General features: G+C 38.3%; 62 protein-coding genes, 5 long non-coding RNA genes, 1 pseudogene and 1 gene segment (V, D, J or C); 34 read left to right on the forward strand and 35 right to left on the reverse strand.

Annotated features, from left to right (window-relative positions):
* Positions 1 to 29,073: 29,073 nt before the first annotated feature.
* Positions 29,074 to 47,182, reverse strand: LOC141364245 (uncharacterized). Of its 3 annotated transcripts, none has more exons than XR_012369922.1 (5): positions 46,728 to 47,182; positions 44,459 to 44,572; positions 36,611 to 36,661; positions 36,087 to 36,137; positions 29,074 to 29,113 (listed from the first exon to the last, which is right to left on the reverse strand). It is a non-coding gene; the product is annotated as an uncharacterized lncRNA (long non-coding RNA). The 3 variants fall into 3 exon arrangements; XR_012369920.1 differs by having other exon boundaries at positions 29,077 to 29,113; positions 45,740 to 47,182; XR_012369921.1 differs by lacking the exon at positions 29,074 to 29,113 and having other exon boundaries at positions 36,085 to 36,137; positions 45,740 to 47,182.
* Positions 47,183 to 56,596: 9,414 nt separating this feature from the next.
* On the reverse strand, positions 56,597 to 62,270 carry LOC129424547 (uncharacterized). Its single transcript, XM_073869085.1, has 10 exons — positions 61,707 to 62,270; positions 61,451 to 61,584; positions 59,507 to 59,747; positions 58,847 to 58,931; positions 58,295 to 58,429; positions 58,039 to 58,196; positions 57,841 to 57,949; positions 57,412 to 57,655; positions 57,103 to 57,259; positions 56,597 to 57,023 (listed from the first exon to the last, which is right to left on the reverse strand). The coding sequence occupies exons 1-10, from the start codon at positions 62,268 to 62,270 to the stop codon at positions 56,748 to 56,750; spliced, it is 2,103 nt and encodes a 700-aa protein (XP_073725186.1). The 3' UTR covers positions 56,597 to 56,747.
* Positions 62,271 to 75,523: 13,253 nt separating this feature from the next.
* On the forward strand, positions 75,524 to 79,014 carry LOC129433387 (uncharacterized). Its single transcript, XR_008640382.2, has 3 exons — positions 75,524 to 76,085; positions 76,204 to 76,297; positions 77,621 to 79,014. It is a non-coding gene; the product is annotated as an uncharacterized lncRNA (long non-coding RNA).
* Positions 79,015 to 83,939: 4,925 nt separating this feature from the next.
* LOC141364398 (Ig kappa-b4 chain C region-like) lies at positions 83,940 to 85,928 on the reverse strand. The segment is given in 3 exon segments: positions 83,940 to 84,262; positions 85,489 to 85,540; positions 85,887 to 85,928. Coding segments are annotated over 3 exon segments (417 nt in total).
* Positions 85,929 to 104,741: 18,813 nt separating this feature from the next.
* On the forward strand, positions 104,742 to 105,305 carry LOC141364246 (histone H1-like). Its single transcript, XM_073868402.1, has one exon. It carries the CDS (start codon positions 104,742 to 104,744, stop codon positions 105,303 to 105,305), a length of 564 nt encoding a protein of 187 aa, XP_073724503.1.
* A 672-nt stretch (positions 105,306 to 105,977) lies between these two features.
* On the forward strand, positions 105,978 to 106,554 carry LOC129433310 (histone H2A-like). The gene has a single exon (XM_055191908.2). The coding sequence runs from the start codon at positions 105,978 to 105,980 to the stop codon at positions 106,362 to 106,364; it is 387 nt and encodes a 128-aa protein (XP_055047883.1). The 3' UTR covers positions 106,365 to 106,554.
* A 511-nt stretch (positions 106,555 to 107,065) lies between these two features.
* Positions 107,066 to 108,333, forward strand: LOC129433305 (histone H3). Its single transcript, XM_055191902.2, has one exon. The coding sequence runs from the start codon at positions 107,103 to 107,105 to the stop codon at positions 107,511 to 107,513; it is 411 nt and encodes a 136-aa protein (XP_055047877.1). The 5' UTR covers positions 107,066 to 107,102; the 3' UTR covers positions 107,514 to 108,333.
* A 181-nt stretch (positions 108,334 to 108,514) lies between these two features.
* On the forward strand, positions 108,515 to 109,048 carry LOC129433355 (histone H4). The gene has a single exon (XM_055191950.2). The coding sequence runs from the start codon at positions 108,517 to 108,519 to the stop codon at positions 108,826 to 108,828; it is 312 nt and encodes a 103-aa protein (XP_055047925.1). The 5' UTR covers positions 108,515 to 108,516; the 3' UTR covers positions 108,829 to 109,048.
* A 449-nt stretch (positions 109,049 to 109,497) lies between these two features.
* On the forward strand, positions 109,498 to 110,056 carry LOC129433331 (histone H2B). The gene has a single exon (XM_055191931.2). It carries the CDS (start codon positions 109,572 to 109,574, stop codon positions 109,944 to 109,946), a length of 375 nt encoding a protein of 124 aa, XP_055047906.2. The 5' UTR covers positions 109,498 to 109,571; the 3' UTR covers positions 109,947 to 110,056.
* A 3,420-nt stretch (positions 110,057 to 113,476) lies between these two features.
* LOC129433279 (C-type mannose receptor 2-like) lies at positions 113,477 to 115,583 on the reverse strand. Its single transcript, XM_073869086.1, has 4 exons — positions 115,547 to 115,583; positions 115,097 to 115,478; positions 114,483 to 114,814; positions 113,477 to 114,369 (listed from the first exon to the last, which is right to left on the reverse strand). Exons 1-4 carry the CDS (start codon positions 115,581 to 115,583, stop codon positions 114,005 to 114,007), a joined length of 1,116 nt encoding a protein of 371 aa, XP_073725187.1. The 3' UTR covers positions 113,477 to 114,004.
* Positions 115,584 to 120,490: 4,907 nt separating this feature from the next.
* On the forward strand, positions 120,491 to 120,943 carry LOC129433354 (histone H4). Its single transcript, XM_055191949.2, has one exon. It carries the CDS (start codon positions 120,498 to 120,500, stop codon positions 120,807 to 120,809), a length of 312 nt encoding a protein of 103 aa, XP_055047924.1. The 5' UTR covers positions 120,491 to 120,497; the 3' UTR covers positions 120,810 to 120,943.
* Positions 120,944 to 121,564: 621 nt separating this feature from the next.
* Positions 121,565 to 122,009, forward strand: LOC129433334 (histone H2B). The gene has a single exon (XM_055191935.2). The coding sequence runs from the start codon at positions 121,578 to 121,580 to the stop codon at positions 121,950 to 121,952; it is 375 nt and encodes a 124-aa protein (XP_055047910.2). The 5' UTR covers positions 121,565 to 121,577; the 3' UTR covers positions 121,953 to 122,009.
* A 5,394-nt stretch (positions 122,010 to 127,403) lies between these two features.
* LOC129433330 (histone H2B-like) lies at positions 127,404 to 128,140 on the reverse strand. Its single transcript, XM_055191930.2, has one exon. The coding sequence runs from the start codon at positions 127,877 to 127,879 to the stop codon at positions 127,505 to 127,507; it is 375 nt and encodes a 124-aa protein (XP_055047905.1). The 5' UTR covers positions 127,880 to 128,140; the 3' UTR covers positions 127,404 to 127,504.
* Positions 128,141 to 128,694: 554 nt separating this feature from the next.
* Positions 128,695 to 129,061, reverse strand: LOC129433697 (histone H4). Its single transcript, XM_055192356.2, has one exon. The coding sequence runs from the start codon at positions 129,050 to 129,052 to the stop codon at positions 128,741 to 128,743; it is 312 nt and encodes a 103-aa protein (XP_055048331.2). The 5' UTR covers positions 129,053 to 129,061; the 3' UTR covers positions 128,695 to 128,740.
* A 724-nt stretch (positions 129,062 to 129,785) lies between these two features.
* On the reverse strand, positions 129,786 to 130,270 carry LOC141364137 (histone H3-like). The gene has a single exon (XM_073868234.1). The coding sequence runs from the start codon at positions 130,239 to 130,241 to the stop codon at positions 129,831 to 129,833; it is 411 nt and encodes a 136-aa protein (XP_073724335.1). The 5' UTR covers positions 130,242 to 130,270; the 3' UTR covers positions 129,786 to 129,830.
* An 819-nt stretch (positions 130,271 to 131,089) lies between these two features.
* LOC129433313 (histone H2A-like) lies at positions 131,090 to 131,546 on the reverse strand. Its single transcript, XM_055191912.2, has one exon. The coding sequence runs from the start codon at positions 131,520 to 131,522 to the stop codon at positions 131,136 to 131,138; it is 387 nt and encodes a 128-aa protein (XP_055047887.2). The 5' UTR covers positions 131,523 to 131,546; the 3' UTR covers positions 131,090 to 131,135.
* A 304-nt stretch (positions 131,547 to 131,850) lies between these two features.
* On the reverse strand, positions 131,851 to 132,885 carry LOC129433286 (histone H1-like). Its single transcript, XM_055191880.2, has one exon. It carries the CDS (start codon positions 132,862 to 132,864, stop codon positions 132,247 to 132,249), a length of 618 nt encoding a protein of 205 aa, XP_055047855.2. The 5' UTR covers positions 132,865 to 132,885; the 3' UTR covers positions 131,851 to 132,246.
* A 4,845-nt stretch (positions 132,886 to 137,730) lies between these two features.
* On the forward strand, positions 137,731 to 138,081 carry LOC141364138 (histone H4). The gene has a single exon (XM_073868235.1). It carries the CDS (start codon positions 137,731 to 137,733, stop codon positions 138,040 to 138,042), a length of 312 nt encoding a protein of 103 aa, XP_073724336.1. The 3' UTR covers positions 138,043 to 138,081.
* A 495-nt stretch (positions 138,082 to 138,576) lies between these two features.
* Positions 138,577 to 139,454, forward strand: LOC129433327 (histone H2B). The gene has a single exon (XM_055191927.2). It carries the CDS (start codon positions 139,035 to 139,037, stop codon positions 139,407 to 139,409), a length of 375 nt encoding a protein of 124 aa, XP_055047902.1. The 5' UTR covers positions 138,577 to 139,034; the 3' UTR covers positions 139,410 to 139,454.
* An 8,590-nt stretch (positions 139,455 to 148,044) lies between these two features.
* LOC129433329 (histone H2B-like) lies at positions 148,045 to 148,459 on the reverse strand. Its single transcript, XM_055191929.2, has one exon. The coding sequence runs from the start codon at positions 148,449 to 148,451 to the stop codon at positions 148,077 to 148,079; it is 375 nt and encodes a 124-aa protein (XP_055047904.1). The 5' UTR covers positions 148,452 to 148,459; the 3' UTR covers positions 148,045 to 148,076.
* A 687-nt stretch (positions 148,460 to 149,146) lies between these two features.
* On the reverse strand, positions 149,147 to 149,666 carry LOC129433350 (histone H4). Its single transcript, XM_073868236.1, has one exon. The coding sequence runs from the start codon at positions 149,664 to 149,666 to the stop codon at positions 149,355 to 149,357; it is 312 nt and encodes a 103-aa protein (XP_073724337.1). The 3' UTR covers positions 149,147 to 149,354.
* A 726-nt stretch (positions 149,667 to 150,392) lies between these two features.
* On the reverse strand, positions 150,393 to 150,871 carry LOC129433522 (histone H3-like). Its single transcript, XM_055192165.2, has one exon. It carries the CDS (start codon positions 150,851 to 150,853, stop codon positions 150,443 to 150,445), a length of 411 nt encoding a protein of 136 aa, XP_055048140.2. The 5' UTR covers positions 150,854 to 150,871; the 3' UTR covers positions 150,393 to 150,442.
* Positions 150,872 to 151,452: 581 nt separating this feature from the next.
* Positions 151,453 to 170,689, reverse strand: LOC129433309 (uncharacterized; annotated as a pseudogene).
* LOC129433661 (histone H1-like) lies at positions 152,578 to 153,525 on the reverse strand. Its single transcript, XM_055192328.2, has one exon. It carries the CDS (start codon positions 153,498 to 153,500, stop codon positions 152,880 to 152,882), a length of 621 nt encoding a protein of 206 aa, XP_055048303.2. The 5' UTR covers positions 153,501 to 153,525; the 3' UTR covers positions 152,578 to 152,879.
* LOC129433307 (histone H2A-like) lies at positions 159,406 to 160,131 on the forward strand. The gene has a single exon (XM_073868403.1). It carries the CDS (start codon positions 159,428 to 159,430, stop codon positions 159,812 to 159,814), a length of 387 nt encoding a protein of 128 aa, XP_073724504.1. The 5' UTR covers positions 159,406 to 159,427; the 3' UTR covers positions 159,815 to 160,131.
* LOC141364139 (histone H3-like) lies at positions 160,626 to 161,107 on the forward strand. Its single transcript, XM_073868238.1, has one exon. The coding sequence runs from the start codon at positions 160,649 to 160,651 to the stop codon at positions 161,057 to 161,059; it is 411 nt and encodes a 136-aa protein (XP_073724339.1). The 5' UTR covers positions 160,626 to 160,648; the 3' UTR covers positions 161,060 to 161,107.
* LOC141364141 (histone H4) lies at positions 161,837 to 162,233 on the forward strand. The gene has a single exon (XM_073868240.1). The coding sequence runs from the start codon at positions 161,843 to 161,845 to the stop codon at positions 162,152 to 162,154; it is 312 nt and encodes a 103-aa protein (XP_073724341.1). The 5' UTR covers positions 161,837 to 161,842; the 3' UTR covers positions 162,155 to 162,233.
* Positions 163,039 to 163,480, forward strand: LOC141364140 (histone H2B-like). The gene has a single exon (XM_073868239.1). The coding sequence runs from the start codon at positions 163,060 to 163,062 to the stop codon at positions 163,432 to 163,434; it is 375 nt and encodes a 124-aa protein (XP_073724340.1). The 5' UTR covers positions 163,039 to 163,059; the 3' UTR covers positions 163,435 to 163,480.
* Positions 166,675 to 167,184, reverse strand: LOC129433328 (histone H2B). Its single transcript, XM_055191928.2, has one exon. The coding sequence runs from the start codon at positions 167,170 to 167,172 to the stop codon at positions 166,798 to 166,800; it is 375 nt and encodes a 124-aa protein (XP_055047903.2). The 5' UTR covers positions 167,173 to 167,184; the 3' UTR covers positions 166,675 to 166,797.
* Positions 170,690 to 171,138: 449 nt separating the features above from the next.
* On the reverse strand, positions 171,139 to 171,881 carry LOC129433285 (histone H1-like). Its single transcript, XM_055191878.2, has one exon. It carries the CDS (start codon positions 171,810 to 171,812, stop codon positions 171,189 to 171,191), a length of 624 nt encoding a protein of 207 aa, XP_055047853.2. The 5' UTR covers positions 171,813 to 171,881; the 3' UTR covers positions 171,139 to 171,188.
* A 4,392-nt stretch (positions 171,882 to 176,273) lies between these two features.
* ankrd27 (ankyrin repeat domain 27 (VPS9 domain)) lies at positions 176,274 to 210,123 on the forward strand. The gene is made up of 29 exons (XM_055191852.2): positions 176,274 to 176,432; positions 185,847 to 185,969; positions 186,400 to 186,510; positions 186,599 to 186,755; positions 188,150 to 188,304; positions 188,618 to 188,677; positions 188,757 to 188,810; positions 188,898 to 188,963; positions 189,096 to 189,172; positions 189,686 to 189,813; positions 193,867 to 193,948; positions 194,089 to 194,221; positions 194,782 to 194,862; positions 197,573 to 197,697; positions 198,140 to 198,222; positions 198,300 to 198,415; positions 200,233 to 200,325; positions 200,409 to 200,606; positions 201,025 to 201,084; positions 201,163 to 201,282; positions 201,415 to 201,459; positions 201,540 to 201,659; positions 203,318 to 203,515; positions 204,233 to 204,352; positions 206,227 to 206,400; positions 206,504 to 206,600; positions 206,917 to 206,995; positions 207,122 to 207,173; positions 208,724 to 210,123. Exons 2-29 carry the CDS (start codon positions 185,868 to 185,870, stop codon positions 209,126 to 209,128), a joined length of 3,291 nt encoding a protein of 1,096 aa, XP_055047827.2. The 5' UTR covers positions 176,274 to 176,432; positions 185,847 to 185,867; the 3' UTR covers positions 209,129 to 210,123.
* Positions 210,124 to 383,128: 173,005 nt separating this feature from the next.
* mafb (MAF bZIP transcription factor b) lies at positions 383,129 to 479,959 on the forward strand. 2 transcript variants are annotated; one of them, XM_055191873.2, is made up of 3 exons: positions 383,129 to 384,500; positions 393,131 to 393,198; positions 446,736 to 446,817. In XM_055191873.2, the coding sequence occupies exons 1-2, from the start codon at positions 383,536 to 383,538 to the stop codon at positions 393,156 to 393,158; spliced, it is 993 nt and encodes a 330-aa protein (XP_055047848.1). In that variant the 5' UTR covers positions 383,129 to 383,535; the 3' UTR covers positions 393,159 to 393,198; positions 446,736 to 446,817. The 2 variants fall into 2 exon arrangements, with proteins under 2 accessions (XP_055047848.1, XP_073724509.1); XM_073868408.1 differs by lacking the exon at positions 446,736 to 446,817 and adding an exon at positions 472,066 to 479,959 and having other exon boundaries at positions 383,130 to 384,500.
* On the reverse strand, positions 472,033 to 775,755 carry wwox (WW domain containing oxidoreductase). The gene is made up of 9 exons (XM_073868407.1): positions 775,516 to 775,755; positions 775,164 to 775,228; positions 774,764 to 774,821; positions 771,794 to 771,963; positions 752,282 to 752,388; positions 684,383 to 684,471; positions 657,284 to 657,469; positions 649,888 to 650,152; positions 472,033 to 473,312 (listed from the first exon to the last, which is right to left on the reverse strand). Exons 1-9 carry the CDS (start codon positions 775,620 to 775,622, stop codon positions 473,121 to 473,123), a joined length of 1,239 nt encoding a protein of 412 aa, XP_073724508.1. The 5' UTR covers positions 775,623 to 775,755; the 3' UTR covers positions 472,033 to 473,120.
* LOC141364247 (uncharacterized) lies at positions 690,395 to 692,598 on the reverse strand. Its single transcript, XR_012369923.1, has 2 exons — positions 691,574 to 692,598; positions 690,395 to 691,114 (listed from the first exon to the last, which is right to left on the reverse strand). It is a non-coding gene; the product is annotated as an uncharacterized lncRNA (long non-coding RNA).
* A 711-nt stretch (positions 775,756 to 776,466) lies between the features above and the next one.
* hprt1l (hypoxanthine phosphoribosyltransferase 1, like) lies at positions 776,467 to 788,520 on the reverse strand. Of its 2 annotated transcripts, none has more exons than XM_055191874.2 (9): positions 788,088 to 788,520; positions 787,627 to 787,733; positions 787,045 to 787,228; positions 782,521 to 782,586; positions 782,399 to 782,416; positions 780,501 to 780,583; positions 780,209 to 780,255; positions 778,000 to 778,076; positions 776,467 to 777,021 (listed from the first exon to the last, which is right to left on the reverse strand). In XM_055191874.2, exons 1-9 carry the CDS (start codon positions 788,214 to 788,216, stop codon positions 776,974 to 776,976), a joined length of 759 nt encoding a protein of 252 aa, XP_055047849.1. In that variant the 5' UTR covers positions 788,217 to 788,520; the 3' UTR covers positions 776,467 to 776,973. The 2 variants fall into 2 exon arrangements, with proteins under 2 accessions (XP_055047849.1, XP_055047850.1); XM_055191875.2 differs by having other exon boundaries at positions 788,178 to 788,506.
* Positions 788,521 to 791,123: 2,603 nt separating this feature from the next.
* Positions 791,124 to 821,882, reverse strand: nfat5a (nuclear factor of activated T cells 5a). 3 transcript variants are annotated; one of them, XM_073868404.1, is made up of 14 exons: positions 821,823 to 821,882; positions 821,539 to 821,669; positions 804,728 to 804,848; positions 800,078 to 800,653; positions 799,394 to 799,577; positions 799,120 to 799,310; positions 798,866 to 799,038; positions 798,637 to 798,771; positions 798,294 to 798,346; positions 798,067 to 798,199; positions 797,824 to 797,898; positions 797,630 to 797,739; positions 795,244 to 797,512; positions 791,124 to 794,934 (listed from the first exon to the last, which is right to left on the reverse strand). In XM_073868404.1, the coding sequence occupies exons 2-14, from the start codon at positions 821,609 to 821,611 to the stop codon at positions 794,714 to 794,716; spliced, it is 4,314 nt and encodes a 1,437-aa protein (XP_073724505.1). In that variant the 5' UTR covers positions 821,612 to 821,669; positions 821,823 to 821,882; the 3' UTR covers positions 791,124 to 794,713. The 3 variants fall into 3 exon arrangements, with proteins under 3 accessions (XP_073724505.1, XP_073724506.1, XP_073724507.1); XM_073868405.1 differs by having other exon boundaries at positions 821,828 to 821,870; XM_073868406.1 differs by lacking the exons at positions 804,728 to 804,848; positions 821,539 to 821,669; positions 821,823 to 821,882 and adding exons at positions 801,214 to 801,276; positions 801,537 to 803,298 and having other exon boundaries at positions 800,078 to 800,648.
* On the forward strand, positions 806,777 to 808,298 carry LOC141364248 (uncharacterized). The gene is made up of 2 exons (XR_012369924.1): positions 806,777 to 807,550; positions 808,004 to 808,298. It is a non-coding gene; the product is annotated as an uncharacterized lncRNA (long non-coding RNA).
* A 3,088-nt stretch (positions 821,883 to 824,970) lies between the features above and the next one.
* dbndd1 (dysbindin domain containing 1) lies at positions 824,971 to 831,961 on the forward strand. Of its 2 annotated transcripts, none has more exons than XM_055191892.2 (4): positions 824,971 to 825,157; positions 828,618 to 828,761; positions 830,492 to 830,629; positions 830,875 to 831,961. In XM_055191892.2, the coding sequence occupies exons 1-4, from the start codon at positions 825,127 to 825,129 to the stop codon at positions 831,045 to 831,047; spliced, it is 486 nt and encodes a 161-aa protein (XP_055047867.1). In that variant the 5' UTR covers positions 824,971 to 825,126; the 3' UTR covers positions 831,048 to 831,961. The 2 variants fall into 2 exon arrangements, with proteins under 2 accessions (XP_055047867.1, XP_055047866.1); XM_055191891.2 differs by having other exon boundaries at positions 824,981 to 825,157; positions 830,863 to 831,946.
* Positions 831,962 to 837,354: 5,393 nt separating this feature from the next.
* On the reverse strand, positions 837,355 to 855,178 carry afg3l1 (AFG3-like AAA ATPase 1). The gene is made up of 16 exons (XM_055191854.2): positions 854,947 to 855,178; positions 854,600 to 854,690; positions 854,426 to 854,508; positions 853,005 to 853,154; positions 850,026 to 850,097; positions 849,705 to 849,829; positions 846,214 to 846,484; positions 845,987 to 846,124; positions 845,752 to 845,905; positions 844,029 to 844,136; positions 843,794 to 843,919; positions 843,579 to 843,689; positions 842,268 to 842,383; positions 839,120 to 839,320; positions 838,599 to 838,793; positions 837,355 to 838,143 (listed from the first exon to the last, which is right to left on the reverse strand). Exons 1-16 carry the CDS (start codon positions 855,046 to 855,048, stop codon positions 837,919 to 837,921), a joined length of 2,268 nt encoding a protein of 755 aa, XP_055047829.2. The 5' UTR covers positions 855,049 to 855,178; the 3' UTR covers positions 837,355 to 837,918.
* A 2,701-nt stretch (positions 855,179 to 857,879) lies between these two features.
* Positions 857,880 to 904,845, reverse strand: tdrd12 (tudor domain containing 12). The gene is made up of 35 exons (XM_055191847.2): positions 904,445 to 904,845; positions 903,571 to 903,617; positions 903,310 to 903,474; positions 900,252 to 900,388; positions 898,889 to 899,008; positions 896,018 to 896,073; positions 894,745 to 894,830; positions 894,295 to 894,514; positions 892,219 to 892,382; positions 892,062 to 892,132; positions 891,282 to 891,330; positions 889,971 to 890,047; positions 887,327 to 887,407; positions 879,568 to 879,628; positions 879,344 to 879,451; positions 879,041 to 879,226; positions 876,140 to 876,293; positions 875,860 to 875,987; positions 875,594 to 875,785; positions 875,353 to 875,481; positions 875,057 to 875,174; positions 873,553 to 873,692; positions 873,257 to 873,474; positions 871,590 to 871,671; positions 870,548 to 870,729; positions 870,221 to 870,428; positions 870,037 to 870,129; positions 869,431 to 869,603; positions 869,113 to 869,259; positions 864,991 to 865,052; positions 864,798 to 864,903; positions 863,321 to 863,434; positions 862,428 to 862,581; positions 859,012 to 859,072; positions 857,880 to 858,342 (listed from the first exon to the last, which is right to left on the reverse strand). Exons 2-35 carry the CDS (start codon positions 903,592 to 903,594, stop codon positions 858,269 to 858,271), a joined length of 4,140 nt encoding a protein of 1,379 aa, XP_055047822.2. The 5' UTR covers positions 903,595 to 903,617; positions 904,445 to 904,845; the 3' UTR covers positions 857,880 to 858,268.
* Positions 880,733 to 883,802, reverse strand: LOC141364249 (uncharacterized). The gene is made up of 2 exons (XM_073868409.1): positions 883,617 to 883,802; positions 880,733 to 883,520 (listed from the first exon to the last, which is right to left on the reverse strand). The coding sequence occupies exons 1-2, from the start codon at positions 883,800 to 883,802 to the stop codon at positions 880,947 to 880,949; spliced, it is 2,760 nt and encodes a 919-aa protein (XP_073724510.1). The 3' UTR covers positions 880,733 to 880,946.
* A 118-nt stretch (positions 904,846 to 904,963) lies between the features above and the next one.
* On the reverse strand, positions 904,964 to 907,747 carry urahb (urate (5-hydroxyiso-) hydrolase b). The gene is made up of 5 exons (XM_055191941.2): positions 907,678 to 907,747; positions 907,476 to 907,534; positions 906,499 to 906,648; positions 905,881 to 906,016; positions 904,964 to 905,770 (listed from the first exon to the last, which is right to left on the reverse strand). The coding sequence occupies exons 3-5, from the start codon at positions 906,633 to 906,635 to the stop codon at positions 905,681 to 905,683; spliced, it is 363 nt and encodes a 120-aa protein (XP_055047916.1). The 5' UTR covers positions 906,636 to 906,648; positions 907,476 to 907,534; positions 907,678 to 907,747; the 3' UTR covers positions 904,964 to 905,680.
* An 84-nt stretch (positions 907,748 to 907,831) lies between these two features.
* Positions 907,832 to 934,700, reverse strand: LOC129433295 (uncharacterized). Its single transcript, XM_055191889.2, has 7 exons — positions 934,587 to 934,700; positions 932,754 to 932,829; positions 914,933 to 915,087; positions 913,901 to 914,014; positions 910,071 to 910,195; positions 908,734 to 908,783; positions 907,832 to 908,630 (listed from the first exon to the last, which is right to left on the reverse strand). The coding sequence occupies exons 1-6, from the start codon at positions 934,621 to 934,623 to the stop codon at positions 908,748 to 908,750; spliced, it is 543 nt and encodes a 180-aa protein (XP_055047864.2). The 5' UTR covers positions 934,624 to 934,700; the 3' UTR covers positions 907,832 to 908,630; positions 908,734 to 908,747.
* Positions 934,701 to 942,806: 8,106 nt separating this feature from the next.
* On the forward strand, positions 942,807 to 949,329 carry LOC129433278 (fibulin-7). Its single transcript, XM_055191868.2, has 7 exons — positions 942,807 to 943,063; positions 945,366 to 945,522; positions 945,594 to 945,761; positions 945,886 to 946,053; positions 947,585 to 947,722; positions 947,850 to 947,985; positions 948,301 to 949,329. Exons 1-7 carry the CDS (start codon positions 943,001 to 943,003, stop codon positions 948,659 to 948,661), a joined length of 1,191 nt encoding a protein of 396 aa, XP_055047843.1. The 5' UTR covers positions 942,807 to 943,000; the 3' UTR covers positions 948,662 to 949,329.
* A 3,540-nt stretch (positions 949,330 to 952,869) lies between these two features.
* Positions 952,870 to 998,101, reverse strand: glg1a (golgi glycoprotein 1a). Of its 3 annotated transcripts, none has more exons than XM_055191850.2 (28): positions 997,745 to 998,101; positions 985,597 to 985,626; positions 981,301 to 981,387; positions 980,916 to 981,131; positions 978,838 to 979,041; positions 978,682 to 978,753; positions 976,965 to 977,151; positions 976,663 to 976,874; positions 976,023 to 976,144; positions 973,016 to 973,117; positions 972,742 to 972,895; positions 972,515 to 972,547; positions 968,561 to 968,698; positions 968,366 to 968,452; positions 967,916 to 967,978; positions 965,907 to 966,020; positions 965,725 to 965,813; positions 965,327 to 965,444; positions 964,702 to 964,794; positions 963,177 to 963,314; positions 962,961 to 963,084; positions 959,801 to 959,943; positions 959,078 to 959,179; positions 958,814 to 958,921; positions 957,484 to 957,604; positions 957,300 to 957,406; positions 955,265 to 955,428; positions 952,870 to 953,777 (listed from the first exon to the last, which is right to left on the reverse strand). In XM_055191850.2, the coding sequence occupies exons 1-28, from the start codon at positions 998,048 to 998,050 to the stop codon at positions 953,711 to 953,713; spliced, it is 3,501 nt and encodes a 1,166-aa protein (XP_055047825.2). In that variant the 5' UTR covers positions 998,051 to 998,101; the 3' UTR covers positions 952,870 to 953,710. The 3 variants fall into 3 exon arrangements, with proteins under 3 accessions (XP_055047825.2, XP_055047824.2, XP_055047826.2); XM_055191849.2 differs by having other exon boundaries at positions 972,503 to 972,547; XM_055191851.2 differs by lacking the exon at positions 972,515 to 972,547 and having other exon boundaries at positions 997,745 to 998,100.
* Positions 998,102 to 999,625: 1,524 nt separating this feature from the next.
* rfwd3 (ring finger and WD repeat domain 3) lies at positions 999,626 to 1,013,523 on the reverse strand. Of its 4 annotated transcripts, none has more exons than XM_055191857.2 (13): positions 1,013,419 to 1,013,523; positions 1,012,652 to 1,012,849; positions 1,012,448 to 1,012,566; positions 1,011,508 to 1,011,665; positions 1,010,473 to 1,010,682; positions 1,010,261 to 1,010,352; positions 1,010,060 to 1,010,174; positions 1,005,215 to 1,005,431; positions 1,004,986 to 1,005,136; positions 1,004,723 to 1,004,899; positions 1,004,382 to 1,004,596; positions 1,002,663 to 1,002,880; positions 999,626 to 999,906 (listed from the first exon to the last, which is right to left on the reverse strand). In XM_055191857.2, exons 2-13 carry the CDS (start codon positions 1,012,834 to 1,012,836, stop codon positions 999,763 to 999,765), a joined length of 2,001 nt encoding a protein of 666 aa, XP_055047832.2. In that variant the 5' UTR covers positions 1,012,837 to 1,012,849; positions 1,013,419 to 1,013,523; the 3' UTR covers positions 999,626 to 999,762. The 4 variants fall into 4 exon arrangements, with proteins under 4 accessions (XP_055047832.2, XP_055047833.2, XP_055047831.2 ...); XM_055191858.2 differs by having other exon boundaries at positions 1,013,436 to 1,013,519; XM_055191856.2 differs by having other exon boundaries at positions 1,013,332 to 1,013,514.
* An 8,163-nt stretch (positions 1,013,524 to 1,021,686) lies between these two features.
* LOC129433276 (uncharacterized) lies at positions 1,021,687 to 1,031,031 on the forward strand. The gene is made up of 5 exons (XM_073868410.1): positions 1,021,687 to 1,022,415; positions 1,023,193 to 1,023,369; positions 1,028,571 to 1,028,792; positions 1,029,086 to 1,029,299; positions 1,029,634 to 1,031,031. The coding sequence occupies exons 1-5, from the start codon at positions 1,021,933 to 1,021,935 to the stop codon at positions 1,029,810 to 1,029,812; spliced, it is 1,275 nt and encodes a 424-aa protein (XP_073724511.1). The 5' UTR covers positions 1,021,687 to 1,021,932; the 3' UTR covers positions 1,029,813 to 1,031,031.
* A 1,842-nt stretch (positions 1,031,032 to 1,032,873) lies between these two features.
* On the forward strand, positions 1,032,874 to 1,033,849 carry LOC129433284 (histone H1.4-like). Its single transcript, XM_055191877.2, has one exon. It carries the CDS (start codon positions 1,032,936 to 1,032,938, stop codon positions 1,033,623 to 1,033,625), a length of 690 nt encoding a protein of 229 aa, XP_055047852.2. The 5' UTR covers positions 1,032,874 to 1,032,935; the 3' UTR covers positions 1,033,626 to 1,033,849.
* A 424-nt stretch (positions 1,033,850 to 1,034,273) lies between these two features.
* LOC129433312 (histone H2A-like) lies at positions 1,034,274 to 1,034,989 on the forward strand. Its single transcript, XM_055191910.2, has one exon. The coding sequence runs from the start codon at positions 1,034,322 to 1,034,324 to the stop codon at positions 1,034,706 to 1,034,708; it is 387 nt and encodes a 128-aa protein (XP_055047885.1). The 5' UTR covers positions 1,034,274 to 1,034,321; the 3' UTR covers positions 1,034,709 to 1,034,989.
* A 361-nt stretch (positions 1,034,990 to 1,035,350) lies between these two features.
* On the forward strand, positions 1,035,351 to 1,035,853 carry LOC129433298 (histone H3). The gene has a single exon (XM_055191894.2). The coding sequence runs from the start codon at positions 1,035,398 to 1,035,400 to the stop codon at positions 1,035,806 to 1,035,808; it is 411 nt and encodes a 136-aa protein (XP_055047869.1). The 5' UTR covers positions 1,035,351 to 1,035,397; the 3' UTR covers positions 1,035,809 to 1,035,853.
* A 527-nt stretch (positions 1,035,854 to 1,036,380) lies between these two features.
* Positions 1,036,381 to 1,037,146, forward strand: LOC129433348 (histone H4). Its single transcript, XM_055191944.2, has one exon. The coding sequence runs from the start codon at positions 1,036,496 to 1,036,498 to the stop codon at positions 1,036,805 to 1,036,807; it is 312 nt and encodes a 103-aa protein (XP_055047919.1). The 5' UTR covers positions 1,036,381 to 1,036,495; the 3' UTR covers positions 1,036,808 to 1,037,146.
* A 323-nt stretch (positions 1,037,147 to 1,037,469) lies between these two features.
* LOC129433322 (histone H2B-like) lies at positions 1,037,470 to 1,038,251 on the forward strand. Its single transcript, XM_055191921.2, has one exon. It carries the CDS (start codon positions 1,037,831 to 1,037,833, stop codon positions 1,038,203 to 1,038,205), a length of 375 nt encoding a protein of 124 aa, XP_055047896.1. The 5' UTR covers positions 1,037,470 to 1,037,830; the 3' UTR covers positions 1,038,206 to 1,038,251.
* A 3,399-nt stretch (positions 1,038,252 to 1,041,650) lies between these two features.
* LOC129433325 (histone H2B-like) lies at positions 1,041,651 to 1,042,671 on the reverse strand. The gene has a single exon (XM_055191924.2). It carries the CDS (start codon positions 1,042,414 to 1,042,416, stop codon positions 1,042,042 to 1,042,044), a length of 375 nt encoding a protein of 124 aa, XP_055047899.1. The 5' UTR covers positions 1,042,417 to 1,042,671; the 3' UTR covers positions 1,041,651 to 1,042,041.
* Positions 1,042,672 to 1,042,769: 98 nt separating this feature from the next.
* LOC141364252 (histone H4) lies at positions 1,042,770 to 1,043,638 on the reverse strand. Its single transcript, XM_073868415.1, has one exon. The coding sequence runs from the start codon at positions 1,043,615 to 1,043,617 to the stop codon at positions 1,043,306 to 1,043,308; it is 312 nt and encodes a 103-aa protein (XP_073724516.1). The 5' UTR covers positions 1,043,618 to 1,043,638; the 3' UTR covers positions 1,042,770 to 1,043,305.
* A 475-nt stretch (positions 1,043,639 to 1,044,113) lies between these two features.
* LOC141364250 (histone H3-like) lies at positions 1,044,114 to 1,044,897 on the reverse strand. Its single transcript, XM_073868411.1, has one exon. The coding sequence runs from the start codon at positions 1,044,841 to 1,044,843 to the stop codon at positions 1,044,433 to 1,044,435; it is 411 nt and encodes a 136-aa protein (XP_073724512.1). The 5' UTR covers positions 1,044,844 to 1,044,897; the 3' UTR covers positions 1,044,114 to 1,044,432.
* Positions 1,044,898 to 1,045,188: 291 nt separating this feature from the next.
* LOC129433332 (histone H2A) lies at positions 1,045,189 to 1,074,374 on the reverse strand. 2 transcript variants are annotated; one of them, XM_073868416.1, is made up of 2 exons: positions 1,073,982 to 1,074,374; positions 1,045,189 to 1,046,063 (listed from the first exon to the last, which is right to left on the reverse strand). In XM_073868416.1, exons 1-2 carry the CDS (start codon positions 1,074,362 to 1,074,364, stop codon positions 1,045,652 to 1,045,654), a joined length of 795 nt encoding a protein of 264 aa, XP_073724517.1. In that variant the 5' UTR covers positions 1,074,365 to 1,074,374; the 3' UTR covers positions 1,045,189 to 1,045,651. The 2 variants fall into 2 exon arrangements, with proteins under 2 accessions (XP_073724517.1, XP_073724518.1); XM_073868417.1 differs by lacking the exon at positions 1,045,189 to 1,046,063 and adding an exon at positions 1,069,339 to 1,069,819 and having other exon boundaries at positions 1,073,993 to 1,074,374.
* On the forward strand, positions 1,056,506 to 1,057,126 carry LOC141364142 (histone H1-like). Its single transcript, XM_073868241.1, has one exon. The coding sequence runs from the start codon at positions 1,056,506 to 1,056,508 to the stop codon at positions 1,057,124 to 1,057,126; it is 621 nt and encodes a 206-aa protein (XP_073724342.1).
* LOC141364251 (histone H2A) lies at positions 1,057,854 to 1,058,401 on the forward strand. Its single transcript, XM_073868412.1, has one exon. The coding sequence runs from the start codon at positions 1,057,854 to 1,057,856 to the stop codon at positions 1,058,238 to 1,058,240; it is 387 nt and encodes a 128-aa protein (XP_073724513.1). The 3' UTR covers positions 1,058,241 to 1,058,401.
* On the forward strand, positions 1,059,086 to 1,059,565 carry LOC129433297 (histone H3-like). The gene has a single exon (XM_073868242.1). The coding sequence runs from the start codon at positions 1,059,105 to 1,059,107 to the stop codon at positions 1,059,513 to 1,059,515; it is 411 nt and encodes a 136-aa protein (XP_073724343.1). The 5' UTR covers positions 1,059,086 to 1,059,104; the 3' UTR covers positions 1,059,516 to 1,059,565.
* LOC129433352 (histone H4) lies at positions 1,060,249 to 1,060,627 on the forward strand. The gene has a single exon (XM_055191948.2). The coding sequence runs from the start codon at positions 1,060,269 to 1,060,271 to the stop codon at positions 1,060,578 to 1,060,580; it is 312 nt and encodes a 103-aa protein (XP_055047923.1). The 5' UTR covers positions 1,060,249 to 1,060,268; the 3' UTR covers positions 1,060,581 to 1,060,627.
* LOC129433333 (histone H2B-like) lies at positions 1,061,488 to 1,061,863 on the forward strand. Its single transcript, XM_073868413.1, has one exon. It carries the CDS (start codon positions 1,061,489 to 1,061,491, stop codon positions 1,061,861 to 1,061,863), a length of 375 nt encoding a protein of 124 aa, XP_073724514.1. The 5' UTR covers position 1,061,488.
* LOC141364143 (histone H4) lies at positions 1,071,323 to 1,071,805 on the reverse strand. Its single transcript, XM_073868243.1, has one exon. It carries the CDS (start codon positions 1,071,677 to 1,071,679, stop codon positions 1,071,368 to 1,071,370), a length of 312 nt encoding a protein of 103 aa, XP_073724344.1. The 5' UTR covers positions 1,071,680 to 1,071,805; the 3' UTR covers positions 1,071,323 to 1,071,367.
* Positions 1,072,317 to 1,072,841, reverse strand: LOC141364144 (histone H3-like). The gene has a single exon (XM_073868244.1). It carries the CDS (start codon positions 1,072,821 to 1,072,823, stop codon positions 1,072,413 to 1,072,415), a length of 411 nt encoding a protein of 136 aa, XP_073724345.1. The 5' UTR covers positions 1,072,824 to 1,072,841; the 3' UTR covers positions 1,072,317 to 1,072,412.
* Positions 1,074,375 to 1,075,038: 664 nt separating the features above from the next.
* LOC129433662 (histone H1.4-like) lies at positions 1,075,039 to 1,075,681 on the reverse strand. The gene has a single exon (XM_055192329.2). It carries the CDS (start codon positions 1,075,657 to 1,075,659, stop codon positions 1,075,039 to 1,075,041), a length of 621 nt encoding a protein of 206 aa, XP_055048304.2. The 5' UTR covers positions 1,075,660 to 1,075,681.
* A 3,025-nt stretch (positions 1,075,682 to 1,078,706) lies between these two features.
* On the forward strand, positions 1,078,707 to 1,079,077 carry LOC141364145 (histone H4). The gene has a single exon (XM_073868245.1). The coding sequence runs from the start codon at positions 1,078,713 to 1,078,715 to the stop codon at positions 1,079,022 to 1,079,024; it is 312 nt and encodes a 103-aa protein (XP_073724346.1). The 5' UTR covers positions 1,078,707 to 1,078,712; the 3' UTR covers positions 1,079,025 to 1,079,077.
* Positions 1,079,078 to 1,079,705: 628 nt separating this feature from the next.
* LOC141364146 (histone H2B-like) lies at positions 1,079,706 to 1,080,790 on the forward strand. The gene is made up of 2 exons (XM_073868246.1): positions 1,079,706 to 1,079,849; positions 1,080,554 to 1,080,790. The coding sequence occupies exons 1-2, from the start codon at positions 1,079,712 to 1,079,714 to the stop codon at positions 1,080,788 to 1,080,790; spliced, it is 375 nt and encodes a 124-aa protein (XP_073724347.1). The 5' UTR covers positions 1,079,706 to 1,079,711.
* Positions 1,080,791 to 1,085,282: 4,492 nt separating this feature from the next.
* LOC129433516 (macrophage mannose receptor 1-like) lies at positions 1,085,283 to 1,097,621 on the reverse strand. Its single transcript, XM_073868247.1, has 5 exons — positions 1,097,578 to 1,097,621; positions 1,087,279 to 1,087,314; positions 1,086,836 to 1,087,189; positions 1,085,956 to 1,086,291; positions 1,085,283 to 1,085,824 (listed from the first exon to the last, which is right to left on the reverse strand). Exons 2-5 carry the CDS (start codon positions 1,087,310 to 1,087,312, stop codon positions 1,085,469 to 1,085,471), a joined length of 1,080 nt encoding a protein of 359 aa, XP_073724348.1. The 5' UTR covers positions 1,087,313 to 1,087,314; positions 1,097,578 to 1,097,621; the 3' UTR covers positions 1,085,283 to 1,085,468.
* A 4,409-nt stretch (positions 1,097,622 to 1,102,030) lies between these two features.
* Positions 1,102,031 to 1,103,607, forward strand: LOC129437683 (uncharacterized). The gene is made up of 5 exons (XR_012369809.1): positions 1,102,031 to 1,102,217; positions 1,102,798 to 1,102,857; positions 1,102,958 to 1,103,048; positions 1,103,147 to 1,103,226; positions 1,103,417 to 1,103,607. It is a non-coding gene; the product is annotated as an uncharacterized lncRNA (long non-coding RNA).
* Positions 1,103,608 to 1,128,163: 24,556 nt separating this feature from the next.
* Positions 1,128,164 to 1,132,065, forward strand: LOC141364147 (uncharacterized). Its single transcript, XM_073868248.1, has 3 exons — positions 1,128,164 to 1,128,351; positions 1,130,338 to 1,130,434; positions 1,130,527 to 1,132,065. Exons 1-3 carry the CDS (start codon positions 1,128,190 to 1,128,192, stop codon positions 1,130,919 to 1,130,921), a joined length of 654 nt encoding a protein of 217 aa, XP_073724349.1. The 5' UTR covers positions 1,128,164 to 1,128,189; the 3' UTR covers positions 1,130,922 to 1,132,065.
* The last annotated feature ends 21,368 nt before the right edge of the window (positions 1,132,066 to 1,153,433 follow it).

Below are 1,153,433 nucleotides of genomic sequence, written 5' to 3' on the forward strand. Positions count from 1 at the left end.
TCAAACGATACCAAACGATTTTCGGTCGGCCATTTTGGGTGTCGGCCATTTTGAATTTTCTCATTAAGTTCAGTATTTCACAAACAGAATGGCGTATCGCTACGAAATTTGGCATGGTTCATCAGTGACATGTTCTGAGCGCACCTATAAATCTTTAGGACAGCGCCACCTAGTGGTCAGGATATGTAAATAAATTGTTTAAAATCTTTATATCATTTGATTAAATTGCCACTATGACATAATACTTCACTCTATTGATTCCTTGGCTCATGCTGAGTCTGACTGTACCAAATATGTCTGAGGCAAACCTACTTCCTGTCGGCCATTTTGAATTATATTGAACACCTACTTTTTCGAACTCCTCCTAGATCGCTCATGTGATTGGCTTGATTTTTGTTATGCATCATCTAGAGACACTCTAGACAAAAAGTTATCAAAAGCTTTTCGGTAGACCTATCCGTTGTCGTATAACGCATCAAAGAATGCGAGGGCAAGCACGCCAAAATGTGTTTGAGCCTGTATCTTCGCAAAACCTTTGCGTATTAATATGAGACTTGGTATATGTCATAACAGTGATGACCTGAGGGTGCATGCACCGTTTCGGCACACTGCCCCCTACTGGTCACGAGATATAAAATATGTCTATTTTTGCTTATAACTACTGCAAACTTGAATGTAAAATAATGAGACTGGTCTTGTTAGATTTCGTGAGGCATGCCGAGTCAAATGATACCAAATGGTTTTTGGTCGGCCATTTTGTGTGTCGGCCATTTTGAATTTTTTCTTTAAGTTCATGTATTTCAGAAATGCAATTGCGTGTTGTTATGAAACTTGGTATGGTTCATCAGCAACATGTTCTGAGAGGGCTTGTAAACTTTTTGGCGCCCCCAAGTGGTCAAGAGATTTGAAGCTATATCTCTGCATCTCTTTATCGTATTTACACCAAATTTGGTCATCACAATCATGACCTAAGTCAGCATCTATTGTTTTGGTCAGTGCCCCCTAGTGGTCAAGTAATTTAATGCTATATCTCCGTATTGCTTTATCGTATTTACACTAAATTTGGTATGTGTCATCACAGTCATGACCTGAGGCACCATCTATTGTTTCGGCACAGCGCCACCTAGTGGTCTCAAGATACAAAAAAATTGATTTTTTTTTCTAAAACTAAAAAACTAATGCAAACTTTGATCTTAAATCATGACAGTAATCGCGTATGAATAATTTTTTGCCATGTTTGGCTTGACCCCGGTATCGCTGCTTGCAGCTATATTTACATTTGGAAGTGTTTAGATTAATGAGTTTAATTGTTTTTATGAATAATAATGTGTTGAAGGGGAAATAATTGTGTTTATGCCTTTATACTTATCACTAGAATAAAAGTGTGTTTAACAACAAGATATGACCAAATAAGAATAGAGTGTGCCAGAGCACCAGATGTTCTGCATATGTGTGTGTGTGTGGTATGCAACCCCCACAGGCTACAGCGGTATGTGGTGATGGAGTCAGATAAGGAGGCCAGCCTGTTCAGGGGGAGGAGGAATCTGAAGAGAGAACGACGATATATACACATATTATTTCTTAAGCTGGCCGTTCGTTGCTGCCTGCTGTTAGGCCTTGAGACGACCCAGCATGCTGTAAACTTTTTCATATCTGATCAATAAATATTCAATTTAGATATTTGTGTCTTTCTCAAATTATGAACATGCTTTGGACGCCTTAAAGTCCAACATTTTGCACATATAATAAATAGCAAGGGATTATTCATGCACACAACCAAAGAAAATGCTGTGAATGGACTCATTTTTTAGAGTAGGACCTAAGATAAAAGATGGTGTAGCGCATTTGTGGCTATCTGTACTATCTGAGGCAGTTCACACTCAAGTTTCCCATATGTTTACAAAAGACGATTTTTTTACCTCTTTATTCATTCAACGATTGTTGGATATGTGATGAAAATAGAACGAAAATATGTAGCATTATTCCTGAGAGTGAGAGCTTTCATTTGATATAAGACTTGCCCATGTTTGTCATACTTGAAAAATATGAAATACGTGAATATTAAATCATATAAAAATTGTGGGGGGGGTGATAGTGTAAATTAAGTGTAAATAACTTTCTTACAGTAAAACATATCTCAAAGTGATGCATATCTGCAGAAAGTAGAGACTCTAAGCTTTCAAACAGTATCTCATATGTGGTACTGGGTCCATGACAGATCATTACAAATTACAGGAATATTTTATATTAAGTCAAAATAGGATAATTCTGGACCCGGTACAGGGTCCCAGAGTTAAAGAAGGTAGTGTACTTATTAGTGATACTTTTCTGCATGATTTGTCTGTTGGCAACATAAACCGTTAATAATAATAATAATAATATGTAAAATAATAACACAGTATGGTCTGTACTGCTCACGATATCACTATGCACGCGCACATGATGTTAGTAGTGGGGCGTGATCAAAGGAGCTGCAGCTCATAAATATGTAATGACTAGCTCAAAATGGCACAATCTGAAATGCCCAGAAACAGAGGCTACTAGAGATGGGTAACAATATTTTCCTACAAGCTATTTCGAGCAAACAACTTTTGAAACATGCTTTATGGAACTCGTACACCTATTTAACTTGTGGAAAAGCAGTCATATAAGATGGGCACTTTAAAGTCGAATTCAGTTTGTGCATGATTACATGATATAACTTTTTTTTAATACTGTATCCTAAATTATGGATAATTAATACATTAATAAGATAATACATTTCTGGAGTGTTAAAAATTAAAAGAAAAAAAAAAACATCAAGAACCGTACTGAACCAAGAACCATGACCATAGAACCGTGATACGAACCGAGGGTTTTGTGAACCGTGCCACCCCTAATATGTAATAATGCATTTGCCCTTTATTAATCAAGTAGTTTTAAAGAAAAGAAAAAACGTTACCTCAATGTAACAGCAAGCCTCTGCTTGGGTTCAATGGACATGCGGTAGGTTGTTGTTTGTCTCCTGAGATCGGCTCCCACCAGAGATAGAATGTTATCCATTTGAACAGCACTCATTTGAAAATACTTCAAATGCCGGTCACTGTCAAGACGCAGCTCTGAGACCAGATAGTAATATGATCCATATTGTCTTCTGCCCTCGTTCAAAGAGTGGACCCAAATTCTGCACCTTGTTCTTTTCCGTAACCGTCTTAGCAACAGATACAACGCAATAGCCTTTCTTTTGTCAACCACTCGCACTAAACATAATAAAGAGAATAACAATAACGAAAACAGCTTGTCATATAACACTCTAATAACTTACATTTTGATTTATCATCAAAATATTGATAAATTACTTACCCATTTTTAAATGAATCACACAGAAGACGCGGATCGCTAACGCACTGCAGACGTAGTATGTGTGAAAGCACAATGGCGCCTGACAGATACGTAGCGGATACGCAACGCTCTACGCACCGCAAACGCACTGCATACGGAGTATGTGTGAAACAGGTGTTACACGTGTAATGAGCAAACAGAATGTTGATGGAATAGAACTGTCTGATTCTAAGGATTATTCAACATCTAAAAGAATGGTGCCTGGTCTTCTTGCTTTACCTTCAGTTTCCCAGCAGTTTTGGGTGTCCACTCAAAAGGAGGACCCATCGCTCAGGTCTTTGTTTGATGCAGTGTTGTCTTCAGAGGAAGCAGAAAGTTCCACAAATGGATATTTTATTGAGAATGATGTACTATTGCAGAAGTGGACCTCCAGTGGTGAGCAAGGTCTGGGTGAACGTCTCGGTTACGTATGTAACCCTCGTTCCCTGAAGGAAGGAAACGGAGACGTCACGTCGTGCCCGACGAATTGGGAACCGCTTCGCGGGTGACCTATCTATCTGACAAATCACAGCCTGAGACAAAAAGTGAGCATGCTTGCAAGCAAACTAGCGGTAAATGTAGAGGACAGGGTTGTAAGGCCCGCCCACAGAACAGCCAAACCAATCAGAGGCCAGTAACAATTGACCAATGAACAGCTTCTAGTTCTGTAAAACAAACAAAAAACATAGAAACAACCAGGATCTTTAACAAACGACATATCTGATAATGTTTCAATCATTTCTGGTTCTGAATTCATCTTGTAGTTTTTAATGTCTTTTGCAGATCCTAGGGAATAAACAACAAGCTTAAATCTCTAAAATCTGAAGTTGTGATTTAATGTTTTTAATATCCATGTGTTTGTTAAAGCTGTAGTCTACGATGTTGAAAATTGGTCGAGAAAGCCTGAGACGGTTGAGAAGTTTTAAAAAAACTCATCCCGCCCCTCCACACACACACACACACACACACCTCCCTCTGTGTTACCTGATCCCTCCCACTGGGAAACGACATGAACAACGTCACTCAGTCAAGCTGTGATCACCGGTAGTAAACATCGGAACAGAGATTTACCGAGATTTAGCTGAAAGCAGTGAACACATAAAGCCTTGAAGGAATGAACACTTACAATTATGACTAATTGGCGTCATTTACTTTCACAACAACTTTTGGCATACGTTTCCCCTCCTGAGCCTCGTTTACCCTGGTCAAAAGTGAAACCTAGCGCACATTAATTGCACAATAATTATTAGTTAGCATTGCTAAGGTTTTGAGTAATTGTTATAGCAAAACACAGCGCATCTTGTTCAAATTCCTGTTAGGATTCTGCCAGAATCTTGTTTGGTAATTAATATCTAGTTCATTATGGCAGGATTCTGACAGTACTATGTTTTGTGTGGGAAAGCGTGGTCTTGATATTGTTATATTAGACCACGTTTTTCCCGTGTCTTGTGACTTTTTCCCTGCTCCCTTGTATTCTCTTGTCTTTGCAAAGTACAATGTAACGCGTTACTGTAATTCCACTACTTCTAGCAGTAACGAGCATGTAACGAAGTATTTTTTTAAATCAAGTAACGCAATTACAATTACTGAAATTTAAATGAGTTCGTTACTCGCGTTACTCTATTTTGTAAAAATAGACAAGACATATCTGACGTTGCAGGACCGTGGTTGGCGGCGCAATGAATCATTACACTTCATCATAGCTGTGCATATAGAATGAACATGAAAAATCTAAACGGGACAACATACCTTTGTTTAATCCATCCCTTCTCATGTTTGTAAATTATCTTCGTCAAGCAATCCCAGTATGACATCAACTTGCACTTGTAGTCCACAAAATTAATAAATCTGAGAAATTCATATATTAGATGTTTACATCGGCTTCATGGAAGAGAACGATCCGCGACTGTTGTTTCCACTAAAATATTCACACTGCGCTGTACACCCGTGTTAAAACTCCATAGTATGTGTGAGCTCGCTTTTAGTTTTAGTTTCAGTCTCTCCGTATCCGAAAAAGCAATCCACTCGCTCTGTGTCCGTCTGACAAAACAATCCACATAGCCTACTCTGTTTTCTGATTAAATTTCTTCCTTTAATCTTGTTTATCATTTTAATCAAACATAAAAAATATAGAAACAATATACGACCAAAGAGCGCAGTCCTTGCCGCAAGCTTCATATGCTGTGTTCCAGTTCAAGGGCTGTGCCCTACTAAGCATGCGATAAAAGGTGAGCACTCTGTCTTTCAAGGCGCTCAGAAGTTCGCGAAGAGAACTGAAATGAGACGGTCTAACCTTCGGAGGACCCATAATTTGCGTCACCTGCTGCACGTGCACCGCGCCTGTCAACAGGACACAGCGGAGATGTTTCTAACTTATTAACTCATTCCCCGCCATTGACGAGTTATCTCGTCATTTATGAGTTCACATTTATCTAATAAATATGCCTTTTTGGACGAATTTCAAAGTGAAAGTGTAATACCGCTTTTATCCACCAGATGGCGCCAAATCGAATTTATCAAAAACGGAAGTTAAAAAGAGTTTATGTTTTATTTTAACTGCCTTTATGTTTGATAGTCATTCTGAGTCTGATCTCTAACATAAATTCCTTTACAAAAACGCATTTTTTAAGCTTTTTGCTCAAAATGTTGTATTTTTGAAGAGAAATATCCATATTTCAGTGGTTAAATTAAGTAGAAAAAGTACATTTACAATGAAAGGTTTTTTCCCCATTTTGTTTGTTTGTTGTTTGTTTATTGTTTGTTTGAAAGCAGAGGGTGTGTTCTTTAATTTGATATAATTTGTATGTTTATATATTTATAGAAAATGATTTTTCCTGCAAGGAATTTTGTGAAAATTTTGTTAAAATATGCAAAAATGCAGTTGGGCAACTTTTCTCAAAAAGGCTGGCGGTGAATGAGTTAAAATAAATATGGAATCAGAAAAATGATAATTTCTTTTAGAAAATATGACATGTTGACTCAATTGTCTCCAAATTTTTAAAGAGACACTACACAATTTTAACACATTATATATTTTTGTAAACACACAGAATATTTGTCTAAATGGTCTAAATTATATACATAAATAAACTAAGCTTACACATTAAGATAATTTCTAACAAAAATATTCAGAGGTTGAATCTAAAGCAAAATAGGCTCCTACAGTATGTGATATATTAGAGTCTTATGTGTAAAATAACCCATCCATATCATTTTACTGTTTGACTGTTCAGTACTGTTCATATTTACATTTAAAAATCAGACATAAAAGTAACTTAAGTTACTTTTCTTAGTAACTAATTACTTTTGATATACAGTAACTGGTAGAGTAATTCAGTTACTTTTAAAAGAAGTGTTAACTGTAACTAATTACTAATTTTCAGTAACTTGCCCAACACTGGTCGTCATTTTCCCCCGCTCCCTTGTTTCCTCTTGTCTTTGTTTTAGTGTTAGGCTGAATCCCAAACTGCTACTTCCATACTATATAGTATGTAAAAAGCGCTACTTTGCTTACTATATAGTATGGAAGTAGGCGGTTTGGGATTCAGCCATAGTGTCTATTGTGATCTTGTTTCTGTTGTTGTACACGTATATATAAATATATATAATATATATAACGGTTAGTTCCAATCCTTGATTCTGATTGGTCAATAGGTGTGCTTTATTCACAATAAAACACTGCTATGACCGCTTCACCCAACAGTTCTATTTAATATCACTGCGCCCTTAGCAACACCCTTAGCAACACATAAACATATAATGAGACAAAGTTTGAGAACAGTTTGTTGTTTTTATTTGAGCTTTCATGTTATTGTTCGCAGTCAGGGACTATTTTTTCTAGCAGAAGGAATGCTTTTATTGATTTAACTTCATGAAAGTTGCAGTAATATTTTTTTTACTTTAATATTGTGTAGTAACCGTTTTATAAAAGCAATAAGGTACCTAACCCTTCAGCCGTTACTTATTCACGATACAGCACAGCCTCTCGTACCTTGCTTACATATATATATATATACACACACACACACACACACACACACACACACACACACACACACACACACATACAGGCATATGTGGTTTACGAGGTCAATGTGACTTTTTGGTGGTTTACGGGGACACACCTTTCCCAACATCCAATCGACATGAGAGTTATGTCAAAAAATTTAATTTGATCTACAAAAGACAAAACATGCTTCAAAATAGCAAATTCATTTTTACAACACACAAATAATAATTATGTGACATTTTACAGGCTTATGGGGTCCGAGCCAAATTGTGGTTTATGAGGACAATGTGACTTTTTAGTGGTTTACAGGGACACACCTTTCCCAACATCCAATCGACATGAGAGTTATGTAAAAATGTTTCATTTGATCTACAAAAGACAAACCATGCTTCAAAATAGCAATTTCACTTTTACAACACACAAATAATAAGTATGTGATATTTCACAGGCTTATGGGGTCCGAGCCAAATGGTGGTTTATGAGGACACTCACAGTTTATGAGGTCTCTCTACACACAAACCTAGCCCAGTGGCCGTTCTAGACAAATTTCACTATGGGGGCCAAGGAGGGGCACATTAAAAAAAAGGGCAACAAATGATATTTGAAGATTATGGGGTGGTTACAGGGATTAGTTTAAGCCAGGACTACGCCTTTATTTAGTTATATTTAGGAAATATAACTAGTTTTAACAAACATGCCTTACTAAAAACATTACTTGTGTGCATTTTAAAGCAAAACAAAGAGCATTGATGTATTTTAAGATTTGTCAGTGCAAGTTGTTTTAAGTTTGTACAGCTCTTACATTTATTTTAGTCTAGGACCAGTCTAATCCCTGTCTTGGGAACCGCCCCTTAAACTTTATTAGGGCCCGAGCACCGAGGAGGTGCAAAGCCCTATTGTTTTTGCTCAGTTTCTTCTTTTTTTTCTCCGAAATGAATCGCATTTTTGGAGGTTTAAACATGCTCAAAAACTCATGAAACTTTGCACACAAGTCAGAAGTGACGACAATTTACATGTGGTATAGGCATCAGAAGTTGCCGTGTAGAAATGACTCTATAGCTAACCTGCAAAATTTCATGAGAACAGCCCTCCCGCTATAAAAAACAGGGGTGGCCAGAGACATATCTACACAGGCATGGGCCACCCTTGGCCTCTGCGTAGAACCGCCACTGACCTAGCCTCATCCTGGTTTAAGGGGACTGACAAACACAGCTCAATTTCACAAGTGGTCAAAGGTTTTCATTGCTTTTAAAATAAGTCTCTTACACTCACCAAGGCTGCAATAAGTATTATTATTAAAATAGTTTTTATGTAAATATTTTGTAAAATCGAATTTATTTTGATTGAAGCTGAATTTTCTTGAACAAAAATATATATATATATATATATATATATATATATATATATATATTTTTTTTTTTTTTTTTTTTTTGAATGGTAATATATTATGGTTTCCACAAAAATATGACTGTGAGCAATGATGCTGAAAATTGGACTTTCGATCATAGAAACAAATTTTAACTTAATATATATTCACATAAAAAACAGTTATTATTAATTGAAAATCTTTCACAAATTAGTTTTTATTGTATTTTTGACAATTAATTCATTTTGACAATAATGTAATGATGATAATCTTGGATAATTAACTCTTTCCCCGCCATTGACGAGATAACTCGTCAATTAAGAGAAAACGCTTCCCTGCAAATGACGGGAATTTCCAACTTTCCGCAATGCCTCACATGAAAGAACTCTGTGTATGTTTTAAAGATCGCTCTGCATCTGATCTCTATAAAAAGGCCTTCACAAAAATGGAATTATCTCAGCTTTTTGCTCAAGATTGGGTGTTTTTGAAGAACCCTTCCCATATTTGAGAGGTGATAAAAAGAGAACTAATGAAGGTATGATGAAACAGGGTTTTTTTTGTTTGAAAGCAGAGGGTCTGTTCTTTCATTTGATATATTGTTTGTTTTTATATTTATAGAAGAACATTTTCTGGAGGGCATTAAACTTTTGTCAAAATCATGAAAAATGCTGGCGCTGGCTGGCAACTTTTTTTAAACGCTGGCAGGGAAAGAGTTAATAGAGTAAAAACGTTTAATAAAAAAAAACATTTTTTTAATTTTAAAACTGTCATAGCATTACAATCTAGTGCTGCCAAATGATTAATCACGATTAATCATTTGACAGCACTATTACATTCAGAACATATTTACTTTGTGACGGGAATTTAAAAAACATTACTTTCAACAGCAATAACATTACAATCAGGAAATTTTTACTTAAAGGAACACGCCCACATTTTAGCTTATTCACAGTATCCCCCAGAGCCAAATAAGTCCACACATATTATTCTTATCTCTGTGCGTGCTGTAACTCTGTCTGACGCAGTCCCCGCTAGCCCAGCCAAGCACAACGACCGGAATGGCTCCAGCCAGCACACTGCTCCAAACAAGCGACAAAACAACGCGAACACTCTCCCACCCATGTGTTGTGATCTGCACAGTCACACCATCCACAAATATCAAGGTCACATGAGACAGCCATCTTCCAACAGTATACAGAGCTCAAAATTAACTTTTTTATTTGGTAGCACTGATGCTCCCAACCTTAAAGAGTTAGGAGCACCAAATTTTGAAGCACCACAACTACAATGTATAAGTTAAAAGATTTATTTTATTAAAAAATAAACACCACAACTGGACTTTACACATCCTATGGCCAGGATTTGAAATTTGGTCTTTTTTGCTGCAAACAGCAAAACAAATCTGTAGAAATTACAATGTTATATACGGTAATTTACCGTAGATTTAAATTTGTTATTTACTGGCAAGAGTTTGTTCAGAGTTGAATACATTTTAAATATTGACAGGTGTTTGTCTTTACAGAATAAAACTATACAATAACAGCCTCATGCAAAGCATTCTGGGAACCAGAAGTCATCATCAACCTTTTTCTGTTTTTTGCTTCAGATTTTGTTTCCCAGAATGTTTTGCTTGATGCTGTTTTTTAGTTTTGCTCTGTAAAGACGAAGGCTTGTAAATGTTTGATGTTCATTTGGCTTTGAACGGAATGTTGCCAGTGAGTAACATAAATTTGAATCTACGGTAAATTACCGGAAACCCAGCTGCAATTTCTACAGAATTTTTTTACAGTGTAGATTGCTAAAATTATACCCAAATGCTGTTTAAATAATATAGCAGCAATAATAATTTAACAATTACAGGTAACATAATTATGATTACAATAAAAAATCTAGCAAACACGTAAAACACTGATTAATTGTGACATTACAAAAGGATGTTTGTCGGATATCCCTCAAGCAGTATGCGCTCATACATCATCAAACACTATTTGATAGACAGGTCAGTGTCTCCATCAATAATGAACACATTTGTCACGCACTTTTTGTGTTTTTGGCACTTTCGCCATGTTTAAGCAAGGTCTCGCGCTTAAAACATGTGTATTCTGCAACCAACGCCGTTTTACCTGCAACCTCCATTAATACAGTAGTAACATTGGCTGTAGTCATCTCGTTCTCTTCATTCTCGCGGTTTGTTTTTTCACATTTTCGCGCTTTGCGTACCAACGTAGCACGGCAACAAGGAATGATTGACATTCATATTAACCAATCTGTGTTCTTCATTAAATGCAAGAACTTAATGGTGAAATTTGATTGGTTATGTAATGTTGGAGAAAACCCTGAACCTGGAACAGCACACAGCATACACTATCTAAATCAAGTCACACCACAACAAAATAGGCAGTCGCAAAAATGCTCCCAAATATTTTTTTAAAGGGGACATAATATGAAAATCTAACTTTTTCCATATTTAACTGCTATAATTGTGTCCCCAGTGCTTCTATCAACCTAGAAAATGTGAAAAAGATCAACCCAGTAACTTAGTTTTGGTAAACCATTCTCTGCAAGCATGTGAAAAAATAGGTAATTGTAATTTGGCTCCACAGCACAACCATTTAGTACAGAGAGAAAGAGAGAGAAAAAATTATTGACAGCACAATTGAGTTTCAATTACATCAAACCACCATCATTGTGATCAGTGTTTGCATTTCATCCGCTCATTTGCATTTTAAATGACACACCCAAAATGGCACACTTTTGCTCAGACCTAGATTAAGACTTGGTTTACATCTTTAAAAAAAAACTCATAATACAGGGCTCAAATTGCGACCATTTTGGTCGCATATGCGACCGAAATTTAATCTGTGCGACCTTAAAATATATTTGGGAGCATTTGTGCGACTGCCCATTTTGTTGTGACGCGAGTTGATTGTGATCCTGCGTGCTGGCGCTGTCCCAGGTTCAGTTTTCTCTCCAAAGATACATAACCAATCAAATTTCACCATTAAGTTCTTGCGTTTAATGAAGACCGCAGATTGGCTAATATGAGCGTCAGTCATTCCTTGTTGCCGTGAAGCGCGGAAATGTGAAAAGACGAACGCGTCGCGAGCATGACGAGAGCGAGCCGATTACAGCCAATGTTATTACTGTATTTTTTGACGACGATCCGAATTTAAATGTAACTCCACCTCCGGAAAATACTAGTTGACGTTAAACCTTTCAGAGAGAGTGGCTTAAAGATTTCGAGTGTCTCCGCTATGAAATTGTAACTTACTGTGTTTACTGTAAATCCTGTAAAACGGCGTTAATGGCGGAATCAAAACATTTTAAGCGCCAGACGTACCTTGCTTAAACATGGCGAAAGTGCCAAAAACACAAGACGTGTCATGACAAATGTGTTTATCATTGATGGAGACACCGACCTGTCTGTCAAAGTGTGTTTGATGGTGTATGTGCGCATGCGCTGGTGAATGGACATTCGACAAACATCCTTGTGGTCCATGTTGCTGTGGAATACAACAATGCTGATGGTATGTTTTTGTTGTATTTTTTAAAACATTGCCTATTTAGTAGTAAAAGCATCCTGGTAAAGCAGTTATCAATACCAATATATATTAGCCTTCTATATTAGGGTCACTTTTGTAATGTCACAATTAATCAGTGTTTTACGTGTTTGCTAGATTTTCTATGTAATCTTAATCATGTTACCTGTAATTGTTAAATTATTATTGCTGCTATACTATTTCAACAGCATTTGGGTATTAATTTAGGAATTTATGCAGCAAAAAATAAAATAAAATAAAATAGAAGACCAACTTTTAAATACTGGCCATAGGATGTGTAAAGCCCGGTGGTGGTGTTTTATTTTTAATACAATAAATCTATTAACGTTTACATTGTAGTTGTGGTGCTTTTTAATTTTTGGATGGAGGCGCCTAAATTTTTGCTGGTGCTCCTAACTCTTTAAAGTTGGTAGCACCACTGCTACCAAATAAAAAAGTTAATTTTGAGCCCTGTAATATGTCCCCTTTAAGGTTGCACAGATTAAATTTCGGTCCCATATGCGACCAAAACAGTCGCAATTTCGAGCCCTGGTATACATACTGGGAACTATATTCTCAAAAGGCGAAGCACTGCTACATGGGCGGAGTGATTTGCACAACTCTGACCGAACTCTCTGCTCCTCACCAGGGGGCTTCTCGGGGGCTGCGAGCAAATCACTCCACCGCCCAAGTAGCAGTGCTTCGCCTTCTGAGAATATAGTTCCCTGTATGTATTCGGTTAAAAGATAGCTGTGTCTCATATGACCTTGTTGTTTGTGCATGGTGTGACTGTACAAATCACAACACATAAATGGGAAAATGTCTGTGCCACTTTGTCACTTATTGGGAGCAGTATGCTAGCTAGAGCCATTCACTTCCAGTCTTTGTGCTAAGCTAAGCTAGCGGGGGCTGCGTCAATTACAGCAGGCACAGAAAAATATGTATGGACTTATTTAACTCTGGGGAATACGGTGAATAAGCTAAATTTCCAAAAATGTTGGCGTGTTCCTTCAATGACGGCAATTACAAAACGTTACTTTAAAATCAACAGCATTACATTCTGAACATTGTGACTCACTTTTCCATGCGCTTAAAGGTTTCAAACAAAGTCTCTGAGATTTTGCTCTGTCCTATTTTGTAGCACTGGATGCTCACATCTTTTACAGACCTCACATTCTCTCACTGACGCCAAGTGACCTTTGCTGATGTGAGATCTGAAGTGTCACATTACAGCGTTCACTGGGGCGGCAGTGGCTCAGTGGTTCATGTAGGTTGTCTACAAACCGGAAGATTGGTGGTTTAATCCCCAACTCCACCTGACCAGGTGTCAAGGTGTCTTTGAGCAAGACATCTAACCCCAGCTGCTCCCGATGAGCTGGCAAGGCTGACACCGCCGTCGGTGTATGAATGAGTCAGTGAATGGGTGAATTTGAGCCAAAACTTGTAAAGCGCTTTGGACGGCCATAGGTCTGTTAAAAGCGCTACATAAAATGCAGTCCATTTACCACTCACTTCAGCTTTTGTCCAGGGTTTTTTGAGCGTACGCTTTCCTCTGCCAGAGACTGAAAACAAACAAGATGATAAATTGTTAACATAACTGACTACCATTTTTTAACCTTTTAACCAGAACTGGTTCCCTGCCTGAACTAATATAAAGATTTAAGTAATGTTTACTCAAATTAAGCATGACAGTGTTCAAATTTAAGAACAGGTAAGCCAACTCATTAAATGAATGAAATTAAAACCCAAATTTACCACACCATTGTTTTGAGAGACATTTATGACAAGTGTTTGGTCCTTCAGATGGGTACTTCAGGCATGGTTTCCTCCTTTTCAAAGGCTCTATGGAAATGGATAGGCAAATCATTGTTTTACAATGCTTTGTCTACATATAGAAATATTATTATTATATAATTTAAGTTCTCTGAAAAAGAGAATATAAAACTCGAGTGTCTGTAGACCTTTCACGACAGCTAATTATTTCCATCCGGGACGAAACAAATGATTGGCTTGCGCGACTATCACTCTCTCTCGCGACCATGGCACCACCCCTGTTGCTACGGGATCTGCCCACACATACGCAAACCCGATTGATTATCCAGTGCACGGGGCACGAAATCTATTAAGAGCAAAAGTACAGCAGAGAAAGAGCATTCAGAACTCACAGTACCTGCATATCCAGTCAACAAAGGCAAACGAGGCAAAAAAAGGAATAAACGAAGAAATCAAACGAGAGTAAATATCGCGTGGCTTTTCCTCAAGTCGACGATGCGGTAGTGGTATTGTCTCCGGAGTGTAGTCCTCATCAGAGTCAACAATGCTTTCATCACGGAAACTCTTACATGCAAAACATTGTTTATGTTATGAATCTTCCACAAAATTCACCTTTATTACAGTGTAACTGATGGTAATGAAAAAACTTGTATCAATGCAACCTATTTTTAGATGTCTTATAGGCTAAATATAACTAGCTTGTTCGTTACCAAATCAAAAAAAAAATATTTTAAACTTTTCCAGTATCGATATGCTAGCTTAATAGTGAGTACTAAAAGCCATCCTATTTGTTTATATTCATATTGATAAAGTTAGGTGTATTATTACATGTGATTCTGACATGATGTTACTACATGCACCGCGCTCCTTCCTCTCCACTCGTCTCAGGTAAATGATGGTTCTCCCAGAAAAGCAGTCGTGCGTTCATGTGTTTTGGGGGCGTGGCTTTAGAAGAAACCCAGAAGGGAGGGGGTGGAGTGAATGGAAAAATGAGCTGTCGTGAGAGGTCTACAGACACTCGACTTTTATACTCTCCTTTTCTGGATACTTGCATTTTACTTATGTATTGAAATATAAAGACAGTTCAAACTAATTTGGACTTTTTTAGACTTAAACCTGCCTACTCTGCCTTTAAGTGAAGAGGAAAGTATTCTTTGTTAAGGTTATTTATTGAACATTTTGACTTCAACTGAAATCAAAGCACACATTGCTTGGAATGAAAACAGTCACATTTTAGTTTACTGTATACTGCAAGGTTTCCTAAAAAAAGTAGAATGAAAAACTTTTTTTAAGTCTAGTAATTCAGGGCTCCAGACTAACTTTTTTGTTATTAGGAGTACTTAAAAGGAGTATTAAAAAATTTAAATGCCTAGAAGGGGAAAAAGTCTTCTTTATGCGTGTTGCAGAAAATGACAGAGGCACGAACGTTTGCTGACTAGTGTTGCCAGATCTTACAGCAAAAAAGAAAAACAGCGAACAAGAAAAATCCAATAATAAACCCAAATAAATCCAAATGCTTTATTTCAAAAATCAAAATATTCGTACAGGCATGTTCACACTTTAATAACACCAAAATCTTGATCGGTTCATGTGCCAAAAGCCATAAACGGTTAAGCACCAAAATGGTATATAAGTACAAAAAAGACGAGGACCTTGCAAACTCCCAAGATAGCGCGCTGTGGACACAAATGCATGCAGTACACAACACCAAGACGGAGTTATTGCAAAACATAACATTAATTAAATTATTTTTGTCAAAGCTGTGAGTGTTAAGCACGCGAGGCGGCAGAACGTGGCTATTGTTATCTCTTTGTCAATCATCACATTTTCATGAGTTTGCAGTGTTTTCGAGGCCTATGAAAGTCTGACAATGTTCTGCTCTGTATGTTCTGCTCTTATATTTCACATATAAAGAAATTCAACCAATGGTGAGGCTTAACGACAAAGGGTGAGGTGGGAGCCAGGAAGTATAACGCTATCTAAAATATTGCCAAAGACGGCGTTACAGGGACGCAGGAAGTATGACAAGGGAGACGCAGCGTCTCGTTCCCTTCTCAGGTGACAACAGTTACATACGTAACCCAACACGTTTTCATGTGTCAAACACAAATAAGCAAAAAAGCATTTTAGAATGAATCAACAGCTTACCATCTACTTGCCAAATTGCCGATGTTGCACGCCCTCTGTGAAGCCTAATGTGCAAACAGTACTGTTGTTTAAGACGCAGTTTCTGTTTTACATCGCCTAATGCAATTTTGAGTTTGGGAACTTATAGCATAGCACTGTTGACAACATGTTTGCTTGAGACAGCGCAAGCTAGCAGAGGTAAAGCTAAGCTACATTATAGCAATGACGCTGTAGTGAATATTCTCTCAGACCAATCAGTGATCTACTGTGTTTTCGCGTCATGTTTGGTATCAGCTCGGGTCGCTTGGTACCCAAACTGGGGTGGTACGAAAAAAAGTATCGGGTACTATGTACTGCACCCAGTGGAAAAGCTCCCAAAAGTAAGCTGACCCGACCCAAACTAAACCAAACCGTGGAGTACTATGCAATGGAAAAGCGCCATAAGTATATCTTCTGTAAGTCACACTTTCGTAAGGTTGGTCTGGACCATTCGTAAGCTCTCTCTTAGCGTTGTTTGAGCGCAAAACGCTATCGCCGCCACTGTGCAGCAGTCTTTAGAAATCAGTGCAGCGCAGCACAAGTCAAACTATGGTATGTTGACAATGATTTTATGTTATGGACATTTTAGGACTTATAATATATGTTTGCATTAGATACAGGACTTTTTATGCAGTTGACTTTATTTGGTATCAGAACTAATGAATCGAAGACGGCGCTGGTGTTGTGTCGAAGGTTGTTCCCCATTGAAGTCTGTTCCCTCTATGTTTATAGCGTTTTCATAACGTTACTGTCAGGGTGTGGTGGTGGATAGAACCCAAGCGCAGACAGCTCATAACTAAAAGACGTTTTATTAAAACATAAATACCCTCGAGGGGGCAAACAATGACAAAACTAGAAAATAATCATGACTTGGACAAACAAGGCACACGCAACAGTATCTTACGATACACAATGAACCGGCACAGGACAGCAAACACAAGGGCTTTAAATAGGGAAAACTAAACTAGGGAACAATGACAAATAGGTGAAGGGAATTAACTAATCAAGACTTAACAAGGAAACAGGAGGGTAAGGTTAAGACTAAAGACAGGAGAGCATGCGGTATACAAAACATAAACACAGACCACATGACTCTCCACACAAAACAAGACAACAGTGGGCTGCCATGATCCAGTCACATGAAACACATAAAATACATACAGGGTTGACAGGACCATGACAGTACTCCCCTCTTAACGGACGCCTCCCAGGCGTCTCCAAGCAATCTCTTAACATAACATACATGACAAAACAAAGACAAAGTCCAGAATGACCGACAGTACATGGCATTAAACAATGAACAAAGTCCAACGGCCAGAAGGCCGACAGTGCCCAATGTCCGGACCCCCGAAAACAAGGCGGCGGGACAGACGGTCTCCGCCCAGGAAGTGGGCCCGGAACCCAGCACCGCTCGGCCCGCCGACCCCGAACAGGACACGCCGTACAGGAACGCTCGCGGGGCTCACTGACCAGTGAGAATCTCGGAGCTTGCTGGCCGATCCTCTGTCGCGGGGCTCGCTGAACAGAGCTCCATCGCGGCGACACTCTGACGAACAAACACTCCCACGGGATCCGCCGACCAGGAACTTCCCGCGGACCACGCCATCCTGGTACTTCTCCGCGGGGCTCACCGACCAGCCCACTCCCGTGGGGCTTGTCGATCTGGATCCGTCCCGCGGAGCTCCCCGAACAGGAACACTCCCGCGAAGCTCGTCGACCAGTAGCCCTACCGAGGACGCCACCGATCAGGAACACACCTGTGGGGCTCACTGCACGGCCACAGGAACACAACACCACAGACAACGGCAGGACTGGGCAGGACTAGACAGACATCAGGACAAAGCAGGACTGGACGGACAACAGCAGACTCGACGACATCAGGTAAAAAACAAAACAAAAGAGCTGTCTGCTGGGTTCCAGAATGGCCGGTTCATTCTGTCAGGGTGTGGTGGTGGATAGAACCCAAGCGCAGACAGCTCATAACTAAAAGACGTTTTATTAAAACATAAATACCCTCGAGGGGGCAAACAATGACAAAACTAGAAAATAATCATGACTTGGACAAACAAGGCACACGCAACAGTATCTTACGATACACAATGAACCGGCACAGGACAGCAAACACAAGGGCTTTAAATAGGGAAAACTAAACTAGGGAACAATGACAAATAGGTGAAGGGAATTAACTAATCAAGACTTAACAAGGAAACAGGAGGGTAAGGTTAAGACTAAAGACAGGAGAGCATGCGGTATACAAAACATAAACACAGACCACATGACTCTCCACACAAAACAAGACAACAGTGGGCTGCCATGATCCAGTCACATGAAACACATAAAATACATACAGGGTTGACAGGACCATGACAGTTACATTTATAATTTATTTAGAAAGATTAAAGATTTTAATTGGTTATACTAAAAAGCAATAATATCATGTATTCTATTATACAATTTATTAAATATTTCATACATTTCACAGTTTTATATTATGGTATGTCTTTATTACATTATACTGTTTGTTTTAATACATGCATACATAATACATTTATATATTATACATATAATATGATCCATACTATAAAAATAACTGACTTACCATTAAGAACAATAAATATAGAAATGCACACATACATCTCAGTAGCCATTAAAGCCATTTCTTGTTGTAAAGTACCTATTAGTATTAAAATGTATTACATAATTTTTTTAAAGTCATTAAAGTCATTAAACCCATGTCAAGAAGTGGCACAAGTGACAAGTGGTTTGTCTACCCGTATTACTGATCATTTAATTAATAGTCTATATTTTACAGATAACTTAAACTAAGTTAAAATATATGTAACTTGAATAATTTGAGTAATGTTCCATTTGTATAGAACGTGTTGTCTTTCATAGCGCCGTAATGCACCTTCGCATAAAGTGGAAAATCAATCCCTGAGTGATCAATTGCAAATAATTCAGCACCTTCACTTAGAACAGTGCCATTGTTACGTCGAACTTAGAGGCAGCGTGTTAAGAAGCTTCCTAAGAGACACTTCGGGGAACACACTTAAGAACATAAACAACTTTGGTAAGATATATCTTTTTGAGTCTTCTTAACGCGTGAGCGTTATTGGGGAACCGCACCCTGAAATCTGAAAATATTTCACTTTTTTTATATGGTTAATGAACTTAAACTGAAGCAACACTGAACTGAATTAAAGGGTCATGAAACCCCAGACTACTTTGCACATCATAGAAGACAATGTTAGCATCTGAAAGCTGGTTAATTTTTTCATCTTCTGGGTTTAAAATCTACATTGTGTTGACATCACATGTGGCAAAGAACTAGTACATTGATAACGATTCAGTGTCTATTAAATTATTCATGAGACTGCGTGTTCTTATCCTGTGAGAAGGCCCTTAGTTTAAAGGGGCGGTGAATTTGTCGATTTTATTGTTTTATACTGTTGTCTGATGTCTACTTATGATGTTCGCGTGGTTTTTACATTTAAAAACATCAAAAGCAATAAGTAATAGGCTATTTTGTAACATGGATTAGTGGCTGTCTGGAGAAATAGTTTGTTTGAAGGGGCAGGCCGCACTGAAGACCTGGACGTAATGCCCACTGCTATGATTGGACAGCTTCATTCCCCGTCATTACATGTGGGGAAATGTTTTAAAAACGTTAATGTGTAAAAATAGCAGCCGACCACAAATATGTTTGAGCCACAAAAGATTCTGGGTGCTAAAGATGATACACATAAATGACAATACGTATAGTAAAGTATACTCGACAAAACTCGACGTGACTAAATTACCGTATACAACACAGTAAGCGCGCATCAGAATGTGAACCGTGCCTGGTAAGTCCTTATCAATAACTTTGTATATTTCTATTGTGCTTGTAAGGTTGCTCTTACATACATGTAACGTTACATACCACAGTTATATGATAAAAAAGCTTTGTTGAGTGTTTGACCTTTCAAACGCAACTCGCCTAAATTACCGTATACAACACAGTAAACGGGCATCAGAATCTAAACTGCAGCTGATAAATCCTTCTTTTTTTTCACTAACTTTGTATATTTCTACCGTTAAATTACAGTCGTGTTGTTAAGTGTTGTACCTTTATTAATCGATTAATGTTTTTAGTAAATTAAAACAAACGTGTTTAGACAAGGATGTTACAACAGACATATCAAGCAATCTCTTCTAACAAAGCAATAGTGAAACACAGTAACTTAAATAAACTTAATGTGTATACTGCTGTGTCATTTTTGTCAGATCCAATATTAGTGGTGTTTTTAATCACAGTCTCTCTGCAAATCCAGCATCGACTTCTTTACAAATGAATCCGTGTACACAACAAACACTCCCCAAGCGAGCTGGAACTTCTTCAAAAACAAACTTTATCCACGCATTCCTAATGTTGAGCCTCTGTTATCCAGCGTCTGTGTTCTTCCCATAGACGGTTCTTCCACAACCGAAAATACGTTTCCATTGTTACTTCAGATCACCGCGTCAAAATAAAAGTCTCTCAGAAAAAATGTTTTTAAAAGTCATTTTGGTTACATTTGGCAATCTTTAAAGACATGTTTACTTATTGTTGAGACACACGTGTCACGCGAAGCTGTGGGAGGGGCTACAAAAGTGGTCGTTGTATTTGGCTATGGGGAGGTGCTTCAATTCTACTTTTTATGTCATATTTTTTCAAATTCCACACTCGCTTGTAATACTGGCTTGGTGCAAAAAACTGTTATATTTCAGTAGCACGGACGTTTTCAGTTCTGAAACTTGCAGAATGTTCATTTAAGTATGATGAGCTCTTATATATAATATAATATATATAACAAATCTTATATATAACAAATTATCAAGTTAAAATTAAGTATTTAATTCACCGCTCCTTAAATTATTCACAAGAGCATGTTATGACAGACGCTTTAGACTGTGAGATCACATACATTAACTGAGAGAAACGTTCATGAATCGAAACAGAATGTTTGTTTTTGCTTTGTAATAAGAGTTCAGCACAAATGTTATTCATTCATTTTAGTGAGTGATTTTTACAACTCCTTAACACAAACCGTCAAAAGGCTTATATAAATGCCACAAAATAAGCCTTAGGTTATCAAACTGCAACAGTGGTTTTATCTATACGTTTTCAATGCAGAGTGCCAATGGCTGTGAATTTATTGTGTTTTTAACTCAATGGAAGCGAATTGAAACTGTCTGAATCCTAAGTTGTCTGTCTGTCTCCCCTCTTCCCCATCCTTTCTGCATGGCACCACATCCAGTTTTTAGTTTTTTTTAGCATTGCTTAGCGTAATCCATTGAATCTGAACAGACCATTTAGCATTGTGCTAAAAATAACCAAAGAGTTTCAATATTCAATATTTTTCCTTAAAAATTAACTAAGTATTTTAATTTAGACTTCGTGGACTCTGTGTTATTTTTTTAAAGGAATTTTCTTACCATCATTGCCACTGCCTGGCCTTCTAGCTTCCTGCTGGGATCTAACCATTATTACCTTGAGGGGAAAAAACAAGTTCATGAAAGACATAGAGGATAAAGATATAAGTGATGAGCTAATTTTCAAAACCAGTATTGAAGTCGCTTTTGAATGAGCTGGGAAACTGATTGAGATAAACCAGAATTCTATTTTTTGACAAAAATCATTTACACAAATTCAGGCACTGGTAATGGCAGTAAAGGACCCTGGCTCAATACACATTCAGAAACTGATGACACACCATCCTCATTGTACAACATTGACTACTGGTATATATGAACAACAGAAGAACTAATATCTGACATTAATGTTGTTTAAAGTACAGTACAATCTGAAAAATACTTTGGGTAACATATACATGAAATGCAAGTAAAAATTATGCGTATTTGGCATGCTGTCCAGGGGGAGGTAGAAGTGAGGAGATGGGGTGGAGGATGGATGCTGATAAACCCGCCTAAGCTGGGAAACCCTACCGCCATAACTAGGTAGTCCAAAAAATAAAAAAAAAATAAAAAAATTGCTGCACAAAAGCCTGTCAAGTGCATCTCAGGGAATAGCGCAGACATGCTTCACATCGTGAGCAGGCACGCGTGCCACACGGCTGAAGTGAGTGAAAGACGTGGTTCTTACAAATGTAATGCAAGTTAGCTGGTGCAGGGCTTGACATTAACTTTTTGAGGAACTTGTTCTTCGGAGTAAATTTATGTTTCACTTGTCCATGCACAAAAGTCACTTGTCTGGGTAAAGATTTATAATATAATGTATTTTTTGTGTTTTGCTAATCAGTGGCGGAGCAAGGGATTTTTCATAGAGGTGGCCAGGCAGGGGCCAGCAGTTACTCTGGGGTGGCACATAAAATCTCTATCATGCAACCTTAAAATACTATTAAGTATTATAAGTGCAATAATCACAATGATGTATAACATACAATTTCTACAATACTTTAATTTTAATTAAAATGAATTGAGATTAACATACAATTTATAGTAATAATTCAACCTCATTTTTTTTACTATTTAATCAAATAAAACTTTTGAAATTTACTTTGAAACCAGAATTGATATCTCCAATTGCTGAAAAAACAATATAGACCAGAAAATCATGTGAATTTTGTAGGCCACTAAAATGTATTTTACTAAGATTCATTTGGCTGCTTCTTGCTACTCTTTCTGAAGAAGGATGCTATATCTGCTGCCTTTCTCTTCATTTTTTCCCACATTTAAATGATTGTCTGACATTAAAACACTAAAGCAAAACATTAAAACATTACCATGTTTTAAAAAACTTATTAGGGTAAATGTATCTAGATTATCTGTTATATATAAAATCAATCTTAAACCTAGCATTTACACTGTAATGTTTGTGTGGGATTTTTAATGTTCAGTGACGAACTCTGTCAAATTCAAATCAGCTGTCGTGCAGCACACACACATAGGCGCACTGAAAGAGAGATTCTCACTATAAAACAGATTCTTAAACAAGATTTTAAGCCCATTATGTGTTTTTACTAGGGTGACCAGACGTCCCATTTTTCCCAGGACAGTCCCGTATTTCAACTCTAATTTTAGTGTCCCGACTTATCATGAAAAAATCATATTTTGTCCCGTATTTCATTAATAATAATTTTTTTTTTTTTTTTTGCTGAGTAATAGCGTGAGTACTTGAAGTCTCCTCTCATATGAAAATAGCCCAATAAAAATAAAAAGTAAAACCAAATCGTATTATAGTATATTTAAAGTACCATCCAATCACAATTCCCTAAATCAACTTGATGTTGGTGAGCGGAATCCAACGTCACCTGCAGTTAAGTGTAGTAGAGAGCACGGAGGAGCTTGACTCGGGTGCAAAGATGTCAAAGAAGCATGCGTGTACATTTAATGAGGATCTTCAAAAATAGTTTAAATTTCTCAAAAGAGAGTCACTATCAGATGCAAGCAAATTAAGATGCAACATTTGCGGGGCTCGCTTTTCCATTGCTCACGGAGGCCGCGCCGACATTACGCAGCAAATGCACACAAAAAAACACATGGACGCTGCTAAAAGTAAGTGTGCTACTCCAAATGTCAGTGAATTTTTGCATATCATTCTGTTATTCATGGGCACAGTTTTCGGTCAGCTGACTGCACTGCAAAATTAATTAAGAAATTCTATGATCCAAAATTTTCTTCTGCTCGCACTAAATCTGCAATTTTATGTAAGTCTACATATTTTTTTACATAGTTAATAATATTATCAAGTGTAAACTACTTGTATGTGTTCATTGGGAGTTGTGGGTCTGTGGGTCCTTTGTCTGTCCCGTATTCCACTCTGAAAAATCTGGTCACCCTAGTTTTTACCGAACTTTAGAAGAGAAAAATACGGACTTAAGTCGGCTTTTTGACACACAGTGATGAAAACGCGGTTGAAGTGCCTATCATTTATATTCACACCGGAGCCTGAAGAAACATCACTCTCCACTCCATGCCGTCTTGCTCCTCTGTGTACTTTGATTACCACGTCCATGGAATTCTACACCTCTGCTAATTTGGCTGGTAACACTTTATTTCGATAGTCCACTTTAGACATTTTACTAATTATAAGTAACTTTGCAACTACTTATCAACTACCAATCTTTAGAGAATTAGTAGACTGTCTGCTTAATATCTACTAACACTTTATTGTGATTATATCTCACACCTATATATGTGACACACCTCATTCAGTTACCTTACACACCCAGTTCAGGCCTTACAGTCTCTACTAATGAGCTGAAGATTTAAACCAGGTGTGTCTAATGACAGAGACATGCAAATTGTGCAGTACTAGTGGTCCTCCAGGACAGGTTTGAAACCCTAACCCTTAAGGGGATCGCACACCGGCCGCGCAGCTCAGCGCCGCGCAGTTCTAAAAAAAATGTAACACATTGTTTTCTATGAGTGTACGCACACCGGCGCCGCCAGATGGCGCCTGTCCGCGCCGCCCAGCTGTGACTCAGGAAGTTGTTCTAATCCCTGTCGCACCACAGAGCGCCACTCACATAGTTTAACATTAAATAACATCATATTTTCCCACATCATTAATGATTAACATTGGCTGCTAACGTATATTTTACATTTAGAATTAGACGCTATCTGACGAAGCTTGCGCTATTTAAAGTACACTTCCGGTTTACAATACCTCCGAGTTCTCCTAGGCGCGACGCGGCACGACGCGGCGCGGCGCTGAGCTGCGCGGCCGGTGTGCGATCCCCTTTACAGTCTACTAATACTTTAATGACAGTAAGTTGATGTATAGTTGCAAATTAATGAAAGTTAGTTGACATGAAGTTGCAAAGTTATTTATACAGTTGAAAGAAAAAGTATGTGAACCCTTTGGGCTTACTTGGATTTCTTCATAAATTGGTCATATAATGTGTTCTGATCTTCATCTAAGTCACAACAATAGAGAAAAATAGTCTGCTTAAACGAATACCGCACAAACATTATACGTTTAATGTTTTTAATGAACACAACATGTAAACATTCATAGTGCAGGGTGGAAAAAGTATGTGAAACCCTAGGCTAATGACTTCTCCAAGAGCTAATTGGAGCCAGGAGTCAGACAACCTGTGGTCCAATCAATGTGATGAGATTGGATGTGTTGATTAAAGCTGCCCTGTCCAATAAAAAACACACACCAGTTTTGAGATTGCTGTTCTGAAGAAGCATTGTCTCTCAGAAGAGCTATGATCAAGAATTGTTGACTTACATAAAGCTGGAAAGGGCTACAAAAGTATATCTAAAAGCCTTGATGTCCATGTGTCCACGTTAAGACAGATTGCCTACAAATGGAGAAAGTTCAGCACGGTTGCTACACTCCCTAGGCGTGGTCGTCCTGTAAAGATGACTGCAAGAGCACAGCACAGAATGCTCAATGAGGTGAAGAAGAATCCTAGAGTGTCAGCTAAAGACTTACAGAAATCTCTGGCACATGCTAACATTTTTGTTGACAAATCTACAATAAGGAAAACATTAAACAAGAATGGACTTCATGGGAGGACACCACGGAGGAAGCCACTGCTGTCCAAAAAACATTGCAGCACGTTTGAAGTTTGCAAAAGAGCACCTGGATGTTCCACAGCACTACTGGCAAAACATTCTGTGGACAGATGAAACCAAAATTGAGTTGTTTGGAAAGAACACACAACGCTATGTGTGGAGAACAAAAGGCACAGCACAACAACATCAAAACCTCATCCCAACTATGAAATATGGTGGAGGGGCCATCATGGTTTGGGGCTGCTTTGCTGCCTCAGGCCCTGGACGGAGTACCGTCATCAATGGAAAAATGAATTCCAAAGTTTATCAAGACATTTTGCAGAAAAACTTAAGACCATCTGTCCGCCAACTGAAGCTTAACAGAGGATGGACGATGCAACAGGACAACGACCCAAAGCATGGAAGTAAATCAACAACAGAATGGCTTCAACAGAAGAAAATACGCCTTCTGGAGTGGCCCAGTCAGAGTCCTGACCTCAACCCGATTGAGATGCTGTGGCATGACCTCAAGAGAGCGATTCACACCAGACATCCCAAGAATATTGCTGAACTGAAACACTTTTGTAAAGAGGAATGGTCCAAAACTTCTCCTGACCGTTGTGCAGGTCTGATCTGCAACTATAGGAAATGTTTGGTTGAGGTTATTGCTGCCAAAGGAGGGTCAACCAGTTATTAAACCCAAAGGTTCACATACTTTTTCCACCCTGCACTATGAATGTTTACATGTTGTGTTCAATCAAACATGAAAACGTATAATTTTTGTGCGGTATAAGTTTAAGCAGACTGTGTTTCTCTATTGTTGTGACTTAGATGAAGATCAGAACACATTTTATGACCAATTTATGAAGAAATCCAAGTAAGCTCAAAGGGTTCACATACTTTCTCTTTCAACTGTACTTAGTAAAATAAAGTGTAACCATTTGGTTAATTATCTGAACCTGCTAACTTTGTTAATAAAACATCATAAAGTAATTCCTCAAATAAAGACCGGTATTCAAATAAACGCCGGGCCTCTGATAGTGGCCAAGGGCGTGGACATCATGGACAAATAAATCCCGATCTCAAATCAATGCCGGGGACAAATTAGTGTGAATACCTGCAATCTCCTAAATGCATTCAAGTTCATCATAATGCACAGCTGCTAATAGATGGCAGTAGCTAAATTGGATGGGTTTTATTTAATGCTAGTGAAGGAGTTTTTAAAGGACAAGTTCGGTATTTTACACTAAAAGCCCTGTTTTCAGATTGTTTATGATGAAATAGAACGGTTTTGACTGAAATTTGGACATATGATGCTGGGCCGAGAATTTGGGGTGTTTTTTGTATCATGATCCCCACCTCTACAATGGCTGCATAGATGCACTGGAACAATCCTTCCTTAAATGCATTAAATGAAAGTAAACGAAAGTTTAATGCATTTTAGGAAGGATTGTTCCTGTGCACCTATACACCCATTGTAGAGGTGGGGGTGATACAACAAACACCCGAAAATTCTCGGCCCAGCATCATATGTCCAAATTTCAGTCAAGACCGTTCTATTTCATCATAAACAATCTGAAAACAGGGCTTTAAGTGTAAAATACCGAAATTGTGGAGCATGGCACCCAGAAGAAAATTTGTTTTAAAATTTAAACAAACTTGTGTGTGTTTACAAGTGTTTTAAAGGACAAGTTCAGTATTTTACACTTAAAGCCCTGTTTTCAGATTTTTGTGTGAACATACCAGTGAACACCCCTGACCACTCGGTGAGTTTCACATCTTTGTAAACGAAAGTTTAATGCATTTTAGGAAGGATGGTTCCAGTTAGTGATGCAACAATACACTTAGTTCATGGTTCAATACATATTTCGGTTCTTGTTCACGGTTTACGGTTCGGTTTCGGTTCTGATGCCATGGCCTATTAAACTGTTTTTAATTATTCTATGCTTAGGTAACAGGAACATTGAGATGTTAAGAAGCAAAAATACTGGTTTTAATTGCAGTTCTCTTTATTTTATGTAAATGCAAAAATCATCTTACATATTTCTAGTGTACTGATACAACAATATAAGATATAATTAAATAAAGACATATAAAAATCATATCCTATTAAAACTGGGGAACATGTGAATTCATTACATTACATAAATTGGCCATTTTATATACCTGTACTTAGTAAATTAAACTTTACATTGTAAATGAAGGCTATACCTTACTGCACTACTGTTAAGTCCAACATCATGCTGTCTGTGTAGAAACCAAAAATGCGTTCCTCAAACAACATTACTGGTGGGATTTATTTTAGCATCATGCGCATTCTCTTCTTGAGTTAAACTTTTTCAACTTGCGCAGAAGATGTGTTTGAGGCAAATAACGCGCGTTTGCATCAATAACAAGCCCAATCTGCGTCATTCGCATTGCCGCACGCGAATTTGCATCTTTACATTGATGTTGTATGTAATCTACACGCACAAATAATTAATCCACACCTCAGATTTAAAAGACAGTCGTGCTGCTGCTTTTTGTTGTCGTACTTCTGTTGGGTGTGTGTGCACGCGAATGAAATCTGACACCAGCATTGCAAGCAGAGTTCAAGCAGAGTTTAACGCAGCTAGCGCACAGTGACTGGATATCAACTCGCTGTGGCGTTTATAAGCGTGCAGATCACGCGCATGCGCACATTAACAAAAGTGCAGGGAATATAAAACTGACAGATTTTGATGGATAAACCGAAAAACCGCAATTCACCTGCGCGTATTGGACCGTGGGGGTCGAACCGAACGGTTCAATAATGTATTGAGAATTGTGGCATCCCTAGTTCCAGTGCACCATTAAACCCATTGTAGAGGTGGGAGGTGAAACACAAACACCCAAAAATTCTCGGGGCAGCCGCATATGTCCAAATTTCAGTCAAAACCGTTCTATTTCATCATAAACAATCTGAAAACAGGGCTTTAAGTGTAAAATACCGAACTTGTCCTTTAACAAGTAAACTGCTGAATCACATTTAGTAGGAATAAGAAAATTTCACTTCAGATCAAATTATAACACGTGTGACACAAATTTGACAAAATTATTAACAAACCTCTTTAGGAGATGTGACTTCACTTTCTGAAACGACAAGCTCATGGACGAGCTGGAAGACAGAAAAAAAAGAGCTATAATGTGACTCAGGGGTAGACTATAACTTTACAACACTTGTGTGTGTTTACTCGTGGTTTATGAGGACACAAGCCTTTCCGTATACTGTTAACACACAGGTGTTTTAACATGTTAACTGCGGAATCACATTTAGTAGGAATTAGAAAATTTCACTTCAGATCAAATTATAACAAGTGTGACACAAAATTATTAACAAACCTCTTTAGGAGATGTGACTTCACTTTCTGAAGCGACAGGCTCATGGACGAGCTGGAAGACAGAAAAAAAGAGAAATGAGCTATAATGTGACTTAGCGGTAGACTATAAGTTTACAACATTTGTGTGTGTTTACTCATGGTTTATGAGGACACATGTGACTATTGTACCAACACTTGTGTGTGATTACTCATGGTTTATGAGGACACATGTGACTATTGTACGTGACTCAGCAGTTGACTTTAACTTTACAACACTTGTGTTCGTTTACTCATGGTTTATGAGGACACATGTGACTATTGTACGTGACTCAGCAGTTGACTTTAACTTTACAACACTTTTTACTCATGGTTTATGAGGACACATGTGACTATTGTACGTGACTCAGCAGTTGACTTTAACTTTACAACACTTGTGTGTGTTTACTCATGGTTTATGAGGACACATGTGACTATTGTACGTGACTCAGCAAGTAGACTATAACTTTACAAGACTTGTGTGTGTTTACTCATGGTTTATGAGGACATGTGTGACTATTGTACGTGACTCAGCAGTAGACTTTAACTTTACAACACTTGTGTGTGTTTACTCATGGTTTATGAGGACATGTGTGACTATTGTACGTGACTCAGCAGTAGACTTTAACTTTACAACACTTGTGTGTGTTTTCTCATGGTTTATAAGAACACATGTGACTATTGTACGTGACTCAGCAGTAGAGTTTAACTTTACAACACTTGTGTGTGTTTACTCATGGTTTATGAGGACATGTGTGACTATTGTACGTGACTCAGCAGTAGACTTTAACTTTACAACACTTGTGTGTGTTTACTCATGGTTTATGAGGACACATGTGACTATTGTACGTGACTCAGCAGTTGACTTTAACTTTACAACACTTGTGTGTGTTTACTCATGGTTTATGAGAACACATGTGACTATTGTACGTGACTCAGCAGTAGACTTTAACTTTACAACACTTGTGTGTGTTTACTCATGGTTTATGAGGACACATGTGACTATTGTACGTGACTCAGCAGTAGACTTTAACTTTACAACACTTGTGTGTGTTTACTCATGGTTTATGAGGACACATGTGACTATTGTACGTGACTCAGCAGTAGACTTTAACTTTACAACACTTGTGTGTGTTTACTCATGGTTTATGAGGACACATGTGACTATTGTACGTGTGTGTTTACTCATGGTTTATGAGGACACATGTGACTATTGTACGTGACTCAGCAGTAGACTTTAACTTTACAACACTTGTGTGTGTTTACTCATGGTTTATGAGGACATGTGTGACTATTGTACGTGACTCAGCAGTAGACTTTAACTTTACAACACTTGTGTGTGTTTACTCATGGTTTATAAGGACACATGTGTGACTATTGTACGTGACTCAGCAGTAGACTTTAACTTTACAACACTTGTGTGTGTTTTCTCATGGTTTATAAGAACACATGTGACTATTGTACGTGACTCAGCAGTAGACTTTAACTTTACAACACTTGTGTGTGTTTACTCATGGTTTATGAGGACATGTGTGACTATTGTACGTGACTCAGCAGTAGACTTTAACTTTACAACACTTGTGTGTGTTTACTCATGGTTTATAAGAACACATGTGACTATTGTACGTGACTCAGCAGTAGACTTTAACTTTACAAGACTTGTGTGTGTTTACTCATGGTTTATGAGGACACACGTGACTATTGTAAGTGACTCAGTAGTAGACTATAACTTTACAACACTTGTGTGTGTTTACTCATGGTTTATGAGGACACATATGACTATTGTACGTGACTCAGCAGTAGACTTTAACTTTACAAGACTTGTGTGTGTTTACTCATGGTTTATGAGGACACATGTGACTATTGTAAGTGACTCAGTAGTAGACTATAACTTTACAACACTTGTGTGTGATTACTCATGGTTTATGAGGACACATATGACTATTGAACGTGACACAGCAGTAGACTAACTTTACAACACTTGTGTGTGTTTACTCATGGTTTATGAGGACACATGTGACTATTGTACGTGACTCAGTGGTAGACTTTACCTTTACAACACTTGTGTGTGTTTACTCATGGTTTATGAGGACACATGTGACTATTGTACGTGACTCAGCAGTAGACTAACTTTACAACACTTGTGTGTGTTTACTCATGGTTTATGAGGACACATGTGACTATTGTACGTGACTCAGCAGTAGACTTTACCTTTACAACACTTGTGCGTGTTTACTCATGGTTTATGAGGACACATATGACTATTGAACGTGACACAGCAGGAGACTAACTTTACAACACTTGTGTGTGTTTACTCATGGTTTATGAGGACACAAGCCTTTCCGTATACTGTTAACACACAGGTGTTTTAATATGTTAACTGCGGAATCACATTTAGTAGGAATTTGAAAATTTCACTTCAGATCAAATTATAACACGTGTGACACAAATTTGACAAAATTATTAACAAACCTCTTTAGGAGATGTGACTTCACTTCCTGAAACGACAGGCTCATGGACGAGCTGGAAGACAGAAAAAGAAGAGAAATGAGCTATAATGTGACTCAGCGGAAGACTTTAACTTTACAACACTTGTGTGTGATTACTCATGGTTTATGAGGACACATGTGACTATTGTACGTGACTCAGCAGTTGACTTTAACTTTACAACACTTGTGTTCGTTTACTCATGGTTTATGAGGACACATGTGACTATTGTACGTGACTCAGCAGTTGACTTTAACTTTACAACACTTTTTACTCATGGTTTATGAGGACACATGTGACTATTGTACGTGACTCAGCAGTTGACTTTAACTTTACAACACTTGTGTGTGTTTACTCATGGTTTATGAGGACACATGTGACTATTGTACGTGACTCAGCAAGTAGACTATAACTTTACAAGACTTGTGTGTGTTTACTCATGGTTTATGAGGACATGTGTGACTATTGTACGTGACTCAGCAGTAGACTTTAACTTTACAACACTTGTGTGTGTTTACTCATGGTTTATGAGGACATGTGTGACTATTGTACGTGACTCAGCAGTAGACTTTAACTTTACAACACTTGTGTGTGTTTTCTCATGGTTTATAAGGACACATGTGACTATTGTACGTGACTCAGCAGTAGACTTTAACTTTACAACACTTGTGTGTGTTTACTCATGGTTTATGAGGACATGTGTGACTATTGTACGTGACTCAGCAGTAGACTTTAACTTTACAACACTTGTGTGTGTTTACTCATGGTTTATAAGGACACATGTGACTATTGTACGTGACTCAGCAGTAGACTTTAACTTTACAACACTTGTGTGTGTTTTCTCATGGTTTATAAGAACACATGTGACTATTGTACGTGACTCAGCAGTAGACTTTAACTTTACAACACTTGTGTGTGTTTACTCATGGTTTATGAGGACATGTGTGACTATTGTACGTGACTCAGCAGTAGACTTTAACTTTACAACACTTGTGTGTGTTTACTCATGGTTTATGAGGACATGTGTGACTATTGTACGTGTGTGTTTACTCATGGTTTATGAGGACACATGTGACTATTGTACGTGTGTGTTTACTCATGGTTTATGAAGACACATGACTATTGTACGTGACTCAGCAGTAGACTTTACCTTTACAACACTTGTGCGTGTTTACTCATGGTTTATGAGGACACATATGACTATTGAACGTGACACAGCAGGAGACTAACTTTACAACACTTGTGTGTGTTTACTCATGGTTTATGAGGACACAAGCCTTTCCGTATACTGTTAACACACAGGTGTTTTAATATGTTAACTGCGGAATCACATTTAGTAGGAATTTGAAAATTTCACTTCAGATCAAATTATAACACGTGTGACACAAATTTGACAAAATTATTAACAAACCTCTTTAGGAGATGTGACTTCACTTCCTGAAACGACAGGCTCATGGACGAGCTGGAAGACAGAAAAAGAAGAGAAATGAGCTATAATGTGACTCAGCGGAAGACTTTAACTTTACAACACTTGTGTGTGATTACTCATGGTTTATGAGGACACATGTGACTATTGTACGTGACTCAGCAGTTGACTTTAACTTTACAACACTTGTGTTTGTTTACTCATGGTTTATGAGGACACATGTGACTATTGTACGTGACTCAGCAGTTGACTTTAACTTTACAACACTTTTTACTCATGGTTTATGAGGACACATGTGACTATTGTACGTGACTCAGCAGTTGACTTTAACTTTACAACACTTGTGTGTGTTTACTCATGGTTTATGAGGACACATGTGACTATTGTACGTGACTCAGCAAGTAGACTATAACTTTACAAGACTTGTGTGTGTTTACTCATGGTTTATGAGGACATGTGTGACTATTGTACGTGACTCAGCAGTAGACTTTAACTTTACAACACTTGTGTGTGTTTACTCATGGTTTATGAGGACATGTGTGACTATTGTACGTGACTCAGCAGTAGACTTTAACTTTACAACACTTGTGTGTGTTTTCTCATGGTTTATAAGAACACATGTGACTATTGTACGTGACTCAGCAGTAGACTTTAACTTTACAACACTTGTGTGTGTTTACTCATGGTTTATGAGGACATGTGTGACTATTGTACGTGACTCAGCAGTAGACTTTAACTTTACAACACTTGTGTGTGTTCACTCATGGTTTATAAGGACACATGTGACTATTGTACGTGACTCAGCAGTAGACTTTAACTTTACAACACTTGTGTGTGTTTTCTCATGGTTTATAAGAACACATGTGACTATTGTACGTGACTCAGCAGTAGACTTTAACTTTACAACACTTGTGTGTGTTTACTCATGGTTTATGAGGACATGTGTGACTATTGTACGTGACTCAGCAGTAGACTTTAACTTTACAACACTTGTGTGTGTTTACTCATGGTTTATGAGGACATGTGTGACTATTGTACGTGACTCAGCAGTAGACTTTAACTTTACAACACTTGTGTGTGTTTACTCATGGTTTATGAGGACACAAGCCTTTCCGTATACTGTTAACACACAGGTGTTTTAACATGTTAACTGCGGAATCACATTTAGTAGGAATTAGAAAATTTCACTTCAGATCAAATTATAACACGTGTGTCACAAATTTGACAAAATTATTAACAAACCTCTTTAGGAGATGTGACTTCACTTCCTGAAACGACAGGCTCATGGACGAGCTGGAAGACAGAAAAAAAGAGAAATGAGCTATAATGTGACTTAGCGGTAGACTATAAGTTTACAACATTTGTGTGTGTTTACTCATGGTTTATGAGGACACATGTGGCTATTGAACGTGACACAGCAGTAGACTAACTTTACAACACTTGTGTGTGTTTACTCATGTTTTATGAGGACACATGTGACTATTGTACGTGACTCAACAGTAGACTTTAACTTTACAACACTTGTGTTCGTTTACTCATGGTTTATGAGGACACATGTGACTATTGTACGTGACTCAGCAGTTGACTTTAACTTTACAACACTTGTGTGTGTTTACTCATGGTTTATGAGGACACATGTGGCTATTGAACGTGACTCAGCAGTAGACTAACTTTACAACACTTGTGTGTGTTTACTCATGGTTTATGAGGACACATGTGACTATTGTACGTGACTCAGCAGTAGACTTTAACTTTACAACACTTGTGTGTGTTTACTCATGGTTTATGAGGACACATGTGACTATTGTATGCGACTCAGCGGTAGACTTTAACTTTACAACACTTGTGTGTGTTTACTCATGGTTTATGAGGACACATGTGACTATTGTATGCGACTCAGCAGTAGACTTTACCTTTACAACACTTGTGTGTGTTCACTCATGTGACTATTGTACGTGTGTGTTAAGTCATGGTTTAGGAGGACACATGTGACTATTGTATGTGACTCAGCAGTTGACTTTAACTTTACAACACTTGTGTGTGTTTACTCATGGTTTATGAGGACATGTGTGACTATTGTACGTGACTCAGTAGTAGACTTTAACTTTACAACACTTGTGTGTGACTGAGGACATGTGACTATTGTACGTGACTCAGCAGTTGACTTTAACTTTACAACACTTGTGTGTGTTTACTCATGGTTTATGAGGACATGTGTGACTATTGTACGTGACTCAGCAGTAGACTTTAACTTTACAACACTTGTGTGTGTTTACTCATGGTTTATGAGGACATGACTATTGTACGTGACTCAGCAGTAGACTTTACCTTTACAACACTTGTGTGTGTTTACTCATGGTTTATAAGGACATGTGTGACTATTGTACGTGACTCAGCAGTAGACTTTAACTTTACAACACTTGTGTGTGTTTTCTCATGGTTTATAAGGACACATGTGACTATTGTACGTGACTCAGCAGTAGACTTTACCTTTACAACACTTGTGTGTGTTTACTCATGGTTTATAAGGACATGTGTGACTATTGTACGTGACTCAGCAGTAGACTTTACCTTTACAACACTTGTGTGTGTTTACTCATGGTTTATGAGGACACATGTGACTATTGTACGTGTGTGTTTACTCATGGTTTATGAGGACACATGTGACTATTGTACGTGTGTGTTTACTCATGGTTTATGAAGACACATGACTATTGTACGTGTGTGTTTACTCATGGTTTATGAAGACACATGTGACTATTGTACATGTGTGTTTACTCATGGTTTATGAGGACACATGTGACTATTGTACTTGACTAAGCAGTAGACTTTAACTTTACAACACTTGTGTGTGTTTACTCATGGTTTATGAGGACACATGTGACTATTGTACGTGACTCAACAGTAGACTATAACTTTACAAGACTTCTGTGTGTTTACTCATGGTTTATGAGGACACAAGCCTTTCCATATACTGTTAACACACAGGTGTTTTAACATGTTAACTGTGGAATCACATTTAGTAGGAATTAGAAAATTTCACTTCAGATCAAATTATAACACGTGTGTCACAAATTTGACAAAATTATTAACAAACCTCTTTAGGAGATGTGACTTCACTTCCTGAAACGACAGGCTCATGGACGAGCTGGAAGACAGAAAAAAAAGAGAAATGAGCTATAATGTGACTTAGCGGTAGACTATAAGTTTACAACATTTGTGTGTGTTTACTCATGGTTTATGAGGACACATGTGGCTATTGAACGTGACACAGCAGTAGACTAACTTTACAACACTTGTGTGTGTTTACTCATGGTTTATGAGGACACATGTGACTATTGAACGTGACTCAGCAGTAGACTTTAACTTTACAACACTTGTGTTCGTTTACTCATGGTTTATGAGGACACATGTGACTGTTGTACGTGACTCAGCAGTTGACTTTAACTTTACAACACTTGTGTGTGTTTACTCATGGTTTATGAGGACACAAGCCTTTCCATATACTGTTAACACACAGGTGTTTTAACATGTTAACTGCGGAATCACATTTAGTAGGAATTAGAAAATTTCACTTCAGATCAAATTATAACACGTGTGTCACAAAAATTATTAACAAACCTCTTTAGGAGATGTGACTTCACTTCCTGAAACGACAGGCTCATGGACGAGCTGGAAGACAGAAAAAAAAGAGAAATGAGCTATAATGTGACTTAGCAGTAGACTATAAGTTTACAACATTTGTGTGTGTTTACTCATGGTTTATGAGGACACATGTGGCTATTGAACGTGACACAGCAGTAGACTAACTTTACAACACTTGTGTGTGTTTGCTCATGGTTTATAAGGACACATGTGACTATTGTACGTGACTCAGCAGTAGACTTTAACTTTACAACACTTGTGTGTGTTTACTCATGGTTTATGAGGACACATGTGGCTATTGAACGTGACTCAGCAGTAGACTAACTTTACAACACTTGTGTGTGTTGACTCATGGTTTATGAGGACACATGTGACAATTGTATGCGACTCAGCGGTAGACTTTAACTTTACAACACTTGTGTGTGTTTACTCATGGTTTATGAGGACACATGTGACTATTGAACGTGACACAGCAGTAGACTAACTTTACAACACTTGTGTGTGTTGACTCATGGTTTATGAGGACACATGTGACTATTGTATGCGACTCAGCAGTAGACTTTACCTTTACAACACTTGTGTGTGTTCACTCATGTGACTATTGTACGTGTGTGTTAAGTCATGGTTTAGGAGGACACATGTGACTATTGTATGTGACTCAGCGGTAGACTATAACTTTACAACCAGGGAACTACACTGCGACCGTTTTGGTCGCATATGCGACCTCTTGAAATGCCATTGCAAGTTGCAACCCTAATTTTTAATGGGGGCAAATGTATCACTGATTATTTTTGTACCTACGTCATGTTTTAGGCAATATGCTACAATTTACTATGAGCATTTATTTAAACAGAAATGTTTATTTTAAGAATACGTTTTATAACGTCCCCTGAGCCTTCAACAAATCAAGTTGGCTTCATTTTGCGTGCGAGCACATCGTGTCTCTCCCGGTGAGCGTTCGCGTGCTTTCTGTTTCTCAATGAATTGGGTCGGTGCGACGGGAAGCAAGTGTCACATTGTATCCTTTCATGTGTCTGAACTTGAGCAGAGTTTTACCATTAGGAGGTCTTCGCGGAATACCCGAGACCCGTGCAGTTCCGGGTTATATTTAAATAGTCAGTCGCGTCGGGGTCGGTCCTATTACTTTGGGTCCCAAGTCTGATTAATATTTTGTGTAAAACCCGAGTCAATCGGAGAGCGGCCGCGAGCACTACCGCGCTAAAGCTCGAGTGCAGTTTCGGCGTGCCTCCCGGTTTCTATGGCGATAACAACTTGCTCTTGTTACGACCACGCACTGAATTTTCTTCTTCCCATTTTTTATAATCTTATTATTAATAAACCATATCTTTTCTAAAAAGTTTGCACAAATATGGTGGCAAAAAAGCAATGCCAATGTCAAGCATTACGAGCAAAGCTCAAGCTGACTCAAGATATTAAAAACGCAAAGCTGTAACTGTAAAGTCACCTGTCACCGGGACCGCAAGTAGACTTTTACATCTGAAATAATGAGTGGATTAAGCTTTTTTAATCTGCAAGAGAGAAATAGAAAGAGCAGAAGCAGTAAAAGTGCCTATCAAATAAAAATTATAACCATCATAACATCAGTCACATTTATAATCTATATCTGCACTGTCTATTAATATAATATACATAGTATTGTATATATTGAGTTTGAATATAAAGGGGTCTAATTGCTTCATATATAGGTGCAAAACAGTATGTGTTTTTTGGTGATTTGACAAACAGTCAGCTTTGTTAAAAAATTAATTAAGATTAATGACCTATAATGTGAAATTAATATTAATGTTGAATAAATCAAAGTATTCTTTGTGACATGTATTCTGCCCTACAAAGCGAAAGCGCAGTAACTACGCATTTGGTCAAAATTGAGTTAAGGGTTAAAATGGGCTTTGTGAGATCTGTTGTGTCTTGTGACAAAGTCTCCTGGTTAAATTTTGTCCCATTTCAGAGAAATGTGTGTGCCAAAATTGCAGTAACATGTTTGACTGGCTGGTGTAAAAAACTTTAAAGCCATTTTTCTCAGTTTCAGTGTTTGCGTAGATACTGCACTTAGCCTTTGGAGGGCAGTATAGTAGACCATATTTTGTCGGTGGATAATGATTGCCCTTTTCACAGGCTACCACCACAAGTAAATTTCACATCCGTGGGAAACACTGCAACACAAGGCAGCATGTGGTTTAAAAAATGGCAAGTAAAATTAAAAGCACATCTGTATGCAATACAGTTTCATTATTATCCATAATATAACTAATTTGTCCGACCAAATAATGTTTTGCGCCAGTAACTGAAAAAGTTAGAAGCGCAAGTGCCACCAGTGGAAAAGGTTAGTGTAGTTCCCTGACAACACTTGTGTGTAGGGGTGTCACGATTCTCCAAATCCTCGATTCGATTACATTTTCGATTCTAAGGTCACGATTCGATCCGATTCTCGATTTTTACATTTTTTTTAAGACAAAAATGATATGCCATTATTTATTATTATTATTATTATTATAGTTTAACATTAACATGCACATTGCACAACTCGCATGGGGGTTTGTGGGCTTCACTTAACGCGAGAGCTTGTGGAGAGAGGATTCCTTCATGCACGCACATGGACTTAATGCACATGGACTTAATGCGTGTGTCTTTGACTTAATGCGCGTGTCTTGGACTCATAGCATCTGAAATAAATCCAGCATCATAAGCAGCTGACCCAAGTGAGCAGTAGCATTTAAAATTACATAATAACGAAGATGCAATAATAATTGGTTCAAATAGAGTATTAAAACCAAGTTACATTAAACAACATTTTGTAGCCTATAAATAAAAAGCATTATGTATGTATTATAACAAATGTCTGCAGGGGGCGATAGAGGACTCGTCTCGCGGACGCTATCTTCACTTTCACTTTCACTTTAGACGGAGAGAAACTTATTTTTAGTCAAACAATGTTTAAATCCATATTAATATTTAATGTCCATTTCTTTAAACTAGAAATTATACAGTCAGTCATTTTTTGAGCAAGAACATGCAGACATTAAATCATGTAAACTCTGTGTGAGGGTTTAATCAGCTGAGACTTCACATCTGACACTGATCGACAGACAAACACAACATATTATTGCTGCCCTGATGGTCTGGTAAAATAACCATTTGTATGAGTCTCAGACTTCACACGAGCTCCCAAACGAACATTATTGGAAACCCAAACAAAAAAGCAAACGCAGTAAAAGACAAATATAATGCATGCACTGTAAAAGGGTCAAACAGAAAGCTGCATCCTCCGGAGGTCGCATATGCAGGCTGCATACGTCATCAAGGTTTATTTCAGATCATTAACTGAGCATTAGATTCGCAAGTCGTGAGCATATTACAACAATTTGCGATTAACTAAATAATTAGTACACTTTATAAATGTTAATAGTCTCTAATAAGACAGTGATGAAGTAAATACATTTTAAAAATGCGACCTCCGAAGGATGCAGTCTTTTACTTAAAAAAACGGCCAGCACCTCCACAAGAAATCTCGCGAGAAACATGTAATCTCGCGAAACACATTTAATCTCGCGAGATCTCGTCACACAAGATCTCGTCACACCCCTATTAAGTAAATGTAATTAGTTACTGTACTTAATTATTTTTTGGGCTACTTTGTATGGCTGTCAACGAACATTCTAAATTCGAATATATATTCTAATAGTTAAAAAAAAGAATTTCGAATATGAAAATTAAGATTCAAATAATTTTTTTTTATAAAGCCCGCGGTAGTAGAGTCGTGGCTGTCTGCTATGTTGGGCTTTGTGAGTGGGCGCACTAGTGCGCCTGGTTCAGGGACAGGTCACAGTAGTCACACTGTCTGTCACTGTTAAAAGTTGACGCGTCTTGCATGGAAAATGGCAGAAAGTCGACCGCAGCAGAGAAAGCGATTTTAACCCCCAAAAATCTAAAAAGCTATGTCTGGAAGTACTTTGGATTTTGGTCGGTAGGAGGTAAAATTGTTGAGCCGCGAGATAAAGTTGTTAGCATACCATTCAACCACTAGCAACATGATGTCACATCTCGAAAATGTGCACCCAAATGATGAGCGTGGCATCCTGTACATATTAATTAGTTTGTCACTTCAACTTTTAATGCTTAATCCTGTTCTGTACACACAAACTTCAGTAATTTACGGGACTAACAATCGCATTCTACAACCGCATTAACTCCCGCAAACTGCAGTGACAACCGCGTTTACAAAAACTTTGCATAGTGTGTAGCCTACATAACCGAACTGAACAACTAGTAGTTAATAAAGTGTTTAAACGTGCATCATGGACATGACAGGTCTCCCTTCTGAAGAAATAAATTATTACAAGGGGGAAAAGACTTCTGTATGCGCGGTACAGAGAATGACAGAGGCACAAGCGTTTGCTGCTCAGTGTTGCCAGATCTTGCACTAAAAAAACAGCGAACAAGAAAAATCCAATAATAAACCAAAATAAATCCAATCGCTTTACCTCAAAGATCAAAATATTGGGACTGGCACCTTCACATTTTAACAACACCAAAAACTTGATCGCTTCATGAGCCAAAAGCCATTAACGGTTAAGCGCTAAAATGGTATGTGAGTACAAAAAAGACGAGGACATGGCAACACTGCAAGAGCGCGCGCAGCCTCACAAATGCGTACGATACACAACGACACGACGGAGGTTTATTGCAAAACATAATGCTGTTAAATTATTTTCATCAATGCTGTGAGTGATAAGCACGTGAGACGGCAGACCGTTGATATGGTTATCTCCGTGTCAATCATCACATTTTCACATTTAAATGCGGTTGTCACTCCTGAAAGTTTGCAGTGTGTACAAGACCACAATGTGTGGAACTCCAGCTAAACAGTCACGTCTTAACACTTACTTTGCATAGCCCGCCACAAGCTCTTTGTCTGCAACACGACAAGAGGTCATAACGGAGAAATTAATTTCGTTCATTTGTAAGGACATGAGACCGATCAGTGTCGTGGATGGAGCAGCCTTTCACTTTGATGTCTCTTGATTTACTTGTTTTGTGTATGTAATATACTTGTCAAATATGTTTAAACTTAAATAGACTACCTATAGAAGTAATTATGTCTCTTTATATTAATTTGTCCTGTTATTGACGTAATGCGTCGTTAAACGTCGTTAACGTCGTTGAAAAAATGGGCAACCAGATATTCGAATAGTTCGAATATTTGTGGGTTTTTTAGGGAGAATATTCGAACGTCATTTTTGAGCAATTTTGACAGCCCTACTACTTTGTACTTGTACTGAGTATCAAAAATATAAGCAACTTTTACTCTCTACTCAATTACATATTTGAATGGGTATTTGTACTCTTAACTCCACTACATTTGAAATAACACTTACCATTACTCGCTACATTGTTTATTCGTCAATGAATAAAAGCGAGACGAAAGTGTCAGAGGTTGATGATGGATAGAATCTGTGGTCGCGAGGTTAGACGCACACACATAACTGAGGGACTTCATGTGGCGCTACGCAGGGCAATCGTATGAAATCAAAATACTGCGAGAGCGAATCAAATGCATATGGAGAAGTCTGGTCTCGCGGTATTTTGATGTCAAATGCTGAATGGCTTGCGTTGAGCCACCGTAGCAGGACATCTGCGTGCTGCGTATGTCATAAACTGTAGAGAAAAGTTTGCGTCAGGTCTGAGAGAAGAGATAAAGAGCAAACATATGGATGCATATCACATTTGCTTCTGTCAAGGAGGGACCCTTTGTTAAACTTGTGATGCTACGATCAAAACAAACGTGAAGCGCGATTGCAGGAGGGTCAACCCGCAACTCAAAGGCAAGCACAAATGTTTTATAAACTGATGCTACTTTATCAGCTAACCTAAGCTGGTACATAACTTGATATAACTTACTATATAAGCCTAAATAAACCAGCGTTGTCCTGTACTCATTGTGTTTGTAACTTAAGTAATAAGATTGATAATAAGTGTACAATTTCACTGTCCTCACATTTAATCAAGTATGCTGTAATGTATTTACTGTAAAAAGGGATGCATGACTGAAGAAATGTAGTGCACTTAATGCAAGATAGTGGTGTAACATCTACTACATGTGTTTTCAATTAATCTTTCAAATGAACAACTTCACATTTTTAATATGCATCATCAAATTTCTGTTACTGTTTATTAACTGTAACAACCTCCTGGACTCTAATACTGGAATTTCTGAAATATGAAGATTATAACTTTTTTAGGATATGCCTATATAAGAATATTTGGTAACACTTTACAATAAGGTTCATTAGTTAACATTAGTTAATGTATGAACTAACTTGAACAAACCATGAGCAATACATTTGTTACAGTATTTATTCATCCTTTGTTAATGTTAGTTAATAAAAATTTAAGCTTTAATTGTTTGTTCTTGTTAGTTTAGAGTGCATTAACTAATGTTAACAAGATTTTAATAAAGTATTAGTAATTGTTGAAATTAACATTAACAAAGATTAATAAATGCTGTATAAGTGCAGTTCATTATAAGTTCATGTTAACTAATGTAGCTAACTAATGTTAACTAATGAACCTTATTGTAAAGTGTTACCATATATTTATATCACAAAGTTAGGCTATATATTTGTCAGCATGACACATTCAAGTACACAATGACACTAGACTAAAATTAAATGGGTTTAAATTCAATTTAATGTAGATTTCTAGACTAAAATCTCATGGCATTTAGTTAAATAAAATTAGACTAAAACTAAATCAATTCAGATGACAAAAATATGACTAAAACTTAATTAAATTTTGGTCAAAAGACTATGACAATGTTTAATCTGTGTTTGTTCTGCCAGGTCAAAATTTTGAGGTGTTTGATTTCTTTTCTATATTAGGAAGTAAAACCTCATAAATAAACTATCTTGGTTTTCACTGACCTACAATCTCTCTTTGTGTTGAGGACTAGTGCATCTTTGAGCCAACATTCAGTACGAGTAAAAATACTTAATACTTTTCGCCGCGCTCTCTGTTCAATATTCCGCTCTGTGTTTCCCTGCTCTGTCGTTAACGGCACATAACGTTAAGTAACATTGTTTGAAATTTAACTTGTCCAGTCGGACAACTAATTTTCTCTTACACTTGTCCTACAAAAAATCCACTTGGCCCGGACAAGCCTTAATGTCGAGCCCTGTATGCGACTCAGCGGTAGACTTTAACTTTACAACACTTTTTACTCATGGTTTATGAGGACAAATGCGACTATTGTATGCGACTCAGCAGTAGACTATAACTTTACACGACTTGTGTGTGTTTACTCATAGTTTATGAGGACACATGTGACTATTGTACGTGACTCAGCAGTACTCAACGAAGTAAGAGAGATTTATGGGTAGGGCTGGGTATTGGCAAGGGCCTCCTGATACAATACGTATCATGATACATGGGTCATGATACGATACGTATCACGATACAATACAATAGGTTGCATGTTGCGATACATTGCAATACTTTTTCAAGCTGAACAGCTCTTTGAAAGCTGCAGGTATTTTTACATTTTGTGCCATATTCTCACTCCCTCTAACTTCTGAGACATTGGCTGAATGGCCGTATATGGCAGACACCTGGACAGTGAAAACTACAGCAGCGGAAGAGAAGGTCGTTTGACGCACACAGAGGAATCTGATGGGTTTTTAAAATATCGATAGTAGAGTTCGAAATATCGATACACTATTGATACAGCTAACTATCACGATAGTTAGCTGTGTCAATATTTTTGCACAGCCCTATTTATGGGCAACACACACACAAAGAAAAACTTACCTTTGATGGGATTAATGTATTTTCTGGTTATGTTGTCTTTGTCCTTGCCCTTTTGTTCATGGATTTCTGCATCTTTCAGAGGATTTGGTCCTCTTCTCCGATGACTCCGAATCACTACAAAATATCATGTCAAGTAAATCTTTACAGGTAAACAGTATAATATTAATAAAGTGCTTAAGTTGAGAGAATTTGTTAATGCTTTGTTTCAAAATGGCTGCTTTTTCATATTCATGGTTACTAATATAAAAGATTTTATCATTAGCTATATGTAATTCTAACTGAAATTGACACTGCATATATTTATTTAGTTGAATCAGTGTTTGTGAATTCACAATAGCATTATACTTTATTATAATTTTTAATTATGGCTGGAATAAACTATTATTTTGATAATCGAATAATCTATCGATTATTAGACCATCACCTGATCATCGATTATTTTGATGACTAATCAGTGCGTGTTGAACTATTATTCAGCTTTTTTAATCAGTTAATACATTATGTTTTACATATTCTTACTAATAATAAATGAAAAAGAAAATCACTTCAGCATATGAAATAGTTGTTTTAATGAATTTTGGGCAGGTCGTTCTCTTAAGTTTTCAGATTTCTGTCTAGATCAAATTATACACAAATGTTTTCTAAGCATTGTTTAAATATATTAAAAAATTTAAATAAACAAAAACTAAGCAGCATTACAGACAAAATATTTTTTAACCCAAACATCTCTTGTCCGCAGTATTAAGAACTTATTTTCTAAAACAGACCATAGTATCTAAAAGAGTTACTATAATAACACTATTTATTATCACTATCCAAATTCCTAGGCTCGATAAAGGCTTTAATCTTTGAAAAATAAATCATCACATTACTGTAATTATATTGGTAACATTTTATAATAAGGGTCCATGAATCATGAACTGATGTAAATGAATTCTTACTGAAATATGAAGTAATGCTGAGCATGTACTAGTTATAAACTAATAATGAGTCATCATTAACTATTACATGACTCAACACATAAATTCATTGTTTATTTATTCATTAACTAACAACTAAAAAACATGTTATGTTGTACTTAATGATGAATCCTTATTAATTTATAATTAGTACATGCATTACTCAGCATTAGTTCAGGCTGAAGTAAAAATAAGTTCATTATGATTCATGGACCCTTATTATAAAGTGTAACCATTATATTATTAATGTTATTATTATTATTATTATTATAGGTAGTACTGCATTCTCGTTTATCTAATAAAGAGATTTAGGGCTAGTTACCTCCCACCTAAGTGCTCCAACATGCACCATGTGCTCCCGTGAAAGGCAATATCTGTCTTTTATGTATTACACACGACAGCATTCTTGGTTTTAAGTGTTGTAAAACTTTCATTTGCACTTCGCCATAATCTGCGCTGTGTTTTTTCATCCATCTTCTTCTATCGCAGATTTGTTAGGGCTGCATTACACTCTAGCGCTACAGCGTCGTAGCGGTCAAATCACGATATTACATGCATTTATATTAGTTTAAGTCTAATGAGAATGATGAAAACGACCACTCGACAACAAAGATATGTGTCGACAATTTTATTTATTGTCGGCTTTGTAGACTAATCGTTTCATGGTTTTAACATATAATGCAGCCTTGGAAGTCTCATAATGGTTAATGTTTTCTCATCCTTGAAATTCGCCATATTCGCCCTGTTTTATGGTTACTGCCACGGGCAAAATCATGTAATCAATGTTTTTTTAATCGAGGTCTCAAATCAAATAAGTTACAGAAATCGTGACATGGTGAGAAAATCGCACGCTCCATGGCCAGGGGAGCGAGAGACAATTGCCCCGTGTTAGAGTTCACCTCAGCCAGCTCCACTCAAACCGCGTGAACTGCGACATTAGAGAAAATTGTGCTTACTCAGATGTCAAACTACTGTATTATTTGAAGTTTGTTAAGTGATCAAATGAAAAAATATATCGCAGCATTGTTTTTTTTAGGCGCCGTTACATATTAGCAGTCTGCTCTGCCAAAGGCCACTTTATTTTACAACGATATACTATTTCATTCAAATTGTATTTCTTAATGATTAATTTACCACATTAGTTGAGATCTACATCATCTTTGCGTCTCAGAGCTGATTATACATTAACGTTACAGTGCTACACGCCATTACTAGAGTTTTAAGTTATTAAATAACATCAAATGAACATTTGACAATTGAAACTAACTACGAGTTTCAACTATTTGTAAAAAATAAAAGATATTACTTACTTTTTTCCCCACAGATCCAGCTGCTGCGTTTGTTCTGCTGCAAATCTTCTTGACTGTTCCGTCAATGGCACTTGGCGCGAATATGTGTGTAATTTGGCGCGAATATGTGTGTAATATGGCGCCAATGTGTATACCACGCAATACCAATTCCCACCTACAGGGGCACTGTTCCGAGTTCACACATACACATCATGGTTTAAGAGGACCATGTTTATAAACGTCATAAAAAAGGTAGGCAGTGTCATAACAGTAAAATAGCGACAATACTTAATAAAAGTATTAATATAGTAAACATACAAGCATTAATAGTTTTTAGAATTATTATTAGTCATTAATTATAACAATTCAAATTTCCAGAATTACGAGACCACACAAAATGGTCTCATAAACCGAATGGTCTTGTAATGCTGGTATGTAAACCTGAAAATTGGTCTCATAAACCACATATGCCTACACACACACACATATATGAATATGTGTATGTGTTTATATTTATATATATATATTTATGGATTTATCTTGTCTTGTCACTGCTCTGTTTTTCCTTGTTGTTTTGTGTTTAGTTCACAGATTCACATGCTCGCCTCTCACAGATGTTCCTGTTCTGTGTGATTCCCTCTCTGCGTCATCCTCACCTGTAGCTTGTTATTCCCCAATCGGCAATAGTAAAAAGTCTCTCTCTTCCCTTCAGTGTTTGCGAGTCCGTCACTTTATGCACTTGATGTCATTAAATGTACTTGATGTGCTTTTTATGTATGTCGCTGTATCTTGTCTTGTCTAGTCAAGTTATCTTTAATATATTAGTCTGTGTTATCTGCTGTTTGCTATTTCAGAGATACAGCTGCTGTTTGATCTCCTGTGGATGTTTATTTCTCCGCTGTGGATGTTTATTTCTCTGCTGTGGATTTACTACCTGCTATTGGATTTATAAAGACTATATTCCCTCAGAGACTTTTGCCATCTGACTTTGGTTCTTCACAGCGAGCAGCGGAGTTTTGTGCCCTGTGGATTATGATTTATAAATCTAAACTTAAGACATTCTTCTTTAACAAAACATTCACATAAAATGTCCAGTAAATGTACTTTTCCCGCAGTAGTTAGTTTGTCTAGAACAAAGCACTCACATACCTCATATGGGTAATATACTATTACCGCAATAGTTAGCCTGTCTGGAACCGAGCTGAATTAAACCACTATAATGTATGACACTTGCATTACATGCGAACGGCCCCTACGCTAATAGAATTCTGTTTTTGTCTCCCTGTCTCGTCCTCGACCCTGAGGACAATGAGACAAACAGACCCAGTTCCTGTTGCTGTGAAGGTCATCGCACCACTGATCCACTGGCTGTCCTTCAACGTGATGACCAGCCGATGCCCGACCAACGACCACCGGCTAAACCAGTTTAATACGCTTACCCGCCTCCTATCCCTACAGTATCTATATAAATATATATTAATTCCTCCCAAGGGTTTTTGTCCTTCTAGGAGTTTTTCCCATTGGGGTTTTTCCTAGAGGGTTTTTTCGTCCCAGGGAGAGTCAGCCAATTTTGGCTTAACTTAGCACTTTACTGTATACGTTACATTATTACTATGCTCGCTTGTATGGTTTAACCTTAGCCGCTATCTCTACTTCTTATTTTAACTATTGATTTTCTGTGTTCTCCTCTACATCTTCTCATGTAAAGCTGCTTTGCAACAATTAACACTTGTGAAAAGCGCTATATAAATAAAATTGAATTGAATTAAATTGAATTTAATTTATGTATATCATTTAGACCATTTAGACAAATATTCTGCATGTTTACAAAAATATATAATCTGTTAAAATTGTGTAATGTCTCTTTAAACATTTTGAGACAATTGTTTCAACATGTCATATTTTCTAAAATAAATTATAATTTTTCTGATTTCATATTTATTTTAATAAGTTAGAAACGTCTCCGCTGTGTCCTGATGACAGGGGCGATACGCGTGCAGCAGGTGAGGCAAATTATGGGTCCTCCGAAGGTTAGACCGTCTCATTTCAGTTCTCTTCGCGAACTTCTGAGCACCTTGAAAGGATGAGTGCTCACCTTTTATCGCATGCTTAGTAGGGTGCAGCCCTTGAATTGGAACACAGCTTGTGAAGCTTGCGGCAGGGACTTTGGTCATATATTGTTTGTTTTCTGTTGGACTTAAATGATACACAGGATTGAAGGAAGATATTTCATCAGAAAACGAAGTAGGCTACGTGGATTGTTTTGTCGGACGGACACAGAGCGAGTGGATTGTTTTGTCAGACAGACACAGAGCGAGTGGATTGTTTTTTTGGATACGGAGAAACTGAAACTAAAACTAAAAGCGAGCTCACACATACTATGGAGTTTTAACACGGGCGTACAGCGCAGTGTGAATATTTTAGTGGAAACAACAATCGCGGATCGTTCTCTTCCATGAAGCCGATGTAAACATCTAAGAATATATGAACATTTCTCACATTTATTACCTTTGTGGACTACAAATGGAAGTTGATGTCATACTGCGATTGCTTGGTGAAGATAATTTACAAACATGAGACCGGATGGATTATGACTTGCGCACAATTTTTAAACAAAGGTATGTTGTCCCGTTTAGATTTTTCATGTTCATTCTAAATGCACTGTCAGCTATGATGAAGTGTAATGATTAATTGCGCCGCCAACTACGGTCCTGCGACGTCAGATATGTCTTGTCTATTTTTTACAAAATAGAGTAACGCGAGTAAAGAACTCATTTAAATTTCAGTAATTGTAATTGCGTTACTTGATTTAAAAAAATACTTCGTTATATGCTCGTTGCTGCTATAAGTAGTGGAGTTACAGTAACGCGTTACTTTGTAACCGGGGCGTAGGCAGAAATTGTATTTTGGGTGGGCGGGGGCAAAAGTGGGTGGGCCTATAGTTTAACTTAGGATAAAATGACTTAAATAATAATTAAACCTTTTAGTAGAAAAAAAGAACAGACAAATTGCAAAAATAGTAACACCTTTACTTTTCAGCAAAGGCAATAATAAAACAATGTCTACATGTTCAACCAACAGAGCTCAATAAAGGCTGGACAAACCAGGCCAGCATAGACGAAGGCAATAACAAAACAATGTCTAAACATCATGTTCAACCAAAAGAGCTCAATAAAGGCTGGACAAACCAGGCCAGCATAGACAATAACCTGTCTTATTCAGGTTAGTCAGCAGTGCAAAAACAGTTCACCTGAAAATAAATTAGGTTAAAAGTAAAAGAAACTTCAATTATAATAATGAAAACTCTCCGCAGAGCACAGTTTGAAATAAATAACAACACACTGCCTAATTTATGTTAAATCAACCATGTACAGTGCAATCAGCCTGGTGGAAATTAACCCTTTAGGCGCCAGAGGTTTTTTCCTAAAACATTTAATTTTGACATGTTACTTTCAAAAGGCTATATCTTAAACGTGATAAGAGATAGAGACTTTCTGTAAATTAGAGAAATATTAAGGATGAAACACTTTATGGAGGGAAATAAAATAAAATTAAATTTAATCATTAAATTTGCATATTATGACGTCATATGTGGCAGCCATCTTGAATTTTCATGAAAAGTCACATGTTTGAATAATAAAATGCAGCACTTCTTTCCCCCCGAAATGTCCCTCGCCTTCTGTATGTTATATTGCACAATACTGAATGCTCAGGTAAATAGTAGGTAGTAAACAAACTGATCTGCGCGCCGATAACGTTATGCATAATGGCTCCTCTGCCCCGTGTAATGTAACTCCGCCTCTGCTCCTGCTACGAGCAGCATGGCCAGATCTGCCTCGCATGCGCCCCGAGTGGAGAGAATTTGCACAGCTGGGACTATTGCCTTTACTGTCGCCATGATTGTGTGCATGGGACGGAGCACTGGAAGTCATCCGCTCGCCCGACAGACTCCCAGGGCCCGCTCGGGAAGACGCAGCTCGCTCTACATTGCTTGCACGGTAAAAAGACTGGACGCGCATATTACCTCCAGCCTCATTCCCCACACCTGTAACACGCCCGCTAACCCGATGAATTCTCCGACCCCGTGTAACATTCCCACCACTGACATTGGGCAAAGGATTCATCATGTGCTTGGTGTATAACTTAGCTACACTTTCACTTTGTCCAGCCGCACGATTGCAAAGCAGGGGCGCGTCTGAATCGTGGTCACTAAATGAATCACCAGCATCATCTGAAGGCAGATATTCCACTTCATAATCATTGTCAGCGAATATAAGACCCAATACTTCATTGCAGGTAAGCTTTTTTGATGCCATTATATGATCATGTATTGAAAAAACTCGCTGAGGTTATCGCTGTGATAAAATGACTCACTTGCACACTAGCTTTGCTGTTGCGCACTTCAATGCGCTCTTGCTCTAAGAGTTTGAATAGAAGCATTATATTTTTCTGAGTCGGGTATAAAGTATGACATGTCTGCCATCTAGTGGAGGGGGGGGATGAACGAAATTTGACACCCTATGTGACAAAATCGGCAGTTACATTCAGTGACGCATCTTGTCGACAAAAGTCGACCGTGGCGCCTAGAGGGTTAAGCTTTTGTGCACAAAATATAGAAAAATAACTCATTTAAATTAAACAATGTAGCCTATAAGGCATACAGCTATACACAACGCACACAAAATTTAGCAAAAAATTAAGGAAATTAGTTAAACAACAGGCCTACCTTTGTTTTCATTCTACAGAACAAGACGCAATCGCCTGGGTTTAGTGTTGAAAATAGAAATGATCTCATCATTGTCCAAAGAGTCACAGAGTTCTTTTTCAAAGGACAAAAGGCACAGGTTCTTGAGGCGGGTAGTACTCATGGATGCTCTGAGGCCTGTTTTTATCCTACCTGCAGTGGAGAACAGTCTCTCAACACTACAAGATGTCATGGGAAGGGTGATGATGACTTGAAGTAGTTTGATGAGGTTTGGAAATATGTCAGGAGCACAAATGTCCAATACTTCCATGAGGGATGGAAATGCCAGGCCATTGGCTACTTTCCGACGCAGTTGCTCAATGAATACTGTTAGTTCAGCATCCTCAACCAATATATGAAAGTGATCACACGGGGCCCACAGAGAATCCTTCTCTGCAAAAGTCTTCGACTGTGGGAGAAAAGCTGCTGCTGCCCTCATTATTCCGTACTGATCCTCTTGGAAACGAATGTCCAGCTCTGTCAGCTGTCTGTCAAGGATGTCGTTCCATATGTGTCTTAGGTCATCATCATTTCTTACACTTGTTGCTTTCCCCAAACTAGTTGTGACCACTGATCCTGCGAGCCTTGCCGGGAGCTTTCTCACTCTGGTCCCAGCTGTGATGTCCCAGCTTGTGATTTCATTTTTCTGCATCAACTCTTCTGTTAACTTCATTACTTGCTCAAAATCACACCCTGAATTGTCTCTAAACCGAGCAAAGCTCTCTTTTAGTCCCTCAATAAGGTCAATGCACTCAGAGACTGACAATGTTGGGCTTTGTAACCCCCGTGTGGCAAAATCGCTCGTCTGAAATAATTTCCCAAATGTGACGAGTAAAAATAAGAACTTTTTTGTTTGTATTTGTTGCAGAAGGGACTGCGCCTCAACCTTCGATTGACCGCTGCTTTCAGCATACTCAGCAAGCACTTCTAATATTACGTTGAGTAACGTCAGTACTTTACTCACTGCCCCGGATTTCGAACTCCAGCGCGTGTCTGTGGATCGCTTGAGTTCCAAGCACGGTCGTCCTGGATGAAGCTCCCTTTGCGCTGCCACAAATTTTGCATGTCTGCTGCTGCCTGTCATGAAACTGTGAATATTGTTCAGTATATCAAAAAATGTGTTGATGTGCCCCGACACCTTTGATGCTGCACAGAGTACCAGATTCAGTCGGTGAGAATTGCAGTGGACATACAATCCTGTAGGAAAGGTTCGTTTTAAAATCACATGCACACCTCCCTTGTTTCCTGACATAACAGAGGCTCCATCGAAACTGAAGCCAACGCACAGAGATGGGTCAAGTTGCAGTGGTTCAATCACCTGTAGTATCTTTTCTGAAATACCACTAGCCCTCTTGTCACTTCTCCATGAACCCGATTGCACGTTCTTTTATTTTCCCTCCGTGAATGTATATCACACAAACAGCAACCAGTTCACGCTTTGACTCATCCTTATATTCATCTGCCATAAGAGCATAATAGGTTCCCGGTGTTTCACACACTTCTGCTTTAATTTTACGCAACAGCAAGGAGGCTGCGGACTCCAGCAGCTCATTTTGTATATCTGGGCTCATTAAAGTTCCGTTTCTGGGCAGCTGCTCTAGACGATTTCGGATCTGTGGATCATATTCGCACATGAACTTGAACAGTTCTATAAAATTTCCTTTATTGAGAGCCTCTTCGCTTTCCCTGTGTCCACGTAGGGGGATGTCCTGCTTGGCACAAAACAGCACAATGTCTAAAACGACTTTTAGATGGTCCCGATTCCTTTCAATAAATGAAAAGTCCATAGCATCACGGTTCATTTGATTTAACACATTTTCCCGGCCTGCAGTTTGGTTGGCCCTGTAGCCTTGAAACTTATCCAGTGAAACGGAGTGGGGCTTGCTCGTCTGGTGTTTTTCACATGCCTGTCTTATGTGCTTCCAGTCCACAAACCCCTCTCTCGCAAATGGGCTGTGAGCACCGCTGGGAAAATGTCTGCACATTTTACAGAAAATCGCGTCCTTAATTACACTGTACTCCAACCAAGAAAATTGTCCATACCACTTTGATGAGAAGCTTCTTGATTTTCCATTCTTGACAGTGCGGGGGGATACCTTCAAATTGGGTTGTGAAGGTGATTCGTCGATTGCAGTTAGATCGGCGGGTAAACCTGCGTCAGGCTGACCGGACACTGCCACCAGAGAGCAAGCGGCAACCGGCGCCACCAGCGCCTGACATGCCTTCTTGTGGGTTAACGAGTCAGAAGAATTGGCCTGGATGGACTCGTTAGATGGAGGCAGTGGGGTATTTTCTTCCTCAACTCTTGCTTTTTTAAAATAGCACATTAAAGAAACTTGTTTAGCCATTATTGTGGCAATTTTATCGGATAAAAAGCAGTTAACAAAGTTAGCTGGCTAAAAGCTGCCGGAGCCCGCCTACCCCCACAGAGTCTACCTATCGGAACCACCATAGCAACCAAGCAACCAATTACGTTCCGGAGTCTTCAACCATTCCATTTTATTCAGAAAGCAAATTAAACACACATGCTAGTCGACAATAAATCAGGTTTATTAATATATTTTCTTAAATACATTTGAATAATAAAAATAAACTAAAAATGTATTTTGATCAAACGTGCCTGGGCGGGCCAGGGAGTAATGTGGGCGGGCCAGTGCCGCCCTGGCCCATTACTGGCTACGCCCCTGTTTGTAATGCGTTACTCCCATCACTGCTAATAACTATTTCTCTGTTTTCATAGACTGCCCATGCACCAGTTGAAAGCCTGTTGGGGTTCAGTTTCCTGAGTAATTCCCCAAGTCAAGAAGGGTCGAAGAGGGCCGAGGCATCTTCATATTCTCTCTGTTCTTCACTGGCAGTCTACCCTATTGTTTATTGTCAAATAAAAATTACGTTTTGCATTGGGATCCTGACTCTGTCGTTCCTTACAATTCCGATCGGCTCGAATAGAAACCCGCTAGGCCTTTTGAAATATATTCAAGCACTTCAAGAAATATAATTACTTTGACTCGTGATAGCCATGCTAAATGGCTAACATTCCAATGCCTAGCTGGCAGCATGAGCATGTTGTCAGACTGATAAAAAGATATTTATGTAACACCTCACACCATAAAAGTATAAATAAATGCCTACTGCTTAACAAAAAGTCAGCCGTGTCAGCCTCGGTTTTTAGTCCCAAATGTCCCTGAAGCTTCCTCCAACGGTCAGTGGCGGACCCTATATTAATTAGATTAATTCGCCCGGGGTTCTTCAAATTTTTTTTTATCTCTGCTCTTTCCTCTACAGACTTTATATTTCTTCCAGCCTTGAATGTAGAGGCCGTTTGGTGCTGTCGGTTTGTTTTTTCTTCATTTGTGAGCTGTTGCTACTTTGCTAGCTACCATACACTGTCAGAAATTTCATGTAGCAGGAGGGGGGCGGGGTGGGTTGTGATGGGGTGAAGATGCGAGCGCATGGTAAAGTTTCAAGTGGAGCAGGGATTGGATGAGAGCAGTTGACCAATGTAAGCTGTCCGGCCGGACAGCTTACATTGGTCAACTTCTCTGCAGCTGTACACCCAATAGAGTGAATGGATTTTTTTCATTCTTTTTTCTCTTGATATTGTTAGGATTTTACTGTAGAACCATAACCAGTATCTAAACGAGGTTATTAATAATGGACAATCTTTAAAATCGTAGACCATAGCTTTAATACATTTAACCGACCAGTCCAACATGAAATACACTAATAAAAAGATTAATTCAATTTAAGTGGTTGCAATCAATTTATTTAAGCTACATTTAAACAAAAAACAAAAAAACAAAAAAACTTTTGTTTAAATGTGGCTTAAATAAATTGATTGCAACCAGTCTCAAACCAAACTTTTAATTGAAAACAATTAATTTCTCTCGTTATATTGTAGTCCAACATATTATTTTCTTAGCAATAATATCATAGTAATATAATTGTAAGAGAAAATAAATATCCAGTAGTGAAAAACTTTCTTGAAATAATGTAGGTTTCACACAAGTAATGACACTGTGATTTGCTGTAATATAAGATGGGTAACAGCGCCACCTACAACATCTATGTATGTACTGGCTCGGAAGCGAATTGCCTCTTAATTTACTAGATAACTAGTCAGTGGCAGGTGAATCATTTCTGTTGTCAAGGTCACCCTGGCAGACGTTTTGATATTGTGACATCATAAAGCCCACGCTGAAGTCATCGCGTGTGGAACAGCATGAGTCGTTCATGCTGGATTTCTCCTACAAAAGGTATTTGTCTTTCATTTAAGATTTATGATGTTTGCCTATAGCAGTCATTTTAATGCAGTGTTGCTTAAAGAAGTAACGAAATCGGGTAAAGTAATCATATTTAAATCAAGTTTTTAATTGCACTGTATCTCCAACAAAAGAAGAAATTAAGTGATTTTAACTGCAGTCCGTGACTTTCCCCAACAACCCTGTAGTGAATTATTTTAATTCTTCTATTTATGTAAAATTATGGACAATTTCATAGTAAATTCGTTTTTCGCTAAGTAATTACAGCAAAATCAATGATAAACAATTTCGGTGAGTCACTAGATGGCAGCACAGACACAATAAAACGAACATAATTGACTTATTACAGTTTTTCTCAATTGCTAAAACACTAAAACCCATTGGCTGAACAAAGTTCTCAGTTGCCTGAACTCATTTATCTAATTGTGCAGTCTGTTGTCAATACCTTAAACCATTTCACATCATAAAACACAATTTGCAGATCTCACTTAGACTATTTAGCAAAACTACAAACACATACTCATTCTCAAAACACAATCTGCACTTAAATGCACATGTCATGCATATTGCTAAACACAAGCAGCAACAATCAAATACAAATGTCATCACACATGTCATTGATTAAACACAACCACTCAAAATGGATTTAACCTGTTTCAAATGATGTGACACAACCCAGGGCTCTCAAGTTTTATCAAAAGTTTGGAGTGAGATTTCATCTGTTAGGGGAGGAGCCACTTAAATATTTGCAGCAGCGACCCCTCGGCCCCAACCAATTCTCTCAGGTTTTTGGTAGCAGTTAAATTTAATATATTGTTTATAATTGATTAGCACAAATAGAAATTATAACAGTTGGGAAATCTAATTAAAGACAAAGTCATAGAAATTAAATACATTGTTTTATTTCAAAAATACAAATATATAAAAAATTGCCCCAAATGAGCCAACTGAACAGCAACATTGCAGAACTTGCCCTGAGCATACTTACAATACAAGGTGTGTTTGTGTGAGCATGTGTGAGAGAGTACATTTGGTTTATGAATGTTTTATATTGTAAGTGTTTGTTGCATGTTTTGAGGCCTTGATTACAGAGGTAGGCGGCTCCCACTTAAAGCACTGTGGTTCAATGCTTGCCATTTTCACCATCATGATGGAAGAGAGTGTTCCATCCAGAGCCAAACTATTCCTAGTTTTGGTTTTGTTCAAACCAACCATGGAAAACACTCTCTCTGCATCTGCATTTGAGTGGGGAAGAACTAAAACCAGTTTGGCAATCTTGGACAGCCTTCCAAATCTGCTTAATCCAGTCACCTTTAAAAAAGTAATCAAAGAGGCCTAATTACTAATATGTTGATTAAGTAAATGTCAAAGGGTGTAGAATATCTCTTACCCTGTTCTTTACTGATGTCATATTTCCCCAAAAACCCTCAATGTCAAAAGTGGATGGGTCTTGGGGCATAGTGATGTCCATCAATTGATATTCGAGGAACTCCTCACTAAGTTGATCATGCTCTTGGGGTCCCTGGTATGGAAGCAATTCAGCAAACCTAAAACAACAATATGCACTGAACTGTTTAAGATATAGTGGGAGAAACAACAGGGTTTGTTTAGTGACCATCAAAACTTATCAATCCATTCAAAATGTTTAAAAAAGGAATACAGGAAATAAAAAAAGAAAAATAAATAAGGAAACCCTTACCTGTCAACAAAGTATAAGGCATCTTCAATGCCACACTCTGTCCTCTGCTGGACATCCACAAATCTGGCATGCTTGAGTAGTGCCTCTCTCAGGGGTAGTTTTTCTAGTGCATATTCCACCGCCCTCACTAGAAACGCCAGTGCTGCCTTTTGGAACCTCTGCACATGTTGAGGTGTTACATCTCCTGTATCAAGGAGCCGGTTGAGCGTAGCCCTAGTTGTAAATCCAACATTCAGCTTTTCTCCTACCCGTGATAAAGCAGTAGGAAGTATGAACAAGTAAATTATTAAGAATTAAGAAGAAAAACAATTGCTAACTTGAATAGCTCTCTTTAGGTATATCCCATCACAATGATAAAATAAACTCTCTCTTTGTGGTCAGTAAGTGGAAGGAGTGTATGTATCTGCTTGTGAAACTTGGGATCATTACCTGGCAGTTGGTTTGCTGGGTCCTTGTAGTGGATGTCATGCAAATCTCGACACTGTAGTGCTACTGGCTTTAGAAACCTTGAGCACAACTTGCGAACAAATTTTGTCATCTACAAAGTTGTATTTCAGAAAAGATTTTTTAAATACCATGCTGCTACTAAAAAAATGGCAGAAGCATATGCCAACCCTCCCATTTTACCTCTTCATGGAGAAGAAAGATGGATGACCTCTCTCTCTGGAGGAGGAGGTTCAAGGTGGAGAAGGCTGGCAATGTAGCCTGATAAAAGAGGAGGTACACTTCCGTTAGTGGGTTGGAAAATGCATCCATCAGCCTTCGGAACCTTGGTTGTTTCTCATCTTTGAATAACGAAGTACAGGTTATGCATACTACATATCTTTACATTTCATTCTATTGTTATAATCTTGTATTAGTGTCAGTGAAGTATGCAGCCTACTTAAAGACTTGAAGTAGCTGATGAGTGGCTCATACTGCCGCAGAATTCGAGTCACACAGCTCTCCAGGCTCAACCATCGAATGGAAACATGTTGTAACATTTCCATATATTCATTCCCATGGAAGTCACAAAATTCTGAGGTGAAAATATAGAATCCTAAATATGAATTCAATGAAAATATTATGCATTTACTTTGTACTACACTTTTGCTGGTTAAAGGAGCATTTCACCCATGGACAAATTAATCTTTATTAAAAGTGGATCATATTTGTAGTTGAAATGTAACATAAATTTCGAATTTGGTGCCTATTTGACCAAGAAAAGGAGTGTTTGTAGTCTCGCCCCCTCTACAAAGATATAGGACTTCCTTCTTTCAATGATGCAAAATGACAATTTTTACATCATTGAAAGGAAGTGCAACACTGAAATCCATATTTCTCCTGTCTCAAGGGAAACAGAGGGAATGATGCATGACCATTCAAAAACATGACTGGGTTTCTAACTATACAAAGCTTAATGCAAATGGGTGAAGTGTCCCTTTAAATCACAAACCTGATAGGTATCCTTTACGGTTGGTACTTCCCCTAAACCAGTATCCAACATCCACACACAGATCCTCTGGATCAAATCCAGATACCTGCATGAAACATGATCATTTATTCACGTTCCATTTTGCTTACAGATACTTTCAATATAGCACATAAACTATTTTACATGGCATTAAAGGGATAGTTCACTTTAAAATGAAAATTCTGTCATCATTTACTCATCCTCATATTGTTCAAACCTGTATGAATTTATTATTTCTGATGAACACAAAAGAACATTTTTTTGAGAAATTATGGTAAACACACAGCAGATATTCCATATTCCATTGACTTCCATAGTAGGAATAAAAAAATATGATGGAATGTAATGGGTACCATCAACTTTGTGCTTAACATCATTTATCAAAAGATTTTCTTCATCATTTATCACAATACTTACCAAATACAAAAATATTTTTTCACTACTATGGAAGTCAATGGTCACTATCTGCTGTGTGTTTACCATCATTTCTCACAATATCTTCTTTTGTGTTCATCAGAAAAAAAGAAATTCATACACTTTTGAACAACATGAGGATGAGTGAATGATGACAGAATTTTAATTTTAAAGTGATCTATCTGTTTAAACGGATATGTCAGGAAAAGCATATATGATCACACTTACTTCCAAAAACCTCTGCCCAGCATGTTTGGCCGTGTTGTGAATTATGTGGCAGGGGCACCCATGGATGTAAATGTTTCCATTTTCATTCAAAATTCTTGATGCAATAGAATTTTTTGCTCCTGTATTCACTGGTGCATTATCAATAGACAGACTTACACAGTTTCCCCATGGTATGACATTTTTCTGCAAGGCCTCATTTATCTTTTGATAAATCACTTCAGCTGTGCCACAATTACGGCCACTGGTGGTGCACATATCCAAAAACCTAGGGACAACTTTGCTAGTGTCCCTATCATATATCCGCACAGTGAGTGGGTTCATCTTCTCTTGTCCTGCAATGATAATGTGCATGTTTTACATAATTAAAACTACACATCAGGCTGAAGTTGAGTGTGTATTCTGTAAAGAAATGGATGCCGGAAAATGCAGGAGGTGTACAAACATACTGTATCAAATGTCAAAGTAATACCTGTATCATTTGACCCATCTGTGATCAATGTAAAAGGATTTTCCCTCATCTTTGTCACCAACTCATTTCTAAAATGCGGTACCACCAGGGCCGCCTTAACCTAATGTGAGGCCCTGGGGCTGAGAGGTTTTGTAGGCCCCCCATACCCTCGATTTATAGTTTTTTTAAGTGTAATATCTAGGTAATCTACATTACAAAATGCATTAGTTTCTTTCGAGACATATAACAGTGAGTTTTCCCTCGTTGACCCAGAAAACACCATAATATCATTATTAACATATCACTGAGCCTACTTGAGCATAAACACAAGACACTTTATTTAACAACCATACACAGCAACTTGTGGTGATAATAAAACCAAAATGTGTGAACGTATATATGTTTATAAGCTTTATGTTTATATAGTTTTTGGAATATACAAATTTGCAGAAAATTCATTGTCACTCACTAACCAAATGCTCAGCACAGTTTTAAGCATATAATAAGTTAAAGTTAGTTTTAAAGTGAAAATGCATTAATGATAACAAAAGATAAGTCTTTATAGACAAAATCTTATTTTTTAATCAGTTATTTATTTTGTAGGCTATTGAAGATATAGTATGCATTGTATTTAGTATTTATGCATACATAAGCATAACAAGCATGAATATGCACAAAACATACCTGTATAAGATCTTTAGATAGATTATAAATATGAATGGTGCTATTTGGGGATGATCATTTGAGATGGTCTTGTCCCTCTTTACTTTCTAGACTTGCACCTTTACCGTTGCATCTCTGTCGTTTTTCTAATCTAAACCAACAGATGTGTGTACTGTGAGCTAACGTCGCGTCACACTGCATCGCTCCAGCTGCGCACACGTCACTGATATAAACGCGAGTAAACTATAACAACTAACAGCATTATGTGTGGGAACTCTTTTCTTTATTTAGCGACAACGTTTCTTGCGCACGCTTGGAGAAACTTCTGCATGCCAGAGACTCAGCTGCACGTCACGAGCACAGAGAGAGCGAGCACGTGCGCGAAAGAGAGAGAGAGCGAGCACGCGCGCGAAAGAGAGAGAGACCTGCACCATGGTGCTTATTATGAAATTTCAGAAATGACTCTTTCATTTGTTGGTGGATTATTTCCCGTTTCTCTGTCACACTCAGTCTAACATGCAGGAAGGTCAAGTTGACAACGCACACTTAATTACATTACGCGGAATAGAAAAATCTGTTACGTCTGATATTTTATTTTACGGTAAGTTACAACGGACCAATCAGCAGACATGTAACGTGCAATTAGAGTGACTGACAGAAAACCTGACAAGTTACAAAACAAAATGACATTTTCAGCTCATCATGAACGCGAACATGGGAGGCCCTTGAACTTCGGAGGCCCCTGGGCTTCAGCCCAGGTAAGCCCGTGCATTAAGGCGGCCTTGGGTACCACTGCTTCATTGATAATGCATGTTGCTTTGGTGCTCGCACACTTGACATTCTGTGCAGTGGTGGAATCTTTAAAGCACTCCTTCAACAGCGGGCTGAAATGATCTGCTACTGCAAATGGCACATTATGTTGGACCATTGCAACAGCCACCTTTACCTCATCTCTCGTTGTCTTCAACTGAAAGGGTTAATTAATGCACTAAATCAAGCATTCTGTGCAACATTTGTTTTATATGTTTAAAATAACTTACAATGTTAACAAAAATCAGCTAACACCACCTGTTTTTTTTTCATATGTACCTTGGCCTCTTGTGCTGTCATACCACCAACAGAAGCTGGAGCATAAAACTGTGCAATGCCACTTGTTGACTGAAGTGCCTGTTCTTTGGCCTTATGGCCTTTACTTTTAATGTGCCTGTTTACATCTGTCACACCTTGATGGGCACATGAGCTCTCCTGTCTGCAAACAGAGCACCAGTAGTAGGAGCTGGTGGTGCCTAGGGTAATGAATGGCCATTTGGCTGACCACTCACTTTTAAAAGTACACCTATAGGTGGCTGCTCCACTTAATGCTTTCTTCTTTCCTGTGTTGTCCACAGACTCATCCACTGTCTCATCTATGATATCTTCGATTGTGTTCTCTCTTGTCTCTTCTACATTCTTCCCTACTGTTTCCCTTGCAGTCTCTGCCACCACCTCTTCAGCTATATTCTCTCTGTTCTCTTCTGATTTCTTCCCTACTGTTTTTCTTGTAGTCTCTGCCACCACATCTTCCACTGTCTCCTCTGATCTGGCAACCTTTATAGGGGGCTGACCCTTTGGTGCCCAGAATGAAAAAATACTTCTTTGCTTTTTCCCTGACATCTTTTAAACAGATAAATGCAATGATTAATGTATACATTGGCAGGATATAAACATTACTAAAATAAAAGCCAGAGTATAGCTGAATAGCTAAAAAGAGTATGAATAAAGTATAATTTGAAAATAATGAAATAAATGAAAATGAAATATCTTGTCCTTTCCATTCCCAGGTGAAAAAAATACTATAGTAATTTATAGTAAATACTATAGTGTTCCCGACCCATACTATAGTAATGTACTTGAATTAATTTGTTGTGGTAATTCTATAGTTGCTGTGATAACATAACAACTATAGTAATATAAACGTATTACTTTATCCAATACTGTACTACATTGTCTACCACTATAGGGTATAATATACTAGAATATACACTACAGATTACTGTAGTATAAACTAAAGAATACTAACGTTAGAGTATTTATTACAGTTTATCAGTTCACTACTATAGTTAATACAGAGTATGCTGTAGCAATCATTAAAGGTAGGGTAACAGATTTGATCCTGAAACATTTTTTGTTATGCTGGTTAAAAGTCTCCTTACATCCTGATAGCAATCACTGTGTTAAGTTGTTTAAATGTATTTGTAAAAATTTATGTCATCTGTGAAAGGCGTAGGACCAAAAAATTTGCAACAAATCATAGATTTCGGTCCGAACGGACGTTTCCATTTTTGTCCCTCATACGTAAGCATAATTTGAATGCCCACTGCGCAGCGAGGCCACGCAGACACCATACGTCATCGGCGCGTTCACGTGCGCTCACCTCCTGCCTGTAAACAGTGAGAACAGCAAACTTTTCTGCTAAATTGACAACCTACACAGGAGGCACAAAACTAAAGGCATCTTTTATAACAACAACAGCAAAAACTGCCTGGATCAGCAAGAGCAAAAACCCAAATGAACATCGGTAAATTTACTGCTTTACCACGAGATGCAAACAGCTGCAGGACGCAAAGGGTCTGAAAGAGTCGTTGCACTGTTTATTTTGGTAAGGTAGGTACGCGATATGTTTGTATTGAGATGGATTCAGATATTCTACTTTGATGAAACATTGTGTTGCTTATGAAATTTGTGTTCGTTTACGGATTAGCGTAGTTACTACGTCTACACAACCGAACGTGTGCTTAAACTAATTCTGATGTAAACCAGTAGTTTATGTTGGTTATTTTGGAAGTGTTATTCGACTTTGTACTGCAAAGTTGTCCCACTGCTGAATGAGACATGAGATGTGACCGTCTGATCTGTGCGTGTTCATGTGTTTTGGAAGAGGCGTGACTTTTGATGGCGGTTTGACTTGAGGGTGGGATCGGGATTTCATTGCTAGGCGGCTACCGTCAGCATTTTTCAAAATGTGTTACCCTACCTTTAACAAAGTGTTGTAAATACTATAATATACTAAAATTTACTATACTATTAGTATGGTTCAAAAACACTATAGTATTTCCTATAATATTTTTCACCTGGGATTTTTTCAGGTAGCCTCTAGTGTTTAGTACTTTCCTAAAGTTAAAGCTAATTCTGATTGCAAAGCAGTTCGATTTTTTTAATCAATAATAATTTACCTCGGCTATATTTCCCAACAACAGTTTTTATTATCTTTGATCACATTTTTGTGATGTCATCCAAGAATCGTAAAATCAAATTGCTATAAAAAAGAATGCGTTACCTACCGCTTTCATCGGATTCTTCTCTTCCAACTGCCACTTCGTCTGTGTGACGTGAGAATCTATGTTGCCTAGTAACGAATGTGCTTGCAGCAGGATCACGAAATTTACCCAGAAACAACAAATTCTGATTTCTGATTGGCTGGTAGGTGACAATTATATCAGGATGTCTAGTGTGACCGTGTCCGCGGCTCGACAGATATGAACTCGGCAGAGAACTTCTCTCCTGTGCCTCGTTCATTAATTGTATAGAGTGGGAAAAGTTTTCTTATTTTTTCAGTGTGAGAAATACAAGGTGTGGCGTGTGAGCGTGTGAACTGACTGAAATGCGTGAGTCTCACGGTGAATGCGTGAGACTTGAGAGCCCTGCAACCAATATAAGACAGTTCACTGTTGTATACAGAAGTACAGTTCATTTTAGGCTGTATACTGTACAATGAACAAATTGTATGGCCCTGAACATTGTGCTTTCCTTTTGTTAACAGTACTGACTGCACTGTTTTACAGTATCACAGAAACAAAGGACAAGTTTGTGAAATGCAGGGTACAGTACTATAAAACTAGGGGTGAATATGTCTTTTATGTGTCTGTATTTTTTATGTAAACTGTGGATGAATTTACATGTTCGCCTTGTTTCTGTAAACAAATAACACAAATTGTGATTTTGAAAAAAAATTACAGTAAAAATAAAAAATTTCAAAAAATGACTCAAAATTTCAAGATTCACTTGACAGGAATTTATCGATTCAGTTCACATTTACAAAAAAACCCCATAGAAAACATGCTTCATGCTTACAGTAACAGATTATGACACATATGGTCAACAATGTCATGCTATGCACGATGAACTACAGTAATTCCTAAATGTTTTGAGGTGTAAGACTATTCAACAGAAACCAGAATAATGTATTTTCATGAAAATTAAATTGAAAATGCAAACAGCAGGCATTTGTACATAATCATCTGCTTGATTGTATCAAATTTGTCCAAAACAATGCGAGTTACACTGTAAAAATGTAAAAATTGACTCCCTGAGAACTATATGTTTTGAACAATGTGTTTTCTATTTTTTTGTGTAGTGTTTACTCACTGTTTGATAGTGTATATCATTTTGATCACTTAGTTTATGAATTGAGAGCAGTGTTTGATTTTGAACACAGGTAAAACTGTTTTGAGAGCAGTGTTTGATTTTACACACATGTAAAACTGTTTTGAGAACAGTGTTTAATTTTGCACACAGGTAAAACTGTTTTGGGGCGAAAGTTTCATTTTGCAAGAGAAATCAGAGGTTTTGCAAATAGTGAAATAGTTTTCAGAAAAAGGAGCAAGGTTTCAGAAATTGTGTTTTAGCAATTGAGAAAAACTGTAATAAACAACATCCATTATAAAAGCTCAGAAGCTAGCTTTAATTAATAAAACATTGAAAAATACACTAATGGTTAGGGTTTATTGTTTATTGTTTGTATTGTACCATCCCTCCCTACTGAAAAAAACTCCTAAAACCAGCATAAGCAGGTGGGCTGGTTTTAGCTGGTTTTGCTGGTGTAGCAATTCTGTGTTTTGGTCACTTTTTAAGTTGGTCTAGCTGGACATAACTGGTCAGGCTGGAAGACCAGCTAAAAACCAGCTATTGCCACCTTAAACACCAGCTGAAACCAGGTTAGATAAAAAAACAGCTAAGGTAGATACAAATGAATTACAGTTTTTCTCAGTGTTTTTTGAGCATTTCTCAGAACAGAAATACATTTTTCAAAACACTTTGTTCAACCTTCACATCATCAAGTCAGCTGTGCACAACATACAAGCAAATTCTCATTGTTTTGGACAAATTGTAAATGCTTTGGTACAACGATGCACTTGATCATGTGAACTTCTGCTGTTTGCTACATTTTTAAATGCTTATGCAATTTTTCTGTCAAAATACATTATACTGGTTTCTGTTGAATACTTTTACATCTTTAAACATTTAGACATTAGCTCATGATACAAGGCATGTCATGCAGAATGGTTGACCTTTTTGTGATAATCTGTTACTGTAAGCATGTTTTGCATATTTTTTTTTAAGTCTTTTGTAAACTGAATTGATAAATTGCTGTCAAGTGAATATTAAAATTTTGATTTACAGAAAATTTCATGGTACTCGGTAATTCGGTAAGTGGAGGTCATGATGTTAGTAGTAATTATAAAGGTCTTTATCATAATTACTGAATTAGTTATGATCTGGTACAGTGTGCTGAAGTGAAACTCATGGACATTTATTTTGTTAGCAATTATATTTCAAATGCTGCTGATCCCTGTGCACACCCGCCATTAAATGATGCTGCATTGCTTCAATTCATGGTTAAAATGAACATGAACAAAAAGCTAGCATTTTCCCATAAATTCATATAATTAATAATACAGTAATTGATAAGGGGTGTATTTTTCTAAGTTTATTTCTGCTTAATAGGCACAACAGATTTGTAAAATTATGAATCTTAAGTATAGAAAACATAGAGGTGTGGTTTACCAGAAAGAGATTAGCTTAAGTCAGGACTAGGCCTTATTGGATAATCAAAATATTGTCAGTGTATTAAAACTTTCAAGAAAATTGTTTAAAAACATTTAAAAATAAAAACTTCATCCTATTGATAATGAAACCAGTGCTATAGTGAATTATGTTGTATTTTTATATTGTATATTTATGTTGAGTGTTTCTGCATTAAGTTCTAGATGAGAGTTGAGTTGCCGTGGCAACCATGACGCATCATCAGTCAACAAAGAGCAGCACCAAACTCTCAACTCTCTCAACTCTTCTCTTTTATTGTAAAAGGTTAGTAAAAATGATTACATTTCTAGGAAAAAACATTGTAATTCATACGCTTTAATGTCAAAGTAAAGTTTTTATCGAATATTTGGTCAAACTGTAACATTAACATTAGTAAATACATTAACTAACATGAACAAACAATCAACTATATAGTTTTTCAGCATGTATTAATTCTTATTAATGTTACTTAATATCAATACAGTAATTAATGTTAGTTCATGTTGCATTAATTACAGTTTTTCTCAGTTGCTTTGAACCTTAAAGTCAAAACAATCTGTATAAACATTATGGATGTCCTGCAAAAGCCTGTTACTTGTTCAAAATCCTTAGTTCATCTCTCAAAAGTAAATTTTTACATCAGTGAACATGTCAGTGCCATCAAAATAGCAAATCCGTGTGTCATTGTTCATGAACAAGACAGTCAAAATGTTAAGTCAAATGTTGTCAATATACCAAGTGTACCTACACAATTATAAGTGTCAGTATTTTCTGATGTAAACTGTGATGAATTCACCTTTTTACCATTTTTAATGCTAAATTGTATATTGGACAATTGTATAATAATCTGCATGATTGTATTAAAGCATTTGCAATTTGTCCAAAACAATGAGAATTTGCTTTAATGTTGTCACAACTGACTTGATGATGTCGAGATTGAACAAAATGTTTATAAAAAATTAATTTCTAATCTGAGAAATACTCCAAAGAGACTGAGAAAAACAGTAATAAGTAAAAAAAATATTATATACAGTCATGTGATAGAGACAAATGCAATTTGGCATCTCCAATTCATCTAACCTGCATGTTTTTATCTCTAGGAGGAGACGGGAATACCCGGAGTAAACCCACGCTGACACCGGGAGAACATGCAAACTCCACACAGAAAGGCCACCTGACCTAGCCGGGGGTCGAACCGGTGACCTTTTTGCTGTCCTGTTTGACTCTCATTATAAAGGTAAGTGTGCAGTTTTATAGTCTTATCAGTATTTTATAAATGCTAAAATATCACATCACTGCAAACACACAAAGACGACTTAGTAAGACTGAAAAATCCATTAATAGTTCAAGTTTACTGGTTAGTTAAGTGGTCACATTTGACAGTTTAGGCTAAAAAAAAGTCCAATGAACACCCAGCTGTTAAAGGAGCATTTCACCCGTAGAAACATTAAGCTTTATTGAAAGTGCGTCATATTTGTAGTCGAAATGTAACATACATTTCGAATTTGGTGCCTATTTGACAGAGAAAAGGGGTGTTTGTAGTCTCACCCCCTCAACAAAAATATTAGACTTCCTGCTTTCAATGATGCAAAATGATGATTTTTACATCATTGAAAGAAGGAAGTGCAACACTGAAATCTGTATTTCTCCTGTCTCAGCGGCAACTGAGAAAATAATGCACCACCATTCAAAAACATGACTGGGGTTCTAACTTTACAAAGCTTAATGCAAATGGGTGAAGTGTCCCTTTAAAGGAGAGAGTTACGACAGCAGGAGTTCAAAATGCTTGAAGGCCACGTGATTCATGTTGACTTCAGATACTTCCAGAAAGTTGATAGCAGGCCATTCAAAAACACTGAATTAGAGGCAACAAGCTTTAATTTTTGGATAAAAAAATGCATCAATGTACATTATTTATATAACACCCCAATATGTGTATGTACACAGCAAAACAATTTAAAAATGGTTAAATTAACACTCTTCAGAAAAGGGTTAGCTAAAACCAGGACTAGGCCTCAGTTAAATTAAGTTGTTAAAACATCTTTTATGAACATGTCTTAGAAAAAGATGCTACTGGTGTGGGAAACAAATCAATGACACTGGCATATTTTAAGATCTGTTATTTTCACTTGAGACAACTCAAACAAATCTTACTCTAGGACTATCCTTAAAAGGTACCCCGACTATGAAGACTTGTATGCTTTAATACTTTATATTTGCCTTCAACTACTAAAATTCATTGATAGAAACACATTAAATATATAAATTACTTCATAAAACTCCGACATGTTATACTCATTTTAACCTATTTGAACTAATTTTAAATGTCCATCAGGCTGGTTTTGTTTTGTGGATCTGGCAACCCTGTTTATAATCACATAATTTTTTAATCTACTGATTGAAGACTTGTTTATCATGTTTAGGGATCGTTCCGATGTTGTTGTATGTGTCTTCTGTCTGTCCGTCTGTCTGTCCTTCCGTCTATCTATCTATCTGCCTGCCTGTCTGTTTGTCCGTCAGTCCATCTGTGTTTCTGTTTTTCCGTCTGTCTTTTTGTCTTGTCTGTCTTTCTGTCTGTCCATCTGTCTTTCTGTCCATCAATATTTCTGTCTATCCGTCTGTCTGTCTGTATTTTTGTCTGTCCTTCTGTCTGTCTTTCTGTCCATCTGTCTGTTTGTCTGTCAGTCTTTCTGTCCATCAATCTTTCTGTCTGTCCGCCTGTCTGTCTGTCCATCTGTCTTTCTGTCTGTCTGTCCATCCGTCCGTCTGTCTTTCTGTCAGTCTTTCTGTCTGTCAATATTATGTCTCTCCGTCTGTCTGTCTTTCTGTCTGTCCATATGTCTGTCTTTCTGTCCGTCTGTCGGTCTGTCTGTCTGTCTGTCTGTCTGTCCGTCTTTCTGTCTGTCCATCTTTCTGTCTGCCTTTCTGTCCGTCAATCTTTATGTCTGTCTGTCTGTCTGTTTGTCTTTATGTCTGTCAATATTATGTCTATCCGTCTGTCTGTCCATCTGTCTGTCTTTCTGTCTGTCCGTCTTTCTGTCCATCTTTCTGTCTGCCTTTCTGTCCATCAATCTTTCTGTATGTCTGTCTGTCCATATGTCCGTCTGTCTGTCGGTCTGTCTGTCTTTCTGTCCGTCTGTCGGTCTGTCTGTCTGTCTGTCCGTCTGTCTGTCTGTCTGTCTGTCTGTCCATCTTTCTGTCTGCCTTTCTGTCCGTCAATCTTTCTGTCTGTTTGTCTTTATGTCTGTCAATATTATGTCTGTCCGTCCATCTGTCTGTCTGTCTGTCCGTCTTTCTGTCTGTCTGTCCATCTTTCTGTCTGCCTTTCTGTCCATCAATCTTTCTGTATGTCTGTCTGTCCATATGTCCGTCTGTCTGTCCATCTGTCTGTTTGTCTTTCTGTCTGTCAATATTATGTATGTCCATCTGTCCGTCTTTCTGTCCGTCTGTCTGTCTGTCTTTCTGTCTGTCCATCTTTCTGTCTGCCTTTCTGTCCGTCAATCTTTCTGTCTGTCTGTCTTTCTGTCTGTCCATCCGTCTGTCTGTCTTTCCGTCTGTTTCTCTTTCTGTCTGTCCATCTTTCTGTCTGCCTTTCTGTCCATCAATCTTTCTGTCTGTCTGTTTGTCCATCTGTCCATCTGTCTTTTTGTCTTTCTGTCTGTCAATATTATGTATGTCCGTCTGTCTGTCTGTCTGTCGGTCTGTCTGTCGGTCTGTCTGTCTTTCTGTCCGTCTGTCTATCTGTCTGTCTGTCTTTCTGTCTGTCCATCTTTCTGTCTGTCTTTCTGTCCGTCAATCTTTTTGTCTGGTCTATCTATCTATCTATCTATCTATCTGCCTGCCTGTCTGTTTGTCCGTCAGTCCATCTGTGTTTCTGTTTTTCCGTCTGTCTTTTTGTCTTGTCTGTCTTTCTGTCTGTCCATCTGTCTTTCTGTCCATCAATATTTCTGTCTATCCGTCTGTCTGTCTGTATTTTTGTCTGTCCTTCTGTCTGTCTTTCTGTCCATCTGTCTGTTTGTCTGTCAGTCTTTCTGTCCATCAATCTTTCTGTCTGTCCGCCTGTCTGTCTGTCCATCTGTCTTTCTGTCTGTCTGTCCATCCGTCCGTCTGTCTTTCTGTCAGTCTTTCTGTCTGTCAATATTATGTCTCTCCGTCTGTCTGTCTTTCTGTCTGTCCATATGTCTGTCTTTCTGTCCGTCTGTCGGTCTGTCTGTCTGTCTGTCTGTCTGTCCGTCTTTCTGTCTGTCCATCTTTCTGTCTGCCTTTCTGTCCGTCAATCTTTATGTCTGTCTGTCTGTCTGTTTGTCTTTATGTCTGTCAATATTATGTCTATCCGTCTGTCTGTCCATCTGTCTGTCTTTCTGTCTGTCCGTCTTTCTGTCCATCTTTCTGTCTGCCTTTCTGTCCATCAATCTTTCTGTATGTCTGTCTGTCCATATGTCCGTCTGTCTGTCGGTCTGTCTGTCTTTCTGTCCGTCTGTCGGTCTGTCTGTCTGTCTGTCCGTCTGTCTGTCTGTCTGTCTGTCTGTCCATCTTTCTGTCTGCCTTTCTGTCCGTCAATCTTTCTGTCTGTTTGTCTTTATGTCTGTCAATATTATGTCTGTCCGTCCATCTGTCTGTCTGTCTGTCCGTCTTTCTGTCTGTCTGTCCATCTTTCTGTCTGCCTTTCTGTCCATCAATCTTTCTGTATGTCTGTCTGTCCATATGTCCGTCTGTCTGTCCATCTGTCTGTTTGTCTTTCTGTCTGTCAATATTATGTATGTCCATCTGTCCGTCTTTCTGTCCGTCTGTCTGTCTGTCTTTCTGTCTGTCCATCTTTCTGTCTGCCTTTCTGTCCGTCAATCTTTCTGTCTGTCTGTCTTTCTGTCTGTCCATCCGTCTGTCTGTCTTTCCGTCTGTTTCTCTTTCTGTCTGTCCATCTTTCTGTCTGCCTTTCTGTCCATCAATCTTTCTGTCTGTCTGTTTGTCCATCTGTCCATCTGTCTTTTTGTCTTTCTGTCTGTCAATATTATGTATGTCCGTCTGTCTGTCTGTCTGTCGGTCTGTCTGTCGGTCTGTCTGTCTTTCTGTCCGTCTGTCTATCTGTCTGTCTGTCTTTCTGTCTGTCCATCTTTCTGTCTGTCTTTCTGTCCGTCAATCTTTTTGTCTGTCTTTCTGTCTGTCGATCTGTCTGTTTGTCTGTCAGTCTTTCTGTTTGTCTGTTTGTCTTTCTGTCCTTCAATCTTTCTGTCTGTTTGTCTGCCAGTCTTTCTGTCTGTCTGTCCATCTTTCTGTCTGTTTTCTGTCCGTCAATCTTTCTGTCTGTCTTTCCATCTGTACTTGTTTCTGTCTGTCTGTCTTTCAATCTTTCTGTCTGTCCGTCTGTCTGTCTGTCTGTCTGTCCATCTGTCTGTTTGTCTGTCAGTCTTTCTTTCTGTCTGTCTTTCTGTCCATCAATCGTTCTGTCTTTTTGTCTGTCTGTCTCTCTGTCTGTCTTTCTGTCCATCAATCGTTCTGTCTTTCTGTCCGTCTGTCTGTCTTTCTGTCTGTCCGTCAATCTTTTTGTCCGTCTGTCTGTATGTCTGTCTTTCTGTCTGTCCATCTGTCCGTCAATCTTTCTGTCCGTCTGTCTGTCTTTCTGTCTGTCCATCTGTCTGTCTGTCGGTATGTCTGTCTTTCTGTCCGTCTGCCTGTCGATCTGTCTGTTTGTCTGCCAGTCTTTCTGTCTGTCTGTCTGTCTGTCCGTGTTTCTGTTTGTCTGTCTTTTAATCTTTCTGTCTGTCCGTCTATCTTTCTGTCTGTCCGTCTTTCTGTCTGTCTGTCTTTCTGTCTGTCTGTCTGTCCATCTGTCTGTTTGTCTGTCAGTCTTTCTTTCTGTCTGTCTTTCTGTCTGTCCGTCTTTCTGTCTGTCTGTCCATCTTTCTGTCTGCCTTTCTGTCCATCAATCTTTCTGTATGTCTGTCTGTCCATATGTCCGTCTGTCTGTCCATCTGTCTGTTTGTCTTTCTGTCTGTCAATATTATGTAAATCCATCTGTCCGTCTGTCTGTCTTTCTGTCTGTCCATCTTTCTGTCTGCCTTTCTGTCCGTCAATCTTTCTGTCTGTCTGTCTTTCTGTCTGTCCATCCGTCTGTCTGTCTTTCTGTCTGTCTGTCTTTCCGTCTGTTTCTCTTTCTGTCTGTCCATCTTTCTGTCTGCCTTTCTGTCATCAATCTTTCTGTCTGTCTGTTTGTCCATCTGTCTTTTTGTCTTTCTGTCTGTCAATATTATGTATGTCCGTCTTTCTGTCCGTCTGTCTGTCGGTCTGTCTGTCTTTCTGTCCATCTGTCTATCCATCTGTCTGTCTTTCTGTCTGTCCATCTTTCTGTCTGTCTTTCTGTCCGTCTGTCTATCCGTCTGTCTGTCTTTCTGTCTTTCCATCTTTCTGTCTGTCTTTCTGTCCGTCAATCTTTTTGTCTGTCTTTCTGTCTGTCGATATGTCTGTTTGTCTGTCAGTCTTTCTGTCTGTCTTTTTGTCTTTCTGTCCTTCAATCTTTCTGTCTGTCTGTCTTTCTGTCCGTCTGTCTGTCTATCTTTCTGTCTGTTTTCTGTCCGTCAATCTTTCTGTCTGTCTTTCCATCTGTCCGCCTTTCTGTCTATCTGTCTTTCAGTCTTTCTGTCTGTCCGTCTGTTTGTCTGCCAGTCTTTCTGTCTGTCCATCTGTCTGTTTGTCTGTCAGTCTTTCTTTCTGTCTGTCTGTCTTTCTGTCCATCAATCGTTCTGTCTTTTTGTCTGTCTGTCTCTCTGTCTGTCAGTCTGTCTTTCTGTCCATCAATCGTTCTGTCTTTCTGTCCATCTGTCTGTTTGTCTGTCTGTCTTTCTGTCTGTCCGTCAATCTTTCTGTCCGTCTGTCTGTATGTCTGTCTTTCTGTCTGTCCATCTGTCCGTCAATCTTTCTGTCCGTCTGTCTGTCTGTATGTCTGTCTTTCTGTCTGTCCATCTGTTTGTCTGTCTTTCTGTCCATCTGTCTGTCTTTCTGTCCGTCTGCCTGTCGATCTGTCTGTTTGTCTGCCAGTCTTTCTGTCTGTCCATGTTTCTGTCTGTCCATCTATCTTTCTGTCTGTCCGTCTGTCTTTCTGTCTGTCCGTCTTTCTGTCTGTCTGTCTGTCTGTCTGTCTGTCTGTCTGTCTGTCTTTCTGTCTGTCCGTCAGTCTTTCTGTCTGTACGTCTGTCTGTCTGTATGTCTGTCTTTCTTTCTGTCTGTCCATCTGTCTTGTCTGTCTTTCTGTCTGTCCATCTGTCTGTCTTTCTGTCTGTCAATATTATGTCTGTCCATCTGTCTGTCTTTCTGTCTGTCCGACTGTCTGTCTTTCTGTCCGTCAATCTTTCTGTCTGTACGTCTTTCTGTGTGTCCATCTGTTTGTCTGTCTGTCTGTCTGTCTGTCTGTCAATCTTTCTGTCTGTATGTCTGTCTGTCTTTTTGTCTGTCCGTGTGTTTGTCTGTCTTTCTGTCTGTCTGTCTGTCAGCCTTTCTGTCCGTTAATCTTTCTGTATGTCCGTCTTTCTTTCTGTCCGTTTGTCTGTCTGTCAATCTTTCTGTCTCTCCGTCTTTCTGTCTGTCCGTTTGTTTGTCTGTCTTTCCATCTGTCTGCCTTTCTGTCTGTCTGTCTTTCAATCAATCTTTCTGTCTGTCCATCTATCTATCTTTCTGTCTGTCCGTCTGTCTGTCTGTCTGTCTGTCTATCTTTCTGTCTGTCCGTCTGTCTTTCTGTCTTTCCATCTGTCTGTCTGTCTGTCTTTCAGTCTTTCTGTCTGTCTGTCCGTCTGTCTGTCTGTCTGTCGATCTGTCTGTTTGTATGCCAGTCTTTCTGTCTGTCTGTCTGTCCGTGTTTCTGTCTGTCTGTCTGTCTTTCAATCTTTCTGTCTGTCCTTCTATCTTTCTGTCTGTCCATGTTTCTGTCTGTCCGTCTATCTTTCTGTCTGTCTGTCTTTCTGTCTGTGTTTCCATCTGTCCGTCAATCTTTCTGTCTGTACGTCTGTCTGTCTGTATGTCTGTCTTTCTGTCTGTCCATCTGTCTTTCTGTCTGTCCATCTGTCTGTCTTTCTGTCTGTCAATATTATGTCTGTCCATCTGTCTGTCTTTCTGTCTGTCCATCTGTCTTTCTGTCCGTCAAACTTTCTGTCTGTACGTCTGTCTGTCTTTCTGTCTGTCCATCTGTTTGTCTGTCTTTCTGTCTGTCTGTCAATCTTGCTGTCTGTATGTCTGTCTGTCTGTCCGTTTGTTTGTCTGTCTGTCTGTCAGCCTTTCTGTCCGTCAATCATTCTGTATGTCCATCTGTCTGTCTTTCTGTCCGTCTGTCAATCTTTCTGTCTTTCCGTCTTTATGTCTGTCCGTCTGTCTGTCTGTCTGTCTTTCTGTCTGTCCATCTTTCTGTCCGTCAATCGTTCTGTCTCTGTCTTTTTCTCTGTCTGTCTTTCTGTCTGTCCATCTGTCTGTCAATCTTTCTGTCTGTCTGTATGTATGTCCGTCTTTCTGTCTGTCCATCTGTCCATCTGTCTGTCTTTTTGTCTGTCAATCTTTCTGTCTGTCCGTCTTTCTGTCTGTCTTTCCATCTGTCTGCCTTTCTGTCCGTCAATCATTCTGTATGTCCATCTGTCTGTCTTTCTGTCCGTCTGTCTGTCTGTCAATATTTCTGTCTTTCCGTCTTTATGTCTGTCTTCCTGTCTGTACGTCTGTCTGTCTTTTTGTCTGTCCATCTGTCTGTCTTTTTGTCTGTCCGTTTGTCTGTATGTCTATCTGTCTTTCTGTCTGTCCATCTGTCTGTCTGTATGTCTTTCTGTCTGTCCATCTGTTTGTCTGTCTTTTTGTCTGTCCGTTTGTCTGTCTGTCTGTCCATCTGTCTGTTTGTCTGTCAGTCTTTCTGTTTGTCTTTCTGTCCGTCAATCTTTCTGTCTGTCTGTTTTCTGTCCGTCTGTCTGTCTCTCTGTCCATCTTTCTGTCTGTTTTCTGTCCGTCAATCTTTCTGTCTGTCCATTTGCCAGTCTTTCTGTCTGTCTGTCTTTCTGTCTGTCTGTCTCTCCATCAATCTTTCTGTCTGTACGTCTGTCTGTCCATCTGTCTGTATTTCTGTCTGTCAATATTATGTCTGTCTTTCTGTCCGTCTGTCTGTCCATCTGTCTGTCCGTCAATCGTTCTGTCTGTCTATCTGTTTGTCTGTCCGTTTGTCTGTCAATCTTTCTGTCCGTCTGTCTGTCTCTCTGTCTGTCCATCTTTCTGTCTGTTTTTCTGTCCATCAATCTTTCTGTCTGTCTGTCCATCTGTCCGTCTTTCTGTCTATCTGTCTGTCTGTCCATCTGTCTTTCTATCCATCAATCTTTTTGTCTGTATGTATGTCCGTCTTTCTGTCTGTCCATCTGTCCATCTGTCTGTCTTTTTGTCTGTCAATCTTTCTGTCTGTCCGTCAGTCTTTCTTTCTGTCCGTCTGTCTGTCCTTCTGTCTGTCTGTCTTTCTGTATGTTCGTCTGTCTGTCTTTCTGTCCGTCTGTCCGTCTTTCTGTCTGTTTGTCTTTCTGTCTGTCTGTCTGTCTGTCCGTCTTTCTGTCTGTCTGTCTATTCCAGTATCCAAACCAGTCAGAGACAGCGATGTTGAGGACATCAAGAGGAAATAAAGTAAGATTAATAATATTATGTTTATTATTAATCTTTGTGCAATTTGATTTAAATTACATTATTGAATGTATCTATTTTGGTAAGTCTTGTTAATTGTGTAATTTTTTTGTTGTTGAAGAAAACAAGAAGTAAAGCGCTCTCAATGTGAATCAAACAACTGCTCGACTGAGGAGATGAAAAGAAAAGGGAAGCTGCACAATCCTAAAATTGTGGTAAGCTCAAATTAATGAAATCACCCATGCTTTAATTTACAGTTTTTCTCAGTCGCTTTGTTACATTTCTCGAATCATACTCACAATTTGCAAAAAAGTAAGTGCATTTCTCACAACAATTTGTACAAATAGCAAAACATCATGGATAACCTGCAAAAGCCACTCTTTTACTCAAAATACTTAGTTCATCTCTCAAAATTAAATATCTGTGTCAATGAACATGTCAGTGCCATCAGAATAACAAGTCATTGTGTCATTGTGTACGGATAAGACAGTCAAATTGTTTAGTCATGTTGTCAATATAACAGTTTACTCTGAAGTGATGTTCTGATGTGAACTATGGCTAAAGTTTTGACGACAAGTATTGTAAATTGTAAGTTACACTTACTGTATAAGTTATGTGTGAGTTTGATTGCAAGAGACTTGACAAAATTTACATTTACGCTTTTACTGTTTGTACTGTAATTCGTTGAAAGACCATGTCATTGCCATAAAGAAAGATAAAGACAGCGCTGCAAGCACTGCATAACATAAAAAGGGAAAAAAAAACAAAAGTAGAAATGTTAACATGATAGATGTCTAAAAGATGTCTAACCATAGCCCAAGAATAGATGATGCATATACTTTTGGAACATGTAAAAGAAATGAAAGCAAACACCTTGAACACACTTTGCTTACATGTTGGAATATCATACATCTTCAAGTTATTTTGGCAAAAATGGCATGTAACCAAATTCAAGGTTATTTAGGGTAGAAGTGGGTTACTCATTGCCAGACTATATTGGGTCAATAGTTAGCAGTCATTTCAACGTCTCGGTTTTTGCTTGCTGGGGACGTTTCTGTCTGTTAGAGAAAGTCAAGATTCACCTGGGAGCAATTTACCATTTCAGGACAGATTTATAAAAAATGTCTAATGGAAATGTATAGAAATATGTTTGACCATATCCTGTATTTTGACAACATGTTCAACCATTTTGCATGGAAAGACTTATACTATGAACTAATGCCTAAATATTGTGGGGGGTGAGACTATTCAACAGAGACCCATTATACATTTTGATCAACATGACATAAACAACTGATAATGTAGGGAAAAGCAGAGAATTGTACATAATCATTTGCATGGATGTACCAAAGCATTTGCAACTTGTTCAAAGAAATGAGAAACTGCTTTTTTGATGTGCACAAGTGACACAATGATGTGAGAATTGAACAAGTAGTTTTGAGAATTTCAATTCTGATCTGAGAATTGTACTAAAGCGACTGAGAAAAACTGTAACAGAATCTGTTTTATAACAAAGTATTTTTACTTGTGTTTTGTAGAAGGCAGTCTGTCTGCTACACAACTCGGATGCAAATTGTAGGCACTATCACCAGGAGCAGATGTATGGATGAAAGAAAAAGCCTAAAGTGCATTATGTTGTTTACGAAGCAAATAAATAAATTTGTTTTACAGTTTTTCTCAATTGTTTTGGCTCATTTCTTGAAACAGAAATTACATTTACAAAACAACATGGACAAACCTCCTAACCACTTGGCAATTGTTTACAACAGAATTTAATTTCTCATTAATTTCATCAAATTGCAAATGTCTAAGTACATGTCTCAATATCTCAGTACATCTTTGCAAATGATTAAGACAAGGTAGCGTACATTTAGAACAACTTCCAAGTGAATAGATCTTGTTGATCTAAACTTAGTGGTTGATTCTCAGTCTAATGGTTGTTCGCTCCAAAACGTGTCAGCGTCATTTCATTGTTTAAGTCATCACATGCACAATAGTCTGTTAAATTGTCAATATTAGTCAAGAACATAATACCATGAATACTATATATGAATCCTTTGAACATTTGAAAAACTTATTACAGCAATTGACAGTAATGTGAAACTAGAACTTGACTAATGAAGGAGAAGTTTACGCTTTTTTAGAGAATAATGGCATTGGAAGGAAACGAGACCCTTCATATCCTCATGTTTGTGGATGAAGCTGGTTTCAACTTGGCCAAGGGCAGAAAACGTGGCCGTAATATTATTGGCCACCGGGCCACGGTGGATGTCCCAGGCCAGTGAAGGGGCAATATAACTATGTGTGCTGCCATACATGGCCACTCACATCCCCAGTCTTGGCCCATACTATACACAGAAGCTCCTCATCTTCTAGGACCGCCTTCATTTTGATTTGATCCCTAAAAATGAGAGAGGTCTCTTAGGGCCCCACCTACCACAATATGTCATTGTATAGGACAATGTGATTTTCCACCGTTGCCCGCTCATCAGGGCCTGGTTAACTCAAAACAAGGTGCGTCAGCATTTAGTTATTATGCCACCTCTAGCTGGAATCAGCTTCCAGAAGAGATCAGATGTGCTTCAACAGTAAACACTTTTAAATCTAGATTAAAAACACATCTGTTTAACTCTGCATTTAGTGAATAAGCACTGTGCTGCTTCACACTGACTGCACTTTTAACTCAAGTCACTTTTACTTCTGTTTTATTCTTTTTACCTTTTTAAAGTGTTTTTATTAAAATCACATTTATTTTCTTTAATTGTTATTATGTATCTTTGTTTTTATTGTGATTTTATTGTGTATCTATTATTTTTACATTTTCTTTTTTCTCTTTTATATATTGTTTTCTCATTTCTATGTAAAGCACTTTGAATGACCTCTGTGTATGAAATGTGCTATACAAATAAACTTGCCTTGCCTTGCCTTGCCTTGCCTTGCCTTGGTTCACTAGTACTCATCCAATGATGGTCATGGTGTTCCTGCCACCTTACACTCAATGCTATTGAGGAGTTATTCTCTGCTTGGAGGTGGAGATGTATGAGCATGGGGCTCAAGATCAGAGGTCCCTGCTCCATGCAATGAACGCTGTGTGTGAGGATATAACAGGAGATCAGTGTAGGGAATGGTTGCGACATGCATGCTGTTTCTTCCTTCAATGCATCTCAAGGGGAAATAAAAGCTGTGATGTGAACGAGAATTTCTTATTGATTTGAGCTAATTGCAAATGCTTTGGCACATGTGTGCAAACAATAAGTACAATCGTCTCCAGTTTGCCCAACAACTAATTGCATATGGCTTGTTGATCAAAACTGATGAGTCAATTCTCACTTAAACTGTCAAACTCTTCATAACTTCTCAATCGTTTGTCATTGTGTACGCCATCACATTCAAAACGATCCATTCACTTATCAAAAACTACTAAACATGCATGTACATTCCATAAATATCTGACATTGATATTGTTTGTAATGTCTGCTACATTGGTTGATTGGTTGATTCAAATTGTATTGGAATTAGAGGTAATTTGCCAATCAACCATTTAACCATTTAACCAATGAAGTTTGGGAACACACACACATCATATATATATATATATATATATATATATATATATATATATATATATATATATATATATATATATATATATATATATATATATATAATATATATATATATATATATATATATAGATTGCCCACAGCACAATCAATATAATTTTTTGAGCATGGAGGACTTCCAGAACCCTGAACTGCAGCAACAGGCTCGTGGTAGACCAATTGGAAGACGTGTAAGGATACGTGGTGGTGGTGTTAGAGGAAGACATAACAGAGGAAGAGGTGGAAATAGAAGAGTCAGAGTCTCAGATGAAATCAGAGCCACACTTGTGGATCATGTCATAAATCGTGGTTTTACAATGGAAGAGGCTGGTAAAAGAGTGCAGCATAATGTAACAGGTCCACAGTGTCATCAATGGTGCAAACCTTTCGTAGAGAAAACAGGTAAATATTTATTTTTTTGTTTGTTTTACAGTATATGAAGCATTTTTATACACAACAATATTGTAAAGGTAAATGCAACTCTATTTGTACATTCTATAGAACTGCACAACAACCTCATGCTGGTGGCAGAGCAGCAGTATTTAACCACCAGCAAGAACAAGAAATTTGCAACATGGTCATAGCCAACAATTCCATCAGGCTAAGAGAGATCCAAAGTGCAATAATAAATGACAATAATGTCTTCGCAAATATAGATTCTGTCAGCATTTCTACCATAGACGGAGTTTTGAAAAGACATCAAATCTCTATGAAACAACTCTACAAGGTGCCATTTGAGAGGAATAGTGAAAGAGTAAAGGAACTACGGTACCAGTATGTCCAGGTAAACTATTGGTGTGCACTTAGTGAGTTTTACTGTACTTCTAAGATGCCTGTAATAACGTTTTAGAAACCCATAAGAAGAGAAAACATTTACTGAACTCTAGAATAAAAATTAACTTTATTTTGCTTCTGTGTTTCTTCGTAGAGAATCATGGAGTTAGAAGGACATGAAACACTCCATATTCTTGTTTTTATGGACGAGGCCGGGTTCAATCTGTCCAAAGGCCGGAGACGTGGTCGCAATCTCATTGGACACCGAGCCACAACTGACATACCAGGCCAGCGTGGGGCCAATATTACAATGTGTGCTGCCATTTCAGAGAATGGTGTGAGCACACATATTCCACACATTGGGCCCTATAATACCCAACTGCTCCTGGCCTTCCTAGACACACTTTACAGAGACCTGATTCCAGAACAAGAAAGGGGTTTAGTTTGACCACATTGGCCTAATTATGTTGTTGTCTGGGATAATGTCAGCTTTCACCGAACCAACATTGTTAGGGAGTGGTTTGCTGCACATGAAAGGATAACAGTGGAGTTCCTCCCACCATACTCTCCATTCCTAAACCCAATAGAAGAGTTTTTTTCTGCTTGGAGGTGGAAAGTATATGATCACAGACCACACGATCAGTTGTCTCTGTTGGATGCCATGAATGCTGCATGTGAGGACATCACAGCTGATCATTGCAGAGGATGGGTGCGGCATTCAAGGAGATTTTTTCCCCGGTGCATGGCAATGGAAAACATAAGATGTGATGTGGATGAAAATCTTTGGCCTGACCAACAAGAGCGACAGGATGTCCAACAAGAATAATTTTTTTTTCATTGAGGTTATTTTAGTTATTTTCTATTGTATTTTTGTTGTAACATAAGAAATATGAAATGTACAGCAATTGGACAAGCAAGATTTCAGTTTAAATGTAATACACATACAAAAATAAATGAAGTGAATAAATAGAAAAGGTCATTTACTTTTTTTCTATGTACTGTTGACTCTTCTCAATTATTATGATTTTTTAATGAAACCTTATTTTCTATGGTGGACTTTCATGGTGAAAAAACAACTAAACATTTTGACCAGTGTTGCTCACACATTGACAAAAATACTTTATATTTTGGTGCCCTTGGCCAAATTACTGACAAGATAACTAGGTTTTGAAGCATGAATAAAATGTTTTGGATGTGTAACTTCATTTTGCAGACATGCAATTAAGTTCTGAAGTTCCAGCAAACCGTTCAGACATTTGCACTCACATAGAGAATAATAAGACTGTTGCGAAAAATGTGCCAAAGCAATTGAGAAAAACTGTAATAGCGGAAGGTAATCAATATGATATGGAAGAGGTTGATTTTGCAAGCGTGATGCTTTAATCCGCTGTTCATTGCACCTTTATGATCCACAATACAGCAAAGAGCTGAGGCAGATGGAGGAACAGAAGCCTGAGGAGTAGGCCGGAGCATGGGCTTCGGCTGAGTAGTGGAGCCCGGGGAAGACACCGCAACCCTCGACATCTGCTGCGTAGAGAAGCTTGGACAGACTACTGCCTGTTCTCTCGCTGTGTGCTTTCTTTATAACATTTCTGCATCCGATAAGGATATGGACGTTTGTTTGGTGAATGTTTCCAGGAAAGAGATCAACTTTGCGTGTGTTTGGACATGTTTATTTCAAAGACGTGTTTCGGCTTACGAGCACAAGCTCCAAGAGCTGAGGCAGCATGTCTGTGGAGATATTGTGCAGGGGACGCGTTTGTGTGCAGGATGCAGGGATAAACGGATGTCTGACTATAAAGTGAGTGTTTCTATTTTCTTTGTTATACTAAGGTGACATTTATGTAGACAAAAGCATATCTGAGCGGTGTTTTATACGTCTATAATGTGAAAGCAATGAGGCTGATATTACACAGATGTAATTACAGTAAGCAAGAGACAAAAGAAAACTAAATAAACATTTAATATGCATACCCCTTTATAAGTACTTGAAAAGACATTTGTACTGCGGATCTGACAGCTCACGTTACTGTTTGAATAAGACTTTGCTACACATCAGGCCAGAGTGTTATTGTGTGTAACACAACGTAACATCACGTTTAAAAGTAAGTCATGATTGGTGTCTGTCAGACACAGTGGTGGTGGCTATTTTCTTTGTTTTACTAACGTGGCATTTATGTACACAATATCATATCTGAGCCGTGTTTCGATTAATGGGAGTGGCTTGCAGAGCTGTGCATTGTGGTGCATTGTGGGAGTTGTAGTTTTTCATAATGTGCTCTAAAGTCACGTTCTGTCTTTTCTCGGTCAAATAGGCACAAAATTCTAAATGTATGTTACATTTCGACTACAAATATGACCCACTTTCAATAAAGATTAATGTTCCTATCGATGAAATGGCCCTTTAACAATCAAACAGTGACACTGGGAGTGTGAAGTGAAAATCACATTTACATTGTCAAGCAAAAATCCACCGCAACTTTCCGCTCAGATTTATAAAAACGGTCTTTGACATGGAAAAGTACTTAGCGCCACGTCAGGATCCAAGCAGATATACGCACTTTTGCTTATCCATGTGCTGCAGATTTTTGGAAATTAAAGTTTGTCTTGCTGCTTGAATGTAAACATTGACAGGTGCTCTTTTATACGTCAATTACATTAATTTTTCATTGTAGGTGGAGATTTGAAACTGCACATTTGTGATTGATGGGAGGTGAGGACAAACACAAACACAGTACAGGTGAGGGAGTGAAGAGTATGATGGGAAATGAAGTCCAAATAGATAATGAACGAGGAAACAGACAGACAGACAGACTGGGATTGTAACACTTATATTCTTTCTTTTTGGCTCATTCAATTTTGAACATGTCAAATTAAAAATAAACAAAATAAATCATATAATTATTTTATTGTTTGTCAATTAATTTCTGCTGTGTAAAAAACAGCTACAACGTGGTTGATTTATATTATTATTGTACAGTTTAATTCAAAATATTTTAAAAATTGATGATACTCACACATATAGAGAAACATCAGTCAGTATCATTCAGTCATATGCTGAATCACAGATACTGAAGGAGTCACATAAGAATAACTATCAAACTAAACACACTGACATATCAATCAAACCCTGTCACACATGTTTATATTTCAATATCTCTTTATAATCATTGATCAAGATCACTGCATGTCTGAGGTTCTTCATTTGACTGACAGTTATTACTTCATCTGCAGGTGTTTTCATGCGTCATTGAGTCAGGTTTATTTATAAAATGTGAGCTTTCATATTCAAAACAGACAAAATGAGTCAAAGACATAAAGATACAATCTGATTTTATTTGATGAATTCTCACACAATCATGAGTGAATGAATAAAGCAGACATAGACTTGTGTTGTTTGTGAAAAGAGATGTGAGATGAGAGAGAGAAACACAGTTAGTCTGTTAGTCTTGATGTGAGACAGAGGAGAGAGTGAGTGGATCTACTGTGAACACTGATCTCTCCTCAATTCTCCAGTGACTTTATCACGCTGGTCTTTCTGTGTGAGCTCACAGCTGACTGAGATCACTGAGCTCCACTCCTGCTCAGAGAGAGTCAGACTGCTGCTCCAGCTGTACAGACCGTCCTTCTCCAGGAGAGCAACACTGCTGTACTGAGACCTGCTGCTGATCCCGTCCACCTTCCAGTTCAGACTCCAGTCTGAGGGGAAGCCCTTATTGGCCACACACATCAGTGTTGCTGTTTGCTTTGTGGAAATCTCTTCACTGGACGGCGGCAGGACGCTCACTTTAGGGGAACTGTTGCCTGACAATCACATCAATAGTCAATAATTCACACAATAAAAATAAATTCACTTTTCTGTGTTAAACATTAAAGATCATAATAATAAATACAGAAAGTGTAGGTCTCCTGAAGATTTTTTTTAATCATATAGCTGCATTAAATGGCTAATATCACTTTTGTCATGTTCATCTGAAGGCTTTGATTCACTGAAATACATTTTGTTACTTCAATGAAAATATAAATGAAAAAATATAGAGGCGGTTTCCTGGACAGGGTTTATATAAATAAAGGATTAGGGCTTAATAAACACACTTTAGTTTTAAACATTACTGTTGTGCACATTGAGACAAAACAATGGCACTGATATGTTCAGTTTAGACAGCTCAAACATATATTTTAGCGCAGGACAAAACTTAAACTCTGTCTGAAACTGACAAATATTCATCATTGTAAAAGAAAATATTAAGAAATTTGAAATATTGTAAAGGACAGTCAGTCAAACTCTTCACAGTTTTTGTGTAATACTGTATATAAATGTATATCATTCATAAATAATATTAATAAATAATATATTTTTTACAGAATACAAGTTTAGCATATAAAAAATAATTTGTCACATTAAGTCTTGCACCTGATAACGCTTTAAATTGAATTTTAGTTAAACCTAAATTAAATTCCAGTTAATAACCCAGTTAGTTGTAACTACACACCAAATTATAAAACTGAGCTGCACTTTGTTAACAACTAAAAAGGGAGACGCGCACATCCAAACACTAGCAGGTGCCGGAATCCAAAAATCCAACTTAACAAGACAAAAAAATAATCCGCACACTGAACTCACAAAAAAAAATTTAATCACCGAAGTAACGTTTCGGCTTCCGCCCTTCTTCAGAAGTCTTTTTTGGTGAATTCAGTGTGCAGATTCTTTTTTTGCACTTTGTTAACAAACCATAGTGTGAGCCTAAACAAAATAAGATTTAATGTTGAGTTCATATAAATGTAAAAATTGGAAATCATTTTGAGTTTGAGAAAATCCACAACCCTTTTTAAGTATCTATATGTACAAATAATTAAACACAAACAAATATTAGTAAAAATTTCTGGGTGCTCTTTCTTGTATACACAATATCATTCAAATACAAATAAATATGATATAAAGTACCTCCCATCTTGTGTTTCATATCTGATGTGTATATTTAGAAACATTTATTAATTGTATTAAATGTATTATTGTATTATTTACTTACTGCCAACATCCAGTCTGGTGCCGCTGCCGAAAGTCCACCACAGTGATACAAACTAATAGAGCGACTGTACAAAAACCTGAACACAAACTACAGCAGAATATACAACACTAACAGCACACAACACAAACAACTATTGAAGATCTTTGAATGATTTATGTCTGAATAATAAACAGAAAACTATTACAATCTTTTAGTTTTCATTTATTTGTTTGTGTTGTGTGGACACTGTGTAGATATTTCCCCTGCATACACAAACCTAAATATTTAGACACATTTATTTTGCACATTAATGTTTTACCTTTATTCAAAACTTTATTATTTCTTTAAAATTTTAGTTTTTCTTCAGAATATTTCTTGCATGAAAGTCCATTAAATAATGATAGTGTATTAGTCTGTACGAGCAGAAGTTTCCTGTCGTCTTCTTTGCATTGTGTTGTCATGCTTCAGTGATGTGTGAGTGTTTATAGTGCTGTGAGTTTAACACTTCATGACTGAGATCAGAACAGAACAGAATCTTCATCATCACACAAACCAAAAGAACAACAATGACTTTCATCATCATCTTCATCTGGACACTCACAGTCTTTACTCAAGGTTTGTGTTGTAACATTTTTATCATCATCATTAATTCATTGAAGAGTGAAATATTGATTTGTTTCCGTGTTGTCTTATATTTCATTCTTGTTGTTTCTTTCAGTGTGTAGAGGACAGTACACTGTTACTCAGAGTCCATCAATAACAGTTCAACCAGGACAACAAGTTCAAATAAACTGTAAAGTCAGCAGTGCAGTGTATCGTGGTAAATGGTTAGCCTGGTACTTACAGAAACCTGAAGAAACTCCTAAACTACTCATAAATGCTGCAACAAGCCTCTACACAGGAACTCCATCAAGATTCAGTGGCAGCGGATCAAACACAGATTTCACTTTGACCATCAGTGGAGTTCAGACTGAAGATTCAGGAGATTATTACTGTCAAAGTTATCACAGTGATGGTGTGTTGACACAGTGATAAAGAGTGATACAAAAACCTCTTTCAGTCAGACTCACAGGGTGCGTTCACACGACAAAATTTTGGGAGTGACAACCGTATTTACTTACAGGTGTGAGTCTGGAAATGTCGTGTTCACACAGCAAATTAAAGACACAAATAGAACACTGCCTGTATGAACAAGCAACCGACCTCAAACCCGTATGCTAGTTACACGCGGCGCCTGTAACCATAGTGACAGACGTAAATATTAAAAAAATATTATTTATGCAATGAGAAAAACTTTATTTATGTAATTAATAAAAACAGCTGGCTGGTGTAACGCTTACCATTGTGCAGAGAAAAATAAACAAGGGTGGTTCCTTATTAAAGTTTTAATTTCCAAAATGAATGAACATAAAATCAGTGTCAGCAACTGCACGTTTTACCAAAGCAGATATATCCAATACAAAAGTAATCATAATGACTTGTGAAGCAAATCGATCCGTTTTTGCAAGAAATTGAACTTTATTTAAAGCATTAACGCAGCCAAATAGGAAGTGTGCTTACGCTCCCGCTCTGTAGGTGGCGCATGGAGTATGGTTTACCAACCGCAGGCAAAACCAGCCTCTTAGCGCCACCTATAGAGCGGGAGTGTAAAAAGTGCACTTTATATGTTTCCACAGTTCTGTATGGACGCTAATAATGTTGTAAATAACGTTCAATATCCTGCAAAAACCGACCGATTTGCTTCACAAGCAGCAAAAAATGTCACCAGGAGTCATGGAGATTACTTTTGTATTGGATATATCTGCTTTTTGACACCTCAAAGTGACGCATCTTTTGCCTTGCATTATATATCACAGATGTTTTTTTTTTGCAAAATATCTTCTTTATTGCTTCACTGAAGATAAAAGGTGAGTAAATAAACAGCAAATTTTTATATCCCTTTTATTATACACTTAACATTATATTAATCGTCCACTTTTAAAGTTTAAACTTTATATATCTCACTTACTGGGCTGCACGCAATTTTATGCGTAATCTAATATGTTCTGTGGCATCTATGAAGGTAATATAATATCACATTAACCTTATGGAGCAATTCTGCTGCGTAGTTTGCAGTCATTTTCATGCACTGTAACGTTATCTTCACAAAAAGAGCATCGAATGACGTGACAGACAACTGGTTGTCCAGTGCGATTCCGTTCACACGGCACAGTTTCTCTGTAAATACGGTTGTGAAACCCGAAAAGTTACGGGTGTGAAGTCGGTTATAGAATGCGGTTGTCAAACCTGTAAATAACCGAACTGCGTGTGAACGGAACCGTCTTAAGGACTCAAATACGGGTTTGACAACCGTATTATGGTACCGTGTGAACGCAGCCACAGTGACTGCACTCATACACCTGACAGATACTGAAGATGATGATGCTGATAGTTTATTTCACTTACAGATCATTTATTTTGTACTATAGTTTATTTAAATTACAACTTTATTTTATTTTTATTTTTTTTTGATTGTTGTAAATCGTATTATTAATTTATTGTCTGTCTATTCATTTCTACTGTGTTAAAACAGCTTCAACATGGATGATTTATATTATTATTGTACTACAGTTTAATTCACAATATAAAAAACTGATAATAATCACTCATATAGAGAAACATCAGTCAGTATCATTCAGTCAACAACTGTACACAGATACTGAAGGAGTCACATGAGAATAACTATCAAACTAAACACATCAATCACTTCATGTTCAAGGTTCTTCATTTCATTTGACTGACAGTTATGTAAAATTACTTCATCTGCAGGTGTTTTCATGCTTCATTGAGTCAGGTTTATTTATAAAATGTGAGCTTTCATATTCAAAACAGGCAAAAAATGAGTCAAAGACATAAAGATAGAATCTGATTTTATTTGATAATTTGTCACACAATCATGAGTGAATGAATAAAGCAGACATAGACTTGTATTGTTTTTGAAAAGAGATGTGAGATGAGAGAGAGAAACACAGTTAGTCTGTTAGTCTTGATGTGAGACAGAGGAGAGAGTGAGTAGATCTACTGTGAACACTGATCTCTCCTCAATTCTCCAGTGACTTTATCACGCTGGTCTTTCTGTGTGAGCTCACAGCTGACTGAGATCACTGAGCTCCACTCCTGCTCAGAGAGAGTCAGACTGCTGCTCCAGCTGTACAGACCGTCCTTCTCCAAGAGAGCAACACTGCTGTACTGAGACCTGCTGCTGATCCCGTCCACCTTCCAGTTCAGACTCCAGTCTGAGGGGAAGCCCTTGTTGGCCACACACATCAGTGTTGCTGCTTGCTTTGTGGAAATCTCTTCACTGGACGGCGGCAGGATGCTCACTTTAGGGGGACTGTTGGCTGACAATAACATCAATAATCAATAACTCACACAAAAAAGAAAATAACTTTATTCATGTTAAAAATGAAAAATCATAATAAAAAAACGAAGAAAGTTTAGGTCTCCTGAATATTTTTTCGTTTTTTTAATCATATAGCTGCATTAAATGGCTAATTTCACTTTTGTCATGGTTATCTGAAGACTTTAAATCACCGAAATACTATTTGTTACTTAAATGAAAACTATCAATGAAAAAATATATAAAGGCTGTTTCCTAGATAGGGTTTATAAAGGAGTAGGGCTTAATTGTATTAGGTTATTATACTTTCAACAAACATATCTTACAATAAACATTACTGTTGTGCACTGGTTGAGACAAAACAATGGCACTGATATGTTAAGATATTTCAGTAAAAAACAGCTCAAACATACATTTTAGCGTGGGACAAAACTTAAGCTCTGTTTGGGAAACTGACCCATATTCATGATTATGAAAGAAAATATTTAAAAAATTTGAAAGATTGTATAGGACAGACAGTTGAAGTCTTCGTAGTTGCGTAAAACTGTATTGAAATGTATAACATTTATAAATAATATTAATAAATAATATTCAATTTTTTACATAATACAAGTTTTGCATACACTTAAAATCATTTGTGACATTAAGTTGTGCTTCTTATAACACTTTCTAACTTGAATTTAACACATTACAAACAAACAGCTCAATAAAAATCTGTTTTAAACAATAAATTATTTTAAGCAACTGCAGTTTGAAAAGTGTAGCTTACTGTTTACCAAATGCTGTAACACAATAGCTTTGTAATGTGTAGTTTTAACTACACATTAAATAATGCAGCTTAACTTTGTTAACAAATAATAAATTGAGCCTAAACAAAATATGACTAAATGTTGAGTTCAAATAAATGTAAAAAAAAAAAAATTGTAAATTTAATCATTTTGAGTTTAAGAAATTGAAAATCTTTTTGAGTTTAAGAAAAACTACAAACGTTGTCAACTATCTATATGTACAAATTATTAAACACAAACAAATATTAATCACAATATACACCAAAAATCTTGAGTTAAAATTTCAGGGTGCTCTGCTGTACACAATATCTTTCTAATACAAATAAATATGGTAAAACATGCATCACTTCTTGTGTTTAATACCTGGTGTATATATTTATAAACAGTTATTTATTGTATTAAAATTATTATTGGATTATTTACTTACTGCCAACATCCAGTCTGGTGCCGCTGCCAAAAGTCCACCACAGTGATATAAACTAATAGAGCGACTGTACAAAAACCTCTACACACTTGACTGAACACAAACTACAGCAGAATATACTGCCGTCCGAAGCGAAAGCGCAGTAACTACACGCTTGGTCAAAATGGAGTTAAGGCTTGAAACGAGCTTTATGACATCTGTTCTGTCTTATGACAAAGTCTCTTAGTTAAATTTTGTCCCGTTTCAGAGAAATGAGGGTGTCAAAATTGCAGTAACTACAAAATCCATGCTAATACCAAGGCAAACCGCAGTAAGTGACGTTACTGCGTTCTGGCTTTGTTTCCCCGGCTTTGACACAGCAGATACTGCGGTTTTCCCCGATCGTAACACACAACAACAAACCAACCATGGCACAATGCCACGTCCAAATGATGGTTGAACTCGCGCTAAAACGCAAATAAACAAATACGGGTAAGGAAGATAGCAAGATAATAACTCATACATAGGCAAATTACAGCTTTATAAGTAGTTAACTAGCCAGCTGCTAGCAAGTTTTGACCTACCTGTGCTCGTCCATTGAAGGCAATATCCTCCGACAATAATGATATAATCCGATTCAGTCGCATTGGTGTTTGTTGATTCGAACATCTCTCCACTTTTTAGGCAGCTAATCCAATTGTATTGACAGGGGTTACTCCTTTGTTTGATAAGAGTCTGGTAAAGTTATATTGTTAGGCAAAGTTAACGGCGCCCAGTCAACCTGACGAGCGCAGCCGGGGCCGGCAGAAAGCACGCTAGGTGAAAAAGTACACTTCCATAATAAGTGCTCTTTTTCCACGAACTAATTTTGTAGGCTACTTAATATTAAAACATTTTGTTTAGTACTTCTTAAGCTATAATCTTAAGAATATCTAAGTTTACATAACTGTGCTACTTTGAGACAACATGAAAATTAACTAAAATGGGCATAATGTCTTTGGGACAAACATGTTTTTCTATTTTTAACTTGTGTTAATTTTTAACTACTGTTTTTAAAGCAAACCTCGTATAATGTAAATTAATAAATAAAAATTAATAAAATGAGTAAAATACTCTTTGTGGTAAAAGGAGCATTTTTAGCATTCACAACATGCAAACATCAATAAAACTATTACAGTTATTAAAAACAATCAAAATGTATTAAGAAGCATGAGAAAAAGTTGAGTGAACACATTTAGTTCATAGATACTGCACTCTGCTATTGCAATAGTGCTTTAGTTGTTAAAGGTGTCACGACACGGAAGGAGAGACAGGACGCAAACGCAAAGTTCAAAAATAAATAACATTTAATAATAAAACACGAGGGATAAGATGGTGAACACAGGAACATCCAAGACAGGGAACAGACGGGGTAGCAATGACAATGATCCAGCAGTGAGCAAACAGAAGACAGAGGTATATATCCACACAGACTAAATAACAAACAGGTGTCATGAGGCAGGTAATTAATCAATGAATGTCCAGGTGATAACAATCGGAACAGAGACAAGACATGACACGGATTAACCGTGACATTACCCTCCCCTCTACGAGTGGCTAGCAGACACTCACATAAAACACAACAAAAACAAAGTCTGGTAGCGAGAGTCCAAGGGAGGGGTGGAGGGCTTGGGGACCCTGGCGAAGCCGGCAGTCGGCGGGATGAGACCAACAGGACGGTTGGCCGGACTGCGCCAGGAGAACCGGAGCGATCGCTCCGAGAACCGAGGCAGACGAATTACCCCCCTCCTGGGAATCGTCGACGATCAGATGCCCCCGGAAATCATCTCCCATCCCCTCGCGGAAACGGAGACCCTCGGTAGCCACCCCAGGGAAATGATCGGGCGTGGTCCGTTCCGGATCCCCCTGCAAGCAGGATGGTGGTCCTCCGAGGGACCGTCGACGACGACTCAACCGTTGGGGGACCGCCTGGGCCGATCCTCCTCCCGCAGGAGCGAGCGATCGCTCACGGTGGTCCCCAAGAGACATCGGGGCTGATGGGGAATGAACCCCGATGTCACTACTCCCCCTCGACGAAACTCCTGGGGGAGCCGCCCTCCGTGAACCTGCTGCGTCCAGTTTGGCTGGATCATTCTGTCACGACACGGAAGGAGAGACAGGACGCAAACGCAAAGTTAAAAAATAAATAACATTTAATAATAAAACACGAGGGATAAGATGGTGAACACAGGAACATCCAAGACAGGGAACAGACGGGGTAGCAATGACAATGATCCAGCAGTGAGCAAACAGAAGACAGAGGTATATATACACACAGACTAAATAACAATCAGGTGTCATGAGGCAGGTAATTAATCAATGAATGTCCAGGTGATAACAATCGGAACAGAGACAAGACATGACACGGATTAACCGTGACAAAAGGTCATCCAAAGGCAGAGTGCAGTATCTGCATTTTGAGAGTCAAGGGTCACATCGGTGGTCATGTTTTTTTTTCTATAAAAATTTCTTCCTAACAAGGCATTACATGAATGCATTACCACTAATCTACCCACAACATGTTTGGCTGGCTAGTGTAAAAACTTTAAAGCCATTTTTCTCAGTTTCAATGTTTGCGTCGATACTGCACTCTGCCTTTGGAGGGCAGTATACAACACTAACATCATACAACAGAAACAAATATTGTGAAAATCGCTGAATGATTTAATGTTAAGAATGCTAAGCACAAAACTATTATAAAATCTTTTTATGTTTTTTATCAATGTATTTTCTCCAGTTTCTCCAGTGTCATTTAGTTTTCATTTATTTACTTGTGTTGTATGAACACTGCATACACAGCTTTAGACAGATAAATGTTGAATATTTTGGACATTTGTTTTTACTTTTATTCAAAACGTATTTATTTATTTTATATTTATATATTTATATTAGATTTTATTATTAATAATATTTTCAGCATGCAAGTCCACGTTGAATAATGATAGTGTAGTAGTCTGTATGAGCAGAAGTTTCCTGTCATCTTCTTTGCATTGTGTTGTCATGCTTCAGTGATGTGTGAGTGTTTATAGTGCTGTTAGTTTAACACTTCATGACTGAGATCAGAACAGAATCTTCATTATCACACAAACCAAAAGAACAACAATGACTTTCATCATCATCTTCATCTGGACACTCACAGTCTTTACTCAAGGTTTGTGTTGTAACATTTTTATCATGATCATTAATTCAATGAAGAGTGAAATATTGATTTGTTTCAGTGTTGTCTTATAATTCATTCTTGTTGTTTCTTTCAGTGTGTAGAGGACAGTATACTCTTACTCAGAGTCCATCAATAACAGTTCAACCAGGACAACAAGTTCAAATAAACTGTAAAGTCAGCAGTGCAGTGCATGCTGGTATTTGTTTAGCCTGGTACTTACAGAAACCTGGAGAAGCTCCTAAACTCCTCATATATACTGCAACAACCCTTCAGTCAGGAACTCCATCAAGATTCAGTGGCAGCGGATCAAACACAGATTTCACTTTGACCATCAGTGGAGTTCAGACTGAAGATTCAGGAGATTATTACTGTCAAAGTTATCACAGTGGTGGTGTGTTGACACAGTGATAAAGAGTGATACAAAAACCTCTTTCAGTCAGACTCACAGTGACTGCACTTATACACCTGACAGATACTGCAGATGATGATGCTGTTTATTTCACTTACAGATCATTTATTTTGTACTATAGTTTATTTAAATTACAACTTTATTTTATTTTTATTTTTTTTTGATTGTTGTAAATCGTATTATTAATTTATTGTCTGTCTTTTCATTTCTACTGTGTTAAAACAGCTTCAACATGGATGATTTATATTATTATTGTACTACAGTTTAATTCACAATATAAAAAAACTGATAATAATCACTCATATAGAGAAACATCAGTCAGTATCATTCAGTCAACAACTGTACACAGATACTGAAGGAGTCACATGAGAATAACTATCAAACTAAACACATCAATCACTTCATGTTCAAGGTTCTTCATTTCATTTGACTGACACTTATGTAAAATTACTTCATCTGCAGGTGTTTTCATGCTTCATTGAGTCAGGTTTATTTATAAAATGTGAGCTTTCATATTCAAAACAGGCAAAAAATGAGTCAAAGACATAAAGATAGAATCTGATTTTATTTGATAATTTGTCACACAATCATGAGTGAATGAATAAAGCAGACATAGACGTGTGTTGTTTGTGAAAAGAGATGTGAGATGAGAGAGAGAAACACAGTTAGTCTGTTAGTCTTGATGTGAGACAGAGGAGAGAGTGAGTGGATCTACTGTGAACACTGATCTCTCCTCAATTCTCCAGTGACTTTATCACGCTGGTCTTTCTGTGTGAGCTCACAGCTGACTGAGATCACTGAGCTCCACTCCTGCTCAGAGAGAGTCAGACTGCTGCTCCAGCTGTACAGACCGTCCTTCTCCAGGAGAGCAACACTGCTGTACTGAGACCTGCTGCTGATCCCGTCCACCTTCCAGTTCAGACTCCAGTCTGAGGGGAAGCCCTTGTTGGCCACACACATCAGTGTTGCTGTTTGCTTTGTGGAAATCTCTTCACTGGACGGCGGCAGGACGCTCACTTTAGGACGACTGATACCTGACAATCACATCAATAATCAATAACTCACACAAGAATCGGTGATAAACAAAAAATATTTTGTTAATAAATAATAAATATTTTGATTCATATCATTTATCTCTTTTGAGGTAACAGCTCATGTTTACAGTGTTTGGCGTTAAGTATTTGATTTCACTGAAATATTGTTTGTCAGGGTTGAATTTTTTTTCTTATAAACAATAATGATAACACTTTATTTTACAGTGTCTTACACATTACATGTAATTGTTATAATAATAACAGTAAATACTGCATAATTATATGCAACTAACCCTAAACCAAACCCCAATCCTGTACTACATAATTGTTGTTAATCATTATTAATCAGTACTTAAATGTTTAATTACACTGTAACAGTGACTTTGTAAAATAGTACAAATAACTGCAGTTATAACATATTTATAGTTTAATTATAACATTTAATATTTATGTATTATATGTAAATAATATAAATATATAAAATCAAAATAATGTAAACATGTTGTACAGAATATAAGTTTGACATGTACTTCTGTCAACACTTTTAACTTAATTTTTAGTTGTAGGTGAATATATATTCATTCATATTACAGATAAAAAAAACAAAATATTTTAATTTGCCTAAATACTCATGAACACATTTATAAACAAGTGCAGTTTAAAGAATTTACCTTACAGTTTACCAAAAACTATTCATAAAATATAATGTTTTTGTAACTCAATTTACATTTGTTGCTCCATAAAGTTAAAATCTCATAATAAACTCAATAATAAATTGAAGCTGCACTTTGTTAACAAAATGTTGAGTCTAAACAGGATAAGATTAGGGTCCAACAATTTTTTATAAAAATTGCAACAAATTTTGGAAACAGATTGGAAAATTTGACAAACTGTATATTTATACCAAAACACTACAGTCAAAATTCTAAGGTGATCACAATATATTATTAATACTTATACCACGGGTCTGTTGAATGCTGCATTCTGATTGGCTGAGAAATGTTCTATGGGTGTTGATTATTTTTCTGTAAACCGCACACCTAACTTGTCAAATGTCTTAAAAAAGAGGCACCAGAGCAATGTTTGTGGTAACCGTGTTATAAGAGGAATAATTGACTCCGGTCCTTTGAATTATTTGAAAATAATGCACACCTCCGCTTCGCGTCGTGCCGCATTACCACCTTGGTGTGCATTATTTACTTATAATTCAATGGCCCGTCGTCAATTATTCCTTACGTAAATGATAATCAACGGCCTGTCATTTATTAAAGGATTTTAACTGCAAAACCGCCCGACATGATGAGGAGTGCATTAAATCCTTTAATACATAGCAGGCCATTGATTTTAAGTAAAAGCTAAAGGCAAGTAAAACTAGTATTTTTTCTTTACAGTGCAGTATTTGACCGAATGGCTACAAATATTTTCAGTTACTGTGCACTAAACAATTTTATTTGATACTTTCCAGCCAATCAAAATCAAGAATTCCCACAGACCATGGAATAAAGTTAAATAAACTGAATTACATATATTGTTTAATATCTGATGTATATATTTAGAAACAGTTATTTATTGTATTAAAATTATTATTGTATTATTTACTTACTGCCAACATCCAGTCTGGTGCCGCTGCCGAATGTGTACCACAATGATACAAACTAATAGAGGGACTGTACAAAAACCTCTACACACTTGACTGAACACAAACTACAGCAGAATAAACAACACTAACATCACAACACAAACAAATATTGTCACAAATGCTAAGCACAAAACTATATAATATTTTCATGTTTGTTATCAATGTATTTTCTGCAGTTTTCACACAATTTCTTTTAGTTTTCATTTATTTACTTGTGCTGTGTGAACACTTTATAACTCTTCAACTGGCATACACAAACCTGAAGCTTTAGACAAATTAATTCTGAACATTTTGGACATTTGTTTTTACTTTTATTCAAAACTTATTTATATACAATTGTATTATTCAAAATATTTCTTACATGCAAGTCCACATTAAATAATGATAGTATAGTAGTTTGTACGAGCTGAAGTTTCCTGTCGTCTTCTTTGCATTGTGTTGTCATGCTTCAGTGATGTGTGAGTGTTTATAGTGCTGTGAGTTTAACACTTCATGACTGAGATCAGAACAGAACAGAATCTTCATCATCACACAAACCAAAAGAACAACAATGACTTTCATCATCATCTTCATCTGGACACTCACAGTCTTTACTCAAGGTTTGTGTTGTAACATTTTTATCATCATCATTAATATTGATTTGTTTCAGTGTTGTCTTATATTTCATTCTTGTTGTTTCTTTCAGTGTGTAGAGGACAGTACACTCTTACTCAGAGTCCATCAATAACAGTTCAACCAGGACAACAAGTTCAAATAAACTGTAAAGTCAGCAGTGCAGTGTATGGTGGTAATTTCTTACACTGGTACTTACAGAAACCTGGAGAAGCTCCTAAACTCCTCATATATACTGCAACAACCCTTCAGTCAGGAACTCCATCAAGATTCAGTGGCAGCGGATCAAACACAGATTTCACTTTGACCATCAGTGGAGTTCAGACTGAAGATTCAGGAGATTATTACTGTCAAAGTGTGCACAGTAGTGGTGGTTATGTGTTGACACAGTGATAAAGAGTGATACAAAAACCTCTTTCAGTTAGACTCACAGTGACTGCACTCATACACCTGACAGATACTGCAGATGATCATACTGATACTTTATTTCACTTACAGATGATTTATTTGTACTATAGTATTTAAATAACATCATTATAGATAATAAATTTAATATGTATAAAATAGCATTTCTTTTTTAGTTATAAATCGTATCATTCATTTATTGTATATCTATCAATTTCTGCTGTGTTAAAACAGCTTCAAAATGGATAAAAATGTATTATTGTACTACAGTTTAATTCACAATATTTTAACTGATGATAATCACTCATATAGAGAAACATCAGTCAGTATCATTGACCACATTTGTTTGAACCCTCATAATGTGATTATAATGGGACTTTGGCAATACTGCGATTATACTTCATGTGTAAGATTAAAAATGTAGGAATTTATTACTCGGTCACAACCCCCATTTCCGTCCTGTATCAGTTGCATTCCTGTAACACACAACACTGATCAGAGGAGACACACAAAGTTTATCAGTACTTATGATGATAAATACAAACAATTTTAATAACCATTCATCCAAACTGCTTTTGATGCCACTGGGAGTGCAGGAGTTTAAAATTATTTTACCATATGATCAGATTTTAGGTTTAATATCAAACTCATTTCTGCTTTATTTGCTTCAAACCCCTCATTAAATAATGAAGTTGTTAAGAGCACAACATACACAGACTCATTAACTTCAAATGAGAATATAAGAGAGGAAATTATTTTTCGTCTGTTCGTGTAATTCAGTAGAAAACAGCATGACAGCAGATCTGATGATCTGAGAATAATTATGACCAGATGTAGCAACAGGTGATGTTTGCAAGACAACATTTCTTCAGTTAGTTCAGTGTTCATACCAATGACGAGAACAAAACTTCATACTTTCTGAATTGTCTAGCACAATCCATTAGGAAACTATTCAATGTTTATGAGAATTAAAAATGGTATTCAAATAACTTCATAACTGAATTATGCCTTCATTTAAGAGAAGTGAAACTGGTTTGTTTCAGTTCAGATGATTTAACAATCAAACAGTGACACAGAGTGTGAAGAGAAAAACACATTTACATTGTCAAGCAAAAATCCACCGCAACGCCCATATTTATGAAAACAGTCTTTCAGAGTCTTTGAAAATTGTAAAAAGTAGGAAATGTTGTCAATTGAAGCCGGGCATTCATACCAGGTGCAGGTTTATAGGACTTATTTTTGACCCTAAAGAATAACAGAAGATTTGATCTTATTGTAACTTGATGCGGTGGAGGATGAATGAAACATTCGATGGATGAAAATAATCAACAAATAAACTTTAAACCAATAAACAGTAAATCCAAACACACACGTAACATTTGACAACGGAAAACAATGTGGAGAACAGACAGAGTATATATAGAGATGATAATGATGATTGATGGGAGGTGAGGACAAACACAAACACAGTACAGGTGAGCAAGTGAAGAGGATGATGAGAAAAGAAGTCTAAATAGATAATGAACGAGGAAACATGCAGGCAGACAGACAGACTGGGTCTGTAACTGTCAAGGGGTGACTGAAAATGAACCCAAACAATGACAACTTTATTATAACAAAACAGAAAAACAAAGCCCATGTGGGGGCAAAACAAATAAAACAAAATATCAAACACACTCACTGACCGCTGTGCTGCCAATCATGCAGGCATTCGTTTAGTCTGTGCATCTTGGAACAAGGCCCTGAATGAGCTGAATTGCAACCTTCATCCTCTGAAAACAATCACTTCAAAGACAAAGAGTGCTCTGAAGGAGATCGAGAAATCGAAAATGGGGATTACTGGGAAAATGAAGGAGAAGACTGCATTGGGGCCAACATTGTGGTTCAAATAAATATCTCTTTGGAGGAACATTATGTGGAGGCCTGCATGTTAGCATACTTAAAGACTTCAACTCTACAGCTGGACAGGTTGAAATGCAAGTTCTGGGTTTGCTTGGTAAATTTCTGACTGGACCCTGGATGACCAAATTCTACACTGGTGCAGATGACCAAATTGATTACATTAGATGTATTGAAATTATCAAAGACACTGTGCAGAACCTGAAAGATCAACTATGCTCACCTGCTGAATTCCTAACTTGCACAACAGACCTCTTTGGAAATCAGTTGAATGCTTCAGACAAAATCCTTGAGAAATTGCAACAACCACCAAAAGACAAAGTCATGTTCACTCAAATGATGGAAAGCTGTTTGAGAGCAATAATTTAAGTACTTGAAAAACAGTATCTACTTGGACAGTGATGGAGAAAGTAAAACAAGAGACAGCCTCGGCAAGATCACATAACATGGATGGTGAAGAGCTGATGGGGATGTTTAGTGCGCTGAAGAAGAAAGCTCCAAATGCTACCATCTGCTATTTGTCCTGTAAAATGTGAGAATGGAAAACAACACTGTGGCCTATTTGGACAGTTTAGACAAGGAAAAACAAGAGCTAGTCATCAGGAAAGCAGTGAAGCTGGGGGTCATATGAAGAAGAAAGAGAAGGAAGAAGCAAGGAGAGCTTCAAAAGGAATTGCACAAATGTCAAGCCACAAAAGAAAGGAAGAGAAGTGAACAAGAACGGAAAATGTTAAAGAAAAAGTTTGAAGAATCAGGTGCAGACAAGATCGAGGAAGCATTTCCAGAACTCCCAAAAGAAAAAATGAGCTTGATCAAGGAGTTGTTGTGTGGAAGAGGGGTGGGGCATTTATATGTCATGGGTGGGATTTGGGTGCCAGCAGGGTAATTTGTTAATGGGAAAATTGAAACTTTCCATGCTAAAAAACTTTAGAGGGGTATGAATTTGACGTACATGACACTGATGTGTCCATCTATGCGATTAGCAGCAGATGTCATCTTGGATGACTTGGTTGTAGAATAGCCTGTTATCAACTCCAGTATATTTGTTATACCGATCATTCATTGTTATGAAAAAATAAGTATGAATGTATATTTGCATTTTCATGGTGTATAAATATGAATTTATAAAGTTGTTTTTGCTTGTATTGTGGAAAAAATATGAATATGAAAGAACGCTTATTAATTTGTTATTTTTAACTGTTTTCAGTGAGGTCTGATGTCCATTACGATAAAAACCATAAATGTTCATGATTTCATTTGAAAGAACTATTAAAATTGTACCGTCTGTTAAAATTTCATGCAAATATCTGATGAAATGAGAAAGTTAAAAGAAAAAACATCTGAATAAGCAGCTTCCATTGACATCTATATATAACTTTTCCTTTTGATTTCTAATATTAAAATTATCATAACTTTCTCAATTTTCAACGGATTTGTACATCCGATGTATCTTTATAAAGGGAAATGCCTGCTTTGTCTAGTCAAATTTTGAGCTTTGGGGTTTGAAAATTTTGTCATCATACCTACTCACAGCATTCCCACAGCTGCTCTGTTGCTGATGACTGCCAGGATTTCTAGTTTCTCAAGCGGAGGGCTGCATCCTCGCATTTGCGTGCTGCATACATCATAAAGACTGTCTTATTTCAGACAACTTTAAAGTTTATTGGGGGGGTTGCCTAGGTCCGGTGACATGCCCCCACGGAAGAGAATTGTGAAAAAAATAACCCCTGGAATGAAGACTTCTGGTGAAAATAGTGGAAACTAATTGATAAATTTAGATAAATATATTTCATACAACTTCTTAGGCCTAAATATTTAATGAATAGCAAAGTATGCCTAATAAGTATACAAGACGGAACCACATAGATGTAAAATATAAAGGCTATCATGATCATTTTGCCAACAATGAACCATGGTTTTGTTAAGTTTATAATACGCCCTCTTCAAAGACCCCACCCCTTTTTAAACCTTGAGCTATCTAAATTCATAATTATTTAATAAGAAACCCATCAGAAATGATTGACACATTATGAGACGGGAGGGAGCGGGACACAGGAACAGAGGGAGAGCACTGGAGAGATATATATGTGGATTAGGCTAAACCTTTACTATTTCTTATAATATAATCACTTTCTTCTCAACTATATTTGAGTTTTAAAAATCCACATAATTACATACCATATGAGCCTCTGGAGACGACTGACGGACAATGAACCTTGACATTGCTCCATCCTGTGCCCGCAGCCTCTCGCTCCTCTTGTGATTATCTCCTCATGCGTGCTGCTTAATATCACACACTCCACCGTGACAAACAGAAAAAACGCGACAGCATATGGTACAATTGGCCTTGTATTTATTGAATTTATATGTATATGTGTATATATATATATATATATATATATATATATATATATATATATATATATATATATATATATATATATATATATATATATATATATATATAATTGTTTATGTATGTATATATATATATATATATATATATATATATATATATATATATATATATATATATATATATATATACGTATATATATATACGTATATATATATACGTATATATATATAAACGTATATATATATATATATATATATATATATATATATATATATATATATATATATATATATATATATATATATATATATATATATATATATATATATATATATGCGTATATACATACATATATACGTATACACATACATATATACATATACACATACATATATATACATATACACATACATATATATATACATATACACATATACATATACATATACATATATACACATATACATATACACATATACACATACATTTCAGTATCTCACTGTCACTGTTAAGTTAAGAATGCATGCTCGCGGCGACTTTTATGCCCTGTTTACCTTGCCAATTGAGTATAATAACCAGAGCCGGCCCAGCCACTAAACAACCCTTGCGATTGCAAAGGGCCCCGTGGCCAGCAGAGGGCCTCATAGAGTCACTGCCAGCTAGTGGTTGAAATAAAATTATACATCAAAAATAACATAAAATAAATAAAAAGAAATGGATCTACAGCGCTCTTTATCGGGCATCATAATAAGCACAGTTGTTTTTATTTAGCTCTTTATTATGGCGAGTTCGCTGTTAATCTTGACCCTGACTGACCCTATGATGTCACTCATCACCTGATCATTGTCTGTCAGACGCTTGTTTGAGATGCAGCTTGCCTTGCCTGGAATTTAGACGAGCGCAGACGGCTGCAGTAAGGAGTGAAAAAACTGTAGGCAAGCCGGACGCTTCATGAATCTCGCTTTGTTGTGGACTGCAAACTTCAGCAATGGAAGAGATCGCGTTCGCGTATTTTATCGCGGATTAAATAGATGCAACTGAAATACCAACAAATGCATTTACATTAAGATGTTTATAAGGAGAATCAACAAAGGGGATGTAATCTAAGTCTAAATTCGTTTTTGTGTAAAATATAAACAGCTCACAGTACAACTAATCCAACACCAATACAAAAGTTTAAAGGAATTAATAAAAAATATGAATGTCATAATTCAAGAACAAGTTGAAAAACGCATCTCGCGCTGATCACTGGTGATTGGTTATGCGCAGATTTAGCTCATATCAAACAAGCCTATTAACTTTTGTTATGCTATTTACGTAAGAGATAATATATAGTGAGGCGGTTGTTATAGTGAATGTTAGCTACTTTTAATCTTGTTTGTGGTGTTTTAGATATTATGGTTAATGTTGTTTATTTGAAAAATGTAAACATTTAAGTGTTCTATTTATTATTTTATATAATATTTTATTTAAATGTTATTCTATTTACTCTATTTCATTCAAATTATATATAGGCTGTTGTTTGTGCCTCTTAAACTCTGGTGTCAATTAAAAATGTTTCTTTGATGGTCAGTGAAAATAACTTTATCAGTCTTTTTATTCAGCAAGTTCATCAGGGTGTGTTCGTTGCACTGCACTGCTATTCAGTTCAGTCAGTGGTATTATATTTTTCCTGTTAGACATCAAACATGGAACTCAAATCAAGATCTCAAGGGGGCAGTTTCCCTGACAGAAATTAAACTACTCATGGACTAAAATAAAAGTAGGCTAAGAGCTGTCCAAATTGAAAAAAGCTTGCACTGACATATCTTAAAATACACCAGTGCCCTTTGTTTTGCCTCAAAATGCACACAGATAATGTTTTTAGTAAGGCATGTTTGTAAAAATTGGTTATGTTTTCTAGCCCTGACTTAAAGGGACACTTCACCCATTTGCATAAAGCTTTGTATAGTTAGAACCACAGTCATGTTTTTGAATGGTCATGCATAATTTTCTCATGTGCCGCTGAGACTGGAGAAATACAGATTTCAGTGTTGCACTTCCTTCTTTCAATGATGTAAAAATCATCATTTTGCATCATTGAAAGAAGGAAGTCCAATATCTTTGTGGAGGGAGTGTGGCTACAAACACCCCTTTTTTCGGTCAAATAGACACCAAATTCAAAATGTATGTTACATTTCGACTACAAATATGACACACTTTCAATAAAGATTAATGTTTCTATGGGTGAAATGTTCCTTTAAGATAATCCTTGTCCGGGACCACCCCAAGGTCTTTTTTTGTAGGCTACATGTTGCCACATAAGAACGTACTCAGAACCAGCAGCGTAAAAAATATCATTAACATACAGTATACATAGAATAATTAAAAAACATAATTTAAAATAAAAATAAAAAAAATAACATAGTAGATATAATATGTACAGTATAGCTATAAGGTAGTCATTTCTTTTCTTTAGGCCTTACTTCGGTCAAATGGGCCCCCGACCAAATTGTGCTTAGGGCACCCAAAGGTCTAGGGCCGGCTCTGATAATAACAAACATATACACAGAAGATCGGAAAAAATTATATTTTGTCAACTTCTGACCGTATAGATGCTGACACAAAGATACAGGCAGTCTCTGGATGGCGCGTGTGCTTCAAGATGATCAAAACAACTACTTTATATAACACTTTATAAGTCATTCAGTGATGTTCATTTAATTCAAGCGATTTAACAAAGTGTCTGTTAAAAACACAGAAGACGCGCTCGACTTTTCAATAAATATTAAACGATAAAAACTCATGAAAACCATAATCAGCTTTATCCAGCGGTTGGTCTTGGATTTTATATGGAGATGCCAAAATAAGATGCCAAAATAACCTTTTCGTCCACGCATGTTTTAGTGTCAATATATAGCTCTGGACATCTGCTGTGTGTTTACAGTGTCCTTTTTTGCGCCAACGTGTTTAAGATCTCTGGTTTTGTTGTAAAAGTTAGAGAACAAAACACACACGTTAACGGCTCGTGTAGGCGCACAGACACTGCGCTGTAACGGTTGAGTCTATATGCTTCTCATGTGCTGTATAAAAGCGCCGCACGCTCTGCTGCTCGGTATTTACTGATCTCGTGTTAGCTTTGTGATAATACAGATCCGCTAAATATAAGATGGCTGAAACCGCTCCAGCTGCTGCCGCCGCGCCGGCCAAAGCGCCCAAGAAGAAATCCGCTGCAAAAGCCAAGAAAACGGGACCAAGCGTGGGTGACCTCATCGTCAAAGCTGTTTCGGCTTCCAAGGAGAGGAACGGCGTCTCTCTCGCTGCTCTGAAGAAAGCGCTCGCCGCCGGTGGTTACGACGTGGAGAAGAAAAACGCCCGCGTCAAGATCGCCATAAAAAATCTGGTGACTAAAGGCACTTTAGTCCAGACCAAAGGGACCGGCGCTTCCGGGTCTTTTAAACTCAACAAAAAGCAGGCAGAGACCAAGGCAAAACCAGCGAAGAAAGCCGCTCCTAAAGCAAAGAAGACCGCCGCTAAGAAATCACCCAAGAAAGCAGCGAAGAAACCAGCCGCCACCGCCGCTAAAAAGGCAACAAAGAGCCCCAAGAAAGCAAAGAAGCCAGCAACTCCTAAGAAAGCAGCGAAGAGCCCAAAGAAAGCAAAGGCTGCTAAACCCAAGACGTCAAAGCCCAAAGCAGCTAAGCCTAAAAAGGCAGCGTCCAAAAAGAAATAAATCAACTCTTTAAATTTTTATACAATCAAAGGCTCTTTTAAGAGCCACCCACCAGTTCATGAAAAAGCATTGTTCCAATGTAACTTGCTTGCATTTTTTTTATTTGACCGCAGTGTTGTCAACTTTTTTCAATGTAAAGCAACATAAGTAACCTTTTGGGAAGTTGCTATATGTCCGTAAACTACGTTGATGTTATTTGCTCGCTGGGCAGTACAGACAGCAGTTTTAAATAAATCGCTATATGGTCTGGTCGCTGAATTTGCAACACATTTTGACCAGATCATCACCTACGTCTACGATCTGTTTCAAGATGTGTGTAACTTATTCAATGACAACTTTCCTATTTAACCTTACTTTAACATTATGTAACCTTTTTAAAACGTGTCCCATGCATACTTAAAATACAAATATACTTTAATGCACTGTAAGTCTGCCAAATATGTAAATTAATATTTAATATAAAACATATTTAACATCATAAAAACAAGACAGAGAAGGTAAAAGAAGGGGTGGGCGTTGGCATATGGAGGGAAGTTCAGTGATTCGTTTAAACTTTCTACAGACTCTAACCAATCGGCGAGTGACAAGCATGCCTAAATACTGAGAACAGCAGTGCATTGCTTTACACGTTTTGTATCATTCTACGAGATATTAACGAATCCTTAATCGAAAATGAGCGGCAGAGGCAAAACCGGTGGTAAAGCCAGAGCAAAGGCCAAGACTCGTTCATCCAGAGCTGGGCTTCAGTTTCCCGTCGGCCGTGTTCACAGACTTCTTCGCAAGGGTAATTATGCAGAACGTGTTGGTGCTGGAGCTCCTGTATATCTTGCTGCTGTGCTCGAGTATCTTACTGCTGAGATCCTGGAGTTGGCCGGAAACGCCGCTCGTGACAACAAGAAGACTCGCATTATTCCCCGCCATTTACAGCTGGCAGTGCGTAACGACGAGGAGTTGAACAAACTCTTGGGTCGCGTGACCATCGCTCAGGGCGGTGTGTTGCCCAACATTCAGGCTGTGTTGCTGCCAAAGAAGACCGAGAAGCCCGCTAAAGCAAAGTAAACCCCGATTTTACAAAAATGAAACAAAGGCTCTTTTAAGAGCCACCCACTTCAACTATAAAAGTGTGAAATCTTGGGTCTGTTTTGTTGTATATGATATACACATGTGTGCGTTTAATGTTTCTATACGTTACTTAAGCTATTATAAATCTTTTCTTATTAAGCAAGAAAATAAAATAATTTCCCTACAAGTCTGAGTTTCGACGTTTTTATTTCATACATTTATTTTATTTTAGGCTGTGACGTAACCTTATAAAACCAATAATCAAAATACAAGTGTTGTAGCTTAAGTGTTCAGTGTTTGTAACTTAGAGGTCAATTCAAACAGTTATTCTGAGAACGTCAAAGACAGTGGTGGTACATTATATATATATATATATATATATATATATAAATGGTCGTTTTCTATTTTATGTTATTATTTATTTTTTTTAGAATTTATTTAGTATTTAACCATTTATATATTTTTTTATGACGCATGAAGAATCAGCTCGAAGAACTGCTAATGTGAGGTTAAACGTGACAAAAGATATCGAGCGGGAAACAAACGGACTCTGCGCGTTTGAACAACGTTCAAAGTCATTGGCCAGCTGACTACTTAGACGTCACCCATGAGCCAATCACATGGTTGCGCTCTATTCCCGCCCCCCTGACCTCATGGAAGGCCAGTCCTTAAAATCCGCTGGGAGAGAACAATTCTGTATATCGTATCGCACGTAAAATAATTTTGATTTCAGTCATGGCAAGAACAAAGCAGACCGCTCGAAAATCCACCGGAGGCAAAGCGCCAAGGAAGCAGCTCGCTACTAAAGCTGCCCGTAAGAGCGCCCCAGCCACCGGCGGTGTCAAGAAGCCTCATCGTTACAGGCCCGGTACCGTAGCGTTGAGAGAAATCCGCCGCTATCAGAAGTCCACTGAGTTGTTGATCCGTAAGCTGCCTTTCCAGCGTCTGGTGAGAGAAATCGCCCAGGACTTCAAGACTGATCTGCGCTTCCAGAGCTCCGCCGTCATGGCCCTGCAGGAGTCCAGCGAAGCTTATTTGGTTGGTCTGTTTGAGGACACCAACCTGTGCGCCATCCACGCCAAGAGGGTCACCATCATGCCCAAAGACATCCAGCTGGCCCGCCGCATTCGTGGAGAACGCGCTTAAACTTGCATAAACATCAAAACCAAAGGCTCTTTTAAGAGCCATCACAATATCACTGAACGAAAGATTTCCTATTGTTGCTATAAAAATAATTTCTCTACGTGTTTTAATAATGAAAGGGTGAACAATTTTAAGTTGTATTTCTAAGATTTGGAATGGTGAGAGGGGGCATTACGTTTTGCTGAACATCACATTTTACAGAGCAGACAGATTATTTTAAACTAGGCACTAATAAAAATAGCTATTTACGGGTTCATTGTTTATGTTCGAGTTAAAAATACCGTAACTTATGAATGCTCATTTAATTTTGCAAGAAACATTTATGAATAACACCCGCACTTAAATTACTGTTTATTGAAATAATGCACATACAGCTGTATGTACTTTGTGTAGTTTTCTTAAACGGTATTAACTAATTTAAAAGATGTATATGTGACAAGATCGATAAGCTGGAGTGTGAAGAACTAGTGAGCAGATGACATACATAAATATATAACAAATATATAATTCTATTAATTATTCCTATCTTTTAAATACATTTTATAATGGCACCATGCATTCTACTTTGTTCTGCATTTCCTTTCAAAAGACTTATCAAATTGAATGATTGACACCCATGTTTTAACCTTTAATTTTCATATTTTTACATTTATTAATACATGTTCTAGTTTCTGGCTGATTACAATAAATACGTTGACCTGGGTAATTTTTTCTTATTTTAAACAGAAAATGATTTATTCTAGTATGCCATATTCGGATGCGTGAAATAACTGTATCTTCTTTTTTATTCCTAACAACATTTCTTCAATTTCTTTCTTACTGTTGAATATTATACATAAACCTGCCCTTGCTATCACATTTCCATGCCTCTTACCATCATGGCTTCTAAATGTGACGCGTCACAGGCGCCGCCTTAATTTCTTGTGTGTTTCCACTAGGTCCTGTAGGCAAATGTAAAGTCATGTTTCACTGCCCTGTTTTTCTTACTGTTCAATAAACTGAAACCATGTCAGGAAGAGGCAAAGGAGGTAAAGGACTCGGTAAAGGAGGCGCTAAGCGTCATCGCAAGGTGTTGCGTGATAACATCCAGGGAATCACCAAACCCGCCATCCGTCGTCTCGCTCGTCGTGGTGGTGTCAAGCGTATTTCCGGTCTGATCTATGAGGAGACTCGCGGTGTGTTGAAGGTGTTTTTGGAGAACGTTATTCGTGACGCCGTCACCTACACTGAACACGCCAAGAGAAAGACCGTCACCGCCATGGATGTCGTTTATGCTCTGAAGCGTCAGGGTCGCACTCTGTACGGTTTCGGAGGTTAAACGCCAGAACTCCACTCAAACCCAAACGGCTCTTTTAAGAGCCGCCCACATTTTCACATTAAGAGATGAAATCTATGAAGTTAATGTTTTGTGTTCACGTAAATTATGGAAGTTCCGAACAAAAACTTAATGCTGTATTTTGCCGAGATCTTTACATAAGGTTTGCATCTGTTGTTTGGTCGTCTTGTTGCGCGGTGCGCATGCTGTTTGATACGCATATATTTAATAATAACGGTTAATATTTTCTAAGGATCAGACTAATGCATTGTCACATGCATGTCTTAAATATTCTGTGTATATACCAGTATTCTCTTACGTACTCCTTAAAAGTTTCTAAATTGATAACGATGGTTGGCCAAATCCCTTATCAATCTCTAAAGAGTTTTTTTTTTAAGTTGTGCTCTTGGTAATGTTTATACATTCTGCATTTCGCTGTTAATTTAGATCTTACTTTTAAGAAACATTTATATTTGAAGGGACTTTTTTGTGAGCGGGAAAATACAACACCACCACAATGCCTGTGGGTGTATTAATTTCACACATGAGGTTGTAGGTGCGGCTACAATTTAAGCGACGTTGATTGGCTCTCTTACGTCTTAGCCACACCAATGAAATCCATTCCAATGAAGTCACCCAATCAACACAGTGAGCCTGGTTTTCTTGAAAATTAGCATGGACAGAGAATAAATACTTCTTCACCAGTGCAGATCGTTATACACTTTGTTGTCCCGTCTTGAGTGATCATGCCTGAGCCAGCGAAGTCTGCACCTAAGAAGGGATCCAAGAAGGCCGTTACTAAAGCCGCAGGAAAGGGCGGCAAGAAGCGCAAGAGGTCCAGGAAGGAGAGCTATGCTATCTACGTCTACAAAGTCCTGAAGCAGGTTCATCCTGATACCGGGATTTCCTCTAAGGCCATGGGGATCATGAACTCTTTCGTCAATGATATTTTCGAGCGTATCGCCGGTGAGTCCTCTCGTCTCGCTCACTACAACAAGCGCTCCACCATCACATCGAGAGAGATCCAGACCGCTGTGCGTCTCCTGCTGCCCGGTGAACTCGCCAAACACGCCGTGTCTGAGGGAACAAAGGCCGTCACCAAGTACACCAGCTCCAAATAAATCTGTTGACGCTTTCAACACCACAAAGGCTCTTTTAAGAGCCACCCACTGTCTCGATTAAAGAGCTTTCAGTTTTTAAACTTGCGTTGTATGTAAGTGGTAAAATGTAAATATATATTTAATAGAATTCAAGATGTTTTCAAACTATATTTTCAGTCTTCTTTTGACAGAAACTGGAATTCAGTCATTTCTAATAGTCATATAAGGCCTGCAGCCATCAAATGGTCAGATCTGATTTTCAGAGGTCTGGATGCATTACAAATTGATCTTTGCTGACTAGAAAGCATGTGACCCCCCCAACCAGAAATGATTCACTGTATTCCAATTTACAGTTGTTTTAAATAATTATTAAAAAGTGTACTTTATACTCACACACATACTATAAAGTTCACACTTTGCACAATGAATACTTATTTTATACTTTAAAAGACAATTCAATAAACAGTCTTCAATTGCATTCATGTTCTATGTCCAATGAATGTGTGCACATGTTTGTCTTTTTGTCTACACTGCTCTCAGTTGTGGTGCTGATTCCAGAGATGATGAGACGATGAAGTATCTGACAATTATGAGATCTGAAACAATACCATTAACAGTAGACATAAAATATATGCATTGCTTTGTGTATCTCTATACACTTATTTACACACAACACAGTTTAACTCAGTACAAGTTATTCACAATATACAAAATAATAAAACACTCAGGAACTTAAAGCTTGAGAGATTTCTACTTCAGTTCCATTGACTTTTACCTAAAAACAAAACAAAAATGTTTTTGACTTGTTTGATCACATTTGGAAAGCATTAGGCTGGCCTTTTGGCTCAGTTTTGGTTTTTTGTGTCTTGTGTCAGAACATGATGTTTATATTTGTTCAAATACAATACATTCATCTGTAAATACATGACACTCAAGGCTGGTGTTTATATGACTGTAAATATAATTAAAAAACAGTTCAGGTCCAGTTATGGTAACTTTTTCTGCCATACTTGGGCTACTTTGTTGGCAGCATTATTTGTTTAAATATATTTAAATATTATTGTTTAAATATGTTTAAATATTATTTGTCAATCTATATTTAGTGAGCATTCAACATTTTCCTTCAACTGCGGACAGCACCAGCGACCATCAGTGACATATACAGAAAAATGCGATACTGGTGGATTAACTGAGCGCTGTTTTCTGGATCATCTGTTATGGTTTAATTTGTAATGTTTGATGATCTGTGCTATAAGCAGTGGGAGCTCGTGACTGCTCATCCAAGGGACGCAAATTCAAAATAAGTGTTTGGAGTGTCATGTGTGTTGCTCGTGTTTTTAAATATGTGTTTGTTGCGTCATGTGAACCATGTGCATCACAGGTTTTGTCAAAATAAGTGCCTGCTGCACACGCGTCAAAACCGTTTATGATAAAAGAGCTCACGTTCATAAAATACACGCAAAACACTCACTTAAAGGAATAGTCTACTAATTTTCAACATTAAAACATGTTATTACCTTAACTAAGAATTGTTGATACATCCCTCTATCATCTGTGTGCGTGCACGTAAGCGCTGGAGCGCGCTGCGACGCTTCGATAGCATTTAGCTTAGCCCCATTCATTCAATGGTACCTTTTAGAGATAAAGTTAGAAGTGACCAAACACATCAATGTTTTTCCTATTTAAGACGAGTAGTTATACGAGCAAGTTTGATGGTACAAAATAAAACGGTCAAAGTTCATTCCAATTCTCAAGAATGCAAGGACAGAGGACGCATGAAAATACCCGGATGTGTTCTTGATATCGAGGATGCATCGAGTGCAGACTTGCTGAAATCGCTTTACGCCCCAGAAGTCATTGCGGCAAAACTTCCGAGTTCGTTCTTCCAAGGTCGCCTGGCAAGACCGATCTCCACGAGGACGCAAGTCCGTTCTTTGCGTTCTTGGAATTGAGAAACAGCCATTATGAGAGTGAGAAGGGGAGCAGACTTTTCAGGCGAGTCGAAGTACTCCCAAAAGTGCTATTACGCCATAAAATATAGTTCCTCTTTTAAATCCGCTTGGAAAACCGCTACGTTTTATTTTGTACCACCAAACTTGCTTGTATAACTACTCGTCTTAAATAGGAAAAACGTTGATGTGTTTGGTCACTTCTAACTTTATCTCTAAATGGTACCATTGAATGAATGGGGCTAAGCTAAATGCTATCGAAGCGTCGCAGCGCGCTCCAGCACTTACGTGCAAGCACACAGATGATGGAGGGATGTATCAACAATTCTAAGTTAAGGTAATAACATATTTTAATATTGAAAATTAGTAGACTATTCCTTTAACAGTAAACTCTGATTACGCATGAGATTATGTGAGTATCTGGCAAACGTGAGCATCTCTTTTATCATAAACCCTTTGGACGCGTCTGCAGCGGGCACTTGTTTTGGCGGGGCACGTGATGCACGGGGATCACTCGACGCGCCGAACACATGTTTTGAAATGACGAAACACACAGATGATGGGCTACAGACATGTTGTGACGAACTTCACATCAAACGGCCTCGAAAAAAGAAGTCACTGGCAGCCACAGGCATAGTAAAGCATAGTGGTCCAGTTTAAACCAAAGAATTGTGCAGCATGCTTGGTTGGATAAAGTCTGATTTTCTTGATGTTATATAATGCAAATGTGCATGACTGAAATGACTGCTCTTATGTGTTTCTAGTTTTTCAAGTTGTGCAGCCCTGTTGGGTGGGTTAAAGATTAAACCTGACATGGTTTCAATAGACATCCCACAAACATCAGTATACTATGTGGACAGCATTAAAAATGTTGTTTATTTCAATAATTATGGGGCGGTTTCCCGGACAGGGATTAGATTAGTCCTAGACTAAAATAAATGTAAGAGCTGTCCAAACTGAAAACAACTTGCATTGACATATATATTTAAATACATCAGTGCACTTTGTTTTGTCTCAGGATGCACACAGGTGATGTTTTTGATGAGGCATGTTTGTTGGAACTAGTTGTGTTTCCCGATTGGGCTAGGGCCTAGTCCTGTCTTGGACTGGTCTCTGTCTGGGAAACCACCCATATATTTATTAAATACATTCATCAGCTCAACCTTATATAAATCTCCTAATATCCATAATATCTTTAATTCGCTGTATTTTACTGAGAGCTCACATGTATCTTCTCAATTCTCAAATCTCTATTTATTATTTGTGCTATTATATCACTGTAATAACAGACAACTGTTTGGTTAGTGGAAATACACAAATAATAAAATAAAATATGAAAATAGGACTTTAAGTATGTTAAGTCAAGTAAACACTGGTTTCTTTTGAACTGATATCCTCTAATACGATTTTACATGAGTCAAACACATACAGGATGCAAGACAACCTTTATTTTATTTCTCATACAGTATATTTATTTTTAAACAGACATTTGTTTAACCAGACATTTGTTTATCCAGACATTTGTTTATCCAGACATTTGTTTAACCAGACATTTGTTGAACCAGACATTTGTTTAACCAGACATTTGTTTAACCAGACATTTGTAACCAGGCAAGATGATTACTGTTTTGAAACACAAAACATAGACCAGTAAACAAACACACGGGTATCATCTGTTAGTATTTTAGATATTAACAGATTTTAGAAATCTCATACTGTTTTCCTAATTTATACAAGTAAATGTTATATAACTCTGATATGACCACATATTATTAATAAACACACACATGTAAGAAAGCATAAGTGACATCTCTGATTAGTAAATGTGATGAACTTTTGTCTTTTCTCAAAAAGTAATTACAAATAATTTCCCATAATTCAGTAGTTACTTAAAAACAAAAGCTAATACATTGTGAAGTGAATTGTGTCTGTATGCTCTAAATCACAACAGAAAGAAGTTTAAAAAAGAGTTTGAGTTCAAACAAATACAATAAATTTGTTTAAGATGTGTTTATTATGCAAGCTGTATTAGATTTAAAATATATAAATAGCCCCACTGCCCAAAAACAAAACAAAACCAGAAACATAACAAGGAAAAACAAGTTATATATGATGCGTATGATTTTATCCTTACTCATATCTGATGCAGATGAAGTTGAGTTGTTTACTTTGAGGAAGGCTGATCCAGCGATGATCTTCTTCAGACTGGACAGCTCCAGATTTTACTTCACGGTCACAGTCGTCCACTGCTGTTTTGTTACCTTGAGTCCAATTCTGATAGCAAACCATCTCTCCATTCACCCAGAACCAAAGGCCAACACTACAGGAGTGACGTAACCCCATCCACACAGCAGGAGTAGAGGCCTGTTGAACCAATTCTGACACCCAGCGCTGAATCTTCTTTGAATCAACCGAAACCAAATCCACATGATTCTGTCTACAGTAACTCAAAGCATCAGACCAGCTCAGATTCTGATTGATCAATACCAGCTTATCTGAACAAACAAAAAACAAGAAGTTGAAACTGCATATGAGATCAGTAAACTGATTTAATTGTGATAATGAAGAAAGCTTTGACATGAAACACACAGTGATTTTTATTAATCACCTTCATGACACACAAAAGTCTCAGAGTAATTGCAACGCGCATCATTCCATTGACCCTGATCCTTCATTTTGACTTCTGCACACGCTGGATGAACTTCACCACTGGGTTCCCCAGACTTCCAGTGTCTGAAGGTAGAGTCACTCTTATCTGACCACTCCCATGAGTCATTGAACAGACCGATCCAGACAGATTTCTCACTGTCATTGATGATCTTCTGAATCTGTTCATTCTCATTCTGGTTCCTCACACTCGCCAGATCAGTATGATTCTCTCTGCAGAAACGTTGAGACTCATTCCACGTTTTTACAGTATTTTCATAGCTGTATCCTTTGCTGGTCTCTATTTAAGGAAAAAAATCAAGTTTAATATCTTTAATAAAACTTAGTACACATATTGTTTGGATGTGAATCTTCTGAAGGTCTCAAATTATAACATCTGAATAAACTGAATTCTGTGGGTCTTAAACACTCTCTAGTTTGTTTTAGTTCACAGAGTGAATGTGTCAAACATAAACTGCTATTTCTCTTTCTATACTGTGATTTTTATTGTTGTCATGAAAAGTTGACATATGATGTGTCATTTGTTTAGTGAAGGTTTGCTGTAAGGAGCTGCACTCACCATTGTAGCAAATGAAAGTTGACATCTGATCCCATTTCTTATAACTCCATGTTCCATTTCTCATAAATACACAACTACCATCACCATATCTGTCACTGTTTGTTTTCCAATTTGTATAGTTTACAGGATCACCCATAGACCACTTCCATTCATATACACCTTTATTCTTCAGTCCAATCCAGGCATTCAGACTCTTATTCACATTTCTCATCAGCTGTTTCATGTCATTCATGTTGTTGACTGTTGCCAGATCTGTGTAGTGTTCTCTGCAGTAACTCTGAGCTTCAGTCCAGGTCTTATTCATGTCTATATAGTGATAGCGGTGCTGCATGCATTCAGATAATGAACAGAGAGCAATGAGAGAGAGAGAGTTTGATTCTTAAACAGAGTCAAATTGTATTACATTTTTAACAAAATACCTGTATTAACTAAAAACACAAACTCACCAATGAGAAGAAGTCTGAAATATAGAGTTTCTGCCATTTCTAAGGGTCAAAAAATACAAAACCAAGTTTCATCTTCTAATTATAAATGGGACAAGATACTTGATTCTCTACTATACTTAATTGTGATTGGTCAATCATGAACTTTTATAATTAAATAGATATAAGAATATTATGTCAAAGCTTGTATAGTATGTGTCTTAATGTTTTATAATTTTCTAAATGTCACTGCATGTTAAACATGATCATTTTCACCACCCACTTTATCTGTTCAGTAACTCTTTATTAATTCTTTACAGTCTGATAATAAGATATTAAACTAAACATTGACATTAAATCACAACCATATCAAATGTATAATTTAATATGAATAAGAATGTAAGTTGCTCTTACTTTAGATGCTTTGTGTTTCTCTCCTGAATCTGCTGTGTCTCTGTTTGTATCTGCATGTGGTTATCTGCTCTTCAGCACATTACATCATTTGTTTATTTCTTTAGAAAGTTATTTTTATGTTTCATTTCCCTCTTTTTTTTTGCATATTGTCCATCTGCCTTACTGTTGCTCATTGTTAATATGACAATAACAGCACGCTTATTTGCATATTGACATACGTGTCAGTGTCAGGAAAATACAGTGAAAGCCAATATATTAGGAGATACAACTAAGATCAATTCGGTGTATGTGTTTAATACAAATATTTAAAATTACAAGTCTGTCAGTATAGGTTTCAGGGATGTGTATAAAAAACAGGCCTGGTCTACATATGTACCTCATGTTTCTCTTCAGGTTTAAACATTAACCCATTCACTGACGCAGGCCTTTTTGAGTGTGTGTGGGGGGGTACGAAGATGATGTAGAACTTATTAATATATTTTTATATATAATTAATATAAAATAGTTTTAATATAAAATAATATTAATATAAAAAAATAAAATAGACACTTTGAAGTTTTTTCACTTAAATATTAATACTATTTAATATTAATAAAGTTGACAGTTTACATTTATTGTAATAAATAGAAATAATGCAATAAAATATATTTTATACATAAAAGTATCGCAAAATGAGGTTTATGTTACACTTTTTGTGGTTTTACCAACAACGGCCACTAAGTGTCAACGGTTTGTTGCATACTCTTGTCATAAATTAATACATTTTACTGTCACTACATTATTTGCTGCCAAAATGTTTTGAAATATGAAAACTAGATTCTTAGACCTTTCCAACAATATATAGTTTGTTACAATTTATTTATGTAAAATATTAAACTCAATTGTCCCGCTCACGGGACAGCACCAGTTAAACATTCACTCCAAATGTCCTCTTATCGTTTCTTTAACCTTAGTACATTGACATTATAAAGCCAATAATTTGCAGTAATGATCCCTGTTCAATACAAAATTAAATTAATAGAGTTGTGTTGTTTAACAATAAAAATAATTTATTTTTAAGTCATTTTTATGATATAAAAGAAAAAACTTTCTGTACGCTAATTTATGTCCAATAAAATAATTCATTAACTGTTTTGTTTTTATAGCCTATAAGAATATGGCTCAAAAGTTTTTATTGTACTCTATTAACTTAAATTATACGAAATGGTTGTTGAATGCTTTATTCTGATTGGTTGAGAAATGTTCTATTTGTGTTGATTATTTTATGAAAAACACACACCTAACCTGTCAAATGTCTTTACATAATCACAAGAGCAATGTTTGTGGTAACCGTGGTATAAGAGGAGTAATTGACTCCGGTCCTTTGAATTATTTGAAAAGTTGGGTGTGTATTATTTTCGAATAATTGAACGGGCCGTCATTAATTTTTACTTACTTATCAATCATGATAATAATCAACAATAATAATTTGTGTTTCAATCTTCCAGCCGTATGTCTGATTTTAATACAACACGATATCTGCTCTGAATAGAAACAATTGTCATTGATTTTGTTATTAAATACAATTTGAATTATTATTGTGTTATGTTATGTCTTTTTTTATTTACAGGGACTGGAGGGTCAGGAGTAAAGGAAAGTATTTCATATTCAAAGAATGCGTCTCACCACATTTGCTTACCTGGAAAAATCTCATGAAGCATTTATTGGTCATTGATTGATCTCGCATGACTGTAATCTCCTATTTTAATGGTTATTTTATCGCCTAATTTTATGGTTGAGATTAACTCAAAACAGTTTCTACACACTCTTTTTAAACCATATAGATATGTGTTGACAAGAATGAAAATGTGACAATAAAATACAACATAAATGTCATTATGAATTTTTATTTAGGAATGTAAAAGAAGTTGTTTTAGTGTTTAAGGATGTCTCAGCTAAATGCCTAAATGTAAATGTCTATTTTTGCAAAGGATCTTCTGCCTTGGAGAAAAGTCTTTAACATGGGACAGATGTAGCTGATATTGACAGATGTGTAAATACTGTTTGGTGTTTTACCCAAAACTCCAGTAGTCACTTGTTCTGGTTACATAAGGTGTCTTCAAGTACTGCTGTACTTCAACAGGGGCATCTGCAATGATACTATGGACTCTGTGTCTCACTTATCTTATTGTCCAGAAGTTCCCAAAACTTAATCTCCGTGTCCTCCTGCAATAGTGTCTACTGCTGAAATTGAAGGCTGAAGTGATTCTAGTGGTAGCAGTGTTGTTTCAAGGACCCCTGCGCTGGATTAAGCAATGTCGTTCTTGATGGCAGCCTCAGTCTTGAATGTAGGATCCAGTAGTGTTGCCTTGCATAAGTCTTCATGGACTACACATCACAAAGGGCTGTTTAGGGTATACACTTTCACTTAGCGTTTGTTCTGTTCTGCTTGTCATTCACAAAGATTTTATAAGAGTAATCGGATGTAAGACACCCATGCTTCAGTTTTACAAGCACCAGTGGATTGAGAATGTTATCGTGAAAGAAAGAGCATTGCTGCTCTAGCTGCATGTCAAACATGGCATCAAGATGTGAAATACCTGATCCAAAACGGAAGTCAGTTTTATTTTTTTAATGATATTAAAACAGAATTGAAAAATATAATTTGGGAGATGAGAAAATAAATACTGTAAAAATAATTTTCAAATTCAAAATATGAAGTGTTGGTCAATCAAAAAAGACCTAACACAAACTCAGTGTTTAACAGAATAAAGAAACTCATACCGGTTTAAATCCACATGAGATGGAGTACATGTTGACAAAATTTTCAACTATCCTTTACAGTTTATGATGGCACATTAATAATAATAAAAATAATGAACCACACGTCTAAATTGTTTATAACAAACACTGTGATATTTTAAACAAAATATTGTCCGTTATGATTTCATGGGGACTTTAAACATAAAATAAAGCGAACTACTTATCCTCTTGTATTTGTGGTAGACAGAGAGATGAAAGAACAGCGGCCACTATGAACGCCTGCTTTAACAATTCGATTTTGGTTGACTACCATCTGGGTTACCATATGTATACTGTAAAAATGCCATTGTTAAACTATGTAATGGTAAATCCGTGATTATTACAAATAATAATATAAAATAACTAACTGTATGTTGGCTGATTAATGTTCATGTAAAACATTATTTAACAACGTTATTAGTGTTACTGCAGAACCAAGAAAAGGTCACCAACATATAAGGTGGCCTGAGGCGAAGTAAATAAACAGCTTTTTTATTTCTTTCTATTTCTTTAAGAGCCACCACAATACCACCGAAAGAGAAACTCCATTATAAGATTTGCATGTGTTTTTAAGATTTTATTCTCCTTTAATAAATTGTTCAATATTTTCCCTATGCTTTATTTTGCTACAACAAAGGAATTGAGGGTATTTACATTAAAAACGTACATTTAAAGCAACTAGTTAATTGATAACTACGTTGTCCCCACTCATTTTACTTAATATTCACTCACTCAGCATATGTTGCTGTAAAGTAACACGTTACTGTCACAAGTACAGCTGCATGTGACCACAGCCCCACTCTTTTTTTAAAAGCAATGGCAGATCATCGAGCCTCTTAAGAGTTCCCAGAAGTTACTGTCGACCCCATAGAGCTGTGTATGTGAAGTTTAAGCTCAAAATACCATATAGATAATTTATTATACCATGCTAAAATCGCTAATTTGTAGGCCTGAGCAAAAGTGTGCTGTTTTGGGTGTGTCCTTTAAAATGCAAATGAGCTGATGAAATGCAAACACTGATCACAGTGATGGTTGTTTGTGCTGTCAAGTCCTTCTTTTCTCCTTCTTTCTCTCTGCACTAAATGGCAGTGCTGTGGTTGGATAGTGCAGATAAAAGGGGCCGTATTATTATAATTCGCCTTGCTACCTACCTCACAAAACAGGCAAAATCTGAACGACTGGATTTTTCACATGCTTGCAGAAAAGGGCTTACTCAAATTAATTTACTGGGTTGATCTTTATCACATTTTCTAGGTTGATAGAAGCACTGGGGACCCAATTATAGCATTTAAACATGAAAAAATATCTAATTTTCACGCTATGACCCCTTTAAAGTGTTTGGAGGCAGCGTAAAACATGTCAACAAGGCACATACCAGCAGCTGACCATACTAATCTTCCCATAGGCCTATTTTATTTGTCAGAAAACATTGTTGATAGAACTACATAAAAATACTACCTACAAATATTGGTGTGATATATAAATACTGCAAATCAATGCATTGTCTTAAGAAAAACAGCTCTTTGCCTCTAAGTCAATGTATTTCAATGGCTCACTATAAGCTTCCAGGAACTAACTGAAGTCTCCATGAATCACATGACGGCCGAGCTATTGGACTTTCAGTGGCGCAACTCTGTTTTCTCTATAGACGTTATGTGACGATATCACGGTAGGTTGGGGCGTCTACATTTCTGTGTGTTTCCACTAGGTCCTGTAGACAACTGTAAAGTCCTGTTTCACTGTCCTACTCCTCTCACTCTCTGTTTTGCAAGTTGAAATCATGTCAGGAAGAGGCAAAGGCGGTAAAGGACTCGGTAAAGGAGGCGCTAAGCGTCATCGCAAGGTTTTGCGTGATAACATCCAGGGAATCACCAAACCCGCCATCCGTCGTCTCGCTCGCCGTGGTGGTGTCAAGCGTATCTCCGGTCTGATCTATGAGGAGACTCGCGGTGTGTTGAAGGTGTTTTTGGAGAACGTTATTCGTGATGCCGTCACCTACACTGAACACGCCAAGAGAAAGACCGTCACCGCCATGGATGTCGTCTATGCGCTGAAGCGTCAGGGTCGCACTCTGTACGGTTTCGGAGGTTAAATGATTTAATCACGCAAACCCAAACGGCTCTTTTAAGAGCCACCCACATTATCACATAAAGAGTCGAAATCTTTGTCACTGTTTTGTTTGTTAAATGCACAGATATTGTATAGAACAGTTCAAAAGCATATTTACACAAGTGTATTACAGATATTTAGCAGATATCTTATGGACGTATATGTGCTAACTGAGCACATAAGTTATGTGCTTTATCCTTTTAATCTTTTATTTTGTGTGAATTGTCTCAAATACAAGATTTTAATTTCACAACATCGGTCACTAAAATAAAGGCTTTGCGAATAACAATTTCTCTTTAAACGACAAATTCGTTTACTAAAGCTGTGCTCTTTGTAATCTTGGTACGTGCTTAAAGACAAACACAAGATGTTACTTCGTTTACTAAACGGTTTCATGCAAATGTGCCTATATTTAGTATTAAAGACATTTTGCGCTTCCTGTTTCCAAAGAAACAATTATATTTCAAATACACCGTGTTTTTAAAATGAGCGGGAAAGTTAGACAAAGCAAAAACGCACCGTGGTATTTTTGAAACAAGATGCGGTGGGTGGGGCTACAGTTTATAAAGAATTGATTGGTTCGCTTACGTTACAGCTACCCCAATGAAATCTATTTCTTTGTATTTTGTCCAATGAAAACCCGCTATCACAGTGTGTGCTCATAGTATCTAAAAATTAGCATGGTCAGTGTATAAATGCTTCTTCACACTGCTAGACCCTCAAAGATTTTGGATTTTGATCTCGAGTCATCATGCCTGAGCCAGCGAAGTCCGCACCTAAGAAGGGGTCCAAGAAGGCCGTTACTAAAACCGCCGGAAAGGGCGGTAAGAAGCGCAAGAGGTCCAGGAAGGAGAGCTATGCTATCTACGTCTACAAGGTCCTGAAGCAGGTTCATCCTGACACCGGGATTTCCTCTAAGGCCATGGGGATCATGAATTCTTTCGTCAATGATATCTTTGAGCGTATCGCCGGTGAGTCCTCTCGTCTCGCTCACTACAACAAGCGCTCCACCATCACATCGAGAGAGATCCAGACCGCCGTGCGTCTGCTGCTACCCGGTGAACTCGCCAAACACGCCGTGTCTGAGGGAACAAAGGCCGTCACCAAGTACACCAGTTCCAAATAAATCTGTTGAATCTTTCAACACCCCAAAGGCTCTTTTAAGAGCCACCCACTTTCACGTTTAAAGAGTTTCTATGTTTAAAAAAACTTTTGTACCTTACCAATTTTTCTTATCATTCAAAAGACAAACTTTTTAGATGGTGTTGTACTTGAAGTGTTCGTACACTTGGAACAGAGCAATGTAAACTTTTATCTGATTAGACAACTTAAAACAGCACATTTAAGCATGAAACATGTGCTGTTGTCTGCAGTCTACTACAGTTAATCAATTTACCATAGTTATCATTGCACAATACTGTAGTACTTATTATTTGCCATATAAATAAACTCTTTTACCAGATCACTTCTGTAATAGTTAAACCCAGTGACAAGATGCTGTTGGTATTCAGGGCTGTGCAGAGACCTTTGGAGGGGCAGGTGCTTAAAGTATAAATTGGGCACATTCCTCACTGACATGCAAGCGCACTAATATATTTTTCTTTATTTTTCTTGCAAATAGAGTGAAACAGAAAAATCTATATAGTGAGAGTTTTATATCTATATATTTATGCATTTGGCAGACGCTTTACCTAAAGCAACTTCCAGTGCAGTACAATAAATTATGTGTGTGTCAACAGTATGCAGTTTTGATATTATCTGATTGCATTCTGACATATTATTAGGTTTACAGGCTTGTGTTTTTTATATATATAATTCTATTCTAATGTTCTGAATTTATAATTTTTGATTATTTAAATAATAATAAAAACATCACTTACGAGGATAATTCAAATAAAAAACAGTTTGAGCTTGTCTACCAGTGATGTGAAAACTATTTTAATGGCACTCTATGTTTGTTATTATATATTATATTTTCATGATAGTAATTTGAAATATGAATAGTTTATAGTCACAAAACAAACACCCAACCCCTCAAAGCATATTAATCTTTTATTAAAAAAACAAAAACAATAAAAAAACAAAGTGCGTGAACATGTATGCATCCTTTTGTAGATTTGTATGCTGTGTGTAGACGTTTAGCTGCTGTGAAAGGTCAATAGGTCAACACTCATTTTATTTACGGCATTTTTTATTTTTTATTAATTTTACCTATAGTTAAATTGAACAGGCCTTCACAAAAGTGCATTTAATTAAAAAAATGCCTTGACAAATTAGGCACTTTCATCATCCAGGGGTAAAGTGGCAGGTGCCCCCCCCCCTTGCACGTGCATGGTATTCAGAAATAGACTACATCATACGAACACTGAAGGGAAAACTAGTTTTAACCTTAAAGTGCAACATTGCTTACAACCTCAAGATGTTATACTAAGTGTAAACAATTTGTATGAGTAATAGTGATATATCTTTCTGGCATGAGCTTTACCAGAGCCTTTTATTTGTTAGAAGATATTTGCATTTTTGGCATTTATGTGTGATACAGTAAAACAAAAACATATATTAATTTATCTTATTTGCATTGTAAACTGTTTATTAACACTATTACTTAGACTGTGATGACTTCATGTGCATTCAAGGCAGGTTTTTATGGTAAAAGAATAAAACAATGATAAATGATCTCAGAAGTTTTACACTTTTAGGGGACATTCCACCCTTTTTTGAAAATAGTCTCACTTTCCAACTCCCTTAAGTTAAATATTTTGTTTTTACCATTTTGAAATCCATTCAGCTGATCTTCGGGTCTGGCGGTACTACTTTTAGCATATCTTAGCATAATCCATTGAATCTGATTAGACCATCTTGCTCAGAGTTTTGATATTTTTCCTATTTAAAACTTGACTCTTCTGTAGTTACACTGTGTACTAAGACCGACAGAAAATTAAAAGTTGTGCTTTTCTAGGCAGATATGGGTATGAACTATACTCTCATTCTGGCGTAATAATCAAGGACTTTGCTGCCGTAACGTGGCTGCAGCAGATGTAGTGATATTACGTAGCGCACGAAAATAATCCACTGCTATTGAAAGTCCAAGGGGACTATTTTCGGGTGCTGCAATCAATGGATTATGCGTAAAAATCAATGGATTGTGCTAAGCTATGTTTAAAGCGGTACCACCAGACCCACAGATTAGCTAAATGGATTCCAAAACGGTAAAAATAAAATATTTCTCTCTAGGGGAGCTGGAAAATTAGCATATTTAAAAAAAAGTGGGCTGTCCCTTTAATGTAAAATATGCAATCTAATGTGACATGTTTGAGAGAAAAAATAAATGTCTTGCCAAAATGTTTCAGATCTGGCCTAGTGGTTTTTGGATATTTTACTGCAAACATCTTACAAATTGTACCTTTAAACGATAAAAGCAGTCTATAGACTTCACACAATATTAAAATTAGGATTTAACAAGGTTTTAAAAGCAGTTGTCTAAATCTATAGCCTAGGAGTATAGAAGTTCAGACAGATAAAGAGGTGCTTGGTTATTTAAGGATTATAGACCAAAAGCAGAATTTTGAAGTTAATACGGAAATGAACAGGAAGCCAAGAATGAACATAAGATGTGGGTATGTCTGAGAGAAGCTAGTGCCTACCACAGTATTGATGTGTTTATCCATTTTTAGGTTACTATCAAGAAACAAACCCAAATTTGTAGTGAAATCAGAGAGACCACAGAGACTGTGACTCTTTACTGTGTATAGACCTGAAGCCAGATTGAAATTTTTCATAAATACAATTATCAAAATAAGTTGGTTAAAACAACTGTCTCTATCACCTTAGAAATAAAAGGTCAAGAGCCCACCGGTGCAGGGAATCTTAGATGTCCAAGTATTGACTTTAGGATATACCTGCAGTTTTTGCACAAAGTTTATGGAGTCAGACAAATGTGTATCCACAAGACAGTTTCTGATATGCAGAAGTGTCTGGCGATCATAAATCAGGAGAGATGGTCAGTTTGAGACAAATAGAAACATAAAAAGTGCAAAAAGCATGCAGAGCAGACGGCACGCCACATAAACCGACATCATCTTTGAATTAAATGACAGAAGACTTCACTGTTGTTTATATTAAAATGTTATGGTCATACATGTGCATGGATCTCTTTCTACAAAACAGATTTTGTAGGATTTCGGACTGTGCTCATTAGTCTTTATCTGAAGCTATTGTTGTTGTTAATTTTTATGTGTGCTTCTCTATATTTTTTGTAGACGAATGACGTAGTAAGAGTAATTTTCTAAAATGTCACAGGTCAACAGATGGGCCCAAGGTGTTATTACATATTTATTTGTAAATGTACTATAAACCTAAAATAATCTTGAGAAACGATATATTGTTGGAAAGCTCAAAGAATGTTGTTTTTGTAATTCCAGGCCATCTGATGATTTAAATTGACATTTAACAAAATGAGTGTCACTATACACTCACCCCGTATATTCATAATTGTCTTCTTCAAATAAATCCATGAATCTTTAAAAACCTTGACGACCTACATATCATTAGAAAGCTATAAGGATGTAGTTTTCATATTTCAAAAACTTTTTGCATTAATAATAATGTAGGATTTATTTTATGAATTCATTTAAGATTATGCAGCTAACCTTTGACACCTAGTGACCTTTGTTGGCCACTAGGTGTCAAAAGTATTTAAGAGTATATATATATATATATATATATATATATATATATATATATATATATATATATATATATATATATATACTCTTAAATACTTTTGTGTTTTTGTGTTTATCTTCCCCCATTAATATTCATGGTTGCATTGTTGACCTCACACATAGAGCGAGAAAAAAAGGAAAAATAACAAAAACAAAGCACATATAAACATCACATCAGAAATCAGTCTTAGTCTTCTTAATTTCCAACATTAGCAATGTCATTACCATTACCAGTTTCCTGACTTTTTTCTTCAACCAGTATACTTTTTTGTTGGTAAACAACCCTTCCGACATAAACATCCTAGTTTTGTCCATGAACTGTTTAATATCAGAATGTTTTTAACTTGCACCCCTCTCTTGACGTCCCGGCCTGCTTTGCTTCATCAGCATTGCCCCCATCTGCCGCATTGTTTTTTTACTGGACAGGCACGAATTAAATTACCCACTTCTTCACAATTGAAACATTAGCATAGACAACATTTTCAAATTCGACGACGTTCAAATGCAACGATAACTCCAGTTCTTCCTCTTCTTTCAGAATCATATAAACAAATCGTCTAAATGAAATGACGTGTAAGAATTACTAAACAGATCCCACTCCAACTTAAAACAAGCTCATCCTAAAAGGCTAAATTATTATAGAGGTAATCTCAGTCCAGCAATACAACCTTAAGTGATATTTTCTTAATTATAGTATGAGAGAAAAAGTGAGACTTCATGTGAAAGGGGGTCTATGATAATTAAAGACATCTGTTTACACCTCATCCAATCACTTGAGTGAACACTGTAGCCTAATCAGATCAATATGATCATTTGATCAAGTACTCCTTTGGTGACTGTAAGGAACTGATCCATTTACATCAGTATTCTTATGTTATAGGGTTACAGCATTAGCATTTGGAAATGAGTACAAAGAGTGACCAAATTGTGGCCATTTACATTAGAATTCTTGGTTTACATCTCAAAGGGTTAGCATTGGGGTGGGAGAACATTTTTGAGAGATTTCACAGTTCAGAAAATCTGTGTGGTATGCAGATATCAATGCACAGGAATGAACTCATAATTTCACAAATCTATAACTTTGAAAATATTTAAGATGTGCAAAGATGACAAGATGATGTTAATAGGCTGGTGAAATCAAAACGTGTTAGTTTTAAGAATTGTACACTTCTGCAGTTGGGTTGTTTGATTCTCTCTTGCATATTTTACATTAAATCTGTAAAACTTCTGAGATCATTTATCATTGTTTTATTCTTTTACCAAAAAAACAATGCAAATGAAGAAGTCCCAGATTCTGTGTGTATTGTTTAATTAAATAATTGCCCATGCAAATAAAATAAAATATATGTTTTTGTTTCACAGTATCACAAATACATGCCAACAAAGTCTTTAACAACGCAAATATCCTCTGACAAATAAAAGGCTCTCTTAAAGCTCATGGCAGAAAGATATCACTTTTACTTAGACAAATACTTTACTCCTAGTATTTTGTCTTGAGGTTGTAAACAATGTTGCAGTTTAGGGTTAAAACAACCAGTTTTCTGTTCAGTGTTTGTATGATGTATTAGCCGTTATCTGAATACAAACAGCATCTTTCAACTGGGGTTTATTGTATTACAGAAGTGACCTGGTTAAAGTTAAATTATATGGCAAAGAATAACTACTATAGTGTTGTGTAACATTAACTATGGTAAATTTACTAGTAGGCTCCAGAAAGCAACACAAGTGTTTCATGCTTAAAACGTGCACGTTTGTTGTTGATTGACAAGAATGAAAATTTTGTCATTGGTCTGTTTGCGAAGTGCAGTAACATTGCACAACTCAAACTAAAGTCTACTTATCAAAACTTGAAAGATCTCTTAACACTAGATGTTTTATAAACATGGAAACTCTTCAAATGAAAAAGTGGGTGGCTCTTAAAAGAGCCTTTGTGGTGTTAAAAGCCTCAACAGATTTATTTGGAGCTGGTGTACTTGGTGACAGCCTTTGTTCCCTCAGACACGGCGTGTTTGGCGAGTTCACCGGGCAGCAGGAGACGTACGGCGGTCTGGATCTCTCTCGATGTGATGGTGGAACGCTTGTTGTAGTGAGCGAGACGAGAGGACTCACCGGCGATACGCTCGAAAATATCATTGACGAAAGAGTTCATGATCCCCATGGCCTTAGAGGAAATTCCGGTGTCAGGATGAACCTGCTTCAGGACCTTGTAGACGTAGATGGCATAGCTCTCCTTCCTGGACCTCTTGCGCTTCTTTCCTCCCTTTCCGGCGGCTTTAACAACGGCCTTCTTGGACCCCTTCTTAGGCGCGGACTTTGCTGGCTCAGGCATGATCACTTTGTCACAATAACACAATGAATGAGGATTTGAGTGTGTGAAGAGGCATATATACACGGCTCATGCAAATTTTTTAGAGACCGTAGACATACCTTCTGATTGCGGGTTCTGATTGGACAAAGAACACGAATGGATTTCATTGGAATAGCTATAAACTAAGTGAGCCAATCAATGACTTAGAAACTTAAGTCCCAACCACCGCCTCATGTTCGAATCGCCCGATGCGTTTCAGGGTTGTTTTACTTTCCCGCTCAATTTTGTACACGATACTATTTCTTTTAAATTTTATATTATATACTATAACGTTTTTTTAAACTCGAGCAGAACAAATTAATGCACTCCCTTTGATTCAAAACATGCAATGAAGTTTGTAATATGCTAATCTTGTTCTGTTCTTCATTTTACATGAGTGTGTAATAAACTAAAACATGTAAATCTTATGTAACAAAGAAAGTTAGACTATGATTTAACGCATCTATAAGCAAGATCTAAAACGTGTAAACATGTAGCATTACTCTGAGCACCAACTTGAGAGTTATATTGTCATTTCAGTTGCAAAATTCTGTAATCGGAAGTAGATAAAGAACACAATAGTAAAGTGTCATTATATGCTTAGTTTAAACGTTATTACTAATGTTCATATTAAAAAAAAAAGTATAGCGCGACCACCGTGTGACGATCAAGACATCAGAAAGATATACAATTCCACAACAACCGAATACGACTGATATAAAGCAATGTAACCTTAAACAACAAACTAACAGGTATACTATTACAACGGAGACGTTAACTCTTTATATGAGAAGATGGGTGGCTCTTAAAAGAGCCGTTTGGGTTTGTGTGGAGTTTAAGCGTTTAACCTCCGAAACCGTACAGAGTGCGACCCTGACGCTTCAGAGCATAAACGACATCCATGGCGGTGACGGTCTTTCTCTTGGCGTGTTCAGTGTAGGTGACGGCGTCACGAATAACGTTCTCCAAAAACACCTTCAACACACCGCGAGTCTCCTCATAGATCAGACCGGAGATACGCTTGACACCACCACGACGAGCGAGACGACGGATGGCGGGTTTGGTGATTCCCTGGATGTTATCACGCAAAACCTTGCGATGACGCTTAGCGCCTCCTTTACCGAGTCCTTTACCACCTTTGCCTCTTCCTGACATAATTTTAGTTTCTAGTAGTCAAACTACGTAACGGAGTGCTGTGATACAAGACTTTATAGTTGCTTACAGGACCTGATGGAAACACAGAAATGAGGGCGGAGCCAGCAATGTGCTTCTAGTTCGACCCACCTTGTCAATCATTTATTGCCACTTAAACATTTCAAATTTTTTACGTTTACCAAATTATGATTTTCCCACCTACACAACACAACATGCAGCCATGCTTGTTTAATGTGTTGTTTTACAGATGCAGCAATGTAAACACAAATGTAAAGAACTTAATTTTTTGGTAGTTTATCCCATATTTAATAGGCACTTACGTATGGTAGTGTTCACAGATACAATTTTCTAGAAACGAATATTTAACCTAACCATTTTATACTCAAGCGAAAACCATAAATCCTTAACTTTTACATTATGAGCTCGGGGAAGTGTAAACTCTGAGCACGAGAAAAATTAAACTGGTCTTATTTTCTTGATGTGCTTAGACGTTACTAACTCTCAAGTTAGTGGTTATAGTCAGTCGATTGTAGTGCTTACATTACTAAAAATTAACAAGAGATTAAACAAGGGGGAACTCAACTTTGAATTTACAAACTAATACTTCTATTCAGTTACTGTTAGTAACAGTTTAAAAGTTAATAAACTTCTCTTAAAAAAATACCCTTAAGTGTAAAAGGTAGTGTTTAACTTTTAAAAACACGTAAAGAAATTCTCATTCAGTGGAATTGTGGTGGCTCTTAAAAGAGCCTTTGTGTTGATGTGGGTGACGTTGAGTTTAAGCACGCTCTCCCCGAATGCGGCGGGCAAGCTGGATGTCTTTGGGCATGATGGTGACCCTCTTGGCGTGGATGGCACACAGGTTGGTGTCCTCAAACAGGCCGACCAAATAAGCTTCGCTGGACTCCTGCAGGGCCATGACGGCGGAGCTCTGGAAACGCAGATCAGTCTTGAAGTCCTGGGCGATTTCTCTCACCAGACGCTGAAATGGCAGCTTACGGATCAACAACTCAGTGGACTTCTGATAGCGGCGGATTTCTCTCAGCGCTACGGTACCGGGCCTGTAACGATGAGGCTTCTTCACACCGCCTGTGGCTGGGGCGCTCTTACGGGCAGCTTTAGTAGCGAGCTGCTTCCTGGGCGCTTTGCCTCCGGTGGATTTACGAGCGGTCTGCTTTGTTCTTGCCATGACTGAAATCAAAACTCTCCTTCGTAGAAAAGTGAATACCAAACTACACTTGGCAAGCTGCATTTAAAGACTAGAAGACCATGAGCTCAGAGGGCGGTGACAGTAAACTGACATGTGATTGGCTAATGTGTGACGTCTACTGGTCATTGGCTCTTTTCAAACGAGCAGAAGCGGTTTGTTCCCGCTCGTGTCCTTTTGTTTAGTTTAAAGTCATATTTAAGCAGTTATATTTAAGTTTAAAGTCATGTGGAATTTATAATTTGGAGTGTTCTGATAAAAAATACGTTTCATAAAAAGCAAAATACATCACCAGTATGAAAGCGCCCGACACAAATAATATAATCGCGATGGGTGTAATCTCAGACGTCCTATAACACCATATAATGTTTAATGTGTATTTTAGAGCCTTCAGTGCTTTTAGTCCAGGGGTTTTCAAACTGTATGGTGTCGAGAATCCCCAAATATGAAAAGGTTTGTGTAAAGAACCCGCTTTTTTATGTACAAAGAAACACGGAATCTAATCTGTGTTAAACAGTAAGTGATATTTTATAGACACTGTTCGAGTTGGAATGGCACTTAACGCTGGAGAGAAACATTTTCAATTCAATTTTATTGCAGCAACTCTGTTTCACAGCAGAGCACAGTTGAAAACACTAGAAATTAACAATTCTTGAAAATAGGCTTGTACTAAGAAAAAGGACGTTCACTGACCCCAGTTTGGAAACTCCGGCTTAAATCAGTTTAAGCATAATAATGATATTTCCTAAATCATCTTGTTTTGCATGTATGTAACACGAATGATCTATACAAAAGATCTAACAAAAGTTCGCTCTCTTAAAGCTCATGTGGGTGGCTCTTAAAAGAGCCTTTGTTTCGTTTTTGTAAAATCGGGGTTTACTTTGCTTTAGCGGGCTTCTCGGTCTTCTTTGGCAACAACACAGCCTGGATGTTGGGCAACACACCGCCCTGAGCGATGGTCACGCGCCCCAAGAGTTTGTTCAACTCCTCGTCGTTACGCACTGCCAGCTGTAAATGGCGGGGAATGATGCGAGTCTTCTTGTTGTCACGAGCGGCGTTTCCAGCCAACTCCAGGATCTCAGCAGTAAGATATTCGAGCACAGCGGCGAGATAAACTGGAGCTCCAGCACCTACGCGCTCCCCGTAGTTACCCTTGCGAAGAAGTCTGTGAACACGGCCGACGGGAAACTGAAGCCCGGCTCTGGATGACCGAGTCTTAGCCTTCGCTCTGGCTTTACCACCGGTTTTGCCTCTGCCGCTCATTCTCGTTCAGTTCTTGTAACCACAAAAACGTGTGACTCGAGGTTGATGTTTCCAGTATTTAAGAGCTGCTTTATTTGCCTATTGGTTGAAGTCTGTGAAAAGTGCAGACCAATCACTGAACTTCCCTCCAAATCCAAAGCCCTCCCCCTTCTATCTATCTGCATGCCTTTGTATTACAATTTTCGCTTGTATTCACGTTTATACATTTGGCAGATGCTTTAATCCAACTTACAGTTCATTATAATTTATACATTTATATGTGCATATCTGTATGTTTTATCCGAGGACAGATGTTTAAACTGAAAGAAACTGAACAAACGTTAACAAGCCAAAGTGAAACATAGTGAAGTATTTTTACTTTACTCGGGAACAAAATACAAGTATTTGCACTGTATCCGTGTTTATATGCTGCAATAACGTTTACTTACATCTGTAAACTCTACTGCACTTCATAAATACAAAGCGTCTTTAACTTTAATACTCAAGTTAATTAAAAATTTAATGCTTTCTTATGGCAGAGACGCTCCAAAATCTGTTTGGCACTTAAGTTAACATTTTAGAAACTTCTGATTAGAAGCACGACTTTATAAAGTATTGATTGTTTTAATAAATCAAATTCTGAAAATGAACTGCAAAAAACATTACACATATTGAAACATTGCTCTTTAAAGGGCTGGTGGGTGGCTCTTAAAAGAGCCTTTTTAGTAAAATATAAAGTCTGACTTTATTTCTTTTTGGGCGCTGCCTTTTTAGGCTTAGCTGCTTTGGGCTTTGTCTTGGGTTTAGCAGCCTTTGCTTTCTTGGGGCTCTTCGCTGCTTTCTTAGGAGCCGCTGGTTTCTTTGCTTTCTTGGGGCTCTTTGTTGCCTTTTTAGCGGCGGTGGCGGCTGGCTTCTTCGCTGCTTTCTTGGGTGATTTCTTAGCGGCGGTCTTCTTTGTCGCTGCAGTCTTGGGCTTCTTGGCAGCGGCGGGTTTCTTGGCTGCGGGCTTCTTTGCTTTAGGAGCGGTTTTCTTTGCTGGTTTTGCCTTGGTCTCTGCCTGCTTTTTGTTGAGTTTAAAAGACCCAGAAGCGCCGGTCCCTTTGGTCTGGACCAGAGTGCCTTTAGTCACGAGATTCTTGATGGCGATCTTGACGCGAGCGTTTTTCTTCTCCACGTCGTAGCCACCGGCGGCGAGCGCTTTCTTCAGGGCGGCGAGAGAGACGCCGTTCCTCTCCTTGGATGCCGAAACAGCTTTGACGATGAGATCACCGACGCTTGGTCCAGTTTTCTTGGCTTTAGCGGCGGATTTCTTCTTGGGTGCTTTGGCCGGCGCGGCGGCAGCAACTGGAGCGGTTTCAGCCATTTCTCTACGTGTATGTAATATCACACAAAAGATCAGTAATGAGGAGCTGCAGAGCGCGCGGCGCTTTTAGTCAGCACATGAGAACCATATAGACTCAACCTGGACAGCTCAGTGTCTGTGCGCCTCCACGAGCAGCTTACGTGTGTGTTTTCTCCTCTAACACTTACAAAAAAACTGGAGTATTTAAACACATTGGCGCGATGAGAACAATGTAAACACATAGTAGAGGTCCATAGCTATATATTGAAACTAAAACAGGCGTGGAAGAAACGCTTATTTTGGCATCTTTATATAAAATCTAAGATCAACATCAGCTGCTGGATAAAGCTACTTATGGTTTTCATGAGTTTTTGTCGTTTAATGTTTAGTGACAGGTCGAGCGCGTGTTCCGTGTTTTCAACAGACACTTTGTTAAATCGCTTGAATTAAATGAACATCACTGAAAGACTTGTAAAGCGTTATATAAAATAGTTGTTTTGATCATCTTAAAGCACACGCGCCATCCAGAGGCTTCTTTGTCTGTGATAGGCTACTGTAAGTTTATATAATTTTCTTCAAACTCAATTTATGTGTTTGTCATTATACTTAAACTGAGAGGTGAACAGGGCAATGGCGATTTATTAAAGTGTCCACAAGCATCCAAACCATAACATAGCAGTGACAGAGAGATATTGAAATACATGCACACCAGTGATGCAGTCCTAATGAAGTTAAAACAGAAAAAGTGGGAGCAGTACTGCACTTTTTAACATCATGCCCAAATTAAACTTAGGAAACACCTAAAGAAAAACCTTTCCCTTATTTAAAAACCACTTGAACAAAGACTTGAATCGAAGGACAAACTACATATACTGCGAGAAACGTCAACAAGCTTAAATTTGTCTTCCATCAGGTCCTGTCATGAATTTTGTATGTTTTTTTCATTTTCCAAAGTAAAGACTTTTACTGTCATCCCTCATATTTGGTGGACCATAGAGGTTGATCAGCATTAAATTAATTGTAAGTGTAAACACACATTTACATTGTTTAAATAGTTATTTACACAAACATAATAAACATACAGCTGTGAGAGGTAAAGCTGAGGTGGAAATTTCCAAAACCAAATCTATGTCTAGCTTATACAGTTCTTACACAGCGATATTGTGTTAATTGAACAAATGCTTTACCTGAGGAAAATATCACAATTTGGTATTTGACATGTATTATATCCACTAAGTGTTAAGACTAGGTCTCAGCTCCTAAATTATTTAAGAGAGCTGAAGAGGTCTCCTAACCTAGTTAAGAGTAACAAGAGGGCAGCAGAGAGGTGGAGATCATGCACTTTACAACAAAAATGTGTTAGAATTACTTTCATTCAAATGTATTTATATGGCACTTTTGAAATTTTTTTTGTTGCAGAGCTGCAAATTTACAGTAAAGACACAGCAGTAGTTTATTAAAAGTAGATAGGAATTAATATAACATGAAATAGAGAGAGTATAGGTTTTTATAGAATGTATATTATATTACACAATATAATAGGCTATACAGTATAAAATGGATAAGATGTATATTAGTGAAACTTATTCAAGTGCTTGCACAGCACCAATATTTTTTATGGGATTATCAAGACAGCAATGGTATATATTTAAATGGTATATAAATCTACATAATATACACAGTAAAAAGTTAAAGTTGGATCAAATTATTAAAAATGCCTAAAAAAATGTAATGTTTTATCAACTTAAATTTTCTCAGTTTAAGTGAAATAATTAAAGTTAAAAATGTTTAAATATTAGGTGTTACCAATTGAAGTAAAATTTTTAAGTAGAGCCGCTTTTGGTTTTACAGTATATGATAGTTAAATAAAATGCCATAAAATGTAAATAAACTACAATAGTAGGACCAGTCTTATGAATATGAGACGTTTATAAGGAATCTGAAAGCAACTTTCAGTAAAGCGTAAGGTTACTCTGCGTTCAGGCCCATTTCCGAGCTCAGAGCCCTCTCCCGGACAGCATGCCAAATACGTTTACTAATTTAATCTATCTTTATTCTATCTTTATTATAATCAACTTATTTGTAAGTGTTACAAGTGATGTGTATTCATTTATTTGTCTGCCCTCTAGGGGGCAGAAAAGTGTTTTTTTGTTTGTTTAAGCAGATTGTGTACACCTGTGGGCCATCAGAAGTGCTATATAATGATCCCAGTAACAACATTCCGGTGGTGGAGGCTGAGTGGCCATCCAGACACGGATTTGCTCTTGTGTGTTTCCCCAATTTTTGTTCCTGACTAAGTTCTCCTACATTGTTATTATTTTTGATGTTGTTTTAATAAATTCCCCTAATTTCAATGAGCCTTTGTGTTATCCCTCTTTATGTTATGGCAGTGGCTGTAACAGTAAGTGTGAACTCGTGAAATATTTTTGGTCAAAAAAAATGTTGTGTGTGTGTGTAATGGTAGTCATGTGTGTATATTACCTTCCCTCATCTGTCATTGGATGGGTTTTTTGTTTGGAACTGAAATAACAATTTATTAATAAAATTATAAAATTTTATTTACAATTACATATGTGTAGTTATTGAGATTGAAATAATATTGTTTTTATGAAGTGAAAATGTAATAATAAACAATTATTAACTTTATACTGACAAATTAACCTTCTTGCATGAATATGTGGCAACAGGAACAACATCACTTTTTCTTATTTCCACTCTTTAATTGAGCCTCCAGCAGAACTTTATTTTTGCTTTTTATATCTGACAAAAGCATCTCTTATAGATAAACAGCAGCATTTCTGGAGGAGACCTGACCTGCTAAAGAGAGATGGCCTCCACCCATCTCGGGAAGGAAGTGCTATAGACTCCTTAATCACCTACTGTGACGTCACTGGAGGTAAAAAATAAATAGGAACCCATAGCAGGCATGCTAAAAGTTTTTGACTTTCAATTGTCATCATGTTGTGTTTTTGGCTGCCAGAATAGAAGGAACAGCACTTTTGGTTGAAAAACCAAAGTTGTACCGGATCCCGAAAGACATTCCTTCACAGAAATCAAGAAGACAATTGTGGTTGAATGAAATGCGGTGTACAAACTAGACGGAGACGATCATAAATAATGCTCGTGTTTGCAGTGCAAACTTAATATCAGGTCAAATAATCTATGCATATGTACTGGTGTGTTGGTTTTATCTAGTACAAATCAGCAAGTTTCTGTTTTATAGGTGAAAAGTCGCCAAACTTCAATATTGTTTAGCTTAAATATCAAACAAACATACAGCGATAGATGTGTATGCCATCCTTTGAATAGTCTCTTAAAATAATCCACATTGCTAATCATAGCCAGCCCAGCGATAGGTTACATAAGACAGTAAACCTTGACAAAATTCCCCAAACCACCTGAAAGTAATTCATATTGTGTCTAGGAAATATCCAAAACCTGGTTAAAATTTAATTTACAAAAATAGCTGTCACAGTCCTGCAGAATCAGTGACTGTACATATTCGGACAGTTCAGAAACTTCTTCTGCATCCATGTTTAATAAATCCTTCCTAAAATGTGCTAGCTTACGCTTGTCAACATTGCCTCCACGGCTCTTTTTGCCTCCAGCTACAGTAAGCCCTGCCCACCCGGAGACGTTGCAATGTTTACAAACTTTTAAGGGGTCTGTACTCTCTAGAAATCTGACCAATAGTCTTACTTGTGATAATGTCTCACTTTCCAGTGCACAGGTCAGGAAACAGACAGATCGGCTCCTACAGAAATGCTTCAATTTGTCTATAAACCCTATTATATGCTGTGGGCACAACTTTGACATCCAGCCGTGAAGTAACTCTAATCTAGTATAAGTCTCATCACCCCGGTAGGTGGGGACCAGAGCATATTATATTGTCTGACATTGTTTTTTTGCAATTTCACACAATCTTTGCATTCCTGACTATTCTTCAATCTGTTTTAACAGTAGTTGCTTGTTTTCTTCCATCTGCTTTGGTGTTTTGTTGCCATTTGAAAGCATTTGCGATCATTTTAGCTGAGCATCATAAACGTTGCTGCATTTCTTTATACGTATTCCCTTCTTAAATCAACTTTATAATCAAATTGCGTTGTTTCTCTGAGCAATGATGGAACGATCCATTTTATTTAGAAATTCACATCACATTCACGTCAAAAATAAGGTGGATAAATGCTTTTTAACTCTCAAAGTGGAAATCGTTTACTCACATTATATGAAAGAAAAAGCACTGGGGTTTCTGTAAAATTATTCTTCATATCGGATGGCCTGAGGATGGGTAAATAAACAGCATTTTTAATTTTGATCCGAACTATTTCTTTAAAAGCCAATAACACTGAAAGAGGACCTTCCTATTGAAAGATTTGCATGCATTTTTAAGCGTTTATTCTCCTTTAATAACTTGATAAATGTTTTCCCTGTCATAGATCAATAGGTATTGCATTCTGCTGAACATTTACTTTATACAGACCAGTGAGGAAATACAAGTTTAAAATACTGAAATAATGTGTTTGTCATTTACATTTGCGTTTTAATTACTGTTTTGGTTGTTGTATGGGCAAAAGGATCGAGGATATTTACATTACAAACGTACATTTAAAGCAACTTAACAACTACACTCATTTTACTTAATAATCACCCACTCAGCATATTAAAGTAACATGTTACTGTCACAAGTACACCTGTATGTGCAACAACTATTATGTGACGACAGAAGCTAAAATAAAACATGGTGGTCGGTCAGGCTTTCTGACTGTGACGCATGAACACGTTGTTGGCTCCTCCTTCATTTCTGGATGTTTCCACTAGGTCCTGTAGGCAACTGTAAAGTTCTGCTTCACAACTCTAGTAAAGCATTGTGTGTTGCATACTGAAATCATGTCTGGAAGAGGCAAAGGTGGTAAAGGACTCGGAAAAGGAGGCGCTAAGCGTCATCGCAAAGTCTTGCGTGATAACATCCAGGGAATTACCAAACCCGCCATCCGTCGTCTCGCTCGTCGTGGTGGTGTCAAGCGTATTTCCGGTCTGATCTACGAGGAGACTCGCGGTGTGCTGAAGGTGTTTTTGGAGAATGTTATTCGTGACGCCGTCACCTACACTGAACACGCCAAGAGAAAGACCGTCACCGCCATGGATGTCGTTTATGCTCTGAAGCGTCAGGGTCGCACTCTGTACGGTTTTGGAGGTTAAACGCCAAAACTCCACTCAAACGGCTCTTTTAAGAGCCACCCACGTTTCCTCAAAGAGTTGATATCTTTTGTTACCGTTTCGTATTTGTTTAAAATGCACTATATTATATGGAGTAGTTATACATTTTATTTCGATCGTGGTGGCCTATTAACGTCCGCTTTATGACGGTACTTTTCGCAATCTTGTTGCGCTGTTTTTAGGATGTTGTTTCTTCATAGAAAGATGCATGTCTATACGTTTTATACGAGATTGTGACTTTTGTCATTACATCTGCAAGTTGTATTCTCAGTATTTGCTCATCTGCAAATGGTCTCGGAGACGTTTTCTATAATGTAGACGTTGTTTATGGTTAAGATGTAAAATTGCTTTTCTAAAACGTTTATCGCATGTTTTTACACGTGTATTTAACAGACATCTACACGTATCTGTACTAACTGGGTGCACATGCGTTTTTTCAACCTTTTAATGAACTTTCTCAAATACAAGTTTTTATCTTCACCATACACCGGTCACTAAAATAAAGGCAAACGAATAACAAATGACGAATTTGGTTACAAAAGTTGTGTAATGTTAGTGTATATTTTTAAACGCAGACACAAACAAAATGCTTTTTCGTTTGATGAACTGTTTCGTGCAAAAAAACAAAAAAAAACTGGCGCCTATATTTAGTATTAAAAGCATTTTGCGCTTTATATTTCCAAAGATAGAATTATATTTCATATACACTGTTTATAAAATGAGCGGGAAAGTTAAACACAACAAAAAGCACAGTTTTTTTAAACATGAGGCGGTGGGTGTGGCTACAGTTTTAGAGACTCGATTGGTTCGCTTACGTTACAGCTACTCCAATGAAATCCATTTGTGTTCTTTGTCCAATGAAAACCCGCAATCACAGTGTGGTCATTGTCTCTAAAAATTAGCATGGACAGAGAATAAATACTTCTTCACCAAAGCAGACTGTTACATACTTTGTCGTTCCGTCTTGAGTAATCATGCCTGAACCAGCGAAGTCCGCACCTAAGAAGGGGTCCAAGAAGGCCGTTACTAAAACCGCAGGTAAGGGCGGTAAGAAGCGAAAGAGGTCCAGGAAGGAGAGCTATGCTATCTACGTCTACAAGGTCCTGAAGCAGGTTCATCCTGACACCGGGATTTCTTCTAAGGCCATGGGCATCATGAACTCTTTCGTCAATGATATTTTCGAGCGTATCGCCGGTGAGTCTTCTCGTCTCGCTCACTACAACAAGCGCTCCACCATCACATCGAGAGAGATCCAGACCGCCGTGCGTCTGCTGCTGCCCGGTGAACTCGCCAAACACGCCGTGTCTGAGGGAACAAAGGCCGTCACCAAGTACACCAGCTCCAAATAAATCCGTTGAATCTTTTAACACCACAAAGGCTCTTTTAAGAGCCACCCACTTTATCGTTTAAAGAGTTTCTATGTTAAAAAAAAGTATTTTGTCATAACTAACCAATTTTTCTTTATAAAAATATGTAAATTCTTGTTCTTCAAGAGACATTTTGATGCATAAACTTTATAGATGGTGTTGTACTTGAAGTGTTCATACTTAAATCAGATAAAAATTCGGTTTTCATTGCTCTGTTCCTAGACAACATCAAGCAGCACCTTTAAGCATGAAACACATGTTGCTGTCTGCAGTCAACTACAGTTCATCAGTTACCATAGTTATTGTTACACAATACTGTAGTAATTATTATTTGCCATATAATTTAACTCTTTTACCAGATCACTTCAATACAGTAAAAAACCCACTGACAAGACAGTTTTATATCTATATATTTATGCATTTGGCAGACGCTTTTACCCAAAGTGACTTACTGTCCGTTAAAATAATGTGTGTGTGTGTGTGTCAACAGTATGCAGTTTTGATATTATATGATTGCATTGTGACATTAAGATTATGTTTACAGGCTTGTTTTTAAAAATATAATTCTATTCTAATCCTGTTCTGAATTTATTATTTTTGATTATTTAAATAATGATAAAAAAGCAATTATGAAGATAAATCAGAGAATTATAAAATCAGTTTGAGCCTGTCTACCAGTGATGTGAAAATTTTATGGCACTCTACATTTCTATTATATTGTTTTTATGATAGTAATTGGAAGTATGAATAGTTTATAGTCAAAAGAAAAAAGTTCTCGAGAGGTTTCTATGTCAGTAAAGGTGGTGGTAAAGGGTAACGTCATTGACAGGCGACTGCACTGCCCCGTGTCACTGTTTAGAATGGCAATTTTCTCATAATTTACAAATAGTTAACACATTAGAGATATTGTTAGTAATCAACTGAACAAAATATATAACACTGGCCTAGTGTTTATATATATATATATATATATATATATATATATATATATATATATATATATATATATACAGTCTTGTTCAAAATAATAGCACTACAATGTGACCAACCAGAACAATCAAGGTTTTTAGTATATTTTTTTTATTGCTACGTGGCAAACAAGTTACCAGTAGGTTCAGTAGATTCTCAGAAAACAAATGAGACCCAGCATTCATGATATGCACGCTCTTAAGGCTGTGCAATTGGGCAACTAGTTGAATTAGCTGAAAGGGGTGTGTTCAAAAAAACAGCAGTGTGGCATTCAATAACTGAGGTCATTAATTTTGTGAAGAAACAGGTGTGAATCAGGTGGCCCCTATTTAAGGATGAAGCCAACACTTGTTGAACATGCATTTGAAAGCTGAGGAAAATGGGTCGTTCAAGACATTGTTCAGAAGAACAGCGTACTTTGATTAAAAAGTTGATTGGAGAGGGGAAAACCTATAAAGAGGTGCAAAAAATGATAGGCTGTTCAGCTTAAATGATCTCCAATGCCTTAAAATGGAGAGCAAAACCAGAGAGACGTGGAAGAAAACAGAAGACAACCATCAAAATGGATAGAAGAATAACCAGAATGTCAAAGGCTCAGACAATGATCAACTCCAGGATGATCAAAGACAGTCTGGAGTTACCTGTAAGTACTGTGACAGTTAGAAGACGTCTGTGTGAAGCTAATTTATTTTCAAGAATCCCCCGCAAAGTCCCTCTGTTAAAAAAAGGCATGTGCAGAAGAGGTTACAATTTGCCAAAGAACACATCAACTGGCCTAAAGAGAAATGGTGGAACATTTTGTGGACTGATGAGAGTAAAATTGTTCTTTTTGGGTCCAAGGGCCACAGGCAGTTTGTGAGACGACCCCCAAACTCTGAATTCAAGCCACACTACACAGTGAAGCATGGAGGTGCAAGCATCATGATATGGGCATGTTTCTCCTACTATGGTGTTGGGCCTATTTATCGCATACCAGGGATCATGGATCAGTTTGCATATGTTAGAATACTTGAAGAGGTCATGTTGCCCTATGCTGAAGAGGACATGCTCTTGAAATGGTTGTTTCAACAAGACAATGACCCAAAACACACTAGTAAACGGGCAAAGTCTTGGTTCCAAACCAACAAAATTAATGTTATGGAGTGGCCAGCCCAATCTCCAGACCTTAATCCAATTGAGAACTTGTGGGGTGATATCAAAAATGCTGTTTCTGAAGCAAAACCAAGAAATGTGAATGAATTGTGGAATGTTGTTAAAGAATCATGGAGTGGAATAACAGCTGAGAGGTGCCACAAGTTGGTTGACTCCATGCCACACAGATGTCAAGCAGTTTTAAAAAACTGTGGTCATACAACTAAATATTAGTTTAGTGATTCACAGGATTGCTAAATCCCAGAAAAAAAAAAAATGTTTGTACAAAATAGTTTTGAGTTTGTACAGTCAAAGGTAGACACTGCTATTTTTTTGAACACACCCCCTTCAACCAATTGCCCAATTGCACAGCCCCAAGAGCGTGCATATCATGAATGCTGGGTCTTGTTTGTTTTCTGAGAATCCACTGAACCCACTGGCAACTTGTTTGCCACGTAGCAACAAAAAATACACTAAAAACCTTGATCACTCTGGCTAGTCACATTGCACTGCTATCACTCTGAACAAGACTGTATATATATATATATATATATATATATATATATTAGTATTACTGCAAACATCTTACAAATTGTACCTTTAAACAATAAAAGCAGTCTATAGACTTCACACAATATTAAAATCCAGAGAAAAGTAGGATGTTAACAAGGTTTTAAAAGCAGTTGAGGATATGAAGCGATTCTAATGTGGACCAGCAAGCTGTTCCAGAATTTAGGGCCTGCAGTGGCAAAAGCTCTGTCCCATCTGTTTATTATTGATGATCTGAGAATCAGAAGAAGATTTTGATCTCTAGATCTATAGCCTACAAGTATAGAAGTTCAGACAGATAAAGAAGTGTTTGGTTATTTAAGGATTTATAGGCCAAAAGCAGAATTTTGAACAGGAAGCCAAGAATGAACATAAGATGGACGTATGTAAGAGAGAAGCTAACGCCTACCACAGTATTGATCTGTTTATTCATTTTTAGGATAAACTTGAAGCCAGATAAATACAATTATCAAGATAGGTCTGAAGTTGGTTAAAAACAAAGACATAAAAGGTCAAGAGCAGCCGTGCAGGGAATCCGGGACGTCCTAAGTAGAGACTTTAGGATTCGCCTGCAGTTTTTGCGAAACTTTTATGAAGTCAGACAAATCTGATCATAAACCAGGAGAGATGGTCAGTTTGAGACAAATAGAAACATAAAAAGAGCGAAAAGCATGCAGAGCGACAGACTGCACACCACATAAACCAACATCATCTTTACATGAAATGACAGAAGACTACACTTTTTATATGGGCCATTCTACCGAATTCGTGCAAATTGCTGTCCCGGAACCAAAAAAACTAATTTAAAAAGCATTAATGTGGGAAAATGTTTGATAATAAAAAAATATAAGCATATAGCAATCAAAACCCAAAGTAATATTTGAGGTAGCTTCAGGTTTTATATATAAAATATCATCATTTATATGGTGCTTTCAATTGAGAGATGGTTGTCCCAAACCCCAAGGTCTGAAATTCACCATAGGAAAAAAAATATGAAATAATTTTTTTAATGTTTTTATCATTGTTTTAAGAAGTATCATTGTGAATACTTTTGTTAATTAAAACCAAAAATATATTTATTGGATATTTTCAGTGAAAATCATGTAAAATCATGTAAAAAAAATACTGTCCCGCATTTTCACGTCACTACCGAAACATTGCATAGTTTGGTCAATAATATAATACTGCTTTAAGCCACTCCCCTTCATTTTGAACCAGAAACTTTGTCTGTTCCTTTCTCTTGTGGTGACATGGTGATTAGATCAGTCTCATGGTTTTGAAGTAAATGTGAACAAAAGTTTGGAAATCAGTGTGTGACATTTATGAATGTCACTACCGATCACACATTTTCAATGATTAATTCAGTTTTTTTATTTTTTCTACTGGTCATTTAGGTTTTACTCATGTTTTAATGTCGAGAACTGTGCTAGCTAACTACGTACTGATTAGCATCTTAGCAGTAGGATCAAAGTTAGCTTAAATTGTCACTACCGAAACAGTCACAACCGAAACATTTGTTGACGTTTCGGTTGTGACGTGATTGTTTCGGTAGTGACAAAATGACACTTATTTCTTTATTTTAATTAATAAATAGAAACTTTCTGCACATATATTGTTTTTCAGTACAAATAATTTGTCATGTTGTACGTGATTTGACTAGGACTACAAACTAAGATAAAATGAGCTAGGCCAGATTAATTTAATTAATTCATACAGTAGGAGCTTGACTCATTATTGATATAAATCAAGGCTATATGATTCTACCTCTGGTCTCTAGGAAAACTTTCTGCGATAATTAAGCGGGACTTTGACTGATTGCTTTATATAATTGACATAACAGATAGCACTTATCAGTATCATTGTAAATTGACATGTCATTGTTAAGTGTAGACAGGGCAGGCTCACACTAATAATGTAAATATCTTTGGTTAATTTGTAGAGATAGCTACAGAGAGAGAGGAATCACCAACATGCATAGACGGAAAGATGAAAGTAGAGCGGACAGACTGAGCAATACAGTCTCCTGAGGTTGCGTGTAGATGGCACGAGGTGTGGAACTCGTGCGGTGCGTACGCCGGGTTCCACTTTGGCGTGCGTGTGGTGCGCGGGTCCTTCCCATTCACTTAGACGGGGCATCTTTTTTTGGCGTTTTGTTTATTGGTTTCTCAATTTTTTTCTGTTTTTCAAACCATTTTCGCTTGGGTTTAGGGTTAGGTTTTAGATGAGCTTAATAAGGTTATTTAATATACAGGTTTCTCAATGTTTTTGTCCATATTTAAGCCATGGTCGCTTGGAGTTGGGGTTAGAGTTGGGGTTTGGGTTAGGATGTCATTTTTATATAACAAAAAGTTTTTCTAGCCTTAAACCCAAGCGAAAATGGTAAAAGAAATAGCAAAAAAATTGAGAAACCAATAAATAAAACGACAAAAAAAGATGCCCCGTTTAAGTGAATGGGGAGGACTTGCGTATCATATGCACGCCAAAGTGGAATTTGGCGTATTGCACGAGTTTTACACATCGTGCTATTTATACGCATTTTCAGGAGACTGGGCTGGACTGAGAGAGCCTATTTTCTTGAGCCGATACTTCTTTTGCTCACTCAGTTTTCTTTTAAAATTTGGCATCATCGTGTCATTTTTATAAGTCTCAATTTAAAAAAGTAACATTAATTGAACTTAAAAACCTATATTTCTGTCTGTAAATAATGCCGGAAAAACTCTGTGAACACAGCAGCCACAAATCAGCCAATGCCAATACATATAAAACTCGCAAAAATCGCCCGATATATCGGTCTATCACTAGTTCTTTTATATGAAAATTGATTCAACCTACCTCAAATCAAATAAAAAATTAAGTTTACTTCAAACTCAAAAAAGTCAAACTCAGCAACAAGAGAATCAGTTAAGGAGGTTTAGAGAAGTTAGAATGTGTAATGGAAAAACAGGCACACATGTGTACACCAACATTACAGATGGACATGGGTGCACACACACCAAATTCTGTAGTTTATACTGTGGGCCTGAAGTTTTATATGGACATACATTATGTCATCTTTTTCTCAAGAGATGTGAAAATCAACACAGCATCTTGCATCCCTTCAAGGTCTGAACTATCTGCCATCTCTTCAGCGTAATATCAGTCTTTTATGTGGTGTTGCGTTAGATATTCTTTGTGCTGTATGTTTTGACTGCATAATGCCAACCATTTTTGACTAACTAATTACTTTTTTTTACACAAAATATGGAAAATCCAATATGGTCTTCACTACCGAACATTTGATGTCACGACCGAAACAAATAATGTTCTGGAAAAATAAAATAGGTTTTGTTATCAGAAAAGATGACATAATTTTATTTAGTTAGATAAAAATTTAAACTAATGAATCCTTGAATTTGAAAACTGTATAAGTGCATGTATGGCAATTACAGAGAAATATTGCTTTCAAAATGCATTTAATTTGATGAACCACTCTTATAGTTTTGTTAAAATAATATTTCTAATCAATATAACCATGACACTGTCTTTAAAAAAATGTAAAAAATATATTTAGAAGGTTAATGTAAAGAAAATCAGAATAGGCTATTAAAAACCTAATTTTTATATCAAATGTTGTTGTGTTTCGGTAGTGACAAATTCTGGGAGAGAGAAAACATTTCGAAACTGTATAAAAACATGCAAGGAAACTAAAGTGTCCAATCAGTAGATTAGTGTTCCTTAGATGTTCTTCTATGTTTATGACTACAAAGCTTGCATGAAAAAACACACTTTTTCAAGAAGTTTTGAAGTGTCAATTTGCACCAATTCGGTAGAATGGCCCATATATATGTGCATGGATCTCTTTCTACAAAACAATTTTTCTGGGATTCAATTCAGAACTGTGCTCATTAATCTTTATCTGAAGCTATTGTTGTTGTTCATTTTAATGTGTGCTTCTCTATATTTTTTGTAGACGAATGACGTAGTAAGAGTAATTTTCTAAAATGTCACCGCTAACAGGTGGGCCCAAGGTGTTATTACATATTTATTGTAAATATCCTGTAAACCTGAAATAATCTTGACAAACTATATATTGTTGGAAAGCTCAAAGAATGTTGTTTTCATAATTCCAGACCATCTGATGATTTAAATTGTATAGTGACAGTAATTTTGTTAAATGTCACTCCTGTAGGAATAAATATGAATTCTTAAATATTCATAATTGTAATCTTCTTCAAAACCATTGACAACCTACATATCATTAGAAAGCTATAAGGATGTAGTTTTCATATTTCAAAAGCTTTTTGCATTAATAATAATGTAGTATTTATTTTATTTATTTATTAAAGATTGTGCAGCTAACCTTTGACACCTAGTGGCCTTTGCAAATAGAATTGCTACACCACCACTAAGTGAGTTGTTGTGGCTCAGAATGGACGTCTCATCCAACTCTCTTGTCCAATCAGCATTGTTTTTTAAGTCACTATGTGTTTTCTTGTAACATAACTACATCAATTTTCCTTTGCTTTACCAACTCAAATATTTCTGCCCTTTTGTGTTTATCTTCCCCCATTAATATTCATGGTTGCATTGTTGACCTCACACATAGAGCGAGAAAAAAAATTACAAAAACAAACCACATATAAACAGTCTGTTAGTCTTCTTCATTTTCAACATTAGCATTACCAGTCTCCTGACTATTTTCTTCAACCGATATACTTCTGTGTTGGTAAACAATCCTTCCGGGAGCAAAAGTGAGACTATATGTCAAAGGGGTGTCTATGATAATTAAAGACATCTGTTTACACCTCATCCAATCACTTGGGTGAACACTGTAGCCTAATCAGATCAATATGATCATTTGATTAAGTACTCCTTTGGTGACTGTAAGGAATTGAGCCATTTACATCGGCATTTATGTGTTATAGGGGTACAGCATTAGCATTTGGAAATGAGTACAAAGAGTGACCAAATTGTGGCCATTTACATGAATATTATTGGTTTACATATCAAAGGGTACAGCATTAGCATTAGGGGTGGGAGAACATTTTTGAGAGATTTCACACTTCAGAATAACAAAGATACAAAGCACAAGAAAATCTGTGTGGTATGCAGAGATCAATGCACAGGAATGAACTCAACATTTCACAAATCTAAAATCAAAACGTGTTAGTTTTAAGGTGTGTACACTTCTGCAGTGAGGTTGTTTGATTTTTTTCTCTCTTGCATATTTTACATTAAATATGTAAAACTTCTGAGATCATTTATCATTGTTTTATTCTTTTACCATAAAAACTGCTTTCAATGCAGATGAAGAAGTCCCAGATTATGTGTGTATTGTTTAAATAAATAATTGGCCATGCAAATAAGATACAAGAATATATTCTTTTGTTTCACAGTATCACAAATAAATGTATTTAACAATGCAACTATCCTCTGACAAATAAAATGATCTGGTAAAGCTCATGGCAGAAAGATATATCACTATTACTCATACAAATAGTTTACACTTAGTATGTTGTCTTGAAGTTGTAAACAATGTTGCAGTTAAAGTTTAAAAGAATTAGTTTTCCATTAAGTGTTTGTATGTCGCTGTCTATATCTGAATACCAACAGCATATTTTCACTGAGTTTTATTGTATCACAGAAGTGACCTGGTAAAGTTTCAGTATATGGCAAATAATAATTACTATAATATTATGTAGCATTAACTATTGTAATACTAAAATAACTAGTAGACTGCAGCTTGAGTTTTTTTAATGCTTAAAAGGTGCACGCATGTTGTGGATCCAGACAAAAAAAAGGAAAATTTGTCACTGCTCGGGTTTGCAAAATGCAATAACATTGCAAACACCATTACACAACACTTACTAAAGTCTACATATTAAAACTTCTTTAAAGTTTTCAGGAAATAAAGTTCACATTAAAGATTTGTGAACAAAACTAAATGTTAAAAAACACAGAAGCTCTTTAAACGAGAAAGTGGGTGGCTCTTAAAAGAGCCTTTGGGGTGTTTCAACAGGTTTATTTGGAGCTGGTGTACTTGGTGACGGCCTTTGTTCCCTCAGACACAGCGTGTTTGGCGAGTTCACCGGGCAGCAGCAGACGCACGGCGGTCTGGATCTCTCTCGATGTGATGGTGGAGCGCTTGTTGTAGTGAGCGAGACGAGAGGACTCACCGGCAATACGCTCGAAAATATCATTGACGAAAGAGTTCATGATCCCCATGGCCTTAGAGGAAATCCCGGTGTCAGGATGAACCTGCTTCAGGACCTTGTAGACGTAGATAGCATAGCTCTCCTTCCTGGACCTCTTGCGCTTCTTGCCGCCCTTTCCAGCGGCTTTAGTAACGGCCTTCTTGGATCCCTTCTTAGGTGCGGACTTTGCTGGTTCAGGCATGATCACTGTTGCAATAACACGATGAATGATGACTTGGGTGTGTGAAGAAGCATATATACACTGCCCATGCTAATTTTTAGAGACCGTAGACGTACCTTTTAATTGCGGGATGTGATTGGACAAAAAACACGAATGAATTTCGTTGGAGTAGCTGTAAACTAAGTGAGCCAATCAGTTTCTTCAAAACTTAAGTCCCACCCACCGCCTCATGTTTGAATCGCCCGATGCGTTTGAGAATTGTTTTACTTTCCCGCTCAATTTTGTACACAATGCTCTTTCTTATTATTTTATTTAGTTTAAAGTCTTTGGTTACACTTTAGTTGTTTTCATAAGACTGCCATGACACCTGCTATGAAAATTAAAAAGATTTTATGCACAATTCTATACCAAGTTTTTTAACTCGAAGAAAACAAAACAAATGAACGCACCACTTTTAGTTCAAAAACATGTAATGAAGTTTGTAGTATGCTAATCTTGTCTCGTCCTTCATTTAACATAATAAACTGATAGCATGTACAGCTTACGTAACAAAGTTAGACTATGATATTTAGCGTCTGTAAGATCTATAATGTATGCAAGCATGTAGCATTACTTCGAAAAAAACTTTAGAGCTGGATTGTTATTTCAGATGCAAAATTCTGTAACCGGCTTCACATAATGACACTTGGCTTTTGTGTCCATTATGCTTGGTTTAAACATTATTTCTAATGTCCGAATAAACAAAAGTACAGCATGACCAAACCGGTCATACACACACAATACCAAGGAAGACTGTGATGAGTGTTAAAAAGCAACTTAATCTTAAACAAACTGACCCATACTACAACGGACACGTTAACTCTTTAAATGAGAAGATGGGTGGCTCTTAAAAGAGCCGTTTGGGTTTGTGTGGAGTTTAAGCGTTTAACCTCCGAAACCGTACAGAGTGCGACCCTGTCGTTTCAGAGCATAGACAACATCCATGGCGGTGACAGTCTTTCTCTTGGCGTGTTCAGTGTAGGTGACGGCGTCACGAATAACGTTCTCCAAAAACACCTTCAACACACCGCGAGTCTCCTCATAGATCAGACCGGAGATACGCTTGACACCACCACGACGAGCGAGACGACGGATAGCGGGTTTGGTGATTCCTTGGATGTTATCACGCAAAACTTTGCGATGACGCTTTGCGCCTCCTTTACCGAGTCCTTTACCACCTTTACCTCTTCCTGACATGATTTCAACTTCTCGTAGCAAAAATGCATAATGAAGTGCTGTGGAACAGGAGTTTACAGTTGCCTACAGGACCTGATGGAAACACCGAAATGAAGGCGGAGCCAGCAAGCGCTACCATGTCAATCATTTATTGCCACATAGACATCACATTTCAAACTTTTTACGTTTACCAAATTATGATTTTCGCACATGCAGTCGTGCTCGTTCACAGTAAATGTGTTGTTTTACAGATGCAGCATTGTTAACAAGATGTAAAACCAAATGTAATGCAAAGAACTTTATTTTTTGGTCGTGTATCGGATATTTAATAGGCACTCACGTATGGTAGTGTTCATAGATGCAATTTTCTAGAAACGAATATTTAACAATTTTATACTCCAGCGAAAACCATAAATCCTTAACATTTACATTATGAACTCGGGGAAGTGTAAACTCGGAAGACGAGAACAAATAAACTGGTCTTATTTTCTTGATGTGCTTAGACGTCACTAACCCTCAAGTTAGTGGTTATATAGTCAGTAGATTGTAGTGCTTACATTACTAAAAAGTAACTACAGATTAGCCAGGGGGAACTCAACTTCGAATTTACCACATAATACTTCGATTCAGTTACTGTTAATGATCGTTTTAAAGTTAATAAACCTCTCTTAAAAATATTCATAAGTATAGAAGGTAAAAAAGTGTAACTTTTAAAAACACGTAAAGAAAATGTCTCGTTCAGTGGAGTTGTGGTGGCTCTTAAAAGAGCCTTTGGGTTGATGTGGGTGACGTTGAGTTTAGGCGCGTTCACCACGAATGCGGCGAGCCAGCTGGATGTCTTTGGGCATGATGGTGACCCTCTTGGCGTGGATGGCGCACAGGTTGGTGTCCTCAAACAGCCCGACGAGATAAGCTTCGCTGGACTCCTGCAGTGCCATGACGGCGGAGCTCTGGAAGCGTAGGTCCGTCTTGAAGTCTTGAGCAATTTCACGAACAAGACGCTGGAATGGCAGCTTGCGGATCAGCAGCTCAGTCGATTTCTGGTAGCGACGGATCTCGCGAAGTGCGACAGTTCCAGGCCTGTAGCGATGAGGCTTCTTCACACCGCCGGTGGCTGGGGCGCTCTTACGGGCAGCTTTAGTAGCGAGCTGCTTCCTGGGCGCTTTGCCTCCGGTTGATTTACGAGCGGTCTGCTTTGTTCTTGCCATGACTTCAGTCAAAACTCTTCTTCGTAGAAAAGTGAATATACAGAATTACACCCAGCAAGCTGCTTTTAAAGACTAGCAGACCATGAGTTCAGAGGGCGGAGACAGTACACTGGCATGTGATTGGCTAATGTGTGACGTCTACTGGTCATTGGCTCTTTTCAAACGAGCAGAAGCGGTTTGTTCCCGCTCGATATCCTTTGTTTAGTTAAAGTCATATTTAAGCATTTATATATAAGTTTAAAATCATGTGGAATTAATAATGTGGATTGTTCTGATAAAAATGCGTTACATTAGCAAAATACAAGTATGAAAGCGCCCCTGATACACAAATAATATAATCGCGATGTGATCTCAGACATCCTTAACACCATGTAATGTTCATTGTGCATTTTAGAGCCTTCAATGTTTTTAGTCCAGGGGTTTTTAAAATTAATGGTGCCGAGAATCCCCAAATATGAAAAGGTGTATGTGAGGAACCCGATTTTTATGTAAAAAGAAACAAAGAATGTAATCTGTTTTAAATTAGTAGTAAGTTAATATTAAAAGACACTGCTCGAATTTAAATAGCACTTAACGCTGGATGTATAAACCTGAAGAGACATTTTCAATACAATTTTATTGCAGAAATTCGGTTCCACAGCATCTTTACAGAGAATATAACATTACAGCAAGATCAAAAACACAGTAGAAAAAAATAGAAATTAATAACTCTTGAAAGTATACTTGTACTAAGAAATGACATCCACTGACCCCAGTTTGAAAACTCTGGCTTAAATCAGATCAAGCATAATATTGATATTTCGTAAATCAACTTGTTTCGCATAATGTAACACTTTTGAATGATTTATACAAAAACCTCACAAAAGTTCACTCTTTTAAAGCTCAAGTGGGTGGCTCTTAAAAGAGCCTTTTTTGTTGTTTTGAAGTAACCGCAGTTTACTTTGCTTTAGCGGGCTTCTCGGTCTTCTTCGGAAGCAACACGGCCTGGATGTTGGGCAACACACCGCCCTGAGCGATGGTCACACCACCCAACAACTTGTTCAACTCCTCGTCGTTACGCACTGCCAGCTGTAAATGGCGGGGAATGATGCGAGTCTTCTTGTTGTCACGAGCGGCGTTTCCGGCCAACTCCAGAATCTCAGCAGTAAGATACTCGAGCACAGCTGCGAGATAAACTGGAGCTCCAGCACCAACGCGCTCTCCGTAGTTGCCCTTGCGAAGAAGCCTGTGAACACGGCCGACGGGAAACTGAAGCCCGGCTCTGGACGAACGAGTCTTAGCCTTTGCTCTGGCCTTGCCACCGGTTTTACCTCTACCACTCATTTTCGGTTGAAGACTGTGTTGCTTTCTAGAGAAAAGAAACAAATAATGTGAGTCAAAGCGTTGTTGTTTCAGTATTTAGGCACGCTTGCCACTCGCCGATTGGTTAGAGTCTGTGGAAAGTTTAAACCAATCACTGAACTTCCCTCCAAAAAACAACGCCACCCCATTTTCTCTGCCTTGTTTTATAATTTCTATTTTAGATTATTTTAATGTGACATCTATTTTTTATATCTATATATGTATGTCTTATTTATGTGGATGTATTTGTCAGACGACTTTTTGGTTCAAAGTGATTTGCAGTGCATTACAAAGTATAACCTGGTATGTCTGGGGACACTTTAACTTACAGAAACAGATAAGGTTTAATAGTATAACGATTGTTAAAAAAATAAGCTGCATGTTCCGCTTGAATCGGTTATCTTTGGTGAGCTGGCGTTTCCAATTTAGAAACTACACACTTAAAGCGAGTATTTTATTCTGAGGCGACTAAGTGTGATGTATATAAACAGATAGCGACTAAACTGGTTTGTTTCGCCAAGTTTCTATTGAATACAACACTATACAGTCGGACCGTACAACACTGGTCAAATTTATATTCTAGCTATAATCAATTACAGGTAACATTGAAACATTGCTCGTTAAAGGACTGGTGGGTGGCTCTTAAAAGAGCCTTTGGGTTGTATAAAAAAAATAAAGAGTTGCTTTATTTCTTTTTGGGCGCTGCCTTTTTAGGCTTAGCTGCTTTGGGCTTTGTCGTTTTGGGTTTAGCAGCCTTCGCTTTCTTGGGGCTCTTCGCTGCTTTCTTAGGAGCCGCTGGCTTCTTTGCTTTCTTGGGGCTCTTTGTTGCCTTTTTAGCGGCGGTGGCGGCTGGTTTCTTCGCTGCTTTCTTGGGAGATTTCTTAGCGGCGGTCTTCTTTGTCGCTGCAGTCTTGGGCTTCTTGGCAGCGGCGGGTTTCTTGGCTGCGGGCTTCTTTGCTTTAGGAGCGGCTTTCTTCGCTGGTTTTGCCTTGGTCTCTGCCTGCTTTTTGTTAAGTTTGAAAGAGCCGGAAGCGCCGGTGCCTTTGGTCTGGACCAGAGTGCCTTTAGTCACGAGGTTCTTGATGGCGATCTTGACGCGGGAGTTGTTCTTCTCCACGTCGTAGCCACCGGCGGCGAGCGCTTTCTTCAAGGCAGCGAGAGAGACGCCGCTCCTCTCCTTGGAAGCCGAAACAGCTTTAACAATGAGATCACCCACGCTTGGTCCGGTTTTCTTAGCTTTAGCGGCGGATTTCTTCTTTGGTGCTTTGGCCGGCGTGGCGGCAGCAGCTGGAGCGGTTTCAGCCATTTCTCTACGTGAATGTAGTATCACAAAATCAACACAAGAGATCAGTAATGAGAAGCAGCAGAGCGCGCGGCGCTTTTACACATCACATGAGAACCATATAGACTCAACAGGTACAGCTCAGTGTCTGTGCGCCTCCACGAGCAGCTTACGTGTGTGTTTTCTCCTCTAACATTTACAATAAAACTGGAGTATTAAAACACATTGGCGCGATGAGAACAATGTAAACACAGAGCAGAGGCCCATAGCTCTATATTGAAACTAAAACACGCGTGAACAAAAGGTAATTTTGGCATCTTCATATAAAATACAAGACCAACATCAGCCGCTGGATAAAGCTGCTTATGGTTTTCATGAGTTTTTCTCGTTTAATATTTAGTGAAAGGTTGAGCGCGTCTTCTGTGTTTTTAACAAACATTTTATTAAATCGCTTGAATTAAATGAACATCACTGAAGGACTTGTAAACCGTTGTATAAAGTAGTTGTTTTAATCATCTTGAAGCACACGCGACATAGCTTCCTGTTTCTTTGTCTACGTTAAGTTGATATAATTTCCTTTGTGTGTATGTTTATTATACTCAATCTGCAAGGTGAACAGTGCAATGGCGATTTATAAAAGTGGTCACAAGTATGCAAACCATAACATTGCAGTGACAGTGAGATGTTGAAATACACACCAGCGATGCAGTCCTAGTAAAGTGGTTAAAATGTTTGTGTTTGTTTTATATTTTTGAGAAAATGGGTTAATTTAAATTTACGTTAATTGTTTTGTTTTGTAGGACTCTTGTGTTAAGTCTTATTTTTTTGGTTTGATTTTATTGGGCACAGATTTTATCCAGTTTAAATTGTAATTTTTATGGTTTTGATCCTAAATAAATCATTATTTTTGGAAATCCGGTGTTCCCTTTGCCTTTGGCTTCTACAGCAAAATTAGAGCACAAATCACATTTAGAGTTAGTGCAAGAAACATTAAATTAAATAAATATACATGTCTGAAAAGAGTTGTCTAAGACAAACACACACTAAAATAAAATATGTGGAGGTGGTTGTGCAAATAAAGTGAAGTACAATAGCCATTGAGTATTTAACCATTAAAAGATCTTTAAAAAAAACTAAGGTTCCTAAGGCCAAAAATTGACACATTCCCAAAAACTGCTCTAAAAATATCATACATCAATTTTTTTCCACTTTAAACAAGTCAATCTTTTAAAAGTACTTCTGCCTGAAACATACATATCAAATATTTATATGTATGTATCCTTTATATGTCAATGGGGCGGTTTCCCAGACAGGGATTAGCTTAATCCAGGACTAGGCCTTAGTTCAATTAGGAAATATAACTAGTTTTAACAAACATGCCTTACTAAAAATATTACCTGTTTGCATTTTGAGGCAAAACAAAGGTCACTGATGTATTTTAAGATATGTCAGTGCAAGTTGTTTTCAGTTTGAACAGCTCTTAAAAATGTTTTAGTCTAGGACTAGTCTAATCCCTGTCCGGGAAACCGCCCCAATATGTCTACATTAACCCATGTTTTTAACAAAAAAAACTAAACCCCCCCAAAAAAAAAATTAGCTTAAAATGGCTAAGCTACGCAAAAACCGACATGTGATCATAAGGACAAAAAAATGCTCCAATGAAAACCATTATAACTAACATTTTTGACCATCCATTTATCTTAAAATTTACAAATACATACCTTTATGTCAATATATAAATTTGGAAAAAAACAAACAAAAATTCTAAAATGTATCAAAATGATTAAGCTCTGGCAATTTTGGGCAATTATTAATCATCACAGTCAAGATGATTTAAAAATCAAAATTAGAATGGCAAAAAAAATGTCTGTAGGATCTCTTGCACACACAAATTCTGAAAAATCATTGACAGTGTGAATGAACCAAATATCAATCAATCCTGGACAAATCCTGGATGCATTTTCTGTGTATTTTCCATTATGTCTGTGTGAAAAAGGCCATAGTTGCCCAATGGTTTAAATTGGACAAGTGCCATAAGGCAGCTGGCGTTGGCATCTTCTTTGGACCGATTGGCTCTATATGTGAACTGATGTTGGTCAAATGTGTCTGGGCGGCCGGCTTTAATGTGCTGCTGGATCAACCTCTCGAAGCTTTTCATATTGACTGGGGTAATTTCCACCAGACTGTAATCATTGAGATCACATATGAGTTTTCTTTGGTATTGGGATGACAGCTGCTGTCTTCAGGCAGGATGGGATGGTAGCTGTTGTCAGGGAGAAGTTAAAGATCTTTGTGAAAACTGCAGCAGGCCTGTCTGCACATTCTTTAAGTCCCTTTCCTGTAACTATATCTGTCCTGCAGCCTTCTTTGAATTAACAGCCCTGGGGACGCTCCTCATGTTCATCTACTTTGAATGGGTGCTCATGTCTGATGGGGGCGGGTGGGTGTGGTGTGACGGTCTCTGACAAATTTACCTCAAAACAAGCAAAAAAGCAGTTGAGTTGAGGGAGGCGTTGGCATCAAAGTCTTGTGAGTGTTGCTTTTGTAGTTCGTGAGGTGCTGAATCCCCTCGCCAGAGTCGTTGTGGGTCATTGTTCATTAAGTGGTCCTCCATGTCTCTTTTGTACTCTGCTTTTGCACCTTTGATGGCTCTGCACAGATTTGCTCTGGCTGCACTGTAAAGGTCTTTGTCTCTGAACTTAAAGGCAGCATGGGGGGTCTTTTTAAAGGCTTGTACAGACTTCATGACTTTTAAATGTTGGCCCCAGCTGTTTACACTACATGACTGTTGAAGTTGTGTTGAAGTTGTTGAGCTGTTCACACATGTGAATGACCCACAACAGGAGGTCACACTACACGGGTTGAGAACAACCATATCACCCAATGATTTTATTTTGTCTCCAAACAGTTTTCAGGTCAACCATATTCCTGGAGACAAACACAATGGCGAAGATCACAGCGGCCTCCTTGTGCATCCAAAACTTCCTCTACTAGCGCAAGTCGGAAGCATTTTCTCCTTCAGCTTTTGCAGACTGGTAGACCGGTGATCACAACTTGGTTAATGGGCACTGGAGGAATCATGGGATGGGTGCTTTTCAACTGATGGAGAACACCTCACATCGCAATATTATGGCAACAGCAAAAATGCAATGCAATCTGATGCGGGACTGTTTTGTCTCACCAGCGTGTTTAGAAAAGCACTGATGTGGAGGTATCCTTGCAAACAGCAGGTTAAAGACAGTTTTGGTCAGTTTTGGACATTTGTTTTCTTGTGTTATCCTGTTTTACTTGTATTTTTAAAGAAAATGTGGTTTGCATTGTTTATATATTGTGTTTATTGTTTTATTATTATCAGTTTGTTGTGTTGTTATTCAATTTACAAAACCAACAGTGCAGAAATGTAACAAATGAAAGCAATTTGCATGTTGCAATAAAGTACCTCATATTACCTTTCTTTCTTGATCCACATTTATATTTTGCCAAACATGAATGTATATTTCAAGTACTTATTACGATACGTTTTGTATCACTCAGCATTTAATGAACGGTGGAGCCATTCACACACAAGAGACGCATCACTGATCATTTAATGTAAATGTGTCATGACAAAGGAAATGTCTTACAGAAGCCTTGATTTTTTTTAAAGATGTACACTGTTATGGCGAATGAGCAACATGTGTGGGCCCGACGCGTTATTGTTTACTATGTATTAGATTGATCAAGAAGGGTTTTATATTTGTCAAAGGTTAAAGGGTTTAGATTTTATTTCTGAGTGCGGTTTCGTTAAATAAATTGCTAGCCAAATTAATAATACATTTAATAATAATAAAACATAATGATTCATCTTTTACAAACAGCTGATATGTTTTTTACAGCATTGCGTTTGTGTTTTGGCATCCTATTTCATTGAACCTCAGCATGAACAGCCAATTAAGTCACTTCACTTTGTAATACAATGGCTTTGAGAAATGAACATACAGCCTGTTTTAGAATTGTGTTTTTATTTATATATATATTTTTTAATCGTATAATTGATTGGCTGTAGCTCTTCGGGACACGTGACATCACGCGATGTCAAGTCGTACGAGACTCTTTGATAAATTGTTGGCTTTTTCACACATACAGATTGGTGAGCGCTAATTGCTTGCTAATCTCCCACTGATTTGCACCTGATCACATCCGACCTGTTGGCGACTTGCAAATCTGTTTTAAACAGGCTGTATGTTCATGAAGTCTAAACTGGGCTTAATAGAGTCCTGACCTCTTTTGTCATTTAGGGCATTACACAGTCTTTAAAATGGTGTGAGCTTTCCTTCTTAAGGGGGTATATGCTGGGATTAAAAATACAGAAAGGTGGTCTGATTGAGGCATTATAATTGTCCAAATAGCAATCCAGCCTAAATAAAATATATCACACCCAGACAGAAATCTGCTCATCTTTCTGTCAGAATGGCCATACCTTCTTATCTGGAAAGATTTGAAACAGTATATGGACCAGTCACAGTTTGACAAGGGTGCGGCCAGGGAAAAATCAGCCAACTGGAGTACCGATAGTTTCCCCGGTGGGCCGACGGGAAATGTGGGCTGGGTCTTGTGGTGGAAATTTTGATTCATCTAAGTGACTTGTTCGTTTTCAGTTATAAAAATTACTTGTACATATTTGTTTAATAATTTGTTCTGTAACCATTTCTTTATATTACACACTAGTAGGTGGCGAAAATTACCATCTTATGGGTTAGGACAATGAAATGGACTTTAATAAAATGTGTGTCTTTAAAGGGACACTTCACCGATTTGCATCAGGCTTTGTATCGTTAGAACCCCAGTCTGAGGCAGATGAAGGAACAGAAGCCCGAGGAGGAGGAGGCAAAAATTTGTAAAAAGTTAAAAATGAACATTTATTTACCTTAAAACTGTGCTCAAGCCGCTATCTTGGCTGCCATTTTATTTTTTGGAAACTCGACCATTCTCGACTAAACACATCATGCTGGCTTCAAAAATCTTATTGATAAAAGTATTTCAGGAGACAAGAGAAAGGAGATTTGCACGAGCTTTCAGACGCAGCCCAGTGAAGGGGCGAATTTGATCAGTAACTCAAACTAATTATATTATTCCTAACAGCCTAGATGATTGGCTCATGCTATTAAAGTTATTTTTAATTGAAACAAAACGTAAAGACAACAACAATTATTAACAACAAACAATCTGTATGTTTATAAATACAATTAAAGACAGCATGTTTATGTGTCATAATACAGTATATGTTGTGAAACCACAGGAGCCACAAATGTCTTTTACTACAGTAACTAGCCAAGATGTTTGTAGTAAAACCATATTAAATACAATTTGTAATGCACTGTAAGTTGTCTTGGACAACATTTGTCTGCCACATATATTTGAATACATGTAATGTAAAAATTATTGGGATGAGTGTGTACATAAAACAACAAAATAACACAATGACAAACACTAAGGTGGAATTAAATAAAATGGATAAAGCACTGAATGTAACAGGTTATTTACATTATAAAATTGACTTTAAAATATGAACATTTCAAGTATACAAATTTACATTTTTTAACAGAAGCAGTTTGAATAAAAGCAGTGTACAGATCAGAGTTGCAGTTTGTTTGTGAATGTGTGACTGATAAATGAATTTAACATCAGCATTTGATTTGCTTCTGTAGGGCTGTGAAACTGTGGCATGAGCTTTGAGACGTCGTTTACTTATCATATAATGTATCTGTAATACAACATCAGTAAAACAAGACAAGACAGAATTAATGGGTGGGCGTTATCTTTTGGAGGGAAGTTCAGTGATTGGTTAAAACTTTCTAAAGACTCTAACCAATCGGCGAGTGGCAAGCATGCCTAAATATTGAAAACAGCAGCGCATTGACTTACAGTTTTTGAATCTTTCTACTAGAAAGCAACGAAAACTTCAACCTAAAATGAGCGGCAGAGGCAAAACCGGTGGTAAGGCTAGAGCAAAAGCTAAGACTCGCTCATCCAGAGCCGGGCTTCAGTTTCCCGTCGGCCGTGTTCACAGACTTCTTCGCAAGGGTAACTATGCACAGCGAGTCGGTGCTGGAGCTCCAGTTTATCTCGCCGCTGTGCTCGAGTATCTTACTGCTGAGATCCTGGAGTTGGCTGGCAACGCTGCTCGTGACAACAAGAAGACTCGTATCATTCCCCGCCATTTACAGCTGGCAGTGCGTAACGACGAGGAGTTGAACAAACTCTTGGGTCGCGTGACCATCGCTCAGGGCGGTGTGTTGCCCAACATTCAGGCTGTGTTGCTGCCAAAGAAGACCGAGAAGCCCACTAAAGCAAAGTAAAATATCCAGTTCTCCAAAACTAAACAAAAGGCTCTTTTAAGAGCCACCCACTTGAACTATAAAAGAGTGAAATTTGTTTGAGTTCATTTAAGATTATCTGCATCTATTAGATGTCTATTGTTCTGCATATTTTGTATTTCTCCTTTATTTAACACATCTGATTCAAATAATCAGTTCAGTAGAGATCTATGTGAACTGAACGGAGTCGATCAGATAAGAGAGAATCGCTGATCATACTAACGTTTCATTTAAGTCGTTGATTTCACTTTAACGTTAGTCTTAAAAAATATAAAAATCAGTGTAAGGCCATGTTATTGTTCTTTACAGTATGTAGGATTATATTCTGTAAGGAAACTTAAAAATCCCCCGAATGTGCAATGCCGTGTTACCCACAACATTGTAGCTTTTAATAAAGTTTACATGCAGTGCTGGCACATGATAATACAACGTATGCCTATTAAAACAAATAAAATCGTCTGGTGAATGCGGTTATACTGGTAATTTTCTCTAATGCATTTTTATATTGGTTTAGCTTAATCTCTTCAGGAGGACAGTAAGATATTTAACATTGAACCATTATAATAAATATTTGATGCATTAAAACCGCGTAAACTTCTGCTTTATGAAGGATTTCGAGCGGGAAACACCGCTTGTTTCAAAAAAGGAGACGCGCAGTCATTGGCTAGCTGTATACTTTGACGTCACGGATTAGCCAATCATTTGCGAGTACACTGTCGCCACCCTCTGAGCGCATGGTCGACTTGTCTTTAAAAACAGCCTACAGAAAGACGCTGTCTATTCTACGTCGAAAGGCAGAGAAGTTTCCTTGTAATTATGGCAAGAACAAAGCAGACCGCTCGCAAATCCACCGGAGGCAAAGCGCCCAGGAAGCAGCTCGCTACTAAAGCTGCCCGTAAGAGCGCCCCAGCCACCGGCGGTGTGAAGAAGCCTCATCGTTACAGGCCCGGTACCGTAGCGCTGAGAGAAATCCGCCGCTATCAGAAGTCTACTGAGCTGTTGATCCGTAAACTGCCTTTCCAGCGTCTGGTGAGAGAAATCGCCCAGGACTTCAAGACTGATCTGCGCTTCCAGAGCTCCGCCGTCATGGCCCTGCAGGAGTCCAGCGAAGCTTATCTGGTCGGCCTGTTTGAGGACACCAACCTTTGCGCCATCCACGCCAAGAGGGTTACCATCATGCCCAAAGACATCCAGCTTGCCCGCCGCATTCGTGGAGAGCGCGCTTAAACCTGATAGCGTCCCCCACACCAAAGGCTCTTTTAAGAGCCACCACAATTTCACTGAACGAGAAATTTCCCATTGTTGTTTACTTAATTACAAAGGTTTTTCTGTGTTTTAAGGATGTGATCTTTATTAAATTGTTAATAAATACTATTTTCTCTATCAAAGTGTGTTAGGGAGGGGATGATGATGATGTCAAGTAGTAACTTTTCAACGTAACACTTGATTTTTATTTGTGAAGGTAGCATATGTGCATATTTTTTAACGTCATCAATTTACTTTTCTCCAGATTTTTCAATGAGGAAATGCTGTCTAAAGTTTTGCATATCATGACCGGTACATAATGGCAGAAGCATCGGAAACGGAAGACTATAAGGTTATAAACTAAGCACTACAATTGTTGTTTAAAGATTAAAAGTATGTGCCTCAAATATATATTTTATTTTAACCGACAAAATTACAATTTGATATTTGAATGACTAAGCACCACGTTTTTTAGAGGCATGCACCCCAATTATATAAAATCACTCAACAAGCACAGATTATTTCATATAATTAATATACTTTTCTACCGTAAACAATTACGTTTATTTTTTAAAGATGTCTGTTTAGATCAGTTAATAATCGAAAGCTAAATTTCAGCTTTAAACTGTATGTAGCTCTTTTTACTGTGACACGTCACAAGGCACCGCCTTCATTTTTATGTGTTTCCACTAGGTCCTGTAGACAACTGTAAAGTGTTGTGTCACTGCCATTCTTCTCACATTTATTATTCATCAGACTGAAATCATGTCAGGAAGAGGAAAGGGCGGTAAAGGACTTGGCAAAGGAGGCGCTAAGCGTCATCGCAAGGTTTTGCGTGATAACATCCAGGGAATCACAAAACCCGCCATCCGACGTCTCGCTCGTCGTGGTGGTGTCAAGCGTATCTCCGGTCTGATCTATGAGGAGACTCGCGGTGTGTTAAAGGTGTTTTTGGAGAACGTTATTCGTGACGCCGTCACCTACACTGAACACGCCAAGAGAAAGACCGTCACCGCCATGGATGTCGTTTATGCTCTGAAGCGTCAGGGTCGCACTCTGTACGGTTTTGGAGGTTAAACGTCAAAACTACACTCAAACCCAAACGGCTCTTTTAAGAGCCACCCATATTTTCACAATAAGAGATGAATTTTACCCATCAATGTTTCTGCGTGCTGAATCTTAAGTTGAGTTGTTTAGTTAAAGTCGCGATGACCCGATCAGACTTGTTATTAGTTTCAACTCCCCTATCCAGTTATATATGTTGATTAATTATATCATTTATCAGACTTGTTTAATGTGAGTGTTGATCACGAATTTGCCCAGACGTTTGCACTCAGAGCTCCAGACTGCAAAACATATTCATAGACGAGATTAGAAATTAATCTTACAGTCATATATTGTAGGTCCCTTAACTTGGTCGTCTCATTACGCCGAGCTTTCATTATTTGTTTCTAAATGAAAACTTTTATAACGCGCTACTTGGTAATGTGTGTGTATATATATATATATAATGTTAGTCGTCTACTAAATGGACAGCTAACATAAGGAATACCAAACGCCACCTATTTAACGATAACATTGTTCTCAAAAGCACTTTCAAGCCTTTACGTAACCAGATCTAGTTTGTATTCGTTTAATAAACGTTTTCCTGCTAAATAAATAACTAAAGTGTGTCTTAAATTTGCGCAATCTATTTCGAAAGGAACTATAGTTCAGATAAATTGTATTTTAACAAGAGCGGGAAAGTAAAACCGCACTAGGTGGGTGTATAAAATTCAAACATTAGGCTGTGGGTGGGGCTACGGTCTTAGCCACTTTGATTGGATCTCTCACGTCTTAGCCATGCCAATGAGATCCATTCATGGTGTTTGTCCAATCAGCACCGTGAGCCTGTTGTCTTTGAAAATTAGCATAGACAGAGAATAAATACTTCTTCACTAGAGTGGATCGTTACCCACTCTGTTGTTCTCTATTGAGCAATTATGCCTGAGCCAGCGAAATCCGCACCTAAGAAGGGATCCAAGAAGGCCGTTACTAAAACCGCAGGAAAGGGCAGTAAGAAGCGCAAGAGGTCCAGGAAGGAGAGTTATGCTATCTACGTCTACAAGGTACTGAAGCAGGTTCATCCTGACACCGGGATTTCTTCTAAGGCCATGGGCATCATGAACTCTTTCGTCAATGATATTTTCGAGCGTATCGCCGGTGAGTCCTCTCGTCTCGCTCACTACAACAAGCGCTCCACCATCACATCGAGAGAGATCCAGACCGCCGTGCGTCTCCTGCTGCCCGGTGAACTCGCCAAACACGCCGTGTCTGAGGGAACAAAGGCCGTCACCAAGTATACCAGCTCCAAATAAATCTGTTGAAGCTTTCAACACCACAAAGGCTCTTTTAAGAGCCACCCACTATATCAGATAAATGAGCATCCAGTTTAATTGTCAAATGATTTGAAGTTAAACTAAAAACGTTTGTTTCTATAATTTTATAGATCAAGTTTGACGTTGTGTATCTTTAACAGGCTTCCCATTACGTTCTTCAAACATTAAAAAGGGTGTTCTATGAAGTTTAATTCTGTCAGAGCCATAGTTGGGAGTACCAAGGCAAGATTTGTTTTCAATTGATAATACATAGAAACCTGTGTCTACATAATTTTGTTTCTTGTCAAACAGACAATGATATAATGTGTAAACCGGTATTAAATGTGTTTAATATTTTATGATATAAGGCATGTAACGGAATGACTAAAATACATGATTTTTTTCCCATAAATATTGTCAGACATATTGCGACAACAACCAAAGCAAAAAGCGGTGGAGAAATATAACAGAGTGACTCTTTGTTTCTATTTTATGTGAAGTTGCTTTGGAACAATGAACAATCAGTGCTATATAAAAAAGTTTAATTGAATTAAATGACTACTGAAGTGTGCAACTCCAGCATTTTGTTGTATATGTTTGGTCAGAAATATGAAATTGTCTCTGTCATAACCCAGACAGCAGACGACTTTGGGCCGGATTGGCACCGAATCAGCCCCAGAGCTGTTGACTTCGGCACAGATCCGGAGCAGATCCGGCTCAGAGTCGTCTGCTGTCTGGGAACTAAATGGCATACAATTTAAAATTGTACTGGTACGCAGATCTTAGCAAATTCTGGAATAAAGATTTTCAAATTATTCAATAAGCCTTCCTCAATTATTCCGCGTATACAATGGTTACCACACAATAAGACATAGTTCAGATGTTTTATTTTAAGACATTTGACGGGTCAGGTGTGCGTTTATCAAAAAATAGTGAATACCCGTGTAACATTTCTAAACCTTTCAGAATAAAGCATTCAACAGCCCTATGATATAAACAACATACAGGTTAAGAACAACATGAGAGTAAATGACAGAATTACATTTTTGGATAAACTATCATTCAGTAATAGTTCAGTTATTTACTGTGACTGCATTATAAAAGCAAATTAATGTCTGAATAATGCAAGCAATGACAACTGAAATGACAATATTTGCTTCATCCATGAATTTAAACTCCTCTGGTTAGATACAAAAGCTTACAGTGGTGGAACATTTGAATCAATATTAAATTATGATAAAAATCTTTACCATTCAGTAATGTAACTCTTAAGGAGTTCCTCCCTAAAAGACAAGACATCAACACACTGGTGGGTATTTTCAACATTTAACATCTAGAATTAATAAAATAAACCAGAATCGCTATTGACCAATACTTCCTGTTCAGAACCATTCCAATTTAACAGAAGTGAACATTCTTATAGACCTTGGTATAAAAATATATAACAAATCACGATTTCTTACTTAGTAAACAGTGTTAATACATTACCATAATTTAAAATTTGGTCCAAACTGTAAATATAGCCTCACATACTGCCTTTGATTAAATCATGTTTGGAGTAATTTATGTATTATTTACATTACCGTGCTTAAGTGATGCTCCACGTCTATGTGGCCTTTGGTCGCCAAAGTTTGAAAAATCATGGCACTTGTGAAAACCTACCAAGTTTTTTTTTTCACTGAAAATGCTTAAAATATTGTTTTTACTCACAAACATATTGTTTTGCTACAGAAGACAGATTAACCCAATGGATTATTGATTATATACAAGGTTTAGTTACTGCTGTATCACTGGATTTATATTAAAATATCATATAAAAAGCTCACAGTATCCAATCACACAACACAAGCCCAGTAGACCGCAAAAAAATATTTTACCCAAGCGGAGAAGGCAACTCCATATAGAAAACCATTTCTTAAATGCAGAAGTTTCTGCTTTGATCACTAGTTAAAAAATATATATTATATTTTGTTTATAATTTATAAATACATTTTAGAAAACCGCATTCCCTGCTATGTTAGTGGTTTGAATACGTGTGGCATTTTTTTAATCTCAAAGTTTTGTCACCATGAATAAAACAATAAAGGAAAATTGTTTTATATCTGTCTGTTTTTATCTCTGGATAGCGCGTGTGCTTCAAGTCAGAATAATAGCAATATATAATACTTTACAAGTCCGTCAATGATGTTCATAAGCGGCATTTTTTCTCAGTTACATTTGCTATCATGATGTCCTTAATGGCAACTTGCAGTTAAACTACTTTTAAACATTGTACTACAGGTTATTTTAACTGTGTGCTGTAATATGATACAAAGATTACATTGCATTATTATTAACACGCGAGGTATGCAAGTTTACAGAAACACACTTATTAATACATTGTAAAGAACAGAAGCCCTTATTTGTTTGGATTATATTTTTAGCTATAATTTGAATTAAACACAAACAAAACAAGAACATTTTCCTCTTAAATTTCTGCCTGAAAGGCTCCTTATGCAGCTCATTATGCAAGTCTTTGTTTCCTGAGGTGTCCATCACAAATTATTCAGAAGCTTTCACACCTCCTCGCATATGGCCTTTGTCAGAAAAAAGTGTCTTAGAAATTGTAAATCAATATATTGTTTCATGTGAATGAGTAGGCAGAACGATTTTCATATTATTTGGAAGAAACAACTCTAAACTAGCAGATCCTGTTTAGAAAAGTCTTTTAGGATGAGTTTTGTGGAGCAGTGACTTAAAAACCATGCAAAACTTCTCAAGGGCGGCATTTAACTTGAAGACCCCAAAGGTTAAATTTGATGTGCACAAAGGTATTTGAAACTTATTTAGATTTTGATTTAATTGTATGTACACTACTTTGTTGTTAACATTTTGTCTTTAAGTCTCCTCAAATTTATTCTTTTAGCACAACATTCCTCATTGAGGCATTAGGGGGTTGGGTCTTTATCTCATCATGTGTGACTCACATTAATATTCATGACCATTGGCACTCTCTTGAATATTGCTTTTACACAACAAAAACAACCATTAGAAAAATCATGCTGTAATAAGACAGCAGCAATACATTAAAAATTGTAAAATAAAACAATCACAATTTTCCAATATCATTCTCAACTTATTTTAGTCAGCCCTGTAACAATGAGGTTAACTTTTTATACTATAAAAATTGATGAAAGACCCTTTATATTATTGAAGCACATAATGAAAACATTACCCAACAAGAGTCATGACCTATTCAACAACCCATTGTTTAATTCGGAATAAAAACATGCCTTAAATTAATTAAACCAATCTGAATGCTCATTTATCTGATAAAGTGGGTGGCTCTTAAAAGAGCCTTTGGGTATTGAAAAGCTGAACGCTTTATTTGGAGCTGGTGTACTTGGTGACGGCCTTTGTTCCCTCAGACACGGCGTGTTTGGCGAGTTCACCGGGCAGCAGGAGACGCACGGCGGTCTGGATCTCTCTCGATGTGATGGTGGAGCGCTTGTTGTAGTGAGCGAGACGAGAGGACTCACCGGCGATACGCTCGAAAATATCATTGACGAAAGAGTTCATGATCCCCATGGCTTTAGAGGAAATCCCGGTGTCAGGATGAACCTGCTTCAGGACCTTGTAGACGTAGATAGCATAGCTCTCCTTCCTGGACCTCTTGCGCTTCTTGCCGCCCTTTACGGCGGTTTTAGTAACGGCCTTCTTAGACCCCTTCTTAGGTGCGGACTTCGCTGGCTCAGGCATGATCACTCAAGACAGAACAACAAAGTGTGTACCAATCTGTTCTGGTGAAGAAGTATTTATTCTCTGTCTATGCTAATTTTCGAAGACAACCGGCTCATGGTGCTGATTGGGTGTCTTCATTGGACATACACTATGAATGGATTTCATTGGTGTGGCTAAGACGGGAGAGAGCCAATCACAGTGGGTAAGACCGTAGCCCCACCCACAGCCTAATGTTTGAATTTAATGCACCCATGTATTGTAGTGGGGTTTTACTTTCCCGCTATTTTTAACATACAATTTCTCTGAAATATGGTTATTTTGGAAATTAAATGCACAAATTTAAGGTAGTCTTTATTTATTTAGCAGGAAAACGTTTATTAAAAGAATACAAGCAAGATCTCTATGCAAGCACGTAAGTGCATATACAAACATTATTAAGAACTAAGAGTTTTTGAAAAGAATTGTGTTTAAATAGATATCACAAAGAAACCCATTGTTCAATTATTCTTCTGAATAAAAACAGTAACACATGCTTTCAAACAATTAAACCAAACTGAATGGTCATTTGTCTGATAAAGTGACATAAAACTACAAATTTTATTTTTATATTTTACTTTAAAAATAAAAATGTTTGAAGATTTTTATTATAAAAAGTATTTATGTTTGCATCCCACTTAAATTATAACTTTCTATTTGGGCAGTACGTGAAGACTCTTTTAGAAAAAAACATGAAAGCAAAGCGCTTCGATACCACCAAATTAACCTACCTGTATTTTGCGAGTTAATTAGAATGAAACAATCCTCATAACGCAAAGACCATTTCCAGAAACACAAAACAGTAATACTGCATAGATTTCATCTCTTAATGTGATAATGTGGGTGGCTCTTAAAAGAGCCGTTTGGGTTTGAGTAGTTTTGGCGTTTAACCTCCGAAACCGTACAGAGTGCTACCCTGACGCTTCAGAGCATAAACGACATCCATGGCGGTGACTGTCTTTCTCTTGTCGTGTTCAGTGTCTGTGACGGCGTCACGAATAACGTTCTCCAAAAACACCTTCAGCACACCACGAGTCTCCTCGTAGATCAGACCGGAGATGCGCTTGACACCACCACGACGAGCGAGACGACGGATGGCGGGTTTGGTGATTCCCTGGATGTTATCACGCAACACCTTGCGATGACGCTTAGCGCCTCCTTTACCGAGTCCTTTACCGCCTTTTCCTCTTCCTGACATGAATTCAGTCTGCAAAACAGAGAGTGAAATTAACAGAGAAGTGAAACAGGACTTTCAAGCTGCCTACAGGACCTAGTGGAAACACGCAGAAATGAAGGCGGCGCTTTGTGACGCGCCACAGTAAAAGCCCAGACCTAGCTACATTGTTTTTTAGCTGTAACTGAATTTTAGTTTTAATCGATTATTAACTGTTGTGATTAGACAACTTTTAAACGTTTATTTTAGAACCTAGGGCATATAACTTAGATGTTAATAAAATATCCTATTTTCTATCATTTTACCTTTAAAACATTAAATAAACATTTCTAAGGCAATTATGTTTGTAAATGTCTTAGTCTTGAGATGATCAGTAAATAATAGAACTGCAAACTACCTTCCTAGGAAAGATTTTGGGGGGAAATCTGGGAAGTCACACTTTGATTTGTGGAAAAAACAGTTTCAAATTGTTCACCGCCCCTTCACTTTCAGGGGGATTATAGATATTTACAGAACATACAATTTAAGAAAACACATTAACGTATGTGGTTAAGTAAACTTAGAAACTTTTTCATTCAGTGGTATTGTGGTGGCTCTTAAAAGAGCCTTTGGTGTGGGGGACGCGATTAAGTTTAAGCGCGCTCTCCACGAATGCGGCGGGCAAGCTGGATGTCTTTGGGCATAATGGTGACCCTCTTGGCGTGGATGGCGCACAGATTGGTGTCCTCAAACAGGCCGACCAAATAAGCTTCGCTGGACTCCTGCAGGGCCATGACGGCGGAGCTCTGGAAGCGCAGATCAGTCTTGAAGTCCTGGGCGATTTCTCTCACCAGACGCTGGAAAGGCAGCTTACGGATCAACAGCTCAGTAGATTTCTGATAGCGGCTGATTTCTCTCAGAGCTACGGTACCGGGCCTGTAACGATGAGGCTTCTTCACACCGCCGGTGGCTGGGGCACTCTTACGGGCAGCTTTAGTAGCGAGCTGCTTCCTGGGCGCTTTGCCTCCGGTGGATTTACGAGCGGTCTGCTTTGTTCTTGCCATGACTGAAGTCTTCTCCGTACGATACGATGTGTGCAGAACTGCTCTCTGCAGGCTGCTTTTAAAGACTGGTAGACCACGAGCTTAGAGGGCGGAGACAATGTACTGGCATGTGATTGGCTAATGTGTGACATCGTCAAAACAACTGGCCAATGGCTGTGCGTCTCTTATTTTCAAACAAGAAAGCGGTTTTAGTTTCCCGCTCGACGTCCTCTTGTTTATCCTTACGTAAAAGCAGTGCTACAAGATGTATTTTCACGTGTTCTGTTTAATACATGAGATATATTATAATGGTTAAGAATTAAATAAATACAATGTTGCTCTATAATTTAATTTGAAAAGACACAAACCAAAAGTTTAATAAGAAGACCAACAATAAAATATTATATTCTAGTAATGTACTACCACTGTATGTAAGACTGGAAACAAAGGGTTTGGTTCTCCCATAAAATCGTCCTACAGAGTATAACATTGAATATGACATTAAAACGTTGTCTGATTGAGAACATGCCAGACTAGTAAAATAAATAGAAACTTAACTTTTATGTTTTCAATCTGAGATGACAATTGGCTTATTTCAGAGTACATTTTTACTGTAACTATAAACAGAACAAACGAGAAAAAGATTTCACTCCTTTATAGCTGAAGTGGGTGGCTCTTAAAAGAGCCTTTTGTTTATTTTCGGAGAACTGGACAGTTTACTTTGCTTTAGCGGGCTTCTCGGTCTTCTTAGGCAGCAACACAGCCTGGATGTTGGGCAACACACCGCCCTGAGCGATGGTCACGCGCCCCAAAAGTTTGTTCAACTCCTCGTCGTTACGCACTGCCAGTTGTAAATGGCGGGGAATGATGCGAGTCTTCTTGTTGTCACGAGCGGCGTTTCCAGCCAACTCCAGGATCTCAGCAGTAAGATACTCGAGCACAGCGGCGAGATAAACTGGAGCTCCAGCACCGACGCGCTCTGCATAGTTACCCTTGCGAAGAAGTCTGTGAACACGGCCGACGGGAAACTGAAGCCCGGCTCTGGATGAACGAGTCTTAGCCTTTGCTCTGGCCTTACCACCGGTTTTGCCTCTGCCGCTCATTTTCGGTTGAAGATTTAGTTGCTTTCTAGAAGAAAGATACAAAGAATATGAGTCAATGCGCTGTTGTTTCAGTATTTACTCATGCTTGCCACTCGCCGATTGGTTAGAGTCTGTAGAAAGTTTAAACCAATCACTAAACTTCCCTCCAAAAACAACGTCCACCCCCTTTTCTCTGCATTGTTTTATAATTCTATTTTAGATTATTTTAATGTGACATCTATTTTTTATATCTATATATGTATGTCTTATTTATGTGGATGTATTTGTCAGACGACTTTTTGGTCCAAAGTGATTTGCAGTGCATTACAAAGTATAACCTGGTATGTCTGGGGACACTTTAACTTACAGAAACAGTTAAGGTTTAATAGTATAACGATTGTTAAAAAAATAAGCTGCACGTTCCGCTTGAATCGGTTATCTTTGGTGAGCTGGCGTTTCCAATTTAGAAACTTTAGACATTTAAAGCGAGTATTTTATTCTGAGGCGACTAAGTGTGATGTATAAAAATAGATAGCGACTAAACAGGTTTGTTTTGCTAAGTTTCTATTGAGTACAACACTGTACAGTCGTACAACACTGGTCAAATTTATATTCTAGCTATAATCAATTACAGGTAACATTGAAACATTGCTCTTTCATGATCTAGTGGATGGCTCTTAAAAGAGCCTTTGGGTTGTATAAAAAAAATAAAGAGTTGCTTTATTTCTTCTTGGGCGCTGCCTTTTTAGGCTTAGCTGCTGCTTTGGGCTTTGTCGTCTTGGGTTTAGCAGCCTTTGCTTTTTTGGGACTCTTCGCTGCTTTCTTAGGAGCCGCTGGCTTCTTTGCTTTCTTGGGGCTCTTTGTTGCCTTTTTAGCGGCGGTGGCGGCTGGTTTCTTCGCTGCTTTCTTGGGTGATTTCTTAGCGGCGGTCTTCTTTGTCGCTGCAGTCTTGGGCTTCTTGGCCGCGGCGGGTTTCTTGGCTGCGGGCTTCTTTGCTTTAGGAGCGGCTTTCTTCGCTGGTTTTGCCTTGGTCTCTGCCTGCTTTTTGTTGAGTTTAAAAGAGCCGGAAGCGCCGGTGCCTTTGGTCTGGACCAGAGTGCCTTTAGTCACCAGATTCTTGATGGCGATCTTGACGCGGGAGTTGTTCTTCTCCACGTCGTAGCCACCGGCGGCGAGCGCTTTCTTCAAGGCGGCGAGAGAGACGCCGCTCCTCTCCTTGGAAGCCGAAACGGTTTTGACGATGAGATCACCCACACCTGGTCCGGTTTTCTTGGCTTTTGCAGCAGATTTCTTCTTGGGCGCTTTGGCGGGAGCGGCGGCAGCAACTGGAGCGGTTTCAGCCATGTTTTCTGAGCGAAACTGTATTATCACAGAGTTAACACGAGATCAGTAATTCAGTGCAGAACCGCAGAGCGCACGGCGCTTTTACCCAGTACATGAGAACCATATAGACTCAACCTGGACAGCTCGGTGTCTGCGCGCCTTCACGAGCCGCTGGCGTGTGTTTTCTCCTCTAACATTTACTATAAAACTGGAGTATTAAAACACATTGACGCGATTGTAACAATATTGACACAAAGCAGAGGTTCAGAGCTTTATCTTAAAACTGAAACACGCGTGGACGAAGCCTTTATTTAGCCATATTTACATAAAATCCAAGACCAACATCAGCCACTATATAAAGCTGCGTATGATTTTCTTGAGTTTTTCTAGTTTAATATTTGATGACAGGTCGAGCGCGTCTTCTGTATTTTCAACAAACACTTGGGAAATTTTTTGAATTAAACGAACATCACTGACGGACTTGTTAGGTGTCCTAAATAGTAGTTTGTTTGACCATCTTGTAACACACGAGGTAGCTGTTTCTTTGAAAAGCTTGTTCCGCAGAGCTACAATTAGAAGCTGACAAAATATTTGTACGACGTCACAGATTTCTTGCTTTTGTGTATAACGTTGTCACATTTGAACACATAAAATAATTACATTAAATCCATAACATACTGGTGACTATGAAATATTTACATCTTAATGTGTGTAGAGATCTCAGTTGAAACCGAGCACTCTGATAGAGAGCCTCCAAATCTGTAAAGCTGATTAAGTCGTTTATTTTTAAACACGATAGTAAAAGTAATTTCATTTAAATAATTAAATTTATGAACAAATAATCTTATAAGCAATACTTATGAAACAATGTTAAATAGAAGCCAATCTCCTGGACACTGATCTGATTAATTCAGGAATGCCTTAGTTATAGTATGACATTTAAGACGATACAATGGCACTGATACAGTTTCAAATTATTATGCACATGCCTTTTTTGTTTATTTTTCCAATACAGTCAGTAAGTTTAGAAATGTTATTTTACCCTCAACACATATCTGACAGTATAGATGTTATTATATTTAAATTAAATTAAAATGTTAAAAGATACTTTAATACTATGAAAAATATGCTAGTAGTAGTAGTTTTTCTTACAGTATGAAAAAAGATCTTTCTAAAGACAAAAAAGTGTGCCTTATCTTAAAAAAAGCAATTTACTTTCTTTAACAATTTATATTTGGTGGACCTAAACAGAAATTATTAAACTATTATAAGATTTATAAGTGATTCACACTACAGAAAGATTTCACTATAAAGGCTTTTTTTTTAGGAAAATACATGGAAAAGGCAGCAATAAAAATACACAGTTAAAAAGCAAACATGTATTTAAGCCTGCTGGTGTTTCTGGAATCCAAATCCCTTTAATATAAGATCCTTCAGTGTATAAAACTGTATTTCTACCCCAAACCAAAACTTGCAAAAATGAAACATTTGCTGTGAGCTCAGGATACAAGAAGACTATTTTTAAATAGTTGTATGCACTGACATGCCATAATACACTGAATAATGTAGATGAAAGCCATTCTGGATTGTTGGTGAATAGCCACTATGTTAAAACAAGACTGTAACATTAGGGAGAGATAATTTGGGATGGAATATTGGGAAGATGGTCGGGTTGCTTTAGGGTCCCTCAGGGGGTCAAAGGGGCATCTAGAAGATGTTAGAGTTCCTAAAAAGATGATTTTTTTCACAATGGGATATAAAGGGAATCATGTCTTCTGAAATAAATTCATATTTATGGAGGATAATACACCATCCCATGCTGCAAAAAGCATTTTAATTCATATGGGCATAAAGTAAGAAAGAAATCAAGGTGTGACCGGTTGGTTGGACCACCATCATCCTCTGATCTTAGTCCTATTTAAGAGCCTGTGGTGCATCATTATATGAAAGATCTGTGAGGTGGACAGCACTTTAATTCAAAACACCAACTTGGGGATGCAATACTAGCATCTTCATGTGAAATAAAGAGAGAAACTATGCATAGACTTACAAGTTTAATGAATGGTAGAGTTAAAGTCATGTCAGCTCATATATTACTATGCAACTTGTGTAAATAATACATTATTTATTTTACATTGTGTTTGTTTTTTGCGCAGTGTTTGTTTTGTATCCATGCAGCACATTTGACAGCTATCTGTTTTTGGATCATTATAATTCATTATATCATAAAGAAAAATGTTAAAGTGCATTCTGCATAATAGTTTGGAACAGCGCATTTTGCATATTTGTCAAAGTATTAAAGTATCTTTTGAAATATGTATTTCATTTGAAAATAGAATAACATCCACACTGTCATATAACTGTTGAGGGTAAATTAAAATTTGTAAATTTACTGACTGTACTGGAAAAATAAAAAGAAATGGCATGTGCATAATAATTTGGAACGCGGTGTATGTAAAGTTATGTCAGTGCAAGTTGTTTTAAATTAAAGCAGCCCAAACAGCATTTTGGTCTGGTGTTAGCATAAACAATGTTAGCATAAACTGCTCCATAAACATGAACAATTAAAATTAATTAAATTTATATTAACTGAAGATTAAGTGCATTATAGTGCTGTCCGTTGATGTCTTGGCTGGATTTATCCTTCATGATAACATAAAAACACAACCATCCAAATCAATCTTTTCCTTGTCAGGTTGCATTTAGCTTTGTTACATATACATTATTAGCCTATATCAAAATTTAAGAAAAACACATGTCCATTCACTTTCTGTTTCTGTTGATTTGCATCATAATCATTCGGGAAAGAAATTGAATTGACTGTACTGTCTGCAACTTGACAATCACTGGAAAAAACGAATTATACAGTCTTAGTTGACAGTGTTGGTTTCTTTCACATTAATGCGTTCATCCTTAAAGCTGTAAAACTTTTATTTTCAGTATTGAAAAGGCACCCATTTTAATTGTATATTTAAATTAAATTATAAACAGCAGCATCACTATTTGTGCCGAGAGTTTATAACCTACAAAACCCATAAACGTACAAAAAAATCAACTGTGATTATCTCAAAATTGTCAGTAGAAAACGCAGTGATGAAAGCCCTTCCCCCCTGAATATGTTGATTTACACGTCAAAAACATTTGTAAAGTTGTAAACGGGGATTTGAGCAAAAATAAAACGTTAGCAAATGTTTACAAGGACGCAAATCTCTTAAATCTGTCCAATCATCAAAGAAGACAAACATTAAATGAGATATGTCATGAAAATCTGACTTTTCCATGCTTTTGTGCTAGAATTGAGTACCAAGTGCTTCTATCAACATAGAAAATGCAAAAAAAAAAAAAGATCAACCCCGTAATCTAGTTTATCCAAGTATATATGTAAACCATTCTCTGCAAGCAGTGAAATATCATGCAGAAACTCATTCGGTTAAATGGCCAATAGATGGCACTAAATGACAACCTAGTGTGATTCAAACCCTTTTTAATACCTTATGGGGCGGTTTCCCGGACAGGGATTAGCTTAATCCAGGACTAGGCCTTAGTTTAATTAAGACATATAACTAGTTTTAACAAACATGCCTTACTAAAAACATTACCTGTGTGCATTTTGAGGTAAAACAAAGGGCACTGATGTATTTTAAGATATGTAAGTGCAAGTTGTTTTCAGTTTGGAGAGATCTTTAAAGTGTTTAAGTCTAGGACTAGTCTAATCCCTGTCCGGGAAACCGCCCCTGTATGTATTAATGCTATGTGTTTTATGTAGAGTTGCATTAAGATGGAGAAAGGATAAACCTGAACTGTCACAAAGACTGTAAATTAGTAAATGCATCCAGTGTAACCTTTTATCAAATGTTATATTATTAACAGATTTAATTTATTGTATACTGTTTTGGGATTTTAATTAGGTCTGGTATATTAATAGTTTGTCTGCATTTGATCTGTGACATTTACCGATTTAAGTGCTGTTATTTAGCATGTCTTCTTCTGTAAAACATATCTTTCTACATCAACATTGGACCTGAGCACTACACTACAAGCCTAGAGGGATTTTGATTGGCATCGTCATCTGATAATATGTATTTGCTTTAGACACTTTTTATTTTTATTAAACCTATCATGTCGGTTTTAGCATATTAGCATTTTATCCAAAGCAGTGCATTCAGGTTTTGTTTCTTGTGTATTTTGCGCCGCGAACGCGCTTTACCAGCTGTTGTAGACAACACGGGCACATTGTGTGAGTTTTTGCAAAATAATTGAACCGATCGGCTAATCTTAAATCAATTATATCTCACTTCGTGCACCTGCCCTCAAGTTTGAGCACTTTTCGAAGCTTTTCCTCAACCCGAAATGACGCCTTCCTTCTTCTTCTCTTGTTCTTACTGCCGGTTGGCAAACAACTTTCGGTTGCATTTACCGCCACCCACTGATCTGGAGTATGACGCCTTCCTGTGTTGCGCTTAATCAAATGAAAGGAATATCGTGATTGGTCAACGCATCATCGGGGTCATCTCTGATTGGTCGCTATGATTTCCGTTGAATCATCAGATCTGGAGGCGTTGTGTTATTGTCGCTGGTTGTCTTAAATGCTTAAACTCCAATAATTGTTCATGCTTACCATCTTGCGCTTAATGATATGAGGTAAGAATCTTTAGATTTCTAATTTAAGGACCGCGTTATTGTGGGATGTGTTTTGTTGTGACTGTAGTTATTTAGTGCTGTTAGCAGCAGACTAAGTTAGCCGTATAAGCCATCACACTAGCACTAGCATATATTTACTACAACGTTGTCGTTCTTGATATTTTATTAGTTTTTTAGATTGCTTAAACATTTTTTCATACACAATACGCCAAATATGACATCAACCGAGTCGTGTTGATGACATGTTGAGTTTGACCAATATCTAAGTTAGTTAGCTTATGTCAGAATAAGCGATGATGAAACAAAGATCATGTGTACAACAAGCGTTCACATGTAGTCTTAAAAATGTAAATTTTGTGTATTCAGTGTTACATGTTAAAACATTTAAGAGACGATAACGTACACATATAGGGTGCATTCTTGTTTGATGGTGTTGTGAGTATATGTGTGTGTGTGTATTTCCTGTTTTAATAATAACGTTACTTCATACAAAACCATTCAAGGCACGTATACTGTATTCATGTACAACTACTCTGCAAATATGATCATAATTGTTGTACAGATTGTATTGACCTGAGACACGTTATCATGTGATTTCATTACGTTCTTCCGTTATAGGTGCAAGTTAAAAGTTTGGACAAAAAAAAAAGGATTTAATTGGTTGATTTCACATTAAATGTTTCCACACAAATTCATATCAGTATTTCCATCAGCGTCACGTGCAAATATAAAAAAAAACGTTGCGTGTTATGATAAACAAAGCATTTTAGCTTTGATTTTGATACAACTGTTATGTAGCATTGTTAGGGGTTACAGAGCTGTGTAAACATCTTATTATCTATCAAAATCTTTTCAATAGATGGCCCTAATTATTTTATTAATATTCACTATTGGTACATAGGGGCATAAGTCACAACCGCACAAATGTTTGAGTAATGTCAACAAGAAACATCTAATTCCCTTAGGTTTCCTTTGATGGAATCTTAAAGGGACAATAAGAAGGATTTACCCCCATCTAGTGATGAAATTGTATTTTGCATTCAAATGACCAGTGCTCTCTAGCACCTCGCCTTTCCAAATGCGTGTTGCAACTACGGTAGCCGCTATGTAATCACTGATCTCCTTGTTCGTTTCAGCTGGTTCACGTGTTCTGAATGAAAACGCGTTGTGGAAACGCATTGGTAGGCTATTATAGTTTATCAATACGGCAGAACGATATGGAAGCCTCCTTGGACTTACCCGTTCAATGTAAGTAAAGAGAAGAAATTCTAAGCTTACAAAGAAAAGTCAGATCACTGGCAGAGGTCATTTGACATCAATGAGGACATATTTACGAATAAAGACATTGATTTTGATTAATAAAACCCTTAAAACCCTACTGACAGTCCCTTTAAGTGCATCTGATAATTCAAAGCATCAAGCTTAAAGTTTATTGCGAAATCATTTTCGAGAGAGCACACAGTCGGATTCTGTTTGGATCACGGGGACAAGGTTCTCTCTCAGCCCACAGTCCGTCATGGCCTAAAGCAGTGCTTCTCAAATAGTGGGGCGGGACCCCCAGGGGGGGCTCGAAGCGACACCAGGGGGGGGCGCGGGAGACCCTGGGGAAAAATACTTTTTCAGGAAGTGACTTTTTTGCACTGTCACTTAAAGACATTACACCCCAATTACGCTGATAAGCCGCTTGAGTTTTTATTATTATTTATTGATTATATTTAATTTTTCAGTATCAAACGGTCAAAAAATATTATACTTTAAACAAGGATTGATTTTTTTTCAGGCAAATTGATCCATTGTAAGTCTTTTCTGTTACAGACTAAAAAACAATGTTAATAAAGTTATTCTTTGCTGTAAGTTAATCGATATTTATTTTTTTGTGTTTTCTTTAATGTTAATAAGGATACAATGTTTTGCAGATGTGTCATTTTATAGATAAATTATACTATTTACAGTCGCGGCGGAGAGTTGGGGGGGCGCGAAATGTTTACTTCTTCCTACGGGGGGCGTGACAGAAAATAATTGAGAAGCACTGGCCTAAAGAAACAGATCACATGGCAAATCTCACATTCTTCAGGGTCTCAGCAGACAGTCATCCAAACATTGATGCTGCTCAGTATGAGGACCTCAGCAGGCCGTGACCTCTCAGAGCTCCCATGTGATTCTGTAATCTGGACAATCTGATCCTCATCTACATGGCTTTCTTACTTTTTATTAAACATTTAAAGGGTTTGAAGATGAAATTACTTGTGGTGTCGCAAGCTCTCTTTAACCGCCATAAGTATGTGAGTACGATTTTTGCTGATTCTCCTATAGTTTTTTTTACCTGTTTTCTGCTCAAACATGAATATGAATGCTGAATATTCTTGATAAATATGTAATCAACTGAATGTTTCAGGTTTGAGTGGCATCCTCGTGAAACTGGCATCATATTATTTTAGCTGGCATGGTTGAATCCTACAGATCCATTGTGTTATTGATTTAAATTTTTACACAATTTGACTTTGATTTGAACAGAATTATCCACTATGAAAGCGAGTGGGGAATTCCTGCAGTGGGATGTTTGATCAAGAGATCCGCTCAGAAATAGAGCAGTCAAAAGACTTGCCGTAAATGCAATTCGATTTGCGGATTAATACGCAAATTTAAATAGGGTGAAAGTTGATAATTTGCACATGTTTCAAAGGCTTGCAAATGTTAACACTTAAGTGATTTTAAACAATTTAACCGCAAAAAGGTGCTAAAGTGAGCAATTTTTGTACACACAGACGCTGTTAAATGTGTTTGGTCCAACTCCAATCAAACGTGATTATCCCTATGCCCTTCAAAGATCAGAACTCTTGATGTATAAACTTGAGAGAGAGAGTTGCGCTACTGTGTCTCATACTGTAGTCCATTAAAGTACATTTTAGGGGTGCACCGAAATTTCGGTCGCCGAAAATTTCGGCCGGAAATGGCATTATCGGTTTCGGGCCGAAATAAAAAATCCAGCCGAAAATGTCAACCGAAAATGAATGTCATCCGCGCCCCTCCCATCTGTGCGCTAGCGCTTGGGTTTCACTCACGGTGATCAGTCGTCACACACCTCCCCTTCGTGCTCAAGCAGGTTTCACTCACGGTCGAGCTGTTTGCACACGTCTGCAAAGATTAAGCATGTCTTGATGTGTAAACTTTAGAGAGGGTCGCGCAAATGTGTCTCATACTGTAATCCATTAACATACATTTGGCGAATAAAGCAACGAAACACAATGTACGTTTGTATGTGGAGCGACTGTTGCGCTGTTTGGGATTCACCCTCCTTCTCTGTGTGTGCGCGCGCGTTTAAGTGCCCTCAATAGTGCACGAGAGAGGCGCGTTAAAAAAAAAAACAAGCAAACATAAAATCTCTCTGTTATTGACAGGGCACATATAAACAAAATAATCTCCACAGTATTCTTTTTCTAATAAAAACATTTGTTTATGTCTTAAGTGAATGTATAAATTACAGTCAGATAAACCTACTTAAGTCTGTGTCATTAATGTTAATCAAACAACCCATGACAAAGAGACAAATAGCTCGAAAAATAATATATTTAATTTATTGTGTTATGATTCATTTAATTTGATTTCTGTACCTAATGCTGTTTTCAGACCTTATTAATGTACAACTTTGTTCTTTTTTATAAATGTTTGCAATTTCTTTATTGTTTATTAGATTTTTCCCACCCGCTTTTTGCTGATCCGAAAAATAATTTGACCTGTGCCTCAAAAACTGTAATGTGATCCGAACTGTGAGTTTTTTGATCCATCACACACCCCTAGTAAAGTTAGTACACAGTGATAGAAATAAATGCAATTGTACTAATAATTAGCATAATAATTTATTTCGGTTTTTCGGCCTTGGTTTCCTTTTTCGGTTTTCGGTTTCGGACAAGAATTTTCATTTCGGTGCATCCCTTGTACATTTGGTGAATAAAGCACTGAAAACAACATAATTTTCACTTTATGTGGAGCGACTGTTTATGCTGCATCTTCTTCACGAAGCGCCGTTTGGAATTCGTCCTCCGTCTGTGTGTGTGTGCGTGTTTAAGTGCACTTAAAGCAACACTATGTAGTTTTTTTTACCTTTAAATAATGTCTCTAAAACTATTTCTGTGATAGAACAACTTTAAACTGGACAAATTGTACTTTTGCTGCAACCTGAGCAGCCTCCTAGATGCTACAAGCACACTCTGAAAGTGGCGGTGGAGGGTAGAGCACACAGCCCCGCCCCTCCCCCTGCCTGCAGAAGAGTGTCTGATACCAGGCACTGTTGCGCTTTTCAACCAGATGGGGGAGATGTAAGTCATTTTTACATGGAAACTACATAGTGTTGCTTTAACAAATGTAGGCATGTCAGAATTACAGTTATGCCGCTTACATAATGTAGCCTTTTTTAACATTTGATGACAAGATGGAGAGTTAAGGAAAACTATGTGGACTACTAATTTAAGTTTAATGTCCTAATGATCAGCCTACTTATTTGTATGCCCCACAGCTGACATGGAACGTTAAAATACTGTTTCTGTTCGGAACAAACCAATTGGGGAAAAATCTGGTTCAAAGCCCTGATAAAAACCCAATAACACCGACAGACAGACCTAATAAAGACTGATATTCACTTCTGTGGTCGAGTAAAACAAAACATTGTATTATGGCCTGTTTTCAGCAGTATGGGAACATCTCTTGTCCAATCAGATTTCAGGAACTTACTGTTGTGTTGTATAAGTGACCTCTTCCATTGTAAGTTAGTAATGTCTGTCTGTGTGTTTTATTTGCATGGATACGGGGATGTTTACGGGTACATTAGAGTGTTATGTTGTGTATTTCGCTACCAATTGGCACAGCTGTGTGTGTGTGTGTGTGTGTGTGTGTGTGTGTGTGTGTGTGTGTGTGTGTGTGTGTGTGTGTGTGTGTGTGTGTGTGTGTGTGTGTGTGTGTGTGTGTGTGTGTGTGAGAGAGAGGGAGAGAATTGATTTTTTGTGCTAAATCTCATGTGATGTTTGTACAGATCCACTTGTAGATTATGAATACTCAGATATAGGGCTGTCACAATTATGAAATTTGGCTGACGGTTAATTGCCTAATAAATTGTGGCGATTATGGTGATTAATTGCTTGTTTTAGGGCTTTGATGATTATGCCGATTAATTGTCTATTTTATTGCTTCGACACTTAATTCTCATACATTTTTTTTGTTTGTTTATGAAATAATTTTCACATATTGTTGTGATTATTAAAATTAAATATTTTGCCAGGTTTACCTGGCAGTAAATATTAATACACATAACACATGTTTAAAAGTAATCTGATACAATCTCGTTTATACAGCCGCTGCAGCTCCCCCTTGTGTTTTCAGAGAGATGTGCAATCATTGCGGTGATCTGAAATCATCACGATGTGGTCAAACAATCACGATGAGACAATTATTTAATCATTGCGACAGCCCTACTCAGATATTTGTTATATGAATCATATACTGAATGTAGTGCCCCGACAAGATGCACTACTACTACCAGGAAATGTATTTTATAATTTATTATAGAAATGTGTTTCTTTTTTTAGGTTTCTAAGGTGTTATGGTGGTTTAAATGCTAAACTTATTACACTGATTTATGTATTTTTTGTCCAGTAAACGCTCGCTGGCTTGAAGATGCCTCATCTCTAATGCGGCTTTCACATAGGATGCGGTGTGCGCTGCGCTCGCCGCTGGGTTCGGCGCAGCCAAGCGTTTTGTGCTCTGATGGCCAGACCAAAGTAGGCGGGGTTTTCAATAAATTACTACATTGTTTATATTTGCGTTAAATAGTCGACGAGGAATACAGAGATTGCTATGTGTTTCCATGACACGGCTTTCCTTCCGTTGTCTCTGTAGGAGCATAAACTTGTATTATAAAGCTCTGAGAATCCCGAGTATAAGCTTTCGTCCATTTTGCTTGCTTGTATGCCCCGTTTCTATTGGCCGCGCGGGTAATCGTCACAGAGCGCAGCGCAAAAGTTAAACTATGTTGAACTTTGACCGCGGCGTGAGCGCAAGCTGCGCTCCGCTGCGCTCGCGCTTTGCTCGGCGCAACAAATAACCGCCCTCGCGCGGCGCAAGCCATTGAAATTAGGGCTGTCGCGGTGAAGGAATTTCCCTTGCGGTGATTTTGCGTGGCTCACCAGCGCGGTATGCGGTTTTACCGCCTTCATTTACTAAAATAAAATATTTTTTTAAATCCAGAACAATGAGGTCAACTAATAGATGAAGGGTAGGCTACAGGTATTCCCCCTTATGAAAAAAAAGATTAACACAAGCTATACTACAGCTAAATATATTTTTGAGAAAACAAAAATAAATTGAAGAACATCATTTAGGCTTGTTAAGCGCAAATTAACAGAGCATCGGCAAATACAGAACACAGCAGTGTCTTAAAGAAATTAAAATTAGCCAGTATTTGTGCACCTGTAAATGTACAAAACGAATGCAATACAGAAGGCAATGCATAATAATTTAGGGCATTTTAATAATACATTAGTAGATAAATTAACGTTTATATATAAAGAATGAAAACGAATGTATCATTATTTTGGCTAAATTAAGCTGGAGAGGTCATATTTAGTCACAAAGATTTGTCATCATTTCAGAACAAGCTTAAATGCTATCTATAATAACTTACATTATATCCTGTGTTTTCCTTTGTCGAAAATATTTAGAATTATATGCGAGTAAAAAAGCAAAAAGCGGAAACGTTTAGCTCACGCGGAGCGAAGGAAAAGCCGTTAATAAAGCAGACTCTGCGTGTATAGAGGATGTGATGAAACAGTCGAGTCGGCAGATGATCATCAATGTTTATAATCTAATGTTTCACGCAGATACTGTTGATGAAAAAACCTCTGTTAGCACATTCTGGATATTTAAATGTGAAAGTCAAGTGTGCAGTCAGTCAGTTCAGAAAAGCAACCGCCGCGTTATATTGGCTGCATCCACGGAGCGGACGCTGCAGATGCACAAAGAAAAAACCTATAAGGTCTTTTTTATGAGGATTTAATGCTGGTAAGCAACCAGTTATATTTTGGCGTCATTTGGGTTGATCAGTTATATTAAAGTACTTTTAATCTTTAAAACTGGATCTAGAGGGAGACGACGCCACAGTTATTCTGTCATCTCAGTTTTACTTTTTCACACATTCACTGTATGATTTAACGAAATATGAAGTATTACATTTTTATTTGAAATTTACGAAAAACAAATTGGCCTACTCTTTTAACTTTTGACAATCTATTTGGCCTTTATTATACATGTCAGCATGACGTGAAAAACAAGGCGGCATATAGTTTCATGAATTTAACGTGAAAGGCGCGGTTGTTGCGGTTGCTTTTTTTCCATGCGGTTGGGCTTGTCAGTAGCGCGGTAATGCGGTTACCGCGACAGCCCTAATTGAAATGAATGAATTTCATAGCGCAGCGCACACCGCATCCTATGTGAAAGCCGCATAATACCACCCGCATATGGCTATGGCCAGTGTTGGGTAAAGTTACTTTTAAAATGAATGCATTACAATATTAAGTTACTCAAAAAAAGTAACTAATTGCGTTACTTAATTACTTTTCATGGAATGTAATGCTTACATTACTTTTTAGTTAGTTTTGTGTTACTTTTTCTTGGCTGAGGCTTGATCTCTTTCAGGCCTTGCAGCTGTTTTTTATGACTGAAAAGTTCTGCATTTAGAAACTGCATATTTCATCACAAAAATGTCGAGCTCTGGCCTGCAAGAACTGTTCCCACACAGGCGTGTACGCATAGAGTGCATAATGTGACTACGTTTAGTTTAATTCAGCACATTATTGTTTTTTATCGAATTAATTAAACTCTAAAAAAGTTTACTTTTTTGAAAAAGTAACTCAAATATTAATATTATGTACATTTAAAAACTAATGCGTTACTTTACTCGTTACTTTAAAAAAGTAATATTATTACGTAATGCATTTTTCCATGCCAGCGTTGAGAGTTGAGAAATGTTAAATTATGGTTGAGGGGTGGGCCAGATACTACACCAACCAGCAATCATATTATATAAAGACTAGGGGTGTAGTTATAAATTGCGACGCACACTTCAGGGCTCAACATAAAGGACTGCCCGATGGCACAATCAGGCAAGTGCTTCGCCCTCGAACTAAAATATATTTTCAGCCTGTGGTCGAAAATGTTACCATCGATTGACACATTTTAAGTATCACAAACGTTAACTTCTCAGCAATGACATGAGTTTTTTCCTGCATTATTGGGCTGTGTTGAGTGATAACTCGTCAGTGGTGAGGAAAGAGAGAAACAAAATAAGAGCAACTAAAGCGCTTAGTTGAAGAAACGCTGCCAAGCGCTCACAGTTGACATATGCCTGGCATTTTAGACCTGTTTAACGGTCTTGTGTACACAGGGCCTACATGTTATGTTAATGTAACTAAAGGTTATTATACAGTATGCCAACCAACAACAATACAACCAAATTTAAATCTCCCATAACACACGCTGTTCTTCATATCTGATGTTAATCTGGAGTACCTATAGAGTAGTACATCCTTCATATCTCCAAACAGTCTTTGGTTTTATCAGATTTATTAAAGACAGATCAGGTCTAGCGATTCTTTCCGATAATGTACGAAAAAGTTTGGAAGGATAAGTTACGAGCTGCGGGAGGAGCAAGTCACAAGCCAAGCAACACTCTATACAACACTGACTGGATAACTTATGATTCACTACATGTTCGGGCCATTTATATTATATGCACTTACGTGTCGATTTCCAACGTAACACAGAAGTCTTACTTACCGCATCAACTCATGACCCGGTTGAGGCTTTTCAACGAAATCCAGCAGTAACCAAACACACACGCAAAACTCCGCTGCTACCCCGGATGGACAAACTATATCCATTGTTTACATAAGGCTGGCTTACTTCTCCTTACATCCAAAAACACACTTCTTCTTTCATGCCATTGTTGAGTTTGAAAGCTGATGCCTGTAACTTAGCCTGGACTCTCGCTCTCCCACTGATTGATTTTCTGAAACTTTGACGAACCCTGGCGAAGTGCATTTGGCACAGAAATACTCTGTAACATGTCCAACTGTTTTTTGACACTTTGCCTTTGTTTAGCATGAGGAAACAACTCTATAACTGTGTTAATAAGTCAGAATGCATGAAATACAGTTGAACCCCTCCCACCTTTAATGCACTTGTGCATCCAAAACACTGAACTCACTAAATATTTGCTAAGTGTAAGAATCAGGTCTGTGAAGTTCACCCAAATACAACAATAATGAGGGAACTTGCAAGCTCTCTTTGAAGTTTCTAAAATTCATTTTCTGCATCTGCTTCTCTTTCTTTAAATTTCTTGTTATTTATCTCCTTCTTTCTTTTAAGGAGCTGGAGTTTGATACACATATGGCTGTCTATGATGAGGATATCCTGAAGAACCCTTTTTACTTGGCTCTGGAAAAACAAAGACCGGACCTCTGCATTCGGGTGGCACAACTTCATGGCATTGTAAGTCACTAACCAACATTCAGGTGACTGTGGTCAATTCACATGCTGTCTGAAGTTCTGCTTCCACTCGCTACATGAATTGAGTCTTGTTTCAAGATCGGTGAGCTCATTGTCATGTCCATTTATAGAGATCACTCCTAACTGTCCTGGATTAAAGTACTGTGGACCAGTGTTTGATAGACACTTATACAAACCAATGACCTTTGCGTTGCTAACACTGCAATTGAGCTTTATAGAGATACTTGTTTTCAACCAGTAAGAGTGAATGTGGACTGGGGCACTAAAGTTCCAAAAACAAAAACAAACAGTTGCATAAAATGACTCTCCATGTAAGACATATGGACGTTTTTTTTCCAAAGAAAAGTATTTAAACTTTGTTACTTAAGGTGTTTTGTGTTATGTTTATTGTCTGTGTGTTGTCGGGTTATAGATTCTGGTACCTTGTCGTGGAAGTTTACCAGTCAGCTCTTTAACGGCACCTCAGTTTGATGGATACGTCCTTCAGCCTGCTGAGCAGGGTTACCAGACACTAGACGGAAAGGTATGCACTTACACATCCTTTCAAATAAAACCTCATATATATATATATCAGTGTTGAATATAACATGTTTTTGTGGCATATGTTTTAGGAAGTATCTATAGAAAATAACCAGGTCCGACTGGGCGCAGGGTTTCCCAGTCCCACATCCATTCCCATCTTGTTTGAGGAGACTTTCTACAATGAGAAGGAGCAGGCTTACAGTATACTCTGTGTCTCACGACCCCTTGACTCGGACCATAGCCCAGGTATTGTGTGTGTTATTTGTTTAGGCTAATGCTAATGCTAATCATAACCAAGCATGAAAATCTAAGTATTGAACATGAAAGAAGTAGTATTTATGTATGTTCTTATAGTAAAAGAGGTGGCTACTTTATCAGATCCAGTGTTTCCCACAGATCTGAAATATAATTGTGGTTGTAGGCAATCATTACCTACCTACAAAAAATTGTCTACTTTATGTGTGATAAACAACTAGTAATCAGGGTTCCCACGGGTCATTGAAATCTTTGTAAGTTTGTGAATCTGGGGGAAATAATTTAAGACCCTGGGAAGTTTTAGAAAATATACTGTATACATACACTCACATAAAGGATTATTATGAACACCTGTTCAATTTCTCATTAATGCAATTATCCAATCAACCAATAACATGGCAGTTGCTTCAATGATTTAGGGGTGTGGTCCTGGTCAAGACAATCTCCTGAACTCCAAACTGAATGTCAGAATGGGAAAAAAGGTGATTTAAGCAATTTTGAGCGTGGCATGGTTGTTGGTGCCGGTCTGAGTATTTCACAATCTGCTCAGTTACTGAGATTTTCACACACAACCATTTCTAGGGTTTAGTAAAAAGGGAAAAACATCCAGTATGTGGCAGTCTTGTGGGCGAAAATGTCTTGTTGATGCTAGAGGTCAGAGGAGAATGGGCCGACTGATTCAAGCTGATAGAAGAGCAACTTTGACTGAAATAACCACTCGTTACAACCGAGGGATGCAGCAAAGCATTTGTGAAGCCACAACACGCACAACATTGAGGCGGATGGGCTACAACAGCAGAAGATACCACCGGGTACCACTCATCTCCACTACAAATAGGATAAAGAGGCTACAATTTACACAAGCTCACCAAAATTGGACAGTTGAACACTGGAAAAATGTTGCCTGGTCTGATGAGTCTCAATTTCTGTTGAAGTCAGAATTTGGCGTAAACAGAATGAGAACATGGATGTGCATCCCACAAATCTCCATCAAGTGCAAGATGCTATACTATCAATAGTATAGATAATTGTATTTTGTAATGATCAGATTCAGAACGATTATCAAAACACAGAGTTTAAAATGTTGTTTAATTAGTTTTTGCTTCAGTTTTTTATAAATTGGGTCATTTAGTGGATAATAGCAAAATTACAAATTATCGTATAAACTCGTCAGGAAAGCGTCATTGACAGATAACTCGTCAATGGTGGGGAAAGAGTTAAATGCTGTTTTGTCGCTGTGGTTATTAGAGAGCAACAATTAAAGATGTTATTTTGTAATAATAATTATTGCTTTTGTAAACTTATTTTTTTAATAATAAGTGATTGTTTGCACAATAATTAGATTTTCATCTTTATGATTATGGTGATTTTATTTTTTTTAATAGATGAGGTAAATTCCGTTTCTGCAACGTACTGCCTGAAGAATATCCAGGATGTGAGAGAATTTTTGGGCCGCCATGCTGAGAAACTGGACAAGTTTGTGGACACCTTCTGTCAGTCCTTTAAAGAACAAGAGAGGAAGGGCATTCGACATCACATAGTGAGCGAAACCCGTTTTCTGCTTGATCTTTATCTTATTCAAACCTGTTTCCCCTTAACCCCCCACTTTTAACTTTCGATCTTTTACATTGTCTCTTGCTTTTATCTTACCTGAAAATGAACCAATCCCGAAGAGCTCTAATTCTAGGGGATTTTTCACAAGCGTTGATGTACAGAACAGGAGTCATGTGTGTAATAACAACACTAATAAATGCTGATGTTTTATAGTAATACTGTGGCACTTTAATATATCAGATGGCCATTAAATTCATAGTATATTTAATTTTTAACTGTTTACTTTTCCAATTTTTTAGGACTCTGTTAATACTCTCTACACAAAATGTCTTCAGTGGCTATTGAAGGACTCTCGTCTGGTAAGTTGTTTTTTAAACATCATACAACTACATTGATGTTCACTAGGAGGCTAACAGCAGGAAAATATCTCGATTTTAGAAGCTCCTGGCAAGACAGGAGATACAGATGACCCTCCTCAAACAAGCAGTGGAGGTCAGTTACCACTTTCATTTTCTGTCTCCCCTTTTAAAAATAAAACATTATACACAATACATTTTTTTTCTTTCCCCTTATTTGCAGATGTACATCCATCATGGCATCCATGATCTGCTCTTTAGTTACGTTGGGACTCTTGAAGCTAGTCGGGTACGGATTTTCTCTTCATTGGTTGATTCTCACTTTGAAAATAAATGAACTTTCAGAACATGGCGCTCAAAAGTGTTTGGCCACTGTTGCGCTCAGTTGTGTTTTGTTATTGATTGAATTTCTTCCTGGCAGGACGCAGCATTTAACAAAACAACACGATCGCTACATGATCTGCAGCAGAAAGAACTCGGTGTGAAGTCAGAATTCAGGTGAACTTTCCCATCATTGATTCAATAATGAATAGGAGAATTTGAATGAGCACCACTTTTCTTTACAAAGCTGCTTTATTGCTTATTTGACTTAACATTTCATACGAAACAAGCTTCTTGGTCAAGCCTCGTTCATTCCTTAGGATCCAAACAGTGATTCATTTAGAAGCCACCAAACACTTCCATGTTTTCCCTATTTAAAGACTGTTACATGAGTAGTTACACGAGTAAGAATGGCGGCACAAAATAAAACCGTGGCGATTTTTAAACAGATAAAACATGAGAACTACTGTATGTTGTCTAGCGGAAGCACTTAGTTTGCAGCACAGAACCCCATTATATAATCTTGTTTGTGATCCAATAAAACAGAAAATCTAGCACACCTCTCCTGAACAAGTTGTCGTAGCTTGGGTCTTACAGAACAACTCCAACAGATTTGCATACTGCAATGTTTTAAAGAAAGCCACAGTATTCAGTGATTTAGTGATCGTATGTTTTCTTTATCTCCTCCAGTATAAATATTCCTCGAGCTAAACGAGAGTTGAGTCAGCTGAACGCCTGTACGTCTCCTCAGCAGAAACTAATGTGCCTCAAGAAGGTTATTTTAACCATCATGAACTCAACCAGACGCCAAGATGCAGGTATGTGCCCGCATGAAGGGTTTCTGTACATTGCCATGATGGTGAATACGGTACATTTTGTGCCGAGTGTTGTTTTGATTGTGTGACGACTGTCCTCTTGAAAACTCTTGTAATTGGATTAGCTGATGTGCGCTCATTTAAAACAGTTAGTCTACTGTTTGATGTCAGACCTTACTTTTCATGTACTAGCAGATTAGTAAAACAACATCTTCAGTATCTGTTAACTACTAATATCTATTTGTCACACTGCTTGTTTAGTAATTCTCCCAATTTTGCCCTGACAAGGCAGACCAAAATAGTTGTAGCTGTTTGTAGGTACAGTGCAAGATTTTATACTCAGATGGCACACTGCAAAAAATGACTTCCTTACTTGGTATTTTTGTCTTGTTTTCAGTACAAATTTATGTATTTTTATTGATCTTTAAACAAAGAAAAAAAATGGAAAACGGTATTGGAATCTGCCTATTTGCTTGTAAAAAAATCGGCAATCGGAATCATAAAAAACTAGATTGGTGCATCACTAAAAGATACCTAGCAACTGAGCACCATTTTAAATTTAGGCATTTAGCAGATGCTTTTATCCAAACCGACTTACAAAGATAAGGAAACAATCAAGCGTTTTGTCATAGGGATAAAAACAATATATAAAACACGAAGATTAAATAACAAGAAGTGCTTAAGTTCCAAGTTACAAGCTTTCACAATTCTGAAATAATACCTGCTGAGAGAGAGAGTTAGTCATTTTTTTTAGATAGAAGAGGTGTGTCTACAGTCAGTATCAATTTGTCAAGTGTATTTGGAAAAGATGTGTTTTTATTTGTGGTGTTGCTGATCGCACTCCTATAGGAAGAAAAATGATAGAAAATGAGCGGGAACGTGATTTAGTTCCCTTTTGCTAAATGTAAGGTTCTGGAAGGGGTGTAGGCAAAGTGTGGAAAGTAGGGGTGTGGAAAGTGTGAAAGTATGCTGGTGCAGTGCCAGTGAAAGTTCTGTTAGAGAGCAGTTGTGACTTATACCTGACACACACTTCAATAGGTAGCCAGTGGAGAGAGATGAAGAGCGGCATTACATGAACCCTTTTGAGCTTTTGGAAGTTGTGTCGGACTGCTGCGTTTTGAACCAGTTTGGTTTGATGCCCTGTGCAGGAAGGCCAGCAAGGATAGCATTGCAGCAGTCCAACCTAGAGATTATCAGTGCCTGGATCAGGAGTTGTGCAGCATGCTCTGTAAGGGACGTATCTTTCTGATATTGTATAGTGCAAATCGACATGATCGCACTGTCTTTGCAATGTAATCAGTGAAGGACAGTTGGTCATCAAAGATTACGCCAAGTGTCTGGAAGATTTGGAAGGAGTAATGGTTTTGTTGATTAGTTAAATGGATAGGGCATGCTTTATCTTAGGTTGTGTCGGAAATACAAGCAGCTCCGTCTTCGTTAGGTTCAGCTGGAGGTGGTGTTTCCTTATCCAAGCTCAGATGTCGGCTAAGCAGGCTGTAATGTGTGCTAATATTGTGGTATTGTCTGGGTTAAATGAGAAGAAGATCTGGGTGTCATCAGCTTAGCGGTGGTAGAAGAAGCCATGTGCATGTATGATAGGTTCTAAGGATGTTTTGTAGATGGAGAAAAGGAGTGGACCAAGCACTGATCCCTGAGGGACCCCAGTGACCATCTGGTGGGCTGTGGACAATGTGCCCCTCTATGACACCTCTATGTGCCCCTCTATGAAGGATCTATTGGAGAAGTAAGATTTAAATCATTAAAGAAGAGTACCAGGGATCCTTAGCGACAATAGGAATCAGAACCGATGATTTGGATTCCATCTTTGCTAGCCGTAATGCTTCTGTGACCGACAGTGCAGACCTGTAAAAGATGGGTAGGAATTGGGTCAAGGAGGCAGCTGGTAGTGTGGGTGGAGAGATATTTAGAAACTTCAGAGCCAGTCAACAGAGAGAAAGAGGAAAAACGGATGTGGGATGTGAGTGTAGTGTGCTCTGATGTTAGTGGTGTGGAAAATTGGTTGCTGATAGAAGATGTTTGTTAGTGAAATAGTTAACATAAGTCATTAGCTGACAATGAGGAAGTGGGTGGAGCGGTAGGGGAGCAAAGCAGAGAGTTGAATGTTTTGAACAGCTGTTTAGTTTTTGGAGCGTTTTCTTACCTTTGTGGTAAAGTATGATGTTTAGGCGGTGATGACGCTAGCCGAAAAAGAGGACATAAGTGACTGGTAGTAACGGAGGTCAGAGGGGTTGTTAGTTTTGTGCCTTCTCCTTTCAGCAGCCCTAAGCATAGTACGTTGCTCCCAGAGAGGATGTCAGACGCCAGGGGCAAGAGGGAGTAGCACGAGCTGGTCTGGAGGACAGTGGACAAAGAGTATCTAAACATGATGTTAGTGTAGAGCATAAAGTGTCTGTTGCAGCATCACCATCTAAAGACAGGAAGTGAGATGGAAGAAAGGATGCCACCTCAGCAGAAAGGGTACAGGGGGTTAGAGAGCGAAGATTACGCCTGAAATGTAATAAAGACAGTATGGGTATGTAGGATGTAGGTAGGTTCATGTTAAAAGTTATAAAAAGTTGGTAAAAGAGATGGAGAGGTACAACCTTAATATTGTCCGTAGGGCAGCTGTGGGTGAAGATGAGATCGAGCTGGTTTCCTGACCTGTGAATGACAGTGGTGGAGAGGTGAGTAAGGTCGAATGAGGATGTGTGTGGAAGTCCGCAGCGTAGGGCTTCTCCAGGTGGATGTTAAAGTCTCTGAGTACTATGAGAGGACAGCAGGATATCAAGTTCCTCTATGAAGTTCAGAAGGTGACCTGGAGGACGGTAAATCACAACAACATGAATTTGAGTAGGAGAGGTGATGTTAACAGCATGGTATTCAAAAGTGTTATTTGTGCATAGTGAAGTAAGTGGAGTGTACTTCCAGCTATTGTTAACAAGCAATCCTGTGCCTCAACCTCCGCCTGTCAGGCGAGGAGAGTGAGCGAAGGAATAGTTTGAGAAGATGGCAGAGGGCGTGTCTGTGTTGTCTGGGCGAATCCATGTCTCTGTAAGAGGTAGTATGTTGAAGGCTGACTGCGTAGCAAAGGCTTGAATGAAGTGTCGATGGATCGCACAGTGGAGTGTGTCGTGGCTTGCATCTGGGATGCAGGCGTTGTCTGTTATAAATGACAGGAATGTACTGGAAACACGTTGTTAGTTAAAAGTAGAAAACGTAAATAGAATTTGAAAGAATTAAATTATGCAATACTCTTAAGTTTCTTATAGTTGGTCTTTACACTCGTTGGTCTTTACACTTGTTTGGCTTTACACCGGTTGGCTTTTACACTCGTTGGTCTTTACACTCGTTTGGCTTTACACCGGTTGGCTTTTACACTCGTTGGCTTTTACACCTGTTGGTCTTTACACTCGTTGGCCTTTACACTCGTTGGCCTTTACACTCGTTGGCCTTTACACTCGTTGGCCTTTACACTCGTTGGCCTTTACACTCGTTGGCCTTTACACTCGTTGGCCTTTACACTCGTTGGCCTTTACACTCGTTGGCCTTTACACTCGTTGGCCTTTACACTCGTTGGCCTTTACACTCGTTGGCCTTTACACTCGTTGGCCTTTACACTCGTTGGCCTTTACACTCGTTGGCCTTTACACTCGTTAGTACACGCGCCAGCACTGAGTTTGCTTGTCAGAAGATGGTTTTCATTGTTTTTTGTTTGAGACACCATGCAAAACTGTGCCTAGAATACAGTAAAACATGTTATACCATGGGGCTGTTAAATGCTTTATTTTGATTGGTTGAGAAATGTTCCTTGAGCATGATTATATTTTTGTAAGATGCACGCCTGACCTGTCAAATGTCAATTTCTTTGGTAACCGTGGTATAAGTAGAATAATTGACTCCGATCTTTTGAATTATTCAAAAATAATGCACACCCCCACAGTCTATTAGCACTTTGCTTTGTGTCATGCTGCATTGCCGTGTGCATTATTTTCGAATGATTCAACAGCCTGCTGTCAATTATTCCTTACGTAATAACGGATCATGTGTTTCTCACAGCTGTGAACGTTGAGGCCATGTGTGCTGATGATCTGCTGTTAGCCATTCTTTACTTGTTAATCAAAACCGAGATTCCTAACTGGTGAGTTGGGCCATATGTGTTTTCTAGTTAACTTCTATAGAGCTAATTATGAACTAGCATTTTGAGTTGTGTTTGCATGCATACATTCAAATTTGCATATATTGCAGGCAACGCCGTTAATGGTTTGGCTTTTTCCCCAGGATGGCAAATCTGAGTTATATAAAGAATTTCCGCTTCTGTAACTCCAGTAAGGATGATCTGGGTTACTGTCTTACCTCGTTCGAAGCGGCCGTGGAGTACATTAGCCAGGGTAACCTCAACCAGAGCACACTGGTAAGAGCTACACGTACGACTACGTATACACGAGAAAAGATCCACATTTACACAGATCCAATTCTCCTCTTGCATCATAGTTGAGTTCAAGCTTTTCATCGTCTAAAGTCTTAGTTTTTGTCACAACTCCGTGTCAAGTCTCAAATCTCTTTTTTTATAGGTCATAAGTCACTTTATAACGTTTAGTTTCAAGAGTAACTTCCTGTAAGTGGTACTTTTTTGAAGAACTACATAATTACACTACAACTAGGAACTTCCCCTCTTGCATTTGCACATACAGCAGGAACATCCATAGTGATGTAATGTTGTCTCCACTATTAAGGCAACGACAAACTGTGATGTAAATTTAGGCAAATAAAGCCCTTTCTTGTTAACGTCAGAGGAAACCGTTTGACCAAACTGTCCCTGCAGCTGTTTCTTGTTTTCTAGATGAACCACAAATACATTCATTATTCATCTGTCTATGCTGACTTTAATTCTGTAAACGCTGCTAACTTTTTAGGGTTAACACTGTGGAAAATGAGTGTTGTAGTAATGAGTCTCATGTCCACTTACTGTAGGAAGCAGGAAACAGGTTGTCTTTCAAGAAGATGGACATCCTCTCTCAGAATGCTGTTACACCTATAGACCACCTGTTTGAGGTGAGCTGCACTACTTTAACAATGTCTCAAGGTGTTTTTCTTTCTCGTTTCAAATGTCTTTGCCACTTTCAGAAATAAAGCATCGCCATTGCTGCTTCTATTCATGAAATTTCAGCATTTTAAAACTAGGAAGTTTAGACATAAAAGTATTACTTATCAAGGTAGTTAATATTTATAACGTAAAAACCAAATTACACATATGACAGGACATGAGTATCAAACTGGATTCAGAACATTATACCAAAAAGAATTTGGACATGCAATTCCACAGTAAGCTTAAAAATTGAACTTCAAATTAATATCTGGTTTGTGGGACTATGAGTGCCACACATGTCCTGAAAAGTAAAGCCAAAACATTTTGAGCGCCCCCTGGTGGCTGGCTGCAGTATAGGTCATAAACTGTGCCTTCATGTTAATGAATTGACCCTGATCCAAACTTAAAAATTAAATCACACTTGCAATACTTTTTCCCCAATGGCTATGTTTACATGCACAAAATGTTTCAATCCAACTGAATTTAATCCAATTGCAGGTTACGACAATACAGTTTACATGCACCCTATACATTGCAATCTGATTAAAATGTTTGTTTGCACGTATATCCTATATAATCCGAACCAAACATCTGTGCAGAGGACTTGACAACACCACCCAGCGCACAGCATCTCTTATCGAGCTTACGCTTTATCTCTGAATAAATGTACAAAGCTGAGTTAGAGAACATTGTTCGAAATAAGTTTTCAGATATAGGCAATGAACACACAATTTTCAAAAGGCACAATGTTATGTTATAAAATAGGGCAGGGTATCGATTCAGATGTTCCAAATCGATTAGATTTTGATTCTCGGTTTGATCCCGATTCTCTGGCCGATTTTTATACTCGGTTTTCGATTCAACTCAATGAATATAGATTATATAGAATGTTATATTATATATTAAAATATATTCGAATCAAGACTGAATGAATGAATGACAGGCTCGTCTCTCGCTCTTTGGTAACATCGCGCAAGGAAAAAAAGAGGGTGACATCTAGTGGAAAAGACTAGTAATTAGATAAACGTTAATCTTACGTTCAATGTTTGCGTGGGGAAAAAAAACAATTCATGGGCTTTAAGAATCGATTTTGAATAGACCACATAAAAAAATGATTAATTGCCCTATTATAAAAGTGCACATCAACGCTGCCGAATGTACAACGCATGACCCCATTATATTGCATGTTTCTGTTACGAGGATCATGTGATGCGTAAATATGAGGTAAATATAAGGGCGTTTTCACATCTGTAATTCGGTTCATTTGGTCCGGACCAAAAGCAAAAAATTATACATTGAAACTTTTTTAGCAGATTTGGTTCCATTTCACACCACACTGATTGCTCTGATCCGCACCATTTGAAACGAACCAAAATTCTGTCATGTGATAAGTTGAACATCACTCATTTGGCCACATGTATTTGCACGTATTTCCTAAACGGCTTCACGATTGGTCAGAATCAACGTGCGGCAAATTCCAACGGAACCCCCGGAAGTAAACAAAAGAAGGATAATACAGCAGACATGGACAGACGGCTGCGCGCTGTAATTATGTCTTCGTGGTTGTTATACATAGTTTGTATACAGCACTCTAGACAAACTGTTCATTTTCAGAATGAATCGCGGATGCGGCTTGAAAACAACGGTTTAATGCACTACAAACGGCGAAGACAAAAAATTTCCTAGGCTCCGCCCGCACCTCCTCGCAACTCCAGGTATGTCCGCGATTTGTCATTGTGCTAATATTGCTAATAGAAACGGTCAACAAACACTTCCTCATCCAATAATGCACTGCGCAGTTGACTACGGCAGCTGGTTTAGTCCAAAATGCGCAGTACTTTTGCAGTTAGGTCGGTTCGATCTCGGATCGTGTTCTCACCACAAACGAACCGCTCCAGAGTTCGTTTGAAAGCGTACCGAGACCAGCTCTGCAAGCTGGTCTCGGTCCGCTTGTTTGGTCCGCTTTTGGTGCGCACCAGAGTTCGATTGCTGCATTCTCACCTGCCCATACGAACTGCACCAACTGAGCAATCGAGCTCTGGTACGATTCAATCGAACTAAACAAGGCAGGTGTGAAAACCCCCTAAGACGTGAACTTGAGCATAAATGTTTTGTGCATGTGCACAGGGTATTTTGAATTAGATTTAGAAAATACTACAATTACATTTACTGCGTTTACATGCATACTTTTATCCTGCTGATCGGATCGCAGATTGGAGTACACCACTCATTTCAATACAATAAAACAATTTGCATCCGATCAAACTCAATCATAATGATTAAGGTGTTTAAATGAAGAGTTTTTAAATCAGCCATCAATAAGATTACAAATGGATTACTTATTGATGGTTTCTCTTATTTTAGTTATTTCTTTTAATGCTTATTTACTTTAAAGTTCTCGTTTTTCTAATAAGTTTGGTTTAAGTTAGTTGTTATTAAAAAGTGGCACAAACAACAGGATTTATGTGCTTGTCATTTAAGTTAAACAGGAAAATGGGCTGGGCCAAATGGCTCCAAATGACCTAATTGGCGCAAGATGTCAGCAGACATTATTGACATAATGGCTTTAAAAAATTTTTATAGAAGTCTATGAAAACACATTGTCTATCTTCTTTACGGTCTTTGTGTGAGAGCATGTAAGTGGTCATGTATCTGTTACGCTGTGTTTGTCTGCAGCACATTGTGAGCGGTAATGAGGGAGAGGTCCAGCGGTTGCTGTCTGAGAATGAGAACGAGGATGATGGGAGGCAAATGTGTCACCCGCTCTGCTCATGTGACTCTTGTGACCTCCGTACCTCAGGGTCAGTCCCAGCACACATCTGAAATAACATCAACACTTTTACTTTATTTATTATCTAAAATTATAAGAATTTATGGAGCCTTTACAATCATCTAGATTTGTTTATTAATGATTTCCATCAGTGTTATTGACAGGCAAAATTGATTCATCTTAAAGATATGATGATGACTGTGAGCTGCAGTACAAAGTTTCACAGCTTTTAAAGAGTTTAATAGGGAGCGAGTGTGTCATTGTATCATCTGTTATGGATTTAAAGGACACTTAAGCCTTTTAACAAGTACACCTTTGTACCCAAGTGGTGGTACATTTTAAAGAGTAAGACAACTTATGTGCTTTAGTGTACATAATGTGTACATTTACCTTTAATGTATTGTAAGTTGCTTTGGATAAAAACCTTGATAGTAACTTTTAAAGTATTCTTGTCTTATCTTGTCATTATTCAGGAGGTTAAACGACCCATCCATAATCACTCCATTCTCTCGTGATGACAGAGGTTACACTCCCCTCCATGTCGCTGCTATTTGTGGTAAGCAGAGCCCATATATAAAAAATAATAAATGTGCACGCCATTCTCCATTGTAAACATGCTGTTGTGGTTCTCAGGACAGTCTGCGCTGATCGACCTTCTGGTCTCAAAGGGAGCCGTGGTAAACAGCACCGATTATCACGGCCTCACACCGCTGCACCTCTCCTGTCAGAAGGGTTTTCAGGGAGTCACGGTCAGATTTCATTCATTCATTCATTCATTTCATTCATGTTTTAGCTGTACCAATAGCCTGACGTTGCCATACTCAATTCTAGTCAGAATTTGAGTCTGATACCGCTCCATTGAGCTATAATTATAAGGCGTGTCTCAACCGAAAAATGCCTCTGCACTCAATTGGATAGACCTACGACCAATCAGAGCAACGGAGTGTGTGATGTATGTTGAAATTACGTATTTGCAGCCTGACCGAACTGCTAGTTATTGACACAACTCTACAATGCTACAATGACACTAACATTGTGATTATACTGAGTTAGCGAATGTACATCAACACCTATTATGGTTAAAACATTTTGTTTATATCACAACATGAAGTATTTACTAAGTCATAGAGTAAGACTATCTCTTACCATTTGTACGTTAGGTGAACTTCATCCACGACAATACCCATTAGGTTGGCTTGAATAATATCGGAGCCTAGCATGTCCCTCCACTTATTCAGCAGCCATGATTCCGGGCTTCCGAAAAGAAGCTGGCAACGACCGCTAATTATATCCATCTCGTTGTGCACGCTGAGTTGCATCGCCGTGATAACGTTAGCCATTTCAGTTGCGACTAACTTTTGCCGAATAGGAAGGACGGCAAAAACATCAACAAATGCCCTGCTCGCGTTTCTCTGTTCCTCTTTTAAAATCAATGCTCTGTCGATATCTTTTAGAACAATCTCAATGTCAGAATCCACACATCTGAACTCTACAGCGGCAGCCATTCAACACACGCGCTCTTTGGTGACGTGGTTCATTACGTTACTGTTGATTATCTGTCCATCATCGTATAAAGCCCGCCCTGACAATTTGATTGGTTCGACCAGCATTTGTCTTAGCATAGTAGCTCCTCAACGGAGAAACCCCAGACCGATCTTCCCGTTTTCAAATTCTTGTGGGCGGGGCTAAGATCGGCTGGCACCCAGGCTACTGTACCAACACAATCATAATGCTAGTAATGGCGAGGAACCCAAATCTGGACACACTTGATCAAAAACTTAAACTGGTCATTAAAAATGAACAAACAAGCTTTTATCCTACAGTATATCATCATCATCAGCTGCCATTTAAATCTAAAAATGATAAAAGCTGGAAAGCATGTCAAACATTGTTCATTCCTATTTAATGCTACTTATTTTTTCATACATTTTAGTAAGCTAATAATAATTTTATTGCAATGATATAGTTAGTAGTAGTAGTGTTGTGGAGCTGTATATTAAAGGGGCATACCATGAAAATCTGACTTTTTCCATGTTTAATGCTATAATTGGGTCTCCAGTACGTCTATCAACCTAGAAAATGTGAAAAAGATCAACCCAGTAACTTAGTTTTGGTAAACCATTATCTGCAAACATGTGAACCATTAGGTCTTTGAAATGTGGCTCCCCTTGTGATGTCAGAAGGGGATCTTATTATAATAATACCACCCCTTATTCTTCACTATCCAACTATGGCACTGCCATTTAGTGCAGAGAGAAAAATTATTGACAGCACAATTGAGTTTCAGTTTCAACAAACCAGCATTATTGTGATCTGTGATTGCATTTTATCAGCTCATTTGCATTTTAAAGGACACACCCAAAACGGCACATTTTTGCTCACACCTACAAAGTGGCAATTTTAACATGCTATAATAAATGATCTATATGGTATTTTTAACTCAAAATTCACATACGTACTCTGGGGACACCAAAGACTTATTTTACATCTTAATAGAGTCTTGTGAAATGTCCCCTTTAAGTAAAGGTTTATTTTGTGAAATGCATCTCCTTGTTTTCTCATGTAGCTGCTGCTGTTAGATTATAAGGCCAACACAGACGCTCAGGACAACAATGGCAACACTCCGCTACACCTGGCCTGCATGTACGGTCATGAAGATGTAAGGCGTCCTTAAAACACATTAATATCCCACAGCAAATCCAACTTTTAGTGTTCATTCAAATTATTCATTCTTGATGTCAGTGTGTGAAGGCGCTGGTGTACTTCGACTTGCACGTGTGTCGGTTGAATGTCCAGAATGATAAGGGAGACACGCCGCTCCACATCGCAGCTCGCTGGGGTTATGAGAGCATCATGGAAGTGCTTCTGGAAAACGGAGCATCGACCCTCATCCATAACAAATCCAAGGAGACTCCACTGCACTGCGCTCTCAACTCAAAGGTCTCAACATTTACATTATTGATTCCGTCTTGTGTCTAAATGATCACCTTCAGTACTTTGAAAGATTAAACGAGTTAAAGATGCTACCGTATGAGACAACGTAGGGATGAAACGCGCTCTGTAGAGCAGTTTGTCCATTTAGGGCTACTGTAGAAACATGATGGCGACTTCCATGTAAGGGGACCCGCGGTGTATGAAGATAAAAGTGGTTAATTCTAAGTTAATAAAAACAATACCGTTCATTATGTAAGGTCTTTATACATCACTGATAATATAATTATGTATATTATATTGCGTTTCTGTCAAGAGATCCTTCTAAAAGTCCCACAATGCACCTTTAAAATTCCTACAAATGTCAAGTAAAAGGAGTTGTGAATTTATCAAATATTTAGCATGTAACAAATTTACAATTTTGTAGATTTTGTCGTTGCTGGAGCGCAGACACAATGACTCCATTAAAATGGAAAGTGGATTTGAGGTGAGGTTTAAAACTGGTGCTTGAGTTTTCCCAGTGTCTGTACCTGTTTATCGTGTTAAATAATAATTTGTCTTTCAGTCTCTTAGTCGATCTCCACAGCCGTCTGACTGCAGCAGTAGACATTCATCTGTGTCCAGCGCGTCGTCACTTAGTGTAGAAACAGCAATACCAGAAACTGACCGCATCAGACATAAAGAGGTACTGACAGCGCCCTCTGGTGGATGAATACTGCTTACCTTTTCCAGTTTTTACTGTAATAGATAGTTGAAAATGAAGTGCTGAAATAAACTGATGCTTTAGTATGAAAGTATATTTGTTTTGTACGAATAGATAGAGAAGTTGTTAAGAGCAGTGGCAGATGGAGATGTGCAGATGGTGAGTTCCTTTCAGTGTCATTCACTTGATTTTGCAAACAGCTACAGTAGTTTCACTACCGATGTTTGTATGTGTTCCAGGTACACTATCTTTTAGAATGGGTGGATGAGGAGCCGGAGGAAGTGGTGGTTGACGTTTCAGCTAAAACCGAGCTTTGCCATCCGCTCTGCCAGTGTTCCAGCTGTGAACCAACACAAAAGGTCTGAACATTATGGGGGAGGGGGGTTGTAATCACAGTTATTTTGGTAAAAATCATTATCCCAATTATTTAACCCAATTACTTAATGACTTAAATCATGCATACAATGAGGAAAATAAGTATTTGAACACCCTGCTATTTTGCAAGTTCTCCCACTTAGAAATCATGGAGGGGTCTGAAATTATCATCGTAGGTGCATGTCCACTGTGAGAGACATAATCTAAAAAAATCCAGAAATCACAATGTATGATTTTTTTAACTATTTATTTGTATGATACAGCTGCAAATAAGTATTTGAACAACTGAGAAAGTCAATGTTAATATTTGGTACAGTAGCCTTTTGTTTGAGGTCAAACGTTTCCTGTAGTTTTTCACCAGGTTTGCAGACACTGCAGGAGGGATTTTGGCCCACTCCTCCACACAGATCTTCTATAGATCAATCAGGTTTCTGGCTTGTTGCTGAGAAACACAGAGTTTGAGCTCCCCCAAAGATTCTCTATTGGGTTTAGGTCTGGAGACTGGTCATCCTCTCCTTAATACACTGCAGTCGCCCTGTCCCATGTGCATAAAAACACCACCAAAGCATGATGTTCTTGGGATGGTACTCATCATTCTTCCTCCAAACACATTTAGTGGAATTATGACCAAAAAGTTTTATCTTGGTCTCATCTGACCACATGATTTTCTCCCAAGACTCCTCTGGATCATCCACATGGTCATTGGCAAACTTAAGACGGGCCTGGACATGTGCTGGTTTAAGCAGGGGATCCTTCCGTGTCGTGCATGATTTCAAACCATGACGTCTTAGTGTATTACCAACAGTAACCTTGGAAACGGTGGTCCCAGCTCTTTTCACGTCATTGACCAGCTCCTCCCGTGTAGTTCTGGGCTGATTTCTCACCTTTCTTAGGATCACTGAGACCCCACGAGGTGAGACCTAGCATGGAGCCCCAGTCCGAGGGAGATTGACAGTCATGTTTAGCTTCTTCCATTTTCTAATGATTGCTCCAACAGTGGACCCTTTTTCACCAAGCTGCTTGGCAATTTCCCTGTAGCCCTTTCCAGCCTTGTGGAGGTGTATCAGTGTCTCTAGTGTCTTTGGACAGCTCTTTGGTTTTGGACATGTTAGTAGTTGGATTCTTACTGATTGTATGGGGTGGACAGGTGTCTTTACTAATGACCTCAAAGAGGTGCATCTAATTTAGGATAATAAATGGAGTGGAGGTGGACATTTTAAAGGCAGACTAACAGGTCTTTGAGGGTCAGATTTCTAGCTGATAGACAGGTGTTCAAATACTTGTTTTGCAGCTGTATCATACAAATAAATGGTTGGGGAGTCATGTATTGTGAGTTCTGGATTTTTTTTAGATGTCTGTCACACTGGACATGCACCTACGATGACAATTTCAGACCCCTCCATGATTTCTGGGTGGGAGTACTTGCAAAACAGAACGACAGACTTCTTGTGTCCTAATCTCATTTTTTAAATCCTTTATTCATAATTTAATGGATTTGTTTATACATTGTATTAGGAATAGAGGACATATGCTTGTTTTTCTTCTTTTTGGCGCTACTTTGCACACAACAAGAGGAAGAACAAAAGTTGATGATGGGATAGTGCAGTATGTTCTTAGCTAAATCGTTTGTGTGTGTGTTTAGAAAACAGCTCGTCTACAGCCGGATGGTCTTGGTGTAAACAGCAGCAGTGTCGATGGCTTTACTCCGCTCCACGTGGCAGCGCTGCACGGGCACACAGCTCTGGTATCTCTACTCACCCGTCACGGTGCCAACATCAACGCTTGCAACAACCAGAGGTCCACACCACTGCACCTGGCGTGTCAGAATAGCCACATGCAGGTGATCACAACCTGACCAATCACAACTTACCTCTCAAAAAATGTACACATTGGCTGTGACCAAACTAGCCCCATATGGACATTATTGAGTGCAGTACACTATTTCAACCCCACAATGCATCACAATAATGAGTGTTCAACGATGTACACTCAAAGCTGGCCACTACTTGTCCACTGAGGCTTGCGTCTAATGAGTTATCAAGTCTTGACAGAAGATGGTGCATGCACTGCAGCTCAAGTGTCCGAATTCACTCGATTGTTTTCTTTCACTCATTCGAGTGAACTATATTAGTGAACTAACGTAAAGAATAGTGAATGAGGCTATTGAGTGCTATTTCAGGGACAGCATTTGTTTATAAAAATGAGTTGGAACATACCTGTAATGTTCAGAAGCTGCTAGGAAATGTTCAAGTTGATATAAATTGAAAACGTACCCTATTTACTTAAAGGGGACATATCTTTTTAGTTGTTTAAGTGCTATAATTGTGTCCCCAGTGCTTCTATAAACCTAGAAAACATGAGAAAGATCATCCCAGTAACTTAGTGTTTGGTTTCTCTGCAAGCATGTGAAAAAATAGGTAATTTGGCTCCCCTTGTGATTTCAGACAGGTCATGAAAATTCAGCTTTTTAGTCAGTGTAAGTCAGGAAATTTGGCTTAGTGTGGGTAACCCTGGTTTAGTATATAGCACCCTCTTGTGACTGCTGTATGTCATGTAGGTGGTGTCTGCCCTGCTGGAGTGTAACGCCAAACTGAATAAGAAAGATCATTATGGGAACACACCACTGATTAATGCCTGTCTAAAGGGAAATGCTGAGATTGCCACCATCTTGCTGGAGGTATGTAAAGATTATTTTTATTAAGGACCATGCACAATTTCCAACATAAATGTTACCATTTGATGCATTGTACCAGATGTAGCCATAAGCTAATTTACATCTGCAGCCTGTTCAAAAAAAGAAAAAACATACAAATAACACTCCCCCCACCCCTTAACCATACATTCACAAAACAAGTTGTCAGCATCACATCGCACAAGTTTCAATTGAGATTTAACATTATATACCCAGAGTCCAGTGTCTTTGAAGCATATTATATACAGTTATGCTGTTTTTTATGACTCTGTGTATAGATACCGTTTTAAGAAGTTTTGATCTATATGGTTTATAGAGTAATTTGATGATATTAAAAACAATTTACTTCACATTATTCTCCACAGTCACATGGCTTTAAATTACTACAAACAAACATATTTAATCTCTAATATGGGTGTAATGTACACACATAATTTTAATGTTTTCCTAAATTGCCATAATAGTTGCATGAAATACATTTTTCTTAAGAGATTTGATTGTTATTAAATTAGTTATGTATTTATTTTACATTTCTGTATACGGGTGATTCTCACGAAAACTTGGTTTTAAAAATGTCAAGCATGAAAATGTAAAAATTGCTTAAATGTACTTTTTTTCCCACCAGACATTGAAAAACAAAGTCTGGAGTAAATGGGAACATTAATTTAAAAACTTTTACTTATCATTTAACACTTTTTGTAACATAATTTAAAAAATTAGTCCTAAAAAATCTCATTACCGCAACAGTCAGAAAGCATCAACACTGACATATTTTCAAAATGACATGACAAACCTGAAAGAACATAATTTGGAGATTCTGCACATGCATTTAAAATCAAAGTATTATGCTTCTATTAATTAAATTAACATTTAATAAGCATCTGTTGCGGTAATGATAATCAAAATGTCGTGTAAGCATTCTGACAAGACAATATTTCAAATTAACTGTAAAAAAATTGATCTTACCTGGTAGCCATCTTGAAGTAACTGGTCCATGTGCTTGGTCACTCAAAATCAAACTTTATTAAAATTCTGTATGTGTGCTTAAACTGTTCTCAAAAAGTGTTGCGGAGGATGAGAACATCAGGCATGGACACATAATTTTCCTAATTTTTCTTCATTATTATTATACATGAATATTCAGTAAATATTTTTTCTGTCATCTAAAGTAGTCTAGCAAAACATCCATTTATTTTTTTTCTTAATATTTTTGTGTTAATTTGATTAAATTACAACATAACGCATGTTCAAACACAGCCGGACACATTGCGGTAATGAGAATTTCAGCAGAAAATGAGATAAAATTTACAATTATAAATTCTTATGTTGAAATCACACATTGTGCAAGGTAGAACACAGTATTGTGTTAATTCTGATGCTTTTTAATGTTACTATATAACACATTTTAAAGCTAAAATCATTAGTGCCGTGGTGTTTCAATGGTTTCGTGAGAATCACCCAATTATGCTGTTTTTATGACTCTGTGTATAGATACTGTTTTAAAGAAGTTTTGATCTATATGGTTTATAGAACAATTTAATGATATTAAAAACATTTGACTTCACATTATTCTCCACAGTCACATGGCTTTAAATTACTACAAACAAACATATTTAATCTCTAATATGGGTGTAATGTACACACATAATTTTAATGTTTTACTAAATTGCCATAGTAGTTGCATGAAATACATTTTTCTTAAGAATTAGTTATGTATTTATTTTACATTACCGTATAAATTTTTATCCGTAATTGGATATAAATGAAGTAATGATTATGAGATTTATAATACATGTGTATAAGGTTATCATTTGTTGGGTGCTAATATAATATGAATGATAATATGTGATGTCTCTCAGAGCGGTGCATTGGTAAATCTTGCAAATAATCACGGTAACACGGGTCTACATGAGGCTGTGAGGGGGGGACACGTTCAGCTGGTGGAGCTGCTATTGCACAGGGGGGCACAGGTGCACATGCGCAACAAAAGACAGAGAACCGCCCTCGACTGCGCATACGAGATGGGTGGAAAGGTATGTCTGCTTACTTTTGGTGGTTTATTATGTATGTTTTGTATTTATTCACACACATGCCGCCTTTATATTATTTCCTAAAGTCCTAAAATTGTCTCCACAGAACACAGAGATCCAGAGGCTTCTACAGAAAGCCTGTTCTGATACTGTAGAGTCAAACCTGACCAAAACCAACTCCATAGGACCAGAGGGGATTGTGGGTAAGAATTTGAAACTTAAATTAATACAGATTAATGTCTAGATCTCACACCTACAAAGTGGCAATTTTAACATGTTTTAATAAATTATCTATATGGTGTTTTCAGCTTAAACTTCACACATGTACTCTGGGGTCACCAAAGATTTATTTGACATCTTAAAAAGGTTTTGTGAAATGTTCCCTTTAAAAGAAAATAAAGATAGATATTTATACAGCAGTTTTCCATCTCCAGAAACGCGTCTGTGTCATTAGGTGCTATTATTTGTGTACTATTAAATAAAAAATATAGAGTTTAACTGTCTATTTTTCTCATGTAGTACACTCGGAAGTGCAAAAAGGTAAAAGTTGTGAGAGTCCTGACAGTGAGGGTCGAGGGATAAACATCACCAAACAAAGGTATTCTTACCATCCATTAATATCCTGTTTATTACTGGATGTTCCTTTTTGTTAACAATTAGAAGCCATATTATATGTCCAGAAATGTTTTTTAAGATGTTTCATAAGAAATGTTGTGCTTTCTAGATCTCAGAAAAGGTCTGACAGAGCTATGAGCACCACAGACACAATAGATCAGGTATTATTCTTCATATGTACATGCATATATACAAACTCACAGTTAGAGGATAACTCCATTTTCAAGGCAGAAATCTTGTTAATTTACTCAGCCCCATGTCATCCAAGATGTTAATGTGTTTCTTTAGAAAATAAATTACGTTTTTTTAGGAAAACATTCCAGGATTTTTCCCCATATAGTGGACTTTAGTGGGCCTCAGTTTCAATGCAGTTTAAAATTGCAGTTTCAATGCAGCTTCAAAGGGCTCTAAACAATCCCAACCGATGCATAAAGGTCTTATCTAGCGAAACGATCATAATTTTCACCAAAAAATTCATATTTAACAACAACTTATCGTCTTGCACTAGCTGTGTGATGCGCCTGCACGACCTTACTTGTTACGTAATCACATTAAAAGTTCACGCGTTACATATGTTGATATGTATGAACCATTTTAAACAATAAAATGGACATTAATTAGTTTCATTCCACATACAACAACGTCAGAATTGTCCTTTTTCTCCACACTTGTAAACACTGTAGCGGTAGTTTCAAATACGTCATGCATGACCCTTCGATGTGATTAATATGTAATGCATAATAACATTGCGCCTCCTGCAGCCATGTTACGGCAGCAAAGTCTTTGATTATTACACCAGATTGAGAGTATAGTCCTAGCCATATCTGCCTAGAAAATCACAACTTTAAATTTTCTGTTGGTCTTAGTACACGGTGTAACTACAGAAGAGTCGAGTTTTGAAGAGGAAAAATATTGAAACTCTTTGGTTATTTTTGAGCACGATGCTGGTGGTCTAATCAGATTCAATGGATTGTGCTAAGCTGTGCTAGAAGTAGTATTGCCAGACCCGGAGATCAGCTGAGTGGATTTCAAAACGGTAAAAATCAAATGTTTAACTCTAGGGGAGCTTGAAAATGAGCATATTTCCAAAAAAAGTGGAGTGTCTTTTTAAACTGTTGAGGTTCAATAAAGTCCACTATATGGAGAAAAATCCTGGAATGTTTTCCTAAAAAAATGCAATTTCTTCTCGACTGAACAATGAAAGACATAAACATCTTGAATGACATGGGGGTGAGAAAATTATTTTTCTTTTTTTTCTTTGTTTGCCTTTTTAAATGACATATTTAAGTCCTCCTCACACTGTGTCTTACATGACAGAACAACTTGGATTACAAATCACAAATAATTAAACACACACGGGGGTGGTTTCCCGGACAGGGGTTATTTTAAACCAGGATTTAGCCTTAGTTTAATTAGGAAAATAAGTAGATATAAATATGCCTTACTAAATACATTTGTGTGCATTTTAAGGCAAAACAAAGTGCACTGGTATTTTTTAAAATATGTTAGTGCAAATTGTTTTCAGTTTGGACAGCTCTTACATTTATTTTAATCTAGGACTAATCTAATCCCTGTCCAGGAAAATGCCCCAAAATCATTCACGTTTAATCCATCACTGAATATGTCACTTCATTAGTATTTAAAATGTTTTTTTTTCAAATGTGATATTTGAATCAATGAATCTGACTCCTGACCTCTCTGTTCATTACAGACACCACACAGTCAGAGTGAGAGACGGAGACTGACACGAGGAGAAACCATAGACAGCATCGGCCTATACTCTCATGCGCAGACGCAGCAAGACTCTACAGGCATGCAGTCGTCACACGCCAAGACCAAGAGCCTGACCCGCTGCCATACCATCAGCCAGGATCTGACCCATCGCTCGCTCCAGACCTCAGAACACATCTCCTCTACAGACCAGATGGAGACAGAGCTTAATAACGGACCTCAGGAGCCCACCGACTCATGTGACCCCTCCCTCAAACCCTCACATGACCCTGAACAGGTTAATGGAGGCTCTGCGTCCGGGCGAGGGGAGGAAAAGAAAAACGTCCTGTACAGAGGAACTGATCTGGATTCAGCTTTTACAGAAATGGACAATGTTGTCTTGTGAGAGGTGACAAAAGACTTTTATTGTGTATTTAATTGACTAAATCATTTGTAAATCTGGCGCATTACTGCTCACTGTTCTTTAGCCAATACAATAAAGCATCTAAACTATATTAATAATATCCAGTGTTGAAATGTTTACGCATGCAAATCAGATTTACAGATTTTATGGGTCACCACGACTTAAAATATTGTTGAATTTATTTTTTTATTTTTTTCTTCATGTTAACACAAGTTTTTTTGTGTGTATGCTAATTACACAATGAAAAATCAACACAAGCAATGAAGTGCATGTTGATGTGACCCTTAAAGATAAGAAAAAGTCTGTAATGAAATAGTTGCCACTGATTCATATAAAGGGAGATATTTTTCTATGATTAAGGGACAAATTATTTGTATCCAAGATTTTTGTAGCGTGTAGAGTTTTATTTTCGTTATTCGTCTTGTTCGTTACTGTTCATTTCTGTTTGCCATCACATGAATCCACCTATACATAAACTGCATTAACAGTATATGTAGTGTTACAGTAATGGTGTTGTTCACAACAAAGATTGCACAGTCAGTATTTTACTATTCACGGAGTTATTTCTTCAATGTTTTTTTTTACTTTTTTGGATTCATTCTGTATTGAGTTCCTCTCAAAATCCCCAAATATAAAATGTATATGTGGTCAACAGTGGTCCTCAGCTGTAATGCACTTTACTCGCATGCAACATTTGTTTGCCTTCAGTCCAACTGTTTGTTTAATTTTAGTTTAGTGTAAGTAATGGCAGGTTTGAATTAATGCTGGTCATTGTTAAATGTCTTCACACAAACTTGTAATACAGTACTGAATGTAAAACTGAACTGGTATGTCTTTAGTTTGACATGGGATTGTTGGGAACTAGAGAGCTGTTATATTTGTATAAATCACTTTTTAGTGTTGTTTTGTGACAATGCGGTAAATGTGCCTTATTTTATTTGTGCAAAAACCTATAATAAACCATTACGAGAAAACCACTTCTAAAATATTGTTTTGTTTTGTTTTTCTTTAAATGAATTAACGAAAACTGCATGACTGTTCTGGTTTCATAATATACATTTCCATAAAAAAATAGGTTATCTGGGTATTCAGTGTATGCAGAAATGATTTATACCACACTACATACTGTGTACTAGACGTGCAAAAGTAGGCTATGTCAGACAAGTAATCACACAAAAGCTTAATATTCTTCGACTCTGTAAAGTGTCGACACAAGCAACGACCGTTTAAATTGTATTGGTCCTTTCCCATAAAGGTATTAAAAATGAACCTTTGAGGGCACCACCACAGCGACAGAAAAGGTGCAGTTTTGTAAATATATTTTCCAAAATAACCTGGAATTTGGTTTGATGTCATTTTTGCCAAAATAACTTACATGATGGTATCATACATCTCAAAAGCAAAGTCAACAGTGATGACAAGGGACCCTATCATACACCGGCGCAATGTTTTTTGCTACTTTCAGCCCGACGCAGTTATCATTTTCACGTCATGCGTCACGTTGTTTATATAGCAAATGCATTCTGGCTTGAAAACAATGTGTGTTCAGGTGCATTGTTGGCGCGTTGCTATTTTGAGGCAACTTACTGTAAATAGACTACGCCATTGACCAACTAAAACCTAGTCTAAAGTCAATGGCGCAATATTGTTTTTTGTAAATTATTGAGCATGTTAGTAATAATATGTGTCTATAAACTGGGTGACAACACGCATATTATGGATGCGCAGCAGCACACAAACGTTTGTAAATATGAAAATTAAAGAATTAAAATGTGATTATTATTGATTCTCTATAAATGAAGGCAGGTTACAGGACTTCAGAAAACGTGAAGCTTTACCTGTAGTCACCTTTTTTCTGCAAATATTTAGATTTTTTATTTTTCCACACAGATTTACTCTATATGGTGACTTTGTACCTTTGGATATGGTGAGATGAGAATCATTTTTAAGTAATAAGCTTTTCAAAACACTCACGGTGCTGTAAATTCTTTATCTGTTTGTTACAAATAAAGTATTTTAACTTATGCAACCCCCCCCCCTTTTTTTTGCATATTCGTAAATTATTCTTATAAAAACCTTTTTGACACATTTAAAGTTTTTTTATTTACATCCGGTTACAAACTCCACCTTGTGAATTAAGTTGTGCTAGCACCAAGACGGATTAAAGGAGATGAGACTTTCATTGGTTTATTCCAAGTTACGCCCAAAACACCCAGTACTCATTACGAGAATGGGAACAACCCCTTTCACACAGCAGCATTTTGGACATGCCTTAAGTGCACTTGTGCTGTGCACATTAGAGCATTAAAATGGGGGTCCAAGGTGTTTGGTTTTATTCATTTATTTTTGGCTATGGTTAGATGTTTCTTAAATTTTCACTGACAGCCCAAATTTTGCCTTGTTTTAGCCTAGACCTCTGGCCTGTATTTGGACACAGCTCAATGTCTTTTAAAGGAACAATTGCCCGCTTGATACAATAACTCTAACTATATGCCGTTGACAAATTGTTGGTGTCTGTTTTTGTCTTACTGTACACTATAAAAAATGCAGCACAAAGTTAAAACTTGCAAGTCAATTCAACCTACTATTTTAAGTTTAAAAAAGGACTTAAATACGGATGCACGATATATCGGCCGACATATCGTTATCGGCCGATAACTGCTTATTTTTAATATTATCGGTTATCGGTGAAAGCCGATAAATTATGGATTATTTTGGTTTGTTGAACCACTTCACGTGCTCATTGCTGGCCATGTGGAGTTTTAATTGGTGCTTTCTGTGACATACCACGAAGATGACACATGTTGCGGGCTTAAGAAGAGTATGCTAGTCTAGCGCAAAGACAAGATGTCCGCGGTCTGCGAGTTTTTCATTGTGAAAATAATATAAATATTTATCGGCCTATAGATATCGGTTATCGGCCCCCAAATTTAAAGAGTTATCGGTTATCGGTATCGCCCAAAATTTCCATATCGGTGCATCCCTAGACTTAAACTTATAAAATCAAGTTGAAATTGTTTAACATATTTTTATAAGTTTAAGTAACAAAAATATTTGTTGATTTGACAAAAATGATGCATATGTTTTACAGTGTAGTTTGCTTTACGTACAGATTATAGCATATTAAGCCTTGTGCACTAGGAACTTTCTATGTAAAAGTACACAACACAATATATGGTAAACATTATTTTTGGTATGTTTAGATTAATGCCTCTGAGGCCACATTTACACATAGCCGGGTATTTAGAGAAACAAATATTTTCCTGCCTCTGTATTCAATAATAACATCGTGCACATCGTTTTCAAAAAACTTGTCATTTACATCAATCCACATAAATACGCTGTCGAGCGCCATAATAACTATGCCAAACCTATGGGCGGCAGTGTAGGGAGAGGAATAAAGTCATGCAAGCCAATCAAAATCCTCAGAATCGACACTAATGAATAACAAAAGCGACTTCCTGTTTCTTTCAAAACAGCAAACATAGGGCGCTCACATGACTTTAAGCATTTTCTGGCGCATAATGTGACGTTTCAGAACCTAAAACCTGGTTTCTCCCAGTGGACACGGCAACACATAATCGGGGTTATTAGAAATCTTCCTGGGCTTGGGGTTTTAGAAATAATCGTTTTCTGTGATAAAAACAGGGTTTTTGAAATGAGAGGCCAAACCGCAGGAAAATATCTGCGTCTTTCCTTCGTGTATAAACGGAGCATGAATTTTATCTCTCTGAGTCATTGAGTTAGATTTGTAGAAAGATTTGCTAACACTTTAGTTAGTGGAACACATGTTGGTTATATGATTTTATCACCATTAAACCCCTAATTTAATGCTAATGAATAGCTAATAATGTAGTTGTTGTTGTAGCGGTTAGATAATAAATGGGGTGGATTAATGAATGTAGAGGATATGGTCATGCAGAATAAGGCAGTGGTTTTCAAACTGGGGGCCGCGAGATGGTGCCAGGGGGGCCCCAGTTTTATGACATTTTATGAAATACATTCATTTATCATGAATTCTGTGTATTTAAACCTAAAAAATAAGACTACTAACCAAAAGCACTACTTTTTTGTATAATTTAATATTTTTTATTAAAATGTTAAGTTTTAGAACAGTTTTTGTCACAAATTTTCTTTAGGGGGCCGCGAAGGAATTGGGCCGCATGCTGAAAAAGTTTGGGAACCACTGGAATAAGGCAGTAAAATGTGTGCTTTTATAAACAGCCAATATGCAAGCTAATAAGCAACTAGTTAAAAGTGACAATTGGTCTCTAGATACTAAAGTGTTCAATTCATCATCAATTTATTATTTTGTGTATAGACGGTTTCAGCAGTAACAACATAAACAAGCGGCTTTCGTGGAAAACACGTAACTTCTGGTAAACTAAGACGAAATAACAACAAAATCCGTTTAAAGTTATTTATATAACAAGCAAAATAAACAACACTTAGATTACCTAGAAGATCAAAACATTTGTTATTTTCGACGAGGTATTTTTCAAGAGTTCAGTTTCAGCAACTCAGACCATTAAACAAACAGAAACCGGAAGTAAAGTTCGGACCAGACGCGTAATTGAGAAAGAATAGTCATCAACATGTTGCTAAAAGTATATTTTTGCTGACAGGACTTAAATACTCACGCGTTTGTCCAAAATGGACAGTGATAAGACTGACTCTTCATCTCACGTTGAGTCGAAATTCTTTTTCAACATATCCGTCAAAAGTGCGGTTCAATTATGCGTCTGTGAAACTTTTTAATGAAGAAATTACAAAGTGCACTTTCACGTCTGTAACATGAATCTTAGTTTGGTCTCTCTCGGGATGACAGTATTCTGTTGCGCTAGTAATCGATTGCTCCTTCACACATATAAAACTTTCTTCCCGAGCCAAAATGGCACCTAGTGTGTGTCTGGGCTCGGCGGTGGCGCTGATAGTTGCAACGATTGATGACTGCGAGCCGGACGGATGTAGAAACTTACAGCCTGCTTTGATTTAATGAAAGCGATGTAGGGAAATGTAGTCATTACCATTATTAAGCACAGGGCCCGTTTCACAGGCAGCCATGCATCAAGACCACACACAACTATTAAAGCACTTAAACTAAACGGAAAGAGAGAGAGCGAGAAAGAGAGAGAGCACTTTTAATAAAGTGCATTAAATGATCGAAACAAGACTTTTAGAAATGTTTGCCTTAAGGTCTTCTTCAGATAGCACAAATGGCGTGTATTTGAATATGGAAAGTATGGGTCATCAATTAACACATTAAGCAAATATCAGGATGAGATATTGTGGCTCTTGTAAAAGAGGAACAAGAAACTTTTTGTGTCAGCTTTTCTTTAGAGGAATCTTAGAGACCGAGAACGGCATAAGTCCCGTTCAAACCACTAAATCATTTCAATATACGATCACAGTTTTTGTAAGATTGAAGCCTTTAGTTTAAGTGTCTGTCTGTCTGCCTGTCTATCCATCCATCCAGGACAATTCGGCATCTATAGTTCACCTAATCCACATATTGTATTGCATGTGAACTGTACTGGGATACAGCAATAGCAGCATTTAACTATAATCTGCAATAATTGCTTATTTTAATGCATGTTGCTTTTTTATTATACTTTTACATTTCTATATGTTTAAATTGATTATGTACAGTAAATGTTTAGTTAGAGCAGTATTTATGATCCAATGCAATGAAATTATTATTTTTTTTACTTTAACTTAAGTTAAAATGGTTTAACTTAATTTGTTATGTCAATTTATCAAAAATAGTAAGTTGAATTGATTTGCAACACCAAGTTAACTTTTATGTGCAGTATGATATAGCAGACACTGGGGGGCAGTATAACATAAGGTCACACAACACTACCTTTAAACAACAACATAAACACATGCACGCACACGTTTTATACTGTACAATCTGTATATTTTTTCCCTTACCCCTATCCAAACCCCTCACTGTCAACGTTCTGCTATTTTTGATTTACAAGAAACTATATTATGGTTTTAAAGCTTGTTTCCTCATAGGGACCAAAAAATGTCCCCACAATGTAAAAAAAAAACGGCATTACTATTGTTGTGGAGACACTGACAGCACAGTGAGTAACATGACAGCTATTAAATAAACAAAACGCATAGCTCATTCTTACAAACGGTTGCCGCATCAGTAATGCAATTTAAAGACAACAACAAAGAAGCAAACAATTACGTGTCCATTACTCTCCTCGTGTAGGGAAATGAGCAAAGCATGTCAACATGCACACATATTGACAAGATTTCAGCCAGAGACACGAGTCAGTGTCACATGGCCGGAGTATTGGCAGCTTGTCCCGTCTCAAGGTTTATGTCCCGTCCACGTTTAGCTCAACAAACATGACAGAGGCACAGCAAGACCACAGATCCATACCGAAACAGATCCAGACGAGGATTTCCATTAAAACTAATGAGGATAACCACAGTCACACTGTAATATGAAATGTTTTCTCACAAATCTGATTAAAAATAATAATTTTATTTTCATTTTGTTCTATATTCAATATTTTTTTATTTAAACTGTGTGAAGACATTTCAATTATACAGACTTTATTATGCATTATGTCTAAGCCGCAGTGTGTTATGCTTGAGGTTATGGTAATTTAAAGTTAAATGTCAAATCTGTTTTTAATCTGTATTAGGCTTTAGCTGATTCCATATCAGTTCTGCTGGTTGTAATAAAATTAAATTATTTAAGTCGTTTTATGGGTTTAAGCATACAAACCTTTTTTTTAGGTATTAAATCTGTTTATATTTAAGGTAAATCATGTTCATTCTTACTTTAATGTATCAGATACGATATAAGTTACATTTGGGACACATTTCAGGAAATGTAAATAAAAAGTAACAATACAACGAAAGTATATGGGGCCAGGTCACACGCATAAAAATAAACACATGGGCTATTGCTCACTGGCCTTGTTATGTCAAATCTGTAAACGTCATGACAACATAAGTCCCGTTTATAGGCCCAGTTTATATATACATAATGCACCCATGGGAATTGGGTTGGTAATACCTTGTTTATTCAACTAGAAAATAATAAATAATTTACGGCGTGAATAATAAGCAGGATTTAACTGAATCATTTCTGTAATTTGGTTCAAGCACTTGCTAGCTTTACTCTTCTGCGTTCAAACCCTGCAGAACTAGAGCGGATTGTAAGTGCATTCGTCTAAACTGTGACTGTGCATAATGCTGTCGATATAACTTAACTTTTATTGGATGTGAAGCATTTCTAAAAATCTCAATCTTAAGTAGCTCATACTCGACACATCATGCTAAAGGTGAAGGGTTTTTTTTTCAGAAAAAGCGTTGTCAATTGGGTGTTACCCTTTCAAAAAGTACACCTTTGTACATAAAGGGTCCATACTGTAAAAAATTACAGTATTACTGGCAGCTGTTTGCTAGTACAGTAACTTACTGTAGATTCAAATGGATGTTATTTACTGGCAACAGTTTGTTCAAATTTAAATGAACACTGTAAAAAACTTCAGTAGAAATTACAATTGTATTGCAGCTGGGTTGCCGGTAATTTACCGTAGATTTAAATTTATGTTATTTACTGGCAAGAGTTTGTTCAAAGTTAAATAAATGTTAAATATTAAGAAGTCTTTATCTTTACAGAATAAAACTATACAATAACAGCCTCATGCAAAGCATTCTGGGAACCAGAAATCATCATCAACCTTTTTTGCTTAAAATTTTGTTTCCCAGAACGTTTTGCTGGATGCTGTTTTTTTTAGTTTTACTCTGTAAAGATAAAGACTTCTAAATGTTAAATGTTAATTTAACTTTGAACAAAATGTTGCCAGTTAATAACATAAATTTAAATCTACGGTAAATTACCGGCAACCCAGCTGCAATAACACTGTAATTTCTACGGAAGTTTTTTTACAGTGAACGTTAAACATGAACAAAGCATTCTGGGAACCAAAATCTGAAGACAAAAAAACAGAAAAAGGTTAATGAGGATGGTTCCCAGAATGCTTTGCATGAGGCTGTTATTTTACAGTTTTATTCTGTAAAGATAAAGACTTGTTTATGTTTAATGTTCATTTGACTTTGAACAAACTGTTGCCAGTTAATAACATACATTTAAATCCACAGTGAATTACTGGCAAACAGCTGCAGGGATAGCTTTTGAGTTTACAATAGTAGCGAAAAATTCGACCAAATTTAACATTTTTGCTCTTTATTTAAATATTTAATTAAAGTCGTAATTTGTTTTGGAATATTGACTTATCAAATGACTTATTTGTAAGCTTCATTATTTAAAAAAAAATCATGTACCCTCATAATCCTGCATCAAAGATGCAAATCTACTCCCCTCCTCAAAACGATCTCTCTTTACTTCCGGTCATATGGTATGGCAGGTGGTCGGGGTCTGAGAGAAGATTGCTGCGATTAGCAACACGACCCAACTTCAAATGATCCAATCAGATATCAGTGGGGAATTCAAATCCAGCCCTGCTTCATTTCATTTTTTTAAAAGCCGGTTTCACTAGGATATACATCACCATGGGGAAAAAGAATATCGCTACTTCCGTTATACGGCGACTTTAAAAATGCATTACAAATGTTGCATGCATTTTGTGTATAAAGTATCTGAAGTTCAGCTTTGAAAAGAATTAAAAGGAGGCTTGGCCAGAAATGACACATAACGCATGTGCAAAGTTTATAAAGACGTAGCCCAGGACAATAACTACAATTTATTATCACAAAAGAGGATCAACAAATATTAATTACAGATAGAATTAGCTTTTGTTTTGCTATATTTGAATAAAATACAAAATTGCGTTTTGCAAGTCAATTCAACCTACTATTTTAAGTCTTGACCTGTGATAAGTTGATGTAACTTATAAAAACAAGTTGAAATTGTTAAACTTAATTTGTTAAATTGAAGTAACATAAAAATATAAATTGATTGACAAAAAAATATTTTTACAGTGTAATAAGTTTGCCTTTTTGCAAAAATATTTTGTTAGATAACTCAAAAGTTTAATGTTGTAATTTTGTTTCATAAACCTCATATTTTGATGTTATTTATCTTAACCTGAGGGGCAATAAAAGCAAATACTATACAAAAAGTCCACCACAGACATAACATTTAGGCACTAATACACTGCAAAAAACAACATTCTTACTTGGTGTTTTTGTCTTGTTTTAAGTACAAATTACCCAAGAAAATAAGTCTAGATTTTAGGCAAAAAAAAATACATTTTAAGTGAAATTGTGCTTAAAATAAGCATACAGTATATATATATATATGCCAATGGGGTGAAAAAATGTCTTGAAATGAAAAAGTTAAAATATTTCAAGATTTTTTTCTCACCCCATTGGCAGATATTTGTTTCTTGTTTTAACCACAATTTCACTTAAAATGTATATTTTTTGCCTAAAATCTAGACTTATTTTCTTAGGTCATTTTGCTCATTAAGAAAATGCATCTTGATTTTAGAATATTTAGATATTTGTACTGAAAACAAGACACAAATACTAAATAAGAAAGTCATTTTTGCATTTTGCTAACATTTTTAGCTGTTAGCCTCATTAAATTGTCCCTAAACTTGTATAATAGTGAAAGAAAAAAAATGAGAGATGGAAATTTCATGTGAACCATTTATCATGACAAACAGCAAACTTCAAAAGAAAGATAGATGTGATTGTGGGAAGAGTTGTGAATTTTAACACCCTGTTGAAGTGGTTGCAATAAAACAGATAGTTAGAATTGGGGTTAGTGTACTTGGCACGGATCATAAAACTACGACTAGTCCTGGGCACCATAAACATTTGACCACAGTAACATCAACCAAAGACAAGTGTACTGTAAGTGAATGTATCCCATGTCCGTCTCTCCGTGATAGGCTGCTGCCTCTTCGTGCCGCTGTGAGCATGTCGCTTGACAGTCATTGCCGGGGGGCGAGGCTTGCGCTGACAGCAGCAGAGACGCTCATTTGAGTGGGAGCCGTCACAAATGTCACACGCTCCCTCCCCCCACACACGTTACCAGTTTCACTGGAAGCGCTCGGCCCCTCACGACCGGCTGACGGACTGACGAAAGTTTCGGCGGACGGAGAGAAAACTTTCTCTGACAAGGTGACAGTTCTTGATGCATCCAGCTGTCCAGTCTGTGGGTCGTCTCTGGAGAGAGTAAGAGGAGCGGGTGAGGGAGGAGAGGGTCCCTAATCACTAATTTAGTGCCAGCCATGGCATTCTGCCGGGGGGCACATACACACAAATACAAGGCTGTGTGCACACTTATGAGGGTAGACAGGAGAGGGTGAACCTCTCTCGTCTCTGTGACTTGTGTCTTTTAGTATCGGGGTCGTATCAAAACCATTATTAACTTCCCGGGGTTGTTTCGCATGCAGCAACATGGCCATTTCAGGGAAAGAAGAATGCCTTATTTCGTGGTTCACCTATGAATAAAAATGCTTGGGTAATTTACGCCATTCCAGATCCATTTGACTTGAAATACAAAATGAGACTTTTTTTCAGAATGCTCATGTTGGTCGTGTCCATATAATAAAAGCATATATTGACCAGGAACTTCATTTCCAAACTCCAAACATTGTGTGCCATAATGTAGCCATACCATAACTTTACATGAAATTTAACTCATTATTTACAGGTATGTCTTTCGTGCATTTGCATATTCATGGCATGTCTGAACGTGAGAATCGTTGATGTTCGGCGTCTTTGGTGTCAAACACCCAGTCTGAGTATGTGCATCTGATATGTCAGATGAAAAGATTTTCTTTATATAATACCTTAAATTTGGATCTGTTTCTTTAAGGCTGTCTTAGGGATTGACAGCACATGGTCATTATGTTTTCATTGCATGGAAAACAGATACTTGGGTTTTCTTCAGAAATGCTCCATTCATATCCATGCTAAAAACAATAGAAACTGGCTTCCATTACAATACTATAAAAACCCATCAGCTGTTTACCTTAAAAACAGGATTCACAGATACAACATTTCTGTGCCAATAGCAATATTCGATTACTTTAAATGACATATACCGATATCGATAGTTTGGCATCTTGCTCCTCGTTTCAAATCAGCCTGATCTCACGAATTTCCGTGGGACAGTCACGGAATGTATTGCTAATTTTTCCGTGGCATTATAACGGATCTCCGCTTTTTTTTTTTTGTGGCCCTGCCACGGACTGTCTTTTTTCGTGGCATTCTCACGGATTGGTTACTGTTTTGTCCTATTTTCTTACCATTGTCGCTTCGGTTTATGGTTAGATTTACATAAAATGACATCCTTACCCAAACCCAACTCTAACCCCAACGCCAGGCGACAATTGTTTAAAGTTTAGAAAATATAAAAGAATAAAGCAGAAAAAATAGTATAAACCAATACTTAAAGTGACATAGTAATGCAAACACCAAATCTAACCCTAAACCGAAGCGACAATGGTTGAATAACCAATCCTTGAGAATGCCACGGAAAAATGCAGAGATTCGTGAGAATGCCACGGAAAAATGAGCAAAAAATTCTGTGACTATCCCACAGAACTTTGTGAGATCAGGTTGCTCAAATTATTATGTGTTTGAATTATGTCAAAGATTATGGGGGTCCCCTAGCTAAGCCCACCCCCTCCAGCCAAGCACAACCCCCCCCCCCACCCATCATTATAGGGTCGACGTGATTTCACGTAAGATGTGATCCTGAATCAACGTATTAATAAAAGAAAGCCTAAATTACCCTTAAAGGTACAATTTGTAAGATATTTGCAGTAAAATATCCAAAAATTGCCATTCTAAACAGTGACACGGGCCACAGCAGTCGCCTGTCAATGACGTTAATGTCCACGTGACCCTTTGTTACCGTCTTTACTGACGTAAAAAACACATGACAACAGTGCCGTGGACAAATGCAGAAGTAAAGCCCAATTTATAGTCGTGCGTAAGCTCTACGCCGTAGCTATGCAAAGCCTCAGCGAACAGCCAGTTTGGACTGCAGCTCTCTACGCCCACAGGAATACGTCAGTCGTCAGCTAAGCTAACGGCAAGCTAAGCTGCTATCGAATCACAACACACTAAACAAGCTACACAATCAGAACTCAATAAGTATTTCTGAAGGAGGGACTTCATAGAACAAGGAAGACATCAGCGCGTTTTGAGGACAGTGAAAACCGCGCTATACAGATTAGTAAATTGTGTGAAAAATACCATGTTTTTTACAAGTGAAACATGAACACTTGTTATTTTGCGCATTATAAACACAAATTAAAGCTTCAAAAACACAGAAAGTACGGGACCTTTAAATATTTTTGAAAAGCCCCTAACCCTAAATATTACTTAAGATAAGGCAAAATTGATGACGGGCCATTGAATTATTTGAAAATAATGCACACCCAAGATGGTAATGTGACACGACACGAATCGGACACAGTGGGTGTGCATTATTTTCGAATAATTTAACTATATAGTATGCAGCGAGTGACTCGTCTGTCAATTCCTCCAAAGAACAGCGCAAGGTGCATTTGAGGGTTTACATTTATTTTAGATAGAAATCTTTTGGATTAGTTTATTGCGAAATTGGGACAAATAATGGACAGTGTCATTTGTGGCAGCTCAGCATAAGAATTTAAAAATTTTGTTGTATTTATTTTTAATAAAAAACACTCTAATTTATACGTTTGTGCTTTATAGGGGGTCTGGGACCCTTTTTAAAACATTCACACCAAATGAGTTCTGATGAGTTTTCCACCGATAGTGGGAGTTTTTTTATTTGTCGATACTGATTATTGGTTGATTTATCGGTGCATCCCTAAAACAAAATTCTTTTATGTAATGTTTTGGGTATTATTACAGTATGATTTGAATGTGTTCCGTTGCTTCCCATCCAACAGTATCACCAATAGAACCCAACACATTACCAGTAAAGACCATCAGAGGCCATTACAGCTTCCTTTAAAACCAATACAATTCCCATTAACTATTTAATTCATTAGAATTTCTGTGATGGTTTATGTTGTTTTTTAAAGCAGGGAGAAGAAAAAAGAGAGCTTCAAAGACAGCAGGTACTGTATATGACAAATAATGAAAGTTTAAACCTTAGTACTTGAAATGCATTCAATGTTAATTCATTTTAGTAAACTTACCGAAAAATATAAAACAATTAAAATGATATGATAGTTGATAAGATGACACCTGGCATGTTACAGTTGTACACACACTGTTATCCAGTGGATCCAACAGATCTATTTAACTGCTTCAGATATCCATGCACAAACATTTCCTGCACACTGCCGTTGAAAAGCGAGGTGGGTTCTGCATTGTTTTGTTAGTTAATTGGTCCTGACCCTTTTTTTCAAGCTCTCCGTCTCTTTAGCGGGATGGCTGTGTAGATCACCGCTCGGCTTATCTAATTTCATTAATGTGATCTCCTGTCCATTGGCTGACAGCTTAATGGTCATTATTTGTGGTTCCCTTCAAATAAAGCTCAGACTGTAAATTGCAGTCTGTGGCAATTGGGATCTAAGTGCCACCCCGCATTACTATATAATATCTATTTCTTTAATTAACTGAAAGCCACACTGACATTTATTGGATTGCAAGTTACTTGTTAATGGCAATAAATTGCGAAGAGGAAAAAAATATCATTGCTTATTTTACATCAATAATTTGTGGACCTTTAGGTAATGATTATTCATTATTCTCCCTACACCGCTGTCATGTTTGTTAAAGTGTATGGGGGTTTACTTCACAATGGCGGAGAGAGACTGCAAACGTGTCACAATATGCCGCAGAATTCAAATGAGGTGTCAGTCATTGTTAAGTCATTAGTGTATAATGGTAAAACTAATGCATACCACCTATAAGACTGATAAAATAATATGGGATTGAGAATAAATGTATTCATTATTTGTAATAAATGCATCTCTGGTGTGTAATGTTAAGGCAGGTTGGCAGCTAAGACAGGTTGTCTGAATTTAATTATTTAAAAAATGACAACTCATTCGAAAACTATTTTAATTACATCTATATTGTGTTACTATTATTTATTCAGTTGATGACTTGTGAGGTTCAAGTGGGTTAAGTGGTGTTTGCTAGGACTATTGCTTATTTTGAGAGCTATGCATCTGAACAAACCCAAAACTTAACAGTTCAGCTTTACCACTATTCGGACAAGATCAGTTTTACGGGGGTAGATGAAGTAATGCAACTTTACCACAAGACGTCTGTTTTATTGATGGCCAATTCGCACAGGATTAGAAATCTCAGTAAAACATTCAGAAGTGAGATGGGTAACTCGATGACGCTAGCCTGGCTAACACCAGAACAGTCTCATAGAAAATTGGAACCTCATATTAATTTTCTCGTATTTGAGGGGTGGTTTACGAATGCCCAGAGACGTTTATTGGGTGCTATTAATGTCTATCAAATGCGTCTGTACGTAGCTCATAGCCAATCAGTGTGTCGCATAGACGTCGTCATCATCTTGCTGCCCCCTTCCCATTCTGTGATTGGTAAAACCTGAAAGTGAACTCAACTCAAACCATTTAAGGAAACCGGTTGCATTAAACCATTTAAGTTTTAAAACACATACATTTGAGTACTGTGAACTTAAAAGGTGCAGTGTGTAATTTTTAGAAGGATTTCTTGACCGAAATGCAAAATAATATACAAAACTATATTATTGGGGGTGTATAAAGACCTTTCCTAATTAACCATTATGTGTTTATTACCTTAGAATGAGACCTTTTATCTACGTACACCGAGGGTCCTCTTACATGGAAGTCGCCAGTTTGTGCCGCCATGTTTCTACAAAAGCCCTAAATTGACAAACTTTTTTTTACTAAGTTGTCTCCGACAATGACATGTTTGTCCGGTGGCAGCTACCGTAGCTTTTCTATGTGTTTCAAAAGCGAGGGGTGAGCAGTGGACTGAGCCATTGGTTGCAATTCGCAACCTCACCACTAGATGCCACTAAAATTTACACACCGCACCTTTAAACAAATTGAGTCATATGCAGTCATGCACTTATATTTAAGTTCACACTACTTAAATATAAGTGCATAATTGCACATGACTCAAGTTCACAGGACTTAAATGTATGTGTTTTAAAACTTAAAAATGGTTTAAGGCAACCGGTTTCCTTAAATGGTTTGACTTAAGTTGACTGTTAGGTTTTACAGTGTATGCCGTTTATTGGGTTCTACGAATGTCTACAAAATGCATCTGTACGTAGCTCATAGCAAATCGGTGTGTCGCATGGATGTTGTAATAGTCTTGCTGCCACCTCCCCATGCTGTGATTGGTTCCCTATGTCATTTATTGGGTGCTACGAATGTCTATCAAATGCGTCTGTACATAGCTTATAGCCAATCGGTGTGTCGCATAGATGTCGTCATAGTCTTGTTGCCCCCTCAGGGTTCTGTGAATGGTTCCCTATTTCAGGTGAAAATTTGGGCCATGGTTTCCATGCTAGACTTACAGCGTGAATAAATTTGCATTTAGTATTCTGACGGGTGGTAAATTTATATTACGCCATCTACGCCCATAAAACTAATCCCATCCGGATAGGGCTTTTGATCGCCCCCTGGGGGGTGGCTGCAGAACAAGTCATAAACCCCGCCCTCTCCATTCAACAGACGGGACTAGGCTCTAAATTAAAAAATTATCTACACTTTCAATAAAAAAAAATCAGAAAGATGTTTTTTGTCATTTCAGGTAGTTTTTATCAAGCTGATATATGTTCAATTGTTCATTTTGTGATAAGTTTTGTTTTGATCGGACATTTTTAGCTTCAATTCAGTACAATGGAAGGAAGCGATGTCGCGTCATCCATCTTTTTTTACAGTTTATGCGTGAAATTAATCCCGTATACGAATAGGGCTTTTAGCATGTAAAGGGCTCTTTATAGTTGTGCGTAGGTCCAACAGCGTAGCCGCGACGGCGTAGGTTCCGCGTCGGTTTTTATTTAAACTTTTGCGTCGTCGTCCGCGTCGACGTGCAAACACATACGCACACCGCTGGTAGGCAGTATCTACGCATGTAACCACAGTAGCAGCGCGACTGTCAAAGAAGAAGTAGCTTGGCAAGTTAACCCACAAATGAAGAAGAAACAGCAACTTGATGTGTATGATTTAGGAAGACCGGCAATGATGGAAGTAAATAAACAGCGACTTTTGTTGCAGTTTGAGTTAAATCACTCCTTAACTTGGCTCATCTTAACCCTAACCCTAACCCCGCAAACGGAAATATCTATGACGCAGGTTTTTTTAGCTGATGGGAGGGGTTCTGGTGGACCAATCACAGAGCTTGCGGTCTGTGTAGAACTGATGCACTGTTCAAAATTTTGCGAGGTGCACGTCAGGCTACGCAGAGCTACTCTCAGGCTACGGATAATAACCTACGGCGTAGATCTTGCGCACGACTATAAATCGGGCTTAACACGCGGTTTGTGCTATGGACATAAATGAGGTCAAACCATGTGGCTTGTTGGGATGTTTACTCTTGATTATTGTCTTACAGATGAAAAAACTGTTTAAAAGAATTGTAAATTAAAAAATCTTGTACTCTAGCTTGCTTAACTTTCAATAGTTTTTCATTTTAATTTACAATTTATTTAGAGTCGTTGTCAACATTTGTTATTTTGTTCAGTTTTCATAATCCGTTTGTTTCAAATTTGACCACTATAAAATAAGGATTGTTGTTGTTAGTAATTGATAGATAGATTTTCTTTCATTATAGAAAAATGTTTAAGGAATAGAAGCTAAACCATATTAGTTGTCATATGCGTTGTTGTGACGAAACATGAGACACACGAGAACTAATGATCGTTACTGACTCAGAGATTTTTGGTCTAGATGTGTTCCCCAGAGTATGGATTCCTTTATCTGATAATAGAGCAAGTACACTATTTAATATAACTCTAAATGTCTGACAAATGAAGTCACAAACACCTAAGATTCCATTAAGTTTTTGGTGAACTATTACCTGAAGAAAAATCCGAGGTGGTTTCAGTTAGCTTTCTAGTATCTCTCTAAACCACTCGACTGCAGTGCATCCACCCTCACGTGATGCCTCTTGAAGTCTCAGTCACTCAGTTGCCACCAGCTTGCCAATTGTGTGAACATATTCCCTGTCAGTACGGCACAGTCCGCGCTCGCTGTCTCTTTGCCTGCCATCGCGGTGATCAGACCTTCGGCCTTCCGTGATCTGACAGGCCTGCCACTCTGATGACTGCTTCAGCGCTGAGACCCACTACGGTTGTGAAAGCTTCACTCGAGCTGCACCAAAGTCAAAAAAGAACAGTCAGGCGCACTCGCTTTTCGTCCACCCCCACGCTGTCCTGTCCAGTCATGGCAGGGAATTGGCACGCATAGAAAGTTTGAGGTAGAGAACATCAGGCAGGCAGAGGAGCACATTCAGTACAAAGCATGATGGGTAACTGTCGACAGGACCAGCCGGGGTCTTGACCTCGTGAACCTACGCATCCACCCTGAAGGGAAAGGCGTGTTGTGATGCGTCAAACTCAAGCCAGTCATGGCCGATCAAATGCAGCAGACGGATGTTTTTCGCTCTATCTTCCGCTATTGTGTGGGAGATTATGAGAGCAGGAGACAAGGGACGGCCTTTGAAGTGAGCAGTCGCTGTCCGCTCGACCTATCATCAATGAGACACATAGGAGTCCCTCACTAACTGTAGAAGTGAGCAGCAATGACAAAACACTATCCAGTTTGAAAGAGGATGATGAGGAAAAACTCAAGCATAAAGGACAAGTTGTTGTTGGTGGTTTGGATAAAGCTGGCTTGGTACTGCTCATGGTTAACGTGAAGTCAACACAAGCCTAAACTTAATAGTAACACGTGACAGGCACCACACTTAAGAATAAATGTGTTCTGAAAATGAATGGTGAGGATATTGTTTTTTAAATTATCTGAATTTGCAGTAGAAACCCAAGCTTTCATTTAAAAAATAAATAAAAAATGTGACCCTGCCTTTGAAATCTAGGCTAAAGTCTACTTAATTTACTCAGACAATATTAAAGATCTTAAGGTTGTATTGGTTATAGACAGAATGTTCTTTACATTATGTAGGGTAAAAGAAAACAGTAAACCACAAAAATAGCTAGCTGGGTTTTTACCACAAAACCCATTAAATGGGAAAATTATTTAAAATTGATTGAGCTGAAGTTTGTTAAGACAATATTTAGCCGAGATACAACTATTTGAAACTCTGCATTCTCAGGGTAAAAAATCTAAATATTAATAAAATCACTAAAGATAAAAGTCATTAAAGTTATCCAAATGAAGGCAACACATACACTGAAAAAAAAATATTTTAAAGAAAAAAAATCGTAGTATTTTTGTCTTGTTTTCAGTAAAAATATCGTAAAATTCTTAACTTTTAGATTAATTTTTCTTGAATTTAGTGTTCAAGATTTTTTTGCTTACCCCATTGGCAGTTTTTATGCACTTAAATTTAATATTTTTGGTCTAAAAACTAGACTTATTTTCTTGGGTTGCTTTGCTCATTTAAGAATTTTTTTATATTTTTACTGAAAACAAGACCAAAAAACTAAGATTTTTTTTCTTGAAAATCATTTTTTGCAGTGTATTATTAATGTTACATATTTTTTAGTGATGCACCGATGTATCGGCCACCGATATTTATCGGCCGATTTTTGATGAATTTGAAACCATCGGCATCAGAGGCGATTCTAGGGTCTATGGGGACCCCAAGCAGAACATCACCTGTGTACAAGAAGTGTGCAACACTTCTATACAATGTCCTTTGCTTAACTCATTATTCTACAGTGCAACAGTTACTGGGAAAGATACATATATACAAGTGTAATCCTCATCATACCTAACATTATTAACATAATGACTTATAACTTATTTTTACAATATTTCAAGAAACCAGTCATTTTATGACTGCTATACTAAATAATCTCAATCATAGTTACTGCTAACTGTTATGTAAGTTAGTGTCCAGAGTTAAATATTAGTAAACTAAATATTAATTTCATATCTGAAAATACAGAACAGTATAACACATACATCTGTTGATTTTCTCAGCAACAATGCAATTCTATAGATTTGACAAGAGGTTTTCCTGAGATTTGTTTGATAATGTTTGAGACCTGACAGGGTGAGGATGTAGTTTGTCTTACCTCCCTTAAACTCATCATCTCTCCGTTCTTCTTCCCTTTCCCTGCTTTGCACAAAACATTTCTAATGTACATCTACTGAAGCCAATAGTGATCGAGTCAAAATAAGATAAGCATTGTTATTTAGATCCTTCCTTTAGTCTCGTCGTGTTTTCATAAGCTAACTCACTCGTGTGGCATCTTTTGATTGCGGTTGTGCGCGAATGAACGCAAAGACGCGCGCGGACATGAATACGTGCGTGCACGCGTCATTGCGACTGCTTCGTCGCTTTTACAAGCGTAAATTGGGTAACTACATTGCCTATAGATCCGTCTTTGTAAAGGATTGCACTATAACTGCTCAAATTTAAACTTGAGATTTACACCGGGGCACAAAAGATTTACACTTGGGCACGTGCCTGACTGGAGCTGGACCGGACACATTAAACCACATATGCGTAAGAGGGCTGCTTACTTTAGCGCCTTTTTGAGGTTAAATTGTTTTAAATCACTTGAGTGTTAGCACGTCCAAATGTTAAACTTTTCCTATTTAAATTTGCGTATTAATCTGGGAATCACATGCGAGCCGAACCATGGGTCGTGATCCGTACGGATCAACTGCGACAGCACGACTGAACGATACAACATCACCCATTCGCTAAGTTCATTTTCAAAACTGGCAAGTTATCCACCTGGGTTGGATTTTGACTGGGCTAAGCCAATGTCAATCAACATTCCATCCAATCAGAATTTTGATATGCAGTCATGTTGAGTATCTATTTTCATCTACCGGGTGTAGGTGGCCATCCGAGAAACAAACTCGGGGGCCCTCTAGTGGCTCGGGGCTCCAAGCAGTTGCCTGCCTTGCCTGTTGACAAGGTGCGCCTCTGATCGGCATATCGGCAATAGCACGAGACAGGCCGATACAGATTGTTTATTAATTAACTGCATAAAGAAATCCATTATATGTAAAAAATGAGTTAATGTTGTTAATAAAATAAATGCTGAATAGCAAAAACCACCTTTGAAGGTTGTCATGCTGTCTTATTATATTTGTTCTAGCTTAATTTGTGCCTCTCTTATTATGTTGGTCAGTTGAATGTTAATTAGATCCAATCCATGTTCAGTAAAAATAATTTGATGCAGAAATAAACTAGCTAATAGACCAACTGTATAGTATTGTATACAAGTGTTTAATATCGGTATCGGCATCGGTGTCGGCCAGAAGTTGTCTGTTTAAATCGAAACTGCTCATCCGAGGGGCGCTTATTCAAAATATGTGTTCGGAGTGTCATGTGTGTTGCTTGCATTTTCAAAATATGTGTTTGTTGTGTCATGTGAACCATGTGGATCACGTGTTTTGTTAAAATTAGTGCCTGCTGCACACGCGTCAAAACCAATTATGATAAAAGAGACGCTCACATTCACAAAATACACGCAAGACACTCCCTTAAAGGAATAGTCTACTCATTTTCAATATTAAAATATGTTATTACCTTAACTAAGAATTGTTGATACATCCCTCTATCATCTGTGTGTGTGCACGTAAGCGCTGGAGCGCGCTGCGACGCTTCGATAGCATTTAGCTTAGCCCCATTCATTCAATGGTACCATTTAGAGATAAAGTTAGAAGTGACCAAACACATCAACGTTTTTCCTATTTAAGACGAGTAGTTATACGAGCAAGTTTGGTGGTACAAAATAAAACGTAGCGCTTTTCTAAGCGGATTTAAAAGAGGAACTATATTTTATGGCGTAAAAGCACTTTTGGGAGTACTTCGACTCGGCGCAGTAACACCCTCCCTCTCCCATTATGAGAGTGAGAAGGGGAGTGGACTTTTCAGGCGAGTCGAAGTACTCCCAAAAGTGCTATTACGCCATAAAATATAGTTCCCTTTCAGTCGGTCACTACGACCTCACGTCGTGACCGACGAATTGGGAACTCGCTTAGAGAGACCAATCTGCTTCGAATACTACAAAAAACGCCAATGAACTTGGCATTGAGATATTTGCATAATGCTGGCGCCGCCCCGCCAGGTGCGTATATAAGGCGCACGTGCAAATAAGGAAATCAGCTTTTTATCGCTTCGAAAGCCGGCAGTATCTGCTACTGAGAAGCTACTTTACTCTGTTGGGATCGATTGCGGAAGTTGGTTGGACTGGCAGTACCACAGCGGACGCTTCGCAGCATTCCACAGGCTCTGCATCTTTTTGTTTTGAGTTTAGTGTGTGCGTTGCCTTTCCCTGTGCGCATCATCAACTGAGCATCTGAGTGAATTTCCCTAAAAGAGTGATACGAGAGAGCTTTGTGCCTTGTTAAAGGCAGCCACTCTCTCGTATATCCGGAGATTAGCGTCCTTTTCAGGATGGCTTTTCGTCCGTGTGATCTTGGATGCGGGAAGTATATGGGTCCGAAGGACGGTCACGAGCGTTGTCTTTCGTGTTTGGGCATCGAGCACGCAGAGGCAGCGTTCGCTGGGGGTAAGTGTTCTCACTGCGAGAACATGTCCCTTGTGGATTTGCGGAGACGGTTGTCTTTCCTCCGGGAAAAACGCAACCCACGTCCAGCGAGTTCCGAACGCCGCCACGGAGCGGCCGTGAGGCTCTCAAAGGATGATCTCCGCATCACTGTGCTGAGCCGGTCGGGGGATTCGTCCTCCGGCTCTCAGCCTCCTCATCCACAGCCGGTTGATGTGCCGATGGAGACTGCAGAGTCGTGTTCTGCGATGTCTGCAGGATCTGTCGTGCCTCCCTCCGGGTCCACGGAGACCACAGCATCCGAGGGTGGGCCCTCTCCCTCTGAGGATCCGGATGTCCTCCCCCCTTCCGGACGGGTCGTGACGCCGGATTTCGATCCAGAGATGGTGGCCGTGCTCTCTCGAGCGGCGGAGACCGTAGGGTTGGAGTGGGTTCACCCCCCACAGCCCGAACCGTCCCGCCTGGATGATTGGTTCTTTGGAGCTGCCCGGGTTTCACAACCCTCTCCGCCGGTACCATTCTTCCCCGAGGTGCACGAGGAGCTGACTAGGACCTGGAAGTCACCGTTTTCTACTAGATTACGGTCTTTTCAGCCCTCCCCCCTCACCTCCCTCACCGATGGAGCTGCTAAGGGTTATACGGGGATCCCCCCCGTAGAGCGTGCGGTCGCGATGCAACTGTGTCCGGCCACCGCTCCCTCCTGGAAGGACCGCCCAACCCTACCCTCCCGTGCTTGCAGACAGTCTTCCGGTTTAACGGGGGCTGCCCACCAGGCATGCGGAGAGGCGGCTTCAGCCCTGCACGCTATGGCGTTGCTGCAGGTACATCAGGCGAAAGCTTTGAGAGATCTGCATGAGGGAGGACACGACTCGCCTGTGCTTTCGGAGCTCCGGGCCGCTACGGATCTGGCCCTTCGTGCTACGAAGGTCACAGCGCAGGCGATCGGTCGTGCGATGTCCACGATGGTGGTCCAGGAACGCCATCTATGGCTCTGTCTGGCGGACATGTCTGAGGCGGAGAAGAACAAGTTCTTGGACGCCCCCGTGTCCCAGGCGGGTCTTTTCGGCGAGTCGGTGGAGTCTTTCGCCCAGCAGTTCTCCGCCGCCCAGAAGCAGACGGAAGCGATCGCTCAGATCATGCCCCGGCGCAAGCGACCTGCATCTCGCCCTCCAGCGCCGGCGGCCCCGTCTGCTCCTCGCCGAGGGCGCCCTCCGGCGGCTGCCTCCGCCCCCCCCGCTAGAACATCTTCCAGGCCACGGAGGGGGAACAGCCGTCGGCAGCCCGCCCCGCCCGCCCCACCCGCTTCCCGTGGTAAACGGAGATCGAAGCGGCCCTGAGACGGGCGACCTGGATTTGGATGGGATCACTCTACGGGAGACGGTGATGGCACCACTCCTTCCACCGGTAGAGGGCCGGGTGGAGAATCTTTGGTTTCGTTTTGTTTCTGTTCCGCCGGCTTCTCAGCCGGCACCCACAAAACCACAAAAAGAGTGCATTCCTATTCCTTCTCCAGGTCTCCAGAGGATCGAGAGAGATGTGAGCGGGCAGTCAGATGCTCTTCCTCCCTCTCCTCTATCGCCAGCGGGTGTTCTGGCGAGTTCGAGTTCTCCACTGCGGAGACCGGACCACCAGCATACCCTTCGGAGTCTGCGTCCTCCGCTGAGGAGACCGGACGACCGTCTCTCTCAGCGGGCTCAGGTCAGTGTCACACACACACACACTGTAGATGCTTATGCTGTCACGGCAGACGCACCGGCAGTCCCGCCTGTCCCGCCTCGCTGCCCCGCCGCGGGTTCACCGGTTGTGCCGTTAATTCCTCTCGTACGGTACTTGGGAGCTTGGCTTCAGCTTCCCAACCCGTCTCGTTGGGTTTTACGCACGATCCGCCTCGGTTACGAAATTCAATTCAATCGGCACACTCCCAAATTTGCGGGCAGGTCTCCCGGCATGCTGTTGTACACACAGATGCCTCCGACACGGGCTGGGGAGCCACGTACGACGAGCTCACGGCTTCGGGGGTGTGGACAGCACCCCAGTTGCATTGGCATATCAATTGCCGCGAGTTGTGGGCCGTATATCTGGGACTCGTACGCTTCGCGACGGAGCTGCGAGGGAAAGATGTACTAGTACGCTCAGACAACACTGCGACTGTAGCGTATATCAACCGTCAGGGCGGTTTGCGCTCTCGTCACCTGTCGCATCTCGCTCGTCATCTCCTCCTTTGGAGTCAGAAGCATCTGAGGTCCCTTCGTGCCATTTACATCCCGGGATCGCTCAATACAGCGGCAGACGCGCTTTCCCGAGCGGCGCGCCCCGGCGAATGGCGACTCCACCCCCAGACGGTTCAGCTAATTTGGAGGAAATTCGGTCGTGCACAGATAGACTTATTTGCGTCACCGAACGATACCCACTGTCGCCTGTTTTATTCACTAACCGAGGGCAGCCTCGGCGTGGATGCGTTGGCACACAGCTGGCCGCGGGGCATGCGCAAATACGCGTCCCCCCCAGTGAGTCTAATAGCGCAAATTCTGTGCAAAGTCAGGCAGGACGAGGAGAGCCTTTTAATGATCGCCCCATATTGGACGACCAGGAATTGGTTTCCGGAACTAATGCTCCTCGTGACAGCCCCTCCCTGGCGGATTCCCCTGAGGAAGGACCTTCTTTCTCAAGGAAGGGGCACATTATGGCACCCGCGCCCCGACCTGTGGAATCTCCACGTTTGGTCGTTGAGCGCGCGCAAGGTTTAAGTGATTTACCCCAGGCGGTATCTAACACTATCGACGCGGCTCGAGCTCCGTCTACGAGACGGGCTTACGCGTTAAAATGGAACCTTTTCGTCACTTGGTGCTCTTCGCAACGCGAGGACCCCAGAGAATGCCCTATTAACATCGTGCTTCTATATCTTCAACATAGGTTAGACGGTAGGCTGTCACCCTCCACTATTAAAGTTGATATTGCCGCTATATCTGCCCATCACTCACTTGTTAATGGTAGATCAGTGGGCCAGCATGATTTGGTTGTCAGATTCCTAAGAGGCGCTCGCAGGCTAAACCCCTCGCGCCCCCCTTCTATTCCTCCCTGGGACTTGTCCATGGTGCTGAAAGCACTTCAGAGTCCTCCGTTCGAGCCTTTGCAGTCTGTGAGTCTGAAGCTTCTATCTATGAAGGCTCTGACCCTACTAGCATTGGCCTCGGTGAAGAGAATAGGAGATTTACATGCATTCTCTGTTGACGAGTCGTGCCTTCAGTTTGGTCCTGCTGTCTCGAGCGTGACATTGAGACCCAGACCAGGCTACGTGCCCAAAGTTCCCACCACTCCCTTCAGAGATCAGGTGGTGAGCTTGCAAGCATTGCCTTTGGAGCAGGCAAACCCAACAGAAGCTTTGTTGTGCCCCGTACGCGCACTGCGATTCTACGTGGACCGCACGCAAAGCTTCAGGACCTCGGACCAGCTCTTTGTTTGTTATGGTGGCCAGCAGAAAGGGAAAGCTGTCACTAAGCAGAGGATGTCTCATTGGATAGTTGATACTATCGCCCTTGCTTACAATTTGCAGGGCATTCCTTGCCCCCTTAAACTGAGGGCGCATTCCACACGGAGTGTTGCCTCATCTTGGGCATTAGCTCGTGGTTCCTCGCTGACAGACATTTGTAGAGCTGCGGGTTGGGCGACACCTAATACGTTCATTAGATTTTACAAGGTTCGGATCGAGCCTGTATCCTCTCGTGTTCTTTCCTCACCAGGGAGGGCACGGAGAGCAGACTCGCAAGTCGGCTTGCAGCCTCCGACTGAGGCTCCACAGTGAGTTTTCAGTATGGAAGGCTAACAGAGCAAAGATGCGTAATGGTTTGATTTGCTCCCTCCACTGCCTTGACAGCCTTTGTTGCGGAGCATTGGCTGTCAGCCTTTCACTAGTTGTATTCTTACGAACCTACGTGTTTGGCCAGGGCCCCACATTGCGTCCCAACGGGTTCCTTTGTGAGTATTATTCCGTGGGGTTAATCCTACTAGCCCACGTTTCCCTTAGCAGAGCACTGCTTTGCTTACACAGCCACGGCTGTCTTTTTACCTCAACTACGGTTGACTTTCGCCCACCAATAGCCCTTAACGGGGCGGTGGTTTCCGCAGCGTTCCTATACCGCTCAGATAGGGCGCTTCCCAGTCACTGGCACTACTGTGGGTTAAAGGAACATCTAGTGCCCGGCCTTCTGCCTTAAAACCTAATTCTCCTTCTCCTTAAGTGGAACCGGAGGGCTTTACGCAGACACTGGAAGAGGTCAGCCCCTAGTGGCATTTTGGTAGGGATTCTCAATTTATTGGTCACGACGTGACGTCGTAGTGACCGACTGAAAGGGAACGTCTCGGTTACGGATGTAACCCTCGTTCCCTGAAGGAGGGAACGGAGACGTCACGTCCCGTCGCCACAGGTGCTGCCACCTGCTGTTTAGGCCGGTCACCTTCCGGCTTTCTCAGCGAACAGAAGCTGATTTCCTTATTTGCACGTGCGCCTTATATACGCACCTGGCGGGGCGGCGCCAGCATTATGCAAATATCTCAATGCCAAGTTCATTGGCGTTTTTTGTAGTATTCGAAGCAGATTGGTCTCTCCAAGCGAGTTCCCAATTCGTCGGTCATGACGTGACGTCTCCGTTCCCTCCTTCAGGGAACGAGGGTTACATCTGGAACCGAGACGTTACCCTTTCAAATCCGCTCAGAAAAGCGCTACGTTTTATTTTGTACCACCAAACTTGCTCGTATAACTACTCGTCTTAAATAGGAAAAATGTTGATGTGTTTGGTCACTTCTAACTTTATCTCTAAATGGTAGCATTGAATGAATCTTCGCAGCGCTTACGTGCACGCACACAGATGATAGAGGGATGTATCAACAATTCTTAGTTAAGGTAATAACATATTTTAATATTGAAAATGAGTAGACTATTCCTTTAAAGGTGCTTTATTGACGCGTTTTAGACCATAAAACATTTTTTGTTACATACAGCAAACATCTCCTCACTATCTGTTTGCTGCCTGTCCGCTGATCAAACTGTAAAAAAACGCGATCTCTGTAGACAGCTCAGGCTCGACAAACGGCAATATCAACATAGTGGCCAAACCTAGCACAACAAAACATAACAAAGTGTTCCAGCCAATAAACAACAAGAAGGATTTGGGGGTGGGGGTTGGGCGCGTTCATGAAAGCATGGACGGGAGAGGGAGGGGGAGGCGTTAGCTACGCTCCGTTTGTTTGAAAACAGTTCAAACATCAACAGGAAGTGATGTCGCACATTATTCCCTTAGAGAGCCTTTAACTTCAAACTCTGATTATGCATGAGATTATGTTAGTATCTGGCAAACGTGAGCGTCTTTTTTATCATAAACCCTTTAGACGCATCTGCAGCAGGCACTTATGCGTTGTGCACACAGGATCTCTCGATGCGCAGAACACATATTTTGAAACCACACACATGACGGGCTACATACATGTTGTGACGAACTTCGCATCGAGCGCCCTCGAAAAAAGAAGTCACAGCTTATTTAATGGGTAGTCTCCGGTAGTGTTGGGCGATATGCCCCATTGCGAGATCGTCCTATCGTCAGCCTGTGACATCGCTGGTACACAATAGTATCGGGGAGAGGAGCAATAGTTAACATATTTATTTATTTTTTTACAATACCAGTCACTTGATTGTTATATAAAAAAGAAACTGATTTACTCTAAGGGCAAAACTGTCATGACCGCAACCTTCTTAAAACTGAGCGCGTCATTAAAGTCCAGGCGCTCTGAAATTACCTGCGTGTCAGGGAGCGGGAATAACAAACTCGCTGTTTTAAACCCTTGCGCACCTAACAACATCTCAGTGCAAGAAAATGTCATACGTTTTACAAGCTCATGTGTGAGGAAGAGAGTCATGCGCATTACAAGTTCAGTGCTAGAATGAGTTCATGCCGTGCGTGTTCAGCTCCGAGCAAGAGTCCAAGACGCGCGCATTACAAGTACAGGTGCGTGTGAGATGGAATCTGCGCATGTTACAAGCTCTCTTGTGCAAAGTAAACTCCACAAACGCTCTCATGCTAGATTAATTTAAATGTGAAACTGTGATGATAATATAATAACTATCGCCAACTATCGTCACGAAAGCCTGTTATCTGCAATATGTCTGACTATCGTCGATACACGATAGTATCGTCTATCGGCACAACTCTAGTCTCCGGCATGTATTCACAAAAGCAGCATGTGAATGCATTAAACACAGACGTTGTGCATCAGCCATAGACATATACATAGATGTCTCATTCGGTGCTCATATACCCCTCATATATATGAAATCACTGAAATCACTGTGTCACCTATGGACTATTTTAACGTTGTCTTTACTGCCTTTCTGGGCCTTGAAAGTTGTGGTTTGCATTGTTGTCTATGAGGGCTCAGAAGCTCTCAGATTTCATCAAAAATACCTTCTTCTGTGTTCTGAAAATGAATGAAGATCTTGTGGGTGTGGAACAGTTCTTTCTGGGGTGAGCTAACTCTTTAAAGAAGACACATTTAAAACATATTAAAAAATAAATTTGCTAGTATAGTGCTGCTTAGAGTGTGATGTGGAATGTAAAGGTCAAAGGTCAGGTCCAAACTTTAATGAATGCATATTAACTCTGCAGGGTGATTTGGCAAAATGTGAGTTTCTAGAAAATATATTGTCTTCTAATGTTGCAATGGTGCTTGTGAAACGATACCAACGCTATCAGTCGTCTGGCTATATTTTATGAAATGATATAAGGAAATGTAAGAGCGTTTCTCATTTTAAATGCCAAACCGTTTAAACACGTATAGTGTTGTTTTCGGGTCAGTATGTTCAGTGTATGATGTGGAATGTGAGGTCAGAGGTCAATCTCAGGCTTGAGTGAATGCTTATTAACTGTGCTTTATCCTGCTGGGTGATTTGACAATATTTGGCCTCCCGTAGAGACTGGCAGACGTGTCATACCGGCCCAAACAGTGCTGCATATTGCCTTAATTGTCAGTTTGAATGTGTGCGTTCATTTAATTACATCTAGAAGAATTCTAGTTAGTCTGTCAGTTGTGCTGTTTCCTGCAGTGCACATTGAAAGCACAATTAACTTCAATGTTATTATACGACTATTACATCAGCATATGACCAAAAACTCACTATATAATATGATTTTTTAAATTAAGGATATTTAAAGTTTAAATACAAACCTTCAATATTATTTATTATTTACGGTTGTTATTATTATTATTATTATAAAATTAATAATAAAAATATATTAGATAACCTTACATTTTATGTGCATATAAACAATAACATAAATAACATACATTTTATATATTTATACAGTACAGGCCAAAAGTGATGTCCAGCTTTAAACAATTGACATATTTACACTTTATTTACATATGAAGGTTCCAAAACGCATTAAATCCATTTTGACAAATTTTGGTAAAAACGTGTTTTCTATACCAAGAAAGTGACAAGATGAAAACCACTATTTTCTGTTACAAACTTTTACATAGCATCTTTAGGTTATAAAAACATAAAAAATTCAAATCCATAACTTGATTTTCAAAGATTTATTATGAAAACGAATTATTTTTTCCACAAAATGCAATAAATCCATGACAAGTTTTTTTTTTCAAAAGTCTATAAATCTATTTAATGAATGTATAAATGTGCATTCATTTTTGCCATTTTATATTCATTTAGTTGAACAGTTGTACACACTTAATGGCATTAATCAAAACACTTACTTTGTCATATTAGGAACACTGTCATTGCTGCGCGGTTATACTTGACGTCGGCGCTTAACATTTTTCACAGCGATCAGCTGTGATTCTCGTTGACTTTGATTAAAATAATGTAAAGTTTTTCATAAGATCCCCTGGGGTCAATGTGTTAGCACGAGAGAAGCAACAACAAGCGATCGTCTCCCGAGTGCCTCTCGCGTAAATTATTAGATGTTGGCTTACGTTTATTTCCCGTCACAGAAAACCATCACATGTTTATCAATGCTATTAAAGTATTATTTTGTTTTTGTTTGTTTGTTGATCACGAAGTACAAAGTAGATGAGGAAAACTAGGACTCCGTGTACTCAGCGCGCCGCCATTGTTTGTTTACATTGCGTGAATGGTGCGCTGTAGGATTTATTGCATTCTGTAGAAAAGCAGGAGTGATGTTTATTGCGTTTTGGGGAAAAAAGGGAGAAAAGATGACAGAATAACACGGCGGATATTGGATTTTGCGTACAATTAAGAATTTACTTTTAAATACTGACCTGATATAATACTGATTTTGGCAGTAACTCATTTTTTTTTTTTAAAAATGGCGTTTATTGCGTTTTGGAACCAAACTCTTCATATATTAATCAAGAATATTGTATGCATGTTGCATTGGTGTGCTTGGAGTCTGAAAAGCACTGTCTGAAAAGAATTTAGCCAAGGACAAAGTCTATAAAATATTCCCAAAAAAGGGGATCAATAAATATTATTAACAAATTAAATTGTTTTCAATGTATGCTTTACTACCTATGAGCCTTTTGTTTTCTATGCATTTTTTGTAGATTTGCTGTGCTTTGCCTTTTGATATTATTTTGTATCATACAACCACAACTCAACAGGTTTGAAAGGTTTAGCCCTAAAATGCTATTGTGAGTGGGACTATTTTTCTTAAAGGACAAAAATGAGAAAAAAGATAGAGAGACAGAGAGAGAGAGAGAGCAGGAGAGAGATACTGTAGCACTACCTACCCGTGCTTGTTGCTTTTGATGTAAGTGTTTGCACTTGTGTTTGCAGTAATGGGAACAATGTGAACAAGTTGGCCTATCAATATGTATATATTATTTTGTTCTTCAGTATTATGTATAACTTGTTCTAGTTTAATGTTATTAGGAATGACTAAAAACAAAACTGAACAAGCAGGAAATCAGTGTTTATTTATTTTATTCATTTATTTTTTTCTTTTGACTATTTGTATTCACTATTTTCAGTTTTTTCTTTAGATTTAAGTTAAACAAATAAAGCATAAATATATGTGTAATAATTTAACACATATTTTTGCTTTATTTGTTTAACTTAAATCTGTTATTCCAGTTAAACCTCTTTTTTCAGTGCGTGCACTTACTCTTTGTACAGCGCGTTATGAATGTGTTAGCATTTAGCCTAGCCCCATTCATTCCTTAGGATCCAAACAAGGGTGAATTTAGAAGCCACCAAACACTTCCACGTTTGCCTATTAAAAGACTGTTACATGAGTAGTTACACGAGTAAGTATGGTGGCACAAAATAAAACGTGATGTTTTAAAAATGAGAACTATATTGTATGGCAGAAGGGCACTTAGTTTGCTGCACTTCGACCTTGGCGCGCAGGAACATCATCACTCCTGACTACTCCCCCTCTCGCTCAAACTTCCATCAATATTTCTGCGCCCGAGGTCTGTTTTCCTTTAATTCCTTTACACATTTCAAGTCTTCTATTATGACCTGAGCACCTGATGTCTAAGACCGTTTTTCTTCTCTCTCTCTCTCTCTCTCTCTCTGTCTCTCATCTCTAATATCTAATGATCCTGCGCCTTCTCGAGGTTCTAAGATGTGTTGTGTTCGGCTTAAGTCGAGGCTGTGTAGACATAATAATTAAGCGTGTAGTGATGCGGCAGGGTTTCCCGCAGCACTTTTCAGTTCGGGCGGCCCGCCTAAGCAGAGAAACCCTACCGCCTTAACTAGGTCGTTCAAAAAAAAAAAAATTGCTACAAAAAGGCTGTCAAGTGCATCTCAGAGAATAGCGCGGACGCTCTTTACACCGTCAGTGTGCACGTGCACCACACAGCCGAAATAAGATAAAGACGTGATCTGTCATGTCTGGAGGATAGCCAGTTGATAAAACACGTGTAAGTGGACTTATGTTTTGGGTTTATTTATTTATTTATTTAAGCCTGTTATTGTATTTGTCAATAGTTCTTGAATATTTAAAGTAAGTTAGCTGGTGATTTTGTTGTTTGAGCAACCTGCTAGCTAGGTTTCATGTGCCTGTTGATTCGATATGATTGTTGAGCGCTCTTGCTTACTTTATTAATGTGCATTATTTACATGCTACAGTAGTTACAATCCTTTAAGATAATGTAATTAATAGTGGGAAATAATCAGTTTTTACAATTTTTGCGCTATCTATCATCGTTCGCCAGACGTTCTGCTTCAGTTTGTGTTTATTAACCCTTTAGTTTCACTTTATCATGCAGCTATTCCCATTAGAGGTAAAAACATTTAATTCATTAATAATCTATTATGAGTTCATAGTTTCTTCAAAATTAAGTTTTATTTGTGTGTTTTAAATAAAAAATATTGTAATTTTCAGCATAACGCGTACGCCCAGCCCCTTTAATTGCCACAAATCTAGGGTTAGATTTGGTGTTTGCGTTAGGATGTCACTTTAAAGGGACACAAGGCAGCATTTTTATGTTAATAAATCATCTTCGTAAGTAGGTATTTGGTTAAGTGACTCATTACCGGACGAATCAAGTCTCTCTCGCCCGCCCCTACCGTCTGTAGGAAGAATACCCAACTTGCACTTCGCAGTATCCGACCCGGTGGCCTTCAGTCTCGCAAAGTTCAGATATCGCGAGAAGCAGTATCACTTTACAGCAAACAACACAGAGGAAGGCGAGCTATACACGGCTAGCGATTGTTGCAAATGGCAGAGCCGGGGAAGAAGCATCGAAAACCCTTGATGGAAGGGAAACCTAACTGGATTGGAAATAAGCTGATAAACTTGGTTCCGAGGGGGGAGGGACAACAGTTCGTTTTTACGACAGTGTGTTTGGAAGCATTTACTTTCAGACACTAGGGGGAGCTCGTAGAGAAATATTACGCAGACTTGCCTGGTTTCCCTTTAAGTATTGGTTTATACTATTTTTTCTGATTTATTTTTTATATTTTCTGATTTTAAAACCATTGTCGCCTGGCGTTATGGTCAGAGTTGGGTTTGGGTAAGGATGCCATTTTAACCGAAGCGACAATGGTAAGAAAATAGGAAGAAACAGTTGAGTAACCAATACATGACAATGACAGTCACGTAAAAACGCGTAAAAACGTGACAGTGTCATGGAAAAGAATCACAAATTTATGTGACTATAGGTAAGTTATTTCGTGATACTGGGTTGGAGCATGATGCCTACCTTCCATAGAAATTAATAAAAATGCGTTATTCGCGTTATTGCATACGCAGGTGCCGGGGCTCAGCCACAGACTGTCCGGCCCAATTTAAACCCGTTTATTAAAAAATAATGCACACTAGTAAAATGTTTCTCAACCAATGAGAGTGAAGCATTTAACAGCCCTGTGGTTATTAAAGTATAGTACAGTAATTATAAGCACATTCTGATTTCATTAAAAAATCATCATGCCTTAAGATGGAAGGAAAATTATCAAAATCCTTCAACCTACGGAAAAAATAACAACCCACAGCAACACTTTAATACTAGCCCAATTCTGCAGGAACACCGCGGACTTGGTGACACTGACTTGTTTCCATGCACTATATAAATCACTGCACAGTACCTTCATTCAGGTAGGGGGGAGCAGAGTTTTAGTGAATCTTTAATCTGTGTTGACCAATCACAATTCAGTCCTTTTGCTTTGGTACATTCAATACAGTTAACTTATTAAAATGAGAGGAGTCTTAAGAAGAAACTGATGTCATGGTGCTTTTCATTACAGATGATCATTTTAGCTTTCTTGGCTGAACAGCTCGACTGATCTTGTCAGCTAAAGGCGATCGATTCTTGCGTGAAAATCAGCTTTGGCGATTCAGGGTTGTTCTTAATAATCGTGCATCATCCCTTACTTTTAGATAATATTTGCTTTGCCTTTTCTCCTCACCAAATCTTATTAGCCATCTGCGATCCGTTTCTACACCACAATCAATTCCAATGAGCGGAAATTAGATGAGAGCTTTATGTATTTGACAAATAGGTAATTGGCCTTACTTAACCCTGACCTTATAGTGCCACTTTGTCAGAGTATAATCTGCTCAGAATTATTGAAGCATTCAATTAACCAGATTAAATGACACACGCTGCAAACAGACAGACTCTCTCTCTCTCTCTCTCTCTCTCTCTCTCTCTCTCTCTCTCTCTCCAATTATCTGATGGTGTTTGTTGTGTGGAGATGTTTAATGGGACTTTGCTGTATTGTATGGATTAACCTCTCCACCAAATGCACAGGTCTGATCAAAGCGCAACCTAGCGCATTTCTGTCAGCTCCCTATTTACGTAGCTTGCTTCAGGGACTTAAATAGCAGGAGACTCGACTCGCAGATGATGTCAACAGAGTTTGGTTTTTAATATAAAGCAAAACAGTTTTGTTCCTGGCTATTGACTGGTTGGTCAATTGTAAAAAAAAAATGTTTACTGGGACTTCAGATTTCCATAAAGCATGCTACTGGCTTTCCAATCTGACCAAAATTTGATACCTTAAAGGGCCACCCCACTTGTAAAAAAAAATATGCAAAATTTTCAGCTCCCCTAGAGTTAAACATTTGATTTTTATCGTTTTGGAATCCATTCAACTGATCTCCCCCACTAAACATTGGACGTCGGATAGACGTGCTGATCGTTTCTATATTGGGTCCGTCGGTCCATGACCAATTCTGGACATCTATTCGACATCCAAACAAGGTCTACTATTTGGACGTCCAACCATGACCCTACTTGGACGTCATATTTATGGGCAACATTTGACGTTTAAACTGGGTAATTTTTTGGACGTCATTTGGACATCATATTTACGGGCAACATTTGACGTTTAAACTGGGTAATTTTTGGACGTCATTTGGACATCTATGGCAGGCCTATATGTCTATATTGCATGATTAGGCCTATAAAAATGTGTTTATTTACAAATATCAGCATTATTGTACCAACATGATTAATACATACGAATAGTCTATATTACACTAGTCAACATTCGAAGTGGATCAAAACCATTCAAAAAAGTTTACATAAAACCAATCCCTAATACCCATTCTTGTCTAGGACAACTTTGATAAACTTTTTTGATCCACTTCAAATGTTGACTAGTATATTTATACAGTACTGTTTTTTTTCTGCTTTCTTGAATTACATACAAATTCATCTAAATGTACAATTTAAAATCTGTAATTAAATGTGTAGTTCGTTATATTAAAAGTATATGACCATACTAACAATTTAACATGAAAATAATCTCACATATTCACAAAATTTTGAGTTCATGGTATGAATGCACAATAAGTGTGCCTTATATACAATGTAAAGATATGGCCGTGTGGCCGAGTGGTTAGAGAGACTTGTTTGTAACTCAGAGATTGATAGTTTGAATCCCATAGCTGCCAGGAAATGACTGAAGTGTTTTGGTGTTCTAGTGGATGGGTGAAGTGCAGAGACAATCATGTCTTTTCACTTTTTTCATGTCTCTTTTCCTTACACTGAGGTCCTACAGTTGTCAAGATTTAGACGTGCAGAAAACGTCGAAAAAAAGACGTCGCCTGGCGTTACAAAACAACCCCTTCAATTGACCGGATTTGGACGTCCAAAAATTACATGACAAAGACGTCACTCCAACGTCACATTGCGCAGTGGGCCGGGTCTGGCGCTAGCACTTTTAGCATAGCTTAGCACAATCCCTTGAATCTGATTAGACCATTAGCATCGCACTAAATAATAACCAAAGGGTTTCAATATTTTTCCTATTTAAAACTTGATTCTTCTGTATCGTGTACGACCTGTAAGACCGACGGAAAATTAAAAGTTTCAGTTTTCTAGACCGATATGGCTAGGAACTATACTCTCATTCTGGCGTAATATTAAGGACTTTGCTGCCATAACATGGTTGCAGGAGGTGCAATGATATTACGCAGCGCCTGAAAATAGTCCCCTTGGTTACTTTCGATAGCAGGGGACTATTTTGGGCACTGTGTTATTTCATAACTCTAGGGGAGCTGGAAAATGAGCATATTTTCAAAAAAAGTGGAGTGCCCCTTTAAATAATGACCCTGCATAGTATTGCCTAGAAATCTGGGTATAGTTTTTAGTGGAGTCTGAGAGCAGAGCGTTAACCGGGCTGTCAGATCCTAATGAAGTGTCCTGGTGAGACGTATCAAAAGGGCTTTTCCGCCTCACACGGGCCCGCGCAGGGTATCATGCCGATAAGTGGTGACGCGAATGGGATCACTGTGGGGTCTGATGTGATTTGACAGATGGGCTCTGTGATTCCCGTGTATTGAGGTCTCTCTAATCGATTAGTTTTAGTTAAGTGCACTCTCAGATGATTGTGTCGCGTCTTTATCGTTCCCCTCCACAACACTGACAACCTCTTGTGCCTCCCTCCCTCCCTCCGTTCTGCGCTGCGCCACCCTCCACCTGTTTGTGCTGGGGGGAAATCTATTATCTGAAATGATCAAATCTCAGCGGCTCTTATTCTGTCTCTCTACAGTGTATGACATTCACTTCAATTACAGGACAGAAGCTCCAGCAGACAGTGTGTTTTGGGCACAGCACTTTTTTTTGGTGAATGCTGTTTGTAAGGGAGCGTGAAAAGAGACTTGGTTATTACTTGTGTGCTTTCTCTATCTCACTGTTCCCAGGGGCAGTTATTATGGTCAGTACCTGTGGGCATGGTTTGTGGCACCGACTGTCTTGCTCTCCAGGGCTCATTATTACAGCATGGCCAGGAGCCCCAGGAGGGGGATTGGCTCTCTCTCTCTCTCTCTACTTGAGTCTGGATAGACACAGCTCCCTATGGTAAAAGACATGGTACTCCTAAACTTCTTGAGGACTGTTCAGGCACCTCGAGAAATTATGTTTTGCTTTACCATAATCCGGATAACAGTACAAAATATATATTTTGTTGAAATCACAATATTGTATTACAAATATTGTGGCTCATGAACAGTGAATTGTGAAATATCCACACGCTGCTTGTCCATTCAAAATCAGAGGCCTGAACTAACATTATACTGTATACACTGAATTATTTGTTAACAGGAAGGTTTTACAATGATACAGACCTGGTGGCATTACTCTCTGAACTGTTAGTTGTAATTTACTAGATGGTGTGTTTGGATGATCGTTTCCTGCTCTGTTAATGGCCTGGGATTGGATTGAAGCATTCTTTGGTTGAAAATAAAACTAGCATTCGTCAATTAATTTCGTAAAACACTGTACTGTAAAAACCAGATGTCACCGGAACAACATGCTTGAAAATGTCAGATTTTCAAAATATAAAATAATGTAACTGCTATTAACTCTTTCCCCACCATTGACGAGTTTTCTCGTCAATAAAGAGTAAACATTTGCATAAAAAAGTGTTCCTGGTGAATTTTATGTTAATCTGCAATACCGCAAATATCCACTAGAAAGGGTACTTACCCAATTTATGAAAAAACTGAAGCCAAAACGTTATTTGCTATTTTTAAACTTTGTATGTTTTGATAATCGTTCTGAATCTGATCTCTAACAAAATTCCTTCACAAAAATGCAATTATTTCAGAATTGTATTTAAAAGAAAAATACCCATATTTAAAGGTGCAGTGTGTGATTTTTAAAAGGATTTCTTGACAGAAATGCTAAATAATATACAAACTATATTTTCAGGGGTGTATAAAGACCTTTTTACAATGAACCGTTAAGTTTTTTTTTTTTTTGCCTTAGAATGAGACATTTTTATCTACATATACTGAGGGTCCCCTTACGTGGAAGACGCCATTTTGTGCCGCCATGTTTCTACAGAAGCCCTTAACGGACAAACTTTTTGCTAAGTTATCTCCGTTGGTGACATTTTTTCGGTGGTGGCTATCGTAGCTTCTCTATGCGTTTCAAAAGCGATGGGTGAGCAGTGGACTGCGCCGTTGGTTGCAATTCACAACCTCACCACTAGATGCAGCTAAAATGTACACACTGCACCTTTAAGAGTTTATAAGCAGAGAAAAAAATAAAGATAGGATGAAAGTTGTTTCCTACGGAAGCCGAGAGAGAGCCCATGCACTATTATTATTTTTGCTTGCTTGTTTTCTCGTGATCACGACTTAATTTCTCGTAATCTCGAGATAACAAAAGTTTTATTCTTCAGATGTGATTAAAGCTTACGTGTACTCGATAAAACGTGTTGTTTTGTTTGTAAACAGCAAAAGCATAATTTGCTAAATTGGCATTTAATTTGAACAAATTAGATTTTACTTGGATCAGAGATTCGCTCAAGCTGAAATAGATTTGTCAATATTTACAATTTTACAGTGGTGAATTTAGGGACCGTCTTTAAGGTACTCAATAATATACACGTTTCTACTTTTAAAGGCGGGAGTGCACAATGTTTGAAAGCCTATGTTGATATTTGAAATCACCTAAACAAACACGCCCCTACCCCAATAGAATCTGGACCTTCTGTTGATAGACCCGCCCCACACATACGCAACCCGGCAAGGATGTCGGTTAGTAGACACGCTCCTTACTGCTGATTGGCTATAAGTGTGTTTTGGTAGTCGGCCCGTCTCCTTTTCCAAAGCGTTTTTCAAACATCGTGGACTCTTTAACAGCATTTAAATGTAATGACTTAAAGTCAACAAACAGTCACAAAACCAACGTGTTTATGTGGTTGTCAGCTATAATGCACACTTTTTAGACTTTTTATATTTATTTAAATAAACTGTTAAATATTATTGAAGATAGAAACGTGTACAGTATTTTTTTTAGAGATGGTTCCTAAATTCATGAACATGAACCGTCCAACTTTATTTATTTATTAAGTCTATCGCAGACAGTCCACTTCAAAATAAACCAAATATTATGGTCAGGAAATTACATTATGACATTTGGATTATCATGTCAGGATAACGAGAGGACGGCTTTTGTTGTCTCGAGATCACGAGAAAATTAAGTTGTGAACACGAGAAAACAAGCAAGCAAAAATAATAGCATGTCCTCTCTCGGCTTCCGTAGTTTACCGGTTTGTTTGTTTGTTTATTGTTTGTTTGAAAGCAGAGGGTCTGTTCTTTCATTTGATATTTTTATGTTTATATATATTTGTAGAAGAAAATTTTCCTGGAGAGCATTTTGTGTAACTTTTGTGAAAATCACAAAAAATGTCTGGTGGGGAATGTGTTAATTGTGTTGACAAATTAATTTCAGTATTCTATCATATCGCCTTTTCGAGACTGATCCTTAATATAGCCCATCAGTTTTAAGTATCACTTGTAGGTGAGGTATAATAGTAGCTGCTGTTTGTTTGAGAACAGCCCATTAAATGAACCACAGAGGGCTTTCCTGAGTGGGAAATGCATTAGCAATAAGCAAAACCAGGTGGTAAACTTCTCTAGCTTTAATTAAAATCCCTTAATTCCAGCGTTTGAACCCCAGGCTGTATTTCACAGGCGAGAAGGAAGCAGTCCAGCAGCCTCCCTGCCTGGCTCTGATGCATAGCCCCCTGTTGACACGCACTAATTTTGATATATACGAGCGGATGAATCTCTAATTACGTTTTGGCATGGACTCTGAAGTTACTTAGCACTGCACTTAATTATTTTAATACTGACGCTTTAACAGTAAAGGGCTGTGGTGTAAATTAGGGCAACCCCGGTGTTTTCTTTTTTTGAATTGGATTCTTTAATGAGACCAGTTTTTTCTCATTGAAACCCATTGATAAAATCTGCTGTTTGTTTATTGCTGGCGTTTTCGACACTACAAATTGTAACAACAATGAGATGTCAGTGAACGTGTTTATATGCACAATCTTACACTGACGTCTGCACGTTTACCACAATTTTGCTCTGCTTCCATACAGCCATACAGCTACAGTTTTTCTTTTCTACGACACCTTCACCCGGAGGCATGCACTTGGTTTGTAAATCTGGTTTTCTTGCGTTTTCTTTTATTTCTTGGTATTAGTCTACATTTTGTGTACTTGCAAAATAGACTCATAAAGAAACTTAGCAACTAAATTTGTATTGTTATATTTTATCTCAAAATGTAATATCATCTATCCACTTTTGTCCAATTTATTTAACCACAAACCTGCCACCCTCAGTGTACGATCACATATATGTAATTTTAAAACAGGTGGTGAATTAACCAGCTGCTAGAGAGATGTGCTGGAAAATTATGTTTTTAGGCCCATTATGTGTTTATTGATACTGCTGCGTACACACCAAATGCAAAACTTCGCATTCCTCACTCTAGATTACTCGCAAGATATAACTTCTTGTCATGCAAATTTTTAGCTAGAGATGAATATTTTCAACATGCGCGAAAACACGTTTAAAGGGGGTCGCACACCGGCTGCGCAGCTCAGCGTCACGTTGAGTCGCGTCTAGGACAACTCTGAGGTATCGTAAACCGGAAGTGCACATTACATAGCGCAGGCTTCGTCACATAGGGTCTACTTAAAAATGCAAAATATACGTTAGCAGCCAATTTTAATCGTTAATGATTAAGGACAAATGTTATGTTATTTAATGGCGCTCTGTTGCGGAACAGAGATTTAAGCAACTGAGTCGTAGCTGGGAGCGCCAGTGTGCGTATACTCATAGAAAGCAATGTGTTTGAGTTTTTTAGAACGACGCTGAGCTGCGCGTCCTGTGTGCGACCCCCTTAAGGGGAATAGCGCGAGTTCGTGTCTATACGCATTTTTGCATTGACTTTGTATGTAATCTACTCGCACAAATCTTTGAATTTGCCTTTGGTGTGTATGCCCCAATACACATAAACAATCACATAAGTACTAAAATTAAAGTTCACCACAAATGAGAACATAAAACACTTGTTATCGCTGACACCACTCTCCTCTACTGTGTTGACTGCAAAGTAACAATGTGTCGTTTTCATTCAGTTAAACAGAAGTTTGCACCCTAATTAATGTCCTTACTGTCACCTGCTATTAGCACAGAATATCAACACTATATCATATACGAGTTTGTAACACATATTCTTGTGTTTATGTACATGCATGCATAAATAATGATAGTAAGCAATGAGGTATTGAGGCTGTGCTGTATCATGAATAAGTCACTGCTGAAGGAGTATGGGGAGAGGAGAATGGGCCAACTGATTCAAGCTGATAGAAGAGCAACTTTGACTGAAGTAACCACTCATTACAACCGAGGTATGCAGCAAAGCATTTGTGAAGCCACAACACGCAAAACCTTGAGGCGGATGGGCTACAACAGCAGAAGACCCCACTGGGTACCACTCATCTCCACTACAAATAGGAAAAAGAGGCTACAATTTGCATAAGCTCACCAAAATTGGACAGTTGAAGACTGTAAAAATGTTGCCTGGTCTGATGAGTCTCGATTTCTGTTGAGACATTCAGATGGTAGAGTCAGAATTTGGCGTAAACAGAATGAGAACATGGATCCATCATGCCTTGTTACCACTGTGCAGGCTGGTGGTGTAATTGTGTGGGGGATGTTTTCTTGGCACACTCTAGGCCCCTTAGTGCCAATTGGGCACCGTTTAAATGCCACGGCCTACCTGAGCATTGTTTCTGACCATGTCCATCCCTTTATGACCACCATGTACACATCCTCTGATGGCTACTTCCAGCAGGATAATGCACCATGACACAAAGCTCAAATAATTTCAAATTGGTTTCTTGAACATGACAATGAGTTCACTGTACTAAAATGGCCCCCACAGTCACCAGATCTCAACCCAATAGAGCATCTTTGGGAAGTGATAGAACGGGAGCTTTGTGCCCTGGATGTGCATCCCACAAATCTCCATTAACTGCAAGATGCTATCCTATCAATATGGGGAAACATTTCTAAAGAATGCTTTCAGCACCTTGTTGAATCAATGCCACATACAATTAAGGCAGTTCTGAAGGCGAAAGGGGGTCAAACACAGTATTAGTATGGTGTTCCTAATAATCGCAACTTTCATGAAGTAAAATCACAAAAAGCCTTCCTCCCAATGTATGGAAATTATACACATTACTGTTGGAGTGCAGTTGTGGATCAGAATCATAAAATGGTGAGCCCACATCTTGCGCAATAAAGTCATGAATTCAGTACTTACAGCTGAAGGGGTTAAATGTGTTTTTACAGAAGATACGAAAATAATATACTTGGATTTTCATTAATATGTTTAATAGTTGTTTAAAGGTTAATAACTCTTTAAATGCAGAGCTCATACTGTGAGGGTCCGCCGTGCCGTGTCATTTCCTGTATGAGTGAGCTCACAGTACACAGCTCACGTTGTTCATCTACACAAACACACATGCACACACACGTACGCCTCCACTGCTCTGACTATAGCTCACCTGAGATATGCTTTAATTGTTCCTAATTAAAGTTGTACATGAATTGCCTGTAATTAAACATGTGCATAGTTCATTAGTGTTTCTAAAAACAAAAGGGCTTCATTTGTGAGCATATAATTGTCATGCAAATGAATCTGTGTTGCTCTGTAAGGCATCCATCATTCCCAAAGCTGCAGTTAGACAGTTCTACTGTACCTGACCTGCCATTTGAGTATGTTTCCAAATAGATTAATTGGAGATTCATTGGATTGTTTAAACCCATTGACGGGTAAAATGTGGACGAAAAATGTCAGTAGGTTCATTTAAAGAAGCCCCTTTAGGTAATTCACGCCACTACACGGCTGTGACATCAGAAACATACATTCAGTCATACAAGACTAAAGAGTTGTTCACATTATAAATATAACTATAAAAGTAGTTTTAAAATCTTTTTTTATGAGAATAGCAGAGTTAACACTATACCTGTAACGATAAAGATACAATGAATGATATTGCTGGGATCACTTTCTGAGTGATTTTTTTTCACCTGATGAACAATAAACCATTGACAGCCAATCAAATCTATTTGAATTTAACGTGCACGTGCATTTGAAATGACAGATGACACGATGGAGAAGCTATTTGCTGAGGCAGTGGTCTCAAACTCCCGGCCCGCGGGCCATTTGCGGCCCGCCCTCCCCCTCTCTGCGGCCCGCGTCACCCTTCAACAATATAACGTAATCTGGCCCGCAGAAAGATTTTTATTTAAATTCGTTTTTTTTTTTTACGTTTAAGGGTCCGGTCACATGTCGCGTCTAACAACGCGAGTTAAAACGAGTCGAGGCGTTTCTTAAGGTATGTTTACTTTTCAAAGTGCTTGCTTGGGAGCGGAGGTTGCGCAGCGTGGGGTCGCGTCACCCGTTGCTACGCAGCCACGAGCGCGCGCTCCGTGATGGCGAGGGTAACGGAATGCGTGATCGGATTTTAATTCCTCTCGCGTCAATCATATCATTGTCACAATGCGATCAGTTCATCTGATCGCGACTTTGTAGTGTTTGTCCAGAGAAGATTTGTTACTTCCGGGTGGATACTCTGTTACTCAGAGAAGAGCTGCTGTGGGGTTATTACCGTAGTTCACATCAAATCACAGCTTCTAATGGAGACACCGCAGTGGGAGATGTAGTGCAACAGTTTAATATTAAACTACGGATGAGAAAATGACCCATCAAAGTGCCCAGGTTAGGAAAAGAGGAAAGATGAGGAGAAATTACAGAGGATACAAGTATGTACACTTCTATATGAAATATATATGAACCCAGCAAACACAGAACGTTCCCCTAACGTTAGTTTTTGGTTATATTTTGGTTATTTTTTTGGGAACCAAAAAATAACGTTCTGGGAACGTTATTTTTAGGTTTTATTTTTTGCAACCATAAAATAACGTTCCCATAACGTTGTAGGGTGGTTATTTTTAAATAACCTAAAAATAACTTATACAGAACGTTATTTTTTGGTTATTTTTTGGTTATTTTTTTGGAACCATAAAATAACGTTCCCATAACGTTGCAGGGTGGTTATTTTTAAAATAACCTAAAAATAACTTATACAGAACGTTATTTTTTGGTTCTTTTTTGGTTCTTTTTTTGGAACCATAAAATAACGTTCCCATAACGTTGCAGGGTGGTTATTTTTAAATAACCTAAAAATAACTTATACAGAACGTTATTTTTTGGTTATTTTTTGGTTCTTTTTTTGGAACCATAAAATAACGTTCCCCTAACGTTGCAGGGTGGTTATTTTTAAAATAACCTAAAAATAACTTGTACAGAACGTTATTTTTTGGTTCTTTTTTGGTTCTTTTTTTGGAACCATAAAATAACGTTCCCATAACGTTGCAGGGTGGTTATTTTTAAAATAACCTAAAAATAACTTATACAGAACGTTATTTTTTGGTTCTTTTTTGGTTCTTTTTTTGGAACCATAAAATAACGTTCCCCTAACGTTGCAGGGTGGTTATTTTTAAAATAACCTAAAAATAACTTATACAGAACGTTATTTTTTGGTTCTTTTTTGGTTCTTTTTTTGGAACCATAAAATAACGTTCCCATAACGTTGCAGGGTGGTTATTTTTAAAATAACCTAAAAATAACTTATACAGAACGTTATTTTTTGGTTCTTTTTTGGTTCTTTTTTTGGAACCATAAAATAACGTTCCCATAACGTTGCAGGGTGGTTATTTTTAAAATAACCTAAAAATAACTTATACAGAACGTTATTTTTTGGTTCTTTTTTGGTTCTTTTTTTGGAACCATAAAATAACGTTCCCATAACGTTGCAGGGTGGTTATTTTTAAAATAACCTAAAAATAACTTATACAGAACGTTATTTTTTGGTTCTTTTTTGGTTTTCTGGAACCATTAAATAACCTAAAAATAACTTATACATAACGTTCTCTAATGGTTATTTTTTGGTTATGTTTTTTTTTTTTTAGGAAATGAAGTGAATGCATAATTAAACCCATTATTCCTTTAGTGTGCACGTCTAATATGCGCGTGCTTGTCTGCACGAGCTTACCGCCTTCTTCACGAGTACCCGCTTTATCTTGTGCTCAGGAAAAGTCGTTAATTTAAAAAATAACGGTCCTTTCGTTTTTACCTCAGAGACTAACATTATTTTAGCGGTTCTTTTGTCTCTTTCTTGATTTGGTAACTTAAATATGTGAGAAGAAATATATATACGAGTGATTTCCAATCGATTTGAGGAGAATTTGAGGAGAATATAATGTTAGAAACTTTTTATTGTTGTAAAAACGGATAGCCGACTAACTGTGGTAAGATCTTTTAACCTAAAGTGACTGATTTATGTCTCATTGCGTTTTAACTTCAGAGTATATCATTCTAGCGATTTTTTTTTTGTTTCTTCATTAGTAGCTTAAATATGTGAAAACGAAAATATATTTTAATTATTTCCATGAAGAGAATATGAAGTTAGAAGCTTTTGATTATTGTAAAAACTGAGAGAGAGATGCTGATTGTTGTTACTTAATAAGGCGGCTGCTGTAAGGTCTGTTAAACTAAAGTGAATTACATGTTTATATATTTTCAATAAATATCTGTTTTAACTCTTCTTTATTGTGTTGAAGTCACTATTATATATTTGATAAAATATAATGTTATCTAAATACATAATATGTGATGTGTTGAGGTATTTTTATATAAAATAACCTGTGTTATATAATGGTATAATATTTTAATAGACATTTTTTCCAGTAATAGCATAATTTAATTATTATAGATTTTGTATTAAATAAATTATTTTATTCCTCCTTATACGGAAATGTGTTTTACTTATTTTAGATAGATATGATAGATAAAAAACAACCAAAACACAGCATGGGATGTACTAATAGACGTGCCGTACTTTTGTAAGCCTTCACTTCTTCACTGAGGCTGGAGTCTTGCGCGCTCTGTCAGTGCGTGCACGGAGCCCCGGCAACGCGCCCTCGCGCCCTGGTGAGATCATTTTTCACTCCATGTCAGCTGTGCATTTTCCGGGGTTTGTTTTTGGTTGGCCAGGAGGGTTTTCTTTACAGAAATAGAACGTTATTTTTAGGTTATTTTAACGTTTTCCTAACGTTAGGAGAACGTTAGGAGAACGTTAGAATAACGTTATTCTAACGGTCTCCTAACGTTAGGAAAACGTTCTCCTAACGTTATTCTAACGTTCTCCTAACGTTAGTTTTTGGTTCTCAAAACGTTCCCCTAACGTTAGTTTTTGGTTCCCATAACGTTATTTTCCAAGGTTTGTTTTTGGTTAGCCAGGAAAGTTTTCTTTACAGAAATAGAACGTTATTTTTAGGTTATTTTAACGTTTTCCTAACGTTAGGAGAACGTTATTCTAACGTTATTCTAACGTTCTCCTAACGTTATTCTAACGTTCTCCTAACGTTATTCTAACGTTCTCCTAACGTTAGGAAAACGTTAAAATAACCTAAAAATAACGTTCTATTTCTGTAAAGAAAACTTTCCTGGCTAACCAAAAACAAACCTTGGAAAATAACGTTATGGGAACCAAAAACTAACGTTAGGGGAACGTTTTGAGAACCAAAAACTAACGTTAGGGGAACGTTTTGGGAACCAAAAATTGTTAGCTGGGAAGTATAATACATTATTATCTTGCTTGCTTATACATAGAGCAGTATTATTTATTTTTACTGTCCAACTAGCTTATGTAACATTGACTACCCATCCAAATGTTTTAGGATCACTTTCACTTATTAACATTTTTCTAAATATAATAGCAAATTCATTAAAACGGTGGAATAACAAAAAGGAACATAATAAAGTCAATACTATGACTGAAAACAGTCAAAAATAAATAAAAACAGAAACACTTACTGTTGGTACATTTTTTATAATAATATATAAATGTATAGGAATTAAATTTGTTAGTTTTAATAGGCCTTAGTTAATAATTCAAAGCCTAATAAGGTTAAAAAATATTTACTTACTTTTATAAAATAATGTATATTAAAAAATAAAAAACACTGTTTATATATTTTCAAGTATTATTTTAAAGAAATATTGTACTTTTTTGAACGTTAAAATAGCTCTGCGGCCCTCTGATGAAATGTCAGTCTCAGAAATGGCCCCAAGCCAGTTTGAGTTTGAGACCCCTGTGCTGAGGTCTATAACATAAAATTACCTCAGGTATCCAGCGCTGATGCAGTTTCTATAAAATTGAGCACGTAATGCTTTTTATTCTACTACATATACATTGACTACGCCAAAAGGTTAAATTACAAAAAACGTTTAGAGTTACGCAAAACGCAGTGTGTTGAAGACATCTGCTGGTTATAGCTGCTGTTTAAATGCAACAAGAACATATTTACACATTCAGTGACATGTAAACAAATGCAAAAGTTTTTATTGAGGGAAATATGCAGTATTGGTTAATGCCATTGAAGGTAAGTGATTTGTGCGATTACTGCGCGCGAGCAAAATAACAAAGTTATCAATATTGTTCGGTGATGTGGACACTAATATAGTTATTGTTTTAGTTAAAAAGCACCTATTGTCCAATTCACATTTTTAAATTTCTTTTGTTGTGTAAGTGTGTAATAGTACAGGTTAACGATATGCAAAAGGTACAAACCCCAAAATAAACGATGATGCAAGTTATTGTCTCCAACATAAATCTCTTTTCTTGGACTACAACAAACAAACGGATTGTAGGCAACAGTTTACTTCCTGGAATTGGTGAACGACATTATCATAATTCCTCCCAACTCCGCCTGTAAATTAACTCCTGTTAGGATTGCATTGTGACCAACAGAGATGTATAGTAACGAAGTAGAACTACTTCACTACTGTACTTAAGTACTAAAAGACAGTATCTGTACTCTACTGAAGTATTATTTTTTTCTCCTACTTCCACTTTTACTTCAGTACATATTTTCGATGAGTTTAATACTTTTACTCCGATACATTTTTTATGTGCTGCATAGTTACTCGTTACATTCAAATGTTACGAATCATTCCAAACCCACATTATCACTGCCGGAGCGTGATACACATTAGAAACACACACAGATCGTGGTCTAAACCAATCGGAGAAAGTGAAGGGCGGACCCCTCCCTCCCTCTCACTCACAAGTATGAGCCGGGGTTGTGGACAAATGTGAAGCGAAGAGAGAGTCAAAGTGCGCGAGAGAGACCGAGAGAGAGAGAATGCGCAAGAAAGGGCGAGTGTGCGCGAAAGAAGGAAACCTAAATACATTGAAACACCTTGTACCTTTACCTATTACCATTATATCGACTAATATTTAATTAATTCTGAATTCTCTATCTCCATATCAGTTAAATTAATCTGAATTATCTGAAGATTCATGTCCGTGTACTCCTGCTACAGCCAAAGGAATTGTGAGTGCCTTTAGCTTAAACATTTGAAATAATATAAACAATATTATATTCAAACTTTTGACTGTTTTCTTTAATAACTACATTACACAATACTTGTACTTTTACTTTCAGTACTTGAGTAGTATATTTTAAAATAAACTACTTGCAATACTTAAGTACAAAAAATGTTTAATACTTTAGTACTTCCACTTAAGTGCTGTGCTTAAAGAGCACTTCAACTTCTACTCAAGTCACTTTTTTGATAGAGCACTTGTACTTTTACTCAAGTCTGGGTCCCTAGTACTTTATACATCTCTGGTGACCAAATCTTTCAAACATGGTAGAGAGCGTCACATTTCCGGCTGACGTCAGAGGTATTCAAGTCAATAACAACGTACAGATTAGCTGGCCAATCAGGGACACAGAGCTTTTCAAATCTGCGTTTCAGGAAGAGAGAAAAATCTGGAGCTACAAAAATGTACAGTAAATAATGTTTTTTTAACCCTAAACCACACAAACACATTACAAATACACAAAAAACATAGTTTCAGCAATGAAATAGGTGCTCTTTAATGTCCAACCTACTTGAATAAGGAATAACAGATATCTCTAAAATCACATGCTGAAATTAACATATTTCGGACTTACAATTAAACCTGATATCAACTGTCCCATTATTTTTGTTTCTTAAGCTCAAATTGCACTAAAAACTTTAAAACACTAAAAAAAAATTTTTTAAGGCTGTTTTAGCTACTGCGCATGGACACAGGTTTGCAAGTGCCTCACGTGACTCTGTAAAGAACCCCTCCCCCACAGTCTTTTTCAATAGGTGACTGGTTCTTTTAACTGGACGGCGGGACTTCCGTCACCAGAGCGGCCATATTGAGTGTTGCATTGTCCCCTATTTATACACTGGTCAACATTTAAGTGGATCAAAACCTTTCATGAATGTTGTCATAAAAATTTACACAATACCCGTTCTTGTCTTAGGACAAGATGTTGACTAATGTAGTAAAAGATTACTTAATCTTGTCATTTCTTTCTTTACACCATTACAGCATATCGTCGCTGCCTGATGAAACTCACGTATGTCCAAAACGGTAACTTTTCAGAAAGTGAAACAAACACCGTATATCAAAAGCAGTTGAATGTAGCGTTGTCATACTTGGTAGGGCATATTTACATGTAACCATATTCTTGCCAGTGTCATGATATAATCCACATTTGACCAAAATTGAGTTTAAATGGACATGCGTGCATATTTTACAGTAACTTTGATCGATACGCGTTCTTCCGATCATTAATTAGAATGGCCAAGTCGCGTTTCGTATTGACAGATAAATACGCTCAGTTTATTAAATAGCCTACGTCTTGGTTAAATACGCTTACTTTATTTAATATTAATTATAAGTGTATTAAATGTCTCTTGCAAACCATTAAGGGACAATGAATCAACACACTGACATGGTAATGCTACACAACAGGGGCGTCAGTTTGTGTTGAAAAGTGGTGGGGACAAAAGATCAGAAAAAACATACTGCAGGACGGGAAAAATATTGAATAACGCGCATCAAAAATGGGCATAGCGTAGGCCAGTCAACAACAAGAAAATACTCTTAGCAAATTTATAAACCCTCAACAATGTCGAATGCACACATCACACATGTAACAGTCCCTGCAACACCAGCTCAACCGAACAATGCCAAAGCACCATACCGTAGAAAACAGCAGCGTGTTTAATAAATGATTACAATGAATTTCATTACATATGTACAAGAAAACACACCATAAGCATACAACGCAACACATGTGAGACTAGACCACAAAACCAGTCTTAAGCATCGCTTGATTTTTCAGAACATTTTAACCAAATGCTTTCAAAAAGTGGTGGGGAAATCCCCAGCGTAAATAACAACAATGCTAGACAGATACTTTGTTTGCACAGTCCTACCGTAATTAAGTAAGTCCTAGATGTTAGTCTGGCGTCCGGGGGAAACGTTTACCTCGAAGGAAAGTCATTGTCATGTTTATTCGGCTATATCCAGTGCTGAGGTTCGATGAAACTTTACGAGACCGGCGAGATGCTTCACAGGCGGAAGATATGCGGCGTGATTGACAGCTTTGACACCAAACGGGTACGTGAAAATCAGATGACATGATTTCACAAGTTTTCATTGGCTATTTAGGTATGTGACGCATACTGTATATGGAAATGAACCTGGACATTCAATCTGTCGAAAAATCTCAAAATCGGCAAAATGAACATACGTGAGTTTCATCGGACAGCGACGATATATTCATGGCGAGGACTGAATAATCCATTCACAGGTTGGGCAATTTGGTAAATCCAATTTACCTAACTTGCATGTTTTTGGCATGTGGGATGTGAGGGACCTGAGCGGTCAGGAAAGAAGAACACCAAGTCTTTTTAGAAAAATCAATGGGTCTTTATTTGAACCCAACTGAAGTCAACCAAAACAGCATACAAAATCAAAAACTTGTTGCAACAAAGAACTAAGGACAAACAAAAAGGAACTAATCAGCTAAACCAGACCAACCAAATGAACAAAGCAAACGACTTATAAAGGGAAAGATGGGCCCATTACAATACAAAAGGGGAAACAAATACACATTACACTTAACATACAACATTAAACAAGATCCAAATATAATCAAGTAAATACATTTTGAATTAAAGCTCAAAAAATACAAATTTAACTGAATCATAAATGGACAACTAAAGAAATTAATTTAAAGATTTCCTTTATCATAAGTCTTCCTCCATGCATTCTTAAGACATGGTACATCCAGTAGGAACCATCTCTTTAAATCTTGGTTTCCAACAGGACTCCAATCTTTGTCGCTCCCAGGACATAATGGCTGAAGGCTTCGGTAGACCAACACCACTCATTACGGTAAACTTAAACTCAAATAGAAAGAAGTATAAATGACAGATACAACATAACTAATTTGTGTGCACTCCAAATCAGAAATGATGTAAATGAACATGTAACATTAACCAAAGAAATAAAGAATAAGTGACTTAACTGTTGTGTGTGATTATTGAACATATCCTGAAATAAACTGTTTTAATGATTAAATTAAAATAAACATGTGTATGCAAAGGTGTGGTGTGGTCTACATTACCACTAATGGGTGGCTACTTCTTGGGCCCTCACATCTCCCCCCTCTTCCAGAAACTCGCTGGTACAGCGAGAGAGATAGTCAGCTGTAACATTAACTTGACCGGGTACATGTTGAATCTTGAATCTAAAGGGTTGCATGGCAAGGTACCATCTCGTAATCCTTCCATTAGAGTCCTTCATTTTCTGCAACCACTGTAATGCCTTATGATCGGTCTCCAAAGTAAATTCACGGCCTAGCAGGTAATACCTTAAGGAGTCCAGGGCCCACTTTACGGCCAAGCATTCTTTTTCCACAGTTGAGTAACGCACCTCTCTTGGGAACAACTTGCGACTAATAAAAGCTACTGGCCGTTGACTCTGTGGTGGTCCCTGCAACAGGACTGCTCCTATACCTCTCTCAGAAGCATCTGTCTGGACAATGAAAGACTGACTAAAGTCAGGATTATAGAGAACAGTATCAGTTGTCAATGCTTGCTGAATGTCCCGAAAGGCTTTTAACCTCTCCTCAGTCCAATTCAGTTGGTTTGGGCAACGTGCCCCTACCATATCCGTAAGTGGAGCAGCTATACTGGAAAAATTTGGAATAAAGCGATGATAAAATCCTGCCATACCTAGGAAAGACCGCAAGTCCTTGCGTGTCTGAGGCACCGGACATTTCTCCAAGGCCTGAATTTTCCCCACCTGTGGTCGCACAACACCTTGGCCAATGACATATCCTAGGTATTCGGTCTCCTGCTTAGCAAAAGCACACTTGTTAGGGTTGACAGTTAAGCCAGCTCTTTCTAGACGTTGCAAAACTACTTCAAGATGCTGTACATGCTCCTCCCAGGTATTACTGTAAACAACAATATCGTCAAGATATGCGGAAGCAAAAGTTAGTCCACGCAGCACTTGATCAATTAACCTCTGAAAGGTTGCCACAGCCCCATGTAGGCCGAAGGGTAAGACTTTAAAATGGAAAAGGCCATCTGGTGTCCTAAAAGCAGTTAGTGGTCGAGATGATGTAGTTAGGCGAATCTGCCAATACCCTTTAGACAAGTCCATGGTCGTCAAATACTTGGACTGTCCCAAACGGTCAATTAGATCACTGATACGTGGTGTAGGGTATGAATCAAACTTAGACACTGAATTCAAGTATCGAAAGTCAATACAGAATCGCATACTCCCATCTTTCTTTGGTACAAGGACTATTGGATGGCACCACTCACTGTTTGACGGTTCAATGATCCCTAGGCGAAGCATTAGGTCTACTTCCTCCTTCAAGGTCTCCTGTAGTCGCTCGGGTATCCTATAACTTTGACGTTTCACAACGGCATCAGGTTTAAGTACCACATCGTGTTCAAGCAACGTAGTAAAGCCAGGGTATTCAGAAAATACTTTTGAAGTAAAAAGAGCTCGTACCTGCAATTGCTGGGAGTCTGTTAGATGGTCTAGGCTGATAGAACCAGAAACTGGCTGAGGCAGGTACTGATCATCTGACTCTTCCTCTTCAACACAACGAATCATTAAAGACTGGGCTGTCTCAGGTCGGGGCACCCACTCCTTTAACAGATTGACATGCAACACTCGGCTGGAACGCTCTTGACCGGGCATACTAATCTCATAAGTGGTAGGACCCAGTTGCTTCTTGACATCATAAGGACCCTGCCATTTTGCTAGGAGCTTACTTTCTCGACTAGGCAGCATAACAAGTACCTTTTGACCTACTTCCAGATTTCTCTGTCGAGCTCGTGGATCATACCAAGTCTTTTGCTGCTCTCTGGCTTCCCCCAAGTGCTTCTGTGCCAAAGAGGTCATTTCTTGCAGACGTTCCCTCATTTGCAAAACATAGGCGACAACATTCGTGGACTCTGACACTCCATTACTTCCTTTCCACATTCCTTGCAGCAGGGCCAGTGGCCCCTTGACCTCATACCCATATAACAGCTCAAAGGGTGAAAACCCCGTAGAGGCCTGTGGAACTTCCCTATAGGCGAAGAGAAGATATGGCAGCCATTGGTCCCAATCACGACCGGACTCACTGACAAACTTACGGAGCATTTGCTTTGAAGTCTGGTTGAATCGCTCAGTTAGCCCATCTGTTTGAGGATGGTAAGGAGTAGTACGAATGCTCTTAACCCCCAGGGGTCCAAAAACGCGGGGACGCGTTTTGACGTGTTTTCTCCTTATCATTGCAGAATCAACTTAAAATACTCCATCATTAATAATCAAACACTTACGTGTTTGACATCATTTGAAACTCTGAAGGGTCCTCTTTAATTAGTTCACATTCACAATAACAACAGATCTTTGTGTTTTTGTCAAATAAAGAAAATAAACAGGGTGCGCATTCAGACATTTCTGTCTCCGCCAGCTGTCTCTTAAAACACGTTACAAAAATCAGTTGAAACTCCGCGAATACTCGTCACACAAACATAATACACATATCCAAAGAAAGCCTGAAATGTCTTCTTTTAAACAAGCTAATTATAATCAAAAACAAATATTTCCTGTTTATATAATCTGCATTGAAGTAAAGAGAGTACAGTTTTTCCTGACTGAGCACATTATCTCTAATGCGGCCACGCCCACACGCTGTTGACATGGTAATGAAGAGACAGCAGTTCCAACAATAATAAACAAAGCGTAAAGTTTGATCAGATTTAAAGACTTTACCGCATGTTTGGATTATAAACTTTATACACACACGTGAGGAATATCTTCATTTATGTCTGGACATTGAGGAAGAGAAGCGTTTATATTTAACGTTACCTAAGAAGAGGGACGATGGAAGACGCATTGGAGAAGGATATAACTTATTCCTGAAGAAACTGTAAGTCATTTGTCTTCATTTATATTTGCTATCATGTAATATGTTATGGCTTGTGCAGTTCAGCCTACATAAGCAACCTTAGCAGACTGCACGCTTCGGATTTAAAAACGTTCGCATTGTTTACAAACGAGGGCGCGTAATTTCACGTAATGGCGGATTTCATTGATACATGCTGTAAGTTACAGTGTTAGACAGAGTTATTCACTTTCGTATCCTTCATGGCAACTTTCAGTAATGCTGCACTGCTGTATCTTTTAAGTGTGTGCTGTAATATGATTCCATGTTTACATGCTTATTTATAAACGAGTACGCGCGTGATCACGTAATGGCGGATTTCATTGTTACATGCTGTGTACAGTGTTAGACACAGTTATTCACTTTCATATCCTTTATGGCAACTTTGAGTAATGCAGCTGCACTGCTGTATCTTTTAAGTGTGTGCTGTAATATGATTCCATGTTTACACGCTTGTTTAACGAGTAAGTTACGCGCGTGATCACGTAATGGCGGATTTCATTGTTACATGCTGCGTACAGTGTTAGACGCAGTTATTCACTTTCGTATCCTTCATGGCAACTTTGAGTAATACTGCACTGGGGGATCTGCTGTAATATGATATTGTTTACATGCAACGCATTCCATACATTGCGCTTTACACGCGACACCGTTTTATTATGAGCTCCGCGTTGTTTACACGGAGACGCGAGCTCGCGCACATCCATTTGCGATGTGTTTTTAAAGTTCATACTCCCTTACAGAAACGCGTTTAAAACAGAAGCTAGACGATAAGGGGATGGGCATCTGAAAACAGTCATCTGAAAACAGCTTTTTATAGAACTAATCATTGCAGATGTTTATTTGAGATACTAATTTAGTTTATAATAGTTTATCTGAATGTAGTGCTATCATTTACCCATCAGTTATGTATGTAAGGGTATTTCTGTGGACAATTTGTGCTGACAGCTGTTCATAACTCTCTTACAGGTCTGCATCCCTCTCATCAGTACAAAACTATGAAGTGGAAAAACATATTCACACTCTTTGGACATAAAGTTATATGGTAACATGAGCCACATGAAGTTTACAGCTCTGTTGTTTATCAGTTTCTTATACAAGTTCAGTGTTTTAATAGGGTTTGTTTCCAAATAAATTGAAAATGTCCTACTGACCTTCATTTCTATTTTGATTATATTGTTAACTTCTTAATAAACCTCAAACAAACATGTCCATTTGTCTTCACATTCTTTACTGTAGTTCCCTCCTGCCTCATTATTATGCAGCTCATTATGCGAGCCTTTGTTTGCTAGCTGTCAATCAATCCTTCTCGCATACGGCCACTCTAAACAAAAAGTGTCTTACAATTTCTAAATCAATACATTGTTTTATGTGAATAAGTAGGCAGGATGATTTTCACATCATTTTAAAGAAAAAACTCTAGACTACTAGATTATGTTTAGGAAAGTCTTGTTAAAGCATGTTTAGTATGGGTTTTGTGAACTTATATCAGTGACTTAAAAATTTTGCTTTTTTAAAAACCACGCATAAACCTTTTTCTCTCAAAAATACAAACATGTACATACATGTAGCTCATATAATATTTTAGCCCAGTTTGTGCTGAACACAGTGGTATGAGACACTTGCCATTATTATGTTTTAAAGCAACTGAAAAAAGACCAAATGTAAGAGCATGTCAGAACCTCTGACAGTGTCCCAAAATGGTTGGACCCCAGAGGGTTAATTCCCAGGAGCCTGTAGACCTGTTTTAACAGAGTAGACATAAAATTAGTGCCCTGATCGGTTAAGATCTCTGCAGGGAACCCAACTCTTGAAAACAGTTGAACTAAAGCAGCAGCTATCGGTTTAGCCTTCACAGATCGTAATGGAAATACCTCTGGATACCTTGTAGCGTAGTCAGTTATTACCAGCATGAATCTATTTCCTGATCGACTTCGCTCCACCGGACCAACGACATCCATCCCAAGCCTCTCAAATGGAGTGCCAATCACCGGGAGGGGTTGTAGTGGGGCTCGATGTGGACGTTTAAGAGAAACCTTTTGACAAATAGGACAGCTCTTACAGAATTGTGTCACATCTGCTTTCAAACCGGGCCAATAAAAATATTTCTTGATCCTTGCAGTGGTCTTATTTTTCCCAAGGTGGCCAGCCCAAGGAATTGAGTGGCTCAGATGTAAAACCACTTCTCGAACACACTGTGGACCCACCAGCTGTTTCAATGGCCCAATCTGACGGTAAAGTATTCCCTCAATTACTACAAAGGTTATGGTCTTGCCATGTATAAGCTCCTCTCTTACCTCTTCAGCTTTGGTAAAGCACTCCTTGAGACTGGTATCTTCCTGTTGCATCTGAATGATGTTTGTAGGCAACTGAAAGTTTACAGGCAAATTGCAGTTAGTAACTTCTGACATTTTAGAAGCAGCATATTTTACCTTCTCCTGCCTCTTTTCACATCGAGTCTTTTTTCTCTTTGGCATCCCGGGCTCAATTTCTGCATTAAAGAAAGGTAGAGCACTCAGTGTGTGTCCAGACTCTTCTGACTGGCTTGATTTCGCTCTAGTTACCACCATATGACAGGTCTGCACTGGGTACAACAACTCCAACAGGACAGGTACATCTCGACCCAAGATAACTGGAAAGGGCAAATTATCAGATACTCCCACTTCCAACAGGTAAGTTTGATTCTTTATCTTAACATAAACATTGGCAGTAGGCAACAGTCTCTCATCACCATGTACACAACAAATAGGCAGTCGGTTGCTGAACTGATCAAATATGGTGAAACAAATTTCTTATTTACAAGGGTCTGATCACTGCCAGTGTCAATTAAAGCCATCAATTTCTCATCGTTAATCTCTACATTTGTAGTCTTGGAGGAAACTGAATGTTTGGTTGTCTCATGTCTCGGTACAAAACATAGATGTGCAAGGTGAGCAGAGTTCTTCGGACAATTGGGTTTAGTATGCCCTTCTTGACCACATAAATAGCATATGGGAGGTCGTTTAGGTGCAAAACTTAATTTGGCTGAAGTAGGTTTCCCCATAAGAGGCTTACCAGACAGTTCTGCTTTTCTTTGTTGGAATTGTGGCACTTCTGGGGACCGACGGTCATTACTAGATCTCCAGGCCCAGGACTTATTCTTTCCCCTGGCTGCCACAAAAACATCTGACAAAGCTGCTGCTTCTGCTGCTGTTCTGGGATCTCGTTCTCGAATCCAAACCTGAAGTTCAGGAGATAGCATTCTCAGATATTGTTCCAAAATAATAATCTCACTCACCTCCTCTACAGTTTTTCCTTTAGGCTGGATCCATTTTCCAAATAATTCCTTAAGCCGATTGTAAAGCTCTTTTGGGTTCTCAGAGGGGTCTACTGACTGGGAGCGGAACTTTTGACGATAAGTCTCTGCATTAACATCATATTTCTTCAAAATAGCAGACTTCACTTTGTCGTAATCTGTAGACTCACTCACATCCATGTTGACATAAGCTGCTCGTGCCTTACCAGTCAATAAAGGGATCAAATGCCAAACCCAGTCAGTTCTGGTCCATCTACAAGCAGCCGCAATTCTCTCAAAAGCAACTAGGAAGTGCTCCACATCATCTGTATCACACAGCTTTTCTAATCGAGGTATTTGAGACAGTGGTGGGCCTCCAACGTCCTCTTCCTGAACTGAGGTTAAAGATCCTAAAGGGTTCATATCAGGCCTTTCTGGACCAGTATCAGAAACATGTAGAATAGGGGAGGTACGTGCTTGGACTTCCATTTGCAGTAAATTAAATTGGTGCTGGAGGGCCTTCAAACGTCGCTCCTGGTCTGCATGTTCTTGTTGCCTTACAGATTCTCGGCCTTCTGTCCTGGCCATATGGACTCGAAGCAAATTTGCCAGCTCTGTCACTGAAACATCTCTATCTTCTGTTGCTTCTCCTCCTTCAGCTCCTTCCAAACCAGCCTGCTCCTCAAATCCTTCTTCTGGCTGCCGGGTAGGTTGTTTAGACATCTTTTTCTTACCACGACTCATAATACTGGAAAAAGTAAATAAAACCTACCACGAGGGGCAAAAAAAACAAAGACTTGGTGAACTTTAACTGACCAAACATCCCACCGCTGCCACCATATGTGAGGGACCTGAGCGGCCAGGAAATAAGAACACCAAGTCTTTTTATCAAAATAAATGGGTCTTTATTTGAACCCAACTTAAGTCAACCAAAACAGCATACAAAATCAAAAACTAGGGATGGCTCCCGCGAAACTGACGTTTCGACACTGTGTCGAGATCCCGAAGCGTAAATGTTTCGAAACACTGCTCCGAAATGTGATTCGAAACACCCATGTCACGTGATGAAGTGATTCGAAACACCAAGTCGTGCATTTCACAAGTATTTCGAAAGGTGGCGTACCTGTCGAATCTGCGTCGAATCTTAAACTGACAGGGTAGGAAACAAATCTGACAATACCTCATAGATGCGTTTTTGGCAAGATCAAATACTATAATTTACTGAAAAGTCATTTTTCCTCATATGTATGTAACACTTACAAAAAAATGCATGCCAGCAAAAGTGTCCCTTGTGTGAGAATATTTTCAAAGGCTGGAGAAATTATATGTAAAAAAGAAGCTGGTTGAGTTTATCAACACAGAACAATTTATATATTTGAATAAAGATCTTTATATGTAAACAATGTGGCATATTATGGCTTGATATATTTTATGAATCTCTTATTATTTATTTGGTAGCCTATATCTCTATTCCATTTTTTTTTATTAAATAGACCCGAATAGCCTATAGTTATCGACAATTGTGAGCCTAAAAGCTCATATAGTTGTCAAACAGATGTTAAAACAACAACAAAAAGCACTTTATTATGATGACGAAACGCATGCATTTCCCGGGTTCGATCCTATGATCTACGCATGAGAGTCGAGAGCACTATCCACTCTCCCATCCTATCACTTGTGTGTCAATCAAACAACATGTGGTATACAATTTGTCTGCGCTCATCTAAAATCTTGTCAAGGCTGCTTCATGTAAAGACATGCAAACGACCGCTAGGTGTCACTGTGGAGGCGGTTTCGGATTGATGTTTTGAAGCCTCGAAACATACGGCACAATTGATTCAACTGTTTCAGTGTTTCACGAAGCCTCGCTCTGCCCACCACTATCAAAAACTTGTTGCAACAAAGAACTAAGGACAAACAAAAAGGAACTAATCAGCTAAACCAGACCAACCAAATGAACAAAGCAAACGACTTATAAAGGGAAAGATGGGCCCATTACAATACAAAAGGGGAAACAAATTCACATTACACTTAACATACAACATTAAACAAGATCCAAATATAATCAAGTAAATACATTTTGAATTAAAGCTCAAAAAATACAAATTTAACTGAATCATAAATGGACAACTAAAGAAATTAATTTAAAGATTTCCTTTATCATAAGTCTTCCCCCATGCATTCTTAAGACATGGTACATCCAGTAGGAACCATCTCTTTAAATCTTGGTTTCCAACAGGACTCCAATCTTTGTCGCTCCCAGGACATAATGGCTGAAGGCTTCGGTAGACCAACACCACTCATTACGGTAAACTTAAACTCAAATAGAAAGAAGTATAAATGACAGATACAACATAACTAATTTGTGTGCACTCCAAATCAGAAATGATGTAAATGAACATGTAACATTAACCAAAGAAATAAAGAATAAGTGACTTAACTGTTGTGTGTGATTATTGAACATATCCTGAAATAAACTGTTTTAATGATTAAATTAAAATAAACATGTGTATGCAAAGGTGTGGTGTGGTCTACATTACCACTAATGGGTGGCTACTTCTTGGGCCCTCACATGGGAGAAAACCAGAGTACCCGGAGTAAACACACACTAGCTACGTTTACATCGACACCTTTTGCCTCAGTCGGAAGGAAATCATTCAGATTGGTAAATCTATCATAGCGTTTACATGAACACCTAATAATGTGATTGGATTGATGTACGTGTTTATATGGCAAAAGTTTTAAGTCAGATTTGATCATTTGATCATAGTTTCGCACTAGTTTCAAGATACGTGTACAAGCCATTCTTCTAAAACATGTGAATGTGCATCTATTTTAGGTCATAATTAATAAACAATGAGCATATGGAGCTTTGTGCCACGTTGATTATCAAGCAGCAGCAAAAACACCCATTTATGTGTCCCTAAAAAAGAGTGTTCGACTTCACGCGGGTCTGCAGAGGCCGAGTCCAAACACACGCATTTGTGGATCAGAATATAAATCATGGACTGACGACAACACTGTCTCGTATCACTTTACAAAGGATTAATTGTGAACATTTAGGCAACAAGACAACAACACAAGCTAGTGTTGCATCCTACGGCAATTCTACATCATTGCATATACACTCCAGTCCAGTAGGTGGCGTAAATGCACCTTTAAGTGGGTCTGCCAACAGCCACAAAAAAGAAACGAAGAGGATTGCACACGTGCAAAGCATCCCAGTTTCAGTTATCAATCCGATGAAGTCTTGCATGTCCTTTTAAGCGGGTCACAAAAGGTATAAATCACCCTTCTCAAAGATTTTTAATCAGTTTGGCTCTTTTTATTCCGAATGTGGCGTTTACATAAAGCTTTTTTATTCGTTTTGAACATTTCAACCAATTACACTTTTCCATGTAAACGCAGCTACTGACACAGGGGCAATCATCCAAACTCCACACAGAAAGGCCATCCAACCTAGCCAGGACTTGAACGGTGGTCCTTCTTGCTGTGAGGCAACAGTGCTACCCACTGACCCACTGTGCCAACCCCAATCCTGTCATTTCCAACAGTAGGGTTCATCCATATTAATTCAATTATGGGCTGTACTTATCTTTTAATTGGTCAATTGGAGTGTTTTCAGCATATAGTATGTAGATGATATCCGAGAGTATGTTGTAAATGATATTATTAGTAACTAGCTCTTGATAGACTATTTACCTTCTAGTCCAATAAAATGTTACATAGAAAAAACAATAGCTTTAACATTTAATTGGATCAATGTGCCTGGTGCAAGGGCGGTAAAATGGGGCATGGATCAAGCCAATAAAGGGAAAAGACTCATAATTTTCAACCTAATGAAATCTCAAAGGGCTTTTTAAAGATAACTAATTAAGCGGAATAGCTGCCAATGAAACAGAATGCAGTCATATTGTCCGATATCTCTGTTCACCTGAAAATCAGTTCAAAATGTGGGAAAGCCTGGAAAAACTACTTACTGCCATCTTGCAGAAAATTACCGCCGAAGAAAGGGTAGACTCTCTGAAGGATTAACACTTAATTACGGCTTAATTAGCATAATTATGCATGCTAATAGCATCTCAAATGGATAGCGGTTGTCGAGAGGATTGAACCATCTGTAATTGTAGGGGCTTAATACATCATTTTTTATTTCCAGCATCACTGTATCTCTCATCCACCTGCAAGTGGCTCTCATTAATCAATTTCACTTATATTACATTTAAATTTTGGTGCTTTTTTCATAATACATCATTAGGGTCATCCCAGCGCAGCTATGAGACAAGACTAATGAGATCTCTGGTGGATCCTTACAACTGAACAAAAAGGAACAGGTGAACTCTCCTCGGAGTCTATTAAGATGCGACTTCAACTGAACGTTTGTGTGGGATGAAGCGGGAGGATTGAGATTAACTGAACGTGTATGGGTGAACTGAGAGTAAATAGATTAACCTGCTGTGTAAAGATTAACAGGGAGTGTGGAGATTGTACTGGTAGTATTGAGATATTCTCATAACCAGGAATGTGGAATGTGATTGAGGAATGAAAGGATTAACTGGGAATATAGGGATTAACTAGGAATGTCGAGGCTAAACTGACAGTTATGGAAATGAAGCTGAGATGGACGCAAAGTACAAAGCATTTGGTAAACATCTGATAAGATAAGCAAATCTTGAAATGCAAAGAGGTTTGCGCTGGTATTGTCTTTGCAAAGCAGATATATCGAATATACAACGATGTAACTCTCTGCTTAAAGTAGCTAGTCAGTAAATTTGTTGTACATCTATCATTCAAACCAAACTGTTTTAACAACATATGACATCACACACATGTTGGATGTCTAATCAGTTTGAGATATTAATAATCCTTATATGAAAAATGTGTGAATTTGAAAATGTTATAGATTTGTGCAATAAACTGATTTATATTATTTTTTCAGTGAACATTAAACCAACACCGAAATAAATAAACAGCGCTGCCAGATTGGTATTCTTGTTAAATCTCTTTTCATTGTGTCATCTCTGTACTCTGTGACTTTAAACCATCATTGATATTTTTCAAAAGCTGTAGAGGACCTGCCGCTCGTCTATGTTCAGACACAACGATCGATAGTTCTTTCTGCAGGGAGTGGATCGGCCAGCAGAAGTGAAGATGATAAGAGGAAAGGGGAGGGAGAGAGAGGAAGAGCTAATCAATGGAGAGTCTTGAACTTGGGAAACCCTTTTCATGTTCGGTATTAAGCGGCGATCTTGCCTGTCGTTCAGACACTGAGATGACAGGCGTTGGTGGCCAAGACTGTAAGTGCCATAAGCTGGAGCCAAACTGTGTGATTTGTTGCTCTCTGAGATAGGATTTTAGAGAATATAAAATATGTTTTTATTTCAGGCAGTTGGTATTTCTGTGATGAATGAAAAGTTGAACGTTTTTTCGAACATGAAAGATTCATATGTAACAGTCTTGTTTTATTTCTTTTATGGGCAATTTCAGTGAAGAAAGTACAGTGGAAGTCCTTATATGGGCACTTTAACCAGCACACACACACCCCAACCAAGAGCTGACCAGGTTCCCGCCCAATTGGGTGGTTTTGAATTTGATTGTGTGGGTAAAAATTGGCTTGCGTGGGTGTGCAAAATATGGGCGAGTTTGGGGTTTGAAATGTGCATTTTATAGTCTAAATATTTAACAAAAAACCCAAGTGTACGTGTATTCCATCGTGACGTTACCAAACACACACCCACTGCATGTGTTTGTGTTGATGCCATGCCGATGATGAGCCCGCATTTAACCAATCACAAGTCATAGCAGCCAGCCAGCCAGCCAGCTCTCAGTCTCAGCAGGAAATCAAGATGTCTATGTTAAATGCTGGATTTCATTGAAATGTGGTGGTCCCAAATGGGTTATGAGTCGTAGGCGGTAAATAAAACTGCATCAAATGTCTGTGTTTTGTTGCCAATTGCCGCACAAGTGCATATAATGTAAATGACACAAACATGTAGTGAATCATAATTTATCCAGAGCTACTGGTATTATATTTTATGTATTATGAGCTTGGGCTTATTCGGAAATAATCGGCACAGCTGATCTGTCTTTTAATAAACTGATAAAACTAAAGACTAGATATATGAATGATGTAATACTATATAGGTACTCAAGATTAACATGAGATAAGCAGAAACAGCCTTTAACCCAAGGGATAATCTGGTGTCTTATGGCATAGTCTGTCAAACAACAATCGTAATGCTATCTTCACACTTGACTTTATGTTCCATTGACTTCCATTCATACGTAAGTGAATGCAGATCGGAAACATAAGCGCATGCAAAAAAACTGCATTTAAGCATGTTCTAAAGTTCAAGTTTGATGAACTCTGACCTGCGAATTTGTATCACATAAAGTGTTGCTAATAGATGATCGATACCTCTCAGCTGACCTTTTCAGGTGGAGGTAATAAATAAACCATAATAGTCCATGCACTTCATCAATACGACAAAAAAAAATATTTGGCCAAAAATATGTTTTAAATATGAAATTTTATGAAATTTTAATCGCGATTAATCGCATACAAAATAAAAGTGCGTTTGTGCATTATATATGTGTCTGTGCTGTGTGTAATTATTATGTATATTTATGTCACGGTCTTGTCAGACATCTGTGCTAGATGTAGGTCTGAGTGCATCTGACAGGACCGTGGCAGTATCATGTTCTGTGTGGGGGCATGTGGAATCACATTGTGTGTGTGGATTCCACATGTTCCCGGTGTCTTGTTGCTGTCGTGATCTTGCCAGACCTTAGTATAGGTTCAGGTCTATGTTAGAGGGCAAGATCACGACAGCATTGTGTGTACGTGGGAACACGTGTGCTTCACATCATGTGTGTGTGACACGTGTTCCCAGTGTTTTGTGGCTGTCATAGTCTTGCCTGACCCTGGTTAGTATCCAGGCGGTATGTTATAGGGCAAGATTATGGCAGCATTGTGTTTATGTGGGAATACGTGTTGTTTCACATCATGTATGTGTAACACGTGTTCCCAGTGTCTTGTCACTTTTACCCTACTCCCTTATGTACTCGTGTCTTACGTGATTAATGATGTTCACCTGTTCCCCATTGATGTGCTGTCTATATAATGCCCTCTCGTCCTCTGTTGTGTGCGCGATCATTGTTGAATTCTTTATGTGTATATGCTTCGTGTTAGATCTGTTCCAGTTTTGTGTTTCATCACAGTGTTTGGTTACTTTCTGTTTTTACCCCCTCGTGGGTGTTTCAGTTATTTATTAAATAAATCATAGTTTATTCTTGTATTTGAGTCTGCGTTTGGGTTCTCGTTTAGTTTTTCATTTTTTCGGTGTTTACACACCGTGACAATTTAAACACACAAACATACATATATACATTTCAGAACATTTTTATTTATATATCCATTTTTTTGTTTATATATAATATAGAATATATAAAAATATAAATAAATGTACATACACATGTAAATGTTTCTTAAATACATACATGAATGTGTGTGTATTTATATATACATAATAATAACACACAGCACACACTCATATCTTATGCAAAAAAATCACTTTTATTTTGTATGCGATTAATCGCGATTAATCTTTGCCCAGCACTAATTTTAATATTTAAATGTATTTAAATATCATAAATACATTTTGTAGAAAGTAAAGCTTAATTAAATATATTTTTGAATTTGAAAATATATTTAGTTTTAACCTTCCTATATTAATATACATTTAAAAATGTATTTCAGTGGCAACAAATACATTTCTAACTTTACAACCCATATGGCAAAAAAAAAAAAAAAAATATATATATATATATATATATATATATATATATATATATATATATATATATATATATATATATAGTATGTATAAAGTTTTAAGTATTTAAGTATTTTGCAGTTGAAAATATATTTACTTTAAATCTTTTTTAACCTGTTATCGTTGAAGGTTTGTAGCATACAAAGTTTTTCTTCCAATACGACGTAAATGCAAATGCTTTAAAATATATTTATTCTTAATATATATTATGGCAAAAAATATATTTTCAAAAATCATTTTACATATATTTCAAAATATACAAAAATGGCCAAAAATATATTGATGAAAAATACATTTTGGTAAATATGAAGAGTTTTGTTGCAAAACAAGATAACTTAGTTTTTTAAATTTTTTCTGAAATCTCGTTTTTTGGTTTTGCATTCCAATTCATATCAATTCAACTACAGTTTGTTTTGATTTAAACCTTCATAACTTAAAAAATACAGCTAAGTAACACCATAAAACAAAAGAATAGCATGATAACATAATAATAAACATGTTTTGACAAAAATGTTAAAAACGGAGTTATCTCATTTTGCATTTTTGTATATTTTAAAATATATTTAAAATTATATTTGAAAATATATTTTTTATTATAAAAGGCAGAATCCATGGTTTGACCACATCATAAGGGATATAAGGTCTTGCATTGTGTACACTTACATTAACTTAGTACGGGATGCATGTACATAACTTTCCCAACCACACCCACACAATATGTAGCCTACTGTATGCATAGCTTTTATGTTATTTTCCCTTGAAAACTATTAAAAACACATTGCTATCCTTTGTGATGTACTGACATCTCTGAGCTCAAAATGTGTGCTTGAAAGCAGTCTTTGTGAGCTCTGTCTGGCTAATGGATCATTTGCATTATTGATGAGGTAACCTTGTCACCTCCAACATGGACTTTTAAAAGAGAATAATTTTATGTTAATTAGATATTGATGCCATAATGATTAATTGGCTCCAGAGTGTTGTTAATATGCAGTAGTTGTCGTGTAATGTGCATTTGTAATGACTTTGTATCAGTTTGTTTAAACAAGGGGGAGGATTCGACCCTTAAGCAAGCTTTTTAGCAGGGAGACTGATGTTCTTCCAGTGATGTCATTGCATCTGAGAAACAATCCTAATACATTTCTATATCTTTCAGCAAAGTGTCTTCAAGTATTATGATTGTCATTTGGCATTTGCTTTAAAGTTGCTAAGTGAGTTGTGTCATCATTTGAGACTCACATAGATCTTGCATTGACAACCTTTATTGGGGTAGACAATCACACTGCTCATCCATCTTCCTTTCCGACAGGCTAAAATGGACGATATTGCCCCTTTGATTTAAAGATGGGGTAAATGTGGAAGTAGTCTCAATTTTAAATGAAGTAGAGCCTTTTTCGTCTTACCCCTTCATCAACACACGCCCTTCAGAAAACAACCAACACCAAGCTCTAATAACTTCATTTAATAGAAAAACAAACATTTAAAACTACATCACCAAATAACTACAATAACAGAAACCATTGTTGGGAAAAATTATAAGTGTAATTAGATTTTTAAAGATTGGCTTACATGGGGTTTATGACCTGTATTGCAGCTAGCCACCACGGGGCAATCAAACTGTGTTGGCTTCACTTTTCAAGACGCGTGTGACATGCATATGACCCATCAAAAACCGTCTATCAACCCATGTCAATCAGGCTGCACCTATCAGCATCTGCCTGCAACACTACTCACTATCTTTTGCAATTAGCCAACGTTTATCAGCATTTGTCCATCAGGACACACCCCTCAGCACCTGCTCATCAAAACCCGTCCATGAGCACCTACAGTAGCCCTCAGCACTTATCCGTCCATCAGCACCCATTAGCACGTTGCAAGGGCTGCCAGTAGCCTGTGCATTAGCTCTTATTCAATAAAAGTGCCCAAATTTTCTCAAGATTAATCACGCGAAATAAAATCCTTCCACATCTTATTTCTTCTCCTCTGGATCATAATTTAGGCAGAAAAGTGTAACAATTAAATGTACAATAGCGCTGACTTATCACATAAAGTAACCTCTTATTTTAGTGTAATGGCTTTGAATGTAATAAAATCAGAAGCTGAATGTTTAGAAAGCTCTATAGCGCTGTATTTGCTCATTAGCAATATGCTAATGTATATGCTAAGGCATGCATCATTATTAGTACTGTTCACACTAAATATTAGGTATTCAAGTAAACCCCTCAATGTAAGACTGAGGTGTTACTCAAAACACATTCGCATTGCAATGCCCTGACGTGCCAACCCACCAAGGGATGACATATTTTTGTAGGCCAATAACCAAAAGTAAGCGAGACACTGATTTCCTCGCAGTGTAACCACAACCCCAAGCGACAATGGTTTAAAAATAGACAAAAAAAAGTTGTGAACTGGAAGGCTGGCGTCCCATTCATTTCTTCAGAACTTTTATGAAATTTTATGTACATTTTGTTTTTATATTTCTAGTAAACGCATTTAGACTTCATAAAATTACGCAACTTACAGAGTGTGGTTGTAGTCGCTAGGAAGTCGCTCAGGTTGCAGCAGCAATACAGTTCGTCCAATTAAAGCGTAACTAAACCCCTGGTCAGAGCCTGACTCCGCCCACTGGCAATTTTTGAAAAATGCAAGAAAAGTGGGCAGATCCCAACAGAGATAGAGGGGACGAACTAAGCTCATACCAAGTGCGTGGTGAGATCGTAACAAGGGCGTGGTAAGCTTGAACCTGCTTACGTCACGAGTCATTTTTTGGATCCAACATCCAATAGGAAAATTCAACTGCAGTAGCCACCGTTCAACCTGAAGAGGGCAGCACTCAGACGTTTTTACACCATATATTGTAGTATTGAAACTTTATATCCAAATGTCAAAAAACTTACTAAAATCAATGAACAACACTAATAAACCATCATTCTTACAGATCAGTAACTAAAAAAAGTTGGATTAGGGTTTAGTTACTCTTTAAGAGTTGTTCTACCACTACAATAATTTAAGAGACTAGGGTTGTAACGGTATGATTTTTCACGCTATGATAATTGTCTCAGATACTATCACGGTTTCATGGTTTCGCGGTATACTGTATTAAAAACAATCATTATTATTATTATTATTATAATCATAAGCTACAATAACCCTTAAATGAATGAAAACAGATATGGTTTTTGGTTTTTATACTTTTTTGGAAAAAAAATAAATAAACCCACTTGAACAAAATAAGGAATATGTTATTTCTCTTAAGAAATGGCGTTTGTATAATCAACTTAAAATTGACTTTTAATATAAATCACTTAAATGGGCTTTAGTGTTTTGAGAGAACGAGACAGAGAGAAAGAGCGAGAGCGCATGTGCGCGCAAGAGAGAGAGTGCACGAGAGGTTAACATGTAAACAAAGCAATCATGTGCACTTATAAACAGCGCTTTATCAGGCATTTTACTAAGATTAGACAGAAAGAAAATGCCTTCAAGACTTTTCTTAAAGTGCCCATATTATGAAAAACTCACTTTTTCTGGGTTTTGGGGTGTTATTTTGTGTCTCTGATGCTCCCACACGCATACAAACTTGGAAAAAAATCCATCCATGCTGTTTTGAGTGAGATACAGGTTTCTGAATGTCCTCTGCCTTGAGTTTCAGATTGCCCGAGTTCAAACTCAGCTCCGTTGTGACGTAACTAGCCGTTTCGTCACATTCAGTTTGAATTTTCCCGCCCACCACCCCACTCGCAGATCTCCACCCACCAGGAGCTAGAGAGAGCACAGAGAGAGCAGTCACTCCTCTATGCTGTTATCATGTCTCACTGAAATAACAGCGCTATTTGGATATTATGGATTACACTCCCGCCTACTTTTAAAAACAAAGTTTTAACGCATGGTTATTGGAACCCGGAGTAATCAGTGTTACGACGCAAATAGTCATCAGATTGTAGGCGATAAGACCTTCATGCGAAATCTGATGTACACAAAGACTATGTATCTATATTTCACAGATTATACGCATTTGTGGACAAAAATGGTCATTGGATGTATTTTATTGGACTTTCATGGATCATTCACACATCTGAAACAGACTGGATTCGATTTGAGATCGTTGTATCAACACAAAAGGTAAGAAGTCACATTATATTTTGCATGTTGTCATCTTCTGTCACAAAATACTACATTTATGATGCTAGAGCATCTGTATCTCAAAACAGAGATCATACATTGATGCTAATCCCGTAAATTATACCTTTTAAATGTATAGTGATGTTAAAATTGTTTGTAGACAGTAACGTTAGGCTATATAGATATTTTGCAGGCTAGATAGTTTACAGCCTGGTTTCAAAAGTTAAAAAAAAAATTAACTGCTTTATTTTACAATTCTACAAGAACTAAGTAATAGTGCTTTGCCAAACTAAAAGTTTTTTGGCAAACTAACCGAGACCGGGCCTTACCGCCCCGGCTTTTCTGACAAGGCTAACCCCCGAGCCTCTTATAACTTTACGGTCCGGACCTCCCGCTAGCTTCTAGCAATTAGCACGCGGTCCACAAGCAGTATACATCCCCTGCCGGGTCTTAATTTCTGTAATTTGCGAAATTAATGGGTTTGAAAATGTTTTATAACGGGAATATGTTAGCATTGTCCAGGGAAAACGAGTGTATTGTTGAGACTGCTACATAACAATTGACTCTGGAATCATTGTGTGTCATGAGTTTCTTCTCCTGTAGTGTACTTATTAGTGATACTTTTCTGCATGATTTGTCTGTTGGCAACATAAACCGTTAATAATAATAATGTATAAAATAACACAGTATGGTCTGTACTGCTCACGATATCACTATGCACGCGCACATGACGTTAGTAGTGGGGTGTGATCAAAGGAGCAGCAGCTCATAAATATGTAATGACTAGCTCAAAACGGCACAATCTGAACTGCCCTGAAACAGAGGCTCCTAGAGATGGGTAACAATCTTTTCCTACAAGCTATTTCGAGCAAACAACTTTTGAAACATGCTTTATGGAACTCATACACCTATTTAACTTGTGGAAAAGCAGTCATAAGATGGGCACTTAAAGACAGTTCCCTTCAGAGGCGCATTTATATAACAGCTTTGTGTCCGAAAACAGAGCGGGTGAAAATTAAACACAAATCCGGTTCCGATTTATGTTCGATTTTTATGACTGGATTTAGGGATTCCCTCTGCATCACGGAAATAATACCCCTACTGAAAAATCCAGCTAAGACCAGCCTAAGCTGTTGAGCTGGTTTTAGCTGGTATCCCAGCTTGGTTTTAGCTGGTATTGCTGGTGTAGGATGCTGGTCTAGCTGTGTTTTGGTCACTTTTTAAGCTGGTCTAGCTGGACTTAGCTGGTCATGCTGGAAGAAGAGCTGACCCACCAGCTTGACCAGCTTTGCCAGGCTGGGAGGACCAGTTTAGGCCAGCTATTGGAACCTTAAACCAGCTAAAACCAGCTACCAGCTTATGCTGGTCTTTGCTGGATTTTTCAGTAGGGACTGCTTTAAATAATGAACAAAACACACCTTTATCTGCATAGAGGGATGTGTTTGCGAATATGGTAGCACATGTTTGATGTATTTCCTCCTTTTGCAGCCATACTTCGTCCACATTTCTTGCAAACTGGGTATCCATCTTTAAGTACAACCCTGCGTTTGTTTTTCGGATACCCAAAGTATTTCCATACTGCAGATTTTAACTTTTTTTTCTCTATCCCCTTTTTTATTTTTTTCGTATGCCTTGTGTAAAGATGGGCACACTAATTGCACCTTTACACCGATAGGTGTGTAGGGGATGGAGCTCATTTCATCCCAGGCTCATGAGTGCTATTCATTTCTCTTTGTCTCCTAAATTCATGAAACCATTTGTAGCATTTATACAAATAAAAAGGGACTGCAATAAACAATAATGCATTTCCTAGATGATGTAATTCAATTAATATAAATATTTCAAAGGTCAACATAGGCAGACATGTCAATGTTTGGTAGTTTGGAGAGGCCTGCTGTGGTCACCATTAACTTTCTTTGTTGCAGGTCTATGGGCCGAAACAGGTGAGAGTCAGAGCAAAAGTGACACAATGACTGTTCTGCTCACCGATTGGCCTGACACTTTCACTCATTCTAAGATACATCGGCCTGTCTGTCTGTCTTTAAACAGTGTCAGAGAGACCGAGTGAGTGAGTGACGGCCTCGTGCAGCACCTGACACCTGTGACAGCAGCATCACTGTCACACTGCTGTGCAGTACAGCTCAATGTGTGTGTGTGCCCTTGTGCTTGACCAGTTGTCAGTGGTATTTTTCCTCCATTTATACCTGTCATGTCACCATGACACACTCATTTGACACATGAACTAAAATGCTTCAAATTAGAGGCTAGTGAGTGTGTAGCGATGTGTAAGGAAGCATTTGCATTCAGATTGCGTGTTCACGTGTGTGTCTAGAGTCTTGCAAGACGTTGATTCATATCCAACTTCAGAACTGAATATTGTGATGTGTACACTGCACTTTGTCTACTACTAAAACAGTAAACAGTATTTTGGGCAGTCATCTGGCCATGCTAAACAAAATCTGCATACTGTTCTGCATACCTAGTCTCCCAACCAGGGGTCCGGAGGGCTCACATACAGATTTCCAAGGGCAATTAAAGCATTATAATAATCGAAATAAACCAAAACTTAGTGTAAGTGTAGTCATTTCACACTCTAGTGAATTTTATGTGGTAGAAATTGAGAAAGCGTGGGGGGTGGGGGGTCTGGTTCAAATATTATTGTGGACAATAGGGGGCCCGTGAAGTGATAAAGGTTGAGAACCCCAGTATTACAGTATACAAATAGTCACAGCGATACAATGTATCAAAATGTTATTGCAAACATTTCCGTGCTTTTGTGTGTGTCCATGCAAGTTGTATATTGAGCACGCAGACATTATTATGTTCTGGCCTCATTAACGGGCAAAGATATCAGCAATAGAAAAAATCTAAACACTTAAAAACCACACACGCACAAAGACAATGTCTATTATGTTTCACGTCAGTTGCATGTCTGTCTTTGAGATCCCTAACAGATAAACTTCCTTTTTCCTGCGGGATTGTGGGATGACACAGGCAGCCAATTTCCAGCCCTTGATTTGATTGATAAATCCTCTGTGACAAGGCTGAATAAAAGAGCCCTATTTGCTTTGATACATATAAATAGGAAATTAAGCAGCAGTATTGTCAGGGTTAATTAGTCGAGAGTGAGAAGATGTCGGATGTTTGACATACTGGAATTCCCACACACACGCACGCACGCGCGCGCACACACACTTGGGAGCAGTTAGTTACCGAAGGCTCATCAGTCTCTTCTGCTTTTGTCTTGAATAGATTCATTCTCATCACATGTTTAAGTTTGGCACTAAATTTTCCCAGAATGACAATTACAATGTGTATATATGTTGGATAGTTTAATGTATTATTTTGTTTGATATCCTATACCAGGTTAATGTAAAGAGACAAATACTGTAAGTCATTCATTGGTTCAAAAGTGTAAAACACTGAGCCTCTGTGGCACTTTGAAGAACATAAAATCTTCCTGTAGCCAATCATTTTATTACTTAAAGGAATAGTCTACTCATTTTCAATATTAAACAATGTTATTACCTTAACAAAGAATTGTTGATACATCCCTCTATCATCTGTGTGCGTGCACGTAAGCGCTGGAGCGCGCTGCGACACTTCGATAGCATTTAGCTTAGCCCCATTCATTCAATGCTACCATTTAGAGATAAAGTTAGAAGTGACCAAACACATCAACGTTTTTCCTATTTAAGACGAGTAGTTATACGAGCAAGTTTGGTGGTACAAAATAAAACGTAGCGCTTTTCTAAGCGGATTTAAAAGAGGAACTATATTTTATGGCGTAATAGCACTTTTGAGAGTACTTCGACTCGCCTGAAAAGTCCGCTCCCCTTCTCACTCTCATAATGGGAGAGGGAGGGTGTTACTACACCGAGTCGAAGTACTCCCAAAAGTGCTATTACGCCATAAAATATAGTTCCTCTTTTAAATCCGCTTAGAAAAGCGCTACGTTTTATTTTGTACCACCAAACTTGCAGAGGGTCTGTTCTTTCATTTGATATATTTATATGTTTATATATTTTTAGAAGAAACATTTCCTGGAAGGCATTTTGTGAAACTTTTGTGAAAAAAAATGCTGGCAGGCAACTATTCAAAAAATGGCTGGCGGGGAATGAGTTAAGGGCGTTGTCACTTAAGTGACAGGTGAATTGCTGCTGCTGTCACTCCTGTCGAACTAGGTGTGCATGGTTTTAGCAACCAGTCACCTTAGGTCCACCCATATAAATGTAAAATAAATGGACACAGCGACCCCATTGGATTCAACAGAGACAAGTGAAGTCAATTAGAAGCACACACTTCCTGGGTCGAGCGTACTGCGCAGAATCAAACTGAGCTTAATGACGTAGATGTCACGTGAGCAACCTCTCTCACAATTGTAAGTCTTCTAATAGCCGTGCCACAAGAAATCTGAATCACCCACCGAATCTTGCAGAGACGGCGAGCGTGAACAAGAGCAAATTTTGGTAAGTATTCTGATTAATAATCTCTCTTGACTTTATGCCTCCACGTCCACCCAATTGCCTCATAGACAGTAAAAGATTACCTACAAGCTTTTTCTCCTGTTCATACCGTAATTTCTCTACTGTGCACCAGAGAGTCACAGGTTATGACGCAATCGTTAGCCTATTTTTACAAAAACTGCTTTACTGGGCCATAACGTAAAATACATGGTAATGGAGCCTTTTATACATTTTTGTGTTTTTTAGAAATAATTAATGGACAAATTAAGTCTTTAAATGCCTCAGATGTAAAGTTATTTGCTGTCAAATTGACGCCAAAATGAATGGGAGTCAATGAAATGCAAACAGCAGGTGGGGGTCCGCTAAGCAATGGTGGCGCCCGGAGAAGCTTCAATAAAATATGAAACCCTGCCCCCTGAGTCCACCCACGTCCCGCCTCTTTGCCAATTTTTGGTTATTCAGGAGTGATGAGCTGCCAAGATGTGTACTGCCCTGCCCACATCGAGGCTATACAACAACAGTATGTAGCGAATTTGCGGGAGGAGGGAAATAACGTTATTTGAAACACTATGAACCTCCGACCGAAACACTACGGGGATTCCCAAGGGAATCTTAGATTTTAGCTCAAAAGGGAATATTATGTATAATTAACTGTAATTAATTATACAAGTTTATCAGGTTTTACCTGGTGTAGCAGAATTAATAATAACAATTAATTAATATGTTCGTCCACCGAAGACATATATCCATAATCGTATATTAACGTCTAAGAAATGTTAATTTCATGGCCTTTAAAATTAACCTTCTCACTGATATTCAGTGCTACTCGCAGCGTGTAGCTGGATCAAAAGGCAGAGATAGTGACTTTACTTTCGTGAGCATTGAACACAGAAACAATTCAATTGTGAAAATGCAAACCGGTTTATTAACTATAAAATGAAGTACACATAACGACTAACTAAACATACACACATACAATAACATAAAACATAGATGAGAAAGAAAAGATTGAGAAAGCTAGAGAGAGAGAGTAAAGATTGGCAAAGCACTATTGCTTAACATCTGCACAAACCATCGGAAAATCTCTAAGTAGCGCCTTAATTTTCATAAGGGGTAAAGCTTAAACATCAGCGAGTAAAACAATTTTATACTTGCATTTGGCTCTTTGTGTTTTCGTTGCGAAGTTTCTGCTGCACGCGGTGCGAGCAAGGAGAGAGAGAGAGTCCAGATGTGTTCGTCAGATGTAGTCCGTTAAGTGGTTTCGTAGGGCGGATTGGTCCGCGTGGTTTTCCGAACTCTAACGCAAAGTGCAAGCCAGGAAGACTGTCCCGAAGAAAGACAGGGCTCAGAGAAAAGATGATGAATCCGAGGGACTCTGGTTGAGTCTCAGCGAGTTTCCAAACTGCGCTGACGGGTTACCTGGGTAACCGGGCGACTGGGCGCTCATGAGTGAACTAAGCCACTGACTGAGATACTGAGTGAATCGTTCGAATTGAGCTATTGAGCGATGATCAATGAGCTAAATGAGCAATGATGGCTTGGGCGATAGGCCGTTTTGACCTTTCACACGCCCAGCCCATTTTGGGTGTCCGACCAATGTGTGAAGTGTTCGGTCGCGCGGGGAAACAAGCCTTTGTTCTTTCAGACCTCACCTTTGCGTAATTGCATAATGATAAAACTTTGTTTCCATAACTCTTCAAATCGATACTAAATGACATTGATGCGGCTTATGGTAATATGATACATAGAAATGATTGGGAAATAAAGAGTAGATTAATTTGATACTAGACAAGACATGGGTTTAAGATCACGTTGAATAATAATTTCATACCTAAGATATGAACCATGCTACAGTGAACAAAATCTAACTAAAGTGTTAACACACAGTTACATCACACATACATGATCATGCAGTAAAGGGATATAACATATATATACATTTAAACAGCTCCTTGTGATCTTTGAATGTGGTTTCATCACAGACATACAGTCTGCGCCCCCTGTTGTGTCTCTGGCGATATTCGTTTGAACGGCTCTGATGGAATTCCTTTGAACGTCCTTTTACGACGGCATTTGTTTTAATTGTTGCCCACTTTACAGCCTTGATAGGTGATAGAGGAGACAGGGTTATCTAATTATCACAATTTTTAGGGCTGTTGAAATCCAGATGCCCAATGGCCTCTATTTGACTCCGAGCCATTTGCTACATATCCCCCCTTCATGGCCACCAGGGTCTTAAGAGACTTTGGTGGGCGATGGTTCAATAGGCGATGATTGGAGAGGTCATTTGGTCTGGATGGCAGGTGTATCTTAATTTTCTGCAGCGCTTCGGCGTGCCTGCAGAGGGGTGATTTCGATGAGGTTGGGCTCTTGCTCGGCTTGTGTGTCTTGCTTCCCATGGTTCCGCTTGAAGGCTCGAGAGGCGGCAGCTGTGCACTTGTTCACTGTTTCCTGCATCCCGCTGACTCTTCGGTACAGGATGAAAGTGAGGCCAAGAGTAAGGGCGTATCCTACTCCTGTGGAGAGGCACAGTACCGTGTCAGCGGCGGTCCAGGCTCTGAAAACAGGGAGGCTGTGCAGAGCTGGCATGCGAGCAAGTGCCTGGAGGGCAGTGTCGATGGGCGTGACATCAATTAGTTGGGTCCCCCCTTCTGCAATCCTCATCTCCAGTTCAGGGTCTAAAGTGAAGTTGTGGTCCCTGAAGAAAGTTGAAAATTCCAGTTCGGTGTGGTACTCCTCACTAGGAAGGTGATAGAGTGCGAGTTCATCGATGTGAAGAATCGCACCTTTTGGAACTTGGATCCACATCGTCTGGTTTGGTACACTGATGCGGGTGGCTGTGTCGTGTTGGTCGTAGGTCAAAGTGGCCGTGCTGGCTGGGGTGTTAACCAGCCATCGGTCACCTACGATTTCAGCTTGGGTGTTAGTGACCTCGGCTCGTGGTTTAGCTGAGGCAGGACAACGAGAGTCAATCTTCATGGGCCGCAGCCCACAGATGCCGTCAGTGTTGTCCTGAAGGAAAGGTTTGCTGGGGCAGAGATAATTAATGTCTTCAGTGAGGCTGCACATGTGCAGGTTTGGTGCAAGGTACAGCTGTTCATTGCTGTCATGGTAAGCCACCACCGTGGGGGTGCGTATTCTGATGTGGGTGTTTCCCTGCCAGAAGCCAACATTGACAATGTCTTTGAGTCTGTAGATGTTGTGTGACTCGATGATTGGCAGGTTTATCAGAAAAGCAAGTTCGCCTTGTTCAGGGGCTATGCTTAGTGAGATTGCGCTACCTAGGGAGTAGGCCAGATGTGCCTGCAGGGTGTCTGTTGGGCCTGCAGTGACAGAGGATAAAATGGTCTGTACCAGGCTGAGGGGTACCAGGCAGGGTGAAATGGCTGCTGCGGCAGCTCCGAGTAGGGCTCCCCGAAACCGCTTGGGACGCTTGGTTTGTCCGCCAAGACCTGCCTGTGGGACAGTCATCTTCTGAAGTTGGTACAGCATGTGTTTGATGTCAGCCTCTGCGTGAATCATAGCGTTCTGCGCCCATCGTTCTCCTGCCCTACTGGTTTCTGGTGCTGATGCTGTGTAGTGTGATCTGTAGACATCACGGGGGTGGAGTCGGACGTAGACCTTTTGGCTATGTGTTCTGCAGTTTGTGATTAGGAGTCCAGGTTGCTCTTTTAGGGCGATGCCTGAGGCTGGACCCGGTGACACGATTTCAGGTTGCGACCATCCCCCATGTAGGCTGATGTACAGAACAGTGATCCACAGCAGCATCCTGGTGACAGAGAGGGAGAGAGAGAAAGAACAATAGGCGAGCGCTACAGGTCCTTGTTTGGTCAGGACAGTTCTCTTTCTTTTCATTGGCGGCTGTTCCCTAGGTGGCAGAGTTTTAGTGATGAGGCAGTGTGGAGTAGTTTGGTTCGTCCCCCCTTTACTATCATGCCATAATGTTGAGTGTCTCTTGACTTGGTTCTGATGGACCCATCTGGAAATTGGTTCCTTCTGACTCCTGCCCATCTTGATCTGGTATGCAATGGGGGAGAGTTTGTCCACAATCTCATGAGGTCCTGTCCAGTGTGGCAGAAATTTCTTTGACAGCAGTCGGTGAGCTGTCTGAATTGGCAGGGCGAAACTGTAGGACCAGATCTTGGTCGTTCGAAAAGCGAAGGTTGTTCCCGGATGAAGTTCATCCAGATACTGGTGAGTGGTGTCATTGGGTGCTGGAAAGCATTCTGCCAACTTTGTGAATTGCCAGATGACCGTGAGAAAGTGTTTGTTGCCCCTCGTTGACCTGGGTAATGGTCCAACCCAGTCTATCTGGAGGTCTGACCATGGGAAGTTGACACCTCTTTTTTGCAGTGGTGCTCCGTGGTTTGGGTTAGCCGGTTGGAACAGGCAGCAAACCAGACATCCCTTGATGTATTCTGCTACATCCTGCTGCATTCCAGGCCAGTATGTCACCTGTTTCGGTGTTTCATACGCGGCTTTTGTGCGGTGGTGTGCGGCACATGCTGTGTCATGCACATACATTAGTATGACCCCCCTATGGGCCTGAGGAACCACAAGCGCAGGTGTAGTGCGGTCATCAGGGACATACCCGAGGATGTTGTGTTGTATGCGCAGCAGGTGCTTGGCATCGTTGAGACGTTTGCGGGTTGGAGCAGCAGACAGGTCAGAGTTTGTGATAGGGTAGGTGGAGGGGTCTGAGAGGTGGTTTAACATAGCTTGGGTAGCGATGTTAAAGGCTTGTAGTTTCTGATGATCTGCATCATCCTGCATGGCATCTGCATCTTTTAAATTTTGTCGAACCTGTGCGTCAAGTCCTGGGTATGGCTCTGAGTCTTTGGCTGGATGCAGAGTGCAGAGCAGTGAACTTTTGGAGTTTAGGTCTGAGACGAAGTTCCCGCGGCTGGCTGGGGGGTCGTCCATGACCTGTGTGACCTGGCAGTTTACCTTAGATGATCTGGCTGATTGAAAGGGTAAAGGTTCTCGCACTTGAGCCCAAATTTTTAACTGTTTAAAGTCCATTAAGGGTTCAAAGCGGTCTAGCAGGTCTTTGCCAATGAGGAGAGGGTATGAGTCCATTGGTGAGATGTACACAGGGTGTATGATGCTCATAGGACCGATAGTCAGGTGGATGGGAATCACCTGTTGCAGTTGAACTTCAGTCTGGCTGTAAGACTGCACATTCAGCATACACCTTTGGGGTTTAAGGGTCAAATTTTGGGCCTTAGCTCTGTTCTGGAGTCTGGTGAAAAGCTGGGATGACATCAGCGTTAGGTCAGCTCCGGTGTCGACGAGGGCTTCTAGTTCAACCTCATTTTCCAAGGTTATGGATAGATATAGCTTTTTAGCTTCTCCTCTTTCGATCAGGTTTCCCAGGAGGCTTGGTACTGGGGCTGTCGTATTAATGGGAAGGCAGTCAAGGCTGGTTTCCTGTGACTCTGTAGGGAAAGAGACACCCAACACAGCACTCTCTGGTACCCGCAGGCCCTGGTTGGTTGGTGTTTGAGATATTGTTTGTATGCCAAAGTCTTTGAATAAGGAGTCGGGTTTGTCTTCGTGGTCCTCCTTGTGGGGCCTCTTTTGGATTAACTCCTTCAATATTCTCAGAATCTCTGCTGTCTCAAACGTGTCTGTGTCACACTGTTTCGGGGGTAGCTCAGACTTAGATTTGCTCTGTGTGTATCGAGACTGATTTGTCTGTTGACTGTTACCAGTATTTGATCTGCCAGGTGCAGGACGGTTACCTCTAGGTTGTCGGCCAGGTTCCCACGAGCCGCCACCCTTCTGGTTGTCTGATGAGTTTGGCCGGCTCCATGACCTCTCGGCACGTCCCATTTGGTGCTTGGGACGAGCCCCTACATGGCCGTACCATTCCTGGCTGGCTGTAAAGTCTCTTGACCCTCTTGGCCCTCTGTTGAAAGGTCTTTCACTGTGGCGTTGTCGTGCGCCCTCCAGTGGTAGTTCAGGGTACAGTTTAGAGACAGGGAGAATGACAGGGTTTTTAACAGTCTTTTCAGAGGCCGCTCTTTGTTTACCATAAGCTTTCTGGGCCAAGTCCCGCAGCTGCCTGGTTGTCATAGTGCGAGGGCAGGCCATAACCCCTAAGTGTTGGCTTACTGTGAAGTGAAGATTTCGCAGGAAGAGGGTCCTGAAGTTAAAGTCCTCCTCCATTCCTGGCTCATTCCGTGAGCCAAAGTAAGCTCGCCTGAGTCTGTTGTAATAGGCCTGTGGAGTTTCGTTCCGGCTTTGTTTGAGGTCCATCGCCGTAACAAGTCCTTGTTCTGACTCTGGATCCGAAAACTCTTCTATTAAGGCCTTTTGCAGCTGCTCGTAATCCATCTTGACGTTTTCTGGCTGCCGGTCAAGGAAACTCCTCACCTCACGACTGGAAGTAACCCGTAGCAGATACAGTTTGTCTCTTGTGGTTACATTTGGCAGTGTTTGCAAATAAAAGTCAATGTCCTGCAGGTAAGAGTGGATATCATAGCCACCTGCAGGCTCTGGGGTAAATGTTGGGATATTTCTAGCCAGCTTGTCGAGGTCTTTGGGTGCCACGCCGGGCATGTCTGCAGGTGACCTCGGGAAATTTGTCTGTCCCCACCCCCATGTGGTAGTGAGAGGTTCGGGGATGCTGGCTGATGTCTTTAACAGTGGGCTCCCGCCCCCCTTTTCAACAGAAAAGCTTTGGTGGGGGGGTACAGGCTCACTGGTTGAATGAAAGGGAAAGGTTGCTTTTTCCCTTACTTGTTCAGCTTGCAGTTTATATGCATAAATGAGTTCTCTTTGGGCGGAGTCAAGGTCATCCCTAGCCTGGTCTCGTTGCTGAGCCAGAGCTCGACCTTCATCTCGAGACGCTCGCAGGTGATTCTCACAGGCCTTCAGCTTGGCATCACGTTCCTTCAGTTCTGCCTTTGCTCTCACCAGAAGATGTTCAGCCTGCTGGAGCTTTCCAGACAGCTCTTCTCTGGCTGTCTTTTCCTGTTGCTCCTTGTGCTCTGTGTCTGTGCGGAGTTTTGACAAGGCCTCTTGCAGTTGTCCAATCTCGTCCTTTAGCCTCCAGTGTTCCTCCTCCGTCGATGGGTGTTGATCCTCTAATCCCTGTGTCAGCTGATCTAGACGATTCTGCGCGTCCTCCTGATTCCTCCGTGCCTCTGCTGCTTGGAGCTGTAGAGCTGCTGCATCCTCTTCCAGTTGGGCGATGTTCCTTTCGCCCAGTTTAAGCTGGATGATGAGGTTGTGAGCGATGGCACCTGTGATCTTGGCTATGTCCTTGTGACTGTAGCTCCTCGTTGGGTCGTGGGCTATGAACTTGTCCAGGGTGCCGTCGAGTTGCTCTCTTTCCAAGTGTTGCAGTTCATTGGCGAGGTTGGGCAGGAGTTCAGATGTCACAGCGCTGAGCCAGGCCTCTAGCTGGTCCCAGTGGTTGACAGGGCTTGGTAATCTGGACATGTTGACACACTGGTAGAAGAGAAAACACAAAGAGCCAATGCGAGTCCGCACAGTTCAGCGAGCTACGGCAATAAAATATATATACGTGGGCTATGAGCTTATTATCAGGGCCTTTCTCCGGCAGCACAGATAATCAGTGTGGGGAAATAAGGGAAAAATTTTAGTAATTTGTCGCTTTGTTAAAACCTATAGGTCGCCTTGAACATTTGGTTATTCGAGCGTATTACTAATGAATTCTCCTAATGGTTTGTGCAGTTTTGCTCTTTCAACCCAAAATAAAGTGAATCAAAATAATTAAAATTAATTAATTATAATGATAAAAATAAAATAAAACATAAAGCAAGGTTGCTGGAAATGAAATGAAACAGGAAAGGGCAAAAGGAGAGGAAAGAAAACAAATAAATAATTTAAAAAAAATAAAAGAAATAAATAAAAATAATAAAATAAACTGAAAATGGGAATTGAGACAGCCAACAGACGAAGTCCTAAGGCTGGGAAAATGAAAAGGATAGGAGGTGGAAAAAGGGGTTTCCTGTTTCAGCTTAGCAGGTTCTCTACCCTAAATTTGATGACAGGGCCTTACAGGGAGAGGGCACTATGTAGTCATGCGAGCTAGGGGAGTGGCTTAGCTAGATTGGCTGGGCTAGACCCAACCTGAGAGGGATCTGGTGCCTCTAGTGGCTACAGAGGGGAGAAAAGTGCATCTCTTTTACACCAACACTTGTTGACTATTTAAAACAACCCAGGGTGGAACACAGAGACAAGGCGCTTCCCTGAGCACGCAGCCAAGAGTGCCGGGCCTTCTGCCCTCCCCACCTCGACCGCTCAACAGTCACACCCTTCACACCGCCGGGCCGCACTCAAAGGTGTCACCCACCAACTGGCACTGCCGCTAGGGCTTTTGTGTGTCAGCTGGCAAGGTTAGCGATTGGAGTGCCCGGTGGCAGAGGTTGCACTGTGTCTTGCTGCCTAAGGTGCTAAGGAGGGAGCTACCGCAGCACCCCGACTGTACACACTCGAGTCAGTTCAGCGGGACCGGTCTCTTGTAGAACTCACCGCTGGCGAAGCCTCTGATTCATCTATCAAGTGTTAGCTTTAAAGAGATGCACAGGGGCTTATCCTATTGCACCAGTTAAAACATAAATGAATTCACTGAGAATGGGACTTATGGGGCTGAATTCTATTCACAGTAAAGAATTGATTCAATTAAAATTTAAAATAAATCAAACTGCATTGAATTTAAATTTAAACTTAATTAAAAATACAATCTCTACAATAGAAAATAGAACAGGAGAGTAAGGAGTGAGAGAGACCAGCAAAAAAATGAAATAAAATAAAAATAAAATCAATCAAAAATAAAATAAAAATTAAATAAAGAAATAATAAATTAATAAAGCCACAGCAATATTAATTATTATTTATAATTTAAGACCATAACATTCAATATGTAGGAAATAAAACTACAAAGTAGTAGAATAACCTAGTTATTGAAGTAAGGTCAAAAATCCAAGTTGGATTCCTGTCATACACTCCCAAAAGAGTTTATGAGAGGACCAAACGAGCTTTTCCCACTAGATGGCGATATTTCGCCCAACAAAGAAAGAAAGCGGAAGTCAGACGTAGAGTAATGGAGAAGAAGAAATGTTAGACACTCAAGACTGACATCTAGTGTTAGAACTAGGTAGTACGCTTTAAACTGACAAAGATTCGCTTCTATACAGTAATTACATCGGCGGCCGCTGCGTTGCTAAGACGACGGATGTAATTCGCTCGTGTTCAGCCGGTGCCTCTTCTGGCTTACGTTACCGGGACACGAAATAAACAAGAATCCAACGTGCTTTATCATACGTTGTGACTATAAATACTTGATCAAGTTTTCATCTCCTTTAAAATTGAAAAGTCTTACCCTCGGTGCTTACAATTTTAAAAATCCACGTATGTGAATAAAATGGAAAAATACAATAGACAGCTTCTCTAATTGTAAATCATTTCCTGGAGATTTAACAAAAAGGCCTTATCAGATGGGAGTATTCACTCGACCACCGCTTCGCTCTAAATAAAGGAATTCTACTCTTTATTAGGCGGAATCAGACGGTACAGCGTATCAAAGGGTTTTTTAATACGGTTACCTTAAAGACTGCAGTTAAATATACATAACAGGGGCGCGAGTCTGTTACGTCCTGAAAATGATACAGGAAAATACATTTTCATTCATACAAAGAAAGAACGAAATCAGTTATAGCTGATAGTTCTTTTTCATTCACACAATGCAAAAACACATTTGATTTGTAACTGGTTTGCTCAGAAAATAATGTTTAAATCTGCCCGCGCGTTCTCCACCATTATATGTAGCGAATTTGCGGGAGGAGGGAAATAACGTTATTTGAAACACTATGAACCTCCGACCGAAACACTACGGGGATTCCCAAGGGAATCTTAGATTTTAGCTCAAAAGGGAATATTATGTATAATTAACTGTAATTAATTATACAAGTTTATCAGGTTTTACCTGGTGTAGCAGAATTAATAATAACAATTAATTAATATGTTCGTCCACCGAAGACATATATCCATAATCGTATATTAACGTCTAAGAAATGTTAATTTCATGGCCTTTAAAATTAACCTTCTCACTGATATTCAGTGCTACTCGCAGCGTGTAGCTGGATCAAAAGGCAGAGATAGTGACTTTACTTTCGTGAGCATTGAACACAGAAACAATTCAATTGTGAAAATGCAAACCGGTTTATTAACTATAAAATGAAGTACACATAACGACTAACTAAACATACACACATAAGAAAGAAAAGATTGAGAAAGCTAGAGAGAGAGAGTAAAGATTGGCAAAGCACTATTGCTTAACATCTGCACAAACCATCGGAAAATCTCTAAGTAGCGCCTTAATTTTCATAAGGGGTAAAGCTTAAACATCAGCGAGTAAAACAATTTTATACTTGCATTTGGCTCTTTGTGTTTTCGTTGCGAAGTTTCTGCTGCACGCGGTGCGAGCAAGGAGAGAGAGAGAGTCCAGATGTGTTCGTCAGATGTAGTCCGTTAAGTGGTTTCGTAGGGCGGATTGGTCCGCGTGGTTTTCCGAACTCTAACGCAAAGTGCAAGCCAGGAAGACTGTCCCGAAGAAAGACAGGGCTCAGAGAAAAGATGATGAATCCGAGGGACTCTGGTTGAGTCTCAGCGAGTTTCCAAACTGCGCTGACGGGTTACCTGGGTAACCGGGCGACTGGGCGCTCATGAGTGAACTAAGCCACTGACTGAGATACTGAGTGAATCGTTCGAATTGAGCTATTGAGCGATGATCAATGAGCTAAATGAGCAATGATGGCTTGGGCGATAGGCCGTTTTGACCTTTCACACGCCCAGCCCATTTTGGGTGTCCGACCAATGTGTGAAGTGTTCGGTCGCGCGGGGAAACAAGCCTTTGTTCTTTCAGACCTCACCTTTGCGTAATTGCATAATGATAAAACTTTGTTTCCATAACTCTTCAAATCGATACTAAATGACATTGATGCGGCTTATGGTAATATGATACATAGAAATGATTGGGAAATAAAGAGTAGATTAATTTGATACTAGACAAGACATGGGTTTAAGATCACGTTGAATAATAATTTCATACCTAAGATATGAACCATGCTACAGTGAACAAAATCTAACTAAAGTGTTAACACACAGTTACATCACACATACATGATCATGCAGTAAAGGGATATAACATATATATACATTTAAACAGCTCCTTGTGATCTTTGAATGTGGTTTCATCACAGACATACAGTCTGCGCCCCCTGTTGTGTCTCTGGCGATATTCGTTTGAACGGCTCTGATGGAATTCCTTTGAACGTCCTTTTACGACGGCATTTGTTTTAATTGTTGCCCACTTTACAGCCTTGATAGGTGATAGAGGAGACAGGGTTATCTAATTATCACAATTTTTAGGGCTGTTGAAATCCAGATGCCCAATGGCCTCTATTTGACTCCGAGCCATTTGCTACAAGTATTAACAACACTGATAACAGACAAGTGCGCTTTTCAACCACACGGGGAGCCGTGAGCCAGTCTAACGTAGTGGCGCTTTAAAATCATCTGTAAAAGCTTTTCCTGTGACGGTAATTTCTACATCCTGCTTGAATGTAATTCGCCCATTTAGTATACGTGGATCTATGAATATGCAAATTAGTCTCCACCTCTACTCAACCGCACAGTTCGGACCATAAAAATGAATATGCAAATCATCCCCACCTCCATTTTTCGTACGCGTAAATAGATGTTAATTCTTCAAATTAAAAACTTACATATTATGAATAAAATACTCAGCAATGGTGTGGAATGATGAATATGAACATGGTTTGTTTTAAAGCATATTAAAAACAGCACATAGAGATATTAACAACAATAAAAACTTGATTTTCACCACTGTGTGACTTTAAATATTAACTCGTTCATCACATAAAGCTATCAAATGGCTTCAGAGAAACGTACAACTCATTTGGACCTTTTTTATGATACTATTAAGGGTGCTTTTTATTTTTAGCTTGACATCCCCAGTCCCCATTCGCTTTCATTATATGTAATAGACCAGCCAGGATATTGTTCTTCATTCATAATTTTCTTTCGAATCCACAGTAAGAAAGAAATACATAGAGGTTAAAAATGACTTGAGGGTAAACGATCACAAAATATTCATCTTTGGATGAACTATTTCTTTAAGCGCCTGACCGGGAAGCCCATTAAACACGCTGTTATAAGTTACATGGCAATGTAGGACAGCGAGTGCCGAATCACCCAATCTAACTCTGGCGCTCAAATGATTTGCTTGACATTGAACCCACATTTGTTACCAACATGTGAGCAGACGGAGAGAGGACTCGAGGCAGAGCCGTAAGTCATTACCCGCTGGAAATAGCTCTGTTGAAAAGATAAGCGAAACAATGAGTTCCCATCCCAGGATAAATCTCAGGACTTGCCATGTTATTTTCACCCTCTTATATATGGTTCCTGTTATTGAATTTAGTCCTGGATAAATAGAGCTGGATGTTCACCGCTGTTCACACAGGGTCTGTCACATTCTTACACGGTAAACTCTCATCTGATAACATAGGGGTGTGTGTGTGAGACAGAGAGAGAGAGAGAGAGAGAGAGAGACCTTAACACTACCCCAGTGACTGATGTCTTTGGTTTGTGTTGTCGCAAATTAGGAAAGTTTCATAAAATGGCATTTTAGTTATCAGTTTTTTTAGCCAGTTTTTAAACTCCTTAAAGGATTAGTCCATTTTCTTAAAAAAATCCAGAGAATTTACTCACCAATATGTCATCCAAAATGTTGTTGTCTTTCTTTGTTCATTCGAGAAGAAATTGTGTTTTTTGAGGAAAACATTGCAGGATTTTTCTCATTTTAATGGACTTTTATGGACCCCAACACGTAATAGTTTTAATTCAGTGTAAAATTGCAGCTTTAAAGGACTCTAAACGATCCCAAACGAGGCATAAGGGTCTTATCTAGCGAAACGATTGTCATTTTTGACAAGAAAAATAAAAAGATGCACTTTTAAACAACAATTTCTCGTCTTCCTCTGGTCCTGTGATGTGCCTGTGCGACCTCACGTAATTGCGTAGGGACATCGAAAGGTCACCTGTTACATATATGAAACGCACATTTGCGGACCATTTTAAACAATAAACCGACACAAAGACATTAATTAGTATCATTCACATACAACAACGTCGGAACGGTCCTCTACACGCTTGTAAACACTGGGGCAGAGTTTCACATACATCATTCATGATCTCTTGACGTGATGACGTATTGCATCACAGGACCGGAGATAGACGAGAAGTTGTGGTTTGAAAGTGCATATTTTTTTATTTTCTTGTCAAAAATGACAATCGTTTGGCTAGATAAGACCCTTATGCCTCGTTTGAGATCGTGAGATTCCTTTAAAACTGCGTTAAAAAAAACTGTTATGTTGAGTTAAGTGTTGGGGTCCATTAAAATTAGAAAAATCCTGGAATGTTTTTCTCAAAAAACATAATTTCTTCTCGACTGAACAAAGAACGACATCAACATTTTGGATGACATGGTGGTGAGTAAATTCTCTGGATTTGAAAATGGACTAATCCTTTCACATGAATATTATAACTTCCGGGTATAACTCATCCCTCCCTGTTTGTGCTGTGTGTATGAATGATATTTCTAATGTAGCCTGTTGAGGTAAAGTGTGCTGTGTTATCTGATTAGCTTTACAAATTTTAGTCAAACTGGCACAAATCCCATAATTTTACACTAAAAAAGATGACCAAAGCCAAGTCTAGAGATCAGCAGTGCATAAAGGCCTTAAGCATGCACCTAACAAACCACTTAAACCACCAAGAACACCCTAGCAACTTCATTAAAACACACGTTAAGTTTTTCAGGAATGAACAGCACTTACAAGTTTAGAAAAACTAAACAAAGCTTTTTCGGTTTTGTTTCAAATAAAATTTGCCACCCTAAGTAGGGAGAAAATGTGTTATACTGAGGCCCCATGGTTATTCTTTGGTTGTGTATTTTCTTTCTTTCTTTTTCAAAAACGTATTGCTGTACTAATTTAAAGGTGCAGTGTGTAAATTTTAGCGGCATCTAGTGGTGAGGTTGTGAATTGCAACCAACGGCTCAGTCCACAGCTCACCTCTTGCTTTTGAAACACATAGAGAAGCTACAGTAGCCGCCGCCGGACAAACATGTCATCGTTGGAGACAACTTAGTAAAAAATTTTGTCTGTTAAGGGCTTGAAACATGGCTGCTCAAAATGGCGGCTTCCATGTAAGGGGACCCTCTGTGTATGTAGACAAACACATCTCATATAAGGCAATAAACACATAACCATTCATTATAAAAAGGTCTTTATACACCCCTAATAATATACTTTTGTATATTATTTTGCATTTCTGTCAAGAGATCCTTCTAAAAATTACACACTGCACCTTTAAGTTATAATACCATATAGTAAAAAAAATATTATCATATTTATAATAGTAGTTCTTCAAATTACTTAGAATGGCAATATTTAATGTATTAAAATTTCATTTTTTTATATTTGGTTATGTTTTGGTATATTTTGCGTAAATGTTGTTTGTCATCCCGGAGTCAGTGTAATATAATAAATCTAGTTTATATAAAAAAATTGGGAGACTTTGAACAAAACATTCCAGCTTTAACGAACTGAAATGTATTTTCTCTCCTTCACTGTCTGCATTCAGGAGCCAGCGGGCGAAAACAGACACACGTTTCCTGTCAAAACTTCTAGTGATCAGTGTGTTTGATTAAAAAGAAATCCATTAAGTGTATGCTAATGTATGTATAAGGGTAGAATTGATTTGGGAGTGGAGGTGATGTGATGTAAATGGGAAAGGAGGGGGACATGTGACCTATTGAAAAGATACTCGATCCTGTGTCACTTTACGACCAGACCTCATCACTTAGAGCCGTGTGATAACCTCATAGAACCATCTATTTAATTTACAGTCATCTGCAGACATGCTCAGGCCCACAGGCAGCCCTAACTGCACACCAAGATATAGGCGAAATCTGGCATAGCAGTAATTATAAAGATTTATCATTTTTAACTTTAAATGTATGCCTAACTTGTAAAGTAAATGCATATGTTTGTGTATATTGATATCTAAGTATAATATGCTGCATGTATCAGGCTGGGTATGTATCAGGCTTCAACCACACCTAATCCTAAGTAGATCATGATTCAAGATTTGATTTGTATTAAACATCTAACATGAACAAGGCCATACTGAACGTGGAAAAACATTGAACACTATGTACATACCCGTGTTACAATTAACCCTGCGTTAGTTTCTGCCCCGCTAAGTCTGTTTATTATTTATTGAAATTCATTTTTAAAGTTAAACATACAGTATGCCTATATCTTGTAATTGATTGTTACATTTTAAAATTTTTGTATGTTAGCCCTGACAAAATGTTAAAGAGCCAGTAAGATGCCAATTTTAAGCATCCTATCACTGTTTAAAAGTCCCGGACAAAAGGTTTAAATGCATGCAAGGTCAAAAAACACTGTAATTTTCTCAAAATATAAATTTAAAATTACCCCATTTCTCAAAGATCCCCAAACGATTCGTGTGAAGCAGTTCAACGAAACCCCACCTTTCAGTAGCCTACTCTGCTCTGATTGGTCAACTGACAGAGTCTCCGCACAGACCACAGATCAGGGGCACAGACCAACAATAGTGCAACATGTTTTGACCTAGTGATAACATGATTTACTGAGAAGACATTATCGACATCAATACATATCATTTATCATTAATCCAAGCAATAAAAACGACAATAGAAACTAACATTTTACACTCATTTAAGCATTTATGTAATCTAACCGGGTCATAGCAAAACCGTAAGTGAGCATGCGTTAGCCGCTTGCTAACGTGACTCTCTGACAGTATATAAAGAGTTTAAACAACGACATCATTCATCATTAATCCAAGCAATAAAAACAACGATAGAAACTAACATTTTACACTCATTTAAGCATTTATATAAACTAACCGGGTCATAGCAACACCGTGAGCATGCATTAGCCGCTTGCTAACGTGACTCTCTGACAGTATATTAAGAATTTAAACAACAACATCATTCATCATTAATCCAACCAATAAAAATGATGATAGAAACTAACATTTTTACACTCATTTAAGCAGGTATGTAACTATAATCACACTTAGGGCCCTATTTTAACGATCTGAAACGCAAGTGCGAAGCGCAAGTGACTTTGTGGGCGGATCTTGGGCACTAGGCGCAAATCAATAAGGGGTTGGTCTGAAGTAGGTTCATTATTCATAGGTGTGGTTTGGGCGTAACGTCAAATAAACCAATCAGAACGTCATCCAACATTCCCTTTAAATGCAAGTGCACAAGTTCCATGGCGGGTTGCTATTATTATGACGGATTTACCAGGCGCACCCCAGGAGCGGTTCACAGCCGAGGAGACCGACGTTCTTGTAAGAGCAGTCAAAGACAGAGAAGTTGTTTTGTATGGGGATGGGAGAAACCCGCCCAAATCAGCGTCAGGCGTGAGAGGAAATAGCCACAGTTGTCTCATCAGCTGGCATCCCCAGGACTTTGATGTCAGGAGACGGGGGAATCCCAATAAATCGAGCACGCCGTGTAACGGGAGGTGGATCTGCCTCTACACATGACCTGACGCCAGCAGAGGACATCGCTGCGTCCACCCTCACCACTGAAAGCCAAGAAACGCAAGCAGTCCAACCCCAAAGTACACTTACAAATGAAGTTCACATACATAAACGTTTCTTATGAAAACATTTTAATTATTATTTACATAAAATAAACTTAATACAGCCACACAACAAACTTATAAAAATATTGTAATCGTTATTTGCATGATAATTTTTTTACGCAGCCACACAAAATAAATAAAAACTATCACCACAATGCTCACCACAATGATTTCCCTTATCTCATGTGTTTATATTTTTTATTGTAACAATTTATGATTTGCAAAAATAACTGTTGCATCTGTGTACATAGTAAGTGTGTGCGCGTTGTGCACGCTATACATTATGGTCAAGCATGCGCCTAAAATAGCATAATGAACAACGCGCAACGCGCCACTGACTTTAGACTAGTTTTTTCTGGTCAGTGGCGCAATTGTTTTTTGAAACTGCAAAATAGCCTCAGGGATGGTTTGCGCCGGAACACGCCTCCTTTTTTGCACTGAACCGCCCAGAGAGCGTAATTTCATTTCCTAGTTTGCTGACGTGCGTCTGTGGAGGGAAAAACCCGCTGTGCCCCGGTGCAAAATACGAATGATACATGCGTCACTGACAAAGTCAATTGTGCTGGGTGCAAGATAGGGCCCTTACAGGTTGTGGTTAGGAGACGCATGTTGTTCCAAATAAAGTGGGTACTGAACCATCTTTCACTGCCAAACGTCTAGTAAATCCCTCCATGAAAAGGTAATTTTAACCACTGATTCTTTAAAGCCAAACAGTTAGTATATCCCTCCTTGAAAAAGTAATTTTAACCACAGATTCTTCATATATCTTCATCCTTTGGTAGTGAGAACAACACAAACTGAAAACACAGCATGATATGATGTTTACACACTAACTAACTGTGGGCAGGTCATAGTTTTCGTTTTTTCCCGGGCAAGGCTGAAGGCAGAGTTATCATGCAAAGTGTTGGTATTACGTGGATAAAGTCAGGCAGGAGATTCAATCCATATGTTGACTCGTTTCAGCGATTCAGAGTCAACTCCCTACTTTAGAAGCCAATAACTTTATTAATCGTGCACTTTTTGGTTCAACTACTTTGCACATTGTTTACATTGATTGACAGCTACATGACACACTGCAATACAGGTCATTTTCCATTTTGGATCTGTGTGGCTCTTTAAATTACAGTAATAGCGTACACTCAAAAACAGGTCCAAAATCAATACTTTCAATGTGGCAAATATAAGTTGAGTAAATATGAACTTTTGTGAGCAAATTAACACTTTTAAGTTTACAGATATGTTCGCACATATAAACACATTTTCATTGAGATCTGGTGACTTCCCACGATATGCCATTGACAAAAGAATGCATAAGTTGTACCATTTTGTCACTTTCAGTGTAAAATATGTAAAAATATCATTCATCTAAATCAATTATTGCTTGAATAACTGACCCAAAACCAAAATATACAAGGTTTCGTTGTGCCCCGCTCACCCCTACCCTACAGCGCATCTTTTCCTTACAGATTCCTTTGGCAACGTATAATATTTTACTAACCTAATCAGGCCTTTTTCAAGACATTTATGCTAAAACTTTAATTCAGGCTACGTGTCAGAAAGATGCATTGAGCAGTTACTCCTTACCCATTTTGCAATCTAGCAGTGGGGTGGAAATAAACTGTACAGTAGTCAAATGTCTTGCAGTAATTGCATGATAAAGTCTTCAGTCATCCACGAGCATTACACTCTTCATGCAGAAATGAAATGCAGCGGGTTATTCGAGTGTTTCCGCAACGTTAGCTTAACGCTAGTGTGTGCTGATCTGAACTGACAGCTCGCACACCCCTCGCACTGGTGTGACTTTTAGTATCATTATTAGAAATGACGGAGCAGATTAAAAGTGCAATTCCCTCTGATCAGATGTGGAATCCATCTAATTTCCCGTTTAATTGATGTGCTGATAGCTTTCCGTAATTAATGGAGTCGTTCATTTACAACATTGCTCAGTTTTTAAACACTGTCCTTGGATTAAGACATCATTTATGATAAAAGAAAGCTGATGGTTGCTTTGTTTAAAGGGATATTGTGGAAGTGATGTCTGTACGGTCATATGGGCAAAAATGTACATATAGTGATAGTGAATGTTAAGAAATACATTTACCTTTCCTCAAAGCGTTAAAGCCCAAGATCCAAACCTCAACTTGACTTTCTCGACCTTATCTATAATTTTGTAACAGGATATGCTCATATGATATTTAGCTTAACTCTCTGATTCTCCTCTTTTCACTGACACTTTATTGATTTTAAGCACAGTTTTGTTACATCCTTACTTATTTAATGGATATCAACATGTCTGTACAGTGGTTTCAGACATTTCTTAAACTGTAATATATGTTTGTTTGCTCTTGTTCAAACTGAAACTAAGAATTACACGCACACACGCTCTTTGATCTGTGCTCTAATTAGAGTCTTTTCCCCTGAAGTATTTCTTATTGTACTTTTCATTAATTACAAAACAAAAAAGAAACATGTTTGCCATAAGCCTTTTGTCAGCATTTTTCTGGAAGTGCAGTACTCAAAAATACACAATAACTTATGTAGAACTATGATTGCGACCCCCTTTTCCTTGCAAAAACCCCCTCACAAAGTCCAGTGAACACAAATAATTTTTATTTGCCCCATATTCTGCATACTTCACATTATGGTGTAGTATTATTAGCTTGCTGTTTGATTTTAATTTACCAAATAGTGTTGTTGGGCAAGCTGTTCACTATCGGTCAAAAATTGCTAGATTAACTTCATAGGTTCATGCAGTGTTGTAGTGAGGGGCGATTCTAGGCTCAGCCCCTAATGAGGGTATAATAAAACAGAATAAACAATTTCTTAAAATCTAATTTACTCTCTGTTTATTAAAATAAAATAACTATTTTAACTGAAGTAACTTGAGTAAAAGTTGTTCAGGAAATTTAAATTTCATGATAAACCTTAAACTGAACATAAGTAATTTAGCCTATTTAAAATAAATATGAATGAATCTTTGTTACAGAGTTACAGTTAGCCAGTTTTAGCAGTGAGTGATTTTCTTGTCTTCTTTTTTTATTTAGGTAACTTTTATGACAGAGACTCACGTAGGCCTACTATAAGACCGAATGCAACAAAATGCTTACATTCGGATAAGATAAACAATTGTTTACTATGATACTTACTAAGGGGCTGATCACACCAAATGCGTTTATGGCAGTTGCAGGCACCTTTTTCGAATGGTTTTCTATGGGCAGTGAACGTTATGCGCGCTGTTTATGCGCACCGAACGCCTTGTGTTTTTATCCGTCTGCCGCAGCACACGTTTTTGAAGGAGCTTTGAGAGCGGAAAAGCGCCTGACGGCATTCTTGTCTTTCATTGTCCAATCGAATGAGGGGAGAGGCGGGCCTTGCATTTAGCTCCACCCTCCTAGGATGCAAGCGAAGACGCAAGGACGGAGGAGACGGAGTATTAAGTGAAATGATATTTTCTTTCCTTACTCTTTGTATAACGTTTATTCACTGTTATCAAATGCATTGAAAACCCCAAATATTCAATAAAATAAAGTTAAATACATACTTGAGTTAGAGTTTATGTCCTTACTACATTAAAATAAAAACATTCTTAAAAGTGCTGTAAAATTAATATATATGTATATACCACTGATCATTTATATAGATCGGTGGTTTATACATAAATATTAAATATACTGTCTGAAACAAGTCTAGATTTACAATAATTTAATGATTAATAGCAAGATTTATGTGTGTTTAATGACGTGATGATGTGAAGTGGGAGGAGATTTATATTTGCATCAGGTTTAGGTGATAAAACACTTCCGCACAGGTGTATCCTCGCTCATGACACCTCAGAAAGCCTCCTAACTCCTTGTTCCTCGCCTCCCCACAGTGCAATTAAAGAATTGAGATGTCTTACAAGATGGCGGAGCTTGATCAGTTTCTGGGTCGTAGGATGTAGAAGCGAGGAGACGAGGAAGTATATTGATGTCTTTGGCGGCATGAAGGCAGCTCTGGGAAACGCATTTGGACAGACTTCATAGGCAGCATAACTGAATTCTGTTTGAAATATAAACAGAATATTAGGAATTGTAATAACTAATCCCATATTTGAAAAATATTTCTTGGACGCCATTTTTTTCTAACTCGAACAGGCTCGACCAAACACATTCCCCGCCCACACATAGAATTGTGGGACGAGATGATGAATGTATCTCAGGAGACAGAAAGTAAAGTAAACATTGGATTTGGGCACAGAGTCCTGCAACGGGTCGGGTACCCGTGGAAAAGTGTCTAAAACGGGTGGATTGTGACAATCCTAAAATTCACGGGCGAGGATGCGGGCGAATAATTATCTCCGTTCAGGCGTGTAGCGCAAATAAAAATATGTGCAAAATTTGTATGTCTTGGGTTGTGCACACCAAAACTTTTAAACGAGCGCTTTTTAGCTGTGATACTTGAGCTGTGAGCAGGCGGTTGTTACTTGTCCCACCCTTCCTCCACTGTGATTGGACGGCCGTGTGAAAACTGACATTGCCGATAGGAGCTTTTCACCCAAAGTTGAATCTTTCTCTCGACACTCAGCGCAGAGCTGGACGCCCCCTAAATTACCATTACACGTGCAACACATGACATTTGACCCATCACATCACTACCACTGCGACAGTTATTAGCACATTCATGACGCTGTTATGATGTTGAGAGAGGTAGAGATAAAAAATAATTGGAATTGGAATGATTTTAGGGTGTGTGATTTATGCATGTGCGGGTACAGGTCGGGTAACGGGCCAAATAATAACGGGTCTGGGCGGGTGCAGATTTAATTTTGATATTATCAATTATCAATTGATATTATACCTCAAAAGGCAGTATTTTAGAGATTTTGGAGTTTTGCTTCGAATTTGCTCACCTTCACACATATTGAACGAATGTATGTAATTTTTTACTTAGAATATGGAAAACAAAATGGCTGACACCCTAATCTCATACGCATCGCAAGTGAAACTCTATGCATTGCAACTAAAACATTCAACTTAAACTTCAGGGATTTACCAAATAGTTATCATCTGTCCTAAATGGACTGAATTTAACAGTTGCAAAACCTGTTGTAGTGTAATATTTGATCTTTTCACTTGAATTTCTTTCATGTTTAACCAAGCATTTGAGTCCAACTTTAAATTTTTTATTTTCCCATTTTAAAAGCATCTCTTTGAAACAATGTACTTCAAGACAGCAGTCACAGAAACACAAGAAGTGAAGCTCAAAATGTAGACAGAGCCTAATATGAGAAAGTCTTCATTCTGACAGTGGTGCTTTATGCAAAACCCTGCCATTAGAGCTCTTCAATTAGATGTCTCTCACACACATCCAAGTGCATTTGAGAACACTGAAGTTTTTGCTCTGGTGGGGGGGTGGATGGTGAAGTGACGCTCTGGTGAGAAATGGGCTGGAGGGGTGCAGAGCATGACAGCAGTGGTTTGAGATAAGCCCAGCTGTCAGACAGTACAGATGCCCCCCGATTTTTAGCTCCTCCACCCTACAACACTGATAACAATTAGATGTAATTGGACAGTCTGGTGAGGCTGAGCAATTTGACTACAGGCGTGGGCTATGGGCTCTTTCGACCGCCGCAGAGGAAGATGACAGCTGATTGGACGAAGATGGCGATTAGTTAGACACTCTGGTGAAGGGTCCACTTTCTCTTTTTCATTCAAACTCAAGTGATCTCAGACAGAAGATTCACCATCAAACCGCTGTCACTAACTCCACTCTCATAGCACGCCGAGTTCACTGCAAAACACACTGACTGTACTGTACCTCTGCCTCCTTATTTCAGCAATTACCATAGTACTGATATTCAGAAGTGAATATACTCTTATACTTTACCTCGGAAAACTTCTAGATATGTTTGACTTATCCAAAAATAATCTTAACTCGTACTGTAGAATGCTCAAGAGGTTTTAGAGTTTAGATGCACTGAAAGATGGCTTAAATTAACATTTTAGTTATATAAAATGTGTTGCCTATTTGTATTAAAATATTTACTTGAATTGATTCAGTGTTACCAATTTTCTCTTATATAAGATTATGATTATATTAATGTGTTTTTGTTTGCAAGGTGCCATAGAATGTAAAACTGTATTTACCTAGCCATATAATAAGAGTTCTCAAACACAATTGTTTCCTCCTTCGGATGTAAACCTTGTCCATGCCAAAGTCGTGATGTATGCCCCCAACATTAAATTGCACATTAAATTAATTGCGAAGTTGTTTAAAATGCTAAAAACAAAGTTTTGACTGCTAAGTTAGCGCTAGCCTATATGCTAGTTAAAAGGACACTCCACTTTAAAAATAAAATAATAATTTTCCAGCTCCCCTAGAGTTAAACATTTGATTTTTAGTGTTTTGGAATCCATTCAGCCAATCTCCGGGTCTGGGGTTTTGGCATAGCTTAGCATAATCCATTGAATCTGATTAGACCATTAGCATCGCGCTAAAAAATAACCAAAGAGCTTCAATATTTTTCCTATTTAAAACTTAACTCTTCTATTCAATTTTCAATTCAATTTTATTTATATAGCGCTTTTCACAATTGGTGATTGTTTCAAAGCAGGCTTATATTAATAAGTGAAAATCACAGATGGGCTCCACAGATAGCACATAATACACGATAGCATAAGAAGCTAAATTTGCTGCAGCTATGAATCAACATTATAAGCGAGTTACAATTGTCTATTCTAGAGGTCATAAAAGCATGGATAAGCTTCTCTGCATCTGATGCAGAGAGCATATGGCGTATTTCTGTAGTTACATCGTGTACTAAGACCGATGGGAAATTACAAGTTGTGGATTTCTAGGCTGATATGGCTAGGAACTACACTCTTATTTTGGCGTAACAGGACTTTGCTGCCGTAACATGACTGCAGCAGGCGCAATAATATTACACAGTGTCTGAAAATATTCCCCTTTGTAACTTTCAATGGACTATGCTAAGCTATGCTAAAAGTGGTACCGCCAGACCCGGAGATCGTATGAACGGATTCAAAAATGGTAAAAATAAAATGTTTAACTCTAGGGGAGCTGAAAATTAGCCTTTTTTTTAAAATTTGAGTTACCCCTTAAAATATTGCTCTACTTTCTTAAAAAAAAAAATCCTGATCATTTACTCACCCAAATGTCATCCAAAATGTTGATGTCTTTCTTTGTTCAGTCGAAGATAAATATATTTTTTAAGAAAAATAATAAAATGATTCTCAATTTAAAGCTGCAGTCGGCAACTCTGGAGGATTGAGATGATTTTGAATGTTTACAATTTTCATGCCCCTCCCACAGTACAACCGAGCAACCTACCTTCGAGCTCGTCCTTGTCAATGCGTGTGCAAGCATACTTAGATAACTTATATAACACTCAGAAATCCAATCAATGGCTGATTAAGCACAATTACCTGTTGAGAAGAAATGTGGCAAGCTCTGCATCCAGCTTGAACCCTTTAAAATCTCATAGATCTCTCCACCTTTCAAATGTCGGTTCGATATTGTTCCTAGTTTTATTATGGGCACGGTCGCTTTCTATCTTTGTTTCCTTCTTTTCATTGGTTGTTCTCCTAGCTCTGGTTGTTAATCAAGGAATCGGAAGTTTGTTGGTGAATGTTTTCTCCGCCATCAGGCTGCGTTCAATCCAACACACCTGTGAACTTCAGGCGGATGCATTTGATATTGTAACGCGCGCAACGGGGGATCTGTGGCATGTGCAGGAACTGTGATTGACAGGCAGATTTTATTCAGCCCTGCGCTGATTGGACTAGATGAACCGGTCTGCGCTAATTGGACCAGATTAACCGGGAGCGGTGGATTTTTGCCAAACAAATAACAGGCTCTTGGTGGAGGTAGAAGCGCTGGTTTTTTCTTAAACAGTCTAATTTATGTTGTTCTATCGGAGAATAGTGGTTTCAGTGAATATGATCAAAAAAAATTTGCTGACTGCAGCTTTAATAGACTTTCAATGCAGTTTAAAATTGCAGTTTTAATGCAGCTTCATAGGGCTCTAATAGATCCCAAAAGGGCATAAGGGTCTTATCTAACAAACGATTGTCATTTTCGGCAAGTAAAATAAAAAATACCACAACTTCTCATCTTGCATCAGCCTTGTGACGCGCCAGTGTGACGCGCCAGTGCGACCTCACGTAATGCATCATCACATCAAAAGGTCACGCATGACGTATGCGAAACTACCGCTGCAGTGTTTACAAGTGTGGAGAAAGAGGACCGTTCTGATGTTGTTGTATGTGGAATGATACTAATTTATGTCGTGTCAGTTTATTGTTTAAAATGGTCAGCAAATGTGCGTTTCACATTTGTAACGTGTTACCTATCGACATCATTACACATTACGTGAGGTCGCGCTGGCACGTCACACGACTGTAAACTGTTGGGGCCCAATAAAATCTATTAAATTGAGAAAAATTCTGGAATGTTTTTTTTTTTTAATGTATTTCTTCTCGACTAAGCAAATAAAGACATCAACATTTTGGATGACATGGGGGTGAGTAAATTATCCAATTTCTTTTTTTAAGTGGAGTAATCCTTTAATGGTATATACTAGAATTTAGGCTGAAGTTCTACTATTGGGGTTACAGTTACGTTTTGCAGGTCCATACTGAAAAAACACAAACGTACCACTCAGAAACGTCCATTAACAATCTCCAAACAATTGGTTGTTTCTCAAAATCTGTATCTTCGTCTGATACAGGCTTGAACATATTAGGACTGTTTACTTGTGTGAGCTACTGACATGAGCCTCATGAGCCTAATTTTGAAACTGCCAATCAGAGCAAAGCTCAACATTAATATTCATCACCTGTCCAAATAAGGTAATAATAGACAATTTAATTCTAAGGACAAAACCTATGGTTGTAAATGGACATGTAAAACATTTCTGGATAATTTTTGCACTTAATAAAGTAATAAACCTTCTATTTAGATCAGAGAACAATTTAACATATTATTAATTGTTTTTTGAGATGGTGTGTTAACCAGACTGCATTTTGGAAGATCGTTACTCGAGTCGTGAAGGAAAATGAGCAGGAAAGTGACTTAGTGCCCTTTTGTTAAGATATCACAGGCCACCGCTCATTTGCTGAATGCAAGGTTCTGGATTGGATGTAAAGTAGGAAGGTTTGAAAGTATGCCGGTGCAGTGCCAGTGATGCCACTAACTCCGCCCACTTAAAGAGAAAAAAAACTATCTGACTGGCATGTGAATCAATAAATCAAATGTTTTCTTCCATGTGTCATTTAGGGGTGAGTTCAAATCCAATTTATAGGCTGTATTTATTTTAAATGTAGATTTACTACCCTTAAAATGTGACCAGTCTAACAAACATAAATATGTTAAGGAAATAAATAATTTAAGTAAAGACTTAAACATTCTTGTATATTAAAATTTCTCAAGATTCATATACTGTAGAAGTGCATCACACTGGTAAACTCTATGAAATATTTATAGGTATAAAATCAACCCCTTATTTGATGAACTACAACTCTTAGCTCACATCTTTGTTACAATGTACCCTCAAGGCTCTGAGCAAGGTGAAATATTTCACTCTGACATAAATCCGCAAATAAAACTTTTGCCTTCCACAACAGATCGCTGTTTGAATATGCACAGCAAGCTCTCCTGTATCTTGTACATGAGGTAACATTTATGAAGAAGCATTGGAGTAACTGCAATCGACTCAATCTGTATACATGTTTGTGAATAAACTACCCTCATAAAGTTGCCATATTAAATGCATAGTTGAGTCAGATTAGGTTAGTTGCTCTTGGGGTGGGGGTGAATAAATAGGTGCGGGGGGTGTTTTATTTTTCATTGTAATGACCCCTACACACACCTAAATCAGTGCTGTGGGAATGAGGCGATAATATTAGCCTAACTACAGGGGATTAAATATAGTGATGTGACTGTGTGCTCGGCCCAGAAAAAAAAACGGATTTGTATTGTACCGATGACAGCTCATTAAAGCCAGTGAGAAAACTATTGAACAGTGCTCTATAACACTAAATTATATTTAATCTAATTACACCCCACCGTACAACTCTCTCTTTCTTTCTCTCTCTCCCTCTCTCTATCTCTCTCTCTGGCGTTATCACAGGACATTTATACCACGAATAACTTCACGCCCATTCCTCTGGCACACAACGTAATTACTGGTGCTAATTTCACATAGACACTTTATAGCAACATTATCCTTTCAAGTTAACAAAAACCAAGAGGTCAAATGGTGATTATGTTAATATTATATATATATATGACATATTATAATAAAGAGAATATTTTCACATAAAGACAAAATTCATTTTCTTGAAGGCTTCATATGACAAAACAGTATCATTTACTAAATACTGTACTATTTAAAAGACAGCAATCATTGTCACACTTTCCGATGTTAAATATTATTGAGACTAGTTTAAGCGATAGCTTACCCAAAAAGTCTGTCATCATTTACTCACCTTCATGTTGAGATAGGAAAAATAATACTATTGAAGTCAATGGTGCCCCGATCTGTTTGGTTACGGGCATTTTTTTGAAGATGTTTACAGGTTTAGAACAACTTGATGGCTAGTAAATGATTACAGAATTTTAATTTTTCTGTGAACTATCTTTTTGAATTACCCCTAGTTTATTCATATAGTGTCAGTTAACAAGTAAAGTATGCTTAAAAATGACTTTTTATTGTATATATGCGGTAACTCAGTTACTGTAACTGCCCCATTTCAATACCATAACTGTACATGTTTTTTACAGTATGGTGCCCTTACCGCAGTTCCATTTTACAGTAAAATACCCTTACTGTAACCTAGTTTAAAAAAATACAGAGTCACTTGATAAAAATTACTTGCTACACTCCCCAAGTAGCCTCCAGCAAAATTCACGTTAAAAAAAGATAACACCCTCCTCCTCTAGTTCACGCCAGCGAGCAAACACCTATTTTCATTTAAATTCAGCAAGAAACACTCTGAGGAGCGAAATCTTGGCGCCACTAGTGTTTTGAAGTCTTGAGGTCAGAGTTCAAATCTGACGGTCAAGCATTTATCCATAATCCCTTTCTTGTTTCTATCTACAATTCCCAATTAATTATTTACACTTCTGAAAAACAATTTACATTTTGAAATTTGCTTCACTGCTAAAAGCATAACAAATAAAATGTATTTCATTTCAGATATTTTATTTTTCCATTTTATATGCTTCTATAACACTGTTTTATTCAACTACAGTAGCACTACTGCTGTTGTTTTACAGCAGTTTACCGCAAATTAATTAAAAATACAGTAAATCACTGTAAATTAAATGTTAATACCCATAATGCAATGCATATTACAGTAATGAACTCGGAAATAAAATTATGGTATTTTACTGGGCATTTTGTGGTAAGTAACTGTAGAAATTACAGTTAAGTCTAACAGTGTGGATGGGTCCAAACCATACACTGGAGTAGATGTCATTGTATTGTATTCTGGTGCCTTTTATTTAAACATTTGCTTTAGCCTAAAAGCTTTGTTTACCTTGGAGTGCAGCAGGCGAAAGTAGTGAAAACAAGAAATTAAGTTTAAAGTGCATCTATTTCATTGCTAAAAACAACATTATTTTGTGTATTTGGTATAATGCAATGTGTTTGCATGTTTTATGGTTCAAAAAACACATTATTTTTCACATACTGTGCATTTTTGTAGCTCCAGATTTCACTCTCTTTCTGAAACAAACGGATTTGAAAAGCTCTGTGTCCCTGATTGGCCAGCTAATCTGTATGTTGTGATTGATCTAAATACCCTTGACATCACCCAGAAATGTGATACTCCTAACCAAACGTGCCGCACAAGCCCCGAAAAGTGAAGCCAAAACGTCTCGATCGCCCCCCAGTGACTGGTCCCAGTATAGGTCATAAACCCCGCCTCCCCATGTTATTCAATGGGACTTGAGACCAACTAAAAAATGTAATTACACTTCAATTATCTTTTTTCCGAAGCTGGTTTCTGTCATTTACTGTAGTTTTTACAGGTATCACGCTGATGTAAATTCAAATGTTTATTGTTAAAATAAGTTTGTGTTTAGTTAGTTATTTAATGATATAAAAACGGTAGTGTCACATCATAATTGACAACTGTGATATCGTGTGATATGCGCATTCTGCGAGAGCGAGGACGGAGCCTTGATTTCGCGGCTTTACTTCCTGCTCACTACTGCGGAGGACTGGACATTTTTTCTGGGATATAGATAAGGGCATCTATTTTACTATCAAGTTAAAGGAAAACAAATACTTAGACAAATGAATACATATACCTATCTTTTTTCAATGCATGCACTTAATCTTTGTACAGCGCGTCGTGAATGTGTTAGCATTTAGCCTAGCCCCATTCATTCCTTAGGATCCAAACAGGGATGGATTTAGAAGCCGCCAAACACTTCCATGTTTTCCCTTATTAAAGACACACTATGCAGTTATTTTACCTTAATATAACAGCTTCAAAGTTATTTCAGTGGTAAACAAAGTCATAGTGAGGCGAATCATCCTCCTGTTGAAGCTCGGGGAGGACGCCGCTAGCAAAACCGCCAATGCAAGCTTGAAAGAACCGCCCCTGACAAATCTCGCGAGAATCACGACTTGCTTTACGGCAACGACGTCACACACGTTAGGCTTGTTCGACTTTGTGTGGCGCTGCAAGAACCGACCGCCGGATGACGTTAAAGTACCGCAAGAATGATCCGAGACAGCACTTTGACGTCATCCGGCTGTCGGTTCTTGCAGCGCTGCATGAAGTCGATCAAGCCTATAACAACAACTGCACGCACGAATTTGAGCCGTGAGGCTAAACGATTTAAAAATTAAGAAAGCACGTTCGGAAGAGAGTAGGAAAAGAGAATCTGACCGCGTTAGGAACCGGACAAGAGTCCCACTCGGTCAGGTTTTTACTCGTTGGCGTGAGCTAAAAGACAGCACTGGAGGGGTGCTGATCTGGCGATTTTGTTGATGGACTAGTAAGTAAATCTCTCATTTATAAACTTGTTTGCGGTCTATGTTGTATGTTGTTGCGCTTCCTTGTAGTATCTCATGCGATTATCATGACAACAGTTGTCAATATCTCACATAATTATTAGGACATAAATAAGCCTAGAGGTTGTTAATAGTGTAAACATGCACAATTTGCAAACTATTATGATAAATAGCAATAATCATGTATAGTGACATTATAACGAACAACGTTATGAAATAATGCAACGTATACAATTAACTTTGTCATCGCATTTTGTAATGTTTAATTGTGATTTAGCTGCAATCATGTAAAAACGTTAAAAGCTAGCAAACGCGGTACTTTATTATTATATGCACTCTACACTTGGAATAAACTTATTATTATCCTATTACCATCATCTGTAGTTAAGTAGACTATGCAGTAGCCTAATATTTGTATGAAATTGTGAAACATTACCTGGTCATTATCTTCGGAGTACTAGAGTGGGAAATTACGACATTTGCAAGTATTCTCCAGCGACTCTAGGGGTCGCTGTTTGACAAAAACGCCGAAACTGCATAGAACGGCTTTAAAGACTGTTACATGAGTAGCTGCACGATGGTGGCACAAAATAAAATGTTTTTTAAGCAGATAAAAATGAAAAACTATTTTGTATGGCAGAAGAGCACTTCGTTTGCAGCACTTCCACCTCGGCGCGCAACATCATCACTCCTGACTACTCCCCCTCTTGCTCAAACTTCCATCAATATTACTGCGCTGAACATATTGCACGCATTGAATTAAGATAGGTGGATTAATTAATCTAAGTTGAGGTAAAAACGTAATAAAATGTTGAAAAATGTTTTCCTTTAAGAGGACACTCCTACAAGATGTAAAAAATGACAATCAGATCCGCCCTAATATGGTAATCACAGGCAGCCATTGTGTGAGTGACATAAACAAGATAAAGTTGAGTTTGGAATGAAAAAGACATAAACTGCAGAAATCATGGCTTTCGTAATAGTATGACATGTGGAATGTAGTAATGTCATGGTTGTTGGTTAAATAACTGACATGTTGGCCCCTGGGCTTACGTGGGTCTTCGCTACTATATGTCACATGATCGTGTTTCCACATGTTTCATTATTCTGCCTCATAGGTGTCTGGGTCATATTTTAGCCTGAAATAAAACTTGAAAAATCTACTTTAATGTAAGAGCAAAGCTTGCATTGTCACAACTTTTATGCTAATTCAATTCACCAACAATTTCATTACCACAATACAGCAATAAAAACCATCTTGTAATGATTTTTGCGATTGATTTTACTATTGTAGGAGCTTCCATTTCAACTGCAAAATTTATGGGATGAGACAGTATTTAAAGTAAATGAATCACGTGATTTACTAATGTGTGTGCTTGTATTGGTATTTTAGTGCAAATTTGCTCTGCTTTTGGGATAAATTGCTTGTCGTTGTGGAAATGAGATGTTGCATCTTTTCAGTAAATCACCTGCTAAAATTTTCACTCCCATCTGCACTTTTTTGGAAGTGCACGCACACACTAATTCGCCCTGTTTAGTATATCTGGCCCCAAAAATGACCTTTTATAGGCAGGACCACAAACTAAATTTGTAGGAAAAACATAAAATTTTTCTGCATTACGGTAATGATGATTTCAAGGAAAATGTAGTTTACCTTTATGAAAATAATTTTTCAATGAGAAAACTGCAAAGGTATTGCAATATATTTTATTCATACAAACAACAACAACAAAATAACTTTCATATTTGTATTTTTTCCATAAACAAAAATCATGACAGGTCACGAAAGATACACGCTTAACATGTATTTGTACAAGCGATGCAAAGACATTACCCTTTGATATATTCCACGCTTACATGGAAACACAACATTTACAAATGCATTGTTTGTCTCACTGCTCCAGTTACTCGTACAAGTCTACATTTTTTAGCCTTAACTGAGGCTTGAATATGTTTGTCATTAGTCTAGTGGCGTGAAATAGTCTAGAGGCACAGATGGGACATGAATTCAAAATTTATGATCTGTGTGTAGTACCCACCTTCATCCCGCTTATCTACAGGAAATGCTACAAGCACTTTTGTTGTTATTTTTTGACAGAGTCAGACCGAGCGCTTGCCCGTGTCACCGGGGGGTTGAGCGCTACCAAAAAACACAGCTCTAATGAAGCACCTTTCTATGTGTACTCGTGTGGATCTGCGCCTGAGAGGAGTCAAGTGATGTTTTCCTAACACACAGCGACTCCCGAGGTACGTCTGCAGAAATCCCCCGACTGCATGTCGTTTCCTGCGTGTGCATTTGAGAGAGACACTCGCCACCAGATGCTCCTTGATGTTCCCATCCAGACAATAAATTCAACTTTGGCCCTTATTTTGCCAGGCGACACTACGGCGTTCCCATTGCTGTGCCGCGATGTGGAGACCTGTTACAACACCTCAGCCCTCCATTTTTTAACTTTAATAATCTCCAGCTGTCAGGGACAACCTTCCCTGCCACTTCTGGTTAAAACTTGTCTCCTAGGCATGAAATAATTAAAGGTGCCAGGTAGAGAGCGAACCACAGCACGGGTAGAGGCAAGGAGAGACAGAGTCAGGGACTTTATTAGATAAATAGCCCTTGAAATGGAAAGTGTGACCAAAGATAGAAGTGCCATTTTCCTGGGGCCCCACCCCGTCCTTCTCACCCATGGTCCCTAGGTAGTGCTAAAGGGGACAGATTGGGAGTCATTGTCTGTCAATTGTTCTGACAAGGGAAAATATCCAGCACCTAACTCTTTAAATTTCACCCACTCCGGGTCTGTGGATAAGGGTTTAGAGAGCAGAAAAGTGGAAAATCTCTAACTGTATTGCAACATTTTATCTTTTAATTGCTTTGTGTTTTGGACAGAAAAGGTAAAGATAGTCAACCAAAGAAAGAGAGAGCGTTTCTTGATTTCTTGATATTCAAATCAGTTACCCATTTTAAAGTGATTTGGCTATTTTTCATTCAAATTGAACTATTTTTACGAGCATAATATCCCCGGAGCAACCCGAGTTAAGTATCTTGGTTAGGGGTTAACTGATGATAAAGGAGGTCTGCTTAGTCTGAAGCTACGTAGGACCTTTGGGTTACTAGTACTGATTTTAAAACTCTGGACAAATATCATCCTGATTTTCGGCCTACAGTAAAGGGGATCACACACCAGCTGCACAGCTCAGCGCCGCGTTGAGTCACGTCTAAAATAACTCGGAGGTATCGTAAACCAGAAGTGCACATTAAATAGCGCGAGCTTCATCAGATAGCGTCTACTTCAAAATGCAAAATATACGTTAGCAGACAATGTTAATCGTTAATGATCTGGAACAAATATAATGTTATTTAATGTTAAATTATGTGAGTGGCACTCTGTGGCGTGACAGGGATTTGAGCAACTTCCTGAGTCGTAGTTGAGCAATGTGTTCGAGTTTTTTAGAACGGCGCTGAGCTGCGCGTCCTGTGTGAGACCCCCTTAAGACTGGCTAAAACAACCCTGCTAAAAATGATAACAACTATCAGAGGAATGGATATAGCTAGCTAGCTAAAAACTTAACAGATCCAGACTCTTGAATTTTTCTCTGTAGCCCCCTTGAGTACTGAGGTTTGTTATTGTGTAAGTAATGCAAGACTGTAAATTAATTTTGTACAATGTGTCCATGTTGGACAATTTATGTCTGAGAGTGTTTTGTCTGGGTCTTGAGTACCATCTTGACTTCAATATTTTTCAGAGTAAACTTCTTTATATCATCTTACAGCACAGATGTAATTTTTAATTCAATATCCTAAATCCATTCTCTCTCTCTCTCTCTCTCTCTCTCTCTTTCTCTCTCTCTAAATATTTACCACCTCCTAACCAAATTTACTGTTTAATTTGCAGCACATACTTTTTTATTGACTGGCAGAGCGGCTGATTACCGAAGCAGCCTGGACCGTTCCCTAGCGCACTTCATACTTCAAGCAGCGGGGCTTTCCCCGAGAATAACAATCCTGTCAAATTAACCATGGGGACCTAAATTATTCAAATACTGTAAATCCTCTTTCTATACTGCTCTGCCTGCTCATAATTTGTCTTTTCAATGTTGCCAATTTACTGGCAATACCATCAATTAATGATGCCAACTCGCTCTAAATGGCGCAGAGGAAAATGTGTCAACACGTGCGCTGGCGCGGAGTAGAGGAGTTGGCAGACTGCGGAATATCTCCGGCTGATTTAACGTTGGCTTTCATTCATTACTTTGACACACACTCTCTCTTTCTCTCTCTTTCTCTCTTTCTCTCTCTCTCTCTTTCTCTCTCTCTCTGCCTCGTCTGCACTGGAAAAGTAACATAATTACATTAGCTTTGTGTTTTTACCACACGTTCCAGGAGCTCAGCGTGGAGCTTATGGTATGTGCTCAAAATTACCCATAAGTACCTTTGAGGTTTACTTTTATTTCTTTTTACCTGTACTAGATTAACATTATGAACTGAATAAAATGTTTATGGTAAAACCTTCAAAGCGAAATGAATGATTATTAGTGTGTAATAACCCAAAATTTATGCAAAAATTATATAGTAATAAATAATGCATCTTGTGCTTTTTCTTTAGAATGGTTAAGCACGGCATATACATGTAGGTGAGACTAAGGGTAACTGTAACATTTTTGGCATTTAACCTTATATCTGTCAGAATCCTGCCAGATCCTTGTTTGTATTTAGATCTAGTCAGCATGGCAGGTTTCTGACAGTACAATGTTTCATGTGGGAGATGCGTGGTTTTTGTATTGATTTATTCTGACCACGCATTTCCCGGGTCTCGTCACTTTTTCCCCGATCCCTTACTTGTGATAATTTTCCAGGTGTTTGTAATTTACTTTCTCCCTATTAAAGAGTCCTTGGCCGTTTCTCAATATGCGTTCTTGTCTGTACTTGCGTTCTTGTGGACTTGTGAAACGTCATCAGTCGCGGTCCAAGTACTGTTCCAATTCAAAGTTCGCATCAAGCCCAAGTTCATCCCCGGATGTGTTCTAGATCCGCCCATTTTATCGAGGATGCATCAGAGGAGACTTGTGTGGACTTATGACAGCGAAGTTTCCCAGAATGCATTTCGCGTCAGGAGTTCGTTCTTCCGAGTCTGAACTTGCAAGTTCGAACTACGAAGGACACAAGTCCGAGTTTGGCGTACTTGGTATTGAGAAACGGCTCTTGTGTTTGTTGTCCAGTGCGGGTTCGTCTGTTGTACTATGTTGTCTCATGCCAGTCGTTGTTTCCAGTGTGTTCCAGGTTGAAGTTAAGTGTAGTTTGTCCCCCCCCCGTGGGTTTTCTGTTTTCCACTTAATTTATTTTTTTTTTTTGCATTTTCGGATCCGTGTCTGCGTTTGGGTTCTTTCCTTGTTTCAAAATCCTGACAATATCTCTGTTACAAATCCGCAATATTTTGGTATCAAATACATGCAGTATATGTGCCAACAGTATTATAATGAGAGATGCCACATTATGATATATAACTCAATTTAAATATTGTTTTGCTCCCTCATTATGGGAGAAATTTTAAGACTGAATAATAAATAATAACCCACTGTATTAAAAAAACATAAATAACAGTAAGTGTGTGAATAAGTGTGATGCATTTTAATTAGCTAATCCTTTTATCTAAAACATATTGATCTTTTTAATAAATCAAGAACAATTTTCAACCAAATGCTGAAATAACGAAAGAACCAGATGCTTATCATGATGCTTTCATATCCAAGAGTTTCGACATAAAATTCATAATAATTAATTACATATATAGTGCAAAAGCTATTTTTTTGTCAAATCAATTTGTAATTTCTCACAAACTTTTTTATTTTCTCATTGAGTCGTTGATATGCACACAATTTTGTCAATCTGACTGAATATAGTACCCTAAACATTGCAATCTGATTAAATGTTTTGGCTGAGTGCACGCAGGGAATGCGATTGGTTTAAATAATACGATTTAAATAATACGATATTCAATTTTTAATATCAACATATTTAATTAGCCTATATTTTTATATTTGAATGAATTATTTTTTTCCTGTGATGATAATAATTGATAAATAGCCTATCAGCAGTATTATATTTAAAGTAGTTTACTCATATATGGACAACGTTTCTGCTTGATGGTAAAATGAATGATTGTTTTCTTCATTGATACACAGCCTGGACAAATGGTACAGTTTTTACCAAAAATATATGGATACGTTTTGCTATTGCATCAATAGAATCATAATTATGTGAATATTGGCTCATCTAAAAAAAATATCCACAATATGGGCCCTATCATGATACACCCGGCGCAATGCAGCATAATGCTCGACACAATTTCTTTTGCTAGTTTCAACCTGCAGCAATTATCATTTTTATGTTTAGCACCCTATTGTTTAAATAGCAAATGCATTTGCGTCCAATTTTGCGCACCAACAAGGTGCATTGTTAGCGCATTGGTATTTTGAGGCAACTAAAATAGACTACGCCATTGACCAACTAAAACCTAGTCTGAGGTCAATGACGCAATATTGTTTTTGTTATTTAAAGAGCGCAATAGTAATATGCGCCTATAAACAGGACGACAACGCGGGTTTGCTCTTCACACACATGAATGCGCAGCAGCACACAAGCGTTTTAAAATATGACAAATTAAACGATTAAAATGTAAAAGATTATTATTGAGTCTATTGGACATAATGAGGACCGATTATGAGATGTTAGAAGGAGTAAAGAGCTGCTTCACCTGTAGCCTGGTAAGTAATTGAATGTTTTGCTTTAAACAAATGCAAATATTACTCATTACGAGAATAGAACCCTTTTAGGCTGTGCGCTTGGCGCACAAACCATTTTTTCGTCATTAAATTAGCAAAAGTCGATTCAAACACGCCCATTTAGACTGTGCACCATGCGCTTTAGACAATGCACTTAGATTGTTAAAATAGGGCCCTATTTTCCAATCTGTGAAGGAATGTAATATATCTGTGTGTTTCCATGTGTGTTCATACCTAAGAATGACCATAGAGGTTGGTTAAGGAAAGTTTTCTGGTCAACAGAAATGTGCTATCTCACATGAGGAATCCCAAATGAAGAAGTGGATTTACTGTTTATAATCCCTCATCAAACAGACAATAATGTTACAGTCTAATCCTCCACAATTCTGAGATTAGTTGCTTTCACCTCCTGCTAAAGTTAAATGTGATTGGCTGATAGGATTTCTCTCCTCTACTGTGACCTCTGCCAGACAACCTACAGTACCTAAACAAACTATTACCATCATTACAACTGATATTAGCAGCGTTAAGATGAAAAGCGTTCTGTTTTTTTTTTAATGTGTTTATTATTGCTCAAATATTTCCTCATATCACATCTTAAAGGGACAATTAATTGTGTCATTTCAGATCCATATGACTTCATCTATTCTTTTAGCTATTTTACTGCAAAATGTTGGCTTTTCTTATCACCTTGCATTAACACTGAGCATTAGCACTAAGTAACAGTCTTTTATTAACTTTTATTAATCTAAGATACTTTATTTAGTGAAAGCTATTATTGGTATACAATACATTAAAGTCGCAATGAAATTGAAATGAAAAACTATATATATATTTTTAATATTGTGGTATTATTAACAAATGACTTATCTGTGAGCTTCATTATTTTTTAAAAATTCGTGTGTGCTCATAATCTTTAATCAAAAATGCAAATCTCCTCCCCTCCTCAAAACGATCTCTCTTCACTTCCGGTCAAAAGTATGGCAGGTGGGCGGGGTCCGGGAGAAGGTCGCAGCGATTAGCAATTGTCAACACGACCCAACTTCAAACGATCCAATCAGATCTCGATGGATAAATTCGAATCCAGCCCTGCCTTATTTCATCTCAAAAGCCGTTTCATTCGGATATACGTTTCCACGGGGAAAATAAGACAATCACTACTTCCGTTTCATGGCGACTTTAATGTTACAGTGCTTTAATACAAACAATACAGTAGTATGGGATTTCAATAATTTTCACCCTGAAAGTAATGAAAACTTTAATGTGAATACAAAGAAACAATGGTTGCACCCTACAAAGAATGATTAAAAACTTTTAATATTATTAAAAAAAAAGTGCTTTAAAAATAATCATCCTGATAAATACATACATTGCATATGTACACATAAACAGTACAAACTAAAATAAACACAAATAAACAATGGTTTTGATTAAAAAATTTATTTGACATTTTTCAACATGTAAAAAACAAATCCTCTCCTGTGTAGCTCACTTGCATTAGCATTGTAAAAGGTCACGGGTTTCAACCCAGAAAACACAAAAACTGATAAAAATGTATACCTTGTAATTTACTCTAAGTTGCTTTTTTTAACAAAAAGCCATTCTTTATACATTAGAAAAGGACAGTTTTATATAAAAAAAATCATATATATTTCACTTTTTCCAAAGTTTTGATCTTGTACATTCTAAATGTAGACAGACATCATAATCAGCTTTATATGTGAGCATCTTTGAACACTTAAATATGTTTATCTGCATGGAGAAGCTTAACTACTTGACTTTCTGAGTTTGTCTGTTCTGCAAAGACCCGATACAGAGTCAAAAACTGCTGACGTCCTTCCTTTGCCAGCAGGGATATTTTTTTCTTAATAAATGCTGCACACAAATAGATAAGAGCTCAGTGGGATGTAAGGGGACACGTTTGATAAATAAGAATAGAAACTTTACGGGTGGCTTTATTCTTCAAGTGATTTTAAATCAAACTTGTGTGTAAAATCTCATCACACTGTCAAGAGGCTTCCTCTGATAGACTTAATTAATAAAAACAAAGACATTTGATCAATGAAATGATAAATAATAATGTTATTTTACAATACAAATGAATTCACTTAGGGGAAAAGCTAAAATTAAATGTCTGTAAAATCACTTCACATTTATTCCTCCCAGACAACAATGAGAGTAAATAGAGATCCTGTAGCTTAACTGGTATAGCATCCCTGCTGAAAAAAAAACAGCATCAAACCAGCATGGGAATTATGCTGGTCTATGCTGGTTTAGCTGGTGGTCACCAGCAAACCAGCACCCAAACACAACATATGCTGGTCTTGCTGGTATGCTGTTTTTTTCAGCAGGGATTGCTTTCCCATATGGCAAAAAAAAATATCTGTAAAATATATATTTTTTAAATTTATCCTAAATACATTTTGTAGAAAGAAAAGCTTAATTAAATATATTTTTGAATTCAGTTTTAACCTTCATATATTAACATGTATTTCAAAATGTATTTCAGTGGCAACAAATACATTTCTAATTTTTCAACCCATACAGCAAAAAAAAAAATGTTTTAAAAATATAAAAAATATAAAAGTTTGTATAAAATGTATATGTATGTATAAATATTTGAAATATAAAATTATAAATACATTTTTGCAGCTGAAAATTTTATTTTAACCTTTCAAACCGGTTTACAGTTTTGTAACATAAAAATGTTTTCTTCCAATGTGACGTGAATATAAATGCTTTAAATATGTATATATATATATATATATATATATATATATATATATATATATATATATATATATATATATATATATATATATATACAGCCATATTTTTGTTTCTTTTGAAATATATGTTAAATTATATTTGAATATATATATATTTTTTGCCATATGGGTTGGCATTAGCCCGAAACATTTGAGCTTGAGTCACGAGAACACTGATCAAATGTAAATCTTGAACTGTAAGTTGCTTTGAATAGTGTCTGCCAAATGCATAAATGTAGAAAATTTGTTGAAGTCTAATTCAGTAATGTTACACACGCCTCCTCTAGTTTCAGAAAAGATGTTAAACATTTAAATTGTCTCAACTCAAAATCTTCTCGGATTCAGTGTACTTAAACATTTCTAATTAAACTATTAAACTATTAAAAATAATAGTGCTATACTCTTACCGTACATCAACATTTTTTAGTAATTGTTCTATCTTTTTCCAGACTGATCTCATAGAAAGTCGAGTTATATCACACAATATTTTATTAATTTATTCCTGTCCATGGCACGAAATTCAGCTTTTTTCGTGCCTTGAGCACGAATGTCTTTTTCGTGTCACTTGCACAAATTTCTATAAATAGTTTTTTGTTGTGTCCGGGATAAAAATAAATTAATCAAATTTTCGTGACTATAACAGGACTTTCCGTGAAATCGTGTTGCTTATTTCTCAAAATAAATATTAGAGGAAACATCTGGTGAAACTTAAATGACATAACTGAGAACTCCCCTGAGCTTTAAAAGGCTCAGCCTCTCAGCAATAAAATGTTTTACTGGGTTAACCAGACTGTTTACTGGAATGCCACTATAAAACCCATCACAACATACAGAGACAGTGACAGACTTGCGTTTTTATTTATAATTATGAACGTGGACAAAAATGTGATGTCCAAATGATGCTTAGTCCATCATGAATTCAGCTTCTAATAGCATTTTGTTAACATTGAAGTGAATGATGAGTGAGGACGGGTCTGTTTTTAATGTGTCCTGAGGCTTTCTGAAATTTCTGCTGTGGAGAGCTGCCTGATGTGATTATAGAGGTGAGCTTGTACCCACCCTCGAGGCAAAAGCACTGCACTTTTGAGACATCAGAGGTGAAACAATGCTGAAAATGTTAAAGAGCTGAACTTGTCTACATGTCATAATGATTTTAACCTGAGCAGCAAAAAAGTGTGTGGTATGACAAGAATTTATATAAAAGAAGTTTCATCTTTGATTATCTTCTTTTGAGTAAATTTCATTCTGAGCACCCCATTTAAAACCCTACAGTATGTTTCAGAAAGTTGTCCTCCAAACAAACAATCAAAAATAGCTATCATTATAACTGCTCGGGCGGCAGTGGTCGAGTGGTTCATGTAGGTTGTCTACAAATCGGAAGGTTGGTGGTTCAATCCCCGGCTCCACCTGACCAAGTGTCGAGGTGTCCTTGAGCAAGACACCTAACCCCAGCTGCTCCCGACGAGCTGGATGGCGCCTTGCATGGCTGACACCGCCGTCGGTGTATGAATGTGTGCGTGAATGGGTGAATGTGAGGCAATATGTAAAAGCGCTTTGGATGGCCATTGGTCTATGAAAGCGCTATATAAATGCAGTCCATTTACCATTTTACCATTTAAAAACTATCATGTTTTTGTCATATCATATTAAACTAAATCAGCATATATTCAGATAGAGGTCAAATATGTAATAAAGCTAGATTTTTTACCTTAAAAATAAGGGCAAGTTGTCAAATGTGTTTTGTACGACTTACATACAGTATAGTCTAGTGTTCCCTTTTGAGGTAACTCAACGCTGCGTCATGAAATTACACTTTGGGGAAGAACGCCACAGTGTTCTAGCATCTGAATAATCTTTCAAACCTAAAAATAATCTTTGAGTGATGACGTCACAAGTGCGACGGAAACGGAAGGTATAAAACGGAGGCGCCAACAATGCATTGCAGCTTTTTTATATTCAAAGAGCGCTCTATGGTAAAATGTCTGTCAATATTGTGTGTCAAACTGTGTTTTAGTTAGAAGTAGTTTAAGAAATTGTTTAAATTGACAGTAAGCAGTTTAGGAAGTGTGTGTTCCCCTGTCCTTGTTTCATAACAGGCGGGGACACTCACAAGTTATGTGTCCAGTGTTTGGGGGCGGAGCACGCTCTAGCAGAGGAAGAGGCAGAGGCCTGTAACAATTGCGAGAACCTCTCGCTGAAATTGCTCTGTTCTTAAGCAGCCCTATTCGATCAGGAGGACAATATTAATGGACCTTGAGACTCAGGGCCAACGTTTGCTGAGGCAATGCGATGCCTTGCATCTTGGGGATCACAAAAGGAGCTAGCTGAGATGTCTAAGACATCGTCGGGCCTTTCTCATCCCTCCCGGTCTAGTTCATTTGCGCCCGGGGGAGGTCAGGAAGCCCGCACAGAGGTTTCCTCTGCCCATCTGGGAGCTTTATGCAGTATTCTGGCTCAGAGATGTTTGTAGTTTGCTCCTGGCAAAATGAAGACTTCTTCACCCAAGACCCAGGTATATACCTAACAGTGTTGGGCAAGTTACTTCCAAAGTGTAATACATTATATATTACAAATTACTGTCACTTGAAAGTAATTAGTTACATTACAATATTACTGTCTCTGAACTGTAATGAGTTACACTACTTTTGCATTACTTTTGAGTTACTTTCATCAAAAGAACAGAAGTATGACTAGGCATTATAAAATGTTAAAATGTTGTTTGTTGCTGCTTATAAATCTAGAAGTTATGTGTTGGCCCTCGAGCTTTGAATAGGCAAAGTGAAGATTTATGGCAAAATACAGTAACAGTCACGGTCAGAATCAAAAACATAGACAAATGATCTGGTAAAAGTCTGGTAAATTATGGTACACATACCAAACACAATAGAGCCCACTATAATGCAACCTATAGCCTAATAACATGGCAAGACACGCAACCTCTTTTCATTTCTATTCTTAAGTGATCACTTTTCAGATTCACAGCACAAACCTGGCATGCACTGGGTTGACACAACTTATCAAAAAGTGCTATTGGAGGATCAGGCCTCAAGGAATACAGCTCATTTCAGTACAGTATAAGGATAACATGTAGGCTAACATATCATTGCTTAATAAAACACAGACAAACAGAGGAACACTGCTTTTTGCCAAACAATGAATATAGGCTCCCATACAAAGGCTGGTAAAACTTTAAACAGTGATGTTTAAATGTACTAAATTATATTTAGATAACCATGTTTAAGTCTTCACTAATGTTATGTTGTAGTTTAGGTTGCTGTTTGTAATAAAACTGTAGATAGCATAGGAATAGCCTAGCACTGTAATCATAGCAAAGCTTACCTTGTCATTGCTGGTGTGATATGGATTTTACTGGCAACATTTGTAAAAGTCTCTTTACTTCTGAGGTTCAAGCAGCACAGGAGACCCATAGAAACTTTCTGTTACTTTTACTTAGTGCTCTTATTCGCAAAATTATGCGTGTGCGGCGCTACCGGACCTGATTGCGACCACTTTAGTCAATGCTTACGGCCGCGGACTTCCACATGTCTATATTTGACGCGCACCGCGTCCAAATCGCATTTCAAATACAAAGTTAAAGTAAAAATTAACATGTTGCATACAGCACGTGGAAACAGACATACGCTGCGTCCCAAACCGCCTACTAGTAGGTAAAGAGTACGAGAAGTAGTGATTTTCGCCCACTATATAGTATAGAAGTATGCGGTTTGGGACGCAGCCATAACTATTACACGCAGCTTTTTCATGTGTGGATGCTGGTCGCGCGCATTGGTCAAAAAAAAAAAAATAAATAAAATAACACAGTCTAATTTTGAAATGCATTGTTGTAACGCGCTCGTTACTAAGACTGTAACGAGTAAAATATTACCAAAATTTTATTAGTAATGCGTTATATTACTGCGTTACAGCAAAAACTAATATATTACTGTAATATATTATATTTTGTAATGCGTTACTCCCAACACTGATACCTAAGGTACATAGTCATGTGGCTAGGACCCTAATCTTTCAGGACTTTTATCATCCCCCTCATGGTTCACTGGAGCAACAAAACTTACACTTACTATGTCCTGTTAAGGCATTAGAGGAATTTGTAAGGAGGTCTTCTCTATGGAGAAGATCTGACCAACTCTTGGTTTGCTTTAGAGCCTTAAAAAGACCGTAACCTCAGTTCCATGAGATGGGGAACAAGACGCTGCGTCTCATTGCCATAACTCCTTGTGCCTGTAGAGCTCGCTTCATTTTCCAGAAGCTGTAATGCGTTGTTGGCACCTCAGCTGTATACCTTCCGGTTCTGTCATACTTGTGACCTATCTCAGGGAACCGAGGTTACAGTTTTAACCAAGATGTTTTAAAATGATATTTTTAATTCATATTTAAAAAATGTATTCAACTCAGGTTCCCACTGTGTCAACTCAACACGGAACTTTGTGAGATCATGTTGGTCAACTTGTCTCACTTATATAAGGGTAATGTAAAATGAGACCTTGATCTTGTTTTACTGGTGAGTAACAGTGAAAATATTGCTTGATAGTGTTTTAAGGCACATATCTATACAGGATTAACTTGAAAACAATATTTATTGGAGTAAAGTGTACAACAAAGAGTCTACCTTATATCATCAGATATGCAAACTCAGTTAATAGATATACAGTACACATACATTATAAAGTTTAAATATAAAAAGGTGGGCACTAGTGTGCCTGTTTTTAGGTCTAAAACGTGGAAAGTAAGATGGCTCTCTGTATGTGGTCGGATGTGTTTTGAAGTCCAGCCAACCGCTCTGTTCTGCATTATTACTTTCTGTTGAAGCCAAGCCAGAAACACTCACAACCTGATATTAGTTATCAATATTTTACTGGCCCATATGAAATCTCAAAGTGTGGACATACAAACATAGTGGGATACCTGGCCTTAATGATTGAGCATAATGTACATTACATATTTACATTTAGGAATTTACAGACACTTTTAGTCATGCGTCCAAGTTATAGTCGTGCGTAAGGTCTACACCGTAGCTACTCCGTATGGTTATCCGCAGCCAATGCGTAGCCTAACGTGCACCTCGCAAATTTTTTTACAGCGTGTCAGTTCTTCATGTCAGGTCCACTAGAACCCCTGCCATCAGGTTTGCGATGGTGAGAACAAAGATGGACCAAGTTGATTTAACTCAAACTGCAACATTAGTCACTGTTTATTTACTTCCATCACTGCTGGTCATCTCAAATCATACACAACAAGTTGCTGTTTCTCCTTTGGTTGTGGTTTAAACTTGCCAAGCTGCTTCTTCATTGACGGTCGTGCTCCTACTGTTGTTACACGTGTGGAAACTGCCCATCAGCGGTCTGCATGTGTGTTTGCACATCGACGCAGACGACGACCCAAAAGTATAAATTAAAACCGCATGTAACCTATGCCGTCACAGCTATGCCGTAGGACCTACGCACAACTATAATGAGCCCTTTACTAATGACAGAGGTATACAAGGGCAGATAAACACAAATTTGAAAACCATGTTTGTCAAAACCATAGTTATTTTATGGTTACCATGTATTTTATAGTAACCATGTTTTTTTGTGTTAATTAATGTTTTTTGGTCAATTAAAATCTCACGTGTTTTGTTTGCAATCGGCGCATACATGCATGTAAACAACACAAACAACAGCTAACATTTTCCACCTCAGTTGGCATTGTACTGCACTTAAGACATTTACACATTTTAAATGGGCTAATGCAGATTTATGGAGCATTTTTTTATTAAAATAGCAAAAAAAGTATTAATTACCAGATAGAGACGTCCTGCTGTGATCGTTGCTACTGTTGTTCCTGTTGATCAATTTGTGACTGTAAACCATAGGTTTTAAAAAAAGATTAGTATCCAAAGGCTGCATGTACTCGTAACTCTTTAGCTCCGCCCACCATACACCTTCAAGTTTTCGTTTTTCTTCAGAAAAAAAAAACGGAATGGTCGTTCTGTCTTTTAATAATCTAACATAGTCTTTGGACATATGAAGGATGAAATACTACTCTAAAGGTAACTAAGATCATTAGATTGACAAAAACGGTGTGTATTATGTGAGCTTTAAATTGTACAACTGGGGTAATACACTTTAAAAAGGTTATATGTACTATTAAAGGCAGGGTAGGCAGGAATTATCTAAAAAACTTTTTTACAAATTTGTTTAAACTGTCTTTATATACAAATGCATAATTAAAATGTAAGTAATCTGAAAAAGAGAGCAGGGCCGTGCAGAGACAATTGGAGGGGCAGGTGCTCAAAGAATAAAAAGGGCACTTTGCTCGCTGAAACGCAATCACACAAATGAAACAAATAATAAAGAAATAAAGAAAATAAAGATGATTTTAGGTCAAACTATTTTCTTTAATTTACTTGAAAATAGAGATAGAAAGAAAAATCTATATAGAAGTAGTTTTATATCTATATATTTATGCATTTGGCAGCCACTTTTTTCCTAAACGACTTACAGTGCATTTCATTTTGTGTTTGTGTGTGTGAACAGTTTTCAGTTTTAAAATTATATGATATTATTGCATTGTGACATTAAGATATTATTACGTTTACAGGCTTGTGTTTTTGTTGTCATATTTAAAATATAATTCTATTCTATTCTAATCCTGTTCGAAATTTGTATACAAAGAGAGTAGCCTACATATTTTAGTTTTGAATCGTGTTTGTGTTGTGTTTTTGCACACTTTGATGCCTTGATGACAGGGCAATAAAATAATGACATTCATCTCTCCTTTCATTCATTTCACGATGCCTCTAGTACTTTCTTTATTTTCAGGTAAACTAAAACTGGTTGCAAAGCTGGAGAGTTTTTGACTGAGTTAATAATTTAGCACGAGTATGGCTATATTACCCAACATCAGCTCACATTGTCTTTTATCAAAGGCGAGTCCAATCGTAAATTCAATATGATACAAAAATTAAACGAGTTTTTTACCGTATTCATCGGATCTTGCTCTTCCAACAACCTCCGCGTGACAGGTGGATGACATTAGAACAGCTCGAGAGCAATTTGAAATCAAACTCCTCCGTATGATTTCCCGAATATTTCTCGCGGTACTTTGATGTCATGTGCGTTTCGGTTCTTGCATTGCTGCGTGAAGTTGAGCACACCTAAAAACTCGAGACAGCTTCCTGTATGAACTCCCGGCAGAGAACGTCCCTGCCTTTGCTTCATCCATTGTTTTTATATGGGAAGAATGTTTTCTTTTCAGCGTGAGAAATGCAAGGTGTGGCGAGTAAACTGGCTGAAATGCGTGTCTCCCTCCGAATGCGTGAGACTTGAGAGCCCTGTTTGCATCTAACGTTCTAAAGATGTTAATACACACAGACAGCAATAAACAAAAGCTGTGCATGCTCTCCTCATGTTGTTCTTGTAAAATAATAACAATATAACAAGCATCGCTTCGGTTCAATGCCGGCTCGAGGGGGATCCTCCCTCTACTGCGCACCGTGTCGTGCACGTGTGGGCGCTGTTAGCGCTGTGAGCTAGCTAGTGATCGTCCCTAAAGAGATTGTCCAATGAAAGGTCAATACGTCATCATGTGACTAATTTTATTTGCGTCTAAATTATTTTTTATTAATTTTACTAATAGTTAGATTGGGCAGGCCTTCACAAAAGGGCATTTAATTACAAAAAAAAATGCCTTGACAAAAAGGGCACTTTGGTCATCCAGGGGTAAAGGGGCAGGTGCTTGGGCACCCACCGCCCCCCCCTCTGCACGTGCCTGAAAGAGAGTATAAAACTCGAGTGTCTGTAGACCTCTCACGACTGTTTTAAACACAGCCAATTATTTCCATTCGGGACGAAACAAATGATTAGCTTGCGCGAATATCACTCTCTTTCGTGACCATGGCACCACCCGTTGCTATGGGATCTGCCCAGACATGTGCACACCCGATTGATTTGAACGTGCACGAGGCGCTCTAGGAAGAGCTAAAGTATGGCAGAGAAAGTGCATTCACAACTCACAGAAAGTGAATTCAGAAGTCACAGTACCTGCATATCCAGTCAGCGAAGGCAAACCAGGCAAAAAAGGAATAATCGAAGCAATCAAACGAGAGTAAATATCGCGTGGCTTTTCCTCGAGTCGATGATGCGGTAGCGGTATTGTCTGCGGAGTGTAGTCCTCATCAGAGTCACAAATGCTTTCATCACGGAAACTCTTCCATGCAAAACACCGGCTTAATAGTGAGTACTTAAGCAATATCGCTCGAGTAGGAGTGTGATATAGCTCTATATCATCACGGCTGTGATTAGGCCAGAGGCACGAGGCCGCAGGCCGAGTGCCGGAGGCAGTCACGGCCGTGATGATATAGAGCTGTATCGCACGACTCCGAGAGCGATGTTGCTTTTATACAACAGTTCGACGGCACACGTTTGAAAAACGAAAACTAGAAAACAACAACGGAGTTATTTTAAAAGCCTCTTTGTTTGAGAACTACTTCTTCCGCCACGGATTTGAGGGCGGCCAGAATGACAGGTAAAACTTTCGGCTGCTTTGAAGCTCATAACAACTCAATGGACGGAAAAGCCGTTTCTTTATATTACCGTTTCTTGGTCACAAAGTGTAGTTTTAAGATTAGTTCAGTCGAGAATGTATCTGTATTATATTTAAATCTGCAGTCGATTAGTAAAGATAGCGCCTGTTTGAACGTTTGCTTAGTGAGATTCGGTACAAATGAGAACCAAAGCATGAGCGGACATCAGTGTTCACTCGCCCTGCTGACCACCGCCCTCTCTGGGCTACATATCTGAAAGGTATTCCCTGGCTCTCATGTTGGCCTTGTTTGTTTATGATCGTCAAAATGAGATCAAATCAGCAGTATTTGGTGTCATGATCAAACTTGTACTTGTTTTTTTATTCATATTTAGTGTCTTTTGTGTTGTTATTGTTTTGGCGCGAGGTAAAAGTTAATAAAACTATACTTGTGAAACGTTACTATTGCTTTCTCATTTATTCTTAACGCGATACGAGCACTCGATTATTATTATTAAACTTTGTTCTTGTCAGTACTATACAAAACGGTTTTTTATAAGTGTCAGAGATATGTTTTTGCATGCTGCTTATAAATATACCAGTGGCGATATCTCATAACATGTTTTAATAGTCACGTCACGATAAAGTAAATGATCAATGTCCACATTTAAAAGCTGCGGGGCTTACCTGCAGTTCGACGGTGTTTTCGCGTTCTGATAAAAGATATAGCTCCAGAAAAAAACGAGTGTTTATATTCCTCTTTCCAAGTGTTAAGCGTCCACACGATGTGACAAGACATTTCTCCCATTAACTTTAACGTAACATCCAAAAGCGCTGATCTTTGACGGAATAATACTTCAGATTGGGGATTCACAGACTGATTTATGAGCTAGTAAACTAATGAGACACACACACGGAGAGTGATTCACACAACGCGTCTGTGTTTTTCCATTCAGAGATGAGCCTGTTTAGGACCTCCATTCACTAGGTGGCGGAATAATACGAAAGGTGAAGCGGCTACAGTGCTGTTATCAGTACAATATCGTATAGCTCTTAGCCAATCAGATTCGAGAACCAGAAAGAACTGTTGTATAATAAAAGATATCCTATCTGTTTATATTCCTAGTGATAAAGTTAGGTGTATTATTACATGTGATTGTGACTTGATGTTATTACATGCACCGCGCTCCTTCCTCTCCGCTTGTCTGAGGTAAATCCTTTTCCCAGCAAAGCTGTCAATGTCGCGCGTTCATGTGTTTTGGGGGCGTGGCTTTAGAAGAAATCCAGAAGGGAGGGGTGGAGTGAATGGAAAAATGAGCTGTGTTTAAAACAGTGGTGAGGGGTCTGCGGACACTCGATTTTTGTACTCTCTTTTTCAGAGTGCTTTCATTTTACTTGTGTATTGATATGTGGAGACAGTTTCAACAAATTTGTAAAGAAGTTTTTTTAGATAATTCCTGCCTATCCTGCCTTTAAGTCCAGAGTATAGTATTATATATGTAAACACAGACGTATGCGCACAGTCGAATTCACAGCTTTGCAAAGTGTACACAGACGTTGGATGCATGTACATTATGACAAAATGCGATGCATCTCCTGGATTACATACTACCCCTTATGAAAATTAAACATGGTTTTATTGTGGTAAAAGTGTAGTAACCATGTTTTTTGGTGTATTGATTACTATCATCAGGTTTTATTACACTTACCATGGTTTAACTAAGGTTTTTGAAAACCATAGATATCAAAACCATGATTATTTTGTGGTTACCATGGTTTTACTACAGTAACCAGTAAACCAGTTTACATCTATACTATAGAAGAGTCAAAGTAATCAGAATTCAGACTGCTTAAATGTCTAAACCTGCTGGCTAGACTAGCAGTTGTGAACAAAGAATCCTATGACCTTAATTTGTTTGCATTAAAAACGTTCATCACAAAATATGGATGCTTATACTTGTATAAGCATTAAAAACAAAAGAAAATTCACTCCAAAACTGGGAGGAGCTAGTGTGAGTCTTAGAGCTGGAGTCAGGGCAGTTTTTATAATAGCAAGCAACATAATGGATTATATAGGTCAGGCGGATGCTGGTGTATTTTTCATGATCACTTTTAGCTGGGTGGCTATTCTTTTTTGTGCAGTCAAATTAATGAAATGTAAAGACAAAGAGGACATTCTTTTAATGAGCATAACCTTGACATATCTTTTGAAAGACCCACAATACCCAAATTGCTTTGAAATAAAAGTGGAAAATGTTTTGGGTATTTTTTTTGCCATAAAACATTATGTATGTATGTATGTACAGTATAGCTGGGTACTGAACATTTCACATTGCAAACTCTTTGCCTTAATATTGCAAGTGTAAATGGAGTCTTTTGTCACTTTACATAATAGTCTTCTGCATTTAACTTAGTATAACTGATCTGCATTTTGAATTTACTGTTGAACACAAATCAAAATCCAATATGGGTATGAAACGTTGTATACGATATATATCCTGCTCTCATCATTTAAATAGAGATGCAGCAGTGTTTAAATAACAGTAAATACAATAGACCATATGGAGTCTTTAATTCACCCTATGCAAGGTTTACAGCGGCAAATAAAAAAGCTAGTCTATGATTTTTACGACAAGATTACCGGTGCTTTTTCATGACACCCTGGTGACTCGGGCCTCTAAATGTGACAATCAAAATGGTGTCGCTCGGCTCCAAAATGTGACGGCATAAGAAGAATGTGAAGTAAATACGGTAGACGTTCGTGAGATACGGTGTGTGTGTCATTAAGCTTTTTGATGCTGGTTAAAACCATCTGTCAATGGGCGTTTTCACCAAATTTCAAGGACAGGATCTAAATCACGCTTGATGTCTTAATTGTTCGGTCGACGGATGCCCAGAATACAAAATGGTGTGGGATTTTCACATCTTTTTTTGTGGTGTTTGCTAAGGCAATAACCGTATTGCTGTAAGTCAGAGTTAGGGACTTGAACATACCCGTACCCATGGTGCAATTTGTAAAAACAATGGGGAGGGGGGTGTTTTTCAAATATTTTTATTTATGAAAATAAATTATGATCCATGTGCTTTTATTGATTATTCAGGGTATTAAGCTATTTCTTGTAACTGTTGAAATAAAATATGTAATCAAACCATTCTAGTTCGGCATGAGAGTCACACTATCTAAACCAAACCCTGCTCGGGCGTGACCCCCAAAGCCTGGTTCGTTTGACTAGTGCAGGGGTAGGCAACATCGATCCTGGAGTGCCAATGTCTTGCAGAGTTTAGCTGCAGCTTTAACCAAGCACACCTGAGCAACTAATCAATGTCTAAAGAGTCACCTGAAAACTACAGGTAGGCAAGGTTTTATCAGGGTTGGAGCTAAAATGTGCAGGACACCGGCCCTCCAGGACCGATGTTGCCTAACTCTGGACTAGTGTGAACGCTCTGTACCGTGCCCAGGCGTGGTTTAGTTAATCGCACCCTGGCCAGCTTGCAGAGGTGGACTGGAGCGCGGTTCACTTGGGCTCAGGCGCGGAAGGCTATAGTGTGAGCGCAATCACCCCTGAGTGCGAATCAAAAGGAAAGACATCAATTGCACGACCACTCACCTTCATCTGCCTTCTTAAAAACCTTCTGATGCGCGCAGCAGGGTTACGTGAATGTCCGAGCTGCACACAAGACAGATCAACGAAGCAATACGATGGCATGTGAGAGGGCTGTGTGTCTTCGAGCACCAAATGCTTCCAAATAAGAACACTGACTCAACATTACGATGGGTTCCAATGTTAAGAGAGCACTTTACTTCCTGCTTTGTTCAAAACAATCGGATCCTAATGACGAAAGTGCGCCCCGCTTGAATCGATAAGGGTACAGTGCAAGCTTATGGGGGAGTAGGGAGGGCGGACAATCGGGCTGGAGCATGGTTTGGTTTGGTTTGGATAATGTGAGTGCGCCCTAACAAGGAAGCTAACGCTTGTCGTTAGAGCACTTCTTGAGGTTTGGGAGTGAGGTTTACTTTTACCGCACTGACTAGCTGGCCTTTGTTACCTAAACTTAAGAAAACAATTACGGAACCTGAACTGTACATGTCAGAATGCATTTCTTCTTTATGCTTTGCGCCATACATGCAAAAAATAATGTTTTATAAAAGACGTTTGACCTCTTCTTGCTTTCTTGTGTGATCCCAGGAGTTCCCCTTGATATGCTGCTTGGAATTAGCCTGGCTCCGCCCTCCTATGTGCTTCCGCTTAATTTTCATTTTCGCTTTAGTACTACGTCTGGGACTGCTGTATAGAGTTTCGTTTTATCCTGCAAAAATCTGCAGGTCCAATCAGCGAACAGAGGGGGGTGGCTAAGAACGATGACGTTGAGGTCGTGCAACAGTTTGAGTTGTAGTTCAGCAATGGCAGCGGAGAAAGACGTGAGAAAAGCTATTCGGTCTGTTGTTGCAAAACTGCCGAATATACAGAAGTTAAAGCCGGAGTAAGAACCAGGTTTGCTAAGATTTGTTGGTCTGATTATTCGGACTTGTTGTTTCCAGCCGGTTTCGACACTTGATATACGTCACGACCACATGTTAGCGATCGCCTATGGCAGATCCTGAGTGACTCTGGGCAGATCCAATAGTTTTAAATTTCAACAGAGGACCCTCCTTAACGAAAGTAACGCTATGCAATGGAGCATGGCCAGACTCTCTGTACAAATGAAATGAATGTACGAGAGTCTGGTTGGACCAGGCTAGCTTGGAATCCTTTTCATTTATTATTTGGCTGTTTTCACGTTGGTGCTTGGCGACATTTGGAAAATCTGGGCATGGATTAAAAAAGGATCATGACATAACCTAGACGTGCTGTCACCTATTGTCACAGGAATGGAAGCGCTGACAGTAATACTCCATTCCTGATGCATGACAGCATTTCTACTTATATTAAATGATTGTTACATTTGGTCGTTTGATTACCATTAATCGGGGGGGGGGGTGGTCCCCACCATGTATAAAAGCATTGACTGTAAAAAAATATGGATGTAGTGTTCGTGACGTCATCCATAGTTTTCTGAAGATCGTTTTTTAAGCCAATAGTAGGCGTCGACATCTTTTCCGCACGTCACCGTGCATCACGCGCGTATATATCCGAAAATGGGTAAAGAGGCAGGATGTGTGAAACTGAGGTGGCTGGTTGCTAAAACCACGCATGACAGTGGGAGTTCACCCATCACTCACGTATACGGCTTAATATAATTTAAATAGATGAGTTACAAAAACATTCACCCCCCTCACAGTTGTCATGAAGGGCAAAATTAAACATGTAAATGTAAACATATTATTTTCTACTGTGAAGTAGAAAGTAGGCATTTTAACATGGGGGTCTATGGGAATTGCCTTTCTTTTGGAGACAGCTTCTAGCAGCCGGTCGATGAATTGCAGTTTAAATCACTTCCATATTGGCTTCATCAGAAAGATCGGAAGGTTGGCATCGGATAAAAAACAATTAATCAGAGGCAGAGATAAAAAGACCGGAAGGGGGTAATCCCCCCAGCAAATCGCACACTGCCCTTACCCTAAATATATAACTTGTAAAAATTGAAACCTCAAATCTTACAGTATGACTAGTTTTTGGAGAGCACTAACTAGAGGTCGACCGATTTATCGGCCGGCCGATTAATTGGCCGATTTTTGGCATATTTTAAAAAATCGGCTTTGGCCGATTTTGCTGCAAAATTAGGCCGATTATTAGGCAGGCGCATCTGCGGGCACCTAAGCGCTGTTGTAGAACTCATGACGCTGCCTCTTGCTGCGAGCAGATCGCTCCTGTCTCGTGTGTGTGCAGCCATGCCTTGTTCACAAACAGCTTTACTAAATGATGGCGGATCGCGCGAATTAAGCAGCCAGTACAACAGCGCGACGGGCTTATGTCTCGCGGTGCACTGTCCGTGCAAAGATTAGGCTCATTTCGTGTGATTAATGAGTGATGATGCATTTTGTTTGCGTGACAGAGAGAGAAGAGCCGCGCGTGCACGCTTTCTGTCTCCCTGCTTTTATTACTCAAAACAAAACTGACTCGATGGCGAAAGGTCGGAAGACCAAATCATATCCACAAAGGAAATGTTTTTCGTGTTGTTACAGTAAGACTTTGTTTACAGTTTTGCGCTGCTCAGCCTGCATTAGAACACAGCGCGTCCGATTCGCGAACTGACTCCTTTGAACGGATTCGTTTGAATGAACGGTTGAAACAACAGATCTGTCCCAACACTAAACTCACAAGACGTCACTGTCAGCACAATCAGTCACTTATAGCGTCTTAGAAATGAGAATGTAAATGTGTTTAGAAAGATTTGCCCTAAATAACAGTCTCAACTAAAAACCATAGACATTTACTATGTTAACTTTATGATGAATAAATATTTTATCAGGTCTACCAAATAAAGATTTTATCCTACAAAGCAATAAAAGCCATGGTAAAAAACTGATCAAAGATGATGACAGAAGAGTGTCAGGTAATATCTGTGTCTGATAAATGCATGGTGCAGAGGAGGTTGTAAAACTCTTCAGAAAGACCAGTCATATATTTTTAAATACTTTGACTTAAATAGTGACATTTTTGCATTTAAAATATCTGCTATTAATGATGAGAACATTTTGATTATTATGTACATATAGAAAATCGGCCAAACATATCGGCCATCGGCTGCCCTGATTTCTAAAAAATCGGCATCGGCATCGGCCAGAGAAAAAGCATATCGGTCGACCTCTAGCACTAACACTTTATTGAGAGACTAAAAAACAATTTATTGCTAAATAAAAAAATATATTATCATTATCATTAAAGTCAATCTTGGAAATCGTTTCTATAGACATTATAAATGTTGAAACATGCCACAAAGACTGTAAGCTATGTAATACTGAATTACAGAGATAGATTAAACCTTTTTACACAATTTTCACCATTTCACCTGCGTTCAGGATTTCTAGGCGGGCCTAAAATGGCGGCTTTATGACACACTTGAGCCACCACACATGGCCCCGCCTCTAACACGATCGCAAGCTCCCATTCAGGTTGTAGAGGTATTTGAAAGTTGAAAAAGATGGGAGTTTTTACCATGGCCGCGGGAAGTGGGGGTGCTGCGGGTGCAGATTTGGAGGGAGATTCGGTACGCCTTGGGGAGTTTGTGTCTTCTACTGCATCTCTTGTATGTGGAGTCCCTCAGGGTTCCATTCTTGGACCCATTTTATTTTCTTTATATATATTACCTTTAGGGTCCATATTTAGGAAACATGGCATCTCGTTTCACTGTTACGCAGATGACTCGCAACTCTATCTACCTTTGAAACGAAACAATGCAAACTCTATAGCACCTTTGTTGAGATGTCTTGAGGATGTTAAAGCTTGGATGGCCTCCAATTTCTTAAAGTTTAATGAAGATAAAACTGAAATCATTTTGTTTAAACCTGGCGGTACCATCAATACCCCCGATGTACTGTAGATCTGGGTGACTTAAAGTCATATGTGAAGCCCGTTGTAAAAAACCTGGGTGTTTTAATGGACGGTGACTTTAAACTAGATAAACAGATTAATTTGGTAGTTAAATCGTGTTTTTATCAGTTAAGGCAATTATCTAAAGTCAAGTCATTTTTATCTTTCACTTTATTTTATGCTTTTTAATTTTCTGTTTATTTTATACTGTATGTACAGCACTTTGGTGAACACCTGCTGTTTTAAAAAGGTGCTCTATAAATAAACTTTGATTTGAAACTTTGAGATTTAAAAATAAGTAAAATATTTTGCACAATTTATATATTACTTATGAATATTTTAGGAAATTATTTTTGACACACGTAGGTTATTACGTGTATTTTGGATTTTAATTTCATTACTGTTTGTGCCTACCCATCTCCATGGCCTCATCCGAGCGCACTTTCTCCACCTTGCGTCTTTTGAAGACATGGGTACGCGCAGCACACCTTTCGCTGATGCATGCCCACACAGAAATTCTGAACTCCCTGGACATTCGTCCTTCATGAGAGACTTTGGACTCTATTATACAACCGGCGCAATGCAGCACATTTCGCGACGCGAGTGTCTTTTGCTAGAGTAAAGAGCATGTTAGTAATATGCGCATACAACGGGATGACAACGCGGGTTTGCTTATTACATATGCTTTTAAATATGAAAAATTAAAGGAGTCTCTTTGACTATAGTCCATTCGTGAGGGATTAATGTAATGTACAAAAAAGCCTAATATAAGCCTAAGTATTTCTGCTTCATATAGCGCATATATTCATCTGAGAACTGATGATGTATGTGTGTTTCAGAGCCTGGCTGTGTGCACTGAAGTGTATATGACAATAAAGCAGTGAAACTCAATGTATTTATTTTTAAAATGTATTTTAAATAGGCCTATAGGCTCATGGGTTTTTTGTAAAAAAAAATAACAATAATTCACAGCACCCCCTGTTCAAAGCGTTTGAGAGCAGAGAATCCTGCCTGTTTTTCTGAGATTTTGATAACTTATTTTATTTACTTTGCTTTTTTCATCATTCAAATTTGGTTGCGTAGTTAATAACATAGTTTTATGTGGTGTGACATACTCAGAACAGCTTTAATATCTGACTTTATAGGGACTTTTAGATTCATTTAATGCTGAAACTTTGTTTCATTTTTTATGTTTTTTTTACTACAAAAAATGTCTTGAAAGAGATAAGAAATTTTGTGAATCATTACTTAATGTGTTGTCCAGCTAAAATGTTTAAAATGTTCTACCTACTTTTAGGTACAAAAAAGCAGGGTTTGTAAGTTGTGCCTTTTTAAATACTGAACAGAACCTGAAGGGAAGAGGAGAAACCTTCACCCCACTAAAGGAGAACACGGAAGAAACAAAAGTATTGGACGCTCCTGACACCTCTAATGATGTCTGCTGACGGAGAGATTGATGGCGTTAACATTAAGCTAAGTTTCCCCTCTGGTTTGCCCTTTATCCCAGGAAAACACACATATGTTCCTGGTGGCTCCAACATGCATCCGCAGTCTGAAGCTCGTGCTATGAATAGGGCGAACTGACAGTGAAATATGGCTCCGCTGTGGACTCCCCCATTTCTAATGAGAATATAGCGCTTTTGTCCTCTCCTCATTCTCAATGAGTTAATTTAACCAATGCACACCTTTATTCACTCTCAGCTTGCTTGAACATGCAGCGTAAAACGATGGCTTTTGATCCACGCCGCTCCATGTGATTTACAGCCTGTGCGGTTTTGTTCACTCAATGTTGTCTTGTTTCATGGGCTTGTTTATATTTGGTTAATATATGAAGAGTATATAGGACATACTGTACATCTACATGCGTCTACTTAATCCGATGCTCTCTGAGAGAAATAGAACTTGTATCATACATGTTAACTCGAACAAGGTTTTGCATTTTTCATTTGTTATAGAGGTGTCTGTGTCGCTTCCAGTCATCATCCCCTCAGCCATCAAATCAGTGGCTTTTTTCAGGTGTATAGTAGGAGAGTCTGGTCAACAGGAAGACTGCACCTGCTAAAAATCCACAATGTTGTGTTGCATGCATTAGTGTCCAAATTGGTTTTGTATTAATGTTTGTTTAACACTGCACACGGACAGTCTGCATGGAGTCAGAAATCATAGCCCTGTGCAATGTCAGATGTAAAGCTGTGTGGACATCGCCAGCAACTAGCAACGTGATGCGATTTTATTCATTTCAATAGAAGTTTGCCGATTTCCAGCCACATGAGCGACAGCGACCGTTGGCGACAAGAAGTGGGCATGACCAGGTACGTGGCAAATTTGAGAACAATTTACCTTTATGCAAATGAGTGAAGCAGTGGATTTCACATTATCCGTCTTTAATCATTTATTGAGAGCATGGTTACTCATTTGTTTATAGTTCTTACTAGGACAACCAGAATTAGAAACGTCTCCTAATGAAGTCGCTGGTGGTGTGCACACAAAGTACAAAAGAAAAATTATTGGTTATGGTCACATTCACATTTATGCATTTGGTAGACACTTACGACTTACGGTGCGGTGTGTTCCCTGGAAATTAAGCCCATGATACTCTACTGAGCCAGGGCCATTTCTAGGCATAGGCGAACTAGATGGTCGCCTAGAGTGCCACCAGCTGCTTTACCGACCTGAATGCGTAGAAAATGAGCACTGCAACAAAATAAAAGATAAACCCTGAATGTCGCGTGACAGAATGGACAACAAAATATATTACCAGCATCACACCGCAGGTTTTATATGTGATTTGCTCAAAAGTATTGCAGTGTTTCAAGACCAAAACCTGCTTTCCTTATTTTTTTTATGATAATTGATATTTAATAAATATCAAGCAATGCACTTGTAATGATTTTCTCTTAAGAAAATGAAGCATGAATAGTTGTTTTTTGTAGTAAGTAACCACTGATTACGTTCTCACCATAATAAAAATTGTATTTTATTTTTATTTATCTGCTTTGTTGAATTTAATGCATTTAGGTTTTGAGTGTTACATTATCACATGATTTTTACATGATTTGTGTTTTTTGTATGTAAAATTGTAAAATCTTGTTTTGGAGGGTTGCCAATAGAGGTTTCGCCTAGGGTGTCAAAATGGCTAGAAATGGAATAATGACACAGCGTCCTTGCACTATCCCGCCCTTTCACTGTACACTTTACTCTATTTCACCTCTTTCAAAATTGTATTTTATATAAAAGGCTCTACAAAAACACGCGTCTGTTTTCCTGCTGCGTCTCTCACTGCTGCTGGCCAAATGTGATTTTTGTTTCTCTGGAAAATGCAAATGCCTTATGCCAGGCCTTTTCAAGCATACTGCTAATATGCAAATCACACAGTTCAGTTCCATCAAATAACGTTAAAACCAAAAGTCTATAAAAGTAAGTAATTTAATGAAATTTTCAAAAATGCAAATCCAGTGTCGGATGGAGCGCAGTTTCTCTTCGAGCATTAAGCTGCGTTACGTTGGGCCCTTTTATCTTAATAGCTGATCTGGGTGCAGCGGGTGAGGGTCTCTCAGTCTAATCAAAGCTTTGCTTCCTCTAGCGTGCCTTCTGCAGTGACCAACTCGGAATGAACACTCCAGTGCACCCAAATATCACGGCTTCACCATTGATATGTGCAGGTAATTACATTCAAATGACTATTAGAGAATATGGTCTTTCTACCTCTTTTGGGCTCTCACATAATACAGGCAGCCCATCTCAATAGTCTCTGGATTACACTCCATGTGCTCTGTGAGATATATGAAAGTTGTGGGAATTGAATGCAGACAAATTTTTAGACGGAATTAAGTCAGTGTTAATGAAACTATATTGACCTCTGGCCATTAATAAAGTAAAACACTTCAGTAATAGTGGTTTTAATTTATCACCTTCTCTGTTTTTATTGTTTTATAGGGTTTGACACAAGATTATACATGTGGGTATGTTTCTGTAGGCTACTATAGTATGTTTTTTTTACACTGTGTAGATAGACATTCTCACCATCCTTTGCCTCTCCGAAATTGTACATGGCCTGCCACTTGGCCTTAACAAGAACTGTGGTTGTGGTCTTCCATTTCCTCACTATGTTCATCACAGTGGACACTGGCAGCTTATATCTCTGCAATAACGCTTTGCAGCCTTCCCCTATACCATAATGTTAAACAATCTTGTTTTCAGGCCATTTGAGAGTTGTTTTGAGGACTCCATGTTGCCACTCTTCAGAGAAGATTCAAAGAGAACAACAACTTGCAGTTGGCCACCTTATACATTTTCTTATGATTGGATGCAAGACTTAACCAAACCAGTTGTGTGTTCCAATTATTCAGTGCTAAGTAGTTACAGGTATTCAAATGAACAAAATGACAAGGGTGTACTTAGCTGTATTTTTTAAGTTATGAAGGTTTAAATCAAAACAAACCAACTGCAGTTGCATTGAAATTAATTGGAATGCACAACCAAAAAACGAGATTTCTGAACAATTTAAAAAAAAGTGGTTATCTCGTTTTGCCACTAAACTCTTCATATATATATATATATATATATATATATATATATATATATATATATATATATATATATATATATATATAGTTTGGTTCCAAAATGCGATAAACTCCTTTTTTAAGAGTTACCGCCAAAATCAGTATTGTATCAGGTCAGTATTTTAAAGTAAATTCTTAATTTTACGCAAAATACAATCTCCGCTGTGTTATTCTGTCATCTTTCTCCATTTTTTTCCAAAACGCAATAAACTCCACTTCTCCTTTTCTGCAGAATGTCATAAATCCGCTCAACAAATCACAGTGCCACATTCCACGCATTGTAAACAAACCATGGCGGCGCGTTGAATACCCGGAATCCTAGTTTTCCTCATTTTGTACTTTGTGATCAACAAACAAACAACATCAAAAATAATATTTTGATGGCATTGATAAACATGTGGTGGTTTTCTGTGATGGGAAAAAAAACATAAGCCATTGTTGAGAATTCTGAGGTAGCAGGGTGGGAGGAGCTATATCTCCACAGCTGCATTAAATTGTTAATTAGTGGCTCTTTGTTCAGTGTGGCATTCAACAGCTCATGGGGAGATTCAGAGTTGATGAGTCCTTGAATTTAAATCATACAACTCTGGTCTCATGATTGCTTGACTGACAATAAATGTTAAGGAACTGGATTTGTTGTGTATGTTGTTAACATTGTTATTTAACTACATTTCCCACAATGCACTTGTAACGTGTGTTTCCGGATATACATGTTCCGGTGTTATGATTCTAACGCATACGAGTAAAAGAGCAGTCACGTTAAGTCCGTGTGTGTGTCATCATTTACTGAATGTCTCGTTATAATCTCCCAAAAGACACAATAAAGTGGCGACGAGGATCTCGATATCCCGTGTGTGTTTAAAGATGCGGAAATGAAACGGCTTGACGGCGAGATCGCTGAAAGACGCGAATAACAGTCTGCTGCAAGTTCACGTGTTGGCTGATAAGCGGGGAGGAAAGACAACGATTCAGATAAGTGACTGAATTGATTGTTAAACGAAAGAGAACGGCTAAAATGGCATCAGTTTATGGAAATTTGGGTCCCTTTGAGGAAAGCAGTGAGCAGTGGTGTTCTTACACAGAAAGATTTGAATACTTTGTAGCAGCAAATGCTATTACTGAAGCGAAAGTTGTACCCACGTTTTTAAGTGTAATGGGTCCAAAGACATATACACTGCTGCGTAACCTACTGCAGCCAGAGAAACCTGGAGAGAAAACGTATGATCAAATAGTGAGCACTCTAAAAGCACATTTTTCACCAAAACCCTTAGTAATTGCAGAGCGATTTCGATTCCACAGACGAAATCAGCTAGAAGGGGAATCTGTGGCAGTGTTTGTGGCAGTACTAAAAAAATTAGCTGAACACTGTGAATTTGGCGACGTGCTCAACGATACACTTCGGGACAGATTAGTATGCGGACTACGCTGCGAGGGCATACAGAAACGACTGTTAACAGAGAGCAACCTGACACTACAAAGAGCAATTGAGCTGAGTGTGTCTATGGAATTGGCTGCTAAGGAAGCCCAGCAATTAAGCTCAAATAGTAAAGTGTATAGGATGGAGACAGAAAAACAAACTGAAAGTAAAGGTCCATGTTTCCGTTGTGGTAAGACTGGACACTCACCTGCTTCATGCTGGTTTAAGGATATGGAGTGCCGCAGCTGTAAGAAAAAGGGACACATTGAGCGTGCGTGTAGAAATAAAATGGAAAAGAAAAAAATGCCTCAGAAACCAGTTTTCAGAAGGAAACAAAAGAAGCGCATATTTACAGTTGGGCAGGAAAATAAAGAGAGTACTGACACATCTGATGAAGAATTTCCTTTACATGTGCTCACTGTCGCAGGTGGAACGAAGGCTTATAAAGTCACCGCGCTGTTGGAAGGACAGCCAGTGAAAATGGAAATCGACACTGGTGCTGCTGTATCGCTGGTGTCGGAGGCGGTATACAGCGAAATACTCAGCCACCTGCCACTCAAACCACCTGATGTTGTTCTTAAAACTTATACTGGGGAATCAGTAACTATGAAAGGACTCACCCAGGTAACAGTTGAACTGAATGGACAAACAAAAAAACTGCCATTGTATGTGGTTGCAGGTGATTACCCCTCACTGATGGGACGTTCCTGGTTGGAGCAACTCAAGGTGGACTGGTCGACCATACATATGATGACGCCTAAAACTCTGGATCTTGAAGGTGTCCTTGCAAAACACAGTGAAGTTTTCAAACAGGAATTAGGCAGCATGGAAGGAATCACAGTGAAATTGAATGTAGAGCAGGGAAGTCAACCAAAGTTCCTAAAGCCCCGACCCCTACCATATGCACTCAAACCTAAATTAGAGGCGAGCTTGGCTGAACTTGTGAAAAATGATGTTCTGGAACCAGTCAATGTGAGTAAGTGGGCAACACCTATCGTTCCAGTGATAAAGAAGGATGGAGGCATAAGGATCTGTGGGGATTTTAAAGTTACTGTAAATCCCGTGTTGTCAGTAGAGCAATACCCCTTGCCTCACATTAATGACCTTTTTGCTGGGTTGACAGGAGGACAAAGATTCAGCAAAATCGACCTCAACCAAGCATACCTACAGATGCATGTTGAGGAGCAGTCCAGAGAACTTCTCACCATCAATACGCACAAGGGACTATTTCGGTACAAACGTTTACCTTTTGGAATAACTTCAGCTCCATCTATTTTTTCAGCGAGCTATGGATCAGATCCTTGCGGGACTTCCAGGAGTTGTGTGTTATTTAGATGACATTCTAGTGACAGGCACAGATGAACAGTCGCACTTACAACACTTGGATGCTACCCTTGAGAGACTGAAAGAATACGGGCTAAGAGTGCGCAAGGATAAATGTGAATTTTTTCAGCTTGCAGTCGAGTACTTAGGCCATGTCATTGATGCCTCTGGTCTGCATACGTCCCCATCCAAAGTCAAGGCTATTGTGGATGCTCCAATACCCAAAAATGTCAGCCAGTTACGGTCTTTTCTCGGCTTACTGAACTATTATGGGCGTTTCATCCCAAATATCGCTACGCTGTTGAAACCTCTGCACAAATTGTTATGTCATGAAAATAACTGGAAGTGGACCTCTGAATGCCAGGAGTCATTCATAAAAGCAAAGGAGACACTTTTAGGGTCAAATGCACTCACTCATTTTGACCCTGCGCTTCCTATCCAACTGGCCTGCGATGCTTCCCCGTATGGTGTGGGAGCTGTCTTGTCCCACATCATGCCCAATGGTCAAGAGAGGCCAATCGCGTTTGCTTCCAGGAGTCTGAGCAAAGCAGAAGCAAATTATGCTCAGATTGAGCGAGAAGCATTGAGCATTGTGTTTGGAGTGCGTAAGTTTTATCAGTATATTTTCGGAAGAAAGTTTACGCTGCTGACGGATCATCGCCCACTCACTGCAATATTTGGTCCACACCATGGCATTCCCACCCTTGCCGCCAGTAGGATGCAAAGATGGGCTTTGTTGTTGTCTGCTCACACCTATGACATCAAATACCGGAAATCGGAGTTGCACGGAAACGCAGACGGTCTGTCCAGGTTGCCTCTCGCTGAAAGGGTAAAAGAAGCAAAGGTGGCTGAAATTTTCTATTTCAACCAGGTGGAACGGGCACCTATGACGGCCGCGCAAGTACGCAGAGGCACAAGAAATGACCCTGTCCTGTCAAGAGTCGTGGATATGGTCATGACAGGCAAAGGGGAGAGACATGACTTGGAGCTAAAACCTTACATCTCTCGACGTCATGAACTTTCAGTGCAGTCAGGCTGCTTATTGTGGGGGAGGAGAGTGGTAATTCCCCCGGCTTTACGCAAGCAAGTGCTAAAACAGCTGCATGTTGGACACTGTGGAATGGTCCGCATGAAGGAGATCGCCAGAAGCTACTTCTGGTGGCCAGGAGTTGATGGCCAAATTGAGGAAAAAGCTAGGATGTGTACCTCATGCCAGCACATACGTAACGCACCACAACTTGCACCGCTGCACCCGTGGGAATTCCCTGAAAAACCATGGCATCGCATTCATATTGATTTTGCTGGCCCAGTTGAGGACCAAATGCTGTTGGTGGTCATGGATGCACACAGTAAGTGGCCTGAGGTGGCCATTATGAAATCTACATCAGCTGAAAAGACAATTGAGAAATTGGGAGAAATTTTCAGCAGGTTTGGATCACCAGTGCAACTTGTCTCAGATAATGGGCCCCAATTTACATCTCACGAGATGGCCACATTTCTACAAGCAAATGGTGTGCAACACATAACGTCATCACCCTACCATTCTGCCACTAATGGATTAGCCGAAAGGTTTGTCCAAACCATGAAACATGCTTTGAAAGCTTCGCTCGGGCAAGGAACATTACATCAACGTCTGCACAGTTTTTTGCTTTCCTATCGTAGTACTCCGCATGCGACCACCAAAGTGTCGCCAGCGTATTTGTTGTTCGGTAGAGAGGTCAGGACAAGTTTTGAGCTGATTAAACCAGCTACACTCAAAGAGACTGTCCAACGACAACAAGAGCATCAAGTACAGCGACGGAATCTACGAGCCAAGGACAGAAATTTTGCAACAGGCTCAGCAGTGCTTGCTCGGAACTATGGTAGTGGTCCGAAATGGGTTCCGGCTACTGTGGAGGCCCAGACGGGTCCAGTGTCATATAAGGTCAAGACTGATGAAAATCTTTCCTGGAGGAGACATACTGATCAGTTGCTTGGTGGAGCCAGCACTGTTACAGATCTCCCTGAGATCACTGATCAAATATATGACAATTCTCCAACTTCAGAAGTCTCCGCAAATGAGCCTATGCTGACCACAAATGGTTCTTTTGCTAACAAATCATCACCTTCATCGCCAGAAAATGGAAACCAAATAGGCCGTCGGTATCCAGTAAGGGAGCGGCGTCCACCTCAACGTTTATTGGATTACACATAGTTAGGGGCTACCCTTATTGCTTCGGGGCAGAATAATCCCCTAAGGGTAAGCCAGGGTCTGAGGTAGTCTACCCTCATTCCCAGGATTTAGTTGTGTTATTGTACAACAGGAATAACATAAAAGACTCAATGTTCACGTTCTGAACAATCTGTGTTTATAGATGTTGATTAAGAAACAAAATTTTATAATTTGTAATTTAAGTGGTACAGTTTAATTTGTAATCTTTGTGTTATACCTCAAAGAGTAAGAGGGGAGGAAATGTTGTGTATGTTGTTAACATTGTTATTTAACTACATTTCCCACAATGCACTTGTAACGTGTGTTTCCGGATATACATGTTCCGGTGTTATGATTCTAACGCATACGAGTAAAAGAGCAGTCACGTTAAGTCCGTGTGTGTGTCATCATTTACTGAATGTCTCGTTATAATCTCCCAAAAGACACAATAGGATTATTTGGAGCTTCTGTGTTTTAATGTGCACCATCCTGGTAACACTTTGCCTGAACTAGCTTCTATACTTATCAGTAATTTATATGGTCCTTCGAGCCGGATAGGTTGCTAGGATGGAGAAAGATGATGTTGTGAGACCTAAACGGACAGTTAGACCTCCTAAATGGCATCAAGATTATAAACTCTCTCAGCCAAGCGTACCAGCTTGCACACAAAGACCAATGTCTGCTGATCATGTGTTTGTGGAGATGACAGAAGGAGCTTCCATATCTGATACTAGAGCTGAGATGAGAATTCTGTCTGAGGATGTGCAACAAATAAAGGGAATATTATCAGAACTGGGACAGTCAATGAGAGCTATGCAGCTAAGAGGCCAAAGTTCTTCCTTTTCTATTAGTTCTGATTGCAGTTCTACTAAAGCATCTCCTGCTGTTAACCAAACTAAGGAGGATGATATTAATAAAGTTCCTCTTGTCCTTGAATTGGGTGAATGTCTAAGACAACATGAAGCAAATAGAGATATTGATTCATTTACATTACCTCCTCGACTTAGTAGACAAAGTACTCTCCCTCCTCCACCACGATCTATGTTGTCTACACCATTGCCACCAGATGGAAGAGTTTTTTTAGAGACTGGTTCCTCACAATGTCCTAATTTACCTATGTTAAATGAGTCTGCTAATTCTGTTCACTTAACGGCACAGCCTTTAGAGAATCCTGTTGTCACAAGTATGAGTCAAGTTCAGTTTGGTAATGGTCTCCCTTGGCCAGCTTTACATCAACAGCCATTAAATCCAGTTTATCTGTGTAATGATCAAGCAATACGGAGCTATGTGCCTAGTTCTGGTCAGATGCAGAGTAAAGCATGTTTTCCATGGATGCTCCCAAACTATCCTGCCCCCTTTCCTCCTCCTGTGTTGTATCCACCTTATGGTTCATCTGTCCATCCAAGCCATGCTTTTCCAATGTCAGTACCCTCATTTAGTCAAGCTCCCTCTATGTCACCAACTCAGATTACAGCAGGTGCTCCCTTTCAGGGGCTTCCACAAATGGCTACTAGTAGTAATACTCCCCTACCTCAGATGTTGTCAGGTCCTCCATCAACAATCCAAATTGGACATTCAAATGCAAGTCAACCTATATCAGCCTGTGTTCAGTCATCTTCAGCACTGGGCCCTCCTAGAGTCTCTGCGGTGGAAAGACCATCATTTCCGTATTTCAAAACTGATGATCCTCAAGAATTTTCAATGCTGAATATGGCCTTGAGAAATTTGCTCCCTGCTGAGGAAACTGAACAATATAAATATCATATTCTTTTGGATCACTTAAAGTTGGATGCTGCTCGTCATTTAGCCCTTGCATATGCTCATGATCCTCAACCTTACACTACTGCCCTAAAAGCCCTCCAAAGAAAATATGGTCAGCCTCAACACCTAGTGTTACGGGAGATAGCTTTTATTCAGAGCTTACCAGCCATTCGTTCTGGGGATTCTACTGGATTCAGTCAGTTTGCACTACGAGTCCAGGCCTTAGTAGGCATGCTTCAGTCATGGGGGCAGAATGAAGGAGCTAATGAATTGGCGTGTGCTTCTCATGTTCACCAACTATTAAGTAAACTTCCAGCAAATCATGTGTCCAGCTTTGCTAGACATGCTCGAGCTGTTCGCCCAGATGTTCCTTATAATTTAGTGGATTTTGCAAAATGGCTAGAGGAGGAAGCAGAATGCCAAAGCTTGGTGGTTCAAGTATCTGACCAGTCTAAAGGAGCAACAAATTTTCAAAGTAGAGATGGAAGACCAATGAAATCTTTATCTTCTACGGCTACCTTCTTGCAGGGTATTAATCAGGAGGGAAATGGGAAGCCCTATGGAATGGTTAATCAATCTAACAATTCAAATAGCAAGCAACCAGTAGAACCCCAAATCTTTTGTGCCTTCTGTGGTAGAACCCATCATCTGAATCAGTGTCCTGAGTTCTTAGAGTTTGATGTAAATGCAAAGAGGAAATGGATCTTGGATAACAATCGTTGTTGGAGATGTGGACGGACACATCATTCTTCTAACTGTAATTTGAAGAGAGATTGTCCATCCTGTAAAGAACGTCACTTAGGAGTCCTGCATGAAGTTAATGTTTATAAACCTGACTCAGGCATATTCTACTTAAGCAAACCGAGTGGCCTAAATTCTGTGCTTTTGAAGGTGGTGAAAGTCATTCTGAGTGCTCAAGGGAAGACTTTAGAAACGTATGCAATTCTTGATGATGGTTCAGAAAAGACCATGCTTTTGTCTCCTGCTGCTGAGATGCTGGGCCTGAATGGGGCGGCTGAGTGCTTGAAGGTGCGAACAATTCGACAAGGTATTGAAGAGATTGATGGAGCTAATGTTACCTTTTCTGTCTCTCCAGCAACTTTGAAGCACAAGAAATATCAGATCAAGGCAGCATTCACAGCTAAGATGTTGGACTTACCTGAACAGACTTATCCTATCCATAGTCTTCAACGTTGTTATCAACATATTAAAGACATCCCTCTGGAAGAATTCCATCAAGTTAAGCCTCTGTTACTTATAGGTGCAGATCATCCCCATTTGTTATGTTCTACTGAAAGAGTGGTGCTAGGCCCTCCCGGAAGCCCAGCTGCATTGCATACTCGTCTAGGATGGGTATTACAAGGACCCATTCCATTAGTGCAAAAGACAAGCTCTGTTTCTCAATGTCACTTCTTAGCTTCTTCATCTATGGATCCGCTACAGATGGATGTAGAAAAAATGTGGCACATGAATGTAATTCCATATGTCCAATTTACAAAGGATACTCACAGGTCAAGGCAAGTTCAAGAGGCGCTTGAGTGTTTGGAAAAGAGAACAGAACGTGTTGAGGTAAATGGGATGACAAGATCTGCTACTCTCTTGCTGTGCGTAAAACATGCACCCAAGGAATTCCACACCAGTGGTGAATCCAGTCAGGATGCTGCACCTGAAGAATCCAGTCAGGATGCTGCACCCGAAGAATCCAGTCAGGATGCTGCACCCGAAGAATCCAGTCAGGATGCTGCACCCGAAGAATCCAGTCAGGATGCTGCACCCGAAGAATCCAGTCAGGATGCTGCACCCGAAGAACCCAGTCAGGATGCTGCACCCGAAGAATCCAGTCAGGATGCTGCACCCGAAGAATCCAGTCAGGATGCTGCACCCGAAGAATCCAGTCAGGATGCTGCACCCGAAGAATCCAGTCAGGATGCTGCACCCGAAGAATCCAGTCAGGATGCTGCACCCGAAGAATATCGTTTTGTATCTGAAGAATCTAACTACAAAAGTCTTAATGCAGATTCTGATATTCTCATACATAGGAAATGGAGGCATAGCCAAGTTCTCATTGACAGATTTTGGGCAAGCTTTATTAGAGACTATATCTACTTGGTTTACAGACTCGCCAGAAGTGGAAGGAGGATGGAAAAGTCTATTCTGTGTACCAGCTGTAGTGATGGTAGATGATCTTCAACTCCCACAAGGGCTTTGGCCTATAGGAACTGTCACAAAGGTCCTACCAAGTTCTAATGGTAGAGTAAGAGTTGTGCATGTACTTATTAATTCTAAACACTATGTACGTCTAGTCAATCGTTTTAAATGAGTGTTCAAATGATTTATGATTGTACAGAATTCTCTATGGGCAAATATGTTTACATATTTGGGGGCGGCTGTTGAGAATTCTGAGGTAGCAGGGTGGGAGGAGCTATGTCTCCACAGCTGCATTAAATTGTTAATTAGTGGCTCTTTGTTCTGTGTGGCATTCAACAGCTCATGGGGAGATTTAGAGTTGATGAGTCCTTGAATTTAAACCATACAACTCTGGTCTCATGATTGCTTGAGAGACAATAAATGTTAAGGAACTGGATTATTTGGAGCTTCTGTGTTTTAATGGGCACACCATCCTGGTAACACTTTGCCTGAACTAGCTTCTATCCTTATCAGTAATTTATAGCCATCAACATATAATAATTTACACGAGAGGCACTCGGGAGATGAAGAAATGTCGGCTGTTGCTTGTTCTCCCAACAGAATCAAGCTTCTGTCAAGCTAACATAGGGTATATTATGAAAAACTTTCCATTACTTTACGCAGAGCAAAAGAAAATTGAGCAGGACCAAAACATTTTACAACTGATCATTTTACAGCTGATCATCGACGTCCCAAGTATAGCCACAGCAATGTGTTCTTAATATGACAAAGTAAGTGTTTTGATTAATGCCATTAATGTTTTTTTTTTCAGTGTTGTCAACTAAATGAATATAAAATGGCAAAGATAAATGCACATTTATACATTGATTCAATAGATTTATTGCATTTTGTAGAAAAAATAATCTGTTTTTATAATAAATCCTTAAAAATCAAATTATGCATTTGAATGTTTAATGTTATTATAACCTAAAGATGCTATGTGAAAGTTTGTCAAATGGATTTATTGCGTTTTGGAACCAAACTCTTGCAGCAACGTTTTGAACCAGCTGAAGCTTGTTTACCTGATTTGCGTGACACATCCCTGAGTAACGAGTTACAATAGTCTATTATTGAGGTCATAAAAGCATGGATAATAAGCTTCTCCATCTGATGCAGACAGCATATGGAGTATTTTTGAGATATTTCTAAGATAAAAGAATGCTGTGCAGCAGACGTTGGAGATATGAATAAAGAAAGATAGATTGCTGTCGAACATCACACTTAGGTTCTTGACTGTGGAAGATGGCACAACAGTGCAGCCGTCTGTGGGCAACTTGGAATCTGGCATTTTGTTTGGAGCGATTCAGTTCAGTTATAAGTATCTCTGTCTTATTGGAGTTTAGCATAAGGAAGTTTTTTGATATTTAATTATTTTATCCATCTGAATAGCAGTGAAAACTCAGCAGTACCAGCAGCAGGCTAATCGCAGATGCAGAATTGCCTCCATTCTGTGCCCTGGCCAAATAGTCTGGCTCTTCACCAAGAACATTCACTTGCGGGTGGAGTCGCGTAAACTTTCCCAGAGGTTCATTGGGCCCTTCAAGATTTCCAGGAAAGTTAAACCAGTTACCTACCGTTTATACTTGCCTAAGTCTTTAAAGATGAATCCCACTTTTCATGTCTCGCTGTTAAAACCTGTTTTGTCTTCTTCTTTTCTTGCAAAAGGTTTCTCCCTCATTGTATCATCAGTGGCCAGCCAGCCTACACAGTTCACTGAATACTGAATGTCCGACACTGTCCTTTTTTTACTACATTGATGTAAGAGTTTTTGAAACCTTTTTTTTTATAATAAATTCTTTGTAAGCAATCTACATATATTAAGACTTTCACACCAGAGACCCGGGTTCAATACTGGTCCTCCTGACAGATAATGTCTTCTAGAGGTAACATATATAACAAGAACAGGATAGGGCCTAGAACTGATCTCTGCGGTATGCCGTATTTAAACATAGAGTGACATGACTTTTCCTCAATTACATAAACAAAGTGATAGCGGTTGGTTAAATGTGATCTGAACCAGGCTAATGCCTGACCCCTGCAGGCATTATATATATAAATTGCATTCTGAGCTAATCTTCCAAACATGGTGAGGAGCGTCACATTTCCGGCTGACGTAACAACGTACTGGTTAGCTGGCCAATCGGAGAACACGGTGCTTTTCAGAACAATGAGCTTTGTACAAAATCAGGTTGTTTCAGGAAGACAGGGCATAGGGAAGCAATAATAATGTAAGATATGTGGAAAATAATCTGTTTTAACCATAAACCTTCCAAACACAAATTACTATAGCTGGGATTTCACAGGCAGGTTACAGTTCAACTATTGTGTACGTACATGCTTTTACATTGTACCTACATTTAGAGTATCTGAATATAGTTACACTATTCCAAACCCCTAACCCCACCCAGAAGGATGTGTAAGTACACAATGATGTATTTCACACTATTGAGAGAGCTTAATTTTGCCTTGCCGCAGTGCGATGATAAAAATAATTGTAGCCGGCTGTGTAAATCAGCTGCTTTAAGACTTTAAGAAGTCTCTGCCAAATGGTTGCAACAGAAGTTAAAAAACATGCAGTTTATAGGCCTATGGCTGTTGCTTATTTACAGAGATGATTTTTTAGCAAATCACGTTCTACTGCTGTAGTGTTAATGTTACTGTATGTCACCTGATCATTATTTATGAACCAGGCTGTTAAGGTTTGTAGCCCCACCACAAATACACACTTAGGTAATTCATAAACCCGGTCCTAATACTGTATTATGTAAGGTTTGATTGTTAATATTTGTCATTGAATGGTCTCTTGTGGTACTTTATTAGTTTTTGTAGAGGAGTGATGATCACTGTAATTCTGCCGGATTACAACTGATCAGCCACTTCCATAGATGAGGTAAATGCCTAATGGCTAACTAATACAACTATCATTATAACAGTGGAACAGATACATTGTAAAAAAAAAAAATTTGTAGAAATTACAATGTTATTGCAGCTGGGTTGCCAGTAACTTACCGTAGATTTACATTTATGTTATTTACTGGCAAGAGTTTGTTCAAAGTTAAATAAATTTTAAATATTAACAAGTCTTTATCTTCACAGAATAAAACTATACAATAACAGCCTCATGCAAAGCATTCTGGGAAGCAGAAATCATCATCAACCTTTTTCTGTTTTTGCTTCAGATTTTGCTTCCCAAAATGTTTTGCTTGATGCTGTTTTTTTTAGTTTTACTCTGTAAAGACAAAGAATTATAAATGTTTAATGTTCAGTTAACTTTGAACAAAATGTTGCCAGTAAAAAACATAAATCTACGGTAAGTTACCGGCAACCCAGCTGCAATTTCTACAGATTTTTTTCTACAGTGAAGGTTTTTCATTTCAGTTTTAGTTTACGAAGTCAGGTTTTCTGTGTTCTGGGAATAAGGATTCACTTCAGTGTGTCGAGTGTTTGTTTGTTTGTTTATTTATGTGCATTGTTACAAGGTTATACTGACTGTGAAAGTAAATATTTGTAAATATTCTACACTGATGAATGTGTGGTGTGATACATATACTGTACACTTCATATCCATATTGTCATGCAGGAAAAAAAGAACTGAACGCTCTTTTTGAACATTCAAGGCTAACATGTTACATTTTTATTGTTAGCATTATTATGAAAATATGATCAAATGTGTCATAATTAAAATAAAAATTGGGTGAAATTTTTACAATTTGTACAATATACGAATTTTAAGTTAGAATTACTTTAAGTTACTCATGTTTATTTGGACTATGTTGCCATCTATACATATATTTCTCCAGATTTTCAATCCATAACTCAGATTTTATGTTAGTATAATGTATTGTCTTAGTAAATCAAAGATCAATAAAAAAAATTGAAAATGTTCTTCCTTACAGTAAACCTGATCTCTTTTGATAAATGGTGATGAATTGAGTTTTTCTCATGGAGAACAAACTGATAAAAGAAAAATAAATATTATTTATGATCATCTATACGTTTGATTGGATGTAGCTCATCGCTGTGATGATCAATGAAGAATCATATAATATATTTTGTTCTTTTTGACAGTGAGATTAGAGGTAAATTGCAAAGTGAGTGCATAATTACATCATTTAAATGGACATTATTTTAGCATGAGTTAAACAAGTCAGTGGAGCAGAAAATTGTCCCATTTCCCTTCACATACTCCAAACAGACTGTGTAATGTAATTGTACAATTTTATAAGATATTTTCTCATTTCTACCCAAGAAAATCCCTCAAATTTACTTCCAATGGAGTGGTCACTATATACATTCTATAACTTTTTGCTCCCCTCGATTCCCCTAACAAACATAATGGATGTAGAGTAGCATTAAGGTGATACGTTGACATTTAAAGTCCCTGTAATGTCAGATAATAAATGTGTTCTGTGCTTATGACACCACAGAAAAATGTTTTGTTAACCACCCAACCAAATTTGTTTGTTTTTATTCCACTTTATTTGTTTTGCACTTATAGCGCGTAGTTTTACTTATAGTGCCTGTCTAATGGATTATGGATTAGCCCTGTTTTATGAATGTATACTAATAAAGAATTGCGTTTGGATCCACCACCTTGTCTTGCCTTGCCTCCATGTAACAGGTAGAATGAAAGTTTTTTTTTTTAAGCAGATGGTCTGTTCTTTCATTTGATATATTTGTGTGTTTATATATTTTAAGAAGAAAATTTTCAATGCTGGCGGGCAAATTTTCAAAAAATGGCTGGCGGGAATGAGTTAAATCACTTCCATGTTGGCTTCACGATAGAGACCGGAAGGTTGCCCCTTGGTGAATACATAGTATGTCACAAAAGAGAGTACACCCTTCACATTTCAGCAAATATTTAGATTTTTGATATATTTTCAAGGAACAATACTATAGAAATTAAATTTGTATATATTTTAGCAGTCAAAATAAGTGTTTGGAGTGTCATGTGTGTGGTTCCTTCTTTTTAAAATATGTGTTCTGCACGTCTGTGTGCATCACGTGTTTTGTCAAAATAACGGGTCAAAACTGTTTATGATAAGACAAAATATACACAAGATACTCCCTTAACAGTTAACATTGATTATGCATAAGATTATGCGAGTATCTCCAAACACGACCGTCTCTTTTATCATAAACCCTTTATTTTTATATTTCTTTTGTATTTTACATTTTATTTATAATCATTTTGTACAAATGTGGAGCAATAACCGATGCAGATATTGAACAATAACAGATCTCTGGTTTCCAGAGAAATTTTAGGCTTTTGTCCTAGCACCTTCAGGCTTCACGGTTCACTGCAAATCACAGAAGTTACTGCTATATGATTTTAAGTTCCTTGGAGTTCAGAAGGACAACAACTAAAAGAACCTAAGCTGTCAAGCTCTGTACAATTCAAACACTCGAGCCAATCAAACCAAGGTGACTTTCAAATAATCCATAAGAGTATCGGCCAAGGAGCGGCGCCCTGTACTTTGATCAGATTTCCAATACGTCGTGCACCTGGGCCAAGATTGGCATTGCTGAGACTGTCTCGAGGAGATGCCTGTTGTCTAAATGACAACAGACAAGCTCTATGACAAGAATCTGAGGCTCACTGTCCCTTTAACAGCTCGCATGGAAAAACTGTCAATTCTCACTCGCTTTGACTCTCTTCAAGTGGGATGTATCCATCAAAGCTTGGAGGGAGCTCTCGAACAGTGTATTGACCTTGAGTGGCTCACATTGATTTCTGCTTCTGACATACGGATGAGAGAAGGGAAGTGTACTGTGGATATGAAGGTGGGGGTCTTCTTACATGGCCGCCAGCCTGTAGGTGTGATTGGGAACAGATTTCCCAAATTCCGATACGGCGCCACCTGCCTGAGATGATGGATCGCTCTCCGCTATCCCATCAATCCTCACCTGCAGGAGAGAGGGTGACACCTGTGAGAAATTTATCATCATATGCGACACCACTGCATCTAGCAAATCACAGGAAGCTTCTGTAAACTAAGTCCCGCCTTTTGAGAAAGACCAGGGGGATTTTTTTATAAACAGATTTTTAAGGTGGTGTGACATTGTGTGTGACTAGCAAATATTTTAAATTCTTCTATTTAAAGACCTTTCAATACAAATTGTAGAAAGGAGGTAAAAAACCATAAGCCATGCATAATTAATATAGTTATGTAAACAAATTAAGATTTTTTTAATCCCAGTACTATCCCTTATACCTGAAAAAGCAAGAAAATAATGAAAAATGTTGTGGCAGTAACCACACTTATTAAATTTCCACGCCTCCTCTCTCAAGATTTTATAGATAGTTAAGAACCTTCTGCTATTTTTTACGACTCTGGGAAGTCAAGCGTGTGTTTTCTTTCACTTTAGTCAATGCCCTGCGTCTATGCATCTATGATTGGCCAACTGCAGAAATTAACAGTCTTGAACAAGCTTCAACACGCTACCAGTCCTTCATGTGAGAAACCCTAATTGTTTCTCGAGTAAGGGATTGAGCTTGAAGTCTTTTGTGAGCACAAGCTCACTGGTATAGCGCTCTACCTTCTGTCTGTGCCAGGAGAGATTTTGTCTTGTTTCTCAGTTTCTGTAAGACTCAGTGGAGGCTGGCTGTTGTAATCCTCCTCCACCCAATTTCATTAGCCAAGAGGACTAAAGTGATTAGCAACATGCGGGCCAATCTGAAAAACAAAACCCAATAGGACTGAAATTACAGGCTGTTCCATCTCTCAAATGTCTTTTTGTCAAATCTTGGGATTAGTTGCCATCAAAGAATGAGAAGTATTACCAATCGATTTTCATAAAAGCCTATTGTTCCTCTTTGAATCAAACTTTGGATCATGTGGACAGACTGATACTGAGAGGCAAGAGATGCATTGAGGTGCATAACAATGTCGGCAAATCAGTAAAGACTTTTTGTTTACTTGATCTGTATTGTCTACAAGATTTACATTTATGCATTTTGCAGACGCATTTATTGAAATAATGACAATGCATTCGATCTATAATTTTTTATCAGTATGTGCACTCTAAAGGGACGAACCTTATGGGTTATTGCAATTCAAAATGCTGGGTTGTTTTAACCCATTGCGTCAAATATAAATATTTTCCGGGGTTAATTTAACTCAACGGTTGGGTTTGTCTCTTTCTGACCCAATGCTGGCTGGAAAGTAACCCAGTATTTTTATAGCGTGTGTTTCCTAGGGATCGAACCCATGATTTTTGCGTAATACAATGCCCTGCCAGTTAAGCTATAAAATCATGCAAACTCAATGTCTGAGCAAAAAGATGTGGACAGACCTGCAAAACTTGGCAACACGTTTTGGCAGGTTAGTTTTTAAAGGTTCAATTTTTTCTGCATTTTTTAAGCTTTGATTGTGTTTACACTGCAAAAAAAAAAAATGAATCTTAGTATTTTTGTCTTGTTTTCAGTAAAAATATCTAAAAATTCTTAAACTATGATGCTTTTTCTTGATGAGCAAAATTACCTAAGAAAATAAGTGTAGTTTTTAGACCGAAAATATCAAGTGCTTTTGTGCATAAAACAAACAAAAAAATCTGCCAATGGGGTAAGCAAAAAAATCTTGAAAATTTTTCTTAAACACTAAATTCAAGAAAGATTCAAGAAAAATGTGCTTACCCCATTGGCAGATTTTTTTGCTTGTTTTATGCACAAAATCACTTAAATTTGATATTTTTATATCATTAAACTAGACTTATTTTCTAGTTAAAAAGCATCTTAATTTAAGAATTTTTTTTATATTTTGTGTATTTTTCACACAATTTATCTCTATTCATGAATATCAGTCATGTGACCTTTTACGACGTCATTCCAGTTTCCTGCCGCCATCTTGAGTACCTACCAAGTACCAGTAGGCTATTGACAAGCATTGGCTAGCTTGCTACGATTTACGGTTTTCTTACCTTTTACTGTCTATGATTTTTACGGATACGGGAAATTACAACATTTCACACCTCAACTGTCATGAAAAGAAACACAACTTAAAAAAAAAATATCTTGGTTAGGGTGTGATGCCTACTTGATCCCTGAGGCATTCTTCCAGCCGCTGTCCGGTAACTACCACTATTTTTACAACACTAAGAAGGCGCGACACAACATGAAACTATCACCTGGATCTCTACACATGAACGTGAGCATTGAGAACATTGTTTGTGTACACAGAGTTTACTAAAAAGAAAGGTTTTGTACAACTGACTTTGCCTGTTATGGTGTCCGCTCGTCATCTTCAGACATAAAGAATCGATTTCCGAATCCGAATGAATGAATTTCATATGAGGCTCTTTTTCCAACTAGAAGGTCAATATTGTTTTTCACTTGCGACAAAACAACGAATTATCCATGCATTTATATGGAACTATGCTTTAGGAGCTATCCATCTTTACTCTCCTCCCTCCTTACGACTGGCAAGATGGCGGCAAGTGGACGCCAACCAAAGTCAGTTGTTCAAAACCTTCTTTTTAGTAAACTCTGTGTACACAAACAATGTTCTCAATGTTCGAGTTCATGTGTAGAGACACAGTTGATACTTCGAGCAAAGCTTCATGTTGTGTCGAGCATTCTTAGTGTTGTAAAAATTGTGATTTTGATGCTCACAACATATTGAAGACATAGCTTAGTTCTTTTGCGACCACTTCAGGTACTCAAAATGGCGGAAGACAAGTTTGAGAAGTGAGTGACGTCAGCTGATATTCATGAATAGCCCTGTTTTCACTGTCCTAAGAACAGGCTGATGTCTTCCTTGTTCTATGAAGTCCCTCCTTCAGAAATACGTAACGAGTTTTGATTGTGTAGCTGGTTTAGTGTGTTGTGATTTGACAGCAGCTTACTTTAGCTAGCAATGAACCTCCTCTAGGTGGAGGCTCATTAAATACTCTTATATTGATGTCATATATCCGGAAAGTAGAGGGCTGTAGTCCAAACCGTACGTTCTCTGAAGCCTTGAAAAGCGAATTCTGTTAAAGAAAATATATCGCCTGGCAGTGAACTTTGAGCATTATAATTTTGCAGGCATTATTTATGCTCTAACAGTAACCTTACACACCAACTAAAGTTTGAAAAATGGGATCACGGAAAACGCCAGCTTTAATATCACTGATATGAATAATTGTGGATTCCCAATGCATTTTACAACTGAGCCAATTGAGCTTAATGTAGTCAGTCATAGATTAGTGCAAATCTTTTCATTTTACCCTAACGTTCATGTTCCTAGCTGATGTTTTCATAATAAGGCGACTTAACAAGAAGAATAAAAATATCCATTTGCTTCATTCAGAGATATAGCTTAAAAAAATCAACTTAAAAAGTCAGGATTTATTTAGCTTTTCCTTTAGTCTGATTTCATGAATATCATTGCTTGTACTACAAAAACGGATTTTCTTTGAATAAGCTTCATTCAGTCGTGAAAGCTTCAGTTCTCTGTGTGAGTGTGTGCATGCGTGTGCTCTTGTGTGTGGCTGTGAAGAAGAAGTGGCCACCATATTTCTTCATGAAAGCAAACACTTCCAGCTGAATCTGGCTCTGGAATGACCTGTCAAGGGAAATGAGGACGAATAGTTCAAGTTCAGTATGGGACACAAATCCTTCAATCACCAACCTGCTCACCAGCTCTAAAACAGTAGCACATGTGGCCACAGTACGCCTCTGTCTCAAACTGTTTTTACTGTATGTGTTTGAATCTTCTGGTAGAGTCTGCAGGTTCCAGATTTCAGCTTGATGAAAAAAAAATTCATTTTGCTAACCATTTTGTGTGTGAACGCTTGGAAAGTAGGAATTTCCAATAACCTGGAAATATGGAATAGAGTAAGTTGATGCAGAAACTTAGTTTGGAATCAACAACACTTATTTCGATAAGGTGTGTTTTTGTTATCACATAGGCTACCTGCAGGGTTGCCAGATCTGCAGTGAAAAAACAGCCTAATGATCAAAAATAAGGTGCTTCATGATATCAGACTATAAAAAGGTAAGAAAGAAATGGAAACCTTTGATTGAATGGTTCTTCTATGGCATCAATGTGAAGAACCGTTGAAGCTTTATTTTTTAAAAGTGTATCCCATATCAAAATATGCAACTAAAATACACAGTTTACAATAATTGTTATGCATTACACACATTTTCAAAGATAAATAACTAGTAGTAATCTAACATACTCTGCACATAGTCTGTTTTCATTTAACATCATTCATTCATCCATCAACGAAGTTAGTCTGTTCATTGACGAATTTAGATGAAGCTAGTCAAACCATTGAAAAAGCTAAATTGAACTCAACTAAGATTATTCAATAAACCTAAAGTTAACATTTTATAATGAGTAATGAGTCATTTTTCCATGACATAACAGCAGTGGCGGCCGGTGACTTCTTTTTTCGAGAGCGCAAGATGCGAAGTTCGTTACAACATGTATGTAGCTCATCATGTGTGTGGTTTGTAATTTCAAAATGTGTGTTCTGCGCGTGAGTGAACCTAGATTCTTCTTGTATTTTGTGAACGTGAGCGTCTTTTTTATCATAAACATTTTTAACGCGTGTCCAGCAGGCACTTATTTTGACAAAACACGTGATGCGTTCACATGACGCAACAAACACATATTTTGAAAACACGAGCAACACACATGACACTCCGAACACTTATTTTGAATTTGCGCCACTGCATGACAGAGATCTAGTGAGCTAGATCTAAAGATGGATCTATGGTATCTAACAATTTTGTACATAGCCATAGTTGGATGTAACATTGGATTGTTATTTGTCATTCATAAAAAAACTTCAAATTGACAGCAAATGAACAAAATCATAACAACAACAACCAGCGGTAATGGTTTAGAAGTAGCCAAACCCTGCGGAACAACCCTGGATATGGCAACCCTGGCCTTCATTTACATTGTTTACATTCATTGAATCATTTCTAAATTAATTTTGTATTTCTATATTTGTGACAGTCACATTATGTCTGCCTTCCTGTTTCCCTTTGTTTTCCCCAGTCATCGCCATCCGGACTCCATTTCCCACAATCCTCTTCACTTCCTCACCTGAACTTGTTTGTTATTATCTGACACCTGACAGTCATCACTCCATTGTTTTAAATACACTGCTGTTCCCTTTGTCTTGGTCCATTCTCGTTTATGTTATGTTTAATGTGATGTAAATGTATTTTTATTCCTCATATAGCCTACTAAAGTTCTTGTTTATGTTATTCCGTCGTTGTCTTCTTCATCCTACATATATCATTATGTGACGTTATTAATAACTAAAGGAAAGACTCATCTGTAATCATTTTGATTGTCATTCATTTTTTTGTTCCATATACATATTTATTTATGTCTGTTCGACAATAAAATGGAAAGTCTACGATTTCAAGGACTCATCTGATACTGACTACTGAGTGTGCTAACCATTACTGATTTCAGCTAGTTTGATTTTAACCAGTGAGGATGAGCAACTGGTAACATTCACCGGACGTGCAACAGCACAAAACACAATCGTTAAAAACAGTTTTTACAAACTGCTAAAATATATAAGCTCCTGACTAAAACAGCATCCACTGAGATTATTCCAGAGATCTCCATTCTGTCAGCATTTATAGCGTCGCTCATTGACAGAGGAGTAATTTGAACTCCACGTCTCAGGGGTCCACTCTTTTACTTCCTGCTCCAGGAATAAGCAGCGTATCGATTAGTTATCAGCCAGTAATTGGGCCACGATCTCTCTCTTCCTCTTTTTCTTCTCCTCTTCTTTCTTTCTCTCGTTCTGTCTCCCCTTGAGATGTGGGACGGCCACGACGAGCATCGGATACCCCCATTGATGCTGATAAATATCCTGCTGAACAAAATATCCTCCCCAAACAGTTGTTACATCCGACTTATGACTCCTGTTCTATCTCTCATCCCATTTGTACACATATCCCAGTTTCAAAACATTGGCACAACAACAGCTAACAGCAAGAGTGATTGGTTTTCTGGGCTTTGTACCATTGTTTATTCAAAGTATAATCGGCCTTTAAACCCATCTCTTCTGCCAACACCTGACTTACTAATACAGAGTTTAACATATTTTTCTGATTTTCTATCTATGTATTGTGTTGTCCTAACTACTACTAGTGTTCTGTTGTTTTCTATTCATTTGTAAGTCGCTTTGGAACTCTTTGGAACGCTTTGGAACTTTGGTATTGATGGTTACAACAATGTGTTGTTTTTTGGGATGCGCTGGCAAATATTTTTTTTAGTCAACCAGCTTTACCAAGGTGCAATTTATTAGAGAAATTGTAAAGGTGACATTGGAAAGGCCCCGACAATCTCACACACTAGATAGGACCAAGGTGCAGAGCTACTCTCTAATTATATTATACACCCACCTAAAGGATAATTAAGAACATATTAGGAACACCATACTAATAATGTGTTTGACCCCCCTTCGCCTTCAAAACTGCCTTAATTCTACGTGTCATTGATTCAACAAGGTGCTGAAAGAATTCTTTAGAAATGTTGGCCCATATTGATAGGATAGCATCTTGCAGTTGATGGAGATTTGTGGGATACACGTCCAGGGCACGAAGCTCCCATTCCACCACATCCCAAAGATGCTCTATTGGGTTGAGATCTGGTGACTGTGGGGGCCATTTTAGTACAGTGAACTCATTGTCATGTTTAAGAAACCAATTTGAAATGATTCGAGCTTTGTGACATGGTGCTTTATCCTGCTGGAGGTAGCAGAGGGTGGGTACATGGTGGTCATAAAGGGATGGACATGGTCAGAAACAATGCTCAGGTAGGCCGTGGCATTTAAATTATGTCCAATTGGCACTAAGGGGCCAGTGGTAACAAGGCATGATTGGTCCATGTTCTCATTCTGTTTTTGCCTAATTCTGACTCTACCATCTGAATGTCTCAACAGAAATCAAGACTCATCACACCAGGCAACATTTTTCCAGTCTTCAACTATCCAATTTTGGTGAGCTTTTGCAAATTGAAGCCTCTTTTTCCTATTTGTAGTGGAGATGAGTGGTACCCGATGGGGTCTTCTGCTGTTGTAACCCATTCGCCTCAAGGTTGTGTGTGTTGTGGCTTCACAAATGCTTTGCTGCATACCTCGGTTGTAACAAGTGGTTATTTCAGTCAAAGTGCTTTTCTATCAGCTTGAATCAGTCGGCCCATTCTCCTCTAACCTCTAGCATCAACAAGGCATTTTTGCCCACAGGACTGCCGCATATTGGCATACTGGCTTTTCCCTTCTCACACCATTCTCTGTAAACCCTAGATATCGTTGTGCGTGAAAATCCCAGAAACTGAGCAGATTGTGAAATACTCAGACCAGCCCGTCTGGCACCACCAACCATGTCACGCTCAAAATGACTTAAATCACCTTTCTTTCCCATTCTGACATTCAGTTTGGAGTTCAAAATATTGTCTTGACCAGGACCACACCTCTAAATGCATTGAAGCAACTGCCATGTGATTGGTTGATTAGATAATTGCATTAATGAGGAATTGAACAGATGTTTCTAATAATCCTTTAGGTGAGTGTAAAGTGTACCGGACTGGGTGGACCAGCTGTCAGTTTGGGTGAACCTGTGGCAACTTTGTCCTTATGTGGGCTGAACACTTAATTGTCAAATCACTTAAGCTTGTTTCAAATGTCACGTTCTATGCCAACCCCCCACCCCACGAAATTCATGCATTACATTCTGTAAAATTGGGTCGTAGCTTTTAACTAATTCTGTGCAAGCATTAAAAATGCAATAACTGATTTATACTTAATATTTATTTATCCATAATTGCATTCAGGCGCCTGGAAAAGGGAAATCATGCGAATAAACCGGGCACATGTATGACTTTCCAGAATAATTCCTGCAGCGACCCAAGCAGACGCAACTTGCCAAAATAGCCATTTACCTCGGAGACAAATGGCTTTCCAAAGCCACCGCTGCTCCTTGACTCTTCTTTAAAACCACATTTGACAAGAATCTCATTTTGCTGCTCAATATTGCCATCATCAAACAGTCAACCACTTTAACCAACCTGTTCATCATTTCAACATCCCTACAGCTCTGCACGATTCAATGACCTCATACCAGAGTTTCCTCCATCTCTGAACAACTCAGGGCCTTCATATGGAGAGGAATTAAAAATGTAGCTTAAATTATAATGAAGAGCTTTGCATTAGGGTTCGAACTCCAGCCAGTTTGGGTAAAAGTTTCTGCCAAATATTAAAATGTAGCATCTGCTTTTAGAAAGCTGATGACTGCTTCAGTTCTTATGTGACAGCTATCAGATGATTGATGTTCAGAAACAATGCTTTTGTTTTTATGCACATCGCTCTTATTGCATATAATTTTTTTGATACAATTTAATGTCAGATAAGTGTTTCACAACGCAAGTTGGTAAAGCATTGTGTTAGTGCAAAGATTTCGAGTTCGATCCCTAGGGAAAAGGTAAAATTTGAGACTGGAGTGCCAAAAAGCTACTCCAGTAGCTTTTGGTGTAGACAACTCATGCTGATCTTTGGAAGCTGATCCCAATATAAATTTACACAGTGCAGTTTATACATGCATTTATCTTCAATTATGCAAGCCCACAACACTGAAAAGACCCTAAATCATCTCTGCATGTCTTACATAAACCATAAATAATGCCTTTGTGTATGTTTACATCCCGCTGTGTTATTTGATTCATATCTCATATTGTCGCCACTGTTGTTCACATTCCTGTCTACGTTTTAAATGACTGTTCAGATGGCCGATGGGGGAGTATTTGAGGGCTGACACAAATGCATTTGTGGATTGTATATCTCCCCGTTCGTGTGTTCTGCTACAGTTTTGCATGTTAGCGGGTGATTGATGGCTGCCGCATGGCCGCACGCTGAGGTTGGCCATACGTCTGACACAGCATTTACAACAGTGTTTATGTGAATGACATGGATGCGATTTCCAGAGGTAAGTAAGCTGATGACGGATTGGTTAGTGTTCTTTATTGCCCAAATATGTTCATATAGCGAGAATTACTTTATTAATAATGAGAAGGTTGTCATGGTAATTGGACCCATGGTCAAACCTTTATGTGTCCGAAATGCTTATCCCTTTTATTCTACATCATTTTGTATGTAGATAATTTGAGTAGTGTGTTCACAATAAAAAATTCAATAAGAAGAAGCTACTTCCTAATGTTGGGTTTACACAAAAACTTTACATGCAAAGACGCGATTAGGCATCCTGCGGTGCGGTACCCGCAGTAGGCCCCTCCCATGACGTGAATTTTCGCGTGAATGTCTCGAATGACTAGAATTTCACGTGCGAATAAAGCGAGTAAACTCAAATATTCAAGCGTCCAACTACGCACGAATAGCACTCTACCACGGCTGGTGTAAACGCAGCATTATATTAGGTAGAGGCAGCAACCGCGGGTGATTTACATGTTAAGTCAATGCAAAGATGCGATTAGGCATCCTGCGGCGCGGAAGGCGTGGCGCGTTTCGCGCGAATTGAGTGTTGCCGCGGGAAACGCACGTGTTGAAAAATCTGAACTTTGGTGGATTTCAGCGCCACGTTAACCAATCAGGACCTTGCTGACGTGATTGCAGGAAGTGAGTGGAGTCGCAGAAGCCCCTCCCATGATGCGACTTTCCGTGTGAATGTCTCGAATGACTAGAATTTCACGCGCGGCTTTCACACGTGAATTACGCGAGTAAACTCAAATGTTCAAGCGTCCAACTACGCACGAATAGCGTTTTTTTGCCGCCTCTACCACGGCTGGTGTAAACGCAGCTTAAGTCCTATTTAACTAAATAAATGAAGTCAGAAACTGGTCAAAAAATGGTCCCAAATTGTCACTGGGGCAGTACCCTTTAGAAAGATCATAATATCCACCATTTTGGTACAGATTTCTATACATTTTGTACCAGTATGTACCTTTGAGGTACTAGTATAATCAACTTGGATTTATTAGTCATTTTAACTTTTATTTTTTATCTTGACTAATGATAAGTTACTATAATTTATAAAATGAAGTTGAAACAACTTTTAAATGTTGTAAATAGAATATATGGCTATTTTCACCTACTGTATATAGCATATCGCTAAGAAAATGCTGCTATTGTCACTTAGTTTAAATAGCCACTGCCTTTTTTAGTTTTAAAGTTTATCAGCTCCCGTCTCCACCATGGGGCACCCTTCCATTCTCTATCTTGAAGCCAACACGGAAGTGACTTTAACTGCAATTCATTCACTGGCCACTAGAGACTGGGTCCAAAAGGGAATCAATCCCATAGACCCCATGTTAAAATGCTCAACTTTACAGCAGAAATAAATATGTTTACAGCATGGTACAAAAAGTGTTTTTGGTTTATATAGCTAATTTGGGGGGTAAATGTTTTGTAACTGATCCATTTAAATCAGCGGCGGCCGGTGACTCCTTTTTTTGAGGACGCTCGATGCGAAGTTCATCACAACATGTATGTAGCCCGTCAACAAGTGTGTTCTACGCATTGAGAGATCCTGTGTGCATCACGTGTCTTGTCAAAATAAGAGCCTGCTGCAGACGCGTCTAAAGGGTTTACTAGTTCGTAAAACTTGCTTGTATAGCCTAACTACTCGTCTTAAATAGGAAAAACGTTTTGGTCACTTCTAACTTTATCTCTAAATGGTACCATTGAATGAATGGGGCTAAGCTAAATGCTATCGAAGCGTCGCAGCGCGCTCCAGCGCTTACGTGCACGCACACAGATGATAGAGGGATGTATCAACAATTCTTAGTTAAGGTAATAACATATTTTAATATTGAAAATGAGTAGACTATTCCTTTAAAGGAGACATATCATAAAAATCTGACTTTGTCCATGTTTAAGTGCTATAATTGGGTCCCCAGTGCTTCTATCAACCTAGAAAATGTGATAAAGATCAACCCAGTAACTTAATTTTGGTAAACTATTCTCTGCAAACAAGTTAAAAATTGCTCATTGAAATGTATCTCTCCTTGTGACGTCAGAAGAGGAAAATACCGTCGCTTAATCTGTAATATCCAACCATGGCACTGCTATGTAGTGCAGAGATCAGCTTTGCATTTTAAAGGACACACCCAAAACGGCACATTTTTGCTCACACCTACAAAGTGGTGATTTTAACATATTATAATAAATTATCTATATGGTATTTTGAACTAGAACTTCACATACGTACTCTGGGGACACCAAAGATATATTTTACATGTTTAAAAAGTCTTGTGAAATGTCCTCTTTAAATTCTGCATAATTAAGGGCGTGGCCACTTGAGTAACAGGTGAATTGCTGCTGCTGTCACTACCGTCAAGCTAGGTGGGCATGGTTTCAGCAACCAGGCACCTTAGGTCCACCCACGTCCCGCCTCTGACGGTTTTGGATTATCCGCAAGTGGCACGCAATAATGACAACAGGTCCCACCTACTTTAGGCTTCAAAAATGCTCTTCACAAACCTACATCACAGACACTAAGTCAATATTTTTACAGTCTATTGTCCCAGGCCCGGCACCACGGGGGAATTTGTGCCCCTCCCAGGTTTCTTAACAGACATAAATTAAATTGGAGAGCTAAATTCAGTCATAAACTTTGATATAACAATTTTATCCAAGACTGCAACTACCTAATCTCAGGTGAGTGGATTCACCCCACAAAATAAAACAGGCGCTGTGAATTCAGCAACGTAGGTTGTGTTTCCTTGATGTTTTAGCCTGCAAACATTTGTTTTAAACATTTGTTTCTTAAAAACAACTCACACAAGCTAGTAATGTTGCTGTGACTATCATCCTCAAAGGGAACTGCAAAGATAAATCAGCACTTTTTTAATAAAGCCAAAAAACTCCAAGAGGGGAGAGAGACAAGGATAGAGTCCAGTCAGAACAGGGAACAATTCAAAGGTACTGTGAGAGCAGATGAGGAGTCAGATGGGCAGCAGAGAAACGTCTTATGTAAACGAACAGCTGGTTTTAACATGACAGTGCATCATTTTCAAAATGAAAGTGATTTTATTCAATTAAATGGAGGTTTGCAACTAAGATTTTGCCAAAAATATTAAGCATAGTGCAACCAACTATTAAAGGTTATATCAGATTGTTGTAACATGTATCCTAATAGAGTTCATCCATCTTTGAGTATTGTTGTAATGTTGTTTATGTGTTGTGTCAATTTAATTAGCTTGTTACGAAAGATAGACTGTAATTTTTAACGTCATATATAGGGCATTGTAATGAATTGAAGGTCAATATGACAGAAGAATGGAGTGGGTCAGACATAATTTTCGACCAATTAATAAGTTTTGTTTGCTTCTTTAAAACGAATTTCGTTTTATATAATTTGTTTCTTTATTTTAATCAATGTTTTGTGGATACATTTTGTGAATATAAATAAACATTCGTTCCTTAAATACAAATCACACACACTAATAATGTTGTCATTATCATCAAAAAAAGACACAAAAGCGTACTGCGAAGATAAATTTGAAAAATGAAACATCAGGACTGTCGTCCATCCGAGCTGCAGTCTCCTGCAAAACCAAAGTTACTGGAATAAAAAAATACTTGCAGGCTGAAACATCAATCAAAGAAACGGCACCTATGTTGCTGAATTTCACTGCAATTTTTTTTATTTGCTCACTAAAATAATTTTAATTCATGATTATCAGGCTTATTAAGATTGTTAGGCGATTTAATCATGAAAGTTGAATATTTATAGGCCTATGGGCAATAATGAGATCCATGGGAGCCCCCACAAGGAATTAAAATGCCCCCCCCCCCAGTTATGCCGTTCTGGCACCAGGTCTGTATGGTCCCCACTTAAAAAAAACATGTGTCTTTGTATCTGTGTATTTTATCACCTTGTCAAATTAGTTGATTTCAATGTTTAATGTTTCTAATACAAGAGGCACACCTTCTCTAGCTTCATCCCCCACCACATTTCTGGCACGTTTCACTGGCATTTCACTGAGTCACAGCTCAGTATTCAATTTGGAGTTGGTCCAGACACCCCTGGCCAATCGGGAACAAAGGTGTAAGAGGAGCTAAAATAACTTAAGTGGCTGCCACAACACATGCATTTTCCACATGCAAAAAAGTGGAGGATTCAGCGAGCAGATTCATGACTGCCGTAACCCAAGACCTACACATGCTTTGCCTTCAGGGATTTTGTGGTTCACACACACAGACTCCCACACACAGAGCTTGGACAGGACCCAAACATCAGTCATTCATGTTCAGACATTACAGTGTGTCTGTCTTAAACATTTACAGTTGTGTGATTTGATGTAGGCGTGGCTGAGTTCAGCTTGCACTAAAACACTGCGTCAATGTTTTATTCGATTGTCAATCAACATCTTTGAAGATTCATTTTATACCACATTTTTTCTTCATCTATGTCTATGTATTTTTCTTTTCCTCAGCAAACCCTTAAGCACACACACACGCGCACACACACAATGGGTGACATCCCTTTCCCTGCGGACTGAGTCTCATTTTTAAATGCTCTTGGTGGCGACACGCCAAACAGGATCTGTTACGCCTAGTGTGCGAAAAATCACTCGTAACGTTTTAGGAACATTAATGTAATGCTACAGTAGCAGCTGCCAAATGCTATTCAAGCCTGCTTTTTATTACACAAGCTTGTTTCTTTCACAGCCTTCTGGTTTCAGCAGGTTTATGCCCAGACGGTTTTGGGTTTGAGAATGCACAAACTCTTTCTCTCTCTTTCTAATGGTGTTGAGTGCTATCAGGGCCGCGGGCCACTGGGGGACAAACATCTCCCCAATCCCACCGAGCGTCACAATGCCACCTGTTACCATACAAACCTCTGTAACTTTCATGTAGCATTAAATAATTGCATAAAATTATTTGGTTATTCATCAGATTAACATCTATGTGGTATAGGTAAGTCAAAAGCAGATATGTTATGGTCCTGGATGCAAATGGTTAACCCTAAAAACATTTTAATGTTAAGTGTAATAATAAAAGGATAGAGTTTTGGGGCTTTTATGATTGATGTTGTACATGGTCATGAAACAACAATGAAAGTTCATTTGTGATAAATAAAGGCCCCTGGGAGTCTGGGGCACCAGGTCATGTGCCACACTCAGTTATCCTGCCCCGAGTGATATTAATAGGGCTGTTGGTAAATTTAAATAATTATGTTTTTATAGTTTCATGTTAATGCAATAAATATGCAAAAATAAATACATGTAATTATAGTTATATGAGTGTATATTTTTTAATATGAGTGTATTAAAAAATTTATGTATACAGTTTTTTGGTGGGGGAACAAAATGATCTGCTAAATATATTAGTAATTTACTGAAATTTCAGTAAAAAAAATATTTTGTTGTGGTTGTCGCATGACTCTACACACAACTTTCTTTATATCTAACTGTATTTAATATAGGGAATTAAAACTAGAACTTTATAGGGATCTAATGCTTTGTTGCTTTGTACTACAACAATGATGTAGTAAAAAATGGAAAATGGCTTTTCGAAATATTTTTCATATACATAACTTTGCTGTCAAAAAGATAAACCCTAATGTGGATATGCAATAACAACTGCCAAGCCAGTAGATGGCGATGTTACTTTGTAAAGAAGCACTACCCTCCTGCGCACAGTTTTGTTTAGATGGACGATGAAGTAGGCTTACTACTACATGTGACCCTGGAGTATAAAGCGGCAGAATTTTGTAAACTTTGATGGAGATGCGTTAATAAACTCAGTATCTTGAGTAGGACAAGCTAAGTAATATAGGCCAGCTTTGTTGTCTTGCTTATACTTGCCCATGCCTACACTCTCAAAAGGTATAGAAGTTGTCACTAGGATGGTATCTTTTTAAAAGGTCCCAATATGTACCATTTTGGTACAGCTGTGCATTTGAGAAACCAGTATTCAACTCTAATGGCACTTTTCCATTGCATAGTACCCCACGATTTAGTTTGGGTCAGCTTACGTTTGTGAGCTTTTCCACTGGGTACAGCACGTAGTACCTAATACTTTTTTTAGTACCACCTTGGTCGGGGTTCGACCCGAGAGGTTTTTTTTTTATGATTCTTGCGGACAAAAATTCTTGATCTTGTAGCACGTTTTCCTAAAAAATGCGATGGAATATGCAGGATATTTATGCAATTTTATGCAATGAAATTGCGGGAACTTGCAAAAATTGCGGGAACTTGTATAAACTGTTTTCAACTTTTGCAGATTTTCAATGATGTTCACATCACATAATCACGTCACTTTATAACGTTCCCATGGCAGGGGACATGGCTGCGCTTCTGTGAGGTAAATGCAACATTTTTCAACTTTCTGCTAATATATATGTGATTTTTTGCTACGAAAATGCGGGGATTATGAAATCATGTAAGCCCCACATATTTTGCGCACGGAAATCTGCAATTTATGCTGCGAAACTGCTGCGTATTTGAAAAAATGCGGCCCCCGCATAAATATGCAGACTTTGGCTGATTATGCGTTAAATCATGCGATCGCATAATTGCGTTTTTCTGGAAGGACTGATTTGTCTAAGAGAATTCTCACTACCAGGGTCATCGCTATAATGTAAAAGTTTAGCTTTACCCTCATGCTAGCTTCAAAGCTAACCAAGCCATGACACCTCATGGTGTTTGAGCTGACCCGACCTGACGCAAACCAAACCGTGGGGTACTATGCAATGTAAAAGCGCCATAAGGTACAAACGTTTACTTTTTCAAAAGTGACAACTTTTGTATCTTCTTGTACCTTTTTACTGAAAGTGTATTGACTGAACCAGGGATCCCCAAACTTGGGCTGTTTCTCAATATGCGTTCTTCAGCGATCTTGCATCCTTGTGTTCTCACTCTACGTCATCATTAACAGTCAAAGTTCAATTCCAATTGTCAAGAACACAAGTACAGAGGATGCATGAAAATACCCGAATATGTTCTTGATATCGAGGATGCATCGAGTGCAGACTTGCGTGCTGAAATCTGGGGAGGTCAGGTGACCAACAGGAAGATCGCAGACATCTCAATTCTCACAAGTGCGTTCTGTGTTCTCGCGACCTTCTGAGTTCGTTCTTCCAAGGTCACCTGGCAAGACTGATCTCCATGAGAACACAAGTCCGTTCTTTGCGTTCTTGGAATTGACTAATTGTCCCCACAAAGATAGAAAAAACAGTGTTTTTGTGACCTATGCGGACATTTTGAGGCCCCCATGAGGAAACAAGCTTATAAATCAAACAGAATGATGTTTCTTGAAAATGTGAAGTAGTAGAAGGGTTTCTGTGATGGTTGGGGTTAGGGAATGGGGTAGGTAAGGGAAATAGAATATACAGTTTGTACGGTATAAAATGCATTACGTCTATGAAATGTCCCCACAAAACATGGAAACCAGAATGTGTGTGTGTGTGTAAACCCTGACTGGAACTCACCTGTCTGTTCTATTATCTGAATAGAGCGGGTCTGTCTGGCTCTTTCCTGCAGCGCTGTCTCATAATAGGCTATTGTGTTTGGGTTAACTCACATGAGCTGGGCATGAGTCAAACTAGGGCTTTGTGAGATCAACTTGGGCATCTGCCATCTGATAAATGCCTGGTTTTTCCTGCCACCTTTTTCTCTGGTCTTTTTAGACGGTAATAAAGAGTTGTGTAATGTGAACTGTCCTGATGCCTGCTCTATCTAAAATATAAACCTTCTGCAATGGCTCTTTGAAGCAGCTTGGGGTCAGCAAAAAGAATAAAACTTTTTTTATGAAACACCATGTTATGTTGTTCAAGCTGCTTGAGCTACTATAAAAAAGTTCTTTAAAACACATTACAGCTTCTTTGAATTACTTTACTGGTTCTTTACAGCAAACAAGAGACACACAAAAGAGTGTAACATTAGGTTTTAATGAAATTTTGTCAAGAGTAAAGCGATTGTGTTTGTCATTTCACTTTTCTACAGGAATGCTTCAAAACCTTAACACATGAACAAAATCATTTATGTTACCGCTCCTGAAACAGATCTGGATTCTCTTCTTCCTGGCATCTCAGCCCATGATGACCCAGTCATGACTGGCGCTGTCAGCATCGCTTCTCGATTCAGACTAATTAGAGAGAGAGTGGATTTATGGGGACTGGGGGATGATGCAGTGCGTGAGGTGTCCTGTTGCCGTGGCGATGCAGCGGTGATGGGGTCAGAGCATAAGATCTCGCCTCTTTCCTGCTCTCTAATAGCTCAGGTGGGAGATGCTTATTAATGAGCGCCTCTGTGGCGATACGTGGCACATAAATAACGGAGCGGGCACATTGCTTCACATCTCGACCAAATGAATCATCTGCACTCTTTCTTTCTCAGGCTAACACTGAGGAGTTTTATATGAGTGGGTCATGGTTAACACAATGAGTTAACTAAATAATAATACTACTGTGTCTACTATGCAATTTGGTTGTGGGGACATATTTAAATGTAAGTGTGATGCTGATTTTACAGCCACCTTTTAAACAAGTTTATGATTAACATTTCTTCTTTTTTTCTGTGGTACAAAATTGTAGACAAATTCTGAACACTCTAAAAAAAAGTTTGGGCTGTTTTAACCAGTGTTCGGGTCAAGTTTGGACAAACCCAACAGTTGGGTTTAAAAATAAATCTATGCTGGGTTACAGGTATTTCAACCCAAATGCGAATATCACGAATTTCTGTTTAAGTGTCATTGTCACGTATTGGTTACTCAAATGTTTTTCCTATTTTCTTACCATTGTCGCGTCAGTTCAGGGTTAGATTTACATAAAAAGACGTTCCTACCCAAACCCAACTCTAACCCTAACACCATGCAACCAATGGTTTAAAATTTAGTAAATATAAAAAAATCAGAAAAAAAATGTATAAACCAATACTTAAAGTGACATCCTAACGCAAACACCAAATCTAACCCTAAACCGAAGCGAAAATGGTTTGATACGTAAACAGACATTCGTGATATGTTCAGGAAAAATGCATGAGAAATTCTTGAGAGTATCATGAAAAAGAATTAAAAAATGATGTGCTTATAGGTACGTAATTTTGTGATACTGGGTAGATATATTCTATTTTGGGGGACCTGAATCCTGCTCAATACTTTACATCCATACCATGGCTACAGCAGGTGCAATGATATAACGCAGCACCCGAAAATAGTCCCCTGCATATCGGTCTATAAAATTTTAACTTTTAATTTTCTGTCGGTCTTAGTACACCATGTAACTAAAGAAGAGTCGAGTTGTATATAGGAAAAATATCTAAACTCTTTGGTCATTTTTGAGGACAATGCTAATGGTCTAATCAGATTCAATGGATTATGCTAAGCTATGCTAAAAGTGGTACTGCCAGACCCGGAACTCAGCTGAATGGATTCCAAAATGGTAAAAATCAAATGTTTAACTCTAGGGGAGCTGGAAAATGAGCATATTTTCAAAAAAAGTGGAGTGTCTCTTTAAGGGGTGAGCTTTTGGTTGCAATTCACAATCTCACCACTAAATGCCCCTAAAATTGACACACACCACCTTTAACTATATGTAAAATTACAATATGATGTAGCGTACACACTAAATGCAAATTCAATTATTTGTGCAAGTAGATTACATACAAAGTCAATGTAAGGACGCGAATAGACGTAAACTCTCGCGGGGCAACGCAAATTGGATGTCGAAGTCACATGCTGAACATGCTCGCCACGCCTGTCAGCAGGGCACAGCAGAGACATTTTGGACTGATTAAAATAAATATTTCACTATAAATCATACATATTTTTAGAAAAAATGACACATTGATGCAGAAAAAACTAACCAACATTATATCTAATTAACCATCTTTAGATACATACAAAAGTAAAACACATGTATTGCAGAAATAATGTTAATACAAAACCTATTTTAAAATACTAAAACAATAATATGGACTTTGTTCTGCAAAAGACGTAATTTTATTTAACAACGTTTTTAAATGAAACAATCCATACATTTCATCCTTCACAGCTCGAGGACTCGAATTGGGATCATCAGTTGCAACCTTCGAATTGGGACACTGCAATTGCAGTGCATTCTGGGAATGTTTTCCCTGTGTATGATGAGTGTGATGCACCCTTACAAATGGAGATACCTTAAAAGTCTTTACACATAATATTTGCTGCCTATTTTCGTATACAGCCCCTGCATCAGGATGGTTCTTATGATGCTTTAAAATGCTGACTAAGTAGGCAGCTACTGTACAGCAGGTTTTGGAACAGCGCCATGGAGTATTATGATGCTGCTGACAATTTCGATACATTCAACCTACAATTATGGAGGATTCTTTGGTGAAATGGAAATGAAAGACTGGTTTCAAATCAATGCACAGTGATCAATTTACATACACAAATACAACCACCAGTGTACAGTCAGTCGTTCAGCCCTCCTCCTGTGTATGTATAATAAACCGATGTGTAGTAAAGTCTTCATGGAGAGAGAGAGAGAGAGAGAGGAAATGTCTGAAGATAAACTGAGAGCACATTAAAGTCCAGATGGTGAAAGGAGAAAATTAACTCTAAAAAGCAGAAAGCTGCTGCTCAATTACTACACTTTGTTTCCATGAGTTGAAGCTCAATATGGTAATACACATTTTTTAATTCCCTTCATAAAAAATCACACAGGGAGACAATGTGGTGAAACTGTAACTGCTATGTAATGGCTTTTATATCTCCTTTATTCCATTACAAAAGATACAACACTTAGTTAAAAACCTACGGAGAAACATTTCATTTTCCATAGCTGGTAATTAAATGTTTCTCAAATTAGTTCATTGAAATCACAGCGTTCATTTGTGTTAAGCTTTGGATTTAACAGACTTTGTTAAACAGGGATTGTGAGTGAATATTAAGCTAGTCACCCACTGGGATTGTATAATGAATGACTGTCGCCATAATCCCGATAATGGTGGGTTAGTTTTCATCAAATAGCTTTATTAAAGTTCAGTGCAGTGTGTTTATGCAGAGCACACATGTGACGATAACATCAAACGACTAAATATTTTTCCTCTAACTAACCTGTCAATAGCTTTCATTCTCAGGTGAGTTGTTTGATATGAATAATCAGTAAAATATTCTCAGTGTAAGAATATTAAGAAAAAGGGATCACTTACTATAGCGTAAATCAGGGGTGGGCATTCCTGGAGGGCCGTTGTCCTGCAAAGTTTAGCTCCAACCCTAATCAAACACACCTGAATGTAATTTCCAAATCATACTGAAGCCTTTGATTGTGATTTTCAGGTGTGTCAGAACCAGGAATGCCCACTCCTGGCGTAAATGGTAATTTACAGTATTTTTTAATATTCAGGTTAGTTACTGTTAGAGTGCACAAACAATTTAAAGAGAATCATGCCGAGTCGACATGTTTACCGTATAACCAGCAACTTTAGTAATAACACGTTCGCTTTCATGGCACAGATATTTGAACTACAGATTTGAACCTGGGGACTACAGATGCAAATTAGCTTTATAGCTAACTCTGGCTAACACGTGTGACGTGCACTGTTAAACTTTTTATTGTATATATGGGGTAACGAGTTATTGTAACTGCCCCATTACAGTACCATACCTGTACATGTTTTTACAGTATGATGCCTTTACCGCAGTTCCATTATACCCTTACTGTAACCTAGTTTAAAAAAAATATATTGCCTTGAAGGGGAATTGAACCCGGATTACCCACGTCATAGGTCCATAACACTACCACAGTGCCACAGAGTCACTTTATAAAAGTTACTCGCTACACTCCTCAAGTAGCCTCTTTTGTCACTCTCCCGACACTCCGAGGAGTGAAATCTTGGTGTCACTAGTGTTTTGAAGTCTTGAGGTCAAATTCAAATCTGACGGTCAAGCATTTATCCATAATCCCTTTCTTGTTTCTATCTACAATTCTCAGTAAATGATTTACACTGCTGAAGAACAATTCACATTTTGAAATTTGCTTCACGGCTAAAAGCATAACAAATAAAATTTATTTCATTTCATAGATATTTTTTTATCCATTTTATATGCTTTTATAACACTATTTTATTCAACTACAGTAGCACTACTGCTGTTGTTTTACAGCAGTCTACCGCAAATTCAAAAAATACAGTAAATCACTGTAAATTAAATGTTAATACCCATAATGCATTTCATATTACTGTAATGACCTGGAAAAGAAAATGTTGTATTTTGGTAATGGTATTTTACTGGGCATTTTGCGGTAAGTAACTGTAAAAATTACAGTTAAGTCTAACAGTGTGCATGGTCCCTGTAAAAATAAAGGAAACAAACTAAATGTGGGAATGTATGCTAAAGCAAAAACCTGTCATTTTTTAGATCTCCCAGATAATCTTCTGGCCTGCCAGTGAGGGGACAAACAAATAGTCCCGCCCCAAACTCACACCATTGGTTATGCAAGTGCTGCTGTATCTTGTTGATTGGTTAGATATTGGTTAGATGGCACAAAACAGCATACATGCAATGCATTGGCTAAGCATTTGCATGCACGTTTGCAACCATGTGTGAAGTATATTACACTTTGACACATTTAACTTTGACACTCATTCTGCATCATTTGTGTTACAAACATAAATGATGCTGCTCCACTTGTGCATCCTGTTGGGGAGAGTTGTGCTATTACTTTTCTAAGTAAATTTATCGAAATAAATAAATCTATCGACCAAATCTGCAGTAGACACTATAATAGTGTTTAGGCATGGTTCAGTAAGCAATTATGCACATTTACTTTAGAAAATGTAAAAATCTACTTTACATTATTGTCACGTTTATTGATCTGCCCAAGTCCCATTGCATGGCTGTTTTTAAATGTAAAGTAAATATTGATTGCTTTAAATATGAATTAGCTTCATCAGAACTGAAACCTTTTGAGACTTTCAGGTATATGATGTACTGTTTTCACATCTTAACAACAAGATCCTATATTTGCTTGTCTTCTGCAAGATCGCAGATGTGTTGGAGCTACACCCTGGACAGATAAAGAAAGAATATATGTGAAATTTATATATTTAAAAAAAAATCTACACTGTAAAAAAATTGCTGTAATTTTGCAGCTGGTTGCCAGTAACTTACTGTAGAAGATAAAGACTAAAAGTGTTTCATGTTTATTTAACTTTGAACAAACTGTTGTCAGTAAATAACATACATGTAAAATCTACAGTAAGTTACTGGCAGCTAGTTGCCAGTAATACCCAGAAATACTGTAATTTCTACAGAAATGTTTTACAGTGTACATGAGTTCTTCTGAATTGATTTTATAATTCAAAGCAAAAGACACTTTTAACAAATATAAACTCTTATATGTGTCATCTGTGGATTTCATGGTTTTGAAGGCTTACTGACATCTGCATGAAAACAAATAGCCACCTTTCTTTACCAACTCTGAACTCATTGCTCAAAACAATGGGAGAAGTCATCAATGGTTGCAATAATTAAACGTATTTGGATGAACTGTAAATCATGCATTCGGTTATTTTTAAACAATATTCATCAATTTTCTCTTTGGGGGATGGGGGTTATAAGAGTCTCTCTATTGCTTGCTTTCTCTTACACATTCTCTCTCTCTCTCTCTCTCTCTCTCTCTCTCTCTCTCTCTCTCTCTCTCTCTCTCTCTCATTGATCACAGAGGGTCTCTTAACCCCATAGCAATAGCTGCTACTCATGAAACACTCTAAAGGGAACCAGATCCTCTTGAAATGTTAACCAGTCAAGTTCCTTTTCATTAAACTGTCATTGTGTCCCTAATTACACAAAGATTATGTAATAATACAGTATAAATATATGACTGTGGTAGACTCGACACCATGATTACATGCATTCTTCACCTAAGTTCAGCTTATTAAACCTATATGTTTAAATGTCACAAAACGTTCAAACTCTTAGAAAGAAAGGTACAAAGGTACAAAAGTTACTGTGGTGGTACCCTTTCAAAAAGTACCTAAAGGGTGCATAGTGGTGCCTTAAAGGTACATATTGATACCCTCATACTGTAGGCTACATAACGGTGCTTAAATGGTACATGGACCTTTTTAAAGGGTAAAGTCCTAGTGATAGCTTTTGTACCTTTATTTCGAACAGGGCATGTGTCATTTTCTTACCCTTCCCAACATTTTACACTTCAGCAATATTTTCTAGCAAAAATAGCAAATTATTTCAACAAAAAAGTGGAACAAATCAAATAAATGAAACATAAACCCCAAACTACACTGTAAAAAAATCGGTATAAATTACAGTATAACTGCGTATTACTGGCAACTAGCTGCCAGTAACTTACTGTAGATTTAACATTTATGTCATTTACTGCCAACAGTTTGTTCAAAGTTAAATGAACATGAAACATTTTCAGTTTTTATCTTCTACAGTAAGTTACTGGCAACCAGCTGCATAATTACAGCAATTTTTATAGAGTGTACAGCTGGTGTTGTATGTACATTGCTAGTGTAATATATCACACAAGTAACTTAGCGAATTAATCTCTAAGAACCACAACAGCCTTTTTTATCAGGTAAACACAGTAGTACTAGTAAAGATTTATGACTCACGATAAGAAATAAGATCTTGATCTCATTTGTTGTATCCATGTAAACAGCATGTCGAGTTCACCCCAAAGTACAACCAATATTAATATTCATATTTCATGCTATCAGCATTGGTGTTAATAAGCAAATGCTATTCATGAAGTTCACTAATTGCCGTGATTTTTCCCTTGGTGTAACCTGGGGTGTCTACCTTGAGGGCACAATGATAATATCAGTAACTTTGTAGTTTATAGATCTAGACTAGACTAAAGCCCACAGGCTTTATCGTATAGGTCCCATCACCCATGTACATTTGTGTTTTTTAATATATTAGAAACCTGAAATTAAATTATTTGACTTCAAATGCATTGATATGTTATACCTGGGCCATCCCATATTTAAAGACTGTCATAAGAAAATAAATTAAAATGGCAGAAAGCAATATTGCGGGACAATCCAATTACATTAGCATTACTCTAAAGACAGAAAAAAATTAAAATAATAAATATTTACTTTAAATATCCGAGATAGTCGAACTCGCTTTATTTCTCTTGATTGTTGAGCAGTTACACAGTCAGAAGGGACATAAATTCAATATTTATTCAGTGCTTTTGAACGGCCTCCAAAGGCTTTGTTGGGTGATCTAATTAATGAAATAATATGTTTATTTTCTAGGTCTAGGTCCCCAAGAACAGTCACTGAGACTAAGAGAATATTTATTTCCTTTTGGGACCCTGGGGTTGTATTTATTTTTATTTTATTTTTACGCTGGCAGCTTTGTAGTTGGTGTAGCTTCTTGGATCGTGGAATTTCCACAGAGAGCTCGAGCACATTTCAATATCTCCTGTGAGAATAGTCCGCTTTATTGTCTGCTCTCATGAGCTAAAGCTGCTCTTGGAGAGAATTCGTCCTCTTAATAAGAACCCCTCCAGCAATGAGAGGCATTTTTGGTGCACTTAAAGAGATACAGTATGTGTGTAGTTGTTGTAAATGTACTACATAATGAATCAGGCAATACATTGCTCTGTCCACATTACATATATTTCTAAAACTGTAGTACGTAGAAAAAATATATGTAAATACATATTTACAAAATGACATGTTGTATGTAAACAAACTGTACCATAAACCCTGTAATGTTAATCAAAACAAAAGTAAAACAATATAAAAATATATATATATATTTACAGAAAATTATTCATGATAATTTTGTAAGACTAGCACATCCCAAAAATGAAGTGGGCCTGTGCATAATACTTATAAAATAAAATAAAAAATGCCACCAAATCATTGCCCATGCTTACCAAAAGGTCATGTTCTTTCAGTGCTTACATGTTTAATGATTATTTACACATACTTACACATGTATATTTGTAAAGGTTTATTGATTGGTTACTATGAAACCACACCCCTACTGCTTTAGAAACGTTAAAACAATCCCAACTTGAGCCGACACACACAAATGAAGCGCTCCTTTATTACACATGCTGTTGTGTTCAGCCGAAAGGGGGCGCTGTTGAGTTTTGAAACCGCAGGTCCGCTGATATGTAACCTCTTTCCCACCACGTTTTGTCAGTGGAAAGATGAATAAATCAAATAATGTAATAATCACATTAAAACAACATAAGGAAGCGTTGTCTGTGAAAAATACTTCAATTGATTTAGTTAAATCCAACATTCTACATATGCAAGTTGATGTTCCTTGACCTAAGATCTGTCTGAATTATTACTGGTGTCATTACATTAATTTCATATTTTTAACGATTATGACATTTAAAAACATTTTAAGACTTATATGGCTGTAAGTAGTTTATTTTGAGATAAATATCATTTTCCCAGCATCAGTATTTTGGTACAGTTATAGGCTAAGTAAAGGTCGATTTAAAAGTCATTAAAATCTTAAAAGTTATTATTAGCATGCAAATAACTAGATTTATGTTATTGTGGTCTGATTGTATCAATACGTATTGATATAATCACATCACGTGAAACAATCTCAAATGAAAAGGAGACAATAATTAAATAATAATAACAAAAGACAAACTCTCTGTTAATAAAGAGTTAAAGTGGTGGTTTAGCTCTCAGTCAGTTCTGACAGTTCGGAAAACTTTTGTTTCTTCTCTAGTATGTAAATTGACCCTCAGATTCCGCAAGCCTATTGGCTACGAGTCCGAGTCAATTTCGTATTTCAAACCTGACGTCAGGGCGCCTATAAAACTCAGCATTGCTTTTATACTCCTATGCTCGGTGATCCTTTAAAAACTGTACAACAAGCCCGGAGTACTTTTTTATTCCAGTCAAGAATCCAATTGCCACTCACATACATGTTACGGTCTTCATTTCAACGAAACTACTGAAAAAAAGAAAAAAACGAAGCCATGCGGTGTTAAATGTTTGCGCGCAGACACTCGCGTGGAAAGAGAAAGAAACTGGAGACGCGCGCGCTCCTGCGTCCGTGCGCGAGAGGCGAAAACGCGTGAGTTTAAAAAATAAAGGCGCTCTCGAGAAACCTTTTCTTTGCTTTTGAAGAATTAAATAAAGAAATCAAACTGGCTCACGCCGTCTCGAACCCGAGCACTTTGACAGCTGCTCTTCACCCCCTTTGGAGGACTGTCAACAGCAAAAGGATGGCATCAGAACTGGCAATGAGCAGCTCCGACCTGCCCACCAGTCCCCTGGCCATGGAATATGTTAATGACTTCGATCTGATGAAGTTTGAAGTGAAAAAGGAGCCGGTGGAGCCCGATCGCAGCATCAGCCAGTGCAGCCGCCTGATCGCCGGGGGATCCCTGTCTTCCACCCCGATGAGCACGCCTTGCAGCTCGGTTCCCCCTTCCCCAAGCTTCTCGGCGCCCAGCCCGGGCTCCGGGAGCGAGCAGAAGGCGCACCTGGAGGATTTTTACTGGATGACCGGTTACCAACAGCAGCTCAACCCGGAGGCGCTGGGCTTCAGCCCCGAGGACGCGGTGGAGGCGCTGATCAACAGCGGTCACCAGCTCCAAAGCTTCGATGGCTATGCTAGAGGGCAGCAGTTTAGCGGCGCAGCCGGGACGGGAGGCGCCATGGCCGGGGAGGAGATGGGCTCCGCCGCCGCGGTGGTCTCCGCAGTCATCGCCGCCGCCGCGGCGCAGAACGGGGCGCCTCACCACCACCACCATCACCACCACCACCCCGGCGGGCACCATCCGACGCCCGGGGTCCAGTCCAACGGCAACAACGCCAACCACCAACACATGCACCTGGACGATCGCTTCTCGGACGAGCAGTTGGTGACCATGTCCGTACGCGAGCTCAATCGTCAGCTGCGGGGGGTCAGCAAAGAGGAAGTGATCCGGCTCAAACAGAAGAGGAGAACCCTCAAAAACAGAGGCTATGCCCAGTCGTGCCGCTACAAGCGGGTCCAACAGAGGCACGTGCTGGAGGGCGAGAAGACCCAGCTCATACAGCAGGTGGACCACCTCAAGCAGGAGATCTCCAGACTGATGCGCGAGAGAGACGCGTACAAAGAAAAATACGAGAAGCTCATCAGCAACGGCTTCAGAGAAAACGGATCGAGCAGCGATAACAACCCGTCATCTCCAGAGTTTTTCATGTGAGTTTATCGGCACTTAATAGAGACGCGATTTCACCTGCTGTTGCTGAACACACATGTCAAAAGTTTCTCACGCGCGTTACTCGCGTTTTGTTGGATTTGGGCGCACTCGGGGCATTTGTCTTTTTCTTCCCCTTTTATTCCTGTTTTTGCGAAATTTAAGCAACGCAGTTGTCGGTCCACGGCGTACGTAGCCTATAGTTTTTGCTTTTTTAGTTTTAAACGATATAGGACATCATTCCCATTGACAAGTTGTGTTTGCTTTTTTGTTTCGGTTGAAAGTGTTATATTTAAACCCATTTTTCCCATTTTGTCCTGTGCCTCGTGCTGCGCAACTTTTAAGTTAACATTTGTGTAAAGTTTACACATGCTGGCTTAGTGAGTGCACTCACTGAATGAATGGAGACGTGTTTGAACTCTTCATCATGTGTCTAAGACTCATTTCCCTCATAAACTGAGTGAGATTGTATCCAGTTAAAACCACGTCACATGTTGTGCTGATGTAAAGAACTTATACAAAAATGTATTTATTGTATGTCATGATTCAATCCACATGCTGGTCGTGCTGGGTGACGACATTGTAGCATTTTGTTTTTTGTATTTTATCTAATGAAATTAATTGCTCCGACATTTTTTTTCTCATTGTCTGGTCTCATCCACTTTTTTGGGACTTTGAGCAAAAAAGTGTTTTACATGTATTCATTCCCTGTATGAAACCTCCCATCGTTCCCATGATCCTTGCGCTTATCATGTCTTTTTGTAAAGCAGGTACACATTTAGTTAAAAACGTGCATTTATGTTTTGGGAGGAAGAAAGTTGTATGATTATAGTTTTTCGGATGAAGAGACATTTTTCTCTACTGAAACAATTGTAACAGTTGTCCCCCTTTTCAGTGTGACTAATCGGACACCCCAGACACTGCTTACAATATGGATAAATGAACGATTTTAAACTACTGAATGGACTAAAGTGTTTATACGTATTCTCATTAAAGAGAAAAATATTGTATAGGCTATCAATAAAGATTCAAGAGTATGCCTTGGCACGCGCTCGAAACAAACTGTTATTTAGGATTTTGCCTCTTAACTATAAATACTTACATTGTAATATAATTTGTAATGCATAAGTGTATTATAAATCTTACTTGCTTTAAATATTTTACTTGCATCAGATGGAAATAAATCCGTTCATAGTGCTTTAAAGAGCTGATTCTTGTGTATATTACATTAATACAATCAGTTTAATATTTGATATCGATTAATTGCCCAGTATTGATTGTATAAATTGTAACATCGTTATAGTTCATCAATAAATGTTAATTTAAAAGCAAATCCTCTGTTCTCGTGTTATTCATTAGACCACGCCTTATCTTTGTAAAATATCACACTAACAATTAATAGTTGTGTTTTAAAGATTAGTGAGAAAATTTAATTAAAGATTGTTAATCTTTAAAAGCTTTGAAAAAAGTTCAGGATTTCACTTGTTGCCGCGGCAATTCGCTTGAGGTGCATAAAATCAGCAAACAGTTAATAAATCTGCTTTACTTAAATTTAAATAAATCTAACTTTAATTTCATCATATTAAAATTATTAATGATATTATTGTATTGTGATTTTTAAAAGAATGAAGTAATATTACAGTCTATACCAACACTATAATGTTTAAAACGATAAAGGGCGCTTGCGCTTATACTTCATTTTAATATTATATTATAAAAACACATCATATATTACCTTGCAGACTATATTATTTATATTGGATGATATCATATTAATTAGATTACTTAATAGACATTTATTAAAACATAAGATGATATAAAGAGGGAAAGGGAATATCAATCTATTCACATTTATTTCTATTCAGTGAATCTCTTTTCACATGCAGTCTAAACAGATTCGCTGTTATCGCACACGGTCCGTTTAGTTTGCCTGTACTCTGTTAATCATTCATTTAGACAAAGTTTATATGTGCCTCAATATGCCGTTTTAATAACTGGATATTTGCGCAAATATACTGTAGATTTGACAAATAGTTTGCATTTAAAATGAACAAAAATCTTTTAGGTGGAAACATTATTGAGGTTGCTTTAGATAAGGTTGTGACATTCTGACTGTGAGCAACTATAGACTATTAAAAACACATTAACCTAAATTGTTTTCTACCAGTCACCCTTGTCTAAGGCAAACAGACTCATTTGTTAACTTATTAAATACACCAATTGCATTTAACCTAAACAAAACATGGATTTGTGCTCCAAAATGACTTTTTATTAATACAGTTCAAATACAGGAGAATGTTCTTTTATTTAAGTCTATTTAAGTTTTTTCATTGTACCTTAAACATCAACCATTATTCACACCCCACCCTTAATGGTTAAAAATATAATCACTGCTGTTTCACTAAACACCAATCTGTTTGTCACATATGCCTCTCTGCATTTCCCCTTTATCCTCATGTTTATATCATAGCTGTCTTTGAAATCATCATACTACTAGAACTTTTAGAACAGTGACTCAAACTTTCACTTTTATTGTGATAATAAACAGGATGTGGACACACAGCTGGAAACAAAGTAAAATGAAGTGTGTGTGTGTACGTGTGTACGTGTGTGGGATGTCTGAAGTTGGGGCTTTTGCTGAAAACGTAGTGGCTCATCATCAGCACAATGGTCATTTGAATTTCAAACGGATGACGCACGCACCCTTAACACACCGTGTTCAGAGGAATTTAGAGCCCATCTTTCATACGATAGCCTCTGAGCTCAGGGAAAATGCTGTATAGTCCAAGCTGTGGAAAACACAATGATTTCTTGCATGATTAATAACGGAGAAAAGACCTTGTTTCTGCACCTTTAAATAGATGAATCATTGCTGATTTTCCCCAGCTGGGTTTCGACTGCTTTTGAGTGGGTATGCTGGTGTAATTTATTGCTTTTCTGTTTGATGAGGCCAAAACGTAGAACTAGTTAATGACATCATCATCATAACTTAGATCTATAGATTACACAGTTTAATATTATGACAGCGAGGGGCAGAGAGTGAACACATAGATTTTTGAGATATTTGTGTTTTATTGAATTAAATAATGTAATGAATCTCAGCTTTTAGCCAGAACAGATTAAAAATTGTGCAGTTTAGCTTTATTTGCTTTTTCAAAGTCATGCATTGCACAGATATTTTAACATGTAGATGCAATGAGAAAGATCTTATGCATTCATCACTACTAATGTTTCAATAAAACAATAAACCACTCATATTGTTAGTTGTAACGATACTTATAAAACCAAACATTTATTACATTAGGCCAAATGAGAAGCCAATAAGTGCTACAGTATGTTAAAAATCTGATTTGTTCAAGATTATCAGACACAGGCAGACATTTAATGATGTATGGAGACACGTCCTGTTTATCAGGTTGTGATGAAAGAGCACATTACCATACTGTATATAAAGCAAACATTTCATTTCCACCTGTGAATGAAGTCACTGGATTTCATTACACACTCCGTGTATATTTTCACACCTCGGCTCCATAACCCACACGCAGCTAACACAAATCACCAAACATATGCACAAGGCCAGTCACACGCACACAAATCCCTGCATGCACGAAAACAAACGCATGCATGCATTGAAACAAATGTACAGGCACTCACACACACCCCCCTCTTCGATTCTGCTTAATTTAATCAGCAGTGGGATATTGACACCATATGTGCCCTAATCATTGGTTGCGGGCAATCCTGATTAGGTTATTACAGATAATATAGTTGTCTTCTGTCACAATATCGGTATTTTGCATCCGAGGTCAACAATAGGAAATCACAGTTCAACTCATGCATATTGACATATCAATCATTTACATATAACAGTGTTACAGGGTAATATCTTTAATCATATCAGACATTGTCTCTGCTGGGAGTCGATGCTTAGCTTGGCAGGCATTTTTTGTGCCACCCGGAGTGATTTTCTCACAGCGTGGATTAAAAATGATCATTGTAGAGTAACTGCAAGGCCTCGTGGAACGCTAAGAAATATGTTGCGTGTCAAACCCGAGTCGATTTTGTTGACGAAATAATTTGAACAAATGCATTCTGGGAATTTTATTAAGAAGCAACAAATGTAAAGCAAATTACAGTAATCAAACTACAAAGTGTGTTTAGCAAATCACAGTTTAATATTTATATCCTATCCTACTGATACAAAACTATAATAAACCAAACTAGATGAACTAATTAAACAGCCTAACAATTCAGATCATATCAAATAACATTTCATTTATTGTACTCATTACGCTTAATCAAGCCAAATATTTGCTACATTTTCTTATGCTGGAACGCTCTGTTGTGTTGGATCCCAGCTCATCTGCATCTCTCCACGCTAAACATTTCCATTTAGAGTGATTTAAAGGAGGGAGTTTATGTCCCTGCCATGTGCGTCCATCATCCGCAGACATGCTCGCCGTCCCCGGGCCCCTCTTTGCCTCTGTAAACCTGAGTTATAGAGCTGCTATTTGAAAAGATAATAATTTAACTTTCCCTCCGCCGTTACACTGTGGGAATTGATGTGTTTTTGTTGATTGCCTAACGTTTGAGACTCTAGAAAGGTTTCAGGAGTGTCAGAGTTGGTGTGTTTGATGCAAAAATCAGGCATGTAAGAGATCAAAGACAGGTTTGAAATATACGCTGTGATGAAGGGATGGTTCACCATTGTAAGTAAAAACAAAGAAAAATTCTCATTCTCAGGCTGCGTCCAGGCTTACAGTACATATAATGCAAGTGGATGGTAATGATGACTGTCTACCACCAAAAAGAGCAAAATAGCACCATAAGTCAATACAAAGATATAGCTTACAGTGTAGCTCAAGTATAGATCACTGCATTAGTGGCGCAAACGTTTATGGGTTCGATCCCCAGGGAAGCACCAATAGTGATAAAATATGTCAATATTGTATAAAAGCATGTGCAAATGCATAAATGTATATATATATAGACCTTTATTTAAAATAAGTGATAAATCTAAAAAAAGTAATTTTTATTCCTTTAATCGCAAAACGGTTTTAAGGAGCATGTGGCCTAGACCATGAGTGAGTGAGTGCGTGTATGTTGGTACTGTAAGCGTTGGCCTTGTGCCCAACCTGTGTTATACCTGCATCCCAATGAAGCTGGCAAGGTGATTTACTGGCAAGGTGTCTTAGCTGCACTCTCTTTTTAACCAGCGAGTCAAAGCGACATTGATCTCTCAGCCAGGCAAGGTGACCTACAGGGCCCCAAGTCTTTCTGTTCTCGTCTTCATCTCGCCCCCCTTTTGTTTTCTTCACCGTCAGTGGCGGGCCGCGACCCCGGCGAGTGATGTCATGTCCTGTGGCAGAGAGCACAACAGTGAGGAGAATTTGAAAATAAAAGAGAGTCCTTGAGCTGCTCCATGCCACTTTTATATCAATAAAATGCCTTCAGAAAGTTTTTTTTTCTGGACACCTGCCATTTCCACAACACTCTTCCATCTCAATGTTACCTTCATGTGTTGTTTTTAATAAGGGGCTGAGTTGCATCTTTGAATGAAATTAATTTTATTAAATAATTATATTTTAGTATTTATTTATTAAAGGGATAGTTCACCCAAAATTGCAAATTCTATCAAATGTTGTTTTAAACCTGTATGAATTTATTTTTTCTGATGAACACAAAAGAAGATATTTTCATAAATGATGGTAAGCACACAGTTGACAGTACCCATTGAATTCCATCGTATTTGTTTCTCTTACTATGGAAGTCAATGGTAACAATCAGCTGTGTGCTATCAAAATATCTTCTTTTGTGTTTATCAAACAAATTTTTTTTTTTAATAATAATAATTCATACAGGTGTTAAACAGCACAAGGATAAGAAAATAATGACAGAATTTTCATTTTTGGTTGTATCCCTTTATTAAATATACTATTATTTCACTATTTTTATTGTTGTACATGCTTTGCTCAAAACACACTTCTTATATCTTATATATTTCATCCTATATGTTTTATTATTATTATTTTTGCCTGTACTATTATGTAAAGCTGCATTGCTACATATGTTTTATTTTTTATGTTTTATATATGTTTTATTTTTTATTTATTTTTTATATGTTTTATATGTGTTTCTTTTTGCCTGTACTAAGCTGCATTGCTACAACGAAAATGTGTAAGAAGTGCTATCGAAATAATTTTTAATTGAATTTGAATTACTAAGAAACCATTTTTTTTATTATGTTCTACATTTAGCACTGGATCGGCAGTCAAATGGCAAACCAGATCATTTTCAATTTGAAGTCTGTGCGATCGCTCACTGCAATAATAAGAACATGGACAGGTACATGAAAAATTATTAGGGGTAAAGGGAATTCCCATTTGTTTCAAAGTCTCTAGTGAATAACTATTAACTATCGTTTGAGACAGACACATGATGAAAAAAAATGGCCTAATTACTTGGTTGGGTTTTAAAGTCTTATTAAAACCAATGTTCAGCTAAAGCACTAAGAAGTTTTTGATAATATTCCCCAAATATCAAATGTACACTCTCAGAAAAAAGGGTCCCAATCTGTCACTGGGGCAGTACCCTTTAATAAGGTCCTAATATGGACCCCTTAGGTAGCCTAAATATGTATACATTTGGTACCAATAGAGGTATATACTACCTCTGGTGTACTAATATGCACTCAGTTTAGATACAAAGGTGTACATGCCAATATCTATGACCATGCAGAGGCATTTGCTCTAAAAATTCCAAATATAACCCGTTTGTTTTACCATTAGTTGTCATCGCACACTGTTAGACCTAACTGTAATTTCTACAGTTACTTACCGCAAAATGCCCAGTAAAATACCATCATGTTCTTTTCCAGTTCATTACTGTAATATGCATTGCATTATGGGTATTAACATTTAATTTACAGTGATTTACAGTGTATGTTTTGAATTTGCGGTAGACTGCTGTAAAACAACAGCAGTAGTGCTACTGTAGTTGAATAAAACAGTGTTATAAAAGCATATAAAATGGAAAAAAAATATATCTATGAAATTAAATACATTTTATTTGTTATGCTTTTAGCAGTGAAGCAAATTTCAAAATGTGGGTTTTTTTAGCAGTGTAAATATTTTATTGAGAATTGTAGATAGAAACAAGAAAGGAAATATGGATGAATGCTTGACCATCAGATTTGAATTTGACCTCAAGACTTCAAAACACTAGTGACGCCAAGATTTCGCTCCTCGGAGTGTCGGGAGAGTGACAGAAGAGGCTACTTGGGGAGTGTAGCGAGTAACTTTTATTAAGTGACTCTGTGGCACTGTGGTAGTGTTATGGACCTACACGGGTGACCTGGGTTTGATTTCCCTTCAAAGCAATATATTTTTTTTTAAAAAGTAAGGGTATTATACTGTAAAATAGAACTGTGGTAAAGGCATCATACTGTAAAAAACATGTACAGTTATGGTACTGTAATGGGGCATTTACAGTAACTCACCGCATATATACAATAAAAGTCAGTGCAGCATACATGTAGTTGATTCCCAATCATTACACCACCCTACGTTGAGGGGAGGACATTCAAAAGCAAATACCTTGTTTTTTGGTTTGGTTCACTGCTTTCTTAAAAGTCTCTGTGTTAAGCAGAATGCGTTTCTGTTTCCTGTACGAGTAAAGTGGATGGTGATTTATACTGCCAAGCTTTAAAAAGAACAAAAAGTGTAGTACAATAAAAGCAATGCATATGATCTATGCGGTATATTCCAAGCCTTTAGATTCCAAATAATAGCTTTTCTTAGGACCAGCTCTAAGCTGTTATTGAATATTTTGTTTCTCACCCAAGGTAGTTGCATTTATATCTACATCTATATCTACATGCAAGCAAAAAAAGCAATGTTTGCAAGCAAAAATGTAGTTATGTTGTGAACATGGCGGGTTTGTGGGTGAAACATCACTTTGACTGCTGTTATATCTCCTTAAAAGCTGTTAGCGTGGGTTTTAAAGGTTGTTCACAAACTGAAGTAACGATTGTGTTAGATAGATGTCACGTTTTACACTGTAATCTTTTTTTTTGGGGGGGGGGATGTTTCAACCTGACAGAATTTGCTCTGAACACAAATATCCAGAGGAGAGACTGTGTCTGCAGCGCTGTGAGGTCAAAGTTCACTTAGGCTGGCCCACAGTGATTACAGAACAGAAAGAATGGCTTTGTGAACTGAACTGGGTCGAGGGATTTAACAGGCTTTTCTTTAGTAGCAGTAGCAGCAAAGGCCTCAGAGAGATGTGTGACTGGATCACTGCTAACTTTTAACTACATAAGCACCACACTACAACACGTAGTTTAACTCGTCAACCTTAATTTTATCTGATAATTTTATGTATAATATGCCTTGCATGTGATATCTGTACAGTATAAGGGTTATGCTGTTATTTTTTATTTAATTTATTTTTTATTTAACATACAGAGTCAGACAATAATTCAAGACGTTTAACACTGTCCGTGTTATAAAAGTGGTGTTTTTTATCTCTGAAATATTTTATCTGTTAATATTGCCTGTTATACAAATTAAATGTTGCAGTTTTTCATGGTATTTTATTTTTCTCTCTTATTTTTTGTTCACCACGGAAGGACGTCACGAAAGTTTCTACACCTGTGATGTGACCTCTGACCCCTGCCCGTTGCCCCTGCAGTCTGAGGTAAGACCCAAGATTTTTTTATAGTTCCACATTTGTATTGTACAAGTTTATAATTATTCAAATTATTGACATTTCTAATAAAAATATAATTTAGTCTTCACTTATAGTTGATTTTGTAATTTATACTTTAAAAATATTTTTCATAGTTTATCTTGTATAGTTTATCATATTATTATACGTATTTATCACATTATTTTAAACCAACAATGAAAACCTATCAAACCATTTGATGGATATGTCTTGTATTGTGACATGCTACGTATATATTGTAAGTCATACCAGAGAGCTTGTATATAACATTTGTCTTTTACTCATAAACCTTTTTGTAGTGACTCGCTTCTTGACTAAATACCAATAGATTTACTAGCCAGAAATAGAAATAGAGAATGGTTAGTTTATGATGTTATGATGAGATTTTGTGACTCAGGATTGTGTTCCTGCGTAGCTCAGTGGTAGAGCATTGTGTTAGCAATACGAAAGGTCAAGGGTTGAACCCAGGGAACACTCAAACTGATAAAAAATACCTTGTAATGCACTGTACTGCAAGTGTCTGCCCAATGCATAAAGGTAAATGAAAGTTGTTCCATAGTTGTTCATAAACGGCCTTTATGATGGTTTTACCTGTTAAAAGCCACAGATAGAAATGTGTGCGTCAAAAAAGCCAAAAAATTCACTCAGTCAAATCTCACTAATGATCAAAATCATGTTTTTCTTTAACGTCCTAAGACCTGATGTGATCACATACGTGTACATCACTTTTTTGTTGTTTGCACCACAATACTTAATTCTGTGTAACTGAAACCTGTTGTAAACAAATGTGGACAATTACGCTGCTAAAAATATTTGGTTATTATATTTATTGGTTCCTCCTAACCCCAAAATAGCTGGAAGAAATCTAAAATGCAAGCCAATCCAAAGATCGGGTCTTAGGAGGTTAAATATACAATAATATCAGCATGTTTGTGTGAAAATGAGGTTTACTACTGTAGCGATTATCTTTAGTTAGTATACTAGCTAATAGCTTCAATAGTATTATAATCATTATGAGAGATTGTCAGTAACGTAGCCGTGAAGGACAACAGTATCTGTGTGCGCACAATTCAATCTCACCGCATTTCATATTTATTTTATGAGGTGGCTACTTTGCACGACCTACTTCGTACAGAACCCCATGATGTTGGGTTTAGGAGCGGGGTTAGGGTTGGAGTATCGTTATTGTTTTATTCTAATAATCCTACATATTTGTACAATTCAATTTCTACAAATTAATATGAATTAGTCAATAGATGCAAATTCCTGTGAGATCAGGATTGTCTGAATGTGATGTATGGCTACTTTTAGTTACTACTACAAGGACAGCGTTGGCGTTTTGAGTCGATACATGAGTATTTGAATGAAGTCACAATTTGAGGAATACTGTAAAAAATTAGCTGTAATTATGCAGCTGGGTGCCAGTAACTTACTGTAGAAGATAAAGACTGAAAATGTTTCATGTTCATTTAACTTTGAACAAACTAAACTGTTGGCAGTAAATAACATAAATGTAAAATCTACAGTAAGTTACTGGCAGATAGTTGCACCCAGTAATACTGTAATTCCTACAGATTTTTTTTTACAGTGAAGTTACAACATGCTGTGTCGTTGTCGTGCTCGCCGATCTCTCAAAAGAAATATATTTCTGGCTATTTGTTGTTTGAGACGATTCATTGACCCGCACACACAATTCATTTTCGATCTTCCTATGAGGGATACTGTACCATCCTTTGTGTATGTACGTGTGTGTTTGTGTGTCAAATGTAACCAGAGCCAATAAGGAAATGAGTTATATTTAGCGGCGGCTCCTGAAGATACCCGTTCAACCACACAGTTAAAAATACACAGAGACTCAAGGAGAGACGGTACTGTACTCTCTCATCCGCTCTGACCCACGGCTGGATTCAGACTTGTGTAAAGTATCCCACCACGTGTTCACACGCGGCCCTCAGTAAACACTAGAACGAATCTGACAGATGGGCTGACAGATCCTAAAAATAGGAACGCTCTTGGGTTTGTTCAAATTATATAAACATCTCTTATATACATATATATATTTTTTTCTTTTTGTTGAATGTTGTTGAATTTTCTGATCTGGTACAAATAATGTTCTACCAACACAACACAAAACAAGTTAGTAGTAGAAAAGCACAAATAAGTTAGTAACCGGTAATTTCTCAAATATTCTCACTTTGTGCTTAATAAAAACTCAAATTAATCCACAATGTTGAATAAAAATTTGTTTTTGGGTGAAAGACGCGATGCTCATGTTTTTGTGTCTGAACTTATTAGTTTAACAAGAAAATGTTTTTAAAGGTTAAAAGTTTTGTTGGCAAAATAGTTTTTTAGAGACATCGTGGGACTCCTGTAGACCACCAAGACTTTGCTAGGATCAGTAAACCGCTAGAATTGGAAAAGTAGCCTTTAGTGTCACATTTTTAAACCAGGACAAATTTTTCCATGAAAATAATAATTTGTACAGGATTTAAAAAAGAACTCTATTCAGGTTTACTGTAAAAAAAAATGCTGTAGTTACACAGCTGTTTGCCAGTAACTTGCTGTAGATTTAAATGAATGTTATTTACTGGCAATAGTCTGTTAAAGTTAAATGGACATTAAACATTAATAAGACATTTTATCTTTACAAAATAAATCTAAAATAACAGCCTCATGCAAAGCGTTCTGGGAACAATATCAGAAAAATGTTGAGGATTTCTGGTTCCCAGAATGCTTTGCACGAGGATGTTATTTTAGTTTTCTTCTGTAAAGATAATGACTTGTTCATGTTTAACGTTCATTTAACTTTGAAGAAACTGTTGCCAGTAAATAACATACATTTTAATCTACGGTAAATTACTGGCAAACAGCTGCCAGTAATACTGTAATTTCTACAGAAATGTTTAATAGTGTTGTATTTATATATATTGCTTTGCTGCAACATGTACCCCAATTCATATTTATTTAAAATAAATAATAATAATACATTTTAAAGGTGTTCGGATAAAAAGGAATACAACAGAAATATGACTAAGTTTGTAGTAATGTGGGACTTATTCTCTTATTAGTTCATTTAAAGACATTACCTATTTTCAAGTTTACACCATAGGCAAAACTGCAGTGTTGATGTTTGTAGATATGTACCGGTATATAACTGTATTTTTATGTGGTCGTATCACTTGTGTTTTTACAGTCACTTCAGACTGCAGCAGTCTGCACAGTCACCCGTGTTACAGTCGTGAATAAACGCCCGTCTGTTCTCCGGTCACTTCATCCATCTCCAGTCAGCAGAAGGATGAATGCGTCTCTGACAGACGTGATATCCATAACCCTCTCCTCCTCCTCACCGAATCCCTCGCTTTTATTCGCTTCTTCACGGTACCCAAAGCTGCAGATTTGATGGCATATATTTTCCTAGGAACAGGAAGCCTCCTTGTTAGCTTGACAAATAACTTCTGTGGCCAGAAAGTGCTGAATTTTAGCTTTCCATGTCTATTTTCTGCGGGCTGACATTAATTTTGCGAGCTCTGCGGGAACTAACTATCAGAAATAAATAAATAAATAAGGGAATAACAGGGCTGAGGCAGGGGCCATCCGGCCATTATGGGAAGTTTCTGAACACACGTGCGTTCACCGTGCCTGCTGCATGTGTGTTTTTTGAGTAGCTTCATTTGTTAAAGCTAAGAATCCTGATACATGTTTACATGCATTTATGCAAAAATAAATGCACATGCACATACAATAGACAGGACCTCCAATGCACATACATTGACCGATGCATTGTTATTTTATGTACTTGTAGTTGTTAGAAACCCAGTTTCATTTATTTATTTATAAATCATCATACCGTACATAATATAAAGAACATTCTGTGAAATATAATAACCTTGATATGTAAGGAATAATTGACAATTATTTGATAATAATGCACACCCAAGATGGTAATGTGGCACGAAGCGGGTGTGCATTTTTAAAAAATAATTCAACGGCCCGTCGTCAATTATTCCTCTTATAACACGGTTACCACAAACATTGCTTTGGTCCCTAATTTTAAGACATTTAAAAGGTTAGGTGTGCGGTTTACAGTAAAAAATAATCAACACCCATGGAACATTTCTCAGCCAATCAGAATAAAGCATTCAACAGACCCGTGGTATAAATGTGAAATAATATTGACAGAGGAAGGTAAAATAAAATAAAAGTTTGATGCTTTTAAGCAGATTTCACAGACAGGGTCACAAATTTGAATGATTGTCACTAATTAGATTATTCAATTAAAACGTTTACTATTTATAGGGTATAATCTGTATATTTTAAGATTAAATTTTGAATTATGTGACCACAATTGCCATTTTTCCTGGACCTGGGCAGAATTTCGGGTGCGTCCTCTGGAGGTCGCATTGGTCGAATGCATACGTCACCGAGGTTTATATTTCAGGTTCTATTTTAGAAAAGAAACCTTTACATTTCAAGGTAATAATATAACTGTATGTCTTAAGAGAAATAAACTTTAATTTTATAATGTTTTTAACTGAAATGTAAGTACCTCGATGATGTATGCCGTCGAAAAACGCGACTTCGGGACACACCCGAAATCCTGACCAGGATGTGTCAAGGGGAAAATGTCACTTATGGTCACACTGTAAAAAATTTCGTAGAAAATACAGTGTTACTTGCAGCTGGTTGCCAGTAACTTACCGTAGATTTAAATGTATTTTATTTACTGGCAACATTTTGTTTAAAGTTAAATGAACATTAAACATTTACAAGTTTTTGTTTTTATAGAGTAAAACTAAAATAACAGCCTCATGCAAAGCATTCCGGGAAACAGAAATCATCATCAACCTTTTTCGGTTTTTGCTACAGATTTTGTTTCCCAGAATGCTTTGCTTGATGCTGTTATTTTAGTTTTACTCTGTAAAGATGAGACTTGTAAATGTTTCATGTTCATTTAACTTTGAACAAACTGTTGCCAGTAAATAACATACATTTAAATCTACGGTAAGTTACCGGTAACCAGCTGCAAGTAACAGCAGCTTTTTTATTAGTGATACAAACTGTGAAAATAATTGTCTGGAAGTTTGTATGTTTCAGATTTTTCATCAAATTAATTCAATTCACATTTATTTTATTTTTTAATACTTATTTTTTATATAGTGCAGAATACAGTGCACCCTATCGACTGAAAAAAATGAGATTTTTTTAAGGTAAGTGGTTGCTATCAATTTATTTAAGCTACAATTAAACAAAAGTTTTTTTGTTTTATTTTACTTTACTAATATTTTTTGTTTAAATGTGGCTAAAATAAATTGATTGCAACCACTTACCTTAAAAAAATTTAGTAAATTTAATTAAAAATTCAGTGTAGTAGAATTTGTATAACATGTTAGCATTAGCATTGCAGTTTTACATACCTAGTTAAACACGTTTAATCATGTATTTTAAGAAATCAAATGTTCATACCGATTCAAGTATAGACACCCACTGCTGTATTCGCTTGCTTAAGATGTAATAAAAAGGAATCAAGGGACTTGTGAACATTTTAAAAGCGTGTTTCATGTGTTTTACAGATGTTTTAAAGACCCGATGCCAGCACCTCCTCAAACAAACCAGACATTACTGTCATAGTACCTCTGTAGTAAACGCAGTCACCTTTAACTCAGTTCGATGTCTTTACTAACTTAAAATTGTTGTTTGATTCCATCTGCTTATCACGATATCAGATTGATAAGTTCATTAGAGGTGGACCGAACTCCCATAATGCACCACAAATCGCACCTAGCAGCTAAATTGCGGTCGTCCTGGCATACAGCTTCTGAATTTCACACTTGTGTAAGTGATTATTATATCAGAGCTGGAACAGTGAGCAGTGTATACTTAGTAAACGTGCACATCACACTAGTTCTGTTACTAAATCTGTTTTGCTATCAACTTTCTTCATAGGCCGCTCCTTTTAAGGCGGCATCATAAATAGAACGAAACTACATATTTGACTGATTTGGAACGCTCAGAGCAACCATGTGTGCTATACAAAGAGTGCTGTACTGTACTTAACAATAATCTAATAAGTGAATAAACACACATGTACTGTATACAAATACAGTTTTCAATTTAATTTGACTATTTTTATGAATACTTTTAGTAAAAGTGCATTCTTGACCTGAAGATGTTTTAAACTATTCAAAACATGCTATCATAGAAAGCAGCATTGTGTTGCTTTTTGGATCAGTGTTTGCGGTAGCATGCCTTAAAATGCTTTCTAGGTAGGCAGCTTACTAGGCTTTGGAACAGAGCTAATGCCTGTACGTGCATGCATGTGTGATAATAGCGTAGCGTTAACACAAACAACAGTCTGCACGAGAGACTCGACTCGCATTTGTTTTTAATGGATTTTGATACTAGCTTGTCGCCAAGCTAACAGTGCAGCACTCTGATAAGCATAAATATACTCAAACATATATTTATATTTTTATATATCAGTTTAATAACTAATTAATTGCATTGCTATACTCTATATATTTATACACACACACAGAATATAACTGTTTCCCTTTTCAGTAGGCTATTGAATGAAATGTGAGTTCATTTATATTTGACATTTCTCAGCTTGCGGATGATATGGAGATGTATAGAAACACATTTCTCTTTCTCTTAGCTCAGCTCAGCAGTAGTGAGAGTAGTGTGGGGTTGGAAACCGAGAAACAGACAAAAATAGAGGAAATGTGCTAAAGCATTATCTCTGGAAAGATCGGCGATAAAGCCGAGTCAGCATATGAAACAGGATTCAGTGTTAGTGATTCACCTGTATGGAACTAAATTGAATCAATTAGGAGCAGATGTTAATTTAACTGAAACGATTGTGCCTTGTTAGTGTAAAGATTTGTTTTGTTTGTTTGTTTGTTGTATAGTCACAAACAAATCTTATAATCAAAAATGGCATTCACAAGCCCGTCGCAAATGTGGACAAACAGGACATTCAGCAGGGAATTTCAGAATGAATTGTGCTCACCGATGGCCTGATCTACAATATTTGCATTCATCGCCTTTGTTGTTTAGTGCCCACGCTGTGGAAATCTAGTGTTGGTATACGAAAAAATCTGCTGAATGCAATTTGGACGCTGCAGTTTGTGATCTCACATGCAGAGTGCTAAGTTGTGAACATTGCACCCATGTAGGTCTCTAATGGTTAGAAGGATGGGCTTGTAACCTGAGAGTTGCTGGTTCGAGTCTCGTGGCTGGCAGGTTGTCATTGACAAAAGCATCTGTCAACCCTTTGCTCCCTGGGGGGAAAGTCACTTTCGCTATTTTGATATGGCTTACTGTACTGGGAATGTACAGCATCACTGTTGCATTAAAAGAAAAGCAATTAAAAATTTTATAGTGTGTCATGTTATGTCATATTTTTTTGTTTAGTAACAAATTTTATTTGATTTATTAGTTAAATCTATTAGCTACAAGTGTTGGAAAAGTAATCTTGCAAGTAATTAAGATATGCAAAAAATTACTTTTAATTTGTTTATTGCCCACCCCTAAGTGTCTTGCAAAATAAAGTGAAGTGCGGTTGGTCAAATGGAGTTTGCATATCAGAATAATGATAGGCTATTAGTCAGACAAAGCTATAATATACACATATAAACGTAAAGCACAGTCAAAGTTTGGCTTGTGAGACTAACAGACTTTATCTAGTGAGTGCGACAGGACAAACTCTTTTGTCCAACAGGGACAGAAGACATGCTGCTGTCCAAAAATAATTCATGGTACACTCCTCACGAGTGAGTTGCAGCCCACTACCAGCACTGACTTTAAGGCATTCAATTTCAGTATTTAGAAGAGAGAAAACATTTTCAGTCCACTGAACCACTTCATCCCCCACAATCCCTGCGGTTACACTTTGCTTTCTAAGGGGCCGATCACACCGCGTTTTGAATGCCTGAAAACACAAGGTGTTACGCACTGCATATGTCCACTTTAAAGAGTAACTAAACCCTAAACCAACTTTTTTTAGTTAATGATCTGTAAGAATGATGCTTTATTAGTGCTGTTCACAGATTTTAGTAAGTTTTTTCACATTTGGATATAAAGTGTTTCAATACTAAAATATATTGTGTAAAAACGTCTGAGTGCTGCCCTCTTCAGGTTGAACAGTGGCTACTGCAGTTGAATATTTCTATTGGATGTTGGGTCCAAAAAATAACTTGTGACGTAAGCAGATTCAAGCTCACCACGCCCTTGTTACGATCTCACCACACAATAGTTCGTCCCCTCTATCTCTGTTGGGATCTGCCCACTTTTCTTGCATTTTTTAAATATTGCCAGCGGGTGGAGTCACACTCTGACCAGGGGTTTAGTTACGCTTTAAAGAAAAGCAGTACGGCGCAGTGTTGGGGGTAACGCATTACAAGTAACATGGATTACGTAATAATAATTTAACTTTTCTGAAGTAACAAGTAAAGTAATGCATTACATGTACTTTCTTAAATGTACACATTAAGTATTTGAGTTACTTTTTTAGTTTAATTAATTAGATAAAAAAATTATGTACTGAATTAAACTAAACATAGTCACATTATGATTTCTATGCGTACACACCTGTGTGGGAACCGTTTGAGTCAGAAACCGAGATGGCAGGCCAGAGCTTGACATTTTTGTGATGAAATATGAAATTTCTGAATGCAGAACATTTCAGTCATAAAAACACCTGCAAGGCCTGAAAGAGATCAAGCATCAGCCAAGAAAAAGTAACGCAAAAGTAACTAAAAAGTAACGTAAGCATTACTTTTCATGGGAGTAACTTAATACTGTAATGCATTACTTTTAAAAGTAACTTTCCCCAACACTGGTACGGCGCAGCCTTTTATGTAACAAGGGAACCACCGAGGCAGCTGTCTCGTGAACAAAATATTAAAGTGTTAGCGCTCTTTTGTTGTTAACTGTCATATAAGCAGAAACTTTAAAAAGAGGACGCTTGTTCTGAGCTTGATGAGGGTGAGAGGTGTTAGTGAGTGCAGTCTCCGCTTGTTCTAAGCAAATGTAAACTTCCGTCACCACAATGGAAAGCCCGCCTCTCCCCTCATTGGACTGGACAATGGAAAAACGCATATAACGTTGGGCTCTTTTCCGCTCAGAGCGCTCCTGTTAAAATGCGTGGCGCGGGATGGGGCCAAAACATGAGGCGTTCGGTGTTGATAAACATAACGCTGACTGCCCATAGAAAATCATTCAAAAAAAGCGCCATAAACGCTTTCTGTGTAATCGGCCCTTAGGTGTGTCATCTACAGTGGCACAGTCTCTCGTCATGATTAGCCTTTAATGATGCAGACATTTGTAGATGCACTTTTTGTCCCACATTGAGACCTTATCACCTTAAGGAAATCCGATAGTCTGAAGATAGCTGACATAACCCGATGACTCCAGAAGCCTGATGGTCCCACCTGAAAGAGAAAGCGGATGCAGCATAATAACTGGGTAGTAAAATGAATTGTGTGCTTGTGCATGTATATAAATAGAGAGAGAGAGAGAGAGTGAGAGAGAGAGAGAGAGAGAGAGTGAGAGAGGGGGGGGGGATGGCCCGTCACAGGCTCTGGTGCAATTAGAATAATTTCAAATTAATATGAGGATTCTGTGCATGCTTATCTGCAGTGAGGAAGCACTTCCACATCAATCAAAATGCATAGGGATGGTGTATTAACCTCACACACACACACACACACACACACACACACACACACACACACACACACACACACACACACACACACACACACACTGCCATCCATAATCAACACTGTCCTTACAGCTTTTCACTGTGCCCCTTACAGATAACTAGATTTTTACATTTTCTGGAGAAAATTTAAGTGGTGGTTTCCTATGCAACATTGCCACGATGCTAGTATGAATGGAATGGTTGTCAGGGTGTTGCTATGTGATTTATACAGTGTTTTGAATGGCACATTGCTTTGCGGATGCTAAGGTGGTTAGTATGTGGTTGCTTAATGACCCAAGACAAAAGAGCCCATCCCTAAGTCTGCATTCTGTTCTGGTCTCTTTTGTAACTGCTGCCTTATTTATAAAGCGTGCGTACGCACAAAACAGGTCTGAAAACGTGCGTACACCAGTTTCCACATAAAGGGAATACATTTTTTATTTGTTATAAAAAAACTAGGGCTGTCAAAAGATTGATCGCGATTAATCGCATCCAAAATAAAAGTTTGTGTCTACATAACATAATGTGTGTGTACTGTGTATAATTATTATTATTTATATATAAAAACAAATACAATCATGTATATATATATATATTTATTTATTTATTTATTTATTTATATATACATTATTGTATTTGTTTATATATATATGTTTTTTTTTATTTAGAAAAATTGGTTATATTTATATATACAACATTTATATTTCTATATAATATAAATATATAAATGTATATACAGTATATAAATGCAAATATTTCTTAAATATATACACGAATGTATGTGTATTTATATATACATAATATTTACACACAGTACACATATTTTATGTAAACAGAAACTTTTATTTTGGATGCGATAAATCGATTAATAAGATTAATCTTCAGCCCAAAAAAAACAAAGTTGGAGAATGACTTTGCAAGGTGGAATCTGAGGATGATTCGTGTACGCACATTTGCAGGTGATCTGTGATTTATAAAGAGAACATTGCTTTGTTTTATAAGTCTTAATATTTTTGGATTTTGTGCATACATAGACTTTTAGTAAGGGTCCTACGCACAGTTTTATACATTTTTTTGTCTTTCTTTGGCTTGGGTTAACTTTTAATCTTCAATTGAATGTTTTTGTTTTATTACCAAGTCTGTGAAAACCCAGTTAAAGTCTTTTTTTATGTAAAAAATATAATCTTGATATCTTTAATATTGACTAAAGTAAGGTCATGTCAAAGATTGAAATCAGTGTGAAATTAATACGAATTAGCCACCTCGTCAAATACTTACGAACTATCATGATATTGCGTTGGATGATCTCAAAACTAGATTATGAGACTTAAGCCTGAATTTCACAGACAGGGTCACATTTTATCACCCACTAGCCGAAAATCATCTTGAAAAATAATCCTCTGGTAGGTCTAATAAAAAATAATAGCTCTCATCTCTTCAACAAGCCGTGTGATTTTAGCTTCCATTCACACCCGTAACAGTAATGGTGCGGGACAACTTATCTAGTGGAGTTTCATTTAAGGTCAAGAGTTTGTTGATAACTCGATATATGAGCAGCAATAGTTTGCCTTATGTAATACAAAGAAATTGGTTTTGGGTGTATTGGGTGTATTTTGTTCCATGCAATGTCTCATAAACCTCAAGTGCCACCCACTCGAAAATGTCAAACGGAAGCCATTTGACGACTTTTGCCTTTTATTTTCACACACCCGACTCATTTCCACTGAACTCATCAGTTTCTGTCCAAATCATGCATCCTAAATGGGACGAATAAACCATAGGCTTTCTTTTAACCTCTGTTCTGTTATTGTTACCACAACAGTCACCAAAGATCAATTAACGTTTTCTGTATAGGTGCCAGTCATCACGATGCCTTTCATGTGCTTACACGTCATTCTATTAGTCGGGCGTCACTTGTACTATTGCTCATACTCAGGGTCGGGGATTGAACGCAACCTTTAACCAAAAATATGTAAATTTACTCTTCAAAGTACTCATGCTGTTCCAGACTCTGTGTATGACTTTTTAAGACAGTATGTTATTAGTGTTATTGCGTATACTATTATTTTCATCTAAGTTATGACGTGTTATCCATATTAATTTTATAAGTAATAAAATAGTATTTTTACTGTATACTAACAATTGACCTATTCATGTCCATTTTTATTTCTTTCAAAGAATATTAGAAGAAATATCAGTTTTTGAGAGCTCCATTAAATGATATGAATGAGCAGCCACGGAGTAATACAATTTTGCTTTCAGATTTACACGCAGGCAAATCAAAGGCCAGTGCATATTGGTGCGATTTTCCCGCTGGGACACACATACACAAACACCCAGGTACTGTAATGTACTCTCCTTTAGGACACCTCATTTACAGCCAGAACATTCTGTGGATAAAAGAGGCTTTTTAACGATTCAACACTCCAATTCCCACCAGTGCCGCCTTTCTACCTTCACTTTCTTTCATTACTTTGTCGATTTCTGAGTGTTCTGAGTAAACAGAGAGACTCAAAGACGTGGACGTGTTCTCTCCATCAGTCTAAATGAATTCTGACGGCTGTTTTTTTTTTAGATTAGCTCTGATATAATCGCGCACACAGGTTCAGATATCCGGGGATTAGATTACGGCAACTAAAATAAAACACACTCCTCGTCGTTTATAAGAAAAGGAAACAATATGCTGCCTATAATAGAGATTTGTTTAAAAATATCTACATTGGTCGGTGTATTTAACCATAGCAAAGTTTTTTTTTTTTTTTGATTATTCGAGATTGTATAAATGCATCCAGGAGTAAAAATAGTAATTGCATTGTTTACCTTTTGATTATTCATCTGTGTATAATTGTTTTTTATTGTTAAACATGGATTGAATTGACACAACAGAAGACTGAAGAATCATTTGTTAAATAAACAGGGAAAAGCAGGAAGGGAACCTATAGGGGAGAGCGGGGCACAACGCTTTTTGGTTTTGGCTCAATCTTTCAAAAAATATTTGAGTTTGATTAATTATATTTTTAGACAAACAACACACACATCTCTGCTACAAATGACAATTTGAAGTTTATTTCTAGTATTTACCATTCTTTGACAATTACACCAAACGTGACAAAAGTGCAAAGTTACAACTTACCCCATATGTGGTAACAGGCAGGGGGTTAGTTGTAACACTTGCTAAAAATTAAATTTGCAGGCAAATACTTCAATACTATTGTTGTCTATATACTTTAAGTGGATATTGTTTATATATCTGCCTATGATAGACAGGTATCCACACTGTATTCATTCATCCAGCCCTTTAACAATAGTTCAATGGATACAAATGTCTAAATATATGAGAAAAAGCAGCACAATTATAACAAAAATTTTTTTATATGTGACCCAGTCTGTAATAACCATACTACAGTTTCAAAAATCTAATTCTGAGATAATGAAAATCAAAGTCTGATTTTAGGCATTCATTTCATTATGATTTCAATCTTTGATGTGACCTTATTCAATCAATATTAAACATATGAATAAAAATAAATTTGACGCACAATTTTCGATAAGACTGTTACATTTATTTTGTTGGCAGCCAGCAATCATTTGTGTGTAGCCTATATAAAACAACGGTAAGAATTACGCTAACGTAACGGTTTTTCATATCGTAAGTGCTGTGGGGTTAGTTGTAACACAGTGTTACAATTAACCCCGCTGGGTCAAAATATTTTCAAGCCCACCAAAACAGTTGCTAAGAGCTGCAGACATATTTCATAATGATGCTATGTTTTAGTAAACAAGACATTGATTAATATGACATAGCATTGGATTTGGTATTTTACACACCCAACTTAGAAACCGAAAAAAACGTATGATGAAAAATTTTACTTACATGCCACCAAAACACTTGTTCATCAATAACTTTGTGGAAAAACATTATACATTTCCATTATGTTGCGTTAAAATCGTCTTTTAGCAACATGAAAAAATATATCGGAAAATCAAAATGTGCAACAATGTAAATAGTCCGTGATACAACTAACCCCGCATTAGTTTTTGCCCCGCACACCCCTACATATACATCTTTATCATTTGTATTGAATATTTAGTTCATGTAAATCAGTATAAATTGACCAACGTGTATATTTCTTTGAGTTGTACAGCCCTGCCCATCTGTTCTGATGTCATACTGCACTACATTAATATTAATTAGATGTTTGTGACAGGTGATGCTTTTTAGCTCATCAGCTGAATCTTTTTCTAACCAGACTGATTTCATATAAAGTTATCTTATAGTCACGAAAAATGTGATACATTTATTTGTGTATTTTCGTGCCTTGAGCATGAATGTCTTTGTTGTGTCACTCACACAAATGTCTATAAATAGTTTTTGTGTGCACGACTTTCTTTTTCGTTTCATTTTATGTATTGTTTTCTTACCATTGTTGCTTGGGGTTGTGGTTAGAATCACTTTTTGTTACATTTTTAGGCATCCTAACCCAAACCCCAACTCTAACCAAAACTCCAGGCGAGAATAGTTTGAAAAGCAGAAGAAAAACATGTAGAAACCAATACATAAAAGTACTTTCTAACCCAAACAACAAATCTAACCTTAACCCCAAGCGACAATGTATTAAAAATAGGGCAAAAAATGAGAAAACAATAAATGTAATGACACGAAAAAGACATTTGTGGTCAAGGAAAGAAAAAAGCTACATTTCGTGCCATGGACACAAATAAATTTTCATGACAATAACATGACTTTCCATGAGATCATGTTGCTTCTAACGTATGGCTTCAAATGTGTCAGTGTTATGTTAAAAATAAAAAATAGAGATTTGTGGGGTTTTTTTTAGAGTAAACAAGTTTTTTTTCTATGCATTTTGGCCATTTAGGAAACCTTTTAAAGTGTCTGAATGTTAATACAGAATGATGATAAAATTGAAATAGCATTTTTTAACAAACTGGTAAAAGTAGCCCTTGTGAACTGACTTCATAAATCTTCTGAAAATCGCCTTGAAAACAATCGATTAAAACTCACTGCAAAAATAGCTCGGAAAAGTGTCGTTTTGATAGAAGGTGTAACATCATTTGTTTTCAAATGCCACTCGGTTTGTTAATTTGTTATTTATGCAATGAAACACGCATACTGTTAGTACAACTGAAGTGTCTGAATTACTTTCCTGTGACTATATACACACACACGAGTGAGAGAGAAAGAGAGCAGTAAGTTGGCACACAGCGTGAACATACTGTGCTGGTTAAACAAACAGAGAGTATGTTCCCTGTGTCCTTTATTTCTCTCTCTCACACACACACACGCTGTCTTATTATAGCACAGAGGAAATAGGCCTAATATACACTCGCATAAATATTTACCACCACTGAGCTGCACAACCCAGCTTTTACATTATAGGCACATAGCTGTTTACTTATCTTACACATCTAAATGTTAAATATGGTAAATATTACAGACTATCCTTAAATTAAAGTTAGCTTTAAGACCTTTGTTACCTTTCTGTCATTCTCACTCAAAAATGAAAATTATGTCATCATTTACTCATCCTCATGTCGTTTTAAACATGTATGAATTTCTTTTTTCTGATGAACATAAAAGAAGATATTTTGAAAAATGATGGTAAACTAACAGCATATAGTGTCCATTGACTTCCATAGTAGGAAAAATATTTTGTAAGTATTGTGATGAATGATGAAGAAAATATTTTGATAAATGATGAAAAGCACACTGTTGACGGTACCCATTAAATTCCATCATATTTTTTTAATCCTACTATGGAAGTCAATGGTCACTATCTGCTGTGTGTTTACCATCATTTCTCAAAATATCTTCTTTTGTGTTCATCAGAAAAAAAGAAATTCATACAGGTTTAAAACAACATGAGGATGAGTAAATGATGAAATAATTTTCATTTTTGGGTGAACTATCCCTTTAAATCTCTTTTGGGAATTTCACTGGATGCTTTATGTTTGATCTTTTGTCGCTTCGTTTATTTGGTTGCTGTAGTAAAAAACTGATTGTGTTTCTTATTTTATGTCATATGTCGTGTTGCTTATAATTGCAAATTGTGTGCGTTTCACAATTTAGAGTTTTGTTCTAGGCAGTAGCATAGTTTTCTGATTTCAGCATGGATTTATGTAGGTCTATATTTTTTTTGTCAATGAAGATCAAGATAAGATGTGCATGTATTGTATTATTAAAAGCATACCCAGGTAAAAAAAAGTGCACTAAAATACACTTTATAAACACACTTATTAAATGTAATATTTTTATGCAATCATTATCTCCTTAATATACAAAAAACATTGTTAAAAACTTCATCTAAATGTACTCAACTGTACTATTTTGAGAAACCATTTATCTAATTACACTAAAAATCTGTTTATTTAGTATACTTTTGTCAAGTTCACTAAGGTACTACTGAAGGTACTATCCATTCAATTTACTCATTTTTATAAGGTAAGTGGTTGCAATCAATTTATTTAAGCTACATTTAAACAAAAGTTTTTTTTTCAAATTTTTTGTTTGTTTGTTTGTTTAAATTTAGTTTAAATAAATTGATTGCAACCACTTTCCTTAAAAAATTGAGTAAATTGAATGAATAATTTTTTCAGTGTAATTGCTAATTACCAGAAGCTAGTTTTTATGGTTTATAAAGTTTTAAATATGGATATTGTCTTACAAAATCTCACCGTTTACCCTCAGAAAGCATTTATTAACCCCTTGGAGCCGTGTGGATTATGTAAAGGGTCCCACTGCGCAATGTGACGTCTGAGTGACGTCTTTTTCATGTAATTTTTGGATGTCCAAATTCAGTCCATGAAAGGGGTTGTTTTGTAACGCCAATCTCTTTTTTACGTATACTGCACATCTAATATTCACATCTGTGGGACCTCTCTGTAAGGGTATAAAGTGAAAGAGACATGATTGTCTCTGCATTTCACCCATCCACTGCAAGTCATGAACACACAGACACATACTGGGCAACTATCACTGCAATACCAAAACACTTCAGTCACTTCCTGCCCGCTGTGGGTATCGAACCAGCAACCTTTGGGTTACAAACAAGTCTCTCTAACCACCAATACCACTACGCCACCAATATCTTAAATGGATGATTGTGTCACCAATCACTATTGCATCAGTCTTAAGCGACCCTATACAAAATAAATTTGTAAATTTGTGTTTTTTCATGTTAAATTGTTAGTATGTTTGTATACTTTTAATACAGCAAACTAATTACAGATTTTTTTAATTTTACATTTAGATGAAATTGTATGTAATTCAAGAAAACAGAAAAAATACTGTATAAATCAACCCATTCTCACCAAAAAGCGTACAAATGACACGCCGTGTTATTATCGTGCAATAGATACGCCAAATTCCGATTTTGCGTGCATATGATACGTTTCGTGTTGTTTTATTTATTGTTTTCTCATTTGTTTTCTGTTTTTTTCCCATTGTCGCTTGGGTTTAGGGTTAGAACAACTTTTTGTTATATAAAAATTACATCCTAACCCAAACCCCATCTCTAACCCCAACTCCAAGCGACCATGGCTTAAATATAGACAAAAGCATAGAGAAACCTGTATATTAAATAACCTGCTTAAACAAATGTGAAATCTAACCCTAAACCCAAGCGACAATGGGGGAAAAAACAGAAAAAAATGAGAAAACAATAAATAAAACGGCACGAAACGATTCGCCATATAAGTGAACGGGAAGGACTGGCATATCATATGCACGCAAAATCGGAATTTGGCGTATCTATTGCACGATAATCACACTGCGTGTCATTTGTACGCATCTTGGTGAGAATTGGTATAATATATAATATAGGTTATTCATACTATATTAATCATGTTGATACAACAATGTTGATATTTGTAAATAAACACATATTTATGTCTAATTGACATCCAAAAAAATTACCCAGTTCAAAGGTCAAATGTTGACCGCAAATATGACGTCCAAGTAGGGTCATGGTTGGACATCCAAATAGTGGACCTATAGTTTGGACGTCGAATAGACGTCCAGAATTGGTCATGGACCTACCGACCCAATATAGACTTGATCTGCACGTCTATTGGACGTCCAATGTTTAGTGGGGTGTATGCACTTGTTTGGGGCTTCAAAATCAGTAGCACCATTTACTACCATTATAAAGCTTGTAAGAGCCAGGACATTTTCTAATGTAACTCAGATTGTGTTTGCCTGAAAAATTATAGTCATATACATTTCGAATGGCTTGAGAGTGAATAAATCATGGGGTAATTTGTATTTTTCCCTAAACTATCCCTTTAAGGATAGTTTAAAAATAAGTATTTGGATATTAGGTAATTAAAATATATTTAATTTTTTCCAGGGTTCTTCAACCAAAAAGGAAAGTGCTGTCATCAATTACTTTAATCTCTGAAACCTGCGTGACTTTTTCTGCCTTGGAGCACAAATAGAAATATTTTGAATATTATTATGGTAGCTTTTTTCTACATAGTGAACGTAAATGAGGACTGGGACAGTTAGTCTACCAAAAGAGGACACAAAAGAGGACCATAAAGTATCATAAAAGTAGGATTTGTGCACTTAAACACGAATGCATATACTTTAATAGATCACATGAATGTGTAAACAAGCTATGGCAGAGGCCCAGATTCTTATGCTATGCACATCTTGGTACATCTTGTGATCATTTTAGACCTTTCTGGACCTTTCTCAACAGCCTCCGTCCTCATTTTGGGCACAACAAATAAAGGAAAGAAGCTCATATAGGTTAAAATGACTTTGATCATGTTTAGTAAATAGTTTTTCTTTTTGTTCCATATTGAGTATGGCATTTTATTCAGTGCTTAATTGCATTGCTGATGATATAAAGGTCTATTATTTTCCCCAATAACTGCCGTTGTTTTGCACTTGTATTGCTCATGATTCAGAATATTACCTCTTAACTAGGAATGTAGCTATTTAATCCAGGAACCCTGAGTCGCTTATATCATTGTGGCACGTGCATTTGTCTCTGCGGTTTCACTTGTGTAATTACACGCTCATTCATGTGTTTTTACACGCCGCTTAACAGTGTGAAATTAACTGCACAAAATAGAAACACAATTAATTGTGTCGCCTCGCAGACGTACTTAAGCGAAAGCCATTATGACGGAGTTAAATGGAAGAAAAACGCTGCGTGTGAAAGCGGAGATTCCTGTGACATGAAATTAGAGCAAAATTGAAGACGATCTCTGAGGAGTTTGAAGTTAGAGGATGATTTTTAGAAGAGACACTCTTTACGTTTGAACAAAGCGAAATGTTAGTTCACAATGAGCAGACAGGTTAACAGGTTTGAAAATATGGTTACCAAAATATGCAAAAATAAATAAAAGCTGCATTAAACAGCATACTAAAAATGCAATAAATAAATAATAAAATGTTTATAGAGATCATGCATATACAGAAATATCAAATAATATAGCAAATTAAATAAAATCTATATTTTAAAATAAAATAAACTAAATAAGCAAACACACAAACAGCTTTCATGTTTTAGAGTTATCGAGTCGATTTTACACCTCTTGCTATCTGACCCTTGAATACAGTTACAGTAAAAGGTAAAAGGGTCACAAGAGTCAGACTTCATGTCTGATGTCTCCATCTACTTTTCCGTTCTACCTTTTCTATTCAGACACCTGAATAAAGGTCACAACAATCCTTTGGTGAACAAAAACACCCACCACTAAATCAATACCAAACACATCTTGGATCTCTGATTTTTTTTCTCGTTTTTTATAAACCATTAATTTATTTACTTCGAGACACTTTTCCCTTTGGTGACACCCCACAAAAAAGGTTTTGCCAAATTTAGCTCACGTCTTAAAACCAGAAAATATTTGTCCACAAAATAGGGCTGGGGTATACACATACACATATTCATTGCTATATGGACTGAATATAAATGTATGGTCAGTAATACACACTGGATGCTCTTACAGTATGTGGCACTCAGTTATTTCATTATTTTAAATATCATTTTACAATTGAAGCGCAGATGCAAAACCCTCTAAGTGCATCTGACATGTTTTCTTGTAAATAAGCATATATAGCATATTAAACAAACCAGTATTTCTGAATGGCCTGAGGCAACACGATCTCACAGAAAGTCGTTTTGTAGTCACAAACAATTTGATTAATTTATTTCTGTCCATGGCACGAAATTCAGCTTTTATACATGCCTTGAGCACGAATGGCTGTTGCGTGTCACCCACAAAAATTTCTATAAATAATTTCTCGTGTCCCTGGCATGACTTTATTTTCATGTCATTTTATGTATTGTTTTCTATTTTTTTTTCTATTTTAAATAATTGGGGTTGGGGTTAGATTTGGTGTACGGGTTAGGATGTACTTTTATGTATTGGTTTCTACATGTTTTTCTTCAGTTTTAAAAACTATTCTCAACTGGAGTTGGGGCTAGAGTTGGGGTTTGGGTTATGATGTCTAAAAATGTAACAGAAAGTGATTCTAACCCCAACCGCAAGCGACAATAGTAAGAAAATAGGAAAAAACTATGAGAAAACACAACCCAGTCTCACAAAATTTCGTTATATAGTCACGTAATTTTTATTCTTTTTCATGATATTATCACGAATTTCCGCATTTTTTCGTGATCATATAACGATTTTCTGTTTTTGTGAGATTTTTACGTTTTGGTTACTCAACGGTTTTGGCCTATTTTCTTACCATTGTCACTTCGGTTTAGGGTTAGATTTACATAAAATGACATCCCTACCCAACCCCAACTTTAACCCTAATGCTAGGCGACTTATAAAAAAAAAATCAGAAAAAAGAGTATAACCCAATGTAAAAAGTGACATTCTAATGCAAGCACCAAATCTAACCCTAAACCGAAGCGACAATGGTTTAAAAATAGGAAAAAGTAGTTGAGTAACCAATACGTGATAATCACACGGAAACAGGAATTCGTAATACGATCACGAAAAAACGTGGAAATTCGTGATAATATCACGAAAAAAGAATCAAAACATTACGTGACTATATCACGAAACCTCGTACGACTGGGTAGGAAAACAATACATGAAAATGAAACGAAAAAGAAAGTTGTTCAACAGACAAGAAAAACTATTACTAGAAATTCGTGTGAGTGACACGAAAAAGACATTCATGCTCAAGGCACATAAAAGCTGAATTCGGACACTAATAAATTGATCAAATTTTGCTTGACTATAACACGACTTTCCGTGAGATCAATCTACCTGAGTCCAGTACTAAGCAGTTTTGAAGCAAAAGTATTTTATGAATGTATAATTCTACAAAAAGTGCAAAAGTGCAGCTTTTGATCAAATATGGGAATATTGTACACCCTTGTGTCTTAAAGTTTGTCTTACAAATAATTGCATTCATATTTTTTTAAACTCACGTTGACATTGTTATACTTAATAAATGCACTCTGGATCCAAAACTAGTCCAATTGTGTCCACACAACTCCTGTAGCTCCCTGTAGCTTAAAAGCGTAAAGAAATGTAAATGTAGGTAAAATAAAAATAGTACACGTGTGTCTTTAAATACAAAAACAAGCACATGCACAAACAAGAAAAAACAGGGCTTTGACTAAAAGTGTGTCACTTTGACCGATTGCCAAATACAAGAAATATGAGCACAAACATAAATATATCTACACTGAATAAAGATGTTTCCATTAACATGTGCTGGCACACACACACACACACACACACAGAGAGAGAGAGAGAGAGAGAGAGAGAGAGAGAGAGAGAGAAAGAGAGACATGCAGAAGAAGAACATTTTTATAACAAATATGATGAATTAAGAGCAATGACTGTGGTGCATGTGTGTGTTTATCTATATATGCATCTATGGGAAACATTTGAGTTTGTGACAGAAGTGTAAATTACGATGATGGGCAAAACTGGATTTCTGCATACACAACGGTACACAGACACACACAAGCATGCACATAGTTTGAGACAGTGTTCGATTCCATTGTGGCTATTATTTTTACATTGTACCATGGGCCTGTTGAATGCTTTATTCTGATTGGTTCAGAGATGTTCCATGGGTGTTGATCATTTTTCTGTAAATGCACCTGTCAATGTCTTGAAATATCCACCAGAGCAAATTTTGACTGCAAACTACTGACCTAAATGCCGTTAGGAGCGTTAACTCATGAAAAAGAGAGAGAGAGAGTCATTCTCAATGATGATTGGCCGAGAAGATATAACATGAGAAGATATGGAGTTGTTGCTAGAAGGGAAACAGCAAGATCAATGAGTATAGATGCGCTATGATTGCAACAACCATTTGAAGTGTCACAAAATATGGAAATTATCGTACATTATGGAATTTTTATTCATTATTGATAATACAGAGGTCAAAATTATGGTACAAATATGATGATTCGTGTACGTCTGGCAGCACTGTCTGGAAGAAACTATTGAGATATAAAAAGATTATCCTTTATTTTGGGTGTGACAATGAATATTGCAAAGTCAGTCTTTAACTCGTGTTTCAGCTCGTGATCTGTTGTATTTTTATATCAGCTGGAGAAGCGAGCTCCACAGAGAACAAATCGCTACAGAACAGACAAGAGTTATCAGATTTCCCGTCTGTTTAAACAAACCCTCCATCAGTATCTCTCACAGACTCTAATTAAACATCTGAATTAAATTAACATTTCATCTGCATAGAGCAGGAATAACAAGCATCACATGACTTCCTAGAGAGATGTGGAGATGTGTGTCTTCATGTAGGGGATGTAGATGCTTGTTTCCTTAATAAGTCCAGATGGATATTTTTGGTTTGGTTGATAAGGTTCTAGATGTGTTTAGAGGCATGAATAAAGTTATTTTAATTGATTAAGTGCAACAAAACTACAGTACAATACTATATGGCAGTGGTTCTCAAACTGGGGCCTGGGGCCCCCAGGGGGGCCGCGAGATGGTGCCAGGGGGCCTTAGTTTTATGACATTTTATAAAATACATTCATTTATCATGAATTCTGTGTAAATAAACCTAAAAAATAAGGCTACTAACCAGCAGCACTACTTTGTATAACTTATGTTTTGTTTAATTAAAATGTTAAATTTTAGAACAGTTTTTGTCATACATTTTCTTTGGGGGGGCCGCGAAGGAATGCACCATACACAAGGGGGGCCGCATGCGGAAAAAGTTTGAGAACCACTGCTATATGGAACGACGGGCCATTGAATAATAAGAAAATAATGCACACCCAAGGTGGTAATGCACTGCGGGTGTGCATTATTTTCAAATAATTCAAAGGACTGGAGTAGAGGTCTTTACAGGTCCAAAAATTCCTACCCGAACCCGAAGAGACACGTAAATTTACAAGACTGAACCGACGCGGACCCGTCTATTATTTAAAAGCTGGACCCGAACCCGTCCGGAAAGACACAGACCCGACCGGCACATATTCTTTAGCTAAATGTTATTAATAAGTCAATAAACAAGTAGCAAAAATTTAACTTTTTGTCTAACCCATAGAAGTTATCATTCTCCCTCGTATCCTTGTACCTGACTGTTATGCACAATCCTCATTGCCAAGAAAGTTCCATCCATGTTATTCCTCTCTTGACGATTGAAATGCTTAATGCTTATTCCAGCTTTAAAAGTCCACTTTACAGTCGGTGATAAATAACGCAGTTTTACACGTGTTTTTTATCGGGTCAACAAGCATAATAATTTATACTGTTTGCCCATTTGGATTAAAATCACGATTGCTCGTTCAGTGTCATGGCTGCTCTCGTTAGCTTTAATTTGCTATCATCTCTGTGCTCTTTGAGCAGAGACTGCGCGAAAACTTTAGATATAACAGCAAGACAGTCAATTTATAATATTATTATAAAAATTAGAGAAGTCAGAGCAAAACGCGCGGTATGGCGGAATAAGTCCCGCCTTCTAAATAAAAGAGCCAATTGTCAAACGTAAAGTCATTGTGTCTCACTGTAGAAGCTCCTGACTGGTAGCCAGAGAAACATTACAAGAGCGCATGCACGTTAGCTGCCTGGTTGGAGCAACCAAATATACAATTTTTAACGCAATTTTAGCGTAAAGTTTTTGTTGCTGTTTTTGAAATATTTTATTTAAATGTGACTGTGTGTTCTCCGAGTCTGATCGACTCGGGTATTACCCACAACGTGAAACAGACCCGGGACCCGAAGTAATAGATTCAGACCCGACCCGGCTGATCATTTAAAATATAGACCCGAACCCGTACAGGTCTGGGGTCGGGTCCCTGGTCCTCGGGTCTCGGGTCTTCCGTGAAGTCAATTTTTCCTCTTATACCACGGTTACCACAAACATTGCTCTGGTGCGTATTTTTAAGACATTTGACAAGTTAGGTGTGCGGTTATCAAAAAATAATGCATACCCACGTAACATTTCTCAACCAATCAGAATACAGCATTCAACTGACTTGTGGTACTTAATTGCAGACATTAAGTATGTGTGCGTGAGTTGGCTTTTTGGCATTCATAAAGGCATTTCACACTGCACTTAGCCCTGGGTTATCTTCGTTCTAAACCTAACCTAACCTAAACCTAACCATGGGTTAAGGATTGTTTTACACTTTCAGGGTTATCCCTGAAAGTAGCGTAGGGTTATGAAACAATGCGCCGAAGCAAGGTTATCCCTGCATTTGCGGGGTTAACCCCGTATTATGACTCATAAAAGTGATAAAATTCAGAAGAGCATGCACCTCATATCATGATCTGTGTACTGAAACACCTAAATTGGAGTACAAATATATTCCAGGAGGCTTAAAACTGCAAAGACAGATTTATGTTACGACCTGTAATGTCATGGATGCGGAAGCGCAAGACAAGCGGTTATTTAAATCGACAGCATACTATTTTAAAGCAACACCAAAGAGATTTTTTTTACCTTAAAATAACATTTCCAAAAAAGTTTCAGGCGTTCATCCACTCGAAACAGGGTGAACGGCACTTTCACATTCGCTTTGCAGCCCTCTATCGGGCAAAACCGCACTAAAGAAGTTTCCAACCGTCGGGTCGCGGTCCTGTAGTTCGAGTGAAAACTACAAAAAACTTGCTTTACGGCAGACCTACAATCCAATCAGAGCCAGCTTTGCTGCAGTAGGCTAAATTATTTACAACAGTGTGGACAATTCCACTTCCAACCTGTAGGGGGAGCAAAGAGCAAAAACTCTTTAGTGTTGGTTTAATTAAAAGCGACAGCACACTGTTTTCCTTATGTATTTACAATTGAGTAACCACTTTCTGACCGTTTTGAAAATGACGACGCCTCTACTTTGTTGGACGACTCCTTTCCCGGGGGCTCACGGGATAGTAAAGTGTCTATCGAATGCACACTAAAAAATCTTGTAGTTGGTCATGTACTTTTTACCAAATGTTTTTTTTTTTTTTGCATACTACTCGCCTCGCCTACTATACAGTTCCAATGCAGCGACACACACACACACACACACACACACACACACACACACACACACACACACACACACACACACACACACACACACACTAATTAATTAAAAAGATGCAAACTCTGCGAGTTTTTAGCTATTCTCGTATTTAGACATTCAATATTAATTAACATGACCATGAAAAATCAGATCAATACTCATTTGCATATTAATCAATCTATATTTGCATATTAATCAGATGCTATGGGTGTTTCCTTCTTTCTTTTGAAATTTAAGACTGCAGGTGCAATTTTTCAGTTGATGAGCTTAATGTAACTACCATCTCAGTAACTACCACATCACACCATATACAGTATGTCAAAATATCATGTGATTACCATGGTATCCCCACAGATCCTTTTTTGTAAGGTGTGTTAATCTCGTTTAATTATTGCACACATAAATATTCATTCAAGTATTTAAAGTACTCCCTGACCTTGCCCTGTAATGACACTGATGTGCACTATTCACTATACTTCGAATGAGTGAATGTCATATGTGATCCATGTGTTGAATTGTAGCGTATCAAGAGCACTTTGGCGATGCACTAGACAAGAGCATCAAAAGTGAGTATGTGAGTATACACTACTATGAGTGTGCCAAATCTGCCAAGAGACTTTTGAACCGCAGTGAACCCCAGTGAGGCAGTTTGATCTCTTGAATCATGGGCAATGGACTTTCATGTGGAGCTTTTACTGTAATTGTTTCAGGGTAAAACAAGTCATCTCGCTCAACAGATGGCGAATATCACATTAAATCAAATATGGACACCTCTTCGTAATAAATCACATCTGCGTAACAGCATTTCCTTTCTGAAATTTCACTTAGATTGAGAGGGTTTAGTACAGAAAGTGTGACATGCTGAAGGTGGAAAAGGAAATTGTTGCAAAGTTGTCAAACAAATAACAGGAAGAACCTAGAGAAATTATTTAAAGGGTATGGTTGCAAGGAAAGTTTCTGTGATTTTTATCTCGCTATGTTCTAAACCTAACCCCAACATTTCAGAAACCCTGTCTTGTGCCTTGCTATTTGCTTCCTATGTTTAGTGCGACCTCATGAAACATCAGTGACTTATTTAAACACTTCACATAACTTCACGCATCCTACAAATAGCATTAGTCACATTAGTTCATGTAGCTCAACTGGTGGAGCATTAGCAGTGCGAAGAATGTGGGTTAGATTCCCAACACACATACTGATCAAATGTATACCTTGACTGCACTGTAAGTTACTTTGGAAAAATGCATTAATAAAAATTAAGAAAAAAGTTTGAAATTAGCATGTTGCTAAGCTAACTTATTTTTTTTAAGTATATATACAGTACACACATAAATATTGAATGTAGTCCAGTTAAAAACGTCCCTCGGATGTTTTATCTTTCTCATTGCAATGCATTCTGGGATTGTCGTTGAAGGATAAAGCTTATTTCTACTGCGTAGCACCGCGTAGCCTTACGCGTACCTCTCCGAAAAAGTAATAATGCTTCAATTTTATGCAGACCGCAAGTGCTGATTGTTCTGCTAGAACCCCTCCCTAATGTCAAAAAGATATGGGATATATAGCTGTACATTTCCGAGGGTAAAACAAAGATGGACCAAGTTGAGAAGCAATATTTAACAACTCTAGCTCCATCAAAAATAGCTGTATATTTGCCACCATCTTTTTGGCTTTTGCTTTGATACCATAGGTTACACCGATCACATGCGCTGGACACTGCCTACTAGTAGTCTGCGTGTATAATTGCATGTAGATGTGCATAACAACGCAAAATTTTAAATGAAAAGTGTTGAGCTACAGTGTAGATTCAACTTAGCCATAATGGGGCACTATATTGATGGCAGCTGAAAGGGACACTCCAATTTTTTTTTAAATATTCTCATTTTCCATCCCCTCTACAGTTAAACATTTGATTTTTACCGTTTTAGAAAAGCAATGATATTACACAGCACCTGAAAATAGTCCCCTGCTATTGAAAGTAACTAAGGGGACTATTTTCAGGCAGTGCGTAATATCACTACGCCTGCTGCAGCCATATTATAGCAGCAAAGTCCTTGATTATTACGCTAGAATGAGAGTATAGTTCCTAACCATATCTGCCTAGAAAATCACAACTTTTAATTTTCATACACTTACTACACGATGTACCTACATAAGAGTCAAGTTTTAAATAGAAAAAATATCTCTTGGTTATTTTTTAGCGCGAGGCTAATGGTCTAATCAGATTCAATGAATTATGCTAAGCTATGCTAAAAGTGGTAGCACCAGACCCGGAGATTAGCTGAACGGATTCCAAAATGGTAAAAATCAAATGTTTAACTTTAGGGGAGCTGGAAAATGAGCATATTTTCAAAAAAGTTAAGGTTTTAGGAATACAATAATGTTTCAGAAGCACAATTTTGATGCCTTAAAATACTGTCTATGTAGACAGCTTACCATGGTGCGTTTCCCAAAAGCATCGTTAGCCAACGAATATCGTAAGTTCCATCATTACTAACATCGTTCAACGATTTGGTGTTTCCCGAAACCATCTTTCAAACGAACATTCGCAAACTACATCGCTAACATCTCTTGACCTGTCGTTAAAAGCATCGTTCCGTGTTATTATCATATGTAGACTTACGTTGATCATGCTTTTGAACAAAACAAGCAAAAAACATGAAGTACAATGTATATCCATCATTCTAAATATATTTACATTTTATTTTACGTCTCTAGGTTTGTAAACAGAATTAAAGCGCTGCATTTGAAACTGCGCATGTGCGCAGTGCTACAAGCTTTAAGACCCTGGGGAATCCCTGGGAGGAATGACGTATGAGGGAACTTGCGCGTGAATTAAATATCTTTAAAAAAAACAACAGGTAACTTAATCACGATAACAAAATCAGGGGCTGTCCACACGGAGACGCATATCACTGTATACGTATAAATTTGTTATCGTATTGCCGTTTCGTCCACACGGATCCGGCGTTTTGAGAGAGTGAAACCGCTATTTTTTGAAACCGGGTCCTAAAGTGGATAAATCTGAAATCGACACCCTTGCGGTTTCGTGTGTACAGCCAATCAATATATTTTGTGAAGCAAAAACGTCATCACATCACGTGTCGGAAGCGTCACACGTAACAGCAACAACAATAACGGCGGACTACGTGATTGTGTTCGTGCTACAGAAGCTACTAAAGCCTACTAGCTTTATTACAGCAAAATCTATTGCTTCTATGCAATTGTGGTGACCAACAAGCAATAATGGACAACACCATACGTTGGTTATGTGCATGCTCAAAGTCTTCTTCTACGTGTATAGTGTATATCTGTGGCAGAATTACAGCGCCCCATACTGGTCCGGCATATATACTACACCGCTTTCAGTCGGTTTCAGTGGTTTCGTGTTTACGGATAATTTTTTTAGAACAAGGAAAAAATGATCGGATAGGGAATGCACCGGTTTCGTGTGGACAAAGCCTCAGTCTTCCGATGCAATATATGTTATTTACAGCAATAATCTGACATTAAATCGATTTGCACAGATTTATTTGTACTTCATCTCCCACGTGACATCATTAACTTGGTTCAACATGGTTCAAACGACGAATGTGCGGCAAAGTAACTATGCTTTCGGGAAACAGTCGTGAGTAGCTAGTTCGTTTCTCCAACGATGCATCGCACTATGGTCGTTCAGCAACGAGTTACGTCGTTGTTTGGGAAACGCACCCTAGGTTTTAAAACAGAGCAGCTCTTTCTTCTCTCTCAGTAAGCGTGGTGATAGAGAAAGAGATGTACTTACTGGTGACAGAGTAATCTGGGGTGAAAGAGTTATAGTTATGAACCTGTCCGATCTTCAGCCGCTCTGTTTAAAATAAGCTCATGAAACACTGGGTTACACACACTCTCTCGACCACACACATAAACAAAGAGTGAAAAAAATCATGCGTTTCCCTTACATTTATCATTGTGTACTTTTTCAGTGCTTTAATGCCATTGAGCATTGCTCTTTCTTTAATGATTCCTAATTTTTTCTTTCCACAAAAACAGGCACAAAAGACGCAATCGTTGACATACAGTACATTTTCAGAGCTATTGCACAGTGAACGGCTAAGAAAAAGTTTTCATTTGGTCCGCATCAATCTGTCTAGGTGAAACAATTGAGATATTAAAGAGACAAATTTGTCAAAACTGGCACGTGCAGTATGTTGCCACATATGTTTATGTGCATATAAAGATTTGATCAAAGCAAAACACCTGGTGTGATTATTGCACAGATACGGATTTGATTAAACACACGGATGGCAGTTTCTTGCATGATAGCCCTGTAGTTAAATCACATCAGTACCCGTTTAAACGCACCCTTAGATATCACAGCGACCCTCTTCTGCATGAAACCCTGTCATCTGCTTGCCCGTGTGGCCGGGCCGACTTCCGCCCGCTGCTCACAAACTGACCTTCCTCATCACATAGACGTCTCACTCACTCCCACAACATTAAATATTCATGCAGCAAGAAAGAGAATGACTCTACACTTCTTCTGCATTTCCATACCGTCTCTTCCTGCGTGTGTTTAGTGTCTTGGGTCATTAAAGGTAAACTGTGTATTTTTTTACCCCGTACCAGTTTAATATGCAGAGACATCTAGAAGTAAACCTTGTGATGTTTGTAGGCTCAGTAGTGCCATCAGATTTGTTTATTTGAACATCCCGACCACTCCTCATAGGAAGGTGGTGCAAAATGTCAAGGGTTTGAACTGAGGGAACACACCTACTAATAAAAAAACATAGCCTAAAGCTTGTACTGCAGTGTAAGTCACTTTGGATAAAAGTATCTGGCAAATGCGTAAATTTAAATGCACTCTCTGTGTTAGCACATACCTGTGTCTATCATTTAGCTACAGGTGAAATCTGGCTTAGTTGGACGATTATGGGTTTGATTCCCTGAGAACAAGTGTAATGAAAAATAAATTATAGTTTAAATGCACTTAAGTGTCCGTCAATTGCATACTGGTCAGTATGCTGTTAACATGAAAGAGAGAGTGTACGGTACGTAAATAAAACATGTGAACACTTTTGCAAATCCTGTTGATTTTTATAAAGGTTATATGCAGTACATGTATTCAAACATGTGCATGTTTTTCTAAGTATGTGATTGTTTGTGATCGTGTAGACGTAACAGATGACAAGAGTCTGAAAAACAAATTGTGTTTTAAGTACCTGATGTTGAAAATAGTCTGAAGATCATAGTTAATCCAGCTGGTGTAAACATCTGTAGCTTCCATCAATATGGCCAAAACATCTGGACTTCTTTAGAGTTATTTATCATATTTCTATAAACTGTCTTTCATAATTAAACCTGTGGGAATGGTGGAGGTCTATGTGTGTTTATAGACTTTAAGAGATCTAAGACTGGGCATGCGACTTGAGACAGATCCCTGCTAATAAGTGATATTACTGTAAGTATGCAATTTAAACTAGTGGTAACACTTTTTAATGAGGTTGTATTAGTAAATGCATTAACTAGCATGAATAAACAATGAAAAATATACTTTTGAATGCATTGAAATAATTTGTTAAATTGCTCTCTGATATCTACATAGAATGTTTGTGGCTTAATTAGGTGCAAAAATGATCCAGAGACAGTTTTACATGTCCATCTACAACCCTAGGATTTGCCATTAGAATTAAATAGTCAATTATTACCTTATTTGAAAGAGTCATGAATAATAATGTTGAGCTCTGCTCTGATTGGCTGTTTTACAGAGCAGCTCATTTAAGTAGCTCTGTGTGTAAACAGGCCTTATGTTTGAATCTGTATCCGACAAAAATATGGAATTTAAGGAATAATCAATCATTTTAAGATTGTTAATGGACTTTTATGAGTTTAAGTTTGTGTTTTTTTCAGTATGGACCTGCAAAACGTAACTGTAACGTCAATAGTAGAACTTCAGCCTAAACGTTAGCATATAGCATTAACTAACATATAGAGCTAACTCAGCAGCAGTCACAACTTTGTTTTTAGCTTTGTAATTAATGTTACAAAACTATTAGATAACTATAACTATAACTATACATATATATATATATATATATATTTTTTTTTTTTTTTCTAAATTAATGGTATTTACTTAGTTATAGACATATATTGTTCTAGATTTTTAAAATGTAAATATAAGCATAAAACTTCTGTCAGTAAAAATATAGAAACATTTTATAGGCAGATCTTTTAAAAAAAATATTATAAAAATCTGACTTTTTCATGTTTTAGTGCTGTAATTGGGTCCCCAGTGCTATCAACCTAGAAAATGTGAAAAGATCAACCCAGTAACCTAGTTTTGGTAAACCATTCTCTGCAAGCATGTGAAAAAATAGGTTATTAAAATGTGGCACCCCTTGTGATGTCAGAAGGGGATAATACCGCCCCTTAATCTGCACTATCCAACCATGGCACTGCAGAGATCAACTCATTTGCATTTTAAAAGGACACACCCAAAATCGGCACATTTTTGTGACACATACAAAGTGGCAATTTTAACATGCTATAGTAAATTTTTGATATAATATCACTTATCAAACTGTCATTATCTTTTTATTGAGAAAAAATATTATTGGTCAACCCATATGGTTGTTTTTAATGGCCAATGCAATATTAAGGAAGCTTTATGGCTTATTGGCCGATATGATGGCGATATTACACAAATGTAGTTGCAGTTAATAAGAGACAAACAGAAAATTGGTGAAACTACATAAACATTTGTTATGCCTAACAAATATTTTTGAGCTAGAACTTTGCATATGTACTCTGGGGACACCAAAGATACATCTTAAAAAAGTCTTGAGAAATGTCCCCTTTAATTCACTAGCTATTTGCACAATAAACAAAATAAAATATATAAAACTATAGCTAAAAAATTACACATTCTTTAAATCCTTTCTCTTTTTGAAAAAAAAAACTAAAGAAACGCCTTCACACATTATAGACAATATTTCTCATAGGCCTTTGTTTTGAGTCCTTGAAAGCGTAAAAATGCCGTTATTTTTATCCGAAGAGCATTTCCTTCTCTTTCATCTGTTTTCTTTTCTAAATCGTTGGATTTAAACGTCTGACAGTGAGGGTCTCATGCAAGATTTGGAATATACAGAATAGAGATTGTCAGAGGATGTGGTGCTGGGGTTATTCGAGCGTTATCAGTCTCTTTGCTTTTAGGTCAAACTCAGAAACAGCCCCCTCATATTATTCTCACTTTCACTCCTAAAGCCATCAAGACCACCGCATTGTCTAATATCTGCAGGAGGGTTCAAGCTCAGCGTATTTTGACGTGTTTTGTTGTGGTTTGATTGTGTTGGGTTTACATAAGAGTATTACTGGAACAGAGTCATATCTTTAGCTCGCAGATAGCGCTGGTTTGTTTTCTCTCATGCATTTATTTCTTAAGAAGATTGAATGTTCCCACTAAAAGACAAATACACAGGCAGTAGATCATGTGTGTCGGTGGGTGAGTAAAAATGTTACCCGTAGGAAAGAACAATCCCAATGAAAATCTTTGTATTCGGTTCTATTCAGGTTGTAGCAGTATTTGAAAGTTGAGAGAGATGACAGCTTCCGCGAGTGGGCGTGGTTTCACTTGAGAGCAGAGAATCCTGCCTGTTTTTGATAACTAATTTTATTTATTGCTGTTTTTTCCAATTATTCAAATTTTTGGTTGGGGGGGTTAATAACACATTGTTGTGGCAAACTCGAAACACATTTATTATCTGATTTTACAGTGATGCTGAGTGTATGAACCCAAAATACTGGGTTGTTGTAATCTATTGTTGGGTCATATATAAGCATTTTCTGGGTTTATTCGATCCAACACCAAATAACCCAACATTTTAGAATGTACATATACTGTATTCATTCATTTGTGTCTGCAGGTCTCTCCACTATGAACTATAAAAGAGAATTTTTGGAGCAAAATCATGTGCACTTCCTATCGTACACGAGCACTTGTGTATACAGTACATGTGTGTGTATGTGCGTGATTATGAACAACTGGGCTTAAGCTGCAGTTCATGTCGCTCTTCTCTAATTAGCACAAGCGGAGGGAGAGTCATTTATATAGAGACGAGTCCCTTTGTTAAGATAACACTCTACAGCCCTCTAGAGAAATACACTTCTGCTACTCCGTTGTTTTGCATGCATGCTGAAGACAATCTTTGCATGAACTGTGCGATGATGTGTGTGTGTCCAAACTCCCCCTAAACTGAGATATCACAAACTACCGTAGTAGTTTGTGATATAGGTAGTGGACATGTGAAAAAACAGAACTATCCATGCCTTACAAGTTATTGGTCTTCCCTGAGCCTGATAGATATTTTAATCCTTATGTTTCTTTCCTTGGGATGAAATCAAATGTCATTTTCATGGATATGATCATCAGACAAGCGTTTTTCTGTAGGGTGTTGCTCTGTTCCTGTATGAAACAGGGAATGACAGAAAACCATAAGCTGAACATCTGTGTCCTGGTCTGCAGGAATGCAATACTTCTCCAATACTACAGTTAATCCAGTGCTTTCTATCTATATCTATATATCTATCTATGTATCCGTACATCTATCTATCAATATCCACCTATGCAAATTAATTCCTCACAGTGAAGAAAAGAGGGCCACATTCTGTGACCTTCTGACATCAACAGCCAATCATGACTCTGCATCAGGAAAGTGCCAATATGCAAACTCATTCCTATCGGAAAAGTTATAAAAGTACATTTATGCTAAGGGCCTGTTTACAAGAGAATGTAAAAATATTTTATCGGATGTGCCTTTCGTTAACACGGTGACAGCGTTTTTGGGGCTTAAAAATGCAAAAAAATGAAACCACTCTCCAGAGTGTAAATCTTAAAAACTATCTACCCTTGCGTTCCCGTCTAAAGGGTAAAAACGCAAAAGTCTGCTCACGGTGGCTCTCGTCGCGTACGCGTTTACGTCACAGGCATACGCCAGTTCAGGAAAATAACAACAAACATGTCGGATTATTTCCATACGTCGGACCTTCAAGTTGCCATAGCAGTTGTACGAAATATTCACAGCTAGTATTTCTGATCAGAGAAGGCAAATTAATTACCTCTATCAAATTTTTGATGCGCCAATTTGTCAGAGTCAAACCAGATGGCTTTGGACGAGACCTGGGAGAACAAGGTTGTACGCAGGCGCGTGGACTTGGTGTTGTTGTGTGTCTGTGCTTCACATTGCCACCTAGCCGCCTGGAGTGCATACTACATCGAATATCACACATTCTTGCGTCTCCATATGCCAGCAGATTTCCCCCTCACAACACTCGTATAAACGCAGAATAAAAAGTGATAACGCAACGCCACTTTTGCGTTTTCTTTTCAGATCGTTTCCGTGTAAACGTAGCCTAAGAGACTGAAACAAAGAACCCAGTTCTGAGTCTCGGGCTGTGTGCTAGATATTGTAACAGGACAAACCAAAAACCTCAAAAGCTTTTGAGTCTCCCTCTAAAAAGAGAGTCATTGACAGAGCACCCAAGTCTCCCCCTGAGAGAGACACAATGGCAGATCACCAGTGTATCCAGAGACTAAAAGATCACACCACGTTCCGAGCTTCTTGTCCAGAAAGGCAATCACCGACGTCTGCAACAAAGAGCAAACCTTCACTTCAAGGGACCTTCATCTGCGTGTTCCAGATTGTTAAGGACCTTCTGCACCAGCTCCAGGACTTACCCCATTGGCAAGCTTGTTTTATGAACAAAATCACTTAAATTTAATATTTTTGGTCTAAAAACTAGACTTATTTTCATTTTTTGCTCATCAAAAAAGCATGTTAATCTAAGAATTTTTTGATATTTTTACTAAAAACAAGACAAAAATACTAAAAAATTTTTCTTTAAAATATTTTTTGCATTGTAATGCATTACATTGTTAAGTTACTCCCTAAAAATGTAGCTAATTGCGTTACTTGGTTACTTTTCATGGAAAGTAATACTTGCGTTACTTTTAAGTTACTTTTGCGTTACTTTTTCTTAATTGGCTAAGGCTTGATATCTTTCAGACCTTGCAGACTAGTAGTTATGCATTCAGAAATTGCATATTTCCATCTCAAAAAATGTCAAGATCTGGCCTGCCATCTTCTTTTCTGACTCAAACTATTCCCCCTTAGGGGTGCACGCATAGAGTGTGTAATTCTACGCGACTACGTTCAGTAGATAATAAAAAAAGTAATTCATTAAAGGCGGAGTCCATGATGTTTGAAAGCCAATGTTGATACTTGAAATCACCCAAACAAACACGCCCCTACCCCAATAGAATCTGGACCTTCTGTTGATAGACCCACCCCACACATACGCAACCCGGCATTTGATTTGATTTGATTGGCTATAAGTGTGTTTTGGTAGTCGGCCCATCTCCTTTTCCAAAGCGTTTTTCAAACATCGTGGACTCCGCTTTTAAACTGAAAAGTAACTCGCATTACTTTTTTAAAAAAGTAACTCAAATATTAATGTGTACATTTATAAAGTAATGCGTTACTTTACTCGTTACTTCAGAACGTGTTCTAAAAGTGTCTAAAATGGGTTGATTGTGACATTCCGAAAATTTACGGGCGGGATGCTGGCGAATAATTAACTCCATGCAGGCAGGAAGTAGTGCGACTGAAAACATGTGCAAAATTTGTATGTCTTGGCTTTTAAACGCGGCTGAAAACGCAACATATGAAATTTGACCCATCACATCACCACCACTGTGTCAGTGCGCGACCTTTGTTGATTCTTCTCATAGCCTAGTTGGAGGGACCGTTGCAGGAGTTGCATAAAGTTTTGCCGTTGATAGCCGAAAGCTGAACGTCTTCTCTTAGAAAGTATTTATAGACGAGACTTTAGGAGCACAGCAGGGGTTGTGTAGGTAGGTTGTTTTTTTTATTGGTATTTTTTATTAATAGGTCTATTTGGGTATAATTATCAGGTTCCATTTGTGCCGATGGTAGGCTACTTGAATGGCGCAAAACAAAGCGCACTTTAGCCTGTTTTTACTAGCCAATTCATGATGCTGTTGTGATGTTGAGAGAGGTTCAAGTTAAAAAATAAAGCACTTTAATTAGAATGATTTTAGTGTGTGTGATTTATGCTTATGCGGGTAACAGGCCAAATATTAACGGGTCCAGGCGGGTGCAGATTCAATTTTGTTATTATCACGGGTGACGGGTGGGAACGGGTCTCCAAAACAATGAACCCGTGCAGGACTCTGATGCACGTTACTTGTAATGCCTTTCCCCAAACCCTGGAAACCTCTAGTGTCCTGTCCATGGCATACTACCCAATTGGTGCCCCGTGTGAAAATCACTACAATAACATACTGGATTTCAGGCTGTTTCTGACCTTCTGGCCCGTATGACTCTCTCTCTCTCTCTCTCTCTCTCCCTCCCTCTGAGTAATGTCCTGAGCACGAGGAAGATCACAGCACCAGCGTCCTATCCGTCTTCACAACCTCAATATTCAATCACTGAGCTAATTGCACGGAGGAGATCGGAGTTAAAATCATGGCTTGGCTAATAGCCTTTGGGGAATAAATGTGTACAGGGTTAGAAAAGAGCAAGAATATCCCTGTACAAACTTTAAAGATTTAAAGATGGGACGCTATGATTTGAACATTATAGCTGTACATTATAATTATTCCTACATAGTTTTTATTAATAGATAATAATTTTGTCAATTGTCAATAATAATAATCATATTACTGTAATTGTTATTATAAATAATAAGGAGAATTTGGTTCTGCTTGTGTTTCCCGAATGAGATGTGTGTGTGTGTGCTGAAAACTTTGTTGTCATAGCAGGATGCATTTAAACTCGTCTTTGGTGATTGATCAGCAACCATCCCACCATTTGAAAAAAAACGACTATGAATAGTAATTTCATTAAGACGAGCCCTCAGTATTCGACATTCTCTTCCCAATGGCTTTGTGACTGCAGAAATATCCGTCTTTCTTAGTCTCGTAAGCCGATCTCTCCTTTACCGGACTAATGTAGGTTGTGTTCCATTAAAAAGCCCCTGTATACGTCCGCTCTCCCAAGTAATGTCTTTGTGGGAAACATTGATCGAGAGACTTTCACGTATACACACCGCACGCACTCACACACGGCTCGCAATGAAGTGTACGAGAGGATATCGGAACGTGGCGGTTCTCTGAGAAACCCCTGGAAAGGCGGCATTGATTTCGGCCCGGGGAGAGGTGTGATTGATTTAAATGTGATTTCCTATTTCCTATCTTCTAATTGAAATAAACTATGAAGTTTGCTGCTATCAATAGACTCTACTGTAAATAGGCACGTAAAGCCTGGGGGTGGAATTGAGTGTCTGCAGTAAATATGTCTTAGATGTGAAGGACCAAACCTGATTTCATTTTGGTTTTCTCATCTTTCTCTATCTCTACAGGTCTGTCTGAGATGCCTGCGATAGACACAATCTAAAAACATGTTTAATATTTGTCTATTTCTAGTAAAATTATCTAAACATAAATGAACTATATAAAATATACTAAGGTGAAAAATAACCATGATGTAAGTTGACATAAGTTTTTTTTCTGCATTATTTCTGCATTGTTTAAAACAAGAAAACACCCCAATTTTGCATCCTGAGCATATTTATCTTGTTTTAAGGATGTTTAGAGACTTTATCGTTTCACGTTTTGATTTGTTGTTACAGTGTTGCAATGATAAAAACTGCATTGAGATGACTTTAGTGCTGTAGAATGACAGGCAGGTGTTTTATAGAAAGCGTGTTTGGCAAGCGTATGAACTATAAGCATGCTGGCTGTAAGCAGAGAGAGAGAGAGAGAGAGAGAGAGAATCGGATGTGCTGCGGTGTCCTGCTATAAATAGGGACTACAGACGGCCCCCCGACCGTGCACATTCTGCAATGCAGAGCAACTCAGTGGGAATTCTGGGAAAATGAGTCCAAACCTGTCTGAATGTAGACACGGGGCATGACTGTGTCATGATAAGAGAAGGTGGGCCTGTCAATGACATTACTCGGTATGTGCTTGCGTGTTTGTTTCTGTTATATCAAAATGTATAAGATAAAATATCTATAGGGACACACACATTTAGGGTGACTAATTATAAATTATGCACAACATACATTAAATGTGAGGTACATTATAATAATACATTTTATGACACGTAAAATATCAATTTTTAACTGACAAATATTGCTGAAACAGGTAAAAAGGAGGGGCAAGGGCCCATATAATATCAGCCATTTATAAATGATCTCTTCCTGTAAATGCTTTTGCACATTCCTGTTTAGTGACATCAGGGCGGCTATCATTTCTTTGAAGGGCAGGGTTTGGGTTGGGTGGGGTGGATAGGGTGCAGTCTGATTTTGTTTTTAAAGCTGCAATTCGTAACTTTTTTCTCTTTATCGGCATCTCTGTATGAAACATAAAATTGCAGATTACTTTATGTACTAATCTTTACGTTTGTTCTGAAACAACTGATGTTTCCCGCAAAATCTGACTTGACAGCTCACTTTAAACTAAAAGTTAATAAAGCTTAATATAATAATATAATATCTGAAATAGTATTCATAACATTTATTTTAGGGCTGTCAAAATTAACGTGATAATAACACATTAACGTAAAAAAAATTTAACAACACTTCTTTTAGCGTGCTATTTATTAACGCAACTCGCAATTTCTGTTTGACCATTGGATCAATTGAGACGCAGCCTTACCGTGGGTTCACACCAGCCGTGTTTGAGTCGTCAAATTTGCCGCTAGAACATTTTGAGTTTACTTGCTTCATTCGCGTGTGAAAGCTGCGCGTGAAATTCTAGTCATCGAGACATTAGCACGGAAATTCGCGTCATGGGAGGGGTTTCTGCAACTCCGCTCGCTTCCTGTAATCATGTCACTACTAGAGCAAGCTCCTGATTGGTTTACGTTTTTACGTCAAAGTTAAAATTTTTCAACTCGCGCTTTTGTCGTGGCAACACTTAATTTGCGCCATTCGTCTATCACGCAAAACGCCTCATTTGCGACACGAAACCTCCACATTGACTTATCATTGAAATCACTCGCGCTTAATGCCTCTACCGTGGCTGGTCTGAATGCAGCATTAGACAGTAAATCATCAAACGTCATTAAAAATGTCGCATGTCCCTTATTGTACATCGACGCTTTACAATTTAGTTCCTTTCACATTGTTTTAATCATTAAATTCGATAGTTTTTTTCTTTCATTCAATAAAGGACATGTTTTGTAAGATTTACATGCATTAAACACTGCAAAAAATTTTTCTATATTTTTAAAATATTTTTTGAAAAGATGACGAACTAGAAAATCGTTTCCTGAACCTATAGCTTGGGCGCCACCTTTTTGCATCGGAATAGGCCTACATTTTAAAATATCAAAATAGGCCAACATATTTTGTTTAAAATCTATTCTTAAACCTTGTTAAATTATTTTGGAGTAGAAGGCCTTCTCCGCAGTTCATTTTTGTTCATTTTCTGTGTGCATCATTGTTGCATGTTTTTTTATTACGTTTCTATTCTGAATAAATAAACATCGCAGTTTACATGCTTCGTCCTTGTTGCATTAGTTCATTAAGATAATTCTGAACAGATTTCTATAGTTCAAATAGTTTTGAATTGTAGTTGAGAACGTCACAGCGCCAAAACATTGTCGGGTTTAAATTGGGCTCGGGCTCATAATTACAATGAATGTGTCAGGCGGGCGGGCTCGGCCACAACGTGCAGGGGCTTCGGTTATGTTTTTTTGGCCCCAATCTAAGCTCTAATAAAAAGGATGTTGACGCTGTAAAAGTTTCAAATATGCGTACCCGCAATACTGCAATATTGCCACAAGGAAACGTGCGTACGTCAAGTCGGAATCTGACGTGGAGGTAAGTATTTTCCACGTCAAAGACGAGTTTTATAAATCAGAGCGTTGTAGTGGATTTGAGCGTTAAGATCTGTGCGTAAAAACGCTTTATAAATGAGGCCCCAGGGTGTTCCCAATTTGAGTCATTTTTAAGTTGATCCAACTTTCACTTTTTACAATGCAGCTTTGTGAATTGTAAAGTAAGACACTGATTGTTTATGTACTTGCTCAATAACTCGTTTTTAACCTAAAAAATTACAGATTGCAGCTTTAAGTGTGTCAGAAACAAGCAACGCGGCAAAAATAACTACCTGGATATGTATTAGGTAGAGAGGGTCCATGTTGATTCATTCACGTGTTTTTTGTAAATTTGCTTGCAACATTTTCATCACATTGACATACATACAATCTTTGTCTCAATTGCTGTGTCCTTTGATTGTCTCCTTTTCTGTGTCTCACTGGGCTGTGCCCTCTCCGTTCCTCCTCCTCCAGGTGGGATTTCTATCCCAACAGATGATATGATTATGGCAGCAGTGGCCTGGCCACCTTTTAACCTCCATACGCATTTGTGTCACCATCACAGTGTTTATTTTATTATGTCGGGGAGCGGCCGCCTCAAGGGGACTCCACATACGGCCCCATATAGATGCCTTTCAACTCATCTCCTAACTGCTGCTTCTTATTACACCAACCGTACAAATGAAAAGAAAGATACAGTATATTTCTGATGTACAAAGAACCTTTCTTATGTAGTTACCTTATGATAACTTAAAAGTGAATTGTAAAGGAAATAAAATTATTTTTAAAAATTGCACTGTAATAGGTATAATATTTTGACAGAGACTCCTAATACAATAGTGTATTTTTGTAAGTTTAATAGTACTATAAATGTATATATTGATCATTATTTTATTTCTGCTTCTATGTGTACTGTACCATAATGCCTTTCTTAATCACATTTAAGTCAGTATCGGTCTTGTAAATCCTTGCAGCATGTTTCCCGAGGTGCCAGACGCTTCCCGTTTCCACCAATGCCCATGCAGTGTGAGAATTGTCCGGTTTGTAATGCTTAAGAAGTGCGTACACAAAAGAGAAACGAGCCCTTCCTCCCATAAACCATATTCCCCACTGTCCTCCACGCAGATTTGTGGGAAACACAGGCGGCCGAGGGGGGTGTAGCAGAATTCCCTGAGTCCATACAATCAATATGCAGGAACGAGCGGCCGGTCATTTGTATGCTACATGTGAGGCAGAGGTAGGAGAACCAGAGACAGGAGTTAGAAAAGCAAAGGTTAATTTCATACATCAACTTCCATCTGCATATTTCTTTCCACAGGAGTGCCACGGCCTTTATACTTTTTTGGCTCTGCGGTTCATATTTTACTGAGATGTCATTATGTTAGCAGTGCCGTATAGGTTGAATGGAAAGATATGTACATTAAGATTAAGCATTTTATTTCATATTAACATGCCCATATATCCAGTAGGCACACACCTTTGTTACAATATACATTATTAAGCTAGTAATTTTAACTCATTTATATGTGTGCTTGTGGTGTGTGTGTGTGTATATATAGGCTAATGTACGCAGTACAAATATATTGCACACATTAGGTCTCATTTACTAAGTGTTTCTATGCACAGTAAAGCTTCTCATGCAGAATTTATTTATTTAAGATTTACAGCAAGTGCATCTGCGCATACATTTGTTCTGATGTTGATGAATCTAAAGTAATCCAAATGAGAAAGAGTGTGCCTGCATTTAGTGATTAGCATAAGGCACGCCCAAAAAATCTAACCACTAAATATCTGCATGTGCCTCTGCAAACATATCCATGCATGCTCTTAAGAGACTTACACAGCAGGATTGTCGAGTAAAGCCTAGTGCGCAACTCCATAAAACTAGTATATTTTGTGCAGAATTTGTACTCCAGATCAATGAATAGCCACTTAAAGCTTAAACTTAAAGACGAATCATGTTTTTTGTATTAAAACAATAGCACAAATTTAGCACACAAATATACACGTGGTTCATGAATGAGAAACGGTTGTCTTATGTAAATGACCAGTTTTCTGGGACAGCTTTACTAGATTTTTCAACTGCAGGTCGCAGCTTCCAGACAGGCAGATGATCTTGTTATTATGACTTTTTAAACAGATAAACGAAAATATATTATTTGCCACTCATGACTACATCGTATTTTATGATAAGCATCTTCTTGTATGAGTAAGCATAATGACAGAATAGGATCACGGGCCTACGATTTATTTTAGATATGGTACAATGCTAACAGCATAGTAATTGAATATGGCTAATATGTTAGGGTGAACATACGTGCCACTCCTCCCGGACGCACCCCGTCCAGGACCCCGTGTTCGTCCCCGGGAAGTCGCACTTGTCGTCCGCACACGTAATAGAGGATTATTATTATTATTACAGAAAAGCAATCGTTACATTTTAAGGTAAGAATAAAACTATGATTGTATATCTTATGTTTTTAACTGAATTTTGATGCGGTCAACAAATACGACTTCCGGAAGACGCACCGAAATCCTGGACGGGATGCGTCCGGGAAGAATGGCATGTATGGTCACCCTATAATATGTAATCTTTTAACAAACCTAAGGTGGATCGCTTGTAACCCATCCTGGGTGAGACTTGCAGTTACCCAAAACCCTTTTAAACCATCAATATAGACCAGCTTGGCCAGGTCCGCCAACCAATGTAGTCTGGATTTAGCGTAAACGTACATGTCATGTTTAAATCTATGGTTTAAGCTTAATGCTTAACTTTCTGAAACTGCTAGCATGCATGTTGATTGACTAAGTGCACCATCGTGTGATTGGCAGCTCTCGAAGCCGTATACTGTGTCATCAATGAATGCCAACACAGCGCTAAATGATAAACATCAGTAATTTAAACCACACAAGGGCGGGGAGAAAAATCTAGCCTGAGACGCCTTTTTGCATTGTCAACAAACTAGCGCTCTTCTATTTAGCCTACATCAAATCCAAGGAAACAATCAAATATTCATACAGTAAGATATGAACGCTCTGCGACTCACGACACTTGTTTAGCTTTTAGTATTTAAATGCCATAGATATGAATACGGTGTATTTTAATGTATGATATCATTGTAACTGCAGCCTACTCACCCCTACGACGTTCATACACAGCGCTGTATTAACTAGCGTAATAGGTAATTTGAATGCTAACAGAACAAGATCAGCTTTGGGATATGTCTGAGGAGGAAAATGGAAGTTATTTCTTGAATAATAAAATGTGATAGGGATCTGTGTTTATGGAGAATAGTATGTCTTATCAGAGGAAACACAAGGATGAATAAATGTGTATACATTGTAGATGTGTGTGTGTGTTTAAAGCTAACGCTACATTCAACTGAATTCTTTTTAATGGAATTCAAAGTCAAAAGTGTGCTTATGTATGAGATGCTGTAATTTGTAATGTGCCTCGTATTTAAATGTTAGATATTTTGCATTTATTGTTGAGCTTTGTTAAAAATACACTGCATTCCAGATGTACATTTTTGGTTTGAACCCATGTTGCTGGTATTGCTAGCGCTATCCATTACTAGCTACAGAGAAAACCGGTTTCACGTGTAAATTTAATAATTGTATACTGTTATTTATTGAGTGATGTCTTTTCTGAAAATCTTATGAATATCCCTATAGCCATATTGTCCACAGTACACTTACTATCAGTGGCGGCTCGTGACTGCTCATCCAAGTGGCACAATTTCAAAATATGTGTTCGGAGTGTTACGTGTGTTGCTTGTGTTTTCAAAATATGTGTTTGTTGCAACATGTGAACCATGTGCATCATGTGTTTTGTCAAAATAAGTGCGTGCTGCACACGCGTCAAAACTGTTTATGACAAAAGAGACGCTCACCTTCACAAAATACACGCAAGACACTCCCTTAACATTAAACTTTTTACGCATGAGGTTATGCAAGTATCTGGAAAACGCGAGCGTCTCTTTTAACATAAACCCTTTAGACGTGTCTGCAGCAGGCACTTATTTTGACAAGACATGTGATCTCCAAGTCACACGAAATTACATACCTATAGTCACGTAATTTTTTGATTCTTTTTCATGATACTGTCACGAATTTCCACGTTTTTTCGTGATCGTATCACAATTTTTTTGTTTACATGTCATTGTCACGTATTGGTAACTGTTTTGTCCTATTTTCTTACCATTTTCGCTTCGGTTTAGGGTTAGATTTACATAAAATGACATCTTTACCCAAACTCTAACCCTAACGCCAGGCGACGATGTTTTAAAATTTAGAAAATTAAAAAAAATAAATCAGAAAAAATAGTATAAACCAATACTTAAAGTGACATCCTAATGCAAACACCAAATCTAACCCTAAACCGAAGTGAAAATGGTTTGAAAATAGGAAAAAGCAGTTGAGTAACCAATACGTGACAATGAGACATAAACAGAAATTGTGATACGATCACAAAAAAACGTGGAAATTTGTGACAGTATCGAAAATATAATCGAAAAATAATTACATGACTACAGGTACATAATTTTGTGAGACTGGGTAGAGTACGCATATTTCGAAATTACGAACCACACACGACGGGCTTTATACATGTTGTGACCAACTTTGCATCGAGCGCCTTCGTAAAATGAAGTCACCGGCCGCCACTGCTTACTATATGAGTGCATTGGTCCCAGTGTTGTGTTGTGTTGTGTTGGTAGACTGTCAACACAATGTCATCTGTCTACACTATCTCTCATGTGGTCATCCATGTTGACATTACTATTGGGCAAAGACAAAGTTTACAGGTCAGAGGTCAGTATAAGTCAGTAGGGCCAGTTCTGATGCCGAAAACTGTGACACTGAGGATCATGAAAGGTCATTGCTTTCACTCACTAAGTTTTTGGTAGTTGACTTTATTATAAAAACTAAAAGTTGCTCTGTTTTACCAAAACTTTTGAGAGACATGCACAGTTTAGTCCAAAACACGTGGCTTTCTTTTAAGTGTAGTTTTTTTGTGTGTGTTGTATGCAGCGCAAATGTAGTTCATTGATATCTGACCAAACTGTGATCCTGCGGTATCGCGTTCTCGACGTTCCATTAAAAAGCTTACATCTGCAGTTTGCTGTGGGGAGGATATGAGGCGTGTGCCTTAAATGGAAATATTTAATGTGCCATTTGCTCACCAAAAAATGCTTTCCTTCATCACACCTCCGACCACAAAAACATACTTATCCACACGCAAAAAAATCAACCTAGATATACGATAGATTTGTGAAAAAGAAAGAGCTTGGTTTGGTTTAGGATCCACTTTTTTTCTAAATTCATAATTTAGCACAAGTTTGCAAGACAACATATTAACACGATATTGCGGTTGATGTGTTGTTCTCTCGTTCAATATTGACCTCTCTTTTTGGGGTTTTTAGGGCCGTCTCAGACACACTCCTGCTCTAATTTCATGTATTGTGAGGTTAGAGTCTGTTTCCGTGTCGTGTATGTGTGGAACTAGGCCTTTGTGAAAGTGTGTATGTGTGTGTGGGGTGGATTGCTCAATCCTTATAAACCTCAGCACCAGATCTTAATCGCACGCGCCGTTCAGGTGCAAAGACGCTTTTCTCAACACAATGAAGTACTCACGTATGCGGCTTATAGCAATCATGTTGCGTGTGTGTGTTTTGCAGAATTAGCTTCACATATAGATGTATGCTGACTGCTTGTGTCTTATTATAAGATCTCAATGGCAGATGCCACAAATATCATTGATTTTGGAGCAAAATGCGTGCTTGTTTTATTCTGAAGGATAAAGTTCAGAAGTAAGCTGAAATCATGATTGATTAAGGAGATCTGTACCCTTAGAGAGACATCTGCTCTATAGCCTACATACATGTAGACAACATCTAGATAACTAGATGTCAACCTTAAAAGTGATTAACTTGAAACACTCCACATGTTTCAGTTTCTCATATAGTTCATGTTTGCCTCTTGAGTCTTTTAAAATTGTACTTTTTTATTTATTTACAAAAGGAAGATTTTGAATCAAACGAAATAAGAAAAGAGTTTACAAACCTCTCGGTCTCCTCTGATTGGTGTCTGTTCACGATTATGGGAATCATCAGGAATTCAGAAAATGTATTTTATTAAAGCACTTTCTTAAAAAATGATTTACTGATAATTTACTCACCACCATGTCTTCCAAAATGTTGATGTCTTTCTTTATTCTTTGATGTCTCGAGTAGAAATTAAGTTATTTGAGGAAAACGTTCAATGATTTTTCTAAACTTGATAGACTTTATTGGACCTCAACAGTTTCAATGCAGTTAGAAAAAATACCCAAACAAGGCATAAGGGATTATCTAGCAAAAGGATTGTCTTTTTCAGCAAGAAAAAAAAAATAACTTCTCATCTTGCACTAGCCGTGTGATGAACCACCGCAACCTCACGTAATGCGTCATCACGTGGAAAGGTCACGCATGACTACCGCCCAGTGTTTTCAATGTGGAGAAAGAGGACCATTCCGAGGTTGTTGCATGTGGATTGATATTTAAATAATGTCTTTGTGTCGGTTTATTATTTCACATATGTATCACATATGTATCACGTTTCACATATGTAACGCATGAACTTTGGACGTCATTGCACATTACGTGAGGTCGCACTGTCACATCATCGACTGTAAAAGTACATATTTTACATTTTTCTTGATGAAAGTGACCATCGTTTTGTTAGATAAGCCCCCTATGTCTCATTTGGGATTGTTTAAATCGCTTTGAAGCTGCGTTAAAACAGCAATTTTAAACTGCATTAAAACTGTTGAGGTCCAATAAAGTCAATTAAATTGAAAAAAATTCTGGAATGTTTTCCTCAAAAAACGTAATTTCTTCTCAACTGAACAAAGAAAGACATCAACTTTTTGGATGCCATGAGGGTGAGTAAATTATCGGGATTTTTTTAAGAAAGTTGAGTAATTCTTTAATAAATTGCACTACACTGCAAAAAGTTGGATTTACTTAAAAAAAATGCTTCAATTGGTAAAACCTTAAATTTAAGAAGTTGAAGAAGCTTAAATTTTTTTGGTGTTACCAACTGAAATCATTTGTTTTATTATTTTTTTAACATGAACATTTTCATTTAAAGTGAGAAATTTTAAGTCGGATAAACATAAAGTGAGAAAATTTATGTTGGATAAACTTAAAGTGAGAAAATTTAAGTTGAAAAAACTTAAAGTGAGAAAATTTAAGTCGGATAAACTTAAAGTGAGAAAATTTAAGTCGGATAACCTTAAAGTGAGAAAATGTATGTCGGAAAAACTTAAAGTGAGAAAATTTAAGTTGAAAAAACTTAAAGTGAGAAAATTTAAGTCGGATAAACTTAAAGTGAGAAAATTTAAGTCGGATAAACTTAAAGTGAGAAAATTTAAGTCAGATAAACTTAAAGTGAGAAAATTTAAGTCGGATAAACTTAAAGTGAGAAAATTTAAGTCGGATAACCTTAAAGTGAGAAAATGTATGTCGGAAAAACTTAAAGTGAGAAAATTTAAGTTGAAAAAACTTAAAGTGAGAAAATTTAAGTCGGATAAACTTAAAGTGAGAAAATGTATGTCGGATAACCTTAAAGTGAGAAAATGTATGTCGGATAACCTTAAAGTGAGAAAATGTATGTCGGAAAAACTTAAAGTGAGAAAATTTAAGTCGGATAAACTTAAAGTGAGAAAATTTAAGTCGGATAACCTTAAAGTGAGAAAATGTATGTTGGAAAAACTTAAAGTGAGAAAATTTAAGTTGAAAAAACTTAAAGTAAGAAAATTTAAGTCGGATAAACTTAAAGTGAGAAAATGTATGTCGGATAACCTTAAAGTGAGAAAATGTATGTCGGATAAACTTAAAGTGAGAAAATGTATGTCGGAAAAACTTAAAGTGAGAAAATTTAAGTTGGAAAAACTTAAAGTGAGAAAATTTAAGTTGAAAAAACTTAAAGTAAGAAAATTTAAGTCGGATAAACTTAAAGTGAGAAAATGTATGTCGGATAAACTTAAAGTGAGAAAATGTATGTCGGATAAACTTAAAGTGAGAAAATTTAAGTTGAAAAAACTTAAAGGGGCGGTTTCCCGGACAGTGATTAGCTTAATCCAGGACTAGGCCTCAGTTTAATTAGAAAATATAACTAGTTTTAACAGACATGCCTTACTGAAAACATTGCTTGTGTGCATTTTGGGGCGAAACAAAGGTCACTGATGTATTTTAAGATATGTAAGTTCAAGTTATTTTCAGTTTGGACAGCTCTTAAAAATGTTTTAGTCTAGGACTAGTCTAATCCCTGTCCAGGAAACCGCCCCAAAGTGAAAAACTTTTTTTAAGTAGTACCAGTAGATCCAACTTTCACTTTTTAAACTCTACCAAAAGTTTTGAAACACTCATGATCTTAAACATAAATTATGTTCTAATTGATGAAATTACTTTTCTTGACGAAAATATAATTGTGCAAAAATATGACTTTCTTTCATTTTAAAACAATATTTTTACTTATAAAATAAATAACTTACCCAAATAATGAAGAAAAAGCAGTCAATAAGAACTCAATAAGCTGCTTGATAAAATACCACAAATAAAATTTAGCGAATTTTACTTTATTTGGGATACTTTCAGTCGCAACATAATCGCCACCAATTGCATTTGTGTTATGCCATAGTTTTGATGAGAGTATACTAATATTCATAAAATATGTAAAAATATAAATAAAGTGCTTTAAACTTTTAAAAATAAATGTAGACTGAATTTTTAAATATCTCTCAGCATTAAATAAAATAACTAACATTAAATAAATAATTAACACATGAATGAATCTTTATTGTCTTTGTATTCACAAAGTAGTACAAAACAACGACGTGAGGCATTTGTTTCACTGCACTATGCGTTGCACAAGAAGATGTCCTTTCAGAATGAAGCATAATGTTGCTCACAAGTTTTTACATTGAGAGCCCACACATCTTTAAACGGCATCTAGGCAGCAGAGATGAATCCAGCACCCCTGAAACCCTCCTCAGGCCCCTCAGATAGAGGAAAGAACAGGACTAACAGGTGCTCTGCGTCTGTTGCTTTGTTCCTCTGTATTATTTAATAGCAGTCAGTGGGGAGATCGTGTACTTTTAATATTTAATCATATATCTCTCCAGTGATATGACTATCTGTGATCCCTCTGCGCCCACTCAGCCGTGCCGTCCACATTCTCTCCCTGCCTCTCTCTCTCTCTCTCTCTCTTCCTCTACCGATCTCTTTCTCCGTCTCGCTGTCTCTCTCTCCGTTTCCCACCTCTAATTCTCAGCGTGTTTCCGCTGGTCGACTCGTGTTACCGGCTGTTTCCTCGTATTCGTTGAAGCATCAGGATCGCCATCCACCCTGAGAGCTCACACACACACGCTCTCAATGCAGGAGTCAGTGTTAACAGTGTGTGTGTGCGTCACAGATTTATTAGATGTGGTGAATTGAGGTGTATGTGTGTGTAGAGAGAGCATGCGAGGACATTAAACCTAACTGCAAAATGTACAAGTTTTTTTGCATATTGTGAAAGATTTCTTTTGTGCAAGGGCAAAGCATGCGATGGCAGATTCACTGGCTTTGGGATGAACACCAATGTTTTAACAGTAGTCCTGCAGTGTCTTGCGTTCTGTAAGAAAAAAATTTGTTTATTTTTTCAGTATATGGAGTTGGGTTTGTGCAAAACGGTTTTATAACGAAACCCACGATGTAAAACAGCTAGTCAACTCTTCAATCGTGATGAAATGTCTTAGATAGTACATTGTAGAGTCTGACATAAAAGAAGCTTGATGTTGCCCACTGGCTTGGCTTTTACCCAAGATCCCGCTGGGCTCATATCGTACAATCTGACAAGCAACAATCGTAAAGGACAAAAAAAAATCGCAGTGTGCACCCAGCTTAAAGAAAGCCGTATAGACACGAGGGCCTGTAAATATTACAGACAGCATCTCTCTGCTGGCTTGTAAAAGCGCATATGAACACATTCAGACACACACACACACGCGTTGTATAATATCATCTGGTGGGATATAGCACGTGAACAGGGAAAGAAACTGATCATTTGTGTTATAACTCTTTATTAGCTGTGAAAGTTTGTCAGGGGGCATTTTGTACGCATACATCTTGATGAAGGTCAGTGGTATTATGGACAATCTCAAAAGGTCACCAAATACCTGCGTATGAATATTCAGGCGGCACGATTTATCAATATTTGCAAACAAAGTATCATTTTGCCAGCAAGATAGATTAAAAGGATTTTAACATGATACTATACAGTTCTCTAGTACGATCAAATGACTTTTTAAAGTAAATGCAAACTATGTATAACAAAGTTAACATGTGAGCTAAAGCAAACGAGTTCCTTAGATGGCAGATAGATCTTCCTAACGTCAGGAGCGAAAGCAGATCGTACAAAAATGTGCAAATGAATACAAATAAGTCACTTTATAAAATACAAACAAATTGCCATTAGATGTACACAGTAGCTGATGAACATGAGTTTACATACACAATCTCATGTCATGGCAATTTGTATGTATTATACAAAGTGATTAATTCGTATTCATTTGTACCACACTTTTGTACGATCTGCTTTTGCTCTTTATGTTTATAAAAACTTGCTTAAATGTGTCAATTTATCTTATCTAGTCCTGGCTTTAGCTAAACCTTGTCTGTGAAACCGGGCCTACATTTAATAAATGCCAAGTTCGAGTGATGACATTTATTCATAAAGTTCACTCTCTGTCTAACATAAGGACATTTTTTCACACATTTCTCTCTGAAGTTTTTCTGCTTATTGAATATAAATGTATATCTATTTTATTACCAGCTCGCTGGTTTAAAGTATGTTAGAAATCACAGATCTAACACTCTTGCTGGTAACAACCACCCAAGATTTCATCATAGCTGAGAGGTTTAGAGCAACATCCTGACTTCTTGTAATAAATATTATGATCAGTGTATTTTATTATTACTGTGAACACATGCAAATAATAGTTGTTCTAAATGTGACCGATACTAAGAAAAATGCTAATAAATAAATAAAAGGTTACACTTCATTTTACAATATCTTTGTTTTAAAGTTACAATGAAATTGAAATGAAAAAAAAATTCTCAAAAGATCTCAATGGACAAATTCAAATCCAGCCCTGCCTTATTTCATTCCAGAAGCCGTTTCATTCGGATATACGCCACCACGGGGAAAATAAGGCAATCGCTACTTCCGTTTCATGGCAACTTTAAGTGAAATGATACATTTAAATAATAAAGATTAACAACATGTGCTCAACCTGATCTCATGAGAATACGTGTATTTTTACGTTAAAGTGTGGTTGTATCACTCATTTACTTACGTTTGAACACAATGAAACGTATAATATCAATGTGTTGTCAGGACTAATACGTTAATTATTTATGTATTAACAGCTTTGCAGACGTACAGATTTGTACGTATTCCTATTCATAAATATTAAAAACGCGGGCACTGGCGTTTCTTACTCATATTAATGAATGTCTTCAGTCAAATTTTCTGACTTATTGATTTAAGACAGTTTACTCATTTATCTATTGAAATGTTCATACACAATATTAAAGACTACACTCTAAAACCTTAAAATGATAACATTTCTATGATCATTTAACCATTTTGTAATATTTAGTTTGTTTGCCATGACACACAAAAGCGTTTTCTCCTATACAGTCTTATATGCCAAAATAATTACACCGAAACACAACATAAATTCACAATATATGTTAATTGTATTCATTCGCTGTAATCTACGTTGTTAAAATTCATACGATTGCGGGGAACAGATCCAAATTCAGCCCTTTATCCAGCGATCCTGATATTAGTTCTCATCAGTGACCGTAAACGTCAAATCTTGTGTTCGTTGTGAATTCAAATATTGCCTCTCAAGAAGCTTTACTGCACAATAGCTGTGTCTGAATCCGCTCCCTATCCACTATAGTGCACTATATCGGGTGTCGGACATTTTGTAGTGGGGTCCAAAACCTGAGTGAACAACTTCAATTGTGTTGTTCACTACATTCATTCACTACTTTTTACCCACAATGCATTCTGATTTTGAGGGTACATTTCGATGTACACTCGTTCACTCGTATTTTCCATGATGCAAAGGGAGACGAATGTGTAACTTGAATCAGCTGAAGGATACTGACAGTAAACACCAAACATTTGCGACTCTACCATCTTACAGTCAATGTACTTTTGAAATTTGAAATTGAGGTTCAGTTGAGGAATTAAAATCCGATCATGCATTCCGTTATCCTCGACATACGGAGCGCGCGGTTCATGGCTGCGTAGCAACGGGTGACGCGACCCACGCCACGGAGTTTTAACGCGCTGTTAGAGGCGACATGTGAATGAACACTTGAACGTTTAAATCATAAATTAAACGAATATAAAACAAAGTGAATGAAAATCTTTCTGCGGGCCAGATTATGTTATATTTTTAAAAGGTGACGCGGGCCGCAGAGAGGGGGAGGGCGGGCCGCAAATATATATATATATATATATATGTATGTATGTATATATGTATATATATATATATATATATGTGTGTATATATATGTGTATGTATATATATATATATATATATATATATATATATATATATATATATATATATATATATATATATATATATATATATATCAACACTTATATCACATATATCGCCAGCACATATGTTTGTCTGTTTGATGGTTTGTCATCCTTGATTATATACAAAAAAATGCATTTGTTTAATGTTTTAATTGCATAACATAAAGTATGAGGTAAAAATGTGGTAAACAGAGGCTTGTATTTGAAGTTGCAGGTTTGTTTTATCATATGAGGATGATCTTGCAAAAACACACATACAAGCTGAGGCCCAGATGTGTTTATCTTAAGAGTGTTTGAGGTTTATCTGTTTAGCTAAGTGTGTGTGCGGGGTGAAAACACTTTCGTTCTTTTGATGCAAACGCCCTTATATCTCCCTAGACATTATTAACACTGAGACGAGAATATACATATTTAGTTCCGCATCTTTCCCATAAATCATTTTATTGAATGTAGATCAGTTCGAAGAAGAAAAGTTAATTGTGCAAAATTGTTTATCTAAAATCAGACAATTAACTAAAGTAAAATGAGGCCTATTTATCCTGGAAATGAGTTTAATTATATCAATACTCACATTAATTATCTGCTCAGTGTAGCTGTATGGTCAAGTACATTATTGGCTCTCGAACAGACCGGCTTGTACAATAAACAATAAAGCTTCATAAATTAATATGCTTAGCAGCTATAAATAGTGTTTACGTTAGATGCATGCGTATGAAAGACTGTAGCATGTGTAATTACTGTATCGTACATGCAGTTAATCCTATACAACCCTTACCACTGTCTATCTGTCAGGCTCACGGGTGTGCCGTATTTTATGGTGCCATGGAGGAATTCTGGGGGATGTTTCGGGATGCGACACTGATCATGTGACGTACTGCAATGTGGGACTATCTAACAATAATTGCTTTTTGTTCATAGACTTGTTTTAATGAAAATTGTATCATTGTTTTATCATTTCAAACATGTATAACTTTTTTTGATAAACGCAAAAATGAAAATTCTGTCATTATTTACTCACCCTCATGTCAACAATTTTGGATGAACTATCCCTTTACTTTATTCAAATTATGTAAACATTTGTCATATGGATTACAAAACACGCAAGAACCGAAAGTATGTGATTTTATTGTGGTCAAACCTCACACAATGCGTCTTCATGCAGCAATTTGAAATCAACATCTTTTCGTTCCTCTTTGATTTATGTGGTGGACCGAGGAGGTATCAAATAACATTACCAAGCGTTTTCGCTGAACATTTTGTCCAGTGCAACTTACCTTGAGTAACCTTACAAAACATATGAAGGATGTTTCTCAATGGCACAAGCTCATTATCAACCTTTAAAGGCTAACAAGAGGTTTAAACGACAACTTTTCAGTTACTCATCCGGGCTTCCTGGACACGGCTTACCCTAGTCCTAGACTAAAATGCATGTTTGAGTTGCCTTGATTTAAAATCACCTTGCATTGATATAATACAAATCAGTAAGGTTTGTTTGTATAAAGTACTTAAATGTGTTAATATAACTAAGGCCTAGTCCTAGATTAATCTAAACCGTGTCCGGGAAACGTTTTCTTCTCAGTAACTTGAGATTAGTTCGCTGTCACAGTTATCATGATCTTTTCATCACCTGTGACTAGAATCGGCCCCTGATCTCTGCAAGCATCTTTCGTTGTGATTGGTCACATGAGACAGGAAGTAATGGCCGTGTCATACTAGCGGGAAGAGCAGTGACTGATGGCTCTTCATTAACAATACTTTTGAGATCAGTGGTGTAGTGCAGGGTATACACAGGTATACCCACTTTTTTATGCAATGCCATGGGGTATACCCACTTCTTAATATTAATGAATAATATTAATTTCACAATAATACTTATGCTGAGAAGTCAAGCAGAAGAAGTTAGGTGACAATACTGGCCCATTTTAAAGTGTAAATATGCTAAATATGCAAGACGATATATGCAGTGTCCTCCAATGGGCCAGCTAACCAGAACATTGTGATTGGCCTGAATACTACTCAGAGATTCTAAGTCAGAAGTGGGCGGGATTATTCGTGTTCAACTGTTGCCTACAATCTGTGTGTTTGTTGTAGTCCAAGAAAAGAGATTTAAGTTGGAGGCGATAACTTAAAGGAATATTCAATTTTCTCAAAAGAAAAATCCAGACAACATACTCACCACCATGTCATCCAAAATGTTGATGTCTTTCTTTGTTCAGTCGAGAAGAAATTATGTTTTTTGAGGAAAACATTGCAGGATTTTTCTCATTTTAATGGACTTTAATAGAGCCCAACATTTAATACTTAACTCAACACTTAACAGTTTTTTTCAACGGAGATTCAAATTACTATAAACGATCCCAAACGAGGCACAAGGGTCTTATCTAGCGAAACGATTGTCATTTTTGACAATAAAAATAACAAATATACACTTTTAAACCACAACTTCTCTTCTAGATCCCGTCCTGAAAGCGTCAGCGTGACCCCACGCAATACGTCATGACGTCAAGAGGTCACAGAGGACGAACGCGAAACTCCGCCCCAGTGTTTACAAGTGTGGAGAAAGAGGACCGTTCCTACGTTGTTGTATGTCAACTGATACTAATTAATGTCTTTGTGTCAGTTTATTGTTTAAAATGGTGCGCAAATGTGCGTTTTATTTATGTAACACGTGACCTCCCTACGTCACCACGCATTTACGTTAGGTCGCACTGGACCGGACCTAGACGAAAAGTTGTGGTTTAAAAGTGTATATTTGTTATTTTTATTGTCAAAAATGACAATCGTTTCACTAGATAAGACCCTTATGCCTCGTTTGGGATCGTTTATAGTCCTTTGAAACTCCGTTGAAAGTGTTGAGTTAAGTATTAAGTGGTGGTGTCCATTAAAGTCCATTAAAATGAGAAAAATCCTGCAATGTTTTCCTCAAAAAACATAATTTCTTCTGGACTGAACAAAGAAAGACATCAACATTTTGGATGACATGGTGGTGAGTAAATTATTTGGATTTTTCTTTTAAGAAAATGGACTATTCCTTTAAGTCATCGTTTACTAGATTTGTACCTTAGTACTGTTAACATGTACTAACACACACTTACACACCAAAGGATGTGTCAAATTGTGAATCGGAAAATACATTTTCAACAATGTAAATTTGAGGGACAGGAGGTCAGCTAGAAGTACAGCAGCGCCTTAAGTGTAAACAACCTGATCCACAAATTTCCGTGGGATAGTCACGGAATTTTTTACCCATTTTTCCATGGCATTCTTACGTATCTCGGCATTTTTCTGTGGCCCTACCATGGACTTTCTTTTCCGTGGCATTCTCACGGATTGTTTACTCAACTGTTTTATACTATTTTCTTAACATTGTCGCTTTGGTTTAGGGTTAGATTAACATAAAATGACATCCCTACCCAAACCCAACTCTAAATGTGGGTTCACACCAGGCGCGAGTTCAGCGATTTGCGCGAGTAGATTACATACACAGTCAATGCAAAGACGCGATCAGACGCGTTATCGTGTGGGGCGATGCAAATGACGCAATATGGACGGCGTGTTTGCTGCGAAAACACACGCTATTCGCCTCAAACGCGTCTTCACCCAAGATGAAAATATTCAATTTGAGCGAAAAATTTGCAAGACATGAAGTTAAATTCCACGAGTTATCTAGAGGGAGTAACGCGATGCCACTCATTTGGTGTGTACGTAGCATAACCCTGACGGCAGGCGACAATTGTTTAAAGTTTAGAAAATATAAAAAATACATCAGAAAAAAATAATATAAACCAATACTTACAGTGACATTCTAACGCAAACACCAAATCTAACCCTAAACCGAAGCGGCAATGGTTTGAAAATAGGATAAAAGCAGTTGAGTAACCAATCCGTGAGAATGCCACGGAAAAGAAAGTCCGTGGCAGGGCTACGGAAAAATGCGGAGATCAATGAGAATGCCACGGAAAAATGAGCAAAAAATTCTGTGACTATCCCACGGAACTTTGCGAGATCATGTTGGTGTAAACCACAGTCACGTAAAGTAATGCAAAATTACACAGCATACAATGGCGTGACATAACAACACAGCATGTATAGGTCTACACATGGACATCTATCTATCCGACTCCGCCCCGATCAGACAGAAACACAGCAGTTACGATACAGAAACGGACGTGATTGATTAAATAGCGTGTTCGCAAAACGTGGTACAGAAAGATTTGAATAGATTGTCCTGTATTGTTTCCATCAATTGCTTATCTTCCTACTGAAGCCCTATCAGCGTGATGAAAGGCGTCAGTCTCTGGAAAACTTGAGTGGAATTTATGAGATACTGTTACGACAAGTGACGGTCACATTTCTACAGACAACATCAATCATAAAGTTAGTCACTGTCATTGGGACTTTCCTTATTATTTACGTGATTAAACAAACTACTGAAGAAGTAAAAACTGGAGTGATTCATTTGATAATATTTCTGAGAATATGGATGTACGTACAATGTATCTGTAGGTCTGAAATGCTGTGGTATTATTGTACATAAACCACAGTAACTAATACCATGGTATTTTAAAGTAATATACCTCATTTGTTTATTAAAGTAAACAAACCTTCAAATGTTAAATGTATGGCCAATGGTATTACCACAGTATCTTTCAGTAAGGGATGTCATATGTAACCACTTCGGAAAGTCAAATCCCAATAGGTCTAAGCAGATGACAGTGAAATGAAGCGTTATACGTTTATAGTTTGTGAGCTGGCATTCGGTCAGCGGTGGCTCATTTGTGATCAGTGTGTGATATCACAGTAATCAGTTAATCCAGCCACATATGATCACATTATCTGCGGTGAGGGCACACAGGCCTATGTCTTCCTACAGGAACGACGGCCGTGGCCGTTAATAGCTTTTTAAATGTCACCGAATGTCATGGAATGATGAAACGAGAATCGGTTATCCCAGGTCGAAGTGATCATCTGCCCTGTTCGCGTTCCTTCGCTCGTGTTTCCTCTTCCTGTCTCTCTCTCGGCCTCACTGAAGGACTCCAGCACGCGGCCGCGGCAACTTTCACCGACGCTGATGTCAGCATGATTTATATAGCAAACACACACACACGCACGCAACAATAGAGAAGAGAAGTGGGTGGGAGTTTGTACACTATACTGTAGTACACTAACATTGTGTGTGTATGAGAGTGATTTATTGTTTTCGTTCGCTTCTGTATATCTGTACTGATTTTCACAGTTTTTACATTTACTATTATTTTCTTTTTACATTGTTCTAACTTCTTTTTATGACTTCCTTTACTTTTTTTTCTCTTTCCTTTCCGACCCATCACGTCTCCTTTCCACTTCCCTTCCTTTTCTTTCCTTTAACGGCTCAGAACAAATTCAGTATTCATAACCTTTTCCTCAAGCATGTCTCTCCGAGTCCTTCAGCAAAGCGGCTACTCATAATTCTGTGATTTTGCAATCTATAATTTATAATATTATTCATAACTCTTTATATTCACACGTAAGGCATAAAAAAGTGATGAATCCCTGAGCATGTAATTATGATCTAACACGTAAAACGAGAGAAAGAGGATAATCCAGACTTTTTAGTCTTATATTCATACAATTATGCTTTTATAATCCAGATTAAATATGAGTGACCAATGACCATACTATGTGGTACTGTGAATGATTCTCATTTAATAACTTTGTATTAAACTAAACAATGCAGTTCATATTTTACACACTGTTGTCGAATCGACATCTACTTTTATGTTACTTTAACTGAACAAATTAAGTTAAACAATATCAACTTGTTCAACATGTAATGTTTTAACTTCATTCTGCATATATTTATTTATTTATTTATTTTTATTTTTTTTTTTTACAGTGCAGGTATCCATCTAAATCAGGGATGCATAACAATTAATCACGATTAATCTATAACAGAATAAAAGTGTGTGTGTGTGTATGAACTGTGTATATACCTTTGTATAGATGAATGCACACACATGCATGTATATATTTAAGAAATTTTTATTTGTGTATATACTAGTGCTGGGCATAGATTAATCTCATACAAAATAAAAGAATTTTTTTGCATAACATATGAGTTTGTGCTGTGTATAATTATTATGTAAACAGTATATAAATGCACACACATTCATGTATGTATTTAAGAAACATTTATACATGTATATATATTTATTTATTTATATTTTTATATATTATATATAAATAAAAAACAATATATAAATAAAACATTTCTTATATATATATGTATGTGTGTGTGTTTAAATATACATAATATTTACACACAGCACAAACTCATTATGCAAAAAATTACTTTTATTTTGTATGAGATTAATCTAGATTAATCTATGCCCAGCCCTAGCATATACATATATAATCTATATTTTATATAAATATAATACTTAATGTATAAATATATTTTTTTTTCTTAAAATTATACATGCAAGTGTGCATATTTATATATACATAATTATTATACACAGTTCGCACACACACACATATATGATGTAGGGCTAAACAAAAACTAAAATTCTGTTTCATGTGCTCACGTGAAACTTTTATGTGCTCACGTGAAACTTTCATGTGCTCACACGAAACCTTCATGTGCAGATTTTTTTTAAAGTTTAGTTTCGCGTGCTCACGTGAAACTTTCGTGCGCGCATGTGAAAGTGAAAGTTTCACCTGCGCATGCGAAAGTTTTCATGTGTGCACGCGAAAGTTTCAAGTGCGCACGCAATAGTTTCATGTGAGCACGCAATAATTTCATGTGCACTTGCGAAACAAAACTTTAAAAAAATACAGAGTTTACCCTGGACAATTGATCCATACGGTATTGAGGTAACAGGGAGTGATGTCATCTATCATAGCACTAACACATACAGACACAAACATTCACACTGTCACTCACATATGCAGACAATTTAACATCTCAGATTTTACCTGATCAGCATATAACCCGACTGTGGCCATTAATATAATAACAATTAATATACTTCATAATTATTGGATACAAAATACCTTCAAAAGATATGGGTATAGGAAGGCAAATATGATCAGAAAATAAATATGGGACTGATCCTAGATCAAAATTGTTTTAGGCTAGTTAAGAAATATGAGCTGGGACAGAACTTAGGGCGTGATCAAAAGATATTCATAGATCTTTTGTAAAGTATTTCATGTCTTTTTCCTAGACATACTGTACAGTACTGTGCAAAAGTCTTATGCCAACATGTTACCATTTGTTTTGTTGTTTTGCAATTGCATAGTAATCATATATAAATATTTCTCAGTCTCTTTATTAGAATACAACCAGAAAATACAGGAAATGTGTATGTAGTACAGTATAAAAATATAAGCTGATGTGTCAAGTATTTAGGGTAAACTCGGGCAATAGCAGGCAGTTGCAGGATCTCTTCAACCTAAATTTAATTAAATCCTAATTTCTATTTCTTATCAAATGACTTCAGTCTCCTTAAAAAAGCTCAAGATGTGTTTCGTGCCTAGAAAGGTTGCACTTAATACTGACTGATGCTTGAAGAAGACATTAAGTCCTGAAAATTGTTTTATTTTTTAATTTTTGTGTACATATTTCTTGTATTTTCTGTTTGTATCTTAAAAAAGAGTGAAAAATAAATATGGATTGACATTAAAACTTTGCTAACAGTAATTTTAGCATAGACTTTTGCACAGTACTGTACATGGCAGGATGGGGTTGACTTAGATGCAGAATTCGACTGAACAACTATTATAAAAACATAACGACAGTAATAAAAATAAAGGGTGTGAATAAAAAATAAATAATGTACTATTCTGTAAATGTAATATTCTGTGTTGTGGCCTAAACGTCAATTATGCTAAATAGCTTATTTAGGGTAGAACTAAATTAAAACCAAACTGCAAATATACAGAAATTCTCTTTAAATAGGCAACACGATTTCTTATGTATGGAGTTGGAATTAAATACAATTTAATCAAATAAATAAATAAATTGCACTTCTCTGATGACAAAACTTTCTGTAAACCCGCAATGAATCTAAATGATTAAAAAAATCAATAAGCTCTGAGATTCAAAGAATGCTACCTAAACGTACTTCCATTAAAGTACAGTATATTACCATTAGCTGCTTTTCGACACAAATGACCGTGAAGAATGTGTTTGCAGTAGCAGGTGTTCGTCTGTTGAACTTCCACATGTTTAACACTGACACGCACGCACACACATTTTAATAGGCTCTTTTTTATTTGAGCCACAGGGAAGATCCGGGGTCATGGGCATGCTGCTGACCATGACTGCCATTATACAACCCAGCTAATGCTCATGCTAATTACTGAAGATGATTTAATTAATAATTCAACGATACCTGCCGCTTATCAGCCAATCACGTATATGTCTGTATTAAACTGCTTTAATGATGTTAAAATCTATGGCACCTTCATCGACCTAATTTAACAAATGTTTAAATGATGTCATATACACTGGGCACATTTAAAATGTTATTGAATGACTCAATCTGCATTTAAGGGATAGTTTACCAAAAAAAAAAAAAAAAAAACATTTACTCACCCTCATGTTGTTTTAAATCTGTATAAGTTGCTTTATGCTGTTGAACATAAAAGAAGATATTCTGATAAATGACGGCAGCAACTTCCAAGTTTTTTTTTACTATGGAAGTCAATAAGTACCGTCAACTGTGTGGCCATTATAATTTATCAAAATATCTTCTGTTCATTATATTGTATGTATAAAATTCTCACATTCACCAGACTGTGACATTTTTTTTTGGAAGTATACGCTTACATTAGTTATGTCAGCTGGTCTGGACAGTCTTGGCAAAATCTCTCTCTCTCTCTCTCTCTCTCTCTCTCTCTCTCTTCCTGGTTCAATCAATCTGCTGAAATCAAACCCATCGGGTCACCTTTATCATTCAGGGCATGTGTGTGTGAGAGAAACATGAAACTAAAGTCGCCACCATGAAATGCTCGGCTATATTTAGCTCATCCATACGTTAACACATTTGCAAAAAATGCAGAGTTTTCACACTGTGTGAAATTTTGCTGATGTGCCATCAGTCAGAAGTCGATATCATTGTTAGTTTCCGTATCCAGTCATCAAAAAACCCAGTGCTTCATAAAATACAGTTCATAACTCAAAAGAGAGAGCAAAATTATATAGAGTGCATTATTGCAAAGCATTTTAATGCTGCTAGCGCCAATATTTCCACCACACAAAGTTTCTCCACAAACGGGAAATACTTTTCACATAAACAACATTATACTGTATACATAATACAGTGCTAAAGCCTGCGATGGACTGGGCACCTGTCCGGAATCTTTTCCTGTCTTCCGTCCGAACCCTGGGATCGGATTAGCTCCAGCACTCTTTGTGGCCTTACATACGATAAGCTGGATGGGATGAATGGATGTTCAAAACAATAAAAAGAATGACTTTTTTATGGTCACAGCAGACGCATGTAATCACACACAAATGTTTAGCCTCAGTCCCACTAAAAAGCATCCATTCTGGAAACAGCCGAGCTCCTTATATTAATCTCAGGGATGCAGAATATAGAAAAGCTCTATTTTAAGTTAAAAGCCAGGTTACTTTAATCAAATGCAATAAATGCAAACTCAAGCATACGCCAATTTTGATATTTGACCATATGAAATGCGTCTCTGCTTTCCAAAGAGTCTGAAAGCATTCCAGCATTTTAAGAGCGAGGTGGTCGGCCAATATTCATTTTAGCTAGTGACTGCACATTAGCAAATTCATCTGAGAAATATATAACAGATCCAAGAGTAATGATGATGACTAATCTATAACATCATAAATCCAGCATTGTCAACCTGTCCCTTTTTCATAAGGGAGATTAAATTATTGTTGTGTCGAGGTGAGGTAATTTATTAAAAAGTGCCATTATGCTTATTTACAAGCCAAGTTCTGGTCTTATGCCAGTAATACCATTAACTGCACTGTTGAGACCCATTATGCAATAAAATACACAATAGTAATTGTAAGATAACAAAGGCAGAGATTTTTTTTTTTCATTTTTTCTGAATGATTATTATGTTTGCAAGGGTTATTATGTTCTTTCAAAGCGCTATAAATCCTACGGCGGTGTAAATCACAGAGCTCGGTGGGCTTGCTGAGTACGGTAACTTTCTACGATCATTATGCGCATTGTGTCCACCTGTTTTCTTTGTGGTACGTTTATAGCGTGCCTCTGTCGTCCAATTCTGCGCCGAATCCGGTCACTCCCGACTGTCCCAACGACCCGTGCGCTACTCCAGATAATCGCTCTTTGTGTTGTCTGCCAAATGTCAATACAATGCAAACAGGACAACACTAAAAATGTTCCCCAGCTTAGCAATCAAGCTCGCTGTGGTCGTACTCCACTCTGTTTGATGTGATAATTAAAAACGAAAGCCAAATATTGATGTGGAGATTAGCTCGAGTCATATTTGCCCAGGGATTATGGGGAATTAGATTATCTCATGTAGAAGATCTCCCCATCGAAAACACCCTCGCCTTTGATAAACCCACCACTGTTTAATGATTTTTGTTTGTATTGTACAATTGCTCCTATTAAGCCTTTATTTTCAAAAATGCATTTATTTTTCTTTTTTAGAATGCGTACGAACATTGTAATGGCAATTGATTTGCTTCAACTGAGCTCAAATTCAAACATTCAACAAAACCTTCATGATAACTCGATGCCACACATGCAAGGCAATGCGGTACTGTGCTGTAATATACTGAACTGTACTGTAGTGTACTGTAAACCACAAATATTCTGCAGCAAGCCACCATTATTGTCAAAGTGCGTTCGTGTTTGTGAGCTTGATCATGCCGCAGTATGTGACGATCACGGTGCTGATCAGATGCATGAACAACATGCACATTGTTCCCGTGGGTAGATGTGTCGAGATCCAAGGGTCCCTCGGAGGGATTTGGGCCCTTAAACGCCACTTTCACTCAGGCTAGAGGGAGCGAGCGAGAGTGTGTGGATGGAAATGCAGCTGGAAGACACCATTAGGAGGAACTGGGCGGCATTTGAATAAATCGAGTCATTAGGTAGCCGTTTGTGTGAGTTCCGCCACCACCTGACAATCCTGTCGTGTACATTCTTGTTTTTTCACTCGTCTCCTGTACGAGAGTGGAGCAGATTGGCTCGTTTGCATTTCTCGGCATAACAGACGCTCGGAAAGACCCCCACCTCCCCCATCTCTCTTTCTTTCTCTCTGTCCCTCCTGCAGTTCGATAGAGCCACGCAAACCTGTTTCCTGAAACGTTTGCCTTCTGGAGAGACAGATTCATCTCTCCACGCCTGCCTGTTCCTCCGTCTTTTATTTTTCATTTTTTATTTATCACATATGGTTCAGAAATTCATCAGCATATGGATCCTATTGTTTGTTGCCCAGGCAAACCTACTGTTATAGACAATAGCTGATGAGTTTGTTTGAACCTTGCGAGATCCGTCGCGGCTGTTACGGTTTGCTCGCCGAGCATATCGTTCGCGGCGCATTGACGGAGCGCATTCTGTATGTTTGGAACACAACTCGCAAAAACGCTGATGTCCACTGTTTGCATCTACATTAATATAAGTGCGGCATCAACAGAATTATCATACGACTTATTAATGGAATATGTTCTGGATGAATTATACATCAAAAGCCTGGGGGTGGGGTGGAAATGACCAGCGGGCTAAGGATGGAGAGAAGTTAAATATGTAGCATAGGTGGATGCATCATTCATGGACTTCATTAAATATGTAGTGATTAAAGTCAACATAAAAGTCTACACTGTTTACTTTACTGATACTCGTCTTATCTTGGTCTCATTGTAAAAGATCAGTGCTTGATGTACAAACTTTGTCAAACTTTAATCTGGTTAGTTATAGACCCACTTTTCTTCTGACATAAAATCACATCCCACAATTTTGTTACCTGTTTCTACATCAGCCGACATAATAATAATAAAAGTTACGAAACTACATTACGGGCAGATACACTATAGACATTACAGTATTACTGGCAGCTATTTGCCAAGCAAAGCATTCTCGGAAACAAAATCTGAATGGAAAAAAACAGAAAATGTTTGCATGAGACTGTTATTTATAATTTTATTTTGTAAAGATAATGACTTGTTAATGTTTAATGTTCATTTACCTTTGAACAAACTGTTGCCAGTAAATAACATCAATTTAAATCTACAGTAAGTTACCATCAAACAGCTGCGTAACTACAGCAATTTTTTACAGTTTGTATACCGCAGCCAGTTACAGTAAATAACTTACAACAATTTATTGCCCTTTATATGGACAAGAGATGTATGTATGTAAAAATAAAGATAAATGATTCGTGGTCATACATGATTTGCTAATCTACGGTAAGTTACTGTCAAACAGCTGTGTAACTACAGCAATTTTTTACAGTTTGTATACCGCAGCTAGTTACAGTAAATAATTGACAACTTTTTTTACCCTTATGTACAAGAGATGGATGTAAAAATAAAGATAAATGATTCATGGTCATACACGATTTGCTAATCTACGATAGGTTACCGTCAAACAGCTGCATAACTACAGCATTTTTTTACAGTTTGTTTACTGCTGCTAGTTACAGTAGATAATTAACAACTATTTTTTTGCCCTTATGTACAAGAGATGTAAGGATGTAAATATAAAGATAAATGATTAGTGGTCATACACGATTTGCTAATCTACGGTAAGTTACCGTCAAACAGCTGCATAACTACAGCAATTTTTTACAGTTTGTATACCGCAGCCAGTTACAGTAGATAACTTACAATCATTTATTGCCCTTTATATGGACACGAGATGTAGGGATGTAAAATTAAAGATAAATGATTCGTGGTCATACACGATTTGCTAATCTACGGTAAGTTACTGTCAAACAGCTGCATAAGTACAGCATTTTTTTACAGTTTGTATACCGCAGCTAGTTACCATACATAATTTACAACAATTTATTGCCCTTTATATGTACAAGAGATGTAGGGATGTAAAAATAAAGATAAATGATTCGTGGTCATACACGATTTGCTAATCTACGGTAAGAGATGACTCCAGAAACGTATCCTGTCACAGTTGTTTTTGTTTTTTTAGACGCTGTAAATTGCTGTTGTCAGTAAAGCTAATTCTTTAGTTTCATTCTTGTTAAGTCTTGTTTGGGTTGTTTTTTTATTATTTAAGAGCTCCCGCTGAGGGGCTTTAGCACTTCAAAGGCGAGTTTGCTGAGCATGGTGTACGCCTCAGGACCGAATACAAACATGGGGAGTATTTAATGCTCGTATTCACCGACATCATTAAATGATACACAAAACAGCAAAGGACCCATGCAGCACATTCATTCTTGTCCAGTTTAAACAAGCGGTAGTTTAATTCTTTAATTTAGTTGTTCGCTTGTGTAACGCATATATCAGAGAGTTGTAAGAGTTGGGCCGCAGCTGTGAGTGTGTGGGAAAGTGTTCACGTTCATGTTGTACAGTCTTGGTTTTTTATCGCAGGTGTGTGTGTGTGTGCGAGTGACCTTGGAGTGGCAGTGCTTAAACAGTGTGTCAGCGAGTGTGTTGAAGCGTGTCTGTGCCGATTATGAATGTTTCATTACTGCCACCTCAGCCTTTAGCTGTGAGCTTTCCACTAAAGCACATTGACAAATCCTCTTTCTTCTCTCTCTCTCTCTCTCTCTCTTTCTCTCTCACCAATGGCCGTCTGCTTCCACTCTCCGCACTTGCTCTGTACTCTCAATTTCTGGTACTCTCGATTTTCCTTTCCACCGTTTTTTTCTCGTGGCTCTTTCCCTGATGAATCTCCAGACAGGAGGGAATAATTGTTCTTGTGGGCGAGCGCTCGTTTTTCTCTCTGTTTGAAAGGCGTGACAGGTATGACGGCTCCTCTCATCTCTCCGCCCTCGCTTTCTCCCTTCCGCACAAAGAGCGAACAAAATAAGTCAAGGTTTACAAGGTCAACTCGTCTGGTGCTAAGCAGAGGTTTCTCACTGGCAGTATTTCGACCGAAACGTCAAGAGACAGCCGAGATAAATTTGGGAAAATGTCCCGGCACAGGCAGCCGTACTTTACTCAGATTTCCGCGGCATGAAATTATTCTCGAAATGAATAAGGGAGCTTGTTATCTTATTGTCTTATAATAGCAGGCAAGTGAGAGCGCACTTCATCATGTACTGCCCTGTCGGGTGGGTAAAAGTATGTCACAAACTTTCACACACACAAAAAAAAAAGGTTACGGCAGATTATTATCTCCTTTTTGTGTTGAAAGTCTCCCCACATTTTTAACTCAAACAGAAAGTTGTTGCAATAGACTTTCATTATTCTCTGAGACTGTTGCTGAAGTTACCAAAGAAGCCATATTCAAAGCAGGCATGCACTTTGGAAATGTAGTAGTTTTAAAGAAACAGTTCACACAACATTTAAAGTCGCAATGAAATTGAAATGAAAAACTATATATATATATATATATATATATATATCAAAACGATCTCTCTTCACTTCCGGTCATAAGTATGGCAGGTGGGCGGGGTCCGAGAGAAGATCGCAGGGATTAGCAATTAGCAACACGACCCAACTTCAAACGATCCAATCAGATCTTGATGAAAAAATTCAAATCCAGCCCTGCCTTATTTCATTTCAGAAGCCGCTTCATTCGGTTATACGTCACCACGGGGAAAATAAGGCAATCGCTACTTCCGTTTCATGGCGACTTTAAGTTATATGAGTTGGATATTTTTTATGCAATAAATAAAAATCCAAGTCTTCTGAAGCCGTATTATACATTTTGAGTCTGAAATCTAAAGGGCCCATTTTATAGGGCCCATATTATGCTAAATCCACTTTTACAAACACTTTTTTGTGAACACAACAACACACTGCACATTTTTAATCCCTATTAAACCAGAGCAGTCTCATTGGAAATGCTAATTTGATTCTTTTGTTAATGTGATGTCACACTAACAAAGCCACGCCCACAGCCACTGTCAGACAGGTTAATTTTATCCCAAAGGTTTTCTAATTGTGTTTGTTAGCACATTGTAGCACCAATGCGGCTAAATATACTATTGTTCCAGACTGTATTCACAGGACTAAATCTATTTTTAACCGAAAGCAGTAGCTCATTTGCGTTTAAAAGTACATACATGAAAACAACACTTTTTTGCTCCCACCGTGGGGTATTTTCAGCTGAAACTTTACAAACACATTCAAGGCACACCTGAGACTTATATTACAATGGACATTATATTATCCCTTTAAATAGCTGATCTCTGAAAACCTAAAAATCCAACCCATTCTCACTCCCCAGGCGTCACAATCTGAAGCTGTAATTTTATGTAACAAAAAGTCGTTCTAACCCCAACCCCAAGCGACAATGGTAAAAAATTTGGAACAAAAATTGAGAAGTTACCGTCCAGAAGCGGCATGATCCTGCCGATCGTCGCATACATTGACGTCGCATACGTTGACGTCGCATAACATGACGGCATCACCTTCCGGGATGCCCTTTCGTCTATATCCGACGCTGAGGGATTAGCATCAAGTTTGAAGCAACGAAGTTCCCATTTCGTCGATATAGTGACGCATAGGGGCACCCTTCGCGTCTTCATACTGACGCTGAAGGCGTTTGAACATGCTTCAGATTTTGACGCCTTAGGAAGTGAGAATGTGTACACAATACAGCAGGGGTAGGGAAAGTCGGTCTTGGAGTGTGGATGTCCTGCAGATTTTAGGTCCAAGCCTGATAAAAACCTTTGTCTACCTGTAGTTTTCAGGTGACTCTTTAGACCTTGATTGGCTTGTTCAGGTCTGCTTGATTAGAGCTGGAGCTAAACTCTGCAGGACATCGGCACTCCAGGACCGACGTTGCCTACCCCTGCAATACAGTCAAGACGCATTGCACCAGGTTTAATGTCAGTAAAATCAAACATCATACGTTTTTATGATTGATTGAAATAAACAACAAATACCGTTATGCATCTAACCACCATGTTTAATTGTTCACAAACATGCATACATTTCGAGAGCAACGACTGAAGCAAACTTTTAAGGGAATTGTCCTTTCAAATGCAGGCTTGATCATAACAAAAAACTTTACTATTTGATCACACACACTTTTAACATAAAAAGTCACAGATACAAAAATATATTTAGTTACATTATACAGATGTTTCTTCTCTGGACAAGGCCTCTAAAGAAATGTATGATCTAGTCATAAAGATATCTAAGAGTCAGCTACTGGATTTCATAAAACTAACATTGACTTTATAACAGCTCTTAATAAATATTGACCTACATTTTAATCACATGCTAATCTTGAGCGCTGGAGAGGTGACAGTTTATGGATAGCCACGGATCATAAATTTTCCCGGTCGCATCTCTCTATCGAGTGTATCCGTTCCTCCGAGAGATGAGCAATTGATCATATTCATTAAAAATATCTACACGCTTTGGCATTTCACAGCCCACTAAGCCTGTGCAAGTTTCAGAATAGGCTGTGATTATTCCCTTACAGCCGATATTAATTTCAATGGAATAATAAAGGAAATATTACTTGGATTAAATGATTCAAGGATTACACATTTTTTTGTGTATTGTTGCGTGGACCCAAATGCTCCCCTGCGGCCCCCTAAGGTTTGTAGTCTAGAAAGTCTGAAAAAGTGTAGGGGATTAACAAACTTTGTACAAATCTGCAAAACACTTGTTTCAGAGGTTTTGGGGTGAATCTGCTAATATGACGATGTTTATCATGAAAATATCCATTCTAATGCATATGAAAAGGTGTCTTCACCTGGGTCTGTTTGTGTTTAAGGGTCCCATAGCCTTTAAAACCCCAGCTCTAGACAATGTACTGCATAAGCACATTTGATTATGTAGTTAACTACTCTGTTCAACGCGCATCCCATTCGCATGGCATAAATAGGTTACGAAAATTGTTTCCTAAACATTAAAACTGCAGTAATCATATTCTTTTTATATTTTTAGCAGCATTTATTCTCCATATTCAACAATAAGTGGTTCTCTAGCCAGCTGTCTCAAAGCTCTGCTGCGCTATTAAAATCGTGTTTCACCGCAACCCAGGCGTTTCCAGACCCTGCATCCGCGCCGCCGCTGAGTATTGTTTAAAGCCATGGGGTATTGTGGAATAGAATGAGGTCGACCAATCTTTTCAAAACTAATTATAATGTTTAAAAACTAAACACCAGAAGCAATATTGGGCCAATAAAACGGAATTAAAAGCTCATTTCTGCGGGGTAATTGCACCACACAGCGCTGATATTAAACACCTGGCATGTGGTACGGCTTTTTCCAGTACGTCTGAGCAATTCGCAGATGTGCCGCCCGTCCCGCAGCGGGACAAGACGTGCCGGAATGGTCGGAATTCGAGCGAACTCAGAGGTGAGGCCCGCAGACCGTCAGCTGGAATGATGGCTTTGTGACGGGACGTGATGTCATAACAACTTTCATCCTCTATCTAAACAGGCGGAGGGAACGGAAGAGTGATGCACACTGAGTGTGTCATTGTAAATGGGGGTAGATTAAACGGATACATTGTGAAAGGCTTTCGGTTACAGCCGGGGCTGTACATACAGGAAGTGATACAGACATATAGTGGGGGTCAATGGAAGATCCGTTTACCTCTGAAAGTCACCTTTTGTCTTGCATCACTACGACGGCGTGTCCTAGACAGGAACATATAATGCATATCAGCATATTAGTAACACTGTCCTTTATATTACGGCTTTTACGACGGATGTCTGGGTATATTTAAGTTCTCAGTGCATGTATACATATCTCCAATCTGCAACTAAACAGCCATGTGAGGCTTCAAAGCGGAAAGAGCAATGTACAAAAGTACAGGTGTTTTTTCACATATTTTACAAGGTACTGGCAAAACACTTTTACTACAATACCATATCCAAAATGGTAATGTTTGTTAGTGCTACAGAATATCAAGATGATTTAAGCTACTAGTTGAAATAGAGCTGTATTGTGCACCGAAGTGAGTTAGTGTGTATAAATTGTTGTTTCCAAGATCAAGGCCGGCCTTTGAAAAACGGCCCACTGTCTCACGCCCGGCGAGCTGAAAGAAAAAGCATCGATTAACTATCAAATGATTCCAATACAATGATCAATAAGGCTCCGTAGAAGAAACGAGAAAAACATCAACTCATGAATCTTCCCATGCCTCGCGCACAAAAGCCGTCTCGGCCGGACACGCAGGGTCGTAGAGGCGGATGAGAACCGTTTATATCTCACACAGTCTAAAAGTTTAAAAGGGTCTTCGTGATCCCTGAGTATATGTTTGGTTAACCTACACTTACCTGACCCTGCTTTAGCTCGACTCCATTTCGAATATTACTGACCCAGATGCTTTTGAAGACCTGACTGTGGGCTTCAAAAAAAAGGATGCCACAAATCTTCCACGTTTCAAACGAATAGTACGCTGACTTTTTTCTTTAATCTGACGTGTCTTCCTTTGAAGCACTGTTTTGGAGGCATTTTCTACCTTTAAACCCAGGTAAAAGGAGTACACTAAAATACACATAGAGGTACATTTTGCACTTTTGTACTTAATATACAAACATTTGTCTTTAATAGTCCATAAGATAAACTTAATAACATCTAAGTGTGGGCTACTCAACTGTGCTATTTTAAAGGGGTCATATTATGAGATTTTTTTAAGATGTAAAATAAATCTTGGTGTCCCCAGATTGCGTATGTGAAGTTTTAGCTCAAAATACCCCACAAATAATTTATTATAGCATATTAAAATTGACACTTTGTAGGCCTGAGCAACAGTGTGCGGTTTGGGTGTGTCCTTTAAAATGCAAATGAGTAGATGAAATTCAAACACTGATCACAATGATGGTAGTTTGTTGAATGATACTCAATTGTGCTGTCAATTTTCCTCTCTCGCTCTTTCTCTCTGCCCTAAATGTCAGTGCTGTGGTTGGATTAAGGGGCGGTATTAATGTAATAAGACTGGCTACCTACATCACAAAACAGGTGAAATCTAAAATGACCTATTTTTTTACATGCTTGCAGAAAATGGTTTACCAAAACTAAGTTACTGGGTTGATCTTTTTCACATTTTCTTGGTTGATACAAGCACTAGGGACACAATTATAGCACTTAAACATGGAAAAAGTCAAATTTGCACGCTATGACCCGTTTAAGACAATTTATTTCAATACACACAAAAACAGTATTCCTGTTACTTTTTTCAAGTGCACTAAGCCGGTACAACTGGTATATTCGTAGTTCATAACAATTACACTACTTCGTACTAAGCACAAAAATAACAATGTAGGGGAGAACCGGGGCAAAAGTAACGCGGGACGAAAGTAACAAACGATTTTCTCCGAGCCCTGATAACATTTGCATTCCAAACTACGACAGCATCTTAGGCACACAACCCCTGACAGAGCTGACAAATATTGCGTTATTTACTCACCGTTTTCCGCACGTAGATCCAGAAAGGTGTTTTCAACCATGATAAGTAAATTCCTAAAGCGGTTATTTTTTATTACAAGGCGTTGTGTTTCTGGTTTCATGTGTTAAAGTACTGATCAATCTACTAGTTATTTAGTGACCTAACACATCCTGAAGTTTCACTTCTCAGAGTTTTTCAAAATAAAAGTTAATCGGGTTTAAATGTGAGGAGATCCTGTCGGTTCGAAAGTAACACTTGTTACTTTTGTCCCGCTGCTAATACTGTTTTATATGTTGAAAATTGATATTATTCCAATTTGATTTAATTTCATTTACATAATACCGAGCCCCTAAGGTGACATTGGAGTAAAAAAGTCTAAAGTTTAGTTTCATGTGCAGAATTTTTTTAAGTTTAGTTTCGCGCGCGCACGGTAAACTATCGCGTGCGCACATGAAAGCAATATTTTCACGTGAGCACGCAAAACTAAGCTTTATTTAATTTTTGCTCCATGTCCCCTTAAGGGCTCCATAACATAGTGTTCAAACTGTTGAAAATTTTTTTTATACTAAACAATTTCAGTTTGTACTGTTGGTTGCTTTTTGAAACATTTGATAAAACTGAAATTTAAAATGAAAATGTAATTTCATTACAAAATGTAATTTCATGATAAATGACAAAATATGTTTGCAGTTACATATTAAAGAGGTCATAGTCATGTATATTTAATAAAAACAAGTGTAACACAAAAAATCTATCTTGTTTTGTTGTGTTACTTCCTCCCTGCAGGTGGGGTTGAAAGTAACAATTCACTACTTATGTTTAAAGTGAAATTATACTGAAGTCGTTTTACATTTTTTAGTGCTGGGCAAAGATTAATCGCGACCAATCGCATCCAAAACAAAAGTGATCCTTGGCACAATATATGAGTATGGGCTGTGTGTAATTATTATGTATAAATAAATACACACACATTCATGTATGTATTTAAGAAACATTTACATGTTTATATATATATTTATTTATATTTGTATATATTCTATATTAAATATAAACTTAAAAAAATGTATATAAAAGTAAAACAATTCTGAAATGAATATGTGAATGTGTGTGTGGTTAAATATACATAATAATTAGACACAGTACACGCACATATATTATGCCAAAAATCACTTTTATTTTGTATGCGATTAATCGCGATTAATCTTTGCCCAGCACTAACATTTTTACAAAATTCCACCCGGTATTGATAAACCACACTTGGGAACAAAGATATATCTCTGTCTATAACATTATCTTTTAAAATTAAGTTTTTCTGAAAAATGGTACTTCGCCTCCGCTCTACCCTACTAAAAATGTAAGTAGGCCTATGTATAAAAAATAAAGTATTTTTGTACATTCAAGTATACTTAACCTTGCCTAAAGGGAAAAATATTTAACATAATTTTACGTCATTTATTAATCATTCATAATACACAATATGACACTTACTGGCATTAATAAGTCAAAATGAATCATTACATTAAATCTTACATAATAACCACCTCATAACCAAACCATTGCCTAAATGTTATCTACATTCTGATAATGGAATATCCGTTTGTGAATTCAAATGAATACTGGATCTTTCGAGACTGATGGATGCAGACCCGCCGAACGTGATAGAGTTCTGGAGGCCAAGATGTTGTTTTTGGGTGTTTGTGAATCAATGCTCTCAGCAGTCTGAGAACAATATGACACAGCTGAGCATTGCTCCTCCTGCTGGGGAGGCAAGAAAGGTCAAAACAGGCAAACAGTAGCTTTTCAGACTTCCCTGAAGGATGAGAGGACAGAATTCGACAGAACCGACGGTTTCCCGGAAGCCCTTGGAGCAGCAGAAAGCTCAGATGGCATGTCACCTGTGGCACACTGTCAAGATTATTCAGTGAACGTTATTATTGCTGGCTTTTGTTTGTTCTCAGTGAATGTTTTCGTCCTGTTTGTAGGTCAAGTGGGTGTCAATGGTGGTCAAATGTTTAAGGGCCTATAAGTGGCTGTGGTGCAAGACTTTTCTTTTAAAACAAGCAGTTGTAACTACGATGGATATTTGTTGCACAAATGTTGGTAGAAGGCAGAAGTCTTTATTCAAAGAAAAATCACTTTTTATCCAATCATATATTAACCAAACTTAAAAACTTTTTCTGAAAGAAAGATCACAGAAATCTTCATTTTTGTCTGGCATGTGATGCATATGAAGAGTTTCGTTGCAAAACGAGATAACTCCGTTTTTTTAATTGTTCAGAAATCTCGTTTTTTGGTTGTGCATTCCGATTAATATCAATTCAACTGCAATTGATTTGTTTTAATTTAAACCTTCATAACTTAAAAAATACAGCTAAGTAGCACCATAAAACAGTAATAACATGATAACGTAATAATAAACATGTTTTGACAAAAATGTTAAAAACGGAGTTATCTCGTTTTGCAACAAAACTCTTCATATATACAATGTGTGCACACATCTATTCAATGCAATCATAATTTTAAAAAAATAATAATAAAAACACTAGAAATAAACTTGCAGAGGCGGACACTACTTTCTACATAAAAGTAAACTTATTTCAAGTATTTGTATTTTATCAGTGTTTTTATTTGGAAAACATACATTCCAAAGCATATTATCAAAATTTTTACTCCACTACATTTCATAATTTCAAGTTTTTTGTTTATATTTAATATTTAAGTACATTAAACATGTAGTTTTTTTACTTTTACTTAATAAAAAAGTACTTTCGTACTTGTACTCAAGAAAAGTAAAAGTACACAATTTTTATGTAATTAGGTACACTGAAAAAAATAATTCATTCAATTTACTCGTTTTTTTAAGGTAAGTGGTGGCAATACATTTATTTAAGTTACATTTAAAAAAAGAGTAAATTAAAATACAATAAAAAACTTTTGTTTAAATGTAGCTTAAATAAATTGACCAATTACCTTAAAAAATTGAGTAAATTGAATGGATCATTTGTTTTAGTGTATTAAATAATTTTTAATATGCAATATAAAAGGAATACACAGAATGTAGTGAAATGTTTTTAGTAAAGTAAAATAATTTTTTCCCAAGACAAACGTTCTGATAAAGCACAGATGGTGGAAAATAAAAAATCCACCTCTGTCTGAAAAGTCACTTTTTACAGTAAATACTGTAGTAGGAAAAATATGAAGATTTGTCTGAATATTTTCATTCAAACTTGCTTTCCCATACTCTGCTTTTCTTTTTAATACAGTAAACATGTGACATTTACTATATAGAAAATATATTATTTTTTTATATTTATATGATAATTCATTGAGACTGCCAATTATTATTTAAATATCGTGGTATAATTTTGTGTATTATTGTGGCATGAGCTGTGATCAATCACTCTTTATGTCATCCAGATGGCTCTTCCTGTCTCAGTGGGCAGTTTATAGACCGAATAAGCTGCAATGTGGGATTTGTAATATGTAGGCGAGCATACTTGAATATTCCTTCAGACAATACTGCACACATATTGTATGACGTTACATGTATCCAATCAGAACTGTATGCATGTGTTAAAATCAGATTTTTGTTCAAAGCCAGAGAGAGAGTTGCATGCTGAGTCTGTGCAACTGAAGCCTTTCCTATCTGTGTTCAGCCATTTGCAAACAATACAGCATGTGACACCTGGCTGGCCCAGAAACACTTCATCTGCGTTCCCACTTTATCTTTCCCGTTATCCGGGATCGGGACGGTCCCATCGGTTCCCACACACGCGCGCATGTGCGCGCGGACGGTTTAGTGCCACTTCAGGTTTACATGCTTCACATCATTAGCTATCCTCCCTCAATATCAGACAAACAACAACCAGCGCCTGCTCATCCTCCGGCTGACTCTCTTTCTCTGCCTCGATCAGGGTCCCATTCATTACGCTGTGACACTTTTACTGCCTCTACCTCTCCCAGACCTCACTGCCTCTCTGGAGAAAACAGATAGAACAAGAACGAGAGCGCGAACAGGGAAGAGATGGAGTGGAACCAGAAATAGAGCCGCGTCCCACCTCTAATCCCACACACGCTCGAAAAATACAGGAGGAGAAACTTGTTTGTGTACAGTATACGTGCACCATCGTGTGAAACAACCTTTTGTCCCATTCTGAGAACACCTTGTGTGTCTGCACTGTACCAATAATCGTGCGCAATTTCTGCATTGCATCATGGTATACAGTATTGTGTGTGTGTGTGGGAGAAAAACAAAGATAGGCCACCTGCTCTGAGAAGGCTACGCCATCTACAAACGCATTACACAATCGTGTTTGTGCAGTAGAGTTTGTTCTCTGCTTGTGTAACACTCACATATGCAATGATTTAAGGTACAACCAGAAATGTTTCGAGAGCGTTTGCATTTTGTTTGTGACAAAATTTGTTAAAGTGAAAGCGTGCCAGTGTTAGTGCTTTCTTAGCCCGCCGGTCCGAATTATTGATTCCAGTGGACGCACGAGCGTGGATGGGTGGGCCGTGCGCGTTTTATGATTGGTTTCTTGATGTGTCCATTACTCTGTCGGAGCGAGTAATGCGTGTGACAGGCGGTTTGTTTATGGAGTTGTTCCGGGTCATGGTCAAAGCCTCACTAAACACACAGCATAGGAAAGGTTCAGCTCGTGTCACTCCTGGGAAACTCGATCACCCCTGACAGATGACTTTCGCCTTTTTTCTGCTTTTAAAGTGATAGTTCACCCAAAAATTTTTATTTTGTAATGTTGTTACAAACCTGTATACATTTCTTTGTTCTGATGAAAGATATTTTGAGGAATGTTTGTAACCAAAATGTTCATGAGCTTCATTCACTTTTATAGTAGGATTAAAGAATACTATGGAAGTGAATGGGGCTCAGGAACAGTTTGGTTCATGTTTTTCAGAATAAAGTGTATACAGGTTTGTAACAACACTTTCATTTTTGGGTGTATAGCTTTAGTTTTAAGGATTCATACACTTGACACGCTATATAAAGTATCTGTATCTATTTTACATGTTGCTTTTTAATGACATTATGGAAATTGTTTTTCTTTAAAAGCTGAGATTAACTTTCCCACCTTTAAAAAATATTTTTTATGAAAAACATTACTTTTATGGTCTACAATATTAAAGGAATATTTCACCGAAAAATGCAAATTCTGTCAGCCTTTAACTTTAACACAAAGGAAGATTTAAAAAATAAATAAATAATCAAACAGATCTGGGGCACCATTCACTTCAATAGTATTATTTTTCCTACTGTGGAAGTCAATGGTGCCCCACACTGTAAAAAGTAAAAAATACTTAAATTGGTAACTCCTAAAAATACATGTTTCACTTACTGAGAAAATTTAGGTTGAAAAAAGTTTTTATAGTTTTTAAATATTTTAGGTGTTACCAATTGAAGTAACTCATTTTTTACCTTAACTCTTTCAGCATTTTTAAATTTTAAGTTGCCAGCCAGCGCCAGCGTTTTTCATGATTTTCACCAAAGTTTAATGCCTTCCAGAAAATGTTCTTCTTTAAATATATAAACATACAATATACCAAATGAAGGAACAGACCCTCTGCTTTCAAAAAAAAAAAAAAAAAATGTTTCATCCTACCTTCAGTAGTTCTTTTGTAATCAGCTTTTGAATATGAGTAGATTTCTGCAAAAACACCACATTTTGAGCAAAAAGCAGAGATAATTCCATTTTTGTGACTGACTTTTCATAGAGATCCCATTCAGAGCGATCTTTAAAACAGACACGGACATGCAACTGCTTGCCATATATAGGGCAATACTTCCAGGTTTAAAAAGTTCCGGAAGGGCGCCACCTGGTGGATAATAGCGGTATTGCGGAAAGACAGAAATACTCGTCATTGGCTGGGAAGCGTTTTCTCTTGATTGACGAGATATCTCTCAGGGGTGAATTTAAAAGCCATTTCTTATCCACTTAAAAAATCGACAAGTCTTATTTTGTGCCACCATACTTACTCATGTAACAGTCTTTAAATAGGGAAAACATGGAAGTGTTTGGTGGCTTCTAAATTTATCCTTGTTTGGATCCTAAGGAATGAATGGGGCTAGACTAAATGCTAACATATTCACGACACGCTGTACAAAGATTAAGTGCATGCATTGAAAAAAGATAGGTATGTATTAATTTGTCTAAGTTAAGGTAAGAACATAGTAAAATATTGAAAAACGGTGGTGTTTTCCTTTAAATTTTCACTTCAAGTTGAAAAAACTTAAATTTTAGGTGTTACCAATTGAAGTATTTTTTTAAGTTGATCCAACTTTTACTTTTTACTTTTATATTTGGCACATGCTTTTGTCCAAAGTGGCTTACAGTGAATTACAAAGTATTTTTATCAGTTTGTGTGTTTCCCGGATTCGAACTCATAACCTTTGCGATACTAATGCTCTATCACTGAGCTACACAGGAACAATGCCTAATTTTACAGCGCAGATCTGCTTGGTTACAAAAAAATGTCTTAATTTGTGTTTAGCATAACAAAATATTTATATAGGTTTAAAACGTTTTATTTTGAACTATCGCTTTATACAAGATGTTATCTTTATAACCTGAAACATAGGACACAGAAGTCATTGATTGAATTGAATGTCTTTTTATTTCTCTTTACAGACAGTGTTACACTGGAATGCTTCTGGCTTAGGGTGGCCCACGGCTCCAAGACTGCCACAAAGCACAACCTCTCCAAAATCAACCCCTGATCAAGACGACTGAAGATCGAAGAGAGAAATAGGAAACCCTTTATCAACACGAGTGCCATTCCTTAACCTTACCCACAATCCCCTACTACTGACTCCAACCTGATTTCCAGTCAGAGGTCACACCAACAACGAAAAAAACTAATTAGGAAATCCCTGCATGTTTCACGATGCAAAAACAGACGATACACGGAGCTTCGACCATATTGATATTTTCAGACAATAAGGATCCAAGCAGTTTCTCCTTTTTTTGCCACCGACGGCCCACCAGTTCTCAAACCAGATGCTGTTTTATTGTACTTTAGTCCAGCATTTTGTAAAAGTATGGTTTGGAGGCTCTGTCAGGAGTTAGAAAAGACAGCATCTTGTGTATATTGTGTACAGGATATCAACACTGGATTATTCTTAAAAAGAGTAAAGATGCCATGTTTGTAAATAGTTCACAAATTGTACATTTCCCGCATTATGTCTTTGTAGGTTACGCCCCTTGCAACATTTATTCGACATTTTTATCTGTACAGACATGAGAGTTGAAATTGATCTCCAAACAAATGTGTATTTGTACGCCGTAAACATCCACCCATAAAGGTGATCTTCATTTAAACATCAGTAAACATAGGGACCCCTTATAGACACCTCAAACTTTAATGCTTGTTAAGGAGACATTTATAGAGCGATCCAGACATAGTTAAACCCCCTAAACGCAGGATTGAGCGATTACACCACTGAGATGAGAGAAACGCAATTGAATTGAATCTCCGCATCTCTTTATCTGCTGTAGCCTATAAGCCCCAGCCGTGTGGTTCTAGTTTCTGATTCCCATCTTCGATTCCCAATGTCCTTGTACAGTGTAGAATTGCATCTTTTCCGCCCCTTCAAACAACGCTCGCATCCTCCTCTTCACAGCGGTGATGTTCACGTAGGTGACCCTTTAGGGGTCACGGGGGTCGTGAGGCTACAAAGGAGGGTTCAGAGCGCCAGAGGCAGCGTGGATCGCTCCTGGATAAGCCTCTCGCTGAGTTCCCACAGGCTGAGGGCGGCCGCCGGGTCCTGGGCCTGCAGAGAGGGCAGACAGCGGTAGCAGTTGTTGAAATACATCCCGCCGAGACCCTCCAGCTCCGGAGCCACAGCACAGTAGACTGTAGTGGCCGCACCTTGTTGCTGCGGAAACACAAAACGGACAAGATCAGAATACACACACACGCAGAGGAGATAATGGATTTTAAGAAGTGAAAGAATTGTGGGGGATGTCTTTGGGGTCGGGGTAATACCAAAGACCAAACCAATGTCAACAGAACCACCTGAGACTCGTTTTCCCCCAAAACTGATTTTGACGGGGGAAACCTGTTTTACTTTCAAAAGACACAGCCATGGGACAGACCGTGAGTTTGTTTGAATGGAGTTCCTTTGGACCCTTGGCTGTCAACAATTTGCATGCTGTCATATAGGTACCTGCCAAATACTGTATAGGAACCACCAACATGAGGTCGTTTTCGGTGGAAATGCTGGCAAAATGCTGTACTGTATCTTTTCATGGGTTCAGCAGAAAAATCAAGCGACAAATGGCAACAATAGCAATGACACGCACTTGATGTTTTCTGCGCAATAAGTAGGAAAAACAGGATATAATATCACAGAAACTGCAACTGAGAAGTATGAAATTGGCAGGTTTATTGTATATCTCTTGTATGTCTGCCAAGAAACACAGACAATGGCAAACACACACACATACACACACGCATCCGCAAAAACAGTATAGTTGTAGATACTGTACATAGCAGAAAGGACGGGCTTTAGGGAAGTCTTGTAAAGACATCTGTGGGGCAACCTGCCAAAACTGTCCATTCATCTCATGTCAAAGAAATTTCTGGATGCCACCGAGTCAATGGGGACTTACTGTCACTGCTGAAAAAGCCGTCTACGTATGCACACGCTCATTTACACACATAGTTTAAGATCAGTGTAGTATTATTATGTTCAGCGTCGCTCTAAAAATCCCTTACTTAAGAGTAGATCGTACTAAAACGTGAATGAGAACGTATGTATGAATAAGCCACTTTGTAAAATACGTATTATGTAAAATACCAATTATGAATGAAGTGTTTGAATGCACAACATCCACTGTATGCCCAAAGGTCTTTTCTTGCCCCTTGTTTACACAAAACAACCAAATTCACGTCTTGCAGATGTTCAAGCACTCTTCTGCATGACCGATCACCGGCTAATTGTCGGGGACGTTGGCTAGCCCCAGGCTTGTGGTCATGGGGAAAATGGAACGAAGATACCGGGTAAAAGAAAAACATGTCAGACAGAATTAGAGGCGACGTGCGGTTCGAATGTTTCCAGGCTCGTCTTTCATGTCGCCTCTCACAGAAGAAACCGTCGTGCGCTACTTCACACGCGACTCCTGCGGGAAGTTAACTTCTGTGAGATGCGCATGAAACGGGCGGCCGCTTTATCTTCAAAAAGTGCAGGGACGTCTCAGATCTGAAAAAAGCCCGGGCCAACGTTTAGGAGATCGCCTGGCAGGCGTTTACGCGGAGACGCGCCGATGGCCAACTCTTTAAACGTCTGCAAGTACGCACAGACGCGCAACGGTACAAAGACTTCAGCTCATTTAAGGCCAAATCAACAGCTGTAGCTCAAGCTGGCAAAAACTGTGACAGAACGCTTGTTAGAAACACACACACACGCACAAGCTCAAGGGAAGAAAGCCAAGGCGGTCGTCGGAAATTCAGTGAACAAACTTCTCCCATCCCCATTTAACTGTAGTTTGTGTGTTTTTCTGTATCTGTGTGTAAATGTGTGTCAGACGAACGTCTTTTGAAGTACACAGATGCTGCATGTTGCTTTGGTTAGCGCGGCAATAAACATGACATCAAAAGGATGGATCTTTCTGGAGTCTTACCTGCTTTTGCAGTGATAAGTTAATACATATTTGAAGCCGGGGACATGAAAGGACAGAAAATGTCACTCAACCCCTCTAGCAAACCCAACGCAGTCAGTCAATATGCAAAGATGCACTTTATGGATTCGCTGCTCTTGTAATTACATTTAATGTTGTCATGTGCACAAAAAGGTATTTACACGCTTTCAAACGAAGCGGTGTGAAATCATTTTTCTGGTTATTATTAATAAAGAGTTCAAATTGGGAAAATAAGATCAAGTGAATTGTCCAAAAAGCCTCTTAGCTTTCGATTAGCTTATTAATATTAACAAATTTGCTATGAAATTCAAAAATACAATAAAAGATTAGAAAATACTAAAGTGGTCTACGGTATTAATTTTTGAATAACTTAGTATTTCTTATATTCTTGAGTAGTTGGATAGTCACTGGCTGCGTTCGAAACCGCCTACTTTCATCCTATATAGTAGGTGAAAAGCAGAAGTAGTATGTCCAAATTCATAGTATTCCAAAAACAGTAGACGAAAAGTACCTAGATGACCTACTACTCTTCTGGAAAAATCCTAAAGTGTTAATTCGATGGACACTTTACTATCCCGGCAGAGGAGTTAACCAATGAAGAAGAAGGAGATGCAGTTTTATTAAAAAATGTCCAAAACTGTAACGCGTCTCTATTTAAATGTAAATACATATATTAAACAGCAGTCCCTTGTGTTTAAATTGCACTTGTTTATCATCATTCCAGTTAACGATTAACTTTTTGTTATGACGACGTATGTCACGTATCTACACGGCAGATGCAGTACGTCCAAATTCATTCATACTATCCATATTCATATTATATAGCAGTGGTTCTCAAACTGGGGTCCGGGGCCCCCAGGGGGGCCGCGAGACGGAGCCAGGGGGGCCCCAGTTGTATGACATTTTATAAAATACACTAATTTATCATAAATTTTGTGTAATTAAACCAAAAACATAAGCCTACTAACCAACATCACTACTTTGAACAATTTAATATGGTTTGTTTAATTAAAATTTTACATTTTAGAACTGTTTTTGTCATAAATTTTCTTTGGGGGGGGCCGCGAAGGAATGCACCGTATACAAGGGGGGCCGTACGCAGAAAAAGTTTGAGAACCACTGCTATATAGTACCGGTTAATGAGTAGATACGTCATCTAATTCACTACAGTACCTACTGACACAGTATACGATTTCGGACGCAGCCTCTGTACCTAGTTGTAACCTTTGCAACTTTTGACTATTTTTATGAATAGAGGTAGGAAACAGGGCACATGAAATTACCGGGGACATCACTAAGACGCTATTTAAAGAGTAACTAAACCCTAAACCAACTTGTTTTAGTTAATGATCTGTAAGAATGGAGCTTTATTAGTGCTGTTCACTGATTTGAGTAACAATTTTTTGACATTTGGGTGTAAAGTGTTACAATATATGGTGTAAAAACGTCTGAGTGCTGCCCTCTTCAGGTTGAACGGTGGCTACTGCAGTTGAATTTTCCTGTTGGATGTTGCGGTACCGCTTGATGTAAGCAGGTTCAAGCTCACCACGCCCTTGTTACGACCTCACCACACACTTGGTACGAGCTCAGTTCGTCCCCTCTACCTCCGTTGGGGTCTGCCCACTTTTCTTGCATCTTTCAAATAGTGCCAGTGGGTGGAGTCAGGGGTTTAGTTACTCTTTAACCACATACCAAAAAAGACCAAAAAATCAAGTTTAAATCAGGCCATATGTGATTTGCTGGTGTCCCATTCAGGAAAATCTGGTGTTGTAGTGGTTTAGCTGGTCCGTCAGCTGGTCTTCTAGCTCAAAGTGCCCAAATCCAACAAAGAGCCAGACAAGTAAAAACCAGATGGTGGTCCAAAACCAGCATTTGGTAATGACCATAATGTTCTTCTGTGATCTTCATATGCCCTTGATTTCACCTCACAATTATTACAATACACTTCCCACTTGTTCAAAGTTAATGTTAATACACTTCACAAACGCACACATGCTCCATTACAGCGAGGCGCTTGGCAGTGCTAATGCCCTTTGTAATGCGCCATGTGAAGACTAGCGTGACCGAGATTACTAGCGCTAATGAACGCGAAGTGTGATTTCAGTGCTGGCTAGCATTCCCTTAGCCAAACAACGGAACCAAACCTCAACCGTTTGGTTTAGACGGCCTTCCTGAAGTATCCGAGATGAGGCAAGGGCACATGGTTAAATCCCGGCAGTCCCATATTAACTGAATAGGGCTAGCAGAGAACTATCGGCTAGCTTAAGCAACTTTATTACTGTAATCGCTATCTGAATTACAGCTTAACTCGGATCCGCTCCCCGTACAGACTGTTAGATTGTTCAGCTGGGGTTTAGTACATGTGGTTTATTAGAACTTTGAACACGGAATACATTCCCATCAAGCTTTCTCAGATGCATCCTCACTAAATATAGATCCGTGATTGATCCATCGAGGCTCATGGCTGAAATACCATTTCCTTTCCCCTTTAGCAGTGGGACAATAATAGGGTTTCTATCCACGAGCCTCCTGCTTTGGTGTATTTAGCTGTGGGAGATAGTGAGATTGGATTGTCAGACTAAATAAGAGAACATGGATCTTATTGCCGTCGCGGTGAACCTCGTGGCACTCGACCCTGATGGCTCTTTTGGGCCGATAAGCTGTATGATAAAACACATTAACATGCTGGACCAGGTACCGCTCACATTTATCAAAGCCCTACCAAGACAAAAGAGAAAGAAAGAGAGCTACTTATCAGTTAAACCGTCGGCGGCACAGATTTTACATTTGACATCAACCCAACACAGTAGCAATATTAAAATGACCACAACGGGCATCGTACCCAACGTTTTTGGCAGACGACAAAATATACTGTGGTTGGCACTAATCAAGTGAATCTGTATTTATGTCGAATTTGTATTTTCTTTAACCTGTGTAGTTTAGTTGATGGTATTTAATATTGTTTCTGTCATTCTTCACTACTTTCCAGAAACCTATCAGACCCAGCTTACTAGTTGACGTCCACTAATTTAAACAAATAAGTTACCAGTTTAGACAAAGATGAACTGATGTCAGTCCCTCGCCGTTCATGTATTCAAATTTCTAAGCAATTCTTATTTAATCAATTCTGGAGCAATACTGACAACCAAAGTGATTCAAATGAAAACATTTACATAAGCTCAAATATTACGAAGAAAGCTGAAAATGGACACAAAACGCAATAAATCACTTTTCCCTGTAAAAAATATCTAAAGTCTTCCTGTATCAAAGGCAATTTTGAATAGAAAACCTCATGCAAAAGATCCAAATCAAATTGCGAGCAATAAATAGAATAGCATGAATCTCTTCCATGTCAATAATGGAGTTTCTGTCCAAACAAGCGGTGATTTTCATCGGTCATATCGGTTTACGCGATGGCTCGCTGGCTAGCCACGCCCACAGTGTAACCTCATTGGTCTTAAATTCATCGACACACAACTGTATATTAAGCATCAAACATGTTCATTGCATCTGGATGTAGTACAAGTGTCGAAATGTTACCAGGAGCTAAATGACGTGCCACAAAATCTAATGTATCTAATGTACAAATTGTGATTTACTCCAATTTTACCATCAGTATTTACCATACTGTGCCGGCTGAGCATTCATAGTTGGCAGACGTAGTTTTATGATGTGAACTAGTACCCCAGTTTTCCTGTAATATCACGTGCTGGTGTCGCTCTACAGTGTGAATGGGCGTGATACTGTTTTTTTGCTGTAGTTTCTCCAGCGCACTTACTTCCTGTGTGCTCACATTATAATCGGCAGACAGAATAACTTAACAAAGCAGGTTATGACCTTATCGGTTAAGAGTAATATCCATTTGTCTCTAGAAAGGTTGTGTTCAAATTTGTGTCATCCCTGCATGCGATGGGTTAACAAACTGCTGTAAATTCTCCTGTCATTGGTCTCAGGTCGTCTTGAGACATCTGTCCACCTCTGCAGTTGGTTCTTCTGTGTTGTACATACATCTGTAAATATCTAACAGCTATGCATGCCGACACACTAGCAGTTGGTTTCAGGTACTTTTATAATCAAAATCACATATGGCATGTGCTAAAAACGAAACAAAAAAAGAAAATGAAGCATAATAAAATGATTGGTCAAATAATCATAAACAGATGTAGAAAATTGTGATTATTATTATTATGACTTTTTTACCTTGTTATTTTATTTTCAGCTGTTATACGCAGTTGTGTCTTTGGCTGTCATTCCCACTGTTTTCCCACTTTTCTTGTTATCCTTTGGATATTTTTTGTAAAAGGGTTGAGGCAAACATAATATCACACGCCACAATAGTGATATCAGGGTGGGGGGATCAATTATAATAGTTTGAATATCCAATCATGGCCCAAACTGCAATTTTATAAAGAACAGACATGATAAACAAGGTTTTGTGTGTTGATATGGAACTGTAATATTGTTATTATTATTATTATTATTAATATAATAAAGTATTTGCTTCCTGGTTGTAACAGCAAGCCAAATGAAAAAAGCAAATATGTTTAATTTTATCCTTTGTTTTTAATATATGCACTCTACTACACGTTTCTTGCTATTTAAACTATATGGTATTTCAATTTTAGCATATGGCCATGCACAGGTTGACATTGAAACCCGACAATATCGTGATCAGTTTTGCCTCAGCCCTATGCAACGATGCGGACAATTATTACAAACCCAGAGACGACGCTATGAAGTTTAAGGATCCAGTGGAGGAAAGGGGACTGTTTTTTTAGGAATGTTTATTTCCAATACATGGTGACCATGATAGTTGGAGGTATCTGATTTTTAATCTGTGCTAAAGATATTTTAAATTTAATAAATAATCATTGTAACAAGATGTTCACTGGTTTGGTTATTTTAGACATCAAATTATGATTGATTTATCCTGATATGATTTTTTTCTTAATGGTGATTCAATGTAAAAGTCTTCAGTGTGTATATTTATGAATGTATTTTAACCTTTACCCACAATTCACAAATCCAAACTTGACAAAAGACGTACAAAAAAAAAAAAAACATTTCAAAAAGGTCAGGATGTGATTTCGTATGAATAGTGTAATAGGAGTCTATTAAATAATAAAATAAGGAGTTTCACATCCAGAATAAGAGATTGTAAAGGATGATAAATGTGCATAGGACTGCCGATTTATATATATATATATATATATATATATATATATATATATATATATATATATATATATATATATATATATAAAATAATATATTATAACATATTATAATTAATTAGAATAATCTATCTATCTATCTATCTATCTATCTATCTATCTATCTATCTATCTATCTATCTATCTATCTATCTATCTATCTATCTATCTATCTATCTATCTATCTATCTATCTATCTATCTATCTATCTATCTATCTACTACAGGTCAAAAGTTTGGACACACTTGAATAAAATGTTAAAAATGATCTTAAAAATCATTTAAGCTGAAGGTTTATGGTTAAATGCTTAAAATTACTTTTGTAGACAAAATATACCTGTGCCAAACAGATTAATTTTTGTTATTAGAAAACTAAATTTTTATTTTAAAATATTATTTTTGAAATAGATGACTTACACTGAATATTGAAGAAAAAGCAGCCAATAAGAGCCCACATTAAATATGAACTCGTATATTCTTTAAAATTCATCCTAAATTGAACATTTAAGAAGCTTCTTGAAAAAATTACACAAATATGGTTCAGCAATTTCTAGGCAAAGGGTGACTGCACTTCAAATAATAAAATATAACAGACTTCTGGTTTATTTTGGATGCTTTTAGTCACCAACATAATTTCCAAAGTTGCATTTGTGTTATGCCATAGTTTGGATAAGTTTGTTATTTTTATGTTATATGGAAAAATGTATAAATAAAGAACGAGTGAGTGTGTTCAAACTTTTGGCCTGTACTGTATATATATATATATATATATATATATATATATATATATATATATATATATATATATATATATATATATATATATATATATATATATATATATATTTCTATATATATATATATATTTCTATATATTTATCTAGTTATTTAAATATGAACATGATTGCAAGACTGTATAAACTTACATGATAACATTATTTACATAGATCATAAGTATTTTAGCCCAAGGTAAAATACATTCATTTGTATAAAAAATGTTAGTCACTCAAAAACACATGTTTCTCAATTTATGGCAATTCTTAATACGATCACAAAGTATTTTCTAGATTGAAAAAAATAAATAAAAACGTCTGACAGACCTTTACAGATTTTGTTAGTTTAGTTGCGCGACCAAAACGTTGTGTGAGAAAACCAATCCTAGCAACATTTACGTAGCTTTTTTCTTTACTTCATTCCTCTTTATCTGTTTTTCTCTCTTTCCTCCTCTTTTTTGTTTACCTTAGCATTCAGCGGTGGTGCTCTCAGCGAGCTGACAGCTCATCTGAGCGTGCTCCAGCCAGCTGTGCGGGGGACACTGGGTAAAGAGTAAACAGCCGCGATGGCCATTCTTTCTGCCCAATGAACCGCCGAAGAGAGGATTTACACCACAAAACACACTTCACAAACTCTGAACACACACACCTCCACGGCCCGTGGTCCAAAAAACAGAGGAATAATGGTCCTTTCAGAGTGCAGGGGCCAGGACTGAACCAACTCCTCTCTGGAGGAGTGCAATAATAATGTACATAGAGTCAAAGAGAACAAACAAAGCCTGCACAGATGAAGCAGAACGATGAAAATATAACGCATCTGCTCCAGCCAGAAAATGAAGCAAGAAGGTAAACTGCAGATGGAGCACGATGGATGTTGTTGCGAATCTTTCTGGGCTTTTTGATATAACATATTGCTTACATTCAGGGTGATGTAAATAAAACGTAACCTGGAGTATTAAACTTCACGGTTTAACTCATTGCAACATTAATGCTATGGACACGATTATTTGTGCTTAAAAATGCTCTGGTAATATCACCTAAGAGTTGGGGAGTTTTGCAACCATTCACATCTTCAGAATCTGTAATGATCAAGTAGGCCAGATACATTTGTGCATGAGCATCACACCTTTAAAGAGATAACAATAGTAACAATTTTATGATACGGACAAAATGGCAATAAAGCGTAAAAGGTACGGAGGCATTCCAGGACCACCATTGTCCTCTAACTGACGATAATCTGTCTCCTCCTCTCTTCACATAGAGAAAGGAGAGATGGTAAAGGATGATCAATGTGCATGTAGGACTGCCGATGAATGAGACTTGATTATTACGTTCTCGTATTCTTTTGTCAGGGCCATAAGGAAGCAGGCCCTTGCCCCACCACATGCATTAAATCCTATTAAAATCGCCTTCATTACAGCGGAGGCCTGTGTGTAATGGAATGGGGAAAGGCGCCCTCCGTCTCCCCTGAGTCTCGTTCTACTGATGGTGGAGCCCATTCCCACAAACCCATTCTCACTCTCTCAAGGGTGAGTAATAACGTTCATGTTGGTGAGGTGTGCCGAGCAGAGCGGCCCATGTAGATTTCCACAGCCTTTGGACAACCATCTACACATTTTTCGTTTTTTTGTTTTAGTTTCTAGGCCTTGCAAATAAAATGCGCGAACCTTAATTATTTTGTTAATACATGTGCTTGCTCTGTCACAGCTAAGCTAACCAAAATGAGTCCACTTTTTATGACTTGGAAGAGTGTGAACACAAAAACGGAATTGATTATTATTATTATTATTATTATTATGAATAAACTGCAAACTGTAACAACAATAAAAAATAATGTAAACCTGACGTCGTCCACAATGACAATGTATGTTTTAAGCAATAGCAAACTGTGATGGTGTCAGTTTGATACACTTTAGGGTTCAGTTCGCTTCAGTTCACATGTCAAAATTCACACGAATCGTTCCGATGCCGCCTAAAATGAAAGTGTGAAAATGCATTCCGAAACAGAAGGATTGAAAGAAAGGTTGCAGTGGTGTAAGTAATAGCCAATCAGTGTGAAAGACTTTCCTCTCCTTTTCAAAATAAAGTGCTGCTTGTCGACACCACAAAGGAAACGCAGAAACCGAGAGAAGTAAAAGCAGTCGCATTCTAAAAAATGGCGAGAGCGGGGAAATAAACACAGTTCAAGTGGCAATCATTTACCAGCTCATACCGCTCGCGCTAACAGGAGAACACCGCCCCGACGCGGACCCCGCTCTCCGATAAGATCAAGTGTGTGTCAGCCGTCACACTCCAGCGTGAGGTGAACATGTGGGGAGGGCGGGCGGGCAGGAACGGCAATCGGAGGGGAGGGGTGAACGAACGAGGGGGTATTAGGACACGGAGCACCCAGGGGGAAAACGACTCGACTCGGAAGGACTTGTGCAGCCACTGTGAAACTATCTCGCTTTTATCTTTCGGAAGGACTTCCGAGGTGATCCGAAGAACGCAATTATTTTCAGCTAATAAAAGCAACATATGCTAAGACAATAAAAGTCCTTATTGGACATCTATTCATTAAAACGGGAGCTGTAAAAAGAGAGGAACTTTTGCACGGGGACGGGATTTAAAATGAATCGGGAAATCAGCTTAAAGCGCGCCGTTCGGCTACGCTCTGAAATGAGCTGAATAAAACATAAGAGGGGTGTGGGTTTATTGGGCGTACTCTGCGCTTTCAAAGATCTTTGAAGGAGGGAGAAATTGGCAGCTATTTAACCCTGCTCATTCATTTCCGCAGAACGTAATGACTACGGGTCACAGGAATAAAGGAAATCTGGGATAGAGGGAAAAAATCCAGTTTGGTGGTGACTGCAGGTCTTTGGACTCTGATAAAAGAGCTTAGAAGTCTTTCGCCCTCTGCACCTGTGTCCACTTCAAAAACCTCTGCTCATTTGTTCCCCTTCGGTTAGACACGATTATATTCTTTCCAAAAGAATATGTTAAAGTATTGCCGTAGGTACGAACTGATGATATTTGAGGAGTATTTGAAAATGGGTTAATAACGGGATAGTGACAGCGCTATATGCATAACTGTAGCAAAACCGGTAGAGAGCTGGCAAAGGCAAGGTCATGAGTTCGAATCCCAAAATAATAATTTAACACAGCAGTTCTGTTTGTCCCATTTTGACCGAACCATGAGTTGAAAATAACCCGCACCCTGAATGCATTTTGAGTCTGCTAAATGTGGAAACGCAAATGTAAATATGAATGCAGAAATGTGTTAGGGCCAATGAATGTCAATGTTTACTGTATCTGTGTTGGAATAAAGGTACACTGTGCTTTACCGTATATCCCACAATGCAATTCACTTGTTTCATATCTAGTGTGATTAAATAGCAACCAGAAGTAACATCATCTATGATTAACATTTTAATATGGACTCATCTGACTCTAATTGTGTGCCGTTTTCCTAGTCTCACCCTCTCGAGTCTACTGTAGTTGATACTCCAGCATTAGTTTGTGTGTTATTAGTGCACCTGATTGTTGTGTAATGGAGGCATCGGGCCGGAAGCGAGCAGCTCAGAGTCCCAGTCAAACTCAGCTTAGCTCAGCTAAGTCAAGCCCAGCAGAACACAGGTGGATTAATAAGGCCAAAGACAGGTGCACTCTCCTCCACTGCACCCACCTCTCTAATTGGTCTCATAAGACCCCCTGTTCTCTGAGACTGTGCCTGCTGTCCTGAAGAATTCCTTCACTTGAGTATCTGCACACACACACACATGCCTGTGAGACGACTAACACTCACAATCTCTTATTAGCAGGACTTGAGGGGTGTCTAACTTAATAAAGTCATTATTACACCTGTGACTCCAAGCTCAGAGATATTTATATGCACACACGTACAGACACTCTCTGAACATGATGATTACAATATCATGAAACAATCAATTAAAAGAATGGGGCCAAAAATTTGAGGGACAGTATAGAGAGTACAATGAATTTTTGAAGGGGAATGTGGGTAACATTGCAGATAAGATTTGAACCTGGAACTCCCATATGAGTACCACAGTTCAGTGTCTCTATAATGTGTAGGGCTGCAAAAAGTTTAATCGCAAATAATCGTTTGCGTCGTAATTTTTTAAATTGTAAATATATTATAAAAACATTTGTATTATATATAAATACTTAATATATATAGAATTATACATGCGTGTGTGTATTTATATTAACATAATTATAATACACAGTACATATGATGTAAACAGAAACTTCTATTCTGTAAATGATTAATTAATTGCAATTAATCGTTTTGCAGCCCTAGTAACGTGCATTAAAGGACGGTATTTTACACTTAAAGCCATGTTTTCAGATTGTTTATGATGAACTAAAATGGTTTTGACTGAAATTTGGACATATGATGCTGGCCTGAGAATTTTTGGGTGTTTGTTGTATGACCCCCCACCTACAATGGCTGTATAGGTGCACTGGAACAATCTTTCCTAAAATGCATAAAACTTTCATTAAAAAAGACGTGAAACTCACCGAGTGGTCAGGGGTGTTCACTGATATGCTCACACAAAAATGGCTGCAAAAGATGCTTTCCAACAGGTTTTATCGTAGTTTTTGTACAACTCCATTGACTTGTATTAGTATTTTGTTTGTATTCTTGCAATTGGCAAAGGCGGATTATCGCCACCAACTGGGCTGGAGTGTTTATTATTCATGCTCTCAACTGGAAGAATGTACGGGTGTGAGGCGTTTGGAAAAATAGGTCCACAAGTTTACAAGGAATGCTAAAACACCAGTTGGAAAGCATCTTTTGTAGCGATTTTGTGTGAGCATATCAGTGAACACCCCTGACCACTCGGTGAGTTTCACGTCTTTGTAAACGAAAGTTTAATGCATTTTAGGAAGGATTGTTCCAGTGCACATATGTAGAGGTGGAGGCTGATACAACAGAAACCGAAAATTCTCGGTCCAGCATCAAATGTCCAAACCTCAGTCAAAACCGCTATACCTCATCATAAACAATCTGAAAACAGAGCCTCAAGTGCAAAATACCGAACTTGTCCTTTAACAACTAGACTTTGACAATATTTTTTTAAATACGTGAAACTACCATCTAAGTGTATAGCAACGATTAACTTGTTTTACAAACACTATTTTCGCAAAAAAATTATATACTGCCCTTTCTAAAACGTAGCGCCATCAATCTCAAATTCACAATGGTGGCCCTGCTAAACAAAACTTTCATTAATATGAATTACATTTCCAGCTTTCGACTTGAAGGTAACAAACTCGCTCTGCAGCAGAGCATAGAATAGTGGAGTTAATGAACTGAGCAAACAGATTATTTTCCAATAGTGAGAGAGAAGTGTTGACACAATACCGTACGAACCTGCGGCAGAAAGGGGAGGTTCAGCGTAATTGTCTCGGCACAATAAGATCATCTCCTCCTGACAATGGCCTTCTGAGACCTATTTTATGCATTTCTGGTATTGCACGCATAGCTCCGCTGGTTATAACTATTGTATTCATGATACAATTACACATAAATGCATGAAAAAATACAAGTGCTTAATAGTATAACGCTGTCGAAATATTGTCAAAAATGTATTGCAAACTGCAAATAGAAATAAAGCTTTATTGACAATAATGACGGTTTTGTAAACATGTTTAAATCATAAAAAAGTTTTTGCCATTTTGCTGTTCCTTCTATGAAACATTTATACGTCATGTTACTTTAAGAAAAGATGATTTTTTTAAATGTAAGTAATTATTATGTATGAGTTTAAAGATTCTATTAGAAATAAATGTGTTTAAGTGTTAATAAACTGTACTGTGCCATCCCATTTGAATTTATTTTACTGTTTTAATAGGCTACATCTATTTAATACTAAAGCTATAGTATTTAACACCAAAAGGAACGCTTTTGTGTTTTGATTAGCGGTACACTCTTTGCTTCGCCATTCCCTGTCTTCTTCCCCTGAATCTTTTCCTCATTTCGCAGGTGTGTGGAGGTCGTTGCTGGGACTTGATCTTAAATAAAAAAGTATTACTGGACCATTAAGCGCGGATAGTAATGATATTAATTTGCCAAGACTGTGTCATTTTCACAGGAGAGCAACTAGCAGAAAACATTATGAAAATGTCGGAGAGGACTGGTAATTGAGTTGATTAGTGTGACCTTGGTTGGGAAGGTAATAGAGGGGCGAGTGAACGAAGCGTGTGGACTAGAGTTATGACCCTCTCTCTCTCTCTCTCTCTCTCTCTCTCTCTCTGTCTATCTTTCCTGTAGCTCATGAGGAGCGGGGTTTGCTATTTGTTGGGGGTGACTAGAAGCAGCGGCCGCTCGCTCTGACAGAGTAATACGCTGTGACTAGCCGAGCTTGTCGTGCTACTTAGCGCTTTTTCCCGGAGAGTAATGAGGGTGCGAAAAGAGGGGCAATTTGCTCGTGTAAAGTCCTGGGTTGGGCCTAGTGCTGAGATTAGCCAATTCAGTGCCAAAAATGAGGAAAAAGCTTTGCATTTAGAGTAGATCGCAGCTCGACTACAGATGCAAAACAATTATCGTCTTCAAAATTATTAAAAATATCTTTCTATCTATCTACACAAAAAGGAACAAAAAGCATAACTATTTTTCTCGGTTGTTTTATCACTCCCACATAGAAGCACAGGGGACAAATAGCGTATGTTTGCTTGCATCGCTGCAGTATCGACCTCGGGTATCTGCCGCACAAAAAGTGGTTCACTTCTGTTTTATGACTTTTATGGGGTAATGAAACTAATGAGCTGATGTCCAACCCCCTCCATTTCCTCCACACTGACTGTGTGTCTGTCAGGAGCAGCTGAGAGACCGAACGGCAATGTTCAAACCCATATAACCCCAAGAGTTCAGTACTCACAAAGTTCAACATTCAAGCTCAACAACCTGCCCAATTCTGGCTTCAGTTTTGTTGTTTTTGGCGCAAATTGATTCCTGTTAACTATCACAAAAGAAAATAGATAAAAACAAAAAATAATGATGTATAAGAAGATGAACAAAATGTTGCTGGACAAAAAAATTCTGTTTCATGATTCTTATAACACGATAGACACACAGATCAAAACAAAGGTAAATGAAGCATGAACTCATTCCATACTTTTATTGAGACCATTCAGCAGACCAGCTTTGTGACAATTACAGCCTCATAGTGGTGGGATATTAGAAAGAGACATATTTGTCAAGACTGTAATGGCATAAGGGTCTGCACTGGTGCAATATACAAACTGGAGCTGGTAAGAATATATTGGTGGTTTACGTTTTTTTTACGTGATTTTTAATGCCGGATACTGATTTCTAGAAAGCCGGTTGGCCAATAGATTTTCATTTATTACTTTAGCTGCTGCTTTTATCCAAAGTGACAAATGAGAATAATACAAGCCAAAGTGATTAATACAAGCATGTTAGTACAATGATAGATGATATATAACACAATTAATGATAGCAAATGAGATGTACCCATACTGGCTGAAATTAAATTCATAGAACAGAATCTTTACTGCCACCTGACTGAGCTGGTGAAAATTGCTATTGGAAATGAATCTAAAAGACGTGAAATTAGCACAGCTGTTCCTGTAGCTTGGGTGGTGGAGCATTGCGTTGGCAGCGCAAAAGTCATAGGTTTAATTCCCAGAGACCATAATGTATACTTTGGATGCACCGCACATCACTTTGGATTAAAGCATCTGCCAAATGCATAAATTTAATGTAAAGAAATTACTTTCTGGGACAGTTCATTATACAAAAATGCTTCACAAAACAAATATTTGCCACAGACAACCAATCACAATCAAGTATTTAAAAGAGCTGTGTAATAAATCCTTATATGAGGTCTCTGAGACGCGTCTAGTTAGACAACCAAATTACGGCATAAAAACACAAACACATCATGAACTCCATACGCTTGTCTGTGAAGTGGCGACAGGGGCCAGACAGATTTGTGTCCTTATCAGCTCCTGCCTGCCCATTGACCCAGTAGCTGACAGACCTGACCACAGCACACACACGTAGACGCGCACACACAACACCCGCCGTGCAGCATACATTACTGCTGACACTCCACATTTAATTATGCTGCTGTCAGCCGCAGCCCCTCTCCTCAAATTCATTTTAATAAACTTTATCTCTCAGTTTCTTCTAACCACCTTCTCTCTTTCCCCCCTCTCTCTCTCTCTCAAGGTTACCGCTCATGGAGTCACCTTCAGTGTCGGCCCCCAGGGCTCTCGTACACACAATAAACTCACACACATGTTGACTGTCTTTATATTTCTCTCACACAGACACACATAAATTCAAACAATATTGTCTAATTGTAAAAGAGTAACAAATAGGCCATTCGCATTTTTTCTCATAATTCAGGGTTTTCACACACCTTGGCTAGTGAATGTTGATGACTTTTGCTGTCATTCGGGATACTGGAGGATGAAAAAAGTGGGAGGGAATGCACTTACAAAGAGCAATCCAAAAACAAACCAACAAAAAATAAATATAAAAAAAGCCAATTCTGCTTTTCTTAAATTCAATGACCTTTAAAAGATTTGCATAATAAATTGCACAATATTTTATTGCATAATCGAAAAATCAAATCACAAGAAAGGCTTTGTGTGTTCTGTGCTGATATTTGTGTGTTCTGTGCTGATATTTGTGTTTCTGTGAGGGTTTTTACTTTTCAACTCATATTTGTGTTTCTGCAAGGGTTTTGTGCGTGTTTTGCACTCATATGTGTTTCTGTAAGGGTTTTGTGTGTATTTTGCAGTAATATTTGTGTTTTTGAGGGGTTTGTGTGTATTTTGCACTTATAAATGTGTTTCTGTGAGGGTTTTGTGTGTATTTTGCACTTATAGTTGTGTTTCTGTGAGAGTTTTGTGTGTATTTTGCAGTAATATTTGTGTTTTTGAGGGGTTTGTGTGTATTTTGCACTCATATTTGTGTTTCTATAAGGGTTTTGCACTCATGTTTGTGTTTCTGTAAGGGTTTTGTGTGAATTTTGCAGTAATATTTGTGTTTTTGAGGGATTTGTGTGTATTTTGCACTTATAAATGTGTTTCTGTGAGGGTTTTGTGTGTATTTTGCACTTATAGTTGTGTTTCTGGGAGAGTTGTGTGTGTATTTGCAGTAATATTTGTGTTTTTGAGGGGTTTTTGTGTATTTTGCACTCATATTTGTGTTTCTATAAGGGTTTTGCACTCATGTTTGTGTTTCTGTGAGGGTTTTGCACTCATGTTTGTGTTTCTGTGAGGATTTTGCACTCATATGTGTCTCTGTGAGGGGTTTTGTGCGTGTTTTACACTCATATGTGTTTTTGCGAGGCTTTATGTGTGTTTTGCGCTCAAGTTTGTGTTTCTGTAAGGGTTTTGCACTCATATTTGTGTTTCCGTGAGGGTTTTGTACTAATATTTGAGTTTTGTGAGGGTTTTGTTCTCACATTTGTGTTTCTGCGAGAGTTTTGTGCTCATATTTGTGTTTCTGTGTGGCTTTGTGTGTGTTTTGCGCTCTGGTTTGTGTTTCTGTAAGGGTTTTGCACTCATATTTGTGTTTCTGCGAGAGTTTTGCGCTCATATTTGTGTTTCTGTGTGGCTTTATGTGTGTTTTGCACTCATGTTTGTGTTTCTGTGAGGGTTTTGCACTCATATTTGTGTTTCTGTAAGGGTTTTGTACTAATATTTGAGTTTTGTGAGGGTTTTGTACTCATTTTTGTGTTTCTGCGAGAGTTTTGTGTGTGTTTTGCGCTCTTGTTCGGGTTTCTGTGAGGGTTTTGCACTTATATTTGTTGTTTCTGTGAGGGTTTTGCCCTCATATTTGTGTTTCTGTAAGGGTTTTGCACTCCTATTTAAATTTTGTGAGGGTTTTGTACTCATATTTGTGTTTCTGCAAGGGTTTTGTACTCCTATTTAAGTTTTGTGCGTGTTTTGCACTCATATTTGTGTTTTTGTACTCATATTTGAGTTTTTGTGAGGGTTTTGTACTCATAATTGTGTTTCTGCAAGGGTTTTGTACTCCTACTTAAGTTTTGTGTGTGTTTTGCACTCTTGTTTGTGTTTCTGTGAGGGTTTTGCGCATATGTTGCACTCATGTTTGTGTTTTTGCGAGGATTTTGCATGTTCTATGCTGTAATTAAAGTGACAGTAAATGTAATTAGCTGCGGATGTAAGACTCATTACAACGAGGAGTGAGAATTAATGAATGAAGAGAACGCCCTTCAATTCCCTAACAACACTAACAAACTCCAGCAGAAAAACCACCTCATTTGAGCACATGATAAATACATTTAAATAAATATTTTGGTTAATAGGATACACTGATTAAATGGCAATAGTATTTTTTTGTTACATGAATCTTACCTGCTGTCTTAATCTCTCTCTTTCTCTCTCTCTTTCTCTCTCTCTCACACACACACACAATTCTTTTATCTAAATGACGAAAGTAAAAGAGCAGAGAACAGTATTTGATTTCTGATTTTACACACACTTTGAGTGTTTGTTGATAAAAAAAATAAAGATTAAACCATTTGCATAAGACACCAATTAAAAGATTTATGTTCACTGCCTCAATTTCATATCATTCAATTTTAAATTATATGGCTGTGTGTGCGTGTGTGTGTGTGTGTGTTGAGAGCTTTTGTGAACTGCTGCTAATGATTGAGATCGAGTCTTTTACAGCTGTGACCTTTCTCTATCTGTACAGCCTCTATTAGCAAAGAGGCCACATCCTAAAACAGACATTAAGAGCAGCAGAGGAAATGTATTCTTTCATTAAAAACATCTTGCATTATTAATTCTGCTTAATATATTCAACGTGCAACCTTTGCCATCTCTGCGTATGTGTGTTGTGGAAGAGATTAAAAAGCAAGTGAATATAACTGGATGAATGACACAGATGGAGGGATTTTTATATCTGAGAGGAAGAGTGTGTGATGCCGATGAAAAAAGCTGAAAATAAATGTATGAATGAATTAATGTAATAGTCTCTTGATAAAAAAACACTGTCCTTCCAACCCTTGACTTGTTACAGTCAAGGTATCAGATAATAATTAGCACTTTGATGTGGTACTGAATGATTACCATATTTTAAGGAGCACATATTACATTGCTAAAAAACTATATTTTGTCTATTTGATGTAATGTAATATCTTCATGTGGTTAATGGTTCAAAAATCACATTATTTTTCACATACCAAACATTATTCTTGCTCCTCTATGCCCCACCTTTCTAAAACACATTGTACAAAGCTCACCGTTCTGAAAAGCGCTGTGTGCTCTGATTGGCCAGCTATCCAGTGTGTAAATACTGAGGTAGAAAATAGGGGCTCTGTAAGTATATTAATGGTTTGATAAATAATAAATAAAAGGGGCATTACCATGTTACTGTGTGGGTCTGTGAGGGTTTTGTGTATTCTGTCCTGTAGTTAAAGTGACAGGAAATGTAATTAGTTACAAATGTGAGACTCATTACAATCAGGTGTAAGAATTAATTAATGAAGAGATCGCCCTTTAGTTGACTCTGTGCCGGGTGTTTGATGGATAGGGAACCTGACTAATCAAAACACAGATATTGTGTGCCCTCCCATTCAAGGACTAAATGTGGGGATAAATATCAAGTGAGAGCAAGGTTACATCGTGTTACCTTTTAAGATACATTGTTACAGTTCCCTTTTGAGGGAACTCGCGCTGCGTCACTTTGGTGACACTTTGGGGACGCCTCCAGGGGTAAGTGCGTCTGAATGTGTATACCAAATTCAACCAATGGTTTGGCTTAACAACAAAGACAGGGTGACGCGGAAGCCAGGAAGTACATCGCTATCTAAAATATTGCCAAAGACAGCGTTACAGGGACGCAAGAAGTATCCCACGGGTCCTTAAAAGTTTGTGAATCTGGGGAAAAATTCAAGGCCCTGTGTAGTGTAGGATAATATCAGAAAAATTCTATAATTTTTAAGCACATGTGCTAAACTGTTTGCTTTAACTGCTTAACAAATATCCACTTTTATAGCACAACTTCTCGTTTAGATCCGGTCGTCATGCGCTAGCGTGATCCGACGCAATACGTCATCACGTCAAGAGGTCACAGAGGACGAACGCGAAACTCCGCCCCAGTGTTTACAAGTGTGGTGAAAGAGGACCGTTCCTACGTTGTTGTATTTCAACTGATACTAATTAATGTCTTTGTGTCAGTTTTTTGTTTACAATGGTCCGCAAATGTGCGTTTTATATATGTAACACGTGACCTCCATACATCACTACGCATTTACGTTAGGTCGCGCTGGACCAGACCTAAACGAAAAGTTGTGCTTTAAAAGTGTATATTTTTTATTTTCCTTGTCAAAAATGACAATCGTTTTGTTAGATAAGACCCTTATGCCTCGTTTGGGATTGTTTATAGTCCTTTGAAACTCCTTTGAAAAAAACTGTTAAGTGTTGGGTTAAGTATTAATTGTTGGTGTCTATTAAAGTCCATTAAAATGAGAAAAATCCTGCAATGTTTTCCTCAAAAAACATAATTTCTTCTCGACTGAACAAAGAAAGACATCAACATTTTGGATGACATGGTGGTGAGTAAATTATCTGGATTTTACTTTTAAGAAAATGGAATATTCCTTTAAGTATTCACTTAGGGAACCATAAGGCTGTCAATAAGTATTTACCATTAAATGCTAAAGTATTACCCCAAGTTCTGCTATGCGTTGCCCCATTTTCCCTTAAAAACTTAAGGGACTATAAGAGGTCCCTTAACGTCACAGGTGATGTCTGATTTTATGGTTATTTAAGAAAGGACCAATGAGCATCTCTAATTAATCGAAATAATCCCTTAAAGAAAATTGATGGGCATTTATTAGGAGAATAGCGGTTTGATCGTCAGTCAATCTAAAGTGCTTCAAGTTTGAATTACTTTGAGGTTTTATACATGCGCTACTTTACAGTCTGTTATTTGCGACATTTCATTGTACACAAATCCTCCTTCTGTTGAGCTGCGTGCGTTGATTTGTTTACGCTGTAAGATTTTGTAACTATAGCAACCGCTTCTCCATTGCCGTGTTTTGGCAGAGACTACTGTAAAATACTTAGTATAAACACTTAGGTAGGGGTGACAGTTAAGACTTTTGTTGCAATGCTCTAAAGAAATCCCTCACTTTTTTCTCCCTCAGGGAAACCCTCACTTAAGGAGTTTCATGCAACTGGGTACAGATTCACGTGAAACTTACTTTTCTGATGAGTTTTGCACCAATAGATGCAAGTTTAATTATATAATTAAAGTTTATTATATAATCTAGACGCGCGACAAGCATAATCAAATATAGACGTGTCTTAAAACTAAATAAAGTGGTGCATCCTGCATTTTAGATGTCAATGGATTCTAATGAAAGAAGTGGTCGGGACACCATCATCTTGGGCATAAAGCGTTGGGGACATCTCTCACCCGCAAATTACGTAAGTGGGGCTGGATAATATTGTGAGAGCTGGCAGGCACAACAACCTTCAAACCAGTGGCATGACAACATCGGCCCTCGTAGCCAAAAAACAGACAGGCCCACCAAATATTCATCCGGTCCTCCCTATGGCCAATCCGGGCCTGCTGACAGAAACCAGTGGAGCTAACCACACGTTATGTCATTACACCATGCACACTATGGGGACTGATGACGAATACATGCAATTCACCCCCAATCCAGCAGGGGTAAAGTAATGTAACGCTGTTTGATAGCCGCCACACCAGTAAACAGAGTAGAAGAAGAACAGCAAATGTCTTGACATGAGTACTTGAAAACCAAGCCCACTAGATAGTCAGCATGTGATTCTGAACGAGTCTCTCCAGGACAAAAGAGTATATACATTGAAGACTCACTCACTAACCTGTTTGTTAAAGAAAGCTTTGTGCTTGTGAAGCCTTTCTCATTGAACACAAATCCAAATATTCCATAATAATTTGTACTTCAGTCAAGGTCCAACAATGACATAGAGATGTTCAACATAGGTGGTGGAATAAATTGTCATTTGCACTACTGTTTGTTTTTCCGAAATCGTAGCCCCGAACCGAGGTACATACCGAACCATAAATTCTGTATATCATTAAACCCCTATTATAAATGCATACTAATTTTACTTTTTAATAATGATAAGAGCACATCATGCTATTCATAAAAAAGTGCCATACTGCTAATTCAGCAAACAAACTCCAGACTGTAGAGGACTTTTAGGTCGAAGTCTCTGACCAGTCTTAATGTGAATGTAAATACCAGTTTGTCATGATGGATTCAGGACCTGTTCTCCAGCAGGCCTCTTTCATCCCAATTCAGACAGACCATCCCAGTGGACTCCACACCTCTTTCATCCCTTCATATCAAAGTGCATCAACTCTCCTTTCATAACACACTCAATAACCATCAACATACTGCTAATGAACAGGTGGTTTGTACGACAAAACGACAAACGCGAATAAAAGTGCCATCAGACTCCTTCCGACAAATCAGACAAGACCTGTGGATTTAAAATGGTCTGCCTGAACATGACACAAAGGCGGTGGTTTGGAATGTAACCAGTATATCTGTGTTTCATCAACCGTGTTTCATCCTGGCCTGAAGGGCAAATCATTTTCACCGGAGAGATCACCTGTCTTCTTACGGGTCGTCGGATCTCAGAGTTTCCTACTTGGTAAAGCAAACAGAATTGGAAAGTTGTGCAGAATATTTTTTTCTCTAAATGCTTACATACTGATTTAAACAGTAAACACTAAATTATTTTCTCCACTTAACTAATGCCAGAATGACTCTTGTGTGTATCATGCACTTGGTATAAAGCTCACAGCTTAGATGGATTACTTTTATGATAATTTTATGGAACTGTCACTGAAGAATGGCAAGAGAGCTACATAACAATGCATCAAAAAATGATTCACCGAAAACACAACAGCATACAGGATTAAAACAACACAAGGGGAGTAAATAATGGATAAACTATTATTTGAAAGTACGGCAGTAGGTCGACTCCCCAGTACAGATCAAATCTCTTTATTCAAAATCTAGGAAACCAATGACAAGAATTGAGTTACTGGCACCTATATATTTTGAACAAGCTCCTGTAGGCAGGGAACAAAACAAATAGTATTTAAGTCCTCAACGCAAGCGCTGAAAAGCCCATTACTGGGAGTCTTAACCCCCCATTCTGTCAATCCCCTCAGGGTGTGTCTGACTCCCACTTTTTCATCCCTCCATTCAACTCTCTCTTTTCCTTCACTTAGTCAAGTCAACCTTGTACTGACCTCACCGTGCAAGGGACAAAAGCCTGGATAGAAAGGCCAATTAACTTCCTGCCAAATTAGTACGTCATTACCTTTCAGAAATAGCCGGGAAACCATCCTGTTTGAAGATTTTGCCAGATTACGATACATAACTAGTTAGTATACAGTTCCACAAGAGGGGTGGAGGAAACCTTACAGTACCTTACACAGCAGGGACGCCCCCTCTCAGCTAAACAAACTCATTAAAAGTGTCTTGTGGGAGTCATGGGCGTCTCTCTCCCGCTGCCCCTTCTTTCCAATTAAGAGAGTAATCACTGTCAGAGTGCCGACTTTACCTTCAAATTACGCTCTCACCTCTGCCTCTAACGTTCGCTTGTGACCGGCACGTGAAAATAAATGCACTTCTGCGTAACTGAGGTGAAATACTGTCTGTCAACTTATGCAAAAGGAGGAGTGAAAGCTCAGTTCACGCTTCTCTTGTAATGTCATGCAAAGCTGTAGCTATGCTTTATTGAGGAATGCTTAGTGTAAATAGGTGTCAAAATGCTTGACCAAATGTCCTTAACAGTATTTTTGCCATTAGGATAGTCACTGTGACAGATTATATGATTTTGACTCTTCTTGATTCTTTGGAATATGTCATCATCTCTTGATCAATCATCACGCGCAGTATGTCATTAAGGAGGAGGAAGTATTTGTAACTACACTCTTTAAAATAGTGCTAAATAGCACTAAAAGTTTGTAATCATAGGGGAACCATTTTTAGTGATGTGGCACCTATAAAACACCTATGAAGAACCATCCGGGGGTGATATAACACCACAATAGCACCAGATATGGTTCTATATAGCACAATGTGGTTCTACACAGGTGCTACACAGGTACTATATGGCACTTAAAATGGTCCCCCTATGATTACGAGCTGGTGAACCACTTTTAGTGCTATTTAGCACCGTTTGTTTTTAGAGTGTAGAGGTCTTCTCGGGTCCAAAGAAATGCACCTTACCTGAAATGACCTGAATCACTTTTTACTCGAATAATTTTTTTTTCAAAAGAAACACTGGACACAAGAGAAACCAGAGAACCAGTAGCAATTTTTTAACCCGACTAAACCTGGCTGTAAACGGCACTGACAATGTGTGCAGTCTGCAGCACCGCACACACCAGCCAGACAGAAAGAAACCCTGTTGGCCTTCCATCAAATTTGGCCCACTGCTCCATTAATTTTCCTGTGTTATCTGATGACGACACCAAGGTAACCACTAAAATGTGCATTCAAAGTTGTTTGTCAGGTCTGTCTCAACGTAAATTAACCTACCCCCATCACAAGGGCTCTTGGCAATCGGTGGGGGGTTTGGAAAAGGACTCGATTCACACAGGTGAGATAGCTCGGGTTGACTCGGGTTCGTTTGGCAAAAACACATTCAATTTAAATTACACAAGACCCAATGCCGCTATTATTATACGGATCCATGTTCGAGGCATACATGAAACTTTTAGATCCAAACCTGCTCAGGTCGGACCTCGGGTTTTCGGATCTAAGTGGACCTGTGAAGACCTCTAATTGTAGTGTCTGGGATCCGAAACCAAGAGCTTAAACTAACAATATGTTTATTTTTTGCCATTTCAGAAAGCCGAAGAGCTACTATGCTCCTATTGGACAATGTCACAGATGAAACCCATCATGGAGAACCAAATAAAAATTTAACATGATACTCCTCCTTTTGTCAGGACGTTGAGAAGTGTTGAAGATCCGAGGTTGGATGTTGTCCAGTGTGGCCTACTATACAATACTATTGTTGATTGCGAATCCCCACCGCACCCTACGTCAAATGGCCCATGCACAGATATTGTGTAGCCTAAACAAATATAGTTCACCAAAATCACCTGGTGTACAATAAAATGGTTTCTGGTAAGTTTGGAGACCATAAATGCTTGTAGATCATAGGCATTATTAAGGTGTCCATCCATACTTTGCTGCTATAATATCTTCCACTCTTCCTGGAAGACTTTCCATTGGATGTTGGGACATAGTTGTGGGGATCTGCTTCCTTTCATACACAAAAGCATCAGTAAGGTCAAGCACTGACGCTGGGTGATGGGGTCTGGCTAAAAGTTAATGTTCCATTTCATCCCAAATGTGGTTCAGGTCTGGGCTTTGTGCAGGACGGTCAAGTTCTTCCACACCAAACTTAGTAAATGATTTCTCATTTATAGACCTCAGAGGGGCATTGTCTGGCTTGAATAGAAACAGGTCCCCTAAACTATTGCTACAAATGTGGAATCACACAACTGTTTCAAAAGTCTTTGTATCCTGTAGGATTCACATTGTCTTTACGACATGCAGAGTATTAAGCAGAATATAAAACCCAATAAAAATGACCTCACTCTGAGTGGGCTGTTATTCTATGAAAACAAATGCAGCATTTCAATGCTGCAAATGTTTTCAATGTGCCTATTTGTAATAAAGATAAACATATAGTAATCATTCAGATAGAAGGGCTATGGCATTCAATACAAATAGGCCTGTGTTGAGGTGTAAAACAGTAATGCAGTTTTTGCAAGGCTTTTCATCTAAAAAATTTTTGTCTTTGATGCTTATACATTGCAAGTAGAACAAATAAATAGTGAGTAAAGACTTCAGATGCTTGCTTTTGTGAGGTCATTACTACTTTTGTGATGCTTGCTTTTGTGAGGTCAAAACCGTCTAACCAACATTATCTTCAAGTAAAACCTGTAGAAAGTGTAGATGTTTACAAACGCTTTAATGTTCAGAGCTTTACATTATACTACAATACTGGTTGGGGGGGGGGGTGTTGACCCAACCGTGGCTGAAACGCCATATATTTTAAAAGCCAAGGTAACAGTGTGGGTCTCATAGAGTGAGAGAGCCCACTGTTTACCCCGATGTTTAATGGATGACACGTCTGGAGGTGCAGTGGAGGGAATAGAGACAGAGCCACGAACACAAATAATGACAGCACGGTCGCGTGAGGGGGACATAAATAACACCTCTGTTCTTTTCATTTGTTTACAGTGTCTTGATAGATTAACGGTGATAGTTTTCTGGAGATTACAGGGCCTTGTTTAATGGAAGTGAGACCCCACACCTGATCAGTGTAGACAGACTTGTGGGCTGAGTTTAGTCATTATAACAATAAGATAATATTGTAAAATTTACTTTGTATATAAGATTATTTTATTTATTTATTTATTTATTTTACATGGGTTTGTCATTTTTTAACCATTATCAATATCAGGAAAAAGAGCTTAACAAATTATATTTTGCGTAAGAAAAAACGTAAGAGCAATGAAACGGCCAAATACTACATTGTTGGTCATTAAAAAAACCTTTATTAATTAAAAGTGGGTTTATTAAAATAAATTGAATATGAATGTAATACGCTTAAATATTTTTAAAAAAAAGCCAAGTTCAAAATCTGACTGTCAAACTATAAAAATATTCAGATTTCTTCAAGTTAAATTTTTCACATGACATGTTGCATTTTTTTTATAATTTACTGATTAATTGCCACAACTGATCAATTTATAAAACCTCAACTGAGGCAAGTGAAAGTTTTAGATGCAACAGGTCACTTAAAAAAAATTAACAGTGCACACAAATCAAGCTAAACAAATGTTCTGTTTAAAAAAAATCCAATTAATTTTTTTTACAGTGGTTTACTATTATTTAAAATTATGATTAAAACTCTGTGAAATTACAAACATTATCTGTCAATTAACAGCTTGACTGTTATTTGAAGTATTATGTCATTAATGACAAAATATAGAAAACATGTTTTCTTGAATTACATACACATTCATCTAAATTTACAATAAAAATCTGTAATTAGTTGTGTAGTTCGTTATAATAAAAGCACCATAGCCTATTAATAATTTAACATGAAAAAACACAAAAATGGAAAATAATATCTTTTTTATAATTAGTTTATTGCAAGAAGTATATAGGGTCACTGAAGGCCGAATATGTAATAATGATTGGTGAAACAGTCATTCATTTGAGATCTTTATATTTGATTTTTAGATATTATATATTTGATATTTACCATTATCTAATTCAACCAAACTTAATCATCACAGAAAGGTGCAAAACCCAGTAAACACGCGATGATCACAGTGACATCACACCATTCTCATACTGTGAGATTCATTGTGAGCAAGCGTGCCGCACAAGCCCTGAAAAGTGAAGACAAAACTTCAGACTGCACAATATGAGCCCACAATTTTGACTCGCCGACAGGTTTTGATTTTTCCCGAAATCACAGGCAAATCAGTGCTTGTGCACGCGAGTGACAATCACACAATGTGAATTATCAAACACGCAATCTGAGAGAATTGCAGACAAGTTGTCGACATTCGTGAGATAACTGCCATGCTAGATATCTCGACCTGAAATGTGAAATGTGTTCTGACTAAAAATAACATTGGCAATGACCTACAGCCAATGAGAGAGCAACATACAGAGCAGCTGAAAGTTCAGAGAGGAATTATGAAGGAACAGACCACAATATCATCAAGCATGGCTTCTGTTCAGAAAAGGGCATCTTCTCTTTTTCTTTTTACTTCTTTTCACTGCAAATTAGCTCACATGCAATTTGTATGGCAAGCTTCTTGTGGGCTACTATTTTTAATAATAATCACAGTCTCACATGAGAACTCCGGTCTTGAACGCATGACATGGCGTTGATTCCTTCTCACGTGCATTTGTTTGCGAGACGTATTTTGCGGTTGACAACAAAGTTGTCTGCGATTCTTCCTATGGTAAAGTCATGCAGTGTGAAACCCCCCATAACCGATTCATTGTGCAGTGTGAACACAGCAACTAAAGCAGCAACTAAAAGCTACCCTAGATAGTCATGCAGTGTGAAAAGATCTGTGACCCGACTACTTTGAAAATCATGCAGTCTGAACTCGGCATTAGACTTGTTTGTAACCCAGAGGTTGCTGGTTCGATTCCCACCAGCTGGCAGGAAGTGACTGAAGTGTTTTGGTGTTGCAGTGATAGTTGCCCAGTATTTGTGTCTATGTGTGTTTTGTGTGTGTTCATGACTTGCAGTGGATGGGTAAAATGCAGAGACAATCATGTCTCTTTCACTTCTTCTTTATTGCTTACTTTATTGAATGTGTTTGATCATAATATTCTAGGGAAAAATCCATAAAATAACAGTATTTGGCTGCAGAACCTCTGCCAGTTTCCTAAAATGGTAGGACCCCAGGGGGTTAAAGAAAAATCTGTAAAATCTGTAAAATTATTGCTTCTTTAACCTCAAAATTAAATAAGCGTCCATCAATCTGTTATTTGACTTTTAATGAAGAAAAATCTGTAAAATTATGGTTTTTGGACTTTATTAGAAATTGAAGAGTTTCGCTGCAAAACGAGATAAATCCATTTTTTTACATTTTTCTCAAAACATGTTTATTATTATGTTATCATGTTATTATTTTGTTTTATGGTGCTACTTAGCTGTATTTTTTAAGTTATGAAGGTTTAAATCAAAACAAACCAACTGCAGTTGCATAGAAATTAATTGGAATGCACAACCAAAAAACTAGATTTCTGAACAACTAAAAAACGGTGGTTATCTCGTTTTGCAATGAAACTCTTCAATTTTACTTAAATTTTTTACATTTTTTTTGGCGTAATATCGTATGCTAGAGAGATTACCAGAGCTTCAAACATCCAAAGCAACGTAAAACCAGGAGTATAGTCTGTTTTTAACATGTATGTAAACGTATGCACATGGTTGAATGCAGAGGCGTTATGCCCATTCAAACTGGGGGGGGGCACGTGCCCCCTTGGTTTGTTTGAGCCAAATGGATTTTGCATGCAACCTCAAAATTAAAGAAGCGTCCATTAATCTGTTATTTGACTTTTAATGAAAAAAAATCTGTAAAATTATTGTTTTTGGACTTTATTAGAAATTTTACTTTAATTTACGTTTTTTGTTTGGCAACCGCTGCTGCCAGTCATTTGACAATCTATTGAATCCTAATTCACACAAAATGCTTAGTACGAAAGTGATATAATTTCATGTGTGTTTTATGTGGTTTTAGGTGTGAGAGAAAGGTCAGGGTATGGTCCTGACCTTAATCTTTCAAGGGCTGCCCCTTGTGGCAAAATCCCTTTATTCTTATTTTTGCATTAACCAGCAACATATTCTACATATAAAACATTTTATCTAAAGAAAAAAACACATGTTTCTGCCAGACAACTAAAAATATCAGTAAACTGAAACACAATTAAAAAAAACCTGTCAAACATTAAAACTTTCAGTTTGAAAAATCTAATAATATTACCGAATTCATTCATTTCATTCCCACCATTTGTCATAGTTTGCAAACTGGGGAAAGAGACACTCGTGCACTGTCCAAAAAAGCATCACTACCGTTTAAAGGGGTTCATTTTCCATATATATATATACATTTGGTACTATTATGAACTCTTTATAACCTTTTCGAAAGGGTACCATCCCAGTGACAGCTATAGACTATTTTGTTTTGGACATTGTGTTAAGCTTACATGGTAAGTTTAATGCTGCCCTAATTAAAAGCTGGACCACGAGCTCCAGGGTGCCTGTCGTGTACAGTATGTATCAATAGGGCCATAGTGGTCAGCTTGCACTGTACGCACCAAAGACCCTGGTGTTGACATTCCTTTGTCCACACATCCTGAGGCTTTGGAGGCCCCTGGCAGTCCGTGGCCCCAGGTAACTGGCCCAGTCCATAACATCTCACAGTAGAGGCACTGAGAGTTAGCAATAACTAGTTTGTAAAGGAGTAGTGTTCCCCAAACAGAGTGTGTTCCAGCATCAGCTAACGTGTGTGTTAGCGAGGATAATGAGGTGTGACAGAGCATGCAGAGAGACTAATGGCCTGTGAAGTCGTTAGAGCCCTTTCACACACACAAACACACACGCCCGTGCCGTTTTCAAGTGTTTTTCAAAAAGGTCTGGGACTTGGGTGCTGCGTGTGACGTGAAAAGAGGGACAACTGTGATGTCTCAACAGTGCTCCCACGTCACACATCTCACGTATGAGTGACTCAGCAGTGCACTTTCGGTCATTTTCCAGACATATTCGGTATGCAAAACAGTTGGGTTCTTTACTCATTCACTATTCCCTATAGTAGTAGTAGTGCCACAGAGTGCACTGTATGTCGATGGGGTAAACAAAAACATGCAAACAAATTCGTACGATGGCGTAAATATCGTACACCTGAGAGAAAACCAGCGCTTCAAACATCCAAAGCAACTTAAACCCGGATTATAGTCTGTTTTTTAACGTGTATGTGAACGTACGCACATGGTCGAATGCAGAGGCGTCATGCCCATTCAAACTGGGGGGGGGGGGGGCGTGCCCCCTTGTTTTGTTTGAGCCAAATGGATTTTGCATGCAACCTCAAAATTAAAGAAGCGACCATTAATCTGTTATTTGACTTTTAATCTGTTTAATATGAACAATATTATCAATTCTGTACTGCTTCCTTGTCACTTTCCGGAGATTTTCGCCGTTTTGATAGTGTTTTGATCATGTTACATTACTTTATTCTAACGTCATCAGTGTCTGAGCACGCTCATGCTCATTGCTGCTGCATTTTGCTATCTGAGGAATTAAAACGTGTAAGAAACGCTCACAACATTTCCAAACCCCAGTACGGTAATGTGCAGTTAACCTCCTCTGTGTAGAAACTACGTTATATTAGTAGAAATTTCTAGATTCATCTTGGTACAACGCCAAAGTTTGCCAGAGTTCATGAGGGCGCAGAATCACACATGCTCACATATGAGGTAAAATTTTCCTCATGGAAATGCCATGAAAAGACTGAAAAGTGCCATGGAAGGACTGAAAGCTCTATTAATATTTTGTTTGATGTCTGTGCATGCACAAAAAGTGTTGTGCACACTGTGCCCCCTTAAAAAAAATTGGTGCATGATGCCTCTGGTCGACTGCACAGCCTTGCAATTCGACAGTAGTTTATTTGACTCGTACGTGTACACAGACTTTAGACGCATGCGCATTGCAACAAAGTGCAATGCATCTTCGGGGCTACATACCACATTCTCCTAAAGGAGCATATGTGACCTATGTATACAATGTACACAGGGTTTAAAAATCTGGCGGTGCACGTACAGTACAAAAATTGCGTTACACTTTACACTATACATCAAAGTGAATTATCGGTAAAACAGTGAACTAAACGGCACACTACTGGCCTACAACAAATATAGTGTGTACTACAAGGAATACAGAAAGATTCCAGTCCCAGCTATAGACCCTTCACACAATGACAGTCACACAGTGCTCTCTCTCTCACTCTCAACTGCACCAACTGCATCTGTCTCCCAAACGTCTCAGTCAGTCTGTGTCTTTGGACTGAGACTGATCTGGTGGAGTGAGGAGGTCAGGGTGAGAAATGACCCAACGGCACGCGGTCCATCCATCAGGAATGAATCACAGTGAGAACAGGGCAGACACAAAGAGACAGCCAAATTTCTGGCCAGCCAAGCCTGTCCTCCACTCCTCAACCATTTGCAATTAGACACACAGACAAACTTGCTGTTCATGTGTTAACACCAAAGATAGAAACATACTCCATGTGAGCACAGGAACACAAATGCTTGTAGCTAAACAAGCGCTGGAATAATTTTATGCACTGCTGCATTCCAAACTATGAAATGTAATTATCATCACAGCTCAACAAGTGAAATATCACCCACAAGCAAAACATTATCATTCAAAGAAAGAGGAGTAACCCAGCAGCAAAAAAGACTGTACATATGTATAGGAAGATTAGGTCTATTAACTATTTCCCCGCCATTGACGACTTAACTCGTCAATTAAGAGAAGCGCTTCCCTGCCAATGACGAGTATTTCCGGCTTTCCGCAATACCGCTATTATCCACCAGGTTATAAACCCACAACTTATAAAACCTGGAAGTATCGCCCTTGGGCAAACAGCTGTATGTCTGTCTAAGTTTTGAGGATCGCTCTGAAACTGATCTCTATCAAAAGTCACAAAAATTGAATTATTTCAGCTATTTGCTCAAAATTTGGTGTTTTTGAAGAAACCTACCCATATTTGAGAGGTGATAAAAAGAAAACAAATGAAAGTAGGGAGCAGAGGGTCTGTTCTTTCATTTAATATATTGTATGTTTATATATTTTAAAAACAACATTTTCTGGAAGGCATGAAAAATGCTGGCGCTGGCTGGCAACTTAAAAAAAAAAACGCTGGCGGGGAAAGAGTTAAAGGTGGGGTCACACAGTCATGAAGTGCACTCTGTATAACAGTTTGTCCGTTTAGGGCTACTGTAGAAACATGATGGCAACTTCTATGTAAGAAGACCTGCGGTGTATGTAGATAAAAACGGCTCATTCTAAGGTAATAAAAACAATACAGTTTATTATGTAAGGTCTTTTACACCACTTATATAGTTTTGTATAATATATTGCATTTCTGTCAAGATATCCTTCTTAAAGTTACATAATGCACCTTTAAGTCTGTGGAATTTGTTTCTTTTATAGATTTTTTAAATTACAATAGTTAGCAATGCTAAAGGTCATGGGTTTGATCACCAGATAAGGAAAAATACTTAAATACTAAACTGTGTGCATTGTGATGCACAGCAAGTCACTTTGGATAAAAGCTTCTGCCAAGCATAAATGTAAATGTTTTCTATGCATTTTGTAAAACGGAAAGCAGTTTTGCGTAAATTTACAGCTTGCAATGTTTTGATTAAACTTTTAGAATTGAATGCATCAGCATGCCAAGATATTACTTGAGAATAAACTAAAAAGAATAATTTTTGTAGCGCAGCTGCTAGAGCATTGTGTTAGCAGCGCAAATGTTGTGGGTATCAATATATAACTTGAATGCAATTTAAAGCCCTGAGTATAGTCTGTATTTTTACGTGTACACAGACGTTCAATGCATTCACATTGCGACAAAATGCAATGCAACGCTGGGCTACATACGACATTCTCCTGTACATGCATGCACGACATATGCCTACAAAGTACGTAAGGTTACAAAATCAGGCAGTTTGCATACAGTGCGCGCATACTATTCTCATGACGACATTTTTGTGATACGGTCCCATGCATTTGCGTAAAGACTACTATCCATATAGCTTAAAGGGATAATTTACCCAAAAATAAAAAATTCTGTCATTAATTACTAAAATTACATTAATTACTAGGGCCGGGACTCAATTAAAAAAAAAATTAATTAATCTAATTAATTAGAGGCTTTGTAATTAATTAATAGAAATTAATCACATTTTAATCACATATAAATATTTGACCTGAGAACATTGAGAAGTTATTTTTTCACATGGATTTTTAGTATACCATGAATAATGACTGAATACATAAGCTTAAGCAGCAAAATATTGTTTATTTTTGTTCAACCAAGTCGTTGTTCCTGGAGTCAGGCTAACGTCCACACTAGCTGCTATATGTTTTGCATTGAGATGATACTTGAGGCTCGATGTGCTGCGGTGATATGTGAATTCCTTGTTGCATAGCTTACACACAACCATGCTCTTATCGACGCTTCCATCCGTTGGTTTTTTATAAAAAAAATTCCCATCCACGGGGCCAACCAAAGCGATCTCATCAGCTTCTTCGTTCATGTTCACTGTGGTTTGTTGTTGTCTGAAGTCATGAACGCTAGTTGGTGCTCCAGTATAATCGGTCCGCCGAAACTCATCCAATAAGAAATGTTCCGCGGTGCAAAAATACATGTGATTAAAATGCACTAAAAATGTTTAACGCGTTATTTTTTGTGTAATTAATTAATCTTAATTAACGCGTTAAAGTCCCGGCCCTATTAATGACATCAATTAATTACATAAATTTAGTTGTTTTGATGGAAGATATTTTGAGAAATATTTATAACCAAACCATTCATAGACCCCATTTACTTTCACAGTATTCTGTTGTCCTACTATGGAAGTAAATGGGGTCCACAAATGATCTCAAAATATCTTCCTTTGTGTTCATCAGAACAAAGAAATTTATACAGCTTTAGAACAACATAAGAGTAATTGATAACAGAGTTTTAATTTTTGTGTGAACTATCTCTTTAAGTAACTTGCGTCTGTCAAATGCATAAATGTAAAAATAATGTTAAATACTTTCATTGACCTTTTGACCCTTCCATTGAATGCTCATGTTGCTTAATTTGTAGCACTGCATTAGCTACCCAAAAGTCATGGGTTCGATCCTTAGGTAACACAAACAATAAAAAATGCACACTATAGTTAGATTGCACATCAAGTCACTCTGGATTAAAGCATAAACGTAAATGACACAAACATTATGATTTGTCTTAAACGGCAGGCTCTTTTTGTATCCACAAAGCAGTTGAACAAACGCAGCCCTGCTTTTCTAGCCCCGCAGCCACTTCAACATGAAGTGTTAAAAGTAAAAGTGCTCTTGATTAGACGGCGGAAAGTGAAGGCTTGTGATTCACCGATCAGATGGTTGAGTGTGTTATCACGTTAGCCGAGCCTGTAAAAGCCGGATAATGAAATGTCAGAGGAACAGGAGATGAGAAACACGGGAGAATGTTGCCTCACGAGCCGCCCACCCTACCAAGATGAATTATGACATATTACGCACATTATCCGCAATTAAAAAAGCCTTTGATTGGCCGAGACAGCTTCCATCGCCGCCCCCATCCCTCCCGCTCTCACTTTCTGCTCATTTGGTCGTGAGTGTCTGATGGCGAGAGAGTAATTTGATTAACCTTTGTGCTGATGAATCTAACACAGTCTGTCTTTTTCTAATAAGGAATTAAACTCGTAGCCACTTACACACAGAGGACTCATCACAGAAGGTTTAAGCCTAAGAATAGACACGCAATGTACACTGGAGATATACAACTCAAACTATTATTGCAATATGTATACTGTATAAGTGTTCTCCATGCATTAAATACCTTCATCATGTTTAAAGCCCAGAATACACTGCAGGATTTTGGCACTCCTATAAGATCATTACCTTATCACATTGTGCGACATGAATCATTTAAACTTGGGTACGACTGTACGATGATGACACAGAGGCTTCGTTAGCGCAACGTCACCATCATGCGCTAGTGGTAAACAAATACCAGTACGGACTTCATAACAGCAAACACACTGTGCCTTGATCACGCTGAATTTTACGCAGAAAACTATCATAGGCTAGCTTTGGATGCAGGACCGGGATAAACGTCCGTCTTTAAACTTGTCTCACTGTACGACATAGGACCACCGATGAAGAGCCACGATCACAAAAATCACGACGATTGTTTCACAGTGGCAATCTTTCGTCTGGGACCGCCAAAAACCGTGCAGTGTATCCCGGGCTTAATGCAGCGTAGGAACAGCAACAATTTATGTCAAGGCTACAATTAAATACACAGTTAAAGAAACAAAAGTGCCCTCATAAGTCTTTATTGATCTTCGTTAAGTTTGCGATAGTGATATCATGTTAAGGGGCGGGTCCACGTGTAAAATCATCTGATGCTTTTCTGTCTGAGGCCATTTTGTCTGATGCCGTTTAGTCGGAGGCCATTTTGCCCGATGTCTGATGTGCGAAACTTTTGTCCTGACCATGTTTTTCTGAGGACTGCTTTTAAGTCTGAGGCGCAATGTTGTTTTATCTAATACCCGAGTACTGACTCTAAAGGGGGTCGCACATCGGCCACGCAGCTCAGCGCTACGCAGCGTTGCGTCATTCTAAAAAACTCAATCACATTGCTTTCTGTGAGTATACGCACACCGACGCCAACAGGTGGCGCCTGTCCGCGCCGCCCAGCTACGACTCAGGAAGTTGCTCAAATCCCTCTCGCGCCACAGAGCGCCACTCACATAGTTTAACATTAAATAACATCATATTTGTTTCAAATCATTAAGGATTAACATTGGCTGCTAACATATATTTTGCATTTTGAAGCAGACGCTATCTGACGAAGCTCGCGCTATTTAATGTGCACTTCCAGTTTACGATACCTCCGAGTTGTCGTAGACGCGACTTGACGCAGCGCTGAGCTGCGCGGCCGGTGTGCGGCCCCCTTAAGGTCTGAGGATGTCCTAAAATGTACACCGTATAGGTGAAAATGAATGGACTATTGCTTGAAATACTTTGTGGGTGCACAAAGAAGCTTGTGAATATGTGGAGGGAGCAGACATACGGCTCAAGTGATGGTCTAAAAGCCCTGCCCCATGCTTTTAATTATTTTAATTGCCCCGCTCAACTGTTGCCAAGAGTCGCTGCCATTCAGTAGTGAAGACCCCACACCCAACAGACACTAGACGCACATACACACACAAACACACACGCACACACACACAAATCATATGCACACATATGTGTGTGTGTGTGCGTGTGTGTGTGTGTGTGTTTAGCCAGCAGGCAGAGCTGGTTCTCAGATTAAGCTGTCAACAGAAGCTAAAGCAATTGCACATCTATCAGCCATATTTCACACAAAACACTGGGGGCGTCTCTGTGCACGCATGTGTACACAGTTGGCCACAAAACACATCCTCAATAGTTATCGTCTCTGTTAGCACTGTGTCAACCTCAGTGTCAACACACAAAACAAACACATACAGTACCTGAGGCAGAAACCATCACGGTGAAGAATCACAGCGAGAGGTGAAGATGACCCACCACCCTCAGGTGCCTCAATATCCTCTTACACACTTGTAAAACGGGAACGTACCTTGCCCATTGAAATTTTGTGTGTGTTTTTTTCTGAGACTTGGACCTATTGTCTTCATGTTGCCAAAGTAGTACAAGGGCAAACTGCTCAATTTAGGGTTCACAGGACCAAATTCATGGGTACGAATCTCAAGCATACTGATAAAAAATGTACTGTAAGATAAAAGCATCTGTCGAATTCATAAATGCAAATGTATGAAGTAATATGAATGCACAATTTGCCATTAATAAGTATTATCTAGTAACACAACTTCTTTAAAAGATTTGATGCCTCGCAACTTTGTCAAATCCAGCGTTCCCCCTCACAAGTGTTGTAAGTGTCCTGTAAAAACGTGTGACAGCACATCTGGATCCGTCTGTTCCTGACTGATGTGCTACTGCTATCTGTCTGTCAAAAACAGTTGTTCCTCCTCAGTCGCTTTCAAAAGGTTTGTAATTTCTCCTCCACTGAACCTACAATCTGTTTGTTTAATAATTTTGTTATCGGTTCCCCAATCATAGATAGAGGATTCGAGCAAAACGCTAGCCCCAAGTATTATATTTGTCATGTAAACAATCCTAAAAAGTTTGTGTTTAATTACAAATAATACCTCAAATCATGTGGCATGCTAAGCTGTTATGTGTAAAACATACAAAAATATCATAATGTACATAGGGACCCAGGTCATATCTAGAACCCACAATACCATAAAGACTCCAGGAATATTGACTCAACTGTGTACTCTTTTGAGTGTACTCGCTTCATTCGTGCCTGAAAGCCGCGCATGAAATTTTAGTCATCAAGACATTCACACAGAAATTTGTGTCATGGAAGGGGCTTCTGTTACTCCGGTCGCTTCATGTAATCACGTCACTACTAGAGCAAGCTCCTGATAGGTTAACGCGGCGCTTTTTTCCGCCAAATTTCAGATTTTTTTTAACTCACGCATTTCCTGACCCAATGTTTAATTCACGAACTAGACGCATGAATGAGGCAGAATCGCGTCTACCGCGCCGCACTAAATGCCTAATTTGCGCTGCGAGACCTCCAGACATGCGTCAACATGTCTTCACATTGACTAAACATTGAGATCACTCGCGCTTAACGCCTCTACCGTGCGGCTGGTGTGAATGCAGCATAAAAGTGACTAACAAATGCTGGCAGAAATGTCTTAAAACAGTGTGTGCATCACTACAAAACAGAATAAGCAAACAAAAACTAAAAGACTTTACAGAACGAAACATTTCATAAAACATTGTTTTACTAAGTGTTTGAGTTCTTCTTAAATTCACTTAAAAGATTCTTCACCTGTTAGAAATAACATATGGTTATGTAAATTATAGACTATCACTTTAAATGGGACATTTCGCAAGACTTTTTTATGCTGCGTTTACACCAACCGCGTTTGAGGCATCAAAATCGCGTCTACCTGCCTAGTTTGCAGATTGAACTGTTTGAATGCGTCTAGAGTAGACGCGTGGGAAAGCAAGCATTTGACGTGCGTCAGAGGCAAAATCCGCTTGTTGTGGGAGGGGCAAGTGGTATGCGTTTGTCTGTTTGCAAGATGACTGATGTTGATTGTGCATTTATCGAGAGAGTTACCGGTTTGTATTTGGTAATCTTACTATAGGGGGAAAATAAACGGTGTGAGTCGATAAACGTCACGTGACTCAAAAGTGAAATGTGTATTTCATCTTACCAGGTTGCCCGATGTCCTCACTGACACTCTTCCAAGCGAGGTCCTTTTTATTCCTGTCTCTATAAAAATAAGAACTTGTGTGGTATAACTCCGGGTGACTGCTTACGAACAATATCAAGTGTTCATTCAGGTTGAATGAGTGACACCGGGCTGAGCTGCCGCCACAGCAACAAGCCGGCTCCTGATTGGTTAACATGGTGCGAAAATCCGCCAAAGTTCAAATTTTCTTAACTCAGCCGTCAGCTGCAAATTCGTCTGAATTGTGTCTACCGCGCCAAATGCCTCATCCGCGCCGCGAGACCTCCAGACGCGTGTCAACGCGTCTTCACGTTGATTTAACATTGAAATCACTCGCGCTTGACGCCTCTACAGCGGCGTTAAGATGTCAAATAAATCTTTGGTGTCCCCAGAGTACGTATGTGAAGTTTTATCTTAAAAAACAATATAGATAATTTATTATAGCTCAAAATACCATATAGATAATTTACTACAACATGTTAAAATTGTCACTTTGTAGGTGTGAGCAAAAATGTGCCATTTCTGGGTGTGTCCTTTTAAATGCAAATGAGCTGATCTCCGCACTAAATGGCAGTGCCAAGGTTGTATAGTGCAGATTAAGGGGCGGTATTATCCCCTTCTGACATCACAAGGGGAGCCAAATTACAATCTTTTTCACATTTTCTAGGTTGATAGAAGCACTGGGGGCCCAATTATAGCACTTAAACATGGAAAAAGTCAGATTTTCATGATATGTCCTCTGTAAGATTACAAGTACTTTAATTCTTTCCAAATGGAGTTTTGTAATCTGCACTACATTACAATAATTTGTTGGCCCACGTGTGGGATTACCTGTAATTTAGGGATTACACGCAGTCTACTGTACTAGACTGTCATCTTTAAACCCTATTGTTTTGATCTGTAAGCACACTGGCTGTTCTACACACGAAACACACATACAGGATGAGTGATTGGGGCCGCTTTAACAAGTCAAGTTTAACAAATGAGCTAATATCAGTTTTCAAAGCACGGTACACATCCAATCAGTCAAATGGCCCTGTCCAATCGCGCAGAGGTTTTAAGTGTGTACCTGTTTAAAACAATCTTCCATTCCTGCATGTCATCGCGTAAACATTCATCACGGTGACAGAGGCGCATTCGTGGCCCCCCAGTATCACTCTGCTGGGGCCTCGGCGGGCTGTCAGAGGAACAGTTGTCTTTAATTATGCCTGCAGATAAAGCCTGGCACGGACAGAGCCCGGAAGATTAACTGGGGTCCTATTTGATCACATTTGACTAATTTCAGGCATAAATCTTCACCAGCGCGGACACGCACCGACCATTAACCTGAAATTGACAAGTTTGTTTTCCCTTTTAGTCTCGGTGTTTTGTAAATATAAAAACAAATGTGCAAGGATTGTTTGAACGGCGAACCCATGAAAAAAACCCGCAAAGACAAGACTAGCTTTCGCTCCGAGATAACTGCCTGTAGCGTAATAGAATGCACTTCGTCTTTTCAGTGCGCTATATATATATTGTAATATACGTTTGCTTGAATGAATCTGTGCATTTTGTTTTCATTTAGCCTTTTGAAATAAACTTAAAGATTAAATGCTCATCGCGGAGAATTAAGCAGATATGCAAATAATGCCAAAGTGTTGCTTGTATCCATGAAATGAAAAACTAATTAGCTGGAATTTGCATTTCGCACTAATTGGATCTCAGTTTAACGCAGCAGAGAGACGCAGCAGTTCAACAGTTTAGAATTCAATCTGATTTGTTCTTCGTCTTAATTCTCCGCGTAAGAAGATAATATCATTTGCATAATTTGAATCTTATTTGCGACTGTAAGAGTCAGAGGGGGACAGTCTACTGAAGAGAATTTATGCTTGAGTTTTATTGTAAAGTGAACATCACGATGCCCCACTCCCTCTGGAGGACACAACACTTGAAATGAGTACTATAAAGGGTACATGGTCTCTTATATATGTTCCTCTTATTAAAAAGAAAATTTTTTTTTTTGAAACACCTCAAATACATACTGTAAGTAAATATAAAAATATCAGGATAAATTGCCCTGCCCTAAAAAAAACCTCTAAAATATCGTTGTGGTGTTATCAGTACTACTTACACTTAAGGTTGGTGATTTAAGCAAACCTCTAACCATTAGTATTAAACTTCAGTGTGTAACTCACTTGTATTTTCTGTATCAAATCTCCCCCTCTCTCTCTCTCTCCTGGCAGATCCCGTATCACCCATCTCCATATTTCACTCGCCTCCCTTACTGTCATGACTCTGAAGCGCTGAAAGGCCTTCAGCATTGTCCCTGTTAGTTAAGCTGCCACGAATGTGGGCCACCACACTGTGAAGCGTTAAAGCAAGGTGTCACACTCGCGAGATATATATGACAGCCCGAGTGCAATAGCTTTGATGCACTGTAAATGGTCGCTGTATACACACCACGCATGCATGTAGGTGTGTGTGTGTTCTTGCGTGCGAGAGGGAACTACTACTGCATTTACTATAAAGACAAACACTGGTGCTTATCTACGCAGAATTAAATGTGGTAGTGTGCGGGATCGTAACACAATGAATGCACGCACACACACACGCTCCGTTCCAAAACATAGTTGGCTGTTTAAAAAAAGCAGCACTTTAGGATATTACACATGCTCTCAATGTGAAGAGTGTACCAAACAATCATTATTATGCATTCTAAATGGTTTCATTTTAACATTTCATGTATACCAGAATGGACACCCTGAAGACCATTCCAGAATCCACTGAGCAAAACAACTATATGGTGGCTGAGGTGAGAGAGCAAGACCCACTATATTTCATATATCTCACAAACACTTAAGATTAAAATAAATAATAATAAAATAAAGGTTCCTATGAGGTTCTTTGTCATTCTGTATGGTTTCATAAAGAACCTGTAACATCAAAAAAAAAAAAAAAAATTCTGTAGTTCAACAAAGTACAAAAAGGTGAAAAACAAATGGTTATTTTACTTAAAAGGTTCTTTGGGGACAAAAATGGTTTTTGCATGGCTTCGCTGTTAAGGAACCTTTCACCCTTTCTTTATTTTTAAGAGTGTATATCTCATTAATATAAAAGTTCTGTTTTATACAGTACTGAAAATGTCTACAATATATATATATATATATATATATATATATATTACTTTACACAATATTTGAGTGCAATGTTAAGGCCAAATATAGTATGATGCTGTTAGCTTAGCAACATGCTAACATAAAACTCTACTGAAGTAAATTCCAAGTTGATTTTCTTGTGAAGAGTTACACTGTAAATAATACTTTGCTGCCTTAATTTTTTTGTCGAATCAACTTAGATTTACAAGTCATTTCAACTAACTATTATTTATCTTGACTAGAGCTGAGTTTTTATAACTTATAAAATATAGTTGAAAAAGTCAACTTCATTTTATAAGTTGTAACAACTCATCTCTTGTCAAGATAAATAATAGTAAGTTGACATGACTTGTAAATCTGAGTTGAAATGAAAAATGTAAGCCAGCAAAGTATTTTTTACAGTGTACTGTCTAAAGTATTTCAGCCTGAATGGGTCGGTCTGGTTTTGGGTGGTCGCAGGGGTGCCCCTAATGCTGCGTACACACCAAATGCGAAGCATCGCGTTCCTCGCTTTAGATTGCTGGCTGGATTTAACTTCGTGTCATACAAATTTTTCGCTTGAGTTGAATAGTTTCAACTTGCGTGTGAGACAAATAGTGGGCGATTTTGCGCGAGTCTTTGCGCAAATTGTTGAATATGCATTTGGTGTATAAGCCCCATAAAGGGAAAAAAACTTTCCAATTCTAAGAGCTCATGCACTTTTGGGGCCACCAGATATATTTTTTATTAGTAACATTAATAGTAGTAATGTATTCTACCAAAGTGTTACCAATAAAACAAAGTAATGGCTTGTTTCTGCATTTCCGGCAAAATAATCCCCCTATTCACTGCATGGTTTTGTCCAGTCTTACGTAGCCTCAAGAATAGAGTCAATCAGTGAGTACGTTTACATGCAGCCAATAACCCGTTCCTTCAAGCAACTAGTTTGAGATTTATATTCCCTCGTCCTTTTTGAACTACACTAGGATATTCTGCTGTAAAAAAGTAACTCTTAAGTAAAGTTAAAATGACCTACTTTTTACTTAAGTTTATTTATTTATATTTATTTATTCATTTAGCTGACACTTTTATTCAAAGCGACTTACAATTCCTATATATATATATATGTCAGAAATCAAACACCTCCGGAACAACTAGGGGTTAAGTGTCTTGCTCAGGGACACAACGGTGTGTTACAGTGGATTCGAACCCGGGTCTCTCACACCAAAGGTGTGTGTCTTTTCCACTGCGCCATCAACACCCCCACAGTAGTAGACTTTGTAGATTTTGAAACCAGTAACTTTATTTTTACTTAAGTAAAACATCATTAAAGTAACTGTACTTTAACTTGAGTAGAATTTTTTTTACTCTTTCCACCTCTGGAGGCTAAAGAGGTCAGAGAGAGAAAATGGGTTGACTTATTCACCAATCATTTATTCACGGAACTTCCTTTTGCCCTAATGTTAGCATCAGTTATAGCCAACCGCAACCTGATAGTTAACATTTATCACCACTGAAAATGAGCATTCTCCTGTTAGCAAACTATGCTAGCGAACTTTTTGCTAACTACCACCTGTAAAAACTAGACTAAAGTCTCAAATGTAGTTGTGAGATAAAGAGAATCATGGTTTGATTTTAATTTCACTATGATTTCAATCGCTGAAATTAACTTTGTTATATGTTATATTTTCACAGAATGTTCTTGTAGAAAATAGTAAACCACAAATAAATACTTCAACTGAGTTTTCACAGGCAGGATCACAATTATCTAGTATTGTATGAACCTAAAGGTTTTTGGGTTTCCTTTGATTGGCCAGTCTACCAGTACGTTGTGATTGGCCTAAATACCAGATGATCATGAAAATGACTGAAGAAAATGCAGATGACCAAGCTGACCAATTGGAAGCGATAACTCTTGATAACGTTCATCGTTTACTTTGGGATTTGTACCTTTTGCATATCATTAACCTGTACTAACACACCTACACACCAAAGAAAATTTAAAATCGTGCTCTTTCACAGAGCCCAAAATTGCTAGTGGCACCCTTGTGCGGTTGTTTGTTGGTCAGCCTGAAAAACAAACTGGCTGACCAACCTAACCAACTGAAAGCCAGAGCTGGGACACAAACTAAAGGCCAGCTTTGCCATACTGAGAGAACAGCTAGACTAGGCAGATTTTTCAGCACTTTACACAGAGCTTTCCAAATCAGTCACATATGCGCTTCCAAAACAGTTAGGATGCTGCCTTAGTAAGCAGCTACCTATGTACAGTAGGCGATGAGGCAGCTCGCCAGGATTTGGAACAAATCTATTGTTTCGGTGTCTCTCTGAAACCCACGTAATTACAAACACACACACACACACACCCTCTCGTGCACAAACACATGCTCGTGCATGTACGCACGTGGCATTCTTCCAAATAAAGCATGCAAATGCCATGTTGCAGGAAATCTGGCCCAGAGTGCATAATTTAGCAGAAAAGGTGGCGGAGAGAGCGCGAACGGCCGTGATTATGTGTACAAAACAAGAGGGACAAAACACTAGAGACGAGTCTAATAACCAAACATGAACTCTCAAACCCTAATGATGACACCAGGGACGACAACAGTTGCTGCTGAACCAAGCAGAAAATTGCTGGTCATTTGTAAACAGGTAACGATGTAGGCCAGGTGTGCGAGCATATGTAGCCGAGCGGGGAGGAGCGTGTGCCCGTCTGTGTGTGTGTTGTGTCCGGCGTGGTCAGCTGTCAGGCTTATTAGCGGGGCCGCTGCCCACTCGGATGACTTCATCAGCTGTAGTGGACACGGGCAGGTGGACAAATCTAGAAATGAACAAGCATTCTGTCTACATAGCTTTGCCTTCCATAACTGAGCCATGCCCTGCTACTTTTACAGCTTGACTTTCTGTGCTGGTTTGATGCTGGTCTTTCTGGTGAAGCTGGCTGGAAGTTAAAAAGCTTAATGGGACACCAGCAAACCAGCATCCAAAATACATCACACTGTTTTTAACCAGGGTACTTTGTGCTTGAAAATGCATTCTTTTTGTTTTGCATTTTGAAACCGATTTTGCTGTACATGGTAAAAATGTGTTAAAGTTTAAACAGCTTCTGTTCATAGGTGATAACTATTTACACTCACGCAAAGTGTGAAGGAACTTTGCTGTGAGAATCGTTGGAGCTGAAACACTTTTTTCCAGGGATCACATACCTGTAAAATATGTTTCTTGAATACATTTGCAGGTGAGTTTGGAAAGAAAAAAACACCTGCTAAATGTATTAATGTAAAACCATAGTACTGTATTACTATTTTAATATATTCAATATTTAGTATAGACCAGTTCAAGAGATGTAAACAACACTGGTCCAGAAGCACTTCCTGTTTCCGTTTTTTAACACTAGATAAAATAAACCAACAGAACATATAAACCTGAATTAACTGAAGTTAAACAAACATCTTAAAGATAATAATATATGTAAAATAAAAAAATAACTGTCACAAACTGTAACAGGAAGTGTTTTTGGACCAGCGTTGTTTACATCATTTGAACTGGTCCATACAGTATACAGTAATGTGCAAAAGTCCCACCCCAGACTTGTCTTTTAGCAAAGTTTTAATGTCCAACAATATTTATTTTTCAATCTATTTTATTAACAGACAACAAATATGTACAAAATAAATAAATAAAAAATAGATTTTCAGGACTAAATGTCTTCTTTAGGCATCGTTTGTGTTTAGCGTGACTTTTCTTGGCACTAAACACATTTTGAGCGTTTTTGCGCAGAAGTAAAAATACAAATTTCTTTAAAATTAGGGACTGTCCACACGGAGACGCAAATCACTGTATACGTATAAATTTGTTATCGTATTGCCGTTTCGTCCACACGGATCCGGCGTTTTGAGAGAGTAAAACCGCTATTTTTTAAAACTGGGTCCTAAAGTGGATAAATCTGAAGTCGACACCCTTGCGGTTTCGTGTGTACAGCCAAGCCGTATATTTTGTGAAGCGAAAACGTCATCACATCACGTGTCGGAAGCGTCACACGTAACAGCAACCACAATTACGGCGGACTACGTGATTGTGTTCGTGCTACAGAAGCTACTAAAGCCTACTAGCTTTATTACAGCAAAATCTATTGCTTCTATGCAATTGTGGTGAGCAACAAGCATTAATGGACAACACTATATGTTGGTTATGCGCATGCCCAAAGTCTTCTTCTTCGTGTATAGTGTATATCTGTGGCAGAATTACAGCGCCCCATACTGGTCCGGCATATATACTACACCGCTTTCAGTCAGTTTCAGAGGTTTCGTGTTTACGGATAATTTTTTTAGAACAAGGAAAAAAAAATATCGGATAGGGAATGCACCGGCTTCGTGTGGACAAAGCCTTAGAAATGTAATTTTATGTAGGTTTAAGAGATCCTGCAGCTGCCTGCTATTGCTGAAGTGGAAGGGGAGTTTACCCTAAAAACTTGACACATCAGTTTACATTTTTTAATACTACATACACATTCCCTGTATTTTCTGAATGTATTCTATTAAAAAGACTGAGAAACAATTATATTTGATCACTCTAACATTGCAAAAACCAAAAACAACAAATCTAATTTTGGCATGGTGGCCTAAGACTTTTGCACAGTACTGTATATCTATATACAGTACTACATTTTTAATTTGTAATTTGTGCATCCAGACATTAAAATTATTATTATATATATATATAATAAATATTTTCTGCTCTGTTTCTTTTCACTATCTGCACAGACATGTGCACAAACAGCATGTCTGCAGACTCAATGGTTAAACTGCTGTCAGTGTGTATATCACAGCAGCGAGTGTGACATTGGATCATGCTCAGTCACAGAACTGTTGTAAAAGCAGTCAGGCATAACACGGCCACCCGTGGGGCCTAAAGAAGCCGTTCATACCTGACAGAGACGTTGACAAAATATGGGTTGAATCTTTTGGACACAGACTCTTAAAGGCGGAGTGCACGATTTCCGTAAGACGCTTTGGAAAAGGGAGTCGGGCCGACTACCAAAACACACTTATAGCCGATCAGCAGTAAGGGGCGTGTCTACTAAACGACATCGTTGCCTGGGTTGCGTATGTGTGGGCCAGATTCTATCGGGGTAGGGGCGTGTTTGTTTAGGTGATTTCAAATGTCTACATTGGCCTTTAGAGATCATGGACCCCGCCTTTAACAGTTCTTTACTGTATCATCTGTATCTGAGTTTTATGTATTTATCTATTTTGATATTATCTTGACCATCAAGAAAGCCCATAAACGGCTTAAGCAAAAACCGTTCGGCAAAGGTATTTTTTTGTTTGTTCATTCCCCCAATTTCACGTTGCATGTACTGTAAAACACTTTAAAGGCGGAGTGCACAATGTTTGAAAAACGCTTTGGAAAAGGGAGTCGGGCCGATTACTAAAACACACTTGTAGCCAATCAGCAGTAAGGGGCGTGTCTACTAACCGTCATCCTTGCCTGGGTTGCGCATGTGTGGGGCGGGTCTATCAAAAGAAGGTTCAGATTCTATTGGGGTAGGGGCGTGTTTGTTACGGTGATTTCAAATATCAACATTGGCTTTCAAACATCGTGGACTCCGCCTTTAACCGTCTTTCTCGCCGTTTTGTTCATGTGTGCATGTCTCGCAAGTAAGCGCAGTAATGCATGCTCATATTACGTTTACATGTTCTGCAGACATGAGAAGAGATACAACTTTATAGCTTAAGACAGATTTCCCGTCGGGTATTTGAACGAGTGTACTATAGGTGGTGACGTCACTGCCTGCGAAAAACCTGACAAATCTCAAAATCCCAAATAAACGCAGTTTTCTGCATAGCCGTATTGATTTGCATGAAAACAGGTTTCTACAATAAGCTGATTTTTGATAGTTATCCGCTTATCTTGTGCATGCAAACGCACTCATTGTTTATTCTATTTGTGTTAAAATAATAGCCGCTAGACAGTTTGTTTCATTCTGTGTATCCATGTACAGCTATGATCAACTGTTCCCCGATCTTGAGTTAATACGGTTAAACATGATTTGGTTGGTTTTTGTCACATGACCTGCAGTGTGGACGTGACATTCTGAAAAATTGAAATATTTTCACGTGTGTGTCGCTCTCGTGCTTGCCACGCTTTTATATTAAAAATAACATATATATGCGCGCAAAAGATGTGAAATGTGAATCGGCGCTTAGGCTACTTTTCTGGTCTAAGGGGAAAATGAAACCCATCTCACCCAAACAACGGCAACAACACACTCAGAAATAAAGGTTCAAAAGTTTTCACTGGGACAGTACCCTTTCAAAAAGGTACTGCTTTGTACCCAAAGAGTGCATATTAGTAATTCAAAGGTACATAATGGCAGTTCAAAGATACATATTTGTACCTAAATGGTACATATTAATGGTACCTTTTTTAAAGGTACTGCCCCAGTGACAGCTTTTTACCTAGACTAAAGTTTACACTCTTAAACACCTACACTATCAAGTCATTGTTTGTGTTGGGCGTAATAAGGGTCAGGACTCGTGCTTGCAGTCTTTATATTGCCTGGGTCTGAATTTCTACTTCAAACACAGACGGATCTTTAGCGTTAACCCGCTACAGGGGGCTTATCATCACCGACACAGTGAAACACCCACTAGCCCTTTCCACCACAAATATAGACGTGCCGATTATGAGCTCAGGCAGCTGTACGGACCAAACTTCACCATCAGATAGTTGTTTTTGATCAAGCCTTTAACAGAAAGACTGAATGTATTAAGCAGAAGAGCGGAAATGAAAAGCGAAAATGTTTTAAATGAGATGTTTTTCAGTTTTGAATCTGCGCCTCGGGACATATTTAGAAAGAGTTTTGGTTTGAGATGTCTCATTTACAGGAGGATGAGAAGAGAATATGAGATCTACAGTATGAAGTGCTTCAGTATGTGCTCAAAAGAAAGAAAATCTATAAATGAAGACAATGATATAAAATGGAGTTAGTTAGGTAGTTTAGTAAAAAGGCAAGGAGGCTAAACAACAAACAAAACAAACAAAAATGTCTTACCTATTTGAAGGTGGCCAGCCAAGGTCCAGCAAAGGTGGAAAGAGAGACAAAAAGAGAAAGCGAGAGAGACAAAGATCGATTATTGTATTAAACATCTTTCCTTTTCTACTACAACAATGAAAATAATGAATTATGAAACATGCTCCACACGCTGAAGTTCCTCTTATTACAGCTCTATATTTTTAACTGTTGAAATGCCATAATACTGTAATAAGGACAAAGAACTGTTGTTATATTAGAAGTATTATTTCTACAAAACAACTCTACTATTATTAAAATAAAATATATGCAGTCAATTCTATAGCCTAAAATATAGCCGTTTTAAGTATGTCCTATTTCCTATTATTATTATAAGTATTTATTATTTATTAATTATTAATTATTTCTATTTAAAATCCACAGAGAACATTTTATTTGAACACCAGTTATTTTATCTTACTTTCTTGAAACATCTGACTGAACAGTCTTGTCTCACTGTCAACTCTTTTCCCGCCAGCATTTTTTTATCTGCCAGCCAGCGGCAGCTTTTTTTATGATTTTCACAAGTTTAATGCAAGTTTAATCCAGAAAAAAAATCTTCTTTAATTCAATTCAATTTAATTCTATTTATATAGCGCTTTTCACAATTTGGTAATTGTATCAAAGCAGCTTTACATTAATAGAAGCAGTGAAAAGCACAGAAAATCGACAGATAGCACAACATAATACACAATAGCACAAGCAGCTAAATTTGCTGCGGCTATAAATCAACATTAAAGCAAATGTATTACTAATGTAACGTATAGAAGTTAAGCCCAAGCAGGCTGCCTCCCCTAGGAGAAAAAACCCCGGATTTTTTAGCCGGGGAAGTAAAAAAAAGTCCTAGGAGGGAAAAACCCTAGGGAGATATAAATACATTGAAACGGATATGGAGATTAAGCGGAGATTAAGCAGGTTTTGCCGGTGGTCATTGGTCAGGCATCAGCTGGGCATCACGTTGAAGAACAGCCAGTAGATCAGAAGTGTGCCAACTTTTACATTTACCGGAACTGGATATGTTTGTCTCATTGTCCTCATATTTTTTAAATATATTAACATAAAATATATCAAATGAAAGAACAGACCCTGCTTTTAAACAACAACAACAAAAAAAAAAACGGTTTCATCCTATCTTCATTAGTTCTCTTTTTATCATCTCTCAAATATGGGAAGGTTTTTTCGAAAATACAACATTTCGAGCAAAAAGCTGAGATAATTGCATTTTTGTGAAGAACTTTTTATAGAAATCAGATTCAGAGCGATGATCAAAACAAACACAGAGATTGAACTGGTTGCACTAAAGCCCATAATACACTGCAGGATTTTTGCCCTCCTATAAGATCATTAGCTTATCACACTGCGGAAATGGATCTTTTAAACTTCGGTACGACAGGCATGTAGACTGTACGATGATGACATGGAACCTTCGGCGGCTGCGTCACACGTTAGCACGACGTCACTAGCATGCGCTCGAGGTAAACAAATAATACTACGCAGGTGGTAGCAGCAAACACACTGTGCGTTGATCATGCTGAAATTCTGACACTGTGAGAAAACTATCGTAGGCTATCTCTGGACGACACAAGACCAGGAAACCGGTCGTCTTTGAACCTCTCTCACTGTACGAAATAGGACCACCAATAAAGAGCCAATCAGGATGATTGTTTCACGATGGCTATCTTTAGTCTGGAACAGCCAATAATCGTGCAGTGTATCCCGGGCTTAAGGGAATGCATCCAGGTTTTATAAGTTGGGTAAGAGCGCCACCTAGTGGATAATAGCGGAAATATGGATTGTCAGAAAAACTCATCATTGGCAGGGAAACGTTTTCTCTTAATTGATGAGTTAACTCGTCAATAGCGGGGAAAGCATTAATACATAGTATTAATACGTAACTTTAAAAAACACGAATGTACTTTTTTGTACATTTAAATAGATGCTGAAGCGTATAATGTAGATGTATTGCAACATTTAATTGTAGCATTATTATGTTTCTCCAACTACAAAACGTAAAACATTTACAAATCTTTCATACCATATTGATTGCTGTATAATTTCCCTTTTTATAGATTATTTTACCACCCTAACCCTACCCTAAACCCAAACCCTTTTTATACAATTAAAAGAAAAAACATTTAATGTAATATTTTTATATTATGCAACGTGACGAACAGAAATGTGTAGGAAATTTATACAATAATATCAATATAGCATGTCAAGGCGCGCATTTCAAATTTAAAAGTACATCGACTGAAAGACGGCAATATCGTAAATCTGGGATGTAGCACGTAAGAGCCAATGAGCTTTTGATATCACTGCCATAAAGCAATGTGTTGTAAAGCTTCTTGAGGTGCAATATTTGAATTCAAATTCATAACCAATGCGAGATTTGATGTTTACGGTCACTGATGAGAACTGGGATCAAGATCGCTGGATAAAGGGCTGAATTTGGATTTGTTCCCCGCAATCGTATGAATTTTAAAAAGCTATTGAATCAAATTAATATCTTTTGTGAATTTATGTTGTGTTTTGGTTAATTATTATTGCATAGACGACTGCATAGGAGAAAACGCTCTGTAGGTCATGGCAAACAAACTAAATATTACAAAATGGTTAAATGATCATAGAAATGTTATCATTTTAAGGTTTTAAAGTGTAGTGTTGCTTAATATTGTGTAATAGTCTGAAAGTCATGAACATTTCATTAGGTGAACGAATAAAGTGTCTTAAATAAATAAGTCAGAAAATACGACATGTCATTAATATGAGTAAGAAACGCCAATGCCCGCGATTTTAATAATTATGAATAGGAATACATACAAATCTGTAGGTATGTAAAGCTGTTAAAGGCGTTCTAAGCGAATCTGTGAGACGTCACTTTTTGTTGATGTTTGAACTGTTTTCAAACAAACGGAGTGTAGCTAACCCCCACCCCCAAATCCTTCTTGTCGTTTATTGGCTGGAACACTTTGTTTTGTTTCGTGGTGCTAGGTTTGGCCACTGTGTTATTGCCGTTTGTGAAGCCTGGGCTGTCTACAGAGATCTTTTTTTTACAGTTTGATCAGCGGTCAGGCAGCAAGCAGATAGTAAGGAGATGTTTGCTGTATGTAACAAAAAATGTTTTATGGTCTTAAACGCGTGAATTCGCTTAGAGCACCTTTAATATGTAAATAATTAACGTATTAGTCATGTCAACACATTGATATTATACATTTCAGTTTAAAGGAAAACGTTAGTAAATGTACGTGTGGTACAACCACACTTTTACGTAAAAATACACATGTATTCTCATGAGATCACATTGGACTGAAACATAGCTACCATTATTGTTCTCGGTTAAAAGTGCCCTGCAAAGGCATCATGTATTCCTCTTCAAACACACAGGCTGAGTGTTGGCAGAGGTTAACCAGAGCAAGCTGAAGTCATTTCATCTCTTTCTTATAAAGTAGTGCTGAGAGACAGTAATGCTCCCACATGAGACCAAATGCTCACATTCTTCATTCACCTCCCTTTTTCATACAAAGCTTAAGCCACAGAAGTATGTTATTCTTCAATAATCCATTTTAAACCAGGGAAAAACACCACAGGAAAGGGAAAAAGACTTTACATTACATGTTTTAATCTAAGTTTGGACATGAGATTGACCACCCAGCATTCATTGAAATCATAAACCACAGTGGAGGGGTCGCCCCGCTCAGTCTAGTGGTGGGTCAGGAGGGCGACCGGGCGGCTCCATCAGCACAGCAGGGTCACGGCGGGAGCGCAGGGAATAGAGACACGGGTGTGAGAGGGCTCTACTTAGTCTACTTCTCTAAGAGAAAGATGGGCGTTACCTCCTTATCACCCATTTATCACTCTGCCAACAGCAGTGAGCTGGAATTACTCATTCCCTTATCCCACTATCATTGACACACACACAAGCACAGGGAGAGAGAGAGAGAGAGAGAGAGAGAGAGACAGAGAGGATGAATACAATAGCTCAGTACTGTACGTTTCAATTTGATTTGTTCAGTATCAGTTGGAGAAAGTTTAATTTCTCAACAATTTTTTTTATAATGTCATGTAAATGCTTTAATACAAACAAAATGTATATTGTAAATTAACATATTTATTTAATACATAAAAAGCAAACAATGTTTTTCAATTTATCTTTTATATTAACTTATCTGGTGTATTGCACATACAAATGGCAAGAGCTCTCTCAAAATAGCATGCTTCAATCTGATTGGCCAGCTTTACCCAACTTATACAGTAGGTTGCTACAGTACTTGGTTTATATTACTGCAATGAACATGTCTAATGCTGCGTTTACACCAGCCGCGGTAGAGGCGTGAAGCGCGAGTGATTTCAATGTTAAGTCAACGTGAGGACGCTTTGACGCGCGTCTGGAGGTCTCGCGGCACGAATGAGGCATTTGGTGCGGAAGACGCGTTTCCGCCTTATTGGTTGAGTGCCCGGCACAGTACGTGCGAATGGTGCTTTTTGCGCATTTTGCATTTGACACGAATTTGCGGCTGACGCCCGAGTTGAAAACTTTGAACTTTGGCAGAATTTTGCGCCGCGTTAACCAATCAGGAGCCTGCTTGCTGCTGTGGTGGCAGCCCCGCCCCGAGTCACTCATTCAGCCAACGCTTGATATTGTCCGTAAGCAGTCACCCGAAGCTATACGACACAAGTTTTTATTTCTATAGAGACAGAAATAAAAAGGACCTCGCTTGGAGAGTGTCAGTGAGGACATTGGGCAACCTGGTAAGTTGTAATACACATTTCACTTTTGAGTCACGTGACGTTTATCGACCCGCGTCGTTAATTTTCCCCCTATAGTAAGGTGACTAAATACAAACCGGTAACTCTCTCCATAAATGCAATATCAACATCAGCCATCTTGCAAACAGACAACCGCATAGCACTTGCCCCTCCCACAAGAAGCGTATTTTGCCTCTGACGCGCGTCAAATGCTTGCTTTTCCCACACTTCTACTTCTCTCTAGACGCGCAAATGCATTCAAACTGTTCAAGCGGCAAACTAGGCGCGGTAGACGCAATTTTGACGCCTGAAACGCGGTTGGTGTTAATGCAGCATAAGAATAGAATTAGTTGCTTTATTTCCCAAAGTTTGCAGCATAGATTTATAAAGTCCCATAACTTGTAAAGAAGTCCGTTGTTGTGTTGTTATAACTTTTACATTTCCCTGCACGAGATAATAACGCAGATATATAAATTTGGTCCATTGAAAATGTGGATCAGCCAGAGATAATGGACTTCTACTTATTATCCTAATAATTAAATAGATCAGCATGTCTAACATGTTTAATAGGACGTAGCGCCCATGCTGGTATTGTGTGGATCTGGGACACCTGCTCGCACACACAAACACGCACACACACACAGCAGTTGTTGTACAGTAGAGAAGCTAAAGACAGATGCCAAAGTTGAAGGACACTGGCCCTGGGCAAAGAGAGACTTCCGCAAGACACACACAAGACACGCACTTACACAACACGCACACAAAACACACACACTCTCATTGGTTCGCCTGTGGGGCAGCAGTTGGCAGGGTGGCACAGATCCTGCTTTCCTTAGGCACACGCATCGAGTGCCGTTCGCACACACTTAGTCTTCATCTAAACACTGACCTCACCTGCCAGAAAATCCTACAACAAGGTCAAATTCACCCCTCACCCCCACAATTATCCACCTTTTCACAACGCCCCAGACTGTATGCTGTGTCTAAACAACAACCCTTTTATATGCACATTTGTTGTTGTTGTTGCATTCTCATCGTGGCCTCAAAGGGCGCTATAGCAGTTTTTAGCACAAAATGCAAGTTAAAATTCAATCACTTGCAGCCTTGAATACTAAGATTTGTTAGCACCACAGGATTGCAGGAATGCATACATGGAATGTATGTGATGAGAAAAAAAATCAGCAATGGACAATGGGAAAACCACGAACCTTTGCTCAACATTTCTGATTTATTTTTAATATCTAAAAACAAGGAATTGACATAATGCACACCATAGGCCGATGCTTATTTAAACAAGCAGCTTAGTTTATTCTGATACTGATATTTGTCACTTGTTTAATTATTGTCATTAAAATAGATCTATGTTTACATCATGTTTTAAATCAGACTTGAGTTCAGTTTTTCTAGCCCCACCCAGTCCTGATTACTGCCACACCTGTTCGCAATCAAGAAATCACTTAAATAGGACCTGTCTGACAAAGTGAAGTAGACCAAAAGGTCCTTAAACCCTACACATCATTTTAAGATCCAAAGAAATTCAGGAACAAATGAGAAAGAACGTAATTGAGATCTATGAACTAGCAGGTACTAGCTACTAGTCTGAAATACGTTATAAAGCCATTTCTAAAGATTTGGGACTCCAGTGAACCACAGTGAGAGCCATTAGCGAAAACATGGAACAGTGGTGAACCTTCCCAGGAGTGGGCGGCTGACCAAAATTACCCCAAGATTGAGCGATGACTCATCCAAGAGGTCACAAAAAACCCCACAACAACATCCAAAGAACTGCAGGCCTCACTTGGTCAGTTAAGGTCAGTGTTCATGACTCCACCATAAGAAATAGACTGGGAAAAAATGAACTGCATGGTAGAGTTCCAAGACGAAAACAACTACTGAGTAAAAATAACATAAAGGCTCATCTCAGTTTTGCCAGAAAACATTTTGATGATCCCCAAGACTTTTGGAAAAATACTCTGTGGACTGACAAGACAAAAGTTGAACTTTTTGGAAGGTGTGTGTCCAGTTACGTCTGGCGTAAAAGTAACACTGCATTTCAGTAAAAGACCATCATAGCAACAGTAAAATATGGTGGTGGTAGTGTGATGGTCTATGGCTGCTTTGCTGCTTCGGGACCCGGAAGACTTGCTGTGATAAATGGAAGCATGAATTCTGCTGTCTACCAAAAAATCCTAAGGACAATGTGCGTCATCTGTTCCTGATCCAAAGCTGAATCGAACTTGGGTTCTGCAGCAAGACAATGATCCAAAACACACCAGCAAGTCTACCTCTGAATGGCTGAAGAAAAACAAATCGAAGACTTTGACCTCAATCCTATTGAGATGCTGTGGCATGACCTTAAAAAGGCGGTTCGTGCTTGGAAACCCTCCAATATGGCTGAATTACAACAATCCTGCAAAGATGAGTGGTCCAAATTCCTCCACAGTGCTGTAACAGACGCATTGCAAGCAATCACAAACGCTTGATTGCAGTTGTTGCTGCACACAGGGCCATGTGTGTTTGGTTTTTGTTTTCCCTTAAAGGTGCAGTATGTCATTTTTTGAAGGATCTTTTCACAGAAATGCAAAATAATATACAAAACTATATTATCAGGGGTGTATAAAGACCTTTCATTATGAACCGTTATGTTTTTATTACCTTAGAATGAGACGTTTTTATCTATATACACCGAGGGGTCCCCTTACATGGATGTCGCCATTTTGTGCCGCCATGTTTCTACAGAAGCCCCTAATGGACAAACTTTTTTACTAAGTTGTCTCCAATGATGACATGTTTGTCTGGTGGCGGCTGACGTAGCTTCTCCATGCGTTTCAAAAGCGAAGGGTGAGCAGTGGACTAAGCTGTTGGTTGCAATGCGCAACCTCACCACTAGATGCCACAAAAATGTACACACTGCACCTTTAAAGGCGGAGTGCACAATGTTTGAAAGCCAATGTTGACATTTGAAATCACTAAACAAGCACGCCCCTACCCCAATAGAATCTGGACCCTTTTTTGATAGACCCACCGCACAAATACGCAACCCCACCAAGGATGTCAGTTTAGTAGACACAAGACCCTTACTGCTGATTGGCTACAAGTGTGTTTTGGTAGTCGGCCAAAAGTTTAGTTTCCAAAACTTTTTTAACGCCTTTAATAATAAAACCTTCATTTAAAAACTGCATGTTGTGTTCACTTGTGTTATCTTTGACTAATATGTGTTTGGTGATCTGAAACATTAAAGTGTGACAAATATGCAAAAACATAAGAAATGTGAAGCGGGCAGCACTTTTTCAAACCACTGTAATTTGGTAAAGATTTTAATTACATTTTTAGATTTTTTTGCAGATTATGCACATTATGCATTGTCGCATTACACCGTTAATACTTTTTTTGCCTTTCTTATCCTATTAATCTGATCAAAAAACAGCTTAAGAAATATTTTTATGCTAGTTGTTTATATCACCCTCTAGAGAATATTACATTTAGTTTTAACTGAAAACTTATTTACTATCACCTACATCACGGAGCTATGTTTTGGGTATCAGAGTACATTTTTAAAACATAAATCATCTGTTGACTGTAAAATCTACGAAGGAGGATTAGGGCAAAGCTAAATAAAAAAAAAAACTAAAAAAAATGAAAAAAAAAAATCTAAAAATCTCGAGATTAAAGTCATAAAAATGCAAGAATAAAGTCATTATTTAACGAGAAATAAGTCAGAATAAATATAATTTCGAGAATAAAGTCGTTATTTAACGAGAATAAAGTTGTTATTTTTATTTTAGCTTGGCCCTAATCCTCCTTCGTAAAAATCACACCTCTGACACGAAAAATATAAATAAATAGAAAAAAAAGTTGATTTGAATTTAAATTATTTTACTATATTACTTAAAGCAGTGGTTCTCAAACTGGGGTCCAAGGGGGCCCCAGTTTTATGACACTTTATAAAATACATTCATTTATCATGAATTCTGTGTAATTAAACCTAAAAAAAAATAAGGCTACTAACCAACAGCACTACTTTGTATAACTTAATACGTTTTGTTTAATTAAAATGTAAAATTTTAGAACAGTTTTTGTCAAAAATTTTCTTTGGGGGGGCCGCGAAGGAAAGCACCGTACACAAGGGGGGCCGCACGCGGAAAAAGTTTGAGAACCACTGACTTAAAGCACGGCAAAAGGTTTCCTGGATAAGCGGCCAGTTAGTCAGCGATGCTATACACAACAATCACTATCTAAAAAAATGAATGCTACGATTGTAAGTAAGAATCAAGTATTTAAGACAATCAAGTATTCAATAACACATGATAGGAGACACGGAAAATGTATAAACTGTGAACACTGTGAAATTCTATACAGTGTATAAGCAAACGCTACTATAAAGAGAGAACGCATGTTTGAAGCGATAGAGAGAGAGAAAGAGAGAGACAACGAGGTAATAACAAATGTCCCATTGTGTGCGGCTCTGCAGTGATTTATGTAAGGTGTGGCTGGATGAGGGAGATAATGCCAAGCGAAATGCTTCATTTCATAAATCTATTCCAAAGGCCCGTGTTCCCCCCCACACACTCGCACACCTCCGTCTCACCTGCTATTGACATCCAAACAAGTACTCTCTGTTCACAGCTAAGTAATGATGCAGTATCACAAGAACTAGGGCTGGAGTCTGGCTCTCAAGGGCCCACACACACATAAACATGAGGAGAGAGAGAGGCCATGGGAACTTGTATAAGCAAAAAGCCACCACATTATCAACAAACACTCAATTACCCAATGTCCTTTGCTTCCCGTGATATTAATAACGCATGCTCTCGGTCTACACGCACCGCCAAAGGCTATTAAATGTGTCTGGGCAAAGGAAAAACAGAACAAACAGGGAAAATCGCAACATGAGAGATGTGGAAATAATTCCAATCTCCATTCCGAGGCTAAATGCAGGTGATCCCGGATGCTGGGCAGGTGGGAAATTAGTTTGCTCCGCTGAGACTTCATGTAATGGAGGCGAATGAGATTCCCACGCACACACCCCAGTCCGCATGAAATAATAATGTTTGGGAAATATAACGGGCCACATTTCCATTTGCTCCTTAGAAGTGATGTATCTCTTTTGTGAGGGTCCACCAAACAGGAATTGCGTTGGAGGGTGATCGCTTTTCCCCGACATACGCAACTGAAGATCAAGGACAAATTACACAGAAAGGAAGCCGGCGACAGTAAAAATGGCGCAGTACTTTTTTATGATAAGATGTTTTGAGTCTCTCTTCAAAGGTTTTATCTCATTCCCTCTTTCGGGGGAAGCTGTTTTCTCTAAATAATGACTGTGTTCTGAAAGCCTTGTTTTCATATCTTGTTTCTCTTTGCTCTAGCTGCGTTCTCGGAAATGGTGACACCTGGTCCTTGCTCACGCTGGACGTAAATCAAGCCTTTAACGTGATGGAGGGTAAAAGCAGAAATATTTATAAAAGCAGCAAGTCCATTCAGACACCAGCAGTAATGGCCCAAAAGGAGACCCTGAGGACAGGGATATCACGTTTTTGTGTGTCACTGTGTGTATGTCTGTGGTACAAAAAGACAAACATTGCAGATTTATTTTCATACCTTTCTTTGCTCATATTTACCAACATTCGCCAACAATGAACTGTGTTTACAGAGTTGCACAGAGAGTGCCGTTGAGGATGTAAGTACACAGACAGTTGGAGCTCTCTCTCTCTCTCTCTCTCTCTCTCTCTCACTCACTCTTTCTCTCTCTCTCGCTGTCTCTGTGGAGGTGAACCAGACGGTGTGTCTACAGCAGGGCACAGGCGCGCAGTGGAGACACCTTGCTGTGTCTTTGTCCTGGTGGCGACAGGGTTCAGCCGGAGACCCGGTCACCTGGGATGAGTTTAGCCTTGTCCTGAATAGAGCTCTTTCTCTCTCATTTGCCACCCACTTTCAGTCTTTCATCCACAACAAAACTTTAGTCTGAGTACAAGTATACTTATATCATTCAAGCTTGTACAGATACAGTAGCAATAAAAAAAAGATGTTCAAATTTCAAGTCTACGGACAGAACCCTTGATGTGTGCTTATGTTAAACTTCCCGTTCTTTCTGTGTTTTTGAAGCTTTGATTGTGTTTACAGTGCGCAATATAACATGTGTTCATGTTTCACGTTGCGGTGTTTTTCACACAATTTACTTATCTGTACTTATCTGTCCTAAAAACGGGCTGATGTCCTCCTTGTTCTCTGAAGTCAAAAGAGAACTCTTTCAGAAATACGTATTGAGTTCTCATTGTGAGGTTTGTTTAGTGTGTTGTGATTCGATAGCAGCGTAGCTTGCCGTTAGCTTAGCTGGCGACTGATGTATTTCTGTGGGCGGAGTTTAGTCAAAAAACTGCTCTACTGATGTCATTAAAGCAGGAAGTAGAGGGCTGTAGTCCAAACCGGCCGTTCGTTGTAGGCTTTGAAAGGCGAATTCTGTTAAAGATCCAATATGCCTTTCCAATATGCATATTTTTTAATAAAATTTCCTAAAATAACTTGCACAGTGTGATATATTTCCAGCAGTAGTGTACTTACAATATCTCAAATGTCTCCAATTTTTTTTTATTTTAGATAAATTCCGATTTTAAATAATTGTCCGTCCCGGAAAAAAACGTCGCCTTTCAATGACGCAATATCCGCACTATCGTATTGATCAATATCACATGATCAAATGCGGAAGTGCGGGTTATAGCGTTATAGCTGTTATCGGCTGATATGGATCACGATTACTATTTGGCGAGTAACGTTATAGAAGTGCCAACAAAACGTAAGACTTTGTGACAAACGGAGGAATAAAACCAGAGTAAATCTCGGCCAGGTGTTTTCCAGATAGAGAGAGCTTCGCAACAATCTTGGACTTGACAGAGACTCTGCTCTCGCGAGTGTATTAATAGACAGGTAAGCAAATCTATTTTATTATTTAAGTATCCGTAGATGATTTTAATAGCACTTATAAACAGTTATATTGCTCTTTGTAATTCGGTAAGGCTTTTCATCACGTTTAGTGACCGAGATTATGACAGTACAATTAAAGAAGAGCCAACCCTCACACATTGTCCGCAACATTCACGCATCTAACTGGCCCCACATGCTCAAACGAACGTGTGAAACCAATCAAATGCGTGAATGTTGCGGACAATTCAATACATCTATCCCTACGTGCAAATGTTCGTTCAAATTTACTATGAGAACGATTGGTTTGAACACGTTAAACAACACGCCATTAACTATAAACGCATAAAACTGCACAGCATTAACCCAAAAAAATAATTTGACGAATTGCTAAGTTGTAACGGGATAATATACCATAACATGTCATGTTCCTTGCAGTTCATTGATTATGATGACATAAAATAATGCTATCAGACATAAAGGTAATACAAAAACGAATAAATTACCTCATCCGTGGTCATGATTCAATAATTCGACCTAGATGCATTGATAGATGGTGAAAACTCATTGAAAACGACATCTCCCATCGTCACCTGCTTTCTAAGCCTGCTTTCTAAGCCTGCTTTCTAAGCGTCATCAAGCTTCGCCTTTGTTATTGTTGGAAACTGCGCCCTCTTGTGTTGAAAAAATGACATACTGGATCTTTAAAGCAACACTATGTAGTTTTTTTACCTTTAAATAATGTCTCTAAAATTATTTCAGTGATAGAACAACTTTTAACTGGACACACTGTACTGTTGCTGCAACCTGAGCAGCCTCCTAGCTGCTACAAGCACACTCTGAAAGTGGCGGTGGAGGGTAGAGCACACAGCCCCGCCCCTCCCCCTGCCTGCAGAAGAGTGTCTGATACCAGGCACTGTTGCGCTTTTCAACCACATGAGGGAGCTGTAAGTCATTTTTACATGGAAACTACATAGTGTTGCTTTAAAGAGAATATATCGCCTGGCATTGAACTTTGAGTTTTAGCATTTTGCAGGTATTATTTATAAATAGCAAAATTACACACTCACTAGGGTTTAAAATATGGGATCAGGAGGAACGTGACCTTTAGCACAACCTCAACTGGTTTGTAGTGTGTGAAGCAAATTTTTTATAATAGAAATACACGTGTGACAGGTCAGTGATAAGGATCACTGATTCAAAGCTAAATCTTGTAAAGCACTTTTTATTTACTGTAATTTTGAAATGAATAAATATTGTAAACTTACAGACTTTTTTTGCAGTTCAATGTAAATTTCTTTTATTAAAGGATTAGTCCATTTTCTTAAAAAAAAAACTTACCACCGTGTCATCCAAAATGTTGATGTCTTTCTTTGTTCAGTCAAGAAGAAATTATGTTTTTTGAGGCAAACATTCTAGGATTTTTTTAATTTTAATGGACTTCAATGGGCCCCAACACTTATTAGTTTTAATGCAAGTTAAAATGCAGTTTCAAAGGACTCTAAACGATCCCAAACGAGGCATAAGGGTCTTATCTAGCGAAACGATTGTCATTTTTGGCAAGAAACATAAAAATTACGCACTTTTAATCCTCAACTTCTCGTCTTCCTCCGGCTGTCTGACGCGCCAGTGCGACCTCACGTAATTGCGTAATGACGTGGAAAGGTCATGTGTTATATATATGAAACGCACATTTGCAGACCATTTTACACAATAAACTGACACAAAGACATTAATTTGTATCATTCGACATACAACAACGTCAGAATGGTCCTCTTTCTCCACACTTGTAAACACTGGGGCATGGTTTCGCATACGTCATCCCTGACCTCTTGACGTGATGACGTATTACCTGAGATCGCACTCTCTCGTCACACAGCCAAGATGAGAAGTTGTGGTTTAAAAGTGCATATTTTTTATTTTTCTTGCCAAAAATGACAATTGTTTCACTAGATAAGACCCTTATGCCTCGTTTCAGATCATTTAGAGTCCTTTGAACCTGCATTTTTAAAGGAACAGTATGTAGGATTGTGGTCAAAACTGGTACTGCAATCACACAACTGGTGGCCAATACACAACATGACAACATAAACATCAGTTTTTAAATGACAATATCCTCACCGGACCACTGTTGTGAGTGATACAAGTATTTGAAATGAAAATGATTTCTTAATGTCTAGTGACATATTAGGGCCATTTTATGATTGATTGATATAAATTTCTTACATACTGTTCCTTTAAACTGCATTAAAAATAAAATGTGTGGGGGCCATTAAACCTGGAAATCCTGGAATGTTTTCTCAAAAAACATATTTTCTTCTCGACTGAACAAAGAAAGACATCAACATTTTGGATAACATGGTGGTGAGTAAATTATCTGGATTTTTTTTTAAGAAAATTGACTAATCCTTTAATTTTTCATGTTTAACAAACAATTGGTAACAATTTTTTTGCAGTGTCTACCATGTGTTGTTCTATTCATGGATTTGCCTTAAATATCTTTCTTATTAAAGAACTGAAAATATACTTATTTTTTACTGCATTTTACATCATGCATTTTACTGTATTTACTTGTTGTTTTATCACACATGTATTAACGTGTAAAAATCTTCTCATTCATTTATAACCTGACAAGCCACATTTGAGGTACTTAAGACAATAACTAAGACCCCACTAACACGCAATGTTATTTCAATGTGAGCACATCTCGAGTCGAAGCTCCAGTACAATGAGTCGGGACTGTTAAAGCACACCTGAGTTTCCCTGTACATGAGTGAATAGTCCAGATCTAATTACCCTGCCTTAATTAGTATCAGGGCTAAACCTCCACGGGGCACCTGCAATCTTAATTCATATGCTGACAGGGAGGAACAAGTGTTAATGTGCTGTATTTATGTTAATACTCCCATAGTGTATATGTGTGTGTGTGAGAGGGAGAGAGGTGTTCTCATTCAGCACCTGAAATATCTTACTGTACAATTAAAGAAGTCTCTACTGTATGGGTTATTTACCTTTAATATCAGCTAAATAAATACATACACAACAGTGGCGGCGACTTCTTTTTTCGTTGGCGCTCGATGCGAAGTTTGTCACAACATGTATGTAGCCGTCATGTGTTTGGTTCATCATTTGTTCTGCGCGTCGAGTGATCCTATGTGCATCACGTGTCTTGTCAAAATAAGTGCTTGCTGAAGACGCGTCTAAATGGTTTATGATAAAAGAGACGCTCGTGTTTGCCAGATACTCGCATAAACTCATGCATAATCAGAGTTTAATGTGAAGGTAGTGTCGTGCGTGTATTTTGTGAACGTGAGCGTCTCTTTTATCGTAAACGGTTTTGACGCGTGTGAAACAGGCACTTATATTGAAAAAACACGTGACGCACATTGTTCACATGACGCAACAAACACATATTTTGAAAACGCAAGCAACACACATGACACTCCGAATACTTATTTTGAATTTGCGTCCCTTGGATGAACAGTCACGAACACTCACAATCAGATCAACACTAACCTTGATATTAGGGGTGTAACGATTCAACCGTGTGTCCCATTAAAAATGCCTGTCTGATATCGATTATGAATCGCAAGGCTGTGATTCTTCGTTTAATGCACAGCTTGTGCGTGTACTACGGCATTTGGTCAGTAGGAAGTCCTTACCAATCTAAAATCATAACGAGTGGGAGTCGTTTATAACGTGCATTTAAAAAGCAACACTCGTCAAACCAAATCATTTAAAATATTCAATATTATCATGAAAATACCAGAAACAATTTGAAGAACAGTGATATAAATATTCCTGTAGACATTTCCTGGAATAGCATTCGTAATGCTGCTGCTTCTGTGGCCCAAAGGGAGTTTCTGCACGGGAGCGCCCCCTGGCGTTCGGATGTGCCTGGATTTCACCGTAATTCGTTCAAATTCATTCATTGAGAAAACACGCATTTGCACTGTTAATCGTTACACCCCTACTTGATATTGTTATGGCGGATCTACTAGAATAACTTTGAGAAGAAGTACAAGAAGTAAAAACAGTAAAATTACTGTGGAAGTAGCTGTGATGTTGGACATATTTCATACAGATCTTCCTAAACACTAAATATGCACAAGTTTGTATACACAAAAGAAACAGGACTATAATAATCACAAAACTAGCTATACTATGCTTAAAAAAAACATTACACACATCTGTCCTTGTGTGATTGGTCAATGGTAAAAGGTCAACAGTGATTGCTGCTACAACCATAAGAAAAATTTTCTTTTTTTTAATGATGCAACAAAGTATACAGTATTTGCCTGCTATTAAGAGTCTACAATATGTGAATTTCACAAGTGTTGTTTTTACAAAATTACCCTTGTACCAATATATTCTACTAGTGAAGGTTTTTTTTAGTTTGCCCTCTTGTTCGGGAAAATTAATGTCTATGTGTGGAATATAATCCATCACACAGTGAAAGCAGAGGTCATTCAGGAAATGATAGCAGGTAAGATTAGGCCTGTACCTCATAGAGACACTCACACACATCATAGACAAACACATGTGTACAATATGAACACACACACACGCACATGTACCTTGAAATAAAGTAACTTCATCACGCTCCTTGTCTTGACTTTGCCAAATGTGTAAAGAAGAAAGCTCTCAAGGTTAAATGTAAGAGTTTCTCAGAGACAAAGTCAAATGTCAGACCTTAAAAAAGCACCGTTATTGTACCACGGTAATATCGTTTTATCAGATTCAAAAATCATGTTACTTTTACGTGTACCACGGTAATACAACATAAGCCTTTGCACACAACGATTCTGGAAAATGCATGTATAATATGTCCGGGATTGTTTGATTTACTTCTGGCATCTGTGCATGTGTTTTTTTTCTAATTCAATTATAAAATAGCACAATGCGTAGAGTTCGTTCAAGCTTGTGTAAGATCTCTGAGCTCTCTGATCTCTGCATCATATATTTTTTTTGCAGAATTTATCTGCATTTAAATCCTGTGTCAAAGAGCTAAACAATTACTATGTTGTTGCAACGACACATGCATCATCACTATGACACACCCCTTATCACATTGTTTCTTCCTTTAATTTACACAGAACGGGTTCTAGGAAAGTTACGGCAATAATACTAGGTCCCAATCCCGGAATTGATTCCAGGATTAATTCCAGGACATGTTTGCATTTACACAGGAGGCAATTTTAAAGAGGACATATTATGACACTTTTTTAAGATGTAAAATAAGTCTTTGGTGTCCCCAGAGGTTTTAGCACAAAATACCCCACAGATCATTTATTATAGCATGTTAAAATTGCCACTTTGTGGGTGTGAGCAAAAATTTGCCGTTTTGGGTGTGTCCTTTTAAATGCAAATGAGCTGATGAAATGGTGGTTTGTCGAAATTGAAACTCAATTGTGCTGTCAAATATTTTCACTCTCTCTGCACTAAATGGCATTGCTGTGGTTAGTTAGTGATTATGGGGTGGTATTATTATTATAAGATCCCCTTCTGACATCACACGGGGAGCCAAATTTCAATGACCTATTTTTTCACATGCTTGCAGAGAATGGTTTACCAAAACTAAGTTACTGGGTAGGAACATTTTCACATTTTCTAGGTTGAGAAGCATTAGGGACCCGATTATAGCAAGGTGCAGTGTGTAATTTTTAGAAGGATCTCTTGACAGAAATGCAAAATAATTTACTATAAAAAAAATTATCAGGGGTGTATAAAGACCTTTCATAATGAACACATTATGTGTTTATAGCCTTAGAATGAGATGTTTTATCTACATACACCGATGGTCCCCTTACATGGAAGTAGCCATTTTGTACAGCCATGTTTCTACAAAAGCCCTTAAAGGACAAACTTTTTTACTAAGTTGTCTCCGACGATGACATGTTTGTCCGGTGGCGGCTACCGTAGCTTCTCTATGTGTTTCAAAAGCAAGAGGTGAGCAGTGGACTGAGCCACTAGATGCCGCTAAAATTTACACACTGCACCTTTAAATGATATATATCCCCTTTAAAGGGACACTCCACTTTTTTTAAAAAACATGCTCATTTTCCAGCTCGAGTTAAACATTTGATTTTTACCATTTTGGAATCCATTCAGCTGATCTCGGGGTCTGGCGGTACCACTTTTAGCATAGCTTAGCACAATCCATTGAATCTGATTAGACCATTAGCATTGCGCAAAAAAACAAAGAGTTTCGATATTTTTCCTACTTAAAACTTGACTCTATCTTCGCAATGATATTACGCAGCAGGCGAAAATAGTCCCCTTGGTTACTTTCAAAAGCAGGGGACTATTTTCGGGCACTACGAGAACTCTCCTGCAGCCATGTTACGACAGCAAAGTCCTTAATTATTACGCAAAACTGAGAGTATAGCTCCTGGCCATATCTGCCTTGAAAATCGCAACTTTTAATTTACGTAGGTCTTGGTACACGATGTAACTACAGAGTCAAGATAGGAGAGCTGGAAAATGAGCATATTTTCAAAAAATGTGGAATGTCCCTTAATGGAAACTTTCAAGGATCAATGAGCTCTGTGAAAAGGGTTATAGTTTTATTGTTGTACATGTAGTTAGTTTACCATGTTTTTACCATGATTTACATTAGTACTTCTTGATATTGTTTAAGATTGTCCAAACAAAATTTGGAAAGAATTGTACAAAAATAAAATAATTATTTTGAACTTATGTTATTCAATAAACTCCTGACATGTCCTGACATTTACATGTTGACATTTATAGCTAGACACTGATTTCAAACACAGTGTAAAAACATATCATGCTAAGTCAAAAGAGCTGGTTTAACATCCAGAGTAAAGCTATGATGAAATTTCTGTAATGTACATCTGTCCCACTCACAGGTCTCTGGGGAATCAGTAAAGCCATTCAAGGGCAAAGTATTCACACACGCGCGCGCACGCAGGCACACACGCAGTCTGCTGGTCAATACTGAATCAAAGTCTACCGGGCCACTCCAGCATAGAGATCGCACATTAATCCAATGCATTAATTATTGACACTAAATTTAATTTGAAAAGCAAACATACACAATCCACCGGGCAGATTTTAATAATGCAAACAGGCCATGCAGGGCGTAATCATATTGCTATTGATTAATATACAACAACTAAGAGTAGTCAGGCATATCTGATAACCCATAAATATGTCAGAGACTACAGTACATCACGGAAAGCACAGGATTATGGGTAGAACACGTGTACGTGATACTCTCAATCGACTGTCCTTAAAGGACTTAAGAGAAACAGTGTGTTGCCACGATATACAATGAGAAAAAAAAACTAATTTGAGTGATTATTGCATAAACAAACTAAAGAACAAAAACTAAACAGTATTCATTACGTCAACAAACAATTAAATAAAACACGATGTTACTGATGATTACGTAAACAAACAATACAACTAAACACAATGTTACTAAACATTTTTGTACAAGTTTTTGTACTAATGATCAAGCAAGGAAACAAAACAAATGCTTTTAGTTACTAATGACAATACCGTAAACAAACCGCAATGCTAAAAAACGAAGCTTTGACCGACACACACCATGTCCTAAAATAAGTCTAATATCTAATGTGGGATGGAAGTATGGCCTGTAAAAAACGCCCTTCAATGAAAGAGACAGAGATGGAGAGAGTGTGAAAAAGAGCAAGATGGCTGGAGATCATCTTTAACACTTAACAATGACCGGAGCAGAGTCAGTTTACCTTCTGCCACGGGCTGTTATGAATAGAGGCTATCAGTCTGTCGCTCAAGAATGAGAGAGGGAGAGATAGAGAGACATCTCGGCACACTGATTTATGAAAATAATGAAATATGTATGGCTGACAGCTTGAAGGATCACCGTTGAGGTTTTATTCTAATGCACTTGTCCTCTTTGCAAATCACCCATCACCCATGTCAAGTCAAGCTGTTTTTTCACTAGCTTGTTGAAAGCTGCCTGTAAAGGGTATGGGCTACTGGCGGCGGCCATTTTTTAATGTCTGTAAGTTTAGGGTTGTTTGGGGAGGTCAGGATAGATTTTTTTCAGTTCGAAGCTAAAAGAAACTACTGTACCTGGTTATGAGCCAATCCTGATGCCTGATGACTAACATAGTTTGAACCCTTAAAGGGGCGGTTTAAGGCTATTTCATGCTTTCTGACTTATTAACAGAGTTTAAGAGTTGTAACTCTCATGCTAAACATAAGCAAAGTGTCAAAAAAGCAGTTATGGTTATGACAGAGTATTTTCTACAAGTTTCTGAAAGTTTTTTTTGAACGGGGGTATCTGTTACGACTGATTGACCCCTATATTCCTTTTATGGCCCTTTACCCCCAGAAAAACACGCCTGCCCTGCACGTCAAGTGAGAAGGAGAATGCGCATTAGCATTGCTCCTTCGAGTAGAAGTCACCGGTATCACTGCACAGCACGCGACAACTTTGTTTTATCAAGACGGTTCAACAAAAGAAGTGTGTTTTTGAATGTAAGGAGAAGAAAACCTTATTTAGCTTTCCCTGATTTAAGACAACAGTAGACATAGTTCGTTTTTCCCGGAAAGCAACGTAATTGCAAATGGGTGTTTGTTTCCTTGCTGCATTTTGGAGAGGATTGCTTTAAAAACAAGGCTCTGTTTTGCCACTTGTTTACAACTGATGGAGCAGTCCCAACTCTAAAAGACCCTGTTTAGCAGTCGCAACCACATGTGTAAGTAAATTAAAACTCTTACGTGTTTTGTTTGCAATCAGCGCATATGTGCATGTAATGTAAACAACACGAACAACAGCAAACATTTTCCGCCTCACCCCGGATTTCCGCTGCGTTACGGCTCCGCACTCCGCTGTCCGCCAATACCTAACAATTCTGTATTTGTTGCAGAGCGGCTGCATGCTGAAGTGACGAGAACCTATGAGGTCTTGCAAATTCACGTGATGATCGCACAATATCTAGTTCTGTCTCCGCCCATTATGACGTTAAATTATGACGCATTGCTGGACCAGTCCAGATCACAACACGAGATCTCGCGAATTCAGGTATGATCATGCAACATAGTCATGGCTCCACTCTGCGGATATAGTCATAGAAGCTCTGCGTATCTGTTCCGTAGGGCTGCGGATGGCTGCAGCTGTGACGGATTCGGAACGCAGTCAGTGGAAATACACACATTGACTTGAATGGAAACCGATTGACTCCGCCGCCATTCCGCAGCGGATCCGCAGCCATTCCACAGTCGTGGGTAATCTGGGGTCAGTTGGCATTGTACTGCACTTATGACATTCACACCTTTTAAACAGGCAAATGCAGAAAAAACACATCAAGATTAAGGGCGCATTTTTTTATTAAAATAGCAGATAAACAAACCTGCTGTAATCGTTGCTGATTAATTACCGACTCATTTTCCAATTCTGGATCATATATGTAAAGCCGCATTCACATTAGCAGTGACTTTGTCGCTGTGTGTCGCTCGTCTCTTTTAAAGAGGATGTTAGGAGGCGTTTCTAAATCTGGTTGTCATAAACGAATGAGTAACGTCCACTCCACTGCTTCGCTCTCATTGGTAGAACGTCGCTTATCTCCAGAAAGTCACTCATCATTTGCATAAAGTTAAACATTTCTTAACTTTGTCATGTGACTGGACACGCCCATCCGGTCGCCAACATCACTGTTGCTCATGTCGCCGGGTGTCAACGAGCTTCCATTAAAATGAATGAGATCGCGTCACTCTGCTACTGCTAGTCGCTGCTAGTCTGAATGCAGCTTAAAGGGACACTTCACCCATTTGCATTAAGCTTTGTATAGTTAGAACCCCAGTCATGTTTTTTAATGGTCGTGCATCAATTCCTCAATTGCCGCTGAGACAGGAGAAATACCGATTTCAGTGTTGCACTTCCTTCTTTCAATGATGTAAAAATCATTATTTTGCATTATTGAAATCAGGAAGTGTATATCTTTGTTGAGGGGGTGAGACTACAAACACCCCTTTTCTCGGTCAAATAGGCACAACATTCGAAATGTATGTTACATTTCAACTACAAATATGAAGGACTTTCAATAAAGATGAATGTTTCTACGGGTGAAATGCTCCTTTAAGGCTGTATCTGACTGTAAGCCATATTAATAAAAAAAAAGGTTTAATTTAAGTTTGATTTCTATCAATGTCACAGCTGTTAGATTAGTACCCAAAGGCTGTGAATACTTGTAACTCTTTAGCTCCGCCCACCGTACGGCTTCAAGTGTTCGTATTTCTCCGGAAAAAAACGGAATGGCCATTCTGTCTTTTAACAATCTGACAACACGAAAGACTCTTTGGACATATGAAGAATAAAATCTACTCTATAGGTAACCAAGATTAACAATAGACTGGCAAAAACAGTGTGCGATGTGAGCTTTAATTGGATAGTTTAAAGAAGCGATTGTAGCTTACTTATTGAAACAACAGCTCAGATCAAAGCTTAAAAGGATAACCGCCACCAAAACAGTTTCAAAATGATAGGCTAGTTTGGTTTGATGGTTTTAGAGAGGTTTTGGGCACTTGTTGGCTAGTCAGGCTAAGAGACCACCTAAACCACCTTAATCCAGGAAACCATTTTAGTCTGGCTCTTATATATTGACAGCTGGAAGATTGAACAGGATATTATTGGGAAGAAAGAATCAGGGGTACCTTATATAGACGGAAACCAAAAAGATGCACATGTGTCCTTGTAAACAACCTCAACTTACAGTACATAATACAAGAGACTGAATGGAAAAGGAAAACAACAACAACAACAAATGATATCACTTTACATCAGGTTCATATTCACTGAGCAACACTTTATGTCATTAGTGGTATTTACTTAAGAGGCCACAAGGTCTCTGTATCTTTTCATGTTAGTGAGCAAACAGCTAAACCACTGCATCTCCATTCATTTAATGAACAGCTCAACATCACCACAGCTGTGTCTCTAATGCACAACATTAGCCAAAGAATCTTTAACAAATCCGATTAGGAAAACCTCATATTAAAAGCATTTCACATAACAAAGCGTATAAAAGGCTGATGTGAAGCGGCCGCAACATCGCTGTGCGTGACGGCCCACCTCGCTAGCCGTTAGAGCAAAGTGCCGGGACCGTAATCTAATAGATATCGTATTGCTCGCAGCGGTCCGTGCGCGGGAGTGCCGCTCTTTTCAATGGACCCCTAAATGGGGGATGAATAGAGTCAGGCATCCTGAAGGACGCCTAAACTTAATTTGAGTGAGTTAAAAGGTTGGAAATGGTATTGAGCTGCTCCGCAGGGGCAGGGGCGTCAGCGAGGCCGTTTAGGCGGCCCTTCAATGGGCTCTTGTTCCTGTTAAAGTCCTCCTCAGACCTAGCTCATTTCTTTTAAAAGCCCGAGCAGCACCTTTAAGGATTATTAAAACAGTGCTGGAGTGCAGTGGGGTTAGTGAGTGGAACTGTCGAGCTGTGTGCGGACCCCTCGTTTTCAGCATGGCAATGTGGGGATGAACGTCTCTCCGACGGATAATAGCAATGATGATAGGTGCGATAGCTCCGAATCAATACGCCTCTTAAACTGAATCCATTGTTTTGAGATATATTACATCCTCCTGTCAGCTTCTGTAAGGCCCTTCAGAAGGATAATGTACACCCTGATCCCACAGGCCCGGGCGGCAGCATTGTGCCGCGTGTATCGTTAAATGGTGTAATAACTAGCTGGGTCGTGGGACGACTGGGAGCCTCGATGAGATCGGTGATCTTAAAAGAATGTTTCAAGCCGAGACACTTCAGCCACAGTCAATACTGCTCCGACTCCATGCGGCCCGTTTTACAACCGCAAGGCCTTTTATAGAGGAAAAACAGCGGTGAAAACGCATAACAACAGCACAGTTGAGCTGACGTAAACCTGCAATGTCCGTAAGACCGCCATATATACCATAGGTCTGAATAAATGTAAATTCCAATAAGTGCTAGATATATATTATTATCCAGTAAGTCAAATGGAAAATATTTAGTAACATTGTTTATCAGATCTGTGGTTGAGGGAGAAACTATCCAAGTTTTTATTAATTTAGTTTTTTTTTTTTAAGTAATTTGTTTATGTTTGGTGAATGGTGTAGAAAAGTAAAAATAAAGAAATATAGGATTAGATTTAAATTCCAGCAAAAGCAACTACATATGAGGAGATCAGATGCAAAATGCTCTAATGGTGCATTCACACCAGCGGTAGAGGCGGCAAAAACGTGCTATTTTTACTCGCTTCTAGTCATTCGAGATATTCATGCGGAAATTCGCGTCATGGGAGGGGCTTCTGCGACTCTGCTCGCTTCCTGTATTCACGTCACTACTACAGCAAGGTCCGATTGGTTAACGCAGTGCAAAAATCAGACGTTTTTTTTTACTCGCGCGTTTCCCGCAACGCGGAACGCAGGAACCCTAATCACGTCTTTGCATTGACTTAACATGTAAATCACTCGCGCTTGCCGCCACTACCGCGTCTGGTGTGAACCCTGCATAAGTGCGTCTGACATGTTTCCTTGTAAATTAGCATTTTTATCAGGATCTTATGTTTTGGTTCGGTATATTCACTTCAGTGGCAATGAAAAGGTTGTTAGTTAGTAATTGAAATACCTTATTTTCACAAATGTCACTTTTTGCTTTTTTTGGGCCAAAATCTTCACTTCTAAAAAAGTCTCCACTTCACTGTCCTTTCCAAATAAAGATAAAAGGCTCAAAAATTTGGTCAACATCCTAATATTTACTAAGCCACCTAGTAAAAAATGATTGGCAATAAAAATATTTGTTGTAAAATTGACAATGGCGCTTAACGTATTCTGACAACAAAGCTGTATTTTTGAATGGCCTGAGGCTGGGATTAAGCAGATTTGAAGCAAAAGTATTTGATGAACATAATGTGTATAATAAAGTATAATAAAGTGTTCGGTCAATATCATTTCCTCATTTTTAAAAGTGGCATTTAGTGACTTTTATCTAAGCTCTTTGTATTTAAGTAAATCAAACTTAAAGGGATAGTTTACCCAAAAATGAAAATTCTGTCATCATTCACTCACTATCATATTGTTACAAATACAAACCTGTATAAATTTCTTTGTTCTGATTAACACAAAGGTAGCCTGGTTAAAACCAGATTATTTTCAGTAGTAACTGAGGTCTGGCAAAGCTTCATAGACAAATCATTTCCAAAGGGGCAGTGTCGGCGCCACGAGCGGGCCCTAGGGGGCATGGCCCGGCCACTTGAGTCACTGTGCCCCCTTACTTCTCAAAATAACAATGAACTTAATAATTTAAAAAATGTGCTGCAAATACATTTGGTTATACAATGAATACTGAATAAAATTCGGAGTATAATTAATAAAAAATAATAATTAAAATACTAACCCACAATGTTTAAGAATGTGGGGCTTGTAGTGCAGACCGTGCTGAACTCTGGGTAATGTAGTCGAGGAGCGCTGTGTTCGCATGTGCGTTGTTAATAGTGATACACAGAAGGAAATACGAGCTGTTTTCATGTTTATCTCAAGTTTATTTGCAAGTTTTGCCCTGCCACCCGGGTGTTCAGATGATGTAAACCTGATAAGAAAGCGATGGAGACTGTTTCGTTGGAAATAAAAAAATGTGCTTCGGAACCACATTGTCTGCTCATCACTGCGTGTAAACAAACCCGAGTGAACTGTTACAACTACCGTCACGATAGCCGAGGCGGATGATAAAAAGGTAACAAATGCTAACATAGTCAGCCAGTTGCATACACGCAGCCACTACATTTGAACAACACAAATTCTTAAAGGTATCCCCAGTGTTTTGTCTGCACTGAAAGTTACTGTCACGTTCGGGGGCTCAATCGCCAACTAATTTTCTGTCTAAATAATGTATACTTGTAAGTCTTGGAGAAATTTCGCGACAAATAAAAGGACCTTCTTAAAAAGTTTTAAAAAGTCCTCTCGTCGCCTGCAGCTCTTCTGAAGGTAAACGCATAGTTAATTCTGGTGTTAGATATGTCAGTAACATTGTTTTCTTTTGCTGTTATTTGGTTATGTACTGGTCTTTATTATTTGCGTGAGTTATCCAGTCTTGCACTTTAACGTCATTATAAGTTATGGTTTTACTATAGTGAGGGATTTATTTGCGACAACAACTTGGCTGGCTGTATCAATCCCGCTAATTTCACGGCTAGTTGCTATATGAGTAAATATATAGACATAACATTTTGATTTGATGTCTTTTATTAGCTTATTTTTAAGAAATGCAAACCTTCTGGCAAAACGTTTCCAGACGCGTTAAAACAAGTTAAAAGTCAAAAGAGGAACATTCGGTTTAATCATTGTAAATACAATCTCATATACGTTATTAATTATGCATATTTATTCTGTATTAATTCGTAGGTATTAAACTGTCCCTGTTAACGTGACTCGCTCGCACTCGCAGTACCCGGGTGAGGCTGTGTTTCAGGCGGTTGTTCAAGGAATAAAATACCTCTGAATGTTGCGACTGGCCAGTGGCCAATCAGTACCAAGCATTTTACAGTGCCATGTAGTAATAATAATAATAATAAAATAATAAGATGAACCAGGTGCCCCACCAGTAAAATAGGAGGCCCCCTCATTCTGTATTCTCTGGCGCCGACACTGCAAAGGGGCGTCACCAACGGACGTCTCTCAAATGCCTCTGTGTCCAATTGGATAGACCTAAAACCAATCACAGCGATGAAGGAGATGACGTATGCAGAGCTATATCAGACTTTGGCCAGATCCAGTCGATAAGACAGCGATAACATCTTTTTATAGATATGAAGGCTTCGAGTGTTGTTCTTTGCTTAAGTTTTAACGAAAAGTTTAAATCGCTTAAAACAGATGCGATAGCTGATTCGAACGAGTGATGTTCCACGGTGGCATCCATCTTTGTAATGTACAAAATCTGCTTTTCCGTTGCTGCGCTGTCGTCATAATGTAAAGCCCGCCCCAACGTTTCTGATTGGTGCCGCGATTTCTCTGCATTAGAAATGGGCTTGAATTGCCTCTTTGCAAGACTACTTTCAGAGCAAATCTAAATTTGCTGGAAGTTGTCTGGATTTTCCCAGGCTAACACAAAGGAAGATATTTTGAGAAATGTTTGTAACCAAACTGTTAGTGGACCCCATTTACTTCCATAGTATTCTTTTTTCTACTATGGAAGTGAATGGGTTCCACGAACGGTTTGGTTACAAACATTTCTCAAAATATCTCCCTTCATGTTTATCAGAACAAAGAAATTTATGCAGGTTTGAAACAACATGAGAGTAAGTAAATGATGGCATAATTTGGGTGAACTATACCTTTAAATTGAGTTACAAGATTTTGTGTTTGATATTAGATCTGTCAACAGAAACCAAGTACATCATTTTTTTCCACTTACATGTTATAAAGTTTACTGTTGCTCTATGAGCGCTTATTTAATTGTCATTTGGCCAAAATCTCACATTGTTAAAGATATGATGATGATAATATATAAATATTGTATACAAGTAGAAAACACTTCTCCATCTTTATTAATGGTTCAGTACGACAATTCAGACCTTCATCTCCCTCACATTCATTATAGTAATGCATGAAACCGATCTTGTTAATTTCAAAATGCATACTCTTGTATTCCTTTAATTTATTATTTACAACTTTTTAGTTACTAAAGTGCTTGTAAAGCGTTTGTATGCCAGACGTGTCTTTATTGTTAATACACACACACGGTACATTTTAAAAACTTTTTAGCAGGTCTTTCTCAGTTCACCCTAAACAAGTATCTACTTCTGTTTCAAATAAAATGTCAGTATTTGGATTTATGAAGAGTGGCTACTTTGTATGCCAGCAGTGCCGCATCAGACCTGCTCTGAGAAAATTCACACATTTTTATAGATTGAATAATGGCCGGCATAAAAGCGGTTTCATAGCAGGATAAATCATATGTCAAAATACAAGCTATGTAACATCATGTAATTTAGCCTATGAGAATTGTGTGCATACTTTTCAACCGAGGACTTGTTCTCTTTGAATCTGTGGATAAATGTGAAACTTAATCGCATACATGATAATTTATTAGGAGATTTAAAATATTCATAAATACTGAATTAATCATTTATAATAGATCTTTATATTAACACGTGTCTTTGAAGTTTTAGATGTACAAGATCTTCCCCAAAGAAATCCTCCCCGGTGGACATTTTAAATTTACTTTGACATCATCCCGCCAGTAAATTTTTTATGAATATTCAAATCTATGGACGTTGTTAAACAAAAGAAGGATAAAGACCCACAGCGACTAATTCATTTCTTGTGTGGAGAAATGCAGCAGTCATATATTTCCGTTTTTATCAATACATAAAGACTTTCAAGAGAAACTGTTTTTTCCACATTTCCAAAAATTACCCCCTGTTTTAGATTAAATGTAATCCCATGTGATTGTACATCATTATATATATATATAATATCATATGTTTGCTGGATTCAGGAAATATATATGGAGTGAGTTTGTCCAGACAAGGACACTGAAGTTCATAATTGCTGATGAAAGATGTCCAGCACTTTAAAGAGGAAATCCCTGATGACATCAGACAGAAACATCTGATGGAATAATTCAATAATACAAACATTTCTTTCTCATTAAGGGGCGAAATTGATGAAAATGCAAAGCTGTTGACCAAACAACTCCACAGGCTCCGTGAACACATGAAACAGCATTGCAAAAGGTTAATGTTCAAATTGATAAAAAACTACAAAATCAGAATGTCAACATGTTGCAGCAGCCTTGTAAGTGAAAATGTAAGGAAAGAGGTGTTATGTTTCTGGCCAAATTTTGGTGCATTCACTCACAAAAATAAAGTTTACAAAATATCTTCAAAAAACATGATCTTTAAATAATATACTAATAGATTATTTGCATGAAAGAAAAATGTATAATTTTGACCTATATAGCTGTGCAACTTACGACCAGGGGCACATATATCAGTGCCATTGTTTTGTCTCAAGACACACCGGTACTGTTTTTTGTAACGTTTGTTTGTAAAAACTATATGTCCGGTTTCATCGGACGCACGTGCGGTGACGCGATTAAGCGTCTGGTCAGAACTTTACTTCAAGTTTCTGTGTGTTTAATGGTCTGACGTTGCTAAACTGAACTTTTGAATAAATACCTTGTCGAAAATAACAAATATTTTGGTTTTCTATGTAATCTACGTGTTGTTTATTTTGCTTGTTTTATAAAAAACTACTTTAGGACTTTGTTGTTATTTATTTATAGCGGAGTTTACCGGAAGTTACAGTATGTGTTTTTTACCAAAGCCACTTGTTCAACCGCCCCATAGTGATTTATTCTGAACAAATGGTCTAATAAAGGAAGATTAAAAGTAACTTTTAGGAAATATCAACCTTTGGTAAAATCTGTCACACTGAAACGTTGTGTCAATCATGTAACTTTGGATATACTGCAAATGATTTTCAATAAAAATGTCAAATTTAGGTCAAATTTAATTGATTTTCTACATAAAACAGGCAAAAAATCTGCCAATGGGGTAAGCAAAAAATCTTGAAATTTTTTCTTAAACACAAAATTCAAGAAAATGCTTACCCCACTGGCAGATTTCTTGCTTGTTTTATGCACAAAATCACTTAAATTTGATATTTTGGTCTAAAAACTAGACTTATTTTCTTGGGTCGTTTTGCTCGTCAAGAAAAAGCATCTTAATTTCAGAATTTTTTGATATTTTTTCTTGAAAATTATTTTTTGCAGTGTAGGGTTCTGCGTTTTTCTCATCCGTAGCAAGTATTTGGAAAGTGTTTTGACTATAGTCATACAACTGAACAACAAATCCAGAATGCCGTGTGACAAAGTTATCCACCCCATATTGCAGCACAAAAAACTGTATGACAAAAAAAATGCAGAATACAAAGAGACGGAATATAAAGACAAGATTGTAGAAGATGATTGAGAAACATATATGGTACTGATTTCAAAACAAATCACGAAAAATTATACAGGTTCTGTTTAGTTCTGTGCTCATGTTAGCTAAACAATAGCTTGTTGCTAATGTCATCCATTCGTAGTGAATAGTGCTAACGTTATGAAGACTCAATTTTGTATTGTTTTGTGTATTTCTCCAACGGATTACTAAATACGCTTCAGACTCAGTGTGCAAGGTTTATGTGTGTGGCAAACTTTTAGGATGATAAAAACCAACGTGATCTCATGAGAATACGTGTGTATTTTTACGTTTCAGTGTGGTTGTACAATACGTACATTTACTTACGTTTCAAACACACTGAAACGTACAATATTTACGTTTTGACAGGACTAATACGTAAATTATTTACTTATTTACAGCTTTACAAACGTACAAATGTGTACGTAAGTTAGTCCTATTCATAAATATTAAAATTGCGGGCATTGGCGTTTCTTACTCATAACAATGACATGTTTTCAGTCATATTTTCAGACTTATTTAAGACAGTTTACCCATTTACTTAATGAAATGATTATGATATTCAGAGAATTTCACAATATTTAACATTTTAAAACTTTAAAATGAATAGCATTTCTGTATTTATATTTACTTTATTTGCCATGACACACAAAAACGCGTTTTCTCCTGCTGTCTTCTATGCAATACGCTATTATTACTACTAAGCAATAATTACAACAAAATACAACATAAATTCAGAAAAGATGTTACTTTTATTCATTTGTTGTAATCAACATCTTTAAAATTCATACAATTGCGAGAAACAGATCCAAATTCAGCCCTTTATTCAGTGATCTTGATTCGAGTTCTCATCAGCAACCGTAAAGTCAGATCGCGCGTTCGATAATGTGAATTCAAATATCCCGCCTCAAGAAGCTTTACGACACATTACTTTACGGCAGTGATATCAAAAGCTCATTGGCTCTTTGAGTGCCACGTGACATATTTGCGTCATTTCCATTTCCGATTGTGTTTGAAATGAAAAAAGCGCGCCGTGACAGAGGGAAGCCGGATCAACGCAGATCAAACTCTTGGATTAATAACTTTAATACTTCTCTTTACTTTAATTCATATACTCAAGAGAGGACCGCGGCTGTAGCACATCGTCATTTTAACTACTTTTGGTACTTATTTTAATATTCGCAATAAATAAGTTGTTGTGATTACACTTGTCTGTCTGTTATGATTTTTTAAACAGTAACGTTAAATGATTTTCATAAACTGTTTTGCGTAGGACTGTAGCACCAAATATCTTTTGAATGCTATATTGTTACTAATATGTTCCTAAACATATCTGTCCATTACGTTGCATTATATAAAAAGAATACATTACGTATTTAAACATTTTGTAGAAAAAAGAGTTTGGGTTTAGGGTAAGGTTTGGGTTTAGGGTAAGGTTTGGGGTAGGGTTAAGGTGGTAAATTATCGCTAAAATGGTTAAAAGGAAATTATACAGCAAACTTTATGGAATGAAATATACGTAAATGTTTTACGTTTTTAGATGTCAAAACGTAATAATGCTACGTTTAAATGTTGTAAATACGTCTACATTGTACGTTTTAGCATCTATTTAAACGTACAAAAAATAAGTTTTTTGCTTTTTAAAGTTACGTGTAAATACTACGTATTAACAGTGAGACCAGGCTGTAAATACGGATTTTTTTTTTATTATTGTAAAAAACCATGCTGTTCACACTTTCTATATTAATCCTGTCTGAAAACATAGCTTTGTGTACTATGCTTACTGCTGGCACTTAAGGCAAAACACTGCTTTGAGTAAATGTGTTTGCTAAATTAATAAACGTAAAGGTAAAAATAAAACAACCTTTACCTTAAAAAACCCTTCACCTTAGTAAAATAAAACACCTCATGTGTGAAATAGAGATTAGGGATGCACAGTATATTGTTTCAGCATCGGCACAGCAATGTGCGTCTCTGTAGTAGTTAAATCGCAGAACATTTATTTAAAAAGGAAAACACTTTTTATGCCTTTGCCAGTGTTAAAGGATTACTCAACCTTCATAAAAAAGAAATCCTGATCATTTACTCACCCCCATGTCATCCAAAATGTTGATGTCTTTTTTTCAGTTGAGAAGAAATAGGTTTTTGAGGAAAACATTCCAGGATTTTACCAACCCGTACATTTTACCAAATTGCGTACATTTAGTCACATAAATTTTGGATTTTTTTCTATCTAAACTATCCCAAACAAGGCATAAGGGTAGCGTCTATTGAAACGATTGTCATTTTCGGTAATATAAAAGCATGCACTTTAAACCGCAACTTCTTGTCTTGCAAAAGAGGACCGTTCCGAAGTTGTTGTATGTGGATTAATACTAATTATGTCTTTGTGTCAGTTTATTGTTTAACTCTTTTCCCACCATTGACAAGTATTTCTGTCAATCCACAATACCGATATTATTCACCAGGTAGCGCTCTTCCGCAACTTATAAAACCCGGAAGTATCGCCCTAGGGCAAACAACTGTATGTCCGTGTATGTTTTGAGGATCGCTGCATCTGATCTCTAAAAGTCCTTCTCAAAAAATGCAATTATCTCAGCTTTTTGCTTAAAATTTGGTGTTTTTGTTTAAAGTCCTTCCCAAAAAAATGCAGTTATCTCAACTTTTTGCAAAAAATTTGGTGTTTTTGAAGAAACCTACACATATTTAAGAGGGGATAAAAAGGGAACAAATGAAGGTAGGAGATTTATTTGAAAGCAGAGGGTCTGTTCTTTTATTTTTATATATTGTATATTTATATTTTTAAAGAAGAGCATTTTCTGGAAGGCATTAAACTTGTGATTTAAAAATACTATTTTTCTTGTTGAAAATTACTATTGTTTCGCTAGATAAGACTCTTATGCCTCGTTTGGTTTAAAGACCTGCATTGAAACTCCAATTTTAAACTGCATTTGAAACTGTGAACCGTTGGGGTCCAATAAAGTCTATTAAATTGAAAAAAAATCCTGGAATGTTTTCATTAACTCTTTCGCCGCCATTGACGAAATATCTCGTCAATTAAGAGAAAACGCTTCCCCGCCAATGACAAGATTTTCCGTCTTTCCGCAATACCGCTATTATCCACCAGGTGGCTCACTTCCGCAACTTATACAACACGGAAGTAGCGCCTCACGTGAAAGAGAAAGAACTCCGTGTATGTTTTAAAGATCGCTCTGCATCTGATCTCTATCAAAAGTCCTTCACAAAAATGGAATTATCTCAGAACATTTTCTGGAAGGCATTAAACTTTGTGAAAATCATGAAAAATGCTGGCGCTGGCTGGCAACTTTTTTTAAAAACGCTGGCGGGGAAAGAGTTAAAAATATATTCTCCACTAAACAAACAAACACATAAACAACTTGACTGACATGGGGGTGAGTAAATAATCAATATTTATTTTTTTATGAATGTGGAATATACTTTAAACCATATGCGAATGGTTTTAAACGACAGAGAGAAATCCCAAAATTCTTTGTAAAAAATCAGAAGTCATTCATTATTTCTCATATTGCTATTCACATCGCAGAAAATCAAAACACTGCAATGTCAGTTTCCCCCCAATATCGTCCAGGCCTAATATGGATACTTTAAAACACGCTCCATACTTCTTCACCTTGTCCGTCTGGGACGTCCAACAAAGCGCTTGAAGATATTCAGCCTCCATAAATGATAACAATGGAAAGAAGAATTGTCCTCTGTCACTTCTCTAATGTATTCTCCATTTAGCATACACCCAGTGTAGGACTAGCATCTCCATCACACGTCTGTAGTGTTAGAGTGAGCGTCTGACTGTTCAGGCCACTTCGTGAAGGACATGACGATTCATCATAAAGCTCTCTGATGGATCACACACACATTCGCAATGAAAAGGCCCAGCTCGGGAAACAGAAGCAGTATATTGCAAAAGTGTCTCTCTGCACTCTTAATCACAAAGAACTTCTGCTCTTGTTTTTTTTTTCGCCAGTGTCTGAATTTATAAAGTCTGTTTGATTGATTGATGATGTAACGGCTCGGCTTTGGAGAGGAACACGCACGTTGTGGAAGCCAAATAAAGAGGAGCACGGTTTTAAATCTGGGGTAATGAATCTCTTTATCAGTCGAAGGTCATCTTTTCCCATGCAGAACATCGAGATGTACATTAAGATACGCATCGCCCCCATTGCAGAAACAGACATCAAAAGAGCAAAGAAAAGCTCCAGTGAGGTTTCTCTGCACTTCTGACAAACAGAAGCAGTGTTTTACCAACATTTAATTTTTTTACTGATGAAACTTTGGTGTCTATTCAGTTCTACATCCAAGATATTTTTCAAACTATCATAATTTGTTTTACAGAAGAAAGAAAGCCATGGGTCAGGTTGTACCATACAATCCATTGATTGTATAACTGATAACGCTTTACAATAAGGTCCCATTCTTTAAAGAGCACCCATTTTCCAAATTTACAATTTTACATTTCCTTTGGTGTGTAACACAATATACAAAAAAATGTGCATCAAAAATAAGGTTAACCCCATTCTAATCCATACGCTGGTCCTCTTGTAACCACTGGTATAACTGGGAAAGCTGGGTACGGAGATGAAAAGATCAACAAAGGGGGAGGGACACTGGGGGGAGCACTGGCCAGGTGAAAAATGAGGATGTCAACTTGGTGTTGCAAGGTTAGCACACACTCTAATAGAGAAAAGCGTGTGAGAGTTGAGTACAGAACCACTCTTAAATAACACACCTTACACTTTCTCACATACATGCATACATAACATCATTTCATTTCGGCGCATTCGCTTTTTCACACTACCGTGCATATTCTTTCTCGCATGGTAGTGAAACAACAGAATGGCTTATTTACATTGTGTGTCACATCAGTTATAAAACAGACGATGTGCCCAGAGGCGGTCGGCGGTACAGACGATTTCACCGGCGCTAAAGATTCAATAGCAGCCCTCAGGATCCTCGACAGAGACAAATCATAATACTGTCTGACCTGAAGAACAAAACAAAGCAAACTGGAACGAAAGCAAAGCAACAGGATAAAATACATATAGAGGATGCACTGTATGTGAGCAAAAGAAAGAGGGAAGGACAAATGAAAAAAGCCAGGGTCTTTGGTGTATACTGTCAAGAGATGATGATGTTATAACAAACATAGACTTTTGTGCAAGAAAGCAACATGATTTTAGAAAGTTGTGTGACAGTCAGCGAAGATAAGGAAGACGGAAGAGGAATGCGAATTGACTTGGCACAGGCCAGACTTGAACTTGGGTCCCTGCACGTGCAAGGATATCTTGTTTATGTTGTACTTACAAGACTTTTGAATGACTTGCACAGATTCAATACCATGAACCCCACAAACTTTATGAAACAGTGGTCAAGATTTTCAACAACCTTGGAACTTTTAGATGAACAATTTTTCCCAGCAGAGTGATAAAACCTGTGCAGTCGAGCGATAGAAGATGCACAACAGTCAGTCAATGAAATACTAGCAACTTTTATGTCTTTTTGCACAATGTACATCAAACTGTCTGTGAACAGTTTAGGTATGGGCGGCCTACTTGAAGTTGAGTTCAACAAAATGGACACATGCCCTGCGTTCCAGTTCGTTTTTTTATGACCTTTCCTCGCTAACTTCCCTCAGTCTTGTTCACTCGGATGAACGTCATTGCTTACATTGTACGAGTGCCCACTACTGCTGAAACACTTGAAGTAGGTTCAAATGGATCATCCTAAGCCCTTGATCACATGGAAAATGGAGACCGCCCCCTCCATCATTTGAGCTATGCAAAGCACGAGTTGCTGAAGTACCGTCACAATCGTGTTGCATTGTGGGATATGGAGCTGCATGAAGTGTACATATGAAGCAGACTCGCTCCCTCTGTCAAAATCGACAGAGCGAGGGTCTTTCCATACAAACTTCCCTCGTCCACTTGACGAAGTGGAACGCACTTCAAAATGGCGACAGGGATTCCCCCGAAGGGAAGTGTTTAGGGAAGTTTGCGAGTTCGTGTCTAAAACTGGAGTGGAACGCACCCCAAGTGTCAGTGTCAAAGTCCGATCTCATAACAAGGTAAACTCTAACAGTTATAATGTAAGAAACCTGAGCTAGCATTTGCTGCTAAACTGCAGCAGATGAGCTTACATACAGTGACCATTACCACAGAAATGAGAGATAGCAGCGAACTGATGGAGAGATTGAAACATGCGTATAACATCCCAGTAGCGTAATGAGTCTAGATAGATTAAAGAGAAGAACCGCAGCCCTCCTCTACCGTCAACTTGTCAAACCTCATGAGAAGCACATTCATCATATCACCAGCACGTATGACATGTTTCTATCGGAGACGCTGCAACAGTCCACATCTTCCTGATCACTAACACATACGTCTCCATTTTGTCCTCTTTTATCTCTTCCTGTCTTTTGTTTCAACCTTACTGACGATAAACAAAAGAAAACGCGGCACGTTTGGCATATATTCAGTTCAGCTTCGCAATTTGCCGCTTGACCCCGAGGTTTGACCCAATGAAATGCGATTCCGAAGGAGACGGCGAAAGCTGCTTGACAAACATGAATATCTGGAGGTTATTCCAAGACTTTCCGAGGGCCGGGGTTTGATTTTACTACGGGGGCGACAGATACACGAAACTGCTTTACCCCCTACGATCTTTCGCAGGGGTAAAGGGTTAGCAAACGCGCGCACCTTCGTGGGGGCTAGGACGAGGTTAGGACGCAGGGCTGCATGTTTGCGCGGGTCGGCAGAGCACAGGGGTTAATAGTCCAGTGAAGATGTGGCTGGCACCAGTGAGTTGCACTAATACACTTGGCAGCCAATTCAGTGTCAAAGCGTTATTCCCTGAGGGGTGGAAGGACACTGCGTAATCTGTATTCAGTCCTGACATTGTCCACATCTGATACGGAACATTAGCTGCTAACTCCCTCTATAGACTAGTGTCCTTCAGTTTATATTACTTTATGTTAATAGAAAAAAATTACATACAACATCATTTGTCATTGTTACGGCAGCCGGTGGACGGCTGATTTAAATGCATGTGTTTACTGTAAGGGTAGGGATGGGCGGTGTCTCTTTTGGCCTTATTGATCTTTGATCCATTCTCAACCTCTCTTGCCCTGAACTGTTTTATTTAGCCCTTGGTGACAGCGGCTTTTAGAGCTAAGCTCGTACTAAGGCTATTGAAAGCAAGAGTGCTTGACAATATCACGAGCTGCCTGAAATTGTCAGATAGAAAGGGAATCAAATTGCTGTGGATGGCCGGAGCACTTATCCAAGTGCATTTAAAACAATGAACATTGCTGTTCAAGATGCGGTCCGAGCAACGTATTTAAGAAATACAAGTCAATTGTTGACTAGGAAGCGTATAGAAGTATGAAGATATGGATATATGGCTCGAATAATTTGGTCTTCAAGGATTTGGCACCAAATGGTGCACTTGGCATTGTATGCTGTGACGTCAGCAAGGCTGTAGGGTGTCCCACGGGCACATGAGTACACAATGATGCAGACTTCGCAGCGGGCTATTACCCAACATTTCACATGGCAAATTGTTCAATTTGAGGAGGACCCCAAGGGTTGAGGGTGTTATTTGGGACAGAGCCTTTAATGAGAAATTCGAAATGACATCTCTGACCTTTGATTTCAGACGTTGGTGGTTTGTCGGAGCACAGTTTGAGACATTATTGATATCTCTTTCGGAACTAGAGAAGACACGTGAGATTCTTTCCTCGGGAGAAAAATCGTAGAAGAAGGAGTGTCCATTTTCACTCGATTTAATCTTTGCTGTCTAGGAGAAACAATTGAAATATTAGAGAAATCTTGCTGATGATTTTTCTAATGTCTTACAATAGCAAAACCCGGTGATGTGATGGCATAGCCTTCATGTTCCTCAGTTGGTGAGTTACTGTTAGTCTGCAGTGATTTTGCTGTCCCAGACAAATACCCTCTTGACTTAATGTTCACTTCAATCGACCTGTTCTCTCTCTCGTAAATCCGTCTTCGGTGTCACACACCTGTGAACCCAGACGACCTTTAACCCCCACTTCCTCAAAGCATCAGGGTGATGCCACTAAAAGGAGACAGGCAGGTTAGTCAGATAGCAATCTGACTGATCAATATTGTCTACAAACCCCCAATACACACATGCTAATGCTGCCAAGTTGCCGGGAGCCAATAGGTGCACACACACACACGAACACACAAAGAAACCATTTACGACTGTCATTGTAATCATTTCATTGTTGTTTTAACACGTTCGCCTGTACCGTTTGACGTTCATATTTGTATAATTCACCTCAAAATCAACTGTAGCCCAGCTGAAGGTTGCCTGATGGAATCTGAGCATGCCATCTTAATTGAAGTATCCACTGTTAATTTATAGCATCTAATTGTTCTATCCTTAATTAAAAAGGCTTAGCGCAGCATCACGCTGAGCTGGTCTTCATAACACTGATGGGATAGTGCTAATTACATTTAATTTGCTATTATTTTCCACACACAGTTGTGTTAACATTTATAGTTTATCTCTGCTGCCCACCCACTTAAAAAACAGAATCACAAGTGTCGTTTTCGCTCGAACTGTTATGTGTGTGCTGGACTAACACTAGTTTACACATGATTAAAGTCTTAGTATAGTAGAAAACGTAAAAATATTTGGTTACAACTTCACATTAAAACATATATGGTTGTAAAAAATGTGAAGGCCTGGATATACTTCAGTTTTTACACGTGATGCAAATTCTGTCATCAGAATAGCATGCACAAACTGTGCGCTTACCACCAGATTTTTGTAACCGTGCATACCGTGCAGGTCACACATGCGCGTACATGAACTGTGCGGCTACGCTAACATATAAGTAATGGTTAACGCTTTTAGCGTATTTACTTTTAATGAATGATGTCATGTGTTGCAGAACTGAATTGTGAATCCATCAAGGTTGCGTCACTGCCGTTTCTCGTGGCAGAAGTTTAACATTTCTTGAATTGAATTGAAGACCGGAGCATGTGTTGCGGCCACTGTGATTGGCTGTTGGCTATGCTTCAGACAAGCCTTTCGTCAAGCATTAACGTTTTCGTATACTTTGTACTTTAGTGTGATTTACACTAGAACTTTTGGTGCACACCCATGTTCGACCGACATCAAATTTAGTGTTTTTTTGATTATATGAATTTACTGCTAATATGAACACAATCGCGAAAGTGAAAAGCTTTTGATGACGTGTGTGCTTACTTACTGAACATTGGTGACAAGTGGTATTGACACACTGCAAACAGACAGATAAGTTCTGCTTGCCTCAACTGGTGGACAGCCCACTTTGTTTGAAACAATTTTAGTACTTTTGCGGCAGATGCAAGTAAGTTTCTGTATTTAATCTTAAAAAATACAAAGGTCCAAAAAAAGGAAGTGATCATCACTCATAAATTTGTTTTTTCTTTTCATAACATGGATACATGCATGCTGCTTGTAAGTCCAAAGCTAATAAAATTAACAAAAAACAGGGGGAAGGGTTGAACTCTGGTTCGGATCAGGCAGATGAATCAAGACTAAAAGCACCATAAAGACCCAGAGACCCCCAGCCAGAATCTCAACCAACAAAGAGACCCAGTATACAAATCAAGAAATTTACTTTAACCAGTTGTCTTACAATTATTACGTTTTTTATGTTTTGCATATCAGTCCATGTATCCCTGAAATACTCAAGGACCCTCAGGGGTCCAAAGATCCCTTAGTTAAAAACCTTGGGTCTAGAGGCGGATATATCTGTTCCTCCCCATCAGCTCACAGCAAGACATATATAACTCTCTCCCTCTCTCTTTTAGTCTTCAGATTAGATGTTTCCAGGTCTTAAGTCTTCTGTTCTCATTCTCTGTCACAGCTGGACTCGTTCCAGGTGGCACATATATCCTGCAGAAGAGCTGAAAACACGCAGCCGGTCGTACATTCATCACAAGCTCTTGAGTGACTCGGAGAGGGATCCTCGCATGGGTTTATGACAGAGAGAAGGAGTCACAGGGCACCTCTCCAGTGTGTGCGCTTGTGACAGACTGATCCAGCACTCAAACATGTCATCTGCAGTCAGGCGGCCCCCTGTGGAACCGTGAGCCAGCTGGCAGTGGCCCCTCCAGAGAGCAGGACTCTATAAACATGAGTAGAGGGAAACCACACTACAACCCCACAGCCTTTATATGACAGTACTGATTAACAACAGCATTTCTCCTCTAAAACTCGAAAGCAGCTATTCTGTTATGCTCAGCTCTATTTTTATTCTACCCTATTCTTTTCTTTCATTTTCTTCTCTATTCTATGTCTATTCTATTATATGTCTGTTCCATGTCTATTCTATTTCTTCTTTATTCTTCTCTATTCTGTTTATTCTATTCTATGTCTATTCTACACTCAACTAAAGGATTATTAGGAATACATGTTCAATTTCTCATTAATGCAGTTATTTAGTCAACCAATCACATGGCAGTTGCTTCAATGCATTTAAGGGTGTGGTCCTGCTCAAGACAATCTCCTGAACTCCAAACGGAATGTCAAAATGGGAAAGAAATGTGATTTAAGCAATTTTGAGCGAGGCATGGTTGTTGGTGCCAGACAGGCCGGTCTGAGTATTTCACAATCTGCTCAGTTACTGGAATTTTCACGCACAACCCTTTCTAGGTTTAGTAAAAAGGGAAAAACATCCAGTATGTGGCAGTCCTGTGGGCCTTGTTGATGCTAGAGTTCAGAGGAGAATGGGCCGACTGATTCAAGCTGATAGAAGAGCAACTTTGACTGAAATAATCACTCGTTACAACCGAGGTATGCAGCAAAGCATTTGTGAAGCCACATCACACACAACCTTGAGGCGGATGGGCTACAACAGCAGAAGACCCCACCGGGTACCACTCATCTCCACTAACAATAGGAAAAAGAGGCTACAATTTGCACGAGCTCACCAAAATTGTACAGTTGAAGACTGAAAAATGTTCCCTGGTCTGATGAGTCTTGATTTCTGTTGAGACATTCAGATGGTAGAGTCAGAATTTGGTGTAAACAGAATGAGAACATGGATCCATCATGCCTTGTTACCACTGTGCAGACTGGTGGTGTAATGGTCTGGGGGATGTTTTCTTGGCACACTTTAGGTCCCTTAGTGCCAAATGGGCATCGTTTAAATGCCACAGCCAACCTGAGCATTGTTTCTGACCATGTCCATCCCTTTATGACCACCATGTACACATCCTCTGATGGCTACTTCCAGCAGGATAATGCAACATGTCACAAAGCTTGAATCATTTCAAATTGGTTTCTTGAACATGACAATGAGTTCACTGTACTAAAAGATCTCAACCCAAAAGAGCATCTTTGGGATGTGGTGGAACGGGAGCTTCGTGCCCTGGATGTGCATCCCACAAATCTCCATCAACTGTAAGATGCTATCCTATCAATATGGGCCAACATTTCTAAAGAATGCTTTCAGCACCTTGTTGAATCAATGCCACATAGAATTAAGGCAGTTCTGAAGGTGAAAGGGGGTCAAACACAGTATTAGTATGGTGTTCCTAATAATCCTTTAGGTTAGTGTATGTCTATTCCATTTTTTCCTGTTCTTCTCTAGTCTGTCTATTGTATTTTATGTCTATCACTGTTCTATTCTATTATTTTCTATTCTCTCTATTCTATTATTTTCTATTCTTCTTTATTCTATTCTATTCTATTCTATTCTATTCTATTCTATTCTATTCTATTCTATTCTATTCTATTCTATTCTATTCTATTCTATTCTATTCTATTCTATTCTATTCTAAAGATTTTATGTAACACGTCAGCAATCCTTTTAGTCTCATTATTATAGAAATCACTGCAGTTAGTGGAGTTGTGAGAACCTCACTTGTTTCTCCAGCAATTCCATTGCAGAACAGATACATACGATGGGAAGGGAAATGGTTTTATTGGCCATTCCCTTTGAAGCGGCTCCGGTAGCACGTATTGATATTTGGGGAAACCGATGGTGTGCTTAATCACTTTGATATTTTTATAGAGTGAAGGAAATTGATGCCTGCATCCAACGATCTCCTGAATAAAGTGTGATGACATCACGTTGACTCCATCATAGCAACTCAGTGGAGCTTGGCTAACAAAGCCATTGATTGATCAATGAGAGAGAGAGAGAGAGAGAGAGAGAGAGAGAGAGAGAGAGAGAGAGAGACTCTCTAACAGGTAGCAACACAAAAATGCAAGTAAACTACACAAGCATACTATATTGATACAAGTATAATGTACTTCTAACCTATGAAAAAGTGTGGAATGTTCATACTTTATGATCACAGCTCTTGGCTACTGTGGAAATAAATGGTTTATCAGACCATGATTTCGACCTCTCAGAAATGTGTTAAGGTTGTGTGCAACTCCCGAGACATCTGTAGAGATAACAGAGATGTGATAAAAAACTATGTGATCTATGGGGGTGTTTATACCTGGTATTAAGATGTGTTTTGTTCAATCGCATCACAAGTGAACGAGAGAGACACATTCGCATTTACACCTGGAATATTAATCCGTCTCTTTTGTCCACTTTCAACTGCATCCGTCCTGATAACTGAGGGGGTGGTCTGTGGGCGAGTCCATCTGCTTTCATTTAAACACGAGCGGGAGAAATTATGGGTTTAATTTGATTTTAACTAATATTAGGTCAGAGTCCGCTGCTTGTGTTGTTAGTAAACATGCTGCACAGAGTTTTGTACATGTATATGTAAGAGCTTTCTCTGAAATTTCAAAGCAATTGATAAATTAAGCTTGCGTAACTTTCAAACGCTCACAAGTATGAAAGAGGTGGAGAGCAGACACTTTATTTATAACACTAAAAGCACTGTGTGTTCACGCTAGAAGTCAGAAACGATGTAAAACATTGTGCTCGGTACATTATATTAGATCAATTGGCAGAGATTAGGCGGTGTTTGTGACATTCGACCACATGCACATCTACAACACAAAAGCAATCGACCATCTCTAAATGTGGCGAAAGTGGACGAGCTCAAAACGTTTCGCACCTCGTTAACACCTGTGTTTAGCGTCAACCACTTGTGATCCGATCGACCAAAATGCATCTTACGCAACAAGGTGTAAAGCCTTTATGTTTCATATATGTAGATTTATGATAAAACACTTGAATTGAATTTGATTTTATGTCAATATGCATAAGCTACAGAAGTGGCAACACCGAGTGAAACAGTAGTTGTGTTTCCATTAGAGCCCGACCGATTTATCGTTTTGCCGATTTTATCGGCCGATATGAGCATGTCGCAGATATATCTGTATCGGCGTATAAGCCGCATATATGCACCGATATGAAAGTTTGTTACAGAACACATTAAATGCATTTGAAAGATGTAAGTACTTGTTTGTCCAGCAGAGTGCGCCATACTGGTTGCTAATGGCGACCCAGATCACTCACTGTAGTGACACCAGCCAATCCCCCACCCCCTTCACTTGTCAGTCTCTCAGTTCAGGTGGCTGCAGTCACGCAGTGTCTTCTTCACAACATTTTTACACCTGGTATTAAGACGCGCTTTGGTCGATTGGATTATAAATGGACAAGAGAGACACATTCCCGCTTACATTTGGTGTTTTTAATCCGTCTCTTTGTCGACTTGCGAGTTAAAACGCAAGCGGGAGAAATGACGCGAGACGGAGAAATGACACGTTTAAACTACCCGCAGCCGTGCACTTATATATCACTAACTGTTATATGAGATTACTGCTGCTTGTGTTGTTAGTTAACACGCTCATTTCAGAGCAATTGATTTAATAAGCTCGCGCAACTCTAACGTTACACCCTTTCTAAATAAAAGAGGCGGAGCGAAGACGCATTAGTTTTATTAAAGTCTAAAGTTTGCACGGAACCCTGGGTTTGTGTTATAAAAACGTTGTGCACAACATTAAACATAGTGTACATTAGTATGTGCTCCGTCAAGCATTGTCTTCGTAACGGTGAGTGGCTAACTAATTTGTGAAGTACACAACTTACTGTAAAGCTTAATCAATGACTTCATAAGTTTCTCTTTATAACGTTATTCTCGTCAAAACTGCAAATGATGCAAGTTTTATGTATTTTGTTCTCTTTGTGTTTTAAAGTTATTTATAATAAGTCAAGTTTACTGTTTAGTGCACTGATATCCAACTAATTTTGGATAATAAAGTTTATTGTTAACTTCTTGCCTATAGTACATATCTTTGTCACATCAATATAAGTGTTGGATCACCACATTTGTGAGTGATCACCACATTTGTGAGTGATCATTGCATTGCATTGTATTTATTCATAGTATATTATGTTAAAGTATATAGTGTATTCTATGTACAGTACTTTAGTATAATATACTGTAGTATATACTGAACTATAATGTACACATAAAGAATATCGACCGATATATCGTTATCGGTCTTTTTTTACTCCCTAATATCTGTATCGGCATCGGCCCGAAAAAACGCATATTGGTCGGGCTCTAGTTTCCATTACTCTTTTTTATTTACACAAATTGACATTGCGAATTGAAAATACGGGCAATGGGACACTTAAATTTCGCAAAAACGTATGTTGTAAAAACGTTTTTACGCTCGCATGGTTTGTAAGGCAATTCGGAAAAGATCTATATCGCAAAACTGCAATGTAAACGGTTTATTCACATTTTCAGGTCACCTGATGAAAGTTAGTCATATAATTTTTATTTGAAGATGACGTGGTATGTACTAAAACTTCCCAGAAACATCTGAATACGTGTCTGCTCCCACCATAAGACGCTTTCCTTGCCAATAATGTTTGGATAACTCCTGCATCTCTTTGATTTAAAATAATGTACTATTACCTTTGTTGCCGATAAGTTTACGAAGTTTTCCTTGGCATTAAAGGGACACTCCACTTTTTTTTAAAATATGTTCATTTTCCAGCTCCCCTGGAGTGAAACATTATATTTTTTACCGTTTTGGAATCCATTCAGCCGACCTCAGAGTATGGTGCTAGAACTTTTAGCATAGCTTAGCATAATCCATTGAATCTGATTAAACCATTAGCATCGCGCTCAAAAATGACCAAAGAGTTTTAAAGTGCCCAAAAATAGTCCCCTTGGTTACTTTCAATAGTAGGGGACTATTTTCAGGCGCTGTGTAATATCATTGCGCCTCCTGCAGCCATGTTACAGCAGCAAAGTCCTTGATTATTACGCCAGTTTGAGAGTATAGTTCCTAGTCATATTTGCCTAGAAAATCACAACTTTTAATTTTCTGTCTGTCTCAGTACACGATGTAACTTCAGAAGAGTCAAGTTTTAAATAGGAAAAATATCGAAACTCTTTGGTTATTTTTTAGCGCGATGCTAATGGTCTAATCAGATTCAATGGATTATGCTAAGCTATGCTAAAAGTGGTACCGCCAGACCCGGAGATGCGAGTTTGGATAATACTCTTACCTCTCCTCTGATTAAAAAATTATGCCTAGTGCACTGGATGTGATATTAGTAAACTTATCAGTCGATGTGATGTTTGGAATGACTTATTGTGAGAGGAAAAATGTTTCAGTTGCATATCACCGATTAATGGAAATGCTGTCATTTCGTAATCTGCAATGGAAACGCAGCTTCTGTGCCTATAATAATATTATTTCATCATTTTAAAATAATTATTGCATAAAAAATGCAAAATGTTTCTATCTTTAAAAAGAGAAAAACTAGACCTCAAAAACTGCATGACTACCAGGGTTCAAGGCTAAACCGCTCACGTTTGACCTCTGTCCCTTTTCCAGCCCATTGCAGTCGGACAAATCCAGGTCACCTGGTGGATATGCACAAGCTCGGTTGTCTTCTAATTATTTTCTTCAAATAACCTGCTGCGAAACATGGCCGTGTCCGCTCCCACACACAGACACGGACGCGCCCAGCTCTCCCGGCGGGGGTGAGGGGTGAAGGACAGTGAGGTTGGTACAAGAGGGGCGAGGATCTGTTTAACAATTCAGTAAAGAGAAGCAGCGAGGGCCCAGGGAGAGAGGGCAAGGAAAGCTTGTCAAAAAGTCAATCAAAAGGCCCTGACCAGACTGAGGGGGAGAACAACGTCCACACAGGTCAACCACCGTTTGTCTAGGGCGAGCTACACACACTTCAGCACACAGCAGGAGAGAGGGAGTGGATGGTATTAAAGTCAAAATGAAATGAAGAATAAACATATTTACTTTATCATACATGCTTTTGGTCTTGTTTTGTATGCGTAACTGTATGAGGCAATCAAGAAATCAAAATGTAGAGAGATGGTAAAATATATACAGTACTGTGCAAAAGTCTCAGGCCACCATGCCAGAATTAGATTTGTTGTTTTTGTAATGTTATAGTGCTCGTATATAATTGTTTTTATCAGCTTCTTTAATAGAATACATCCAGAAAATACAGGAAATGTGTATGTAGTATTAAAAACTGTATAAAAATGTGAACTGATGTGTCAAGTTTTTGGGGTAAACCCCCTTTCCACTTGAGCAATAGCAGGGAACTGCAGGATCTCTTAAAACTAAATAAAATTAAATCCTAATTTCTAATTTTATAGAAATTAGTCTTGTTACTTCATTCTGCTCAAAAACACTCAAGATGTGTTTAGTGCCAAGAAAGGTCACACTAAACACAGACGATACCTAAAGAAGACATTTAGTCCTGATTTTTGTTTTGTACATATTTCCTGTATTTTCTGTTTGTATCTTAATAAAACAGATTAAAAAAAATTGGATGGCAATTAAAACTTCTAAAACAACAAGTCTGGTGGGGGGTGGCCTAATGCTGCGTTCGCACTAGCCGAGGTAGAGGCGTCAAGCACAAGTGATTTGAAGTCAATGTGAAGACGCGTTGACGCTCGTCTGGAGGTCTCACGGCGCGAATCAGGCATTAAGCGTGGCATGGTAGACGCGATTCCGCCTAATTCGCAAGCTCCTGATTGGTTAATGTGGCCCGTTTTTACGCCAAAGTTCACATTTTCCAACTTGCACGTTTCCAGCGGAGCGCTCAATTCGTGCAAACTAGACGTGCGAATGAAGCGGAATCGCGTCTACCCCGCCGCGCTAAACGCCTCATTCGCGCCGCAGTAGATGCCATTCTGCCTAATTCACAAGCTCCTGATTGGTTAATGTGGCCCGTTTTTACGCCAAAGTTCACATTTTCCAACTTGCGCGTTTCCCGCGGCAGCGCTCAATTTGTGCAAACGAATGGTGCGAATTGAGCACTTCCGCGAGAAACGCGCAAGTCGAAAAAATGTAACTTTGGCGTAAAAACGCGCCACGTTAACCAATCAGGAGCATTCTCTAGTAGTGACATGATTACAGGAAGCGAGCGGAGTCGCAGAAGCCCCTCCCATGACGCGAATTTTCATGTGAATGTCTCGATGACTGCAATTTCACCCACGGCTTTCACGGGTGAATGAAGCGAGTAAACTCAAAATGTTCAAGCGGCAAACTAGACGCGGTAGACTCAAATTTGACGCCTCAAACGCGGCTGGTGTGAACACACAGTAAGACTTTTGCACAGTACTGATATTTTTGTCATGTAGGCCATCCAGATTTTGGTTCAGCAAGATTTTAGAAAGGCTTAAATTACCTATAACAGCACCAGAAAAAAAGTGCCTATTTAATTTTACCACAGATGGTGATCTTGGGTACAGTATGTGCTGAAAACCCCTTACTGCCGATAAATCAGACTTCAATAGCTTATTGTCATTACTTAACCGTTGCAAAAGCAATATGATAAATTGCAGCTAACCATAGAAAAGTACTGGTTTGAAGCTTTACTACTGTATGAGGATATGTAGAGATGTTTTAAGGAGTGAAGTTGACCTTCATCTATAACATTCTGGTCAAAAACCCTCTTCAAAAAGTGTTTTCTTTTAGGAAAGTGGTCCTTCACAATCCACTGCAGGTGCACATCTTATCAGACGTAAATATACAGCTTGCATACCTGGGTAGTTTTTTACACCCAAACTCAAGCCAGACGATACTTTATTATGCAAATGTGGATTAATTGAGAAGCTGTTCTAGTTTCCAGAGGAACATTTCTAAGTGAAATCTGCTGTGTTTCGGAAGCAAAAGAAAATTTCCACCTCCACTTACAGAGGAAAGACCAGAGAGAATAATCTCGTGCTCATTATTATCAATTAAGGTCAAGCTGAGAGGAATGAGAAAACAGGGATGAAGCTAACGGGTGGGCCGGAGTTGAGTTACATTGGGAATTTATAAATACACCATTACAAAACCAGTGTGTGTGTGTATATATATATATATATATATATATACACACCTGCATATATTACAGCAAAAAAATCATAAAAAAGACAACTTCAGTGGTCAAAATTTTATGTTTTTACATGTATTCTAGAAATAGTTCAAAAGTGGAATAAAGTGGAATCTTTCATGTGTCTCGGCATGCTCTCAGTTTTTTACATTGCTGTTGGGTGACTGTAGACACTCCCGCTCCTAAGGTTTGCTTTGTTGGAATTCAACAGATATGGTCGAAATGGTCACAATGCATGTAGAAATGATGATTAAAAGCAAACTGGAGTGGTCTTTTTTTTGCAGTGCATGAAGTGTTAAATTCCGATTTAACTTGAATTAAAGAACTTTGCAAATATTCCTTAATGACAAGTCTGGAAAGTTTAGCTGGCACTTCCTGAAGTTAACTACGATAAGTGAGCGGTTGTGTGTGAGTACAGTAATGCTATTAGGAGTGTTGGAAAGGAAGAAGTGTGTTAGAGAGCAGGACAGGCCCAGAGTCAGTGATTAATGACTGGAATCCACTGTGGGAGATAGTGAGGGAACACTGTGATTATCCTGCCTGTAGGGCCCTGGGTTTACACGCAATCTCTGACCTGGAACCAGTATGAATCTCCTGACCTTCACCTCTCTCACACACACACTCACGCACGCACAGGCGCGGATAAGACTAAATCTGCCCGAGAGGTAAGCGGACTACCCGGCCGAAGTTAATGGTGTTTTTTTCCAGGTGAGTAAGTTGGCGTTTCCGGCTGAGGAGAGATGGGGAATTAAGATGTTATGCTAAATGAAGAGCTGCTCGGCTAACTGCCTCCTTCACTGCCCATACGCAAAGAGATCTGTTTAAACACACACTCACAAATGCACACAGATCAATACAGACAGAGAGAGAGAGAGAGAGACAAAAGAAAATGGGAGACAGAGAGAAAGCGAGTGAGAGGAAAGGAAGAAAAGATGTACAAATAAAAGAATGAATGACGCAAATAAAGCGTCAAGTGAAAGTGATTTACATGTTAAGTCAAAGCATAGATGTAATGGACATTCTGCTGCCCATTTTGCGTAAATGACACGTCGTGAATTGAGAATTTCTTGACTTTGACAGGCGTGATTTGTGCGAATAAATCTATTGAATTAATATATAAATATGCATTTATCTTTGCCATGTTATATTCATTTAGTTGACTAGTGGTACACACTGATTAAAAAAATAAACATTATTGGCATTAATCAAAACACTTTGTCATATTAAGAACACTGCCATTGCTGCTGTTATACTTGGAACGTCGTCGCATAACTTTTTTGACAGCGATCAGCTGTAAAATGTTTTGGTCCTGCTCGATTTTTGTTGACTTTGCGTAAAATAAAGAAAAGTTTTTCATAAGATCCCCTGGGGTCAATGTGTTAGCATGACAGAAGCTTCATGCTGTCGAAGGAACAAGAAACAGCTAGCATTTTTCCTTCGCCCGAGTGCCTCTCGCGTAAATTATTCGATTTTGAAGTCTTACGTGTCCTTCCCACCACAGGTTTATCAATGCCATTAATTCATTCGCCGCCAACCTTTTTGAGAAAAGTTGGCCACCCGCATTTTTGTGATTTTAACAAAAGTTTAACAAAATTCCTTGCAGGAAAAATTTTCTTCTAAAAATATATAAACATACAAATATATCAAATGAAAGAACACACCCTCTGCTTTCAAACAAACAATAAACAAACAAAATGGGGGAAAAAACGTTTCACTATATATTTACTTTTTCCAAATAATTTAACCACTGAAATATGGATATTTCTCTTCAAAAATACAACATTTTGAGCAAAAACCTTTAAAAAATTGCGTTTTTGTAAAGGAATTTATGTTAGAGATCAGACTCAGAATGACTATCAAACATAAAGGCAGTTAAAATAAATCATTAATCTTTTTAACTTCCGTTTTTGATAAATTCGGTTTGGAATCTAGTGGATAAAAGCGGTATTACACTTTCACTTTGAAATTAGCTTAGAAAGGCATATTTATCAGTTAAATATTAACTCATAATTGACGAGATAACTTGTCAATGGCGGTAAAAGAGTTAAAGTATTATTTTGTTTTTTTGTTTGTTTGTTGTTCATGAAGTACAAAGTAGATGAGGAAAACTAGGATCCTGTGTGTATTCAACGCGCCGCCAGTGTTGTTTACAATGTGTGAAATGGTGCGCTGTGATTTTTTAAGCAGATTTATTGCATTCTGCAGAGAAGGAGGACTGGCGTTTGTTGCAGTTTGGAAAAATAGAGAAAAGATGACAGAATACCACGGCGAATATCGGATTTTGCGTAAAATGAAGAATTGACTTTTTAATACTGACCAGATACAATACTGATTTTGTCGGTAACTAAATTTTTTTAGATTGAGTTTATCGCAATTTGGAACCAAACTCTTTATATATTTATACAACTATGCACGAATAACTTGATTCGCGTCTGGTGTGAACTCACAGTAGCCCTAACAGAAATCATCAATTGAAGTGAGTAAAAAACACTTTGAAAAAAGTAACAAAAAAAAAACAATGAGAAACAACCAAACACCAAAAAACAAAACAAAAAAAACCTATCCAACAAACAAACAAGCAAGAAAGAGGTAACCAACTAAAACAAAGAATAAACAAACACGTGAAAAACTGACAAAACAAAACATGAGATACCAAAGATACCAAAATTAAAACATAACAGCAAACACATGAACATATGATAAACAACAACAAACAAACAAAAACAGGGCAGGCAAAAATAACTACAGAAAGACAATAAGGAACACACAAAGCAAGAAACAAACCATCGGCTCAACTAACTAATTACCCAGACAAACAATAAGAGAGAGAGAGAGAGAGAGAGAGAGAGAGAGAGAGAGATGGATGTCTTGAAATGTAAACCAATTTCTAATTAATTCACCAACCAGTTGCCTTAAAAAATAATATCGTAAACACACAACTGTCCTCCGAGTACTGTTTGTTTACAATTTATAGTTTAAAAAAGTACAGACACAGTTTGTAATTGACTTCTCTGTCAACAATGATGACAATTTTGTTGAAATCCATGTTTAGAGTGAAAAAGAAAGGGAGAAAAAAAACAACAGAAAATCAATTTGTGCAGCGATTCAGAGCTGAGCGGTACGTGGCGTATAGAACATGTCAGCCCCTGAAATGAAGCCGTTTGACTGCACTGGCCCGCGACGCCGAAATCTGGCCTGTTTTTCCCGCTGGCTGAGCAGCTCTCTCAGGCTCACCGCAGACAGTCAATAGCCTGAAAATGAACAGGGTTGTTTTCGAGCGTCGGCCCTGCAGGCTTCAGCGCCCGCGTATCGGAACAATAACGTAAATGTGTGTCGGAATCATTATCAGTGCTAAAGATATGATAAAAACAGCTTCTCTAGGCCCGGATGAACAAAAGAAGGCCTCTTTTTTCCGCTCTGCATTTAACAAGCGCTCGGGGAGCCAGTCTTTCAGCCTTTGACGTAGACCGACTCAAAACCGACACCTCTGAAGAAGTGGAATGCGCGACAAAGGGAATAAAAAGCAGAAACAAGTGGTGGACCGGCACCACAGGGAGAGGTGCTTGTTTAGAGCAGTAATAAAGTACTCAACCAACGTCTCTACCTCATTTCCACAACACAAGACTGAGGTCCGGAGAGCAGTACGAGAGAGAGAGAGGTATGAAAAGAAAAGGAAAATAAAAGCCCCCTGCTGGAAGCGTCACACGCGTGTTCCTCAGCCTCGGAATGAGACAGGACGTTCCCCTCGAGAGTTAAAAAAGCCATCATATCACCATCTCTGTCCATGATTGACTCCCGGACAAACCCCCAATGTAAACCAAAGCCACATAAAGCCAATCATACATTCCAGAATCATCTGCCCTGCTTGTCCGAACACCTATCCCAAATTCCCACATCCTTTCTCCTGCCACTTATAAACAAAACTAAGAAGAAACGACACACACAAATGAAAAACAAACAATAAACAAGCATAAAGATTCAACTAAATAAAAACCGAAATAGAAAAGTGTTACACGTGAAAGATATTTCTCTCGAGAGTCAACCATACAAAAACAAAGTCATCATATCACCATCTCTGTTCGCGCGTTCAAACCTCTAATGTAAACCAAAGCCACTTAAACCTGCTCATCCCTCTTAGAATCATCTTCCCAACTCCTACCACATTCCCAAATTCCCCCATCCTTTATTCGGAAAACTCTCCCCCATCCTCCCTCCTCTTTATTAAAAACAAACAGTCCGAAGGAGCCGTCGCCTATGCCCGGCCGCGAACACCCCAGAATGTGACACACGGTGCGGAAATGTTTCATTGTAAATTTATGAAGTCTCGAAACGCGTGGCGTCCCCCGGGCAAAGGCACTGGTAAATGAAAGTAGCAGGCAGTCCAGATTAATATCATTTTACTGTGCTCCGATTGGATGAGCACTTTAAAGCAAAGAAGGAGGAGCGGGTGGATTCATCCGTCTTTTGATTCTCTGGGACCTGTATGGAGAAGGGCCGCTGTGTTGTAGACTGAGCCTAAATATAATCAGAACACTTTTTCATTAATTCATGTGGAGGCATCATATTTTATGAGCTTAAGTCAAAAACACAAAATCAAGCTGTTCGGATTTGTGTGCTTTTTTTGATAATGACCCTGTACAGTCTGTGACCGCGCTGCGTGCCTTACGTTAAACAAAACTAGGATGTATGTCCCATATAAGCATCACATCTGGAGAATTCTTTCAACTGTCCTAATTGAGTGAAATAAGAACCTTTGACGTAGTCTAAAGTGTAAAAGTGTAAATTAAACACTACATAAGACATGAGACAGACAAACGGGATTGTGTACTTGACATTTGCGTCTAAATAAACCGCACGGTTCCACCTGGTGGAATATAAAATGAGCGGTTGCAGTTGAGAGCCGGTTTCAGTGGTCTGCATGACTACGACAGCGCTAATGTAGTTGGGGATCGTAGACTCTTCCAGTATGTGCGCTGTTAATTAAATCTATTCTAGGTCGCAAGATAAATGGCTCTGACACAAACGTGTTGGCCCCACACCAGCAGCAAAAAATATATACATATATATATTATAATAATAGCGCTTTCCGCCATTCTGCTACAAGCTTTGATGGATTTAAATGAAAAGAGTCATTAATAAAGTTGAGCGGTTTGAGGGTAAAAGCACACTATTAATAACAGTTCTTCATGACTGCGAGGAATATCGTACATAATAAAACAAGCCCTAACTGAGCGGATGAGGGTTTGAGAAATATACGGCAGCTTAGCCGGAGCCAACGTTAACGTGATAAACAGCAGAGGTTTGCACTTTTATCATGTGTGAAACATCTCGAATGAGAGATTCAAAGCTGTTGGAAACAATACTGTTGAGTCCTAAATGAGTCCAGAAGTGATTTCTTTGAATTTATTGAATTTTTCTTTAAAAAGACTGCGGGGAAAAATTATCTTACTTTTAATTTTGTTTTTCAATTTTTATTTACATTATGCAGTATTATTTACTTTTATCTAACTGTGCAGCTAATACAATGCTTTCAACTAACTTTTTTTTTAATGTGTATGCATATCACAATAATGTATTTTTTTTAATAAGCACTTTATAATCATTAATAAAATGTATTTATTTAGAATATTTACGTTGATTGAAAACCCTAATACAATTTACAAGCATTAAAATGTCATTAAATATTAAGTTTTAATCAAGTTGGTTGAATTGTGTATTTAAAAACATACTCTCGTCATTTTGCACCTCAACCTCTCAAAGCTGCAGAGACGGGCCTAACAGTGAGAGAACGAGGAAAAAAGCAGACTGGAGAAAGCCTGAACGATTTTAATAGAAAAACAGTATATCAATTTAAACTGCTACGGTGTCACCCCATCACCCCGCCTAAACCGGCCGGCACGCCACCCGACCAATCGGAGCTCTCCACCAATTCATTTAAATAAGAGAGGACTTGGCCGCGGGGAGCGTAAATGATGAGGTGACGTGTTACACTGATTTATGTCTGTAGGCAATAAAAGGAGCATTTCTGTTCCTGCCTGTTTAATATGCGAATATGCAGGGCATCTCCCGCCTGACAGCTCGTCATTAATAAAACCCTTGTAAGTGGGCGCAGATAGCAATATTTCATCTTTATGAAAATACATGATGATAGTTTTACACTGTATAATTTTTAAACCAGTGCCAATGTGCCCTCCTAAGAGCTGAAGCTGTGGAATATCACAGCTATAAGTTAGACAGAGAGACCGGCCCCTCGCATCTAACCCTGCAGACATATCTGCCCACTGCTCTAAAGCACATCTCACCTGCAGACAGATGTAACTGTCCATCACTGGAGCTCCTCCCCCTCTAAAAACTGCCTACTACTGGAGCTCATCTTACCTGCAGACAGATATACCTGCCCAACACTGGAACTCCTACAAACCAACAATCTGGCTACCACTGGAACTCATCTTACCTGCAGACAGATATACCTGTCCATTGTTGGAGCTTCTCTCGGTCTTAAAACTGCCTACTACTGGAGCTCATCTCACCTGCAGACAGACAAACCTGCCCATCGCTGGAGCTCATTTAACCTGCAGACAGATATACCTGCCCATCGCAGGAGCTCATCTTGCTTTATAAACTGCCTACCACTGGAGCTCATCTCACCTGCAGACAGATATACCTGCCCATCGTTGGAGCTCCTCTCGCTCTAAAAACTGCCTACTACTGGAGCTCATTTTACCTGCAGACAGATATACCTGCCCATTGTTGGAGCTCATCTTGAATTTACAAACTGCCTACTACTTGAGCTCATCTTACCTGTAGACAGACACACCTGCCCAACACTTGAACTTCTACAAACCAACAAACTGCCTACTACTGGAGCTCATCTTACCTGAAGACAGGCATCCCTGCCCATCCCTGGAGCTCCTCTCGATCTACAAATTGCCTACCACTGGAGCTCATCTTACCTGCAGACAGATATACCTGCCCATTGTTGGAGCTCCTCTCGCTCTACAAACTGCCTACTACTGGAGCTCATCTCACCTGCAGACAGGCATACATGCCTATCGCTGGAGCTCATCTCACCTGCAGACAGGCATCCCTGTCCGTCGCTGGAGCTCATTTTGCTTTACAAACTGCCTACTACTGGAGCTCATCTCACGTGCAGACAGACAAACCTGCCCATCACTGGAACTCCTATTATCCAACAATTGGCCTACCACTGGAGTAGGGGTGGACGATAAACCGGTAGACATAATTAACCGTTAGAAATTAGTCAACCGGTAGAGATTTTGGACTATCGTTTCTATTGATGTTACGCGCCCACGTCACGCTCCTGTGCGCATAAAAAACTCTACCGTGATACATATCGTTATCATGATATAAAATTAATCCTATCGTGATAGAAGATTTTGGTCATATCGCCCACCCCTACACTGGAGCTCATCACACCTGCAGACAGACATCCTTGTCCACCCCTGGAGCTCCTTTTGCTCTACAAACTGCCTACTACTGGATCTCATCTTAGTTGCAGACAGACATACCTACCCATCACTGGAACTCCTGCAATCCAACAATCTGCCTATCACTGGAGTTCATCTCACCTGCTGACCGACATATCTGGCCATTACTGGAGCTTCTCTCACTCTACAAACTGCCTACCACTGGAGCTCATCTCACCTGCAGACAGATATACCTGCCCAACACTGGAAGTCCTACAAACCAACAATCTGCCTACCACTAGAGCTCATCTTACCTGCAGACAGATATACCTGCCCATCCCTGGAGCTCCTCTCGCTCTACAAACTGCCTACTACTGAATCTCATCTCACCTGCAGACAGGCATCCCTGCCCATTGCTGGAGCTCATGCTCTACAAACTGCCTACCACTGGAGCTCATGTCACCTGCAGAAAGGCATCCCTGCCCATCCCTGGAGCTCCTCTCCCCTAACTATCTGCCTACCACTGGAGCTCATCTCACCTGCAGACAGACAAACCTCCCCATCACTGAAGCACCTATAATCCAACAATCGGCCTACCATTGGAGGTCATCTCACCTGCAGACAGACAAACCTGGCCATCGCTGGAGCTCCTATAATCCAACAACCTGGCCTCATTGGAGCTCATCACACATGCAGACAGACAAACATGCCCCTCGCTGGAGCTCCTATAATCCAACAATCTGGCCTACCACTGAAGCTCATCTCACCTGCAGACAGGCATTCCTATCCTGCACAAAAACTAAAGCTCATGAGTCATATTAACTTCAAATACTAATCTTAAAGCTGATCAAAGTATTTGTAGGGCTCTGATTTACAGTCAAATACAAACAAGTATATAATATAGATATATAAACACACTTCTTATCAGTTCTGGGGTCAGCTGATTCTACTAAAACAAAGGACCCATGTAACAGCTGATCTTGTGTCAGTTAGGGGCTGCAGGAGGGCTTTTTATTAAGTGTATGTGAGAGCTCCCCCTTAAGGATCAATTGATTACTGTAACAACCATTTGGACTGACAATCTACTAAACTGCGTGTCATTGTGTGACTAAAAAAATAGGCACTGGTAAAATTTTACTTTTCTTTTGTGAGGTCTCTCTCTCTTTCTCACGCACAGCTTATGGCAAAAGGGTGTGATCACAATTACAGAAATGGTACATCAAAGTAAGTGTAATATTAGAATAACAGAAATAATTGGGTATGAGAAAGACAAGAAGAAATTCATTTGCATAAAAATTTTAATTAGTCTCTTCACAGGCAGCGCCTCACGTCTGAAACTAGCCTTTAATGGCTGACTGTATGAAGTTCATTACTTTACATACAGTATCTTCTGTAAGCTGGTACTGTATACTCTCCTAAAAGTCAATAATTCAACCAAACCCAAAGAGAAATGGTCCTATCATATCCAGCTGTTTTCACATATTTGAAACATACACTGTAAAAAAATTCTGTAGAAATTACAGTATTACTGGGTATTACTGGCAACTAGCTGCCAGTAACTTACCGTAGATTTTACATGTATGTTATTTACTGGCAACATTTTGTTCAAAGTTAAATGAACATGACACATTTTTAGATTTTATCTTTTACAGTAAGTTACTGGCAACCAGCTGCAAAATTACAGTAATTTTTTACAGTGTATGTATGTACAGTAATAGGGGGATGGGTAATTTAACATATTATTACGTATTAATTATTTTAAAAAATATATTGTTTTTACCACTATGCTGTATCAAGAAGCGATATCTTTAATAAGCTCTCTGTTGTTAATAAGAGATATAGGGAATGAGCAGGAACGTGTCGATACAACATTAAATCGATATCTTAGATACATGATAATACTGCTATTCCTTATGTTCAATGTGTAGTTATTTAAAACTGAAATGTGATCTTTTACTCTCATTCTTCTGCACTGGCCTTGTGTATACATTCTTATTTCAGTTTGGATTCTGATTAAACATACATAACAATGTATTATGATCAGTTTCTTCTTACTCAATTAATAAATAAATAAAGTCATTTTTGTAATGTAATGTAATGTGATGCAAAAACTATCATTAAAGGTATAGATTCTTGTTGTGCAGTACAATACACCGTTAAAAACTTCTGTATAAATTACAGTAATACTGTCAGCTGTTTGCCAGTAACTTACTGTAGATTTAAATGTATGTTATTTACTAGCAAGTTTGTTTAAAGTTAAATGAGCATTAAACATGAACAAGTCTTATCTTTACATAATAAAACTATACAATAACAGCATCATGCAAAGCATTCTGGGAACCAAAATCTGAAGAAAAAAAAAACAGAAAAAGGTCGATGAGGATTTCTGGTTCCCAGAATGCTTTGCATAAGGCTGTTATTGTATAGTTTTATTCTGTAAAGATAAAGACTTGTTCATGTGTAATATTCACTTTAAACAACCTGTTGTTCAGAAAATAACATACATTTAAATCTACAGTAAGTTACTGGCAAACAGTTGCATAACTACAGGGGTTCAAATTCCAGGGAACATACTGAAAAAATTTATACTTTGTAATGCAATATACACTGCTTTGGAATCAAGTGTCAGCCAAATTCATACATGTAAATTAGGGATGGGCACGAATATTAAAATTTTCGAATATTCGATCTGCAATAATAATTCAAAAAAAAAAAAAATTCTATTTGAATGTTTGTTTTTAATGTGCCACTGAAGGGTTACGACTTATTTAATGCTTTTTCACTTAATCTGTACTGTCTTTTACAGACTTTAATGTAAAATATACATGTACATTTATTTGTATGTATTTCTTATTGTTTGATAATTCAGATTGCAGACGAATTTAAGTATTTAGTTTAACTCCGGGTTGTCCATTTTTGGCCACCGGCTCACGTGTTATTTAGACGTGCTTCTCCGCTGCCTGCATCATGAGAGGTTTGTAAGCTTCCTGCTATATAGTCTACTTTATTTTGTTAATAACGAGACAGACACAGAGAACGAAATGAAACGCAGAACATTTATTTTATGTGGTGCTCTTTCGAAAATGAACCGGATAACTGCACATGGCTGTTTAAAAGCAGACAATAATAGCCCGTATTTGTGTTGTTAAATTAAGCTTGTAACTTTGCACAGTCAGGAATAAGATATCGGGCCAGTTTACGTTATTTGTAAAATATATTAACTTCAGATATTCTTGTTAGATCCGTCTGTTGTTTTTACCGGATAACCACCGTGGAGCAAAGTTTTCTCCGCAGCCCCACATTATTGTAGTCAGAAGAACAGGCTTTCAACGGAGCAGGTAGACTAAATTTGGTTGTCTTTCTTCACAAAAACATGTAAAACTAAAAAAAAAAGATGATATGCATATGCCGACTGAGCAGTCTGTTGTGTTGTCTATGTTTTTTCATTCGCTCTGGGTTCTTCCTTGTTGTTTTGAGTCTGTTAACATGATGATAGCGTACTTTGTCAAGTCCAAACTTTAAACTTCACTTGGGTTTGGGTATTATATTTGGTATAATATAATTTCTGTAAGATCAAACAGTACTGAATTCGTACTAACGACCGACTACTAACTATTTGACTCAGACTTCGCTCTGCGCGGGTTTTAGCACCATTTTTCTGTAGGCTATATTTTTAAGAAGAATTATAAAAATATATTTTTTACAATGTTTTCAACTTAAAAATACATATACATATACATATACATATACATATATACAGAATATAAGCTTAGCTTGTTGTGGATTTTTCCTAATTATAAGCCTTCTGTGAAATTGTCACAAAATAAAAAATTCAAAACACGTATGTCTTAATTAACGTAATTTAAATAAACGAATATTCGAATATTCGTTCTTTATGAGCTTAAATATTTGAATATTAAATTACTGGAAAATGCCCATCCCTAATGTAAATGCAAGAATCACCTGTCACCTCTACTCAATTACCACTTAAAGGGGACATCAATATTTAAAATAATTATTTGTGTCCCCAGAAGACGTATGTGAAGTTCTAGCTTATAATATCATATAGATAATATGTTATAACATGTTAACATTGCCACTTTGTAGGTGTGAGCAAAAATGCAAAAGGAAAAAAAGTTTTGGGGTGTGTCCTTTAAAATGCAAATGAGCTATCTGCACTAAATGGCAGTGCCGTGGTTGGATAGTGCAGATTATGGAGCGGTATTATCCCCTTCTGACATCACAAGGGGACCCACATTTCAATGAGCTATTTTTTCACATGCTTGCAGAGAATGGTTTACCAAAACAAAGTTACCAAGTTGTTATTTTTCACATTTTCTAGGTTGATAGAAGCACTGGGACCCAATTATAACACTTAAACATGAATAAAGTCAGATGTTCATGATATGTTCCCTTAAAAATGCTTACAATAAAAAGTAAGAAAAGAACACAGATGTCTGGTCACTACTATCCTAAGGCCTCCTGAGATAACCAATACAATAGGAGTTACTCTCCCTAGTCCCTATATCACCATAGTACAAAGCTACACACCACGTTGATACAAAGCATTTAGCAGTTAAAAAGACAACATGATTTACAGAGGAAGCGACTTCACAGCCAGACAAAAAATAACTATACACTCAGCTTTTCAGGAAAATAAATTCAGCCTATTATAGGATTATTAATGATTTGGCTTGAGGGGGGAAATTGCCATTTTGGCTGATGCATACATGTTTCATTAATAGAGAGCAAGAGTAATGAGACATCTAGACACAGACATCTAACACTCATATACACGTTAATGCTCACAACATCTACATCTCATGAGTTCGTCTATTAAAGACACAAGGAAGTGTGGCATTTAAACTAAATTAAACTACAAAAAATGACAACCGACATTCACAGTGCTGGTAACTTTCATAATATTTTCTAAATATTCTGAAGGAAATAGTGCAGGATGGGACTTGATATACAGTAATCCATCTGGACACAGTGAACAGTACGCTGTGATATCACTGGTTAATATTACCTTTTCCACACCCATGCACTCTTGGTTACATCAGCAAAAAAGTCCATTTAGACGCCAAGAAAGTTATTACATTTTGATCGTATGACTTCAGAAAATGTACAATATAGCACCCCACATAGTATGAACTATTTTTATGGTGCCGTTTGTCATCATTGGACCTCAGCCAGCCCCATTCACTTTCACAGTATGGAAACAAACACCTTGGACACTGTGCAGTTTCTATACTTTACTATTAAAGTGTACAGATTCTGTTCTGCAAGTGGCACCAACTAAGCCAGACGACAAATTTGGTTTAACACTTCACATTTAAGAAGCAGAGTTCCCTCACTTTAGTTAACTTCAAGGACCTTTCAAGGACTTTCCGGGTCCAATACCCTCAAATTCAAGGACTAAATGTGGGGACACATTTCAAGCGAGAGCAAGGTTACATTGTGTTACCTTTTAAGATACATTGTTACAGTTCCCTTTCGAGGGAGCTCGCGCTGGATCACTGCGGTGACACTTTGGGGACGCCTCCAGGGGTAAGTGCTTCTGAATGTGTATATAAATTTCAACCAATAGTGAGGCCTCACAACAAAGACAGGGTGACGCAGAAACCAGGACGTATATCGCTAACTGAAATATTGCTAAAGACGGCGTTACAGGGACGCAGGAAGTATGGCAAGGGAGACGCAGCGTCTCGTTCCCTTCTCAGGGAACAACAGTTACATACGTAACCCGAGATGTTTTCATGTGTCAAGCACAAATATGCAAAAAAGCATTTTGGTATGAATCAACATTCGATGTAAGCATTTAAAGCAAACAGTTTAGCACGTGTGCTTAAAGGTGCAGTGTGTAGTTTTTAAAAGGATCTCTTGACAGAAATGCAAAATAATATACAAAACTATATTTTTAGGGGTGTATAAAGACCTTTCATAATGAACTGTTTTGTTTTTATTACCTTAGAAGGAGACGTTTTTATTTACATACGCTGAGGGTCCCCTTACGTGGAAGTCGCCATTTTGTTCTGGCATGTTTCTACAGAAGCCCTTAACGGACAAACTTTTTTTACTAAGTTGTCTCCGTCTATGACATGTTTTTCCAGTGGTGGCTATCATAGCTTCTCTATGCGTTTCAAAAGCGATGGGTGAGCAGTGGACTGAGCCGTTGGTTGCAATTCGCAACCTCGCCACTAGATGGCGCTAAAATTTACACACTGCACCTTTAAAAAGTCTAGAATTTGTATGATATTATTCTACACTACACAGGGAATAATATGGATTTTTTTCCAGCATAAAATAGATTCAAGCACTTTCAATGACCTGTATCTACGCATGTATATTTTTAAAAACTTCCCAGGGCCTTGAATTTTTCCCCCCAAATTCAAACTTTCAAGGACTCGTGGGAACCCTGAAGTAGCTTTTTCAATATATTTTTCGTATGTTATAAACAATCGGGTTGGTCTGCTATCAAAACTTCACATTGCTACCACAGCTCGGCCGTATTTTCACCCCGTGTGTCAAGTTCAGATAGATGATCTGCGCTGTGTATTTGGAAGTACATTAGACTGATAATACACTTGTAGCCAATCACAGGGTTTAATATATGGGCAGCAGCATTTTCATTGGCAGCTCTTTGTGGAGCATAATGAAGAGAGTGTACACTGATGAATGCAGTGGTCCGGGGCTAAACGTCACTTCTTTCATTAAGGGGACCTCCACCTCGCCCTGCCGTATTGAACCATGGCTCCTGCGATTAGACTGATGCATCCCGTGGACTATCGCAGTTAAGATTTAAACGCATTGTGGGCTCTTTAACCAGTAAAAGACAACACTAGTGAGATAGAAGCCACCTGTGTCTTGAAAAAACTTAAGAAATACGTAAGAATAAAATGACGCTGCCGCTTACACAGCTGGCACGGGTTCAAGTCTGGACTTTGAGTGGTGCCTCTTTGTGCAAAATTTGGGAGGTGTCCAGGGTATTGCAACAGTGGGTGATTCTACTGTGTTGTGGGAGGTTGCCAGGTGTTTACATACTGGACCAAGCCAAAAGAGCCCATGCTAAAAAATGTCAACACTTTCAGATCTTATCCATGCACAAACATTTCAAGACAAGTAGATGAACACAAATTAATAGCAAGCTTGATTTAGCATTTAGCAAAATTCACACCGATTTCAAGTGCTTGAATCAAGGTGCAAAAAATTTACATTCTTGACCATATCATCTAAGCAAAAAAGAAAGTTTTGCTAATCAAATTATACTCTGCACACCACCTGAGTAAACAATCTATTGGACAGGGCACATACAAGTGTGTGGATGAGAGAGAGAGAGAGAGAGAGAGAGAGAGAGAGAGAGAGAGCCCGGAGCTGATGGGTATTAGGCAGATGAAGTCATACAGGAAATCAATGTAGTATTGAGAGCAGAAAAATGCAGTGCCTGAGGACAGGCATATGCAGTATTATAAATGAATGTGAGCATACAGACAGTTTATAATGAGGGTCAGGCGGAGATGGGGAATAGTACTGTGATTTTTCTTTACAGAACGTAGGGGCATGAACTGAACCCTGTGCATTAGATGGCTCGTTGTGTCATACACAGCATTGTATTTACATTTCAGCATCACAATTTGCATAATTACGGCCAGTTTTTGATGATATAGAGCCAGATCTTTGAACTGGCAGTTTACGAACAAAATATATAACTATACCGTAACACTTTACAGTAAGTATTTGTTAAATTTATCAAATGCATTAGCTAACAATAAACTTTACAGTTTTCTGCATTTATTAATCGTTGTTAATGTTAGTTAAAGAGCACCTATTTTATTGTGGTTAAAAACCACGTTATTTTCCAAATACTGTACACATTTTTGTAGCTCCAGATTTCTCTCTCTTCCTAAAAACGCATGGATTTGAAACACTCTGTGTCCCTGATTGGCCAGCTAATCTGTACGTTGTGATTGGTCTGAATACCTCTGACGTCAGCCGGAAATGTGACGCTCCTTACCATGTTTGAAAGATTCGCTCACAATGCTTGCTGACAGGAGTTAACTTACAGGCTGTGAGTCCAAGCGGGAGGAATTATGATAATGTTGGTCTTGTCCACATCAGCAAGCCCAGGAAGTAAACCGTTGCCTACAATCCGTGTGTTTGTTGTAGCCCAAGAAAAGAGATTTACGTTGGAGACGATAATTCGCGTCATTGTTTACTTTGAAGTTTGTACCCTTTGCATTTCTTAGGGTGACCATACGTGCCATTCTTCCCAGACGCGTCCTAGCCAGGATTTCTGGCGCGTCTTCCGAAAATCGTATTTGTTGACCGCATACGACATTCAGTTAAAAACATAAGACATACAATCGTAGTTTCATTCTTGATTGCTTTTCTGTAATAATAATAATAATCCTCTATGACTTATGCCATCGACAAATACGACTTCCGGAAGACGCACCCAAAATCGTACCCATATCGTTAACATGTACTAATACTAGGCATGGGCCGGTTTGAGATTTTGAGACTCCACCCACTGGCAATATTTGAAAAATGCAAGAAAAGTGGGCAGATCCCAACGGAGATAGAGGGGATGAACTAAGCTCGTACCAAGAGTGTGGTGAGATTGTAACAAGGGCGTGGTGAGCTTGAATCTGCTTACGTCACGAGTTATTTTTTTGGACCCAACATCCAATAGGAAAATTCAACTGCAGTAGCCACCGTTCAACCTGAAGAGGGCAGCACTTAGATGTTTTTACACCATATATTGTAGTATTGAAACACTTTATATCCAAATGTCAAAAAAGTTACTAAAATCAATGCACTAATAAAGCCCCATTCTTACAGATCATTAACTAAAAAAAGTTGGTTTAGGGTTTAGTTACACTTTAAGAAAAAATATCACGCTTTCACGGCGTTGCGGTATTGCCATTGCAACACTAAAATGTGTTAATGTGTTAAACACTAACTTTTCAATTGGACACGATACATTTTGTTTTTATACAACATGTATGCCCGGTAAAAATTAAAGCCCTTTAAATTATAATATTTCTGCAATATATATTAAATTTAAACATCAAATCAATTACATGACATAATCATTTTTTGCCCGGTAAAAAATAAAGCCTTTTAAATTATAATATTCTTTAAAAAATATATCTCTGTAATATATATTAAATGTAAACATCAAATCAATTACATGACATAATGATTTAATAAATTTTGTGTAAACACAGCTCATACCTTGGAAACGGTGTCACAGAAAATTTTTGTGGTTTTGAAACTAATACACACTTACACGCCAAAGGAAATGTAAAATCGTGAATCGGATAATTGGTGTTTTTTAAATTGTTCGTATTCATTGTGCATTAACTAATGTAAAATGTATGATTCACTAAAAAATAAACTTAATTAAAAATAATTTACTAACCGTTACGTTTTTTCCAAACCTGAGGTTTTTCCTTAACACAAAATATATATATATATATATTTTGAGCAATGTTTGGAACCAAGGAGATCTGGGGCACCATTCACTTTCATTGTAGGAAAAAATATTATTGAAGTGAATGGTGCCCAAGATTTGCATGGTTACAAACATTCTTCAAAATATCTTTCTCAAAGAAATTTCTTGAGGGTGAATAAATAATGACAGATTTCTTTTCTTTTTTTTGTAAACAATCCCTTTAAAATTACAACTTTGCTTTTAAAGGTGTATTAGTAAATTCTGAAATTAACATTAATTAAGATTAATAAATGATGTAGAAGTATTGTTAATTGCCTTAACTGGTGCATTAACTAATGTTAACAATAAGAAAATAGAACTCTGTGCTAACCAATTAAAAATACAATACTGCATATATTTCATCAATTATATTTCTTAATTAAAGGTACCAGTGTTTTTATTGGTGAAAATGTATAGTAATATATACTGAGAATTTTGGGTTAGCTGTGAGTCTCGCTGAGGTCTCTGAAGGCTAAACCCCTCTAATTTAGGCAATAAAGAAAGATTCAAACTTCTCCCACATTGCATCTCCCACATTAGTATCATGCCTCAATGTGTCTGCATTAAACGTTCTCCCAATCAGCAAAATTTCATAAGTACCATTATAATACAACAGCACCAGATTCAGTCGCTGTAATGCTCGTGCACACTGTGTGAATGATAGTGCCTGTGAGTGTCTTTTGAGTGTGCCTTGATGATGTTTAGCATCTCTCGCTTTGTTAATTGTTCACACTTGGCCGTGTTATTTGGCTCTATTTTAGGAGTGATAAAGCAAGACGGAAGTCTTTAATTATTCATTGTTCTCCAGCACAGTAGCTAAACTACCAGAAATAGACAGAATCACGCCTCTGCACTGCCACAACCAGCAGGACACAAAGGCCAACGACGCCCTGCGCAGGGCACGCTTGAAGGGCACGGGGCGTTTTGGCGTGAAACACAGGCAAACAAACGCATCCGGATACTTGAAAGTTCCTCACATTCCATTGGCCGCATCCCAAGTGTCATTGAGAATTCCCATCACACACTGGGAGGAAGCCATCGTAATCAAAAACAAGGATCATGCCTACAGCTCTAATTCCCAAAGAGAGCCGTCAACGTCGATACCGCAACATGGCCCGCGACAGACACACACACATCAGAACGTACGCTTTCAAGGGTTTTACATAATCCAGTCAGAACGTTCCCGCATCCCGCGGCTCATTTGAAAACCTAAAGTGAGATCAGGAGAAGTGAATAACCGCAGCAAATTTACTTCCGAATTACCTGAGATGCTCAGCCACTTAGCCTTTGAGTCAAGCGGATACCTCGTGGTGTTTTTGCACACGCTAGCACTTTACTTTTCTGGCTTTTGTTCAAGGGTAATGACACGATACAAGCGCTGTAGAAAAAAAAACAAGCGCGGGTTTCGAAAGGATAAAGCAAAGAGAGAAACAATCGGCTTCCCCTGAAGTTAATTGGTTCTCATTGGCCTCACGTGAAGTGGGTGACGTTGAAAAGTCAAGGAGGCAGGAAGCTTACGTTTCGCTCCGGCTCGTCCTTTGTTCGGTAAATGGCTAAATATTTAATGTTCAGGGGCTCTAAAGATTAAAGGTAACATGTTGTCAGTATCATTGGTGGAACTTCAAAGGGTGTAAATTATGCATTTCCTGTAGCGGTTGAAATCAAAGGGAGTAACGAAGATTAAAGTTTGGAGGGCCACATACGCGCGCCAGAAAGAAACGAGGAGTGAAGTGTCTTGGTGTGGAAAGGTTAATCTATTTTGAGAGCGCTTTATCTTATTAGAGCGTCATTGTTTTAATTCAATCTGTTCCGCCATTCGTATATGGACCAGGAGTTATGGAGACGAGGTTTACAAAGCAGGAAGTCAGAGGGCCATGAAATCACAGGAGCAATTAAAAGAACAACATGACTTTCACGAGCAATCCCGCGACGGACTGCCTGTGAATGTCAACCTCCTAACAGTAGTTTTAATTAAAGCCGAATTGGAGTTGGGTTTAATTGTACCTTAGTGTCAGCACCACTAAACTCCGAACGAGTGGGAAGGATCGATGGATAACCACGTCTTTGAAGGCCTCGAAGGATCGGTGAATCACTCTTAACTGAGCGTGTTTAACATCGTCTTGCTTGGATTTTGCTGCAGTTTTTTGGATGAGATTGATCTGAAGGTCAAAAGTTGACTTTAGGTCACTTTTTAACAAGTGTGCTATCCATTAGTGATGGGTCACGTATTCAGCAGCGGTGCTTTTTAACTCTTTCCCCGCCAGCGTTTTAAAAAAAAAGTTGCCAGCCAGCGCCAGCATTTTTCATGATTTTCACAAAAGTTCCAGGAAATGTTCTTCTTTAAAGGTGCAGTGTGTCATTTTTAGAAGGATCTCTTGGCAGAAATGCAAAATATTATACAAAACTATATTATCAGGGGTGTATAAAGACTTTTTATTTATAAAGAACTGTTATGTTTTTATTACCTTAGAATGAGATGTTTTTATCTACATACACTGAGGGTCCCCTTACATGGAAGTCGCCATTTTGTGCCGCCATGTTTCTACAGAAGCCCTTAACGGACAAACTTTTGTTTACTAAGTTGTCTCTGTCAATTACATGTTTTTCCGGTGGCGGCTACTGTAGCATCTCTATGCGTTTCAAAACAAGGTGAGCAGTGGACTGAGCCGTTGGTTGCAATCTGCTTAAAATTACACACTGCACCTTTAAATATATATAAACAAACAATATATCAAATGAAAGAACAGACCCTCTGCTTTCAAAAAAAAGAAAACTGTTTCATCCTACCTTCATTGATTCTCTTTTTATCACCTCTTAAATATGGGTAGATTTCTTCAAAAACACTACATTTTGAGCAAAAAGCTGAAATAATTAAATTTTTGTGAAGGACTTTTGATATAGATCAGATGCAGAGTGGTCTTTAAAACATACACCGATTTCTTTTTTCTTTCACATGATGCGTTACTTCCGGGTTGTATAAGTTGCGGAAGTATCCACCTGGTGGATAATAGCGGTATTGCGGAAAGCCGGAAATTCTCGTCATTGGCAGGGAAGCGTTTTCTCTTAATTGGCGAGTTATCTCGTCAAGGGCGGCAAAAGAGTTAAATAGCACGCTGACACCATGTTGTGCTTTAGCTGCGACACAGTTTACACCATCTTGGTAAAGTCGCATATTTAAATAAGCGTTTCCACTAAAACAACAAACATGCAGATGGTCGAATGCTGTTTATGCCATTCCCATTATGCACAAGCATTTATAAATAGGACTAGTCTGGACTATTGGTTATTTCGTTTTGCACATGCCTACATCTTCATTTCCAAATGTAATCACCTTTATATCATTCTTATTTTTTTTTATAATTTCACTTCAAACATTAAAGTCTCACTGATTTGTATTCAAGCATTGCGCTTTGCCACGACCACCATGACTACACCTTATCGGTGTCTATCCGTGATCCATAAAACAGTCACCACCATTAGCTCGGTGTCAAGTGGCCCTAATAGTCCGATTTCATTAGAGTCAATGGTAGTGAGCGGAGCCATTTGGAAAAGTCAGACAGTCACCAAGGCTCCATACGGCTGCAAATAGCAGGCTGGAATTGCGTCGCAAATGGTTCCACTCGCAGGACATAATAGTCGGTATGGGCGATTTGACCTAACGTGAAATCCATGCCTACGCTCGACGACCTATACCACGATCTGTGTATTACACAGTCTCGTTCTGATGATGTCATTGTGAAAGAACCCTCAGTGGTGTACTATGGGTCGTGTCCTGAAAGTTTATGAGGTTATTTACAGGTAGCATGCTTTTTATGTCAGTCGATATTAACTGAAAAATTGACTTTGTAACTTATAAGACTGATCAAAACGTGCAAAAACAATCCTCTAGCCATCATCATTCAACCGCAAATATAATAATGCACATCTACTCACATCTTGATTTTACACTACACAGGAAATATTGGCGAATCCCTGTCCATTGTTTATCCTATTGATTATAACGTATTTGAATGCCGATGAGTTGCGTACCAGCGTGTGACGGCCGACGTCAACGCCTTTGTGCTGGGCTTCAATGTATCATCTGAAAGTAAAACACGCTCGCAGACCAAACATAAACTGTCCTGTTTTCTACTTCCTGCCGGCTTTTGACAGACACGCGGCGTAACGACCATCAAACCGCATAAAGAGAAAGACGAACTCCCAGACTGCATTTTGAGAGCGAGTGAAGGAGAATAAAGATGTTAAACTGTGCTGTGGAGCGCTTTAAAGGGGCAATATGTCCCACAGTGGAGTCTTCCCCCTCCACCACCTGCCTTTAAATCTAACTCAGTACAGATTATTTCTATGCAAATGTTGGCGGCGCTGAATTAAATCCAAAACACAGTTTGTAAAAATCGATTCCACTGCAACCTACACAAGTCTTCAGCCAGGCGACATGCCATGGCCATAAATATTCATCTTTTATTTACTGTGCACTGAATGGAGCAATGGATTTGGCAAAACAGGGATAAGAAGGAAGTGTGTGTGTGCGTCTGTGTGTGTGTGTGTGTGTGTGTATGTGTGTGTGTATCCATGCGAAACAGGGAGATGTGGAGGTCATGAGATTATTGGAGACTCTTCAAGTCTTGTCAAGAGTAACAGATCACTACAACAGATCTTTCTATACATCTGGGATTTGTATTTAGACCTTCACAAAATGCTCATGTTACAATTAATTGTAAATTAAAAATTCTAATTTTGCAGTAAAACTTATTCAAATTAGCATTTTTGCTTTATTCTAACTCACATATTTACAATTATGAATTGTGATGTCACAAAAAGGCAAAAAAAATCTTTTTTATTTTAATTTCTAAATTTTTTTGAGGCCTAAAACATTTGCTATGTGATTAAGTGCGATGTACACAATGGTCTGTATATTTATTTATTTTTTATTTAACTTTAAGTTCGGTTTCTTTTCTATTTTTATTCATTCATTTTTTGTGTGTTACGAGTCTCATGTCTATGTTGTTTTACCAACATTCATAAAAAATAATTATGACTCCATAAATGTTTTTTTTTCTGCAGTTATCTGTGTGAACATGCTTGCATGGAGGCAAGGACATGCTCGCTTCTCTATGACTGCTTAAAAGACTGAGCATGTTAGACATTAAATGTATTTAAATATTCAGTGTGATTAGACAGATGATTAAATTATTTGAGAGACGAGCTCGCGTGCGCAGCAGATATCTGAACAGTCTACGGCTGTTTAAAAATGCATCAAACATGATCTTAAATTAACGCAACTGTCAAAGCACTCGCTTTTTATGGAAAGCAGAAGCATGTGTGCGAGAGAGAGAGAGCAAAGCTTAAAGTTATGATGAAATGTATGTGTACCCTCATCATTACTAATAAAGCAAATATACATATGAAAACAAAACATCAATCTGACACAATGATGCAAACAAACAAAGCAAAACAAAAAAAGACAAATGAAACTCTTGAGACTATAATCAGTTATTATTTATTTTTACTTAAAAAAAATGAATAAATAATAACAGATTGCGTTTTTTGTCCAGGTGCGCGCTAAGGTTCTGCAAAGTGCAGATGTGGCGAATTAAGCAGTCGCTCAAAGGAAACACCTGCGCAAGCATCCACACACTCAAATGTTGCATCATTTGTGTCCACAACAAAGGTTGTTAAAGCGCTTCTTTAAATGCTAACGCGCACACATGCGCACACAATGACAACGCCACGCTCGAGTTGGCAAGCAGGTCAGGCGCTCAGGTAGAAAGATGAACGGGGGACGGCAGTCTGGAAAGTCGACAAATTGAAGAGCACAAGGTGTGCACGGGATAGAGAGGTACGGCATAAGACGCACAATTTATGTCAACACATCCCGCGACTGGAGGACTGGGGCTTCCAGATACCAGCCTTCGCGCTTTGTCAAAAGATCCGTAAACAAGTAAATCGTAATAAACAGACCGCCTTAATATTAACTTCAATCAATTTCCACATGGAAAAAGGCAATCTGTGCAATTTCAAGTATGTGGCAAGAGTACATCAATTTTACATTTATGTCAAATGCAAACACAACTCGAGGGGCTTTAAAAACAGATAAAATACAGATAGATTAATTTTTATAATATATGAAAAATAATATATTTTATCGCATACAACTTTCTTTAATGATGTATAATAATAAAATTAAGTTTATAAATTGGCCACCACACGTTTGTTTATTTTTAAACAAACATGAGCAAACAAAAAGATGATTGCTATGAAATGATTAAAGAAACAATGTTACTGTTGAAAACATTGTGACACATCAGACATTAGTGAATCATATCTAGAGTTAATGTGATAAACTGCACCTACGATTACTCTGTTCAGACACCTGTGTGAACAAAATGGGAAATTATTTTATTTACTAAAAATCTCATTGACACTACAGATATATGCAAAAATAAAGTTAAAGGATTAGTCCATTTTCTTAAAAAAAAATCCAGATAATTTACTCACCACCATCCAAAATGTTGATGTCTTTCTTTGTTCAGTCGAGAAGAAATTTTTTGAGGAAAACATTCGAGGATTTTTCTCGTTTGAGTGGACTTTAATGGACCCCAACACGTAACAGTTTAGGATTGCAGTTTCAGCGGAGTTTCAAGGGACTCTAAACGATCCCAAACGAGGCATAAGAGTCTTATCTAGCGAAAAGATTGTCATTTTTGACAAGAAAAATAAAAATATGCACTTTTAAACTACAACTTGTCGTCTATCTCCAGTCCTGTGACGCGACAGCGCGACCTCACGTAATTGTGTAATGACGTAGAAAGGTCACGTGTTACATATATGAAACGCACATTTGCAAACCATTTTAAAACAATAAACTGACACAAAGACATTAATTAGTATCATTCGACATACAACAACGTCGGAACGCTCCTCTTTCTCCACACTTGTAAACACTGGGGCGGAGTTTTGCATACATCATCCCTGACCTTTCGGAGTGATGACGTATTACGTGAGGCCGCGCTGGTGCATCACAGGACAGGCGATAGAAGAGAAGTTGTGGTTTAAAAGTGCTTTTTTTTCTTGACAAAAATTACAATCGTTTCGCTAGAAAAGACCCTTATGCCTTGTTTGAGATCAGTTAGAGTCCGTTGAAACTGCAATTTTAAACTTAAAGTTACGTTTTGGGGTCCATTAAAATGAGAAAAATCCTGGAATGTTTTCCTCAAAAACATAATTTCTTCTCGGCTGAACAAAGAAAGACATCAACATTTTGAATGACATGGTGGTGAGTAAATTATCTGAATTTTTTTTTAAGAAAATTGACTAATCCTTTAAGTTTTGAAAAAAAACTACCATTATGTTTGATATTGTGGTATTTCGCGTTCATTTTTTACCATCTGAGAGTGAGCACCCAAATTCTTTTGGGGTCTGAATTTAAACTCTAGTATATGAAACTTTAAACAAAAAATGTTCGGGTTTAATGTCCTGAAACATCGTACTGCCTTACCATAAATCTTTCCACAAATATGATAAACAAATCAAAACAGCGAAACAAAGAATCAAAAGAACAATTCCAGAATCTTTTCACGATCGTGATCCGGAGAAATTGAAACAGCAGAATTCCATAGGCAGAGGAAACGCTGCATGTGGCGGGCTGCACAATAGTGTTTTCATTTGCATAAACATTGTATGAACATTGAGAGGAAATAGAAATAAAGCACAGTGTGCTATAAAAAGGATTTGCTGGTAAAGGGGGGCATTCTGGGTAAACTGTATGTATGTGTAACGTAACCAGTAGCCATGACACAATCCCCCTTATACTGTTTTCTGATCTGAGCAAATTCGGTATTATACTTACTCTCCATACAAACATTAGACAATAACCCCCTTTCCCCCTAATGTTCCCATTGTGTTGAGGAGCGAGCATGTTTTTTATTCATTTATCTTTCATCCTCCGTGTGTATGCGTGTGGTCTGGGGTTCAAAGGTAATGACAGGTTTGACAGCTATACCTGTCAGTCTAAAGCGAGGCCAGATAACCTTGTGTCCTAACAGTGCACTTTCAATAGTCTTCTATTTCCCCACTACACACACTCACACACACACATTCTTTTGTAGATTAAAAAAAATCCTATCTTCCATTTATTCCCGTATAGCGCATTGCCTGCACCTCAAACGCATGAATAGCAATTAAATTGATTCTTTTTACCCTTTCCCTGTTTTTTTCCGAGCTGAGTCTCAGCCTGTGCCGATTTGGAGCCCAATCTACCTTTGGTTTGTGTCCGTCCTATCTCTGAGACGAGCCCTCAAAGAGCGGCTAAAAGGATCTTTATCAGGCAGTGAATTAACACTTAGTCTTCCATTCGGAAGGTGTATCCAGCCAATCTAGAAAAAAGCTGGAAAAAAGGCCCTGCAAAAGGGGACACCTTGAGAGCGGACCTTGCAGCTTAGCGCAGGAGAACCCTAGTGCTGATCCAGCACTCTTCAGAGAGAGAGAGAGAGAGAGAGAGAGAGAGAGAGAGAGAGAGAGAAAGAGAGATAACAATCACACATTGGCACGGGACTGAACAATTACCTGCTAAGTAAAGGTCATTTGTGTCAGTGTAGTAGCAATACAGTAGAAGAGACACTGCTGGTATTTACTGACATGACGCTCTTGATATCAGCAACTCAAGACATACCTAATATACATAAACTTGCATATGCACTGTATACACATACGCACATTATGCTGCATTAGTGTAATTGTAAAGAGATTAAATATGTCCAATTAAAAACAAACAAATAGATAAACAACACACACTTTCTTTTGGACAGTACCTGTCATCATCTGTTAATATATGGTAAAATACTAAAAACAGTTCCAACAATGATGGACAAAAAACAATTATTCAATCGCTCCAATCTGAAGTACTGTATGCAATGCTGTCAACATAAATACCACTAGAAAGAATACTGTGAACAATAACAAAAACAAGAGCTTCACGAGACAAACTACTTCAGTTCCTCATTCTTTAATTGCTTAACACTATATCCATTCCCAAATCCCTGAATTAGGGAACAGCGTGAACATCTCCTCACCCCCGCACACGCATACACAATAACAAACAATGTTCCTCCCTCGACAGCATGCTCCATTAATCTTCTTGTAGGTCCCATCCTCAGTGGGGTTAACCCAGGTGAGGGAGGGGCAACTGGGGCAGGAGCTAAGGCAAGACCCAGGTTTGATCCAGGAGCATTAGCCGCAGAGCTCAAGGAGAATGGAAAGGCCTGCCGGGGGTCAGGAGGGATCAGATCTCTGGGCTGGACAGAGCCGGAGCAACCCGGGGGTCTAAATTAAGAGCCGAGAGAGAAGCGCTTGATATCCCGTACCTTCAATGACGATCCTGACAGGATGATGTAAGAGGGAGTAAATGCGAGCAGCTCACCTTTGAGTCTGCCCTGCAGCCGGCGGTCCACAATGGAGAAGCGAGAAAAATACACAAACGTTGTGTTTGAATTCACTCTTACATCTCACCCTATGAATACTGTGCAAATATGTGCGATAACCAGGTGACCTTATAGTCACTGAAATCTGCACAACCAATGCTTACTAGTTCAGCTACTATTGGCCAGAAGGCAACAAGTCCAAACCAATCCAATCAATAGTTGAAAAAGATTCATTTGTAAGCGACATACACAACGCACTTGTTACCAGACACTTTTGTTGAAGGACATACAACCCTTAAGGAAGAGATAATGACTTGGGTAGGCCTGTGCCAGATGCCAGCAGCGAAGTGGTTTCTTGTTCTGAATTGATCCCCACTTACCAGCAGAGATGCAGACATCCCACATGCAGACATGTGGCAGAACGATGAGGGGAACAGGTGAGATTTGCGAGCGGAAATATTTTGCCCGAGGGGGAATCTTCCTGTTGAAGCGCAACACATTGGGTGTAAACACAGCAACAGTTGCATCCTTCTCCGCAGTCACTTGATAAGCAACATGGGATGTTAATTTAGGGTTTTGAACTGTATGTCACACTAACAGAACTGGAAAAACTGCAAGATAAAATGTTATTTTACCTTCATTTTAAGCATCCCATCCATGCTCTTTTTAATACCTTGTTTTTGAAAAGTGCCTTCTGTCAATAGGACGGAATATACATGTCCAACAGTGTACAGAAACTCAACAAGATACATCTTTTGCATTGTTCAGGTAGGTGGATCTTTAATGAGCTACCAGAAAGAGGACGAAAAGTTTTTATTTCCTATGGCAGACCCAAGTAATCGAGGGAAATTTGTAACCAATGATGCAGCGGAGACCCTGGTCAAGATGCTCATGGGAGAACTATCTACATTTCAGAAACAGCAGTATAAAGAACCATATTGTTCACCAGCGTAGTACAGCACAAGATCCTCACTCCTCTTGCAGCCAATGTCCAATCCTCAAGGCAGTTGTGGCATAGTTGTTAGGGAGTCTGGTTTGTAACTTAAAGCCTGCCGGTTCGAGTCTCATGGCCGGAAGGATGTGGCTTGACAAAGGCATCTTCCCCCCAAATGCCCACTGACCTGGGGGGGTGTGTTCACTGCTAACTGGGATGGGTTAAATGCAGGGGTATAGGTCACCATACATTGGTCACTTTCATTTTGACTACTAGACCTACAGTATGTCATTGAAACTTACAATTCTATTTCTACAAAGAAATATGAATTAAAGTGAATACATATCTGTATAGTTATGTCTGAAGCTTGCTTAAATTAGTTTTAGATCATTAGGTACCTTGGTTTTCTTGAGAGGCACCTTCATTAAAAAAAACTGACTAGGTAGTGAGGCAGCAAGGCTGATTTGGAGCACAGACTAAAAAGCATTCATTACATTTAAATAGGTGCTTAGCAGTCTTTGCACTTACCAGTCCTGCATGTCCCAGACTTCATACTGCCCTACCTTTCTTGCAGACAGACACATTCATTAGCCCAAACTGTTCTTGCAGAACGTAAGTATGCAGAAAATCAAAAGGGAGGCCGTCGGTATAAGGCGCACTTCAACTGGGAAAGGTTGGCTGAAGAAACACAAACGAACTTGACCGGAAAGCATCAGGTTTAGTGAATTCAATGCCAACCTCCATTTCACCTTGCCATGTCCCTACCAGGTGAAAAAAATACCTGGTAGAAGGACTGTGATGGTAAAACAGGGACACAAGAATGTGAAGGCAGGTGGAAAAACCAACACTTGTTAATTACAGATGAAGTTGTTCTCAACTCGTGAACTTTGTGTCCTCTGACAGGAAGTTTTTCAACCATTATTGTTCCTTATCCTACCTGTTTGCCAGCCTCAAGGGAGCCCAAAGCTCTCAATAGCACTTAGGCCCAATCCCATTTCTCTGTCTTACCCCTTCCCATTACCCCTACGCCTTAGTTTTGCGAAAGGGCTATACCAATTGGGCCTTGCTCTCACGTGAACGTGCAAAACTAAAGGGAAGGGGTAAGGGGTAAGACAGATTAATGGGATTGGGCATTACTGCACCGCCACAAATTAAACAACTGATAGCTGTCACTATGGGGAACCCTTCAATGCTCCAGTGCAGTTCTCCTCCAATCCACACCCTCTAATAACACACCAAACCTATACAAGTTATAAGGTATTGCTGGGTATTATCTTCATAAACTGTGGGTGTGGGATGGTGTGGTAAAAATTCATGTAAACTATAATAAAAAGAGTTGTATTTAAGAGACATTTCCAATAGTGGTCTCAAAGTTAGTTGAGACTACATTTTACACAACAGTACAATCCCAAAATGTATCCAAATGTAATCTTAAGTGCCTTGCATGTCATCTCTCCAGTTTTGTGTTTTTCTGAGCTTGTGTTCTCCATCTTTCAGCTCGGTATAGCATTCAGCTGCTCAGATGACCTCACTACTAGAGGAACCGCCAGACGAAGACAGAGAAAGAATAAAAGCCAGAAGGATGAATGAACATGAAAACGTCCCTCAGGTAGCTTTGTCTTTCACGCTTGCTCTCTCCTGCGATTCAGAACAACGGATGTCTGTGTTTTCCTCCTTGTTCAAAGACCTTCGCCACTCTCATTTATACTTCAGCTCTTTAGCTTGTTGTAAAAAGACCTTGATCTCTTTCTTCAACACCTTCTTTAAGATCTACTGTTTTTTTTCTTAAATGCATGTTGTAAAGACAACCTAACTGATAACATATAACTAATAAAATGAATCCACACATAAATACATTAATAATTATTTTTATCTAAATAAAATGTTAAAATGTGAAAAATAAATCAATTATTTTTAAAACTGTTATTTATGTATTTCGGATCTTATTGCACAAACAAGGGATTTGCCACAAAGGACTGCAGTGGGAATTTCATGTGGGTAAGGAATGGGGGGGGGCTTTCAAGGATGTTTGCACAGGGGCTTTACAGGGCCATAGTAGGGCTGCTCGATAAATCGCATGTGATTGTAAACCAGTAAAGCCGGTTCCTTGATTAGTAGTAAATCGCCATCATCTGCTTTCAGATGGAGCGGCATTTACTACACAAAGCCGTAGTTCACTGACTATTGGGGCAATTTCGTATTAATTATCGTGGACGTATCGCCTGCGATATGGCCCAGCTTGTCAGTGAACTACGGTTTTGTGTAGTAAATGCCGCTCCATCTGAAACCAGCTGATGGCGATTTACTACTAATTTAAGGAACCAGCATTACTGACGAGATACGCATGACAATCACATGCGATTTATTGTGCAGCCCTAGGCCATAGCATGCTCTTGAAGATACATTTGCACAATAGGTTACTGTAAATATTTGAAGTATATCACTAATGTCTAGTGACATATCAGGGCTATTTTATGATTAATTGATATAGATTTCTTGTTCCTTTAAATATCCAATATAACCCTAAACAATAAGAAATAACTAATAGCAAATACATTCTCAATATATTGTGTGTCAATAGAAGAAAAGTTAGGACATGACCAGAATATTTCACTCACAAAGAAAAAGGAAATAACAGAGGGGTTGAGTCCATTTAGAGCCGTAATTGAAGCACAACAAAATAGCTCAAGCTCACATCATTTCTTGTCTTCTCTTTCTATACATCTCACTCTCTTCCTCTCTGGCACAAGCGCTGACATTGACTAGCACGCTGCAGCCTCTTCCCAGCAGTAAATAATTGATGTTTGCGGGAGGCCGAGTCTATAGGTTGCCGGTACTGCAGTGAACCCCACAGAGCAAATGTGCAGTTTGGAAAGAGTGTTATGAAGTGGAGGATAGAGCGGTTGAGACACTCAGACATGCGGGAGCGTGTGTACTGCACCATCTGATCAAACTCAACGCCCCACTGCGGCCCGCCATACCGAGAGCTTCAGGGGCGGAAAGGTTTCTTTTTCCCACAACCGTTCCACCTCGCAATGAACTCCTGAATTGCTTTCTCTCTTTCTTTCTTTCTCTGTCTGCTACACACACACACTTTTCTATTTCTTACTCTTACTACGATAATATTACCCAAAAAGCATGCTTGAATTAACTAGACTTCATTGACAAGGCAATCATATCTTGATAGTAATAAACAGTACCACGGTATATAGTACTACTGTATAGATCAGTACCTGATATCAGCAACAATATACAAAGTATTTTTTTTAAGAGACAGAAATTCATTAGCCTCTTATGTGACTTAAATGGGACATTTCAAAAGGACTTTTTAAGATATCAAATAAATATTTGGTGTCCCCAGAGTACGTATGTAAAGTTCTAGCTTAAAATATTATATCGATAATTTATTATAGCATGTAAAAACTTTGTAGATGTTCCATTTTTGTGTGTGTCCTTTAAAATGCAAATGAGCTGATCTCTGCACTGAACGGCAGTGCCGTGGTTGAATAGTGCAAATTAAGGGGCGCTATTATCCCCTTCTGACATCACAAGGGGAGCCAAATTTCAATTACCTATTTTTTTCACATGCTTGCAGAGAATGGTTTACCAAAACTAAGTTACTGGGTTGATCTTTATCACATTTTTAGGTTGATAGAAGCACTGGGGACCCAATTATAGCACTTGAAAAAAGTACTTTTTTAAGTTACTCAATAGCAACATGTGAAATTTTTGCATTAAAATATGAAAAAATTATTGCAGTTTATTTATCAATTTCCTTCAAGTGTGTACTTCACAGTGAATTCAAAAACAGTAAAAAAAAGGGGGGGGGGTTGCTTTTAAGTGTCTGAGTTATCTTTGGTTTCAGCTCTTGCTGTGAAAAACCATACACTGTAAAAAAAAACGTAAAATTTTAAGAGTATTGTGAGAGCGATTCGAAAGCACTACTCTTAGGTTGCTCTCGTGACACTAAGATGTCATATGTCGATGGATCTGCAGAGTCCTACATGCGTAAGTAGTAGTTAGTTATAACATCTAGCATGGCACTCTGTTGTCGCTTTTATAAGCCAAACTGTGGGCTTACATTATATGGTAATGTTTATTTACTTTATTTTATCAAGTAATCCATGAACATGATTTGTGAGTTATGTGAGTAGGGCTGGGACGATTAATCTTGCAAATGCGCGATTACATTTTAATGAATTATGGTGAAATGTTGCGACATCTTAAAGCCAGAGGGCGCTCTCGTGCAGAAACTCCATTTGTGCTGCAGAAGAAGTACCATTATAAACGCTATTCCAGGAATTGTCTATAAGCATTTATATTGCTGTTCTTCAATAATTTCAGGTATTTTCATGACATAACGAATATTTATAATGATTGTGTTTGACGAGTGTTGCTTTTTCAAATGCACGTTAGAAACGACTCAAACTTACAGTAATTTTAGACTGATAAGGACTTCCTACTTATCAAAGAGCCATAGCTCACGCACAAACTGTGCATGAAACACAGAATCGAAGCTTTGCGATTCAGAATCAAATTCAAACAGGCATTTTTAATGGGAAACGCGATGCATCGTCACAGCCCTACCTGTCAGATCGATTCTTATCGACAGTGAAGGTGACGACTACAACTCTCATCAACTCCCGTTGATGTTATTTTTTAAACTCTAGCAGCAAAAATGACATACTGTGCCTTAAAAAAGTACCACTGATAAATCCCTGTATCTGTCATTTAAAATAAAAATGTTAATTGTATTTCATTCCAACTAGCGGCCCTCCAATCATCTTGCGTGGTTACTTTTACCTTTCCACTGTACATGACTCCGTATACCTGCGCATACACTGCACTTCACCACTGTGTGTGTAATTATCGGATCCAATTCAAGCTTTGGATGCATTAAAAAAATAAACTTGTGCGACTACACCACATGACACGCTGACCGGAACTGTTGTATTTCAGTGTGTTCCATTCAATACTGTGTGCAAGGTGAAAATTATGAATCCTTTTTTGTTTAACTTTATTAGTAACACTTGAATCGTTTAAAAAAACGACGATAAGTAAACTGTTAAGTAGACTGAAAAAAATAATACGCTGGATTTACAAAAAAAATTAAATATAGTGCATCATTTTGCATCCACTTTTTTAAGCAAGTTTTACATGGACTTTTAAGTAATTTAATCAACTGCAGTTTTTAAGTAAATACAGCCTATTATTTTTAGTCCACTGCCTAGTTAGTTATATTTATTAAAATAATTCACGTCGTTTCAACCAAAAAAAATTAATTTAATTTCCTTCTGCCAAATTTTACATGATAAAATTTTGTCGAATTTACTAAATAATGTGTTCTTTTAGAATTACTCAACTAAAATTTGGTTAAAAAAACAAGAGTTTCGTTGCAAAACGAGATAACCACCATTTTGTTAATTGTTCAGAAATCTTGTTTTTTGGTTGTGCATTCCAATTAATTTCAATTCAACTGCAGTTGGTTTGTTTTGATTTAAACCTTCATAACTTAAAAAATACAGCTAAGTAGCACCATAAAACAAAATAATAACATGATAACATAATAATAAACATGTTTTGACAAAAATGTTAAAAAATGGATTTATCTCGTTTTGCAACGAAACTCTTCAAATAGAATTTACCCAGTTTACACAAAATCACTTTTTACAGTGTATAAATATATTTGTAGATTAAAGGCTCTTGCGCTGAAATGAGCTTCTGTCCAATGTTGACACGGATTTACGATTAAAGTGAAATGTCATTATGACTGCCACTAGGGGGGACCTCCGACAGTCACATCCGAATATAGTGTATAATGGAAAGGCGATTTAGCCTATATATCTTTAACTCTTTCCCCGCCATTAACAAGTTATCTTGTCAATCCACAACCCCGCTATTATACCGCAACTTATAAAACCAGGAATATGGGCCTAGGTCAAACAGCTGTATGTTTGAGGATATCTCTGCATCTGATCTCTATCAAAAGTCCTTTACAAAAATGCAATTATCTCAGCTTTTTGCTCAAAATTTGGTGTTTTTGAAGAAATTCCAGAGCTATTTGAGAGATGATAAAAATGAAACTAAAGAATGCAGGATGAAACGTTTTTGTTTTGTTTTGTTTGAAAACACAGGGTCTGTTTTTTCATTTAGTATATTTGGCTTTTGCAATGTTAAACTGCAACTGCAGTAGTTGAAGACCCCTGCTGTAGACACTATAGCGACCTGTAGCTGTCAGAAATCTGTCTCAAAGGTGAGTACAGTTTAATGTGTAACTTTCTTGATGGAAACTGACTCTAGCAATGTCAAGGTCACAGCTTCGAAATATCAATATTTGCTCTGTAAGTTACTTCAGATAAAAGCGTCTGCAAAATGCATGAATGTAAGCTCCGAAACCCGAAAGGGTGATTACATAAAATCCACTGTAACGGGCGACATTAGAAAGCTGTATGTTTAGATAGGCCATTTATTTCAAATGTATTCTAACAGGTTATTGTGTTATGATGCGCATTATTTTATTAGTGCTCAAAGGCTCAAGTGCGTACACGGATGCAGACACACACACGCACCTCTCAGTGACCTCTCTATTCATATTGTACTTTAAATTGGCTGCTTGTTGCCTGAATTCATTTGACTGTCTGAAGACTCGAGGCCAACGGCTTATGTTTGATGTTTATTATGCCATCGAATACAGTGTCGCATTACCGCGCTAACACCACCCAGTACTGCATAATGCATAGAGGATAAATCCATCATCGGCTGATTAGAGAGCGACACACACAAACAAACCTTTACTACCTTTAAATCTAAACCGAGGCATATCGTAAACTTTTACTAGTCAGTACATCAAACTAATTATTGTAATTATAAACTGATCCGAACCCTTAAAAAAAAAAATTTGCAAAAAATAATTATATTATATGTATTTTACTACATTCACCAGTATAGGCAAGTAAACACACACACAAATATATGCATATAAGGGCACACAATAACTGAATATATAAAATGATTTAAAACCTTTAGCTAGTCTCCCGGCCTTGTTAGGTCTGCACGTTTTATTTTTTTTATAGCCGTTGTGAGACCAGTTACTTAAGTTTAAGCCAACTAAGAACTGCAAACCATCTTTGACGAGATTTGTATACCAGGATAAAAAGCATGCAAATAAAAACACAGATTAACAGAAAGTAATGAGATCAAATTTTCACCATACAAATCCACTAATTGCATCAAAGTACGCAAGTATTTCTATTTTTTTATTTCTTTTTAACTTCCCCGCATGTGCCGCACAGACACTTTTCTCTTTAGTACACGTTAGCGGATGCAACAACACACGCACACACAACTAAAGTGCACTTCCTCCCCAGTGCATATGATGTTTGAAGAATCAAATCCTACTCATTATAGCATGTGTATGCGTCTAAGACCAGGGATATCCTCTCTCCCTAAACGCGCCGCGCCCCGCCAATCGCATTGACTGCGGCGCTCATGTCTTATGCATGAGACTGTGTCTGCGGACAACTGCAGAACCGCACACACACACACATTCATATTCTAATGCGATGTGGGGGGAGGGGTGCATTTCCTAAAACCCTGGTATTACAGGACACTGGGCTCAACATGACCCTAAATGTAAACGCGCTGGTCCGTCATCCGGCGTTGCATTAAAAACAACATATATACAAAACAGCGTACGGAAAATGAGTGAGAGGAACCTGGCAGGCTTTGGGTGAGATAAAGTGTGCTGAGGGCAGCAATAAAATAAAGCTGGAGAGAAAGAGAGAGAGAGAAAGAGAGAAACCCTCTATTTTTTAATATATAAGTCCTGTACATCCCTGTACAAATTTAGCATTTACACAAACATATACATGTAAATGCACTCTTGACCAACAGTTTCAGAGATTTTGGTCAATCTATTCAAGCACAAGTTGTACTTGCATGGCTGGAAATAGCTGGCTGGGAGCATTAACCAATATAGCCGCCAAGTGGACTGATTTGCTATAAAGGGACTTTGTAATGGCTGCAGTTACTACCCACAATGCTTTGGGGAGAGTTGGAGATATACGAATGGTTAATAAACTCAAATAATTCTCCATTACGTGCTAACCCAACCACCAGTGCTGAACAAAAACAAAAAAACAGCAACTGCATACAAGACTAAATATCACGATATCAAGCACTATTAAATACCCTGTTAAGACTTTTTATTGTATATATGCGGTAACTTTCTGTAACTGCCCCATTACAGTACCATAACTGTAAATGTTTTTTACAATATGATGCCTTTACCGCAGTTCCATTTTATAGTATATTACCCTTACTGTAACCTAGTTTTTTTTTTTAAATTGCCTTGAAGGGGAATCGAACGTGGGTCGCCCGCGTCATAGGTTCATAACACTACCACAGTGCCCAGAGTCACTTGATGAAAGTTACTCGCTACACTTCCCAAGTAGCCTCTTCTGTCACTCTCCCGACACTCCGAGGAGCGAAATCTTGGTGTCACTAGTGTTTTGAAGTCTTAAGGTCAAATTCAAATCTGACGGTCAAGCATTCATCCATAATCCCTTTCTTGTTTCTATCTACAATTCTGAATAAATTATTTACACTTCTGAAAAACAATTCACATTTTGAAATTTGCTTCACTGCTAAAAGCATAACAAATAAAATGTATTTCATTTCATAGATATATTTTATTTTTCCATTTTATATGCTTTTATAATACTGTTTTATTCAACTAGAGTAGCACTACTGCTGTTGTTTTACAGCAGTCTACCGCAAATTTAAAACATACAGTAAATCACTGTAAATTAAATGTTAATACCCATAATGCAATGCATATTACAGTAATGAACTGGAAGAGAAAATGATGATATTTTACTGGCCATTTTGTGGTAAATAACTGTAAAAATTATAGTTAAGTCTTAACAGTGTACAAAGTGAATGATGTATTAAATCATTATGAGTAAGATTGCATGCAAATCGTTTTGATGCATGATGATACTGTTGGAATAAACTATAATGTGAATATCTAGAAGGAAACATGATGAGTTGTCGGTCACAAAGGCCTTCAGCCATGGGAAGCCCTGGATTTAGTTAAATCAATATGATAAAGACTCATATAGCTGACCAGAAGCAAACACGATTATCACACCAATTCAGTTCTCAATAGAGTTTTGTAGATGCACATGCGGATTATTTTTTACTTCAATCTTATTTATGGTATAAGGTTAGACTTACTGTATGCACCTAAAACGTAGGATAAAACAGCCATGTGAACTTAATGCAAATACAACCGAGAGCCCTAAAGCCGCCGGTACCGTCTAGTTACACTTTTTTCTACAAAGCAGGATTTAACGCTCTTGTTTGCATTAAGTCCATACATGCTGAGAATACAATGAGATGCGGCTTACAACTATAAAGGGCTGTTTGCACAGGAGGTGTTCAAAACAGCTACAGTAGATGAAGCACATAGGACGCGACATGAACACTTTGGAGCTCCAAAAAGTTTTTCAAAACTAAACTAGTTTAGCTTCACACAGCATCTTAAATTGAGGGGCTCAGTGTGAGTTAACAGTAATAAAATAGATGAAATAGTGCCTTTGTTTTTTTTTTCTTTTTAAATACGAGAACCTTAAGAACCAGATATGTCTCGTATCCATGTCGAAACATTTAGCTCAAGGGCAAGTCCGTTTTAAACCCTGGAACCTGCACAGCACAGAGAAGAAACAATATTCCAAAGCATTTCATTCCTGCTTTTATCATTTTATTAATGCATCAGGCAATTGAAAATTACACCTTCACTACAGTTTATTTCAGACGCCTGAGGGGGGAAAACGACTGAAGACGACAAAGAAGATTATAAACGAATAACAATGCCTGTTTTGTCAGGCTACCAGAGAAAGAAAAAAAAGAGGGAATATTTTGTTTGCATTTTATACACAAACCTAAAATCGAATCTTCTTTTTAATATTAGGATTATATAAACATGGAAGAAACTTTGAATAAATATTCTAAATGGAAATGATTTTTTTTGGCATTAGACATTTATATTATCTGTCTAGTTTATTTATTAATTTCAAACAGGTTCTAGAAGCAAAATAACAATAGAAAGAAAATGTCTTTATCATCTTACAAACGGAATAGACGCAGTGATGTACATTACATTAACATGTTTATCTAAATCAAAACAACAAAGTAAAAACGCTTTTATTATTGCATTCAGCAGTCCCGAGGTGACGGCAGATGACAAAAGAAAGATATAAACACATGCTGAATACATTTCAGTTGGGTTTGTTTCATGAAGAAATAAACCAACAAAATATTGAATATGACTAAAAACAACGCATTTCCACACTGTAAAAAAATTGCAGCATTTTTGTCAAATCAACAAATAATTTTATGTTACTTTAACTTAAAAAATTAAGTTCAAATCAACTTAATTTTATAAGTTATGCCAACGTTTTTAAGCCTAAACTTAAAATAGTGGGTTGAATTGACCAAGTTGTTTTAACTGCATGCTGCATATTATTTTACAATGTATATTTAAAATTCACAATTACTACATTTTTAAGTATTTTAACTCTTTCCCCGTCATTGACGAGATATCTCGTCAATTAAGAGAAAAAACGCTTCCCCGCCAATGACGAGATTGTCTTTCCGCAATACCGCTATTATCCACCAGGTCCGCAACTTTTTAAACCCAGAAGTATTCCCCTATGGCAAGCTGCTGCATGTCCGTGTCTGTTTTAAAGATCGCTCTGAATGGGATCTCTATGAAAAGTCCGTCACAAAAATGGAATTATCTCTGCTTTTTGCTCAAAATGTGGTGTTTTTGCAGAAAGCTACCCATATTCAAAAGCTGATTACAAAAGAACTACTCAAGGTAGGATGAAACGGGTTTTTTTGTTTGAAAGCAGAGGTTCTTTCATTTGGTATATTGTATGTTTATATATCTGAAGAAGAACATTTTCTGGAAGGCATTAAACTTTGGTGAAAATCATGAAAAACGCTGGCGCTGGCTGGCAACTTTTTTAAAAATGCTGGCGGTGAAAGAGTTAAAGGCCTACTGTGTTGAAAATCAAGTTTTTATTGTTGTTTATATGTCTATGTGGTGTTTTAAATATGACAGACCATGTGCAAATTCATCATTTAACAATTGCTCTGTATTTTAGCCATAATATTTGAGTTTGCCGAAGTCATCTACACTTACTGAACTCATGTGCAGTGTGTATAGGGGGTCGCTCAGCGCCGCGTCAAGTCGTGTCTAGGACAACTCAGAGGTATCGTAAACCGGAAGTGCACATTAAATAGTGCGAGCTTCGTCAGATAGCGTCTACTTTAGGGCTGCACGATTTGGGTAATTTTTCCCATTGCAGTTATTGATGCTAATTTTGTGATGTGCGGTTGCGATTATACTAAATGGTATCATGAGTCAACTTGATGGGTTTTAAGGAAAATCCACACACAGTTTAGCTAAAATGTGTATTTGTAAAACTAGAAATGTTTTCGTATTGCCACGTAATGTAGCAACTGCTCAGTGTCAGTAATCATAAATCCAAAATACCGCCATACAACAGACAGAGAGTTTTTTTTAAGCTACCAGATCACTGTCAACCTCCTCTGCATCCATCTTCGCTTTGGTATAAGTGACGACGCACACCACACACGTGCATGCCACACGTGCACTGCCTTTTTTGTTCGTTTTTCTTTCTTTTTTTAAACAGCAAGAAAAATCATCAAACTGTTATCAGAAAGTTTGTGTTAACAAGTCCACACATTTATTTATTTAATATAATTGTAACATTTTGCTGTCATATAATCGCACAGGCTGACATCGCGATTGCGATGCGATTAATTGTGCAGCACTAGTCTACTTCAAAAATATTTGTTAGCAGCCAATGTTAATCGTTAATGATTTGGGACAAATATGATGTTATTTCATGTTAAACTATGTGAGTGGCGCTCTGTGGCGCAAGAGGGATTGGAGCAACTTCCTGAGTCGAAGCTGGGCGCCGCGGACAGGAGCCACCTGTCGGCGCTGGTGTGCGTATACTCATAGAAAACAATGTGTTCGATTTTTTTAGAATGGTGCGGCGCTGTGCGGCACTGAGCTGCGCGTCCGGTGTGCGACCCCCTTAATAGTCTAATCCACCAACATTAGTGCTAAAAACATTAAATAAAGTCAAAAAATTTAATGAAATGAAAAACTGTAATTTGTTTTGGAATATTGTGTTTTTTTTATTCATGTTCCCTCATAATCTTTTATCAAAAACGCTCTCCTCCCCTCCTCTTTTTACTTCCGGTCATATGGTATGGCAGGTGGGCGGAGTCCGGGAAAAGATCTCAGCGATTAGCGACATGACCCAAATTCAACCGATCCAATCAATTCCAGATGGACGAATTCAAGTCCAGCCCTACCTTTTTTTTTTCCGTTTCAGAAGCCATTACACTCGGATATATGTCACCACGGGGAAAATTTGACATTCGCTACTTCTGTTTAATGGCGACTTTAAAGAGCACAAAAGGTCCGATTCACAATTTTACATTTCCTGTCGTGTGTAAGTGTTTCCTTTGGTGTGTAAGTGTGTATTAGTACATGTTAACGATATGCAAAAGATACATACCCCAAAGTAAATTATGACATTATTGTTTCCAACATAAATCTCTTTTCTTGGACTACAACAAACAGACGGATTGTAGGCAACAGTTTACTTCCTGGGATTGGTGATGTAGACAAGACCGACATTATCATAATTCCTCCTGCTTGGACTCACAGCCTGCAAGCTAACTCCTGTTAGCAACCAAATCTTTTCAATATGGTAAGGGGCGTCACGTTTCCAGCTGACGTCAGAGGTTTTCAGACCAATCACAACGTACAGATTACCTGGCCAATCAGGGACAGTTTTGTACAAAATCCATGCGTTTCAGAAATCCGGAGCTACAAAAATGTACGGTATGTGGAAAATAAAGTGTTTTTTAATAAACTACGCGAACACATTGTATTATACCAAATACACAAAGTAACATAGTTTTTTAGCAATAAAATAGGTGATCTTTAATGCTGCTAACACGCAGTTCACATATGCATGCATTGTAAAATCGGACATGTATGTGTCTGAAACTACTGAAATTAACTTTTTATTTTATTTTTCTATTTTTTTGTTTAAATGTAGCTTAAAGGGCAATTTCATCAATAGAAACATTAATCTTTATTGAAAGTGCGTCATATTTGTAGTCAAAATGTAACACATTTAGAATTTTGTGCCTATTTGACCAAGAAAAGACAGAACGTGACTTTACAGCACATTTGTATGAAAAACTACAACTCCCACAATGCACCACAATGCACAGCTCTGCAAGCCACTCCCATTAATCAGAACATCGCTCAGATATGATATTGTGTACATAAATGCCACGTTAGTAAAACAAAGAAAATAGCCGTCACTGTGTCTGACAGACACCAATCATGACTTACTTTTGTGATGTTACGTTGTGTTACACACAATAACACTCTGGTCTGGTGTGTAGCAAAGTCTTATTCAAACAGTAACGTGCAGTTTTAGATCCGCAGTACAAATGTCTTTTCAAGTACTTATAAAAGGTATGCATTTTAAATGTTTATTTAGTTTTACCAATTTTCTTTTTGTCTCTTGTTTACTGTAATTACATCTGTGTTATATCGGCGTCACTGCTCTCACAATATTGACATATAAAACACCGCTCAGATATGCTATTGTGTACATAAATGCCACTTTAGTATAACAAAGAAAATAGAAACACTCACTTTAATCAGACGTCCGTTTATCCCTGCATCCTGCACACACACGCGTCCACTGCACTATATCTCCACAGACACGCTGCCTTAGCTCTTGTGCTCGTAAGCCGAAACATGTCTTTGAAATAAACACGCGCAGAGTGCCCAGGACCATTCACCAAACAAACGTTCATATCCTGATCTGATGCAGAAATGTTATACAAAAAGCACACAGCGAGAGTACAGCCACTACTAGTCCGTCCAAGCTCTAGCCAGTCCCGGCTTCTCTACGCAGCAGATGCCGATGGTTGCTGTGTCTTCCCCGGGCTCCACTACGCAGCCAAAGCCCAGGCTCCGGCCTACTCCTCAGGCTTCTGTTCCTCCATCTGCCTCAGCTCTTTGCTGTATTGTGGCTCATAAAGGTGCAATGAACAACGGATTAGAGCATCACGCTTGCGAAATCACCCTCTTCCTAGAGCTGCACGATAATCGTTAAAAGATCGTGATCTCGATTCGACCCCCCAAACGATTCTAATTCAGCATTTCAACGATTCAGGTAATTATATTTTTAAGAAGGAAAGACAAATTTTCGTCAGTTCTCTCGACAACACGCAATCACAGCGGCTGCGATGACGTCTTGACGTCTCATTTATTATTGTGCAAGCCAGATGTGCTTGTGTTCGTTCCACTGGTACGGCGGATGCTTTCGCCGAGAAGTTAGACAGAAAGAAGCAGAAACAAAAGAGAATGAGTGAGGCAGAGCAATGCGCAGATACGTCCGACAAGAACCTTGACGTTGTTTTAGTACCAAGAAGAGGATCTTATTCTGGATCTTATCCCTTCCGAAAGGGTTTTTAGCACAGGGGGAAACATTGGCTGCGTCCAAATAACCACACTTGTTGTCTTTGCACTTGACTGCTTAAATTACGTTTTCTTGTATTTGGCCCAAGTGTAGTGGGCGTGAAGATTAAGCGTGCATGTAGATTTATTCACCCGATGGACGTTCATGCTGCCAGCGAAAGCATCAAAAGCGCTTGAATGCATTCTCTGGAAATCTCTCAAGCGGAGGTTTCCACCTTCCGATTGGTTGGCGCTGAACATTTCCGCCTTGCAATTGGTTGGCGCCGAACCGCGTCATAGCTCATTACCATACAGTAATGTTAATCCATGTCTAGTTAAAATGTATATATTTTTTAAATAAAATGAATTCATAGTAACTCTACCATTAACATTAACTGAATTTAAAGATTATGTAAACTTTCAGAAGCATAATTCTTTGCACCTGTAAAAACTAATGTTAAACTAATGTTCAGGGGTTGTACATCTTTAAAATTAACAAAGTTCTTGAGAATCGTGATCTTAATTTTAGGCAAAAGAATCGTGATTCTCATTTTATACAGAATCGTGCAGCTCTACCTCTTCCATATCATATCGATTACCTTCAGCTCTTATTGTAACATGAAGTCTGGCTCACTCCACAACGTCTGTTAGCTTAGTTTAGCATAAAGATGGCGGCTGATCGTTTTTTTCCGTCTGTGTTCATATATTTTCGTAAGTCCCACCCACTGATCTGTAATAGGTCTTTAGCGTGAGTGGGTCCCACCCATAGCCCCTACCTTGGAAAAATGAGGAATGAGTGTCTGTAGTCTTTCACACTCGACAAAGATACAGCAGTTCCTGCTTTCAATGACGCAAAATGACGATTTTTACATCATTGAAAGAAGGAAGTGCATCATTAAAATCTGTATTTCTCCCGTCTCAGGGGAAACTGAGGGAATGATGCACAACCATTTAAAAACATGACTGGGGTTCTAACGATACAAAGCTTAATGCAAATCGGTGAAGTGTCCCTTTAAATAAATTGATTGCAACCACTTACCTTAAAAAATTTAGTAAATTGAATGCATCATTTTTTTCAGTGTAGAAATTACTGTCACTGGATAAACTTTTACTATTATATTGCTATTATGATGCTCAAAGATGGGATAAATTTAGAGACTTTAAATTTCACCAACAATAAAAAGCACGGCCATCGTTTGATCATACCACACCAGCTATTTACCATCAGTCTCTGGCAGATTTCTATCCAAGAGTAAAACCCTGCATCAAAGACCCATTTAACTCTCCTGCATACACCTCCCAGAAGCAGGTATAGCAAAACATAAAGCGGACAGAAAAACAGACAGGAAGAGATCACGCTCTCGTTTATTTCCAACATTTTACGCTTAACGGCGCCTTATACACAGATACATTAATAAGGTATTATACACAATAACAGTTTTATGGGTTTTAAATAGCCATCATTCACAAACATGGTGCGCAACTATCACATGGAAGGAGAATTTTATAACCCTTTAATGTAAATGTCTCTCCCTTTTACCTCATTCATCCGAGCACTGCTGAAATGCATCGGAGATGTTTTATTGATGGAGATGTAAGACAGGTCAAAACGGGTATTACCCAAACCAGCAACAAACATCTTTAATGATCACTCAAACGTAAAAACAAAAGTAGTTTTTGCGAGTATTGTTGCAAATGAGAAATAAAACTATTTTTATGCTTTGTAGACAACAGACATCAAGGCATCTAGTTAGCTTTTAAACACAAATACACTTAGAAATAATGGGTTCTTTGCATCGAGCCAATAGAAGAACCATTTTTGGTTCCCCAAAGAAAATTCCAGTCAAAGTCAACTTACACTATTTAACATCAAACAAAAATTCAATTCAATTCAATTTTATTTATATAGCGCTTTTCACAATTTGGTAATTGTATCAAAGCAGCTTTACATAATAGATGCCGTGAAAAGCACAGAAAATCGACAGATAGCACAACATAATACACGATAGCACAAGCAGCTAAAATTACTGCGGCTATAAATCAACATTATAAGCAAACGTATTACTAATGTAACGTATAGAAGCCCAAAAAGGCTGCCTCCCCGGGTTGAAAAACCCCCTAGGAGAAAACCCCCCCGGATTTTAAGCCTGCATGTGCTGTGTAAAATGCACTTGGCCTGTGATAAATACCAGGATCATTTCTCACGATCTCAATACATCTGAAGTTAAAGCAAGCCAAGTCAGACTACAAAAATATCAATTTTCCTAAAACAATAGCACTCTATTGGCATGAGCCCTGCAGTAATTATTTCATTAGCTAATTTCTCCCAGCTGAGGGGACGTGTTTGATGGAGTCGACCCCAGTCCAGCAAACACGAGAGGCAACGGAATCAACAGATAAACCAACGCTATCTTCTCTAGTGTTGGATCAATTAGCACAATGAAAACAGCATGGATTTTGCATTACTAGTCCAGCACTCTCTCATGGTTTACTTAATGTTTGGAGGCCTGATATTCTCAGCACCGCCTGATGGGATAGTGGAGGATCGATGGGAAAGGAAGATGCCTCTCCCAGATCTCACAGAAGACTCAATCAACCAGTGCCAATAAATGCACATTATACTCTCCACACACATACACACACACACAGTGAACAAAATACAAGAAGCTCTGAAAACACAGCAGCAGCTTTAAAACGAATATCACATTGTTAACATGATATTTCTGTTAACTTGTCATTTTAGTATTATGACCGACAAACTTGTATGAGCCCATTTTAACTCAACTACTTATGTATTCGGTAAAGAGTGATCCCGGTCGACCTTGTCTGGGTTTATTCCAATAATGACAGGCCAAGTACATGAATCCGATTTCATAAACGTGCAATATTTTCAGATAGTACAGTAACTTCAATATAGAAAATCTGGTGGTAGAAAGATCACCAAATAAACTCAAGTGTTGTAAAACGGCCATAAATAAAGCAAGCGTGTGGAGCGTATAGAGACACAGTGCTTTTAAAGTCACGTTACATTTGAAAAGAGTGCAGGTTTCCTCCCCCTCAGCAGCCACGGGTAAGAGAATGCTTTTACATTACAATGAGCTTGACATGTTATAGAGAGCGGATCCATTATCGTGTGTACCTGTGTGGGGAGTGTATGTCAATGGCGGTCTCCCCCCGGCTCGCGGATCAGGATGATAATGCATGTTTATGACGGTCGTACCCACACACTACTATAGTGCTTTATGGAATAAAAGCAGCCATCAAAGCACTACCTGTATTAGCGAGCACTTTTACTGTAAATAATGCGATATTATGTGCGGGTGTGTATGTGTGTGTGTCTACAAAGACTTGAGTGCACATTCCGGTATGTAAACTTTCTTGAGTACACCGCACCTAACTCACACAACAATCTATCACAGCTATAATTAGCCCAATGGAAAGACGTTGGTTCACTGCAAACAACATTTATTATATAATTGAATTCATTTCCTTGGCAGATGGCACTTTGTAAAGTAACAATTAACCTAGCATGTAATATAAGGATACAAACTGAATACAAAGATGAAACTGCAAAGTGATAATAAGAAAGTAGCACTGTAATTGTAGTTCATTACGGTTAAATTAGAAGAGGGCCACGCACGGAACCTTGGGGCACCACACTGATTAACTGATATGATTTTAAACACCCTTCCATTCCATGACATCCAATAAAAACAAATATCTTTAAATATAAACATAAACGTCTTTTTTTGTTAAGGAAAATGTATTTAAATCAACAAATCAATGCAAGGAAAATGTGTGAAAAACAATTATAAATTACTATTCGCATAATATTTGATTTATGTCATGGTTCCTTTGAATTGTCCTTACGCCTGATTTTCCGCTTTAAGATCTTGACCTGGGGTAATTGCCTTTTAGCTTTGCGAAAAGCAGTCAAGCTACACTGGACTACAGGCCCATTTGGGAAATCTGCATTCCTAAACAACATCTACACAAATTCCCTTAACCACAGAGTTACATAAAGAGATGGTAAAACACTGAATTAATTGTTTAAGGTTTAGATGTTATATGGACCAGCTGGCACATGTCAAATTAAGTCTATTTGAGCGCGAGTGTGTGTGCATAATCTCAGGCAAACATCCAGCGTGCTACTGTTCAGCGACCAGCATTAGAAAGCCTAATTGCCCCTCCTGTGTCTCTGGGAGGCTGGGAGACCCTCGTAGTCAGTGTTGGGTCTTGCAGGGCCTAATTGACCCTCTTGGTACCATGAAGGAGTGCTAAATGAGCAGAGGGGGTGAATAAGAGAGAGAGATGATTAATAGAGTGGGGTTAGGAGACAACCGCAGCCTGGAAGAGATGTGATCTAACCATGATAGCACATAACAGAAGCTCTTGGCAGAAAAAGCCCATCTCCAGGGCAGCCGTAAAGCTGAACCGGTCAAATTGGGTTAAAGGTGAAAGGCGGAGAGTGAAAGGTGAGAGTTTAAGGGTCTGGGTCTCGGTGGAGCTTTGAGGAACCAGCAGGTAGTCAGAAGTCTACTTGAAGTGACTTTAAAGTGACACAATCAATCATTATGTGAGCAAAAATTCGTCTGGATTGAATTAGCATAATGCAGCAAAAGACAGCAACAACATGTTTACAACTGTGAGCTAAAAGTACAAATAAAACAAATCAAAATTAGTCAAGAATGCAAGTTGGCCGATAAACAGTGCAGAGATCTTTTTATTTACTCAAATTAAAATTTTAAAAAGTGCATTACTATTGACAATGCTGTCAGCAGATGTTGATGATCTTAAAATGGCCAAACATCAGTCCATTAATTGGCCTGGCAATATATCATTCCCACTAAGTCATGTAAACAATGTCTGGGAATTCATCACAGCACTCTTAAAAGTTCAGGAAACGTGGTATTCATCTGTCTGCGCCGGAGGTGAGGAGTGTTGATGAAACACTTCCTGGGCACATCTCTCTACTCTTCAGCTCCTACACGGGGGAGGGCCTCATTTTTCATGCAAACTGTAATTTAGTAAGACTGAATATTGATTGAGCGCTCCATGTCTCCCAAACAATGCCACTTCAATCAGGTCTCTTGGAGGCTGCCCAGCCTGCTGCCAATAGCCGCACAGACTGATTTAAGAGATGGATAAAAAGCGGATACGTCGAAGGGCCGCACCATGACTAATGGGGCCCCCTTGTACAGCCCTAGACTCTGCATCATGATTTAACCAAAAGCTCTGATGAACAGATTAGGGAACCTGCAGCCACCGGGAATTTCAATATGGATGAAATCTGTGGGTTTTCAAATGAGAGGCGTTTTACTGTTACAAGTAGACTGGAATTTATTTAGTGTGAGCAATTTAGTATGGCTGTCTGAAAACTGAGCCAAAAAATGTTGATCATTTAATTTTTTGGCAAGTTTCTAATGTTAATTACTTTAAGCAAAATTTGTTCATTAACGTTAAAAGGTAACACAAGCATTTTACAAAGGTTTGTGATTTTACATGATAAATGTCCCTATAGTTTTGTTTTTTTGCAAACTCGTTGCAACACTACAATACGTTTCCGTTTGTTTAAAGGAACACGCCGACATTTTGGGATTTTAGCTTGTGCAGTGCTTAATATAGTTTCCAGTATGTATATAGTTAAAAGACGGCTATACAAATCACTACATATAAATAGGGAATTTTTGCGTTATTTTGTCACTTATTGAGAGCAGTATGCTAGCTGGAGCCATTTACTTACAGTCTTTGTGCTAGGCTAAGTTAGCGGTGGGTACGTCAGACAGAGTCACGGCACGCACAGAGACGATAAAGGCATGTATGGACTTATCTAACTCTGGGGGATACGGTGAATAAGCTAAAATCCCAAAATGTTGGCGTGTTACTTTAAATTAGTTAACTAAAACATGAACTCTCAATAAAGGACACTTTGAGTGCATTTTATTTGAACATTTACTAATATAAAAAATCTCTATTTTTGCTTTTGCTCTTTATTTATTATCTGTAGTATTTATTTATTATTTTGAATATGTTTATGCAGTGTTTCCCACAGGATTTTGAGGAGACTGTGGTGGTGATGACGTCCCCCGCTAATTAGCATATATGTGACATCATCGTATTGTGTTTGCGCTTGATCTAGTGTTGGCACCTGAAATATGTTTCACTTCTACTCTTTGATCTGTATCTGTATTTGATCTGTATTATATATTAAATTATATTTTAAGCCAAATTAAGCTGTTTTAAATAGTGAAATAAAAATGTAAATGGGAGTCATGAAAAATCTATTTGTGGGGGCCAGTGTTGATTCTGTGGTGGGCCACCACAAATAAATCAATGTATGGGAAACACTGTTATGCATGTATCTTATAATTTATGCACTGTTTTTTATTATTATTTTTATTTTACTTTGCTTTTCTTTGTTTATTTGATGCCAATTTGTCACAAATCTTTGAAGATCTTCTGTTTACGTGTTCTTACAGTTTTTGCTTTGGGAAGACACATTTGTACATGTTTACATTGAATAAACATGTAAAAAAGCATATTTGTTAACAAGTTGATGCACAATGAACTTACATGAATGAACAATGAGCAATTGTAATGATACACTTTTTTACTGTAAAAGTGTTACCAGTACTTCTTTAACCACCGTATACATCTTTAAGACATCAAGACGATTTCAGCAGTAACAACATAAACAAGCGGCTTTCATGGTCAACACGTAACTTCCGATAAACTCCACTACGAATAAATAACAACAAAGTACTTTAAACGTAGTTTATTTATATAACAAGTCAAATAAACAAAACGTAGATTACCTAGGAAACCAAAACGCTTGTTATTCCAATGAGGTATTTGTTCAAGAGTTCAGTTAGCAAGTAGTCAAATCATTAAACAAAGTAAAGTCCGGACCAGACGCGTATCGCGTCATCGCATGTGCGTCCGATGAAACCGTCTATACACGATGCTTGTTCAGTTTTCAGTCATATATACAGAAGTATTGCCAATGTTAAACCTCACAACAAAACAATCTTATTAATACAAGTAAAATATTTTTTTACATGTTAATTTCACTTAAATGTATTTTATTTTAATAAACTGAAATCAACACATCCCACATCTGTGTCAGTATTCCCAATTGCCTGCAACTATTTGTCAGCAAATGTTGGTATTTAGTGAATTAAAAGGTTTCCTCATTAGCTTTCACGCACATCACAGCGAGATCAAGAGCTGGCGCGCCCCAAGGACACAAACACACAAACACGCGCATTTGAATTCCACTGCATCCTCACAGCAGCCTCCGAACCAGACATGTCCAATAACAACGCTTAAACAACGACGTTTAGATCGAGGCTTAATCTGTATAAAACTACATATGTCATAAACACAGCAGAGATTTATGCGTGTCCCCAGAATAATCATATCATAATCACACACCGACCCTTGACTGATCTCAGCTGTGATAGGATAGTCATTTATTCCCATGTAATTTCTCTCCGTCTCTGTCTTTAGTGTCGTGACAAAGCAGCGTCTGCGTATAGACGATCCAGGGATTTGAAGGTTATAACGGAGACCTGAGTTCAGGTATAATGAATCGGGTTATATTCAGGTTTTAAGGGTGTTTGGCATCTTTGGCTTATGCCCTGGCACACGCTGAATCTCTGACTGCAGAAGCCTGGCAAACAGCTATGCAGATTTTAACATAATTGGATGCTAGTCATTAACAAAAGTTCACTTTTTCAGTTTGTGTGTGTGCACTCTTAAAATGGTTGTGTTAAAACAACACATTTTGTGCCCAGTTAGGGACAACACATTTAATGTGTTGTCCCTAACTTGATACATATCTGTATTATTATCGGAAAACACCACATTTTGTGTTGTTTTTCATACATGTGTTATCCCTTTTATTTATTGAACACAAAATGACACATAATGTGTTAAATAGCATAACACAAAAAAATGTGTACAAAATGAACACATTCTTAGGGTGTATTTAGTACATATGTTTGCTAATTTTACATGTTTTCAGGCTATATATAAGAGTGTAATACTAAACTGCATTTGAAAGTATCAGTTTTTTAGTTCTTTCTAATTTGTTGTTTTTGTTTCGTCTGTTCAGTTTGTTGTTTTTATTTTGTTGTTTGTTTCATTCCTACTTTCTTTGTTTTGTCTGTTTTTTTGTTTAGTTTCTCCTGGTGTCTTTATTCTGTCTTTACTTCACGTTTTTTTTGTTATTCTTTCTACAATTCTTTCTCTTTTGTTTATTTCTTTTTTTTCTCAGCGAGAATAATTTAACATTGTATTCTGGATGCTATTTTTTGTTTATTCATTTTTTCTGACATTTTTTGTTGTTATTTGTTTAACTTTCGTTATTTATTTAATCATTTGTTTCGTTCTTTCACTCCCTCTGTTTTTGTTGAATATCTTGGGTCATTTAATAATGCTTTCAGCTACACTTTTCGAATGGTTGTGTTAAAAACAACACAATCAGTGTTTGTTTAGGGACAACACACTAAATGTGTTGTCCTAGAATACACACATCTCTGTATTATTATTGGAACAGCACATTTTGTGTTACTTTTAACACAACTTGTGTTTTATTTAAACACAAAATCAACACAAAATGACACATAATGTGTTAAATAGTATAACACAAAAATGTGTAAAAATTGAACACATTCTTAGGGTGCATTTAGTAAATATTTTTACTAATTTTACATTTTTTCATGCTATATATTAGAGTGTAATACTAAACTGTATTTGAAAGTTTCATTTGTTTATTTGTTTCATTTTCGTTCTTTTGTTTTTTAAATTTACTTTCATTTATTTGTTGTTTTTGTTTTGTCTGTTCAGTTTGCTGTTTTTATTTTGTCGTTTGTTTCATTCCTACTTTCTTTGTTTTGTCTGTTTTTTGTTTAGTTTCTCCTGGTGTTACTTCACGTTTGTTTTTGTCATTCTTTCTCTTTTGTTTATTTCTTTTTCTTCCAGCGAGAGTAATTTTACATTGTATTCGGGGTGCTATTTTCTTTTGTTTATTCATTTTTGTTGTTATTTGTTTTACTTTCGTCATCTATTTAATCATTTACTTTTTGTGTTACTTTTAACACAACTTTTATTTGAACACAAAATCAACACAAAATGACACATAATATGTTAAATAGCATAACATAAAAAATGTGTTCAAAATGAACACATTCTTAGGGTGTATTTAGTACATATGTTTGCTAATTTTACATGTTTTCAGGCTATATATAAGAGTGTAATACTAAACTGTATTTGAAAGTTTCAGTTTTTTTTAGTTCTTTCTTATTTGTTGTTTTTGTTTTGTCTGTTCAGTTTGCTGTTTTTATTTTGTTGTTTGTTTCATTATACTTTCTTTGTTTTGTCTGTTTTTTTTTAGTTTCTCTATGATGTCTTTATTCTGTCTTTACTTCACGTTTGTTTTTGTCATTCTTTCAATTCTTTCTCTTTTGTTTATTTCGTTTCTTTCTCAGCGAGAATAATTTTACATTGTATTCTGGGTGCTATTTTTTGTTTATTCATTTTTTCGGACATTTTTTGTTGTTATTTGTTTAACTTTCGTTATTTATTTAATCATTTGTTTCGTTCTTTCACTCCCTCTGTTTTTGTTGAATATTTTGGGTCATTTAATAATGCTTTCAGCTACACTCTTCGAATGGTTGTGTTAAAAACAACACAATCAGTGCTTGTTTAGGGACAACACACTAAATGCGTTGTCCTAGAATACACACATCTCTGTGTTATTATTTGAACAACACATTTTGTGTTACTTTGAACAGAACTTGTGTTTTATTTGAACACAAAATGAACACAAAATTACACATAATGTGTTAAATAGCATAACACATAAATGTGTAAAAATTGAACACATTCTTAGGGTGCATTTAGTAAATATTTTTGCTAATTTTACATGTTTTCATGCTATATATTAGAGTGTAATACTAAACTGTATTTGAAAGTTTCATTTGTTTATTTTTTCATTCTCGTTCTTTTCTTTTTTAATTTACTTTCATTTATTTGTTGTTTTTGTTTTGTCTGTTCAGTTTGCTGTTTTTATTTTGTCGTTTGTTTCATTCCTACTTTCTTTGTTTTGTCTGTTTTTTGTTTAGTTTCTTCTGGTGTTACTTCACGTTTGTTTTTGTCATTCTTTCTCTTTTGTTTATTTCTTTTTCTTCCAGCGAGAGTAATTTTACATTGTATTCGGGATGCTATTTTGTTTTGTTTATTCATTTTTGTCGTTATTTGTTTTACTTTCGTCATCTATTTAATCATTTACTTTTTGTGTTACTTTTAACACAACTTTTATTTGAACACAAAATTAACACAAAATGACACATAATGTGTTAAATAGCATAACATAAAAAATGTGTACAAAATGAACACATTCTTAGAGTGTATTTTAGTAAATATTTTTGCTAATTTTACATGTTTTTATGCTATATATAAGAGTGTAATACTAAACTGTATTTGAAAGTTTCATTTGTTTATTTTTTCAGTTTCGTTCTTTTTGTGTGTTTTTTTTCTTCATTTATTTGTTGCTGTTTTTATTTTGACGTTTGTTTCATTCCTACATTGTATTCGGGGTGCTATTTTCTTTTGTTTATTCATTTTTCTGTCATTTTTGTTGATATTTGTTTACTTTCGTTATCTCTTTGATTATTTGTTTTGTTCTTCCAACCTCTTTTTTATACATGTTTGTTTGTTTGTTGAATATCTTGGGTCATTTAATAAAGCTTTCAGCTACACTCTTCGAATGGTTGTGTTAAAAACAACACAATCAGTGTTAGTTTAGGAACAACACACTAAATGCGTTGTCACAGAATACGCACATCTCTGTGTTATTATTGGAACAACACATTTTGTGTTACTTTTTACACAACTTGTGTTGTATTTGAACACAAAATGACACGTAATAGGTTAAATAGCATAACACAAAAATGTGTAAAAAATGAACACATTCTTAGGGTGCATTTAGTAAATATTTTTGCTATATATATATATATATATATATATATATATATATATATATATATATATATATATATATATATATATGAGTGTAATACTAAACTGTATTTTATTTGTTTATTTTTCATTTTCATTCATTGTGTATTTTTAGTTAATTCATTTATTTGTTGTTTTTGTTTTGTCTGTTCAGTTTGCTGTTTTTATTTTGTTGTTTATTTCATGCCTACTTTCTTTGTTTTGTCTGTTTTTTGTTTAGTTTCTTCAGGTTTGTTTTTGTCATTTTTTCTACGTTTCTTTCTCTTTTTCTTCCAGCGAGAGTAATTTTCTATCATATTTGGGGTGCTATTTTCTTCTGTTTATTAATTTTTCTGTAATTTTTTGTTGTTTTTTGTTTAACTTTCGTTATTTTTTTAATCATTTGTTTTGTTCTTCCACCCCCTCTGTTTTTTATACATGTTTGTTTGTTTGTTGAATATCTTGGGTCATTTAATAATGCTTTCAGCTACACTCTTCAAATGGTTAAAAATAACACAATCAGTGTTAGTTTAGGGACATCACACTAAATGCGTTGTCCCAGAATACACACAGTGTTATTATTGGAACACCACATTTTGTGTTACCTTTAACACAACTTGTGTTTAATTTAAACACAAAATGACACATAATGTGTTAAATAGCGAAACAAAAAATGTGTAAAAAATTTACACATTCTTAGGGTGTATTTAGTAAATATTTTTGCTAATTTTACATGTTTTTAGGCTATATATAAGAGTGTTATACTAAACTGTATGTGAAAGTTTCATTTGTTTATTTTTTCAGTTTCGTTCTTTTGTGTTTTTTCATTTATTTGTTGTTTTTGTTTTGTCTGTTCAGTTTACTGTTTTTACTTTGTCATTTGTTTCATTCCTACTTTCTTTGTTTTGTCAGTTTTTTGTTTAGTTTCTCCTGGTGTCTTTATTTTGTCTTTACTTCAGGTTTGTTTTTTGTCATTCTTACTACGATTCTTTCTCTTTTTCTTCCAGCGAGAGTAATTTCACATTGTATTCAGGGTGTTCCACTCTTCAAATGGCTGTATTAAAAACAACACAATCAGTGTTAGTTTAGGGACAACAACAAACTAAATGCGTTGTCCCAGAATACACACATCTCTGTGTTATTATTGTTACTATTGTTGTTATTATTACTTTTAACACAAATATGGTAATTACTGTATTGCTAGTTTAAACCATTCTTCAGTATTCACAAAAACATTTAAAGAATCTGTCTGTGTACTTTCAGTTGTGTAATAGAAGCTCAGCGCAGGGCATTTTAAGGAGCGGGAGCTTGTGCGGCCATTAAAATGAAAAAGTAGCTATTACAGAGGGGCTGTTGAAACACCATTAGGAAATCGAGACAAATGCAGCGAGGGGCTCTAAGACCCAAACGCAAGACCACCGCTAAACCAGAAACAGACTAATCTGTGATTCCTACGCATTTACCCACACAAACGACACGTGACAATACGACTTAGTCGTACGTTTATGCGCACCTGAATTTTTTAGGTAAAGAATTCCCTCTAGTCGACCCGATTTCGGTCCTTTATAGTATTTCTGAGCTTAATGTTAAGCAATAGACCTGGGTAACCTTGCATACATGGTCGATGCTTATTTAAAATCACATTGATTAACAGTTGTAATTATTGATTGTGTCATGCAGCTAAGACAAAGCTGATGTGTCTAGGAGTGCAGGATGGGGGCTGGACACTCGGACACACACACACCCATTAAAGGTGTATGCTAAAGCAATCCCAAAACACTGATATTTCTATACAATTAATGCATATTGTAATGCACTGTGTGTCCCGGGACAGACCAGAATCAGCCACTGTCCAACATTCCTACGGCCCGCACTCTCCCGCTCCGACCTCGCCTAATATTCAATTATTGTATGCACGACGGCTCCGACCCGTTTCGCGATTGATTTCTTTTCAAACGCCGGGCATCCTTCACTCCTGACATGCGGAGTTGTTCCCGCGTTCGGAAACATCCCCGTTAAATTACAATGCCATCTGCTTTCCGCCCGCCGAGCCCGTTCTCCTCCTCCTCCTCGTCCTCCCGATGCTGTCATAATGAATATGCACTATCTCGGCCTGCCATCAAGCGCCTCACCCTCCGATTTAATCTCCCCTTAATCTCTCCCCATTGTAATTTCAAATTGTTTTGTGTTTTACGTTAAATTGAGGCGCGCCAACCATCCGCACCGAGGCCGCCCTGGCTGCTAGAGCGGGAAGGATGTTTTCATTTCCATTCATTGCTCCCTAAAAAAGCGCTTTTATTAACAAGTTTACATAAATAAGAGCAGCAGAATGAGAATATTGCTGCGGAGGAGAGAGGAGGGAGATGCGTTCGAAATCCTTTGATGGAGAAGAGACAAACGTAAAGGTGTAATACAGTCATGCCGTTTGGGTAATGAGGTTAATAGGTTTAATTAATAAGCTGTGACATTCAGTTAGCACTGGACTATGTTCGATAATTCTGTCTTTCAAATCTTTATTTTTTATCATTTTTTTGTTCTAGCTCTCATTCTCTGTAACAAAGTCTGTGTTTTGTTTCATGCTATTCATGCTTTCAATAATTTTTCTCTTACTTCCTGACTTGTTTTGTCTTTTGTTACTTTCTCTCGTTTGTTCTTTTCTACTCTTTCGTTTTCTGATATCCGTTACTTACTCTTCCTCTTTCTGGTAATACCCTGCTCTTTTGGCAGTAAAAGGTCTCATCAGTCTTTATGAAAGCCAGTGGGAGTCAATCTAAACTATCAATACCTGAGTGGAGGGATTATGCTTTCTGCTTAGCTACCATACAGCAGAGCGCTACAGAAGTAGGATTATCTGAGAAAGTAAAAGGAAAACAAAGACATTAAAAGAAACAGCAGGGGAAAACAACTGACCAAACATCAGAGAGCCCACAAATAAACATACACTCACCCACAGCAATGTTTAAGTTATTAAATAAATCCCTCGCTTACAAATAGGCTGGAAAGTACTTTGTCTCATTCGAAGCATTGTTAGTAGTGTGGCCTAATGGTTAGTGCACGAGCTTGACTCAAACTCCACCTTAAATTTGTTGGGGCGGATCGTAAGGTATGCAGCTAGAATTCGAAAATAAGACAATACATTTAAATGCTACACATCCAGCATTTGTTGCGCATTAAGATAAGTGTGATCCTCATGAAGTGATCGGTGCCTGTCTTCAGCTGTATCGCTTGACACAAAAGTCGTCTTCAGTATCGAGTCCGGCTGAGGACAAATTTAAAAGACAAACTTGAAATCAATTGGTCATCAAATTTTCATGCGTGCCCCGCGTCCCTCTGTGGCATTTTAATTACCGCCACCCTGGACCATGGGTGCAGAAGATATTGACACTTAGCACCGTACAATAAACTTTATTGGCAAGGGCTGCCTGATAGCCGCACTAAACTAGAATAACAAGCATTACGAGAACTTGTGTTGCATTGTATGCAATTTCGAATATACAGGATTGCATTCATGTGTGTGTGTATATATATATATATGTGCTGGGCAAAGATTAATCGCGATTAATCGCATACAAAATAAAAGTGATTTTTGCATAATATATGTGCGTGTACTGTGTCTAATTATTATGTATATTTAACCACATACACATTCATTTATTCATTTCAGAATTGTTTTATTTATATATAATTTTTTACATTTATATTTAATATAGATTATTTAAAAATATAAATAAATATATATAAACATGTAAATGTTTCTTAAATACATACATGAATGTGTGTGTAAATATTTATACATAATAATTAGACATAGCACACACTCATATATTATACCAATAATCACTTTTATTTTGTATGCGATTAATCGCGATTAATCTTTGCCCAGCACTAACAAAAATAATAGTTTTACATTTATCATAAAACAACTTTTAAAATGTTATAATAGCAATTGCAGACTTTGGAAAAGTATATCAGGAAAAGTATATTGGAAAAGTACTGTATAAAGAGCTGAAGAGACAGGGATGCTAAATAGATTTTCCATCATTGCTGATACATTGGTCATCGTGTGTCCATTTCTGAATATACTGAATGGCTATTGGCTGTCATAATGATCAGTGCACTTCTGCCATTGTATTGTATTGGCAGTTTTATCCAATATGTATCTGAAGTATGTAAACAACATACACTAGCACTAGATCACTCCATCTTTACAAACTTGAAGGGTTTGGTTTTCCATCTTTAACAATAATGAACATCAATTCAAAAATATTATTTCAGAAGTTTTTTAATAGTTAAGCAGATAATTCACTTTTGGGTTGCGGATTTATTTATACAATATGACATAAGAACCAATAAGAGTTTGGTTTGTTAGCATTAATCTCTATTGTCCTTAAAAGTTTAAATGTAAAGTCTTTAAAGTCAGTGAATTAAAATGTTTCAACAAATCCACAACAAGAACACACCAGACATGTAAAATCAACTTCATTATTCAATCTATTCAGATTTCAGTAAAAGACATCTGCAAGAAAATGAGAAAGAATGTGTATATACGAAGAGCTTGGTTCCAAAATCTTGTTTTTTGATTGTGCATTCTTTTAATTTTATTTTGATTTCATTTATTGATTTTATTTTATTTATGGATAGCCCCTTGAGATGCATCATCTCATTTTCAAGAAGGTCCAAATACACATAACATAAAACAACAACAGCAACAAAAAGAAAAAAAAAACACAATTAAACTACTAGGCAGTCTACACAAATACCCTAAACATAAGACACAACATAGCCCTGACATGTTTTTACTGTCACAGAAAGCACATCACCTTTACCACAATACACAATTGAAACCAATAATATAAGAGATTAATTGTAAGATTAATTCCTATTAATATCAATCAAACTGCAGTTGGTTTGTTTTGATTTAAGCCTTCATAACTAAAAAAAAATACAGCTAAGTAGCACAATTAAACAATAATAAAACATGTTTTGAGAAAAAAATCATAGAGTTATCTCGTTTTGGAACCAAACTCTTCATATATAAAAGCAAAAAGAAACCAATTTAGAGGAAAACAAATCAATCAATTCCAAATATCCGCAGGTGTTATTGGACAAAAAGGTGTAAGTTACCAGCCAATATTTAACATCAATTTAAACCTTTTCCCAAAACTTCACTTTTCTGAAACTTGTGATATTGCATCATTATTCGACAACCACAGTTTCACAATACTTTATTTATTTTATGCATTATGTCTGTTGTTTTATTATTTAACATTTGTTAAATGTTAAGCAAAAAAAAAAAAACTAAAAAGATTATTTTGTCTTTGTATTTGATCTTGCTCTGTGTGTGGTACATTCACAGACGCAGGGGTCTTATAGGAGGATCTTCTGCATATAACATTTTGCAAAACTGGACCAATCCACAAGGTTTCTCTCTCTTTCTCTCAGCCACACTGTTAAACGCTTTCACTTTACCCAACAGAAACGGTAAAAGCACGTTTCAACTGAAAGGCACATGACTTATTTATTTTTGCTAAACTAAATAGCCCAACTCAAGCACTTGGTGTGCAGAAAAAATAGTAAAGAATAAGACACGCCTTCGAAATACAAAATGAAATGACATGTAATGGCAACACGTTATTGCTGTAAAAACACAGTTTAGTGTTAAACTGTAGTTGTGTGAAACCTTATGGCTGAAATTTTATAATCTATGCATATGTGAACAATCCAGAGGAATTAGTGTTTCAAATTTCCTATAGTTGTAATAGTGTTTTAATATAGTTTAAATGTATAATATTATATATATGTTGCATATCCTATATAACATATAAACCTTTTCATATCAATATACGACTACGCATTTACAAAAGTAAAAAATATACTTTTAACATAACTATTGTATTTGTTATATTTATATTATTTGACCCAAGGCATCTTTTAATTTTGAAAGTATTTTATTTCTTTATTAACACTTAGTGCTAAAATGTCATGTGTTGTTTACTAAGTATCATGAATTGTATGTTAATTTATACTATGCACAAAACTAATTATCCTATATTATACTGTGACATATTTTAGTCATTTCTATTAAAACAAACATAAAATTACAACATTTTATAGTTCATATTTGTATCGTTTTAGCCAACATTATGTCTAGCAAGTCCTTCAGTTAACCATTCATGCCCCCTACTGGTCAAAACTGGCACAGAGATCATGCATGTATTCTTATTTATTCTAATGATTTAACGCTTGTAAACACGGCTTTGTAGACTACACTTATTGTTAGCTCATTGACAAAATGTTAAATGCTCTCTCATTTGTAAGTCACTCAATCTGGATGCAAATGGTTAAACTAGTCGTTTTAAATTTTACGTTATTCTACAAATAAGAAAACAAGGACATAGCAAAAAAAACACATGTAAATACAAATATTAGGGACATGTTGATCAGAAAGGTGTAGCAATATATATAACGACATAAAAACGTTCATACATTTTAATGATTGGTTATAATGATAAAAGTTTATGAAACATCTGAAATAAAAATGATTACAATGGCCATTGAAGTATTAATAATACTAATACTACTGCTAATAATAATAATAATAATACATATCTAATTTATAATAAAAATACTTTTGTTAATAGTAAATTGTGTTTGTGTTTCAAAAGAGAAAGAGTGCAAGAGAGAGTGAGAGAGTGTGTGTGTGAGAGAGAGAGAGAGAGAGAGAGAGAGATGAAGATTAAAAATAAATAACAAAAAGTAAAAAACTTCTTAATGTAAAAAATCGTTCTTAATATTTGCTTTGATAATTTGTCTCTTCCCGATCCATCTCCCTCTGGAGATGTTGGCACCCTTCCTGGCATGCTTCCTCAGATGTGCCCGGGTGTTTGGCACAACCTTGCCCCTGAATCACAGTTTCCTCGTGCCATCTGACCGCAGGCGCCGCACAGACACATGGGCACGGTGAGAAGGGGCGGGGATGCATCTGGTTGAACCCCAGGAGACTTAGAAGCCCAAATTCTCGGTGGAAATGACCCCTCATGAGACTTCACCTTGAGAAGGCACTGACCTCTCGCCAGCCTGACAGCTATTACATTAGAGAGAGAGGCCAGTGACCTCATCTCAGATCAGTCATAATCTAAACTTACACTCCTGCCTTTAATTTCGCTTTTTTGCCCTCTCGCTGTCCTTAAATATAGCAGGAATGAAATTGTGCAAGAAAATTGTACGAACACTGAGTCCAGATTCGGCATCAAAGAACATCTAATCCTCATTTTTTCTGTTTAATTAAACAACTTTCCTAAAAATCTTAAAAGTCAAACTACTGCGGCTTTGATCTCTACAGCCAGAGAGAGAGAAGATGCTATAGAGGAAGAGAGAAGATTCACAAAGTTCAGCTAATAGTTTAAACATTTTGTGAGGCGGAATATAAAACTCATTTTCAAATTCCACTTAATACAAAGTGCAATAGTGTACAAGTTAAAAACAGACTAAAACCAATCAATGTATCTGACTGTACTGTATGTTTATGCAGCTATCTATGTATCTGTCTGTCTGTTTATATATCATTCTGTGTGTCTGTACCTCTACAGGATCTGTCTGTCTCTCTGTCTGTCGTTTCTGACTGTATGTCTATGTATTTATCTACAGTATGTCTATGTCTGTCTGTCTGAGTCTTTGCATCTATCTGTCTGTTTGTCTATTTAAAAATCATTTTGCTTGTCTGTCTGTCTGCATTTAATTCTGTTTGTCTGTCTGTATGTATGCCTGTATCTATTTTATTCCGCTTGTCTGTCTGTTTGTATATCATTCTGTTTGTTTGTTATCAATATCTGTCTTTCTATATGTCTATATATCATTTTGTTTGTCTGTTTGTCTACTGTGTCCGTCTCGTTGTTTGTCTGTCTGTATATTTATCATTCTGCGTGTCTATCTGTTTTCAGTACCTGTCTGTCTGTTTGTCTATATATGATTCTGTTTGCCTTCTTTGTCTACAGCATCTGTCTGTCTGTCTATATTTTATTCTGTTTGTCTGTCCGTTTATTATTCTGCTTATATGCCTGTCTGTCTTTCTGTATATAATTCTGTTTGTTTGTTTGTCTGTCTGTCTGTATATCATTCTGTTGGTTTGTCTCTGTCTGTCTGTCCACTATACATGTTTGCATGTGTGTCTGTCAGCCTATAAATAATTTTGTCTGTCTGTCCATTAATATATCATTATGTCTGTCTGTCTATTTATTATTCTGCTTGTCTGTCTGTCTGTCCGTCCACTATATCTGTTTGCCTTTGTATCTGTCTGTCTTTAAATCACATGTGTCTGTCTGTCTGTCTGTCTATTAATCATTTTGTCTGGCTGTCCATGTATATCTCATTATGTCTGTCAGTCTGTTTATTTATCATTCTGCTTGTCTGTCTGTCCGTCCACTATAATTGTTTGCCCGTGTGTGTGTCTTTCTGTCTGTCTGTCTGTCTGTCTGTCTATGAAACATTTTGTCTGGCTGTCCATTTATATGTCATAATGTCTGTCTGTATGTCCATTTATATCTCTTTATGTCTGTCTGTCTGTTCATTTACATTTCATTATGTCTGTCTGTCTGCCTATTTATCATCCTGCTTGTCTGTCTGTCTGTATACCATTCTGTTTGTTTGTTTGTTTGTCTGTCTGTCTGTCTGTCCACTATATCTGTTTGCCTTTAAGTCTGTCTGTCTTTAAATAATTTTGTCTGTCTGTCCATGCATATCTCATTATGTCTGTCTGTCTATTTATTTTTCTGCTTGTCTGTCTGTCTGTCTGTCTGCCCACTATATCTGTTTGCCTGTGTGTCTGTCTGTCTGTCTATGAATAATTTTGTCTGTCTATTTATATCTCATTATTTCTGTCTTTCTGTCTGTCCATTTATCATTCTGCTTGTCTGTCTGTATATCATTCTGTTTGTCTGTCTGTCTGTCTGTATCTGTTTGCCTTTAAATCTGTCTGTCCATGTATATCTCATTATTTTTGTCTGTCTGTCTGTCTGTCTGTCTATTTATCGTTCTGCTTGTCTGTCTGTCTGTCTGTCTGTCTGTCCACTATATCTGTTTGCCTGTGTGTCTGTCTGTCTGTCTGTCTGTCTGTATGTCTGCCTGTCTATGAATCATTTTGTCTGTCTATTTATATCTCATTATTTATGTCTGTCCATTTATCATTCTGCTTGTCTGTCTGTCTGTATGTCATTCTGTTTGTTTGTCTGTCTGTCTGTCTACAGTATCTGTCTGTCTGTCCATGCATATCTCATTATGTCTGTCTATCTATTTATTTTTCCGCTTGTCTGTCTGTCTGTCTGTCCACTATATCTGTTTGCCTGTGTGTCTGTCTGTCTGTCTATGAATCATTTTGTCTGTCTATTTATATCTCATTATTTCTGTCTTTCTGTCTGTCCATTTATCATTCTGGTTGTCTGTCTGTATATCATTCTGTTTGTTTGTTTGTCTGTCTGTCTGTCTGTATACAGTATCTGTCTGTCTGTCTGTCTGTCTGTCTGTCTGTCTGTCTGTCTGTCTGTCTGTCCACTATATCTGTTTGCCTTTAAGTGTGTCTGTCATGTAAATCTCATTATTTTTGTCTGTCTGTCTGTCTGTCTGTCTGTCTGTCTATTTATCGTTCTGCTTGTCTGTCTGTCTGTCTATGAATCATTTTGTCTGTCTATTTATATCTCATTATTTCTGTCTGTCCATTTATCATTCTGCTTGTCTGTCTGTCTGTATATCATTCTGTTTGTTTGTTTGTCTGTTTGTCTGTCTGTCTGTCTGTCTGTCTGTCTGTCTGTCTGTCCACTATATCTGTTTGCCTTTAAGTCTGTCTGTCCATATATATCTCATTATTTCTGTCTTTCTGTCTGTCCATTTATTGTTCTGCTTGTCTGTCTGTCTGTATATAATTCTGTTTGTCTGTCTGTCTGTCTGTCTGTAGTATCTATCTGTCTGTCTGTTTGCCTGTGTGCGTGCGTGCGTGTGTGTGTGTGTGTGTGTGTGTGTCTGTCTGTCTATGAATCATGTTGTCTGTCTGTGTCTGTATACAGTATATGTCTGTCCATTAATAGAAGTCCTCTGCCTCTTCCTCTGTGGAGGTCAAGCCATGCTTCAAAAGAACATTTTGTTTGTTCAATACCAGCAAACGTCGATGACATTTTCTTACCATTAATTTCCTCACCCAATCCAAACGTAATGTATGGACACAAAAAGGCTCGTTCATCTCCAATAAAAGCTTTTCTTTACCACTTTATCTGATACATCCTCAAAGGTCCACAACACAAAATATTAATGACCTCTGTCCCTAAAAGAGCCATTTCTCACGGAGCAGGGCAGAAGAAAGAAAGGAATGGAAGCAAAGCGAGAGACGGGACCTGAAATTCACCGGGCACAGCAAAAAGCTTATAGAGTTATGAACCCAGTCAGTTTGAATTTGCGGAGAGGAACCGGAGAGATGAGGAAAGAAAAAAGGTGCTTCGGAGAAACTTTGTTTTCATGTGCTCTCAAGGTGATGGAGGTGACTTTGAAATAGAGACACAGAGCGGTAAAGCCAAATAAAACAGTTCTGGATCTCAGCGATGTCCAAAAGTCCTTAAATTGGCTGCAAGCTGATCATCTGATGCACTCAATGTTGGAAGCTTCAATCTGATGGACCTACAGGAATCATAGTGCATACGTTTTATAGAAGAGTTTTGCGAAGTTAGTACCTCATTCTGTTGTTGGTGAAGCAAGAATGAGTTTGAGTATGTTTAAGCTGTGCTGTAAGAGTGAGCGGGCAGGTATGAATGTGGCTAATCATGTTTAAGTGTAAAGTGCAATCAATGCATGAATACATTAAGTGGGTGTAGTGGAGCGAGTTGGGCGGCCGCTGTAAGATGCATTGCACAGATGATTGGACACAACGAGCCACAGTAACACGATCAATAGCAGATATAGTGTGTAAACCCATGAGGAATGGTAAACACCAATGAGACGGAGGGAATTCGTTCCACCTCCCGTGTATCGGACGAAGCCGTGCTGTTAACCGTGCTCCCACAAAATATTCACTGTATGGTGCTCAAATTGTATAATAAGTGATCATATAAGTTATTTCATGTAAATTTAACTTTGCCAACATATTTATGTCATTTTCCACAATGATATTTATGTATGTATATATTTGTATGTTTGTTTGTTTAAATGGCCGTGTAAGTAAGTATACAGATATTTTAATAATTTTTTGTCTATTATAAATATAGTACATACAGACCCTTAATCTTTGAACATCAGACAGATAGACAGAAAGAAACAGACACATTTTTAAAATAACATATGAGAAAAGTGTATGCACTCGACACTATTCTCTCTGCTGTGTTTATTTGAGCACTTTACAGGTCAAAGGTCAGCTCAGTGACTCATGAATGAGCGTGCGCGTGGAGCATTAGATCACTTACAGTGACCTCTGACCCTTCCCCATTACGATGAGAATTATGTAACGTGATAATGCACATTAAAAGCATTCGGCTCTCTGACGTTGAAGCGAGAGGCTGGCTGAAAACAGCTGTTAACTTTGCTGTTTGGACCCTTTAGTGTTTATTCAACTGAGGTTGAACCCTGTAAAAGACTGGGCTGGTAAAAGCTGTTTTGATTTGTGATACTGATCGTTTAAAGAGAGCCGGTGATGTCTGTAGATCGTCTTTAGTACAATTCAGACTTTTTCCATCATTTTATGCATTTCAATGATACTATATTAAGCAAAAGCGATTGCATTGCCTGATGTGTGTAGGAAATGGGTGTCAGTGAGCTATAACAGTATGAAGATGATCTTAAACATTTGGTAAACAGATGAAATAAAAATGAAGAGTAAATGAAAAACTAAATGATAAAGTGAATAAAAACAAAATAAGAAAAAAATAATTTAAAATTGACAGAGCCTCACAAAAACTACAAATACAAAAACTAAGACTACAAAAAATAAAGTATACTAAGTATACTATACTATTAAGTATATTCCTAGTATACTATTTTCCTGGTTGCATTTGCACTTCCATTCGGGGCTCTAAAGTGACGTACCATTCATACTGATGGCCAATCTGAAATCAGCGCAAATGGCAAATGCAGATGATATACACAGTACTGGATTAGAGGCGCGAGGAAAACTTAACGCAAAATAACAACAGTTGTTAAAGACTAAACTTCTGAAAATAATCTGCACATGGGCTAATTTTAAGACTCTAACGGATCAGATTAAGCAATTTTGAGGTTGGCATGGTTGTTGGTGCCAGACGGGCCGGTCTGAGGATTTCACTGTCTGCTCAGTTACTGGGATTTTCACGCACAACTATTTCTAGGGTTTACAAAGAATGGTGTGAAAAGGGAAAAACATCCAGTATGCGGCAGTCCTGTGGGCGAAAATGAATTGTTGATGCTAGAGTTCAGAGGAGAATGAGCCGACTGATTCAAGCTGATAGAAGAGTAACTTTGACTGGAATAATGACTCGTTACAACCGAGGTATGCAGCAAAGCATTTGTGAAGCCACAACACGCACAACCTTGAGGCGGATGGGCTACAACAGCAGAAGACCCCACTGGGTACCACTCATCTCCACTAACAATAGGAAAAAGAGGCTACAATTTGCACGAGCTCACCAAAATTGGACAGTTGAAGACTGTTACCTGGTCTGATGAGTCTCGATTTCTGTTGAGACATTCAGATGATAGAGTCAGAATTTGGCGTAAACAGAATGAGAACATGGATCCATCATGCCTTGTTACCACTGTGCAGGCTGGTGGTGGTGGTGTAATGGTGTGGGGGGTGTTTTCTTGGAACACTTTAGGCCCCTTAGTGCCAATTGGGCATTGTTTAAATGCCACGGCCTACCTGAGCATTGTTTCTGACCATGTCCATCCCTTTATGACCACCATGTACTCATCCTCTGATGGCTACTTCCAGCAGGATAATGCACCATGTCACAAAGCTCGAATCATTTCAAATTGGTTTCTTGAACATGACAATGAGTTCACTGTACTAAAATGGCCCCCACAGTCATCAGGTTGCAACTGTGGTGCCTTTGAGCAAGGCACCTTACCCTAATTGCCCCCCGGGCCCTGGGATAGCTGCCCACTGCTCCGGGTGTGTGATCACGACTTGCAGTGCGTGTGTTCACTACTCACTGGGAGGGGTTAAATGCAGAGGTCACATTTTGAGTATGCGTTGCATACTTGACAACCTTGTCACTTTCATATTTACAAGGCGTTAAAAATGTCACCCCTAGTATTCTGTATGGCATGATGTTGCCCAATAAACATTTACTTATGTTACGAATAGTTTGCGTTGTGCTGGTTAGACCCTACTCCAAATTGCATTCCTGAACTAAAATCGTTTCCAGTTCTTGCAGTCCGAACGCTATAAAAACAGTTAAGGAAGTACAAAATAGTCAGGCTGTGTAAAATTCCCTAAAGGTTCTTAGTAGAATCATTTCTTTATACCATTTTTCTATAACCTAAATAAACTTTTTTCAATACAAATAACAAAAAGGTTCTGCAGCCGCCTAAGGTTCTTTATGGAACCATTAATGGAACTTCAATTTTTAAGTGTACCTGCAGATCTTTGCATAAGTATTTGCTTGTTGATCAGACAGGAAGTGACCTGTTTCTCACCTATAAGCCTGCTTTTGTGCCACTGGCCAAGCTATTGAGTTTTTCTAGATGTCAGCATTATTCCAAGAAAAACACCATCCAGGGTAAAATCCTCTGGGGTAGAAGACATATCCGAGCGGGCAAACAGGAAGATCAACTATCAGAAGGCAGACATTATTGCAATAGTCTTTACTGGCTTAGGCCAGTGAGCTTGAACCAACAGATACTACATCAGACCTTTACTAACATTTTCTTTTCTTCCGATCAGAGAGAGAGAGAGAGAGAGAGAGAGAGAGAGAGAGAGAGAGAGAGAGAGAGAGAGAGAGAGAGAGAGAGAGAGAGAGATACATGTTCTGAAAATAATTAGTAGCGGGCGAGTTATTGAGTGAGTGGCTGTTTAAGTGAAACTGATGAAATGGGGGTGTGCGCGTGTTGACGGCTAGTGTGTGTATAAGTATGCGCTGAGGGGTTAAAGGTTAATCCCTATTGATTCAGCAGCAGTCTACATACAGCACCACTGGGAGACAGTCGCCTCTGTTGGCAATCAGCTAGCACAAATACATGATAAATCTTACTGTCTGCGGACACTGATCAGGGCCGGCAAAGCATCGCCTTTTAAAGACAGAGACACTGGTAAACAGCCATCAGAGCCACAGAGGCAAAGTACTAACCGTTAACTCCATCTGGTTAACCACGGGCTGAACAATCGTCAGCATTAGAGAGCATATGTGGGAAAATAACATGAGGCGAAGGCGTGTTCAGATGCGATCAGGGTCCAAAATGAACATTAGCCACATGGCAATTCAGCTCAGTTTTTAGGAACTGTGCTATAATATGGTTGTTGTTATAACCTTTACTTTTATGCAGACGTATTCACCAGGAGCAGTTAAATGGAGAGGTCACATTTTGAGTAGGGGTGCGCGGGGCAAAAACTAACGCGGGGTTAGTTGTAACACAGACTGTTTACATTGTTGCAAAACGTTGAGGGATTTGTTTTTCCGGTATTTTTTTACACTGCCAAAAGACGATCCTACCGCAAATTATTGGAAATGTATAATGTTTTTCCAGAGAGTTATTGATGAACGAGTGTTTTGGTGGCATGAAAGTAATTTTTTTCATTATATGGGTTTTTTTGGTTGGTGTAGTTGGGTGTGTAATGCTGCGTTTACACCAGCCACGCTAGAGAAGCATCAAGTGAGAGTGATTTCAATGTTAAGTCAATGTAAAAACGCATTGACGTGCGTCTGGAGGTCTCGCGGCGCGGATGAGCATTTTGCGTGGCGCGGTAGATGCAATTCCTCGAATTAAGCGTATAGTTCGTTATGTGCGAATGGTGCTTTTTGTGCAATTTGCGTTTGACACGAATTTGCGGCTGACGCCCGAGTTGAAAAATGTGAACTTTGGAAGATTTCCGCGCCGCGTTAACCAATCAGGAGCCTGTTTGCTGCTGTGGCAGCAGCCCTGCCCGGAGTCACTCATTCAGCATGTAGGCTTGATATTGTTGGTGAGCAGTCACCCGGAGCTATACGACACAAGTTCTTATTTCTATAGAGACAGGAATAAAAAGGACCTCGCTTGGAAGACACTGGGCAACCTGGTAAGTTATAATACACATTTCACTTTTGAGTCACGTGACGTTTATTTTCCCCCTATAGTAAGGTGACTAAATACAAAATGGTAACTCTCTCGATCAACATCAGCCATCCTGCAAAAAGACAACCGCATAGCACTTGCCCCTCCCACAAGAAGCGGATTTTGCCTCTGACGCGCGTCAAATGCTTGCTTTTTCCGCGCGTCTACTTCGCTAGACACGCAAATGCATTCAAACTGTTCAAACGGCAAACTAGGCGTGGTAGACGCAATTTTGATGCCTGAAACACGGTTGGTGTAAACACAGCATTAGACACCAAATCCAATGCTATGTCATATTTAGTCTTGTTGACTAAAACATACCATTATTTTGAAATATGTCTGCAGCTCTTAGCAACTTTTTTGGTGGGCTCGAAAATATTTTGACCCGGCGGGGTTAATTGTAACACTGTGTTACAACAAACCCCTCAGCACTTACGGTATGAAAACCGCTAATGTTAGCGTAATTCTTGTCGTTGTTTTAAATAGGCTACACACAAATTATTACTGGCTGCCAACAAAATAAATGTGCCTGTCTTATCAAAAATCGTGTGTCAAATTTATTTTTGTTTATATCTTTAATATCGATTGAATAAGGTCACGTCAAAGATTGAAATCATAATGAAATTAATGGCTAAAATCAGACTTTGATGCTCATTATCTCAGAATTTGATTTTGAAACTGTAGTATGATTATTACAGACTGGGTCACAAATGTTTTGTCATAATTGTGCTGCTTTTTCTCATATATTTAGACATTTGTATCCATTTATAATTGAACTATTGTTAAAGGGCTGGATGAATGAATACAGTGTGGATACATGTGTATTATAGATAGATATATAAACAATATCCACTTCAAGAATAAAGACAAAATAGAATTGCCCCCTGCCTGTTACAATTAACCCCACCTATGGGGTAAGTTGTAACTTTTGCACTTCTGTCACGTTTGGTGTAATTGTCCAAGAATGGTAAGTAATAGAAACAAACTTCAAATGTTCATTTGTAGCAGATATGCGTTTGTTGCTTGTGTAAAAATATAATTAATGAAACTCACATTTTTTTTAATGATTGAGCCAAAACCAAAAAGCTCTCCCCTATAGGTTACTGACCTTGACAATCACATCATTTTAACTTTTCGTATGTCTGACAAAAGTATTGTGGACCCTGCCCATAATACTATCAAAATAATATGCTACACACATCATCACCTTCCATCTTCCCGGACAATGGCTCATCGATGTCAAACAGGAAGATCAATCTCAATATACCATAATCTATAGTACAATATCATCAACCTCATTTTGTTGAATAATTCCTCATCAACAATTACCCTCCCTTGTTATAAGGTGAATATTTTCATAGATATTTAATAAGCAGTGGCCAAAGAGAAAGAGTCGGCGAAGGTCGTGGTCGCTCTGTCTGGAAAAAAACCCAGACGATCATTACAAACAAAATAAACTAGCCGCAGATTTACACACCGAGTAACCCCCCTCACAAACCAATGCAGAAGCCAATTAGAATAATTAATGGCGGCGCTGATGAAGTCATCTACCGGCTATCGGATGATCAATGCAAAAAATACACAGCTAGATTTGAGATGAAACTGCTCAGAATTTCATTCCGGGCCCAATGTGTCTCTTTGGGACGGTTGGGGAAACATAACGTGATAATGTTTGCCAAATCAATAATAATTCTCTCCCTTTCTACCTCAATATCTTTCTTTCTCGCGCCATTCTTTCTCCGTTTTAACTCTCGTTCGCTCCTTTCCGTTCCCTCCCGCTCTAATCCGATCATGCAGGGAATAAGTGTATGCACCATGAACACATTTAATTTTCCCAGTTGGTTTTCAGCAGGCCTAGAGGTGAGGTTTAATAAGGATCAATGGCACTTTATCTAGGACAGGACCCACTTCACAGCATGCAAATTAAACACCAACACTTACAGAAGAAAGAGGAAAAAAGGAAAAGAAATGGATTTAATTAAAAAATGTAGAACCACAGGCTCTGGGAATTCAATTAAAGGATTTATGCAAAGGTTGGCTAGCTTTTGGTGTTGCAGTTACTGTTTGTATAATGAGCTTTTCATATTAAAAATCAATAGGTAATCTAGGGTGGAAGATCAACTGCTTACGTACATTTTTGAAATCAATTTGAAAAATAGTCCATCAGCTGCACGTCACGAAAAGCAGGCCTCGTTCATGGCAGATATGGACTGGAAGCTGAATTTTAGGAAAAGCAGTCGGGAATTCTGGGAAAAGTTGTTTCTTCGGTGGGTGCACTCTAGAAAACGGCTGGGTTGTTTTTGACCCATGGTGGGTGGATGTTGGACGGAGCACACTGCTGGGTTGGAATTGACCCAATGCTGGGTTGTTTTAACCCAATTGTTGGGTTATTATAATCCATGGTTCCATAACAACAACCCAACATTGGGTTATTTTTAGCCCAGCATGTGTTCTGTCCAATATTTACCTATTATGGGTCAAAAATAACCCAGCCATTTTTAGAGTGTGGTTGTAGAGGTTGCCAGATTTAGCATCAAAAATTGGGAGAAAACTGAGCAACATTTCCTATATCTATTTAACTTTATTTCATTTAATATGACCTTTTTCATGTGTTGAAAATACTGTAATTGTTAAAGCTGTGGCCTAGTGGCATTGAGCTGTGATGATCATCCGCATGTCCAAATCTGGCTCATATCTATACGTCTGATGTCATTTCTTAACTGGATCATATCTATAATCTGCATGTTTTGACTTCCATTCATACGCATACACATGCTGGATACTAGAGACAGCAAATACAGAATTTGAGCGTATTATGTATCATAAATAATAAATACAAACCATTTAGAAAACATCATATTCTTCAACATTAGGAAAAGGTTAATAAAAAATGATTGTCTATAAATATGCAAATATTAGCGAATGAAATCCATTGTGATTAAATGATGCAGTGGTATTTGAGATACCCTCTCTGGCCAATCACTAAGCTACAGAATCGTCAAGAGCAAGTCATTGTAAGTCATTGGACCTCATTGTCTCTTTCCACTAGCATTCATGTTAGATGTGATCTGAAGATCTGATGGTCCTTAGATAAACGCGGCTTTAGCTCCGTGCACTCAGATGGATGGGCCGCTGTGTGACTTTGACTGGGGGTCAAACCGGAGTGACATGACAGCTGCCGGGCTCGCCCGAACGCTGGCTGCCTCCCTCTGATTGGTCCCTTATCGATTCCGACACCTTCCTGGCCACATCAGCTGATCAGGCAATAAACTATTCGCTCGGTTTCCTTCTGCAGAGCGAGACGCTTGCTCCAAAGAGCTACGAGCGTGTGTAGCTGCGTGGTTGCCTGTATACGGACACTTTATTTTAATGAAATGATGTGTCTTGGTAGACTATAATCCTGGTAATAGGATTGAGTTGAGACACACATGTCAATACAAGCAAATAGGATTGTGTGCTTTTAGGCCTGAGATTGTCTTTCAGGGCCATAATAGGTAACATGGGGAAAGAGGGAGATGGGAGAGAATGAAGTAGTATCACGCTAACACACTGGCCAATCAGATTAGAGATTACAGCCTATTCAAGATCTGATGTTCGGTTTTAACCAGAGCCTAATGCAGGATGAAGCGTTACGCTGTTTACATGCAAAGTTCACAGAATCCGCTGTTTTAAATCTGCACAGTGGATCCAATTTAAAAGGGCTTCTGGTCCTTTGTTTCCAAATCCACTTGTAAACTGGGTCTGGGGTACATTTCATGCGGACACCAGTACGGCATGCAATTTGTAAGAAAAGCAATCAGGCCTTTTTGCGGATGTGAACTGCAATTCTTGACAAATTAATAACGATACTTGACTGATGCCCTGCGGGCGGAGCAGCAAATGCATGTTTTATTGTTGCGCGTCTCCAGAGAAATTGAATTGGGTGGACAGCTTGCATTATTTGCACCAAATACATGCAAATGCTGTTCTTGAGCGTCTGTTGTAAAGCCAAAAATGAGAACAACTTTTTAAATTTACTTCTGCCTACCATGATTCTCACATTGGAAATACTTGCCAATTACTTTAAGAGTCAAAACTTAGAGACCTGAGAGGAAGAGGGAATGGGAGAGAGTGGGAAGAATGGATATCACCCGCTCTCTGATGTATTGGATATATAAGAGTGTCCTTGTACGCAAAGCACTCTAGTAAAACCAGAGACAGCACAGGAGACGCCAGCAGCCCGTAGCGAAAAAGCGTTCTGGAAGGCTGAGTGAACCCGTTCTCCGCTGAACCTGCGGGTCCTAATCACCAATTATGAGCCTATTAGGACTGCTGGCAGCTCATTGTGTCCCGCTGCAGCGCAAGGGGCTCTGGGTGTAGACCTCTGCCCCACTTCGCTCCGCTCTGCTGAGCGCCTGTCAGCCCCGGTTGAGCCGCTGCCGTGATAGGACCCGTGTACCGGCAGATAACAACACCTGACCTTACAACCGGTTACCGGGGGACGCTCGGCGTGCCGACAGGGCTCATCGCAGTGCGACAGCGATGGGATAAATCTGAGCCGCTCGGGGTGACGAGACTTCATTAAAGAAGAGAAGGAGAGAGCGGGTAATGCCTCTGTAGTGTACTAATAGAAGCAGAGCTCTCGTTAGCCGAGCGCGAGGAAAGATCCATCACCGGCATCTCCTTCTTCCTTCTTTCACTTGCATTATAAGGGGACCGAGAGCGAGAGAGATTTAGGCTCCCATAAGGAAGCTCTGGCAGCGGTCTCTCAGCAGGCCGGTTAAATTATCTCACAGGCGAGAGGCGAGACAGTTGCCAATGCACAGAGGAACTTGTTAAAGTCCCCCTTTTAGAGCAAACCGCCGGCTAATGTACGACTATCGGGCCATGGTCAAAAGTTCAGCCCCTGCATATGTAAAAAGGTAGCGGAGCGCCCGAGGCTGAATCCCGAGGAAAATAATTGCGCTAAACTGCTGAAAACGCGCGGTCAGACGCCGGAGCGGATCCCAATGAAGCGATTGTGATGAGGGCGGGCGTGACGGGGGGAGGTGGGGAGGCGATCGGGCGGCTGTGATTTTCCCAGCAGCCTCATGTCCCAAAGCATCAAGCAGCTATTAGACGCCACAATACCCAACCGTCTTAGAAATGTCAAACCAAACATGCTAAAACAGCTGTTTAACTACGCAAATGAAAAGGTTACGGGGGCTTCTGGGATGTACAGTACTTCACACAAAGACAGAAAGAATCAAAAATGACCTTTGTCGACATTGACCAAAAAACACCTCGCTCAATTAAAACGGTCATACTGATCTGATCTAATACAAAAATGAAGTTTAGTTTAGTTTAGTTTAATTAAGTTAATGGCCATTCAAAAGTACAAAAAAGTCTACAATACTCATGAATTAGGGATGCATAACGATTAATCACGATTAATCTAAAGCAGAATAAAAGTTTTTGTTTACATCATATCTGTGTGTGTGAACTGTGTATTATAACTTTGTATAGATAAATACACACGTGCATGTATATCAGTGATTCTTGAGATCAGGGACAAAACAGGTTTTGATTTTCTAAAAAAATCTTAATTGTTTTAAAAAACAGTGTATACATATTTGTTAAATGAGGGTTTGGGTATGTTACCATGTTTTGGAATCAACACTGGGATCAGCACTGAAATGTCTATAAATAATTTTGTAGGAAATGATCACAAATATTTTGATTCTTAGCAGTTTAAATTGTCTTAATCACTAAATTTAAAAAAATAATAATCATATCACATTTGAAATCATATCACCTTAGATTAGTCAATGTTTAATGATTGCGGTTTAGGCTGTATGGATTCATCAATTTGTCATTTAATATCCATAATGAACAGTGATAGTTAGAACCATCTTGTTTATCATTAATTTCTTGTTACCTTTATACTTTACTTAAATTAAGCATTTATAACAGAAAATATCATACAAATCTTACATAACAGTGTTTATGGTGTTGACACACTATGGTTGTGACATGCAAAGTATTAACAAGTAGGTATAAATTTAAAAGAATATTAAAAACTTACCAGAGCTAGAGTGGTCTCATGGCATTTGAAAGAACAAGAAAGCAATAAAGGGGTCCTCAGAGTTTTGGTTGCCCTCAATAATTCCTGATTATTTTATTTTAAAAAAAGGTCTGACGGTGTTGACAAAAACTCAGGACACAAGTTAAATGTCCTAAAACTACATTAAAATCAGTTTGCAGTTGTAACTTTTGATGCTTATTAAATTAATTACTGAACTTCTTACACATAGTAAATATAACATTTAATTTAAAATTACTTTTAATTGTTTTTAAGCTATTGTAATGTAATGGCACCTGCTTCTGGACAAGTGTTTTACAGACACTGATCACATATCATTTAGAATTAAAAACATTTATAAAACAACATGAAATAATATTTAGTTGTGCTTTTATTATCCTTTTTAGTCTTGTAGTTAAGTGTATGTGTAATATTGAGTATTTTTTTACCCACAAACGATGTTTTATCTGGTGGACATGTTTTTTCCCTGATCTCAAGAATCACTGATATATTTAAGAAATGTTTACATGTGTATATACATTTGTATATGTAATTTATATTATATATAAATACTTAATATATATATAAAAAAGTCTTCTTAAAATTATACATGCATGTGTGCATATTTATATATACATACATAATTACCGTGATTAATCGTTATGCATCCCTATCGTGAATAATTACATTTAATATTTTTATTAAAAATAATAATATTATGGTGTCACTGTTTCAGTGTAAAAATGCATTTAAGTTCAGAGCGCTACCATAGGGTTAGTTGCATGTAATTCATAATTTACTGTTATTAATATAGTAATTGTAACGTGTAACAAAGACACCGTAAAATGAACAGTTACCAAGTTATGTAATTAAATATAAAACAATAAAGATTTTATACAAAATGATCTTCTGTCAATTTAAATAAGAAAAACACAACATTATAATATTCAACACAAACAAGTGAACTTCATCAGTGTTACTTTATGTTCAAGAAGAAACACGGTCAGTTTCTCATGATGCCACTCACAGACGTCTCTTTATCAGAGAACATCAGTACTGGTATAAAGAGACCACTTCATAATCATGAAGAGAAAATTACTCAACCCTTATCAAAGCTAAACACATCAGCATGAGCCTAATGTATAAATGCAGCCCAAAGACAGAGAGAGAGAGAGAGAGAGAGAGAGAGAGAGAGAGAGAGAGAGAGAGAGAGAGAGAGAGAGAGAGAGAGAGAGAGAGAGAGAGAGAAAAGGAGAGAGATTAAAATATTTAATCTACAGATTATGATTGGAGGACAGTCATGTGAAGGAAAGCCTGCTATATTTCATAGATTTACGTCTCTCCATTCTTTTTTATCAACTCAGCAAAACTGAACATTATTTAAAAATAACAAGATCATTGGATGAAATTTAGTTCAATGAAGTGCTCTGCAACATCTTCGATGTAACTATTTATCATGTGTATTACACTATCATGTGTATTACACTACTTCTTTACTTAGCCACAAACAAATAATACGTTATTACATAAATTGCATAAACTTATTATTATTATTGTTATTATTGTTATAATTATTGCTGTTGTTGTTATTATTATTATTATTATTATTGCTGTTGTTGTTTTTATTATTATTATTATTATTATTATTATTATTATTATTATTTTTATTATTATTGCTGTTATTGTTTTATTATTATTATTATTATTATTATTATTGCTGTTATTGTTTTATTATTATTATTATTATTATTATTATTATTATTATTATTATTATTATTATTATTATTATTATTATTATTATTATCATTATTATTGTTTTATTATTATTGGTATTATTATTGCTGTTATTGTTTTATTATTATTATTATTATTATTATTATTATTATTATTGCTGTTATTATTATTGGTATTATTATTGCTGTTATTGTTTTATTATTATTATTATTATTATTATTATTATTATTGCTGTTATTATTATTATTATTATTATTATTATTATTGCTGTTATTGCTGTTATTGTTTTATTATTATTATTATTATTATTATTATTATTATTATTATTATTATTATTATTATTATTATTATTATTATTATCATTATTATTGTTTTATTATTATTGGTATTATTATTGCTGTTATTGTTTTATTATTATTATTATTATTATTATTATTATTATTATTATTGCTGTTATTATTATTGGTATTATTATTGCTGTTATTGTTTTATTATTATTATTATTATTATTATTATTATTATTGCTGTTATTACCACTATTATTCTTATTATTATTATTATTATTGCTGTTATTGCTGTTATTGCTTATTATTATTATTATTATTATTATTGCTGTTACTGTTTTTATTATTATTATTATTATTATTATTATTATTATTATTATTATTATTATTATTATTATTATTGATGTTATTATTATCATTATTATTGTTGTTATTATTATTGTTATTATTATTATCAGTTTCCAGTTGTTTGTTTTTTAAACATACACAAACGGACGTTTGAAACATCTGTACTTTTAGGAACACTGAACTAAATGGAAGTGTCCCACTCAGATGCTACAAAACAGCAAAATAAGAGGTTTTATTCTAGATTTGCGCAGTTATAAATCACCTATAGCTTCCCGGAGAAGACAAAAGGTGTTTTACTGTGCTCGGGTGTAATATTGTTTGAGGTTCTTCCTGTCAACATTATGCAGAGCTGTGCAACCTTGAACAATTTCCCACAATCCCATATGAGACTGCAAGCAATTAAAACGATACCATCTTCATAGCCTCATAACCAATAAATAAATAACAGCAGCGGTTTGTGTTAAGTTCACTAATGCTTAAGGAGGGTCAGACGAGAAAGATTGTATTGTTAAGTAATAAGACATAAGAAAGAAAATTAATGGACATTTATTATACAAGATAATCATTTGCATAATTTGATGATAATTTGTATATGTAAAGTAGACTTAGATTTATTGTCATTTTTGTCGCATAAATCTGCATAAAATGTTTAAATCATAAATAAGCTATATATTTTAATTTTCAAAGTTTAACTCAGCCAACTCAAAGTAGCACACATTTCATGCATCAGCCCCCCGAAATCAACTCAGACGCCCTGTTGCACACAGATCTCCATCAAATATAGCTGACAGCTGCAGGTGTGAGGGATTTGAGTTATAACTGTATAAACTTTTGCCACGTTCACACCCATCTATTTAATACATAATCAGCTAATGATGAGCTCGGATGAAATACTGAGCACGCTACATCAAATTCTGCCTTGAGTGCTTGAAAAAAATTAAAACAAAGAATACATCAAATGCATTGTGTGGCCTGAAGCGTATCAGAGGCGGAAGGAAAGGCCGCAGGTGCGAGAAAGGCAGATACTTTATGATTTATGAGGATGTTGAATTTTATAGTTTGTCTCTGTAAGTGTATATGACTGTCCTCTTCAGGCTAAAACAGCAGAGAGTTGCCTTCAGGAAAAGCTGCCCGTCTGATTTATGCAGCGCTGGGGTACGCGAGCCGCGCACACTCATACACACATGCAGTCGGTCACGTGCACACAAACTACAGGCGATTCCTGTTCAAGAATACAAGTGAGCAAACTTTTTTTGGACATCCTATTATTTCACCACTTCATCTCTGCTACATAATACACATGTGCCATATGTATGTACATATATATGTTTTTGAAAAGTTAAAGGTTTGTATGGAAAAAAAAGATCCAAATTGTTGGGCCAATAAATCGGATGATGCTTGCTATGCTTCTCAATGAAGAATGATGAAATGCCGCTACATCCAAAAACCAGAGGGCGCTCTCGTGCAGAAACCCAATATGGGCCATAAAAGAAGAACCATTTACACACGTAGCAAATGCATGTTATGAACGACTCAAACTAACAGTGATTTTAGATTTTCTACTGATCAAAAGCCGTAGTAACTTACATGGAAAAGCTGTGCATAATATCAGCTGTGCGATTCAGAATCGAAACTATATAGGTATTATAGTGCAAATCTGCATTTATCATCCCATCCTTAAAATTAAGCATGCAAAAACAAATGGCACTGTTCCAAAACATAGTGAGCCGCATTCTTTGACAGCATTTTAACAAATGTTCTAGGTATTAAAAAAATAAAACACTTCTGTCGTTTTAAGGATTGGTCACTAAACAGTAATGCAACATAGTGATGTGATACCCTGTTGCTGTCTTATATGATTAAAGTATGTAACTAGAATTGGCTCTTGACTCTTTAATCAAAAACTTTCTCCGCCTCTGAAATAGCTGTATGCAACATTACCATAACTTAGCACTGACACAATCAAGTAGGCCTACAACAGAAATGCATGTACAGTATACCACATGGAGAAGACAATCCCATAATGCACTGCAACAATGCACTGCTTGGTTAAAAAGGCCGATGCATTTGAGACGGGTTTAAAAATCGATTTCATTAAAAACAGAATAGTATACAGGCAAATCCATACACTATAGTACAATCTAATGAAAAAATACTTTTAGGTTTCTGTATTTATGTTTATTACAGTATTGTGTTATTATGAGAATGGCAGCACTTTTTTCAAGTTCATTCTCATTCAACAGCCACAGAGCAGAACGAACGTCACGTTAGATGTTTGCATTAATTCATAGATAACGTCTAAATATGTGAAGAGTTTGGTTCCAAAACGCAATAAATCCATTTTGAGTAATTTGGGTAAAATGTGTTTTCTATACCAATAAAGTGACAAGATGAAAACCACTATTGTCTGTTACAAACTTTCATATAGCATCTTTAGGTTATAATAACATTAAAAATTCAAATCCATAATTTGATTTTAAAGAATTTATTATAAAAACTGATTATTTCTTCTGCAGGTTTTTTTTCTTCAAAAAGCTATAAATCGATTGAATCAATATATAAATGTGCATTCATCTTCGCCATGTTATATTCATTTAGTTGACTAGTGGTATACACTGATAAAAAATAAACATTAATGGCATTAATCAAAACACTTACTTTGTGATATTAAGAACACTGTCATTGCTGCGGTTATACCTGACGTCGTCGCTGAACTTTTTTCACAGCGATCAGCTGTAAAAATGTTTTGGTCCTGCCCGATTTTGGTTGACTTTGAGTAAAATAATGTAAAGTTTTTCATAAGATCCGCTGGGGTCAATGTGTTAGCATGACAGAAGCTTAATGCTGTCGTGGGAGAACAAGCAACAGCCGACATTTTCCCTTTATTGCATTTTTGCAGAGAAGGAGGACTGGTGTTTGTCACGGTTTGAGAAAAGTAAGAAAAGAAGACAGTATAACACGGCGGATTTTGATACAATACTGATTTTGGTGGTACATTTTTTTGTAATGCCGTTTATCGCGTTTTGGAACCGAACTCTTCATGTGTAGTTCTTTAATATTAATAGTAATGTTATACACATATTTTTAAACAGTTTTTTAAAACTGCAGTAAGGTTAGTATAAAATCTAATTATAGTATTTAAACATTTTTTAAATATATTTTAATCACAACCTCATTGAGGGTTAAGCCCCCCCCCAATATTAAAAAAACTAGAAATCACCCTTGTGTGTCAAGCATAGGTGCTGCTTACGTAAAAATCGGTCCACTTCAGTAGCTCTGTTTTAATTACAATGCTGTCTTAAAATGTAGCCGCAGTAGGCAGCATTTGGTACATTTAGGTATTTGTTTGTTCAAAACAATGAATTAAACTCCTATTTAATGTACTACTTAACAGGTCATGAACATACAGTATTCAAGTGTTACACCACAGCAGGTGAAAGGGAAAACTCAAACAAATCAAAAGTTCCTACCATGGACTTGGTGAAGGGCCGGGCAAACGTGAAGAGCAACGTCATGAGCCACCAGCTGCGGTGGATGGAGGTGTACATCATATTCCCAGGATGCACTGCGTTACAGGTGACGCCCAGGGTCGACATGCGGCGGTGGAGCTCGTCGGAGAACAGAATGTTGCAGAGTTTGGCACGGTTGTAGGCCAGCATTGACCAGTACTCCTTCTGAGGAGGTGACAGAAGATTCAAGTCCACCTTTCCACACGAGTCCACCAGATCTGTGAACCTTCACAAACAACAAGTGATGACGGTGAGAGACAAAAAATGCTCATCATCACCTTAAAACACAACAATGTTTAATTGTAGACCAAAGTAGGTTTTATTTAAAAAAAAAAAATAATAATAATTATACGGACAAAGTTCACCTGATTTTATTATTATCAAAACTAACAGCATGGAAAATTTAGCAAAATTTATTTTTGAACCATGATTTATCAAATCAAATAATTTGAATGAAAGGGAATAAAATTAGAATGGGTTTTTAACAAAAACATTTTTATTTTTTTCTGTGCAACAACATGCACGGATGAATTAACCCCAGTAAAAGCAGGTACATTTATGCAAGAAAGAATTTATTGTCAATTTTACATTGACATTAAAATCTGATTTAACCACCAGTAACTGTAGTAACAAAGTTCGAGGCAAAAGCAGAAATAACCTAAAGAAATGTGAGCCGACGGAGAAATGAACTAAACGAGCTTTGGCAGTCCAGGCCTGGCTTAATGCACATGAAAGCTAGGACATGATGTTCTTTAATTGGCTCCGACTAAGCTGTTAAATGCCAGATGTTTGACAAGGGCTCTGAACACAAGGTGTTGTATTTTCCTGATGTGTCCTTGTGCGTATGTAAACAGTCCCAAGAAACTTCAGCGCAATGAACTGTCCCTTCCCTACCGCGGATCTGCGTGTGTTCTGCGCTCGACGTTTACCTCTTAATTATGCGCTTTACATAACAACCAATCAAAATGTCACATTCCCCCTATGACAAGCTCAGTGCGGCCTGTGTTGCTTTTTGACACGTTACATCTCTGCTTGGGTAAACAACAACATCTGCGGGCGTCTTCTGTCCTAGCAGGAGCGTTTTTACAAACACTAGAGGTGTGAACTGCATGAGAGTGGGAAATTTGTTGATTAAAACAAAACCATAATGAAAAAATAGATACTTTTTTTTGCATAAAACAGCCTAAGGTGGTTTGTTGGTTTAACTTAATGATTTAAGTTGCTATAGTAGCACTCAAGTCCTGGCCAGATTGGTGGTCTTAAGATGGTTTTCCCAGCCATTTTAGTTAGTTTCTTTCATAACACTTCAAGCAGGGCTATAATCTTCATACTTTATTCAACAAAAAAAACACAGTATGACTGTTTATTGTCTAAACTCTCTAACAATATTGGGTTTTGCAACCTAAACAAATGTCCAAGCGGGCTCAGGAATAAAAATAAGAAAAATAAACTTTAAAATAAGATAAAACTATATATTTCTTACCCTACAGTCACATTAGCTACAAAAGTGAGCGACACCGAGCGACACACGCTAGACAGAAAGAAACTCCGGTGGCCTTGCAACCAATTTGGTGAGCTGCTCCATTCGTTTTACTTTGTTATCTGACGACGACACCAACGTAACCGCTAAAATGTACATTTATAATTGACTGACATGTTTGTCTCAACGAAAATGAACCTTCTGACAACCACACAATGTCGCAAGCGCTCTTGGCAAACAGATGCAGAGGTGTGTAGTAACGAATTACATTTACTTCGTTACATTTACTTGAGTACATTTTTCGGGTAACTAGTACTTTTAGAGTAAATTTAAGGATGGGTACTTTTACTCTTTCTCAAGTACATTTCTAGTGAAAAAACTGTACTTTTACTTCGCTACATTCGGCGGCGTTACTGCGCTACTGTCAAATGGTAATAATTAATGAATATATATATTTTTAAAGTTTATAGGGCGTGTTCGAAAATTGCGCGAAACAGGCTGCGTCACCCTTTAGCGCGCGACCGCGCGGTCACCCTTTTAGCGCGCGCGGCCCCGTAGATGATAGGAGAAGCAGATGAGGGCGCGTGTGCGTTGTGCGAGTTATCGGAGGCAGATCATGCGTGGCTTCAAGTTCGGTTTATGTTTTCACTCCAAGAGGTCAAAAAGAATAGTTTCATAATGTGATGCGTGCTTTGTTCAATAAACGAGCTGACATCTCAGCGTACAGGAATTCAAGATCCAGCCTGAAGTAAGTGTCACAGTATTGTCTATTTGAACACTATTAATGGTCATTTCACACACTGTCCGAGTTTTTTTGCCATATGCACTCTTGTGCAAGCGATTACAAATCCTAATGTAAGTTAAACCATACAAACAGCACGTTCACAAATGCACATTTCCATATCATTTTCCCACAACTAAACAAACTGAACAGCATAATGTAATGACTGCATTTATACACAAATCCGGACACCTCACTAATGTGTAGAAAATACATTAAAATAAAAACGGGATTGTATTTTATTTAAATCCTTCCTAAAGAATGAATGAATAAAAATAAAAGAATAAAGATTGATTTGAAAGAAACATGTATTATATATTATAATAAATGTAGAGATGATTTGCAAAAACAGATAAGTTCCATTATGAAAATCTAAAATGATCATTTTTATTAAGCTCCTGTTTATGTTCAGTAATTGCAATTTAATGGCAATGAAAATAACCTATATATCATATAAAAAGATGATAACAAACAGACACACATGTTCTTATTTGTTTACTGTTTGCATGTTTAAAGGCAGATGCTGACAAGTTTGTGTTGTGAACATGAAAATAAATACACAGTTAACCGTCAGAAAACATGTGTGTGTGTGTGTGTTTGAGATTTTTTCTCAAATGACACGTTATGTGATGTTAATGTATCCATTGCAGGACTGAGATGCTGTTTTACTTGTATATAAGCAGAACAATGAGACTCTTTAAGGAGAGATTTGTGAAAACCCTCCAAGTAGTCTGAAATTCAGTGCTTTTGCGCTACTTCTCTATCAGATCAGAAGTAACGAGTAACTAACTACTTGAGTAGTTTTTTCATCTAATACTTTTTTACTCTTACTCAAGTAAATAATTAGATTGATACTTTTACTTTTACTTGAGTACATTTTTGTATAAGTACTTGTACTTTTACTTGAGTACAGATTTTGGGTACTCTACCCACCTCTGAACAGATGAGAGGTTTGAAAAGGACACTGACGCACACAGGCGAGAGAGTTCGGGTCTTCTCGGGTCCGTTCAGAAAAAACACATTCATTTTTAAATTACCCGAGACCCGATGCCGCTATTATTGTACCCGACCCGTGTCCGAGGCACATGTGAAACTTTTAGACCCGAACCCGATCGGGTCTCGAGTCGGACCTCGGGTTTTCGGATCTAAGTGGACCCGTGAAGACCTCTAACACACGCACCCGCTTGATGGGCGTTCCTTAGCTAGTATCTAAAAGCGGTATCAAAAGTCACTCAAGAGGTATTGTTAAGTTACAAGAATGATATTTTTGGATTTAAAAGTATTTATTTAACGATAAAAGTAACAAAATATATGAGGTAAAATGGCTTTCACACGCCAATGAAGCGTGTAAACTCAAAATGTTTGAGCAGCAAACTAGACGCGGTAGATGCGACTTTGAAGCCTCAAACACGGCTGGTTTGAACCCACGGTTAGTGTTTGATGTTTTTGTAAAGAATACACATTTAGTATATCTCTAGTATATTTTATTTTAGTGATACCTCTCATTTATGCTGTGATTTTTGCAAGATGTACAATATAATTGCTGTAAAAACATATAAATGCTGATTCCGGTGTGTAATGCTACATTATTGCAATGCTGGAGGATTACGACAAAGGCTTGCGCTTATTGGCCGGGCACATTTAGTTTACGAACTAACAATTGGATGCCAGTCTCATTAAAGGCTCTCTAAGCGAATAATGTGCGACGTCACTTCCTGTTGATGTTTGAACTGTTTTCAAACAAACGGAGCGTAGCTAACGCCTCCCCCTCCCTCGCCCTTCCGTGCTTTCATGAACGCGCCCAACCCCCACCCCCAAATCCTTCTTGTCATTTATTGGCTGGAACACTTTGTTATGTTTTGTTGTGCTAGGTTTGGCCACTATGTTGATATTGCCGTTTGTCGAGCCTGAGCTGTCTACAGAGATCGCGTTTTTTTACAGTTTGATCAGCGGACAGGCAGCAAGCAGATAGTGAGGAGATGTTTGCTGTATGTAACAAAAAATGTTTTATGGTCTAAAACGCCTCAATTCGCTTAGAGCGCCTTTAATATGCGGATCAGCATCCAGGAGGTGATTTGCATCGACTATTTATGGTTAAAAATGGGTGTGTACAGGACAGGACATGAGGCAGATTCACGTACGCACACTTTTAGGTGATCTGTGATTTATAATAGGCACATTTCTTGGTTGCGTGCATACGTATGGTTTTATAAATCTGATTTTTTTTTGGCGTACGCTATTTTTGGCTTTTGTGCATACATTGACTTTTAGTAAGGATCATACGCACAGTTTTATAAATGAGGCCCCGGGGGTTTTCAAACTGGGGTATGGGGACACTCAAGTAAGCCCTAAAATGTTCTAAGGGTGTCCCCATAAAATTCACAATGGCAAAAATTGTAGTCTACTGTGTAGCCAATTATTTAAGACAATACACTCTAAGGGCCCTATTTTAACGCTCTAAGTGCATTGTCTAAAGTGCACGGTCTAAATGGGCGCATCCGAATCCACTTTTGCTAATTTAACGAGGGGAGAAATGGTTTATGCGCCAAGCGCATGGCCTTAAAGGGTTATTCCTATTTTCGTAATGAGTGTGTTTTGGGCGTAACGTGCAATAAACCAATGAGAGTCTCAACTCTCATCCCCTTTAAAAGTAAGTTGCGCCTGGTGCCATGCCTAATCCCTAATTAGAAAGCAGAATTTGTAAACTGAAAAACTAAGCGGAGGAAGACCACCAATTTAAGAATGTTAAAATTTTTTGTTGTGAAATATTTATTTTTATTACAATCTTTAAAAAACATTTTCTTTCAGTCATTGAAGTAAACATAGCAGGCTTTTAATTGCTGTAAATGTATTGATATCCTACATAATTATTGTAATCTCATAAAATAATTTGCAAATATACAAGAAAAGGTTTGTACTCTAAAAATAAAGAAAAAGAGATAAAGAATTTACGAATGTGCAGAGAGCCGTTTTAGCACTCGGACAGCGCCATGGATTTTTTAAAAAGCGTTACATTACTTACGCCTTCTAACGTCTCATAATCGGTCCTCATTTATGTCCAAGAGACTCGATAATAGTCTTTAACATTTGAATCCTTAAATTTTTCATATTTAAAAGCTTTTCATGCTGCTGCGCATCCATGTGTGTGATAAGCAAACCTGCATTGTTGTCCCATTTGTAGGCGCATATTACTAATGCGCTCATTTAATAACAAAAACAATATTGCGTCATTGACCTCAGACTAGGTTTTAGTTGGTCAATGGCGTAGTCTATTTTAGTTGCCTCAAAATAGCAACGCGTCAACAATGCACCTGAACACACCTTGTTTTCACACCAGAACGCCCATGGGCGCAACATTGGGCGTAAATGCATTTGCTATTTAAACAACGTGGTGCTAAACGTGAAAATTATAATTGCGCTAAGTTGAAACTAGCGAAAGACACTTGCGTCGCACATTGCGCCGGGTGTATGATAGGGCCCTAAAAGTCAATAAGGGACGAGCCCAAGCCTGCTGGTTTGTAATTTAACCCATGCTGGGTTGTTTCGCCCCAAACTACTGGGTTGTTTTAACCCATTGTTGGGTCAAATATAAAAATTTTCTGGGTTAATTTCATCCCAGCTACTGGGCTCGTCCCTTTTTGACCCAACGTTGGGTTGAAAATAATTGGGTCTTTATAATATAACAGTTACTATTTACACAGCCTATATGTATCGTCATACAAAAATTGTTTGATTTAAATGGGTATACAGTTTTAAGAAGGGGGTCCCACGCAAAATGTTCATCATATTTGGTGATCATAAAGTTTGAAAACCCCTGCAGTAGACCATTATAAAGATACTTGTAGTTGCTTATTTTTAGTATCTAACTCCATTAACGCTGTTTGCAAAACATCACGAGAGTGAGTAATCGCACAGTTGTATTTTTGGGTAAACCTTTAGCCATTCCATATCCATCCTCACAGTAGCACTTTGCACATGTTGACTTTGTCATCATCTCGTGTCTGTGATAATCCACACGGCCCTCCCACCAGAGGCATTCTGGGGTGCAAAGTCTATTTTCAGAGCAGAGGTATGAAAAGGTCGGGTCAGACTGGTATTTAATGACTCCAGTATCCTGCTTTAAAAAGACTGAAGTATGAAAGCACGAATCTGTCCGGCGTGAAGTTTCAGAGGTGAGTTTTCTGTCCATGATATCAGTGGGCGCCTTGTTTGGATTCGTGAGGCAAATACCAGCACCCATCTGTTCTGTCACTTAAGCCCCGGTGCAATAGCACAGATAAACCTCCCTGTTGACTCCATTTTATATTTTGCCCTCAATTTCTCTCTTTCCCTCAGAGTAGCTTTTCGTTGGCTCGTCTGGGGTGTCAAGGTTTAATTCTGTGTTTAAGGCTTTGGGAAACATAATCTCTTTCCTGGGTTAGAGGTCAGATGGTGAGCTCAAAAGCCACATATTAAAGGTCGTGAAAATGATAGAGATGTGGAGGTAGGAAGCGGATGTTGAAAATGATCAGGTGTAGTAGAGAAAGATAATAAAAAGAATAAACTGTAAAGTTAAATGAATGAGTTTGCTGAGACCAGCGGAGAGATAAGTGTGATAACACGTAAGTGATTTTACTGTTTGAGGAGAGGAAATGAGACGGTTTAAGATCTTATTCTTCCTTTGGCACTAAGGGATTGTTCCTCTAATAATAAACCCCTTAACTTATGCACTGAAAAAATGTTTTTTAAAAAGATAGTTTTGCATGTTGTCATGTTCATACCATTGCAAAAAAAAAAACAGAGACTACAGCTACTAAAGCTTTAATACCAAAGGCTTCATCTGTGTCTTACCAAACTATTGTGTGACTTCAGAACACTTTGAAAACCGCAAATATTGCACCTGGCTTTATACAGCTTAAAAGCTTCAACAAACCATTACAGTTTGACACTGGGTTCAGTTTGTGTATGCTTTTTGCGCTAGTATCACCCATGACCTCAAAGATGTGCTATGGAAAAGATAGATAGACTTGCGAAGTTTCTTGGATGCAGTATCAAAATGCAGGCTTTACAATTTTGAGGTCAGGACTATCTTAGGGAAAAAAAATGGACCGTCTCACCTGTGAGACTCTGAGGAGACCACCACCACCCGAGCTGGAGCGGAGCACCGCAAAACGTCCTGCAGGAGCTGAACCAGGTAGAAATGACCGAGGTGACAGATCTGAAAAGTGGATTCAAGCCCATCCTCTGTTAGACTCCAGGGCTGCGTGCAGACTGCCGCATTACACACCAGAATGTGCAGTGGCCTGCATATACGAAAAAAAAACATCTTGTTGTAACACTTAACATGACAATATCTGTTGAATTGTTTCTATAGAACCAAAATAACATGTTCTGCAACAATGTAAACTGCTAAAACTTGAAATGGCAATACTTGGACTATGTGTTAATCACAAAATAGTCATTTAAACTTTTGTTAAAGGGATAAATGCAGATTATGTCATCACTTACTTATTCACAAGTTGGTCCAAACCTTTATAAAGTTCTTTGTTTATCTGAACACAAATGAAGATATTTTTAAAAAGTTTGTAACCAAACAGATCTAGGGTATCATTGATATTCATAGTAGGAAAAAATAATACTTTGTAAATGTAAATGGTGCTCCAGATCTGGTTGGTTATAAACACTTTTTAAAATACTGTATCTTCATTCAAGAAATATATAAAAGTTTGGAACAAATTGAGGGTAAATATATATTTTTTACGGTGCACTGTCACTTTAAAAGTCTAAAAGGGTTGTTCCTATTCTCGTAATGAATAATGGGTGTGTTTACGTGCAATAAAACCAATGAAAGTCTAAGCTCTCATCCCCTTTAAAAGCCAGTTGCGCTCACAACATGCTGATTCCTTATTTAGATGATGGAATTTGCAAACTGAAAAACTAATCGGAGGAAGAAGACCAGCTGTTCAAGATTGATGTTAAAAAATTACGTTGTTTTCATTTGTATCATTATTATTATTTTTTTTATTAAAACCTTTAAAAGTCATTTTCTTTCAGTCATGGAAGTAAAAGCAGGCTTTTAATAGCTGTAAATGAATGGATAGCCTACATGATCTGTGTTATCTCAAAAAATAATTTACAAATATGCAAGAAAAGGTTTGTACTCGAAAAATACTTTATTTGTAACAAACAGGAGATAAAGGATTTACAAACGTGTGGAAAGTCGAAACTTTTTAGCCATGAGCATTGTTTAAAAAGGTTCTCATCATATCCACAGGTACCAAGTCATTATATACAATAAATCAGTAGGGGTAACATTTAAAAAACACATTTAAAAATATAATAGATGCAATATTTACATTTGTTTAAAGCAAAGCATTTAATTACATACCAGGCTACAGGTGAATCAGCTTTTTACGCCTTTTAACATTTTGTAATTGGTCCTCATTTATGTCCGAGAAACTCAATAATAATATTTTACATTTTAATCATTTGATTTTTCATTTTTTTAAACGTTTGTGTGCTGCTGAGCATCCATATTTGTGATAAGCAAACGCACGTTGTCATTCTGTTTATAGGCGCATATTACTAACACGCTCTTTAAATGGACAGTCGACTTTTTTTGAAAATATGCTATGCATTTTTCAGCTCCCTTAGAGTTAAACATTTGATTCTTACTGTTTTGGAATCCATTCAGCTGATCTCCGGGGCTGGCGCTTGCACTTTTAGCATAGCTTAGCAAAATCCATTGAATCTGATTAGTCAATTAGCATCGAGCTAAAAAATAACCAAAGAGTTTCAATATTTTTCCTATTTAAAACTTGACTCTTCTGTAGTTACATCGTGTGCAAAGATTGATGGAAAATTTAAAGTTGTGATTTTCTAGGCAGATATGGACTTTGCTGCCATAACATGGCTGCAGCAGGCCCAATGGTATTACGCAGTAACTGAAAATAGTCCTCTTAGTAACTTTCAATAGCAGGGGACTATTTGTGCATAATATCATTGCGCCTCCTGCAGCCATGTTACAGCAGCAAAGTCCTTGATTATTACACCAGAATGAGAGTATAGTTACTAGCTATATCTGCCTAGATAATCACAACTTTTAATTTTCGGTCTGTTTTAGCACATGATGTAACTACAGAAGAGTCAAGTTTTAAATAGGAAAAATATCAAAATATTTTTAGGCGTGATGCTAATGGTCTAATCAGATTCAATGGATTGTGCTAAGCTATGCTAAAAGTACTAGCGCCAGACCTGGAGATTCCAAAATGGTAAAAATCAAATCTTTAACTTTAGTGGAGCTGGAAAATTAGCATTTTGGAGTGTCCCTTTAAATAACAAAAAAAATATTGCGCCATTTAGCTGCCTCAAAATAGCAACACGCCAACAATGCGCCTGAACACTCCTCGTTTTCAGACCAGAACGCACATGGGTGCAAAATTGGCCTGAAATGCATTTGCTATTTAAACAACGTGGCGCTAAATGTGAAAATGATAAATGCGGCAGGTTCAAACTAGCAAAAGACACTTGCGTTGCGCATTGCGCTGGGTGTAAGATAGGGCCCAATGTGTTGAAATGACGGATAATGTGTTAAAAAGCATAACAGAAAAAATTTGCAAAAATGTACACATCTTTTCTCTCTTAGTGTACACTGTAAAAACATGCAGCATTTTTGTCAAATCAACATGTATTTTTGTTACTTTAACTTAAAAAATAAGTTAAACAATTTCAACTTGATTTTACAAGTTATGTCAACTTATCACAAGGCAACACTTAAAATAGTAGTTTCAATCGACTGGAAAAAACAATTTTTTTAACTTCATGCTGCATTTTTTACAGTGTAGCTAAAATTAACCTAGTAAGACCTGGATGTAGGAGGACATCACTTTTTTTGTTGTTTGCACCATAACACTTAATTCTGTGTAACTGGAACCTGTTGTACAAACATGGACAAATACACTGCTTCATGTTAAAATATTTGGTTATTATATTTATTGGTTCTTCCTAACCCCAAAATAGCAGAGTCAAATCTGAAAAAAGACAAACAAAATCTCGGGTCTTAGGAGGTTGAATTAATTAATTAAAATAATGACATAACTCTGCAACTACAATACACAAGTAAGATTATCGAATAAACAATTGCACAAAATCAAAACTATTTAAAACAAACTAAATTTAAGTTGAACTCTGCTGAATTAAAGCTCAAAAAGTGTCCAAACACACAAACACTCCATCAAATCTCTTCCAAGGTCAGTCTGGGTAAACATCCATCGATCAGCATGAGAAAGGTCAGAGATTTCGAAAAAGTCCAGGCAAGATCTTTTTTGTGACAGAGTCGCTTCAATGGTCCTGAAACCACAGCCGTACGGCAAAATAATCTGAATCCACCCCACCAATTTTTAATTTCTTCCATTAGAATTAATTAGGAAGCCCACGGGCAATTTGTGTACTCCATATTTAATACTGCCTCCACTATTAATTAAAAACTGGTTGCTGGAAAATTAATGGAGGAATTGTTATGCCCCGCTTTAATGAGTCTTCTCTATGACATTAAAAAAAGTACACTTCATATTTCCCTTCAGGTACCGTGCGGAACGTTGCCGCGTGCATCAGTGGAAATGCAGAGGATTATGGGATATCTACAGGGCCACGGTTACAAGCGCTTCTATTAGAAACATGCAGGTGCTGCTTAACCAGCACTGTAGAGATCATGTTATAGTTACTGACCTTTTAAATAACAAAGGACAAGGAGCATGACGCTTATTCTTGTCTCATTATAGAAAAGCTGCTACCTTTATGTCTAAAATACAGTATGACGTATACACATATGGCATCTAAATGAGTAACCTCTATTGCTGAATCATATTTAGTTTTATGGTTTACACTACAAATATTTTGAAACTTCAAAGCCCTTATCGCTGTTTAGGGCCCTTTTATTGGATCACCACTAAATTACAAACAGATGGTAAATAATGAAGATTATTGGTTTATGCATTTGGCACTTTTATCCACTTTTATTATTACAATGTATTCATTTTAGGTGTGTTTTTCTTGCAATTGACCTTTTGTGATGCTAACACAATTGAGCTAAAGAAACTTTATACACAATTATACAGCAGTTACATTGGTAATGCTAATATATGTTTCTAACATTAAACTTTATACAATTGAATAAAAGTTAAAGAAACTAAATAAAGAAAAAAATACCAATTTTTGTCCAATAAATCTCAATTCAAAGACTGACATCAATATAAAACATCTAAACGAAGATCTTCATGAACAGGCCCACTGTCTGAAATCCAAACCTTACACTAAAAAATCTTCATCAGACATAAGCAAACATCATCTTTCACAATAAAATGCGCACGAGTGCTCAGCTCAGGATTGCCCAAAGGGCACCAAGATGCTCCGGTACCCAGGAGAGCAGTTCATCTCCCGCTGGAGAACACGATTCGCTGGAAACATCTGTGGAGGAAACAGATCTCCTGTCCTCCTCTGACTGACAATCTCACAGTCACGGGCACGGATCCTGGCGCTCACACACATGCGTGTGCACTCAGATCTCTCTAGAACTTAATGAAGCGTGGACTCAAAAAGAGGGAGTGATTGTACCTGGGAGAACACCATTAAACTTTATGACTTTCATGCTCGGCTTTGAAACCGTGTAATGGAAGAGGAACATGTCTGTGATCGCTGGCGAGCGGATGATAACGCGTCCCATGGGCGCTCTGCGAGACAGGAAGACTCCGGTATTGCCCGGAAAACCTGGAGCATGGTGGGGTACTGCCATCCTGTACTTCAGGCTTCAAAGAAGCTCGTACCACCCTGTACTTCAGGAATCGTTCACCCAAAAATGAAAATTTTGTCATCACCCTTTGTGCTGTTTTAAAGTTTGACTTTCTTCTGCAGAACACAAAATTCGATATTTTGAAAAATGTATAATCATTTTTGGCTTTTATATAGTAATATAATCACTTTGTATGATGTAAACACTGGAAATCATTAAATATTCACTTTTAAATCATTGATCAATTCATGCATACAGAGCCCAGAACAAATATGGGTGTGCTCACTTTATCCTAACCAAACTGCGCCCGAGCATGTTTGACTCCCAAAGCCTGGTTCGCTTGACTAGTGTGATCACTCTGTACACTCAAAAAAATTATTCATTGGATTAACTCAATAAAATTGTGGGCAGGATTTCCATCCAATATGGATGTGTACCCCTAACTCATAAAAAATGCCTTTACACAATAAAAATATATTGAGTTTGTCCAACTCAATTTAAAGTAGATGGCAGTACTCAATTAGTTGCCTCAACTCAATTTAGTGTAGTCTGAGTAACTCGATTTAGCGTAGTTTGAATAACTCAATGTAGTGTAGTCTGAAGAACTCAATTCTGTTATTTTATATGAAACGTTTTTATATCATACTAATTAACATAAGCACATGTTAGCATGCTAACAATAATAACATATGATACTTTGGATGAGCATGTGAGAAGAGACTGATCTCCAAACAAGCATTACCACAGTTACTGCTCATTGAGAGAAAAACGTCACATCCACAACCTAACCACAAGCGCCACTCTTCTGCATGATGGTAACCAAACAATTTGAAAAAATATAACACAAATGCTTCTAAATCAATAAGATAAACGGACATTAAACACTATTAAGTCTTTCTCTTTACCTAAAAATGCAGAAAATAACACTTAATTAAAAAATTACTCTCCAAAAGCAGTTGCATGCAAAGCATGCTGGGAAATTCTTTTTCCAGAACCCAAACTCAAAATAATTGTGTTAACGCAAATAAAAATAAATCAATAAATTATAGTACATATTTATTTTGTGTTATGCTAATTAAATATATATACTTATTGCTCTTAATTAGGTATTTTAAATTAATTGAACACAATTTTAATGTGTCATTTCTAAGAAGGGCTTGAATCATTTTTTTGAGTGTACCGTGCCCAGGCGCGGTTTGGGAAAAAATCACACCTGCTATGTGAACTGTTCTTGTTGAAATTTTGCAAGGAAACAATATTTTTTCGACATATTACACTGTAAGAGCACTAACTTTACAAAATTATGTTACTTGGTGCCATGAAAAAACTTTTGTATGTTTTGAATAATTTTTCAAAAACATGCTCAACCAAACGGTTGATTTGTCACTTTATGGTAAATGTAGAAAAGCTAAGGTAATGTTTTCAGATCATTCAGAGTGTACTATTTGCTATGAAATATATATTTCTGATCATTCATAGCTATGAATATGACACAGCTATTGTTATTTCTTATTGAATATATTGAGATCATTTTTAAGTATGTATTTTTGCCACTTCTGGATTTTTTTTGAAATAACTATAATGAATTCATATAATTAATGTAAGGAAATCATAATTTCTGATTAATAAATCAAAAAATTACTTCGTAAAATGATTAAATAAAATTGTTTAAAGGATTGTTGGCTTACTCTACACAGCATTGCTGGTTTACAAAGAAATGTTAAAGGGGCCATGTCACAAGACTTTTATAAGATGTCAAATAAATCTTTGGTGTCCTTAGAGCACATATGTGAAGTTTAAGCTCAAAATAACATGTAAATAATTTATTATAGCATGTTAAAATTGCCACTTTGTAAAAATGTGCCGTTTTGGGTGTGTCCTTTAAAATGCAAATGAGCGGATGAAGTGCAAACACTGATCACAATGATGGTGGTTTGTTGAAATTAAAACTTAGTTGTGCTGTGAATTATTTTCTCTGTCTCTCCCTCTCTGGACTAAAAGGCAGTGCTGTGGTTGGAAAGTGCAAATTAAGGGGCGGAATTATTATAATAAGAGCTCCTTCTGACATCACAAGGGGAGCCAAATTTCAATGACATTTGTGACCCGTCACGGAAACCAGGGACACAAGTCGGCAGCACAAGTTTCGAGAAAATGAGAAACAAAGTTTTTTTTTCAAAATTTGTGATTTTCGTTTTATTGCAGAATCTGTTAGTTGAGATCACGAAGAAGCCTCTCCATGTTTGAGATAGCAGTTTATGTATATTTAAAAGCGTACATTTTGCGGTTAAAATAGGCTTGTTTTCCAGAGATTCTAGCGTGCAGCGGGGGGCGTCATTGTCTGTGTGTATATTTACATACTGGATAAGCTTGTGTTTTCGCCTCCGCCCCCAAAGGGAACAGCGTGACTACTAAATAAGGATAGTTCGCCCAAAACTGAAAATAATGTCATTAATGACTTACCATTATGTCGTTCTAAACTCGGAAGACCTCCGTTCATCTTCGGAACACAGTTTAAGATGTTTCAACATTAGATTTAGTCCGAGAGCTTTCTGTCTCCTCCATTGAAAATCTATGTACGGTTTCCATGTCCAGAAAGGTAATAAAAACATCCTCAAAGTAGTCCATGTGACATCAGTGGGTCAGTAAAATTGTGTTGATGCATCGAAAATACAGTTTGGTCCAAAAATAGCTAGAATTACGACTTTATTCAGCATTGTCTTCTCTTCCGGCTGGAGCGTGAAGTCACGTGACTGTAGTGACGTGGCTGCTCTGTCCCTTAAGACATGTTTGCTTAGTTTTATTTATTTTTTTCAAACTTATAGCGTGCGTCTCCCCAGACTGTAAATGAAGCTCGGGCGCACAAAACAAAAGAAATATAAAAGAAGCTGGGGCGGAACAAATAACAGTCAGCTGCATCGTACGTCAGCCGCGTCACTGACTTTATGGGGCGCCGCAGTCGGATGACGTCAAAGTACCGCGAGAGCTCTTTAAGAAATCTTACGGAGTAGTTTAATTTCGACTCGCTCTCGCGGTACTTTGACGTCATCCGACTGCGGCGCCCCATAAAGTCAGTGATGCGGCTGACTGTTATTTGTCCAAACACACAGAAGTTACACAGAGATCGTTGAATTCTTTATATAATATTGGCTACATGTTTTGTCTATCAATATTTTCCATGAAGTCATTGGCTGATGGAGGAACGAGCGAGCGATTGGTAACATCTCTTAAGGACTTCACGTTTCCAACGGTGCTGTTTTTGGATTATCTATTATTTTAAATACAAACTTTGAAGGCGGGTTCATGTGTTTAATACCGGAGTGTAATCTGATATACCCTTACATGTTACGATGTAAATAGTCCTCATATTGTATATTATATTGTATTACCAGAAGTTCATGCGAAATAGACTATATATCTATATTTCACGGATTATACGCATTTGTGGACAAAAATCATTGGATGATTCACACATCTGAAACAGACTGGATTTGACTTGTGATCCCCACAAAGGTAACGTTAAAAGTCCTGTTTGTTTTTGCATTTTGTCATTCGGACTTCTGTAATAAAATACTACATATGCTGCTAGAACAGCTGTATCTCAAAACGGCTTTACAGGGGGTATGGCTTAGCTAAATGAGATGTAAATGAGCCCTATTGTCTCTCCAGCCAGGGAAAAGGGAAAGTGTTAACTTTTTTCTTTCTCAAATTTCTCAGCATTCTCTTTCTTGAATGTGTTACATTCAAATGGCCACAACTTCTCCAAATCTTATCAGATTTCCATGTGTTACACATCGTTGGAAAGCTTAGAATCTGCACTTTCAGAATCTATGAATAACTCAAAATGCCCCAGATCCGACTTGTGTCCCTACTTTCCGTGACTGGTCACATTTATTTATGTCTTAAGTGTATGTACAGATTAGAGGCAGAAACCAGGTCCGTGCTTATCTTAAAGAGACAGTTTACAATAATTTAAGTTTAATGTCTTAATGATCAGCGTCCTTATTTGTTTATCCCACAGCTGACATGGAACGTTATTAACCGGTTCAGGAACTTTATTTTTTTGTTCTAACTGGTTTAGGAAACCTGAATAGAAGACTAGAAATGTGTAAAGGATTAAAGTATGTACTAGTGGTGGGCCGATCCATTATTCAGTATCGATATTAGTCTGATATTGGCTAAAATGGCCAGATCGATTGTAGAAGTTGGGGAGTCCAATCCGATCCAATACCAACACAGACCTTGTCATGGCAATTTGGGGTAAAGCACGACTTGCTGAGCAACATGAATTTGAAAAAGTTACACTTTCAATTGTCCAAAGTTACACCTTAAATTTCATTTAGAATTTTTGTGCTGACTTATTAAAAATGTTGCTACTAGTCTGTTTGAAACATTTAAATAAAAATGAAGCAGCAGTATTGCACAATGTTTCATTTAGTCTTGAATTTGCACAGTCATTTGTTCTGTAGTTCTGCAGCTCTGTTTAAGCTTTTTGTATGGCTAACAAATGTGTTTTTTGCAGCTTAATTGATTTTAAAAGGGCGATAGGATGGTATTGGATCGGTATCGACAGATACTCAAGGTTGTGGTATCGACATTGGTATCAGACACAAAAAAGTGATATCGGCCCAGCCCTAGTATGTACAGCCATGTCACTCATCTCATTACAATATGCAAACTGGATAAACTGGATTGAATAAAATAATGTATTTTGATTATATAGTGAATGTCACACTAGCTGCTGACCAGCATAGGGAATCCCTATGGCTAATTTATAAGACATGTTGCTGATACACAGTGATGGGAATAACGGAGTTATAAATAAACGGCGTTACTAACTATCGAGTAATCAAATAAATGACTGTTTCCCCCCTTATAACGCCGTTATCGTTACTGACATTAAAATGCTGCACATAACTAAAATTGATCTAACTGAAGTGATTTTCACCCGTGTAGGCTCGCTCTCTCAGCCAGACACTGTTTTTCTTTTGTGTGTGTATGTGTTGTGAGAAACATAACTGATGACGATTGGTGTGTGTGTGTGTGTGTGTGTGTTAGAGGGGGTGGGACAGCCACATAGCTGATGATGATTGGCTTAATTTCCATCATTAGCCAACCAGAGGCAGAGTTCACACACAAGCACAGTCCGACTCCGAGCAGTGTAAAAAAACTTGGTCACTTTGTCGCTAGATTTAGCAACTTTCTATTACTTTAGCAACTTTATTTTAAAAAAACGACTAGGACAAATCTAGCTATCTTTTCTGGCGTGGCTGGAGACGTTTGCAGACTGACATGAAAACATGCGTCATTCTCTATTCTCAATGAGCAGCGGGTGCTGCTGCTGTGCCCCATCTTAAAGCACTGACAGGCAGCCCGGTCATCGCGCAGCAAGCACACCGGCGACAGGGCGATAGCAAGTACAACGAGCTCAAAGGTAGCGGTCGCAAACACGAAGCATAATAAGCACTTCTTTTCCATTGTTGAGGTGAAAGGCAAGAATGTTTGTGTAATGTGCAACTTATGCCCATGAAGAAAAAGTCTCTCCGCGTCTGTAGCAAGTAATTCTGATCGAATAAAGCACCTCACATCATCACATGCTGCCACAAAATTTGTGATTTCTCCTTAGTATCCATTTTAGTCATTTAACATTTTTAATATTTGGGGCATCAAAGTTATTTGAAATATTTGATTAAGTAACGCAATAATTATTTTCCCTGGTAATTTGTTACTTTTATAATGATGTAACTCAGTTACTAAGTCAGTTACAATTTGCAAGAAGTAATTAGTAACTATAACTAATTACTTTTTAAAAGTAACGTTCCTAACACTGTTGATACAGTACTGTGTGTTGTACCTTTTCTTGTTAATTAAGTCTTTTGGGGTTTCTTATGCTTAGAATTAGTCAAGGAGATTGATTCTTATAACTTCCTTCAAAGTTTGATCAATTGTGCATAAAGTTCAGACACGCTTTTTAACATTTTGGGTCAACCTCTGGCACAGCTTCAAAGCTGAAACTTGTGAAATCCTATAAGAGGTCCAGCATGTCATTGAAACACACCAGTGGCTTTGCTGTCATCACGTTATCCCTCAAACCCCCCAACCCCACAGAGCCCCCCCACATAATTTAACAAATCCCATTTTAACCCCTGCAAAGAACACTCGAGTTTTGAACATGCAAACACCAGCCACATTATCTTCATGAAATGTAAAAATCTAGTTATGGTTTGTAGCTTCTCTGCTGAGAGAAAACGGTAAGATACCCTTGATGATGCAGCGCAGATATTTTAAGCTATCGCAGGCCATAACAAGGCTTCTTAGGAGGGAAACTGAGATAATTTCTTCTTAAACAAAATCTCTCTCTCCCAAAATTTAATTTCTCTGGTCGATTTGGAAATGGGTCTCCGTGGAAAGAAGAGTTGTTGTTTGTATGATAATCCTGCTGTTGTGTCCTATGATTTAACAACTCTTGCTCATAGCGCACGATCGTTCGGAGACAGCCCCCCACCAGGCGTGTCCTAATAAGCAAAAAGCTAACAAATGGTTTTAATAGCTTAGCCCACATAATGTAAAAACTCCCTTTAAACTTATTAATGCGATCAGGGGGGTCTTCCGCAAATGTGCAATTTACGCATCATGGCGAGCGGGGGCGGTAATGACCGAGCAGGGAGGAATAACGCTCCATACTTACTTTAAAGAACCCCTAGGGCACGACCTTTGACCTGAGAATAATCTCTAGCCATAAAAGAATGATTGCTTTTGTCCTCCTCCACTCTGACTGGCCGTCATTAAGGGGCCGCGTTTATGGGCCGCAGAGAAAATGTGGGGCTAACAGAGAGATGCTTTAAAATAGACACACACACAGTAAACAGGGTTACACGGCATGAGCTAATGCCGACAGCATCTACAACAGTGGGGTCATAACCGAAGGGACATCCGGGTAACAGCAATTTAAGAACAATCTTTATCTAGGGCAAGATGTTAAAATTAAACAATGCATCCCTTTGAATTCGTGTGCATAGAGTCTGATATACAACATTTCTTTTACGGCATGATTTTTACACCTTTTTAATGACACTGTTCTTTAAAGTTAGTTAATAAATATTATTTTCCATGACAAAACTTTAGCCACGCTCCTTCTCCAACACGCTAAAGACACGCAAAGCCTAATCGGCAAAATGAATGACAGGTATGATTGGATAATAAGAGAATATGGGTTGTCTTACGGCGTTGTTTCTGGCTTTTGTTCACACAGGACGCGTTCTGTAAATGTTGTAGCAATGTTATGAGGTCCCCTTTACGGGAGCGATTCCAGAATCAATTGCGGGACGTGTTTGCGTTCACGCATAAGGCACACTGGCAATCGACTTTTCTGGGATCAACATGCTGTGTAGGAGGCTGTTTACACTTGGCATTAACATGCGTTTTCGTCGATCGGATCACAAGTGGACGACGTTGCCAGGTGTAAACGGTGTTCAAAACTTTTTGAGCTCGTCCACTTTCGACCACTTTCAACCACATCTAGAGGTAGTCGAAACCACTTTTGATCGGATCGCTTTGGAGTTGCGGAACGCACATGTGGTTGAATGTGTTCCAACAGCCACACGCGACCGTCTTCTCTCCGCCCATTTATCTAATCTGAGGTATTAAACACAAGTTTTACGTCTTTTTTTTTACTTCTGGCGTGAACATACGGTGAACTGCGCTATTTTTAGCCTTTCATTGATAAATCTAAAGCGGCTGATCTCCGTAGTTTCGTTTTGAAAGCGTGTGAAAGTTGCGCAATCCTATTTCATCAATTGCGCTGAAAATTCAGAGAAAGCTCTTACATACACATGTACAAAACACTGTGCAGCATGTTAACTTGCTAAACAAGCAGTGGACTCCGACATAATATTAGTTTGCGTCCATATGAACTCATAATTACTCCTGCTCGGGTTTGAATGACTCGCCCACTGTCTCACAGACCACCCCCTCACAGTATTCAGGACAGAAGCAGTCAAAAGTGGACGAATGAGACAGATTTAAATACCAGGTGTAAACGTAATGTGTCTCTCTCGTCCACTTGTGATCCGATAGATGAAAACACATCTTAATACCAAGTGTAAACAGCCCCTAAATGGGTTTTGGTAACACCCCAGGCTGCTACTTTCTAACCATGTCAGTACAGCATTTCTACAGTACAGCCACGGTGAATAGCCTCTTTCAAACAGTAATTTCGGTAAATTAGCATGAATTTATCAGAGTAAATTTACCAGTAAAAACAAAAGTGTGATGTTCACACACGCATTGATGTTCTGTCTTTTTACCAGTAAGACATCATTCACACATCAGTACCAAAATACCAGTAAACCTGGTGAGAAGCAGAAGTTACCTATGAATTGCTGCATGGTGAGGTCAGTGTTGTATTTGTAAACAATGGTGGGTTATGACCAGGCCCAAACGTAACCCGCGGCCACAGATTTCCACGGAAAACTGTGAAATTCCGCGGATTTATTGCCCGTCAAGCTCACATACCCCGCGCTTGAGCGTGTTTGTGACCAGTAACCGTCATTGACAACAAGCACACATACATATTCTATCCCGCGCCTTTGTGAGCCGTCATTGACGGGTACATTAACCCTGCTCGTGCTTGTTTTGACCATTTTAATGATAGAGAGCCTGAACCATTTAATATTCTGAGATCTCACTTGACTCTGTCATCTATGTGACGCAAGACAACATATGATAATTTCAAATCCAGTTACAAGACAAATGCTCTTGTTATGTTTAACATAAAGTTTACATTGCGTTGCAAAAATGATGAAGTTATCTTCATATGTTCTAAATTCATAATGAGAACGTATTAAGTTAACACAAGCATTTTTATTCTGCTATAATATATAACACTATAAACAATAAAATATGTAATTTTATATACAAAGTATAATTCTATCTTGACATGCACACTATCTGGTTCATGTTTGTCCAGTTTAATTCTCATTGGTTTGATGTATTCATTTTCATTGTAAGCCTTTAAAAAGTAATTATTTTAGATGCAATTTTGTAATTTTTACAGTTTAAATTCTCAATTTTTTTAAACATTTAAAATCATTCTGCAGAATTCCGCATATTTTTCAAAAAAAAAAAATCCACAGAAAAAGCAAAAAAGTCAGCAGATTCTGTCTGGCCCTGGTAATGACTTCATATCACCAGTCCGTATTTTGTTGTTTTCACTTCTGTGGCAAACGCTGACAGTCGCAGAGTTGCTTATGACCAATCAACATTGCATTAGGTGACTTTAAACGGAACTGAACTGGGGAAGAGTCTAAACCATCTTGGACAGCAGTAATGTTTACACATTAGGCAAAATAAGACGGTGTGCTACAGACGTTGGCAATTCGGCAAATATGGTAAGCTGTTTTAAACAACTATAGTGAAGATATGTGGATGTTATGGTGTGCTCGACTTTAAGCAGGGTGGAAATATCCATAAACAGTGCGGGGCAAACGCGTCATCTGTATCAAAACGTTATGATTGACCCAAAGCTGATGCTGTCCTTTCTAATGCCGGTAATCCTTATTCTCCATTCACACATAGCGCTTACTGTACAAGTAAATTACTGGTAATCTTATAACCTTTATTACTGGTAATTGGCACTACCTTTACCAGAAAGGTTCTGTTCACACATGACTTGTTAATTGCAATTTACCAGTAATTTACCAGTAGACTGTACACTCACCTAAAGGATTATTAGGAACACCTGTTCAATTTCTCATTAATGCAATTATCTAATCAACCAATCACATGGCAGTTGCTTCAATGCATTTAGGGGTGTGGTCCTGGTCAATACAATCTTCTGAACTCGTAACTGAATGTCAGAATGGGAAAGAAATATGATTTAAGGAATTTTGAGTGTGGCATGGTTGTTGGTGCCAGACGGGCCGGTCTGAGTATTTCACAATCTGCTCAGTTACTGGAATTTTCAAGCACAACCATTTCTAGGGTTTACAAAGAATGGTGTGAAAAGGGAAAACATGCAGTAGGGGGCAGTCCTGTGAGCGAAAATGCCTTGTTGATGTTAGAGGTCAGAGGAGAATGGGCCGACTGATTCAAGCTGATAGAAGAGCAACTTTGACTGGAATAATGACTCGTTACAACCGAGGTATGCAGCAAAGCATTTGTGAAGCCACAACACGCACAACCTTCAGGCGGATGGGCTACAACAGCAGAAGACCCCACTGGGTACCACTCATCTCCACTACAAATAGAAAAAAGAGACTACAATTTGCACGAGCTCACCAAAATTGGACAGTTGAAGAATGTTGCCTGGTCTGATGAGTCTCAATTTCTGTTGAGACATTCAGATGGTAGAGTCAGAATTTGGTGTAAACACAATGAGAACATGGATCCATCATGCCTTGTTACCACTGTGCAGGCTGGTGGTTGTGGTGGGGTATGTTTTCTTGGCACACTTTAGGCCCCTTAGTGCCAATTGGGCATCGTTTAAATGCCACTGCTTACCTGAGTATTGTTTCTGACCATGTCCATCATTATATGACCACCATGTACCATGTCACAATGCACCATGTCACAAAGCTTGAATCATTTCAAATTGGTTTCTTGAACATGACAATGAGTTCACTGTACTAAAATGGCCCCTACAGTCACCAGATCTCAACCCAATAGAGCATCTTTGGGATGTGGTGGAACGGGAGCTTCATGCCCTGGATGTGCATCCCACAAATCAACTGCAAGATTCTATCATATCAATATGGGCAAACATTCCTAAAGAATGCTTTCAGCACCTTGTTGAATCAATGCCTCATAGAATTAAGGCAGTTCTGAAGGCGAAAGGGGTTAAACACAGTATTAGTTTGGTGTTCCTAATAATCCTTTAGATGAGTGTATGTGTAAAAGGGTATGTCTATACACACACACTTTACCTAAATACACCTACTTTGCATTACAGCTGTTGTTTTAATATTATTTGAATCAAAACATCCTAAGTCCTAAGTAACACATTCCAAATGGTGCAAACGTTTTTATAATATAAGATATAATATAAGTCTCAGGTGTGCCTAGAATGTGTCTGTGAAGTTTCAGCTCAAAATACCACACAGATCATTTGTTAAAGCATGTCCAAAATGCCCCAATTTAGGCGGGAGCAAAAAAGTGCTGTTTACATTCGTGCACCTTTAAGTGCAAATGAGCTACTGCTTTCGGTTGCAAATAGATCTGATTCCTGTGAATACAGCCTGGGACAATAGTATTTAACTGCATTAATGCTATAACGTGCTAACAAACACATTTAGAAAAGCTTTGGGTTAAGTTAAACAGTCAGTCAGTTGCTATGGTCGGGGCTTTATCAGTGTTATGTCACCTTAACAAGAGAATCAAAACAGTAGGGATGCTCCGATCAATGCCGATCTCCACTAATAATACGTGGCCGATCACTATTCTGAATCGGACAGCCGATCTTATTACAGCTATTTCATGTACTACAGCTTTTGATGAGTAAGTCCTTATCGATCTAAAATCACTGTTAGTTTGAGTCGTTTATAACATGCATTTGAAAAAGCAACACTCGCCAAACATAATTATTAAACATATTCTTTATTATCATGAAAATACCTGAAAATGTTTGAAGAACAGCAATATAAATATATCCTTCAGCCATTTCATGGAGCTGCGTGTCATCACATCTGCGTGTGTATTGTTCTTCGTCTACAGCGTATTTTGAGTTTCTGCACGAGAGCGCCCCCTGGCTTTTGGATGTAGCGGCATTTCACCGTAATTCATTGAGAAACATAGCAAGCATTATCGGCCGATCGATCGGAGCATCCCTACAAAACAGCATGTCTAATGAGACTACTTTGGTTTAATGGGGATAATATATATATATATATATAATATGTTGTTCATTGTAAGGTGGTTGTGTTCACACACTGCCAACACACATTTTTGTCCAAACACCTTGTAAAAGTAGATTTTGCATAATATGGACACTAAATGTTAAATTTGAAATGTAAAGTTGAAATATTCCTTGTCCGTTGGGTTGTTATTGAATTGTTGCACAAGTACGCATAATACAAAGTCTTCGTGGGTCAGTGTAAAATGTTGGAATTTTTGACAGCGCTGTCATGTGCACATGAATGTTTTCAAAAATGGGACAGGAAAAACGATTCCATTTTTTTACTACTCTGATATAAACTTTTACCAGCAATTATTGTCACAAATGTGTGCCGTTCAGTTGCGTTTCTTTACGAATAGGCCTTGCGTCAGTAAATTTTGTCCACAAATGATCAATACACTATTAAGATGCCATCACACATTAAACATTGTCAACTGCAGCATATGCTGTGTGTCTGGGTGAATTAAACGCTGCTGTACCTGATGTGAACAAAGGAATGATAAGCACATGGAAATACATTTCCTATATTCACCTGCATACACTAAAAGTAAAGAACAAAGAGAACACGAGAGAGGATGGGGGTGTACCAACAAAAACGAATAAAGAGAAAGAGTACAAAAATGTAGGGAAAGTCACTGTGATTGAATAAAGCACCAATGGCAGTAATTGTTAATGTGCATGTTTTAGGAGTGCCTGCAGACAGAAAGAGAAACAGAAACAGGGAGGTGCGGCGTGGTCTCACCAGCTGCCTGCTGCCATTCACACCTGAGCACCTCTCCATTCTGATGAGAATTAATCTACTCCACCTCCTCTGGGACACACACATGCACACACATATCCTGGGAATAGCTAATGAAGAAATACAACCTTGGCAGCGGAGAGAGAGAGGATATTCATTCGTTCATTCACTCGCTGGCATGGGTACGATCACGCTTAGGGGTTACGTGTGTGAAACATGGAAATGAGTGTTTGACTCAAGGTGCTAGCCTGAACTCTGGAGAGCAGATAAGGTCATCAAAGGTCATTGAGTAAATGGAGAAACCCACTGCAATGTTACTGTACAAGTAATGAAATATTCAAGAAACTGACATCTTTATGCTTTAGTGGTGTTTTCTAAGGCACTGGTAACAATGCCTGTTATTAGGATGAAGAATTTGAACAAACCCCTAATCATAAATGTCAAATGCTGGCAAATAACTTGTCCTGTAGCATTTTTGCCACACATATGAAGGATATCTATGAGAAGGAATGTACAACAACATAATAACTGCTGCGCCAGACACATGGTCACATGACTTAGTAGACGTTAGCCTTGCAAAGATCGTGGGTTCAATATACACATTAACTTTGATTTGGATAAAAGCTCCTGCCACATGCATAAACCATAACGAAAATAGCTAAATTAATAACAAACGTTTCCACACTGTATGTCTAAACCAGTGGTTCTCTAACTGGGGGCCGCGAGATGGTGCCAGGGGGCCCCAGTTTTATGACATTTAACAAAAAAACATTCATTTATCATGAATTCTGTGTAATTAAACCTAAAAATAATAAGGCTACTAACCAACAGCACTACATTGTATAATTTAATATTTTTTGTTTAATTAAAATGTTTAATTTTAAAACAGTTTTTGTCATAAATTTTCTTTGGGGGGGCCGCTATGGAATGCACCGTACACAAGGGGGGCCGCACGCAGAAAAAGTTTGAGAACCACTGGTCTAAACAACACTAAACATAGTTAGGCGTTCACAATGTCCCAACAAATTAGGAATAAAGTGGGTCTATGGAAAATGAAAAGGCAGATTTTGAGACTTGTAGAGGGAGTAGCTTTGTGTGAAGTTAAAATAACGTTTCCAAAAAAGTTTCAGTCGTTCATCCACTCGAAACAGGGTGAACAGCACTTTCACATTCGCTTTGCAGCCCTCTATCGGCCAAAACCGCACTAAAGAAGTTTCCAACCGTCAGGTAGTGGTCCTGTAGTTCGAGTGAGAAACTACAAAAACTTGCTTTAGGGCAGATCTACAATCCAATCAGAGCCAGCTTTGCTGCACTAGGCTAAATTATTTACGACAGTGGTAATGGACAATTCCGCTTCCAGCCTATAGGGGGAGCAAAGAGGAAAAACTCTTTAGTGTTGCTTTAATGTAGGTAAAGCCCACAAACTGTTGGCTGAACGTCTGATGTTTTTCATACACTTTTCTGGAAACCCTGTGAGAATGTCTAAAGTCGTCTTTTGATTGGTTGAAATAAACCGGATTTCCAGGAGACGCGAGTGTTGCGATTAGTATCGGTCCCTGGAAAACAAAGCTCTGACGTTCCATTGAGGAAGAGAATCAGTCGTGTTCACGTGGATAATAATGACCAGTTATCATGATCAGCTAAACATTGAATTCTCAAAAATATGCAAAGTTCGCAGCATAGACTCTCTAAAAGACGTCCAAGAGTTTTGCTTAAGGCAGTTAGTGGAGTCAAAAAGTTTGGTTCTCCTGAATTGCTTGTGTTAAAAAGTGGAGAGATATGCTTCAAACAGACATTTAACGGGAGCGTCTCATTGGTGTGGCTGTTGATGAAGTGCACAACGTTGTTCTATGGTGAGTAATGTTTTAGATGCTATTCGATTGCGGCTGGTTATTTCAATAACTGACTTGTTGCCAGCCGGCTCGATTGTGAGGAGTCCGAAACGTGACGCTAGACGAAACAAACTGTGATTGGTTGTTTGACATGTCGGTCAAACAGCTTGTGGGCGGGCTTTGTCCAGAAAAAGCAGCGACAAACACCAGTCCTTCAGTATTGAAGGTCTGGCTACGCGAGACTAAGTGTGCACCTAGCAATAATATTCGGATCAAGATTTAATTAAATGACTTGACTTGGATCAAGGCACACGAAACAAGATCGAGACATCACTGCAAACATGGTTAGCCAATGTGTTTCCAGAAAAACCAAATGGTGATTGACAACAAGAAAATCTTCAAGATTGGACAGTAAGAAAATGCCGGCTGCCCTGACCTGCTGTGGCTGTTACAAAGACAGATTTTCAGTGAAAGTTTTTTCAAAATTCAGAAAAACCTGTCTATATTTTACCCGTTTCCCCCAAAAGTAATTACCTGTAATTAACAAATTACCTTCAGATGCATACATGTATGCACTTGTCTGGTTAAATTCTGTCTAATTATCAAGTTACACATTAAATAAATATCTGTATTCCCTATGTATCAAACCCATGACCTTGTGTTGCTAACAAAATGCTCGGTTTATGCTGTCTATAGCCATAATTTTACAATCTAATGAACCAGGGGACTCTAAGGTAAAATCAAATTTTTTACTACTTTTCATAAGTATGGTTGTGTGCAACAAACATACAGTTAAAGTCGCTTTTGAAGGAGTAAAGTAAACTGGATTAAGCCTCCTAAACAGATTAGTCATACCCTTGCCTGAAGTCCATGAACTTTTTCCCGAAAAGGGTTCAGAGACTTCAGGTCCAGGCTAGAGCGGACACACTGTCTAACCTAATGTGCAGTTTGACTGTGTGTCACTGGGCCAAATAAATGATTTGGGTCCTGACCGGCATTGAACTAATGGGTTAATCTCTCCCTCTTATTAAAGGCTATCAGCTTCTATTATGAGCTGACCGGCACTGATGTGTTTTGGAAGGCTGAGGCACCGAACAGAGAGCGATTTGCACAAGCCCGAACAGTCACTTTAACCAATCAGCCATGACGGAAAAGAAAAACAAAAAAGTGTGCACACGTCAATACCAGGGCTGAACCCAAATGGAAATTAATACAACCAAAGAGTTTCACAAACCGCAACCCATCCTACAATTCAAGATTATGGACTCCAAAAGGTGGGTCGAAATCCTTGTCAAGATGCTTTCTTTTGAATAAATGTAAGGTACCACATCAAGCATACTTTGTAAAGACAGCAATCCCATAATGCTTTGTGACGGGACACACAGCAAATATTGTGTAAGTGCTTTTTAGCTTAGCAACATGCTAATAACAAAGTCTACTGAAATCAGAGTTTCAACGTTTAGAGATCATATATTCAAAATGGTCAACTAACAAATCTTACGCCTTCCAGCGGACGGTAAGAGAAGTGAGAATGTTTCTCTGATTGAAGTAAGGTGTAAGGGTGGGGACGGATGGAGGAGGAGGGGTTTGGCTCAGGGACAGGGTGGGGGTCACCTCAAGGGGTCTGGCTGCTGACCAAGCTGCTGCTGTGCCCCGGGGCCGGCCAGGGGCCAGATGAGTCCTGCAGCCCCTCGAGGACCTGGGGACACCAGCGGTATCTCCGCATGCCCCAAACAAGCAGGACGTCACCTCTAGTACTGCAACTCACTAAATATGGATAATGCACTGATGGAACTGTGAAGGACGAATCTGTGCCGCAGTAAGAGAAAATAATTCCATAAATGAGGAAAATGGACCGGAACCAAGAACAGAACTTGATTTAAAACACTCCTAATTCTAATTCTAAAAAAGAGAGCTTTGGTTTTAAAAGAGAAATAAGGAATAAACTTTATGTGAGAAATGATAAAAGCTAATTGATTTTGATTTGAATGGAATGAATATACTTCAAAGGAGCCTGCATCCCAATTTCCCTGCTTATACTATGCCCTAAAAGTATGTACAGTTTTTGTTAGGGAAAAGTATAGACATTTGAGTGCATTGAAAGAGATGCTAAATTTAATTTCGACTACTACTTAGTACTGGCTGGCAAGGGGTTAGCCCTGACAGTATCGCACGGAAAATCATTTAATATATTTTTAATATAATATATTTAATATATATATACAATTTCAGCACAGAAAAACCTGTGACCCATTGACGCCTCTTTTAACTATTACGTGTTTTCACAGTTCTTGTATTAATAATGCTTTAGATTTTTACTGCGGTTTTGCCACATTTTTTAAATCTGTATTTAAACTTTTTTTGCCCATATGAACACTATGGGTCAGATTTACTAACAGCTTGTGCAAGCGCAAACCAACATTTTGCCATTAAATGAACCGTTTTTCAATATTTTACTATGTTCTTAATTCAACTTAAATAAATTAAAACATAACCTATCTTTTTTCAATGCGTGCACTTTTAATCTTTGTACAGTGGGTCGTGAATGTGTTAGCATTTAGCCTATAGCCCCATTCATTCCTATAGCTTCAAACAAGGATGAATGTATAAGCCACCAAACACTTCCTTGTTTTCCCTATTTAAAGATTGTTACATGAGTAGTTATATAAGTAAGTATGGTGGCACAAAATAAAACGTGGCAATTTTTTAACCAGATAAAAAATGAGAACTATATAGTATGGCGGAAGAGCACTTAGTTTGCAGCACTTCAACCTCGGCGTGCATACAATATAGTTCTCATTTTTATCCGCTTAAAAATCGTCATGTTTGTTTTGTGCCACCATACTTATTCATGTAACTACTCATGTAACAGTCTTTAACAACTGATCTACAAAAATGCTCTGAAATTGTGTAGATTATGGGCCTTTAACAGGGGGCCCTTGAGGGTCCGTTGGTCCACCACTGGTCAAAAGTTTTAAAACACTTGACCAAAATGTTGAAACTACTTTTTTTAGACAAAAATATACCTGGGCAAAACAGATTCATTTCTGTTATTAGAAAACTAAAATTTAATTACATTTTTTTTAAAGAGCCAGTAAGATGAATTTTAAGAATTTTAAGCATCCTATCACTATTTATAAGTCTCCGGACAACAGGTTTAAATGCATGCAAGGTCAAAAAACACTGTTATTTTCTCAAAATATAAATTTAAAATTACCCCATTTCTCAGAGATCCCCAAACGATTCGTGTGAAGCCGTTCAAAGACTCAGTCTGCCTTAACCCCACCTTTCTGTATCCTACTCTGCTCTGATTGGTCAACTGACAGAGTGTCTTTGCACAGATCAGTCGCGCAGACCACAGATCAGTGGCACAGACCAACAATAGTGCAACATGTATTGACCTCGTGCTAACATGATTTACTGAGAAGACATTGTCAACATCAATACACATCATTCATCATTAATCCAAGCAATAAAAACGACGATTGAAACTAACATTTTACACTCATTTAAGCATTTATGTAAACTAACCGGGTCATAACAAAACCGTAAATAAGCATGCGTTAGCCATTTGCTAACGTGACTCTCTGACAGTAAATGTACAGTTTAAACACACAACATCATTCATCATTAATCCAAACAATACAAACGACGATCGAAACTAACAATTTTACACTCATTTAAGCATTTATGTAAACTAACCGGGTCATAGCAAAACCGCTTGCTATCGTGACTCTGACAGTATATAAGTTAGAGTTTAAACAATGATATCATTCATTATTAATCCAAGCAATAAAAACGACTATAGACATTTTCCACTCATTTAAGCAAGTATGTAGCTATAATCATACTTACAGGTTGTGGTTAGGAGATGCATGTTGTTCCAAATAAAGTGGGTACTGAAACATCTAACATTGATAAACGTCTAAATCCCTCCAATAAAAATTAAATTTAAACACTGATTCTTAACAACCATAAAAGTTTAGAATATCCATCCTTGAAAAAGTCTCATTAGGTAGAGAAAACAACACAAACTGAAAACACAGCGTGAGCTGATGTTTACACAGACTAGCTAACTGTGGGCGGGTCATAGTTTTCGTTTCTCCCGCAGGCAAGGCTGTAGGCGGAGATTAGTATCTCATGTGACGTGGATGCGTTCGTGTGACGTGGCAAATATCAGGAAGATGACTCACTCACTATAACGACTCTTTTCAGCGATTCAGAGTCGACGACCTGCTTTAGAAGCCAATAACTTTATTAATCGTGCACTTTTTGGTTCAACTAATTTACACGTTGTTTACATTGATGGACAGCTACACGACACACTGCAATAAAGGTTAGTTTCGATTTTGGATCTGTGTGGCTCTTTAAAGAAATGACTTGGACTGAATATTGAAGGAAAAGTAGCCAATAAGAGCCCAGATTAAAGGCAGGATCCACGATCTCTGAAAGCCAATGTTAACTTTTGAAATCACCTAAACAAACAAACCCCTACCCCAATAGAATCTGGACCTGGATCTTTTGATAGACCCGCCTCACACATATGCAACCCAGGCAACGAAGTTGTTTAGTAGAGACGCACCTTACTGCTGATTGGCTACAAGTGTGTTTTGGCAGTCGGCCCGCCTTTAAATGTGAACTCCTTCAATTTTCTTTAAAATTCTCCCTTGGGTGTAACTTCAAGAAGCGTCTTGATAAAATGACACGAGTACGGTTTTGCAATTAAGGGTGATTAATTGGCAGTTTTTATTTATTTTGGATGCTTTTAGTCACCAACATAATTCCCACAGTAATTGTGTTATGCCATAGTTTGGAAAAGTTTATTACTATTCTGTATTGAAGAAAAATATATAAATAAAGAAAGAGTGAATGTTTCTAAACTTTTTACTGGTAGTGTATTTTTTGTATGTGGGAAAATTTCAATTGGGCATAAAAATGCAATTATAGGCTAATAATAACATTAAAACATGATTCAAATGAAGAGCATAAAACGTTTCCACATTAAAATCAAATTAAAATGTTATGTGGTATGTTAACAGTATTCTAATAACTTTGTAACATAACCATCATGCCAAATTATGTAAATCCAGTCCTAATTTGATACATGTACTTGATGCATGCTCCTCCTTCTATCCGTTAAGGGGTCCTTGGCCTAAAAAGGTTGAAAACCTCTAGTGTAGATTATAAAGTCATACTGTATATCTAGAACAAAAATCTGCAAGTAAACACACTCAGATAAGCCAGTATTTGTCATACAGTACATTTGATACCACACGTCCTCGCGGAGCAGACAAAACATTCTAGACACGTCTATATTAAATCATAATTACGCCTCATTAGCCTCATTACTGATCGCTACAGCTCACCATTAAAAAACTAATGAATGTTTACAGATAAAAATTCAATTGATATGATAATACAGCACATACGAGACACGCTGGAACTGATAAACGTTTTGTTTTGACATCCTATTAAATAACATTATGCAATACGGTAGTAATATAGACAGACAGTACTATAACCAGATCTCTTACACAGAGAAATGTATGAATTAGTTCATAATAAAGCCAGACACGAATCCATAACCATTCAAATATCTACATCATCCTAAAGTTCTTTAGTTATTTCAAATAAAAATAAACATAAAATAACAAAATCACATTCACAATTCATAAACCAGCCAGGAATGCATTAAAAATCTAATTTGAACTTATTATTATTACACACATAACATAATATATTTATAGCTATTACTTTATAAATATGTATTTGATCATTTTGTCCGACTCTCTTTGAGAGTCAATGTCAGTGTTCCTCAGCTTGCTTCCTGTAAACCGGGACAGTAATTGATTTAACTAGGAGACTGTGAAGGACTTACCAATGTGTGGCTTTGAGATTGATGGAGTTATAGCCAAGGTTTAGATACTTATTTATTGACCACAGAAAGGGACAGAGGGTCACAATGAAAGAGGGAAGACCTTTTGGCCCCTTCTCTGATGTGATAGTTCGGTAATGGAGCGCGAGGGGGGTTGCTCAAGGCAGGGGGTTTGCTGAAAGCCTAACATAAAGGCCCATCCAGATGGAGTAAATTGCATTTGGGCCGTATTTAATCCCTCTTTAAAACAGTTTTCCGGACAGGGCTTATCCAAGTCCCAGACTAAAATCCATGTTTGAGTTGCTTTCATTTAAAAACATATTGCATTGACATATCTTAACATATCAGTACCATTGTTTTAAATGTCCTGATACAGTGAGGAAAATAAGTATTTGAACACCCTGCTATTTTGCAAGTTCTCCCACTTAGAAATCATGGAGGGGTCTGAAATTGTCATCGTAGGTGCATGTCCACTGTGAGAGACATAAAAAAAATTAAGAAATATATGATTTTTTAACTATTTATTTGTATGATACAGCTGGAAATAAGTATTTGAACACCTGTCTATCAGCTAGAATTCTGATCCTCAAATACCTGTTAGTCTGCCTTTAAAATGTCCACCTCCACTCCATTTATTATCCTAAATTAGATGCACCTGTTTGAGGTCGTTAGCTGCATAAAGACACCTGTCCACCCCATACAATCAGTAAGAATCCAACTACTAACATGTCCAAGACCAAAGAGCTGTCCAAAGACACCAGAGACAAAATTATACACCTCCACAAGGCTTGAAAAGGGCTACACGGAAACTGCCAAGCAGCTTGGTGAAAAAAGGTCTACTGTTGGAGCAATCATTAGAAAATGGAAGAAGCTAAACATGACTGTCAATCTTCCTCGGACTGGGGCTCCATGCAAGATCTCACCTCGTGGGGTCTCAATGATCCTAAGAAAGGTGAGAAATCAGCCCAGAACTACACGGGAGGAGCTGGTCAATGACCTGAAAAGAGCTGGGATCACCATTTCCAAGGTCACTGTTGGTAATACACTAAGACGTCATGGTTTGAAATCATGCATGGCATGGAAGGTTCCCCTGCTTAAACCAGCACATGTCCAGGCCCGTCTTAAGTTTGCCAATGACCATTTGGATGATCTAGAGGAGTCATGGGAGAAAGTCATGTTTGGAGGAAGAAGAATGATGATGAGTACCATCCCAAGAAAACCATCCCTACTGTGAAGCATGGGGGTAGCATCATGCTTTGGGGGTGTTTTTCTGCACATGGGACATGGCACTGTATTAAGGAGAGGATGACCGGGCCATGTATTGCGAGATTTTGGTGAACAACCTCCTTCCCTCAGTTAAAGCATTGAAGATGGGTCGAGGCTGGGTCTTCCAACATGACAATGACCCGAAGCACACAGCCAGGAAAACCAAGTAGAGGCTCTGTAAAAAGCATATCAAGGTTCTGGCGTGGCCTAGCCAGTCTCCAGACCTAAACCCAATAGAGAATCTTTGGAGGGAGCTCAAACTCCGTGTTTCTCAGCGACAGGCCAGAAACCTGACTGATGTAGAGAAGATCTGTGTGTTGAGGAGGGGGCCAAAATCCCTCCTGCAGTGTGTGCAAACCTGGTGAAAAACTACAGGAAACGTTTGACCTCAAACAAAGGCTACTGTACCAAATGTTAACATTGACTTTCTCAGGTGTTCAAATACTTATTTGTAGCTGTATCATACAAATAAATAGTTAAAAAGAAATCATATATTGTGATTTCTGGATTTTTTTCAGACCCCTCTATGATTTCTAAGTGGGAGAATTTGCAAAATATCAGGGTGTTCAAATACTTATTTTCCTCACTGTATAACTAACGCCTAGTCCTGGATTAATTTTAAACCCTGTCCGGGAAACTGAGCCCATATCATGAAGTCACATTTTGTGGGACAGGCTTCATCACGTTTTTAGAGGTGGTTCCACGTATATGCAACTTTAAAAGTACTTGATAAAAGGGATACAGTTTGGGTCGAAGTGGGAGTTGGACCAAGTGTGAAAACATTCACTTTGCAAACATAATAACTTTCAAATTGTATATTGTGCACTCACAGTTTCCTGGCTTTGAAGGCCTCTGCAAACTCCCGAACACTCCTCAGGGATGCCAGATCCAGGGTCATGGCTTCAGCGCGAGCTTTGTGCTAGTGAGAAAAGGAAAGTATGGTAAAAATAGAGTAACCCAGTAAAGATGTTGTACAAGCTGCATCCATCATTATCATATGGCTAACAAACTGAAAGCCACGGCCCAAAACATCCCACTAACTCACTAAAGCCTTTGCACCCCGAAAGTCTCGGCAATATCTCACAGCCAAAATGAAAAACAGCTCCGTCTTGCTTTCCCTAAATCAGGGCTGCATTTCCAATAGGGAATGTTGCACATTCGCTGGCCGTAGAGCATCTCAATATCCTCTTTATGGCATTTTTATGACCCTCCGCGCTGCCTGTATCCGATCTTTCCTCTGTGCATCCTGTGCTTACACTAAGTAAACTGTGAGGCAGTGGCTTCCTTCATTCATAATGTCCATAATGGCATATAGAACAGGCTGAAGGGGATAAATAATGTATGAGCGAAGCCAAATCCACAGTAATGGCCTCTCAGTGCTGGCTTTTAGGTGCACCTTTGATCATACCAGAACAAGATCGATATTAAGGAAGACACATAAATCACTCAACAAAGAAAGGATCATGGTTTCTCTGGTCAGAGGTCAACTGAACTTCCACTGAGTCGACGTCTGTGGGAATTTCTGTGATTTCAGCGTATAGATTTATATTTTAGTAGGGCTGTTGTTTGCATATGTCAAATTGCATTTGCGGTTTGATTTTTAAAAATAAAATGGAAATAAAAACAAAAAGTCTTACATACAACAGTTACAATTAGTCAAACGATTTGATTGGCCAGGTGCTTTGTTAAAGTCAACAGCACAGGGAATTTTAAAGTTGGTACTCCAAGATTCGGAGCAGAGACCTGGATTCTGCTGACTGTCTGGAGCAAGCAGCAGGTATTTGAAAGCAGGTATTCACTCGCTCAGTTCCCTCACCAGCAAGCATGGACTGAAAATAGAAAACCTGAAGTGGAGCAGGAATGGAGCGATTACAGAAAGTTTTAAACGGGTCGATGAAATTGCTGTCACTCAGCTTTACTCGCATACTCTAATTCCAGACAGGCTGTCTGTGCGTCGCCACAAGCAAAGCTTGATGGATTAGCTTATTTTGTTTACTTTCACAATAAACAAGCTACACTGTACAGGTTTAAAACTGTACCTTTTTTACGACATACATTTTTGTACTTTGATGGGTATACAACACATTGCAATGTTGTACCTTTTAGGGTATAATATTATAGCCTATATATTGTGTAGCTTTACTGACCAATTTTGAACCAGGTTGGGGTACAAAACATTTAACTGTACCTTTACACAATAAGGTACAGTAATGTACCCAAAAAGGTACAACATCGTGTTATGTTTGTGTACTGTAAAGGTACAAACAGAACCACCCCAGCAACAGAAAATGTAGTTTTATAAAAAAATAAAATTCTGACTGTATACAGTAACTAGACAATTTTTCCTTATAATAAAGTACTATACGATTTTAATAACTGTTAAAATCAAGATCACATTTGCATTCACATACTGAATATTTAAAGTCCCCCTGTGATGAAAATCAAGTTTATATTGTAGTTTTTATAGGGCCCTATAAAATCTGTTTTTTTTCTTCCAAAATTCAGTTTTATTTTTTCCCAAATTACGTTTTTTTCCGCTTACATTTTTGGCACTTTTTTTCCATTTATTGTTATTTTAGTCATAAAAAGAGTGTGCCTTTAATGTTAATGATTAAAATGTACACAAATACAGTATGAATGACCTTAAATTTATTGAGGTTTATTTTTATAAAAAAAAAAGTTTTAAGCACACAACCAAATAAAAAAAAACTATAAAAAATAAAACAGACATAGGTCAGTGAGTCGTGGCGGCCTCGGACAGAGGCAATTTTATAACACCTTGTTATTAATATCTGCATTAATATTATTCATAACATACCATTATTAATATCATTGTCAATATTATCTTTATTAATATTATTACTATCATCATCTCTATTACAACTACTATTATCATTACTATTATTGGATGTATCAATATTACTATTTTCAATATTATTATTATTTTTATTAATATTTTATTAATAGTATTATTACTGCTATTACTACTACTATTATTTATTATATTTTTTATCTTCTTCCTGATCCTTTACCCTCCCCCTAAGTCCGGATGAAATTAGTATTTTTGTTAATTTGTTTATCATTACTATTATTGCTATCTGTCATTTATATTAATATATTTTTTCATTATTATTATTATTGTTAATAATATTAATATTATTATTATTGCTATTATCACCCTCCTTATCCATTTTGTTTATTTATTTACCTCTAATTATGTCTGTTGTACTTATGCTCCTTTATTCAAAAATGTCCACTCTTACATCCAATTTAGGGCTGGGACAACGCATCGACGTAATCGATGACGTCGACGGAAAAAATACGTCGACGCAAAATATTCGCGTCGATTCGTCAGACCCAAAAATGCGGCGCCGTAGTGTAGTAGCAACGCGAGTGGCTTCAGTCCACGCCGGTTTCACAAATTCACACAGCAAGGGTGAGCAGTGCCTGCGGCCGCGCGGCGCGAGTTTTTTTCAGCGCCCATGTTAACAATCATTGCACCCCGCCGCATGACCAGCGCGAGCTTGCGGCTCTGTAGCAACAGTGCTGCAATCGTTTCTGCGTCGGTTCTGCTGCGCTGCTCACGCTCAATCAAAGAAAAAGTGCTTTGTTTATGGTTTAAATGCTCATGGATTTACGCGAAAAAGAGGTTTTAAAGAGGTTTTGCTCATAAATGCATGTAAAATAAAGTAATTTGAACTTGAGATTTTTATACACAGTATGAGCTGCAAACGCTTTATTGAATGCTACCTCTGACTAAGAATGCATTATTTTGCACTTGTATAGTCTTTTTTATTTTGAAATTTTAAGAGCAATAAACATATATTGCAATGTTTACATTCAGATATGTAAATCAACATGTATAAATTGCTATTAGTTAATTAATGGGAAGATAATCGAGAATGGAATCGAAGTCGAATCGGACTGTAAAAATGAATCGTTAGATTAATCGATGCATCGAAAAAATAATCGCTAGATTAATCGTTTAAAAAATAATCATTTATCCCAGCCCTAATCCAATTACATTTACAGTTACACACACACACACACACACACACACACACACACACACACACACACACACACACACACACACACACACACACACACACACACACACACAAATCTTACTAGCTGTTATGTATGTTTTGTTAGTCTTTGTATTTGTTATTTTGCATTTCACTTCTCATCTGTAAATTTTGTCAATTTGTCAACTCTGTCAAAGGTTGCATGCTAAAGATGCTGTAATGGTTATATTTGTATATGTAGTTGAGGCGAGGAGAAATTTGCATAATCATAGATCCTTGTTTACTAAATAAGGCAAGGGTGTAGAGGTACTATTTTAAGGCATGCATAAACTATTATCACAGTAAACTATATTATCACAGTAAAAACTTTCACACATGTTGTTTATGCTCAAAGATGAGTTTTAAGGGATAAAACGAACAACTACAGGAGGACTTTATTAAGAATTCATGTTTCAGTATGTCATAAAGTACAACTTCTTCATCACTAGCAGGGCAGCACAGCAATACGCTGATAGAGACAATTTCAGCTCTGTTTCATTGTGTTTCTTTCTCACCGCAAACAGCTGCGTGCTAAGTTAGCAGGTTCCGCTAGTCCTGTACGCTACCTCTGATGAGGGAGTTTTTGATGAATGACTGTATAAACTCTGCTAATATTACAGTGGGGTTAGGAGACGTGGGGCAATTTAATTATGCCGTGTACAGCACACCACCAGGTTAACAGGAAAACCACCCCATCAGCATTTCTCCTATCAAACGCACGTCCACCAACCACTTACAATTGCTAATCAGCCTCTGTGCAATTAGTGCCGTAGATTCTGGACGCTATAACAACAGAGCAATCATGTCGAGTCTTGTCATACGCCCTCCATTGCAAACTGCAAGATATACAATAACTGTTTAACATCACTTTTTTATCAGATTATTACCGTCCAATGGGGCTTGACTAATGCCTGGAGACGTGCGTTTCAGCATTATCACCAACAAAAATTAGGACACTTGGTTATTAAAGACCATCAATTTAATATTAATATGAAGTTGACCCATTCTCAGTTGATGACACAAACATAAAACTTGCATACGCAAGCTTAAGAGGCAACACACAGATGTATACTCATAAAAACAAACACTGGTTATATTTTATATAAAAAAAAATTATTTTACATATAGTTTCGTATAATCCAGTTTGTTAGTTAGTTGTTCATCTAAGCATATTATGATTGCTACATCTTAACCCTTAGGGTGCCTTTTGGTATTTGTACATATGAAACAAGACGACACTATTTGGGTCATTCCTAAAAGTTTATGCTGTATATAGTTTCATAAAAAAAATATTTTTCACAAAAAGTTCTTTGTAATGGAAAAAGTTTTTTTTGGACTATTAAAAGATGACACAGAAATGGTTCTTTCAGAAAGCTTTCACTTAAAGGATAATTCCGGTATTCAACACTTTGAGTCTCATTTCTGGCCCGCCCCGGATGAACCACAGCGATGGACACAGAAACCCCGACAATGGGTCGCGTCCCGAGTCCCCGACTCGTCCAGAAGCGTCTCCCGACTGCCCCAGAATGGAAGCCAACGGCCACGCACAAACACGTCACCAAAACAACACCCAACGTTCATTTTCAAAACTGTGCTACTCACCGAGTGCTCCGTGGCGTTCGTTGACGACCAAAAACAAGTTGTGTAGCGAAATACAGTTTCTGTGGTGTTTTATTTGGCATTTTGTAAAATTCCATTGACTTCTCTGGAAGACTTATTGCTCGCTGATATATCACTCCGCCGCCGGGAAACAGAAAAGGGACTGTTTACATGTGGTTGTTGTTTTTCGCTCGGTTTCTCTCAGAATAAATTTTTCCCATATTTGTAGGGCTGGACCAGAATATTCGAATATTCGTTCCGTGGGTTGACATTCGATTTTCAGTTTTGAGATTCGAATATATATATAAATATTTTACAGCGTTAATGCAGAGCTTTTGCCAAGCAGGAAGTGCGCTTCACGCTCCCACTCTATTCACCTTATTCCGCCACGCCCCTTTTTAATTCTTCGTTCTTCCGCATTTTGTCAACCGACTTCCGCTGCTAATATGGCACAGTGCATTCGGTTGTTAGTTTGGGGGTTAGAAGATTGTTTGTAGTTCACTATAACTTTAGCCAAATGACAAATATCGCTACTGCTGTTAATGTTTTAAATTAGGAGCACGGAGAAAACTTCATAAGACGCTCGGATAGTCTTATATCGTCCCATCAATCGTCTCGTGGTTAGACGATATGAAGCCGCCGCGGCAAGTAACCTATGGGACATATTACCTCGTCCTGTCAGGAGTTGATGGATCAGCATTGGAAATTATTAAAGTACTTATGCCTACCAATATTTACACAGTGATTTCGTCTTTTTTAAAGCAAATGTGCACCTTAGCCAGTCCAATAACTATTTCGTTTTTATGTGGTACCATGATAGAATTCATTTGCAAACTTGCCAACACTTATTCCTTCAAATCAGGAGACTTAATCCTTTTAAGTGGAATCTACAAAGCTCACATATGGTTTAAGAAATTCCTTACAGATAATATCTGATCACACTGTAAAGGCTTATATAACTGCATGGCAGGTTACATCTGATCACATAGTAAAGGTTTAATATAACTGCACAACATCTGATCACATTGTAAAGGTTTAATATAAATGCACAACATCTGATCACATTGTAAAGGTTTAATATAAATGCACAACATCTGATCACACTGTAAATGTTTAATATAAATGGACAACATCTGATCACACTGTAAAGGTTTAATATAAATGCACAACATCTGATCACACTGTAAATGTTTAATATAAATGCACAACATCTGATCACACTGTAAATGTTTAATATCACTGCATGACATCTGATCACATATGAAGGTTTAATGTAACTTTACAACAGGTAAAGCAAGACCACCCTGCAATAAATTAAGACACAGCTTTATCGGAGTCATCAGGAGCTGATCCCAAGTGTTTATCTGGAAGCTGTTGGTGTATGTACTGGTAAAGTGCTTGGCGACTGTGTAATGGATGCAACATCAACCCTGTGTAAAGCTGACACAAAGATGGTTGTTTCTCAGCAGAGATATGTACATTTGTGCCAGCTCAACACATAGGAGCAGTTTCTCGGACAGGGTTTACAGGACTAGGATTTAATTATATTAGGACATTTTAGTTTTTACAAACAAACCCTACAAAAAACAAGACTGGTGCGCATCTTGTGACAAAACAATGGCACTCATATATGTTGAGGTATGTCAGTAAAAGGTGTTTTTAAATTATTGTAGCTCAAATATGCATTTTAGCCTGGGACCAGCATAAGCCCTGTCAGGGAAACTGCACCATTGTTTTCCCATATCAGATGTAGGTTGCTTCAGGTTGAGTTGTGATTTTAAAGTTTGTGGTCAGAGACGGATGGATCCTCCCATTGTGTTTCTGCATCACAGTTTAGGAACATGTTGATTGTATCATCCTCACAGTTGTCCTCTGCTTCACTACACATCAATGCATCTGTGAAAACAATATAACCATAAACATTTTTATGTTAGCATTTAAAAGAAACTTGCATCATGAGAATTAATATATAAATGGCACCCATACTTAAACAGAACAGTGTGTAAGAGAGAGATGCATTAAAAAGAGACAGTAACATTATACACACAACCTTTAACTTCAGTGTTAAATAATACGTTGTTTAATAGGTCATTATCAATATCTGAATGAGAAATGAACTGACATTCTAGCATCTGAAATCTCAGTAACTTGTAGGAATCACGTGGGCTACTGTAAGAATGCAATGTACTATAATATCTCGTTGTACTATCGTAAATATAAAAATATAGGTGGACAATTAAAATCATTCAAATAGTTGCATTTTATAAACTAACGTTACTGATCTTAAGTGTATTTGTAGAACGGACTTCACAAATCTTTAGGCGAACGAGCACAAAGTTAGCTACGATAGCTTACCTGAAACTGGCCACCTTTTCAACACCCGGCGTGGTTTAAAGTTTCCGGAACATCGTAGTCGAACCAATACTTGGGATAAGGGTGTTCCTCAGTTTGCTTAAAATTGGTAAGAAAGAAACATAAAGGCGCTCGAGTGAGCTTTTTAAGCTTAACGCGTCGCCTTCAGTCACTGCCTCAGCTGCTCATCGTCTATGCGGCCGGAAGAACGTTGACAAAATGAGCGAAATGGCGCCGCCCTTGTTGTCGTGAAAAATAAGGTGAATAGGTGGCGCAGAGAGACCAACATCCATAGCCAACAGCCACCAAACTGCACCAGTGGAAGATCGCCTCAAACGGAAAATACGCTTCCTGCTTTGGTATTCACGCTAATAATGTTGTAAATAACGTTCAGTTTCTTGCAAAAACTGATTGATTTGCTTCACAAGACGTCAATATGTCACACAGAGTTATGGTTGATTACTGTTGTATTGGATATATATGCTTTAGCTCTTAAAGTGTGCGGATCTGTTGACTTGCATGACGGAGCACTGGGGTTTCTGCAAAATATCTTCTTTATTGTTCTGCCGATGAAAAAAAACATATTGGATGTGTGGAATTTGATGTTTATGGTGTAAGTGTTATAAATAAACTTGATTTTGAAAGTATGCTACCGTTTTATTACAGTTTGTTGGACTACGTTCATTCATGCTTTAGACTCAAATATAGAGCGGAAGTATATACGCGGTTGTGAGGTATCTGAAAAAATAGTTCCACTATAGCAAATAACACGGATTGACATCATACATTGCGCCAATATATTTGTTTCTAATCATCAACGAACACCACGAACCACTCGGCGAGCAGCACAGTTCCGAAAACGAACGTCAAGTGTTGCTTCAATGACATTCCGTGCATGGCCATTGACCTCCACTCTGAAGCAGTCAAGAGACGCCTCCAAACGAGTCGAAAAGTCAAGACACGACCAATTGTCAAAACCTCTGTGTCCATCACTGCAGTCCACCCAAAACAAACCAGAAATGAGACTCAAAGTGTTAAATACCGGAATTATCCTTTAAGATGTTCATTAGAAACCAAAAATCTTTCTTATGGCATCACCATAAAGAACCTTTTCTCTATTGCATTTAATCATCACCTATATTTTCAACAGTGTAGATTGTAAAACATTCTTATGTTTTCACTTTATATGCTGTAACATATTGAATAAAACAAACAATGCACAAATGTTAAAGAATTTTGCTTTGAACCGATTTCTTTATTGCTTTTGGGTGCTATGCAATAATAATAATGATGATATATGAAAAATATTCCAGGTGTTTCAAAACATTCAGTGTTTTGGGGAATATTGTCTTAATGTGTAATCAATTTACATTACTTTCCATTCTGTAAGTCTTCATTTCTGTAAACTAACAAGCTAGGTCTCTAATTAAATCTTTCCATCCTTCAGGAAGTAATATTTTATATGAAGAGTTTGGTTCCAAAACGCAATAAATCCATTTTGACCAATTTCTGTAAAAACGTGTTTTCTATACCAAGAAAGTGACAAGATGAAAACCACTATTTTCTGTTACAAACTTTCACATAGCATCTTTAGGTTATAAAAACATAAAAAATTCAAATCCATAAGTTGATTTTCAAAGATTTATTATAAAAACTTATTATTTTTTCCACAAAATGCAATAAATCCATGACAAGTTTTTATTCAAAATGCTATAAATCTATTAAATCAATGTATAAATGTGCATTCATCTTTACCATGTTATATTCATTTAGTTGACTAGTTGTACACACTAATTAAAAATATAAACATTAATGGCATTAATCAAAACACTTACTTTGTGATATTAAGAACACTGTCATTGCTGCGGTTATACTTGACGTCGTCGCTTAGCATTTTTCACAACGATCAGCTGTAAAATGTTTTGGTCCTGCTCGATTTTCGTTGACTTTGAGTATAAAAATGGTAAGTTTTCATAAGATCCCCTGGGGTCAATGTGTTATCATGACAGAAGCTTGATGCTGTCGGCCCGGGCAAACAAGCACCCGTCTTCCGAGTGCCTCTTGTGTAAATTATTAGATGTTGATGGCTTACGTTTCTTTCCCGTCACAGACAACCATCACAGGTTTATCAATGATATTAAAGTATTATTTTGTTTTTGTTTGTTTGGTGATCACGAAATACATAGTAGATGAGAAAAACTAGATTCCGTGTACTCAGCGCGCCGCCATTGTTTGTTTACATTGCGTGAATGGTCCGCTGTAATATCAGGAATGGATTTATGGCATTCTGTAGAAAAGGAGGAGTGGCGTTTATTGCATTTTGGGAAAAAAGAGAGAAAAGATGACAGAATAACAAGGCAGATATTGGATTTTGCGTAAAATTAAGAATTTACTTTTTAATATTGACCTGATATAATACTGATTCTGGCAGTAACTAATTTTTTTTCAAAAATGGCGTTTATTGCGTTTTGAAACCAAACTCTTCATATGCTTTTTTTCCAAATATAGGGTAAAATATATTTGGTAAAATAAAATATATTATAACTAGTGCTGCCTCAAGATTAGTTGCAACTAATCGTTTGCAGAATAAAAGTTTTTGTTTACAAAATATATGTGTGTGTACTGTGTATAATAATTCTGTATAAACACACACGCACGCACGCACGCACGCACGTATATAATTAAGAAACATTTGCATGTGTATATACATGTTTATATTTACATATAATTTATATTATATATAAATATAAATATTTATTTTATACATATATTTGATCTTAAAATTATACATGTGTATTTATATAAACATAATTATTATACACAGTACACACATATATTATGTAAACAAAAACTTTTATTCGGCAAACGATTAGTCGCGACTAATTGTGAGGCAGCACTAATTATAACATTTAACTACTGTTTAACAAATGTGTATGGAAAATATAAAAATGACAGAGGATTTTTTTTATAAATGTACACTGTCATGTACCTTTACTCTCAATTCAGAACTGAACAAAACCAGTGATCCATCACCATAGCATTGCCATCTATTTTTATATTACATTATATTAATTGAGGGCAATTATTTAGTTATTTTTTAGTTATTTTTGTGAGTTAAAGGTGCAGTGTGTACATTTTAGCGGCATCTAGTGGTAAGGTTGTGAATTGCAACCAACGGCTTAGTCCACTGCTCACCCCTCGCTTTTGAAACACACAGAGAAGCTACGGTAGCCACCACCAGACAAACATGTCAGCGTCGTTTGTCCGTTAAGGGCTTCTGTAGAAAAATGGTGGCACAAAATGGCGACTTCCATGTAAGGGGACCCTCAGTGTATGTAGGTAAAAAGGAAAAAACGGTTCATTATGAAAGGTCTTTATTACACCCCTGATAGTATAGTTTTGTATATTATTTTGCATTTCTGTCAAGAGATCCTTCTAAAAAGTACACACTGCACCTTTAAGTCTCCACAGTTTTGAATTTCCAGATATTACCTGCCTCGATATGGAAAGGCAAACATGACCGTACACCTCTTACCGAGGGGCATGTTTGTCAGTAGTGCAAAGCTACTGTATGTAACAGGTCCTATTTATCGAAATCATGTTTAGCCTGTGGGCTTGCAGACCTTGACTGGGACTGAATGATTATGCGATAAGGCCGAGACATAGACAGCCTGTCTGCACACACTCACACACACACACACACACATAAACTTCTGTTGGACCAAATAGATAATTAAGGATCTCAGTGTCTGCACTTTACAATCTATATTCAGTTTCATCTATCTGAACCTCAACACCAGGGGTCGGCAAGTGGCATCGGGCCAAAAAACATTTGCCATTAGATGGTGGGCCAGGACATGGTCAAATGATACTTTAACAAAATGACAAAACAAAATGAATACTATCAAAATTGCCGTTATTGTTTGGTTTGCAGCTTATTGCATGAATCAAACAAGACATAAATATCTGCTCTGACATAATGGCCATATTATAACGTGTCTTCTCTACCTAGATTGACTGGACACCGATAGTGGAATAAAAGATATTGCGTGTCACTGATTAAATCAAACAACTAATCACAGGTGTGAAGACACCAGCCATTGTGCTGCCCCAAAGTCTCAAAAGTCATCTTGATTGAGAACACAGAGAGAGTCGAGTAAGCGCTCATCCCAGCCTTTGCTTGTGTGATCGCGAGGACACTTTTCAACGTGAGGATATTTTTTTGCGTACTTGTGTCTCCCGCACACGCGTGATTTTCATTATAGATCTATTTCAGAAAAAGTAACCCAATCTAAGCTATTGTTTGTTCATTTTGAAGTTCACTGTAGTGATTAGTTGTTACATGTAGTATAATAGTACTAGTGCTCTTAAGTGAAAATGTTGATTTTGGCTTAGGTTTTTATATTTGTAAAGAAGCCTGTTGTGACCAAAGTGTAACAAAACGTTCCGAAACCGTGACCCTTAAACCGTTATACGCACCCAACGGTGAGTAATTTGAACTGTTACACCCATAGATATGTATGAAGGCTAGATGTCTTACGGCCGAGTCCCTAACATCATCACCTGGCGGCCATCTTACCACAGGGCGCTCGCTCACTCGTAGCATTGAGTTTAATGGTGCAGGTACTTTTAAATGACCATATCTTGCTCAATTTTCTATCGATTTTCAAACGGTTTGTTTTTTTACAACGTTATTAACGTGGCTATAATTCTGGATGCTTTAACATGTTTCATGAATTTTTTATTTATTTTTAGTATAGGTATGCAGTGTCATAGGTACATCTTTGACGTTTATAACAAACCAAACCGTTTGAAAATCGGTGAAAAAATTAAGCAAGTCATGGTCATTCAAAAGCACCCGCACCACTAAAACTCAATGCTACGAGTGAGCGAGCGCTAGAGATGCGCGGTTGGCGGTCACAGCCGCGGACTCCGCGGATAAACCGCGGATCGGGCAGATGACGTGACAAAAAATAATATTTTAATTAAATTTGGGCGGGTGGCGGATCAACTGCTTGTTATTAGCTGTGTCCTTCTAAGCATGCGACCTTAAAAGGTGAGCACTCTGTCTTTCAAGGTGGCAGGCTCAGAAGTTCGCGAAGAGAACTGAAATGAGACGGTCTAGCCTTCTGAGGACGCATTATTGCGTCACCTGTTGCACGCGCCCACCGCGCCTGTCAGCAATAAACAGCGGAGACATTTCTGACTTATTAAAATAAATATGTAATCAGAAAAATATTAATTTATTTTAGAAAATATGACACATTGATGTAGATTAAACTATTCAACAGTATATCAAATAATCAATCTTAGAAATATACGCAACATAAACCGAATAATATTAACACAAAACATAACTTATAATACTAAAACAGTGACAATAAAAAGTTTTCTAATACACTTTTATTTAATAAAGGTTTTTATTGTTTGGGATAGCCTCGGCTGTTAAGGATCCATTCGTTCTATCATTAACAGCGCGGAGAAATGAGGACACATTTTGACATAGCTCTTATCAACGCCGGCGAAGGAGGTACGTGGCAAACGCAAAAAAATGAGAATTAAAAACAAAGGAAATAGAAGGTCAGAAAAGGGTTGCCTGGAATAAGTTTTACAAAGTGGTAAATCAGGATGACACTAGACAGTGCAGACTATGTAATTTGTGCGTTTAATTTAGGATATTAATTTATTTATTTTTGTCCCATGTGCGCCGATCGGAGACTGAGTTCACTGCTGATATTCTAGAGCTCTAGTCTCGCGGCTGTCATCAGCAGCGCCTTGCATCGCCCAGTCAGCGGATGGCGGGCGGGTGCGGTTTTAAAAACTGGTCAGAAACGTTGGTGCGGATGAATGGCGGACGGATGATGAGTTTTGTGATGCGGTTGCGGATGAAATAATAGCCCATCCGCGCATCTCTAGCGAGCGCCCTGTGGTAAGATGGCCGCCAAAATGCGGACGTTCCACTCAATTGGCCAGCAGCGCGGATGAGACATCAAGCCTTTATACATATCTATGGTTACACCCGTAATATAATCATGTATATCAGTGGTTCACAAGGGGGGCTCCAATTTTATGAAATTTTTCATGAATTCTGTGTAATTAAACATAAGATAAATAAGGTTACTAAGCAACAGCACTACTTTGTATAATTTCATATGTTTTGTTTCATTAAAATGTTACATTTTAGAACAAATGTCATACATTTTCTTCGAGGGGGAGTGGGGGGTGCACAAAGAAATGCACCGTACACAAGAGGGGCCTCACGCTGAAAAAGTCTGAGAACCAATGGTGTATATGACAAATAAAAATTTTGAATCTTGTGTTGGATTTACGAGACCGAAAGTTTGACCCTTGGTACTGACCCAGTGATAACTTTTGTATGTTTTTTTGAGAGTGTGCAATCTCTTTTACACACACTATAAGTAAAGTGGCTTATATGGCTAATATTATATTTACAGAGTCTTCTAAGATAGCTTCATTGAAAATCGTAGGGCAAAACTTCAAACATTCCACTAAAGATGAAGTAAATTCCTGTTTGATAAGATATTCTTCAAACAATCCTAATCAAGTCCTATAGGTTCTAACAGGTTAGTAACAGAAAAAAGTCAAACTATTTGTAAATAAACATGCTAACGTAAACTGTATTTATCATCAGTTGTAAGTAGACTCATGAGTGTTGAACAGTGCCAAGTGTACACGTGAGCGCTCCCTTCTAGTGTACAAAACAGCTGAGTAAAGATCAACGTCCATTTAGAGCGATTACACACAGAGTGAAGTGGTGGCAGTAATGTGAGTTATTGTGTGTCAGGCTCAGATAGCAGTGTTTGGCAGGTGTACGGCATGTGAACATCGGAAGACAGGAAATAACAGCTGCTGGTAAACAGAAATGGACAGATGTGAAGACTGATGACTAAATGATTTGGACAGACATCAAACCCAAACAGGTAAATTTGATGCGTGGTAATGTTGGGTAACAGACTGTTGAAGTCTGACACAAAAGGCAGTCTTGCACAGCCAAACTTTCGACAATTTGTGAAAAATGGCTGCTCTATAGCATCTTTTAACCAAAGGGATCTATATATTACCTGAAGAAATCTGTGTGTTACCATTCACATTCATCTCAATGGCAGCTGCTCGGCTGGTACAGTAAGTAAGCGGTACTAAGCCATTTGATGTTTGTTGTCGCCAGTCACCTGAGCCATAAATGTCATGCGACAAAAAGTCACGGTTATTGGTAACACTGAATGGCAATTGTTACAAGATTGTGCGTTACTGTATACAGACCCACAGACTATTTTAACTCTTTCCCTGCCATTGATGAGTTAACTCGTCAATTAAGAGAAAACGCTCCCTGCCAATGACGAGTATTTCCGGCTTTCCGCAATACCGCTATTATTCACCAGGTGGCGGACTTATAAAACAGCAACTTATAAAACTAGGAAGTATCGCCCTAGGGCAAACAGTTGTATGTCCGTGTAAGTTTTGAGGATCGCTCTGCATCTGATATCTATCAAAAGTGCTTCACAAAAATGTCATTATTTCAGCTTTTTGCTCAAATTTGGTGTTTTTGAAGAAACCTACCCATATTTGAGAGGTGATAAAAACCAATGACTTTTTTTTAAAAGCAAATGGTCTGTTCTTTCATTTGATATATTGTATGTTTATATATTTTCTGGAAGGCATTCAACTTTTGTAAAAATCGTGAAAAATGCTTGCGCTGGCTGGAAACAAAAAAAAAACGCTGGCAGGGAGAGAGTTAAAAAGGGGTATATGGATCACAAAAAATTATTATTAGAATTATTAGTTCTTTGTCATATGTGCCTTTAGACCGTTTCATCGGGCGCACGTGCGGTGACGCGTCTGGTTCGAACTTTACTTCCGGTTTCTGTTTGTTTAATGGTATGACTAGTTGCTGAAACTGAACTCTCAAACAAATACCTCGTCGAAAATAACAAATGTTTTGGGTTCCTATGTAAGCTACGTGTTGTTTATTTTGCTTGTTTTATAAATAAACTACTTTAAAAGGACTATGTTGTTATTTATTCTTCACAGAGTTAACCGGAAGTCACGTGATGACCATGAAAGCCGCGTGTTTATGCTGAAACCATCTATATTTGTAGTACTTACATACCATATTAACATTTCTTTCCCAATACAATAACTCCTGTGTAAAAAAATAGCCAATCCGATCAGAGCTTGCAAGTTTGGAAAGCTCTTTTTCACAAACAAGCACAGAAAAAACAGCCACTAGTATACAATTAGCTAAAATTATTAAAAACACACACACAGTCACTTATCATGTACACAAGACACATCCAAAGATACTTACAGTACACTAATTGCTGATACAGTCTCCCAGGAGCAACTTGAGGTTAAGTGCTCAGCTCAAGGGAAGAACAAAGGTTTTATTACTAATTGTCTGGTTAGTAATTGTCCAGGTGGTCACCCCACCTGATATTGAGTTTGCAACATTCGCACAACCAGCCCAGAGTTTTACCACCATGCTGCCAGATTGTACGCTTGTGCCCCTCTGAAGTCTGTATAGAGCTCAAGAAATCAATGGTAATGTAGCCCAGAGCCGCACAAGCTGTCATGGAAATATTACCCAACATCTTGAAACATCCTTTATCAATGTGGAAATGTGTTTGATGGGAAACGATTGTTAAAATTGGCATGTGTTTAGTGACGCAGTGTATTTTAAAGCCTTAAAGTCAACATGAAAGTTCTCTTTTGGGTGACTAATCACTCTTTAGCTTCTAAAAAGAGATTTTGACAATCACGTTACATTATATGGCTGTATGCTCCCTCTTTAAAGAAATAAAATTCATTATTTTCTCCTCCTCATGTTGTACCTGTATGAATAATTTTTTTATGATGAACACAAAAGAAGAAATTTTGATAAATTATAAGCACACAGCTTGTGGAAACCATTGACTTCCATAGTAGGAAAAACAAATACTATGTAAGTATTGTGATAAATGATGATTTATCACACAGAGTAAGCACATGGGGTTCCCCTATTGAATTCCATAGGATTTGATATAGATCTCTATTACAGTCATTGCAATTATCCATCATTACAGAAGTTTATTATTTAAATGCATTTTAAAGCCTTGCAAGCGATTTTACTCGCACACACTGAAAAAAAATTATTCATTTAATTTACTCAATTTTTTAAGGTAAGTGGTTGCAATCAGTTTATTTAAGCTACATTTAAACAAAAGTTTTTTGTTTTGTTTTGTATTACTAATTTAATGTAGCTTAAATAAATTGATTGCGACCACTTACCTTTAAAAAAAAAATTAGTAAATTTAATGAATAATTTCAATTTTCAATTTCAGAATTGATACAGAAATTTGATGTTGAAAATAACCCTGGATCTCTGAAAAAAAAAATTATTTTTTTGCTTTATTTACTAACAGCTTGCATCAGTGTAAATGCCTCTTTTGCTATTAAAAATCTACTGCAGGGTTCAACGCAAATACACTGAAAAAAAATGATTAATTAATTTACTCAATTTGTTTAAGGTAAGTGGTCGCAATTAATTTATTTAAGCTACATTTAAACAAAAAAAGTAGAAAAACAAAACAAAAAACTTTTGTTTAAATGTAGCTTAACTCTTTCACCGCCAGCGTTTTTAAAAAAAGTTGCCAGCCAGCGCCAGCGTTTTTCATGATTTTCAAAAAAATTTAATGCCTTCCAGAAAATGTTCTTCTTCAAATATATAAACATGCAATATACCAAATGAAAGAACAGACCCTCTGCTTTCAAACAAAAAAAAAACGTTTCATCCTACCTTCAGTAGTTCTTTTGTAATCAGCTTTTGAATATGGGTAGGTTTCTGCAAAAACACCACATTTTGAGCAAAAAGCAGAGATAATTCCATTTTTGTGACGGACTTTTCATAGAGTTCCCATTCAGAGCGATCTTTAAAACAAACACGGACATGCAGCAGCTTGCCATAGGGCAATACTTCTGGTTTTAAAAAGTTGCGGAAGGGTAATAATAGCGGTATTGCGGAAAGACGGAAATACTCGTCATTGGCGGGGAAGCGTTTTCTCTTGATTGACGAGATATCTCGTCAATGGCAGGGAAAGATTTAAAGATGGAGTGCACAATGTTTGAAAGACAATGTTGATTTGAAATCACCTAATCATACACACCATATAATCTGGACCTTCTTTTGATAGACCCGCCCCACACATACGCAACCCCGGCAAGGATGTCGGTTAGTAGACACGCCCCTTACACGTGTGTTTTGGTAATCGGCCCGACTCCCTTTTCCAAAGTGTTTTTCAAACATTATGCACTCCGCCTTTAAATAAATTGATTGCGACCACTTACCTTAAAAAATATTGAGTAAACTGAATGAATAATTTTTTTCAGTGTCATTTTTTATATCAACAGAAGGTCCAGATTCTATTGGGGTAGGGGCGTGTTTGTTTAGGTGATTTCAAATATCAACATTGGCTTTCAAACATCGTGGACTCCGCTTTTAACGCGGTGCGAAAATCCACCAAAGTTCACATTTTTCAACTCGCGTTGAATGGCGCGAATTGAGCATCTGGCGCGGTACGCGTGAATGGTGCTTTTTGTGCATTTTGCGTTTCACAAATTTGCGTCTGACGCCCGAGTTAATTTTTTGTTACTTTGGTGGATTTTCGCGCCACGTTAACCAATCAAGAGCTGGCTTGCTGCTGTAGTGGCAAACTAGGTCGTACTTCAAGCGGCAAACTAGACACGTAGACGCGATTTTGACGCCTCAAACGCGAAAGTTTAGCGCGTCTAAACGCCTTATTCGGGCCGCAATACCTACAGACACGTCTCAACTCGTCTTCACATTGACTTAACATTGAAATCACTCGCGCTTGACGCCTCTACCGCGGCTGATGTGAATGCAGCATAACACTCCAAAGGAAATGTAAAAACATGAATCGAACCAAAAAGCGATTTACTAAGGTTTGATCTTGTCAATCTACAAGTTTCGCGGCATTATTTAACGGCTAAAATACATGTCTTAAACCTTCTGCAAATTTCTGCTGCTCTTGGTAGATTGCGTTGGACGTTATGGAAATTAAATGTTTGTGCCCGCGTTATTTAAAGGAACAGTATGTAAGAAATGTATATCAATTAATCATAAAATGACCCTGATATGTCACTAGACATTAAGAAATAAATTTCATTTCAAATACTTATATCACTGACAACAGTGGTCTGGCCAGGATATTGTCATTTAAAAAGTGGAGTTGCAGCCCTCAACTGATGTTTATGTTGTCATTTTGTGTATTGGCCACCAGTTGGGTGATTGCAATACCAGTTTTAGCCACAAGTTTTGTCCATAATCCTACATACTATTCCTTTAACACGCGCCTTGTCAGTAAACCCTCCAAGAAATTTTCACTCCCATCGAGGGCTTTTCTGAAATCGCAAAATTTGCTCTGACGTTTATTAAATCTACCCATAAGTGTTTCAAAGAAAGTCAGTAACACTTTCATCTGTTCATCATGTCTGATGTCTGTTTCATAGCACTGCTGTCGTTTCAACCCACGGTACATGACACGCAGGGAGTCGATGGTTAAAAACACTGGCAGATGACGAGCTAGCAAAGCCTGACGTGTCATAATATCTACATGTCACATGACGCTCTTGAATCATCTGTATCATTAATCCAAAAATGTCTTTGTTAGATATTTATTTCCCTATCAAACTTTGCTCTACTGTATGTATCTGAAAACTGAGGTGCTGATATCGAGAAATGCTTCCGATTCAGCTGACTCCCCAGTTTAGAGACAGAAAAAGGCTTTCAACATATTTCAGCCTTTCAGGTACATAAAAACCTTTTATATATGTAGTTTATAGGCTATAAAGCATTACTAAACACTAAAAAACAAGCAGGATATAATGTGGACACTGGGAAAGCGATAGCAGGAAGTATGAGAATTCTGGAACGCTTCAGTGACTGACGACACCTGCTCCTTGTTTAGCTACGGCCCCGTTTAGAAGGAGATAAATTGGGTTGGCGGGAGCCGAAACGTTGCTCCGAAATGATTTGATAAATGTATGATGGAGATGCAACAAACAGGTTTATTTTTTAAAGCGTCGGCACACGAGCTCCAGAGGGTTATTCCTCAGCCCGCGCCGCCCCAGTGGAGCGCGCACAGATTTATCACGCGCCGGATGAGAAGAAAGCCAGCGAGAGGGGACGTGAGAGCAGAAAGGACTAAATTTGACGCAGCGTTGGGGGTCCCCGAAGTAAACGGTCACAGAGACAAATATGTTTTTTCATTAAGGATGCAATAGATCCATTCTTCAGTCATGTGTTACGGTATGATGGTAATCAGGCACAGATAGAGCTCTCATATACAAACATGGTTTGGGCTGAATGAATCACACAAATAAAACATTGGCAGCGAATAAATCCTTTTTAAGATGTACATGTGGCATCACTTGCTATTTGATCAGATTTGTACAGTAAAGATGTATTCATGATAACTACTGGACTCTAAGAAACAGCACAACGTAGAGGACAATGTAGCGGAGGAAAGAGGGAACAGAAGCAACACAAAGACTGAAACACAGGAGCTGGACGCCTGCGCAGATTAAAGCCTCATAAAGAAAATAAAGTTTATTGCCTGGAAAGAGGAGGGAGAAGCCATGTAAAAGCATTAAAGCAACGGAGGTGAACAATTAGACAGATGGCCTGGTTTCAGAGAGGAAAAAGAACAGGGCGAGAGAGAGAGAGACAAAAAGAGAGAAAGAAAGAGAGAGAGAGCGCACATGGATGAAACTGTTGAAGAATTTTATGAGAAGCTGGACAGGCGTTCATCTCTTCAAGGGCACAGATATATATACTGTAGAGTAAAGCTGAGGTGTTGTGTGGAGGACCGTAGTGTTAAACGCTGAGTGTGCAGTGCAGGTGATGGACCAAAGAGCTTCAGTGTGACTTTGCTGCTGGAAACTCCACACGAGAACATTAGCGGCATTAATTCATTACGTCAATTGAGGGTAAAAATAGTTTGTTTCTATAGCTTGAAGAAAAATTCTTTAGGATTAAAAAATTCAAAAGCTACATTTTCTGATGACTTCACCACGCTTGCACAGATGTTCACCTTAACGAACAAGCTGAAAAGTAAACGTTCATACAGTATATAGCTTTATTATTACTGAGTGAGTTGTCATGCACAGAATAAGCAGAAAACTATCAAAAATCTGCTTATATTATAAAAACCTGTTTTTCATGCAAATCAATAAACCGGCTGTGCAGAAAACTGCGGGATTTGGAGATTTGTCAGGTTTCTCACAGGCAGTGACCTCACCATCTATAGTATATATATGGCGTTTTCCATTGCATAGTACCCCCACGGTTTAGGTCGGGTCAGCTCACCTTACTTTGGCTTGGTTAGATTTTCCATCAAGTTTAGTATCACTTCGCAGTGGGTGGGATTATGTTTTTCATCGCTAAAATTGAGTTTGGGAACTTACAACAAAGCACAGATGACAACAGAACCCCATTCACACAGACCTCTGGTCCCAGAAAATACCCGTAAAATTGCCAGACAAGCGTCTGTGTGAACAAAAACTCGTCCCGTTAGTCTCCTGGGATTGTTGCCGGAAAGAGGACCTAGTCAGATACATGGATAACCCTCTGTGTGAACAAGAAGCTGCAAGAATGCCGTAATGGGCGTGTCGTAGTGAGGACGTGTGCATCATCACAACACAAGTTATGGTTCAGCTCCTTACAACGAGAGATAACATGCATATAAACATTCACCACGAGAAATGTTGCAAACTAGATTGAAGCAGTTATCAGCAAATGATAAATGAGACGCATAAACAATGACGCACGTGCCGTAGTGAGGACGCGCGTGTCATGGCAACATGAAGTTGGTTCAACTCTAAAATGAGGAATTTACAACATTCACGATGAGAAATGGCAGCAAACTGGACTGAAGCAGATATCAGGTAAGTTAGCTCGTTACTTACTGCGTTGAAACGGAGATCATTCAGCAGCATAAAAGAATATCGCGTCACGTGCTCATTTGAGCTATAATAAACAAAAATACCCGCGCGTAGTCCCAACAAGATATATCGTTCAGCTCCTCAAAATGCGGGTTTTAAATGCATGAAATGAAATGAAAACTGTATCAAAGCAGAGATCAGGGAGCTCGTCAAATATCCACTCTGAAGCTGAGATCATTCACCAGCATTAGAACGACGCGTCACGCGCTCCTTTATAGTCTTCTTATAAACAAAAATGCACGCGAGTGGTTCTAGGAGAGAGAAATAATATGTAATATGCAAACTTCAGATGCTGCGTAGAAGAAAGGGCAGGACTTTCAATAGGTCACTGGTCTTTTCGGGATCATCAGGTGCCGGGTAGTCATGGCAGTGTGAATGAACAAAAAATTTAATCATCCCGGAAAAATCCCGGATGCCTTTCCCATGTATTTTACGGAATGTCTGTGTGAAAAGGGCTCAGGTTTGCTTGATACAGCGCAAGCTAGCATAAAGGTAAAGATAATCTTTTACATTATAGTGATGGCGCTGTAGTGACGATTCTCTCAGACCAAACAGTGATCTACAGTGAAAAAGGCTGGATTTACTAGGGCTGTCACAATGATTAAATAATCGTCTCATTGCGTTTATTTGACCTCACCGCAATGATTTCAGATCACCGCAATGATTGCATATATATCTAAAAAACACAAGGGGGAGCTGCAGCGCCTGTATAAACGAGACCGTATCAGATGCTGCTCCTTAACTGACAGTGTTACGCGATAAATTTCAAAGCCATTCAATACAGTGGAAAAACTGCATTTAAAGAAATGCTGCAAAACTTTGATAAGCAGTAACAGCCACTACAGCCATGTGGGCCAGTACTAATATGACCTTAGTAGGATTGACTACTATTTAAGGCCTGTTCAGTTTATTTTAAGTTATTTTTCAGACACTTTAGTTTGTTTATTTCTTATGAAGAATTTTAAGTTTTTGAAAGATACATTCATTAAATAATTACTTTGAAATATGTGTTATCTGTATTAATATTTACTGCCAGGTTGCAAAAGATTTAAGTTAAATAATCACAACAATGTGTAAAAAGGATTTCATGAACAAACAAACAAAAAAAATGTATGAGAGTTAAATGTCAAAGCAATAAAACAGACAATTAATCGTCATAATCGGCACAATTTATTAGGCAATAAACCAGACACAGTCGATCAATTTAAATCTAAACTTAAGACATTCTTCTTTAACAAAGCATTCACATAAAATGTCCAGTAAATGTACTTTTCCCGCAGTAGTTATTTTGTCTAGAGCAAAGTACTCACATACCTCATATGGGTAATATACTATTGCCGCAATAGTTAGCCTGTCTGGAACCGAGCTGACTTAAACCACTATAATGTATGACACTTGCATTACATGCGAATGGCCCCTACGCTAATAGAACTCTGTTTTTGTCTCCCTGTCTCGTCCTCGACCCCGAGGACAATGAGACAAACCCAGACCCAGTTCCTGTTGCTGTGAAGGTCATCGCACCACTTATCTACTGGCTGTCCTTCAACGTGATGACCAGCCGATGCCCGACCAACGACCACCGGCTAAACCAGATTAATCCGCTTACCCGCCTCCTATCCCTACCTTATCTATCTATCTATCTATCTATCTATCTATCTATCTATCTATCTATCTATCTATCTATCTATCTATATATATATATATATATATATATATTAATTCCTCCCAAGGGTTTTTGTCCTTCTAGGAGTTTTTCCCATTGGGTTTTTTCCTAGGGGGTTTTTCGTCCCAGGGACAGTCAGCCAACTTTGGCTTAACTTAGCACTTTACTGTATACGTTACATTATTAATATGCTCGCTTGTACGGTTTAACCTTATTCGCTATCTCTACTTCTTATATTATCTATTGATTTTCTGTGTTCTCCTCTACATCTTCTCATGTAAAGCTGCTTTGCAACAATTAACACTTGTGAAAAGCGCTATATAAATAAAATTGAATTGAATTGAACCGTCAGCCAAATGTCATAATCGTGACAGCCCTAGGATTTACTTAAAAATAGTGCATCGTTTTTGCATCCATTTTTATTTATTAATTCATGCAATTGCTTAAAATTTCAAGTAAAACTTACTTTAAAAAGTGGATGCAAAAATGATGCACTATTTTTAAGTAAATCCAGCGTATTATTTTTTACAGTGTTCAGTGTTTTCGCGTCACGTTTTGGAATCAGCTCAGGTCGCTTAGAACCCCAACCGAGGTGGTACTAAAAATAGTATCGGGTACTACCTGCACCCAGTGGAAAAGCCCCCAAAAGTAAGCTGACCCAAACCAAACCGTGGGGTACTATGCAATGAAAAGGCGCCAATAGTCGTTTATAAAAGCGGACGCATAAAGGGCTGTTCACATTATAACGATAACTACAACTATAAAATATATTGTTTAATATTAAAGAGAATAGCAGAGTTCACACTACAACTATATTGTAACGATAAAGATACAATGAACGATATCTTGGGATCACTTTCTGAGCGTTTTTTTTTTCAACTCATAGCCGATAAACCAATGACAGCCAATCAAATCTAGTTGAACTTCAAGTGCATGCGCACATGAACAAAACTGCGAGAAAACCGGTTAATGTGTTTACATGCAACGCAAAATCGGCAATGAGCAAAAAACTACCTGTGCCAATCAGTTTTGCTCATCCCGTTTATAGGCTTTCACAATAAAAGAAAACCATTTTACACATTTGCACAACCCCACATGTTCAGTTTATTAAGCATAACCGGCGTAAGACATATAAGACATGTGCATGTAAACGCACTCATTAACATTACAATAATAATTGTCAACCTATTAGTTTTAACTATCATGTTTAAAATACAATTTTTTTTTACAATTTTATTAATTTTAATCGATTAGATAAACTAATGCTTAACCAGACAGCTCCTGAGCAGCTCATGTAATACAGGTGAAAATAAGAAACAAACCATAACCTTCATCTATTCAAAAATGTAATCTCATCTTGTATCAAACTAAACCAAAAAGTGTAAGAGAGATATATAATTACGATATGAAATATTAAAATAACAAAATTATAAACAGATATATAAGAGAAACAAATAACAAGAAGGTGTTAACGAACACGTGATTATGCCGTATGACTGCAGCACGCATGGGAACTCTGGATAATCTATCTATGACAGTACACAGCTTTGTGCTTTTGTTCATTACTTGCTCTCTGTACAAACTGAAGCAAACCGCAAACATGGGTAAACTAAACACATAGCTTATTCACTAGCACCTTATTCACTAACAACCTGCAATCCATGTTAGCCAGGTGCTGTGTGAAGTGAAATAGTGCCATAATTAAATAGTAATTTTCATGTAAACACACTAATTGTCTATGCAAATTTGATTAAATACTACAGGTTGTTTACAAAACTGAGTACTGTTTGCCTGCTGCAATCAACTTTACAGTCTTACTGTACGTGAAAGACATTTCAAAGAGGTTGTCGCTGGCTGTTTTGGTTGTTTCGAATTACTGTAATCCCCCAATACAGCTAATTATCATATACATAATGCTACAGTTATATTACAATTTAATAGCTATAAATTAGTGCTGGACAAACATTCATCGCGATTAATCGTATACAAAATAAAAGTGATTTTTAGCATAATATCCAAGTGAGTGCTATGTGAAATTATTACGTATATATAAATACACACACATTAATGTATGTATTTAAAAAACATCTTAATGTGTATATATATATTTTTTGATATTTTTATATATTCTATATTAACAATAAAAATGGATATATAGATAAAATTTTTCTGGAATATATATACAGTCACCAAAAGGATTATTAGGAACACCTGTGTTCAATTCATCATTAATGCAATTATCTAATCAACCAATCATATGGCAGTTGCTTCAATGCATTTAGGGGTGTGGTCCTGGTCAAGACAATCTCCTGAACTCCAAACTATATATCAGAATGGGAAAGAAAGGTGATTTAAGCAATTTTGAGCGTGACATGGTTGTTGGTGCCAGATGGGCCGGTCTGAGTATTTCACAATCTGCTCAGTTACTGGGGTTTTTACGCCTAACCATTTCTAGGGTTTACAAAGAACGGGGAAAAACATCCAGTATGCGGCATTCTTGTGAGCAAAAATGCCTGATGCTAGAGGTCAGAGGAGAATGAACCGACTGATTCAAGCTGATAGAAGAGCAACTTTGACTGAAATAACCACTTGTTACAACCGAGGTATGCAGCAAAGCATTTGTGAAGCCACAACACGCACAACCTTGAGGCAGATGGGCTACAACAGCAGAAGACCCCACCGGGTACCACTCATCTCCACTACAAATAGGAAAAAGAGGCTACAATTTGCACAAGCTCACCAAAATTAGACAGTTGAAGACTGGAAAAATATTGCCTGGTCTGATAAGTCTCGATTTCTGTTCAGACATTCAGATGATAGAGTCAGAATTTGGCGTTTAAACAGAATAAGGACATGGATCCATCATGCCTTGTTACCACTGTGCAGGCTGGTGGTGGTGGTGAAATGGTGTGGGGGATGTTTTCTTGGCACACTTTAGGCCCCTTAGTGCCAATTGGGCGTTGTTTAAAGCCACGGCCTACCTGAGCATTGTTTCTGACCATGTCCATGACTTTATGACCACCATGTACCCATCCTCTGATAGCTACTTCCAGCAGGATAATGCAACATGTCACAAAGCTCGAATCATTTCAAATTGTTTTCTTGAACATGACAATGAGTTCATTGTACTAAAAGATCTCAACCCAATAGAGCATCTTTGGGATGTGGTGGAATGGGATCTTCGTGCTCTGGATGTGCATCCCACAAATCTCCATCAACTGCAAGATGCTATCCTATCAATATGGGCCAACATTTCTAAAGAAATCTTTCAGTACCTTGTTGAATCAATGCCACGTAGAATGTCATGGATTTTGACAAACATTTATAAAGTACTGTAAAAATTGTACAGTACACACATGGCTAAAGATGAATGTAGGTTTCTGTATAGGCAAATTCTAAGCATTTATTTACAGTTGGCCTAAATTTTAAGTACAAACTTCTTGATCATGCTGCAGGTGAGCGCTCGCACAGAGGTTTTAAGCACTTGCATGTGCACTGATAATCAAAACCCATTATGTGTTTTTCGAGCTTATAATAAAATTCATTTAAATGGGGTCAAAAAAAGACATTAAAATTCTATGCGACAGTGACTAAGGTATGGCTGGTGTGTGCGTGTGTGTGTAAGAGAAAGGGCACCTTTTAAAAGCAATTAGATGAGTGACTTTGAGCCCCTCATCTTACCTGCTCCTTTATTATTTGCCTTTGATGAGTCTTTTTTCCTCTCCAAATCACCTTCTTTCTCAAAGAAAGAGAAACAGCGGGAAATTTCTGTGACCTTGCCATGACCTGACCACACAAAATTGGTCATCAACTTTTAAGACTGTATTTTATCATATATTTTTTAAAGAAGGAGAGGAGGAGAGAAAAATGGGCAGCATCGCTACCCCATACATCATCCTGTCACCATTATGACATTCCTTCATAAATACCCACCAATCTCTGCTCCACCTGGCTGCTTCGCTTTCAGGCCCTCTGGAAGTGCCTAATTACTCCACATACTCTCTCTCTCTCTCTCTCTCTCTCTCTCTCTCTCTCTCTCTCTCTCTCTCTCTCTCTCTCTCTCTCTCTCTCTCTCTCTCTCCTTTTATTCTCTATTTCTCATCCCAAAACAATCACACATAAACAACAGATAACGGTACGAGCGGAGATCTTTTCTTATACACACAGATGGCAATTAATAAAGAGGTGGGCTTCTCTTGAGGGCCGCTTGAAAGTGTCGGCTCAGCGTATCGAGACAGAATTTGCAATTTCCTCAAGTTAAGTCTATATTAAATTGATTTCTTATGTCTCTGACAGGACTTGGGTTCCCTCTATCTGTAATCTACAAGTTCATTCTCTCTCCTGGAATCAAGTTGCAAATCAAACAGTTGGAGAAATTGAGAAGGATACAGAAGGACACTCGATCATTTTCCAGATGAGAAACACGGGGGATTAGCTCAATGGGAAGAGAATGTCAAATGGTAATGGCTCAGAATGAGACATGTTTCAACAATACACTGTATGTGTTCTTTTGGAAGCCTGTAATATGTGACTGAAAAAGAAGACATAACCAAAAAGATTGTGTGTGGGATGTTGCAAGGTTTCATGACTATTATATAAGTAAAAGTATTTTACGCTCCCCCTATCTGCCATGGTTTGAACAAGCAGATCTGTAGTACTGACCAAGATAAAGTATTGGCAAGCATGTGTGTGGAGACTCGGAGGGACGATGAATATGATAAACTTTAATTCTAATAATAATAACATACACCCCTCATTTTGTTTTAACCCAAATAAATAAGTACACTTAACCTAAACCCTGAAAAATGTCCTCTTTTACACAAGTGTTTTAGTTTAAAGGTGCAGTGTGTAGATTTTAGCGGCATCTAGCAGTGAGATTATGAATTTCAACAATTAGCTCAGTCCACCATTTACCGAAACGCATAGAGAAGCTACAGTAGCCGCCAAAGGACAAACATGTTGTTGTACAGTAGTGATAAAATGCGCTCTGTACAGCAGTTTGTCCATTTAGGGCTACCGTAGAAACATGGCAGCACAAAATGGTGACTTCCATGTAAGGGGACCCGCAGTGTATATAGATAAATATGGCTTATTCTAAGGTAATAAACACATAACAGTTCATTATGTAAGGTCTTTATACACCACTGATATTATAGTTATGTATATTATATTGCATTTCTGTCTTTAGATCCCTCTAAAAGTAACACACTGCACCTTTAATGTACGAATTGCATTATTTCTCTCATAAATTGATTTCGAGTTAAATCAATTTATTTTAACATATTTAAATCTCTGGAGTTTATCATTTTACCCATCAGGCATTGCAGCATACATAAATTAACTGCTACTGTTATATGAGTGTTGTTTTGCTGCTTGTTGTCTTCACTTCTACTACTGCAGTTGTTTTTTCATTGTTGCTTATTTTTTTTGTGGTGCAACAGCTCATCTTTTCACTTCATGAGATTTGATTTCTGTCACCATTATTGAGACTTGTGTGTTGAGCGTAAAGGTCTCTGTGTGAAGTTGAAACATTCAACTTTGCAAGGTGTCCTCTTTTTTTGAGAGGCAAAGATTGCAGAGTTCTCTTAACATTACAAGTTAACGTTTTAATAAGATGTGAAATGAAGTTTCTCATACAATGCAATACAATACAAAAGCTTACTTTATTTTTGTCTTGTTTTCAGTAAAAATATCAAAAAATTCTTAAATTAAGATGTATTTTCTTGATGAGCAAAATGACCTAAGAAAATAAGTCTAGTTTTTAGACAAAAAGTATACAATTTAAGTGAATTTGTGCTTAAAACAAGCAATAAAATCTTGAAATAAGTTAACTTTTTTCTTAAACACTTAATTCAAGAAAAAATGTCTCACCCCATTGGTAGATATTTTTCCTTGTTTAACCACAACTTCACTTAAAATTTTATTTTTTTTTTGTCTAAAAACTAGATAAAACACGCAAAAAAATCTGCCAATGGGGTAAGCAAAATTTTCTATGAATTTAGTGTTTAAGAAAAATTTTCAAGATTTTTTTGCTTACCCCATTGGCAGATTTTTTGCTTGTTTTATGCACAAAATCACTTAAATTGTATATTTAAATTGTAGTCTAAAAACTAGACTTAATTTCTTGAGTCGTTTTGCTCACCAAGAAAAAGCATCTTAATTTAAGATTTTTTTTTAGATATTTTTACTGAAAACAAGACAAAAATACGAAGAATTTTTTTTCTTGAAAATCATCTTTTGCAGTGTAGAACAGGAAATGTTTTGTTAATCTAACAAAAATATATTGCTGGAACGAGACGCTTTACATTTAGTAAAAGAAAAACTTAAATATCCTGTTCAGCCATTTTCTAGTAGATTTAACATGCAATTAACATTTTAGGGCTGCGAGTTACCCTTTGTTTTTTTAAGTTGAATCAACTCGTCTGGACTTACACTGAAAAAAAATATTCATTGAATTTAATCAATTTTTTTAAGGTAAGTGGTTGCAATCAATTTATTTAAGCTACATTTAAACAAAAAAAAAAAGAGTAGTAAAGTAAAATAAAATCGAAAACTTTTGTTTAAATGTAGCTTAAATAAATTGATTGCAACCACTTACCTTAAAAAAATTATTAAATTCAATGAATATTTTTTTTCAGTGTAATGCATACAAACAGGCAAGGGAACACACACTAATAACGATGGAAACCGGACAACAAGGGGTAAAGAGAGCTTATATGATGATAATGGTAATGGCTGGCAGGTGAGGATGATAGGAGACATAGGAAACAGGTGAGGATCATGGGAAATGAAGTCGGGATGGAGATAAATGATTAAAACAGGGGGAAACAGGCAGGAGAACAGACTAGGAGCGTGACAGGTATAGTCTGGTCTGGATATAACTTAGCTTAAAATGTTTCATATCAGCTCCAATTTGAAGACTTTCTACAATTAAATGGTAAACATAAAATTTTCTAAAAATGGCAAAAAGTTTTTTTTTAGGGTAAGAATTTATATGGATTGTCTATATTAACTGGCTTAATTAAAAATCTATGATTCATAAATTGAAAAACAGAGAGAAAATACAGAAGGATGGGTAAACATAGTAAAATCAAATTAAATAAATATTTAAACAATTTTCTCGCTAACAATCACACATACACATGTGATTTTGGGATGTGATTTATGCAGGATTGTTTTAACATGAAAATGCTTAGTTGTTTTAACCCATTGTTGGGTCACCTAGAAAATTTCTGGGTTCATTTAACCCAAAAGCTTTCCTTTTTGAACCAAAGCTGAGTGTACACAAATAAATATGCTGCAAAGACCAAAATTAACCCTCTCCAAGTGAGTTCTCACATGGCTATTTTTTATTAATTTAAGGTTTTATTATTTTCATAGTTTGCGTAAGTTTTCAAATTTGAATGGTTTCTGATTAATTTGATAATTAAACAACCTTTCTTTAAAATTTCATATTTTATTGTACTCCTGAATTCCATGGACAGTTTCTTAATAAAGAACTAAATGATGAGAGGACTCAGTTGTTTTGTGACGAGTGCTGTTTCACAGAGACTCAATTCACGCTGTGAGTGACATAATGACTTATGCTGTTTACTAAAAAAGTGCAGTGAACACTGCTTAAGAAATTAATTTTCAAACGCCTCTCATTTCAAACAAATCAATATCGTATCGCAGAATGATATCCACATATTATACAAAAGGTTTATGCATTGTCACACAAACATCCTGTCCTTACTTTTTAACTCCGCCCTCATCATCATCTCAGCCCCTGTATGTCTATTTCCTCATCTCTCTTTTTTCTGCTCTACAGGGGGAAATTTGATTTGCATCAGGAAGTGAAGTACGTTGAAATAATGTGTCTTTATCACAGCAGATATTGAGAGATTTACTCCCAATTTTCCTCAGATCTGCACACCGTGCGAAATTTACAGACGCATCTGCCGTGTTTCCTGATATCCTAACAACCAGATCTTAATGCAACACCTATGGCTCCCCGTTATTTCAGAGCTCAGAATAAACCCCCGCCAATTACACATTTACACCAGGTGTATTTTGCAATTCTGCAAGTTTTCCCACTCCGATACAATGGTTGAGATTTAAGGCTGTATCAATTGGCCGTGTTAGATCCAAATGAAGTCTGCTCTGAGTAAATGTCACCACGGCGTGCAAAACTTCATATTGTTAATGTCAGCAAAATGAAAGTCCCTTGAGACACAAAATAATGAGTTTCTTCTTTTTATATGCTTTTGTCTTTATGATTACATTGTTCCAAATCGGGTTTTACGTAATTTTCCTTTTATGCTTTCAAAATGTTTTCTAAAACAATCAAATATATCATTTCAATATCCAGTGGGCTCAAAACATTTTAAAAAGCACCTGATGTTTCGGTGTTTTTATTCTCTTTGATCATCACTTTAAATGACATGTGTATTAAAAATAATGTACATTCCTCTGGAACAGACACTACAATAATTGAATATAAGATCAAACAGGAGATGCTGGTATTTGATCTTTTATTTTGATACTAATGTGATTTTTTCCCATGCTTATTAAAAACAGATTTATTCTAAAACAGCAAACTTTGCTGAATATTTGTTTTATCCAGAACATTTAAATTATAAATGTAATGAAAATAAATATTTACTTTATTTTTATTCATTTTAATTCCTATTTTCTGAAACTGCACTGTAAAAAATATGCAGCATTTTTGTCAAATCAACACATGTTTTATGTCATTTTAACTCAGTCACGTAGCTATGTGCAATTCAATACATTTACAGCAATTAAAAGCCTGCTATTTTTACTTCCATGACTGAAAGAAAATTACTTTTAAAGGTTTTAATACCAAAAAATAACAATTTAATTTCAAATAAAAACAACTCAATTTTTTTAATATCAATCTTAAACTGGTGCTCTTTCTCCTCCGCTTATTTTTTAGTTTATAAATTTTGCCAAAATATGGAATCGGGATGGCGCCAGTGCAACTGGCTTTTAAAGGGGATGAGAGATGAGACTCTATTGGTTTATTGCACATTGCGCATAGATAGTTAAAATAGGGCCCATACAGGCTTTTGTTCTTAATAAAGGGTGATATATTGAAGCTGGTGTAGTTGTGTGTTTCTATATTTTGATAACAGATGCATTTTCGGTTAAGGCCCACCTGATTTTCTCTGGGCCCACCCACATTGTGAATCCTGGCTACGCTAGTGTTTTAACTTAAAAAAAAAAAAAAAGTTAAACAATTTCAAGTTGATTTTATAATTTATGCCAACTTATCAAAAGTCAACGCTTAAAATAGGTTGAATTGACTTGTAAAGTTAATATTTTTTAAATACACTGTTTAAGAGTAGGGCTCTCAAAAGATTAATCGCAATTAATTGCATACGAAATAAAAGTTTGTGTTTGCATAATATATTTCAGTGTACTGTGTGTAATTATTATGTATATATATAAATACACACATGCATATATCAATTAAAGAATAAATGTTATTGATGTATATATTTTTCTTTATGTAAAGTCAAATACATCACAATGTAAATAAATAAATAAATACATTTACATGTATAATATTTACGTGTGTGTGTGTGTGTGTGCGTGCGTGCGTGCATGTGTGTGTATATATATATATATATAAATAAAAAACTTTTATTTTGTATGCGATTAATCGCAATAAATCTTTTGACAGCCCTATTTAAGAGCTATACAGACTTTAACCTAATTCTATAACTACTTAATGTCAAAATGTAAAAAAGCACAAAGAAAATCTGACTCGTATGCATTCTTCTTGTGTATATTTATAATAGTGCCAGTGCCCATGTAATGATGAACTTCACCGAACAATGTAATAAATTTAGCTTGTCGACCATGACAAGGTCAGAGGTCTAGGAATCGCTGCCTGCCACTGGTGCACTGCTTGACAGGAAATAAACGATGCACGGTAAACAAATCGTGTTATTGCTTTAATTCATGCAGCCTAATTTGATTTGGCGGGAGAGGAGTTCTTCGGGAGGAGACTGGAGAGATGTGGGGACATCAGACTCCGTGACACGGACATCTTCCCTTGCGCATCTCTGCTGTACCTATAACCGCATTATGAGCGGTCTGCAGTCTCTCATGGGGTAGGCAGAGCATGCTCCGAAGTTTATCAACACTTCCCTGCTATTTCAGGACAAATTGAGTAATAACGAAGGCTAATCAAATTTGACTGGGTGGCAGGTTGGACTCTGAAACTGGGAATGGTGTCTAGAAGAAGATACAAGAACAAGGTATTCATCTGAAGTTAGCCTTTGGAAGTTAATAACCAATCAAATAAAAGCAATCAAACTAGACAACAGGAAATACAGAGACTAGCAAATGGAAAATAAACACCTTTTCTCGATAAGCATGAAGAGCAATTTCTCATGGCATACTACAGGAAACAACACACATTTTCCTCATTAGGTTATAGGTATAAATGCTTCAAAGCATGAAATTACCCCCGAGCCTTCTAAAAAATAACCTGGTTTGCAAATAAATGATCCATGCAAAGCAGTAAAATGCACATTATTAAAATAATAGGAGGGATTTAAATTAGCATTTGCCAAGTATTTTGAACACATGGCGCAACCACCCCCATGCGTCTCTGTTTCGGTCTTTTCATTAGTGTAAGTGAAAAGGACGATTCAATACAAAACAAGCATTATTCTTCATAACAAAATATATATTTAACGTCATATTGTAGAAAGGCTAATCACTTATCTCGCATTTTCAAAATCTTTCAACAAAGAAAAGTTTGCCTTTGTGACAGTACATAACTCTTGTGACCTATGGAAATTCTTCATGTCGCACTTGTCAGTGTCTCTTGTACAAACTCATCAACGCTCTTTCTGTCGTTCTTTATCACTTTCGCACGCCGTGCTGTCTTTCGCGTTCCCCAAAATAAAGAAACATAGCTGACGTTGTTTAGACACAATAAAAACCTCCTCTCTCTCTTTGATGTTGGGCGAATGTCCCATCTGGTCCAAATGGAGAGAAATGACTGGCCATCCATGTTAAGATCTACATTACACCTGAGTTATGGCCACCATTTGCAATTCAGAGTGGCTCTTTGGAGACTTCACCACCTTGGTAACGCACCCATCAGAGCTGGGGTACACAACACAATCAGGTAGATTTACTGTGCCGGGAAAGAGGCTTCAGGAGATTGTGGGCCACATGAGGGCAGGCCGTCCCAAACTCCCATTCTCGCAAAGGCCCTACTGGGTCACATTCAACCACACTTAATGAGAAGGGCCCAGATCGAGAGACAGGCAAGGAATAAGAGAACGAAACCTAGAGAATACTAGTGTGATTAAAATCAAGCCGAATGCCCAATCCTGTGTTTTTAGATTTGTCCAAAAAGTTGGCGTCGGGACAAGTATTTCCTGCTTTTCCTTGTTAACTCGTGCCCTCTAGGTGCCCTCAAATGGCATTATGTGAAAAGAAAATGAACAATTCATGCATACCTAGGTTTATTGGGAGTGAACAAATGAGCCCGTAGTGAATCTGCATCTATGTGAAAATCTGTTATCAGAGACAAAGATGTCAACGGTAATGGCAATAAAACGAGAAGTCACATTGTGAAGTCACACAATTGAGAAGATATGGGAGACATTGGTGACATATTCAGTCTACAAAAGAACGAAGAAACAAACTTTTCTTAAAGTAAACATTCAATGATTTTCTTTAAATCAGAAAGAATAATGTTAAAACTTTCACAGTGGACTCCACAAAGAAAGAAAAGCACAAAAGGCACAGGACTGCAATATGAAAAAGTTGGGCTATTCATTACATAAAGTGGCAGGTGCAGTGCGTAAGCCAAACGTGAGTCAAAGAGGAATAAACAAAAAAGACGCAAAACCGAGGCATGGCTTTGTGATGGTTGGGGATCAGATATTAGCAGGAAGAAGAAAAAATCGTACAAAAAAGGAGGGCTCCGAAACATTAATCAAACTCTTCACCTAGTGGGCAGCCATATGGCTGAACAGCATGCGTATCGCACAAACTTGCTGATCTCCAGTAACAGGGTGCAATTAATTCCGCTGGCTGCATCCAGCGCGGACTACCAGTTAAGAGCACCGGGAGAATGGAGGATGAGAAAAAAAGTGCTGCACCTCTTTTTTCTGCCCAAAAGCAGAGGGTTCAAACACGAGTGATGAATGAGGAGGAGGTTGGGGCCTTCTTTCCACTGCACTAGAGAAAAAGGAGGGATCGTCCAGAGAGGAAACGACAGAGATACAAGTGTATAGATCTGAGATACACTATTGTGGAACTCCAATTCTGGAGGTGAGTTTTGGATCCCAAAGTGCATAAGCCTCATAATGTCACACCGTATGGGTTTCAGGCTCACGGACAGGGAACAAACTACAGTATATTAAAATATAAAGTGTCAAATCTCTGGCACGACAAATAAACAAGACGTTATGCATGTTACATTCCACCGAACATAACTAGTCATGAAATATAATGCATAAACTGCAAACTCCCACGGCTCCCCCAGTAGTCCACCAGTTCATAGTAGTGCAAGCTTTGCAAAAGGGCGCATCAATGGAACTTGCAAGAACCTTTTCAAACCATAAAGAGAAACTGGTACACTCTACAATTGTGTCCACATCAAGTGCCCCATTTGAAACAACACCTTTCCTTCCCACGTTGAGTAGCCAGAGTGTATCCACTTTTGTCACTAGGTCAGACTTTATAATCATCACTTGCAAATTCCTCCCAAAAGTGCTGGTTGTGTTTTCCTGCAAAATTAGAGGCTGTTTTACATACCTAATGAACTGAGGCCTGCGCTCGTAACCTGGAATATTTTAGTTTTGAAAATGAGAGGGAGTTGCCTATTCCCTCGGCCCTTTCCTCTGCCTGGCCCATACCAATATCCGAAACGACTTTGGAGATGTTTCCTTCATTAGAATATACTCCTCCTCCCAAGACTCCGTGTGCATTTTGAGCAGTTGCTTTATGACCCTTGTGGGATGCCGTTAATGAGAGAAAGTCCATGTCTCTCAACTTACTGTGAGGACAGGTCTGCATTTCTCCACTTCTGCTTAAGTCCGGCAGGCTATAACGGAATAATGAGCTGCATTCATCATGGGCACGCCGTCCACACACACATAGACACACACATAGATGCAGAAACAAGATATACAACCCCTTGTTCTCACACTTGACGCAAGTAATGCTGCCTGTTAGAATAGAGAAACAATGTCAAAGTCGCAAAGTGACACGAACCATAACAATAGCAGTTCAACAAGGACAGTCCAAATTTACAACATCTCCTAATTATCAACAGCAAACTACCGTAACCAAAGATCACTAAAAGGAGGTCTTTCTTTGTGCGACATCTTCAAAAACACCAAACACGTCTCACAGACAAGCTTCATTAAAATTGACAATCACTGTGTTATAGTAAATGCTAAAGAGATGACTCCAATTTGAAAGTGGATGTGATACATATGCGACATAGTGGTGTAAACAAATTATTCCTATATCTCCTAAAAGTACTTACTCGTATAAAAATTGTATAAAAATCTTTAATGGTGTTTCCTGCTTTCATAGACTGACTATATAGCACAAGCAAATGGCAATTGAGTATGGCCCCTGAAGAAGCGATAACAATGGTAAGTCATTTAAAGGACGTTTATTATATGCTATACAGATGCTTTGAGCATGTTATGATCCACGATTCAAAGGGAGCACGAACTAAACATCTTACATATGAAGTAACTTGGGATCGTCATGCAAGTCTATCACATTTACAATGAGAAAGGCCAATAGAAGGAAGCATGTCTACAAATGAAATAAGAGGAAAGAGAAGGGTCTCTTGAAGAGGGATATGCTCTGCGATTTATGGCAGTGGACACAGACACTACTATGAGTCCATCCTAATGGCACCTCTTGTTCAAGTGGGAGCATGGATATAGGTGGCAAATAAGATATAGGTGGCAGTTGAAGGAATAGGGAAGCTTTGATGTGATAGAAAGCTGTCGTTCAACGACAGTGGCCATTTATCTCCACTGGAAAGAACAATTTATGATTATTGAGCTTGTGGAAAGCACCTCAATTCATGCAATGACAAAACTTGCATGGGCTTCCATATATTATCTGCTCAAATAGAAATGCACTAGACAACCAGCTTCTACTTGGAAAGGAAAGGTTTGTTGATTGGTTCAGATGGTTGGAAGGACATGAATGGTCGTAATTTAAATAGAAAGACATGGTACAAGGCTTAAACATGACTGAACCTTTAGGGTAAGTTGAAGAACATAAAGTCCAAAGTGGCTTCTTGAGGACTTCCTTTTCCACGTCTCCACTCAGGACATTTATGAAACATTCATTCTCAAAGAAGAAATGTACAGATAGCATAGTATATATAATGAATGAATATGATGGATAGGATGCTCTATTCATCATTGGTATCCATCATATCCCTTGACCCAAAGTATTTCATAATCCCTGACTCTAAACCCAAATATCTCCCTCTATCAATCAAACCTCATCACTGCATCTTTCTCTGAAGAGTTGGGCCAATCTTCCCTCAATGTTTTTTCTCCCTCAGACTTGGGAACAGAGAGAGCGGCCGGCAGCCATCATTAATCAATATGTTGGGCTTTATTTGTGATAATTCATCATGACACAATATTAATGGGCAGCTATGCCCTTCAGAGGTGAGCCTCATGCAAATGCGGAGGGGGAAGCAATTAACTTTCGAGCGACGCGCGGATGATTCTAAATGACAAGGATATGTCAATTACCGCAGCCAATAAAGAGAGACAGAGGCTGCGAGGGCAATCTATCCACTTTACGGCTTCTCCTCAGCCCCTTAAAGGTCTGTCTACACTAAGAGTGGGCCGTCTTAAAACAGCATCTGGACAGGACCTTGAATATGGCAGCTACTAAAAGACAACTTAATGATTTAAAACACTGTCTCCCAGGCTATTTCAGCAAGCCCCTCTGGCCTCGTGGCGTGCCCGTGTCATGCTATTATAACTTATTCCAATTTAAAAAGTATGACAATGTCTGCCTTGTTTCTCAAAACAGTTTTGTGGACGTGTGGTTAAGAGCTTTTTCAAATTCTGGGTTGAGCTGTTGTATCTCTATCTGCTTGCTATTTTAAAAGCAAATATTTTTATTGACATAATGAAGGGACGGAAAAACAAGATGAAGACTCTGCAGTCAGAACAAAAAAATTGTGTTAAACACAGCCACCTCTCTATGAACAATTAATTGTCTTCTCTGACTTACTCTAGGCAAGTGTTTGAATATGTAATACGATAAAATGACTCATTTTCACCGTGCAGGACTCCAGCAGAGAATAAACACAAACTATCCATCACAGACCAGTAAAAAAATTAATGAGAGCCGAGCGAATGCACGTCAATGGGCTGGATAGTTCTAGAGAGTAGGAGCCAAGGGGTGAGGACAAATTAGCCTGCTTTATTTCAGGGGAAAGGCGCATGGTTCAGCTGGTTAGAGGCAAGGTTTCCCACCAGGTATACATTTTTGTAAAGTAGAAGAGCATCCATTTACCAGTGTCAGGTCTTCATACATGTGGTAAAGAGACTCCACCTTGGAAACACTTCAACTGACACATAGGCACACAACCAGACGAGAGCATCTTATTCTTTTCAAAAAGCGAAAATAAATTTGATAGAAAATATTTATTGTGCATTTACCCTGCGATTTCCTATAAAATTGGTTGAACCAGTTAGTTTTTATAGCGCGCTCCACTCTCATGACTCTGTGTACGGCCATGTAATACAGACGAACCACAGAAGATTTGGTCTCAGTCCACAGAGCGTAGCAGAGCCTGGCAGCGCTGTAATTTCCCCCCACTAAAAGCTCAACTGCCACCAGGGGACCTGTACAGAACATTACAGGTTAAGCCCTCATTTTGTCTCCAGGTTGCAAGAAGAAAAAAAGGGATTCAAGGGAGGAAGAAAAGAAACAAACTTTCTTTCTGCCCTGACCTGTAGCCGGTCATATACCCATGGTGCACTGGATGGCCCAGAGGTGTCAAAAGTGTTTGGGTGTGTTTTCCTCCAAACGAAAGTGGTTATTGTGTCCGAGGTCTGCAGGGGACGGAAGGCTAATATTGTTTTATGTGAGAGTGAGTGGAAAGAGAAAGCCAGATTACAACAGAAGCCCAGGCTAGTAGTTTAGACCCTAGAGTTGAATCGTACAAGGCAAGACGATCAGAACGGCGGCAGTTTGTAGCTGCGAGAGGAAAATCTAAGACTATTATCACCTAACAAAATATACTACAGTAATACCGTATTTAGTTATGTACCATAGTACTACTTTAAAGTACGATAAAGTAGGGATGAACCGATACAGATTTTCAATTACTTAAAATCTAACAATACAGATATATACACTGTCAAAAATAAAGATACACAGCTGTCACTGGGCCAGTACCCTTTAAAAAGGGTCCTAATATGTACCATTTAGGTACAAATATGTATCTTTGAACTAACAATATGTACATTTGAAGTACTAATATGCACTCTTTGGGTACAAAGCTGTACCTTTTAAGGGTACTGTGCCAGTGACATCTTTTGTATCTTTATTCCTGAGTGTGTAACTATAGACCCCTTCACAGTTCACGTCACAGGCGGTTCCCACTGTGCATGTCGGGGTCAGAAAAGTCATTACAGCAGATTGAGTTGCGTATTAATCGGTATTGTCAAAAATGCCTACTTGCGCTGTGGGCTTTGAAACTCGCACCAGGTATGCCGTTAAGTTTTTCAGGATTCCCGCAGAATCTCAAAAACAAAAAATACAACATCTGTGGCTGCAAGCAATTAAACGTGCAGACTGGGACAATGCAACGATCAAAGAGGCTTGTGCTCACTTCATTTCAGGTAAGTCGTAATTTTTTAGCAGTGTTAGATTAAACTAGAAAGCCTGGATGGTATGAACAGTTTGACCCCATGATGCGCGCGCACCCGATAGTCATTCAATGTTTACAAACCTTGAAGGGGTCTATAGTTTTGCTTTTTACTTCATGTTTTAAATTATGATGTCATGAAATCCTAGAAGTGCAGAGCATACAAACTGTAACTCTGTTTTTTATTGTGACTCAATTCAACATAATCACACAGTGTGAGTTCTGTTGCGTTTTTTTTTTTTTGCCATATCATCAGCTGCTATTAAAGAGCACCTATTTTGTTGCTAAAAATTATTAGTGTTAATTATAAGTGTTATTTTGTGTATTTGGTATAATACAGTACAATGTGTTAGCATGGTTTATGGTTAAAAACACATTATTTTCCACATATCATACATTTTTGTTGCTCCAGATATCCCTGCCTTCCTCAAACACTTTGATTTGTTACAAAGCTCATCAATCTGAAAAGCGCTGTGTACCTGATTCTGCAGATGGCTCACAGTGCAATGCTGACAGGAGTTAAAATTGTCTTTACTTCCTTATCACTGCACAAAACTTGTGTTAAAGTCATGGTTTAGTCAGTAGTAAATTCTTTTAAAGACACACTATGCAGTTATTTTACCATAATATAACAGCTTCAAAGTTATTTCGGTGGTAAACAAAGTCATGGTAGGGCGAATAATCCTCCTATTAAAGCTCGGAGAGAACGCTGCTAGAAAAACCAGCAATGTAAGCTTGAGAGGAGCGTCCATGACAAATCTTGCGATAATGGCGACTTGCTTTAGGGCAACGACGTCACACACGTTAGGCTTGTTCGATTTCGTGCTGCGCTGCATCAAGCAGTCGATCAACCCTATAACAACAACTGCACGCGCAAATTCTAGACAGGGATGCTGATCTGGCGATCTTGTTGATGGACTAGTAAGTAAATCTCTTAATTGTAAACTTGTTTGCGCTGTATGTTGTTACGCTTGCTTGTAGTATGTCATGCGATTATCATGACAACAGTTGTCAATATCTCACATAATTATCAGGACATAAATAAGCCTAGAGGTTGTAAATAGTGTAAACATGCACAATTTGCAAACTATTATGATAAATAGCAATAATCATGTATAGTAACATTATAACGACCAATGTTATGAAATAATGCAACATACACAATCAAAGGAATAGTCTACTCATTTTCAATATTAAAATATGTTATTACCTTAACTAAGAACTGTTGATACATTCCTCTGTCATCTGTGTGCGTGCACGTAAGCGCTGGAGCGCGCTGCGACGCTTAGATAGCATTTAGCTTAGCCCCATTTATTCAATTGTACCATTTAGAGATAAAGTTAGAAGTGACAAAACACATCAACGTTTTTCCTATTTAAGACGAGTAGTTATACGAGCAAGTTTGGTGGTACAAAATAAAACGTAGCGCTTTTCTAAGCGGATTTAAATGAGGAACTATATTTTATGGCGTAATAGCACTTTTGGGAGTACTTCGACTCAGCGCAGTAACACCCTCCCTCTCCCATTATGAGAGTGAGAAGGGGAGCGGACTTTTCAGGCGAGTCGAAGTACTCCCAAAAGTGCTATTACGCCATAAAATATAGTTCCTCTTTAAACCGGATGTTTTCTGTAGTCCTTGAAAAGTGAATTCTGTTAAAGAAAATATATCGCTTGGCATTGAACTTTGAGCTTTACAATTTTGCAGTTACTATTTATGCTCTAATAGCAACATTACACACTAACTTAAGTTTAAAACATGTGATCACCAAAAATGGCACCGTTTTAACAATCGGCCAAATGTCCAGTAGTGGGAAAAATGCTTTTATTGGTCAATACAGATTATAGGCCGATTTATCGGTGCATCCCTACCATAAAGCCAAAATCTTTGTACTGGCTTTAACAGGTTTAAGTCATTTAGGAAAAAATCATTTCACTATTATTTAGAATTTACTTCCTTACTGTTTAAAATGTGTTTGCGTGCAGGTGACATCAGCAGATATCATCTCATTTCATCCAATATATAAGACACTCAGCACAGATGATTTCTTACTGATGTTATCAAGACAAGAAAAATAATGACACTTTCAAATAAGAACGAATTTAATACCAGTGCAAAACTAATGCAAAAATCAAGTTGTTTATTTCAGAGAGAACCGATTTCTCTCATAACGCTATATCAAACAGTTCCTAGCACATCTTAAATTAATCCTCCTCCTAATCTGACTGATTCATGGGTCTGTGAAAATACATGTTGTTTTTAATCTACTTCTACCACCGCTGCATGATATTGTAATGATAGCTGGATTATCTTGTAAGCTTGGTGATATATTGAGTTCTTACTCATTTCTTTGGTCCCATGTTTACAGTCTGTTTAATATGTATGTTAGTTTTCTTGCAAATGAGGTTGTAAAGCTCAGAGTATATAACAAACACAAGTGTTTACACCGGTGGATGATTGCTCTGCGGTGGTCTTACTTCTTTATACAGCACTCTTGTCAATATATCTCTGTTATATCTCATCTGTATTCAAATTCACTCTGCACTAATAGACTACAGTAAACTACAGTAAATTAACAAAATATTTGGTCCTACTTGATAAGTGCGATTAACTACTGTGTATTTAAAAAAGAGGCATTTAATACATTGTATTTATTATGCACCAACACGTTTTGGGTCGAATCTCCGAAACGACACAGTGCAAATCTGAACCTACAATATGGAAACCCAATAGAATAAATGCACATTGTTGCATGTTATAATTCAGGGCTATAGATCTATAGTAGATGATATTTCTCATAGAATAGAGAGGACACATCATTTAACTGAATAATATGAACTTTCATTGCAATTATTTCCCTAACTGTTTTAATTAATCCCATTGGCACCTAACAGACAAAGAATTGAGCAGAAGGTTAATAAAGCAAGGTGAAAAGCATTGAACTCTTTAACCTTCAACCAATTCCAGTCATTACCAAAGGACAACTGACTACACACCTATTCGCCAGTTAGATTACATGACAATGGGAGTTTGGGGTACTGAAAATGCTAATTTTTGAAAATGGGTTTCAATGTGCAAATGACAAAAACACAAATCTGTGAAAATCATTTTAGTCGTTTTCGCAAATCCGTGTAAACGGAGATCATTTTGACAACGTTGTGTGTATGCGTAATGCTTAAAAAATGCGGAGGAATAACTTTTTTAGTACATTTTTTAAGTCTTGTAAACGTGCCCTTAGACGGAAAGGAGCCATGTGAATGATATGTAACAAGCATGATTTATTATCATTTTTGCGTCAATTTCTTGCTTTAAAGTGTATCAAACAATCAGAATATCTCTAAACTGTCCATAGGCATGAGTATGAAGCTAAAACAACTGTCTATTTATGGTGCCTTTGGTCGTATGCAAAGGAGCGAATAGTTTATTAGTAAGTAATAATTGATGACATGGCATTGAATTTATTCAAAATTAATGCACATCCAAGGTGTTAATGCGGTAAGATGCAAAGTGAAGTGCCATTACGGCGGGTGTGCGTTATTTTCAAATAATTCAACGGCCTGTTACCAATTATTTCTTACTAATAACACAAAAAGAAATTTTGAATAATACACTATGCGCTTTTAACCAGTTAAACGTCAACCACCTCATTTGAAAACTTCAAAAATGTCATACCCAAACTAAACTTAGATATACAATGCTCAAAATTAACTTTTTTTGGTAGCACTGGTGCTCCCAGCTTTAAAGAGTTAGGAGCACCAGCAAAAATTTAGGCTCACTCATCCAAATATTATGAAGCACCACAACTATGTATAAGTTAATAGATTTATTTTATTAAAAATTAAACACCACAACTGAGCTTTACACATCCTATGGCCAGGATTTGGAATTTGGTCTTTTTTTGCAACATAGATTCCTAAAATAATACCCAAATGCTGTTTAAATCGTATAGCAGGCAACAATAATTTAACAATTACAGGTAACATAATAATGATTACAATAGAAAGTCTAGGAGTTTTTCATTGTGAAAATAATATGAATATTTATCGGCCTATATATATATATATATATATATATATATATATATATATATATATATATATATATATATATATATATATATATATATCGGTTATCGGCCCCCAAATATAAAGAGTTATCGGTATCGGCCAAAATTTCCATATCGGTGCATCCCTAATTGTGACATTACAAAAGTGACCTTAATATAGAAGGTTAAATATTTATTGGTATTGATAACTGCATTACCAGGATGCTATTACTACTAAATAGGCAATGTTTTTAAAAATATACCATCAGCATTGTCGTGTTCCACCTTAACATGGAATACAAGGATGTTTGTCGGATGTCCCTCAAGCAGGATGCGCACATACATTATCAAACACTATTTGATAGACAGGTCGGTGTCTCCATCAATAATGAACACATTTGTCAAAACACTTATTGTATTTTTGCTACTTTCGCCATGTTTAAGCAAGGTCTTGTACTTAAAATGTGTGGATTCCGCCACCAACGCCTTTTACCTGCAACCACCGTTTCACAGGATTTAGAGTAAACACAGTAACATCGAGCCATTTTCATTGCGGAGCCACTCTTAATCTTTAAGCCACTCTCTACGAAAGTTTTAATGTTAAGCCTTATTTTCCGGTGGTGAAGTTGCATTTAAATCCGGACCGTCGTTATGAATTAATGCAGTAGTAACATTGGCTGTAGTCTGCTCGTTCTCTTCATGCTCGCGGTTCGTCTTTTCGCACTTTGCGTACCAACGTAGCACGGCAACAAGGAACGATTGACATTCATATTAGCCAATCTGTGGTCTTCATTAAACTTAAAGGTGAAATTTTATTGGTTATGTAATGTTGGAGAGAACACTGAACCTGGAACAGCATACACAATCTAATCCAAGTCACACCACAACAAAATAGGCAGTCGCAAACATGCTCCCAAATATATTTATATTAAGGTTGCACAGATACAATTTCGGTCACATATGCGACCAAAACAGTAGCAATTCCGAGCCCTAGTTCATGAAGCCTTTGCACTAAAAGCATAAGTTTGGTTTTATTTCAAAGCAGACATTTGGAAGTTTATTGTAAAGACTGGATTTTTTGTGATATGAAAACACTAGTTATGAAAGGCTAAAATATTAATTTCTAGTAACTTTACAAAATATATTTGATACATTTTTATCAAAAACGAATTGACCGGACTGGAGTCAATAAATCTGCTTATACCACAGTTACCATAGACATTGCTAAAGCCCGATTTATAGTCGTGCGTAAGTTCTACGCCATAGCTACAGCATAGGCTATCCTTTGCCTGTGGGTAGCTCTGCGTAGCCTGATGTGCACCTCGCAAAATTTTTAACAGCGCATCAGATCTACGCGGACTGCAAGCGCTGTGATTGGTCCACCAGAACCCCTCCAGTAAGGTAAAAAAACTGTGTCATAGGTATTTCCGTTTGCGATGGTGAAAACAAAGATAAGCCAATTTAAGGAGTAATTTAACTCAAACTGGAACATTAGTCGCTGTTTATTTACTTCCATCATTGCTGGTCTTCTCAAATCTGCTGTTTCTTCTTCGTTTGTGGGTTAACTTGCCAAGCTTCTTCTTCTTTGACGGTCGCGCTGCTACCGTGGTTACCCGCGTGGATACTGCCTACCAGCGGTCTGCGCGTGTATTGGCACGTTGACGCGAACGACGACGCAAAAGTATAAATGAAAACTGACGCGGAACCTACGCCGTAGGACCTATGCACAACTATAATGATCCCTTAAGATGGTGCACTTGTGGTTAATGTTAAGGGAACAATTTCACAAGACTTTTTTAAGATGTCCCCAGAGTATATGTGTGAAGTTATAGCTCAAAATACTATACACATGTTAAAATTGCCACTTTGTAGGTGTGAGCAAAAATGTGTCATTTGGGTGTGTCCTTATAACTGCAAATGAGTTGATCTCTGCACTAAACTGCAGTGGGGTGGTTGCAGATTAAGGTGTGGTATTATCCCCTTCTGACATCACAAGGGGAGCCAAATTTCAATGACCTATTTTTTCACATGCTTGCAGAAAATTAAGTAAGGTTGATCTTTTCCACATTTTCTAGGTTGAATTAAGCACTGAGGACCCAATTATAGCACTTAAGCATGGAAAATCTGATTTTCACAATATGTCCCCTTTGAGACATTTGACAGCTCAGGTCTACGTTTATCGAAAAATTAAAATACACCTGAAATAATTCAGAATAAAGCATAAAATATTCGCAAACTCTGGGTAAACAAAACTCAATAATGTCCAGCGCCATTTGGATGCAAACAAACATTTTTTTAGTAACAACATTTAAAACTAAAAACATATTCCAAAAAAAAAACACCTACAACAAAAGCACTCATACACACATAAAGGGCTCAGTGAGTCCTTTTGAAAGAGAGAATTGTGCCCAATGGCTTCAGGGTGCCCAGCAATATCCTTGTTCAGCATTCCAGATGTGTCACTACGGATATAAATCCCCAGCTTTCACCTGCGATCAAGACCCAGGACATCAACATGACACAGGACGTTAATATATACATGCTCTCAGGCTCTTCATCCAAACAAATCTAGTTTTAAATCTAACATGCTCTGATTCAGAGGCTTGAGCAGGTTGGGAAAAACAACAAACTTAGATAAACATCTGATCATATTTTAGGTTATTCTCCCCTCGCTACGCATGAGCCATTTCTGTGCGTTCTGAAGCAGAAAATGCAAGAAAAAGCATGATATGACCGCAAGTATAATGCATTGAATATTTAAATGAGACAGCTGATATTGGGAGTCTTCTATTACCTCATCAAAAGTTAAGCAGGACACTAAAAGACTAAACTACAAGATCCTGCAAATAACCTACAAACCCAGATAGCCTCAGTACAGACTTTCTAAAGTTAATTCTGTGAAAACAAATCCTTATTTCTGTCCATTTCTTAATCCTGTGTAGTTTTTTAGTTTATAAAGTTCCCAATGAGAGCTATCAAACAATTAATTCAGAAGATGACTGGTTTTAAAAGTAAAGCACTTTTCCATTCGCTAGCCGTAAATAAAAAACAAAACATGACAGACGCCTGAAGACCGTGAAGTCTAAACACGGTCAGTTATCTAATTACGAAGACCTGTCTATACGCCACAATGTTAATATGCGTTTTCCACATTACAAGGTTGAGTTTTGCTCTCATCAACCCTCGGTGGAGATGAGGGCTCACCCTAATTGGTTCCAGAGGTCACCCTAACAACACAATGCATCTTCAACCGACGCATAGCGTGTTAATTTTCATCCTGATTGTAAATACTGTTTCAGGAAACAATGAACACATGCTAACACGAAGCTAGGTCGGCAATTAACATGATTACAAAGTACCTCATTACCATTTTGACACAAGGAGAAAAAATGTGGCTAATGCTCTTAAATGGGAAAAAGTGGTTAAGTTATTCTGCTGGACATTAGACAGGCCTTGATCTGAAAACAATACCTCATGGGATTCTTTTAAATATATCTCCCGGGATCATGAATCAAACATCAGCAGAATTTTATAGACAATCAAGAAAATTAAACACACACACTCACAGACTTAACCCATTAATGGAAAACTCTGAAGTTATTTACAGTTAACCGCCATAAAACGATGTTAAAAGAACGTCGATTTTTAGTTTTGTACATTTTAGTGACCTGCTGGTGCAAAATGTGAAACTATGATGCTGGTGTTTAAACTGACTGCTTCAACAAGTATCTAATGCTGCGTTTACACCAACCGCATTTGAGGCGGCAAAATCACGTCTACCACGCCTAGTTTGCTGCTTGAACAGTTTGAATGCATTCACGCGTCTAGAGCGAAGTAGACGCACGGAAAAAGCAAGATGGCTGATGTTGATTGTGCATTTATCGAGAGAGTTACCGGTTTGTATTTGGTAACCTTCCTATAGGGGGAAAATAAACTGCACGGGTCGATAGTCACGTGACTCAAAAGTGAAATGTGTATTTACAACTTACCAGGCTGCCCAATGTCCTCACTGACACTCTTCCAAGCGAGGTCCTTTATATTCTTGTCTCTATAGAAATAAGAACTTGAGTCGTATAGCTCCGGGTGACTGCTCACAGACAATATGAAGCGTTCCTTCAGGTTGAATGAGTGACTCCGGGCATGGCTGCCGCCATAGCAGCAAGCAGGCTCATGATTGGTTAACGCGACGCGAAAATCCGCCAAAGTTCACATTTTTTAACAAGGGCGTCAGCCGCAAATTCGCGTCAAGCGCAAAATGCACAAAAAGCACCATGAGGCAGAATTGCGTCTACCGGGCCGCGCCAAACGCCTCATCTGCGCCGCGAGACCTCCAGACGAGCGTCAACGCGTCTTCACATTGATCATTGATATCACTCTCACTTGACGCCTCTACCGTGGCTGGTGTAAACGCAGCATGAGACATTCAGCTTCTAGGGTCTCTTGTGTTCTTCCTTCATTGTAAGTCACACAACACTTTGTTCCCAGAAAATTTCTGTAAAATTGGCAGAGAGGCTTCTGTGTGAACACAAACATGTCCTGTAAATATTCTGGGATCACTCCCGTAAAGGGGACTTAGTAACATTGCCGAAAGCATTCTGTGTAAACAAGAGGCAGAAACAATGCCGTAAGGGGTGACGTAGTGACAATGTGAGTGTCATTGCAACCAGAAGTTATGGTTCAGCTCTCTGACACAGGAACTTAAACGCAGATCAACATTCACAATGAGAAATGTCAGCAAACTGCACTGAAGCAGAGATCAGGGAGCTCCTCACAATCTGCGCTGAGGCTGAGATCATTCACAAGCATGACAGAACAGCGCATTATCTGCTCCTTATGATCTTATCAAACATATGCATGCATGTGGTTTCTCGAGAGAGAAATCACGGATAATTAGCAAACTTCAGACATTGTGGAAAAACCTTTCAAGTGCAGGACTTTAAATATATCACGTGTCTTTACCAGCGGCGGTCGGTGACTTCTTTTTTCGAGGGTGCACGATGCGAAGTTCGTCACAACATGCATGTAGCCCGTCATGTGTGTGGTTCGTGATTTCAAAATATGTGCTTGCTGCGTTGAGTTATATGCATCACGTGTCTTGTCAAAATAAGTGCATGCTGCAAACGCGTCTAAAGGGTTTATGATAAAAGAGACTAGGGCTGTCCTCGACTAAGGATTTACATATTCGAATCAGAATTGTCGAATCTTTTCATAGTCGACCAATAGTCGAATCATCTCTGTGTGTGTGTGTGCATGGGTTGGGAGGGGGTCAGACCAGGTACAAATTGATAACTTTTATTTTCTTTCACAAGCAGCACACATAAACAACTTTCTGATAAAGTGACCAAAAACTGTCTTTCAAGTGATGAACGAAGACAAAACTGACGATGCATTTATATATTTTTAAGGTAAAATGTAAGGCAACATTTGTTTAATTATTCCTCATAACATTTTAAAGCCACGATCTACAGAACATCACACAAAAAACATTTTGATAACTAAACCTAAAAATATAACAAAGGTGATCCTGCCTTGGAAACCTCGGCTAATTCAGTGTTTTTATTTAATTTGGAGATTAAGCGCAGTCATGACCAAAAAAACGACAAATGAGAAATGACAAATAATTTGTGATTGTTACTGCAAATTATAAAAACTAAGCTTTACATACAATTCATAAAAACACTGAAATTAATGATTTTATAGACACTACGCGTTTATATTTTGGACAGAAATACCTGCTTGCTTTCACTTTGATCATCTCCATTCACTTTAGATACAGAAACAACTGATGATATTATTTATTTCAAGAATCTCTTTTCTATCATTTGAAAGTGAACACAGACGCGAATATTAAATCACAAGAAAGACAGTCGTGTCAGGCATAAATATAGGTTCGGTGCAGATATTTTCCGTTTCATCACGGAAATTTAAAGAAACGGCTTACCTGTTTTGTAGTTTAACTTTTGACAAGATAACCACTATGTTTTAAATACATTTTAAAAACGTATACCCGTCGAAAACATCCGTTTTTTAATGTTTAGTTTGATGAACTTCTAAATATGAGACGAAGAGCACCTAGCACGTTCGGCTAAATTGCATGCGCAAGCATGGCCAGCACGCAATAGTGCAAAATCTATACAACGAAAAGCAATCCAAAATGTACAGACTTAAATTAGATCAGAATTTACTTTATAATAAATACATTTTTTTTTATAAAATAAGGTCAGAAGTAACAAAGTGCAGAACAAATGTGCAAAATGCCTCAAGTGCACGAAAACAAAACACAAGCCAAATAGATACATCAGATAACCCAGAGTGATTTATAAATAAAATAAAATAAAATAAAATAAAGAAATGATTAAAAGAATGAAAGTATAGCCAGAATTGCCAGCTTTGTCTTTTAAATGTAGAAACAAAGAGGCAATGGTTTATTAACATAGGAACCTCTTATGGACGTGTAGCCCGGTCACAGGGGTTGCTGGATTTATTAACGCATTTTAAAAATATTTATTGAAAGCTGATACTTCACATATTATTTGCAGAATTATAATAATATGCTGTATATTAATATATTGGGAGAAAGCTGTTATATGTGAAATTAGAGTTGTGCACAGTGCACCCATATACGGCCAAAATTAAAGGATCCTCATTTCATAACACATCTGCGACGATTCGACTGTGAGATTGGTAGTCGAATCAGGCTTCTCCTATCGATGCATCGAATCTTCGACTATTCGGGGTCACCCCTAAAAGAGACGCTCGCGTTTGTCAGATACTCGCATAATCTCATGCGTAATCAGAGTTAACTGTTAAGGGAGTGTCTTGCGTGTATTTTGTAAGCGTGAGCGTCTCTTTTATCATAAACGGTTTTAACGTGTCTTCAGCAGGCACTTATTTTGACAAAACACGTGATGCACATGGTTAACATGACGCAACAAACAAACATTGTGAAAACACGAGCAACACATATGACACTCCGAACATATATATTGGTCACGAGCCGCCACTTGTCTTTACAGGATTTTTACGAAGCATGTGGGAATACACGCACAGATTCCAGAAAATTATTGGAAGAGTAAATTAACCAAAAATCAAATGATCACTGAAAAAAAAAGGAAGCATTTTATGTGTATTTTCCGTAAGCTCTGTGTGAAAAAATCTTATGAGATTGACACTTCACTCAACAAGCCAATGATTTAAGGCTCCATTCATGTGATGAACGATGCAATATGTGTCAGTTTAATACAAGGGTCACATGTTTGGTAGGTCTCAATTTCTAACTGGCCATTAGAAAAATGAGCAAAGCAAGTCAACAGACGCACACAATACAGTAGGTCTTTACCCAACCCAGCAGGCTTGTTTTTATTTGCTCTAGTGCACATCTGCCGTTTTAATTTCTGTCTGCCTTTACTGTGGCCCCATTGCACACAATAAAAACTCCACCCGCTCAACCCCATAAACACCACCAATTTGCTTCTTACTGTAAAACATACTCAAAATATTAATATTCATCCTTTTTAGAAGTTCGCTTTCAAAAAATAGAGGTGATTTTGCAAGGAAAGAAATGCTGAAATGGAGCAGGTGAGTTGAATAAGAGCGATAGCAATTTTTCCTCCCTGCTGCAGTCTCAAATAAAGGCCGGGTCTATTTTTTAGTTTCGGGTTGTATTTAATAGGGGTGTGCAAAAAAATCGATTCACATTTGAATCGCGATTCAAGCATTGCCGATTCAGAATGATTGCAGTCACTTGTGATATTCCATAAAAATCAGTAAGCTTTATTAGAAGGCAGCTCACTAGGTTTTGGAACAAAGATTATTCTCAAAGATCTAATTCATAGAATTCCAAAAATCGATTCATATATATATATATATATATATATATATATATATATATATATATATATATATATATATATATTTTTTTTTTTTTTTTTTAACGCCGTGTTACTATCGTCCTGAAATGAGTTTATCTCAGTATTCCCATAGATGGCGCGTCAAAGTCACACTGATGCCTGCCCACTCTTGTCACAGGCTGAATCCCAAACCGCCTACTTCCATACTATATAGTATGCAAATTACGCTTTTTACATACTATATAGTATGGAAGTAGGCGGTTTGGGATTCAGCCACAGTGTTTCCCCACACATTGCTGTGCAGCGCTGCCCAGGTTAACAAGTGCCCAAGTATATCTGGCATCAAATTTTGTCTTTTTTGTTTTTCCGTGATGATGACACTCTTTAATAATGACATTTTGTGTGTGACATATTGCGTTCGGTGTGCGTTCACGTGCTCTTTGTTTCTCAATGAATTGGGATGCGACGCGAAAGCTCGTGTCACATTGTACCCTTCATGTTTCTGAACTTGAGCAAAGTTTTACCATTAGAGGACTTCACGGAGCACCCGCGGCTGGTTCTGGGTTTGTATTTGAAATGGTCAGTCGGGTCCGGGTCAGTCATAGTTAATTACTCCGGGTCCCGAGTCTGATTAATATTGTGTGTAAAACCCGAGTCGAACGGAGAGTGGCCGTGAGCGCTACCGCGCTAAAGCTAGCTCTTTTCTATTATTATTAATAAACCATATATTTTCTTAAACCACTTGCAATGAACGAGCAAAGCTCAAGCTGACTCAAGATTCACAAAACGCAAAGCTGTACCCGTAATGTAAAGTCCCCTGTCACTGGGACAGCAAGTAGACTTTTGAATCTGAAATAATGAGTGGATTAAGCTTTTTTTTAATTGGCAAGAGAGAAATAGAAAGAGAGGCACTTTTCCTGCTTCTGCTCTATCTAATAGAAATAATAATCATTATAACACCTTTATTACATTTATAATCTATAGACCTGCACTGTCTATCATTAATATGCTATATTATTGTATTTAATAGAGTTTGATAAAAGGGGTCATCTAATTACTTCATATCAGTTTTTATTTTTGCATAAAGACATAAAGTAATATCAAACTACATTTAATTTGTTGTGTTTATTTTCTTTAAAATTGTATATCTACTACAATCAGTCACATAGGAAAAAGTAAACTACGTTTACATACTGTGAATCGTTTTTTTAAATCGAAAATCGTTTTTGAATCGAATCTTGAGCCAAAAAATCCGAATCGAATCGTGAAATTTTGTGAATCGTGCACCCCTAGTATTTAATCTTCTTAAACCCGTCAGATCGTCTGTTTAAGCCAGTTCTATGGTGCAGATTGCACGCGCTAAAGTTTTGATAACCTGTAGATGTCACGTGACAGACGCAGTCGTTCCATTACTCATCACTATGACAACACATTCGTCGTCAAGATTGAAGTGATGATGACAGTAGCGAAGTGGCAACCGGGAGTCTGGACTTTTTCCGATGTGCCGGTAGTGTTTTGAGGCCGCTGATAATAGCCGGGCTTTCAGTCTTTTGTCATGCATGCACTCCCGCCACACATTGTATTTCTCACGCGGAAACACTATTTATCATATTTAATATGCTGCAGCGGCCAAAATGTATCTGGCCGCACTGCTCTCTCTATCAAGCCCGTCTCCCCTGGAGTTCTAGTTGAGCGAGCCAATCCAAAAAAAAAGAAAGAGGCTACACAATAGCCAATCAGAAAATAACCCTGTTGTATCTGGATTTCACGCAACAACCAATAAAAAGCATATCCTCGTTGGCTTTATTTATGCTGCCAATAATTTAAGACTAAACTAATTTGTTAAACACATTCAAATTATAAATAAAACGTAATATGTGGTAACCTCCTGCTGTCATGCTGGAACAATTAAATTAAAAGCCTGTCTCTTATAGACGCCTGTCTCTTTTAGACGCCTGGTGTTTGGGAAAATAAAAGCCCGGGCTATTATTTAAAGTTTTACGGTATGTCCCGATTATCTTATCAGATTATTTTATCAGATTTTCCCTCGGTGTGAGGCGTGTTAAGAGTGTCCGAACCTGATCGTAAGAACGTCGGAGCCGCCCCGATCATGAATCGTAAATATTCACATGTTTAATATTTACGATCAGAAATTTTGATGTTTGGTGGGAACCCCGACAACAAAAGCACGCATGCTCTTGAGATTATCACGTGAAATGAAATAATATCCAATCAGAAAGCGAGATGATGGAAGACGGAAGCAGTCATGGCGCAACACAAAGTGAAGTTGATGCAAAGTGAACATGTACAGACCACGTTCCCGCTGTCTCCAAGACTTCACCCAAACCCTTTTCTTTTTCCTTGAATTCTCTGTGAAAATCATTCTATCATTGAAATATCTTCCTGCATATCGTCCGCCATGCTTATTCTGAAGTCTCGCGAGATTTTGCGAGATTTCCTGTGTTCACAGTCGAGACTCTGATTGAAAATCTGTTTGTGTGTGGTATGCTGTCTTTGACTCATCATGGCACACCACACACTATAGGAGAAAAACTGTTAAATCTAGGATTTTTTTTAAATGTACCCAGCATTCCTATCCAGCCAGAAGTCTGCGCTGAAAGGTTTATATTGTTATTGCAATAACCTCTCTGGACTTTTACTAAATCTGACTTATTAAGGACAAAAACTGTCCTTTGTTTTTTTCTTTCTGACAGCGATACACAGGAGAAGGTGAAAAACCCAGAAAGCCCAACACCTGCACTTCCTTCTGACCTCTAAACCAACGCGGTGACCTTCGAATAACCCCCAGGTGACCCTCAACCTCTCCATCCACAGATAACCCCATAGGAGCAGGAAAGCAGAGATGGATGAGTTCCCAGTCTAGGGGTTAAAGCAAATGAGCAGAAGTGTGTGCTTGGGGCAGAACGAGCTGATTCGGCGTGACTCTGCGGTTTCCTATATAGTGGTCCTGCTTTTATGAAGGCTGGCGGTGATAAAGCAGAGAAACAGGCATTTACAGTGTGATTAGTAAGCTTGTTCACATAAACAGAGATATCTGCAGAGCAGCCTGCCCCAGCGCTAATAATAAACCATTGTTTCACTCAGGACAATCAGCAATGTCTTAGCATAGGAAATGACATCAGCGCACAGGGAAGTAGTGTGTGATCACGAGGGTACGATGTAATGACACAAATACAATAAAATATTCATCATGTCATTGTGCCAGTGCATCAAATTCTTTACTTTTAAATGTTCTTTATTTAACAAAATAAATAATATCTATATACTGATTGCTGACTTCACATGGTATTTTCACAGACTTTTAGATGTTTAATGAATATTTAAAGCATTGGGATAGCTAGACAAGGGCTTAAAGTAAGGGAGAACGAGGCACAAGCTAACGCCTTTTTGGCTTTGGCTCTAACATTCAAAATACATTTAAATTAATCATTTTTTACACAATCAGCACACACATCTCTGCTACAAATGAAGAGTTTCGTTGCAAAACGAGATAAATCCATTTTTTAACATTTTTGTCAAAACATGTTTATTATTATGTTATCATGCTATTATTTTGTTTTATTGTGCTACTTAGCTGTATTTTTTAAGTTATGAAGGTTTAAATCAAAACAAACCAACTGCAGTTGCATTGAAATTAATTGGAATGCACAACCAAAAAACGAGATTTCTGAACAATTAAATAAATGGTGGTTATCTCGTTTTGCAACGAAACTCTTCAAATAAACCCTTACACATTAATCTATCCATGATCCTTCATCTAACCATCCTTATATTGTGCATCAATGCATATAAATAGTTTTTTTAAGGATGCACAATTAAGACAAAAAAAAGATAATTATGAATTATTTCCCCTGATATTGTATTAACAGATATCATTTTGATGAATTGTATTTACAAAAAATAAAGTTCCCGAACCGGTTAATAACGTTCCATGTCAGCTGTGGGACATACAAATAAGTAGGCTGATCATTAGGACATTAAACTTAAATTATTAGTCTATATAATTTTCCTTAAGTCTCTATTTTGTCATCAAACATTAAAAAAGGCTAAATTATGTAAGCGGCATAACTGTAATTCTGACATGTCTACATTTGTTGAGTGCACTTAAAGGATAATTTCGGTATTTAACACGTTGAGTCTCATTTCTGGTTTGTTTTGGATGAACTTCAGAGATGGACACTGAAATTTTGACAATGGGTCTTGTCTTGAGTTTTTGACTCGTTTAGAAGCGTCTCTTGTCTGCTTCAGAATGGAAGTCAATGACCATGCACAAACATGTCATTAAAACAACACTTAACGTTCATTTTCAAAACTGTACTACTCACCGAGTGGTTCGTGGTGTTCGTTGATGATTAAAAACAAATATATTGGCGCAATGTATGATTTCAATCCATGTTATTTGCTATAGTGGAACTATTTTTTCAGATACCTCACAACCGCGTATATACTTCCGCTCTATTTTTGAGTCTGAAGCGTTGGCACACTCCCGACCACTTGATGGCGACAACTACTTTGCCATACAAGTGCATGGCCATTGACTTCCATTCTAAAGCAGTCAAGAGACGCTTCTAAACGAGTCAAAAAGTCAAGACACGACCCATTGTCAAAATTTCTGTGTCCATCACTGTATTTCATCCAAAACAAACCAGAAATGAGACTCAAAGTGTTAAATACCGGAATTATCCTTTAAACACACGCGCGCACACACAGACGGAGGACGAATGCCAAACGGCGCTTCGGGAAGACGATGCAGCTTAAACAGTCGCTCCACATAAAGTAAAAATACGTTGTTTTTCAGTGCTTTATTCACCAATTGTATTTTAATGGACTACAGTATGAGACACAGTAGCGCAACTCTCCCTCAAGTTTACACATCAAGAGCTCTGATCTTTGAAGGGCATAGGGATAATCACGTTTGATTGGAGTTGGACCAAACACATTTAACAGCGTCTGTGCGTACAAAAAATTGCTCACTTTAGCACCTTTTTGCGGTTAAATTGTTTAAAATCACTTAAGTGTTAACATCTGCAAGCTTTTGAAACACGTGCAAATGATCAACTTTCACCCTATTTAAATTTGCATATTAATCCGTGAATCGCATGCGAGCCGAACCGTGGGTCATGATCTGTACGGATCAAGGATCAACTGCGATCTGTTACACCACTAATTAGTATTAAAAAACAAACATCTTGAGATCTTGGTAGCCTACAATATTTCCCTCTTATTATTGAGCATTAGAGACTTGGGCTTGAGTAGCCTGCTTGCTGGTGGCAAGCTTCTCATTTCTCTGATGAGTCAACGCTAACCGGAAGTGAACTTCACCGAGTCATATTAGACACAAATCTTGTCAAAGAATGAAAAAAATTACGGTATTAACCCTTATGTGCTGTTGGGGCCATTTTGGATTTTTTTTAGTCTTAATTTGGCCACTACTTCTGTGTTTCAGCAAATGGAATGATTTTTGGTGACAAATTTTATATTTACACATATTTTAAGAAAATTCTTTGGGCAAATTTACCACCCTTACGTGTTGTTAGTGGCCACTAAATTAAACTGCTGTTAAAATGTTCCATTTTTATTTGCATAAATCTGTTAATCGCCCTCAGTACTGATCAAAACTACCAAATGTTTACAAAAATTCCATGATTTTAACTCTTTAATTGCCAAGTTTATAAGTGGTGTCACTGATTTGGGAAAAAACACACAAAACGACCGATTTTCAATATAGAAAGTGATTGTGGACTGGATTTTCTTTTACCTTTTTCACAGTCTTGGGCATGTAAAAGATTAGTAAAAACATTGGCTTTGATGCATTTATAGTTTTTGTGCACCATCAGATTTAAATTAATTCTCCCTCATTTATTGTTTGTGGCCATTTTTGCCCCATTGACTTCCATTATAACAACATTTTTTGATTGCAGAGCCATGACACCTTATTATCATGCATTTTTGAATGTTGGTAGTTTTTCCTTTTGCAAAGAGGTAAAATGTGTCATTTTTACTGTTGATCACCATGTGGCGCCATTAACCCTTTAGTAGGCCTGTGCAAAAAACAGAGCTTAAATTCAAAAAAATGTGGAAAAAATATCCATCTGATACATTTTTATAGCCCTTTAATTTAGTAGCCATTTTTGGCCACTAACAACACGAAGGAGTAGTGAATTGGAACAAGGCACAAGGGTTAACCAGTTAGCATTATTTTAAATAAACGGTTCTGTTCCGGAACATATATTTTTTTAAGTTTCTGGTTCTGTTGCTTGCAAAACATCAAAAGTTTCTGGTTTTCGTTTTCGTTCCGTGAACCGGTTCAAAGCCTTGCCGCTGTGTAAAAATGTTTTCAATCCAAGCTATCAGTTACTAGGAGTTGCTGAATTGTTTCAAAATGGTGTTACGTTTTATGTAACATAATATAAGGTTGGATTTGGTGAATTTGAAAAAAAAAAACACATCAAAACTTTTCACAAATTTACAGGAGATCATCTTCTGACAGTAAGAGAAAAATACCAAAAGAACAGATAGCTCGGCCCTGTAGAAATATTTTAAGTAGCTGCGTTAAAATTAACCCCACGCTAGTTTGTGCCCCGCTAACCCCTATTTATTTATATCACAGGGTTCCCACACCTTAGTTAACTTCAAATTCAAAGACCTTTCAAGGACTTTCCAGGTTCAATACCCTCAAATTCAAGGAGTAAATGTGGGGACACATTTCAAGTGAGAGCAAGGTTACATTGTGTTACCTTTTAAGATACATTGTAACAGTTCCCTTTCAAGGGTACTCGCGCTGCATCACTGCTGTGACACTTTGGGGACGCCTCCAGGGGTAAGTGCGTCTTAATGTGTATATCAAATTCAACAAATAAAGACAGAGCGCAGCGCGTCATAACCTTAAAACCACGCCCACCGGGGGGGAAAGCAATCCAACCGTCTCCATTGACTTTGTATTGCAAGAAGCCGCCTCCTTGTCATTTCTGGCTTATATCAAAAAACTGAATAATGCCTAAAAGCTGCTTTGTGACAATATGTACAGCTGACAAGCCAAAGAACCCAGAAATAAGTTTTTATAAGCTGTCGAGCCGTAAAACCCAGCCTTTAAGGAGAATAAAGTGGATCGCCGACTACGTTTCCCCCTATTGGACGCAGTTTTACTAATAGGAGTACTATGAAAAGTTGCCTGTTTCCATTTCTGTGTCTAAATGCTCGTTTTTTTGAAGTCTTTTCATAGTACTTCTATTAGTAGAACTGCGTCCACTAGGGGGAAACGTAGTCGGCGATCCAATTTATTCTCCTTAAAGGCTGGGTTTTACGGCTCGACACCTTATAAAAACTTATTTCTGGGTTCTTTGGCTTGTTAGCTGTACATATTGTCACACAGCAGCTTTTAGGCATTATTCAGTTTTTGTTATAAGCCAGAAATGACAAGGAGGCGGCTTCTCACAATACAAAGTCAATGGAGACGGTTGGATTGCTTTCCCCCCCGGTGGGCGTGGTTTTCAAATTTGCATAACTGCGCTCTGTCTCTATGGTGAGGCTTAACGACAAAGAGCCAGGAAGTATATCGCTATCTGAAATATTGCCAAAGAAGGCGTTACAGGGACACAGCAAGTATGGCAAGGGAGACGCAGTGTCTCGTTCCCTTCTCAGGGAACAACAGTTACATACGTAACCCGAGATGTTTTCATGTGTCAAACACAACTATGCAAAAAAGCATTTTGGTATGAATCAAAGAAGATATATGCATTTAAAGCGAACAGTTTAGCACATGTGCTTAAAAAGTCTAGAATTTGTATCATATCCTACACTACACAGGGAATAATATGGATTCTTTTCCAGAAAACTTCTTGCATAAAATAGATTCAAGCACTTTCAATGACCTGTATCTATGTATGTATATTTCAAAAACTTCCCAGGGCCTTGAATTTTCCCCCTAGATTAACAAACTTTCAAAAATGTCAAGGACCCGTGGGAACCCTGTATTAAAACCTTCGACCAAAATTGACACTTTCCCCTTCTTTTCACTATAACTCAAATTCGGCCGTGAGCATTTCAACTCATTTAGACACGGGTTGCATATAAAAAAGGTTTACATAGCAATTTTTTTTTTTTGCTATACCATGCCACACTAAATTCGGTAAAAACTTTAAAAGAAGAATTTACAATGTAAGTCACCCCTTATATTTTCTCAAACATCATACGGTGATTTTTGTCTTCAAAAATGGCGTTTACAAAAAATATATTTTACTGCATATGTTTCAACTACCCAAATACCTAATGGGGTGGTTTCCCGGACAGGGTTTATCCTAGTCCCAGACTAAGCTGCCTTAATTTAAAAACGTCTTGTGCTAACATATTTAAAAGAATATGAGTGTCATTGTATTGGGGTTTTTTTTTGTAAGCTTGATATGTAAAAAATACTTAAATGCCCTTATATAACCAACTCCTAGTCTTGGATTATTCTAAAGCCTGTCTGATAAACTTTGTGCCCCAATAAGATACTGGTTCGCCAGACAAAACAATAAATAAAACATATAATCTTTCTTTGCATTCAATAAGTAATAAAAATATCATCAACGAGAGTACTATTACAGTTCTTAACACAAACGTAAAAGATCTTTTAATTTTCAATAGATGGAGCTGGCAAACCTGTCTTTTCTTGCTTTATTAAACCTTATAATTTGACAGGACGTGTGATATTGCAGGGTTTCAACACCAATTTTCATCACTTACACTAACACTTCCCCTGCACTTTCTCCAAGTGACCTCGGAAGTAGATCTGATGACCTTTCAATTCCTTAGATTGCAAAACACACATCTTTATCAAAATAACCTCACTATAAGAGCGTGGGAAGACACGGAGAGTACATTCATCATTTTAACGATTAATTTCCTTGTCCTGTCCTTTCCCGAATCTATTAATATCGTTCCTGAAGCGTAAGTGTGCATTTCCCGTCGATGAGATTTATTCTGATATCATGCCTACTGTTATTCATCCGCAGCACCTGCGATTTAGGAGTCCAATCAAATTCAATATTTTTTAATCAGAATATGAAAATCTTAACTTGATCAAGCCTTCTTCTGGTATTACTTTCCTCATTTCTCACAAGTAAAGTCCAGAGGGCTCATATGTTGAGAATTAAATTCCGATGTCTGGCGAATGTTTTGCAATAATAGTTAGAGAATGAAAAATTAAAACGCGCAGTGAGGTGTCGGTAAACATTAATCAGATTGTCCGGCCTTTTTGCCAGGTAATTTGCCTTAATATTTCAATGTTCTTTAATAACTCTGATTATGAAAGGATGATTCTGCGGATGTCTCTGTATAGCGTTTCCCTGCCGGAGGACTGCGGCGCGCTTGTAAAATGCCTCAGAGCGGAGTTGCTACATTTATTAAAACACGCCGTGATTTGAAGCTGTCGGGGCTGAGGAATTATCTGCCGTCGAGAGGGGGCTTTGTTCAATTAGATATCGCCACTGCTTAAAAACACTTTAGATTCCCCTGTAATCCATTGGCATCCTGTAATTAATCAACTAATTCCAAGTCTCAGGATGGCTGTAATTACTGCGCCTCGTAATAGCTTATTCTTTCTGCTCCAGCACCTACATTTCATTTGTTTATTTTCTCACACTCATAAATCTGGGGGAGTGTCAAGAGCGCCACAATATTAGTGCAATAATCAAAGTTAATTATCAGACGCCCTCACGCCCCCCTCCCGCTAATAATGAAGACAATCGGAGAGATCAGTCCCGGCTCAGGCTACGAGCGCAGAGCCACGGGCGAAAACTCAGCCACACAACTTCAAGGGGAAATGAATATTAATTAAGAATTAGGCTAGAAGTCAGAAATTAAAAGAGGAGTAGCTGCCGGTTAATAGGCCTAAAAAACACACAGGTTCCTTAAGAGAGGTTTTAAAAAAATGCAGCATAAAGTTATGGTGCAATGTGTACACTGTAAAGAATATATGTTATGTTACTTTAACTTAACTTATATAAACAAGTTGAAATAGTTTAACTTAATTTGTTATGTCAACAAAACTTAAAATAGTAGGTTGAATTAACTTGTTTTTTGAGTTGTTTAATTAAGTGCGTGTTCCCTTGAATCTAACCCATAACCTTATTTAATGCTAATGCTAAAGTGTATGTTATATTTTAAGAACTGATGAATGCACTTTTTTACATAAAATCAACCTAAATATTGTAAAAAGCATCCTGTGAAAATATAAACTTGATATCTTTATTACTGTCTGAGTAAGGTCATGTTAAAGATTAAAATGAATGTGAAATTATAAATCTCATTATTAGATTATGAAACTTTGGGCCAGATTTACTAAACATGGGGCAAATTATAGCGAGAGTGCAATTCCAAAAAGCGCCGATGGGAGTGGTAATATATGTGGGTTATTTACTAAAAAGGCCCAAATTAAATAACACAGGCGCAACACTGAAAAAAATTATTCATTCAATTTACTCAATTTTTTTAAGGTAAGTGGTTGCAATCAATTTATTTAAGCTACATTTAAACAAAAAAGATTAGTAAAATAAAAAAATAAATAAAAAACTTTTGTTTAAATGTAGCTTAAATAAATTGATTGCAATCACTTAACTTAAAAAAATTAAGTAGATTGAAAGAATCATTTTTTTCAGTGAACAGCTGATTTCCACCTACTGACCACCTACTAAGTAGGGATGTAACGATTCAACCGTGTGTCCCATTAAAAATGCCTGTCTGAAATCGATTCTGAATCACAAGGCTGCGATTCTTTGTTTCATGCACAGCTTGTGCGTGTACTACGCCATTTGGTCAGTAGGAAGTTCTTATCAATCTAAAATCATAATGAGTCAGAGTCGTTTATAACGTGCATTTAAAAAAGCACTTGTTAAACAAAATCATTCATAATATTCCTTATTATCATGAAAATACCTGAAATAATTTGAAGAACAGCGATATAAATATTCCTGTAGACATTTCCTGGAATAGCATTTGTAATGCTACTTCTTCTGTGGCACAAAGGGAGTTTCTGCACGGGAGCACTGGAGGCGCCCCCTGGCATTCTGATGTGCCTGGATTTCATCGTAATTCATTCAAATTCATTAATTGAGAAAACGCGCATTTGCACGGTTAATCGTTACACCCCTACTACTAAGAGCAGCACAAATCAGTTCAGGGTTGCAAATAAGAAGAGCTGATGAGGTGCAGGTGACCTACTAACGCCTGATGCGCTTAGGTTCAGCACCACGGACATCACAGTAGAAAATTTGGGGTGTAAAATCCCAGCTAACGCAGCCATAGTACACTAAAAACAACTTGAGGACAAAAAAAAGAGGTTTACAAGAAGTTTTGAAATGCCTGGAATAGGTGACTTCTCTTTTATTTTCTCCAGCAAATAAAAAAGTAACATGGCTTGGCAAACAATATTTTTTGATATATTGCAAAAATATATGGCATTCCAAAAAACGTTTATGTCTAGGGATGGGCACGAGTACTCGATTGGTTGAGTACTCGAACGTGGAATCGATGATCGATCACGAAAATGATGATCATGTGGGGTTATTTTGTCGTGGTGGCATTTTGATTTCTGGTTAGCATACAAGCGTCTAAGGTAGTAAAGACTGTGTGTGTGTCTGACGTTGTGTTGAGTAGGGCTGAAACGATTCATCGAGTTACTCGATTCAAAAAATTCCTAGAGGCAAAAATTCTCCCTCGAAGCCTCATTAAATTCCTATGACGCGCACTACACGCGCCAAGATCTGATTCACACGGACCGTTGTTCAATGTTCAGGAAGCACATCATAGCGCGTGGTACATTTTGAATTTAGTTGGCGCGATGGCGGAGCGAATATGTTCATAAACGGCAGAGAGAGAATGTCTAAAGTTTGAAATTGGGATCATTACATTATCATTACATTCAGCATCTGAACCGAAAACATGCATTTACTGTATACAGCGGGACGTGATGTTCTGATTTTTCAAACGGATTCTTAACCTAAAATGCACCGCAATGCAAGTGATGCAACCAAATGCAGCGTTCTATTGAAAATGAATGTATGTATTTCTGCCGTACCAAAATGCAATGAAGCAACTGAACGTCTGAGTGGGGTGTCACTCTTTCTCACGCACAGCACGCGTGCACACACAAACACAGGTCCACGTGCGCGCACACACACAGGTTGTTACCATAGCAAATAGGCTCACCCCAGAAATGATATATTATTTGTTAGTAGCCTAATGGTAAATGCTGCAGGTGTAGAAATGTACATAAACCAGATATTTACTTTGATGTCAGGGGTAGATTACAGCATGAAACCTGTTGTGCATATTAATAAATTAAAGTGTTTAATTGTTGGTACTGGCTAGGGGTGACCCCGAATAGTCGAAGATTCGATGCATCGATAGGAGAAGCCTGATTCGACTACCAATCTCACAGTCGAATCGTCGCAGATGTGTTATGAAATGAGGATCCTTTAATTTTGGTCGTATATGGGTGCACTGTGCACAACTCTGATTTCACATATAACAGCTTTCTCCCAATATATTAATATACAGCATATTATTATAATTCTGCAAATAATATGTGAAGTATCAGCTTTCAATAAATATTTTTAAAATGCGTTAATAAATCCAGCAACCCCTGTGACCGGGCTACACGTCCATAAGAGGTTCCTATGTTAATAAACCATTGCCTCTTTGTTTCTACATTTAAAAGACAAAGCTGGCAATTCTGGCTATACTTTCATTCTTTTAATCATTTTATTTTATTTTATTTTATTTTATTTTATTTTATTTTATTTTATTTTATTTTATTTTATTTTATTTTATTTTATTTTATTTTATTTTATTTTATTTTATTTTATTTTATTTTATTTTATTTTATTTATAAATCACTCTGGGTTATCTGATGTATCTATTTGGCTTGTGTTTTGTTTTCGTGCACTTGAGGCATTTTGCACATTTGTTCTGCACTGTTACTTCTGACCTTATTTTATAAAAAAAAATGTATTTTTTATAAACGTAAATTCTGATCTAATTTAAGTCTTTACATTTTGGATTGCTTTTCGTTGTATAGATTTTGCACTATTGCGTGCTGGCCATGTTTGCGCATGCAATTTAGGTGAACGTGCTAGGTGCTCTTCGTCTCATATTTAGAAGTTCATCAAACTAAACATTAAAAAACTGATGTTTTCGACGGGTATAAGTTTTAAAATGTATTTAGAACATAGTGGTTATCTTGTCAAAAGTTAAACTACAAAATGGGTAAGCCGTTTCTTTAAATTTCGGTGATGAAACGGAAAATATCTGCACCGAACCTATATTTATGCCTGACTCGACTGTCTTTCTTGTGATTTAATATTCGCGTCGGTGTTCACTTTCAAATGATAGAAAAGAGATTCTTGAAATAAATAATATCATCAGTTGTTTCTGTATCTAAAGTGAATGGAGATGATCAAAGTGAAAGCAAGCAGGTATTTCTGTGCTAAATAATAACGCGTAGTGTCTATAAAATCATTAATTTCAGTGTTTTTATGAATTGTATGTAAAGCTTAGTTTTTATAATTTGCAGTAACAATCACAAATTATTTGTCATTTCTCATTTGTGTTTTTTTGGTCATGACTGCGCTTAATCTCCAAATTAAATAAAAACACTGAATTAGCCGAGGTTTCCAAGGCAGGATCACCTTTGTTATATTTTTAGGTTTAGTTATCAAAATGTTTTTTTGTGTGATGTTCTGTAGATCGTGGCTTTAAAATGTTATGAGGAATAATTAAAGGAACACGCCCACATTTTGGGAATTTAGCTTATTCACCGTATCCCCCAGAGTTAGATAAGTCCATACATACCTCTCTCATCTCCGTGCGTGCTGTAACTCTGTCTGACGCAGCCCCCGCTAGCTTAGCTTAGCACAAAGACTGGAAGTGGGTGGCTTTAGCTAGCATACTGCTCCCAATAAGTGACAAAATAACGCGATCATTTTCCTATTTATGTGTTGTGATGTGTATAGTCAAACCGTGTACAAATAACAAGGTGATATGAGACACAGCGATCTTTTAACAGTATACATACTGAGAACTATATTCTCTGAAGACGAAGCACTGCCGCATGGGCGGAGTGATTTGCACAACTCTGACCGAATTCTCTGCTCCTCACCAGGGGCTTCTCGTGTGCTGCGAGCAGATCACTCCGCCCATGCGGCAGTGCTTCGTCTTCAGAGAATATAGTTCTCAGTATGTATACTGTTAAAAGATCGCTGTGTCTCATATCACCTTGTTATTTGTACACGGTTTGACTATACAAATCACAACACATAAATAGGAAAATGATCGCGTTATTTTGTCACTTATTGGGAGCAGTATACTAGCTGGAGCCATGCATTTCCAGTCTTTGTGCTAAGCTAAGCTAGCGGGGGCTGCGTCAGACAGAGTTACAGCACGCACGGAGATGAGAGAGGTATGTATGGACTTATCTAACTCTGGGGGATACGGTGAATAAGCTAAATTCCCAAAATGTGGGCGTGTTCCTTTAAACAAATGTTGCCTTACATTTTACCTTAAAAATATATAAATGCATCGTCAGTTTTGTCTTCGTTCATCACTTGAAAGACAGTTTTTGGTCACTTTATCAGAAAGTTGTTTATGTGTGCTGCTTGTGAAAGAAAATAAAAGTTATCAATTTGTACCTGGTCTGACCCCCTCCCAACCCATGCAGACAAACATAGATATGATTCGACTATCGGTCGACTATGAAAAGATTCGACAATTCTGATTCGAATATGTAAATCCTTAGTCGAGGACAGCCCTAGTACTGGCACTTATAAACACTAAATGGGTAAAAATTGAAATAAATAGGCTTATTTTTTGGAGCCAAATACCTCTGTTTTTTTAGAAATAAAAGCCAAATGCTTGAACATTTTACAGCCAAGTCATTTTCGTTATGCATTTTTTTTTTGGTTGTTTAAAAACACACACAAAATTTTTATCAGATTACTCGATTGATTCAGTGCTAGATTAATCGATTACAAAAATAATCGATAGCTGCAGCCCTAGTGTTGAGCTACGCAGACCGGCATATATCAGTAACGTTATGCATGATTCAAAAGCAAACAGATAAAGTCCGCACACCTGCCCCGCAGCAACCCGCCGACCACGCATTTGCTGTGGAGCCGAAAACACTTCACATCACTGACGCACTATGATGCTGTGATTTTGGGATTTACTTCGGTAGGACGAAAATACAGTCAGTTAGATGCACAACACCATCACAAGTTGCTCGTTGTATAATACATTTATGTTACTATAAATGCTTAATATTATGTAGAGTGTGTCAGTTTGTGTTTATTAACCCTTTAGTTTCACTTCATCATGCAGCTTTTCCTGTTAGAGGTTTCTGTTAAAAACATTTAATTCATCAATAATCTAGTATGTGTTTGTCATAGTTTCTTCAAAATTAAGTTTTATTTAAGTGTTTTCAATATTTTATTTCACTCATTTCGTTATTGAAATGAAAAAATGACATAAATGCACATCCCTATTTATGTCTTTAAAAATCCTCTGCCTTGTATCATCTGTGATGCCCAACAATTGCAACAATTTTAAGTACACAATTATTTAAGACACGTTTTATTCGCCATTAAATAGTGGCACAAATACCAGTAATATCACATGCGCAAAAATTAGTAAATTGCGTTGCGTGAATCATTTAAATAATTTCCTCCCATAAATTGTGTGTCTCATAGGGAAATTCCTAGAAATGCATATGCAATAAGGGTCAGTCGCAAAAAAAATAACTAGACCACACCTTTTCAGCACCTTATCCATCTTCAGTAAATCCAGACAGTCGTTATTTAACGACAAAATGATGGTTTGCGCTGGCACAAGCTGTTAGTAAATCTGGCCCTTTAGCTTGGATTTTATAAACAAAGTCACATTTTTGCAGCATTGCGTTTTAAGTATAGTAACATACTACAAACTGTCTTCTGATGATTTGTATTGAGCATGAAGCAACTACATATGATAGGATTGCAGTCACTTGTGATATTCCATAAAAATCAGTAAGCTTTATTAGAAGGCAGCTCACTAGGTTTTGGAACAAAGATTATTCTCAAAGATCTAATTTTGTGGCAAGATATCAGCTAAGCAAAACCTGATTTATGAAATCTAAAGGTCACGAGTGATGATGTAGGGCTGCAGAGGAACTTTATGTATGCATGTCTTCAAACTCACCCACTCCTCTGTGATCAGACTCACTGCTTTAATGGCACGACTTTTGTTTCGGCAGGCTAAGATCACATGGGCGCCGTGAAGAGCGAAAGATCGAGCGGTCTCAAAACCTGCAGAAAAGACAAGGGTGGGTGGAAGAGGGGTTGTAGAAAAAGACATGATTGAGATAAGTCCGTTAACTCTGATAACTTTGCAGCACTGTTATTTGCAAATGAAACTGAGCAGAGGGTGAACGGGTGGCAAGAAGATGAGCTGGGGTTCCATATCTCTGTTCCATTCTCCATCAAACAGAAAGCCAAAGGCTCTTCTTTAAGATACTCAATCAAGTCTTTTTTCAAAAGATGAATGAGATCAAATTAAAGCAGAGAAACTCCAATAGCTTCTGTGGAGATAGTGAAATGAAAAGGAACGGACCAAGGACACGACCTTGTGGCACCTTTGCTACAAGAAACAAAAATGGTAAATGTAGAAACACGTGGCAGGATTACAAACCTACGATGGGGTCATAAACGATCACAGAACATAGTTTGTACGGGGAAAAAATCATGTAAAACCATGAAGCACTTCAAAGCTAGTGCGATAAGAAGTTTCATCACAGAGATACTTGGACCCCATTCATTTGGAAATATGTTTCATATCAATTCTTCAAATTAATTTCCAAAAACTGCCAGTCTAAATAGGTCAGTCAAACTCAAAAGGTAGAAACAATGATCTAAATTATGCGGTACAGGCAGGCAGAAACACAAGACATTTGCTTCACAGAAAAAGGTTATATTTAGGGGGGACTTGGGGTATTGTTTTGGCTGGTTTTGCTGACCTGCCTTTTTGCATTGTGCCTTTGATTACACCAAGTGTGTTTAAAGTTTCTCTTAAGCTGGCATCAGCACTTTATCACCCGGAGTGGGCACCAGTCATAAAGGTACACGTGTCTCAGAATAGATGCGGGAGGAAAAAACCTTTTCATAACAATGGCTCAAGTTTGCAAGTGCGACATTAATTATCGGGTTTAAAAAAATCAGAGGGAATTTTAGATAGGGGTACTGGTATATTTTGCCATCATACGAAGGGGAAAAAGGTCAAATCTCTAAATTCGTCCCACAGTGCAACGTAGTGTAAAGAAGAAATGCTGTACTGTCTGCAGGACACTCAATCTTTGTAGCCATTTTTTTTTTCAAAATCCAAAAATGCATCTTCTACTCATTAAATCATGAGCTTAAATCACAGAAAACTGGCTGAAAATGCAAACAGATACTCTCTTTATGCAAGCCACTGTTGTCATAAGCTCCTATTAATGTAAAGTGGAATCAAACACGAGAATAAATTGGGCTTTAAGTGAGTCCCTTGACATTCGATGGCTGGAATGCTCATCTACCAGCCAGCAAGTGGATTAGATGTGCTGTGTCGCCGCGTGGCTGTTCCCCCGTGCAGCTGCGGTTTACTGGCTGGCCTGCCCGATCCCTCTGACTGTGAAATAACCCTTGGCCATGCTGCTTGTAAAACATATTACACTGTCATGGCTCAGAAAAGACCTGACAGGCCAACACGGCTCAAACAGAGAGGTATGACTCAATCGCTCTGTGAACCACTCCGACGCAGGGAATTATGGGTATCAGTGGATATGAAAGTTGACAGCTGTCACTGATGGTGAGTGACGTTTGCACACATATCAGAAGTTTTTTTTTCCACTACAGCACAAGACGTTTCTGAAGTTCACTCATGAGATGGAGGCCTAAAGCAAGACTTAAACTACACCATTTTGATTGGGAGAACATTGAGCTAATGTGGCTAATACATACAGTATAAATTATTTTTTACATGACAGTAGTGATAATAACCTTTTTTTTAGACTACACTGTAAAGCAACTTGATTTTGCAAGTCAATTCAACCTACTATTCTAAGTTTGGGATTAAAAAGTTAACATAACTTATAAATTCAAGTTGAAATTGTTTAACTAAACTTTTGCAGTTAAAGTAACATAAAAATATGTTTTGATTTGGCAAAATGGGGCATATTTTTACTTGAAATGAATAAATGAAGACAATACCATAAATCTTCTGGGGGGGTCTAATGGTATTTTATGAATTTGGACTTATTAACACAGTTAAAAAGTTGGAATTCCCATGTTAAACATGGACACAATTTCAAAGAACCATCCGGACGTATGACGGAGTATGTCTGTGCCGACTGCTTTTAACGACTACTGATTTCGTTACGTAACGAGTGCTGAAAGTACATGGAAATTCATAATGTTTTATACGAACCACATTCATATGTTTTTGAACGATTTGCTGGAGTTGGGGTTAGGGGCAGGGTAATGCTGCATACACACCAAACGCGAAGCTTTGCGTTCCTCGCTGCAGATTACCCGCAGGCTTCGTGTCATTGATTTTGATTGTGTCATCAATTTTAATCAATACATTTTTCGCTTGAGTTCAATATTTTCAACTTGCGCACAAGTGTGTGTTTTCGCTGCAATCGCGCCGTCCAATTTGCATCATTAGGATCCCCCATGCAAGTTTGAGTCTATTCGCGTCTTTGCAGTGAGTTTGTATGTAATCTACTCATGCAAATTGTTGAATTGGCGATTGGTGTGTATGTTTGTAATGCTGCGTTCAGAACAGCCGCGGTAGAGGTGTTAAGCGGCAGTGATTTCAATGTTGAGTCAAATGTAAAGACCAGCTGACACGATTTAACTGAATCCGATCATCTAGTTTGCACGAATGCCGCGAATTGAGCGCTGCCGCAGCAAATGCGCGAGTTGAAACATTTGAACTTTGGCAGAAAAACGCGCTGCGTTAACCAACCAGGAGCTTGCTCTAGTAGTGACGTGATTACAGAAAGCAAAAGTCGCAGTAGCCATGCCATGAAGCAAATTTCCCCATGAATGTCTCGATAACTAGAATTTCACGCGCAGTGCCTCAAGCTTTTTTCAATACCCTTTTGTAGGTACGTGACAATCTCCACTGTCGCGGCTTTCAGTTTGGTTCCCCTCGACGCAACTTTCCTCAGGCGATGTGCAGAGTAAAAACATTCTTGAAATTGTAATACACATTTAGTTTAATTGCTAAACTACAAGTGAACAAAATTTCAATGAATTTGAACAACGCGCACAGGAGTTTTAACACCCGCAAAATGGAAAACATGGGGACAAAATAAAGTGATGACTTTCGAGTTTCAAAAGGCCAGTGTTTTGTTATTTTTAGACCCATAGACTTGGTCTTGGTTTCATTTTAAAGTTTTTTTTAAACTCTTTCTATCTGAACAACTAATTTTAGCATTTAACCATGTTGAAAATTTTACTTGCATACCTTTTGCACATTTTATTTATGTTCAGTAGCTATTTCTAGCTCAAGCAAATCCACAAACTTATGAAATATTTATTTTATTTTTTTTAATAAAGGTCGTCTGTTGACTGCTGAATATAAAACCGCTTCAATATAGGAGTCATTAAGTCAGCAAAACAGGGGCGTAGGCAGAAATTGTATTTTGGGCGGGCCGGGGCAAAAGTGAGTGGGCCTATAGTTTATATTAGAATAAAATGACTTGAATAATAATTAAACCTTAGATTAGAAAAAAAAGAATTGACAAACTGCAAAGCAGTGACATCTTTACTTTGCAATTTTCGGCAAAGGAAATAATAAAACACTGTCTAAACATGTTCAACCAACACAGAGCTCAATAAAGGCTGGACAAACCAGGCCAGCATAGACAATAAACTGTCTTATTCAGGCTAATCAGCAGTGCAAAAACAGTTCACCTGAAATAAAGTAGGCTAAACGTAACAGAAAATTGAAAAAATGAAAACTCTCAGCAGAGCACGGTTTGAAATAAATAAACTCATAGCAACTCATTTAAATTAAACAATGTAAGTTAACCTTAGGCGTACATCTATACACAACACACATTATTAGATCACTTCAGGAGCAAAAATAAGGAAAAGAGTTAAACAACAGGCCTACCTTTGTTGTTTTCATTCTACAAAACAAGATGCAAGCGCCTGGGTTTAATGTTGAAAACAGAAATGATCTCATTATATTCCAAAGAGTCACAGAGTTTTTTCTCAAAAAACAAAAGGCACAGGTTTTTGAGGCGAGTAATCGAGTCATGGATTCAAATTGGGTTGTGAGGGTGGTTTATCAATTGCCGTTAGATCGGCGGGTAAACCTGTGTCAGGCTGACCGGGAGAGAGCACTGGAACTGCCGCCAGGGAGCAAGCGGCAACCGGCACCACCAGCGCCTGACTAGCCTTCTTGTGGGTTAATGAGTCTGAAGAACTGCGCTGGTAGGACTCGGCAGATAGAGGCAGTGGCGTATCTTCTTCCTCAACACTTGCGTTTTTAAATAACACATTAAAGAAACTTTAGCCATTATTGTGGCAATGTTAATAATATTAGCTAAAAAACGCAGTTAGCAAAGTTAGCTGGCTGGCTGCCTAAGCCCGCCGTCTCCCACAGAGTCTACCTGTCAGAAGAACCCCTAGCAACCAAGCAACCAATTACGTTCCGGCGGCTTCCTACAACTTGCTTCAACAATTCCATTTTATTTAGAAAGCAAATTAAACACACACCAGTCAAAGATAAATCAGGTTTATATTAATATATTTTCTTAAATACATTTGAATAATAAAAATAAACTAAAAGTGTATTTTGATGAAACTTGCCTGGGCGGGCCAGGGAGTTAAGTGGGCGGGCCAGTGCCGCCCTGGCCCATTACTGGCTACGCCCCTGCAGCAAAATATAAAAAATAATAGAGTACCGGCACCTCTTTTGGGCCACTTAAAGCACTGTCCATGCGTGAATGAAGCGAGTAAACTCAAAATGTTCAAGCGGCAAACTAGACGCGGTAGACGCGAATTTGACGCCTCAAACGTGGCTGGTGTGAACCTACGGTAAGAGGTGGTTTTTTTTTTTTCTAGTAATAATACAATTTTGTACGATTCACTTCATACAAATTAGTCTTCTTATAAAAAGTAAATGACAGATTCAAACTCAAGTCTTTTCTGCACAATGCACCTCATAGGGATTGCCAACACATGCACACATATGTAAAAACCTTTGATTGATAGTCTGGCCCTCCTCTATCATGCAAACTAACCGACTCTGACAGCGGCCACGTGATTCTCGGCGACAGAGAGCCTGCACGATAGCGCGGATTAAAATGAACTTTAATTAGATTATGTTTTAATCTGATTTTCATTAAAAGGTAACTAGGAGGCCTAATTGTGAGGAGAGAGCAAAGGAGTATTACCTATTAAAACTCAAAATTGGAGTAGGATAAGAACTCCTCTCTGACAAACCAAGCATGGAATTAAATTTTATGACACCTTATTAGGATAATGGAGAGCTGTGAGTATCTCCCTGCCTGGGAAACAGACACCAAAATAAAAACTAGAAACGTGAGAATTGAAATGTTTCCTTGTCAGTAAAGCGCAAGCAAAAATAGCAATTTTATAAGCAACCCCGTAAGACTGCAATTAAGCGTCTTGCTTTCTTCGCACAGAGACTTATTAATAAAAAAAGTGTCGCATTAGTGTTGAGTAAAAGAGCGACTCTCCCAGTCACCTTGTAAAAATCGTGGCGGTTGTTTAGCTTGAAGTGTGAATTAATCAACGCTGTTGTTTTTTGGTAATGGAGAACAAATTAGAACATGTTTAACGACAACAGAGACCTGCCGTGTATTATTTATGGAAAATACGAGGGGCTTGACATTAATTTGGACGTAATGACTTCACTTGTTCATCAGAAAGGCAGATAGAGTTCCTTACAGAGAGAGATCCAGCACTACATGCGCTATAAAAATAAAAACGTGGCTGTTTTAAAATTGAAAACAGTTAGAGAGCACTACATTTAATTTATTACAGTGTATATGTTCTACTGTATATGGATTGACTTTATAAAGGGTCGTTATTTAGAATTCAAATTGATCTACAGTTGAGCGGGTGGGTGGCAGAGTAAATAAAGCTTTGAGATTTCAGTGTTTTTTCTGTAAAGACAGGATGGTTCAGAGATAACCTCTGGGTCAGCTGATAGTTTTATTGTTCTGCTAATTTTCTTCTGCAGGTCACATCCTGGTCTTAACTGGACATGTTCATTTTGGAGCAAAAAATGGGAGAACAATCCAAGATCAACAAAGAGCTGGTAAATGTTTTTTTTCCTCACACTAACTTCTGTCCTAGATTCTTGTTTTGTCTGGGATTTATTTTGCAGCATTATTTAACCAAGTTAAACAAGAAAGTGGACAGTAGTGATTGTGGTACTTAATTTAACAAGTTGCAGGCAAGATTCAAAGCTTTATTATTTAAACGAGCATCAAAGCTTAAGCATGCACATCAAATACTGTTGCATGACTCCAATATGTTCACAGACACCATATACTGTAAAAAACAAAAGTTGAGTTAACTAATATCTTTAAGTTGAATTAACTCAAAATTTTAAGGCAGCATGAACACTTACTTTAAAGCAACACGATGTAGTTTTTTTACCTTTAAATAATGTCTCTAAAATTATTTCAGTGATAGAACAACTTTTAACTGGACAAATTTTACTGTTGCTGCAACCTGAGCAGCCTCCTAGCTGCTACAAGCACACTCTGAAAGTGGCGGTGGAGGGTAGAGCACACAGCCGCGCCCCTCCCCCTGCCTGCAGAAGAGTGTCTGATACCAGGCACTGTTGCGCTTTCAACCACATGGGGGAGCTGTAAGTCATTTTTACATGGAAACTACATAGTGTTGCTTTAAAGGGACAATAAAGTAGGATTTACCCCACCTAGTGGTGAAATTGCATTTTGCATTCAAACGAATAGTGCTCTTTAGCGCCTCGCTTTTCCCAATGCGTGTTGCAACTACAGTAGCCGTTGTGTACTCACTGAACTCTTTGTTCGTTTCAGCTGGTTCACATGTTCTGAATGAAAACACGTTGTGGAAACGCTAGTGGATTTTGTCCCTCTCTGCTATTATAGTTTATCAATACGGCTGAACGACATGGAAGCCTCATTGGACTTACCCGTTCAATGTAAGTAAAGAGAAGAAATTCTAAGCTTACAAAGAAAAGTCAAATCACTGTCAGAGGTCATTTGACACCAACAAGGACATATTTATGAATACAGACATTGATTTTGATAAAAAAAACACTTAAAACCCTACTTACTGTCCCTTTAAGTTGAAACAACGTTTATTTTAGTGTACAATGGGCCATTTGTAGAGCGTAAAGACATATTTGCAGCAGTGTGACGAATGGCTTTACAGGTGATAATATAGACAGTTTCAGCAGTAACAACATAAACAAGTGGCTTTCGTAGTCAACACATAACTTCACGTAAACTATGCTAAGAATAAATAACAACACAGTCTTTTTAAAGTAGTTTATTTATATAACATGCAACATAAACAACAAGTAGATTACCTATGAAACCAAAACATTTGTTATTTTAGATGAGGTATTTGTTCAAGAGTTCAGCTTCGCAACTAGTCTGACCAGTCATGTGACCTTTTACGTCATTCCAGTTGCCTGCAGCCATCTTGAGTAGCTACCGAGTACCAGTATGCTACTGACAAGCATTGGCTAGCTTGCTACGCTTTACGTCTTTCTTATCTTTTACTGTCTATGATTCGTACGGATACGGGAAATAGCTATGAAAGACAACATTTCACACCTCGACTGTAATGAAAAGAAATGCTACTTAGGGTTTGACGCCTACCGATCCCTGATGCGTTCTTCCAGCCGCTGTCCGATGCTACCGAACTACCCATATTTTACAACACTAAGAAGGCTCGACACAACAGGAAACTTTGCTCAAAGTATCACCTGGATCTCTACACATGAACACGAGCATTGAGAACATTGTTTGTGTACACAGAGTTTACTAAAAAGAAAAGTTTTGAACAACTGACTTTGGCTGTTATGGTGTCCGCTCACTATCTTTGCCAGACGTAAAGAATAGATTTCCGAATGCGAATGAATGGATCTCATATGAGGCTCCTTTTTCAACTAGAAGGTCAATATATGCTGCGTCCGAAACCGCCTACTTCATACTATAAAGTACGCGAAAAGCAGTAGGCGAGGCGAGTAGTATGTCCGAATACATAATATTCGAAAAACAGTATGCGAAAAGTACCCGGATGACCTACTACTTCCGGTTAGATTTTGCAGTGTGCATACGATGGACGCTTCACTATCCCATGATGCCCCGGGAGAGGAGTTATCCAACGAAGAAGACGAGGCATGCGGTTGTTTTCGTGCTGAAATAACATGACGTGATGACGAGGTATGTCACGTGATGCAGCAACATGGCGGATGTAGTACGTCCGAATCTCATTCATACTACCAGGATTCATACTATACAGTACCTACTGTTTTAACGCTAAGTAAGTAGGTACTTCATCTAATTCAGTACCTACTATACAGTATGCTGTTTCGGACGCAGCCATTGTTTTTCACTTGTGACAAAACAACGAATTATCTGTGCATTTATATGAAACTATGCTTTAGGAGCTATCCATCTTTATTCTCCTCCCTTCTTACATCACATTCGGGAGATTGATACATCTTGACTGCCAAGATGTCGGCCAGTGGACACCAAAACAACCAAAGTCATTTGATAAAACCTTCTTTTTAGTAAACTCTGTGTACACAAACAATGTTCTCAATGCTCGGTTCACGTGTAGAAATACAGGTGATACTTCGAGCAAAGCTTCATGTTGTGTCGAGCATTCTTAATGTTGTAAAAATAGCAAATTTGATGCTTACAATATATTGAAGGCATAGCTTCTGGTTCTTTTGCGACCACTTCAGGTACTCAAAATGGCAGAAGACAAGTTTGAGATGTGAGTGACGTCAGCTGATATTCATGAATAGAGGATATTTCTGTGCACATTTGTACGCAATTATTGGTGCAATAGCGAGGTCCACTATAAAGTCCTAGATCCTAGTTCACATTACAGTTTTTTCCTTCTTGATTCTACCTGCAGGGTGGATCTTATGGTCATATAGCATTGGGGGGACGAAGGCAGACCCAGTGAGCAGCAGGTGGGGTGAGATATATATTTTGGGGTTAAAATAGGAAGTCTGGTGTTTCCATCGGTCTGCGGGGAGCCTTAATTTACACCATTAATAACCCCCCATCTTCATTTGGGATTGGGGGAGGCGTTGTCATGACCCAAAGTGAAATGTATGGTTTGTAATTACCGGAGTGTGAGGAGAGGAGTTCCACCTGACCAGCCCCACGCCGTTCTATTACCCCGCTGCTTTTGCCCCTGACTGCCCTTTGCCGCCCTCCCCTCACGTACTCCGTCTTTGACCCCCAAGTGGCCTCTGCAAAATCCCAGTACCATTTTTCATTGTGCCGTTTGTTTGCATCGGTCACACCGTCCCCACGGCAACCCCTTACGCCAGCCTTCGTGCTTAGCCCCTGCCATCTGCAAATCCAAGACTGGAATGCCTTTACTTTCATCAATGTCATTGTTAAAGACAGAGACTGAGGGATAAAGAGAGAAATAGAGAGAGAGAGAGAGAGAGAGAGAGAGCAATGACTGCAGAGAGTCATCATGCAACTTTAATATCTCTGCTCTCTGAAAAATAGTAAAAGTCAACTGATCCATAAACCACTTGAGTTCACACTCAGACACTCCTTACCATTTTAAAAAGCTTCCCTGCCTTAAAAGCTAGTAAAGGCCTTAAACATATATATATGCATTCAGGCCGCTCGCTGGGGTGGTATTGAGATCGTAATCATTATCGAATCTTTTATCCCCAGTTGTAATTTTCTTGCATGTTACATCAGTTTTTGCCGTGCTTTGTGAATTTCATCCAAGGTTAATAACGCTCAATAATTTGTCTAACCAACCATACCAGGTGTTCATTACAGAACCAATAAACAGATTAATCAAAACCGGACATGAAACGCACATTAAAAGCCTCAGATTCTATTTCCTCTGACACTCAGTATCAATAACAGCCTCCACGGGCACACCGAAGAGGATAAAACAAAGGAAAATACTTTTTTTCTGCGTTTATAACATTTTGGTGTAACTAAAATTATATAATGGATAGTTTTGCTTGTGCATATCAATCCAGCGGCACTAAAATACGCAACGCAATTAAAAAAAATGTATAGCGCTTCTCACAATGCATAATTTTCAAAGCTTCTTCACAGAAAATGCATATTTATGTCAGAAAATAAAGATTGTGAGCAGAAAATGACAGTGTTTACATTAGGCAAATTGAATGCATGTATTAAAGCAACAATAAGTGATGATAAAGTGTAATTGATTTTTCTATGATAAGAAAGAACATATAGATTGAATGACCAACTTTTTCCACTGGTGAGGGCTCTTCACAACGTCAAGCAATGCTTAGGTTACTTAGCAACGATAGATGCTCTGGAGTAGAGCTGGCAAAAAAAATCGTCCGCGATTCTAATGCGTGTCTCATCAGTAAAGCCGGTTCGGTGGTTAGTAGTAAACCGCTATCACCTGCTTTCAGATGGAGCTGCATACACTGCACAGAGCCGTATGTCACCGAAAGCTAGGCAAAATCGCGTTCATAATCGTGGAAGATTGTCTTCGATTATGAACGCAATTTTGCCTAGCTTTCGGTGACATACGGCTCTGTGCAGTGTATGCAGCTCCATCTGAAAGCAGGTGATAGCGGTTTACTACTAACCACCGAACCGGCTTTACTGATGAGACATGCATGAGAATCGCAGACGATTTTTTTCGACAGCTCTACTCTGGAGCACCCATGTGCTTTGAAAAGAAGGAAAGCGTCGCAATCTTGTTTTCCATATGGTTTTAGACACAAAATGTGAAGCAAATAAGCATATGTGCTTGGCCATTTCGGTGGGTGCTCAAGCCTAGCCCCGGAGCACCCACGGAATTGGCGCCTATGTGCGTGCTGTAGCACTTCCATCCATAAAACAACACTTGGTCCAAGTGAGAAATCTTTTTGGGGTTATAATGTTCCCAGACATGCTGAAAATGCATTCTCATAGTGTACTGGTAGTGCACATTGATACTTTTTCGCAACCTTGAGTGACCAAGAGAGATTAGCTTGCCTCATTGTTCCGCCCCCAAGCAGCGGGTCATCACTGATATCAGTTGCCTCCCCTTTGAATTAGCGCAGTAACTCTGAGTCTGCTGGCCGCTTTCGTTCACACGAACTTGAAGACATCTTGCTGTGTGAGATTGTAATTTATATATTTCACACTTCACCACCACGAGCCATACTTCACGACCACGGTTGTGCGGTGTTTATTACAACCGTCACAGCCATAATTATTACACACTCGGATTTTACAGGGTGCACACCCCCAAAATCATGGTGTATATTATTGCTTATATATATATATATATATATATATATATATATATATAGTGGATATATATATAGTGAATTTTAATACAGTGCAAAGTCTAAACAATGAAGCCATTTTCTCATCAAATAAGAGAAAACGTTTCTGTGACAATGACAAGTTTTAGGCTAATCCATATTACTGCTATTATCCACTAGGTGGCGCTCTTACACAACTTATAAAACATTGAAGCATAAACTGATTCAAAAACAGTGTGTATGTTTTGACCATCATTCTGAATTTGATCTCTGAAAAAGTCCTTTAAGAAACCTGCCCATATTTGAGAGGTGATAAAAAAGAACAAATTAAGATAGGATGAAACTTTTTTTTAAAACAGAGGGTCTGTTCTTTCCTTTGATATATTTTATGATTATATTTTTAAAGAAAATTTGGAAGGCATTAAACATTTTTTGAAGGTCTATTTTTTGCCCATTTTTGCCTTTATTTAAACAGTGATAGCGGAGAGGACAGGAAATTACAGGGTGGAGTGAATCGGGATTGGCAAATGACCATGAGCAGGGAATCGAACTTGGGTCGCCGAAAGTGTGAAAGCACCACGACGGAGCGCTGCCCACTACACCATTGGCTCCGTCGGAAGGCATTAAACTTTTGTAAAAAACATAAAAAATGCTGGTGTTGGCTGGCAACTTAAAAAAAACGCTGGTGGGAAAAGAGTGAAAGTGGACATTTCACAAGACTTTAAGATATTAGGGATGTAACGATACATCGTGCAATTCTGCTTGCTATGCTTCTCAACGAATTATGGTGAAATTCCCCTACATCTAAAAGCCAGATGGCGCTCTCGTGCAGAAACTCAATATGCGCTCCAGAAAAAGTACCATTTACACTTGCAGCTCCAGGAAATGTGTAAGCATATTTATATCGCTGTTCTTTAAACATTTGCAGGTATTTTCATGATAATAAAGAATATTTTAATGATTATGTTTGATGAGTGTTGCTTTTTCCAAAGGCATGTTATAAATGACTCAAACTGTGATTTTAATTTGATAAGGACTTTATAAATAGCCATAGTACATGAAACAGTTGTGCATAAAATTGCCCTTGCGAGTCAGGTATTATACTGTGTTCACAACAGCTGCTGTAGCGGCATCAAGCGCGAGTGATTTCAATGTTAAGTTGATGTGAAGACGCGTTGATGTGCGTCTGGAGGTCTCTCTGTGTGAATGAGGCGTTAAGCGTGGAAGACACGATTCCGCTTCATTGAATGCCGCGAATTGAGTGTTGCCGCGGCAAACGCGCAAGTTGAACCTTTTCAACTTTGGCGGAATAACCCGCAGCGTCAACCAATCAGGAGCTTGCTCTAGTAGTGACGCGATTACAGGAAGCGAGCGGAGTAGCAGAAGCCCCTCCCATGACGCGAATTTCCGTGTGAATGTCTCGATGACTAGAATTTCACACGCGGCTTTCACGTAGAAATGAAGCGAGTAAACTCAAACTATTCAAGCAGCAAACTAGGCGCGGTACACGCGAATTTGACGCCTCAAACGCAGCTGGTGTGAGCCCATAATTATAGTGTGTATCGCAAAATATTGTTACTCCCCTATAAGATATAAAAAAATTGTGTCCCCAGAGTAAGTATTGGACGTTCTTACTTAAAATACCATATAGATCATTTATTATAGCATGCAAAAATTGCCACTTTGTAGGTGTGAGCAATAATGTGCCGTTTTTGGGTGTGTCCTTTAAAATGCAAATGAGCTGATCTCATTGGAACACAGTGGCGCGGTTGGATAGTGCAGATTAAGGGGTGGTATTCTCCTCTTCTGACATCACAAGGGGAGCCAAATTTCAATTACCTATTTTTTTCCACATGCTTGCAGAGAATGGTTTACCAAAACTAAGTTACTGGATTGATCTTTTTCACATTTTCTAGGTTGATAGAAGCACTGAAGACCCAATTATAGCACTTAAACGTGAAAAAACGTAGATTTCCATGATATGTCCCCTTTAAGGTCTTTTTAACGCAAGGCTAGAGTCCAATAGGTGGGCAGTCCATCAGTGAATGATGCTGAACAGATCAGTGGTAATTTCTCACAAACAAACAGGGCCGATCTTATCTGTAGAAGGAAGAAGCACAATGTTACATCATTTAGGATCCTTTAGTTGAGATAGAGAGAGAGAGAGAGAGAGAGAGAGAGAGAGAGAGAGAGAGAAAAGAGAGAGAGTGACCCGGCGACACAAAACTGGTGAGAGGGTACAGCAACACTGTCATCAAAATTCAATTAAACTGGAAATACATAGCAGGCATGGCATTTATTAAGAAACATAAAACAGAAGATTTCCCGTCAGAACGGCCTGTTATTCATCCCCTGTGCCACCTTATACACTCCATTTCCTGTTCTGACACTGAGCTTTTGCAAAACATAACAAGGATATGAGGTTCAGAGCGAACTCTCAGACAGCGACACAATGTGCCACGAAAATCAGAGAATGCATCCGGTGTATCAAAGCAGGTGACAAAAGTTGTTTTAAGTTCGGTTTAAGTGACTAAAACACTCAGATCGGCTTGTTTTGTAAAAAATATTGCATTAGAATTTGGGTTTCCAAACAGATTTCTTCTAACACTTCTTAGTCTGCCATTGGACGAACAAACAAGCCACCTCACATCCCACGTTATTGAAGATATTGGTTGAAACTGATGCTATTGCAATGTCGGCCTACTCAGGATTGTGCAACACCACAAACCAACATGAAACCAAAAATTGATTTCAGAACAGCCAACTTACATGGAGAAAGCATTTGAATAAACCCTCACCTTTAAATACCTCTCTCTATAATTTTCACACAAAAACTTCTCAAAGTGCCGCAAGGAAAACGTGCCATCTCTAGCAAATAATATCAGCACCCGTGGCTGCGCTCGCAAGTTTGCCGCCTCATCCATAAGAACCGATGAACTGAAATAGGAACAGTGTAAATATAGAAGCCCGTAAACGTACACATGCATCCACGTCTTCAGCTCTGTGACTCAGAAAGACAAACAGAGGCACGTTAGAGCACCGTGACCGCCACAGAGCATCCATCACCATCAGAGACAGCCAACCAAGAGGCCACCACCATCACCCAATGACTCCAACGATACACCTGCTCGACAAAAATAACCCCACGCTACACGCTCGACTAAGTATAACCGACTATGTCTCACATTAAAGAAATAAGTTTCCGACTAGGTATTTCGAGACAAAAATAAAGTGCATCCAAATAGAAGATTTATGATTTATTTATGACTATCTGAACAAATGAAGGTGTTTCTAAGGAGAAAAATAATACAACCTGAGAATGTTTGAGAAATCTGTCTTAGCTGCTTATAGGTGGAAAGTTTTAGAAGTTTATACAAGTAAAAATGCACTATTTTGGTAATAAAACAACAAGAAAATGCAATAACAATTGATGTCTTCACAACTATAATTGGTTTATAAATAATTTAAAAATAGATCACAGATGCTTATGTTTTAAAAACAAAGATTAAAGTAAGCACGAAAAAAGAAAAAAGAGAGAGAGAATCTATATTTTTTATATCTATATTTCAACATCACAATTTCGTGGCAAGTACAGCCAAAGTTTTTCAGTGTTTCGAAACGAAACACATTAAAACCAAAAACTTCACAGGTCTCAGGTCAGGTGCTGTTGGGTGTGTGATGACGTGGCGTTTGAGTGAAGTGAACGGCACTTTAGACGGTAAATAACTTTTAGTTGGTTCAATAGAGGAGAATTAAGGAAAGCGCCCAAGTCACTAATGGGAATGAATGGGAGGCATCAGCCGGGGTCAAACACACACCGCAGGATCAATGCATGGGTGCAGGTGGACCACTCCACAACCAGAGAACACGTTAACAAGAGAGAAAGAGGGGATACAAAAGAGCATTTGTTTCCATTACCGCCGTATTAAACCGGTAGAGAGAGACGATTGTAAGTGTGTTTCTGTACAGGGCTAATAAAACACAGTACAGTATCAGTCTAATAAAAGCATAATAACCTCTCCTACTGTAATTACCAGATGATGAGACTTATTAGCGGAGAAGGCCAGGCGTGCCACCTTAATAATGCATTAAAGTGCTTAATGCATTTAAAAGCTACATGACAAACACAATTATTGCAATAAAAATGACCTCTATAAATAATTGTGATTCAAAGTAGATAAATACACTCATGCAAATGATTGTCTTGTACTCGCAAATACTTGTTAGTACAGTTGTGGCACATACATGTGGAATTACTATACATTAAGGATAGCATGTAACAAATTTTTTTTAAGTATGATTTAAATATGATTTTTTTTTGGAATAATGAGTTCATGTTGAAAAAAAATGCTAAATTATTGCTAAAAAAATTAAAAGGATTAAAATGAAGCATTATTGTAAAATAATAATAATAAATAGGACAATCAATGTAGCTATAACTTGATCGTTCACCAGAGTGCCATTCGATGCTTAAAAGAGAAATTAAGATCAAACTGATTGAATAAAATTATGATCATGTAATACCAAATAATGCTAATGCTAATAATACTATTCAGCAATTTTATATGATTAGTTGGTCTTTCCTGCATACTGTGTTTCATACGTTTTGAAGGCATTAGTAAAACTGCCTGTAAAGATGAATTCATAAGTGATCCACAGAGCATCTCTGCCATCTAGTGTTCAATCTCCCCCCAAAAAAACACTGACTTTACTAACAATAAAGATCTGTAAATTCAAAAAGCAAGCATTTATGTCACAATTATATTATAATATATAATTATTTGATATACAGTGAAGAAAATAAGTATTTAAAAACTTGCTATTTTGCAAGTTCTCCCACTTTCTAAATCATGAAGGAGTCTGAAATTGTCATTGTAGGTGCATGTCCACTGTGAGAGACATAATCTTAAAAAAATCCAGAAATCACAATATATGATTTTTTAACTATTTATTTGTATGATACAGCTGCAAATAGGTATTTGAACACCTGTCTATCAGCTAGAATTCTGACCCTTAAAGACCTGTTAGTCTGCCTTTAAAATGTCCACCTCCACTCCATTTATTATCCTAAATTAGATGCACCTGTTTGAGGTCGCTAGCTGCATAAAGACACCTGTCCACCCCATAAAATCAGTCAGAATCCAACATGGCCAAGACCAAAGAGCTGTCAGGCCCCTCCATGATTTCTAAGTGGGAGAACATGCAAAATAGCAGGGTGTTCAAATACTTATTTTCCTCACTGTATATATATGTGACCCTGCCTGTGAAAACCCAGCTTTAGTCGTTTTTGTGTGATTTACTGTTTTTTACATCAAATCATCCTACATGATATAAAGAACGTCATTATGTAAAAAATATTACTTTGATATCTTTAATATTGACTGAGTAAGATCATGATTGAAATTAATGAGTGAAATCATTGACTGATCTCAGAATTAGATTTTGAGACTAGTCTGGGTTTTAAAGACAAGATGCAAGTCATGCATATTTGTTTATAACAAGTTTATATTGTGAATTTGGGGTATGCATTACGTCATGATTTCTATTAAGCTAAATTATGCTCTTAAATTGGTTATTAGTTATCAGGGTTTTCACATGTTTGATGTTTGTGCAAAGTCTTAGGCCACCACCACCAGCTTTGTTGTTTTAGCAAAGTTTTAATATCCATCCATATTTATTTTCACTCTTTTTTAAGATACAAAAAGACAATAGAGGAAATGTGTACACACAATTAAAAACAAAACAATATTCAGAACTAAATGTCTTCTTCAGGCACCAGTCGGTATTTAGTGTGACCTCTTTTGGCACGAAACATATCTTGAGCTTTTTTGTGGAGACTGAAGTCCTGAAGTCATTCGATTAGAATTAGAAATTAGGATTTAATTTAATTTAGGTTTAAGAGATCCTGCAGTTTCCTGCTCAAGTGGAAGGGGAGTTTACCCCAAATACTTAACACTTCAGCTTATACTTTCATACAGTTTTTAATACTACATATTTCCTGTATTTTCTGGTTGTATTCTAATAAAGAGACTGAGAAATATTTATATATGATCACTATAACATTGCAAAAACATCACATCTAATGGTAGCATGGGGGCCTAATACTTTTGCACAGTACTGTATATTATTACTGGAAAAAAAATTAAAAGGTTTTATAAACACTACATAAAATATTAAGTATTTTAGAGCAGAGCATAACTAGAAAGCTATGAATTTCCAGAATTTTTTTTTCATGGCCTGAAAATCACTATTTTAATTTTAAGTACACGTGAAAACCCGAATGCATTAAAATCAGTGTGAACCAGAAGTTGCGGTCCACTTTAATTGTGATGTATTCCCAAATTAAATTGAATACTGAAAGAGAACAATAAAGAGAGGAGTTTCGCTCAGAAACAGAGCTAGCAGCAGATTGACAGGTGGAGGGGAGGAGTTAAAGGATTAGTCCATATTCTTAAAAATAAATCTAGATAATTTACTCACCACCATGTCATCCAATATCTTTTTTTGTTCAGTCGAGAAGAAATTATGTTTTTTGAGGAAAACATTGCAGGATTTTTCTTATTTTAATGGACTTTAATAGACCCCAACACTTAACACTTAACTCAACACTTAACAGGTTTTTCAACGGAGTTTCAAAGGACTCTAAACGATCCCAAACGAGGCATAAGGGTCTTATCTAGCGAAACGATTGACATTTTTGACAAGAAAAATAAAAAATATGCACTTTTAAACCACAGCTTCTCGTCTATCTCCGTTCCTGTGATGCGCCAGCGCAACCTAACGTAATACGTCATCACGTAAAGAGGTCATGGATGACGAATGCGAAACTACGCCCCAACGTTTACAAGTGTGGAGAAAGAGGACCGTTCTGACGTTGTTGTATGTGGAATGATACTAATTAATGTCTTTGTGTCAGTTTATTGTTTACAATGGTCCACAAATGTGCGTTTCATATATAGTTACACGTGACCTTTCCACGGCATTACGCAATTACGTGAGGTCATGCTGGCGCATCACAGGACCAGAGGAAGATTGTGGTTTAAAAGTGCATAATTTTTATTTTTCTTGCAAAAAATGTCAATCATTTCGCTAGATAAGACCCTTATGCCTCATTTGGGATCGTTGAAATCTGTTGAAAAAAACTGTTAAGTGTTGAGTTAAGTGTTAAGTGTTGGTGTCTATTAAAGTCCATTAAAATGAGAAAATCCTGGAATGTTTTCCTCAAAAAACATAATTTCTTCTCAACTGAACAAAGAAAGACATCAACATTTTGGATGACATGGTGGTGAGTGAATTATCTGGATTTTTTACGAAAATGGACTAATCCTTTAACAGATGTTCTGTCCACAAACTAATGTCATCAGAAAAGGACCACCTTTCCAAAAGGAAACACATTTTTATATTTTGATGAAATATTACAAGACAAAACAAGAAGACAACGTTTTGTGGATGCACAGAGGAATTGCATGGACGATGACCTTTAGTGTGATCAATCATTATGTTATGATCTCTGTCTGCCAACATGTGTTAATCATGTAAAGGCTAATAGTGATGGAAATTTCGCTCAGTGTGACAAACCACATATAGGTGCTTCGCAGATCTGTTCTGATAGGGTCATAAACAGCACTGAAAACACTATTTCAAATGCAAGCAATAAACAATAAAACGAATCATATAATAACAGCATAGTTAGGAGGGCAAAACAAATAAATACATAAATGTTTAAAGGGAAGGGAAACCAGATTTTTAATAAACTCTGAAGCCTTTGTGCCCCCCCCAAAAAAAAACTGGTAAAAGAGGAATACATATATACACAAGTTGCAATAACGAAAAAAGCATTGTGCTGGACATACGCAGTTATGATTAACAAATTTGGTACTGTGCCACTTAATGTGAAATCTGGGTCTATTATCAAACCCAATTTCACTACTGGAACGAGAAACTAACTAATGCTATAGTGCCACCTTCTGGATACGCATTGTACTGCAACAGTGCAGGTGCACAATGGTCAGGTTCATTAAACACAAATTGCTTAAAATCAGGCTGTTTCTTCATATGGTTGTGTACTAAGCTGTCAATTTAGATGAATCATGTAACAAAATGGCATATAAATACAGCAAAAAAACTGCAAACTGCCATCAAGTCACTTACTGTAATTTACGGTAAAAAAAAAACAGATGGGGTGCTTACCTATACCAGAATTGGCCCCTGTGATGACTATGACCTTGTCTGAGAGGTCACGATTCTGCAGTACATCAAGAGCACAGGTGTTTCCATCGAAGCGTTTGGGTTTCACCTGTATGTCTTCCACAGTAAAGGCCTGCCGGGGGTCAAAATATGTTGTGCGTTTGTTGATGTGACTGGAAAAAAATGGAAAAGATCAATAAATATTGTAAGTATACCATATTGTACTTAAGCTTAAATATATTGTAATTAAAATAATTTTGTGCACAATCATCTATTAACAATCGAATCTAATTACCGCACAGCCTGAGTTTAGCTAATTTGGTTTAGTGACTTGAGAGAGCATTTAGTGTAAAAGGTAAAAAAATTAATAGTGTTTTGCAAATATGCTTTTAAATTATATACACACACACAGCACTCACGTCATGATCACATTAACCGCTTACACCAGTACGTTACATACCGCATAAAATATAAGGTTTAGTTTTACAGACAATACTTAGATTAAGTCAGACACAGGCCTTAAGTTAAACTTTTATAAATGTGAACATCTTCAGAACACTTTAAGATTTAAAATAAATCTTTGGTGGTCCCTAAAGTACGTATGTGAAGTTTTAGCTCAAAATATCATATAGATAATTTATTATAGCATGTTAAAAGCCGAAATGAAATTTAAATGTAAACCTGTCATTTTGCTGGAACATTGTGGTAATTTTTACAAAAAAATTACTTATCTGTGAGCTTTATTTATTTTTTAATTAATGTGCCCCCATAATCTTAAATCAAAAATTCAAACCTCCCCTCCTCTAAACAATCTTTCTTTGCTTCCGGTCATATGGTATAGCAGGTGGGCAGGGTCCGGGAGAAGATCGCAATGATTAGCAATTAGCAACACGATCCAATCAGTTTACGAATTCAAGTCCAGCCCTATCTTGATTTAATATCAGAAGCCGTTTCACTTGGAAATATGTCACCATGGGGAAAATAAGGCAATTGCTACTTCCGTTTCATGGCGACTTTAAAATTGCCACTTTGTAGAAGTGAGACGTTTTTTTAAATGCAAATGAGCTGACCTCTGCACTAAACTGCAGTGCCGTGGTTGGACAGTGCAGATTAAGGGGTGGTATTATTATAATAAGATCCCCTTCTGACATCACAAGGGTACACAAATTTCAATGACCTATTTTTTCAGAGAGAATGGTTTAATGAAACTAAGTTACTTAGTACTGGGGACCAAATTATAGCACTTAAAGGGGCCATGTCACAAGTCTTTTTTAAGATATAAAATAAATCTTTGGTGTCCCCAGAGTACATATGTGAAGTTTTAACTCATAATACCATATAGATCATTTATCATAACATGTTAAAATTGCCACTTTATTGGTGTGAGCAAAAACGTGCTGTTTTAGGGTGTGTCCTTTAAAATGCAAATGAGCTGATGAAATTCAAACACTGATTACAATGATGGTGGTTTGCTGCATTTGAAACTCAATTGTGCTGTCAATTATTTTCTCACTCTCTTTCTCTCTCTCTCTGTACTAAATGGCTGTGCCGTGGTTGGATAGTGCAGATTAAGGGGTGGTATTATTATAATAAGATATCCTTATTATGACATCATAATGAGAGCCGAATTTCAATGACCTATTTTTTCACATGCTTGCAGAGAATGGTTTACCAAAACTAAGATACTGGGTTAAACTAAGCTTTAAACTAGCCTGGGTGCCAGCCGATCTTAGCCCCGCCCACAACATTTGAAAATGGGAAGATCGGTCTGGGGTTTTTCCGTTAAGGAGCTTCTATGCGAAACACAAAGCTGGTCGACCAATCAAATTGTCAGGGCGTGCTTTATACGATGATGGAAAGATGATCAACATTAACGTAATCAACGTCACCAAAGAGCGCGTGTGTTGAATCTGTGTACAACGAAATGGCTGCCGCTGCAGAATTCAAATGTGTGGATTCTGACATTGAGTCTGTTCTAAAAGATATTGACAATCATCGATTTTTTTTAAAGAGGAACAGAGAAAAGCAATCAAGGCATTTGTTGATCGGAAAGATGTTTTTGCCATCCTTCCGACGGGATTCTGCAAACATTTCATTTAGCTAGCTCCGATGGTCGCTATGAAGACGAGACATGAAAACCCTATTGTCATTGTTGTTTCTCCTTTGGTCGCACTTATGGAGGACCAAGTTAAAGAAGCAACTGAAATGGGTATCACGGCGATGCAACTTGGCGTGCACGACGAGATCGATATAATTAGCGGTCTTTGCCATCGTCTTTTCGGAAGCCTGGAATCGTGGCTGCTGAATAAGTGGAGGGACATGCTAGGCTCCGATGTTTTTTGAAGCCAACGTACAAATGGTAAGAGATAGTCTGACTGTATGACTTAATACTTAATGTAGTGATATAAATGAAATGTTGTAAACATAGTAGCTGTTGAAGTACGTTTGCTAACTCAGACTAAGTATAATCACAATGTTAGTGTCATTGTAGCGAAATAACTAGCAGTTCAGTCAGACTGCTAAAGACGCCATTTCAACATACGTCACACACTCCGTTCCTCTGATTGGTCGTAGGTCTATCCAATTGAGTGCAGAGGCATTTTTCGGTTGAGACACGCCCCATAATCATAGCCCAATGGAGCGGTCTCAGACTCAAATTCTGACTAGAATTGAGTATGACAACATCAGGCTACCTTTAAACATGGAAAAAGTCAGATTTTCATGATATGTCCCTTTTAAGATATTTTACGGCAAGTTGTTTTTTGTTAAGACAGCTCAAACATATATTTTAGTCTGGGAATAAACCGGAACTAAATCTAATCCAAGTCTCTTCCATCTCCCTAAATCTATAATAACACCACACTTCATCATTCTCTATATAAATAAAACAGCTTCAACAACAATAACAATATATTTTGTACTTTTAGTATGGTATGTTCAAACATCATCGAATTTCATATGCACAGAACTTACTCGACATAGTAGATTTGGCCTTTATCGTCTGTTTCCTGTTCCCATCCATATGGCAAAGCTACATCACAAATTGAATAAAAAATGAAATAAAAACACATGTTAATGATTCCAATTCATTTTCTAATAGACTTACAGCGCCAGGCAGTTTCCTATATTATCAAAGCGCTGACACAAAACAGCTATTGGCATTTCAATGCATTTCTACATGAGCTTAAATGCATTTAGTTTTTAAAACAAGTAAACTTATTTTTCAAGAGTAGGCTACTGTTTTTACAAAAGATTTGTTTTGTATGCAAAACTCAGTACACCTTTAAAAGCCCTTAAATTTGAATAGACAACGGAGATTGAATATTTTAATGTTATTAATTGTCCATCACTCTCTATCAACACTGTAAAATACCTCCAGCACAGCGCTTCTTCTTCCCGGTTTTGGGATGTTCCCATTGGGTCTTCATTTCCTCGTGGCTGAAATAATGAATTATGACATTTCATAAACAATGTGCAATGACAATCTTTCTAAAAAATCCCACCACAACCCTTACGAAAAGAATATGGTTGTTCTACTGTTTAATGTTGTAAAAAATCGTGCTAATAGTAATCAATATACCAAAAAAGCATGGTTACAACACTTTTACCTCAAAAACAAAATATTTGTAAGAGAAAAGCTTATTACTTTTCAGAATATAAATCACTATTAAATGCCCCTACAGTGGTCAGGCTGTTTGTGTGTTTTGATGTATAAAAACACTCACTTGGCATAATAAACCCATCCGTCTTTAGTAGATCTCTCTTCCCAACCCGGAGGAAGCTCGTCTTCACTGTCTGTGTCATCCATCCCTGCGTATTTAAGAGCTGCCATCTCCAATTGTTTATTTTTCAAATAAATAACTCACTCAATTTACAAATGAAATCTGTCTGACAGAAAAGCACGTTACACTAAACCTGCTGGAGAACTTCCGTAATCAAGCAGTGACGTCACAGAGAATAGGATCATGGGAAATGTAGGCTGCAGATTTCAATAAAAAAACACAATCGTCCCGTTTTCTGTTTGTATATAGTTTAACTAATTTGTGACTTTTGCTGTATACTTTAAAATTGTTAAACAAAACAATTTTGTTCAAATTAAAATCTCAGTCAAAGGCCTTACAGGCAAACATTAAAACACTAACTAGACAGCGCATTGGCTGCTGGATCGTACGTTAACGGCGCCGCCATATTAGTTGTGGCAACTTCTCCATTACTCTCATAGCAACTGAAGGGGGACATGCCTCAGTCTGTCGTGTGCAGTTTTGGGGGTTGTAAAAACCATCACACACCTCAAAACAAGTTTTCTGGTCATTTAATTTTTACTTTTTGTATTTTGTGGCATATTAGCTCCATCAATGCATATTTTTTACACATACTGATTTTCACATACTATAGTGAAGTATGCAATTTAGGACGAGGGATTTATGATTGTTGTGTTTTACTTAACTATAGCTTAATTTTCCAGCTGTGAAAGCATGAGGATTTTACACACATATATAATTTTAGGAACATCTTATAAAAAAAAACTATAAATAACTTACATTTAAAAATATTCATCAAACTTTCTTTATGAGCTATTATAGGTTGTCTAAAAACACCGTTCAGTGTTCTAGGAACATTATTTTATTGTTGTACAAAAAAATGCAAAAGTTAAAAGTTTAAATTGTTTCATACAGTACTGTGTTATTTCAATATTTTATTTTTATTGATGGCAGTTGACATTAAAAGGACAATAATTTCTTAAACAATTATAACATATGCATAACAAAATTATGTTTGTTCATGTAAATTTTAATGAAAGACGCCTCCCGTCCTTATCAACTGCATATGCATTTATGTTTTAATGCATTCCGATGTCACTAGGGTAATGTCTAGAGAATAAATATATAATATTAAACAAACAACAATTAACTTAATCTCTGAGCTCTAAACCTAAACTCTTTGGATTTGCCAAATGGATTTAAATTAAACATAAAATCAATACAATCAAAAGGCCTTAGTTTAAACCATGAAGAAAATGCAAGGAATCTCTGCCCAGCATCTGTGAAAATCTGTGTTGCACGAGTTCACTCTTCATTCCTGCTCACACGTACAAAAATAAATTCAATTTACAACCAAAAAAGCAAACACAGAAGATTCACAGTGATCTGTCTTCATGCATCCAGCACTTGGTGGGTCAAGTATCATACTTGATACTTCTCTTTTGCTCTGTCACTTAATATACAGATATGCTGAAAGAGGAAAAAAAGAGATGATGCAGTCAATACAGCACTACAATAAACATTTTCAGCAGTTACAAACCAAACCAGCAGATCTGGGATGAACCATAATACAAACCTTGACATAATCCTATAAATTAAAAACAAACAAACAGAGCCTACAGTACAGTAGATACTCTCATTATACTCTCATTTACTTACGCACTCCCCGAAAATAGTCCCCTTGGTTACTTTCAATAGCAGGGGACTATTTTTAGGTGATGCATAATATCACTACACCTCCTGCAGCCATGTTACATCAGCAAAGTCTTTGATTATTACGCCAGAATGACAATATAGCCATATCTGCCTAGAAAATCACAACTTTTAATTTTCTGTCGGTCTTAGTACACGATGTAACTACAGAAGAGTCAAGTTTTAAATAGAAAAAATATTGAAACTCTGGTTATTTTTTAGCGTGATGCTAATGGTCTAATCAGATTCAATGGATTATGCTAAGCTATGCTTAAAGTGGTACCGCCAGACCCGGAGTTCGGCTGAATGGATTCCAAAATGTTAAAAATCAAATGTTTCACTCTAGGGCAGTGGTTCTCAAACTGGGGTCCGGGGCCCCTAGAGGGGCCACGAGATGGTGCCAGGGGGGCCCCAGTTTTATGACATTTTATAAAATACATTCATTTATCATGAATTCTGTGTAATTAAACCTAATAAAAATAAGGCTACTAACCAACAGCAGTACTTTGTATAACTTAATATGTTTTGTTTAATTAAAAAAGAAAATTTTGTCATAAATTTTCTTTGGTGGGGGGCCGCGAAGGAATGCACCGTACACAAGGGGGGCCGCACGCGGAAAAAGTTTGAGAACCACGCTCTAGGGGAGCTGGAAAATGAGCATATTTTCAAAAGTGGAGTGTACCTTTAAACAAATGTACAGTATATTGCACAATAGTTAACCAGCAGTAACATGAGACACCCTCATAAAATACTTACACTCAAATCTCTGAAGTATTCATTGTAGTCTAAAGCATATCCCACCAGAAACTTATCAGGAACTTCAAACCCAATATCTAAAGGAAGAACATGAGATATGTACAGTAAATAAACATTTACAAATACACAGCATCAGAATAAACATGGTTTATACTAGTCAAAACTAAATAATTATACTAACCTAATACCAATGATGGACAATGCCAAACATCTATGCGTGTTTTTATTTAATAACTTTAATATTTGGACTGCTTTTCATTTGGTTTATACAGACAATGTAAATTAGATGTAAAACAGAGGGTCTACCAATTGTAGTTAAATCTCAAGCATATTTTCTGAAAAACATGAATAGTACACAATATGTAAAAATACAAAATATAATGTACAGGTATGTGAATGTATATTATTAAAGTCCCCATGAAATCAAAACAATTCTTATGTCTTTAATGGAATTTGCTGTGTTTATTATAAACATTTAATCTGCGTGTGTCATTATTTTTTTATTTATGTGCCCTCATAAACTTTAATCAAAATCTGAAAATGTACTTCCGCCCACTTAATCATTAAAGGGATAGTTCGGCCAAAAACGATATTAAACCCATGATTTACTCACCCCCAAGCTGTCCGAGTTGCATATGTCCATCGTTTTTCAGACAAACACATTTTCTGATATTTTAGAAAATATTTTAGATATTTCTGTTCATTAAATGTAATGTTGCGGGGTCCAGCAATAGTCCACGACCTTCAAGTCCAAAAAAGTGCGTCCATCCTTCACAAATTAAATCCAAACGTCTTCAGGATGATAAACAAAGGTCTTCTGTGGGTAATCCGTGCGGTGTTGTTGTAGAAATATCCATATTTAAAATGTTATTAACATTATAAACTACCTTCCGGTAGCGCCGCCATTTTGGAGTGATGCGCATTCAGGATGAGAGCTTACGCAGCGTACAGAGTTATTGAGTTTCTCTGCTGCTGCTCTGTGCCCCCGCCCTCCGAATTTGTCATACGTCACTAAGAAAAGTGCGTACACTACGCTAATCCTCTCTCCTGAGTCTAAGATGTCGGCACTACCGGAAGGTAGTTTATAAAGTTAATAACATTTTAAATATGGATATTTCTACAACAACACCGCACGGATTACCCACAGAAGACCTTTGTTTATCATCCTGGAGCCGTTTGGTTTTTATTTGTTTAGGATGGACGCACTTTTTTTGTCTTGAATGTGGTGGTCTATTGCTGGACCCCGCAACATTAAATTTAATGAAAAGAAATATCTAAAATATCCGAAAATGTGTTTGTCTGAAAAACGATGGACACATGCAACCCGGACAGCCCGGGGGCGAGCAAATCATGGGTTCAATATCGTTTCTGGCCGAACTATCCCCCCAAGTGTGTTTGACTTCATGCAGCGCTGCGCAGACCGATCAGCGACTGGCTTAAAGCAGTGCATGATAGTTAGAAATTTTGTCCGACTTGAGCTTGCGCTGAAGGCATGTGACTGTGATGTATTGTTTTAATGTACCGCGATAGCTTTTCTAGATGTGACTACTCTTCTATTTCCAATCAATTTACAGTGGAAAACATAAGCCACACCCACTATTTTACTTGTGTGATATTCTGCTTCAATCAAAAAATGTGTCACAATACAGAAGTTAATATCGTCTTTCTGTTTATAGGGACACAGGGCTTTGCATTGTAAGTATCATGGGGCAGTTCCCAAGACAGGGTTTAGATTAATCCAGAACTGGGCCTTATTTTAGGAAAAACATAAATACTTTACAAGAAAACATTATATGCAATATGTTTTTAAATTAAGGCACATCAAACATGCATTATAGTCCGGGACTAGGATAAGCCCTGTCCGGGAAACCGCCCCATAAAGTATTTACATAAATCCAGCTTACAATGCATAACTCAATTTAATACAATATAACAAATCTCTCTCTCGCTCTCCCAAGGTGCACATGGGGTAAAGATTGAAGACATTCGACTTAATGCATCCTTTCAGAGATCATGCACCCCACCTTTAAAGAGCTGATCAGCCATCGGTCTAAAAGCATTGCATAACTACTCTAAACACCAACCGAGGATTATGTGTCCAATAAGCATGTACAGCATAAATGCTTACATTTTCTAAGTGATCTGGATTACGCAAATACCTCAAAATATCTGATTAAAATTAAATGATGAGAAATGCAAAGGCACTCACAGTCAGGCCTGTATCCTGAGCTCCTGGGTGTCCTTTTCACAAGTAAACTGAAATGTAATAGTATTGAAATAAATGTAAATAAAAATCTTTACATTCAACTAAACAACTTTGTATAATGACAGAATAAAATGTGTTATTCGCTCCCAAATTCAAATGTTCATAAATACATGAAAAATATGTTTTTATTTCAATCTTACTTCATAGTCACAATTCACTTTCACTATATGATTTAACTTTTTGTGTGAACTATTCAATAAAATACTATTCTCCTCATCCCTATACAGTCTCTTACCTGGCAACTTTCACCATTTTAGGATGAAATCCAGTTAATAGTTTAAGCAGGGTTTCCATAGTTTTCCCTGTCTCTATAATGTCCTATAAAACAAAATGATGCGTTTTTAGGACTCTTTGTTCACAACATAGATTAAAGGGATAGTTCGGCCAAAAATGAAATTAAACTAGTGCTGCACAATTTATCCGTCGCAATCGCAATCACGATGTCAGCCTGTGCGATTATATGACAGCAAAATGTTGCAATTATATTAAATAAATAAATGTGTGGACTTGTTAACACAAACTTTCTGAAAACAGTTTGGTGATTTTCCTTGCTGTTTAAAAAAAGAAAGAAAAACGAACAAAAAAGGCAGCGCACGTGTGGCATGCACGTGTGTGGTGTGCGTCGTCACTTATACCAAAGCGAAGATGGATGCAGAGGAGGTTGACAATGATCTGGTAGCTAAAAAAAAAAAACTGTCTGTTGTATGGTGGCATTTTGGATTTAGGATTACTGACACTGAGCAGTTGCTACATCACGTGGCAATACGAAAACATTTCTAGTTTTACAAATACACATTTTAGCTAAACTGTGTGGATTTTCCTTAAAACCAATCAAGTTGACTCATGATACCATTTAGTATAATCGCAATCACACATCGCAATATTAGCATCAATAACCGCAATGGAAAACATTACCCAAATCGTGCAGCCCTAAATTTAAAGTTTTAAATATGGATATTTCTACAACAGCACCGCGCGGATTACCCTCAGAAGACCTTTGTTTATCATCATGGAGCCGTTTGGATTTATTTTGTGAAGGATGGATGCACATTTTTTGGACTTGAAGGACGTGGACCCTGTAACTTCACATTTAATTAACTGAAAGATCTAAAACATTTTCTAAAATAACTAAAAATGTGTTTGTCTGAAAAACGATGGACATATGCATCTCGGACAGCTTGGGGGGGAGTAAATTTCATTTCTGGCCGAACTACCCCTTTAAGGGTTTAATAGTTTAAAAAAACATGAAGAAATTTTGTTCATGTTGACCTGAAAATAAACACAAAGTTTTAGAATTGTCAACGAAGAAACATTTCAATGTACTTATCAAATAAGCTAGTGTGTGACATCGACTACACTGTAAAACCAAAAAGTCAACTCAACTCAAACCATTTAAGTAAACCGGTTGCATTAGATTTAAAACACATACATTTGAGTACTGTGAACTTAAACAAATTGAGTCATATGCAGTTATGCACTTTTATTAAAGTTCACACTACTTAAATATAATTGCATGAATTGCACATGACTCAAGTTCACAGTACTTAAATTTATGTGTTTTAAAACTTAAATGGTCTAACGCAACTGGTTTACTTAAATGGTTTGAGTTAAGTTAACTGTTAGGTTTTACAGGGCATGTTAACTTTTTATCTTTTGTATAAAAGGTCAGAATTGTTTGCTTCCATTGTAGCAAACAAGACTTTACAACATTCATGCTGTAATTATTAGGTTTTCCACAAATCTGTAGAGGATATGCCAGCTCTGGTACAAGCTGTAATTTATTACAGCAAAAAAATGTATATTTGTACATTTCTATAATAGTATTATGCTGTTAATATAATAATCTATTAAAATAGAAAGCAACACAAATTAATTTCATGAGATGTCTGTGAAAACCCAAATAAAATTATCCTATACAATTTAAAGAACATTCCGTGAAAATATAACTTTAATATATCTTTAATATTGACTGAGGTCATGTCAAGGATTGAAACCAATAAGAAAATCAAACTGCTCCGAATTCGATTATAAGACGTTAACCTGGATTTCACAGACAAGGTCACATTTAAACCCCGGTGAACACATAAATCTGACACAGAATGTAAATCTATTGCATGTAAAAGTGATCCTCACCTCAACTATGAGCACATTCTGTTCAAAGAAAGAAGAGAGACATTGATCATTACAACAAAATATATGGAAATCTATATGGAAATTATTTTAAAGAGCTGTAAAGAAATACGATCTTAACTCACTTTGCCAGTAAGAGCTGATAATTCATCTCCGCCAATAACTTTCACACAGTTGGTTGACTGATCATTCTATAAAAAAGCAGAAAATAAAAAGGAAAATCTGGGGTTCATTACACGTTAAGCACAATCAATGCTGATTACCAAAATACAACTTTAACCTTAGTCTTAAAAAGGTTATAGTAAATCATTTGGATGTAGAAAGTGAACGGGAACAGTCTATGGTTGGATGATAAGGCGGCAACATACGGTTACAATGAAATAAAACATCAACCTCAATAGATTTTTATTCTGTGTATACCGCAAATAAAGGTGGTAAAAAGTCAAGTGTTTTCTGCAAATAAGTCACTTTGTACAGAGCCTCTCCTCCACAAAATCTTCATTAATGGTTGATTGGTTCTTTCAACTGGAAGGCGGGTCTTCAGTTGCCAAAGTGGCCATATTGAGCACTCCACTGTCCTATATTTACGGTAATAGGAGTGCTCAATCTGACTAAATATGTTTGATTTTAGTTAATTTAAGTTGTCTTAGCAGGCGTGCACACCAAAACATTTAAACGCGGCTGAAAACACCATGGGCACACGTACAGTAGGCGCTTGCCATCTCTTTTTCAGCTGAGAGCTTTGGTTGCTATGATACTTCTGCTTTGTTTATCAGTCGTTGAACGATGTGCCGGTTGGTTGTTGTGATGTTTGTCCTTTGTGACATTGACGAGCTGAGCGTTTCACCCGACGCTTCCACTGGAACCAATTAAAACATATGCCGGCGTTAACACCTTGGTGTGCACACTACCTAAATCAGTGGTTCCCAAAGTTTTTCCTTAACCCCCCTTCTCCCACCAGGGACTTATACTGTAATTTGAGCCCCCCAATCTACATCTGTCTTTCCTTTTGATTTTGATGTTACATAAACAAGCACATTGAAATAATAATTGTTTTACACACAAGAATATTATACCTTATATAAACTATTTTTTTTAAATAAAATTATTAGTGGAACATTTATACATCTTTATTTGAACTCAAAGCATACCGAATCACGCTGTATACTCTGGCGCCCGGAGCCTAGGTTGGGGTAAATATCCTATTTATGAGACTTTAAATAAAAACACCACCCGTTTTCAATATTCTACCATGGTCCTACCTCAACCTAGACAAATCAATACATCCCTATCTTTCTTCAATGCGTGCACTCAATCCCCGCACAGCGCGTCGCGAATGTGCTAGCATTCAGCCCAGCCCCATCCATTCCCCAGGATCCAAACAGGGACGAACCCAGAAGCCACCAAACACTTCCATGCTTTCCCAATTTAAAGCGTAACTAAACCCCTGGTCAGAGTCTGACTCCACCCACTGGCAACATTTGAAAAATGCAAGAAAAGCGGGCAGACCCCAACGGAGATAGAGGGGACGAACAAAGTGTGTGGTGAGAGATTGTAACAAGGGAGTGGTGAGCTTAAACCTGCTTGCGTCAGGAGGCATTTTTAGGACCCACTCAGACGTTTTTACACCATATATTGTAGTATTGAAACACTTTATATCCAAATGTCAAAAAACTTACTAAAATCAATGAACAGCACTAATAAAGCCCCATTCGTACAGATCATTAACTAAAAAAAAGTTGGTTTATGGTTTAATTACTCTTTAAAGACTGTTACATGACACGAGTAAGTATGGTGGCACAAAATAAAACGTGGTGACCCTTTGAGGGGATAAAAAATGAGAACTATATTGTATGACGGAAGAGCACTTAGTTTGCAGCACTTGGACACTGGGAGCGGTAATATTGACAGAAGTTTAAGCGAGAGAGGGGAGTAGTCAGGGGCAATGATGTCACTGCACGCCGAGGTGCTGCAAACGAAGGGTGCTTTCACACCTGCCTTATTATTTGGTTGAATCATACCAGAGTTCGATTGCTCAGTTGGTGCGGTTCGTTTGGTCCAGAGTTATTATCGTAAACGAAAACTATCACGAAAACTAAAACTAGTGGTGAAAAAAACATTTTCATTAACTGAAATAAAAACGAAGGTTTCCCCCCCTCAAAAAAAAAAACTAAACTACATCTATAATGTGGACCTGCAAAACAAACTAAAACTAAATAAAATTTAAAGGGTCTCTAAGCGAATAATGTGCGACGTCACTAAAGGTTGACCGCTTGCTTGGCAATGTTAGCGGACGCTTTCGGTTGCTATAATACAGAATGTCCACTTAACTAATCTGATACTATTATATGCTTTCGCAGATAATCAACAATTGGCTTAGTCAACAAATAATTATATTATGTTAGTACAACGATGTCTTCTGGTACAGAAATGGGCACTCATAGATAGAATATTAAACTTTGCATTGATTTTCAGTTGTTGTGCACAGACATAAGTTTTTGTACAAGTAGGATGTGCTGATTCACTCAAAATTCTGCTGGGTTATTTTTAACCCAATGTTGGGTAAATCTTAGACAGAACACATAGGTTTATTTTATTACCAAACATGTATTTATATTTGTATATTATAGTATTTACCCAGCATAAATAACCCAACAAAATTTAGAGTGTTGGGTTAGTGTGGTATTTGTCCCACCCTTCCTCCACTTTGATTGGCAGGACTAAATAAAAACAAACCTTATTTTTAAAAAAATCCTCTTAGGGGCCAATCACACCAAAAGCGTTTATGGCAGTTGCAGGCGCATTTTTTTGAGTGCTTGCGCGCTGTTTATGCGCGCCGAGCACCTTGCGGTTTTTGCCGCCAGACGCAGCATGCGCCTTTGAAGGAACGCTGAGAGCGGAGAAGTGCCCGATGTCATTCGCGTCTTTCCATTGTCCAATCGAATGAGGGGAGAGGCGGGCCTTACGTTGTGGTGAGGGAAGTTTACAGTTGTGTTGAAGAACCGGACTCCACTCGCTCACTCTCCCCTGCGTGTTTGTGCACCTCTCACCCTCAAACAAGGTCGCATCCGCGATTCATTCTGAAAATGAACGGTTTGTCTAGAGTGCTGTATACCAACTATGTATAACAACCACGAAGACATAATTACAGCGCGCAGTCGTATGTCCACGGTGACTGTTGTATTTTCCTTCTTTTTTTACTTCCGGGGTTCCATTGGAATTTCGTGCATGTTGATTCTTAATATGTTAAAATACGTGTGGCCAAGGAATGATGTGGATCTTATCACATGACAGAAATTTCGTTTCAACTGGTGCGGATCAGAGCAATTAGTGAGTGCGTTTACATCGTCTTACGCCGATTATGCTTAATAAACTGATAACACGTGGGGTCATGTAAACGCGTAAAACGGTTTTCCTTTATCGGGGAAAGCCCATAAACGGCGTAAGCAAAAACCGATCGGCACAGGTAGTTTTTTGCTCATTACGCCGATTTCGCGTGGCATGTAAACACCTTAACCAGCTTTCTCACGGATTTGTCCATGTGCGCATGTCTCCGCATATAAAAAAGATAAACGTCACACGCGGAAGTAAGCGCAAAGTAACGCATAAAAGTCTCCGCTCGACTAAAGCAGTTGGCAGAAAAACTGTTAAAATAGAAGTTCATGTTACATTTACAGGTTCTGCAGACCAAAGAAGAGATACAACAGTACAGCTTAAAACAGATATGCCGTTGACTTTTTGAACGACTATTATGTACTATAGGTGGTGACGTCAGTGCCTGCGAGAAAACTGATAATTCTTCAAGTCCCATGTAAACGCAGTTGTCTGCATAGCCGGCTTATTGATTTGCATGTAAACGCAAAATAAGCAGATTTTTGATAGTTATCTGCTTATTCTGTGCATGTAAACGTACTCAGTGTGGTGTGAAAAGGAACCAAAACTGCTAAAAAAAGTTACAATTTATCATTTTTTTGCCTTTGGTCCAGACCAAATGAACCGAACTACAGATGTGCTCTTCCGCCATACAATATAGTTCTGATTTTTTTATCCGCTCAAAAAAATCGGCACATTTTATTTTGTGCCTCCATAAATTACTTGTGTAATTACTCGTGAAACAGTCTTTAAATAGTGAAAACATGGAAGTGTTTGGTGGATTCCAAATTCATTCCCGTTTGGATCCCAAGGAATGAATGGGGCCAGGCCAAATGCCAACACATCCACAACACGCTGAACGAAGATTAAATGCACGCACCGAACAAAGATAGGTATGCATTAAACAATCCAAGTTAAGGTAAGAACACAGCAAAATACCGAAAAAGTGTGGTGTTTTCCTTTAACACTTTAATGTTTTTTAAATCTTCTGCCTTGTGTGCATCTGCTACTAAACTTATAACATTCATGTAGAAAACAATGTCTGAATCCCAAACCGCCTACTTCCATACTATATAGTATGTAAAAAGCGCTACTTTGCGTACTATATAGTATGGAAGTAGGCGGTTTGGGATTCAGCCAATGTATTATCAGAGGGGATCGTTACATCTCCAATTATTCATTGGTCAGTATTAAATATGTATGACATACGTCAGCGAATCAGCCCGTGCATTGGAGTAAATAAATGTTGCAAGGGGAAATGTACTGCTGGCACTTACTGAGTAGCTCTTTAGTCTAATGAAATCCACCGTCAATTGCACAGACTTATCAATGTTTTGATTTAATGCCTTGATGTAATCCATCAAGTCCGCAAAGAACTTATACCCTCCTTTCAAAACACACAGAGCCACAATGTGATGTCCGCCCATGTCCCGAACAATATCTCTAGCCAACCTTTCAGTCCTGCAGAGAAACAGTCAAATATAATTGGTTTAGTCCATTCATACTCAGGCATTCACTTTGAATACAACTTGACAAAATGCCAGAAACACCCAGGAAGGGATTCCTGAGGAAATTTGTTAAACAAATGGAAAAAGCCGATTCAAATCACATGCCTCCTCGACGCTCTAATAAAATAAGAGTCGGTGGTGGATGGACCTCATTAACTAAATCTAATGGTGAAACAGAGGGCTGTTTTACTAGCTGGGTCATTCAACAGCCATGTGATATACACAGCAGTGTATATCATAGTAAAAAATGAACAGATCTATGAAAACCACTAGAAAAAAATAATACAGGGTGTATGTTGATATGCTATCACTGTCTGTGCTTTTAGTTAGTGAGGTTTTAGTTTTATGTACCTGTCCTTAATAAGGCCATTGGGTATTATAACACTGTCCAAATCCTCCTCGTAATGTTTGGGGACACAGAAAAGATCCAGTTCATGTCCCTTGCTGTCATCAGCTATCTGAAGAGAAAAAAATGCAAAGATTTAAACTTTAAGGTTTTTAGATTTTTTTAGCAAATTTTCTCTGCGTATATGGACTGCGTATGTGAGATATATTATTAAATGTAAAATTTATTAAATTAAAGCTTTAATTCCCGTCTAACGCCTCCTGTCAAAACTGTACACGCTGATCTCATCACCTTGGCAACCAATCAGCTTGCGCGCGCACACGCCGGTTTTGCACGCGTTTAGTTTAAAGGTTTAAGTTGGCGCTTCCACGTATATAAAGCTCGATTTGTGTGAATTGTTATCAAGTCTCTGCACACATGAACACACACGTGCAGTCCAACAGCGTGATAAATACGACGTACTTACCGGTTTCTGAACAAACAGCTCCGAACCATCAACCTGTTTATAAACAGGTACGCGTAAACGCGTCATACAAACATCACTCGTGTCTCTCACCTCCAGATACGAGGCCATGCCGAGATGTTTGTCCTTCATTCAGCCTGGTCTCATGCTGTTTGAGAAGAGCAGATACTGTAGGTCCGTCGCGATCGTCTCGTCCACAGCGCCCGGTGTTGCTCGCTTTGCATGAAGTCAACGCAACGCGTCATCCATCCTGACGTCACAATCCTTTTGATCTGATTTACCAACGGAAGCAAGCGAGTGCGTTTCTAGTCCAGCGGGAATGGGGTAGCGCATGAACTGCACTTAAACCTTGTGGCTTCAAATAAACAGGTAAACTACTGCCGGGCGCTTCTTGAAGTACAACGTTCATTGCGCTGATAACGCGGCGATGATGTCATGAGGCGCGGTATCTAATGAAAGCAGAGGAAACAGATGGATTGTATTCAACCAATCAGCGTTTGGGCTAATGGTCACACCCAACTGTGGAGTTTAAATAATAAGTGATCCTCAAACTTTTCGGCGTGCAGTGCGCAGCCCCCCAAAGAAAATTTATGGCATAAAACAATCTCAAAATGATCATTTGAATTAAACAAAACATATGTACACAATGTAGTTTAAATTGCTGGTTAGTAGGCTAGTCTCAGTCGTAGTAGCAGCCTGAGGTTTAATTACACAGAATTTAAGTGGGTCCCCCTGGCACCATCTTTCTTTTTTATTAAGGGCACATATACAATTTCCAACATAAATGTTACAATTTGATGCATTGTACCAGAATTAACCATAGGCTAAAATACATCTGCAGTCCGAGTTTGCATCTTGCATCCCCAGTTTAAATGAACCTATATGGGTCAAATCTGGACATTTTGCTGGATAATTTAATCCAACGTTTGCTTTGTCCATATTTTACCCAACTATGGGTTGAAACAAAGGAAATTACAGCTATATTTTTGTATAAACATTTTGTTTCATGTTAACATAAGGTCTTTATCATATATAACAGTGAGATTAATAAGCAGTGTCCATTTATGTACAATCATTATTTTTAAACAGTTTAATGCATATTTTATAAAATCATACTATACAATGATACATCTGATATATCAAATATATATTACAAATTATGTAATGTTATAAAATACACTTTTTTTCTTGAGGTTGTACTATTGGCATTTCACAACCTAAAGTAAGTGTCACAATATACCATGTCTTTTCGATGATTATGGCTTTCTTTCATTAAAGGGGTCATATATGATTTTTTTTAAAGATGTCAAATAAATCTTTGGTGTCCCCAGAGTGTGTATGTGAAGTTTTAGCTCAAAATACCCAACAGATAATTTATTGTAACATGTTAAAATTGCAATTTTGTAGGTGTGAGCAAAAATGTGCCGTTTTGGGGTGTGTCCCTTTAAATGCAAATGAGCTGATGAAATGCAAACACTTTCTCTCGCACTTTCTCTCTGCACTAAATGGCAGTGCAGTGGTTGGATAGTGCAGATTAAAGGATTAGTCTATTTTCTTAAAAAAAATCCAGATAACTTCTCACCACCATGTCATCCAAAATGTTGATGTCTTTCTTTGTTCAGCTGAGAAGAAATTATGTTTTATGAGGAAAACATTCCAGGATTTTTCTCATTTTAATGGACCCCAACACTTAACACTTAACAGTTTTTTTAACAGAGTTTCAAAGGACTCTCACGATCCCAAACGAGGCATAAGGGTCTTATCTAGCGAAACTATTGTCATTTTTGACAAGAAAAATAAAAAATATGATCTTTTAAACCACAACTTCTCATATATCTCTGTTCATGTGACGCGCCTGGCCGCCCTCATGCAATACGTCATCACATCAAGAGGTCACGGATGACGAATAGGAAACTCCGCCCCATTGTTTACAAGTGTGGAGAAAGTGGACCGTTCCGATGTTGTTGTATGTGGAATGATACTAATTAATGTCTTTGTGTCAGTTTATTGTTTAAAATGGTCCACAAATGTGCGTTTCATATATGTAACACATGATCTTTCGCCGTCATTACACAATTACGTGTGGTCACGCTGGCTTATCACACAGCCAGAGGAAGAGAGAAGTTGTGGTTAAAAGTGCATATTTTTTATTTTTCTTGTCAAAAATGACAATCGTTTTGCTAGATAAGACCATTATGCCTTGTTTGGAATCGTTTAGAGTCCTTTGAAACTCCGTTGAACAAAACTGTTAAGTGTTGGGTTCCATTAAAGTCCATTAAAATGAGAAAAATCCTGGAATGTTTTCCTCAAAAAACATAAATTCTTCTTGACTGAACAAAGAAAGACATAAACATTTTGGATGACATGGTGGTGAGCAATTTATCTGGATTTTTTTTTTTAAGAAAATTGACTAATCCTTTAAGGGGCGGTATTATTGTAATAAGACTTGCTACCTACGTCATAAAACAGGCGTAATCTAAATGACCTATTTTTACATGCTTGCAATGAATGATTTACCAAAACTAAGTTATTAGTTCATTCTTTTTCACATTTTCTAGGTTGATAGAAGCACTGGGGACGCTATTATAGCACTTAAACATGGAAAAAGCCAAAATTTCATGCTATTTTATGTCCCTTTTAAGCCTTCCTGAATGTTAGCTATAACACTACCAAACTCATTTGGTAAAGTAAATTTTTTTTTTTAAACAACTTAAAATATTAGCCTTATTTATTAAGACCTGTACTTTAAAGGATAGTTCACCCAAAATTTAAAAAAATTGATCAATTTTTTACTGTCATGTCGTTGTAAACCTGTATGAGTTGAACACAAAAGAAGATATTTTGATGAAAGATGTTAAGCACACAGTTGAGGGTACCCATTAACTTTCATAGTATTTGCTTTTCCTACTATGGAAGTAAATGGGTACCAACTCCTATTTTTATGTTCAACAAAATAAAGAAACTCATACAGATTTTTCATTTTTGGGTGTGAACTATTCATTTTAAATAGGTACTAAGGAATACAAAAAAAGAGAAAAAGAACTTCATATCTAGCTTTATTCATTTAACAGCACATTTTAACAGAAATATAACTGCAGGAGTATACAAATGTACTGATTAAAGCAAAATACATGTTTGTTTTACGTCAAATGTCATTAGTTCACGTTTCTTCACGATACTGAATCTCATTCTGACAAACTCATGAGTGAACTGTTAACCCTACAAACACTTTAAAAGCAAAGAACATTAACCACGTCAAACAAAAGCAAACAAAAATCAAAACTGAGTGCATTTAAAATACACCTCTTACAAAAACAAACACACATAAATAAGAGCACAAATAACTGCTGGTGATAAGGGTAAGCGCTCTTCCAAACCTTGTTTTCATTTACCGTTTGCTAAAAAAGTACCATAACATTGACCTGCTGCCCAAACAAACAGATTATCAGCTTTCTTTGAGATGTATACCCTTCGTTTACCTCATGCCTTAATTACACAGATTTCAAGAGGCAATAACCACCAGTGGATGAAAATGACAAAACATTTTTAAATAAAAGAGATTTGAGGATGCATAGCAGTTTTGTGATATAAATGGTCAGATGTATTCTAAACTACACTGAACTTCATTAGTGATATTTTGACCAGAGAAACGTCAATAAAAAAGTTTTTTTTTACTTCCGGATTAATTTAAACTAAACCCAACATCTAAGTATTATTATATACAAAGGTCTTTAAGAAGTAAGTGGAAAGGCTTGCAAAGGCACAAAGTACTTTCAATTAAAATAAAAATAATTCAACTTCTTAAAATGATAAATCTGTGAAGAAATGTGTTGTCGTTTGTTCATGGTACATTACAGTATGACACAAGATGAAATAGAATGGACAGATAATTGTTTTAATCACAGAGATGTTGATTTTGCTGCCTTGTTTTGGAAAAAAAACTTTTTTTAGTTGGTCCATATGTGAGATGAGTGTGATCTATATGGCCTTCACCATGAGGTATAACACACAGTCACAGACTCGTATTTTCAAATGAAATCCAGATTTTGCAAAAAAGAGAACTTAACCTATATTTGATGACCTATATTTTTATTTATGCATTCTGACATTTTTATGACAGTTAAGCACATTTTTCCAGCAAATTATCATTATTGTAATGTAAAAACTAAAATTTAAATTAGCATAAATTTAATGCAACAAAGACAACCATATTTACACATTTTTTATGAATTGCAACAATGAGAAGAACTTTTATTGTATTAGACTATTGAGAATTAGAAAGAGGGAAGGGTAAATCATAAAAATGTCACAATGCAAAAAGTCCATATGCAGAATATAACTCCTTAAAATGTTGATTTTGAATGAACATGACCTAAAATATTGACTCACACAGTACACACACCCATAGCCACTCTTTTTTTTATAATGCATAAATTTCACCAACCAAATACATCAATTACCATTTTGTAACACAGTGATGGGAACAAAAACCATCATTTTCACGGTTCTGGATACTGCCACATGAAGTACAGTACTGCAGAAGGGACAAAGTTGACTTTTAAAATGTTTAAAATGTACATAGTACATTTCCAGGCTTACAAAAATACTGTACGTACGCCTCACTTGCAGGTGAGAAATTATGTTTTACTACAAAGAGAGCACGCATTTAACAAACTGCTACCTCACAAAGGAACAGCACACTTAAAACGGCCGGTTTACTATTTACAATTTTTATGCCGATTTTACATCAAGCATATTCTATAAAATAATAATATTAGAAAGGCAAGAAAAGGTAAAAATAACTGACATACATGATCCAATGTTTATGAAGACATTAAATACAACTTCTATTTGCATGATAATATTAATGCAAAAGCTGCTTTTTAAAATGAGTATACTGGATGTAAAGTCCTAAAAATGTATTAAAAACACTGCATGTGTTTATGAATGATTCAATTGTGAAATACATGATTTAATATTGCAGGGTTTTTTTTTACCACAAAAAGGTCTCTTTAGTAAAGTTGACATTAGAAAATGTTTTAAAAAAAGATAAATCGCCATGGCCTAAAATGTCATCATAATAAACAATATTAACCATTGAAACAAATGCAATGTAAACAACATATTCTGTCAATGTGAGATATTAAACCCTGTATGATTTCATTTAGCAAGAAATTTTCCAGTTAGGACACATAACACTGGTGAATCTGCCCAAATTTCATTTGTGAAACTCGAGATTGTCCTGCAGTGATGTATATAAAGCTTCATCTTCAAAATTGCCTGGATTTAGCCTGATCAGATTTTTTTTATCCAAATAGTTAAACAACATAGGCAGATATATCAAATTTTATTGTGTGTATTGTGATTTCTATAGATCGGTAAAGTAGTAATGGCAAAATCTGCTTGTCCAATGAGGGTTGCTTCTTTATGAACACAGATGGGATCTATTGTAACTCCCTACATAAACCTTGAGGGTAATACTTATGTAACTGTTATTTTAAGTTGCCCAAAAACTACTACAAAAGAATATGTACTTTTTTAATGGGAAAATATTAAACCGTAACCATTTACTTACCGTCATTATTTTTCACATTGATCTTATTGATGCTCCATAGAGAAAAATAAGTCACATGGGTTTGAAATGACATGAACGCGAGTAAATGCTGACCGTATTTTTTTTTTTTTTTTTTGGGGGGGGTGACCTAACCATTAAAAGTACTGATGGGAAAACCATATTCCCATGTTTGTGCTTAATCTCCATAAATCATACATGATTCAAAATCAAGAATGTAGCTGCATCGTATATAGTACAAACATGTGCTCCATTTCCTTCAGATGAGCACGCAAGAAACGAATCATAGATAGCGTATAAGGTCATAAAACAATTTCATGTTCACATATATTAATTTTGCACACTTACACAACCCTGGTAGGAATTCATGTTTAAAAGTTGGACCTCTTGTTCATTTAAATAAGATGAAATAAAACGAGGAGTGTACATTGGGCATTGTTACAATGTGAGATTTGCAGGCCATGTATGCAAATAATCAAAAACATGGCTTATAAAATAAGCTATACTCTCCTAACAGACACTGAAGAGTAAATGAAACACAAAACGAATTTTATGAAATGCATTATAAGTAGTAAAACATAAAAAGCTATGACAACCAAGTAGACACATATGAGTTACAAAGCTAAAAGAGAGTAGAAACTCCCTAAAGTGCTAAAATGTTTCATTCACAATGTATTGGTTATGATCTTAATGGCAAACAGAGAGTTTCGGAGTCGTAATTGATTTTCAGTTTCTAAATACAGATTAATGGCGTTAGTAAATGGATAAGATTCAAGTGGAAGTCAAGAACACAATACAAAGTAGCAAAGTGCCAATATACTTAATGACTTAATGGGTCACATGATATGTTAAAATGCCAAACATTGGCCTGAATAAATTGGACCCTAAAAATGTCCATCAAGAAAAGACGCTGTGATGAGATCCAACACCACAAAACATATACAAGGGAAGACCCCCAATTTGAACAAGTGTAAGTTTAGACTATAAATACGCAAAGAAACATTGACAAGCAGTGTGGACGGTAGACTACTGGAGAGAGGTTTCAAACTACTTATCTTCAGTGGTCCAAAAAATCCCGAGGGAGAGTCTTTTCTTGCTCCTGAAAATGTTCCAACAGTTCATCTATCTTATCGTCGAGGTTGTTGGACTGGTCCAATAAGGTTTGAATCTGTGCACTGGTCTGAAGTTGGCTCTGATTTTGATCCAAAACAGGATGCCCCATGGTGACAAGCTGTTCTGACAATGCCGGACCAGGAGAATTTAATAGCTGACCACATTCTGATGAGACACAGAATACAGTTAATAAGAATACAGCTTAAAAAAAATCACTGAATGACAAAACTCAGGAAGCAGGTACACAAAACTCTACCCACTCTAAGGATGCCTAAAGTCAGCTTGACATGGCAACTCAGTTCACTTCCGAACTTAGACTAAAGTTTGAGTAAAACACAAGGTTTCCTTGCTTAGCTATTTGGCAACTGGTTAGGATTAACCTTGTGCTTGTGCATGAAAGTTATTAGTCAAAAAGATAACAAGAAAACAGGTCAATTGGGATTTTAAATCAACTTTATTAGGAATATTACTCACCACTGGGAATCTCAAAGAGAAACAGGCCCGCTTGTCCTGGTTGTCCAGGCTGGCTGAGAGTTCCCCCAATACTTGTCTGAAAGAGTTGGTCAGGAGGTTGCTGAGTGGCAGTTGGTGTGGTGTTCTGGAGACTGCCCACTGACACGCCACTCTGTCCACTAAACATGGTGGCTGCCGTGCCAGTTGGAGGCAACTCCTGAGCACCTACTCCACCTTGTAGGGCTGAAATGGCTGACTGAGGCAAAAAAATGTTGACGGAAGGTTGGTCCGTAGGGGAGACGGGTGTTACGCTGGTGGCACTGGGAACAACCTGCATAGGTTGTTGGTCCTGAAACAACTCTGTCTGCATTGAAGGCATACTGACAGATGAATCACTCACAGAGCTCTGATCTTGAAAAGACATGGGCTCTAAAGAGTCTTGTTGGGCTACGCTTACCACAGCAGATGGTGGGAAAATGATTGTTGGATTTTGAGGCTGGGCTGCGGATGCAGTGGGTTGGTTTGAGGAGTTGTTCACAGTAAGATTTTCAGAGCTAGGCACAACTTGCATGGGTTGTTGCTCCTGAAAGATATTCTCTGGGAGGCGGTCGCTAACTACTGACCCTTGGTTTGGACTACTGAATATGAGAGCCTGGGGCAGGTCATGGGGGTTCAGGGCTGTTGTACAAAACAATATTCCAGTCTGTGTTTGTTGTTGTGCTTGATTTGAGGACATTGTGGCAATATTTGGGAAAAGCGAAGCTTGTTGGGGTGTTGCCATCTGTTGTTGCTGGGGAGACTGTTGTTCCATTGGAGTGGACAACTGGGGTTGTCCTTGAAAAAGTGAGACAGTCTGGGCTTCTGTTCCAGAGGTCTGCATGGGTGTGAGGAAAGTTATCTGTTGTGGCTGCTGGCTCTGGTTATTATCCGATGGTAGTTGGCTGGGCAACACACTTTGTGCAATAAATAGACTTGTAGGGGGAGCCTGCTGTTCGGAGGATAGATTGGTGCCTGTAAGCATTGTCATGGTGCCAGAAAATAAGGTTGCCTGGACCTGTGGTGACTTTGTGGTTCCAAAGAGCACTGTCTGCGAGTCTTGTGTTTCAGTCAAGGGGCTCTGAAAAAGCTGCTGTGGAGGTGAAGCTTGGGAAGATGGCTGCTGCAAAAAGCTGGATGTCTGAATGGTCATAAGACCTCCTGTCTGTTGGAAAATTGCAGCCTGCTGCTGGATCTGCTGCTGGGATGGGTTCTGAAGGAAGCCTTCTGAGGACTGTGACAGATTGCTTGTCTGCATGGAGCTTTGCTGATCGTTAGAGAAGCTGGGTGCACATTGCATGGGAACCTGTGTCTGCAAGAGCTCTGACTGGAGTTGCTGCTTTAGGCTCTCTAACACTTCCTGATGCTGAAGATTTTCTAAATTCTTCTGGTGCTGTTGCTGTTGTTGGAGATTATCTAGAACTTTTTGATGCTGCAGAGTCACTATTGAACTTTGTTGATGAATGTTCTCAAGAACTGTCTGGTGATGATGTTGTTGATGCTGCAAATTCTCCAAAACCTTTTGTGTTTGCTGCTGCTGCTGCACGTTGCCAAGAGCATGTTGCTGGAGATTTTCCAATACTTTCTGATGCTGCTGCAAATTTTCAAGGACGGTTTGTTGATGTTGTAGGTCCACAAGTGCCTTCTGTTGCTGTTGTTGTAGATTCTCCAAAATATTCTGCTCTTGCTGCTGCTGTTGTTGGTTGGTCAGGGTACTCTCATTTCCACCTAGCCTTAAACTGTTCATATTTTCCTGGACATGTTGCTGAAGGCTCTCCGCAGATGGGGCTGGGTTGTAAAGCACAGAATTTAGCTGTTGTTGTGCCTGTAGTTCTCTCACTGCTCTCTCCAGCTGTGTAACGCCATCCTGAGGCAAAAGTGTTTGAACTTGTTGTCGCTGTGATGGTGGAGACCTAGACTCCATGCCAACCAATACCATTCCACTTCCATCAACACTGTTTTCTTCTGGAGACAAGGTCTCCGGTGTTTCCCTTAGGAACTGTTGAGGTACCTGAGGGGGAACAGGCTGAAGAACTGTTGTGTCTTCTGACAAGGACACTTGGAACGGTGCAGGTGAAGAAATATCCTGCTTCTGAATAGTGGACAGGGTCTCTTGAGTGGTAAAAATTTGAGCCGGTGGTTGTTGTGATTCAACTGGTTGGAGAGGCACAGGGCTTGGAAAAGACTTACTGGCAGAAGGAAGGACAGTACTTATCTCCAAAATTTGTTGGGTGGAACTAATGTTCTCTACAGGCTTGAAAATGGGAAAGGGGGAAAAGACTGTATTGTAAAACAGTATTTTAATTCTTAAATTAAAATGGATTAACCAGTCAGATTTTAAATTAACAGGGAGGGCTATTAATTACAGTACCTTGAAAATGTCTGAAGGTGTTGCATTGCAAGATACTTCCATAGGTTCCTCTCGTTTGACGATAGGCAACATTAGCACATTGTTTAGACAACTGGTCTCGGTTTGCATTGCTGTTAACAGTTATAAAACATTTGAGTTTAAACTTTATTCACAACAAGAATCACCTAAATTTTATTGTTTTGATAATGCCATACCTTTTATCTGCTCTTCAAAAGTGCAAGCCTTGACTGTGGCTGATAATTCTGACTTTACTGGAATATCAGTGTTCTCTGTATTTAAAAAAAGAAATCATATCGTCATGCTGGTTTAAAGAAGTTCAATACCAGCAATACAAAGTAAAATTTCATTTATTTGAATCCTTGCCATTTTCCAATGACGAATAATACCCTTCACTCAGAGCAAGCATAATATTTCTTACAGATTACCGATACAGTTACCTGTTAAAGGTGTGTAAGTAAAAGGTTGAATATCATTTGTTCTCCCAGCATTTGTCACGACAGCAATCCCAACAGACACTGGGAAGGTCACTGTTTGGTCATGATATGGAGGAACTTTCACTACTAGATGATTCTAAATTGGAAAACATATTTAAAAGGTTATTGAGAAATATTTAAGAATGATGACCATTCAAACAAGAATAGTTACACGCGAGGGGATCCCTTACCTGATGAAAAAGTTCCATGTCAATCTCTGCTTCAGCCTGCCAACCATTCTCATCTAAAACAAAAAACATTTTATACAAGTACAAAATAAGTTCAAAGAAATCATACAAAGCATTTTCCCAAACTTTTTCTATACAGCTTGACCACAGGTTTCAGAAAAGTTTTCTCTGATCTTCAAAATAGTTTTGCACAGCAGGTTAGTTAACATTAGTTAATCTGTTGATATGTTTATTGCTTAGTACCTAAATGATAACTTACCCAAGGTTTACACCACATTTTAGCCAACATGTTAAACATACATGCATAAAGTATATTACTAGTCTAAGACATACATGATTTTATTACCTGCAGAATTTTCCTGAAAAATCACTTGGGTTCCTTTGAGAAAGTTTTTGCCAATTATAAAGACCTCCTCTCCTCCTGCGACGGAGCAACTGTGAAGACTCTTTTTAAGGATTTCAGGCACTCCAGCAGGCTGAGCTGGGAGAAAGACAGAGAAGTTGCAAGGATTAAAAAATGCAGAAAATGATATCCCTTCATTTCAAAATCTACAGCCCAAAACTTTTGTACTTACTACATAGAATGGGTGAGGAGAGTGTTTGAAGGGTTAGGACAGATCCATCAGGTCTTGGGATATTGACTCTAAAGGCCAAACGAGCACGAGTGCTCTTCTTTTTTGAGCCGGCCACACCTATTCGAGCTTCAACATCAGCATTCCTTAGCTTTAAGATTCCAACACAGTCCACACTGCAGAAACATATAAACAGTCTTATGTACAGGTTAACTTAAAAGATTTTCTCCTGAAAACACAGACTAAATGATACTTACGCAAGAGTCATAGTGTTGGTTGGCTCAAGGTTTACTTCAATGACTGTGGTCCCCTCGATGTCCACCTCCATACAGGCCGTTGTGTTGCGCCCAGTCACTCTGCAGGCTTGATAAAACCCATGAGGCTTCACTCGTCCAGCGTCATTAGCCACAAACACTTGGAGCACCACTGGTTCATTGACTCCCTCTAACTGATAATATCATATATACATTATTGTATTACTTTAATAAATGCACAGTTGTCCAAATAATATAAAGTGCATTTATTTCTTACTTTAACCGTTGGGAATCCTTGTTGCGTACGGTCTTTGACGGACCCTCTACTGCCTTCGGTGAGGTATCGTGCCCTGTGCTGAGTCTCTGGCTGAACCAAAATCTTCAGCTCCTTCCCTTCACTCTTCGGTGGATACTGAATGGAAAGAACACCACCCTTTTGATTGTTTGACACTTCCAAGGAGCTGCAGAGAAAATAAAAGAAATAGAGAAATAGTTTAGGTGCTGAGTCATATAACCGTTGCTTTAATCCAGGGTGATGTAAATCTCCTTTCCACACAAAATGGTCCATAGGAATCTGTAAACTCAGAATCTCTCATTTCCACTTGAGAGCAACATAAAGATATTACCAATAATGTTATTACATAAAAACTGTAATTGTAGTGACATTTGGCCTTAGTTTTTGGATTAAAGGGCAGACAATTATTTCCATGCAGAACTGGCACTTTTAGGGGACACATGTGCTTTGGCAATGTCACAAACACTCTGTTGGTTGCAAAAATGCTCTATAAGGCACTTGTTGCTGGGACAATCCTTCCTTGAGTAATTTGGGAATTTGCCTAAAGGCGCAAGACCAACAGGAGGAACACATCAATTACCATTCCTAAGCTTTAGCCACTTTGTCGAATCACCCTTTATATGCCATTAATGATAATGTGGGCATTGTGCAAGTCATTTTACTAACCTCACTTTGGGTGTGACTTTGGCATCTGATCCCAGTTGTGAAAGAACAAAGTGTGGTGCTTTTGCACTGTCTGCATCAAACACATCCATGCCAGCTTCATCTCGGGCGGCAGGTTTCGGTCCAGGGCGCTGACGTGGAGTTCTCTTTCGAGATTTTCGGGGTACTTCAGTGTTGTCGTTGTATGAAGTGCTGCTGGCTATACTAAAGTTCGAGACGGAGTCATCCATCCAGATGCTGCTGCTTTGCTCCGAGTCCAGGTTTGGAGGCGGCTCATCCTGGCAGGACATGCGACTGTCATCCAGCAAATCTTCCGGAGGCGGTGAAATGCTCAGGACGGTCCGGCGCTTCGATGGGGTCGCCTGGCTCTGTGTGGTTCCGACAGCATCACCCACAGCTACCCCACTGATGTTTACCGCTGAACCAGGCTCCACTCCCATTCCTTCTGAGGCAGGACCACTGTGGGGCCTGGAGGTCTGCTCTTGGGATAAGGTAGCAGAGAGCATGCTGGGACAGGAAGGAACTGTACTGCTGAGGCCTCCAGAGGAGGCGGCGGCGCAAGTGGCGGCAGCATCTGTAGTGTGCATAGTACAGAACGTCAAAAAAAAACAGTCCATGCAAGCCTGGCTAGCAGTCCCGATCAAGCAGTGAAACTCCAGTTTGTCCTTGGTTAATATGTTAAATCATTTTTTAAGCAAAATCATCCAATTCCTTACTCTAAGATATATAAAGAATTTGTGTTTGAAGCTTTTACGATTATTTTGTAAAAATACAATCAATGGCCTGAAGGTCCAATAACTAAGTCCTATAGCTCATAAAACTGCTTAACAAACATGCGTGGGGTATACAGAGCATTTATAGTCGCTGCTGCATAACCCAATGCTACTTTATTCAAAGCAGCTTTTCACAAACAAATAACACTGGCAAATGATAATTCAGGTGTCGACTAATGCATGCCAATTGGGCGATTTTGGTTTGGTATTAGCTGATAAACCCAGTGCTGATCTATTTAAAACAGCCTCTCACAGACAAATAATATCAGCCAATGGGAATTCAGAGGTGTCCTCTAATGCATGCCAATTGGGCGATTTGGTTGGGACTGAACGTAGCCATGGAGACAGAATAAACAAGCTTCTGACCTACGAAGCAGAGAACTGCAGACCATTTTATATGCAGACTCTCCCTGATTCAGAGGGAACTCCCTGGAATAAAAACCACAAATGACAGCGAATAAATAATAAGTGCTGGTCATCCAATAAAGATAACAGCAAATTTGGTCAGAATCATTTCAGAAATAATCATATTCAGTCTGAAGTAGCAATTACAACATTTGTTTTGTTTTTTGACATTCAAAATTTATTGGGGCTGTTTTTGATCACAATCAAAAAATTATTGTTTTGCTCACTGTTCCAGTTTCGTGCTTGTGCGATAGCTTGAATTCGGCATTGGTTGGTTGTTTTACCTCAAATTTATTGCTGCAAAAACACTGAAACTAGTCTGGGCAGCCTCGCTTAAAGATCCCTCAGCTTCCTGCCAAAACAGGAAGTAGTGTAGCATTAACCTTGCAAACATTTGCCATTAGTAATGCCCTGAATAAGGGCTGGGCGATATACATTCAATTTTTAATTACACGTATTATATTATTTTGTTGGCAATATCAAATGAACTATTTTTAATCCAACATCCCACTCCTCATTCTATAACTTTTTAATAGTGGCTCTGACTTGAATCTCATTTGTTCACTCCCATTTTAATCCAAACTGGTTTGATTTACCTTCTTCTTGAAAACATGGTAATTTGCATCATCACTCAAATATGTGAATTAAAATCATGCGTTTAAATGACATGAATTTTAAACAAGTACTGCTACATTGATGCATACATAAATGACTAAAATTGATTGTTCTGTCATCAACTGTATTGATCAAATGGAAAACATCCATTATTTTTAAATACATTTAACCTATTTTTAATTTATCCATTCAGATGTTTGCAGAACACTTTTCTGAAATGGCTGTTTAGTCTAAACAATTAGGGATGTCCCACTATCAAAGCATTTATCCGCTTTTTCATGAAATCTACCGTGACTAACCCAAATCCTTGATTTACATCAGTTGTCACGTCAACGGCTGAAATATGAAATGCAGTTTAAAACGGCAACTCAAAAGTAAACACTCTGTCTTGGATAAAACAAGACTGAGCACTTACATCATTATAAATATGGGACAATGCCCTCAGTATTGACGTTCTGGCAACAGGTCCCGCATTTCAGTTAAAAAAAACAATCATCAATCCAGAAAGACTGACGATTCTTTGGGGAGGAGCCTCTGTATAGAGTCGTGTAAGGCGCTTTTCAATCTATGCACATACAGAGCAGCTGAAATGACTGCAAATAAATGTTATTTTAATGCATGACTAAAATAACTGCCTGGAAGCATTTGCAAACATGGCAGCCTAGTGCTGCGACTTCCCTAAAGAGACTTTGATAGAATACAGCAATTTCACTTTGGTAGCTATATGGCACTGTGGTTGATAATACAGATTTTTGAAAGCATTTTCCACTCAATGCTATATTGGAGAATGAACAGTGGAGGTTTACAACAACGTCTGTGACTCAAATAATCGATAAGTTAAGTAGCGCAAACTGAATAGCACCGAGCGTATGGCTATTTTCTATTGAGTGTTTAGTTTTAAGACAGAAACTCCTGTACGGAACTAGACTTCTAGGACTTCCATGAGTCCCCTGCCATTTCAGTTCATTTTTCATGTTTTAATGTAATACTGCTATTAATAAGTTGAAACTGATTTTAATTTAGATTTTGGTGGTTTATGTTTAATATATGCTAGTTTTACTATAATGCTGCAATAAGGTGAATTGTAACTGATTTTCCAGACTATAAGTCGCTCCGGAGTATAAGTCCCATCAGTCAAAAATGCTTTTTGAAGAGGAAAAAACATATATAAGACGCACTGGACTATAAATCGCGTCTATTTAGAAAAAAAATATTTCACAAAATCCAAGAACAGATATTTAATCTGGAAAGGCAAGTTATTCAACTTAACAATGTAGCAATGCTGACATCACGGGCACACGGTAAAATAAGTATTTGAACACCCTGCTATTTTGCAAGTTCTTCCACTTAGAAATCATGGAGGGTTCTGAAATTCTCATCGTAGATGCATGTCCGCTGTGAGAGACATAATCTAAAAAAAATCCAGAAATCACAATATATGATTTTTTAACTATTTATTTGTATGAAACAGCTGCAAATAAGTATTTGAACTGTCTATCAGCTAGAATTCTGACCTCTAAGACCTGTAAGTCTGCCTTTAAAATGTCCACCTCTATTATCCTAAATCGATGCACCTGCTTGAGGTCGTTAGCTGCATAAAGACACCTGTCCACCCCATAGAATCAGTAAGAATCCAACTACTAACATGGCCAAAACCAAAAATGATACATTTTGAGCTTTGGGGTTTTTAAAAAATTTTGTCATCATACCTAAACAATGGCACATAGAACAGCAGGTTGAATAGGTGTCCTTACATGTTAACGTAATATTACCATTTATTCACCGAACACAATAGCATATCGACCATACCTGGGAGGCTGAATAGGCTAAATTAACATGATCCAGTTCAAAAAGGTCCCGAAGTCATTCCACATCACTAAATCCTTTGAATTACATAAATACAGGAGCAGCACAAAGCTCTCGCGGCTGTAGACGGGAATAGTTTCTCTTGGTTAATTTTGACATATTAGTCGCACCTGACTAGAAGTTCCAGGACCCGCCAAACTATGAAAAAAGCGTGACTTATAGTCCGGAAAATAGCATGTATTTAGTTTTTTTTTTTATAATAAAAACAATATTTAGTTTGTTTGTTGTTTTGTGAAAATAAAACAGATGAAACTGAAGGGAAATTTGTTATATCGCCCAGTCCTCTGAATACAATCAATCCATTCATTAGCTGAAAGAAGCAACAGCTTTTCGAAAAGAAGGGAAAAGAAAAGGTCCCAAATTAGGCCTTACAGTAATGAAGGCAATTTGCAGATAAAGCTGAAAAATCACCTTTAATTAAATGAATTAAGAGGTCAGGTAATGTGCTAATGACCGCTGCCAGTCAACAAATGCTGGTTATATTTTTAACCATAACATAACCTCAGCGGACAGACATCAGATCATGGTCTGGGAATATTGAGGAAAGCACTCTACTCCATTGACAAATTATTTTCAACAAGTTCAATAGAGACGTGTCAAGTAAAACATTTTAAATTAGTTAGTTTGCGAAAAAGAAACCCAGGAAAGAAAAGCCTAAAAAGACAAGAATGTGTGTAGACAGCTTAAAAAAAATATTTGATAAATTAAAACAGGAAGCCTAGGTCAGCAACACTTTAAAGAAAAATGTTCAACGTGCAAACCAAAGTGCTAAAAGAAAAAAAAAGAAAAACTGAACAAACCACACCACTACTTGAAGAAAAGTGTAGCAAGGACAAATAAGCACAAAAGAAACTAAAGGTGAACAAGCTAGAAAGGAAGCCACCACACACACCACAGCAGAGACAGGACCGAGCAAACTCCACAAGGAGAGACTTTCCAGCTTAAAAGATACAACACTGGAGGTACAAGTGATGTGAAATGTGTCCTTCCTGAGGCCAGAGCAGCTGGAGAAGGAGGTCCAGCCTCTCCACCGCTCTTCTGGCTCATGGTGGGTTTGTCCTGCTGTTCGGCTGGGGGCAACTGTAGCTCTTTAGGGAGTAGGTCATACACTGACTCTGAAAGAAAGACTTGACTAGATCAGTATGTGTGAAGTTGGGTGAGCAGAGGTGGATACTAGTGAAGTATTTGTTACTTTCTACTAATGTAAATTTGTACTGTATCAGTGTTTCTCTTTGGAAAACATACTTCACTAAATTTAATCACTAGATTATTTAAAAAAATCACTAGATTAAAATTTTAAGATAATTCCATTTTTGTGACTTTTAATAGAGAGCAAATTCAAAGAGATCCTAAAAACAAACACGGAGTTGTTGAACTGTTTGTTTTAAGGGAATACTTCCAGATATTATAAGTTGGGCAAGAGCACCACCTGGTGAATGATAGCGAAAATATGAATTGCCTAAAAAACTCGTCATTGGTAGGAAATAGGTTTGTTGCGATAGACGGTATAACTGGTGATACACAGTGTTTCAGCCTCTCAACGGTTAGATCACTTGCCCACCGCGTCATCATCTTCCACCATTGTTTAGATTTTTTTCTTGCAGGGTTTCCCGCAGCACTTTGCAGTTCAGGCGGCCGCCTACTAGGTCGTCAAAAAAAAACATTTCGCTGCACAAAAGGCCGTCAAGTGCATCTCGGAGAATTGCACGGACGCGCTTCATACCGCAAGCGGGCACAAGTGCCGCACGGCCGATATGAGGAAAAAACTGTCTGGAGGATAACCAGCCAGTTGATAAAACATCTTGGAGAATAGCGCAGACGCGCTTCACACCACGAGCGTGCACGCGTAGCACATGGCCGAAATGAGAGAAAGACGTGGTCCGTCACTGTCTGGAGGATAGCCATAAAACACGTGTCGGTGAAAAACTGTAAGTGGACTTATGTTTTGGGTTTATTTAGGCCTGTTGTTGTAAGTCTATAGTTTTTGCATATTTAAAGTAAGTTATCTTGTGATTTTGTTGTTTGAGCAACCTGCTAGCCAGGTTGCACGTGTCTGTTGATTCAATATAATTGCTGAGCGCTCTTGCTTATGTTATGTATGTGCATTATTTACATTCTACAGTAGTTACACTCCTTTAAGATAATGTAATTAATAGTGGGAAATAATCTGTTTTTACAATCTTCGCGCTATCTATCATCATTCGCCAGACGTTCTACAACATCTGCTTCAGTTTGTGTTTATTAACCCTTTAGTTTCACTTCATCACGCAGACATTACCGTTTGAGGTATATATTAAAAACATTTATTTCATGAAAGCAACACTAAAGAGTTTTTGATCTTTGCTCCCCCTACAGGTTGGAAGCAGAATTGTCCATTACCACTGTCGTAAATAATTTAGCGTACTGCAGCAAAGCTGGCTCTGATTGGATTGTAGGTCTGCCGTAAAACAAGTTTTTGTAGTTTTCACTCGAACTACAGGACCGCGACCCAACGGTTGGAAACTTCTTTAGTGCGGTTTTGGCCGATAGAGGGCTACAAAGCGAATGTGAAACTGAAACTTTTTTGGAAACGTTATTTTAAGGTAAAAAAACTCTTTAGTGTTGCTTTAATAATCAGATTTTCGTGCAGACATAAAACCAACATTTAGGGGATTCACTCGCGCATTTAAATGTGGTTGTCACTACCGAAAGTAGTTTGCAGTGTGTACGAGGCCGATTAGACAAGTCTGACAATGTTCTGCTCTGTATGTTCTGATCTTATATTTAAAATAAAAAGAAAACATCTTAACTTGTTAACACGCACCGGCCCGGCGGCGGGCCCTAGGGGGCGTTTTTACGTGTTTTGTACTTTGTTTAACATCAAATATTCAATCAACAATCATAAACTTTGCATTATTTGAAAGTTTAAACACTCCAAATTCATGTTCTGAGCTTATTTTTGCAATCAATACACTGGTGTGGAAAAAATTAAATGAAATGCAGACGGAATGCATATAAAAAATTTTGTGGGTACTCACATGGCTTGCCATATGGTTTATGACAATTTCTGACAATTCCCAAAAACTTCAACGTACATTGCAAGGTAAGGGTCCACTCTTCAAAAAGCATCCCACGTTTTAATCCAAAACAATGAAAAATAGTGAGAAATCCAGCAATATCCTCCTTTGTTTACATCCGCGCGTCCGCTAAGTATGATCGATCATGTTTATTTTCTATCAAATATCGATTTTTATCAGTGAAAATCCATCTCTTCCTGCTTCGTTAGACTGTTCAGATAAATATCCCGCCCTATTTTTCTGTTTTGTCCAATCAGAAAAGGTTTGACAACTCAAAATCTCATGCGATCAATGATTTGCCTAGATAGATGTCCTTCAGCTTGCCATAGGCTTTTGACTGGATTACACCAAAACAAAGCCAGCCAATGCATAGTGAGCAAAGCTTTGATTGACAGAGGAAGTAACCAATCATGAAACGATTACAAGGATTCAACTTACGTCAGTAAAGTGTACTTCTGCGCAAATCTACAGAAGCGCATGGAGAGAAATGCCCACGCCCCCTCCGTGCGCGTTTGTTTGTTTGGGTAGCATAGCAGCCGGCTAAGCTCTCCGGAGCCGCTGAGAAACCTCTTCAAATGTTAGATATAACATCTCCATTGTGGATCGTGGACTACAGATGACTTTTTTGTGTTGAAAGTGTTTTGGAGAAGTTGATAAAGAGCATGATCGCGGATCAACAATGCAAGACTGGATGTAAACAAAGCGCGTCGTCGAGGAGAGATGGACCGGATTATGAGCTCAGCTGCGCTCGCTTGGATAAAGTAAGTGGATTCTTTTGTTGATTTACGTTACATTTCTTGTTTCATGTTAGCTGTTTTGATTATAAAGTAACACTGGAGATGACTAATATACGAGTTTTACATGGTTTCGTTTTTGTATGACATGTTATATAAATGCATCATATTTATAGCTATATGAATCAAATGCACAGAATATACAAACTAAAAACTAGAAAATAAGATATGTGGTGGAAAATATGAGTATTACCAGCTGAGAAATATAGGTTATTTGGCAAACATAAGACATTTGTAATTATAAATAAATATATTCATGTAATGTGTGTGTGTTTGTGTATATGTATTATGTTCATGTATATTACATCATAGTTTCTCATACAAATAGTTGTATGTCTCTAACTTTTGACTCAAACTAAAATCCTCTCTTGCTTTGTGTGTGTGTGTGTGTGTGTGTGTGTGTGATGTGATGTAAAACAGGACTTCAGCTGACACAGGAGGACTGGAATCTGGAGTGCATTCATGAGCGACCACATTCAAAATAGCAAGTATTTTGTTATAATGTGCAAATTTTTTTTCTGAAATAGTTTTTTCTATGTGCTTTGGTGGGCAGAGAAGTTCTGAATTGATATACATAATGTAATATGTAGTCCTGACTCATTTTCTTTTTATAATCATGTCATATTGTTATCATGTGTATATTTGGAGTTTCCAAGTGCACTTTTTCTGAAAGGACGCCTGGACTTTTTTGAAATAAAAGCTCACAGAAACAACATTTTTTGGAGTATCATTCTCAAATTTGAATCACAGCATGGTCAGACATTCAGTTCACCTATATGGTGTCCCCAGGTGTCTCACATGACCATTTCATACCTTTTTTGCTAAGTGAATGTTATTTAAAGAAAAACGGAAGTCATTTAATGTATATTTTACCTTGTTTTACTCTGTTTCTTTACTACTCTGAGTTGTTATGACTATTAGGCAACAATATGTCAAGTGTCTAGTTTCAAACAAGACCAGAATTATGAATATAGACCATAGGGTTTAAGAGCTGCAGATGTTTTAGTTTGGAGTTGTCGTTTTTCAGAAAATGCTCAAAAATATAAGTGCTAGCTAACAGGTTAAAGGTATTTGTTTAACTTTAACTTAATCTGCCCTACTCATTTAATGAAATGTATATCAGTTTATGGTTTGTGTGTTTATAAGAGAGTAAGTGTTTTTCATTAAGACTTGAGATTAAATAAACTGCTTAAGTATTGTTAATCTTGTAGTAGGGGTGTAACGGTACGTGTATTCGAACCGGACCGTTTCGGTTCAGGGCTTTCGGCACGGTGCACAAGTGCACCGAAAGGCCGAATGCATTTTGTGTGCGCCTGTGCGGAACATAATACGTGCGTTTCCGCACGAACATATTAAGTGGCGCAAGTCTTCTGTCAAACATATAACATAATTCGGCCCGCAGAAAGATTTTTATTTACTTAGATGTATATCCGTTTGATTATTGATGTAAACGTTTACGTGTCGTATCTAAAAGCGCATGTTAAACGCGTGTCAACACGTTGCTTTGTTCTTTCAAAAGTGCGTGAGAGGATGCGCGCCTTTCGTTGGTACGCATTCATGAGACGCGCTTTCTGTGACAGCGAGAATAAGGAATGCGTGATCAGATTTTTCATCTGCACATCACGTCAATCATATCATTGTGCCAATGCGATCAGCTGGTCGGGACTAGGGATGCTCACATTGACCGTTTAACCGTTAACTGAAGGTAAGAATGTATGACCGATTAACATTATCAGTTAAAATAAAAAAATATTTGTTAATACATGGTGCGTGTCGTCATGAGCCGACAGACATTTCGCCACTTTTCTATCTTTAATTTGTGAATGTCCTGTAAATGACACAAATGATTGCTGCCCTGACGGTCTGATCATTTGTATGCGTGTTTGGAAGCTGAACGGAGACGCGCGCGTGTCCCGGACCATAACATGTGAGCCAAGCTCCCCTAAATATTCCGCTCTACTGTTCAAGCGCTCCACTCAGTCTCTCACCGCCCAAGCAAGCGCTCCGTTAACTTTCCGCTCACGCTAGCAAATAAACCAATTCCCATTCAGATCCCGCTCCGACATAAAAAAATAATTTAGTAAGCCTAATTGTTTTCTGTACTGACGTTCTTGGATAATTGCATTTAATTAAAGTATTAGCTGATAAATCGCAGTTATGTACAGTTGTGTGTTGGCTATTAGACCTAGTTTAACTGATACGGTGCTCCGGATATAATTCAAATTAACAAATTGTTTCCACGACATCCACGTTTTACTAATTCACAATTTTAAGTAATAATAAATGTAATAAGTAATTACGAAATATTATAATAATTCGTTCCCCAACGAACTATACTATTATATAAATATATTATTTGAAAAAACTAAAATAAATTGAAGAACAATTTCAAGTGCAAAGTGCAAATTTACAGTGCATCAGTAAATACAGAACACAGCTGCTTAAAGAAATTAAAATTAGACAGTATTTATGAACCTGTAAATGTACAAAACGAATGCAATACAGAAGGCCATGAGTATTTATTTATGGCATTTTCAATAGTATATTAGTAGCTAAATTAACGTGTAGGCTATCTAATATAGTATGAAAACGAATAAATCATTATTTTGGCTAAATTCATCTGGACAGATCATTTTAGTCAGACTGATTTGTCAACATTTCAGAAGCTTAAATGCTATCTAAAACAACTTACATTTTATCCCGAGTGTTACTTGGTCGAAAATATGTAGAAATATAGCCTACGCGAGAGCAAATTACAGAACAAAAATGTTTAGCTCACGCGGACCGAACGAAAAGCCGTTAATTAAGCGGACTCTGTAAAAAAGAGGACGTGCTGAATCAGTCGAGTCGGCAGATTATCATCAATGTTTATAATGTATGCTGTTGATGAAAAAAATTAATATCTAAATGTCCATGGAAGAGTCAAGTGTTCAGTCAGTTAATACTAAAGGCACCGGCGTTTTTGGCTGAAGCTTCCTCATCCACGGAGCGGAGAACTATACAGGTTTTTATTTTAAGTGGTTTTAATGCTGGTAAGCAATCAGTTATATTATGGCGCTTTGTATTTGTGTTGATCAGTTAGATTAAAGTAATTTTCATCTTTAAAACTGCATCTAGATGCAGACGACGCTACATTTATACTGTCATCTTAGTTTCATTTCTTTCATTTCTATATAAGGCTGGCGACTTCATTAAAACAATATTTGAACTCCATAACTTATTGCTATAGATTCTCGAACTATCAAATTACCAAAGGGCATACTGGGATGAGCGAGCAGTGCTGCGTATTGAGCGAGCGGAGCGGAAACTTCGGAAATGCGCTCTGCGCTCTGATGGAAATATTACCACTCCGCTCCCGCTCCGCCTACATGCTCTGTAATATCTCTCTTTTTGCACAAACGGAGAAAGACGACGCAAAAACAAAACTTTCTGAAAAGCATCCTGCTTTAGAAATGACCACTGTGGTAGATGAAACGGAGACAATCTGCCCTTTTTGGATATTAATCCTCTGGACTGATAGCGTGCTTTTTAATAAGGTGAATATATTGCGTGAATATCTGATAATGTATGAATCCTGGTTCTGTTGTTGATCTGTCGCTGCTGTTTGCACGTTCAAATTAAATCTTTTGTTTTTACTATTTCACAGACAACCGTCAACTGTATTTTTACTGAATGACAATTTCATATTAAAATCTTATCAGTTAACGGTTAATGTTCGGTTTAGAAGCTACGGTTGTCGGTCGGGAAAATTAACTGATATGAGCATCCCTAGTCGGGACAGAGAAGAGCTGTAACCCGGGCTTACTCAGCTGTCACTCAGCTGCGGAGGGGTTCGTTACAGCTTACATTGACGACACAAGCAAAGATTAGGAGCACGCCCGCCGACAGGGGGGGACAAACGGGTCTGTTGTCCCGGGCCCAGGGTGGGGGTGGGCCCAGAGGGGGGCCCAGAACTGGAACCTATGGAATAATTGTTAAAAATAAAGAAAATATTTTATTCATTTGATTTGAAGTTCAGTACGCTCAAAATGTCCGGTCATACTCAGCACAAGTCCGGTGCTCAGAAAATAAAAGAAAAGAAGAAAATATAGGCCTTATAGAGGAAAATAGAATTCCTAATTCTCCCCATTAGGAATCTGTGACCGCAGATATAGTCACTGCATCGCGTGTGTTTTGAAGTATATGCTGTTTGCTGTGAGGTTTTTATGAGAGAAAGCACAAACTATTTAATATTTAATGTGTAAAACTTGCATTTGAAATAAAACTTACCGCGGAGAAGATAATGAGATGAGATCTCTATTGCTAAGTGACGCGACAATTATTTATTATTTCAAATCCGTTTACAAGATAAATATAAATTGTTAAACAGATGAAATTATCTTGATATAGGCTACATTCATAATGAGAAGCCTTTTCTTTTTACTGTTACACTGTAGACAGTAATATATGTATTTTATATAAAACTCTATGGTCGTGACAGCACATTGTTCATTATCTGTTGGTTCATGTTGGTCCAGTTTAATTCAGGGTAATCCTTTAATAAAATGTAATTATAAAATATTTTATTGTTTTGTAATATTCACAGCGCACATTCTCTCAAATGAATGTGCTTAATGTGCTTAAAACATGTTTAATTATTCTGCAAAATTCCGCATAGATTTTGCAAAAGAAATCTGCAGAAATAGCAAAAAATAACTCCTTGCACAGATTCCTTATACAGCTGTACTACTCTTGCAGCAATTAAAGCAGTTCAGATTTGTTTTAAATGGCAAAATAGTTATATTTCTTTTTTTTATTTACATTTTAGAGTATTTTTGTTTGTTCCAACAAGCGGTTAGCAGCCGACAGCAAGTTGACGACATGTTTGATGAATTGAACTCTCAAATCAACACTTCACTTGTCTATAATAACAACTACATAAAATATATATTTTCAGCATATCACAGTGTTAGTTTAAACGTTTATTATCTACACACACTATTTTTTAAAAGCGGAGGCAGGTTGCTCTGCTGCTCGCAGCTGCAACGGGGGCAGAAATATAAAAATGAAAAGGGCTATAGCTACAAAACGAAACGAAATAAACATGAAACCGAATAAACATGCAACCTGCTTACAACTTCGCTATGCATATATAGATTATGTCTTGGATGCTGTTTGCATAGATTATGCGCAGTATCCAAGGTTTTAGTCCTCCATTAATATTTTTTCCCGGTGCGCTGCGGTGCTGCTGTTAAATACGCAACAGCTGCATTGTAAATGTGTGGCTGGCTGTGCTTATAGCGGACTCGTGCTATAGGTTAAAAGTCTTACTACGTTTGTTTTGCAATCATCGTCTGTCAAAATGTTATTTTAATTAAATTGAAAAATATAAAAAGACGGAGAAGCCTAAATAAGCTCGAGGTCCGCCCGCGTATCAGCTGTGAGGTTAAAATTGGCCGAAACCCGACCTGAGGGGTGTAAAAAGGTCGGGTCAGGCTTGGGCTGAAATGCAGGGCTCTACCCTCAGTCGCATTCATTGAGAAAAATGCAATGCATACTCATCATGAAAGCTCTTTACAAAATAATATCCCTCTGGGCTTTTGGTTCAAAGGCGTGCATGTTTGGAGAAATTTTGATTGAGTTTATATGTTTACTTCAAATTTCTAAAGAGAGGAGTAATATTTATTCAATTTTTAGTCCAAACACGGCATAATATTAGCTGAAGTAGTTTTACTGATATTTCCAATAGTCTGTTCATAATTCATACGTGATTATGATATTTTGTGTCAGTATACAGTGTCAGTACACTGAAAAAAAAAATTCATTGAATTTAATCAGTTTTTTAAGGTAAGTGGTTGCAATCAATTTATTTAAGCTACATTTAAACAAAAGTTTTATATTTTATTTTACTTTACTAATCTTTTTTGTTTAAATGTAGCTTAAATAAATTGATTGCAACCGCTTATCTTAAAAAATTGATTAAATTCAATGAATATTTTTTTTCAGTGTACTACATTTAAAGGTGCAGTGTATAAATTTTAGAAGCATCTAGTGGTGAGGTTGCAAATTGCAACCAACGGCTCAATCCACTCACCCCTTGCTTTTGAAACGCATAGAGAAGCTACAGTAGCCACCACCGGTAAAACATGTCATCGTCAGAGACAACTTAGTAAAAAAAGTTTGTCCGTTAAAGGTTTCTGTAGAAACATGGCGACACAAAATGGCGACCTCCACGTAAGGGGACCCTCTGTGTATGTAGATAAAAACTTCTCATTCTAATGTAATAAAAACATAACGGTTCATTATAAAAAGGTCTTTATACACCCCTGATAATATAGTTTTGTACCTTTAACTAAATGTTTTATACAATGTATAATATGCAATATTCGTGGGTCCTGAATCTGATAATGCCAAATGTCTTGTTACCAGTAAAAAGTAAGGGGTGGGGGGCCCTCTAAGATTATCTTGTCCCGGGCCCAGGCAAGACTGTCAGCTGGCCTGATTAGGAGAAACATGCAAAAGATCAAAGATGGCTAGGTATGCAACTCACTAATCTCAAAATGAATGTATAATAAGTATATCATCATGTTGCTTGCTATGCAGTTTGACATAGAGCAGTAATATTATTTTTATACAGAGATGGTACATAGCCAATTCAATACTGTGAGTTAAACAATCCAAAATAAATCAAAACAGAAAATTTTTGGTGGCAAAAATGTAGGCTAATAGTTCATAAATGTATTCGGGAATTGAATTTGTTAGTTCAAGGTTTTAGTAGAAAAAGTTTAAGAGAAGGTTAAGAAAAGAGTTACCTTCTGTTATAAGATAATGTAAAAAAGAACTTTGCAGTAGTATTTTATTTATTATTTTTTCATTTTATATATATTTTATATGTTATATTTTAATAAAAAGTGTTTTAAAAAGTGTAAACAAATTGTAAAAAAAAGTTTATAGTAATAAACAAACTGCAGTTTAATGTTTGCATTTCTCCCTTACTGTACCGAAAATGAACCGAACCGTGGCTTCAAAACCGGGGTTCGCACCGAACCGTGATTTTTGCGTACCGTTACACCCCTATCTTGTAGTATTAATTTCCACATGCAGTTACACATTTGTCAGTTAAAAACAAGAAAGTGGCTGGTTAAAACATTGAGTGGCTGGTGGATTTCAAAATCTATATATATTGATATTATATAAGATATTGATATTGAATTAATTATTGTCCAGCCCTACCATAACATGCATTTTACAGTTAAGCTTCATTGTTTCTGTTTGCTAGGAATTCAAGGTCATGCAAGTATTTTCATTTATACAAACAATTTTTGTTTTACCCCTTTTATTATTTAAAAAAACTTGGACTTTGTCTTGGATGAGTTTCAAACACTACTTTTTATCTTCTTTATGGAAAGTACCATCTCACCATGCAAGCACAGCTGCCATATCAGTGTAACAATTTGGAGAAGTGTAAACTGAACAGGCAAGGAGAAAGGAAATCAGAGCCTGGATCAACACTCCCATACAGAAATGCTTTGAATAAAAGCCCTGGTGCCTACCGTGAAACTGGGGTGGTCAGCAGGATTGCGTAACACATGCTCTACATTCCTGCTATTTGAACACTATTCTTCCATGGACTACAAAGAGATAATGGAAACACACAACTATACTCTTCCTGGGTAACGTTTTTTTTTTTTTTGTTGTTAAGGACTAAAGAAGAGTAAAACCACTTAAAGCTAAAAAGGAGGCCACAATAATAAGTGTCACAGTAATTACTAGGGGTGGCACGGTTCACAAAACCCTCGGTTCGGTTCGTATCACGGTTCAATGGTCACGGTTCTCGGTTCAGTACGGTTCTTGTTGTTATTTTTTTAACACTCCAGAAATGTATTATCTTATTAATGTATTAATTATCCATAATTTACGATACAGTATTAAAAAAGTTATATTATGTAATCATGCACAAACTGAGTTTGACTTTAAGCACATTATTGGGAACATCCCTGAGGAAAGCCAGGCGAGATTTTGACACGGCGAGAGGGAAGACATTAGGGATGGGCAATATAAACGATATGCAATATAAACGATAGAAAATTGGCATACGATAGAGATTTAAAATCTATTGCACTATCGCGATAATGCGTGTTGATGACACAATCTACCTGCGAACTTAAGAGCCACGAGCTGCAGCCGAATAAACATGGATGAAAGCGTCTGTGAAACAGAGGAACTTGTGAAAAAGACAGATGCAACATCTATTTTTTGGATTTTAACCCTAAAGTTACATAAGTTAACAGCTGCTCCACGCGCGAAATTGGCATTATGGTAATATACAATAATATATATGCTGTAGAGTGTGTCAGGCAAAAGTTCCTGCTAAGAGAGGTAACAAGACTAATCTGGCCATAACAGTTTACTTTTACTTACTTTTTAGCAGTTTGGCTTTTGTAAGGGTCTATATAACCTGTTCTGAAACGTGTCTATTGAAAGTATTTTATCGCAATACATATCGCTATCGCAAGAGGCTGCAATGTATAACGCAATATGGATTTTAGGCCATATCGCCCATCACTAGAAGACATTGATGATTTCAACATGCTTTTCATTTATTTGGCAAAAAAAAGAATGTGTATTGCCATCTAAATGAACTTTGTGTGCATTTATCAAAATGCCAACATCAGTGTAGCTTTAAGATTTATCACTGAGAGGCTGCTTAAATACTGCAGAGATATGTGAACGAGAGAGAAACATAACGTTTACACCTGTAATATTTAAATCCGTCTCTTTTGTCCACTTTTGACCATTTCTGTCCTGATTACTTTAAGGGGCAGTTTATGAAATAAGATCGCGCAACTTTCACACGCAAGCAAAATGAAACTACGCGGAAATCAGCCGCTTTCGTTTTATCAACGAAAGGCTAAAAATAGCGCTGAACACGAAAAGACGTAAAACAGTGTTCATTACCTCAGATTAGATAAATGGTCGGAGAGAAGGCTGTCGCGTGTGGCTGTATCTATTGTTTTATTTTCGCTGTCATCATAGGTAACATGAAATAAAAAATGTTTCCACACACCAAACGCTGGCGCATCCTCCAACTGCGGGCAGACTTCTTTTTCTCTCCCTCTTGCCATTTCTACACGTAACAGGACCGGAAGCACTCACTCTCCACACCAGTCACCTCTTCTTTCGCGCTCTTCGCGAAAGGGGAACACACTATCTGAGGTCACATACATGGCACGAGACTACATACATTGCGCATGCCATGAACCGTTGAACCGTACGACACACACGCGATCCGAACCGAGACAAGCGAACCGAACGGTTCGGATTTTTTTCATGAACCGTGCCACCCCTAGTAATTACACACTTCCCCTTGTAAATCCTTACTTTCTAAAAAACCTCCACCAACCACAGGTTGCACCATAATGAAAGATATTATCTACAAATGCAGAATGTTACGTTTACTGAGCTCAATTTCTAAATAAGAGCTTTAAAAATATATTTATCACTACTAAAGTTTTATTAAGTTATTAAAAGTAATCAACGTAAAGTTTTTGTGACCATGCACACAGCAACATGGCATGGGTGCGTAAACTCAATATAGAAAATCTCTACCAGTTTATCGCCCACCCAGCAAGTTAAAGATTTTTGAAGGTGCACGCGGATGTGTCAGTCAGTGCGAGGAAGATCGTTTTCCAGTCTTGTCGCTTTTAACATCAATCAGGTCTTGAACTTTATCTCTCTTAATTACTCTTTTTACATCAAGCAAGTCTTACACTTCATTTTTCAAAATCGCGTCCATAATCAAGGAAAATCGAAAATACCGACTTTACTGATGAAACCCGCAGGCATTTTTTCCCCACAAAAACTAGGGCTGCAACTAATAATTATTTTCATAATTGATTAACTGGGCGATTCTTATTTCTATTAATCGACTAAACGGATACAATAAATATTTACTTAATTAGATGTTTTCACGTATTGTAGCTAAATAAGGCACTAAATTATGGTATTTACGTGTAGAAGTGTACTTTTAAAAGTGCAAAAGCAACACACTACTACACAGTTTTACTAATATCATCTTTTTGAGTTTTATATTTTAAGCCTTAAATAAAAAATGTTTGTGCAGCTTTTAAATAGTAAAACATCTTTAAATGTCAAAATATCAATTGACAAAATGAATTAAGTCTTCAGGGATGTGCTTAAGACCTTGATGAATATTAAGATTATTTGTTATTAACAAAATAAATAAGCCATTATGATGTGAAAGTGGTGATAGGTGCGTTGTTACAGTAATAAAAACCTGGATTTCCCCCTTACTTTAAAACAGATGCTTGTGGTTCATTACTATTTTATGAAAACCCAACAACAATTAAATAGGGCTGGGTCAGAATATTCGTTTATTCGTTCTGTGGGTTGGCATTCGATTTTTAATTTTAAGATTCGAATATCCAATTTTTCTCAACATTATTAGCTGCAGAGACTGCCAAGCAGGAAGTGCACATTACGCTCCTGCTCTACAGGTGGCGGCGTGGCGCTGAGAACCTGGCTTGCAACTGCCACCAAACTCCATAAGAAGAAGATTGTGCCCGTGTTGGCTAGACTAGAGGCTTGACCGCATTAACGCTTAAAAATTGTCAAATACATTACATTTCTTGAAAAACTGATTTAATTTGCTTCACAAAACTGCTTTTGAGTTCTCAAAGTGGCGGATCTATTGACTTGCATTAAATGACAGAGCACTGGGGGTTTTGCTGTGCTTCTTAATTTTTCTACTGACGAAAAAATCACCAACATGTCAGATAGCCAGATGGTCAGTAAATAAACTTGATATTGAAAGTATGCTACTGTGTTTTTTCTTTATTATAGTTCGTTAAACTCTGTTCTTTTATTTAAATAGCCTACCTTACCATTTACGGTGTTTGTAATTATTGTGCTGCTAATTTCTGATCAGGAAGTGATTTGTTTGTTCAAAAATTAAAGGCTACTTTATTATACGTATTGCTCTTAACAGTCTGTGTGTTTTATTTTACTAGTGCAGTCTTCCCATCTAAGAGCATAAGCTGTGCCCGCGTACGTTTATTTTGAACGTGTTGCGAGTCCATATTGCACAAAAATGCAAAATTTTACTACCTTTGCCTGAAGTTGATATGATTAACGGTTCTCAATATATTAAAAATGCCATTAGAAAGACAGACCGACAGACACACACACAGAGGAGATTCCTGCCTCACGTGTGCGTTGTTCTCGTAGCACACGTGAGGCGCGCTGCTTCCGGCTTGAGCGGTTCTGTAGTTTATTAAAAGTTTATTAATTTTGAATATGTTACATGTCCACACTGCACCAAAATGCACCACTACACTCCCTTGGGTCCGCAGCAACACACCTGCCACATAATAAAACTGCAAACATTCAGATAAACACACAGAGATTCCTTCCTTTAGAGAGAAAAATGTGTTTAGCCCCTCCTTCCGAAACTTTGAAGAATATTCGATTTGATTTCCACTAGAGCTTCGAAGCTCAAAAAAGGCTATTCGGACCAGTCCTACAATTAAACAAAAATACAATTTCACTTATATTAGAGGAAATTAAACCTTTATTAACTCATTCACCGCCATTGACGAGTTATCTCGTCATTTATGAGTTCATATTTAACTAATAAATATGCCTTTTTGGACGAATTTCAAAGTGAAAGTGTAATACCCCTTTTATCCACCAGATGGCGCCAAATCGAATTTATCAAAAACGGAAGTTAAAAAGATTTAATGGTTATTTTAACTGCCTTTATGTTTGATAGTCATTCTGAGTCTGATCTCTAACATAAATTCCTTTACAAAAATGCAATTTTTTAAGCTTTTTGCTCAACATGTTTTATTTTTTCAGAGAAATATGTTTTTTTCGATTACAGGTCCAACTGACGTCTCAGGGGTTTCTATACATATCACTTCTTTATATGGGCACTTCCCCCGGAAAACCCCGCCCACCCGTCAATAAGCAGGAGACGCTAGAGCTTGCAAACATCTTATCACACCACTCAGCTTTGTTTAATTTCAAAACTCAACAATGGCACGAAAGATGAAGTGTGTTTTTGGATGTAAGGAGAAGAAATCCAGCCTTATGAAAACAATTGATATAGTTTATCATCCGGGGTAACAGCGGAGTTTTGCGTGTGTGTTTGATGCGGTGGATTTTCCCAACCGGGTCATGACGAGTTGCACGCGGTAAGTAAGACTTCTGTCTTATGTTGGAAATAGTCGCGTGCATATTATATAAATGACACAAACATGTAGTGAATCATAAGTTAAACAGTGTTGTATAGTGTTGCATGACTCGTACTCGCTCCTCCCGCGGTATAACTCCTCCTTCTTCATTTTATCGTACGTTATTTGAAAGATTCGGTAAAGCTAATCTTTCTTTTATAAATCTGATTAAACTAAAGACTCTTCTGAGATATAAAGGATGTCATACTACTCTATAGGTACTCCAGATTAACATCAGAAATGCAGAAACAGCATGTGTTACGTGAGCTTTAAGAGTTCTCTCTGATATTTCAGCGCAATTGATAAAATAAGATCGCGCAACTTTCACACGCTTGAAAAATGAAACTACGCAGAGATTAGCCAAATTAGTTTTATCAATGAAAGGCTAAAAATAGCGCTGTACAACGTGTGTTCGCACCAGAAGTCAGAAAAGACGTAAAACATTGTGTCCAGTACCTCATATTAGATAAATAGGCGGAGAGAAGGTGGTCCGTGTGGCTGTTCAAACACATTCAACCACATTGTGCGTGGTCACATTGCGTTTACACTACAAAAGCAATCTGATCCAAAGGGTTTTTGACTGCTTCTGAATATTGCACGCAGCTTGCATTGTATGAATAAAACGTGACTTTGAGCAGGCAGCTCGCGTTGTATAAAGAAACAGCACCTGACGCGTGTGCATGTTGGCCGACAGTTCGGGAGCATGTGACGTCACAGACCAACTAATTTTTTATCGATTTTATAGATTAGTAGTTGCAGCTCTTATAAAAACCTAAATTTCAACCAAAATTGGCATTTATACTTTCTATAGCTCCAAATTAGACTGTGCGCATTCCAACTCATTTAGACAGCATGGGTCACATGCTATTTGATTTAAGTAATCTTAAGTCATCGTACCTACTCTTAACACTTTATGACCTTAAGAGCTTGATTGACTAACTTATCTTGACTTACCTATGAAATTCTCTTTAATTTTAAGAGGAAACGACTACATTTCTAAGAATTTTGTCACTAGGGGGAAGTCATTGCACTAAAAAATGTTCATGAATATGGCCCAGGAATTCAACTTCAATACCTAGGGTAAGGGGTCAGTTACATGGTTTTCTACTAACTTTCAGTGTTACATCATACAAACGAACAATCATTTGTTGTTTTAACATGTAAGGTCTATGTACTACTTACTTTCCAAAAAGACATTACAGGCTAGATGCTGATGTATCTAAATATATCAGTCAGAATCACTTGATATGTGTCATCACAAACAAATACAGATAAAATAACCCTCATTAACGTGAATTGTAACATCTTAGGTGTAAAGTTCTGTTTCCACACATGGCATCATCTAACATCGCACAGCTGTCTTGTCTATGAAATATTTGTTAGACAAATGTTAAGACAAAACCCTTTTTGTCTGAGTCACTCAGAATGTGTGCAGGAAACACGTGCGCACACACATACACACATTTATTCATACCCCACGCGTGTAGATATATAGGCTAGATACATACATATACACACACGTTCATAATATACATTCACATAAACACAGACATACAAGCGTACACTCCCACACACACAAACACAGTTAGCGCGTGCTCTCCTCTCGTGCTATCTGACGTTAGCCAAACCTCACAATTATCCCCAGCCAAATGTCACCATAAAGACTAACGTAGAATTAAATTGAGGATGCAATAGTTAGATTTTATGAAAACACGTCCTTACCTTTGGAATAGAGTGATTTAGGAGAACTGGGGTCGATATCGGCGCTCAGGAGAGATATAAAATCAGAGGGCATGCTAACATGCTAGTGCCTTATTAGAGCATAGGAAACGAGACGAGTCTATCACTCTCAGCTTAAAACAGAAATGGGAAAAAGGGAATTTGTTTCAATCATAAAATCCTTACAAAAGGCTTACAGTACATAAACAGGTGTGAAAACACACTTAGACACGTTTAATGTGCCTTTTTTTCATTTGACTAGCTAACAACCGACGATAGCCATTCACCTTACCCAGCGACTCCGCCCCCCTTCCGCGCATGCGCAATTCTTACGATTATTGTTCGACTGTACCCATTACATTATTGTTTGACTGTAATCACTTCATTATTGAAATGTATTTAACAAATTATTTATTTTAATTGAATATGTTTCACTATTATTATTATTATTATTATTATTATTATTATTTAGCTAACATATTAATCTCATTGTTGAACTGTATCAAAATTTTGTTTTATTTTTATGCTTGACTGAATTTCAGTATTGTCGTTTAATATTTTAGTGCTAATAAGGGTCATTAATATTAGGCAAAAGGTTTATAAGACATACCTTGCAAAAACACTATGGCAAGTTGGCAACCATAGTTTAAGTTACTGGATTTTAATTGTATTTCCTAATACAACTGCTGTCAGTAGAGTCCTACACATTTGTTGAAATCCTTACATGGTCCATTCATTCAAATCATAAAGATTTGTTGTGAAACTAAGTTTAAAGCAATAGCAAGCCAGCTTTGAAGAATAAAAATGAAAAGATCCCACCCTCACTTTACAGCTCTCTCCAAAGCCACGCCTCCTCCATGACCTCATGCCTCATTCACCGGTGTGTAAACATTGCAGTACAAAGCACACATAACGTTACAATAATAAACTAAAGAACCTAAACATAGCCTCAACGCTTTATGGTCCCAAGACTTCCATTATAAGACATTTACAGTACTGTATTGTAATATTTAAAACAACAACATTATTGATTGCTATCACGATTTAAAGATCTCTTCAACCAAAAGACCAGCTGGTTTTAGCTGATCTTCCACCTTGGTTTTAGCTGGTTTTGCTGGTGTGCAAGCTGGTCTAGCTGTGTTTTGGTCACTTTTTAAGCCGGTCTAGCTGGACTTAGCTGGTCAGGCTGGAAGACGAGCTGACCCACCAGCTTGACCAGCTGTGCCAGGCTGCGAGGACCAGCTTAAACCAGCTACTGCCAGCTTAAACCAGCTAAAACCAGCTACCAGCTTATGTTGGTCTAAACTGGATTTTTCAGTAGGGTAAGCTATATGAAAAATATATAGCATTAAAATTAACTCTTAATGTGGCAATATAAATGTTATTTCCTAATGGTTTGTGTTACCTTATCTTGTCACATTTTCTGTATGTTTTTTTTTATTTTTTTTTTAAGAGGAACATTTTATTTTTAATTTAAGATATGTATACTATTACTATCACTTAACAGACAAGACAAATTTTCATAATTTCTTTCACATTTCTTTTACATAAACCAGGGGTATGCGGTCCATAAGCTCTGAATGCTCTGCATACACAAGCAATTTGTGGATTTGCTAATTCATATTAACACTATAAATTTATTTCTTTGTATACCATAAAGCTACATGATAAAATGTTGGTATGCATAGGCTATTTAACTGTGTATTATATATTTATTTGTCAAATAATGGAAATTTTCTTCAAATCGCACACGCTTTAAAACGAGCTGCTGCTGCCAGATCTCAAATACCGAAAATATAATTGTATTGAATACAAAACTAACAAGACTTAATCTAGTTAAAATGCCATAACTAAAACTATGTTCATAGTATTTTATTTTCTCTATTGGGAAAATATTTTTTATGAAGACTTTCAGCCTAAAATGCTAAAGAGAAATTGCAAGTAGGCCTAGACTACAACTATCTGAGTTTGTCATCAATAGTCTTTGTTCTTGTTAACTAGTTTGCATAATTTTAATCAATGTATTTTTAAAAGAATGCGTATGTGTGTATTTATAATTAATGGGTTTAATACATATTTATAATATGCTACTAATAGGCATTTTATGTTAACATTATTTCAAATTCTTAAAGGAACAGTATGTAGGATTGTGGCCAAAACTGGTACTGCAATCACAAAACGTGTGGCTAAAACTGGTACTGCAATCACACAACTGGTGGCCAATACACAAAATTACAACATAAACATCAGTTGAGGGCTGCAACTCCACTTTTTTAATGACAATATCCTGGCCGGAAATTCACACTAAAACTTGACACTTTAGCATATAATTGTATTTTTAAAGATTTTAAAGGTGCAGTGTGTAACTTTTAGAAGGATCTCTTGACAGAAATGCAATATAATATAATAAACTATATTATCAGTGGTGTATAAAGACCTTACATAATGAACCTTTATGTTTTTATTTCCTTAGAATGAGTTGTTTTTATCTACATACGCCACGGATCCCCTTACATGGAAGTCGCCATTTTGTGCCGCCATGTTTCTACAGAAGCCCTTAACGGACAAACTTTTTTACTAAGTTGTGTCTGACAATGACATGTTTGTCCTGTGGGGGCTACCATAGCTTCTCTATGCGTTTCGGTGAACTAAGCATTGATTGCAATTCGCAACCTCACCACTAGATGCCGCTAAAATTTACACACTGCACCTTTAAAGGGGACATATTATAAAAATCTGATTTTTTCCATGTTTAAGTGCAATAATTGGGTCCCCAGTGCTTCTACCAACCTAGAAAATATGAAAAAGAAAAGCCCAGTAACTTAGTTTTGGTAAACCATTCTCTGTAAGCATGTGAAAAAATAGGTAATTGAAATGTGACTCCCCTTGTGATGTCAAAAGGAGATAATACCGGCCCTTATCCAACCACTGCACTGTCATTTAGTGCAGAGATCAGCTCATTTGCATGGGTGAAGGACACACCCAAAAACAGCACATTTTTGCTCACACCTACAAAGTTGTGATTTTAACATGTTATAATAAATTATCTATATGATATTTTAAGCTAAAACATCACATATGTACTCTGGGGACACCAAAGATTTATTTTACATCTTAATAAAAGTCTTGAAATGTTCCTTTAATACTGCCAATTTTCTGGTTGTATTCTAATAAAGATATTTAGACATAATTATATATTCTTGCAAAAATCTTATGGGGGCATGGTGGCCTAAGACTTTTACACAGTACTGCAAATCTCCCATTTCCACATCTTTTTCTCCAGTCTGTTGTATACGGTCTCCTTCCTCCTGTATGCATTGTGGCAATCGTGTGGTGGCTGACTGTGTTGTTCTCTGCTGGGACCCTTTATGTGTCACTGCTATGCTGCAGTGACAAAGAGAGTGACTGTGTGATTGTGCATGTAGGGGTGGGGAAGACAGACATAGAGAGAGAGAGAGAGAGAGAGAGAGAGAGAGAGAGAGAGAGAGAGATACTGAAAAGAGATACAGAGCGTGCACGAGGCAGGAGGTGCTCCCTCTAATCCCAGTTGAGACGCCAGACAGCACTGCACCGGCTGCTACAATAGACTTAATGGAGGCTCAGGCAGACTCGAGCGTTGCAGGTAAGATCAAACATTTATCAAGCAGCACGCTGCGACGCATTAAAGCCTGTATGCTCATCGCATTCAAAAGCTCACTGTAAGAGCTGTCAGCATGTTTTTATTTTTGATACGCACAAACAAAGCAAGCAGGCAGAGAAAGCCGGCAGGGTCTGCCCAGCGGCGTGCAGCTTGCGTCTATGCATAAGGATAAAGGCACGGCAACTTGGACATGTATAGGGTGGTGGCATATGAATTATACCATAAATTGACATAAATGACTTTTTAAATAATAGTATGAAGAAATGACAAACGTCTTGAGTCAGAGGAAATGCGGAACAGTGGATTTTGGATGCGACCCTTGCATAGAATTTGACATTGAGCTGCATCCTTGCAGCAGTTGTGTTGGGACAATGGGAATTTGGGAGCCACTGAACGTTGCTTAAAATACTTTATGGTTTATTTTGGCATCCATAGCTCAGAATAGTCTTAAACTATATTTCCATGTATTGCAATCCATGCAACAATATTTGCATGGCTAACAAACACAAGAACAGAACAACACAGTAAATCATCATCATAGCTGTTTTTGCTGTGTGTGTGGGCTAATGAAACTTATGCTGTAGAGACCTGCAGACTGCAGAGAGCAACTGCAGCTGAGAAACTCTGTATCATCCCATATCTAGTCCAAAAACGACAATACAGAAGACGTAAATCAAGTTAAATTCGGTCTACTTGTCTTTTTGTCCCATGTGTGTAATTGAACTGTCTTCAATGATATAAAACGCTAGTATGCTTTGATTGCCGCTGCGAGAAATCAATAGCGGTCTGGAGGATCTTTAAATACTGAGTGAAACACAAGCGTCTTCTGTTTCACTTCTTTGGCAACCGCTGACAAACCCTATTAGAGAGCAAGACAGGGAGAACAAGAGCTCAGCTGTGGGCATGTAGCGAAACTATTGTTTTCATTAATGTATTGCACTGAGTGACACTAGCAATCTTTGCTTAATTTTGATGTTTTACTTTTTATTCACTATAACTACGGCTGAACAAACACATAACCGTAAGTTTTAAGCTTTGGTTTACTAAAGTATTTGGATGTACTATTTCACCTAAAAATGTTTAAATCCCTTAGATTTACATTTTAAATCAACTATTTTATGTTAATAAAATATCATAAACATGAGAGCGGACTCATTTGACTCATTGAACATCCTAGACACGTAACACGCTAGGGACCATTGAGAACAACATAGCAATATGTTAACAACCATTTCAAACACATTAGCAACCACATAGCCACCACCATGGCAACTATACACATAAGATAGCATTATGGCAGCAAGTTTTTGCATGGCAAGCAACACTCGCACACTGCAACCAAAAAAGTACCTACTTTTTTTTTAACAGTACCTTGTTTGTGTGGGTGTAGTATGAATACATTTTGGACACATTGCATCCACCATGTTTTCATTGTCATGTGACCCGTTGTAGGAAAAACATAGTTCAGAAGCCAATTTACAATTAAAATCAAATTCGAGTCCATAGAACTATTGTTAAGAAAATAGGATTTATTTAATATTTTTAGTACAGCAATGCTTCAATAAAAAAAATAGAATTCACCTAAATGATTAAAATAAATATAACTTCTAAAAAAATAATAAAGTATTTACTTAACTATTTAACATATGTTTTTCATGCACTGTAAAAAATACTTTGCTGCCTTAAAATTTTTTGTTAAATCAACTCAGATTTACAAGTCATGCCAACAGAGATGAGTTGTCACAACTTATAAAATATAGTTGAGAAATGTCAACTTAATTTTATAAGTTATAACAACTCACTTGCAGTTATAACAACTCATCTCTAGTCAAGATAAATAATAGTAAGTTGAAATGACTTGTAAATCCTAGTTGATTCAACAAAAAAATTTAAGGCAGCAAAGTATTTTTTACAGTGCATGCATTAAAAAACTAATAGACTTTACCTAAATTATTAAAATAAATCTAACTTCTAAAAAAAAATAACAAGTAACATTTACTTAACTATTTAACATATGTTTTTCATGCATTATAAAGTAGATTTTATTTAATTTTAGTAGGTAAGTTGTACTTAAAAAAAGCAGTAAATTTTACTTAAAAAAAGTTCGTGCAAATTGTTACGAGGATTTTTTAAAGTAAATTTTACAAGTTGTTTTTTCAGTGTATTGCATGCATTTCTAGGAGTTTCCCTTTCAGACGCAAAATTTATGTAAGGAGATTATTTAAATGATTCACGCAACGTAATTAAATCATGTTTGCATGTGTGTTATTACTGGTATTTGCTCCATTATTTAACATTGAAAAAGCGTGTTTTAAATCATTTTGCGCTTGAAATGGCTGCAATTGTTGCTGATAGGAGGAGGATTTTGCTAAGCCATGTTACTTTTTGTCTGCTGGAAGAAACTTTTTGTTTGTTTTGACTAAAGTCACAAAATAGCAGGTGTTTTAAAACTTCTTAAACCCTTTCTTTTTTTGTCCTTCGTTCTTTTCAGTGTCCTATGCCTTCGTTAGCTGGGATTTCGCACCCTGGATTTTCAACTGAGATGTCCGTGGTGCTGAACTCAATCACATCAGTAGATCAGCTGCATATGAAGAGCATCAGCTCTGCTTATTTGGGACCCTGAACTAATTTGCGTTAGATTCAGATGGATCACCTGATGCTTTTTTATTATTTAATTTGCGCCTTTTTGTTAAATAACCCATAGATATTACCACTCCCGTCTGTGCTTTTTTGGAATTGCGCTCTTGTGCTAATTTGCCCCATTTAGTAAATCTGGCCCTTAAGGGTGGTACTCAATTTGCTTCCTCCTTCCAATAAATCTCCTCCCATTTCACATCATCATGTCTTTTAATAATTTTCAAACATGCAAAAATGTTAGTTAGTATTAATCATTAAATATTGTAAATGTAGACTCGCTTCAGACAGTATATATTTATGTGTAGACACATATCATATACATTTTAATAATGTCTTTATTTTTAAAGTAGTAAGCCTACGAACTCTAACTTAAGTATGTGTTTAACTTTATTTTTATTATTTAATATTTTTAATTTTTAAAGCACTTGATATTTGATAATAAAGAAGGATCTTTATACAGATAGTGAGGATATGCCATTACACTTCATGCTTTGACTCTTCCTTGCTCGGATCCTAGGGGGGTGTAGCTAAGATGTCAAGACAGGAAGCAAGAAAAGGAAACAATGATGCATAAATAAGAATTGAAAAGGTACCCTTAGTCTAGCTGAAAGTAGCAGGTCATACTATATATTTAGACATATACTACTTGCATCACATACTGTAGGCAATTTTGGATCCAGCTACATTCTCTTGGGAAAATCTAGTATTATTTCTTTATTAGGTTTCAAGTTGATCACTAAGGTTATATAAGGTTGTACTTTTAAAAAGGTTATAAAAAACTATTTTGGCTATAATTTCTTTTTAGAGCCACTAAAAGAGTTTCAGAAGCTTCTAAAGTCCTCCAGCTCTGCCAGTCTCACCAGTGAGGCGTCCCACAATGCTTCAGGAGAGCAACATTTTGGTACTCCAGCACATCACGGCAGTCAAGTGCTGATCACAGAGAAACGACGTGAGTATAAGTGGGAACAGCTCCAAATTAACCCCAAATTTAAGGAAAAAGAACAAGAATAAAGCATTCCCCCACATTCTAAAAAATATAGTGATATATTATTAAATGTAAAAGTATTTATGCTATTTATATGTAAAAATGTGTCTTTATGATTTTTGTATGCATTACGGTCAAGACCTTAGATTCGGTTTGAATATCGAGAAGCATATGAAGAGCTCAGATGCAAAACCCTTTAACTGCGACATGTTTTCTTGTAAGTGAGCATTTTTATTTGATCAGACTCCTAATGGATTCTGCCAACCGGTTTTCTGGATGGCCTGAGGCCGCAATTAAGTGGATTTGAAGCTAAAAGATTTGATAAATATGTGCAGAAAACATTTGGTTAATATCATTAGCTCACTTTTGACGGAGGTGGCATTTAGTGGCTTTTGCATCAGCTCCTCATATGTTTTCAGTAATGATTGTGTAATATTGAGGGGGTTGTGATCGTAGTTTTCATTATTGGCGAGTTACCTACACCCATTTCTTCCGGAAACTACATGCCCTGATTGCAGTGCTTGCAAAAGGATGTTGAAATTTTTATCATAATGCAAATTTCTTATATTTTATCTGCACTGAAAAAAATAATATGCTGGATTTACTTGAAAATTGAGTGCATGATTTTTGCATCCACTTTTTAAAATAAGGTTTACATGGAATTTTAAGTAATTGCTTAAAATTCAATGTAAAATGTACTAAAGAAGTGGATGCAGAAATAATGCACTGTATTTTAAAGTAAATCCAGCATAAAAATTTTAGTCCACTGCTTAGTTAGTTATGTTTACAAATTAATTCAAGTAGTTTCAACCCAAAATTATTAATTTAATTTTCTTGCAAATTTTACGTGATTTACTAAATAATTTTATTTAGTTAAAGGTATAGTGGAAGATTTTCCAGAGTTTTTGAAAAGCACAGACCCTTCACTTTTTAAAAAAAATGCACATGCTCCCGAGAGGGAACGCCTATTAAACGTGTGCACGAGACAGAGAGAGAGCATGCAGGAGCGTAGTTCTTCTCTTTGTTCTGTTTACAAGTTGCTGTCGGCATGTTTACCGTGTCTGCGGAGTTCGTGACTTGTGCCAGTGCTAGCATCGCTAATCATAGCTTACATTAACTTTTACTAGCAGTGATTTTAAATGGATTTCTCCAAATAGCATGACAAACTTTACCTGTCGAGTAGAAACTTCGTGTGGCAAGCCCAACCTGTCCTATTAGCTCACGCCAGCGTGTGAAATAGTCCCGTAAAAACACTCTGGTCTTGTTTCTTTCTTCAGAAGCCTTTTTCTTCTTGTCATATAACAATTCATAGACACTTTTTCTCATGTGACCCTCAGACATTTTTTTAAAAAAATACGGTGAGAACGCAAGCTTCAGTGAATGGTTGAAACCGTAGCCCACCACACATATACCTGAAAGTGCGTATGTGCAGAAAACGAACCTAGGAACGAGCATTTACTTACGTAAACACATAATCAAAATGATTGACAACTGGGATGACTAATAGGCTAGATGATCCACCTGAAAAAAGAAAGCTTCCGCTATACCTTTAAATTTACTAAGCCACAAAATAATTTTTTACAGTATGCTTAAAGAAAAGAAATATAGATTATTGCAAGCTGAAACATAACAAATGAAAATACTCTTGGTGATTGGTTACGTTGGTAGCTGTGATGTCTTTTGTCTGATCTCAGAGCCTCTGAGCAGCGTGTCCTCACTGGAGGTTCACTTTGATCTCCTGGACCTGACGGAGCTCACAGACATGTCTGATCAAGAACTGGGAGAAGTGTTTGCTGACTCTGATGAGGAGAATCACACAGAATCTCCAGCGAGTGAGTCACATCAAACGTTTGATGATATCAGAAGATATTATGATGATATCCAAAATTTAATTTGAAAGAGAGAGTTGGAAAACATTCCAATTTCAAACACTGTTTAGGTCGCATAGTATGAAATTTTGAGACGCAGCCACAAAGAGAGTTTGCCTATGGCCAATAATCTAAAAAGTTGGTGCATCAGTCAGTCAGTTGTTATGAATGTGTTTTTCATTGTTTGGTTTTCTAAGTTCACCCCACAGATCGCCAGCAGCCCCCATTGCCCCGATTTCCACACAGCGGGTACGTCCGCTCGCCTTCCTGGACTCGTGGCGGAAAGGGGGAACAGCAGCCAAGAGACCGAAAACACCACAGCGACTCGGAAAACACAGAGCCTGTGCTGAAGATAGAGCGCTCTCAATCCCAGCAGCCTTGAGACAGCCCATCCGCTTCAGGGGCTCAGGGAGAAAACAAAGCCCTTACATGGGGAACAGAGGTTCCTCCTCAAGCAAAGAAATGAGGAACCACTGGGGTCAAAAGACACTGTGATCCCACCTAAAGATAAAGAAATCCCTTTGCCCGTTTTGAAGGGTAAGGAGACAGCTCCAAAGCTGGGGTAAGTGTAGACTTTTCCCCAAGACCGGGTTCTTGGGAGACCTCCCTGTGACTTGGTCACATCTAACTACTGACTTGTGTGACTACTGCATATGGAGACCTTGAAGCATGATGTAGCATTATGTGACTAAAGTAATCGAAGAGAAATGTGAATCTGAAAAGTAACTGAGGACTTTCACATGGACCCGCATGGATCAAGAACAGTGCAATGTGTCAAAGCAGAACGCTTTGGTTGAGATTGGACACATTGAGAGAGGCTACAGCATGGTTCAAGACATGCTTGTTGCAGTGGTTTGACAAAGAGGCTACAAGAATGACCAACAAAAGTGTCCTTTCAGAGATTCTGCATGAAAATTGGACGACAAAGTTCATGTCTTAAGCCAGGAACGTACTCTACACATCTACATGAATGCAAACGTGTCCATTTCACTGCATTCAAAAATCAGTCCATAATGTAGCACAACTATTGGCTGCATTCTCAGCATTACCACTTGGGGAGCTATATTGGGCATAAAATCTCTTTCAGGTCAAATACTTTCATAATAGAGCAACTGTTTGAAACGAATCTAAGCAAGTTAGTTAAAGGAATAGTCTACTCATTTTCAATATTGAGATGTGTTGTTGCCTTGACTGGGAGCTGTTGAGTCATCCCTCTGTCATCTGTGTGTGTGCGCGTGGGCGCTGGAGCGCGCTGCGACGCTACGATAGCATTTAGCTTAGCCCCATTCATTCAATGGTACCATTTAGAGATAAAGTTAGAAGTGACCAAACACATCAACGTTTTTCCTATTTAAGACGAGTAGTTATACGAGCAAGTTTGGTGGTACAAAATAAAACATAGCGCTTTTCTAAGCGGATTTAAAAGAGGAACTATATTTTATGGCGTAATAGCACTTTTGGGAGTACTTGGACTCGCCTGAAAAGTCCGCTCCCCTTCTCACTCTCATAAAGGGAGAGGGAGGGTGTTACTGCGCCAAGTCGAAGTACTCCCAAAAGTGCTATTACGCCATAAAATATAGTTACTCTTTTAAATCCGCTTAGAAAAGCACTACGTTTTATTTTGTGCCACCAAACTTGCTCGTATAACTACTCGTCTTAAATAGGAAAAACGTTGATGTGTTTGGTCACTTCTAACTTTATCTCTAAATGGTACCATTGAATGAATGGGGCTAAGCTAAATGCTATCGTAGCGTCGCAGCGCGCTCCAGCGCGTACGTGCACACACACAGATGACAGAGGGATGATTCAACAGTTCTTAGTTAAGGTAATAACATATTTTGGTATTGAAAATGAGTAGACTATTCCTTTAACTGTCTGTTGCTACTTTAGATGTCAAACACATTTTACAAAAAATTAGTTATTAAGCAAGTACGAACAAATCTATGTAAAGTAACCTGCAATTTTATGTTTCAAACAGAGATGGCGATAGAGAGTAAAAAATTTGAATTGCAGCTTTAAGTATTAGGCTTGTTCCACATCATGCGGCACCGCAAGAACCGAAAACAGAGTTTCGCGAGAAATCATACGGAGAAGTGAATTGCTTTCGCGGTACTTTGACGTCATTGCCTGTTTGTTCTAGCCGCGCGGCATAAAGTCGAACAAGCCTATTTACAACAGGACTGCACATAGGCTATGCAATCTAGTGGTGAAGTATTCGCATTTGTGTTCGTATACTTGCGTAGAGTATGTTTCTGTGCCACCTAATCCATTACAGCAACTGATTGTGGACCTAAATGGATGTAAAGGTGAATAATTGTTTAGCAATTTTCATTTTGAACTGTATCAGTGTATCAAGTATCAATGTTGTCGTTCATGTTAAGACAACATTCAAATCAAATGTTACAATTGTGATCAGTCCCCAGCGGTAAAATTTTTTGTTTTAAAATAAGACAGATTCAGATGTTAAAAAAAGAGCAATTAAAATGATAAAACTGATACAAATGTTAAAGGAATGGTTCACCCAAAAAAGAAAATCCTGCAATTCAAGAGCTCAGATAAAAAACCCTGCAAGTGCGTCTGACATGTTTTCTGTAAGTGAATTTTTACTCTTAAACAAACCAGTATTTCACTATGACCTGAGCTGGGATTAAGCGGATTTTAAGCAAAAGTATTTAAAGAATGTATAATACATACCGAGAGCATTCGGTTAAAGGCGGAGTCCATGATGTTTGAAAGCCAATGTTGATATTTGAAATCACCTAAACAAACACGCCCCTACCCCAATAGAATCTGGACCTTCTGTTGATAGACCCGCCCCACACATACGCAACCCGGCATTTGATTTGATTTGATTGGCTATAAGTGTGTTTTGGTAGTCGGCCCGTCTCCTTCTCCAAACCGTTTTTCAAACATCGTGGACTCCGCCTTTAATATCATCATTTCATTTATGTCGGAAGTGGCATTTAGAGGCTTTTGCCTTTATCTGAGCTCCTCAATTGTTCACTCACTCTTATATCTTTTCAGAAAGCCAAATGTTTACACTGATTGTACGTAAAATGAAAGCATACTAAGTAAATAAGGTACCAGAGGCTGGGCTGTATTTTGGAGTAAGTCATGGCTGAAAGGCGTTTTTAGTCAATGCAACCCCTTTAGCCGTGACCTATTCACGATACAGCATTAGTCTTGAGTGGTTTATTGTTTTTATGTAATGGTAACCACACAATACAAACACTAAAGGAAAATCAATGCAACTTACATGTGAAATCACTAAAAGTCTTCCTTCCGCTGGAGAAAATAGTCCCTAACTGATAGTAAACAGCAACAGGATGTTTCACATATGTTTGCATTAGGGTGGCCATTCGTGCCAGTTCCGCTGGACACGTCCCGAACATGTTTTCGGGTTCGTTCTCCGGAAGTCGTGTTACTCGACCGCACACGTCATCACATTTCAGTTAAAATACATTAGAAAATTAAGATTTATTTCTTTTAAGACATACAATCATTGTCGTTTCATTCTTACCTTGAAATGTAACGGTTGCTTTTCTGAAATTAAACCCGAAATATTAATCCTTGATGATGTATGCGGTCGACCAACGCGACTTCCGGAGAACGAACCCGAAAACATGTTCGGGACGTGTCCGGCGGAACTGGCACGAATGGCCACCCTAGTTTGCATTGCTAAGGGTGGTACACAGCATCATTGTGCCTTATTTATAAAATGCTCCATAGAAAACGTCTTAATTTTGATCTTACGATAATTTCTCAAAAGCGTGCATGTGTGATACCTTGACCTGGCGCGAAGCACTTTTCTACGTCAAAGATTGTTTTAAGAAATACTGTGGATCTATATGTATGCACACTTTACAATCAAATCTGTGCATATGCACGCTTTATAAATGAGGCCCATTGGGTGCAGGGGTCAGAGCTGTGTTTTATTGGATTTTTTTACTGCTTACATACACTCACCTACAGGATTATTAGGAACACCTGTTTAATTTCTCATTAATGCAATTATCTAATCAACCAATCACATGGCAGTTGCTTCAATGCATTTAGGGGTGTGGTCCTGGTCAATACAATCTCCTGAACTCCAAACTGAATGTCAGAATGGGGAAGAAAGGTGATTTAAGCAATTTTGAGCGTGGCATGGTTGTTGGTGCCAGACGGGCCGGTCTGAGTATTTCACAATCTGCTCAGTTACTGGGATTTTCACACATAACCATTTCTAGGGTTTACAATGAATGGTGTGAAAAGGGAAAAACATCCAGTATGCAGTAGTCCTGTGGGCGAAAATGCCTTGTTGATGCTAGAGGTCAGAGGAGAATGGGCCGACTGAATTAAGCTGATAGAAGAACAACTTTGACTGAAATAACCATTCGTTACAACAGAGGTATGCAGCAAAGCATTTGTGAAGCCACAACACGCACAACCTTGAGGCGGATGGGCTACAACAGCAGAAGACCCCACCGGGTTTGCACGATTTGCACGAGCTCACCAAAATTGGACAGTTGAAGACTGGAAAAATGTTGCCTGTTCTGATGAGTCTCGATTTCTGTTGAGTCATTCAGATGGTAGAGCCAGAATTTGGCGTTAACAAAATGAGAACATGGATCCATCATGCCTTGTTACCACTGTGCAGGCTGGTGGTGTAATGATGTGGGGGATGTTTTCTTGGCACATTTTAGGCCCCTTAGTGCCAATTGGGCATTGTTTAAAAGCCACGGCCTACCTGAGCATTGTTTCTGACCATGTCCATCCCTTTATGACCACCATGTACACATCCTGTGATGGCTACTTCCAGCAGGATAATGCACCATGTCACAAAGCTCGAATCATTTCAAATTGGTTTCTTGAACATGACAATGAGTTCACTGTACTAAAATGGCCCCCACAGTCACCAGATCTCAACCCAATAGAGCATCTTTGGGATGTGGTGGAACGGGAGCTTCGTGCCCTGGATGTACATCCCACAAATCTCCATCAACTGCAAGATGCTATCCTATCAATATGAGCAAACATTTCTAAAGAATGCTTTCAGCACCTTGTTGAATCAATGCCATGTAGAAAAAGGCAGTTCTGAAGGCGAAAGGAGGTCAAACACATAAGTATGGTGTTCCTAATAATCCTTTAGGTCAGTGTACTTTCATGTAGACATCCATTGACCAATGAGAAGTTCAGACATAAAAAAATAATTTCTGTAGCCCATTTTTTATTTATTTACTGATAATATTTCCTTCCATTGTCACTATTTAGTACTTGCATATTGTAAACTTTCAAAGTTTAAGAGACAGGTGACGACAAATGGATTCTGCTGTCACATATGATAAAACCCATTACAATATTACACTAATTATAAAACTACCTAAATGATACGTTTAAAGTGATTTTGGCATTTTGGAGGTTGACAGATTTTGGTTACTATGAATGTAAAGCCAGCGTAAAGATCCATGGGAACCGTATGTAATTAGATAACTCCGTAACAGTAAGAAAATGAGTAAATTATACTTTTTTTGGGTGAAGTATTCTTTTTCAGATCAAGAAACTGTACTGCATTTATGTCACCATACAAGGTTATGACAGGGTTCAATGATGTCAAGCTTGTACTCCACAGGGTCACATCCGAAAAGAAACGTAAAAACTACCAGAATTACTAACAGTCTAATAAACGAATGATGATAGAAATCAAATATGCGAATAAATCTGAAACACAAAAGATGTTTCCTGTTTTTACTGAACCCATTTTATTTAGGTTTACGGTAAAAAATGCTGATCTGGTCAAAAGGGTTAAAGATTTGTGACTCAGCTGGATTTTGTGGTTCAATGTTGTGTACAGACGCAAGATTCAGTCATCATTGGCAAAAGACAATGAAGAGCAAACTGCAGCAAACCCCCAGTCTTCCTAGCTAGTGGTTATCAAATAACTAAATAATAACTAGAATAGTCTCACCTTTGCTGTTTAAAAGTAAACTGTTTCTAACAATCAAGTCAACATTTAGAAATTGACAATATCTAATACAAAATTAAACACTTGTATAGTCTTCACTATATGCATTGGATATTTTACATTTTAATACCCATTAAAGCTTCCAAGCTGTTGGTGGTTTTCTCTTCATCTTGTCAAATTTGTTGTTTGATTAATATTTAAAATAGACTGTAGTGGTTTAAGCCGAATAAACACAGGGACACTGCATACACAAAACCAATACTTTGACACATCTGATTTCCCATTCAGTTAAGACAGTTCTAGTTCAATGTGCTAAAGCTCAACCAGCTAACATGAAAGAGTTTGTAATAAAGATGGGATGGGAAAGTGTGATAAATCATGATGCCCTACTTTAGTCTGTGCCAATGTGGGAAATGCAATATAAACTAATGCATAGAGGTGCGGAAAGAGTTTTGGGTTTCCTTTAGGAGAAAGACTTGCTGTAAATCATGATAAAGTGATCTATTTATAAATATTTAATACATGGCTCTCATGCTAGATTCTGATTGGCCAGTCGTGCCACAGGTATAGTTGAATATTACACAAAAGTAAATATAAACATGTCTATACCTGGCATCATATTTACAAATAATGAAACCAAATATAGTGCGTATGTAACATTTGAACATCTCGTCTTATCTTAAAATCAAAAGTAAACACGTTTTTCTCACGGAAGGTCTGGATTTGTTAAAATGAGCAAATAAAATCTTTCAAATCAATATTTAATGTTCCTTACCTTACTTATGAGGTAATAGCTGTGTTTAATGTACAGGGATACAGTTCAGGGAAAACTGAGATGACCTCTTTCATTTAATTAAATAAGTACAAATTCAAAACATTTTTTAACCAGAACACACACACACAATTGTACAAATATACAGATTTTTCTTCCATTTCTATATAAAGAGGAAGATAAGAGCAGATAAAAAGATTAAATTTAGTCTATGATGCAATGGCAGACACCGAAGGATTAAAATAACTAAACATAATTTTAGGTTCTTAATCTGTCCCAAAGTCCGAGTTAACGTACAGACATTAGTGCTGGCCTGGGTATTGAAATCGTCATGGTGTATATCAACAAATTAAGGCATCTGAACCTCAGAAGTCGATCCCTGCTTTTGGTTAACACTGGATGCCAAATGGAAATTCCAAGAAAAATCACATTCTTTGTATATGAAGCCAAGATAACTGACGCTCCTGTCTCACAGATTGACCGCAGTAAGGCAAGTGAGTGACCCAGTCAGTTGGAAAGTATTTTCAAGTGTTCATTTCAAGCAGCCTGTTTTTCCTGTGAGGCCGGTGTCTCCTCCTGATTTTCTCTTCTGTCTTGGTTCCAGTCCTTCAAGCCTTCTGGAAGGCTTGTGTCTTCTTCAAAGCTGCCCGTGCCCTCTACAAATTCCTCATATGTGGACTTCTCCTCAAATGGCCTGGGCCCCAGCAACTCGACCATATCAGCTTTGTCTAACACTTCTTTTTCTAGCAGACGCCGTCCAACCTACACACAAAAAGAAATGCATAATAACACCAATCACACATTTAACGTAATCTTAAAATCACATCTGGGTTACTTTAAACTGTCATTTCAACATCACCTAAACAAAAACAAAAAAATGCCTCTGGTAGAACTGAGTGACTTGACTGTACATAGATGCACATTTTTTGACTCTTACTTAAGAGGGAAGCATGTACATGAGAAACAGAACGGGACCAAGCACTGAACCCTGCGGCACATCACTCGACACCAGAGCATATCTCTAATATAATCTTGAGGACTGTTGTAATGGCAACTTGTTATGATTATCTATTACCCATTTACCAAGTCAACTCAAGTTAACTCAAAACAAAGTCATTAAAGCCAATATTTCAGCTTAATGTGAACTTGGCATCAGTATTTTCAAGCATGCAAGCAGTACTGCAAAGGCGTGGTTGTTTAAAGCAGAATGTTCTCACCATCTCCACCTGCTCTCGTTTCTCAGTGATAAGCTCCAGAGTTCTGCTGAAGGCCTTGTCAACCAGCTCTCTGACCTCCTGATCAATAAGCTCTGCTGTGGCTTCACTGTAGGGCTTCTCCAGAACCATCTCACCCTGTCTGGGCAGATCAAATGAAACCTGCCCAACCTTCTCGCTCATGCCAAACTGCACAATCTGTAGAATTAGGGGAAGATTTGAAATTGAAAAGGTAATATCATTGCTGGTGTGGCACAGCGGTTAAGGATCAAGCTAGTAAATAAAAGGTTGCAGAATTGAACCCACAAGTGGGATCTATGTACCATCACCACTGTACACTAGAGAGGCACTTGGAATCAAATAATTCACCTAAAGAATGACAAATCGGTCATTTACTGACCATCGTGTTGTTTTCATGATTTTCTTGCCTTTTGTGAAACACAAAAGAGGAACCTTTGAAGAATGCTGAAAGAAAAAATGTACCACTACGTATGCGAGTAAGAACCCAGACAGAATCTCTGTACCTGAGCGTATGCTGACTGCGTGACCTTCTTCAGGTCATCATGCGCACCAGTGGTGATTCTGCTGAAAAACACCTTCTCGGCCACGCGTCCACCCAGCATCATACACATCCTGTCGAACAGCTGCTCTCGTGTATATAAGTACTGCTCTTTCGGAAGGTATTGTGCATAGCCCAGACCTTTCCCTCTGGGAATTATTGAAACCTGGAATATGCAATCAGGGAATAACAGTAAATAATTCACATCACAATTTTGCTCAATAAACGGGGATTATGCACTGGTTTATGTTAATAATATAATCTTTATTATTGGTCAGCTTTATAGTTTTATGTCATCGCATGTTTTGGCAATAGTGTGTTTTTGAGCTGTAAAACATATAAGACCAACTTTATATCTTTTTGCTGTGTAATTGGACTTCTGCATTTCAACTCATTGTCACTTTATTTCAGTGCAATAAACATTCAAAAATATGTCGTGAAAAAACAGAGATTATAAAGAGAAATCCGATTCAATTCCTTATAATTGCCAATAAAAGCAATACACAAATAAATTAGAGATGCACAGATACATTGGCCAATAATTGGTATCCGGACACTAAAAGCAATTTTTCAAACTATTGGTCGATAGTTTTAAGACAGCCATTAGTCACGCCCAATAAATCCTGTCAATCAAAAGAGCACCGAAAAATGCAATGAGTTTAAGCTCTGTGTATAGAAAATGTAAAGAAATATCACTAGTTTAATGTTAAAGGAATAGTCTACCCTTTTGCTATATTAAACTATGTTATTACCTCAACCTAGACGAATTAATACATACCTATCTTTTTTCAATGCGTGCACTGTACAGCGCGTTGTGAATGTGTTAGCATTTAGCCTAGCCCCATTCATTCCTATGGTACAAAAAAAGTTTTATTTTGTGGCACCATACTTACTGGTACAACTCCTCATGTAACAGTCTTTAAATAGGGAAAACACGGAAGTTTTTGGTGGCTTTCCTGTTTGGTACCATAGGAATGAATAGGGCTAGGCTAAATGCTAACACATTCACGACGCGCTGTACAGTGCACGCATTGAAAAAAGATAGATATGTATTAATTCGTCTAAGTTGAGGTAATAACATAGTTTAATATGGCAAAAGGGTAGACTATTCCTTTAAATACTAATGGTCATTATATGAATAAATAACATTCAGAAAATGTATTATTCAGAATTTAGTTAATATAACAGCAAAACTATCTGCTAACGGTGGAAAACTCTCATATTGGTGCATCTCTAAAATAAATAATTAACCCTTGTGCGCCATTGTTTAAATTTACTACCATTTCGTGTTCTTTGTGAATGAAAACATCCACTAAATTAAATGCATAAATCTGATAATCAACTCAGTACCGATCAAAACTACCAAATCTTCACAAAAACTCCATGATTTTAACTCTTTAATTGCCAAGTTTATAAGTGATGTCACTGATTTGGGGAAAAAAGCTCTGTTTTCATGGTTCCCACACTTTATTTAACATCAAATTCCAGGACCTTTCAGGTCCAATACCCTCAAATTCAAGGACTAAATGTGGGGAAATATGGAGAGCAAGGTTACATCGTGTTACCTTTAGTTTTAAGATACATTGTTACAGTTCCCTTTTGAGGGAACTCACGCTGCGTCACTGCAGTGACACTTTTGGGACGCCTCCAGGGGTAAATGCGTCTGAATGTGTATATCAAATTCAACTAATGGTGATCTTAACGACAAAGACAGTGTGACGCGGGAGCCAGGAAGTATATCGCTATATTGCCAAAGACTGCGTTACAGGGGCGCAGGAAGTATGGCAAGGGAGACGCAGCATCTCGTTCCCTTCTCAGTGAACAACAGTTACATACGTAACCCGAGACGTTTTCATGTGTCAAACACAACTATGCAAAAAAGCATTTTGGTATGAATCAACATTCGCCTACAGAATATATAAGCATTTAAAGCGAACAGTTTAGCACGTCTGCTTAACAAGTCTAGAATTTTTATGAAATTCTCCTACACTACACAGAGAATATAATATGGATTTTTTCCAGGAAACTTCTTGCATAAAACAGATTCAAGCACTTTTAATGACTTATCTACATATATTTTCAAAAACTTGAATCCCCCCGCCAAGATTCACAAACTTTCAAGGATTTCAAGGACCCGTGGGAACCCTGTGTTTTTGCACAGGCCTACTAAAGGGTTAATGGTACCACATGGTGATCACAGTAAAAATTGTATCTCTTTGGAAAAGGAAAAATCACCAACAATCAAGAATGCATGATAATAAGATGTCATGGTTCTGCAATAAAAATATTTTTTTTTATATAAATGGAAGTCAATGGGACAAAAACATCCACAAACAAATTAAGGGAGAAAAAAAATCAAATCTAATGCTGCACAAAAACTTACAATCCATCAAAGCAAATGTTTTACTAATCTTTGACATGCCCAAGTGAAAAAGGAAAAAAAATCCACAATCACTTTTTCTATTGAAAATCTAAGAAGTCATTTGTGTGTGTTTTTTCCCCAAAGCAGTGACATCACTTAATTTGGCAATTGAAGAATTTTTGTGAAGATTTGGTAGTTTTGATCAGTACTGAAATTGATTAACAGAATTATGCAAAAAAGTGAAAAATTTTTTTTTTTAATTTGGTGCATGCTTTCATCCACGAACAGCACGAAAAGGTAGTAAAACGCCCACGGTGTATTGTTATGTTTTTGAAAAATGTCAAAGCATTTTCTTAAAATATGTGTCAATATAAGATTTGTCACCAAAAATCAATCCATTTGCTAAAACACAGAAAGTTATGGCCAAAAACAAAAAAAACTAGTAGATGAAAACATCACATAAGGGTTAAGTCCACACTGAAGTATGAGTCTCATGAATCATGAACACTACAAGTGTCAAGCTAACTATTCAGTTTTCAAATAGATTAAACTATAATTTTGAGTGGTAATTCAGATGATTTATGACTATATGAGGGTGAAAAGCAAGATGACAGAGAGACTGAGCGTGTGTATAGATACATTGAGTTTGACACAATACTGAACGCATACCATGAAATTCTGATTGATGTGAACATTATAAGTGCAAAATGCATGTGCTGAAACCCAAAAGCGAATAATGTCAGAAGTTTACCTTGAGGAGTGGGTCAGCATGTTGAAGAAACCAGCCCACTACTGCATGTCCTGCCTCGTGATAGGCTACTGTCTTCTTCTCAGTGGGCTGTAAGACCTGCGTCTTCTTCTCCAGACCTAAAGGATGAGTGCACCTATCATTAATGACTACAAATGCATTTCATATGTTATAGATGCCTTGAGAGCTGCAAAAATGACACTGGTGCTATTTTGGAGAAATGCAATATGGTACATAAATGCAAATATATACTAAATATCAATAAATACATTTAAATTGATGACAAGTTCTCATTTACTATGGTGGAATATTATGCAGAAATGTAGTCAAAAATATTTAAATGTCAAAAGATTTTAAAGCTGCAATCCATAACTTTGGTTAGTTAAAATAAACAAAAAATATGTACTGTAAAAAACACTTACATACCCCTATTCGCAACGGTAAGCTTATAATAATGTTTTATAATGTGCTTGGTCAGGTTGGATTTTTGCGAGAAAAATAATTTAAAGAGCACCTATTTCATTGCTAAAAACAATGATGTTTGTGTATTTGGTATAATACAAAGTGTTCACATGGTTTATGGTAAAAAACACATTGTTTCCACATACCATACATTTTTGTATCTCCATATTTCACGCATTTAAAAAGTGTCCCTCTGTGTCCCTGATTGGCCAGCTAATCTGTACGTTGTGATTGGCTTGAATACCTCTGACATCAGCCAGAAATGTGACGCTCCTTACCATGTTTGAAAGATTCGCTCACAATGCAAAGCTAACAGGAGTTAATTTACAGGCTGTGAGTCCGAAGCGGGAGGAATTACGATAATGTCGGTCTTGTCTACATCACCAATCCCAGGAAGTAAACTGTTGCCTACAATCTGTGTGTTTGTTGTTGTCCAAGAAAAGAGATTTACGTTGGAAACGATAACTCGCGTCATCGTTTAATTTGTTTTTTTTTACCTTTTGCATATCGTTAACATGTACTAATACACACTTACACACCAAAGGAAATGAAAAATGTGATTCGGACAATAGGTGCTCTTTAAACTTATGGATTTGCGTACATTGATACAGTGGCAGATATAAGTCACTTATTCAGCTGACATTTTTTCGGACATATGCCTTTTAAGTGTTATCCGCTCTGATACGGTGATCACAGATAGTAGCGGGCGAATTACAATGCATTTACTCAGCAAATAACTGCAATTTTATGTTTCAAACAGAGATGGCGATAGAAAGGCCAGAGTTACAGATTTACAGCTTTAAAGAAACAACACAATTTCTCTAAAAATGATCAATGAGTTCTCCTTTGTACCTCCAATGACTCTGTCAATGGCCTGCTCAAAGTGTTTAACATCGATATATTCATTCAGATGTCTGGCAGCAATAAGGGCAGCTTCATTACACACATTAGCAATATCAGCACCTGAGGGAGGGAACATTAAGAAACAATCTTAGCCAAATAGAAAAATGACATCTACACTTATAATTACCAAAGAATTTAAAATATATAATTAACATAATCATCACCAGTGAAGCCAGGTGTGGCAGCTGCCATCTTCCTCGCGATAGCATTACTATCCAGACTGGGATCCAGTTTGAGAGGCCGAAGGTGCACTTTGAAGATGGACGCTCGACCCTTAATATCAGGTGGTCCTGAGGAATTCGGCAAACCCATAAAATGCTTTAACTTAAATGGAATCTATACAAATATCACATATAGTAAAACTTGTACTAAATTATACTGTGTAGAGGAAATTCATACCAATGTAAATCTGCCTGTCAAATCTTCCCGGACGCATCAATGCCGGATCCAGGACGTCTGGTCTGTTTGTACCAGCCAGAACTACAACGTTTGTGCTAGTATTAAAACCTGTAAAAGCAAAGTAAATAAGAAAAAGGTTTATAAATTGTACCATGATATGAAAATAAAGACTGCATTTAATTAAGATAAGTACCTAGTGATGAACCAAAATGAAAATTCTGGGTCGAAACTAAAAATTCTAAATGCATTTCAAAAAACTGAAAATGTCTTTATATATATATATATATATATATATATATAGCTGCAAACAGTGATGGCGTGCCTTCGCACGGTTTTTTACCACTACAGTGTCTTCGAGATAATGATGCATGGTGGGCAAGTGCATCAAGTGGATAAATATCAATGGACTATTTTATGTTGTTACTGACCCATTTGGGGACTGTAGGTAAAAGAAAACCCACATTTTAGACAAGTGGGGGCACTAGTGAGCCACTTAAGAGACACACCTTTGTCTGACCTCTTTGTCCACACTTAACAGCCGAAAACTGTGATGTGTGTGCCAATTTCAGGTTACTCTAAGCATGCCAAGAGCCTTAAATATGCCTGAAATTAAAGTAGATTTTGACATGTTGCCATGCCAACAGCGTTCGAGATATCAAAAATCTGTTCACAATTTAGCATCTCCAATGTCTCGGCATCATATTGGCCAAGTTTGATCTCAATCACATAAATCCTCTAGGAGGAGTTTTTAAAAGTTTACCGCATACGTCAGTCAACATATCCACTTTTATGATCGACACACTTCCTGGTGCCTGCTGTTGGCGCTATGTCTGAGACTCACAATAGGCACATTGTTGCGATCGGAATCCTTGGCCGAACATTCAACCTACGTGTCATCACAATAAGACATTTTTTGCCTTGGATATTAGACACTTCCTGTTTCTCTGAATTCGCCATAAATTTGTCGCCTCGCTATGGCAGAACCATTCGAGATATCAAAAATCCCAATTTAGCAAGTCCAATGTCTCTACTCCATGATCACCACGTTTGGTGTCACTCCTATGAATCCCCTAGGAGGAGTATTTAAAAGTTCATCACATGCATTTTTAAACAATCCAAAATGGCTGCTACAGACCCCCCTTGCCACGCCTTTGCCCGGTCGCAATGAGGGACGACTCTGACGTCTGTGCCAAATTTCAAGAGTTTTCGAGTATGTTAAGGCACCCGAAGTGCCCAAAAGTGTTAAAAAAAATAATAATAAAAAATAAATAAATTCGAGCAAAAACAATATAGCCTGCTCCTCCGTGCTCGGGCCCTAATAAATAAAAATATAATATTATTTATTTAAAATATTTTGTATAAGTGTATTTGTCTAACAAATCTAAGTTGGATAAACTACAAATCAATAAAATAATCACAGATTTTTAAGTATTTTTTATAAAGTAAAATTTTCGGCTGAAATATTTTGCCCCCCCAAAATTTTCCTAGTACACAGAAATTGCATTTGTGACTAATTTTACTTTTGTAATGTAATACATTTCCTTAAATGAACATGTTAACTAGTGGCCAGATTTACTAACAGGCTGCCAAAAACAATGGCTAGACAGCTATGTGGCCTTAGTAACATCAGCAGAAAAATCAATTTTGAGATAGAAAAAGGTACATTATAAAACTTAATTTCACACGAGCACCTGCTCAGCTCTTAAAACCTGTGATCTCTTACCGTCCATCTCGACCAGCAGCTGATTTAGGGTGTTTTCCTGTTCGCTCTGGCCACCGAAATTCCCCCCACCCCTTTTCCTCCCCACGGCGTCAATCTCATCGATGAAGAGGATGCAGGGAGCGTTCTTTCTCGCCATAGAGAACATGTCTCTCACCTAACATCACATAAAATAACGTCAGATTAACGCCTAAATAGTATGTTTTTTTTTTGAAAAACTAAAACTGCATAGACTCACTCGGGCCGGTCCAACTCCAACAAACATCTCAAGAAACTCTGAGCCGTTGACTGTAATGAAAGGCACATTGGCTTCCCCAGCAGTGGCTTTAGCGAGAAGTGTTTTACCTGTGCCCGGTGGACCTGAAAGCACGGCACCCTAAAAATACACATCATAAACAATAATGAAGTTTCTCATTAAGGTCATCGTAAATTTTTATAGCTCTTTGTCTCTTTGTAAGGTCATACCTTAGGAATCTTAGCACCCAGGTCCTGGTACTGTTGCGGGTTCTTGAGGAAATTTACGAACTCCATGATCTCCACCTTGGCCTCTTCACATCCAGCAACGTCCTTAAACTTCACCTCAATGTTGTCGTTCATCATCTTGGCGGTGGACTCGCTCATGCTGAATGGTCCGCCTTTTCCACCGCCCATTCCTCCTCCCATTGGCCCACGCCGTAGAGTGAAAAGTAAGAAGCCAATCAACAGCAGGGTGGGAATGAAACTCATGAGAATAGACCTGGAGATAGAGGAAGACAATGAAATCTCAGAATCTCACATTCAAAATTGTGCCAGCTTTATATCAACAGTTTCAAGCAATTCACATACTTTTTTTTTAAATATTGTTTGTATGGAATGTAAAGCCCGATTTATAGTCTTGCGTAAGTTCTACGCCCTAGCTGCGGCGTAGGCTATCCGTAGCCCGTGCATAGCTCTGCATAGCCTGACATGCACCTCGCAAAAATATTAACAGCGCGTCAGTTCTACGCGGACCGCAAGCGATGTGATTGGTCCACCAGAACCCCTCCCGTCAGGTAAAAAAACTGTGTCATAGGTATTTCCGTTTGCTACGGTGTAAACAAAGATGAGCCAAGTTAAGGAGTGATTTAACTCAAACTGCAACATTAGTCGCTGTTTATTTACTTCCATCATTGCTGGTCTTCTCAAATCATACGCAACAAGTTGCTGTTTCTTCTTCGTTTGTGGGTTAACTTGCCAAGCTTCTTCTTCATTGACGGTCACGCTGCTACTGTGGTTACACGTGTGGTTACTGCCTACCAGCGGTGTGCACGCGCGTGTGTTTGCACGTCGATGCGGACGACGACGCAAAAGTATAAATGAAAACCGACGCGGAACCTACGCCGTAGGACCTACGCATGACTATAACGAGCCCTTAAGTCACTTTGGATAAAAGTGTCTGCCGAATGCATAAATGTTAATGTATAAGCAGAACCCCTATATGTAAAAAAAAACGAATTGACGGGATGCAAATGGGTTTGAATAGACTTGTACACAGGATTTTATTCAACTTAAAGGGATAGTATGAAAATCCAAACTTTATCATTATTTAGTCATCCTCATGTTTACGTATGCACTGTGTGAAACCAGACTAAGCAGTTATGTGTCTGAAACTGCAGAATATAGCATCCATTTACATATATATTTATGGACCGAGGTGTTGCAAAAGAGCGGAAGCAGGGACTAAATTTGCATATTCATTATAGATGCACCGATATGTAAGCCAATGATCAGTATTAGTCAATAAAAGCACGCTATCGTCTGATAGTTTAAAAATAGCCTATAGTCATGGGTGATATATTTTGTGAATCAAAAGAAAACAGGAAAATGCAATGAATTTGGTGTATAAAATATATAATGAAATACTACTTGTATACTTGAATTAATATGAATTAATAGCATTCAGAAAATGTAATCTTCAAAATGTAGTTAATTAGTTAATATAACCACCAAACTATCGGTATCGGCAGATATTAGGGCTGTCACTTTTGTGAAAAAATCATTTTCGATTTTTAATATATAAGTGTTCATTGAATCGATTGTAAAATCGATTTTCCATGTCTAAAAAAGACGTTTCCATTTAACGCCAAATAACAGACAAATGTAAAGAGAGCGCCTGAAACGCACAAGTCAGCAATATTTCTTATTCATTGTCATTAAGTTTCGTGCAGAATAAAAAACAGCAACAGTAATGCAACATTCTCTAAAAAAATATGCAGAGTGGACTGCTGCCATAAATGAAAAATATTACTGCAGGTTCAACCGGCTGCTTTTATGATTTAGGCAATTCAAAAATTAGTTTAAATAATGATTCGATCCATTTCAAACAACTGTTCAAAAATGAAACTTTAAATAGACTTACTTGAAGTTGAGAACATGCTGTGTATTTTTTTTATTAAACGTAACCGACACTAGGCACTAGGCAGGCATAATGAAATGCGCAAAAAGACTAGGGCCATTACAAATTATTGGTCAGGAAAACAAGTCGATCAACATTTTAGGGGTCAAGAGCAGAGCGCTTTTCATTCACTATATGTCCATCTGTTGAGAAGACGCACTCCGACCGCACTGATGTCCCAGAGAAACTCGGGTACTTTGTTGCCAGCTGCGTATTTCGTACTGCCAATCTTCCATCTCAAAAGCGGGTCGCTGTCAGCTCGCAAGGGTGGCTCCTTGTCATAACTCATCATCTCCTGTAAGGTCACAATTTCGACGCTGTCTCGTGTTGCACAGGTTTATTGACGTTGTCCTCCATTTTCTTTGCAAAACACTAGATGCAGCGATTAAAAGCGTGAAACTATAGGTGCGTAAAATTGCTGGGTATTTTCTGTCTAGCTTTCGCACACCTACTGCACTTTCGGAATTCTTTGTTTTCTTTTTCTGCTTGTTTGTGAGTTTTGTTACATCTATATTTTTAACTGTTTAATTCTTTTAAAATTAATAGTGTACATATTTGGTTAAAATCGATTGCCTATTTTCGTTTTCGAAACGTTTTTTGGTTGGTCCGATCGATTGTGCAATCGATTTTCGAACAAAAAGTGACAGCCCTAGCAGATATCAGTTTGAATAATCGGTTATCCTATCAGAGAGAGAAAAAAATGTAATATCGGTACATCTCTCATGCTACGTACACACCAAATGTGAGCCGACAAGTGACATAAACAAAGAAGATGGCGTAGTCTCAGGTTGGGCTATCGATTGCCTGAGCTGAGCTCAACAAATAGCGCATTACTTAACTGCTAGCTAGCGGCTTAACTAGCGATTAAAAACAAAAACATTACAATTAAAACCGCTTAAACATTTTATTAAAAGTATCATAAAACACAAGTGTCATAAAATAATATCAATTAAACTGCTGAAAATAATGTTACTTTTATTTGTGTGACTCCTTGGCAGTTCGACGTTCAATCATCAAAAAATCTTGATGCCGGCTCTCCTGAGAAATTCCTATGTTAACCCCTCTCTTTCAAGTGTGGTCCTTATCACACTTCGTTTCAAGGGCTATGTATCCCTATGCCATGGCCCTAGCCCTTGATCAAACTGAGAATTGAGACGCCTCTTCCCATCACATGAACGCGCAAAACAGAGGGGTAGGGGTAAGACAGAGAAATGAGACGCACCATTACTCTTTTACTTTCTTGTTGTGGATATCGCTGTCGTTTCAGTTGTTACACACATGTTAAAAAAAGTTAGGACACAGATAATGGGCACTCAAAGAGAGGCAATACTTATTAATACTGAATTTCAAAAAAAAAAATTGAATTTGAGTTCTGAAGAACAAAGACACTGGGGTTAAAACAACATTAGGGTAAGTAAATAATGAAGAAATTTTTATTTTTGGGTGAACTGTCCCTTTAAATGTTTACAGATAGTTTCTGTTCATCTCTGCGTGAATAGGTCTTAATGTAAGCATCTAGCTGGTTTTGTGCAGACAGACTCACCCATCACTCTCCGAGGTATAAACCACAGATGCTCGATGGGATGGCTCCAGACCCAGTTCATAATGAGCAGCTTCCAGATTGCGCTCGAATGAGTCCACACTGCCAATGTTAAACCACACATAGCTCTGGAGGAAGACAAAATCATGTTTGTACCATAACACCAAGATGCATTCAGTAACTCACTGCAAAGTCTTTATTATACAGGAAAATGTATGCTTATTTAATAGCATAACACATATGTGAAGCTGTTGAATATGATGGTGATACTTTATCTGTGAAGAAATCCAAAGTATTGATTTTTATAAAGATGATGTGACTTACTTCTGTGGTATCAGCCTCGGGTACCAATATGACCCTGACAAACTGTTTGTTCACCACCTCTAAACGTTCGACCTGTGGGGAAAAAATACGTTTTGTTGTTTCAATTAAATTCTCAACACATCCATGTTCTTCAACATCGAAAAGATTAAGTAAATTGTGTAAAAGAATATAAAAATGTTTCACAAATGTTCTATTGTCGTCTTTCTATAATTAAACAATAAAGGTTATGTTCACACAGCTGGTTTTCATTTAAAGTGCCCATGAACAGGAAGTCACGAGTGCCTTTTGTATTGTGACGTTTTTTCTGAGAGAAACTGGATTACCACACAAGGAAAAAAAGCGGGCATGGTTTGTGTTTTCCACTGTGAATTGATTGGATATAAAAGCAGGCGTTTCATACAGTAACTGAACTCGCAGCAGACTGATATTAGAGGGGCGGAGTTAATGGATGCTCCGCCCAAGCCAACAAGCTGACATCATCAGTGAAGGATTGAAACAAGAGGGCAGAAGTACATTTTCAGATTTTGATTAAAGTTTATGAGGGCACATGAATAAAAAAAAGATCCAAATGGCAACACTATTAAAAATGTACATATTGTCAGTTTTGATTTCATTGGTTGGAGACTAAGTACACAACTATACACCTGGACTTCTGAAGACACAGGGAGATTTGTGTAGGGAACAGACCGAAAGTTAATTTACATGAAATATGCCAGGGCAAACAGGTATGTATTTTTGCATGCTTATGATATTTAAGAGCTAAGATGACTTAATTTTCAGTTTTGCATAAAACAGTGGTCATATGACATTAGTGCTTTGATAACGATCATTTTACCGATATACATTTTCCCGATAAAACAATAACGACAGTTCGATAAGTGATCGATAATGTTTACGCACTGTGCCTAATGTTGTGAAGCACTTTAAATCGCCCATCACTAATACATGCTGATAAAGCACGCTTCATGAGGCGTTGAAAAATTTACGAATCTTTGTTTCTAATCATTGGTTCTTGTTTCAATCTGGCCAAAGTCACGTGATTTTAGCAAACGAGGCTTCGTTACGTCATAACCGTTTCGAGAATCCAACGATTCAACACTAGGGGGAGTTGATCACAAATGACCAGTGTAGGTGAACTCGGGTCAGTTTTATTATAAGAATTCATAAAACATTCATCCTTCTGATTAATAACACTACCATTTGATCTACTTTTTGTTTATAGACAAATTTTATGACAAAATGTGGATAGTTAAAAAGGGAGTTCGTTTTAATGATTTGTTTGTCATAAATAAAACTAAAAACACAGAATACACTTTTAATTATGTCTTAATTAAATTAAATAATTATTTTTCTTAAAATCCTATTTTTAGAACAATCTTGCTATTATATTGTAAAAGGTATAAAATGTTTGGACAGATATTGTTGCATTTACAGTATTTTGACCAGCAGGTGTCGCCAGTGTGTGTCTGTGGTGTTTCGAACGTTATAAAAAACTGAATCAATTTGCGAAGCAATTGGTACAATTGATTTGAAGCTTCAAAAAGCTTCGTTTTTCCCATCACTAGCATGTATAGCTTGTATATGTATAAAACAAGTGTGATCACTGAACTAAGTTTTCTTTCATGTTTAAGTGAACATAAACAACTGGATGTTACTTACACAGAAATGTGTTGATTTCATTTAATACAGATGCCTGAATGTTAAAACAAGATTTTAGTATTTGTAATTGTTAAAGGAATAGTCTACTCATTTTCAATATTAAAATATGTTATTACCTTAACTAAGAATTGTTGATACATCCCTCTATCATCTGTGTGCATGCACGTAAGCGCTGGAGCGCGCTGCGATGCTTCGATAGCATTTAGCTTAGCCCCATTCACTCAATGGCACCATCCAGAGACAAAGCCAGAAGTGACCAAACACATCAACGCTCCTCCCACTCAAGACGAGCAGTTATACGAGCAAGTTTGGCAGTACAAAATAAAACGTAGCACTTCTCTAAGCGGATTTAAAAGAGGAGCTACATTTTATGGCGTAATAGCACTTTTGGGAGTACTTCGACTCGCCTGAAAAGTCTGCTCCCCTTCTCACTCTCATAATGGGAGAGGGAGGGTGTTACTGCGCCGAGTCGAAGTACTCCCAAAAGTGCTATTACGCCATAAAATATAGTTCCTCTTTTAAATCTGCTTAGAAAAGCGTTACGTTTTATTTTGTACCACCAAACTTGCTCGTATAACTACTCGTCTTAAATAGGAAAACGTTGATGTGTTTGGTCACTTCTAACTTTATCTCTAATTGAATGAATGGGGCTAAGCTAAATGCTATCGAAGCGTCGCAGCGCGCTCCAGCGCTTAAGTGCACGCACACAGATGATAGAGGGATGTATCAACAATTCTTAGTTAAGGTAATAACATATTTTAATATTGAAAATGAGTAGACTATTCCTTTAAGTTCTGAATAAAAAGTAGCTAAAACCATTATTAACTGTCTGGTTTTTACAACCCTACTGAAAAATCCAGCTAAGACCAGCATAAACTGGTAGCTGTTTTATTGCTGGTTTAAGGTGGCAGTAGCTGGTTTAAGCTGGTCTTCCCAGCCTGGCAAAGCTGGTCAAACTGGTGGGTCAGCTGGTCTACCAGCCTGATCAGCTAAGTCCAGCTAGACCAGCTTAAAAAGTGACCAAAACACAGCTAGACCAGCTTGCTACACCAGCAATACCAACTAAAACCAGCTCACCAGCTTATGCTGGTCTTAGCTGGATTTTTCAGTAGGGAAGTTTCCTTCAGGAGCAAGAATCTGCCTTTAAATTTGACAGGAATGAAGATTTGTTATTTATCATTCATGATAATTATCGATATTGACTGATATGGAAAACATTTCTTGATAATTTTTTGGGGCATATCGTCCTATATGACAGCCAACTGTCACTTTTAAAATGTATTATATCTTTACATTAAATTACAGATGTTTTTTTCTCACCAGGCCTCTTCCCAGGTACCGATGGACAAAATCCTTCCATGTGATCTCTCTCCCTGGATCTCTGAGGTACAGGTAGAGCAGGACAGATGCAACACCTCCTGCTGTGATCAAAATATACCGGAAATCCTTATCGTCCCATGGCACATCTCCCTGAGTGACAGGACAAGAGCAATAAACAGAATTATATCAGATCAGACAGCTTTAAAAAACATGCAATGATATTCTACTCACAAATAACAATTTTCACAACATTTTAAAAAAAACATCTCCCTTCTGAAATCTCATTACTGTTATGCAAACCAAAAAAAAAAAAAAATGTTGTGAGATTGTAATGATAAACATCCAGTCTGGATGTAACGGGTATTATTCATGACAAGCACTGTGAGGGTGATTCTCATGAAACCATTGAAACACCACGGCACTAATGATTTTAGCTTTAAAATGTGTAATATAGTAACATTAAAAAGCATCAGAATTAACACAATACTGTGTTCTACCTTGCACAATGTGTGATTTCAACATAAGAATTTATAATTGTAAATTTTATCTCATTTTCTGCTGAAATTCTCATTACCGCAATGTGTCCGGCTGTGTTTGAACATGCGTTATGTTGTAATTTAATCAAATTAACACAAAAAATTAAGAAAAAAAATAAATGGATGTTTTGCTAGACTACTTTAGATGACAGAAAAAATATTTACTGAATATTCATGTATAATAATAATGAAGAAAAATAAGGAAAATGATGTGTCCATGCCTGATGTTCTCATCCTCCGCAACACTTTTTGAGAACAGTTTAAGCACACATACAGAATTTTAATAAAGTTTGATTTTGAGTGACCAAGCACATGGACCAGTTACTTCAAGATGGCTACCAGGTAAGATCATTTTTTTTTTACAGTTTATTTGAAATATTGTCTTGTCAGAATGCTTACACAACATTTTGATTATCATTACCGCAACAGATGCTTATTAAATGTTAATTTAATTAATAGAAGTATAATACTTTGATTTTAAATGCATGTGCAGAATCTCCAAATTATGTTCTTTCAGGTTTGTCATGTCATTTTGAAAATATGTCAGTGTTGATGTTTTCTGACTGTTGCGGTAATGAGATTTTTTAGGACTAATTTTTAAAATTATGTTACAAAAAGTGTTAAATGATAAGTAAAAGTTTTTAAATTAATGTTCTCATTTACTCCAGACTTTGTTTTTCAATGTCTGGTGGGGAAAAAGTAAATTTAAGCAATTTTTACATTTTCAAGCTTGACATGTTTAAAACCAAGTTTTCGTGAGAATCACCCATGAAAGAAAACCATGTTAATTTTAATGTCTTGCTATGTCCTTGTAAGACAAAGTCTTGACAGGTTAAAAAGATGCATCCAAAACCTAGTTTAGAAGAGAAAGTGATCAGGGTTTACCTGGAGTAATCGACTCTTCCAGTCTTTTTTGCCTCCTTTCCTCCATTTCCCTCCACCGGGCTCTTGTCCACTTGCTTTTCCATCTGACAGACACAAAATCATTCACAGACTGTGAATGTTTGACTGCCTTGTAAGTTTTAGTATGACATGTCTACGAGTCTGCATATCTTTTACCTTTAGGTGGGTCAGTGGAATACAGTAAACGTGGGTATGAGTAGATATTCCCTATGGATGCAGATGGTTTCAAGTGTTTGAGGGCTAATAACTGAAAAGGAAGAAATTATACAGTCTGAGTCACATTCATCATATCAGCTTAGTCATCATGATACAGACTAAAGTTATTTAAAGATCATACATGTCAGAGAGCATACTGATCATACATGCTTTATTTGGCCACACACGTCTGAACAAATATATAAAAAACAGCTCGCTCAGATTATCCACATAGATCACAATTGAGTGAATGGCTGATGTAACATAAACACACGTACACGCGCGCGTCCCCTCTCTCTCTCACTCACCTGCTGATGGGCAGCAGCTCGTGTGTTGAATCGCATTAAAGCTCTCGATCCGGAGCGCAGAGAGACAGCAGCCGCGGAGAGAAGCCCTGCCATGAGAGCCATCCTCCAGCTACTTCACCTTAAAATCACTCTGATAGACAACTTTTCATTACACTCAATCCGACCTGAACCCCATGAGTTGAGTAACCGCTACACTCAGTGACATTTACACAAGCAGGACCCCACTGGCTGCCTCTGAATAACGCCTGATGTAAACGTTCAATTATGTTGCTTACGATTAAAACAAAATTTATTAATGAGGATATGTAAAGTGTGTAATACGTTTCATGTGTTTTATAAGATAGATTTATCTTTAATAAAGTATGTTAACGAGCAAAATATGATTTTATTTTAAACAGGCAGGAAAGTTGTGAATATGGAACCCTGCATTTTTGTAGGCAAACACCCATATATATATATATATATATATATATATATATATATATATATATATATATATATTTTCGCCCATAGATATCTATGGCAAACACCAAGAGCGAGTTAGATTTGCAGTTAAAAAAGTTAGATTTTAGTAAATAAAATAAGTATAAAGGTAAAGCTGATATGTTCAAATTCAATTCGGCTTAAGCCTCGATGCTTAACAGTCCAAAACTAGACAACATTATTCACACATTATGTATATTACATCAGACAACAATATAATGACACAATCCGGAAATGAGAATGCAGACAATTAAGCTAGCAAAGGGAGGTACAGATATGCATATAAAGTACGTAAAACAACCTATACATATTTATATAAAGTAATATATTTTGTATATTAAATCTCTGTCAATTTGGATGAAATCTGCTAAATAAATACTCAATAAATTATTTAAAAGAATGTTTTATTGCAGTACATCCCCCGTACAAGTTCTAATAAGTCAAACTAAAAGCAAGAAAATATGCATATGAAAAATATGCGTTAATTTGAACTATATCATGGTATTTTTATTTATTTGAATATTATAAATTTTATTTGGTTTATATTTTTATTTATTTATAATATTGTGACGCATATACATTTATCTCTAATGGGGACAGTTATTTTTAAAATGCTTTATGTTTTCTGCACCAGTAGTGAGATTAAGAAAGTTATAAAGGAAACCCGGAGGAGACGGACAGATTTGATAGTGTTTTGTTTTAGTTCAGATGGGTGCTCCTGTTTTGTTACTTTTATCAAATCCAGAATGAAAAGTGAAGGAATGACGATGACTTCTGTCTTTTTTAAAGGGGACATATATAAATCTGACTTTTTTCCATGGTTAAGTGCTATAATTGGGTCCCCAGTGCTTCTATCAACCTAGAAAATGTGAAAAAGATCAACCTAGTAACTTAACTTCGTAAACCCTTCTCTGCAAGCATGTGAAAAAATAGTTCATTGAAATTTGGCTCCCCTTGTGATGTCAGAAGGGGATAATACCGCCCCCTTAATCTGCACTATCCAACCACAGCACTGTCATTTAGTGCAGAGATTAGCTCATTTGATTTTAAAGGACACAACCATAATGGCACATTTTGGCTCACACCTTCAAAGTGGCAATTTTAACATAAATTATCTATATGGTATTTTGAACTAGAACTTCACATACATACTTTATGGACACCAAAGATTTATTTGACATCTTAAAAAAGTCTTGTGAAATGTTACATTACAAAATTACTGGTTAGAATTTATAAATATATTCCTCCAGGGGGCATACGATAACTCGGAGAGCTCCACTAAAATCTCAAGATTTTATTTCACTGTAGGTATTTCAAGAAATTTTTAAATTGTAATATCAGTTACTGGTATGTGGCATACAAATTAATCTCCACTTTAGTAGTTTTTTTTTATTAAGCTCAATTCAATTCAATTGCGATTCATCCATTCTACTCAGTGCTAATACAGAACAGATGCAACGTGTCTGCTGCCTGACCAGCAGTTTTGGGCTATTTTCTGTATTAATTGACAACCCCAGAGATGCTGCTGATAATAAACCTGTATTGAACCTTTTTCACATCGACAGTGAAAACAAACAGAATGCTTTGTGCCATTTTATTGCTTTCTAAACTTTTATTGAAATGTTTAACAGTTTATACTAAAGAAATCAATCTAATTTCCTCTCATTCATTTCAAACTTAAGCAAATCTAGTGCTCAGACAACAGAGGTGTGTGACATAACAAAACAAGATTATTAACAGTGTTATCATACAGTTTTAAAGAACTTAAAGTAATTTATTAAATTAAACCCATTCAAAAGATGCAGTTGATGGTACCCACAACACTGGTAAATTTGTAACTAAAAGAAAACAACAATTTCTTAGGTCACTAGTCAGTGAAGTGACAAATGTATGAGTGATACTTTATAATAAGATTAAACAAAAATTTAAACAACACTTAACACTAACTAGCGATGAACGATACTTCTACAGCATTTACTAATCTTGGTTAATTTCTACATTCAAATTTTTTTTACCGTCAGACTGTGCTACTACTTAAGGTTTTATTTATTAACATTAATGCATTAGCACTGCAAAAAAAATTTCTTTCTTACTTAGTATTTTTGTCTTGTTTTCAGTAGAAATATCTAAACATTCTTAAATTAAAATACTTTTTCTTGATGAGCAAAATGACCTAAGAAAATAAGTCTAGTTTTTAGACAAAAAATATACAATTTAAGTTTAATTTGTGCTTAAAACAAATAAAAATATCTGTCAACTAAGTTTTCTTTTTTTTTATCTTGAACACTTAATTTAAGCAAAAATTTCTCACCCCATTGGCAGATAATTTTGCTTGTTTTAAGCACAAATCTACCAAAATTGTATATTTTTTGTCCAAAAACTAGACCCATTCCCTAGGTCATTTTGTTCATCAAGAAAATACATCCCGATTTAAGAATTTTTAGATATCACTACTGAAAACAAGACAAAAATACTAAGTAAGAAAATCATTTTTTGCAGTGAGCTAAGATAAACTAACAATGAGCAATATATTTTCACAACATTTATCAATACCAATACGACTGTTCATGTAATTTAATGTGCATTAGATAATCTATACGTCTTTGTGAATGCTGAAATTAACATGAACTAAAATTAATAAATGACAAACAGAAGTATTGCTTATTGTTATTTCACGTAAACTAAAGTTGTTAGTTTTAATAATGTTAACAAATGAAACCTTAACTAGTAAAGTGTTACTCAGAACCCTATTGTAAAGCTTCATAACCATTCTTATGCAAAACAGATATAAATCAATACATTTGCTGTGTAGCAGTTTTGTATTTGACATTCATTGTGTTCAATCACTGTCACTGGAGGACTCCGAGCTGATGTAATAGCCCTCCTCACCCACATCTGCCCAGAACGAATGCACTGATGGGAAAGACACACGTTTAATAATGTGATCAATAACAGTTAAATCACTGTAAACTGCACACTTTGAAGTTTGATGCTCAACTATCAAGTTTGTGGTTGTCAAAAATGTTGTCATTTATTCATCCACACATTTTTTCTGGAACACTTCATGTTAAACGTTCTGTAAGCAGGGGTTTAGTAGAATATTTAAGACACTCTTAACCATGCAGTTAAAAAAGATACAGAAACAACATAAGATTAGATTTTTAGGTGAACTATTTGTTTAAAGGTGCAGTGTGTACATTTTAGCGACATCTAGTGGTGAGGTTTCAAATTGCGCCCAATGGCTCAGTCCACGGCTCATCCCTCGCTTTTGAAATGCATAAAGAAGCTACGCTAGCCACTACAAACACGACATCGTCAGAGAAAACTTGGTAAACAAAGTTTGTCCGTTATGGCCTTCTGTATAAAATGGTGGCACAACTTCCATGTAAGGGGACCCTCCGTGTATATATATAAAAACGGCTCATTTTAAGGTAATTAAAACATAATAGTTCATTATGAAAGGTCTTTATACACCACTGATAATATTGTTACGTATATTATATTGCATTTCTGTCAAGATAATCTTCTAAAAGTTACACACTACACCTTTAAATAGAGCATATACACATATTTGGCTCTCACCGTTTACCGTAGAAACCACAGCGTCATCAATGTGGTCAAATTCATAGCTGACAAATGAACTCTGCAGATGAAAACAAAAAATTTGTTTACTGTACTTTTGATCAGTGTTATGCTGCGTTTACACCAACCGCATATGAGGCGGCAAAATCGCGTCTACCACGCCTTGTTTGCCGCTTGAACAGTATGAATGCATTCACGCGTCTAGAGAGAAGTAGACGCGCGGAAAAGGCAAGCATTTGACGCGCGGAAAAGGCAAGCATTTGACGCGCGGAAAAGGCAAGCATTTGACGCGCGGAAAAGGCAAGCATTTGACGCGCGGAAAAGGCAAGCATTTGACGCGCGGAAAAGGCAAGCATTTGACGCGCGGAAAAGGCAAGCATTTGACGCGCGGAAAAGGCAAGCATTTGACGCGCGGAAAAGGCAAGCATTTGACGCGCGGAAAAGGCAAGCATTTGACGCGCGGAAAAGGCAAGCATTTGACGCGCGGAAAAGGCAAGCATTTGACGCGCGGAAAAGGCAAGCATTTGACGCGCGGAAAAGGCAAGCATTTGACGCGCGGAAAAGGCAAGCATTTGACGCGCGGAAAAGGCAAGCATTTGACGCGCGGAAAAGGCAAGCATTTGACGCGCGGAAAAGGCAAGCATTTGACGCGCGGAAAAGGCAAGCATTTGACGCGCGGAAAAGGCAAGCATTTGACGCGCGGAAAAGGCAAGCATTTGACGCGCGGAAAAGGCAAGCATTTGACGCGCGGAAAAGGCAAGCATTTGACGCGCGGAAAAGGCAAGCATTTGACGCGCGGAAAAGGCAAGCATTTGACGCGCGGAAAAGGCAAGCATTTGACGCGCGGAAAAGGCAAGCATTTGACGCGCGGAAAAGGCAAGCATTTGACGCGCGGAAAAGGCAAGCATTTGACGCGCGGAAAAGGCAAGCATTTGACGCGCGGAAAAGGCAAGCATTTGACGCGCGGAAAAGGCAAGCATTTGACGCGCGGAAAAGGCAAGCATTTGACGCGCGGAAAAGGCAAGCATTTGACGCGCGGAAAAGGCAAGCATTTGACGCGCGGAAAAGGCAAGCATTTGACGCGCGGAAAAGGCAAGCATTTGACGCGCGGAAAAGGCAAGCATTTGACGCGCGGAAAAGGCAAGCATTTGACGCGCGGAAAAGGCAAGCATTTGACGCGCGGAAAAGGCAAGCATTTGACGCGCGGAAAAGGCAAGCATTTGACGCGCGGAAAAGGCAAGCATTTGACGCGCGGAAAAGGCAAGCATTTGACGCGCGGAAAAGGCAAGCATTTGACGCGCGGAAAAGGCAAGCATTTGACGCGCGGAAAAGGCAAGCATTTGACGCGCGGAAAAGGCAAGCATTTGACGCGCGGAAAAGGCAAGCATTTGACGCGCGGAAAAGGCAAGCATTTGACGCGCGGAAAAGGCAAGCATTTGACGCGCGGAAAAGGCAAGCATTTGACGCGCGGAAAAGGCAAGCATTTGACGCGCGGAAAAGGCAAGCATTTGACGCGCGGAAAAGGCAAGCATTTGACGCGCGGAAAAGGCAAGCATTTGACGCGCGGAAAAGGCAAGCATTTGACGCGCGGAAAAGGCAAGCATTTGACGCGCGGAAAAGGCAAGCATTTGACGCGCGGAAAAGGCAAGCATTTGACGCGCGGAAAAGGCAAGCATTTGACGCGCGGAAAAGGCAAGCATTTGACGCGCGGAAAAGGCAAGCATTTGACGCGCGGAAAAGGCAAGCATTTGACGCGCGGAAAAGGCAAGCATTTGACGCGCGGAAAAGGCAAGCATTTGACGCGCGGAAAAGGCAAGCATTTGACGCGCGGAAAAGGCAAGCATTTGACGCGCGGAAAAGGCAAGCATTTGACGCGCGGAAAAGGCAAGCATTTGACGCGCGGAAAAGGCAAGCATTTGACGCGCGGAAAAGGCAAGCATTTGACGCGCGGAAAAGGCAAGCATTTGACGCGCGGAAAAGGCAAGCATTTGACCCGCGGAAAAGGCAAGCATTTGACGCGCGGAAAAGGCAAGCATTTGACGCGCGGAAAAGGCAAGCATTTGACGCGCGGAAAAGGCAAGCATTTGACGCGCGGAAAAGGCAAGCATTTGACGCGCGGAAAAGGCAAGCATTTGACGCGCGGAAAAGGCAAGCATTTGACGCGCGGAAAAGGCAAGCATTTGACGCGCGGAAAAGGCAAGCATTTGACGCGCGGAAAAGGCAAGCATTTGACGCACGTCAGAGGCAAAATCCGCTTCTTGTGGGAGGGGCAAGTGCTATGCGGTTGTCTGTTTGCAAGATGACTGCTGTTGATTGTGCATTTTTTGAGAGAGTTACCGGTTTGTATTTGGTAACCTTACTATAGGGGGAAAATAAATGGCGCGGGTCGATAAACGTCACGTGACTCAAAAGTGAAATGTGTATTTACAATTTACCAGGTTGCCCAAAGTCCTCACTGACACTCTTCCAAGCGAGGTCCTTTTTTATTCCTGTCTCTATAGAAATAAGAACTTGTGTCGTATAGCTCCGGGTGACTGCTCACGGACAATATCAAGCGTTCCTTCAGGTTGAATGAGTGCCTCCGGGCTAGACTAGACGCGTGAATGAGGAGGAATCGTGTCTTCCGCGCCACGCCAAACGCCTCATTCGCGCCGCAAGACCTCCAGACGCGCGTCAACTCGTCTTCACATTGACTTAACATTGAAATCACTTGCGCTTCACGCCTGTACCGCGGCTGGTGTTAACGCAGCATTATGCATTACTAAACGTGTCCATTTTTTATTATTTTATCCATAATGATTTCAAACTTCTGAACAGTTGTTTAACTATAAAAGGATTTAACTCATTCCCCGTCAGCCATTTTTGAAAAGTTGCCCACCAGCATTTTTATGTGATTTTCACAAAATGCCTTTCTGGAAAATTTTCTTCTAAAAATATATAACATACAAATATATTAAATGAAAGAACAAACCCTCGAACAAAACAGGAAAAAAACCATTTCATCCTATCAATATTTTTTCTCTGCTTAAATATAGGTATAAAAAAACATTTTTTCACAAAAATGCAATTATTTCAGCTTTTTGCTAAGAAATTTTGTTAGAGATCAGATTCAGAACGATTATCAAAACATACACAGAGTTTAAAATTAGTAAATAACGTTTTGGCTTCAGTTTTTTCATAAATTGGGTTAGTGCACCATCTAGTGAATATCGTGGTATTGCAGATTAACATAAAAATTAATCAGGAACATGTTTTTATGCAATTTTTTCCTTAATTGATGAGATAACTCATCAATGGCGGGGAAAGAGTTAAAACTCATAGTAGTTTATTTTATTTCTGTGATCTCATGAATCAGTTGTCATGATGTGATGAAGCAGGTTGTGTTTTGTGTTGTCGGTAACAAAGAGTGCCAGTGCCTTGTGCTTAAGAAGTGTTTTCCAGTCTTTGTTCTCCTTTTTCCTCAGCTTCATCACAGGCTCGTTACACATCATTTCCCATGAGCACTCCTCCGTGATGATGTCACCGAACAGCTCAAGCTTCGCAAAGTAATGACGCTCATTCACATAACCACTGAAACAAAAAAATAAAATCCTATTTAAAAACAGCATTGGAAAAGAAACATTTATACACTTTTTTTTAAATCAATCAAACTTAGATGGTCCTTATCTCATAAGATTTTAAGGGGTGGTTTCCAGGACAAAGAAATATGCGTAAGCCAGGGCTAGGCCTTAGTTTAATTAGGAAATATAACTAGTTTTAACAAACATGCCTTACTAAACACATTCCTTGTGTGCATTTTGAAGCAAAACAGTGCCCTTCACTGATGTATTTTAAGATATGGCAGGGCAATTTGTTTTTTTAGTTTGGACAACTCTTACATTTATTTTAGTCTAGGATTAGTCTAATCCCTGTCCGTGAAACTTCCCCAAGACTTTAGCCTGGATTACACAGACAGAGTCACACATTCACTTTAAGGCACAGCTTTCGCATATACAGCTTTTTCTGTAAATGTATCCGGGTTTTTTTACACTGCCAAATAGTGCAAGTTTTGTAAAAATGAAGAACTTAGTAGCTTTTTACTAAAGGTCAGCAAATGACAGCACATATTTTTAAAAGAATTTTGGAGCTGATGTATCAATGTTGGCAATACAAATAAAAGCTCCCACGTGTGTCAATACTAGAGGTGGTACATTTACGAGAAAAGCTTCATCTGGCAAGATTTCTGCAATTTAAAGCATTTCTAATGTAACACTGTCAGTCAGCATCAAGGACTTCAACTATATGTTTTATAATATCATTTAAAGCTTACCTGTAAATGACTGTGTCGGAATAAAATTCACACTTCTGCATCACTGGACTGATGAGTTTAATAGAGACAGTGATGAACTCGCCTCTCTGAAACCATTTGATCTGTGGGTGAAAACTAAACACATGCAGATTATTAAAGAGGACATATCATGAAAATCTGACTTTGAAAAAGATCAACCCAGTAACTTAGTTTTTGTAAACCATTCTCTGCAAGCATGTGAAAAATTAGGTAATTCAGATTTTGCTCCTGTTGTGACGTAGAAAGCGGGTCTTATTACAATAATACTGCCCCTTAATCTACACTATCCAACCAGGACCCTGCTATTTAGTGCAAAGAAAGAGAGAGAGAGAGAAAATAATTGACTGCACAATTGAGTTTCAATAAAAAAAAAAACACCATTATGGTGATCAGTGTTTTACATTTCATCTGCTCATTTGCATTTAAAAGGACACACCCAGAAATGGTATATTTTTTACTCACACATGCTATGATAAATTATCTGTGGGGTATTTTGAGCTAAAACTTTATACATGCACTCTGGGGACCAAAATACTTATTTAAAATCTTGAAAAAGTCTAATAAAATGACCCCTTTAACATATGAAGAGTTTGGTTCCAAAACGCAATAAATCCATTTGGACTAATTTCGGTAAAACGTGTTTTCTATACCAAGAAAGTGACAAGAAGAAAAACACTATTTTCTGTTACAAACTTTCACATAGCATCTTTAGGTTATAAAAACGTAAAAAATTCAAGCCCATAACTTGATTTTCAAAGATTTATTATAAAAACAAATTATTTTTTTCCACAAAATGCAATAAATCCATGACAAGTTTATTTTCAAAATGCTATAAATCTATTAAATCAATATATAAATGTGCATTCATCTTTGCCATGTTATATTCATTTAGTTGACTAGTGGTATACACTGATAAAAAAAAAATTAATGGCATACACCAAAACACTTACTTTGTCATATTAAGAACACTGTCATTGCTGCGGTTATACTTGGGACGCATTTTCCGTCTCCAGAGTGCCGCTCATGCAAATTATTATGTTGATGGCTTACGTTTCTTTCCCGTCACAGAAAACCACCACAGGTTTATCCATGCTATTTAATTATTTTGTTTTTGATCACAAAGTACAAGATGAGGAAAACTAGGATTATGTGTATATTCAACGCGCCGCCATTGTTTGTTTACATTGCGTGGAATGGTGCGCTGTGATTTGTTGTGATCTGTAGAAAAGGAGGTGTGGCGTTTTTTGCATTTTGGGAAAAAGGGAGAAAAGATGACATAATAACACGCCGTATATTGTATTTTGCGTAAAATTAAGAATTTACTTTTAAATACTGACCTAATATAATACTGATTTCGCCAGTAATTCGTTTTTTTTAAATGGCATTTATTGCGTTTTGGAACCAAACTTTTCATATGTACTTAAGTATTTGACAAAACACCTCCATCTTTATAATTCACCTGGTAGGCTGGGATGAGATGATGGCAGAATTGTTCAAGTTTTTCAGTATATTAACAGTCTGTAGTTCCTTTACATTCAGTTTGTCATCTTTAATTATATGATCATCTGTGTGGACAAAAAACAATTACTTCAAGTGCCGAAGAAAGAACTAGTTAACTTCAAACTATGACAACTGGATCTGGTTGAACGTGCCTGGTTCAGGGCTTGATGATCTGGATTGGTTTGAAGATGAGAATCCATTCAGGGCAGAAGGGCTGAAAAACAAAACTAATACTTTAATCTTAAGCAATAATCAGTGTTCATAACTAGGGATGCTCCGAACAATCGTGAAATCGTCGCATTAAATTACTAGATCAGTACTCACTAAATATGCAGATCTTATGAATGGATCTTTCTATTTACTTTTGTCATCATAGGGCACCTATATCGCAGAGATTCCATCTTCATGCCGAAAGTTTATGATGATCGAGAACCCATTCTAGCAGGTCCTATCTTCAAACAAGTAGTGCAGTAAACAGTATGATGCACAATGAAGAACAGAGATGTACAGGGCTGAACAAATCTATTAGACCACCTACAGTTGTGTTCAAAATTATTCAACCCCAACTGAAATTGATTGTTTTGGCCGGTTTGACATTGATTTTGATCATTCAGTCATCCTGCTTACAATTACATCAAAGAGGCATGTGTAGGTCAGACAAATATAACATAACATTTATAATGAAATAACCACAAATTTCTTTTCTGTGCTCACATCATTATCAGTTTTATTCAACCCCCAAGTGACATTCAATCTTAGTACTTAGTACAACATCCTTTTACAGTTAAAACAGCTTTTAAACGTGAAGCATAGCTTGACACAAGTGTCTTGCAGCGATCTACGGGTATCTTCGCCCATTCATCATGGGCAAAAGCCTCCAGTTCAGTCACATTCTTAGGCTTGCGCACTGCAACTGCTTTCTTTAAGTCCAACCAGAGGTTCTCAATCGGATTTAAGTCTGGTGACTGCGATGGCCACTTCAAAATGTTCCAGCCTTTTTTCTGCAACCATGCTCTAGTGGATTTGGAGGTATGCTTGGGATCATTGTCCTGTTGAAAGGTCCAACGTCTCCCAAGCCTCAGGTTTGTGACGGACTGCAACACATTGTCATCCAATATCTCCTGGTACTGAAGAGAATTCATGGTACCTTGCACACGCTGAAGTTTCCCTGTACCTGCAGAAGCAAAACAGCCCCAAAGCATGATTGACCCCCCACCATGCTTCACAGTAGGCAAGGTGTTCTTTTCTTCATAGGCCTTGTTTTTCCTCCTCCAAACATAGCGTTGATCCATGGGCCCAAACAGTTCTAATTTTTCACAGAACACTATCCCAAAACTTCTGTGGTTTGTCCACATGACTTTTGGCATACTGCAGTCGATTCTTCTTATTCTTTGGAGACAGCAAGGGGGTGCGCCTGGGAGTTCTGGCATGGAGGCCTTCAGTACGCAGGGTGCGCCGTATTGTCTGAGCAGAAACTTCAGTACCCACATCTGACAAATCTTTTCTCAGTTCCTCAGCAGTCACACGGGGACTTTTTTCCACTCTACGCTTCAGATAGCGCACAGCAGTCGCAGTTAGCATCTTTTTTCTGCCACGACCAGAAGCGTTTCAACAGTGCCCTTTGCCTTGAATTTGCGAATGATGCTTCCTATGGTGTCTCTTGGTATGTTTAACATCTTCGCAATCTTCTTATAGCCATTGCCCTTCCTGTGAAGATTAATCACCTCTTCTCTTGTCTTCCTGGACCATTCTTTTGACTTCACCATGTTTTTAACCACACCAGTAAATGTTTAGAAGGAGTTGAGTATCACAGTCATTTTAAAGCTGCCTAAGTGGTGCTTAGTAGGCTTTATTGCTGTTCCCTGACATCCAGAGGTGTTTTCAATACCTGATTGAAAACACTTCAATGAACCTCTGTGCTTCAGAGTGGTAGTTCTTTAAGGGGTTGAATAATTGTGTCAATGAAGAATTCACAAAAGAAACATTTACTACTATATTACAAAACCAATTGATGTCATTTTAGTTGCATATGGTTCTTTAAGAAGTCATTGTAGGATTTCATTCTGAATACAATTACAAATGTACACTAAATTCCCTAAAACCCTTAACAGCATTGGGGGTTGAATAATTTTGAACACAACTGTATTTGTCTCAAAATTATCCAGTATCATGAACTGTGTAGAACGCAGAATCATTCCTTTTCAAAATTTATGAATAAGAACAATAATTGACTAGCTTAGATGCGAAATCCCCTAAACACCACCTCTCAAAAATCAAATAATGATATTAACCGAATGCTGTATGTATTGTTGTATGCAACATGTATTATTTTAAATTTTAAAACACAAAGACATCAAATTTCTCATTTTCAGATTTTCAAACCCAAAAGACAAAGGTTTCCGCACGAGAGACATGAGAGCTAGAAACAATTGAGGTTAACAGTCTCTGACATCTATGTCCATTGGCACTTTACTTTTCTGACCTAGGACGTCTTCTCCTGTGAGGGTTTCTTCTTACAGACTTCTTACTAAGTGTTTGCACCTTGGGCCTCACAGCTAGCTTGGGCACCCTGCGAAAGGCCGATGCCTGGTCGAAGGGCTGCTTCACTGAGCGCTGCTCCATGGGGTGCTGGGAAGACGAACAAGAGTGAGTGGAAGATGGGGCTGTGGCAGACATCAGAGGAAAGTGGCTCATAGACCTAGACTGTTTTTTAACCTCCAGAAACCGAACCAAGAGTGCACTCGCTTTATCACCAAAGAGACCAGTAGTGCACATCGGAGCATCCTACAGTACCCTCTTCTCTGCATCCTTAAGCTCTGTAAGGGTAAGCCAAAGATTATGGTTGAGAACTACAAGGCTACCCATGGAATGACCAATAGCCTGCACCACCATCTTGACTGCCTGTAGAGTATGGTCCTTCACACTACGAAGCTCTTTAAAGATCTCCAAGTCTGGTCCTTCCTCATCTAAGGTCTTAAATATCTTTGCTTGGTAAACCTGCAGGACTGTCATTGTGTGAAGGGCAGATACTGCCTGTCCTAAAGCAACGTAGGCTTTGTCTGCCATGTGAGCTGCAGTCTGGCAAGGCTTGCAAGGAAACGTCGCAGCAGACTTGCGACTCATGCCATAGGGAGGGGCATAGTAGTTTGGCGATAGCTTCCTCAATTGGGGGGAGCTTCTCATAGCCCCCACTATTCATGCCTTCCACCTTCCTAAGCACCCCTGGGCCAGAAGCAACAGCACGGGCTGAATGGGGGAATTTCCATGTCTTTGAAAGCTTGAAAGAATGGAGTTACAGAACTGCTAGGACGACCCGCTTGGAGATACCATTCATCAAGACGGCTCTAGTAGGTTCGACAAGGCCAGACCACCCCAGGCCGAGATTCTTAACTGCTTTTGTCATAATTCGGAACAGCTTCTGATCCTCTGATGCACCATGGGAGAAAACACCACTAGCACCAGAGGAATGCCCAAGGTAGGGCTCCTTGAAGACAATGGAGAATTCCAGAGAATGCGAGGCATGCTTGCACTGGGCAGGCATGAGTTCATTCTCCGGTTGTGGCAGCTTCATCCTCTGCGGCTCAACAGCGGCAGGTGGTTGAAGCGAATGCACCAATGTCTTGCACTTAACAAAACGGGAGCGGAGAGCTCCAACTGTCATAACCTCACAGTGAGGGCAGCTGGATCCAGAAATTGCTGCCTCTGCGTGGGCACGGCCCAGACAGATAACGCAGTCATTGTGGCTGTCTGTGATCTGGATTGGTCCTTTGCAGGAATGACACTGCTTAAGTGTCATCTTAACTTGCTCTTTTTTTCTCTGTAGTACTCCTCAAATTGCAAGAAGGCTGCGGGCAAGTGTCTTTAGCATCTTTTTGTGTAGAACACTGTCGATGGCCAAAGGCTGCAGGCAATGCCATCCAAGCAGAATATTATATACCAGCGAGACCCTGCCCTTATCCCTGTGCTTGAACAACACTGGCCACTGCATCAACGTTATTCAATAAAGCCAGGGACAACTATACTATTTTTTTGTATTATATTTTATACTATTAAGGTTGATATAAGCAAGTATAATATGCATAATACAAATGTGGTGTGTCCCAGGCTTAAGACTTCAGCATTCCAGGTGAGAAAGGTTTCCCAAAATCAAGTAAAGTGTACTCAAAAGGGAACACACAGTAATAGTTGCCCTTGCAAACCCCACTAACATCCTTGTGAAAAATCTAACTTAAACACATCTTAGTCATACAATTGAGAAAATAATTGCCACTAACCTCATGATCTTGATGTTTGCCTCTGAAGAGTTTTCTACATCAGTGTGTTTGAGCACATCATGGACCAGGGCAAGACCCTCTGAGGTCTTACAGAGCTCTTCTGTATTATGATCTTTCAGCTGTGAGGACACTGAGGAGCTTTCTAACCTGAAGACCCCAAAAAATGACAACACACAAATGCCTCAAACATAAGCCTGTGAAAAACTGAACAAATCTCCCTACCCTGTCCATCACTTGGGCCATAAGTGTACATGCGCGTTACACATTGCAGTTGGAGTGCAGATAGCAGTCAATGAATATGATCCAGCATTGACTAACCTGTCACTCTGTTGTTGATCCATTGGGGTGGGGTTGTCTTCTCCATGGAAAACCCTCTTCAGCAGATCCAAGTGTTGAGGGTTATTGACACCAAACCCAGAGGCCAAGATCTCAGCATGAACATTATACTCGTTAATGTAAGTCTTCAGGCCCGGCACACGCGTCATGCGCACCTGAGTGACGGAAAGAAGGACTTTTACCAAAGAAACAATCAGGATCTGGTATGTTAATGCAAACTGACAGGTTTGATCTGATGTCCTTCTAATGTTGCCTTTAAAGGTTAGTTCACCCCAAAACTACAATTAGGGCTGTCACAATGACTAAATAATCGTCTCATCGCGATTGTTTGACCTCAGATCACCGCAATGATTGCGCATCTCTCTAAAAAATACAAGGGGGGAATGTAGCCCCTGTATAAACAACGGTATCAGATGGCAGACATTCAATAAAGTGGAAAAACAGCATTTAAAGAAATGCTACAAAACTTTGATAAGCAGTATGAAGTATTATCATTAATAATTACTTTTAAATATGTGTTGTGTATTAATATTCACTGCTAGGTAAACCTTGCAAAAGATTTACAATGACTCAAGAACAAAAGCCTACCATTGGATCAACCCACACAGCATTGCCTACACACATCACCACTTTAGCCTGATGCAGCTTTCCTTTGATTTTCTGACTGATTGCTCTGGTGACCTAAAACAGACATTTTATTATCAATTATTAAAATAAGTGCTGATGTAAATATAGCAATAAACAGTTTCAGATGGATTGCAAATCTTAAGACCTTTGGGTTCCAGTCAACCTCTCCATCAATGGGCTGAGCCCTGCAGAGAATGATCTCCACCGCCTGATCTCGCAACTCCTGGAACTGAGGAGGAAGCTGGAGAAGCTGGTGTGACTTCACTTCCTGTGTACGCCCTTCATCTACGAAGTAGGCGATGACGCTGCTGAACATCCGTTCACCTTTATCTGGCACCTCAATCACACGCACCCTATCGTGATGATACAAGCAAACACTATTTATTCACACTAGATGGCACCTGTGTCATTGCCTAGTTTTGCAGATGATAAAGCCCCTTATCCTGTCTCAAGAGTGAGTTGGTTTCATTACCTGTTATAAAGATCCTCCTCTTGAATGGCGTAAAGTTCTCCCACCACCACATCCACAGCACCGCGTCTTTCATTGCTGTAGTGAGTCTTCATCTGAGCAGCAAGGGTCTCGTAAGCGTCCTCCTTCTGTCTCGTAACACGGCCATAATACACACTTGCCGTTTTGATGGACAGCGGCAAAACCTATAGTAAGAGTTTAAATCAGGATCAAACTGCAATATATAAATACATTCTAGACAATTTAATAACTAATCTACTTAATATCTTAAGGGCTGTTTACACTTGGTATTAAGATGTGTTTTCATCGATCGGATCACAAGTGGACGAGAGAGACACATGACGTTTACACCTGGTATTTAAATCCGTCTCTTTTGTCCACTTTCGACCGCTTCTGTGCTGAATACTATGAGGGGGTGGTCTGTGAGACGGTGGGCGAGTCTCTCTGCTGTCGGAGTGCACTGCTTGTTTAGCGAGTAAACATGCTGCACAGTGTTTTGTACATGAGTATGTAAGAGCTTTCTTTGAATTTTCAGCGCAATTGATGAAATAGGATCGCGCAACTTTCAGACGCTTTCAAAACGAAACTACGGAGATCAGCCGCTTAGTTTTTATCAATGAAAGGCTAAAAATAGCGCTGTTCACCGAATGTTCACGCCAGAAGTCAAAAAAGATGTGAAACTTGTGTTTAATACCTCAGATAGGCGGAGAGAAGGCGGTCGCGTGTGGCTGTTCGAACGCATTCAACCACATGTGCGTTCCGCAACTCGAAAGCGATCCGATCGAAAGTGGTTTCGACCACCTCTGGATGTGGTTGAAAGTGGTCGAAAGTGGACGAGCTCAAAACGTTTTGAACACTGTTTACACCTGGCATTAACGTCGTCCACTGGTGATCCGATCGACGAAAACACATGTTAATGCCAAGTGTAAACAGCCTCTTAGAAAAGGCAAGGAACTGAATAACTGATATAAGGTCAAAAAATAAGAACATGTGTATTAAAAACTTTGTAATAGACAATCGCTATTAAAGAGTTTTGTTTATTAACCATGACAGATCCAGAATCAGGGTGAAGCGGATGGTCCAGTGTATTGTTGATTGTGTGTCTATCTGGACAAATGACGTTGTCTCTGCAAACAAAGGTTGAAAATAAGTAATTCAGTAACAGAGTCTGGATCCAATATACTGTTACACATGCATTTTCATGCAGTTTACTTTCTCTTAAAGGGGACATATCATGAAAATCGGACTTTTTCCATGTTTAAGTGCTATAATTGGGTACCCCGTGCCATCAACCTACAGGGCTTGACATTAACTTTTTGAGGAACTTGTATTTGTGTGTTCACTTGTCCATGCACAAAAGTCACTTGTCCGGGTAAAGTTTTATAATATAATGTATTTTTTGTGTTTTGCTAATCAGTGGCAGAGGCAGGGATTTTTCATATGGGTGGCCAGGCAGGGGCCAGCAGTTACTCTGGGGTGGCACATAAAATCTCTATCATCCAACCTTAAAATACTTTTAAGTATTTTAGGTGTATTAATCAGAATAATGTATAACATACAATTGCTACAATACTTGAATTTGAATTCAAATGAATTGAGCTTAACATACAATTTATAGTCATAATTCAACCTCATGTTTTTCTATTTAATCAAATAAAACTTTTGAAATTTACTTTGAAACCAGAATTTATATCTCACATTGCTGAAAAAACAGTAACATGTAAACGTGTGTGTGTGTGTCAGCGAATCGTGCTCTCTGTTCAATATTCCGCTCGGTGTTTGCGCTGCGCGTTCTGCTCTGTCGTTAACGGCAAATAACATTAAGTAACATAGTTTGAAATTTAACTTGTCCAGTCGAACAACTAATTTTCTCTTACACTTGTCCTACAAAAAATCCACTTGTCCCGGACAAGCCTTAATGTCGAGCCCTGAACCTAGAAAATGTGAAAAACAACAACAACCCCAACCACAGGTTTTGGTAAACCATTCTCTGTAAGCATGTGAAAAAAATAGGTCTGAAATTTGGCTCTTATTATAACAATAACACCCCTTAATCTGCACTATCCAATCACGGCACTGGCATTTACTGCAGAGAGAGAGAGAGAGAGAGAGAGAGAGAGAGAGAAAATAATTGACAGCACAATTCAGTTTCTATTTCAACAAACCACTATCAATGGCGATCAGTGTTTGCGTTTTATTAGCTCCTTTTCATTTTAAAGAAAAAAGCACATTTTTGCTAACACCTAAAAAGTGACAATTTTAACATGTTATAAAAAATTATCTATATGGTATTTTGAGCTAGAACTTCACAAATTTTGCACTCTGGGGACACAAACAATTTATTTTACATTTTAAAAAAGTCTTGTGTAATGTCCCCTAAATGACCATATTTATGAGGATACTTGCAAAAACAGGCATTTTGATGCATATGTGCAGGGTGTTATTTGCTGGGGGGATGGAGATGATTGTCCCCCCTCTGGTCTTTATCCCAAGTTTTCATGACCACACACACAGCAACGTGACATGAGCATGTAACCTCAATAGAAACAATAGTCCAAAACAATAGTACCTGTGACACATTTTTACCAGTTTAATCTCCTACCGCATTAATGTCCACCCACTAGTGTGAACCATTTCAAAACTATCTGACGATTATATTTTAATACGTTACTAACTACCCAGCGTAAAGGAGCAGATACCATCCAATCTGACCTGCAGAAGCCGAAGCTCTTAAGAGAGCAGCAGAGAGGTCTGTTGGCTTTTTGCTCCTCTTTGGCATGCTGAACACCCAGAGCAAACTGAAGGAGCTCAGGTGGCAGAAGAGCCCCGGCTCTCCTCAGGTACCGCAGCACACCGCACACATGACGGGCGTTCTGCTCTGACAGGAGCATCACGGACTGTGCCGCCGGAGACGAGCTCTCGCTGTGATCCTGTACGAGATATTACAAAACATGTCAGCACACGGCGCAACCTACAACATTTTAGTAAAAAGAGGAACTAGATGCTACCGGCTCTGAGATGTTTCTGAAATTCTCCGACATGCAGAAGAGACGGCTGCCGAAGAGCTTAGGAGAGCTTGGGAACCCATAATGGACCACACGTGTGGCATCTCTAATACCAAGAGGTTTAAGACAGTCATTGGTTGTAACTGCAAGCAGAAGAGACAGAGAGAGAAGAAAAACAAACAACAATATCAGTAGGGATGCATCTATGGGATTTATTTGTGCAATGACAATTTTAATAAATACTGGCCAATTCCGATACTTGGCACGTTGTCGTCACGTTTAAAGACAGTTAAGAAAAGGTATTTCAACAAATAGTAATAGTCATATACCTCTATAAACATTGACATAAGCCACGTTAAAATGCCCAACTTTACCGCAGAAAATAATATGTCTGTATACGGACTACCGGCACATCCGGGAACTTGACTGTAAATTTCGCCACCGCCCCTTTTCGGGGGATAAAAAAGCAGCGCTTCCATTGGCTTCCATTCAAAATAGCGGAACAAAGCAACGTTTTTACACAGCCGGCAGGTGTAAATAACTTATGAAATCACTCAGATTAAACATGTTGAGTATTTATCTGTCCACCCTGCCTGCCATAGAGCGCGAAAGGTACATTAACACATTTAATTTGGTCAATATAAAAACATGTCCCTTTCATTCTCACAGCGTCAAATTTTGTGTAACAACGCCATCCAGTGATTGCTGGAAATATCGCTAAGCCAGTTAGTTGTATGGCTGGACGGAAAAGTGCACTCATTACTATAAATATAAAGACATAATAAATAAATACGAAGTGACTCGATGAGGTACGAGTAAATGTCCGGGTAAGACACCTCTGGCCAATAGGGAGCGTTGTTACACAAATTTGATGCTTGGAGAATGAAAGAGACATGTTTTTATATTGACCAAATTAAATATGTTAATTTATCTTTTGCGCTCTATGGCAGGCAGGGTGGACAGATAATTACTCAACATGTTTAATCTGAGTGATTTCATAAGTTATTTACGCCTGCCGGCTGTGTTGCTTTGTTCCGCTATTTTGAATGGAAGCCAATGGAACGTCTAGTGCGATTTCCCCGAAAAGTGGGCGTGAACCTGTTCAGAGACATTCTATGACGTTGCGCCGATTGTGCGTATCGCTTATTTTGCCCTTCATGACAACTCTGAGGGGGTAAATTTTTTTGTAACTCATCCGTTTAAATTATATTAGGCCTTAAAGTTCTGCATAATTAAGGGCGTGGCCACTTGAGTGACGGTTGAACAGCCACTGATGTCACTAGAGTCAAGCTAGACGGGCGTGGTTTCCGCAACCAGCCACCTCAGCTTGACACATGTCCCGCCTTTTTACCCATTTTCAAATGTCCGTGAGTGATGCGTGGTTACGGGTAGCCAAGATGGCGGCAGTGGGCACTGCCTACTATTGACTTCAAAAACGATCTTCAGAAACCTATGGGTGACGTCACGAACACTATGTCCATATTTTTTACAGTCTTATGATATTTACCCAGAACAACTTGTGTTCCAGGGCCGATGTCTTTTCTCCACTGATCATTCACAAAGTCAAGCTGGTCCGTCGAATCTTCATGAGCTTTCAGTGTAAACACAGCAGTGTTGACCACAGCCTGGAAAACAGATACATACGAAACAAAAATCCAGCTTAGTCAATCACCATTAATCCATTACATTATCAAAAAAAGAATCAATGTTTAAACAAGAGACGCTTTACGAAAATATCTTTAAAACAGTGTCATACTATGACAGATGAATTTGTTCTTTAATCTGATTGGATGATTCCTGTACCTTGTACACATGCTCTGTGTCCTCTGGTGAATTGGTGATAATAAGGGTCTTCTGGGGTTTGGAGGGGTGGAGATCCAAAAAGCTGAGCAGCACTGAGATCTTATCGCAGTCCAGACACAAATGAACCGTCTGCACAACACACAGTATGTTGTGCATGTAGTGTTGTAATGACAAATTTTGCATGAGTAAAATCCAATCTTTATTGATCCTCTATAAGTAACTGCAGTCCATGAAAGCTAACCTGATGTACGCTACCATACAGCGCAGCCTCCTCCATCACGCTTATGATAATAGAGGGATAAATCATGTAGTCCCTGACCAGACCCTCCATCCCAGCACACCAGCGGCTGCCCACCGCGATAATCTGCCTGGGGCACGAGGCCCGCTCCTCTCCAGACACCACCTTCTGGAAGTGCTTCAGGATCACTGTCAGCTTTACACACAAAGCAAGTTGTTTAGACACAATGTAACAAGTGTTCATGGCAGATAAGTTCTGCTTCATCTTACCTGTTCAGGAGCCTGTGAATAAAGGACATTAACCTCATCCAGCACGAGGTGGCAGAGTCTCAGGAAAAGAAAGCACTGAGCATCCAGTAGTCTCATCATGGTAAACGGCGTCGTCACAAGCAACTGACCTTAATAATGCCACAAATGAAAAAACAAGAACTTCAAACCCTCTGTTGTTAATTTTGCTCTCTGATTAACTCCTGAAAGGTCACAATCCTGCAGATTTAGTTTGAAACTCTTCAGGATTGTGGAAAGACAAAATCTCACAAGTAATCCTTACAGTTTCTTTGGATCTTGATCTTTTTAGGCTCGTTCTGGTCCACACCCAGAAGCACACTGGTGGGATGAAGGTTGTGAGTTGCTTTGCTCTCCTCTAGAAGATCCAGCACCGTCTGAACCTTCTCCCAGCCTGGACACAAGATCACTGCTACCGGCTGCAGACAAACATCACAGAAACTGATGCTACATCCCAGATCAAATCTTGAAGTGTTATTAGAGGAAAAGACATATGGTTTAGGATTGTGTCCTGTGAACTATTTGTTGTTGAGCTGCATCACATGACCCACTAACTTTGGGTTTACAACAGATGCGAGTTCAACGATTTGCGCGAGTAGATTACGATCAGACGCGTCCTCGCGTGGGGCAATGCGAATGACGCGATATGGGCGAAGACGCTTTTGAGGCGAATAGCGCGTGTTTTCGCCCATATCATAGCGTCATTCGCATTGCCCCACACGAAATATTCAATTCGAGCTAAAAATTCGCATGACACGAAGTTAAATCCCGCGAGTAATCTAGAGCGAGCAACGCGATTCGACTGCACGCTTCGCATTTGGTGTAAACCCACAGTAAGTCCCGACGTAGAACTGCACCAGAGAGCTCTTCAACAATCACTATGCTTCACGTTGACTATACAACCCTTCATTTTCATGGATGCATCAGGGCAGATTTGGATTAACCCTAGAAATGTGACATGATCACACGGAAGTGGTGCACAACCTCAAAACAAACTGGAGGTAATGGATTTGTTTAAATGTTCTGTCACCCTAAACATACGTTTATATGAGGTATTAACTCATTCGCCGCCAGCATTTTATTTGAAAAGTCGCCCACCAGCATTTTTTGTAATTTTCACAAAATGCATTACAGAAAAATTTTCTTCTAAAAATATATAAACATACAAATATATCAAATGAAGAACTGACCCTCTGCTTTCAAACAAACAATAAAACGGGAAAAAACAGTTTAATCCTATCTATATTTTTCATCTGCTTATACACTCACCTAAAGGATTATTAGGAACACCATACTAATACTGTGTTGGACCCCCTTTCGCCTTCAGAACTGCCTTAATTCTACGTGGCATTGATTCAACAAGGTGCTGAAAGCATTCTTTAGAAATGTTGATAGGATAGCATCTTGCAGTTGATGGAGATTTGTGGGATGCACATCCAGGGCACAAAGCTCCCGTTCCACCACATCCCAAAGATGCTCTATTGGGTTGAAAACTGGTGACTGTGGGGGGCATTTTAGTACAGTGAACTCATTGTCATGTTCAAGAAACCAATTTGAAATGATTCAAGTTTTGTGACATGGTGCATTATGCTGCTGGAAGTTGCCATCAGAGGATGAGTACATGGTGGTCATAAACGGATGGACATGGTCAGAAACAATGCTCAGGTAGGCCGTGGCATTTAAACGACTCCCAATTGGCACTAAGGGGCCTAAAGTGTTTCAAGAAAAATCCCCCACACCATTACATTAATAAGAAATTGAACAGGTGTTCCTAATAATCATTTAGGTGAGTGTAAACTCTTATGTGGCATTCACACCAGCCGCGGTAGAGGCGGCAAAAACATGCTATTCCCGCGTAGTTGGATGCTTGAACATTTTGAGTTTACTTGCTTCATTCGCGTGTTAAAGCCGCACGTGAAATGAAAATGAACTGAAACGCCCAATTCCGCCTTCCGCCCCATTTGCACTGCGCCACAGGATGCCTATTTGCGTCTTTGCGTTAACTTAACATTTAAATCACTTGCTTTCCGCCTCTTCTGCGTCTTGGTGTGAATGCACAGTTATGGCACTTTTCCATTGGGTGCAGTACGTAGTACTCGATACTTTTTTAGTACCACCTCGGTTGGGGTTTCAAGCGACCCGAGCTGACACCAAAACTTGACGCGAAAACACTGTAGATCACTGATTGGTCTGAGAGAATCGTCACTACCAGCGTCATGGCTATGTAAAAGATTAGCATTACCTTTAGTGCTAGCTTGCACTGTCTCGAGCAAACATGTTTTCATCTGTGCTCTGCTATAAGTTCCCAAACTCCCTTTTAGCGATGAAAAACATTCACAGGTTGAGAACCAGGAACACCATAATTTTTTTCCAGAATTGCAGTTTGTGGCAAAACATTTGCGACGCGCACGTTCGCATATGCTTATATGCAACTTTAGGTGTTTCACACCTGCCTTGTTTAGTAAGATTGAATCGTACCAGATTGCTCAATTGGTGCGATTTGTTTGGGCAGGTGAGAACGCAGCAATCGAACTCTGGTGCGCACCAAAAGCGGACCTCTAGAGCGGTTAGTTTGTGGTGAGAACACGATCAGAGATCGAAGCGACTTAACTGCAAAAGTACTGCACATTTTGGACTAAACCAGCTGCCATAGTCAGCTGCGCAGTGCATTATCGGATGAGGAAGTGTTTGTTGACAGTTTCCATTACCAATATTAGCACAATGACAGATCACGGACATACCTGGAGGTGCGGGCGGAGCCTCAGAAATTTGGTGTCTTTGCCGTTTGTAGACCATTAAACGGTTTGTCTAGAGTGCAGTATACAAACTATGTATAACAACCACAGAGACATAATTACAGCGCGCAGCCGTCTGTCCATGGTGTCTGCTGTATTATCCTTCTTTTGTTTACTTCCGGGGGTTCCGTTGGAAATTCGCGCACGTTGATTTTGACCAATCGAAAAGCAGTTTAGGAAATGCGTTCAAATACATGTGGCCAATGAAGGATATTGATCTTATCACATGACAGAATTTTGGTTCGTTTCAACTGGTGCGGATCAGAGCAATCAGTGTGGTGTGAAACGGAACCAAAACTGCTAAAAAAGTTACGATGTATCATTTTTTGCTTATGTGTGCTTTTAAATGATATCAGAATAGTAAATCTTACCCCGATGCGAGCGGCGATGTTGGACACGGTAGAAACCACCTGTAGGTGCATCAGCAGTGGTGGGATATAAGAAAGAGGATTGTCACCAGTGTTTGACACCAGAAGCGTGTCACAACCCCGGGCCACAGCCGGCCAACAGTATCTCTCCCCTAAATTCGGCCCAGTGTACTTTTTCCACAGCAGGAACTGAAATATGTACCACAAATACGTACACGTATACGTTATCAGCCTGCTAATGTAACAAAGTTGAATAAATAATAAATTAGAGGACATTCCTGCCATTATTAGGATACATTGGCTGACCTTTCTGAAGTGTTCGCTGATGGGGGCTCGGGTCAGGCTGCTGCAGGGGTTTACAGGAAGAGCCGAATGCACTAAAACTCCAGCCTGACCTGGATTAGACCGCACAACCTGTTGAAAAATTGACAAACAACATACTAACTACACCTTTAACAAACAAAAACATATCATTTGTAATAAATAAAAATATGTAATGCAATGATTTACAGAAACAGAGAGGTCCTTACTTTGTCTTCAGAATGTTCTTGGTCTAGATTCAGCGGATCAGGACTCAGGAACTGCAAGAGCCTGTCCGTAATCACACATTAAATAATATACATATAAAGGACAAATAAGCCAACCGATCTGAACTATTTAAATAACTGTTATAAGTAAGTAAGTAAGTAAGAGTGCCAAAGAATGTATTGAAATAATCTGTTAAATTATTCTCTGATATCAATATAGAAGATATGTGACTTTATTAAAGGATTAGTCCAATTTCTTAAAAAAAAATAAATAAATAAAATCCAGATATTTACTCACCACCATGTCATCCAAAATGTTGATGTCTTTCTTTGTTCAGTTCAGAAAAAAATTATGAAAAACATTCCAGGATTTTTCTCATTTTAATGGACTTTAATGGACCCCAACACTAGTTTTAATGCAGTTTAAAATTCCAGTTTCAACAGAGTTTCAAATGACTCTAAAGGATCTCAAATGAGGCATAAGGGTCTTATCTAGCGAAACGATTGTCATTTTTACAAGAAAAAAACCCCACAACTTCTCGTATATCTCCGGTCCTGTGATGCGCCAGTGCGACCTCACGAAATACGTCATCACGTCAAGAGGTCACGGAGGACGTATGCAAAACTACGCCCCAGTGTTTACAAGTTGTGAGAAAGAGGACCGTTCCGACGTTGTTGTATGTGGAATGATACTAATTAATGTCTTTGTGTCAGTTTATTGTTTAAAATGTGCGTTTCATATATATAACACATGACCTTTCCACGGCATTACGCAATTACGTGAGGTCGCGCTGGCGTGTCATAGGACCAGAGATTTACAAGAAGTTGTGGTTGCATATTTTTTATTTTTCTTGTAAAAATGACAATCGTTTTCCTCAAAAAACATAATGAACTGAACAAAGAAAGGCATCAACATTTTGGGTGAAATTGTGGTGAGTAAATTATCTGGATTTTTTTTATAAAATGGTCTAATCCTTTAGGTGCAAAAATGACCCAGAGATGTCCATTTACAACGAGAGTTACGTATGTAACTACGGTTCTATGAATCCCGGATGACCGCCAGAGGCGGTGCTTAAGCACTGAATGATCCATCTCGCGCATGCGCAGGTCGAGTGTTTATACCAACAAAGTCACCCGTGACCCCTGATGCCTACGGAGAGTCTATAACTTCCGGTGACATCAGAGGATCTGTTCCTACAGAATCTTCTCGCGAGTACACGGGAATTCTGAGTGACAGAACGCTCTGGCGGTCATCCGGGATTCATAGAACCGTAGTTACATACGTAACTCTCGTTCTATTTCATCCCTACTGACCGCCAGAGGCGGTGCTTAAGCACTGGATGACACATACCAGAAAAGTCACGAGGAATTTAGCACGTACCTTATTGAGAGGACAGCGCAGAGTCTGGCAACAGGACCACCTCCAGTGGATGGGGGGTGGCGACATTCACCCGGTAGAACCTGGAGAAGGTACTCGGGGATGCCCATGATGCCGCCTCACAGATGCGCTCCAGGGGCACGCCGCGCAGGGCCGCCCATGAAGTTGAGACTGCCCTGGTAGAGTGGCACCTCACCCCAAATGGCAGGGGGTGACCACCTCGTTTATATGCCTGGGTGATTACATCCACCACCCAATGAGACAACCGCTGTTTGGAGAGAGCACAGCCCCTCCTAGGACCACCATAGCAGAGGAAGAGCTGGTCTGACTGCCTTATACTTGCAGTCGCGACAACGTAGGCTCTGAGAGCCCGTACGGGACACAGCAGCTGTAATCTGTCCTCCCCTTCTGGGGGAGTAAATTGTGCCAGGTGGATAGGCTGGTTAAGGTTGGTTGATGACAAAACCTTCGGAAGAAAAGCTGAATTCGGCCACAGGGTAACCCCCGAGCCATCGGAGTTCCACCTCAAACATGAGTCACTCACAGAGAGCGCATGAAGTTCCCCAACACGTTTCGCTGACGTGATAGCAAGGAGAAAGGCAGTCTTAATAGAGACCCACTTCAGCTCTGCCTGAGCCAGGGGTTCAAAGGGAGGTGAACATAGGGAATCGAGCACCAGGTGTAGATCCCAGGCTGGAGCGCGTTGTGCTCGTGGGGGGCGTAACCGCCATGCACCCTTCAGAAAAAGGGACACCAATCTGTGACACCCCACCGTGTCGTTGTCCACCCGAGCATGTCGAGAGGACATGGCTGCCACATATACCCTCAAGGTAGCCGGGGACCGGCCGCTATCCAAGAGTGACTGGAGAAACTCTAGAATCTTTGGAACTGAACAGCGCACAGGGTCCACATTCCTGTCTGAGCACCATGTAGTAAACAGCCGCCACCTGTTCTCATACTGCGCCCGGGTAGAAGGCGCCCTTGCATTCAATATGGTATTGCAGACGCCATCTGAACACTCAGTCAGCAGCGGGTCGGGCCCTGCAGCGACCAGACCCACAGCTGCAGGCGGTGAGGATCGGGATGCCAGATTTGGCCCCGTAACTGAGACAGGAGATCCCTCCTGTCTGGGAGGCGCCACGGTGAACCGTTGCAGAGACTGTACAACAGTGGAAACCATGTTCTTCCCGGCCAGAAGGGGGCTACCAACAGTAGCCTGTGACCGTGTTGGAGGACTCTCTGCAGTGTTGGAAGAATCAGAGGGATTGGTGGAAAAGCATAGAGGAGAACCTCTGGCCAATCGTGTGCGAGAGCATCCTGGCCCAGAGGGCTGCTCTTCTCCGTCCAGGAGAACCAAAGGGGGCAATGGGTCGATTCCTCTGAGGCAAAGAGATCCACCCCTGCCCTGCCGAAGATGTCCCAGATGCTGAGGACCACATCCGGATGAAGCCGCCACTCCCCCGGCGGAGGCTTGCAACGGGAGAGTAAGTCTGCCGCCTGATTCTGCTCCCCAGGCAAATACATCGCCCTCAGGCTGGCCAGGTGTGGCCCTGCCCACAGCAGGAGATCCTGGGATGCCTGCAGCAGTGGTGCAGACTTGGTGCCTCCTTGGTGGTTTATGTGAGACACAGTCGAGACATTGTCTGATCGCACAAGCACATGCCGGCCTCCCAGGAAGGGAAGGAAAACCTGCAATGCCTTGTGCACAGCCCGCAGTTCCAGGACATTGATGTGCTGTGAGCGCTCCTGCACAGACCACAGCCCCTGAGCTGTTCGATTCTGCCACACAGCACCCCATCCCGAGAGGGAAGCATCTGTTGTGAGGATTTCCCGACGAGATGCGATGGAACCCAAGGGCATGCCCTGCAGGAGAAATGACCTTACTCTCCATGGGGCCAGAGCAAGAAGGCAACGACGTGACACCTTGAGTTTCCTGTGCCGGTGCCACTTGACATCTAGGTGAAAGCCGTGCAACCACCTCTGGAGGGGACGCAGCGACAGCAGTCCTAGAGGAATCACGGTAGCGGCAGCTGTGAGTTTCCCTAGGAGGCGCAAAAACTCCACATAGCATAACTGCCTGCCCCCCCGAAACAGGAGGAGGCGGCGGAGGATGTCGTCCACCCGCTGTGGTGATGGGCGAGCCTTCATGGTGATTGCATCGAGAGTCATCCCGAGAAAAAGCGTGCCCTGCGATGGAACCAGGCAACTCTTTGTAAAATTCACCCGGAGGCCCAGGCGGGCCACATGAGAGAGAAGACACGACGTGTCCAGTGCCACCTGAAACTGGGATGGCGCACAGATGAGCCAGTCGTCCAGATATGGGAGAATCTTCATGCCCCGCGACTGCAAGTGCGAGAGGGCTGCCGTCACACACCTGGTGAACACCCGAGGGGAAAGGGAGAGACCGAATGGGAGCACTCGGAACTGGAAATGACGCCCTTGAAAGGCAAACCGCAGAAACTGCCGATGGTGTGGAGCTATAGGGATGTGGAAGTAGGCATCCTTCAGGTCTACTGACGTAAACCACTCTCCTTTGGCAATTGTACGTAGAACCTCTGCAGTGGTCAGCATGTGGAACCTCAGAACCTTCAGGAACCTGTTGAGACCCCTTAGGTCGAGGATAGGACGGAGTCCGCCATCTTTCTTTGCTACCAGAAAGTAAGTTGAGTAGAACCCCCCGGGGTGCAATAGGGGATCTACTGGCTCGATGGCGCCCTTGTCCAGGAGGGCGGACAACTCCTGGGTGAGGGCTTGGGCTTTTGCCGGGTCGCTTATGATGGTCATCTTGACCCGGCCATGGGCTGGGGGCCGGCGTCGGAACTGAAGTTTGTACCCGTGGGTTAAGGTTGAGAGCACCCATGGGTCCCTGATGGAAGCAGCCCAATAGCTGAGCTGCTGCTGGGAAAAACAGCCGACGGCCGACCCCCGGGCTTCAGCGCCGGGGTCCCCGGCCTCTAAAGGTTCCAGAGGCACGACGGGTTGGAAAGGACTGCGGTTGTCCTGAGGGCAGCCGGTCAGGCACCCGAAAGGTCGGTGCCTGCTGCTGAGCAGGCTGTGGACGTGGGCGCAGAGACCTTAGGTAGCCCCTAGGGTGAGCCTGTGGACGAGAGCTGCGCTGTGGGGCAGCTGGAGGACCTCTAGGCCTGCTAGGAGGCGGAACGCTTCTTTGAAGCCCGGACAGCTGCTGTCGAGTCCGTCCGGCTTGGACCGTGCGCTCAAGCGCTTCCAGAGCTGCGGAACCAAACAGCTCCCCTGGTTCCACCGGAACACTGCGGAGGGTTCTCCTACAGGCCTCAGTGAGAGGAGATTGTGCCAACCATACCTGGCGGCGAGCCTGCACAAGAGTAGACATCAACCGCCCCAATTCCCTAGACATCAATGCGAATGCCTGTAGTGAAGCATCGCTAAAATTGTGGACGGAGGCATCCAACTCAGTCTCCTGCAGGGAAGTTGACAAAGCGAGCATCAGGTGGGACATGGAGTTACCGATGCGTCCCATGCGGGCCGCTGCATCATAGGCCTTACAGAGCAGGTCATCTGTAACCCGGCACTGGGGACGAGGGCACCTAGCATCCGGCCTCAAAGCCTCATCAGGTGAGATGATAAGAGCCGCTATTGTCGGCTCAACTGCTGGCATGCGGTCCAATCCGAACTTCTGGGCGTCCTGCATGGCTGCCAGGGTCCGGCCATCGGACGTTGCATGAGAGAGGGCCCTAGAATCCCTCCAGCATGCCTGCAACTCCCTCAAATACTCCTCCGATGGGGGCGCAGTAAAGCTGACGGAGGCTGGGACACGCCTGAAAAAAGCACTGGCCGGAGCCGGCTGAGTTTGCGGGACGTCCAACTGGAGACGAGCAAGAGCCATACGAATGATGGCTCCCATAGAGCAGTCCTCAACACCACCAGTAGAGCTATGGGTTGAAGAACGGGAGCAGGCCCCAGAAGGTTGGGAGGCTTCCATCTGTGGAAGTACCTCTGGCTCATATTCATTAAACTGGCCAGCTGACGCTGCCATGGAAAGCACATCGTCCTCCGACTCCAAGGAGGCTGCAGAGGGGACAAAATCATCTGGCGGCTCTGCTCCAGTACCGGACTGGAAAGCCAGGAAGAGGGACTTCATAGTATTGAGCTCCGCTGTTAGTTGGTCCACTTTAGAGGCAAGCCGGGGTCCCTTAGCCTTTTTTGCAGGAGTGGGGCCTGCAGCCTCAGCAGCCCGACGTTTAGACTGCCCAGACTGATCTGGAACCAGTCGCTGGGCTGGGGTCAAATGTCCAATCGACAAAGTAGAGCCCAACAGTTGCTCCACCTCAGCCAGTCTAGCTGCCCTCACTGCCCGAGGCATGATACCGCAGTTCATGCAGGGGTCGTCAGAAAGACCCTCCTTTAAATGTTCGAAGCCAAGACATGAGGGACATAAATCATGGCCATCCTCAAGCTGCAGAGGAGCCATACAGGCCGAGCAGGAGTGGTTGCCAACCATGCTGGCAACTGAGAAAAAAGGTAGCCTCGGCGGAAACGCTGCCACCAATTAGTCACAGGGGCACACCTATGCTGGGAGCGGGAGCGAAAACACTACCTTCACCAGCTAAGGGTAAACTATCCCAACGAAAAAATAGACACAGAATGCAGTACAGATGCCGGGAGAGGGAGCGAAAGCACAACCTTCACCAACAAATGTAGCAAAAAAGAAAAAAGATTAGCTTCAGCGGGAACACTGCCACCAATCTAGTCACTGAGGTACAAATATGCTGGTAACGGGAGCGAAAGCACTGCCTTCACCAGCTTAGGGTAACGAAAAAAATAAGACACTAAACGCAGTACCGGTGCCGGGAGCGAAAGCACAACCGTCACCGCAAACGTTGTGAAGCCAGTTAAGGGTAAGCGCTATTAACAAAAACCGGCACAACCGAGTTGGCACGAATACACAAAGCGCCGTTAAGCGCCGAAACGATTAACAAAAAACTGGCACAACCGAGTTGTTGCAAAATACACAAAGCGCAGTTAAGCGCCGAACGATTAACAAAAAGCTGGCACAACCGAGTTGGCACGAATACACAAGCGCAGTTAAGCGCCGAACGTTTAACAAAAACCGACACAACCGAGTTGGTACTAAATACAAAAAGCGCAGTTAAGCGCAAAAAGACGTTTAACAAAATAAACCGGCACAACCGAGTTGGCACAAAGTAACTACACGAGCGCAGTTGAACAATCAACCAAAAAACTCGTCCGTGTTACAACAATAAATCGCAGATGAATCAATAATATAAAGGTAACTGTTAACGTTAGATTACAAATGTCGGGAGAGGGAGCGAAAACACAGCCGTCACCAACAAATGCACCAAACGAGCAGTTATATAAAAAGTTTGTAACTCACCTGTCGGTAGATTTCGTTGCGGCCTTTGGAGGGCGAGCAACTCGCTGCTCCGACAATAAAATGTCACAAAGCCACCAGCAACGAATGAAACACAATATCCTGTAGTCTTTTGCTAGCGCGGAAAAAACAACCTGCGAAGCGAGAGGATGAAAAGGAGCGGATCCTCTGATGTCACCGGAAGTTATAGACTCTCCGTAGGCATCAGGGGTCACGGGTGACTTTGTTGGTATAAACACTCGACCTGCGCATGCGCGAGATGGATCATTCAGTGCTTAAGCACCGCCTCTGGCGGTCAGTAGGGATGAAATAGAACCTTAGGATTTAACCTTAGAATGAAATGGTCAATTGTTGCCCTATTTGAAAGGGTCATGAATAATAATGTTGAGCTCTGCTCTAATTGGCTGTTTCACAGAACAGCTCATTTCAGTAAACAGACCTTATATGTTTAAGCCTATATCAGAAGAAGATACAGATTTTGAGGAACAATCAATTGTTTTGAGATTGTTAATGGACATTTCTGAGTGGTAAGTGTGTTTTTTCTGTATGGACCTGCAAAACTTAACTGTAACGTCAATAGCAGAACTTCAGCCTTAACGTTAGCATACCTGTATAGCATTAACTAGCATATAGTGTTAACTCAACAGCAGTCACAACTTTTTTTTTAGCATTGAAACAGTATTGTACTTAATTTACTGTTGGGGCATACATCTCAACTGTAACATCACAGTCATGGTTGAGATTGACCTGTTTTCAAAGGGTCTTTTTTTATGCACAAAGTTCACATAAGGAGGAGAAAACAATAGTGTTTGATGCTCAAGATATGATATTATCATGTACAGAACAGGCTTTGACAAGCTACTGTGCAATTGCACTGCAAGGGTCGTAACCACCACAATAGATGTACGTATATTTCTTCTCCATACCCAAATGGTTTGGTCTCGAATGATCAAGATGTGGTTACAGCCTTGCTTCATGGTGATTATCGTGAATCACATTAAATGAACACCAACCTAGAACAGGCGAGCTGATCATCAAGACTGGGCTCCTGTGAGAGAGCTGCTTCATCTGGTTTCTCTGAAGAGCCACTCGAACTATGGCACAAACATAAATAAATAGTTCATTCAATTTACCTCATTTAGTTAATGTCACAGAAACTTCCATTGTGTGGATCGATATCATGCACCTCGACTTGTCTCACCTTACTTGGGCTCAGTTGGCTTTTCAATTGAGTTGAGTACCGCTTCATAGTTGGTTTGATTATAGGCGTGTTGTTATATTTGCGCTGCCTACTGCTGTGACATCATACAAAACGTGGGCGCAACAGAGCATTGTTGGAATGCAGTGTTTCCCATACATTCATTCATTCGTGTCACTCCGTCACAAAATCAAAATTGACCACCACAAATAAATTGCGTTAATCACTACCTCTGTCTCACATTACAGTTTCTGTACAAACACCCGTGGCATCAGTCATTTAAGGTGCAAAAATGCTGTGCGTCTAGTTTGCGCGAATGGCGTAAATTGAGCGCCTGCCGCGGTACATGCGAATGGTGCTTTTTGTGCAAAAAATGCCCGAGTTTGTGGCTGATGCCCGAGTTGAAAGAATTGAACTTTGGCGGAAGTCACTCATTCAACCTGAAGGAACGCTTGATATTGTCCGTGAGCAGTCACCTGGAGCTATACGACACAAGTTATTATTTCTATAGAGACAGGAATAAAAAGGACCTCGCTTGGAAGATTGTCAGTGAGCACATTGGGCAATCTGGTAAGATGTAATACACATTTCACTTTTGAGTCACATGACGTTTATTGACCAGCACCATTTATTTTCCCCTATAGTAAGATTACCAAATACAAACCGGTAACTCTCTCGATAAATGCACAACCAGCCATCTTGCAAACAGACAACCGCATAGCACTTGCCCCTCCCACAAGAAGCAAATTTTGCCTCTGACGCGCGTCAAATGCTACTTCACTCTAGACGCGCGAATGCATTCAAACTGTTCAAGCGGCAAACTAGGCGCGGTAGATGCGATTTTGACTCCTCAAACGTGGTTGGTGTAAACGCAGCATAAAAGTTTGGGAACTTGTACTACAAAGCAGAGATGACAACATCATTGGTTTACTCGAGACAGCACACGCACGAAAGTAAAGCTAATCTTGCATTTTAGGAATGGAAGAGGTGTTTCTCTCAGGTGGTACTAAAAAAGTATTGGGTGGTATGTACTGTACCCAGTGGAAAACCCCCTAAATGTGATCTGACCCGACCCGTGGGGTGCTATGTAATGAAAAAGCGCCATTAGATGTTGCACCTTTGCTAATATACAGTACTGTGCAAAAGTCTAAGGCCACCATTCTACCATTAAATTTGTTGTTTTTCCCATTGTATAGTAATTATATATAAATATTTCTCAGTCTCTTTATTAGTATAAAAGTATAAGCTGAAGTGTAAAATATTTAGGGTAAACTTTCCTTCCACTTGAGCAACTGCAGGATCTCTTAAACCTAAATTAAATTAAATCCTCATTTCTAATTCTAATCAAATGACTTCAGGACTTCAGTCTCCTCAAAAAAGTTCAAGATGTGTTTCGTGCCAAAAGAGGTCACACTAAAAACTGACTGATTCCTGAAGAAGATATTTAGTTCTAAAAATTGTTTTGATTTTAAATTCTGTGTACATATTTCCAGTATTTTCTGTTTGTATCTTAAAAAAAGAGTGAAAAATAAATATGGATGGACATTAAAACTTTTCTAAAACAACAAAGCTGGTGATGGTGGCCTAAGACTTTTGCACCGTACTGTACACAAAAATAAGAGACTAAATTACTCTTGTCATTGGCATAAAAAATAATGCAACCTTTTCACGACCAGTAAGAAATATATATGGCCAGGAAATAATTTTCTTCAATTAAATGCCAAAACAAATCGAATACAATTTCATTATTGAATATTTTATTATTTGTTGCAGCCTTACAAACAGACCCTGTCTATACCTACAAATCCTGCTTCTTCAAAGGCTATGTGGCGGTTTCCCGGACATGGTTTACCCAACGCTGTGAGAATGAAAGGGACATGTTTTAATATTGACCAAATTAAATGTTTTAATGTATCTTTCGCGCTCTATGGCAAGCAGGGTAGACAGATAAATACTCGACATGTTTAATCTGAGTGATTCATAAGTTATTTACGCCTGCCGGCTGTGTAAAAACGTTGCTTTGTTCCGCTATTTTGAATGGAAGTCAATGGAAGGGCTGCTTTTTTATCCCCCAAAAAGGGGCGGTGTCGAAATTTACAGTCAAGTTCCCGGATGTGCCGGTAGTCCGTATACAGTGAGAGAGGTTCAAAGACGTCCGTTTTCCCACTCTTGCGTCCAAAGATTATAGGAGGGCAAAAATCCTGCAGTGTATTCTGGGCTTTAGGCATGTGAGAAAGTTGTGTATCAATGTGTCTCAAAAATGCCTCGAAACAAAAAGCCACAAACAGGCTCAATTGTTCTGAGAGAGTGCTATATTTCCTGTTTTCTTCCAAACATTTGCATTGTATTGACGTGTAAGTGCAAGCGTGTGGAGTGGAGACAATCGCGCTTGGGCACGGTTCAAGGCAACCAGGCCTAATGTGAGTGCGCAATGAAGGAAAAAGTGGGTCTGGTCTCACCATAGTGATTGATTCTCCTCTTGTTCAGGTGCTGAACTGTTCTCACTGTCAGGACTGCTCGGCTTCTCTCCATCAGACTAAAAATACAAGCGGGTCATCAAGTAATTATTCTATTCACTTGTGATGATATGACTGCTACTGATAAAATGCTCCATCATTTGTGAGCTGTTTTGGATAAAAGTGTCTGCGAAATGAATAAATGTAAATGAAACCGGAAACCCCGTAACTTCAGTTCCCTGAGAAATGGGAACGAGACATTGCGTCAGTTAGCTGACGCTATGGGAGGTCCTCCCCTCATCCAATTTTCTGAAGGTTTTTTATAGACCAAAGCCAGTGTACTGGCCAAGTTCTGTCATGACGACGTATAGAGGCATGGCTTTCGCCGCTATATAACGACCGTCTCTAAGGCATATCATCAGATTATTTCAACTGAACAACAGAAGAACTGATCTGAGCAGTGACACGGCAGCTTATGCAATGTTACGAAAGTAACCAAGATGTTTCCTTTCGAGAACGGTCTCCTGACATTGCGTCAGTCAGCTGACGCTATGGGAGACTGTATAGAACCGAGCCGTGAAAACAGCGAAGAGCAGCATCAGCGGAGCTTACTCAAACCCTAGCCCAGTCGGCGTACGCCAACGTGAAAAAAAATGGATGCCAGAGCCTCTAGAGACCCAATCAGAAACTCGTCCAGACCCAGGGCAGAGTACATACAGACACAGCCAGCATATAGGTCTTATCACTGCACTACACAGGGCAGCAGATAAGCACAATGCAACAAATGACTGAACAGTCAAGCCTAGCATAACGCAAGCTATAGCAAGCATACTTGCATTCGGCATTTGCTGGCATAGTATAAGAAGCACATCAGGATAGCTAGTGTGAACGAAACGAGGATGAAGCAAATACAGCTCCACACCTCAACATTAGCAGTAACACAGTTTGTACTGGCAACATGCGATATACACTGTTGTTCTATAAAAAATCTTCAGAAAATCGAAAGAGGGGAGGACCACCCATAGTGTCATCTAACTGACGCAATGCCGAGAGATCGTTCTCGAAAGGGAACACATCTGACAACAGATTAGATCAGGGGTCTCCAACCCTGCTCCTGGTGAGCTACCGTCCTGCAGATTTTAGCTCCAACCAAACACAGTTCAAGCAGCTAATCAAGGTATTCAGTATTGCTTGATAATTACGGACAGGTGTGTTGGAGCAGGATTAGAACTGTAGTGTGCAGGAGTGTAGCTCACTAGGAGCAGGGTTGGAAACACCTGGATTAGATTATCAACTGTTGATGCGCATGCTTACTTTAGAAACCTGTTGTGAAGGTAAAATGCTGTCTAGAAACCTCTTGTATCTGTGAAAAGAAACAACTTACATTAGTGTGCATTGGGGTTTCCACAGTTAACAATTACAAAGGCTGCGTCCGAAAACTCTAAATTGCTGCCTTCTTTGGCAACATTCCAAGGCAGAAAGGCATCAAGGCACGTCCGAATCCAATGTTAGGTTTACTTGCTGACTCCTGAGATACCTTCATCATTGTCCCACAAGTCTATGCGTGTGCGCGCATGGGGAATGTGATTGGTCGAGCCTGGTCGAGTTCAAAAAATAAAATGTATATTTTCACTTTTGAAACCTTTTAATTGCATTTCTAGCGAGAAATTAGTATTGTAGTTTTTTAAATATGTGATTAATTATCACAAATGCGCTTTCTGTTTATATTTCAAACACTTGGCCTTTGAAGTGTGTCCGAAAGCGTTTCTCTTAGCTGCCTTCATGCCTCCGAAGTCATTGCCTCATGAGGCAGCGAGGCAACAAGTTTTCGGAGCCAGCCAAAATAAAGCTTCAGTTAGCATGACAGGCATGAGTATGAACTACCTACAGCATACACAGCATGAACTTGGGTCCAAAGTATTAATCTCCATTATATGAATTTTAGATTTTGCCTAATTATTTAGAGAAACAAAATAATGTAATATAACAAATACAAAAACTAATCCAAAACTACACATCTAAATATATTATAAATGTGAATTATGAGCTAATTTACGATATTCCAGATTGCGATTAGAAATATGGAAATCTTACTGTAATTGTGCTGCAGGTTTATCTGTATAGATGTCAGTGGCTTCGGCTCTGATACGCCAGCCTCTACCAATCTAAATCAAAACACAAAGAATAAATCCAGCCGGTTGAGGAGACACACACACGCTGCATCCATACTATCACTGTATCAAATACTTACAGTGTATGTTCCAACATTGTGAGCCAGCTCGGGGACTTTAGAAAGTTTAACCCGAGATGGCTTGTGTGTTTGCTCCAACATTTGTGGTTCCTGCTGCCCCTTTTCCAAAACTTGTGGTTCATGCTGCCCGTTTTCCATCACATGTGGTTCCTGCTGCCCCTTTTCTGAAGTATGAAGAAGATTAAGGGATTTTTAGGCAGAAATCTTAACTGTTTAATAGGATCAGATCATCTGTGTCAGGAATTCTACTAAGACTTTGGAAAACAAGCATCAGGATAAAAAGGACACATAAAAAATTGTGAACTTTTTAAGTTCTCTACACGCCATAATATTGGGTTTTAATAAAGCAAGGTCTTGGTGTGAAATATAAGGCCGGATTTACTAATAGCTTGTGCCAGCGCAAACCATCATTTGGCATTAAAAAAATATGTAATGTAACTGAAATAATATGAGAATATTAAATAAAAATGTAATATTTGAATTGGGTGAACTGAAGTGCCTAGTTAAGTTAACTCAGAAAGTTCTTTGACTAGATATTTTAAAGGGGACATATCATGAAAATCTGACTTGTTCCATGTTTATGTGCTATAATTGGGTTCCCAGTGCTTCTATCAACCTAGAAAATGTGAAAAAGATCAACCCGGTAACTTAAGTTTTGGTAAACCATTCTCTCCAAGCATGTGAAAAAAATACAACGGGGATGTGTTAAATAAGTATTTGACACATCAGCATTTTTATCAGTAAGGGGATTTCTAAGTGGGCTATTGACACAAAATTTCCACCAGATGTAGCGATCAAGCCAAATATTGAATTCATACAAAAAATCAGAACATTTAAGTATACAAGTTAAGTCATAATAAGTAAAGTGAAATGACACAGGGAATAAGTATTGAACACACTTTATTTGATAATTTGTAGAAAAGCCTTTGTTGGTGATTACAGCTTCTAGACCCCTCTTGTATGGAGAGACCAGTCGTCTGCATTGCTCAGGAGTGAACTGCAAGTCTGGTAAAACTGGTATGGTGTTCCTGGTTCTCAACCTGTGGATGTTTTTCATCGCTGAAAGGGAGTTTGGGAACTTATAGCAGAGCACAGATGACAACAGGTTTGCTCGAGACAGGGCACGGTAGCACTAAGGTAAAGCTGATCTTTACATTGTAGTGATGACGCTGGTAGTGACGATTCTCTCAGACCAATCAGTGATCTACAGTGTTTTCGCGTCACGTTTGGTATCAGCTCGGATCGCTCGGAACCCCAACGGAGATGGTACTTAAAAAAAGTATTGGGTACTACGTACTGCACCCAATGGAAAAGCTCCCAAAAGTAAGCTGACCCGCCCCAACCATACCAAACCGTGGGGTACTATGCAATGGAAAAGCGACATAAGAAACAACTGTTGATGCAAGGTCTTTCTGAAGATCTGCCTTTCAACGATAAGATTACGAAGATCTTAAGAGAGTTCTTTGTTTTTACCCATCATGAAGTCTTTCCTGTATGCCTCCTGAGTAACGAGAAGCCTTTATAGGCCAATTAGAACTAAAGCAGCTGATATTAATTAGTACTGATAGGGGCAGGGTTTCTCTCTCAATACTGACAGATTTCAGGTGATCTCCTGGCTTTCTATGCCATTTTTCACCTTCTCTTCATGTGTTCAATACTAATTCCCTGTGTCATTTCACTTTATTTATTATGACTCAACTTGTATACTTAAATTTTCTGATTTACTGAAAAAAATGCTGATGTGTCAAATACTTATTTCCCCCGCTGTAGGTCATTTAAATTTGGCTCCCTTGTGATATCAGAAGGGGATAATGCCACCCCTTAATCTGCACGATCCAACCACAACACTGCCATTTAGTGCAGAGATCAGCTCATTTGCATTTAAAGGGTCACCCAAAACGGCACATTTTTGCATACAAAGTGGAAATTTTAACATGCTATAATAAATTATCTATATGGTATTTTGAGCTAAAACTTCACATATTACTCTGTGGACACCAAAGATTTATTTGACATCTTAAAAAAAGTCTTATAATGATAAGATAGGCCACAGCACTAAACTCATATCAGCCTGACCTGTCTGTGGCTCCTCTTTCCTCTCCTCCGTGATGAAGATGTCTGTGGATGGAGCTTTGACTGGACAACAGCCATTCATTTCCAAGAGCTGATGAGGACTGGAGTAGATGTCCCACGCCAGGCTGACCGGAGCGCGGTCACCATCCCTTTCCATCGTACTGGACTTCTCATTCCAGAAACATGCAAACTTCTTCACCACGAGCTCATGGTTCACACAGATCTAAAGGACATTATTTTATTGTTCTGAAGTATGTATTTGAAAAATATTCCCCATCTCTAATCTTCAAATACAAAAGACTCGCATTTAAGGATGTTGTAATATAGTGTTATAGACATTTACAAAACAGATAACAAAGAAACATTTTGCATCATGTCTAGCAGGACAAAGGATTTACAGCAGATCAGATCTTTGAAGACAGAATTTAGAAAATGTCATGTGAGCAGATGTACCTTTGTGTTTTTAATAGTCAGGTAGAGTTCAATAGAAGAACAGTCTGCATTTGTTTCACACAGAACAGCTTCAACCAGAGTGGACACTAAAGAGACAGAACATCTAAGTAAGCAATAAGGTATGAAAGGTTGTGCTGTGTCTTGTAGACACAATGCAAAGAAAGAGTCAATGCCACCAATGCTAATGCTGCGTTTACACCAACCGCGTTTCAGGCGTCAAAATCACGTCTACTGCGCCTATTTTTCTGCTTGAACAGTTTGAATGCATTCGCACGTGTAGAGCGAAGTAGACGCGCAGAAAAAGCAAGCAATTGACGTGCGTCAGAGGCAAAATCCACCTCTTGTGGGAGGGGCAAGTGCTATGTGGTTGTCTGTTTGCAAGATGACTGATGTTGACTGATATCACTGACACTCTTCCAAGCGTTGTCCTTTTTATTCCTGTCTCTATAGAAATAAGAACTTGTGTCGTATAGCTCCGGGTGACTGCTTACAGACAATATCAAACGTTCCTTCAGGTTAAATGAGTGACTCCGGGCGGAGCTTCCTCCACAGCAGCAAGCAGGCTCCTGATTGGTTAACGCAGCGCGAAATTCCGCCAAAGTTCACATTTTTCAACTCGGGTGTCAGCCGGTAATTCGCGTCAAACGCAAAATGCACAAAAACCAAACTAGATGCGCGAATGACGCATCTTCACATTGACTTAACATTGAAATCACTCGCTCTCCACGCATCTACCGTGGCTGGTGTAAACGCAGCTAACGATTATTTTAAACTTTTACTAAAGAGCAACAATTATCCGATTCACGGTTTTACATTTCCTTTGGTGTGTAAGTGTGTATTATGTCATGTTAACCATTTTCAAAAGGTACAAAAACAACGCATTTCAGGCAGGCAGGGCACAGAGGACCAACAATAATATATGGTATGTGGAAAATAGTTTTTTAACCATAAACCACGCAAACACATTGTATTACACCAAATGCACAAAATAATGTAGCCCAAAATGTAACCCCCTCAGCTGTGACTTATTTTCGATACAGCAATAGCCTTGAGTACCTTATTGCTTTTAAAAACCGTTAACACAATACAAATACTAAAGAAAAAACCTTTAATGAAGTAAAATCGCTAAAAGTCTTCCTTCTGCTAGAAAAAAAATAGTCTCTGACTGACTGAACAGTAACAGACAAATGTTTACATTGCAAAGGTTTCTGTGCAGTGCAAATAAAGTGCAGATTCACAAAATTCTTGCACAAATCCAGCATGACATTCTTACCTTGTAAAAGGTTGTGCAGGTATTTCGTAGAAGAGCTGTCCCATACAGAAGATGGACTGACACAGAAACAAAAATAATGCCTTATAGTTAACATATTTTTGTGGCACTGCTATTAAAGATAGACACAATATTCTTATTCTTTATAAGTTCTGCTGTGAGTGGTACAAAATGTTTACAAATTATTTACTTGAATATCATTGATTATTTACCTCCATATATCCATAGTGTTTAATCAAAATCTAATTTTGGACTAATTAAACAGGTTTTCTGTATACATATATAGACAAGACAACCCACTGACTAGTTAACTTTAAATAAGGTGCAGTTTGGCAAATTGCTAAAAAACACACTAAGAGGTCGACCGATATGGCTTTTCTCTGGCCGATGCCAATATTTAGAAAACAAGGCAGCCGATGGCCAATACGTTTGGCCGATTTTCTATATGTACATAATAATCAAAATGTTCTCATCATAAGCAGATATTTTAAATGTAAAAATGTCACTATTTAAAGGTGCAGTGTGTAAATTTAAGCGGTGAGGTTGTGAATTGCAACCAACGGCTCAGTCCACTGCTCACCCCTGACTTTTGAAACACATAGAGAAGCTACTGTAGCCACCACCGGACAAACAGGTCATCATCTGAGACAACTTAGTAAAAAAAGTTTGTCCGTTAAGGGCTTCTGTAGAAACATGGCAGCCCAAAATGGCGACTTCCATGTAAGGGGACCCTCGGTGTATGTAGATAAAAACTTCTCATTCTAAGGTAATAAACACATAACGGTTCATTATTAAAGGTCTTTATACACACTTGACAATATAGTTTTGTATATTATTTTGCATTTCTGTAAAGAGATCCTTCTTAAAATTACACACTGCACCTTTAAGTCAAAGTATTTAAAAAAATGATGACTGGTCTTTCTGAAGAGTTTTACAACCTCATCTGCAGCATGCATTTATCAGACACAGATATTACCTGACACTCTGCTGTTATCATCTTTGATCAGTTTTTTACCATGGCTTTTATTGCTTTGTAGGATAAAATCCTTATTTGGTAGACCTGATAAATTATTTATTCATCATAAAGTTAACACAGTAAATGTCTATGTTTTGAGACTGTTATTTAGGGCAAATATTTCTAAACACATTTACATTCTTATTTCTGAGGCGCTATAAGTGACTGATTGTGCTGACAGTGACGTCTTGTGAGTTTAGTGTTGGGACAGATCTGTTGTTTCAACCGTTCATTCAAACAAATCCCTTCAAAGGAGTCAGTTCGCGAATCGGACCCATTGTGTTCTAATCCAGGCTGAGCAGAGTAAAACTGTAAACAAAGTGTTACTGTAACAACACGAAAAACATTTCCTCGGTGGATATGATTTGGTCTTCCGACCTTTCGCCATCGAGTCAGTTTTGTTTTGAGTAATAAAAGCACGCGGCTCTGCTCTCTCTGTCACGCAAACAAAGATCATCATCACTCATTAATCACATGAAATGAGCCTAATCTTTGCATGGACAGTGCACCGCGAGACATAAACCCGTCGCGCTGTTGTACTGGCTGCTTAATTCGCGCGATCCCGCCATCGTTTACTAAAGCTGTTTGTGAACAAGGCACGGCTGCACACACAAGGGAGCGATCGGCTTGCAGCAAGAGGCAGCGTCACGAGTTCTACAACAAAGCTTAGGTGCCCGCAGATGCGCCTGCCTATTAATCGGCCTAATTTTGCAGCCAAATCGGCCAAAGCCGATTTTTTAAAATATGCCAAAAATATGCCAATTAATCGGCCCGGCTGATAAATCGGTCGACCTCTAAACACACTGCAATATTTCAAGAGCAGCTATAAGAGTCATTAGCTATGTTTCTAACAGAACTTACTCATTTGAACCGATTTATTTGAATAAATGGTTAAAACAACAGATCTGTCCAACACTGGATCCACAAGACATCACTGACAGCACAATCAGTCACTTATATCGCCCAGCACAAAATTTAGGTGCACCCAAATTTTTGACCGCATCGCATTTATAGTTATCCCAAAAATGTAAATTCTTTCATAATTTACTCACTCTCATGTTGTTACAAACCTGTAAATGCCTAAACCTGTATATGTCTATAAATGTCTTTGTTCTGGTGAACATGACGGAAGATATTTTGAGGAATGTTTGTAACCAAACTATTCATGAGCCCCATTCACTTCCATGGTATTATTTGTTCATACTATGAAAGTGAATGGGGCTCATGCTCGGTTTGGTTACAAAAATTCCTCAAAATATCTTGCTTCGTTTTCATCAGAACAATGAAATTTATACAGGTTGGTAACAAAATGAATGAGAGTTAATGATGACAGAATTTTTTACACCCCAGTTTGTGGTCGTTTAATGTACAAAATATAAACATGTAGGCTAATTTATCATTTTCATGCTGTCATTCCATTTTCCTTATATGAGTCATGCACAGTCCTGTTTGATAACCCACATCCCCGTTATTCGACATAAGCATCAATTTATTTCATACCCACCCGTTTGACATAAAGACTGCGACCGGCCGCACCGCAAATCGCGAAGTAAATTGAAACCTTTAAAGATCTTCATGCAGAAAATGGACAAAAATAAGCACAGGGCCATGATTGGACAAATATATTATCATTTAATGTGAAACTTTGTGAGGGTTGGCAGATTGAGAGCTTGATCGCACTTTCGAGCCCTGCCAGAGAAAAAAAACATATCGGTCGACCTCTAATGGCAACACTGCTTGATTTGCAAATTTTTGATGCAATATTTCAATTATGCGCATAATTTTAATATGCAACTTTGGATGGAAACATAGCTAGTGTATGCGTAGTGTGTTGAAAAGCAGACTCAGAAGTGACTTACACAAGCTCAGCATTATCATTGTAGATGGACATCTGTAGTGTCATAGGACGGATTCCAGCCAGTTTAAAGCGTCTCACCCTGAAGGGAAGCTGCAGGAACTTCTCAAGAGGAGTTCTTACACTGAAATAAAACGTGTAGCTTGCATCATGACATTACAATGCGCAAAATCAGGGAATCCTCCAAAAAGTGTAGTTTCTACTAAAAGTGAACCCATGTTTTCTTCTAACCTTTACATTTAGGGTTGGTTTCCCAGACAGGGTTTAGATTAATTCAGGACTAGGCCTTAGCTATTTTAGGACATTTAACTCCTTCCCCGCCATTGACGAGTTATCTCATCAATTCAGAGAAAACGCTTCCCTGCCAATGACGAAAATTTCCGGCTTTCCGCAATACAGCTAGTATTCACCAGGTGGCGCCCTTCCACAACTCATATACAACCCGGAAGTAACGCCTCTCAAAGAGAAAGAAGTTAGGCCCTGTCCCACATGGTACACTCAGGACTTGTGGTCCTCCTCAGAGTCCACACTTTGATGAGATCATGTAGTGCAGACTTTAGGGACCCTTGATGCAAGTCCACGTGAGTGCACCGGAGTCATATTTTGGGACCGACTCGAGCGTCACACCGGAAATAGGAACAGAAGTTGCCCGTCAGTGTGAACTACTCCCTTCCATCGTCTGATTGCTCTTTCACAAGGACTTCTGGGTTGGTAAAGTGCGCAAAGCCTGCTGCTGATGCTGAAGACCGCATCAAGGGGGTGCTGATGAGCACACTTCAAAGTGTAAAAATGACAGATGGGACACTCTACGGACACGTAGACTAAGCGAGCATGCGCAATTTAAGGCCAAGAGACCGAAAGTCCACATGATGTGCGCCATTTAAGACAGGGCCTAAGTGTTGCATGACTTGTACTCGCTCCTCCCACAGTAGTAACTCCTCCTTCTTCATTTTTTCGTACGTTATCGGAAAGATTCGGTTAAGCTAATCTGTCTTTTATAAATCTGATTAAACTAAAGACTCTTTGGAGATATAAAGGATGTAATACTACTCTATAGGTACTCCAGATTAACATCAGAAATGCAGAAACAGCGTGTGTTATGTAAGGGATAATGTAGAGGCAGCCGGTAGTTATTGGGAAATAAGCCCCGACAGTGTGATCAGGACCCGACGCGAAGCGGAGGGTCTTGTATCACACTGAAGGGGCTTATTTCCCAATAACTACCGGCTGCCTCTACATTATCCCGCTTATTACACGGCTACTTGCCACATAAGAAAAAAACTGGACATGAATATGAATTTGAAACATTATATTGGCATATTATATTGGCAGTAATAGCATTCTCAAATATAAGAAAACTTCCATACTCATCTGTTTTGACGTTCACATGATCTCCATAGTCTACTAAGAAGCACATGGCCTGGCTACCCGCTATTCCCTGAAAGAGTGACTCCACCATAGCCCGACACCAAATCTTCCGAACCGGGCTGAACACCACACAAACCTTTGACAGGAGAAAGAAAACTTACTTACATAAGCATACAATATGAGCATGTGGTCTATGGTTTATAAAAAAAATCACTTTTAGCTTAAAGAAACAGTTCACCCAGAATGAGTGACAGTCTTACTCTGATTATTCTTAATAAGCTGATGATGTGCACGGTCATCTAAATGCCTAAAATGTTTATGGGGGAAATCTCTTAGGGCGCACTTATATTATAGACCAGGGATGGGCAACTGGCGGCCCAAGGGCCGCACACGGCCCGGGGTAAATTCTAATACAGCCTGCTGGACCATATTATACTTAATCAAATACTTTCTCAGATTTGAAAGGTAAAATACATTGTTATTAACATTTTTATATACATTTTGTTTTGAATGTATGTGTTATTTATTTCAAATAATTTTGTTCTCTAAGGGCGGGATGAGGAATTCCTCTATACTTATTTAAAAGTGCCTTGCTTGTTACAGATGTTAAAGCAATGCAGTTAAGAAGTTTTATCTGAAATGCTTGTCCACTGAAAATAAAGTTAGAATTAGCATAATTGCTACGTTTTATAGTCAAAATCTTTAAAGACAGGTTAATTGAATATTGTGGTTTCTTAATAAAGAAAATTAAGAATTATGTAAATTGTGCGTGTGGTTCTGGCCCCCTTGGTATAAAGGAGAAAAATGCTGGCCCTCGGCATTATCAAAGTTGCCCATCCCTGTTATAGGCGGTTTCATCAGACGCACGTGCGGTGACGCGATTATGCCTCTGGTCGGAACTTTACTACTGGTTTCTGTTTTTTTTAACGGACTGACTGGTTGCTAAACTGAACTCTTAAACAAATACCTTGTCGAAAATAACAAGTGTTTTGGTTGCCTAGGTAATCTACGTGTTGTTTATTTTGCTTGTTATATAAATAAACTACTTTAAAAGGACTTTGTTGTTATTTATTTTTAGGGGAGTTTTTGGAAGTTACGTGTTCACCACAAAGCCGCTTGTTTATGTTGTTACTGCTGAAACTGTCTATACCCAACCCAACCAAACCATGGCAGGGCGTGATTGTCCCTTCTCCCTACTTCCTCAGAAGCACTCACACTGTACTTTGACCAACCTGAGCCCGCTTTCGTCATTAGGATGCGATTGTTTTGGGCAAAAAACAGGAAGTAAAGCGCTCTCTTAAAACTCGAATTTTAAGTCTGTGCTTTTTTATTCTGAGTTGTTTGTAGACATGCTGTCTCACATCCCTATAATAATGCTTAATTGATCTGTCACGTGTGCAGCTCAGACATTCATGCAGCTGTGTGCATCAAAAGGTTTTTACGAAGGCAGGTGAAGGTGAGTGGTCGCGCATTTGACATCTCTCCTTTTGAACCAGGCTTTAGTGCGATCACACTGTGCGTTCTGTAGGCTTGTCATGGTTAACTGCCCCAAAAATAATGGCGATTTTCGATTTTAAAAACTAGACTTATTTTCCTCGGTCATTTTGCTCATCAAGAAAATACATCCTAATTTAAGATTTTTTTTAGATATTTTTACTATGGCTTTGACGATTAATCGTGCAAATGCGTGTTTTCTCAATTAATGAATTGAATGAATTACGGTAAAATGCCGCCACATCCAAAAGTCAGAGGGGCTTGCATGCAGAAACTCAATTTGTGCCACAGAAGAAGTACCATTACAAACACTATTCCAGGAAATGTCTAGAGGAATATTTATATCGCTGTTCTTCTGAATGTTTCATGTATTTTCATGATAATAAAGAATATTTTGAATTATTGTGTTTAATGAGTGTTGCTTTTTTAAATGCACATTACAAACGACCCAAATTCATAGTGATTTTAGATTGAAAAGGACTTCCTACTGATTAAAGAGCCGTTGTACACGCATAAACTGTGCATGAAACACAGAATCGGAGCCTTGCGATTCAGAACCGATTTTAGGCAGATCTTTTTAATGGGAACGTGATGCATCGTCACACCCCTAATGATCACTGAAAATAAGAAAAAATTACTATTTTTTGAAGTATGGTCGCGGTTTGGTTGGGATAATTTGAGTGCACCCCAAAACAGCAAAATCCGATTGCAATGGGTAGAATTCCGCCCATTACCAGATTTCACGTTACCATAACCAGATTTCCTCAGTTTTGATCATGTGTGCATTGTCTCCGCTAGTAAAAGATAAACATCACAAACAGTAGCTTCCAGTAATGTTGTGCATGTAAATGCACTCAATCTCACTGTCTCTTGTGTTTTATGGTTAGCTGTCATCACTGAAGCATTTTGTCAAGAGGCGGAAGTCATTTGGATTGATTTAATGATGAATGTATGTGATTTGTATAGCATTGCCCCCTTTCAGTATTATTTGAATGCTTTGATTATTGTGTTAGAAAGAAAACACGACATCATTTAAATTTAAAAGGAAGACATATACATTAGAAATGGGATTAAGAAAGGTAAACTATAAGAATTGTCATTTTTTGGGTGAGCTATTCCTTTAAACTGAGTCAAAATGGATTGTTAAAGGTGCAGTGTGTAAATTTAAGCGGCATCTAGTGGTGAGGTTGCAAATTGCAACCAACGGCTCAGTCCACTGCTCATCCCTCATTTTTGAAACGCATAGAGAAGCTACAGTAGCCGCCACTGGAAAAACATGTCATCGACGGAGACAACTTAGTAAAAAAAAGTTTGTCCATTAAGGGCTTCTGTAGAAACATGGTGGCACAAAATAGCGACTTCCATGTAAGGGGACCCTCAGTATATGTAGATGAAAACGTCTCATTCTAAGGTAATAAACACATAACGGTTCATTATGAAAGGTCTTTATACAGCCCTGATAATATAGTTTTGTATATTATTTGGCATTTCTGTCAAGAGATCCTTTTAAAAATTACACACTGCACCTTTAATATCAGATATTATAATATGCTTTTGATATACCATCCCCTCCTTCAGTTCAGCAGGTTTTAATTTCTTTACATCCAGGTCAAACTCGTGATAGAAGAGATTCATTTTAACCCTCAGGTTGTCATATTCCTCTGGAACGTCCGGCTGAATGCCAGGCCCTTTAAGAACCCGACCCCACAGACATCCTGGATCCTCAATCTGATAGACAAACAACAGGGAATAAACTCAGAATAGTGCCTTACTAGGAACATCTAAATAAACTAATTGTTATTTGCCATCCATGCAAGGTTCTACCTTGATTATTTGTATTTCTAGCATTTCACTGATTTCCACAGGTAAACCTGCAAAACACAGTACACAAATGAGACAAAAGCATCATACAACTTATAAAATATAACATGAACTACCAATTAGAAGGCTGGATCTTTCGAAGGATGTATACTTTTAATTGGGATGCAATATCTTTATCTATTGTAATATAACTACTCTCTGGTTACCATGGTGATGGTGTAATGTGAGCAGTAGATAAAATCATTTTTCCCCAGTTGACATCACTTTAGGTCAAAGATGTCCAACCTTGTTTCTGGAAACACCTGCCTCTAATTTTCAAGCAGCCCTGAATATCTTGATTAATTGGTTCAGGTGGGTTTGATTCCTTTAGCATCCTTTTCAAAACAACACTTAAAAAATGGGTAATTTCGCGACTTGTTAACATGAATACGTTAGTGTAATTAGAAGTTTAACTTGAAATTGAGGTTGTACCCCTTCCGTTAAAATGTATCGTCAAAATTGGCTATCAGTAAATGGGCAAAAATACATTTTTGTATTATTAGATCTTAAGGCGAAACTATTTGATCGGGAGCTTTGACCCAACCTTCAAAACGATAAACCGACAACGTAATACTGGTTCTATAAAAAGTGATGTAAAAGCATAAAAATGGATGATTATATAAGGCTGCGTAACGTTAGTAACGTTCGTTTGGAAAAGTTACCAGTTGCAAAGAAACGTCAACATTTAACTTACGTTCGTTTTCAAGCAACTAAATCATAATGTATACCTACAGTACTGCTTCATAACGTTATAGTGTGAAATATTGTGTTTATCTTGGCGATATTGTGTAATATTTACCATCACGTATGTATAAAATATGGAAATAAACATTCTTACCTCCTACTGGTGATGAGAGAAACGCGCGGTGCACGTGTAACAAGGTGACGTCATCTGCCAATCAGGTCAGAGCTTCACGTGCCGTCCAAAGAAATTTTCCTTTAGGTGAGATGGTTGGACCTTATGCAGCGTTGCGCAGATCGATCTCAGTTTGACATCAACTATCGCGAGAGCGATGCTGATGCACACTTTTTGTTGATCGTTCTCGCGATACGTTGATGTCAAACTACGATCGCTCCTTTGGGACGCTTTTGTTTTTGTGTGGATTTTATTTTATATGTTGATCTGGTGCAAATTATCAGTATGTGTTGTTTTACACCTTTTAGTAGGATACATTTTCATTAAGATTACTTGACAGAGAAAATAGATGGATTTTTTTTCTGATTTAAAATAATCCCACATCTTTTTACCTGTTTTCATATGCACCACGAGTGTGTAGGCTACACACATTTTTTTCAGAGTGATTCAATGTTGTTTTTGATCCAGAATAAACTTTTTGACCAGCTGAGCCAAGGTGATTTTTTTTTTAGCAGAGCGACCATTTATTATACATCCATTCTGAAAGTGTACACAGAGTTTTTAACAGTTTCTAGGAATTATGAAATGTATACATTATTACTCTTATTGTAAGGTTACAATCATTAAGCTTTTACAACAACTACAAAAGATTCGGCTTGGACTTCATGTGGCTCCGGAAGAACCGACAGTTGAATGACATCAAAATACCGCGAGAGCGATTCGAGAAATCATACGCATGAGTATTCCGTCGAATCTCTCGCGGTACTGTGATGTCATCCGCCTGTCGGTTCTGAAGAGCTAGTCGAAAAAGGCTAAATCAGGCGTACTTGATTAAGGAGGCATCTGAAATATGTGCTTTTGAGGATTGAAAGCAACAAAAAATCTTTACAAAAAAGACAGTTTAGCATTTTTTCCCTGCTGGGTTTGGTTAGGCTACAGTAGCCTTAGGAAAGTATTGTAACATGAGGTAAGCCTCTTTTGATATCTTGTAATACAAACCGTTCGTTTGTTGACAACAATGCAGTTTGGGCTACACAAAAATAATCATAGTAATGACGTTTTGAGATTTTTTTTGTTTGAAGCTGCAAGAAATTTTCTATAATCCACATACAAAAAGGGGCAAACAGTTTGTGGTAATTTCTGGACCCAAATGCAAGGTTATTCATACATAAAACTATTTAAATATTGTTTGATGAATGTTCACTTTATATCGGCTCTCTAGCTCCCTCTGTATGTGCTGTATGAGTATCTGCTGAGAAGGAGTGGCAGATGAAACTTCTTCTCAGCATCAGTAATAGTGAAGACAATCTAAATGAAGAAAAAACAAAGAGTTCAGTGTCATTTCTCTGAAATATCTCATGTTTATGGTTATAACAATCTCTCTTGCTACATACAATAAATGAGCCTTCATCACAAACCTCAACATATGGGTAAAAACTGCATTGACCCAAGCTCTCCCAGTACTGTCCCGTTTCAAAACGCATCTTATATGTTCCTGGTGTGAAGTCATTGCTGGTTATTAGTCCTGGACAGCGTCCATCTTCATTTGTGGTGCTGAAATAATCGATGGCACATAATGCTGTAATATAACTCAGCATACATGTAATTAAGTATTACTTCATAAAAACCAGATTAGCTTTACAACCTTAACTGATATGTTATCTTGAATACAATATTAAAAATCCTAATTATACAACATACTAAGTAAGCACACTGTCAGAATCATCATAAAATGGTCTCTACCGCCTTGATACCCTTTTTAAACATTGCACCTTAAAGAGGCCATTTAGTAGCTCAGAGGTACATATTGATACCAAATAGTGCATATGATATTATCACATCAAAGGTACATATAGGACCTTTTTAATGGATACTGCCCCGGTGACAGCTTGGGACCATTTTTCTTACAGTACTATATCAATTTTAAACAGTAGTTCCTTTATTTATTAGTTGGCTTTTTAACTTGTACTTAATTACATACAGCAGGTGGGGATAATAATCTATATGGATTTATAAACAGTAATGGTCATACTCACCCAACAGTCAGAAGGTTCCAGAGGGTCATGCAGGGATCCAGGCGGTGTAGACTGAGAGGCATTTTGACTGCAGGGAGTCCATCTCCAGTGTTTAATACATGAGTTGTGAGTGGACTGCTGCTCATATATGCACTCATAGCTCGAAACGTACTGTAATAATAATTGTATAACATTAAAAATGATAAAAAACAGTATAACGTGTATTACTTGCTTTACTGCATATTTTCCCGATTCACATAAGACTGAATCAAAAGGAATAGTTAAAGAGATTGCTGATTGCAACCATTGACTTCCATAGTAGGATAACAAATATTATGTAAGTATTGTGATAAATGATGAAGAAGATATTTTGATAAATAACGATAAGCACACAGTTCACGGTACCCATTGAATTCCATTGTATTTGTTTTTTTTCTACTATGGAATTCAGTGGTTACATCAGCTGTGTGCTTTATCAAAATATATTTTTCAAAAAATATTTAAATTTTTAGGTGAACTATTCCTTAAACTTTGCTTAAACTTTGAAACTATAAAATAGCTGTTGAATGGCTATTGTAAATAGTGAAAATATGTAACATTAAATAAATTATTGCACTGTAAAGTTGACTTCTTTCAACTATATTTTATATGTTATGGCATATCATCTTGAATCAGGATAAATGATAGTAAGTTGAAATGACTTGTAAATCTGAGTTGATTCAACAAAAAAAATTAAGGCAGCAAAGAATTTTTAACTTATTTGATAACTCATCGAAATTATGTACACAACTCAATAAGACCCATATGGCAAAACATAACATTTCAAATATCTGGCCTGATTTTTTCAAAAAATGGCCAAAATATATTTGCTGAAATATATTTTAAAATAAGTTTACACAAAAAAAATATATATATATTAGTATAGTATATAAGTATATATTTTTTGCCGTATGTGTATAATAGTTATACATGTATATGGGTAATGTATGAGGTCTTACCTGTTATGTAGTCAGTATATTCTGACTGAGTTCAGCTGTGTAAGGCTGTTCAGGACTCTCTATTCCACCAATCAATGAGTTAATCAACAAAAACAAACCAGCATTACCACACACAGGGTAAATATTTGAGCAAAAGTTGTTTATCATGTTTTAATCTTGCCTGCTTGTTGAGTAAAACGTTAAGATTTATCTAAAATTATACCTTGATGTCTTGGTCTTTATAAATCCTGTTAGAGACAGAAGATGGACTTTGAGCTCTGGTAAGGTTTGTTTGATTTAGTCGGGTGGTTTAATAAGTGAAGACAACATGCAATGCTGCAGGGTAAATGCTATTCAAAATACAATTCCAGTCTGTATCAACTGCACAATGTCTTTATTTCTGTTGGTAAACACATTGAATCAATGCAATATAATGATACAAACAATCTATTCTATGATCGTTTTCACAGTAATATTTTACCAAAAAAGTAATGAATAAGAAACAAGAAACAAACATGTGGTGAAAACCCATATAACCATTGTATGCATTTGCCTTTAAATATGATTATTGCATATTTACATATAAACATGACATATCTGTTTCAGAGATAATGATTTGACTTTCTTTAATATAATATTACATATATTTGAAAATATATGTTCTACTAAACAATATCTGTTAAATAATGGTAAAATAAGTGTTTAAAAAAATGTTGCAACTATTTATGCTTTAATTCCCATCAATTAACGGAAATTATAATATAAACCATAATGATAATATATCAACATTATACTGTATTAGTCATTAAACATCAGTCAATCATAGTACAATGAACTGTGTTTTTGTGGGATATTTGTAATCCCATGGCATATCATTGTGCGTGGACATCTTGGAAATACATAAAATTATTTGCAAAATCATAAATTTACTTTGTTTAAACAGCTGCTGCAGAACTCAAAGCAAAATTTAATAATCAGACGATTCAAAACCAGTCCATCATTTACATGTAACAGCTGAACTCTTAATAATACTGTTAAACTTAATGTATATGAAACACTTTCAGCTCCTGATCAGTTTATATGATAATAATTTCAGCATATAATAGATGATGTGAAAATTATCCATCTGGCCTTGTGCTTCCTGTCTTCCATCTCTTTACACCAAAACAACTTCATCTGTAAAATTAGAATCAGTTAGAAACATCAACCTAACATTTAGAGAAAGATACAGCCATGTATTTAAAACTATGCAATGTTTGTTTCAGGTTTGCACATTTACCTGGAAATGAGTCTCTACATGTAGAGTAAACTTGATTCATAGTCATGAACCTATAGCAAAAAAACACCAAACATGGTATTTAACAATTGTTAAAACATTTAAAGGTGCTGTGTGTAGATTTTAGCGGCATCTAGTGGTGACACTGCGAATTGCAATCAACGGCTCAGGCCGTTTACAAGTACATGGTTATTTTGAAAAACTGAGACATTTTCCTTCATTTGCGCCTCTGAAACCGATTCTTTTCTAAAAACTCCGGCCAAAGTGGAGATTTTGAAAATCTTCAGTTGCACGTTGCATGTAAACTGAGGCAAACGGATGTTTAGGCAGCCAATGTCACAGTATGCGCCAGAGCTCGCACCTACGTCAAAAAGTGCGGCCTTATTCAAAAGAGGAACAGGAAGTGATTGGTTGCTGTTTTTGGGATTCTGATTGGCTTACGTGGTCTTGAGTTTCTCGTTTCACCATATATACACGGGTACGTATCAATGAACACTTTTCTGAAAACTGACATGTGTGCCCGAAGTTATTTTTGAAACCGGAGAGGTTGAAATGCCCATTTTTGAAGTAGCCGCCCACGTGTAAACGTAGGCTGCGTCCGAAAACTCTAAATTGCTGCCTTCTGAGCCAGCTTTCCAAGGCAGGAAGGCATCAAGGCATGTCCGAATTCAATGTTAGGTTTACTTCCTGTCTCCTGAGATACATGCGTGGGCGTACAATAAGAATGTGATTGGTCGAGCCTGGTCGAGTTCGAAAAAATAAAATGGCGGCCAAGGACGCGACTGTATGTAGATAAAAACGGTTAATTTTAAGGTAATTAAACACTTACAGTTCATTTTTAAGATCTTTATACACCACTGATAATATAGTTTTGTAGATTATATTGCATTTCTGTCAAAAGATCCTCCTAAAAGTTACACACTGCACCTTTAAACATTCACATTCAAAGATTTTTCAAAGGGAACGTTAAATCAGAATGACATGATTTACTCTTTTAATGCATTTCAGCAGAAAAGTCTGTCTTTATAATAGTAATAATAACAATAATAATCACCATAATGCACTATGGGAGTAAAATGAGTTCATACCCAAACACTGTGGCTAGTATTGCTACTGTAAAATCAAAATCAATCATTTAACATGGGAACTCATTTAAACAGAATTGAATTATATAATCCTTTAATTTCTTTACTGTGGTATTTTACCAGTAAAAATTTGTAAAGGACAAACAGATTTTCTGGTACAAGTGATTTAATTACATCTTATAAAGACATCATTAATCACTTTGTTCCTCAGTCATTGAGTAAGAACTGCACATGAGCTTGTGTGTGTGTGTTTACATGCTGTCTGTCTTCATCACTGCTGTCTGATGTCTGTGGGCTCTGTGTCTCTCTGTCAGTCTTCAGAGATGACCCGTCCACACTGTTCACAGAACCATGCAGTGGAGAGTACACTACATCTCCACCTGAGATTTAACACACACACACACACAGAGAGAGAGAGAGAGAAAAACTGACACGAGACGATAAGCTGTCTTTTACACCCTAACAAAGACAGATTACAGTTCTGTGTGACCTGGCACAATGTTTTTTATGGATTAATATGGCTTTTATTTAGATAAAAAACTAGCACAGTGTCATATATTTTGTTCAAATGTGTATTTATATGATCCTAAATGTTTTCAACAAAGTTTAAATCTAGAGAATTTACACTCCCGCGTCCCGCCCCTGTTCATAGGGTCAACTGTCATTGGTGTAATGTCCACGTTATCCCAGGTTTCCGCCTTTACTGTGGTAGAAATCCAAGATGTGTTTGACTTCATGCAACACTGCGCAGACTGATCATTATATGACATTGTAGTATCACAAGAGTGATCCAAAAGCGGTACTATCGAGTAGCTCTTGATCGATCTGTGCAGCGCCACATGCAGAAGTATGCTATATTGTCTATTACATCATATTGTTGTTTCTATCAAGCCACTCTGTTGGCTTACGTTACAACATAAGGGTTATAAAACTTTATTTTGTTACATCATGCATAACTATAATTTCCGCAAGCAATAACTGTCATTTTACCGTCTATAGTATAGACCAAATATAGTCTGTGAGTAACCCACTAGCCAAAATAAATTTGAATTTGTTGAAATTTGAATATCCCACAAGATGTCTGATATAATGTAAGCAAAGTTAACAATGATTACAATATGTTTGGTTGAATTAATTTATTTATTTTTGTATTTATTTTTGGGCTACGGTTAGACGTCTATTCAATTTTCACTGATAGCCCAAATTTTGCCTTGTTTTAGACACCTGGGCTGTGTTTGGACTGCTATTAGACATGTTTTTAAATGCAAAATTGCTTGCTGTGTTGTGAATCCTGTTGTACTGATTTTGCACGCCCATTATTTAATGATCCTTCACAGCACCATCAAGCTACAATTTAGTTTTTGTATGATGACCTCTAGTGGTGAAAACTACATACAGTGCATTTAAAACACAAAGGGCACTATTTTAACGATCTAAGCACTTGTCTAAAGCGCACAGCGCAACGTCTAAATGGCCGTGTCCGAATCCACTTTTGCTAATTTAATGACGGGAAAAATGGTTTGTGCGCCGAGCGCATGGTCGAAAAGGATTGGTCCTATTTTTTTATGATTAATGGGAGTATTCTGGGCGTTAAGTGCAATAAACCAATGAGAGTCTCAGCTCTCATCCCCTTTAAAAGCCAGTTGCGCTGGCGCTATGTCCCTATTTAGATAACGGACTTTGTAAACTGAAAAACTAAGTGGAGGAAGAAGATCCTCAGTTTAAGATTAATGTTAAATAATTGTGTTGTTTTTCACTTTCACAGGTACAGAGTCATCATATACAATAAATCCGTGAGGTAGCATTTAAAAAAAAAACATTTAAAAACAGATGCATTTGTTTAAAGCAAAGCATTTATTTACTTACCAGGCCACAGGTGAAGCAGCTCTTTGCGCCTTCTAACGTCTCATAATTAATCCTCATTTATGTCCAAGGGACTCAATAATAATCTTTTACATTCAATCCTTTAATCTTTCATATTTAAACTGTTTTTGTGCTGCTGCGCATTCATGTGTTAAGCTAACCTGCGTTGTCGTCCGTGTAGGCGCATTTTACTAATGCGCTCTTTAAATAACAAAAAAAACATATTGCGCCATTAACTTTAGACTAGCTTTTTGTTGGTCAATGGCGTAGTCTATTTTAGTTGCCTCAAAATAGCAACGCGCCAACAATGCGCCTGAACACACCTCGTTTTCAGACAAGAACGCCCATGGGCGCAAATGCATTTGCTATTTAAACAACGCGGCGCTAAACGTGAAAATTATAATTGCGCAGGGTGGAAACTAGCAAAAGACACTTGCGTCGCGCATTGCGCTGCATTGCACCGGGTGTAAGATAGAGCCCAAAGTGTATTCAAAAAATAATAATTTGAATCATTTCCACAGTCATGTTTTCATAGAAGGTGTTTTTGCTAATTTTTTTATAACCAATATAGCTGGTGAAAATGCTTATTATCAGTTATATTTTGGTGACACAATGATTTCATCAAATCAAAGTTGATACCTGGCAAAAACTAGTTTGGAAATACTTTTTGTTAAAAAATATCTTTAACTTAAATCAATGTGGTGTCAGATGATAGATTTTCATTACGTGCAACCTCTCAAGGGCACAAGAACATATTCTTAATTTTAATAAAGATTTATTCTTTTAAATACTCAATGTAATTTTCCTCTAAATCTGGTCCATTCAGTAGCATTCGGTAAACATGTTTATTTAAAAATTCTGAGACCCCCAAAAATCGGATATGACCTGCTGAGCTTTAGTCATAAAAGCTTTAACCAACCCAGATTGGACATCGTGTTTTCAAATCCAAGTGGACCCTTGAAGACCTTTACCATTTTTTAATGTTGTCTTTTGTTATTTTACTTGTAATCTGAAAATTGTGTAATTTAAATAACAGTAAGCTAGCAGATTTCAATAAACTGTCTGAACGGTGGCGGCTGATGACTTCTCTTCCGAGAGGCACGAATTCAAAATATGTGTTCATTGCGTCACGCGAACCACATGCATCACGCGTCCCGCCAGAACAAGTGCCTGCTGCACATGCATCGACACGGTTTATGATAAAAGAGACGCTCATGTTCACAAAATACACGCAAGACACTTCCTTAACAGTAAACTCTCATTACACATGAGATTAAAGGAAAACACCACAGTCTTCAATATTTTACTATGTTCTTACCTTAACTTAGACAAATTAATACATACTTGAAGGAAATTTGAGCGAGATGGGGAGTAGTCAGGAGTGTTACTCATGTAACTACTCATATAACAGTCTTTAAATAGGGAAAACATGGAAGTGTTTGGTGGCTTCTAAATTCATCCCTGTTTGGATCCTAAGGAATGAATGGGGCTAGGCTAAATGCTAACACATTTATGACGCCCTGTACAAAGATGAAGTGCAAGCATTGAAAAAAGATAGGGATGTATTAATTTGTCTAAGTTGGGGCAAGAACACAGTAAAACATCGAAAAACAGTGGTGTTTTCCTTTAAGCGAGCATCTGACAAACGCGAGCGTCTCCCTCATCACAAACGCTTTAGACGCATTTGCAACAGGCACTCACTCCGACAAGACACGTGACGCACATAAGTTCACTTGATGCACTGAACACATTTTTTGAAATGACAAACCACACACATGATGTACTAAATACATGTTGTGACGAGCTTCGCGTCGTGCGCCCTCGAAAAAGAAGTCGATAAGGTAGATAATTTGTAATATACAAAAAAATGTAAACTATGGAAACGACTCAAGGTCTCTTTACCAGCAAATATGCAACAGTTATTTTTGTCATGGGTGACATCATCTCACACATCATTTTATCAGTAAAACGCCATCAATGGAGACATCACTTTTCATATATTCACTTTGTCGATAACAATAACTGGATGTAAACGTGGCTGTTGTCTTCGCCACAACTTTTGATCTCATCACTTGCCCCCTTTTTAATCCCACAATCCCCAGCACAATCCTGTTGTAATTTCCCATAGACAATGCAAGAAAATGCTCCTCCAGGTCTGCTCTTTTGGTGTGTCGATAGACCCTCTTTTTTTTTTTTTAAAGTTAGAAGCTTTGAGTCTTTACCTGACAGCTCTTTGCTTTGTGGGTCCATCCGCTCCAGGCTGTCCAGTAGCTCATCTATCTGTGATTTAATCAATGTCAGCTCCTTCTTAATGCACAGCAACTCTTCCATTCTTACTGCAGAGAGAGATAAAACGGTTATCATGTAATAATTTATAATCAACCTGATATCAACAGAAGTGATTAAAACTGGTCAGCGGGGAGCCAATAGATTAATACAATTTTTTAGTATGCTTTATTCACACACTTTAAAAACTAAAGTGCCAAACAGAGATCATTCGGCAACTCTACTAATGTAATTTATTTAATGATGAAAACTTCAATTCAACCACCCAAACACCCCTCCAATCCCAGCTGGTTAAAAAAGCCATTTCATCTCAGCGCCAGCCATTAAAAAGCGGTTTGACCTCCTAGCTACAAAGGCAAACTCATTCTACTGTGATCGGCTGGTAGTAAAAACTATTAGGGCTTGTAATAAAGCACTATAAACAGTTCTTATTGGTTATGCACTATTAATTCGCTATAATTGCTTTCGGTGATAGGCTAGGTTTGATTATGAAGGGAGTAGTCCCATAGCGAATGGAGGATTTTAATGGTGAAACCATCTGGAGTTTGACAGCAGAGGTGCATGCATGCACATGGATATACACGCTGATGAATAACAACATTACTTAAAATGCAACATACATTAAATATGTAATCCTATAGGACACTAAACACCATAAGGAAAACATGGAGTGTACTGTACTGTATACAATACAGGTGTTACAGGTCAAGTACCTTACTGCTTTTGAAAAAATGGTTACCACCACACAATACAAATATTAAAGCAAATATATATATATCTATGTGCAACATTTATGAAGTAAAATCATTAAAAGTCCCTGATCGATTGTGAACAGTATCAGAATGTTTCACAAATACATATAATCATATGTGCTTTATCGTAAATAAAACACAACTCTTGACCAATCGGAATCAACGACTGGAACTAATGTTATATACATTTATATTTTATTATTATTATAATCTTACTCTGGGTTCCTCTGCTCCTGGACTTGTGTCTGCTCTGAGGTTTCGCTCTGCTTTTCCGCAGGGGTGCTGAAGGTGGAGACGAACACGGTGCTTGAAAAGGTGTGAAGTCACATGGGATGGTCATAGAGATCGGCACATGCTGGTAATCGAAAACCCTGCAAATGGAGACCATTCCCTAAGTTAATTATATTAAAGTTCCTTTATGACAGTGAAACCTTTCCAACCTGATCTCACTGTTAATACGTAGTATTAAGACATAACTTTCAAAAATACAAAATGTACTTTTTTGTACAGTTAAATAGATGCTGAAGGGTAGAATGATGTATTTGCATCATTTAATCGTAGCATTATTACGTTTTTACAGCTACAACATGTAAAACATTTACACATTTTTCATACCTTAAAGGAACAGTATGTAGGATTGTGGCCAAAACTGGTATTGCAATAACAAAACTTGTGGCTAAAACTGGTACTGCAATCAGACAACTGGTGGCCAATAGACAAAATGACAACATAAACATCAGTTGAGGGCTGCAACTCCACTTTTCAAATGACAATATCCTGGTCATACCACTGTTGTCAGTGATATAAGTATTTGAAATGAAAATTATTTCTTAATGTCTAGTGACATATCAGGGCCATTTTATGATTAATTGATATACATTTTTTACAAACTGTTCCTTTAAAGATTGCTGTATAATTTCCCTTCAACCATTTTATCGATAATGTTATCACCCTAACCCTACACCAAACCTTACCCTAAACCCAAACCCTTTTTATCCAATTTGTAATGTATTCTTTTTATATTATTCAACAAAACGGAGAGAAATGTGTAGGAACTTTTATTTGAAAATACTAACAATATAGCATTTAAAAGTTATTTGATTCAATTTCTATGAGCAGTAAATCACAGTCTTAAACACGACATTTCCTACTGCCACCAGGTGGCACTATGAGTGTCTCTGAATAATGCTATGTTGATGTGTTCAGGCCAGGACACTTATCAACCATGTGAATCCTGGGACAGATTGAACATTTTAAGCCTGAGTTAGAACAACTTCCTGTTTCATGGCGAAACCGAAATTTGGCAGGCCGCCATGGACACACCCTCCAACGAAAAGTCAAGATCTCAGCAAATTAGCATCGCAAAGGCCTTTAGATGACACAGACCAAATATAGTTATGATCTGATTAAATCTCTAGGAGAAGTTTGTTAAAGTATGAGACCTGGAAATGACTAAATTTGCACCCAAATTACAGAGAAAATTCAAAATGGCCGACTTCCTGTGGGGTTTAGATCTTGGCTTGACTTTTTTGTAGGTCTTGGGGTAATTTATGATCCTACCGCAATTCGTACCCATATGTTTAACGTACAAGGGGGGCTATTGAGCCATTTTTATACCCCAATTTCTGAAGCCTATATACCCCATTTAAGTTTTTGTCACATTTGACATTTGTGCAATGTTTCATGACTTTTCAGGCCTTCAAAAATGTGATTCATTTAGCCATATTTTGCCAGGCTGCCACGGACACGCCCTTTAACGAAAAGTCAAGGTCGTCGCCATTTATCATCACAAAAGGCCTTAAGATTGGACTGACCAAAAATGATGTTTATATAGTTAAATCTCTAAGAGCAGTAAGTCACAGCATAAAACATGGTAATTCCTGCTCCCACTAGGTGGCGCTATGACTGTATCTGAAAATTTCCATGTTGATGTGTTCAGGCCGGGACGCTTATCAGACGTGTGAAATCTGGGGCAGATCGGACAATGTATGCCTGAATTACAACAGCTTCCTGTTTCATGGCCAAAGATCACACTTTGCCAGGCCACCACAGACACGCCCTTCAACCAAAAGTCAAGATCTTCGCAATTTATCATCGCAAAGGGCTTAAAATACACCAAATATAATGATGATCTGAATAAATCTCTATAAGAAGTCATAGCGTAAATCATGTCATTTCCTGCTCCCTCTAGGTGGCGCTATGACTGTAACTGAAATATGGCATTGAAATTGTTCAAACATGTGAAGCGTGGGGCAGATTGGACATATGCCTGGACATATGTCATGTATGCCTGCCCTGAGTTAGAAAAACTTCCAGTTTCATGGTAAAGCGCCAAAATTTGTCAGGCCGCCACGGACACACCCTCGAATAAAAAGTCAAGATCTCCACAATTTAACATCGAAAAGGCCTTTAGATGACCCAGACCAAATATGATGATGATCTGATAAAATCTCTAGGAGGAGTTTGTTCAAGTATGAAGCCTGGAATTTGCACAAAATCACAGTGAAAATTCAAAATGGCCGACTTCCTTGGGGTGGGTCTGGGGTGGTATATGATCCTACCAAATTTCTTATCTGTACGTTTTTCGTAGCGGGGGGATGTTCTCTTGACATTTTACAGGTGGTGCTATCAAGCCATTTCTACACACCCACTTCTGATGCCTATACTATATGTACATTTTCGCCACTTCTGACGCTTGTGCAAATTTTCATGAGTTTTTGAGCATGTTTAGACCTTCAAAAATGCGATCCATTTCAGAGAAAAATACTAAACGGAGCAAAAACAATCTGGCCTGCTCCTCAGTGCTCGGGCCTGTTGAAATTTCATATCTCTGACTTTTATGTTTTCAATTATATTTGTATGATGATACAGTGTATAAAATAAATGTACTGTTCAAATGTCACCTAAAAGGTCTCCTAGTAATTAAATTGCAGAGGATATTTGATGCTATGCAATATTTGCCAAGCACAAAACAGTTTCTACTTTTTACAAACACATTTTATCACGATTTAATAGAGAAATTTAGACTCACTAATGAAAATTAAATCAAGTGTCATTGTACTATTCCTAGCAGAACATTCAGTCTTTCTAAATGAAACAGACTCTGATTCACAAGTCTTGGTTATTATTGTCGGTTTCAAGCCTAGATCCTGTTCCACGATTGAAAACATCAAAGCTAATTATGTATGCCAGCCACAGCCTCGGCATGATACGTGCATTACTGCTGTGGCACTTTATTGATCGCTCTACGTCTCCAACTTTATTCGTTCTGTCACATCCTCGACATGCCGCGAACGCATCCGACAAAACTTAGCAACAAGGAGCTTTTTCGAAAATTGGAAGGCTTTTATTTAAAGATTAGCAGGGGTGTCTATGAAATAAGATTCGTTTCTCATCATGCCCCAGGGAGTTACGCTTTAGTTTGTGACCAGAGAGAGATATCAGGAGACTGGAAAAAAATCTGCTGCTGGTGTCAGGGGCATGATGGAGCATGCAATTAGTAAAAGAAGTTAAGATAGGGAGCAAGAAAGAGAAAAAAATTGATTAGAGGAACTAGTTTGCCTACAGAAAACCTGACAGAGTTCCTTAAAAACAAAACCTCCATCATTCATATCCAGAAATCCCTGTCCTTTTAAATGTTTTTTTTTTTATATTAAATATTGAAATAATTTTTCAATGCCTTTAGCTGTGCATAGTCATCGAAGGACACTTAAATCTACAGATTTTTTAAGTTTTCCATGGATATAACCTGAATACACGCTGCATTAAATACACTGAATGCATATCATAGTGAATGCAATGAATATACAGCGGGTAAAATAAGTCTTTGACAAATCAGCATTTTTATCAGTAAGGGGATTTCTAAGTGGGCTTTTGACACAAAATTTCAACCAGATGTAGCCATCAAGCCAAATATTGAATTCATACAAAGAAATCAGAACATTTAAGTATACAAGTTGGGTCATAATAAATAAAGTCAAATGACACAGGGAATGAAAATATATTTATTTAATCTTGTTTATCATTTAAATCAAACATAAAAAATATACAAACAGTATATGATCTTAAATCTTAAATATCACAGATGCGGTAAAGAAAACTGTGCGACGCCACTGTATTCCACGATATTGCGCACTACCGCAAGCTTTACAGTCCCCAAATTCTTAAAGAGACAGCACACAATTTTAACACATTATATATTTTCAATTTAAACATACAGAATATTTGTCTGGTCTAAATGATATACATAAATAAAGTAAGCTTACATATTAAGATAATTTCTAATAAAATATTCAAAGGCTGAATCTAAAGCAAAATACAGTAGGCATCTACAGTATGTGATATATAAATAATGCAGTACATAACTGAACTAACAAAAGAGCCACGCCTACTGTAGCCCACAGCCTATAATTTGAATAATAATAATAATAATAATAATAATAATAATAATTGTAATAATAAATGTTAAGTATAAATTTTTTTATGTTTGACTGTTCAATACTATTCATATTTACATTTAAAAAGCAGAAATAAAAGTAACTCAAAAGTTTCCCTAGTAACTAATTATTTTTGATATACAGTAACTGCTAGAGTAATTCAATTACTTTTAAAATAAGTAACTAGTAACTGTAACTAATTACAAATTTTCAGTAACACTAAACAAGACACGTGATGCACATGACGGGCTACATACATGTTGCGATGAACTTTGCATCGTGCGCCCTCGATAAAAGAAGTCGCTGGCCGCCACTGGTGATAGCTGTCTGAATGTACAAATTGTTTAAAAAAAATCATGGTTTCAGTATTTTGTATGTATCATATGTTCACTTCACAGCCCTTTACCTGTCTTAATAAAAATATTTGGGAGAGAAAGAAAATGGTTGGAACACGTAACAGGCTAGGATGAAGCACCCTGGCATAACCCACGTGCTAACCGCTATGCCACAGCTCCAACCAAAACTGCACATTGTAAAAACTCTAATACGCTTTCCTGCTGTTCTCCCATCTCTCTCTCGGTGCTCAGGAAATGGGATCGCACGACACACAGAGGGGTCTCTTAAAACTAATGAGATTTTCTTCTAAAGTGACAAGCTGATCTTTCAGTCAAGCTTCATTATCTAGAGTTCAGTTGCTGTCTGGTGACTCACAGAAAGCCGAACCGGAGACGCATCTGAATCAAACGCTTCACTGTATGCAGTTTTATCAGATGCACCTCGTGTGCATCTAGACAAAAAATCTACTTTTATACAAAGATGGATTTGCTGGACGTTGAATAAATTCTAGAAACTAGACCTGGGCTATGAAGACATTGTCCATTGGTTTCACATTTTATGAGGTTTTAGCTTAATAAAAAGCGTTGAATTGGCATGATGGACCATTCTGCTTTATAGTTTTAGCCGATTGAAATTGTGTGCTGCATCATTAGCACATCTGTTTGTTGTGTATTAAACCTGCTGTGTAAATGCCACCGGACACATTGGGTGTGAAATACTACACCAGGGCAAATTTACTGAATGCAGATGATGGGCTACTGGGACGTGCTGTAGCCTAAATCAGATGAGGTTTTGTGTTGAGTGAAACTGCCTGCTTGTCCTTCACGTTTCTGTCATGTTTTTTTGCTTACGCGAATTCGGATTGAGCGTTCAGACTGCGGAAGAAATGTTCGGAGAAATGAATTGGGATAATGGGAGTTGGATGGAGGTTAATAGCCTTGAGGAAAAAATCTTGCTATTTCAGCACAGTTAAAAGTCAAAACAGGACCATTTCAGATTTACAAGAAAATGATGACAAACCCCACAGCTGAAGTGCACTGCTGAGTCAACATACTGCACTGGATTGTACAAAGAAATGTCGTTGCATTTGGATCATGCATTAACAAACCTTGTTGTATGACTTGAGGGATCATAAATTATAACTTATTATAAATAGCATTACTACTGGTAAAGTATTAGGCAGCACCAGTGACGACTGGTGACTGCTCTTCCAAGGGGCGCAAATGAAGAACCACACACATGACGGGCTACATACATGTTGTGACGAACTTCGCATCACGTGCCCTCAAAAAAAAGAAGTCACCGGCTGCCACTCCGCAACACATTTAACATTCATACTGAGCTTTGCTTATGTACTTCTAAGAATGAAAAGTAACTTTTTTTTTGTTTTGAAACAAATAATTATATTTGACCCAACAATGGATTGAAGTTTTTTAAAGTGAACACAACTTCTTTTTTGTCTCTTTTGGGGGCCTGAAAATGTCGCAAAAACGTTAATTTGTTCATCGTGTGGCTGGGCTCATATGTATAATACAGCGTTTTTAGTACACACCAAAAAATGCTGGGTTATTTTTAACCCAGTTTGGGTCAAAAATGGACCAACCCAGCTCGTTGACTTATAATTGTTTTAACCCATTCCTAGATCAAATATAAACATTTTCTGGGTTAATTTAACCCAACAGCTGGGTTTGTGTCTTTTTGACCCAACACTGGCTTGAAAAGAACCCAGCATTTAAACCCAGAGTAGTTTTTTTTTGTATCTGTGTGAATATTTAAACAATGTTGTCATCGATATTCAAAAACTGCAAACAAAACAGGGGCCTCCAACCTTTTCATGTAAAAGGGCTACCACTGGATTAAACAATCTACTGGAGGGCTACGTTTGTGATGTAGTCTACTCAAAAAGTTTTGTTTTACTTGGTGATTTAATTTAATTTTACTTATATGTTTTATCGTTGTTTAAAATGGGAACATACTTAAATGGTGGCTCAGTGGTTCATTCAAGTAGGTTGTCTACAAACCAGAAGGTTGGTGGTTCAAACCCCCCGGCTCCACCTGACCAAGTGTCGAGGTGTCCTTGAGCAAGACACCTAACCCCAGCTGCTTCCGACAAGCTGTATGGTGCTTTGCGTGGCTAACACTGCTGTCGGTGTATGAATAAGTGAGTGAATAGGTGAATGTGAGGCAAAATTGCTTTGGATGGCCATTGGTTCTATGAAAGCGCTATATAAATGCAGTCCATTTAAAAGAAGCCAAGCTAATATAAACAATATGTAATAAATAAATATTAAAATTGAGGCTATTAATAGAATGTGCTTTGGCGGGGACACTGTTGGAGACCACTGCCTTAAAATATATTTATAATAAAACACTCAGTCCAGAAATAAATAAATGAATGAATAAATAAACAAATAAGAAAGCAAACAAACAAATTGAAAGTATATAAGTGGTTCACTTTTTTACCAATCAGAGCTACTTTCGTGATCACATGTGCGTTTTTCTTTCCTATTATGTTGCTGTTAATAAAGTATATTGGCCCTGTTTAAAGGGATACTTCACCGATTTAGCATTCAGCTTTGTATCTGTAGAAACTCGGCAGTATTACTGAATGACCATGTTTCCCTCCCTCATTTCCCCCTGAGAGGAGAGATATCTGCATTTTGGTTCTGCAAAAAAGTCCTCCGATGATGTAATATGACGATTTTTGCATCATCGGAGGACTTTTTTGCAGAACCAAAATGCAGATATCTCTCCTCTCAGGGGGAAATGATGGAGGGAAACATGGTCATTCAGTAATACTGCCGGGTTTCTACAGATACAAAGCTGAATGCTAAATCGGTGAAGTATCCCTTTAAGTGTTTTATGTTCCTGACAGTTCCCCATGAATTCAACACAGCCAGATAGATTCTCTGATCCACAGATAGGAAGGAATGATTTACTTTTGCCTAAGAGGGCCCCTGTACAGTGATTAAGGAAGAAATACATTAGACTGCAATGGGATCAGATCGGGTCAGAGCACAGATCCAAGCCGCAGGATAAACAGATTTAAGCGATATTGTCATGTTACTTTTAAAATAACCCGTTTCGAGCTGCAGATCAGAGAATTTATCATGCACCGTTTAAAAAAATCTCAAAATATATGGCATGCTTTTCTAAATGATCAGATTTATGATTTTTCCCTGACGGCAACAAAACAGATCTCGTAGATTATCAATATTTAATAAATATATGCATTGAGGAGAGAAATGTCTAGAGACAAGATATCATCTGTGACACATCTGCGTGGACCTGTGCAAGCAACCACCTAGAACAACCGCATACCAGCACTGTAAAAACATTTGTAGAAATTACAGTATTACTGCAGCTGTTTACCAGTAACTTACTGTAAATTAAACTGTATGTTATTTACTGGCAACAGTTTGTGCAAAGTTAAATGAACAATAAACATTAACAAGTCTTTCTCTTTACAGAATAAAACTATAAAATGACAGCCTCATGCAAAGCATTCTGGGAACCAAAATCTGAAGGAAAAAAAAACGGAAAAAAGGTTGATGAGGATTTCTGGTTCCCAGAATGCTTTGCATGAGGTTGTTATTTTATAGTTTTATTCTGTAAAGATTATGGGCTCTATTATACACCTGGCGCAATGCAGCGCAATGTGCGACGCAAGTGTCTTTTGCTAGTTTCAACCCAGCGCAATGATCATTTTTACGTTTAGCGCCACATTGTTTAAATAGCAAATGCATTTGCGCCAATTTTTGCGCACATGGTCGTTCTGATCTAAAAATCAGGCGAATTGTTATTTTGAGGCAACTAAAATAGACTATGCCTTTGACCAACTAAAACCTGGTCTAAAGTCTAAAGTCAATGGTGCAATATTGTTTTTGTTATTTAATGAGCGCATTAGAAATATGCGTCTATAAACGGGACGACAACGCGGGTTTGCTTATCACAAAAAAAGCTTTTAAATATGAAAGATTAAAGAAAAAAATCTCATGGCGCTGTCCGAGTGCTGAAACGACTCTTCGCACGTTTGTAAATTCTTTATCTCCTGTTTGTTACAAACAAAGTATTTTTGGAGTACAAACCTTTTCTTACGTACTTGTAAATTATTTTCTGATGATATCGAATAGCCATACATTTAAAGCAATTAAAAGCCTGCTATTTTTACTTCCATGACTAAAAGAAAACGGCTTTTAAAGGTTTTAATTAAAAAAATAACAATTTCAATATAAGTGAAAAACAACACAATTATTTGACATTCACTGATTCTTGAGAGTCGGGACAAAACAGGTTTTAAAAATCTGTTTTTTAAAATACACACTATATCAATTAAAGTTATATGTTTCTGCAGAGAAAGGTCTTAGCTATTTAACCATGTAAAGGAACAGGTTTTAAATAAAAACACATTTTTAAAAAATAAACATGTTTCCCTTCAGAACTGGATTTTTATCAACTCCATCAGACACACTAAAAAGTATAAAATTTAAATTCTTTCAATCCAACCAGAATCTAAAGTTCTCAAGTATATTGTTACAGTGTTTAGTTACTCTGATATGTAAAAAAATACAATATATAAACTTAGGTTGTAATTCCACACTATTCTGAAAACTCAGATTTCTAAATATTAGCATTTGCAAACATTGATTTTAACTTTAATATTGTAAAAACAATTTCCTTAAATAAATAAAACATAAGAGATGGTAGACCAGATGGTCCTTTATTACAAAAACAACATAAACTGAAAAAAGAATATTTTTTCCCCAAAAGATTAACAAAAAATACATCCAACGCTGTTGGAAAATCTGACGGTGTTGACAGAAAATCTGACGGTGTTGACAAAAAACTGATGGTGTTGACAAAAAATATGTGTGCATTGCTGATTATTGAACAGATGTGCTCTTCAAACACTACTACTAAAACTACTCATTGTTATTAGAGTATTGAACTTACTGTAAAGCAAACTATAATAAAGATTTTGCACATACACCATCCAAAAAAAGAACAATAAGGGAAACCAGGTGCCCTCCTCCGCCTCTTTTTTCATTTCACATGTGTGTGTGTTTGGGTGTGTTGGATGTATGACTGCTCTGCATCATATATATACATATATATACACACTCACCGGCCACTTTATTAGGTACACCTGTCCAACTGCGCGTTAATGCAAATTTCTAATCAGCCAATAACATGGCAGCAACTCAATGCATTTAGGCATGTAGACATGGTCAAGACGATCTGCTGCAGTTCAAACCGAGCGTCAGAATGGGGAAGAACAGTGATTTAAGTGACTTTGAAAGTGGCATGGTTGTTGGTGCCAAACAGGCTGGTCTGAGTATTTCAGAAACTGCTGATCTACATGGAAATTCACACACATCCATCTCTATGGTTTACAGAGAATGGTCTAAAAAAGAGAAAATATCCAGTGAGTGGCAGTTTTGTGGGTGCAAATGCGTTGTTGATGCCAAAGGTCAGAAAAGAATGTCCAGCCTGGTTCGAGCTGATAGAAAGGAAACAGTTACTCAAATAACCACTTGTTACAACCAAGTTATTCAGAAGAGCATCTCTGAACACACAACACGTCGAACCTTGAGGCGGATGGGCTGCAGCAGCAGAAGACCACACCGGGTGCCACTCCTGACAGCTAAGAACAGGAAACTAAGGCTAAAACTCACACAAGCTCACCAAAATTGGACAATAGAAGATTGGAAAACCCATTAGTACCAATTGAGCATCGTGTATTGTTTCTGACCATGTTCATCCCTTTATGACCACAGTGTACCCATCCTCCGATGGCTACTTCCAGCAGGATAACGTGCCATGTCATAAAGTGCAAATCATCTAAGACTGGTTTCTTGAACATGACAAAGAGTTCACTGTACTCAAATGGCCACCACAGTCACCAGATCTCAACCCAATAGAGCATCTTTGGGATGTGGTGGAACGGGAGCTTCATGCCCTGGATGTGTAGCTGACAAATGTGCAACAACTGCGTGATGTTATCATGGCAATATGGACCAAAATCTCTGAGGAATGTTTCCAGTACCTTGTTGAATCTGTGCCACGAAGGATTAAGGCAGTTCTGAAAGCAAAAGGGGGTCCAACCCGGTACTAATAAGGTGTATATAATAAAGTGGCCGGTGAGTGTGTATATATATATATATATATATATATATATATATATAAGTTACATGTTACACAATAACAAGCAGACCACTGCCTGCCTTTTCTTTATAAGTCAGATGCGTATGGTTAAATAATGTAATGCATGTTATATGTGCATTTATGTGTAAATAAAACCCGAAATAACGGTTTCATCCTTCACTTTATTCACAAATAATATTATAATCGCACATTAAGAGGTTATTGGTGGATTTGTCAACTCCATCAGGTTACAGGTCAACTCCGTCAGGAGAACCTGACGGAGTTGACGTCTGACGGAGTTGACATAAGGGCATGTATTTTCCCTCATAAACATGTATTGTACACTGCAGCTAGGTACTTTTTCCTCAGTTGCTAGCTGTCCCAATAACCTCACTATAATGCTTAAATTCAATCCACTATGGTTTAAAAAAAGTATCTTAACAGAAAGATGGTGTTGACATGGTACAGCTGTGACCATAGGAATATTCACATTGTTTGTTTAATATATATAACAAATGTAAACATAACAGAGAATGTGTGGTAGTGCTGCACTCACCACAGGCAGGGAGATGAAAATGGGTCCTCAGGGATATAGCTGAACTGAATTTCCTGATTTAAATAGCTTTATTAAAAAAATCTGACGGAGTTGACAGAAACTGAGGACACAACTTTAATAGGTAGATTTTTATGGAAAATATTGTTTGATGTTCACTTCATGCATTGTTTTTTATATTTATGCCCCTTATTTTTTATTGGATATATATGTTTTCACAATTGTAGAGCTTTTTTAAAGTTTTTTGGGATGATTAATATTGTGACCTCTTGCTGAGGACAAGTGCAATAACATGGACCTTCTAACCACAGACCACACATTTAAAAAAAAAATCCCCCCCAAAATAAAAAAGTTTATTCTAAAAATCAGATTGGCATATACAAATCCTATAGATTTAACTTTGTAATTATGTCAATCATGATGAATTTCTTAAATTTTGCTATAAATTAGACTTTTCTAAATGGGACATGTTTTGTCCCGACTCTCAAGAATCAGTAAACTGGGGATCTTCTTCTTGCTTAGTTTTTCAGTTTACAAAGTCCGTCATCTAAATAGGGATTAGACATAGCGCCAGCGCAACAGGCTTTTAAAGGGGATGAGAGATGAGACTCTCATTGGTTTATTGCATGTTACGCCAAAACACACCCATTACTCATAATGAGAATAGGAACAACCCTATAGCTAACAAACCATTTTTCCTGTCGTTAAATTAGCAAAAGTGGATTCGGACACGCCCATTTAGATAATGCGCTTAGATTTTTAAAATAGGGCCCAAAGACTTCATAATTAATGTTAATTTAACTTTTAACAAACTGTTGCCAGTAAATAACATTCATTTAAATCTACAGTAAGTTACTGGCAAACGTAAAAATTACAATGTTATTGCAGCTGGGTTGCCGATAATTTACCGTAGATTTAAATGTATGTTATTTACTGGCAAGAGTTTGTTTAAAGTTAAATACATTTTAAATATTAACAAGTCTTTATCTTTACAGAATAAAACTATACAATAACAGCCTCATGCAAAGCATTCTGGGAACCAGAAATCATCATCAACCTTTTTCTTTTTTTTTTGCGTCAGATTTTGTTTCCCAGAATGTTTTGCTTGATGCTGTTTTTTTGTTTTACTCTGTAAAGACAAAGACTTGTAAATGTTTCATGTTCATTTAACTTTGAACAAAATGTTGCCAGTAAAAATCATAAATTTAAATCTACGGTAATTTACCGGTTTAAAGTGAGTTTACAGTAAAGGTTTGGTACACCTTAAACCAGGTTCACACCGCTCGATTTTCAGCTGTCTCGGATGAAAGCTGGCCATTGTGAAACATTTGTGATGATTTCTATGATCTTAGTTCCTAAACAGTGGTGCTTCATCATATATAGTAAAAGAAAGACCGTTTTTTCGTTTACGTTTATGTGAACTACATGCGAGCTCTCTTTGCAACACCTTGCTGTGTTTGTGCATCCTGATGACTTTTAATAACTTGTGTCATGGCCAACAAAAATGATTTTATAAGATGATAGAAATCGCACTGCAGCATGCTGTACAAATAAAACACACAGAAACACAATGACCACCAATTTCAACATGAGGAATGGGCTAAAAACCACTCATGACCTCGCAAGCAAACACCTGGTAACCACCGTGACACCCTAGCAATTTGTTGACTAAAAGAATGTTGCTTTTAAATGATGATCAACATAAAAGACTGTTCGAGTATCTTTAAATTCGGACTTCAGCCGTCCTGTGCGGTTTCTCTTTGGATCGTGAGGCAAAGTCTTATGGGAGGTGTTTTAAATGCAGTGCTCGCTAATGCGGTAACAACAGCCCTCTTCTGAATCTGGCCGCAGGCAATAACCAATGAGACGTCAGATCCTCTGATGAGATTGAAATAGAGAACAAAGTTCCTGATGTGTGAAAACACTTAACAAGAGGCAAATAAGCACAACAGCTGTGTCAGTCACACAGAGCCCCGAGCCAGAAAGATGCCAGTCGATTTCAGCACAAATGACTGATAAAGCTGCCTTTATAACGTCTCTCTGTATGTGTGTGTGTGTTTGTGTTTAAGTGCTGGTTGGATGCTTGGGTAGGTAAATGAGGTTAAATGAACTGTGAAACAGCAGTATTGATGCAGGAAAGAGAGGAACAACAGTGAAAAGTGAAAGGAGGAGGGAATGGGACGAGCAAGATGACCAGCATTCAATGAATAATATTAACTTAAATCTTGTACCTTTTAAATGTGTGCATTATGGGTAAGAGGTGGATGCAGGACATTCAATTCAGCTTTTGTGTAATCCGTGCCTCAATAAACAGCCAGATCTCTGTTTTATAAATATTTTCATCTTTATCTTTACATATTCTGATAGAAATGTGATTGCTGCAGTATGAGATCACAGCTGGTCTGAATTGTTTCATAATTTCCAATGTTTGTGAGATTTGTGACCTTGTCTGTGATCTAATATTGAGATTAAAGAGATAGTTCACCCATTTACTCACTCTCATGTTGTTATAAACCTGCATGAATTTCTTTGTTCTGTTGACCAATAGGAAAGACGATTTATATATTTTGAGAAATTTTTGTAACCAAACCGATCAGAAGCCCCATTCACTTCCATAGTAGGAAAAACAATACTATGGAAGTGAATGGGGCTTCTGATCGGTTTCAAACATTCCTCGAAATATCTTCCTTTGTGTTTATCAGAACAAAGACATTTTGCAGGTTTGTAACAACATGAGAGTGAGTAAATGATGACAGAATTTACATTTTCAGGTAAACTATCACTTTAAGAAATTTCACTCACTGGTTTCGATCTTTGACATGACCTTATTCAGTCAATATTAAAGATATCAAGATTATATTTTTACTGAATGTTCTCTACATTATGCAGGATGATAGAAAACAGTAAATCACAAAAAATGACTTTAGCTGGATTATCACAGGCAGTGTTGTGGGGTCCCAGGGACTAAATGTAAAAACTCTGATTATTTTTAGCTTGTCAAAATATTTTGTGCCTTCTGAGTGATTGCTAGACTTTCTTTAACTTAACAATTTTCATCAAAAGTACAATTTTACTTTTTCAGATGCAGTTACTTTTGCAGATTGCATTTGGCGTAGTAGGTTGTTGCCAGGGCATTGTGGGTGGTTGCTAGGGTGTTACTGATTATTTCTTACTGGTCAAATAAGTCCAAATCATTCTGATCTTGTGTTTTTTTTCTCGGGATGTACACAAAGATTGATACGAGGGTTTGTAGTCTCTGTCGTTATACTGTACATATCTGCATATGATGAATAATAATAGTCACAGCAAACAGAACTAATAATGCTCACGCACACATACAAATATAAGATCTGGACCTGTTGTCTCAAATGTTGTAGTTGTTCAGAACTAAAATCGTGAGTTCCATTCTGGATTTACACAATCCCCGAACATATCCTCCAACTCATATGACAATATAGAAGTGTTTATTAAAATAGTGCAACTAGATAATATGTCATATTTACAAGCTCCACGGTTGATATAATCTGCATCTTTGATGAAGAGCTTTTCAAAAGTTTGCGGCACTGAATCTTGAGGTTGGGTTATTTTCAAATCAGTGTTTGGTCAAAAAGGACAAACTCAGCTGCTGGGTAAAATTAATCTATTCATTTTGAGTTTGAAATAACCCAGCATAGGTTAAAATACAACCCAACAGGTTGGGTTTGTCCATTTTTGACCCAGCGCTGGGTTGAAAATAACACACAAGCATTTTATAGGGTAACCAGTGCTGTATATTATTGCTATGGACATTGCTTTGACACTCACCTCTGACTGATAAATGAATACTTGCTGACTATAACATGAAACATGCATTTACTGTAAAGCTGTTTTTATTTGAAATGTGTTGTGAGACGCACTAAAATAAACCTGATTTAAATTTAAATTACTTTAATGGATCAAATTAAATATACATGCATAATGCTAATGCAGTAAGAGTTAAAAATGACCTATTTACCAAACCTAAACATACTGAAAGACAAACACATTAAAGTGCATAAATGTGTTTAACTTTATTAAGTAACATAAATGATTACTTAAAGGAATATTCAATTTTCTTAAAAGAAAAATCCAGATAATTTACTCACCACCATGTCATCCAAAATGTTGATGTTTTTCTTTGTTCAGTCCAGAAGAAATTATGTTTTTTGAGGAAAACATTGCAAGATTTTTCTCATTTTAATGGACTTTAATAGACACCAACACTTAATACTTAACTCAACACTTAACAGTTTTTTTCAACTGAGTTTCAAAGGACTATAAACAATCCCAAACGAGGCATAAGGGTCTTATCTAGCAAAACGATTGTCATTTTTGACAATAAAAATAACAAATATACACTTTTAAAGCACGCACAACTTCTCGTCTAGATCCGGTCGTGATGCGCCAGCGTGACCCGACGCAATACGTCATGATGTCAAGAGGTCACAGTAGACGAATGCGAAACTCCGCCCCAGTGTTTACAAGTGTGTTAAAAGAGGACCGTTCCTACGTTGTTGTATGTCAACTGATACTAATGAATGTCTTTGTGTCAGTTTATTGTTTACAATGGTCCGCAAATGTGCGTTTTATATATGTAACACGTGACCTCCCTACGTCACTACGCATTTACGTTAGGTCCCGCTGGACCGGATCTAGACGAGAAGCCGTGGTCCAAAAGTATGTAAGATATATTTGTTATTTTTCTTGTCAAAAATGACAATTGTTTTGCTAGATAAGACCCTTATGCCTCGTTTGGGATCGTTTATAGTCCTTTGAAACTCCGTTGAAAGGGACTGTTACGTGTTGAGTCAAGTATCAAATGCCGGTGCCCATCAAAGTCCATCAAAACCAGAAAAATCCTGCAATGTTTTCCTCAAAAAAACATAATTTCTTGTCGACTGAACAAAGAAAGACATCAACATTTTGGATGACATGGTGGTGAGTAAATAATCTGGATTTTTCTTTTAAGAAAATGGAATATTCCTTTAATTACTGAAAATTACTTATCATAAAGGGCAAACGAAACAATTTGGAAATTTGCAATCTGTATTATTTTGAAAATATTACACTGCTTTGTTTGGCAATACTAACAAGACTTTAAAATATTACAAACACATACCTTCCTCTTGTTCCCTTGCTTCATGCCCCCCTCCCTTTTTAGACAGATAGCTCCGTTTTGAAGCCACGGTGGGCATATGGGTCATCATGCACTGCAACTGTTTCTCAATCCGAAGGCTGCAGCCTCCGGTGGTCACATATGCACGCTGCATGTACGTCATCAGCTTGCTTTATTTAAGTTAAGTGAGCATTTTATTAAGCATATTATAGTAGTTTACCATTACTAGGAATAATAGTCAACTTTATAATTGTTAATATTCTGAAATACGTTTTTTTTTTTACGTATACAGCCTACCAATGCGACCTCTGAAGGCTGCAGCCTTCGGATTGGTAAACAGCCTGCATGTTGTCCGAGGACATATCAGTAAATAAATAAATCATTAAGTATTTTTCAAAAACCCGCATGAATCTGCATATTTGCAAATTATGAAATTATAGTATCGTTTACATTAAACAAAATAATTATTTTGATTTGGTATAATGGTATTTAAATTATTTTGAGATCAAGTGGGTCCCCTAGTGGTACGGGGGCCCTACGCAAATTGCGTAATTTGCGTATAGGAAGGACCAGCACTGAGTGTAACTACTAAGAAAGAGTAATAAAATAAATAAATAAAACCTTTGCAAAACAAAACATACTAACAACTAAAACCAAGTGTACATTGCAAGAATAAAGGATATTAACCTGTGAACAATTATAGCGACACTCAACTGTTTTCCTTTTAGAAAAGATTATACACAACAAAGAAGAAAAGTACACACTCATTCGATGACACGCACGTCCTCACTACGGCATGCACCTTACGCAATGTTTCACACAGGATGCGTTCCGTGAATTTACGGCAATGTTAGGTCCTCTTTACGGGAGCAATCCCAGAACATCAGTAACAGATCTTCTCACGTGGGAAGATAAGGTCACATGACAAAATTTGATCACTGAATAAATAATAATGGTTGACTCTTTTGGCTGCAAGCTTTTGAGAATGGTCGACTGTCTTATTGGTAAGCAAAACATAAAGAAGATATGACTGAGCGACCTTTGAATGCTCACTGTTTATAGGCTATTTTAAAGCTAAACACACAAAAAAAGATCATTCTCCTATAATTCCTCTTCATCATCTCCACAAATGTTTTCTTCTATTCCTATACCTGCATGACAGAGTACCAGATTTTCCAGAGATTTTTGGGAAAACACCAAATCCTATGTATTTTACAAGGTGGCTAATTCATTTAAAGTTCATTTGAAGTTTTTGGAGTTAAGGGGTGGGTTGTCATTTCTGTTTTTTAGCATTTTATGCTTTGTAAAATTCACTTTCATAGTACCAATTCCTATCAGTTTAATTTTGTTTTGGATTTACCAGACTGTATGCAGAAGGCCAAATGAGGTCTTGTAAGTCTTACTAAATGAATTTATGTGGGTGTATGGAGGTACCTGTAAGGCTCACTGCGAGAACCCTTCACACCAGGTTTATGTTTGGTGAGTCTCAATACCCCCGTCATGCTCTCGTCTAAATAAAAAAGACAAAGTAACGTGTGAAGATCTCAATAATACAACAATCCTTCTGTCACAGTGACATACACTTCATCGCGCGTTTATATTTAGTACACTCCGGGTACAAAGCTGTATCTAAAGGGTGCATATTAGTACCTCAAAGTTTGTGTGTGCGTTAGCATTATTAGTGTTGTTTACCTATATAGTACTTGGGTACCATGCCAGTGACAGCTTTTGTACCTTTTTTCGGACAGAAATATTACTGAATCTCGGCATTTGAACATGCATAAACTTCACAAAATCAGAGTGTTAAAAAGGAAAAACTAATAAATCACGGCAAAGGAAATTGTCGGTATACATTATAAGAAATGGGCTATATTCTATCACTGTCGGTATGTATATAAATGCCATTATTACCTAACATCTGTTCTTTGGTTTGGGTTAATCACCTGTGTTTTTAAGATTAATATCTCTGTCCCACAGTGAACACTATTCAGTGCACTTTCACTAAGAAAACATCATTGTCCTAGTGATATAGGCCATTTAACAAGTAATGACTATAATAAAATACCTGGTGTCTATGTGTGCGTGTGTGTGTGTTTCTATCTGAGAGGCAGGTCTGCAGTATACCACTAAAGTTTTTAAAGTGTAAGATTTATCATTATTAACAACAACAATTAATCAAGTTTGAAGACTTTTGCCAGTTCTGATCTTTCTAAATGCCTTAAAACAGAAGGTTGATTCAGTCAGGTGTAGCTTAAGAATATACATTAATTTGTCCTATTTCATCCCTGACAAAAAATACATTTATAAAATATATTGAAGAAAATAAAGGCAATTTAACGTTAAGTCATTAAGATTTATTTTTATGACAATTAAACTCCTTAGATGTCTAAGGATGCATTTCCTTACATGTTTTTCATAATGCAAAGAAGTTTACAGTCTTAAACATTCAATTATTTTATACACGCTATGAAAAACAGAATGGTTCTTATAACTTTTCTTGCAACATAGAACTTCATTTTTCTTTTAGATTTTAGGATAAAATATACACTGCAAATAATGACTTTCTTACTTAATATTTTTGTCTTGTTTTCGGTACAAAATTCTTAAATCAAGATGTATTTTCTTGATGAGCAAAATTACCGAAAATAAGTCTAGTTTTTAACAAATTTAAGTGAATTTGTGCTTAAAACAAGCAAAAATATCTGCCAATGATGTGAGAAAAAAAAATATGTTTACGTTTTTCTTAAAGGTTTAATTCAAGAAAAAATTTCTCACCCCATTGGCAGATATTTTTGCTTGTTTTAAGCACAAATTCACTTAAATTTTTTATATTTTTTCTTAAAACTAGACTTATTTTCGGTCATTTTGCTCATCTAGAAAAAACATCTTTATTTAAGAATTTTGTACCGAAAACAAGACAAAAATATTTAATATATTTTATCTAAAAACAAGACAAAAATACTAAGAAAGTCATTTTTTGCAGTGTAACCTAGAGACATTTATTGATTTTTATGACATGAATTCAAACATACAGTATATCATATTTTTTTTTAAATATTATAATAAAGAAAGAAGTAAAGATGAAATAAAATAGTTATTATACTATGATAAATTTATTATAATTTGAAATAGACAAAATATTTGAGTAGGGTTTAGATGCATTATATGAAATATACTATTATTATGTCATACATTCAACTAACTAATCCGTAAACACATTAACTTTCCCATACAGAAAATGTCTCGTGCAGAAAGATTTAGACTTACACTGAACGCTGTGATGTTTACTTCCGAACAGGTTCATTACAGTCTCGTATCCTCAGCAGCCGAGTCTGTTCAGCTCCTCATTCCCAAAATGCCTTCTTTTCAGCGAGCGCGTGCGAGAGAGAGAGAGAGAGAGAGAGAGAGAGAGAGAGAGAGAATTTATGGAGTAATGGCTTTGCTTCATGTGCTACGCGGGGGTTATACCATTTCTGAACGCATCTAATTTAAAGGGGGTTATAAAAGTGACTCGACTGATCCATTTCCTGTAGTCTACAACAGGATTCGAGAGTGATAAGTCCAGAAAGTAAAGTAAAATTCTGTTGATAGCCTGATACTTCACTGTCTACAACCACATTTCATAAATGGAGGGTATGCATTGACGTCACTTTTTCACACTGGGTTAAAAAATGGCTGGGTTAAAAATTACCCCGTGCTGGGTTAAAAATTACCCAATGTTGGGTGGTTGTTATGCAACCATGGGGTATAATAACCCAGCAGTTGGGTTAAAATAACCCTGCATTGGGTCAATTTGTAACTCAGCACGTGTTCTGTCCAATATTTACCCATTATGGGTTAAAAATAACCCAGACATTTTTAGAGTGCACGTGACCATGCCAGAACTCGCCCTGTTGAGTGGCAAACGTTCAACAAAATGGCTGGTTTTCATAGTGACTGCTGCGAAAATGGCAGTAAAACTGACTATTATCAACTTAAATACAATTTAGTTGGACTTGATAGCAGAGGTGGACAATACTTAGTTACATTAGTTACATTTTCCAAGCATCTTTGCTTTATTAGGATGTTTGTATTGGGAAAAATTTATTTAATAACTAATTACATCAAAATTGTATACTTTTACTTGAGTAAAAGTAGCCTACGTTAATTTACTTAAATATTAAATGTAATTAAAACAAACACATATTATTTATGAAATGTAATAGAGTAAAAATTATGATAATACGCTTTGGAATGTATGTTTTCCAAAGAAAAACACGGATAAAATACAATTACTTGAAAAAATACTTTTAAGTAGAAAGTAAAATCTCTGTTTGATTGTGATCCTAGCAACTTATCAACCCACCTGTGGTCTGTGGACGTTGGCAAGAACGATCAATTTACTTCTCCTTTCAGTGTTTTTTGGCAGTCTGTAAAATGATAGCTCCGAATTCTTGTTAATCTGTTAGTACAGTCTATCACACAACAGCTTTTTCCTATTTCGACACGTTTTCACCGTGTTTTCGCTGATTTCACACTGTACACTTATTCTGCCGCTCTGTCTTTTGCCACTCAGTGGGCGTAACCGCAGTCATTTTCGCCAAAGGTGACGACACGTTCATACCCTCTGCAGACAGTTTCAGCAGTAACAACATAAACAATCGGCTTTCGTGGTCATCACGTAACTTCCGGTAAACTCCGCGAAGAATGAATAACAACTTAAGTCATTTTAAAGTAGTTTATTTATATCTACGTGTTGTTTATTTTGCTTGTTATATAAATAAACTACTTTAAAAGGACTTTGTTGTAATTTATTCTTGCCAGAGTTTACCGGAAGTTACGTGATGACCACGAAAGCCGCTTGTTTATGTTGTTACTGCTGAAACTGTCTATATATACCTCAAATTTAAATTTAATGAAATGCTTATGATTCATATAATTTCACTGACACTTTTGAAGGCCATAAGAGGTGAAAGATCCTGCACTGATGATGATGTAATAATGAAATCTACCAGCAGGGGCCAACCAAACCATACTAGACAAGCCATGACCCCTGGGGTCACACAATCTCTACTCCTACAACCTGTTATTGTCCAGAAAAAGTAACACATTTGACCAAACTTAAATCTGGCCATGTGAGGATAGGTGTTGCCTCTATGACACCACGCAAATTTGATTAAAATCAAATTGTTAGGCAGTGATAAAATTCAACCACTCGACACTAGGCCTATATATTTCATTAGCATTTGTCACAGTTCCTCCTCGCACCCTTATTATGAGAAAGGCAATGAAACGGTAACTTAATACAAATCTGTCCGTTTCCGTTTTAACACGGCACAGCTGACTGCTCCTGTTACCCAGAGAGATTTACATTTATTCCCATGTTTCTTTCACACTAATGTCAGAAGATGACAGTCGAAAACTAACTTTTGCTTTGCGCTCCAGCCATTCAGAACCGTGTGAATGGAGAGACACGGCAACAAAATGATTTACACCGAGTGAAATAACGCTTGTAAAAACTGCTGATGGTGTAAAATTATCATGGGCTTGGGATTTGAAAAGCCACCGCCTGTGACAGCTGTGATTTCTGAGTTGAAATGATTAATGAATTGCTGGATCTTATAAAAATATATAACATTTCACTGGGGCTGATAGCTGTAACTGAATCTAAGCATTTGTCTAAATTGAAACTTTTTTCATTTGAGATTAAAGAGTGCTAAAAACACATAAAACAGTGAACTGATTCTGTGAGAAAATGTATTTAAATGGCTATATAATACATGTCAAGTCTGTTGATCTGTTGTTATGCATGTCAGGTTATAGAGCTAATGGGTCATTCTACGGAAATGTCAAATTTTCTGTCCCTAGCCTTTACACTTGAATAACACTTTAGGGTTACAATTTGTTTATATTTTAAAATGAAACAATATGTTATTTGAAGCATCACACATTATTGAGCCATCCATGTAGCAATATTTGATTTTTATTAATTCATTAGAATTCCAAGCACCACATATGTGCTCGTCCCCACAGTCATGTACAGAGGGAAAGTGCTTTATTTTGAGATCAAAAACAGTGTTTTCTTCCATTTAAAATAGAATAATGTATCCAAAACTATCAAATATATGATGTAAATTACATTAAAAAACAAAATGCTAAATAAATATGATACAATATAAAATGAAAGTAGTGGTCCCCTGGAGTTGTGTCACTGGTGTTACCGTTTAACAAAAAAGCTTTTATTTTTAAATAAAAATCACAATGACGACTTCACTTGACTTTCTTCTTTCAATTTCCTGGAGATCTATGAAGAGAAGTCCATGGTAAGTCCACTGTCTCTTTTCAGTTATCAGAAATCTTCTCATTTATCACATGATTTCACATGAAGCTTTTAGTTTTGGTATGACTGTTTGGGAATTGCAAAAAACTAGAATACAAATGGATTAAACTACTTATTTTAGTGTGGATACAATGATTGACAACATATGGTTTGATACCTTGCAGCAGTAATTTTATAAAATGCAGTTTTCATGAAAATTGTCACTGGTGTTACCTTCCTTATGGGTAACACCAGTAAAGATCAGTAACACCAGTGACTGGTGATTTGTTGTGTCACTGGTGTTACTGTGTTTTTTTCCTTCACATTAAATAAAATCTTTTACATGTGACATGATGATAATTTTAAATTCATTGAATTCTGCTACACTTAAGAATTAAGCTTTAAAGCTGAAAAAATTTAAAATAATATTTCATGAACACCTTTAATATTGCTAAAGAAGTAAGATAACACCAGTGACAAAAACATGGTGTGTGCAGTCTTTAAGTAGCTACATGCACACACAAAAATAAAAAATCATTAAGCTGTCATTTATGTGTACTCGTACAGTAGGGGCGGTTTCCTGTACCAGGATTAGCTTAATCCAGGACTAGGCCTTAGTTTAATTAGGGAATATAAACAAACATGCCTTACTAAAAACATTACCTGAGTGCATTTTGAGGTAAAACAAAGGGCACTGATGTATTTTAAGATATGTAAGTGCAAGTTGTTTTCAGTTTGGAGAGCTCTTAAAAGTGTTTAAGTCTAGCACTAGTCTAATCCCTGTCCGGGAAACCGCCCGATAAAGTCATAGAGTTATCTAATAATGTGGTCTAAGTTTAAATGCTAGAAAAAGAAATCCACTTTAAGACATCTTGCCATACCAAAAGTAGACGTTTGTAAGGTTTTGTCTTGTGTTTTCTTGTATTTTGTGTATTTTTGTTATTTGTTCTTGTATTTTGATTCTCTGCTCTGTTTGGACTTTTATTTTGAAACTCATCATGCCATGTCACGCTTCACACTTCCTGTCTGTCTGTATATAAGTCACATCCTGTTCACCTGCTCCTGGCTGATTAATGTTTAGCCTTACCACTCTGTTACCTGTCTGAATCTGTTCCTGTTATCTGTATTCCTGTTATTTGTATTCTGTTCCTGTTTCTGATCTGTGCCTGTTATTTGGATATATTGCCTGTTTGCCGCCTGCCCTGATATTGTGCCTGTTTTGGATTACGTTTTTGGATCACCCCTAATGGATATGTTTGCTGGCCCTTTTTGGGATTTTTCTAATAAACACCTTTTGCAAATGGATTCAACTTCTCCGCTTTCATTAAAGCCACCCACGTTACAGATTAATCAGCCTCAACCAGAATCCAGCAAAGGATTGAAATTTCCCACCAGCAGCATGACTCCAGCAGATCAACTTGTTTGTCTCCGCCAGAACCACCGCCCCATTGAGAACTATGTAGAGGATTTCTGTGAACTATCATGTCAGGTAAACTTCAAAGATTCTTTTCTGAAAGACATTTTTTATTGTGGACTAGATCGAGACATTGCCCGTTCCATGCCACTCCATACACCACACTGGACTCTGGAACATTACATCGATCATGCTCTGTGTTTGTGTGGCTCTCCCTTCACTGTGGGTGTTGTGGATACACCACCAGGGAATATTCACAACACGCCTAACCACATTATGCCTGTTTCTGCACCTGGGTTTGAGAAAACAACCACCATGACTGTTCACAAAATGGCCGCCACCATGCCTGTTACTAAAATGGCCGCCACCATGCTTGTTGACAAAATGGCCGCCATCCTGCCTAATCCCAAAATGGCCGCCACCCTGCCTGTCTCTGCACCTGTCTATGTGAGAGCAACCACAATTCCTGCACCCGTTTTTGAGAGCGCTACTGTCATCCCAGCACCTGAATTACAGAGAGCCATCATCACCACCACACCTGCACACATGAGGGCTACGACTCACCCTGCACCTATCATCAAGATGGCCGCCCTGCCTGAACCGACTACCGCAGAGGTATGTCTCATTGACTCTGAACTTACTGAATTTGCCATAGCCCTGTGGTGCGTTTTGTCTGCCTGCTGCTCGTTTGTCCCCTGTGTATCTCAAGGCCCTGTACCCGAACCCCTGGACTCATCTGATCTGCCCGTCTCATCTGATCTGCCCGTCTCATCTGATCTGCCCGTCTCATCTGATCTGCCCGTCTCATCTGATCTGCCCGTCTCATCTGATCTGCCCGTCTCATCTGATCTGCCCGTCTCATCTGATCTGCCCGTCTCATCTGATCTGCCCGTCTCATCTGATCTGCCCGTCTCATCTGATCTGCCCGTCTCATCCGATCTGCCCGTCTCATCCGATCTGCCCGTCTCATCCGATCTGCCCGTCTCATCCGATCTGCCCGTCTCATCCGATCTGCCCGTCTCATCCGATCTGCCCGTCTCATCCGATCGGCCCGTCTCATCCGATCTGCCCGTCTCATCCGATCGGCCCGTCTCATCCGATCGGCCCGTCTCATCCGATCGGCCCGTCTCATCCGATCGGCCCGTCTCATCCGATCTGCCCGTCTCATCCGATCTGCCCGTCTCATCCGATCTGCCCGTCTCATCCGATCGGCCCGTCTCATCCGATCGGCCCGTCTCATCCGATCGGCCCGTCTCATCCGATCGGCCCGTCTCATCCGATCGGCCCGTCTCATCCGATCTGCTCGACTCATCCGATCTGCTCGACTCATCCGATCTGCTCGACTCATCCGATCTGCTCGACTCATCCGATCTGCTCGACTCATCCGATCTGCCCGATTCATCCGATCTGCCCGACTCATCCGATCTGCCCGATTCATCCGATCTGCCCGATTCATCCGATCTGCCCGATTCATCTGATCTGCTTGACTCATCTGATCCGCCTGACTCATCGGATTTGTCTGTCCGGCCTGATTCACCATCTGAGACATCGCCACCTGGGACAGTGGGAGCTTTCCCAAGTTTTTTTTTGGGGGGGGGTAGTACCCGGACACAGGGAGGAGACAGAGGACACCAAGGCGGAGGCCGAAGTGTGCTCGGACCCTTCCTTTCCTTGTGTGCCAGGTCTATTCCTGCCCTATGATATAGCCCCATGTCTGCCCCATGACCCAGGCCCCAGCCTGCCCCATGACCCAGGCCCCAGCCTGCCCCATGACCCAGGCCCCAGCCTGCCCCATGACCCAGGCCCCAGCCTGCCCCATGACCCAGGCCCCAGCCTGCCCCATGACCCAGGCCCCAGCCTGCCCCATGACCCAGGCCCCAGCCTGCCCCATGACCCAGGCCCCAGCCTGCCCCATGACCCAGGCCCCAGCCTGCCCCATGACCCAGGCCCCAGCCTGCCCCATGACCCAGGCCCCAGCCTGCCCCATGACCCAGGTCCCAGCCTGCCCCATGACCCAGGTCCCAGCCTGCCCCATGACCCAGGTCCCAGCCTGCCCCATGACCCGGGCCCACACCTGCCCCATGACCCGGGCCCACACCTGCCTCATGATCCGGGACCATGCTGGCCCCACGACCCTGGACCATCCTGGCCTCATGACCCAGGACCTCTTATGAACTGCCCTGCCTTGCCAAGAGGTCCTGGCCCGCCCGCCCACCCTCTATTTGGACTTTGTTTTTTGAATGTTGGGCTCCGGGAGTCGCCCTTTAGAGGGGGGATTCTGTAAGGTTTTGTCTTGTGTTTTCTTGTATTTTGTGTATTTTTGTTATTTGTTCTTGTATTTTGATTCTCTGCTCTGTTTGGACTTTTATTTTGAAACTCATCATGCCATGTCACGCTTCACACTTCCTGTCTGTCTGTATATAAGTCACATCCTGTTCACCTGCTCCTGGCTGATTAATGCTTAGCCTACCAACCTGTTTACCTGTATTCTGTGTCCTGTATCTTGTTATCTGTATTCTGCCTGTTTACCTGCCTGTGTTTGACCCGTGCCTGTATATTTGGATTTTGATTGTGACTCTGCCTGCCTTGACCTTGTGCCTGTTTTTGATTACGTTTTTGGATCACCCTTATTGGATATGTTTGCTGGCCCTTTTTGGGATTTTCACAATAAACACCTTTCGCAAATGGATTCACCTACTTCATCGCTTTCTTCAAAGCACCAGACCTTACAACGTTTCTGTAGAATGGCCCTAATACAAAAATAAAATTTCATATAATGTAAAGTTTATGTTAAACATAATTCTAATTCAGTTAATTTGAGGACCAAAGTGAACACTTAACTGATTTAAAATATTAAAACAACTTTGAGAAATATTTGCCTAAAAAGCTAGTGAGATATTTCTAGATATTTTATAGTATAAATATTTTTATAATCAAATGTAACAACTTGACCAGTGTTTCTCTATAATTTAGGCTATACATAACAAAATATTGTTTTAAAATGGGTCAGTTTTACAGTTTTTATTTTATAAATCTAACACAATGACAATTTTATTGTCTAAATAGGTTTTGTGCTAGTGAATATATTCATCGGGGCCAGTTGTTCAAAAGCATTCCATTTGGATTTCGGCCATCGGATTAGGTAAAAAATTTCAAAATGGGTTGTTAAAAAAAATGGGTTGTTTAATTTGAATTGGATCACAAAATCCAATGTAGGTTTTATCTGGATCAAATCATTACTTTGTGTTGTTCAAAAACGTTTTACTAAGATCGGGATTTGTTTGATATTAAAAGGTAGTTTTAAGAACTGCATCTCTACGTAAACTACCGGACATTTAGCTTCTTCGTGATTTAAAATGCATGTTCCAGTGTGTTTGTGTATAATCTATATTTGTTTGTTTTTTGTGGGCCAGACTGAATGTTGAATTGAAATAAAAAAGTAAGGGAAAGTTGTGTTGTTTTATTGTCTCTTCAAGCAAAAACACTTACTGACCCCATACTGACCAAACTACCTGCTCCTTTTTACATAGCTAATAGTCAACATTGACGTGATCCCATTTACAACATTAGTAATCCAGATTTGCTCATCTGAAAAACTGTGGATCTGGATCAGGTATAGCCTACTTTTCAACATGTTATTTCTAATTATTTTAAAACTCACCTGAAAGTACAAGCATACGCAATAACTAAGTTATAAATGCAGAAATTTGTATGAAAATTGTGACTTCGGAATTCTCCCTCAGACGCGCGTCCCCGCAGATAGAAAGCGCGCTCATGCATACTTCTGTGAGGGAGCGAAAAATCTGACAACAAGAGTTGCAGAAGTAAAGACAGCGGATGTGATCGGACAACACTCAGATGTCATTCGACCTTTTGAACCAAACTAAAAGACATCTTTAATCAGAAATATTATTAATCTCTAGTTGTTGACCTTTATTTTTATCATTTTTATCGCATTTTTGCACAAGGATGAATAAGGTGGCAGTTTTTGTGATCGTTTTTACAAGCCATTTCTTCACATCTCACGGGCAAGTATGTGATTTTCGTTAACAATAGAAATCATTTAGAAATCCACGAAAGGGGAAAATTAGATTTGTGCAAGCAGTTTAAATCTGTCAAAAGCTTTAGCATTTTGTCTACTGTGTATGTGACCCTGACACAAAACCAATTACAAATAGCACGGGTATTTGTAGCATACGCAAAAATATATTAAAGATAGATTTTTATTTAAAAAATCATTAGGATATTAAATAAAGTTCATGTTCCACGAAGATAATTTGTAATGTATTGCAATGTATAGTAAAATATAAGCTTATCATTAGTAATATGTGTTGCTAAGAACTTCATCTGGACACCTTTAAAGCCGATTTTCTTAATATTTAAAAAAAAATTAGACTAAGATTCCAGATTTTCGAATAGTTGTTAGCCAAATATTCCCAACAAACCACATCAAAGCTTATTCAACTTTCAGATAAAAATTTTGACTGGTTATGTGGCCCAGGGTAGCATTATTTTGTTTTGTATTTTGCAATTATGTATTTGTTTGTCACTCATACCATTTTTAGACGATTCTAGCACACGATATTATTATAATATTTACTCTAGGTCAAGCTAAGAATACTTGTTTAAATAAAAAAAAAAAAGAATAAAAAGAATACAAGTTTAAACCCAGATTTCTCAGATTTTAGAACAGGTCATGTAATATGTGAAGGCTGGCAGACTAGTAATGTATTTTTAATATCAATTAAAAAAACAATAGATTTAGGACTAGTTAACTTCTCTTTATAAATATTTAAGCTTCTCTTCACACTTGCAAAACATCTTTTAGTTCAGTCTGCAAATCTGCCAAAGTTTACCACACTGTGAAACCACTGCACTGTTTGTTTTTGGTCTGAGGTTTTTACACCAGACTCTTATATAACCGTTTCCAAAACCTCACTCAAAATTATAGCAGTTTTACAATGGTCAGGTCTAAATAACAGTGTAATTACAGTGTAGGCTTAAGATACAGTTTAAAGTCTTAAATAATAAAACAAATGTGTAGATGCAAAGCATGGACATCTTTAACTTATTCTTAAGTTTTATTTATTTAAATCATTTTATTACATTTAACCCTTGTGGGTTGTTGAGGCCATTTTGGCCATTTTTGTTTTTTTATGTCTTAATTTGGCCACAACTTTCTCTGTGTTTCAGCAAATGGAATGATTTTCAGTGACAAATCTTATATTTACACATATTTTGAGAAAATGCTTTGAAATTTTCCAAAAACTCAACAATATACCGTGGGCAAATTTACTACCCTTTTGTGTTGTTCATGTACAAAAAAAGCCACTAAATTAAACGGCTGTAAAAATATCAGATTAATATTTTTTCCAATTTTTCATAAATCTGTTAATAGCCCTCCTGATCAAAACTACCAAATGCTTAAAAAATTTCATAAAAAAGTTCATAAGTGGTGTCACTGATTTGATGAAAAAAAAAAACACTAAAGGGTAAATGTTGCCACATGGTGATCAACAGTAAAAATGACAAATTGTACCTCGCAAAAGGAAAAACCGCCAACAATCAAGAATGCATGATAATAAGGTGTCATGGCTCTGCAATCAAAAAATTTTGTTATAATGGAAGTCAATGGGACAAAAAAAGCCACAAATAACTAATTAGGGCGAAAAAAATAAAAACTGATGCTGCACAAAAACTAAAAATGCATCAAAGCCAATGTTTTTACCAATCTTTGACAAGCCCAAGACTGTGAAAAAGGTTAAAAAAATCCAGTCCACAATCCCTTTTTATATTAAAAATCAGTCAATTTTAGTTTTTTCCCCCAAATCAGTGACACCACCCATGAACTTGGCAATTACAGAGTTAAAATCATGGAAATTTTGTAAACACTTGGTAGACCTGATCAGCACTGAGGGCGACCAACAGATCCATGAAAAAAAGAAAAAAAATTGATCCGATACATTTTTACAGTCGTTTAGTTCAGTGGCCCTTTTTGTACACTAACAACCCGAATAGGGTAGTGAATGGGAACAACCCACAAGGGCTAAATAAAACATAGTACACTGCCAGAAAAATTGTTCCAAGATGTCACTGCATGGGGCAGTAGCTTACCCTTTTAAAAAGGTCCTAATGTGCACCATTTAGGTACAAATATGTATACTGGTCCTAATACTGTATATATCTCTGAGGAACTAATTTTGAAACGGTACCACCCCAGTGATACCAGGGACCATTTTTTGACATTGTTTTCTGACAATATAAAGCACTTCATTCAGATTTATTTGTATCCATCATAACTTGGTAAATCATAATGTATGTGAGTCTTGCACAGGACTGTTGGTGTGGACAGGAACTCCAAAACAATGTCCGACAGTTTCAAAAGCTTCTGTCCGCTCACGAGACGTCATTCCTACACAGTCTACGGAGCTTCCGCAAGAAACTCAACCTGTTACAGAACGGCACAGTTAAACACAACAAACTCAACACAGGTCAGCACAGCATCAATGCCGTTCATTTACATGATCACACACATTTCATCTTTTCTTTTTATCAATATAAGGCTGCCCTGCTCCTGAGCCGCTGGCTAATGGGCGAATCCTGGGCCGTGTGTTTAAAGTGGGCCACGAGATCCACTTCTTGTGTAGTCCTGGGTTTCAGCTGATAGGACCGGAGACCAGACTATGCCTTGATTCCCAGATCTGGAGTGGAAAACAACCGTCCTGCAAGTGTATGAGAGTAAAAGCACTTACAAATTATCTGTGTGTGTGTGACAAGTGGAATGTCACACACCTCAGAAAAGAAGTCACAAGGCGCCACTGTTTTTATGATAAGCATTTACTTTGTGTATGCAGTTGTGGACACCACTGAATACAACAATGCATCAGCACCTTCTTCCTCATCTTCCTCTCATCCTCAAACCTTCACACGACCACCCCGCTGTATTGATTTTCTGGGCTCCACTCACTGCACATGTGATCAGGGCTTCAGTATCTCCAGCCAGAACACAACTCTGTGCACAGGTAACACACACACACACGTATAATAAGTATTTGACTCATCAGCATTTTTATCAGTAAGCAGATTTCTAAGTGGGCTATTGACACAAAATTTCCACCAGATGTAGCAGAACATTTAAGTATACAAGTTGAGTCATAATAAATAAAGTGAAATGACACAGGGAATAAGTATTGAAAACATGAAAAGAACAAGGAGAAAAATGGCATAGAAAGCTAGGAGATCACCTGAAATCGGTCAGTATTGAGAGAGAAACCCTGCCCCCTTTCAGTACCAATTGATATCAGCAGCTTTAGTCCTAATTGATGACCTATAAAGGCTTCTCATTACCCAGGAGGCACACAGGAAAGACTGCATGATGGGTAAAAGCAAAGAACTCTCTCAAGATCTTCGTAACCTTATCTTTGAATGGGGAAATGGTTATAGGCACATTTCCAGAATGCTGAATGTTCCTCTGAGCACTATGGGGGCCATTATCCAGAAATGGAAAGAGCATCAATTCACCATAAACCGGCCACGATCAGGTGCTCACGTATAGAGATCCCTGTCCGAGGAGTCCAAAGAATAATCAGGAGAGTTCTCCAAGAGCCAAGAACCACTCGGGCAGAACTTCAGGATGTCTTGCATCAGCAGGTACTGTTGTTTCAAAGAAAACTATAAGCAATGCACTGAACCGCAATGGCATCTATGCACACTCACCACGCAAGACTCCATTGCTGAACAAAAGAATGTTGAGGCTCAGTTAAAGTTTGCGAAAGAGCATTTGGAGAAGCCTGTGGATTATTGGGAGACTATAGTATGGTCAGATGAAAGCAAAATGTAACGTTTTGGCAGTAATTTTACACACCATGTTTGGAGAAGAAATGGCACTGCCCACCACCCCAAGATACCAACACCATACTAACAGTTAAGTTTGGGGGTGGAAGCATCATGGTTTTGCTTTTCAGCAAGGGGTACTGGCAGACTTCATATTATTGAAGGCAGGATTAATGGAGAAATGTACCGGGACGTTCTGGATAAAAATCTGCTGCCATCTACCAGAAAGTTGAAAATGAAAAGAGGATGGACAAACACAAAGCCAAGGAAACAATAAAGTGGTTTTAAAGAAAGAAAATCAAGTTGATTGAATGGCACAGCGAGAGAACTGAAGATCAAAGTTCATAAAAGAGGCCCAAGGAACCTTCAAGATTTAAAGACCATTTGTGTGGAAGAATGTGCCAGAATCACTCCTGAGCAATGCAGACGACTGGTCACTCCTGAGCAATGCAGACGGCTGGTCTCTCCATACTAGAAGCTGTAATCACCAACAAAGGCTTTTCTACAAAGTATTAAATAAAGTGTGTTCAATACTTATCCCTGTGTCATTTCACTTTATTTATTATGACTCAACTTGTATACTTAAATGTTCTGATTTCTTTGTATGAATTCAATATTTGGCTTGATGGCTACATCTGGTTGAAATTTTGTGTCAATAGCAAACTTAGAAATCCGCAGATAGAGCAGTTCAGTGTTGAACAATTGGATTGTGTGTTTCAGACATTGATGAATGTGAGCTCTTCCATCAAACCCAACCTGGCCGTCTGTGTTTGCACACCTGTGTGAATACATTTGGAAGCTTCATCTGTCAGTGTCCATCAGGTTACAGCCTTGGTCGTGATAGCAGAAGCTGCTACGGTCTGTACACCATCAAACCTTATGCTTAAGTATTGCCTTTTCAACTGGTTTATCAAAGTTGTGGGAAAGGGGTTTATGAGGGTACTTTACAGCCTTAATATCTGTGTGTTCATATCATGTTCCTCAGACATGGATGAGTGTGCAACAGGGATTCATAACTGCAATGGTGAGCAGGTGTGTGTGAATACACATGGAGGTCATCGCTGTATGGAGGTGGAGTGCCCTCGCTTTCGAAACGCCACATACGTTAAAACCTCAGCGCTGTGAGTGACGGCAACTCATCTTATACATTCGCATTACAAAGTAGCACCTTATCCCTTATTACAAAATGGTTAGTTTCAGTTTTTGATTCTGATTGGTCAATAGCTGTTTTATTCATGATAGAGCATGTAAACAACTTAACATATGTCAAACATTCAGTTACTGCTCACAGTCTGTCCAGCGAATGAAAGACTTTTAGTGATTTTACTTCATGAAAGTTCCATTGCTTGGTTTATATCATCTGTATTTCCAGGTCATAATTTCAGGTTGCCATTGGGTTTGGAGTTCACCGTCTCCCTGTGGTTTGTTCCTCACAGGCGCTGTGACCGTAACCCTTGCCTTCAAGAGGATAAACTCTGTCTCCAAGCACCGGTCTCTGTTAACTTCCATTTCATGTCTGTGGTATCCAACATGTCAACACCCACCGTCCTCTTCCAGTTATCCGCTGCACGTGTCCTGGGCGACACGTTCCGATTCGGTCTGCTGGGTAACCGTGGACTCCAGCACTTCAGCATTCAGCGGTCAGGCAGACAGACGGGAGAGCTGGTGCTGGTGAACTCCGTCCAGGGCCCTGCAACGCTACAGGCCGACATAGAAATGAGCGAGATGGAAAGGAGAGTGCTGCTCGGTCGATACGTCACAAAGGTTACTCTCCTCGTGTCCCCATATACCTTTTAAAGACCACAGGAGACAGACTGACAATACTGTGAAATAATTCACAGGCGGGATATTGGCACACGCGCCTGGGGCTGCAAGATAGTGGCGCTATTATACTCATTTCTAAGGTGACGATTTAAGAGGACAATGAACTTTTTATTGCAAGCTGAGAGTAATTTTCGTCTTCAGAGTAGATTAAAAGGGGGGAAAAAAATCAATTTTTATTTCTGTAATTTCCGGCAATGCATTTTTGCTGCATTGTAGCTACTCTTGATATGTTTGGGCAGTTTTAAATGAGACAATTGTCCAAGATTTTTAAAGCATTTGTAAAGTTTTCTAGGTTAGTGATAAGCTGCATAACCCAAATAGATACAAAATTAAAAGTGTCCTTGCATTTGAATACATTTTCTGGACCCAGAGAGCATCACATCCTCTACCTTTTCTTTTATGCATGCACTTTGAAACGAAATAAGGCATTAAAAACAAGACACACAAATGAGGAAAGATTGCAGATTTGAAGAGCAGAGGTATGCCCCAAATCTGGAGGAAGTAAAGCAATGGGGCGTCATAATGTAGCCATTGAAAACACACTTTATGATGATAGACATACAGTAAAAATAAAATATATGTAGTCCTGTGAACACTGCCATTGTATTATATACATTTTTTATACCATACTGGCTTCTGACGCACAATTTAGTTTTTAATTTTCCATACTTTCTGACTTTAAATTTATTTACATTTTGATATTACATTTATATATTTTTTGGGAATCCGTGTACTCTGTATTGCCTTTTTAACTATATTTTTGAATGAACATATCTAGACAAAAACACTTGGCAAAATGTCGTATCAAAACACACTATTTTTGATTATGACAGAGTTACATGCAGCTCTATCGTGGGTGAAACAGAAAAGTGAACCGCTCATCACAGAAACACGTGAAAAAATTCATCAACAGGAATGTTGCACTCCGCTGTCATTGAGCCCACACAAGACTATAAAGGTGCCATCTTCACATCTCTGACCTTTACCTGTGTATGCAGAGCTATATATAAGACTTACACAAAGATGTTAAAGAGGCCTTTCCACAAATACAGTACACTTAGTTCTTTACATAAAATCATTAGAAGCATGTTCAGATTAGATGAACATAAAATTAACCTACCATTTTGCACTTACATTTTTAAGTTTAATCAACTTGAATTTACAATTAATTTAAGCTTTCTTGACTAGTGAGACTAGTGATGCTATAAATTAAAAAGTTTGAATGACTTTATCACTTGAATGATAACATTTTAATAATTTATAGCAGCTCAAAAGTTGACATGATTTGTAAATTCAATTTAATTTAATAAAAAAATTAAGTGGAACAAGGATTTTTTTACAGTGTAGGATGATAAGCAGAGTTTTTAACATGGACACGCAGGGGTGGTTACCTGGACATGGATACCCTTAAGCCAGGATTAGGCCTTTGTTTAGTTAGGAAATATAACTAGTTTTAACAAACATGCCTTACTAAAAACATTGTGCATTTTGAGGCAAAATATGTATTTTAAGATATGTCAGTGCAAGTTGTTTCCAGTTTGAACAGCGCTAACATTTATTTTAGTCTAGGAGTAGTCTAATCCATGTCCAGAAAACCGCCCCATTAAAGTTGCAATGAAATCGAAATGAAAAGCTGCAATTTGTTTTGGAATATTGTGGTTTCCTTATTATTCTTTTTTTTATTTTTATATCCCTTAAAGGGATAGTTCACAGAAAATAAAAATATGTTTCATCATTTACTCTTCCTCATGGTGTTTTAAACCTGAATGAGTTTCTTTATTCTGTTGAACACAAAAGTCGATATTTTTTTTATAAATGATGGTCACCACATAGTTGACAGTACCATAGCAGGAAAAACAAGTCCTATGGAAGTGAATGGGTACTGAAAGGTGTGTGGTTACAATAATTTATCAAAATATCTACTGTGTTCAACAGAATAAAGAAACTCATACAGGTTAAAAACAACATGACGGTAAATAATTGATGACAGGATTTTAATTTTTGGGTGAACTAACCCTTTAAGATGATGATTTTGCCCTATCACACCCAAAAATCTCAAACTTCTCAACTGTACCCAATGATTGAAACATTCAGTTATATAATTAAAGTAAATATAACCCTCATTTTTTAGTCCTAGTCCACACAGACACATAGGTATTTTCCTCCTGCGTTTAAAAAATCCCATCCACACATGCAAGGTTTAAAAGAAATCTCCACCTACACAAAAACGCAAAAACACACTGTCCAGAGCATGCCACACCAGCAGGGGGTGATATAACGCTAATCGCAAAGCCACATTGGCCAATCAGAAGCCTTAATCAGAAGCCCTGGTTTACACGACAATACTGCAACCGGCGTTTCTGAAAATCCTCACCCTGACAGGGGTTTTCAAAAATCTTCGGTTTCAGTGACCCGACACTGCGTTTCCGTGTGGACGAACGGGCAAACCGGGTAAAAAGTGTCACGGTTATAAAAATACCGTATATATAATGTCCGTGGATTAGACCTTATACTGAGAAATGTGTGCTAACATTTGGTCTTAAAGGTACTTAACCAATTTATTTAATTTTATCACTTTAATTTAAACTTCCAATCCAAAAGTTAGTTACCCACTCTGAGAGAATAAACAGCTCATGTAATTTAGTTTGACAATCATCAATTGTTAAAGGTAAGGTGTGCAATTTTTAGAAGGATCAAATGACAGAAATGCAACATAACATACATAACTATATTATCAGTGGTGTATAAAGAGCTAACATTATGCACTGTTATGTGTTTATTACCTTAGAATAACATGTTTTATCTACACACACAGAGGGTCCCCTTACATGGAAGTCACCATTTTGTGCCACCACATTTCTACAGAAGCCCTTAATGGATAAACTGCTCTAGAGAGTGCGATTTGTCACTACTATATTTTGTCTTAGACAACAACGTTTGTTCCGTGTCTACTACTGTAGCTTCTCTATGCGTTTCTGTGAACGGTAGACTGAGCCATTGGTTGCAATTCACACTCTCACTGCTAGATGCTGCTAAAATTTACACACTGCACCTTTAATTTCTTAATAAAAAAACCTTAAAAGGTGATGTGTGTAAATTGTAGCGGCATCTAGTGGTCAGATTGTAAATTGCAACCAACAGCTCACCCCTCAATTTCAAAACGCATATGGTTGCCACCACGACAAACATGTCGTCTTCTGAAACAACATAGGGAGGAAACAAGTTCTGTAGGTCAGTTTGTCCATTTAGGGCTACAGAAACATGATGGCAACTTCCATGTAAGGAGACCTGCGGTGTATGTAGATAAAAACGGTTCATTCTAAGGTAATAAAAACAATACAGTTCATTATGTACGGTCGTTATACACCACTGATAAAAAATCATGTATATTATATTGTATTTCAGTCAAAAGATCCTTCTAAAAGTCACACACTGCACCTTTAAAGCAACACTATGTAGTTTCTATGTAAAAATGACTTACAGCTCCCCCATGTGGTTGACAAGTGCAACAGTGCCTGGTATCAGACACTCTTCTGTAGGCATGGGGAAGGGCGGGGCTGTGTGCTCTACCCTCCACCGCCACTTTCAGAGTGTGCTTGTAGCTGCTAGGAGGCTGCTCAGGTTGCAGCAACAGTACAATTTGTCCAGTTAAAAGATGTTCTATCACTGAAATAATTTTAGAGACATTATTTAAAGGTAAAAAAACTACATAGAGCACCTTTTAAAGCAACACTAAGCGAATTCACACGTTTTAGACCATAAAACATTTTTTTGTTACATACAGCAAACATCTCCTCACTATCTGCTTGCTTCCTTTCCGCTGATCAAACTGTAAAAAAAACTAAAACGCGATCTCTGTAGACAGCCCAGGCTTCGCAAACTGCAATAAAAACAAAGTGGCCAAACCCAGCACCACAAAACCATGAAGTGTTCCAGCCAATAAACGACAAAAAGGATTTGGGGGTGGTCGCGTTCATGAAAGCACGGAAGGAAGGGGAAGGAGTTAGCTACGCTCCGTTTGTTTGAAAACAATTCAAACATCAACAAAAAGCGACGTCACACAGATTCGCTTAGAGCGCCTTTAAGGTGCAAATTGTGTGCCAAAAAAATCCCAAAACCCAAATTGTGATTGTTATTCAGTCGTTTATAAGTTAAAGCATGAGGAAAAAATGTACAGCAGATACAAACCATTAGATCAATTTTATTAACAACAATCCAATTCAACTTACAGATCAAAGAAAAGCAAAAGAAAAGTAAAGACAAAAGTAAAGCAGAGTTATTTCATATCTGTATAGTACATTGTTTAATCGGATTTGAGGAAAAATACTTCTCATAATAAATTTGTACACTGAAAGAAAAAAAAATTTATGCCATTTATCATTTTTGTCAGGTTGACTTGACAAACACAAAGCAGTTGTTGTGAATGGGCATGACACACGCATAGAAGTTTCTCTGGTGGTAGTTTAACTAGTCCAAAAAATAGGTTACCGTTTGTCATTGCAAACCTGCACTGCATCAGATTACAGAAACTTTATTTTTCATTCTTATTATTAATACACACTACTCAATGGGTTGTGCGCTTTTATTTATACACAAACAGAAAATTTCTGCGAGGAAGACATTATTTGTGGTCTTTGTCCAATACTAATCTTGTGACTGAAATATGTTTACATCTTAAAATACCAGTTTAAGTCATTTGTACCAACAGGACTACTGTGTACACAAGCACAGTGGATGTCTAAGAAGCAGTTTATGCAGAAAAATAAAAGTGAAGGGGAAAGCTGTACTGATTTATAGCTTTAAATGAGAAACATGAATTAATTCTTCAAAACGGATCTTTGCCAGAAACCCTGATCACAGAGTCAAACAGGAATATAAGAGCATATGAAGTATACAATCACACACACCATGTATGGATCCAAATGAGGATACATTCAATAACACGGGCGAACATGAAACATTTTATGGGCCCAGAAGTAATTTAAGCATACACCAAATTAGTGAATTTGATTGGTATTAATGTTAGTAAAAGAGATTGTATCCTTTCCCGGTCCTGTCTAAGGGCACAAACCATGGCTGATCAAGATTTCTGCAAAGAAAAGAACAACATGTCGAAAGTTAAGGCAGAGTTTGTCATCTTACCCACAAACCTCTGATAAAATATTAACAGCTATTTACAGTACAGATGCCCCGCCCCCTCATAAACGACATCATGAATTATTAATGCACAGCTTGGATGCACGAACACTATAACCAAAGTCCACTTTAATGTCATTTTTTTGTACAAAAGCATACATACAGAGCAATGCAAAAGCCAGATCATTTGGAAAGGCAGAGATGCGGAGGTACAGTGACATTTTTGATTCAATGGTATTAGGAAATCATTGGGGGAAATAATAATAAAAAAGGCATAAATCAAATAAAGAAGAAACTTAGTTGACAATAATCGGATGTGTTTACAGTTCTTAACAGACCAGATTTCTGCGAGATAGTGTTAGTTTGGAAAGAAATAGCTTCAGACTGTAGTAATAATGATCTTTAAAACATTTAAAACCACAGAAAATATAGACCAACTGTAAAGAAAAGCTTACTTCGAAACGGTAACGAAACATGGAGTGTTTAAAACGGACAGTCTGCCTAAAAACGCCCTTATGATGTGATCATGACCTCCAATGATATAAAAGGCATTATGAGAACATACAAGTAAATGAACCTCTGTGATGATAAAGACACCAGTGAATCACAGAGAGCATGAATTTCATTCACAGATATCAAAGTGAAGAGGTCTGATAACATGGCACTATGAAAATGGAGAAAAAATTTGGAGTTGACGCCAAGAAACCATCCTTCAAAACCAATAGACCAACCAAATTAAACCCTTATGAGAAAAAGATTGGTTAAAATGTTCCCAGTTACAAATAGAAAAAGCCCACGATGAAACAACAAAAACACCCCTAAATCAGACACACAAATAAATCCTCTCACTCGGACGGGCAGAAAGGCACAAACGCACATCCATTCAATCATTGTCACTAAGCACATCTTCAGTAACTGGCTGTTTCCTAAACGTGGATGTTAAAATTCGTAACAACCTGCTGCCTGTGCACACATCCTGCGAGCAATAAACAAAAAAATGACACAAAACTCCCAGCTACCTCAATCCAAATCAGCAAAGCGTCAACAATAAATAAAATCATTTAGGGAAAAAGCAAAACAAGTCTTTGTGAGCACACAGATGCGTTCAGCAGAAAGGATGCTCGCCGGGTCCGCAGCAGGAAGATCTATTAGTAGAGAAGCAGGCGATGACGAAGGACAAGCACAGTCAGGGAAAAAACAAATAAGAGTGTGTGTGTGTAGCAATTAAAACTGGGTCCCATTGTGGCCTTCGGCGATACCACGAAAATGCACACACACACAGCACGAGTCTCAACACCCGCCCCCGTCCATCAAGTTCGCTTTATCGCCCCCAGTGTCCTTCCCCGGCCCAGGACGGGGAATGGCGTGTGGGGTGTAATGGGCCGTACGCCCTGCAGGGGGAGCCGTGGCAGCGCCCCTGCGCTTCACCCCCCTTTCTACCTGTCCTTCAACTCCTGCGTCACGCGCTTGGTAATGCGACCGCACAGCAGACCCATGAAGAAAAGCAGGAGCACGCTCATCGCCAGCATGCTTAAGATGTAGGTCTTGGCGGGGGAAGTGAAAACCTGCCCGGCCAGATCAGAGAAACCTTCGGCTGGTGCTACCTATTAAAAAAGATTACAAACACATCAGAAAAATAAGCGTTAAATATCCATACCTGAAACCATCAGCTGGTGCTACCTAATAAAGATAGATTACAAACACATACGAAAAATTAGCGTTAAATATCCGTATCTGAATGTTGATAGCCTGATTATAAAGACATAAAATGCTATGATACAAATACGGCAGAACAAATTAACCAAAAACAGTTAACCAAAATAATAATAATAATAATAATAATAATGAATGTAGTTGACAATTAACTACGGCATTAATTTATCAATTTGTCGACAACAAAACAAATTATGCTGAAAAGCAGAACAAATATTTGTAAATTAAAAAAAAAAAAACTGTATGCCCTAAACGTCCATTTATGAAAAAGTTAGGCAAGAATGGACAAAGAATGTGTGCGAATAGTAAAATTTTCACAATTAGTAAATAAATACTCATGTTTCATAAGAGCAGCAGTTACTGCTTAAAATTAGGGCTGTCAAAAGACTAATCACGATTAATTGCATACAAAATAAAAGATAGTGTTTGCACAATATATTTGTGTGTGTAATTATTATGTTTATATAAATACACACATACACGCATCAATAAGAAATATTGTATTTATGTACATTTTTTTATTTATATAGAATATAAAATACATGGAGATTCAAATCTATATATAAACAGACACACACACATTTTTCTTAAATGCATACAAGCATGTGTGTGTATTTAAATGTATACAAAATAATTACATACAATACACACAAATATTTTATGCAAAAAACAAACTTGTATTTTGCATGCGATTAATCGTGATTAATTGCATACAAAATAAAAGTTAGTGTTTGCATAATATATGTGTGTATTGTGTGTAATTATTTTGCATCTATAAATACACACATACATGTAGAAATGTAAGAAAAAATGTATTTATGTATATTTTTCTAATTATATTAGGGATGCTCCGATATATATCGACCGATCATGCTTGCTATGCTTCTCAATGAATTATGGTGAAATGCCGCAACATCCAAAAGCCAGAGGGCGCTCTGGTGCAAAAACTCAATATGAGCGGCAGACGAAGAACCATAAACATGCAGCTATGACACGCAGCTAATATATTTATATTGCTGTTCTTCAAACCTTTTCAGGTATTTTCATGATAATAAAGAATATGTATTATTATTATGTTTGACGAGCGTTGCTTTTTCCAATGCATGTTATAAACGATTCAAACTAACTAAGTGGGTGTGTATTTAAATATATTCAAAATAATTACACACAGTGCACAAACATATATTATGCAATAACAAACTTGTATTTTGTATGTGATTAATCACGATTAATCGTTTGACAGCCTTAGTCCTAACTCATTCCCCGCCAGCCTTTTTTGAAAAGTTGCCTGCCAGCATTTTTTCGTAATTTTCATAAAATGCCTTTTAGGAAAATTTTCTTCTAAAAATATATAAACATACAAATATATGAAATAAACAGATCCTCTGCTTTCAAACCAACAACAAACAAATAAAACGGGAAAAAAGTTTCTTATTTTATTTTTTTTCTTATAAACTCCTAAATATGGGTATTTTTCTTAAAAAATAAAAAATTTTAAGCAAAAATCTGAAATAATTGCATTTTTGTGAAGGAATTTTGTTAGAGATCAGATTCAGAACGATTATCAAAACATAAACGGAGTGTAAAATTAACACATAATTTTTTGCTTCAGCTTTTTTTATAAATTGGGTGAGAGTGGGTATCTAGTGGATAAAAACTCATCAGGAACACGTTTTTTTCAGTCTTAATTGACGAAATAATCCGTCTTGAGCGGGGAATGAGTTAAAATACGAGAGGCTGAAAAGGTTTTTGCTGTGTTCACCTTGGCAGCGTAGCTCCACATGTCGATTCGGTCCTGTAATCTCTTCTTACACTCGGGTTGTAGTCTCACACGCTTGTCCTGGAGAGCTTCCATTAGACAGGACATCTCTGGACACACCACAGTCATCATTATCTATAAGCTGCTAAACACAGTAAGATCCTCCGTCTGTTTGGAAATTACGTACGTCTGCCTCTGCCTGGTAGGATAGCGGCACACTGGTGTTTAATGTCCAGCGCGCAAGCTGTGTGTAGAACTGGATCCACAAAAATATCGGCTTTACTCTCCTTCAAAATGTTCAAAACTTCCTAGAATGGGAATAAGGCAGATTATTCGTAAGCACTTTTATAGACCGACATCAATGCAACAGTTTCGATTAGCCTGAACACATCAGTGTATCGCATACAAGAAAGTAGAGGTCTTCACGGGTCCTCTTAGATCCGAAACCCAAGGTCCGACACGAGACCCGATCGGGTTCGTGTCTAAAAGTTTCACATGTGCCTCGGACACGTGTCGGGTACAAAAATACCGGAATCGGGTCTCGGGTAATTTAAAATGAATGTGTTTTTGCGGAACGGACCCGAGAAGACCCAAACTATCTTGCGTGTGGGTGTCAATGTCCTTTTTAAACCTCTCATCTGTTTGCCAAGAGCGCGTGGCTGGCGGTAGGTTAATTTTCGTTGAGACAGACATGTCTGTCAATTCGAAATGTACATATTACATTTGCTCTTAACGCTACTACACAATTTAGATATTTGAGGTCTGCGACAAAAACACCACATTGCTTTCAAATTGGTACTTGTTGGTGAGAATATAAGTATGCGCGGTTAGCGACACCGTCTGAACTAAGTCAAAAATTGTAATTGTAACTGGGACGCTCTGCGCATGTGCAATGATGTAGAATTGGCGTAATGACGCAAAAAACGCAAGCTTGTGTTGTTGCAGGAAATCCCATGAAGTAGTTGTTGTGTAAACAGCCCCTTTAGGTACATTCACATTATAAGCGACTTTGTCGCCGTGTGTCGCTCGGCTCTTTCAAAAGAGGCGTTTCTAAATCTGGTTGTCATAAACAAATGAGTACCATCTACTCCAGTAACTGATGCGAGACGGATGGCTTGAACTCCCCTACTTCGTTCTCATTGGTAGTCGCTCCCGAAAGTCGCTCATAATTTGCATAAAGTTAAACATTTCTCAACTTTGTCGCGCGACTGGACACGGCCCAACCAGTTGCCAACGGTCACTGCCGCTCGTGTCGCCGGAAGTCGCCAAGCTTCCATTGAACTCAATAAGATCTGCTCGCTCTGCTAATGCTAGTCTGAATGCAGCTTTAGAGTTTCAAATGAATATTTGCATTAAAATCATAATTTATTTATTCAAGTAGGTAGTTTTCAGCCATAGACCGCAAAGTAGAACGAACTTAACAGCAATAGTCTAGTCTATCGAACAGAAAGTAAACACGCAAGATGCACTGTTAGATTTTCAACTACTCTGTGATTGTTTGCGTGAACATTTCTTACTTTTTTACAGCCTTCGTGAGTTATCTTCAGCAGGTTGACTTTCAGACACTCCTCGACCTGACCCGTCTGCTCCTGCGCCGCGACTTCCTCCGCACAGAGCCGCGGGATCTGCGACACACAAACAAGCTCAGGTTCAGCTTTTAACCAAAGTGACTTAAGTGCATACAAGCTACACATTTTTATCAGTATGCGTGTTTCTAGGAATCAAACCGGTAAGCTTCCATAAAGCTAATGAAGTGATCTGAGCTCAGAAAGTGATGTTACCTCCTCAGTGCATTGCAGCTGAAGCTGCGGGTCGAGTCTGTAGTCCAGCGCAGACTCCTGCAGAATCACACGGATCTGATCTTCACAGTCCGGAGAAAGACGCTGGAGACACAAAAAAATTTTCTTTGAGCGAACAAAACTAAAAGTTCTTGAAAACGTTACAGGTGCATTCACACTGACAAGAATGCTGATCCAGATCAACTGGATTAATAGAGATCTACTGCGTCTTGACTTACTTGCATGAAGTTTAAGAAAGTTAACAAAAAAAAATCAATTATTCATTCTTCTCAGCACTCTTTTTTTTTCTTTTCAGCACTCTTAAAGCCGGGGTGCATGACTTTTGAAAAATCAGCAGTAAGGGTCGTGTCTACTAACCAACATTGTTGCCTGGGTTGCGTACGTGTGGGGCGGGTCTATTTAATGAAGGTCCAGATTTTATTGGGGTGGGGGCGTGTTTGTTTAGGTGATTTCAAATGTCAACATTGGCTTTCAAAAGATAATGCAACCTGCCTTTAAGTGCTTTATTATGCGTTTAGTGGGCCAGTATAAAGTCGTCATCCAAGAGGATGTTTATCATATTATCTTATCTCATTTTATGACTCATACAGCTGGAAAGAAAAGCTGGGTGGGTAAATGACAAAATAAAACTACCTAAAATCCAGTTGCTTTATTGCTTTCGGTGTCAACGTACATTCATACGAAAGCGTTCGGAAGGATACGAACCTGGTCTGCATATTTGAGTTTGAGACAGGAGACGACCTGTCCCTCCAGCTCATTGTCATCCTTGGCCTTGTTCAGAATATTCTGGCAAAATTTAGGGATGTCAGCTTTGCAAGCCTTCCTGAGCACAGGGTTCAGACGATAATCTGAAACAGAGATCAACAGTGTGTAAACTTCTGCAGATGAATTATTCAACACCAGCAAACAATTTGTTTGATTTAAGGGCCATTCACTTTATAACGATAACTATAAAAATATAGGGTAACACTTTACTTGAAGGGGTGTTCATAAGACTGAAATGACACCTTCATAATCTTGACATGACACGTGTCATGAAGATAAAGGAGATTTTATTCACGTTAATGACAATTGTTCGATTATGTAATTTTTTAATGCAAAGATGACATTGTTTGAAATGTCTTTGTTATGACAACTTGACATAAACTAATGCATCATAATTTGTCAATACCAAGACAACATAACTGACCACTTTTTACTAGTGATACAAATTGAATTTGTCATTAAAATGTTATTAAGTGTACATACTCTGTCAACTTGTACTACTGTAGTTGAGGTCAAGAAAAATATTCATGCTGCTGTTATAAAACTATTTGACAGAGTATTAACACTTATTATAAAACGGCTCGTTCTGGTTCTTCATTCTGATTGGTTGAAACGCGTTCTAAGCCGTGATAAAATACCCCGGTAAACCCACGGTTCAGACCGCATTACAAGTATCACTGCGCCACTGTTGCTGCGTACTGATTTATTAAAAAAATAAACACCATAATTTTTTTATTTTTCTACATTTGCACAATTATGGCGATATCCAGATAAATGTCAATAAATATTGTTGAGTCATTTAGTCAATAAAAAGAAAACGTTCTCCGAGTAGTTTTTGTCTTAAATTGACATTTCCGCTATTATCTACTAGATGGCAATCTTACCCAACTTAAACACAGATGCAGTCACTCGGCTCTGAATTTGATCTCTTACAAAAGTTCTTCACAAAAATGGAATTATTTCCGCTTTTAGCTGAAAATTTGAGAGGTGATAACTGATAAGAGAACAAATGAAGGTAGGATGAAACTGTTTTTTTGTTGTTGTTGGAAAGCGGATGGTCTGTTCTTTCATTTGATATTTTATGTTTATTTAAAGAAGATAATTTTTCTGTAAGGCATTCAACTAAAACTGGGTGGCAACTTAAAAAAAACCCACACTGACAGGGAAAGAGTTCAGCATGCTTCCAAGCATATTTGATCATCACTTCAACAGTTGCACGATATAAATGTTAATGTATATTTTAGATGAATGTTGATTTATAAAAATAAACACTACAGTATTTAATTATATTTTCATTGTGTCTTTGCTGCGTCTGTGTTGGTTGGGAACTGCGCTCTGTTTCAGCCACACTTGATTCTGAGGAACTACTTTGTTTGGCGGAAGAGTAATATTTGTACTAATATAATTACAACTTATTTGTGTTTCATTTTGTGAAACCCTGCTATGCATATGAAGTAACCGTTTTATAAACGCAATAAACCCCGCAAAGCAGTGGGGTTACTCCGCTTCGCGTCGTGCCTAACAACGCCCCTTAGCTGTTATAAAATGCACTGGTAACCTACTGCTTCTTGGGGCTTATTGCTTTAATGACATTCAAATGACAGTTTAATTTAATGTTTACCCATAAAGCTAGGTGCTTTCTTAAGTTTGATAATTATTCTGCTATGTCATGTTTATGACAGATTTATGACAAGTTATGATGCATTGGTTTATGTCAAGTTGTCATCATACAGACATTTAAAACAATGTCATCTTTGCATTAAAAATGACATAACTGTACAAATGACACTTAATGGCAGTTGTCATAAATGTGCATAAAATCTCCATGTTCATGACACGTGTCATGTCATGATTATGAAGGTGTTGTGTCAGTCTTATGCACACCCATTTAAGTAAAGTGTTACCAAATATAGTTTTAAAATTGTTTTATATATTAAAGCAACACCATGTAGTTTTTTACCTTTAAATAATGTCTCTAAAATTATTTCAGTGATAGAAGAACTTCTAACTGGACAAATTGTACTGTTGCTGCAACCTGAGCAACATCCTAGCTGCTACAAGCACACTCTGAAAGTGGCGGTGGAGGGTAGAGCACACAGCCCCGCCCCTCCCCTTGCCTGCAAAAGTGTCTGATACCAGGCTCTGTTGCGCTTTTCAACCACATGGGGGAGCTGTAAGTCATTTTTACATGGAAACTACATAGTGTTGCTTTAAAGAGAATAACGGAGTTCACATGGTATGACATGGTGGAGAAAGCTCATTGCGGAGGTCCATAACATAAAATGACCTCAGGTGTCCAGCGCTGATGCAGTTGCTTTGAAATTGACTATGTAATGCTTTTTATTCAACTACATTGACTATGCCAACAGGTAAAATATTAAAATTACACAAACTACTAGATTCACTGTTTACACAAACGTGGCGTATTGAGGACATCTGCTGTTTATAACCGCTGTGTAAATGCGGATATTTATACACTTATTAAAGGGATAGTTCACTTTAAATGAAAATTCTGTCATCATTTATTCATCCTCATGTTGTTCTAAATCTGTATGAATTTCTGAAGATATTTTGAGAAATGATGGTAAACACGCAGTAAATAGTGACCATTGAATTCCATAGTAGGAATAAAAAATATGATGGAATTTAATGGGTGTTGTCACTTGTGTGCTTACAATCATTTATCAAAATATCTTTTATGTTCATCAGAAAAAAATAAATTCATACAGGTGTAAAACAACATGAGGATGAGTAAATGATGACAGAGTTTTCATTTTAAAGTAAAACTATCCATTTAAAGGAAATATGCAATATTAGTTAATGCCATTGAAGGTTAATGATTAGGCAAGTACTGCGCCTTCCAAGCGAATTAGCCTAAAATTGTTTTTGTTATAATGTGAATGACACTTTACACGTGGTTTATTAAATTAGTCTAGCACAAATCTAACTAAATCCTCTTGTTCCCATCAGTCTCGGGTGAAGTTTGCCACCACTTTTTAACACCAACCAACCAACCAACCAACCAAACTGAACTGGTATCAAACAGACTCCGTAAGCATTAAAAGCTTTAATCGAACAGGTTAAGAGTGTGAAGCTGTACCTGTGTTCTGGGTGATCTGCCTTTTGGTAATCATTTGTTTGCATTTCGGGTCCATTAGTTCACTGTTTTTGTTTTGTTTGAGACACTGCAACATGTTCTTAGAATCGGTCTCAGTGCAGAAGCGCTGTTGGAGATTACAGAAGATGCACATTAAAACAATTAACCAAAAATGATATCCATAAAGTATCTTATAATGGTTTATAATTCAACACACACCCTGATCATCTGCTTGCAAACTCTCATGAGCTGAAAGTCCAGTTCTGGATCCATCATTTCTTGTTCCTGTAGTCTGAAGACTTTCTGGTGACAGTGTGGATTCAACAACTTCTTGTTCTCCTTCAGACATTCGATGACCTTTATACAAACACACACGCAACAATTTTACACATGTCAAGTTGAGGAACAGGCTTGAACAGGTTTCATATTTTGAGTTCCTTTTTTACACAGTTTTCTGAGTATTATATTACATAACATTTATGCAAATGGGAGATCTTATTTCATCCAATTTGACTTACAAGGTATACATTTTTATCAATATATGTGTTCCCATGACCTTTAGCGCTGCTAGCGCAATAATCTACCGCTGAGCTATAGACTATAGGGGTGGGTGATAAACCAGTAGACATGATGAACCGGTAGAAATTTGTCAACCGGTAGAGATTTTTGGACTATCGTCTATATCGAGGTTACGCGCCTTTTGTGCGCGTGGTCATGAAAATGTAACGTTTGTACACGTATTTAAGTTATTTTTAGCCATTGAAACACAAATAGATCTCTATGCGTATGCTGTTTCTGTGTGTGAGGAGCGCGATAGTCACATTTTTCCCGCTTTATTGGCCTTTAATACATACATGCATCAAAATTCCCATCGTTGCAACTTGTATCCTCATAAACACGACCATTTAGGGCTTAAGAGAAAGTGAACAGCTATAAGAGAAAACGCATGTTTAACATACAGTAGGGTCCGGACTTTGCTCTTAAAGGGGAAGTTACCTAATTTTGCTCCTGTCTGTTACTCATGTTTATGAAACTCCATTGAGAGAAAATCTCACTGCTCTTAACTAAATCACTTTTCTACCTTAAATAAGAAATATATATACATACATAATTATTTATTATCATTCCTTTATCATTGACTGTTTATCATCAGAGAGCTTGAGTTTTGTTTGTTTTATCTTCTTTTTATGCTTGTATAAAGTTTTTGTGAGAATTATGAACATTTCTATGGTATTAAAGATTTTAATGACAGAAAAGCCTTATTAAAATATAAAAAACTTGACCGTGACTACTCTACATTTAGTTATCAAGATGAATCCTATCGTGAAAAGATTTTGGTCATATCGCCCACCCCTAATAGACTATAAACATTTCTTCACATGAACTTCATTCACACAACATTTTGGTCCCAAAAAAAGTCTGTAAAATTGTCAGACATCCCGTAAATGTTCTGGGATCGTCCCCATAAAGAGGGAATTAAATAAAGATTCACAATGAGAAACGTCTGCAAACTAGACTGAAGCTCGGCCTTTACATAATTGATCAAAAGCAGTACATGACAACCAAGTAATTTTTTATGCATAAGAATATATTAGAGCATTTTGAATGAGCTAGTAGACCAAACGGAGTTAAAACTACCAATACAAAATATACGATGGTATAGGGATGTGTGTTTCATTCAAAGTACTGATTTCTTTGTCAATATCCCTGTCAGTGTCATATGAATAGAGGCGTGTAGGGTTACCTGAGCATTTCCAAACACTACATTCTGACAGTGCTGTTTGATGTCTTGTCGACAGCTCTCGTACAGCTCCGGCTCCAGGCGGATGTCCTCAGACTGCATGACACGAGAGCGACAGATATGAGCTTATCTACCATAGTGCAGTACATGTTTACTCAAGCCTTATATTTACCTATTGCATGCTTTGACAATAGTGTACTTATTAAATATGGTTCATGAAAAAACATTGCGTTATAGATGTTAATGTATTTAAGTATTAAAGATAAAAAACAACTTGTTTTTATGAAATGTAGTTGATGAAGTAGTGGTAAAGTTAATAAAAGTACATCATAAAAGTACAGATACTGAAGTGAAGTAAAATACTCGAGTACTTTACACCTCGGCATACAACAACAGTGTAGTGTGTGCATGTGAAGTGGCTTAAATTTCGCTCTTCACAGAAAGCTATCCTAAGACTTTACAGCACACAAGTGCTGTAAATTAAATGATCTCGCATAGCTCTGGAACTACACCCATGTCATATTTTTGGGGTTAAGTGTTATTTTTGAACTGTGAAGCTATATAAAGTTTTCATTGCAAGATTAGTTGAAAGATGAATTGAGATGGAGAAATGAAAATTGACACTGACCATCTCCAGTTCCTCAACTCGGAGTTGTTTTCGGCATTTCAAGGAAACTCGCTGCTCTTTGACGTCCTGTAAAGTGTCGTTCCTCACTGTGGTGCTGAGACAGACCACCACATCCACCCTGAGAAGAAACAACATCATCCGCCCAAACCTTAACAACTGACTTTGTTTTACAGGAATGCAAGTTTGACATAATGCGACTTCAACTCATGTTAGGATCAACAGATAAAGTAACCTGCAATTTTATGCTTTAAACGTAGATGGTGATAGAGAGGCAACAATTATGGTTTGAAACTGAGATGCTTCAAATATTTGGATTTCCTTCGTAATTTAGATAAGATCCAAGTTTTATGGAGCTTTGCTCCGTGTTGACAAATGAACGGCTATAACTTTGCTCTCACTTCTTTTTGATGTTGGGACACAGTTTGAGCACGTCCTCCTTGCACGCCATCTTGAACTTGTACGAGAAGCGGAAGTCTTTCATCTGGATCTGAGGATAAGTATGGTCGAGTTAAAAACCAAAACAAAAGAAAGTAAAGCAGTAACGAAAAATAAAGAAGAAGAGTGTGATCAGCAGATGTACCAGTTGGAAGTGTGTGACTCCGACTGCACATTTCTCATTCATTTCCTTCTGGTGCTTGTTGGCAACAAGACACTCCATAAGATCTCCTGTGTCTATCTGGTTATCAGCCACCTCCTATCAGACAGAGATAGAGAGAGAGCGAGAGAGCACAAGAGAGCGAGAAATAGAGAAAGAGAGAGTGCGTGTGAGAGAAAGAGAGAGCGAGAGAGCAAGTGAGAACCGAGAGAGAGAGCAAGAGAGAGAGAGAGAGCAAGCGAGCACCAAGAGAGCGAGCAAGAGAAGAGCGAGCGAGAGCAAGAGAGCGAGAGCAAGCGAGAACCAGGAGAGTGAGAGAAAGAGCGAGAGGAAGAGAGCGAGCAAGAGAGAACGAGCGAGCGAGCACCAAGAGAGCGAGAGAAAGAGCGAGAGAGAGAGAGAGAGAGAGAGAGAACCAAGACAGTGAGAGAAAGAGAGAGTGCGTGTGAGAGAGAGAGTGAGAGAGCAAGAGCATGAGCGAGGGAGCAAGTGAGAACCAAGAGCGAGCGAGAACCAAGAGACCGAGAGAAAGGGAGCGAGCGAGAGAAAGAGAGCGAGCGAGCCAAAGAGAGCGAGCGAGAGAGAGAGAGCGCGAGAGAGAGATAGCGAAAGAGAGCAAGCGAGAGAGAGAGAGCGAGAGAAAGAGAGCGAGAGCAAGAGAGCGAGAGCAAGAGAGCGAGAGCAAGCGAGAACCAGGAGAGCGAAAGAAAGATCGAGAGAGAGAAAGAGCGAGAGAGACAGCAAGCGAGAACCAGGAGAGCGAGGGAAAGAGAGCAAGAGAAAAAGAGAGAGCGAGAGAGAACCAAGAGAGCGAGAGGAAGAGAGCAAGAGAGAGCGAGCGAGTCAGCCCAGAGAGAGCGAGTGAGCGAGCACCAAGAGAACGAGAGAAAGAGAGAGTGAGAGAAAGAGCGAGAGAGAACCAAGACAGTGAGAGAAGAAGAGAGAGAGCAAGCGAGAACCAGAAGAGCGAGGGAAAGAGAGCAAGAGAAAAAGAGAGAGCGAGAGGAAGAGAGCGAGAGCAAGAGAGAGAGAGCGAGCGAGCACAGAGAGAGCGAGCACCAAGAGAGCGAGCGAGCAAGCACCAAGAGAGACGAGCGAGCAAGCACCAAGAGAGACGAGCGAGCAAGCACCAAGAGAGCGAGAGAAAGAGCAAGAGAGAACCAGGAGAGCGAGAGAAAGAGCGAGAGAGAGAGCAAGCGAGAACCAGAAGAGCGAGAGAGAGAGCAAGCGAGAACCAGAAGAGCGAGAGAAAGAGAGCAAGAGGAAGAGAGCGAGAGCAAGAGAGAGAGAGCGAGCGAGCGAGCGAGCACCAAGAGAGCGAGAGAAAGAGTGAGAGATAGAGAGAACCAAGACAGTGAGAGAAAGAGTGAGAGAAAGAGCGAGAGAGAGAGCAAGCGAGAACCAGGAGAGCGAGGGAAAGAGAGCAAGAGAAAAAGAGAGAGCGAGAGAGAACCAAGAGAGCGAGCACAGAGAGAGCGAGCGAGCACAGAGAGAGCGAGCGAGCACCAAGAGAGAGAGAGAAAGAGCGAGAGAGAGAACCAAGACAGTGAGAGAAAGAGAGAGAGCGAGAGAACGAGAATAAGAGCAAGTGAGAGCAAGTAGGCAAGTGAGAACCAAGAGAGCCAGGGAGAGAAAGTGAGAGAAAAAGAGAGAGAGAGTGAGAATAAGAGAAACACAGAAACAGTGAGCCTGTGAACGCGTGGCTTATCAAGAGTAAAAATCCAAGCCCCATTGACCCCCATAGCATTTTTTCCCTACTATGGAAGCCAGTGGGGCTTCTGATCGGTTTGGTTACATTCCTCAAAGTATCTTTCTTCATGTTCATTAAAACAAAGAAATCTATACAGGTTTGTAACAACATGAGAGTGAGAAAATGATGACAGAATTTTTATTTTTGGGTGAACGGTCCCTTTAATTGATGTTTATAATGTTAATATATTATGATATATTATAATGTTAGTATAAAACGCTTTAAAAACCAACACATGACTTACATGACAGTAGGACTGAATGACGGGCTCACAGGCACGAATCAACAGAGCTTCAATCTGAATGTCCTGAAAAACCAGACACACAAACAGTAAAGATTATCTCACACAAGCCACCAAACCAAGACATTGGCTCAACACTGAAAGGGGTCGCACACCGGACGAGAAGCACAGCGCCGCGCCATGAATCTAAAACGGAACGCATTATTTTCTATGAATGTATGCACACTATCCCACTCACACAGTTTAACATCGATAGCGATGAACATTGGCTGTTAACGTATATTTTGCATTTTGAAGTAAATGCTATCTGACTAAGTTCGCGTAATTTAATGTGCACTTCTGGTGAACGATACCTCAGAGTTGTCCTAGATGCGGCGCAGCGTTTCTCGTACGTTGTGCGACCCCCTTGAGGCTTTTCAAATTAGGTAAAAAAACTAAATCCTTTTTTTATACCTCCGATTCCAGTTCTGTGAGGTTTCCGACCACATCCCGGCAGGCAGAGACCAAATCATCTAAATGATCCTGCAAACACTCCAATTCCTGCCAAACACACAAACATTGAGCAATGCGTGTCTTACGTCTGCAAAGACGTGCATGAAGTTCAAACATTTAAGCAATGCGTTTCCAGAGCTACAACCACATACTGACCTGACCGGCTTCCGTCTTTTCACTGCACCACTTTCCGAGGTCCGTCATGCATCGCTGCTGCAGTTCGGGATCCAGTTTCACGTCCAGCGCCCTCTGGTGAAGGATCCTCTGAACTTCCGTTTTACAGTCCCGAGATAACTACATATTCATTCTAAAGTGTTAGTACACCTTTATAAACACTCATATGAAGAACACAGACCCACAACCATGCAGTCAAACACAAACTCACAAACTTCTACAACTCTATTCAAACAAATAAGCAACTAACGAACAGCAACCCGTGTCATCAATTTTGATATAGATTATGTAAATTAGCCTCTTCAATTACTCCCCGAAACCCAAATCATTTGATCATATTAAACACTCCATTTATAACCCAAAACCATGAATTTATGTGATTGTAAGTCGTTTAAAGAGAGAAAGACTGATTTGACTTGCTAATTTGCTTTACACATGCATCTTTAAGGCATGTTTACTATAAAGGGTGAACGTCACCAAGCCTGTCAAGAACACGTTTAGGTCAAATATCACTCCAAAATACAAATAAAGAAATATTTAACAAAGAAAAATGCTAATAGTATATTATTATGAATTCATACATTTTATTATTAATAGTCAGTGGTGGCCATTGACAACTTTTTTTGAGGGCGCACAATGTGAAGCTCTTCACAACCAAGGGGCAACCTTTCGCTCTCTCTGATGAAGCCAATACGGAAGCGACTTAAACTGCAATTCATCGACTGGCCACTAGAGGCTGGCTCCAAAAGACAGACAATTCCCATAAACCCCCATGTGTAAAAGGCCAACCTTACAGTAAAAAATTATATGTTAACAGCCTGGTACAAAAATAGTTTTTGGTCTGTATTCATGAATATCAGCTGACATCACTCACATCTCAAACTTGTCTTCTGCCATTTTGAGTACCCAAAGTGGTCGCAAAAGAACCAGAAGCTATGCCTAGCTACGCTGTTTTTACAACAGCAATGGTGTATTCCCACCAGCCGCAGTAGAGGCGGCAAAAATGCGCTATGCGAGCGTAGTTGGACGCTTAAACATTTGAGTTCACTCACTTCATTCGCGTGTGAAATTGTAGTCATTCGAGTCATGGGAGGAGCTTCTGAGACTCCGCCACTCCGCTTGTTTCCTGTAAGCACGTCACTACTACAGCAAGGTCCTGATTGGTTAACGAGGCGCAGAAATCCGCCACGTAAACTGTCTCTACACGTGAACTCGAGCATTGAGAACATTGTTTGTGTACATAGAGTTTACTAAAGGGAAGGTTTTGAGCGGCTGACTTTAGTTGTTTTGGTGTCCGCTCGACGCCATCTTGCCGGTCTAGATGTATCGATCTCCGAATGCGACGTAAGGAGGGAGGAGAGTAAAGATGGATAGCTCCTAAAGAATAGTACCATATAAATGCACGGATAATTCGTTGTTTTGTCACAAGTGAAAAACAATATTGACCTTCTAGTTCAAAAAGTAGCCTCATATGAGATTCATTCATTCGGATTCGGAAATCGGTTCTTTACGTCTGGCAGAGATGACGAGCGGACACCATAACAGCCAAAGTCAGTTGTTCAAAACCTTTCTTTTTAGTAAACTCTGTGTACACAAACAATGTTCTCAATGCTCGCGTTCATGTGTGGAGATCCAGGTGACACCTGGAGCAAAGTTTGATGTTGTGTTGTGCCGCCTTAGTGTTGTAAAAATAGTAGTAGTTCGGTAGCAGCAGACAACGGCTGGAACAACGAGTCAAGGATCGAGTAGGCATCACACCCTAACCAAGATATTTTTTTTAAAGTAGCGTTTCTTTTCATGACAGTCGAGGTGCAAAATGTTGTCTTTCGGAGCCATTTCCCGTAAGAATTATAGACAGTAAAAGATACAGGGTTCCCACACCTTAGTTAACTTCAAATTCAAGGACCTTTCAAGGACGTTCCAGGTCCAATACCCTCAAATTCAAGGACTAAATGTGAGGACACATTTTAAGTGATAGCAAGGTTACATCGTGTATTTTTTAAGATACATTGTTACAGTTCCGTTTCGAGGGAACTCACGCTGCGTCACTGCGGTGACACTTTGCGGACGCCTCCAGGGGTAAGTGCGTCTGATTGTGTATATAAAATTCAACCAATGGTGAGGTTTAACGACAAAGACAGGGTGATGCTGGAGCCAGGAAGTATATCGCTATCTGAAATATTGCCAAAGACAGCATTACAGGGACGCAGGAAAAATGGCAAGGGAGGCGCAGCGTCACGTTCCCTTCTAAGAAAACTTCCCAGGGCCTTGATTTTCCCCCTCCAGATTCCCAAACTTTCAAGGATTTTAAGGACCCGTGGGAACCCTGCAGATAAGAAATTCGTAAGTCGTAGCAAGCCAATGCTTGTCAGTAGCCTACTGATACTTATTATGTACTCAAGATGGCAGCAGGCAACTGGAATGACGTAAAAGGTCACATGACTGATATTCATCAATAGCCAAGAATTGTTTTAACTCATCCGTTTAAATGATATTAAAGCCTTAAAGTTTTGCACAATTAAGGGCGTGGCCACTCGAGTGACTGTAGAACAGCCACTGCTGTCACTATGCTCTGCTAGAGTCGACCTAAGAGGGTGTGGTTTCAGCAACAAGTCACCTCAGCTTCACCCACGTCCCACCTTTTTACCCATTTTCAGTTATCCGCGAGTGATGCAGTGACGTGCGCCCAAGATGACGACGGCAGACACCGCCTACTTTAAGATTCAAGAACAATGTTCAGAAACCTATGGGTGACGTCACGGACACAACGTCCATCTTTATATACAGACTATGGTCACAGCATGCATGTAGCCCATCATGCATGGCTGGTCATGTCAAAATATGTGTTCGGCATGTCAAGTGAAGCTATGTGCATCACGTGTCTTGTCTTGTCAAAATACGTGTCTGCCGCAGACGCTTCGACAGGGTTTACGATAAAAAAAAGACGCTCACGTTTGCCAAATACTCGCTTAATGTCATGTAAAATCAGAGTTTAGTGTTAAGTTAGTGTCTTGCCAGATTTTTTATTGAACGTAAGTGTCTCTTTAATCATAAAGCCTCTCGACGTGTGCAGCAGGCACGCATCCCGACACGAAGCACGATGCACATGGTTCACATGTAGCAACGGACACATATTTTAAAATTCAGGTAATATCATTATCTCATTTTTGACAAAGGCGAGTTTAGCAGCAGTTTTTGTAGTTTTCACTCGAACTACAGGACCGCGACCCGATGGTTGGAAACTTCTTTAGTGCAGTTTTGGCCGATAGAGGGCTACAAAGCGAATGTGAAAGTGACGTTCACCCTGTTTCGAGTGGATGAACGACTGAAACTTTTTTGGAAACGTTATTTTAAGGTAAAAAACTTTTTAAAATATTTTAAATATGAAGTCTCTTATGAGTTTTGGTCTCTATTTTTAAATTATTATTATTACTTAACATTTTTACCAAATTTACTGTCTGTTCCACAATGTGTTTTTTGTACGAAAGCTTTGCGAAACTTAAATTGAACGACAGTTGTGTCTTTCCATTGCATTTGTTTCCAAATTCCCATGGCCATAATCCATTCACATATTTTGTTACTCATAACGATTGGCATTAGATTCTCATTACATTAATACAGTATAACAAATCAACCCTGTCCAGACACAACAAATACTACTTTACAGAATACTATTTAAATACAGTAGGGACAAAAAGAACAATGAATTTTTTACATTATGGTATTTAGTGGTTTCATATAACCAAGAAGTCAAAGGTAGTTTTGCAATTGTTAGTTATGCTTAATTGTCATTAAATACTAAACATAAACATCCTTTATGCCAATCCTGTTTCCTCCTTTTGGTTTAGGGTAAAAAGTGACTCAAGAGTGTTCTTGACAGGTCTCGTGAGATTCGCTCCCTTAAGAAACCGGAGGAATACTTACATTCAAACTTACTTTGGCATTTACGTCAGAGCTTTCTGATGAACCCTGCGGTTACATTCAGGAAGTCTCAGATAAGCTACTGTTTCAGTTAGTTATGGCCTTAAACATTTTTCACTGGATCGGATAACACAATATAGCTACTGTATGACAAATTTCTTCCAATATTTCCTTAATCACAATTCAAAGTTTACTGTACAGACTGTTATACCGGTTCAGCATATTTCAGTAAACGCACGTACCCGTCGTCCCTGCATCTCAGTGCGGTAAGCGTGGCGGTACAGACAGGAGAAAACCGCCCCGGGTGGCATGAACTCGCTGGTCTCGTTCCAGCCGTGAGTGTGACAAATGCGGGCGGCATCATTCTGACACTTTTTATACAGGATGGGGTCCAGCCTGTATAGAGAATTATGGGATATTATCTGATCCAACATTACCTCGCTTAAATCCAGCAGTCTATCTGAATGTTAGGTAAGGTCTTTGGTTGTTAAAGGTTAAACAGTAATTTTCACTCACCTCCAGTCTCTGGATATGAAGTATTGCAGCTCAAGTAATCTCTGTTCACAAGCTTCAACCATTTTATCAGTGTACAGATGCTCCATAAGACAGGACAGGATCCTATAAACACACACAAACACAGCATTACTTTCACTTTCATCCTACAATAAACATCTCATTTTGTTTACAATTTACAGGTATCACACGCAAAAACACTGTAGATCACCGATTAGTCTGAGAGAATCGTCATCAGCGTCATCGCTAATAGCTTTAGTGCTAGCTTGCGCTGTCTCGAGCAAACATGTTGTCATCTGTGCTCTGCTATAAGTTCCCAAACTCCCTTTTAGCGATGAAAAACATCCAGAGGTTGAGAACCAGAAACACCACAACAGTTTTTTTCCATACTTGCAGTTTGTGGCGGCACATTCGCGACATGCACGTCCGCATTATATATGCTTAAAGCAACTTCATTGAGGCTCAGCAGAGCGCCGTCGACAAACGCTGCAGGTGTTTGTACAGAAACTGTCATGTGATACAGAGGTAGTGATAAACACGATGTGCAAACATCTATTAGTGGTGGCCAATTTTAATTTTGTGGTGGACTGAGAAATAAATAAATGGGAATGAACAACAACGCACTCACTTGTATGATGTCACAGCAGTATGCAGCGCAAATATATAACGGAACGGCTATAATCCCTCCCACTGCGAAGTGATACTAAACTCGATGGAAAAGCTAACCACGCCAAAAGTGAGGTGAGCTGACCCGACCCAAACTAAACTAAACAGTGGGGTACTATGCAATAGAAAAGCACCATTAGGCTTTCTGTGAGGTTATAGTAGTCGATATCGCATTATAACACGTCAGGTGACCTGTAAATGTGCATAAAACAGTTTCCAATACAGTTTTGCAATATATTCCTTTTTCAAATATCCTGAAAAACCACCTCATGTGAGCATAAAACTTGTGGGATATATCGCAAAATTGATGTTTACAATTTGCACTTTTAAGTAATGGAACCGCAACCACTGTAGCCGTTTCGACAGCACCAGAGTGCTGAAGTTGACATTTGTCAAGATTTTATTTTTTATCTCCCTGCACATTAAACTAGGACAGATGAACTTTTAAAAGAAATCGCCACATGCAATGTTTGTCTTTCATCTACAGAAATGAATCTCACTGAAACATGCAAACAGGTTTTGAAAGCCCACAACGCAATATATGCTTATTCTAAAACTGGTTTGGTCAGAGTGAACACAAATGCCGGCATTGTTCTCATTACAAATATGAGAAACCTCGCCAACATTGTTAAAGGCAATATTTACTCATCCTAAGAAGTATTGGAACTGAAAATACTCATACAAAAAAAAAAAATCTGATTCTGCCTGTGGAATTTATGTGTTCCCTATATTGATGGCTAACAACCAATATATCCCACTACACAACAATACACTATCAGTGCACTAATCCTCACAGTCTGAATCAAAACGGTGGTGGGCCGAATAAGGTCTATTATTATCAGATAAAGGTAAATTATGAGGACCATTGAGGGCAGTGTTTAGGAAATAACAACCTGTTTTCATTCATTCTTATGAAAGGAAGGTCAATGCTTGCCTATACCTAAACTCTCTTTCTCCCTCTCTTTCAATTTTAATTTAAAGGAACTTTATTGGCATGATGGTGTCACTTACACTCGAGTACTTGAACGTGGCATCGATGATCGATCACAAAAACGATTTATTTATTTATTGTGGTTATGGTGACATTTGGATGTCTGGTTAGCGTTACAAGCGCATGTGGTTTTAAAGACTGGGTCTGGAGATGCGTGTTTGACGTCGTGTCAAGCTACGTAGACCGGTGTATGACATCAGTAACATTACCAAGCATGATTCAAAAACAAACAGATCATTTGCGCATTTTCATTACAAATATCTAAAAATTCTTAAATCATGATGCATTTTTTTGATGAGCAAAATGACCCAAGAAAAGTTTCGTTTTTAGACAAAAAATTATACAATTTAAAGGTGCTCTAAGCGAATTCACGCGTTTTAGACCATAAAATTTTTTTTTGTTACATACAGCAAAGATCTCCTCACTATCTGCTTGCTGCCTGTCCGCTGATCAACCTGTAAAAGACGCGATCTCTGTAGACAGCCCAGTCTCCACAAACTGCAATAACAACAAAGTGGCCAAACCTAGCACCACGAAACATAAAGTGTTCCAGCCAATAAACGACAAGAAGGATTTGGGGGTGGGGGTTGGGTGCGTCCATGAAAGCATGGACGGGAGGGGGAGGAGTTAGCTACGCTCCGTTTGTTAGAAACAGTTCAAACGTCAACAAAACGTGATGTCACACAGATTCGCTTAGAGCGCCTTTAACTGAATTTGTGCTTAAAACAAGCAAAATTATCTGCCAATGAGGTGAGAATTTTTTTCTTTAAGTGTTAAGAAAAACGTAAACTTATTTTTAGATTTTCTTACCCCATTGGCAGATATTTTTGCTTGTTTTAAGTAAAAATTAAACTTAAATTGTATATTATTTGTGTAAAAAAGAAACTTATTTTCTTAGGTCATTTTGCTCATCAAGAAAAAGCATCTTGATTTAAGAATTTTTAGATATTTGTACTGAAAACAAGACAAAAACACTCATTTTTGTCTTGTTTTCAGTAAAAATATTAAAAAAAATCTTAAATAAAGATGCAATATCTTAAGAGCAAAATAAGTCTAGTTTATAAAAAAAAAATAAAAAATAAATGTAAGTGATTTTGTGAATAAAACAAGCAAAAAAAAATCTGCCAATGGCTTCATAAGCTTTGCATACACCTCGACAGCCCCCTCCCTATACATAACAAATGCCAAAGTAACCCCTGATTGTACGTATCAAATTTCTCTCTCTCACATTTGGAAGTGAGTGGACACCAATTATTTCGGACACATGTAGTCTCTACCATTTAAAGGCGGGGTGCATGATCTCTAAAAACCAATGTTGACAGCAACGACCAATAAAAAAAAAAAGTTACTTACATGGGGTCTCCGTTTCGGATGTGTTTGCAGGCGGTCTGTATGACGGATTCGCAGGCCTCGTTCAGAGCCCGGTCGATACGATAGTCTGCCCCGGGGTCTGTTTCCTGTATCAGTGTCTGGAGCTGATGGGATACAGAAAGTCAGAGCCATAATAAGCATCATTCATCATGACCACCGCTTTATTTAATATGAATGAAAACGGAGCTTCTTGCATTCATGAATGAAATGAATTCGACATCAGTTCATTAATTACAGGAGCTACGAGACACACTGAATGCTCCCAAATGTGCTCATCCGGGTGAAATAAAGGAAACTGTCTAGCAAGGAGTGCTAAAAATAACACATTATACACGAGTCATAAGTACAACAAGTTATAAGAAATGACACAAGGATGGGGTGAACCTGCCTACTGCCACAATATCAAATAAAAGTGCATTAAAATCACTGCAATTATTACAAGATATAAAATGAACCTATAGCCAAAAAAAGGTTGATGTCCAATAAAATGCTGACTAGTGACAAAAAACAGAACTCATTACACAGACAAATGGACCTAAGGAGTGGTAGTTGACAAAAACTCTGTAAAATGTATCCCGCAGCCCTATTAGTAAGAAACCAGCATGTGTACGTAAATACTCACAGCTTTCTGGCAGTGGCTTTCAAATATGCCCTTTTCCCGGGACACTCTCATGAGACAGTGGAGCGTTCGACCCTTGTGGTGAAGGCCAGAGCACTGGCTCTCGATCTCGCTTCTGCAATGCAGCACAATCTCTGGACTGAGGGAATAATCTTCCATCAACATCCGTCTGTAGTCTAACATCTCTCCCTGACATTCCCCGGTCACAGTTTGACCTGGAAAACAAAGCGTGAATGTGTTTTAACTACAAATTTTCCTGTAAAAGATTCCGTTTCGTTTAAAAGCATTCACACCGGCAGCTTTACCTCGGTGTACGGCTGTCTCCAGACACAGCAGGAGATAAGAAAGTTTCGCCTCCCGGGCACGCGGCATAGCCGAGTCCATGTTGCAACGGTATTTGCGCAAGTCTGGTTTGCAAGCTTTAGCCAGTGAATAGCTGACCTTATAGTCCTGAGCTATTAGCTTCTGGCGAGTGGAAAGGGCGTCCTTACACTGCGAATAAAACAACACACATTTATATAAAAAGGTGATTCAATTTAACTGGAACAGTGCACTGCAAAAAATAACTTTCTTGCTTAGTATTTTTGTCTTGTTTTCAGTAAAAAAATTCTTAAATTAAGATGTATTTTCTTGAGCAAAATGACATAGGAAAATAAGTCTAGATTTTAGACAAAAAATATAAACTAAGTAAATTAGTGCTTAAAACAAGCAAAAAAAAAAAAAAAATAATAATAATAATAATAATAATAATAATCTGTCAATTGAATAAGAAAAAAATTCTTGAAATATGTTTACTTCTTTCTTTTTTCATAAACACTTAATTCAAGCACAAATATGCTTAAATTTAGGGCTGTCACATGATTAAATAACCGTCTCATTGCCATTGTTTGACCTTATCGCGATGATTTCAGATCACCGCAATGATTGCATATCTCTCTAAAAAACACAAGGAGGAGCTGCAGTGCAACTTTCAGCAGTATGAATTGCAAAGTAAAACCAAAGAAGCAATTTCAAATTTAGGGATTTTTTTTTTCAGTTTTTGAAAGATATATTCATTTAATAATTACTTTTAAATATGTGTTCATAAACAAACAAATTTTTTTTTTAATGAGAATTATACGTCAAAGCCCTAAAACAGCCAATTAATCGTCACAATTTATAAGACAATTAACCGTCAGCCAAATTTCATAATTGTGACAGCCCTACTTAAATTGCAATATTCAACACCTAAAATGAAAATAATAGCCTAACAAGTCCACTCTGTAACTTACACTGCAAAAATTATTTTTAAGAAAAAAAATTATTTTTGTCTTGTTTTCAGTAAAAATATCTAAAAATTCTTAACTTTAGATGCTTTTTCTTGATGGGCAAAAAGACCCAAGAAAATAAGTCTAGTTTTTAGACCAAAAATATCAAATTTAAGTGATTTGTGCATAAAACAAGCAAAAAAATCTGCCAATGGGGTAAGCAAATTTTTTTTAAACATATTTCTTAAACACTAAATTTAATTTTTCTTGAAGAAAAAATTTGCTTACCCCATTGGCAGATTTTTTTGCTTGTTTTATGCACAAAATCACTTAAATTTAATATTATTGGTCTAAAAAAATAGACTTATTTTCTTATTTTGCTAATCAATAAAAAGCATCTTAATTTAAGAATTTTTAGATATTTCTACTGAAAACAAGCCAAAAATACTAAGTAAGAAAGGCATTTTTAGCAGTGTAGTGCTTATTACAGCAAGTCATTGCCCACTGTTTTGATTCTGAGGGACAAGATTTATATTTATTAAGTTGTTTTAAGCACAAATTCACTTAAATTTGATATGTTTTGTCTAAAAACTAGACAAATTTTCTTAGGTAATTTGCTCAGAAAATACATCTTGATTTAAGAATTTTTTGATATTATAAAGTCATTTTTTACTGTGAAAGTGCAAAAAATTAACTATGAGACGCCCTTAATTATTCCTGTGTGTCATACACAATCAGATAAATTAAAGATAAAAAGGAAAAAAAACATGCGTACTTTATCTGACATGCCCTCCTCAAACTTGTGGTTGAAGAGACATTTATAGACCTTGCCTTCTCCTGCCTGAGTCTAAAACACAAATAAAACAAGCCAAACATTAGCACATAAGATTGTCAGGGACTCAAGTATATGCGCAAGTGCGTTCCACGTCACATTTTCACAAAAGCGTTCACGGTCCTCCCGGCAGGCGAAGTAGAGGTGGCGGTCTAGGTGGAAGTCGTCGGAGGAAAGCTCGGCCACACGCATGATGGCCTTCTTGCACTCTTCTTTGATAACGTGGTGACCCGGCTGATCCTCGGCTTCGCTAACCAGTCCTTTCTCCAGACACGAGATCACCTCTCCTTGAGAATGGAGATCCTAGTGGGGGAGGGGTTAGAGAGATTAAAGTCCCAAGTAAGTATACTTTACTTTTTACAAGAGATGCACCAATATATCGGCCAATATTCGGTATCGGCCGAAAAAAACTATTTTTAACACTCAAGCGACTGTTTAACAACATCCAATAGACATGGCCGATATATTCTGTCAATCAAAATACAACAGGAAAATGCAATGATTCGAAATATAAAAATTTGATAGAAACTGTACAAACAATTAAAAGAAACATCAGTAGTTTACGGTTCAATATTAATAGTTAATAAATTAATAAATAACTATGAGAAAATGTAGTCTTCAGAATTTAGTTAATATAATCATTAAAGTATCGGTATCGGCCAATATCAGTACGAATAACGGCTATCGGTAGTGGTGCGCGGGGCAAAAACTCACGCGGGGTTAGCTGTAACACGGACTGTTTACATTGTTGCAAAAGATTGAGCATTTTGTTTTTCGTATATACGGAAAAACAAATGGAAAAAACAAAAACAAATGTTTTTTACAGTATATACGGACCCAAAAGACGATCTCCCGCAAATTATTTGAAATATATAATTTTTCCAGAGAGTTGTTGATGAACGAGCGTTCTGGTGGCATGTAAGTACATTTTTTCATCATATGTTTTTTTTCGGTTTCTAAGGCTACGTTTAGACGGAAACGATCCGAAAAGAAAAACGCAAAAGTGGCGTTGTGGGATCACTTTTTATTCCACGTTTATACAAGAGTTTTGAGGGGGAAATGCACTCCCGGCGCCTAGGTGGCAATGTGAAGCACTGACACACAACAACACCAAGTCCGTGCGCCTGCGTACAACCTTCTTTCTTGTTCTCCCAGGTCTCGTCCAAAGCCGTCTGGTTTGCCGCCGATGAATTGGCGCATCAACAATTTAATGGAGGTTATTAATGCACACTCTGATCAGTAATACTAGCTGTGAATATTTCGTACAACTGCTGGAAAGACTCTTGCATATTTATCAGAGCTGCTATGGCAACTTGAAGGTCCAACGTATGGAAATAAGTCTACATGTTTGTTGTTATTTTTCTGAACTGACGCATGCCTGTGAAGTAAACGGGTACGCAACAGAGCCACCGTGAGCAGACTTTTTATAAACAATATACACTTCAAGTATATAGACAAAATAGTATAGAAATATTCGCCTGCAAACTTAATTTTTAGCAAGTGTTACAACTAACCCCCTGCCTGTTACAATTAACCCCACCTAGGTCACGTTTGGTGTAACTGTCTAAGAATGGTAAGTACTAGAAACAAACTTCAAATGTTCATTTGTAGCAGAGATGTGCGTGTTGCTTGTGTAAAAATTAAACTCAAATATTATTGAATGATTGAGTCAAAACCAAAAAGCGTTAGGTTGTGCCTGCTCTCCCCTATCAGTGGAAAATGAAATAGTGGTGCATCTCTACTTTTTATGTGTAGTGTGTGTGAAGTAAATTTTGTCACTAGAATAAAAACCATAAGCAGTTTTCACAAGTGGGGCTTCCCCAAAGTATTTTTAAAGTTTTGGTTTCCGTTTATTAAAGCGCTCATGTAGTTGTGATCAGAAATGCTATGCAAGTGTAAAATGCAATATACGTGCAATGTTCGTGAAACGCTTTATGTATACCGTCGCATAATGCTTGGGACACAAAGAACCGGGCAAAAATTTTTTTAGGAAGATGTGGTACTGTACAACATACAAAAAATGCCCTAGTTATGAAGCAAAGACACAATAAACATTACATACTGTTTAAAGTAGCTGCCAACATGGCTACTGGTTGCATAGCAAAATACTATTCATCGCAAAAACGGCACAGTCCGATTGGCTGCTGTAAGTTTATACACGGAGTGCTCATGTTTACCTTTTCACCGGTGTTGACACTCCCACAGTGCAGTATGTTGATGTCATCTTCGCACTTGTTCATGAAGCCACAGATGAGGCGATAATCGCTGAAGATGATGGTGGTCATCTTTGTAATGTACTGGTTACACTGGTACTCTGAGATATTACTGCGGTGATCCACCAAACACGACACCAGGTAACCCTTCCCACGCTCCTCTGCCGCACACTCCTTAATCTAAATAAAAATAATCATGATCAAAATGGTGTAGCTTGACTTTGTGTACAGAGACTTTAAAACACCCGTTTCCTTATTTCTAAATATAAGTCTTAGAAAATGTTATAGAAATGATTTAATAGAAAGCAAGTAAATGAAACATGAGAGATGTGTGTAGATGTATACTCACCCCAGTGATGGTACTCTTGCAAACCTCACTGGCAACATTCTCAAACTTTGGATCTTTTGTCAAATTCAGCTTGTAGTTCCACAGCAACTAGAAATTATAACATTTTATTTGACAGAATCTACAAATGGACTCAATAAGGAATCATGTAATCGATTCAAATGTCTAATATAAATATATATATATATCTTGGAAAGGCGCTATATGTTTTATATTTAAAACACGTAAGAGTTTCTCAAATGTCTTGATTTTAAATGATATATGAAACTTGTAGTGCTGTATGCTTTCACGTTTCTCTCAGACACTTTAAAATGCTTTTACCAAGATGTTTGCTGCATTCACGCGTGTTACTATAGGATCGCGTCATCAAAGACCTCATTGTTCGGTAAACCGTATTTGGCCTTTTCACTTGTTTTTTGCTATTTTCGTCCGAATAATTTCGGTTGCCGAAAATTCGGTGAATCCCAAGTGGCATTACACAAATAATTAGGGGTGTGACGAGACACTTAATCCACGAGACGAGACACGAGATTGAGGGTTTCTTAAAAACTGTAAAAATATTGTCTCATCTCGTTCTCGTGAACCCAATGATAAAATAAAAGAAACTGAAATCATGTTATTTTTAAATGTTTTAACTAATCAAGGACTGGCCCTAACAATTATTTTGCTAAATGATAATGAAGTAATTTGCTATTTTTGGGTAATAAATATAGACCCAAGTGACCAGTAGCCTTTAAAATTACATAATAACGAAGATGCAATAATAATTGGTTCAAATAAGTATTAAAGTATTAAAACCAAGTTACATTAAACAACATTAACAAATATTACATTTGTGGTCTGTAAATAAAAAGCATTATGTATGTATTATAACAAATGCCTGCAGGGGGCGATAGAGGACTCGTCTCGCGGACGCTATCTTCACTTTCACTTTAGACAGAGAGAAACGCTTATTTTTAGCCAAACAATGTTTAAATCCATATTAATATTTAACAGATGTCCATTTCTTTACACTAAAAATGATACAGTCAGTGTCATTTTTGAGCAAGAACATCCATACATTAAATTATGTAAACTCTGTGTGAGGGTTTAATCTGCTGAGACTTCTGACACTGATCAACAGACAAACACAACGCTTCTCAGACTTCATACGAGTTCTCAAACGAACATTATTGGAAACCCAAACAAAAAAGCAAACGCAGTAAAAGACAAATATAATGCATGCACTGTAAAAGGTTCAGACAGCTGCATCCTCCGGAGGTCGCATAGGCAGGCTGCATACGTCATCAAGGTTTATTTCAGATCATTAACTGAGCATTACATTCGCAAGTCGTGAGCATATTACAACAATTTGCGATTAACTAAATAATTAGTAAACTTTATAATTGTTAATATATAGTCTTTATGAAGTAAATGCCGTTTAAAAATGCGACCTCTGAAGGATGCAATCTTTTATTTGAGAAACGGCTAGCATTTTACCTCCACAAGAAATCTTGCGAGACACATTTAATCTCGTCGCACGAGATCTCGTCACACCCCTACAAATAATTGTGTAAATATGTCTATTCAAGTCCAAGGAAACGTGAATGTTTGCACATCGGCTGATGACAATTTTGACAAACAGCATGTGAGTAACTAATAAATGACCTGAAACACATGCAAATAACAATGTAGCACTGGCCCGTGTGGGCAAAAGACAGTTTGCCACGAGCATTGTTCATGCTTGCCCAGGACCATTGGGCACTTCTTACAAGCCTTGCCTGAAGTAAAGCACGAACATAAAGGGGTGGTTTCCCGAACAGGGATTAGCTTAAACCAGGACTAGACCTTAGATTAATTAAGGAAAACAACTAGTTTTAACAAACATGCCTTACAAAAAAACAGTACTTGGGTGCATTTTGAGGCTAAACAAAGGCCACTGATGTATTTAAATATATATGTCAGTGCCATTGTTTTCAGTTTGGACAGCTCTTACATTTTTTTTTTAAGTCTAGGACTAGTCTAATCCCTGTCCGGGAAACTGCCCCAATGAATCAATTCTGGGATTTCCCGAATCAATATTGTTTTTTTTTAATTTAAGATCGATTAAAATCTGAAAATCTAGAATTTTTTACACAGCCTTAGGATCAAAACCCACAAGTATTTCTTTAGTTTTCAATGACTGGATCACAATTATCTGACATTTCTAATCACAGTATAGTCACTTTTGTGTGATTTACTGTTTTCTACATAAAATATTCCAACATAAATGTAAAGATCATTCTGTGAAAAATAACCTGATATCTTTAATATTGATTGAGTAAGATAAAGCCAAAGATTAAAATCAATGACTCCACACAGGAAAATCACCAGTGTTAAATCAACTCTACCAGTGTTAAATCAACACTATTCGGTGTTCATACAATCCACACCAAGATCGGTGTTAAAAAAGACTGGTGTTAAAAATATAACTCTGAATCAGTGTCAAAGTCAACGAGACAATGAAGTGATGATTAAGACTCAATGGTAAACACCTGCTGGCCATCCAAACCAACTACATTTTGGAAATGTTCCTGTCTCCACATCTCTACCTTGATGACTCGTTTTCTGGAGAAAATACTAAAATAACAAAGAAAGACAAATTATTAAATGCAATAAATGAATACTGTTGGGTGTATGCCTCCAAAAGCTTTCACGTTTGCCTCTCTATCAGCATCTCTGTTTGAGAATAAAAAGACAACTTGCTGAGTTATTTTCTAATTGGATAAGTTTAACTTCTAAACAGCTGTCAGAACAAAATACAAGTGCTCAACTATTCCAGCATCCATACGCGTGATTTAGTAGACAAATCTTCTTTCTGACGTGATGTCTCACAAGTCAAATAGACATTTATCACAAAATGTATCACATTAAATCTTAAGTTTGTGTTTGTTATGAGTTCATTTGAAGTCACCATTACTGTGATTAGTGATTCCTTTAGTTAGGCATTTGTCCCTTGATCTTCACAGTTCTAACTCTCCTCTTTTAACAATAGCAACAGTGTTTTAGTAAAACCACTTGCTCGTTGCTTCATGTAGAGGGAAAACCTTCCAGACCTTCTCAGTTTATTTTTGTTGTATTCTACTCTACAAATCATTGAAACATTTGATCACAAATTAATTATGAAGAAACAGGCATATGAAAAAGCTCTATGCAAATGACATTGCATTGAATGAGACTGCTGTAATGCTTTAGTGCGTTATTATTGTTGTTGTTGTTTTTTGCTTAAGAGAGACTTCATGATTTCTGAAACAAATCTCAACAATGGTGACAGTTAATGGTAAGAAAGTTGCAAAATTTTTGTCATGTTGCAATGCATGATGGGATTTATGAATGAGTTTTCTACAATCCTGGTACCCAGCATGCATTGCGGCATGACGTTTTGTTGTTGATTGTCACCATGATTGTGTTTTATAGGCTGATTGTTGATGTCTCAGTGTGTCTGACTTACATCACAGATTAGATTTGGGTAAACAATATTTAACTCTTCAGGGTTTGTGGACTTTCACAACACTGTTGGATTTCATGGGAGCTTCACAGAGTTGGCATAACATAAATTAAACACTTATATTTAGTGATTACTTTTTTATGATATCATTGAATCCCAAGACATATACTTTCATACTAATTAACATAGTATAAGTTATAGACTTCACTTCTCTCATCTTCCTCTGCTTTAACAGATGTGTTTTATAAACTGCCACAGTTAGCAGAAGAAAACTAACATCAAACTTCAAGACCCAACTACCCAACTAAACGAAACACTAGACGGATCAATGGTGACTTACTTTATTAACCAGATTTTCAGCAGTTCTTTAGAAGTTAAACCTATCATCCATGTAACTCTGCAAGCAAGTTGTAATTTTAGTTTTCAAACAGAGATGATGATATTGTTCATTTAACTATGGGGATTTCATCTATTGCATTTAATAATTTGGCTTTCTTCCTCATTTTAGTATTACTTTCTCCAGAAAAAGAGTCAACAAAAGAAACATTTTAAGACAGGAACAATTCCAAAATTGAGTTGATTTGACACGGAATGACCAGCAGGTGTTCACTATTAATGACTCAATCACTTCATTATCTTATTAACTTTAACACTGATTTAGTGTTTTTTTAACACCAATCTTGGTGTGGATTATATGAACACCAAGCAGTGTTAATTTAACACTGGGGATTTTGCTGTGCAATTGAGATTTTTGACTGGATTTCATAGACAAGATCACAAATAGTTTCTTGTGTTAAACTAGTTAGCAATGCAGTTAAAGTGTGAAGACTTACATGATTGCAGTCTGAGGTGATCTCAGTGCCCTAAAAAAAGAAAAGAAAAAACAATGATAATTTTTGATAATACATTTTTTTCATAAACACATCATTTGTAAGGTCTACCTCCCAAACCCAAATTTTCTTAATACAACTAAAGTCATAACTGTGCTGTGTAATAATAGCCTGGTTAAAACCAGACCATTCTCAGTAGTAAATGAATTATGGTCTGGCAAAGCTTCATAGACAAATTATTTCCAAAGGGGCGTCACCAACGGACGTCTCTCAAATGCCTCTTTGTCCATTTGGATAGACCTAAAACCAATCACAGCGATGAAGGAGATGACGTATGCAGAGCTATATCAGATCCAGTCGGTAAGACAGCGATAACTTTCTTTTTTAGATATGAAAGCTTTGAGTGTTGTTCTTTGCTTGGGTTTTAACAAAAAGAAGTTTAAATCGCTTAAAACAGACACGATAGCTGATTCGAACAAGTGATGTTACATGGCGGCATCCATCTTTGTAATGTACAAAATCTGCTTCACTGTCGCTGCGCCGTCGTCATCGTGTAAAGCCCACCCCCAAAATTTCTGATTGGTTACACGATTTCTCGGCATTATAAATGTGCATGAATGGCCTCTTTGCCAGAATACTTGCAGAGCAAATCTAAATTTGCCAGAAGTTGTCTGGGTTTTCCCAGGCTAGTGTAATAACTCATATGAGTCGAAATCCTATTTTGAAATCAGCGTTGTTGGAAAGAGGACCTAGTAACAGCGATTTATCAAGCAGCCCTTGTGTGAATGCACACACAGATTCTGGTAAGATCCTGGATGCATTTTCCGTAATGTCTGTGTGAAAAGGGCTTAATAATTACAATAACCATACTGTATTTTTGGATGAATGTGTTTGTTTTCAGATCTTAAATCTCATGTTTATGCTTTCATAGTCACCTGTCTTCACCAGGGACTTCTGGTATTCAAAAGATACAAATTAGTAGCACATAAAAGCAAATATTATTTTAAGCCTTTTCCTGCTGCTTTAACTCTCATCACATATATGACATCTAATATAATCTATGACTACGAGGTTAATACATTCAGCCTTTTATACAACACGTTTAATATAGGAAGTGTATTATAGTATTTAACAGACTTCAGGCCATTCAGATTATGGAGATTGAACAGAAAGAAGGGAAACAAAAACATGAATATAAATGAGTCACCAAGAAAGTTTTTTCTTTAAACTTTCAGTTCTTGGTAGCGTCACAATAAACACCAAACAATACATTTAACTGGTTGGTGGATGTATATTAAAAGGTCTGTATAGAGCAGTAGAGTTTCATTTTTAGGAAGATGTTGGTCAGATTTCTACTGAAGAAACAGATACAACTAATACAACTAATGAACTGGTTGTGTTTATTTCACTTTTATCTTTGTATGATTTGACATCATGACTGTTTCTTTCACACAACTGTGCTATATAGAAAAAAGTGAAAGGTTATGTCTTCCTATGTGACTATCAGTAATGGCACTCCAGCTATGCTCAACATGTCAATTTTGCAAGAAAGCTATGGCAGCTGTCAGCGTTTGTACATTTAATGATGGCTGTGTTGTTTATGACTTGGAAAAAAACAAGAAACACATTGGATTGTTCTCACATGACAACTTTAAGACGATACTTTTTTTAAAGAGCACCTATTATTTGATTCGCGATTTTTACATTTCCTTTGGCGTGTAAGTGTGTATTAGTACATGTTAATGCTTTGCAAAGGTACAAATCCCAAAGTAAATGATGACGCGAGTTATTGCCTCAAACGTAAATCTCTTTACTTGGACTACAACGAACACACGGATTGTAGGCAACAGTTTACTAAGGTAGTGAAGACGATATTAATATTAGTTGTGCCGATAGACAATATATTGTGTATCGACGATCGTCAAGCATGTCGCTGTTAGCGGGCTTTCACGTCGATAGTTGCCGATAGTTAGGGGTGCACCGAAATTTCGGTGGCCGAAAATTTCGGCCGAAAATGGCATTATCGGTTTCGGGCCGAAATAAAAAATCCAGCCGAAAATGTAAACCGAAAATGAATGTCAACCGCGCCCCTTTCATCTGTGCGCTAGCGCTTCACTCAGCCTCACGGTGATCAGTCGTCTCCCACCCCTCCCCTTCGTGCTCAAGCAGGTTTCACTCAGGGTCCAGCTGTTTGCACGCGTCTGCAAAGATTGAGAATGTCTTGATGTGTAAACTTTAGAGAGAGTCGCGCTATGTGTCTCTTACTGTAATCCATTAACGTACATTTGGCGAATAAAGCAATGAAACACAACGTAACGTTTTTATGTGGAGCGACTGTTGCGCTGTTTGGGATTCACCATCAGTCTCTGTATATGCATGCGCTTAAGTGCCCTTAAAGCCGAAAGTATACTAGGGACGTCCGCGTATGCGCGCCATCATTTTCGTCATCAGGAGGGTCCGCGGCCGGCTGCGCTGACCGTCCGCGTGCAGCCCAAAATTTGAGACCGCACGGACAGTGCGCGTACAGTCCGCGTACAACATCGCATGCGCGTGAAAATATTTAGACAGGACACTCCACTACAAACAATTATACAAAGGAAATAGACAGCATTTGCACACATACTATCGTTTTTCTTCTTTAATTTTATTTCATCCATAAACAGAAAGCTGCGGAGCATGTTTGTTACCATATTGTTTGATTCCTGTTCTTTGTTGTCTTCTTGTTTGTTCTAAACTGTGTTTGCAATGGTGGATCGGTTTCTTTTCTTCACCTATCCTAATGTTTTAATGTAATGTAAATGTCTCCAAATCAGTGCTGCACTAGAGTAATAATTTGAATAGAGACGCGTTTAAAAAAAAACAAGCAAACATAAATTCTCTCTGTTATTGACAGGGCACATATAAACAAAATTCTCTCCACAGTATTCTTTTTCTAATAAAAACATTTGTTTATGTCTGTATAGATTACAGTCAGATTAACCTACTGAAGTCTGTGTCCTTAATGTTGATCAAACAACCCATGACAAAGAGACAAATAGCTCTAAAAAATAATAATATATATATAATTTATTGTGTTATGATTAATTTAATTTGATTTCTGTACCTAATGCTAATTTCAGACCTTATTAATGTACAACTTTGTTCTCTTTTATAAATGTTTGCAATTTCTTTATTGTTTATAAGATTTATCCCACCTGCTTTTTGCTGATCCGAAAAATAATCTGATCTGTGCCTCAAAAACTGTAATGTGATCCGAACTGTGAGTTTTTTTTTATCCGTCACACACCCCTAGTAAAGTTAGCACACAGTGATAGCCATAAATGCAATTGTACTAATAATTGGCATAATAATTTATTTCGGTGTTTCGTTTCGGTTTTTCGGCCTTGGTTTCCTTTTTTCGGTTTTCGGTTTCGGCCAAGAATTTTCATTTCGGTGCATCACTACCGATAGTTATTAGGGGTCAAGCCCCGAAGGGGCGAAGACCCCTATTGTATTTGTTAGTTTTCTTTTTATAATAATTATTATTATTAGTTATTCTTCTTCCGCCATTGCGGTCTATGGCAGCCCATAGAACCGTACGTAGGAAAGTTATGAAATTTGGCATACTGATAAAGGACACTCCAATGTGTCCCCACAGCAAATTTGGAGTCTCTATGTCTAACCCACTAGCGCCACCAACAGTCCAAAGTTGCACTTATGTTTTTGCTTATAACTTTTGATCTGTAAGCCCTAGAAACAAAATTGCTTCATCTGATTCCTTGGCTCAAGACGATTCGATTGGACCCTATGACGTCATTTTCCGTCATGAAATTTTTCCGCCATTTTTAATTATTTGTAAAACCTACTTTTGCAAACTCGTCCTAGAGCTTTTCCCCGATTGCCACGAAAATTGGTATGTATCATCTTGAGACACTCCTGGCAAAAAGTTATCAAAAGAATTTCGATACAGGAATCCGTTGTCGTATACCACCTTAACGAATTTTACGTAGAGCGCAAAAAAACAGATTTTAGGTTGTATCTTCGTCAAACTTAGGCCTATTGACACTATACTTGGTACTTGTGATGCCAGTCAGGAACCGAGGGTGCATGCACAGTTTCGTCGCAGCGCCACCTAGTGGTCAGACTTATGCTTTACACGCCTATAACTTTGGCTCCCATTGACGTATTTTCACGGGATTTGTTTCTTTGGAGTTCTGAATAGTTGCCAAGTCCATCGATGCCAAACATGCCAGAATTCGCCTTACAGTTAACCCTGCGCAGCAAAATAGCGCTTAAAAAACACGTGTGAATATCTCCGCGAGCGTTTTTCCGATCGACTCGAAAACACCATAGGAAGAAACTAACCTTACCTTCTGAACAAAAAGTTCTATTGACGTTTTATTAAAATTTTCATCAGAAATGGCCGAAAATTGCAAAAAACGAAAAATTACCTTCAAATTTTGTGTTTTTTACACATAAATTGTTGTAACTTTGTAACGAAAAGAGATTTTTTTCACCAGATTTGATACGCTGATGCATGAGCACATTCTGAGGCTACACAAAAAAAATTGTATTCTTGCACCACTAGATGGCCTTATAATTGAACAAAACCTTTGATAACAAGCCAGCCTTATGGTCATACAACTGTTTCTTAACTTAACTAAAGTGTATAGTCATAAAACTAGCTAGATGTAACACAAATCATGACCTGATGTTGCATGCACAATTTTGTCTTTGCGCCACCTACTGGTTTTGAGATAGAATATGGTATTTTTGCCTAAAACTACTGCAACAACACATCTAAAACCATGAGTCATCATGGATTATTCATTTCATGGCTTTGACTATAATTACTGGATGTTGCCAATTAACTCCCTAGCAACCATTGAGAATACCTTATCAACCGTTTTTGCAAAAGCAATATCTCTGCATCAGAACATTGTAGAGACACGGGGATGGTCTCTTTTGAGTAATTAAACTTGTTATAACATGATGTGACCCATGTTTTGCCACTGCAAACACCACTCACATGTCCTTCAGTGCTCTAATGTTCCATGATTGTCAATAACAGAAGGACGATTGCAGTAGACAAGAACTTAGATTATTTTTGTTGATAACTTTTTTGTTTTTTCATCTAAAATTATTAGATTTACCTAGGTTCTTCAATCTGCTTATCCAATCTCAATTTTACATCCTTTTGTGCCCTTTTCAGCTTGACCCCGGCATTGCTGCTTGCAGCTATATTTATTATTATCATCATAGTTTCACAATAGCATGCGCATTGCATGCTTTTCATAGCATGAGAGGGTTTGTGGGCTTTACTTTGCGTGAGAAAGCTTGAAATGCACCTGGATTGCTTCTCGCACGCACCTGGACTTAAAAGAAAAGTTCGATATTTTACACTTAAAGTCCTGTTTTCAGATTGTTTATGATAAAATAAAATGGTTTTGACTGAAATTTGGACATATCATGCTGGTCCGAGAATTTTTGGGTGTTTCTTGTATCACCTCCCACCTCTATAATGGGTTTATAGGTGCACAGGAACAATCCTTCCTAAAGCTTGGAATACACTGCAGGATTTTTGTCCTCTTATAAGATCATTACCTTATCACACTGTGCGACATGTATCGTTTAAACTCGGATACGAGAGGCATGTAGACTGTACGATGATGACATGGAAGCTTCGGTGGCAGCGTCACACGTTGCGCAACGTCACCAGCATGCGCTTGTGGTAAACAAATACCGGCGCGCAGGTCATAGCAGCAAACACACTGTGCGGTGATCATGCCAAATTTCTGACACTGTCAGAAACTATCGTAGGCTATGATTCGGACTCTTCCTCACACATGAGCTTGTAATACGTGCAGCACTGCCATCTCGGTTGTTAGGCATGCAGAGGGTTAAAACCAGTGAGTGTGTTGTTCCCACACAGCAAAATCTGGAACCTCAGAATAACTCTATAAGAGTTAATTTCAACACTTTAAAAGTGTCTCATGGGGTCCACTCCCAATAGAGTTATTTTAACACTTTTGAAAGTGTTGGCACATTGACTCTTTTAAAGTGTTAGCAATTGACACTATACAGAGTTAAAAATCTAAGTATAAATTGACACTAAGCAGTGTTAAATATTTTTATTTGTAAAAAATGAACTCCCTCGGTGTAATTTGTTAACTCCAATGTAGTGTTATTTTTTATACTATGGTGTTAATATGGTAAATGTAAAGACAGAAACATATTACGGTACTTTTGGGACAAAAAACTTTATTTTTAAACAGTTTTTTTTAATGTAACAATACAGCAGTATAATCGATCATTATCATTATAAAACTGTTAAGGATTTTTTTAAATGTCATCTGATCAACATTTATTTATGACAGAAAAATTGTCCTCAATGTATCATGCATTTAAGTGTTCATTAAATTAACATATTAATATCCGAGACAACTAAAAGCACAATGTATAACAATAGTACAGATATTAATAAATACAGTTTATGGGATACTTCAGTTCATACAAACAAGTTTGACTTCATTTTAATCCAAAATCCATGTTGGTCTTCACATAATAACAGCAGAATATGATGAACCAGTAGCTGTAAGGAGGTGATATGATCCTCAGTCAGACCTTCAGACTGGATATTGAACGTTTCTGTTAATAAAACAAAATTTAAAGGGGAAAATGTATTATTAAAAAACAATATTTAAGTATAACATTGCAGAAACTAATATTTACAGAATGCATTACAGAATTTACATACAGAACACATTACAAAATACTTTGAAAATAGTTATACATTTATGTTTTGCACAAAATACTCACTTTGTTATAAAATTGCTCTTCATCTTAAGAAATTTTCATGTAGGCCAATTTCTGTGCTCCTCCAAAGTCCCCAAAGTGAATCTCCTGCACACATTAATGGATTAAAAATTTTTTTTTTAAACTAAAACAGCATATAAAGCAAAAAACAACAAAAAACTCCCCAAAACATTATGAGTATGAATTGCTCCATCTGAGACTAAGACCTAAACTCAACTGCAGCATTCATATAATGACAATAACACATCACTCTTAATGTTAAACTTCATACTAACAGCAATATAAAACATAACACCTAAAAACTCTCAAATGTTATTGATCAAAATTGTATTTATTGAACATTTACTTACCATTTACAGTGAAAGAGATCACCTTCTGCCTGAACTGCATCATCCAAAAACACGGTTCAGTGTGTGCTGTAAAAAGTGGGAGGTCTTCTGTATTTAACACCCTAGGAGTTAACAAACTCCACTAACAAAACACTGTAGGAGTTGATTATTTTAAAAAGTGGTAACACTCTGTTTTGACACCAACTCTTAATTTTTATAGAGTTAAATAAAATAGTTTTAACTCAATCCAGTGTTAAATTAACTCTGAACTCTTTATATTTCCATTAACACCGTAATTTTAACTCTGCTACATTTGCTGTGCACTCCCTGGCACGGTGGAAATATCAGAGCGTATGGGCTTAAAGACGCGCTCTAATTAATGACATCAGTTTTAAGAATGTTGCGGCCATGAAAGTGTTGCCCTTAGAGTAAGTCAGCTTCTTTTTTGTCCACCAATCAAGTGACTTGTCATAAATGAGTAGAAAATGAACAAATAAATACACGAGGGGACCATTGCCCCGCCTCCCCCATACTATCGTGTATCGGCGATGGGGCATATCGCCCAACATTAATATAAAATCCTGTCAGTATTGCATTGAGAGCTGATCTTTTCAAATATTGTAAGTATCGCCACATTTACGACTGACGTCAGAGGTATTCAGGCCAATCACAACATTCTGGTTAGTTGGCCAATCGGAGGACACTGCGCTTTTCAGAACGATGAGCTTTGTACAAAATCAATGCGCTTAAGGGAGGCAGGGCATAGAGGATCAACAATAATGTACGATATGTGAAAAAGAATGTTTTTTTTTTACCAAAAACCACGCAAACACATTGTATTACACCAAATATTCAAAATTATTTTAAGCTACATAACAGGTGCTCTTTAACATCTGAAATATTTCAACACCTGAACAACTAGAAAAACAACTTCTGAAAATTTTGCTAAAACATCTCAGCGGTAGGGACTACATTTAACCAAAGGTAAGAATTTATGATCCATTAATGCTATCAGTAAAAAAAAAAATTGTTAACGCACGGTGTGTGTCGACAAGTGCCTACAGACATTGCGTCACTTTTCTATCCTTAATTTGTGAATGTCCTGTAAAATGACGCACCGGCAACTGTATTTTTACTCAATGACAATTTGATATAAATCGGTTAGTGTTTGGTTAACAGGCTGCGACTGTCGGTCAGAAAAATGAACTGAAATTAACATCCCTAATCAGCGCCATCCGCACAATTAGTCATGTCATCATGGAAAGTTTTTTTTAACCAGATTATTGTGAGAACTATTCCTTTTAGACTGCATCGATTCATCAAAGCCAACTCTTTCTTTAACTGTTAACTTCGAAGGTTAACCATTACCTTTGCTTTGCCTAAAAAACAGGGGCTACATTTTAACAAACAACATTTTGCTCCACTATAATAAATTGCTTTTCGTGAGCGCACACAAATTTTAACTTACCAGCGTGGGGAGATGAGGAGTGCGATCAACAAATAACAGTTGATAACTTGATACCGATTTCTATTTGAACAGCTGAGCACAAGCCCAGACAAGGAAGCATCATCAGCACATCAAAGAAGTGTTAACAGCTCACCGTAAATTTCAAGCATGGCATTCTCCAGTCCCATTGAGCAAAAGCCCTTGATAAGGGTCACAACGTTACTAAAAATGGCTCACAAATCCAGTCTGAGACACAGCGATCCGTTTCAGCTCTGATTGGCCTCCACATCTTATTCAGTCTAAAAGTAACTGTGCACGTTTGTGTGTGAATTTTAACTTGGTAATATGGAGGGCAATGGTGCTTCAGTTTTACTGAAAATACTTTACAAGACCATTAAACTACATTACAAAGTTCACAGCTGCTCATAACATTTTAAATACTGACAAAAAGTCCCTTCACATACATACATAAACTTTATATATGTGACACAGCAAGGCAATTCTCTATACATAGCACCTTAAAGGGTAGTTCACCCAAAAATAGGGGTGGGCGATAAATTGCCTGCGATTCTCATGCGCGTCTCATCAGTAAAGCCGGTTAGTGATTAGTAATAAATCGCAATCACCTGCTTTCAGGTGGAGCGGCATTTACTACACAAAGCTGCATTTCACAGAGAAGCTAGGCAAAATCACATTCATAATCATGGACAAATCACCTCCGATAATGTATGCAATTTTGCCGAACTTCTCAGTGAAATGTCAAGCAGGAGCACCACTATATTCCATGATAGAAAAAAAAACACTATGCAAGTCATAGCGCTCAAAAATGCTTTGGTTACAAACATTGCTCAAAATATCTTTCTTTGTGATGTGAACAAAGAAATACATTCGCATACATGCAATAAAATGGACTATACTCCAAGCTTTATCGTTACGACAGCCTTTGCCGTGACATCATCGCAAACAAAAGTTCAACATGGGAGCATATCAAGTTTATATAACAGAAAATACACATGTTTGGAGTTTATACATGGACTGTAAAAAAAGATGGATGACGCAACGCCGCTTCCTTCCATTGTAATAAACTGAACATAAAATGTCCAACAATGGGCGGCGGACATGTTCACTCCCAATTCAACCACGCCGCTTTAACGTCTCATTTGACGGGCTTGCTAAAATATGGTAAGTTAAATACAACTAATTTTATCAGTGTGAAATAACACAAAAATCAAAAATTAAAAGTTAATTATATCTTTAATCTTCCCGCTCACAGAAGTTGTCAATCACAAATGTCAATCTTAACGGCACGCCCCGTTTCAATAGAAACTTATAAAAATTTACAAATGAACATTCACTCACCTAAAGGATTATTAGGAACACCATACTAATACTGTGTTTGACCCCCTTTCACCTTCAGAACTGCCTTAATTTTACGTGGCATTGATTCAACAAGGTGCTGAAAGCATTCTTTAGAAATGTTGGCCCATATTGATATGATAGCATCTTGCAGTTGATGGAGATTTGTGGGATGCACATCCAGGGCACAAAGCTCCAGTTCCACCACATCCCAAAGATGCTCTATTGGGTTGAGATCTGGTGACTGTGGGGGCAATTTTAGTACAGTGAACTCATTGTCATGTTCAAGAAACCAATTTAAAATGATTCAAGCTTTGTGACATGGTGCATAGGATGGGTCAGAGGATGGGTACATGGTGGTCATAAAGGGATGGACACGGTCAGAAACAATGCTCAGGTAGGCCGTGGCATTTAAATGATGCCCAATTGGCACTAACGGGCCTAAAATGTGCCAAGAAAACATCCCCCACCCCATTACACCATTGCATTAATGAGAAATTGAACAGGTGTTCCTAATAATCCTTTAGGTGAGTGTATATCAGCGCGATAAGAACTACATCAAAGGACCAAAACCATCTTTTGGAAATTTTTAAGTGTAACTTCTTATATTTTGACCCGAGTCACGTTCGTTCGAGTTCACACAACAAAACAAAGATGACAACATCACTTGATTGGCTCGACGGCGCATGAGAATAAGCTAATCTTGCATTTAGCAATGACGCTAGTAGTGACGATTCTCCCTGACCAATCAGTGATCTACAATGTTTACCTGTTACGTTTTAGTATCAGTGCAGCTCGCTTGGAACCTCAACCAAGGAGGTACTAAAACAAACAAACAAAAAAAAAGGATCAGGTACTAAATACTGTACACCGTGGAACCCCCCTCCCCAAAAGTGAGCTGTACCGGCTCGTACTATCAAATGGAAAAGCGCAATAATAGAGCAGCTTCAACTAAATCAAATATCCACACAAACAGCCTCCAAGGTTGATAAACAGCCACTTACCCAAAATCACTGTTAGCATGAAACCAGCTTTACCTTCCGGGTGTTCAACTATTTAATGTACAAACACAACACTAAGCTTATTATTAACGTATGTTATGTAAGGAATAGATTACAAAGGAAATGTTTGGACTGTAATTGGTAACTATAGACAAATAATCTCGTATTACACATCAGACAAGTTCAAACACCGCGGGCGAGCAAATTACTATATAGACATCACATTGTGCCCATTCTGTAATCATGCAATGGATTAAAAAATCTGTGCCGTTTTAATCAAACAATGGGCGAACCTAGATAAGCAAATAATAATTTGGGAATAAAGGAATATAATGATAACAGATGTCGTCATATACTGAAATTATGATGTGTGTTTATTTTGGTTTCCACTAAATAAAATCATAGTTGTTGTCTCTTATAAACATCTTTTTACTTCAGAAGACAACCAACTGGGTTCATTTGAATTACTTTAATGATGGATGTATGCAATTTGTGCAGCTTAACCATTAACCATATAGAAAGATAACACAATGAAATTAAAATATAAAATTATTCAAATACGAATAACTGTAGAAAGAAAGTCACATATTACTATTTGATTATTAGGCCTCAAAATCTCTATAAACCAATCTGAACGTATAAGGTTTGTTGGATTTGCAGAAGTACGAGTCATAAAAATGAATGAAAGTATTGCCAAGTGTTGGCTATTTGGCCATTTTGAAACACGTCGAAAAGTGCATGTGACGTCACGAAGTACCGAAGCGTGCGTGTGATGTCACAGGACAGCCAGTGAGCTCAGCTGACTCAGAGCATGTTCGTCTCGCCCCAAAATGCTGTCTATGTAGGCGACTCGATAGTGTTTGAAACACGGTCATAAAATATTGGGTTTTCCGTGCATACTATACTTTTATAACCGCCAGTATCTGATTCAAATCCTCGCAATGGCTGCATATGTGCTGCTAGCTGCGCCTCGAGGCCTTTCTTGTTATATATTTGGAAAACAGACGTAGCTTGAGATCGTCTCACATCATTTATACATGTGCCAGTACCTATATTATCTATAGCATTTACAGCATGACATCACTGAATGCACGAGCACACAGCAAATCCTGTTGTTACTGCAGCAGACAATCCAAACTCATGATCATTCTCTTCTGCTCCATAACTGGCGTCAATATTAAAGAAACTTTAAACAAAAAAAAGACACTGCCGTGTTTTCTTACATCTTTGCGGTCCTGCAGGCACTCCAGCACAGCGAGGTTGTTGCTCCATGAGTGTTTAGGGCAGATCCGGCTCACGTCCTCCTGACAGGCCGCCTCCTCAGCGAGCTTCCAGGCATTGCCGCGCCGGACCACGGAGGCCCCATCCGCCGCCGCTGCCTTCCCCACTTCTGCTTGGTTTTTGCCTCGCTCGACATTATCCACATTTTCGTTGCCTGCGTTTAGTGATTTGGCTCCATGAGCGCAACAGATCCAGCCGGAGATGAATATCAACAGCAGGACTCGCTGCACACGTCTACACGCCGCCATCTTCGCTTGGCGAAATTGCGAATCCTACTACGGCGTAGGCGTGGTTTCTGACTATGCATTAGCGCCGCTTACGCAGTTTCGTAAACTTACGAAGGCGTTGGAACACGTGATCTCATTAATATTCATTAGCTAAATCCTCCTCCATAGTATGATTCGTTACTTAGCACTTGTGCTGGGTTTTACGGTAGCACGACGCCGTAGTGATCGGGCTCAACCATGGGCCACGTAGACTAAAGCATATAGATCACTAGATCAAATATGTACGAATAGAATAAACAAAGCAATTAGCATAAAAGAGAGAAGCTCTGTAAGTGGGCGGGGTTTGGCAGCCCGGACGTTGTCTTTTATTGCTCACGAGAAACGGGTCCACATAATTATTTATATTAGTTTAATTCATGCGTCAATTTAAAGAGGACATATCATGAAAATCTGACTTTTTCCATGTTTAAGTGCTATAACTTTTAGTGCAGAGATCAGCTCATTTGCATTTTAAGCGACACACCCCAACACAGCAAATTTTTGCACACACCTGCAAACTGGCAATTTTAACATGTTATGGTAAATATCTATATGATACTTTGAGCTAAAACTTCACATACGTACTCCAGGGACACCAAAGATTTATTTTACGTCTTAAAAATATCTTGTAAAATTTCCCAATTAATTAAATTGTGTAAATCATCTATATCGTTGCTTACGTATACTGGGACCGTCACGTGGTATCAGTAACTTTTTTAACCACAGGTACTTTTCAAGATTAACCACAGCTTACTGTATAATGGATTTGAAAAATTATTTACAATGGTTTCTTGGCTGTATGTCTAGAAGTCATGAACCAAATTGTGATATTAACCTATTTAAATAATTATGGTTTAAGTAGTTCAAATGATAAAGAAGTTTAAATGCGTATAACTTAGTGTAAATTGCGCTCCCTAGAGGAAGAGCCAGCAATTCACATTTGGCACAATGTCATAATAATATATAATAACCTCTTGGGCTTTTCATAGATACATATTCAGTTCACAAATTGTGTCATAAATCAGTGAAATACTATCCTAACCAATCATTCAATCCCTTAACAATGGAATAACCGCTTAAATATTTAAGCACATTCACCAAAATGCTGCCAAACACTGTAATTACTTCTCAAATACAAACATATCATATAAACACTTCTTTAAAAATGGTGCGGTCAGCCTTAAAGAAGTGAATTAGCTTAAACACCAATACTAGTTTAAGTGTCTGATATTTTAGTTCTTCTGGATATGGACACAACTTGGACATACCTATGTCTAAAGTAAAAACATGAATTTAGGAATTTAAATGACTAATATACGCAAATCAACAAAATACTGATGGAGATGTGCTGCTTAAAGTTCCTTAAAAATAATAAAAATCAATACAGAAAATATTTATAAGTAACACTACACTTGTTTCTTCAGAACATAAAAGTTATTTATTGTTTCAAAAAAGGTAAAAACAATAAATAAAAACATACACATATATACACAATAAAACACTGATTAAACAAATCAAGATAGAAGTGACTGAAAATCTAACATAACATAAAATAAATTCTTTACTCTGCACTTTATTTGAAGGCCGGGAAAGAAACACGTATATAAAAAACATAATATGAAATGTGGATAGTGTTGATTGCAAATTAAGAAACTGCCATAATGTATGAATACTGTAGATCAGCACCCGTAATATCACTCCCACTTATAGACTTTCAGCATCTTCTCAGTTAGAGATCCAAGGTAGCTGCTCTGGTTCACCTCAAAGGGACAGATATCCAGTACGGGAAGATCTGCAGGAAGTTTTTGAAGTAAGGCCCCAGTCCCGGCATCCCAAACCTGCAGACAAAACAGAGAAATCACAGTGAACAAGTTGTCCTTTTCTTACTTATATGAGGGTCAATGACGTGACAGTAATCTTTATTTGTCTGTATGGTTCAATTAAATGTAAAAGGGTTAAAATTTCAAAACAAATTACTTGCATACATTCTCTTTTTTGAGGACCAAGTATACAATTTCTGGGTTTATTTCACTTTGAAAGAATATTTGAGGGATTTTGCAAAAATGTCTATGTGGTGTAACCGGTCTGTGTCAATTGGTGTAACTAGTATTTTTTTTAATGAAAATATAAATATATTCATAAAAAACATGGAATAAAATATAATCACCTAGTTTAGTGTAATATGATTTTTTACATACATTTTTACATCAAAGATTATTTAGAAAACGGAGCTGTTTTCAGCATATGTAAGGACAAATATTACAAAAACGCATTACAATTTACATTTAGAAATAACTTTTTTTTTAAATGATGATATTAAGTTTACATGCCATCAAGGTGGATAAAATATTTAATATTTCTCATTCTTCAAGTTGCCAGTCAGCACTAGCATTTTTTATGTTTTTCACAAAAGTGTTGCCTTCCAGAAATATTTCTTCTTTAAATATATATAAACATACTACAAATCAAATGAAAGAACTCTGCTTTATAAAAAAACTCTTAAGGGTAGGTTTCTTCATTTCAATACAATTTTTTTTTCAAAAAGCTGAGAAAATTGCATTTTTGTGAAGGACTTTTTTAGAGAACAGATTCAGAACAATGATCAAAACAGAGTTTTTACTGTTTTTGGATCAGTGGATGCTTTGGGTAAGAGCTCCACCTAGTGGATAATAGCAAAAATATGGATTGCCATAAAAACTTGTCATATGCAGGAAAGCGTTTCTCTTAATTGACAAAATAACTCGTCAATGGCAGGGAGTTACAACAACACCAGAAAATGAACAATATTCTGCTGTGTTAAAGGATTAATCAATTTTCTTCAAAAAAATCCAGATAATTTACTCACCACCATGTCATCCAAAATGCCAATGTCTTACTTTGTTCAGTCGAGAAGAAACCATGTCCCTTGAGGAAAACACTCCAAGATCTTTCCCACTCTAATGGACTTTAATAGACTCCAACACTTAACAGTTTTAATGCAGTTTAAAATTGCAGTTTCAAAGGACTATAAACGATCTCAAACGATGCATAATAAGGGTTTCATCTAGCGAAATTTTTATATTATGCACTTTTAAACCACAACTTCTCGTCTTCTCAGGTCCAGCGTGACCTCACGTAATAAGTCATCACATCAAGAGGTCACGGATGACATAACAAAACTACGTTCCAGTGTTTACAAGTGTGCAGAAAGAGGGCCGTTCAGACGTTGTTGTATGTGGAATGATACTAATTAATGTCTTTGTGTCAGTTTATTGTTTAAAATGTCCGCAAATGTGCGTTTCATATATGTAACACGTGACCTTTCGACGTCATTACACAATTACGTGAGGTCGCGCTGGTGTGTCACACAGCCGGAGGAAGACAAGTTGTGTTGGTTTAAAAGTTCACATTTTTATTTTTCTTGCCAAAAATGACAATTGTTTCGCTAGATAAGACCCTTATGCCTTGTTTGAGATCGTTAAGAGTCAGTTGAAACTGCATTAAAACTGTTAAGTGTTGGGGTCCATTAAAATGAGAAAAATCCTGGAATGTTTTCCTCAAAAAACATAATTTCTGCTCGACTAAACAAAGAAAGACATCAACATTTTGGATGACATGGTGGTGAGTAAATTACTTTTTTAGTAAATATATATTTTTTTTAAGAAAATTGACTAATCCTTTAAAGGTAGGGTAACAGATTTGATCCTGAAACATTTTTAGTTATGCTGGTTAAAAGTCTCTTCACATCCTGATAGCAATCACTGTGTTAAGTTGTTTAAATGTATTTGTAGAAATTTGTGTCATCTGTGAAAGGCGTAGGACCAAAAAATGTTCAACCAATCATAGATTTCGGTCCGAACGGACGTTTCCTTTTTTGTCCCTCATACGCAAGCGTAATTCGAATGCCCACCGCGCAGCGAGTCCACGCAGACACCATACGTCATCGGCGCGTTCACGTGTGCTCACCTCCTGCCTGTAAACAGCGAGAACCGCAAACTTTTCTGCTGAATTGACAACCTGTACCGGAGTCACAAAACGAAAGACATCTTTTATAGCAACAACAGCAAAAACTGCCTGGATCAGCAAGAGCAAAAACCCAAATTAACATCGTAACTTACTGCTTTACCACGAGATGCAAACCGATGCATGAGGCAAAGGGTCTGAAAGAGTCGTTGCACTGTTTATTTTGGTAAGACAGGTACGCAATATGTTTGTATTGAGATGGATTCAGATATTCTACTTTGATGAAACATTGTGTTGCTTATGAAATTTGTGTTCGTTTGCGGATTAGCATAACAGTTACTACGTCTACACAACCGAACCTATGCTTAAACTAATTCTGATGTAAACCAGTTGTTTGGTTATTTTGGAAGTGTTCACTTTGTACTGCAACGTTTTCTCAATGCTGAATGAGACATGAGATGTGACCGTCTGATCTGTGCGTGTTCATGTGTTTTGAAAGAGGCGTGACTTTGGATGGGGATTTGACTTGAGGGTGGGATCGGGATTTCATTGCTAGGCGGCTACCGTTAGCATTTTTCAAAATGTGTTACCCTACCTTTAATGCAGTCATTGTCCACAAAAGCTCTTGAATAAAACACTGCACAATGCTCACCATGGTTGAGTTTGTGCTCTCATCTCCAGCACACACTAATGTAGAAGCCTCTCCAGCTGGACTCTTAAAGACAGCGTTCTTGGTGAGTAACTTGCACGAGGAGCCAGCAGTGAAGGTCTGGACTGGGGAACAAGAGCACACTGGAGGCTGGCCATTGTCTGAGTGAGGGCTTCGATTGAGTTCCATCAGAACGCAACGCAGAGCTGGGTTTAAACGACCTGAAAAGCATGCAACAATCAAAAAATGTATCTATAACATCTGCATGATCTACAAGCTCAGATGAATTTGTATTTTGCATTCAAATGAACAGTGCTCTCCACCGCCTCGCTTTTCCAAAAGCGGGCTGCAACTACGGTAGCCGTTATGTACGCAATGATCTCCGTACATTGATTTTGATTAAAGGAATATTCCATTTTCTTAAAAGAAAAATCCAGATAATTTACTCACCACCATGTAATCCAAAATGTTGATGTCTTTTTTTGTTCAGTCGAGAAGAAATTATGTCTTTTGAGGAAAACATTTCAGGATTTTTCTCATTTTAATAAACTTTAATAGACACCAACAATTAATACTTAACTCAACAATTAACAGTTTTTTCCAACGGAGTTTCAAAGGACTATAAACGATCCCAAACGAGGCATAAGGGTCTTATCTAGCAAAACGATTGTCATTTTTGATAAATAAAAATATCAAATATACACCTTTAAACCACAACTTCTCGTCCAGATCCGGTCGTGATGTGCCAGCGTGACCCGACGCAATACGTCATCACGTCAAGAGGTCACAGAGGATGAACGCGAAACTCCGCCCCAGTGTTTACATGTGTTGAGAAAGAGGACCGGTCCTACGTTGTTGTATGTCAACTGATACTAATGAATGTCTTTGTGTCAGTTTATTGTTTACAATGGTCCACAAAGGTGGGTTTTATAAATGTAACACGTGACCTCCCTACATCACTACGCATTTACGTTAGGTCGCACTGGACCGGACCTAGATGAAAAGTTGTTGTTTAAAAGAGCATATTTTTTATTTTTATTGTCAAAAATGACAATCGTTTTGCTAGATAAGACCCTTATGCCTCGTTTGGGATCGTTTGTGGTCCTTTGAAACTCCGTTAAAAAAACTGTTAAGTGTTGAGTTAAGTATTAAATGCTGGTGTCTATTAAAGTCCATTAAAATGAGAAAAATCCTGCAATGTTTTTTTTCCAAAAACATAATTTCTTCTTGACTGAACAAAGAAAGACATCAACATTTTGGATGACATAGTGGTGAGTAAATTATCTGGATTTTTCTTTTAAGAAAATGGAATATTCCTTTAATAAAACGCTTAAAACCCTACTTACTTTCCCTTTAATGAGAACCCAAAAACTCACACAATAACACGTAAACTGGCGTATCAGCTAGAGGTCTTCTCAGGTCCCCAAAAAAAAAAAAAAAAAAAAAGGGGGGTTCCTGACCTGATATGACCCAAAATCACTTTTTACCCCAACCCAACGTCCATAAATTAAATTTTTTGGAAGACCAGCACCAAGACACGCGATATAAGTTCACGTGAAGACCTCTAGTATCAGCCCAGACGATTTATTGAAGAATTTCCAAAAATCTATTTTGGCTAAGCACCATTATTAGTTGACATAATAGGCCAAAATACCCATATCTGGACATTTAACTATAATAAGAATACATCGTATCCAATTCTGATATAAATGAGAGCATTACCAGGCCTGTATGTGATGAGACAGTGTCTGCTGTCCGGCTCCACCTGTATATCTGTGCAGTTACCGGACTCCAGAGGCAGAATGTGAGGCGTGTACACAGTTCCTTCGCTGTGCTCCCAAAAGCAGCCACCATCCAGCGTACCAGCGATGAGACCGCCACATGGGAACGAACTGGAGGCAGCGCGAGGTATGTAGGACAGAGACACCACCGGACACCTGTGATGAAAGAGTAGAGTAGCAAAACAATTCACAGACTCACAAGTTAATGTTTAATTGTATTACACAATTTTATTACATTTCTGGAAAATATCCAGCATAAAAAAAAAAGAAATTTAAACCTACTTGGAGCCCAATGGTACTAACTCCTGCACGAAAGTGCTTGTGTCTCGTGTATCGTACACTAGCACTGATCCGTTGCAGAGACCGGCGTAGATGTAGTTATTATTATCATGGCACCAGCAGCAGCTCCACACGGGTCTGCCTGTGTTGTAGGTCTGGACCACTGTGTTGGCCATTAAGCTGTCAAGACATCATAACTCAGTTAAGACAAACGCACCATTATTACGGAAAAAAAAAAGGGAATGGTCACCTAGTCAGTTTGTTACCTAGTAAGTTTAACAGTGTTGTCTAGGGCTGCGGACAGCAGTAAGCTGTCATGCTGTTGGCTGAAGGCGAGACCTCTGATCTGTTTGGAGTGAATGGGGACGTACTGACTGGGTTTGAGATTGGCGGTGCTGATCTTCTTCACTCCAAAGCCTTAAGAGCAACAAACAATCACGTTAATGTAATGCAAAACATTTTACAACAGAAAGGAAATCAGGAACAAATTCTCACCTGGTAAAAATGTTGCTTGTGGGGAGGGCTGGGACGCCAGGAGGCACCCGAGGCGCTCACAGTGGGACAACACCCTACAGCCCCCCGCTTGAGAAACAAGCACCGCTGTAGAAAAGACGTAGCGTCCCCCACTGGATGAGTCCTGGCGCTGGGATAAAGACAACGCAGCTCCCTGAGAGGAACTGAAGGCCACCTGAGCCTTTAATCTTCTCAACTCCTACAGAGAAGAAAAAGAAAAATCAGGATCAGAGTTTAACATTAGCTTTGTCCTTGACAGGGTACAATATGACCAACAATCTAAAACATGATATTTCTGAAATTGTTTTGAAAAATAGGTCATTTACATTTTACTTCAGAAAACAAAATGTTTTGAACTTCTAAGAGCGTGCTCACATTATCACAACCAAACCGCGCCCGAGTGGCAGAGGTGGGCTCCGACAGTTTTTTTGGGGCTCAGGCAAGACTTGTGACATCTGTGGCATTGTGCTGTGTGATAAAACTGCACATTTTAGAATGGCCTTTTCTTGTGGCCAGCCTAAGGCACACCTATGCAATAATCATGCTGTCTAATTAGCATCTTAAAATGCCACACCTGCGAGGTGGATGGATTATCGTGGCAAAGCAGAAGTGTATTGTTCAGTGTATAATATAAGTGCACGCTCAGAGTTGCCTGACATAAACCAGGGTTCCCACACCTTAGTTAACTTCAAATTCAAGGACCTTTCAAAGACTTTCCAGGTCCAATACCCTCAAATTCAAGGACTAAATGTGGGGACACAGTTCAAGTGAGAACAAGGTTACATTGTGTTACCTTTTTAAGATAAATTGTTACAGGTCCCTTTCGAGGGAACTCGCGCTGCGTCACTTCGGTGACACTTTAGGGACGCCTCCAGGGGTAAGTGCGTTTGAATGTGTATATCAAATTCAACCAATGGTGAGGCTTAACGACAAAGACAGGGTGAGGTGGGAGTCAGGAAGTATATCACTATCTGAAATACTGCCAAAGACGGCGTTACAGGGATGCAGGAAGTATAGCAAGGGAGATGCAGCGTCTCGTTCCCTTCTCAGGGAACAACAGTTACATATTTAACCCAAGACGTTTTCATGTGTCAAACACAACTATGCAAAAAAGCACTTCTGTATGTGAATCAACATTCACATACAGAAGATTTAAGCATTTAAAGCAAACAGTTTAGCACGTGTGCTTAAAAGGTTAGAATTTTATGATATTATCCTACACTACACATGGAATATGGATTTTTTTCCAGGAAACCCCTTGCAGAAAATAGATTCAAGCACTTTCAATAACATATATATATATATATATTAACATTGTATTTTAGTCTGTAACAGAAAAGACTTAAAATGCATCAATTTGCCTGAAATAAAAAAATCAATCCTAATTTACAGTATATTTTTTGACCATTTAATACAGAAAAATTAAATATATATTAAATATATATATATATTTTTTATTTATTTATTTATTTTTTTTTCAAAAAAATCCAAGGGCCTTGAATTTCCCCCCCATTTTCACAAACTTTCAAGGCTTTCAAGGACCTGTGGGAACCCTGATTAAAATCAGAAAGTAACGGGTAGCAAGGTGCAGTTTGTAGGCGAGTTTCTCACAAATTTGATCACGATTTAGCTGCATCCATTCACAAATATAAAGTTTTGATATTTTATGTTTACGTTCTTCCCGATACCATTTTTTAAACCCTAGCTAGTGTGTAATGTTGCTATAATACAGTGCTTCTCAAATAGTGGGGCGGGGCCCCCGGGGAAAATACTTTTTCAGGAAGTGATTTTTTTGCACCGTCACTTAAAGACATTACACCCCAAACACGCTGATAAGCCGCTTGCGTTTTTTATTATTATTTATTGATTATATTTAATTAAATTTTTCTGTTTTAAATGGTCAAAAAATATACTGTAAATAAGGATTGATTTTTTTATTTCAGGCAAATTGATGCATTTTAAGTCTTTTCTGTTACAGACTAAAAAACAATGTTAATAAAGTTATTCTTTGTTGGTAGTTGATTGATATTTCTTTTTTTGTGTTTTCTTTAATGTTAATAAGGATACAATGTTTTGCAGATGTGTAATTTTATAAAAAATTATACTATTTACAGTCGCGGCGGACGCGAAATGTTTACTCCTTCCTAGGGTGGGGGGGGGTGGGGGTGTGTGACAGAAAATAATTGAGAAGCACTGCTATAATAGCATAAATAATACCTGTAAAATGATAAAGCGCAAAGTTCACTGCCAGGCGATATATTTTCTTCAATAGAATTCCTCTTTAAAAGCCTACAACGAACGGCCGGTTTGGACTACAGCCCTCTATTTCCTGCTTTAATGATGTCAGTAAAACAATTCGTTGACTAAACTCCGCCCACATGAATACGTCAGTCACCAGCTTTGGCTCAAACGGCTCTGCTAAGCTAAGCTGCTATCGAATCACAACACACTAAACAAACTGCTATCGAATCACAACACACTAAACAAACTACACAATCAGAACTTGTTACGCATTTCTGAAGGAGGGACTTCACAAAACAAGGAACACATCAGCCTGTTTTGAGGACAGTGAAAACAGCGCTTTACAGATAAGTAAATTTTGTGATTTTTTTACACGTGAAACATGAACACATGTTATATTGCCCACTATAAACACAATCAAAGCTTCAAAATCACAGACAGAACGGGAGCTTTAAGAAAGTATCTTCATGAAACATGATCTTTACATAATTTATAATATTTTTGTCATAAAAGAAAAATGTATAATTTTGACCCATGCAATGTATTTGTTGCTTTTTCTACAAATATATTCGCGCGACTTGCAGTTTTATGGTCCAGGGTCACATATGTCCACTTTAAATAATAAATGAAATAAGGGTGTCACGATTTCGATTTTAAATCGAAATTGATCGAAATTAATTCACAGCTTCGAACTTCGAATTAAAAAATGGGATCGTCGATGCTGCCACGCCCCCATTTCACGTCCGGTCGAAAAAAACTCTCAGAGAAGCCTTTTAAAAACATCTGTCCAGCGGAACGCGATCATATTTTAAACACGAGGGATGCTACAACTTCTTGAAATGCATATCAAAAACAGGATTACCAGTGATCTGACTTTGGACAGAGTGCAGCTCTCTGCACGTGCGCGATAGTGAGGGAGGCGCAAAGATGCAGCGGGTTAACTTATATTTTAAACAAAAGGATAGTTTGCATCAGCTTGCATGAAACTCATAAAACTGAACAAATACATAAGGATTACTACTTTAGTTTATGTTCAGACTTCAGATGCGCGGATGGACTATTATTTCATCTGCAACCACATAAAAACCTCATCATCCGTCCACCATCCATGTGCACCAACGTTTCTGACCAGTTTTCAAAACTGCACCCGCCCGCCATCCGCTGACTGGGCGATGCAAGGCGCTGCTGATGACAGCCGCGAGACTAGAAACCTCTTGAATATCAGCAGTGAACTCCGTCTTCGATCGGCGCACAGGGACAAAAATAAATAAATAAATAGCCTAAATTAAACGCACAAATTACATAGCCTGCACTGGTGTCATCCTGATTTACCACGTTGTAAAACTTATTCCAGGCAACCCTTTCTGACATTCTATTTCCTTTGTTTTTAATTCTCATTTTTTGAGTTTGCCACGTTCCTCCTTCGCCAGCGTTGATAAGAGCTGTGTCAAAATGCGTCCTCATTTCTCCGCGCTGTTAATGATGGAACGAATGGATCCTTAACAGCCGAGGATATCCCAAACAATTAAAAGCTTTATTAAATAAAAGTGTGTATTTATTAGAAAACTTTTTCTTGTCACTGTTTTAGTATTATAAGTTATGTTTTGTGTTAATATTATTCTGTTTATGTTGCGTATATTTCTAGGTTGATTATTTGATATGCTGTTGAATAGATTAATCTACATCAATGTGTCATATGTTCTAAAATAAATTAATATTTTTCTGCTTACACATTTATATTAATAAGTCAGAAATGTCTCCGCTGTTTTCTGCTGACAGGCGCAGTGGGCGCTACTGGGGGCGTGTGCAGCAGGTGACGCAAATTTTGGGTCCTCAGAAGGCTAGACCGTCTCATTTCAGTTCTTTTCTTGAACTTCTGAGGCTGCCACTATGAAAGACAGAGATGTCGCATGCTTAGAAAGACAGAGCTAATAACAAGCAGTCGATCCGGCACCCGCCCGAATTTAATTAAAATATTATTTTTCGTCACGTCATCCGCCCGATCCATTAAGCCAACCGCGCATAGTCCATGTGCGTGCAAGAAGGAATCCTCTCTCTACAAGCTCTCACGTTAAGTGAAGCCCACAAACCCCCATGCGAGTTGTGCAATGTGCATGTTAATGTTAAAGTATTATAATAATAATAATAAATAATGGCATATCATTTTTGTCTAAATTACATATAAAAAATATGTAAAAATCGAGAATCGGATCGAATCGTGACCTTAGAATCGAAAATGTAATCGAATCGAGGATTTGGAGAATCGTGACACCCCTAAAATGAAACTTGTCGTGCTGTATAGTTTTGTGTCTTTCTTGAACATTTTAAAACGCTGTTACCAACATGTTTGCTGCATTGTGTCCGCACCTCTCACTCTGCACTGGTTCCAATTTAATTGCGTTACCAAAGACCTCAGTGTTCGGTAAATGCTTTTCCGTTATTTTTAGCTAAATAATTTCGGATGCCAAACATTCGGCTCATCCCTAATTTAAGCATTATTTAAAAAAAAAACTATTTTTTTTCATAAGATTCAAGATTAAAGGCTTTTTAAAAGAGTGATGGGCTTTCCCTGAAAAAGACACCCACCTCAACCTCTTTCTGTAGTCTTGTGTTTTCATCTTTTATTGTCTGTAACTGCAGACGACATTGAGCAGTCTCCATCTCTTTCATCCTGCGTAACCTCTGTTCATCCTCTAAAGATCTAAACAAATAAAGTGTCAGAAACAATCCTCAGCTCTTAATGAAAACCAAGATACAGTAGCAGGTCATATAAAGTAAAGTTCCTACTTCTTTAGTTGTACTTCTTCCGTGTTGTCAACGGCTTGGAGTTTTCGTGCATAAAGAAAGATGATGTGATCACGTTTGGCCTTTTTATTACACTAAAAAAAAAAAAAAAAAAAAACGATGTTAAAATGTAAAAACTGAAGATGGTTTCTTTAATACCAAACTAGACTTATAATTCAAGTAAAATGTCTCCAAACTGAAACCACAATACCCACCTGTGGACATTTATTTCCACCATAAAGCCAGCGATTAATGCATTCATAGCCAAAAAGGTGACCGCAGCGAAGGGCGGCCAAGCGGTGCTTGCCAGCCATTGTCCAAGGTTCAAAACAGATGGAGCAGGTTTCACCGTCTTCATCATCTCCACCGCCCTGTGCAGCCGGATTTACCGCAGGTGCAGTCTGCTGGATGGACTCTGAGACCGGCTAGAAGACATAAACATGAATAGGTCAGGATAAAAACAACTTTTACGATGTGACACTGAGTCAAACTTTCTGACATACAGTTTCAGTACATGCCAATGAAAAGGACCTTTGTGTTACTAGCTGTGTTTCCATTACCCTTCAAATTGCAAAAAAATTAAAATAGTTGTATAATAGTAATAATAGTAAAATAATTGAAAATGTGCCCAATGGAAACAAGGCAATTTAAACTCCCTATCAGACAATTCGAAAAAGGAATATATTGTAAAACTGAGATGGGCTTGATTTTAAGCATTGTCACGTGGTTGTCATTCACTTGTCCGAGTAAAAAAGTCATATAGACCCCAAGTACCGTTTGAGGGTTAACCAAGGAACCTGAAGTTTGTTAGTGAATGTTCTCTCCGCCATGCGTTCAACCAACTCACTTTGAACACTGTGAACTTCAGGCGAATACATGTGATATTGTAACGCGCGCGAGGGGGATCTGTGGTGCGTGCAGGAACTGTGATTGACAGGCAGATTTTACACAGCCCTGCGCTGATTGGACCAAATTAACGGGGGGCCAAAACAAATAACAGGCTCTAGGTGGAGCAAGAAGCGCAGATTTTTTCTTAAACCATCCAAATTATGTTGTTCTATCGGAGCATAGCGTTTGGTTTCAGTGAATACGATCAAAAAAGTTGCCGACCGCAGCTTTAATGGAAGCGCAGCTACTGTAAGGACTTTTTGGTTATATGAAGTCATATGAAGTCAAAGAAACATTATCTGCAAAATCATTCATGAATTAGAAATCATTATTATAATAATATTTGGCAATGTAGGAATCACCTCAGTGTCTGGTTTTGGATGATCTGGCTGTGCTTCCGGCCGTGTTTGTGGCTGTGCTTCCGGCCGTGTTTGCGACTGTGCTTCCGGCCGTGTTTCTGGCTGTGTTAGTGGCTGAGCTACAGCATCCGTCCCTTCAGACGCTGTAGAAACACTGGGCTCTGCATTTAACACATGCATTCATATTAAGCCTCAATTAACATCCAATGTAAATAAGATCATTTATATTAACTTACAAAAGTCTTTAAAGGTGCAGTGTGTAATTTTTAGAAGGATCTCTTGACAGAAATGCAAAATAATATTCAAAACAATATTATCAGGGGTGTATAAAGACCTTTCATAATGAACCGTTATGTGTTTATTAACTTAGAATGAGACGTTTTTATCTACATACACAGAGGGTCCCCTTACATGGAAGCCCTCATTTTGTGCCGCCATGTTTCTACAGAAGCCCTTAACGGACAACATTTTTTACTAAGTTGTCTCCGACGATGACATGTTTGTCCGGTGGTGGCTATCATAGCTTCTCTTTGTGTTTCAAAAGCGAGGGGTGAGCAGTGGACTGAGGCGTCGGTTGCAATTAGCAACCTCACCACAAGATGCCGCTAAAAGTTACACACTGCACCTTTAAGTTACAGTATTAAAAATAAACAAACAACTAATAATTTATCTTGAATGTACGTGATTATTTATTTTTCTAAGTTAAATTTTTTGCCCATTTTGCCTTTATTATGACAGTGATTAAGGAGAGAACAGGAAAGTACAAGAAAAGAGAGGGGTATGGGATCGGCAAGTGACCACGAGTCGGGAATCGAACTCGGGTCGCCGAAAGTGCAAAAGCGCCACATGTCGGGGTGCTGCCCACCACAACAGCTCTGACTTATTTTTGTAATTTCATTGACGTACTGGTAGTAACAATACTATATTTGTATTTCTGACTCACCTGACGTTGTTGTAGTGGGTGTGTGGTTGGAGCGCCGCACCGGAGACACTCGTGACATCTCTTGCACTGTGTGGATGAGTGACAGAAGTCTTTCGGTGTAACTGTGTCCTACAAATTGACTTCATGCAAAGACAGGAGTGGTCTTGAAAAACTTGTATTTGAAGAAGTGCTGTGTCTTGATTGTGCACATATACATTTACTTACTCATCTATAAGTTGTCTTTGGGCATTCCCGACGGCTGAACGTCTGGCTCGATCCGACAGATCTATAATCTGTATGGATGAATCCTCCTCATCCGTGCTGCTGTCAGAATCAGACACTACAATCAGATTCTCCTCATTTGGACGCGCTATTACCTCCACTTGTGGATCCACCTCCATATCCTCCATCTTTAAAAATTACCTATAAGAGACAAAACAAGAATTAAAACCTGAAAGGTAACGTTATGCATGCATAATTTATAACGCAACCCAAGTACATGTTGCGTTGCGAGTTGCCGCATCGCTTCAAAACAGAGGGGGAAGTGAGCTTGAGCAAAGTGATTTATGGCCTAAAATCAATCCACATACCTCGTCTGCTAACAAACAGCATGCACTGTCCAATTCACATAGTGTAACTACTTACATATAGCATATATTATCCAGTTTAATGTAGTGTGCACGGTTCAGTTTACGTAATTGCCTAAAAGTTATATGTGCTGTCCAGTTAAATTTAGAGATGGTTAATAAAATAACGAGTCATTCAAGTAATATAAACACACCAAAACCCAGCAGCTTTTGAATCCAAACAGATCATCAGCACTTTAATGTAAAACATGCAAGTAAACACGCTAACGTTGCTAACCACAACACAACATTAACGCTAAAAATAGTTAAATATCTTACACAGACTGGGCTTGGCAGAATTTCTATGTTCGTTCATCAATGCGACAGTTTTTTTAAAAACCGACCGTAGCCTAATCAAATACTTACAAAGTAGATCGACAAACCCGTTATAAATATGCGCTAAACGACACTGCGCGCTACGAACACAGCCGCCAACACAAAGCTCCGCCCACTGGTTCTTCTTCTTTTGGGTTTAATGGCGGTTGGCAAACCAGCTTTGGTGGATTTGCGCCATCTACTGGGATGGAGTGTGAATACCAAGGAGGAGGAAAAGGCAACATCCATTTTAAATAAATAAATAAATTATCTTAAATACTTAAATAATATTGTGTAAACCCTTGATTGTTCCTTTGCACTCTGGAATAAAAACGACTCGGATACTGCTGCCAGACAAATCGGATATAGGATATTTCCTACCTCAAAATGGGAAATAACGGTATTAAGTAACATTAAACAATTTAGTTACATTAAAACATTAATTTTACTTACGATTTAGTAACATCAAAACATTTAAAGTGTTTGGTAGCATTAAAAGAGCACAATTCCAGACATTATTTCCGGTTTGAGGTGGGAAATATATTAAATCCGAGTTGTCTGGAACATCAGCTTGTTTCTGCACATATGGCTGCGCAGACTAATCGGTATATTACATCATAGTACCGCGAGAGCGATTCAAAAGCTATGCTCTCGCGGCACTTTTATGTCACAAGAGCAAAACGGCCTACACAGTGCTGCCCAGTCTACACATACTTTATTTTGTAAAGAAGTGAATTTTAAACATGTTCTATATTATTTTAAATTAATTATGTGTGTTAATCTTTGTCTTTTAATAATAACAACAACAAATATAGAGAAACAAATTATTTAATAATTAAAATAACGTAGGCCTATATTTTATATATGTAGCATACAAGGAAAAGTGTGGTGAAAAAATTGTCTGTATTGATATATGATGGTGGAGGGGTGTGATAGGATGTCTGTCTGTAACTTCTTTTGTTGAGATTACCAAATGCTTTCTTTTTCAAACATTTTGGTATGTGTTTGTGGGTGGGATGGTGAGATAGTATTTTTCATTATGATAACAGGAAGCTAATGTTTTTCTCAACCAGATGCAAATACAAAGATAATAAAATTTTAGAGCAGTGGTTCTCAACCTTTTCACTTCAAGGCTTTAAGGCTCCCTTGGAAATCTGTTGAGGCCCCCCTGTGGGTTCCGGCTTCCTGGCTGAGAAGCAGAGGTGTGATCATAAATCACCTCAAGAACATGTCGGGACATGTATGCTTTAATCAGAACCTAGGTGAGGCGTGGTGTCACTGTCAACCCTAAAGTGTGAATTCCTTCAATCCATTGTCTGATTGCTCTTTTGCGAGGACTTCTGGGTTGGTAAGGCCCTGACCCAAATGGCACACTTCATGTGGACTTTCAATCTCATGGCCTTAAATTGCGCATGCTCGCTTAGTCTATGAGTCCGTGTCCCATCTGTCATTTTTATGCTTTGAAGTGTGCTCATCAGCACCCCCTTTGCACCCTTGATGCTGTCTTTGGCCAAGCCCGCACTGCTGCAGGCTTCATGCACTTTACCAACCCAGAATTCCTTGTGAAAGAGCAATCAGACGACAGATGGGAGGAGTTCACACTAAATGGCAACTTATCTTCCTATTTCCGGCAGGACGCTCGAGTCTGTCCCAAAATATGACTCCGGTGCACCCTGGTGGACTTGCGTAAAGGGTCCCTAAGGCCTGCACTACATGATGTCATCAAAGTGTAGACTCTAAGGAAGTCCACAAGTCTGAAGTGTGCCATTTGGGACTGGGCCAAAGTGTGTGGCATCTGCAGCAGTGCATCAAGGGTACAAAGTGGGGAGGTGATGAGCACACTTTGAAGCGTAAAAATGACAGAAGCATGCGCAATTTAAGGCCATGTGACAGAAAGTCCACATCAAGTGCGTCATTTCGGACAAGAAGGAAGTCGAGACTGTCCCATGTTTTGAAACGGACAAAGTGCAGTGCCCTTAACGCACACTAAACACACACTATGGCTCCGTCCGAAATCTTATGGAACTGACATGTTGCCCTGCTGCCTCATGAGATTTATTTTTTCAAACTCGACCAGGCTCGACCAATCACATTCCCTGCACACGCCCATGCATAGAATTGTGGGACAAGATGACATGAAGTAAACCTAACATTGGATTCGATCGTGCCTTGATGCCTTCCTGCATTGGAATGCTGCCTCCAAAGGCAACATTTTAGAGCTTTCGGATGCAGACACTTTGCAAGGCTAGCAGAGGCGCACCTGGTCAAAAGGCAAGGCAGGCAACTACTTGGAGCCCCGAGCCGCTAGGGGGCCCCCAAGACTCTCAGCACGTGCTCCTGTCCTGTTGTACAAACAATACATCTGTACATGTATGCTGTGTTCAAACGCAGGGCTCTCCAGTCTCACACATTCGCTGTGAGACACACACATTTCAATCAGTTCACACCCTCACTGAAATGCGTGTGTCTCACGGTGAATGCCATTCTTATCATGTTTTGCATAACTTAGCAACAAAGCTAGAAGATAGTAGATAATGATAGCTCCCTGGTCAACACGGATGAATTTAACACAAACACAGTTATAGTGATTATAAGAGATGTTGTCTTATCGTAGTAAAGTAATATGATACCTATTGATGTTATCGATATGATGAACACATTTACTTGTGAGAAAAATCTTTTCATGAACACATTGATTCTCAGATGGCCAGCTACACCCAAATAGCAACAGGCGAATATCAAGTGCCAACGTATATACTGCATATTAAAATTCCGATTGGATGGAATGTTGATTGACATTGGCTTTGCCCAGTCAAAATCCAAGTGGATATCTTCGTTAGTTAAAAAAATGAGCGAATGGGTGACATTGTATCGTTCAGTAGGCTAAAGCTGCAGGAAAATGAAGAGGAGCTATCTATCTGGTAGTGAGAAGAAGATCGAAGAATTCAATTTACATTTCTAAAAGCAGTTGCATAAAAGGGGCTTATAAGGAATTGCCTACTGTGGGTATTTCATTACACTCACTATAATTTTTATTTTGTACAAAGTTTATATTGGGTTTTTAAAGTAATTTACTGTATTTTATTCATTTTTTATTTTATTATCTTTTATTTATTAATTTTTTACAAAATAACAAGGTTTTTCATGTTTATGTGTTTGGTTTTATTTCATACATTTTTCATTGGTGTCAGATTATTTATAGCCTAACATAATGGTGATGAAAACTGGTCGGAAGTGCCCCCTATTTGCTTAGGGCCCCACAGACTCTAGAATTGCCTCTGAAGGCTAGTGCGTTCGATCATGCACGTGCGTTCGCATACACGTAAAAACAGACGAGAGATGAAAGGAAGGACAGACATCTGTTCCAAAAGGAGGGCTGTGGTGGGGGTCAGACAAACACACGCACACACACATCTCCTTGAATAGGTATAATAAATATATAAAATAAATATATAAATATATGTATTGTTAGTAAGTGTTTTTAATTATTTAAAAATTATTTATTTCCATTTTATGATTTAAATGTATTTTCCATCAACTTACGAAGCCCTTGCAATTACTTTGAGAACCACCAGGGGTCAATCAGGAAACAAAACAACAAAGGAGAAAACCAAATAAAATTCCAATTTCCATTTGTGGTTTTAATTCGTTGTTTTGTACTTCTTGGCCACCATATCTAAAGCCTTGTCTATGAAACCGGTGGACAGTTCTATTAATTTACTCCTCAACTGATGAAGTTACCTCTACTAACCACCAGAGGGTGACTTCTGTTTCTTAAATTCACTCTGATAAATGCACTTGGGTTCATCATTTTTACTGGAGTCAACTTAAGACCTTGGGTGTATTCCAAGCGGGGTTAATTTACCATCAGCGAAACTCTGAACTTTCAGTTGATTAACCTAAAACCTGCTTACCCTGATCATGTTTGTTCCAAAACACCTGATAAGAGTTAACTCAATCCACCTCACTGGTAACCTAGGGTTAATTTGCGCACAGGGAATACATAAAGACATTTTGTATGTCACATAACCCCATTTACCTCCATAGTAGGAAAAAAGAATACCATGGAAGTCACTGGGGCTCATAATTGGTTTGATTACAAACATTCCTCAAAATATCTTCCTCCGTGGTCATCAGAACAAAGAAATGTATACAAGTTTGTATCAACATGAGAGTGAGTAAATGATGACAGAATTGTCATTTTTGGATGAACAGTGTCAAAACATTTATTAGACAGTAAACAGCATTCAATCTTTGCATAATGGCATCAGAGATATCTGTCTTGTCCGCCATAGAAAAACAATTAAAAGACACCTCACTAGAATTTGCAACAGAGCTCAGTTCTTAGAAAGGACAAGTTACATGACATATATACAAAGTGTGCCATATGGTCCTTTTTTATGATATTTTGTTATGTTCAGTAGACTTGCGTTAGTGGTACACTATGTCTTATTCTTTAATGAGACCTTGCCACAATGGTGTGGATAAAATAGAAAGCCATTAGATGTGACCTGTAGTCATGACTAACAGGGTGATGCTGAGTCATATAAAATGCTTAACATGAAAGAACTGAATGAAAATATCAAACCTATATGCGTACAGTGACTGTGAACCTTTAATAAAATTACATAAAAAACTGAATCTCTAAGCAACACAGGCGCGTGATTCTTGCAAAATTAGACTTATGAGGTGTCATGAAAGTAAATACAAAGTAAGAGTATCAAAATAAGAAGCATACAGTTATAAACATCTCTTTACTATTTCGCACATGATTTCAAATGACATCATACAAACCAATTTTGTTGTTTTTTCCACATTTAAGGGGAAAATTTTCATTACCGCAACTTGTCCATGACTGGATTTGGGTTCTTTGACGTGGAAATATTTATAATTAAAAAATAAAAAAAATAAAAAGCTTCTGTGTATGTTATACTATAAACATTTACAGTAAAGAAACATGTAGTATTTGGTGATCATTGGTAAATGTAGAGACAATAATTAGGAATATAAATGTGTCCAAAGCCAATTTTCTCATCCTCCGCAACAATTTTCAATCATTGTTTAAGCCCTCAAGGAACTAATATTCAACAAAAAATTGTTGGAAGGGACATAATTGACTGTGACACTCAAGATGGCTACCAGGTAAGCAGTTCTTATTTTTTCTCTCAGATAAAAGTTGACATTTTTTTGTCACAGTACATGGACAACTTTTTAGTTCTCATTTCTGAAACATGAGTTTGTAAATGCATATATTTAATGTAATATCATGTTGCGGTAATGATAATTTTTGATCATCTAAAAAATGTAAATAATTCTACAGGAAATATTTTTAAATCCTCTAAAAATAATGGTTATAGTAAGTTCAGACCTTAATCTTATATGTGCAAAAAAAAATCAGCCACCAAACGACATTACTGATGATTACTCTGATGAAAGATTACAAATACAAACATATATCTTTAGAATGATATGTGCTGATTAAATAGTCATAATAAGAGAACAGGCATCAATTGCTAACTAAAGAAAAATACTAACCAATCAGTTTTCTTTATAATAGCAACAAGCTTGATTATTTCTGATGTTTATGCACACTTGTCACTGCGTGAGTAACTCACAGACATATAACAGAAGTAATATGGTGTTGCTAAGAGACATGGCAAATGTCATCTGGTCGTCTCCTCATCATCCTGCTGCCTGTTATCAGCCTCCTTCTGCTCGACTGCACTAAATGAACACCTGGATTTACTCTGAATGATTCATTCGGGTTGCCAGGTGCCCATGAAGAAGTTATAATCATTGATGCTGGCATTTAATTATTGCTAGTTTAGATAACCTTGACAATTACAAAAGTACTCTCGCACACATGTGACCCTGTCTGTGAAATCCAGGCTTAAGTCTCTGTCTTGGTATTGCATTAGTACTACAGTTATAAGATATATTTAGTTGTGTGATGATTACTGATCTGCAGTCAGAAATGTATTCATGCATTTCTATAGTCGCTCTGTATCTGTTACTTATCAATTAAAATTCTGTCATTTTTTTCTCGGTCAAACAAAGAAAATGCTGTGGCCTCTCTCCACTGTTCAATTCATTCAGAAAGATTATTCACTGCTTGCTGACTCAATGCAGCTCACAGAAACACTTAACCCTGAACCCATAGCAACAGTAACTAAGAGGAAATAAAACCTTCAGGTGGAACCGAAGATGTTGGACAAAACAAGATTGAGCATTCCTATTACTATGAATAGGTGACAATGCAATGCTTATGGCCGCTGTAGCAACTCAGGTCCTGCCTTTTAGTCCCATTCTTTGAAAGAACCAATCAACAATCGATAAAGACTGACGATTCTGTGTGTGTGTGGGGGGGGGGCTGCGCTGCGAGGTGCTTTTGGCAACATGTGCGCATGCGCAGTAGCTGTTTTAGCACAACTTATGGTACAGTTGATGTCAGGTTTAATTGTTGGTCAGATGCACACAGATGAAAGCAACGTTAATCTTCACTGGAAAGGGCTGTGAGGAAATCGCCAAGCAGCGAAAAGGTCCACTGTTTAAGCAATCATTGGAAAATGGAAGAAGCTAAACATGACTGTCAATCTCCCTCGGACTGGGGCTCCATGCAAAATCTCACCTTGTGGGGTCTCAATGATCCGAAGAACGGTGAGAAATCAGCCCAGAACTACAAGGGAAGAGCTGGTCAATGACCTGAAAAGAGCTGGGATCACCATTTCCAAGGTCACTGTTGGTAATACACTAAGTCATCATGGTTTGAAATCATGCATGGCATGAAAGGTTCCCCTGCTTAAACCAGCACATGTCCAGGCCCGTCTTGAGTTTGCCAATGACCCTTTGGATGATCCAGAGGAGTCATGGGAGAAAGTCCCATGATGAGACCAAAATAGAACTTTTTGGTCATAATTCCACTAAACGTGTTTGGAGGAAGAAGAATGATGAGTACCATCCCAAGAACACCATCCCTACTGTGAAGCATGGGGGTGGTAGCATCATGCTTTGGGGGTGGTTTTCTGCACATGGGACAGGAGGGCGACTGCACTGTATTAAGGAGAGGACCGGGCCATGTATTGCCAGATTTTGGGGAACAACCTCCTTTCCTCAGTTAAAGCATTGAAGATGGGTCGAGGCTGTGTCTTCCAACATGAACTGTTAGTAGTGAACTGATCACAACGTACTGAGCATTTTGTTTTGTGTAAATGTGTTTACATCATGCATTATTCCTTCTGTTCCGCATTTACAATGCTATGAAATCAGCTGAAGTAGTAACTTAGACGTAACTTTAATGACACTTAAATTACTTAATGTCTTATCGGTGCATTGTAAAAAAGAAAAAAAAGTGATTTACAAAAATTCATTGAATTAGTAACCCAACAACAATAAAAAGACGAAAACATTCAAAAAGGTTTTGTCCTCTTTTTTTATTTATAGGTGATAAGAAATAAGATTTCATTGATATTTTAAAGGTGCAATGTGTCACTTTTAGAAGAATCCCTTGACAGAAATGCAATATAATATACATAACTATATTATCAGTGGTGTATAAAGACCTTTTACAATGAACCGTTATGTTTTTATTACCTTAAAATGAGCCGTTTTTATCTATATACACAGAAGGTCCCATACATGGAAGTTTCTACAGAAGCCCTTAACAGACAAACTTGGTTTACCAAGTTGTCTCTGATGATGACGTGTTTGTCCTATGGTGGCTAGCGTAGCTTCTTTATGCGTTTCAAAAGCGTGGGATGAGCCGTGGACTGAGCCGTTAGGTGCAATTTGAAACCTCACCACTAGATGCCACTAAAATTTACACACTGCACCTTTAACTATTGAACTTGGACATGTCCCCGGTTTTTATTTGAAAAATCTGGTCACATTACTGTCCAGTCAAGTAGTGCTTGAAAATCAGTGTAAACCTTTGTAATCTGAAAGTATTCCCATTTTTTACAGAATGTAACTGTAATCTGATTCATATGTTTTATTTTACGTAATTGTAACGGATTACAGTCAGTAGTTTTTTTGTATCCTTACGTAATCACGTTACATGTAATCTGTAAAAAAATAACGATTTATTTCATGTTTTTTAATCTTTTGTGAAACAGAAAGAGTATTTACATCATAAATGACCTTGTCTGGCATTGTGAAGCACCTTTAATTTTAAGAGTGTAACTAAACAAAATATTACCACCATCCCCGCGAGATACACAGTGATAAACTTGTAAACTTGCCCTGCCCTTGATAAGCATTATAAATAAGGATTATGCCGTGGAGAGAGAGAGAGAGAGAGAGAGAGAGAGAGAGAGAGAGAGAGAGAGAGAGAGAGAGAGAGAGAGAGAGCAGTTCAAAGTCCATACATATGGACAAAATGACGCATCTAGCAATTCTTTACATAATTCAGATTTCTTTATAAAGCCTCAAAGATCGCGAGGTTCTTGCCGTGTTTAGATGAGTTGCGCTCGTGTTTACCGCTCACTTCGCTTCTCCACATGCAACGTGGCATCTCGACATGTTCAAAGCCCGTGAAGCGTGTTCATCACTCGCTTCGGTAATCACGACATGGAGCCGGTGAACGTGGAGAGGCGCGTGAATGGATTTAACAACAGCATGAATGATCAGTACGGGACGCTGATGTACGACACCGCACTCAGTACTTTACTCGCAGTGCTGCTCTATGTAATCTTGAAGGTGAGTCTGGACGGGATCCGTCAGTGGAGGGCTCGGATCTCGGTTTTGGTGGTGGGTTCCGGTCCGATCGGACTCACTGCGGCTCTGGTCGCTGTTCGCTCCGGCAAGGTGCTGAAACTGACGGTGCTGGATGAGCGCTACAGGAGCGCGCTGCTCTGCAGACCCCAGCAGATCGCGCTCGATCCCCGCAGCGTCCGCTTCCTTCTCGATCTGGGGGTGGATTTTGACAACATGGAGGGCTGCTGGCACAACGAGCACTTCTTCACCAAAATCGGAGTGTTTCAGGAGTATTTGCTGAGTATACTGGAGCAAAAGAAACAAAGGGTTGATGTGAAAGTTCATTTGGGTACAAAGGTTCGTGCGCGTTATGGTTTCTCTGCATGTCTTTATGTAAATTAGTCAGAGCCACGTGTTGTTATTTGTTGTTGTTTTTCAATGCAATTGTTTGACAATGAGGTGACATTTTACGTCACATTTTATATGATCGAAAGCATTATCAAACCACCAGGAAATGTAGTTATGCATATTTTAGGTTATCTGACAAAACATGTTTTGCAGTACGGTTAATATTAAATAAATAAATAGACATTTGCTTGCTCAGTCTGATATAGCACAATATAAAGACTACAAAGTTATTAAAGCTAAGTCAAAAACAAGAAAATAAGCTAAACAAAACCCTGTTGACCATTTGCAGAAAACATTGTCTTCGTCCTTCACTTAAGTTAATCTATAATGTGATTAAGTGATGTGCTGTCACATGAATGGCCTTGTACACTCAGTTCTGTGTATTTAAGGCACATCTCTAAAGTACACAACACACACAGACACTATAAACTCGCATCCATCAAAATAAACCTGGCTTCAGTTCATAGATTTAGTGTCAGTCTGGTTTAATAAAACATACAAGGAAACACATCAAATCCTTATTGTCCAACATTACAGCAACATGAAAAATTAGCCACAACAAGGCATCACCCTCACAAACACTCAGATCACCTTAGCAACCACACAGCAATGCCCCGGCAACCAAAGAACGAACTTGACACTGCAAATCATAAACATGATGGTCTTTAGGATAACTCTTAACCCAAAGTTATAACACGCTGACTATATCTTTCTGTAATCCTGTAGTTTAGTGAAGAGTACCTGAGGAAGATACCCAGAGGTGAACGGCCGCGGGTGATCATAGTCGCTGATGGATCATATGGTGACTCTTGCTCCGTACTGGGCATCAGTTCAGATTACATAGTTGAATCATGTCGGGCTTATGGGGCCAATGCTACTATAGAAAGACTCGACCAGAGACAGGTGAGTTAGTCTTACTGGAAAGCGTGACTATATGTTATTTTTTAAAGAGCAACTATGGTCCGATTCATGATTTTACATTTCCTTTGTTGTGTAAGTGTGTAGTACATGTTAACCATAAGCAAAAGGTGCAAATCCCAAAGTAAACAATGGCGCGAGTTATCGTTTTCAACGTAAATCTCTTTTCTTGGACTGCAACAACACACGGATTGTAGGCAACTGATTACTTCCTGGACCCATTGATGTGGACATGATGGTCATTTTCATAATTCCACCTGCTTTTGTAATACAGTTTGAATTTAAAGAATTTACTACTGACCAGTGGCGGCTGGTGACTGCTCATCCGATGGGCGCAAACTCAAAATGTGTGTTCGGAGTGTCATGTGTGTTGCTTGTGTTTTCAAAATTTGTGTTTGTTGCGTCATGTAAACAGGGTTCCCATGGGTCTTTGAAATCCTTGAAAGTTTGTGAATCTTTGCTCTCCGTCATCCATCGTTCATCATTGTCATCACCTTGTGAGAATTTGCAGTCTGCCTCAAAGCCATCTTCACTTCCTGTGAGATATAGAACAAAGGTCATTTCCCAAAAAAAGGGCTTAATTATCATAGAGACAATCCTACCCCCATCTCTGCCATATGGGCATGACACCTAAGTGCTATTTCATTCTTTATTATTGGGAAGCGGAGATAAACTTCTGGAATCAACATAGATAATGGTGATAATAAAAGACATCTGTTTAAACATCATCTGATCACTGTAGCCTGATCAGATCAATCTGACCGTTTGATTAAGCACACCTTTGGTGACTGTAAGAGCATGAGAACAAAGAGTGTTCACTTTCATTGGTATTCTTGGCTTACATTTCAAAGAGATACCGCATTAGCATTAGGGCTGGGTAACTGTATAAAGTGTGACTTTGTTCGATGTTCAATCCTTATCACTGAACCCAAAGTACAGATGTGCTTTGTCACTGCTACCACAATAAACGTCTTCATCAGATTTTCTACATCCTCATCTTTTTTTTATTAAAACCTGTTCACTATTATTCGGACTATATATAGGCTGCTTCAGAAAGCTTAAGCTGTATTCAGACTAGCAGTGACTAGCCAACCAAGTCTCACAAGGTTTCGTGATATAGTTACGTAATTTTTTGATTCTTTTTTTGTGATATTAGGCTATTACGAATTTCTGCGTTTTTCCGTGATCGTATAACAAATTCCTGTTTTCGTGTAATTATCACTTATTGATTACTAAACTGCTTTTTCCTATTTTTAAACCATTGTCGCTTCAGTTTAGGGTTAGATTTGGTGCTTGCATTAGAATGTCACTTATGTATTGGTTTATAATTTTTTTTATATGTCGCCTGGCGTTAGGGTTTGGGTAGGGATGTCATTTTATGTAAATCTAACCCTAAACCAAAGCGACAATGGTAGAAAATAGGACAAAACAGTTGAGTAACCAATACGTGATAATCACACGAAAACAGAAATTCATTATACGATCACGAAAAAATGCGGAAATTCGTGATAATATCACGAAAAAAGTTAAAAAAAATTATGTGACTATATAATGAAATTTTGTGAAACTGGGCTGGACTAGCAGAGCGACGCGATCTCAGTGATTACAATGGAAGCTTGGCGACTTCCGACAACATGAGCGTCACCCTACGGTCACATTAGCTACAAAAATGAGCGACACGCTCTCACTTGATGGGCGTTCCTTGGCTAGTATCTAAAAGTGGTATCAAAAGTCACTTTAGAGGTATTGTTAAGTTACAAGAACGATGTTTTTGGATTTAAAATTATTTATTTCTCGATAAAAGTAACAAAATATATGAGGTAAAATGCCAAACTTTTCAGATACAGAAATACGCATTTTCCGCCATGTTAAATTAGTTTCTTCGACTCTGCCACAGACCTACGTCCTGCCGGGCCTTCACTTCGATTGGCAGTCGCTTTGTTGCATCGTTCAGCATTTGCATAAAATAGCCTTCTTGTCTATTTTGGCCCAACCTCGCTTGTCGCTGGCAAACGGCCACTCCCATTGAAAACGAATGGTAGCATGTCGCTCTGTCTCTGTCTCTTGTAGCTAATGTGACTGGGGGGTTAGTGACTATTGCCAACAGGATGGGGAGTGTCCAGTCGCGCAACAAAGTTGAGAAATTTTTTACTTTATGCAAATTATGAGCGACTTTCGGGAGCAACTACCAATGAGAACGAAGCAGTGGAGTTCACGTCATCCGACTCTCGTCAGTTACTGGATTGGACGATACTCATTTGTTTACGACAACCAGATTTAGAAACGCCTCTTTTGAAAGAAACGAGCGACACGCAGCGACAAAGTCAAATGTGAATGACTTGCTGGCCAATGAGTCTTTGGAGGCATGAAGGGAGCTCCGGGAAACACATTTGGACAGACTTTATAGGCAGCATAATAAAATTCCGTTTTTGACAACTAATCCCATATTTGAAAACTACAATACTAAATTCTTGCTAGAAATGCAATAAAAACATGCAATGTGTAAACAGTGAAAATACAACTTTATTTACACTAAATTTGTGTTCCAGCTGCTTCCTGGTCCACCATTTTATTTTTTCCAACTCGACCAGGCTCGACCAATCACATTCTCTGTGCATAGAATTGTGGGACAAGTTGCTATAAGAAGGTATCTCGGGTTGACATGAAGTAAATCTAACATTTGATTCCAATGTGTCGTGATACCTTCCTGTCCTTTCGATGCATCATTTTAAAGCTTTCTGACACAATCCACTCCATTGTCTTTGTCGGTTTTCGTTTGTATATTCTTGTTTTTAACCTGCTAAACATTATTAAAACGACTACATTGTAGTCCTCGTCTCCTGTGTATGGTATAATCGTGACAACAGACAACATTCATTCACCTTAAAGAACTCTGTATCCGCCCAATCTTACACAGTTTTGCACACTGAGCTAAATGAAGTCAGATTAGTTCAGTCCTATTAAATAATATTTGTGATTTGATAAAATGTTAATTTAGCATGCTGTTTTTCTCAGAAATGTCTGTTTTGTGTTCTTGAATACAAACCGAGTGTTATTGTGATTCAGTCTTTGAATACGGCTGCAAAAATGAAGCCATTATGAATAATAATAAAGGCCGAGATCTTTGATGATGGACCAAAGAGAAGCTTAAAACAGTTTATGGGTAAGCTGTGGTTGTTGTTGTTTTTTGCAAAGGAAAACACCACCGTTTTTCAATATTTTACTATATTCTTACTTCAACTTAAACAAATTAATAAATACCTGTCTTTATTCAATATGTGCACTTAATCTTTGTACAGCACGTTGTGAATGTGTTAGCATTTAGCCTAGCCTCATTCATTCCTTAGGATCCAAAGAGGGATTAATTTAGAAGTCACCAAACACTTCCATGTTTCCCTATTTAAAGACTGTTACATGAGTAGTTACACGAGTGGTGATTTTTTAAGCGGATAAAAAATGAAACTATATTGTATGGCAGAAGAGCCCGAATTGCTGCAAACTAAGTGCTCTTCCGCCAGTTCTCAATTTTGTATCCCCTTAAAAAAATCATGTTACATGTTGCTCAAAGAAAATACAAACAATGTTTATTGGACAGTCTACACATATCATGAGCACTGATCTCTCTTGGTTTTTGTTTTGATGCTTCTGATCTTTTTATTTAATTGTTTCTGAAAATATCACCACCAGCTGGATGTTTGCCCCCGTTGTAAATTTAATAACCACAATCAAATATCCTGTCTTTATTTAATTAAAGTAACAGATTACCAATTTGGGCAAAGAACGGACACATGCTTATTTAATCTTTATCTACTGTTTATGTTAGTGATTATTAAAGGTTTTATTACCACGAGTAAATTCACATTTCTTAAATTAATTTTTTTATAAAGAGCAGTCTATGAATTTGTAGCTGTTAAACTTAAAATTATATATATATATATATATTTATATAATTACTTTTATGTTGTACTCATGTTGTAACAAACTTGTAAGAATTTCTTTGTTCTGCTGAACACAAAAAATATATTTTTAAAAATGTTTGTTACCAAGCTGGGACACTTTTGAATTTTACAGTAGTAAAAACAATACTATAGAAGTCGGACACTACTTAAGTAGTTTTACTTTATACATACAAGTATAGTATTTATATTTTTCTTTGGGAAACATACATTTCAAAGCATATTATCATAATTTTTACTCCACTAAATTTCATCATTTCAAGTTTTTAAAAGTACATTAAAGATCTAGTATTTTTTTTTTACTTTTACTTAAGTAAAAAGTACCCCTGTACTTCTAAAGAAAGTAAAAGTACACAATTTTTATGTAATAATTTTATTATGCAATATAAAAGAATACACGGTATGATTCTATGCTTCAGAATGTAGTGAACATTTTTTAGTAGTAAAGTAAAGTAATTTTTTTCCCAAGACAAACACTCTGATAAAGCACAGATGCTTGGAAAATTTACTTAAAATACTCAAGTAGTGTCCACCTCTGGAAGTCAGTGGTGCCCCAGATCTGTTTGGTTTCAAACTTTTTTCAAAATATCTCTCTTTGTGTTCCGCAGAACAAAGAAATGTTTACAAATTTGTAACAACATGAGGGTGAGTAAATGATGACAGAATTTTCATTTTTGGGTGAACTATCCCTTTAACATTAGTTCATGGAAATCTATTTGTTCATGTTATTTCAGTGTGCATTAATTACAACTTTAATTTTATAAATGTATTAGTAAATTCTGAAATTAACATGAACAACAATTAACCTATAGACGGTTTCATCGGATGCATGTGCGCTGACTCGATACGCGTCTGGATCCGAACTTTACTTCCGGTTTCGTTTTTTTAATGGTCTGACTAACGTTAGTTGCTAAACTGACTGAACAAATGCTTCGTCGAAAATAACAAATGTTTTTGTTTCCTAGGTAATCTATGTGTTGTTTTTTTGCTTGCTATATAAATAAACTACGTTTAAAGAACTTTGTTGTTATTTATTCTTAGCTGAGTTTACCGGAAGGACCACGACAGCCGCTTGTTTATGTTGTTACTGCTGAAAACGTCTATAGAAATGCTGTAGAAGTATTGTTCATTGTTAGTTCACGTACACAAACAAATACAACGTTATTGTTTCAAAATAGTCATGCTTCATTATAAAAATAAAAGAATACATGAATTTGTTTTGCTCTACAGGTTCCCACACCAGAGATTCGTGCACACAGTTTATACTTTGATCTATCAGCGTATGGTATCAACACCGTGAAAGATCCACACAACTCCTCACAGTCTGCCGTGAAACCCGGGTTCCACTTAAAAATCTACGGTACATTCAGGAACCGATACATGGCTCTGGCCTGTACATCAGATGCAGACTCCAAAATGATGCATTTCTTACGCCACACAGCTAACTCATCTGTAAGACATCTCAATCCCAGCATACATTTGTACCTTCATTTGCTTATGTAAACATCTAGGAACGCTTTCTCGGACAGGGATTAGACTTCCATTAAAATGTCAGAACTGTGACATACACCTTTGTTTTGCCTAAAAATACACATAGGTGATGTTTTTAGTACGACATGTTTGTTTAAACTAGTTATATTTTCTTATTAATGAAGGCTTAAGATAATCCCTGTCTGGGAAACCACCCCCATAGTTTAATGTGATGTTTTTATACATGTCGTTTACTTTCAGTTTTCTTCACTTAGATAATGAAGAACATCTTCCTTCAGTCCTTCAATGCATATAAGACGGACATCGAGCCTCGTCTCAGTGATGTCACCCTGCACCACATGCAGTGTAGTCGTATGTTGTTTGAGATCATGTTATCATACAGACGTGTTAGTGCAGCTTATATTGAAGGAGATCATGTTGCAGTCACTGTGGAAGGAGAAGCTGCAAGAGTGCTCAACTTTGACACCGGTGAGTTTTATTCGTATTAAAAAATCTCATTGGTTTGACTTAAATATATTTAAATCCATGCATAATTTACAATACACATGCAACTTGTTTACTATATAATGCAAGATGATTAACATCATATAAAAAATAAATGTATGTTTTAGACATACCAAATAAGATGAAATAGTGTATAGAAATTGTATGTTTTAATTATTATCAGGTTTAACAAATTATCCGTTTATCAAAGTTGAAAACATGTAGTGCCTTGGATAAAAGTCGCAATTGCTTACAATTAGTGATTTGGAAACAATATTTGAACCAGTGTTTACAATATCAATTTTTTTTGTTGTGTAAGGTTGTGGAGTGAATCTGGGAATGAGAGGACTGGAATCACTGGGAATGTTCATCTACAAAACTGCTACAGCTCTGGACCAGAACGATGTCTTTGAGGCACTTTTAGCCAAAATACAACACTCACGACTCGTGGCAGAAACCTTCAGGCAAACTGGACTCACTTCTGCAATGTTTGAATGACACTGTGTGTGTGTGTGTGCGTGTTTGCGTGTATTAGTGTGACATGCTTGAAGTTCATAATACTGTACTTATAATGCTCATCTGTTTGTGTTAAATGCAATTCCCAAAAAACAAAAGTATCAGTATTAGCATTAAAATGCTTTATTAGTGTAATGTGATGGATTAACTTTCTGAAAAATTAAGAAGGGGAAAATTGTCCAGCCTGTTGCAATTGTTGCTATTTTGTGGCCCTTAAAGGTGCAGTGTGTAATTTTTAGAAGGATCTCTTGACAGAAATGCAAAATAGTATACAAAACTATATGATCAGGGGTGTATAAAGACCTTTTAATAATGAAATGTTATGTTTTCATTACCTTAGAATGAGACGTTTTATCTACATACACCGAGGGTCCCCTTACGTGGAAGTCGCCATTTTGTGCTGTCATGTTTCTACAGAAGCCCTTAAAGGACAAATTTTTTTTTACTAAGTTATCTCTGTCAATTACATGTTTTTCCAGTGGCGGCTACCATAGCTTCTCTATGCGTTTCAAAACAAGGAGTGAGCAGTGGGCTGAGCCGTTGGTTGCAATTCGCAACCTCACCACTGGATGCTGCTAAAATTTACACACGGCACCTTTAAGACAATCTCATAAAATACATGTTTAACCGGATGACAAATATAATTTTTAGCATTGGCATTTTTTTAATAATAGTTGCCTGTGTCAACTTAGTATGTCTGATCAATTTTGTTCACTTTAATCATCTCTGAAAAACCTCAGTGTTTGTGGACATTATTGCTATTTATTTTTTATAATGCTTATTGTGACACCAAATATAATCTTTCAATAAACCTCACAAATACAGACTGCATCACAATAAAAAAGATGAATGAAAAATAAATAAATAAATATGTCTGGTGAAAATATAAGCACCCATACACTGTAAAAATACTTTGCTGCCTTAAATTTTTTTGTTGTTGAATCAACTCAGATCTACAAGTCATTTCAACTCACTATTATTTATCTTGACTAGAGATGAGTTGTTATAACTACAGGCGAGTTGACTTTTCTCAACTATATTTTATAAATTGTGACAACTCATTTCTGTGGACATGACTTGTAAATCTGAGTTAATTGAACAAAAATTTTTAAAGCAGCAAAGTATTTTTTTTTACAGTGTATGATTTCAATCTTGGGTTAAAATTGATTGATTACCTAATAAATGGATATGTCTGATTACTTAATATATTTTTTTCACAAAAATAAATAATCTGACTCGCAACTTATTTTTGTAAGTCCCAGTTTTATTTAGTTATATATAAAATAGATCATATAAAAAAAATGCCCTCTGGTGGTGCTGATAAAGTTCATGTGCTTAGTAATCTCAATAATTTACAAGTTGACAGCTTCTTTATTAAGACATTTATGATGTAAATTGTGAATAATTTATTTAAAAACAGAATTTAAATGACTCTAATAATGTCTTTTACAAACAATTGACTCTTTATTCTTACATGATTTAACAATTGCGGTTGTCAGTATCTTTCATAATTTGCACAAGACATTTTTTCAAACCAAAAACAACAACCATTATGGCCAATCTGCTTTATGGACCCATGTAGGCCTACTGTATTGGGATCAGTGTTATAAAACTTTGTGCAGGCCCAAATATGCTGGTTACAGGATAGCAGGAATATTCAGCCTCTTTAAATAATAAAAAAAATAGTCCAGCTATGACAAAGTTCAGAAAATTTACTATTAACCCTGAAGCTTTCACTAAATATTCACTATCTGCACTTTCTCTGTATAACTACTTAAGTGTAAAAAAGACTTTAGTAGGGAAAACACATTTTGGTTTTGACGTAATCATTCAAACAATAATTTATTTAGATTGCTCATATTTTTGACACAAGCAAAACACACATCTCTGCCACAAATAAACACTTACGTTTGTACATCTGTTTAATAAATAGATCCACACATCTATTCAGCCATGATTCGTCATTTAACCTCCATTCTGTTATGAAGGAATTCATATGGATAGATATTTTTTTAAAGAGCCACGCAATAAAAATGAATAATTGTTAATGATTCCCCTTGATATTGTATTTATATTGTGATTAATGTTATGTTTACTTGAGGTTTAGATGTGTTACTGTAACAAATCAGCCAATTTAATCCAAAACAGCTCTCTCAAAAACATACTATACAAATATTACATGTTTGTATATTTGCTCATGTTTATTGAAAAATAATATTATTAATAATATTCACATTGAACGTGATTGGTTGTTCGGTGTCATCACTCATTTATGTGCATATCAAAGTCTGATCCCATTAAGTTTTATGAAGTCTAAACTAATACTGTAGCCTGTGTTTGTTTAACAATCTTCATGATACAGGCCACAGGTAATGCATGTGTTCAATAAACACGCTGTCTGCACCTATATTTCCAAAATTATAAGATCAGTTCAGTTCCCCTGTTCGTCTTTTTGTGACGTGCCGACAGATCTATGCTGACCATAGATTTTATTAAATCGTCATTGCCCTGTTTACCGTAGAAACAGTGGGGATATAATAAAAACATTATACACAGTATTAAATACACAAAAGCAAGACATCCATGAGTTCGGAAAATATAATAGGCTATTATACTATTTTGTCAACTTCTAAACGTAAATGCTGACACAAAGAAACAGGAAGCCTCTGGATGGCGCGTGTGCTTCAAGATGATCAAAACAACTACTTTATATAACACTTCACAAGTCATTCAGTGATGTTCATTTAATTCAAGTGATTTAACAAAGTGTCTGTTAAAAACACAGAAGACGCGCTCGACTTTTCAATAAATATTAAACGATAAAAACTCATGAAAACCATAAGTAGCATTATCCAGCAGCTGATGTTGATCTTGTATTTTATCTAAATATGCCAAAATAAACGTTTCGTTCACGCATGTTTTAGTTTTAATATATAGCTCTGGACCTCTGCTCTATGTTCACATTGTCCTTTTTGCGCCAGTGTGTTTTAATACTCCAGTTTTATTGTAAATGTTAGAGAAGAAAACACACGCCAGCGGCTCGTGGAGGCGCACTGACACCGAGCTGGACAGGATGAGTCTATATGGTTCTCATGTGTCGTGTAAATGCGCCTCGCGCTAAAGCTCTGCATTACTGATTCTCGTGTTGACTGCATGACAGATTCGCTTAGAGAAATGGCTGAAACCGCTCCAGTTGCTGCCGCCGCGCCGGCCAAAGCACCCAAGAAGAAATCCGCCGCTAAAGCCAAGAAAACGGGACCAAGTGTGGGTGACCTCATCGTCAAAGCTGTTTCGGCATCCAAGGAGAGGAACGGCGTCTCTCTCGCCGCCCTGAAGAAAGCGCTCGCCGCCGGTGGCTACGACGTGGAGAAGAAAAACGCCCGCGTCAAGATCGCCATCAAGAATTTGGTTACTAAAGGCACTCTAGTCCAGACCAAAGGCACCGGCGCTTCCGGCTCTTTCAAACTCAACAAAAAGCAGGCAGAGACCAAGGCAAAACCAGCGAAGAAAGCCGCACCTAAAGCAAAGAAGGCCGCAGCCAAGAAACCCGCCGCTGCCAAGAAGCCCAAGACTGCAGCGACAAAGAAGACCGCCGCTAAGAAATCACCCAAGAAAGCAGCGAAGAAGCCAGCCGCCACCGCCGCTAAAAAGGCAACAAAGAGCCCCAAGAAAGCAAAGAAGCCAGCGGCTCCTAAGAAAGCAGCGAAGAGCCCCAAAAAAGCAAAGGCTGCTAAACCCAAGACGACAAAGCCCAAAGCAGCTAAGCCTAAAAAGGCAGCGCCCAAGAAGAAATAAAGCAACTCTTTGTTTTTTTTTATACAACCCAAAGGCTCTTTTAAGAGCCATTCACCAGATCATGAAAGAGCAATGTTTCAATGTTACCTGTAATTGATTATAGCTAGAATATAAATTTGACCAGTGTTGTACGACTGTATAGTGTTGTATTCACTAGAAACTTGGCAAAACAAACCTGTTTAGTCGCTATCTATATTTTATACATCACACTAAGTCGCTTCAGAATAAAATACTCGCTTTAAATGTCTAAAGTTTCTAAATTGGAAACGCCAGCTCACCAAAGATAACCGATTCAAGCGGAACGTGCAGCGGAGCTTATTTTTTTAACAATCGTTATACTATTAAACCTTAACTGTTTCTGTAAGTTAAAGTGTCCCCAGACATACCAGGTTATACTTTGAAATGCACTGCAAATCACTTTTGACCAAAAAGTCATCTGATACATCCACATAAATAAGACATACATATATAGATATAGATGTTACATTAAAATAATCTAAAATAGAAATTATAAAACAAGGCAGAGAAAAAGGGGTGGACGTTGTTTTTGGAGGGAAGTTCAGTGATTGGTTTAAACTTTCTACAGACTCTAACCAATCGGCGAGTGGCAAGCGTGCCTAAATACTGAAACCAGCAGCGCATTGACTCACAATATTTTTATCTTCTTCTAGAAAGCAACAAAAACTTCAACCGAAAATGAGCGGCAGAGGTAAAACCGGTGGCAAGGCCAGAGCGAAGGCTAAGACTCGTTCATCCAGAGCCGGACTTCAGTTTCCCGTCGGTCGTGTTCACAGACTTCTTCGCAAGGGTAACTATGCAGAGCGCGTCGGTGCTGGAGCTCCAGTTTATCTCGCCGCTGTGCTCGAGTATCTTACTGCTGAGATCCTGGAGTTGGCCGGAAACGCCGCTCGTGACAACAAGAAGACTCGCATCATTCCCCGCCATTTACAGCTGGCAGTGCGTAACGACGAGGAGTTGAACAAACTCTTGGGTCGCGTGACCATCGCTCAGGGCGGTGTGTTGCCCAACATCCAGGCTGTGTTGTTGCCAAAGAAGACCGAGAAGCCCGCTAAAGCAAAGTAAACTACCCAGTTCTCCAAAACTAAATAAAAGGCTCTTTTAAGAGCCACCCACTTCAGCTATAGAGGAGTGAAATCTTTTTCTTGTTTGTTCTGTTTACAGTAAAAATATACTCTGAAATAAGCCAATTATCATGAAATCTCAGATTGAATACATAAGTTTCTATTTATAATTTTACTAGTCTCTGACATGTTCTCAATCAGACAATTTTAATGTCATATTCAATGTTATACTCTGTAGGACTATTTTATGGGATAACCAAACTCTTTGTCTCCAGTCTTACGTACAGTGGTAGTACATTACTAGAATATTATATTTTATGGTTGGTCTTAAATTATTATTATTTTTAATTAAATTATTGAACAACATTGTATTTATTTAATTCTTAACCATTATAATCAATCTGCTGTATTAAACAGAACACATGAAAATACATCTTGTAGCACTGCTTTTATGTAAGGATAAACAAGACAAAGGACGTCGAGCGGGAAACTGAAATCGCTTTCTTGTTTGAAAATAAGAGACGCACAGCCATTGGCCAGTTGTTTTTGACGATGTCACACATTAGCCACTCACATGCCAGTACATTGTCGCCGCCCTCTGAGCTCGTGGTCTACCAGTCTTTAAAAGCAGCCTGCAGAGAGCAGTTCTGCACACATCGTATCGTACGGAGAAGACTTTTGACTTCAGTCATGGCAAGAACAAAGCAGACCGCTCGTAAATCCACCGGAGGTAAAGCGCCCAGGAAGCAGCTCGCTACTAAAGCAGCCCGTAAGAGCGCCCCAGCCACCGGCGGTGTGAAGAAACCTCATCGTTACAGGCCCGGTACCGTAGCGCTGAGAGAAATCCGCCGCTATCAGAAATCCACTGAGCTGTTGATCCGTAAGCTGCCTTTCCAGCGTCTGGTGAGAGAAATCGCCCAGGACTTCAAGACTGATCTGCGCTTCCAGAGCTCCGCCGTCATGGCCCTGCAGGAGTCCAGCGAAGCTTATCTGGTCGGCCTGTTTGAGGACACCAACCTCTGCGCCATCCACGCCAAGAGGGTCACCATCATGCCCAAAGACATCCAGCTGGCTCGCCGCATTCGTGGTGAACGCGCCTAAACTCAATACTTCACCGTCAAACCCAAAGGCTCTTTTAAGAGCCACCACAATTCCACCGAACGAGAAATTTCTCAGTTTATTTAATCACATTCACGTCACTGTGTTTCTTTGTATGTTTTGTAAAAAAGTTTAATCCCTCTGAAAGTGAAGGGGCGGTAAACAATTTGAAATTGTTTTTCCACAAATCAAAGTGTGATTTCCCAGATTTCCTTCCAAGATCTACCTTTTCCAGAAAGGTAGTTTGCAGTTCTAATATTTTACTGATCATCTCAAGATTAAGACATGTATAAACATAATTGCTTTAGAAATTTTTATTTCATGTTTTAAATGTAAAATAATAGAAGACATATTTTATTAACATCTACGTTATATGACCTAGGTTTATTAAAAGAATGCACACCACTTAATTATATTAAGAGGCACTCAGCAAGCACAGCTGTATATAATTTTCTAAAATAAACGTTTAAAAGTTGTCTAATCAGAACAGACAATAATCGATTAAAACTAAATTTCAGTTAAAACTAAAAAAACAACAACAACAATGTAGGTAGGTCTGTGCTTTTACTGTGAAGCGTCACAAAGCGCCGCCTTCATTTCTGCGTGTTTCCACTAGGTCCTGTAGGCAGCTTTAAAGTCCTGTTTCACTTCTGTGTTACTCTCACATTCTCTGTTTTGCAGATTGAAATCATGTCAGGAAGAGGCAAAGGCGGTAAAGGACTCGGCAAAGGAGGCGCTAAGCGTCATCGCAAAGTTTTGCGTGATAACATCCAGGGAATCACCAAACCCGCCATTCGTCGTCTCGCTCGTCGTGGGGGTGTCAAGCGTATCTCCGGTCTGATCTATGAGGAGACTCGAGGTGTGTTGAAGGTGTTTTTGGAGAACGTTATTCGTGACGCCGTCACCTACACTGAACACGCCAAGAGAAAGACCGTCACCGCCATGGATGTCGTTTATGCTCTGAAGCGTCAGGGTCGCACTCTGTACGGTTTCGGAGGCTAAACGCCAAAATCCACACAAACCCAAACGGCTCTTTTAAGAGCCACCCACATTATCACATTAAGAGGCTAAATCTATGCAGTATTACTGTTTGTGTTGCTGGAAATGGTCTTTGCGATATGCTGATTGTTTGATTTAAATAACTCGATAAATACAGGTAGGTTAATTTGGTGGTATTGAAGCGCTTTGCTTTCGTGTTTGTTTCTAAATGAGTCTTCACGTACTGCCCAAATAGAAAGGTATAATTTAAGTGGGTTGTAAACGTACATACTCTTTATAATAGAAATCTTAAAACTTAATAACATCTTTATTTTTATGCCACTTTATCAGATAAATGAGCATTCAGTTTGGTTTAATTGTTATAAAGGGTTGCTGTGTGAAATTTATTTAAACGCAATTCTTCTCAAAAACTCTTCTTGTATTGGGCTATTTGCTTGTATTCGTTTAATAAACGTTTACCTGCTAAATAAACGGAAAAGTGAAATGTATATTGTCTCTTTTTTTTAGTCGTCTTCATTGACTCGCCAAATACAAGTTTTTAATTTAACTAAATTGACAGCTAACATAAGGATTAACAAACGCCATCTCTTTAACGATAACATTGTTCTCAAAAGCGTTGCTTTCAAGCCTTTACGTAACAAGATCTTGCTTGTATTCCTTTAATAAACGATTTCCTGCAAAATAAATAACTAAAGTGTGCCTTAAATTTGCGCACTCTATTTCCAAAGGAACTATATTTCAGAGAAATTGTATTTTAAAAAGAGCGGGAAAGTAAAACCGCACTACAATACATGATTGCATTAAATTCAAACATTAGGCTGTGGGTGGGGCTACCGTCTTAGCCACTTTGATTGGCCCGCTCACGTCTTAGCCACACCAATAAAATCCATTCATGGTGCTTGTCCAATGGAGACATCCAATCAGCACCGTAAGCCTTTAGTCTTTGAAAATTAGCATAAACAGAGAATAAATACTTCGTCACCAGAGCAGATCGTTACACACTTTGTTGTTCTTTCTTGAGAAATCATGCCTGAGCCAGCGAAGTCCGCACCTAAGAAGGGGTCCAAGAAGGCCGTTACTAAAACCGCCGTAAAGGGCGGCAAGAAGCGCAAGAGATCCAGGAAGGAGAGCTACGCTATCTACGTCTACAAGGTCTTGAAGCAGGTTCATCCTGACACCGGGATTTCCTCTAAGGCCATGGGGATCATGAACTCTTTCGTCAATGATATTTTCGAGCGTATCGCCGGTGAGTCCTCTCGTCTCGCTCACTACAACAAGCGCTCCACCATCACATCGAGAGAGATCCAGACCGCCGTGCGTCTGCTGTTGCCCGGTGAACTCGCCAAACACGCCGTTTCTGAGGGAACAAAGGCCGTCACCAAGTACACCAGCTCCAAATAAATCTGTTGAAGCTTTCAACACCCCAAAGGCTCTTTTAAGAGCCACCCACTTTATCAACTAGAGAGCATCCAGTTTGCTTCAATTGATTTAAAGCGTGTTTTAATGTTTTCATTCAGAATTGAACAATGGGTTGTTGTGTGTAGGTCATGACTCTTGTTGGTTAATGTTTTCATTATGTGCTTAAATAATATAAAGGGTCATCCATTTTTTTATAGTGTAAAAAGTTAACCTCATTGTTACAGGGCTGACCCAAATTAGTTGAACATGATATTGGACAATTGTTATTGTTTTATTTTACAATTTTTAATGTTATGTAGTGCTGCTGTTTTATTAAAGCATGATTTTTCTAATGGTTGTTTTTGTTATGTAAAAGCAATATTCAAGGGATTGTCAATGGTCATGAATATTAATGTGAGTCACACATGATGAGATAAAGACCCAACCCCCTAATGCTTCAATGAGGAATGTTGTGCTAAAAGAAAGAATTTTTTGAGACTTGGACAAAATGTTAATAACAAAGTAGTGTACAATAAAATAAAAATCTAAATAAGTATCAAATGCAGTAGCAATGGGAGAAATGCAGCTTTTCAAAGCTTCGAATCAATTCAACCAATCGCTTCGCAAATTGATTCAGTTTTTCTGAAGCGTTCGAAACACCACACACGCTGGCGACACCTGCTAGTCAAAATAGTGTAAAAGCAGCTAGATCTGTCCAAACATTTTACAAAATAATGGCAAAATTGTTCTAAAAATATGTTAAAAAATACATTATTTAATTTAATTAAAACATAATTAAAAGTGTATTCTGTGTTTTAGTTTTATCCATGGCAAACAAACCATTAAAACAAACTCCCTTTTTAATTATGTACATTTTTGTCATTAAATCTGTCTATAAACAAAATGTAGAAAAAATGGTAGTGTTATTCGTTAGAAGGATGAATGTTTTATGAATTTGCATGATAAAACGGACCCGAATTTACCTAACCATATCAGACACTGGTCATTTGTGATCAACTCCCCTAGTGGTGAATCGTCGGATTTTCGAAAGGTTTCAAAACAGTTATGACGTAATGAAGCCTCGTTTGCTAAAATCACGTGACTTTGGCCAGTTTAAAAAACGCTCCGAACCAATGATTCGAAACAAAAGATTTGTAAATGTTTCGAAGCCTCATGAAGCAGTGTTTCGAAATCGCCCATCACTAAAATGTAGGTTTTTGTACATGTAAATTTGAACCTCTGGGGTCTTGAGAAGTTTTGACCTTGTGCTGTTTTCAGTTACTTAAAAACATATTAATGCCAAAAGTCTCATAACACTGTGTTCAGCACAAACTGGGCTACAATATAATGTGAGCACCATGTATGTACATGTTTGTATTTTTGAGAGAAAAATGTTTATGCATGGTTTTTAAGTCACTGATATAAGTCCACAAAACCCATACTAAGCATGTTTTCACAAGACTTTTCAAAACAGGATCTTGTAGTCTAGAGTTGTTTTTTTCCAAATGATGTGAAAATCATTCTGCCTACTCATTCACATAAAACAATACATTGATTTAACATTTCTGAAACACTTTTTTCTGACAAAGGCCATATGCGAGGAGGTGTAAAAGCTTCTGAATAATCTGTGATTGACACCTCAGGAAACAAAGACTTGCATAATGAGCTGCATAATGAGCCTTTCAAGCAGGCATGTAATAGGAAAATGTACTTGTTTTGTCTGTGTTTATTTTAAATTATAGCAAAAAATATCATTCAAACTAATAAGGGTCAAGGCAGATTTTGAGAATTCATGTCTGTATACTTATATAAACAACCTTTATAACCAAAACTGTAATGAGACGATGGTAAATTTGTGGTAACTGTGGTGTAACTACAAATACTAGTTTTTAGTAAGGAAATATATTCTAAGGGATGACCGTGGTCAACTTATCAATACTTTGTGTTTGTTTACAGACGCGATTACTCCGTTGCCTTGTGTTTTTTGAAAGAAGCACATAGGAATGCCTCGTGTCTGGACATGCAAAGATGTAATGTACTTAGTGCACAGTGTAGAGACAGATGCGATTCAAATAAACAAGGTTTTAGATGTCCCAAGAAGGACTGTACTTCTCCTAGACACTTTAACGTTGTAAATGATGTTTAATTCATATCTGTATTTCCAAAATCAGCAGAGTAATCTAAGTCTCTTTGAGCAGTGATTGAAAAATAAAAAGGTTGTGGCGTCCACGCTGCCGTCTGCCCCTGAGTGTTAATATGCAACTTTTTGTCAGTTTGGAAAACAGTTCCTGAAGATACAAATGAACATCACATGCCTAGCATTTCCCAGGTCTTTATCCAAGCAATGCTAAGAAACTGAAACTTTGAGTGATAAACAAAAGAGCTCTGCTATGAGCTGATAAATAAACTTCTAGATGTTTATGTTGCACTTTGTTGCTGTATTGTCTTTTAGGGAGGAACTCCTTAATAGTTAGATTACTGAATGGTAAAAATTGTATCATAATTTAATATTGATTCAAATGTTCCACCAATGTAAGCTTCTGTATCTAACCAGAGACGTTTAAATTCATGGATGAAGCATATAATGTCATTTCAGTTGTCATTGCTTTCATTATTCAGCCATTAATTTGCTTAAATAATACAGTCACAGTAAATTACTGAACTGTGTGTGTACAGAACAGTATTAAAGGGATAGAAATTAAATTCTGTCATCATTTACTCTCATGTTGTTCTTAACCTGTATGTTGTTTATATCATAGAGCTGTTGAATGCTTTAATCTTAATTGTTTAGAAATGCTACACGGGTATTCACTATTTTTTTATAAACGCACACCTGACCTGTCAAATGTCTTAAAATTAAACATCTGAACTATGTCTTATTGTGAGGTAACCATTGTATAAGCGGAATGTGACGACCCTGAGTTACTTCCTGATTCCATGGGAGTTCCTGATTGGCTTTGCCCACGCTAATGGATAGTTAGCTAAAGAATATAAAAGTGCTGTGTGTTTATTTGGAGGCAGGCACTCTTGGGGGAAGTTTTCCTCTCGAGTGGCTCATTCTTATGGGTTTCTTTCACATGTAGCGTCCCGATTTTGTTATAGTAATTTGTATTATTTTGTTTTCCTTTTTCCCCTAGACATTTGTTTATTATTATTGGTTGTGGCATATGTTTAATGTAATAAAATTCACATTAATTATATGGTTTGTGTGATTCCTCTTCTGTGTTGCGGCTTTAAACGAGCTGGTCGTAACATAAAATTGTGTAATTGAGAAAGGCCCATTGAATTATTTAAAAATATTTATTCCAGAATAATGCTTTCTATTGTGCTCTAACCAACACAACTCATCCACATTTATTCACTCAGCCCTTACAAACCACCTGAGATACATTGCACGATTTTGGGCTGTCCCAGACGAAAGATTACCATCGTGAAACAATCGTGGCAATTTCTGTGACTGTGACTCTACATCGCTATATACATTTTTGAATTGTATACCATTCAGTTATGACAGAAACAATGTCATTTTTATGACCAAACATACAAAATACTGGAGCTGCACACTTCAGTAGTAATTTAATTCAATTCAACTTTATATAGCACTTTACAGTTGTTCGTACCAAAGCAGCTTCACATAAAATAGCATGTGATCGCAATCACCCAGTATTATAAAATGTATTCTAGTCAGTTTAAGTTAGCCGACTTGAATCTTGATTTATGAAATCTTATTTAAAGAAACAGCACTCATTTTAAACACACAATTAATTTGGATGCTCTTTTATCTGATAGAGTGGGTGGCTCTTAAAAGAGTCTTTGTGGTGTTGAAAGCTTCAACAGATTTATTTGGAGCTGGTGTACTTGGTGACGGCCTTTGTTCCCTCAGACACGGCGTGTTTGGCGAGTTCACCGGGCAGCAGTAGACGCACGGCGGTCTGGATCTCTCTCGATGTGATGGTGGAGCGCTTGTTGTAGTGAGCGAGACGAGAGGACTCACCGGCGATACGCTCGAAAATATCATTGACGAAAGAGTTCATGATCCCCATGGCCTTAGAGGAAATCCCGGTGTCAGGATGTACCTGCTTCAGGACCTTGTAGACGTAGATAGCATAGCTCTCCTTCCTGGACCTCTTGCGCTTCTTGCCGCCCTTTCCGGCTGCTTTAGTTACGGCCTTCTTGGACCCCTTCTTAGGTGCGGACTTTGCTGGCTCAGGCATGATTTCTCAAGAAAGAACAACAAAGTGTGTAACGAGCTGCTCGGGTTAAGAAGTATTTATTCTCTGTCCATGCTAATTTTCAAAGACAACAGGCTTACGGTGCTGATTGGTTGTCTTCATTGGACAAACATCATGAATGGATTTCATTGGTGTGGCTAAGACGTGAGAGAGCCAATCAAAGTGGCTAAGACCGTAGCCCCACCCACAGCCTAATGTTTGAATTTAATGCAATCATGTATTGTAGTGCGGTTTTACTTTCCCGCTCTTTTTAAAATACAATTTCTCTGAAATATAGTTATTATATAGTTATTTATTTTGCAGGAAATCGTTTATTAAAGGAATACAAGCAAGATCTTGTTAGGTAAAGGCTTGAAAGCAACGATTTTGAGAACAATGTTATCGTTAAAGAGATGGCGTTTGTTAATCCTTATGTTAGCTGTCAATTTAGTTAAATTAAAAACTTGTATTTGGCGAGTCAATGAAGACGACTAAAAAAAAAACAATATACATTTCCAAGTAGCGCGCTATACAAGTTCTCATTTAGAAACAAAATGTAAAGTCCAGCGCAATGAGACGACCAAATTAAGGTACCTACATGACCGTTAATTTCTAATCTGGAGCTCTGAGTGGAATCGTCTAGGGAAATTCGTTATCAACACTCTAAATAAGTCTGATAAACATTATAATAATTAATCGACATACGTAACCGGACAGGGGGGTTGAAACTGAGAACAAAGAAGTCTGATCGGGTCACATCGACTTTAGCTAAACTATTCAACCTAGGGATCAGCACGCACAAAACATTAATAATGGGCAGATTTCGTCTCTTAATATGATAATGTGGGTGGCTCTTAAAAGAGCCGTTTGGGTTCGTGTGGAGTTTAAGCGCTTAACCTCCGAAACCGTACAGAGTGCGACCCTGACGCTTCAGAGCATAGACGACATCCATGGCGGTGACGGTTTTTCTCTTGGCGTGTTCAGTATAAGTGACGGCGTCACGAATAACGTTCTCCAAAAACACCTTCAACACACCGCGAGTCTCTTCATAGATCAGACCGGAGATACGCTTGACTCCACCACGGCGAGCGAGACGACGGATGGCGGGTTTGGTGATTCCCTGGATGTTATCACGCAAAACCTTGCGATGACGCTTAGCGCCTCCTTTACCGAGTCCTTTACCGCCTTTGCCTCTTCCTGACATGATTTCAGTCTGATGATCAGTAAGTGTGAGAAACACGACAGTGAAACAAAACTTTACAGTTGTCTACAGGACCTAGTGGAAACACACACAAATGAAGGCGGTGCCTTGTGACGTGTCACAGTAAAAACAGCTACATACAGTTTAAAGCTGAAAAAAAAGTTTAAAGCTGAAATTCAGCTTTCGATTATTAACTGATCTAAACAGACATCTTTAAAAATACACTTTATTGTTTATTGTAGATAATATGAATATATGAATTATATGAAATCATATGTGCTTGCTGAGTGATTTTAAATAAGTGGGGGGCATGCTTCTAATAAACGTGGTGCTTATAATGTAGTTATTCAAATATCAAATTGTCATTTTGTCGGTAAAAATAAATATACATAAATACATAAAAATATACATTTATTTTTGAGGCACAGAATTTTAATTTTTAAACAATTTTAGTGCTTAGTTTATAATCTTAGTCTTCCGTTTCCGATGCTTCTGCCATTATGTACCGGTTAGACAACATTTCCTCATTGAAAATCTGGAGAAAAGTAAATTGATGACGTTAAAAAATATGCACATATGCTACCTTCACAAATAAAAATCTGTGTTACGTTGAAAAGTTATTACTTGAAATCGTCACCATGCCTTCCCTAACACACTTTGATAGAGAAAATAGCATATATTAACAAATTTATAAAGAACACATCCTTAAAACACACAAAAAACCTTTGTAATTAAGTAAACAACAATGGGAAATGTCTCGTTCAGTGGAATTGTGGTGGCTCTTAAAAGAGCCTTTATTGTGTGGGACGCTATCAGGTTTAAGCCCGCTCTCCCCGAATACGGCGAGCCAGCTGGATGTCTTTGGGCATGATTGTGACCCTCTTGGCGTGGATGGCACACAGGTTGGTGTCCTCAAACAGGCCGACCAAATAAGCTTCGCTGGACTCCTGCAGAGCCATGACGGCAGAGCTCTGGAAGCGCAGATCAGTCTTGAAGTCCTGGGCGATTTCTCTCACCAGACGCTGGAAAGGCAGCTTACGGATCAACAGCTCAGTGGATTTCTGATAGCGGCGGATTTCTCTCAGCGCTACGGTACCGGGCCTGTAACGATGAGGCTTCTTCACACCGCCGGTGGCTGGGGCGCTCTTACGGGCAGCTTTAGTAGCGAGCTGCTTCCTGGGCGCTTTGCCTCCGGTGGATTTACGAGCGGTCTGCTTTGTTCTTGCCATAATTACAAGGAAAATTCTTTGCCTTTAGACGTAGAATACACAGCGTCTCTCTGCAGGCTGTTTTTAAAGACAAGTCGACCATGCGCTCAGAGGGTGGCGACAGTGTACTCGCAAATTATTGGCTAATCCGTGACGTCAAAGTATATTGCTAGCCAATGACTGCGCGTCTCCTATTTTCAAACAAGCTGTGTTTCCCGCTCGAAATCCTTCATAAAGCAGAAGTTTAAGCGGTTTTAATGCATCAAATATTTATTATAATGGTTCAATGTTAAATATCTTACTGTCCTGGAGAGATTAAGCTAAACCAATATAAAAATGCATTAGACAAAATTACCAGTATAACCGCATTCACCAGACGATTTTATTTGTTTTAATAGGCATACGTTGTATTATCATGTGGCAGCACTGCATGTAAACTTTAAAAGCTACAATGTTGTGGGTAACTAACACGGCATTGCACATTCGGGGGATTTTTAAGTTTTCTTACAGAATATAATCCTACATACTGTAAAGAACAATAACATGGCCTTACACTGATTTTTATATTTTTAAGACTAACGTTAAAGTGAAATCAACGACTTAAATGAAACGTTAGTATGATCAGCGATTCTCTCTTATCTGACCGACTCCGTTCAGTTCATATAGATCTCTACTGAACTGATTATTTTAATCAGATGTGTTAAATAAAGAAGATATCTAAATGCCTAGCAGACAATCTTAAATGAACTAAAACCAATTTCACTCTTTTATAGTTCAAGTGGGTGGCTCTTAAAAGAGCCTTTTGTTTAGTTTTGGAGAACTGAATATTTTACTTCGCTTTAGCGGGCTTCTCGGTCTTCTTTGGCAGCAACACAGCCTGGATGTTGGGCAACACACCGCCCTGAGCGATGGTCACGCGCCCCAAGAGTTTGTTCAACTCCTCGTCGTTACGCACTGCTAGCTGTAAATGGCGGGGAATGATGCGAGTCTTCTTGTTGTCACGAGCGGCGTTTCCAGCCAACTCCAGGATCTCAGCAGTAAGATACTCGAGCACAGCAGCGAGATAAACTGGAGCTCCAGCACCGACGCGTTGTGCATAGTTACCCTTGCGAAGAAGTCTGTGAACACGGCCGACGGGAAACTGAAGCCCGGCTCTGGAAGAACGAGTCTTAGCCTTTGCTCTGGTCTTACCACCGGTTTTGCCTCTGCCGCTCATTTTCGATTGAAGAATTTGCTGTTTTCTTACACAAAGACGCAGATAATGTAACACAATGCGCTGCTGTTTTCAGTATTTAGGCATGCTTGCCACTCGCCGATTGGTTAGAGTCTGTAGAAAGTTTAAACCAATCACTGAACTTCCCTCCAAAAGATAACGCCCACTCCTTTATTCTGTCTTTATTCTTCTTGTTTTACTGATGTTGTTTGTATGTTAGATATATATTATATGCTAATTAAACGACAAAATCTCAAAGCTCATGCAATATTTTCACAGCCCTACAGAAGCAGATCAAATGCAGATGTTAAAATTCATTTATCAGTCACACACATTCACAAACAAACTCAAACTGCAACTCTGATCTGTACACTGCTTTTTTCAAACTGCTTCTGTTTAAAATGTAAATTTATACTTGAAGTTGAAATGTTCATATTTTAAAGTCAATTTTATAATGTAAATATCCTGTTATATTCAGTGCTTTACCCATCTTATTTAATTCCACCTTAGTGTTTGTCATTGTGTTATTTTGTTGATTTTTTTCTAAAACTCATCCCAATAAAGCACCATTACATGAATTAAAATATATGTGGCAGACACATTTTGTCCAAGACAACTTACAGTGCATTACAAATTGTATTTAATTTGGTTTTACGACAAACATCTTGGCTAGTTACTGTAGTAAAAGACAGTACATTTGTGGCTACTGTGGTTTCACTACATATACTGTATTATGACACATAAACATGCTGTCTTTAATTGTATTTATACACTTACAGATTGTTTGTTGTTAATAATTGCTGTTGTCTTTACATTTTGTTTCAATTAACCCCCAGGGGTCCAAAAACGCGGGGACGCGTTTTGACGTGTTTTCTCCTTATCATAGCAGAATCAACTTAAAATACTCCATCATTAATAATCAAACACTTACGTGTTTGACGTCATTTGAAACTCTGAAGGGTCCTCTTTAATTAGTTCACATTCACAATAACAAGAGATCTTTGTGTTTTTGTCAAATAAAGAAAATAAACAGGGTGCGCATTCAGACATTTCTGTCTCCGCCAGCTGTCTCTTAAAACACGTTACAAAAATCAGTTGAAACTCCGCGAATACTCGTCACACAAACATAATACACATATCCAAAGAAAGCCTGAAATGTCTACTTTTAAATAAGCTAATTATAATCAAAAACAAATATTTCCTGTTTATATAATCTGCATTGAAGTAAAGAGAGTACAGTTTTTCCTGGCTGAGCTCATTATCTCTAACGCCTGTTTCACACATACTCCGTATGCAGTGCGTTTGCGGTGCGTGTTGCAGTACATATGCGGTGCGGTCCGTCAAGCATCCGTTGTGCTTTCACACATACTCCGTTTGCAGTGCATTGCTAACCGCTGCTTCTGCGTATCAAATAATCATGTGAATGACACTTTCTGTTGAAAAGCGCCTCATCAATAAACTATATAATAGCCTGCTGTGTTTTTTTTCTTCACAAAACAATATACTTTAGATATTATTTGATAGACTAGGATATTTAAAAATCTCTAGTGTAATGGTCAGGACACATGAAAGAATCAAAGGTCTATTTATCTCCACATATATCATAAATATAAATTAGCATTATAACTTTTGAAGAGAAAATATAGGTGACAGGCATGGTAACATTATAGGCTACATTTCCTATACTATTTATATATTTGCATAGACGAGAGTATTTATATAACGGAAATGAAGCTCATATGACAAGAAATATTCTCAAATAATTAAAATAACAGCATAATGACATGAATAAACAGACAAGTAAGCAAGATTGACATGCAAATTGTATTATTATTACCGGAAAAACAGCAATATTACTGAAACAAACTCTGAGGTAAAACACGCTGTTATAACTGCAACACGTCTAAATAAGCTCAATAACAATTGAAAAAAATCATTATTATCTCCCAAAACGTTGTATGAAAAACATTATATTTAAAGCAAATGTATTCTTACAATCATTCAAGATCTACACATTATTCCATATTACTGAGCACATTCGTCTCTCGCCTCGCTCTGTTATAATAGCGCTGATTGACAGGTGCGCTTCCCCGTCTATCAAACAGATCATTTTGTATAGTTCTCCTTAGAAAAATTAACCATAATTTTAACGGTTGACAAAACGGTTTTTGTCAGATTGATTATGATTTGTATTACCTTTGTTTAACTAAAAATTCCATGGTTATGGATATTGTTATAAGACAATATATCGATGACCTTCCGCTATTATTGTGACATGAAGTTTGGCTCGCTCCACAAACAACGTCTGTTAGCTTAGCTTAGCATAAAGATGGCGGCTGATCTTTTTTTGTCTGTGTTCGTATATTTTCGTAAGTCCCACCTACTGATCTGTAATAGGTCTGTAGCGTGAGTGGGTCCCACCCATAGTAGTCTTCCATCCTCGACAAAGATACAGCAGTTCCTTCTTTCATTGACGCAAAATGACAATTTTTACATAATTAAAAGAAGGAAGTGCCTCACTGAAATCTGTATTTTTCCCATTTCAGGGGAAACTGAGGGAATGATGCACCACCATTCAAAAACATGACTGGGGTTCTAACGATACAAAGCTTAATACAAATCGGTGAAGTGTCCCTTTAAAGACACACATTTTATTAAAATCCATTTCATTGTTCTAACCCATAAGACGGTAATTTTCGCCACCTACTGGTGTGTAATATAAAGAAATGGTTACAGAATACAAATCTGTACAAGTAATTTTTTTGTAAACAAACTGAAAATGAACAAGTCAGTTAGATGAATCCAAATTTCCGAACAGATTTACTTAAAAGATGAATCTTTGCCAAAAACTCAGATAAACGACAACACCATGGCCCAGGTCACCGTCGAGGCAGGAAGGCCAGGAAACGGGGTAGGAGAGGCGGCCTCAGACAGCGCATCCGAAGAGCTGCCAAGCTTCCGCTACCACCTATGCTTCTCTGCAATCCACGATCTTTAAAAAACAAACTGGACGACCTGCGTCACCAGGTTGGAGCCTGCTACGAATATCGTGAGTCTGGTTTAATGGTTTTTACAGAAACCTGGTTTAGTGACGATGTTCCAGACAACCTTACTCAAATCGAAGGCTTCTCTCTCCTCCGGTTAGACAGAGACGTAAATTCGGGTAAGACACGAGGGGGTGGGGTGTGTATGTACATTAAGGACAGTTGGTGCCGGAACTTTGCTGTGAGAGACAAAATATGCAACCCCAATCTAGAGCTGTTATGCGTTACTTTGCGCCCTCACTATCTGCCTAGAGAATTCACCAACATTTTCGTGTGTTGTGTATGTCCCACCAAGTGGGAATGCCTGCATGGCGGCTAAAACTATCACAGACTGTGTCCATCGCCATCTACACAATAAACCTGACGCTCCCATTCTGATTCTTGGTGATTTCAATCACTGCAGCCTGGATAAAACATTACCAGGATTCTATCAATACGTTAAATGCAACACTAGAAACAATAAGACACTTGATAAATGCTACGGAAATATCAAAGACGCCTATACAGCCAAAGCTAGACCTCCCTTAAAAAACTCCGATCATAATGCTATCCACCTGCTACCCACATATCGTTCTGTTTTTAAGTCCAGCAAACCGGAAATCCAGTCCGTGAAAGTATGGTCCAGGGATAACGTGGAGGAACTGAAGGGTTGCTTTCTTTGTACAGATTGGAATATCTTCTTTAAGGATGCAGATATTGACAGTGCTACCGAGTCAATCACAGCCTACATCTCCTTCTGCGTTGACTCTGTTATACCTCACAAATTGGTTAAACGGTATCGGAACAATAAACCCTATATCACATCAGGTATCAAGGAATGTATAAACAGGAAAACACTTGCTTTTAGATCCAGGAACAATGCAGAAGTTCGAGCTGCGCAAAAAGACCTTAATTCACAAATGAGAGCAGCCCGGCAGCAGTACACGGCGCGCGCAGAACAAGAGCTGTCGGACTCAAACACAAAGGCTCTTTGGGACTCTATTAAGAGAATGACAAATATGGATACAAAAATGAAGCCTTTGTTTGCACAAAATGAAATTGCAAAGGCAAATGAATTGAACACTTTTTACATGCGTTTTAACTCAGATAATTCCAGGGAATGTGCTGCAGTGCTAGAGAATGTACTGTGTAACGTTGACCTGGATAGAATTGTAATTGAACCATCCACTGTTACTAAGGTTTTTAAAAATTTACAAACAAAAAAAGCAACAGGTCCTGACAACCTGTCTGCCTTTCTTTTAAAAACTTTTGCAGAAGAATTATCTCCAGTCTGGCATAAACTATTTCAGCTTTCCATAGACACATGTGCAGTACCAGAACTCTGGAAAAAATCTATCATTATTCCAGTACCAAAAAAGGCATGCCCACAAGAGAATAATGACTATCGGCCAGTGGCCATTACTTCTAATGTTTTTAAATCTTTTGAGAAGCTTATGATTGAGAAACTGCACACAAATGTGGTAGAAACTCTAGATAAATACCAGTTTGCTTACAAAGAAAAACGTAGCTCAAGTGATGCCAACTATTATGCACTTAACTTTAAAGCATTTAGAAAGTCCTGCTGCATATGCTAGACTGCTTTTTGTTGATTTTAGTTCTGCTTTTAATTCAATTCAGCCAGATATCATCCTTAGGAAACTAGTTCAGTTAAATGTAAATCCTTTTTTAATTAGGTGGTATCACTCCTTTCTGTCAAACAGGCCACAGCAGGTGAAGTTCAACTCTTCTCTGTCTGATTTAACAGTGTGCAGCACTGGCGCCCCCCAGGGGTGCGTCAGTTCACCTCTTTTGTTCACACTGTACACAAATGACTGCATCAGTTCCGAACCAAATCAACACATAGTAAAATTTTCAGATGATACCGTTATTCTTAGTTTGCTCACCACTGAAAGTAAAATGAACACTCACCAAGATGCTGTGGACAAGTTTGTCAAGTGGTGTGATTCACACCACCTACAGATTAACACAGGCAAAACTGTGGAAATGCTGGTTGACCCCAAATCAATTGGAGATCAGAGACCAGTGGTCATTCATGGACATGATATCAGGCAGGTGACATCTTTTAAATACCTAGGAGTGTTTATTGACAATGACTTGAGTTGGCGTACACATGTTACATATATTTGTGCTAGAATCCATCAGCGCCTACATTTTCTGCGCAGACTTAGGTTGTTTGGAGTCAGTGAAAATATTATGTTAATTTTTTATAGAGCAACTATTGAATCCATTCTTCGGTATGGTATCACAAGCTGGTTTGGAAATCTGACAGTTAAATCAAAAACTCAGATTTTTAATTTGGTCAAGACAGCAGGCAAGATCATGGGTACCCCTGCACCTCTAAATCCGGGTGAACTTTTTGATCAGACAATAATCCGGCAGGCTAAGATCATTATATCAGATAACTCACATGTACTTTCTTCAGAGTTTGAACTTTTGAACTCAGGAAAGAGGTATAGGGTTCCCCTGTGTAAATACAACAGGTTTAAGTGCTCATTGGTTCCTCTGTCTATTAATCTTATAAATAAGCAGCAATGTAGGTGAGACTACTTATATTTTCCAATTATTTTAATCACATTGATATCTGTGACTGTATGCTATTTAGGATCATAATAATATTACTTGGATACTTGTGATTGAATGTTATTTATGATCATGACACAATATTATTTTTGCACTAATTGTTTTTTAAGGTACAGTGGATTGCAAATTTGCACAGCTACTTGTGTAGCCTAAATGTTTTAAGTACTTGTTTGTATCTTTTTTTATGTGTTTTCATCTTTTTACCTGTGCTGTGTCTTTGTCTTAATTTTGTCTTGTAGCAATTCCCTTATTTCCAAACCAAATTTCTCCCTAGGGAGACAAATAAAGAGACTTTGACTTTGACTTTGATAAACTCTATCTTTGACCTTTACCACTCCTCTAGCCCAGACCCAAGCCCCAAGGTATTCGGCAGGCCAGAACTAAGCCCTTACTCAGCCCTGGCAATGCATGATTAAGCCCTGAAAGTGACAGTGCAAACGCAACAGGCCCTGGCACGTCCAATTGTGGCCCGGTAGTGCAAACATGACTATTTTGTTAGGCTTAAGGTCAAGAGAAGTAACAAGCAGTGTATACGTCATCTTAGATAAAAGTATCCGATGTATAAAAGATTGAGTCAGAACTGAGACAGGGAGAGAGGCTTGGGATGATATTTGAATACATGCTGTTGTATTTTCTGATTGTCTAAATTTTATTGGCTTGAGTGAAAAAAGTAATTTTGGTTTGGCACTTGGGATTTCAACCAGGCAAACTTAAAAGAGTTAAAATGTGCCACAAGAGGATAAAACATTGTGAATAAATCCTACAAAAACTTCAAGAAAGGCTACAGGACAATTATAATGCCTCATTTAGGACAGTCAGACCACCTTTCTGTACTTTTAATCCCAGCATATCACACCATTACCAAGACTGTGTAATGCCCTTAATGACAAAATATGTTAGGACTCTATTAAGCCAAGTTCACACTACATGATTTTAAGACATATTTGCAAGTCGCCAACAGGTCGGGTGTTATCAGGTGCAAATCAGTGGGAGATTAGCAGGCCATTAGCGCTCACCAATCTGTATGTGTGAAAAAGGCAACAATTTATCAAAGAGTCTCCTACGACTTGACATCGTGTAATGTCACGTGTCGCGAAGAGCTATGAAATAGGATGAAAAAACACAAACGCAATGCTGTAAAAAACTAAACATATTAGCTGTAAAATATGAATCATAATGTTTTATACCTTTTTGCATTATTGAATTATAAATGTATTATTAATTTTGCTAGACAATTGGTTTAATGAAACCACACATAATAAAATCTAAACCCTTTAACCTTTGACAAGTAAACCTCTTCTTGATCAATCTAATACATAGTAAAGTCAATCATTTTAAACAATAACACGTCGTGCCCACACATGTTGCTCATTCGCCATAACAGTAAACAATCTTAAAAAAATCAAGACTTCTGTAAACCATTTCCTTTGTCATGACACATTTACAAATATTAAATGATCAGTGATGCGTCTCTTGTGTGTGAATGGCTCCACCGTTCATTAAATGCTAAGTGATACAAACCGTATCATAATATAAGTCCTTGAAATATACATTCACGTTTGGCAAAATATAAATGTGGATCAAGAAAGAAAGGTAATATGAGGTACTTTATTGCAACATGCAAATTTCTTTCATTTGTTACATTTCTGCACTGTTGGTTTTGTAAATTGAATAACAACACAACAAACTGATAATAATAAAACAATAAACACAATATATAAACAATGCAAACCACATTTTCTTTACTAATACAAGTAAAACAGGATAACACAAGAAAACAAATGTCCAAAACTGACCATAACTGTCTTTAATCTGCTGTTTGCAGGGATACCTCCACATCAGTGCTTTTCTGAACACGCCGGTGAAACAAAACAGTCCCGCTTCAGATTGCATTGCAATTTTGCTGTTGCCATAATATTGCAATGTGAAGTGTTCTCCATCAGTTGAAAAGCACCCATGCCATGATTCCTCCAGTGCCCATTAACCATGTTGTGATCACCTGTCTACCAGTCTGCAAAAGCTGAAGGAGAAAATGCTTCCTACTTGCGCTAGTAGATGAAGTTTTGGATGCACAAGGAGGCCGCTGTGATCTTCACCATCGTGTTTGTCTCCAGGAATATGGTTGACCTGAAAACTCTTTACTGGTTTGCAAGAATGTCAAATTTATTCTCTACCACCCTTCGTACACTAGAGAGACAGTAGTTTAGGACCCTTTGACTGTGTTTTATCTGCCTGATTGGATATGGCTTCATGAGGTCATGTCTTAAGGGATTATTGTGTCTCAAAACATGGTTTGGAGACAAAATAAAATCATTGGGTGACCGGGTTGTTCTCAACTCGTGTAGTGTGACCTCCTGTTGTGGGTCATTCACATTGTATCATGTGGTGTGAACAGCTCAACAACTTCAACACAACTTCTACAGTCATGTAGTGTAAACAGCTGGATCCAACATTTTAAAGTCATGTAGTCTGTACGACCCTTTAAAGGCCTCCAATGCTGCCTTTAAGTCCAGAGACAAAGACATTTACAGTGCAGCCAGAGCAAATATGTGCAGAGCCATCAAAGGCGCAAAAGCAGAGTACAAAAGAGAGATGGAGGACCACTTAATGAACAATGACCCACAACGACTCTGGCGAGGGGATTCAGCACCTCACAAACTACAAAAGCAACACTTACAAGACCTTTGATGCCAATGTCTCCCTAGAAGAAGAACTCAACTGCTTTTTTGTTTGTTTTGAGGTAAATTTGTCAGAGACCGTCACACCACACCCACCCACCCCCATCAGACATGAGCACCCATTCAAAGTACATGAACATGAGGAGCGTCCCCAGGGCTGTTAATTCAAGGAAGGCTGCAGGACAGATAGAGTGACAGGAAAGGGACTTAAAGAATGTGCAGACCGGCCTGCTGCAGTTTTCACAAAGATCTTTCAAAGAGTTTTCACATATAGAGCCAATCGGTCCAAAGAAGATGCCAGCTGCCTTATGGCACTTCTCCAATTTAAACCATTGGGCAACTATGGCCTTTTCACACAGACATTATGGAAAATACATAGAAAATGCATCCAGGATTTGTCCAGGATTGATTGATATTTGGTTCATTCACACTGTCAATGATTTTTCAGAATTTGTGTGTGCAAGAGATCCTAAAGACAGTTTTTTTGTCATTCTACTTTTGATTTTTAAACCATCTTGACTTTGATGATTAATAATTGCCCAAAATTGCCAGAGGTTAATCATTTTGATACATTTTAGATTTTTTTTCCCAAATTTATATATTGACATAAAGGTATGTATTTGTTTATTTTAAGATAAATGGATGGTCAAAAATGTTAGTTATAATGGTTGTCATTGGAGCATTTTTTTGTCCCTATGATCACATGTCGGTTTTTGGGTAGCTTAGCCATTTTAAGCTAATTTTTTTTTTTTTTTTGGGGGGGGGGGATTTAGTTTTTTTGTTAAAAACATGGGTTAATGTAAACATATTGACATATAAAGGATACATACATATAACTATTTGATATGTATGTTTCAGGCAGAAGTACTTTTAAAAGATTGACTTGTTTAAAGTGGAAAAAAATGATGTATGATGTTTTTTAGAGCAGTTTTTGGGAATGTGTCATTTTTTGGCCTTAGGAACCTTAGTTTTTTTAAAGACCTTTTAATGGTTAAATACTCAATGGCTATTGTACTTCACTTTATTTGCACAACCACCTCCACTTATTTTATTTTAGTGTGTGTTTGTCTTAGACAACTCTTTTCAGACATGTATATTTATTTAATTTAATGTTTCTTGCACTAACTCTAAATGTGATTTGTGCTCTAATTTTGCTGTAGCACCCAAAGGCAAAGGGAACACCGGATTTCCAAAAATAATGATTTATTTAGGATCAAAACCATAAAAATTACAAATTAAACTGGATAAAATCTGTGCCAAATAAAATCAAACAAAAAAAGACTTAACACAAGAGTCCTAACCTGAAAAAAAAAAAAACAGCAAAAACAGCAGATGAGGGAAGGTAATATACACACATGACCAGTTCATTACACACACACAGGGATAACAAAAACAAAACAAAACAATTTATGTAAATTTAAATTAACCCATTTTCTCAAAAATATAAAACAAACACAAACATTTTAACCACTTTACTATACTGCATCACTGGTGTGTATTTCAACATCTCACTGTCACTGCAATGTTATGGTTTGCATACTTGTGACCACTTTTATAAATCGCCATTGCACTGTTCACCTTGCAGATTGAGTATAATAAACATATACACAAAGAAAATTATATCAACTTAACGTAGACAAAGAAACAAGAAGCCTCTGAATGTCGCGTGTGCTTCAAGATGATCAAAACAACTACTTTATTTAACGCTTTACAAGTCCTTCAGTGATGTTCATTTAATTCAAGCGATTTAATAAAGTGTTTGTTAAAAACACAGAAGACGCGCTCGACCTGTCACTAAATATTAAAAGAAAAAACTCATGAAAACCATAAGCAGCTTTATCCAGCGGCTGATGTTGGTCTTGGATTTTATATGGAGATGCAAAAATTACCTTTTGTTCACGCGTGTTTTAGTTTCAATATATAGCTATGTGCCTCTGCTCTGTGTTTACATTGTTCTCATCGCGCCAATGTGTTTTAATACTCCAGTTTTATTGTAAATGTTAGAGGAGAAAACACACACGTAAGCTGCTCGTGGAGGCGCACAGACACTGAGCTGTACCGGTTGAGTCTATATGGTTCTCATGTGATGTGTAAAACCGCCGCGCGCTCTGCTGCTCCTCATTACTGATCTCTTGTGTTGATTTTGTGATACTACATCACGTAGAGAAATGGCTGAATCCGCTCCAGTTGCTGCCGCCCCGCCGGCCAAAGCACCCAAGAAGAAATCCGCCGCTAAAGCCAAGAAAACCGGACCAAGCGTGGGTGACCTCATAGTCAAAGCCGTTTCGGCTTCCAAGGAGAGGAGCGGCGTCTCTCTCGCTGCCCTGAAGAAAGCGCTCTCCGCCGGTGGCTACGACGTGGAGAAGAAAAACGCCCGCGTCAAGATCGCCATCAAGAACCTCGTGACCAAAGGCACTCTAGTCCAGACCAAAGGCACCGGCGCTTCCGGGTCTTTCAAACTCAACAAAAAGCAGGCAGAGACCAAGGCAAAACCAGCAAAGAAAACCGCTCCTAAAGCAAAGAAGCCCGCAGCCAAGAAACCCGCCGCTGCCAAGAAGCCCAAGACTGCAGCGACAAAGAAGACCGCCGCTAAGAAATCACCCAAGAAAGCAGCGAAGAAACCAGCCGCCACCGCCGCTAAGAAGGCAACAAAGAGCCCCAAGAAAGCAAAGAAGCCAGCGGCTTCTAAGAAAGCAGCGAAGAGCCCCAAAAAAGCAAAGGCTGCTAAACCCAAGACGACAAAGCCCAAAGCAGCTAAGCCTAAAAAGGCAGCACCCAAAAAGAAATAAAGTCAGACTTTATATTTTTTACTAAAAAGGCTCTTTTAAGAGCCACCCACCAGCCCTTTAAAGAGCAATGTTTCGATATGTGTAATGTTTTTTGCAGTTAATTTTAAGAACTTGATTTATTAAAACAATCAATACTTTATAAAGTAGTGCTTCTAATAAGAAGTTTTTTTTAAGTTTCACTTTAGTGCCACACAGATTTTGGAGCGTCTCTGCCATAAGAAAGCATTACATTTTTTAATTAACTTGAGTATTAAAGTTAAAGACGCTTCGTATTTATGAAGTGCAGTAGAGTTTACAGATGTAAGTAAAAGTTATTGCAGCATAATAACACTACAGTACACAGCAGTACAGATACTTTTCTTTTGTTCCCGAGTAAAGTAAAAATACTTCACTACGTCCCACCTTGGCTTGTAAACGTTTGTTCAGTTTCTTTCAGTTTCTGCCAGTTTAAACATCTGTCCTCAGATAACACATACAGATATACACATATAAATGTATACATTATAATGAACTGTAAGTTGGATTAAAGCATCTGCCAAATGTATAAATATGAAAACAACGGCAGGCAGAAAGATAGAAGGGGCGGGATTTGGCGTTTGGAGGGAAGTTCAGTGATTGGTTTGAACTTTTCACAGACTTCAACCAATAGGCAAATAAAGCAGCTCTTAAATACTGGAAACATCAGCTTCGAGTCACATATTTTTATTGTTACAAGAATAAAACGAAAATGAGTGGCAGAGGCAAAACCGGTGGTAAGGCCAGAGCAAAGGCCAAGACTCGTTCATCCAGAGCCGGGCTTCAGTTCCCCGTCGGCCGTGTTCACAGACTCCTTCGCAAGGGTAACTATGCAGAGCGCGTCGGTGCTGGAGCTCCAGTTTATCTCGCCGCTGTGCTCGAGTATCTTACTGCTGAGATCCTGGAGTTGGCTGGAAACGCCGCTCGTGATAACAAGAAGACTCGCATCATTCCCCGCCATTTACAGCTGGCAGTGCGTAACGACGAGGAGTTGAACAAATTGTTGGGTGGCGTGACCATCGCTCAGGGCGGTGTGTTGCCCAACATCCAGGCTGTGTTGCTGCCAAAGAAGACCGAGAAGCCCGCTAAAGCAAAGTAAACTGCGGTTACTCCACAACAACAAAAAAGGCTCTTTTAAGAGCCACCCACTTGAGCTTTAAAAGAGTGAACTTTTATGAGGTTTTTGTTTAAATCATTTATAAGTGTTACATTATGCAAAACAAGTTGATTTAAGAAATATCAATATTATGCTTGAACTGATTTAAGAGTTTTCAAACTGGGGTCAGTGGATGTCTTAGTACAAGCATACTTTGAAGAGTTATTAATTTCTCGTTTTTTCTACTGTGTTTTTTATCTTGCTGTAATGTTATATTCTCTGTAAAGATGCTGTGGAACCGAATTTAAATTCGAGCAGTGTCTTTAAAAATATCACTTACTACTAATTTAACACCGATTAGATTCTTTATGTTTCTTTGTACATAAAAAGCGGGTTCCTCACATACACCGTTTCATATTTGGGGATTCTCGGCACCATTCATTTCGAAAACCCCTGGACTAAAAACATTGAAGGCTCTAAAATGCACAATGAACATTACATGGTGTTATGGATGTCTGAGATCACATCGCGATTATATTATTTGTGTATCAGGGGCGCTTTCATACTTGTATTTTGCTAATGTAACGCATTTTTATCAGAACAATCCACATTATTAATTCCGCATGATTTTAAATTTATATATAAATGCTTAAATATGACTTTAACTAAACAAAGGATATCGAGCGGGAACAAACCGCTTCTGCTCGTTTGAAAAGAGCCAATGACCAGTAGACGTCACACATTAGCCAATCACATGCCAGTGTACTGTCTCCGCCCTCTGAGCTCGTGGTCTTCTAGTCTTTAAAGGCAGCTTGCTGGGTGTAGTTCTGTATTTATTTTCTACGTAGAAGAGTTTTGACTTCAGTCATGGCAAGAACAAAGCAGACCGCTCGTAAGTCCACCGGAGGCAAAGCGCCCAGGAAGCAGCTCGCTACTAAAGCTGCCCGTAAGAGCGCCCCAGCCACCGGCGGTGTGAAGAAGCCTCATCGTTACAGGCCCGGTACCGTAGCTCTGAGAGAAATCCGCCGCTATCAGAAATCCACTGAGCTGCTGATCCGTAAGCTGCCTTTCCAGCGTCTGGTGAGAGAAATCGCCCAGGACTTCAAAACCGATCTGCGCTTCCAGAGCTCCGCCGTCATGGCCCTGCAGGAGTCTAGCGAAGCTTATTTGGTCGGCCTGTTTGAGGACACCAACCTGTGCGCCATCCACGCCAAGAGGGTCACAATCATGCCCAAAGACATCCAGCTGGCTCGCCGCATTCGTGGTGAACGCGCCTAAACTCGACGTCACCCACATCAACACAAAGGCTCTTTTAAGAGCCACCACAACTCCACTGAACGAGAGAATTTCTTTAAATGTTTTTTAAAAATTACAATCTTTACCTTCTACACTTATGAATATTTTATAGAGAGGTTTATTAACTTTGAAACTATCATTAACAGTAACTGAATCGAGGTATTATGTGGTGAATTCGAAGTTGAGTTTCCCCTGGCTTAATCTGTAGTTACTTTTTGGTAATGTAAGCACTACAATCTACTGATTATATAACCACTAACTTGAGGGTTAGTGACGTCTAAGCACATCAAGAAAATAAAACCAGTTTATTTGTTCTCGTCCTCCGAGTTTACACTTCCCCGAGCTCATAATGTAAAAGTTAAGGATTTATGGTTTTCGCTGGAGTATAAATTGTTAAATATTCGTTTCTAGAAAATTGCATCTATGAACACTACCATGTGTGTCTATTAAATATTCGATAAGCGACCAAAGAATAAAGTTATTTGCTTTACATTTGGTTTTACATCTTGTTAACAATGCTGCATCTGTAAACGAGCACGACTGCATGTGCGAAAATCATAATTTGGTAAACGTAAAAAGGTTGAAATGTGATGTCTATGTGGCAATAAATGATTGCCATGGTAGCTCTTGCTGGCCCCGCCTTCATTTCTGTGTTTCCATCAGGTCCTGTAGGCAACTGTAAACTCCTGTTTCACAGCACTTCATTATGCATTTTTGCTACGAGAAGTTGAAATCATGTCAGGAAGAGGCAAAGGTGGTAAAGGACTCGGCAAAGGAGGCGCTAAGCGTCATCGCAAAGTTTTGCGTGATAACATCCAGGGAATCACCAAACCCGCCATCCGTCGTCTCGCTCGTCGTGGTGGTGTCAAGCGTATCTCCGGTCTGATCTATGAGGAGACTCGCGGTGTGTTAAAGGTGTTTTTGGAGAATGTTATTCGTGATGCCGTCACCTACACTGAACACGCCAAGAGAAAGACCGTCACCGCCATGGATGTCGTCTATGCTCTGAAGCGTCAGGGTCGCACTCTGTACGGTTTCGGAGGTTAAACGATTAAAGTTCTACACAAACCCAAACGGCTCTTTTAAGAGCCACCCATCTTCTCACTTAAAGAGTTAACGTGTCCGTTGTTGTATGGTTCAGTTTAAGATTAAGTTGCTTTTTAACACTCATCACAGTTTTCCTTGGTATTGTGTGTATTATGACCGGTTTGGTCGTGCTGTACTTTTGTTCATTCGGACATTAGAAATAATGTTTAAACCAAGCATAAAGAACACAAAAGCCAAGTGTTATTATGTGAAGCCGGTTACAGAATTTTGCAACTGAAATAACAATCCAGCTCTAATGTTTTCTTCGTAGTAATGCTACATGCTTGCATACATTATAGATCTTGCTTACAGACGCTAAATATCATAGTCTAACTTTGTTACGTAATCTGTACATGCTATCAGTTTATTATGTTAAGAGAAGGACGAGACAAGATTAGCATACTACAAACTTCATTACATGTTTTTGAACTAAAAGTGGTGCGTTCATTTGTTTTGTTTTCTTCGAGTAAAAAAACTTGGTACAGAATTGTGCATAAAATATTTTTCATGTTCATAGCAGGTGTCATGTCAGTCTTATGAAAACAACTAAAGTGTAACCAAAAACTTTAAACTAAATAAAATAATAAGAAAGAGCATTGTGTACAAAATTGAGCGGGAAAGTAAAACAGCCCTCAAACGCATCGGGCGATTCAAACATGAGGCGGTGGGTGGGACTTAAGTTTTGAAGAAACTGATTGGCTCACTTAGTTTACAGCTACTCCAACGAAATTCATTCGTGTTTTTTGTCCAATCACATCCCGCAATTAGAAGGTACGTCTACGGTCTCTAAAAAATTAGCATGGGCAGTGTATATATGCTTCTTCACAAACACGAATCTTTATTCATTGTGTTATTGTAAAAGAGTGATTATGCCTGAACCAGCAAAGTCCGCACCTAAGAAGGGGTCCAAGAAGGCCGTTACTAAAGCTGCCGGAAAGGGTGGCAAGAAGCGCAAGAGGACCAGGAAGGAGAGTTATGCTATCTATGTCTACAAGGTACTGAAGCAGGTTCATCCTGACACCGGGATTTCCTCTAAGGCTATGGGGATCATGAACTCTTTCGTCAATGATATTTTCGAGCGTATCGCCGGTGAGTCCTCTCGTCTCGCTCACTACAACAAGCGCTCCACCATCACATCGAGAGAGATCCAGACCGCCGTGCGTCTCCTGCTGCCCGGTGAACTCGCCAAACACGCCGTGTCTGAGGGAACAAAGGCCGTCACAAAATACACCAGCTCCAAATAAATCTGTAGCTTTCAACACCACAAAGGCTCTTTTAAGAGCCACCCACTTTATCGGTTAAAGAGCTTCCGTGTTTATTAAACATTTAGTTTTGTTCACATTTCTTTCATATGAACTTTCTTTCCTGATAACTATGAAGAAGTTTTAATATGTAGACTTTAGTTGGAGTTGTGTAATAGTGTTTGCAGTGCTATTGCATTTAGCAAACCTGAGCAGTGACACATTTTCCTTTTTTTTTCCACAACATGCGTGCACCTTTTAAGCATTAAAGAACTCAAGCTGCAGTCTACTAAAGCAGTGGGCCCCAAGAAGCGGTGGGTTGCCGGTGCATTTTATAACGGCTAAGGGGCGTTGTTAGGCACGACGCGAAGCGGAGTGCCTAGGGCCCCCTTGGCCGTTGTAAAGTGCACTGGCAACCCACTGCTTCGCGGGGCTTATTGCGTTTATAAAACGGTTGCTTCAAATTATGTATAGCAGGATTTCATATAATAAAACACAGCAAATAAGTTGTAATTATATTAGTACAGATATTAGTCTTCCGCCAAACAAAGTAGTTCCTCAGACTCAAGTGTGTCTGCAACAGAGCGGTTCCCAAGCAAAACAGACGGAGCAAAGACACAATGAAAATATGATTCATTAAGACTGTGGTGTTTATTTTCATAAATTAACATTCATCTAATTTATACATTAACATTTATACCGTGCAACTGTTGACGTGTGGATCAAATATGATTGGAAGCATGCTTAACACATTCCCTGCCAGCGTTTTTTAAAAGAGTTGCCACCCAGCTTTAGTTAAACATTAATGACTTCCAGAAAAATTTTCTTCTTTAGATATATAAACATACAATATATCAAATGAAAGAACAGACCCTCTGCTTTCAAACAACAAAATAAAAACGTTTCACCCTACCTTCAATTGTTCTTTTATCCTCTCAAATTTTGAGCAAAATGTTGGGATAATTCCATTTCTGTGAATGACTTTTGTTAGAGATCCGATTCAGATCGCTGATCAAAAAATACACTTGAGTTTTAAAGTGTTGAGTGAAAGCATCAGTGTTTGTGTAAGATCGCCACCCAGTGGATAATATACGGTACAACTACTCCTCACGGAAGCATTATTAATCAACAAGAAAACTCAACAATATTTATTGACACTTATCTGGATATAGCCATTAATTGTTCAATTGTTGAGGATTATAATTAATACAATATAATATAATTAGCCCACCCAATAAATCAAAATTGAAAACAAAATCCGACATTTTGACAGTTCTTTTCTACAGTACACAACAACAGTGGCGCAGTGATACAAGCTATGTAATACGGTTTGAGCCGTGGGTTTACCGGTGAGTTTTATCACAGCTGAGAACGCGTTTCAACTAATCAGAATGAAGAACCAGAACTGGCCGTTTTATAATAGTTATTTTAGTATTACAATAGTAAATGCTACATAATACTATAGTAATTATTCTTTGCCATATACAGAAACTTTACCAGGTCACTTCTGTGATACAATAAAACTCAGTGAAAATATGCTGTTGGTATTCAGATATAGACAGAGACATACAAACACTGAATGGAAAACTAATTCTTTTAAACTTTAACTGCAACATTGTTTACAATCTTAAGTCAAAATACTAAGTGTAAACTATTTGTATGAGTAATAGTGATATATCTTTCTGCCATGAGCTTTACCAGATCATTTTATTTGTCAGAGGATATTTGCATTGTTAAATATATTTATTTGTGATACTGTGAAACAAAAGAATATATTCTTGTATCTTATTTGCATGGTCAATTATTTATTTTAACAATACACACAGAATCTGTGACTTCTTCATCTGCATTGAAGGCAGGTTTTTATGGTAAAAGAATAAAACAATGATAAATGATCTCAGAAGTTTTACATATTTAATGTAAAATATGCAAGAGAGAAAAAAATCAAACAACCTAACTGCAGAAGTGTACACACCTTAAAACTAACACGTTTTGATTTTACCGGCCTATTAACATCATCTTGGCACATCTTGACTTCTTGTCATCTTATCTTAATATTTTCAAAGTTATAGATCTGTGAAATGTTGAGTTAATTCATGTGCATTGATATCTGCATACCACACAGATTTTCTTGTGCTTTGTATCATTGTTATCCTGAACAGTGAAATCTCTCAAAATAGTTCTCCCACCCCTAATGCTAATGCTGTACCCTTTGAGATGAAAACCAAGAATATCAATGTAAATGGCCACTCTCACTTATTGTACTCATTTCCAAATGCTAATGCTGTACCCCTTTAACACATGAATGCCGACGTAAATGACTAAATTCCTTACAGTCACCAAAGGAGTACTTAATCAAATGATCATATTGATCTGATGAGGCTACAGTGCTCACCCAAGTGATTGGATGAGGTGTAAACAGACGTCTTTAATTATCATAGACACCCCTTTCACATGAAGTCTCACTTTTGCTCCCGGAAGGGTTGTTTACCAACAAAGAAGTATACCAGTTGAAGAAAATAGTCAGGAGACTGGTAATGCTAATGATGAAAATGAAGAAGACTAACAGACTGATTTCTGATGTGATGTTTATGTGTGGTTTGTTTTTGTTATTTTTTTTCTCGTTCTATGTGTGAGGTCAACAATGCAACCATGAATATTATTGGGGGAAGATAAACACAAAAGGGCAGGAATATTTGAGTGGTAAAGCAAAGGAAAATTGATGTAGTTATGTTACAAGAAAACACATAGTGACTTAAAAAATAATGCTGATTGGACAAGAGAGTGGGATGAGACGTCCATTCTGAGCCACAACAACTCACTTAGTGGTGTAGCAATTCGATTTGCAAAGGTCACTAGGTGTCAAAGGTTAGCTGCACAATCTTTAATAAATAAATAAAATAAATACTACATTATTATTAATGCAAAAAGCTTTTGAAATATGAAAACTACATCCTTATTGTTTGTCAAGGTTTTTGAAGATGCATCGATTTATTTGAAGAAGATTACAATTATGAATATATTAGAATGAATATGTACACTACAGGAGTGACATTTAACAAAATGACTGTCACTTTACAATTTAAATCATTAGATGGCCTGGAATTACGAAAACAACATTATTTGAGCTTTCCAACAATATCTAGTTTGTCAAGATTATTTCAGGTTTATAGGATATTTACAAATTAATATTTAATAACACCTTGGGCCCACCTGTTGACCTGTGACATTTTAGAAAATTACTCTTACTACGTCATTCGTCTACAAAAAAAATATAGAGAATCACACATCAAAATGAACAACAACAATAGCTTTAGATAAAGATTAATGAGCACAGTCCGAAATCTTACAAAATCTGTGTGGTAGGAAGAGATCCATGCACATGAATGACCTCAAAATTGTTATATTAAAAAAACAACAACAACAGTGTCTTCTGTCATTTCATTTAAAGATGATGTCAGTTTATGTGGCGTGCCGTCTGTCGCTCTGCTTGCTTTTCGCACTTTTTATGTTTCTATTTGTCTCAAACTGCTCATCTCTTCTTATGTATGATCACCAGACACTTCTGCATATCAGAAGCTGTCTTGTTTCTTGGCTCTTGACCTTTTATGTCTGAGGTGATAGAGACAGTTGTTTTTAACCAACTTCAGACCAATCTTGATAATTGTATTTATGAATAATTTCAATCTGGCTTTAAGTTTATACACAGTAAAGAGTCACAATCTCTGTGGTCTCTCTGATTTCACTACAAATTTGAGTGTGTTCCTTGATAGTAACCTAAAAATGAATAAACACATCAATACTGTGGTAGGCGCTAGCTTCTCTCTTAAATACGCCCATCTTATGTTCATTCTTGGCTTCCTGTTCATTTCCGTATTAACTTCAAAATTCTGCTTTTGGTCTATAAATCCTTAAATAACCAAACACTTCTTTATCTGTCTGAACTTCTATGTAGGGTTGTAACAGTATACCGGTGTGGCGGTATACCTTGATATAAACATGTACGATTATCATACGGTAAACATTTGCTTATTCACGGTTTTGGGAAAAAAATGAATAAAGCAGATCTCACGTATGCTGCTGCGCATATGCAATTTAATTCCACGTGACTGCTAGACGCCACTCGTTTATGTACAGCAGACAAAATGTCAGAGCCAGAGACTACAAATTCTAACCTGCAGTTTGGGAATTCTTTGGGTATCCGAAAAACGATTGCGGGGTTGTCAATGAAGATGGATATCCAGTTTGCAAGAAATGTGGACAAAGAGTGGCTGCAAAAAGGAGGAAATACGTCGAACATGTGCTACCATATTCGCAAACACATCCCTTTGTGCAGATAAAGGTGTGTTTCATTTATAATTTAAAGCATTGTAATTTCCTGATGCAGAGGGAATCCCGAAATCCAGTCATGAAAATAGTTCATAAATCGGAACCAGATTTGTGTTTCATTTTCGGCTGTTATCTGTTTTCGGACACAAAGCTGTTATATAAATGCGCCTCTAAAGGGAACTGTTTGAGAAAAGTCTTTATGGCATTTTCTTTCCGTCTAATCTCAGTATAATGCCTAATCAATCACTTTTTATAAGCGCACATGTCTTGCATGCTCTCATTCTCTCAAAACACTAAAGCCCATTTAAGTGATTTATATTACAAGTCAATTTTAAGTTGATTATATGTAGGCAATTTTTAAAGAGAAATAACTTATTCCTTTTTTGTTCAAATGAGAGGTGCAGCTTTATTTTGCCTTTTTTTTCCAAAAGTTAATTTTTTCACAAAAAGTTTTATAAAATAAACCAAATGTTCAACCAAAAACCATATCTGTTTGCATTCATTTAAGGGTCATTGTAGCTGATGATTATAATGATGGTTTAATACCATATACCGCAAAACCGTGAAAATCATGATAGTTTCCAAGACGATTATCATACCTTGAAAATCTAATACCGTTACAACCCTACTTCTATGCTCATAGGCTATAGATCTAGAGATCAAAATCATCTTGTGATCCTCAGATCATCAATAATAAACAGATGGGACAGAGCTTTTGCTACTGCAGGCCCTAAATTCTGGAACAGCACATTAGAATTGCTTCATATCCTCAACTGCTTTTAAAACCTTCTTAAAATCCTACTTTTCTCTGGATTTTAATATTGTGTGAAGTCTATAGACTGCTTTTATTGTTTAAAGGTACAATTGTAAGATGTTTGCAGTAAAATATCCAAAAACCGCTAGGCCAGTGTTACATATTTTTTTCAGCTGATTACTTACAATATCTTTAATGTTTTAACTATTTGTAAATTATGAGAACATTGCCATTCTAAACAGTGTCAATGACGTGACTCTTTGTTACTGACGTGGAAAGCACATGACAACCGTGTCGTGGACAAATGTGGAAGTATAGTTTAGTTTATTAAGGGGCGGTTTCCCGGACAGGGATTAGATTAGTCCTAGACTAATATAAATGTAAGAGCTGTCCAAACTGACAACAACTTGCACTGACATATCTTAAAATACATCAGTACCCTTTGTTTTTCCTCAAAATGCACACAGGTAATGTTTTTAGTAAGGCATGTTTGTAAAAACTAGTTATATTTCCTAATTAAACTAAGGCCTAGTCCTGGATTAAGCTAATCCTGGTCCGGGAAACCGCCCCATAGTGTCTGTCGGGCCACTCGCTTGTTTATGGTAAGTTTGTTGATCTGAACACTTGTGCCGTGTTAACACAACTGAATTGGACTAATACTGTAACATCTATGACTAACAATTTAGTTGTAAACATTACATGAAACCTTACATAATGAAATAAAACAATTTATATAACTTAACATGATTTCTCCTTCCCATCTGATTGATTGGCATCAGGGATTGAGTTAAAAACAACAAGTCCCATCAATCCACGTTTCTTTAGAGCATCATTTATCTACGTCATTGTTATTGTTTTGATCATGTGCTCTCTAGCGGCAGATTCTACAAATTTTAAATTTAACTTTCTTTTATCTTTAAATTTTATTAATAATAATATTATTATTATCTTTCTTATTTCTATCTTTTTTTGAATTCTTGAACATAACTTTGGTCAGCCTGTGCGTTGTTTTAAATGTTAAATTTCGGCAAGATGTGCCAAGGTATAAACAGGCTGTTAAAATCAAAACGTGTTAGTTGTAAGGTGTGTATTTTACATTAAAGGGACACTCCACTTTTTTTTAAAAATATGCTCATTTTCCAGCTCCCCTAGAGTTAAACATTTGATTTTTTACCGTTATGGAATCCATTCAGCTGATCTCCGGGTCTGGTGGTACCACTTTTAGCATAGCTTAGCACAGTCCATTGATTTTTACGCATAATCCATTGATGATATTAGGCAGCACCAAGTGCTATTCCGCCATACAATTTAGTTCCTCTTTTAAATCCACTTAGAAAAGCACTATGTTTTATTTTGTGCCACCATACTTGCTCGTATAACTACTTAAATAGTAAAAACGTTGATGTGTTTGGTAACTTCTAACTTTATCTCTGTTTGGTATCATTGAATGAATGGGGCTAAGTTAAATGCTATCAAAGTGTCGCTGCGCGCCACAGCGCTTACATGCACGCACTAAGATGATAGAGGTATCAACTCTTCTTAGTTAAGGTAATAACATACTTTAATATGGAAATAGGATATACTATTCATTTAAGGTTAAAACTACTAGTTTTCCCTTCAGTGTTTGTATAATGTAGTCTATTTCTGAATACCATGCATGTGCAGGGGGGGACGCCTGAGCACCTGCCCCTTTACCCCTGGATGATCAAAGTGCCTAATTTGTCAAGGCATTTTTGTCCTTTTGTGAAGGCCTAACTATATGTAAACTTAATAACAAATAAATAATAATAATTTTGTCGTAAATAAACAAGTCACATGTAAACCTAATGACCTTTCACGGGACAATCTCTTCCAGGAAGATCCCAGACGTGAAGAGAGCATGCACAGCTTTTGTTTATATTGCTGTGTGTAACCTCTAGATGCAAGTAATATTAGCACAGCAGCTAAACGTCTACACACAGCATACAAATATACACAAGGATGCATACAGGTTCACATTCTTCTTTTTTTGGAAATAAAAGAATCACATGCTTCGAGGGGTCTGATCTTAGTTTTTTGACTATAAAATATTCATACTTCAAATTACTATCATGAAAATCTATATAATAAAAACGTAGAGTACCATAAAAAAAATTCACATCACTGGTAGACAGGCTCATACTGATTTTGTAATCCCCTGTTTTATCCTCATAACTGCTGTTAACATCATTTAAATAATCAAAAAGAATAAATTCAGAATTTCAGAAATTAATAAACTGTAGTAGTCTGCAGACAGCAGCATGTGTTTCATGCTTAAAGGTGCTGCTTGATGTTGTCTGAGAACAGAGCAATTAGAACTGTATTTTTATCTGATTGAAGTATGAACACTTCAAGTACAACACAAAGTTTATGCATCATTATGTCTTGTGAAGGAGAAGAACTTATATTTTTATAAAGAAAAATTGGTTAGTTATGACAAAATAAGTTTTTTAAACATAGAAACTCTTCAAACGAGAAAGTGGGTGGCTCTTAAAAGAGCCTTTGGGCTGTTGAAAGCTTCACCAGATTTATTTGGAGCTGGTGTACTTTGTGACGGCCTTTGTTCCCTCAGACACGGCGTGTTTGGCGAGTTCACCGGGCAGCAACAGACGCACGGCGGTCTGGATCTCTCTCGATGTGATGGTGGAGCGCTTGTTGTAGTGAGCGAGACGAGAGGACTCACCGGCGATACGCTCGAAAATATCATTGACGAAAGAGTTCATGATCCCCATTGCCTTAGAGGAAATCCCGGTGTCAGGATGAACCTGCTTCAGTACCTTGTAGACGTAGATAGCATAGCTCTCCTTCCTGGACCTCTTGCGCTTCTTACCGCCCTTTCCGGCGGTTTTAGTAACGGCCTTCTTGGATCCCTTCTTAGGTGCGGACTTCGCTGGCTCAGGCATGATCACTCAAACAGAACAACAAAGTGTGTACCGGTCTGCTCTGGTGAAGAAGTATTTATTCTCTGTCCATGCTAATTTTCAAAGACAACAGGCTCACGGTGCTGATTGGATGTCTTCATTGGACAAATACCATGAATGGATCTCATTGGTATGGCTAAGACGTGAGAGAGCCAATCAAAGTGGGTAAGACGTTAGCCCCACCCATAGCCTAATGTTTGAATTTAATGCACCCATGTATTGTACTGCGGTTTTACTTTCCCGCTCTTTTTAAAATACAATTTCTCTGAAATATAGTTCCTTTGGTAATTGAATGCGCAAATTTAAGACACTATTTAGGTATTTATTTAGCAGGAAAACATTTATTAAACGAATACAAGCAAATATCACAATACAAGAAGTTTTTGAGAAGAATCGTGTTTGTTTTAAAGCATGTGTTATTGTATTTATTCAGAATAATAATTGAACAAAGGGTTGCTGTGTGAAATTTAAACCAAACTGAATGCTCATTTATCTGATAAACTGGCATAAAATACAAATATTTTATTTTTAGATACTACTTTAAAAATAGAAATGTTTTAAGATTTCTATTATGAAAAGTATTTATGTTTACAGCCCACTTAAATTATAACTTTCTATTTGGGCAGTACGCGAAGACTCTTTTAGAAACAAACATGAAAGCAAAGCTATTGATGGTCGTTTTCGAAGCACTGCTTCATGAGGCTTCGAAACATTTACGAATCTTTTGTCTCGAATCAGTGGTTCGGAGCATGTTTCAAACTGGCCCAAGTCACGTGATTTTAGCAAACGAGGCTTCATTACGTCATAACTGTTTCGAAACGTTTCGAAAATCCGATGGTTCAACACTAGGGGGAGTTGATCACATGACCAGTGTCTAATATGTTTAGGTGAACTCGGGTCAGTTTTTTATGAAAGTTCATAAAACATTTATCCTTCTGACTAAGAACACTGCCATTTTGTCTACTTTTTGTTTATAGACAAATGTAATGACAAAAATGTGCATAATTAAAAGGGTAGTTTTATTGATTTGTTTGCTCTAAATAAAACTAAAAACACATAAGACATAATTAAAAGTGTATTAAGTTAAAAAAAGTAACATACTTTAATAAAATTTGTTCTATTATTTTGTAAAAAAAAAAAGTGTAAAATGTTCGGACATATCTGCTTTTACACTATGTTGACCAGCAGGGTTCGCCAGCCTGTGTGGCGTTTCGAACTGCTTCGAAAAACTTAATCAATTTTCGAAGCAATTGGTTCAATTGATTCGAAGCTTCGAAAGCTTCGTTTCTCCCGTCACTAAGCAAAGCGCTTCGAGACCACCAAATTATCTAGCTATATTTAGCGAATTAGAATCAAACAATCCTCGTATCGTAAAGACTATTTCCAGAAACACAAAACAGTAATGCTGCATAGATTTCGTCCCTTAATGTGATAATGTGGTTGGCTCTTAAAAGAGCCGTTTGGGATTGTGTAGAATTTAGGCATTTAACCTCCGAAACCGTACAGAGTGCGACCCTGACGCTTCAGAGCATAAACGACATCCATGGCGGTGACGGTCTTTCTCTTGGCGTGTTCGGTGTAGGTGACGGCATCACGGATAACGTTCTCCAAAAACACCTTCAACACACCGCGAGTCTCCTCATAGATCAGACCGGAGATACGCTTAACACCACCACGACGAGCGAGACGTCGGATGGCGGGTTTGGTGATTCCCTGAATGTTATCACGCAAAACTTTGCGATGACGCTTAGCGCCTCCTTTACCGAGTCCTTTACCACCTTTGCCTCTTCCTGACATGATTTCAGTCTGCAAAACAGAGAGTGAGAGAATTGTGGCAGTGAAACAGGACTTTCAATCTGCCTACAGGACCTAGTGGAAACACGCAGAAATGAAGGCGGCGCTTTGTGACGCGTCACAGTAAAAGCACAGACCTACCTACATTGACCTAGCTACAACAGAATTTTAGTTTTATTCGATTATTAACTGTTGTGATTAAACAACATTTAAACGTTTATTTTAGAAAATTATAGAGCAATTGCATAAAGATGTGCTTACTGAGTGGCTTTTAATTGAAATGAGTGATGTGCAATTATTTTAATAAACCTAGTGCATATAATGTAGATGTTATTAAAATATACTTTCTATCACTTTACCTTTAAAACATTAAATAAACGTTTCTAAGGCAATTAAGTTTATACATGTCTTAGTCTTGAGATGATCAGTAAATAATAGAACTGCATACTACCTTTCTAGAAAAATAAAGCTTGGGGGGGGGATATCTGGGAAGTCAAACTTGGATCCAAAATTCAATGGCCACTGCTACCTTAACAAGTAGAGGTGTATAATGTGGTATGAACACCATTTCAAATTGTTCGTCGTCCGCTCACTTTGAGATTATAGATTTTTAAAGAACAAAACTAAAGAAACAGTAACGTGTAAGTGATTAAATAAACAAAATGAAATTCTCTCGTTCAGTGGAATTGTGGTGGCTCTTAAAAGAGCCTTTGTGTTGATATGGGTGACGTTGAGTTTAGGCGCGTTCACCGCGAATGCGGCGAGCCAGCTGGATGTCTTTGGGCATGATGGTGACCCTCTTGGCGTGGATGGTGCACAGGTTGGTGTCCTCAAACAGGCCGACCAAATAAGCTTCGCTGGACTCCTGCAGGGCCATGACGGCGGAGCTCTGGAAGCGCAAATCAGTCTTGAAGTCCTGGGCGATTTCTCTCACCAGACGCTGGAAAGGCAGCTTGCGGATCAACAGCTCAGTAGACTTCTGATAACGGCGGATTTCTCTCAGCGCTACGGTACCAGGCCTGTAACGATGAGGCTTCTTCACACCGCCGGTAGCTGGGGCGCTCTTACGAGCAGCTTTGGTAGCGAGCTGCTTCCTGGGCGCTTTGCCTCCGGTGGATTTACGAGCGGTCTGCTTTGTTCTTGCCATGACTGAAGTCAAAACTCTTCTTCGTACTCGTAGAAAAGCGAATGCAGAACTACACTCAGCAAGCGGCTTTTAAAGCAACACTATGTAGTTTTTTTTACCTTTAAATAATGTCTCTAAAATTATTTCAGTGATAGAACAACTTTTAACTGGACAAATTGTACTGTTGCTGCAACCTGAGCAGCCTCCTAGCTGCTACAAGCACACTCTGAAAGTCGAGATGGAGGGTAGAGCACACAGCCCCGCCCCTCCCCCTGCCTGCAGAAGAGTGTCTGATACCAGGCACTGTTGCGCTTTTCAACCACATGGGGGAGCTGTAAGTCATTTTTCATGGAAACTACATAGTGTTGCTTTAAAGACTAGAAGACCGTGAGCTCAGAGGGCGGTGACAATACACTGACATGTGATTGGCTAATGTGTGACCTCTACTGGCCATTGGCTCTTTTTAAACGAGCTGAAGCGGTTTGTTCCCGCTCGATATCCTTTGTTTAGTTGAATGCCACATTTAAGCAGATATATTTAAGTTTAAAGTCATGTATAATTAATAATGTGGTGTTCTGATAAAAAAATATGTTACATAAAAAGCAAAAGACATCACCAGTATGAAAACGCTCCCGACACACAAATAATATATTCGCGAGCGATGTGATCTCAAACGTCCTTAAAACCATATAAGGTTCATTGTGTATTTTAGAGCCTTCAATGCTTTAAGTACAGGAGTTTTCGAACTGTATAGTGCCGAAAACTCCCAAATATGAAAAAGGATTATGAGACGAACCCGCTTTTTTATGTACAAATAAACATTTAAAGACATCTGAACTGTTAAATGAATAGTAATAAAGACACTGTTTGGAATTAAATAGTTGGTTGCACTTTGGATGTACAAACCTGAAGAGAAACATTTTGATTCGATTTTATTGCAGCAATCCGGTTTCATAGCAGTTTTACAGAGAACACAACATATCAAACACCACTAAAATAAAAAAAATCTGATAGTATGCATGTAGCAAGAAATAGTATGGATATTTCTTAAAGCGTCTTGTTAATGCTGTAAAGTTATACTGGCATAATCTATAAAATTAAACGATTTCCGCTCTTTTATGGTTCAAGTGGGTGGCTCTTAAAAGAGCCTTTTTTAGTTGTGCAGAAACCGCAGTTTACTTTGATTTAGCGGCCTTCTCGGTCTTCTTTGGCAGCAACACAGCCTGGATGTTGGGCAACACACCGCCCTGAGCGATGGTCACGCGACCCAAGAGTTTGTTCAACTCCTCGTCGTTACGCACTGCCAGCTGTAAATGGCGGGGAATGATGCGAGTTTTCTTGTTGTCACGAGCGGCGTTTCCAGCCAACTCCAGAATCTCAGCAGTAAGATACTCGAGCACAGCGGCGAGATAAACTGGAGCTCCAGCACCAACGCGTTCTCCGTAGTTACCCTTGCGAAGAAGCCTGTGAACACGGCCGACGGGAAACTGAAGCCCTGCTCTGGATGAACGAGTCTTAGCCTTTGCTCTGGCCTTACCACCGGTTTTGCCTCTGCCGCTCATTTTCGTTTCACTTTTGTAATCACAAAAAGTTGTGATTCAAGGTTGACGTTTCCAGTTTTTAAGAGCTGCTTTAGTTGCCTATTGGTTGAAGTCTGTGAAAAGTTCAAACCAATCACTGAACTTCCCTCCAAACGCCAAAGCCCGCCCCTTCTATCTTTCTGCCTGCCTTTGTTTTACAATTGCCGCTTACATTCATATTTATACATTTGGCAGATGCTTCAATCCAACTTACAGTTCATTATAATTTATACATGTATATGTGTATATCTGTATGTGTTGCCTGAGGACAAATGTTTAAACTGGCAGAAACGGAAAGTTTACTAATACATTTGTTTTTGTCGTAAGCACGTTTAAAAGCAAAGGTGGAAAGTAGGTGGAACAAAATAAAAGTATGTACTGATGTGTACTGTAGTGAAATTATGCTGCAATAACATTTACTTACATTTTTACTGCACTTCATAAATACAAAGCAGTTTTAACAATTTTAAAATTTTAATGCTTTTTATGGCATACTCCAAAATCTGCGTGGCACATGAAGTATTGTTTGTTTTAATAAATCAGATAAATTCTGGAGTTTAACTACAAAAAAGACATATTGAAACTTGGCTCTTTAAAGGGCTGGTGGGTGGCTCTTAAAAGAGCCTTTTTAGTGGAAATAAAGTAGGCTATTGACTTTATTTCTTTTTGGGCGCTGCCTTTTTAGGTTTAGCTGCTTTGGGCTCTGTCGTCTTGGGTTTAGCAGCCTTTGCTTTCTTGGGGCTCTTCGCTGCTTTCTTAGGAGCCGCTGGCTTCTTTGCTTTCTTGGGGCTCTTTGTTGCCTTCTTAGCGGCGGTGGCGGCTGGTTTCTTCGCTGCTTTCTTGGGTGATTTCTTAGCGGCGGTCTTCTTTGTCGCTGCAGTCTTGGGCTTCTTGGCAGCGGCGGGTTTCTTGGCTGCGGCCTTCTTTGCTTTAGGAGCGGCTTTCTTCGCTGGTTTTGCCTTGGTCTCTGCCTGCTTTTTGTTGAGTTTGAAAGAGCCGGAAGCGCCGGTGCCTTTGGTCTGGACCAGAGTGCCTTTAGTGACCAGGTTCTTGATGGCGATCTTGACGCGAGAGTTGTTCTTCTCCACGTCGTAGCCACCGGCGACGAGCGCTTTCTTCAGGGCGGCGAGAGAGACACCGCTCCTCTCCTTGGAAGCCGAAACAGCTTTAACGATGAGGTCACCGACGCTTGGTCCGGTTTTCTTGGCCTTTGCGGCGGATTTCTTCTTGGGCGCTTTGGCCGGCGCGGCGGCAACAGCTGGGGCGGTTTCTGCCATTTTCTCTGAGAGTATCTGTATTGTCACAGTGTCAACAAGAGATCAGTAATGCGAGCGTCAGAGCGCGCGGCGCTTTTATACAGCACATGAGAACCATATAGACTCAACCGGGACAGCTGAGTGTCTGTGCGCCTCCACAAGCCGCTAACGTGTGTGTTTTCTCCTCTAACTTTTACAACTAAACATGAGATATAAAATACATGGGCGCGTTAAAAACAGCTTAAACACAGAGCAGAGGTCCAGCGCTATATCTTTAAACTAAATTACGCGACGATAAAACAATTATTTTTACCAATTTCATATCAAATCCACGACCAACATCAGTCACCGGATAAAGCCGCGTTTGTTTCTAATGTGATTTTTGTATTTTAAATTTAATTAAAGGTTAAACGTGTCTTTTGTATTTGTAGCAGACACTTGGGTAATTATTTTCGTTACATGAATAACATTAAAAGACTTGTAAATTGTTATATATAGTAGTCGTTTTGACCACATTGAAGCACACGGATCATCCAGAAGCTTCCTGTTCATTTGTGACTCCATCTCTGATTTGGAGCTAAAATATTTTTCTTGCTTTCGTGTGTGTGTATTTGTTATTCAATGCTGATTGATATTTTTCAGAGCTGTAAACCCTCATTGAAAAGTTATTTTACGATCTATCTATCATACTGTGTGTAGTTTTTCTATCTTCCTCACAAACTGTTGAAACCTGTTGAGGATTTTTCATCCAGTATAAAGCATCAATCAAATCAGTGCTGACATACAGTATGTCTGAATTGTCTGCAAGGGATTATGCAATGATCCTCATGAAAATAAAATGTTATACTTTTATGAAAAAAGCTTTAAAGACTTAAATAGAAAATAAAGCCATAATAATACTGTACACAAGCATTAATATCACAATCTCTCTCCTCAATCGGTTATTTTAATCAGTACTGTTACCAAGAGGTCAATTTTTTTACATATTATATCAAAACTTTAGCAATAATACATTTAATTAGTCTGAATAATACAATGTTATCTGTTATCAAAGCTCACAAGTTGGCTGATGATTTGTGTTATCAAAAATACAAACCATGCCTTTAAACTTTAATTAAAATTAAAGTTCTAATTGTTTTTTTTTTACTGACAACATTTCCAAAAAACATGACAAAAATATGCATATTATAAAAAAAACGTAGCATAAAATGACAGAAAGTAGTACTTTTGGAACAAACCTAATACTGTAAGTTGTTAGTATTTAGTGGGGATGTTACAACATATTTACTACATTGGTTGCAGTTTTTATTATTCATCCAATCCATAGTGTCCATGTTTCGTCACGCACTTAGGGCACCTAAGTCCCCTGATGGGCAAAAGAGCGCTATCTGCCATTGACCGCAGGTTAGGAAGAAAGTGATTTCTTTAATTTAGCCTAAATACTGAATAGTTGTAGTGTATTAAAATTAACTAAGCGACAAGTAGACAATCCCGGGCTGTGATTATACAGAATGCCGTCAAAGATGAAAACCCAGAAAGGAGAAATTTGTAAATTTTGTATCATAAACATATCTACCTCTGTCCCCAGCGGGTGTGCATTATTTTTAAATAATTCAAAGGACCGGAGTCAATTATCCCTCTTATACCACAGTTACCACAAGCATTGACAGGATAGGTGTGCCTTTTACAGAAAAATAATCAACACCTACATTTCTCAACCAATCAGAATAAAGCATTCAGAGATATGTTTTTTGTCCCAGTGTCAAGTGAGCGAGCACTGATTTTTGCGTTGCATTGTGGGAATTATCATTTTGTAATTGAAACCATTAAAATGGTCAACTCCCTGATCAGTGCCCTGACTACTGAAAAGGGAGCTGATTGAGACGCAGGGTACATCCCAATTTGAAGGTGACATCAGAGCAAGTCGGACATAATTCGAGCTGCGTCCAAATACCCACACTTGCGGTCTTGGGTTGTTTCTCAATATGCGTTCTTCAGCAATCTTACGTCCTTGTGTTCTCACTCTACGTCATCCTTAACCATCGAAGTTTAATTACAATTCTCAAAAAACGCAAGTACAGAGGACGCATGAAAATACCCGGATGTGTTTTTAATATCGAGGTTACATTGAGTGCAGACTTGCAGGCTGAATTCACTTTACGCCACAGAAGTCAATGCCGCAAACCAATGGTGGAGGTCAGGGGACCAACAGGAAGATTGCACACAACCCAATTCTCACAAGTGGGTTCTGTGTTCTCGCGACCTTCTGAGTTCGTTTTTCCAAGGTCGTCTAGCAAGACCGATCTCCACGAGAACACAAGTACGTTCTTTGTGTTAATGGAACTGAGAAACAGTCTTGGCCACTCAAGAGCGTGTGCATGTGACAGGAAGTGCACAAGACTGTCCCATGTCTTAAAACTGGCAAAGTGCAGGGCCTTTAACCCACACTATCTCAAATATTGCTTCAGAGCGGTCTTGAAGATTAAGTGTATCCTATCATGCATCATGTTCTGGATGTAAATCATAAGAGTTTTGCTCAGACCTCACAAGATGTCGCGGAAACTTGTAATTGTAAGTTAATAAATGAATATTAAATACTTTGGTAGTAAAACGTTGCACATTTCAATGTTGCAATCATTGTTATATATTTTGTAAAACATCTGCAACTGCTTTTATCACATAGTTAGAAACAACATTATTTGTGTAGTTTATTCAGGGACTAAATAAACAATAAACTTTTGCAAAAAAACAAAAAAAAAAAACAATCTGCCAATCTGCATTGACAAAATAAAGGTTTTTATACAGGTCCAAAGAAGTCTGCTTCTGAAAGTTTCAGATAAGTGAAGATAATAAACTCTTAAGTTCAGTAAATATTCATTTCAGAGTGTTTATGTGTTCATTTTATTTAAAGATATATCCTGTTAAGAACTGAGATTAAGTGCTGCCTTCTAACAGTGACATAAAGCGTTGTTAGCACCGCCTTTATTGTGTGTGTTTCCATCAGGTCCTGTAGGCAACTGAAAAGTCCTGTTTCACAGTACTCCATTATGCATTCTTGCTAAGAGGTTGAAGTCATGTCTGGAAGAGGCAAAGGCGGTAAAGGACTCGGTAAAGGAGGCGCTAAGCGTCATCGCAAAGTTTTGCGTGATAACATCCAGGGAATCACCAAACCCGCCATCCGTCGTCTCGCTCGCCGTGGTGGTGTCAAGCGTATCTCCGGTCTGATCTATGAGGAGACTCGCGGTGTATTGAAGGTGTTTTTGGAGAACGTTATTCGTGACGCCGTCACCTACACTGAACACGCCAAGAGAAAGACCGTCACCGCCATGGATGTCGTCTATGCTCTGAAGCGTCAGGGTCGCACTCTGTACGGTTTCGGAGGTTAAATGCCTAAACTTAACCCAAACGGCTCTTTTAAGAGCCAACCATCTTCTCAATTAAAGAGTAAAGTGTCCGTTGTAGTACGGGTCAGTTCTTTTATTAATTTTCTATTCAATGAACCTTTTTATCAGTTTTTTTTTTGTGAAACGGTGTCTGGTATATTTCGACTTAATCATGGCAGCCACGCTGTACTTTTGTTTGTTTAGTGTTTATCAAAATGCTTAAGTAATTACACATCGCTTTAACGTAAGTTGGAAAAGGTTATGCAAACTTAATTTAAAAAGCCCTCTTGGATAATTTTGCTTTCCAACACGTGTTTATAGATCTAGCTTAGCTGCTTAAAATTAGTCTAATGGTTTGTTGCACGCTCATTAATGAGAAGCGTTAAATCAACTTGTAGATAAAACTGCAAATAAATTGTATCATATATAAAAATGAGCGGGAAAGTTAAATAACACTCAAACGCATAAGGCGTTTCAAACATGAGGCGATGGGTGGGACTGCGGTTTTGAAGACATTGATTGGCTCGCTTAGTTTACAGCTACTCCAATGAAATTCATTCGTGTTCTTTGTCCAATCACAACCCGCAATCAGAAAGCACATCTGGTCTCTGAAAATTTGCATGGGTGGTGAATAAATGGTTCCTTACATACCCACATATCCATTCATTGTGTTATTGAAACAGAGTGATCATGCCTGAGCCAGCGAAGTCTGCACCTAAGAAGGGGTCCAAGAAGGCCAATACTAAAACCGCTGTGAAGGGCGGTAAGAAGCGCAAGAGGTCCAGGAAGGAGAGCTATGCTATCTACGTCTACAAGGTCCTGAAGCAGGTTCATCCTAGTCTCAGCCTCAGACGCCACGCCCACAAACTGTTGGCTGAACGTCTGATGTTTTTCGTACACTTTTCTGGAAACCCTGTGAGAATGTCTAAAGTCGTCTTTTGATTGGTTGAAATAAACCGGATTTCCAGGAGACGCGAGTGTCGCGATTAGTTTCGGTCCCTGGAAAACAAAGCTCTGGCGTTCCATTGATGCAGAGAATCAGTCATGTCCACGTGGATAATAATGACCAGTTATCATGATCAGCTAAACATTGGACTCTCAAAAATATGCAAAGTTCGCAGCATAGACTCTCTAAAAGACGTCCAAGAGTTTAGCTTGAGGCAGTTAGTGGAGTCAAAAAGTTTGGTTCTCCTGAATTGCTTGTATGTGCTAAAAAGTGGAAAGATATGCTTCAAACAGACGTTTAACGGGAGCGTCTCATTGATGTGTCTGTTGATGAAGTGCACAACGTTGTTCTATGGTGAGTAATGTTGTTTATTTAGATGCTATTCAATTGCGGCTGGTTATTTCAATAACTGACTTGTTGCCAGCCGGCTCGTTATTGTGAGGAGTCCGAAACGTGACGCTAGACGAAACAAACTGTGATTGGTTGTTTGACATGTCGGTCAAACAGCTTGTGGGTGGGCTTTGTCCAGAAAAAGCAGCGAAAAACACCAGACCTTCAGTATGAAGGTCTGGCTACGCGAGACTAGGTTCATCCTGACACCGGGATTTCCTCTAAGGCCATGGGCATCATGAACTCTTTCGTTAATGATATTTTCGAGCGTATCGCCGGTGAGTCCTCTCGTCTCGCTCACTACAACAAGCGCTCCACCATCACATCGAGAGAGATTCAGACCGCCGTGCGTCTGCTGCTGCCTGGTGAACTCGCCAAACACGCCGTGTCTGAGGGAACAAAGGCCGTCACCAAGTACACCAGCTCCAAATAAATCTGTTGAAGCTTTCATCAACCCAAAGGCTCTTTTAAGAGCCACCCGCTTTATCGGTTAAAGAGTTTCCAGTTCTTAATACACTTCAGTGATAACTGAAAGTTTTTTATTTGTGAAAATGCAACTTTGTGACTAAATTTTGGAACTTAATGAAACGAGTGTTTACCACATTTAGCCAATACAATTAATTGGTCTTTGCTATGGCGTAACATGCTAGTTACAGTGTCTAATTTCTACTACATGCTACATCTTTTTTTTTTATTTATATACTTAACCTTTGTACAGCGCTTTGTGAATGCGTTTGCACTTAGCCTAGCCCCATTCATTCCTTAGGATCCAAACAGTGATGAATTTAGAAGCCGTCAAACACTTCTATGCTTTCCCTATTTAAAGATTCTTACATGATGAGTTACATGAGTAAGTATGGTGGCACAAAATGAAACATAAAAAATAAATAAAAATTAAACGTGGCGATTTAAGCAGATAAATAAGGAGAACTATGTTGTATGGGGAATGACTTCTGCCGTATAACTTGCATATAATAGGGAAAACATTGAAGTGTTTGGTGACTTCTAAATTCATCCCTGTTTGGATCCTAAGGAATGAATAGGGCCAGGCTAAATGCTAACAGATTCACAAAGTGCTGTACAAAGATTAAGTGCACGCATTGGAAAAAGTAGGCATGTAATAATTTGTTGAAGTTAGAACATTAAATATTGAAGAAGGGTGGTGTTTTTTTAATGCTTGCTAGAAAAGTCAGTGTTTCTTTTTAGGGATGTAACAGTGCACATAATTCCCGGTTCAGTATATGTACCTTTCTTTGTGATTTCGGTACGACTGGGATAAAACTACAAATCTACTAATATGTTTATTTTAATTTATTTTGAACAGACAGTAGTGCAAATTACAATTTGTTACACCTAGATGTAAATTTTAATGTTATATATGAAATCTGACAAGAACTATTAAAGGTTCTACACGTAACGTTTCTACTTAAACTAATCCATTTTCAATTGCCTTTGTGCGAATGTGTTGTAATCTCACATTAAAATGATCCACTTTGCGGGTTTTGCTATTACCTCTGAAAAAAAATATTATTATTTTTATGTGAAAGTACCGGGCCGGATTTGGCGCGAAATCCAGTGACGTCACCTGCATGCGCGCTCCCGAGCCACTCGCCTCGTCTACTGACTTTGCGCTCAACAGCGACGACACTGTCTGATAACAGACTGAAACGACCTGCTCCCAGCTCAACACAGACTCCAACACAAACTCCACATATTGTGAAGAAAAGTTATCTGCTGAAGTTCGTTAGGCAAAACGTGAATCGGATCAACTAAGGACAAAAACACGGATTAACATTGGCAGGGCATATGATATGAATTATGGAGAAACCTCCGCTTTGTTTTGGGTATAAAAACGGATCTGGAGTTTGCTTTCATCCTTTTGGACAGGTAAGCTAACATTACTACAAAGCATGTCAAATATATTTCGATTATCTGCTTTAGTTTTTTAGACGTTATTTCTTTTTGCTAGCCTTCGCTTTAACGTGTTTGCCCAGCCGTCGTCGATCGATGACGTAAAACTGCGGACGCGTTTGTTTGCATGCGTCCGCTTTTTAAAAGTCTTTAAACTCGTACAGTCTGACATTGATGGAAACTGAGATTATACAGTGTGACATGGACTAAACTACGATATTGATCGCACAGTGTGGCAAGCAACAACCCTAAAGGACTATTTTAAATAGCACAGTATATAGGTATGATGACAAAATTTTCAAAAACCCCAAAACTCTAAATTTATCACATGACTAGACAGAGCAGACATTACCATTTGCAAAGAAACAAGGATTGTAAAAATCTGTTGAGTATTGAGAAAGTTATGATATTTTTAATATTAGAAATCAGGGGAAAAAGTTATATATGGATGTCTATGGAATGTGTGTGACCGAAATGCTGCTTATTCACAAGTTTTTGCTTGTAACTTTCTCATTTTATCAGATATTTGCATGAAATTTTAACAGACGGTAGAATTTTGTTAGTACTTTCAAAATAAATTATAAACATTTACTGTTTTAGTTGGAATGGGCATCAAACTTTAGTTGGAATGTGCATCAGACCCATGCAACCATGGTTTTTAGAACGATTCCTGCAGTGGACGTTCTGACAGAGCGTTCACTGTAGTCTATTAATAGATACGTGACTACCAAATGTCCGCGGTTTATTTAAATACCTTCTCCACCATAGACTCAGACTACAATGTTTCAGTACCAAGATAAAAGATATTTATTTGGGTCCATCTACCTTTCATTAGAGACCAGAGCTTAGTGGAAGCACACCGCCCGGTTGAAACTGACACAAATGTTTAAACAGTTGCTGTGAATCAAAAACACCTCCGAGTTGAAAGTTAAAAATATGAAACGCTTCCGGTGGTCGGACTTGACCTATTTATTGTCATATTTAGTAAAAACATACTACAACCTTGCGGCGAAAAGTGGATATTGCATGACACACATTTAAAAGTACTGCGTGGGCTGAAACAGATTCTTCGACCCAGAAATTCGACGCGCGTGCCCGCGATGTCAGCATTGCTACAGTATATACCGGGCTTTACTGTTAATACTGAAATTGTTCAGTGTAGTTCACTAATCGTTTTCGTTATCTTACCGTAAATGTACGTAACACCACATAACAGGCTAAATGCAGTCAATTAAACGTTGCAGTGGGAGTTTACCTGAGTTTCCAGCGTGTTGTGTGATGCTTTCTCCGGTGTGTTAAATCTCAGTCTGGCCGTCGCTCATGAGTTCGAGGACGCGCTTGTAAACTTATTGGTTGCAATCTGAAACACCACCGCTAGAGGCCGCTGTAAACTACATACAGTGCCTTTAACATGTAGACTTTATACTTTATAGACTACCTGTTAAGCATTAGGGGTGTAACGTTATGCAAAAATCACGGTTCGGTGCGTACCTCGGTTTTGAAGCCACATTTCGGTTCATTTTCGGTACAGTAAGGGAAAAATGCAAACATTAAACTGCAGGTTGTTTATTACTATAAACTTTTTTACAATTTGTTTACACTTTTTTTAAACACTTTTTATTAAAATATAATATATAAAATATATATAAAAGGAAAAAAATAATAAATAAAATACTACTGCAAAGTTCACATTGTTTTTTACATTTTTATAACAGTAGGTAACTCTTTTCTTAACCTTCTCTTAAACTTTTTCTATTTAAACCTTGCACTAAACTAACAAATTCAATTCCTGAATACATTTATGAACTATTAGCCTACATTTTTGCCACCAAAAATTTTCTGTTTTGATTTATTTTGGATTGTTTAACTCACAGTATTGAATTGGTTATGTACCATCTCTGTATAAAAATAATATTACTGCTCTATGTGTAACTGCATAGCAAGCAACATGATGATATACTTATTATACACTCATTTTGAGATTAGTGAGTTGCATACATAGCCATCTTTGATCTTTTACACGTTTCTCCTAATCTTTGCTTGTGTCGTCAATGTAAGCTGTGACTTAAACTAACCCCTCTGCAGCTGAGTTGGTGTTGTGATCTACCGCATAACTTAATCCAGAGCACACACAGAACTCTGACAACTGCGGGTTTCAGCGCCATAGAAAAGCATTGTAAAATCCTAAGCTTATATCAATTTTATTGGGTTTATGCTGCCATAATGGTAAAACACTGTGCCTGGGGTACTTGTAACACTTATCCCAGGTATTTTGGGAGGATGGGCAATACAATTTATTATACATTTATTAATATTTTATTCCATTTTCTAAGCCCAAACAAGACAGAGCAAAATGTCACTTAATGTCCAGATCAACAAGGATGTATACATTTGTTCTAAGGCAAGTCGAATTAAGGGGGACAGGGCTTAGCGATAGGTTAATTCTTAAAACTGAATAATGGCACATAAATGCCTTCAGTTCTTAACTCTTATAAAACATGAATTATAGCACAGATTAAACACTGTATGTTTAAGTTAATGTAAAGCACGCCTTCTCACATTGCCAGCAGGTGGTGTTATGACTGTAACTGAATATTGCCAAGTTGATGTGTGCAGGTCAGGACCATTATCAAACCTGTGACGTCTGATGTAGGTTAGACAGTGTAAGTCATTGTTTCAACAGCCTGTTTCATGGTAAAACGCCAACATTTGTCAGGCCGCTACAGACACACCCTCCAACAAAAAGTCAAAATCTCCGCAATTTAGCATCACAAAGGCCTTTATATAAGGTAGACCAAGGAGGAATTTTTTAAAGTATGATGTCCGGAAATGGAAAAGAGAACACTGGTTGTAGAGAAGTTTCTTTTGAACTGATATTATCTTACACTATTTAACATCAGTCAAACACATACAAGAAACAAACAAACCTTTATTTTATTTTCACTCTAAATTCTTCTGAGTTATTTTTAACCCAATGCCGGGTAAATATGGGACAGAAGGCATGCTAAGTTGTATGCTATTTATTACCTCAGAAAGTTATTTACAACTGAAAGGTTTTATCCCCAAAGATAGTATACATTACATTTGTTTCAGTTGTATTTAATCTATAATAAACCTTGAAATTACCACATTGTCAAACAATTTAAAACAGCATGAAAAAATAGCTAATAGTTGTATATAACAGTAAGACGCAAATTATTTCATTCTTCATATCTGGTGCAGATGGAGTTGCGTAGTTCAGTTTGAGGAAGGCTGATCCAGCGCTGATCTTCAGACTGAACTGCTCCAGATCTCACAGTGTCACAGCTCTTATCTACTGTAGTGTTCACCCAATTCTGATAGCAAACCATCTGTCCATTCATCCAGAACCAAACACCCAGAGCACAGGAGTGACGTAACCCCAACCACACCTCTGGAGTAGAGGCCTGTTTAACCAATACTGACACCCTGCGCTGAATCTCCTCTGAATCAACCGAAACCAAATCCACATGATGCTGTCTACAGTAACTCAGAGCATCAGACCAGCTCAGACTCTCATTGATCAATACCAGCTTATCTGAACACACAATAAACCACAATGACATCAGTCACACACAAACATGAAGGAAAATACTGTTAATGAATCTGATTTAATTCTGATAATGAAGAAAGCTTTGACATAAAGAAACACTGATATTTATTACTCACCTTCATGACACACAAAAGTCTGAGAGTTACTACAAACTGCATTATTCCATTGACCCCGATCCTTCATTTTGACCTCAGTACATATTTCATTAGGAATAGTACTGGGTTTAGAAATCCAGTATCTGAAGGTGGAGTCACTCTTATCTGACCACTCCCATGAGTCACTGAACAGACCGATCCAGACAGATATCTGAGTGTAATTAATGAACTTCTGAATCTGTTCACTCTCATTCTGGTTCCTCACACTCGCCAGATCAGTATGATTCTCTCTGCAGAAACTCTGAGCATCTCTCCACATCATTTGAGTAGTTTCATAGATGAATCCTTTGATTGTGTCTGTTTAAGGAAGAAATAAAGAATATATATTATTTTCAATTGTCAATCTTCAGACACTCTTTATTATAAAATTTATGAGCTGCTGTGTGTGTGTGTGTGTGTGTGTGTGTGTGTGTGTGTGTGTGTGTGTGTGTGTGTGTGTGTGTGTGTGTGTGTGTGTGTGTGTGTGTGTGCTTGCTTGCGTGTGTACTTGCGTTTTTTTTGTCTTTCTGTCTTTGTTTGTATTTCTCTTAGTCAGTCACTTTACAGTATGTGGTGAGTTTTTTAGACAAATGTTTTAACAAATACACATGCTGTACTTAAGGATTTTACTTAAGGTTTTAAGGATTAAAATTAAAATTTTTAGCATCCTTTTTTAATGTTTAGTGGTAAAGGTCAGGGAATAAGCTGATCTTAATGCTTCTTAATCACACACATAGTTTGTTGAAGGTGAGTCACATGCTATTTCTGTGTCTTTACTGTCTGTTGTTGTCATGAAAAGTTTACATATGATTTGTGTTTTGTTTAGTGAACGTTTGTTGTAATTTTAGGAAGCTGCACTCACCATTGTAGCAGATGAACTCTTGCTTCTGATCACAGTACTGAGAATTAAATTTTCCATTTTTCATATATACACAATTACCATTAGCCTCACTTTTTATTTCCCAGTTTATATAGTTTACAGGATCACCCATAGACCACTTCCATTTATAAACACCTGTATTGTTAAGTCCAATCCAGACGCCAATATCCCCACTGTTATTTACTTGACTAATCAGCTGTTTCATGTCATTCATGTTGTCGACTGTGGCCAGATCAGCGTAGTGCTCTCTGCAGTAACTCTGAGCTCCAGTCCAGGTCTTATTCATGTTTATATAGTGATAGCGGTGAGGAATGCATTCAGATAATGAACAGATAGCTGTGAAAGAGAGAGTTTGATTTTTTATTAAAACAGAGTCAAATCTTATCACATTTTAAACAAAATATAAACCATAAACATGTACTTACCAATGAGAAGTCTTAAATATAGTGTTTGTGCCATTTCTAAAGGATTAAACATACAGAAAAAAATCAGACTCTTCTGGATAAAATTACTGTTTTTTATTAAATGTCTGTTTAATTGTACTTAATTCTGATTGGTCAGTTGACACCTTCCAAGTTTATTTATTCTCCAATAACAACCACAAAATCTAAAAACAGATTGTAACGAGGCTGGATCCATACTGTATATGCAGCTTTATTGACAGCACGGTAAACAATTGTCAGGCAGGGCAAACAGGTCAATCAAACAAGAGCATAACAAGTAAACAGGGGTCAGTGTCAGAGTAATGCTTCAGTATCCGTGCAGTATGTTGCTTGGGTAATGAGCCACAGGTGCGGGGTAATAAGTGGAGTGTGTGGCATGATGGGAGTTGTAGTTTTAATACTCCGGTGAACTTTTCCCCGCTGACCACGCTGATAACGCTGAAGTTTTTTAAGCATCTCACCAACCAACCCCCCCCCCCCCCACACACACACACACACACCTGCCACCTCGACCCAATTCCCACCCATTTCTTACAGGCCATTTCAGATACACTCGCACTAACACTGGCACACATCATCAACACCTCCATGCTCACTGGTACATTTCCATTGTAGCGTCTGGCTGGGGTGCCACGACTGTTGGATCTGATTTACAGTTGAATTATGATATCATAACTAAATTTCCCTCTTAATCCCCTAAGGTCTCTTGATATCAACCATTGTACCTAGTTTCGAACTCCTCAACAGAGAGCTGATAAGGTGTGAATGGTCCTGCAGAGGCGCAAGGAATGTCTTTGATGAGACCATACAAAAAACTCTTTTAGGTCTGGTCTGTAAATACATACGGTATATGCATGCTTGATGTATGTTGTCTGTCTTTTTGAAAACTTTTTAAAATAACCTGTATTCTCATGTACAATTTTGTTTTTATAACTAAGTCTAGATTACCTCTGACAAATAGAGATGTTTAGTTCCCCTTCGAGGGAACTCGAGCTGCGTCGCCGAAGCTACGCTATGGGAACGCCCTCTGCGTGATTGCGTCTGAAGCACGTATGTCAAATCAGTCCAATGGTCAAGTGACACGCCACAGGCGGGCGACGTGGGAACCAGGAAGCCACAAAAAGAGCACCCAGCAAGCCAACCCCAGCCCCCTGCGCCTCAGCAAGCGAGTGTGTGTCATGTCTAAGTCCAAACAAAGTTTTAAGGAGTGTGCTTCCCCGTGTCCTCGTTTCATTACGAGCGAGGACTCGCATCATCTCTGTGTTATGTGCCTCGGGGCACAACACGCACGATCGTCTCTTGAGAGGGGTGGTTGTGCACATTGTGATAGGATGCCGCTCCGTACGTTGCGCTCGCGGCTCGCACTCTTCGAGGAGGGTGGTGAGCCGTGTGTTCCCCACGGTTCTGGCCCCGCTGCTGCCGAGGCAGAGCGGAAGCTGCGATCGTGGGGATCACAACTAGATCTCGCGGACGAGCTTGAGACGGGTCTTCCCCTTTCTCAGCCTTCACCCGCGGGATCTAGTGCCCCGTCTCTGGATTCGGAAGCCCGCGCTGCGGTTTCTTCCGCCCAGGGTGGGAGCCCAGATTTGCATTTATCGTCGTCCGAGGAAGTCGATATTATGTCTGTAGACGTGGTGGACGCTGAGGAGCCCTCTCATTCGTCCCCCGCGTTTGATGATTTATTGGAGGTTGTCACTAATGCCGTGGCTCGCTTAAAATTAGACTGGCCGGCGGAGACACAGAGCGCGCGTCCTCAGAGCATGTTAGACGAGCGCTTTTTAAAACAGAAACCTCAACCTTCGCGGCGCAACATGCCTTTCTTTCCTGATCTCCACAGCGAGCTGTCGAGATCATGGAAAGCTCCGTATTCAGCCCGTGTTCATACCCCTCACGCCACCATGTATTCCAACATTGTGGGGATGGGTGAACACGGATATTTAACGATGCCCCGGGTGGAGCAGACGCTTGCGAGCTATCTCTCCCCCGCTGCGGCGTCATCATTGAAATCACCTTCGCTTCCCACGAAACCGGTTAGGTTAACTTCATCGTTAGTGGGTAAAGCTTATAAGTCTGCAGGGCAGGCTGGGGCTTCACTGCATACCTTAGCTGTCTTACAGGCGTACCAAGCAGAACTGCTTAAAGATTTAGATGCCGAGGCGGGGGGTACGTCTGATATATTTAAAGAGCTTCGTCGAGTCACTGATGTGTCACTCAGGGCGATTAAAGAGACTGCGAAAGCCGTGGGTAGATCTATGGGAGCTCTCGTAGCCACGGAACGCCATTTATGGCTTAATCTGTCCGAGCTTAAAACCTCAGATAGGGCATTTCTCTTAGACGCGCCAGTTGCGCCTTCCGGTCTTTTCGGCGATGCCGTTAATACTGTCGTCGAGAGATTTGCGGAGGCTCGTAAGCAGTCGGCGGCGTTTGAACGCTATCTCCCCCGCCGTGCTCTTGATTCTAGGGCTGCTGGGCGGGAGCAGCCATCGACATCATATAGAGCATCGCAAAAGCATAGTGTTGCCACTCATGGTCCCCCTCAAAAGAACTGGGGTTCGGGCGGTCGTACTCAGACATCATCCAAGCAGAAAACAGACCTGAGGGCTGTTATTATGGCGAGGAAGGCGTCGGCTAAAAAGAAGTCCTGAGGGACGTAGTGTCATATTTCCGAGGGCAGCCCCCAATCGGGGAGAGCCGGCAGTCACCTCACAACACGGTGCCCGTCTCTTCTCGATGCCCTCGGGATGCCAGTGTGTTAACCCCGCCGCAGTGTGTGTTTCGGGGCACAGCGGCTTCATATTCTTGTGTGCCTCGTGCGCGGGGCACGCAACACCTCTCTCCGAGGAGGGAGGCATTAATATCACCCAGGTTGAACCCTGCCAGTCTGGTTCAGGGCACCGGGAAAAGTTACAAAATTCAGTTTTGCAACCAGCCACCCCAATTCAACGGCGTGTTATCTACCATAGTTTGTGCTGGGCAGACTCTAACAATGGAACAAGAAGTAGAAACTCTCTTGTGCAAGGAAGCCATAGAATGTGTTCCTCCTCACAACAGGGAGTCAGGGTTTTACAGCCGCTATTTCATAGTTCCAAAGAAAGACGCGGGGTTACGTCCGATTTTAGATCTACGTCATCTGAACCGGTCTGTTGCAAAACTAAAGTTCAAGATGTTAACTATAAAGCAGATCGTCACACAAATCAGATCCGAGGACTGGTTTGTGACGATAGATCTAAAAGACGCGTATTTTCACATATCTATCCTCCCGCAACACAGGAGATTCCTGAGGTTCGCCTTCGGGGGCGTGGCTTACCAATATCGGGTTCTCCCTTTCGGTCTATCTCTGTCACCCCGTACATTTACAAAGTGCATGGATGCAGCGCTGGCTCCATTACGACTCCGGGGCATCCGTGTCTTAAACTACATAGACGATTGGCTAATTTTAGCCCAATCAGAGAGTATGGCAGCGCAGCATCGAGATGCTGTGCTGACCCACATGAGAGAACTGGGGTTAAAGCTAAATGCAAAGAAAAGCATGCTCTCTCCATTCAGAGGACAGCTTTTCTTGGCGTTATATGGGATTCAACAACAATGCAGGCACATCTGTCCCCTGCTCGTGTGGAATCCATTCTTTTGGCTGTAGGCAGAGTGAAGTTAGGCCAGTCACACACTGTAAAACAATTTCAGAGGTTGTTGGGGCTCATGGCAGCAGCGTCCAATGTGATACCCCTTGGGCTGCTTCACATGAGACCGCTACAGTGGTGGCTAAAAACCAAAGGGTTTTCCCCGAGGGGTTACCCGTTCCGTCTGATCAAGGTCATGCGCAGATGTCTTCGTGCCTTAGATCTGTGGAAGAGACCATGGTTTCTCTCCCAAGGTCTGATGTTGGGGGCTCAGTACCGTCGAGTTACACTGACAACGGATGCTTCCCTCACAGGCTGGGGAGCAACTATGGGGAGCCATCTGGCTCATGGATTATGGGGGGCCAGACAGCTCAGCTGGCATATAAATTGCCTAGAGATGATGGCAGTGTTTTATGCCCTGAGATGTTTCATCCCTCACCTGCGGGGCCATCATGTGTTAGTCCGGACAGACAACACGTCGGTAGTCACGTACATCAACCACCAGGGGGGTTTGCGTTCACGCCCTTTGTACAAATTGGCGCGGCATATCCTTCTGTGGACACAGGGGAAGTTGCTGTCCCTCAGAGCAGTATACATTCCCGGGTGTCTGAATCGGGGAGCAGACGTCCTGTCGAGACAGGGGCTGAGGCCCGGGGAGTGGAGGCTCCACCCTCAGGTGGTGGAGTCCATCTGGACGCGATTTTACCAGGCGGAAGTGGATCTGTTTGCGTCCCGAGAGACGACACACTGTCCGCTATGGTTTTCTCTCACACATCCAGCACCGCTGGGACTGGATGCCATGGTTCAGCCATGGCCGAGGCTACGGCTGTACGCTTTTCCCCCGATCGCTCTGCTCCCGTGAGTTCTGGAGAGGGTTCGTCGCAACAACGTCCTCTTGTTGTTGGTAGCCCCTTTTTGGCCGAACCGAATATGGTTCTCGGACCTGGTGTCCCTCCTCGACGGCTCACCTTGGGAAATACCCGTCAGGAGGGATCTCCTCTCTCTGGCGGGTGGCTCGATTCTTCACCCCCGCCCAGAGTTATGGAAACTGTGGGTCTGGCCTCTGAGGGGGCCAGACTCATAGAATCTGGTCTCTCAGCTGAGGCTGCTGAGACCATTCTTCACTCCAGAGCTCCCTCCACGAGGAAGCTTTATGCCTTTAAATGGAGAGTTTTTACTTCCTGGTGCAGCAAACACCTGCATGACCCTGTGAACTGCCCAATTGGTACAGTCTTGGAGTTTCTGCAGGAAAAGTTCACCGCAGGGTTATCTCCTTCTACACTGAAGGTGTATGTGGCGGCCATCTCGGCTTACCATGTTCCTTTGGTTGGGCAATCCCTTGGGAGAGCCCCGCTGGTGGTTCGCTTCCTTCGTGGCACTCGGAGGCTGAGGCCTGTAGTCCGACCCAGGGTCCCAGCTTGGGACCTGGCCGTTGTGCTGGAAGGTCTGTCCATGGCTCCGTTTGAGCCCATTGAGACCGTTCCAGTCAAGTTTGTGGCACTTAAGACAGTACTTCTGTTGGCAGTCACTTCTCTGAGGAGAGTGGGTGACCTTCAGGCCCTGTCGGTTTCCCCTACGTGCCTTGAATTCGCACCGGGGATGGTTAAGGCTTTCTTGTACCCAAGGCCCAGCTATGTGCCTAAGGTACCGACTAATGTGCCACGACCTGTCGTACTTCAGGCCCTCTGTCCTCCCCCATTTAGGGATAGGAATCAGGAAAAGCTTAACTTGGTGTGTCCAGTGCGAGCACTGGATGCCTATGTTCACAGATCTTCTTTGTGGAGGAGGTCTGAGCAACTGTTTGTGTGCTTTGGCTCGCCCAAGAAAGGCCTGCCGGCGACCAAGCAGACACTCAGTAAGTGGATAGTTGAGACTATCTCTCTGGCTTATGAGACCACTGGACGGCCTTCACCTATCGCCGTCAGGGCTCATTCTACCCGGGGTATGGCAGCCTCTTAGGCCTTGTGGCTAGGGGCTTCAATGCAGGATGTCTGTGATGCGGCAGGCTGGTCCTCTCCGCTCACATTCGTTCGGTTTTACGAGTTAGATGTTGGTGCTACGCCTGGAGCCCAGGTGCTCATGTCTTAAGCTGTGCGCGTTTTTACACACAGACAGGCATTTGGTAGTATGGTGTTTTGGTACATCGTTCCCATAGCGTAGCTTCGGCGACGCAGCTCGAGTTCCCTCGAAGGGGAACGTCTCGGGTTACGAATGTAACCATTGTTCCCCGAGAAGGGAACGAGACGCTGCGTCTCCCTGCCATACTCCCTGCATCCCTGTCTCGTCTTGCTTCGGCACAATTTAGCTGAAGTTGGCTTGCTGGGTGCTCTTTTTATAGCTTCCTGGTTCCCACGTCACCCGCCTATGACGTGTCACTTGACCATTGGACTGATTTGACATACGTGCTTCAGACGCAATCACGCAGAGGGCGTTCCCATAGCGTAGCTTCGGCGACGCAGCGTCTCGTTCCCTTCTCGGGGAACAATGGTTACATTCGTAACCCGAGACGTTTTGTAAGATAATTTCCTGAATAAATATAGCACCTCCCCAAAGGACACTGCATGGGGGCAAAATGAGTGCCCAGGAAGGCAACTTTCTACGATTCACAGTGGATTTCCGACACATTTGGGTTTCAAGACACACCTTTAGGGTGTCATACATTTGTATTCTTATTCTCTCATCTACCATTTGTATGGAGATGTGATGTTTGACAATCAAGAGTATCTATCTGTCTGCAGATTTACCATTTGTATGGAGATGTGATGTTTGACAATCAAGGGTAGCTCTTTTCTATTGAAATGTCTCATTGCAAGTGGTTACAATGGTCTCACTCATATAACAACAGAATTCAATGTTAAAGTATATGTGAAACTTCATTCAATGTTAATAGACACCTCCCATTCTAAGCTTAAGCCAATCACCCACTGTATACAAATTAAGGACAGCCCTTAGTTTTACAACAACCAATCAGTACCAAATTCCTATATGTTTTGTTCTCTGGTTATTAAAGGAGATGTGTAGAAGATTTAGACGGGACTTTCGATATCTAGAAATGCACCGCCATGATGCTGTATCTTTGATACAGCATCATGTTTCTTTTTTATTTTATTTTGAGGAATCTGTAACCAGATCTTCATCTCCTTACCAGGTATGCAATGGTTTTTCGTTTGTTTCGTATTTGAATTGGAATGTAAATTGGCTTCTGAATTATGTGCTACCTACCTGGTTAATAAATTGTTACATTTGCATTCATTCTAATTTGCTCTGTATCATTGACTCTTCTAAGTTACAATAAGTATTATCCTTTGTCACCATAAATCTATAACCGGGGTGTAAATTCATGCTAATTGTCTATATCGATGAACTAAGAGGTTCAGCCATTACTTTACTATATGTGGTACTATATATTATCAGATGATAAGTCAGGACCTCTGATCAGTATCTCTACTACAATTATAGTTTTGAGTTCTGTATTAAGTTGGATATAGTTGGCTGGGTTGCATAATATTTTCTAATGATAATTAAGGGCACGCATGGGGCAGTTGCTTCAACCATTTCCTCTGGTTACACGGATAGACTAATTATTTAACCCTAACTAAGTTGAGGGTAATTGTAATGATTATTCGAGGGCTATATAAGTCAGGACCTCTGGTGCGGTTAAGTTTAATTATTTAACCCTAACTAAGTTGAGGGTAATTGTTATGATTATTCGAGGGCTATATAAGTCAGGACCTCTGGTGTGGTTGAGTTTTATGTTTCAGAATCCGCACAACGGCCGGTGTGGGCTGATATGATATTGGTAATCGAATGAATGAGTTCAATGTTAACATGAGTAAATGGAATGATCAAATGTTTATCCAAATTCTATATTTATATCAATTTGATTCATATTACAATACGTTTTATATCTTTGGAGTCAGGTGTAAAGTTGCGTAACGTTAATTTGTCTTTATAAGCGCCGGAAAAGACCGAACGCGCTATAACTCATCGCCAGCGTTTGGATTCCGTCGTTGGGCCAAACGGATGGATGGGGCCATATTTGTTCCCCTTACAGTTTGTTATTCATACATCGGAATGAATCACAACTTATTGCTTATTTAAACCATTCATATTTGGTATCAAACTGATCACCTTTCAATTTCCTCTTCATTGATAAATATGGTAAAACAATCCATTATATTTATTCAATGATCCGGACTGACACCCTGCAAAGGAACCTGGAGGCCATAAATATGCAAATTAACAGTTACGGTGACAAAGAAAGTTTCCCCTGCTCAGCTCCCCTTGGCCGATTCAAACTTGGTTGGGCATGTCTTTCTCGAAGGTTAAATATCGAACTTGTCTTCTTCAGGCCCCCTTCTCTCTTTCTTTGTCACCTTAACTGTTAATTTGCATATTTATGGCCTTCAGGTTCCTTTGCAAAATATCAGTCCGGATCATTGAATAAATATAATGAATTGTTTCACCTGAGTTTGTGACCAATAATTAATTTTCAATTATTAGAAAACTACCAATCCACTTCTGGAACTTTCGGAACAACTCTTCAAATGGACTTGGACTGGTTCATTGTCTGTTTTTCCATCAAAAGCCCAAGACTTTTACACACATTCGGATTTGCTTTGCACCAGACCACACAAGTATCCAAAAAGGTTCTATATCATAAAATATAGCTGCATTTAAGACAAGCCCTTTTTTAAATGTTAAATGTTTGTTTGTCTATAGTCAGTTATATCTCATATAATCCCAGTAGTCAATAAATATATATTATTCATATTCATCCATGGATGCCTCCTTAGTTCTGATTAAATTCAAAGTCACTTTAACTTTCGATCAATGCTACCTCACGCTCAATGTTTTTTTTAGAATTAACTTACAATTATGGATATATTTGCTGGACGAATTAATCAATTAATTGTTATTAATAATTCTGCTTAATCCTACAAAATATATATTTAATGACAATTAAATGTATGTATTTGCCTTTGAGCCAGGGCCGGCGTCAAGGGGGGGCATTCGCGGGCCGTGCCCCCCCAAACAGGTTGTTGTGGGCCTCTCGGCTTGGATGAAGAAACACCGCCTTTAATTGAACCTTACGAAAACTGAGCTGCTTGTATTTCCGGCAAAACCCTAGATAATGCATGGTCTGTCTATTTAAGTCAAACGTGCCGCAGAAGCTCTGAAAAGTGAAGCCAAAATGTCTCGATCGCCCCCCAGTGACTTGTGCCAGTATAGGTCATAAACCCAGCCTCCCCATGTTAATCACTCTGATGTAAATTCAAGTGTTTGTTTTTAAAATAAGTTTGTTTATAGTTAGTTATTTAATTCTATAAAAACAGTGATGTCACGTCATGATTGACAGCTGTGATATGCGCATTCTGCGCGAGCGAGGGCAGGGCCATACTTTCGCGGCTTTTCTTCCTGCTCACTACTGTGCAGGACTGGTCCCGAAATCGCTACTGCACAGAATCAAGACCCAAGATGTCAGCACCATATCGGGACATGGCTTCACTTTTAACCAATGGAAGAGACCGAACGGGCGTCGTCCATCTTTTTTTACAGTCTATGATTCAAGTGGGCAACACAACCATCACTCATTCCAAAACTGCCAGAAACCTTGACGTAATCTATGACGACCAACTGTCCTTTACTGATTACAATGCAAACACAGCGCAGTCATGTCGATTTGCATTATACATTATCAGGAAGATACGCCCCTTTCTTACAGAGCATACTGCACAACTCCTGATCCAAGCCCTGGTAATCTCTAGGTTGGACTTTTGCAATGCTCTCCTTGTTGGCCTTTCTGCACAGAGCATCAACCCAAACTGGTTCAGATCACAGCAACTTGGCTCATGTAAAAGGGCTCATGTAACGCCGCTCTTAATCTCTCTACACTGGCTACCTATTGAAGCGTGTGTCAGGTATAAGTCACTACTGCTCTCTTACAGAACTTTCACTGGCACTGCACTGGCATACTTTCACACTTTCCTGCATTCCTACACCCAATCCAGAACCTTACATTCAGCAAAAAGGAGTGCTGCCTTGTCTTGCCTTCATGAAAGGGCACTAAATCACATTCCCGCTCATGTTCCTTCACTATTCCCTGCTGGTGGAATGATCTTCCTATAGGAGTCCGATCAGCCACATCTCTCGCTACATTAAAAAAACAGCTAATAACTAATCTTTTCCAAATATACTTGACAAATTGATACTGATGGTAGACACATATCTTCTATCTTAACTAACTCTAATTTAACTAACTCTCTTTTTCTCTCAACAGGTATAGTCTTGTTATATTTGTGAAAACTTGTAACTCGGCATAAGAAACTCTTGTATTATTGACTCCCTATGACTCCCTCGCTTGATTCCTTATCTTTGTAAGTCGTTTTGGATAAAAGTGTCTGCTAAATGTCTAAATGTAAATGTATATGTAAACTTAAATGCTCGGGATCATTGTAGAGGCGTATGTGACACAGATACTACAAGTCATCTTAACTGGTATTAATGATATTTCTCATGCCAACATAAACAATATACCTTTAAAAAAAAATTAACCCAGTTTAGGAGTAGTAGAAGTTTAAAGTATTTTTTTAGCAATCACATTAAAACAGTGTCATGCCAAAAGTATAATTTAAATAGGAATGAGAATGTAAGTTGTTCTTACTTTTGATGTTGTTGTGTTTCTCTCCTGAATCTGCTGTGTCTCTGTCTGTATGTGCATATGTGATTATATGATATCTGCTCTTCAGCACATCACATTATTTGGTTATTTCCGTTGAAAGTTATTTTCATATTTTATTTCCTTCTTATTTGTGTGTAGATGTCCGGACGTCACGTAACCCATTTTCTTTACGCCATCATCAGTGTAAGGACAGGAGGAGCGAATAAGTGAATAGCACCAGCAGGAGTTTCATAGCAAAACAGTTCACTGCACACTTTAATTCAAAAGATATATAGATGTAACATAACAGATCTCTATAATGCCTCTTAATGTGTATCGGCCCAGTTATTTTCCACATTTAAAACTTTTTCATGTCATTTCAGGGTTACTGTTAAACATAAAACTCATATACAACATGTTGAAATAGTAGATTTGTAAGGTATAAACAGTCTGGTTTAATTGTTCAATCAATATCAGCACTCAAGCGCTCTTTGCCTGCCAAAAGGGCAGATTTTAGGCTGCGTGACGTCAGGAACTTGGTTTCGAGGATGTGTATGAAAACCAACGCTTGCCTACCTGAGACTTTTTTTTTAAGCTTTACATGTAGGCTACTTTGTCTTTCCATAACTCTTAAAATTGAGCATGTCGATATATTTTTTCACAGGCACATTTACCAATTCCAAACCACTCAATACCACTCAAAATACCATTCATTTTTGTATATAATTAGCATTTTTTATGTAATATATTATTGTTAATAACTGGGTAAAAACACCTTATTTTCAGGTGTGCAAAATTATTAACCACATTTTCTTTTAGATGTAAAATGGGCCAAGAAGGTTTAACTCACACTTAAAATGCATTATTAAATGTCTATGAGAAAGAAGCAATGCTATGGAAATTGTAAAAATTAGGTGTGACCATTAGACAAGAAATGTTGATTGGGGCAACAGAGTCACAGAAAATTAGATTAAAAGAAAATGTTAACTGCAAAATTAAATTTAAAAGTGAAATAGGCTCAGGAGAAAAGCACTGTGTTAGCAGCTGAAAGGTCATGGGTTCGAATGCAGGGAACAAACTAATAAAAAATGTAAATTTTTGCTAATAAAAAATGTAAATTGTTGGATAACAGCTTTCGGACAAATGCGTCAATGTAAATATATGTAAATGTCTCTGTACAAATCTAATCTATTCAGCATGGCTGCTGCAAGAAAGATATCATAGGACAGATGAGGAAGCTAAATTAACTTTGTTTCATCATAAATTTCGTTATTTTCTTTAATATAACGCATATGATATGTTATGGAAGGAAGGTTTGCTGATAAAGCTGGAGCATATGGCAATAAGATGCAGACTATAATTGGATTAAAGAATTCTTAATGGTAAGATATATTAAATAATATAAAAATCAATCACATCTTAAAGTGAAGATAGGGGATTATATATTAATTAGTAGTAAGATTAAGAATGGAAATGTGTAAATAGTTCATTGCTTTTCATTACTATGATTAATTGCGTATTTGCATCAATAGATAAAAGCATATGCAAATCATTGTTTGTGGATGATGGAGCATATGGGTCAGATGAAGGAATATGAAATGCACAGTTAATAAAAAAATGCTCTCTTTCATGTAGAGAATTGGTCTTTTAATTGGGGTTTAAATTCTCAGTGGAAAAAAAAAACAAAATACGTTTTCTTTACAAATAAAAGAATGAATATGGATTTAAAATTAAAGTTTTATAATAAAAAGCTGGAACAAGTTAAAATATTTTTCCTATGTGGTTTGACACGAAATCTACATGGAATATACGGAATATTGGAAGATTTTAAATGTAATGAGATGTATTTCTGGGGCTGAAGGATTAAAAACCATGAATACAGCAATAAGAGCAGTGCTACATTATGGACTTATTGCATACAGATCAGCATCCAACTCACAATTGTATATTGAGGCAAAGTATGGCCAAATACACAAATCTGGACTTAAAGAGGCTGTAGGGAAAAGGATATCAGGCCAAGTCTCAATGTTTACTGGAGAATTGTTAGCATATTTTCAAATTCAAGTTCGCCTTGCTGCGGCCTTGATGCTAAACAGTCAGAAACTACACAAATACATTAAATAATATTGCATTTATATAGCATCAGACAAAAAATATGGTTACATTTTTGTGGTTGCATAGGGTGTCAGGAAAGGCACTGCATGAAAAGAGCTGTATACGGACAAATACGGGATGGGAAATCCCTGCTAAACTTTAGGTTTGCCAGATTTTTGAGGCAGAGTGCTTGGAAAGGTAATACACCAAAGTAAACTTGTGAAACATCCAGAAACTTTACATTTGTGGATGTATATAGGAACTGGTGGAAGTTTCCAGGAATCCTTACAGCTGGTTGTGAGGAGAGGTGGGTGTGAGGTGTGAAGGGCTTTTTATATGTTAATGACCCACAAGTAGAGGTGTCTTCTTTGTTTTCAGAGCTGAGTGGGGTGGGGTGGGGTGGGGGGGTTAACCATGTCTCTTTAAGATAGCACATACAGTATTGTGGTACATAAAAACTGTGTTTGCTGAATACGTTTATTATTAATATAATTTAATTAGTCTATTTAAGAAACTTAGCATCATTCAAAATAACTAAAATTCAATGGACACAATTACAATTTTAATGTCTGAAAATTATGTCTCTGACTCAAGAGAAATGCAACAAATGTTATTTCAGAATATTTATTTCCAACACTTTGAAAACATGTCTCCAACTGCCCTAGGTCAGAATATTGTGCATGTTTCTCTCAATGCTGCATACATCATTTAAAAGAAGCCGTTCAAATGACACGTAACACATTTTTGCTAGCTAGGATGTTGATAAATTAGTCAGTGAAATGTAAAGCTGCTTGATTTTGCTGATGTCTCATGATTTGAAGTTCACTGTTTCTATTGTTATTATAATTCTACCCTAACATTTCATTAAATCTTTTAAAATAGAAACAAAAATATCAATAGACAGGTCCATAATCTAAAAGACAGTCTTTCACATGTGAATGCAAAACATGTTGGATGATACAGACTGATAAACTCGGGTAAACATATCTGCAGATACCTGTCAGCTACTGTACTTCTAATCCAGAGGTGCCCAAAGTTGGCCCACAATAGATCTTTAATTTGGCCCATCATGCCACGTTAGATAAGGAAAAAGAATAAAAGTCATTGACGCAGATGTTCATATTTTAAATTAAACATTTTCTAAAATGTATCATTTTTTGTTGTATTTTTACATTACAAAAATGTAAATTAATATTAAATGCAAGGGATTAAAGTGATTTTTTTATGTTTCATGCATACTTGAAGGTGTATAAAATGCATCACGAAACTAAATGAACTCGGGTACTACAGGCTAAAAATGAAGAGGTTTTGGCAGTGGCACACAGAGAAAAGGATATTCAAAATTGATTGGAAAAATTATTTCTTTTTTTTACAAAAAGCCTTGGAAAATAAAACTGGATTAGTTATGCATAAACAGAGTAATGTTTGCTTTTTTATTTTTAAAATATTAGAAAATTATAAATTAGGGGTTATCAGGGCAACTTTAATTTTAATATAACACAACACCATTTACTTTTGGCCCACGGCCCTCAGTCAGGTGTGGCCTTTGTAAGGAAAATGTTCGGGCACCAATCAATGTATAGTCTATCTGAGGAGGTAACTGTTAGCATATGATAATGCATGCTTGTACAAAGTCAGACCACATATTATCATGTTTGTCTTCAATTAATCAATTTAAATAAAAGAGATGGGGACTTTATAATATAATAAGGGTCCATATATCACAGTGATAAAAGACATATATGTATTTTTACATTAACATGAACTAATGCTGAGTTAAGGCATATCATAAACTAATGAAGAGTCATCATTAACATGACATGTTTTTCATTGTTAGTTAATGCATTCATTTACAATAAATTAATTTTTGAGTTCATGTTGTAATTAAGTAAGTTCAGTAAGTTACATGTCTTAACTCAGCATTAGTTTATATTTACTTATATTTAAGTAAGAATTCATTTAGGTATACGTTCAATGTTTCCAATGATGAGCAGTTAATCCACTAAACCCAGAGATAATTTCTGAGGCATGTTTAAAGAGTTTTGTATTTCATCAAGAAAGTGCTGATTCACAAAGATTTTATATTTAAGAAGATCTGAGCATCATTCAAAATAACTGTTAACATGTTTGTCAACTAAACATGTTTTGTCAAACGTTATAAACTTCATAGAAATATTTTTTTATTTTTTATTAATGATCAAGTATAAAAAACAATGCATAGTGTGAAAACGCGGATTATAAAAAAGTATATAAAGTGCGAGCAGAGGATCAATCAAACTTGGGCTGGAATGATGTAGTGCAGTGCATCCAATGCATCTTGGAACTCGTAGTCCGTTTACATCTAACTTAACGCAGCATATCTATGCTACAGCAGTGACAACGCCAAAGAAAATGACTACATTTCCCAGAATGCACCTGCACCCACTCATCTGCCCTCACCCTTCAGGTGCAACCGCTTCACCTATGGGCTTGACGGGAAAATTCAAACTCGCGAACCGTTACAGCCTGGAGTACTCGGTGTCTTTCTTTGTTTGCTCATCAACAGTAAGGTAAGTTTGATTTAATTAATTTGTCTGCATCGCGCTGATCGGTTGCCTATTTGTTTATATTATGTTATTTAGTATGATTCGTTTTTGTCTTCATACTAGAACTGTTTGAAACAGTAAAACATTAAGGTTATACGTGGTACACAGCGGTAAACACGAGGTTAAAAATACGCGAAGTAACATTCAAACCGGGCTGTTAAAAGAATCAATTCGATGTTTAAGTTTTTAAAAACAAAACTTTAAAGAAGCCAAGATGAGACGTTCTTTGCTTAGAACAAACATAACACCAGTAACTTGTGTGTTGGAAATGTTAGCAGCTAGCAAGTGTCTCTCTGCTATTTTAAATGATACACAGACGATCTTTTGTTGTTTAAAAGCTCATTGCTTTAGTGCTGGTAGATGCTGCTTATTTTTCAAGACGGTTTTAATAGCTTTATATTGATTTGTAACAAAGCCAGCTTCACTTTGAGAGAACCTAGATGCTAATTGTAAAGAAGCTTGGAGTCATAATATATTTTAACGTTATATGTTTGCTGTTCTTCATCTCTTTAAATATGAAGTCTATCCATGTTTGTGTTTACAGAGGTCATGTACACTGTGGTCAACTTTGTGGACGCTGAAGAGGTTTCTAGGGAAAGATGATGTAAGTTTATTCATTCAATTTTAAAAAATCAAACAGGTTAAATGGCAAACAGATGTGTTATGATATATGTGATTTTGATTTTTAATTCTGTGTTTGACAGAGAAATATAATGAAGTAACAGTGGAAGCTAAAACATCAGACTGATCCAGACACTGAAGAAATTGAGGTCACTGCAATCTGGCCAAAATGATGTAATTTTAATAATGAAATTATTAAATCAAAGAGGTTAAATAGTAAGTAGAGGTGTTATGATGTATGTGATTCTATTTTTTTATTCTGTGTTTGATAGACAACTATAATGAAGTAGCCTACTGTAATGAAGCTGCAGAACAACACAGAGACTCTGAGGACATCAACACAGAAAATCAAGTAAGAAGAAGATGTACATTATGAAGTTCTTTGATCATATGTTGTTGAATCTTTGTACTGTTTAATGTAAACTTTCTAAAATGTACAACTTTAATTATATGTCATTTTTAATTTGCCGTGTGTGTGTATCTGTATATGTATATGTGTATTAGTATTATGCCAAAAATATGTACTTTTATATTTCCAAAAGGCTCCAAAGAGATGTCTGTCCAGATGAGGGTGCATCAACGTTACCTTTGCTGACAAGTATATGCTTTACAATGTAAAACCTAACAGTTAACTTAACTCAAACCATTTAAGGAAATCGGTTGCCTTAGACCATTAAGTTTTAAAAAAACATACATTTGAGTACTGTGAACTTGAGTCTTGTGCAGTTATGCACTTGTATTTAGGTAGTGTGAACTTAAATTGAGTCACATGCAGTTATGCACTTATATTTAAGTTCACACTACCTAAATATAAGTGCATAATTGCACAGGACTTGAGTTCACAGTGCTCAAGTCTATGTGTTTTGAAACTTGAATGGTTTAATGCAACCGGTTTTCTTAAATGTAAGAAATTACAGTGTTACAGTGAGAAATGTTTGAGTAATTCCAAGACAGAGCTCTGTAATTGATTCTACACTGCAAAAAATCACTTTCTAATTTAGGATTTTTATCTTGTTTTTAGTAGGAAAAACTAAAAATTCATAAATCAAGATGTATTTTCTTGATGAGCAAAATTACCTAAGAAAATATGTATAGTTTTTAGACAAAAATATACAATTTAAGATAATTTGTGCCTAAACAAGCAAAAGTATCTAACAATGGGGTGAGAAAATTGTGTTTTAATTAAGTTTTTAAGAAAAAAGAAAACTTAAGATTTTTTTTCTCACACCATTGGCAGATATTTTTGCTTGTTTTGGGCACAAATTCACTTAAATTGTGTGTGTGTATTTTATTTATTTATTTAGTCTAAAACTAGAGTTATTTTCTTGGGTCATTTTGTTCATCGGGAGAAGGCATTTTAATTTAAATAATATTTCTACTGAAAACAAGACAAAAATACTAGGTAAGAGAGTCATTTTTTGCAGTGTAGGACTGATTTCTTAAAGCAAGATCAATATAGTTGTTGTTCATTTTATTTAGATATTTACTACATTACAGTGGCAGCTGGTGACTTCTTTTTTTGTGAGCACTTGATGCGAAGTTTGTCAGAACATTTATATAGCCCGTCATTTGTGTGGTTCCCAATTTCAAAATATGTGTTCTGCGTGTCGAGTGCGTGTATGTGCATCACGTGTTTTGACTAAACACGTGATGCACGTGGTTTACATGAAGCAACAAACACACATTTTAAAAACACAAGCAACACACATGACACTCCGAACACTTATTTTGAATTTGCAACCCTCGGATGAGCAGTCACGAGGCGCCACTGCTACATTACATTGTACTGCTTTGAATGTAGTTTTCATTGTTGCTTTTATTTTGTTTTATTTTAATCTAATATTGCTTTCTCTGTTTGTATATTTATCAGTTTAAATGGTGTTGTTTATGTATGCAACTTTAATATTTGTGTATAATATTATTTTGTGATTGTGACAATTGTGGATTGTTCAGTTATTTATTAAATAAACATTTCAAACTCAATTCAAGTTTTTATTTTTTTAAGGGTTTTGGGGATGTATAGTAGTATATAGTGGGGGGGGCAGTGTAGTCTATCTGCAGAGCAGGCAAATAACCAATCAAGTCACTAAGCTATGAGGGCTTGGGTTGGGCTTAATACAAAGTGTAACCAATCAAATCATCTCAACTGGAAAATTTCAAAGTACTGTCCCAATAGTTGTCAGAGTTTTGGGAGGGGGTTTTAAAAGCAACCAATCAGTGTTGAGATTAAACACCAATGGGGACACTAGAATTGTGCAAAGGTGTGAAATTCCAGTACCTCTGTAGGTGTGAAAATGTCCCCTGACAAAATCTTCAATGGGATTATTTGCCATGGCAACAAATGGCTGCCTATACCACGGGGATATCCACTCAGCAAGATACATCCGAATTGGTATCATTACGGGAGTATCCTAACTTGGTGGAATTAGTGGTTTACCCTCAGTGGAACTAGTAGATACTTCCGAAAATCAGTAGTGTTTACAGGAGTTTCCTAGTACGGATACACCTCTTTTCATGCAGTGAGGAGGATGCAGACAAGCTACCAAAGCTGGTTGGTATAAGGGACGTATACAGTATGCATATAAAGTGTAGTAAAACAGAACTTCAAGGGATAGTTTGCCTAAAAACTACATGCATAGTTAGTTATTATAATAGTTATTTTTTGTTTTGTAAAGTTTTAAATATTGATATTATTGTGTGTGTTCCAGACTATACAAATTAATGGATTTTGTTCAAGTAAGATAAACACACAGTTACAGAGCTTTTTTATTTATAATTATGTTGGCTTGACAAAGCCAACATACTGTTCTTCGATCTAAGCTTATTAGTGGTGCTTGCATTTATGCAAGGCATCACTATTATTATCTTGCATACTTATTATTATTATTTACAATTATTAGTGGTGCTTGCATTTATGCAAAGCATCACTATTATTATTGCTTTCGGTTATTAGTGGTGCTTGCATTTATGCAAGGCATCACTATTACTATTGCTCATACTTATTAGTGGTGCTTGCATTTATGCAAGGCATCACTATTATTATCTTGCATACTTATTATTATAATTATGTTGGCTTGACAAAGCCAACATACTGTTCTTCGATCTAAGCTTATTATGTTGGCTTTGAAAAAGCCAATATATTGTTATTGCTATTAAACTTATTATTATGTTGGCTTGAGAAAGCCAACATACTGTTGTTGCACTTAAACTTATTATTATTATTATGTTGGCTTGAGAAAGCCAACATACTGTTGTTGCACTTAAACTTATTTTTTTTATTTTTATTTCTTCTTTTTCTTCTGACCTAAAAATTTCTAACTCTAACTCCTCCTAGAGCTTTCAAGCTACAGCCACCAAACTTTGCACAGACCTTCAGTCTGATCTGACTTGAGTTGCTATATCTTTTCTAAGGGATCGGACTTACGGTTCTCCTAAACCGTCCGATCAAACATCCCAAAAAAGTCCCATAGACTTACATTCATAGAATGTTTAGGCTGAGTGTTTATTTTCAAATCCTAACTGTCAACTCTCATTCATACAAATACATTACATCATCTCTCAACCTCTCTCAGTCTATCTCTGTCTCACAAAACTCACTCAATAGCACAGACAAACTCAACTACACACACACACAGACACACACACACAACCACACAGACACACAATCACACACAACTACACACAGACACACAACTACACACAGACACACACAATTACACACACAAACACAAAATTATATATAACATACTGTCACAAAAACACAGACATGCACACACAACCACACACAGACACACAACCACACACAAATACACATAGACACACAACTACACACAGACACACAATTACAGACACAAACACAAAATTATATATAACATACTGTCACAAAAACACAGACTCACACACGCACACACACACACACACACACACACACACACACACACAACCGCACACAACTACACACATGCCCCGTCTGCCCCAAACACCCAATTCTGCCCCGACTGCCCTAAATGCCCCATCTGCCCCGTCTGCCCCAACTACCCAATTCTGCCCCAAATGCCCCATTCTGCCCCAACTGCCCCATTCTGCCCCAACTGCCCTAAATGCCCCAACTGCCCTAAATGCCCCATCTGCCCCTAAATGCCTTATCTGCCCCATTCTGCCCAAACTGCCCTAAATGCCCCAACTGCCCTAAATGCCTCAAATGCCTCATCTGCCCCATTCTGCCCCAACTGCCCTAAATGTCCCATCTGCCCTAAATGCCCCAACTGCCCTAAATGCCCCAACTACCCAATTCTGCCCCAAATGCCCCAACTACCCTAAATGCCCCGTCTGCCCCAAACACCCAATTCTGCCCCAACTGCCCTAAATGCCCCAACTGCCCTAAATGCCCCATCTGCCCTAAATGCCTTATCTGCCCCATTCTGCCCAAACTGCCCTAAATGCCCCAACTGCCCTAAATGCCTCAAATGCCCCAACTGCCTCATCTGCCCCATTCTGCCCCAACTGCCCTAAATGCCCCATCTGCCCTAAATGCCCCAACTGCCCTAAATGCCCCAACTACCCAATTCTGCCCCAAATGCCCCAACTACCCTAAATGCCCCGTCTGCCCCAAACACCCAATTCTGCCCCAACTGCCCTAAATGCCCCATCTGCCCCGTCTGCCCCAACTACCCAATTCTGCCCCAAATGCCCCATTCTGCCCCATTCTGCCCCAACTGCCCTAAATGCCCCAACTGCCCTAAATGCCCCATCTGCCCTAAATGCCCCATCTGCCCTAAATGCCCCATCTGCCCTAAATGCCTTATCTGCCCCATTCTGCCCAAACTGCCCTAAATGCCCCAACTGCCCTAAATGCCTCAAATGCCCCAACTGCCTCATCTGCCCCATTCTGTGCCCTAAATGCCCCAACTGCTCTAAATGCCCCATCTGCCCTAAATGCCTCATCTGCCCCTTTCTGCCCAATCTGCCCTAAATGCCCCAACTGCCCTAAATGCCTCAAATGCCTCATCTGCCCCATTCTGCACCAACTGCCCTAAATGCCCCAACTGCTCTAAATGCCCCAACTGCCCTAAATGCCCCAACTGCCCTAAATGCCCTAAATGCCTCAAATGCCCCAACTGCCTCATCTGCCCCATTCTGCCCCAACTGCCCTAAATGCCCCAACTGCTCTAAATGCCCCAACTGCCCTAAATGCCCCATCTGCCCTAAATGCCCCATCTGCCCCAAGTGCCCCGTCTGGCACAATTATCCAATTCTGCCCCAAATGCCCCAACTACCCTAAATGCCCCATCTGCCACAAATGCCCCATTCTGCCCCAACTGCCCAATTCTGCCCCAACTAACCCATCTGCCCCAACTAACTTAACTGCCCCAACTGCAGCTCCATCTATTACTCTCAGACTAGGCTTTCTCAAGCCAACATAAAGTTTGTTCACAAACTTTAACCTCATCTAGTTATTATTATTATTAGTGGTGCTTGCATTTATGCAAGGCATCACTATTATTATTGCTCATACTTATTAGTGGTGCTTGCATTTATGCAAGGCATCACTATTATTATTGCTCAGGGATATTATTATTATATCTTTATTCTTATGTCTGCACGTTTTTTCGGCGCGTAACTCGTCCCGCACGGTTTGTCGTAGACCCATAAAAGAGGGCTCAAATCGACCGGCTTATTGAGGAGAGGTGTGCTATGACTTTTATAAGCGATTGGGTGCAGGATTTCCGAAAGGGGGGCGAAAAACCACCCGAAAAATCCCATTGACTTAACATTGCGCCCAACTTTGACGAGTCATAGCTCCGCTCGAGGATTTTGTAGAAACATGTGGGTTACATTATTTGAAGAGGGTGGTAGGCTCTGTAAGAACATACATCACATTGGGGTGTAAGTTGTACCCCTGGGGTGTAAGAGGCACCCGAAATTTCCCATTGACTTATAATGGGGCAGGAAACATGCCCATATAAGGGAATAAAACAGTTCCAGATGGGATATCTTTGCTTTACAATGTCGTAGAGACATGGGGGTGGGCTCATTTTACTCAGGCATCCAATCAGTCTCTCAGGATCCTTACATAGGTATTAAGCCACGCCCCTAGCAACCACTTTTGAGCACCCTAGCAACATAAAATTCAAACAGTTATATCTCGGCATCAGAACATCGTAGAGACACGGGGGTTGGACCGTTTGACTCGTGACTCTGAGGGCAATCACTTGCCACGTCATTGGCCACTCCCAAGCCACGCCCCTAGCAACCAAATGTGAGCACCCTAGCAACAGAGTAAACAAAGCCTTATATCTTCGCATCAGAACATCGTAGAGACACGGGGGTTGGACCGTTTTACTTGTGACTCGGAGTGTAGCAACTGGTCACATCATTGGCCACTCCCAAGCCCCGCCCCTAGCAACCAAATACAGTACCCTAGCAACCGAGTAAACAAAGCCTTATATCTCCGCATCAGAACATCGTAGAGACACGGGGGTTGGACCGTTTGACTCGTGACTCAGAGTGGAATCACTATGGGATGCCATTTTTTTCCCTAGCAACCAAATACAGTACCCTAGCAACAGAGTAAACAAAGCCTTATATCTCCGCATCAGAACATCGTAGAGACACGGGGGTTGGACCGTTTGACTCGTGTCTCAGAGGGTAATCACTAGTGGATGCCATTTATTTCCCTAGCAACCAAATACAGTACCCTAGCAACAGAGTAAACAAAGCCTTATATCTCCGCATCAGAACATCGTAGAGACACGGGGGTTGGACCGTTTGTCTTGTGACTCGGCGGGTAATCACTAGTGGATGCCATTTTTTTCCTAGCAACCAAATACAGTACCCTAGCAACAGAGTAAACAAAGCCTTATATCTCCGCATCAGAACATCGTAGAGACACGGGGGTTGGACCGTTTGACTTGTGACTCGGCGGGTAATCACTAGTGGATGCCAATTTTTTCCCTAGCAACCAAATACAGTACCCTAGCAACAGAGTAAAAAAAGCCTTATATCTCTGCATCAGAACATTGTACAGACACTGGGGTTGGACCGTTTTACTTGTTTGACTCGTGACTCGGAGGGTAATCACTAGTGGATGGCAATTTTTTTCCCTAGCAACCAAATACAGTACCCTAGCAACCGGATAAACATAGCCTTATATCTCCACATCAGAACATCGTAGAGACACGGGAGTTGGATCATTTTACTTTTGGCTTGGAGTATAATCATATATGTTACCCAGAAATTTGCCACGGCAAGCACCACTCACATTTTCTTCAGGAAATGTACCTATCTAGTTATATTTTATTCTTACATCTGCACGTTTTTTCGGCACCTAACTCGTCCCGCACGGTTTGTCGTAGACCCATGAAAGAGGGCTCAAATCGACCGGCTTATTGAGGAGAGGTGTGCTATGACTTTTATAAGCGATCGGGTGCAGGATTTCCGAAAACTGCGCCCAACTTTGACGAGTCATAGCTCCGCTCGAGGATTCTGTAGAAACATGTGGGTTACAACATTTGAAGAGGGTGGTAGGCTCTGTAAGAACATACATCACATTGGGGTGTAAGTTGTACCCCTGGGGTGTAAGAGGCGCCCAAAAGTGCCCCAATGAAAAGTCAATGGGGGAAAATCCCATAGACTTAACATTGCAAAAGCTTTGACGGGTCATAGGTACGAGCGAGGATTTTGTAAAAACATGTGGGTTACATTATTTGAAGAGGGAGGTAGACTCTGTAAGAACATGGATCACAATGGGGTGTAATTTGTACCCCTGAGGTGTAAGAGGCACCCGAATTTTCCCATTGACTTATAATGGGGCAGGAAACATGCCCATATAAGGGAATGAAAAAGTTCCAGATGGGATATCTTTGCTTTACAATGTCGTAAAGACAAGGGGGTGGGCTCATTTTACTCAGACATCCAATCAGTCTATCAGGATATTCCCAAAGCTTTTAAGCCACGCCCCTAGCAACCACTTTTGAGCACCCTAGCAACATAAAATTCAAACAGTTATATCTCTGCATCAGAACATCATAGAGATACGGGGGTTGGACCGTTTGACTCGTGACTCAGAGTGTAATCATTATGGGATGCCAATTTTTTCCCTAGCAACCAAATACAGTACCCTAGCAACAGAGTAAACAAAGCCTTAAATCTTCGCATCAGAACATCATAGACACACGGGGGTTGGACCGTTTGACTCGTGACTCAGAGTGTAATCATTATGGGATGCCAATTTTTTCCCTAGCAACCAAATACAGTACCCTAGCAACAGAGTAAACAAAGCCTTATATCTTCGCATCAGAACATCGTACAGACACGGGGGTTGGACCGTTTGACTCATGACTCAGAGTGTAATCATTATGGGATGCCATTTTTTCCCTAGCAACCAAATACAGCTCCCTAGCAACAGAGTAAACAAAGCCTTATATCTCCGCATCAGAACATCGTAGAGACACGGGGGTTGGAACGTTTGACTCGTGACTCAGAGGGTAATCACCAGTGGATGCCAATTTTCCCCCTAGCAACCAAATACAGTACCCTAGCAACAGTGTAAACAAAGGCTTATATCTCCGCAGCAGAACATCGTCGAAACACGGGGGTTGGACCGTTTGACTTGTGACTTGAAGTGTAATCACCAGTGGATGCCAATTTTCCCCCTAGCAACCAAATACAGTACCCTAGCAACAGAGTAAACAAAGCCTTATATCTCCGCATCAGAACATTGTACAGACACGGGGGTTGGACCGTTTGACTCGTGACTCGGTGGTTAATCACTAGTGGATGCCATTTTTTCCCCTAGCAACCAAATACAGCTCCCTAGCAACAGAGTAAACAAAGCCTTATATCTCCGCACCAGAACATCGTAGAGACACAGGGGTTGGACCATTTTACTTGTGACTCGGCATGTAATCACTAGTGGATGCCAATTTTTCCCTAGCAACCAAATACAGTACCCTAGCAACAGAGTAAACAAAGCCTTATATCTCCGCATCAGAACATTGTACAGACACGGGGGTTGGACCGTTTGACTCGTGACTCGGAGGGTAATCACTAGTGGATGGCAATTTTTCCCTAGCAACCAAATACAGTACCCTAGCAACAGAGTAAACACAGACTTATATCTCCGCATCAGAACATCGTAGAGACACGGGAGTTTGATCGTTTTACTTTTGGCTTGGAGTATAATCATATATGTTACCCAGAATTTTGCCACGGCAAGCACCACTCACATTTTCTTCAGGAAATGTACCTATCTAGTTATTATATCTTATTATTCTTATGTCTGCACGTTTTTTCGGCGCGTAACTCGTCCCGCACGGTTTGCCGTACTCCCATGAAAGCGGGCTCAAATCGACCGGTTTATTGAGGAGAGGTGTGCTATGACTTTTATAAGGGATCGGGTGCAGGATTTCCGAAAGGGGGGCAAAAAATCACCCAAAAAATCCCATTGACTTAACATTGCGCCGAACTTTGACGGGTCATAGCTCCACTCGAGGATTTTGTAGAAACATGTGGGTTATAACATTTGAAGAGGGTGGTAGACTCTTTAAGAACACACATGACATTGGGGTGTAAGTTGTACTCCTGGGGTGTAAGAGGAGCCCAAAAATTCCCATTGACTTATAATGGGGCAGGAAACATGCCCATATAAGGGAATAAAACAGTTCCAGATGGGATATCTTTGCTTTACAGTGTCGTAGAGATAAGTGGGTGGGCTCATTTCACTCGGGCATCCAATCAGTCTCTCAGGATCATCCCAGAGCTATTAAGCCACGCCCCTAGCAACAATTTTGGGCACCCTAGCAACATCTCCCATAGACTGCCATTATAAAATGCCCAGATTGATATCTTTGCACCACAGTGTCATAGAGACATGGGGGTGGGCTCATTTTACTCAGACATCCAATCAGTCTCTCAGGATCCTTACATAGGTATTAAGCCACGCCCCTAGCAACCACTTTTGAGCACCCTAGCAACATAAAATTCAAACAGTTATATCTCCGCATCAGAACATCGTAGAGACACGGGGGTTGGGACCGTTTGACTCGTGACTCGGAGTGTAATCATTATGGGATGCCAATTTTTTCCCTAGCAACCAAATACAGTACCCTAGCAACAGAGTAAACAAAGCCTTATATCTCCGCATCAGAACATCGTAGAGACACGGGGGTTGGACCGTTTGACTTGTGACTCAGAGTGTAATCATTATGGGATGCCAATTTTTTCCCTAGCAACCAAATACAGTACCCTAGCAACAGAGTAAACAAAGCCTTATATCTCCGCATCAGAACATCGTAGAGACACGGGGGTTGGACCGTTTGACTCGTGACTTGGCGGGTAATCATTATAGGATGCCAATTTTTTCCCTAGCAACCAAATACAGTACCCTAGCAACAGAGTAAACAAAGCCTTATATCTCCGCATCATAACATTGTAGAAACACGGGGGTTTGACCGTTTGACTCGTGAATCAGAGGGTTATCACTAGTGGATGCCAATTTTTTCCCTAGCAACCAAATACAGTACCCTAGCAACAGAGTAAACAAAGCCTTATATCTCCGCATCAGAACATCGTAGAGACACGGGGGTTGGACCGTTTGACTCGTGACTTGGAGGGTAATCACTAGTGCATGGCAATTTTTTCCCTAGCAACCAAATACAGTACCCTAGCAACAGAGTAAACAAAGCCTTATATCTCCGCATCAGAACATCGTAGAGACACGGGAGTTGGATCGTTTTACTTTTGGCTTGGAGTATAATCATATATGTTCCCCAGAATTTTGCCACGGCAAGCACCACTTCACATTTTCTTCAGGAAATGTACCTATCTAGTTATTATTATTATTCTTTTTCTTCTGAGACTAAAATTTCTAACTCTAACTCCTCCTAGAGCTTTCAAGCTAAAGCCACCAAACTTTGCACAGACCTTCAGTCTGATCTGAGGAGGTGTGCTATATCTTTTCTAAGGGATCGGACTTACGGTTCTCCTAAACCGTCCGATCAAACATCCCAAAAAAGTCCCATAGACTTACATTCATAGAATGTTTAGGCTGAGTGTTTATTTTCAAATTCTAACTGTCAACTCTCATTCATACAAATACATTACATCATCTCTCAACCTCTCTCAGTCTATCTCTGTCTCACAAAACTCACTCAATAGCACAGACAAACACAACTACACACATACATACACACACACAGACACACAACCACACAGACACACAACTACACACAGACACACAACTACACACAGACACACAATTACACACACACAGACACACAACTACACACAGACACACAACCACAAAATTACACACACAAACACAGTATTACACACCCAATCATACTCACACAAACACACACATAAATGTCCCAACTGCCCTAAATGCCCCATTCTGCCCCAAATGCCTCATCTGCCCCAACCGCCCCATTTTGCCCCAAATGCCCCATTTGCCCCAATTGGCCAATTCTGCTCCAAATGCCTCATCTGCCCCAACTGCCCCATTCTGCCCCAAATGCCTGATCTGCCCCATTCTGCCCTAAATGCCCGATCTACCCCAAATGCCCCATCTGCCCCAACTACCCAATTCTGCCCCAAATGCCCCAACTACCCTAAATGCCCCAACTGCCTCATCTGCCCCAACTGCCTTAAATGCCCCAACTGCTCTAAATGCCCCAACTGCCCTAAATACCCCATCTGCCCCAAATGCCCCGTCTGCCCCAACTACTCAATTCTGCCCCAAATGCCCCAACTGCCCCATCTGCCCTAAATGCCCCAACTGCCCTAAATGCCCCATCTGCCCTAAATGCCCAATCTGCCCTAAATGCCCCATCTGCCCTAAATGCCCCAACTGCCCCATTCTGCCCTAAATGCCCCAACTGCCCTAAATGCCTCAAATGCCCCAACTGCCTCATCTGCCCCATTCTGCCCCAACTGCCCTAAATGCCCCAACTGCTCTAAATGCCCCAACTGCCCTAAATGCCCCATCTGCCCCAACGTCCCCATCTGCCCTAAATGCCCCAACTGCCCTAAATGCCCCATCTGCCCTAAATGCCCCATCTGCCCTAAATGCCCCGTCTGCCCTAAATGCCCCAACTGCCCCATTCTGCCCTAAATGCCCCAACTGCCCTAAATGCCTCAAATGCCCCAACTGCCTCATCTGCCCCATTCTGCCCCAACTGCCCTAAATGACCCAACTGCTCTAAATGCCCCAACTGCCCTAAATGCCCCATCTGCCCCAATTATCCAATTCTGCCCCAAATGCCCCAACTACCCTAAATGCCCCATCTGCCCCAAATGCCCCATTCTGCCCCAACTGCCCAATTCTGCCCCAACTAACCCATCTGCCCCAACTAACTTAACTGCCCCAACTGCAGCTCCAGCTATTACTCTCAGACTAGGCTTTCTCAAGCCAACATAAAGTTTGTCTTCAAACTTTAATATCTAGTTATGTTGGCTTGAGAAAGCCAACATACTGTTGTTGCACTTAAACTTATTATTATTATTATTATTATGTTGGCTTGAGAAAGCCAACATACTGTTGTTGCACTTAAACTTATTATTATTATTCCCTCTTCTTTTCTTCTGAGACTAAAATTTCTAACTCTAACTCCTCCTAGAGCTTTTAAGCTACAGCCACCAAACTTTGCACAGACCTTCAGTCTGATCTGAGGAGGTGTGCTATATCTTTTCTAAGCGATCGGACTTACGGTTCTCCTAAACCGTCCGATCAAACATCCCAAAAAAGTCCCATAGACTTACATTCATAGAATGTTTAGGCTGAGTGTTTATTTTCAAATTCTAACTGTCAACTCTCATTCATACAAATACATTACATCATCTCTCAACCTCTCTCAGTCTATCTCTGTCTCACAAAACTCACTCAATAGCACAGACAAACACAACTACACACACACACAGACACAGAACCACACACAACTACACACAGACACACAACTACACAGACACACAATTACACACACACAGACACACAACTACACACACAAATACAATATTACACTTACAAACACATTATTACACACACAAACATACTCACACAAACACACAAATAAATTCCCCAAATGCCCTAACTGCCCCATCTGCCCCAAATGCCCCATCTGCCCAATTCTGCCCCAAATGTCCCATCTGCCCAATTCTGCCCCAAATGTCCCATCTGCCCCGTCTGACGCAACTGCCCAATTATGCCCCAACTGCCCTAAATGCCCCATCTGCCCTAAATGCCCCAACTACCCAATTCTGCCCCAAATGCCCCATTCTGCCCCAAATGCCTCATCTGCCCCCTTCTGCCCCAACTGCCCTAAATGCCCCAACTGCCCTAAATGCCCCAACTGCCCTAAATGCCCCAACTACCCCAAATGCCCCAACTACCCCAAATGCCTCATCTGCCCCCTTCTGCCCCAACTGCCCTAAATGCCCCAACTACCCAATTCTGCCCCAAATGCCCCAACTACCCAATTCTGCCCCAAATGCCCCAACTGCCCCAAATGCCTCATCTGCCCCCACTGCCCTAAATGCCCCAACTGCCCTAAATGCCCCAACTGTCCTAAATGCCCCAACTGCCCTAAATGCCCCAACTACCCCAACTACCCAAATGCCGCAACTACCCCAAATGCCTCATCTGCCCCCTTCTGCCCTAAATGCCCCAACTGCCCTAAATGCCCCAACTGCCCTAAATGCCCCATCTGCCCTAAATGCCCCAACTGCCCTAAATGCCCCAACTACCCAATTCTGCCCCAAATGCCCCAACTACCCCAAATGCCTCATCTGCCCCCAACTGCCCTAAATGCCCCAACTGCCCTAAATGCCCCAACTACCCAATTCTGCCCCAAATGCCCCAACTACCCCAAATGCCCCAAATGCCTCATCTGCCCCAACTGCCCTAAATGCCCCAACTGCCCTAAATGCCCCAACTGCCCTAAATGCCCCATCTGCCCTAAATGCCCCAACTACCCAATTCTGCCCAAACTACCCTAAATGCCCCATTCTGCCCCGTCTGCCCAATTCTGCCACAACTAACCCATTTGCCCCAACTAACTCAACTGCCCCAACTGCAGCTCCATCTATTACTTTCAGACTAGGCTTTCTCAAGCCAACATAAAGTTTGTTCACAAACTTTAACCTCATCTAGTTATTATTCTTTTTCTTCTGAGACCAAAATTTCTAACTCTAACTCCTCCTAGAGCTTTTAAGCTACAGCCACCAAACTTTGCACAGACCTTCAGTCTGATCTGAGGAGGTGTGCTATATCTTTTCTAAGGGATCGGACTTACGGTTCTCCTAAACCGTCCGATCAAACATCCCAAAAAAGTCCCATAGACTTACATTCATAGAATGTTTAGGCTGAGTGTTTATTTTCAAATTCTAACTGTCAACTCTCACTCATACAAATACATTACATCATCTCTCAACCTCTCTCAGTCTATCTCTGTCTCACAAAACTCACTCAATAGCACAGACAAACAAAGCTACACACACACACACACACACACACACACACAACCACACAGACACACAATTACACACACAAACACACAGACACACAACTACACACAGACACACAATTACACACACAAACACAAAATTATATATATAACATACTGTCACAAAAACAGACATGCACACATACACACACACACACACACACACACACACACACACACACACACACACACACACACAATCACACACAGACACACAAACACACACAGACACACAACTACACACAGACACACAATTACACACACAAACACAAAATTATATATAACATACTGTCACAAAAACACAGACATGCACACACACACACACACACACACAATCACAATCACACACAGACACAGACACAAAACCACACACAACTACACACAGACACACAATTACACACACAAACACAAAATTATATATAACATACGTCCACAAAAACACAGACTCACACACGCACACACACACACACACACACACACACACACACACACACAACCACACACACACACAGACACACAACCACAAAATTACACACACAAACACAATATTACACACCCAATCATACTCACACAAACACACACATAAATGTCCCAACTGCCCTAAATGCCCCATCTGCCCCATTCTGCCCCAAATGCCTCAAATAACCTAACCGCCCCATTTTGCCCCATTTGCCCCAACTGGCCAATTCTGCTCCAAATGCCTCATCTGCCCTAAATGCCCCATCTGCCCCAAATGCCCCGTCTGCCCCAACTACCCAATTCTGCCCCAAATGCCCCAACTACCCTAAATGCCCCATCTGCCCCAAACACCCAATTCTGCCCCAACTGCCCTAAATGCCCCATCTGCCCCAAATGCCCCGTCTGCCCCAACTACCCAATTCTGCCCAACTGCCCCATTCTGCCCCAACTGCCCTAAATGCCCCATCTGCCCTAAATGCCCCATCTGCCCCAATATGCCATAATTGCCCCAACTGCCCAAATTGCCCAAACTGCCCAAAATGCCCCAACTGCCTCATCTGCCCCATTCTGCCCCAAATGCCCCAACTGCCCTAAATGCCCCATCTGCCCTAAATGCCCCATCTGCCCTAAATGCCCCATCTGCCCTATTCTGCCCAAACTGCCCTAAATGCCTCAAATGCCCCAACTGCCTCATCTGCCCCATTCTGCCCTAAATGCCCCATCTGCCCTAAATGCCCCATCTGCCCTAAATGCCCCATCTGCCCTAAATGCCCCATTCTGCCCAAATTGCCCTAAATGCCTCAAATGCCCCAACTGCCTCATCTGCCCCATTCTGCCCCAACTGCTCTAAATGCCCCAACTGCTCTAAATGCCCCATCTGCCCCAAGTGCCCCGTCTGCCCCAATTATCCAATTCTACCCCAAATGCCCCAACTACCCTAAATCCCCCATCTGCCACAAATGCCCCATTCTGCCCCAACTGCCCAATTCTGCCCCAACTAACCCATCTGCCCCAACTAACTTAACTGCCCCAACTGCAGCTCCATCTATTACTCTCAGACTAGGCTTTCTCAAGCCAACATAAAGTTTGTTCACAAACTTTAACCTCATCTAGTTATTATTATTATTCTTTTTCTTCTGAGACCAAAATTTCTAACTCTAACTCCTCCTAGAGCTTTTAAGCTACAGCCACCAAACTTTGCACAGACCTTCAGTCTGATCTGAGGAGGTGTGCTATATCTTTTCTAAGGGATCGGACTTACGGTTCTCCTAAACCGTCCGATCAAACATCCCAAAAAAATCCCATAGACTTACATTCATAGAATGTTTAGGCTGAGTGTTTATTTTCAAATTCTAACTGTCAACTCTCACTCATACAAATACATTACATCATCTCTCAACCTCTCTCAGTCTATCTCTGTCTCACAAAACTCACTCAATAGCACAGACAAACAAAACTACACACACACACACACACACAACCACACAGACACACAATCACACACAACTACACACAGACACACAACTACACACAGACACACAATTACACACACAAACACAAAATTATATATAACATACTGTCACAAAAACAGACATGCACACATACATACACACACACACACACACACACACACACAATCACACACAGACACACAACCACACACAGACACACAACTACACACAGACACACAATTACACACACAAACACAAAATTATATATAACATACTGTCACAAAAACACAGACATGCACACACACACACACACACACACACACACACACACACACACACACACACACACACAATCACACACAGACACAGACACAAAAACACACACAACTACACACAGACACACAATTACACACACACACACAAAATTATATATAACATACGTCCACAAAAACACAGACTCACACACGCACACACACACACACACACACACACACACACACACACACACACACACACACAACCACACACAACCACACACACACACAGACACACAACCACAAAATTACACACACAAACACAATATTACACACCCAATCATACTCACACAAACACACACATAAATGTCCCAACTGCCCTAAATGCCCCATCTGCCCCATTCTGCCCCAAATGCCTCAAATAACCTAACCGCCCCATTTTGCCCCATTTGCCCCAACTGGCCAATTCTGCTCCAAATGCCTCATCTGCCCTAAATGCCCCATCTGCCCCAAATGCCCCGTCTGCCCCAACTACCCAATTCTGCCCCAAATGCCCCAACTACCCTAAATGCCCCATCTGCCCCAAACACCCAATTCTGCCCCAACTGCCCTAAATGCCCCATCTGCCCCAAATGCCCCGTCTGCCCCAACTACCCAATTCTGCCCAACTGCCCCATTCTGCCCCAACTGCCCTAAATGCCCCATCTGCCCTAAATGCCCCATCTGCCCCATTCTGCCCTAAATGCCCCAACTGCCCTAAATGCCCTAAATGCCCCAACTGCCCTAAATGCCCCAACTGCCTCATCTGCCTCATTCTGCCCCAAATGCCCCAACTGCCCTAAATGCCCCAACTGCCCTAAATGCCCCATCTGCCCTAAATGCCCCATCTGCCCTATTCTGCCCAAACTGCCCTAAATGCCTCAAATGCCCCAACTGCCTCATCTGCCCCATTCTGCCCTAAATGCCCCATCTGCCCTAAATGCCCCATCTGCCCTAAATGCCCCATCTGCCCTAAATGCCCCATTCTGCCCAAATTGCCCTAAATGCCTCAAATGCCCCAACTGCCTCATCCGCCCCATTCTGCCCCAACTGCTCTAAATGCCCCATCTGCCCCAAGTGCCCCGTCTGCCCCAATTATCCAATTCTACCCCAAATGCCCCAACTACCCTAAATCCCCCATCTGCCACAAATGCCCCATTCTGCCCCAACTGCCCAATTCTGTCCCAACTAACCCATCTGCCCCAACTAACTTAACTGCCCCAACTGCAGCTCCATCTATTACTCTCAGACTAGGCTTTCTCAAGCCAACATAAAGTTTGTTCACAAACTTTAACCTCATCTAGTTATTATTATTATTCTTTTTCTTCCGACCTAAAAATTTCTAACTCTAACTCCTCCTAGAGCTTTCAAGCTACAGCCACCAAACTTTGCCCAGACCTTCAGTCTGATCTGAGGAGGTGTGCTATATCTTTTCTAAGGGATCGGACTTACGGTTCTCCTAAACCGTCCGATCAAACATCCCAAAAAAGTCCCATAGACTTACATTCATAGAATGTTTAGGCTGAGTGTTTATTTTCAAATTCTAACTGTCAACTCTCATTCATACAAATACATTACATCATCTCTCAACCTCTCTCAGTCTATCTCTGTCTCACAAAACTCACTCAATAGGACAGACAAACACAACTACACACACACACACACACACACACACACACACACACAGACACACAACCACACAGACACACAACCACACACAACTACACACAGACACACAATTACACACACAAACACAAAATTATATATAACATACTGTCACAAAAACACAAACATGCACACACACACACACACACACACACACACACACACACACACACACACACACACACACACACACAAACACACACACACACACACAAACACACACAGACACACAACTACACACAGACACACAACCACAAAAACACAGACATGCACACAGACACAATCACACACAACCACACACAACTACACACATACACACAACTACACAGACACACAATTACACACACAAACACAAAATTATATATAACATACTGTCACAAAAACACAGACTCAAACACACACACACACACACACACACACACACACAAACACACACAGACACACAACTACACACAGACACACAACCACAAAATTACACACACAAACACAATATTACACACACAAACACAATATTACACACCCAATCATACTCACACAAACACACACATAAATGTCCCAACTGCCCTAAATGCCCCATTCTGCCCCAAATGCCTCATCTGCCCCAACCGCCCCATTTTGCCCCAAATGCCCCCATTGCCCCAATTGGCCAATTCTGCTCCAAATGCCTCATCTGCCCCAAATGCCTCATCTGCCCCAACTGCCCCATTGTGCCCCAAATGCCTGATCTGCCCCATTCTGCCCAAACTGCCCTAAATGCCCGATCTACCCCAAATGCCCCATCTGCCCCAACTACCCAATTCTGCCCCAAATGCCCCAACTACCCTAAATGCCCAATCTGCCTCATCTGCCCCAACTGCCTGAAACGCCCCAACTGCTCTAAATGCCCCAACTGCCCTAAATACCCCATCTGCCCCAAATGCCCCGTCTGCCCCAACTACTCAATTCTGCCCCAAATGCCCCAACTGCCCCATCTGCCCTAAATGCCCCAACTGCCCTAAATGCCCCATCTGCCCTAAATGCCCCAACTGCCCTAAATGCCCCATCTGCCCTAAATGCCCCAACTGCCCCATTCTGCCCTAAATGCCTCAAATGCCCCAACTGCCTCATCTGCCCCATTCTGCCCCAACTGCCCTAAATGCCCCAACTGCTCTAAATGCCCCAACTGCCCTAAATGCCCCATCTGCCCCAATTATCCAATTCTGCCCCAAATGCCCCAACTACCCTAAATGCCCCATCTGCCCCAAATGCCCCATTCTGCCCCAACTGCCCAATTCTGCCCCAACTAACCCATCTGCCCCAACTGCAGCTCCAGCTATTACTCTCAGACTAGGCTTTCTCAAGCCAACATAAAGTTTGTTCACAAACTTTAACCTCATCTAGTTAATCTTTTTCTTCTGACCTAAAAATTTCTAACTCTAACTCCTCCTAGAGCTTTCAAGCTACAGCCACCAAACTTTGCACAGACCTTCAGTCTGATCTGAGGAGGTGTGCTATATCTTTTCTAAGGGATCGGACTTACGGTTCTCCTAAACCGTCCGATCAAACATCCCAAAAAAGTCCCATAGACTTACATTCATAGAATGTTTAGGCTGAGTGTTTATTTTCAAATTCTAACTGTCAACTCTCATTCATACAAATATAGCTTGAGTGACCGGATGGAATTCAAGCGTAGTTCAGGCAGACCACTGATCGCTAACTACTCCAGCTGACGCTCAGCTGCTTAATCACTCTCACCTGCTTTAATCAACAGTATTTAAGCAGTCAATCAGACGCTCTGTAGCTACTCTGTCGCACAGACAATTTTACCCACCACCTCCCCTTCACCTCCAATATCTGTTTTCACAACCATTGCACCCCTTTTTAATTATTGTATTTGTAGCATACTAAAATGTTGGTTATGCAAGGCTGGGGGATACATGCAAAGGATGCATCTTAAAGGTGCAGTATGACAACCAAGCCCCTTGATTCCTCAGCCTTTGGCCAAATTCAGATATTTGTTATAATATATAAATATATTATATAATTTGGTATTCTTAAGTGGTCCTGACTGAAATACATTACATCATCTCTCAACCTCTTTCAGTCTATCTCTGTCTCACAAAACTCACTCAATAGCACAGACAAACACAACTACACACATACATACACACACACAGACACACAGACACACAACCACACAGACACACAACTACACACAGACACACAACTACACACAGACACACAATTACACACACAAACACAAAATTATATATAACACACTGTCACAAAAACACAAACATGCACACACACACACACACACACACACACACACAATCACACACAGACACACAACCACACACAGACACACAACTACACACAGACACACAATTACACACACAAACACAAAGTTATATATAACATACTGCCACAAAAACACAGACATGCACACAGACACAACCACACACAACTACACACATACACACAACTACACAGACACACAATTACACACACAAACACAAAATTATATATAACATACTGTCACAAAAACACAGACTCAAACACACACACACACACACACACACACACACACAAACACACACAGACACAGACACACAACTACACACAGACACACAACCACAAAATTACACACACAAACACAGTATTACACACCCAATCATACTCACACAAACACACACATAAATGTCCCAACTGCCCTAAATGCCCCATTCTGCCCCAAATGCCTCATCTGCCCCAACCGCCCCATTTTGCCCCAAATGCCCCATTTGCCCCAATTGGCCAATTCTGCTCCAAATGCCTCATCTGCCCCAACTGCCCCATTCTGCCCCAAATGCCTGATCTGCCCCATTCTGCCCTAAATGCCCGATCTACCCCAAATGCCCCATCTGCCCCAACTACCCAATTCTGCCCCAAATGCCCCAACTACCCTAAATGCCCCAACTGCCTCATCTGCCCCAACTGCCTTAAATGCCCCAACTGCTCTAAATGCCCCAACTGCCCTAAATACCCCATCTGCCCCAAATGCCCCGTCTGCCCCAACTACTCAATTCTGCCCCAAATGCCCCAACTGCCCCATCTGCCCTAAATGCCCCAACTGCCCTAAATGCCCCATCTGCCCTAAATGCCCCATTCTGCCCTAAATGCTCCACATGCCCTAAATGCCTCATATGCCCCACCTGCCTCATCTGCCCCATTCTGCCCCAATTCTGCCCCAAATGCCCCAACTGCCCTAAATGCCCCAACTGCCCTAAATGCCCCATCTGCCCCAATTATCCAATTCTGCCCCAAATGCCCCAACTACCCTAAATGCCCCATCTGCCCCAAATGCCCCATTCTGCCCCAACTGCCCAATTCTGCCCCAACTAACCCATCTGCCCCAACTGCAGCTCCAGCTATTACTCTCAGACTAGGCTTTCTCAAGCCAACATAAAGTTTGTTCACAAACTTTAACCTCATCTAGTTATTATTCTTTTTCTCCCCCCAAAATTATAAACACTAACTCGTCCTAGGGCTTTCAAGCTACATGTACCAAATTTTCCACAGACCTTCAGACTGGTCTGACTTAGTGTGCTATATCTTTTCTAACTGATGGGACCTTCCGAATTCCTAAACGGGGGGCTCGAACACCCCAAAATTTCCATTGACTTAACATTGAGACAAACTTTGAAGGGTCATAGCTGCGAGTGAGAAACTTGTAGAAACTTGTGGCTTACCACATTTAAGGAGGCTGACAGACTGTGCAAGAACATACCTCACAATTGGGTGTAAGTTGTACCCCTGGGGTGTAAGAGCCCCCCAAAATTTCCCATTGACTTATAATGGGGCAGGAAACATGCCCATATAAGGGAATAAAAGCGTCCCAGATGGAATATCTTCACTTTAGAGTGTCGTAGAGACATGGGGGCGGGCTCATTTTACTCAGTCATCCTATCAGTCTCTTTGGATCGCCCCAAAGTTATTTAGCCACGCCCCTAGCAACAATTTTGGGTACCCTAGCAACATCTCCCATAGACTACCATTATAAAAAGCCCAGATGGATATCTTTGCACCTGAGTGTCATAGAGACATAGGGGTGGGCTCATTTTACTCAGGCATCCAATCAGTCTTAATAGGATTCTTATTGAGGTGTTAAGCCACGCCCCTAGCAACCAAATATGAGCACCCTAGCAACATATTAAACAAAGCCTTATATCTCTGGATCTGAACATCATAGAGACATGGGGGTTGGGTCTTTGGGTCATGTTAGCTTCATGCTAGCTCCATGCTAAGTCATACTAGCTTCATGCTAGTTTTATGCTAGCATTATGCTAATTTCATAATATAGCTTGCTAACTTCATGCTAAATCATGCTAGCTTCATGTTAAATCTTGTTAGCTTCACGGTAAATAGTGCTAGCTTCATGTTAATCATGCTAACATCATGCTAATCATGCTAACTTCACGTTAAATCATGCTAGCTTCATGCTAATCATGCTAACCTCATGTTTACTTAATGCTAATCATGCTAGCCTCATGCTAGCTTCATGCTAATCATGCTAGCCTCATGTTAGCTTCATGCTAATCATGCTAGCATCATGCTAATCATGCTAACATCATGGTAGCTTCATGCTAATCATGCTAGAATCATGCTAGTTTCATGCTAATCATGCTAGCTTCATGCTAATCATGCTAACATCATGCTAGCTTCATGCTAATCATGCTAGCATCATGCTAGCTTCATGCTAATCATGCTAGCATCATGCTAGCTTCATGCTTATCATGTTAGCTTCATGCTAGCATCATTCTAGCTTCATGCTAATCATGCTAGCTTCATGCTAATCATGCTAGCTTCATGCTAGCTTCATGTTAATCATGCTAGCTTCATGCTAACTTCATGCTAATCATGTTAGCATCATGCTAGCTTCATGCTAGCTTCATGCTAATCATGCTAACATCATGCTAGCTTCATGCTAATCATGCTAGCTTCATGCTAGCTTCATGCTAGCTTCATGCTAATCATGCTTGCGTCATGCTAGCATCATGCTAGCTTCATGCTAATCATGCTAACATCATGCTAGCTTCATGCTAATCATGCTAGCTCCATGCTAGCTTCATGCTAATCATGCTAGCTCCATGCTAGCTTCATGCTAATCATGTTAGCATCATGCTAGCTTCATGCTAATATGCTAGCATCATGCTAGCTTCATGCTAATCATGCTAGCATCATGCTAACTTCATGCTTATCATGATAGCATCATGCTAGCTTCATGCTAATTATGCTAGTATCATGCTAGCTTCATGCTAACTTCATGTTAATCATGTTAGCTTCATGCTAACTTCATGCTAATCATGTTAGCATCATGTTAGCTTCATGCTAATCATGCTAGAATCATGCTAGCTTCATGCTAATCATGCTAGCTTCATGCTAACTTCATGCTAATCATGTTAGCATCATGCTAGCTTCATGTTAATCATGTTAACTTCATGCTAACTTCATGCTAATCATGTTAGCATCATGCTAGCTTCATGGTAGCTTCATGCTAATCATGCTAGCATCATGCTAACTTCATGCTAGCATCATGCTAACTTCATGCTAGCTTCATGTTAGCTTCATGCTAATCATGTTAGCTTCATACTAATCATGCTAGCTTCATGCTAGCTTAATGCTAATCATGCTAGCTTCATGTTAGCTTCATGCTAATCATGCTAGCTTCATGCTAACTTCATGCTAATCATGTTAGCTTCATGCTAGCTTCATGCTAATCATGCTAGCTTCATGCTAATCATGCTAGCTTCATGCTAATCATGTTAGCTTCATGCTAATCATGCTAGCTTCATGCTAGCTTCATGCTAATCATGCTAGCATCATGCTAGCTTCATGCTAATCATGCTAGCTTCATGCTAACCATGCTAACTTCATGCTAGCTTCATGCTAATCATGCTAACATCATGCTAGCTTCATGCTTATCATGTTAGCTTCATGCTAGCTTCATGCTTATCATGTTAGCTTCATGGAAAATCATGCTATCTTCATACTTAAACATACTAACGGCCAGATAGCCTACTAAACTAAACTTCTGTCAAACCGTTTTAAACGTTCAGGCTACGCTTTTTCAAGCCAACATAAAGTTTGTCTTCAAACTTTAATATCTAGTTATAGACCTTTCTCACAGTAACCGGAAATACGTAATCGTCGCGGAAACGGGGTTCCTGTCAAGCGTCAACACACCAGAAAAATATAAACCCGGGCAGTTAAAAATGGATCAGAGAGTCTACACAACTTTGTTAACGGATTTGCCAAATATTACATTTGCTGATGTGACACGACTCGTGGAGGAAAACTCCCTCACCAAAAAGAAACAACTAAATAAAGGGTACAAATTTTTCCACTAAGAATTTGTCCATAACTATCAAGGTAAGTAGAGAGCGAGGCTAACTGTTACTGAACTGTTAACTAAAACGACACATTATTAGCGTGTCCACTTAGACATAATGTATGCATAGTAAATATGATATAGACTACCTTACTAAAACATTATAGTCTGCTTTGAATGAAGCGTTATGGTTCCAATAACCTTCAATGTCTGCCTATGGTTGTCCAAGTGAATGTCTTGTGTGTAGCAACAATGTATAAACGTTCTCACACATACTCTCGTTTTTTCATGTAGCTTGGCTGGCCACAGGAGAGCTGTTTTTATATCGTTTTGATTAGTGACAGAAGGTGATTTCCAGTATAAGTCTGGAAATCTACCTTAATTATGTGCAGGAGTTTTTACTCAACTCTTTCTCTTCCATCTCATTCCTTAAGTTATAAATCTCTAACTGCTATTTCAACTCTTTTAATAAACTGTTACTTCCATATACTGCTGACAGTGATGTACTGTTATGAACAGTGATGCCATGTATGCCGTTCCTATTAGTATTTTCTTTATGTGTGTGTGTAGATATCACTTGCTGCTGACAATGGACATCTGATGGCCTATTCCTGCAGCTGTGTAGCTGGAAAAGGTTTCTGCAACCACATTGTGGCACTCCTATATCAGACAGCACATTATTTGCAGCTTGGTGAGAAGACTGTTCCTCCACCTCTGGCCTGCACAAGTGATTTACAGCGATGGCATAGACCGAGAACACAGGTGGGTGTAAGATAAGGTTGTATATTTAGCCTACTCTATGGATGAATTAAATACTGCTACACGCACACACACACCTGCCTGTTCCTATTAGACCCCTTCACTTCATTTAATTTTTGTGCAAGTACTGAAGGAAACCCAGGTGAAAAAGTAGTACACTTCCATAGTTTACTTAAAGTGCTTTATTTTCGCACACTAATTTTGTACTTATTATACAAAAAAATCATCTTTACTACTTCTTACGATGTTCTTAAGATTATGTAAGTATACTTAGTTGTGCTATGTTGAGACACCACGAATATGAACTAAAATGAACTACAATGCACTTTTAGCATACTATCTATGTATTAAAAAATGTATATAGATAACACTTGTATTAAACTTGAACTGAACTTTCATACAAAGATGGGTTCAAGTTTACTACAAGTGGTACCTAAATACATTTTTAAATATATTTTTTAGCACATTTTAGTTCATATTTATGGTGTCTCAAAATAGCACATTGAAGTACACTTAGATGATCTTAAAAACATCTTAAGAAGTACTAAAGGTACATTTTTGTATATTAAAGGGACACCATGAAACTTTTTGGCCAGTAGGGGGTGCTAGACACGTATTTTTCACTTCTAGCGCCCCTAGAGCCCACAAGCGCCGCAGCACTGTCGCAAAGGAAAGGAACTGGCCAACCTTAAAACTAAACTAAAAACTAAACATTTAAAATGCTAAACGATCAACATTTTGAGACAACAGGGAGAAACGCAGTCATGTTACAACTTTCTGATGAGGAACTCGTCGTGGCAGAAGCCATTTCTCAATCTGAAGGTTGCAGCCTCCGGATGTCTTATTTCTAAGCTGTATACGTCATCAAGAATGTCTTATTTCACAATATTAACAATTACAAAGTTGACTATTATACTTAGTTAATCGTAAATTGTTGCAGTATGCTTATGACTTGCGAATGTAATGCTCAGTTTACCTTAATAAACCAGGCTTGATGACGTGTGCAGCCTGCATATTTGACCTCCGGTGGCTGCAGCCTTCCAATTCAGAAAAGACCAGACGTATTTCCTTGCCTTTTTCCAAACAAATATTGTTGCATCCTCTCTCTCTCCCTCGCCACCAGGATTTTCCGCAATGGCGCTCGTTATTCCTCTTTTTTGTGTGAAAATAGCTCCAAATCCAAGTAAACCGATGCGTTTAGGTCTGCCGCTTTGTAATACGTCACGCGAGTGACAGCGGAACGCAGCAAATGAGGAAGAGAGAAGAGAGAAACGCTCGGATCTGATTGGTGAATGAATAGGGTTTGGTTTTACACTGTGAGCAAGTTTGAGTGCTATAGCAACATGGATTGTATGTAAATATCATAGACACAGTAAAAGAAAGGTAAATACCTGAACACAGCATCTGAATACAGGGAACTATATGCAATATAATCGCCGTCATTTATAAAGAACATCGCATTTATGTATGAATCAACAGTTTATATAAAAAATTGCCTTAAAGGGGAATCGAACCCGGGTCGCCCGTGTCATAGGTCCGTGACGCTAAAGACTGTGCCACAGAGTCACATAATATAAGCTGCTCTCTACATTCCTTAAGTAAGCCTCCAGCAAAATTCACGTTAAAAACAAATTGTGTGGAGGAAGTGACGTATGCCGTAAAGCAGTCAAATTTTGTAGTTTTTTTTGTGCTCTGGTTACTACCAGAAACCCTAAGTTTTAAAATACGAGTAAAAGTGATACAGACCCCGTCAGGCTATGGTAGACATGTCATTCAACCGATTTAAAGTCGATGTACTATCACAAGGGTCTTGAAAATTTATTATGAAGGTTGAAAAATTACATGGTGTCACTTTAAGTGTAAAATTAGTGTGCGAAAATAGAGCACTTTAAGTAACCAGGCTACACACACACACACACACACACACACACACACACACACACACACACACACACACACACAGTGATCATATTTTATTTTGAATTTTAGGGAATCCACCCAGAACTTGTGAGTGATGTGGTGGTGCGAAAGCCAACAGCAATAGGCAAGAGCGATGTTAGGTCCACATTGTACCAGGCATATTCAGGTTATGTGACAAAATAATGTCCATTTTACTTTTACTATGAAAGCAAAATGTTGATTTCAAAGGTTTACTTACTGTATCTTTTCTTTCTTTAGGACCATTTCCTGACCCTGATTTGATGGCTGCTGGAGGCAAGATGTGCGAGGTGCAACCCCAGCCTCTCATTGCCCTTGTGTTAGAAGGCTTGTGTGACATGGACCTGACTCCATCCAAATTTGGCCCTGTTCCACGTGGATCCCCCTATCATACCATTGTCCACCTCCACTGGAAACATCCAGTGACATTATCCTGCACTATTTGGCTCCTGAATTTCCAGCTCTTCCTCTGGATCAGCATACCTTATATAACCTGGACTTTGTTCCAACATTGCACCAGCAACTGCACCTACAGTCATTACAAGTGTCACCACAAATGGCCTGGGAAATTGAGAAGGGAACCAGGCAGAAGTCCAAATGTCCTGCATGGGCGCAGTTACGTCAACCACGGTTAACTGCCAGTCGCTTTCGAGAGGCCTGCTCTTCCTGGGAGGGAAATGCAGATCCAGAGGCTGCAGCAAAGGCCCTTGCAGACCAAATGATAAGAGGCTCCAGAAAACAAACTGCTGCAATGGTACGAGGTTTGCAAGTGGAGTCAGAAGTCCTGACCAATTATGCTAAATTAATGGCAGTTAATGTGCTGTCTGTTGGATTTGTCATTCCCCCAGAAGCTCCACATCTTGGGGCTAGTCCAGACGGTAGGGTCTATGACCCTTCTGAGTCACCGCCGTTTGGACTTGTTGAAGTGAAGAGCACCACAAAACATGATGATTCGCAGGTTGCGCACCTTAAGAGGGAAAACGGCTATGTCAGGCTGAGGCAGTCACACCGATACTTCTGGCAGGTTCATGGTCAATTAGCAGTAACCGGCCTTGAGTGGTGTGACTTTGTCACAGACACTCAGGCAAATGTATATGTTGAAAGAATTTGGCGAAATGATTCGTTCATCCTCAAAATGAAGGAGAAATTAGACCTTTTTTACTACAACACATACATGGATGTGTACTTGAAATTGCACTGAACTGTCCTGGACTCTCAGTAAATGTCTAGAGGTTTCATGTTATTGAACTTTTCAATCAATCAGTTCAACATTTTGTACAACTACACTTACACTATGTCTTTTAAAATATTTGCTGTAATGGGAATGTTTTTTTATTAATCAGTTGCATTTACTCATTATTTTACATGTCCATGAAATAACCTGTGTAGGTAATTTTTTTATATTTGAAGTTAATTACTAATTATCATATTGACCTGCTAATGCACATACTTTCCATACTTACTGGTACTGAAAAATGAATTGCAATAAATCTGGTGTTTATTCATTTAATGGCTTTTAATGTCAAATTAATCAATTGTTCCTGGTACAAAAGACCCAAAATGATACTGTTGCACTTACAGAAGAGAAAGTGAAAAAAGGCACTTATTTACATATATATACAAAACAATGACAAAAAGAGAGCAAACCCAAAACGAGTATAAGTATGCAACAGCACATGCAATACACTCTCCACATCTCAGTCTTCTTCAAAAGACAAAGGTCCTTGAAAATTCACCATAACACAACAGTTGTGCCAGATCTGGCTGACAGTGCCCATCAGAGTGAGAGGTACAGGTGAGTCCCAGATGTGATTGGACTTAATTCGACCTATTACCCTTTCGACCACTATTCTGAGACGGGCTATGGCTTGTGTCTTTTCAGTATCCTCTGTTGTAAATTGGGCTGAACGTTTGAAGGGTGGAATTATGAGTTTTGCCCCAACATCAGAAAGGAGATCTTCAATGAGAAATCCTTTGTCGGCCATCACTTCATCACCTGATTCAAGTAAGGGAAGGATTCCGCTGATCTTTGTTATCTCCTTGTCAGAGATGCTTCCAGTGTACAGCGGCGAGAAGAATGTCACTAAACCATGGGGGGCGACTCCGATCAGTCCCTTCAAGGTTGTCCTGTTTTTGTAGTGGGAGAACGTTTCTGATTGCAGGGTCAGTGAAGAGGGTGCCGCCACAGCAATCTCAGTGCAGTCCAGTATTACACGGACATTGGGACAATACTTATTGAATTTTCCTGGCATGACGGACTTCACCTTCTCCCTACTCACCCAAAGTGGAAGGGTACCCAGAATGAAGAAGAGGTAATTAGCCCAGGTGATGGTCACACGGCTCACAGTGGTTACACTTATCTGGAACATGTCAGCAATTACTTGCTCCTTCATCCCAACCGCTACTCGCATACAATAAATTAAAAACTCGTCAATTAATGGTATGCTGCGAGGAGGACTGGGACTGAGGTTTGTACTGGTGCCTTCACTTATCCTCTTTGCTTTACTCCAGTAGACCAGTTGAGAGGCAGATGGTGCAATGGACTCCCAGAAGATCTTAAACACACGCTCAGATGGAAATTTTGTGTAAAATCTCATCTGGTCATCTGACGCACAATACCGGCTGAAGAGGTCCGATGGTGGTAAGGCTTTCTTCAGCTTGGCTTCCAAGTCTTGGATGTAATCCGCTGCCTCGTCTAACGTACCTGTGGTGATTGAGAATTAATAAATTAAGTCCATCATTCAGTTTAGTGGAATTATAAAGCCCTGTGAACAACAGTATTACTTAAGATTAAATGTTTTTATAAATAAGATTCTAGTTTATATATTATTATTATTATTATAGTCTATATATAAAATAAAAATGATGTGTGTGTGTATATAATTATTATAAGTATTTAATGTTATTGTAAAAATATTGTTATCTGTTATATTTTATAATATATAGAATATAATAATAATAATAATAATAATAATACAATATAAACTAGAATCTTATTAATAAAAATGTATAATCTTATTTATAATGAACAATTCGCACTATTTACACAAATGTCAGATTAAGTAGCCATAAAGAATCAGCATTACATGACACATCTTCTTTGACCAAGATGATATCTTGTTTGTCTGGACTTTGGCTACAGTTCCAAATAGTTTAAACATCACGCAGTGTGCATAATTCTGTAAATTTATGACAGTCCAGTCCATTTATGAATGTCTTACCTGCGGGCGGCGGTGTCGCATAATCATGGTCCAATTTCAAAACTTTCTTTGATATTATCTCAACTCCTGCAGACCTTGACGGCTGCCGTTTTTGGCACCTCTCATACACGGAGTCCCTTTTTCCTTTTGGGGTGAAGTCGTTCCACGAAAAACGGCTTGGTACAGCATGTGGTTGTAAACGGCGAACAGTGAGCCCTAAAACGTAATCTTCTTCAGTGAAGTGTCTGCTGCATACATAGGTACTCCCCTTTTTTATGGTAAAGTTAGGTCCTTCATCCCGGCGGATAGCCTGAATCCATTTCCGTCTAACTTCACCATCAACAGGGAATGAATGGAAAGACAGATATGGCTGTTTTTGAGAATAACAAGAACAGCCCGGTACGCTACAATAGCTCTTGTTGTTTGCGCCATTGCTTTGACTGCGGAGGAAGTAGATTTCCGCGACGATTACGTATTTCCGGTCGTAAATACGGAAGTTGTGAGAAAGGTCTATTATTAGTGGTGCTTGCATTTATGCAAGGCATCACTATTACTATTCCTCATACTTATTACAGTGCATTGAAAATGCGCTGTACTGTTGTTACTGGGCTTTTTATTATTATTATTATTATTATTAGTGGTGCTTGCATTTATGCAAGGCATCACTATTATTATTCCCCATACTTATTATTATGTTGTCTTGACAAAGCCAACATACTGTTCTTCGATCTAAGCTTATTATTATGTTGGCTTGAAAAAGCCAACATACTGTTGTTGTATCTAAACTTATTATGTTGGCTTGAAAAAAGCCAACATACTGTTCTTCATCTTAATCTTATTAGTGGTGCTTGCATTTATGCAAGGCATCACTATTACTATTGCTCAGGGATATTATTATTAGTGGTGCTTGCATTTATGCAAGGCATCACTATTACTATTCCTCAGGGATATTATTATTATTTTTATATCTTTATTCTTATGTCGCACAAATTTCGGCGCGTAACTCGTCCCACACGGTTTGTCGTAGACCCATAAAAGAGGGCCCAAATTGACCGGTTTATTGAGGAATGGTGTGCTATATCTTTTTTAAGGGATCGGGTGCAGGATTTTCGAAAGGGGGGCGAAAAACCACCCGAAAAATCCCATTGACTTAACATTGCGCCCAACTTTGACCAGTCATAGCTCCACTCGAGGATTTTGTAGAAACATGTGGGTTACAACATTTGAAGAGGGTGGTAGACTCTGTAAGAACATACATCACAATGGGGTGTAAGTTGTACCCCTGGGGTGTAAGAGGCACCCGAAATTGCCCATTGACTTATAATGGGGCAGGAAACATGCCCATATAAGGGAATAAAACAGTTCCAGATGGGATATCTTTGCTTTACAGTGTCGTAGAGATAAGTGGGTGGGCTCATTTCACTCGGGCATCCAATCAGTCTCTCAGGATCATCCCAGAGCTATTAAGCCACGCCCCTAGCAACAATTTTGGGCACCCTAGCAACATCTCCCATAGACTGCCATTATAAAATGCCCAGATGGATATCTTTGCATCACACTGTCATAGAGACATGGGGGTGGGCTCATTTTACTCAGGCATCCAATCAGTCTCTCAGGATCCTTACATAGGTATTAAGCCACGCCCCTAGCAACCACTTTTGAGCACCCTAGCAACTTAAAATTCAAACAGTTATATCTCCGCACCAGAACATCGTAGAGACACGGGGGTTGGACCGTTTGACTAGTGATTCGGAGTGTAATCATTATGGGATGCCAATTTTTTCCCTAGCAACCAAATACAGTACCCTAGCAACAGAGTAAACAAAGCCTTATATCTCCGCATCAGAACATCGTAGAGACACGGGGGTTGGACCGTTTGACTAGTGACTCGGAGTGTAATCATTATGGGATGCCAATTTTTTCCATAGCAACCAAATACAGTACCCTAGCAACAGAGTAAACAAAGGCTTATATCTCCGCACCAGAACATCGTAGAGACACGGGGGTTGGACCGTTTGACTCGTGACTCAGAGTGTAATCATTATGGGATGCCATTTTTTTCCCTAGCAACCAAATACAGTACCCTAGCAACAGAGTAAACAAAGCCTTATATCTCCGCATCAGAACATTGTAGAGACACGTGGGTTGGACCGTTTGACTCGTGACTCGGAGTGTAATCATTATGGGATGCCAATTTTTTCCCTAGCAACCAATCACATTACCCTAGCAACAGAGTAAACAAAGCCTCATATCTCCGCATCAGAACATGGTAGAGACACGGGGGTTGGACCGTTTGACCCGTGACTCGGAGTGTAATCATTATGGGATGCCATTTTTTTCCCTAGCAACCAAATACAGTACCCTAGCAACAGAGTAAACAAAGCCTTATATCTCCACATCAGAACATCGTAGAGACACGGGGGTTGGACTGTTTGACTCGTGACTCGGAGTGTGATCATTATGGGATGCCAATTTTTTCCCTAGCAACCAAATACAGTACCCTAGCAACAGAGTAAACAAAGCCTTATATCTCCGCATCAGAACATCGTAGAGACACGGGGGTTGGACCGTTTGACTCGTGACTCGGGCAGTAATCATTATGGGATGCCATTTTTTTCCCCAGCAACTAAATACAGTACCCTAGCAACAGAGTAAACAAAGCCTTATATCTCCGCATCAGAACATCGTAGAGACATGGGGGTTGGACCATTTGACTCGTGACCCGGAGTGTAATCACTATTGGATGTCAAATTTTTCCCTTGCAACCAAATACAGTACCCTAGCAACCAAATAAACAAAGCCTTATATCTCCCCATCAGAACATCGTAGAGACATGGGGGTTTGACCATTTGACTTGTGACTCGGAGTGTAATCACTAGTGGATGGCAATTTTCTCCCTAGCAACCAAATATACTACCCTAGCAACCAAATAAACAAAGCCTTATATCTCAGCATCAGAACATCGTAGAGACATGGGGGTTGGACCGTTTGACTCGTGACCTAGAGTGTAATCACTTTTGGATGTCAAATTTTCCATAGCAACCAAATACAGTACCCTAGCAACCGAATAAAAAAAGCCTTATATCTGTGCATCAGAACATCGTAGAGACACGGGGTTTGGATCGTTTTACTCGTGACTGGAAGTATAATCATATACTGTCCCCCGAAATTTGCCACGGCAAGCACCACTTCACATTTTCTTCAGGAAATGTACCTATCTAGTTAGTGGTGCTTGCATTTATGCAAGGCATCACTATTACTATCTTGCATACTTATTATTAGTGGTGCTTGCATTTATGCAAGGCATCACTATTACTATTGCTCATACTTATTCTTATTATTCTTATTCTGGACACTTTTTTCGGCGCTTAACTCGTCCCGCACGGTTTGTCATAGACCCATGAAAGATGGCTCAAAATGACCGGTTTATTGAGGAGAGGTGTGCTATGACTTTTATAAGGGATCGGGTGCAGGATTTTCGAAAGGGGGACGAAAAACCACCCGAAAAATCCCATTGACTTAACATTGCGCCCAACTTTGACGGGTCATAGCTCAGCTCGAGGATTTGGTAGAAACTTGTGGGTTACAACATTTGAAGAGGGTGGTAGACTCTGTAAGAACATACATCACAATGGGGTGAAAGTTGTACCCCTGGGGTGTAGGAGGCGCCCAAAAGTGCCCCATTGACTTATAATGGGTCAGGGAACATGCCCATATAAGGGAATAAGAATTTTCCTGATGGGATATCTTCGAATTACAGTGTCGTAGAATCAAGGGGGTGGGCTAATTTTACTCAGGCATCCAATCAGTCTCTCAGGAGACTAACAGACATACTAAGCCACGCCCCTAGCAACCATTTTGGGCACCCTAGCAACATCTCCCATAGACTGCCATTATAAAATGCCCAGATGGATATCTTTGCAGCACAGTGTCATAGAGCCATGGGGGTGGGCTCATTTTACTCAGGCATCCAATCAGTCTCTCGGGATCCTTAAAGACTTACTAAGCCACGCCCCTAGCAACCACTTTTGAGCACCCTAGCAACATAAAATTCAAACAGTTATATCTCGGCATCAGAACATCGTAGAGACACGGGGGTTGGACCGTTTTACTTGTGACTAGGGGTGTAACAATTGGGCACATCATTGGCCACTCCCAAGCCACGCCCCTAGCAACCAAATTTGAGCGCCCTAGCAACCGAATAAACAAAGCCTTATATCTCCGCATCAGAACATCGTAGAGACACGGGGGTTGGACCGTTTGACTCGTGACTCAGAGTGTAATCACTATGGGTTGCCAATTTTTTCCCTAGCAACCAAATACAGTACCCTAGCAACAGAGTAAACAAAGCCTTATATCTCCGCATCAGAACATCGTAGAGACATGGGGGTTGGACCGTTTGACTCGTGACCCGGAGTGTAATCACTATTGGATGTCAAATTTTTCCCTAGCAACCAAATACAGTACCCTAGCAACAGAGTAAACAAAGCCTTATATCTCCGCATCAGAACATCGTAGAGACACGGGGGTTGGACCGTTTGACTCGTGACTCAGAGTGTAATCACTATGGGATGCCAATTTTTTCCGTAGCAACCAAATACAGTACCCTAGCAACAGAGTAAACAAAGCCTTATATCTCCGCATCAGAACATCGTAGAGACATGGGGGTTGGACCGTTTGACTCATGACCCGGAGTGTATTTATTATTGGATATCAAATTTTTCCCTAGCAACCAAGTACAGTACCCTAGCAACCACATAAACAAAGCCTCATATCTCTGCATCAGAACATCGTACAGACACGGGAGTTGGACCGTTTGACTCATGACTTGGAGTGTTATCAATAGTGGATGACAATTTCCTCCCTAGCAACCAAATACAGTACCCTAGCAACAGAGTACACAAAGCCTTATATCTCCGCATCAGAACCTCGTAGAGACATGGGGGTTGGACCGTTTGACTCGTGACCCGGAGTGTAATCACTATTGGATGTCAAATTTTTCCCTAGCAACCAAAAACAGTACCCTAGCAACAGAGTAAACAAAGCCTTATATCTCCGCATCAGAACATCGTAGAGACACGGGGGTTGGACCGTTTGACTTGTGACTCGGCATGTAATCACCAGTGGATGCCAATTTCCCCCCTAGCAACCAAATACAGTACCCTAGCAACAGTGTAAACAAAGCCTTATATCTCAGCAGCAGAACATCATAGAGACACAGGGGTTGGACCATTTTACTTGTGACTCGTCATGTAATCACTAGTGGATGGCAATTTTTTCCCTAGCAACCAAATTCAGTACCCTAGCAACCGGATAAACACAGCCTTATATCTCCGCATCAGAACATCGTAGAGACACGGGAGTTGGCTTGGAATATAATCATATATGGTCCCCAGAATTTTGCCACGGCAAGCACCACTCACATTTTCTTCAGGAAATGTACCTATCTAGTTATAATTATTATTCTTATGTCTGCACGTTTTTTCGGCGCGTAACTCGTCCCGCACGGTTTGCCGTAGTCCCATGAAAGAGGGCTCAAATCGACCGGATTATTGAGGAGAGGTGTGCTATGACTTTTATAAGGGATCGGGTGCAGGATTTCTGAAAGGGGGGTGAAAAACCACCCGAAAAATCCCATTGACTTAACATTGCGCCCAACTTTGACGGGTCATAGCTCCGCTCGAGGATTTTGTAGAAACATGTGGGTTACAACATTTGAAGAGGGTGGTAGGCTCTGTAAGAACATAGATCACAATGGGGTGTAAGTTGTACCCCTGGGGTGTAAGAGGCACCCGAAAATTCCCATTGACTTATAATGGGGCAGGAAACATGCCCATATAAGGGAATAAAACAGTTCCAGGTGGGATATCTTTGCTTTACAGTGTCGTAGAGATAAGTGGGTGGGCTCATTTTACTCGGGCATCCAATCAGTCTCTCAGGATCATCCCAGAGCTATTAAGCCACGCCCCTAGCAACAATTTTGGGCACCCTAGCAACATGTCCCATAGACTGCCATTATAAAATGCCCAGATGGATATCTTTGCAGCACAGTGTCATAGAGACATGGGGGTGGGCTCATTTTACTCAGACATCCAATCAGTCTCTCAGGATAGTATCAGAGCTATTAAGCCACGCCCCTAGCAACCACTTTTGAGCACCCTAGCAACATAAAATTCAAACAGTTATATCTCGTCATCAGAACATCGTAGAGACACAGGGGTTGGACAGTTTTATTTGTGACTCGGAGTGTTATCACTGGCCACATCATTGGCCACTCCCAAGCCACGCCCCTAGCAACCAAAATGAGCACGCTAGCAACATAATAAACAAAGCCTTATATCTCCGCATCAGAACATCGTAGAGACACGGGGGTTGGACCGTTTTACTTGTGATTCGGAGTGTAATCAGTGGCCACATCATTGGTCACTTCTAAGCCCCGCCCCTAGCAACCAAAATGAGCAGCCTAGCAACAGAATAAACAAAGCCTTATATCTCAGCATCAGAACATCGTAGAGACACGGGGGTTGGACCGTTTTACTTGTGACTCGGAGTGTAATCAGTGGCAACATCATTGGTCACTCCCAAGCAACGCCCCTAGCAACCAAATATGAGCACCCTAGCAACATAAAATTCAAACAGTTATATCTCGGCATCAGAACATCGTAGAGACACGGGGGTTGGACTGTTTGACTTGTGACTTGGAGTGTAATCACCAGTGGATGCCAATTTTTTCCCTAGCAACCAAATACAGTACCCTAGCAACAGAGGAAACAAAGCCTTATATCTCCGCATCAGAACATCATAGAGACACGGGGGTTGGACCGTTTGACTTGTGACTTGGCGTGTAACAATTGGGCACACCATTGGCCACTCCCAAGCCACGCCCCTAGCAACCACTTTTGATTACCCTAGCAACATAAAATTCAAACAGTTATATCTCGGCATCAGAACATCGTAGAGACACGGGGGTTGGACCATTTTACTTGTGACTAGGCGTGTAACAATTGGGCACACCATTGGCCACTCCCAACCCACGCCCCTAGCAACCAAATTTGAGCACCCTAGCAACAGAATAAACAAAGCCTTATATCTCCGCATCAGAACATCGTAGAGACACGGGGGTTGGACCGTTTGACTCGTGACTCGGAGGGTAATCACTAGTGGATGCCATTTTTTCCCTAGCAACCAAATACAGTACCCTAGCAACAGAGTAAACAAAGCTTATATCTCCGCATCAGAACATCGTAGAGACACGGGGGTTGGACCGTTTTACTTTTGGCTTGGAGTATAATCATATATGGTCCCCAGAATTTTGCCACGGCAAGCACCACTCACATTTTCTTCAGGAAATGTACCTATCTTTCTTATTATTCTTATTCTGGACACTTTTTTCGGCGCGTAACTCGTCCCGCACGGTTTGTCATAGAACCATGAAAGATGGCTCAAAATGACCGGTTTATTGAGGAGAGGTGTGCTATGACTTTTATAAGGGATCGGGTGCAGGATTTTCGAAAGGGGGACGAAAAACCACCCGAAAAATCCCATTGACTTAACATTGCGCCCAACTTTGACGGGTCATAGCTCAGCTCGAGGATTTGGTAGAAACTTGTGGGTTACAACATTTGAAGAGGGTGGTAGACTCTGTAAGAACATACATCACAATGGGGTGAAAGTTGTACCCCTGGGGTGTAGGAGGCGCCCAAAAGTGCCCCATTGACTTATAATGGGTCAGGGAACATGCCCATATAAGGGAATAAGAATTTTCCTGATGGGATATCTTCGAATTACAGTGTCGTAGAATCAAGGGGGTGGGCTTATTTTACTCAGGCATCCAATCAGTCTCTCAGGAGAGTCCCAGAGCTATTAAGCCACGCCCCTAGCAACCATTTTGGGCACCCTAGCAACATCTCCCATAGACTGCCATTATAAAATGCCCAGATGGATATCTTTGCAGCACAGAGTCATAGAGACATGGGGGTGGGCTCATTTTACTCAGGCATCCAATCAGTCTCTCGAGATCCTTAAAGACTTACTAAGCCACGCCCCTAGCAACCACTTTTGAGCACCCTAGCAACATAAAATTCAAACAGTTATATCTCGGCATCAGAACATCGTAGATACACGGGGGTTGGACCGTTTTACTTGTGACTAGGGGTGTAACAATTGGGCACATCATTGGCCACTCCCAAGCCACGCCCCTAGCAACCAAATTTGAGCACCCTAGCAACCGAATAAACAAAGCCTTATATCTCCGCATCAGAACATCGTAGAGACACGGGTGTTGGACCGTTTGACTCGTGACTCAGAGTGTAATCACTATGGGATGACATTTTTTTCCCTAGCAACCAATTACAGTACCCTAGCAACAGAGTAAACAAAGCCTTATATCTCCGCATCAGAACATCTTAGAGACACAGGGGTTTGACCGTTTTACTCGTGACTCAGAGTGTAATCACTATGGGATGCCAATTTTCTGCCTAGCAACCAAATACAGTACCCTAGCAACAGAGTAAACAAAGCCTTATATCTCCGCATCAGAACATCGTAGAGACACGGGGGTTGGACCGTTTGACTCGTGACTCGGCGAGTAATCACTAGTGGATGGCAATTTTTTCCCTAGCAACCAAATACAGTACCCTAGCAACAGAGTAAACAAAGCCTTATATCTCCGCATCAGAACATCGTAGAGACACGGGGGTTGGACCATTTGACTCGTGACTCGGAGGGTTATCACTATTGGATGCCAATTTTCCCCCTAGCAACCAAATACAGTACCCTAGCAACAGAGTAAACAAAGCCTTATATCTCCGCATCAGAACATTGTACAGACATGGGGGTTGGACCGTTTGACTCGTGACTCGGCATGTAATCACTAGTGGATGCCAATTTTCTCCCTAGCAACCAAATACAGTACCCTAGCAACCGGATAAACACAGCCTTATATCTCCGCATCAGAACATCGTAGAGACACGGGAGTTGGATCGTTTTACTTTTGGCTTGGAGTATAATCATATATAGTCCCCAGAATTTTGCCACGGCAAGCACCACTCACATTTTCTTCAAGAAATGTACCTATCTAGTTATTATTATATTTTATTCTTACATCTGCACGTTTTTTCGGCACCTAACTCGTCCCGCACGGTTTGTCGTAGACCCATGAAAGAGGGCTCAAATCGACGGGCTTATTAAGGACACGACTGCTATGACTTTTATAAGCGATCGGGTGCAGGATTTCCGAAAGGGGGGCGAAAAACCACCCGAAAAATCCCATTGACTTAACATTGCGCCCAACTTTGACGAGTCATAGCTCCGCTCGAGGTTTTTGTAGAAACATGTGGGTTACAACATTTGAAGAGGGTGGTAGACTCTGTAAGAACATACATCACATTGGGGTGTAAGTTGTACCCCTGGGGTGTAAGAGGCGCCCAAAAGTGCCCCAATGAAAAGTCAATGGGGGAAAATCCCATAGACTTAACATTGCAAAAACTTTGACGGGTCATAGGTACGAGCGAGGATTTTGTAAAAACATGTGGGTTACATTATTTGAAGAGGGTGGTAGACTCTGTAAGAACATGGATCACAATGGGGTGTAAGTTGTACCCCTGGGGTGTAAGAGGCACCCGAATTTTCCCATTGACTTATAATGGGACAGGAAACATGCCCATATAAGGGAATAAAAAAGATCCAGATGGGATATCTTTGCTTTACAATGTCGTAAAGACAAGGGGGTGGGCTCATTTTACTCAGACATCCAATCAGTCTATCAGGATATTCCCAAAGCTTTTAAGCCACGCCCCTAGCAACCACTTTTGAGCACCCTAGCAACATAAAATTCAAACAGTTATATCTCCGCATCAGAACATCGTAGAGACACGGGGGTTGGACCGTTTGACTAGTGACTCGGAGTGTAATCATTATGGGATGCCAATTTTTTCCCTAGCAACCAAATACAGTACCCTAGCAACAGAGTAAACAAAGCCTTATATCTCCGCATCAGAACATCGTAGAGACACGGGGGTTGGACCGTTTGACTCGTGACTCAGAGTGTAATCATTATGGGATGCCAATTTTTTCCCTAGCAACCAAATACAGTACCCTAGCAACAGAGTAAACAAAGCCTTATATCTCCGCATCAGAACATCGTAGAGACACAGGGGTTGGACCGTTTGACTCGTGACTCAGAGTGTAATCATTATGGGATGCCAATTTTTTCCCTAGCAACCAAATACAGTACCCCAGCAACAGAGTAAACAAAGCCTTATATCTCCGCATCAGAACATTGTAGAGACACGGGGGTTGGACCGTTTGACTAGTGACTCAGAGTGTAATCATTATGGGATGCCAATTTTTTCCCTAGCAACCAAATACAGTACCCTAGCAACAGAGTAAACAAAGCCTTATATCTCCTCATCAGAACATCGTAGAGTCACGGGGGTTGGACCATTTGACTCGTGACTCAGAGTGTAAACATTATGGGATGCCAATTTTTTCCCTAGCAACCAAATACAGTACCCTAGCAACAGAGTAAACAATGCCTTATATCTCTGCATCAGAACATCGTAGAGACACGGGGGTTGGACCGTTTGACTCGTGACTCAGAGTGTAATCATTATGGGATGCCATTTTTTCCCTAGCAACCAAATACAGTACCCTAGCAACAGAGTAAACAAAGCTTTATATCTCCGCATCAGAACATCGTGGAGACACGGGGGTTGGACCGTTTGACTCGTGAATCGGCGGGTAATCACTATGGGATGCCATTTTTTCCCTAGCAACCAAATACAGTACCCTAGCAACAGAGTAAACAAAGCCTTATATCTCCGCATCAGAGCATCGAAGAGACATGGGGGTTGGACCGTTTGACTCGTGACTCGGAGTGTAATCATTATGGGATGCCATTTTTTCCCCTAGCAACCAAATACAGTACCCTAGCAACAGAGTAAACAAAGCCTTATATCTCCGCATCAGAACATCGTAGAGACACGGGGGCTGGACCGTTTGACTCGTGACTCAGAGTGTAATCATTATGGGATGCCAATTTATTCCCTAGCAACCAAATACAGTACCCTAGCAACAGAGTAAACAAAGCCTTTTATCTCCGCATCAGAACATCGTAGAGACACGGGGGTTGGACCGTTTGACTCGTGACTTAGAGTATAATCATATATTGTTCCCCGAAATTTGCCACGGCAAGCACCACTTCACATTTTCTTCAGGAAATGTACCTATCTAGTTATTATTATTCTTATGCTCCCCCACTTTTTCTGACTGTAACTCCTCCTAGAGCTTTCAAGCTACACCCACAAAACTTAACAAAACTTTTAAGACTGGTCCGTAGATTTATGCTATGACTTTTCTAACTGATGGGACCTACCGAATTCCTAAACGGGGTGCTCAAACACCCCAAAATTTCCATTGACTTAACATTACGACCAACTTTGACGGGTCATAGCTGCGAACGAGAAATTTGTAGAAACTTGTGGCTTATTACAGTTGAAGAGGCTGGCAGGCACTGTAAGAACATACATCACATTGGGGTGTAAGCTGTACCCCTGGGGTGTAAGAGGCACCCAAATTTCCCCATTGACTTATAATGGGGCAGGAAACACGCCCATATAAGGGAATAACAACGTCCCAGATGGAATATCTTCATTCTAGAGTGTCGTAGAGACATGGGGGTGGGCTCATTTTACTCAGGCATCCAATCAGTCTTCCAGTATCTCTCCAAAGCTATTAAGCCACGCCCCTAGCAACCATTTTGGGTACCCTAGCAACATCTCCCATAGACTGCCATTATAAAATGCCCAGATGGATATCTTTGCATCACACTGTCATAGAGACATGCGGGTGGGATCATATTACTCAGGCATCCAATCAGTCTCTCAGGATTCTTACAGAGTTATTAAGCCACGCCCCTAGCAACCAAATATGAGCACCCTAGCAACAGAACAAACAAAGCCTTATATCTCCGCTTCGGAACATCATAGAGACATGGGGGTTGGACCATTTTACTTGCGGCTTGAAGGGTGATCATTATGGGATGCCAATTTTCTCCCTAGCAACCAAACTTAGTACCCTAGCAACGGAATAAACAAAGCCTTATATCTCCGCTTCAGAACATCTAAGAGACATGGGGGTTGGACCGTTTTACTTGTGGCTTGAAGGTTGATCATTATGGGATGCCAATTTTCTCCCTAGCAACCAAACTTAGTACCCTAGCAACGGAATAAACAAAGCCTTTTATCTCCGCTTCAGAACATCTTAGAGACACGGGGGTTGGACCGTTTTACTTGTGGCTTGAAGGTTGATCATTATGGGATGCCAATTTTCTCCCTAGCAACCAAACTTAGTACCCTAGCAACGGAATAAACAAAGCCTTATATCTCCGCTTCAGAACATCATAGAGACACGGGGGTTGGACCGTTTTACTTGTGGCTTGAAGGTTGATCATTATGGGATGCCAATTTTCTCCCTAGCAACCAAACTTAGTACCCTAGCAACGGAATAAACAAAGCCTTATATCTCCGCTTCAGAACATCATAGAGACACGGGGGTTGGACCGTTTTACTTGTGGCTTGAAGATTGATCATTATGGGATGCCAATTTTCTCCCTAGCAACCAAACTTATTACCCTAGCAACGGAATAAACAAAGCCTTATATCTCCGCTTCAGAACATCTTAGAGACACGGGGGTTGGACCGTTTTACTTGTGGCTTGAAGGTTGATCATTATGGGATGCCAATTTTCTCCCTAGCAACCAAACTTAGTACCCTAGCAACGGAATAAACAAAGCCTTATATCTCAGCTTCAGAACATCATAGAGACACGGGGGGTTGGACCGTTTTACTTGTGGCTGGAAGGTTGATCATTATGGGATGCCAATTTTCTCCCTAGCAACCAAACTTATTACCCTAGCAACGGAATAAACAAAGCCTTATATCTCCGCTTCAGAACATCATAGAGACATGGGGGTTGGACCGTTTTACTTGTGGCTTGGAGGTTGATCATTATGGGATGCCAATTTTCTCCCTAGCAACCAAACTTAGTACCCTAGCAACGGAATAAACAAAGCCTTATATCTCCGCTTCAGAACATCATAGAGACACGGGGGTTGGACCGTTTTACTTGTGGCTTGAAGGTTGATCATTATGGGATGCCAATTTTCTCCCTAGCAACCAAACTTAGTACCCTAGCAACGTAATAAACAAAGCCTTATATCTCTGCTTCAGAACATCATAGAGACACGGGGGTTGGACCGTTTTACTTGTGGCTTGAAGTGTGATCATTATGGGATGCCAATTTTCTCCCTAGCAACCAAACTTAGTACCCTAGCAACTGAATAAACAAAGCCTTATATCTCCGCTTCAGAACATCATAGAGACACGGGGGTTGGACCGTTTTACTTGTGGCTTGAAGTGTGATCATTATGGGATGCCAATTTTCTGCCTAGCAACCATACTTAGTACCCTAGCAACGGAATAAACAAAGCCTTATATCTTCGCATCAGAACATCATAGAGACATGGGGGTTGGGTCTTTAAACATTTTAGCTTTATGCTGACTTTATGCTAAATCATGTTAGCTTCATGTTAAATCATGCTAGCTTTATGCTAAATCATGCTAGCTTTATGCTAAATTATGTTAGCTTTATTTTAAAAAGCTTCATACTGAAGCATACTAACAACAAGATAGCCTACTAAACCAAACTTCTGTCAAACTTCTGTCAAACTGTTTTAAACGTTCAGACCAGGCTTTGTCAAGCCAACATAAAGTTTGTCCTCAAACTTTAATTAGTGGTGCTTGCATTTATGCAAGGCATCACTATTATTATCTTGCATACTTATTAGTGGTGCTTGCATTTATGCAAGGCATCACTATTACTATTCCTCATACTTATTAGTGGTGCTTGCATTTATGCAAGGCATCACTATTACTATTCCTCATACTTATTATAATAATTATTAGTGGTGCTTGCATTTATGCAAGGCATCACTATTACTATTGCTCAGGGATATTATTATTATTTTTCTTATATTCTGGACAAAATTTCGGCGCGTAACTCGTCCCGCACGGTTTGCCGTAGTCCCATGAAAGAGGGCTCAAATTGACCGGATTATTGAGGAGAGGTGTGCTATGACTTTTATAAGCGATCGGGTGCAGGATTTTCGAAAGGGGGGCGAAAAACCACCCAAAAAATCCCATTGACTTAACATTGGGCCCAACTTTGACAACTCATAGCTCCGCTCGAGGATTTTGTAGAAACATGTGGGTTACAACATTTGAAGAGGGTGGTAGACTCTGTAAGAACATACATCACACTGGGGTGTAAGTTGTACCCCTGGGGTGTAAGAGGCACCCAAAAGTGCCCCATTGACTTATAATGGGGCAGGGAACACGCCCATATAAGGGAATAAAACCGTTCCAGATGGGATATCTTTGCTTTACAGTGTCGTAGAGATAAGTGGGTGGGCTCATTTTACTCGGGCATCCAATCAGTCTCTCAGGATCATCCCAGAGCTATTAAACCACGCCCCTAGCAACAATTTTGGCCACCCTAGCAACATCTCCCATAGACTGCCATTATAAAATGCCCAGATGGATATCTTTGCACCACAGTGTCATAGAGACATGGGGGTGGACTCATTTTACTCAGGCATCCAATCAGTCTTTCAGGATACTTACATAGGTATAAGCCACGCCCCTAGCAACCACTTTTGAGCACCCTAGCAACATAAAATTCAAACAGTTATATCTCGGCATCCGAACATCGTAGAGACACGGGGGTTGGACCGTTTGACTCGTGACTCGAAGTGTAATCATTATGGGATGCCATTTTTTTCCCTAGCAACCAAATACAGTACCCTAGCAACAGAGTAAACAAAGCCTTATATCTCCGCATCAGAACATCGTAGAGACACGGGGGTTGGACCGTTTGACTTGTGACTCGGAGTGTAATCACTATGGGATGCCAAATTTTTCCCTAGCAACCAAATACAGTACCCTAGCAACAGAGTAAACAAAGCCTTATATCTCAGCATCAGAACATCGTAGAGACACGGGGGTTGGACCGTTTGACTCGTGACTCAGAGTGTAATCACTATGGGATGCCAATTTCCTCCCTAGCAACCAAATACAGTACCCTAGCAACAGAGTAAACAAAGCCTTATATCTCCGCATCAGAACATCGTAGAGACATGGGGGTTGGACCGTTTGACTCGTGACCCGGAGTGTAATCACTATTGGATGTCAAATTTTCCCCTAGCAACCAAATACAGTACCCTAGCAACCAAATAAACAAAGCCTCATAACTCCGCATCAGAACATCGTAGAGACACGGGAGTTGGACCGTTTGACTCGTGACTTGGAGTGTTATCAATAGTGGATGCCAATTTCCTCCCTAGCAACCAAATACAGTACCCTAGCAACAGAGTAAACAAAGCCTTATATATCCGCATCAGAACATCGTAGAGACACGGGGGTTGGACTATTTAACTCGTGACTCGGCATGTAATCACTAGTGGATGCCAATTTTTTCCCTAGCAACCAAATGCAGTACCCTAGCAACAGAGTAAACAAAGCCTTATATCTCTGCATCAGAACATCGTAAAGACACGGGGGTTGGACCGTTTTACTCATGACTCTGCATGTAATCACTAGTGGATGCCATTTTTTTCCCTAGCAACCAAATACAGTACCCTAGCAACAGAGTAAACAAAGCCTTATATCTCCGCTTCAGAACATCGTAGAGACACGGGGGTTGGACTATTTTACTTGTGACTGCGTTTAAAATCACTCTTAGAAGATGTTGTCCCCCGAAATTTGCCACGGCAAGCACCACTTCACATTTTCTTCAGGAAATGTACCTATCTAGTTATTAGTGGTGCTTGCATTTATGCAAGGCATCACTATTACTATTGCTCATACTTATTATTATATCTTATTCTTATGTCTGCACACTTTTTCGGCGCGTAACTCGTCCCGCACGCTTTGCCATAGTCCCATGATAGCGGGCTCAAATCGACCGGTTTATTGAGGAGAGGTGTGCTATGACTTTTATAAGCGATCGGGTGCAGGATTTCCGAAAGGGGGGCGAAAAACCACCCAAAAAATCCCATTGACTTAACATTGCGCCCAACTTTGACGAGTCATAGCTCCGCTCGAGGATTTTGTAGAAACATGTGGGTTACAACATTTGAAGAGGGTGGTAGGCTCTGTAAGAACATGGATCACAATGGGGTGTAAGTTGTACCCCTGGGGTGTAAGAGGTGCCCAAAAATGCCCAATGAAAAGTCAATGGGGCAAAATCCCATAGACTTAACATTGCAAAAATTTGGACGGGTCATAGGTCCGAGCGAGGATTTCATAGAAACATCAGGGTTACTAAATTTGAATAGGATGCTAGACTCTGTCAGGATGTCCCCCACAAAGGGGTGTAAGGTTACCCTAGCAACAATTTTGGGCACCCTAGCAACCTATACCATAGACTGCCATTGTAAAATGCTCAGATGGATATCTTTGCACCACAGTGTCATAGAGATATGGGGGTGGGCTCATTTTACTCAGGCATCCAATCAGTATCTTAGGATCCTTAAAGACTTACTAAGCCACGCCCCTAGCAACCACTTTTGAGCACCCTAGCAACATAAAATTCAAACAGTTATATCTCGACATAAGAACATTGTAGCGACACGGGGGTTGGACCGTTTTACTTGTGACTCGGAGTGTAATCACTGGGCACATCAATGGCCACTTCCAAGCCACGCCCCTAGCAACCAAACACAGCACCCTAGCAACAGAGTAAACAAAGCCTTATATCTCCGCATCAGAACATCATACAGACACGGGGGTTGGACCGTTTGACTCGTGACTCGGAGGGTAATCACTAGTGGATGCCATTTTTTCCCTAGCAACCAAATACAGTACCCTAGCAACAGTGTAAACAAAGCCTTATATCTCCGCATCAGAACATCGTAGAGACATGGGGGTTGGACCGTTTGACTTGTGACTCAGAGTGTAATCACTAGTGGATGCCATTTTTTTCCCTAGCAACCAAATACAGTACCCTAGCAACAGAGTAAACAAAGCCTTATATCTCAGCATCAGAACATCATAGAGACACGGGGGTTGGACCGTTTGACTCGTGACTCAGAGTGTAATCACTATGGGATTTCAATTTTTCCCCTAGCAACCAAATACAGTACCCTAGCAACAGAGTAAACAAAGCCTTATATCTCCGCATCAGAACATCATAGAGACACAGGGGTTGGACCGTTTGACTCGTGACTCAGAGTGTAATCACTATGGGATTTCAATTTTTCCCCTAGCAACCAAATACAGTACCCTAGCAACAGAGTAAACAAAGCCTTATATCCCCGCATCAGAACATCGTAGAGACACGGGGGTTGGACCGTTTGACTCGTGACTCAAAGTGTAATCACTAATGGATGCCAATTTTTTCCCTAGCAACCAAATACAGTACCCTAGCAACAGAGTAAACAAAGCCTTATATCTCCGCATCAGAACATCGTAGAGACACGGGGGTTGGACCGTTTGACTCTTGACTCGGCGTGTAATCACTATGGGATGCCATTTTTTTCCATAGCAACCAAATACAGCACCCTAGCAACAGAGTAAACAAAGCCTTATATCTCCGCATCAGAACATCATACAGACACGGGGGTTGGACCGTTTGACTCGTGACTCGGAGGGTAATCACTAGTGGATGCCATTTTTTCCCTAGCAACCAAATACAGTACCCTAGCAACAGTGTAAACAAAGCCTTATATCTCCGCATCAGAACATCGTAGAGACATGGGGGTTGGACCGTTTGACTTGTGACTCAGAGTGTAATCACTAGTGGATGCCATTTTTTTCCCTAGCAACCAAATACAGTACCCTAGCAACAGAGTAAACAAAGCCTTATATCTCAGCATCAGAACATCATAGAGACACGGGGGTTGGACCGTTTGACTCGTGACTCAGAGTGTAATCACTATGGGATTTCAATTTTTCCCCTAGCAACCAAATACAGTACCCTAGCAACAGAGTAAACAAAGCCTTATATCTCCGCATCAGAACATCATAGAGACACAGGGGTTGGACCGTTTGACTCGTGACTCAGAGTGTAATCACTATGGGATTTCAATTTTTCCCCTAGCAACCAAATACAGTACCCTAGCAACAGAGTAAACAAAGCCTTATATCCCCGCATCAGAACATCGTAGAGACACGGGGGTTGGACCGTTTGACTCGTGACTCAAAGTGTAATCACTAATGGATGCCAATTTTTTCCCTAGCAACCAAATACAGTACCCTAGCAACAGAGTAAACAAAGCCTTATATCTCCGCATCAGAACATCGTAGAGACACGAGGGTTGGACCGTTTGACTCGTGACTCGGCGTGTAATCACTATGGGATGCCATTTTTTTCCATAGCAACCAAATACAGTACCCTAGCAACAGAGTAAACAAAGCCTAATATCTCAGCATCAGAACATCATATAGACACGGAGGTTGGAGGGTTTGACTTGTGACTCAGAGTGTAATCACTAGTGGATGCCAATTTTTTCCCTAGCAACCAAATACAGTACCCTAGCAACAGAGTAAACAAAGCCTTATATCTCCGCATCAGAACATCGTAGAGACACGGGGGTTGGACCGTTTGACTCGTGACTCAGCGTGTAATCACTATGGGATGACATTTTTTCCATAGCAACCAAATACAGTACCCTAGCAACAGAGTAAACAAAGCCTTATATCTCCGCATCAGAACATTGTAGAGACACGGGGGTTGGACCGTTTGACTCGTGACTCGGCGTGTAATCACTATGGGATGCCATTTTTTTCCATAGCAACCAAATACAGTACCCTAGCAACAGAGTAAACAAAGCCTAATATCTCAGCATCAGAACATCATATAGACACGGAGGTTGGAGGGTTTGACTTGTGACTCAGAGTGTAATCACTAGTGGATGCCAATTTTTTCCCTAGCAACCAAATACAGTACCCTAGCAACAGAGTAAACAAAGCCTTATATCTCCGCATCAGAACATCGTAGAGACACGGGGGTTGGACCGTTTGACTCGTGACTCAGAGTGTAATCACTATGGGATTTCAATTTTTCCCCTAGCAACCAAATACAGTACCCTAGCAACAGAGTAAACAAAGCCTTATATCCCCGCATCAGAACATCGTAGAGACACGGGGGTTGGACCGTTTGACTCGTGACTCGGAGTGTTATCACTAGTGGATGCCAATTTTTTCCCTAGCAACCAAATACAGTACCCTAGCAACCGAATAAACAAAGCCTTATATCTCCGCATAAGAACATCGTAGAAACACAGGGGTTGGACCGTTTGACTCGTGACTCGAAGTGTCATTACTAGTGCATGCCAATTTTCTCCCTAGCAACCAAATACAGTACCCTAGCAACCGAATAAACAAAGCCTTATATCTCCGCATAAGAACATCGTAGAAACACAGGGGTTGGACCGTTTGACTCGTGACTCGAAGTGTCATTACTAGTGCATGCCAATTTTCTCCATAGCAACCAAATACAGTACCCTAGCAACCTAATAAACAAAGCCTTATATCTCTGCATCAGAACATCGTAGAGACACGGGGGTTGGAATGTTTGACTTGTGACTAGGCGTATAATCACTAGCGCATGCCAATTTTCTTCCTTGCAACAAAATACAGTACTTTAGCAACAGAATAAATAAAGCCTTATATCTCTGCATCAGAACATTGTAGAGACACGGGAGTTGCACCGTTTTACTTGTGGCTTGGAGTATAATCACTAGTGGATGCCAATTTAGATCTAATCACTGCAGTTAGTCACCAATCTGTTTTAGATACAACAATATCAAAAGCTTCTCCCTGAAATCTAATTCTCTTCATAAGACATGTCAAATCTATCAGAAATCACTGAAATAAATTTTTGTTCACA

Source organism: Misgurnus anguillicaudatus, chromosome 6, assembly GCF_027580225.2.
Source record: "Misgurnus anguillicaudatus chromosome 6, ASM2758022v2, whole genome shotgun sequence".
NCBI classification, from domain to species: Eukaryota; Metazoa; Chordata; class Actinopteri; order Cypriniformes; family Cobitidae; genus Misgurnus; species Misgurnus anguillicaudatus.

Coding starts and splice junctions, on each gene's coding strand:
- LOC129424547 (XM_073869085.1), bottom strand. CDS start 62,270: ATGTCAGGGAAAAAGCAAAGAAGTATTTTTTCATTCTGGGCACCAAAG. Junction 58,932..59,506: donor CTGGGCAGAGGTTTTTGGAA/GTAAGTGTGATC, acceptor TGTTTCATGCAG/GTATCTGGATTTGATCCAGA. Junction 57,656..57,840: donor CCCAGCAAACCAACTGCCAG/GTAATGATCCCA, acceptor TATCACGGGTAG/GAGAAAAGCTGAATGTTGGA.
- LOC141364246 (XM_073868402.1), top strand. CDS start 104,742: ATGGCTGAAACCGCTCCAGCTGCTGCCGCCGCGCCGGCCAAAGCGCCC.
- LOC129433310 (XM_055191908.2), top strand. CDS start 105,978: ATGAGCGGCAGAGGCAAAACCGGTGGTAAAGCCAGAGCAAAGGCCAAG.
- LOC129433305 (XM_055191902.2), top strand. CDS start 107,103: ATGGCAAGAACAAAGCAGACCGCTCGAAAATCCACCGGAGGCAAAGCG.
- LOC129433355 (XM_055191950.2), top strand. CDS start 108,517: ATGTCAGGAAGAGGCAAAGGAGGTAAAGGACTCGGTAAAGGAGGCGCT.
- LOC129433331 (XM_055191931.2), top strand. CDS start 109,572: ATGCCTGAGCCAGCGAAGTCTGCACCTAAGAAGGGATCCAAGAAGGCC.
- LOC129433279 (XM_073869086.1), bottom strand. CDS start 115,583: ATGGCAGAAACTCTATATTTCAGACTTCTTCTCATTG. Junction 114,815..115,096: donor TTCATTTGCTACAATGGTGA/GTGCAGCTCCTT, acceptor AATAGAGACCAG/CAAAGGATACAGCTATGAAA. Junction 114,370..114,482: donor GACTTTTGTGTGTCATGAAG/GTGATTAATAAA, acceptor TTGTTTGTTCAG/ATAAGCTGGTATTGATCAAT.
- LOC129433354 (XM_055191949.2), top strand. CDS start 120,498: ATGTCAGGAAGAGGCAAAGGCGGTAAAGGACTCGGTAAAGGAGGCGCT.
- LOC129433334 (XM_055191935.2), top strand. CDS start 121,578: ATGCCTGAGCCAGCGAAGTCCGCACCTAAGAAGGGGTCCAAGAAGGCC.
- LOC129433330 (XM_055191930.2), bottom strand. CDS start 127,879: ATGCCTGAGCCAGCAAAGTCCGCGCCTAAGAAGGGGTCCAAGAAGGCC.
- LOC129433697 (XM_055192356.2), bottom strand. CDS start 129,052: ATGTCAGGAAGAGGCAAAGGTGGTAAAGGACTCGGTAAAGGAGGCGCT.
- LOC141364137 (XM_073868234.1), bottom strand. CDS start 130,241: ATGGCAAGAACAAAGCAGACCGCTCGTAAATCCACCGGAGGCAAAGCG.
- LOC129433313 (XM_055191912.2), bottom strand. CDS start 131,522: ATGAGCGGCAGAGGCAAAACCGGTGGTAAAGCCAGAGCGAAGGCTAAG.
- LOC129433286 (XM_055191880.2), bottom strand. CDS start 132,864: ATGGCTGAAACCGCTCCAGTTGCTGCCGCCGCGCCGGCCAAAGCACCC.
- LOC141364138 (XM_073868235.1), top strand. CDS start 137,731: ATGTCTGGAAGAGGCAAAGGTGGTAAAGGACTCGGAAAAGGAGGCGCT.
- LOC129433327 (XM_055191927.2), top strand. CDS start 139,035: ATGCCTGAACCAGCGAAGTCCGCACCTAAGAAGGGGTCCAAGAAGGCC.
- LOC129433329 (XM_055191929.2), bottom strand. CDS start 148,451: ATGCCTGAACCAGCAAAGTCCGCACCTAAGAAGGGATCCAAGAAGGCC.
- LOC129433350 (XM_073868236.1), bottom strand. CDS start 149,666: ATGTCAGGAAGAGGTAAAGGTGGTAAAGGACTCGGTAAAGGAGGCGCA.
- LOC129433522 (XM_055192165.2), bottom strand. CDS start 150,853: ATGGCAAGAACAAAGCAGACCGCTCGTAAATCAACCGGAGGCAAAGCG.
- LOC129433661 (XM_055192328.2), bottom strand. CDS start 153,500: ATGGCTGAAACCGCTCCAGCTGCTGCCGCCACGCCGGCCAAAGCACCA.
- LOC129433307 (XM_073868403.1), top strand. CDS start 159,428: ATGAGCGGCAGAGGCAAAACCGGTGGTAAGGCTAGAGCAAAAGCTAAG.
- LOC141364139 (XM_073868238.1), top strand. CDS start 160,649: ATGGCAAGAACAAAGCAGACCGCTCGCAAATCCACCGGAGGCAAAGCG.
- LOC141364141 (XM_073868240.1), top strand. CDS start 161,843: ATGTCAGGAAGAGGAAAGGGCGGTAAAGGACTTGGCAAAGGAGGCGCT.
- LOC141364140 (XM_073868239.1), top strand. CDS start 163,060: ATGCCTGAGCCAGCGAAATCCGCACCTAAGAAGGGATCCAAGAAGGCC.
- LOC129433328 (XM_055191928.2), bottom strand. CDS start 167,172: ATGCCTGAGCCAGCGAAGTCCGCACCTAAGAAGGGGTCTAAGAAGGCC.
- LOC129433285 (XM_055191878.2), bottom strand. CDS start 171,812: ATGGCTGAAACCGCTCCAGTTGCTGCCGCCGCTCCCGCCAAAGCGCCC.
- ankrd27 (XM_055191852.2), top strand. CDS start 185,868: ATGGCTGTCTATGATGAGGATATCCTGAAGAACCCTTTTTACTTGGCT. Junction 188,678..188,756: donor TATTGAAGGACTCTCGTCTG/GTAAGTTGTTTT, acceptor TCTCGATTTTAG/AAGCTCCTGGCAAGACAGGA. Junction 197,698..198,139: donor TGTGACCTCCGTACCTCAGG/GTCAGTCCCAGC, acceptor GTCATTATTCAG/GAGGTTAAACGACCCATCCA.
- mafb (XM_055191873.2), top strand. CDS start 383,536: ATGGCATCAGAACTGGCAATGAGCAGCTCCGACCTGCCCACCAGTCCC. Junction 384,501..393,130: donor TCATCTCCAGAGTTTTTCAT/GTGAGTTTATCG, acceptor TCACCACGGAAG/GACGTCACGAAAGTTTCTAC.
- wwox (XM_073868407.1), bottom strand. CDS start 775,622: ATGGCAGCTCTTAAATACGCAGGGATGGATGACACAGACAGTGAAGAC. Junction 752,389..771,793: donor AGGGGCCAATTCTGGTATAG/GTAAGCACCCCA, acceptor TCTTTTCTGCAG/GTTTTGAGACCGCTCGATCT. Junction 657,470..684,382: donor GCCTTCAAAGCCAGGAAACT/GTGAGTGCACAA, acceptor TCGTATATGCAG/GCCACTGCACATTCTGGTGT.
- hprt1l (XM_055191874.2), bottom strand. CDS start 788,216: ATGAAGGACAAACATCTCGGCATGGCCTCGTATCTGGAGGTGAGAGAC. Junction 787,734..788,087: donor AGCTGTTTGTTCAGAAACCG/GTAAGTACGTCG, acceptor TTTTCTCTTCAG/ATAGCTGATGACAGCAAGGG. Junction 787,229..787,626: donor AATGGCCTTATTAAGGACAG/GTACATAAAACT, acceptor GTTTCTCTGCAG/GACTGAAAGGTTGGCTAGAG.
- nfat5a (XM_073868404.1), bottom strand. CDS start 821,611: ATGCCCTCTGATTTTATATCTCTCCTGAGCGCCGATATCGACCCCAGT. Junction 800,654..804,727: donor CCTTCTCCAGCTGCTCTGGC/CTCAGGAAGGAC, acceptor TACTATGCACAC/TACAGATGCTGCCGCCACTT. Junction 798,200..798,293: donor ACATGGAACTTTTTCATCAG/GTAAGGGATCCC, acceptor TTTCCAATTTAG/AATCATCTAGTAGTGAAAGT.
- dbndd1 (XM_055191891.2), top strand. CDS start 825,127: ATGGAGGCTCAGGCAGACTCGAGCGTTGCAG. Junction 825,158..828,617: donor GGCAGACTCGAGCGTTGCAG/GTAAGATCAAAC, acceptor ATTTCTTTTTAG/AGCCACTAAAAGAGTTTCAG. Junction 828,762..830,491: donor GCTGATCACAGAGAAACGAC/GTGAGTATAAGT, acceptor GTCTGATCTCAG/AGCCTCTGAGCAGCGTGTCC.
- afg3l1 (XM_055191854.2), bottom strand. CDS start 855,048: ATGGCTCTCATGGCAGGGCTTCTCTCCGCGGCTGCTGTCTCTCTGCGC. Junction 853,155..854,425: donor GGAAGAGTCGATTACTCCAG/GTAAACCCTGAT, acceptor CCTGTCACTCAG/GGAGATGTGCCATGGGACGA. Junction 850,098..853,004: donor GGTACCTGGGAAGAGGCCTG/GTGAGAAAAAAA, acceptor TTTTCCCCACAG/GTCGAACGTTTAGAGGTGGT.
- LOC141364249 (XM_073868409.1), bottom strand. CDS start 883,802: ATGGGTGCTCTCAACCTTAACCCACGGGTACAAACTTCAGTTCCGACG. Junction 883,521..883,616: donor CCCCTATTGCACCCCGGGGG/GTTCTACTCAAC, acceptor GAAGGTTCTGAG/GTTCCACATGCTGACCACTG.
- tdrd12 (XM_055191847.2), bottom strand. CDS start 903,594: ATGCTAGAAATACAAATAATCAAG. Junction 896,074..898,888: donor AATGATAATGCTGAGCTTGT/GTAAGTCACTTC, acceptor TTTCTGTGTCAG/TCCATCTTCTGTATGGGACA. Junction 879,629..887,326: donor GATCAGCTCGCCTGTTCTAG/GTTGGTGTTCAT, acceptor GATTACGGACAG/GCTCTTGCAGTTCCTGAGTC.
- urahb (XM_055191941.2), bottom strand. CDS start 906,635: ATGAGTGCATATATGAGCAGCAGTCCACTCACAACTCATGTATTAAAC. Junction 906,017..906,498: donor TGGAACCTTCTGACTGTTGG/GTGAGTATGACC, acceptor CGATTATTTCAG/CACCACAAATGAAGATGGAC. Junction 905,771..905,880: donor GTTTTTACCCATATGTTGAG/GTTTGTGATGAA, acceptor TTCTTCATTTAG/ATTGTCTTCACTATTACTGA.
- LOC129433295 (XM_055191889.2), bottom strand. CDS start 934,623: ATGAACCTGTTCGGAAGTAAACATCACAGCGTTCAGT. Junction 914,015..914,932: donor CAGGAGCAGAGGAACCCAGA/GTAAGATTATAA, acceptor CTCTCTCTGCAG/TAAGAATGGAAGAGTTGCTG. Junction 910,196..913,900: donor ACAAAGCAAAGAGCTGTCAG/GTAAAGACTCAA, acceptor GTTAAATCTCAG/GTGGAGATGTAGTGTACTCT.
- LOC129433278 (XM_055191868.2), top strand. CDS start 943,001: ATGAATAAGGTGGCAGTTTTTGTGATCGTTTTTACAAGCCATTTCTTC. Junction 945,523..945,593: donor ACACAACAAACTCAACACAG/GTCAGCACAGCA, acceptor TATCAATATAAG/GCTGCCCTGCTCCTGAGCCG. Junction 945,762..945,885: donor AAAACAACCGTCCTGCAAGT/GTATGAGAGTAA, acceptor TTGTGTATGCAG/TTGTGGACACCACTGAATAC.
- glg1a (XM_055191849.2), bottom strand. CDS start 998,050: ATGGCGGCGTGTAGACGTGTGCAGCGAGTCCTGCTGTTGATATTCATC. Junction 985,627..997,744: donor GCCTGCAGGACCGCAAAGAT/GTAAGAAAACAC, acceptor TTCTTTTTTTAG/GGCACTGAGATCACCTCAGA. Junction 973,118..976,022: donor ATCCGAAACGGAGACCCCAT/GTAAGTAACTTT, acceptor GTGTGTTTATAG/GATCCTGTCCTGTCTTATGG.
- rfwd3 (XM_055191857.2), bottom strand. CDS start 1,012,836: ATGGAGGATATGGAGGTGGATCCACAAGTGGAGGTAATAGCGCGTCCA. Junction 1,005,137..1,005,214: donor ACAAGCAACATTTTTACCAG/GTGAGAATTTGT, acceptor GTTGCTCTTAAG/GCTTTGGAGTGAAGAAGATC. Junction 1,004,900..1,004,985: donor AACACTGTTAAACTTACTAG/GTAACAAACTGA, acceptor ATGTCTTGACAG/CTTAATGGCCAACACAGTGG.
- LOC129433276 (XM_073868410.1), top strand. CDS start 1,021,933: ATGGAGCCGGTGAACGTGGAGAGGCGCGTGAATGGATTTAACAACAGC. Junction 1,023,370..1,028,570: donor AAAGACTCGACCAGAGACAG/GTGAGTTAGTCT, acceptor TTTGCTCTACAG/GTTCCCACACCAGAGATTCG. Junction 1,029,300..1,029,633: donor AGTGCTCAACTTTGACACCG/GTGAGTTTTATT, acceptor TTGTTGTGTAAG/GTTGTGGAGTGAATCTGGGA.
- LOC129433284 (XM_055191877.2), top strand. CDS start 1,032,936: ATGCGCCTCGCGCTAAAGCTCTGCATTACTGATTCTCGTGTTGACTGC.
- LOC129433312 (XM_055191910.2), top strand. CDS start 1,034,322: ATGAGCGGCAGAGGTAAAACCGGTGGCAAGGCCAGAGCGAAGGCTAAG.
- LOC129433298 (XM_055191894.2), top strand. CDS start 1,035,398: ATGGCAAGAACAAAGCAGACCGCTCGTAAATCCACCGGAGGTAAAGCG.
- LOC129433348 (XM_055191944.2), top strand. CDS start 1,036,496: ATGTCAGGAAGAGGCAAAGGCGGTAAAGGACTCGGCAAAGGAGGCGCT.
- LOC129433322 (XM_055191921.2), top strand. CDS start 1,037,831: ATGCCTGAGCCAGCGAAGTCCGCACCTAAGAAGGGGTCCAAGAAGGCC.
- LOC129433325 (XM_055191924.2), bottom strand. CDS start 1,042,416: ATGCCTGAGCCAGCAAAGTCCGCACCTAAGAAGGGGTCCAAGAAGGCC.
- LOC141364252 (XM_073868415.1), bottom strand. CDS start 1,043,617: ATGTCAGGAAGAGGCAAAGGCGGTAAAGGACTCGGTAAAGGAGGCGCT.
- LOC141364250 (XM_073868411.1), bottom strand. CDS start 1,044,843: ATGGCAAGAACAAAGCAGACCGCTCGTAAATCCACCGGAGGCAAAGCG.
- LOC141364142 (XM_073868241.1), top strand. CDS start 1,056,506: ATGGCTGAATCCGCTCCAGTTGCTGCCGCCCCGCCGGCCAAAGCACCC.
- LOC141364251 (XM_073868412.1), top strand. CDS start 1,057,854: ATGAGTGGCAGAGGCAAAACCGGTGGTAAGGCCAGAGCAAAGGCCAAG.
- LOC129433297 (XM_073868242.1), top strand. CDS start 1,059,105: ATGGCAAGAACAAAGCAGACCGCTCGTAAGTCCACCGGAGGCAAAGCG.
- LOC129433352 (XM_055191948.2), top strand. CDS start 1,060,269: ATGTCAGGAAGAGGCAAAGGTGGTAAAGGACTCGGCAAAGGAGGCGCT.
- LOC129433333 (XM_073868413.1), top strand. CDS start 1,061,489: ATGCCTGAACCAGCAAAGTCCGCACCTAAGAAGGGGTCCAAGAAGGCC.
- LOC141364143 (XM_073868243.1), bottom strand. CDS start 1,071,679: ATGTCAGGAAGAGGCAAAGGTGGTAAAGGACTCGGTAAAGGAGGCGCT.
- LOC141364144 (XM_073868244.1), bottom strand. CDS start 1,072,823: ATGGCAAGAACAAAGCAGACCGCTCGTAAATCCACCGGAGGCAAAGCG.
- LOC129433332 (XM_073868416.1), bottom strand. CDS start 1,074,364: ATGAGCGGCAGAGGCAAAACCGGTGGTAAGGCCAGAGCAAAGGCTAAG. Junction 1,046,064..1,073,981: donor GAGAAGGCCGCTAAATCAAA/GTAAACTGCGGT, acceptor TCTTTGTGTAAG/AAAACAGCAAATTCTTCAAT.
- LOC129433662 (XM_055192329.2), bottom strand. CDS start 1,075,659: ATGGCAGAAACCGCCCCAGCTGTTGCCGCCGCGCCGGCCAAAGCGCCC.
- LOC141364145 (XM_073868245.1), top strand. CDS start 1,078,713: ATGTCTGGAAGAGGCAAAGGCGGTAAAGGACTCGGTAAAGGAGGCGCT.
- LOC141364146 (XM_073868246.1), top strand. CDS start 1,079,712: ATGCCTGAGCCAGCGAAGTCTGCACCTAAGAAGGGGTCCAAGAAGGCC. Junction 1,079,850..1,080,553: donor TCTACAAGGTCCTGAAGCAG/GTTCATCCTAGT, acceptor ACGCGAGACTAG/GTTCATCCTGACACCGGGAT.
- LOC129433516 (XM_073868247.1), bottom strand. CDS start 1,087,312: ATGGCACAAACACTATATTTAAGACTTCTCATTG. Junction 1,087,190..1,087,278: donor ATATTTAAGACTTCTCATTG/GTAAGTACATGT, acceptor TCTCTTTCACAG/CTATCTGTTCATTATCTGAA. Junction 1,085,825..1,085,955: donor GACTTTTGTGTGTCATGAAG/GTGAGTAATAAA, acceptor TTGTGTGTTCAG/ATAAGCTGGTATTGATCAAT.
- LOC141364147 (XM_073868248.1), top strand. CDS start 1,128,190: ATGGCCTATTCCTGCAGCTGTGTAGCTGGAAAAGGTTTCTGCAACCAC. Junction 1,128,352..1,130,337: donor GGCATAGACCGAGAACACAG/GTGGGTGTAAGA, acceptor TTTGAATTTTAG/GGAATCCACCCAGAACTTGT. Junction 1,130,435..1,130,526: donor ATTGTACCAGGCATATTCAG/GTTATGTGACAA, acceptor TTCTTTCTTTAG/GACCATTTCCTGACCCTGAT.